This window comes from Pseudorca crassidens, chromosome 15, assembly GCF_039906515.1.
Source record: "Pseudorca crassidens isolate mPseCra1 chromosome 15, mPseCra1.hap1, whole genome shotgun sequence".
In the NCBI taxonomy this organism is placed as follows: domain Eukaryota; kingdom Metazoa; phylum Chordata; class Mammalia; order Artiodactyla; family Delphinidae; genus Pseudorca; species Pseudorca crassidens.
Genome location: NC_090310.1, coordinates 9,792,978 through 10,946,410, shown reverse-complemented (window position 1 = coordinate 10,946,410; position 1,153,433 = coordinate 9,792,978). Strand labels below are relative to the sequence as shown.

General features: G+C 46.4%; 7 protein-coding genes, 3 long non-coding RNA genes, 1 other non-coding gene and 2 pseudogenes across 33 annotated transcripts; 7 read left to right on the top strand and 6 right to left on the bottom strand.

The window, feature by feature from the left end:
• Nucleotides 1-96,448: 96,448 nt before the first annotated feature.
• LOC137206830 (uncharacterized) lies at nt 96,449-139,145 on the bottom strand. Of its 2 annotated transcripts, none has more exons than XR_010934842.1 (2): nt 139,008-139,145; nt 96,449-99,887 (listed from the first exon to the last, which is right to left on the bottom strand). It is a non-coding gene; the product is annotated as an uncharacterized lncRNA (long non-coding RNA). The 2 variants fall into 2 exon arrangements; XR_010934843.1 differs by lacking the exon at nt 139,008-139,145 and adding an exon at nt 100,973-101,064.
• A 142,742-nt stretch (nt 139,146-281,887) lies between these two features.
• LOC137206829 (uncharacterized) lies at nt 281,888-689,593 on the bottom strand. The gene is made up of 6 exons (XR_010934841.1): nt 689,344-689,593; nt 688,465-688,539; nt 687,914-688,004; nt 514,901-514,993; nt 424,508-424,700; nt 281,888-282,135 (listed from the first exon to the last, which is right to left on the bottom strand). It is a non-coding gene; the product is annotated as an uncharacterized lncRNA (long non-coding RNA).
• On the top strand, nt 440,052-440,317 carry LOC137206484 (small ribosomal subunit protein eS27-like; annotated as a pseudogene).
• A 219-nt stretch (nt 689,594-689,812) lies between the features above and the next one.
• Nucleotides 689,813-748,777, top strand: CASTOR2 (cytosolic arginine sensor for mTORC1 subunit 2). Of its 2 annotated transcripts, XR_010934839.1 has the most exons (10): nt 689,813-690,061; nt 726,112-726,182; nt 735,653-735,846; nt 736,532-736,664; nt 737,181-737,304; nt 738,034-738,144; nt 738,622-738,704; nt 742,876-742,970; nt 743,051-744,386; nt 744,549-748,777. XR_010934839.1 is itself a non-coding variant. In XM_067705958.1 (9 exons), the coding sequence occupies exons 1-9, from the start codon at nt 689,949-689,951 to the stop codon at nt 743,114-743,116; spliced, it is 990 nt and encodes a 329-aa protein (XP_067562059.1). In that variant the 5' UTR covers nt 689,813-689,948; the 3' UTR covers nt 743,117-748,777. The 2 variants fall into 2 exon arrangements, 1 of the variants encoding a protein (XP_067562059.1); XM_067705958.1 differs by having other exon boundaries at nt 743,051-748,777.
• On the top strand, nt 709,125-710,068 carry LOC137206827 (small ribosomal subunit protein eS26-like). Its single transcript, XM_067705959.1, has one exon. It carries the CDS (start codon nt 709,187-709,189, stop codon nt 709,583-709,585), a length of 399 nt encoding a protein of 132 aa, XP_067562060.1. The 5' UTR covers nt 709,125-709,186; the 3' UTR covers nt 709,586-710,068.
• A 7,836-nt stretch (nt 748,778-756,613) lies between the features above and the next one.
• RCC1L (RCC1 like) lies at nt 756,614-789,401 on the bottom strand. 3 transcript variants are annotated; one of them, XM_067705956.1, is made up of 11 exons: nt 789,036-789,399; nt 778,810-778,939; nt 776,550-776,678; nt 775,631-775,697; nt 775,036-775,087; nt 773,226-773,310; nt 770,513-770,694; nt 767,577-767,664; nt 766,566-766,739; nt 764,086-764,171; nt 757,276-757,416 (listed from the first exon to the last, which is right to left on the bottom strand). In XM_067705956.1, the coding sequence occupies exons 1-11, from the start codon at nt 789,348-789,350 to the stop codon at nt 757,339-757,341; spliced, it is 1,386 nt and encodes a 461-aa protein (XP_067562057.1). In that variant the 5' UTR covers nt 789,351-789,399; the 3' UTR covers nt 757,276-757,338. The 3 variants fall into 3 exon arrangements, with proteins under 3 accessions (XP_067562056.1, XP_067562057.1, XP_067562058.1); XM_067705957.1 differs by lacking the exon at nt 757,276-757,416 and adding an exon at nt 760,258-760,568 and having other exon boundaries at nt 789,036-789,401; XM_067705955.1 differs by lacking the exon at nt 764,086-764,171 and having other exon boundaries at nt 756,614-757,416; nt 789,036-789,401.
• LOC137206828 (uncharacterized) lies at nt 757,363-770,723 on the top strand. The gene is made up of 6 exons (XR_010934840.1): nt 757,363-757,499; nt 758,467-759,728; nt 760,960-761,434; nt 761,763-761,847; nt 765,616-770,393; nt 770,480-770,723. It is a non-coding gene; the product is annotated as an uncharacterized lncRNA (long non-coding RNA).
• An 11,148-nt stretch (nt 789,402-800,549) lies between the features above and the next one.
• On the top strand, nt 800,550-854,305 carry LOC137206822 (general transcription factor II-I repeat domain-containing protein 2). Of its 3 annotated transcripts, XM_067705949.1 has the most exons (16): nt 800,551-801,039; nt 809,036-809,139; nt 816,196-816,334; nt 825,891-826,010; nt 827,529-827,712; nt 827,865-827,893; nt 829,336-829,390; nt 829,704-829,747; nt 833,312-833,389; nt 842,853-842,909; nt 845,662-845,724; nt 846,971-847,048; nt 847,975-848,058; nt 849,842-850,025; nt 850,358-850,386; nt 852,490-854,305. In XM_067705949.1, exons 2-16 carry the CDS (start codon nt 809,041-809,043, stop codon nt 854,091-854,093), a joined length of 2,847 nt encoding a protein of 948 aa, XP_067562050.1. In that variant the 5' UTR covers nt 800,551-801,039; nt 809,036-809,040; the 3' UTR covers nt 854,094-854,305. The 3 variants fall into 3 exon arrangements, with proteins under 3 accessions (XP_067562052.1, XP_067562051.1, XP_067562050.1); XM_067705951.1 differs by lacking the exon at nt 833,312-833,389 and having other exon boundaries at nt 800,550-801,039; XM_067705950.1 differs by lacking the exon at nt 842,853-842,909 and having other exon boundaries at nt 800,550-801,039.
• A 1,276-nt stretch (nt 854,306-855,581) lies between these two features.
• Nucleotides 855,582-877,061, bottom strand: NCF1 (neutrophil cytosolic factor 1). 3 transcript variants are annotated; one of them, XM_067705954.1, is made up of 11 exons: nt 875,516-877,061; nt 871,087-871,167; nt 868,210-868,285; nt 867,893-868,058; nt 866,803-866,858; nt 865,265-865,387; nt 864,655-864,762; nt 863,691-863,808; nt 862,274-862,378; nt 861,579-861,724; nt 855,582-855,762 (listed from the first exon to the last, which is right to left on the bottom strand). In XM_067705954.1, exons 1-11 carry the CDS (start codon nt 875,585-875,587, stop codon nt 855,635-855,637), a joined length of 1,179 nt encoding a protein of 392 aa, XP_067562055.1. In that variant the 5' UTR covers nt 875,588-877,061; the 3' UTR covers nt 855,582-855,634. The 3 variants fall into 3 exon arrangements, with proteins under 3 accessions (XP_067562055.1, XP_067562053.1, XP_067562054.1); XM_067705952.1 differs by lacking the exon at nt 855,582-855,762 and adding an exon at nt 861,089-861,387 and having other exon boundaries at nt 875,516-877,058; XM_067705953.1 differs by lacking the exon at nt 855,582-855,762 and adding an exon at nt 861,092-861,384 and having other exon boundaries at nt 875,516-877,054.
• Nucleotides 877,062-884,079: 7,018 nt separating this feature from the next.
• GTF2I (general transcription factor IIi) lies at nt 884,080-1,028,219 on the bottom strand. 9 transcript variants are annotated; one of them, XM_067705947.1, is made up of 35 exons: nt 1,028,201-1,028,219; nt 961,649-961,752; nt 957,099-957,237; nt 953,805-953,939; nt 952,361-952,544; nt 952,164-952,192; nt 948,845-948,899; nt 948,307-948,350; nt 939,659-939,736; nt 930,980-931,039; nt 928,897-928,953; nt 926,937-926,999; nt 918,512-918,622; nt 917,316-917,381; nt 913,476-913,659; nt 909,397-909,455; nt 908,538-908,609; nt 903,671-903,854; nt 902,604-902,662; nt 899,465-899,536; nt 898,084-898,267; nt 897,399-897,457; nt 896,930-897,004; nt 894,196-894,297; nt 893,526-893,591; nt 893,018-893,201; nt 891,476-891,534; nt 891,014-891,094; nt 890,511-890,594; nt 890,162-890,345; nt 889,063-889,091; nt 887,322-887,363; nt 886,487-886,528; nt 885,947-886,022; nt 884,080-885,220 (listed from the first exon to the last, which is right to left on the bottom strand). In XM_067705947.1, exons 2-34 carry the CDS (start codon nt 961,745-961,747, stop codon nt 885,964-885,966), a joined length of 3,000 nt encoding a protein of 999 aa, XP_067562048.1. In that variant the 5' UTR covers nt 961,748-961,752; nt 1,028,201-1,028,219; the 3' UTR covers nt 884,080-885,220; nt 885,947-885,963. The 9 variants fall into 9 exon arrangements, 8 of the variants coding, with proteins under 8 accessions (XP_067562048.1, XP_067562047.1, XP_067562042.1 ...); XM_067705946.1 differs by lacking the exon at nt 1,028,201-1,028,219 and adding an exon at nt 979,563-979,936; XM_067705941.1 differs by lacking the exon at nt 1,028,201-1,028,219 and having other exon boundaries at nt 930,980-931,036.
• On the top strand, nt 920,444-923,455 carry LOC137206483 (elongin-C pseudogene; annotated as a pseudogene).
• Nucleotides 1,028,220-1,029,978: 1,759 nt separating the features above from the next.
• LOC137208277 (U6 spliceosomal RNA) lies at nt 1,029,979-1,030,082 on the top strand. Its single transcript, XR_010935590.1, has one exon. It is a non-coding gene; the product is annotated as a U6 spliceosomal RNA (small nuclear RNA).
• Nucleotides 1,030,083-1,030,703: 621 nt separating this feature from the next.
• GTF2IRD1 (GTF2I repeat domain containing 1) lies at nt 1,030,704-1,142,732 on the bottom strand. 7 transcript variants are annotated; one of them, XM_067705935.1, is made up of 27 exons: nt 1,142,483-1,142,723; nt 1,108,279-1,108,407; nt 1,105,410-1,105,551; nt 1,102,418-1,102,573; nt 1,100,430-1,100,613; nt 1,099,302-1,099,612; nt 1,098,134-1,098,223; nt 1,096,644-1,096,727; nt 1,091,704-1,091,887; nt 1,086,099-1,086,124; nt 1,085,060-1,085,168; nt 1,084,115-1,084,152; nt 1,083,594-1,083,674; nt 1,082,924-1,083,013; nt 1,076,188-1,076,235; nt 1,075,217-1,075,282; nt 1,073,937-1,074,120; nt 1,068,332-1,068,381; nt 1,068,056-1,068,112; nt 1,066,541-1,066,624; nt 1,062,377-1,062,560; nt 1,061,828-1,061,856; nt 1,039,736-1,039,813; nt 1,037,285-1,037,477; nt 1,035,125-1,035,162; nt 1,032,507-1,032,625; nt 1,030,705-1,031,423 (listed from the first exon to the last, which is right to left on the bottom strand). In XM_067705935.1, the coding sequence occupies exons 2-27, from the start codon at nt 1,108,399-1,108,401 to the stop codon at nt 1,031,355-1,031,357; spliced, it is 2,817 nt and encodes a 938-aa protein (XP_067562036.1). In that variant the 5' UTR covers nt 1,108,402-1,108,407; nt 1,142,483-1,142,723; the 3' UTR covers nt 1,030,705-1,031,354. The 7 variants fall into 7 exon arrangements, with proteins under 7 accessions (XP_067562039.1, XP_067562036.1, XP_067562037.1 ...); XM_067705938.1 differs by lacking the exon at nt 1,098,134-1,098,223 and having other exon boundaries at nt 1,030,704-1,031,423; nt 1,142,483-1,142,724; XM_067705936.1 differs by lacking the exon at nt 1,076,188-1,076,235.
• Nucleotides 1,142,733-1,153,433: the final 10,701 nt, after the last annotated feature.

Here is a 1,153,433-nt window from a genome sequence, read left to right as displayed (position 1 = left end):
CACAGAGAGCCTCCTACCAGATTTATTCTAGCTTTAGTGTTTCTCTTTCAAACCATGTTTCCACACCATTTTATCACAGTGATCCTTTAAAAACAACCCAGAACTTAAGGCTATTTGTTCCCCTTTTGTCTATGATAAAGACGCAGAAATCCTCACACAGCATGTAAGACCATTTCCAATTTGGCCACAGCCCACCCTTCTAGTTTCATCTTATGCCCCCCTCCCCTTCCATTCCCTTCCACCCCTGCATCCTTCTCTGCAATTAAAAAGACTTACTTCTTCCTCCTTCTCTACCTACACCTGCGTCCATGTCTCTGATTCTTTGCACACATGTTTTCTATGCTTAGAATGCTGCCTCCATCCTTTTTTGCCTGTAACCCATACCCCACACTCAGGGCCAGACTAGGGCAAGGAGAGTGAGGCCCCCACGGCACAACTGTAAGGTGCTGGCTCTCAGGATCATGTGGGTGCCTGAAAGCAAGTGTCGCCTTTGGTTTGCTCCCTGAGCCCTCGCTGGCCTCACTGTAGTCCCAGCCCCATCCCCTCTCCTTATTCCTCACCAGCTGAATGCTTCCTCCTTAGAAACCCTGCTTCTTCTCTCCAAGGCAGAGGTAGCAATGCTCTGCTTTTCAGCTTCCTGAGCTACAGAAAATAATCTCCTCAGATGTATTCCTTTGCATTCTGTTCACAAATCTGTTCCAACATAGATTCAATTCAATCCATTGGGCATTTAATGAGGATTTGCCATATTGTGTGAATAAACAAATAGCAGTGTAGCCATTTTGCTCTCACTTGCAAAGCTTCCCAAGATTGATTGAATCGAGTGCAGAGTGAGTGCTGATCAATATATCATACCCGCATCGGTGTACGCTTAATCAGTTGACATCGGACTTGTTTTCTGTATCTGTGACAGTAGACATTTGTAGAGGAAGATTCTAAAACACAGGCAAACTCATTTTGCAAGTCCCTAAAAGATCATTCTTTCATTACAGAGCAAACAGATATGAGAAAGTCAACTCTTTAGGAGGTAATTTATGAAGATTAGAAGGTAATATCCTTTTTCAGTCATACAAGGTATTGATTATGTCAAATCCTCCAAAGCATCAAGGGGAGGCGAATAAACATCTACTTGCAATCCATCTAGCTTTAGTTCCTGTGTGTATAAATAGTGTTTCTGTGACGTGGGAAGAAGCAGTGAATATTGCCACATATAGATCCACGGCCAGTGACAATGAGTAACTAGTTTGGGGAAAAGGTAAAGGAGCTTCTAAAGGGAACGGCCAAGAGGGAAGTGCTGTTGGTTGAGAGCACACCCTCGAGGGCCTCCTAATATGTCATGTGGAAATTAGAGGGCACAGTGTATCACGAACACTATCCATCAGTTGCAAAGAGTTAAAGGCAGCTCTCTATATCATTCCTGGTTTATGAGTTTGCAAGGATTTCTCATGGTTGAAGAAAATGGTCAGAAATTACAAACAAGCTCATTTAATGGATACCTTTTATTTCAGCCAATACTATGAATTTTTTGGGAAAATAATTGGTTTGCAACTTGTGTTAGCCAGGTCTCTTTTGGTTGACAGTGATAGAAACCAAAAGAGGGATTTTTTTTTTTTTCTTAAATAACTGCTAAGACAGGGTATATATAGCTTCAGCCATTCCTGGATCCAGTGGCTAGAAGGATAACATCAGAAATATGTGTATATTTTTTTAGCTCTGCTTTATCTGTGTTGTCTTCATCAACAAGCAGGCAAAGATGGCCACCAGAAGATCCAGTTTTATCAGCTTATAAACTTGTGAGAAAAGAGCTTCTAGTATGGCAGCAAAACGGTTGGTTGTGCCTCATCTTGGTGTAGTTCGGTTCATGTGCCTGTTTCGTAATCCATCACCGTGGATAGAGAGAAACTGCTCTGAATGCCCAGATCTGGGTTTCCTGGAGCCAGGAGTGGGATTAGACCTGCCGTTACATTGTGTGAGCTGAGAATAGGGGGTAATACCCCATTTGATCCAGTTTTCCAAGCTTGTTCATTCATTGGTTTATTCATTCATTTATCCTGCTTTTTATCCAGTCTGACATTCTCTGCTTTTCAATCTGTTTTATTTATATTGAATGTATTCATTGATCTATGGTCGTATTGAAGCCAACCATTTTGCTATTTGTTTTATATTTGTCCCATCCGTCTTCTGTTCCTGTTTTTTCTCCCCTGACCTCTTTGAATTAATCAGATATTTTTCATGTTCCATTTTAACTCACTAAATAGCCTTTTAAACTATAATTTTTCATATTAATGTGTAGTGGTTGCTCAAGGGATTATAATATACGCCCTTATAACCTGCTTTGATTTAATACTGTACCACTTCACATAAAATATAAGAATCCTGAACCAGTACCATATGACTGCATTTACTGTTCCCCTCAGATTTGTGTTGTCCTTGTACTTATCTTACAGGTACGTACCTTATAAACCCACAAAACATTATTAACATTTTTAAGCTAAATATTCCTGTGCCTTCGAAGAACTTAATAAGGAACAATTGACTTCCTTATCTGCTGATATACAGTTGCTACTCCATTATTAATGGTAATGTCCTATTAAGTCTCTGTGAACACTGAGTAAGTGAATGTTAAACTGTTGTCCCTAGGGAGATACAGGGTTAGGTTCCTGCAGGACTCTGGTCAACAACTAATTAACAATGAGCCTTGTTTTATGTGTGTTTATGTTTAAAGACACCTTAGTAATATATAGTGTCGACTCATTAACATTGGACTCAGGGCCAACAGAGCTGTAACTCGTGCCTGAATTAAGCTTACCTACACACATATTTTCTCATAAGGCACACATCACAGCCAACCGCACTTCAGTATTACATTTAGGGGACATTTTAAACAGCAAAATCCCAACCAAAGCACAGAAATGTGAAAACCATGGCACTAAATAAAATACAAAAAGGTCACTAGTTTACAGCATGAGTGCTGAAACAAGAAGGCAGCATGTCACTTCAAGTGGGAACAGTGCACACCAGGCAACTCAAAAGTTTCCCCACTCTGCACACGTCTGTGAAGGACTGCAAAATAGTTACAAATATTCATTTTGGGTTACACATTTAGTGAATAGGTAAATTCACCAATACAGAATCCATGAATAACGAGGATTGACTGGATGTATCGTTTCTGGTATCCTTCATTCCTTACAGAACTTAACTGCTGTCTGGTTTTATTTACTTTCAGCCTGAAGAAATTTCTTTAGCATTTCTTAAAATTCAGGTCTGCTGACAATACATCCTCTCAAATTTTGTTTCATTGAAATGTTTGTATTTTGCTTTCTCGTTTGAAGAACATTTTTACTTGATATAGAATTTTAGGTAGAGAGTTCCATTGTCCCTTCATCTCCATTGTTCCGAAAGAGAAGTTATTTATAAATACTACCATTGTTCCCCTGTATATAATATGTCACTTCTCTCTGGCTGCTTTGAAGACATTTTCTTTATCTTTGGTTTCCAGCAGTGTAACTATGATGACCTACTTATGGTTTTCTTTATATATATCCTGCTTAGGGTTCTCTGAGTTTCTTGGAAGTGTAGGTTAATGGTTTTCACCAAATTCTTGGAAGTTAGTATTTACTTCTTTATATATTATTTCTGGTATTTTTCTCTCCTTTAGGGACTTCAATTACACATATATTAGAGTATTTTATATTGTTCCATGTTCTGAGAACTTCAGTTTTTTTCAGACTTTTGTTTTCTTTTAAGTTCTCAATGACTTTTTTTTTTTAATGTATCTCATCTGTTGTTAAGCCCACCCAGTGAAATTTTCATTTCAAATGTTATATTTTAAAGTGCTAGATTTAATTTTCGTTCTTTTTTAAATACAGTTCCTCTTTCTCTGTTGGTATTCATCTTCTGTTCACTAATTAGAACCATCTTTTACTTTATGTCCTTGATCATGTATTTAATTACTGCTCACAACTCCTTGTTTGTTAATTACAATGTTGAGTTATCATATGGTCTTAGTCTATTGACTGATTTTTCTCTTGACTGTGGACCACATTTGATTGTTCTTTCCATGTCCAGTGATTATTTTGTACTAGACATTGTGGATGCTGCATAAACTCTGCATTATTTTGTCTTCCTTGGATGAGTTGCTTTTCGCTCTAGCAAGTGATCTAACTACTGGCTACTTAGCTTGAACTTGTGAATGTTCTGTTCTATCCTTTGTTAGGGTGGGTCAGTTTCAGTTTTTCTCTTAGAATGAATCCTTAGTCCTGGGAAATTGTCTTTACATGTAAGGCATGACCCTTCTTAGAAATCAACAGCTCAAGGTGTTGATCAACACTTTAAACTTAAGATTCAGACTCTGAACTCTATCTCTCCTCAAGCAGGTCACAGCTGAAATCTCACCTCAAGTTTTTCAATTTTCCTGCTGTTGCTCTCTGCTGGGTGACTTGGCGTCTCCCTTACGTATGCATAATTCAGATGCCAGTCAAGGATTTAAGGAGAGTTTACATGCAGATTTAGGGATTTCTCCTTCTGTAGATCCCTCCTTTGGACCATTTTCCTCTCCTTAAATTTTCAGCTATTCTGGAAGCCCCAAATTCTTCCTTCTGACACCCCAAGATAAAAGGCTGCATATTTTTGTTTGAGTTCTAGGCAACCTACACTGAGCATACTTGGGTAGTTCTCAGAGGAAAAGCTAAATAAACATAGTTGTCACCAATGAATTTTCTCTCATTCAAGCATTGAATCCATTCCAATTTCTGCTTGCTTTGATTGTTCTCCAGTGCCAAAAGAAAAGTTGTTCTTTGTTTCGTTTTGTTTATCACAATTGTATCATTGTTATCTGCATGAAGCTTAATCAGATATAAATTATTTCACAATTACTGGAATTGGAACTTTCATTTATTCTGTCTTTAACCCATTTATTCAATGAGATACTTCCAACCTATGATTTGAATCTGTCAGTGGTGGTATAGGCAGCCCCATGGGGAAATGAGAAAGTGGATATTTGGAGAGACCCTCTTGAGATGGCTGGAAAAGACATCTTCCTGGCAGAAAAGCAAACTGAGTAGAAAACATTTGGGGAGAGAACAAAGATTTTCTCTTGGTGAAGTGGGAAAAGGTTACACAGTATGTAAGCAATTGTTCTCAGAGAGAGCAAAACGATTCCCTACAACTCTGAGATAACCAGTGAGTGCTGGTAAGGTTTAAGTTTGGTGAACTTTTATACATGTGTTTGTTTACTCTGTTTTGTTTTGTTTTTGAGCAGCTTTGATATGGAGAAAATTAGGGGTTTATAATAACAAAACCAAGCTTAGTTCAGTGATCTGGTTTTCTCAGAAATCTTTATTCCTTTTGGTTTCCCATCTTTTCCATTTAAAATAATCATAATTTATTATGTATATATAATTTATTATATTAATTTTATAAATTAAATAAATGATATAGTTGAAGGTATACATATATGATATTATATATATGTATTATTTGGATAGATACATACTTTCCTTCCTTTCTTTCAGTACTTCTGCCAGAGCTGAAACCCATGGACTTATTGAATGTCTTATTCTCCAAGTCTATATTCTATACAACATTGCTTCTGATGAAGGAAACTATTTTACAGCAAAATAAGTGTGCAATGGACTCATACCCATGGAATTTACTAGTCTCACCATGTATCACATTACACATAGGCAGCTGGTCAGAGAGACGGGAAATGGTTTCATTCAGAGTTGATTGTAGTACCAGCTGGGAGGAAGCATGCTGGAAACCTGATGTTGAATATACCTTCAATAAGTGACCAACATACAGCGCTGTTTCTCATAGCCTGAATACACAGGTCTGGGAATCAAAGGACGCGATAACCAACTCACGGATAATTGGCTTCCCGTCCTTGCCATTTTAGGTTTAATTTTCCACAGGCGGAGTGCTTCCAACAGAGTGCACAGGTAGGGTAAATAGGAAGTTTAGCGTACCACCTGGTCATTTGGGGGCTGTTTATGCCATTAAACCAACAGGCAAATAAGGTTGTTCTTCTGCTGGCTGAGGTGATAGGTCTTGATTATTTAGGGTAAATTGGGTTGCTGCTACATAAGGCTGGCATTCCAGATCATACTTCAAACCTGAGATCCTCTGGAGAAGCCATTTCTTAGTTCTATGTTCAATAAGAAACCATACCAATCATATGAGGGCAGGGCCACCCAGTATTCAAACCCTTCACGAATGACGTTTCATATCACCACACAAGGTCAAGAACCCTGACCAGCTTGGACCCTGATTGAAAACAAAGGGAGCATGAAATGGCAGTGGGAGAAGACAGTTATAAGTATCAACAGTGACTCGTTACAGAAATGGAACTGTTTTCCCACATGACCTCTGAATAATACATTCAAGAAGAAAAGGATACTGATTTTGGTGAACTTCTAGCAACCTCTACCACACTGCGGCAGTGATCATTGGTCTTATTTTGATTAATGATCGTGTTAGAAGTGAATCGGGGCATGGTTTATTCCAAAATCAGAGTCCCTTGTCTTTACATGTGTTTTGAAACAAGTTGAAAATTAGGTTTTTACAAAATTTTCCAGCTAGAATGCAGATAGCCTGAAAATGAAGTGGCAGTGGAAGGGAGAGAGCGAAGTCAGGCCGCAGGTAACAAAACAGAGTAGATGCCGACTGTCAGTAAGCTTCAAAACATGATTTACTGAGTTGAAGTATAGAGGAAAATGGAATTTGCTGATCCGGGGCCAGCCACTGATCCATCAGACCCACGCCCCTGGCTGTGGGGTTTTTTGCGGGGGAGGCAATTGTTATCTCTCTGTGAGAGGATCTTACTTCATGTGAACAAAGACGACGCTAAGGCATGGCGTGCCATCCGTTTGCAGGAGCCTCTGGGCTGAGCTGCCGTGCTGAAAGCTACAGCCAGGCAGGAGTCACAGCTCAATCTCTGGGCCTGAAGTGGCGAACAGTGGCTTTTTCTTTCACTCTCTCTGAATGACCACCTTGAAGGCAAATCAACAGGAGTGACAGGGGAAGAGAGAGCCATGTGGCCATGCTGTCTGCCAGCCAGAAGGGGGAATTCAATAGCTCTCTTCTCGACTGAGCCAGCTTTTCTGAAATCCACTGACATTTCTGCCTGTTAGAGAATGGGAACACACGCCTTTCATTCCTGAGTTGAGGGGTGGTGTTTTGTCTGCAGTGCCCTTGCTCTCCTGGCCTGATTGTTTGCTGAGTGAAAAAAACAATTAAATCTCCCATTCAAGGAGAGCTGTTTGGGTCTGAAGAGCTGCTTAAAACCAGAGAGCTTTATCATATTAAATGAGCACTGCCGCGAAGATTAATACCAGGAAAAGGGATTCCCTAGAGAATTGAAGAGCCGAGCTGAGAATATTAGGATGTTATGATCTTCACACGATAGAAGATGACGGATAAAATGGCACATTACCCCCAGAGATAGGGACTTTTGTGTTAAATAGGCATGAAAATGAACACATATATATTTCACATAACTTGATAGATAATACAAACTCAGCTGTAATGCGCACACACTTATAACTAATTATCTGCCTAAGATCCGCTTTGTGGGAGACCCAATGCTGGCCTTCCCCGGACAATAGGAGTCAGAACTGGGAACGTAGGAATAAGAGAGGCAGAGGGGTAGACCAGCTCCAGGTGGTAGAGGGGTGCTCGCATCAAATGCTGGGACAAACACAAATTTCAGAGCCAGAAGCAGGGTTGAAGACAAAGCTACAGTTCCAGGAGCTCGTAGGAGAGATGGGAGGCAATAGCGTTTTGGGGAGGATAGGTCAGTAGAAAGGGAGGCCCTGTCCAGGCTATAGGCATGCACAGCTTTGGGCCTGGGCTTGGTCACCTGGTAAGAGATGTGATGCATGGACCCATCTGGCTCAAAGGGCCAGAAGTGAGTGGATGGCTTGTCAGATTCATACAAATTTAGCTTCTTCTTTAAAAAAAAAAAAAACCTCTCTCTCTCTCTCCATGTATATATACATATGTATATCTCAAAGTAGCTCAAAATGGGATGTGGTCGGTCTTCACAAGTGTAGACTGCAAGTTGATTGATATGGTTCAATTAGTGGTTACTTTTATTTATTATTTAATTAATTAATTAATTTGTTTGTTTGTTTACTTACTTATTTTTGGCCATGCTCTGCAGCTTGCGGGATCTTAGTTCCCCAACCAGGGATCGAACCCAGCGCCTGGCAGTGAAAGCACGGAGTCCTAACCACTGGAACTCCAGGGAGTTCCCTATTGGCTACTTTCAGGAAAACACATATTTGCAGTACTCACTCTCACACCAAGAGCAGGAAGTATGAAGCTTATATTGGGTCTGCTTGAAAGGCTTCAGGTCACTTACGATTTGTTTATTAAATATTAATGGGATTCTTGAGCCTTTAACTGTTGAGCTTTGTTTAGTTGGTTAACTGCCTTTCACCTCTGAGAAAAGGTCTTGGGTGAATAATGACACCAGGACCCATATTCTTGTGCCTCTGAACCTCAGGAAGACCCAGGCAATGGGAAAGCCAACTGAAGAAGCCTCAAAGACCAAGTTTGCTATTATTAGTAGATTATGGATTGAGAATGAAGCTCACAATAATAATAGAAAGCCGTCCATGAAAGGGATTTTTCAGAATCAAGGCACTGCGGTATCAGTGGAGGACGGAAAACACTGGACTTGAGGTAATTTGGCCACTTACTAGCTGTGTGGCTTTGGGGCAAGTTAGTGAACCTAGTTGAACACGAGCCCTGTACTGAGGAAGAAAGCAGTAACTGATCTGAAGGGCAGTTTGGGGAATGAAAAGAGATTTAAGGAGTTACGTCACACGTATAACTCAGTCAGCACAACGCTCAGATATAGTAAATTCGTACTAAATGGCAGTAGTGCGGCAGAATTGATTACCTTGAACCTGGTAGCAGGGGACAGAGAAAGTAATTATGTCTTTATGGGTCCCACTGAGTTGAAGGGCCCTAGAAAAGAGAGTCAGGAAAGCCTGAGAACTGGCTTCAACAAGCCCACATTTTTGGAATTAGCATCCGTCTCTGCCCCAGTCAGAGAAAGATTGTGATCTATTCTGAGCTCTAAGAGCTGAGGGTGAGACGGGTGGGAAGGTGGAACAGAGGTGGCAAGACAGGTGGGCTCAGAGTGGCAGTAAGAAGCCAGATCTTGTGGTGGGAGTGGGTCGGGGGGTGTCCGAGTCTCAGACACTTCACCTCTGAGAAGCCAGAAGAAACATGCAACAGGGCACCATGCAGGAAGCTGATGCAGCAGCGTTATTACAGGGGAACATTCTGCCTCTGCTGGTGTCTGCTTGCGCTCTGCTGTTGCATGATGATGGCAAGAAGAAAGACCCTGGTAGACCAGAGTACAGGTGATGCTAGTGCGCCTGACCCTGTACTTTCATCATCCCAGTGGCTCCGGGGAAAGAGGTGGAGTCTTTTAGAGCCCAATTTGTTGGATAGAGACAGAAGCAATTCCTCAAGACTGCTGAATGAAAATGCTGACAGCTCAGAGATGGTACCTTGGCTGACCAGAGAGGAATGCATGCCTCCTCCCATTTTCTCCACCTGGACATATATCAAGAGTTAGACAGTTAGGGGGATCAAGTTGATCAGGGCTGGAAACCCTGTGTGACTGAGGTCTCCACTCACCACCCTCTCAGAGCAAACCTTAGAGGAACCAGCATTCTGGAACCCAGCTATATCCCACTCACAGCTAGGTTAGCAATCACTCATGGGTCAGTTAATAGAAGGAAATTGGAAAGGAGTCCTAGAAGCATTGATGGAGTTTAGGGGCACCTGATATCTTTTTTATTTTGAATCCTAAACTCGGGTTACTTTTGCCTATAAATGTTCTTCGAACCTGTATGTAGAGAGTTGATTTAATTTGCCCAAGGCAAATTTGTGTGCACGTATAATTCAGCTAATACTTTTAGAAAGGTAAACTTAAGTTTCTGATCTGGATAAATAATCATAAAACCTAGATTATTAAAATAATTAGGTATTGCCATTCTATTGCAAACTATATTTAGGACTAGAACCTGAGTTCTATTTACTGAATCAGATGCTGGCATTTTGGTGCATTACGAATTTTCTGGGACACTTTCAGCTTTACGTAGTCTGTCTAATAAATACATTCACTTTTTAAGACAGCTTTATTGGTATATTATTGACATAACATAAAGCACATATATTTAAATATAAGATTTTATAAGTTTTGATGCCCATTATCTCAAGCAAGGTAATAAACATATCCATCACTTCCAAAAGCTTCCCTGTGTTTCTTTGCTTCCTTACCTCCCTGCCTTCATGGCTTCCTCAGGTAACTGCTTATACACTTTCTGTCACTATAGATTAGTTTGCATTTTCTAGAGTTTTATATACATGAAATCACACAGTATGTACTGTTGTTTCTTCTCCCACCATTTACTCAGTATAGTTATTTTGAGATTCGTCCATGATGTTTCCTGTATCAGTAGTTCACTCTGTTTATTGCTGAGTAGTATTCCAGTATAAGGATATACCACCTCTGCATATCCATTCACCTGTGAATAGGCATTTGGATTGTTTCCAGTGTTGACCTATTACAAATAAATCTTCCAAGAATATTGACATGCAAGTCATTGAAAGGAAATATACTTTTATTTCACTTGGGTAAATATTTAGGGGTAAAATAGCTGGATCGTATGGCAAGTATATGTTTGGCTTTTTAAAACACTGCCAAACTGTTTTCCAAAATAGTTGTACCATTTTACATTGCCATCAGCAGTGTGTAACAGTTCAGCATCCTCGTCAGCACTTGATATAGTCAGTATTTTTTATTTTAACCTCTTTCAAAGGTGTGTAGAGGTATCTTATCATGGTTTAATTTATAGTTCCCTAATGGCTAATGATATTTAACATGCTTTCCTATTTATGCATATTTTAATCTGTATATCTTAATAATACATATACTATTATATATATGATTGGCCAACATTTTCACCTAGTTCATGGCTTGCCTTTCATTCTCATTACAGTGTCTTTTGAGGGGGAAAAGATTTCAGTTTTTATGCAGTCAAATTTATCCATTCTTTCTTTTACAGATTATGCTTTTAGTGTCATATCTATGATATGGGGTATAAGATCAACACAGTTTTTCCTTATGTTTTCTTCTAGAAATTTTATAGCTTTAGGTTTTACATGATACACCTCTCCATTTATCTATTTCTTCTTTAAATTCCCTTAGCAATATTTTGTAGTTGTCAATGTACAATCCTTGTACACTTTGTCAGATGGACTCCTGAATATTTCATCTTTTGATGCTATTTTAAAGGGTATGTCAATTCCTGATTGTTTACATAGAAATACACTTTATTTTTGTATCTTGATCTTAGATCCTGAAACTTGGCACTTTTTAGTTCCAGTAGCATTTTTTGTGGGTTCCATTGTATTTTCTGTGTAGATTATTATGTTGTCTGGTAATAAAGACAATTATTACTTCTTTCTTTTCAATCTGGTTGCATTTGAATTCTTTATTTTCTACCTGATTGCATAGATTACACAGAATGCCCAAATACAATGTTAAGTGGAAGCGATGATAGATGATATTCTTAACTGTTCCTCATCTTACAGAAAAAGCTTTCAGTCTTTTACCTGTAAATAAGGTGATAGCTGTCAGCTGTAGCTGACACCTTATTTTCATAGCTGCTCTTTATTTGATTGCAGAACTTCCTCTCTATCCTAGAATGCTGATCGTTTTGTTTACTTTAAATTTGGAATAGATGTTGGATTTTTTTTTTTTTTGCGGTACGTGGGCCTCTCACTGCTGTGGCCTCTCCCGTTGCGGAGCACAGGCTCTGGACGCACAGGCTCAGCGGCCGTGGCTCACGGGCCCAGCCGCTCCACGGCATGTGGGATCCTCCCGGACCCGGGCACGAACCTGTGTCCCCTGCATCGGCAGGCAGACTCTCAACCACTGCACCACCAGGGAAGCCCCAGATGTTGGATTTTTAAAATAATTTTCCCATCTATTTAGATGCTTATATGGGTTTCCTTTCTTTTTTTGTTTCTTTGTTAATATGGTGAATTATATTGATTGCTTTACTAATGTTAAACCAAAATTGCACCACTGGGATAAAATTCACTTGATCATAATATTTTATTATTTTATTTTAAAATTTACTTTGCTAAAATCTTGTTTAGAATTTTTGCATCAGTGTTCATAAGGGATATTAGTATGTAGTTTTCTTTTCTTGGAATGTCTTTGTCTGGTTTTGAAGTAAGGATATTGCTACCCTCATAGACTGAATTGGGAAGTATTCTTTCCTCTTCAAATTTCTGGAAGAAAATTCTGAGTTAGTATTATTTCTTCCTTAAACATTTGCTATAATTCACCAGTGCCGCAATCTAGGCCTGGAGTTTTCTCTGTGGGAAGGTTTTAAGCTACAAATTCAACTTTATTTAATAGATACAGGACTCCTCAACTTATCTATTTATTCTTGAATGAGCGTTGGTAGAATATATCTTTTGAAGAATGTGTTCTTTTCATCTAAATTGTTGAAATGATTGGCATATCCTTTTGTTATCTATAGAATCGAGAATGATATTACCTCTTTCATTATGGTATGAATAATTTGTCTTTCTGTCTTTTCTCTCTCTCTTTCCTTTCTTTCTCCCCCCTTCCCTCCTTCCTTGCTTGCTTCTTTTCCCCCTCTCTCTCTCTTTCCCTCTCTCTCTTTCTCTCTCTCTCTTTCTCTTTCTTCCTGATTAGTCTGTCCAGAGGTTTATCAATTATATTGATCTTACAGAACCAGCTTTTGGTTCCATTGTTTTTCTGTCTGTTTTTTGTTTATTTGCTTTCAATTTTATCAGTTTCCTCTTCCTCATCTGTAATGTCTCCTTTCTTTGACTCAATTTATGTTTAAGGCACAAATGTTTAAAAGCATTATGTCTTCTTAATGAATTGACCCCATTTATCACTCTCAAATGATATTTATCCATGGTAATATTCTTTGCTCTGAAATCTACTTTGTAGACTAATGTAGATATGACAGCATCCTTTTGATTAGTTTTAATACAGTATATTATCTTTCCTTTCTGTTTGTGTCTTTATACTTAAAGTGAGTTTCTTGTAGGCAACTTATATTTGGGTCTTGCCTACCACTCCAAATCTAATAATCTTTGTCTTTTAATTGTGATGTTTATGCCATTTACATTTAATGTGATAATTGATAATTGGCTTAAATCCATTACCTTGCCATTTGTTTTCTATTTTTCCTCTCTTTTTTGTTTCCTTCTTCCTCTTTTTCTGCCTTCTCTTGCATTAACCAAGTGTTTTTTACGTTTCCTTTTTTAATCTTTCTTGTTACAAACATTCTTTTCAAGTATACACAGAATATTTACCAAGGTAGACCATATTCTGGACCATAAAGCAAGTTTCAGTAAATTTAAAAGGAGTCAAGTCATACAAAATATGTTAGTAGTGTTTGATTTCTAATTATATTGGTACTATAATTATATATTATACTACCATCTTATAGCATCAAAATCAGATCCTTATGGTCCATTCAATGAAGTTGACATCTATATGTGTGGCAGATGCTTAGGGCCCCTTTGGTCTTGACACAGAAATGAGAAGCTAACAGAAGGTGGAGGGGATTAGGAAGAGTTACTGAAGGGAGACATTAGAGGATATGGGTTTCTTTGATCTTGGATTTCTTTGATCCTCTGAAACACTGCTTCTGCAATGATTTTCTGCCAGTTAAGTATCAGGTGATTCAGATAGCTTCCAGGGAAGAATATAAAGGAGATTAGAATTATATGGAAAAGCCAAAGGAAACATTATTCAAGTCTATAAAATCCCCATGGATATGAAAAGGGTTACTGGGATTGCCCCACAGACCCCTGAAAACTAGAACTATTTCTGCATTCTGCCTGTCTTTTCAATGTAAATACCACAGGATAAAGGATTAGAACAAATGAGATGAGATTTAGTTTTACATTTCACTCGGTTCAAATTATAAGCTTTTTTGAATAAATGTATGGATGAAAAGTTGTCTGGCCAGGTAGATAGGATAGCACAGATCCAAAGTATAGAATTGTCTATGGAGTGACTGGTGATATTAGGGGTGATTGATAACTGATTCAGAACTGGATTTCTATTGGTGTGACCTAATGAGACAGGTGTGATGTAAAAATAGACAATGCAGTTCTGGGTATGTTTTTGTAACTCATCACGAACCTTTGTGGCCAGTTCACCTCTAGGGAAGGCAAATGTAATCTATGAAAATTTTTGATTTCAGTGATTAGATTTAGATTTGGTCATTTAGCAGAAGTTAGGAAATACAAATATTTCTTCTGGGAAGTTGATAAGAGCATACACCTTGGCTTAAAACAGGCAACATTACCCAGTAACACAACCGTTAAGCACAAAGGCCTGCCTACTCCTTTTGCTGTTGCTTTCAGCTCTCCAACCCAGCTCTTAGGAGGTAGGAAACGTGACAACAGGAATGCATCCACATTTTATGCAGCTGGCAGCACAAGGACATTTTATACACATGCTACCAGTTTCCATTCAGTGGAGATCTAATCTCAGTATCTTTGGATTCTTTTCCATAGTTCATTACGTTCTAATCAGTTATGGCTCTTATGAAAAAGAACTCCTCTGAGACTCTCAGAGTAGAACAAATCCATAAATCAAACACAATGGAATTTTATTATTGTTTTCTTTTTGTTTTTCTCTCCTGTCTGCACATCTCCACTGGCTTGGAAAAGAGATGAGCTATAAAACATCTAGGCTAGTGCAAACCACCTGCTCGGGAACATTTTCAGCCAATATTATGGAGAAGCATTGGGACCAGAGAACTGTGCCCCATCCAATGCAATCTGTTATCTCAATTATTCTTAGAGAGAACTTCTCATAGATATTTTATCAACAACATCTTCGGCTACCCCGTAAATTCAGGCATCAGAGGCCAATTACATAAAGTAGATGTAAAAGATATGGAACACAGAATTTCTGAATCGGATACAACCTGTCTCCCCTCATTAACATCCCTATTTCTAGATGAAACTTATTGGCCTACAAAAACAAAAAAAGTGTTTCTGAGTAAATTAATTGTATAAACACAAGTCCCTGGAGAATGATTAAACTATTTAGGATACAAACAACTCTTCAAGATTTGCAGAAGCACTGCTTCTTTAAAAAAAGAGTCATGCTTATCACAGATGTCTCATCTCTTCATTAAAGCAGATCCCCTAAGGATCTTTGCTAGCAATGTTTTGTTGACCCAATTCCAATGACTCTATGCATTTGAAAAAGAATTCCATTTATTTTGAAATATTCGGTAATCCATAATCCCAGAATAATGATTTTATTGAGTTGGTTTGACATTACAGCTTCAACTTTTACTGACAGCATCGAAGAAATAGCTTTATTATTATAAAATCCAAGATTTTCTTCAGAACACCTTCCACTTATTTCTCAGTGTCATAGAGATGATAAATTTACTTTAGAATTAATTGATGGCAAACATTTAGTTCTCCTGAAGGATTTATATCAAACTTCCTTGTGAACAGTGAAAGGTATATAAGGAGCATGTTTTCTTTTTGCTCTGGTCACAAGTGATTTGAGAACCAATTTCACAGCTAAACTTATGTTTAAATAGTCTCTCCAGGAGATTCCTGTGCATGGGAAAGTTTGAAAAAGCATTGCTCTGAATTATTTATGACAACATCTTTACTAGGGTATTTTCTTCACTCTTCTTAGGGGACAAAATTTGGCGATTCAAATCTGATGCTGTCACGCCACTATCTTTTAAAGCTACTTGTTATGGACTGAATGTGTCCCCTCATAATTCATATATTGAAGTCCTAACACTCTGTCCTTGGAGATTGGACCTCTAAGGAATTAATTAAGGTTAGATGAGGTCATAAGGGTGGAACCCTGATCCTATAGGATTAGTGTCACTTTAAGAAGAGACACTAGAGAACTCCCACCCCAACACCCCATCTCCTCCCTCTCTTTCTCTATTTCTTTCCCTTCCTGCACACAAAGAAGAGGTCATGTGACCACACAGTGAGATGGGTGGCTGCCTACAAGCTAAGAGAAGAGACCTCAGGATGAAACTTACCTTGCTGGCACTCTGGTACCTTGATCGTGGACATTTCAGCCTCCAGGACTGTGAAAAATAAATTTCTGTTGTGTAAGCCACTCAGTCTGTGGTATTTTGTTATGGCAGCCCAAGCAAACTAATGCACTACAGTACTTTAAATCCATTTCATGCTGGACAGTAACAAGTTAAAAGAGTTAGAATATGAGGATTTTATTTTTAGTTCAATTATTGTCTTATCATTTAACCTTAAATTCGCTTTTCCACTTCATTCACCTCAGTGATTTGCAAGATATCTGAATTAGACAATAAGTTTAATGAGCTTTATTTCTTTTGTGTGTATAGATTCTTCAGGGTTGGAAGAGAGCTTAATAATCATCCAGGAAAAACATTTCATTTTATAAATGAGAAAACTCAAGTCTAGAGAGCTAATTGATCATAGGAACGAGAGCAAAGCCCATATCCCTGGACACTCAATCCTGTTGATTGTTTCCTGATGCCAACACATGGCACCAGCTCCACGTTCTTGATTGCCTACAAGCTAGCTGGTTAGAAGACAGCTATATTCAATCCCATTCCATTATTCAGTGTGACTTGTCTTACGCGGAACCCTAGCCACAATGTAATTACACTGTGATTTACATTTTAAAAAGGAAGTCCAACAGACCTGAGTTCACATTTGGCGTTGTCCCATGTGACCAGGGCAGGTGCCCAGCTTTTATGAAGTTCAGATTCTTCTCTGTAATAGAGAGGAAGCAATACCTGTGTCATGAGTTGCTTGTGGGAATTCAGTGGACCATTCTCATGAAGCACCCAGCATAGAGTCTGGGGTGTTCCATAGATGTTGGTTGTCTGGACCACGTATTTTCTTTTCCTATACAATCAACTATTAGCAAGGGGTAAACTTTTACTTGAGTTCCTGTCTGGTCACTTTCTTTCCTATCAGTATGGTTTTAAAGAGCATTACCTGACTGGCCTTGGAAGAAGTAAAAGAAGGACAGAGAATCTGAGATAGACCTGCTAGTGACTGCAGCAGTCGAGATTGGAAATCAGGGGGTAATTGCCAGGAGCAGGAAGGAGGGGAATTAAAACTCAGATTGGGAAGTCCCTGTATGAGATGAACTCATAAGCAATCTGAAGGTCAGTCACTTACATGGAAAAAGAACAATTGCAGGAAAATGAATTTCTCCTGTGTGATGGGGCTCTGGATGTGATTTATGAGGGAGCTCCAACCGAGGATTATTTGATAAGCTGACTGCATGGTGCCTTGGACCTTTGATGAGGCAATTGCATAAAGGCCTGTGATGCGAACATGCCATGAGACAGAAGTTAAATGTAAAGCACAAGAGCAGCTGCTGCTTTTTTTATTAATTTACAAAAGTTCAAGTCGTGTGCAAGTTCTCAGATTTGGTTCGAAGCAAATAAATCTGTTATCTTGAGGTGAGTTGCAATTTCCCAGGAGAGAATGTAACTCTTGAATTAATATTTTTTCATATGCTAGAAAGATATTTTTTCATTTAAATTTTGATCAAAATACTAGATGCATATGTTTTTAAAAAATCAAATAGTTCAAAAGTTATTTAACAAAAAAGGAACAGGCTTCACCTTCTGATCCCCAGTTCCTAACCAGAGAGGCTACAACTTTTTCAGTCCTCCTTTTATTGTTTCTCTTCCAGATAATATGTTTATAGTAATACATCTATATGGAATCTAAGAAAAAAAATGTCACGAAGAACATAGGGGTAAGATGGGAATAAAGACACAGACGTACTAGAGAATGGACTTGAGGACATGGGGAGGGGGAAGGGTAAGCTGGGACAAAGTGAGAGAGTGGCATGGACATATATACACTACCAAACGTAAAATAGATAGCTAGTGGGAAGCAGCCGCATAGCACAGGGAGATCAGCTCGGTGCTTTGTGACCGCCTAGAGGGGTGGGATAGGGAGGGTGGGAGGGAGGGAGATGCAAGAGGGAAGAGATAGGGGGACATATGTATATGTATAACTGATTCACTTTGTTATAAAGCAGAAACTAACACACCATTGTAAAGCAATTATACTCCAATAAAGATGTAAAAAAAAAATAGGTCATAACTTATCAGTTGTAAAGCATATATGCTGACTTGCTAATATAAAAGAGGAAAATCTTGGTCACTTTTTCTTCCCTCTCCCTTCCAGGGTCACTGTACATAGAATGCAGCAGGAACTCCATAAGTCCTAATTTTTGATAATTATAGTTTGTGTTTTTATCTTGGTTCTGCTTATAATTTTAAATGATATATTTAAACCTCTATTTCTTCTTGCATCAACATTAGCAGATGACTGAATTTATACCGTCAAAGTTGGGCCCTTTAGCAATCACATCCTTTTCTGTATTTCCTCTCCATCTTGCCCTCCATACTCCAATTTCTATAACCTAAAACATCACTTTCATATGGTGAAGAACAAGAACTCAATCATGGTGTTCGCTAACCAAAGTGAGGGCTTCTTTACTTTTTTCTATAGGTTAATTCTAAAACTTGGAGTTTTGTAAATTAATATATTATGTGTGTACACACACATAATATATTATATATATTATTATGTTACTATATATTTTATATATATATACACATATGTCCTATCCTATCACGACTATGTACCATTTTCAGCCTGCAGAGCCCTATAGTATACTAAGGTTTTGTTTCCTTCTTGGGAATAATGCCACTAAAGAGAAAAGATTCCTTGAATGTAGATTAACTAGGTTTCTCTCTCTCTCTCTTTCTTGATGACTCTATTAATGGCTCAGAAACACTCGCATTTTATTCTGCCTCATATTTGGGTCCTGAGTTTCTTCCCCCGACTTCCTTCCTTCCTTCTTTCTTTCCTTCCTTCCTTTTTTCCTTCCTTTCTTCTTCCTGGTGATAAAACAATAATATGTCTTGGGGCTTCCCTGGTGGCGCAGTGGTTGAGAGTCCGCCTGCCGATGCAGGGGACACGGGTTCGTGCCCCGGTCCGGGAGGATCCCACATACCGCGGAGCGGCTGGGCCCGTGAGCCATGGCCGCTGAGCCTGCGCTTCCGGAGCCTGTGCTCCGCAACGGGAGAGGCCACAACAGTGAGAGGCCCGCGTACCGCAAAAAAAATAATAAATTAAAAAAAAATAATAATAATAATATGTCTTTACCATACCCTCAGGCTTGTCCAGTCCATCAACAATTCCATCTATTAGAGCATCTAGTTCCTCTACTGGAAACTTGCTTCCTTGGATCCCTTCAAACTCCCTTTCCAATATTCCAGCTGCCTCCTGGCTTCCATCTTGGAACTTCTGTTTTTTCTACCCTACAAAGAAAAGCATGGAGGGAAGAGTTAAATGGCATATCTGTTCCAAGGACAAGTAAATGCTCAACTAAGTTCTTTGCTCTGTTCCTCCTCTCACTGCCTACTTTTATTCTTCCAGACCTCTAGTATAGAGTCTGTCCTGGGTTATTCTCAGAAGGCCAGCTTCTCCACCACTGTATCCCTTCCTTAGCGTATTGTGAGCTGAGGCTTTCTCGGTTTTATCCATCAATGTACCTCTTATCTGACTTTCATCTACTCATAATGTATTGAGACCTCTCAGCCTCTAACGATAGCGTTCCACTCACACGCCCCTTGCCTCAGTTTCATGGGGATTCTTCTTTATATTTTATTTGGATTTCTCTGGTGTCTCATGGGCAGAGTTGGTGGCAGTCAGTTTGTCTCCCTGATGGGGAGAAAACAGAAGCTAGTGACACGTGTTGAGTAGAGATTAATGAGCTTGTCAGGTGAGGAGCTGGTCAGGTCCTGCTTATTTTGTTGATTCCAGACTCTTTTTACCATTCTGTCTTGTTCCCAGCCTTCATCTGGCCACTTTTCTAATCACTTGTTCATGGAGCACACAGAACGTGAAGTGAGCAAACGTTGGGGGAATTCCTCTTGCCACGATTGCTATTATTATTTTTTTTTATTCTATTGGGGTATAATTGTTTTACAATGTTGTGTTAGTTTCTACTGTACAGCGAATGGAGTTCCCTGCGCTATACAGCAGGTTCTTATTAGTTATCTATTTTATACATATTGGTGTATATATGTCCACGATTGTTGTTATTTTGTTCTATCGTCAAAGTTAACATTCCACTGACAATGGGAAACTGGTGATTAATAAAAATCATGCCTGTCTCCTGAAAGTACAGTTAAACATTTGTATTAATTAAAACAGTCACTTGGAGACACTTGAAAAAGTGGGCAAGTGTGTTGCTTTGCGTGGTAATGAGTAGAGCATGGGTTTTTTAAATAGTTGTTCAACAAGAAATATAGATGTGTATGAAGATTGTCCTTTTTTGTTGGGTGGGGTGGGGAGGGGTGGGCGAGTTGCCAGGGCTGCTTTTGGTGCAGAATTCTGAGAATCAAAGTGGAGATTCACCTGTGGTGGAGACACCAAGAGAACCAGAAGGTATACATGGTGGGAAATACAGTCATCTTGGGGGCCAGTTTGTGTGGCTCCCTTACACGGGCATGTTATGAAAATAAAAGGGGTCAGTGTAGAGTAGTAAGTCCCAGGGTCCTGGAGTCACTGACTATTTTCTTCTTTGGTGCCTCCCTGCCTCTACTGTGCCTAGGACTCCAAGGAGGGAAGCATCTTACAGTGAACAGAGTTCAGGCTTTGGACTCTAGACCTTCAATGTCTTCATTAGCTGTTTCATCTTGGGTGACTTTCATAAGTTCTCTGTTCTGCTGTCCCTCATCTGTGAAACAGGAAGTGAGGATAAAATGATGAGGGAGGAGGGAAAGTGATCACATTAAAAATGGCCACTAACACTCAATGAGTGTTTTAGGGTGGGAAACAGAAAAATAGAAGAAAAAGCATGGTCTAGATCCAAAAATCACTCAGAAAAAACCCTACACCTCATCTTTTAAGTTTCCTAGAATGATGAGTGGTACCTGGGACTGGATTGGCTCTGGACACTGGATCTGAACTTGCTCTCTAGAGACCTGTTCTAGAGCTATTAGCTTGGGGAGGTCTTGGTTAGTTGTTCCTTCAGAACAGCAGGGTTACATCTCTTTGACCTTTCAGGGTCTCTCTCCCTCACGTGGCTGGGGGTAGTGTGAGGTGAGTGAGATGTGCAGAGGGTAAAATATAGGGACAGGCTTACGTCTCAAGGTGACACCTAGTCCAGGACCAGTATCACCCAGCTAGGACGCCCAAATCCCTCCTGTCCTCAGCACACACAGGTCTGTGTTCTTGTCATTTGTATGAGCTTCCGCTCGTAACAAAAGGAAGGCCCTTTGCACAAATAGGTCCTAGTGTCCAACAAGGACGGAGCTCTTTCTATTTATTTGAAGCTTTTAAACAACTTAAAAACAAATTTCTGGGACTCCCCTGGAAGTCCAGTTGTTAAGACTCCACGCTCCCATGCCGGGGGCCCAGGTAGAATCCCTGGTCGGGGAGCTAAGATCCCACGTGCCGCGTGGCACGGCCGAAAACAGAGACAAAACGCCAGATTTCAGGTTCAGCATTGACTCATGCTGTGATGACTTTGGGCAAGTTGCTAACTCTTCTGTGCCTTGGTTGGGGATAAAATGGGGCTAACAGGGCTGTGGTGAGGCTTGCATGAGTGAATGGCTGTGACGTGTTTAGCATCGTGCCTGGCACTCCAAAAACGCTCAGAGTGGCAGCTGCCTAATAAAGGCAACTAACAATTCAACCTCCTTCTAGAGAATTAGATTTCCAACCCTGACCCTTAAGATCGCTGGGTGATTCCCTATAATATTACAGAAAATTCCACTTCAAGGTAGGAAGGAGCTGACTGTTATTGTCCACGTGCTATGTGACTGGGGATATCTAGAGGCTTTGCCTGTGCCTACTTCTTTCCTCTCATAAGAGGTAAGACTGATTTTTCTAAGGACGAGCCCAGATGTTGAGAAGTTAATCAAACCCTCCAGACCTCATTTTACAGAACGGGAGGCACCAAAAGGCAAAGGAGCCACCCTAGGTACGCGTGCCCGCCCGCGCATGTGGTCTTGCTGGTCACACCAATTTCCCGAGTCACATTTTGGAAAATGGATCTATTGAAAGAGTTTGGGTAGGGGGGATGCCCCTTGGAGGAATGAGGGAGAATAGTTCCCAACTTCACCATTAAATGACATCCCTTGTTGCCAACTGCTACCGTCCAGGACAGATGGCCTGCCTTTCCTATAGGACCCAGGCAAGGTCTCCAGCCCAAGCAAAAATTTAGACACTTGTAGGCACAACTCTGTGTGTGTGTGTGTGTTTGTGTGTGTGTGTTGGGGGGAGAGAGAGAGAGAGAGGGAGGGAGAGGGAGAGAGAGGGAGAGGGAGAGAGGGGGAGAAGGAGAGAGAGAGAGAGGGAGGGGGAGGGGGAGAGAGAGAGAGGGAGGGAGGGAGAGAGAGAGAGGGAGGGAGGGAGAGAGAGAGAGAGGGAGGGAGGGAGAGAGAGAGAGAGGGAGGGAGGGAGAGAGAGGGAGAGAGAGGGAGAGAGAGAGAGAGAGAGAGAGAGAGGGAGGGAGGGAGAGGAAGGTAAGTCGTTAAAGAAGTGGCTCAGCTAAATAAAGGGTCTCATTTTGTGCGTTATTTTTATTCCTCAAATGTCTGCCTTTCCTCTCCCGCCTCGAGGTTCCTACTGAAATCTGACAATCAGAGTTGAACTTCTCTGTCAGCTTCCATTAGGCAAATCAAGCAGGAAAAAAGAGAGCGGGAGTCTGGCCTTGGCAGGGAGCTGATTCAGCAGTGCTAATCTGCTGGGGCTGGTGGGGGCCAGCTACCGAAGAGTTTAATTAGTCGGCGAGGTGCTGTCTCCGCCCCTGGCCTCTCCTTCCTCTTCCCTCCACCCTCCAGCCTCTGAGATGAATCTCTTTCCCTGCCTTCTCTGCCTCTAATTTCTGGGAATGTAGCTGGAGCAGCACATAGCCGGGGGTGTCCTTCAAGGGCGTTTCCTCCAGGGGAGTGGATGCACTTGCATTGGCGGTCTCCCTCCCTCCAGCTCTTGGCTCACCTACTGTGAGCAGAGTTGACCCCTCCTGGAAAAACGAGGCTGCAGTGGGGCTAAAGCCACCGCAGTTTCTTTCCCAGGGGACTAAAAAGCACCCCATCTCCCTCTCTGATCCTGCCTTCACCTTGCCTCCTATATTGGTCATGCAATCATTCATTCAAAAACAAAATTACTGTGTCCATACTGGGTGAAGCATTCTGGCTGAGATGGGGGTAGGATTCAGAGATGAGGTCTCTTCCCTCAAGGAGCGTAGGATCTAGAAGGGGATGCTGAATGGAAAGAGGGGAGAGGAACAGGAGACAGGTGGTCGTGGTCTAGAAAAGTTAATTGGGGCCAATGGACCACAGCCAGCCAAAGGACAAGATGGAAAATAATATGTGAAATGAGGTTAAGAGATCTGGGAGCTCTGGGAGTTTGGAGGAGGATGACCCACTTCTAGAAAAGAACACTTCAGGAAGTGTCCTTGGAACTGGGTTTTCAAGGTTGAGTAAGATGTAATCAGGTAGAGAGGGGCAGCGGCTGATCCCCCATGGGAAGCTGGTAACATCGCAGAGCATCTCACACTCCATCTTGGAGGTCACTAAAGTTCTTCAGCTATAACTGCTCCCCTGAGCTCTGCCCCACCTCCTAGCCTCAGCCACTCCTGCCTCTTCAACTGCTCCAGCGTCACAGCTGGACACAGCCATGGTGCCCCTTCTCCCATCCCCATCCTTGCCAACGTTAGGTCACCGCGTTGATGTCACTTCTGCAGGCTTCTTGCAGCTCCTCCATGCCCGTTATCCACACTGAGGCTGGGCATGGTCCTCTCCGCAGCTGTGATGCTGTGATGCACATCTTCTTTCCATTCTCTTCATTCGGTGGCTCAGTTTCTTACAGCACCGTGAGTTTCCTAGAATCTTACAGTCACTGTCTTTAGGATTTTGGATCAGTTCTCCTAAGATGAGGTTCAAAGATGGTAAGAGCTACACCAGCCTGAAAAACGCTTCTGTTTGCTACCAAAAAGCCGTCATCTCGTGTCTGCATCCCATGCTGGCATCTCTATGATGTGGTCTGGGGGAGGAGGCTCGGGGAGGCGCTCTGCTTTCCAATCGTGTTTGAATAATCTCAGTCCCAAGGACTCTTATCAGCCTCTACCCACCAAGCCTATACAATCTTCAGGCAAACTGTGCCATTGGTGGGCGGTTGCTTTGTCAGGGACTACCAGTTCTTGTGATATGTCCTGCTCAGGGCTACTGTCTCTCTATTTAATTGAATCAAACTAAGCTGGGGGGTGACCAGGATTCATTGGAGACCTAGCCACAGAGGCTGGGTTCTCTCACCTCTCATATGCCTTCTGGAAATGCACCCAAACGTGCGCGCGCGCACACACACACGTGCACACACACATACACAAGACAAGGCTGCTGCTTCTTCCTCATGGCAACTTTCAACTTTTCAAAGGCGACAATCATTTGTTTCTAGTTCCAGCTCATCAATTCCAGGCTACACATTCCAATTTCTGCTGGGTGAAATCATGCATCGATGCACACAGGTGGAAAGGTGAGCCCCCCCCGCCCCGCACCTCTTGTCTCTTCCAAATCCCTTCCCTACACACCATGCTACTGCTTATTCTCTGGGGTGTTCAATCCCTTTCTCCAAACAACTGTGGATATTAACCTAGCTCTGCAGGTCTTATGATATATTTTTAAGCATAAACGAGATAAGATGTGATAAGGCGTTCAAAAAGCACAAAGCACTAACAAATGTGAAAGATCAACGTCATCATTAAAAACTTGGCAGTCTTCAGGGTAGAGATGGTTATTCCAAGACAATACTGTTTCAAGGTACCTGGATGGTGCCTCCTAGAGGATTCTGACCTTGAATTAACGTCACTAACAATGCAGAGGAAAGAGCAGGGTCTTGATGCAACCCCAGCTATGGAACCAGCAAGCTGCTAGCCTCAACGCCCCTGTCTGTAAACTGGGAACAAGTGGAGCATCTTGCGGTGTGTTCATGATGGACTGCAAGAAAAACATAGGTGAACCTGCCTGGTCAGAGCAGTTGAGCAGCTGCCAGGCTTCAATGGAGAATGAGTTCCATTCATAGCAAGCCAACGATGAAAGGAGGGAAAGAATGAGACTCCAAATAAAGCCCTGCCTGTATCCTGAGAATAATCCCTGAACTTCGGGCACTCATTAGACAAGCCAGGGTCTGTTTGGTCTTTCATCTCCAATAAAAGTCTGAGACACAGGGATATCATTATCATGTGTAGCTCATCAGAAGTCAATTCCGGATTTGCAGGTAAATAGAATAGATCTCAGTGAGGGTCCCTTGGAGGAGGAGGCCCCAGCAGCACAGACAGCATACACGAGGTGGTGGAGGTGGGTCGTTCGTCCGAGAGGGCAGCCTCGGCAGCCTGTGACTGGGCAGAGTGGGACATTTCCATTTTCTTTCTCTGCATGAATCCGGATTTTGGCTGCCCTGGGCAAGCATGCCGAGGGAGACAGAGGAGAGGGATGGGCGGCAGCACAGCAGTGTGCTAGCAAGGGCCGGGGACATTTTTACCCTGCCATCCCCTCATCCACTCTGGCTACACAAAATGAGTGCGAATTATGGGGGCCCGCTGAGCTTTTGATTTCCCTAGGCTGCCATCCCAGCAGCCACTTTCCTGGAAATTAAGTGCATGTTTCATCTGCTTGCAGAGGGAATAACAGTTACATGTTTGCCTGTCACTCTGCCACCAGCGGTCCATCACAGCCCCTCCTCCCTCCCCAATTCTGAAGTAGCCCTTTCAAAGGACGCACGCATCCCTCCCCTGGAGGCTGGCTGGGATCTGGAAGTCTTCCAATTAGAGATGCTGCATCTTTCAAAGGACAGGACTTAGGTGGAAGAAAGCAGTTAGGGAGAAGGTTTTTTGTCCGTTTCATTTATGTGAGTTATTGTTTCCTTTTTCTCTCTTCTCTTCTCTCCTTCCTCTTTTCCCCTCTTTTTTCCTCTCTCCTTCCCTCCCTTTCTTTCTTTTCTGATGGGAAGTTTAAAAAAGGCTACTTTTTTTCTCTCTGCCAGCAAGGTGAGCTTTTTAAAGCGGCTCTTCTGGAACTTAAGCATTCAGGTAGATCACGCGGGGGTCTTGGTGAAATGCAGATTATGATTCGGTATGTCTGGGGTCTGACCTCAGATTCTGTAGTTCTTACGAGCACTCAGGTGATTCTGATCCTGCATGAACCACACCTGGAGTGGCAAGAGTCTAATCACCCATATGTCATGGTATTTCCCCAATCGAAAACCCAGGGTAACTCCCTGTTGCCTATTGAATGAAATCTAGACTCCAGAAAGCATGAAAGGCCTTTCAGCTTCTGGTCATTCACTCATTCATTTATTCAGTTAGTCAGCAACATTTATTAAGTGGCTGCTAAAGGCTGAAGCCCAATATTCCTTTCCAGCCCCATCTCCTACCACTCCCAACCATGGCTTCCACATCCTGCCCATCTTCACCTCCCAAACATCACGACTTCCCACCTCTGTGTCTTTACCTCAGGCTCTGCTTTCAAGCCCTTTCCCCTCTGTTCTGTTTTTCAAATTGCTCCTGACCCTTCAAGATGCCCTTTAAATGTTGGCTCTGCTGCGAAGTCTTCCCTGAAATCCTCCAAATACTTCTTTATCTCAAGGAATCATGTACAAAATCCTGGCACAGCACTTGTCACCTTGTAAGGCAATGCTGGGGTTTTGTATCTGTAACCTCCATTAAACTGGGATTTTCTTAAGAGCAGGGTAGCATTTTCCTTTCCTTCTGTATGCCCCTAGCACCAGCCAGAAACAGTCAGATGCTCAGTAAGGGTTTGATAAATGAACGAATGAATATTAGGAAAGAAGAAGTACCAACTCCCTTCTCGTCCTCTGGTGGAAACACACATACCTAATATGAAGAAGGCTTAGAGAAAAGAACAGAAATGTATAAATTGTTCTCAAAGTTTTATAAAATAAACTTGTATTTTTGAAAAGTTCTAGATTTACAGAAAAGTCGTCAAGATAGTAGTACAGAGAGTTCTCATATATTTCACACCCAGTTTCCCCTATAATTAATATCTTACATTAGTAAGGTATATTTGTCACAATTAATGAACCAATATTGCTACATTATGATTAATGACATTCCACACTTTACTGCGATTTCCTTTGTTTTTACCTAATGCCCTTTTTCCGTTCCAGGATCCCATTGTAATAATCAACCTTGATAGTCTGTAATTGATGATTTGACATCTTGAAATCACGGGCCAAAGCCGTTGACGTCCCTACCACCCCTGTGGTCTTACAGCCTACAGAAATCATATTACTGACCTTCCAACACGAACTCCAACATCTGTGTTTGCTTCCTGCTCAGTAGGGGACATCCCCACCAGACGAGTCCCCACCACTTCTTTATGTAGTAGGAAGGACTCTGGTCTACACTTTCCTCTCATTCCTTCTGCTTCCTGAATGACCCTGGTGCTTCCTCGTGTGGTCCTGTATGATGGGCGTGCCCCCTCCTCTTGGGAATCGTGAGGCATAAACTCTTCTTCCAAAGCAGCTGTCTCCATGTCTGTCATCTTACCATACCCGATTAAAACAAATCCCAGGTACATTTCAAAACAATTGGTGCGGCGAGCCAGGTGGCCCAGTGACCGATAGTGATGACTTGCCTCTAAACTGCTCTTGGCTTACAAACTGAATTCGTAGAATGGCTGGCACCGGCTGTAAGAGCACCGTGGGCGATTGACATTTTGCATTTTAGCCACCACTGCCTTTTGCTGCGTCTGCTGAATTCTACTTTGGTTTGCCCCATTGAATTTTTTTTTTTTTTTGCGGTACGCGGGCCTCTCACTGTTGTGGCCTCTCCCATTGCGGAGCGCAGGCTCAGCGGCCATGGCTCACGGGCCCAGCCGCTCCGCAGCATGTGGGATCCTCCCGGACCGGGGCACGAACCCGCGTCCCCTGCATTGGCAGGCGGACTCTCAACCACTGCGCCATCAGGGAAGCCCACCCCATTGAATTTTTGTAGGACCTGAAGGGAGAAATCCCAAGACTCCTGCATAGCTTAGGGTAGCTGTAGGCTGGGCAACTTTCCCAGCTGGCACTCGTAAGATGCTTAAGATGTGTGTAGTGTCTGGGCAAAGGTGGCCGGGGTGACTTAGAGTCATTGGGTAGCTGATAAGACAAAGGCACCTCTCAAGGGAGTGGGAAAGGCTTTCTCAAGGTGTTGGGGGTGGATCCGATCCGTAGACCGAGCAACACAGGGAGGCCAGGCCTACCCGCAGGATTGCTGTAGACTGGGCGTTGTGTCCACTCTTTCTCAAATTACTTAGGTGAAACCCCTCCACCCCAACTTTATCAAGGGTGTTTCACACATTTGTAATTTAGTTCACTTTTTTCATCACATTCCACATTCTATCCTAGGATCCCCTGACCTCCTAAATGATTCTTTTTACTTGCATACATTATGGTTCACTCTGTGTTGTAAAGTTCTATGAGTTTTAACAAATATATAGTGAGTGTCATGCATGAACCATTAGAGTTTCATACAGATAAAAAATTCCATGTGTTTCATCTGTTCAGCCCTCCTTCCTTCCCCTGTGCCCCTAGCAACCACTGATCCGTTGACAAGCCATAGTTCTTCCATTTCTAGAATGTCATATAAATGGACTCCTACAGGATGTAGCCTTTTCCGACTGGCTTCTTTTACCTAACAGTGTGCATTTAAGATGCGTTGCCGTCTTTTTGTGGCTTGCTAGCTCACTCCTTTTTATTGCTGAATAATATTTTATTGTATTGACGGATCACTGTTCGTTTATCCACTCACCTATTGAAGGACATCTTAACTGCCTCCAGTTTTCAGGGATTGGGAGTAAAGCTGCTATGAACATTTGCATGCAGGTTTTTGTGTGGACATGTGTGTGCAGATTAGTTGTGTAACAAATTTAATTTTTACCAATAAGCATTTAGTGAGGGGTAAATATTTAAACAGTTTGCTCAAAGCTGCTTGCCTGGCCTATGATTCTGGGTATGTAAAGAGAGTTCCAAATCACTCTTTCACTCTTGTGTTACCCCAAGAGTAGAATAATAGATCTAATAGTTGTCCAAGGAAGGAGAAATAAGTTATATAAATCATGTGAGAGGATTTGGTCTTGAATGTCCAGGGGGACACAATAGTTTAATTCATTAGTTACCTGGTTATTTTGAAATTAGCTATTTAGGAAGCAGATTTGGGGGGGGCGGTGGTGTTGAAATCTAGTAATTGAGTCTTAAAATCAGTTGTTCCTATAAACACAAACTGGTTTGGAAATTGGCAACTGACATCATTTATTGTCAAGTAATATGGCTCTTCTCTACTGAACTAATTTCCCCTGCAGCCAGTCTGTCTCCTCCATGTCTTATGAATGCATTCCTTTCTTCCAACCATTTATCAACCTGTTATACCCACTCCAGGGCCTTCTCCTCTCCCCTTACTAATCCGACGCTGACTAAATCCTTCAGGATTTGGTTCCATCCTACCTTCTGTCATTAAATCATCTTAAATTGTTTTATTCTCAATGTCGCCTTCTTTTTAATTACATACCACACAGGTTGGCCCTTCTGTTAAATAATTGATGAATTAATTAAACATGTATTCAGAATCCACTATATTCCAGACTTTTTGCTTAGTCTTAGGTGACAGAGAATGTTTTCATAAATGGCCTGTATTCACTTTTACTTTTCACTTCTGTATCTTGCATTTTAGTTTTCTTTTGCAATAAAATGAAGTGATTTCCACGGGTAGGAGTATCTTTTTCTCCTGCATCTTCAAAAATACCCACAGTGGAGATGTGTGCATTATAATAATGGCTAACATTTATTGAGTGTTTACTAAATGTTGGCACTGTTAAAAGCTTTACATATATCCATACATGTCTTCATAGCCTCTCAACATGCTTACCATATAATTGTCTCCATTTTACAGGCTAAGAGCCTGGGTCAGAGAACGTTAAGTAGTTTGTCCCAAATTATACAGCGCTTAAGTGGCATAACCAGGATTTGAGCTCAAGCAGCCTGACACAGAACACTTGGTCGCTCCCATTTCCATTCCCCAGCTGCACATACACAGCTATCTTAATCACTATGCCCTACAGTCTCTGGCCAAAACGATGCTCAACACTAGATGATTTTGCAGTTTGTCATTCTTCATGGAATCAGTCATGTGCAAACCCCACTGTGACTTGTACACAGAAACCCATAAAAAAATAACATACTCAAGAAAATGAGAAAAGAAGCCACGGACTGGGAGAAAATGTTTGCAAAAGCCACATCTGATAAAGGACTGGTACCCCAAATATTACAAAGAACCCTTAAAACTCAACAATAAGGAAACAACCTGATTAAGAAATGGGCCCCAAACCTTATTAGACACCTCACCAAGGAAGATACACAGATGGCAGATACAGACACACCTCATTTTATTGTACTTCGCTTTATTGTGCTGTACAGATGTTGTATTTCTTAGAAACTGAAGGTTTGTGGCAACTTTGTGTCGAGCAAGCCTACCATTTTCCCAGCAGCATTTGCTCACTTTGTGTCTCTGTGTCACATTTTGGTAATTCACACAATATTTCAACTTTTTTCATTATTATTATATTTGTATGGTGAGCTGTGATCCGTCATCTTCGATGCTACTGTTGTAATTGTTTTGGGATGCCATGAACTGCATGCAAGTAAGATGGCTAACTTAATGGATAAATGTTGTGTGTGTTCTGACTGCCCTATCCACTGACCGGCCGTCTACCCATCTCTCTCCCTCTTTTCAGGCCTATCTATTCTCTGAGTTGCAACGGTATGGAAATTAGGCTAATTCATAACCCTACAATGGCCTCTAAAATGTACGGGTGAAAGGAATCATCACATGTCTCTCACTTTAAATCTCAAGCTAGAAATGATTAAGTTTAGTGAGGGAGGCATGTAGCAAACCAATATAGGCTGAAAGCTGGACCTCTTATACCAAATAGTTAGCCAAGTTACGAGTGCAAAGGAAAAGTTCTTGGTGTAAAGTTAAAGTGCTACTCCTGTGAATACACAAATGACAAGAAAGCAAAACAGCCTTACTGCTGATGTGGAGACTGTTTTAGTGGTCCAGATAGAAGATCAAACCAGCCACAACATTCCCTTAAGCCAAAGCTTAATCCAGAGCAAGGCCCTAATTCTCTTTAATTCCAAGAGGGCTAAGAGAGGTGAAGAAACTGAAAAGTTTAAAGCTAGCAGAATTTGGTTCACGAGGTCTAAGGAAAGAAGCCATCTCCAGAACATAAAAGTGCAAGGTGAAGTAGCAAGTGCAGATGTAGAAGCTGCAGCAAGTTATCCAGATGTTCTAGCAAATATAATTAATGAAGGTGGCTACACTAAACAACAGATTTTCAATAGACAAAGCAGCCTTCTATTGGAAGAAGCAGCCATCTAGGCTTTTCATAGCTAGAGAGGAGAAGTCAATGGCTGGCTTCAAAGCTTTCAAAGGACAGGATGACTCTCTTGTTAGGGGCTAATGCAGCTGGTGACTGGAAGTTGAAGCCATTGCTCATGTACCATTCTGAAAATCCTAGGGCCCTTAAGAATTATGCTAAGTCTACTCTGCCTGTGCTCTGTAAATGGAACAACAAAGCCTGGATGACAGCACATCTGTTCATAGCATGGTTTACTTAATATTTTAAGCCCACTGTTGAGACCTACAGCTCAGAAAAAGAAAATTCCTTTTAAAACATTACTGCTCATTGACAATGCATCTGGTCACCCAAGAACTCTTATGGAGATGGACAGTGACATTAATGTTTTCATGCCTGCTGACACAACATCCATTCTACAGCCCATAGATCAAGGAGTAATTTCGACTTTCAAGTCTTATTATTTATGAAATACATTTTGTAAGGCTGTAGCTGACATACATAGTGATTCCTTTGATGGATCTGGGCAGAGTAAATTGAAAATCTTCTGGAAAGGATTCACTATTCTAGATGCTATTAAGAACATTTTTGATTTATGGGAAGAGGTCAAACTGTCAACATTAACAGGAGTCTGAAAGAAGTTGATTCCAACCCTCATGGATGACTTGAGGGCTTCAAGATTTCAGTGGCAGAAGTAACTGCAGATGTGGTGGAAATAGCAAGAGAACTAGAATTAGAAGTGGAACCTGAAGATGTGACTGAATTGCTGCCGTCTCATGATAAAACTTTCATGGATAAGGAGCTGCTTTTTCTGGATGAGCAAAAGCAGTAGTTTCTTGAGATAGAATCTATTCCTGGTGAAGATGCTGTGAAGATTATTGAAATGACAACAAAGGATTTAGAATATTACATAAGCTTAGTTGATAAAGCAACTAAGAGCTTAAGAGGATTGACTCCAATTTTGAAAGAAGTTCTACTGTTGGTAACATGCTATCAAACAGCATTGCATGCTACAGAGAAATCATTCATGAAAGGAAGAGTCAATCAATGCGGCAAACTTCACTGTTGTCTGATTTTAAGAAATTGTCTGGCAGTCCAGTGGTTAGGACTCCATGCTTCCACCACAGGGGGCAAGGGTTCGATCCCTGGTCGGGGAACTAAGATTCTGCATGCCGTGCTGTACGGCTAGAAAGAAAGAAAAAGAAAAAAGAAAGAAACTGCCACAGCCACCCCAACCTTCAGAGCCGCCACCCTGACTGGTCAGCAGCCACCAACATCGAGGCAAGACCCCCCTCCCAGAAAAAAGATTTTGACTCACTGAAGGCTCATATAGAGGTTAGCATGTTTTAGTAATCAAGTATTTAATTCAGGTATGTTAGTTGTTCTTTTAGACATAATGCTATTGCACACTTAATCACCTACAGCCTAGTGTAAACATAACTTTTTTATGCACTGGGAAACAAAAAGATTTGTGGGACTCGCTTTATAGCAATAGCCACTTTATTGCGACGGTCTGGAACTGAACCCGCAATATCTCTGAGGTGATCTGTAAGCACATGAAAATATGCTCCACATCGTATGTCATCAGAGAAATGCAAAGGAAAACAACGAGATACTCCTACGCATCTATTAGAATGGCTAAAATCCAAAGCAGTAACAACTCCAAATACTGGCAAGAATGTGGAACGAGAGGAACTCTCATTCATGCTGGTGGGAATGCAAAATGGATCAGCCACTTTGGAAGACAGTATGGCCACTTCTTGAAAAACTAAACATACTCTTACCACATGATCCAGCAATCACACTCCTTGGTATTTACCCAAAGGAGTTGAAAACATATGTCCGCACAAAAGCCTGAACAGGGATGTTTATAGCAGCTTTTTTCGTAATTGTAAAAACTTGGAAGCAACTAAGACGTCCTTCAGTAGGTGAATGGGTAAACTGAGGTACATCCAGGACAATGGACTATTATTCTGCACTAAAAAGAAATGAACTATTAAGCTATGAAAAGATATGGAGGAACCTTAAATGCATATCATTAAATGAAAGAAGCCAATCTTTAAAGGCTACATGCTGTATGATTCCAACTATATCCCAATGTGGAAAAGGCAAAACTATGGAGACAGTAAAAAGGCCAGTGTTTTTCAGGGGGTCGGGATGGATCCATGGAAGGAGGGATGAACAGGTGAGCACAGAGGATTTTTAGGGCAGTGACATGACTCTGTATGATACTATATTGGTTGATACATGTCATTTATACTTTGGTCCAAACCTACAGAGTGTGCAGTGCCAAGAGTGAACCCTAATGTAAACTGTGGACTTTGCGTGATTGTGACGTGTCACTGTAGGTTCATCAATTGCAGCCAATGTACTCTGGGGAGAGACGTTGATCATGGGTGAGGCTGTGCACGTGTAGGGGCAGGGAGTACGTGGGAAACCTCTCTACCTTCCTCTCAGTTTTGTCGTGAACCTAAAACTGCTCTAAAAAATTAGTCCTTAAAAAAATAGATAATTCCTCATTGTATCCCAAAGTCTTCCCAGAGATACTCCCTGACCCGTATCTCTGAGTGAGTTCGACTCCTCTCACGGGTAGCTGGGTGCCCACTTCACCTTGTCCCTGGAAGGATTTTTCCTGTTGCTTTGGGCTAATTCTCAAGCCTTTCTTAGAACTTTCCCCAGAGTATCTTCCATGTACATGGTGCTGGAGTGGGTGGAGACATATGCATTTATTTATCGATTCAAACATGCCCAATTTATTTAAGTTGTACCGTCTGCCCTGTGGCCTCTGGGAATGTGTGTAATTCTCAGAGGCAACCTTTAAACTAAATCAAACTGAAAAATTTATCTTTAAGTAACAACTTACAGATCTAATAACCAAGGAATGCTGCACCCGAGCACAGATGTTGTAAATCTATTATCTAAGTATCCTCTGTCCTAACACAATTTTCCCTAAAGCCTTTGAAATGTTAAGTTTCTGCCAGACAAGCACAGATGAATTCCAACAACTGGCCTGATGGATTTTTCACAGTTTTTTTCCATGAGTCATATTGCATGCTAGAAATACCCTGTAAGGAGAAGGCTATGAATGGGGTGAGTCTGCTTAGCCAGAGAGTATGAATCACAAAATCTGGGGTTATAATAAGGTTCAGCCTGATGTGGGATGGTCAAGTTTGGGGGTAGGAGAGTCTAATGCCAGTGTATTGAGAGGATGTTGGATGGGATTATCAGGTCTTCTGCTTAGAAATGCCGACTTGTGGTGCAGAAACATTTTCTACGGAGGACAAAACCAGCAATAGCTGGGCAATCTCAGAAGCAACGTCCAGTCCGGGGGCCAAAGCAATGTGGAATTAAGCAAGGTTGTTAGAGATTCTATTGATCATGTGGAAATTTAGAGTTGAACCTCTATCCTGGCAGGCCAAGAGGAAAAATCAGGAACCAAGGACAAAGACATCATGGGTGGGGTGGGGGAGGGGGAGGGAGGGAGACCATCATCTTACTTAGCCCTGTCCAGGACTGACACCAGGTAGGAAGGGCGGGACCAATTCCAGAAGCCAGCCTAGTAGAGAGAGCCTGCCAGTTTCTTCATGTATTTCTTTGATGCTGAGCCTGCAACTGGAAATAGAAGGAAGGACCACAGTACTCAGAGAAGCAGCCAGCACGGGCTAAATAAGCCACTGCTTTGGTGTCCAGTAGCTTCATGCTCACGCTCTTAAGGAAGGAAAAATCTACTACAAATATCTCTTGGAAAATTCGATAAGGAATCAGCATCAGCAGAGTAAAGGGGGAACTGTTATTCCCAGAAAATCAGATGCTTCTTTGTAAGATTAATTACTGGGATTCACCAAACCCTGGCTTTGAGCTGATGGAGAAAGATTGTGAGGGCTGTTCTTCGCTTTTTTTTTTTTTTTTTTTTTTGCGGTTGCGGCCCCTCCCGTTGCGGAGCACAGGCTCCGGACGCGCAGGCTCAGCGGCCGTGGCTCACGGGCCCAGCCGCTCCGCGGCATGTGGGATCTTCCCGGACCGGGGCACAAACCCATGTCCCCTGCATCGGCAGGCGGACTCTCAACCACTGCGCCACCAGGGAAGCCCTGTTCTTCCCTTTTCCCAATAATTTAGCCCATGAGGCGGCAGCCCCTTGGCTCCCAATGTCACCTAGACATTACAGCCACCTCTACCGTCCCTTTGCCCTCCCCTCTTCACCATACCTGGTGGGATATTTTGCAAAGTGCTCGTTACCAAACTACGCTCTCACCACTGGGCTACGAAAATTCTAGTTTCTCCAGATCCTCACCGACGTGTAGTATTGCCACTTTTTTCCCCCCTTAACTTTAACCATGTTTGAGATGGTATCTTATAGTTCTAATTTATCTTAAATCATTGTTAAGCAGTGATGTGGAACAACTTTTCGTTTGTTTACCGGCCATTGGAATCCTCTTTTGTAAAGTACCATCTCAAGAATTTTGCAGTAGCAATGTTTGTCATAAATCAGGTGATTAATATGTGTGAGTTTGTTTCTGGGTGCTCCATTGTATTCCATTGGTCTGGTTTGGATCTAAACTTGTGCCCATACCAGCTGTATTTTTTAAATTGAGATATAATTGACATATAACATCGTGTAAGTTTAAGATGTACAATGTGCTGATTTGATACATTTATATATTGCAATAAGATTACCACCGTAGCCCTAGCTAATACCTCTAACATGTCACTTAATTATCATTTTTGTGTGTGTGGTGAGAATATTTAAGATCTAGTCTCTTGGCAGTTTTGAAGTATAAAATACAGTATCGTTGCCTATAATCAAATGTTGTGCGTTCGATCCTCAGAAGTTATTCATCTTCTAGTTGCAAGTTTAACATCTTTAACTACATCGTCCCAGTTCCCCCCAGTCCCCAGCCTCTGGTAATCACCATTCTATACTCTGTTTCTACGAGTTTGGCTTTTTTTAGATTCCATGTTTAAAGATACCGTATAATATTTGTCTCTGTCTGACTTATCTCACTTAGCATAATGCTCTCAACATCCATCCATGTTGTCACAAATGGCAGAATTTCCTTCTTTCTCATGGCTGAATAGTATCCCATTGTGTGTCTGTGTGTGTGTGTGTGTGTGTGACACTTAGGTTGTTCCACATTTTGGCTGTTGTGAATAATCAATGATCTTAATAGGCACAATTTTATAATAAATTTGATATCTGGTAGTTATAGTTTCCAACTTTTTTCTTCTTTACAATTGCCTTGGCTGTTCTTGGCCCTTTGAATTTCTATCTAAATTATAAATTTACATTCTTAAAATATGTGTTCAGTTTTCTGACATAGTTACCCTTTCCACTGTTATTTTTAATACTTTGCTACCTAACTGTGTTTCTATATGGGGTCATTTAATATCTGCCTAAAACACTCTCTCTAGAATTTCCTTTAGGGAGCATTTAATGAGTAGCAATTTTCTCAGTTTTTGCTTGTCTGAAAATGTCTTTAGATCACTCTTAGTTTTAAAGGATATTCTCACTGGGTATATAATTCTAGGTTAGAAATAATTTTCTTTCTTTTGCCCATATGTGCCTTAAGAGGCACATTCCATTGTCTTCTGACTTACATAATTGCTGTTGGCAAAACAGCTCTCAGGCTGTTTTAAAAAATAAATATTGTTTATGCCTTTGAAGGCAACATGTCTTTTTTATTCTAACTTCTTTTAGAGTTTTACTTTGGCTTTCAGGAATTTTATTATGATATGCCTAGTATGGCATTTTTTGTATTTATGCTTGTAGGGAGATATAAAGGTTTTTGAATGTGTTGTTTGTTTGTTTGTTTGTTTTGCGGTATGCGGGCCTCTCACTGCTGTGGCCTCTCCCGTTGCGGAGCACAGGCCCCAGACGCGCAGGCCCAGTGGCCATGGCTCACGGGCCCAGCTGCTCCGCGGCATGTGGGATCTTCCCAGACCGGGGCACGAACCCGTGTCCCCTGCATCGGCAGGCGGACCCTCAACCACTGCGCCACCAGGGAAGCCCTGAATGTGTGGTTTAATGTCTTTTGTCGGTTTGGGAAATTTTTCAGCCAGTGGGCTAAAAAGCAGTACTTCTGTCCCATTCTCTCTTTTTCCTCCTTCCAGTAATCTAATTATAAGTATGTTACACTACTTACCATGTGTTATATGTCCTGCACGCTACTTTCCATCATTTTAAACATTGTTTCTCTCTGTGCTCAGTCTGTATAGTTTTCTACTAAGTGACATTCCAATATACGAATCCCTTCCTCTGCTATGCCTAACCTGCTATTAAACCCTTGATTTTCAATTTTAGCCTTTACTATTATTTTTTGTTCTAGAATTTCTATTTTGGTTATTTTTATAGATTCTAATTCTCTGTTGACATTCTCTGTCTTGTAACCTATTTTCCTAAATATATTACTTTAAAGTCCTTGCCTCACTATCTGTGTCACGTGTAGGTCTGATTCTTCCGTTTTATTTTTCCTTTCGGCTTTTGGTCACTTGCTCCTGCCTCTTGGCTTGCATAATATGTATTTTTTTTATTGAATGCCAGACATTTTTATGAAAAGTTGTAGGGTTCTGGATAATTTTATATTCTTCTCGAGCAGACTTAAAGTAATTCTGGCTAGTAGGTACAAATGCCTTCATTTAATCAGGGACCGAGATGATGGGAGACTAGATTTAAGGTTCTATGTGGGCTTGCCTATGTTTTGGTTCATACTTGCTCCTGGAGCATAGACCCTTAAGGTCGCAATTAAAACTCACCTGTGAGTGCTTAGCCAACTTCTTAGCTCTTCCTGAAGTCCAATATTTTTCAGAGGGGACCTGAAAAAGAGAAAGGTCACCTTCTTCTCTGGATTCAAGAGGGAGAGTATTGTATCTAGAGTTAGAAACACAGGTTACTTACGAAGGGTCCAGGGTGATGTCTATGGGAACCTTGATGATCTTTACAATCTTGTTGAAATAGAATGTCAATCCTCCCCTGACAGTGAGGACTTGAACACAAGTTTGGCATTGCCACTCTGGGAAGTATAGGCAGGACTCCACACACACAGAATCTTGATGGTCCCCTAACCAACCCACTCACTTTACAAATGATGACACTTGGGCCAGAGAAGGTGGATGGGTTTCCTGATATCACATATGACCTGGTAGGTTGAGAACCAGAATCAGAATCCCTCACCCCAGCCAGGGGTCTCTTACTCTCTGCAACATCATGTCACCTCTAGGCTGTCCCATCTACCATTTTAGCCTTGCCATCTGGAAGCCTAGATTTTAAATACAATTCCAGGGGTGACTTATATGGATACTGGGAGTCATACATCGTCCACCCCCTTATGAATAAGAACCAATTAAAGTATTATGTCAAAATAATTTATGGACTGTGTCAAGGCAAAAATGAGAAATTCGATTTGCATAGAGCACTATTGATTAGCATGCTGTACCATTGCTCTGAACACCATTCAGGATGGCGTTCAAGAAACTCTGGGATGAGAGGGAGATAGAGAGGTTCACAGTGCACAGAGAGTCTCTATTTGTGAGCCAACTAAAACATATCACCAACCCCAGCTGCCTCTGTCACCCCACCCTGTTCCCCCAGCACGACGGCACTGACAGATCTAAATATGAAGAAGAAAAATGTCTCCGGCAGCCTGTTATTTTGCTGCCTGGATTGTGTCAGGGAAGTATAAATATAATCACATTTTATCCGCCAATCTGAAATGGATTTCAGGGGAAGGGATCACAATGTTAGGAGAAATCTCTTTCATTGTAGCATGCCTTGATTGAAAATAACTCCCTTGTTACCATCAGTAATGTGTTCAAGGGAGAAAAAAGCAGGGCAGTTCATGACAAAATTACTAGGCAATTCAATCAAAACCCCGTGCCTTGCTTTGCAGGTTATGTGGGAGACAGGTAAGTCCAAGGTTTACCTCAAGAGCATGTGGACTGTTCTGAAAATCTTCATTTAAACATCGGTATCTCTGGTGGTTTACGCCGAAAACCATTGCGGAAACACTGTTCTCTCCAATGCAGACCTTTAATATCTTGGCTTGGCCAGTCCTATGCCCATCAGGAGAGCCTTTTAATTCCAGAGCAGGATGGAAGGGGCCCCCCTTGTTCCCTCTGAGTCCTAAACATGCTGCATTTATAGCATAATCATTCATCGCTTTGGTCTTACTTTTCTATTAAATGAATATATCTATACAATTGTCAATCAGACCTTCTTTTCAACATTTGATAGTCAGGATGAGTTGAAATAATTCATTCCCCAAACAGAGGCATCTGATATTTAATTGGACTGTGGAACCTTGGTGTGTGTGTGTGTGTGTGTGTGTGTGTATGTGTGTGTGTGTGTGTGTGTACACACACATATATATAAGCATGTATTCATTCAAATGCTAAAAATATTTAAAATCAGTACGAAGCACATTGACGGGCTTTTACTCTTTCTCTGCTACAATAGCCCTAAGAGCATAGCTACTGACCCCCAGAGAATGAGCACCCACTTAAGGATGAGAAAATGCATGAAGGACCATTCAGACTGTCCTTGCAGCAGCTCCCAGAGATCAGGCAGTCTGTTCCCAGCTGCTCACTGTTGTCATAGCACATGTAACGTCGCTTGAATTAAGAGCAAGGGAGAGCGGCAGAGATCACCTTAGGTGTCTGCCAATAATGTGACTTGACATTTTAAGCTGGTCTCCTATTACTTTTGAACTTTTCACTGAGAAATATCCACACGACACCTCCTCAAAATTGTCAAGGCACAAATGTAGCCCTAATCCTCCCCACTCAGGCATTAAAAGCGAAGGAAAACAGAAGTATTCATGACACAGTTACATTCTTGGATGAAATTACTGATCTAAATTTAGAACTAGGCCAGGCTTTGAGGCTTGCCCTTCATTCGAGGTCTAACGCATGAAAGACCTCGTGTCGGGGATTTTTTCAGGCTTGCTTGGAAGGGGGCATTTAACCCAATTTGATCTACAGTGAATGCATCGGGAGCTGATTCTCTGCCGCTGGGGGAACCACGCTGCCTGCCCTGTGGTTTCTCGGCACTTTGAGAGAGATTCTTTTTGATGTCAGTGGGAGCTCTATTTCCAAAAAAGAAGCAGACAACATAGAAAAAAGGAGAGCCAGGGTCTCTGTTTCAGAAAATTTCTCCCCTGGTTTGTCAGCCAGTAACACCCACTGTGCCCAGGGCGGTGGCAATGGCACTACTTGGAGACGGCTGGATGGGGGTTGGTGGGGTGACTTTTTCTTCTGATGAGAGAATTCGGATGGGATTCTCAGCTCAGACATTGTTAAGGCCAAACCTCTTTCAGTAGAGAACAATTAGGAGAGTCATCACTTGAGGCCATGTTGATTTTTCTACTATCTCAGCTACTTCACTAATGAATAAAAAAACAATTCCCTAAAAGCACACAAAGTCAGTGTCCATCAGCAGAAGAGAGTGAATTTGAATTTCAAATATCTTTTCTTTCACCCAGAGCCAACTGCTCAGTCAGCACAGCTTCTTCAACCCACCCCCCACCTCAGCCACACCCATAAACACCCATAATCAAGGCCCTAGGTAGGGCTTAAATTAACAAATGATTGCCCTTGACAATGTCATTGAAAACAGCACTCGAGTACTGTCGGGTTCCTCTCTGCTGTACAAGGTGCATCAATTAGCTTTTGCTGCATAAAAAATTAGCCCCCAAATTAGTGGCTTAAAACTCTACCATGTATAGGTCACATGGGTGGGCAATTTGGGTTGAGTGCAGAGGGGGCTGCTGGGAGCTGCCGCTGTTGTCATGGACTGGGCTTGCTCAAGCGTTTGTGGGGAGCAGGCCATCCAGGGCCTCACTCACATGACTCGGGGTTGGCTGGCTCTTGGTTAGGGGGACAGGGTAACTGGGCCAACATCCCCATCAGTCACCCAGCAGGCTAGCCCTGGTTGATTCACAAGCTGATGGATGCAGGGTTCCCACGAACAGCAAAGAGATAAAACCGCAAGTCTTCTTGGGGCCTAGGATTTGAGAGTGAGCGGTGTCATTTCTGCCACATTCTAGCAAGTCGGAAGACCAGCCTGGATCCAGAGAGTGGAGAAATAGACTCAGCTCCTTGACAGAAGCTCTAAAAGCCCACAGCCAGTTTCTCAATCTAGCACACAAGGATTGCTGAGGGTCAGGTTTTAATACAATGAATCCGATACATACGAACCTTCAAGTTGTGAACTTTCAAAGATGGGAACATGCTTGTGCATGTCCAGTCATGTCAGGCATGAGGGACATTGCAGCATTCCCTCCGTCTCCTGTTGCTGACGATCCTTCAGCTCTACCATCTCCTACCCCCTCTCCCTCCTCCAGTCGGTAACGCTTCTTGCCTGTTCACTCAATGCCAGCCTCTGTATGCCAGCTGTTGTACTGTACTACTGTGCCTTTCAAGGTACTCTACTGTAAGATTAAAAATGTTTTCTTTGTTTTTTGTGTTTGTTTGTTTTTTATGTATTATTTGTTTGAAAAGTATCATAAACCTGTCACAGTACAGTACTATATAGCCGATCGTGTTACTTGGGTAGTTGTCGAACTTACGAACAAATTACAAATGCGCTCTCAGAACAGAATTCGTTTGTATGTAGGGGACTTACTGTACCATGTAGTGTAGCTGAGAGTGTCTCATGAGCAGGGACCAAGTCTCACTTGAGCTATGCTTCGTGGCTACCCAGCCTGGCAGAGAAAAGAGACTGAACAACTGAATGCTGTTGGGTGAAAGCAAGTTTTAAAATATATACCTTACAATTGTGATGTAGCGCTAGGAAAATAAACACAGAAAATGTCATAAGTCAAGATAACCTTGATTACTCGTATTGAGATAGAAACAGCCACTGGCCCCCTATCAGGGTTCTCCTTCTAATTGCCCTCCAGCCTCCAAATGACAGAGGAGTCATTTTAAGACTTCACCATCTTAACCATGATTAACACACCTTTGATTAACACACCATGATTAACACACCTTTGTTAATCAACTATACTCCAATATAAATATAAGGTTTAAAAAAACAAACAAAAACTTAGTGGGTGAAAACAGTGCAAAATTATTGTCTTGCAGTTCTAGAGGCCTTAAGTCCAAAATGGGCTAAAATCAAGGTGTCAGCAGGGATATGTCCATTTCTGGAGGTTCTAGAGGAGAATCCATTTCCTTGCCTTTTCCATTCCAGCTTCTTGAGGCTGCCCACATTCCTTGGCCGAAGGCCCCATTCATCTTCAAAGCCAGCAATGGCAGGTCTACTATTTCTCACATAACATCATTCTGACGCTGACTCTTCTGCCACCTTTTCCCCATTAAAATTAAACCTTTATTTCTTAACAATTGGGCTCACCTAAGTTTTGACTTTGGGCCCACTCAGATGATCCAGTATAATCCCCTTATCACAAAGTCAACTGATTAGAAACCTTCATTCCTTTTGTAACCTTAATTCCTTTTTTTTTTTTTTTGCCAAGTAATCTAACATATTCAGAGGCTCTGGGGATTAAAATGTGGACATAATTGGAAAGCCATGATTCAGTCTACCACATTTGGTCTGCTTAGCTTCACACTAGAATGTAGAGTTTTTTTTTTTTTTTTGGTACGCGGGCCTCTCTCTGTTGTGGCCCCTCCCGTTGCGGAGCACAGGCTCCGGACGCGCAGGCTCAGCGGCCATGGCTCATGGGCCCAGCCGCTCCGCGGCATGTGGGATCTTCCCGGACCGGGGCACGAACCCGTGTCCCCTGCATCGGCAGGCGGACTCTCAACCACTGCGCCACCAGGGAAGCCCTAGAATGTAGAATATCTTATTCCTAGATGATGCTCTTTGCCCATTTACAATATTTTCCTATTAATGAAGAGCAAGATAATTTCTTTTCTTTCTTTTTTTGATGTGGACCATTTTTAAAGTCTTTACTGAATTTGTTACAACATTGCCTCTGTTCCATGTTTTGGTTTCTTGGTCTCGAGGCATGTGGAATCCCAGCTCTCCAACCAGATTTCGAACCTGCACCCCCTGTATTGGAGGGCGAAGTCTTAACCACTGGACCACCAGGGAAGTCCCAAGATAATTTCTAAATATCTAACTGCTATTTCCTTCTTCCTGCAGCTAAGGTGCCCTCAGATGTGAATTTTAAAAGGTCTGGGCCTCCATGAGTCAAGACTGATTTTTTTTTTTCCTCTGAAATCACCATTTGGCCCTAAATATAAATATGGCTAAAGGGAAGTTTACATTGCACCTTGGAAAACAAGTTTCAGAATCGTGCAAAATGAAGTAGGGTTGGGGATATTAATCTGCATGTGGATGAAGGAGGGAAGGAAGGAAGGAAGGAAGGAAGGAAGGAAGGAAGGAAGGAAGGAAGGAAGAAATATATATTAAGCACCTACTCTATATCACTCAGTGGAATAAGTCTATGTATTTATTCATTCAACAAATATCTACTGAACTCCTTCTTGATTGATACCACGTGTCCAAGTCTAGGCTCTGAGGATACAACCCTAAATGAGGTAAATAGAGTTCTTGCCCACAAGAAGTAGTGGAAGATCTAGGCAATAAACAAATATGCAGATAATGTCCTCTGGTGAAATTGTCATAAACATATCAAGAAGGGCAGGGGAGTAGGGAGTGTTGGAAGATAGATGGCTTTGCATTATTGCCCCCATGGCTCTGGGGGCCGATGCTCCTTCACCAAGGCTCAGGATGCCAGACAGAGGGATGTCAAGTGAGGAGCGCTGTGTGATCCTAGCGGCCATACTGTCCAGTGTTACCTGGTCTTCGTATGTAAAAATCCCTGCACGTGGTACTTCTGCTCCCATGGCCAGTCCACAGACACATTGTGACAGCCTCAACAACAGGACAGTATCCTCTTGCATGTGCTTCCATCTCCAGGGAGCTGCTGGGAGCCCACCTCTCTGGTCTTCTCATTGAAACTGAAGCTACTCTTACATGCAGGGACAGAGGTATACAAATAAAGGGGCTCAAGTCCTTAAAGTACCCACTGCTCATCCGTCCTGTTTGCATCTCTGGACTTCCCAAATCTATGAAAACCCTCTGAGGTGCCAGTGTGAAGAACTCAACAGCATCAGCCCGGCCACTCTGTGGACAGAAGGCAGGAAACCAATGTACAAGGGTGCAGAGATTGTTTAAGGCCATTCCAAAGGGAGAAGGCAGGCCATCTGCCATGGCCCTGGTTCCTCCCTGGAGGGGAAAAGATAATGAGCAGTTACAGCTGCTCAAAGGGGAAAGACCACCAGGTTTCTCTGCTGCCCCTCTGTGCAGCCTTCTTCTCCAGGTGCTCTGCAGCCCAGGTGTAATGGATTTCAATGCTGTCCTACCTCTTCTCTCCTCTCCTATGCACAACCTTTGCATGGGAACTTGCAATCCCTTTCCTCACCACCAGGGGTAGAGTATATTTTCTGCCCCATTGATATTGACTGGGCTTGTCCACCTAAATTGCTTTGGCCAATATGATTTTAACAGACACATGCAAACAAAGGCTTGAAGCATGCCTGTGCATTTTCCTCTTGTATTTGTGTCATGGCCATGAGAACTTGCTCTGAAGCCTGCTGGTCCAACAAGGATGAGAGCTCAGTGGAGCAGCAGGAGCAAATCCACAGCTCAGAGCAAAGATCAGCCAGGTGAGTCCAGATCAGCTGACCCCCAGCCAAGTCCGGGCACATGAAGAGAATAAACGAGCATTGCTTTAAGCCACTGAGTTCCAAGCTGGTTTCTTACACAGCATTATTGTTGCAATTAGCTGACTGATACACAGGGGAGTGCAGTTTCTCCTGGTATAAATCTTGGTAGCAATAACAAATATTCAAACTAGAGCTTTGAAGCCATCCGAGGGAGATTCTTTTGAGAGCAGCAGCTGAACATGGGGCCAAGTCAGTCCTGAAACATCAGCTTAGAGTCTGCACAGAAGAAGTCTTATTTACTAGAAAACACCAGTGCTGCCTCACTCCAAAGATCTGGGGTCATGCCTTCTCTAAAGCCAGCAGCTCTGCTCTGCACTTGACCCCTGCTGGACGGAGTTATTTTGGATCTGTTCTTGTGACTCTGGGGCTTAAAATAGTCGCTGCTGAGCCATCTGTCTTGGGATCCATCTCACTTCTGAAACGTGTAGCAGCTGTGGCTGAATTGAAACCAGCTCCTGTTAAGAAAGTGAACAATCTCTCAGCTTTTCTCCATCCTATGAGTGTGCCCTAGGGAGAAAATAAAATAGAGGGCCTTTGGCTGCCAAAGAAGGATAAGAGCTTCAGAAGAGAACCTGGGAGATGCTTGGTAGACAGAAAATGAAGACTGGGACGGCTGCCAGAGGGTCTGGAAAGGAGCCAGGTTACATAAAGTTCAGACAGAGATGCTGCCAGCTGGAGGTGCAGGAGTAAAGGGGTAAAGGAGAACAGTCAGAGCATGGCCCTTGGGATAGCAGAATAGCGAAGTGTGGTGGAAAGGTTACCAAGTCCAGGCTCAGAGGCCCCAAGCCGAAGACTCAGTCCACCAAAGTTGTCACTCTGGAATCTTCTGCAAGCCTCTGCAACTCCCAGCCTGAGCTTTTTTACCATAAAGATGGACTGAGTGATACCTAGCTCAGGTTGAGGATCGACCAGAATAATGCAGACAAAGACTAAATAAACTGTCTAGACCTAAGCAAAATGTAGTCAGTCACACCCAGGTCTAGTGGTCATCTGTCTGTCCTTTTGGCTGTTTTTTGGTATATTTCCAGGACTTAGCTCAAAGTCTGGTGTATACATGTATGCACACACACCTGTGCACACACACGCACTCAATAATTTAATTGTTAAATTAGTAAATGCCATTAATACATGTACGAAGAAACATGACTCAAATTCCTGGCAACATAAGAAACAGCTGTTGTCTTTATCCTGAAACCTTCGCAAGTTGCGTTCCAAAACAGAATAGTTAATGACAGACGGTCGACTTGCTTGTCTGACGCCCACGGTAGAGCGACAAGAGCCACTGTTGCCCTGATCAGGATCCCAGCCCACAAGAAAAAGTTCATTGCCGGTGTGGAGCTGATGGGAACCTTGTAATAATGAAATGGGGCAGGCTGCTGGGGAGAATGCCCATCTTCCATCTCTTTTCCTAAGGCACGTGTCTTCTTTGCAGGCATTTCCACATGGTGTGTACACGGGCCCTGGAATTGGACACACCTTGTGTTGCCGCTTAAAATCTGTATGATCTTTGCAATGTTGCTTAATCTTTTCTCTACGATTCATTTTCTCCTCTATAAAATGAATACTAAAAATATACTTACTTCAAAGGGTTGTTAAGAGCAGGAGTCAGCAAACTATAGCCTCAGGCCAAGCCCAGCCTGCTGCCTGTTTGTCTAAATAAAGTTTTATTGGAACATAGCCAGATTCACTTGTTTGCATATTGTCTAAGTTTTATTAGAACACAGCCAGGTTCACTGGTTTAAATATTGTCTAAATAAACTTTTATTGGAACACAGCCCGGCTCACTTGTTTACATATTGTCTATGGTTATTTTTATGCTGCAGAGTAGCTGGGACAGAGTTACTGAAACCCGAAAGAGTTACTCTTTGGCCCTTTAGGGAAACAGTCGGAAACAGTTGGCTAACTCCTAGTTTAAGGATTAAATGAAGTAACAAATGTAAACCTTTTAATACAGAGTCTGGAACACAGCTACAGTCATGAAATATTGTTGGTATAAAATGGGGATAAATAGAAATAACTACTTTTAAGTTTCTGAAGAGAGGGTTTGTTGACATAAGTCCAAGTGAGGGATGTGGATCCAGGCCCCACAGGAGTCAACATAGGAGCCGATGGGAACCCCAGCTGGGTTGGCACAACTGGGTGTCCACATCAAAGGCAGAGGAAGAGGGACACAGACACCTCCTGAGTCTCCAGGAGAGAGACCAGGGCAAGAAGGGTTGGGAATCATGACACTGAGTCTGGGGGTGGGGGATGGTAGGTGTTTTGGTGAGAGTTCTTGGCAGAGAAGGGGTTAACCCATTACATAAGGAGTATTTTTAGGGAACTGCAGGGGAAAAAAAGTGCTCTCCCAATTGGAAAGCTTGTGTGGTGTGTGAGCTACTCCAGGCGCCCTAAAAACCTGCTGGCTTCACAGGCGTGCTTCAAATGCCTTTCACTGGCCACTCTCCCTTTACACGCGCATATAATTTTATCTCTTTCGGTCCACAACAATTTATCTTTTTAATACTCTCTGTTAGTAAAGCTGTGCTTGGCCCAGTCAGGCATTTCCAGTGCTGGCTTAAAAATTTCAGTGGCTCACTCAACGAACTTTTTAACAGGAGGGAAAAAAAAATACACTAGAGAAGAATGTTTAAGTAGGCTGACTGCCAGGCAAAAGGGAGCAGAAGAGTAGAGACAGAACTTCTAAAACCCTTTCTTCAAATAAAAAAACAGGATCATGCGAGCATTCTGAAATGGGCTGGATATTAAATTTTCTCATTGCAGATGCACTCAGTGCTACCAATTTTATCCTTCCTGGACTTCAAGTAATTTGGGGATTGAGTGTCCGTCACAGCCACTGAGTCCTGTTCAAGAATTATTTCTTTGCTTTATGACTAGGATGTCTTAGTAGCAAACTTCCAGAGTTATTGTTTTATTATAAAAAATAGACATAAAGATCAACTGTTGTCTGTTGCATTGTGCAAAAGGTTTTTCACCTCCAAAGCGCCATTGAATCCTCAGAACCAGTTTTCAAGGTTTAGAGAGAGTCAAGAAGAGAACGAGCACCTTTAGGCTATACGGCCAGGTCAAAGAGTCAGTGGCAGAGTCACAATTTGAACCAAGTCCATGGGAGTCCAATCTCAGTGTCCTTTCAAGTTCACAAAACTACGTCATGAATTACAGCATCCAATGTTGCCCGGAACACAGCAGGGGCAAGTGGAAACAGATGCCTCATCTGGTGGAGCAGAGGCTTCCAAGAAGGAGCACATAATTCTGGGGCATCTTGCCACGTCAGACTTACCTGCCCACCCACCCACCATTCTGAAGGGCAGCCCCCAGGGATGAGTCTGACCACACACTGCGTATCAGTCAAAATGGGCATTGTCACTAAGGTTCCAGTCAACACCCTTGACTTGCTCTCCATCTTAGGTTTCATCCTCTTTCTAATGAGCCTGTAGGTTGATGTTGCTTCTGAGCAAAGGGTCAAGGAGGACACTTTTGAAAGGAATTCAAACCGAAAGCATATTTTGATTTTCCTGTACTTGGCAGAGAGGCCACGAGGCCAAATGTGAGAAGTCCAGGTCTTTACCGCTAGAAAGAGGAACTTCTTTATGTGGAGACTTTCACCTCATTCTTGGGACTCTTTCAGTCCATGACTCTTCCGAGGGCACCATTTTCTTTTTTTTCTTTTCTTTTTTTTCTTTTCTTTTTTTCGGTACGTGGGCCTCTCACTGCTGTGGCCTCTCCCGTTGCGGAGCAGAAGCTCCGGACGCGCAGGCTCAGCGGCCACGGCTCACGGGCCCAGCCGCTCCGCGGCATGTGGGATCTTCCCGGACCGGGGCACGAACCCGCGTCCCCTGCATCGGCAGGCGGACTCCCAACCACTGCGCCACCAGGGAAACCCTCGAGAGCACCATTTTCTAAGCTCTAGTCCCAGCGTACACTCAAGTCCATTTCCTTGGTTTCCTTTTATTATGTAATGCAGAAAACAATCTGGACTTCACAGAAGGCAGTTCAGGACGCACAGTCATAATGTGTAGGTTTCTACTGTCGTCTCCTGGTTCCTCTCTTTGTAGACGTGTGGACTGTGGTTACAAGACAACTTATTCTGTCTCTCTGTCCCTTTAAACTTTATTTCACGAGGGAATCTTACCCTTGTTTTCTCTGCTCACTCTTAGACAATAGAACATCTCAAAGTTATTTTCAATTACAAACACAGATTGATTCAGAGACTACAATGTTCACACCACAATTTAAAGAGAGACTGTGAACTTGGCTGGAAGCCCGCGGTAAGAAAGGGGGCAGAGGGGTCAGTATTCTCAAATTTCTCTTCCTGCTGCTTCCACTCTGTATCCCCATGAACCCCCTTGAACCTCCTGCCCCGGCCCCCTCCCACCCTCACAGCGTCAGCCTCCAGGGACTGCTATTGGAGAAGGAAAGGGCAGAAGAGGTGTAGTTGTCTGGCTTTTTGTTCTCTGGGTCTGTTCAGATGTGTACAGTTGTTGCTTTCTCCTTTGCGGTGCACTTGGAGACTAGTGGCTTGGCGTCCTTGACCTGGGCACCAGGGTGGATGTATCTATTCTAGGTTGTGACTTACAATCTTTCTTCAGCCCCTGGGCATCCAGCCGTGGTCCTCTGGCCTCTTTCTGCTGACACTCCTTGGCCCCCTGCGCAACCTGATTGAAAAGGATCCAAGATGACCCCATAACTGCCTTGTCACGTGACCTATGCCTGCTCCATGGGAACACTGGCATTCCCCATGGCCCTGCAAACCCTGTGCTGGCCAGTCCCAGTGCCACTCTTCCCAGGCTCCACCACCAAGGCAGGTGGTCAGCCCTCCCAGCACCCTCCCCCTGGGATATCCTGGGTCAGGAGTCTGAAGCAGTTCACAGCCCACTTTTCCATTCTCAGACATCAGGCTCCTGTGTTTCCCGAAACAGGGATGCCTTTGGAAGCTCTGAAGGGTGCTTTGAAGCCCCTTTTCCCTCACCTCCTCTGAAGAGGCAACTCAGCATGATAGCTGTCGTTTGAAAGGATATCCTTCCAGAGTATTCCCCATCATACCTTACCCTGCCCCTTTGCGTACCTGGATCTGCTAAGCCATAGAAGAAGTTCTCTTTGTTTCCTTTTAAATAGCGGCATCTGCAGTTTAGAAGGAAAGCTACCAATTGTCACAAAGTGGAAACAGAGGCAGAGAGTGTCACTCTACTTTCCTGCTCCCCTCTTCTCCCCTTTTCCTGGGAAAGTTGCCATCTTGCTTTGTATGATGAAAAGTTCTCCAGACACCCAATCCTTCAGGAAAGAGTCCAAAAAATAAAATGCTCATCTACATCCCCAGCCAGACCCCTCCCCATCGATTCACTGTCCGATCTGAGCTGCAAGCTTCTCCCCCGTGAATCTGGGCGTTGATGCTATGGAAGCCTTCAGTGGAGATCCTGCCTGCTTGACCCCGCCCCCAAGAGGCCAACCATACAATGAGAATGAAATGCAAAATGTAGATATCGGGGAGGTCTAAAGAGGCTAGAGGCGGGAAAGCAACAGAAGCTAGCTTGCAGGAAGGAGAAGGAAGTTCCTGAGAGAGAAAATGCTACAGATGGAGGAGTCTGCCATGGTAGTCCAACCTGGTCATCAGGGCCTATGGTAGCAGGAAAGAAGAGCTGCAGGGTGATACGAAACACTGTGTCTCTAACAGTCAGTGCAACTCAGCTATGGCCCCACCTGTCCCCTCTCTTCTCTCTCAACATCAAAATAAATAAGAAAAGGGCAACATTTCCCTGCAAGCCAATGAGGAAGGTCACTGTCAGATCTGGAGACATGTGGAGGTAGAAGGACAGGCAACACTGTCACAGCCAGAAAATTCAGAGTTTAGGGAAGGATCGGCACACCCTTGTAGATGGCCCAAGCAAGGGTGGTGAGCCAGCCAGAGTTAGAGGCTGCAGCAGGAATTCCTTGTGAGACAACTGTCCCCTCCCCTCTTGGTGCGCCAGAAAGATACAAGAGGGCATGCAGTGAGGCCATACTGCTTGACAAGTGAGGGTTATTGTTCCAGCTGACTCGGAGACAAACATTGAAAATGACCTTAATTAGCATCTAGAAGCTTGTGGGGATGAGCAGAATAAACACATCTTAACCTCAACATAACGTCTATAAATGTACTATTCATTTGATGAGAATTATACATGCAAAGTATTAAGGGGAGTGGGTCGGGGTGGTCAGGAAGGGATGCTGGCTCAGCTATTCAGTGGTTGATGATCTCATTCAGTGGTTCTCAAAGCAGAAGTGACATCCTGGGACTTTCAAAAGATAAACAAGTCCTGGGCCCCCTACCTGGATCTCTGATTCAATGGTTCTGGATGAGTCCCGGGCAGATAGAGATTAGAAAAAGCTATGCAAATGAGGCTGATTCATACCCCTGGTTGAGAGCTGCTAAATTAAGTCTTGGACAAGTTTACATTTCTTTTCTACCTTTTCTATCTGCTTCTGTGTGACTCGTGACCATTTAATTTTTTTTTTTAAACACATCAATAAGAGAGGACCAGGGAAAAGGAAAAGTACAAACTCCAGGGCTGCTCAGACTCTTGTAAGTGGTTCAGATAAGGTTTCAGTAGCTGAGGACGATGAGACTGAAGATTCAAGAACCGTGTACTGTGAGTACATTTCCGTAGTCCATTTACGAAATAGAACCAGGACTCGCGCCACAGAAGGAAAATGATTTTAAAAAATTAAAAAGCGTGGAAATCAAACCACTGTGCTATTAGGAAATGTCAGCTGATGGATAATGAGTTACTAAGTGATTGTTTCAGGAAAAAAAAGGTAGATACTTTTTCCTCCTCCATCACATTTAGATAAGTAGAAATATTCTAAGTTTTCCGGGGTTGGAGCACAGGTAACAAGATTGGCATTTTGTTTCTGTAGGGCAGCGGTGGCTCAGAAAGCTGGAACAGTCAGCCATCTTAGAGAAGCAGGCTTAGATGTGAACTACCAGTAGCATATCTGCCTGGATGGCAAGGACGTCTCCACAGGCTTAGAGTTGAATTACCAGTAGCATATCTGCCTGGATGGCAAGGACGTCTCCACAGGCTTAGAGTTGAATTACCAGTAGCATATCTGCCTGGATGGCAAGGACGTCTCCACAACAGATCCTGACATCCTTTGACACGTAGATTTAGATGGCCTGGAAATCTGTGCCACATCAGAGTGACAAAGGCCAGCTTCTTGGTGTCATCTGGGGCCTGGCCAACTAGACATTCCTGTGGTTCTGGAGAACGACCTTCTGCTTAGGAGTCAGTTCGCTGGAATTTGATATTTATGTAAAGTGGCAACCTGATTATATCCACTCAGTCTATTCAAATCTTGGGGAAAGCAGATCGCCTACAGAGACCAAGTATTGGCTCCATGAGGACAGGAGACACAGGCAGACCAAAAAGACAAACGGGATGCAGTGTGCTCTAGATGCAAACAGACTATGATTCATTTCCTTAACACCTGGCGAAGTTATTCCACCACGAGTCTCAGCTTCCCTCATGAGGAAACAAGGACTGTTCACAAAAAAGTCCGTGTGTTCTCCCAGACACTTGATGGGGTTCTACTGCCCCCGTCCCGTGTCCTTTGACATCAGGCATGGTCAGGTGACATGTGAGCACAAGAGAGTCATGAGCACTTCTAGGGAGTTAACAGCCAGTTTGCGGTCCATCCTGCTTTTTCCTCTGTGCCCCTGGGACTGGCAACAGTGGCTGCTCCATTACCTAGATCCTGGAGTGAGGAAGCTTGGGAGGAAAGCTGCCAGCTGAACTATCATCAGACATGTAGTGTCAGTGATTAAGAACTGTTATAAGCCACGAAGATTGGAGGCATGTTTGTTATCACAGCATCACCTAGCTGATCCTCACTGATCTGGGAGTCAGTTCATTTTCAAGGGTGTAGGAAAGAATTGAAGCAAAGTCTGCAGAGCGCCTGGAAGGATATTGGCATACAGCACGTAATTAACTTATTCAATCTTAAAATGTATGTTAAGACATCATACACCAGATGGTGTACTAGATGCTGGGGACACACTGATGCATAAAACAAAAAGTGGCCTCTGCTCTCATCTGCTTACCGTCTAGAGATGATTCATAACCCACGGACATCGTCACTGTTGCATTTTATAACAGGCTCGAGTTGCATAAATGCTGGAGCAGGGAGTTTACCTATAGAGGAGGCTCTAAGAAGACATCAAAATGCACCGTGGTTGCCACATTCATTCTCAAGAGCTAAAATCATACTGGGTACAGGGCACAATATTGTTGTGGGGACCTGGGTACTTGGGTACGTATTGCATTTTGCAAAAGAATATTGATGATAGCTGCTAGTTATTTGCACTTGCTATGTTCCAAACCCGGTGCTAAATGTTTTCCACACATGATCTCATTTAATAGAATCCTCACAAGAATGCTATGAGACTGGTGTTACGATGCCCCTTGGATTATGAGCAAATTGAGGTTTAGAGACTAAACTACTTACCCAAGGGTACAGAACAGTTAAGTGGCAGAGTCTGAATTTGAATCCAAATTTGATACCAAAAAAAAAAAAATGCAAGTCACAGGCCTATTAGACTATTTCAACCAGAAAGAAAAAGAGTTAGACTACCATTTTTTTTCTATACAGTTACACTTTAAAAATAGGCTTGGAATTCAACAACTGCCTCTTTTGCAAAAAGTTTATCTCACACAAGTTGCATTCGTTTGCCTGGATGTATTTTTCTGTTACTGTGTTGTTGTGTTTGGAACCCTCGCCATCAGTCTTGGCAAACTGGTCTCTGCACAAAGGCAGTGAATGGATAGATCAGATCAGGATGCTGTGCTTGTCAATCTTAAGGGGAAAACTTGGCCCTGATAAAATCCCCTGAGACGGGTTGCTTAGGACCACAGTGGGGAAGGCAAATCTCTCAAGTTACAGAATAGTTCAATAAGGCTGTCACCACTCCCCTACCACCCTCCACCCCCCAAGGTGTCTGGAATGCCCCCACCCAAGAGCCTGGAGCAGGATGGATGCCAGGAGCTCATCCTCGTCCCCCGTGGCCGGCGGATGATTCAGAGCAGGCGCTGTCAGATCCTGTCTCTTTGAGATCCCAGTGTCATCTGTGCTAGGTGGTTTCATTCTGGGAGAAAGACAGCCACCAGCAAGGGTTCTAGAAACATTATTTCTTTCCTCGTTTGACTGACAGGAGCGAGGTGACAGGAACAGTGGGCTTTCACATAAAATGATGCCTCTGTCTCTGTGTTATTCCAGCAGCGGAGCTGGGAGTGCTACACTCACAATAACTCATCATGTCCAAAACAGAGCTCATTATCTCTCCCTGCAAGCTGCCTCCTTTCCCCTCCCCAGCATCCCCTCTCTTGGTTAATAGCATCACCATACACGGAGTCACCCAGCTGGAGAGCTAATAAGTAGGCAGGAAGGAGAGGAAAGGCCTTGGGATGTGGAATTACAAGAGCAGGATTTAATCGGCATCGTCACAATGGAGGGACTCTGGGCAATTTACCTAACCTCTCAGAGCTTCAATTTCCTCTCCCAACGGAGTTTTGATGATTATAAAAATGATTGCGATGTATAAGATTTCCCCTCTGTCCAGCCTTGCTTCAGGGTTTTGTTTTGTTTTTTTCCCCTGCTTAACCTGTACAGTTAACTTTCTTTTTTTTCTCTCTCTTTTTTTTTTTTTTTTCAGTTTACTTTCTTTAACTGTAGTGGCCAATTTTGCCTGGCCTGGTCTGAGCCCTGTGGCCCCCTCAGTGGGCTTGTCATTAACTATTTAGTCCCGGGCACTTCACAAGGACTAGCTTGTAGATTCAGCTTTCCCACTCACCTGAGTCTTTTCACTCCACTGTAGCCATGGGGACCTTGTACTTTTAATAAAATGCATCAATTTTCTGATTATAGAGATAATATACATTTTAAAACTGAAATTATAGAGAAGTATAAAGGACAGAATAAAAGCGTCACATGGCATAATACTTCAAAGACAGCTACAGATGCTATTTTGTTAACTCTCACCCTGTATGTGCTTACGAGTGCTTAACACCACTGGGACAGGACACCTTACTTGCAGGAAGCAATCTGTCAATGGGCAGAGCAGGCAAGAGGGACAGTGGTGGGAGCACGTTTCTCTCAGCTAAGGAAAGACAGGACCTACTCACATGGGCACCAAAGAGTCCTGAGCAACTTCACTGAACAGCAGGGAGGTTTAGTTCTGTCCCTAATAACAGCCTCCACCCTTCCCAACACAGAATCCTTACACAAATTGTATGTCCAGAAAAAAAGCACATTTCAGTCAAAGACAAAGTATAGGGCTTCCCTGGTGGCGCAGTGGTTGAGAGTCCGCCTGCCGACGCAGGGAACACGGGTTCGTGCCTCTGGTCCGGGAAGATCCCACATGCCGCGGTGCGGCTGGCCCATGAGCCATGGCCGCTGAGCCTGCGCGTCCGGAGCCTGTGCTCCGCAACGGGAGAGGCCACAGCAGTGAGAGGCCCGCATACCGGGAAAAAAAAAAAAAAGACAAAGTATAATATAAAAGGGACCAAGACAAGAACTGTATAGAAACTATATAAGAAAAAAGGTCAAAAGTGGGAGAAAATGGCAAATGAGAAACGCATAGAGAGAAACGTGGTCTTTGAACAGAGGAATAGTGGCACTACAGTTTCATTCATTAAAGAATATTTTAATAAAGTATCAATATTTAAAAATAAAGCTCAAAGCAGAAATGTAAGCACACAGAGAATATATGATACCGTAACAGAATGAGCGGAAACTGAAGCTGGCAGAAAGAAGTGAACAAGAAGGAAATAGAAGAGAAAAATAAAAATTCTGAGAAATACAAGCTACATTAAAGAAATGGTAAAGAAGAGTTAGTATAGTTGAAAGCACAGTAGTTTATTATGGAGGAAAGGGTTGAGAAAATCAAGCAAAAATGAACATAAAAGAAGAACCAAAGAATATACATATATTCTATATACACATATATGTATATAATATTTTTCTCTATATTATCTACCCATATTGTGTTATATCTATCTACCTACTTACATATCTATGAAGAGAATAAAGTCAAAAGAAGAAGAAGACACTAAAATAATGAAACAAAAAAATTATAAGATTTCAGTCCAAGAAAACTTTCTGTAAAATAAAGATCGAATCCACATAATGAAAGCATACCATGCTCTCAAGAAAAACTGACATGGAACTATTAGCACCAAGAGATATCCTAAGAAATAGTGACCATTACAGAAAAAGAAACAATCCTTTGGGCATTGAATCAAAATATCAAGGAAGCTATAAAAATCATTGGATTGGGGCTTCCCTGGTGGCACAGTGGTTAAGAATCCAGCCGCCAATGCAGGGGACATGGGTTCGAGCCCTGGTCCGGGAAGATCCCACATGTCACGGAGCAACTAAGCCCATGCGCCACAACTACTGAGCCTGCACTCTAGAGCCTGCAAGCCACAACTACTGAGTCCATGTGCCACAACTACTGAAGCCTGCGTGCTGGGAGCGCGTGCTCCGCAACAAGAGAAGCCACCACTCACCACAGCTAGAGAAAGCCCACATGCAGCAATGAAGACCCAACACAGCCAAAAATAAATAAATAAAATAAATTTTTAAAAAACTCATTGGATTGGGCCTCAAACTTTTCCATATTCAGTGCTGGAGACAGTGGAGTCACACTCCCAAAATCTTCAAGGTAAGAAATGAAGACCCAACCATTTTATACCCAGTATAACTTTTAAAGTACAAGGGCAAAAGAAAATCATGCTAGTACTGGCATAAGGATCAACATATAGACCAATGGAAAAAAACTGAGAGTCTAGAAATATACCCTAGCATTTATATTTGATTGATTTTTGACAAGGGTACCAAATCAATTCAATGGCAGAGAGACTAGTCTTTTGATCTAATGCTGCGGGGAAAACAGGATATCAACATGCAAAAAAATGAAGCTGGACCCCTAATTCACAGCACATACAAAAATTAAGTCAAAATGATCAAAACCTTAAATGTAACAGCTAAACATAAAACTCTTAAAAGAAAACATAGAGTTAAATCTTCATGACTTGCATTAAGAAGCAATTTCTGATATATGATACCAAAAACACAAGCAACAAATGGAAAAATAGATAAATGGGACTTCATCCAAATTAAAAATATTTGCGCTTCAAAGAACATCATAAAAAGAGTGAAAAGACAACGAACAATGGGAGAAAATTTTTGCAAATCATACATCTAACAAGGGGATTAGATCTGGAATATATAAAAAAAACTCTAACAACACAATAATAAAAAGATGAATAATCCAATTTAAACACAGGCAAAGCATATAAATAGATATTCTTCAGAGAAGTTATACAAGTGGGCAATGAGCACACACAAAAAAAGATACTTAACATCATTGCCATCAGGGAAATGCAAATCAAAACCACGATGAGATACCACTTGATCACCACTAGGATGGCTATAATAAAAGAGATAGATAATAATGTGTTGATGAGAATGTAAAGAAACTGTAACTCTTGTGCATTACTGGTGGGAATGTAAACTGGTGTAGTCACTGTGGAAAACAGTTTGGTAGTTCCTTAAACTGTTAAACATAGGGGGCTTCCCTGGTGGTGCAGTGGTTGAGAGTCCGCCTGCCGATGCAGGGAACACGGGTTCGTGCCCCGGTCCAGGAGGATCCTGCATGCCGTGGAGCGGCTGGGCCCGTGAGCCGTGGCCGCTGGGCCTGCGCGTCCAGAGCCTGTGCTCCGTAACGGGAGAGGCCACAACAGTGAGAGGCCCGCGTACCGCAAAAAAAAAAAAAAAAGTTAAACATAGAATTACCATATGACTCAGAAATTCCACTCATAGTTACATACCCAAGAGAAATGAGAATCTACATCCACACAATAACTTGTACATGAATGTTCAAAGCAGCATGGTTCACAGTAGCCAAAAGGGGAACAACTCAATGTCCATTAACTGTTGAAAGGATAGACAAAAGGTGGTGTATGCATACAATGGACTGTTACTCAGCATTACGGTAAGCGAAAGAAGCCATCACAAAGGACCACATAGTGTATGAATTCATTTATGTGAAATGTCCAGAATAGGCAACTCTATGTAGACAAAAAAAAAAAAAAAAGCATCAGTCGTTACCTAGGGCTGGTGGGGGCAGCGGGTTGGGGGAGGGTGGGAGGAATGTAGTGTGACTATTCCTAGGTACCAAGATCCTTTTTGGAGTGAGAAAAATGTTCTAAAATTGATTGTGGTAATCATTGCTCAACTCTGTGAATATACTAAAAGCCATTGAATTGTCAAGTCAAATGGATGAATTGTATGGTATGTGAATTATAACTCAATAAAACTGTTATAGGAAAAAGAAGAAAACCATTTTAAAGAGTATTAAAACTTAGAGAATATAAACCCCATAGGGTCTTGTTAAAGAAATACTAGATGATTAACTTCAGCCAACAAATGGACGGTAGCACTCTGGTAAGCAGACTGGCTGTAAACATTGAATCAATCCAACTGTGGGACGAAGCTAAAAAAAAAACGTGGTTTCAAAACTCTGCTTAAGTATTACAGATTATAATACAGTAAATAAAGTAAGAATCTCTCGGTCCATTCTGATGTAAATAAACAAAAGGAGAAGAAGGAAAAGCTCTATCTTATAGTACAATTCAAACTAATAAGTATAAAAGGATTGATGGAAACAAAATCACTATTTGGTCCTTGGATATAGTGGACCTGTGGTCACTGATTCAGGCAGGTATTGGTTCAGACATGCTAAGGTAGGTGGGTAGTAATACGATGATGTACATAGTATTGGTATGATCTCAGAATATACCCCCACGAGATAATAACCAGTTACAAAAGGGAAAATGATGTCATTATGGTAGAGAAACCTGGTATATACCAGCCTGACCAGGTGATCAAGGTTAATATCACCAGTGATGGGTAGCCTGAGTTGACATCGTGTATACGTAAAGCACTGTGCTGAGAACACAGCATCATTTCTGTGATATCCCTGCCAGGAATGCACAATCTGGATCTGGTGTTGTGGAGACGTCAGATAGACCCACGCTGAGTGTCATCTGACAGCGTGTGAAGCCTGTACTCTAAAATTGTGGAGGATGTGAGAGACAGAAAGATAAGGAACTGTTTCAGGTTGGAGGGGACTAACAGACACGACAATGAGATACAGTACATGTCCTTGGATGGTGGCCTGGACCATAAAGGAAAAAGAGACATAGTTGAGAAGTTGAGACAGTTGGCAAAATTTGAATGGCATCTTTGGATTGGATGGAAGCAGTGTGAAAATATTGACTTTCTGATCTGGAAGCTTGTACGGTGGCTCTGTAGGAGATTATCTTTGTTTTAGGGGACACATACTAGAGTCTTTACAAATGAAGGAATTTCACGTCTACAGCTTGCTCTCAAATAATGAAGAAAAAGAAGTGTGTGTGTGTGAGTGTGTGAGTGTGTGTGTGTGAGAGAGAGACAGAGAGAGAGAGGAAGGGAGGGAGGGGAATATGGAGCAATGCAATGAAATGTTAACACCTGGGGAGTAGGGGTGAAGGAGTTACGGGAGTTCTTTGAACTTGTTAACTCTCCTGTAAGTTTGTAATTACTTCCAAATAAATTATTTTAAAAAGTAGAATATAAATGTTACAAACCCTGAAAATGTACAAATGTTGCCATGCAATCATCGAAAATCGAATGGTGGTTAGCTCTGGGTCTGAACATGCTATTCCTTTTTCCTGGGACCCTCTCATCCACATTTTAAAGTGATGGATTCTCTTGTGTCATTCATGGCTCTGCCCAAACATCCTCAGGAGAGGATGTCTCTGACCACCCTTGCCTCTCTTTTCTTTGAGACACTCATCACCAGCTGGCATCATACTAGATATTTAGATGCCTAGCACTTGGTCTGCTGGGCTTATATTCTGCTATGTCTCTTTTTATTTATGACCCAGGATGCTATTAGGAACATGCACTGCATTTAGTTGTCGTGTCTTCATCTCCTCCAGACTTTGGTGCTTAGAAAACTGTCTGGCACCAAATAGATGCTCATTAAATATCTTTTATTGTCGAAAGCTGGGGTGAGGAAGGAGGGGAGAAAGCAGAGCATGAAGTACTCTGATTTCTCCTTTACAGCCAGTGGGACCAACAGATAAAATTTAGAGGGAAAACTGCTGTTTGTGTTATTTGTAGCCATTTGTGTAAGAAAGAGACTAAGTAGGTGGAGGGACTTCCTTGGTGGCTCAGTGGTTAAGACTCCACACTCCCAATGCAGGGGGCCCAGGTTTGATCCCTGGTCAGGGAACTAGATCCCACATGCATGCCACAGCTAAGAGTTCACATGCCACAACTAAGGAGCCCATGTGCTGCAACTAAGGTGCCAGCAAGCAGCAACTAAGGAGCCCTTGAGCCACAACTAAGGAGCCCTCGAACCACAACTAAGGAGCCCACCTGCCACAACTAAGATCCAGTGCAACCAAATAAATAAATAAATAAATTTAAAAACAGAATATATATTTTTTTAAAAAGGAAGTAGGTGGAGAACAGGCTCCATTTGCATCGGCTGTAAAGATTTAGCACATCTCCATCCTCCTGGACTAGGAAAGAACAGGGTACTCACGTTTCCCCACACACACACCCCTTACTTCAAAGAGAATGTCTGGCTGACCCCATCCCATTTTAGGGCAGGCTATCATACTTGTGAAATCCATAGATCCAAGAATCGTACTGCCTGGGCTCAAATCCCAGTTCAGCCATTTCTTAGCTGTGTGATGTGGGAAAGTTACCTAACCTCTTTCTTCCTTGGTTCACTCATCTGTGAAATGAGGACAATAGTAGTACCTATCTCATAAAGATATCTGAGGAGAAAATAAGATGTAAAGTGCCTAGAACAGTGCCTAGTCCAGAGTAAGTGGTAGCTGTGACTATTGTCAAAAGATTTGGACCTTTTTGTTAATATCTTTTAATCAAACCACTATGGGATAAGTGACTTCCAAATATTAAATAGACCCCATTCTTCCTCTAGCCTAGTCCCTTTAATGATGAAATTATTCCAGGATTTGAAAAAGAAATACAAACTACCGTTCAATGTGTCCTGTGATATCATTCATGCAGAGACTGCTATATGCCCACTTTCCTTCTCCTTGTTTTCTTGGGCACACAGGGAGGAGTGTGTGGCTGGGGTCTGGACAATGGGATGTGCACAGAGTGAAGCACACTGCATGATGCTCCAGGCCTCCTTCTTTCCCTCGTGTTTGGCCAAATGCAGAATATCCAGTAGAGAATTCTGAGGCTCTAGGGGATGGAGAGTCTGAGTCTCAGAATGATCCCACTCACCCATCTTGGGCTGCAATCTGAGTGAGGAATAACCCTTTATGGGTTTAAGCCACTGAGTTTAGGGGCTTGTTTGCTAAAGCACTTAACCTGACCTGGCAGAGAAATGCAGAGTGAGCCTACAGTCTTCAAGGCACTGTTCTAGGCTCCAAGGATACAGCAGTGAATAGAATAAATAACGTCTGTGCTGTCATGGAGTTTATATCCCTCCTGTTACAATACAGATCGTAAACTACTATACGAATAAATGATATGCCAGGTGGTAATGGTAATCCTTGCTAAGCAAAACAAAATAAAAAAGAAACCAGGGCAAAGAGGATGAAGATTCATACAGATAATAGAGGACCATGTGAATAGTGATAAAACAAGGCATGGGACAGAGTGGACACCTAATTTTATGAGGAAGTTAGGCTGAGCAGAGCTCTGCACTTGAGTAGGAAATTGAGCTCTGAGCTTCCTGAGAAGCAAAGGAAAAAGCAAAGCATGTTGAATTAAGTAGTTAGGATTATGGGAATAGGGGTGTGTGTGTGTGTGTGTGTGTGTGTGTGTGTATTAGATAAAATGTTTTTCCAGTAGCAAACCCCAAAAGGAATTTATTTCAATAATCCCTTCAAGGACCTCAAGTTCAGAGGATGGAAAAGGTATTAACGTTCTGAGTCGTGCGCAAAGAATTATGGATGAGTTGGGACAGAAAGTGGTGGCTTCCCGGGAGGAGAGCTGGGGCCTTATTGTGAGGCTGAGCCGGCGTTGGCCAGCCTCTCTCTGCCTCAGTGACCTCCAGTGATTTCCTGCAGTGAAGCTTTTCTAAGTGCACAGGCTGTTAAACTCCATTGTGCTACTTTGACATCTGGAACAAATCCTTTTGTCATACACCGTCAGACTTTAAACAAATAAGAGCTAATGAGTTATCCAGATGCCGTGAGTTCGCCCCAACCAATAATTACTTTGTTCACTCAAGGGTAGTATAGAGGTAACAGGCAGAAAGATCTCTCCTGTCCCATCTTGCAAATATCTGACTTGTCTGATGTTTACAATGTAACATATTTGTTTTGCCAGGTCTGCCCTATATATCATCCTGTCCAGAAGCTCTACACCATAATGGTGTGGAAAGAGTGTTCGTTTTGGAGCCAAGCCCAGCAGAGTTTCAGTCCCGGATTCTCTCGATCATTACCAGAGTGAGCAAGGGTGCACCAGGTTTCCTCACCGTGGGCCCCAGTTTCCTCACCTATACACTGGAGGTAATAGCACACACTCCATAAGGTGGGATTACGTAAGAGTTTAATACAATGTCTGGCACATTGTAGGAAATCAATAAACATTTGTTCCCGTTCTATCCTCAAACCACTTTTAATTAGTGTGCCCTTTGAGAAAATGGTCAGCGATTTTTTTTTTTAATAGGACGTTATTTGGTAAGTTCACTTTCAGGATAGTGATTTGTTCCTTTTAATTTGAAGCCCATTAATCAGAGTAATGTGGCCTTCCCTCTACTGGATGCCTCTCCGAAGTCTCTTTCCCTACAGCTGACAACAGAGAAAAGGCTATTTGGGATAAAAGGATGCACACACTCCTTCTCAGGCTGGTTGTTGGGGGGATTGGGGGGGGATATTAGGCCACTGGATTATATTTGCGTGTCTGGTCTCTGGAGACAAAGAACATGGGAAGGGTGGACCTACTTCCAGCTACAGTAGCCCAAAGCCATGAGCACCTGTAGGAGAGGAAATAAACCAAAGATGAGGCACCTGGAGGACCAGATGAATATGGGCGGGACATCAAAACATCCTCCCAAAAGGCAATCTGAGATGGAGATTGGGAGCACGCAGAACTAAGCAGCATACGTGGGAGAGGCAGAGGCGATTGGCCAGGGGGCGGGTGTCAGCACAGACAGGAGCCAGCAAGACAGAGAAATGGCAGCTGTGGCCAGTGCATGGTCTTCCCAGACCAGCCACCACAGACAGTGGCTGGAGGACTTTTTTTTTTTAATGGCATATAATTGCTTTACAATGTGCTAGTTTCTGCTGTACGACGAAGTGAATCAGCTATATGTACACATATATGCCCTCCCTCTTGGACCTCCCTCCCACCCACCCCCCAATCCCACCCATCTAGGTCATCACAGAGCTCTGTGGAGGACTATTTATTTATTTATTTATTTATTTATTTATTTATTTATTTATTTTTGGCTGCATTGGGTCTTCGTTGCTGCGCACGGGCTTTCTCTAGTTGCGGTGAGCGGGGTCTACTCTTCGTTGCGGTGCATGGGCTTCTCATTGCGGTGGCTTCTCTTGTTGCAGAGCACGGGCTCTAGGCACGCAGGCTTCAGTAGTTGTGGCACGCGGGCTTAGTTGCTCCACAGCACGTGGGATCTTCCCGGACCAGGGCTCGAACCCGTGTCCCCTGCATTAGTAGGCCGATTCCTAACCACTGTGCCACCAGGGAAGCCCAGGGGGACTTATTTTTTTAACCTTTCTTTTAATAAGTTTTAAAATATAGGTATTATAGGAAAAACTACAAAAATCAGAACTATGTCACAATGATTTGAGAACACACAAAACCCTCCTAAGTACGACCCATCACCCAGCACTCAACCTCTATCCTCTTCTCCCTCCAGGAAAGTAACTGATTCCCTGACTAGGATATAGAATATCTTAATAACTCTCTTGCTTTTCTTTATAGTTTTGCCACTTTAGCGTGCCTACTCATACGCAGTGGATTTGTTTGCCTATTTCTTGAACGTTATATAAAGAGAGTCATACACTATGTATCTTTTATATCTGGTTTATTTTGCCCAACATGATATTTGTGAGATGCGCTCATGTGGTAGCAGGTAACAACACGTCATTTATTTTCATTGCTGTGTGGAATTCCATCGTCTGGATATTCTGTGGTGGATTTATTCATTCTGTTGTTGATAGACATAGGGATTGTTTATGGTTTGGGGATACAACCCAAAGTGCAGTATGAACATTCCCATGTACATTTTTGGTGCAAGCAAATACATTTCTATTGAACGTGCATGCATGTGTGTGTTGCCTAGGAGTGGGACTCATGGTGTATAGGGTGTGAGTGTATTTGTGATTAGTTGACAATGCCAGCTCTTTTCCAAAGTGGTAAAATGGCAATACCATGGAATATCTGATCTCAATGGATCTTCCATAGATAGTTCTTTGAAAAAGGTCTCAAAGCTCCCTCAAGTCTGCAGCAGAAACAGTTTCCTGACCTAATATACATCATCCTGCTTATTGTAGCAGCCCTCTCAAACCGTTGGATGCCACATGCGTTCAAAGAGTGATATTGCTGTTGGATTAGAATAAGAACTACTTCTACTGGGATCAGTTTGGTGTATACATATACCAAATAATATAATTCAATATACCATAATATTTTATAATTATACTAAACAATAATAGTAAATATTATATAATACGTATGAATGGACCAAATAGTAAGTGATACAATCACTGGCTACGTATATTGTCAGACTAGGTCTGCCTCACTTTCTCATTATGAGAAAATGTTGATACATCCCACAGAATAATACTAAGTATCCCTTTCCTGATCGTCCTTCCCATGCCACGCCTCCACCCAATGTTAGGAAACAACAAAAAATATTTAGCAGCAGCTAGCAAAGATTGTTACTTGCCCCAAACCCAGAGAAGGCAGCTTTCTGTTCTATTGGCTCAGTAGCTGACTCTTTCATTTAGCCTTGTCTAAGAGGTAGGAATGTACTCAACTACCCATATCCAAAACTCAGGAATTTGGAGTTATCTTTCCATCAGACTTGGTTTTGGCCTGAGAGAAGCAGGCCCAAGTCTAGGATCAGTCCAGATAGGGTAGGCTTTCAAGATAGCCTCCAAAAAAAAACTAGGACAGCAAAAAATAAAAGTTAAGCTACATAATGAACACCCTAAAAGAAAGCATAAGTGAAGCTTTTGGAAGAATTCTGCATCATGACAATTAAGGATAAAAGATAGGAAGACAGGAAGAAAGCTTTCCCATGAAATAGATTTATTTAATGAAGTGGAAAAAATTAGAAATAAATAACTGCTTTAAAAAAATGAGAACCAAATGGATACTTATTATTCAATGGCAAAAGATAAAATAAATAAAATGAAAACATCGTTATTGGAAATACGTTGGCTGCAAATATTTAGGCTGTGGACCCTTTCCCTAGAGAAATGAGTACTTATAAATAAACATAATATTTTGAATTTGATTTTAGGAGATTCTGAAATTCTCATAAACTTCTGCTTGGAATATAAAATAGTAAAACCACTTTGGAAAGCAGCTTGGTAGTTTCTTAAAAAATTAAAAACACTCATGCGATGTGATCCATAGCTATTCACCCAAGAGAAATAAAACCATATGTCCACACAAAGATCTGTATGCAGATATTCATAACAGCTTTATTAGTAATAGCCCAAAACTCAAATCAACCCAAATGTCCAACAGCAGGTGAATGGATACACAAGCTGTGATGTATTGTATAATGGAATACTGCTCAGCAATAAAAGGGAATGAACTCTTGATACCTCTGTAAAGTACCAGAATCTCAGAAGAAGTATGCCAAATGAACTCTACTGCGTATTTTCATTGATTTAAAATTCTAAAAAAAAGTCCAAACTCATCTGCAGTGACAGAAAGATCAGTGGTTGCCTGGCAAGTGGTCAGGGGTTTAGGAATGAAGAATTACAGAGACACGGGAAGTTTTAGGGCTGACAGAGATGTTCATTATGTTGATTGTGGTGATGGTTTCATGGGTGTATGCAGACATCAAAAGTTACCACGTTGTCTGCTTAAATGTGTGCAGTTTGTTATACGTCAGTAACTCCTCAATACAGCTTTGTAAACCATTGCGCAACACAGTCCTGACCACTTCCAATAACAGTGCCCACATTTAACACCTGTTTGGAACACAATTTTGCAAGATGCATCATAAATTCTTGCTATTACTGTTATTACAATACAGGTGAAATGTACAAGAATCAACCCAAATAGGCAATGATTGGGCAGTTTGTGGTAGGTGGTGTTATTCCCTGACTTGTCTTTTAGAGAAATGCCTGCTTGGAAATGTTACAGACTCACCGATCAGGGGGCGTCCACTTCTGTGGACGCAGCGTCTTATATATCAACCATTTTGTTCATGTTTATCTGCAATCACAGATTGTTGTGTTTGATTGACCCTTTGTTCCTTGTGTTTAAAACAGAACAGATAAGTTCTTTAATTACTCCTTTAGGAACAGTTAATACATTCTAAGTGTTTCCTAAGCTTGGGAAAGTGATTGAGTGTTTCTGGTTAATACTTTTATATTCAAGGTTAATTATTGTTTTTTGATGATATTTTTAAATTCATTAATATCCTTAATAAAGTTGGCAACCATTGGTTGGTTAAGGGGACAAAACTATTAGTATGAAAGCTAGATTGTCAATGAAAGATAAGTCTATTCATTTCTTGGTCACAGACAACATGGGCAGACCCTATAAAATAAAAAATGCTTATCCTGAGTACCTTCTCTTTAACTCAATGATATAAAGAAAGAGCTGTAAACAGCCTGGAGCTTATTATTTCAGCAAGACCGAATAACAACAAAGAAGACAGGGCAAAGGACACTGAGTACAAAGAATTTGGAGAGTGGATGGGAAGGTAGCCTAACTGTTCCTCATTGAATGTGATGAACTGCACATAGAAATTTACTGGAAGGGAAAGAAGCAAGAGAATGCAAAAGTTTTTGGCATTTCACAGACCTTCTCTGAACCTTAAATTTTAATGTTATCCTTAAAAAACGATGCATCCCTTGTTCTGCAAGGGAGGTGAGAACACGCAAACTTCACATTGGGCTTAAGCTGGCTTTCTGCTGATTGAATCCCACAGAAATCAGTAGAGATGCATTTAACAGTCTGGAGCGATCTCAGGGAGTCCTTCCCAAGAAGACGAGCAAAGAACTGGTACATCCCTTGAAGAGGGTTAAAAGGGAGCAAAGCAAAGCTACAGACATTGAACTAAATTCAGGTAAGAATTTCTGACACCATCACTCAAAGTGATGGATGTAATTAGGATAGAATGAAAATCATGGAACTGCTAAAACAGCAGAACTATGAAGGTAAGGGTAATCCCGTTCCACGTGGCTCCTTCCTGCCTTGCTTAAAAAAGTTATTTAGTAAACATCAACAGTGTTCACAGCATATTAGGTAAAAAAATGGGGAGAGAGAGAGAGAAAGAGAGGGAAAGAGAAAGTATTTGACTGTCATAGTTTACCTTGTCATTCTCCTGCTGAAAAATGGCTAATTGGCCCTTCACTGAATAAAACAGTAAATAAACACCTTAGCAGGGATAAAAATTTGTTCATATTCTGTCCCCAATTCACCCATTTCTCAATATATATCCTTCTCCACTATCTAGTCTTTGGATTTGATATATCAGGATAAGCATGGTAATCAGTCACCTAGTTCCAAGTATTAAGTAGCAACACCAAACATTAGGTTCATTACTGCTAGTTGCTATCTCACACACACAACACACACCCACACCCACACACACGCCCCGCCCCCCACACCACTATCTCAGTGACTCAATGTAAAAAATCATCCAGCACTTCACCACTTCGTTCATGCAAAGTCCAGCCAAGATATTCCTGGTTGGGTGGCTCTCTGGGCAGCTGTCCTCTAAGTATTGAATCTGACTCATACTCTTTCCATTTTGATCGACTACATCCCTTAGAGTCTCCTTCCAGCCTTCTGTTCTCCTGACTCACTGGCCAAGAGAAAGCAAGTGAACAGTCTTTCAGAAGATTTTAGGGGCCAGCCCTGGAGGTGGTCCATACATCACTTTTGTCCACATTCCCTTGGTCAAAACTAGTCACATGAACCCATCTAGAAATGAGGGGATCTATCAGTTACGTGTTGCCATATAGCAAAACACCCCATAACGTAGCTCACGTACTTAGCTCGCAATTCTGTGGGTTGGCCGTTGATGCTGGGTTTCACTGGGCTGACTCACACATCTTTTGGTTAGATTCTGCTTCTGGTGGTTGGCTGGCTGTTGGCTGGAACAACAGGTATGACCTGGCCATGAATCTCTCATCATCCACCAGGCTAGCGCGGGCTTGTTCTGTGGCAGCTCAGACTTCTAGGAGTGGAAAGAGAGCAAGTTCCAGTGTGCAAATCCTTTTCAAATCTCTCCTGGGCCAAAGAGAGAATGAATTTATGAGTGAATGAATGAAACAATCTGAAGAGTAAAAAGCTAAAGCGTAAATCTCAAAATATGCATGGCCTTTAACCAAGTAATAGCATTTCTGGGATTCCACCTTAAGAGAACAATCCTAAATAAAGGGCAAAGTGTAATTTTTAATGGTAAAAGTTAAAGACCTCATGATGCAAAGGTTATGTAACCCATTCAATGGAACATTACACAGATATTAAAATTGAGAAAACAGGGCTTTCCTGGTGGCGCAGTGGTTGAGAGTCCGCCTGCCGATGCAGGGGACGCGGGTTCGTGCCCCGGTTGGGGAAGATCCCACGTGCCGCGGAGCGGCTGGGCACGTGGGCCATGGCCGCTGAGCCTGCGCGTCCGGAGCCTGTGCTCTGCAATGGGAGAGGCCACAACAGTGAGAGGACCACATACCACAAAAAAAAAAAAAAATTGAGAAAACAATATAAAATTGATATAATACACTGAATGATGTAATAACATCAAAACATCTATGATTTAATAGAAAGTTTAAAAACAGGATAGTATATAACTATAGCAATGTTAAGGAAAATATTTATAATATAGAAGACTTCCATTTAAAAAACTGAGCACAAAACACTAACAAATATTAACTGCGCTTACCTGCATGGTGCGTGCAGCGATAATTATTTAGTTTTGTTTTAATCTTCACTTTTCTTATTCTCTAAATTTTCTTTAAGGCGCAGGTCTTGTTTTTATGGTGAAAAATAAACATGAACAAAGTAAAAGCTCTAACATAGTGTTTGCTACAGTGAGAATGGTCACCGGGGGGCTGAGGACTCAAGGCGGGGAGGAAGGAGGGTGGATCTGTCGGTACCCCCTCCCTAGCCGAGGGGTGAGATGTGTGACCAGTTCCATCTTTGCCCCCTTCCTGTGTAATGATGGTGTTCCAGGTGGCGCCACCTGCCTCCGTGCTTAGAGACGCCTTCTTAGTGGTGGTGGCACTTTTTCTCTGAGTCATTCACACTGTCCCTCTGTCTCCTGCTATTAAAGCGACTGGCTTTCCGACACGTTGGTCTGAGTTGAGGGCACCAGGCTGAGCAGAATCAGCACTAGCACCTGCGTGCTAATTAGAAAAAGGCACTTTGTGGGCAGGAAGAGCCCAGAGCCAGGAGGTAGGTGTGATGAGCAGACCCCAGGCTGGATTTCAGCACCCTCTCCACTCACCCTCCTGGTTGCTTTCCCACCTCACCCCTGCAGGGTGCAACCTCTCTCTAGCACCCATGTATCTGGGTAAACCTAGTTATGTTTGAAGCCAATGAACTCAGCGTAGTTCAACCAGCTAAGGTGAGATGTTCATTCCATGCCATCCTTTCTACCTAACTCTGGATGTAAATGTTTGACTGCACTTAGACTTAAAGGTTCTAGAAGATAGATAGTGGGAAGCAGCTGCATAGCACAGGGAGATCAGCTCGGTGCTTTGTGACCACCTAGAGGGGTGGGATAGGGAGGGTGGGAGGGAGATGCAAGAGGGAGGAGATATGGGGACATATGTATATGTATAACTGATTCACTTTGTTATAAAGCAGAAACTAACACACCACTGTAAAGCAATTATACTCCAATAAAGATGTTAAAAAAAAAAGGTTCTAGAAGGCAAGGGAGACTTTATCAGAAACTTTACTCCCATAAACTCAGATCAGGGTGTTACACAAACCTTCCCAGTTGGCCTGCAAAATACTGCGTATTTAACTGATTATGCAAACAGCAAGAAAGATTCAATTCATAGCATATAAAAGCTCGAAGGGAATTTCGTAAAACAATCGAGTTTATCTGATCATAAAGAAGACTAAAGACTTCAGGAGATTAATAATAATAGAAATACCATTAGAATGGTGATAAATAATAATAGTAACAAAATAATAAAAGACTAAAAGATGAAAGACTTGACAAGTAAATAGAATGTGTGGTCCTAGATTGGATCCAGGACCAGAAGAAGAACAATTGGGAAACTTTGAATGAGGTCTGTACATTAGAAAACAGTATTATATCAATGTTAATGTCCTAAATTTTGATCACTGTAGTGTGGTTATGATAGATATAGCATTCAAGGAATCTGGATCAAAGGGATACAGGAATTCTTTTCACTATATTTGCAACTTTTTCTTTAAGTCTGGAAAAAAAAGTAACAAACACACCCACACAAGCATAGTCCCTCCACATCATCTTGCAGATGATGACATTGAGCATCTTAGTCACGGGCTCAGAGTCGGAGGGCAAGTGGGCAGCGACAGAGGGCTCAGAGTCAGAGGGCAAGCGGGCAGTGACAGAGGGCTCAGGGTCAGAGGGCAAGCGGGCAGCGACAGAGGGAGATGTCTCTGCTCTGCATCCTCATGCAGGGTCCACCGTCTGCAATGATTCAGGCCAATGAGGCCCGTGGATGGGAGGATGCGCTTGGAAAATAACCCTCAGTCATTCTTTTTCTGAAGTCTTGGTCTACTCAGTGTGTTCAGACTTGGTTTAAAGGCTCCAGAAGCATGGGAAGGAGGGTAAGGGCCAATCCTCTGCCCTATCCAGGGCTTAGGCACCTCTGAGGACCAGTTCCCTCAAGGCACTGGGCTTTTAAGAAGTCTACAGTGTGCTGACATCCTTGCTGCCTGAGAGAAACCCTCAGAGGGGCTGTGTGGAGAAGGTCACTGCAAGGTCATTGGACAGTGGTCATTACAGTGTTTAGCAGAGTATCTAAGGGATGCTGGAGCTGGACACAGAACTGGGTTCTGCCAAGTTCTTTCAAGGGTTTTGCTCCCAGCAGGAGAGGAATTCAACTCACTGTACAAAATGGTAGTCCTTGCTCTTTACCCAGAAATGAATGCTTCTGCTAGATGAATGGCAAACGAGGGGTCCCAGTTGGGTGTCTCCATCTTTCCCACAAGTGCATGAGCTGGGGGAGAGGGGATGGAGTAGGCTTCACCCAGATCACACAGACCTCCCTCTGAGGTCTTCCGGTGTGTGAGGCTGCAGAAGGCCAGGTGGCCTCATCCAGTTCAGACCATGGAACCCAAATCTTGATAGGGTCTTTGGTTGGGATAAGGAGAGGCACATTTACTGTAATAGTCGTGCCATTCACTCACAATGACTTGTTATCCTGAGTCTTCACGGGTCCAGCTGGTTTATTCTTAGGTACACCAGTCTTTGGAAAGCAATGCTCCTTACTTAGACTGTCAACAAATATTGATGTTTTGAGCCTCCTTTCTACCTGGTGAATCCAATTCCTGATCGTGTGTGTGTGTGTGTGTGTGTGTGTGTGTGTATTGGCTCATTTCCTGTTAGCCACACCATTTATAGGCACTGAGAGTTCAGCTTTTCCCCTTTATTAAATCAGTAGTTACTCCCCTTGTAGAGGTTCATCTTCAAAAAAGTGTTGTCAGCTCTCGACATCTCCTGTTTCCTCACCTCTTCTAGTTGTCCCTCCGGGTTTATCACCTTCAAAACATTTCTTGACGGAGTTTTTTTAGTTGAGCTATGGAAGGCACAGGGATAAATGCATAACTTTAATCCGTCTGGTTTGACTGTATTGTACAAATGTAGAATTTTCAACCATCGAGGGTATAACTGTACAGCCGTGCAGACCGTTCATTTACAAGTCCAGGAGCATGGAGCACATAGACTCTAAGTGGTGCAATGTCAAAGCCCCAGGGAGAGGAACACATCAGTCATTGCTTCTGGGTTCAAATCCGTGTGTGGAGAACTTGCTGAAGTACAGAGGCTGTTTGGACCCCTTCAGCGATCGCGTGGTCGCATCACAATCCTTTCTGAAGGTCAGGATGAGGCAGCATGCTCTTGGATGGAAGTGAAGATGGACGGGGGCCATCGTGAGTGGCCTGTTGGTAGCATAAGAGGACATTGGTGGGGGACATTTTCTGAGGACCCCACAGCCTTGCCCTTGGTGCTTTGAGTGTGGGTATTGTGCACCTAGGCGCCCAACTGGTGACGAGTGGAAACTCTGACAAACACATGAAAGAATCAGAGCCAATAATAGTTCATGGGGTTCGCTGAGTGGTCTGTAATGTGTTGACTCCCCCTCCTGCATCGTGGACTGACCCCCCAGCTCCCAGCCCAGCAGCCGGCCCTGCACAACCCATAGCCCCTGAGGCCAGGACTAATTTCTCATCTTCCTTGCCTCCTTGAGGGAATTTCCCTGGATAGTCTGTGACTCTGAATCAGATAGGAATTATGATAATAATAGACATTTATTGAGTGTTTACTTAGCACCTGACCTCTAACTCTTATACCACTGCCCCAGACAGAGGATGTTAACTCCACTCTAACCTTCCAGTCCAATCAATTTAATTTAAAAAATTCTATGGAGTGACTTCCCTAGTGGCATAGTGGTTAAGAATCCGCCTGCCAATGCAGGAGACATGGGTTCGAGCCCTGGTCTGGGAAGATCCCACATGCCGTGGAGCACCTAAGCCTGTGCGCCACAACTACTGAGCCTGTGCCCTGGAGCCCATGAGCCACAACTACTGAAGCCCGCGGGCCTAGAGCTTGTGCTCCACAGCAAGAAAAGCCACCGCAGCCTGCGCACTGCAAAGCAGAGTAGCCCCTGCTCGCCTCAACTAGGGAAAGCCTGCACGCAGCAACCCCCAAGTCAGGAGTCACTGCCCCATCAGCCCTGTTCATTTTCATCACAGCATGTGTCTTAACCTGAAGCTGTCTTGTTCCTTTGCATAAGTGCGGCCTCCCACTGGAATGAAAATTGCCCAAGAGCAGAGACTCACCTGTCTTGTCCTCTATCCCCTGAGCCCCGAGTACCTCCTGGCACGGTCTCAGTGAATATGCCGAATATCTCATGTAGTCCTTCTTATAAGCCCATGAGCTACGTGCTACTATGCTCCCCATTTTACAGACGAGGGAAGAGAGGCTTAAAGAAGTTCAGTGAGTAGACTGTACAGCTCTTCAGCTGAGAATCCAGGCCTGTTTGACGTTGTAGCCAGTGCTGTCTGACTGCTGCACTAGTCTGTGCCTTACACTGAGATGGCATCCCAGTCTGGTCCGAGGCTGCACAGGGTCTCGCCCCCTCCCTGCCCATTCCTAAGCAGGAGGAATTTCTGCTTCTCTGCCCTCATCCCTCAGGCTTTCTCTCCCTCCCCTTGTGCTCAGAGCTGCACACACACTCAGAGCTGCCTTAGGCCATTCCACATTTTGGTCAGACTTCCTGTCGAAGTCAGGATGCCTGGCACTGTGTCTCCTACCTCCAAGTCCTGGACCGCTCCGCCCCCTTATAGTGCTAGCGTTTCCCAATGGCATGTGTTCTCCGATGCCTGTTCTGCCCCTTTAAAATGAAGTGTACTTTTGAGAGGATAAGGGGCATCCTGGAGGCTAGGCTTTGGCATGTGTTTAGGGTAAACCTGATAGCATTTGCATTGACAGTCAACTCCCTTCTTGCACAGAATGGCTGAATGCCACAGCATCAATCCTGTATTTGATCTCTACATCACAGACTCTTAAGTTTGTTTTTCCTCTGGGGACTGAGATCTCAGTTTTGATGATGGCCTTTTTCCAGCTTCCTTTCCATAGAGAAAACAGTCTAAAAACCATTCAAATGTTTATTCGTTTCACACGTATTTCTAGCCCCAACAGTATCTACCAAGGATGCTAAGTGATATAGATGTGTAAGATAGGACCAGTCTCTCCTCACTGGCATGGTCCCCAGGGATGGGAAATGTATAATGCCTTCCCCAAGGGAGTACTCATTTTTATTTTCACCCTTGTACTGGATCACTCACTCCACCATCTCGACCTCTTAAATTCAAGAGAGCTCCCCTATGACCATGAAGAACACCCGAGGTTACATGAGAAACACTAGCTGGTGCATAAAGCTGTCAAACTCCCAAGAAGAACTGGCCCAAAGCAGACACTCCACAAGACAAAGATGGAGGAGCGCACAGGAGATGAAAGGAAGCATTTTTCACCTTGCAATGTGGAAGAATGCCCAGTAACAGAGCCAGAAAAAGACCCGAGGAGGTCAATCAAGATGACTTGACATTCAAGTCAAGGTGAATTAGGTGGAGGGGAAAGAATAAGGAAGAAGAAAACAGAGATCAAAAACCCAACACCTATACCCAAATGTGATGACTGCATTTAACCTGGGGGCCACAGAGGATGCCCCTCCTACCCATGACTTTGGGATAATGAGGGAGGTGGGAACAACCAGGTAGGAGGGGTGCTGCATGCATTCAGCTAATTTGGGGGCTGTCTTTTTTTTCCTGCTCCTGAAGCCTATACCTTAACTTGCTTGCTGCTTTAGACTCTCCTTGGACCAGCTGGCTTGCACCAGAACAGAGATCATAAAAACTGTCAACGTCAAGTGATTAAGCTCTGTGATTTTAAAGACTTTTCTCTTCCCAGGTTTTGCCACCTTCAATTGACATTTTCACTCTACGAGGCAAGGATGGGAGAGTGTAGGGGCCATATAAGAGCAGCACAGACTCCACTGCATGGGGCTTGAGCAAGAATTCTGAGACTATCTCAAACGTTCCCTGGCTTTCTGTGGTCCTTTGCCTCAGATTCCCATCCGATTAGAGAAGGCATCTGCCCTCCCTGATGAATGACTATTCTAAGGTCCAGAATTTTTATTTTGATAGAATCTCACTTACATGCAAGTTTATACATTGATCCTATTTTCAGGAGGTAATGTTTACACTTGGAAGGCCCACTTTCACATCATGCTGGTGGTTCGAAAGCAGAACCAGAGCATAAAAGAGAAAGAGAGAGAGACGAATGTGTCTTCTTCACATCCACTTCTTGGTACCCAAGTCTCCAGAATAGCATTGTCAATCAGGAAGATAAACACAAGATCTGTGCTTTTTCAAGGAGCCACTGGTGAGTGGCCTCAGTGGAGGACTGCAATTGGCTCTTCCCTTCTAGGTGTCCTGTCTGTAATTGTCACTAATGCCAATTCATTAGGTATTTCATTAGCTAAGCTGAAACCCTATATCCTGATCTTTAGCTGAAAACATCTCTGAATTAGATCATGAAAATTAGAATAAAACTCATTCGCTGGTGGCAATTAATGAGTCATGACTAACTAAGGAAGAGGGAGTAGGGCGGGAGAGAGTGGCTTTCCTTCCAAGCTGCTGATAGTTAAGAGGAAGGGAAATTACACTGCATTTTGTGAGTTTGCTGGAGCATGACGCCATCACAGCTGGGAGCCACCAGACTTCCTGACCCAGCTCCTGGGCTTCTGGGTACCGCCTTCCTTTCAGCATTCAAGGGGAAGAATCCCGAATGTGGGTAGTGGAAAATCATCCTCAGTGTGGAAACCCAGCCCTCAGTTGGTGGTGTTCTTTGCTGGTATGCCAAGTAGAAGGCTCTTTATCTTCTATTAGGTATGGAGGAGACAACCCCAGAGGTATGACTCCAGCTTGCATCTCCTTCACAAAGGAAACTGAGGCCTGAAAAGTTAGGTGGCCTGTCCCTGGTTACACAAGTAATGTCCTGAAAGATGGGGACCCCAAGTCCAACCTCCCGACTCCAAATTCAATGCTCTTTCCTCTAAACCATGATGCCTGCCAACTTCTAGGCAACAATCCATACATCATTTAATACTTACTCTATGGGAGGTGGTGGGCAGATGATACAGACAGAAAGAAGGGTAGCACATGGTCCCTGCCTTTTGGGAGTAAAGTATAATGAGGAGATACTGTCAGGCAACAGGCATTTAGAAAACAATGTGCCCTGAGAGAGGCAGGCAAACAGTACCCTTAGCATATAGAGGTCACAACCCTTTACTGCCTGGAAAAGTCTAGGAAGGAAATATTTCAATACAGAGATTTTAAGCATGAGATCATTAATATGTGTCTGAGATTGGATTCACCCTATAAATAGACTCTAAAAGAAGGAACTGAGAGCAAGAAGTTTATTTGGGAAGGACATGAACCCCAGAGAGAGAATAAGGAATAGATAAAGGGAAGAAAAAGCAACCCATAAGGATGTATTATTTATTTATTTTTTTTTGCGGTACACGGGCCTCTCACTGTTGTGGCCTCTCCCGTTGCGGAGCACAGGCTCCGGACGCGCAGGCTCAGCGGCCATGGCTCACGGGCCCATCCGCTCCGCTCTGTGGCATGTGGGATCTTCCCGGACCGGGGCACGAACCCGTGTCCCCTGCATCGGCAGGCAGACTCTCAACCACTGTGCCACCAGGGAAGCCCAAGGATGTATTATTAAGTCAGCTATCACAGTTTGTGCATAAACTCTGGGAACAGGTACCAAATGAGTGTCTCAGAATTGTCTCACCTGAGGGGCAAGGGAGCTGGGGTATTTACGCACCCACTCCCACGTCAGAGTTGAGTTCCACTCCTGATGAGGAATGTTGAGTGCTTGGCACTTTTAGCCCTCTCTGGCTTGGTGAAAGCCTCAGGCACAGACATAGACCCTGACAGTTGCAAGGCTGCCAGATACATGAACGTGTGTAAGGTCTGAGGGTTGTAGATGAGGCACTGGCAGCGTCTGCTCCAGTGGGCAGAAGGGGCTGGCCATTGCCAGCAATGCAGCGGCAAGGGGGGTCCAGGGAGCATGGTGTGTTGAGAGCAAAAGAAGTAGAAAAATATTTGAAGCCTAAATTGCAGGAAGGAGAATGGGGGATGACAAGGACAAATGGGTATATAGGTGAGAGCATGGGGTTCTTTTGTGTCTTGTTTCATAATCTGAATGGTTCATATTCTGTTGTCCTGGTTGATTGGGTCTAAGACAGAGTAGGGAAGGCGTCTAGGATGGTTGTTGAATTTCTGGAAAAGGGTTTGGAGAAAGAGTTTGCCCACATCCTGGAGCAGCACAGACCAAGTCTAAGTCCATGCAGTTCTGATGGGATTGGGTCCCTACAGGAGTGTTTTGGGCCATTGAGCCCCAGGAGGAGGGAGCAGGTGCAGGTCACTCTCCAGAATCCCCAGGCCTCACCAGACAGCCGTTCATGTCTAACTCACTCCACTTGGGTCTCATAGCAAGCCTGGGTCCTCAACAACTGTCCCATGTCACAGTTGGGAAACTGATGGGTTGCGGGAGCTGCTGCCTCTCTCTCCCACTCCTCGACCCCCTCGAGACCCCACTTGGCCACTCACAGGTCCCTCCTCCCTGTGCTCCCTTCCACCCAGGTATCTCACTGCCCAGTGACCTTCCACCAAGACCTCATTTCACTGAAAACAATATTCGCTGCCCTCTGAACTTCTTAGAGTTTCTGCCTGTTTCTCTTTTTTTTTTAACTTACATCCGGCCTTGTCTCCTGGGCCTCAGTCTCCAGCCCTGGCAAATAAGAGGATTACGCTATGTCTGTATGAGTCCCTAAGCTTTGGTATTTAAGTGCTTCCTTCTCTAGTCACATCAAAAAGGAGGCGATGCAGTGGAGAGGCGGAAGAGGGAATGACCCCATCTCCTTAGACAATCGGGAAGCCTTTATGAAGCTGTGTCATTTTAGACAGAGACACGGGAAGGGTAGGACTGCAGTGGGAAACCAAGAGATAGAGAAGAGGTTACATACGCCCGGAGTGAAAGGAAGTGACCAGATGACATCTAGGGTCCTACCCAAGCATGCAAGTTCATGATTCTGGGTTTCTATGGATACCTAGGAATCAAGTAAACAAAAATCTCTAGCAGAGTGCTCCCAGAACTGCCTGTGGGTGAGGAGGTCAGCAGGTGACAACGACATCATTTCTGAAACTCAGTAGCTCCAGCCTCTGTCCCACCTGAGTCCTGCTCTAGAGCTGAGAAGCCATGGGAGATTGTTTCTTAACCATCAATGAGTTTAACTTGCATGCAGTTTTTCAGGATTAGAAAAGACTCCTCTGACTATGACCTTTAGCCCCCTGACATTTAGTAGATGCTCAATAAATTCCAGATGATGATTGTAATAATATTGATTTGTCTATAGAATTTCATGGAGAAATTCTATATGGATTCATCTACAGAATTTTCTGGAGACTTATGAAAACAAGTGAGATGATCCCCTGCATAAAATGATGTAGGAAGGGTCCTGCCCAGAGGCTGGGAAATGCACTGTTCAAGCTACGGAGCAGGATCTTGATGTGTGGTCCCTGAGCCGGCAGCACCAGCTTCACCTGGAATAGGGGCAAAAATGCACATTCTCAGGCTCCACCCCAGACCTACTGAATCAGAAACTCTGAAGGTGGCGCCCTGCTTTCTGTCTTAACAAGCCCTCCAGGTGAGTCTTGTGCTTGCTCTGGTTTGAGAGTCACTCTTCATTTTGAGGAATTTATGTAATGCCTCTGTATAAATGGATTTTACTCAATTTATTTAGAAAAGAAAGGAAGGGGAAAGGGAGAGGGAACTAGAAGAAGAAGGAGGAGGAGGAGGTGGAGGAGAAAAAGAAGAAGGAGGAGAAGAAAAAGAAGAAGGAGGAGGAGGAGGAGGAGAAGAAGGAGAAGGAGGAGAGGAAGGAGAGGAAGAAGAGGAAGAAGAGGAAGGAGAAGAAGGAGAAGAAGGAGAAGGAGAAGAAGAAGGAGAAAGAGAAGGAGAAGGAGGGGAGGGGGAGGGGGAGGGGAGGGGGAGGGGGAAGAGAAGAAGAAGAAGGAGGAGAAGGAGAAGAAGAAGAAGAAGAAAAAGAAGAAGAAGGAGGAGGAGAAGGGGGGAGGGGAGGAGGAAGAGAAGAAGAAGGAGGAGGAGAAAGAGAAGAAGAAGAAGAAAAGAAGAAGGAGGAGTAGGAGAAAAAGGAGAAGAAAAAGAAGAGGAAGGAGAAGAAGAGGAAGGAGAAGAAGGAGAAGGAGGAGAAGAAGAAGGAGAAGGAGAAGGAGAAGAAGAGGAAGAAGAAGAAGAAGGAGGAGGAGGAGGAGAAGAGGAAAAAAAGGAGGAGGAGGAGGAGGAGGGGGAGGGGGAGGGGGAGGGGAGGGGGAGGGGGAGGGGAGGGCGAGGGGGAGAAAAAAAGAAGAAGGAGGAGGGGGAGAAGAGGAAGAAGAAAAAGAAAAAGAAGGAGAAGAAGAAGAAGGAGGAGGAGGAGGAGGAGGAAGAGGAGAAGGAGAAGAAGAAAAAGAAGAAGAAGAAGGAGTAGGAGAAGAAGAAGGAGAAGAAGAAAGAGGAGGAGGAGGAGGGGAAGGAGGTGATGGTGGAGGAGGAGAGAGAAATTCTCTGGAGTTCCAGCCAAAAGACCAGGCATCACTGAATCTGTCATTAGAGAGGAAGAGTTGTCCAAGGAGTGAAACAATAAGTACAAGGGCAGCAGTATGGCTTCCAACCCTGGATCTGCAGGCAGTAAGCTTTGTCATTGTAGCCACATCACTCAGCCTCTTTGAGCATCTGTGGGATGAAGGCTCCTGCCCACATGCTCTCCGGGAACGCATCCAGCCTGCCTGCCGCTGCCCACAGGGTAGATGCAGGATTTGCCCTCGGCCTCCATAAATAGAACCAGCCCATTCCATTGATTCCTGAGCAGGTGTCCACCCTAAACCATAATATCCTGTCCATCGAGTTCAAAAACGTTTCCCAAACTGTTTCCCTCCATTCCACATCGTGGTCGAGACTGGAGCTCTTCTGCTCATGTGCTTGGCCTTACACATGAAGTGACAGCCCATTTGCTTCCTTATGGCATGATGCCCAGGGTTGCTTGCCTGGTCTGAGAGATGGACGGCAAACCATTTCAGCAGGTTATGCTTCCAAGTCCCTGAGCCAGGAGCCTCTGTCCGACAAGGTGACTGAGCCGGGGAGGCTGTGTGTTCAACTCCCGCGGGACTGCCTTTTTCATTTACATTTCCAGTTTCCAGGCTTGTCAACAGCTTCTGCCTCTCTTCTCCAAGAGGAATGGAAACTCAAAACCAAAAGTAAGTCCCCTTGAAAACTGCACGGAGGACTCAACAGCCTGGGCTGTGAGACTCCTATTTACCTAGAGTGATGGCCTCTTCGTGCTCTGGGTCACAAGGGTCATCTTAGGAGGCTGCCGCCCTCGGGGCGAAATCACAAGGAAGGAGAGTGGACCCCTCCCCCCAGCTGTGTCCTGACCTAATGGCTCGCTCTCTCAACAGACCACCCAAAGCACCCTGGGTCTGTGCCACTCTATTTTGAAAATTGAGATCTAACTCACATTCTGTAGAAGTCACCCTTTTTATGTATCACCCCAAAAGGAAATGCTGTACTCACTGGGCAGTTACCCGCTATGCCCTCCTACCCCAGCTCCTGGCACCACTAATCTACTTCCCTTCTCTAGGGATTTGCCTACTCCAGATGTTTCACACCAATGGAATCATATAATATGCAGCCTTTACGTCTAGCTTGTTTCATTTAACATAATGTTTGCAAGGTTCATTTATGTTATAGCAAGTACCCAAATGTCATTCATCCTTATGACTAAAAAATACTACATTGTATGAATAAACCACATTCTATTTATCCATTCATCAGCTGACAGACATTTGTGTTGTTTCCAGTCTTTTGGGTATTCAGAGTAATACTGATATAAACATTTGTGTGGCACATTTTGTGTGAACATAGTTCAGTTCTCCTGGGTGTATATCTAAAAGCGGAATTGTCATTATAAGTTACTTAGAAGGTAACTCTACCTTTAACCTTTTGAGAAACTGCCAACATTTTTTCCAAAGTGGCCGCACTGTTTCACATTCCCATCAGCAGTGTATGTGGATTCCAATTTCTCCGTATCCTTGCCAACACTCGTCGTTTCTGTCTTTTGAGAATAGCCATCCTATGGGTGTGAAGTGGTACCTCACTGTGGTTTGAATTTGCATTTCCTTAATGACTGGTGATGTTGAGCATCTTTTCATGTACTTATTGCCCACTTGCCTATCTTCTTTAGAGCAGTGTCAATTCAAATCCTTCACCCATTTGTACATTGGGTTGTCTTTCTATTTTTGAGTTGTAAAAGTTCTTTATATATTCTGTATACTAGACTTTTATCAAATATATGATTTGAGGGACTTCCCTGGTGGCACAGTCGTTAAGAATCTGCCTGCCAATGCAGGGGACACAGGTTCAATCCCTGGTCCGGGAAGATCTCCCATGCCGCGGAGCAACTAAGCCCGTGTGCCACAACTACTGAGTCTGCGCTCTAGAGCCCGCGAGCCACAACTACAGAGCCTGCATGCCACGGTTACTGAAGCCTGCGTGCCTAGAGCCCATGCTTCGCAACAAGAGAAGCCACCACAATGAGAAGCCTGCGCACCACAATGAAGAGTAGCCCTTGCTTGCTGCAACTAGAGAAAGCCCACGTGCAGCAATGAAGACCCAACACAGCCAAAAATTTTAAAAATATATATATGATTTGAATACATTTCCTTCCATTCTGTTGGTATCCTCTGAAGTTAAAAAGTTTTAATTTTGATGAAGTCCAATTTTTTTCCCTTTGTTTGCTTGTGCTTTAGGTGTCATATCTAAGAAACCGTTGCCTCATCCACAGCCATGAAGATTTACACTTAAGTTTTCTTCCAAGAGTTTTATAGTTTCAGCTCGTACACATAGGTCTTTGTTCCATTTTGAGGTAATTGCTTGTATAGGGTGTGCGGTAAGCGTCCAACTTCATTCTCTGGCATGTGGCTATCCCGCTGTCTTGGCATCATCTATTGAAGAGACCATTCTTTTCCTACTGAATTCTTGTGCCACTCATAACTCCTCGTAAGGCCTGCCTCCTGTGATTTACTCCTTTGTGTGGGTTTCTCCAGTTAGTGTGGCTAAATGGTCAGTCCACTGAGGGCAGGAACTGGGGACAAATCTTTAGCTCCCCCATGAGGGCTGCTGAAGCCCTCTGTGTGCACGCGTTAATTGAGTCATTCTGGAAATTGCTGCAGAGTGATGCCTCCCTTCTAAAAATGTTTCACCTAGAGGCCCTAAGTTTCCTAATAGCGCACACCAACATGAATTTAGTTTAATGACGTTTAATAAAGTCCGATCCAGAAGCAGACATGGGGAAGAGTGGGGGACAGTGGCTTCAGATGAATTTGTGCTCCCAACCTGATGGGACAGCCCGTGAGTGCTTCATGGGGAGGTCCTGGCAACCTGGTCCCTTCATCCTCACCCCCAACTGCTCAGAATGATCCAGAAACACCAAGGAGGATGGGCCGTCCCACTCAGCCAGTGAGATCAAGGAGGGAGGGGAGATTTAAAGGCTGTGCAAGGGAGAGTCAGGCAAGGACGCGGGGGGAAAAAGTATTTAGAGACTGAAGAGCCTGCCAATAGGAAGGCCTAGAGGGACAGAGACGTGGAGGGCAAAAGGGGGTCATGGCACTGGCGACCTGAGAGGTGGTCATTGCTCAGCTGCTCATGGAAGGTAAGTCTCCAGACCACCTACCTGTATGGGAAGCTGCCCTGGGAAGGCCAACTGACCAACAAGGAAAATAAAAGCAGCCTCTGCCTTTCCTGGCAACAAATTGTTAAAATAATGGGTTTATGTTTCAAAGGTTACTTTCCCAGTGTTTGATCAATAAAGTGTTCTTTAGATCAATACAAATGCAATTTCGCTGCTGGCAGCCAGTTACAGTGTATGGTGTAGGAGTCATTGCCCAGCAATCTCAGCTTGGGAGCGTCGTCCAGGCACGGGGCTCCACCAGCAGCGGGCTGTGCTTGGGAACAACAAGGATAAGCAAGTGCGATTACCAGCCAACAAGCTAGATGTCGGCACCGTTGTCTTGGTGTCTGCATTCATCTCTTCACCCGGAGGCTTGCAGGAGAAGGAATCTGGCTCTCCGAAATCTGTTTCTGAAATGAGGTAATAGGAAGAGTGGAACTGCTGGTGTTTATCTGGCACTCGCCATGTGCCGGAAACTATTCGAAGTGCTTTCTGCAAGTTAACTTATTGGAATCTGTCATAAACCCAGGGAAACAACCCCATCACCACCTTCATCTGATTGATAAGGATATTCAGGCACAGAGAGGTTGGATCACGGGCGCCAGGACACGCAGCTGATAAGGAGCCAGGCCGGGATTCGAACCCAGGGAGTCTGATGACGGAGGCTCTAAGCGCTGTACTGAGTCCTCCCTCAACCTGAGTGCCACCAGTAGTCCCTGATATTTGCTTATTAGATGCTCACCACAGGCCACACCTACCAGGCGCCATGCTTTATACTCTCACAAGGTTTATGTTCTTCATTCCACTAAACCCCTTGTCTATAGATGAGAAACTGAGGCTCAGAGGAGAGCAGTAACTTGCCCAAGGTTTTCTTGCCAGGAAGCAGCAGCGCCAACGTTTGCAGCCAGGCCTCCTGAGGCCGGTGCTGCTGCTTCACACTCACCTGCAAAAAGGCAGGCCGATGGCGCTTCAGCAGCCCCCTGGCGAAGGACCGAGGGAGCCAGAAGGAGGGAGCAAGCCCTCGGGGGCAGAGGCCCAGAGGCTCCCGGGGACCCCCGGCAATGTGAGCGTTCAGCCACAGGACTGCTCAGAGAAAGCCCACCCAACGCACATCCCTGCTCAGGCTCTGGCTCTGCTGTCCACCTGCTGGAGACGCTGAGTGTCTCACTGGCTGAGCGACAGATTAGCCTGAGTTTGGTTTTCAGACATTCTCTGAGCCCTTGCTTTTGCCGTTGGCGCAGGGAGGCCTCTGAGCGAATGTGACTCCGGTTGCTGCTCTGCTCCCCAGGTGGTTAATCGTCATGAAGATGGAGCCGGTAGTGAGTCAAGAGCCCTGGACTGGGAGCCAGAATGCAAGGATTCTGCTCCCAACTCAGCAGCGTGTGTGAGCTCACCAGGTCACACCGTCTTGTCTCTGAGATAATGAACTTGGACCAGTTCATCTCTAAAGTGTTTCCCAGCTCCAGCACTGCAGGAATCAGTGGAAAGGGAGAAGGCCAGTGCTGCTGAGGTAGAGATGAACCTTTCATTCATTCCACAATATTTATTGAATGCCCGTCATGTACCAGATGTGGAGTTCAGCAACGGGCAAGACGGACGACATTCCTTGTCGTCCTTGTGAAACTTAAATACTAGTGATTGGTGAGATGCCAGATTCATTCATTTCATTCATTCATTCATTCAGCAATCACCTATCGTGTACAGGTGCAGGGGCAGGTACTAAGGTGAGAAGGTCAAGGCCCTGCCCTGGAAGCACTGAAATTTTAGTAGGGAAGTAAGACGTGTCAACAAACATGTCTTCGTGTTGAGGTTGTGACCAAAGCCATGCTTCATCTAAATCTATCCCCAGCATCGTATAAGAACATGCCAGAGAGCCGGGTTTAAGAGCCAGCACCAAAATGGGGCAGGAGAACACGGAAGCCAGGGAGGACGGCAGGAGGCCACCTGGCGGAATCCCCTGGGTCGGGGCAGGCACCCACAGGAGCCTCTTCTGTATGCTGACCTCGAGCAAACGTTTACGGCTGTGTTAGCTGAATGGAAGGGGCTCACACAGGGCAGACCTCAGACCTTGCTCCGTCTTTGCCCCGACTCTGCAGTCTCAACGAGCACGCAGCAATAGGCAAGCGAGTTCTACCCCTTCTCTGAAGCTCATCAAGCTGTTAGATGGTGGCCGCTCTCTGCACCTGCCTCCACTCCTACTTGGGCCTTTTAGTTTGCTGGGTTTCCCCGGAGCACCAATCCCCCAGGAAGGGGAGCCCTGTGTTGCACCCCAGCCAGCCTAGGTATCTTTCACCCCACTTCCTGGGAGCCAGAACTCGTTCATGCTCCCTCTTACCTCTCCAGGGCGTGGCTGAAAACTGTAACTTTCACTCTGTCTTCTCAGCATTCTTCCAGCTTTCCTCCCACTTCTCCTTCCCCGAGGCTCAATAGCCCTTTGGTCTCAGTGGCAACGAACCCTGACACCATCATCTAGTTAAGAGAGACCACCTTTGACGGGTCACTTCCCCTCTGCCGACCTCAATTTCCCCATCTGTACAGCCAGACTAACTTCACCTGTCTGGATGACCTGACAGAGCTATATTGAAAAGCAAACTTAATCGATAGGAAATAATAAGCTAGGAGGCATTATGTGTGGAGGTAGAGGATATTACAAGACACCCCAGAGCAGCAAGAGGTAGAGATTAGGAACCACTTCTTTCCGCGTTCAAAGATACAGATTAGCAATCCCTGAGAATCCCATGTGTGTCAGGCACTGGAGAGCTGCTTTTTTGTCCCTAATCTCATTGCAGCATCACATCATTCCTTTCCATTTATAAATGGAGAGACATAGGCTCTGGCAAGTGATATATTTTCCCCAAAGACACAGAGCTTAAGAGAAGGATGAGGCTCTTTAAGCCACAGTTACCCAGAGCACAAAACTCTCATCCACATGGTCTCTGGAAAAATACAAAATGTGCCGTGCTCCTCCCTTTAAATATAAACCCGCTGCTTTCGGACCCAATTAGGAGCAGGTAATTACCTGTGGGAAGTGGGGAGTTGGGCAGTCTGCCGGATCGAACAGAGAGTCCGTGAGCTAGTCTTTTCTAGTTATCAATAAAATGCTACAACAAAATCATTATTTGGCAACGTGTTGATTAAACATCCCATCCAGCCCCGGGTGGAAAGTAGCCACAGTCACGCCTCTAAGATAACATCGTGCATCGGTGTCATGGCTTCACTGGCTGTTTTTGGCAGAAACGTGCCCTGCTAGAGGGTGACCCAGTTTTCCCAGATTCCGTAAAGAGGACGGTATAATCTCACAATCCATAGCCCTCCCACCCAGGGCCCTTGGTCCCTCCCCTAGAGGCTCAGCCTTGAACCGTCCCCAGGAGGATCCTGAGCGAGGCAGGCAGAATTTCCACTGCCTGAGCCCTGGAGCTGCAGGCCTGGGGGATTAAGCCAGCTGCTGTTGCCAGGTGGCGGGTGCACTGGAGGGAGCCCCTGGCATCCCACGCTCCCTGGATCTCACCAGTCCAGAAGAAGTACCTGGGATTCCAGCTCAGCTTTCCCACCCAGCCCTACAGGTACCTGCCAGGAATGTGTGCTCAGCCTGGATCGCAGCCTGTTTGGTGAGGTCAGCTGTGCATGGTCCAACCTCTTCCCCTGGAGACTAGATTCTGCTCACCTGTGTCACCTGTGACACCTGTGACGGTCATGATCCTGCTGTATTCTGATTCTGAGTATTGTCTGTCTCTTGGTCACGGGCAGCTGCCTGAACCACACCTGAGCTAGTTGACCCTTGATCTCCATGGACCCGCTGCTGGTGGTCCACATCAGGGCCAAGAAATAAAAGGTCACTTAGTCCCGCCTTTCTCCTGCTGCACCAGCCTGAGCCTCCAGGGTCCCAGCATGCCTCCTATGAGAGCCAGCGGCGCCCCATACCTCTTCCCCCTGCTTTGCCAGAGTAGCTGGCCTCCTGCTTAAGAGCGAGCAAAGGACACTTGAACGCTGCCCGGCCCTTTTTCCCCTGGGGCTCTTTCTGTCTTGGCAACTTCCCACTGTTTTACTTGTTCCTTGAAACAGACATGTCATTGCAGTATCCAGGGGGGCTGACGTGCCGGCAGGGTGCTTGTTATCGTAAGAAACAGCTGTCTTCAGTTTTGGGATTTTCCCGGAAAGGCAAGAGGAATAGAGATAGGGGGATGTTCACCCTCCACTGTGGGCAGGGGGAGAGAGTCAGATGTGGTTTGCCATTAGCAGGACGTTTTCCATTTGAAGCACCACCTTAATTAACTGCAAAGAGTGATGGGCCAGGAGATGCTCTTGCCCACCCCTATCACACATCCCTCAGGCTTCATTCCCTCACTCATCAGTGCTTGAATTGGTGGACTCAGTAAAGCAGTTTGTCCTTCCCAGCAGGGATGAACACCAACCAACCCTTTGCGGGTCTGGTTAGAAGAAACAGACGAAAGAAGGAAAACTTTGGCCCTTCCTGTCTGACTGCTGGAGCTGGGACAGGCATCTTCTCCTGCTCTCGGCACTCCTGGCTCTCAGGTCTTCAGACCCAGACTGGAATCTGCGTCGTCTGCCACCCCAGTTCACTCAGACTGAGTTACCACACCAGCCGTCCTGGGTCTCCAGCTTGCAGGTGTCCGACTGTGGGATTTCTCAGCCTTCATAATTACACAAGCCAATTCCTATAATAATGATTTAAATATAGAGGATATAGATATAGATCCTACTGGTTCTGTTTCTCCAGAGAGCTCTGCGTAATACATCCCATGTGTTTGAGGGCTTTCCTTACCATGCTGTCATCCCATCGCCCAGGCATCTGAGGCCATCCTCAGGGAATCTTGCCTAAGTGGGGAATTTGCCCTCTGGTCGGACATAAAGCAGTACGAAGATGGTGGGCCTTGCAATCTGGCTCTGTGCTCACATCACGCCGGACCTGCCGGAATTCTCGACCTAAAGATGTTTGCAAAGCTGCTTCCGTTCAGCCCCGGACACTGAGGTAGAGAGGAGAAAATGGGAGAACATAAAGTTCTGCACAACAGGAAATCACGCTAGAAAGCTGTGAAAATCATGTACTCTTTTGAGGCGTAATGGTTTTAATTTTCTCAGGCCCTGATCTCCCTGGCAACAATTTAGAAGTGCAGAAGCATTCATGAATCAAAGTTGGGCACGTCTGCATGTTTAATTATGTGTCATGGGATGGAAACCTTCCTTTTGATCTTAGAGTTTAAAGGGATTTAGGCTTTAACAATTACATTTTTTTTTCTCCTCCCAAAGTCAATGTGGGCTATTGAATAGTATCAGCAAGGTGGGGGGTGGGAGAGTTGCTGAGAAAGTCGGGGGGGTTTCTGTTCTGTCTGGGATGCAGTGATATACTGACCACGTGCTCCTATTCTTGGGGAATGAGTGAGCTGGGGAGGATGCTCCCCCCGTGCTGTGAGCGTCCCTGTCACCAAGGCCCCTGGCCCACTCCAGAGGATGCTGGGCCTGCAAAGACCAGAGCTTAGATGTAAGACAGGTTAGGCCACAACAGTGAGAGGCCCGCGTATCACAAAAAATAATAATAATAATGACCCCTGATGACCCTCCAAGTCTCCCCAGTGACAGAGTGATTCTAGATTGATCCCACCTTCAGGACGGATGTTAGTGACCACCTAACATCAGATGTGAGATGGATTTCAGGCACAAATGGAAGGTGGATACTCCTCCATAGAACTTGGATTGCTCTTCTCTCCTTTTCTAAAGCTTCTTTTCCCTCTCTTTCTTCACCTCCACCCCTTTCTTCTCCACCTACCCCTTACTTATTTGCTTCTTCCCTCCCTCCCACATATATTTCAGTGATTCTTCTGAGCCCTCCATTAGGGGCACACGTATAAAAGACTTGTCAAAACCCTTAAGGTCTGGATATAGAGATTCCTCACCCTTTCAGTGAGGGATTCAGGTGGGCCCAGAAGTACCACAGCATTGACACAAAGGTTATTATCATCTACAATCCCACCTCAAAGGAACTGACCTCAACTGTTGATTCAGCTATATATTCACTCAGTTGGAAACCCATCTCTTTATTTACTGACTCAGTGTGCCAAAGTCATGAGTCTGTGAGGCCAGACTGTTTGTGTTTTTTCCTGACTCCACCATGTACACTCCCTCACTATGCCTCAGTTTCCTCATCTGTAAAATGGGCACGAACAGAAACCCTCACTGGGTTACAGTGAAACTTTAAAGATAATCATTTAAAGTGCTTGGTTCAGTTCGTGGATATAACAAACCACTCTTAAATTTAGTGACTTAAACAGGGTTTGCAAAGTTTTTCTGTAAAGGGACAGATAGTAAGTATTTTCAGCTCTGTTGCAATGACCCAACTCTGTTGTTATAATGGGAAAGCTGCTCTAGACAGTACGTAAACAATCAAGTGAGGCTGTATTCCAGTAAAACTGTATTTACAGAAGCAGGAGGCAGGCCAGATTTGGCTGATGGGCTGTGGTTTGCCAAGCCCTGACTTCAGGCAACAACCATTTATTTGCCTCCTAGTTCTATGGGTTGATGATTTGGATGAGAACCCACCGTGCGGTTCTCCTGGCCTTGACGAGGCTTACTCATGGATCCACAGGCAGCTGCCAGGCCAGCTGGGGCTGGCTGGTCTCAAACGGCCTCAGCTGCTCCCTGTGGGCCCCTCATCTTCCAAGAGGCTAGTCTGGGCTTGTTCAAACGGAGGTTGGGCAGGGCTCCAAGAGACGCAGCCGAATTGCGCAAAGTCTCTTGAGGCCTAGGCATGCCCCTGGCTGTCACTTCTGCCACATTATATTTGGTCAAAGTAAGCCACAGGGCCCGCCCAGTGATTGGGAAACTGACTCTATCACTTGGTGGAAGAGCTGCAAATTCACATTGCAAAGTGGAAGATATACAGGAGGGAAATTATCGCCGCCATTTTTGCAAACAACCTACACATTAGCACGTAGGAAGTGCTCCATAAAAGTTACCTGTTAGCATGAACCTCTTCTGTATCATGGTCTGTGGCAGAAAGAGGAGAGATTATACAACCGTGAAGTCCTAGCTTTGAGATGCTCACCGTCCAAAATGTCAAATAACAATCACAAAGAATAAAAATAAGAAGTGACTCTGCAGCATGGGTTTCAAAGCTCAAAAAATATAAGCAACTAAAACACAGAAGATAGAAAGTTCTTGTAAGTTTATGCACCCCTTAGGGACTGTAATCTCAGAGCCCTTCATGACAAAACAGTATTACGTAGTATTCTAGGCTCCGGACACCCGAGCTGAGAATAACATAGCCTTCAATCTCATGATAGAAGATTCGCCACCTTCCTGATCTCTGAAGGAGAGAGAGCCCCAGCATTAGCTAATCCACTGATTTCCTGATCTCAATTACACTAGCAGAAGGAATAGAGGGGAAGTTGTTAGATGGGAGCCATGAAAGTAGAAGAGATCAACTGGGACAGCATCTCAGGTAGAGAGGTCAGTAAGTGCAAAGTCCTTGAGATGGGAGCATGCCTGCTACAACCAAGGGACGGTTAAGAGACTGGTGTAGCTGGGTCAGAGACAGAAATAGGACAGTGGTGATAGATGGGGTTCCAGAGTAGCAGTAATTGGGGCCAGATCATCCTATAAGGGCATAGACTACAGGAAGACAAGGGTCAAAGCAGGAAGGCCAATTAAGAGAGATGCTGATGGCTTGGTCCTAGGATGGTGGAGGTTGGAAGAAGTTGTTGGATTCTAAATATATTTTGCATATAGAATAGGGAGGATTTGCTAATATATTAGTTATATGGAGTAAGAGAGGAATCAGGGACAACCCCAAGGTTGTTGACCTGAACCACTGTAATGCTAGAGGTGCCATTTATCCATGCCTCCATCCATGCCTCCATCCACCCATCCATCCATCCATCCATCCATCCTTCTCTCAATCTTTCCATCCATTCATCCATCCACACATCCATCCATCATCCCAAAACATTAATAGAGCACTTCCTCAAAGCCATGCCAGGTCATGTGAAAACATAGATAAAAGGTACATGTTCTCCCCAAAGTCCACATATCACTTAATAATAATATCTAATACTTATATGTTTCTATATGACAGGCACTGTTCTAAGTGTTCTACAAATATTAACTCATTTATCCCCCCAAACAACTCTAAAAGGCACTATTATTATCCCCATTTCATATGTGAGGAAACTGTCCTTAGAATGTGCAGACTCAATTTGACTCCTGTTTCAACATTATGAAAATAGCCCTGGTTAGGTTACAGCAGTGTAGATTTGAAACAAATACTTTTCAGGATGAATTTTTTTTTTTTTTTTTTTTTTAGTAAGAACATTTCTTTCAGGCAGCGCTGTAGAGAGGAAAGAGTATTAATCTAAAATTCAAGAACTTGGGTTCTGTGGTTAGCTGTATGGCTTTTGACAAGTTCCTCCCCCTCTCTGGGCTTCACTTTCCCCCTCTCTAAAAGAGGATTGTATCTAAGTGCGGTGGGGTGGGGGGGAAGGACAGTGGTGGTAATGACTAGATTTATCAGAATCAATTAATACAGTTGTGCAGGTTGTACACTGCACAACTCCCAGGGCCACCACATACATAAGCTAAAGGTGAATGGGGTCACCTGATGTTGTTCAACATGATGGCCCTTCTCTTAGGTGCCTTCTGCCTCTAATGATTTTGTAATTCGGTGATAGTTTCCTCTATTCAGAAATGATACACTATTCTTTGCATTGATGGAGGACCATATTTCCCCCCCCCAAAATTTTCTAGCCTCTCTAAATTTTGGGTACAACTTAATTGCACTCAGAACTTTCCATGCAGAAAACAGTCTTCTCCAAACTCCTTCAGCATCTCTGCTTGTTTTCAAAATTTCCCCAGAGAAATCTCCCCGCTGTGGAGGAATTTGTGCCTACTGAAACAGGCAGAACAATTTGAAATTCTGTATCTTCACAGTTGAATAATTTCAAGCCAAGCCCAAAGTGCATTGGTAGTAGGATCGGAAAGGAATCTCCCATGGAGGCATGTAAGCAGCCTTAGGCAAGAGCAAAGTGGGGGAATCCCACTATGCCACATGTTCCAGGGACCCAGAAATGAGTAGTAATATGCTTCATCACCCCCCTTCTCATTTCTCTTCAACTCACTGACTGATGCCTGAAATCTTTTTTATTAAAATTCAGCATTTGGAGACTTCTGCTCCTACTGTCAAAATACAAATGTACCATTCAGACTGAGTTTCCTCAGTTGAGAACCTAGGTCTCAAAGTATTCTAATAGATAGTAAAAATCTAAAAGTGAATAAAACTTCATCTTAATAGAGTTTCTTCCATTACGCAAGTATCATGTGCTCATTATAGAAACTTTAGAAAATAAAATTTTAACATAGTATTTTTTGGTTTTCTTTGGTGTTCCCATTTCTCTTAATTTTAAATTTTATACAGTTTTTATTTTTACCTTCTTTGAAGCTATTCGACAGAATCACCCAGGATATAAATTTTATGAACATTTTAACTTTTTATGGACATATATACACTACCAAATGTAATATAGATAGCTAGTGGGAAGCAACCACATAGCACAGGGAGATCAGCTCGGTGCTTTGTGACCACCTAGAGGGGTGGGATAGGGAGGGTGGGAGGGAGACACAAAAGGGAGGAGATGTGGGGATATGTGTATATGTATAGCTGATTCGCTTTGTTATAAAGCAGAAACTGACACACCATTGAAGAAGCAATTATACTCCAATAAAGATGTTAAAAAATTTTTTTAAATAAATAAAAAGACTAAGAACCTCTTAATAAATAAATAAATAGCCTATGGTTATGTTATAAACAATTTATCCATATTATCACAGCCTCTTCATAACATAATTTTTAATTAAAAGTTTTATTGAGATAATTACAGATTCACATACAGTTGTAAGAAAAATACAGAGTGCTCTTCACCCAGTTTCCCCCAGTGGTAACACCTTGCAAAAATATAGTATTGACACAAAAATATATATTGACACTGACACAATTCACTGATCTTATTCAGATTTCTCCAGTGTTACTTATAACTCATCTGTGTCTGTGTGTGTATGTGTGTGCATTTAACTTAATACAATTTTATCAGACATGCAGATTCCTATATCCATCACAATCAAGATACTGAACAGGTCCATCACTACAAGGATTTCCCATGTTGCCCTTTGATAGCCATACCAACCTCCCTCCTTTTCCCACCCCAGTCCCTAACTCTTGGCATTCACTAATCCGCTTTCCACTTCTAAAAGTGTCTTTTCAAAAATATTCTATAAATGGAATCATGCAGTATATAACATTTTGTGGTTGTGTTTTTTTCTCTCAGCATAATTCCTGGAGATTCATCTAATTTTTTGCATGTATCAATAATGTATTCCTATGGAAAACAGTGTGGAGGTACAGAGATTCCTCAAGAAATTAAAAATAGAATTACCATATGATCTGGCAATTCCACTGCTGGGTATATATCTAAAGGAAATGAAATCAGTGTCTTGAAGAGATAACTATATCTGCACACACATGTTAATTGCAGCATTAGTCACAACAGCCAAGATATGGAAACAACCGAAGTGCCCATCAACGGATGAATTGATAAAGCGGCTGTGATACACACACACACACACACACACACACACACACACACACACACACACACTGGAATACTATTTAGCCACGAGAGAAAAGGGAATCCTGAAATTTGCAACATTATGCTGAGTGAAATAAGCCAGACAGAGAAAGACAAATACTGCATGGCATCACTTATATGTGGAATAATTTTTTAGAAAGTCAGACTCATAGAAATAGAGAGTAGAAAAGTGATTTCCAGGGGCTGGTGGGGGCGGGCCGAGAAATAGGAAGAGATTGGTAAAAAGGTACAAACTTTCAGCTGTAGGATGAATAAGAGAAAAACAATCATTTGTTCCTTTTTATTGCTGAGTAGTACCTCATGCTATGTATGTACCACAGTTGGTTTAAACATTCACCTGTTGAAGAATATCTGTGCTATTTCCAGTTTGGGGCTCTTACTAATATAGCTGCTGTATACGGGATTTTGTTTTTTTTGGTGGACATAAGTTTTCATTTCTCTGAGATAAATGCCGAGAGCACAGTGGCAGGATCGTGTAACACTTGCACGTTTAAGTTTATTAGAAGCTGCCGAACTATCTTCCAGCGTGGCCGTACCATTCTACACTCTCACCAACAATGACGGATTCAGTTTCTCCATAGTCTCACTAGCATTGAGCGTTGTCACTCTTTTTTATTTTGGTCATTCTGATAGATGTGTAGTGATATCTCATTGTGGTTTAATTGGGGGGATCTTTTTCACTACAAGTTCAATTTTTTAACCGTTAGAGGGCTATTGAGATTATCTGCTTCGTCTTGGTTGAGTTTTGGTAGTATACAGCTTTTGAGGAATTGGTCGATTTCTTCTAAGTTGTTTAATTTATGAGCTTAAATGAAAGCTTTGTAGTATTTCCTTATAACTTGTTAATGGCCCCAGAATCTTTAGCGATATACCAGAATACGTAGTGATCTTAGTAGTATATCACATTCTTCATATTGGCGATTGGTGCCTTCTCTTTTAATTTTTGTCAGTCTTGCTAGAAATTTTTCTAGCTTCCTAATATTTCATTGTGTGGCTTTGAAAGAGTTGTATAGTCCAAGTGTTCAACAGTAGGGAAATGGTTCTTCCTAAAAGAAAACTCTCTATGCATAAACGTTATTTCCATAATTTGTATTCTAAATCATAGGGTGTATTCCCAGAGTGGAAACAGTGTTTCCAAGAGTACTTTTTTTTTTTGCGGTACGCGGGCCTCTCACTGTTGTGGCCTCTCCCGTTGCGGAGCAACAGACTCCGGATGCGCAGGCTCAGCGGCCATGGCTCACGGGCCTAGCCGCTCCGCGGCATGTGGGATCTTCCCGGACCAGGGCACGAACCTGCGTCCCCTGCATCGGCAGGCGGACTCTCAACCACTGCGCCACCAGGGAAGCCCGCAAGAGTACATTTTTAAAGGTTCCCAAGTAGTACATCTTGACAGTGTTCTGATTATCAAAAGTTGTGTCACAAACCACCCTACACTTGGTGGCATAAAGCAGCAATCACATATTGTCTCACATGTACTGTGTTTACTTGAGTGGCTCTCACTCAGAGTCTCTCACATGGTTGCAGTCAGACCATGGCTGGGGCTGGAGTCACATTGAAGGCTTCCTCATTCACGTGCCTGGTAGGTGACGCTGGCTGTGAACAGGGGCTCAGCCATCCTATTGACCCGAACAGCTACATGAGGTTTTTCCATGTGGCCTGAGGTCAGACCTGTAGCTGGATTCCAAGAGCAAGTGTCCCAAGAGAGAGCCCAGACTGATGCTGTCTTGCCTCTTATGACCTAGCCCTGGATGTCACACATCATCACTTCTGCCAAATTCTATTTGTGAGAAGTCAGTCACTAAGACCGGCTCATATTCAAGAGGAAGGGAATTGGACTTGATGGATGGAGTGTCAACAGATTTGAAAACATATTTTAAAGTCACCACATAGAGGAAGGAAAAGAGTGGGAAGTGGCTGGCCAGAGAGGGGAGAAACATGGCAGATGGAGCTATTATAAGTACTCAGTGGCCAGCTCTGTATGCAAGAGAAGAAAAGGTAAGATAAACCTCACCTATTGCAGGGTAGGGTTTGGTAGGTGAGCTATGGGAGTAGCCCTCTGCAATTTGCATAATGACATCCGGGAATCATAAAATCCCTTGACATGAAAAAGTGGCTTCTTTCAACCAACGGGGTGAATTCTGCATTTCTTATTAGATTAGAAAGACTAAATTTCTCTAGAAATTTCTGGACTAGGTGGAGAAATACTATGGCTGTGGTGTATTTTTGCATACACCCATGCTTTAATAAGCTCCTCTCCACGTAAAACCTTATTATATTTCTTAGAGGAATCAATGACAAGTTATTGAATGTAGCACCCGGAACAGAACATTTCCAGTGGTATTTGGCATTATAAGAGTACAATAGGGACATTGTGAGATCCTGACTAAGGTGGCCTAAATGTTCAGTTCGAATATTTCATCCCTGTAATGACTCAGGAAGCGGGAGGGAGGCGTGATCTTGTGCTAGCAGTTTTCCTCATATATAAAAACGGCATGTCTCATGTCCTGATTAGATGATGAATGTAGCTTTTTGATGGACGATGCACTTATTTTTTTGTTCCAAAGCCTCCTACCTTTTAGGAGAATTCTATGTAATAGGTTTAATAATTAAACTAGGCTTGGATGTAGACAGAAACAGCGTAGTCTACCGACCACTGAACTTCAAATTTAGACTCCCTGTTTTGTCCTCTGTCTCCATTTATGCTACATGAAATTTCAGTTGGGTTCTTCAGCTTTTCAGCTCAGTCTAGGGTAATAAAACATCCCTCAGTCATTTTCAGGCAAAAAAAAAAAAAAAGATATAATAATAAAGAGTGTCATTTTCTAGGGATTTTTAAAAATCTAGTCTATAGTCATATCCAAACACTAAACTATCATTCCCTTATTTTGTTTTTCCTTCCCCCAGATCAGCCCTTCCCTGGGCAGTTGGGCAGAGGAGCAGTGTATCTTTACCTTCTCCCTTCGTTTTCACTCCATCACTTTCTGGATGTAATTTGGGTCTCTGCAGGGCTGGAAAGAAATTAGGGAGGAGAGGCAAGGGGCAGGAAACTTCTTTCTTGACTGATACCATTGTGACTGTCATTGGATCTTCTGGGTGTAGCAATTCTCTTTTTCTTGGGGACTTTTGAGTGTTCTTTGGAGACACTTCCCCCATCACCAGGAATCCCTCTAGTCTGCATTTCCCTTAAGTGGACAATTCCTCCTTCCTCTGGTTACTCACAGCTTTGCCCTTCACTCCGAGCCTGAAGTCCACACTCTGTTGGGGTCACCTTGTCCCGGTTGGGAAGGGTCCCGTTAGCAACTCTACGTCCGGCACACAGAGACCGCCCTAGCTTTTGCCCTTCCTACTCTGGCCTTTCCAGTATAGTCCTGTCTTGGCCGTGGGGCCAGGCAGTGAGACTTCAAGACCCACTCCACAGCCCCTCAGGCACAACTGGATCAGGCACCTAGCTCCTAACGACCCCGACTCCAGGGTCGCATGGAATACCCTCACGTGATGCTCTCCCAGCCCTTCTGATCTGAGGCCCCCCCATGGGGAGAGGAGGCAGAACACACTAATGACTCTACAAAGCAATCGTCCTTAACCAAATTCTCTATGGGTAGCCTGTGTCGTGGGACCACTGCTGGCTGAAGCAGGCTCGCCATCTCTTAGCACGTCCTGTGCCTGGTGTGAGACCATGCATCTTAATTAAGGATGTTCATGTACTCGGCAACTCTCATGCTGTTCTTGGCCTCTGTCATCTCTGCAAAAAGTCTGAGCAACACAGTAACATCTATTTAAACACAATTTTTCTTTGACATCTCACTTTACTGGAGATACTGTCTAGGAAGCAAGAAAAAGAAGACCCTAAGAGAAAGAGACTTGGCGGGCTCCTGAAATGAGGGATGGTAAGGAAACCCTACTGTTTGCTTCAAGCCTCAGACAAACCATTTCATGTGATCCTCTTTTTGTTTGTTTCAAATTATATTTATTCTATTATTAATAGGGTTAAACTTCTTTTTGAATGTCATTACCCATTTTTTATTTCCTTATAAATTGCCCATTAATGAGCCAAGCCCATTTTCTTATTGGTTAATAAGAGCTTTGTATCTTTTTAAAATTAATTAATTAATTAATGGCTGAGTTGGGTCTTTGTTGCTGCGCATGGGCTTTCTCTAGTTGCTGTGAGCGGGGGCTACTCTTCGTTGTGGTGCACGGGCTCTAGGCGTGCTGGCTTCAGTAGTTGTGGCTCGCAGGCTCTAGAGCGCAGGCTCAGTAGTCGTGGCACACCGAGTTAGTTGCTCCGTGGCATGTGGGATCTTCCCGGACCAGGGCTCAAACCTGTGTCCCCTGCATTGGCAGGTGGATTCTTAACCACTGCGCCACCAGGGAAGCCCTAGCTCTTCGTATCTTAAGGACCTTATCCAACCTTTCATTAGAGGCATTTTTATTTATTTCAATTTTTTTCCAAGTTAGGAGCTTGGATTTTATTTAATGGGTAATGAGAAGCCATTGGTGGATTTTTATGTATGGGGATGACATGATCTTATATTTTGATTAAAAAATGCTTCAAATATCAACTATCTTGAGGCAGAATTCACACACAATTAAATGTACTTATTTTAAGTCTACAGTTTGATGTCTTGACAAATTTATACATCTACGTAATCACCACCCCAATAAAAATGTCTAACATTCCTATCGCTCCAGAAAGTTCCCTCTTGCCCCTTTACAGTCTATCCTCCCATCCACACCCCAATCCCAGCCCTCAGCAAGAGCTTCTGTAAACCTTTCAGCCAGTTTCCCCTAATGTTAACATCTTATGTAACCAATTATACCTCAGTAAAGCTGGGGGGGAAAAAAACTATATGAAATTAACAAAACAAAACAAGTGCAATCTTGAATTGGATCCTGGGACAGAAAAAGGACATTAGTGTGAAAATAGTGAAATCTGATTAGAGTTTGTATAATAACTTCATGTGATAAACATCTAAGGACAGTGTAGGCTCTTTGTTGAGTGTATCTGCCTCCTGGGATCCAGCATGTTTGTTAGGTGCCCAGGTATCAGTCACTTGAGGTTAGGACCAGGGTGAGGCTCTCTCCCACCCACGGAAGAGCTGAACCACGACAGCAGTCCCTTTTGTGACAAATGTAAACTAACTGCTTTGCAAGGGTGTTTCACGGACTCTGTCCTCATGCCAGATGGACTCCAACTGGGGATAAAGTTGCACTGATTGTCCCCTGGGGATAACTAGAATTTCAAAAAAAAACTCCTGGAAACTCTCCACTAGGATATATATTTTTTAATGCCTTTAATGAGGAGACTTTCAGAGACGCAGCCTGGAAACTGGTCAAGGCATAATCCTCTGGTTGACGACAGGCAAAGGAGGCACTTAACCAGGTTGTAAAGAGGGAGAATCTGCTGGAAGACTGGCTGGGGCACAGCACCCTGGCTGAACTCTGCTCTGGGAGGCCCTGCCAGCAACTTCGTCAGGGTACGAGAGACCCAGAGACGGGCCAGAAGTTGCTAGGAGAAGCACAGTGGTAAACAGAGCTTTGGCCCCTCCCTGCCCCTTCCTGACATCTTTTCTGCAGATGCAGCTTCAAATGGAGTGATTGATCCTAGATTTTTTTTTTTTTTTCCCTCTCTCTGGCAGAGCCAGCCAACTAGTTTAGACATTTCTATTAGATTAGGAGCCAGGAAATGAGAAAAACTCTGCCTCATAAAGGAATTGTTCTCAGGTCACATGCCTGCCTGGTAGAAACGCAGAGAAATAAACAGGAATGTTTTGTTTGGGGGGGAAACCAAATGAATGATCACCTTTGTGACGTGGCTGTTCTTCCTACCACCTCACACTCCCTCTGGCCCTCCCCACCCTCCCCATTCTTCCCCAGCCGTCCTGCGGAGTCTTCAAACGCGGCAACCTTAGAATCATTGTCACGGGATCACCGAAGCACAGAATCTCAGCATCTCAGAACGTTAAATGCTTGATGTAGTAGAACAGCATGTACTCTGAGTTGGGCAGGACGAAGGTACAAATCCTAGTTTGCTGCTCACCAGCTGTGCGGCCGCAGGAAAATCAGCCAGCCTCTTGCAGCCCGGGTGTACTTACCTGTAAAATAGGGACGGAGGCCACGATGATCAAGTCGGATAACGCCTCCGTAGCATCCACCACAGCGCACACGATAGGAAGTCAACCACCTCGAATCCCTTGAGATTAGATGTTCAGCACCTTGAAATCCTAGAATATTAGCAATTTAAAAAAATAGGCACTTTCTAACTCAATTTCCTATGGCATTTATTAATTTCCTCTAAACAATCTGTAGGCTGCCGTGTTCCTTTAAAAAAACAGCATTCAAATCTGGAGTGGTCTGACCCGTGCAGAATAAAGAGGGTCTAATACGACAAACACCAGAATGATAACCTTGGTGAGCTAGCCAAAACCCTCAAGTCGGAGCTGAGGTCCCTATTTGTTGATATTCATGCAACTGTTTCGGGAGCTTAAGTGGAGCAGTTTACCTTTATTCCGACTATATTCCATCTCATCAGATGTGACCAGCCAGTGCGGACATGCTATCATGCCTCTCTTTCCCACCCGCTCCCCATCCAGGGGTGGAGAAGAGATTCTAGATGAATTACCTTCCAAGGCATTGATTAGCCACATTCGCTGATGATCATTAAAAATTCTTTCACGTGGCTGTGACTTTCTCTCTCTGGCACTCTCCTTTGCCAAAGCTCTTCTATCTATGCTCCAGAAACTGGAAGCCTAGCAAGTAAGGCTTACCTCTCTTCTCCCCATTCCATGTAAGAGGGTTCAGTTGAGAGCAAGCCCGGCTGGTCCTCCATGCCCTGTTTTTCTCCTACGTGGCATCCAGGGGAGGGAAAGGGGAGAAAAGGCACCAGCAAACTTCATGACCGTCCTCTGATTGATTCTCCATTGGGACTGGCTGGTGTAGGGAGAGGGACTCTGATCTAAAGACATATGTGTCTAAGAATTTAGGATAAATGCTTTTTCCTGTGGTCCAACAGAGCTTAGCAGAGCTCTGTTTGCGGCGGGGGGGGGGGGGGGGGGGGTCCAGGCTCCATGCCGGGCTAATGTTAGTCACTTTGCTTTGCCCTAGAGAGGACATCTCCTCCAGAAACTCATCATGATGAGTGCCTAGGGTGTTTTTCAGAATTAGAGCATTCTTAGGCTTCATACTACCCCACGAACACTGGCACAACCTCTTGATGTTTCAAGTCATTGCTCATGGTCAAAGTCTTTACCAACGGTTGAACAAGGTAGGGTGAGTTTAGGCCCTGTAGAGTATAGCTAAAGAATCATACCTTGTGCCTTATAATCATGGAACTTCCAGAAACTGGCATTCATTTCCATCCTGTATCCGGGCGGTCATCCACATCTACTTGGATATATGCCTAATTACAGGAAGATCACTATTTGGTAGACATCCACTTAACATCTCACTAATCCTTAAAGTCAACTTTAAATTAAAAAGTATCTGTATTCTTATAATGAAGAGTATTAGTCAATGCCTGAGCTCAAAGCAGTAAATTCATATTCAAACCACTCCCTCTGCTGTATTTGCACGTGATAGATTATTGCACTTGATAGATGCTCAATAAATATATGCTTAATAAATTTAATAGTGTTGTTTACTGCCCTGAAGGCACAGTGGGTCATTTTCATATAAGTGGCCACTCATGTCGGGAGATTTGAAAGATGTATTATGTCAGTACAAGAAAATTTTCTTTCATTCAATTTTCTCAGCACTTAAATAAATAAATACTATCCTGCCAGGCAGTGTGGAAGATGCTGGGAAAAATATAACTAAGAAATGTCCTTTGACCTTGAGGATTCTAAATTCTCAAGTAAGGAGAAAGGATACTTATTTTTTCAATATGACAGAGTTATACAGAGCAATGTACCAAGTGTCATGGGAGTGGAAAGCAGAGAAAAAAATCTAACACACAGACATAGAACCAACCGAGCACACTTAGGTTCTCCTGTGATGGGGGTTGAGGATGTTGATACCAACCCAGCATAATCAGGTATGATCATTCTGCCATCACTCTGTTCCTGTCTCAATCACTGGTGTAAGCAATGGCTAAAACCCTGAAGTAGTCTGATCCCCAGCTCCTCAGTTTCCCAAAGGTGTGAGTAGTTCAAGAGCAAAGGGAAACCTGAAAGTCGTCATATGCAAGTCATTAGCAAACACCAAACATCTCTGGTGTTCCAAGCCTGGTAGTGGGAGGACAAAGAGATGTGACCAACAAAACCCTTGCCTCAGAGAGCACAGAGTCTGGTCCCAGACACTGACAAGGAAATAAACATACCATGCACAGAGCAACAAAACCCCAAACACAGACAAACATAGTGTCTTACAATATATTTCTTCTTACATGTAAATTTACTTATGTGAAAAGTCTATGGTGGACAGTCTGATTTAGAAGGAGGAAGAAAAGTAGAAAAGGAATCTGCTGAGGGAAATTCATTTTTGCTTTTGACATTTTCTTCTTACTTAAGATTCCTGTGTGTGGTCTTGATGCCTGGAGCTGCAGCAGCCATCTTGTGAACATGAGGAAAAGCCAAGTGACTCCAGAGATACCAGCCCAGCACCCTCACATCACTGAGCCAATGAACACACCCTGGAAGCACCTTCCCAAAATTTGTGTTATATGAAAAATGTAATGATTTTCTTGCTCAGGCTGCTGTTAGTCTGATTTTATGTTACATGTAGTCAAAAGCATTCCTAAATGATGCAAAGTCTTACGAAAGAAAAAACTTGAAATTTTACATAATAGATAGCTAGCTAGCTATATATATACATATACACATATGTGTGTATATATATAATTAATTACCTTTCATTTAAAGATTACATGATAGAAAAACATTAAGCATGTAAACACATGCATGTAAGTAAAGAACAGGCACGGCCCCTTTCCTCGTTCATATGTACTGAGGATGGAAGGTATCACTACACTTGTAACTGGAAAATCTCAGCTTGCTCAGTTACTAGCTTGGTAGACTAGATTCATTCAGTCAGTTATCTCCAGGGGAAGGACAGTATTTCCAAGGGAGTGAAAGTATATGAAGAAATATAACTGGACATGAGATTGTCCTGAAATATCTGGGATAGATGGCAAATCGTACCTAGAATGTGTGTATTTTGCGTTACATGTGATTGTCTCTGTCTACTCACATACAAAGATGTTGGAGTTCCCATGTCAATGGCTGCTCATGGATAGTTCAAACACCTCCTGCCCGCCCACTTCACCATGCAAGCAGCAGTCCCAGCACTAGGCTCCTGGCCAATAACAGACCTTCTTTAAAGAGCACTGGGGACGCTTAAAGAGGAGTTCTGTAGACATTTGAGTGCCTGTTTAAGGCCATCTCTTTAAATACCCCAAAGATGTATAAAGAGAGTGTAGGATCTAAAAATGTTTTTTGCCTCAAGAAAAGTACTAATAGACTTCCTATCACTTAGACTCTCTAGGATATCTTATTCCCTGAAAAAATTTTTTAAAAGAGTATCTTATATTCATAGCATTGCCCTCTGTGTGCCTTTGTTTCACCATGACTTGAAAGTATCATTTTTCTCCCAAGAGCTAGTTTTTCCTAGTGTTTTGAAATAGTAGAGTCTTTTTATTTACTGGAGTGCAGAAAAGGGATTTCATTTTTTTTCTCAAATAGAAAATGTCTTTCCACGAATCAAGCACATTCTTGCTACCTAAAAACAGTTTCAGGCACAACCCCTACGCAAAGCATTTACAAGTTCATAACTCTTGTTGCAGGTATAATCCCCCCTGGCAGGGACAGTCCAGGGTAATCCTTTGGAAGAAGTAGCTGCTGACTTGGGAAATGCTGCAATTCTGCAGGGTCGGGCAGATCAAGGCATTAGGCCACGTGCCACCGAGTGGCAGAAGTGGAAATTCTCAGTAAGTGATGTTGTGATGTGCTGGAAAACAGGTTAGCAGGAAAGAACACATGGGAAAACAGTGGGATGCAGGAGGATATCAGAAGACAGGCTTCAGGTCGCAGAAGCGGGGGCGATGTTGAGAGGAAAAGATGAGAGACTGCCCGGGCTGGATCCCAGCCCCAAAGCGCATCCAAGGCACCAACTCCTTGATGTGAGATTTTCCTGGGCACCTGCTAGGGGCAGAGTCAGAGGGTGCAGCCCAGGACCAGACCAGAGAGATGGTGAGCTAGGTCGGATGTAAGAGATAAACAGGCAACACAAAGGATGGAGCAGGAATGTGAGTACTTCATTATAAAGCCCAAGTCTGAGAATAACTGGTAAGACAGGGATGGGTAGACAGCAAAGAGCCCAGTTAGTGGCAGGGCCAGAATCCAAAGGTGGGTCTTATGAGACCTGAATCAAAGTGAGAATACGGACATACGATGGGTCTGTCGTGCAAGGTCAAAGACACAGAAGTGGGTCACAGAAAGACAGCTTAGCTCGAGAGCATTGGCTTAGCTCCCGGGCAGGATTCCTTGGCATGAGACAGCCTATCACAGCTACTCTTCATCACACCCAACTCCTGCTTGCCGCCGTTATAACCCTTCTCTTCTTCCTGTTTCCTCTATGTCTTCCTCTGGCGGCACACCACCAATAGCCTTTCTACCTACAAAACCCACCCCAGCAGTTAATGACTTAAAACAAATCCACTTCTGTGCATTGGATGGGAGCTTGCTGACTAGGACCCCTTAGCTCGGCTGTGATTCATGGGAGGCGATTCTGGCTGCAGCCAGTAGTTTACAGAAGTGGCAATGCCTCAGCTTTGGGGACCAAGACAAGATCATCTCCTAGAGCGAGGCCTTGGACTTATAAACAAAGTAAGACCACTTTCTCATTGGACATGAAGTTCTCCTTAAGAGATAGAGTGTATGTCCAATAGGTCTCAACAATGACAAGAACAAACCAGAAGGTTCTGCCCTCAACGCCATGAGTCAAGGGTCTGTGATGGGCAGCCAGTTCAGCTGAGTTACCTCAGCTTTCGAGAAAAAAAATGTATCGTCCTTCTAGTTGACCTGTCAAGACAAAGGCCCTTGTATAAGACTAAGACAGTGTCAGATGCACATGGCAAAGACTTGGCACAGGGCTTTGTCTAGGAAGGACTGCTTGATGCCTTTCAATGTAGCATCGACTCCACTGTCTACTGGTACCATTTTGTCTTTGAACTTCAGCTTCAGTATTAAGTGTCCTGTCTTATTTTACTGTGCCTGAGACCACTTCTTGCTCTCTTTTTCGATTCTCCAGACATCCTGAAATAGGCCTTATTCCCCCAACTCTGCTAGATTCTATCTCCCCGGCTGAGTTCTGCACAGAAGGGTTTTTTTTAGATTAGTGTCCAGCTGCCTACCTCTGCCTACTGCTGCCATCTTGGAATTCTTGTCCACCCCTCCATTCATCCATGAGGTATTTAATGAGCACCTACAATGTGCTAGGCGCTGGGGACACTGATATAACCCCTAACGCTATGTTGTAGTCATTGGCAGAGACCTTTAAATATTCCTGATGTCAACGACCTGGCTTCCTTGTCCTTCTTGCCAACTGGCAAAAGACGTGTGGCCTGTGGTTCCCGTGATACTGAGTGTGGCTTAGATTAAGCCAGGCAGGAAGAAAGGGAGGGTCATGATTGGTGCAAAGAGCTGTGCTCATCTTGTCACTTCACTCCACCCACAGCGGGGCAGGCACAGCTCTTCTTTATGTAGAAATCGTCACTGTGTTTTGTCCTCTGCGCCTGCCAGGGACACTCTTTCTCCAATACCCACAGCGCCTTCCATCACCTCTTAAGGTCTTTACTCAAACGCCGCCCTCTCCATGCAGCCTTCCTTGATGGTACATCAAAAATGTCAAACACCTTTTCTCCCACGACATACCCCCTTCCCCTGCCCTGCGGTATCTCTCCCCCGACTGCTATCACCGTGACATTCTCTATATAGTACTTATTCGTTTGTCATTGTCTCCTGCGTTAGAACATTAGTTCCAGGAAAGCAGGGTTCCACCTGTTTTATTTGGTGCTGTCTAGAAGTGCAGCTGGCAGAGTAGGTGCTTGAAGAACGTTTATGGACTAAAGAAAGAAGAACGTCTATAATCCATTACACACTGGCCCAGGGACTCTCGCTCTATTATCTTATTCAATCCTCTCTCCACCCTGTTGTTATCCTTCATCTACGAGAGTCAGAGCCGTCATGTAATGTGTGTGAGGTCCCTTACTTGCAAGATATGGGCCTGGGATGTGAGCCCACGCCTGCCACCAAAGTTACTATATTTCTCGGTAACATACGTGGCCTCGTTGTGAAGATAAACAGAAAGATGAGGAGACAGAGAGAAAACAACAACACGCATCTGAGCCCTGGTAAATCCAAGTAGCCTATTAAGAGTTCCACGGCTGGAAAAGCATCATGACCATTTTTGGTTTTCGTTTGTCCATTGAACCGTCAAGGACAGCTTCACCAAAGTGTGTTCCACGACGCGCCTACATTATGAAGGCCCAGAGAGAGCCTCTGTGGATTGGGGCCATTTCTCCATAGGAATCACATGTCACCAGCACCCCCATGCCGCTGGCTTTTCGGAGCTGTAAATAGATGAAAGATGTGTAAGACACACAGTACTTGCTAGTCTGCCCGAGGGGAGGAGGAGAATGCTACCCAGCACATCAGGCCTGTTTAAAATCCTTCTTAAGGAAATGCATGATTTATGAGCCATTTAGAACACAGCACTGAATCCCCGTGTGTCCTAAATGAGTTCGACAGAGAAGCAGTTGTCAGTAGGCAAGATGTGGGACCTCTGTGCATGGCTTCCTCTTCTTGTTTCTAAAAGAGGAGGGATGGCAAAGCAATCTTAGGGCTAAAGATGGGAAGGAGAGGTTGCTTTGAGAGAAGTATGATTTAACCTTCCAGCCACGGAATTTGAATACCTTCAATTGGACAGTTTTGTTTTTAATTTTTTATTGAAGTCTGGTTGATTTACAGCGTTGTGTTGGTTTCTGGTATATAGTGAAGTGCTTCAGTTTTGTCTATATATACACATACACATTCTTTCTCGTATTCTTTTCCATTACGGTTTGTTACGGGATATTGAATATAGTCCCCTGTGCTCTACAGTAGGACCTTGTTGTTTATCCATTCTCTATATTAAACAGTTTGCATCTGCTAATCCCAAACTCCTAATTTATCCCTCCCCCCCACCACCCCCCTTCCCCCTTTGGTAACCGTACATTTCTTTTCTATGCAATTAGACTGTTTTGATGTTTGATAGTGTCACTGAGACTTAGCACTATACACAAAGAGCTCAATATTAAAAGTGCCAAGGTTGTGAAGGGCTTGTTTAGTTTACAGACAAAAGCAAGCATCCTATCAACATCACCTTGAAAGCACCTGCAGGCCCCATGTGCTGCTTTGAAGTCCTCTTAGTCTCTGGACCATAAATCCCTCCCAAAGAGACCCTGCAGGACTGTCCCTTAGGTCAGCACAGGGCTGTGGTTGATTGATAGTGACTCTGCATTCTGCTGACCAGCCAGGTGACCTATAGAACATAAACTTCTCATCTCTTGATTTTCTCAACTGTAAAATAACAGGGCTGGGCAAGTAAAATTCTCCGGACTGTTCAACTAAAACATTCCTCGTTCTCATGACACTTGTGGTTGACATATTACATTATTTTGACGTATCAGTAACCCTGACTGCCCTCCATCCCCACTTATTCTGAATGAGAATTTTCTGTCTTCTCTAACTTACCCAAAATGATGGCTGATTATTTGATACGTTCAAGAACGATGAATAAATAGGTGGTGACTGAGACAAGGCCACTTGCTAAGTGTCCGCTGGTAACTTTTCTAATTTCTCTAGGTCTCAGTGCTTCTAAGCCTTGATTATTTACAGGAAAAAAAAAAAAAGACAAAGTTGCTCAAGAATGGGTGATGTAACAAATAACTAGGACACACTTCACAAATAGCGTTGGGTTTCTCCAGATTTAAATACAGCAAAAGACTGAACTCTAAGGAACAGTTCAAAACTGTTGAAAGGGAGCCGTCTTGGGTATTGAGCCACAACTTTGGGTGAGTTTGCGGGCGGCTCTGACAGCGAACCGCACCGTCATTGGCTTTCTGTGTCCTTCTTCAGAACGATAAACTCGGCTGCAAGAGCCCGCTGCTGGTACAGCTATTGCCAACGAGCTAATTGAGTTTGTTGGCCTTGAAAAGGCATCAGTGTAGTAATGCGATGAGGTAATGCTGTGTTCCTGTCCTCTGGTTTCCCTCTCTGCCATTACTGAGGCTTTATTTATGAGACTGGAAACAAAAGCAAAACACAAGTCACATCGTTAGCTGTGACTTGGGTGAGGCTGGAAGAGAGCGTGGCTTAGCTTTCCTTTGTTTTCAAATACATCTGAGATGCAGGGGTTCCAGCTGAGCAGGGCAGCCCCGGAAGGCAGGTGAGTGTGCCGCCGCTGGGGTTCCTGAGGGTCTGATGGGCGTGGCTCCAAGAAGATCACATGCCCGGGGTTGACATCTGGAAGTAGGGAGCTGCAGACTGAGAAGAGGCTGGTTACACAACCATCAGTTATAAACAGAATCAGAATGGCACAAGGCAAGGTGAAATTGACCCAGCAGACAGGGAGATCAGTTTGGAGCGAGGGGAGGGCGGGAGCCCCTCTGACCCAAAGTCGAAGGAAGAGGAGCATGTCTGTCCGGCTGCACCATGGAGGTGGCATGTCTGTCACAGGCCAAGCAGGTGCCATGCAGGGAAGTCCATCAGGGCTGCGGAAGGAAGAGCAGAAATAAACCCAGGCAACGAGTCATCGGAAATTCACTGAGCCTCTCTGTGCCAGAGGCTGGGCTACAGGAAGCCAGGCAGAGCACCTGCCCTCAAGGAATGTACCTTCTAGTGGTGAAAAAGGATGAATGGGGCACAAAGACAGACGGACCAATGGAATACAAAAGAGAGCCCGGGGCTTCCCTGGTGGCGCAGTGGTTGGGGGTCCGCCTGCCGATGCAGGGGACCCGGGTTCGTGCCCCGGTCCGGGAAGATCCCACATGGCGCGGAGCAGCTAGGCCCGTGAGCCATGGCCGCTGAGCCTGCGCGTCCGGAGCCTGTGCTCCGCAACGGGAGAGGCCACAACAGTGAGAGGCCCGCATACCACAAAAAAAAAAAAAAAAAAGAGAGAGCCCAGAAATAAACCCTCAATAGTGGTCAAATGATTTTCTTCATGAGTGCCAAGACCATTCAATGGAGAAACAATACTTTTTAGCACATGGTGCTGGGAAAACTGGATAGCCACAAGCAAAAGAATGATGTTGGACCCTTACCTTACTTACATCATCTACAAAAATTAACTCAAACTGGATCAAAGACCTCAATGTAAGCGCTAAAACTGTAGAACTCTTCAATGAAAACATAGGGGAAAATGAACTTATGGGTATAAAAATAAGTGGAAAAGATCACTTCAGCAACACCCAAGTGGGACAAAGAAGATTGAACAGAGAACTGGGCGGAGCTGGAGAGGCTGGTCAGGGAAGTTGTCTCAGGGAGGGTGTGACAGAGTTGAGCTCCGAAAGATGAAAATGTGCCAGCCCTGTCACGAGCAAGGGAAGTGCTCCAGGCAGGAGGAAAATAAACCCCAAAGGCCTTAAGAAAGGAGCGGGCTCGATGCTCTGATGGTCCGTGTACCCAGATGTAGGTAATGAGGGAGATGAACTGGGAGACAGAAGCAGGGACCAGATGATGGGGGGCCTAGGGGACCATGGTGAGGAGTTTACATTTCACTCTCAGGGAAGCGGGAAACCACTGGAGGGTTAACCAGGGGAAGGACAAGGTGTCAGGCCTTTTCGCTGTTGTGTGGAGTGTGGCTGATGGGAGGAGAGCATGGGAACTGGGGGTCCAGCAGGCGCTTGCTCAGACCAGGGCTGCAGCCGTGCCGATGGTGAGAGGTGGCTGCGTTCTGGACATTCTGGGGGGACGTAGAGCCGATGGGGGGGCTGACTAATGGGTTGGATGGAAGGCATGAGGGAAATCAAAAAGAAGAAAACTCAAATCCCAAGATGCTTGGCCTGAGCAACTGTGTAGATGACGGTGGTACCACTTAAGGAAATACAGAAGTTTGCGGTGGGGCTTGATATGTTTGAGGAGAAGTGCAGTAGTTAACATGGCTGGAGCCACGTTAAGACAGCTTTCTATTAGGCCTCCTCATGGAGAATTTGAGTAGGCCGTTGGATTCATGAGCCTGGAATTCAAGGAAGAGGTCCGAGGTGAAAATAAAAAGGCAAGATGTATGTGTGTTTGAACATGAGTGTGTGTGTGTGTATACCTATGTTCATACAGACACATGACTGAATAATACATGCACGCATTGGAATGATACATGTCTGTGCGTTTGTTTACACACACGGCTTTGAATAATATATGTGTGCGTGCAAGTATACCATGTATGGTATTATGTTATAATACAATATGCTGTATATAATCAGAGTCCTGGGAGTGATTGAGATCCCCAGGGCCAATGCCAGACCTGGGTGCACTCCGGGTGGGACCCGCTGGTAGAGGGAAAGACAGCAACAGTGATAGAGAAGGTATGGTGAGTACAGGAGTGGAATAGAAGGAAGATCAACTGAATCTTGGAAGCCTGGTGGCTTCGAGGACACCATTGCTGGGACACATAGCTCGCTCTGCTCTCTACCAGGGGTTGGGAAGTGGTAAGCCCGAGAGGCTTGGGCAGAGAAAGCCAGACGAGCTTCCCGGTCTCCTCTGATTGGGGGTGTGTCCCCACCCCTCCCCAGCACAGGGATTTGGACCCTCTCAGCGCTCCATCCTTCAGAATCGTGCAGCAAACAGCCTCTCAACGCCACTCACCCGGGAGGCAGGAGCCCCGTAGCTCACCAGGCTGGTTTAGCACAGCACCTAGGCCAGGCAGCCTTCCGATGTCCACATGTTCACTGCGGGAGTCTGGGAAGGGGCAAGGACTGGGAAGAAAGCCCCAGAAAGAGTTCAAGAACGGGAAGTGTTGATCACTGACTGCTGGCAAGATCTGGACTGGGCTCGCAAGCCAGGCCCCCCTCTCCACACCCCAGCCAATCTCCCTTCTTGTCACGAGACCGGAGATTGAAACCAGGCTCTGCTTCTCTGGAGCTGTCCAGCTTTTGGAAAAACCACCCGATTTGTGTGAACCTCGGTTCCTCACACCTTATGGAGGCTACTTGAAGACAACAGGAGATGATGGGATAAAGTGAGCAGCGCCCAGCAGGTACAATGCCTCTGAGAATATAGGATGCTACTTCAGCCTGTTCTTCACAGAAATCCTTCTGATAAAATTCATAATGAAGTAGAAATATCCATTATGAGCTGTATCCTTCTTTGTCCAAATGCAGGGAACAGAGCCTCTAAATCTACCCTTGGGACATCTCTGATCTTGCCACCCGATTCTTTAACTTCTGCGCCATAATTAACCCCTTTTTGTGCCGCCTCCTCTTCAACTACACACTTCGTGCGGTGACCACCTCGTGTAGCAGCTACTTCACGTCCCCAGGAGTGCACATATTCCCTGAGCGAATAAATGATGGTGATATTTGTGGCCTGACACACAAACATCACATACACACACACACACTGAGTTGCAAAGAATGAGATCATTAAAATATTTTTACAACACACTGCACAGCTGTATTGTCTGAATCACTACTTGACAAAATGGGGGGAAAAATCACGGAATTGGATTCTGTGAGCTGAGCCTAAACACGTGGAGAATGAAAGTCCTGTTTGTGCAGAGAGGGGAGAGGAAAAAGTGCTTGCTTCCTAATGGAAGACAGAAATTTCTGCGAGAGGAGAAAAAAGACAACCGAAAACAAAAGCAAGATGAATCAGTTTCATTCTGAAAGGAACACAGTGAAACAATGGTGCTAAATGAGACGGAATTCCTGACAAAGATCTTCTCTGTTCTCCAAGGGCTTTTATTGTGCCGTGTGTGCCGAGAGTTATGTTTTATCTTCCCAAAAGGAGTCAGCGTACTTTATTTTCTGCGCGGTACCTCTCTCTGCCTCTCCTCCCCACTTGCTGAGATTTAAGTCAGCTATTGTAGCGCTCTATATCTGATCAGCCTTAAAGATCTGAAAAGCCCTGACTTTGCAAGAATAAAAAAAGGCCTCCGGTCTGACAGTGATAGATCCCACTTGTCCCCTCGGGATGACATTCCTGCACTAGGAAGACCACAGATCCTTCCGATAACAAGCTACAGCTCCTGCTCGCCTGCGTCTTTATGCAGAGGTCAGGGCACCTGCTGGAGAAAAGGAATTGCCCGGCGAGCTCTGGCTACTTTTACCGAGCCCAGCAGGGATGCTGCATATTAGATGGGACAGGTTTAGGGTGAAAGGGATAGTAGAGATACAGCCTTTGAACTCAAGGATGTTATCATGGAAAACAAGATTTAAAACACAAAAACGGGGCTTCCCTGGTGGCGCAGTGGTTGAGAGTCCGCCTGCCGATGCGGGGGACGCGGGTTCATGTCCCGGTCCGGGAGGATCCTACATGCCGCGGAGCGGCTGGGCCCGTGAGCCATGGCCGCTGAGCCTGCGCGTCCGGAGCCTGTGCTCCGCAACGGGAGAGACCACGACAGTGAGAAGCCTGCGCAACGGGAGAGGCCACGACAGTGAGAAGCCCGTGTACCACAAAAAAACAAAAAAACAACACACAAAAACGATCCTTTTAACTTAGACCTAAATCCCTACTCAACTACTTTCAAGAAGTGAGCCTTTGCCTCCGTAAATCTCAGTCTCCTCATATCTAAAATGGGACCTCTGTCACAAAGTGAAGGAGGTCATGCCTGTGAGGCCCTTATCACCGTAGTAAAGGGCTGGAAAGATACCACTTGTTGTTATTACTTTTAGAGACTGTGAGATTTTTATATCCCTAGCATTTCTTGGAACAGTTAGTGATTAATACCTTTTTATCTTTAATGAATGAACAATTAGAATAAATTAGGCAAAGAGAATTGCATTACTCTTCTGATTAAAAGCTTGGTACCCAAGGGATAAAGTCCAAACTCTTTAGTGTGGCTTTGCATCTGGCCCCAAACTCCCCTGCCAGGCCCTGCCAGGCCAGGGAGAGCTCTGCAGAGCCATCCCCAACTGTACGTGCCGGCTGAGCTACTCACGCACCTGAACTTGCCTTGCATCTGGAAGTCTGCACACAGCATGTGTTCAGTCTTTCCCTTCAGCACCTGTGAGTGAGCTGGAGACCTTCTATACAAGCTTCCATGCCCAACCCAAATGCCACTTTCCCTATGTACGTTTCCTTTCACTGCCCCAGATGCCCCAGATGTTTCTCTCCCCTCTGGGCTCACACCGTGTTTTACAACAGTGCTTTTTATAGTGTGGTCCCTGGACCTGCAGCATCAGTATCAGCAGGGAACTTACTAGAAATGCAAATTGTGAGGCTCTGCCCCAGGCCTACTGAATCAGACACTCTTGGGGTGGGGCCCATCAACCTGTGCTTTAACAAGCCCTCCAGGCGTTTCCGATGCAAACTCAGATTATAATAGAAAACCATCACTTTATGCAAACTTCTACTCTAACATGTCTCACAGTGTATTAAAGTCACTTGCCTAAAAACAGGACTGTCCTCCTTGCCTCTCAGCCAAGTTATTTTTCTTGTCTGTGTCCTAACATTTCATTGAGTTACAGCTGATAGACAATATTACACAAGTTACAGGTGTACAATACAGTGATTCACAATTTTTAAACGTTAAACTCCATGTATAGTTATTATCAAATATTGGCTATATTTCCTGTGTTCTACAATATACCCTTGCAGCTTGTTTTATACTGAATAGTTTGTACCTCTCAACCCCCGACCCCTCTATTGCCCCTCCCCACTTCCCTGTCCCCACTGGTAACCACTAGTTTGCTCTCTATATCTGTGAGTCTGCTTCTTTTTTGTTATATTTCCTAGTTTGTTCTGTTTTTTGGATTCCACATGTAAGTGATATCATACAATGTTTGTTTATGTCTGTCTGGCTTATTTCACTTTAGCAGAATAGCCTCCAGATCCACCCATGTTGTTGCAAATGGCAGAATTTCATTCTTTTTCATGGCTGAGCAGTATTCCATTGTGTGTGTGTGTGTGTGTGTGTGTGTGCACGCGCGCACGCACGCGTGCACCACATTTTCTTTATCCATTTATCTGTTGATGGACACTTAGGTTGCTTCCATGTCTTAGCAACTATAGATAATGCTGCTATGAACATTGGGGTTCATGTATCTTTTCAAATTAGTGTTTTTGTTTTTTTTCAGATATATATCCAGGAGTGGAATTGCTGCGTCATATGGTAGTTCTAATTTTAGTTTTTGGAGAACTCTACATTGTGTCCTAAGTTTCCTCATCTATAAAAATGGGCATAATCATATTACCTTGCAGGAATGCTTAAGAATTAGAAATAAGGGCTTCCCTGGTGGCGCAGTGGTTAAGAGTCCACCTGCCAATGCAGGGGACACGGGTTTGTGCCCCGATCTGGGAAGATCCCACATGCCGTGGAGCGGCTGGGCCCGTAAGCCATGGCCACTGAGCCTGCGCGTCCAGAGCCTGTGCTCCACAAAGGGAGAGGCCACAACAGTGAGAGGCCCGCGTACCGCAAAAAAAAAAAAAAAAAAAAAAAAAAAGAATTAGAAATAATACATATAAAATATAAGATACAGTATCCCAAACACTAATCCCCCCCTGACTCCTTGACCCCTGACTCCCAACTGTTTATTCATGTTGCCTAGCCTATCGGTCATTATATAAAACTTTCCACTGCCTTGAAAAACAGACGCAACTGACAGGTCTGTCCCCAGGTGGAGGGAGTCTGTTAGGCTTTTGGGAATTGAAGGAGGTGTCCCAGCATCGGCAAGGAGAGCTCAAATCATTATAAGTGAGTTAAATATAAGTTAACAGGACATAACTTTTCAGCAAGAGGCTGAGACTGGGAGGAGAGAGAGATCATTCATGACTATATACAGGCAGGGATGAGTCAAGCTGAGGTCAGGTAAGGACGAGTTAGGGGGATGGGTAGGGGGCTATGCAGTCATCTGGGCTGGGCTGCCTCGCATGGAGTTTTCTCTCTAACGGTTAGCTAGTGTGCAGAAGATCCCAGAAATCGCACTGTTTGCCCATGAGCCTGGTTCTGAAACTGTGGAAGCACCTGGATGATGGGATCTCTCTGCAGTCCTGCAACAGGTAAAGTCTCATTGCAGCTTTGCTGGCAGAAGTGTCGGTTGTGCTGGTTTGGTTATGCGTGTGATAAATGCCAGGGGGGCAGGCAGGGCCTGCAGTGATCTGGGAAGACTTCCCAGAAGTGAACCATGGGGATAAATGAGATGAAAGAGATGTGGGATTCAGGTGGGCAGAGAGGGCTCAGTCAATGTCCCAGGGAGGGGAGCAGCCTGGGCAACCTCTATTATGTTCCCTTATAGCGATGTTTGCTTCTTTCATAGTGCTTTTCACAATTTGTAATTATTATTTGCTTAATCCTGGCTTCCTTCTCATTCTATGCATTCTAGTAGGGCAGGAACCACGTCTAATTTTCTCATCATTTTATCTAGAGCTGGGTCTGGCATGCGGTAGGTTCTCAACATACATTTTCAGTATTCACCCTGATGAACTCCATTGACGTAAACAAATGAACTGACATATTTCAAGTGTGATGAAGGACCAGGCTGGCTGACACCGAGGGTCTGTGCTGGTGAAGCAGCAGCAGGTGATCAGGTAAGGTGGGGTCTGATTTTAGAAGGCTTTGACATTTTTGCCAGAAATGTTGGACTCGACTCCATAGTGAATAGAGAATTGTGAGCTCCTGGAAAACAAGAACTATTTCTCACCAATTTAGAACATTCGTTGGGTACCCAGACCGTGCCAGACATCACACAAAACTAAATCAGAGAGCATCTCAGTGTTAAAGGAGATCAGAGTCTGGGCCGCGACAGGCATTTGTGGTGTATGTAAGCAAAGACGGCATAAGGCAGGAATGACGAGTGCCGCACGGGAGAAGCAGGCAGACGGTGCAAAAGGAGCTCAAAGGGGAGACTTTGACGTTCCACTGGGGAAAACAGAAAACCTTTCAAGGAGCACGACATGTTTGAGCTGGACGTGGAAGGAGCAGTATTCAAACTTGGAGAGCTGAGTGTTTAGGGAAGAGACAGTGGCCGTGGAGTTGGGGATGTAGGGAGAAAGCAGGTGGTTGGGCTTGTTGACTCATCTCTGCCTCCCCCCACGACGTCAAGCATGATGCATTGCACGCTGCTGGCATTTCATGAGCCTGATGTCTGTTGGTTTATCACTGTACGTCCTTGAGCAGGGGAGTGACGGGGGAAACTGCAAATAGTTAATACGCAACTTCATCAGAACTGTAACTAATTTTTCACCAACCCCAAATACCACTCAACTTATAGTGGGTGCTATAGGTTGGTCCATCAAGTGGCAAAAGAGAGGATGGTTTATGTGTGTGGGATATGAGTCATTTCATACAGCCAGAGAATTCATACAGGAACTATATAGGCAGGCCAAGACAGCCATGCATGAGTTTACACCATATCGAGGATATCATCCTAAAAGCAGCAGAGAGCTTTTGGAGAGTTTTAAGCCAGGGGCATAGGATCAGACCTGAATTTTAAGAAGATCACGTGCCTGGCTTACGAAGGATGGGCTGTAGTATCGGGTACTCTTCCCCCTGCTGCCATAGTAACTACACTTTTTCTCTCTCTGCATATCTGTCTTTCCCTCCCACCAGAGAAGAGGAAGTTCCTTGAGGTCATGGAGTGGATCTTATCCACCCTTGTGTCCAAGTGGTTGTCAAATAGAAAGCACTCCGTATTAAATTAGCAAGATTGTAGGGAAGGAGAACCATCGAGCAACAATTTGAATAATTCAGGGCAGGAATGACAATAGCTTAAGCTAGGATAGCATTTGGAAAAGATGCAACATGGGAGACAGATGTCAAATACACGAATGGTAAATATAGGGGACTTTGTGACAGATGGGGAAAGGGGTGACAGAGAGGGGAAGTTAGGAATGATTTAGGCAAACTAGTGGATGGCAGGTGGCCCTTTGGGACAAGAAACAGGAGAAGAATCAGGTTTAGAGAAGCACAGTACAAGTTCTGTCTTGGACATGCGGTCTTGGGTAAACCAATGGAACTTTGAAGGAGAGAGGTCTGAAAATGGGTTGGATTTGCAGATATGGGGCTCAGAGGCAAACCTCAGCTAAGGAACGTAGTGACTCCCCAATCAATAGAGTGATGGATGAAGACATGGAAAGACCTGAAATCACTCACACCCTAACAATTGGGGTTACCTACCCTTCTCATTTTTGCCACCTGGTCCATTACAAAGTGGTGTCTCAACGTTGTTCTAATTTCCGTCTCTTTGACTCAGTGAGTTTGAGCCTTTATTCGTCTATTCATTGCCTACCTGGGCTTCCCCTTCTGGGTATTGCCTTGGGATATCTCCAGCCCATTTTTCTATTGGTTTTCCTTGTCCTTCTGGGTTGGTTTGAAGGATCTCTTTGTATATTCTAGAAATTATTCCCTTGACTGTTGTAGGCATTGGAAATATCTTCCCCCCGTCTGCCATGTATTAAAGTTTTATTTGAGATTCCTAGCTCCTGCAAGGGGAAGGCATACATTAAAAGAGCCCCAGAAATACAGAAAAAGAAGCATATCTTGAGTAAGATAATGAGTTGGATACTGGACAGGTTGATTGAAGAGGGGGGATTTTGATAGGCAGAGCTGGAAGGGGGAGGGAGACGTGCCCCGAGGCCTGCTCCAGGGGGCCCCCTGTCAGAAAAGCCCGGGTGGGGGGGGTTGGGTGGGCTGAGGATCAGTAGGGGGTGGGACTGAACTTGAATAGGATGTTTATGTTGACAAAGAGATTGGGGTGTGGGTGAGAGGCACTTGGGCTCTAACGGGCAGCTAATGCAAATCCAAGAACTTGGTCTTCATCAGTGGTGACGGATGTCCAGCAGAGACACCTGCCCAGAAACATCCTTTAGTGAGCTGAGTCTGCAAATGGCACGGAGGGGGCTTGGGGCAGGGACAGACTGAAGCCAGATCATCAGTTAGGAAACTTGGCAATAGGATGGTACGATGGTGAGTTTTATGTGTCAACTTGGCTAGGCTGTATAGTACCCAATTTTATAATCAAACACTAATCTAGGAGTTGTGACAGTATCTTGTTGATGTGATTAACAACTATAATTGGTTGACTTAAAGAAGATTACCCTCGATATGGTGGGTGGGCCTCATCCAAACAGTTGATGATCTTAAGAGTGAAACAGAGGTTTCCCGGAGAAGAAGAAGAAATTCTGTTTCAAGGCTGTTAACATAGAAATACTGCCCGAGTTGTCAGCCTGCCCTACAGATTTTCAACTTGCCACCTCCCCCAACGGCATGAGCCAATTTCTTAAAATATAATAGAAAATAAATATCTGTGTGTGTGTGTGTGTGTGTGTGTGTGTGTGTGTGTGTATTTCCTATCGATTCTATTTCTCTGGAGAACCCAGACTGATACTGGAAGTAGTTTATTGGCCTTTGAAACTTTTTGTTCCTGCCTGTCATTAATTAAAAAACAAAAGAAAAAAAAAAGAGGGGGGAAGAAACATGCACTCCAATACATATGTATTTATTTATGTATAAATTAGTTACCTGTACCCAAGTACTAATATGTTGTATCTATTACAAAACACGAAATGGAAGGATTTAAAGAATGAACTATAAAAAGACCTGGCAATCCAAGATGTAGATTTTCTTCTTTCATCTGGGAAGGAGGCATCAGTCTTGGCAATCAGCTGACCGAGGTAAGAGATGAGAAAGATTCAAGTACAACGTACTAAGGACTGAATTAAGAAACTCTAAGATGAGAAGCTAAGCCAGTTAATAATTTTGTACTCAACATTCATGTATCTGTATTTATGTGAAAAGATGTCCCCCCAATATACCCTTTCAATGAGTTTTTCCAGTTCTCCTGAAAATTGTTAGGGTACATATGCGATCAGAATTCTGGACATCCCCCAAATAACCAGGCTCTTAAGACTTTTTAAGCCAACTGTCAGTTTACATCAAGATTATCCTCACCCACCTCAAGGAAGTTGGCTCTGGTTTGAAATAATTCCTGGCCTTTGAAGAGTGACTTAGGGTCTCAACATAGCCCCACAACAAGGATGGGAAGTGGGAAAAATTAGAATGACGTTTCCCTTTTTTGTAGATGGGTGTTGTTAATAATGAAAAAGAAATCACCAAATTCTTAGAAACTGAAAGAAGAATGGTGGTGGCCAGGGGCAGTGGAGGAGGTGAATAGAGAGCTGTTCAGTGGGTATAGTTTCAGTTTTGTAAGATGGCGAAGTTCTAGAGAGCTGTTACACGACGAGGCACGTGTAATGAACACTTCTGTACTATACACTTAAAGAATGGTTACAAACATTTTTTTTTAATGGTTAAGATGGTAAGTTTTCTGTTATGTGCTTTTTACCACAATAAAAAATATAAGCAAACTGGGGTTTGGTGAGGTTAAATAACTTGATAGAGGTCATAGCATCCATCAGTGGATAGATTCAGGTTAAGATCAATGTCTTTGGAGGACCAGCCCAGCGTCCTTCCCGTTGTATAGACCATGCAATATATACATAGGAGTTTCCCACCCCTTTCTGCCTGTGGCTGTTATCAATTTGGAGGAGTCAAGACTGCCTTTGAGATAACAGATACTTAAGTAGATTCCAAATATTTCTTTTTTTAATCCTTTGTGTACAACATTGACTTTTCTAATCAATCGTTAAAATAAATCTCAAGGATTTGCTGGATTATTTGGGAAATGCAGCAAGGAGCACTTCAGTTTATCAGTAAATAAACAGGTATAAATCGGAAGTTAGAAGCGGGCAGGGTGCGCGGGGGGGGGGGGTGTTGGGGGGAGTCCCAACACCTGGCCGCCATCCAGGTCTGTGATTTAACTTTCAAATGACAAACCAATGACACGTGGGAATTAAACAGCTGGGGAAGCTCCGACATCACTCCATCAGAGCAGAAGGCAAAAGGCAAACCCGCCAGTGCAAAGAATGCTTAGTCTTGCTTGGTACGCCGGGCACACAGGTGAGATCTACAGACTGAAAAGCTCCAGGTGGCCTCAACATGGGAGGCCAGGGTTCAGAGGACGCTGCTTCCGAGCTGTTCTGCTTGCCAGCCTCAGCTGAGTCAGCAAGGCCTGACCATCCTTTCAAATAGGTCTATTTGGTCCCTTTAAAAATTGTTATTATTTCAATGAACTTCTCCCAGGATCAGATAAGAAAAGATTTATTAAGCACATATGACCAACAGAGTAAGATAAAACCTTAAAATACTCATTGTGTTAGGCTGCTAGGGCCGCCATAACCAAATACCATAGACAGGATGGTTTCAACAATAGACATTTACTTGCTCACAGTTCCAGAGGCTGGAAGGCCAAGATCAAGGTGCCGGCAGGTTTGGTTTCTCTGGGGGCCTCTCCCCTTGGCTTGCAGACACCCATCTTCTCACTCTGTCCTCACCTGGCCTTTCCTCTGTGCATGCACACAGAGAGTGAGCTCTGGTATCTCTTACTCTTTTTATCAGGACACCAGTCCTGGTGGATTAGGGCTCCACCCTTATGACTTCATTTAACCCTAATTACCCCTTTAAAGGCCTTATCTCCAAATAGTCACATTGCATTTGGGTTAGGGCTTCAACATCTGATTTTGGGGGGAGAACATAATTCAGTTCCCAACACTCATTTTGGTGCCTTTCTTTTCTACCCTTAGTTGCATATGCCTTACAGTAGTCAATCAAAGTCATCTACGTTGCCTTGAGGCAAATTAGATTGTTTTAACGAAAATGTAAATAGAATCCAAGATCAAAACTATAATTTTATAAAACAAAACTTTTGTGTGATGGAAAGGAGGGTGTGTGTGTATGTGTATGTGTGTGTGTGTTCGTAAAGGGGATTGTTGCGAGCAGAAGACCCTCCTAAGAATAAAAAGTGGGAAATTACTTTCCAGGCTTCTGAGTACCTTTCTCTAGAATTTTCTATGTGACATGATTTGCCAAAATGAGGGAGTATATTATGAAAGAGGAAGGTCTGGGATCCAAAATCAGGGAATCTAACATGAAAGAGGTAAATGCCTTCTCTGGAGTTGTGGTTGGGGGAGACCTCAGAAGGCATCTGTGCCGCAGGCCCAGAGCACAGCTGATTAAAGTGGGAGCAGTTCCGCAGGGCCGAGTCTAGGGTAAGACTCACACATAGATGCTTGCGTTGGGAAATATTTCATTAAAATACTTTGGCAGGGAAATTCCCTGGTGGTCCGGTGGTTAGGACTCCGCACTTCCACTGCAAGGGGCCCCAGGTTCAATCCCTGGTTGGGGAACTAAGACCCTGCAAGCCGCGCAGAGCGGCCAAAAAAAAAAAAAAAGAAAGTGTGCTCATGTGCCAGGTTAGGTTGCCTGGGTTCAAATGCTGGCTAGTCAAATCTTAAATTATTAAAAAAAATACTTCGGCGGGAGACAAAAGAGCCCCGCAGCTATACCTGAAAAAGATACTTTGGTTCCAAAACGTGAGAAGAAAACTAGAAAGGCAAACATTAATGTGCCTAATTAAACGTTTACAAAGCTTAAAATGACAAGCTAATCAACTGCAACCCACTCAATCTTTTTTTTTTTTTTTTTTTTTTTTTTTTTTTGCGGTACGCGGGCCTCTCACTGTTGTGGCCTCTCCAGTTGCAGAGCACAGGCTCCGGATGCGCAGGCTCAGCGGCCATGGCTCACGGGCCCAGCCGCTCCGCGGCATGTGGGATCTTCCCGGACTGGGGCACGAACCCGCATCCCCCGCACCGGCAGGCGGACTCTCAACCACTGCGCCACCAGGGAAGCTCCCACTCAATCTTTAATGACATGCCTATGTACACGTGTGTGTTTATTGTGGGATACGGGTACATTTTTATATATTGTAGGATGGAGCCTCCAAAAATAAGTTTGTGCACAGCCTACAAAGATCTGAAAACAGTGTGGCCTATTAAAGTAACGATCTCCCTGTCCCCTGGGTTAATGACAAGTTGGTATTACATCCCGAGGTCTACATCTTCTGGATGTGGGGCTGCCCCCATCACCTGTGCCTGGCACACTGAGAACAGCCTGGTGAGCCGGAAGATTCTGGACTCCATCTTCATCCTAAAATCCATCTACTCAACATTGTCTGGCAAACATTCCTGATCAGAGTCCACCCAGGCCCAGATCAGTCCAGCCAGCAAGAGCAGAACAGCTACAACCCCAAGAGAACTTGGAGGCGCTCTGAACCCCAAGAAAGGGGTGTTGTCTCCAACCACTCTGGGGGGTGCTGGGCTGAGAAGGGGCCAGTTAATTCAGAACACTTGCCTACAGCTGTCACCTCCAAGGAAAAGTACAAAGAAGCTTTTTGTTCTATTTGGTGACCCCTAGTCCTTAATGTTTCAATAACAAGAGGAGATAGGATGTAGGCATAAAGGTCAATAGAGATAGCCCCCCAGTATTTTGCAAGAATAGAATTATAGTTAATGAGTCATGGGTAGGGCATTCAAAACCTTCATGGTCACCAGAAGATTCAGACCATCTGATGCAGCATTTCTTGTCTCCGTTCCGGCCAGCTTTGGGTTCGATTGACTAGAATATGCAATGGCTTCATGGAGGCACTAAACTCTGTATAGAAAACGGATCGTGGTATAAACACAGTGCTTCTTCTTAAGAGCCCTGTAGGAAGCTTTGGTTGCTTGTCTGCCAGCCGCTCCCCCGCAACACACACACACACACACACACACACACACACACACACACACACACTCAAGCATGCACGTCCTCCCCTGGGAGCAATGACACACTGGGACCCAAGGCAGTCAGATCACCGACCAGAATTTATCTAAAATGACACCCCTTTGTCCTTGAAAGCGTTTTGTTGCTGTCTTTCAGAATCCTGCCTGAAATAAAACCTCAAGACTTTTGTCTGAAACTTCACAGTTTGGGGCTTTAAGAAGAGAAGACAAGGAATTTCAAAGTATTGTAATTCTGCTGTGGGAAGAAATAGTTCCTGGCCTTTCTCCTCAGATGTCCACATGCCGCACAGATTCACCTATTGACCTGTTCGTCCGTTCCACCAGCATTTACTGGATGCCAGCGCTGGGGATGCAAAGATGAACAAGGCAGAGTTCCCACCTCTGGCTCAAAGTCAGGTAAACAGACACTAGAAAATGCTGAGCGACCTGGAAGCTGAGGGCGAAGAGGGAGGAGCTGGCTCTTGTGTGAGGAACAGGATTCTTCTCGGTTTGGGGAGAGAACAGAGCATTAAGCCAGGGAAAGCAGGATGTGCACAGAGGCACTGAGCCGCGGGGAAGGAGGGTGCAGTGCGAGGCCTGAGTGCCCAGGTCTACAGAGAGGAAGTCGGGGAGCAGAGCTGGAGGTGTAAGGAGGGTTCGGATCAGAAAGGCTCCCCCGTGGCATCCAGGCCGTGTCTCATAGGTGGTGGCACAGCAATGGAAGCCACCGAACAGTAACTAAGGCAGTCGGGGATCTATCCAGATCTACACCTAGATTCTGTACGTTACCTCTGCTTATGATAGGAGGCCCAGGTCGTGGAAATAACTCAGGGGCTGTTAGGAGAGCCCAGGCATAATAGGATGAGGGTCTGAACCGAGGCAATACCGGGAAGGTAGAGAAAACGAATTCAATTCTAGAGATTTCAGAGGTAGACACTACAAGACTTGGGAACTGATTAGGGACACAGGGATGGTGGAAGAAGCCTGAGTCCACAGTAAGACCATGGACACAAGCAGGAGAGCACCAGAGATGCTGAGTGACTCACCCAGCATCCCACGGCTACCACGTTAAACCATACAAAATTGCCGATATCGACCTATACACAATGTCAGTTTCACATGGTTCAACCTAATCGTAAAAAGTCAGACGAATCTAACTAGATGACTTCCTGGAAAAAGCAAAACTATGGAGACAGTAAGAAGATCAGTGGTTGAGGGATGGAGCACAGGATTTTTAGGGCAGTGGAACTATTCTGTATGATACTATAATGACGGATACAGGTCACTGTACATTTGTCCAAACCCACAGAATGTACAACACCAAGAGTGAATCCTAATGTAAACATGATAATACATCAATGTAGTTCATCAGTTACAACAAATGTACCACTGTGGTGTGGGATGTCGTTAGGGAAGCTGCATATGTGTGTGGACAGAGGGTACAGGGAAACTTCTGTACTTTCTGCCCAATTTTGCTGTGAAACTAAAATCGCCCTAAAATTAGTCTATTCATTTAAAAAAAAAGTAGGACCAAGACTTGAATCCAGCTCTACTAAATCCAAATCTTTTCCTTTCTGCCATGTTACCTGAGAATGAAGTTTCCGGAGCACTTCCAAACTCAGGAAGCCAACCGGCCAGCTTTTTAAAATAATCACCCAGGACTTTAGCCCTTAAGGGGTACAACTTGGAAAGAACAATCTATTCAAGGTGGGGAAGTTTGCTGAGAGAAAGAAAAAAAAAAGTGAAAAGTCAAACTCAGCTTGTAGACTTTGCAAAGTCGTGAATATAAATTACAGGTTTACTGGACCTTCCTCATGCCTGCACCCAAATGTTCCCCACTGCTTCCCTGAGACCCACGGGGCTACAATCCCCTCCCAGACTTTGGCTCCAATCTCACCTTCCCTTTCCTAGAGTCATTCCCGCTTCATGAACCCACCATCCCAATGCATCACCTCATACACAACATTCAGGGTGTAAACTTTACAGAAGACACAACCAAACCCATAATCATAAAAGGAGGAGAGAATGGTGCCCACAAAGACAGAACGACACAAGCCCGAAACAGGGATGGGAGAGAGAGTACTGAGCCAGGGGCAGCACCTGCTTCCTTTCCTCCTCCTCTCCCGCCTCCTGGAAGTAATAACCATGGGCACACTCGGCCTCTGTCCGGCACGTGACTCCCTGCGGTCTCCCACCCATGCTGGGATTCTGTCTCCAAAGCTCCCTCCCCCTGCGCCTCCCACCAGGGGTAGGGTGCCCCCCGCCCATACAGCAGTTCCACCTGTGGCCTTGTCTCCCATCCCCCATCCCACCCCTTGAACCTACAGACCGCACCCGACGTGGCTGGCTGTGTCCCCAGCCTGAGCATCCCCCCTCTGTGACGCAGATGGCCTAGGAGGCTGGGTGGCATTTGTGTCTCTTCTTTCCCTCTGGTAATTGCAGGCCAGGCCAGACCTGAGCAGGAGTCCTTAAGTGGTGACAGGCTTAGGACGACCAGCTGCAACCTCAGTGTCTGCCGGTGAGCAGAAGGCAGCAGGAAGGGAGCCCACACATGTGGCCGGGTCTCTCGACCTCTGCTTGACAGAGAAATGCTCAGCCTGGACTTGGACCCGGGCCACTGCCACCATCCCGCCTGCCCCGGAGGCCCCGAGTGCACGTGCCGGGGCTTTGCACCGCTCAGCAGGTGCACACAAGTGTGATGGTGGTGCCTAGACCTTGGCCTTGACCGAAGGACGTAATGACTCAGCTCAGTGAAAGCAGTGGTCCTGGCTGCACACAAGTTTCGTGTACTGTTTGCTAGTTTTAGCCTAACATCCCAGAAGCGGGGGAAACACGTCACATGTTCAGGAGAGGTGTGAGAGGAAACATGTGCAGGGCCAGGGGGCAGGTCAGGTGTAAAGGGGCCACGCTCTCAGTCTGAGGCCCAGATGGGTCAATGCTCTGTGGGATCTGTGCCAGTCTGTGCCCTCTCTGTTCCTTGGCTTCTTCCTCTGATAATTCCTGCCCTTTCTCTCTCCTGAGGGTGGTGAGGAACAGCCAGTGAGATAACGGGCATGGAAGTGCTTTCGAAAGGGCAATGTGCTCCCCAAGTGTGAGGCACTAGCGTTTCCGCAGTAAATCACCCCGCACGGGGCGTTGGGAGGGCCGAACGAGGTGATGGATGTGGAAGCCCCTTGTAAATGATAAACTATGAAGTAGATGTAGAATGATTAGCAGCGAGGCATGATTATATATGTGGTTCTGATAACAACACCATTTTGCCACCTGCTGCCCAGACATTTCTGTAACTGCGTGACTTTGCAAAGACGTGAACTTTGCCTGCTGTGGTTTGCCCAGCTGTAAAATGAGATACCTCCGGGGATGGCAAACACAGCTGGCTCTCGCGGATCCACGGGGGCAGGGTCCCAGGCTCCAGAGAGGATGTGCTAAGTGGAAGAGGGTTGGCTCAGAGGACAGACCCAGCATCTGGATTCAGCGCAAGTCCTAGGGAGGCCGATTCGGCTCAAGGCGACGCTTGCTAAATTACTTCCTCCGGCCCCTTTTGCCTTTGAACGCATTGCTTCCTTTCGCCCTCGCAGGTGACCTGCGAGATCGGTTTTCTTATTGTTTCCATTTTACAGATGAAGGAACCGAGGCTTATGTCCGAGGTCACACAGCTTTGAATGCGAAGCAAACCGGATTTCTGGGGACACCGCCATGACAGCAAAGCCCACGCTTTAACGATGTCAGGCCCATGCGTAACGACGGTTAAGCGCGTGGTTGCTGAAGCGTTGCTTTCCGCGTGGTGTCATAAGTGGGGCAGTTTTCCATCGTGCAGGGAGTGTAAGGCTGGGCCAGACCACCCCTTAAGGGACTACTGCAGAAGTGGGTAAGGGTAAGCCACATTACAACCCCCGTTGAGAGGGCCAAGAATGCAGAGTCCCAGGTCCCATTCTCCACACCACTAGCAGCAACATTTCTGAACCACAGTTCTGATCACGTAACCATCTGGCTTGACGTCTTCTCTAATCGCTCCCTTGGATGGATGCAGTCACCTCTAGATCGTATGGTAGAATTCACAGTCCTTGGAGGCAAAGAGTGAGCCTGCTTATTCAGTTACTCATGGCCCCTAGAACATAATACATGATAGATGCTCAAAAAATACGTGTAGAAAGGGTGAATACCAGTCTCACCATGATGTGAAACCATCCCATGCTAGCTTTATCTCCCACGACGCCTTTAGACCCCAAGATTCAATCACCTTTAACATCAATACAGCATGTTCTAGATTTTATCACAGCTCTCCACCTGTGTTCAGGCCATTCCCACATGGTGGGATAATCCTCCCATAGCTTCCACTTTGCATACTGCCTCCTTCACACTCCAAACTCAGTTCTGACTTTACCTGTTTCCCTGATGCCCTCAGGACTGGTGACAATAAACTAATCCTTCCTCCATGGAACCATCCTTTTGTTTTTTGTTTTAATTAATTTCTTTATTTTCAATTTTATTTTTTTATACAGCGGGTTCTTATTAGTCATCAATTTTATACACATCAGTGTATACATGTCAATCCCAATCGCCCAATTCATCACACGACCACCCCCACCCCCCACTGCTTTCCCCCCTTGGTGTCCATACGTTTTTTCTCTGCTTCTGTGTCTCAATTTCTGCCCTGCAAACTGGTTCATCTGTACGATTTTCTAGGATCCACATATATGCGTTAACATACGATATTTGTTTTTCTCTTTCTGACTTACTTCACTCTGTATGACGGTCTCTAAATGCATCCACGTCTCTACAAATGACCCAATTTCGTTCCTTTTTATGGCCGAGTAATATTGCATTGTATATATGTACCACATCTTCTTTATCCATTCGTCTGTCGATGGGCATTTAGGTTGCTTCCATGACCTGGCTATTGTAAATAGTGCTGCAATGAACATTGGGGTGCATGTGTCTTTCTGAATTATGTTTTTTTCTGGGTATATGCCCAGTAGTGGGATTGCTGGGTCATATGGTAGTTCTATTTTTAGTTTTTTAAGGAACGTCCATACTGTTCTCCACAGTGGCTGTATCAATTTACATTCCCACCAACAGTGCAAGAGGGTTCCCTTTTCTCCACACCCTCTCCAGCATTTGTTGTTTGTAGATTTTCTGATGATGCCCATTCTAACTAGTGTGAGGTGATACCTCATTGTAGTTTTGATTTGCATTTCTCTAATAATTAGTGACGTTGAGCAGCTTTTCATGTGCTTCTCGGCCATCTGTATGTCTTCTTTGGAGAAATGTCTATTTAGGTCTTCTGCCCATTTTTGGATTGGGTTGTTTGTTTTTTTAATATTGAGCTGCATGAGCTGTTTATATATTTTGGAGATTAATCCTTTGTCCGATGAATCGTTTGCAAATATTTTCTCCCATTCTGAGGGTTGTCTTTTCGTTTTGTTTATGGTTTCCTTTGCTGTGCAAAAGCTTTGAAGTTTCATTAGGTCCCATTTGTTTATTTTTGTTTTTATTTCCATTACTCTAGGAGGTGGATAAAAAAGATCTTGCTATGACTTATGTCAAAGAGTGTTCTTCCTATGTTTTCCTCTAAGAGTTTTACAGTGTCCGGTCTTACATTTAGGTCTCGAATCCATTTTGAGTTTATTTTTGTGTGTGGTGTTAGAAAGTGTTCTAATTTCATTCTTTTACATGTAGCTGTCCAGTTTTCCCAGCACCACTTATAGAAGAGACTGTCTTTTCTCCATTGTATATCCTTGGCTCCTTTGTCATAGATTAGTTGACCATAGGTGTGTGGGTTTATCTCTGGGCTTTCTATCTTGTTCCACTGATCTATATTTCTGTTTTTGTGCCAGTACCAAATGTCTTGATTACTGTAGCTTTGTAGTATAGTCTGAAGTCAGGGAGTCTGATTCCTCCAGCTCCGTTTTTTCCCTCAAGACTGCTTTGGCTATTTGGAGTGTTTTGTGTCTCCATACAAATTTTAAGATTTTTTGTTCTAGTTCTGTAAAAAATGCCATTGGTAATTTGATAGGAATTGCATTGAATCTGTAGATTGCTTTGGGTAGTATAGTCATTTTCACAATATCTATTCTTCCAATCCAAGAACATGGTATATCTCTCCATCTGTTGGTATCATCTTTAATTTCTTTCATCAGTGTCATAGTTTTCTGCATACAGGTGTTTTGTCTCCCTAGGTAGGTTTATTCCTAGGTATTTTATTCTCTTTGTTGCAATGGTAAACGGGAGTGTTTCCTTAATTTCTCTTTCAGATTTATCATCATTAGTGTATAGGAATGCCAGAGATTTCTGTGCATTAATTTTGTATCCTGCTACTTTACCAAATTCATTGATTAGCTCTAGTAGTTTTCTGGTAGCATCTTTAGGATTGTCTATGTATAGTATCATGTCATCTGCAAACAGTGACAGCTTTATTTCTTCTTTTCCAGTTTGTATTCCTTTTATTTCTTTTTCTTCTCTGATTGCCATCGCTAGGACTTCCAAAACTATGTTGAATAATAGTGGTGAGAGTGGGCATCCTTGTCTTCTTCCTGATCTTAGAGGAAATGCTTTCAGTTTTTCACCATTGAGAATGATGTTTGCTGTGGGTTTGTCGTATATGGCCTTTATTATGTTGAAGTAGGTTCCTTTTATTCCCATTTTCTGGAGAGTTTTTATCATAAATGGGTGTTGAATTTTGTCAAAAGCTTTTTCTGCATCAATTGAGATGATTATATGGTTTTTATTCTTCAATTTGTTAATATGCTGTATCACATTGATTGATTTGCGTATATTGAAGAATCCTTGCATCCCTGGGATAAATCCCACTTGATCGTGGTGTATGATCCTTTTAATGTGTTGTTGGATTCTGTTTGCTAGTATTTTGTTGAGGATTTTTGCATCTATGTTCATCAGTGATATTGTTCTGTAATTTTCTTTTTTTGTAGTATCGTTGTCTGCTTTTGGTATCAGGGTGATGGTGGCCTCACAGAATGAGTTTGGGAATTTTCCTTCCTCTGCAATTTTTTGGAAGAGTTTGAGAAGGATGGGTATTAGCTCTTCTCTAAATGTTTGATAGAATTCACCTGTGAAGTCATCTGGTCCTGGACTTTTGTTTGTTGGAAGATTTTTAACCACAGTTTCTATTTCATTACTTGTGATTGGTCTGTTCATATCTTCTCTTTCTTCCTGGTTCAGTCTTGGAAGTTTATACCTTTCTATGAATTTGTCCATTTCTTCCAGGTTGTCCATTTTATTGGCATAGGGTTGCTTGTAGTAGTCTCTTAGGATGCTTTGTATTTCTGTGGTGTCCGTTATAACGTCTCCTTTTTCATTTCTAATTTTATTGATTTGAGCCCTCTCCCTCTTTTTCTTGATGAGTCTGGCTAGTGGTTTATCAATTTTGTTTATCTTCTCAAAGAACCAGCTTTTAGTTTTATTGATCTTTGCTACTGTTTTCTTTGTTTGTATTTCATTTATTTCTGCTCTGATCTTTATGATTTCTTTCCTGCTGCTAACTTTGGGTTTTGTTTTTTTTGTTTGTTCGTCTTGTTCATTTTGTTTTTTTTTGTTTGTTCATCTTTCTCTAGTTCCTTTAGGTGTAACGTTAGATTGTTTATTTGAGATTTTTCTTGTTTCTTGAGGTAGGCTTGTATAGCTATAAACTTCCCTCTTAGAACTGCTTTTGCTGCATCCCACAGGTTTTGGATCATCGTGTTTTCATTGTCATTTGTCTCTAGGTATTTCTTGAGTTCCTCTTTGATTTATTCAGTGATCTCTTGGTTATTTAGTAACATATTGTTTAGCCTCCATGTGTTTGTGCTTTTTACGTTTTTTCCCCTGTAATTGATTTCTAATCTCATAGCGTTGTGGTCAGAAAAGATGCTTGATATGATTTCAATTTTCTTAAATTTACTGAGGTTTGATTTGTGATCCAAGATGTGATCTATTCTGGAGAATGTTCCATGCACACTTGAGAAGAAAGGGTAATCTGCTGTTTTAGGATGGAATGTCCTATAAATATCAATTAAATCTATCTGGTCTATTGTGTCATTTAACACTTGTCTTCCCTTATTAATTTTCTGTTTGGATGATCTATCTGTCCATTGGTGTAAGTGAGGAGTTAAAGTCCCCCACTATTATTGTGTTACTGTCGATTTTCTCTTTTATAGCTGTTAGCAGTTGCCTTATGTATTGAGTGCTCCTATGTTGGGTGCATATACATTTATAATTGTTATATCTTCTTCTTGGATTGCTCCCTTGATCATTATGTAGTGTCCTTCCTTGTCTCTTATAACATTCTTTATTTTAAAGTCTATTTTATGTGATATGAGTATTGCTACTCCAGCTTTCTTTTGATTTCCATTTGCATGGAATATCTTTTTCCATCCCCTCACTTTCAGTCTGTATGTGTCCCTAGGTCTGAAGTGGGTCTCTTGTAGACAGCATATATATGGGTCTTGTTTTTGTATCCATTCAGCAAGCCTGTGTCTTTTGGTTGGAGCACTTAATCCATTCACGTTTAAGGTAATTATCGATATGTATGTTTCTATTACCATTTTCTTAATTGTTTTGGGTTTGTTTTTGTAGGTTCTTTTCTTCTCTTGTGTTGCCCACTTAGAGAAGTTCCTTTAGCATTTGTTGTAGAGCTGGTTTGGTGGTGGTGAATTCTCTTAGCTTTTGCTTGTCTGTAAAGCTTCTGATCTCTCCATTGAATCTGAATGAGATCCTTGCTGGGTAGAGTAATTTTGGTTGTAGGTTCTTCCCTTTCATCACTTTAAGTATATCATGCCACTCCCTTCTGGCTTGTAGAGTTTCTGCTGAGAAATCAGCTGTTAAACTTATGGGAGTTCCCTTGTATGTTATTTGTCGTTTTTCCCTTGCTGCTTTCAATAATTTTTCTTTGTCTTTAATTTTTGCCAATTTGATTACTAAGTGTCTCGGCGTGTTTCTCCTTGGGTTTATCCTGTATGGGACTCTCTGCGCTTCCTGGACTTGGGGGGCTATTTCCTTTCCCATGTTAGGGAAGTTTTCGACTATAATCTCTTCAAATATTTTCTCGGGTCCTTTCTCTCTCTCTTCACCTTCTGGGGACCCCTATAATGTGAATGTTGTTGCATTTAATGTTGTCCCAGAGGTCTCTTAGGCTGTCTTCATTTCTTTTCACTCTTTTTTCTTTAGTCTGTTCTGCAGCAATGAAGTCCACCATTCTGTCTTCTAGGTCACTTATCCATTCTTCTGCCTCAGTTATTCTGCTATTGATTCCTTCTAGTGTATTTTTCATTTCAGTTATTGTATTGTTCATCTCTAGTTATTTGTTCTTTAATTCTTCCAGATCTTTGTTAAACATCTCTTGCATCTTCTCAGTCTTTGCCTCCATTCTTTTTCCGAGGTCCTGGCTCATCTTCACTATCATTATTCTGAATTCTTTTTCTGGAAGGTTGACTATCTCCACTTCACTTAATTGTTTTTCTGGGGTTTTATCTTGTTCTTTCATCTGGTACATAGCCCTCTCCCTTTTCATCTTGTCTATATTTCTATGAATGTGGATTTTGTTCTGCAGGCTGCAGGATTCTAGTTCTTCTTGCTTCTGCTCCAATCCTTTTGTTTGCTTCCAAGATAGGGAGACAGAACAAAAAATATGACGGAGCTAAGAATCGGAACTCAAAGTCCTTGACCAACCCATGAACCATGACTTAAGTCATCCTCAGGAGGCAGAGGCAATTTCAGGCTATAAACACTTTATTTCTACTTGGAACTTATGTTCCCAAATACCAGCGTAGCCATCAGATAAATTGGATGCGACAGTTTCTGTGTTACATGGCGTTTTCACCCAAATTGAACAAGGATCTGAGGCTCAGTGGCTAACTTGGTCTCTTTCTTGTAAGATTCCAATTCTGGATCTCAAGACCTCCCATGCTGAGGATGATCTGAGATGAAGAAAATGAAGGTAAATGTTTCCAGGCTGGGAATGCTTCTGCACTGGTTCTGGAATAGCTGGCCTGAGCACCCACACCTACCAGGCTGTTCTTTGCCTTTGGTTCCCACTTTCGTTGGTGCCTATCTTTCTAATGAGGGATGGGGGGAAGGATAAAGGGTGGATTTGCTTCCATCCAAGTTGAGGAACACTTTCAAATTAGGGCCCTCAGAGCCAAACATGAAGCAAAGAAGAGAGAATCCCCAAAATGTAAAATTTTAACTGAGAGAAAGCCTTCAGAAGCCAAGCTTTACCCTCGTCTCTGATATCCATCCTCCCATGCATCTCTCCTTTCATTCAGCAAATAATTACCGAGTATCTGTTAGTTGACTCCAGCTCTGTACTCTGCCTTTGACCCAGGCCAGCAAGAATGATGAAGTCTTGAGCTCCCCCTAGAGGCCAATAGTAATTGGGAAGAAGGGAAAGGGGTGAGATTGCAGGTCAATATAAATGACAGTTTCTAGATGATTCCCCGAGAGAAGGAACAGTGAGACACACGAGCACACGGAGAAGTGGAGGGAGTACTCCCAGCAGCATCAGCCCAAGAGCCCGTTCACAATTCATTCCATAGGCAGAAGGGTGTTGTAAAGATAATTGAACAAAGCAAGCGATTAGAAGGCAGACTGGAAGAAGAAGAAAGAAACTGCGCTCTTCTGAGCATCTGCTTCCTGCTGCCGTGTGCAGTAGGCTTTTCATCCATAAATCACAATTCAAATCCTTGCTGCTTTGAATCCCCACGATAAACCTGAAGGCTGGGTATTAGTTTCCTCATTTGGCAGATGAGAAAATCGGAGTTTCCAAGTTCACATTAAAAATAGGTGTGATGGAGAATCTGGACCCTAATTTTTTACATGCCTCGCTGCCTTCGAGGCAAGAGAAGTCTGGGCTGTAGCCACTGCTTGGGATCGTGCTGTGTCTGTTTTATAAGCTAAAGCAGACGACCTTGTTGCCTTAACAGCCATCCTGGCAACTGTGTGTCAAGGGTAGCTTTATAGGTAGTAGCTCAGTCTTCACAATAAAGCTGGAAAGTGGTAACAATAATAATAATAATCAAAGCTATAAATTATCATCATCATTATCCACTTTCAGAAATGCTGACTTACCCAAAATCATAGCTAGGAAGTAGCAAAGATGGATTTGAATGTAAGAGATGGCCTGGAGCAGGGGTCGGCAAATGTTTTCTTTAAAGAGCTTTGAATTGTAGTGGCAAAGCGGCCACAGACAATACATAAACAATAGGCATGGTTGTGTCCCAATAAAACTTTATAAAAACAGGCAGAGGGCCAGACTGGCTCACTGGCCGTGGTTGACCAACCCGTCCTAGACTCTTCTTTGTTTGATTAGGAGATGGCCTAGAGGATGGTGGATCCAGAAGGGCCTCACAAGTAGTGGACTCGGACATTCCAGGCACAGACACTGGATGTGTGAAAGTGCAAATGTGGTTGAAAATGGTGAACGTTGGGTAGAGGTGGCCTGGACAGGTGGACTGCATGGCTGAATGGGGGCCAGAACTGCCAGGCAAAGGGGCCAGATGGTGAGAGCAGCATAAGTCACACTAAGGAGTGACAACCGTCCAGGGATCAACAGATTTTAAACAGGGGAGTGGCCTGGTTATCCAAGAAAAGGCCCACTGTGGGCTGATGTGAGTCTAAAGAATCCTGAGACTGAGGCTGGGTGCAGACTGACAGTCATAATAACCGCGCAGAGAAAACAGGGCTATCAAACGTCCATCAAAGGATGAATGGATAGCGACTTCCCTGGGGGTCCAGTGGTTAAGACTCCACTCTTCCAATGCAGGGGGCACGGGTCTGATCTCTGTTCGGGGAACTAAGATCCCGCAGGCCTCCGTGGGGTGTGGCCAAAAAAAAAAAAGGATGAATGGATAAAGAAAATGTGGCATATACATACAATGAATATCATTCAGCCTTAAAAGAGAAGGAAATCCTGTCACATGCTACAACATGGGTGAAGCTTGAGGACATGATGCTGAGTGAAATAAACCAGTCACACCAGAAAAAGACAAATACTGAATAATTTCACTTAGGTGAGTCACCTAGAGTGGTCAGTTCATAGACACAGAAAGTCACAGGGTGGGTGCCAGGGGCTGGGGGGCTGGGTGAATGAGGGTTTGTTGTTTAATGGGTATAGGGTTTCAGTTTTGCAAGATGAAAAAAATTCAGATCTGTGGTGCAACAATGTGAATATACTTAACACTACCAACTGTAAATTTTAAAATGGTTGAGATGGTGGGTTCTATGTTATGTGGGTTTTTTTTTTTTAACCATATTGAAAAATAAAAGAGCTAATGGATTTGTAAACTCAGGCAGCAGCGCAGGAGAAGGTGAGGAAGGGCAGACGTGAGAGAGGCTGGAGAGGCAGCGTCGTTAGGCTCCCATCACCGTGAATGTCGTCCCGATGCTCTGACCTGGGCCTTCAGCCATGGGCTGGGCTCCTCTCACCCGACTTCACTCGGTGTGGTGTCTCCCGCCATATGCTGGGCCACCCTGTTCATTCATCATGCCTCCTGAAAAGTCTCTTAATTACATTATGTTCACAATCCATAAAACATAATTAAAATATGTAAATCCATTATATTCTTTAATGAGCACATTGAGACCTCGAATTTTTAAATTAGATATAAAATTGATGTGGACCTACTACTATCGATTACTCATGGCAATAAATCATCCCCAGTTTGGATTGAGGCGGTTTCCCTCCTCCCCTTAGATGCTTTTTTTTCTTTTCCTTTTAGCATCTCCTGTGACCATTTGAAATGATGCACACGCAGTCTTTTAAGGATGGCAAGGCCCGGCTTGCTGTAACTTGACAACACGGGTAGCAAAAGCAATAACTAATGTTTGGACGGGTGCCCTGGAGCTTGCAGAGGATTTGCACAAAACACTTTCTCACTTATGCTTCAGCAATATTTTTGTTTTCATTTCCATATAAGTACGCTGATGTTTCATTCTTCAGGAAAATATCAGAAGCATCCTTGGGCCTTGTCTCTCTCTCTGCTTGTCTTCTGCTCATCCCCAAGCCACATCTCACACTCCCACTCAAGCAAGTCAATTACTATTTGCCAGACACACCGTGTTGCTATATGCCTCCACGGTTCTGCACAAGTTAGTCTCTCTCTGCAGCGATTGTCCTTTTCTCATCTGTCTGTGGAATTTGTAGAAATTTTCAAGCCCAACTCAGGGATCTCCTTTTCCAATCCACCCTGACAATGTCCATGGCTTTGTGTTAAGGTCTATAACAAAGCTCTACTTTCTAAGAACGACTTCCATGGGTACCATTTTTATATGTGCTGTTTTTTTTTCACCGGACCCTCATAATGGCCATGCAAGACAGTCATTAAAGGTATCACCATCCTTTTATAGGCCACGTGCTTGTAAAGCTCATGAGGGTTAATTGATTTGTCCAAAGGCTTGCAGTCTGTAGGTGGGACCTCTGCCAGGACCCAGGCATGTAAATGCCCGTGACTTGCTCTGTCTGATTATAGAAGCTCTTTCCTTCTTGCGAATCTTTCGCAAAGGGCCTCTCTCTCACTCCCCCGCGCATCTGCTATCAGTATGCTACAGAAGCTCTAAGTACTTTCTTTCCCCTCTAATCCAGTTCCTTCCCAGCCACAGCCTAAGGGTTTACTTCTATTGTCATAAGCTTAAAGTTGGTTTCACAGTTTAAGCTTTAGAAACACACAAAGCCTGAGCTGGAATCCCCATCTTCCCACCTACTAAAAGTGTGACTTTGGTCAATTTGTTGAACTTCTCAATCTTGGTATCTTTATCTCTACTATGGATAAATGATAGTAACTACCTCAAAGGTTGTGAGGATTCTGTAAAATAACGCGTGTAAGATGCCTGCCTCCTAGGCAGTGACCACTAATTGTTAACTTTGGTTATTATTGCCATAATCGTTATCATTATTACCCTAACCTAAGAAATCCCCTCTCTATTTGTGGATTGGGGCTTTGCTCCAGAATATTCTTTTAAACATTTTCTGTGACCATAGGCAGCAGAAAGAGCCAAGAAGGCTACCCACCAGGGAGGTTTCCCTCCAAATATTAGAGCTGTATTTTACTAAAGTACATCTGGAAGGGGCCCAAGGGATTAATTTGGAAGTCCAATTCCTTCTTTTCCAGGGTTAGAAATCAGGATCCCAAGAGGACAAAATGATTCACTCATCATTCATTTTCTTTTGATAAACATCTATTAATTGCCTGACCATCTATTAATTGGGTACCAATCTAATAAGCCAATAGATAAGCCAATAGAAGCATACTTGATCCAAAGTATCTGAAGTAGAGTAGTAATAGGTCACCATCTTGATCATCAGTGTATCTACAGTGCCTACCACGGGGCGTGGCACACAATTAGAACTCAAAAAAAATGTATTGAATAGTGATACAATTACCATTCCTACTGTATCTAATTTCTCATAGCAACATTATCTCTTTGGAACAAATTGCAATTCAAGTTACCAAAATTGCACCGCCCTCCTTTAGCAATATGGCTCTAAATCGTCAATGTCTATAAAGTTCACCTGGAGGACTTGTTAACACACACATGGCTGGGCCCCATCCCCAGAGTTTCTGATTCAGGACCCAGGAATTAGCATTTCTTACATGTTCCCCATGATGTTGATGCCGCTGGATGGAGAACTATATGTAAACAACTACTGCTGTCAAGGCTGGCAGAGCATAGATAGAAAGAGCTTGGATCCCTGAATCACTGCATAGAAGACACCCACCAAACACCCACCCTGGACCAGGAGTGAGTGAAAATCCAACTTAATAGTGTTAAAACTCTGCAATTCAGGGCTTATCTGTTAGAGAAGCTAGAATTACTGAACACAGGATAAAAGGTAGTTGTTTCTGTGAAGAAGAGGAAGGTACAATAAACTTAGGCCTCTGATTATCATTCCTTGGCTTGAAATACAAGACTCTGTAGACCCTAACCTTCTCCCCTGAAGTCTTCCATCAGCTCCCCCTGCCATATTCTCTAAATTCTAGGTCCACCAGGTTGTAGGAGGTACATGGAGGAAAGAGGCCAAGAGTGACCGAAAGATAGCATTCTGAAAGTTTAGGTATAAAATTGGAATAAAGTGAACCCAATAACTTGTTCATTTGTTAAGCAATATTTGCTGAGTGCTAATGCAGACGGATGCTCTTCCAGGAAGTGTAGATACAGTGATGAACAAGCTAGCTGAAGGCTTAGAGCAAAGACACACAGGGTCATCTGCAAGGTACTGTCTTCCAGATGGAAGCAAGACATAACCATGATCTAAATGAATGGGTTGACAATCTCAAGAAATTTGGATTCTATTTTCAACCATAAGGGGCAGTCATTTGTCAGCATGGCAAAGATTCAGGGAGGCATCTTTTGGCCTTGGTGACGTCCTTATCCAGGAGAGAGAGAACACTAGTGCCCAGTGGACTGCTTATTAGGGAGAAGTGTGCCTCAGGCTGTCTTAGCTGAGAAGCTACCTTCTGTGCTCTGTGTGCTGATGTGCTGATGTAAGCACCCAATCCTTACTATTAGTTAGATTTCTCAATGGAAAGATACACAGGCTTTCTGGTTATATATCAGTCTATCAGAAGTTGGACTAATGTGAGTCTCTCTGAAGATCTAAACCTATCACAGTACACTGATAAAAAGCCAGTTCCTAGGCTTGCTCAGCCTAAAGGGCTATTTCATGGACCAAGACCCTATGTGAAACCTCATGACAACTAATCTGCCACACTCCCCTGCTGACATCCCACCTTTACCACATGCCTTCTTTCGAATATTGACCTAAAATGGTTGTGATTTCATGCTGCTCAGATATTATGTGTGCTCATCTCTCTGTCTGCAACTGCCTCTCTGCCTTATCTACTTAGCAAACTCCTACATTTCCCTCAAATTCCAGTTCAAATATCTTTGGGATGACTTTTCTTGTTGAGCAGCTTTTCTGAATTATCGTTTTACTTTGGACATACCTTTGTTTTTAATCACCTATTAAATGCCTCTTGAATATAGTCCCTGAAGTTGTTATTATGTGTTTAACCCTGATAGAAACAGCTTAGTGATATTGTTATCCATATATTACAAATGATGGATTAAAGCCTCAGAAAATTTAAGCCCAAGGTTACACAGTTAGTGAGTTTCCCAGGCTAGGATTCTAGTCAAGCTATGTCACTTGCAAAGGTCATCATTACAGTTATAGTGGACCATTATTTATTTACTTGTCTGGTCTCCTCCGTTAAACTGTGAGCTTTCATAGGAACCATGACTTGGATCCACTCCTGCACATACCTGCCACTGCCTGCACTGGACATGCTGTGTGTGCATGTTGAATGAATAAATGAATGAATGAGTGGGTGGCTTTTTCACCTGGCAAGGATATGGCCATGTAAAACAGATTTTCTACAAATATTTTATGTCACTGTCTTTACCTTTCTGACTTGCTTAATGGTATGATCTGCTCTTCCTCTCTGGAGATTCCATATAAAAGATTCCACTGAGATATTCATGGACAGATGCTCGTCCTGGTCCCTTGGAGGAATTCTTCAACCACGCAATGCTAATTGTATGTACATTAAATGGCCCGGACACTGAGCTTACCTCTCTTGTTCATATTGCAGTTCGAATCCAAGTTGTGCTTGTTTAAGAGACAGAAGGAGACAGCCTCTAATCTACACAGGATTTCTTTTCAGCTCCTCTCTCTCTAATGGCAGATGGTTCACAGGCCCGTCCCGTGACTTACTGCGTAAGAAGAGTCTAGAGGGGGAGGAGAGAGAGATGAAGATGGGATCAAAGGCGATTACCATGTGTTTATACTTCAAATCCCACTTACAGGAGGAGTTGCAGCTCAAAGATGGAGGGTATGGATGGGGTGGGGAGAAAGCCAGAGACATACAAGATAAAATCTGGAAAATCAGGCAGAGAGAGTTAACGGACAACAGAGATGTTTATTTCAGGCAGGTATAGACTTTGTTTCTTCTAACCTGCTATTTCAATATCAAGGCTTCTCTAAGGCAATCTCCATTTCTTACATGAAAGTTTTAGTTAAATAAATTTATTCTTAATTTTTTTTTTTTTTTTTTTGCGGTACGCGGGCCTCCCACCGCTGTGTGGCCTCTCCCGTCGTGGAGCACAGGCTCCGGACGCGCAGGCCCAGCGGCCATGGCTCACGGGCCTAGCCGCTCCGCAGCATGTGGGATCTTCCCAGACCGGGGCACGAACCTGTGTCCCCTGCATCGGCAGGCGGACCCCCCCAACCACTGCACCACCAGGGAATCCCTATTCTTAATATTTTTACAACAAATATGACAATGTCCTTGCTATGTAATTATCTTCTACAGATCAGATAAAAAAAAAACTTTTTTAAAACACTTAGATTCTCCCATAAAACAAAAAATATAAATAAATCCCTAATATGATTTTAAAACAATGTACAGCCATGCCAGAAATGGGGGAAAAAAATGTACCACAAAGTAGGAGGCCATTTATTTTGCAAATTGGCAAAATCAGCAGAGACAAAAATGATGATCCAAATGTTAGTAAACATTTAATGCCATCTGCATCCTCATATACACTGGCGAGGATATTGATTGGTTCCAACTTTTCAGAAATATCTGTAAAGAATATTAAGGTTACACATAAACATTATTCCTAAATTCTGGTTCTGAAAATTCTATCTTAAAGAAAACATTCATGATGGGAGAGGGAGGGAAAGTTTATATAAATATATATTTATCGCAGTATAATAACAGTATTAATGAGGTAAAATGAGGAGCAAAGTAAATGCCTAAGTCCGCAAGTCTGCTTTGGCTCTGGTACAGTCCTACAACCAAACAGTCTGTCTTTTACTCATTACCTTTGTTTACCTCTAGAGGTAAAATAAATAGCCATGTATATTTTCTTCTAGTTTTTTATTTTCTCATTTTTTCCATCTAACCCTTTATTCTTTTTTTTTCTTTTTTGGTACGCAGGCCTCTCACTGTTGTGGCCTCTCCTGTTGCGGAGCACAGGCTCCGGACACGCAGGCTCAGCGGCCATGGCTCACGGGCCCAGCCGCTCCGTGGCATGTGGGATCTTCCCAGACCGGGGGACGAACCCGTGTCCCCTGCATCGGCAGGCGGACTCTCAACCACTGCGCCACCAGAGAAGCCCTAACCCTTTATTCTTTATGGAATTTGTTTCAATATGGGGCATGAAAAGTCAAAGGATGTGGGTCTGAGTTCTGTCTTTACCACTGCTCTGTTACCATGGGCAAATAATTTAAGCCCTCTGGGTCTTAGTTAACTGACCATAAAAAGCACAATGATCACACTTGTCTTACAGACTGGTTGTGACTTGGAGGTGAGTTTGTGCATCTAGAAATAAGATTATTTCAATTGGCAACTGGACTCAGGGGTGGGGATCTCATAGGTAATCACCCAGAAGTCAGAGAATCAACATGAATCTCTGGGGAAATCTTTCTGGAAAAGGCAACTCTGAATCAAGTTTTAAAAATAAGAGGAGGGAGACTCCTACTTCCAGCCATGAGGGAAAAAGAGAGATCAGAGCTCTGATCCAGCTGAGGAAGGCAGATAAAATGCATGAACCCAGAGTTTTCAGAAACTGGACAAGAGACAGCACAGGACGGTGATTCCCACAAGAAGGGAAACAAATGAAGTGAACCCTAGGAATAACCCACCTCACTGCCTGGAGAGGTTCACTGGTTATAAGTCTATGGAGGGGAGCAAAGACAAGTCTGGTGGCCTCGTGGAATTGAGTAGGCCGAGTGTGGAGTCTGGGCTGGAGGGCTGGAGGCTAGGATTTGCATGGAAGTTTCCTGGAGAGGAGAAAACAAAGAGAGAGTGAGCCAGAGATCAGCAGAGGGCTGTTCTTGTGTCTCTGGCTGAACACTGCTCTGTTCACGTGTGTAAGAAAACGAACCAGGCTGGGAAAGAACCTCTGGAAGCAGTGGGAATAACTCCCAGGACTCACAAGGGCTGGGTGTCATGCATATTCTCACCCCACCGCATGGAGTGAAAAGATCTAACATATGGAGCAAAGGGTAGTCTCCAGGATGGTTACCTCCCTCGTGGGGTGCTGGCCTGAAGTTACATGACCCCCCAGAATTCATATGCTGAAATCTAATCCCCGATGTGATGGTATTTGGAGGGGGGGCCTTTGGGAGGTGATTAGGGATCAGTCTCTTATAAAAGAGAGACCCCAGAGAACTCCCTTGCCCCTTCCACTATGTGAGAAGACGGCCGTCTGTGAACCAGGAAGCGGGTCCTCACCAGACACTGAATCTACAGGCACCTTGATCTTGGATTTCCCAGCCTCCGAACAGTGAGAAATAAATGTTTGTTGTTTAAGCCAACCAGTACATAGTATTTTTTAAAAAATTATTCCCAAAGTGTTCACTCAAAAGCTTTTTTTCTTTTTAAACATCTTTATTGGAGTATGATTGCTTTACAATGGTGTGTTAGTTTCTGCTTTATAACAAAGTGACTCAGCTATACATATACATATACATATGTTCCATATCTCCTCCCTCTTGCGTCTCCCTCCCACCCTCCCTATCCCACCCCTCTAGGTGGTCACAAAGCACCGAGCTGATTTCCCTGTGCTATGTGGCTGCTTCCCACTAGCTATTTTACATATGGTAGTGTATATATGTCCGTGCCACTCTCTCACTTCATCCCAGCTTGCCCTTTCCCCTCCCCGTGTCCTCAAGTCCATTCTTTATGTCTGCGTCCTTATTCCTGTCCTGCCCCTAGGTTCTTCAGAACCTTTTTTTTTAGATTCCATATACATGTGTTAGCATACAGTATTTGCTTTTCTCTTTCTGACTTACTTCACTCTGTATGACAGACTCTAAGGCCCATCCACCTCACTACAAATTACTCAATTTTGTTTCTTTTTATGGCTGAGTAATATTCCATTGTATATATGTGCCACATCTTCTTTATCCATTCATCTGTGGATGGACACTTAGGTTGCTTCCATGTCCTGGCTACTGTAAATAGAGCTGCAGTGAACATTGTGGTACATGACTCTTTTTGAATTATGGTTTTCTCAGGGTATATGCCCAGTAGTGGGATTGCTGGGTTGTATGGTAGTTAAGGAACCTCCATACTGTTCTCCATAGTGGCTGCATCAATTTACATTCCCACCCACAGTGCAAGAGGGTTCCCTTTTCTCCACACCCTCTCCAGCATTTATTGTTTGTAGATTTTTTTGATGATGGCTATTCTGACTGGTGTGAGGTGATACCTCATTGTAGTTTTGATTTGCATTTCTCTAATCATTGGTGATGTTGAGCATCCTTTCATGTGTTTGTTGGCAATCTGTATATCTTCTTTGCAGAAATGTCTATTTAGGTCTTCTGCCCATTTTTGCATTGGGTTGTTTGTCTTTTGATATTGAGCTGCATGAGCTGCTTGTAAATTTTGGAGATTAATCCTTTGTCAGTTGCTTCATTGGCAAATATTTTCTCCCATTCTGAGGGTTGTCTTTTCGTCTTGTTTATGGTTTCCTTTGCTGTGCAAAAGCTTTTAAGTTTCATTAGGTCCCATTCGTTTATTTTTGTTTTTACTTCCATTTCTCTAGGAGGTGGGTCAAAAAGAATCTTGCTGTGATTGATGTCATAGAGCATTCTGCCTGTGTTTTCCTCTAAGAGTCTTATAGTGTCTGGCCTTACATTTAGGTCTTTAATTCATTTTGAGTTTATTTTTGTGTATGGTGTAAGGGAGTGTTCTAATTTCATTCTTTTACATGTAGCTGTCCAGTTTTCCCAGCACCACTTATTGAAGAGGCTGTCTTTTCTCCATTGTATGTTCTTGCTGCCTTTATCAGAAATAAGGTGACCATATGTGCATGGGTTTATCTCTGGGCTTTCTATACTGTTCCATTGATCTACATTTCTGTTTTTGTACCAGTACCATACTGTCTTGATTACTGTAGCTTTGTAGTATAATCTGAAGTCAGGGAGCCTGATTCCTCCAGCTCTGTTTTTCTTTCTCAAGATTGCTTTGACTATTTGGGGTCTTTTGTGTTTCCATACAAAATGTGAAATGTTTTGCTCTAGTTCTGTGAAAAATGCCACTGGTAGTTTGATAGGAATTGCATTGAATCTGTAGATTGCTTTGGGTAGTATAGTCATTTTCAAAATGTTGATTCTTCCAATCCAAGAACATGGTATATCTCTCTGTTTGTAACATCTTTAGTTTCTTTCATCAGTGTCTTATAGTTTTCTGCATACAGGCATTTTGTGTTTATTCCTAGGTTTCTTATGCATTTGTGTTTATTCCTAGGTATTTTATTCTTTTTGTTGCAATGGTAAACGGGAGTGTTTCCTTAATTTCTCTTTCAGATTTATCATCATTAGTGTATAGGAATGCCAGAGATTTCTGTGCATTAATTCTGTATCCTGCTACTTTAACAAATTCATTGATTAGCTCTAGCAGTTTTCTGGTAGCATCCTTAGGATTCTCTATGTATAGTATCATGTCATCTGCAAACAGTGACAGTTTTACTTCTTCTTTTCCGATTTGGATTCCTTTTATTTCTTTTTCTTCTCTGATTGCTGTGGCTAAAACTTCCAAAACTATGTTGAATAATAGTGGTGAGAGTGGGCAACCTTGTCTTGTTCCTGATCTTAGTGGAAATGGTTTCAGTTTTTCACCATTGAGGAAGATGTTGGCTGTGGGTATGTCATAAATAGTCTTTATTATATTGAGGTAAGTTCTCTCTATGCTTACTTTCTGGAAGGTTTTTATCATAAATCAGTGTTGAATTTTGTCAGAAGTTTTTCTTCATGTATTGAGATGATCACATGGTTTTTCTCCTTCAATTTGTTAATATGGTGTATCACATTGACTGATCTACATATCTTGAAGAATCCCTACAACCCTGGGATAAACCCCACTTGATCATGGTGTATGATCCTTTTAATGTGTTATTGGATTCTGTTTGCTAGTATTTTGTTGAGATTTTTTGCACCTATGTTCATCAGTGATATTGGCCTGTAGTTTTATTTTTTTGTGACATCTTTGTCTGGTTTTGGTATCAGGGTGATGGTGGCCTCGTAGGATGAGTTTGGGAGTGTTCCTCCCTCTGCTATACTTCGGAGGAGTTTGAGAAGGATAAGTGTTAGCTCTTCCCTAAATGTTTGATAGAATTCACCTGTGAAGCCATCTGGTCCTGGACTTTTGTTTGTTGGAAGATTTTTAATCACATTTTCAATTTCAGTGCTTGTAATTGGTCTGTTTATATTTTCTCTTACCTCCTGGTTCAGTCTCGGAAGGTTGTGCTTTTCTAAGAATTTGTCCATTTTTTCCAGGTTGTCCATTTTATTGGCATATATTACTTGTAGTAATCTCTCATGATCCTTTGTATTTCTGCAGTGTCAGCTGTTGCTTCTCCATTTTCATTTCTAATTCTATTGATTGGAGTCTTCTCTTTTTTCTTGATGAGTCTGGCTAATGGTTTATTAATTTTGTTTATCTTCTCAAAGAAACAGCTTTTAGCTTTATTGATCTTTGCTATCGTTTCCTTCATTTCTTTTTAATTTATTTCTGATCTGATCTTTATGATTTATTTCCCTGTGCTAACTTTGGGGTTTTTTTGTTCTTCTTTCTCTAATTGCTTTAGGTGTAAGGTTAGGTTGTTTATTTGAGATGTTTCTTGTTTCTTGATGTAGGATTTTATTGCTATAATCTTCCCTCTTAGAACTGCTTTTGCTGCATTCCATAGGTTTCAGGTCATTGTGTTTTATTGTCACTTGTTTCTAGGAATTTCTTGATTTCCTCTTTGATTTCTTCAGTGATCTCTTGGTTATTTAGTAGTGTATTGTTTAGCCTCCATGTGTTTGTGTTTTTTACAGACTTTTTCCTGTAACTGATAACTAGTCTCATAGCGTAGTGGTCGGAAAAGATACTTGATATGATTTCAATTTTCTTAAATTTACCAAGGCTTGATTTGTGACCCAAGATATGATATATCCTGGAGAATGTTCCATGAGCACTTGAGAAGAAAGTGTATTCTGTTGTTTTTGGATGGAATGTCCTTTAAATATCAATTAAGTCCATCTTGTTTAATGTATCATTTAAAGCTTGTGTTTCCTTATTTATTTTTATTTTGGATGATCTGTCCATTGGTGAAAGTGGGGTGTTAATATCCCCTACTATTATTGTGTTACTGTTGATTTCCCCTTTTATGGCTGTTAGCATTTGCCTTATGTACTGAGGTGCTCCTATGTTGGGTGCGTAAATATTTACAATTGTTATATCTTCTTCTTGGATTGATCCCTTGATCATTATGTAGTGTCCTTCTTTGTCTCTTGTAATAGTCTTCATTTTAAAGTCTATTTTGTCTGATATGAGAATTACTACTCCAACTTTCTTTTTTTTTTTTTTTTTTTTTTTTTGCGGTATGTGGGCCTCTCACTGCTGTGGCCTCTCCCATTGCAGAGCACAGCCTCTGGACCTGCAGGCTCAGCAGCCATGGCTCAGAGGCCTAGCCGTTCCACAGCATGCGGAATCTTCCCGGACCGAGGCACGAACCTGTGTCCCCTGCATCAGCAGGCAGACTCTCAACCACTGCACCACCAGGGAAGCCCTCCAACTTTCTTTTGATTTCCATTTGCATGGCATACCTTTTTCCATCCCATCACTTTCACTCTGTACGTGTCCCTAGGTCTGAAGTGGGTCTCTTGTAGACAGCATATATATGGGTCTTGTTTTTGTATTCATTCAGCAAGCCTGTGTCTTTTGGTTTGAGCACTTAATCCATTCACGTTTAAGGTAATTATCAATATGTATGGTCCTATTACCATTTTCTTAATTGTTTTGGGTTTGTTATTGTAGGTCTTTTCCTTCTCTTGTGTCTCCTGCCTAGAGAAGTTCTTTTAGCATTTGCTGTAAAGCTGGTTTGGTGGTGCTGAATTCTCTTAGCTTTTGCTTGTCTGTAAAGGTTTTAATTTCTCAGTCAAATCTAAATGAGATCCTTGTTGGGTAGAGTAAACTTGGTTGTAGATTTTTCCCTTTCATCACTTTAAATATGTCCTGCCACTCCCTTCTGGCTTGCAGAGTTTCTGCTGAAAGATCTGCTGTTAACCTTATGGGGATTCCCTTGTATGTTATTTGTTGCTTTTTCCTTGCTGCTTTTAATATTTTTTCTTTGTATTTAATTTTTGACAGTTTGATTAATATGTGTCTTGGCATGTTTCTCCTTGGATTTATACTGTATGGGACTCTCTGCACTTCCTGGACTTGATTGACTATTTCCTTTCCCATATTTGGGAAGTTTTCAACTATAATCTCCTGAAATATTTTCTCAGTCCCTTTCTTTTTCTCTTCTTCTTCTGGGACACCTATAATTTGAATGTTGGTGCAGTTAATGTTGTCCCAGAGGTCTCTAAGACTGTCCTCAATTCTTTTCATTCTTCCTTCTTTACTCTGCTCTGCAGTAGTTATTTCCACTATTTTATCTTCCAGGTCACTTATCTGTTCCTCTGCCTCAGTTATTCTGCTATTGATTCCTTCTAGAGAATTTTTAATTTCATTTATTGTGTTGTTCATCATTGTTTTTTTTCTCTTTAGTTCTTCTACGTCCTTAAACGTTTCTTGTATTTTCTCCATTCTATTTCCAAGATTTTGGATCATCTTTGCTATCATTACTCTGAATTGTTTTTCAGGTAGACTGCCTATTTCCTCTTCATTTGTTTGGTCTGGTGGGTTTTTACCTTGCTCCTTCATCTCTGTCTTCTCATTTCGCTTAACTTACTGTGTTTGGGTTCTCCTTTATGCAGGCTGCAGGTTCATAGTTCCAGTTGTTTTTGGTGTCTGCCCCCAGTGGGTAAGGTTGGTTCAGTGGGTTCTGTAGGCTTCCTGGTGGAGGGGAGTGGTGCGTGTGTTCTGGTGGAAGAGGCTGGATCTTGTCTTTCTGGTGGGCAGGACTGCGCCCAGTGGTGTGTTTGGGGTGTCTGTGACCTTATGATTTTAGGCAGTCTCTCTGCTAATGGGTGGTGTTGTGTTCCTGTCTTGCTAGTTGTTTGGCATAGGGTGTCCAGCACTGTAGCTTGCTGGTCGTTGAGTGGAGCTGGGTCTTAGCATTGAGATGGTGATCTCTGGGAGAGCTTTTGCCGTTTGATATTATATGGAGCCAGAAGGTCTCTGGTGGACCAATGTCCTGAACTTGGCTCTCCCACCTCCCCACCTCAGAGACTCAGGTCTGACACCCGGCCGGTGCACCAAGACCCTGTGAGCCACACCGTTGAGTTTAAAAAGCCTCTTTCCACTTGTCCATAGTATTTTTTTATAGCAGCCGAAAAAACTGAGACATGAAGACAAAGTCTCCTGGACTTTCTTCCCTTGGAACACCGAGACTGTATCTTTGCACTACATTCCTTCTGAGACATGCTATAGTTCAAATAGACCACCCTTCCTGTAAATGCAAGAACCTAAAACTAGGTTCAGCTCAAAAGCCACATCCTGGGCACAGATACAAAAAGACTACTGCCAGCACGACTGCAGTGAGTGGACTGAAAACTGTTGACACGAATATATCTTCCCACCAAAGCCTGTACTCCTGCTCCTTTATCTTTTTTTTTTTTTGGTGGTACGCGGGCCCCTCACTGCCGTGGCCTCTCCCATCACGGAGCACGGGCTCCGGACGCACAGGCTCAGCAGCCACGGCTCACGGGCCCAGCCGCTCCACGGCATGTGGGCTCTTCCCGGACCGGGGCACGAACCCCCGTCCCCTGCGTCGGCAGGCGGACTCTCCACCACTGCGCCACCAGGGAAGCCCCCCTGCTCCTTTATCTTAAGCAAGTTCACCCATCAGCATTCCTCCTGGTACTCATTATTGTTAGCTTAATACCTGAAAAATAAAAAACACACTATCCTTTCTGTGCTTGACACCAAACTATGCAACGGGAAGCTTGCTTCCTGAGTTTGGATTTATTTAAAAATATGCATTTATAACCATCTGGATCTCTGGGGAATATAACTTTGCTTCTAGATTAAAATATGATCTGACAGCAAAGTCACATTCCAGACTACAGATAGCCCAGCCAAATATTGAAAAACTCATTAAGAGCAAGGCTATTGGGCTGGATTTGTTACTCATTTATTCAGAGACTTTGAGAAAGTTATTAAATATCTTGAAGCCTTGATTTACTCCTCTGTAAAATGAAGCCAGTAAGGTTCTCGTGAGGATTAAATGAGGTGTTTTAGACAAACGCATTTTCCTTGAAAACGGTAAGGGCTCAAAACACCATTAAATGCACCCTTATGCCAGTCAGGCCATTCGTTACCTTTAGGCTCCAATATACCATTGACAATCTTTCTGTGACTTGTTAGCCTTCTGAGTCATCATTTCTTGGATGTCATGACCCACATATGTGACATAATTGAGCAGAAGGAATTAGTTCAAATCTAAACCGTCTTCATCATGATTAGATCATAAAGCTCAAAATATGTGAATTCAGTCAAGAAAAGTTGCCATGTCTTCCCCCCACCGGGAATTCAGAAGGGTTCCATGGAGCAATTCTAAAGAAATGTTAGCTCTGCCCTCCTATAGTGGACGGTCAATTCCTGCTCCTTCTCTACTTTTCCACATAGACATTTTCCCCTAATGGATCACCTCAAAAAAATACCTTTCGATCCTCTGTCATCCAAAGTCAAGGAACTCTTGATTGTGCACGTGGGCTCAATATAGCAGTGAAAGTCATCTTATTCTAGGTGACCTAGACCCTACCTTCTCTATTTAATTCCCCAAATAAACTGAAACTAACAACCAAAAATATAGAAAAATCAAGAGTCATGACAAGTGTATTTTCTGCAAGAAATATGTATTATTTTTATAATAAGAAAATTATCATAATCGTCAGCCTGGATGAGGAATCTCACCTCTGCCATAGCAAAACACAGAGCTAGCTTTCTTCTCACAGCTGCACATTTTGTTCTGAAACGTGAACCAGTAGAAAAACATTACATTTTCCATCCCTGGCCTACTCAAATTTTAGTCCAGTCCAATGAATTCTGCAATCCAATCTGGTTATAAAAATCCGAGGGCTTCCCTGGTGGCGCAGTGGTTGAGAATCTGCCTGCCAATGCAGGGGACACGGGTTTGAGCCCTGGTCCGGGAAGATCCCACATGCCCGCAGAGCAACTAGGCCCGTGAGCCACAACTACTGAGCCTGCGCGTCTGGAGCCTGTGCTCTGCAACAAGAGAGGCCGCGATAGTGAGAAGCCCGCGCACCACGATGAAGAGTGGCCCCCGCTTGCCGCAACTAGAGAAAGCCCTCGCACAGAAATGAAGACCCAACACGGCCAAAAATAAATAAATAAATTAATTAAATAAATTTAAAAAAAAAGAATCTGAGGCTCTCTCAGAAGGACATTCGGTCAAACTCAAATTCTTTTCATCATCTCAGCCACTTTTCCCCTTCAAATCCTCTCTGAACCTCCCGTACAGAGCCTGGCTAACCCTAAAGACCCCAGGCTCTCATTCTCCTCCACACTGCTGCTTAGAGTCTGGGGTGCTGGGTGGAGAAGAGAAACACAGCACACCTAGTTCCTAGGCAATCAGAACACTCTCCTCTGAACTTGGCTCTCTCCAAGTCACCTCTCAAAGCTCCCAGAGAGGCAGACAACCAGATAATTTTGCCCCTAAATGGAGGCAGACTCACACCCCACACTAAGATCCAGGGCACTTTCGAATTTGGCATTCGGGGGTTTAGCAATACTTTCTCAAAATCGTACTGTCTCCACTACCATTCCTTCAATATTCCATGACTGAGAGAGACAAGAAAGAATCTTATATCTTCATTAGATCCATATTTTCATATTTTTATGCCCTTTAACCTTTTGGTTTCCAGGCAGCTTCTCATTCGAAAAGCTCTGTGGGTCTAATTTCATATAGCCAAGTATAACTGCCTGTTCATTCTCTATCTCTTAGATATTTTCACTGAAGATATCTCGCCAAGGTCTCCAAAGGCTAAGGAAACCATTTTCAAGGGATCTGTCGTTGAAGGAGTTCATTAGAGGACTGTAGACTCATACATCCAGGAGCAAATAGAAAAGTAATTTTCTAGCTATCGTATCCTCCAATAACACGTTACGTGTACATCCCATCCACCCACCTAGAGGTCATCCTTTTTCATTGATATAGTAATGAAAAGTCACTTCCTAAATCACTATGACACTTCCCTAAATTAAAATTGATCTAAGCATCGCAAACGTATAATTATTATCAATTGCTATTAAATTCACAGAAGTTGTGATAAAAAATCAACACAGACAACTACAGACTTCACACCTTCGCATAAACTGGAATCTCAGCAAGAGACAACAGAATAGGATTTCTCCTTCTCAAATTTAGTTTAAATCTTATATGTAGTGAGCACACAGAATATTCAGGCAAATGCATTCTCTACAAGTTTACCCCATAGGCAAACAAAGCACACACACAGGGCACCAGCAAAGGAGCACCAGACACTAAGAACGGTTCATCCTTGAAGAATTTTATTCAAAGCACCTACTCAAATTATTTAGAATTAAAAAGTCTGGGAGCATCAAGTGTAAGCGTGGATATAGAGCAAGAAGAACTGCTATACACTGCTCCTGGGCGTATACATTGGTGCAACCACTTTGGAGAACAATTTGGTAACAGTGAGAAAATGTTAGGATGCACATACTCTGTCATCCAGTGATTTCTCTCTTACGAATTTACCCTACAGAGTCTCTTGCTCAGGGACACATGTACACAAGAAGGAATGCTCATAGCTACACTGCTGACAATAGCAAGTATTTGAAAACAAACTCCATCCACCCAAAAGAGATGAATCAGTTGTGATATAGTCACATAACCACACAGAAGTAGTCAAGTGGCTTTAGAGGTCATCCAGGTAAGTTGTTGTCAAACCTGCTTCTGTATAAAAAAAAAATCACCTGGAGAGCTTTGAAAACACAGATTCTGAACCAGATTTTGGGGGGAAAAGGGTGGAGCCTGGTACATCCATTCTACATGAAGTAATATTAAGGAAACAATGATCTAGGTTATTCACAGATCATTGAAACTGTGGTCTGGAGGGGTAGATTGACTTGTCTAAGTTGGTAAAAAGCATGAGTGAGGAACAGAATCAGGTTCTCAGACCTCTCAAGAGGTCTCCTGGTCCAGACCTCTCTCCAGTCTGTCACATAACCTTCCTACGGGTCAAAAGAAGGTCATGTAGTTCAACTAACCCATTACTCCATCAAGAATGTTAAATTGCATACGTTGACCTTGACCTAAGAGAGCCTATCAGAGCCTTGTCAGTCCTTTCAGATCTGTTGACTCTGCTAAATACTCTGAGCTTGTGGTTCTTCTCTCTTAATTAGAAAGTTTGAATTTAATGGAATCTTGAGATAGAGATAGATAGAGAGAGAGATAGGAAATAGAGATAGTAGTTTTCTCCCAGACCCACAAGAAAAGAACACACATGGGAGTCAGAACACTTATGTTAAAGACCCAGCTTTTCCTTGGAAAGTCAATTAATCTTTAAGCCCCTTTTGCTCAGCCGTCACATGGGTAAAATGATACTGTCCCAGTGTACCTCCTTTCACAGGGCTTATGTTTTAGGTCTGGCCTCGGCCTTTAGCAGGATTATGGGTTTGTTGGCTTGGTCTGCTGTTCAGTTCAGTAGAGTATTGTTCCACTGTCAGTGCTGCAGTGGGTGCAGTGGGGTGTAGGAAGTACTGGGGGTGAACCCATCAGTGCAGTGAAATGGGTATTCCAGCAGGAAGAGCAGACAGAAATGTAGTGGTCCCAGTCATCGGTGGAAATGAGAGAGCGCATTGCCCTAATAGTGAGATGGGGAGCTTTTCATCCATTCTTCTGTGGCTTCATTTGTTCATTCATTCCAGAAACATTTATTGTGTCCATCCTTGTTATTCTATTCCCCAGGATACAGCTGTGAATAAGAGAGACAAGACCTTCCAAAATTTATAGTGTAAAAGGGAGAAGAGACAAATGTATAAACAGTTACCATAAACTGAGATGGAAAGAACAGGCAGCTGTGGGCAAAAAGAATAAGACTGTCTCTACAGACTTCAGGAGAGAGGAAGAGCCGCCTAGGGGAACTGACATTTACACTGAGACCTGGGAAGTGAGTCCTGAATCAGGTAAAAACACAAAACATGTCGAAAGCCTCAGAAGCAGGAGGGACGATCCAATAACTGAAACTGAGTATAGCTGAGCATGGAGTAGGGATAAAGGAGCAGTTGGCAAGCTGTGAGACCAGAAAGTGGCAGGGGTCAGATGTAGTGGCTTATATGATCATATGTCCTAGAAAGGAAATTGGCTGCCACATAGAGAACAGTGGAAGCTCTGTCTATACTCTTCGCAATGACATTCCTCTTCTATTAGAGGTAATGCCATACTGATGGGGCGTTTCTTGTGCTCATGCTTTCCTCATAGTGTGTGTGTGTGTGTGTGTGTGTGTGTGTGTGTGTGTGTGTGAGAGAGAGAGAGAGAGAGAGAGTATATGTATATTTGTGTATATATATAATTATATATAATATACAATTATATATAATAATATATAGTAATTATATATTATATATAACATTAATAAAATACTATAAGTATTAATGATTGTTTTATATATATGTAATATTACATATTATGATTGTTTATTACATAATATTACATGATTATATAATAATTTCATAGTATATGTATTATTGTTTCACCTTTTTCACTTCCTATAAATGGTGGTATACTTAAAAATTCTTCTGCAACTTGCTTTTTCACTTATTATGTGTTGAGTGTCATTCCTGTCAATAAATAATTCATGCTTTTTCCCCCATGTTTTCTGAAATTTTTTCAGTATTTATTACCCTTTTGTTAGGAGGAAAAACAATAGACAACTATTAGCAAAAGTCATCAGAAATGGTTAACTTGTAGGGTACTTAACATATGATTGTGTTTACCTGCTCTTTTTCACAATGTCTTTTGTTAACTTTTCAGGATCTTAGTTCCCCAGCCAGGAATCGAACCCATGTCCCCTGCAGTGGAAGTGAGGAGTCCTAACCACTGGACCACCAGGGAGTTCCCCCTTTCGTTAACTTTTCTCTGTCTTTTCTCACTTAGTCACGGGCTGATGATGACAAGCTGAGAACCAGGACTACATTGTGCTTCTCGCACCTTTTGACTTTCCAACAGTTTTCACTTCATTCAATTTTTGTTATGCTTTATTTTGGACATTCTGCTTAAATTTAAGATAACATACTCTGCTTTAAATTTAATATCTGATTTAATTTTAATATTGCTAGCCCTGATTGCTTTTCATTCTCCTTTATGTCATTGACCGAACATTGTCATTTTAGCTTTCTCACCCCATTTTATTTTAGTATGTCTCTTAAAAGTAGCAAATACATGAAGGAAAAAAATCCAATCTGAGACTTATCACCTTTTTAAAATGAGAATGTGGGCTTCCCTGGTGGCGCAGTGGTTGAGAATCCGCCTGCCGATGCAGGGGACGTGGGTTCGTGCCCCGGTCCGGGAAGATCCCACATGCCGCGGAGCGGCTGGGCCCGTGAGCCATGGCCACTGAGCCTGCGCGTCCGGAGCCTGTGCTCCGCAACGGGAGAGGCCACGGCAGTGAGAGGCCCGTGTACCGCAAAAAAAAAAAAAAAAAAAGAGAATGTAAGTTGTTTACACTTTTTCAAAATAAGTTTTGTTCTTGCTATGAGGTCTTTAATCATATTTTAAACTACAGATTTTGTATTCTTTAATTATGTTTATTTTTTTCTTTGGACAAGTTAACTATTTTATTCACTAATTCAAGAGATATTTATTGAGCATTTACTCTACACATGACTATGTGCCTTAAAATGCCACTAAGATGTGCAAAATAAACAGATCATTTAAATTCTACCAGCAATTGTGTCACAACCCTTCATATTTTTGCAATTTATATTTACATAATCATAATCACATCAAACAAATCAAAACCATTTTTTACTGTGGTAAAAAACACAAAAGTTTCCATCTTAACCATTTTTAAAGTGTACAGTACAGTATTGTTAATCATATGCACATTGTTGTGTAACAGAGCTCTAGGATGTTTTTTCCTCTTGCAGAACTGAAATTCTATGCCAATTAAACAATTCTTCTTTTCCCCTCCCTTTGGTCCCTGGCAGCAACCATTTTATTTTCTGTTTCTAAGAGCTGGGCTACTTTAGACCCCTCATATAAGTGGAAGATGCAGTATTTGTCTTTTTGTGACTGGATTATTTCACTGAGCATATCGTCCTTAAGGTTCATCCATGTTGTCAGATATTGTAGAATTTCCTTCTTTTTTAAAGTTGAACAGTATTTCATCATATGCATACATCACATTTTCTTTATCCATTCAACCATTGATAAACAGGCTGATTCCACTTTCTGGCTACTTTGAATAATGCTGCAACGAACATGTGTGTGCAAATATCTTTTTGAGATCCTGTGTTCAATTATTTTGGATTTATACCCAAAAGTGGGATTGCCAGATCATACGGTAGTTCTGTTTTTAATCTTTTGAGGAACCTCTGTTCTATTTTCCATAGCAGCTTTACCATTTTACCTCCCCACCAACCATGAGTAAGGGTTCCATTTTTTTTCACCTCCTTTGGTTTTTTGATTATTTCTTTGGTAAGTGGCCTTTGTAACATGTGTGAGGTGATATCTCATTGTGGTTTTGATTTGTATTTCCCTGATGATTCGTGATGTTGAGCATCTTTTTGTGTGATTTTGGTCATTTGTATATCTTCTTTAGAGAAATATTTATTCTGTCATCTGTCCATTTTTAAATCAGGTTATTTGTTTTTCATTGTTGAATTGTAAAAATTCTTTATACACTGTGGATATTAACCCCTTGTCACGTGTCTGGTTTGCAAATATTTCCTCCCATTCTGTGGGTTGCCATTTCACTTGGTTGATGGTTTGCTTCACTTCACAGAAGTTTTAAAATTTGATGTGGTTCCATTTGTTTATTTTTGCTTTTGTCACGTGTGCCTTTGTCATATCCAAGGAATCATTACCAAATCCAACATCCTGAAGTTTTCCCCCTGTTTTCTTCTAAGGGTTTTATAGTTTCAGGTTTTCCATTTAGGTCTTTGATCTGTTTTGAGTTGATTTTTGTGTATGGTGTAAGAGAAGGGCCCATTCACTTTTTTGCATGTGGGTATGGAGTTTTTCCAACATCGTTTGTTGAAGATCCTGTCCTTTCCCCATTGTGTAGCACCGTCACCCTTGTTGAAGATCACTTGACCATATGTGCAAAGATTTATTTCTGGGCTCTCTATTTTGTCTCATTGGTCTATATGTCTGTCATTATTCTAGTGTCATATTGTTTTGTTTGCTGTAGTTTTATAGTATGTTTGAAGACAGGAGGCCCTCAGCACTTTTTTTCTTTATCAAGATCATTTTGGTCATTTTGTTGATTTTTCTATTGTCTTTTTATTCTCTATTTCATTCATTTCTGTTTTAATCTTTGTTACTTCCTTCCTTTTGTAACTTTATTTTATTCTAAATTTCTGAAAAGATGGCAGCATGAGGGGCAACTGCATAAACATTTTCCACTGTCCCTCCCTTCTGGGTTTAGTCAAGGTCCATTCTGTATTGACATCCATGTTGTCCTATGATCCCAAGTCACCTAATGGCCATTGCGAGTTACACATTTTGCTGAAGATCAAGGAAGCCCTGGGGTATAAGTTATCTTATCGCTACAGTACTTCAACTCTCTAGTAATTCTAGGGCTTATTATATTTTTGGTCTTCATATCTCAGTAGCCACTTAAAATATAAAACCGTTTTGACAATAAAATACTTTAAAATGAACCCACAGTCATTACTGCTCTATTCACTGTTGCTTTGCCCTTTTGCCCACTTTTGAGATTCATCCTGTAAAAACCCTGGTTCTGAAAGCAACATCTAGAAAACTCGATTATACCCAAACAAAAGAAGTCATCATTTTTCAGGCTGCTAAAATATACTTGGCATTTCCAAACGAACCTCCTTTATCTCAACAAGTGACAATTACTTCAAGTTCTTATTTTAATTCTAAAGCTACCATAGGGCTAAGCCTGGAAACAAGCTTGCAACATTGAGGTCTCTATGAAATATTTCCTCCTTAGTTTCAATAGCCTATTTTCTGAGACGGAGATTGAGTGACAGCTTAAAGGGGTACAGATTATAAGCCCATTTAAGAGTGCTGCGTTTTTTGAATTTGTCACAAATGGAAGGAAAAGCCAGGGTGACGCAGGCAAGGCTCAAGTGCCAACATGTGTCTTTCTGTTTATTCATTATTCAAGGGTCAGACCCTCAACCAGGGCCAGAGAGAAATGACAAAAATAAATACGTATCAGTGCAAAAATCTGCAATTTAAAATAATGAAAAGCAAGATTCCTATTCATTTTTATGGCACAAACCTGACATCATTTCACTCCAATTTTCTATAATGGAACCAGCTGGGCTCTGGGAGGGAACTAGTAATAGGTTTTAATGGATGAAATCTGCCATTGAAACTGGCCATTTTCTAACGCGATCTCAGTGCCTGGCACCCAGCCCATCATACGGCATCATGCTTTCCGCAGTGCTGCACCAGCTTGTGAGATAAGAGGGATGAGTGCACAGGAGGACCGCTGAGCTTGGAGGAGCCCCTCCCATCTCCATCTAGGAGAGTTCTGAGCCCCGGTTCAGGGTTCCATAGCCCCAACTGGACAGACCACTGGTGAAGATCCAGGGTCATGTCCTCTTCAATAAAAACTATTGCAGTGGAAGTCAGACTACACAGAGAGCAGAGAGGGCCAGGATGGGTGAGGGTAGTGCCTTGTTCATTTCACTAGTGAGCCCCTGCATCGATTTCCAATTCTGTTTGGTTACAATAGACACAACTGGATTTTACTGGGTCTGGATTAACAGTCAGCAAAGGTTTCTCTCTCTCTCTCTCTCTCTCTCTCTCTCTTCCCCTCTCATTCCATTAAACATTCCACCTCTCCTCCTATTCAGCTCTCAAACGGCTGTTAACATATGAAAATAGCATGCAAAGAATGGAATGGGCTGACTGCCACGAAGATAAAAATGGGATGTTCGTTCTAATTTATTTCATGGCATCACGCCTTCTCGCTGTCTCTGTTTTCTTTGCTAGGCAGCTTGATTGCCTCTTCCAGAATACGACTGGCCTGGGCCTCAGCCTTGTGTCTGAGCCACGGTGGCGGTTAAACAGGTAGCCAGCCTTTGGAGGTTAGACACAGATCTGAACGGTCACCCTGCTCTGGTTTATCTGGGCACAGGATATTAGGCTTTTTTTTTTTTAACTTGTAGCGTATTTTCAGCTAAATGATCGCTAAATGTTCATTTTGGTGAAATGCTGCAGGATCTCAAAATGAATGATGTTTTCAAATAATGTATACTCACTTTGCCCAAAACATGTTTTACAACTTCTGTTCCAACTGCCTCATGCCAATGCTCCTGCAGGACGAGGACAAGATTTAAAAGCAAATTTAAAACGCTTTTTAGAGGACAAGGCATGACCCAAATAGAAAACGAAGATGCATTCAGGACAGCCACTTCCTCAGCGCCCACGTCTCTTTACTTTCTTTACTTTCCTTGATTTCACGACCGTGTGTCTTTCTCTGTGCTGCCTCTCTCCAACAGCTGTGGCCACAGCTCTCATCACCAGGTTTTGTTACCACACCGAACAACAACAACAGAAATGCAAACGGAAATTTGGTTGCGTGAACGTTATCTTGACCAAGAGCTTGGAAACTTTAAATTCTAAGGCGGGTTGAATGGCCTCTGACTTGAGGCTGGCACAGAACACCGCTGCGATTCTTTCTTTCCACTCCTGCTTATGAAGCTACTGACTCTGCAGCTTCCTTGTCCAATTCAAAGTGCTATGTGATGTCACTGACCTCCCCAGAGCCTCTCTCCCCTCCACTGCCCATCATTCACGCCACAGTCTAACCGCATCCCACTGTGGACATTCTCTGATCTTTCAGGCCCCCCTGCAGTTAACAAACCCTGGTGATTTTCTGCCCCTTCTTCTTCCTACAAGGCATTTATCAGCTGCCCACATTCCTACCTAGTGAGCATCTCAAAGGCGAATTCTCCACTGTGGAGAATATAGTCTGACATGTAGAAGGTGTTTAAAAAGCATTTGTTACATGAACTGACAAATCGAATGGAAGGCAAAAGAGCCTTAAACCCCCCTAAACAAATAGCATTTTCTTTTTCCTCTAGATGTTCTGAAATGCAGGAGTGGGAGCTTGGTTTCCCACGTTGCACTGACTGCTGTTCTTGATTTTATATCTTTCCAGTACAGTCAACTCTACTGTGTATACTAAAGGAAGCTAACAATGGTATGAATAATAATAAAAAAGATACTTCAAAGATAATTTGTCTTGATATTCCTAATAATGTGTTTTTAAAGCAGTCTTTCTTTCCAACTAAACTTAGAGGGAAATGTAATTGAAAGCACTCTGAACTGTAAGAGATGAAATTTCTTTCTTGCTTTGCTAACAACTTGCTTTAAGATTGTGGTCAAGTCTTTTGTTCTCTTTCAGCCTTAGTTTCTTAATCTCTAAAGTGGGTTGACTTGGGTCCAAAATGAGTAGGATCAGATGGTCTCTGAAGTCCTTTTCAGGTCCGTGGGATATTGTTCCCAAAGATAGCCACTAGCCACTTCCATCCACATGCATCGCATACTCCTCCCAGTAAAAGAGTGAATGTGTTCTCCTCCCCTTGAATCAGCGGTGCGAAAACTCTTCTTAAGATCTCTGAAAGATGCAAGGTAGTACCAGTAGACCTTCACAGATAGACAACAGGGAGTCTAAGAATCTTACTGTCCCACATCAGCCTGACAAAGTAGAGAGAAGCACGAATGTGGCTTTGGGAACCACAATAAGATTCACAGAAGACCCACAAATCTTTAAAATAATTTTACTAGCAGAACACCCCCAGCTTGAACTAAAATAAAAAGTGTGAAATGACAAGAGTCCTCTGGGTGCCCAACATGACACGGCGACAGGAAGTAGGATGAGAACACAACTCAGCTCTAAGCATGAGCCCTTTCTTATGCAAAAAGAATGACCATGAGGGCAGAGCCTAGAGCAGAGGAGAACTGTGAATTAGGGAATCATCTCAGAGTGCAGAACTGGCCCCTAATCAAGGAACATTTCACACCCTGTAGTTGGGGGAACTGACTACATGTGCCTAATTTTTTGACCAAGTTGTGTATTGTGGTTATTCTGTTCTTATCATTTATGTTGGGTGTATTTGTGTGGGGTGAGGGACTGATAACTTGGCATGTTTTTGGTGTTGTTATTGTTACTCTTTTGGTTTTCAAAGTCTCCAGATCAAGAGGAACCTAATCTGAGGAGCTTCATCCACATCTAAGCACATTCAGACCTGGTTTTAAATTCTGGCTTTTGGATTTGCACCTGAGGCACTCTTTGGATGAGACTGAAGGTCTTTGGGGGGATGACATTTGCACATAGGAGGGACATAAATTGTTATGGCTGTAGGGCAGACAGTGGTAGGTTATCTCCACAGATGGCCTTAAATAACTCCTCTTATGCCCCAATCCTGTATGCATATGCAACTCTTCCCATTGAGAGGTAGACCCTGTCTTTCCTCCTCTTGAATCTTGGCTGGACTTTAACTTACTTTGACCAACAGAATACAGTAGAAGTAACACTGTGCCTGTTCTGAGTCTAACCTTTAAGAGTTTTAGTAGCTTTGCCTTTCACTCTCTTAAACCACCATGTAAGATCATGGCTATTTTGATAGAAAGAGAGGACCCACCAACCACCAGCCATTCCAGCTATGCTATATGAGCTCCCAAGCATGTGAATAAAATCACTGTGGACATTCTAGCCCTAGTCAATCTCCCAACGGAATGCAACTCCATAAGTGACTTCAGCCAACAGTGCCTGGAGCAGATGAAATGTCCAGCTGACCCACTAAATTGTGAGACATAATAAAGCATTATTGTCTTAGGCCATTGAACTTTGGACTTGCTTGTTACACAGCAATAAATAACCAATACATGTTCTAATAATGGATTATCTATAATTAAAATTACGTTATGTGCTAAGATTCACAACTCTTCGTTTAGGTAAGCTGTCTAGAAGAAGAAAGGAGAGAGGTTACCTGCTTGGTTGACTGTATTTTATTTTTTATACTTAATTATCTCTGTCTTATTCTGTATTTACATTCTGCCAGGACATCTGAATTGAAGTGGGAACACTTAGCCAATTACCTGCTACTTATTCTGTGTGGAGCAAAATACTAATTTACAGAGTCTTACATCTGGGGTTAGTCAAGATGCAGTGAAAATTTCATGTTTGGAGAGCAAGCTACTGGTATTTGGGGACAGATGAAATAAATGATTGACCAGATGTTTCCTGTTTTCATTCCAGATACTTGGCAGGAAATAGAGAGTACCTTAATTTTCTTGCTTGTGAAGGGCATCTGGCAAATACAGCACATTTCTTCATTGGGGTGTTTGGTAGACCCACTGATCCATTAATGTGAAATAGCAGGAAACTTCATAATGAATTACTTTTGACACAATGCCATATTTATTATGAAGTAGGCCCCATTTGAATTTGAATTCCGTATTTATTATGAAGTAGGCCCCATTTGAATTTGAATTCCATAAAAAAAGGTTTGGTTACAGAATTTTTCTAAAATATTCATTATACCATGCTCTCAGCTCTAAGCAAAATCCTGAATTCAAGTGACAATGAAGAAGAGGTAGTAATTGCATCGAATAAGATTCAAAGCATATATAATATGATATATATCGATGACCAAAAGATGATTTTACAAATATATATATGTATATATTTATTATCTGGAGCCCTTTCCCCCATCCAGAAGTGTGACTAGCCTCACTCAACCTTTAGCACATCCTAACTCTTGACAAAGTTTATAATTGAGCTCTTGCTGTTGAGACATATTTGAGACATAGCTTGCTTCTGGGTTTCCATGGAGACCACTTCCCAGCTTGTGGCTGAAGGTAACCTCTGTCGACCATGGCTGGGGGTAGTTATCAAACTGTCACTGGCAATTTTCCCCCTCATCTACTAGAAACAACATTCCAGAAAGAAAATAATGGGATGACATGGTGAGAACATACTCTCACTTTGAGACTGCAATTTTGGGAGGACTTCTACTGTTGGCTGCAAGCTCCTGGTCCCAGGGGAGTGTGACCAACCCATAATCTGAGCAGCAGAGAGAGTAGGGAAAATAGCTCTGGACTTGTGGTCAGACTGCATAAGAGTTCTGGCCCTGTCCTGCTAGCTCTAAGATCTTGGGCCTGTGAGAACAGCAATAGAGATGATCAGATTATTATAGAGTTCTTTTCTTCCTTTCTTACCAATGCAGTTAATGGCTTTTGCCCTCCTTATTGCAAAAGACTCTTGTGACACCAAAGGGGAAGGGGGAGGAGGGATAAATTAGGAGTTTGGGATTAACATATATACATTACTATATATAAACCAGAAAACCAACAAAGACCTATTATGCAGCACAAGGAACTATACTCAATATTTTGTAATATCCTATAACAGAAACAAACCTGAAAAAGTATACATATATTTAATCATTTGGATGACAGTACCCAATACTATTTTAGTTCCTGCAAATAAAGTCTCACTCCACGCATCACAACTTAGTTGACTACTATTGTGTGTTAGATTTAAGAGCAGCTTCGAAAAAATGAGAGAGTAATTCATGGTGTTTTCCAGGTCAGAATTCACAGATGCCCACATGGAGTCTATTCATTGTATGAACATCTATTAAAGGAATGAACTTGCTAAAAGTTGCTTCCTTCCACATAGAGAAATTGCTGTAGTATTTTAAACTGTGCAAAGGACAGACCTAATTTATATCTGTTTTCTGAACACACAGGCACTACATATATTTTAAATGCAGCTAAAATCTGGCAACTGATTGTAAGAGAAACAATCTTACAACTGAATAAGGTATTTTTTGAAAAGAGGTTTTGTGCTTTTAATGGCTTTCGATTCCTAGACTGTCTAGGCTGAGTGAACAGGTGAAACTGGATGTTAGACATTTGCAGCTGATTTTTTACTCAGTAATCTCACGCCATGCCCAACTCCTTATCTATTGCTAAGGAGATGAGATTTTTTAGCATTTTACTTAAAATTGACATGCTCAATAGCTACATGTGGCTGGTGGCTACCATACTGAACAGTTCACATACAGAATTTTCCGTCATTGCTGTCTATTGCATAATATTACCATAGATATTTGGGAGCCTTTGAAATGCTGGTGGGAAAATACTATGTTATTATTTGTATTTTAGAAAAACTTCTTGCATGGGAAGCTATTAATAATTTGGGGAGGAGTAAAAAAAATTAGCATGCCAATCTACACAAGATTACACAAAATTACAAGATCAGTGAGGATGGGATAAAGGCAGCAGATTTGAGACACGCAGAGTTTGGAATAAACTAAGCTTTATCACTATGTTGATGAGTTATGACCAAACTGATCAGGGCTATCAATCAAGATGGTCATTGAATAAATAAATGTATGTGTGTAAAAGGCTTGGCTAGTTTTATTCATATATGGAAAGTGGAGTAGAGGATTGTTGCATATAATAAGATGGCAAGAGTCAACTAAACAGGTTCCATGTTCCCATGTAGACCATGAAGTTGACAGCCTGAAATTTTCATTTTCAAGCAACATCCTTGACCTTTCTGAAACCGCAGGTATATTTAGCTTCACATCAAAGAACTGAATCGTCTTTATAAGTCTTTGAGAGATTGAGAGGCACATTTGGAAAATGAAGTTCTCTTGAAATTCTTGCAGGGAAGTATATGATTGAACATTTCCAATGTTCTGGTCTTTTAGCAATGTCTTTGCCAGTCATGGGAATGACTCTGACATCTTCCTACTGTGCCTTCTGATTGAACAGATCAACTGCAGCCCATCTGATTAGTGGCCAAATTAGCCGAGGGGACAGTGGAGGTTTCTGTCAATTGCACCATTTGTTGACACGTGGAAACTAAGTCATTTGATTGAAAACTACAGTCAGAAGAAGGGAGGTATGGTTAAGAGCCTAAATAACTAAAATTGGAGAAAGAGTACATTTAGTATTTTGCTTTCTGGCAAAATTGAAAGGTGGGACATTAAGTTTTCTAAGGAATCACCCCTGACTCCTGTCTTCTCAAAGTTCTTCTCTTGACTCGTTCTTCCTGTTGGCTGAAAACAATAAAAAAGCATAACCTAAAAGCTGAGAATTGTGTCTTATTCAGTGGACTTCCTGAGGACTTAAGCCAGGGAGACAGCCTCTCAGACAGCTCTAAGAGATTGCCCAAAGAGGTCAGGGAGGAGCCAGGATGTATGGGAGTTTTTGCAGAAGACCCAGGTAGTCAGAACATCAAAAGATTACTGTTGGGCTTCCCTGGTGGCGCAGTGGTTGAGAGTCTGCCTGCAGATGCAGGGGACGCGGGTTCGTGCCCCGGTCCGGGAAGATCTCACGTGCCGCGCGGAGCGGCTGGGCCCGTGAGCCATGGCCGCTGAGCCTGCGCGTCCGGAGCCTGTGCTCCTCAACGGGAGAGGCCACAACAGTGAGAGGTCCGCGTACCGCAAAAAAAAAAAAAAAAAAAAAAAAAAAAGACTACTGTTAGTTAAAGAAAACCAGACATCTCAAGTTAATGAATTGAGTGCTTTTCTATGTATGGGAAGATGCAAGAGTCTAGGCTTATTGAAATTATTCCTTTGATATGCACCTTAACTATCTAGGGCCAGTATCCTGTTTTTCTCCATCTTGAATCCCCTCCAGGTGCATCATTGGGGGTGGCTGCAGGGGCTGATGTCCTACTGGCCACAACCTCCTTTGTGTAGCAGGTGATATTCTTGGTCCACATCCCCATACGCCCCCGGTATCAATCTACCCTGCTACTACTACTACTAATGATCATGCTATCATTTATTGAGCACATATTATGTTCCAGCCCCATGTTACATTATTCTGCAGGCTATCTCTCCACATCATGTCGACTGTGAGTGGTTGAGTGAGGTCTCAAACCGAGTTCTGTCTGATTCCAAAACTATGTTTTTAACAGTCCATGCTGGTGCTTCTCTGGAGAACGCTGAGGGGCTCCTGTGTCCTTCATTAAGGAAATACCAGCACAGCCTGGCACTTGGCTGTCATTTCGATCGCCATAGGAATGGTTCTTTTTTTTTTTTTTCCCCTTAATGAGTCCTACAAGAAAGCAGAAAAATCACCCTGCAGTGGTGCAGAGAAGAGATGGTAATTTGGCTGCTATGACTATGAGAGGCCTTTTTCTTTTCCTTCCTGCAGGATTAAGTGGATTCAGTGTGAAAAGACCAATCTGGGAAAGTGGTAAAAAAATCAGCTAAAATATGTGGATCCAGAATGAGGCATTGTGTCCAGTCAGGGGCATTTGAGGTCAGCAAGGAAGCTGAAAACATGCAAAGTCAATAGGACCAGGTCAGGAAGCGTCTATATCTCTCAACCATCTCATCCTCAGCGGGTAAATGATCATTCAAAACAATTGCCAAAGCGGGGGAAAGTCCACTAGAGAGAGATTAAAAAGAGCCTCTAAAAACATGAAAAACATGCAAACTCACATTAACAACATACCATGTTATGCCTTCCGAAGTGGCTAGAATTTTTTAGAAAAAGTTTAAAGTTTGATGGAGGTATGCCAAAATGGGCATTCCTCCCATTGTCCGACATACATTTCAGCTAAGTCGGTAAATATGAACAATCTGTTAAGAAATCAATTTAGCAATGTTTGCAAAGGTTAAAGGTGATTCTCCTTCACCCTTAATTCTACCTCAGGAAACATCCTAAACACTAGATTCAAATACATAGAGAGAAAGCCACATGAACATCAGGAGAGAACTGGAGAAGTAAATTCTCGACTGTTCATAAAATTGATTTTTTTTGCACTCAATAAAAACTGATTTCCCCCAGTATAAAAATATGCATTCATAGAGACCACAAGTGAATACAAGAAAATACCATTTGTGGATGATTCTAGATGTTTGGGATTATAGATGCTTTACTCTTCTTTTCTTTGCCATGATTCCCAAGTTTTTGGCAAAAAGTTAGTATATGCTAGAGAAGGAGTTTGATATAGTGAAAAGAGCACAGAGCTTTGGAGCGGGACTTCCTGGGTTCAAATACCAGATCCAGACTTATTAACCATGTGACTTTGGGCAATTTGCTTAACCTCTTTGTGCCTTAGTTTTCTCATCCATAAAATGGGGTGACGATCATGCCTAACTCATGATGGCTAAATGAGTTAATGTATTTAAAACGTACTTTGACCACTGTCTGGCACACAGTAGAACTGTATAGCCTTAGCTATTATTGTTATTGTTATTAATATTGTGATTGAGGAACAGAGATCTGAGTTTCAATCAAAGCTGGGTTATATATTAACATTCAGCAAGCTATCAATCCTTACTGAACCTCAACTTTTTTCATATATAAAATGAGTATAACAGTGTCAAACTTGTGGGTTTTTTATGCAGACTGATGATTATGTATAATATATACATAGTCTTCATATATAATGTAATATAATATGTAATTGTGTTATTTGCAAAGATTATTAGATATACAACCTATATGTAATATACATATTATATATTATATATATATATAACATACCTACAAAGTATAAGCAAAGTATATACATTATACACATACATAGTATGAGCTAAATAAATGATCTCTGTTATTAAATTTAAAGAAAAATATGTTGTAAACCTGAGAAACACATATGTGAAGAGCATTTGGGAGGGTCATTATTTTGTTGTAGTATCTTATTTGTGTTCTGGAGTATTTGCTAATGAAAAGACCTCTGAATGTAATTCTGTGCTAAGGGTATTTATTTAGCATACTGTGTGAGATAAAGAAACACAAGCGGTTCAATATCATATTAAATATTCCCAAATGTCCAACATACAGGTCACACGTGGAATAATCACAAAAGTCATAATTTAGCCCTTTGAGGCAGCAGTAGTCAGCCTGGAAATGATTTCTTTTAAGGTGTGGTATGATAATAAACGCCTAAGGGACTCATTCCTCTCAGGATATCTGCAGTTTAAAGAGGGGTGTTTCAGAGTTATAGACAGAGGTGCTGAGGAGGGTGTATCCGGGGGAATGGAAGGTGTGTGCGTGTGTGTGTACGTGTGTGTTTTGGGGGGAACCTTTCCTGATACCCCGTCGCTCCAAGCCATATAGGCTGTGCTCTGGTCTTTTGGATCCTTACTTGATTTCTCACATGAAGGTGGCTGCCCCTGGAGAAAACATCTCACAGAAAAGACCCCAGGAGCTCAGCTCACTTGTGACTTCACAGGTGAACTGCCGGGAGCTTTCAGGGCAGTGGGCTCAGTGAACAGCCCTGCCCCTCTGCCTTGAATGGTGGTGAACGCATTAGCATCAGGTCTCGGTGTCCTGTATGTTCACTTCTAAGACGTTGGCCCAGATTAGGTACAAATTGTCCCCCTAAATAAGAGAGCTCTGTACTCAGATGAAAATTATTGATTTCCAGTCTCATACCCAAATGACTTTATCGTTAGGTTACATTAGGTAGTTTGCTCCAATTTTGACTGTTGGCTTTGGGCCTGAGATTCCATTGTCAGGCCATACCATTAGGTGCTGTTTAATTAGTTAAAAAAAAAAAAAAACAGGATTGCTATAAACCAGGGCATTTATTCAGGATTCAGGGATTGCCTTGCCTCTCCTGTCCTCTACCATGCTCCAGCTCTTATCAAGACTGTGTTAAGAAACTTACCATCCGATTCTGACTGGTGAATCAGGAAAATCATTATGACTCAATGATAACTGCTCGCCTCCAGTATGGAAGAACTACCTATGCTCCTCTTGAGAAGCAACACTTTATTACCCTCTGAAAAGATGTCCTATATCAACCTCTGCCTTAAAAATGCCATCCCCCCCACAATTTGTAGCATATCGTAGACAAAGGATGAATTTCCTAAAGATGCAGTGAGCCTTTACAAATCAATAAGAACAAAAATCAGTAAACAATCTCAGTTGGCAAGAGCAGAAACCTATCTGTTCTGATAACCAGCACACTCCCGGTGCACAGGGACCAGGCCCAGCATGGAACAGATGCTCAAATACATCTCAAGAAAAAACGAGTAGACAACGCGAATAAAACAAAGTACATATAAATATGCTTACCTCACTAATAAAGAAAGAAATGCAAATTAAAATACAACTTACGTACATTGACAGAAATGAAAAACGCTGATAACACTCTATGTTGGTGGAGGTTTGAATTAAACAGGCATTCTCAAACACGGTCTCTGAGGGGGTAAACGTGATACAATTCTTAAGGGGAAATCGTGTGATATCCACAGAAAGTTTCAACTACTTTGACTTTTCAACCCTTTGCCTCTTGACACCTCTCTGACTTCAGTCTGCAGACAAACCATCGTCACACAATAATTTGTGTGTAAGTATGGTCATTTCAGGAATACTTGTAAGAGTGAAGTACAGGAAAATAGCCACGTTAGTAAATATTTTTATAATTAGAGACAATGTTTGCTGAGCACTCATCTGGTGCTTATCTCTTTAGTACGTGTTTCGCAGGCAATATTCCATTTAATCCGTTCAATAAACTTAGGAAATTGATTTTATTAATATCTTTAGTCTCAACTGAAGACATATTTACCACTCCAGACCTCAGAGGGAGGCAGCATAATAGATTTCTGTAGTGAACTCAGTTTAGGAAGTGGACTCCAGGTTTGGGAGATTTGAAAGCAACACATGAATTGACAGATGTGGAAGTTCTTAGCATAAGTGCTAGTATAATACACATGCTCGGAAGTCCCTGGGTACTAGTTCCCGATATGCGTTCATGTTGATTAGTGCCATGAGTTCGTCACCATAAAGTGGGAGTGAAAACAACTAGTATCTAAACACTGGAGTCAGTCTTTTTTAGAGAGGAGGGTAGATCTGCTTCGGAAAATAACTTTATGAGCCACTCATTATAGAATGCAAGACCGTGGCAGAGGTCTGAAGGAGGCTGCGATCCAAGAGAAACAAACTGTTCTGCACCAGAATGAATAGAAATTAGGAGAAGAACAGAGAAGGAAGAGAGAAAGAAGAGAAAGAGAGTCTGGCCTAATGGAGGTCCCATGGATTTAGACAACAAGGATGTGGAATATCTTATTTAAATAGATTGCATTTGAATATCCAATAAAATTGGCCTTTTTTGTGAGTGGGGAGGGTTGGAAGGAAGTCAAGGAGAGGGGATGGTTTCCCCTGCCTGTCTGTTGGGAAGCAACATCACAAAGTATCACTGCAAGCGTAAGCGCCAAAGCTTAGAGCCAGGGTGACCAGGGAATGTACATCCACCCAGAATTTTCAGAATCTGTCTTGGAAGGGACAATGGGCTATCCACGATTTATGGAATGGGTTGCAAACCCATCTTAAAATCTAGAGTCTAAGGGGAAGGATAATTCTGGCTGACATCTGAGTTACAACAACATCCCTTTGAGACTGAACTTCAGAGGAGGTAAGTGAATTGCTTAGGCTCACATGGCTGGATAATGTTAAAATTGGGACTCGAATTTGTTCTTCTGATTCACCCCTTGTTGGAAGTAAGGAACTTCTCTTGGCCTTGCAATGAAACTGGCTCTGAAACCAACTAGTCTCAGCATCGGTCAAGCTCACGATCAGACAGGACCATTTGCAAACTTCAACTTGAAGTTTTCACATATTCCAAGAGAGAAGAACATCATTATCACAATTAATAGGCAATGGTCGGTGCTATTTTATGTGTCGTTGGGGTCGTAGTTTCAGAACTCTAAAGGGAACAGAAAGGGCTATTTTGTGAAAGAAACATCCCCTTCACTTTTCAGTAAGTGACGTGTCTGTGGAAGTGGTCACTTGGAAACCTCTGAAGTGAGCTTTTGTCTTGACTAAAAATCCAATAAACTTGCTCCATCTTGTGCCCTTTTAATGAATCATTTCTAACTCTCAGGCACCGTATGTTCTTTTTGAAGCATCAAGAAATAAGAACTGACGTGGAGAGCCTCTGGAAAGCAGCCCAGAGCAAGGCAGATATTTTTAGTTGTTGTCTTAATGTCACTCCCACTTTCCTGCTTCCACTACCATGCCTGGGTTTCTTTTTCCTGACCTGCAGTTCACACTCAGGGTTACTCCTTCAAGAACCTATCCCTGCCTGGACATCTATATCTTGGTGCCATTCTCTCAGCTGTGTTTGCAGAGTCTTAGGATTTGGCTGCCTTGCCGGACCTTGCCTCCAGGGTCATCAGCTGAACTTCCCTCCCACTTACTGATTTTTGGAAGGAAATGTTTAAAATTTCTGGTTTCTCTCTGACTTTCAGCCCTGTATCATACCAATCCCCCAAACAACTGTAATATCGAGTATTAATTGACCATTAATATACCATCGAAAGCACAATATTCAACTGCCTGAATCATCCCAAGCTGGTGAGTTTGGGTAGATGTGATTATTCTGCAGAGCTGTGGGCTGGAGTGAGGAAGTTGTTCCCAAGGGATTAACAACAGTACAGATACACCCTGATTTCACAGAAAAAGTAGAAAAAAGGGAAGGCAGAGGAAGAGGAGGGAGAAACCTAGGGTGAATCTGACCCAATTTCTTACACAGCTGTTTGGTTAACACTAGGGATACGAAACACTAAATATCAGTTAAAGTTAAAACTGGGAAACTGGGAAACCAGGAGGAGAAGTGTAAGTAGAAGGAGAACCCAAGCAGCAGGAATAAGAATCGAACAGTTTGGAGGCAGAGTAAGAAGGCCTGTTAGGAACAAGCCCCTGCAAGTTGAGCTCACTTTTTAAATAACTGGCTGGTAAAATATCTCAAGACCACAGGACGGGGGCAACTGGAACTCTTTCTTTCTGCAACCTCACAAGTGATGCAATCTAACAACTTTGCAAGATGTTTTCCTGTGGGCTGCCTACAAATTGAAATGGACTCTGAGATTGTACTGTGGCTCCAGTCAGTGAAATGATTTTTCACCTGTGGATGGAAAAGGTCATATAACATCTCATTCTCTGGCTTTCAGAATGAAGATCATCCTTCCAGGTTGAGCATTATGGGATGGCCTCTCTTTCCACTTCTGTCCCAGCCCACTTAACTCAGAGCCCTTCCTTCATAGCTGCATCTCGCTTCCCTTCAGCTCTTGCTTTGAAATAAATATGACCTCCTGCTCTAGGGCTTGGCTATTTCACTCTTCTGTGATGGTTAACTTATGTGTCAGCCTGGCTAGGCTAGGCTGCCCAGTTGTTTGCTTCAACACCGGTCTAGAAGTTGCTGTGAAGGGTTTTTGTAGATATGATTAACTTTTACAACCAGTTGACTTTGAGTAAAGGAGATTACCCTCTATAATGTGGGTGGTCCACATTCAATCAGTTTAGGCCCCTAAGAGCAAAAACTGAGGTTTCCCAGAGAAGAAGGAATTCTACCTCAAGACTGCCATTTGATGTACTAATTGCAGTGGGTGCTTTCCTTTGAGGTCCACTTTAGGTTCAGTCCACCATGAGGGAAGTTTCTGTTCTACCATAGACACTGTTAAAAGGTGGTTAGTTCTTTCTCCCTGGGGGATTGGGCAGAGCTCCTGGATTTAGGGGAAAGGCCACAGGATAGAAGATTTATAAGATTTCTGAGATTCCTTTCCAGCTGCTCAGCACCCAACAGAGATTCTGTCTAACTATCTATCATCTATCTATCTATCTATATCTATCTATCTATCTATCTATCTATCTATCTATCTATCTATCTATCTATCATCATCTATCTATCTACTTGTGTTGAATTAAAATGAAAGTAAATTATGAGACATCACATTATCTGGCCCTCCAGGATGGAAAATGGTCACCACTTTTAGAAATGATTAAATACATCTTAAAGAATGAGCGTTTGGGTTCAGATTCATGTTAGAGAATACCTTTTTGGTTACCTGATACTCATGTCAGAAAACATATTTTTTTACTTTGGATTTCAATTGATTCAATTATTTCATTTGCTTTTGTTTCCACTTATTTTAGAATTCCCAGATTTTGTTTGATTTTGTTTTTTACATAATCTACTTTTTTGTTCAATTTGGTGGTAAGCAAATTGGCCTTTTTAAATGCAGTTTTGTATATTTAATGATCAGTTCAGTTCAAATCCATGCTTTAAAAACACTGAACTTTTGCAATTAAGTAGTGAGATAATTGTTTGTTTGCATGTTTTTTAAATTTATATTTTGTCAGGCCCTTTGATATATAATTTCCTTTGGTTAAAGTTTAACAAATATACCCTCATTTAAAGAATACTTAAATATTAATCACTTATTTATTCATTTATCTACTATTAAAAAGCATATTTTTTTTCACGAGGTTCACTTCCTTCATTCGTCCAGAGTTCCCAAGGTTTTATCATAACCCATGCCACACTGATCATGTAGAAACGCCCCAACCTGCTATTGCTGGAGGGATACTTTAATGCTGATGAGCAGAAATGTCAGGGCCTTTATATTTTTGCCCAAGACTGATCCACTTATAGCTTGGACTACTAGGAGGGTATTCTTCTTTCTGCCAAAAGGGGTTTGAAATGTATATTCCTTATTTTCATAGACAAGGAAAAAAATGCAGACTCTGTCCAAGATATAGATCTGGTGATGAGGTTAAAGGGACACCTGAAAAATCACATAGCTAGTTTTGCTAAGATGCGAAATTCTGCCAGCATGTTCCAGAGCACATTGGAGAAGAGAAAGCTTCCACAGGATCTAGAATGATGGGTTCACGGATGCTGATTGCATGATTAAGATACCCTCATGGACAAAGAAATAATTAAATAATGTGCACGGACCAAAGATGAGTGTGATGTGAATCATGGATTAGGATTAATCCATTCTGGGCACCCAAGCTCTCTTTGATACAAAACAAAGCAAAGACTTCAGTGGTTCCAGACTGCAAGTTAAGACTGAAGAATTGCTAGGACCTTCTGAGATGCATCAGACAGGTTCTGAAGCTGATGTACAGTGTTGGGGAGTAGACCACGGGACATGTGAGATCTCCCAGAACCAGAGAGCTCTGAACAAGAATTAGGCCTTTAGCCATACCGGTTCAGTCTCACTGTTAGTTCTCACAGAGGATAAACTGAAGCTCTGTGGTTCCTTCTTTGTGATTCATTCTTTGTGGTTCTTGCATACACATATGGAGAGAAAAGCATAGGCAGTTCGTCCTACCAAGTAGGTGTTCAGTAATTCTGGAAACATTTTCTTGCCATCAGTTTCTTACAGACCTGAATTAAGATCTGAAAGATCTTCACTTTTTGCTCCTTGTTTAAAAATGCACAGGGGAAGCCCTACCTGATAATTATAGCCTTGATGTTTGGCACCCAGAGGTGGCAACATTTAGTCATTTTTATGATGAGGGAAGATATCCAAAATTTGATAAAGTATAATGTAAGTCAGAATTCCACTGAGAAAACAGAAGTCACTCTAGGTATTCCAAGTAGGAAGGCCTTTCACAGAGTGCATGAAAAGCTTACATAATCCTTGGAAGGACTGCAAAAATGATTGTTAGGGAAGCTCTGAGAGGAGGTAATGAACAAAAGCTCATCTGAAATCCACAGCGAATCTCAGGAATCTCAGAGGGTTCCAACGTCACCAGTGTCAGCTGCCGATGGTATCAAGACAGGTGAATTCCCGGAGTTTGCCCAAAAGGTATTACAAAGTTCATATTGGCCACGTGCCCATGTGGCTACGTGCAACTGCTATCAATGATAATGATGATGATGGTGATGATGGTGGTGGTGGCTTCTCCTTCTTTTTTGTCTTTGAAATGTACTTGCTTGTCCTGTCTTTGGGAGGATCTAACCTGGAACCACATAAAGATAGAGACATCTATCTCCAGGTCTCTCTCCTGCAATGCAGAGAAGGCTGTGAAAAGGCAGTTGTGGTGATGCTGAGTTGAAAGCAAATAATCCAGGACAATGAAGAAACAAAAGAAAACTACAGAGAAGGCGGGAAGCATTACGAGACTGGTTTGTAACATGGTGGCAGATGGAATTATCCTTCAGCAAAGATCCCTCCTCCCTTTTCCTCCAGCTCTGTGGAAGAAGTTCACTTTCCCACCCCATCCATATGGGCTTGGGCTTATGTCTTGCTTTGGTCAAAAGAATATGAGCAGAAATGACAGGGGACATTTCCAAGAAGAGGCTTTAAGAGGCACTGCCCATTTCTTCCAGGCTTCTTGAGATTCTGCATTCATGAGAAGAACATGTTCCAGAAATGAGAAGATACATGGCACGCAGCCCAGCCCAACAGAGCCGCAGACAACCTGCAGACTTCCGGCAGATATTCACACTTTTTAAGCCATGAAATCTGGGAGTTGTTTGGTGTCTTGGTGAAACATAACGGGTCTCTGAGCCTGTCGTTTAATTACACATTTTTCTATACTGATGGTTGCATGAAATTGTGGAGTGAGCACAGACTTTGGAGTCCTCCTTCATCATTAAAGGTGATGATTGCAGTCTCCATCTATTCCATTCAGTCTCCGTCACTCTTAATATCCACCACCAATATTCCTTATATAGACAGTATGAGAAGAGGAGAGGAAATTAAACATTCATAATTAGTAGCAAATATTTGAATAACAAAGCAAGGAAGAAACTATGCACCTTTTTTTTCATTTATTTATTTATTTGTTTTTACTTTTGGCTGTGTTGGGTCTTTGTTGCTGCGTGTGGGCTTTCTCTAGTTGCGGTGAGCAAGGGCTACTCTTCGTTGTGTGCACAGGCTTCTCATTGTGGTGGTTTCTCTTGTTGTAGAGCATGGGCTCTAGGCACACGGGCTTCAGTAGTTGCGGCTTGCGGGCTCTAGAGCGCAGGCTCCGTAGTTGTGGCGCACAGGCTTAGTTGTTCCGCGGGATGTGGGATCTTCCCGGACCAGGGCTCGAACCCCTGTCCCCTGAATTGGCAGGCAGATTCTTAACCACTGCACCACCAGGGAAGCCCTATGCATGTATTTTAAAGTCCTCTTTTGTTTGTTTCTTTGTTTGCAACTGCAATGAGGCCACAGTTGGTTTTCAGAACTTCCTTCTTGCTCTACTCAATCTATGATCCCTTTGCCCTCAGCCTGCGTCTCAGCTATGGTTTTTCTCTGATGAAGGGACACACTTTCCCTCTTGTACTGTGGTCCTGCCTGTATTTACTTAGTCACTCCTTAAGGTATACCATTTGGAATGGAATTACTAGGAGCCTCCCTTCAAAGATAAATATTCCCAGATTTCCAATAGACACTTCTCTGATCTACACTTCTTGGAATCCATTCCCACACACATTTCTTGAGTTTCTACCAATACTAATGAACACAATATTATTTTGGTATGTAAACTCTCCTCCCAGGTCAGACCTTATACATATCTCTCTGGGATATGCTAGGATTTTATCCAGTTGAGTCTGGAGACAGTGAAGGGTGGTGGGGGTACTTCTTGAGGGTCTTATTGAGGATGGTTCTTTGCAAAATGACTGCCTCAGATGAAGTCACTGCAGGATCCTTAAGGGACAGGAGACCAGCCTCCTCATGAATGGAAGGGATGCTTCTGCTTTTAAGAGGTCTTAGTAGAATTGGGTGGGGATGAGGGGGCAGGGGAAGCTTCTCTTCATTAGAATCTCTGATACTCAGAGTCTCAGTGTTCCCCAAGCATATTATCGAGGACTAAAGGATCAGAGGGCATGAAAGACCATTTCTGCTTCTGCAATACACGATTACCTTTCAAGGAAAGAAGATACCGCCACTCCACTGTCCTTTGGGTGAGGAACCCACAGCTCCTGTCACAGCTGTCTGAAGCACCACCAACAGGTGTTGCTCTGCAAAATCGCATGTCTGCCCAAGCCCTTGGTTCTACCTGTCATTGTGAAAATATCTTGCACTTATCTCCCTCTTTCTAAATCTTACATGTGAGCCTCTCAGAACAGAATGTAAACCAGAATCCTGTTGGCAAGGGATTGGAGGAAACAGGTTCTCATGCTTTCAGCACCAAGGAGAGCATATAAGGAGTTGGAAATGGTACCCAACAGACAACTGTCCCGCCCATCAGGTTAGGTATCCCTCCTACTTATTTATCCTTCTCAGTACTTTCCACACAAGGGCGGAATTTTCTCTAAGCTCCTTTGTCACTACTGTAACCTCAATGCCTGGCCAGTGTCTAACCCATAGAGGGACTTAGTGAGCACCAGGCATGAGAGGATTATTACCTGGTCCATGATTATGAAAGCCAAGTTCTTGCACTCTACCTCACTCTTTACTAGAGGACAGGGATATTTCCATTTCTGTAACCCATCAGATCAGGGAAGACAGAAACTGCTTTTAATACTCCTTTCCTGCTGGAAGAATTAACTCAATCATGTGGCCCAGCCAATTCACATGAAATTCAACTCCTGGGTCTATCAAATGGCATTTACTTCACTGTGGGGAGGAGAAACCTTTACAAAGTAGGTATACAGGAAAGCCAATCTTATCTGCTGCTATAATTTTCCCCGGTTTTTAAAGGCCTCATTAAAGAAATGGAGGCCATGATTCCACCGGGATTTATACGCTCATCAGGGAAATGCCAGGGAAGGAGCTAACAGAGACCACGGACTATTAGCTGAGTTATCTCTGAGACCACCCTGTGTTTAGCCACAAGCACTGCACATCGTGGCCTAACTGGGAACACTGGTTAACCCAGAGTCAGACCGATGTTTTATCTCCTGGTCACACTTCTAAATTATTCCTCAAACGGAATACGTGGTAGAGGCCAAGAAACCCAGCCCTGCCATTGCATGTGTGGGCCCAAAAGAAACCAGGCAATAGGTCTAAAAGATGATCAGACAGTAGCATTTGCTCATTCATTTATTTAAGACATGTGCTTATTCATTTAACAGGCACTCTAGAGAAGGTGCTTGTAAGAGATGTGGTCCTGGAGGTCTAATAAGTTAAACTCAGAAGAAAAAAGGAACAAATTACTTAGTCTCTGAATCTCAGTGTCCTCTTCTGAAAGGTGAGAGTAATAATAGTTCATATCCAACAGTGCTATTGGGAGCAGTAAGAGATAAATGACATGGGCTCGCCATAAAGAATAAGTGATATAGACAGACAGATGCATAGATAGGTATGTGACATATATACGTATATATATATATATTTATATATATTATATTTATATAAATATATTTATATATATATAGATATATATATTTATATATGTATTTATATGCACATAGAGATATGTATAAGTGGGTGGGTGTAAGCTCTCTGTGCATCCCAGGTAACAGATTTGAGCAGGCTGCCAGCAAGTACAAGCTGAGGCAGACATGCAAACTGTCAGAATTTTTGACGTGCTCCCCAACTCTTACAAGATCCAAGGCACGTCATAACATCGGCCACCTCGGAAGCATTTTGAAGCACGTGCTGAATACACGAAAACGCAGATCAGGTGGGTGGGAAGGACATTCCAGGTACGGCAGGGGGCAAATGCACACTGTGTTGACGGGCAGCAAGCCCTGTCTGTTCGGCTCAAGCAACAAGCACTGCAGCAGAGGGGACTGGAGGCGGCCAGCAGGGATCAGGAAGACAGTAAACGCAAGGCTGGGGGCAAGCAGACAACCTCGGTTTCCATCAACCCGGAAGGCGAATAAAGCCCGGGAAGTTTAGGGCACCAGCTTGAAGACACCGGCTGGGAGGTAGAAACAGTGAGCCCGGAGGTCCTGATCTACACCACGGAGCCTCTGGGGACAGTGTTGAACAAATATTTAGAAATAGTGCTTTCTGATTACTGCTGTTAATTAAGCATCAAGGAGTCAATATAATGAAGATACTCAAGTTGCAGTATTTCTGTCACCAGCACCTCTTCTTGGGATGGTACAGGTGCTGCTGGGAGCTGACCTTGACACCGATAGGTGGACAGAGCAAGCCACAAGCCTGGCTAGTGACACGAACCCATGAAAATGGTGACACTTCCTGTTGTGTTCCAGGAAATGTTTCTAGTGGAGAAGAGGTGGCATCCCAGCAGAAGGGAACAGAGAGCTGGGGGTATAAAATGCCCAGGGCAATGGTTGCTTGGAGTTGTACAGAGGAAACCCTCCTCTGTAAGAAAGGAACCAAAGCCGAAATCAGACTGAAGCAGGCATATTGAAGCCCAAAGGGAGGACGTTGACTAGCTCCCTCGAGCAGGAGGTCAAACACAGGAACCAGCCTGGAAAGGGTTTCTGAAGACCTTCATGCCAGCTGTCAGAAAGGGCTGGGATTTCCAGAGACAATTGCTGAACGGAATACTGCAATGGCAGTTGTATGTTTCAGCCTGAGCTCATCCTCTAGGCCCATCTAGACCCCACCTGCCTGGTCTCTTGCTCATTACTTGGCACAAAGCGGGTGGATCAGAAATACCCTTGGAATGAGCTGGGAGAGGACAAACAGAGCAATGTTTAGTTTCGATTTTCAGACGGTGGTTCCCAAGGAAAGTAGTCTTGCCTGGGAACCGGGAGAGCTGAGTGCCCGGGTGCAGAACTCAGCCCCAGGAGCCAGCAAATGTGGATTCCAATCCAAAACCCTGTCTCAGAACCAGATGTCCAAGGATGTGCCGACCTGTCAGACTAAGTCAGAAACGTGGTCCTACTCTGGACTTCCGCTTTGGCCATCTGCCTTGCCATGGTGGACGGCACCCTAATTCTACCCTCTAAACAAATGTTGAACAAATATTTAAAAGGGATGCAAAACTTATAAAATTATTTTATAAAATATAATAAAGATGAAAACAATAAGCTTGTCCTGAGTGTCGTGTCTCTCTGTCTGTCTCTGGTTCCCTGTTCTCTGTGACCTCAGGCCAGCTGTGTGTCTCCAAGCCTTAGCCCCCCGGCCAGCAAAAAGGTCACAGTAAGATCACTTTTCCAGGGTTGTTTGATGAGTGAGCAGTAGGTGCTCACTTAACTCTGCCAGTAGGTGTTTTCTCTTGAGGAACTCACTTCTGTCTGAAATTCACTGTTCTGACACGCAAAACGAGGGGTTTGGATAGGAGAACCCCTAAGGAATAAAGGGGAGCTTTCTGTTTTCGGCTGCGGTGTGCTTCCAGACCAGCAGCGGGTGGGGAAGCAAGCATTGCCCCTGGCAGTGCCGGGCAGCAGGGAGGACCAGTTTGCCTGCAGGTCCTCTAGAGTCCTTTGAGGTTAAAACCAGACTCCAGCCCCCTTGATGGCCAAGCTACCTGCAACTGCTTCTCGGAACTTTCAAAAGTGAACTAAATTAAAAGGCAGACGCATTTTTTTTCTAGGCACTTTGTTTCAAAAAGATTGCTGATAGCGCTTCTTTCTCCTCTGAGCACAATGTCAACAAGTAACTTGGAATTACTCTTGTTACTTTAAGGAAGTAGTCTTCGCTTCCCATACTGACACTTTTTATATAATAATGGATTGAATACAATAAAGTGCTCTTTTATATCCATTCATTTATTGATTTATACATTCACTTTTTTTTGAGATGAATGTTATAAGCTATAGTAATAATATATTAATATGTTTCATTAATATTGATCACTTTTATACTTAGAGTAAGTCCTTCATGGTTTATATTTATTATTTTATTTTTATTATTTTGATGTATCGTTAAATTCTACCGACTGAGATGTTTTAAATCACATAGTTCTATATTCATAAGTGAGATTATTCTATGATATTCTTGGTTATGTTAGTCAGGTATTGGGACAGGAACATTTGTGTGAAGGGAGAAATTGTATGGCCTCTACTGTCTTTGGGGAGCAGGGAGCATTTAAGGTCAGCTATCTGTTTTTTAAAGTTTTGGGAAAAAGAGCAGTGATTTTACTGAATTTTTCTACTAGTAGCTCTGGGGAAGCTGTTGTTGTTTTCCCTATTCATTGGGTGTTAGTCACCGTCAAAATTGGAATAAGATAGCACGTTCCACGGGGTAAGTAAAGAGTGTTTCAGAAAGGCCTTATCTACAGAGGTGTGAGTAGACTGCAGGGAATGAGAGGAGGAAGTGATCAGTGGAGCCCAGCAGGACCAGTCCATTGCGGAGAGGGCCGGGGGGCAGCAGCTGTGCCCTCTGGCAATGGGACACTGACAATCCCAAGTGACCCTGCAGGGAGAGAGCTGGTTAATACACAGTTACCCGACCACACTCCCCTCCTGCCTCCTGACCCATAGTTGGTGCCTCCTACTGGCCCAGCCCCACTGGAAAGAGGTCAGAGGCATCCCCCATAGGCCACATCCCATCAGCCCTCTAATTTTCACCAGTTTAATTGGCAGGAAGGGGTAGCTCCCTGTGGTTTAAACTGGCATTTTTCTGACTTCTAACCACCAATAACCTTGAGCTCTCATCTTGTGCTCGAAACTTTGGTGATTTCACTTCTGTCAATGTCCTTTTCTCAGCCTCTCTACACTGTTCTTTGGGGGTTGCATTTTTATCACTGATAGGCAGAAATTCCCTGTATGAGAATGTCAATGTGTCCATCAGGGGTGCTTTCTCCTAATGCTTTCCAAACCACACATTCCTGATGGGCCAGCCCTACGCAGAATTCTCCATTAAGGGGGGGAGGTTGATTCTCCTCCCGACTCTGTCTCCCACTCTTTCACCTGCACATAAAGGAGCAGCGCCTGTGCCCAAGAGTCTTAATGAAACACCTCTTGCTGCTGCTGTCCTCACCCTGTGGCTGAACAACAGGATTGCAAACAAATACTGCTGGGAAAGGGGGAGGTATTCTATCACCTAAAGTGAACCATAGCTCAACCAATCAAAATGCCCTTCAATGGTATCAACCTTTCAGATTTAGCACCTAAGACAATTCCTCATTAGTGGCTGTAGCATTTGCATGCCTCCATCAACATGAGTGATTTTCACTATCTTTTTAATCACAAATTTCCCACCCACGGCAACTTTCTTGGACTCTGCATTCTGTGATTTCAAAATAAGCATCTAGTGAAGAAAGAGTTTGATGCTCAAATAAGATGGAGAAATCTGGGTTAAGTACCTATTTTTGAATGAAGAATTTCTCATCATGTGCATTATGGATTTCAAAAAGGTGTAGGGAGTGTCAGTTAGGAACATAACTGAGGCAGCATTACTGTGGTAAATGAGCACTGTTCTACGATGCAAAACTTGCCCATCGCTTTAGCAACTTAGATGTGGTCCTGGAGGTCTAATAAGTTAAACTCATCATTCCTTATGGTGACCAAAGGGGAAAGGGTCAGGGGAGGGATAAACTGGGAGATTGGGATGGACATATACGCCCTACTATACATAAAATAGATAATCAACAATACAGCACAGGGAACTCTACTCAATACTCTTCAATAACCTAAATGGGAAAAGAATTTGAAAAAGGATATATGTATTTGTATAACTGAATCACTTTGCTGTACACCTGAAACTAACACAACATTGTAAATCAACTATACTCCAATATAAAATAAAAATTAAAAAAAAATCATCCCAGAAGTCTCAGCTCCTGAATCTGTACTATGGAGACAACCATGCAGTTTGCGCATCAAGACAGGGAGATTAACGAGATGTTTGAATTTCTGTCTAAGCCTAGGATTTATTCATCTCTCAACCTTTTCTACCCTGATCCTCCAACCTCTCCACCCAGCCCTTGTGGGAAATACTTCATAGGAACAGCCAAGATACCTCCATAGCTGGACCAGTGACGCTGGAAACAAAATCTTTGTTGATTTAGTGGTGCTTCTGTGAACCTCAAATGGGATGCTGTTGGAAGCCCAGTAGTAATGGTGCATCTGGCCTCCCCACCTCCTGCTCCAACAGGCTGTCACTGGCAAAGAGACATGTTCCATTGGCAAAGACCGTGTTTTCAATCACAGCTTATCTGAGCAACGTCTGAAGTCCAAAACTATTATCTACAGCTCAGTGAGGAGAGAGCGGAGAATCAGGCGCTGTGGAGGAAACGCATGCTGTAAAAACCACTCACAGTGAGTGACACGGTTTGAGATGCAGAAGGAGAGAAGAGGGGTTTCTTAGGATATTTTAATGCCTCCAATGTCTCCCCTGGAAGCCTTCTCTAACGAATGCAGCTTGCACTGATCTCCCCTCTCCCTGAACAACAGCCTTAGTCATGTTCTCCAAAGAACTCCAGAGAAACAGAATCAATGGGAGATATATATACAGAACCCTGACCATCTCTAAATATAGAGATACATAGAGAACCCTGACTATCTACATACAGATATGGATACATATTAGAATCCTGACTAATACAGTTGGTATAAATATATATACAATATATTTATAGTATATGGTGTGTATATATATATATATATTATATATATATGGATATGGATTTATTTGGTTCGTGTGATTATAGAGACTGCCATCTGCAAGCTGGAGGCTCAGGAAAGCACGCAGTGTAATTCAGTCCAAGTCCAAAGGCCTGAGAACCAGGGAAACCAAGGGTGTAAATCCCAGTCCAAGGGCAGGAAAAGATGAGGAGAGGGTCCAGCTCAACAGTGAGACAGGACAAAAAAGGGGGTGAGTTTCTTGTTCCTCTGTCTTCTATACCATTCCCACCCTCAACGGATTGCATGAGGCCCTCTGACATTTCGGAGGGCCGTCTACTTTTTCAAGTCCAGCAGTACAAATGGTGATTTCATCCAGAAACACCCTTACAGATACCCAGAAATGATGCTTCCCCTGGGCACCCCGTGGCCAGTGAAGTTGACATAAATTAACCCTCACACTAATTCACCACATTAAGGGGACCGACTCCTCCTGGTTTCCCTGGGACTTTTCCCGTTTTCATACTGAAAATCCAGTGCTCTGGGAAACTCCTCAGTACCTGGCAAACCGAGACAGTTGGCACCCTACCCACACTGCCTGAATTAAGCATTTTGCCACTTGATTATATTTGGTTTAAAAATATGGCCACATTAACAACAAACACTTACTGGGAGTCTAGTGATTCCACTGCGCTCAGCTTTGAGGACACACCGCCCTTATCTGATTTTCTTTTCTGTTTTGTTATCCGTCACATTTCACAAAGTGTTTTTCCATACCTCACACGCAGATGCTGTACATACCCTTGTCCAAGATAAGGAATCAGAGCTCCTTGGATAAATGGTTGATTCCCAGACTAAGGCAGGGAAAATAAAACAAGATGAACCCAGAACAACTTGTGATGCCAGAAACACTTTCTAAGTATCTTAAAAAGTATAGCACAGGAGCAGGTCAGAAGAGCACAGAAGACAACGTGAAGGGCCCCTAATGACCAAACCTGGGACAATTCCAGACATAAAATGAATAAAAACAATCTATTCTAACCCTTGGAATAAAGCAAGTGTCCATGAATCCATGCTAACATAAATGAATGAATGAATCCAATCAAACAAATAAATAAATGGAAATAAATTCTTGTAACAAAATTCCAATCAATGAATAATTCTGGCTGAGTCAAGCTCTTCTGCGGCAGTCCCATTTATCTTACTTTTCTTCCACTCTCCCTCCCTCCCTCCCTCCCTCCCTTTCTTTTCTTTCTTTTTTATTGCATATCCCTCTAAAGATACTGGAGTTCAATAGTTGCTTAATTCATGTTCTTGATTTGCTGATACAAAAAAATGTAGAGGAGTGGATTTTTTTAGTATCAGAGAGAAAAATGACCTTGCTCCTTTCTGGGAACAATTGCAGAAGAATATTCTAGAAAAGGACTACCCAGAAGTACTGCAGTAGAGTAAATATGTTCTTGGTGAATTCCGGAAAAAAAAAAAAATCACAAACATGCAAAGCCCTGCTGTGTGCCAGAGGTTCTCCTTCTGCCCTGCCAGATGCAGAACCCTCCTCGGCTGGGGCCCACAGTCCTCCATGGTTGGGGTCAGAGTAAGGGAGGCATGGCTGCCCATCAACCACGTTGTACTGTGAAACCTGGCACCCGCAGAACAACTGCTGTGGCTTAGGTCCCATAAGATCCCGTATCTGATGGCTCTCTGGATTCTGACTACACCCTTCATCTCTCTAGTGGGTCCACTCCTATTTCTGGGTCCAGGCTAAGGGTCCAGCACACGTAGGACCTCATATTCCCCACTTCAACAGCATCCTCCCAGGAAGCCATGTGCAAAATGCTTCCTCTTGCCTTTAACCAAACAAGATAAGCAAATGACTAACAATTCACCCTTGTGTATCAGCAATAATCAATATAGAGGTGGGGATCAGAGGCCCCGTGAACTCAGTCTCCATATAGGTTCATCTGGGACTGACCCTCAACAAACTGAAATCCTTGGGATATTCTTAGCTTTGCTAAGGAAAATAAAATCTGTTTTCTCTTTTTTTCTTTCATTGGTCATCTTCTCTCTCTTTGTATTTCTCCTCTCTAAACTTACTGTTTGTTTTTGTTCTTTGTTTTTCCACCAAACACATTACCCCAGCATCCTTTTATAACTACAATTTCTTTCCCATCAGCAACTACAGAGGCTGTGGCAGGTATCTGGGTCTTGTCTCTGGCGCCACAAGAGGAGATAAAAGCAAAGTGCCTGGCAGAGAACTTTGAGTGAGAGACTGAATGGATAAATATATTCAAAATCAAAATCCTTTCAGACGTGTGGCTCAATTTCCCATATGTAGTTGAAGTCACACCATTCTGTGCCAAGGGTGGATAACAGCTGATATCCAGTCCACACCCGCGCCCCCCCACCCCCATCACAAGTGCCAAACACTGTTCTAAGGAATGGATCATCTCATTGTACAGCTCCCAGGTGCTAGGTACTCTTCGAACAACCGCTTCACAGAAAGGAAGAGTGAAGGATGCAGATGTAAAGTTCCCTGCCCAGTACCATGAGCAAGTGGTAGAGACAGATTCAAAATCACATTATCCGTGTGAGCCGGAGCCCAAGCATGTAAGTACCACTCAACACGGGGAATTAAGCTGGAGGCTGTTACCTTAAGGCTTTGCTCTTTTTCTGCATACAACACCCTCCTTAATCAAACCCATGGTAGGCCTCCCTCATCTTTCAAGGGAAAAGAAACCATCCCCTTCCACCCTGCAGAGGGAAAAGGGTAATGCCCTGTGTCCAATTTTCTTTTCATTGAAACTTTTATTATGGAAACACAAATGTTCAGTGATACCAAAATGAAAACAGAGAAAGTTAACTTTGTCATCCTTATCTAATAAAATTCTTAATGGGTTTCTCACCATAAATGCTTTTATTGTTTCTAAATTTTTGCCTCAACTTCACAGTAGTACATCTTGCTTCAAAAAAAATATGAAACATTTAAAAAGAGACATGTTCCTTCAGAGTTTAGATCTCTTACGTGTCATTTGCTTTGGGGGATTTAGTTCTATTTCCTCAGTTTAGATCAGGAATAAGTGTTCTCAAGGTGGATTTTACATTTTTAGTGCCATTTTTATGTGGTGAAGATTTGATGGACTATGTGCCGTGAACTGTGTGATCTTGGACCAGCCTTTTGACTTATGTGGGTTCCCTTGTCTCATCATTAAATTATATCCTAGATTCTTTCCTCTGCCTTACTCCCCTCTCATCTAATAAAAATACTTATGGCTAATTTAATTGAAGTGTTAGTAGTATTTTTGTTTTCAAATCTCAAAGAGTTGTTGGTTCTAGATAAACTTACACTGTATGCTGTGGTGGGACTGTGGGAGAGAGGGTGGAGACCTGTGTATAGAAAACTGTACAGTGAGTCCCCTACCTACAAACCAAGTTGTGAACTTTCAAAGGTGCGAACGTGTGTGCACATGTCCAATCACGCAAGTTAGTTCACGTGTCTGGCATACAGCGTCACACGGGTGCATCCTCTACAAGTGGTTGTGTTTTTGTGTACTTTACTGTATAGTACTGTGTAGAGTACAGTAGTACAGTATCTTTATTTCTTGCCTGTTCACTTGATGCCAGCCCCTGTATGCCAGCTGTTGTATTGTACTACTGTAATTTTCAAAGTACTGTACTGTAAGATTAAAAATGTTTTCTTTATTTTTTGTGTTTATGTTTTAATGTATTATTTGTGTGAAAAAACGTATCACAGTATTGTACTATATAGCCGATTGTGTTAGTTGGGTCCCTAGGCTAACTTTGTTGGACTTATGAACAAACTGGAATCACGAACACACTCTCAGAATGGAACTCATTCGTATGTGGGGGACTTACTGTCTCTTTTATAGAACAGTGGCTCTCAAAGTGGAGCAGTAGCATCAGTATCACTGGGAACTTGATAGAATGTAAATTCTTAGACCGCATTCATCCCCTATTGGATCAGAAATGTTGACAACTACCTCATACCATTTTATATATATATATATATATACACACACACACACACACACACAGGCACACACACATGTGAGGATCACTACCTCACACCATTTAAAATGGATACACACACACACATATACTATCAAAAACATATGCAAAAGAGCAAGACTTCAAGACTTTTAGGAGAAAATACATGAGACTACATGGATCATCTCAGAGTGAAAAATAATTTTTCAAGACAAGACACAAAGGCACAAATAATAAAATTAAAAATTGCCAAACTTGACAATAAATGTAAATTCAGGCCCCTCCTCATCTAAACACAATATAAATGGGATGGAGACGCAAGAGGGAGGAGATATGGGGATATATGTATATGTATAGCTGACTCACTTTGTTATAAAGCAGAAACTAACACACCATTGTAAAGCAATTATACTCCAATAAAGATGTTAAAAAAATAATGAAATAAAATAAAATTGGTATACCACAAAAAAATTAAAATAAACACAATATAAATAGAATGTAAAGAAAAAACACAAACTATGAGATGTTATTTGCTATACATATAACTCTAAAAAAGGAATTAGTATTCAGAGTGAATACAGATTAAAAATTGAAAGAGGAAAAAAGCAACTCAATAGAAAAAAAGGTAAAAAAAAAAAAATAGAAACAGCCATTTCACAGAAGACAAAGCATGAATAGTCCATGAAGCCATGAAATGATTCTAAATGATAATCAGAGAAGTGTTATACTGTCAAAACATCTGAAATCAGGCAATACCAACTATTGGCAAGGATGTGTGGTGTCAGGAATTTTTAAGCACTGCTTGCGGGCATTTAAAAGGCCACAGTTATTCTGGAAAACACTTGGCTTGACCTTATTTGGCAGATTGCTAGGTGTCCTCCCAAATTCATTCTCCCTTTCCCAAGTATTGAATTGCTTCTGAGAAGTGGCTGATGAACCTGGGGTCATCCCTGCCCCTTTGCAGGCAGGTGTGGCCCACATGTTGACAATGGATGTGAACAGAAGTACTTGGGTCATTTTCAGGCTTTTAAGAAATGGCTAACCTTTTTTCACATTCCCTTTCCCTCTGCATTGCCAAAGTCAAATGAAGAGGAACAGCACTCCTGTAAGTTGGAAGAGACCCAGGTCCCTGCAAGAATGCACTTAAGCTGTTATGTGAGTAAGAAAATAAAGCTCTTTAGGATTTGAGCAAATATGTACTTTTGTTTCTATTTGTTATGCTAGCCTACACTAACATAACTAACATATCTAGAGAAGAATAAGAACATATGTATTCTAAGACACTGTACTTCCACACGTAGGTACTCACCTGAGAAACTCTTTCCTGCATGCCCAGAAGTCATGTATAGTCACATTCATAATAGCAAAAAATAGACTATAAACTATCCAAATATTCATTAACAGTAGAATGGGTACATAAATTGCAGAGTAATAATATAACTTAATATTTTAGTGCAGATATAATAAACCACAGCTACACACGTCAACATGGATGAATATCAGAAACATAACAATGAGCAAGAAAGAGTAAATCACAGAAGAATATATACAATATGATACCATTTATAACAAGTTCAAAAACAGACAAATCAAGAAATGCATTGTCGTAGTCTGTTTGGGCTGCTATAACAAAATACCACAGACTGGGTGGCTTTAAACAATAGAAATTTGTTGCTCACAGTTCTGGAGGATGGGAAGTCCATGATCAAGGTGCCAACATGGTTGCGTTCTGGTGAGAGCCCTTTTCCTGGTTCATAGCCAGAACATTCTAACTGTATCCTCTAATGGTAGAAGGGTCAAAGGATCTCTCTGTAGCCTCTTACATAAGGGCACTAATCTCTTTAGGAGGGCCCCACCCTCATGATGTAAGCACCTCCCAGAGGCCCCACCTCCTAATACCATCATCTTTAGGAGTTAGGATATCAACATATAAATTTTCAGGGGAACAGAAACATTCAGACCATAGCATGCATTATTTAAGGATACATATTTATATGTTAAAAAAAATAAAGAGAAGCTTGAATACTTAGACACAAAACCTGAAACTGTAAAATTCCTAGACAAAAACATAGGGGCAAATCCTCAAGACATTGTTCTAGGCAATGATTTCTTGCATATGACACCAAAAGCACAGGCAACAAAAACAAAAGTAGACAAATGGGATTGCATCAAACTGAAAAGCTTCTACACAGCTAAGGAAATAAACAACAGAGTGAAAAGGAAACCTACAAAATGGAAAAAATATATTTGTAAACCATGTATCTGATAAGCACTTAATATGCAAAGCATATAGAGAACTTTTACAACTCAGTAGCAAAAAAACCCCCAACTAACTCAATTTTAAAAGTGGGCAAAGGACTTAAATAAAATTTTCTCCAAAGAAGATATACAAATGGCCAACAGGTGTATGAAAAGATGTCATCAACCATCAGGGAAACACAAATCAAAACCACAATGAGATATTACCTCACACCTGTTAGGACGGCTATTATCAAAAAACAACCAAAAATGAGTGTTATTGAAAATGTGGATAAATTGGAACTTTTGTGCACTGGTGTTGGGAATGTAAAACAGTATGGAAGTTCCTCCAAAAATTAAAAGTAGAAATACCATAATATGATCCACCAATCCCACTTTGGGATATTTATCCAAAGAGGTATTTGTACTCCTATCTTCACTGCAGCATTATGCACAACAGCCAAGATGTAGAAACAAACTAAATGTCTGTCAACAGATGAATGTATAAAGAAAATGTGCCATATATACAGTGGAACATTAGTCAGCCTTAAAAAAGATGGGAATTCTATCACATGTGAGAACATGGATAAAGCTTGAGGACATTAAGTAAAAAAAAGCCCGTCACAGAAGGGCAAATACTGCATGAGGTATACAAGGTAGTCAAGCCCATAGAAACAGAAAGCAGAAATGTGGTTGCCAGGGGCGGGTGTTGCGGTGATGGGGAGCCATTGCTGAATGTGTATAAAGTTTCAATTATGCAAGATGAAAAAGTTCTAGACATCTAACTACATGTGCTTACAGTTAACACTGCTGTACACTTAAAATTTTGTTACGAGGGTAGATCTCATGCTACATGTGTTTTTTTTTCTTTTACCACAATTTTTTTTTAAAGATAAGCAAGAGAATTATTAATGCAAATTTCAGTATAGCAGTTACTTCTGAGGAGTGGGGTAGGACCTGTGATCAGGCAGGGCATAGAGATCTCGGTTGTGACACAGCGTAAGCTAGGAAGTGGCACATGGAGGTTCCATTTATTTTTACTGTTTGAACTCCACATATGTTACAGCCAATCTTTTGTATATGTGACCTATTTCATATAAAACAAATTTAAGACTTAAATGACATATGATATATAAAGAATTTATATACATGCATAGGGCTTCCCTCGTGGCGCAGTGGTTAAGAATCAGCCTGCTAATGCAAGGGACACGGGTTCAAGTCCTGGTCCGGGAAGATCCCACATGCCGCAGAGCAACTAAGCCCGTGCACCACAACTACTGAGCCTGTGCACTTAGCCCACGAGCCACAACTACTGAGCCTGTGTGCTACAATTACTGAAGCCGGAGTGCCTAGAGCCTGTGCTACACAACAAGAGAAGCCACCACAATGAGAAGCACGCACACTTCAAAGAAGAGTAGCCCCCACTCGCTGCAACTAGAGAAAGCCTGCGCACAGCAACGAAGACTCAATGCAGCCATAAATAAATAAATAAATAAGAATTTATCACAGTATCTAGAATAAATTAAGCTATATAGTAGGAGTTCAACAACCATTTGCTAAAAATTTTTATTTCTTTATCTTTTATATATATTATATATAGTTTATACATAGTTTATAATACATTATAATATATTATATATAACATATAATAATATATTATATATAATACATATAATAATATATTATTATATATAATATGTTGTACACAATATAATATATAATTATACTATATTATATAATACAATAATTTATGATAATATACCAATACATTATAAATGATATGTAAGTATATATTATATGCATATATTTAAATATGCCTATATATCATATAATATATATAAAGTAGGTCATACTGTATAGAACTTTGTATCTTGCCTTTTTTACTTAACAGTCAATAGTGAGTGAAAAAGAATATTAAATATTCTTCCAAAACATATTTAATGGCCACAAGGTATACACATCTATAGGTGTCCTATGGTGCACTCAATCATTCCCCTCTTGTTGGACGTGTACTTCACCGAAACCACTGCAATGCACTGAAATTATTTGATAAACATGTCTCCCCCCTGCTTAGACCATGAAGGCCTTGAGGGGAGGGCCCCTGGATCCCAGGCCCCAGGGCACAGCAAGAACCAAGTAATCTGCGGGCTGTGGGCACAGACAGCTTCCTTCTTCTCCCCTGCACCTGCCTGACACAAGCCTGAGATTTTCATTTCTTCGAAGGATTCTAATATGGAGTTTTTCCCACATCGGTGCTGGGTTGTTCCCCCGACAGCTGGACCACAATGGAAAGAATTCTAAAGTATTTTGAGACCCACAATAGAAAAAGAACAGTAACTGCCTATTCTGGCATTTTACATGCAGAATCAAAAGACCCAGTTGTGCAGGTTTCTTGGAACAAACAACGTTTGCCTTCAGTAGCTGTCTAACGCTCAATACCTTCGTGTGAAGGTTATTATTACTCTTGTGTATTTATCTAAGACTCAGAACTTGTAGGAATCTTTTCACATCTACAAATTAATAGCGGATGATATCATGGGTTTGGTCTACCTTTTAAAAATAACTTAAGCTTAAAGTAAATCTCACATTTGGGAAGAAATTCTGGTCTGCTTCCCACAGAGCCAGATAATAAACTCTTCCTTACGGGGTGTGTGATTTACCCACTTGGCAGATTTTCTAAAGTGTGTCTTTAAGGCTGCCTGTTGAAGGGACTATTTGGGCTTAATTGATCAATTATGATAAAAAATTATAGAATGTTCTAGCTGGGAAGAGCCCTTGTATGACACGAGGGGATGAGAGCCTGTGTCATGCAGGTAGCGTGTGGCAGTGAGTAGATTGGGATAGGAACGTAACTTCCCGCTCAGGATGTCTGTTACCAACCTTGATGCCTAGACTGTGTGTTTGGTCATGATCAAGGAGCCACTACAGTAACCCCAGGTCTTAGAGGCAGGCCACTGTCTTTTCTGGATTCCTTAATTGCAAGGGACACATAATTACTAGTCACCGGAAGAAAGAAAGGGGATGCAATGGTGAGAACACTGCAGCCATTCTCTCTGGAGTCCCCTTCTCTCTGTTGTGCCTTGTTGTCCCCACTGGTGGCGCTGCTGAGGCTCCTCCCATTAATACCGAGAAGGACCCTGTGGGGCTCCTGGGCACAAAAGCCTTTCTGTGTCCCCCATTTCTTGATTACAGGAAATAGGCTTCATGCAGCCTCCATGACCTTCCCTCAGTTCCAAGGAGCAGATTGAAACATTTGCTAACTAGGGAAGTGGGGGGATGTGGAGACAAGGGAAGAGGAGTCAAGAAACAATAGTGCAGCCTTGGGGCAGGGTCCTGGCTCCCCCTCAAGGGATACATATAACAATGTCTTTGAGCTGTTTTACAGATACAGAAACCTCCACCAGGTGGGAGAAATTAACAATATGCTGCCCACAAGCACGCAAGCACGTACACCCCAGACCGGTTGGAACCAGAAGGTTGATGATGCCAACTCCCACTTACCTCACCACCAACCAATCAGAAGAATGTCCACAAGTTGATCACACTTTCTTTGAACCATTCCTATAAAGCTTCTCACTACCCCCTCCAGGTTGGGACACACAGTTTTGAGGGCATTAGCCCACTGTGGCCCCCTTTGCCTGGCAAAGCAATAAAGCTATTCTTTTGTACTTCACCCAAAACGCTGTCTCTGAAAATTAATTCAGTGTCAGGGTACAGAGGCCGGATTTGGCTTCACAATGGCCACTGCTGGGCACCACATTGAGGCTGCCCTGGGGGACCTGATGGGCACAGTCCCAAGGCAGGCTGTATCCTGAGACCAGGGAAGGGCTCTTGCTGAAGCCCATAGCCCTATAGTGTCTTTATTTGGCTCCCTCCTGATCTTGCTTGTGGGTTTGCCTCTAAGGGAAGTTATATGGGTAGCATTGTGCCCCCTCCACCAAGATACGCTGGTATCCTAACTCCCAGTACCTTGAAATGTGACTTTATTTGGAAGTAAGCTCTTTATGGAAGTAATCAAGTTTAAATGAGGTCATTATGGTGGACTATAATCCAATATGACTGGTATCCTTATAGAAAGGGGAAATGTGGACACAGAGAAAGACACAGAGAGCGAGAGATGATGTGAAGACACAGAGAGGATGCCATCTATAAGCCAGGGACCATCTGAGGCTACCAGAAGCTGGGAGAGAGTCCTGGACCAGATTCTCCGTCACAGCCCTCAGAAGGAAACAACCCTGCTGACACCCTGATTTCAGACTTTCAGTCTCCAGAACTCTAAGGCCATAAATACCTGTTGTTTGAGCCACCCCGTCTGTGGCATTTTGTTATGGCAGCCCCAGGAAACTGATGCAAGGGGCATCCTTCTAACCCTTGATCTCTCACTGTCAAGCCCTCTCTACTAACGACCCTTTTGTACTTTTATTTTTCACTTCAGATTCTTTACGGAAAGAATCTGTTTGGTCTAGTTCTTTTTCTCATACTAGCTGAGTCTACAGATTGGTTACTCTTAAGTTAGAGCCCACACCCAGTTCAACTCTCTGTGATTTAAAACAGACTGTGTCCCTTCAGCTGAGGGCAGGTTTCAGGCAATACCTATGACTCTGGAAGAGGGTGGGGTCTTTAAGCACTAGACTGACACACTTGTACTATTGTAAGGAAAACCACATGTGAATGTATAATGCCAATAATTTGCAAAGCCATACTAGAGGACAGAGAATCTCCAAGTCAAAATAGTAAAATATTTGAAGAAAAAAAAATATTTCTACAGAGGGAAGCTATTGAGAAAAGTCCAGTAAAACAAGAACAATGAGCAAACATGACTATACATTCTCAGTCGTGTTTAAAGAAAAGAGACACTGAAACACTCCCATCACATAAGAAAGGAAGCCGAGAACAAATCGTCCACGAGTTGCGAACAGGATTCTTCAAAGCTACCTCCCAGTTACTTAGGTTCTGATTTTATACTTGCCAAGCAACCTTCTGCTTAGTAAAACAACCTATCAGTCTTCTGGGAAGAGGATGCCCTAGAAAATGGACATGGAAATTCTGGTCTTTCCCTTGCCAGGGAATAGATTGTCATTCAGACGTATATCTCAGGCTCTTGTGAGTTTAATCCACGTGAATCAGTTCCCCCAGACTCACACGTCTCCCCGTGACTGGAAACAACGAGACAGCAGAACCAAAGCTAAGAACTAGACCCTGAACAGCAGTAACCCCAATAAACACTACTGTAGGTCAGACCCCTCTGATTCTTTTCTGGCCCCTCTTGCTCCTATCTTTTATTGCCACCAGGAATCTAAGAGAATATTAGAATGGGAAGCAGTCCAGTGTTAGAGAAAGAGAACTAACCTTGGACTCAGGTAGAGTCCAAGCTTAAGTTCTGTCTTACCACTTACTTAACATGTTAATTCTGATCAAGTTGCTTAACCTCTGTGCCTTCCATTTGCTCAACTTTAAAATGGGAATATTAAAATCTATGTCACAGGGTTGGGGAAAAGAAGGCCTCATGCACAGAGCAGAGCACAGCACAGAATGTATATGTAACAGATGAACACATCCTGCCTCAGCTTGTAGATGGTCCCGGGATGGGATGAATTACTGCTCACTCCGTTTAGTTATCTCTTCTTACCAGTAGCTGATGTTTGTTCAGGGAATGAAAATTAATTTTTACGTTAGCCCAAGAAAAACATAATTAGGAAGTCAAATCTGTTGCCGTAGCAGCCACAACAGTAAAAAAAAAATAGGAATATGCATCATAGATAATGGTGTATTTAGCAGCCTGGAGTGTCCATGCATCCCGTCCCTCACACAGATGGCTGAATCAATTGATAGCGATTTCATGGCACAAAGCAAAGAGCACTGGACTTGGAATTTAAAAACTTTCATTTCGGTCCTGCTTCTATCATCTTGGGTATATCACCTCTTTCTTTCTGCTTCCCTTTCCTCCTCTTAATATGGCAGTACTCGCAAGTCAACCCGAAGATGTGATTCTCCTATGAGTCAGGGAAGCTTGGAATGATGGAGGGGGCTGGGAAGATGGATAGTCTCAGGGTCTATTTACATAAGAGAACAGAGGATGTGGCAGCCACAGAGGCACACAGCTCAGATCTCCCTTCAAAAACTGCCTTGAGGACTGCAGTTCGCAGTCAGTCCCCAGCGACTGCAACTTCCCGGTCTTACACCAATCCTCTGTGGATTCTTCCCAGCATTCGCATGGAAGCCACATTTCTCTCCCAGCCACTCCCATCCAGTTACGGGGCACAGCAAGGGTCCTAGCCGCAGGTCGTGTCCACCCTTTCTGTGCTCCTCTAACCTGCTGTCTTTGCTTGGACAGTGTGGTAGCCAGTCTGCAAAGCAGCCCCAGTGATCCCCCAATGAACACAGGGGATTCTGCCCTGTGTAGACCCCTCCCACAAGGGGCTGACCTATATAATCAGTAGGAGTCCACGGGATGGATACTGTGTTTCTTCTAAAGCTAGATTATAAAAGACATCATAGCTTCTATCTTGCATTCTCTTGGATCCTTCACTCCGGAGGAAGTAGCTCTTCGAAGATGTATGTGTGGTGAGAAAATGGAAGATAAAATATTGTTTTGTTTCTCTTCTTATCAACCTAGAAAGTAGGCGTTGATCAGACGCAAAGCCCATTAGCGGCAGATGCTGCCCCGAGCCCCACCACTGCCTGGTTCTCTAAGTGTTCAGCTCAAACAAACCCCCTTTTTTGTCGCCTCAGTTCTAGATCATTCCAGATGCTGAGAAGGAACCTGAGCCTCCTTGGGTAGGTCCTGGATTAGAGACGATTGCCAGGTAAGTCACCTATTCAGAGAGTCTTCATCCATACAAGGCAAACCGTGGCTCCTTAATGGAAACTGTGTGTGGACACAAAGATGAGCAAAATGGTCTCCTGTGGTTTGCAGCCAGCTCCTTCTCCCTTTGCTAAGAACGCTTTATTATGTAGAGTGAAGGTACATATGGTCATGGGCAGTGGTGCTGGGAGAGCTGCAAGCTCAGACACAAGAGTGAGGATGACCACTGCCCTCCCCCCAGGACCAAGCCTCCAGCAGCTCTTGTTTGGGCGGCCATATTCATCTGCCAATAGCTTTCCAGCCCTCCACTCTGGCCCTCCTCCACCACCTTCTCCCCACAGTAGCAGAGTGATCACTTAGAAATGCAGCCCCATTTGTATCTCTCCACTCCTTCAAACCCCGGTGCGGATCAAGTCCCAGGTGCCTTCTACATGCGGTCAGCATCCACCTTTGTTCACTGGGCACACATCTCTCTGTAAAGTCCTCATCCACGCTTTCCTCTCTGCCTGGAAAATTAGCCCCACGAATTTTCTTGCTAGTCCCTCCTCACTCACCAGATCGCAGCTGAGTGTCACTGCCCCAGAGAAGCCTTCCATGACACTCTGATCATACACCTCATAGCCTGACTCACATTTATGACTAAATCAGCACTTGTGAAATGATTTGATTCATGTGTATTACCCCTCCAAGACGGGTACATAGTAGATGCTCAGAAATGAACAAAGGACTGAAAGTATAGCTGGATGGGTGGAGAGATGGATGGATGAATAGCCGTGTCACTGTCTGGGTGGTCCCCACCCTAACTCTGCTTCTTTGAGACAAGCTTTTACTCTGGCCTATACTTGACATCAAATGAATGGGAGATACAGAAATCACGATACTATCCAAGCAACTGCCCCAGGATCCTTCTTACTCTCTTGTCAACTCTTTTCTCCTCCTCTCCTTTTACCCATTGTGTCCCCATCACTGGCTTCCTCTCATTGGCAGACAGTCTCCTGCCCATTTTGACTGATGTCCCTGTGCTGTTGCTCTTTCCTTTCATCCTCAGTCTTGCGGAAGGAATTGGACCTCCTCCCTCTGCCAAGACCCTTATCTGAGATATTGACTATCTGGGACCCAACTCCCAGCTCCTGGTCATTTGGCCGAGCCCCGAGAGCGCCTTCCCAGACTCCAGTGCCCACCTCTGAGCACACACGGCACAGACTCACAATCCCCCTGGTCGTCTGCAGGTCCAGCTCGAAGTGTGTGAAATCGTGGACAGCATCTGAAATGTTCACAGAGGTATCCTTGCCTGGCATATAATAGGCACTTGGTACTTATTTACTGAATGAATGAATGAATGCCTCCAGGTGAAGGTGGGGCAGGGAAGGAAAATAGTTATTTTCACCAGAGAGTCAAGGACAAGCAGAGCCTGTGTCCCCAAGTGCTTTCAACATCTAGAGGGCTGAAGATAATTAAATGGAAACCATCTATCCAACTGTTCACCATGACAACCGCCCTTGATTGATGAGCCCTGAGGAATAGCCTAGAAAGATTTCAATCTATCTAAGAGGATCACTACCAACCAGGGATTTTTCTGAGCTGATTTTTCTAAGATCTGCAGATAATGTTGTCACTAAGTTTGACAGGATGACAATTTTCAATTCAGCCCACTAGTACCTCACAGTTTTATCTGGCAGGCTGCATGCTGGCTAAATGGCATTTTAGTGTTAACGCAATGGCATTGCAATCCTGTGTATGTCTTTCCTCTCATTCCGTTTAAGGACATTTCTTTAACGGAACAAAGAATAAGAAAGCATCTGATCCTCCCATGATAATATTGTGGTGGAGAATGGCTTAATGGCACAGTGTTATGAAAAATCCAGTAATGTATTTAAAGAATGGACATCTTATTACTTCTTGAGTACCATCCACGACAGCATATTTTATTAGGCTGGTTTACTGACCATGCTGGGTCACAAGATGGACAAAGATGCTGTAACTCTGAGCACAGCCCGACCCCTCATCCCAACCACCATTCCAACTGGTCCATGTCTCACTAGTTGGGAATTACTGCTCTTGTTCACCTTTCTCAAGTTCAGGGTTCAAAACTGAAAGTCCCTCTTGGGTGCAGCTCAAAGAACTCAACCACGGTGGGCTTCTGGAATGTGCCTGACTGTTAGATGGACACTTGTAACTGAACTTCCTGGATTGTTTGTACTTTCTCTCCTACAGTCCTAGAACATTCAGTGCAAATTGAGGGGTCCCAGGGTCTTAAAAATCCCACCAGTGAGGTTACCCATGCTCTGGACGCTGTGGAAGGATGCCTCCCTCCCAAGAGGAGAATGAAAACCTCAGGGTGAACCAGCCTTTACACCGGGACCAGGCGTGAGAACTGTGTGTATCCCTGAGGCACTCCACAACCATTCTCCCATCCGAAGCCCTGTAACATCACCCTACATCATGACACATCTACCTTGACATACCCTCCCCAGCCCCAAGTGCCATCCCAGGGGCCTCACTCTTCCAGAGCTAGGATTTCCCGGATTGTTCAGACCACCTGTACAAACTAAAACTCCTACGGCTGCTGTTAATCTCAAGAATAATCTCACTGCAATAGTTAATATGCCAGAAAGATATCACGTCCAAACTCCAAACTGCATATTAAGGTCAACTCTTCTCGGCCCCTCTGCACTTGCTTCTGGATGAAAACGTGGGAGAGGCTGGAACAGGGTGGCAGCGGGTGAATTCTTCCCCATTTCCCATCAAGTGCTGCTATCCTTCCTCTGCCATCCCCAGGCTGCCTCTGGCTCCTGCTTGGGACACCAGGAGGGAGACGGGGCAGGACTGGTCAGGGCCCCTGAGCTGCCTGTTGGTCTCCTCTGCCCAGAAGCAGACATTTACTGGCACCCCTTGCTCAAGCATCATTCTGTGGGGCCCTCAGAACTCCCCGCTGGCAACCCACCTGATTCTGCTCCCTGCTTAGCACGGCAGGGCCCCCTTTAGCAGCACCACACCCCCCTTTATCAACCCTCCCTTCCTCCAACTTTTCTCTGCTGAAATCGCCCTCAGGAGATTCTGCCTCCCAGGGGCTGCCACTGCTCCCAGGAAACATGTGTATTTGCCCTGAATCAGAGCAGGTGTGCCAGCTCCCAGTGTGGTCACTTCCCTTCGCTCTCGGCCATCTGAGACACTGCCCTCCAGGACACCCACCAGGGGCCTCCTGTGTGGCCTCCTTGAAGCCCTTCTCTGTAAACACCCGGCCCTTCCCCATGGAACTGGGGGCAGGACCCACAGTCACCAACGTGTCCTGACCCTCCCAGTTCTATCCCAAGAGATCCCCACGAGGGCGCTGGGCTAAGAGACCCAGGAACTGTTGTCAGCCGCCTTCGGAATTCAAGATCATTGCCCAGTGGTCTAGAACCTCACTTGGGAATGTAAAGTGCTGGTCACCTATCGTTTCGTTCTCTGTCTTTTGGGGCTTCAGCTGAAACTGAGGTACAAACAGTCCCATTTTAATATCCTGTGACACACAGAAACACAGATTAATTTACAAAAATACTTACGAAAATATTTACAGATGTGCACTAATTTACACTAGTATAAAGCAAAGCCCCAAAGCACTTTACCACTAGACTACTCATGCTGAACACATGCATTCCCATAACCCAGCAATTTCGCTCCAGGGTACAGACCCCAAAGAAATCATGCACATAGTCCCGGAAAACACCCCAAACAATGTTTGCACTCGTACAATTCACTATAGTCCCAAACTGGAAAGTACTTCAAAGAACAAAAACAATAGTCGGAGAAAAAAATGTATGGTGGTTGAATTACTCCTGGGAGTACCATGCAGCAGAGAAGATGGACAAACTACAGCCACACACAGAGCGGATGGAGCGGACGGGTGTAATGCTAAGCAACAAGAAGGCGAAGTGTCCATCGACAGATGAATGGATAAAGAAGATGTGGTTATTATAATGCCATTAGAGTTGTTTCTTGGAGTTGTACGTTCTATGGATTTGGACAAATATGTAATAACATGTATCTACCATTATGGCGTCATATACGGTATATTCACTGCCCTAAAAATGCTCTGTGCTCTGCTTACTCGTCCCTCCCTCCCTCCTAATGCCTGGCAACCACTGATCTTTTTACTGATTCCATTGTTTTGCCTCTTCTAGAGCGTCATATGGCTGGAATCATAGTATGTAGCCTTTTCAGCTGGCTTCTTTCACTTAGTAACATGCATTTAAGATTCCTCCATGTCTCTTCATGGCTTGACAGCTCCTTTCTTTTTAGCACTGAATTACATTCCACTGTCTGGATGGACCACAGTTTACTTATCCATTCCCCTACCAAAGGACACCTTGGTTGACTTCCAAGTTTTGGCAATTACGAATAAAGCCACTCTAAACCTCTGTGCGCAAGTTTTTGTGTGGGGAGCATGGGATTTTAAAACAGAATATCTCAGGTGGAGGCCCAGTTTCTCCATGTGCCGGCTTGGCTTCTTGAGCAGGTTGTAGAATTTCTCTAAGCCTCAGCTTCTTTCTCTGTAAAATGGGGATAAGAAGGCGTACTTCCTGAGAGATTAAAAGAGTTAAGGGCTCAGAAAGCATTCTGTACAGTCTATGATGATGTGCACGTCCTAGTTCATGATTGCTAGTCTTCACTTTTAGATGGGGAATTGGACTAGGTCTCAGTCACCTGGCAAGTGGACAGAGGAGGTCTCTGGTCACCCATCAGTGTCATCTGTGCCTGCAGTGGCAGAGAGGGCTTGACAGCCCCTGACAGCCGGTCTTTCTCATCTCTGGGCGTCATCCCGGGCTCCTCCAGACTGTCTTCACTCCAGGGCTTCGCAGTCCCTCATCTCTACCCTCCAAGAGAGGTGGAGCAGTGTGGGGAAACGGATTGCCATCGCTTGCCACTCCCCACAGGAAGAAAGACACGGCTGCTCTCTTTCCTGCAGCCCTTCCACTTTGTTCAACCAGTGATTAATAGAGATCACTCTAGGCACAGTCAAGCCCATGGAACAGCAGATAAATAACAGGCAGGGTTTAAGAAGATGCATGTTCTTTGAGTTAATAATTTCAACAGCCGGAGAAACGTTGTGGTTCTCATGGTAACAAGGACCTGCGATTTGGTCTCTGATTTGAAAGCCTCAGACTTATGTGTACAGATAGCTATCTTACAGGAACTTCTTTCTTCCTCTTAATTGGGGCATTTTTAATGAAGCAATGATATGATGCAATTTGGAGAAACAATGTCAAATAGACAAATTTGCTCTATATATGTCAATGAAATGCATCCTTGCAAACGTTCTCTAAGATGATGTGGACGATTTATGGTACTTGCTTCAGAGCTTTAGTGAAAACCTGTGTTCCTTGCAAACAATTTTCCTGAGACTACATCTGCTGTTCGCTCCTGAATTCCCAGGCAATTTCAAGTGATGATAGGGATTTAGGAAGTTCCTTTGCTACAGTTGACTTAATGTCTGGGATGGGATTTAAGAGAGGTGGGACAGAAAATATCACCCTCATTCTAGAAATAGGGATGCAAATGTCTGTTCTTGAAAGAGTCTTGTTGATTTCCTAGGTAAACTAAGCCAAACAGGACTTCCCTTCTGATGCAGTGGTTAAGAATCTGCCTGCCAGTGCAGGGGACATGGGTTCAATCCCCGGTCTGGGAAGATCCCACATACCATGGAGCAACAAAGCCCGTGCGCCACAACTACTGAGCCTCTGCTCTAGAGCCTGCGTGCCACAGCTACTGAGCCAGTGTGCTGCAACTACTGAAGCCCGCACGCCTAGAGCCCATGCTCTGCAACAAGAGAAGCCACCACAATGAGAAGCCTACGCACCGCAAGAAAGCGTAGCCCCCTCTCGCCACAACTAGAGAAAGCCTGTGCACAGCAACAAAGACCCAACACAGCAAAAATAAATAAATTTATTTAAAAAAAAAAAAAACTAAGCCAAACAAACAAAACCCTAAGGGTTGGAAATGTCTGGAGAGCTGCCTTTTGGAGACGGTCAGTGGGCCACTCAGCCCTTTGACCCTCTTGTCAGCTGCCTCCTGCTTAATGGGTTTCTGGATTGTAAGGAAATGTGGGGTGGTTTCCTGTATTTGCGCTTGTCACTTCCATCCAAACATTCACAGCACGCCAACTGCTTCCCTTCCTGCAGTGATCAAACTGCCCTTTGATCATGCAGAAAACACCTTCCCCTGTTGTCTCTTTGCTCCTCTCTTCAGGCGTTTGAAAGCATGGCAACACCGTCACTGGGCCTGTTACCTGGCTCACAGCTGTGAGACGCTGCCTTTGATCTTGCACACATCTGCACATCACAATGGCTTCTTTCCACTGACCGAAATGTGCCCGTGTGGCTTTGGTGTCCACCATGGTCACGGTCAACACCGGGTGAGTTCTATGTGATAGGAAATGTTGTGAAGGGGGAGATTGCAAGCCAAGCTGTGGAAACCCGGCAATTCTTTTTTTTTTTTTTTTTTTTGCGGTACGCGGGCCTCTCACTGCTGTGGCCTCTCCTGTTGCGGAGCACAGGCTCCGGACGCGTTGACCCAGCGGCCATGGCTCACGGGCCCAGCCGCTCCGTGGCATGTGGGATCTTCCCGGACCGGGGCACGAACCCGTGTCCCCTGCATCGGCAGGCGGACTCTCAACCACTGTGCCACCAGGGAAGCCCGGCAATTCTTGTTATATGGAAATTCTTTTTCCTTGTGAATCTCTTGCATGTTACCATTGATGGCATGCTTGGAGAGTGAGGGTGCAGGGTACTCCTGGAATGCAAATTTCAGCCCCCGCCCCCTACACACACAACCTCTCTGTTAACTCAGCTGTGAGTCAAACCTGAACCATGAGTACAAAGCTTTACAAAAGGTGTTAAATCACGAACAAGGAACAGAACAGAATCACGTGAAGCTAAAAGCCTGGTTTGGGACACAGTTTGCTCCCTGGGTCTCTCAAGTCCTCCCCATCCTTGAAAAATCCCAGATCCTCCCCAATTCCTGGAAAATCCCAGAAAGAAGTTAAGGCCCAGACACGTTTACCCTCCTGCATTCTTCCCCTTCTCTTTGGTTTTCACCGTGCTGTCCGGAGGGGAAGCCCCACGTGCATCACCAATCCCATTTCCCCACAGCCAAAACACAAGTTTAACCTCAGAGCAGGAGGGCTGCTGTCCCAAGCCTTCCCCAGCTGGTGCCCAGCTCCGTGTCTGCCTGGGGAGTGCAAACAGCTTTCAAACGCCCATGGAAAGTCATTTTAAATAAATAAATAAAAATCCAAATGGACAATTAAAAGACTAAATCACAACCCATGAAAAAGCTAAATCGACATGACCTGGGGTCTCCTGCTGTATTGCTTTATCCATAAGAATATATTCTTCCTATGATAAGATCACGGTGTGAATATTCAAGAGGAACTAGGCTTAAAATAGTTGGATGAGAAATGACTTTCTTTCTGGCATAGGCTTACATTCTGTACACCTATATTGGAATCCCATCCATAATTTGGGAGCTATCAAAACAACAGTCTTAAGTGTGACCATTGGGCGTGCTACCGTGTATATTTCTAGTTCTAGTTGATCTTTTAGAATAATAATATGATTTAGTTACCGCCCATCACCATACAAAGAGGGGATAAATAAATACATACATACATGCACACATACATATATACATAACATGGCCACTTGTCACAGACCCTACAAGCAAGTGGGGTGAAGACCCCACGCCCTGCGAAGGCAGATGTTTTGTTGTCTCAGGATGCGCACCTCCCCCCTCTGTTTTCCTGGCTAAAACTCCTGCACCCCCTGGATTCTCCAGAATATTTGGCCCATCAGGGTGTTCACTTATGTCAGGCTCTTGCTCTTTGACGGTTCTGTCAAATCTTTTGTAGATGTAATTGGTTATAGTTTCCATGTCCTCAGAGCTGCTAAGCTAGCAGTTTAATTTATCCTAATTCAGAACCTAATTGCCTTGCACTGTTGGCTAATTAAATGTTCAAAGAAGTGATAAATTAGGCAGGTTGATCATTACAGCACAAGTAATTAGCCCGTTGATATGAAACCAGCCAGGTTTTTAGGACAGGGCTTGGAAGGGGGGGCCATGCAGAGCGGTCAGGCCCTTGTGTCCCACTGACTTGTGATAAGGAGGGTCAGCGGTAAAGTCTCGGGCCTGCCACCCTGACCGCTGGTAGGGGTCTTACCTTTCAAATCTAAGAATTTGCCAAAGTCTTGGGTTGGCCAAAGTTCAGATTAAGCCACATTGGCCACCAATGGGGCCCCGTGGACATATCAGCATCCACTGAGGTGTGGCCCGGGGCAGGACAGAGACCCCTGCCCTGGGGTATCCACACACCTGAGGCAGCTAGGGGTTGACTGAAAATTAAAAGCAGGTGTCGGGACAAAGGCTGGATCTTATGCTTGAAGGAAAACCCAACAAGCCCGGCCCAAGGCTTCAGTCTCATGTGTTTGCTGAAAACAGCATGACTAAAGTTGAATGGCAATGACAGCCAGACTGAGACAGGCTGAACTCTCCCAGGCTGGGCTGGGCAGTGGTCAAGGAGAGACAGATTTGCAGAGGCAGGTGTGACCTCTAGGATGACCCCATTGGAACACGTTGTGCAAAATACTGGTTGCCATGGGCTACATGGTCACGGCATCCACCTGATGTCCTCCGCGGTGGATGGTTTGCAGGATGGACTATCTTGACCTTAGCAAAGCCTTCATAAAGGCCTGAGGAGTAAGCAGGGAATGTTCCAACATCGGCTGGGAGTCTCCTGCAAAACTAGACTCAAACTGAAACACAAGTTCTATCTCACACACCCAGCACGTGAGGTTGGAAAGCCTGCAGCACTGCTCAGCTTGGCTCCTAAGTGCTGAGTTCCCACCTCTGTCCAACCTTGCATCTCCACACAGAGTATCTGTTCTGCACAGCGCCCCCTGCTGTAAGCGGAGGATCCCTTTACTCCCCAACTCAATGCTTGGATGCCACAGATTGCCCTGCTGTCTGGGAGCAGTACTGTCCAACAGAAGTAAAAGGGGAGCCACAGCACATGTAATGGAAAGTTTTCTAGTAACCTCATTAACAAAAAGCTTAAAAAGGTGAAATTAGTTCAACAATATATTTTATTGAACCCAGTATATGTAAAATACTATCATTTCAACATGTAACCAAATTTTTAAAACTTATTAATGAGATATATACATGCCTTATTTCATCTTAAGTATTCAAAATCCAGTGTGTACTTTGCATTAACAGGACCTCTCCGTTTGGACCAGCCCCATTTCTAGGATTTAATAGCCACGTGTGGCTAGTGGCCACCCTTTTGGACAGTGCAGGTCTGGAGTAGTGGAGGGACGCTTACTTCACAGAGCATGTGGGAAGCACATGCTCTCCCCCCTGCCCTGCCCAAAGATGCCCACATCCTAATCCCTGGAACCTGTGAATATGTTATATTACCTGGCAAAGGGGAATTAAGGCAGCAGATGGAATTAAGGTTGCTAATCAGCTGACCTTGAGATGGGAAGATTATCCTGAATTATCCAAGTGGGTCCACTGTAACCACAAGGGCCCTTAGATGTGGAAGAGGGAGGCAGAGAGTTAAGTGTCAGAGACTCAGCTGGTGATTGGTGGCTTTATGATGGATGCAGGGGCCACAAGCCAATGAGGGTGGACAGCTTCTAGAAGCTGGGAAAGGCAGGAACACAGACTCTTCCCTCGAGCCTCCACAAGGAACACAGCACTACCGCTGCCCCCCCTTGATTTTAACCCAGTGAGATCCATTCTGAACTTCTGACCTCCAGAGATACTCAATATAAGATAATACACTCGCGTTGCCTTGATTCACTAAGTGTGTAATAATTTGCTAGAGGAGCCATAGGTAACCAACAGGGACAAGACAGAAAATACCTTCATCTTGGATGTCAGCCGTCTCCTCCTAAGAGCTGTAGGACTCTGGTCCTTCTCTCTATGTTCAGTTTTCTGATTAAGTTAGAATTGGGCTTCCTGTGGTTCTTCTTTAAGCAGAACAGTACTAAAATAATAATAATAATAATAAAGTAAAGTGGCAATCCCAGCTGGTATTACTCCCGACTCTCTTGCTATCTCCACCCCCAGCCATCCTCCTAGAAGACAACATGTCTCTCCTGGTCCCCTCTGCACGTCCATCATGTCACTGTCTGGAATTTGTGTCTCAGAACACATACATTACAATTCATCTGTTCACATATAAAAATATGGAGAAACTTTTCGTTACCACAACGTATCTTAGGAAGAATCCTGTTTTTTAAATGGAAGGGATGTTTCAATAAGCCCACTTTGGGTATAAGTTGGGGCCCCCAAAAGGGCAGGGATGCAGCCCAGCTCCCAGACTTCATGAAAAGAGGTAAAATTGTTCCAAGACAAGACCAGGAGAGATTTCCCTTTGCTCTTGCCTCATGCAGCCAGGAAGCTGTCAGGAGCCCGTGTCACATAGGATAAGACCCTTCCTTATGAACACAAATATTCAGCAAACCTACCAACCTGACAGAAGGTTTGGTGGGAGTGAGGTTGTGAATAAAAAATTTAACAAAAAGCAAAACAGTCAAAGAGGATGAATTCAACATGGGCTGATGCGGTTTGAAGCAGAGACCGCCCATAAGGATGCTGCCCTGGACTTCCCTGGCAGTCCAGTGGTTAAGATTCCGCGCTTCCAATGCAGGGGCCTCGGGTTCGATCCCCGGTCGGGGAACTAAGATCCCGCATGCTGCACGGCGTGACCAAAACAAACAACAACAACAACAAAAAAGGATGCTGCCCTGACATGGCAGGAAGACCTCAGTTGCCAATGCTAGAATGATCCAAAATGTGTAAACCTGTGGGTGTGTCAGCCACAGGTGGCTCTCCCTTACAGGCGGCTCAGAGATGTGCTCAGGGTGGCCCAGGTTGTCAGTGGCAGAGCTGAAGTGGTACCAGAAGCCCCCTTCCACGCCTCTATGCGGGTCCCTTGCCTTCACATCTCCCCACCTCTGGTCCTGTCTCCCCCTCCCAGGATGCCCTTTTCCTCTCTCCCAACTCTCCTTGTCACTCAGTTCCCTGTATACCCACCCAGCCTCCAGAAAACGTGTCTCTATAGAACTCCATTCAATGCACACACCTCCTTTTAATATTCATGAGCAGATCATAGTTAGGAAAGCACCATATTGGGCTCATTAAAAAAAATAACTGCCAGGCTGGCTGCAGAAGCATCACTTGGGGAGCTTACTAACTACAAAGATGCCAGGACCCCACCCCAAGATATTCTGAGCGAGGAATCTATATTTGTAATAAGCTCCCAGGCAGTTCCAAATCTGGCCAGCTTTGGGAGCCTCTTCGCTCCTGGGGACTGACACACAGAGCAAGTCTTCTTGGGTTTGCTCTGGACTGAGGGGCGTCCGCAGCTGCAGCCCAGCTCCTTTGTAACGAACGGAGTTCCTTTCAAACTCCCAAGCGATTCCGGGGCTGGGGTCTTTGGTCACACCCTGCCAGCAGGTGGGGACTTCTTCCCCCACTCCCTCCTCCACGAGCCTCCCTTTGATTGGCACAGGAGCTTGGAGGTTCAAAGATCACGCACAGACGATCAGAGGACCTCAAAACCCAGCCGTCAGGGCTTTTATCGTCACCTCTTTGGAGATCATTTTATCAGTCAGCCTGTTCCGGGCCACAGTCCCCCATAGAAAGGCATTTATTGATTTCTGTCTTCTAACACTGTGAGGAAGTGGACCACAGAGCAGCCTTCTAAGTGGGCTGATCTGACTTCTAAGCCCGATAATGAGCTGGGTGTTAGAGCAGTTCTGGTAGCCCTGACCTATAGCACCTGGAGCTGCTGTGTCCCCTCCTCCAGGGGGGCTCAGGGGCTACAAAAGGAAACAAGGGATGATCCCTCAGGGGTTACACAGCCACACTGGACCTGGCAAGGCTGACAAAGCACACGTCCTTGAGGCCACTCTCCTCTCCTTGTGGGTTCCCCAGGACTCACGAGGCACAGAGCCCCATCCTGGAATGTTCCACCGTGCCTCTGCAGGCCGGAAAAGGACTCCCTGGCATGCTGCCGGACTGACCAGGCCCATGGCCCATGCTTGAACGTGTTTCATGGCCCAGCCAGCCCAAATGCCTGGAATTCCATCCCTGGGGATGTCTCCCCAGCTGTAGGTGTTGCCTCCAATAACCATCAACATTAGTTGACGGTCTGACAGTTTACTGAACATTTCACACGTTATCACCTAGGCGACACTCAAAACATATGATGGGAGATAACCCCAAATCTTGCATTTTACAGATGACGAAACTGAGCTGGCAAAGAAACAGCATGACTCGGTCATCACCCAGTGTTTGCAGGTGGCAGAAACCAGATGTTGCTGCATAACAAATAATCCTAAACCTTAGCTGCAGAAAGCAATGACTATCAGTCTATTATTATGTCTCATGGTTCTGGGGATCGACTGGGCTCAGCTGGGTGGCTCTCGTTCAGAATCTCCCCTGGGATGGCAGTCAGACTGTAGCCAGGCTGGATCATCTGAAGGCTGCCTCACTCATAGGTCGGGTGCCTGAGCTTGGGAAGATCTAGAGCTGGGAAAAACCAGGGTTCCTTACCTCTGTCTCCGTCTGTCTCTGTCTCATTGCTCTGCATGGTCTCTCCAGCATGGAAACTTCAGAGTAGCCCAGCCTCTCACACAAGAGCTCAGGACTTCAAAGCAAGTATCACAAGAGAACATAGCAGAAGATGCCTGACCGTGACCTTCCTAACTCAGCCTTTTAAATCAAGTAACATCCCTCCTGCCTCATTCTATTCACAGAGGCAAACACAAAGGCCTGCCCGTCTTCAGGGGGAGGAGACATAAACTTCTTGATAGGAAGCATGCCTTTGAATTTGCAGACATATTTTCAAACCACCACACCAGGTCTTTTGATCCCGGATGTCAAGATGTTCTACTGGTTTACTTCCTTCAGGAGTTAAAGCTTGAGAGACCTTCATGTTGATGCCTTGCTGTGCCGTCATTTACTCTAACAGCTGAGCCGTTACTGAGAGAGGGCTTGTCTCTCCCTCTTCAGGGAGCTTCAGGACAGAGTTGAACAAGGAGGCAAAGCAGCTGGAAGGCACTGGAGTTTGGGCGGAGGTTTAAAGAGAAACAGGGACGGAATGACAGAAAGAGGATTGACTGGGGCACAAGAAGAAATAGCAGATGACCTCTCCCCTTCCTCCTTCATCTTCCCTCCTCTCTTCTCCAATATTCCCCAATGCCCAAAGCAGGAGGAGGGCAGGATTTTGTAGGTAGGCCAGACCCCACCTCACTTCACAGCTCCTGGCCAGCCACGCTCGAAACTTTGGCTTTGTTTTTACCGGTTGAAGCCGCTGTACAGCAAAGGTTCAAACCGATGTCACTTTTACAAATCATCAGTGAAATCAGTGCAGCTGGTAGTTGCCAAGTTCACGTAGGGCTATGTGACTGAGCTCTAAACACTTTATTTCTAGTCGTCAAGTTTTCATAAACCATCTTTTCTTTTTAATTGAGCTAATAATTTCACTCCTGTCCTCTGGGTTGAGTCACACCAGCTCTAACCTGACCATGTCTACCTACGTGGTGATTGGTGCCATAGTAGGAAGAGCAAGAGAATTAGCGTGGGAGGGCCGGGTGCCTGCTCTGCTGTCTACCTGCTGTGTGTCTCTGAGCAAGCTGCTTAACCTCTCTGAACTGTTTTCATCTTACATAAAATGGGGGATATGCCTTCCTTGAAGTCAGTGGTAAATGAATATGTTAGAAAAGAGTCCCTAGCCAAGGTGCTGGCATGCAGGAAGTGATCAATAAATGCAGTCTGAATCTGTTTTTAATTAACTTTATGCTTAACCCGACCCCTCCATCTGGCAATCTTCTTTGCTCACTCCTCATGCATTTAGACTCACAGATATAGGGAACCAACTAGTAGTTACCAGTGGGGAGAGGGGAAGAGGCATGATAGGGGTAGAGAATTAAGAAGTACAAACTATTAGGTATAAAATAAGCTACAGCGATATATAGTACAGCACAGGGAACAGAGCCAATAGTTGATAATAACTGTAAGTGGAGTATAACCTTTAGAAAGCGTGCATCACGATATCGCACACCTGTAACTTACTGTACATTGGCTATACTTTAATTAACAAAAAGAATGCTTGCTTCGCCTTCTGATTATGAAGGTGATCATTCTCACTGTACGATATTAGCAATGTACTAAAAAATGCAAATCACTGCCACAGAGCAATAACCACTTCTAAGTAGTCTGATATTTCCCTTTCATGCTTTATGTATGTATGAGTAGGTATGCCTACGTACAGATGCAAATGCATGCGGGTACAGGTATGTCTGGGTATGTGGTCTGGATGAATCCTCATTTGCCATTTTGTGTTTTGTTTATGTCCTGCACTTGCATTGTGAACCTCTTCCTATATCACTAAATAGTCATTAAAAACCTGATTTTTTAGCGTGTGGACATGCCTCCATTTAACCAACTGTTCTCCTATGGTTGAACTTTCTGTTTCCCTCTAATTTTCTCTACTAGTTTATTAATAATACAGAAACATGAATAGCCTTATTCATATTGCTTTGTCCACCTCTCTGATTATTTTCTCAAGATGGATTCCTCCATATTAAATCACTGTGTCAAGGACATAAACAATTTAAAAGATCATCATATGTATTGCCAGAAAGCTTTACAGAATTGGTATCAATTTATACCTCCATCAGCTATTTGGAGAACTTCAATCTCACCATACACTGCCCAGCATTATTAGCTATAATTTATTTCTTCATCCATTCAATAGGCAAAAGAACTATCTTTTGTGTCGTCATAATTATTTTCTTTTTAATTAAATTTTTAGTTTTAAATTATTGTGGATTCACAGGTAGTTGTAAGAAATAGCACCAAGAGACCCCACATACCCTTTCTCCGCGTGCTACCCAGTGATAACATCTTACAAAACTATAGTACGATATCAGGATTGCTGTTGATATAGTCAAGATACAGAACATCTCACCACAAGGATGTCTCACGTTGGCCCTTTTATAGCCACGTCTACTCCCCATCTCCATGTTCTTATCCCCTGGAAATTACTACTATGTTCTCCATTTCATTAATTTTGTCATTTCAAGAGTTTTATGCAAATGAATCATAGAGTTTGTAACCTTTTGGGGACTGGAATTTCCCACTCAACATAATTCTCTAGAGGTTTATCCAGGTTGTTACATGCACTGAGAGGTTTTCCTTTTGAGAGCTGAGTAGTATTCCATGGTATGGATGTACCACAGTTGCTGTAAATGTCCACCCATTGAAGGACATGGGGGTTGTTTCCAGTTTTGACTCTTTAAATACAGCTGCTATGAACATTTGTGTACAGGCTTTTGTGGGAACCTAACTTTCCATTTCTCTAGGATAAATTCCCAGGAGTACAATCACTGGGTCATACATTAGTTGTGTGTATAGTATTTTAAGAAAGGGCCAAACTGTTTTCCAAAGAGGCTGTACCATGGCTTTAATTTTTCATCCCTTGGCTTATTCATTATCATTTTATTTGTTACAATGTCAATATCTTTTTATTTGTTAATTGTCTATGTCCTTTTTACATATCTCCATTGAGATGATCTGTTTCTTCTAGATTTAAAAGATCTTTTTAAATAAAATAATGATAATAAACTTTTCCCCTTAATATATCTTTGTCTATTGTTGCTGTTTATGATGTGTTGGACGAATAGAAGTCCGAGATATTTATGATCTGACCCATAGATTTTTACGATTAGGAAGTTTTTCATACATAGCGATCAATTCATTTATTGTGAACTTTTTTCTTGACACTTTAATACATCTGGAATTTCTTTGGGGGTATCCTATAACGTGAAGACTTAACATAATTTTGTTTCAAAGGAGTTACTCAAATTTCTAATATGAGTTGTTGAGTCACGCTCCCCTTGATCCTCAATTGCAATTCTTCCTTTATCATACGTGCCAGCCCCTGATTCAGTGCTATCTGTTCTGTTTCATAGATCTGTCAACCCCTGACTCCAAACACATTTTCACTGTGTGGCATTATGGTACGCTCTGTATGTGCCAGCAAATCACATCCCTCCACTCTTCCTACTTTAAATTTCATAATTTTTATGAATCTCAAAACTTCGTAACTCTTACCTTTTTTCTTTTCCATTGTTTTAAAACTTTAAATTTGAAATAATTGCAGACTCACAGGAAGTCACAAAATATAGCACATGGAGTCCCATGTGATCGTCACTCAGCTTTCCCCAAAAGTGACATCTTATGTAACTGTAGCACAATATCAAAACCAGAAAATTGGGCTTCCCTGGTGGTGCAGTGGTTGAGAGTCCGCCTGCCGATGCAGGGGACACGGGTTCGTGCCCCGGTCTGGGAAGATCCCACATGCCGCGGAGCGGCTGGGCCCGTGAGCCATGGCCACTGGGCCTGCGCGTCCGGAGCCTGTGCTCCGCAACGGGAGAGGCCACAGCAGTGAGAGGCCCGCGTACCGCAAAAAAAACCCAAAAAACAAAAAACCAGAAAATTGACATCAGTACCCTACTGGTAATTAGACTACAATATTATTCAGTTTTCACCACTTTTACATGCACCCATTCCTGTGGATGTTTGTGTGTGTATGTGTTTGTGCTTGCGTGCACATGCAGAGTTCTATATAATCTATAGATTTACATGTATAGATTTGTGTAAATACCACCATGATCAAAATAAAGAGCTGCTCCATCACCACAAAGGAGCTTCCGCCTGATGCCCCCTTTACATTTGCGCCCTCCTTCCCTTTATTTTTTTTTAATAAATTTATTTATTTTATTTATTTATTTTTGGCTGCGTTGGGTCTTCGTTGCTGTGTGCGGGCTTTCTCTAGTTGTGGCGAGCGGGGGCTATTCTTCATTGTGGTGCACAGGCTTCTCATTGCAGTGGCTTCTCTTGTTGTGGAGCATGAGCTCTAGGCATGTGGGCTTCAGTAGTTGTGGCACGTGGGCTCAGTAGTTGTGGCTCACGGGCTTTAGAGTGCAGACTCAGTAGTTGTGGCACATGGGCTTAGTTGCTCTGCAGCATGTGGGATCTTCCCGGACCGGGGCTCGAACCCGTGTGCCCTGCATTGGCAGGTGGATTCTTAACCACTGCGCCACCAGGGAAGCCCCCTCCTTCCCTTTATATTTGCATCCCTGTCCCCTGGTAACCACTAGTTTTTTCTCCACATAATTTTTTCTCTATAGTTTTGACATTTGAAGAATGTTATGTAAGTAGAAGTATGCATCACATAACCTTTTAAGACTGGCTTTTTTCACTAAGCATAAAGCCCTTGAGCTCCCTCCAGGTTTCTGTGTGGCAACAATTCATTCCTTTTTTACCACTGAGTATTATTCCATTGTGCCAGAGTGTGTTTACCCATTCGCCCACTGAAGGACATGGGGATTGTTTCCAGTTTGGGGCTGTTACAAATAAAGCTGCTATAAGCATTTCTGCCCAGGTTTTTGTGTGAGCCTAAGTTTTCATTTCTCTGGGATAAATGCCTAAGGATGTAATTGCTGGGTCAGAGAGTAAATTTAAGTTTAGTTTCATTTAAAAACTGCCAAACAATTTTCCACAGTGGCGGTGCCATTTTATTAACCACCAGCAATGTATGAGAGATCCAGGGTCTCTGTATCCTCCCCAGCATTTGCTATGATTATTTTTTATTTTAGCTATTCTAAAAAGTGTACAGTGTTATCTCACTGTGGTTTAATTTACATTTTTTAATGTTGAATAATCTCTTCATTTTTACAGATAAACTTTAAAATCATGATCCAAAGGTTCCCCCTGAAAAATTGCATTAACATTTTTCTTGGATTTTGCTTAAATACGCCTTAATTTGAGAATAATTTAAATTTTTAAAATATGCAGTCTTCCGATCAAGGGACATATTATCTCTCTCTATTATTAATCAATATTTTTCTGAGTAAAGTTTTATACTTCCCTGCATATAGGCCTTGTACATTGCTTATTATATTTGTTACTAGTTTTTGCTTTGCTTTATTCTGTTTTGTTTCATTTTTGCAACTTTCCTGAATAGGATTTTCTCACTATATCTTTAAGCCTATTGATAGAATGTAGTAAATATACCTATTTTTGTTTATTTGCCTTTTATTCAGTCACTTTACTAAACTCTATTATTCACTGTAATAGCTTTATAGTTTCTCTATATACACAAATATATGTAATGAAATAAAATTCTCTATTGGTTAATATTTATTAAACATTTGGAATGTGCCGGCTAGGCAGTGCACTACACAAGCATTATTTCACTTAAATCCATTTGTCATCTTAAGAAAGGCTCATCGGCTAGATGTGCCTCTTTGCTTGAATTAATTATGCCTGGAATTGGTGTCTGCTATTAATTGTAATTATAAGCTGTTGTAGAGTGTGAGTTTATACACACTGGGCAGTTAGTCAGATTGGAAGCCCTCTCTGAATAATCATACCTTAGACTGACGTGTCACATGGGAATATGTACAGAACGGAGATGGCAAGAAAGTTTTAGTTGAATGAAGACGAGGCGGGGGAAAGCAGGGGTTTTGTTGGGCAAACATAAAGGACAGGGTTTTACATAAATAACCTGTGACTCTCCACCCCCATCTCTGCAGACACATCAGATCAATTAGGGTGAGCGGGAAAACTCTAGTCCAAGCCTCCCCCAAGCCTCCTTCCCTAGAAGGGGACTTTCTGATTTCTTGAGTTGAACATTTGAACGTTTCCTGAATTGAAACGTGAGTTTGTTTATTTACAGTCTTTCTCATTTAAAAATTTAAGTAGGCACAAGCGCACATTTAGACGCTCCCTTTTCTTCTAAGCATCTTTATTGGAGTATAATTGCACTACAGTGGTGTGTTAGTTTCTGTTGTATGACAAAGTGAATCATCTGTATGTACACATATATCCCCACATCTCCTCGATTTCCACTTTGACTCAAAAACTTGTTACAGTTTTTGCTTTAATTTCCAAGTAGATGGGTATTTTAAGCATTTATAATCATTATTAGTATTATTTGCTTTGTGAGCAGAAATCTGAACCCTACAATTTCTGCTTTTCAAAATGTATCAGTTTTCCTCAAGGCCTGGTATATGGCCCATTCTCTCACAGATGCTTAGGAAGGAGGTGGCTTCTCCGTAGATTGAAAAGGTTTATAGAAACAGAGAGGTGTGGTAGAAGTAGATAGATGGATATAGATACCGAGGAATCCAGTTGTAATTATTTTACTATTTAAAGTTTCATCATTAAAACACAGAGGTGTTTAAGGAATTGTGTTTTCTCTCACACTAATTGTTTTCCGGTCATTTTTTCCCCCATTTCTAATGTCTGTCTTCTTTTATACATTTTGATGCTGTTGAATTTTATACTTATTACCAAAATTAAATGCCCCTTTTTATTATTTAATGTACAGTAAGTCCCCTACATACAAACGAGTTCCCTCCCAAGAGTGCGTTCGTAAGTCCAATTTGTTTGTAAGTCCAACAAAGTTAGCCTAGGTACCCAACTAACACAATTGGCTATGTAGTACTGTACTGTACTGTTATAGGTTTATAATACTTTTCACATAAATGATACATAAACAACAAACAAAAAATAAAGAAAACATTTTTAATCTTACAGTAGTGTACCTTGAAAAGTACAGTAGTACAGTACAAAAGCTGGCATACAGGGGCTGGCATCGAGTGAACAGGTAAGAAGAGTTACTGACTGGAGGAGGGAGAGGAGGTGGGAGATGGTAGAGCTGAAAGATCGTCAGCAACAGGAGACAGAGGGCAAGCTGCAATTCCACTCACGCCTGACGTTGATGACACAGGTTCTAGCTCCTTGCTGGATTCAATTCTATCTACACTCTTGAAAAAAACGATCCAGTGATGACCGGGTAGTAGCTCTTTTTTTCTCATCATAGATGACATGGTAGCACTGGATTCCATTCTGAACGGCTGCTGCAACCTTCGTGTACAGTTCTACGTTCAGGTCCTGTGCATTATAAACTAACAGTGCCTCCTCAAATAAAGAAAATCCCCTTGCTATTTCCTGCGTTGTGAATCTCATCCGTTCTTCAGTTACTTCTTCTTCCTCTTGTATCTCTTTGTCCTTTCTCTGGGCCTCCAATTCCATCAGGTCTTCAACGCACATATGCATCTTTGAAAGTTCTCAACTTGGGACCTCCCTGGTGGCGCAGTGGTTAAGAATCCACCTGCCAATGCAGGGGACACGGGTTCGAGCCCTGGTCTGCGAAGATCCCACATGCCACGGAGCGACTAAGCCCGTGCACCACAACTACTGAGCTGGAGCTCTACAGCCCGTGAGCCACAACTACTGAAGCCAGAGAGCCTACAGCCTGTGCTCTGCAACAAGAGAAGCCACCGCATTGAGAAGCCTGCACACCTCAATGAAGAGTAGCCCCCGCTCGCTGCAACTAGAGAAAGCCCGCACGCAGCAACGAAGACCCAACACAGCCAAAAAAAAAGAAAGAAAGAAAGTTTTCAACGTGAAGGTTCATATGTAGGGAACTTACTGTATTTTGCCTTGACTGCTACTGTTTCAAGTGTCTTTTACCTTGAGTTCTGCTATTTCAATGTACTTTCCTCACTCTTGCTTTTCTTTTGTTTGCATCTGCCCCATCATGCCCAATATGTCTTTGCCCATCCTTTAAAAGGTGGGATAGAAAAGCAGTGTGGTGATAAAAATTGGTCTTGCCATCCACAGGTGTCAGAAAGCCCCATTCTAGTACATTCCCTTAGCTTCCGGCAGGTCTATACCTATCGGCAAAGATATGACCAACATATCCTTCAATATTTTATGGAAAATAAAAAAGGATATTCACACAGTTTCTTAAGACTTAATCCACTGTAGTAGAGACGGTCTTTCTTTAGTTTATACGGGTGTCATTAGTCCCTTGCTTCTGGTTAGTAAATGCCAACTGGGTGTCCAAAAGGAAAGAAGGTCATGCTAGATGAAGCTGGGCTGCCCAGTCCTGGTTTATTTCTCAAGCCTTCTTACCTTGTGAATGAGGCTATTCAGACCCCTGACTTGGCTGGCACTAAACAAATAGTGCGGTGGCAGTCATTTATACATGAGAAGGGGAATTATTTAGAATTTCTAGAAATGTAACTATGGCAACAAATTAAGAAAGTTAGCTACAATTTGTCATTCCTTAAAGTCATGCATATTACATTATCCTAATAATTTACGTAGTAATTACTTAATAAGCCCAAAGGAGAGGAATATGCAATCGTGTGAGCCTCAGGCTGCGATGTATCTGTGGTTTAAGAGTGGACGGCCTTGTCTTTTTCATTCAAACTTACTACCTTCTGTGCACTGTGGATTCAGCACATGGATGACCTCTGCTGTCAGGAATGTCAGGATGGCAAAAGCAAAAACTATCTCTACAAAGACAGTCAGAGAAGCTCATCACTACGTCCTCAGTCCATGCATGTCCACAGAGCAATGCGCCAGATAATAAGCGGAATGTTTTGGTTTAACAGTCATACTTTAGAGTATCGTTGGTGCCAGTCTTTAATGGAATTGTATTGGCCACTAGGTAACTGCAGATCTGTCCACTTTCTTATCAATTGTTTGGGGTGTGGGTGGCCAGGTTCTTTGACACAAGTAACCACTGGAAAGGGCAAATCTAGAGCCAAGCTGTTGATTCCCTGGAGAATGAGGTTCCTGTCAAACCCAAAGTTGATCAGGACCCAGGATAGTTGAGGGCACTTGACATCAGGTCTCTGCCAAATGAATCATTCATTCAAGCAATTTGGAGAAACTCGCTTTTCCAATTTTTCTCCTAAATTCAGCTCATGATCTTGTCCTTCTGGCCCTTGTGAAAAGGGTGTTTCTCTTGGTCATTCTAGGCTTGTTGATAGAAACAAGCACAAAAGGAAAACAGTTACTCCCCAGCCTGTTCTATTCAGAGAATGGTTGGAACATCCACTGTGCCAACGATTGTTCCTGCAAATTCTTCCTCTACCATTTCCTCCCTGTTCTCACATTCACCCCCAGCTTCCAGTGTCTTATTTTCCACTTCAATTCAACGCTGTTTGTTGAGCATCTACCATGCACTGGGCACTGTGAGATGCTAGGAAATCACAGTAGCTCAGGTTTGTCTCATCTTCCGCCCTCTTAGAGTTTACCGTCTGTAAGATCTTATTCCCGTCTGCTTCCTAAGACTTAATTCTCTTACCACTTCCACTGCCGGCACCACCATTGTCCTCCCAGGTACAACTGTTCCCAGTGATATGAAGGCCTTTCTTTCATCCTCAGGAAAAGTACTGCAGCCATGAGCCCAATCCCACGACTGTTTCTAGTTCCTGTTTTTCTCTGTTCCCTGGGGCACCAGCAAGGGAGTCACCTGGAGTTTTGTTAAGCTGTTAATCCCTGGACTCACCCCAGACCTCTGGTCAGAGTTGCTGGGGTGGTAATAAGCTCACCGGTTGATTCTTAAGCACACTATACTAGGATGCTAAAAGCCCTTGGATCGTGTCACCGGCCAGGGCAAAGACTCCTGCAGGCCAGGAGTTTGTTACTGCTGCACAGACTAGCTTGTGCTGACTAACACACTATACTTGGCAGTACGTGGTGATGGCCATAGGCTTATACAGCGTCCCCTTCTCCCTTTCTACCTGCTTCCTCCTCAGTGACTCACCCATCTCTCGCTCCTTGAGGCCAGGTCACCCTTCTTTCCCCTCCTCCAGACAAATGTCACCCTGCTTAGCAGATTAAGGGTGAGGCCCCCTCTTCTCTTCTCCCATGTTTTTGTTTGTCTATTTGGCTACAATCATGTTTCTTAAGATTGCTTTCAGAGGGCAGGGAACTGTTTATACAAACAGACTTGCATTTGCAGCCAGCACCTTGGTAAAATAAACAACTGTAAGCATTTTCAGAGGAGGAGAAATTAAATCTCATTTTAAAAGGCACATAGAGTAGTTTGTTATCTGAAAGGATCACATGTTAAATCTTTTGTGAAATAAATGTTTTCCTGCTCATCTAGACCATTCATCTCGTTTTTTAAAAAATTCTGTTTATATACACGTATGCACACTCACACACGTGTGTGTGTGTGTGCGTGTGTGTGTGTGTGCGCGCTTGCGTGTGTATCTGGCTCAGTTTAATGCGGGGCGTCTGTAAAGTGCTCTGGGTGATTAGCTTCTATTTAAAGGGTTTTTTTCCTTCTACTGATGATGGCAAGAGGGCAAGGAAAATGATTAACAGGTTAGAAGCAGACTGTGAGGAAAGACTAAAGGAATTATGGTTATTTGCCTGGAGCCAGAAGGCTGATACGTAGTTAATTACAGTCTTCAAGTTAATGAAGCAATATTTTATGGGTGATAGTGAGCAACTGTGTTTTTTTTTTTTTATTCCAAGAACAAGAAGACCTCATGCTGCTACCGGACAGACTGGGTTTTAAGTAAGGATTTTGAATGTGGAAGTCTGGGGATGGAACAGATCAGCAGCTGGAAAGATCGGGGCACTATGGTCTGGATTTTTAATAGTTAATAAGCACCTTCGTGTGAGGTACCATAATACTCAGCTATAGTCCCAGCCTGGTAGCCCAAAGCAAACACTAAGTACATTATAATCTCTGTGCTTTTTCCCCACTGTCTTATGAGTCAAATTTCCTCCTTCTTCCCATCTATTTGTCGAAACCTTCTTAGCTTTCGATTCCCTAGCTTATTATCAAGTTTTCCCTCTCTACTCCAGAGCTTCTTCTCTCACCTCTTGGCTTTCACCAACTATTGTCTTCTTAGAGTGCCTTAGTCAGGATGAGCTAATCTTGGCAGCAGTAACAAACCAACCTCCACATCTCAGGGGCTTAAAAGATAAAGGTTCTGTTTTTATTTCACCCAAAGATTGCTGAGGATGGTCAATGCTCCGGTGCAGTCCTCTTTAAGCAATGACTCAGGAATGTTGGCCTTTTCCTTTGTGTGGCCCACTATCTCAGGACTTTTAAGAGAAATGTGGCAGGAAAGAATCTGATGGACGGTCACATGCTCTCCTCCAAGCTGACTGCCAACCCCAAGCTCCTCCTACACAGAAACTCTGCAGCCTCTAGTGCCCTCTTCCAAGTTCCTCAGCTACAGCTCTGGTCGAAGTCCTCATGACCCCTGATCTGCTGTTTCTCAATATCTTCCTTACCGGCTTCTTAACCCTCAGTCTCTCCCGGCAACTATGCCTTAGAGCTGCTGCAGGTTGACCTTCCTCAGCGTACGGTTGTGATCGTATCACTGTTCCCCTTGGGCTGTTTGGGCTTTCCATGCCTCACTCTTTTCTCTCCTGGGATAAAAGTTCCCTCAGAAACTCCTCAATCCTTAGAGTGCCTTGAATTTCACCATCCATGGCATGCCCATGTAGCTCAGGATATCTGCAAGCTCCCACTGAATCCCTGTTTCATGTATGCAGTCTGGAACCTTGTACACATGAGCCACCTGCGTGCCTGTGCATGGAAATGGTACCATTCTCCAACACGCAGAGCAAACGCTGCCTCAGCCACGAAGGGGCCTCCAATGCACCAGGAGCCTGCCTTACCTCTGGTCCCCCCTGACGCAGCGTCTAGCCCCCTGTTATGGTATTTCCCATATTCTGTCTTATTGCACAGCTTATTTGGAGTCTCCTTGCTAGACTGGAACCTTCCTGAAGCTCCAGGAGAACTTAGGCCATTACTGAGCCCTTATTCTGCACCAGGCACCTTCCCCTTGTCATCTGTTTAATCCTCACCCTAACCAGGTAGGTGTCATTATGCTCCTTGCACGGCTGAGCAAGACAAGATTAAGACTCCAAATGCCTCACCCTTTACATGATCTCAATAAATATCTGAGGAATTAATTAAATTGCGGTTCTTTCCAAAGACTTTGGACTGTTCATGCAGATCTGCCTTCTCCAAGTTTCCCCAAGAACTCAAAGATAAAAATGTTTATTGTTAGGTTTTTAACTGACATTCATTAACAATGCTCTATTATATACCCATGGAAAGGCCATCCTGAACCCTGTTCTCAAATACATCTCTATGCTTTTGAAGTGGAAAAGCTCTTAAAGACAGGTCAACACAGTCATAGTGAAATTCTAGCAGAGAAGCAGTTGACTCAGGGTCGGTTAGAAAATACATACTGACCTCCTCCAAAAGAAGGAAGAGAAAAGTCAAGTGCAAACGCTCGCTCTTCTTTAGAAGAACAGACCTATTCTGAGCTTGGGTGTGCTTGTGCTGGGATGAGGACACTACGAGGATTCACCACCCTCTGGATCTTAAGGAAACAGCTGCCTTAAGGAGACGGGAAAATAGCTTTCACTCAACTCAACCACAAACATTACCGGCTTCCTTTGCAGAGAGTAAGAAGAGGAGGTGCTGCTGAGGGATGAGGGTGATGGACCCAGATGGACTCAGTCTGGACGGTGTGCTGATGTGCCCTGTCACTCTGCCCTTGAGAAACCCTGCACAGTTTTCATTCATGCTGACAGTACCAAATGGTTGCCTTGAGTCACTGCTGGAAATAGCAATACACTCGAGATATAAATCCATTTTGGCAACACTGACTTTTTTCTGAGAGTATCCAATTTGGAGATCTGAATAATTTAATGATAAATGAGATCATTTTTCATTCATTTAATAAATATGAATTGATCATATAGAAACTGGCCACTGGGGATGTTGCAGTGAATATATAAAATCAGACGGGACTCAACACCTGTACTGAGGTAGAAGGAGGTTTATCTCTTGGGAAGAGGAACTGAGTTAAGGTCTGGGTGTGAGCTTGAGGGGACATGTAGTGTCCTTGGGGGTCTACACCCTACTCTTTTCTGCAAATCATTAAAATTCAATTTCAAATGTTTTATCTTTAACAGTATCTTGAGGTGCTGGTGAAGATGCCAATGGGCATTTATCCTGAGTGGCTTCCACACTCTTTGAGCCATATCCTGTACCCTGTCCACCATCAGTTTTGGCAGTTATAAACCCAGATGGAGTCTGCTTTCCTGTATTAGACTTGTTGACCTCTCCAACTGATGTTAGGATGGGATCAAAGTATCAGTCCCTGAATAGATGGAATCATTATACAAAGTCGCCAGGGATAAGAAAGCCTAGGGCAAAAGAGACCCATGTTTAAGAGAGACAAAATGAAATCTGCTTTCAAGCTCAAGGGCTGGGTTGAGGCAGGACATAAGTGATGAAATGGAGAAAGTCAGGAGGTAAGATGCTGGGTGCCTGAAGCACAGATAAGCTGGTAATGACACCAAGAGGGCCAGAGAAAATTTCTGAGAACAGGGATGGAAGGCCAGAAGTTCTAAGCCCAAATGCACAGATGGATGGTTTCAGGTGACATCTTGGGGTAAGGATGGACAAATGTGTGTTTGGGTGGGACCTAGAGTCACAAGAGAAGGTGACGGCTAGAGAAAGAACATCAGATTGTTTCCAAGGGAATGAACTCTGGCATCACCTTGGAACTGAAAAGCTTTTCAAATCATTCCAATGGAATCATGCTCCATTCTGGGGAAAAACAATCAGTATTTAGTATTGCTTCAGAGAATCTGTATTTCTTCACATAACAAATCCTTTGAAGTTGCACTGAAGTTACACTTGAATGTACTGTATTTGCATCCCATTTATTAAGGCACGTGGGTTGTTCTTCCTAATCTCTACATCACAGCACAAATCCTTTTCACGCTCCATTTCCTGTGCACTGCAACCTCCTATTTGGTAGATAATGTTCTTCGTTTCCATTATGATTACAAATGACTGGAAATAAATACACAAGCCTCAACCAGCCCCGTGTAATAACCTGCCTACCACCGCAATGTGGGTTGCGGATGCCTTTTTGTTGATTCTCTTTCTCTACATAAGATGGTTACACGTGAAAGACTTTTGCAAGGAGAGAAGCTCTTTAGAAGATCAAGAGTGGATTAAGATACGGGATATGACTTTACACCTCTTGATGGTGACCTGGTTTGTTAGTTACCTCAGCTTACTTCTCTCAAACTACCTGAGGGTTATTTTTCCTCCCAATTTTATTGTACCTAAAGTTTTTTTTTTTAACTTTTTATTAAAGTACAACAATGAGCAGGATGGATTTTTTCAAAATTTGCTACAGCAATATATTTGGTCCCAAATGCTGTTTCAGAATTTTGCCTCTGGAAATGGAGTCTGTTTCTCCTCACCTTGAAACTGGATGAGGCTTTGCGGCTGCTCTGACAGGCGAAATGCATAGTGAGTGACACCACTCATCAAAGACTAGGGGATAAAGGGCAATATGGCTTCCACCTGACTCTACGCTCACCCTGGGAGTGCTGAGGAAGCCCAGGCCACATAGCGGGGGGCGGGGGGTGCCCACGTGGGTGTTCCAGCTGATCGTCCCAGCTAAGGTTTCACCTGATAGCTACCATCAATTTCAAGTCATGGAAGTGAGCAAGCCTTCAGGTGATCTCAGAACCCAGACTTCCAGCTTCCCCAGCTGACACCAAATGGGGCAAAGGCGAGTTATCCCTGCCAAGCCCTGCCCAAATTGTAGATTCGTGAAAAAAAAAATAATGTTATTGTTGATTTAAGCCTACCAAGTGTTGGAGTGGTTTGTTACACAGTGCTGGATAATTGGAACAAACGTACGCAGAGAAGAAAGACACATGTTATCAGTATACAGATCGATGAATTTTCATAATCTGAACACACCAATGTAACCACACCCAGATCCAGAAATATCTTCTCAGAAGCCCTCTTCACTCCTTCTTCTGGTCACTGACTTCCAAGGTTAACCACTCTCCTAACAGCCTGGATTAATTTTGCCTGATTTAGTATTGGTCAAAGTTTTATCATGGCTTTTGTGACCCCATTAGAAGAAAAGACCCAGAACGTAAAGTGAGATTCCAAGAACAAGGAACCCCAGCTGCAGGGAGGGTTCCCAGTTAAAAGAGGGCTGCTGGGTGTTATAGATTGAATTGTGTCCCCTCAAAATCCATATGTTGAAGCCTAACCGCCAGTGTGACTGTACTTGGAGATAGGGCTTCAGAGGAGGTAGCTAAGGTTAAATCAGGTCATAAGAGTGGCACCCTAATGCAACAGTTCTGGTACCCTTATAAGAAGAGGAAGAGATACCAGGAGCACATACACATAGGGAAAAGGCCATGTGAGGCCATCAATAACGCAGGAAGAGAGACCCCACCAGAAACCAAACCTCCCGGCACCTTGATCTTAGACTTCTGGCCTTCAGAACTGTGATAAAATAAATGTCTACTGTTTGAGCCAACCAGTCTGTGGTATTCTGTTGTGGCAGCCTGAGCAGACGAACACACTGAACAATCAATGGAGCTGAACTTCACTACAAGGAAAAGCTTGAATGAAAACAGAAAAATTGAGTCAGAAGTCTCCTCAAATCTGGTAGATGTAGATGAAGGCTATGATATACAGTCAATGGTCAGTGGACATGTTTAGATCACCTGACCAGACCATGACACCTCAGGGCTAATTGATGATTCACAACCATTGATGATGGAGAAGGACTAAGTGTTCTTGGCAACAAGTGTTGAGCACCCTCCCCTGACCACAGGTGACCGGAAGAGGGGTGGGCAGCTGATCCAAGTTGGGCCGGTTGAATTTGCTCTCTCTCTCTTTAGCACAGAACCTAAAGCAAACTAAACAGCAGTAGACACCTCCACAGTCACACAATCTCAGAAGTAGTAGCTGACATGACTGGATCACATGCATGATGACAAATAAGCCTAAAAACATACGTCAAAGAGAGAAGGGGAATGAGGTAGACACACAAAGAGAAGCCCACATCATAGCCTGAAATGGGGAGAGGCACAGAGGCAAAGTCTGTGGATACTTCCTGCAAGGAGTGCTATGAGGTTCCCCTCCCTTCCTCTAATACACTTCTTTGCACTTGGGTCATTTTAACTCATGCCAGACGTGGGTAGCCAGGCACACACGCTGACAGAAGCAATTCCACACTCGAACTGCTTCGGACCTAAAACTGTCAATACACCTGCTGCCATGTTGAGGGCTGGTTCTGGACACGGGAAGGGTTGATGCTGAAAAGTTAAGTATGCTGCTTTCCTCCAGGGAGGGTCTGATGTAGATGGGGACCAGCATACAGGACAAGACCTCCACAAATGCTTTAACACCCCAGGAGCCAGCCAGTGGCTCTCCGCATTTTATGTATTTCGTTTAGCTTCGTGGAAATGCTTTGATAGTATACTGACTACTCTGTCCTTTCGTTATTTGTTCTTGGGTCTCTTTGCCCAGGTGACTGAGGATCTCCACAGAACAAGCAGTGTGCCCCTGCCCAACTCCATAGTCCATTGGGTTCAAGCCCAGGGTCAGTGCACAGAAAGTATTCAATGTCTGCGGAATAAATGCATAATTGAGTGAAAGAGGTATGACTTCCCATCCTATTCTGTTACTAACTTACCTCTGTCGCCTTAGGCAAGTTAATTAATGTCTCTGGGTAGTGGTTTGTTCCTGATAAAGAAAGTAATGAAATTGGGCTATCAAGCCTTTTAAGTCCCTTCAAGCTGCAAGTCTTGATCCATTCTATTTATATGCTGGCAAAGCTACAAACTACTTATAGAAGAGAATCCAAAATGCTGGCGGCCATCATCTCAAAGCAGCATCTAGATGAGGCTGTGATCGGTCCATCTGTTTATCTCGCAGATCAGTCACGCTCCTGTTTCAGAGCACTGATCTTGGTCTTCTCCTCCTCTGAGGCTGCCCCGGGTCCCGTCCCAGCCTTGTCTTATGTAGCAGGCTGATTTCTGATCTTTGGTTCACTTTTGTTCCTGCTCTTATCACTCTTGGGAGACTGTGTGACCCTCTTCTAATGCTGTCAAAGGTCTTTAATGCCCACCTTTCAGCATATGTGTGTCATCTTGTAGACGCTGCTGAATGTTCATTCAGCATTGCTCAGGGACATCCCGGCCCTGGTGAGAGACAAATGCGCAATGAACCGAAATTTCTCTCTCTTCACTGGTCTCAAAACAGAACTTTCAAATCACCTGCCCTTTTGGTTAAGGGATTCCTGAAGATAATTTCTTCACTTCCCTGGCCCCAGAACCAAGGACTGGATACAGTGGGAAGAGCACTGAACAAAGAGCAAGGGAACCCAGTCTAATCCAAGTTCTGCCACTTAAGTCAATATCAATACACTCTATCATTTATTCTAGATCCTTCATTTAGATTTTCTTAGCTTACTTTACAGAGACTGTGTCTAAACGGTGCCTGAACTTGCCTAAAAGTGCCTAAACTGGGTAGACTCATGCAGTATCACGGTTTTCTATCAGAAGCTCTGAGTGGATATATGTGATGAGACCCCATGCCTTCCACCCAGTGATTATGTCTAAACACCAATCTCTGGGACAGCTTTTCCAATTACCTACCCTACAGGCTCTTGAATGGCGTGGGAAGGGGTGGGAAGGGGTGGGAAAGGGTTCTAACAGGTGGTTCGTGCTTAGAGGTCAAGATATAAAACATCACGCAATTTGCGAAACGGTCTTGTCCCAAGAAAAAATGTCCCCCCACTTCTAATAGTACCCCCATTGATTCAAGAGCTAGGGCAAGAACTAAAGAGGGCACTTAGCCTGATTTTAATCAACTGCTCAAGGAAGAAGGATTCAAAGAAGCCTGTACCCCACCGGCACATCTTACCAGGAAAGAACAAGGCAGAGTCTGGGGCTGAGACATTGTGTCCATAGCAGAGAGCCTGTGTCCATGGCATCCCTTGAAGTATCCTGGGTAAGAAGTCCAGGGTCTGAATGTTGGCTGTCTCCATATCTCTTTCCATCAGAGAAGAAACTATTGTTTGAGCCACCATTGAGAAGAAGCCCATTGATAATTCTCGTACTGTTTACCAAAAGTTGACTGTGCTTTAGTAAAGGCAATTTTTAGAAGGAGAGGTCAAAGCTTTCATCAGATTTTCAAAGTGATCCCCCCAATATCAAGAACTACTACATTGCCTATCAATGAAAACAAAGTAGTCAGTTCATTAACTTTTCATGGGATCTTCCTTGCTCACACTCTCACCCAAACCTTTATTTTTTCCTTTATTTTGCTTTGAAGAATGCCATAATCCTAATGCAGTGTCTCTCCACCCCCTGATGGTTTGAAATATCTGGTTTCTGCTTTGCGTCGTTTGTGTGCCTCCCTCCTATGCCCAGGCGCATGCATTTGCCCAGCGATGTGGGCTGTGCTTGTCAATAATGGCACTTAGAGTTCAGAGTAATGATCTCAGCATGCCTTTTCCATGTGTTATTTCCGTACACCTGACATCTTCATAGTAGCTTTTCAGGGAATAACAAAACTATCCTTCTCTCTCTAAATACTTAATGTCGAAATTGTCTGGGCTGCTCTTTATGGAGTTCCTGAAGCATCATGACTGAAGCTATCATTCTGACTCTTTGTAATAATCACAGCTCAATTTTCCAGCCGAGACTGGTCTCTAGCGGGACTTCGGTCAAGACCGTATATTCACAGACCTCCCTGTCATTTCCTCCCTTAGATTCCGGCTCTGGTTGGAGCAGTTGATTCCCCTCGTTAGCAATGTCACTTCCACCATCTCACATAGTACATCATCCTCACATGAGCTCAGGGCTGCCCTTCCAAGAGCATCGCCAGCTTCTCAAGAGTGGGAGGAGCTGGATGGTGGTGGCATGGGGTTGCTAGGTTTCTGTTCAGTTGAAATTTGAGCCAACGCAGCCTTGACACCTTCAGGCACCCACCCAGCAATGCAAACCCAGAAAAGAAGGAGAGGACCTCAAGACAGAGCAGCTACGAACAGAGGGAATTCCTGAATTGTAGGCTTGGAGTCTGGAGAGCTGATAGTGTAGGGCTGGAATCTGGAGTCAGCAACACAATCAATAACTGTGCTAATCTAACGTTTATTAAGCCCGTTCTGTATGTCAGATACTGTGTTAGGTACTTCATGTGAATTAAGCCATTCAGTCCCCATCACAATTTTATAGAGTAGCTACTATAATTTCCCCCACTTTACAGTAAACTGGGGCAGAGAGCTGGATTCAGGTATGATTCAGCTGGCATGGGTATCCAAGGGGCACTGATCAAGGGAGTGGGGGCTGGCCAAGGAGTTTTAAGACACTGACGATACTAAAAGTTGTAAAGACTCGGGACTCAAGCTTTGAAGCCAGATGCCCAGCAGCGACTGGGGGGTAAAAAGATTTAAATCTCTGGAATGGATGGAGACAAAAGAGCCAGGTAGTGATCTGGGCTCCAAGCAAACAGATTTGAGCCAAGACTAGTGTCCGAGAGGGAACGATGAGGCTCAGGTCCAGCCACGGGGCCAGGAGCAGCATGGTGGGCGTGGGGGACTGCAGCTCTGGGAGCCTGTGGGTGGCTGGTCCCAAGCCCAGCAGAGACACGCATGGATTTGGGAGCACTAGGAGCCCGAGATCCAACCAAAGGCCTCAGAGCCATTCTGCCTGTGTAGGAACCCGTGGCCTTTGGGACGCTGAGCGCCCACAGGGCAGGATGTCCCTACCTGGGATCCAGCGCTGACAAGAGCTGTGGATGAGCCAATCACTGCCTCTGCCTTTGATGCTGCAAATCAATGAGAACCGCTTCAGGAGGGTGGTGGTCCGAGGGCCACGGGTCTCTGGAGCTCTGGCTGCCCTGCCAGCTGTGTCCAGGTGCTTTGCAGAAGCCGGTTTCTCCTACAAACTCATTGACTATGTCCCAGGCCTTGCCTTCAGCTGCCTGACAACTAATTCCCTTAGCTGCCTGAAGGTCTAAGACGGGTCCTATTCCAGGGGACGGCGCTGCTTAACGAGGGGCCCTGGGATACTGAGAGGCCTTTAAGGGCTGAAAGAAGGGCTCTTTAGTGGGGAAATTTCAGTCAGGGAGCAGGGTGCCATGATGTGGAAATGTCCCAGAGGATCACCGCTGGCTCTGGCACGAGACTGCTTTCCCGGGGGAGACCTGAGCTGAATTTTCTGAAAGTGTCGAAGTGCCCACTTAAGGCCTTGCTGACACGTGGTTGGAAGTGAGACCAACCAGAGGAATGTGGACAGTAGCATCACAAGGCAGACGTGGTCCTTCACAACCTGGCAGGAAATCAAGCTACAGTCCACTGTCCATGGGTGCTCTAACATTCTAGAGCCTTGTGACTTCCCTGGGCGTGTTGTTTATGCCTCCTCTGAGGCTCACAGTGATTGGCTGCAAAACCATCCAATCAGGAAGAGCCTGTGGCTTGTTCTCAGGGCCAGCAAGGAGGGCAGGCTGGAGGAGCCGAATTCCCCTCTGCATCCATGCTTGGGAAACAGGGAGCATCAAGAAGTGACCATACAGGTACCAGGGCTCCCCTTTAATATTTGGAGCCCCCCTAGTACTTCAAGGTCACCTCATGATGGCAAAGGACAGCCCTGCTGGCACAGTCTCAGGCACCAATCATTCTTATTACTCTGGTGCTATTTGGAAGTGTGGGAACAGACAATGCAACATCTTCAGCCTGAATCAGATCAGAGGAGGAAATGTTCACCAAGATTCTACAGATAAAGCTTCTGGTGGTTTTAAAATATGTTTGCAAAGTCTTTGATGTGCCTCTAACTTCTCTCCCCCGAACCCAGGCTGTGTATGTCTAACACATAAAATGTAGCAGAGCTGATACCGTGTGACCTCCCAGGCTAGATTCAAAAAGCCAATACAGTTTCCACCTGACTCTCTTTCTCTCAGGACATTTATTGCTGAAACCAAGCCACCATGTTTTGAGGAAGCCTTTATCTAGAGGCCATGTATAGGTGCTCAGCCCACAGCCCAGGGAAGGTCCCAGACGACATCCCCATCAGCCATCAGCAGGTGAGTGAGCAAGCTTCCTGGGGGTCCCAACCCTCAGCCTTCCAGCCACCAGAGGAAGACACCAAGTGGAACAGAAATGAGCTTTCCCTGCCAAGCCTCTGCACACATAGTAGATTCATGAGCAAAACACACGTTGTTGCTGTTTTAGCCACTAAAGGTTGCGATGGTTGGCTACAGTAGACAACTGGAAAAAAAGTCCTATTCCTGTGCTGTACCTACGTCACCACAGAAACTCCACCCTGTAATAAAGAACGATATTAGCAAGTGAAGCAGAATACAGTGGCAGGAGACGCCTTGATGCGCCTCTCCAAGGGTCTCATCCTGCGTTTTGATCTCCTTCCAGAGGACTTTGGTATCTTATAATCTATGACATGAGTTACCAAGCTCTAAATAATGGCATTATCTGAAAACTATGCGTGATCTCCCTTAATGAATAGCATCTACATGTCCAACTAAAATGAGCAACTAAGTTACACAAATTTTATCACGTAGGGAAAGGGGTCACTTGTTTTCTAGGTCCTAATTATAAGGTGCTGAAAAATGCAAAGGCAAAGAAACAAGCAAACTTCCTGGAAATCGAGACTATCTCCAGATCATCTTCTCTTTAAGTGAGGAAAAATCAGGGGATAAGGGTTAGTATACTCTACGAAAAAGACTTTAGCTTAGCTGTAGAGAAGGTGAGATGCATTTCTAGGAAAGAAGAAAAGGAGAGACAGAAGGACCAGCCAGGGCAACCTTTTAAATCCCCTTCTTCTTAACAATTGGAATTAACCCTCTTCTGACTGTAAGGCTTCCCAGAGATAGACTAAGAGGGGAAGGCAGGCTGCTAGTTTATAGGCAGGAAAGAAGGAAGGGGAACCCAGACAGGGGTCTTAGGTATTCAAAGCCTTCAGAGGGTTCCTGAGAGAAGGCCGTAAGAAGCAGAAGCCTTTTTGGTGCCGTTCAAATCCCTCCCGTTGCGCACTCACCCTAAAGCCTAAAAGAAGTAGGCAACCCGCCACACACACAACATAAACATTCAGAGCATGTAATTCTCAGTTGTGCCTCCCTGCCCATTAGTGATTCTTCTGTGATACCCTTCCCCTCCTCCAAACCCTGAAAGCGTTCCCCTTCACCTTTTGGAGTAATTAGCAGTTGCTTGCAAGCTTGTGCTGGCCAGTCTGGGGGCTCCTCCAAAGTGGAGGGGATGTGCTGTTTGTCTCACGTCTCGTGCTGCTCACACGGATCGCAGCACTGAGGAGACAGGTGTGATGGTTCATTTATGCACCAGCTTGGCTGGGTCTCAGGATGCCCCGACATCTGGTCAAGAATTATTCTGGGCATGTCGGTGAGGGTGTTTCTGGAAGAGATTAACACTTGAGTCAGGGGATTCTGAGTAAAGCAGATGGCCCCGCCCAGTGTGGGTGGGCCTCATCCAATCATCTGAGGGCCTGAACAGAACAAAAAGGCTGACACCCCCTACCCCTGGCCTCCACAAATAAGAGGGAACTAGTCCTGCCTGACTGCCTCAAGACGTTGGTTCTTTCTGGGTCTTTCTGGGCAGATCCTGGCCTCAAGATCAGGGCAGACTGGAACTACACTATCAGCTCTCCTGGGTCTCCAGTCAACCAACTGCAGACCTTAGGACCTGTCAGCCTCCATAATTGTGTGAGCCCGTTCCTTATACTAAACCTATCTATCTGTCTATCTATCTATCTATCATCTATCTATCTATCATCTATCTACCTATCTATCATCTATCTATCTATCATCTATCATCTATCTGTCTATCATCTATCTATCTATCATCTATCTATCTATCATCTATCTATCTATCATCTATCTACCTATCTATCATCTATCTATGTATCTATCATCTATCTATCATCTATCTATCTATCATCTATCTATCATCTATCTATCATCTATCTACCTATCTATCATCTATCTATCTATCATCTATCTATCTACCATCTATCTATCTATCTATCTATCATCTATCTACCTATCATCTATCTATCTATCATCTATCTACCATCTATCTATCTATCTATCATCTATCTATCATCTATCTATCTATCATCTATCTACCTATCTATCATCTATCTATCTATCTATCATCTATCTATCTATCATCTATCTATCTATCTACCATCTATCTATCTATCATCTATCTATCATCTATCTACCTATCTATCATCTATCTATCTATCATCTATCTATCTATCATCTATCTATCTATCATCTATCTATCTATCTATCTATCTATCTATCTATCTATCTATCTATCTATCTATCTACACATCCATCCATCCATCCTATTGGTTCTGTCTCTCTGGAGAATCCTGACTAATACAACAGGAAACAAAAGTTTGCTAAAAAATGGAGGAATGAATGAATGAACACAAGTCAAACTTTCAATCATGTACAGACATAAGGACAGTGAGTGTGACTCTAGTCTAATCTTTAAATCTCATAGAAATGGAATACAACTGGAAAGTTAGTTTAAGGATTGAGTTGAGTTGGGATATAGTTCAGTAAGGAACATTCAGAGAGGAAGAAGCAAGAAATTAGGAAAACTGGAATTCAATTATCCTGTACTATTGGATTCAATGCTCAGGGCAGGTTCATACTAGATGCTGAAACCCAGAGGTTTTGAGAAAGTTCAGAATGAGAACAACAGTGAAACATACTCAGGCAAACACGGCACATACAAGATGCATTTACAAAAGGCATGGGATAGAGCTGTGTGCCTGGATATAGTTCTGTCTTTGTGTGTTTCTGAGACTCAAAGAGGCAACTGAGAAGGACTCCCTCCTTGACCAAACTTTAGTCAAACTCCTCTGAGCTCTCTTCTCATTCTTGGCCTACCTTCCTGGCCTGCTGAGCCCCGTTCAGCAAGAATCCTGCTAGAACAGTTTAGCCAGAATCTCCCCATTCTTATTACTAAGTTTCCTCTTAGTAATTCTCCACCCACTGCTCTGGCACCTGCCTGTTGTCTGTAAGTCCCCAGCTGCCTTTGTTGCATTTGGCATTGAGTTCAGTCTCTCTCCCCTATTGTAATAGTCTTGGATGAAGTCTTCCTTGACTATTGAACTCTGTCTGGGACAACTTGTCTTTGATGCAGCGCCAAGAACTGGGCAGAACATTAGCCAGTCCACCTCCTCCAACGGCTCACCAGCGCAAGAGAGTGCCTGGCTTTACCTGATACTGTGGTATGGCTTTAGATCAGGATGGCATCTCAGCTAAGAGCACAAGCCTAGGACACCTACAAATGGGCATCTGATTTCCTCCTTGCTAAGGTTTGAATGTTGTGTCCCCCCCAAAATTCGTATGTTGAAATCCTAACTCCCAGTGTGAAGGAGGTGAGGTCTTTGGGAGGTGATTAGGTCATGAGGGCTGACCCCTCATAACTGGGATTAGTCCCCTTTTAGAAGAGACCCCTGCTGATGAGAATGTAGCCCTCTATGAATCAGGAAATGTGTTCTCACCAGTCACCAAATCTGCCAGCACCCTGATCTTGGACTCCTAGCCTCCAGAACTGTGACAAATAAAATTTCTGTTGTTTATAAATCACCCAGCCTATGGTATTTTGTTAGGGCAGCCTGACCGGACTAAGATAGTACGGTGTATTAGTTATCTCTCTGGGTTCCTGTTTTCTCACCTATAAAATAAGGACAATAATAGTATCTCCATAGGGGTTTTATGAGGGGAAAAAATGAGTTAACGTTTGTAAATGGCTTATTGTTTTGCACTTATCAGAGCTATATTTTTTAGATTAGTCATCTCTTAGCACGGGTCGTTTCCAAAAACTTGGATGGGAGGTGGGAGAAGGGGCAGATTTTATTTGTTTGTGTTATTTATTTATTTTTTTTTTTTGGCGGTACGCGGGCCTCTCACTGTTGTGGCCTCTCCCGTTGCGGAGCCCAGGCTCCGGACGCGCAGGCTCAGCGGCCATGGCTCACGGGCCCAGCCGCTCCGCGGCATGTGGGATCCTCCCGGACCAGAGGCACGAACCCGTGTCCCCTGCGTCGGCAGGTGGAATCTCAACCACTGCGCCACCAGGGAAGCCCTTGTCTGTGTTATTTCATTGTTATAATGAGTGTGTATTATGATTAGGAGGGAGGAAGGAAGGAAGGAAGGAAGGAAGGGAGGAAGGGAGGGAGGGAGGGAAGGAAGGAGGGAGGGAGGATAAAACACGATCTGACCTTCAATCCTAAGCCACTCTCTAGAGACAAATCACTTTCCCCCTGCCCTTCTGACCAGAGAGGAAGCCAGTCCCATCCGAATGGAAGTTCCAGCCCTTAACTGAATTTGGTGAGTGTCTGAAAGATCATGCCTAGCTTACTCGCTCATAAATCAAAGCCTGGGAATGATTCTAACTGTGCATAAACAGAAAATATAAAAATTAATGCTTGCAGGAACCTTATTTAATTTTGCTGTAAACTGATTTCCGTGACATTTATGCTGTTTGTTTTGTGTGGGGTTTTTCCCCCCCCCTTATATTTTGTTTTCTGTTTTCTTTTTCCTTTGGCTCAGTTTCAGAGAGGCTAGTTATCTGCACATTCATCTCTAAAATGACCTTCCTTTCTTGAAATGCATGTCCTTCTGTTTGTAATAAAAGGTCGTAAACTTGTCGGGCCCATCAAAGCCATTACTATGGCAATACACTACAGGACTGTGATTATTAACCTCTGGATAAACAGGCAGGCAGGGAAGATGGATGGAGGGGGATAAGGCTTGTGTTTATACACATTTATCTTTGGTAATTAGCCATCTGGGGGAAACTGCAAATACAGGCAACAGAAATTGATTTATCTTCAAATAATAAGTTTTGCTTTACAACAAGGTCTAAAAGTGGATCCTCTCAAGTGCTAATTTTGCATGTCACTTGCATGCTTTAAGGATGAAAGTAGTAATTACCAGGCCTTTCATATGCAAAAGTAAGGTGGTGAGGGGCATGCTGGCTTCAACCACAAGAGAAAAACGTGTTTCTCGGAGGCATCCCAGTTTCCAGAGGCCTTCCTAGGTCCGAGAGGCTGTTTCTCCCTGGAGGTCCAGGGCCACCTATGCAGAATCAGCTGCGGACACGCGGTCTTGAGAGTGAGCATCTCTGGTTCCAGGAAGTCTCCTGTGGGCTTGGACCAAACTTTCTCCATGGATGCCAGGAAAGGAGGCCCCTCAACCCTTGACCTGCATGGCCAAGTGAAGCAGGGTTCTTTGGCAGACCCATGTGGGGATGGAGGGATCAAGATACTGTGCGTCTCATTTCCATCACGGACTCCATGCCTAAGGACTCACTAGCTGTATTTGCACCCTGGCCAAAAGTCCTGTTCCAGGAGGTAACAGCCCAAATCATTGAGGAATTTGTCCAGTGGTTTTACTTTTCCTTTATAGTTAACTCTCAGGTAAGTGCCTGCTTTTAATTAGCTGTGGTTCAAAACCATCCATCCAGGCTCATACGTGGCACCCTCTGAATTTATTCAAAGACAAAGGAAAACAGAGTGGAACGCTCTGGAGAGGCCCCGTCGACATCCATCTGCTGCAGCTGCATGTTCTCCCATTAAACCATTCTCATAAATAGCACTGGATCCCACAGCCTTTTGCCAAATGTTTTTTGAACTGTTTTTATTAATAACAAATTGGAATTTGTTGCCGCCTGAAATAGGCCCCAAGTGTGGCCACCTGTGAACACATTTGGCAGAAGGTGGAGCCGCCCTGCACCTAATACCTGTCCGCATGCTACATGGGATGCAGGGCCCAGTCCCAGACCACCCACCCCATGGATGCCTTCCGTGCCCAATGGAGCCCACCCAAGTGGTAGCACAGCTGATGGTAAAAGAGAGGGATCTACACCTGGGAGCCAGGTCAAATCCGACCACTGCCACTGGATCTTGTTTGGCTAACGTAAGACGGAGATGTTGACGGTTCCTACCCCAGGGGGCTAGTATAGGTAGTACAGCTAGATTCTGAGCAGGATAATCAGAAAGAATTGAACACGAGGGGTTCACTAGGCAACTAAAATGGCGCGAAGAATTCTGCAGGCATGGCAACGCAAATAAATAAATATTGCCGCCACCTCAGGCTGGGAACACAAGGAAGAGGTTGGAATTATTCAAACTTAGAAGCTTGGGGGAGGGGCACTGTGGAGGTGAACCTCAGACCCCTGAGGAAGGATGCTACTCAGCCAGTGTGGTATTTTGGTGGGGTGGAGAGATAGGGGTAAGGAAGCTAGTTCCACAAGTGCTGGGAAAACTGCAAACTGGATTCAGTTGCTGCTTCAGAAAAGCATTGTTGCTTCCAGAGTGAAGAAGCACTCCTGGGATAACCCTCACAGAAACAGGAAGAAAGGAAGCCAAGGGATAACAAATGTGAAGGGGCCGGCCCCTCCTTCCACCTCCAGCCTCACATCCCCCCTCCCGAGCTCCTCATGGGCAGCACTTAGCAGGGAGCCAGTGGTGGAGCAGAAGTGTGGCTTGCAGTGTCCTAGCCCATGCATCACAGAGCTTAGAGGGGAGGGTGTGGAGCTGAGAGAAAACAGCTTAACAACCGGCGCACCTGGAGAGGGGGTAGATCCCAGCCCTGACAGCTGTCTTACAGAGGGGCTCTTCAAAGTTCCTTGGGATGAGAAAACCAGCAAGTGTGGGCATGTCATCTACCTTTAGGGAACACCAGTGGTGAAAACCAGAGATGCTGAACTTTGCCAAGTTGAAGAGACAAGCAGAGAACTAGAAAAAAGAGAGAAAGGTCAAAGGATGCAAAGCTGGACTTGAACAAGAGCAAAGCACAAAAATGCAAGACCATGGCCATGAACTGATGCGGAGGACCCCTGCTCCTGGTGAATGCACAGGTAAACTGACTCAGGGCAGAGGGTCAGAACAGACGCCTTTGACTGAGGCCTCAGACCATATCCATTCTGACCCCCAGTTCCTTCCTTTGTCAAATGAAGACCTTAGCATTTGACAAAGTCAAATGAGTCCTTTTTAGCAGTAATATTCTTTAACTCTATTTCTTTGTCCTTCAACACTGTGCTAGAAAATAACTGGCAGGTCTCTATATTTTTCTGAAGTTTCAATGCTCTCTTCTGGGAATATTCAATGAATATTCCTTCCAAAATATGTAATGAAACTTCTCTATAGAGAGAGACCAAGAACAGGAGGGATCTCTCTCAGCAATGCCTGGACATGATATCAAAAGGTACAAAGAAAATAAGGAAATGAAGTGGATTCCTTGACATGACAGTTTGGAGGCACTGTAGTAAAAGTAGTTTTACTTTTGAAGTAAAACTACTTGATCTTTAGGGAAAGGAGGCAATCTGGGTACAAAAAGAGGAATTCACATTGCTTCATTTAATTATTTTACCATAGATCCAATAAAGCAGCATCTGCAAAATACTTCCAGTGTGCTAGGCAGGTGATGGGGTCAAGGAAGTTTCAGGCACAATTTCTGACCTTAAGGGCATTATTATCCAGCTCATTTGCTCACTTAGCAAATGTTTGTTGAGCACCTGCTCTACTTAGGAGCTGAGTTAGGTGCAGAGGACCCAATGGCAAGCAGGACTGACAGCGTTCTGTCCTCCTGGAGCTGATGACTAGTAGGAAAGACATGGGGAATATTCTCCAAGTAGATAATACACAAACAAAACAATCAATAATGGGAAATTCTGATAAGTGATCATTAAAAAAATAAGCAGAAGGCTAAGAAAAAATACTGAGGTAGGGTGAGGGTGGAAGACTGCTTTAGATAAAGCCAATAGGGAAGGTCTGGAGACCTGCCAGGTGGAAGGCAGGGAGAAGAGAGGGGAAACTGTTCCAGACAGAGGGAGAAACGCATACAAGAGCCCAGAAGGTAGAAGAAGCTGGCCTGTTTGAGGACCTCAAGGAGGCTGGTATAGGCAGGGCATCATGGGCAAGAGAAGAGGAAATGAGGTGAAGCTGGAGAGGAAGGCAAGGCTTCAGTCAATCTGCTCTGCTTTGTGTATTAAGGAGATTACTCTCAGGATGCTGGAGGAGACCAGATGGTAGAGGCAGGCAGATCAGCAGGGGGACCGGGCCATAAGTGAGATTTTAGTGGCTGGGATTACAGTGGAGTTGGAAAGAAATGGATGAATTCATATATTTTGAAACAACTGAACTTGCCCCTGGGAAGGGCAGGGAAAGAGAGAAATTGAAGTAAATTCTAGGTTTCTTGGAGGACAAGGTTCAGGAAGAGGCTATGCATACATAAGGTAATTATCGAGAGATTTATATGAAAGTCCAAGACAACAACGCGGATATTGCAGGAAGATGGTGGATAACTGATTCCCACCTGCATAGTGACGTAGTTAAACGCTAAGTTACTAAACACTGAGGTTTCCAAGGATGTTTCAAGGGAAATAGATTTAAGACGTGGATGAAGAGGGAGGAAGTATAAAGCGAAACAGAGGGGATGGTGGGTGAACACGTTTGCCAAGAATGCAGCGTTGAAGCAGGAGGGGATGGGGAAGGCCAATGGAGATGACGTCCAATGTCATTCCGACTCGGAGAAAGTTAGCTGCTTCTACTCAATGCCATCCAATCACCAGTCCTGGGGCCGCTCACAGCTGCCCCATCAACACTGTCTACTTGGGGGCTTATGTGTGTCCTGGGTTGTTACAGAGCGTGTCATCCACATTAGGCCATACAGCTGGGCTGAGCAACGTCCAGAGGCACAAAGAGGCATCATTCCTGCCGGGCAATCTGTGAGCGATGTTTGGGTGTCGATGGACTGTCTTATTAAGGGGCAACAGGAAGGGCAGCTAATGTAGTTTTTCCGTGTAGTCAATGATTAGAGCTCAGTTAAGTGAATGGCATTGGTTGGGCTCCTACGGGCTCCCCGATGCTCAGGACAGCTGCTCCTTCCTCAGAGGTTGTGCCGTTTCTTTCATGTGTCTTCTCTTCTCTATGTGGTTGTGAGAAGTCCGGGAGTTGGGCGTCAGCTAATTATTCCACATCCTCTCCACCCTCTAAGACAAAGCTCAGCCTGTCAAATCCTGCTCATCACCTGTGTTTATACAGCTCAGAACCTAAGAATATTTTTTATACATTTAAATGGTTGAAAAAACCCAAAGAAGAATCATCTTTTGTGACACATAAAAATTATGTGAAATTCACATTTCACTGTCTATAAAGTTTTGTTGGAATATGGCCACTCATTCATTCATGCATTGTCATGTCTGTTTTCACATCACCGAGATGATATAGTGGAGTACTTGCAGCAAAGACCACATCGCCCACAAAGCCTAACACAGTTACTATCTAGCCCTTTACAGAAAAAGTTTGCTGAAACCTGTTCCAAGGCACCGGATGCTCTTACAGAACAAGAGGAAGGTACAAGGAAGTAAAGGAGAAAGTATATCAACTGATATTCAAAATATTTTCTTCACCCACGTGGAAGGCCTTGAAAACCATGCTAAGGAATTTGGATTTGACGTTAGAGTCACTAAGGAAGTAGACAACGTTTTGAGCTTTGAGTGGCATGGCAAAATGGTACTTTAAATATGCTGACTTGGGTTTATGCACAATTTATTTGACATGGTTACAGGAGAAAAAAAGCTTTTTAAATTCATCTACTAGAAACATACATTTAAGATAATAATACATGTTGAAAAGAAATATACAGACTAGTGATTATCACTAGGAAGGGCAAAAAATTAACTGGGAAGGGGCACAGGGGAACATTCTGGGTGTTGGAAGTACCCTAAATCTGGGTCTGAATGGTGATTATGCCAGTGTCATTACAGATTAAAGATGGCCACTAATTCTTTGCTCTTCCTCCCACTGAAAGGCTGGCCTTGGTGACTTGTTTGAACAATAGGATTTGATAAAATTGACATTCCAGGACTTTTTTAGATCTGGCAATTTCCATCTCAGTCTCATGGAATGTTCATGCTGGAGGAAACCAATGCCGAAAGCAGTCTGACTATCTGAGACTGCCATGATGTGAGGAAGCCCAAGCTAGCCACCTGGAGAACTCAAAAGGAGAGACAGATACCTGGTTGTTCTGACAGTCCAACCCAGGCACAAGTTACGTAAGCAAAGAAGCCTTTGGAGGACTCCAGCCCTCACCACTACCAGATGGCTGCGTCCAATCAAGGCACTGGGGGTTTTAAGGTGGTTTGTTACTCAAAGAGATAACCAGAACAGATATATATATATATATATATATATATATATATATATATATATATGCATATTAGGCACTTTATGTCATAACTCAATTAAAAATAAGTAGATTGTACAAATTCAGATTCAAAGATATTCAAGTCCTAGTGTTCTTCAGTTTGTGGTAACCGGGAACTAACTGCATGATTAGCAATAGGTATAAATTTTTCTATCAGAAGAAGATAAATGATCAGGAACTGTGTGCACAGGACACCTATGATAGCATGTGATTTTCACAACAGACCCATAAAATAAGTATTATTACTATTTTTTGCCAAATAAAAGATTTGCCCAAGGCCACATATCCAGGGAGTGAGAGAATTCAAATATGAACCTAAGTTGATTGACTCAACAGTCCTTGCTCTTTCCATGGTACTAGGTAGACCCCTGGGAATTTGCTGAAGGTTACAGCAAGTTTTTATAATTTCAAATAGGTCTTACTTATAATCAAGCCAATGACCAGTACGAACCAGTATGAGCACAGAGACCCAATCTAGACCCGTTTATGAGAGTCTGAACTCAAGAAATTACAAAAAGAAAATGACTTTATTCTCTTCTCTAACCATTATTTTTGTACCTAATAATCATTGATCCTCCTTTCTACAATGACTTTCAATATGTCAGTCCAATTCTATTACTTTCTAGACAACTTCAGGCATGTAAAGTCAGTTGAGTCTTATTTAAAACTTCAATCTTGTCTCCAGTTCAAAACTTCTCACCTTCCCCCATTAGAGTCAGTAAAAATTGGAGGCAGCAGGTTGGAGACAGAGGAAATAAGCCAGGACCAGGGGGACCAGGATAGGATTGAGGTCTGGGTCGGGAACAGGCATCTGGACGTGGAACAGGTTGGGCAATAAGGTCGAATGCTACTCCTCAGGGGAAGGGGGAGGCGGCAAGAATCTGCATTATGAGGCACATTCAGGTCCTGCAAGCAAGTTTTCCAAGTCCCCCAAAGCCAGGTAGAGATGGAGAAGGCTAAAGCAGACACTAATTCTGGAATGCAGAGAAACTACCTGCAAGGTCGGAACCTCAAGCACAGGGTCCCTGTGATGCCCATTCAACTTTGAATGTGTGTCTCTCTCTTAGTTCCTGATCAGCCTCCAGGCTGCCCCTATTTGCTCACGACAATCCTGGAGTCTAGACAACCAGGAGGATGGAATGGATGTGAAATACCTCTTCCTTTGGAGGAACAGAGCAGAAATCAAGGCACTCAGGTGCCAGGGGCTGCCTGGGCTCTGCGTGTGAACACGGTTGGGGTAATGGCCCAGCCTCCAGCTGAACCACTTGTCCATCCTTTTCTTCTTCTTTATGTAGCTGTCCCTTGGTCCACATCTGTCCATGACCTCCTTCCAGGGTTTCTCTGCTTATACTCAGGCCTTGGCTTGATTCTCACAACTACCCTGGACTGAAACTCCACCTCCAGCCCAAGTCTCCTTCACTCAGATGGCCCATTAAAATATCAGGTGTTTTGAGCCCTGTGTTATTAAACAAACAAAAAAAAAAAAGCAAGAAAGCAAGAAGAAAGAAAGAAACAGAAGAGAGAGGAAGGAAGGGGGGATGGAAGGAAGGAAGGAAGGGAAGAAAGAGAAAAAGAAAGAAAAAGAGAAAGGAAGGAAGGAAGAAAGGGAGGGAGGAAGGAAGGGAAAAAGAAAGTTGAGTCATGATTGGCAAACTCCACTGAAGAATGGAGGGGAAATCTGTACCAAATTTAGGAAGATTTATATTCAAAATGTTTTTTTTTAATTCAGACTTTAATTATCTAATTCGGTCATGTGGAATACCCCTTTCCATGGCCAGTTGGAATAAATGATGTGTCTCTGTAGTTGGAAAAAAATGTACATGGATGCCAAGTATTTGAATAAATTGTAAAGTTGTTGGCTTTGTCCACATAGAGTACTTTTTTCCCCAGGCATTTCTGCGGAGGTTATCCCAAGTGTGAAGAATGACTTAATTTGCAACTAAAAAATGTAAAAAAATTTTAGTCAAGAAGCCCACTCTATGTAGCAAAAATCACATTCTATTAGGGCTAATAATATACCCCCCTCTAATTGCTGTCAAATACTTATTAACCAGACTTTTTCTTTAAGGGCTGTTCTCGGGTACAATTCTGTCCAATTATTTTGAGAAGAGTATTAACTTTGCCTGATTCTCAGTATTTTTTTCACTGAGTGGAGATTAGAAACTGCATTGGGAAATAATATTGACTTATCCAAATGGATTTGTTTCGCAAGGTGAAAAGAATCCTTTGCTATTGCTGTGTAAATATGGATGAGCAATTGACCATATAATTAACAATCCACCCTTTTCACTGTATCCAGTTTGTTACTTAGCGCATCTTCCCTTATAGCCTCCGTTACAACTCGGTACATTGTATGATAGGCAAGGAATTCTCAGGAAGTACATTTTGCCTTTCCTTCCACATCAGAAAGTCATTAGGAAATGAATACAGTGGAAGAGGGTGTCTCCATATCCCAGGGGGCCCAGGGGGCCTTACCGCTGTGCCACCTTTCAGGCCATGTGGCTGCCCCCTCCTCTCCCAGGCATTTCTGGGACTTCTATCTAATCTCTGGGACTTCCATCTAATCTTTTCTTGTTTCATTGTCTGCCCAACTACCTCCTCTCTGCAGATTTACGGCACCAGTTATGGACCAGTAACACCCTCTAGACCCAGCATGTGGGAGACACAAGGGCTTTGAGGTCAGATCTGCATTTAAATCTTATATTACAATATTCTAGCTATGTGACCTTGGGCAAATGTAAGTGTTCCCCAAAGCAGGAAACTAGTTTCCCTAGTAGATTTATGGCCCCCTAATCCTGCCGATGAGGTCTGTTTGTCCCTTTATCAATGATGTTAACTTTGAGCATTTGGTTTAAGGTGACGCCCGTGATCTCCACTTCCTGTAAAGTTAAACATTTTTCCTGTTTAATTAATACATAATTCATAAAGGGATACTTTGAAGCTATGCAAATATCTTGTTCCTCATCATACTTTCAGCTTACTCTCAGCATCCATTGTTAATTCTTAACTTAATCAGTTATTATTTTGATGATTTTCTACTTTGTCCCTTCTACGTGTCAGTTGGTTTTCTACTGTAAGAAAGAGCTTTATTTTCTTGATTATTTGTGTGTTTGTTTATTATCATTATGGATTCCTGAATTCTGATTCTACTCAACTGGATATTCAGATGGTCCCCGATTTAGCCAGTGGAAATTCCTTCAGGCTGACACCTGTGTTCTTTTATGTGTCCCCAGAACTTTCTTCTTCTCTTGCACAATGAGATGTTGTGAGTTCCCCTCATGCTCTCCTTGGCCCAGCCCTGGAATCAGATGCCTCCCCTCACAGTTTAGCTGTATCGCTATTACAACCTTGCACTTCCCTCCTAGGAACTCACCTTGTCCCTAGACCCCATGCTGTCCCTGACATGCTCCTCTCCAAAAGGCAGTTTAACTCCCTGGTGTTGTTGAAGGTAACAGCAATGGCATTTTTGAAGCGCTGAGACCCAGCCTCCATCTTAAAGGGCCTTTGACAATTTCAGTACATGCTCCGTAATAGGGAATACCTTGAAGTCCAACCCCAAGACGTGCTTGGTCATCGATTTAAATGAGCTTCTCTTTTCATAATCAATCCAGACATTTACAAACCTGAGATTTTCTTAAAACTTTTAGAGTTTATTCACTATACAAGATATTTACTAATATAGAGGGAGGGAGTTACCCAATGTTGATAAATGCGCCAGATACGGCATGTAGGTCATGAGGACGCTCCCTCTTTGTCATTTGCACTCTGATGCTACATTAGGATAAGCTAAAAATTTGGCAAGATCCAGTTTTCCTGCATATTTACCATCCCATGCACTCCTAACCCTTTGGCCTAACAGAAGATCAAGCATAAAAAGCTTCATTTGAACGGCTGCCATCGGAAACTCCTATATCTACTTTAAGTGACAGGCTGAACCAGATACTTCCTTATTTCTTTTTTTTTTTTTTTTTTTTTTTTTTTTTTGCGGTAGGCGGACCTCTCACTGCTGTGGCCTCTCCCGTTGCGGAGCACAGGCTCCGGACGCGCAGGCTCAGCGGCCATGGCTCACGGGCCCAGCCGCTCCACGGCATGTGGGATCTTCCCGGACCGGGGCACGATCCCACGTCCCCTGCATCGGCAGGCAGATTCTCAACCACTGCGCCACCAGGGAAGCCCCTTCCTTATCTCTTATCATTTCATGTTTGTTATCTGGGATACACAAAGTTTATATTTTCTTGGGAAAATGAAACAAGACTTACAGTGGAGAAGGACTTATCTAAAATCACCCATTTAGTAAGTGGCAAAACCCAGATTTAAACAGTGTCTGACTCTGATGCCTGTGAACAGTTTTCTAATTTTAAAAAACTTCTTTAGTTATAATTTTTGTATTATATAAATTCTTCCTTTAGAATAATCTTTAAACCAAACCAAATCTAAGTTTCAGTTTGGTTCCTTTCTCACTAACGTTTAGCTTTTCTACATTTACCTAAAACATAACCTTAAACATAGTCACTGATTAGCACACTCATTTTAAAATAACTGGCCTTGTCTTAGCTGGGATTCAGAAGTTCTCTCTCTCATCTCTGGGCTGCTTTGACATCAAAATGCCTCACTACTTACTTCTGAGCAGCCGGCTAAAGGGGCCTGTCTTCAGTGCCTCCACCAGCAGGAAAGAATTACCAGAGGGAAATAGCAGTATTATGTTTTCCTGTCCAGTTTCCTGTTCTTGGTTCTGGTTTGTTTGTCTTTTTAAACCCATCACACACCTGCAGCCGCACCAGGTGCGTGTAGGTTGAGATCACAAGCCACACACGTAGCATGTCTGAGCCCACACCTGCTTCTCTAAACCCAGGCAACTGCTGTATCATGGCTGGGAGAAAGCATTTCCTATTCCAGGCAAGTTCCAGACCTGCCCTGCTTTCTCTCAACCAGCTCTCCTCTGCTCACCACCCCAGGTCCTGCCCTTTGCGACTGGGTCCCCTTAGTTTTAGAGACCTGCTTGGCTGCCCCCTTTCTCACTTAGCAGCTCACTAGACTCTCAGTTCCTCACCACCTCCTGATGTAAGAGTCCCTGAAGATTCAGGTGAGAGTGAAGAACCCTCCTGAATCCCTGGTCCTGAGGAAACCCATGGACCTCCCAAGGCCCTGGGTGGATTTGGGGCAGGCCTGGGTCATGACCTGCAAGGACTTCTTGCAAAGATAGTATAGGAGGGAGGAGATCCCAGTGCAGGTCAGAAGGTGGAAAATTACCATTCTTGTCATTCAAGAAAGAGTAACCCCAATAAGAAAGCCTGAAGGAGCAGTCTTAGACTTGGGGAGCTGAGAACAAAAAAGTCCTTGTGTCAGCTAGAGACGCTAGGCAGAGAGAAGGCCCAAGATACAGGTGCAGGTCAGCATCAAGGAAACAGCTCTCTGGAGGTCAGAGAGGAGGAAATGGTTCAGCATAAGCTGTGGGCCCTGACCTCTGGTGGGGTCATCCTTGCATCCTTTACAGGGTGAACTGTAGACTCTTATGGGTGAAGACACACCTCATTTCTCCTTAATTGTGGGAAGGTAAATTCGACCTCACTCTTTCAGATCTTTAGCTAGATGCCACTTGCTTAACGTAATTTCTAAACAGCACTTAATTATCTAACAAACAGATGCTGATAATTTTCTGTAGCTATGTTTAGCAGCCTGCTCCCTTTATAATGTGCCTCTGTTGGAATGCTCCAGAAACCCTTTCCTCAAGAAGCTGGTATCATCAATGTACTGGGCATCTCTGATTCTAAATCCTTTGTCCTGTGAGCACTGTCTTAGCCAGTTTGTGCTTCTGTAGCAAATACCATAGACCAGGCGACTTAAACAACATTTATGTCTCACAGTTCTGGAGACTGGGAAGTCCAAGATCAAGGTGCCAGCAGATCTGGTGTCTTGATAAAGAGCCTCTTCTTGGTTTCTGGATGGCTGCCTTCAAGCTGTGTCTTCACATGATGGATAGACAGAGACCGTCTCTTTCACGTCTCTTTTTATGAGAGTGCTAGTCCCACTCACGTCTCTCCAAACCCCACCTCCTAATACATCACATTGGAGGTTAGAGCCTTAACATAAGAATTTGGAGGAGACACAAATATTCAGTCCACAGCAAACACATTCACACTCATCAGTACATACACCGATCAGTATACCAGGCCCCATTTGCTGGTTCAAAAAATACTTGTACGAGGGCACGACATTTTGATCCAAAATACAAGAGGATATATTTGACCAGAGATTTTGTTTCAAACACATTGTTCAATTCCATTTGTAAAACCAGTTTCTTTTTTTTATTTGTTTTCTAACGAAGAGTTTTAAGACTCTAAATTTCTTTTCTGCCCAACATTAAGGACATCCACCCTGATGAGTCAGGGACTTCAAACAGAAGCTGTGTGGCCTCAGCTCCTCACCTGCAACGTGTGTTGCAATCCTTCCTCAAGGCAACTAAGGAAATCAGTATTCCAGGCACCTGTGAAGAGTAGGGACCAGCTTTCCTTTACAGCACGGAGATGCTGTTTCACCAGGGTGATGCGTTAGAAAGAGCCTACGTGCAGCCGGGCAGAGTCGGTGTCAAACCCTGCACCCCTGCTTACCATGAGCCTCCCTTAGTTTCCTAATCTGTAAAATGGGAATATTCGCTTTGTGAGGTGGCTTTTTGGATTAGAAACACTATGAAGTTCCCGGCACACAGTAAATAGGCAAAAAATGAAGCAAAGATTATTATCATCTGATGAAGAAGAAATATCTCTAAGAAAGAAAGCTCTATCCTTTTATATCAAGGTATTCAAAATGCCATCGTATCTATAAACACTAGAAGGGGTGAAACATAGATGTCATTATCCCAGAAAACAGTTTGTTTAACCCTGATATTCTGATAAAAAGCCCAGGTCAAGGGAAAGGAACCTCTCTTATTTTTGCTTATCGGCCCTTTCCAATCACCAGTGGAAGTCCTTCTCCTGTTTCCCCTCCACAGCTAGAATTTCTCACTCAGGTGTTCTGGAGCTGGCATGAAAAAAAAGAGTAATAAAATAATTCTTTCAGACAAGTTTAGAGAGAGTTCTCCCAGAAGACAGGATCCTGGCTTTGAGTCACATAAAGTGTGTGCTTTGTCAATAACACAGAGAGCGAAGGCGTGAATGAGTTTTATTTCATTGGACAAGCCGTTCGGAATACAGATAAGTCCAGGCAAGCAGCTAAACTCTTAAATAAATGTTTTAGCACTATCTAGAAGGGAAGACTGCAATTGATTCCAATCTTTTCTGACAGAAAATCAGTTCTTTTAAAACTCCCGGGGCAGCAAAGAGTAAAAAAAAAGATCCCGTTTCTAATAAAAGTCGTACAGGTCTGCAAAATAAAACATGTCACCAGAAGCTGCAAGCCGCAATTAACATGCACGTAATTTCCCAAGGTGCTTCCCTCTCTCAAAACAATAAAAAACAAAACAAAGCAAAACAGAAAAACAAACAAGTTTACTCTGATTTGTAATTTTATAAAACGATATTTTCTAATTGCCCATAGTGTCTTTCAATATTGCCAAGGACACAGGAAGAGATACTCCAATACCAAACAAGGCCAAGTTGAATTGAAATGATAGTACTAACATCCCAGTGTGACTGCTACCTAGTTTGTTCAGAGGTGAAGGGATTTTACTGTATTTAAAGAGCTTAACACTTGCTAAGATCTCCATACTCAACAGCTCCTGGACTTGCAGATGTTACTCTAGCACCGTGCTTTTCAAACCCAAAAGAGAATCCGTGAGAATACCTGGAGAACTGGTTACAACAGATACCGCTGGGTCCCAGCTCCAGAATATCCAATTCAGTAGGTATGGGTGCTGCCTGAGAAGCTGCATTTCTCACAAGTTCCTTACAGCAGCGGTTTCCAACCTTTTTGGCACCAGGAACCGGTTTCGTGGAAGACAATTTTTCCACGAACGGGGGGCGGGGGTGGCTGTTTAGGCGGTAATGCGAGCGATGGGGAGCCGCAGATGAAGCTGGCCCCACTTGCCCGCCACTTACCTCCTGCTATGCGGCCCGGTTCCTAACAGGCTGCAGACCGGTACTGGTCCGCGGCCCAGGGGGTGAGGACCCCTGCCTTAGAGGGTCCAGGGACCCCTCTTTGAGAACCACCATACCAGCATTAAGAATCACAGGCTGGGGCTTCCCTGGTGGCGCAGTGGTTGGGAGTCCGCCTGCCGATGCAGGGGACATGGGTTTGTGTCCCGGTCCGGGAAGATCCCACATGCCGCGGAGCGGCTGGGCCCGTGAGCCATGGCCGCTGGGCCTGCGCGTCCGGAGCCTGTGCTCCGCAACGGGAGAGGCCAGAACAGTGAGAGGCCCGCGTACCGCAAAAAAAAAGAATCACAGGCTGATTTCACAAAACAAGGATAAGAATTTATACAACCAGAAATGATCACGTAAAAGGCAGGATGAACTTCACTGCATTACCAGCTTCTCTATTGGATTGTCCTTTTTCCTCTTTAGGATAGAGTTTAGCCATCTTGTTGAATGTCTTATAATCCCAGTTACCATTTTCCTAACCCCCTTTCAGCCTGTCCCTGTATTCTTTAGTCCCCTGGACCACACTGATGACTCTGACATCCGGCTTTAACCATGCCTCAGCTTTGCTCAAACACCCTCAGTGGCTGGCGTCGCCTGTAGAATAAAATGAGCATGCCGGGGCTGCCGGGAAGATGGCGGAAGAGTAAGACGCGGAGATCACCCTCCTCCCCACAGATACACCAGAAATACATCTACGCGTGGAACAACTCCTACAGAACACCTACTGAACGCTGGCAGAAGACCTCAGACCTCCCAAAAGGCAAGACACCCCCCATGTACCTGGGTAGGGCAAAAGAAAAAACAGAGACAAAAGAATAGGGACGGGACCTGCACCAGTGGGAGGGAGCTGTGAAAGCTTTCCACACACTAGGAAGCCCCTTCGCGGGCGGAGACTGCGGGTGGCGCAGGGGGAAAGCTTCGGAGCCGCGGTGGAGAGCGCAGCCACAGGGGTGCGAAGGGCAAAGCGGAGACATTCCCGTACAGAGGATCAGGGCTGACCAGCACTCACCCGCCCGAGAGGCTTCTCTGCTCACCCGCCGGGGCGGGCGGGGCTGCGAGCTGAGGCTCGGGCTTCGGTCGGAGTGCCAGGAGAGGACGGGGGTTGGCGGCGTGAACACAGCCTGCAGAGGATTAATGCGCCACGGCTAGCCAGGAGGGAGTCCGGGGAAAAGTCTGGACCTGCCGAAGAGGCAAGAGACTTTTTCTTACCTCTTTGTTTCCTGGTGCGCGAGGAGAGGGGATTAAGAGCGCTGCTTAAAGGAGCTCCAGAGACGGCGCGAGCCGCGGCTAAAAGCGCGGACCCCAGAGACGGGCATGAGACGCTAAGGCTGCTGCTGCCGCCACCAAGAAGCCTGTGTGCGAGCACAGGTCACTCTCCAAACCCCCCTTCCGGGGAGCCTGTCCAGCCCGCCACCGCCAAGGTCCCGGGATCCAGGGTCAACTCCTCCGGGAGAACGCACGGCGCGCCTCAGGCTGGTGCAACGTCACGCCGGCCTCTGCCGCCGCAGGCCCGCCCCGCACGCCGTGCCCCTCCCTCCCCCCGGCCTGAGTGAGCCGGAGCCCCCGAATCAGCGGCTCCTTTAACCCCGTCCTGTCTGAGCGAAGAACAGACGCCCTCCGGCGACCTACACGCAGAGGTGGGGCCACATCCAAAGCTGAGCCCCTGGGAGCTGTGAGAACAAAGAAGAGAAAGGCAAATCTCTCCCAGCAGCCTCAGAAGCAGCGGATTAAAGCTTCACAATCAACTTGACGTACCTGCATCTGTGGAATACCTGAATAGACAGCCAATCATCCCAAATTAAGGAGGTGGACTTTGGGAGCAAGATTTACTATTTTTTCCCCTTTTCCCCTTTCTGTGAGTGTGTATGTGTATGCTTCTGTGTGAGATTTTGTCTGTATAGCTTTGCTTCCACCATTTGTCCTAGGGTTCTATCTGTCCGTTTTTTTGTTGTTTTTTTCTCTTAATAATTATTTTTTTATTTTAATAACTTTATTATATTTTATCTTACTTTATTTTATTTTACTTTATCTCCTTTCTTTTTTTTCCTTCCTTCCCTCCTTCCTTCCTCCCTCCCTTCCTCCCTCCTTTCTTTCTTTCTTTCTCTCTTTCTACTTCTACTAATTCTTTCCTTCTACTTTTTCTCCCTTTTATTCTGAGCCGTGTGGATGAAAAGCTCTTGGTGCAGCAGCCAGGAGTCAGTGCTGTGCCTCTGAGGAGGGAGAGCCAACTTCAGGACACTGGTCCACAAGAGACCTCCCAGCTCCGCGTAATATCAAACGGCAAAAATCTCCCAGAGATCTCCATCTCAACGCCAGCACCCAGCTTCCCTCAACGACCAGCAACCTACAGTGCTGGACATCCTATGCCAAACAACTAGCAAGACAGGAACACAACCCCACCCATTAGCAGAGAGGCTGCCTAAAATCATAATAAGTCCATAGACACCCCAAAACACACCACAAGACGTGGACCTGCCCACCAGAAAGACAAGATCCAGCCTCATCCACCAGAACACAGGCACTAGTCCCCTCCACCAGGAAGCCTACACAACCCACTGAACCAACCCACTGTCCCCAACCACTGGGGACAGACACCAAAAACAACGGGAACTACGAACCAGCAGCCTGCAGAAAGGAGACCCCAAACACAGTAAGATAAGCAAAATGAGAAGACAGAAAAACACTCCGCAGATGAAGGAGCAAGATAAAACCCCACCAGACCTAACAAATGAAGAGGAAATAGGCAGTCTACCTGAAAAAGAATTCAGAATAATGATAGTAAAGATGATCCAAAATCTTGGAAATAGAATAGACAAAATGCAAGAAACATTTAACAAGGACCTAGAAGAACTAAAGATGAAACAAACAATGATGAACAGCACAATAAATGAAACTAAAAATACTCTAGATGGGATCAATAGCAGAATAACTGAAGCAGAAGAATGGATAAGTGACCTGGAAGATAATATAGTGGAAATAACTACTGCAGAGCAGAATAAAGAAAAAAGAAAGAAAAGAACTGAGGACAGTCTCAGAGACCTCTGGGACAACATCAAACACACCAACATTCGAATTATAGGGGTTCCAGAAGAAAAAGAGAAAAAGAAAGGGACTGAGAAAATATTTGAAGAGATTATAGTTGAAAACTTCCCTAATGGGAAAGGAAATAGTTAATCAAGTCCAGGAAGCACAGAGAGTCCCATACAGGATAAATCCAAAGAGAAATATGCCAAGACACATATTAATCAAACTGTCAAAAATTAAATACAAAGAAAACATTTTAAAAGCAGCAAGGGAAAAACAACAAATAACACACAAGGGAATCCCCATAAGGTTAACAGCTGATCTTTCAGCAGAAACTCTGCAAGCCAGAAGGGACTGGCAGGACATATTTAAAGTAATGAAGGAGAAAAACCTGCAACCAAGATTACTCTACCCAGCAAGGATCTCATTCAGATTTGATGGAGAAACTAAAACCTTTACAGACAAGCAAAAGCTGAGAGAGTTCAGCACCACCAAACCAGCTTTACAACAACTGCTAAAGGAACTTCTCTAGGCAAGAAACACAAGAGAAGGAAAAGACCTACAATAACGAACCCAAAACAATTAAGAAAATGGGAATAGGAACATACATATCGATAATTACCTTAAATGTAAATGGACTAAATGCTCCCACCAAAAGACACAGATTGGCTGAATGGATACAAAAACAAGACCCATATATTTGCTGTCTACAAGAGACCCACTTCAGACCTAGAGACACATACAGACTGAAAGTGAGGGGATGGAAAAAGATATTTCATGCAAATGGAAACCAAAAGAAAGCTGGAGTAGCAATTCTCATATCAGACAAAATAGACTTTAAAATAAAGACTATTAGAAGAGACAAAGAAGGACACTACATAATGATCAAGGGATCTACCCAAGAAGAAGGTATAACAATTGTAAATATTTATGCACCCAACATAGGAGCACCTCAATACCTAAGGCAAATACTAACAGCCATAAAAGGGGAAATCAACAGTAATACAATAATAGTAGGGGACTTTAACACCCCACTTTCACCAATGGACAGATCATCCAAAATGAAAATAAATAAGGAGACACAAGCTTTAAATGATACATTAAACAAGATGGACTTAATTGATATTTAAAGGACATTCCATCCAAAAACAACAGAATACACATTTTTCTCAAGTGCTCATGGAATATTCTCCAGGAAAGATCATATCTTGGGTCACAAATCAAGCCTTGGTAAATTTAAGAAAATTGAAATTGTATCAAGTATCTTTTCCGACCATGACACTATGAGACTAGATATCAATTACAGGAAAAGATCTGTAAAAAATACAAACACATGGAGGCTAAACAATACATTACTTAATAACGAAGTGATCACTGAAGAAATCAAAGAGGAAATAAAAAAATACCTAGAAACAAATGACAATGGAGACACGATGACCCAAAATCTATGGGATGCAGCAAAAGCAGTTCTAAGAGGGAAGTTTATAGCAATAAAATCCTACCTTACGAAACACCTCGAATAAAAAACCTAACCTTGCACCTAAAGCAATTAGAGAAAGAAGAACAAAAAAAAACCCAAAGTTAGCAGAAGGAAAGAAATCATAAAAATCAGATCAGAAATAAATGAAAAAGAAATGAAGGAAATGATAGCAAAAATCAATAAAACTAAAAGATGGTTCTTTGAGAAGATAAACAAAATAGATAAACCATTAGCCAGACTCATCAAGAAAAAAAGGGAGAAGACTCAAATCAATAGAATTAGAAATGAAAAAGGAGAAGTAACAACTGACACTGCAGAAATACAAAAGGTCATGAGAGATTACTACAAGCAACTCTATGCCAATAAAATGGACAACCTGGAAGAAATGGACAAATTCTTAGAAATGCACAACCTGCCAAGACTGAATCAGGAAGAAATAGAAAATATGAACAGACCAATCACAAGCACTGAAATTGAAACTGTGATTAAAAATCTTCCAACGAACAAAAAGCCCAGGACCAGATGGCTTCACAGGCAAATTCTATCAAGCATTTAGAAAAGAGCTAACACTTATCCATCTCAAACTCTTCCAAAATATAGCAGAGGGAGGAACACTCCCAAACTCATTCTACGAGGCCACCATCACCCTGACACCAAAACCAGACAAGGATGTCACAAAGAAAGAAAACTACAGGCCAATATCACTGATCAACATAGATGCAAAAATCCTCAACAAAATACTAGCAAACAGAATCCAACAGCACATTAAACGGATCATACACCATGATCAAGTGGGGTTTATTCCAGGAAAGCAACGATTCTTCAATATATGCAAATCAATCAACGTGATACACCATATTAACAAATTGAAGGAAAAAAACCATATAATCATCTCAATAGATGCAGAGAAAGCTTTCGACAAAATTCAACACCCATTTATGATAAAAACCCTGCAGAAAGTAGGCATAGAGGGAACTTTCCTCAACATAATAAAGGCCATATATGACAAACCCACGGCCAACATCGTCCTCAATGGTGAAAAAGTGAAAGCATTTCCACTAAGATCAGGAACAACACAAGGTTGCCCACTCTCACCACTCTTATTCAACATAGTTTTGGAAGTTTTAGCCACAGCAATCAGAGAAGAAAAGGAGATAAAAGGAATCCAAATCGGAAAAGAAGAAATAAAGCTGTCACTCTTTGCAGATTACATGATACTATACATAGAGAATCCTAAAGATGCTACCAGAAAACTACTAGAGCTAATCAATGAATTTGTTAAAGTAGCAGGATACAAAATTAATGCACAGAAATCTCTGGCATTCCTATACACTAATGATGAAAAATCTGAAAGTGAAATCAAGAAAACACTCCCATTTACCATTGCAACAAAAAGAATAAAATATCTAGGAATAAACCTACCTAAGGAGACAAAAGACCTGTATGCAGAAAATTATAAGACACTGATGAAAGAAATTAAAGATGATACAAATAGATGGAGAGATATACAATGTTCTTGGATTGGAAGAATCAACATTGTGAAAATGACTCTACTACCCAAAGCAATCTACAGATTCAATGCAATCCTATCAAACTACCACTGGCATTTTCCACAGAGCTAGAACAAAAATTTCCACAATTTGTATGGAAACACAAAAGACCCTGAATAGCCAAAGCAATCTTGAGAACGAAAAACGGAGCTGGAGGAATCAGGCTCCCTGACTTCAGACTATACTACAAAGCTACAGTAATCAAGACAGTATGGTACTGGCACAAAAACAGAAAGATAGATCAATGGAACAGGATAGAAAGCCCAGAGATAAACCCACACACACATATGGTCACCTTATCTTTGATAAAGGAGGCAGGAATGTACAGTGGAGAAAGGACAGCCTCTTCAATAAGTGGTGCTAGGAAAACTGGACAGGTACTTGTGAAAGTATGAGATTAAATCACTCCCTAACACCATACACAAAAATAAGCTCAAAATGGATTAAAGACCTAAATGTAAGTAAGGCCAGAAACTATCAAACTCTTAGAGGAAAACATGGGCAGAACACTCTATGACATAAATCACAGCAAGATCCTTTTTGACCCACCTCCTAGAGAAATGGAAATAAAAACAAAAATAAACAAATGGGACCTAATGAAACTTCAAAGCTTTTGCACAGCAAAGGAAACCATAAACAAGACCAAAAGACAACCCTCAGAATGGGAGAAAATATTTTCTAATGAAGCAACTGACAAAGGATTAATCTCCAAAATTTATAAGCAGCTCATGCAGCTCAATAACAAAAAAATCAAACAACCCAATGCAAAAATGGGCAGAAGACCTAAATAGACATTTCTCCAAAGAAGATATACAGACTGCCAACAAACACATGAAAGAATGCTCAACATCATTAATCATTAGAGAAATGCAAATCAAAACTACAATGAGATATCATCTCACACCGGTCAGAATGGCCATCATCAAAAAATCTCGAAACAATAAATGCTGGAGAGGGTGTGGAGAAAAGGGAACCCTCTTGCACTGCTGGTTGGAATGTAAATTGATACAGCCACTGTGGAGAACAGTATGGAGGTTCCTTAAAAAACTAAAAATAGAACTACCATATGACCCAGCAATCCCACTACTGGGCATATACCCTGAGAAAACCATAATTCAAAAAGAGTCATGTACCACAATGTTCATTGCAGCTCTATTTACAATAGCCAGGACATGGAAGCAACCTAAGTGTCCATTGACAGACGAATGGATAAAGAAGGAGTGGCACATACATACAATGGAATATTACTCAGCCATAAAAAGAAACGAAATTGAGCTATTTGTAATGAGGTGGATGGACCTAGAGTCTGTCGTACAGAGTGAAGTAAGTCAGAAAGAGAAAGACAAATACCGTATGCTAACACATATATATGGAATTTAAGAAAAAAATGTCATGAAGAACCTAGGGGTAAGACAGGAATAAAGACACAGACCTACTAGAGAATGGACTTGAGGATATGGGGAGGGGGAAGGGTAAGCTGTGACAAAGCGAGAGAGTGGCACGGACATATATACACTACCAAACGTAAGGTAGATAGCTAGTGGGAAGCAGCTGCATAGCACAGGGAGATCAGCTCGGTGCTTTGTGACTGCCTGGAGGGGTGGGATAGGGAGGGTGGGAGAGAGGGAGAAGCAAGAGGGAAGAGATATGGGAACATATGTATATGTATAACTGATTCACTTTGTTATAAAGCAGAAACTAACACACCATTGTAAAGCAATTATACTCCAATAAAGATGTAAAAAAAAAAAAAAAAAAATGAGCATGCCACTGGAGTGGGCCGCGGACAAACTGACCCAACACTAATTCCATCAGACTTGCATGTTCCAAAGATGAAACGACTGCTGTCCCCTCCCCAACATCCCCCTTTGAGAAGCCTCACAGGTCTCTACCGTGTGCCGGCTCCCTTGCTGCAGCAAGTGATGAGTCTAGCTTTGTTCACCATGGGCCATTCCCTTTGGTCTTTGGCTATTGGCCAACGATGGTAGGTAGGGTTATTTTTGCAAAGATTAAATAAAATCAATCAGAGCAAGTGATTGTCACAATAGAATGGTGATGTGATTAAGAGTCTGTTGGCACAGTTGATTATAGATTTAAAGTTTCTTTGGTGGCAAAGGTACGGGGTTGTACAGAGATGGGCACACCATGTGTTCCCAGATGGAGGTGCAGTATCCCACACCCCATCATTCCCACAGGAATCTAGACCTGTAGATCATGCCACTCACTCAGAGTGAGGATTCCCAGATGGGAAGAACTTCCTGTGCCTCTGGACTCCTTCCCTCCTGATCACCTATGACAGCAGCTATGCATGGATTACCCTGCCTGCCCACCATGGGCAGGTAAGAGATGCACAGCAACCTGACCCCATTCCCGAGTAATTATTGTGAGGATGAGCGATGCAGAATCCAGTTCCCCAGACATAGCCTCCCGCCCTGAGCCATGGCTTCAGACTTCTCTGAGATCTGTTCTTCTAATATACCAAATCCTTAGCACAATGCCTGGTGGATAGTAGGAGCTCAGTAAATATTAGTTGACCCTCCTTTACATACCTCCTCATTCTAAAATCTCACCAGCCTTTAAGAAGCACTCAGCTGGTACTTCATGAAATGAAACCTCCGCTCCCACCCCAAAAGCACCCAGGAAATTCTCCCTTCTTGAAAGCCCCACCACACATTGAGTGGATGTCTCCCATCCCCCAGCTCACGCTGGGGGCTCACAGTCCTCTGTGACTGCCAACAAAACTCCTTGACTTGGGGGCTTCCCTGGTGGCGCAGTGGTTGGGAGTCCGCCTGCTGATGAAGGAGTCGCGGGTTCGTGCCCCGGTCCGGGAAGATCCCACATGCCGCGGAGCGGCTGGGCCCGTGAGCCATGGCCACTGAGCCTGCGCGTCCGCAGCCTGTGCTCCGCAACGGGAGAGGCCACAGCAGTGAGAGGCCCGCGTACTGCAAAACAACAACAACAACAACAACAAAACTCCTTGACTCAAGCCCCTTTGTCACCCATGTTAGCACCTCACCTTGTGCCTGGCATGGAACTTGCATCTCGTAGGGACTAGTAATTTGATGATGGACACCACTGTTAATTTTAGAACCGAAATGCAATGTCCTTGAGTTACCATGCATTCAGTTGGCTAAAAGCAGTTTACCTACATTTATTCTAAAAAGCATCCAGTAAAACCAACAAGAGATTTCGTAAAATCAAAAATTGGGTTGGCATTCCCCTTTTATTCTCAACAGACTTCTCAAATACTCAAAATTACATGAGTTTTTCATACCTTTTATTTTTTTTAAGCAGAAATAAACCAGTTGGTTCCTCAAACCTCGAATAAATTAACTGAACGCTTAAATCCACTGGCCCTAATAAATCTCTTTTCTCTAAGGAATGATATTCATAGTGGAGATTATTGCTGATAACCCTAAATGATTCACTTTTGCACAATATCTGGAAGGTGGTAGCATGTGATATTTCAGTTTTGGCCAACCCACTATTAAGATCACAAAAAGGTTTTATTTTTTAAGTGTTCTTGTGTGTCAAGCCAATGGGTCAAAGGCCATATTCTGGCATTCTGAATAAAATTTAAATCATGGCATTAATTATTATAATAAGATACAGATATTAATTTCCTGAAATACTGTATGGCTCTAGCTTCACAAAATTGGGAGCTGTGTAATAGAAGAATGAGCCCAGCATTTGATCTCAGGAGACGGCAGTTACCAGCAGTGAGAGAATGGGCAAGAAACTGATTTCTCTGTACCTCTAAAATAGAGAGGATGATAATAGCTACCTCACATGGTTCTTATAGGAACCAAATACCCTGAGAGTGCTGAGTAAACTGTAGAGTGCTTCATAAATGTGAGTTACTATTCAGTCTGTTCATAGAGATGTCGTATGTCAGAGCAGGAAAGGCACGCAGAGACCATCTCATCCATAACTTGGTGGTTACGCAAGAGGAAATTGAGCCCAGAGGAGGCTCTTGTTAGAGAGTCAAAGGGTCAAAAGATCAACCCCTTTCCACATTAGAAATCAGGGCAAAGCTAACTTACCAGAAGCCAAATATTCAAGCTTTACTAATATTCCTAATCTAGGAACATTGTTTTGGGTTGAATTGTGTCCTCCCTAAAAAGATATATTGGAGTCCTGAACCCCAGTACCTTAAACGGGACCTTATTTGGACATGGGGTCTTTACAGAGATAATCAAGTTAAGGTGAGGTCATTAGGATAAGTCCTAATCCAAAATGACTGCTGTCCTTATAAAAAGGGAAAATTTAAGCACAGAGACAGACACACACACACATACAGAGAACACCATGTGAACATGAAGGCAGAGACTGGAGTGATGCTTCTAAGCCAGGGAACACCAAAGATGCCAGTATTCCACCAGAAGCTAGGAAAGAAGCACAGAACAGGTTCTCCCTCACAGGCTCAGGAGGACCCAACCCTGTGGACACTTTGATCTCAGACTTCCGGCCTCCAAAACCATAAGACCATAAATTTCTGTTGTCTAAGCCAATTTGTGGTATTTTGTTACAACAATCCTGGCAGATGAATACAAACACTGTGTTCTTTAATTCTTGAACCTGATAAAACTGTTAGTCGCATTTGGGGCATTTTCAAAAGGAGGTTTATCTCCAAAACAATTTCAATACCCTTCTTTCATTTTACCTTCACAAGACTCTATTAAATAAATAGATACTAACATTCCAGTGTTACAGATATTTTTCGTGTTAATTATTTGTATTCTGCAAAGATACAGAAAATATTTGGGGCAACAAACGCTTTAATACAAATAAAACACAAAATAATTCCTAAAAAAAAAAAAACCAAAGACCTAACTTGACAAAATGATGGGGGGAGGATTTAAACAAATTGTGAGCACAAATATATAGTCTGAGAACAGTTACAAGAAATGATCACAAGGGACCTTGAAGTTTCCCAGCAATTAAGGCCAAAAGGAAAGCACAATGTGTTATAATAATAACTATAAACCAATATAATAATAACTATAACTCCAATATATAGAATCTTTTAGTACTTTTTGGATTATCTTATTTAGTTCTCACAAAAACCTTTGTGCCACAAGTTTTTATTATCCCCATTTTGCAGATAGGCAAACTGAGAACTGGATGGTATAATTTGCCCAAGATCAGAGAACTAGTAAGTGGTGGCTCCCAGATTTATGCAGGCTAACTCCAGTGTAATTGCAGAGCTGTCCTCTTAATTACTCTATTACACTGCTTCCCTGTGCAAGACAACCCTGGAACAAATATGCCATGAGTCCTTAAGTAAGGAACACCAAACGGCATCAAGAATAAAGTCAACCACAGTTTTACCTAAAATGCTCAGATATTTTACCTTAATTTATCTACAGTAAATATTCGCTGAATACTTGCTACGTGTTTGGTGCATCAGTATAATGGGTCAAGTATAAAAGACAGAACGATCACTACTTGCTGGCCACTGGCTCTCAAGAGATAAATGAACAAGTCCTCTTTCCTAACAGAGTAAGAAAGAGAGACACGAAGGAAGTTACTTGGCTATAGCAGGTTAAGTGTGTTAATAAATATGTGCTAAGAACGGTGGTGCCACAAAGGGGAGGGTGATCCTTTCAAACCACCAAAGATGCACAGAAGAGGGAAGCAATGCAGTAGGTACAGAGTCCCTAACAAAATATAGTAGGTAGAAGCTGGGGTAGAAGATGCAACAGCAAAGGTAGGCAGGGCCGTATCAAGAAGGGTTTTCTATCATATCTACCAACATCAGCATTTCTTAAGATTCTCTTTCTTAAATTCTATGGGAAAAATTCAAGAAGAGGCAGAATTCCGTTTTCCTGCCTATGAGCTTCCTGTGCCTGCGGTAACAAATCATCACCAGCTTAGTGGCTTAAAACGATACACATGCTTTATGTTTTATTTTACCATTCTCAAGTCAGAAGTCCGACATAGGTCTCACTGGGCTAAAATCAAGGAGTCCTCAGGGTTGTATTCTTTTCTAGAGGCTCTAGGGGAGAATCCATTTTCTCACCTTTTCCGGCTTCTAGAGGCTGTCACATTCCTGGCTTGTGACCGCTTCCTCCGTCTTCAATGCAAACACCATCAGGCCAAGTCCTTCTCATATTTCCACCTCTTTGGTTTTCTCTCTGTCTGCTTCCCTTTTCCCTCATTTAAGAACCCTTATAATTACATTGGACCCACCCAGATAACCCAAGATAATCTCTGCATCTCAAGGTCAGCTGACTTGACAACCTTAATTTATCTGCAACCTTTGCCATGCAACCTAAGATATTTACAGGTTCTAGGCAATAGGATATGGACATTTTTCAGGGACCAACATTCTGCCTACCGCACCTGGTGTATATCAGGAAAGGGATTTGAGTCTCTCTGGAGTATGTTCCAGAAAGCTCCCACTTCCAGGGAAATCAAGCCATTTTGCCTTTCATGGGGCACATGCTTTGCCTCTGTAATCGTTAGTTGGCCAATACTGCCAAGGTGCTAAAGGATCTGTTATGTCCATATGTTTTGGGGGCAAAGATTCTTTAAAGGGCCTCCTAAGCCAGCTCCTTTTACATGTTATAAACCAGGGACACATAACTGGTTAGTGGCATGTCAGTCCTACCAGTTTTGCTGAATAAACAGTTTATTTCAGTGTACAAAGCCATCCCAAACATCAGCTAGTGACCCCAAAGAGATGCAGTTTATGGGATCTACATTTTGATCTGCTTGCCAAGGTCAATGTTCTCCAGCCAAGGTAGAAGAATGGATAAAATGACCTCCCAAAGATTCTTGCTTATCAGCAGAGGCCTTCATTTCTAACCCGAAACAATGCTGCCTTTTATCCACTGAATGATTTTCTTTTTAACTTGCTATCAATTCACTTTAACAGTCTCAGTGACTTTCAGGAGAAAAACCTGTAATTTAATGATTATAAAGATACCAGAAAACTTATCTGTGATACTGATGTTGGAATTATAAGCCCGGATTTCTCTTCCTTCTCCCCCAGGGTTGGTGCTGATTGGCTGGCTGACAGACTGGCAAACAGATGTGATCAGCTCAGGCAAGGCAACTTAACACAAAGAAGAGATGGCCTTTAAATGCAGTACTTAGTCCCGTCTACTCAAGGTTAAGGGCAAGTTTATGTACAGGGAGATCATGTGATGATACGAAAAGAGGATCAGGAGAATGGAAATGAATTATTGTAAGCCCTAATTACCTTGAATTCAGACTTAATTAAGTTAATAACTTATGTAGATATACAGGTTTGGGGCATATTTACACTAGAGTCACCATAAAGTTTAACTTAAATTTCTACTTATTCTCTCTTGTCACCATGAAAACGACTAGATCTGTTGGTTAAAAAGAGTAGAGTTTTCAAAAATCTACAAACAATAAATGCTGGAGAGGGTGTGGAGAAAAGGGAACCCTCTTGCATTGTTGGTGGGAATGTAAATTGATGCAGCCACTATGGAGAACAGTATGGAGGTTCCTTAAAAAACTACAAATAGAATTACCACACGACCCAGCAATCCCACTACTGGGCATATACCCTGAGAAAACCATATTTCAAAAGAGTCGTGTACCACAATGTTCATTGCAGCTCTATTTACAATAGCCAGGACATGGAAGCAACCTAAGTGTCCAACGACAGACGAATGGATAAAGAAGGTGTGGTACATATATACAATGGAATATTACTCAGCCATAAAAAGAAATGAAATTGAATTATTTGTAGTGAGGTGGATGGACCTAGAAAGTGTCATACAGAGTGAAGTAAGTCAGAAAGAGAAAAACAAATACTGTATGCTAATACATACATATGGAATCTAAAAAAAAAAAAAAATGGTTCTGAAGAACCTAGGGGCAGGACAGGAATAAAGACGCAGACGTAGAGAATGAACTTGAGGACACGGAGCGGGGGGAAGGGTAAGCTGGGATGAAGTGAGAGAGTGGCATGGACATAACATACACTACCAAATGTAAAATAGCTAGTGGGAAGCAGCCACATAGCACAAGGAAATCAGCTCAGTGCTTTGTGTCCACCTAAAGGGGTGGGATAGGGAGGGTATATGGGGATATATGTATATGTGTAGATGATTCACTTTGTTACACAGCAGCAACTAACACAACAATGTAAAGCAATTATACTCCAATAAAGATGTTAAAAAAAAAGAGTAAAGTTTTCCTGTAATATTAAAACATTGGTTTTAATATTTCCAAAGACTTTTGACTTATGGCCTTCATCAGACTAAGAATGTTTGTTATAGGGGACTCCATTTGTTAAGATAATTGTTTGTTCTCTCAAGATTGTAAACTGTATTTACCATAAGGGGTCAATCTACTCACCGACCTTGTGATAATTAATTTGCCCACCACAACCCCACTGAACTAGCTCTAATTAACTCCACCAGTAAAAAGAATGGTGCAGATTCTCTAAAAATTAGAGAATGGCTAAAGGCCATTCTTCTTGTAAATAATCATGTTACAAATGAAAAAAGTGATTCTAAGGCAATGGTTCTCAAACTTCGCTGCATATTAGAATCAAATGAGGAGTGTTGAAGAAATCAAAACCCAAGCCACAATCCCAGAGCAAATTAATCAGAATCTCTGGGGGTGGGGTGGGGTCAGGTATCAATATTTTTAAAGCTCCCTAGGTAGTCCCCATGCACAACCAAGTTTGAGGGGGTCAGTAAACAAGCAGTATCAACATCACCTGGGAGCATCGCAGAATCCTGGACCACATTTTGATTCTACTGAATCAAAATCTGCATTTAATCACATCCCTAGGTGGTTCTTAAGCACATTAAAGTTTGAGAAGCATTGAGCTATGTTGCTTTCATCCCAATGCAAAATCTCAATTTGCCGCCAACTCAGCAAGGACACCTAGAACAGAGCAATGAATGTGACGTTAATTAATAACACAACTTCGGCCAATTCATTTATCTTCCTTGAGCCTCAGTTCCTAATGATGAGATTGGGCAAGATCATATCTGATGTCTTTTGCACCCCTGAAATTTTACGATGCTCTGTATTCTATATACACATGCTGGTTAGGAGGCATTCACTTTTAATCATGGCTGAGAATACTTTAGTCTTCATGGAGCAATGTGACTTCTTTGGAACACGTCCTTGAAATTTTCAACATAATGTGCCTTACTGGCAGGCATGCTTTCAAATAAAAGTGAGGACATTCAAATATTATGGCTTGATTAGGGTATTATGGTCTCCACGGAGCTTATTTATATAATCTCTCACTCTTTATCATTTCAGCCTTTGTATTTCACAAGGCACCTGCTAGAAGCATCACTCATGTATTGTCTCAGAGGACACAGTCCGCCTTTCGTGGGTGGAAGAGAAGATGCCTTCCATGAGTCCATGCCTTCCCCAGGTGTCGCTGATAGTAAAAACTGCACGGAAATGAGACTCAGGGGAGCCAGATTTTTGTCTTGGTTTCGCCATTGTCCAGCTACCTGACCTTGATTAGTTCACTGATGATGTCTGTACCCCTCTACAATCAGAAGATCAGACTAGATCGACTCCATTTCTAACATGTTGCCTCTGCTTATTCCCTATGTACAGCCTCTCATTAACATGCATATACTGAATTGCTTATGATTTCTGTCTTCAGAGTGGGCAGAGGACCACGTGGCTTTTCTAGGTAGAATTTAGACTCCTTGGGTATTGCCTGTGTTTTGCAGAACCTCCAGTTTCCCTCCAAAATTGGACAAAGATGAGTGTCTTTGTTATTTTGTTATAGAAGCTCAAGCAGACTAAGACACAGAGATTAGCCCTTAGTGAGAAGTCTCTGTTGGCCCTAAATACCATTCGAAATACCTAGGAGAGAATGAAGCTTCATATAGGTGATACAGTACATTCTGCTTGTTCTAGAATGAAACTAATTCACAGCCCAGTCAGTAGTTTGAAGTCCTGTCTGAGAAAAATGATAACCACCAGATATTTTCAACTTACCAACTTCTAAAATGATCTGATTCTTTCTTGAGTCTTGTTTGCAATAAATGAAAGTCAAACTGCATCCACATGTACATGATGGCCTACGTGGACCAGCTTCTTTGAGGCCCGAGAGGTCTGAGTTTCTTAAGGTCTGCTCTGACTGTGTAACCTGAGTCCCTTTCTTCTGGATACAGCCTGCAATGAGCTGCATAGGTCACTTCGCCCCCACATTAGCCCAGTTTGCTCCAGATGCAGGTGTAAAGTCTTCAACTCCAGTCATGCTGGAATGCTTGTTTCACTTTCCATATGTTATTTTGGTCTCCAGTTTGACACCTGTTTATTTCACAAAATTCTCAGGCCCATGAATTCAGATATTAGGTTTTTGGAAGCCCATCAACAATATCATTTTGTTCTCTTTTTTCCCTTCCATCTTCTGGAACCAATTGAGAGTAAAACCCAAGAATTAGGCAGCTAGAGATCAAAACCTTTTTCTTTATGACTGACCAAGCCATTGGGAGAAACTGATTTTAGATCTGAGGCCAAATAGTATTGTATTCCTTGACCCTCTGAGCCAGACAGACTTAGCTCACCCAATCTCAGATACAGACGGACATGGGTAGCCCACCTCCTCTCCCCCACTTCTCCGGCCACCCACATAGAAGGAGCCCAAGTGGCTGGGTTTCTGCAAGCATTTAGATGACAAAGAAACAGAGGAGAGGACTGAGCCCCTTGTGCTCAAATTGTTCTTCCAAACTTATCCATCAGATGACTCATGCTTCCTCCTTCAGTGAGGAGTGAGTGAGGGGAGTTAGAAAGTAAGGAGCTACGGAGGTGCCAAGGCTGTTAGGCTAATGGAAGTTTTTGTCCTAAGAAAAAGATAAGCAAGGAATGTGCATTTTCTCATGAAAGTCACGTCTGGCTTCCAGAGAGGAGGGGCTGAAAGTTTCTGATCCACCATCTTTAGACTCCATAAGGAGAAACAAGACACCTTCTCCCCACAAGACTCACAATAGGAAGGTGTTTAAAAGTTAGCCACGGGGCTTCCCTGGTGGCACAGTGGTTAAGAATCCGCCTTCCAATGCAGGGGACACAGATTCGACCCCTGGTCCAGGAAGATCCCACATGCCGTGAAGCAACTAAGCCCATGCACCACAACTACTGAGCCTGCGCTCTAGAGCCCGCGAGCCACAACTACTGAAGCCTGCGTGCCTAGAGCCCGTGCTCCGCAACAGAAGCCACCACAATGAGAAACCAGTGCACCGCAACAAAGAGTAGCCCCCGCTCACCGCAACTAGAGAAAGCCCACGTGCAGCAATGAAGACCCAACACAGCCAAAAATAAATAAATAAAAATAAATTAATTTTTAAAATTACAAAATAAATAAATAAAAGTTAGCCACAAACTAAACAAAACAGTGTAAAACATCAAAAACAAAAAGTCAGTTGTCCACTCCAAGGAGGAACCTAGAGGTCTCATGTCCTCTTTGAAGTATGCATTCATCGTTCCAAATGTGCTCTTTCATAAAATGCCCTGTGTCTTTACATCTGTCTGTATATCTTGACTTCTGCTCTGAACAGCTGCTATGCCAGTTGGTGTTGCACAGCCCAGTATGAGTCAAAGTTAGCAGTGAGAATCCTGGAGCTTGTTACACAAAAATAGAGAATTCTCAGGATAAAGTTTCTCTAGGGGTGTATTATAAATCACACTGGGTTCTAATATTAAAATAGAGTTAGCAGGGCTTCCCTCGTGGCAGTGTGGTTAAGAATCCGCCTGCCAATGCAGGGGACATAGGTTCAAGCCCTGGTCCAGGAAGATTCCACATGCCATGGAGCAACTAAGCCCGTGTGCCACAACTACTGAGCCTGTACTCTAGAGCCCGTGAGCCACAACTACTGAAGCCCGTGTGCCACAACTACTGAAGCCCCCGTGCCTAGAGCCCATGCTCTGCAACAAGAGAAGCCACTGCAATGAGAAGCCCACGCACTGCAACGAAGAGTAGCCCCCGCTTGCTGCAACTAGAGAAAGCCCGTGCACAGCAACGAAGACCCAATGCAGCCAAAAATAAATAAATTAAATAAATTAATTAAATAAAAAAATAGAGTTAGCAGAGGATGGGGCAAAATTTTTCACCTTTTTCTCTCTTCCATTCACTGCTAGAGAGATGGCATTATCTTAAGACTGGGTGGCACTGAATGGCCAAACATCTGCATAATAGTTTATTTTTTTCTTTTTATTGCTCCAACTAATTGTCCTGATATCTACATCATTCCCAAGATAAGACCCTGTACTAGTGATTGAAAAGCTTCATTTAACTTACTTCTTTAAGTCATATGGCCAAGTTCACCTACAGTTTTATGCATTTCAGGACAGAGCCAAGGTTCCCGAAAATGGTCACAATAGAAAACTCTAAAGCGTTTTTGCTGTAAACTTGATGTGGTGAAAAGAGAATTAAAGTTATCTTACTTTTGGTGCCCAGAAACCTTTACGTGAATTTCTCTCTCTGAGTTAGGCTTGAACTGGGGGTATCTGATTCCCAATAATTAATGTCAAGATTTGGGAGGTTGATGGGCTTTGTCTTAAGGGTCCAGGAATACTTAGGGGTTCTTTTATGAAATTGATTATAGCACAGTCTTATTGCCAGCCCCTCACTGTGGACAAAGGGCCTTCTCCTGCTGCTATCTTGTTCCCTGACTGCCTTCCACTTCTGGCTCAAAAGAGCAAATCGGCATGCCAAGGTTACAGGGCTAAGTTAAGATGAAAACAGCACTGTTATAAGGAAGAGTACACCGATTTCCTGCTAAATTATGAAAGGTGGGCAAGAATATTTTTTTAATGTACCAGAGAGCTACAACATAGTGAAGAATTTCCTGGTCCAGGGGAGGCAGACTCTGCATTTGGGGCTACGTTTCCCTTGAGGGCCTTTGTCAACTCCTAAAGGAAGGCTGAGAAGCTAAATTGTACTTGTGAGAAATTCCAGGCATAAAGGACAGGGGTTGGAGTACAGAGCCCCTTTCCCCTCCCCTGTCCCAGTGGACTGATCAGCCCATTTTGGATTGAAATCTTGAAATGAATTCACCTCAGTCTGGGATATAGAATGAAATTGGAAATGGAATTTGGTGATCACAGACTCTAGGTGACACATAAGAACAAGGCCATATGAGTCAGGAGCAGGGTACATGGAATTAATGTATCTTTTCATTGCCCAGGGAGGGAAGGAAAGTAGTTAATCTCTAAGGTAAACATTAAAAGAATGAGTAAAAGGCAATTTCCCTTCTGTATGTGTTAGGTATGGAGCTAAAAGTGAAATAATTAAAAATATGAAATAAATGTAAAATATGAAATAAATTCCAAAGCAAGAACAGAGAGAAAAAGGAACAGAGAGAAGCTGGAAAAATTAGAAAACACTTAGTAAGATGATGGCTTAAACCAAACTATACCATTAATTTCATTCTACGTTTATGAAATGTTTCCGTTTAATGTTTCATTAAACAGAACCTCAAGAATATAGATGGAATGTTCCTAAAAGGATACAATGAGGACAATTTATTTATGAAGCAGGAATTTACAAATGTCTGGTTACAAAGGATAAGTCAGCCCGAAGGGATGAAGGGAGAAAGAGATAACCAGAAATGAGAGAGAGAGAGAGAAATATTCTAACCAGAAATGAGAGAGAGAGAGAAATATTCCCGTGGAAGACTAGTGGTCTTTAACCAAGGGATACAACTTGCTCAAGTCAATGCTTTCTACTTCCTTGTACCTCCTGCTGACTCCCCATTGGCTGAACCCAACCAGGACCCAGATCTCATGGAAACCTGATTGATAGAGCCTGGGGGCAGCAACCAGTGTAGAAAGGATGGTGAGGAGGGAATCTGGACAGGAAATAAAAACTATCCGGATAACATGTCAATTAAAAGACAAATATTCTCAGACTAAATAACAAACAGACAGACACCAACAAACTGTGTCAACAAATGACATCTAAAGTCATAAAGAAACAGAAAGGTTGAAAGTAAGTGAAATGATATTTTTTTGTATTGCATTTTTCCCCAGCTTTATTGAGGTAAAATTGACACACAAAAATTGTGTGTATTTAAGATGTACAACAACTGGGAAATGTTACCCCGAATTAACATATTGATCACCTCACATAGCTACCTTTTGTGTGTATGTGGTAAAAACATTTAAGATTTGGTTTTTCCTCTGTGTGTGCACATCCCTGGTATCTCTGAGTATAAGTTTTCTCTTCTTCTAAGGACATCAGTCAGATTGGATCCAGACACCCCCACCCCCGCCAATAGCTTCATTTTAACTCCATCGCATCTTTATGGACCTTATCTCCAAATATGGTTACATTCTAATGTACTGAGGGATTATGACTTCAACATATAAACTTTGGGGGTAGGGGACACAATTCAGCCTATAACATGTAGTTTTTTAATTTTTTAAATTTTTATTGGAGTATAGTTGCTTTACAATATTGTGTTAGTTTCTACTGTACAGCAAGTGAATCAGCAGTACGTATACATATATCCCCTCTTTATTGGATTTCCTTCCCATTTAGTTCACCACAGAGCACTGAGTAGAGTTCCCTGTGCTATACGGTAGGCTCTCATTAGTTATCTATTTTATACATAGTATCAATAGTGTATATATGTCAATCCCAATTTCCCAAATCATCCCACCTCCCCCTCTTCCCACTTGGTATCCATACGTTTGTTCTATACGTTTGTGTTTCTATTTCTGCTTTGTGAATAAGATCGTCTATGCCAATCTTTTCAGATTCCACATATATGCATTAATATACGATATTTGTTTTACTCTTTCTGACTTACTTCACTCTGTATGACAGACTCTAGGTCCATCCACGTCTCTACACATGACCCAATTTTGTTCCTTTTTATGGCTGAGTAATATTCCATTGTGTATATATACCACATCTTCTTTATCCTCTGTCGATGGACATTTAGGTTGCTTCCATGTCCTGGCTATTGTAAATAGTGCTGCAATGAACATTGGGATGCATGTGTCTTTTTGAATTATGGTTTTCTCTGGGTATATGCCCAGTAGTGGGATTGCTGGGTCATATGGTTGTTCTATTTGTAGTTTTTTAAGGAACCTCTATACTGTTCTCCATTGTGGCTGTATCAATTTACATTCTCACCAACAGTGCATGAGGGTTTCCTTTCCTCCACGCCCTCTCCAGCATTTATTGTTTGTGGATTTTTTGATGATGGCCATTCTGACCGGTGTGAGGTGATACCTCATTATAGTTTTGATTTGCATTTCTCTAATAATTAGTGATGTTGAGCATCTTTTCACATGTTTGTTGGCCATCTGTATATAACATGTAGTTTAAGTGGAGTTTCAAAATAGAGTAAAATTATATGCGTGTATTCAACGTAGCATTTTTCCCAGGAATCCACTGGTTTATTTTTCAGAATTATGAACTCAGTAGCCATGTGTCCATGGTTTCAAAACAATAAATCAAAACATAATAAGCCCCTTTAAAATGGCTTTCAAGCCTGGTTCATTTCACCCTTCATATAGAAAAGAGCATCTGTTTAATGAACACCAAGCATAAGGCTGGAAATATGGTATACAAGATGAAAAAGGAAGTTTGCCCATAAATCATGTTAGTAGAACTAGTTTTTTAAACAATACATAAGGGGCAAATAGTCATTCTGGAATCACAGATTTGGGAAAACTGCCCAGTAAAAGCACTGCAAATCTCAGTTCTCCTGTCAGAAAATAGGGGCCCTCTGGGTGATTGTACGTGATACCTTCTAGGCCAATTTATTAGCAATATCACTAAAGTCAATTATTTGATGCTATGTGTTTGCATTTCTGTTTCAGTTGCCTGTGGCTGCAAACAAACCACCCCAAAACCGAGAGGCTTAAAGCAGTAGCAATAACTTATGATCTTTCAATCACGTGGATTAACTGGGAGGTTCTTCTGCCGGGCTGGCTTACAGTCTCTTAGGTGGTTGCAATCGAATGGTTGCTGAACCTGGAATCAGCTGGAGGCCCAGCTGGGATAGTGCCTCCTCTGCATGGGGCCTCGCCTAATGGTCCAAGCTCTTGCAGAGTATCTGGACTTCCACATGGCGGTACAGAGCTCCCGAAATTGCAGATAGGGGAGTTGCCTGAGCTTAGATATCATAGCACATTACTTCTACTGCCTTCTATTCATTAAACAAGCCACAGGCAAGTGTCAATTTAAGTTGGGAGGGGACTGAAGGAGGGTGCAACTAGCAGGAGGTGTGGTTCACTGGGGCCATCTTTGGAGACTGGCTGCCAGAGGTTCCCTCTGGCTATTTTGGGTAAATTAACTTCTCTGAGCTGAGATATTGCAACAGCCTCCAGTCTGGCCTCCCTACTTCTCCCCCTTGCTCTTTTCAGTCTATTTCCTTTGCAGCCAGAAAGGTCCCATTAAAACATCAATCTGGTCAAGTTAGTTCTCAGCTCAAAATCCACCACGGGTTCTCACTCAGAATAAAGATGCAGTTACCCCCTAAATGTCCTATATGATCCCCCCCTTTCCTCCCCGACCCCCTGCTAGCCCTCCAACCTCATCTCCTACTGCTTTTCCCCATTTCACTCCATTGCAGCTACATGGACCTCCTTCTTCCTTGAGTATTCCAGGAACACTCTTCTTTTGGGGTCTTTCCACTTGCTGCTCCCTTTGATTAGAGCCCTATTCCCCACCTTTTCTCCTGGTTCACTCACTCTTCTCTTTCCAGTTTTCACTCAGATGACCCCCCAGTGGCTGCTTCCCTTCCACCTGATTGTCACTCCCCGTCTCCCTTACCTCCTTGAGTTTTTTCCCAAAGCATATGTATCACCATCTAACATACCGTATAATTTACTGACTTATTCTGTGTATTTTCTTCCATACCCACATGCACCTGAGCTCTCTGAGGGCAGTGGGTTTTTTTTTAAATAATAATTTTATTAAGATATAACTCACATACCATAATATTCACCCTTGTGAAGTGTACAGTTTTTAGTATGTTAACAAAGTCGTGCAACCATCTCCTCTGTATAATTTTAGACCACTGGCATTCCCCTAAAAGAAACCCCATACTCATTAGCAGTCACTCTGTCCCACACTCCTCCAGCCCCTGAGAACCACTAATCTCCTTCCTGTCTCTGTGGAGTTGCCTGTTTTGAACATTTCACGTAAATGGAATTACACAATAAGGGGTCTTTTGTGTCTGGCTCCTTTCACTTAGCATAATGTTTTCAAGGTTCTCCCATGTTATAGCATGTGTCAGGACTTCATTCTTTTTATCTGAATTATTCCACTGCATGGACAGACCACATTTTGTTTATCAGTTCATCAGTTGATGGGCAGTTGGGCTGTTTCCACTTTTAGACTATTATGAATAATGCCGCTATGAACATTCGTGAACAAGTTTTTGTGTAGACATATGTTTTCATTTCTCTTGGGTATATACCCAGAAGTGGAATTGATGGGTCATATGTTAATTCTATGTTTAGATTTTTGAGGAACTGCCAAGCTGTTTTCTACAGCAGCTGCACCGTTTTACATTCCCACCAGCAATGCACAAGGGTTCCAATTTCTCCACATCCTGCTCTGTCCTTGTTATTTTCCTGGCTGTTCTTTCTTTTTTTTAAATTATTAGTGTAGCCATCTCATTGTGGGTTTGATTTGCACTTCTCTAACAAATGATGCTGAGTATATTTTCTTGTGCTTATTGGCAATGTATATCTTTGGAGAAATATCTTTTCAAATTCTTTGCTCATATCTTAATTTGGGTATTTGTCTTTTTTGGGACGTTGTAAGAGTTCTTTGTGTATTCTGAATACAAATCCTTTACCAGATATATAATTCGCAATTACTTTTCCCAATTTTGTGGCTGTCTTTTTACTTTCTTGCTGTCCTTTAAAGCACAATTTCAATGAAGTCCAGTTTATTTGGTTGTTTTTGTTGTTGTATTTAAGAAACCATCACCTACCCCAAGCTCACAAAAATTTGTTCACGTTTTCTATTTCTTTGTTGATCTTCTATCTGTTCTATTCCATTATTGAAAGTGGGGTATTCACATTTACCATTCTTACTGTCAAAGTATTTTTTTCCCTTTAATTCTCTCAGTTTTGCTTCTTGTATTTGGGGGCTCTATTGATGAATTGAGACTTTTATAATTATAAAATGTCCTTCTTCAGTGTGGTATTGGCACAAAAACAGACCTATGGATCAATGGAACAGAATAGAGAGCCCAGGAGTAAACCCACACACCTATGGGCAATTAATCTTCGACAAAGGAGGCAAGAATATACAATGGGGAAAAGACAGTCTCTTCAGCAAGTAGTGTTGGAAAAGTTGGACAGCCACATGCAAATCAATGAACTTAGAACACACCTTCACACCACACACAAAAATAAACTCAAAATGGCTTAAAGACTTAAATATAAGATATGACACCATAAAACTCCTAAAATAGAACACAGGCAAAACATTCTCTGACATAAATTGTACCAATGTTTTCTTAGGTCAGTCTACCAAGGCAATAGAAATAAAATCAAAAATAAACAAATGGGACCTAATCAAACTTATAAACTTTTGCACAGAAAATGAAACCATAAACAAAACAAAAAGATGACCTATGGACAGGGAGAAAATATTTGCAAATGATGTGACCAACAAGGGCTTAACTTCCAAAATATACAACAGCTCATACAACTCAATAACAAAAAACCAAACAATCCAATCAAAAAATGGGAAGAAGACCTAAATAGATATTTCTCCAAAGAAGACACACAGATGGCCAAGAAGCACATGAAAAGCTGCTCAACATCACTAGTTATTAGAGAAATGCAAGTCAAAACTACAATGAGGTATCACCTCACACCAGTCAGAATGGCCATCATTAAAAAGTCTACAGGGCTTCCCTGGTGGCGCAGTGGTTGAGAGTCTGCCTGCCGATGCAGGGGACGCGGGTTCGTGCCCCGGTCTGGGAAGATCCCACATGCTGCGGAGCGGCTGGGCCCGTGAGCCATGGCCGCTGAGCCTGCGCGTCCGGAGCCTGTGCTCCGCAACGGGAGAGGCCACAACAGTGAGAGGCCCGCGTACCGAAAAAAAAAAAAAAAAAATCTACAAATAACAAATGCTGGAGAGGGTGTGGAAAAAAGGGAACCTTCCAAAACTGCTGGTGAGAACGTAAATTCGTGCAGCCACTATGGAGAGCAGTATGGAGGATCCTCGAAAAACTAAAAGTAGAGTTGCAATATGATCCAGCAATCCCACTCCTGGGCTTATACCCAGACAAAACTCTAATTCGAAAAGCTACATGCACCCTTATGTTCACAGCAGCAATATTCACAATAGCCAAGACATGGAAACAACCTAAATGTCCACTGACAGATAAATGGATAAAGAAGATGTGGTACATATATACAATGGAATACTATTCAGCCATAAAAAAGGATGAAATAATGCCATTTGCAGCAACATGGATGGACCTAGAGATGATCATACTAAATGAAGTAAGTCAGAAAGAGAAAGACAAATACCATATGATATCACTTAGATGTGGAATTTAAAATATGACACTAATGGGGCTTCCCTGGGGGCGCAGTGGTTGAGAGTCTGCCTGCCGATGCAGGGGACACGGGTTCGTGCCCCGGTCCGGGAGGATCCCACATGCCGCGGAGCGGCTGTGCCCGTGGGCCATGGCCGCTGAGCCTGCGCATCCGGAGCCTGTTGCTCCGCAGCAGGAGAGGCCACAGTGGTGAGAGGCCCGCGTACCGCAAAAAAAAAAAGAAAAAAAAAATGACACTAATGAACTTATCTACTAAACAGAAACAGACTCACAGACGTAGAGACAGACTTTTTTACCTAAGCACCATAGTTCCTCTGTATCTTGGGCAAAAGAGAAAATGCATGTACATAGTATATATTATGATTGTATGTGGCTTTTTCCCTCCTAGTTCTAATTTTAGGAAAAACTCCTCCTTTACAGGCTGTCAGGGGTAGGGTTGAGGCAAATCTAAAAGGGAGAAATGCTTCCTTTTGTTTTAAAATTTTACTCCAAGTGTCTGACCTTAGAGTTTTCAGGGCTTTCCAGTCAACTTGTGTATTTAATCAGATATTTTCGATGTGGTTTTATCACATACCTTGGGCCCTGTCCAGCCTTCCATCCACCCACATCACTTCTCCTGGTCCACCGACCACACCCCATACACTAAGCATCTACACAGGGTCCATCCTCCTTTCTCTCTTCATCCCTCCAGCAAAACTGGCAACAGAGAGTAAGAGAATATGAGCCCCTCAACTCAAAATTCATCCTCGGTGTAATGCATCTTGACTCAGGGACAGGGGCAGTACAGGTAAATTATATCCAATCTTCCAGTAGGATTTCAGCTACTGTAGCTCTCTGAGAAGACAAGAAAGGATTTGTGGCAATGGGTGATGTAAGGGGGTGTGCGTTTCCTCCTTACTTGTGAAAGCTAAAGTTATTTTCTCTTAAGTCTCAGTTTCTAACCACAGGTGTTTGGAGCAATCCCTGCCATCTCAGTGGGCAATACACTTAGTCCTGCAAAGCACCTTTTCCCAAGATGTATTCCACAGACCACAAGAGGTGCAAGGTCATCTCTGATAGAAGGGATTTGTGGTCAAATAAGTCTAGATACTCTGCATACCTTAGACCCCTGTAGGGGATATTCAATGCATACAAGCAAAGTGAAGCCTCCGAGATTTTGCAAGGGGAAAAAATCATCTAGTTTTGTTTAACTCTATATTTCTTCAATTTACTTGTATCACAGAACCCTTTTTCCCATGATACTTATCTCTTAGAACCAACCTCCTATAGAATACCCTTTGGGAAACGCTATTTTAGGCTGATTCTTGAATTTGTGAACAGATCCAATTAACTTTATTTCAGACCTTGAGAATCTGAGTGGGTGTATGTAATGGGTGTTACATTTTCTCACTAAACTGTTTCTTGCATGATGACACTGCACCAATTATGCCAGAAGTGCAAGTGCTTTTATAAACAGTGGATCAGAAACCTTCACTAAAGACTCAATGTCCATGTTGAAGAAATACAGTGTTCTGAACATGAGAGTGGCAGATATTTTTCATTCAAGTACATCATAACCGTATAACTTTACATTTGGAAAAGCATCTCTCAGATGAACCGCATGACATTTTTCGAATGCAGTTGCAGAATTAATCACTTGCTCTCTTTGCTTTATTTTAAAGGGGTTAAATAAAAAAAAAGCCAGAGAGTAAGGACGTTTATTTTGAAAACAAGTTTCCTCAGGAAGGAGATGATTGAGAGGAGTTCTGAGGTACAATTAGAAGATAATAAGATAAAGGGGAGGAGGCCATTCTGGGCAGAGAAACACGTAAATGTAGCAAGTGTGGGATAGTGAGGCCAGCCCTGGCCAGAGTGGGTATGAGGCTGGCAAGGAGGCAGGCCCTGGACCGTGGAGGGCTCTTTGTGTTAAGAGATTGGGACACTTTCTTATGAACCAAGGGGCACTTTTGAGGCATATCTTTAGGAGTGAAATGCGACCTGGGCTGCCTGGTAAATTAAGTAAGTCTCTATATTATTTCTGGAAATAATTTCTTTAAAAGGGATTTCAAAGGATGACAGACTCATGCTCCAGTTATGATCTAATTTAAATAGAGAACAGTGAAAAGGGACACAGGATTATCTCCCCTAATTTGATTCCCCTCCTAGGGGCTCTAGACTTTGAAGTGCGTTTGTGTGAATTAGTCAAAGATGCCAAGGTCATGTCAGCACCCACTTATCCCCTCAACTGGACACCTTTGTGCAGTACACAGCCTGTTCAGTTGTACCTGTTGCTCCTAACTCCCCTTGTATTCTGTCTTCTGGTCAATGGCACCATCATCACCCATCCAGGAGGCCAAAGCAGAAACTGGGCACATCATGTACTTTCCTCTCTATTTTTCCTTCAATCTTTCCCCCAAACCACTAAATCTTACTAATTCCTCAAACCCATCCCAAATGCCACTGCCTCAGTGCAGGCTTTGATTGCTGCTTCCCCATGCTTTTGCTATATCTTCCCCTTTAATCTCCCAGAAAATGGCAGAAATACAATGGGTGGGTTGGCAGCATGGAGGGGAGGGCAGTGCACCTGAGATGTACCAAAGGGGCCTGGCTCTATCCCCGAACAGCCTCAACTGGACCCACCACGAAGAGAAAGGATGACAATAGCTTGCATTTGAGCATCTAACTATTGTGCATCTAACTATTGAGCATCTAACTATTTCTAGTCCTCACAATAACCATGCAAGGTGGGTATTTTATTCCATTTTACAGATGAGAAATCAGTGTTTACAAATGGTTAAGTAACTTACCTAGCATTGCACTGCTGGTGAGGGGCAAAAGCTCCCAAGTCCTTGCCGTCCTGATGTTGACACTAAAACATGCTGTCCCTTGTCTATTCTATAGCCTAAATGCATGGACTTAATTCCAGGTTTGCTTTATCACCTTTACAAGAAAATTTAAATTGTAGGGGCCGGCACTCAAGAATTAGAAACCTGCCCTATGGAGTGTGCCCTTAATTAGGCCAGCACCTGTAATTTATTTATGCTGTATATTTTTTCCTTTTTTTTAGTGCTGTGCATGAGTTCAGGAAAGCATCTTTGCAAATATTCTATGAAATAGACTGATTACTGCTAATTAGGTTCTCTTAACATGAAACAAGGAGATGACTGGCTTCTTTTGAGTTCTGATAAATTATCGTGGTGGGAAAGAGATGTGAGATGAAGCACAAAACCGGTTTTGTATTCAAGCTTTGCTGGAGAGGTGGTGGAAGGTTTGGGGCATTTTGTGAAGGGGAGATTCATGGAGAGTGAGGGGAATTCTAGGCCTGCTGGGGTCCATGTGATACATGCCCAGTGCGCCATCTTGGCCAAATGACTCCATCTTCTGACATAATCACACCAGCCTGAAATTTGAGAGCATTCCTCAATTTTCCATGTTTTAAATCCTCCTTGTAAAATTGGTCTTGTTGTCAAATCTCTTATCTACCCTAGATCTTTTCCTCCCTCCCAGGTTCACTGTAGATGGCTTGACTCAGTCTTCCTCTGTCCTTCACCTAAGCCCTCACAATGCATCACCTTCTAATCCATATGGCTGCCTCCAGCACCTCACCCACTCTCTCCTCGCCCTCTTCTCACTCCACTACAGCAGCAGTGCTCAAATTAAGGTGAAAAGAGGAAACACCTAGGAAGCTCGTGTCTTATCAGCTAGGGCTGCCATAACAAAATACCATAGGCCAGGTGGCTTAAATAACAGAAATGTATTACTCATGGTTCTGGAGGCTGGAGATCCAAGATCAAGGTGCCAGCACGGTCAGTGTCTGGTGAGGACTCTTTTCCTGGCTTGCAGACAGCCACCTTCTTGCTGTGTCCTCACATAGCAGAGAGAGAAGGCAAGCTCTCTAATGTCTCTTCTTATAAGGTCTGAGAACCAGGGGACTCAGGGATGTAGGTTCCAGGCCGGATCTGAGAGGCTGAGGACCAGGAACCTCAGGGGCAGAAGATCCACAGCCCAGGTGGGAAGGGGTGAATTCCTCCTTCCTCTGCCTTGTTTTCTATTCAGGCCCTCAATGGATTGGATGATGCCCACAGGCACTGGGAAGGGCAACCTATTCACTGAGTCCACTATTCAAATGCTAATCTCATCCAGAAACACCCAGAAAAAATGTTTAATCTGGGCACCCAGTAGCCATTCAACTTGACAAATAAAATAACCATCACACTTATGAGTGATCTATGAGAGAACTTTGAGTTACAACAGTGCTCATTTTTCAGGTCATGTGTTTGGGATAAAATGATCAAAATTTCTAGTGAAAGCAAGGATGAGAGAAACACAATAACTACAGCAACAGGCTTTAAAACTTGCCCAGTTCTTCTTCAACGTATACATGAGGAAACTGAACTGGGGGACAGTGGCAGACAAGCAGTTCAGTGGGCAGGGAAAGATCTGGACAAATCCCTAGACAGCAGTGCAGTGTTTTCTCTGGAAGGTTTTACATTTCAGGGTCGTTCACAATTGCCACAAACTTTAGAGAGTAAGAGGGTCCTCCTAAGGTACAAACAGTAAATGTGGGGTCACTTCCAAGAGATTGTCTAGCCTGGGTCTGGGCTGGCACCATTCTTTAAAGATTCTGATGTCGTCCACCCTTGGTGTTCCTGATTCTCAGGCCTTTGGATTCAGACTGAATTATCCCACGGGCTTTCCTGGGTCTCAGATCGCAGATGGCTGAGAGTGGGACTTCCCAGCCCCCGCAAATGTGTGAGTCAATTCCTTATACTAAATCTCTTCCTATACAAATGCTGTTGTTGCTGTTGACTGGTGAATTCCAAGTGGCACCTTGCATGTGCTCAAGAAACGTGTTGAATGAATCCATAAATTAAGAAAACTTAAGATATACCTCGTGGGATCTTGGGCAAGTTGTTAAATGTCTCTGAGCCTCCGTCTCCGGAACTGTGAAAGGCTTTCATGCTTCTTATTGAGGCGTAAAGCAGATAATGTATGAGTTCTTAGTGCCACTGAGCCTAGCACACACGGGAATGACTTCTTGTGGTTGAAGCTTCTGTCACCCTTGTTATTACCAGTGACTGGTCTTATCTGCACAGCCCGAGCACCACAATAGGTCATTCTTTCTCAGCCTAATCTGTGATCGGAAAAAGTATTTAATGGTATAAAAATACTTCACCTAATAACTGCTTATGTTCCCTGTACTGTTGGGATCAAAAGGCTTATTTCCAAATGTAGACGCAATAATTTAATTTTGGGCAAATCACTGAAACAATACAGAGAGAACATCCTGAAAGTCTTCTAGAGATAAGACATAGACATTAATAATACAGCAGCTCATTATTACTAAATATTGGTAAAATGTTTTAATGCTGTTCTTGTTTACCGATCCGTATCTATTACTTTAGTTTCGTAAAGTGAAAAAAATTTACAAAGCCTCATGGAGTTCCCCTTTCCTACATCCTCATTTTTCTAATTGGGACATGTTTATTGGATCGTGAATTTCTCTACCATGATTTACAGGATCCCAACCTCTGCAGTTCAACAGGCATTATTATATTAACATTTTGAAGAGGAGATAATGGTGTATACCAATGTTAGGGGAACCACTGACCAAAACCGCCCATCCCGGCCAGGCACGAGTGCAACCACTTGCATGAGTTATCTTACAACAGGAGGTGCTGGTAAGGAACTCGGAACTTACAAGCTACCACCAACTGGAAGAATTCAGGAAAGGTCAAAAGGAGAGAGGAGATGCCAGTCCATATGTCCTACCAGCCTCCCAGAATCCTTCTCGCTGGAATCCATCTTGGTTGGGTGATGCACACACCACCAGGAAGGACCCTGAGTCAGAGTAATTGGCCAGAGACAACTGGGAAACTAACCCTGTTACCATAAAACCCGAGACTGCGAGCCACGTGGCAGAGCGGTTCTCCTGGGTTCCCTTACGCTGCTGCTCTCCACCCGGGCGCCCCTTCCCAATAAAGTCTTTTGCTTTGCCAGCACGTGTGTCTCCTCAGACAATTCATTTCTGAGTGTTAGACAAGAGCCCACTCTCAGGCTCTGGGAAGGGTCCCCCCTCCTGCAACAAGAGATTGAGGTGGGAAGCCAGAATGTACGGTAATTTACAGGGAATGAAATATAACAATGAACTCCACATCCTTATCAGCCTAACCAGAGTGTTCTCTCCTAAAGAAAAAAGAAGACATATTGATATGCTTTAGAGTCTCTGGATCTGTAACTTTGTCTAATAATTATGCTAGGCAGCTAGACTTGGCAACCCACCTCCCTCTAGGTGCACACCCGTGCTCCTTGCTCTCTTCAGCCACCATCCCTTCCCTCCCCCCAACTCCCCGCACCAACACACCCTCCTGGCACAAAAATAAAAAATAAAATGTCACAAAGGAAAGACTGGCAGGGCTTCCCTGGTGGCGCAGTGGTTGAGAGTCCGCCTGCCGATTCAGGGGACGCGGGTTCGTGCCCCGGTCCGGGAAGATCCCACATGCCGCGGAGCGGCTGGGCCAGCGAGCCATGGCCGCTGAGCCTGCGCATCCGGAGCCTGTGCTCTGCAACGGGAGAGGCCGCAACAGTGAGAGGCCCGCGTACCGCAAAAAAACAAAAACAAAGGAAAGACTGACATGTTTTCTTTTATAAGAACTGAAAATTCCAGGGAACAACATCCCAAACAAAACTCAAGGAACAGATTTGGAAAAAATATACCAAGGCAACTGTTGGGGCCCAGAGTAGGCCACCCCAAATTGTGTCTCATGGTATATTGATTATTCTGAATTCAAGTTACTTAAGAAACAGCTAACACAGAGGGACACTCTGACCCTCCTTTCTGTCTCCCTGAAGTGAAAGGTGCATTCCCTGCATCTGGAGATAGAAGGACATCCTTACTCCCAGAGATAGGGAATTCAGGGCCAGGAAGCCTATATAAACAAACGTTGTTACTTCTTTAATTTACTATTTTCAGCCCAAACTCCGTTCAGATTCTTCACTAATTGGGCACCCAAAACCCAAGTTTCCTCACAAATTTATTGTTTCTTTGTCTAAAAAGTATAAAAGCTGCCTGCTTTGGCCACTCCCTAATGTGCATGAATTAAAATTTCTTTCTTTTTCTCCTGTTAATGTCTTGTGTAAACTTTATTATAATTCCCTTCACAAGAACTCAAGAGGGGTAGAGGGGGAAGTTTCCCCTTCCCCATGTAATACACAAATGATTAACATTCATGAACATTGCATAGCTTTAATATAGTTTAGATAGGTTTGGGGAAGGAAAGGAAGATAAACTCATTGGCTGAATCTAGCATGTTGATACAGAAATCTGGTTGAAACTTTCTACTACTTCTGCAAAGAAGGAGGCCTTGACTTGGGGAAACTGGTAGGTACCCTAAACCTCACTAAGCTTCTATGTGTAGCTGCCCTCGCCTCCACCACTGACATATCCTGACTCCCCCCAAGAAGTCCAGATTTTTGACAACTGAGCTCAGTGGGATTTACTGCTGTGATTCCTGCATCAGTGTACCCATGGATATAAACAGTCATGTTCAAATACTTAGGCCCATGACAGAAGAAGGTGTTAAGTTTAATATCTACTTTCTCAACCCAGCCCAGCCCCCTGCAATTCAGCCTCATTAACTGTAGGTATTTCTCTGCCCTCTCCTCTTAGGCATGGCCCTGGCCCTGCTTTCTTTGTTCTACCGTCTCAAACTCAATAGCAAGGTGTCTTTGTACGGCTCTCTTGGTGATCTTTCTTTCAGGGCCTTTGTACTTGGTTTTCCTCTACCTGGAACCTTCTTTCTTTCTTTTCATGTCTGCTTAACTTTTCTTCATCCATCACACTTAAGCTTGTCTATCTTCTTCAGAAACTGTATGTGCTTTCATTCACCACTCTTTACCCAGTGCCTCGGATTGTTTCTGGGATATACTAGGTGCTTAATAAATATTTCTTGAATAAGTAAATGATATATATGTTAATCCCAAACTACTAACTTATCCCATATATCTTATTTATTTATTCAAGAAATATTTATTTGGGATTAACATATACATACTACTATACTGTATATAAAATAGATAACCAACAAGGACCTACTGTATAGCACAGGGAACTATGCTCAATATTTTGTAATAACTTATAAGGGAAAAGAATTTGAAAAAATATATATATATATACAACTGAATCACTGTGCTGTACACCTGAAAGTAACATAACATTGTAAATCAACTATACTTCAATTAAAAATAAATAAATAAATAATATATAAAGATGCTACAAATCTATAAAGAAAAAAATGCATAGAGCTGAGTATAAAAATGGACAGAGCATATGAACAAGCCAATCAAAGGAAAAGAAATATGAATTGGGTATAAGGAATCAGATACTGCTACATACTATAAACAGAAGTATATGTCAGGATAATTTTGGAGGGAGGGATTTGGACATCATCAAGGTAAAAATTGTGCATTCCGAGGGCTTCCCTGGTGGCGCAGTGGTTGAGAGTCCGCCTGCCGATGCAGGGGACACGGGTTCGTGCCCCGGTCCGGGAGGATCCCACATGCCGCGGAGCGGCTGGGCCCGTGAGCCATGGCCGCTGAGCCTGCGCGTCCGGAGCCTGTGCTCCACAGCGGGAGGGGCCACAATAGTGAGAGGCCCGCGAACAGAAAAAAAAAAAAAAAATCGTGCATTCCCTCTGGTCCAGCAATCTTACTTCTACACATAAATATGCCCTCATACACACAAAAATATTCATTATATCATTATACAAAATAGTCAAGAACTGGAAATGACTCTGGAGTCTACCCACAGAGGAAGAGTAATTATGACAAGTCTAATTTCTAGGTCGCAGCCAGGTGCCTCTTAAAGATGTGAATTCAGGGGTCCAGTCTCTCTCCAAGTTATGGCTCTACCATCTTAGAGTCTTTTGTTTCCACTGTGTGGATAGGGGAGAGAGTGTGGAAGACAGCATGAGATATGCCTGGAAGTGACCTCCATCACTCGTGCCCACATCCCACTGGCAAGAACTTTAGTCACATGGTCCCACCTTGATGAAAGAGGGGCTGGTTTCTTCCTGTGTACCCAGAGAAAAATGAAATAGTTGGTCTGGAAATAGCTTTGAAGTCTTTTGCTAAAGTGCAAAACGTAAGCTTCAGAAACGAGTGATTCATATTTTTTAAATTGCAATGGGTGTGTTCTCACCCTTATGTAACGTTTAACATTTTTATAAGTGTAACAGGATATTGAGTTGGATTTTTCCCGTTGCCCTGGAATTATTAGCTAGGGCTCAAAGTTCAAGTCAAAATAGCTTTAGCATTCCCATATTCTAAAGAGAGCTGTATCCAAGTACCACCCCCATCCTAGTCATCTCAGAACACACTCGCGTACAATCTAAATAAGGGGAAGAAAGGGGGAGGGAGGAGGAGACTTGTTGGCACCTTGAGGGGAGCAGTAATTATGCGGAGAAGCTTTTTCTTCTCTCCCCAGGAGGACTCCAATAGAAAAACGCACAGAGCTGCCAGTACCTCCTGGACTTGGCTGTTGGCATCTCCTGCTCCAGCCATGTGCTTGGAGCTGAAGAATCCACATGCCACCCAGATGCTCTCTTCCGAACAAAGAGAAGCACAGTGAGGAGGTTTTGGAGAGTTTGTTAGAGCCCCTCGATTTGGGAAGCCCTCGTGAACTGTAGACACCCCTCTTTCAGAGCTTTCCCGAGGCAGGAGGTTCACGACACCAGAAGGGCAGGAGAAACCTGTAGAGCAGTGTACCTAGAAGAAAAGGACGGGGAGATAAGGTGACTCACCCATATCCCAGTTCTCCCACTCTTTGGAGGAGGCAGAAGACCTCCCTGGCTCCTGCAGCTCCTCACAAGGGAGCCCTGTGGTTGGAGGAGGGACGGAAGCAGCAGGACTGTCCAGGTGGCTGCCAGGCCAGCAAGACAACATGCTATGTGTCAAAGAGGTTGTGTTGATAAGAGACCAGACAAGAAATTCAGGTAAGCCTTTACTGGGGCCCCTGCTGCAGTAGCGGGGAGCGGGAACAAGTAACAGTTTCCGTTGCTTGCTCCCCGAGGTCGGGAGGTGGGAGCAGGCTGTTTCCTTACATGGGGTGAGGGTAGGGTCGGGTCCAGGGGTCAGGCCAGAGGCGTGGCTTAGGTGGCTTGCCCACCCCTTTGGTGGTGCTGAGTGCAGGGGGCATGTGCAGTACCCTGTTTTTGCTCCCAGCTCTTCAGAAGTGGCAGCTGGGTTTTTTTGATCTTTTTATATCTTATTGTCCATAATTTGCCCCCAGCTGCATTTGCACGCACTCATTTTTAGTCCCTTGTAGTTTCTTTGTATTTTGTTGCTTGAGGAGATGACATTTGTCCAGGTGCCAGCACTGCAGCAAAGGGTCCCAGGTCCCAGGTCCCACCCTGTCTCAGTTGGATGCCTGAATGGCTGGAGGGCAAAAGAAGATGCCCATTTGGGTGTCCATGGTGAAATATGGGTTAGGGTGATGTTGAACTTGACTTCAAGAAAACCTCATACCCCAAGTATGAGAAGACCAATGGCTACATGCTCAGAGGCAACCAGCAGCTGGAACCAGAAAAGGCCTAAGAAACCACTGAAATATGGCAATGACTTCCTTAATCCCCATTTCCTTCCCCCAACCAACCAGAGGGCCTCGGTCATGAAGGGAAATTAATGGGGTGGCTTGTGTCAGAGCTAGACTACGCCCCCTCCAACCCTCCCTCTACTCTGAGCTACTAGATGCACTGAGATTAGAGTTTAGAATTAAATATTATAATAAAATCAAGTTTGAGATCAAAGTTTTCAAGAAGATTAGATGTTTAGTAATCAAAAGTGACTAAGAAGTTATTGAATCTGCCTGAGATACACTTGAAAGACAAAAATGTGTAATTTGACAGGTCATGGTTGATTAAAACAGAATAAAACAGTTTTACTCACTGTACCCCACTGATGCACACCCCCTCTACAGTTAAATAAATGTAAATTACTTTTTGAATTAAAAAAGAGGGTTAAAAAGCTATATGTTGTCTGCTTATTCATTTTACCTGGAGTTGGGTGATTTTCACTCTCTTTTCTTTTAAATTTTTTAAGGTTTTTCTTTTTTTTTAAGTTTTGAGAGTTCTTTGCTTCTATCCTTGATTATGAATTCTGCACCACTTGCTTTGTCTTTTCCTCTTTTTATAATTCTCTTCATGACAGGTTGGAGTTCTATGCTCCATCTCCTATGACCAGCACTTTACATTCTTTTTCTGTTAATTTTTTACATAGTGTCTTTTTCTTGATTCTGAGTCTTATTTGGTTAATTTGATTTTCTGCCACATCAGTTCAGTCTTTTACACCTTCAGTAATGATCTGATTTTAGTTATTGCACTTTTCATCACAGACTGATTTTGTATATTAACTGCAACACATCTAGTATCTTCCCAAACATTTAAAGCACTTCTTTTTAAATTATTTTTTGCATAACTTATATATACATATTTTTTTAATTGAGGTATAGTTCATTTACAATATTGTGTTAGTTTTAGGTGTATGGCACAGTGATTCAGTTTTATGTATTTTTCAGATTCTTTTCCCCTATAGATTACTACAAAATATTGAGTATAGTTCCCTGGGCTATACAGTAGGTCCTTGATGTATCTATTTTATGTATAGTAGAGTGTATATGTTAATTCCAACCTCCTAATTTATCCCTCCCCCACCCCTTTCCACTTTGATAACCATGAGATTATTTTCTATGTCTGTGGGCCTATTTCTGTTTTGTAAATAGGTTCCTTTGTATCTTTCTTTTTTTTTTTTAGATTCCACATACAAGCAGTATCATATGATATTTGTCTTTCTCTGTCTGGCTTACTTCACTTAGTGTGATAATCTCAAGGTCCATGCATATTGCTATAATTCAAGTACTTCTTGCATTATAAGTGAAAGATCTATTGAGGGGCTAGGATTCCTTGGTTTTGAACCCTGACTCTGCCACTTAAGAACAATGTGACCTTATAATCGTTGAGAAAGGGATAAGATAAACCAATCATTGCAAATCTGGTGGAACCTGTTCCGTAATAGCAGGAAGAAACTGGCAGATTGCATTTAAAGGGCTAGAGAGAGTGGGGAAACCATACAGAGATTCAGTGTGTTGGAAGTAAGGGTTGCTCAGTTTGAGTGCTCAGACATGAGATTAGAGGTTAGATCATGAAGGCTCTTTATAACTGGATCAAATTTCAGGATTTTATCCCGTAGACACATACTTCTTAAGTACACATTTCTGGAACTCTGAAACCAGTGTGTCAGGGGCTCCAAAAACCTCAGATTTTTGCCACAGTTCCTTGGATTTTCAGTATTAAGTGATGTAAGGAAAACACTCTTTTAAATTAAAACAAATATATACACTATGGCATAGAACACAAAATCGAAAATTCTAAGATCAGCCTGGATGCTATATAAGCATATGATACTTCTGGGGACCCACCCCGACCCATGGGCGTACACATCCTGTCCTATGTGCCATTCGAGAGGCATCTAAGAGAAGCCATCAGCCCCCCAACAAAGTCTCAGGGCAGACTCCTCTGATTGAAGAAAAGGCTGCTTCTTAATCCTTCCCACATAAGCCTTAAGGGACCACACACTTTCTCCAAGCTGGGGCAATTGCTGAAATTAGGTGGTTTAACTGTAAAGACATCCCAGCCTTTCAGAAGCTAGCATCCCGAACAGAGATAAACTAAAGACAGTGTTCCCCGCTAATACTGATGTATTTTCAATTTATGCAATCCAGTGTGCAGTGGTCTGCACCATCCCCTGCCTCCAGTGATTAATGGCCTGGCCCCAGCCAGGGTCCAAAAAGAGCCAAGGGAAGAGATGCAATGGGTTTTATATTATCATGACTGCAACATACTCATTCTGTGGTGTCAGTGCTGACTGCAGGGTTCTGATTATGAAATATGATGCATGTTGAATTTAATGACATTCTCTGCCCTTCCGGTGAGTTCACTGCCTTCCAATGTCATTTTCTGTTCTCGTCTGAGTGGTAATAAAAGGAATATCATCGACTGTGGTAGCCTGTAACTACTGTGTGTTTTACAATAAATTGCATTTCAGGACCTTTCTCCCCAGGAGAAAAGTGCATGGTCAGAAGGATTACTCCGAGGCAGTTTCTGGGATCCCAGTCTCCAAGAAGATGAGGAACAAGGCGGCGTTGCCCTTTTTAGGAAATTATTCCCTAAGAACACTCATTTTTCAAGCAGCTATATATCAAAGGTCAGTTTGGACTAAGGGTAGATGATAAAACAGACTCCAAAGCAAAAATGACTATGGCTCAACCAAAATCATTGCAGAATGGACCAGGTCTAATCTCTTAGTAAGTTCTGGAAGGCGACTCCGGAAGAACACAAACTCAGAACTAGGAAGACAGCCCCGAAAGCCCTGTTCTTTCTGTCTGTGTTCAGATTAACATTTTGTCCTTATCCCATGGGAAGGTAATCTCCATTTGAGGATGGGGAGAAAGATAAGAAAAGTAAGACTTAATGAGTGACCACTGTGTACCTGACCTGTGGCAGGTACTCTATGGTACGATGTCACCTACTCTCACAGTATGCTTGTGAGATTATCACCCCTTATTACCTCCAATATGTAAATGAGGAAATTTAGGCTTGACAGCATCTGCAGGGTCACAGAGCCAGTGGAGGTCAGAGCCAGGGATCCAGCTCCGGCTCATCTGATTCCCAGAAGTATATTCCATGCACCAGAAGCACCAGCCTTATTTAGGAGTGTGCTGGAGACACAGAACCTCAGACATCTGCCCAGTCATGCACGTGGAGGTATGAGATGCATGTCCTACATAGACTCTGAGCTGGTCAGGGGCTAGAAAGTTTCTGACATGTGGGGCAACCAGGACAAACTTCTCTCTTCACTGTTGAGAGGGACTGCTAGGTAATGTCACATTGACTGACTGTCAGGATCTTAGATCCATTGATTGTCCGGCTGGCAGCGGCATTGCTGGGGACAATACTCCTCAAATTCCAGAGTGCCTGACAATTGCCTGGGCAGCTGGTTAAAGTACAGACTCCTTAGTTCTCCCTAGTACTGTATTAGTCAGTGTTCTCTAGACAAACAGAACCAATAGGATGTACACATATAGAAAGAGATTTAGTTTAGGGAATAAGCTTGCACAATTATGAAGGCTGGCCAGTTCAAAATCTGCAGAGTGGACCAGCAGGCTGGAGCCTAGGGAAGAACAGATGCTGTGGTTCAAGTTCAAAGGCCATCTGCTGGCAGAATCCCCTCTTGCTTGGATAATATCAGTCTCTGTTTTTTTGGTTTTGGTGGGTTTTTTTTGCGGTACGCAGGCCTCTCACTGTTGTGGCCTCTCCCGTTGCGGAGCACAGGCTCCGGACACGCAGGCCCAGTGGCCATGGCTCACGGGGCCAGCCGCTCCGCGGCACGTGGGATCTTCCCAGACCGGGGCACGAACCCGTGTCCCCTGCATCGGCAGGCGGACTCTCAGCCACTGCGCCACCAGGGAAGCCCCAGTCTTTGTTTTATTAAGGCCTTCAACTGATTGGATGAGGCCCACCCACATTAGAGAGGGCAATCTGCTTCACTCAAAGTCCACTGATTTAAATGCTAATCTCATCCAAAAACACCCTCATGGAAACATCCAGAATAATACTTGACCACATATCTAGGCACCATGGCCCAGCCAAGTTGACACATAAAATTAACTATCACATATATTGCAATGGTGTTTACACAAATCTACATGTGTGAAAAAAAATAGCATAGAACTGTACACATACATAGTACCAACATCAAACATTTGGTTTTGATATTACAGTATCATTATTAAATATTTAATAATGATTTTAAAAGTAAATAGTTACTTAATAATTACTATAATTATTAAGATAGAATTATCAGGATTGCCTAGTGAAGGCTATCTGGGACCTCTCTGCAATATTTTGCAACTTCCTATGCATCTAAAATTTCCTATGCAGTATCTGTGCAACTTCCTATGAATCAAAAAATAGTTAAAAAAATATTTTAATAGTGCAGATTCCTGCCCATTTGCATCTGCTCCTCACATTTCCCTCACTCCAGGATTCTGGCCCATTTGGTCTGCTGGTAATTCAGATACAGAAAGGCACGGCTGACCATAGCGTAAGCATGGCCCCAACGGGACATGTGATATGACGGGGGCTATGGTTTAATCTATGCAAAAAGGAACTATGTTACCTGAATTACTTTCCACCACAGAGGAGAAAAATGTTAAGAGCAGCAGATTAGAAGTGAAACAACAGTAATTCTTTGTAATTCTGGGCTTACGGCATCAGTCACTGTTGATAACAAAGGGACAATGAAAGTCATCTATTCCAAGTACCTCACTGGACAGATGAAAAAGAGGCCCAGAACCTCAAGCCATGTTCCTGTTGAGTTACCTGTCCAAACACTCACATCGTTAGCAGCAAAGTCTGAACCGAAAACAGAGCTCTGGGACTCTCAAGGCCCGAGACAACCAATTACAATCTCACTTACAGGTTTCATTGGACTCTCCACACTTTGTTGTGCTTTTAAACGTTAGAAAGCCTCTGTGGTGGGGAGGGCAGCCACGAACAAGGCCATTTACACAAGAGGAGACCGAGGTCAGGCAGCAGCTTTCCAAAGGCTTCCCCAGAAGACAGTGGACTTGGTCAGGTGCTCTTCCTGCTCCAAGAAAGTTAAATAATGAGTCCTAAGTCCTACAGACCAAGACAAAGTAGCCCCAAGGACATCCCCAAACAGGAAGTGCAGCCAACCCAGGCTGCCCCCCAAAATACTGGGTTTTAACTCTGTTCCAATACCAGTCATAATCCCTAGCCCCCTTAGTGTTCTAATCCCAGCCCAGGCAGTAACTGTGTTAATGGGGGAAATCTTATTGTGGTCCTAGTTTCCGACTGTTTAAAGTGAGAGCACTGGACTCAAACATTAAGGATTTAGGGCTATTTTTATTTTGTTTCATTTCCCCTCAATTTGCTGTGTGATTTATAATCTAGGTTGTATTTTGGAGAAGCTCATATATTAAGATAATTGCCAGTTATTTTCTGGTATTTGCCAAAGTATCCACGCTTGTACAATGGAGGTAGAAGATATAAGTGACAGGTGACAGAAAATGAATACCTACATCAGCAACTTGGGACCACTTCAGCTCAGGTCTCATCCTTCCTTTCCCCACATCTAAGTCATTAGAGATTCCGGTTGATTCTACTTTTTTTTTTTTTTTTTTTTCGGTGGCAGCCCTCTCCCTTTGCGGAGCACAGGCTCCAGACGCGCAGGCTCAGCGGCCATGGCTCACGGGCCCAGCCGCTCCGCGGCATGTGGAATCTTCCCAGACCGGGGCACGAACCCGTGTCCCCTGCATCGGCAGGCGGACTCTCAACCACTGTGCCACCAGGGAAGCCCTGATTCTACTTTTTTAATGTGCCTGAAATGGATCCCTGCAGCCCCTGCCAAAGTTCAGGCCACTCATCAATTCCTGCCTTTTCACCTGCAGCTCAAACCCAAATCTCACCGTCTTCTCGTTCTAGGTCCAAAGCACTGCCATAGTGATTTCTCTAAATGTAAATGTAAAAGGTAAATATCATTCCCGTACCTAAACCATTTCTGAACCGAAAACAGAGCTCTGGGACTCTCAAGGCCTGAGACAACCAATTACAATCTCACTTACAGGTTTCATTGGCCTCTCCACACTTTGTTGTGCTTTTAAACGTTAGAAAGCCTCTGTGGTGGGGAGGGCAGCCACGAACAAGGCCATTTACACAAGAGGAGTCTGAGGTCAGGGAGCAGCTTTCCAAAGGCTTCTTTGGAAATGTAGGTATTCATTTTCTGTCACCTGTCACTTATATCCTCTACCTCCATTGTACAAGCGTGGGTACTTCGGCAAATACCCTTAAAAATGAAATCCAAATTCCCTAGCTGGGATTCCAGGGCATCCTTGACCTGGCCTCTCCGACCTCAATGCTTATGGCTGTCCATGCTCCTGGGACCACTTGCTGCTCCCCAATGCACCTTTCCCTCTGTATCCTCTGCCAGAGATATTCTCCCCAACTTTCTGCCCTGGTTAACTCCTGGCATTTGTCCCCCTGGGAAGCCTTTGTATTCCCTCTGACACTGAATTAATGACCTTGTACTGTATTCCCATAACATCCTATGAATTCCATTGGCACCTATGCCCCCTACCCCGTCCTCCAGGTGTTAAGTTCCCTAGGGGTGATCATTCATCTCTGTGTTAGTAGAACCAAGTGCAATTCCAACAATGCACTGGCTAAGCCGCTATTATATCAGAAGAAGAGGAACAGCATCTTGGCATGAAAAGTGCCCTGGGGTCCAAACAGGAACATGATAAGGGTGAGAGATCGTGCAGTCATTCAACAGGTATCCCCAAATCACCCCTCTATGTCAAGCTGTGTGTTACGAGATAGAGGCGAAACGTTACCACCACCTCTGACGAATTCTTGCCCCAAACTCCAACTTGAATCACATCAAACCTCAGAAATAGCTACCAGTTGGCAAGACATTCAGGATCCAGAGGAATCTGTTTAATGTCATGAGAATGCAATCATAAAAGTCCAGAATGTAGGAAAATCTAGAGGACAAATGACTTGATTTATTCATAAAATAAGTTGAAAAGGAAAACATTTTTTAAAGAGAGAAAGAGGGAACTTATAGATTAAAAAACGCTTAAGAGAATCAAATGCCATGTGTGGACTTTGACTGGATCTTATTCAACAAGCCAACTCTTTAAAAAATATGAGACAAATGGGGAAATCTATTAACTGAATGGAATTTGATAATATTAAAAAACAATTGTTAATTTCATAAGATGCAACATAGGCATTATGGTTAGGTATTTTTTTAAATATACATACACTGAAACATATGCTTATTAGGAAGAGGCAGTATAGATAAAAAAAGATTGACCATGACACTGATTATTGAGTGATGGGTATATGGGGTTCATTGTTATCCTTCCTACTTTTGTGTATGTTTGAGTTTTTGCAGAACAAGTTAAAAACGGTGAGCAGAGAAGATGCTCCTGTTAGCATGTTATTTACAATTACAATAACTGATACTAAACAAATAATTACAAGTGAGTTATTTACAATGAGATGAGACCAGAGATACTTCTGACTTGTGATGTATTCGTATTGAATTCCATTTAAGTGCTATAGGAAATGCTTTCTCAGCAATTTGTTTTGCTAAGATCAGCAGTTTATAGGGGGCAGGGCTAAAGGTCTCCCCTTTCATTGTCAAAATCCATGTTGGCACACCTGTGAAGATTCGGTTTGCTTTCTAAGGTTTTGGGTAAAATACAGGATCAGCAAGTGTCAGGAGCCAGGGAATAATACAGGTCTCAACTCCTGTGCCTGGAAAGGGTTCAATGATTCGTAAAGATCGATTGTAATGTATCTGAATTGCTACTGCTTGTGTGGTACTTTACAAGCAACTTCTTACTGAGTGTACCTAACTACTGAGATTAAAGGATGGTTTAACTTTATAAATTAGAGTGAATCCATAACAGTGTTCTCAGTCCCTTGCATTTCTTTTGATGCCCATGGTGAGTGACAAAGGGGTGGAGTTTACAGCTGATTTGCTTGATTTGTTCAAAACCCCTCTTCTCACCTCTAACCTGTCAACTGCCTGTTGTCACCCCTGTGCCCAGATGGCTGTGGTGGCAACAAGATGCTACTGCTGTGCCACCGAGTCGTGATTTCACAGTATTTTTCTTTTCTTTTTCATCCTACTTGGGGATACATTTTAATGAGGACAGGACGAGGACGGACGAAGAACCTTTCAGTGGAGCATCTAGCTCTTCATTGCACGGAATTGAGACTGATGCCACAAACATTTCTATTATAGACGACGGAACATAAACAACAGGGTCCTACTATATAGCACAGGGAACATTAGTCAATATCCTGTGACAAACCATAATGGAAAAGAATATGAAAAAGAATGTATATATATGTATAACTGAATCAATTTACTGTGCAGCAGAAACTAACGCAACATTGTAAATCAACTATACTTCAAATTAAAAAAACAAGAAATAACCAAACAGCACAGATTACCAAAGCAAAGACATTGATAAAGCAAATAAAATCTGCAATAATAAATACATCTGCAATAGATGCTAAATATCATTAAATTATTATAATATTTAGACGGTAAATATGGTCTATTTTTGCTTCTTCCCAATAGAATACATTTGATCACATTTTTACCAAAGAAATAGGTCGGGATAAAGTTACTACTCATATTAAAAAATAAATTATAATATTTTAAAACTTAGCTTAACCATGTGTCTTTATCATAAAAATAATTTTTTCATCTTTGATTTTATTACTCATTGTTAGACATGTGTTCATTCATACCACCACAAAACATAAAATCCGAAGTACTATTCTCTTCGTATTTTGATGGTACGTCATCAAATTCTGGGTGTATGTCAGAAGATGCACCCGGTCTGTAAATGTCAGCAGAAGTAAGTTTGAGAGGCATTTTTTTACAGTAAGCAACAGCTGCAAGATATTCTGCTACAAAAAGAGCTATCCTGTGTCATTGCATTTCTACAAACCAACATCTAGGGCGTGGCAGTAAGGAAAGTGAATTAGAGACTGTAACACTAAATGGTAAATAGTATCTTATGGGTATCACAGCCTTGTTGAGATAAAATTCTGGCTTGAAAGACCTCAGTAGAAGAGAATGACATTTTTTTTTCTTTTCTTTTTTCATTGAAGTATAGTTGATTTACAATGTGTTAGTTTCAGGTGTACAGCAAAGTGATTTATATATATTGTTTTGCAGATTCTTTTCCCTTATAGGTTATTACAAACTATTGAGTATAGTTTTTTGTGCTATATAAAATAGATAACCAACAAGGTTATTTATTTTATATATAGTAGTGGGTATATGTTAATCCCAAACTCCTAATTTATCCCTCCTCCAACCCTGTCCCCTTTGGTAACCATAAGTTTTTCTTCTATGCCTGTGGGTCTATTTCTGTTTTGTATATAAGTTCATTTGTATCATTTTTTTTTAGATTCCGTATATAAGCGATATCACATATTTGTCTTTCTCTGTCTGGCTTACTTCACTTAGCATGATAATCTCAAGGCCCATCCATGTTGAGAATGACATTTAAAGACACAATCAAATCAGAAATGCATACTGGAGGGAAAATCCACACAAGCGTGTGGGGAGACACACTGAAGGTGATTTAAGTGAGGTAAAAATGAAAAAAGAATCAAAAGAATTGCAGGAATTTACTCAAGTCCAATCCACAAAGTGGAAGAAATAAAAGGTGCTTCAGTAGCAAGCTCTACTGGCAAAAGACTTTCATTGTCTAGATGCCTGATGCACATTTAATTGGTCTGATGCAGAGCATCTATGAAATCCATTTCTTTGTTTTCCCACTCCACCTACTTGCCCCGTCCACCCCTGGCATTTTCCCGTTTCCTCAATACACCCAATTCCCTCTCACCTCAAACCTTTACACACGCTGAGTTCCCTACTCCAGCGGACATAACTTACTTTGGCTTGGCTGGCTTCTTCTTGCCCTTCAGACTATTATCCTGTGTGACACCACCCATAAAAGAACTTCCCTATATTCCCTGTAATTCTATATTCCAACACCATTCCTTTCACAGCATTTATCAGAATTTGTCACTGTTTAATTTATTTGGAATACCTCTCTTCTCCACCATCCTGAGAGGTCCATGGTAAATCTTATTTACCATTATATCCCCAGTATGGAATACATAAAATGACTTTAGTATCCAGTTCAGGATGGGTCATGAAATAATATTTGCTGAAAAAAATAAATGAATGATCATAGTCCAGTCAACTCCTATGAGAAAGAAGGGGTGCCTATGTAACTAATATGACTGCAGAGATAAGATTCAGAGGTGCTCTGATTTTAAAAAGGCACCTATCAAAATGGTATAAAGAAGAACTCATGACCAAGGTTAAATACAAGAGAAAGATGTCCAACTATGAGTAAAGCACCAGGAAGGCTAGAATCCTAACAAGATGAGGCTGCAACCAAATGCTAGGAGGATTCACTTGTACTTTAGTAGTTGTATCTAGAGCTAGTCAAAGACAGGAAAAGAACCTGACTTGCTACTTGGGGTATAACATACAGCATTTAAGAGCATTAAAGAGAAAGATAATCTTTGGGCAAATCTTCCATGGAGAAGGATCTTTGGTCTGGAAAGATAGTTGGGATGAAGTTGATTGCCATAAAAAAAATCAAGAGAAAAATCACTGAATGTGGCCAGTACTTTAGGTTAACTCATTCAGTACCCACTCTGAACCCTCCAAAGCCTTCCTAAACTGTAAAAACTGGAAAATAAAAAATACTTTTCCGAGATTCTCCTGCAGCTATGTTTTCATAGGATCCAGGTTCTACTAGGTGGATGGTCACACAAGACACATGAGGAGGGCATGAACATTGTAACAAAGAGATTAAACATTGGGAATTTGGCTTTTCCGGTAAGCATGATGGTGGAGACGTGAGGTTTTGGGGGCCAGCAGCAACTATTACAGCTTTATGATCACGGCAGTAATGGGTCTAGGGCTGGCAGTTGTAGCACTTTCTTACTTAGTTGCCAGCTTACCATTGCAACAGAGGATGTGGGATTTGGGACCTTAATTGGATGTGGTTCTGGAAGTTGTGCCTAGAAGCTCAACTCAGAGTTTGTTGCTCCAACTTTGCCAACATCTTTGTGAGCTATTTCATGCCCTTTATTTAGCTCTTTTCTGCTCAAAATGGCCAGAGTGGATTCTGCTCCCTGCAACTGAGAAACCCAACCAACTCACTAAGAAGAGGGAAGACTTGTTTTTACATTTACATGAATATTAGAGACAACTATGCCTGGGAAACTCTTCGTCTTTTGCAAAAGTAATTTTGAGATTATCTTGGATTTCTTTCTTTAAATCTATTTCTTCTTGACTACTAACAGTGAAAACCCAATAGAAACATTAAGAGGGGTCATGTGTTTATTTTAGAGATAATCTGGTAGAAGAATTATGTGTGTGTGCCAATGAACTTTGGGGGAAAGAATGTCAAAGATAAAAAATGAGTGCTTTCAATGGAGGAGACCAGACTAGTCAATTCCTGGGATCTGGAAGGAGTGAAGAAATATGTCAATTAAATGTTTGTAAATAAATGAATAAAAAAAAATTAATGTTGGACCTATCAATCCATGACTACCTATTAAGTAACAGCTACACTTCTCACTATGGGTGAAATCAAAGATGGAAGAAAATGACACCAACTCTTTTCTCAAAGAATATACAATTTGTTGTAGAAAGAAGGGAAATAGGTATTAAACACTAAAAACCAATATACGATGCTATGGAACCAAGTGAAAAATATTTCAGTAAAGACATTGGTCACTGTGAATAGGGGTCATTGGAAATACCTCCATAGAAGTCACGTCAATTGCCCTAAATCTGGGCAAAAGAGTAAGCTCTTGGAAAGCAGAGAAAAGTTGGGAGGCACTTCAAAGACAACAAATGCATAAGCATGGACACACATGTGTTCTTTGTTGTTGTTGTTTTGTTTGTTTTTGCTGGGAGACTCAGAGCTGGTGGGAAGGATTTGGGTTGGAGGGTGGTGGGAAATCCAACTGAAGAAGCCAGGAAGAGCTTCCATTGACCACATGGAGTCAAAGAATTTCTGGATTATGAAGAGACCTTGAAGGTCATCTAACCCAACACTAGAATACTTTCTACAACTTAATTTCTCATCTCATTTACTATTTTTAGAAGCTGGACAGAACAGGGTAGATATGATTTTTAAAACCCTAGAGAAGGCCTCAGTAAAAAGATCTTAAATAAATCCAAGATACCAATAACCTCAGAAAAACAAATTACAAATTTAATTTAACTTGTTCCAATGCCTTAATTTTACAAGTGAACAAAGTGGGTTCAGAGAAGTAGAAGGACTTTTGGAGCCTACACAGCTTAGCAGGGCCCACCCTCGTCTCAACAGCCAGCCCAAGTCTCTACCTTGACCAAGAATTACCTGGCTCTGTTTTGTGAGTACTCCATTTCTCTTACTATGCATGAAAAATGGTAATAAACTTCTCTCTCCAAACATCCTTTTCCCCAAGGAATAACAGATCACGGGAAGATAGAGGTTTGCCATCAAAGAGGGACATTATCATTTTTATACAAATGCTAAGACAATTCTGAGCTCTCAGCCTGAACTAAGCTACCTTAATCTAAGCTACCTGTGCCTCACACCGGGGGAAACTTGGTTTAGAAAAAAAAAAAATGAGTGGAATCCATTTCAAGTGTTCTATCTTAGGCCTCTCAGTTTGCACTCAATTTGTTTTATCACATAGTGATAGGAATTAAAGGCCTTCACTACAGTTTAGGCAGCTTGCCAATACCTATTTTATAGCAATAAAATATGTACAAATCAAGGAATCTCATGTGGAAAATTCATTCAACAGCCTCAAAAGCCAAATGAATGGTAATTACTTTGAAAACAATGTGGCAGCGATCAAGCGCGATTGGATCGTGCTTCTAAACGTACGTCTACATTTTAAGAACTAAGATAATTATGAATTATGAAAATAACTAACGGAGACAATGGCACAGCAAAGCTGTTGTTTATGAAACATGAAGGGACATTTTCAGAGGAGTAGGGGGAATGAGTCATTTTCCCGCACCTGCCAGAGGATATTGAATATGACACGAAGTACAAGCCTGGGCTCTGCCTCTCTCCCCAGTCATTTCCCATGGGGATTACTACTCTGAGCCCCAGTGTTTGCAGAGGTTGATGGGGGGATGCTTCCAGCTCCTCTTCCTACACAGTGTGGGATTAAGTACCCATCCATTAGACTATTCATCACAATTCTAGTAGATCCACCCCACGTTACGCCCAGAAATATGGATGAAAATGTTCTCGGGATGATCCGTTGTCAAACTCTCTTTCTGGAAACAAAATTATTCTGAGACACATCTCTCGGAATGGAGAGTCTGTGAAACTAGGTTTCTTTTGCCAGTCTCCTGTCTTATGTGAGATCCTGGAAAGTCATTCAACCTCTGTGTTTCTCAATTTTCCCAACTTGAAAATTATGGGGTTGGCCAGCCAATCTCCAACACGCCACGTGTCTATGCTACAATGTAGATGGTGTCCCTAGGAGCTGTGAACGGGGCGGCCAGGTGGAGTGATCCAGGGATTTGTGGAGGGGAAGAGCGTTCCAGGAGGGGTAAACAGCAAGGTCTTAAGACAGGAGCATGTCTAGTGCACTTGAGGAAGAGTGAGGAGGCCACAGGGGCTGGAGTGAATGAGGAAAAGAACAAGAGATGAGATCAGAGAGAGAAACTGAGGCCAGATCACACTGGACCTTGAAAGCTATCATATATTGGTTTTTACCCTGAGGAAAATGGGACGTTTGGAGGCACTGTGAGCAGAGGAATTGCATGATCTGACTTTGTGTTTTACCAGGATTCCTCTAACTTCTGGAGTGAGAATAGACTGAAGGGGAGTAAGAATAGAAACAGGGAGATCAGTTAAGAGTCTGTGATAATCCAGGTAAGAAATGAGGATGGCTGGTCCCAGGGTAGTAGCTTTGCAGGTGATGAAAAGTGGCCAGATTCTAGATTCTACTGGGGAAGGTGGGGAGAGGAGTGTTGGGCAGGATTTGCTGCTGTAAATCCTTCCTATCAGTCTGCATATCACTGAGAACCCAAATAACCTCAGAGATGAATAGTTTTCCATGGTTACAAATGTTGGTGACTCAGTTCCCAGCTCATGACTTTGACATTTTTCATTTGCATTTTAAGTTTTCCAATAAAGCTTCAAGAGAATATGCATTAATCAAGTTTCATTTCAATATTTTGAACTTCTCTACCAATAACAAGTCCTTACAGTCAGACAACAATTGGCTTATCACAGGATTTTACTGAAACAGTGTAAAAGTGCCCATCTTTTCAAAGACCTACCGTCTTAGGCTGGGTTCTCTCGAGAAAGGAAAGCCTGAGACAAGGACTTGTTATGACAGTTTATTTGGGGAAGTGATCCCCCAGGGAACAGGAATCTTGGAAAAGCCAAACAGGGAAGGAAGTTGTTTCAATCAAGGGTCTCCGGAGAAACAGAATCTATCTATCACTTATCTATCAATCCATCAAGAGATTTATTTTAAGGAATTGGCTCATACAGTTTGGGGGCTGGCAAGTCTGAACATCAGAGGACAGGCCAACAACCTGGAAACTCAGGTGGGAGGTGATGCTGCCGTCTTGAGGCCGAATTTCTTCTTCTTTGGGAAACCTCGGTTTTTGCTCTCAAGGTCTTTCAACTGGTTGGAGGAGATTGACCCACAACTTCCTATGTATCTTGTCCCCAGAAATGTCATGGTCATTGTCACAAATTCTTATAGGTCTAGGGTACACTGGCTACCATCCAAGCTTTGCTATCCACGATATTAATTATTTCTGCTTTGCCTTGTCAGTTAAATGCCACCACCTGGCCTTTGCAGTACAGAGGTCCTATTATCCCCACTGATAAGAGGGAATTCAGCTCCATGGCAGCGTCTCCACCCTATGGAGAACAGCCGCCAATTAACCTCTCAGAGAATTCGGGGCTCCCCTCACCAGCACATTTCTTACTGTTTTAGAAATGTGTAAAACACATTTCTAGATTCTACTGGGGGAGGTGGGGAGAAGTCTGTGAGATGGGAGAGCATGTTAAGTAAGGAGCTGAATGTTCTGGTTTCATGTAATAAATCATTCTAACATTCCACCTCTCTCAACTTTTGGACAACTAACTTGTTCCTGTACCAAAACAGTCCTTGAAATTCCACCTTATTTGTCATCCTGTGGAAGCTTCAAGAAGCCCTCCCAGCAGTGGATTAAGACTGGCTCCAAGTGACCTTGCCAGGACATTAGCCCCCAGTTTGGGATGAATAGACACACACTACTATATATAAAATAGATAACCAACAAGGACCCGCTGTATAGCAGAGAACTCTACTCACTACTCTGTAATAACCTATACGGGAAAAGAATCTGAAAAAGAATAGATATATATGTATGTATAACTGAATCTCTGTGCTGTACACCTGAAACGAACACAACATTGTAAATCAACTATACTTCAGTTAAAAAAAAAAAAAAAAGAAAGAAAGAACTAGGTCTGAATGTATCAACATTGATAAATATAAAAAAATAAACATCTCCCATCGACACAGGTTGGCCCACAGGGAACTAATGCCCTCACGTTTGGAATCTGTACATGTTCATTCCTGGGGGGGTGGTCAGGGAGGGGTTCCCACAGACATCCCACAACATGGCCTGTGAGAAAATCTGAAACAGAAAGAGAGTGATTCATGGTTCAGACACAAGGTGTGTCATGGCCTGTGTGAAGTTGGCTTTTGTCAGCAAAGACTGAGATAAAAGCGGGCGAAGACAGGTGAGGTGAGACGCACCTACTGTGTGTGAAGGAGTGTAGAAGAAAGACCATTCATCTTTTCAGAGCCTCTGCTTTCACACAGGCAAAACAGGGCTGTCAATCAATGTCTTCCTCCTGTGGGCAACTGGCACCCAGTCCCCTGGGGCCCTCTGGAAAACCATGTGGATTCACCTCATCACTTTCACACTGAGGGATGAGAAAGTTGAAGTATTTATTCACCAACTTCTGTCACTCCTAGGTTGAAGGTCGCTCCTAGGGAGCTAACTTCCAACGCGTCCAGCCAGCCCCCTAGTTCAAGACCTGAGCATGATCTTATGACTGGTGAAGCCCCTTGGGCAGAGAGATGCAGGAGGCCATCAGCAGAGTTGGGACCTCTGCAGGTGACCTGCAGGGCAGGCCAAAGACTGGGCACCAGCAATGTTTCTACAAGTATTTCTGCCTCTTCTGGCAAAGGCCAGATCCATTGGGGAGGTTGGTTGCAAGAGTTCACCACGTCTTCCAAATCCTTTTGCAATCGCTCAACATTAGCAAAAGCATCCGGTAAACTCTCTTCTGATAGAAGGCACGTCCAAAGCACCCCTCAGATGCATCAGAATTTTGTTTCTGCCCAAATGCACACCCTCTTTAGTCTCCCATTCCCGGGCTATCAGAAGTTTTGAAATTCTTCTGTAAAGCTACCGCCTTACGCCTCTGTGAAGGGAAACAGCAAAATAAATGCTCTGTTGGCTGAGAAAGAAAAGACACGCCTGCCGTCCAAGACATTATCTTAAAGCTACCACAGAAGACCTCTTTCCGCTTTATTAAAAGTGGCAGAAAATGCCGGGGCGCCCGAGCACAGGGCCAAGGAGCTTGCAAGGGCAATCCTCACGCCGCGCAGTGCTAACAGGCGACAAGTTCAGATAGCCCAAGAATTCTAATTCGTGGCTGCTTCCACCTTCCCAGAGCGGATACCCAAATTGATTCTGTTGACTACGGCTCGATGTGTGAAAACGCTGACTGACAGAAACACCTAAGGGTAATACGTCTGCCAAGTGATTGGTTAAACAGCTATTCATTTTGAAATATATCTTCGAGAAGCAGAATAACAGAGGGCCACTGTAGTGTGCGGCCCATTAATTATTCAGTTGACAAGAAAATTACCCTTCAGATCAACATTTGTGGAGGCTTGTCGGGATGGGCTCGGGGGAGGTGAGTGGAGAACAACACTCAACACGGTTATCTGCACAGCCCACTGTGAGGCCCTCCTAGGTCAGGGAGGAGTGAGTTTGTGTATATAGTGGAATGAGCATGAATCCTTCTGCCCAAGTTCCTGCCTGTGTGATTTAGTAGAATTGATTGGATCTTCTTAAGCCTCGTGGTCCTGATCCGTAAAATGGGGATGTCGAAAGCAGACTCAAGGGTAGTTATGAATCAGTGAGAATGCAGATAGGGCACCTGACAGGTAAGGATGCTTGTTCAGTGCACATCTGTTTTCTTCCACTCCGTGGTTTCCCTGTGCTCTGTGACAGCTTCCTGGGTACCTGGTCATAAGGAAAACCACGAGACCACCTGGCTGGGTGTAGGGACCTGCTCCTGCAACCCCACCTGGCAGGAGGCTGAGCCATGGCACCCATCCTGGTGGTCCACTAGGAACGTTTGCCCCTCTAGGAAGTGGAGTCTGGAAACCGTCCGCTGCTCCCCGGCCCAGGTCTGAATTTCTGGACGGAAGTGAGCCTCTGGTGCCCATCTGCTGGAAGTTGCCATCTCTTTATCCTCCCCACTGAGTGGGGTCAGTCAAGCTGGCTGGTTCTCCTGTGAGTTCACGTTTGCCTCCTGCATCAGTCTACCAGCCAGCGGGGGCTTTGGAATTAGTTGGCACATTCAAACCGGGCCATTGGAGGAAAGTTGAAGAAAAGGAGCCACTGACAGAATCATAAGCTGTTACCAGCCCTAAGGCTGAAGGGACAGAGGAGGGAGGGCTTAGCAGAGCCCAGAGAGAGGGGGTGGGGGGCTGGACACCGGCTGTCACATTTCATGGAGGGATGCAGCCGGGCCACGGCAACCTTGCGGGTAGGGAGCTAGGAGAATAAACTCGGAGCCCCCTGTCACTGCTCCCACGGGCTGAGCTCAGCCAGAAGCCAGAGGGTGAGAAAGCCTGTTGCCACAGTCCAAACACGTCAGCCTTCTGGGACACAGACAACGTGGGGCAAAGAAGGAAGAGGAGTAATCGGAAGGCGGCCAGCACTCAGTCCCACACCGACACTAAGTCACATTGAACCTGAGGCGACCAGCACTCCTTGCAAACACTGGGCCCTTCTAGGGTGCTGTGTGAGCTCTCTCAGCCCCATCTCTGACTCTAGCAGCTACTGCAGCGAGCAGTTTTAAGCAGGCTGAGGCCACAGCCTGGGGCACCCCTCACCTTCCATCCATGAAAAACCGGAAGTGCAGAGGGTTAACAGTTTGGGGGCTGTGCTTGACCCACGAAGGCATAAGTGCCTCTCCGCCTCCTCCCAGCAACAGTTCAGACACATATATCCTAAGCTGCCTTGAAAGGTCTGGATTCTGTGGATAAAGAAGATGTGGTGTGTGCATGTGTGTGTGTGTGTGTAATGGAATACTACTCAGCCATAAAAAAGAATGAAATTTTGCCATTTGCAGCAACATGGATGGACCTTGAGATTATCATACTAAGTGAAATAAGCTAGAACCAGAAAGACAGATACCATATGATATCACTTATACAAGGAATCTAAAAAATGAAACAAACTAGTGAATATAACAAAAAAGAAACAGACTCACAGATATAGAGAACAAAGCAGTGGTTACCAGTGAGGAGAGGGGAGGGGGAGGGGCAAGATAGGGTAGGGGGTTAAGAGGTACAAGCTACTATATATAAAATAGATAAGCCACAAGGATATATTTTACAGCACAGAGAATACAGCCAATATTTTATAGTAACTATAAATGGAAGATAACCTTTAAAAATTGTGAATCACTAGGTTGTATACCTGAAGCTTTTAAAATATTGTACATCAAATATACCTCAGTTAAAAAAAATAATAAAATAAAACACAGCAATCAAAAAAAAAAAAAACAAAAAGGTCTGGATTCTGAACTGCAACCCACTGGGTCCCAGAACTGCAGTCTTCACCAGGTTCCTGCAACCCCTTTGCCCCAGCAGATAACATTGCTTCCTGCTCTAGATTTTAGACTCCCAAACCTGATGACCAGCACTCCCTAAATGCCCTACCCAATCCAGTCTGCCCAGGCAGGAAAATGATAACAAACTGCATAAAGGATATTTTTACACAGGTGCAAGCTTTGCTTTTTTTTTTTTTTTTTGCGGTACGCGGGCCTCTCACGGCTGCGTCCTCTCCCGTTGCAGAGCACAGGCTCCGGACGCGCAGGCTCAGCGGCCATGGTTCACGGGCCCAGCCGCTCCGCGGCATGTGGGATCTTCCCGGACCGGGGCACGAACCCGTGTCCCCTGCATCGGCAGGCGGACTCTCAACCACTGTGCCACCAGGGAAGCCCCTGGTGCAAGCTTTGACTGCCCCTAGGTCCAGGATCAAGTACCCTATTCCATGGTAGCCAGCTCTGGAATTCATCCTGGTGTTGGTTTTCCATCTTTCTCTAGTTCCTCACTCCTGTTCCCTGCCATCATTTCCCGGATAAACTGCCTGCATTCAAGCCTTTGTCTCAAAACCTGTTTCTCGGGTCAAGGGGGAACCTAAACTAAAAGGCATTGGTTCTCAAGGGTGATTTGAGCACTTCCAGAAAGTCCAGCCATTTCAGAGCCTATGAAGTTCTTTTTAGCGCATACTCGAAGCCCATCCCTCACTCTTCCCACATGCCATTGGGAACAACTGGGATGCCTGGCCGTTCTCTGACCACTGTGCTCTGAAAGCAGCTCATTTGTCTTTTCTCCGGCCCTTGGATCCATCTTTCTGACCAGGTTCCTGGAGTCGACTATGCACACACTCTCCCTGCACCTTGAAGCCGTGAGTGGTTCTCTCTGGATTGGAGGCAGTAGGAGAATTAGGGGACTATGGGGGTTGCCTGTCAAAAGATGGTGGTGATGGAGATAAAGAGATGTGGATGGAGTTGAGAAGTACCAAGGAAACAGAAGTGCAGGATTTAATGATTGTGGAAGGCTCAGGAAAGACAAAGGCAGGGATGGGTCCAGGCTTCTCCCTTGAGCAGTTGGGTCAATGGCGTGCCATTTGTCAGGCCATAGTCTATGAGGGAATTTCCCAATGGGAAGGTCAGAGAAATTCTAGTCATTCTAGATCCCCTCCCTGCCAAATGTTCACCTCTTTGTATATCCTCTACATCTATCCAGCCAGGTTCCCTCTGAGAGTTTGGTTATAGATCTCTATTTATAGGCTAAAATGTATTCCCTTTTAGTTGAAGTAACACAAGGTGGAATTTTTAAAATTCGACTTTGCCAAGAAACCTAGAGCAAACCAACTTATAATGAAGACTTGGAAGAGTTACAGGTTAGCTTGCCTGGAAGTTTGCTAGGCTTAGAGTTCCTTACTTCCTCATCTGGGCACTACAAAGGACTCTATCCCTCTCTCCTAGCTTTCTGGATTTAGGCAATTACCCCACCATCTGCCTTCTATTTCCTGAGGAGATGGGACACATTAGCCCCATTCATGGCCCTAATTGAACCATGGATGGTGCCCACACCCAGACCTGCCATGAGAGCCAGAGCCTGGGAAGGAGGAAGGTCCATTCCAGAATGGCTTATGGGGAAAGCTCATGGCAAAAAAAACCCAAACACAGCATCCTGGATAATCATTCCAAACAGTGGTGAAGCAAGATGGAAGCAGCCCACATGGCTGGAAAGACCAGATCCCAGAGTTGGAGAGTGGGAGATGGGGGGAGTGAAGTCAGGGGTCCTGGAATAGACTAGAGTCTGAGAACGGGCAGCTCTTGCAACAGACATCAGATTCCAGGGGCAAATATCTTTTCCATGCACCATGCTGGAAAAGGACACAAATTAGTGTTGGTGGATCCCGTTCTAAGAGAATGAAACCTTCCAGAATTAGCAGGAGAGAGAGGCTTGTTTACTGAGTGTGGGTTATGAGCCAGGCATTGTGTAAGGCCCTGGACTGACTCATTGGTTTAATCCTTATCAAACTTAGGGTATAGAATCCTTCCCGCTTGTATCAAATGAGAAAATTAGGGCTTGGAGAAGTCAGATTTCTTGCTGGCTGAGCTGGGATTTAGCTTGGCTGGTTTCTAAAGCCCCTATTATTTTTATCAGCATATTCTCATTCCTCTGAATGTATGTTGCTTCCCTCTACCTCCTGTGACGCTGCAAGACTATTTATGTCACACTCTGGCTCCACCTGAGTATGAAACAGATGGCGTCTCAAGAACATGAGGAAGTGGTAGGGAGGCTGTTGTGACCAGATGGGACAAGGGTTGAGCCTAGACCCACCTCTGACTCCGGTAGGGTCCAGGGTAAGAGAATAAATCGAGGCTTCACGCCAGGCAGAGACATAGTAACAGGTTGTAAGTCAAGCTAACGAACTGCTAAATAAAGTATGTATTTCTTCCTTGACAAAGAGACCTTCATGATAACCTAAAAAGCCAAGTCAGAATTTAGAATTCTTGAGCTTCTCTGGGTTCTACGCTGAATACGGCATTGTGGAGACCCTCACCCCCAGCCCCCTGCCTGATCCCTTTCTCCCCCATTCTGGGTTATATCCTGCTTTGCAAAAGGCCTTGCATGTTTGCACATGTCTGAATTCTTTCCACACCCCATGCAAATAGTTTTAGGCTAAGCTTCAAGCCCAGAGTCGTTCATACTATGGCAGCTCCCAGGGGAGAGGCTTTGCAAAGGCCCTAGAAGCAGCATCATGACTGTAGGGGCTGAGTTCTGAGTCTCAGGTATCTGGAGTATGGTCTAGGGGGAAGCTGTGGGTTCCAGGTGGGCGTATCCTCTTGACCAGGTGGTCTTCTTGCCCCACGGGTTGCGCCCAGCTGGAGGATAGCCCTGGTGGGACCCTCTAAAGTGTGCAAGCCAGGACAGAAGCCCCTTTGCCCAGGTCTGAGGCCAGTACACAAAGCACAAACGGACTGGTGAGCTCCAGGTTGCTCAGGCAGGGGCTACACGAGGCCGTTCAAACCAGCAGTCTGGTCAGCTTGTCCTACAAGCACAAAAGGCAGCCCCTCCCCTCACAGTGGGAGGCAGCTGGGATCTGGAAACCAAGGGAGGAGGTTTGGACTCCCTAGGGCAGGAGGCATCCTAATGCCAGGGAGGGCATGTTTCAGAGCGCTGCTCCCCATAATGGACTGAAGGTTAAATGCAGAGAGGCAGAACCCTTGCTTAATTCTGAATAAACGAACAGCACCGGACACTATGAGGTCATATCAGGACAGGTAGCAACAGGCAGCAGGAGTGACTCCGGGCCCCACTCCTCCTGGCAGGGCTGGGGCTGCTGCTCAGCTGCTGCCTGAGTCAGGGCTGGCTCAGAAACACCGAGTCTGGTCCCCAATGTGGAGGGCGCTGGTGACTCTAATCAGGAGAGACAAGGGAAGGCAGGAGTTGATCTTTTCCCTATTAGGAGTGACAACATACGCTGCGAGAAGGGCAGGGACAGGAGCTTCTGCTGCTTGCTGAGTAGCACTATCCCCAAGTCAATTTAAACTGAAGGGGAATAGAGAACAGACTTTTGGTTGCCAAGGGGGTAAGGGGGGTGAGGGAGGGATGGGTTGGGAATTTGGGATTAGCAGATGCAAACTATTATACAGAGAATGGATCAACAACAAGGTTCTACTGTATAGCACAGGGAACTATATTCAATATCCTATGATAAACCATAATGGAAAAGAAAAAGAATGTATATATATGTATAACTGAATCACCTTGCTGTATAGCAGAAAGTAACACAACAGTGTAAATCAACTATACTTCAACAAAATAAATTTTTAAAAAACTGAAGGGGAAAGAGTGTGCTACCTACAGTATAGAGATTGATCAGGATTTCATTACAACTGAAATCACTGATTGCAGGGTGAGAGGGTAAGGGTCAGCAGGCTTGTTTAAAGGGTGGTCTCTGTTGTTCATGTGTTAGGGATCCCCAGGTCTGCAGTGCTTCTGCTACGTAAATCCTCTCCCTAAACACATGTTCATTTTTTAAAAGAAAACATAATTGGTATTATCATTTCTTTTTTGTTATTGTTTTTTATTGTTTTACTTGAAAGACAATATTACATCAGTTTCAGGTGAACAACTCAGTGATTTGAGATCTTTATCCATTATAAAATAATCGCCACAGTAAGTCCAGTTACCATCCATCACCATACAAAGTTGTTACATACTATAGTATCGAAGTGTACATTACATCTCCTTGACCTATTTTTTTTGTAGCTGGAAGTCTGTACCTCTGAATCCCCTTCACCTATTTCATCTGTGCCTCCACCTTCCTCCCCTCTGGCAACCACCTGTTTGTTCGATGACTTTGTTTCTATGAGTCTATTTCTGTTTTTTTTGTTTGTTCATTTGTTTTGTCTTTTAGATTCCACATATGAATGAAGTTATATTGCATTTGTCATTCTCTGTCTGACTTATTTCACTTACATAATGCCCTCAAGGTTTATCCATGTTGTCACAAATGGCAAAATTTCATTCTTTTTTATGGAGCTATCACTCTCCCAGATTTGAAACTATACTACAAAGCTATAATAATCAAAACAGCATGGTACTGGCACAAAAACAGACACATAGATCAATGGAATAGCATAGAGAGCCCAGAAATAAACCCATGCTCATAAGGTCAACTAGTCTATGACAAAGGAGGCAAGAATATACAATAGGATAAAGACAGTCTCTTCAATAAATGATGTTGGGAAAACTGGACAGCTACATGCAAAAGAATGAAACTGGACCACCTTCTTACATTATGTACAAAAATAAACTCAAAATATATTAAAGACTGAAATGTAAGACCTGAAACCATAAAACCCTTAGAAGAAAACATAGGCAGTAAACTCTTTGACATCAGTCTGAGCAATATTTTTTGGGATGTGTCTCCTTGGGCAAAGGCAACAAAAGCAAAAATAAACAAATAGGACTACATCTAACTGAAAAGTTTTTCCACAGCAAAGGAAACTACCAACAAAATAAAAAGGCAACCTACTGAATGGGAGAAGATATTTGCAAATGAAATATCTGGTAAGGGTTTAATATCCAAAATAAAGAACTCATACAACTCAGTATCAAAAAAAACAACAACACAATTAAAAAGTGAGCAGAGGACCTGAACAGACATTTTTCCAAAGAAGACATACAAATAATCAACAGACACATGAAAAGGCTTTTGTCACATCCTGGCCTTTTGAGGGGGAGCCAAATTAGTAAAAATCTAGAATATTTTATACAGCTACATGAGCCAAAAAAGAAGAAACTATGATGAAGACATTTTCAGACATGCAATGATAAAAGAAACAAAATAGAAGGGAGGAAAAGAGGGAGGGAGGGGGAGGGTGGAATCCAGACAGCCAAGAAAGGAAAAAACAAAGGAAGACTGCATCTAGGAAAACTAACTCCAATGCAAGAAGTTGACCAAGGAAAGTTTCAGGATAACAGCCATGCAGCAGATTCAGAGAACAAGAATGGTAGATTGGACTTTCAGGAGAGATTATTCTAGGGCGGTGGCGGGGGGGGGGGGGAGGAAAAAAACTGAAAGATTTCATATGTGTGAGCATTTGGGGAGAAAATAACCATGTATAGGAAATTGACAGGTCTGATGGTAAAATCCAAAGACATGTACATAGAAAACAAGGTAAATGAAAAAAAATTATTTATCCTCTACTCATTTCCAAGAAAGGAAATGTAATCATAGACAAAGTATGGCCCATGAGTGAAAAATATTTAGACAGCTACCATAGCATAAATTTTATGATTGATTTTCTAAACATACAGCTGAGTTGGTAGGATAGGGAAGAAAAGGTTTATGTGTAGAAAGGAAGCATGAAAAGGAGCTAATTCATCATTTACCTACATACAGAAAAACACAATAGAAAATACTTAAACTGTTAAATCAACAAGAAGCGGTGAAAAAACACATGTATTCAGCCAATGCAACCATCTGCTACTCAGAGAACTGCATATTCTCAGTCTGAGATGAGGGTATAAACATGAGGTCATTTTATTTTCTCATCTGATCTCTACCTTCAACTGTGCTGTATTGAATTTCATTTTCTTTTCAGCTAATAACCTCTCAGTCAGACCCCAGAGCTTGCTCGTCATTTTAAGAATGGTGTGAAATGTCCAATCCCTCTGTCTTCATTTTAAAACTTCAACCTTAGGTCCTGTTAAATGTCCTCCTTCTCTCCTCTCTTCTCTCATCTCCAGATGAGCCTCAACCCAGGAACTCAAAGTGTGGAGGAGACATGTCGGCCATTTCACCCCCTTCCATTTTGGTCAGGAAGTAGGGGTCAGAGTAAAGGTGTAAACACCTTTATGTTTACCTGACACTGCTGTTGTTGCCTCCTGGCTAACACTGGCTGGTCTTAGATGTTGACCATTTGGCCAGAATCTTGCTGCTGATTCGCTCTCTCATATGGAACTTGTATGAGTTTTTTGAAGGACCCTCAGGTGCCTTCTCACCACCAGGTTCACCTCTTCTGACTCCATCCAACCTCACACCTGGCCTCTTGCTCCTACTGTCCCTTCCAGCAGAGTGCTACCAAGATGGCTCAAGCTTGGCTAACTTCCCCAGTGCCCCTTTGGTCTACAAGAAATCCTGCATCTTTTCCATGTCTTTATTCCCACCTTGCTCTCATTACTTCCTCCCTGCTGAAATAGACAGGAAGGGCAATCAGCCAATGGGCCTCAAACAAACAGCCATCAGAGGAATGAGATGCCCATCTTGCCCTCTTGTAGATACCCCTAACCTCTACTTGGAACACCCCCCCCCAATTTCTTGATTCACAGCTGCAATGTACAGGGTGCACGGGAAAGTGAAGAGACACCCCTAAGCTGAGGGCAAAATCCTTCCAGAGTTTCTGGTGTTCTGCCCATACAGGCTGGAGTGGAAGGACTGGGTGATGGCAGTATCATGTAATGGTCAAGAGCGAGACTATCTGTGATAGAAACCTACTTCTGTCGTTGGTCAGAATTACTAGTTACCTCATCTATAAAACAGAGGGATTTCGTAGGGTTACTACAGTAGTTAAATGAGTAAATGACTCTAAGGAGGTGAGAATAGGACTTGGGACACGTGTTATCTATTCGTATTATTTCTGCCACATGTTAGTAAGATCTTGGGAGATTAGTTTTGTCATCTTGTCAATTCTCTTTGGACTGTGGGAGTTTTTATCACCTATTATTTTCCACTTTGAGGTTATAGCTGCAATTCTGAGACCAAAGCAAAAATCTATTTATTGCCCTGCTACACATGTTATTCAGAAATATGGAGATAAATACTGAAAGAAATAAAGCTAAGACAGTAGATAGTGATTGCCTCCAGTGAGCAAGACTGGGGGTGATGAAACCCCACAGAGGAATGTTGCTTCTTACTATAAACACTTTAGTATTATTTGATTTTTTAAAACTAGATGCATGATTCCTTTGATAAAAATTAAATCAATTTTTTAAAAATATGTATATATTTTATTATTTTTTAACATCTTTATTGTTTTGCAATTAAAACAATACAGTAGAGAAAACTTGGCACTCTCCTCCTTATGCATAAGCGTGAAGGTTTCTATTAGAGTTGAATGGAGTTGAAATTGCTGAGTCACAAGAACTGTACATCTTCAACTCCATTAGATCCTGTCAAATTGCTCCTGGAAGTAATTGCATCATCTGACCCTCAGAATAATTCCTGGTCCCTACATGTTCCCCAGTATTTGCTATTACCAAACTTTTCAGCCTTTGCACGTATGCTGGCTATGAGATGAATCCCCTTGGTGTTTTAACTTGCATCTTCCCAGTTATTAGTAACGTTGAGCATCTTTTCTTGTGTGTCTTGACATTTCTGGATCCTCTTTCATGAACCATCTGTTCTTATCCCTTGCCCATTTTCTTTTTTTTTTTTAACGTCTTTATTGGAGTATAATTGCTTTACAATCGTGTGTTAGTTTCTGCTTTATAACAAAGTGAATCAGTTATACATATACATATGTTCCCATATCTCTTCCCTCTTGTGTCTCCCTCCCTCCCACCCTCCCTATCCCACCCCTCTAGGTGGTCACAAAGCACCGAGCTGATCTTCCTGTGCTATGAGGCTGCTTCCCACTAGCTATCTATTTTACGTTTGGTAGTGTCTATATGTCCATGCCACTCTCTCACTTTGTCACAGCTTACCCTTCTCCCTCCCCATATCCTCAAGTGCATTCTCTAGTAGGTCTATGTCTTTATTCCCGTCTTACCCCTAGGTTCTTCATGACCTTTTTTTTTTTTCTTAGATTCCATATACATGTGTTAGCATATAGTATTTGTTTTTCTCTTTCTGACTTACTTCACTCTGTATGACGGACTCTAGGTCCATCCACCTCACTACAAACAACTCAATTTCGTTTCTTTTTATGGCTGAGTAATATTCCATTGTATATAGGTGCCACATCTTCTTTATCCATTCATCTGTTGATGGACACTTAGGTTGCTTCCATGTCCTGGCTATTGTAAATAGAGCTGCAATGAACATTGTGGTACATGACTCTTTTTGAATTATGGTTTTCTCAGGGTATATGCCCCGTAGTGGGATTGCTGGGTCGTATGGTAGTTCTATTTGTAGTTTTTTAAGGAACCTCCATACCTTGCCCATTTTCAATTGAGCCGTTTCTATTTTTCTAATTGGCATGTAGGAGGTCTTTATATATTCTGAATGTTGATCCTCTGATGGTTTTATGAATTGCAAGGATCTTCTCTTCATCTGTGCCATGTCTTTTCACTTTATTACAAATAAAATGGCAAGAAGGTGAGATAGGATAACACATTTAGTTAAGAGTAAGTCTCTTAACTCAGCCACTTATAAACTAACCACATGGCATTGGGAAAATTATTTGATTTCCCTCTGCCTCGGTTCCCTCATCTTTATTTTTTTATTTTATTTTATTTTTTTTAAACATCTTTATTGGGGTATAATTGCTTTACAAGGCTGTTAGTCGGTTCCCTCATCTTTAAAATGGAGGTAATAATACTCTTCATTTTATTGTTATTAGAATTAAGTGAGATAATACGTGCAAAAGACTTGGAACAGTGTTGAGAACCTAGGTGCAGGACAGGAATAAAGACGCAGACATAGAGAATGGACTTGAGGACACAGGGAGGGGGAAGGGTAAGCTGGGATGAAGTGAGAGAGTGGCATGGACATATATACACTACCAAATGTAAAACAATAGCTAGTGGGAAGCAGCCGCATAACACAGGGAGATCAGCTCGGTGCTTTGTGACCACCTAGAGGGGTGGGATAGGGAGGGTGGGAGACGCAAGAGGGAGGGAATATGGGGATGTATGTATACGTAGAGATGATTCACTTTGTTATACAGCATCAACTGACACAACAATGTAAAACGATTATACTCCAATAAAGATGTTAAAAAAAATAGCAGTTGTTTTTACAGCGTCTATTGTCATCACAGACATTTAAAATTTTGATGAAGCTAATTCTATTGTTGTCTCCTTTTATGAGGTTTTCCTTTTCCAACTGATTTAAGATATCCTCCCCTACACCAATGTCATTAAGAAATTCTCCTACGTGCTCCTTTAAGCGTCTCATGGGTTTGTTTGTTACATGTATGTCTTTAATCCACATAGACTATTGGAGGTATTTATGAGTGATACGGAAATAATATGATCTTTCCATTAGGATGGCAAGTTGTCTCAGTATCACTTATTGAATATCTGGGTCTGGCTAAGGCGCACGAGAGACACCTTTGGCTTAGTTCATTAAGACACATATATGGCTTCAAGTCACTTGTTCTAACCATCCTGGTTTTCAGGAATATCCCTGCTGCACACAGCCAGCTCCCCTGGATCCTGACATAGCATCAGAAGCACATGGGCAATGGAACAGGAACAAGGTATGAAATACGTGTCTTTCTTACATCAGGCAGGTAACAGTGTACGTAGAGAGTTCAGTTCTCATTGATGTCCAGGCAAAAATGTAAACTCTTAGAGTTAGGAATTCACGCAGTGGTACAGTGTACACAATGACCAACACACCCCACGCTTACGTTTTTTGATGGGAGTCATGCCAAATAGAAAATACTAGAATCCCTGTGTTTGCAGGTCACAGACCTGGAGAGAGACTGCAAACAGCAAGTATAGCTGTGGGATGAGTCACGTGTTTCCTTCTGTCCAGTTATCAATCATTAAAAACAAATTTCCATCGAAAAGGCTAAGTTATCATTCTATCCTCTCTTCAGAAAATGTAATAAAAGCATTGTCATATGAAGAAATGAGACAAGGGACTTCCCTGGAGGTCCAGTGGTTAAGGCTTCACCTTCCAATGCAGGGGGTGCGGGTTCAATCCCTGGTCAGGCCACTAAGACCCCACATGCCTTGCAGCCAGAAAACCAAAACATAAAACAGAAGCAGTAACATAACAAATTCAATAAAGACTTTTAAAAAATGGTCCACATCAAAAAAAAAAAAAAAAAAAAAAAAAAGTGAGCCAAAAGTATGCAGCCAAAAACTGGATGAGAATTTATCAAGCAGTTCATTCATAATAATATTTTGATAGTTTTCTGAATTTTTGTGACGTTTAGAGTGTTTTTCATCACTTTAAAATACATCATTTGTCAGATTTCCTGCCGCCTTATAAATTTTTCCTTTCTCGTTCAATGTGGTATTTCTTTTTCCTTAAAGAGAGTTCCCCAAGTATTTCAACTTTGGGTCTCTCGAAGCTTGAGTCTATTCCTGCTAGTACATTCATGTTTTCAAAGAAATGATCTCATTGGAGAGTTCTCATTCTCAGATTATAAAACAGAAAACCAGGGGCTTCCCTGGTGGCGCAGTGGTTGAGAGTCCGCCTGCCGATGCAGGGGACACGGGTTCGTGCCCCGGTCCGGGAAGATCCCACATGCCGCGGGGCAGCTGGGCCCGTGAGCCATGGCCGCTGAGCCTGCGCGTCCGGAGCCTGTGCTCCGCAATGGGAGGGGCCACAACAGTGAGAGGCCCGCGTACCGCAAAAAAAATAAATTAAATAAATAAATAAATAAATAAACAAACAGAAAACCAGAAAGGTGGACCCATTTGCTCCAAGTCACAGAACAAGAACCCGTGGCCTCTGAGACAGCGTTCTCCATGTTCTCTCGGGAAGCCCGCTGTGGGCCGTGCTGCTCCCACCACCCTCCTAGTCTGAGCATCACTGCATGACACACAGCTTTCTGACCAGATGCCCGTTTTAATAGGGTTATTCTGAGTGTGCTTCACCCATATAATCCCATATCCTGTTCCCTAGAGCTGTCCCTTCCTTGTCTCTTCCCTCTCCTGGGGGAAGGTTAAGGAGAAAGCAATCTGATGAGTATCCCTTTCAATGAGCATTCCATTTTTGTTGCTCTCTGACCAAATGACCTTTCTGCTCTAGCCACACCAAATGCCATGTTCTCTCCCTCCAATGCAAATGCCACTTCATCATTTGTTTGAAGCATTTCAAAGCCCACTATATGTTGAAGAATAAAGCCAATGATAGGGGCCAGCTCACCTCCCCAACCTCACCTTTGATGACTCCCTATTCCTTCCTTGCTCCCTTTCCGCCTTCCTTCATACGTCACCCAGTCATATCTACACACCTACTCCTGAATTCTCACCAATTCCCCAGAAACTTATCTGCTATACCCCACATCTGCAGGTGTGGAAAATGAGTCTCAGAGAAATTGGATGGCTTCTCAAATGTAATGAACACCATTAATTTCCTGCATAGCATCGGCTTCCCCTTTCCTTCTCCCTAATAAAATCCTGATCTTGTTCAAGTGTCTAGTAAGTCAGAAAGAGAAAAACCAATACCGTACGCTAACACATATATATGGAATTGAAAAAAAATAATAATGGTTCTGAAGAACCTAGGGGCAGGACAGGAATAAAGACGCAGATGTAGAGAATGGACTTGAGGATGTAGAGAAATGGACTTGAGGGAGGGGGAAGGTAAGCTGGGACAAAGTGAGAGAGTGGCATGGACATATAAACACTACCAAATGTAAAATAGATAGCTAGTGGGAAGCAGCCGCATAGCACAGGGAGATCACCTTGGTGCTTTGTGACCACCTAGAGGGGTGGGATAGGGAAGGTGGGAGGGAGACGCAAGAGGGAAGAGATATGGGGATATCTGTATATGTATGGTTGATTCACTTTGTGGTTCAGCAGAAACTAACACACCATTTTAAAGCAATTATACTCCAATAAAGATGTTAAAAAAAAAAAAAAGAATACAAGACTGGAAAAGCCAAAAAAAAAACCCTCCAGTATCTAGCCCTCATCCCTACAGCACCCCCATACCCAGCTCCAGTCCTTCAAGGACAGCAAATAGTCGAAGCAAGAAGAAACTTTTTCTGCAAAGGACCATACAGTAAGTATTTTAGGCTTGTGGGCCCTACAGTCTCTACTGTAACCACTCGACTCCTCCATCATGTCAAGGAAGCAGCCACAGACGATACATAAACTAATGGGTGTGGCTGTGCTCCCCGAAAACTTTGCTTACGGACACTGAAATTTGAATTTCACATAAGTCCACGTGTCATGAAATCTTACTCTTCTTTTGATTTTTTCAACTATTGAAAATGTAAAAACTGTTCTTAGCTCATCCAAAATCAGATGGTGGGATTTGGTCCTACAAGCTGTGGTTTGCCAACCCCTAATCTAAGCCATTCAGTGCATGGCATTTTCCTGGCAATGCTAGGGAAGGCATACCACCTCCGGGACCCAGCCACACCCAAAGCATCTTAGGTGATGTATAACCGATTAGAACTAAGCGTCCGTAGGATTCTAGAGATCTGAACTGTGGGAAGGATAGAAGTGAGTGCTTCTGTCTCTGCTGTTCTGCTTCTTGCCCACTAATATTACAAATCTGAGGCCCCCTTGTGGAGGGTCCTGCCTGAATCCAGCTATTAATTTCCCTCCCAAGGCTGAAGTTGGCACAGGATAAGATTGGCACTTGGGTTTTGCACTATATCCCTGGAAAGTTTATCTTGAGATCAGGCAGAGTTCTCCTGGATTTCAGGATTGATTAGGTGCCCTCCATAAGAGCAGAGAATGATCTGACCCAGGCCCTCCCTCCTGGCCCATGAGGATTGACGAGACAGGACCTGGGATTCATGCCGGAAATGATCCAAATATGAACAGAAGGAGGAGACAGATATGTTTCTGATATGCCGTACAATTTCCAATATTGATTTTGATTCAAGGAGACCAATTAAAATTATCCACTCTGGTCAGTTGCAAAACTTACCTGCTCAATAACGTGTCTAAATTCACTAACTGTTTTGTTTTAACAATATTTCATTTTAAAGCTTAATTTTATCTACACATTAGCTCCATTTTACTCACACAAGTAACAGCTTTATGGTTCTATTAGCAATAACTCATTATCATCCTCTGCAAAGCCAGGGGAGAATTTGCCACATTGGAGAACATCCAGTACTTTTAATTGGAGAGTAAAGCCTACGTTCACTTGAAATCATTTGCCTTCACAAATCAAGTGACAAGAGTATCTTTGACACAGTGGCTGTATTCAGTAGAAAACACCTCCAGAAGTTCCCCCTTCACCCTTCCCAGAGCTTGGGCTTAAAAAGCCCTGGTGGCAAAAGGAAATATTCCCTTTGGCCCATCAGTGACATTTCCTGTTGGTAAAGTTAAAATGGTTAGTGGTAACGCAAGAGTGTTTAGGATACCTTCAACACTGAATATCTCCAAGGGAGGTCCCACTGTATTTAATATGGCAAATTCTTTCCCAAGAGCAGTCTTTAAATTAATCAGAGCCCCTCGCTAAGGATAATTTTCTGATGCTTTTCTCAAAGGGTCATTTGGTGAAACGTTAGTCCATCCTTCCCCACACACAATGGGATTGTCAAGAAAGTCCTTAGGGAGGGAGAGATGGGGGATCACGCAATTCAGAGGACCAAAGGCACCAGCAAAAATACCAGGACTGTGGGAGCAGAATAGCTGGAGGGTCTCGGCCTCATGGATGAAAGGAGGAAACTCGCATCTGAGCATTTGAGAATGTGCCCAGCACTGTTGGAAGTGCTTTACCTGCTGTGTTTCCCGTAAAGCAGGTAAACCATGAGACACTCACCAGGGAAAGTTATTCATGGTTTACAGATGAGAAAAGACTCTTGTGACAGGCGCTATACCAACCACTTCACACACCGTAGTTTCCATCTTTCCACAACAAACTTGTGTGGGGTTGCTGAGAAGATATTTTCATCATATTTTACAGATGAGAAACTGAGACTCTGGGAGATGAAGTTCACTCAGTGAGAAAAGGGAGCAGGTCTGGCAAGCCAGTCAGTCTGTGAGCCCAGACGAGGCCAAGATGAGGGCCCAGGGCCAGACGGGGGGAGGTCCAGGAATTGGGGGAATAGCTTTAGGCTGAAGTGGAAAAGTTGACAGCAGAGTTCTCTGTACTAGAGAGATGCTGTCAAGGAGATTTCCCAGAGTCTGTTGGAGGGTTGCTACTGCCTTTGAGGTAGGAACATTGTATTCCCCACCTAACCGCTCACACTTGGCCTAAAGGGCCCCATTCCCAGCTCCCTCTGGGTGGAACCCAAGCAGATGCGGATGGACGCCCTGCAGTTTTGGGGCGTGCTTAAGTGGGACTGGATTACATGTGAGTGAAACCCAGTATGAACTGGCTGAAGCAAAGGAAAGAACTGACTGGCCCATGTGATCCAAAGAACGTTTGGGATAAGCAAGATAGAAATGGGGCTCAGAATTCTCTAGAACACAGAATGGGTTGTCCTTGGTCTTCTTGGCATTTTTGATTTTACAGTCCCTGCTGCCTGGCTTTCTACCCATGGTTGGAACACAGAGGCCAAGAGTTGCCTGAACGTCGAAGCTTTTGTTATGATTGAGGTAAAAGCATGACACACCAAGGTTCTGACTGACAAGACCCCACTTTGTTCAGGTATAAAAGGCAGCCTGAGAACCACCACAAGGGCTTGCAGAGTCCAGGCTGGGGGCTCTGAGGTCAGAAGCACAGTCGACAGAACATTCTGGAACTGCTCCTGCCACGGGGAGAGCTGTAACGACACACTGAAGGCACTCCTCCACTGTGGGCTGGGGATGTCAATCCTGGGCCCCCTTCAGCTGCCTCTGAAGGCTGGACACCCTCTCCCACCCTCCCACGGAACAAATTCTGCAAAGAGCCTCCTTCCTCGTGTCATCGCCGCTAAATTGTTCCCGGGCCATTGCATCTGGTTAATCCCTGCGCCCCAGTCACAAGGAAGCCTGGAGAAAAGTGATACTGGCTTGGGAGGCAAGACTCAAAAGCGTGGAAACTTCTCAACACGAGAAGAGTGTTCAAAAGAGGCTCGGGCACCCCAAGGACACATGCCTACTCTAGGGATTCATCCAGACAGTGTGCAGGGCTCAGCACAACCAGAATACAGGTCGAGGTCAAGGAGCTTCCTGTCCCCTTAGCTCAGCAATGCCTGTCCAACACCACAGTCACTTTGAGCAGACTAGGATCCAGTGCCCTTTCTCCCTTCCCACTGGCCCCAGGGATTCCATACGCTTCTGCATCCTTTCCAAGGCTACCACCACCCACTCCCTCGAGGCAAACGGCAGAGCGGAAGGGGGTACCCTTCCCAACAGGCTCTTATCTACCACGGACGCACACAACCCATTCATTTGTTTAAAATGAGACGAAATGCACAGAAGAGAAAACTAACCCTTTTAAAGTGTACGATTCATCGGCATGAGATACATTCATGATGTCGCGCAGCCATTACCACTATCTAGCTACATTTTCCCCAGAGGAGTCTCCCCAGAGGAGACTCAGATCCGTGACGCAGTCACTCCTCACTCCCTCCCTCTCCCAGCCCCTGGCAACCCTACTAATCAGCTTTCTGTCCCTGTGGATTTACCTATTCTGGACATTGCATAGAAAATGAATCATAAGGTGGCTGACCTTCTGTGTCTGGCTTCTTTCACTTAGCATAACGTTTCCAAGGTTCATCCACATTGGGGGCGGCTATTTTTATTGTAACAGATTATGTTTGTTGGCTAGGGCTGCTGTCACAAAGTGCTACAGACTGGGGGGCTTGGACAACAGAGATGTATTGCCTCACAGTCTGGATGCTGTTAAGTCTGAGACCGAGGTGTTGGCAGGGTTGGTTCCTCCCGAGGGCTGTGAGAAGAGGATCTGCTCCAGGCCTCTCTCCTTGCTTTGTAAATGGCCGTCTTCTCCCTGTGTCTTCACATCACCTTCCCTCTGTTCGTGTCTGTCTCTGCGTCCAAATTTCCCCTTTTTATAAGGACACCAGTCATATTGGATTAGGTCCCATCCTAACGACCTCATTTTATCTTTATCTCTTTAAAGACTCTGTCTCCAAATACAGTCCCCTTATGAGGTACTGGGCCTTGGGACTCCAACATATGAATTTGGGGAGGTCACAATTCAACCCATAACGTATATTTTTTCACTCCAAATTAGACAAAATAAACAAGGACTCTCCAAATATCGTCAGCACAGAGACGTCTGATAGCCTGTCATCCTCTATTGGCTTGAACTTAAGTCTGGTGGCTTTCAGAAGGCCAAGGCTTTCCCTATTCCCCTGTGTCCTTGAGTTCGGCCACCTGGTCCCCTTCTTATAGTTCCTTTTCAGATCACAACAGGCCTCCTTCTCCATGCAAGGCTCACTCCCAGGAATTTCTTGATGAGACTCTTCTGGCTCTTGTGTGCCACTCCCTTGCACACAAATACAAATACCTCTATACATCAAGGGCCTGCAGGCACCTCCTAGGCCAGGGCGCCCATTGTAGCCCCCTTCAGCCCTGGGACCCTTGCCTGTGCCCCAGCCTTTGAGCTTTTCCCCCCTCTTGGTTTTTTCTCTTCCAATCCTCTGAGACTTGATCTCCCACCAGTGCAAGATTTAAACACATCAAATCAACCAGTCCTTGCTGCAGTGTGGGTCTTCCAAGAGAACTTGAGGTCTTTCCCCAAATAACATGTTCTCAAGGAACATGATAATGGCAGGGATGCTGAGACCTGCAGGGAGAGACAGCATGAAGCCACAGCAGCCAGGATTCCCCTATGCTGGGATAATGTGATTTGTACATCTCTTTCTTTTCTCTTTCCTTCTGCAAGCACTTGGAGTCAGACCCACTGAATGAGAAGGAGCCACAGCCCAGTGGAAGAGACCAGAGACCCCTTGACCCTTGTATGGTGTAACTGGATGTGTGCTGAGTGACCAGCCATAGTCAGCTACTCCCCAGGCACAGTCTACTCATTTGCCAAACAAGGCTAATTCCACCCGTCTTTCTTATCTCACAAGGCCTTTCGGATAATAAATAAGTCACTCAAAACATAAAAGACAATGCAAAAATGAGGGCTTTTTTTTCCTACTGTTGATTCATCCAGCGCTGCCAGAAATGTCCAATAGAGCTTCGTGCAGGGCTGGAGCCCCAGGGAATGTTCTCTGAGCTTGCCTAGCCTTTTCTAACCTCATCCAAACAATTTTTCTTGCTTCCCTGAAAGAAAATCCAAGGCTTCATTTAGTGAATTAACCTCAGATGTTGGAAATGATTTCTTCGTAACTATAGGGAGGCTGTCCAGGTTATGTCAAAGTACTGTTCAGCCGGGGAGGCCAAAAGCCAATCTGTTGGAAAACCAATCTGGATTTATCTGAAAAAGAGATTTATCCTTCATAGAGCAGGGAGCAAAGCAAGGGATTGGTGAGAGCTCACGGATCAATTCTCTTTTAACCTTTGAACTGTGAGTCTGTGTTACATGGTTCCAAGTTCAGAGGGGCCAAGGCCTCTTCTAAGCAAAACAATAATCGTCTCATATCCGGTAAAACAGATGAAGGGGAAAAAATATGTTAACCAGCACGGTGACGAGCAATTGCCTGACTTTGCAAGAGCAAGCCCTGTTTCCACACAGCTCCATTTGCTACATTAACTTTAGCCTCCAAGTAAGATTCTTACTCAGACGTGAAATAACTGTTCCCCTAACATCATGTGACAACAGGGAAGTGCCCGGTATTGATACTGACACATTCTAATCCGTGTAAAGTGAGTGATTTCCCTAAATGATGTGCAAATCTTAAAGGTGCCATCCCTCCCCCATCTGAAGCCAGATTTAATCTACGTTACAAATTAGTGCTCTGATGCTAGAGAAGTAATCTATGCTTCCCTGCACGGAGGAGCCCCGTGCACCTCTAATTCTATTTATTACACTGACTAAATGAAAGGAGGAAGGTGCCTGGGGGGAGAGGATTGGAGCGAAAGAGAACCATTCTGGCTACTCCAACTGTTCCTTATAACTTCCTCCTGAGACCTTTCCATCTGGTTAGACTAGAAAGTATCCGACTTGCTCTTTTCGAATCGTGCTCCGCCAGCTGACAGCACTTTGGTGATCTCATCTGAAGTCTTGTCAAGATTTGGGGATGCTGTTCGTCCAAGCCAGGACATTCAAACTTATGTACTAAAAGCTAATCGTTTCAAGATGTCTTATAGGGTGCAAGGGTGTTTCTATACTGCCCCTTCTCTCAGCCTCCTGCCAGCCAAGTGATATGCACAGGATTCCAAGCCTGAGAGGGCATGAGAATCTCTGAAGGGTCTGTTCCAACAGCTTCCCAGGCCCCAATCTCAGATGTTCTGATGCAGCAGGTCTGGGGTCAGCCCTGAGGATGTGCATGTGCGACAAGTGCCCAGGTGTTGCTGCTGTTGCTGCCTGAGGACCACAGCATGAGGCCTGCTGATAAAGATTATTATCTCCATTTTACGTAGGAGGAGGATCACGGAGGGTGAGGACTCTGTCCTAAGCCTCTTAACCCAAACCCCCTGCTGCCTCCCTGTTTCTCACTCAGCACCTGAGTTTTCAGTCCAAAATCCACCGTTCTAGAGGGAGGATACAGAAATCAAATGGGGCCACGGGATCCGCCCCTCTCCATCCATCTTCACCACCCCCGTCAGAGCAGACAGGGGCCTTGCCCACCTGCCCATATTTGACCCTTCATCTGTCCCAATTATGATCAGAAAACGCTTACTGCATTTTCCTCAGCTTTTTGGGCAGCCCCCAATACGTGAGGCTTCCACGTTCATGACATAACATTCCTACAAATTCATCCTGGGCCACGAGCCCCCATTTCCCTCGTCCAGACGTGCTGATTTACACCTGAACTCAGCAGAGAGTGTCCCTACGAATTTCCCCTTCCTTCATCTTTGGGGCCTTGAAAACTTGTGCATCCAGTACTTGGATGCCTTGTGCAAATCATCCAACTTGCAGGAATGGTACCCGTCATTATTCTGAGCCTTTTGATACCCAGTAGGACCTGCACAGCATCTCTCACTGTAGAGACCCCTTCCCATCTTGGTTACGACAAACTCTATACTGTGTCCTCATTAATTCTCAGGACCTCAGTCAATTCTGCTTCACCAACCAAGTTTACTCTGCCGATTGGAGTTAAGCCCGGAGTAGCAGTTTCCTCTTGCTGCCTGTTCTACCCTCTGGAGCTAATATTGGCAGACCAGTCACAGATATGTCAGATACCTTTGATTTCATCTGACGGGACGTCCCAGGTGATGTCAGCATGGGTCTGGCCATTTTTTCTATCACTCCTGTTGGGGGATTCCTAACACCCATGCAGGCCCTCCCCTGGGCCAAAGGCCTCTGCTCTCCTCTCCCAAATGCCTTCCAGATGCTTCCATGCACCAGTAAGAGAACATTCAACCAGAGAGATGTTCCCTGGGCGCACAAAGCTACTCCACCTTGTTCCAAGGTAGAGCTATTGGCTTTGTATTCACCCCCCTCCCAATATACACACCCCTACACACACCCCACACACACTCACCACCTCTTCAATCTAAGTAGCCCACTGGTATCTGTCATATATATTGGGCTTCTATGTAAAATTTTGTTGGAAGAAAAGAGTTAGTACAATCCCATCATTTTATTTCATAGGTATAGAAAGTGGCGGCTCAGAAATTGTTTACACAAAATTACAATGATAACCAGGGTCACAGCCAGGGATATTCAGCTGCCCTCTCTGTTTTCCTCCTCTTTCTCCTCCTTTTTTTTTTTTTTTTTTTTTTGCGGTATGCGGGCCTCTCACTGTTGAGGCCTTTCCTGTTGCGGAGCACAGGCACCGGACGCGCAGGCCCAGCGGCCATGGCTCACGGGCCCAGCCGCTCCACGGCATGTGGGATCTTCCCGGACCGGGGCACGAACCCGTGTCCCCTGCATCGGCAGGCGGACTCTCAACCACTGCGCCACCAGGGAAGCCCCATGTGTCCTTCTTTTGGGCTCTCATGACCTTGGTGTTTGGGATCAGTCCCCAAGCATCCCTGTGCCACCCTCTCACAATCCTTCCCATCTTGAGTTAACATGTGGGAGCACCACCTCTACATCCTCCACTGGCCTCAGAAATCACTGTGCCCCCAAGTTCAGATGCCCACCCCCCCACTCTTTAGACTGCATTTTTGTGGCAATCCAGCTGTTTTCTTCTATAAACCAAAAAATGAAAGACTCTAATCCCTGGTGTAGGCCCAGAACATCAAGTCACAAAGCTCAACTTGCCCCCTTAAGAGGGAAAAGCGGGAGAGCCCTCTCCTTCTTCAGTGATGAGACCACAAAGAAATGAGACAGAGCTGCTATCTCCCTTTGTGTACCAGGCTCCAGGGTTTCTGCCTGAAGACCCCAGTCATGTTCCAGTCAGCCCCTTGATGACATCCATGCAGGAAAAAAGGGATATCAGGTCATCTCATGTTCAGCATCTCTGGGTTACGGTTTGGGGTATGCACATCACGTGGTAGACCCTGAGACAGAGGTCCTACTGCAGCCCACTGCCCCTTCCCAGAGTTCCACCTGGCGGCAGCCTTTTCCCCTTCTCCCCACCCAGGGCAGCTATCTGTGGGGTACATAAAGGGGGTGATGAAGAACTATTCTCACCTGTTCCACCCACACCAAGGTCCTTTGCCCTGAGCACAATCCTGCAGTGTTCTAGGACTGCAGGCGATTCCAATTCCCTTCTTAGGGTTTTGTTACAGAGTCATTATTATTAGTCTCTTGTATTATACAACTTTTCATCAATTCCTGCTCTCTTCTCCAACCAGACCCACAGTTCCTTAAGGAGGGAAGAGGACTTACTCTTCTTTCATCCCTCTCCATGTTCTACATCTGGCACATGTGGAAGATAAGTAGCAGATATGCAATAATATTTTTATTTTCATTATATTTATCTGAAAAAAATCCAAGTTTGTGCCCATGAAAGAGCTAATTGTTCTTACGTTCTAGAACAACGGCCATCTACCCATGGGTTGAACCATATTACACATCCTGAATTTTTTTCTCTTCTTTGTTTCCTCACCATCCCAATGCTTTAGTTCTTTCCTTTGCTTAACTGCTCCTAAAAGAAACAGAACGAATGTCATATGTTCTCCCAGAAAGGGGCCTCACAACGCAACTCACCAGGGGTGTGGGGAGGGGACTTTGCAGCAAAAGCTTCAGGCCACGGGGAGTTATTGTTGAACGGGTTCAGCGTTTTGGTTTACAAGATGAAAAGGTGTCTGAAGATGGACGGTGGTGATGGTTACACAACAAGTTGAAGGTCCTCAATACCATCAAACTGTACACTGAAAATAGTTAACATAATAAGTTTTATGTTATGTATATGTCACCACAGTTAAATAAGTCAATTAATGAATTAATAAAGCTGCAGGCCTGCTATGGGAAGAATTCTGCTATGGGAAGAACAGCCCATCCCAGCCCCGAGATGTGGTGGCTGGGAGCAAGAGATGTTCAATTGTGACACATTTTAATAAAGTATGCTAAATTATATGCTGATGGCATTAATAGCAATCAGGCTCGTAGAACATGGGATCTAATGGCTCATAAATGAGATGCAAGTTCATTTTTACAGGCCCACTATAATAAACTAATTATTTTGGAACTCTCCAATTATGCATGTTTCAAAAAGCTGAATTGCATTAAAAACATGTTATGGCTTTATAGATTTTGTCTGTAGGGAGAGGAGGAGATACATCTGCTCCACAAGTGCCCAGGGGGAGAGAGACACAGAGAGAGAGAGAGTCACAGGCAATAGATAAAGAATAAGCCAGCTGCCGAATGACAAATGTGGTGAAGGAAGACAAAGTGCTGTCAGTTTCCTCATCAATTACGGCCGGTCGCTAACCCACGAGACAGCAAATTGCACAGCCATCAGAGATGGCTCTGTTAGAATTATGGAGTTGGAGATCGCCACTGATTTATTCAGTGCCTGGGGTACAGAAGGGTGTCTGTTGCTTTGGGATTAAGATTTCCCTGCTCAGAGCCATCTGGAAGCTCAGGGGTAGCCCATCCGTGACAGAAACACTCTGACTCTGATTCTCAGGAGGGGAGCAGGCGTCCGGCAGGCCCGCCAAACACCCCAGAGGCTGCTGACATGCCCCCTAAGGCCCAGGTGGAGCTGTGAGGAGCCTGCCAGGAGGGGGTTGACGTACCACACACACTCTCAGATCCTTAAAGGGAGGGCCTCTATCGGATAGAAGGGCCCACACACTCATCTGGTTCACCGCGCGGCCAGGTAAGTTTAAATCCCGTGGGACGCTCTCACACATTGCCTAACCATCAGAGTGGGAGGGGGGTGTTGTTTAAATTTTATTGTTTTTGTCTGTATAAAATTATATGCTCACTGCAGAACAATGGCTATCACCACTTCACAATCATAAAATGCGTGAGGTTGATCTCATTGCTTTTATTTTTCCAACGAATAATTGAGCCTCTTCATGTCTTACTAGCAGGAGGTCTCATTTTCCTCTTGAAGTTTCTTCTCTCCCTGAATTGGCCCAAAATCCTGGGGGCTTCCATGGTCCAACATGAGGCGATCTGACTTCTACGCTTCCTTCAAGAGGGACTGATACACAAGTCTCTGCCTCAACTACTACTTTCCTTGCATTCATCCCCAGCTGGGGCTGGAAGCACCCTGCCAGGTATCTGATCTCAGGGAAAGTCACATCCCCACCACCTGCCTCAAACTTGCCAACCAACCATCAGAGTTTCACCAGGAAGAAGGCCCTTTCTTCTCAGGGTGGACCTCAGTCAAGGGCGCTGAACGTGCGTGACCAAGATCGCAGACCCCATACCTCTCTTTTCCTCACCGTGGCTCTCAGGGTTCCTGCAGTCCCTAGGTGCTGGGTACAGATGGGTCCTACAACCCCAGAACCATTGTCTATCTTTGGTCCCTAGGAACTCAGCACTGGTGGCCCCAGAGCTCACCCTTCTCAACCATCAAAACCAGTGTTAGGTTCAAATCTCTTTCTTCAGTGTGTTCCCCTCAACTTCTCAAGAGGAAGCCCCCTTTCAGTCAATGGGGATTTTTGTAAAGCAAAATCCTCAAGTGAAGCCAAGGGGTCCACAGACTCTTTGGAGAACCACAGAGTTCAAGTGATTTGCTGGCATCACACTCTAGAGGAGAAGCCACGAATTCCATGTCTGTTAGAGCACACCTGCCCCACCCACAGATAACCAACATTCTGCTAAACACCCTCCTTTTCTTTTTTTTTTGTAATTTAAATACAGTTGACGTACAATATTATATTAGTTTCAGGGGCACAACATAGCTGATATTTTTATAGATTACACTGCATATAAAATTATTAAAAACTACTGGCTATATTCCCCATGGTGTACATTAATCCTTGTATCTGATTTATTTCACACATAGTAGTTGTGCCTCTTAATCCCCTTCCCCTGTCTTGCTCCTCTTCTCACCCTTCTCCCCACTGGTAACCACGAGTTTGTTCTCTGTACCTGTGAGTCCGTTTCTGTTTTATTACATTCATTCATTTTATTTTTTAGATCCCACTCCTATATAGTGTGTATCCCGCTTTTTCTTTTACTTTGTATTATATCTTGAGCATATCTATTATCATTAAATATTCTTCAATATGAGTTTTACTCGAAATAAACTATTGTACAGATATGTCTTAATTTAATTGTCCACTTGCCTGTTGTTGGACATTAAAACTGCTTTCTGGGAGGGACTTTCCTGGCGGTCCAGTGGTTAAGAGTCCGTGCTTCCACCGCAGGGTTCGATCCCTGGTCGGGGAGCTAGGATCCCACATGCTGCGTGGCACGACCCCAAAAAAACAAAATGTTTTTTTAAAAACTGCTTTTATTTTTGGAGAATATAGATACTATGAATATTCTTATATATGAATCTTTGCCTGCATCTTTGATTATTTCCTTTGCACAAGTTCCTAGCAGTGCAGTTACTCTCAAATAATATGGACATTTTAGACTCAGTAAATATTCTCAAAATACTGTCTAAAAACTGCTTTTATTTTTGGAGAATATAGATACTATGAACATTCTTATATATGAATCTTTGCCTGCATCTTTGATTATTTCCTTTGCACAAGTTCCTAGAAGTGCAGTTACTCTCAAACAATATGGACATTTTAGACTCAGTAAATGTTCTCAACATACTGTCTAAAACCCATTTACTTACAAGAGCATGATATTACTTATTTCTCTACATCTGTGCTAGCTTTGGATATTATCATTAAAAAATAAGTTTGGTAATTTAATAGGCTAAAACGACCTCATTTTAATTTGTATAATACTTCAATCATTATTAACAAGATGGGGAACTCTTACATATATTTTCTAACCAAATATATTCCCTCTTTTGTAAATTTCCAGTTCTTGTACTTGTCCATTTACCTAACGATATCCTAGTGCTTTCTTATCAGTATGTGGGAATATGTACATAGAAGCCCCCAGACACACCCCAACTGCCAATGAATGAATAAACAGGCAGTTTAGAAACAAGGTTGATGGATTCTATCCCCCTCTGCAGGGTGGCACCTAGGGCTCGAAGTCTTTGATCTCTGTATCTCTAGCAGCAAGCCCAATAAATGTTAAATGAATGAATTTATTATAAGTAATAACAACGAATAGCCTTTTGATGCCACGTTCGTGGCAATTATTTTTCAGTTTACTTGCCTTCGATATTTTTACACACATAGACATAGAACCTTTCTGATCTTCTCCTGCGTGGCTTCCTGAACTGCTTCTAAACCACAGAGGTCTTCCCCATCCAAGGGCGTGTGAAATATTCAATTCTATTTTCTGCTCATCTTCCCACTGTCTGCTGTTTTACATTTAATTTTATTTCTCATGTTCTTAATGGAAGCCAAGCCACTGGACCGGACCCTCCAAAGGCTCTTTTGAACCAGATGCAGAGGTAAAGAGTCCCCTTCACCAGGGAGGGCACCTGAGGAGGTGGCTTACTGCGCTGCATGTTTTCCTGCGTCTGCCGCCAGCTGGCCTTCGAGGGAGAATAATTTTTAACAGCAGGCTGAGCTCCCTCTGCCAGGAAGGAAGTTATAAACTCCAGTCCTCTCCGCTCAGTAGGGGGCTTCGTACTAAATCAGTTCATTCTCTTCCCTCCATCTGAGAAGCAGGCTAAGCAGGGGCTTTATTTACAAAGGTTAAACATTCCTTTAATTGGATTGCTGGCATTTAAGCCTGGAGCCCTCCCCCCTGCCTCTTGGTCCCTCTCCTTCACACCTGGACTAGTGCCAGAGAGAAATACCAAAGGAAGACTTCCTTTAATGAAGAAGATATGAGAGGGGTCCTTTTGGAGATTTATGTTACAGCTTGGGACCACCACAAACTAATGAATTGTATCACGAAAGGTCCCCAGCCACTTGATCGTTGAGCAAAGGAAATTCGAGAACTCTCTAGACTGGGGAGAAACAGGGTTTGGAACACACATGGCCATGTGCTCCACAAAGCACGTTTCATATCTGAGAACAAGGTTATTTCCAAATGCACATTCCTCGCCTGACCATCTGAAGGCAGTCCTAAGGTCATATGTTGACATAGAGAACGCTGACGAGAAACAGAGAACCAATCTCCAATCCACGCTTGTCTAGCTTGTAACAACATGCATGTCACAACCTCCTCAGGCCTCAGATTCCTCACTCACAAGTGATTCCTAAGTTCCCTCCCATCTCTGACACTCTCCGTCCCTCCATCTTTCTATCTCAATAATGCTGCTAGTGTACACAGAGGACCAATGATGATACAGGCAAACGATAAATCCAGATACATTTACAAGCTTTCCTCTATAAGAACACGACGTCAATTCAAAAGGTCAAAAGCCTAAATGCCTTGGATCCATGTGACATCTAAGAAGAAAAACTCTCGCAAATTGGATTCAGCCATTAAGTCCTGAAGATGAAAAAAGAGGAACCAAGCATGAAGAAATTTCCCTCAAAGGAAAATTAAAACAAAAACAACAACCACAGAAGGAATACATGCTCATTAAGCATTGGTTTGGGTCAGATGTGTACATATGCATAATACTGTCCGCATTCTACAGATGTAGAAACTCACGCTGAGAGAAACCACAGTCCCCTGACACTTCCACATCGGCTGTGGGCTTCATGAGGGTTGGATCTCTTTTGCTGTGGTTGCTGTTTTAGTTTTTGCATTTGTTTGTTTGTTTCTGGTATATTCTCAAGACTTAGCACATTGTAGGCACTCAATAAATATTTCTTGAATAAATTAATTTAAATTAGCAAAAGGGATCCCTTCCTCCAGGTAACAGCTAAGCATGGCCTCAATTTCACCTCCCACTCACTCCCTCAGCCAGAGGCCCTTAAGGAGGATACAACCTACACACCTGTATATGGTTGTGTTGCCATAGGCCTGGATGCAGATGATGGGCACCCCTCTGTTATCCCCTCTTAAAGACCAATTCTGATGTCCTGGACCATTCAGATCATTAATGACCCTCATCTTCAAGCTTATGGATAATATTAGCATGTCGCTAATACCTAGATACTACTTGGCATTACAATTTATAGAAAATAAAAGGAGAATAATAAACCTTTCAATTGGTCTCTGTCTCTTGCTACCCTAGAATTTACCATTTCTATTTTTTTAACTTTTTATTTTATATTGGAGTATAGCCGATTAGCAACGTTATAATAGTTTCAGGTGCACAGCAAAGTGACTCAGCCATACACGTGCCTGTATCCATTCTCCACCAAACTCCCCTCCCATCCAGGCTGCCACATAACATTGAGCAGGGTTCCCTGTGCTGTACAGTAGGTCCTTGTTGGTTATCCATTTTAAATATAGCAGTGTGGCAACCTAAGTATACATCAGCAGATGAATGCATAAAGAAGATGTGGCACATATATACAATGGAATATTACTCAGCCATAAAAAGGAACAAAACTGAGTTATTTGTAGTGAGGTGGATGGACCTAGAGACTGTCATACAGAGTGAAGTAAGTCAGAAAGAGAAAAACAAATACCGTATGCTAACACATATATATGGAATCTAAAAAAAAAAAGAAAGAAAGAAAATCATCAGAAGAACCTAGGGGCAAGACGGGAATAAAGATGCAGACCTACTAGACAATGGACTTGAAGACATGGGGAGGGGGAAGGGTAAGCTGGGACAAACTGAGAGAGTGGCATGGACATATAGACACTACCAAATGTAAAATAGATAGCTAGTGGGAAGCAGCCGCATAGCACAGGGAGATCAGCTCGGTGCTTTGTGACCACCTAGAGGGGTGGGATAGAGGGGGTGGGAGGGAGGGAGATGCAAGAGGGAAGAGATATGGGGACATATGTATATGTATAACTGATTCACTTTGTTATAAAGCAGAAACTGACACACCATTGTAAAGCAATTATACTGTAATAAAGATGTTAAAAAAAGACAAAAAATAAAAATAAAGCAGTGTGTACATGTCAATCCCAAACTCCCTAACTATCCCTTCCCCCCACCCTTCCCCCCGGTAACATAAATTAATTTCTATTTTCAAAAACAGTTTTAGCCCAGAATTCAGTTCAAAGAGGAGAGACAGCTCATCATTTGGTAGATGCTAATATTTACAACAGATATCTCAACCCACAAAAATAAAGTGTTTTGTCCTTTTTATGGGGCAAAAATCTGTCTTTAATTTGATCTAAACCACAGCAAAGCTTACAAAGTCCTACCTCTAGGCATAAAAGGAGTAAGGTGGGCTATTTTAATAGCTGCTGAAAGAACACATAATTCAAAGCTTTTCCTGCCTTTGATTACAGTGATCTAAAGGAAAGATGATATTAGTAGAATTATAATCAACAAATCATTTGCAGAAGATAAACGGGCTGGTTGGAAATGAACCAAGTGCCTATATATTATGTGGCAAAGCTAACCACATATTAACCAAACTGAAGATTTATGTAACTACTCTATCATTTGTCTGTTTCCTACTTTTGAGCTTTCCTTCCTAAAGAGCATGGTTGAACAATCCATTTTTGGTGAATTTTTGGTGTAGCTGATCTGGTACTTTCAACTATTGCCTCATCCTTGAAATTTACATCAGTTTTTCTCCAATTGCTATTGATCTTATTATTATCAGTAAAGTAATTAACTGCCTTTGGTAAGGGGCTTTTAAATTTCCTCCTTTGCCCAATGTTTTAGGGGTTCATCTTGTGACTCCATTGTTTTGGGGAGGGACAGCTGGCTGGATTGAAGGGCTTTGACTCATCACTACACCTGAATGGTGAGGACAACTTTGGTTACAAAAAGAAGCATTTAGCACCTGTAGTCTATGATGTTCAATGTGTCCAGGAAGGAAAATTCTTCAAAAGCATTGAGAAATGAGTTTGAACCAAAATGATGAAGTGAGCTGAGAAGTAGAAAAATCTCCTTTCAAAATGGAAATCCTAAATGTAAGAAATAGATCAAGACAGAATGGTTGAAGATGTTGCGGTGGGGAAAGTAGACTGTGAATCAGGAACTTGACTCATACTTGGTTCATACTTCTGTCCCACTACCTCATGTAACCCTTTAAGTGGTCATCTTCAGATCTCCCCAGGTGAGTGGTCCTACACTCACATGGCGGGAAAAGTGAATGAAAAGAATCCACATGTTGGGACTTCCCTGGAGGTCCAGTGGTTAAGACTTCACCTTCCAATGCAGGGGCTGTGGGTTCGATCCTTGGTCGCGGAGCTAAGATCCCACATGCCTCGTGGCCAAAAAACCAAAACATAAAATAGAAGGAATATTGAAACAAATTCAATAAAGACTTTGAAAATGGTTCACATCCAAAAAAATTAAAAAAAAACAAAACAGAATCCACATGTTGGCAAGTATCTTGCCTCGACGGGCCAGAATTTCTTCATCAATAAAATGGGTAAGAAAGACAGCCCTTCACTGCTTATCCTTTGATAAAATTTCAGTGAATCTAATACTTCTCTCTCTCAGTCTTGCACAGACTCAATTCTTATTTATAATACTTATTCATCTCAAACATATAAACAATGCATGCTCATTTTAGGAAAAAAAAAAGAAAAATCAAGGAAGAAAAGTGAGCAAAAATTTTAAATCACCCATTACCCCATTACCCCATATTAACTACTGTAATTATTTTGTATAGTTTTGTTTCAGGTACTTACAGTTTTTTATTGGTTCCTTCTGTAAATATTGTTTTGATATCTTTTTACTACTAATTAATACATTCTGAATATCTTCATTGTCTATAAATGTTTCCTAAATTACTATTTAATGACTTTCTATTGTCTAGTCATATAACTATAACTTATTTAACCAGTTCTGTATTATTGAATACTCATTTGTTTTCATTTTGGGGGTAATATAAATAACACTGAAATGTATATTCCTATAATAAAGGCTTTGCATATAGCTTTAATTATTTCCTTAAAACAAAAATCTATAAATGGATTTCTGGATCAGCAACTATACATATTTTTAAGGTTCTTAAATATCCCATGAAAATATCATCCCAAAAGGTTCTCCTCCCACATTTGTGTTGAAATGCCCCGTCACATCTAGCCTTATCATCACAGGGTATTACCATATACATATATATTTAAATCTTTGCCAAATCACTGAAAGAAAAAGAGTATCTCACTACTTTGCATTCCTTTTATTACAAGTTGAGCATTTTCTCGTATGTTTATTTGAGAGCTGTGTTTTGTTAAGAGTAATTTCATTGCATTTATCCTCTATTTTGCATTTTTCTTCTTCTTAATAAACAGTTCCATTCCCCAGGCTGCTATCAAACACCTTTTTTTTCTTTGTAAGAAAGGTTTTATTTTCATATCCTTAATCAAAGAAGAAGACCCAGAAACAAGGCATAAATCAGTTTGGTCCTCACAAGCAAACTGCACTGATATAATGTATGTTTTAGCTCCATGGGAGTCGGGTGGTGAATGGCTGGTATAGCTCATGGGAAAGCAAGTTGGCCCAGGCATCCTTCTCAGGCAATCCTGGTTCCACATCTTCTCCCAGAACTGCTCTTCCACAAGTTCACAGTGACATCTTAGTTGCCAAATTCCAGATCTCCCTGCCTACCTTCTGAGACCCTCAGCAGGAATTTCTCTCCATCGTTTTTGGGCACACTTCCTTCTCTGGGAGGCTCTGAGCTGATCACGCCTGGTTTTCCTGCCATTGCCTCACTGACTCCTTCTCAGTCTCCTCCACCAGCTCCTCTGTCCATTCATTCACACTTCTCTCCTCCCTGGCTTGGCATCTGTATTCATTCCCTAGGTCTGCTGTACCGAAGTACCACAAACCAGGTGGCTTCAAGCAACAGAACTGTATTGTCTCAAGGTTCTGGAGGCTGGAAGTTCAAAATTAAGGGATTGGTAGGGCCATACTCCCTCGGATGGCTCTAGGGGAGAATCCTGCCTTGCCTCTTCCAGCGGCTGCCGTTCGCCAACATTCCTTCGCACACCTTAGCTTGTGGCTACATCACTCCAGTCACATGGCTGTCTTCGCTCTTGCGTCTTTTACACCATCTTCTCTCTGTGTGTCTGTCTCTGTGTCCAAATCTCCCCTTTTTCTAAGGACACCATTCATATTGGATTAGAGATGAAGAAGTGCTCCTATACATTAACTATTCCTAAAACTCTCAGAAAGAGAGAAACTAACCCAAATGCTTTTCAAGTCCACATAATTTGGGTAAATCTTTGGTAAATAAGAGTAGCTATAATATTAATATAAATAAATATTTATAATATATAACTATATAATATATTTAGACTATATTAATAAATATAAATACTTAACAAAACATCCCCGTCTTCTGAGTGACCAAGTGTTTTAAGCTCACGTGTGGAATAAAAGTTTTAAGAATGTATTTTTTAATAATAATTATGTTTCATAATATCTGCCTTAAAACAGTTTCCAGAGTCTTTTTGGTAACTTGCAACCAAAGAGTAGGTCTGTGGAAAATCTTGAAAAAGAAATTTTATATCATAAGGTCAAAGTAAGCTAAAATTGGGTGGATTTATTTATGTGGGTTTTTTTTTAAAGGAGCTTTAGTATCAATACTGATGCAAAACTAGAGTTTGGTTTTCTCTGTTAAAACGGCACAGTTTTCTTGGATTATTGGTCTGTTCCTAATAAGAGATTGTAAGAGTTTTTTCTTTACCTTTTAAGCAATCTGCCTAGGAAACAAAGATTCTGTGTCTCATCAGAATCATTTCCTGTGCTTTGTGTTGACTTTATCATGTCCTTGATTATGTGAGAGAACCCAGTCTTCCCACTTTTAAAAGAGCTAAGGTGTTTTGTTTTGTTTTGTTTTAAATAACCATGTTATCTCCTTCAGTTACTTTGGAAACCTTTTATTGTTATTTTGGCTAAAAAGGTAGCTAGGTATTGTTTCCCAGTGACCTATGATTCTATTTAGTCAAGTGTTCAAACCTTTTGACATTTTTGACAACTCTGCCTTCCCCCAAATCAAGTCCTAAATGAAATCTTCTTGCCCTCAAACTGAGTTTGGTATTTCCCAGAGGTCCCCTGGAAAATCTCAAAGAGTTTGTTCCTTCCCCTTGTAAAGTGAAAAATGTTAAAAAGTAATTAGGTTTATTTAATATGCTCAATGGCATGAAAAGCATTGTCAACTAAGAAATGCTTAGTCTTCCCTAGGTTATATTTGTATGGGTAAATATTATTAATAGAAGTATTTCAGAAATTGTATAAAGTTCCTAGAAATTTGTCAACGCCCTCATGCTCCATGTATCCTGGTGCTGTTTTGGGGTTGTCTAACCAGCTTATATGACTTGACCTATTAAAACTAAATAAATAAAAAGTCAGTACATTTTTCTAGAACAGACAGACAGAAAAGATGCATTTGTGAGCTCATCAGAAACTCACCCCTTTTGAGATGACATTTAGCAGAGATGCCAGAACATGTCTGCTTTGCCCAGGATGTTGTGTAGAATTAGCCGGATGACACATGCTTTTTGGTGAGTGTTTTGTTCCCTTCTGAAAATAGATACTGGCTTTGGAGAAGCCCCACAGTCCTTCTTCTTCAAAGCATTGGGAATGTGGGATAGAGCCATACAAGCACAGAACCAAACATCATAACAGAGACGGCTTTGCCCAAATCCCTCATCTCACAGATGAAGAGCACAAAGCTCTGTGAGTTTAAGGGATCCACCTGAAGGTGCAGAACATGTCAGAGGCATGGCCAGGGCAAGATGAAGGCTACCGATTCCCTTCACATGCGCTGAACCTCCCTGCTAGAATCTCCTGTGATCTCATACGACCAAGAGGGAGTCAGTGAAGGGTTTTTCCTCAAATGCGAGCACTAGAAATGTTGATTCCAAGAAGGTCCCCCGAGCCTGCATTAATATTTACGTCTTTCCAATTTAAAGGAGGCCAGTAAAGAAATCCTGTTGCCAAGAGGTCCTATTTGGACCTGAGTTGGGGGGAGGCAGGATGCTTCATTTTTATTTCTGTGGACATCCCAATATCTGTGTTGGCTCTGGTTCAGTACCTTTGAGACTGTCTCTCCCTATGTTTGTAGCTCTGTTGTCATAATGCCTAAAATTACAGTGTACCAGATTCCGTCAATTGCTTACCAGATTCCCTTAAAAAGTATATAACATTGTTAAAACTATTGTTTTTAAAAAGCTCCTTTAAAACATGACATTTATTAGCCATTATATTAAGATGAACTATAAAGTTATCCCCAATATAGATGTTACCTTTTGATTTAAATTCCTACTTGAGTAAACTAGGCAAGGAACATTAAAAGCAGAATGGCTTTTAGAACCCACTGGGTCATGTTAGAATTTGTGGCATGCTAAACACCAGCAGAGCATATGGGAGCCAGTCTTGGTTAATCACATTTGGGGCCCAATTAAACTTTTCCCCACTTGCTCCAGTTTCTACCTGGGGCCCAGTGAAGGGAGCACAGCAGGTGAAATTGACAAAGACGGAAGGAAACTTGAGCTGCCGTGTGTGAGGACAGATTGGCTGCTGTTAGCTGGGCTCTTTGCAGATTCTGAAGGATAAGCAAGAACAAAGTCAGAGCAAAGCTGGTGATGGGAGATTTAAACCCCCTGGAGCTGCTCTTTGCTATCCCTTCCTATGAACCAGAACTTCACCCACCACTTAGCTGTGCTGGTGGCAAGGGTCTCCACAACTGGAAGAGCAGACAAGCTCTGCGGAGCCGTGCATCAGGGCAAGGAATGGCTTGAGCCCTTTGGGGGGAATTGTGCCATCCTTCTGTAATCTTAATTAAAACAGATGTGTGATCTTCTGTGCCACCTTTATCTTTCAAATTGATTGAGACGGGCACCCAGAAAACTGACCTGAGTCTTCCTTGAAGTGACCAGCCCAGGTCTCCGTACTCAAAGGGTCTGGGAAAGAATTCCTTAATGCTTCTTCCCTTGCAAGAAGTGATCGTTTCGGTCAACCTGATGTACCGTTAAGGTGTTTGGGTTAATAAAATTGGGATGAGGCGTTCCTGCAGTGATGCTGGAGGAAAGATCCATTGGGACACGGAAGCAGGAGATGGAGCTGACATCTGAGCTGAGAGAACCTTTGTTGGGAGGTATATGTCTCCACTCTGACCATGAGCTAGCATCTAGAGGTGCCTCTGGTAAAGGAAGCAGAATATGGAAGAAAAGAAACGTCTGCCACCAAGCTGTCCACTGGAGTTGACACAAAGCAGAGGAGCTCCAGGGAAAACGGTGTAGATGGTACCTGGTCTCCTGTCTCCTCCCTCTCCGTCCGCCTGAGCAGACTGGTGACCGTGTGTCAGGCTCCACTCTCTCCAAGTTCCCAGGCCTGGTGAAGCTTACCCAGGAAGAACACACGAGCAATCTGAGGCCTCCGATCCTGGCAGAGTGGCCTTCAAAGCTCCACTTCCCGTGTTGCCCGCAGTGCCCTGTTCTGTGTCTGAGACCCATCCGCTTTCCTCTGAGGTCCCCAAACTGCCTCCGTTGTCCACCAGTTCCTTTCTTATCATTCTGTTCCATTTCTGAAGCAGAGTTGGCAAAGCACGGGATTTGGAGAGAACAACGTGGCTTGCTCTTTTTCTCCCTGGCTCACCCTCAGCGAGCTGGAAAACCTGTCCGAGTCTCAGTTTCCTCTCGTTTATCACAGGAATAACCTTGCCCTCCCCACATGCCTGCTCTGAGGGTGGACGAGACTGCATACCCAGGGTTCCGTGCAGGGCTGTCAGGCACAGGCACTCAGCCAGGACACGTGCCCCCTGCGCCCACTCCCCCCAGTGGGGGCCATGCTGGCCTTTGATTTCTTTCCTGTGCTGCAGGGCTCTGGGCTCTCGTTCAGAGCACACATCTGGATCTTGGATTCCTATGGCCATTATCTCCTCATTCAGTCAACAAACAGTGGCTGGGCCCCTCACAGGTGCCAAGCGAGCACTTAGGTGTCAGCACCCTGGAAATAAGCAGGACACACACCTAATTTTTAGCGCACCCTCCCGGCAGGGGGAGACCGACGTGGAAGTAGAGCAATGAGGGGCTGTGCTAGAAGCCCATGTCAGCAGCCCCAAACCCCACCAGTGTTCCCTCTGGGTCTCACCTGCCTCTGCTGCTTACTAGTCCTGGGTAATAACCTCCTGAGTCTCAGTTTACCCATCTTTAAAGTGGGAGTGCTCTCAATTTACAAAGGCGATGCAAGTTCCTGACACCTAGGGGAAAGCCCTCTAATTTGCTTCAAAATGATCCCCTGAGGGTTTCTCGGTTTTGCACGTGGCTTTCCAAGGAATCGATTCAACTACCCAAAAGAACAATTTCCCTTAAAACAAAACAAACAAAACACACAAGCTGGACCCAAAAGCCACGCTAACCTTTCCTCCTCAGGTGGATTGCTAACGCAGCTCTCAGCTGCCCAGCCGGCTCCCTCCCTGGCGGAGAGCAGAAGAAAGGACGCCCCTTTGCAGACCAAGCTTCCCACTCTTTCCTCTGCCATCGCTCAAAACAGATTGTTCTGTTTGAAGCTGGTGGGCTCTGCCTAAACATCCTGATGACAGGAGCTCCCAAAGCTTGCAGCTATTTCTGAGCAGGGAGCGGGGCGGAGGTTGAAGAAATAAAATCACCTCTAATAGGTAATTATCGATCCCCAGGGCTCCTGACTGCAGCTTCTACATGCAGAAGCACATGAAGGGAAGACTTGGAGTGCCTCTGAAGGGGGGATGTGGCCATGCCCCTGCTGAGCTAAGCCAGCAAAGGGACACTTGGTCCCCCTCCAGGAGAGGGAGGTAATAAAGAGGGACAGGAGGAGAGGACAGTTCCTGAATACCTCTCTACCTCAGGCAACCAAGCCACCTCATTTAAAATTCACAGCATCCTAGGCCTTCCCTGGTGGCGCAGTGGTTAAGAATCCGCCTGCCCATGCAGGGGACACGGGTTCGAGCCCTGGTCTGGCAAGATCCCACATGCCGCAGAGCAACTAAGCCCGTGCGCCACAACTACTGAGACTGCGCTCTAGAGCCCGTGAGCCACAACTACTGAGCCCACGAGCCACAACTACTGAGCCCGCGCACCGCAACTACTGAAGCCCGCGTGCCTAGAGCCCATGCTCCACAACAAGACAAGCCACTGCAATGAGAAGCCTGCGCACCGCAACGAAGAGTAGCCCCCGCTCGCCACAACTAGAGAAAGCCCGTGCGCAGCAACAAAGACCCAACGCAACCAAAACAAATAAATAAATTTTTTAAAAATAAAAATCACAGCATCCTAGAAGGTAAATTTTATGTTCCCTACTTATGTGAATTGCCCATAGTTGCATAGATATAACTGGAGGGACCAGAATTCAAAACCAGCTGGGTCTGATTCCTTATTTTTCACCCTAGTCCACAATCCCCTAATCCAGTCTCAGAGAGAGTAGGGGGACGTCTCATGATGAGGTGGGGGTCTCAGGCCACTGGTTATTCTGGAATTATCACTTCAAACTCCAAGTTGGCTATAGTCAACCATTTCCCTAACTCAGCAAGGCCACCTACCTAGCACATCAGACCGTGAAGTCCTCACCTTTGGTGTCCTCCATTTAAGAGAGGAGGCACCACCTCTGCTTACCAGAAACTGCCCACCCTCCTCCCCACTGCAGCCTTTGTGCCACGCCCTCCATGTGCTTTAACATAATCAGATGTGTTTTCCTTAATTAGTCATCATTATTGATTTGACATCCTGCTGCAATCTAAATAAACTTGGTGAAATTAATGAGGCCCCTAATAATATTCAGTCTTCTTATGCTAATTACTTTTTGGTGACCAAGTTCATTGTTAATATAAAAAGCAATATCAACTCTGCCAAAGAGCAATATTTGTACAGAAAGCGAGCTCCAGAGTCTAAGAGAAGGGACACACCATCATTGGTGGGTGTCGGGAGAAGTCCTGAGACTGGCCCAAGGAGAAGGTGGGCTTGCTTTTGGGAGGGGCTAAGGACAGGGCTGAGGAGAACGGTCCTCGAGGGAGTCTGTGGAAGAACTGGATGTGGCAGTCATTGTGGCTATCTGGGAGATTTCTGAAGTCCAGACGCTGATAGGAATTCAGCCACTGTCTTCGCCACCGCCCCCAATCCCCAGCCATCTGATCTCCATGCCCCCAGGGATCCAACTGTCCAATAAACCCCCTCAATCAACACCTTCTCTCCACGCTCCCTTCCCCTGCTCTGCTCACAGCTTGTGCTTCACTGATGCTTTCACCATCAGGGGACCTGCCTACCCACATCCAGTCTCAGCCCCTCCAACCCAGCCTCCAAACCAGAGACCAGATCATTGTTCCCCTGCTACGGAGCTTTCCAGTGGTTCCGCTGTCTGGAGTACAGTCCAAGTTCTTTGTGGAATACAATCTCCTTTCTTGGAGTTCAAGCCTTCCAGACCTTAACTGTCATCATCTCCCCAGGCTACATCTCACAAGCTTGAAATGTTCTAGTAACTCTCCCCAACCCTACCATTCCAGACAGTTAACTCCGGCTCACTCTCTGCCCTTAAAAATCCCACTTCCTCAAGAGGACCTTTCCAGCAGCCTTGTTCAGAGCTACTTGTCTGCCCCATGACTCTTGGCCTTCCCACTTTTATAGGTCCATCACACTGATTATAATTTTCAGTATTTGTGTCTTTCTTATTCCCTGCACTGTGAACTTCTCAAGGGCACGGCATTTGTCTGATTCATCTCAGGCTTCACAAAGCTCAGTGACCCGTAAATGTCTGATGAACAAATGAACGAGCAAATTCATCCTTGTGGGAGAAGGGATTGTGGGAGAAACTGAGGAATCCGCAGGCAGGTAAGCTGGAAATAGAATCTCAAGTATAAACTGAAAGCTAGGGCGAGGGGGGCACATGGCGTGCCCGGAAGGGTTTACTTTTCCCAGTTAATGGACTAACTGTTGACTAAGGTGTTTATAATGAACTGGTGGAAAGAAACAGGCCAGAGTGTAGACTCCTGCCTCCAGATCAAGCAATTACTACAGATGCTGGCTGGGGACGTGGCTTGAGGGAATACAGAAAAATTACCAACCACGTTTGGCTCAAGCTGTGCGTGAAATGAATCGAAAAGGGTGAACCAAACCAAGCCTGAACTGTGTCCAGGAGACATATTTCAGGAGGTGCCAATGGGCAAGAAACAGCAATGCAATTGCCAGTGAGGAAAAGAGAGCTGGGCTTCTTGCAACCCTGTGGAGGGGCCTTGCTGAAGGGTAGCGTCTCCTGCTCTGAGAGATGTTGGGATTCTTGTTGAGCGGATGCATTTCCCTGCTGAGCAAACCGTGTGTGTGTGAACTGTCAGGTCTCCTAGGAAATGTGTCGCGCTTTCCTGGGCACACTGGGAGTCCCTTGGCTCTGATCACAGAAGAACATTGGAGGTGCTCAGGGTCCCCCCAGGAGGCACAGTGGTGGGGGAATCCCGTCAACCAGCACCAAGCAAGCTCTCAAGCCACACACACATCAGCACTTCTCAGAGATTCACTCAAAGATGCCTGGCCTGGTGATTATGGAGTATAATTCCCTTAATATCCAAAGAGAGGCTTATTGAGCCTTTGTCAGGTACCATGCACAGGACTAAGGGCTAAATCTCGAACAGCCCTTCCTGTGATGATGAGTTCCTAACACGTGTTAGCTCACCTTCAGTGACATCTCAGGAAGCATGATTTGGAAAGGAATACCAAAGAGCTGTTGTGCTGGTCTGGAATCTTTATCTCCTAAAGGTTTGGCAGCCTCTCTTTTCCTTGGCAGGAAATGGGCTAATATGAGAACAGGGATTCTTTCCCAGCATAAAAAGGGAAGATTGTATATATATGAGCTAAGCTTCATTTGAATTGAAAATCCAAAAACTGTCTCCCAAGTAGAAAGAGTCCAGATGTCAGAAGGTTTAGTGCCCCAGGGAAATGCACTTGAATTAATATTTAAAGATGGTGCAGTCTTTCTTCAAGTTTCACGACTGAAACTAAAGTAAGCCATGAAGTGAAACCATGTTCATTGGCAGGAGGCACATGATAGACAATAACAGGGTAAAAGTTCATTTCTCACTGTAATTAATTACAAAAGAGGATTTTTTAAAATAAAGGAACGGTACTTGGCAGGTTAAGAATCCGCCTGCCAACGCAGGGGACTCGGGTTCGAGCCCTGGTCCGCGAAGATCCCACATGCCACAGAGCAACTAAGCCTGAGCACCACACCTGCACTCTAGAGCCTGCGAGCCACGACTCCTGAGTTCGAGTGCTGCAACTACTGAAGCCCGCATGCCTAGAGCCCGTGCTCTACGACAAAAGAAGCCACCGCAATGAGAAGCCCGCGCACCTGAACGAAGAGTAGCCCCCGCTCGCCACAACTAGAGAAAGCCTGTGCGCAGCAACAAACACCCCACACAGCCAAAAATAAATAAGATAAATAAGTAAATACATTTTAAAAAATAATAAAGGAATGAACACCCACATTCACCATATGGATCCTAAAGACCTAGATTGACAGGCTCTGTAGTTGCACAATATGACATCACGACTCCATCTTCCATAAGCCTAAGTGAAGTGAAATCTTTTGGTACATTAACGTGTTAAAACTTGGTGTTTCAAGTCCAGTGTGGTGTTTCAGTGCCAAGGAATACACCTTTTGGGACCACATATAACATATAACATAAATCCTTTGACTGAAATAAATATAATTGAGTCAGAATTCTTTAGGGGGTGCTATCCTTTTTGATCACTATGAATCTTCCCAGTCCTACTATCTTATAGAGATTACTAGGGGTGCAAGACTCCACCTCGTCCACACCAGAGTCTAACATAGGGGGAAGGGACTCAAGGAGGTGAGAGTCGGGAGCAAACAGTCGGCTTTATTAAAGTGCTCAGTAACAGCCAAAGAACAAGGCAACGTTGAACTTGAGACACAGCTGAAATGTGAGGTCAGAGTGGGGCATTTTTGTCACTGCTTGTCTTAGCTTAGGTTCCTCCCAAAACAGAGGCTGGGGTGTGGGTAGCTTATCTGTGAGAGAATCTCAGGGAGCAGCAGCAAAGGGCCGGGGATGGTGAAGGAAGGAGGAAAAACCCATCCATGGGTGTATTATTGAGGTCACTGCCATGTGCATCTGGGGCTCAGTCCCACCTGAGACCTACAGAGGAATATACAGAACACCTCTCAGAACGGTCCACCCAAGGTCAAGATGGAAGCATGTATCTGAGTGTTGCCTCACGTCCATGCTGAGCATATAAGCTTGATGAGTGAGCTCCCACCAGCATCGGGGCTGTGAAACACTAGGGGTAGAAATGAAAGGCCATCGTGGGCACTTGGGGTGAGCAGCTGGAAGCCCACTCAGGAACTTTCCACTATAGCTGTGGCTAAAAATGAATGGGGGACGAGAGTGTGTGAATTGGGACACTAAAGGTGTGTGATACACTCTCCAGATGTGAAGAGTGGGGGCCCCCCAGCAAGGGATGGGGAGCCAGGTCCATTGGCTTGCAGAGAGCTGTCTTCTCTCTGTGTCTTTACACAGTCTTTCCTCTGTGTACCTGCGCCCCTGTGTCCCTTTTTACATCCAAATGTCCTCTTCTTATATGGACACCAGTCAGATTAGATTAAGGGCCCATCCTAACAGCCTCATTTTAATTATTCACTTTTAAAAGTCCTATCCCCTAATATAGTCCCTCTCTGAGGTACTGGGTGTTAGGGCTTCCACATATGAATTTTGAAGGGACACAATTCAGCCCCTAATATGAGGAAAGGCTAGGATTCTCTGCCTCATTCAGGGAAGCATTAATCAATTCTAAAGGGAAAGTACAGGGCTTGGTATTGTCTTGGGATTCAGTCCCAGTCAAGGTGTGAAATGGGATTTCATGCCTCTCTCAGCCACTAGCCTCCCCTCCTTCCCTGGTGGTCTCCAGGGCACACAGACCTGCCCAGTCGTCTGCAGGCTCCACCAGGACACAGAGGCAGCGCCTGCCTTTTCCCAGCTGAGAGCAATCTACTGCTTTGGGGTTGATTCACAGTCAATAGCATCAGAATGGCTTCTGTCTGTCACCGGTAAGAACTAGGCTTTCCTTCCCTTACTGACATGAACCCTGAACCCAAATCATTCATTCAGCCATTCAGTCACTGATCTAATGTTTGTTGAGCACTTACTATGTTCCACGCCCTGTGCAGTAAATTGTAGAAACAACCTGTACCTAATGCCAGGCACAGTTGCAAAAACTTGACATGCATAGTCTCATGTTATCCTCAGGGCAGACCCTGAAAGGCTGACCCTTACCCCCAGTTTATACTTAAGAAAACTGAGGCACAGAAAGAATAAGCAGCTTGCCTAAAAGGTTACACAAGTGATAGATTAATAGGTAAAGGCAGGGCTAAGTGGTCAAGTTCAAGGGTGTTCTGAGAGGGCCTACTGGCCATGACTGGTCTTTTATGAGCTTCCTGGGCATAGAATGTGAGAGGGCAGAGAATATGAAGAGGCAGAAAGGGAAGTAAACATACCCCACTGAGTAAGCATTTCAATATTTGTTAGAAAATGGCACTCAGAACTCTTTCAGGACAGACCTTGGACCTTGGACTCTAGACCCTTCCTGACAGCCATGATCTCAGGACTCAGAAACCACCTGCAGAGGTGATCCAAGGCATCTCTCAGATTTCAGAGAACTGAAGTCAACTTGTATCCTCCTCATTCACAGAGATCTCAAGAGCAGGATCTCCCAACCTGGATTCCCGTTAAAATAGGGGATCATTGGTCTTCTGACCCACACTCCAGACTTGGGGCAAAGTCTCCCTGGCTAGGAATCCCCATTGTTTCTAAAGTCAGACGTAAATAAAGTCAATCCCTATTTCCGAAGAAAGTGTTCTATCCTCCTTACTAGTCTCTTCTGGGTTGTGCTGTAGACAAAGCATTTCCTGCAATCAGGTAACTGTAGCTGTAACTTATTTCCTTTCCCGTTAGTCTTTTATAAACTGTGAAATTAACAAACTGCCCCATGACCAACCTGTGAAACCTGCCATCTCTCACTGCCGTTTAAGCAGAACGTCTCTGCTTAGAGATGCTCTACTGATAGCACTTGAGCAATTTGGAGGACTGTTTCTCTCCTGCTCATTATAAGAATGCTAATCTTCAGATCTCTCTCTTTCTCTGTGCATTCATGAAAGGACTCCAAGCTCCCCACGCTGTGGTGGAGGTGAAATTCAGCACGGTATTTGCTGACATTACCGTGGTCCGCTCACAAGGAATTATCTGATGATGCGGTATTAAAGAATTAGGTCAAAGAATCTGGATAAACCTTTAGGATTAAAGGATCTGCGGTTGTCTCACTGACGAATATTTTGAAAATCTAGTTATAGTCAGACACAGACAGTAGAGTCATTGTTCATTCATTCGGCAGATTGGAACCTGCGCTGACTAAGTGTTCGAGAACTCTTCGGAGCACCAGAGAAATAGCTCTGGCTTTCCAGGAACTTGTAGTAGAGGGAGGCAGGTGGGAGGCAAAGCACACTGATGATGACACTCCAACGGGATCACTGGCATGGGAACCAGAGGAGAGGGTGACAAGCTCTGTCCGCAGTCAGAATGGATTTCACAGACAAGATGACATTTGAGCTCATCTTGAAGGATGGCAAAGAGCTCGCTGGATGCAACATAGCGTGGGTACAAGAGGGCCTTCTTGGTAGAGGAAGTAGCATGTGCGAAAGAGCAGAATATGGTGTGTTTAGAGATGTGTCTACCCGACACAGGGTATGCATGGCAGACGATGTGCTAGAGAGTCCCCAGGGGCCAGATCCTGCTTGACTTGAATATCAGGATAAAAGTTGGTCTTGACACTGTAGGCCAGTACTTTCAAACCGTATTTCATGAAGTCAAAGAATCTTTAGAAGGGAGAAAGGGCTGGCAGGAAGGACGGCAAGCAGAGTACTGAGTTCTTCACCCCACTTCAGTCAAAGCAATTTGGCTCACATGGGTTCAGTGGACATGGTTGTGAGAATGGGAGAGAAAACACAGAATCACAAAGCATTTCCAAAGTAGAGGCATTAGTCAAGCTTCTCCAGAGAAACGGAACCAACAGGATATACACGTAAAGAGGCTTATTATAAAAAATGGAAGGGAATGGCCCACACAATTATGGAAGCCGAGAAGTCCCAAGATCTGCAGTTGGCCAGCTGGAGACCCAAGCAGACTTGACTCAGTCCGAGTCCAGAGGCCTGAGAACCAGGAGAGGTGATGGTGTACGTTCCAGTCCAAAAGCTGGCCAACTCGAGATCCAAGAGAAGCCAATGGTTCCGTTCAAGTCCAAAGGCAGGAAAAGACCAATGTCTCAGCTCAGCAGTCAGGCAGGAGACAGTCCCTCTTACTGGCAGGAGAGTCAAGTCGCCCTTTCTGTTCTATCCAGGCCTTCAACAGATTGGATGAAGCCCGCCCACATCAGGGAGGACCATCTGCTTTCCTTGGGCCACCAATTCAAATGCTAATCTCATCCAAAAACACCCTCGCAGACACACACAGAATATTTGTTTGACCAAATATCTGAGCACTCCGTGGCCCAGTCACAAAAGATTAACTAGCACGGTGGAATTAACAAAACTTAGAATCAAGAGCAAAGGTTCTGGAGATCAAAGACTGAGTCTTTGCAATAGGAAACCTATAGCAATAGAAAGGACCAGAAAGATGGAGGGAGAAGTCATCTCCTCCATCTCTGTTCCAGGACCAGGGCTGGTTCCCATAGATCTTACCAACCTACCCACACCCACTTTACAAGAAGCTTGAATAAGCATCCGTTTTGGGGGGCAAACAAAAGAAGCTGGCCGGAAACCAGCCTGGCTCCATCCACCAAGAGGCCCAGATACCTGCTGTTTTATGAGGCTCCAGTGTCACCTAATGACTGATAACAGACCACCAGACACCTGTGAGACCCCCTTGAGACCGGAGTCACAGTGCATGCCCATCAGGGAATCAAGGAGCCCTGCACAGCCCCTTCTCCACCTGGGGCTGGGTAGCTGAGCCCTCTGTCCTCCTGCTGATAGGACCAAGGATTCATTCCCCTTCTTCTATATTCTGGGCCAACTCACGTATCTACTTCCATGAGGTCTCCTCTATGGGGTCCTATCCTTCCCAAGCCTGCCTGTGGAGTGAGTCTGCCCAGCTCCCTCAAGACAAGCACACTGGCCCATTCCTATTAAAAGTTGTAGTGCCTCTCAGTAAATGGGCACCACGAAGAGCATGTTGAATTTACAAACTTTTTTAAGAGCACAAAGGCCTACCAGTCACGGACCCTGGTTCACACCATCTCCCCTTTCTGAGATATTCCCATAATCTCCGGGGCTCTCCGTGATCCTGGATCACTCTTCGAAGTAGAGCTCAGCAAGCTTCTCAGCCCCTCAGATCCCTACCACTCTCTTGGCCACCCAAGCTCTCCATCCTCCACCACCGAGGTGTCTTATCCCAGCACGGGGCAGAGAGGCAGGTAGGACGGAACAGAGTGTGTGAACCAGGGGCCACTGGTGGACCCCGGTTCCAAGCAGATCATTCAAGTTTCAGTGACTCCCCCATTCTGAGCCTCTGCCCCACGCAGGAATGTGCCCTTGGGGTATAGCCTCTTCCTGCCCATCCCAGAATATTTCCATCGTTTGGATGGTTGGAATCAAAACACTCTCCTCTCTGTAGCAAACGGCTCCTTATCACCCAGTTCCACACCATTTACTTAGGATGAAATCTGACGCTCCGAATCCGTGCTGTGCTCTTTTCTCTCTTTCGCCTCACAGGGAATTTGTTCAGCAAGAAACGGCTCTTTAGGATGCATTGATCTCCCTCCCCAGCCTCCTGATTCTGGAATGTGGGTCTGCAGAGATTCCTAGAGGGAGGGGCTCTCCTCCCAAGTCCAAGGGCTGCCACAGCAAGAGAGCATCCACTAGAGATGCTTGCAGGACCGCTGACCCCTTTCTTAAGCACAGCACGGTCCAAAGAGAACTGTGCTCAGAGTCAACAAACTCTTCAGCCATTGACTCACTTGACAAATATTTATTAAGTGTCAATCATGTGGCCTGGCATTGCCCTGAGTGTTAGGAATACATTAGTGAACAAGACAAGCATCCTTCCCAGGCTTCAGAGAACAAGCACTAAAGTTCCTTTACGTCTTTCAGCTGTGTGACCTTGACCAATGCACTTCATCCCTCTGAGCCTGATTCCTCTTCTGGTGTAGAAGGCTAATGATGTGAACTTCCTGAAATAACACATGGGACCATCCATGGGACAGGGCCGGGCACATTCTAAGCATTCAAAAGCCATGAGCTGACACGGAGAGATTTTCCATCTTGATCTGGAATTCCTGGAAACAGCATCAAGTTGATGAGAATAGCCTTAGGGCCCAACTGGATGCAAACTAGGGGGGTTTGGGATCCAGTCTGAAAACATTCAAAGTATAAAAATTCACAGAGTATGGCAGAAAAGCACATATAAACCTCTTTATGTGGTTCCCTGCTTAATTTATTTCCAACTTTGTCTTAAGTGATATTTCTTGCTGATGAACATGAAATGGAAAAATTTTTAACTAGCGTTAAAATTCCCGGTGAATGCTCCAGAATCATAAACCAGCTCGCGTGGGTGCCTCTGAGCAGGTTGGTGGTGCACTACTGCCCCCGTGTGTAGCGAGCTTAGCTAGCAAGGATCTGGGAACTGAGCAGACATTAGGATGGGTTTTTGTGGGGGTTTTTTTTAGCAGGAACACTTACGAAGAGAAAATGGACTCTCAAAAATCCTCTTTATCCAAGATCAAATAGAATAAAACCCAATTAAGTCAGTGCAGCTGTCGGCTGTTTAACCAGCTCCAATGGCACATCCTTTCCTCCCTCCCCTTGCTGCTGTCTTTCTCCCCCCCCCCCGCCACCGCCCCAATGTGTATTGGACACCAGGCTCCATTTACAGGGAATGGATCCATTAACCCCAGGGATAGAGCAAATTCTCCTAATAGAGTGCAGGGCTCATACATGCCCCAAACGGCAAGCTTTGAGGCCTGACGTGGGGAGGCCTCCAGGATTCATGGCCTCTGCCCAGAAGAGTTTCTGGGGTACAGTTGTTCAGTTGACCTGAGTTCTTTCCCCACAAGGCACCTTGTATGTCCTCCGCCTGTCTCAAGCCGGCACCATGGGTCTTTGTGCCAATTAGGTCAAAAAACATTTACTGAATAGTGGCTCATAACCCTGCTGGGAGCAGATAATCTAGAAGGAGAAAGTAATGGAGGGGCAGACTGACACAGTGCCCAGGAGCTAGACATTAGGAAGCATGGGTATCACAGGGAGGAATAGAGGGGCCAACTCTAATGGGAATCGAACCAGAAATCTACCAGAAGAAGGGTGACCAGGCTGAATCTTAGAAGCGGAAATGCATTATCCCACGAAGGAGTATGTAGATGGGAGTCATGGGCAGAACCTACCTATTGCAAACAGTGTAGAAGTGTGAACGGGCACAGAACTTTGGAGAAATGGAGAGTAGTTCAGCATGATTGGAACATAGGGGTGGTTTCAGCAAACGGGAAGTTGACAGAGGCGATTCTGGAGGCCAGCGCATGCCAAACTAAAGACATGGGCTGAAGGAATGGCCACAAGGTGTCATGGAGGAGAGCAGGGAAGTCTGCCTTTCACCAGGGCGACAAGGTCAGCTGGACAAAGGAGGTCCAAAGTGGAAGCCGCCTACTGGAAGGCCGTTCCAGCAGTCAAGGCCAAAATGACCAAGTTGCAATTCAAGATCAGAAGACATGATTGGAGAATTATTACAAAGAAAAGCATTAGGTCTCGGGGTTTGTATAGCCAACCACATTCTCTTCCCTAATAGCCCCTCGTGAGAATAATGTATAACTGAAAAAAAAATGTAGTACAATCCTAGGGGGAAAAAAAATCACTGAATTGTACACTTTAAAGTGGGGGAATTTTATGATATGTGAATTATGTCTCAATAAAGCTGTTATTTTAAAAAGAAAAAAAGAATAAATATTGTGAATTATTTTTTTAAAAATTGAGTCATTTACAATTACTCTTAACAACATGGATGGATCCCATATACATAATGTTGAGCAAAAGAAGATAGACACAAGAATATGTATGGTTCTACGACATATGGTACATGTCATAGGACCATAGATACATGAACCATATGGTACATGTACCATATCTTTATCTATTAAGATAAAGCAGTAACACAGGCAAAAGTAATCTCTGCTGTTAGAAATCAGGATAGTGGTTGCCCTGGGGATGAGGGTTAGTAATGACTGGAAGGGCCAATGACGAGAGTTTTCTGGGGAGCTGGGACCACTTTTTATCTTAACCTGAGTACTGATTGGTATGTTCAGTTTGTAAAACTATAGAGAGCTATACACTTACATGTACTTTATGTGTATTATGTTTCAATAAGGAGGTTTGGGGGTTTTAAGTACATTCTTACCTAGTATAAGAAAAAGCTTTGTCCACTTTCACCACCCTAAGTTATCAACACCAAGAGTCTCCAAATGATGATGCTAACATTCTCACCTATCATTTTGTCTCTCCTGATATCCCTTTGCCTGACAATTGACAGAACACAGCTCTGTGTGATTTCTCTTCGATTACAGTGTGAGTCAAAGGCAGCACAAGAAGTCATTGTAAATGGCTGCCCTTCCAAGAAAGTGATGGTTCATCAGAGAGGTCCCAAGTGCTATTTAGGACAAATCCAACACGTACACAACCTTGGTTTTTGATTCCAAGTTCTTCATGGAAATTGCCACAGACCTCTCTTCTGCGCCAAATCTCCTCTGAACCTTACTCGAAGAGATTTGCACCAGGAATGTTTGCAAAATGTGTTCTTAATATTCAGGTCAGGCATGGAGGGCTATGTTAGCCCAGCGGGAGGGCTACCCACATGGCAGGTCTGGGAAGGAAAAAGAGATAAAAGATGCAGGAACTGGACTGAGGTGGGAGAAGTGTCTTCCTTAAGCAGACTGAAGCATCCTGGCTGGAGAGAAGAGAGAGACCATGGTTCATGGAGGGTTCAAGGCCATGGCCACAAAGTCTGTGCTAAGTATAAAGCCTCAGGCAAAGGGCACGGCCAACAACGAGAGAGTGAACTTCAAACTCAGAAGTCAGGAGCATAGAGAATAACAGACATCACAGCGGGCAGTGCCAGCCACAGAGGTGTGAGTTGTGCAGAACCAAGAGTCTGACTAGTAAGAGCAGGAGAATCTCTCTCTTACGTGACGCTTCATGGAGCAGGGGGTAAATTTAAAAATTAAAAAGTAGGACAGGACAGGCTGCTGAGAGACCATATCACCTAGATTTATAATGTAATTCTGAAAACAAACATCCCAAACAAATGTTTCCCTCAAGTTTTTTTTTTTAAATCTATTCCTCTGAAATAAGTCAATCCCCTAGTAACTGTGGGTCACCAATGATGAGCCTGGCTTTGTGGGATACAGAGGAGGGGGGCCCTGCCCTCATGGAGAGCAAAACATCCTGAGAAACATGTGTTACGGGATACAGGCAAAAGATGCCATTAAGAGGAGGATTCAAAATGTCTGGGGACCTTGAAATGGTCCATGAACTGGGGGATTCTAGTGACTCTACCCAGATTGGCGTAACACTAGCCAGAGAGAACGAACACTACCTGCAATGGGGACCTTATACTGTCATTAACTCTATGATGGAAGTACTTCAGAAAACACTTGAATGGAATCTTCAAGTCAATTCACACAGTTCCTGGAAGATGATGTCCCTTGAGTGATTTATTCAGAGACGTTATCAGTACAATTAACCATAAAGGCCAGAGACTGAGGGGATATTCAGAATATCCCACCAAATAGAACAAACACTGGCTCAATCAGAATGGATGGCAGTACACATGTGCCAGATATTTTATATATATATATTTATTTATTTATTTATTTATTTATATATACAAAAAGTGTAATGACAGAATTCTAGGACATCCAAGCTGGAAGGTATCAGGGATCTTCCCACCCCTCCTCCCCAAGTACCCCTTGTGGAGGTTTCCATTTTCCCAGGGTTTCCATCTGCCACATGCATTGGGTTTGCCCAAGAACTCAGATGATCAAGTTTCCTTTGGTACAACTGGGGGATTTTTGTATTTTGCCCACAGGTGGTGAGTAATACAGTTAGCAAACAATTATACAGAAGCAACTTGGTGTAAATTCTATTTACTGAAAGCAAGCTGATCTGAATCTCTCTCCAAGAATGAATCAGGGCTCCAGATGCTTATAACATCCCTAGGGAACGGGGAGACTGGCCTAGGGTTTTGTGCTTGGGACCTATGGTTCTGTTCGAGGCCACCTCCAGACAAAGAGTCACCGGGGTTCCTGTGCTGGATTTTGGGGTGGAATTCTGAGGTTCCATGAAAAAACTTCATCTAGCAGAGAAACTAATATTAACCTGGCTGGAAAATCAGAGCATGGAAAAGCACAAGGCGGGCAGGGAATGAACTTGGGACTCAGAAAATTGTCATTATCCCGGGGTGCCATGAAGACCGGCCCCCTGAGGGGAGAAGCCATGACTGAGAGCACATCCCAGAATCCTGCCTCTGATGGGTGTGAATCTAGCTCCGGCTTCAGATACTGAAAGCTAAAGACACATAGAAGAGGATTCCAGGCCTCAAATCCAGGGAACCACACGTCTCAGGGCAGGGGTCTGCAGCAGTTCCCAGACAGCAGGTTTGGGGTGACGCTTTCTTGCTGTGGACGACTAAGTCCCTGCCCTCCTCCATCCCAGTCTCATCTGTACAACAGTCACCACGTCTCCTAGCTGGTCTGACCACGCACTAGACAAAGACGTATGTTCGAAGCCCCCTACTGCCCAATCAGAGATGGATGAAGGTCTGATGCTCTTCAGCCCCTGGATACACCACTTAGCAAAAGAGAACTGAAGGAAGTCAAGATGGTCCTGGCTCCCGAGGCACTTAGAGTGTGTTCCAGGAAAGAGGACGTGCACCATGGAGTGCTAGCTCACACGCCAGCCCCGGCAGAAGGGAACAGCGTTTGGGGATGCTGGGATGTCAGATCCCATAGATCCGACTGGCAGCATAATTATGCCAAAGCTGTTTTGTTATTGATCAATGGCATTTTTTTAGGGCCATACAGCTTAGCATGGAGAAAACCTTGTAAGAGAAGAAGCAAGAGCATAAAGGTTTGAAAGTAGAAAGACCTGGATGTAACCATAGCTCTTTGACCTACTAACTATGTGACTATAATTAAGTCACTTCACATCTCTGTACTTCAGCCTCATCGGTAAATTAGAGACCAAAAAACCCATCTCCTGTGTTCTGTTGATGATTAAATGAGGTAACTGACTTGACTTACCTGGCATCATTTCTGGAAATCATAAACACTCAAGCAATGTTCGTCCTTAAGAATCTTTTTTCTTGACAGAAAGTGACCTAAGCAAGCAACCGCTCTTCTGAATTAAAGTGCACTCAAAAGAGTGGCAACATGAACAAATGTGACAGCCCCCAGATGTGACCCAGATAAGGAGATGGACCGAATGACTCGATAACAACTCAAAGCAAAAACTCAAAATAATAATGCTTGCCCTGTCCAGACCCTAAATGAACACCATCGTATTATTCATCACACCTGGACAAAAGCCAGAGTAGCCACTAAACCAAATGAATGTTTGCCCTGGTGGGTCCTAGGATCCAGGTTAATGGAGGGGTGTACATCATGGCAGCATGTTGGAGCCCAGGGCAGGGTTCTTTGGTCTGGAAGCTGCTTCAAGTACAGGAATCTGATTTTCTCCGGTGTGTGAGAAAGTTTGACTCTCACTCCATATCTCACACCAGTAGGGAACTTCCTGAACAGTTACCTTCTGAATGCAAGAACAATCTTTTCCAGGACCTTCTCTGAAGCCCAGATTCTCAGTGGGCTGGGAGGGTCCCATGCTTTGCTTTCAGAGGCTGGTATGAGCTCTGTGACAGCAGGGGTTTTAATGAATAGTCATGGGCTTTTCTTTGAAGGCAAATCTGCTGGTTAGTTTTTTGCTTCTCTATCTTGCTTTAGACTATACCCATGATGAGGGCGACCATATATTTTATAATGGACCCTGGGACACTTGAGAGCATGAAAAGAGCACTATTAATAATTTAGTAGAACCACAGCAAAAACCAAGATGGTCACCATATCATCTGGTCATAGTGAATCATCTGTGATTTCAGTTCTTTTGTTCAGACACTTCAGAAGCAATCTGAGAAGATAGATCCATCCCTTCCCCAATCTTTCACAGTTATTGCATCCATCCTAATTTGTCAGCAATACTTTCAGCAACGTGTCTATATGAAGACTTGCTCATAGATTGCATTTAGTTTTCATATACAAGCTCTCTTTCTTTTTGCAGTAATACTATATCCATCTATATAATAATTAAATTATGTCATCACAATAACAAGTGCAATTGGCATAGATAAAACTGACTCTTGATAAGCGCTCTACTCAGTTGAGGGCAGTGGTGCCTGATACAGCAGACAGGAGCCTAGTAGCTTTAAGAGATCATTAAAATACGAGTTAGTATGTTTCCCAGAGGTGAGAGGCAGTAAAGCATAGTGGTTAAAACCATGGATGGTGGCTGAGTTAAGTCCCAGCTCTGCCACTTAACAGCTGTATGAACTTGGGCAAGTACTTAACCTCTCTGTGCCTCAGTTTCCCCATCTGTAAGTTGGGTTTCCAATAGCATCTACCTCTCATAGAGTTGCATCTACCTCATAGAGTTGTTGTGAGGATTAAATGACTTAATAGAAGTAAAGTGCTTTACAATATGTCTGGAACACAGCAAGTACTATGGAAGGCTTTGCTATTATCATTTTGATCATCATTATTAACCAGAAAGAATGTTTCGTGAACTGGTTAAGTGGAGTTTGGTTGAAGGAGTTTTTACTATATGTGGCCCCCAAATATCTATAGTGTCTGGAAATAAATATATAAACATGGTGAGGCAGCTTTGAATTGGGAGGTAAGTTAATTTTACCAACAGAGACTGGGAGGGGCCCATCATCATCATCATTTGGGAGAGGTCAAAACATCTAGAAATGGGGCTCTGATGGGTGACTCTATTAAGAATTTGGGGACGATCAAAAGAAGGGCACTCCAGGCAAAGGGTTCAGCCCACACTAAGGCAGATGACTCAAGAAATCACACCAGTTGAGAAATGGTTGAAAATAAGTTGGGAGGGAAGAGAAATGAAGTTGGAAGTGATACAGGTGAGGCCAGAAAGGTAAGTAGGGGGTCAGACCCATTTCCTGGAGGAAATGAGGACAGATGTGGGAGAGAGCTTCCAGAGCAGCTCTGGTTATTGGCAGGGAGCTCCCAGGGGGTGTATTTAGCCAGGAGGGGCAGACACCGCCGTGCACCCGCTCAGCAAACCTGCCCCAGCCTGAAACCAAAATCATGTATTTGAATCCAAATATACAAGAACAGTTCTGGGCTCTGTGCAAGCTGTCCATCACATCTGGCTGTTAGCTTGTTTACAGCAGGGTGTAAACTGATGTTCAATTACCAACGGAACTTTTTCATTAAACCAGAACTTTAAAATATGCATGTAGAATTTTAAAAAATAACCTGCACTAACGAAACCAATTTTTAAAAGTCTGAAACATGGCTTTGCCAGGTTTTCAAAGCCATCTGTTTTCAAAGCCTACCTTTCTCCTTGTTTACCACAGCCTGTCTGCTGTTTTAACAACCTCCAGTGGGATTTCACACGCCTCATTATGCAAAATCACTGCTTATGCATTCACTCTGCCACTTGCCTAACTAATCTCGACTCATAACACCTTTCTGAGGAAGATCCCCAGTCTGGAGTCCTCCTACAAGTCTGTAGATCAAGAACAGTGGTAGAGAGTGTCAGAGCAAGGCAATACATCCTCCGGTGTATTACTGTTAGGAGACAGGCTTGATCTGGGGCCCTACTTGAGGTGAGAAGCAAATAAAGAGCAATACTGATTATAAATTCAAAATCTCTCTATTCAGAAAAAAAAAAGCCAATAAACAGTGACAGGGAGGTCTTGCATCAGATATAAGTTAGAAAGGCAAGTCTGATTCCCATCTTATCTACTGTCCGCTTCCTATAAATTATCAAAATTATTCAAAGATTTTTTCATTTCTTCCTCTGCGTCAGGCTTTGGGCCTGTCATCTTTTGGTTCAGAACAGTCAAGAGCCTAGGTTCAAGCCCTAGTTCTTCTGTTTCTCAGTTAGAGGACTTTAGGGGAGACACTTAGGATGACTAACAACCATTCAATCATGTCTAAATGGTGAACCAGGCAGGTAGGCACCAGTGATAGAGCTGGTCGTGTTAAATGGCCACCAGAGCAAAGCCTGGATTTCCTGCGATGGGTCAGTGTCCAGTTCAATGACGTACCTTCAGGGGACCAACCACTGAACTAGGCCCCCAAACTTGTTACACTTGGGGCAAAGTAATGAGGGTTGACTTTGTAAAGTACATTGGTTCTTAGTCTAAGGTAGGGATGCTCAACCTGGTTGTGTGTAAGAATCACCTGGTGGCTGATAGGCACCAGTACTCAAGCCCTGATACAGCATCCATGTTCTCCTTCAGTTAGTGTAGGGTGAGGTCCAAGGGCCAGAATTTGGTTTCTTTTAGTAAATTTTTATATTGAAGAATACATGATACAATAAATGACACAAATCTTTGATGTACACCACAATAAAAATTTTTAGAAACTGAGCATACATGTGGAACTACTGCCCCAAATAAGATATAAAATATTACCAGCATTCCAAAAGCTTCCCTTCTGCATTTTCCCAATATTTGATCCCCACCCTGCAGGTAACCACTGTTCTGACTCCATCACCATAAAATTCCCTGATGTCAAACTTTGTATAAATGGAATCATACAGTTTCTTCCTTCCTTCCTTCCTTCCTTCCTTCCATCCTTCCTTCTTTTGTTCTTTCTTTTTCTTTTTCTTTCTTCTTTTGGTCTGACTTCTTTTGCTCAGCACTACGCCTATGAAATTCCTCCAAATCCTTAGGTATTGCAATAATTGCTGTAGTGTATTCCATTCTGTATTCCACAATTCATCCATTCCCTTGATGATGAACTTTTGGGTTGTTTTCACTTTGGAACTTTTAGGAATAATGTTGCAATGAACATTCCGGTACATGTCACTTGGTGCCCAGGGAGAGGCATTTTTCTTGGGTATATATCCAGGACTGGAATTGCTGGGTCATAGCATCTACATAGGTTCATCTTTAGTAGAAAATGCCAAACGCTTTTTCAAAGGAATTGAACCAGCAGTGTATGAAAGTCTTGTTGTCAATGTTATAAATGTTGGTGTATAGTGGTATCACATTTTTATTTTAACTTGCATTTTCCTGATGACTTACGACGTGAGAGACTTTTTTGTGCTTACTGGCATTTGGATATACTCTTTTGTCAGGTGGCTCTTTTGCCCAACTTTTAAATTGGGATGTCAGTATTTTTCTATAGATTTGTAATTCTTTAAATATTTATTATAGGAGTCCTCTGGGAAACACGTATTGCATAATATATCTTCTCCCATTCAGCAATTTACTTTTTCACTCCCTTAATTCATGTCTCTTGATGAACAGAACCTCTTAATTTTAGTGAACTCCTGTCTATACGTGGGAGTTATATAAATGTTCTTTATGGCTCTTATATAAATTTTGCCTACCCCAAAGTCATAAAGATGCTCTTACATTATCTTCCATAAGTTACGTCTTTCTCCTTTCTTGTTTAGGTCTATGATCCAGTTGGAGTTGATTTGGGGCTATTGTGTAAGGCAGGGGTCACGGTTCTTTTTTTTTTTTTCCCCAGAGAGATGCCCAATTGACCCAGTTATTAAAAAGACCAACTTTCCCCACCCTGTTACAGTGTCAATCAGTATTTCATTAAACGTTCATGGTAGGAAAGCTGGTTTTAGTATGCTTCCATGGTTGAGATTTACTGCTCAAGAGCATAGAAAAATAAGAAGTCCTCAAGGATGAAGCAAACAGTAACTAGATGTAGACTTCCGGAATGGAAAACCTGCCGATATCTTTGTGTGTATATTTAGGAAAACTTGACGTTTCACGGCTGAGTTGAGACACCTAACCATCCACACAACAAAGCAGAATTTGGACAGCAGTAGCGGCACCCAAAATGACCGAGCTCAGAACTCAGCCCTGAATCTTGAAGAAAACAGTGACCACGGCACCAGCCCCAGAGCCGGGAGATGGTCAGGGTAAAGCAGGTGAGTGAACGCTCTTCAGCTGTGCCCAGGAACAGCTAGGCAGCTCTGTGGGAAGGGAAAGGGCTGCATCCCAACCCACGAATCTTGTTCCTACTGATCATTGGTTCTTATGAGCTAAATGAGGCAGGAACTGCTCCCCTTTCCCTAGAGAGAAAACTGAGAGTTGGGCAGGTTGAGGACTTGCCCAAAGTCACCTGTGTATGAGCCAGAGCCAGGATGAGTCACAGAAAAGACAAGTTCCCAAAGGTGGACATGTTTCCGAGCCTTCAGAATAAAGCCTCCATCCTCAGAGGAACAACTTTCCTCCCCAAGGCTCACTCAAGAGACTTTAGCAATTAATTACTAGTGCAAACTGGTAAATTGGAGTTAATTATCTGGACAGATCTAATTGCAACTACAATTTTGTTGAAATTAAATAAAACCACCATTTAAAAGTGCACAGAGCCATTTCGAGGTATTACTTATAGGTGTCTGAACAGGTCCAGCCAAGGCTGTGAGCTCGCTGGGATGCTGAGGTTGAAGAACTGTTCTGTAGCACACTGGTCCTTGGTGGACCCACTCCTGCATCTCACCCACCTCCCAGGAATCCCAACATCCCAGGATAGAAGGAGCCAACCCCTTCTTCCCAGCTCTGTCCCATAGTATGTCCAATCCAAGTCCATGGAGCGGCAGAGCCTGGTGGGTTCTTCCCTGTTGTTCCCATCTCTGCTCAGACATTGAACATCATCTTGTTATGGGCTGTTGGCTGTCACTCCTATAGAGCCTCTTCCAGAGGGCACTGACCTCAACAACCTCAGAAATTCAGGGACATGAAGCCTCCAGGGGGGCATGTTGAGTCTGGCTAATGCCTGGAGGAAGAATAGGGGTTCACCAGACAAAGGAGATAAAGGCATCCCACACAGAGGAAAAGAGATGTGAAAAGTGCTGAAAGCAAAAAGGGGTCTTTAGCAAATGAGAATCTACAGAGTGGCTGGAGGTAAACAAGCTGTAGGTGTGATGAGGCTGGAGAGGCTGACTGGGAGCAGGGAGAACCTTGTAGGCCATCGTAAAGAGTTGAAACTTTGCCCCAAAGAACATTCTAGCCACAGGAATGTATTAAAGCAGGGCAAGGTTGGAAGACTTCTCACAACAAGGTGAAGTTGTGTAACTGAAGAAGCTTTGAATTGGGAATCAGGTCACCTAGATCCTTGTCCCCCGTTGGCCAATGGGCCAGTAATTTTTCTACTTAGTTTCCTCATCTGTAAAATGGGAAGAAATGCTTGTCTAACTTCCTTCATGGGGGAACATTGGGGAAAACTGACACTTCGTGGCTGGGCTGAGAACTCTAGACAGTCACAAAACAAAGCAGAGCTGGATAGCGACACTAACACCCGAGAACCACTGAGCTGGCAGCCTGGCCCTGACGCTTCCCAGATTCCTCTCAAAGGGTCCAAAGAAAATGGCGACCATGGTGCAGCTCCAGGCCCGGGAGATGCTCTTTGGCAAAGCAGGTGAATGGGTTTCAATCACACCCAGGAACAGTGGCTAAGATGAGATCCTATGTATACACGTGGAATCCCCAAAACACTACTCAGACTTCTCAGGCTTGAAAATCTCTTGTATTTGAAAACATGGACCACCTTCCTCAGATTCTGACTTCCTCATCACACCCTGGGAGTCACCATGGCCATAAGCCCCAAGTCCACCAACCCCGAAGCCCATCCTAGTAGAGCATGGAGGGCACCTTCTGGTCAAGTAAGGAGTCACTCTGATGATGAATCTATCCGGCTGATGGCAAAGATTCAAGCTACCCATCTTTTCCACCTGCTCTCACCCCCACTGAGCAAGCCATACCAGGTAACCAGTTTCTGCATTCCATCTCTGTCTAAACCCCTGATTTACCACTGAGGTTGTGGCCTACTGACCACGACCCATTTGTCTGGACCATAGCGTCCTTTCTCGATGTGTCTGTCCTAGCCCTTGAGAAGGTTGAGCCAACAGGATCGCCCTGGGCCAAGATGGAGCCAGGGCTGACCTCTCCCCAGTGGCCAGAGCACCACAGGGGTCGATTCAGCCTGTATGATGACTAGTGCCAGGTCAGATGGGCAGTAAGCCTGCGAGGGGGGAGGGAGAGCCCCATCTGAGGGGCAGGATTCCTTATTCAACAGCTGCACAGCTTTGAGCAAGACACTTAACATGTTTCCTGCCCTTCTAAAGGTCATTTTTAGATTAAAATTCCCTGAGCCCAGGACATGGAAGCAAACTTCAATGTCCATCGACAGATGAACACATAAGATGTGGTACATATATTCAATGGAATATTACTGAGCCATAAAAAAGAATGAAATAATGCCATTTGCAGCAACATGGATGGACCTAGAGATTGTCATACTGAGTGAAGTAAGTCAGGCAGAGAAGGACAACTATCGCATGATAGCGCTTATATGTGGAATCTAAAAAAAAATGGTACAAATTAACTTATTTACAAAACAGAAATAGAGTTAAACATGTAGAAAACAATCTTGTGGTTACCAGGGGGGAAGTGGGGAAGGATAAATGGAAGATTGGGATTGACAGACACACACTACTATATATAAAATAGATAACTAATAAGGACCTACTGTATAGCACAGGGAACTCTACTCAATACTCTGTAATGACTTATGTGGGAAAAGAATCTTTTAAAACGTGGATATATGTATACGTATAACTGATTCACTTTGCTGTACAGCAAAAAAGTAACACATTGTAAATCAACAATTTTTAAAAAAATAAAATAAAATTCCTGAGCCCAATTAAGATTTTGGTGATGTTCACACGGGGAGAACCAAGATTTGGAACTCCCTGGGGTCCAGGTGCACCTCTGACCACTCTGTCGTATGCGGACAGGCAGCAGGGCTATGCAGCCCCGGAGCTGGCAAGGTCAGGGAGATGCACAGCTGACACCCACCTCCCACCTGCATTATCTCAGAGAGCCCTGTGTCCCAGATGCCAGCACTGTGTGGAAAGAAAGAACCCTAGCCTGGACACCAGCACACCTGGGTTCTGTCCCCCTTTCTCCCATGCCGGCTTTGTGATGTCGTAGAAGTCTTCCCCTCTGTGAACGGGTTTCCTCAATGACAGAGATGGGGATGTGAACAAGATCCAGCTCAGAGATGCTATGGATCAAGGGCACAATGAAAAGCGACATTGACAGCGCTGGTGATGACAACAGTTAACGTTCAGGGCTATCCTGTTTCGGACACTGAACACGTGGCACGTCTGATTTCACGCAGTCCCATGTGACCCAGAGAGGCAGGCACCGTGTTGACACCATTTTAGAGGTAAGAAATGGGCACCTGGCAAGTTCCCATAGTCGTGGATGCTGCCCCTCTGCCCATGAGCCTTACCCACCACCCCACACTGCCTTAGTCTTGGATCCCACAGTCCCTTTCCCTCTAGGCCATCCCAGCATGTGGCTCCCTGCATCCTGGCACCAGCACAGGACCCACTGTATTCAAATACCTCCAGCTGGAATTACAATGTGGTCCTGAAATTCAATAGGGGAGAAACTTTAGTCAGGAGAGAAGACACCCCGTAGAGACTGTGGTTAGCAAGACTTCAGAAAAGCTGCATGTGCAAGTCCCAAGCAGCCCTCAAGGACTGTGAAAATAATTGTAGTGAACCAAACCCAGCATCAGAATATAATAAGACCCAGAAGGGGAATGTAGGTCAAGAGCAAGAGCCACCCCTAGGATGTCCGTGAGTCACTCAATACTCTGTAATGACTTATGTGGGAAAAGAATCTTTTAAAACGTGGATATATGTATACGTATAACTGATTCAGTTCAGGGACCAGTCGGCCAGGCAGGGCCTCCTCCGGGGCACCATCAACTGAGGATGGTGCCCCGGAGGAGGCCCTGCCTGGCCGACTGGTCCCTCCTTCCTGCCAACACCAACCAGGCGCCTGCTGTGCACCGCCCTGTGCCAGGCACTGCGGGGGCATCAGGCAGGGCCCCTCCCCCGGGGAGCCAGCAGGCTGCCAGGAGAAGGCAGGCCCAGGTAGACCAGTCCAGAGCACAGGCAGAAAAGGGGCTGCCGACCAAATGAGCTGGGCACTCGGGATGCTCCCAGGGGGAGAAACTGCTTCTGCCTGCCAGGGTCAGAGAGGCTAGAGAGCGAAGGTGATTTTTGAGCCAACAATAGGATTTCACCAGGCAATAAAGAGCACTTCCAGCAGAAAAGAAGGAAGGAACAAAGTTGCAAAGACGTGGACTCAGGTGTTCAGGGAAGGGGAGTTGCAGCTGAGGCTGGTAGCGCGTGGGAGAGCAGAGGGTAGGGAGTCTCGGAAGGCCCAAGAAGGAGGCAGCAAATGCCACACTAAGAAGTGGGGACGCGTCTTCCGCCTGCAAAGGGCATTGGCAGGGGAGTCGTATTGAGAGCAGCCAACCAGACAGCAGAGAGCAGAGTGGAGGGTGGATGGAGCGGTGGCGAGAGAGGCCCCAGGCAGGGGGACCCCTGGCCAGGACAGGCATGGAGAAGAGGCCCAGAATCCAAGAGGAAACTCAGAGGCTGAGTCATCAGGTCTATTTGGTGGTCAGGCTGGGGCTAGGTGGGGCCAGAGCAGCTGACTTCGGGGGTTCATGCCCCAGCCCTGCCCACGGGGGCAGCCAGCCTGGAGCCAGAATGCAGAGGGAGGCTGCTGCGCACTTAGCTTCTCCAGGCTCATCGCTGACACTCAAGACGGCTCAGGCGGGCACTCGAGATCCGGCGACCGGCTGCCTAGCAACCTGGCTTCTCAGTGCTGACCCCGCTACACACACTGATGCACACACACATAACATGCCCACATACACACGCACAGTCATGCATGCACACATGTGCGCACATGCCCACATACACACACAAACACATGCACACACGTGCACTTGCACACATACAATATGTGCACACAGGCGCGCACACACACACACACACACACACCGCAGCTCCTCCATTCCAAGCAGGCTCATCCCCTCCAGGCCTTTGCCCACCCAGGGCCCTCTCCTCATCCTTCCGGCGAAACCCCTGCCCCACCCTGCCTTGCCCTGGGTTTCCTCCTCCAAGAAGTTACCGCTCCAGGCTAACTGCTCACCGCCGGGGCCCTGTGATGTCTTTCTTCCAAAATCTCATGCAACGTCATTTTAGACAGCCATAGCAAAAGTGACAAGGAGTGTATAAACTGAGCCACCGAAGGAGGAACACTAAATGTTGGCTGGGGCTAGGGAAAGTGTCTGGGGGAGGGGATTCTCTTCCACTCCATTCACTGGGGTTTGGACACCAGGCTGAGTACACAGAGCAGCCCAGGTCCCTGCGCTCAGGGATGAACAGGCTGGCAGGAGAGACAGAGGATGGGTGTGGCGTCCTGGGCACAGACAGAGACCAGGCTCTGAAGTAGGGTGGTGCGGGGTCCTCAGGAGCTCTGCGACAGGGGAGGGGTAGGAGGAAGGCCTCCGAGAGCGGGTGAAGAGGACTGAATGACTTTGGGGGCCCTCCCCAGGTTCCCAGACCCAGGTCAGAAGCACACCCTAGGCAGAGCCCCAGGCAGTATGCTGGCAGGGACAGAGATGAGGCCCCCCTCCCTGGCCTGCATCCTCGGGTTTCCAATATCCAGGGCAGCGTCGCCAGCTGAAGAGGGAGAGAGGTGCAGGTACAGTGCTGTCCAGGTATCAGGGAAGCGGTTCTGAGAGCACCAGTGGCCACCACAGAGGGGCTGAGTGGGCAGAGAGGAAAGGAAGCAGCTGGTATGAGCCGGGCGGGCAGAGAGGCTGCCTGGGAACTCCATGGGGGATAGAAGGGGCTTGCGGCAGGAGCCCGAGGTCTGTGATTAAGCTGGTAGGGACTGAGGCAGCCAGTCTCGCTTTGAGGCTGTCACTGCCACCCTATTCACATGACTGCAACCCCAGGATTAATCCGTTCTTCCCCCGACAGCTCCTACTGAGCCCCTGGTGTGCCTGCCTGCCCTCACCACCACCACCCCAGCCTCTGCCTGGGAATCAGAGGGCATCGCAGGGACAAGAACAATTCCACAGGCCCGGTTCATCTGTCCCTGGTGCTTTCTTTCTGAGTCCTCCTGGATTAAAGATGCAGGGTGACTGCTTTCATCCAGTCTGCCCCATCTCGGGGCAACTGGAATCAGCCCAGGGGGTCCCTGAGTCTCCACTGATGGCAGCATCCTGTTAATCAGCCAATACCCACACCCCAGAGCGCCTGCCATTTCCCAGGGATTATTAGACTGTTACAGGGACTTTTTCCTAAGAGAGGGATTAGCTTGTATTTTAAGGGGTGATGGGTTCATAAACAGAGAGCTTCCTCTTTCTCTTGTTGTTCAAAGATGGTCTTGCAGCAAAGTGGTGGTGAGGAATCAGCCCTATTCGTTCATCTCAGCCCTGCCACTTCCTGGCTGTACAACCTTGGGCAGGCTACATAACCTCTCTGAACCTGTTTGTCTTCATCTGTAAAACAGGGTTAAAAGAAGTAGGACAGTCAGGATGATAAGTGATAATGATGTAAGGTACCTGTGCCCAACACATGGTGACCATTCACAAAAACTACTTCTCTTCCTTCTTTGTCATGTTTTTGTTGCCACTGACCTCAGGGGCAGTGAGGTGTGAAAGAACAAGTGAGGGTTCCAAGCTGCGTTACCCTGAGTTCAGCTCCAGCTCTGTCCTTTATAAATCACCCTAGTTTTCCAAGCCTCAGCTTCAGCAATGGTAAATGAGGAGAATGATGGAGAAGCGGCAGAGTGCAGGTAAGGATCTAATGGAAGGAGCCTGACGCCAGGTCCGGAGCACAGGAACACTCAGCCGTGCATGCCCTTCCTCTTGCTGGGGTGAAGATGACAGTGGGTTCTTCCCAGTTCAAGAGCAGCTGGGTTCCGAACCCCAGGATTTCTACTTTGCAAGAGCTGATGCAGATCTGACCAGGAGCTCTCCCCACTCTGCACTCAGGGTAACCTACAGACTTGTCCAGCTTCTACCATGAGTGGCTTTGATCCAGCAGGAACCGCCCCCCCCCAACTTCATGGATTCTAGTAAAATTATAACTATGAGATATTACTGATGTTAACAACAAAATGATTAAGATACGACATTGCTAATGGACAGTTTTTAAATGCTTCCACTAAGAGGCTACAGACAAGATCAGTCCTTGTGATGTGCAGCCTGGGAAATCTGTCCTGAATAGCTGCTGTGCTCAGAGTGCTTGCACCAGATACTATATGGGACAGATTCATTGCAAGAGTGGCTGCTCTTCGCAGTGTCACTTGAAAGCTCCTCCTATCAAGAGGTGGGCTCTACTGGCCAACAGAATGTGACATGGTGCCAGTTTCAAAAGCTACGTATGCTTCTGCTGTTCTTTTGGGCCCTGGCCATGTGAATAAGCCCAAGCTAGCCTGCTGGGTCCTGAGACATCCAATAACTCCAGCTGCTCACCAGCCAACTGCCAGCATGTAAATGAGACCATCTGAGATAGCCAATCCTCAGCCCATCTACCAGCTCAGCACAGACACATGAGCCAACCCAGCCAAGATCAGCCAGGCCTGGCCCCAAACTAACAGGTTTCTCAGCTGACATACAGACTTATGAGCAATAATATATGCTTTTTTTTTTTTCTTAAGCTCCTGAGTTTGGGGTACTTTGTTGCATAGCGTTAGCTAACTGATACACCACGGTAAATCATTTGATTATCTCACTTTATCTTTATAATAATAACCCTGTGAGCTAGGAATTTTTATCCCAGTTGTACAGTACAGGAAACTCCCCTTCAAAAAGCTTTAGCAACTCACCCAAGTTGTCACAGCTAGAAATGGGTACAGCCATAAATAAACCTCTGATCTGCTTGACTCAGTAGATTGTATTTTTTCTACGGCAGCAACTTCTCTCTTTTCTCCAGGTAAGAATAGCAGATGGTTACTTAAAAGGGGGATTACAGAGGCCCAAGCCATGGTGATTGCTCTCACGATGGGACAAATCATACTCTAACGTTCCTGGTCCTCGTTAGAAAAGCTTCTCAAAATTTGGGGACAGGCGTTTTTTAATCTTTCCATGTAACTTCCCATCAAGAATCTCAGACCTTTCTAGCAAGTCTAGGAGCTGTAGCCTTGACCTTCCTTTGCTTGTTAATTAGGGTATTGGAGGGAAAACAGAGAAACCATGTGTACAGGCAGAAGGGGAGTTTTCAAAGATAAGTTGTCCTTAGGGCCACTCAGCTGAAAAATTTCATTAACTCATTAATTAAGATATATACCACGAGAATTCCAGGGAAAAGAGCAAATACCATCTGTACTGTGGAGGGGCCAAATTTTTCTTTTAGCCTTTAAGACACAGTAATGAGCACATGCTCTGAGTTATCCTCCAAATTAACTGCTTCATGGGAGTAGAGCGGCATTGGCAATCCAGTTCTGTGTCAGACAGTGCTCAGAAAATTGCATGCATGAGGCTTAGGAGTCACCTTCTTGGACCTAAGTTTTAAGAAGGCAGGTTATACACAGCTCAACCTAAGAAGTCTCCTTCTGAAAGTCAGAGGTGTCTCGGGATGGAGCGCGCTGCCTCACAAGGTGGTGAGTATGAGGGGTATGCAAGCAGAGCCTGAGTCCGGCTGGAGGAATTGTTATTTTCTGTGGGAGGCTAGATGAAGTGATCACTCAGGCAGGCCCCTTCCAGTTGTGAGACTCTATTTCATGACTTCTAAAAAGTGATTCCCTTACCCACAGAGAATGGTTTCCTTGACTGCCATTAGAATATCAGAATATATTAGAATATTCAAACATCTTCAATGGTCATAGCAGCATGCCCAGGGTTTCAGAGACTATAGATGACTTTCCAGCAGGACGCTGGGTTCGAGGACTCATTGAGATTGGAAGCATTTTCCTACTTGGTTTAAAATTTCCAGCTTTGATCGCTACAATTGGGGCCTAGCAGGAGGCATTTCAAAAGCAAATTGTGAATGATGATGTTATTTTGGCCTCGGTCAGGCTGGCACTTTGGGTGACCATGAGCCATCAGGCAAGAAAACTCTTTTGACAACTTACAAAATGTTTAGATTAATCAAATTTTAAGGCTGGCTCCTGCCTGGGGAGGATGGAGTTTGCAGGAGTGGCTGGAACATTTTACCATATCTGGGTTGATCACAGAGGGCGATACATTTGCTTTTCTAGCAATTACAGACATTGAGTCAGACAAGTGTTGCACTGGTATGTTTAATTGGTAAAAATACTCTAATTAGATTTTTAATAGATGCCTTCTGACAGCAGAAACAACAAAGATGATTGATTTTTCTCGTGAAATCTTTGGAGGAGAAAATCTCTTGCTTTCAAATTTGTTTAGAAGCCATTTCTCTGAAGCCCCTTCAGTTAACATTTGGGCTCTTGTGAGCCTCTCGTGAGCAGAATGTATTTCAAATATTCATGGGGGTCTAAATCTGTGTTCTTTCTCAGTTCAACCTTTTGCACTCAAAATTCATGAGTGTATATTGATTTAGGCAGCCTTCCCAGGACCCTTGTATCATTGGGCTCTTTTGTTCAACGTTAATATGCCCCAGCTTATCAATTATTCACTTGCTAAATGAAAGCAATGTAAACCTAGCATTCTGAGCGAAAAGAACTGTTCTTTTCATTCCCTAAAAATACGATGGCAACAGGGGCTGGTGACTTCTCCAGAATAATGCTTGCTTTAGTAGGTAACAACGCCCGCTGGCCCCACTGTGTTCCCTTTTGTCAGAGGTGCCAATGCGGTAAAATCTGAGTTAGCAAATATTCACCTTCAGGAACGGGTTTTTCACATTATATTTTGAGGAGCAAGAAAGAAAGAACAAGAGAGGAAGATTAGCCTCAGAGACTGAATATAAAGGAAGCATCAGGGATCGTCCTGAGATGGAGATCTCTCTACTGCATCTTTCTCTTCGTCCATCTCTGCTCCCCTAACGCGACCGTGACCATGGGCCACGTGGATGATAGAAAGCACAGTTACGGTTCATGCAGGACCCATCTCTGACCCCCAGCAGCCCTGCAAGCGAGGTGATGGCACATTTTGCAGATGAAGAAGCTGAGAAGCAAAGGGGGCAAGTTGTTGGCTGAAGATCACACCACCTGGAAAAAGGTGGAGTAACAATTTGAACCCAGTTTGATTTTCTCAGAACACGTGCCTGCGGTTCCCTCCACTTAGTCAAGGTCACACAGCTAGCTGGGGTCAGGACCAGGGTTTATAAGTGGGGCTGACAAACTCCAAAACCCGCACTAGGTCTGCTTCTAGCACTGATATCCCAGAGGTGCCTCTGAGACCCGTCTGTGTTCTCAGTCAGCAAAGCAACGTTCAGTGGTGGTTAAGATACTTTCAGATTTTCTTGTCTATGAAATGGGATGGTAATGTTGGCTTCGTATAACAGTTACAAGGATTCAACCAGGTAATAGTATTTCTGTAAAGTACCAAATGCACATTGGATGCTCCGTTAAAGCTGGTTTCATGTCCCTTCTTCCTTTACCTTCTTTCCCTTCTGAACCCTGGTAGAAGACTTAGATGTGTTGGAATATTCGCAGCATGGCTTGGAATTACGAAGGGTTTCTGGTTAATTAACTCTCAGTTAATCAGATAATTCAATTAACCACAACGCTCCCATTCCCCTGAGCAATTGGTTAATGGACGTTTTATTGTATACAAAGCATTACAGAGTGTCATCCAGTAACACTACTTACAGAGAAATGGAGGCAAAAAAAGGCATTTCATGGGAGAAATGGTAGATCATGTCATCGTTGGCTCAGCTGCCTCCTCAGCCACCCCTTCACCCTCCTACCCCTTCCCTGTCCTAAGACCTTCATTCAATCCCTTTTCTAGAAGCAATGGTTAATAGCATCAAAGCTTCTGCCCGACCCAGGACTGGCTGCAGTTTTGATATTTATCCCGCCAGCACTCACCACAGCTCTATTTACATGCTAGGGGGCAAGGCAGTGAGATGGACTCTATTCTTAATTTAATGTATAGTCAGTGTTCTCTAGAGAAATAGAACCAGTAGGATATAGAGAGTTATATTGAAGGGGATGTATTATAAGGGATTGGCTCACGCAATCATGGAGGCTGAGAAGTCCCACCATCTGACATCTACCAACTTAAATGCTAATCTCTTTCTGAAACACCCTCACAGATACACCTACAAATAATGTTTTGCCAGCCATCTGGGCATCCCTTAGCCAAGTCAGGCTGACACATGAAATTAACCATCGCACTTAGCCCTCTTCGTCTTCTCAGCTTACTACCCAAACACTGTTCTTCCTAAAAACTCCTCTGTCTTAAGAGACATCTTGAAAAGGGAGAAGGCATCCAACATAAAGAATCCTATCACTGGCTCATCGTTCATCCCAGACTGCCCAGGGTAGTAACCCACAGTGCCAGCATCATTAATATTACTGCTCCCCCACTTTCACTCTCAAAGGTTTGAATGATAAAGTGTGTAGCCATCGGAACTCTCCAGGTCCTCAGTGCTCATGTGGCAAGGGACTGTTCTGTGGCAAACTTCTCATACACTGTGGTACAGTGAAAAGACCTTGGGTTTCACTGGCCTAGCACACAAGGATTCAGAGCCTGGCTGTGTCCTTTGTTCTTACGCACATTCCCTGACCCTTCCTGACCCTGCCTGTAAAATGTGCGCAGTCCCCCTCATCGTGTTGCTGTGAAGATGACGCCTATTAAACACTTAGCATGAAAGAAGTCCTCAAAAACATTACCTTCCTTCCCTTCCCTTTCTTTCTTCCATCCAGTTCAGAGAATTTTCTTTGTGCTTTAAAGTTGCCTTCTCTACCAATACTCAAAACCGCATCCATCCTATCCTATTTTGATCTATTCTTCCTCAATTATTTCCTTTTTCAATATCTTGGTTCCTTTCCTTTCAACAAGGACCCTCTTCTGCTTTCCAATACGATCGATTCTCCCCCACTTTCAAGGAAGTCACATTAATTAAAACATACTTTGTGCCAGGCATGGCAAAGGAGGCTTGATTAGACCTTACCTCACACGAACTTTTGGAAAATCATCTTTCCCTTCGCCCTTCTGGTTCTCAGCCAACCATCTTTCTTCACGCGTTACAAAATACTTCAAGCATGTTGTCTATTCCTCTACCTTTAGCTTCTACCCACTTCCTGACTCCCTATAACAGACCTTCTTTCCAAACACTATTTTGAAATGCTCTCTTAAAGGCAACCAAGGACACCCTGCAAAGTCCAAATGACTTCACTAGTTCTTCACTAGTTCCCAACCTGTTGGAACTCTGTAACATTGGACACTTTGAGCATTTGCTTATTCGTGAAAGTGAGCATGTTACTTAATTACTGGGAATGTTACTTGGGTCATCTAATGCTCAAATGTTCTCAGAAAATGTGTCCTTTTCTAAGAAAAGGATAATGATGGAGGATCCAGGCAGGTGGTACATGTGAAAGACAAGCCGATGTGAAACACGTGGCAAATGCCCCTTATATGGTGTCTCTCATTATTGCAAATGGCAGTAATAACAGGGGAGGCTTCAGGTGCCTGCAGGTGGGCACCTGCAATGCTCATTTTCAAAAACTAGCAAGCAGACTCTCCAAACTCTAGAAAAATCCAGCTTCACATGGATCCCAGGAAGAAACGGCTCTGTTTCTTAGAATGCAGAATGGACATGGCTGTAAAGAGGAGAGCAAGCTGGAACTGCCAGGGCATCTTTGTCACCAAGCAAGGAGACCCTCCCTGAAAGTAAAGCAGAAAGATGGAGACGAGAGAGAGAGAGAGATGCCTGATGCAGCTGGAGTCAGAGTCCAGTACCCAAAGCAGATACGGTCTATGCCCAGCTCAGTTAGCCCATACATTTCTTTATTTTTTCTTTATTCTTTTCTCAAAGTGTTATGAGTGAGTCTCTGAAAAACCTGCCACCAGAAGCACCAACTGAAGGAACAGTTAACATGTATTGGGGGCTCATTCATGCCAGGCGCCTGCAGGGCTGTCTTGCTGTACATGCCGCCATCAGACTCATTCAGCAGAAGATGGATGGAAACACACAGAGATAAGGGATGTCTCTGTGGCCTCACACTAGTAAACATCTGGTTTCAAGTCCACGTCCTTGAACTCCAAATAGCACATGGTCCCCAGACCAGCAGCAGTGTCACCTGTCACTTAGAAATTTGTTCAAAACGCAAACCCTTGGGTCCCAACCAGACTGGATGCCTCAGACACGGTAGAGATGGGGCCAGGAGTCCGTGTTTCAACAAGGCTTCCAGGTGTCTGGGATGTGCTCAAGTCGGAGGATCCCCACGCTCTGCATCCCTGAACCACGGGGATCTACCTAGAGTGTGGGTCCTGACAGCCCAACGCTGGCAGCTCTGTGGGCCTTTGGAGTCACTGCTCTGACCACACCCAGAATTTTAAACACAATTCACCTGGAGTAACAAAGTGAGCACAGTGATTAAAGGTTTGGGAAATAACATCAGAGCCAGCAGACCAGCACAGGAACAACACAAGTCCTAAAGAACACCCATGTCTCTCCTTGATGTCCTGCCCTCTGACCCCCAGGTTGACCTTGTGAGTCAGTCATGCTTAACCTTGGCTACACACTGCAATCACCTGGGGAAATTTTAAAGGTATTGCTGTCCTGGCACTACTCACAGAGATTTGAAGTGAATTCATCTGGAGTGTGGTCTGGGCATGAGGATTTTTTAAAGCTCTCTAGGTCGTCCTAATGCAGGATCAGACTTGAGAACCCGCTGGCTGCGGGATGTTTCCAGGCTTTTCTGAGACACAGCTCTCTCGTGGCCCACTGCTTCAGCCACCCCCTGTCACAGCTGCTGCAGGAACACGGTCTCTGCGCGGAAGCTCTTCTCTGCTGGGCTGTTTCCACCAGCCTTATCTTTTCAGTACAGTGTTGGACAGCACAACGAAGCCCATCGCTATGTGGGAAGGTGGGGTTTCCACCTAGCACACACACCATCGTTAGTTTCAGGAGCCCTCTAAGACCGCGGTTCATAAACCAAGGGAAGGAAGGCAACCACTACACCCAGAGGCTATGCCAAATCTCATTTGAACAAGCCCCCGCATGTTGGGTTGGGAATCACTTGGAAGTGTTTAAGAACATTCACTTAGAAGTCAGTTGTCCTGGGTTCAAATCCCAGCTCTTTCCCACCCCAGGTTTGTAAGCCTGGGCAACCGCATCCTTCCAGCCTCAGTTCTTCATCTGTAAACTGGTTTTCTCTGGCTGTGTAACAAATGACCCCACACTTAGTGGCTGAAGACAGACCCATTGTCTCACGGCTCTGTAGGTGGGAAGTCCAGGCATGACATGGCTGGCTTCTCTGCTCCAGGTGTAACAAAACCAAAATTAAGGGGTCACCAGCTACGTTTTCATTTTTGAGCTCAAGGTCAACCTCCAAACTCATTCAGATTTTTGGCATATTCAGTTCTTTGCTGCTCCAAGCCTGAAGTCCCCATCATCCTTTCAGCTCCCAGCCAGGGGTCCCTCTCAGCTATTAGAGGATTTGTTTAGCTTCTTACCATGTGGTCCTTCCATCTTCAAAGGCAGCAGAAATTTCCCCACATGGGCTCCCTCTCACACTCTGTATCTCTAACTTCCTCTGTCTCTATCCTCTAGACCCAGGTTTGTTTTCAAACTTTTAATGTGCTCATGTGATTAATCTGCCCCACCCTGATATAACATATCTAATCAGGAGAATGAAATCCATCACATTCACAGTCCCAGGGATTACACAGGGTGGGTATACCAGGAAACAGGGATCTTGGGGCCATCTTAGAACTCTGCCAGTACCAGGGAATCATAATGACACTTAGTTTGCAGGATTGTGGTGAGAAATAAGAAAATGCTAGCTGAGCCCTGAGCACAGGGCTGATCGTGTCGCAAGCATTCGAAGTATTAGATGTTGCTTTTCTTGGCAGCCTTGTGAGTCCAAGATGTCCTGATCCCTGGAGTTCCTTTTCAGAGACAGCCTTTGCTGGCCCCTCCAGCTGCAATCCACCCTCTCCCCTTATCAGAGCTGGGCTCTCCACCCACCATCCTCCAGCCCCATTCCGCCACGTTCTGGCAGCATCGGTGCCCAGGAAGCACCAATGGACGGAACACCCTTTTGGAAACACATGAGGATGTTCCTGCTGGAACGCCAAGACAGCAATTCCTGCTGGTCTCATCTGAAATCTGCACAGTGCTCCTTGCGGGGATTATGTTGATAGATCAGTATCTCCCCCTGATTCCTTCCGAAACACAATGTGAATACTGGAGCTGTCAGTGTTAATAACGCACTACAATCCTGTCCTTTAAAAAAAAAAAAGCTTCTCAAGGCAGATAAAGAGAATCTAATTGAAAACATCATAGGCAATCTTCTCTAAGTAGCAGCTACGGCATCAATATTTAGTAATGAAATTCTGTTTTGTTTTATACCCCTCCCCCTAAATTATTTACAGGAAAACATCAAAATGCCTGCTAGCTCCAGCTTGATGAGTTTTTCTGTATAAATCCTGTACTGGGAATCAAGGGGCTTAGATGTTATTACTCGCTTGGCAGCCAACGCTCAAAATAACCTCAGGCGGTCTCTTTCTCTCTCTGAACGTCAAGTTCTTCATCTGTGGATGAGGCAATAGAGATAAGTGATCCCTGAGGCTCCTTTAAGCTCTAGAAATAATCCCTGAATACTCCTGTCTACACCCTTCCCTTTGTGAGTAACCTTAGTGCCCACAGCTCACAGCACGGCCCCGCAACCGTCCTATCACAGTATCTCTCCAGGTGAGTAATGTCTCTCCAGGTGTGTGATGTCTCCCCAGGTGGACTCTAAGGTCCTGAAGGCCTCGGGCTGTTGTGTATTTCATTCATTTCCTCCTCAGATATCCATTCTGTGCTGACTCTGGGTCATATATGGTGCTAGACACAGTGATGGATGAGACAGTCTCCTCCCACAGGACGTCAGTGTCCAGTAGAGAACAGGCTGTAAGCATGTACTGGCAGTACACCTTCAGAGGCACAGGGCTCAGAGTGAAGGCTTGGAGGACAGTGAGGAAAGGAGGAGGAGGTGATACTGGGTCTTGAGGGATGGAGGGATGGTTGCAAATGCACAGGTCGGAAGAGAGCAACCCGGGCTGTCGGTGTGTGGAAGTTACGAAGAACTTGGGATGGTTGAAGGATACAGCTTGAGGGTGCTGGCAAAGTGGGAGATGCTGGAGAGGCAGCAAGAGTCAGGTCTGGGATACTTCATGTCACAAGCTAAGGATCTTGGGTTGAGTCTTGCAAACATCGGGGAGCCCTTGTAAGGACTTAATGGAGGAGTCCTGGCTCCAGAGAGCACCTATCACATCGCATCCGAGGTCAGTGGTGCCCCCAAAACTCCACAGCTCATAATGTGAACAGGCCCCTGGAGTCGGGGGACTTAGCAGCTCTGCAGACGGCGGCGACAAGTGTGCCCTGGAGGGGACAAGACTGGAGCAGAGAGAAGTCAGGAGGCTGTCGCCATGGCCTGAGAGAGAGAGAATGAGTTCAGAGGCAAAGCAGCAGGAGGCCGAGTCTTTCACAACCAGAGCTCCCGGCTGGACCCGGAAATGAATACTTGATTGGAGTATCCACGTGGGTTGAAAGAGAGCGAGCGTACTCCAGGTGGTGCGTGCAGCGAGAAGGGGGCTAGACGTGGAGCCTACTGGCCTTTCTCTGCAGACACTGAATCCAGGTGCCCCTCCGAAAGGCCTTCTGAGCAGGTTTGGGAGTTCTCACAGGGTCTGCCGCCCTGGAGCACCCAGAGCGGAAGAGCAGACCTCCTGCATCCCGGAGCACTTTTTCTTCCACTGAACTGGCAGTGGCAGGAGCTGCACGCAGGAAGCTGGGAGGAAGAAGGGGAGACTGTAGATCCAGCCAAAGGAGGGAACCCCGCCAGTCACGGTGTGGAAGAGGGCACTGCCCAGGCACCCTCGCCCAGATCCGCTGAGCCCTGCAGCCCCTCTCACCCTGGAAGCCCTTGGTTTGGATGGGGGAAGAGCCCAAACCAAAGGGCTGGACTGAGGCATGAACCAGAACCAGGCATCCTTTGAAGTTCATTTACTCTCCAAGGAGGTAAATCTAGAGGAATGTGAGGGCCTCAAAGGCTAGTGTGACAACATCACTCAAAAAATCAATCAGGAAAGCAGCCCAGAGAGCCTCATCTTCAAAGATCTCTCAGACGGATGGCATGGTGCCCATTTTCCATTATGACCCAGCTCTACACAGTAATTGAAAGGAGGCCCGCGAAGCAGGCAACCATAAAGCACAGACCCTTCTCTCCTGGTAATTATGTGATCAAATTATGAAGGCCTCTGAGCCAGCATCTCAGCTGCGATGATGCGGTGGAAGACCTGTTGATCCGTGCTGGAGGGAGAAGGAAAAGGCCCCTGAAGTGTCTCGCTACCATCAGAAAAGGATGCGCTTCTCCCTTCTCTTCATTCCTTTGGACTGATCAGATCCTCTTTGACTTGTAGAGTGCAGGCATTTTCCCAATTTGCATTGCCAGCTATTGTGCAAGAGTCTTAAAGAAATGAGCCTTTTGGGGGCAGGGGGTGGGGGAACAACAGGGAGCACCCCAAGCTATAGGTGCAGTTTTTTATCTTCCTGGATTCAACATCTGTGATATGGAATATGTCCTATCCTGGGGTCATTTCTTCCAAGTCCACGGATGTGTTTTGATCTCCAAAACCTGTGATTGCGAGTTGAGGTCACACTTCCATTAATGCCCAAATAACGACGTGGAGCCCTACCTGTCCCTGCAGGTCTCAAGGGCTTCCGGTGCATGCCCCTTGAGTTTTTTTTGAGAGACCCGGGGTGTTACGTTTGATGCCTGGGGACAGTCAGTTCCGGTTCTTGTACCTGATGTCTGCGTCAGTCCTCCCTTCCACTGCCTGTATGAGGAAGTCCTCCTCGAGAGGGCCCCAGACACCAGCTCCCATTCTCCCAAACGCTAGGATTCGGAAGAACAACTGCCCCAATGACCATAAACTTCACTCTGTCATCTGGGTCCTGAAGCAGCACGGCTCACCCAGAATCTCACACAGTTCCTCATGGAATCTGGCCTCGGCTTCTGGAGAGAGTCTCTGCAATCTCACGGATAACCATGGATCAAGCCTCTCCCATTGCTCTCTGCCCCACACACACCCCTAAAAGGGTCCACATCTTCTTACAAGTAAGCAAGATTATCTAATCATACATGCGGCTCAAACCTTACTTACCAATGCAACAGTTCTCTGAAGGAGAAAATCTGGAGGAGGGCCCCTCTGCCTATGACATAGACAAAGCTTTTCAAATCAAACAGAGCAGTTTAGGTCCAGGAAGTCACTCTGTCTCAAGCAAATTCATTCCCAAAGAGGGTTGATGCTGTCTAGACTTTTAACCTAAAGCTACAGGTTGATGGTTTTCCTTGAGCAAAGGATATTCAAGACAGCTGGAAATATTTACAATCTGGGTCTTTACAGAAAATATTTGCTGATCCTTACCTCTTGCTCTAAGTGACTATCAGAATTCCTTCCATTATACAATTCTGGTCATGTCACTCCTCTCGTTTAAAGCCTTCAATGGTTTCCCACTTATCACAGGATAGGATTTAAACTCCTTAGGACAGCAGATTTCCTGTTGACAGTTGAAACTGAGCTTCTACCTCTGCTTCAGTAAGAAGGGTAGCAGAGGACCCCGTGGGTTGCCATTGGGACGAACCCAGTAAGAAGAAGGAGTAAAGTCTCTTGTGTATCAGTCAAGTCTGGGTCCCTTGGGGACAATCAAAGCACTATTGTCCAATGAAGGAGGAAGCAACAGCCATTAATGGTGTGAAATGTGGAGCGCTGTGGACAAGCGGCACGGGGGCCGTAGGGAGGGGCAGGAGATGGATTTGGGTGGGCAACGGGGTAAGAGAGTGAACAGTGGGCACTCCTCAGGACCGAGAGGCTGGTGGGGGGGGGTCCCACCATGCCCCAGAGCATCCCTTCTAAGACATGGCCAAGCCCAGAGTGGTTTCACAGGGTGTTAGAGCTGGAAAAAGCCAGAAATGTCATCTTATCCAATCCTGCCATTTTACAGAAGAGAAAACTGAGGCCCAGAATCGGAAAGTACATGCCCACAGTCAAGGCACCAGAAACACAGTTCATTGGCCAGCCATCTTGCTGGGCAGAGTTGCATTCCCCACCCAGGAACAAATCACTGCTGTTCTCCAAAAAAGGGGGAGACCTTCATGTACAGAGCAAGAGCTATTCCAGGCCACCTCTGCTGAAACAGAAACACACTCATGGTGCCTGGGGGATACACAGTGAGACCAATTACTCACTTACCATCCTCAGAAGCCAGGCGGCATTTGAAGCTGCACCGTCTTGGGAGACCACGCTCCCCCGTTGTCTGCTTTCTCTCACGTTTCTTGCCTCTATCCACTTCCATCACGCTGACAGCCTCCCTCAGACAGTGCCCCAACTAATCCACACGGCAAAAGGCATCAAGCTCAGGAAAAAACTGACCTGACGGGTTAAAATTAAAACAAGACTAATGGGGACTTCCCTGGTGGCGCAGTGGTTAAGAATCCGCCTGCCAATACAGGGCACACGGGTTCGAGCCTTGGTCCAGGCAGATTCTCACATGCTGCGGAGCAACTAAGCCCATGCACCACAACTACTGAGCCCGTGCGCCACAACTACTGAGCTACTGAAGCCCGTGTGCCTAGAGCCTGCACTCCGCAACAAGAGAAGCCACCGCAATGAGAAGCCCGTGCACTGCAGTGAAGAGTAGCCCCCGCTCGCCACAACTAGAGAAAGCCCGTGCGCAGCAACGAAGACCCAACGCAGCCAAAAATAGATAAATTAATAAATAAATTTATATATATTAAAAAAACAAAACTAATGGAAGAAGAGCCGAAATCTTAGAATAGTTCAATAATGCAAAATATCCTTCTTAATAACAAGAGGCCGTAGCATATGATGATAACAATAACGACGAAAGTAACTGTCATTATGTGGTCAAACAATGTAAACACCAACCGAGACAAGAAGGGCTTGATTCCAGAGCCTGCCTGACTTACCAATTTCAAATCCCTTAAACTTCTCATTAAGTGTGATTTTTAGTTGATCTATCTTTCATCTCAAACAGTAACCTTTAATGGAGTTAATTAATGGAACATTTTTTAAATCCCCCTGTAATTTTTTTTGATTACAGTTATAAAATACACCATGGTAACCTTTCCTGCTTTTGTAATTACTGGTTTGTGAAATTCCAATGATTTCCTCTTTATGAACAATCACCTTTAAAGAAAGTTTCCCTGGTCATTGTTATGTGGCTTTCAGTTTGATAACAGAAATTAAAAACCACCACAGCCCAATATCACAGGCCATAAAATCCATGTCACATAACGTTGCACGTAATTACATCCTGCATTAAAATCACTCATCTCTCCATTGTCAGCCTGCGTTGTGACTATCTGTTTATATGTCTGGTTCCTCCACTAGCTTCTGAAATGTTCAAGGGCAGGAACCCACAATATGTAATTCATCTCTGAACCCCTTGTGTCGAGCAGAGGGTCTGCCCCACCAGATTCTTGTTTCGTGAGTTGATGGGTAGTTGGATAGGCATCAGAGATACCATCTGTAATGCTTCACTTCTTTTGCTCACCCAAAAAGCACTTCTTCCTTCAAGCATTTTTTCCAAGCATAAGACTGGTTTGTTTGCTTTCCTTTTCCTTCCACCCAATCGGAAGGAAATGACCCTAAATGTTAAAAATCCTCATCTCTGTATAGCAAGACCAAGGGTGGTACTTATCTTCTTCTTCACATCATTTTGTATCTTCCAAATTCTCTCCAATAAATATATAGTTCTTTCCAATCTGGACATATTTAATAAGGGGGACTTTAATCAAATAAATCTCATCTTGAAGAAAAAACATGTAGGAACACCTACAATGGGCAAAGCACATCGAATAGAGGACAGTGCACACCACGCTCTAGGTGGGACATTCACATATTCAGTGTCACTCTCTATTATTACTAACTGCGTGGACCACTTAGAACCACTCATGTCAGGGCTCTGGCCCTGTTTTCTCATCTACAAGATTAGGGTGGTGGATTCCAGGATCTCTGAAGTCCCCTTCAGATCCCCAGTCTTAGGGTGTAAATAGCCAACTTTCCATAAGAAGCCATCCAAATCATGAACAAGACATGGATAAAATTATCTGAGAATGTCGAGGATGGTGAGACTACTTCCAGTCAGTGGATCAGAACAAGTTGGAGAAAATGATGCTAGAGCTGAGTTTGGAAGAATGAGTAAGATGCCAACATGCTTGGAGGGTGGGGGAAGGGCTGTACAGCAGAAGCTCCCTGAGCAGAGGTGGGGGTCGGGGCGGGGGGTGGGCGGGAGGGCAGAACAAGAGGGTGATCAGTCCACAAGGGAAGAATGAACTGGCTGCAAGTAGAGAAGCCGTGGATGGAAGACAAAGCAGTCTCAGGTTGAACCTTGTAATTGACAAGGAGAAACCCTCAAGGTGGCAGAGCTAAGAATAAAAGGCTGAATCCTTGCCTGAGATAAAGCCACAGTGTGGCTGAGATGACTGGCTGGCACAGGTCACAACAGAAGCCTCTTAGCCAGCAAGATCGGGACCGACGGCTCAGCATCACCAAGAAGTGGGTTAGAGTATGGAATCGCAACAGAATGATACAAGCGCACGTGCAATATCCTATTTTAACTTAAACATGTATAAATATGCATCCATTCTTTGGGTACATCCTCACTACTTGAGTTCCACTTGAATTCCAAATCTCCTGTTCTATTCACTTGAAGTAGAACAAGAACTGAAGACACTTTGAAGTGAATTCTTCCCCGTTTGTATAATCCTTCCCCAAATTGCACAGTTGCTTTGCCTGCACTCAATGTGACAGCAGTTTATAAGCAATTTGCCTTTATTAAGTCTTTCCCAAGCACTCGACTTAATTTCCATGGAAATGACAACTCTATTACCTTCCTACTCATATGCCATCAGTACTGCAATATTTACCTAATTTTGTAATTGCTATAACAAATAAGTTTTGCATGAACAGGTTTGGGACAAGGGTAATTGACTCTTGGTAAGCATCCAGTTTCCCTGATTGGAACAGCTGTGAGCCTCGGCGGGACGAGGGCATTGGTCAGCGGGTTTTACAAAGGAAAGGAAGACCACTGGTTAGCACAGCAAAATGGGTAAGTGGAGGTCAGTTGGTGTGCTGGCTCTGGGTGCGGGGGCAGATTTGTGGTGTTTGCAGATGTCTATGGTGTTAATACTCTCAGTCTGACATCCCTGAATGCAGAGATGTGTACAATCAGCTGTTGTGACCCATAAGAGTCAGGTCCAGGACACACTGGTTAAGAGCATACCTTTGGCCATGGCAGTGAGAGATCTCTCCAAATGACCATGAAGCAAGAGAAGAGGCTCTCAAGAATCTCCAGGTGAATGCCTTTCAAAGGGGTTCCGTCCTTTTTTAATAGCAAGGAAATATTTTCGTAAAATAACTTTCCAGCAGTTGCATGAGGTTTCCCCTCTGCCACATCTAGGCTTTCCCTCTTCACCATTGCTCTGCTGATACCTGCAAGCTAGTCTCCAGGTTGAAAAGCCTCCAAGTCACCTGTATCACTCATATGACCCCAAACTCAGAATAGATCCCCAGGATGTAAGAGAAAGTGAACCCTGGGCTGGACCAGAACAGGGGCAGGTTGGACCTCATCCTGATGTGCAGAGGGGGACTTTGGGAAAGAGGAGTTGGAAAGGGAGGCAATGGAATCTGCTATGGACTGAAACATCTGTGTCACCCCAAAATGCATTTATTGAAACCTAACCCCCTAGGTGATGGTATTAGGTGGTGTGGTACCTTTAGGAGGTGACTAGGTCACAAGGGTGGCACCCTCATGAATGAATTTAGTGCCTTTATTAAAAAGGACTCAGAGAGCTCCCTCACCCTTTCCACCAGGTGAGGACACAGCCAAAAGACAGCCATCTATGAACAAGGAAACAGGTCCTCAACAGACACCAAATCTTCCAGCACCTCGATCTTGAACTTCCCAGCCTCGAGAACCACGAGAAACAAGTGTTTGTAATTTAAACCACACAGTATATGATATTTTTGTTACAGCCGCCTGAACAGACTAAGATAGAGTCTGATGCCTGAGAAGACAGAGGCAGTGGGATCTCTGCTGCACAAGCTAGGAGAGCTGGGTGCTCAGGTCCCTGGGTACATCCACATCCACATCCGGTGTAGGTAGTCCCTCAGAAGCAGTGGCCATTTACTCTCTGGACTCTTCCAAAGATACATTAGACCCCTGGGTCTAAGGGGGCTCTGAGAATGGACAAAGGACCGGTTTGGGGGCTTACATCTAGGGAGGTCTGTGGTCATGGCCGTGACAGTTTTCCCAGGCTGGGGTCTGCTGTAGGACAATGGCTACCTCCCAAGTTTGTGGCAGGAGACCTGCTCCAGCCCCCAGTCATCCTCCTGCAGAGGGAGATCTCCTGAGGAAGGACTGGGGCGGAGACACCACCAGGGATAAGTCTGGTTAAATGCTCTAGTGGGATCAAGCTGGCTTTCCTCAGAGGTGACACGAAATGACCCTCTGAGAACCAGAGTCTGTAGAAATGGGTGCGACGGATGAGAAGCATCCTTGAGACCATTCAGTCCTCATGGTGATCAACCAGGTGCGCATACCTGGCTGTCGGTGACAGCTCCCCCAGGCCCCTGGCAGGCGTCTCCTCCTCAGCCCTCAAGGAAGAGCTCCAAGAAGCAAGCAAGAGCCCAACCACAGGTCCCCTTGGCTTCTGAGATGCCCCAGAGACAGGGGGAGCTTGATGCAGCGCCCTGGCTGCCTGGGGCCTAGCTCCCGGAAATTCCTGCAGTCTCTCATATTCTCCCTCCCTCCACAACTTAGTCTGTTTGAGCTGCCTTCACCACCTATACTTCTAGGGACATCCTGTTCAGGATCACTTGGATATTCTCTAAGACGATGGAGGCTGTCTACAACACTTGTCTTCTCCTGAGCTCTCACCAGAATTGCTTTCCACAGCCTGTTCATGGCCGTGGAGGCTTTTTCTAGCATCACTCCCACACTCTTTCAGCCTCCACCCATTACCCAGTTTCAAAGCTGCTTCCACATTTTTAAGCATTTGTTATATCAGCACCCTACGTCTCGATACCAATATCTGCCTTAGTGTGTTCAGACTGCTATAACAAAATACCATAGTCTGGGTGGTTTATACTAAATGTCCATTGAAAGATGAATGCATAAAAAAGATGTGGTATATAGATATACAATGGAATACTATTCAGCCTTGAAAAAGAATGAAATAACGCCATTTGCAGCAAGATGGGTGGACCTAGAGATTATCATACTAAGTGAAGTAAGTCAGAGAAAGACAAATATCACATGATATCACTTATGTGTGGACTCTAAGAAAAAAAAAGATACAGATGAACTTATGTACAAAATAGAAATAGACCCACAGACATAGAAAACAAACTAATGGTTACCAAGGGAAAAGGGGGTAGGAGGGGGGAAATTAGGAATTTGGATGAACATATACCCACTACTATGTATAAAATAGGTAATCAACAAGGACCTACTGTATACCACAGGGAACTATACTTAATATTCTGTGATAACCTATAAGGAAAAAGAGTCTGAAAAAGAATATATGTGTGTGTGTGTGTGTATGTGAGTGTGTGTGTATATATATATACATACACACACACACACACATATATATATATCTGAATCATTTTGCTCTACACCTAAAACTAACACATTATAAATCAACAATACTTCAATTAAAAAAAAAAGAATGGGTGGTTTATAAACAACAGAAATCTATTTCTCATACTTCTGGAGCCTGGAAGCACAAGACCAGGGTGGAGCATGGTCGGGTGAGGGCCCTCTTCTGGGTCATAGACTTCTTGCAACCTCACGTGGTGGAAGTAACTAGGCAGCTCTCTGGATCCTCTTTTATAAGGACACTAATCCCATTCACAAGAGTTCCACCCTCATGACTTAAGCCCCACCTACTAATACCATCTATCACCTTTGGGAGTTAGGATTTCAACCTATGAATTTGGGGGAGACACGTTCAGATTACAGCAGAGGTGATGGTTTTTCAATAATGGATTTTCTCTAATGAGGTCTGGAAGGTTCCAGAAAGGTTGTGCCAGCATTGTTCCAAGGGTTTTTCTATGTGGCACTTGGATTGAGTCCACTGGTTCCCTGAATAAGCCTGTGTTATATTAAGTGTCAACGTATTATCAGGAGTCAGGCTTCCTGAAGGACATCTGCTAGTCTTTCCAGGAGGTTGAATGGGGGTTTGGGAGAACCTAGGGGCTGGAAAAGGAAGGGCTTTGGGATTTGAGACGAACCTCTTGCCAAATAAATGAGGTGACAGGTGTTTAGTCTCTTAGGTTTGGGTCATGGATTATTCTCAGACACCCTTAAGGCGGCTTTTCCTAGATCTCACTTAAAAAGTAAAGGTGGGAAAGACAGATAAAATAATAGACAAGAACAGGTGTGTTCTAGAGAGAAAAAATATAACTGGTGAAAAACTCTCAGTTATAATAATAACAACTAGTAGAACCTGTTTTTCACCACTAATTTGGCAAAGATTAAAAAGGTATAAATGCCTGAGAATTCCCTGGCGGTCCAGTGGTTAGGACCTGGCGCTTTAACTACCAGGGGCCTGGGTTCGATCCCTTGTAGGGGAACTAAGATCCTGCAAGCCTCATGGCATGGCCAAAAAAAAAAAAAATGTATAAATGCCTACTGCAGCAGAGAATGCAATGATATAGTGTCTTATCTACCACTTATTGTAGTCTAAATAAGTATGGGAGGCAGAATAATGCCCCCCGCAGAAGTCCATTTCCTAATCTCAGAGCCTGTGGATATGTTAAGGTACATGGCATGAGTGAATCAAGGTTGAAGAGGGAATTCAGTTGCTAATAAACTGACCTTAAAATAAGAAGGTTATCCTGGATTATTTGGGTGGGCTCAATATACTCACAAGGGCCCTTAGATGTAGAAGAAGGAGGCAGAAGAGAAGATCAGAGTGATGACATGGGACAAGGACTCAACCCACCATTGCTGGTTTTGATGATGGAGGAAGCGGCTCTGAGCCAAGGGATGCAGGTGGCAACCAAAAGCTGCAAAGAACAAGGACATGGATTCTCCCCTGAACCTTCTGGGAAGAATACAGCCCTGTTGACACCTTGATTTTCACCCAGTGAGGCCCATTTTGGACTTCTCACCCTCCTACTGAACTGTAAAATGGGAATCGTGTTGTTTTAAGCCACGTTTTGTGGTGATTTATTATAAGAGCAACAGGAAATTGATACAATTAGTATCATTTTCATTACACTGTACTACTTTGAAAGTGTGTTTTGAAAGTCTGAAAATGTTTATGTTATTTGACCGGCAATTCCATCATTAAACTATTTCGAGGGAAGGTACCTGTGCTCAAAGATGTTCATTACAGTACTAGTAATAATAGCAACTAATAGAAACAACCTAAATGTCCAACAATATGGGACGTGTTAAGTAAATTAATACGTTCTTGTGATGCAACGTCATAAAACCTAAAAAAATAGTTGAAGTAGGGAGAAACTTACTCAAGGTAAAATAAGGAAAGCAGAACCCCAAATTTTATATAAAATATGATATTCGTTTCATAAAAATACATCAGTGTACACATATGATATAGCAAAATGCCAAAACTAGTTATCTCTGGGCACCAAGACTATGGGTTAAATTTCTTTTGTTTCTTGTAATGTTTCTATTTTCTGAATGATCTATAATGAATATGCCTTATTTTTCTAATCAAGAAGAAATTTTAAATACAACTCCACAAAACAAAACAAGACAAAGCAAAAATCTCCAGGGTGCCTAACAAGGATATTTTCCAAAAGTAAAAAAATACAAGAAGTAATAGAATTCCTCGTGTATCTGTGAATGGAGGTGGTTTTGTGTCCTAATGAAAACAGTATCTTAGAATGCTGAAATCTCGGAGTCAAAAGGGCTCTATGAATCCCCTACTCCACACCCAACTCCAGTGTGAATCTCCTCTTTGTGAGACAAAAGCTAAATTAGATTTTACCATGAGGAGTACTGGGGATGGGAAGCTCTGTGCCTTACCCTCTAGGGCCACCAAGGGCCTGTGGTCAGGATGTTGAGTACGTGCATTGACCTATGGAGAGAAGACAAGAGGAACCATCTTCATCTGCTGGACTGTGAGGTCTCTGAGGCAGGAAGCACGTCTATTCTATCCCCAGATGTGTCAAACACATAACAGGTGCTCCATAAATATTTCCTGTGGAATGAGTCAAGGCAAAGGGACTGCGGCTGGTTCAGAGCAGGAACAGGGTTCACAGTGACTGTGCAGGGATGCCCCCCAAGTAGGTGGCCAGCCCTGCACTCCACAGCATCCAAGGGATGTCACAATCCATGGCTCACATCCTAGTATATGTGGGAACAGGCCCCAGGAAACTGGTCTTGTAGGATCAAATGCGGTGGAAGCACCCTTAGTTCCTTGGAGTAGGAGACAAAAGGGTCTTCATTTCTACTTCCTTGCCCTGGTTGGGACCAACTCAGAGTCAGGTCCCCATGACGGTAACTGGGCTGATGGGAGGCAGGCAAAGCTGGTCACAGGAGTATGCTGAAGTCTTATTTGCATGTGATCAACACAAGGAAGCTCTTGTCTGATGTACTTATGAGGGTGAGAGTAGCATTGGCATTAAAATGCCGGGCTCACACTCTGGCTTTGGGGGCCTTCTGACCTCTCTCTACCTCCTGCCTCTTCTTTCTAGAGTTTGGCCTCATTCTTTTGCTACGTACGGGCTCCTTCCATGCTGTGGGGAAGATGACTCCTGGCTGCCGGAGTCACATCCTTCCAGCCTCATGATCCCAAAGGCTAAAGCCAGTCCTTCCAACCATACGCAGCAGAAAAATCCTGGGAAGGAGCTCTGACTGACCCAACTAGAACCATGGCCAGAAGGATGGGGCCCTCCAGACAGCCAGACCTTGTCAAGAACCCACACTTCAGCAGAGGACGGAATCACGGCTCTGCGATCGACAGCCCCTCCGGAGCCATTTGGAATTGGGGGTGGGGAGGGTGAGAGGAAGTTTCTGGAAGGAAAGAGGATGCCCAGCAGTCCTAAACAACAAAATATCTTTGACAACAAATCCTAACTGCTCTTCCGGACTATGCCCACCTCCCCTGCCTCTGCATCAGCTCCCCCTATTTTGTACATGAATCATCTCTGTCTCCTGCAGATTCCATCCTTTCTGTTTCAGTCATGGGCCCGTTAATTAGGCCTGTTCCTCGCGGTGCTTCGGTGCCTTTGGTTCTGTGACACGGGGCTGCGGGGAAAAGCAGCTAAAGAGGCCTAATTAAGACTCGGAGAGCTTTCAATAAGGTACATGGAAATGAACAAATTAACTGACGATGCGATGCCAAAAAGGCAATACTGCCCCAGTGGGGGTTCCGCATATGGAGATAACGTTAAGGAGGCCAATAGTCATTGAGAGCAGACTAAGAATTATGAGTGATATTCAGTCCCATTACCTCCAACGTGTCATATGTAATAGCAGGAAAATGTCATTAGATGTTAGGAGACAAAACAAACAGGTTAAGAAAGCCCTAGTGGGGGAAGCAGAGCGAAGGAAACAGGGAGACGTTGAGTGGGGGAGGTTTTGCTTGCAGTAGGCGACAAGTCCCAGGCAAAAAGCTGGTCTCTTGTTGCCCACCAGCCTTTGCAAATATGTGACATTCTGCTGTGGTGAAAGAAGACTCCTTTTTCCTCTGTTAGCTTGGATGACACTGAGGAAGGCAACTCGAGACATTCACGGAGGATCCAACGGCATCCCCTGCGGGTACCTTTCAGACAGTGGCGTCAGATGCGATCCCAAGACCATGAGCATGAACCTCATCTGGGAATTTCTTAGAAATGTAAATTCTCAGGACCCGCTCCAAACCTACCCTGGTGTGGGGGGCCCAGCAACTTCCATTTTAACCAGGCTTCCAGTCCAGGGGGACTTTGATTCGAGGCTCAGGTTTGAGAACCACTGGTCTTGGAATTAGGAGCCTGGCGTCTGTTCTAATCTGTGTGAATTACAAGCGGATTTGACCACTTAACCCCTCTGATGCTTCCAATGGCAAATATAATTGTCCTTATCCTGCCCCCCTCACCAGGTTTTCATAAGAATCCAATGGGATAACTGATATCATGGAAAACAGTGGAGAATGACACAACTATGATAAATTATCCTGATTAGTTCAGATACAGTTGGTCCAGCTAAATGGAGGTTCCAGATTCAGAGGTGCAGGGGCAGAGGGTACAAAGATGAATAAAGGATATGATATGAAACCCAGGTTTCTGGAAAACATTGCAATTTTTACTTCCCAAAGGGTCTTAAAAAAGGTTTGCAGGCTCTCAAACACCTTCCCCTAGACAGTTTTCTGATGAGTTAAGTGTTTTCTGATGAGTTATCAGAAGTATCTGGTTCTCATTTCCCTTTAAATTCACAGGAGCATAAAGATGAAAAAGAACTGGGGCCGGAGACAAGTGCTTTGCCAAAGCTCCCCCGCCATCCGTAGCTGAGATGGCTCCAGGCGCTCAGCCCTAGGACATGTGGTTGGGCTGTTCATCCAGGCAAAGGCCGAGTCTTCTGGGAACCAACCACCTGGAAGGTGGGACCATGCAAGATGGCAGCCCTGGACTCCCGGAGCAAGAGAGGTGGGGCCTTGGCAGATGTAAACTATGTGCTCCCTCCCCACCCCAGGTAAGGGACTCTGATGAAAGAGGAGAAATGAATACTTAAAACATCTTCGGAGGGGAAAGGGAGACCCAAAAGTAGACGTACAGCTTGGTGGTGGGAGGGGAGGGGGCATGGACAGAATATCACTCTCCTTGGATACCGATGTGTAAGCGTCAGAGGTTTCTTAGCTCAATTTCTCATCACAGGATGTTAGAGCCTGGATACCTCCAAACCCCACAATCTCCTTTTAGAGCCTGGATACCTCCAAACCCCACTATCTCCTTTCCTTTCAGAAAGGGCCAGGTCAAAATTCTAGTACTGGAAGCTTTAGGATTTGAACTCAAGTTTTGACACTCCTGGTAGAACAATCTGGATGAGTATCTCAGAGGCCAGGGTCTAAGGCATTTTCTCCTTTATCTTTCTCTAGGTTCGGCTCTGATGGGGAAAGGCTCAAAGCGAACACTTATGGGGAAATGCCAAGCATCTTGTTGGCAACACAGCCCTGGGCAAGGATGCTGAATTCACAGCTAGTGTCACATTCCAGAGCAGTACCTCCGAGATGCATGGAGAGCATGTCCAGGCCAAAAGCTAACAGAAGGTCCTGGTGGGGACTTCCACAAACCTATGGCTTCCTCACTGGCCATTTCCTTTATACTCACTTGCTCTGGTTATTAATGAACGTGGCTGGGGAAACCTGGGCCACATGGAGAGTCTATGTAACGAGAGACCTCATCTGCATCACCAAATCTTGGTTGCCCCACAACATTTTGGCATCAGTGTGGGATATAAATTAATATTTAAATAAAAATTTAAAGTAAGATAAAATTTAAACCAAATATTAATATCTAGATTAAAATTTAAAATTCCCTTCCCCTTTAGGATCTGACCAGCTCTAATTATCTCTATACCCCATCTCCTTCCCAATCTCTGCTCATCTTAGATTTCCGATATGCTTACCCTGCTGAGGAGCAGACAGCTGGCAACAACCTTGGAACAAGGTCAAGGGCAGGCAAGGAGAGGGGTTGGTGCTTCCAAGTCCAAGGGTTGTGCTTAAGGTACGGTATCAAGCTACACAGACCTGTGTGGAATCACCAGCACATGGAAAAGATGACCCCAGGGGCCACCTTGGCTGAAGAGAGAGATTTGTTTGACCACCCTGTCCTGGAAAGCCCGATTGTCAAGTGATTTACCAGATCTGAATGTGCGTGAGAGAATTTCTGGATGTCTTTGCTTGATGGAGGTGATTCGTTTTCCGGACTAATTGCCGGTCTCTACACTGACACAAACATATACACACGTACTGAGCAGTGTCTTAACGAAAGCTTGGTCCATGCATCAGAGTTGAGTGTGTTCTTGGAGAGCTAATTGACCATGCATAAATTTCCTATTGAAAATCAGAGCAAAAAATGGGGAAGAGAAGAAGATAGTTTTTTGCAATGAATAATTAAACCAAAGGATGCTTCTTCGGGGAAGGTGGGGAGGCGTGGGGTGGAGGAAGAGCTAATAGTCATATTTCCAGTCTTTGTAAGAGATAAATGCAGAAATACAGATTCAGAAATGTTTCCAGATTAGCGTTCAAGGCCCTCCCAAATATTGTCCTAGTCTGACCTTCTCCCCCATGGCTCCTGACACGATCCAACCAGACAGGTTGTTCTGTTTCTGGAACATGCTTTTAGCCTGTGCCTTGGATTTCTCTTTTTCCACTACTTCTCTTTTTGCTGAAACACCTTTCAAGGCTTGAGTCTTTCCTCAGCCATTTCATATTTTCCCTCCAATCTCATTTTGTTTATACATCTCTCATGAGCTTGAATTTCATCTTTTATTGTAGCTATATTGGATGGGAACAGTAAATGGTGTTTCATCCTGCATCTTCAGGTCCAGTTTTCTCCGTGAGGACCCCAGGAATGACATCGAATTTCTCTGAATGTCACTGGTGTTTTATCAGTACTTGATTAAATTCAACTGTATAAACTGAGCCGATGACTATTCTAGGTCACTGACTCATTCTTTCATTTACTCAAAAAACATTCATCAGATGCTCATTCTCCTCCTGGCTTTGTGCTCAACACTGGCAAGTGAATAAGGTATGTGTATTAGTCTCCTAGGGCTGCCGTAACAAAGTACCATAAACTGAGTGGCTTAAACAACAGAAATATATTGACTCACAGATTGGAGGCTGGAAGTCCAAAATCAAGGTGTCAGCAGGGTTGGTTCCTTCTGAGGCCAGTGAGGGAAGGATCTGCTCCAGGCCTCTCTCCTTGGCTTATAAACAGTCATCTTCTCCCTGTGTCTTCACATCATCTTCCTTCTCTATGTGTCTGTGTCCAAATCGCCTCTTCTAATAAGGACTCTAATCATATTGGAGTAGAGCCTCCCCTAATAACCTCTTTTTTTTTTTTTTTTTTTTGCAGTACGCAGGCCTCTCACTGTTGTGGTCTCTCCCGCTGTGGAGCACAGGCTCCGGACGCGCAGGCTCAGCGGCCATGGCTCACGGGCCTAGCCGCTCCGCGGCATGTGGGATCCTCTCAGACAGGGGCACGAACCCACGTCCCCTGCATCGGCAGGTGGACTCTCAACCACTGCGCTACCAGGGAAGCCCCCTAATAACCTCATTTTAATTTAATTACTTTTTAAACGACTCTACCGCCAAATATGATTACATTCTGAGGTACTGGGGGTTAGAATTTCAACATATGAATCTTTGAGGAGGCACAATTCATCCCGTAAGAGTACAATCATTGCCTTCACACAATGTATAGGAAAAGGAGAGAGATAAGTAAACAGGCAATTACAGTGTAGTGTGACGGATGCACAGTAATAGAGGAGATACAGGAGAGTGTGGATGGATGGACATCTAATCCATACCTGGCAGCGGGATGGTGAAAGCTACCCATAGGGAGTGATACCTAAGCTGAGACCACAGTTCTCAGTACCACAGAAAGTGTACCTTCCATTGCCAAAGTGGATGGCGTACAAGTTCCCCCAGGTTCAAATCTCGGTGGTGTCTACCCCACTTCTTCACCCCTCACAGGAGTAAGAAACACCAGAGGAAGACAGTACCTGAGAATTCAATCAGCGGGCTGGTCAACATGGAAGAAAAGGAGTCTCAGGTGTTAGTCAGCTTTTGCTAGTTTGCTGTAGTAACAAGCCCTCGGGGGCTCTGTGGCTTTCAACAGCACAGGTTTCCTTCTTGCTTGTGCTACTCGTCCTTTGTGGGTCAACTGCTCCTCTGATCCTCGTTTTATTCATCCCAGGCCCCAGGAGGAAGACGTGGACCCTGTCTGGACCCTCTCTGATCTTATTGCAGAAGTGGAATAGTGACGGAACCTTGCAGTGTCCTTTAAGGCTCTGCTGTAGACAGATAAATCACTTTTGTTCATGTTCTATTGCCCTTAACAGGGAACGTGGCCAGGCCTGCTGTCAGTGGGGTGGGAAGTATTCTCTCACAGAACGTGGGGGTGGGGTTACAATGGAATGTAACCCTGTGAGGTTGGACCTGTTAAAAAGGGGGCAGCAAATATTTTGATGAAATCTTACAATGTACCATACGTAGCCATAGGCCAATCAGTCCCACACGTTCCCCAACTCCATCTTTCACTCAAGGCAGGACCCAGAAAGCAAGCAAACCTTACTACTTTATAACTGACAGCCGTCAAAACACTTTCCCTGCATGGGAATTTAATGTCACGGCCTTTGGGTCTGCGAGTCAGTGTCCGGGAGAGGAAGAACTATTGCTCTTGAAGACACCGTCGATTCAGTGTCCCTGAGAAAAGGATCTATTGGCCTGAAAAATTCCTGTTATAGTTTGTAGCGAATGGCTAGGATAAAAGTTGGTGCTTCCTAGAGGCCTGATGTTCTTCTTTCTATAAGATGATGAGGCTGACACATTACTTAAGATTTCCATCTGGCCTCGGTTATAGCCAGAAGTGTAGAGCAAAAGATGGAGCCTCGGGCTTCCCTGGTGGCGCAGTGGTTGAGAGTCCGCCTGCCAATGCAGGGGACACGAGTTCATGCCCAGGTCCAGGAAGATCCCACATGCCACAGAGCGGCTGGGCCCGTGAGCCATGGCCACTGAGCCTGCCCGTCCGAAGCCTGTGCTGTGCAACAGGAGAGGCCACAACAGTGAGAGGCCCGCGTACCACAAAACAAAACAAACAAAAAAAAAAGATGGAGCCTCGTATTTCTAGTTGAATTATATCCTCCCGGTTTTTATATGGCTTCTTAAGACTTCATTGTTTCAGTAATATTTTAATATTCACATATTTTAACCTCAAATCATATTTTAGAAGTTTTTCCCTAGTTGGAAAAGTCAGTGTACTTAAAACAAAAATTTAGGAAAACAATAGAAAGTTATCCATAATACCACCTCTCCCCCACAAAAAACCACTTCTGATAGCATTTTGGGATATTCCTTCCAATATTATCTTTACATTTATTTACATATAAATAGATGATGTATATTTTATTATTTATATACATGCATTCAATATATGTTTAAGAGAATAAAATCTCCTCCATTTCTCTTTTCTCCCAAGTTCTCCAAAAGAGACGGGACCAGAATGGCCCTTAGACCCAAAGTTAACGGAATCTTTCCCAAACAATCATTTTAAAGCTTTTGCCGGCTATGTTTGTGGCTGAGGAAGGAGCCATTCAGTGGTATGGTGAATCTGCTTTTTACGTGCTGTTGAATTATTCAGTCTTGAAATAGTGTTTCATAATATTAATAAAGCCTCACTTTATGTACCATCTTATAAATAATACCAGCTACAAAATTGAAACAATTTTTCATCAAGAATTGCCTGAGTTCAGTGCTGATGGGCCAGGAAGGGTGTGTGTGCAGGCTGTTGCTTGGAGAACAAGGATGTCAGCTGGAAAACAGCAACACCCCCAGTCTGCAGGGCTGGGTACCCCACGGCCACCCTGTGTATACATGATAGCTTCTCCTGGGAGTCCGATGGCTCTCATACTATGATTTCAACATTTATTGGTGTTGTAATTTAAAATGCCTTTTTATGTCCTATAACAATGTCACTCAAGCATTCATACGTCAGGATACAAGTGTCAGGGCTAAAATACACATCCCCCAATCAATAACTCACTGCGAAAGTTAAGGTGATAAAGCAGCATGGCATGCCTCGCTGTTGATTTAGGACACACTCAGCAGAAACGCAGGCACGTGTGTACCACAAGGCGGGGACAGCGGTGCTCACAGCAGTACTGCTGTAATAGCCAAACACTGGACACAGCCCAAATGGCATCAGCTGCTGAGCGAGCGGGTAACAAAAGGATGGCGTTCTCCAGCCATGGAGGGCGGTGCAGCTACACAGGCAGACAGACCCCAGCTACAGGCAACAGCATAGATGAACTGCACAACATCACAAGGAGCAAAAGAAGCCAGACCCACAAATAAACACATAGTCTATGACTTCAGTTCTATAGCGTTCAAGAAAGGAGACAAGATCCAACTAGAGCGTTGGGGAATGCATGTTTAGGTAGTGAAATTGTGAAGAAAAGCAAGTAAGTGATGCCTAGTAAAATTCAGGGTGGTGGTTCCTTTAGGGAGAAGGAGGTGGTGATTAGGGTTGGGGGGATAGGAGAGCCCCAAAGGGGACTCCTAGGCACTTGGCCCAGGTGGTGGGTACACAGGTGTCTGCCTTGTGAAAAACCACTAAGTTATGCATCTTTGCGCACTGTGTTGTGCATATGTTGTATTCCACGGTATAAAAGGTTATAGCAACCAGTGTGACTGGGTCATGTTCCAAATTGTGAACCTGTTTGTTCTCTATAAATACGCTCCCTCCCTTCTCTTGCTTTTACCCAGAAGGGCATCCTCCAAAGCCAGTCATAAAGGGAGAACATAGATTTGAAGGGCCAGAGGAAGAAGATGGCTTATAAGCTCAGTTTCTCCCCTTCCAGAGACTAGACAAAAGAGGACCTTGGGTAGGGTAGGGGAAGAAGCACCTGAGAATAGGGGGAAGATGGCAGAAGGAGATGGAGTGTGGGACCTTTCTTAGCAGAAGTCCAAGATGCAGAATAGAGGGGTCCAGACCGTCCTTGAAGAGTGGCCCTCACTACACACGTGACTCACACAAACAACCTCAAGCACCCACAGAAGACACCCTGCCTGCAACCATCCAAGACTCTTGTAGGAAGACCCAGCAATGCCCCCCAACAGAAGGGAGGGCACTTGGGATCGCTATGTGGGGATGGGGGCAAAGAGAAAGACCCTTGGCCACTAACCAAGGAGAACCCAGTGGAAGCAGTGGAGATATCCCCATCAGCCCGAGCCAGGGGGAACTCTCCTTCATCTGGGGAAATAAGCGCTATGTCCCTACCTCATGTTTTTTATAGGCACAATCTGAAACTTTTGACCCAGCTTATTTTTAACATCATCTCTCTCCAGAACGCACAATGACATTTGCATTCAGCTTTCAAAACATATTTATAGCAGCGATTCGAACTTAATTCTGTGTTTGAATGACTTCAAGGCTGGCTGTCATTTTCTCTGTGCCCAGCTCAGTGCTCTGTGGATCCTTTATCATGACACGTGCTTTAGGTGGCTGGTAGCATCTGCGTTAGCTTTCTGAGCACAGGGAGGTGGGCGTCAGTGTCCCTGAGTTGTTGCCTATCTGAAGATGCCTCTTTTGGGACTTCACACAGGATCAACATCAGGTACCGCGACTCCTTTTTCCTTTAGAACTCTGGCTTTATTGGTCCATGTTGTCTCCTATTTAATGCTGCAGAAGGTAAGTCTGACTTTGACTCTTTGTTCTTAGTTTCTTCTCTCGGAGTCTGCGTGGTTGATCATTTCTTTGTCCTTGGAGTTCAAGAATTTCACCAGGCTATTTTCTAGGTGTTGATCTGTTTTTATTCTCTTCACCTGGGGCCTGGTGGGTACTTTTGATCTGCAGATGTAGGTTTTTCTCAGAACTGTTTCATCCTGTTATTTCTTTGAATGCCACTCCTATCCCTTGTGCTCTGATCTCTCTTTCAGTGACAGGGGTTTTCAAAATGCTGAGGCTCTGTTGTCTGTTCCCTAGAGCTGTCCTCACCTCTCCAAGTTCTTATTTCTGGTCACTTTGCCCTTCTCTAAACAGTCTGCTCAAGATTACATCCATTCAGGGGCCTCTGAATGGAGGGTCTATTCAAATAGGTCAGTATTTGACTTATTTCCTCCCCTCCAGCTCTTGTAGATTGACTTTTCCTTCCTATGTTTTTTGCCAAAGGTAAATTCCACCCACCTGCCACTGAAACAAGAGGAGAGGTATTACTTTTGGCCCCAAGTACAGACTGTTTCAAGAGCAAGGTACGAATCAGCCATAGCTGGGCCGACTGTCAGAGACTCCAGGAACAGCCCAGGTCCTAGCTCTCTTGCATATTCATTGTACATCTGGCATCTGATCTCCAAAAGCACAGCCAGGAGAAAAGTCAGAAGCTGGTTCTCTGCTGGAGAAGTCTCACCCAGATGCCCCATTTCTGATGCTGGCAATTACAACAAGCTTCTTCATGGGGGTCGTGATCGGGAAGGTCCTAAGCACTTACTCATTGGCCATCCGACTAAGTGATACACAAGCTCTCCTCCAATTACTTGCAAGCAAGAGATGAATGAAAAGTCAGCTCTGGCTGGATTTTAGATTGACCTTCTAATGACGGGAATTAGAGTCGTTCCATGGAGTTGAAATCATGTCTATCATCCCAAGGAGAGGAGAGGTTTAGGGGAAAATACATCCTTAATTTTTATGATTTCCTGAGACATCCCACGATTGTCTGTTTAAGACTTTGCTTCTCAAGTGTTCCCTGGTGACGGAGTTCCAATCATTCGGTAGCTGTCTCACCCAACGCCCTCAGCATAGCAGATGCCAGGCTTTATAGGTAGCACTGGTTGTAAGCTTCTGAAATTTAAATGATTTTTAACTGTCCTCTATCTATAAAGGCATCTCATACCCTCTTTGGGGAAGGATACGGTGTAAATTATAAAGATTTCTGCAACCTAAACGGCCTTGGTTTCACAAGCTCATGGATACAAGCGTCCTCACACTTAAATCTTAGTACTTAAATCTTTAATTGAGTTGAGTTCTCACCTCCTCATGTGGAAAATCTAGTCTCTTAGTGAACTTATCCAGGTGAGTTAGCCTGTGCTCTCCTAAAAGGCAGAGCCAGAGGCAAGGGCTTATGTCCAGGTATTTTATTTTGAAAAGTAATCCCGAAGAACAGGAGTATAATATGGAGAGAGTGAACCTGGGGGGAGCAAAGCTAATCCACAGCTGTGAGATTAAGCTGGTTAACCATTGAACTGCAAGAAACTGGAGCTCTGACCTCCAGAGCACAGCCAGGTAGAACGCACCTCAGAATTGTTTTTCCTAGGATGGAAAAGGGTAGTATTTATGCGCCAGCTCTTAACCCACAGTGGTCGTTTCCATTGACCTCACGCTTCCAGGATTGCCCAGGTGCATGTGTCAGGATGCCTGCATGGCTCCTGCAGGCATCCCAAGTGAGGGAAGCATCAGGGAAGAAAGCAAGAGACACCTGGTACAGCGGAGGAGAGGTGCTGCCAAGTTACACCTGCGGCAGCTGGTTACCACAGCAACAGTCAAGCCAAACTGCAGGCTGAGAGGATGTGAAGTTGAACACAAGATGCGACCTCTGCAGTGGGCACTGGCAAGGAGTGGGTCTCCCATGTGTCTTTTCAATGTTTACTGTTGCAACCAGGAGGACCCGTGCTACTAGGCACTGGTTACAGAAGAGGACACACCACCCTGTGCACTGGGAAAGAGATGGAGATTTGATAGAGACAGACGTAGAGATAGAGAAGGAAGCTACCCTAGTTAAAAAAATGAGATGAATGGAACATTTGCTAAGTAAATATAAACTTAATATAAATATAAAAGTACTCTTTGGGAACTTTTACACATACAAACTCTTTTAACTCTCACTGAAAACACAGGAAGTAGGTATTATCTTCATCCCATAGATTATGAAGGTGAGTTTCAGAGAAGTAATACTCCCAGGATTATGCTGAATCCAAGTCAAGGTTTGGATTCAGGAACAACGTCTGATGCAAAAACAACGGCATCGTATATCACCCAGGATGATAAAATCTATCAACTCCATTATTTTAACCAACAAACTGACTTGAACATTTTTTCTTGGTTGGTTGGTTTTAAGTTTTGTGAGAGCTTGAGGCTTACTTTCCAATTGGCTGGTGATTAATGTGGCGCTGCCAATATAAAAATGAAAATATAAACACGGCAGGGATGGCTTTTGGTAATATGCGTGCTAAGCTGATACAAGCCAGCCCCACCCTTGCCGAAACAAACAGAAATTTTGCACGCAGTATAATGACAAAATACGTAATGCAGAGGTGGGTTCAAAACTAAGAAATGGAAATACTCAACTGCCAAAAACATTGAGAAAAATTAACAATAGAATAGAAAACCAAGGACTCAATAGGGAACCACTGGTTGCTTCCCCAGAGTATAGGTCCCAGTGGCTTGGGTTCTAATTCCTACAAGGGGACTGAGAATAGGTGTTCAGGGCTGAGAAAAGTGGGGAGTCAAAACTGTACTATGTGTATGAAGTCCAGAGATTCAAAAAACTGCCTCATCCTTAAAGAGGATATAGATGAATTCCATCTACCTTCCTAGGGAGGCTAAAGGAAGTTTACTGTCTGTCAGATCATTTGGCAAGAAAGTTACCTATAAAATATCCAAACTTCAGGCAAGTTCCTCTTGTTTTTTTTTGAAGATGTTAGGGGTAGGAGTTTATTAATTAATTTATTTATTTTTGCTGTGTTGGGTCTTCGTTTCTGTGCGAGGGCTTTCTCTAGTTGTGGCAAGCTGGGGCCACTCTTCATCGCGGTGCGCGGGCCTCTCACTATCGTGGCCTCTCTTGTTGCGGAGCACAGGCTCCAGACGCGCAGGCTCAGTAGTTGTGGCTCACGGGCCTAGTTGCTCCGCGGCATGTGGGATCCTCCCAGACCAGGGCTTGAACCCGTGTCCCCTGCATTAGCAGGCAGATTCTCAACCACTGTGCCACCAGGGAAGCCCCAGGCAAGTTCCTCTTAAAGGCGTAAAGTTAAATTACATTAGTTGAAATATAGAGGAACTATAAACCAAATATTTAACATAAAAACCTTTGCAGGTCAGTGGACCCCCTAAATGGTATCAACAGAAAGAAATATATAACTGCTCCAAAGGGATAAATTTATAACCGAGAGCATGAAGACTTCCCACAGAAATAAAATCATCCCAGATTGATATAAATTCACAATACAGAATTGCCAAAATATGAGAAAATGAACTACACTGAGGAAGATTGAGCAGGTCTGTATGTAGAGAGATTTGGCTCCCAAGAACTGCATATAATGGAAGAAGAAAGAGGATGTGAAACAGGTATATTTAAAATGACCAGAGTTAACAGTTTAAGAAGAAAGTATAATGAAGAATAGATCAGGTTGAATAGGAAAAGGAAGATTTGGAAAGGAGCTAACAGACCTTCTAGAAATGAAAAGAAAAAATCATAAACACTTAAAACTCATGTGGTTGGTTAAACATAGGATCAGAAAAAGAAAGTAGCGTTAACTGGTCAACTGGAAGATAGATTTGGGGAAATCACCAGAAGGCACCTACAAATAGAGATGGAAAATATAATAATTTTATAATATTTTATAATATTTATCTATAACTATTTTGTATATAATTATTTTTAGAATATTTATTTATAATTATTTTATATAAAATTATTGTATAATATGTGTATATAATTATATACTAATATATAATAATTTTATTATATTTTATTAATTTTGAGGGAAAATAACTGTTGGCCTAGAATTCTACATCCAAATGAACTATTTTTAAGACTAAAGGGGAAAAAGAATAGGGGGAGGAATCAAGACGGCGGTGTGGGAAGAAGCAGAGTTAGTGTCTCTCCACAACTAGGGTGCCTGCCGGCCGCTGGTGGGGGACTCTGACCCCCAAGGAGACGGAAAGAACCCCAAAGTGAACTGGTAGGATGTAGGGGGACTGAGGGCGGAGGAGAAGTGGAGGCCAGACAAGATCAGTGCCCCTGAGGCCAGGGAGATCAGGAAAAGCAGGCAGGAGGCGCCCTCTGGAAGGAGCGGGAGAGGAACTGAGGGCGATTGCCCCGCCCACTCAGGCCCAAGGAGACTGCTGAGCTCCCAGGCCGATCCCCTGCTCTCCAAGCCCCCTCCAGGCTACGTGGGTCCTTGTGGGCATAGGAGGGAGGCTGGGGAGATCTGGAGAGGCAGGCAGAAGGGGCCCTCCCAGACCCCAGACCTGAGGAGAAGGAGAGGAGAGGAGGGCATTTGCCCTGCCCGCTCGAGCCCAGAAAGCCAGCTAGGCTCCGAGGTGAGGTCCCCTGCCCTCTGAGACTGGGGTGGGAGGCACGCCTGGGTCCCTTCTGTTCCTTGAGCCCAAGCCCTACCCCCCACAGCCCCCAGGGCCTTATCCAGCCCTGTGGGTCCTGAGCATTGGCCCTGCCCACCGCCAAAACCTTGCCCTTGTGTAGGCCCCACTCTCCACATCCAAGGCCTTTCCCCCCCACACTTTTTTTTTCTTTCCCTCCTCCTCTTTTTTACTGTTGTGGTACTGATGTACCTTCCAGTTGTTGATTTATCTATATTTTTATTTTTACATTCTTTCTAACACATCTGTTAGTTTCCTAGTCCAATTTTAATTTTTACTCTGTTATTTTTCTCTTTTTTTTTTTTTTTGCCACCCCACACGGCTTGCAGGATCTTGATTCGCGAGCCCAAGGTCAAGGGGAGGCTCCTGCAGTGGGAGCTCTGAGTCCAAACCACTGGACTAACAGAGAACCTCAGACCCCAGGGAATATTCATCGGAGTGAGGTCCCACAGAGTTCCTCATCTCAGCACCAAGACCCAGTTCTACCCAATAGCCTACAAACTCCAGTGTTGGAAGCCTCAGACCAAACAACCAGTAAAACAAGAACACAATTCCACTCATTAAAAAAAAAAAAAATGAGATGGCAAAAAAAAAATGTCACAGATGAAGGAGCAACATAAAAACCTACAAGACCAAATAAATAAAGAGGAAGTAGGCAATCTACCTGAAAAAAAATTCAGAGTAATGATAGTACAGATGATCCTGAATCTCAGAAATAGAATGGAAGCACGGATTGAGAAAATACAAGAGATGTTTAACAAAGATCTAGAAGAACTAAAGAACAAACAAACAGAGATGAACAGCACAATAACTGAAATGAAAAATACACTAGAAGGAATCAATAACAGAATAACGGAGGCAGAAGAACGAATACGTGAGCTGGAAGACAAAATAGTGGAAATAACTGCTGAGGAGCAGAATAAAGAAAAAAACAATGAAAAGAATTGAAGACCATCTCAGAGACCTCTGGGACAACACTAAACACACCAACAATCGAATTATAGGGGTCCCAGAAGAAGAAGAGAAAAAGAAAGAGTCAGAAAATATTTGAAGAGATTATAATGGAAAACTTCCCTAACATGGGAAAGGAAATAGTCACCCAAGTCCAGGAAGCACAGAGAGTCCCATACAGGATAAACCCTAGGAAAAACACACCAAGACACATATAATCAAACTAACAAAAATTAAAGTCAAAGATAAAATATTAAAAGCAGCAAGGGAAAAACTAAAAATAAAATACAAAGGAATCCCCATAAGCTTATCAGCTAATTTTTCAGTGGAAACTCTGCAGGCCAGAAGGGAGTGGCAGGATATACTTAAAGTGATGAAAGAGAAAAACCTACAACCAAGATTACTGTACCCAGCAAGGATCTCATTCAGATTCGATGGAGAAGTCAAAAGCTTTTTAGACAAACAAAAGCTAAGAGAATTCAGCACCACCAAACCAGCTTTACAACAAATGCTAAAGAAACTTCTCTAAGCAGGAAACACAAGAGAAGAAAAAGACCCACAAAAACAAACCCAAAACAATTAAGAAAATGGTAATAGGAACATACATATAGATAATAACCTTGAATGTAAATGGATTAAACGCCCCAACAAAAAGACACAGACTGGCTGAATGGATACAAAAACAAGACCCATATATATGCTGTCTACAAGAGACCCACTTCAGACCTAGGGACACATACAGACTGAAAGTAAAGGGATAGAAAAAAATAGAAAAAGATATTCCATGCAAATGGAAATCAAAAGAAAATTGGAGTAGCAATACTCATATCAGATAAAATAGAGTTTAAAATAAATACTGTTACAAGAGATAAGATAAGATAAGGTGCATAAACATTTATAATTGTTATATCTTCTTCTTGTATTGATCCTAAATGTCCATCAACAGATGAATGGATAAAGAAGATGTGGCACGTATATACAATGGAATATTACTCAGCCATAAAAAGAAACGAAATTGAGTTATTTGTAGTGAGGTGGATGGACCTAGAGTCTGTCATACAGAGTGAAGCAAGTCAGGAAGAGAAAAACAAATACCGTATGCTAATGCATATATACGGAACAACAACAACAACAAATGGTACTGATGAACCTAGTTGCAGGGCAGGAATAAAGAGGTAGACATAGAAAATGGACTTGATGACATGGGGTGGGAGGGCGAAGCTGGAGCAAAGTGAGAGTAGCGTCGACATATATACACTACCGAATGTAAAATAGTTGGCTGGTGGGAAGCAGCAGCATAGCACAGGGAGATCTGCTCGGTGCTTTGCAATGACCTAGAGGGGTGGGATAGGGAGGATGGGAGGGAGGCTCAAGAGGGAGAGGATTTGGGGACATGTGTTTGCATATGGTTGATTTGCTTTGTTGTGCAACAGAAACTACCATGGTATTGTGAAGCAATTATACTCCAACAAAGATCTATTTTAAAAAGTAAAAAATAAAAATAAATTAAAAAAAATTTTTTTAAAGACTAAAGGGAACAGAAAACATCTGCAGGTAAAATCAGGAAAGTATTTTCATTCACATGATCTCTTCAAATGAACTACTAAAAGAGTACTTTAGTAAAGATGCAATTGATCCAGAAGGAAGGTACGAGATACAAGAAACAATAGCAAGCCCCTTCACCAAAAAACGGTAGACATGTTGATGTCTAATAAGCATTTACAGTAAAAAATAATAATAATAAAATTTCAAACGGGGAAGTGTTAAGGCAATGTGGAAGAAAACACTTGACAACAAAGTTAGGCTGACGGAGATTGGAGTTAAAGCATTTTAAATATGTTGTACTTTTCAGAAGTAAAACAAAAATAATTATTAACTTTAAACTTTATCAGATATGCATGTTAAAATTTTTGGAGTAACTGCTTACAGATCAGATAAATAGTACCATTTCCATAGTAATAGTGGGATGAGAGGCACCTATTAGACATTTATAGGTGCCTATTAAACTGAGGTCAGATCCAGGAAGATAAATGTGGAGTCAGTGAAGGGATGTGATCAGGCAGGTTGTAAGTAAGTGTGGACAGAAAAGAGATCTGAAAAGGGAGCCCTTGAGTCTCTGAAACAGGAAGACGTTGGGCAAAGGAATCCAGTCTTGCAGTGGAAACCAGGAGCTGGTGAGGTATGGGACACCAGGAGAGTACTGCTGTCCTGGAATCCAAGGGAGGAGAAAGTTCCAATAGGGAGGCAGTGACTGACTGTGTCACATGTTCCTGACGGGTCAAGAAAGGGCAGATGAACCGGTTTGCAAAGCAGAAATAGAGACACAGATGTAGAGAACAAACGTATGGACAGCAAGGGGGGGAAATGGGGGTGGGTGCGTAGTGGTGGGATGAACTGGGAGATTGGGATTGACATATATACACTAATATGTATAAAATAGATAACTAATAAGAACCTGATATATAAAAAATAAATAAATAAAATAAAATTCGAAGGAAAAAAAAGAAAGGGCCTCATGGGAACTGGCCAATAGATTTGGTGTTGTAGAGATGCTGGTCAAGATATTGAAATGTTTAAAAAGTATTTATTGGGACAAAAAATATCGATGCATAAATAGGCAAATGGAGATCTCAAGAACACACCTATGCCTGAAATTGATCTTGATAAATCACACTGTTTGCATTAAAAAACAATAAAGGAAAGAACTATTCCCATGAATGGTGCCAGGACAATTGGTTACCCATATGAAATTTTTAAAATAAAAATAAATAAATAAATAACTCTAAGTCTTTAGGTGGGAAAAGATTTCTTAATTAGTCCCCCAAAGCAAAATCACAACAGAAAGCTTTGATAAATTTGACCTCATTAATGTTTCAAACTTCCTTCCAAGACACCGTAAACAAAGTAGAAAGTTAACTAGCAAAGCAGAAGATGTTAGCAAACTGTATACAAGAGATTGCCCTCAAGATTATATAAACGATTTCCAAAAATAAATAGGCAACTGTAAATAACAATAGAAAGAGCAGCAAAAATATGTGTGTATGGATAATTCACAAAAGAGAAAAAAACATATGGTCCATAAGTAGGAAAAAATAAAAATGTTTCGACCTGCTAATAATCAGGGAAATGCAAATGAAAACATTAATAGGCTATGACTTCATACCCAGCAAGCTGACAAAAATTAAAGTATGACAATGAAGAAACAGGAACTACGCTAACCTCTGCTGGGAATGTTAACCGATACAGCCACTTTGGCAACATCCATTAATGTGAAGGTTTGCAATCCATACAATGCAACTCACCATTCCTAAGTGTATTGTTTGGAGGAACGGACGTCCATATGTAAAGAGACTGAAGTCTGTTCATGTATCAACTTACATAAAAATGAGATATTAAAAATAACTTTGAAAATGAAGTACAATCTGTAAAAATATCAAATCACTCTGTTGTACACCTGAAACTAACATCATAAATCAACTACACTTCAAAGATTAAGAAAGAAAGAGAAAGAGAGGAAGGAAGGAGGGAAGGAAGGAAGGAAGGGAGGAAGGAAAAGAAATAAATACTCTCCAAGAGCAGATAGGCAAAATAACTAAAATATATTCTAAAATGGAATATCACAAGTCAGTTAAAACATAAGCTACATCTATACAAATGAATGTCGAAATATCTTACATAACGTTGACTGAAGAAAAACAAATTGCTGAAGGATAGTATATTATAAGAACATTAATATAAAATTTATAACACAAAAATCAGTACTAACCTTTCTTACAAATACTGACATTAAGAATACGAATGAAAAGGAAACATACCAATTTCAGAATAGTGCACAGCTCTGATGAGAGAGAGGAAATGAGGTCAGAGGAGCCCAAAGAAGGCTTGAACTGTATCTTTAATGTTCGCTCTTGAAAGATATTTCAAATACGCAATAAAGTTGGTTAAACACTAATCTGTGTAATTACAGCAATGGCTCCATGAGAGTTTCTAATCTTTATTCCCAGCACTTTCCTGTAAGTCTGAGAATATTTTCTGAGAAAACAAATAAGCATGATGGAAAGTGTGGGAAAGGAGTGATTATAGAGATTCACGAATGGAGATCTTAGTAGAGGCCAAAGATAGGGGTCTTGATTTGAGAGTTATCAATACTGATTGTTGTTTCACAACGAATTGTCCACAGCCTACTGGTGGCCCAGAGGATTCTTCCAAGGAACTATGAGCAGATGCAAAAATTTTAAGTCCTTACTGTGGTTTTTACTGGAAAACAGCTTTTAATTCCATAGGCATTCATTTTTATGTATATAAAATGTATATATGTATATAAAATATATATGTATATAAAATGTATTTATGTATATATGGAGCTTAATTTCTAGATACTAATCTCTGAAGAGAATTTTTATGATCGACACAAGTAAGTCATAAAGTAAAATTAGTGCGTTATCACAGTTTCCAAAGATTCTAATTCCGTACTCTATTCGGAGATTTTGCCATCAGAACCAGGTCAACATTGCAAATCTTCTAATCTGTATGTGTTCCAAGTTACTCCAAAACTTATTAGCTTAAAGCACTAATGGCAAGAATCCTGAGAGAGAGGCTCACATCACCTTTTAGGACCTTGTCTTCGAAGACCCATAATATCATTTCCCCCACATTCTGTTGGTCAAGGCAGTGACAAAGTTCAAGGGACCAGAAATACTGTAGTGTCCATTTTTGGAAAACAGAGCATACACAGACATATGGAGTCTGTGATCCCTAAAATCCCCTCCAACTCAACAATTTTATGAAAGGACATCCACATGTGCATCCTCAACACTGTCTTGGGTTAATCACGATTTTCAGTTGTTGCTACTTAACTTACAATTTCATAATTAGTCCACGATTATCAATTTAGTTTGCTGAAGGTTATTTGCTTAACCCTGTATGGGTTAACCTTGCATATTTATATCAACAATGTTTTGGTATATTTTTATAATAATTAAAATTTAAGATGTGTATGTAGTATTTTGAGTAGGAAGCACCAATAGATGTATAATCACCCCAAATGTACTCATAGAATGAATTATGTGCTGCCCATGAATTCCGGCTCTTTAAATAACTTGCAATACATTATCACGTGTAATTAAAGTACTTTTAGGTTTATAAGCATTTTATGAAGTAAATATACAAGCTCATCCTGAAACATTTATTTAGCTCTGTATAATTATTAAATTAGTCTCTCATTTGGAAGTAGGAATGGAAAGAAGCAAGACAGTAATATTTTATCCACCCCAGGGGCCCCAGGTAGGTGCTCAACAAGATCTAAACTGAAGTGTATAGCTCATTCATTCATTCATTCATTCACTCATTTATTCATTCAAGACAGTGACTGATTTGTGGAGGAAGGTGAAAGAGATGGGAGAAGCAAGGATGACTTCAAGGTTTCAGTCTTGGACAACTGAGTGAATGGTGGTGTTTTTCCTAAGAAGGGGGCAGGTATTAACCTCTCCAGGACTGTGACCTCATCTGTATAAAGGGAAGAGCCTATATGCCCTACCACCTTTCTATCAGGGTTGTTGTTTAGATCTTGTTAACCTGATGAGGTGTCACCACTTATCATATCTAAAATGAGTCCATCTCCACCTACACCAGGCTTGGGTTACTAACAGCTTCACACACCCTTCACCGATCAGTGGTACAGACCAAGCAATCATAAAGACAGCACAGAGAAAACCACTGATTCTCCACTCAACCTAACAAAAATAAGCCTTTTAAAAACACATACACACGGCAGCATGAACTCATGCCAGATTTGGTGAATAGGACATGTGATCTGACTCTGATTTGCAATAGTGAGAATGGGCTACACTAATCCATCCCTTTATCCACTTTATTTACCAGAAGTATGTAAAATTGTAAAACTGAGGAGAAGGAAGGGGCATGGACTGGAGCAGTGTCCTTAGGCCCACAAGAACCCATCTTCCACGTGCAAAACAAATCATGAAGAAAGGAGTTCAAATTCCTGTGCAAAGATGTGCTTCCCTCACCCCCTTCCAGTGCACTTACTTTAGAACCCCAGTCCACCAATTTTATTAATTCCATTAAATTCATTAATTCCACCATTTTTTCATGACCTCAATTTCTCACATTTCTCAAGTTCTCACTTCCCTCTTCACACAGTTTAGGTTCTGTGTGTCTCTAACTATAACGGCCTCTTTACAAACACCTCTTCTGCACATCTCTCATGGCAAGATACTCCACTGTCAGATCCCATCCCTCACTGAGACCAATCACCCATCTCCTCTGTGCCTGCACTCAGGAAGCTGAACACTGCTGGAAAAGAAATCCCACAATTGTGCTAACTCGTCTCTCTTTCAATTTGTGACGGTGTATCTCAAACCAACACTCACCGACAACCTGCCCTAGGACCCTGGTAATTTCACTTTCGGAGATGCTATCATGGCTTCTTCTTGTCAAACCTCCAAAATACCTCCCTACCACCTGGAATGACGGCATCATCTTGTGATTCTTTGAGAAAAATACGAACCATCAGGGAAGAACAACTTCCCTCTCCCATTATCAAACCCAGCTGTCTCCTTGGCATTCATGTCCCTGTCCTCTGCCTCCCATCCAGTTACAGGGGATGAATTGTCCTTGATCCTATCACAAGCCACTTGAGCTGTACATTCTCTCCCCTTCATCATTCAAGGGCTTTATTACTACAACTCCCCTTTATCTTTCTATAAAGTGTTCTATTATCTTCCATGGTAAAGTTACCCTATCCTGACTCCAAATTGTCCTCCAGCTCCTGGCTCGTTCTCAGCTCCTCTTCATGGTAAAATTTATCAAAAATATTTTCTATGGGCTTCCCTGATGGCGCAGTGGTTGAGAGTCCGCCTGCCGATGCGGGGGACACGGGTTCGTGCCCCGGTCCGGGAAAATCCCACATGCCGCGGAGCGGCTGGGCCCTTGAGCCGTGGCCGCTGAGCCTGCGCGTCTGGAGCCTGTGCGCAACGAGAGAGGCCACAACAGTGAGAGGCCCGAGTACCGCAAAAAAAAAAAAAAAAAGAAGCTGAGACCCATTCATATGTCTTTGTGTGAGGTTCCCACAACCTATAAGTGGCAAAATCAAGACCAGAATTCGTGTCTCTGAACTCCTGTTCCTTTCAGGATGCCCCCTCTCACACCTTTGATCTCATCCCTTATCCCGCTGACTTGACTTAAAACTGATATCAGAAGAGCTTTCCAACTGGCAGTTCCCTGAAACAGACCCGGGTGAGTCAATCACTCACGTAGATGCTCCTCCCCAAGCCACGCCCAAATTCAGACTCCGCACAGCCTCCAGGCAGGTTCCGCAGGTACCTGTGAACTCCGGAGAGGCGGAAACGTGAGTTTGCCAATCACATTATCTTCAACATCTCTTGTTTCCCCAAGCTCAAATTGAGTAAATCATATCCGCAATTTAACTCTTAATCAAGAGGCCCTCGAGTCTGACTTCGGAGACTTACTTTAGGGCTCCTCATGTGTCAGGTATGAAAATGAAGAATGTCTTGTTTGCTCCGCGGCGATGCTCAGTCACGGTAAATCACAGAGGCCCAGCGGTGCAGGGAGGCTGTATTTCAGGAAGCCAAATGCGGAGGGAGGGACCTGGCACAGCGAAGGCGAGGAGAGAAGAGGGAGCAGGACGCAAAGCCAGACGCTCAGGTGTTTGGGAAACGTGCGTTCTGGAATCCAAGCTGACACAGCACAAGGAGAAGGTGTTTCACTCCCGCTGTTTTCCCAGGAGCAGTCCTGGGACAGCTGAGTACAGCTTCCATGGGCCAGGAACTCTACCACTTCAATTCACCTCCACAAACCAGAGGGAGGAATCTGGCCAACTCCTGCCTTTCAGTCTGCTAGGTCCCCATTTACTATGCTATCATTCATACAATTACAAATACCTTGACCTTTAATATACCTGTTCCAGGTGTTTCCCCAGATGTCATCCTCTCACACTTCCATTCCTTTTTCTCTTCTTCCTCTACTTCCTGCTCCACACTTAGTGGCCTTATTTTATTTGGGTTTCCAGGATAAGTAACCCACTTTCTGGTAACTGACTACATGCTCAATCCTGAAAGCCCTTCTGATTTTATTGCTCAATCCAGAAAGCCCCTCTGTCTTTTGTAGTTCCACAGGTCCCCCACTCTCCTTTACTTTGTCAGAGAACCGGTGGGCGTGGAGGTGGAGGAGAGCTCTTACAGAAGCTTCTTCAGAGAAAACTGTATTTTTAATTAACCAGATTTTCAGATAGGAATATCATAACAGAAACCCAACCTACATACACTGGCTGAACAAAATAACATTTTCTTTTTCTCATACAACACAAAGTCCAAAAGTAGGGTTTCCAAGGCTAATTCTATAACTCCATGATGCCATCAGAGACCTTAGCTTCTGCTTATCTTTCTGCTCAGCTGTCCCCTAGTGAGTGCTTCTTGCCTCATGGACACAGTATAGCTGCTCTGCCTCCCACATCACAACTAAGTTCCAGGAAGGCATCAAGAGAAGGTTCTCCTGCTGATCTTTGGTAAGCTCACTCATGCCTCTGAGATCAACTGGTCCATGATGACCTCGCTCTCATGTTTGATGGTTGGGCTGGCTGTCAGCAGAGGCAACAAGGATAACAGTACTATGTGTCTCTCATCATCCAACAGGCTAACATGGGCTTTTTCACATGGTGGTGGTCACAGTCTATCAAGAGATGCGCAAGCACTTTTGAAACCTCTGTTTGCATCTCATTTGCCATCATCCCATTGGCCAAAGCGAATCACAGATTCCATGTGGGGAGGGCACGGATGCAGCAATGGGAAGAATTCACAACCATTTTTGCAATCGAGCACACTACCCTGAATAAACTTACATTATAAACAACTATAACTGCTGTAACCTATTTTGTTCCAACAGAAATTAACCATTCGTGAGAAAAATCTTAACTTTAAATAATTTTATTTATTTATATACATCCTTCTTTGTAAACACATTCACCTTCGTCTTAGATAAAACGTCTCATGAGAGTAATAACAGAGCTTGTAGAAAACAATATGTCATTGTCCTATTTAAATACCAATTTTGGAAGAGTTAAGGAGTTTTTGTCAAAAGCATGTCTCTAGTTGTATAATTCTTATAAACACTTTTGTGCTTCCCGTGTTGAGTTCAAAAGAGGTGACTTTAATTTCATACTTTGCAAAAATCCTAAGATTTTAGTTTTAAAAGACTAAGAATGCACTCAATTCTTATAAACAGTTGCATCCCTTTTGGCATGACTCATACACAATCACAGATGCTGCTGCTTGCCCAAGAGTTCACGCGAAAATCACGCCCATGGTATCGCTGGGGAAGTATGCACAATCCTTGGCTCAGTGGGGACTATTGAGAGAAGTTCAAGTGCTACAGGGAAGACAGTGATGGGGGGAGGGGTCAGTTAATACACCTGGCCTGGCCAGTGGCCCTGGTGCCCAGATCTGATTGGCACAGGGAAAAGTTCATGTTGTAACCGTTTAGGATTGATGGACACAGCAAGGTGAGGGTCTTGAAGCAAGTCTGGATAAGTATACAGTTGTTTGATCATTGAGCTGTTTGCCCAGATGAACAAATGATTGCCTGAACAAATTGGTTTTGAGAAATTTTCTGATCCAAGCAGTGAAGTTATTTATTGGTTTACAGCCTCTCCTTCTGGACAAGAATTTCCTGGAACAATTTAACAAAGTCATATTGACATAGAGGTAGTCTCAGTTCAGTCCAGATAGTTGAGCTCTGTGTATGTAGGTGGTCTCCATCCTCAATACTGAACCAGAGTACAGCCCTGCCCCAGTGGTGGCTAGGGACCTGCATGTGTCCTGAGAGCACAGGGCTGGTTAAGAGCCCCTTTACATTCACCGGGCTTTGAACAAACCAGGCCAAAAGATATGCAGAGTTCACAGAGAAGCTGTTTTAGGGAAAGCTGTCCTCCAGCTGCCTGAGAGTCAGGGCTGGCATCTGAAGAGAAATGCTGCCCTGGGGGCACCCTGAAATATTCCCAGCCTTGATCCAGGACATGCAGAATATTTCCTTGGACACTTACAAGTCAGCCTGTTAAGTTCTTTAAAGATAGATGCCTTCAGACATCATCATGAAATGAAGCCAGGTAATACTGGGCAGTAGAACTCTTATGAGTTAGTAGCATTTGACAGTGTAGCAGGTAGAGACTTGGGTTCTCCATTCAATGTGTATTATTGGTTGCCCCTGGCCCCAGCTATTAAATGCTAATATCTGAATGTAAAAGTTTAACCCTGAATGTATTTGGAAAACATATGGATGAGTATGTATAGTTTGTTACAGTCAATAAGACAATAAATCATAACTCTAGCATTTACCTATAAATTGGCTTTCTCTTCTTGGTCTTGTTATAATTTCCTCATGCCTGATCCTGCCCTTCAAAGAACAGATGGAAGTGGGAGGAACAGAGAAGGAAGATAATACTTATCTTAAGTTGCACTGAGGGCAAGCTAAGGTGCTTGACACCTCAAATTCTGAATGCATTTTCTCCCAAAAATATGACTAATAATAGTGCTTGTAGGAAAGATCTTGTTGGAATAATTTGGGAAATTTCAATATGGAATATAAATGAATATTTCTTTTCTCAGGTGTGATTATGTAAAGAATGTAGTTGTTCCTTGGAAATGTATGCTGATTTATTGGTTGGTTAAGTTGCATGATGTCTACAATTTATATCTCATGGTTCATCAAAACAAACAAAAAGAGATATTTACATACATAAAATAAAACAAACACAACAAAATAGTATCAACGTTGAATGCAGGTGAAGGATATAACATATAAGTGGTTCCTGAATTATTCTTCCAACTTTTCAGTAAATTTGAAATTTTCCTAATGAAAAGTTGGGGAAAAATATAGCTATAGGCATTACTGCAGATGGAAGGGGGTCAGCTGTGAGTGGGTCTTCTTCCCTACTACCAAGAAGCTAGAAATAAGATTACAAACTGAAAGTTAAACTATGAAATCACCCAGAATGAAACAGAGAAGAGCTTTGCAAAATCACATTAAAACAGAGTGGCTCCCAGGCCAAAGACTGGACTAAAGCTATTAAATCTAAAGAAAGCATAGGCTCATCCAGGGAAGTGTAGAAAAGAGAGAATCAAAGGAACAAATGCTTGGGTGGCAGTGACCACCCAGGCTCTATCCAGAGGACAGGACACCTTGTCAAGTGGGCTTTGGACGTGATGGTCTCACCGGCAAGGAAGTCCCCTGTTACAGACATGGATTCAGCAAATGTCCAGCCCTAAGTCTCTTTCAAGATCACATAATTAAAAACCCCTTTACTTAGATTTCATGCTCAATAGGAAACCTTCCGATCATTATGTGGCTTCCCACAGAGATTGCCTCCAGGGAGACAATGTGCTCCAGGACATCTTAAGTGTCCATTCCTTCAGCAGTTACCAATCTCATGATAAACTATAAAATTGGCATTCTGATTTTACGTAGCAGACTGTTCTATCTGAATGAGTCCTTACCTGAGAGATAAATCCACAATTGGTGTGCAAATAAATTACATTTCTGAACCTGCAAGACTGAAAGATTTTGAATGATGGAGAATGCATCCTAAGATACCTGCCTGGGCCTCTCCTAATGAAACCCACACCTTGTAGCTCACCTGTCTTAAGAAATAAAGCTTGCACTGTCATTTATCTAACCACCACACCACTCTCTTTGTATGGAAAAATATATTCTGACATCACAATTACTAACTTATAAATGCATATTTGGAGCACAACCCATGTGACTTGGAAGCTGCCAATAAAGTATTGGAAGGGATTTCAGGTCAAGGCTGTGCTCATGCATGAAGCCCGCCTCACTCTCAAAACAGAGAAATACTACATAATGTATATGGCTTTTAAAAATTCAAAATACATTGCACGTTTGGTGGGAATGTAAATTGATACAGCCACTATGGAGAACAGTATGGAGGTTCCTCAAAAAACTAAAAATAGAACTACCATATGACCCAGCAATCCCACTACTGGGCATATTCCCTGAGAAAACCATAATTCAAAAAGAGTCATGTACCAAAATGTTCATTGCAGCTCTATTTACAATAGCCAGGACATGGAAGCAACCTAAGTGTCCATCGACAGATGAATGGATAAAGAAGATGTGGTACATATATATACAATGGAATATTACTCAGCCATAAAAAGGAACGAAATTGAGTTGTTTGTAGTGAGGTGGATGGACCTAGAGTCTGTCATACAGAGTGAAATAAGTCAGAAAGAGAAAAACAAATACCGTATGCTAACACATATATATGGAATCTTAAAAAAAAATGGTTCTGAAGAACCTAGGGGCGGGATAGGAATAAAGACACAGACAACGTAGAGGATGGACTTGAGGACATGGGGAGCGGGAAAGGTAAGCTGGGACGAAGTGAGAGAGTAGCACTGATATGTATACACTACGAAATGTCAAATAGATAGCTAGTGGGAAGCAGCTGCATTGCACGGGAAAATCAGCTCGGTGCTTTGTGACCACCTAGAGGGGTAGGATAGGGAGGGTGGGAGGGAGACACAAGAGGGAGGTGATAAGGGGATATATGTATACATACAGCTGATTCACTTTGTTACCCAGCAGAAACTAACACAACACTGTAAAGCAATTATACTCCAAAAAAGATGTTAAAAAAAAAGAAAGAAATTATGTGAAAATCAGTCTTGGGTTTAAGAAACTTAAAGTGGGTCAGCAACTACAAGGAAGGAGCATTTTATCCCCCAGGTTTCAGGATTTGGTCAAGGTCAGTAATAGACACTGTATCCGAAAGCTACCCAAGCAGTTCCCAAGTCCAGTATTATATACCCAATTCGGAAGTTGTTCACAGCTCTCACCATGGCCTTTCTAGCATCTCAGACTATTCATTCCTGAGCATCAAGGCAGAAGAGGCAGCCAGAATTTCAGAATAAAAAGGCAGAATTTTAATTGCCTCTAAAATGTGAAAGAAGGATCCCAGCTTGAGCCTTAGCCCCTAGACATCTGATAAGTGGAGGGTTGATCAACTGAATGAAGAGGGCGTGTGGGGAAGAATTGCAAAATCTGATTCAAGGGCGATGATCAGCTCAGAAGAGGAGGAGATATTCCGAGTCGGGCCAGCTGCCCATCACTCTGACAAGGCTTTGGCCCAGGCCCCCGTTGGCTCTTGCCTCTGTCCTAGAAAAGGGATGTTGTAACCAAAAGGCCAATAAACACAAGTCAGCCTGACTTCATCTGGAATCAGGAAAGACCGCCTCCTCCCGATGATGTCATGTTCCCCTCTCCACCTATGTGACATTATTTACTCAGCAAAGCCATTCCACCTTCCCCCCATGTTAACAGGTAAGACCTGCATGATTCTAAGTATTTGCTGACTATAGCTGCTGGGCCTGGGAAGGGCACAAATATGCAACTGTCAAGCCGAGTGTCTCATAATCCAACAACTCTCAAGGAAAAGAGAGAAAGAGTCTTCCCAGGACAGATGTGTCTGAGCTAAAAGCGACTCTCAGTGGCAGGCTAATTTCTCCTCTCTTTCCTGATGATGGTTCATTACCTGACATAGGATGGGAGCTGTCAGCGTTGCAAGTGGCTGAAAGTGGAGAGCAATGCCTATTGAAGACAATTTTCCTTCCTTCCGTGATCTCTGTTCAGAATGTTCACTTTGCAGCCCTGTTTATGTCCTGCCTCTCACGACGCTTGGCTTGGCTTTCCAGATGAGCAAATCTACCAGTAATTTCTCAGCCAGAATGGCCTGGGTCCTCTCTGAAGTTCCCTCCAGACAACAAAGAGCCGTAGCTGCCTGCAAACAGATCCTCGCATGGGTGTGAAAACATCAGACCCTCGGCTTCAGCACAGGCAGCCTAGCGCTTCTTACGATGCGTGTGTGTGTTTCCTATGGTCAAGGCTCCGGGTTGTGAGGTAGTGGACCCCCAGCCCATTCTTCCCCCATTTCTTAGGTCAGCTTGGACCTTGGGAGGCGGCGGAGCATATGAGGAGGTACAGACTGCTGCAAACCAGCATCATGCCAGTGCCGAGGACAGGATCAGAAGAGGGAACCCAATTCACATTCCCGAATATGGTGGAATGCCAGGTCAAGGGCTCGGCGGCAGCATGAGACACCCCCTCCCTGCTATCCCTGGATGCTGGGGAAGTCAGAGGCTAGACCTCTGGGCCCCAAACTCTGGGGATGGACTGAGACACACTTAATAAACACAATAATGAAAGCTGGGACATGGGAAGAGGGAAGAAGGCCCTCTGTCAGTGCATAGTGTCATATATAGCCTATAGCATGAAGCCATATAATATCAGGTCTAGCATGTACAAAATGATGATTCTTTTTCATATTATTTTACCATGGACTTTTTTTAAAGTGCCTGATGGTAGGCATTTAGGAACCATTGAACTGATGAGTTCCCTCGTTCTCTCTCCATGTGACACTATGAATCCCTCACTTGGCAAGATCAAGGCTGCGTGTGGTTAAGCTAGTTGGACTGGCTGTTTATAGTCATTGCCTAATCATCGAGATCATTTGCCCCACAGAAAGGATCATAGCCACCCATTCAACATGAGACTGTGGTCCGACATGTGCACCATCTGGGGCCAAAGTCCCCTGCAGACCTTGGCTTCATCTCCTCTCCTGCCTCCCAGGAGAATTGACAGAGGCTATGCAAGGCCCTCCCCTCCTGGCTGAGACCCTCCAAGGAAACCACCAGATCAAAGTTTCATTGGTTAGAGGGCACAGCCCTGACTGCCCTTGCAGGAACTATCTAATGATGCCACAAAAATGCCAGCCAGGCTGGGGGTCACTGCTTAACAGGTGCAGATGTGGACAGTAAAGTTCCCTGGGTTCCTAACCTGTTGCTCTCCCTGAGCCTCCCTGCCTTTGGTTCATCCCATGCACTCCCTACTTACAGTGTTGGATGACTTCCCATCCAAGCTCAAAATCTTTACAGTCTGACCCCAACCTGTCTCATCTCCCATCACTCTCTGCATCCTATCCTTTACTCCAGCCATACAGAGCTAATCTCCATCCCCCCAAATACACCACGCTTGGGTCTCAGGGCCTTTGCACGTGCTGTTGCTTCTGCCTCAAATTCCCTTCCCTTTGACTGTGCCTATCCAACCTCCGAGGCTAACTTCAAAGAGCATCCTCTGTGCCGCCTCCCCTCTGAGTTCCTACTGAACACTATTCATGCTCCTGGCACCACGCTAATCACAGTGTGTTATAAATTCACTTTCTGTCAGTTCCTGAGCTCCTCAGGGACAGGAGGATGTATGACTCACGCTTCTAGTTTCTGCAAAAAAAATTCTGGCACAAGGTCCAGTACAAATCAGTCAACAAATACTTCTGAATGAACTAGAGTTTGAGGGTCCATTATCACTTACAAAGGACTTCCCCACCCAGCCTCTAACAGGGCTGCAGATGGTACCTATCCTAGTACTTCTGGGCCTGAGATAGTCCCTTGCAGATTTCAGTGAAGTTGAGAGGCCCTAAATTATTCCACTGATCAACAAATGCTGGATTTACTTTACCCTCCTATGTATTTAGGACTGAGCTAATTAGTGTGGGAACTTCAAAAGCAAGACCTTGTTTTGAAAAGATTTGCATTCTAGGACTCACACAAGCCAAAGAGTGACAGAAAGGTACTTGGCAAATGACTAGAGCTTAAAAAGGTAGCAGCAGTGCTTTGAAAATTTCAGGTCCTGATACATCAGTGGCCTGTGAAATCAGTTTGTTAAAACATGATGAAATGGAATAGAATATGATGGGATAGGACAAGACAGGCTTGCATGGCATAGCACTGCATAGACTAGACAATGTAAGACCTAGTGCATCAGTGGTAGTAAGTATTATAGGAGTGTTTTGAGTCATGATATAGTAAGTGTTTTTTACTATGGGTCATGGCCAAAACATTTGAAAGCCACTGTCTTAGATCTTGGAAATCAACAAGGAATAAGCAAGGAGTTGACCAAAGTGCCTTGTATAAGAAATTTGCTCCCAAGAAGAATGGAGAAGAAAAGGTAAAAGAGAGAGCAAAACAGGGAGTGATCTATGATCAAAGGTCAGAAAAATTTCCCTGGTGATGCGTTGTCAAACGACATTTTAAGAATGAGATGCCTAATGTTCAATTAGAGGTCATTTCTCAAAAACAAGAAAGACTTCTGAAGTCTACTAATCCTACTCTGCCCTTCCTTGACCAAAATACACACATGAACCCACTCTGCAAATAACAGGTTAATCTCTGTTTAAGCAGCATTACCACTGATTTAAGCTAATTATATGTAGAACAGAGACAGAAAAACAGCCGATAAGATGGTCCAACCACAGCATGAGGGAGAGGCGCTCACAGTCAAAAAAGCATAGCTGCAAGCCCTCTAAGAATCTGTACAATCTTAGCAAGGTCTTCATAAGGCACAGGGGGCAAATGAGGATCTGGTCTTCTTCTCTAGCTCTCAAGGAGACCCCAGCCAACATCCAAGTCTTCTGTGAATAGTCACATTGCCTGGTGGTGAGAAGTGCAACAATCAGGTTGCAAGGAAAGAGAGCTAAATGACAGGTCACCCAATCCAGCCATGTATCCCTCTATCCCCTCCTCCGGAAGCCAACCAAATGCCACCATATGCATCTGCAGAGATGGAGATGGCGCTGTTCCCTGCACCCATCATCTCGCCATCAGTTATAGCCCTGAGGCCACACAGAACAAGTCTAATATAACATCTCCCCCAGATCCTGAGTGCACACTCTTTGCCCTCTGTCCCGAGCCTTCTCTCCTGACTGAATCCCCCAAGCTTTCCTTGGAGGACATGGCGTTTATTGCCCCTCACCAGCTGGTCACCATCATCCAAACACACTTTAATTCATCCGTGGTTCCTTTACAGCCCTCTAGTTATGGGTGGCTGTGCACAGGCTCCAGAAACCTCAGCCCCCTTGTTTCAGATGCTATATTTGTATTAAGGCAACCTGAGCTCCCAGGAATGATTGCAGCTGGTGGCAATCATTGAGTTTGTCTAATTAAGCTTGTAGGAAGTAAGAAATTTATGCACATCTTATCTAGCTGCCCCATGGCTTTTAAAGCACAAGTTCTTCTTGCTAATGCAGTAAAGGGTCTGTATTTCCTCTACCGAGATCCAAACAATAGAAAATGCGATTTCTGGCAGCTTATTCATGATAACCAAGTTCCACCACAACAAAACAGTTCAGTGTTCCTGTGGTTATAATAGTGTTGTTATTATTTTCACCCGACAACCAGTCTCATGGAACTTTCTCCTTGCTCTGAGTTTTTGAAATCATGCTTTCAGCTTTGTGTAACAGAAAGAGAATGGGGCATGAAAGAGGCTGTCTGGGCTCAAAGCTTGACTCCATCCTTTATCAGCTCCGTGACCTTGTAAGTGACTTGACCTTGACCTAACCTTGACCTCTCAGTGCCTCAGTTTCCTCACATATAAAATAAGAAGAGTAAAAGAAACCATTGGCTGCTGTGAGGTTTGCGTGCAATAGTGCACGTGAAGTGCTTGGCACAGGGCCTGGTACCGGAAGAGTGTCCCATAAGCAGGGTGGCAATTTAAATCTATATTCTGGAAGAAACACTATTAAAAGTTATGTACAGACATAGTATTAACTGGGCCATAGGACCTACGTGTCCCTATGCATCCGCCATGATGATGGTGATGATATGCCTCACACCTAAGCCCTCACTTCCCAGTCCACGAAAGAAGGATCATGCTATCTATCTTCTAGGATTATTAAGAGAATTAGAGGCAATCTGCCTAAACTGCCTGGCACAGAGTAGTCGATCAATAAACAGCAACATTTAAAATATCATTTTTATAGCTTCCAGTCCAAAGTTCATTTCCTTCATGATGTACCTCCTCTGGCATCATAAACAGGAGGAAAACCCTGCATCTGGTGGCTTTATTTCCAATATACCCAGTTAATAACTGAAGAGGAAGGAACCGCCACGCAGTAAGAGTCAATCTGAGTCCTCTCTTGTCTCCAGCTGATGAATATAAACGATTTGAAAATTAAAAAGCCATTAGACTATTAAAAATAGCTTCTAGGAACAATCTCTCAATAAATTCTTTTCATGCTTAAAAACCCGACTAGAAAGAATATAAATGGTAATACAAGCCATCTGAAAAGTCAATAACCAGACATAATGGTCAATTTCTCTGATATTATTGTCTAATTAAGCAATTTTGCTATAGTCGTGATTGCATTTAACTGAGTCAGTATAGTCTAAAAGTGATGTAGAACCGATTCCTTTCAAGCTAAGGAGAAAAAAATAAAACTTGAGTACAAAGAGGAACAAATTCTGATTTATGTTTTATGCTCAACTGGCTGACTTGCCAAAGTGCAATTCAAGAGCTAAAAAGGAACCCATCAAACGAGCCAGGTGCCCAGCCCAGAGACTCAGACACCCAGGTTTCAGGAGGTGGCAGACCTCTGCAGGTCTGTGTATGTGGGAGATAGGAAATGCTCTCCCTTTATGGCCTCTTGCCTACAGAAGCAAGGGGCCCTGGATGGTTCCTTCTCAGTTCCGTGATTCTCAGGCTTTGGGAGCTTTTAAAAATCCCAATGCCCAAACCACTTCCCAGACCAATCCATTCAGAACCACTGGGAGTGGGACACCAGCTGTAGCATGTTTTAAAGCTCCCCAAGAGATTCCGATGTGTACCCAATGTGGACAACCACTGTTCTAGATGGTTCCTGAACATCTATAAGCACAAGTCAGGTGGTCAAAAAATTCCTTAAGGGCTTCCCTGGTGGCGCAGTGGTTGAGAGTCCACCTGCCGATGCAGGGGACTCGGGTTCGTGCCCCGGGCCGGGAAGATCCCATATGCCACGGAGTGGCTGCGCCCGTGAGCCATGGCCGCTGAGCCTGCGCGTCCAGAGCCTGTGCTCCACAACGGGAGAGGCCACAACAGTGAGAGGCCCGTGTACCGCAACAAAAAAAAAAAGAAAAAGAAATTCCTTAAGAACATGAACTTTCCAGTTTCTGGCCTCAGTGTCCTAAAGGAGAGTCAGTAGGTTCTCCCCATATCTTCACTCACACCCCTTAGGATCCTAGGGGAATCCACCCAGCAAGAAAACTGCAGCATAGAAGATGAATATTTCTTGTGCTGACAGCAAAATCCACCTGGGCGAGTACGATGGTTACCTTATGCATCAACTTGACTTAGCCATGGGGTGCAAAGATATTTGGTCCAACACTATTCTGGGTGTTTCTGTGAGGGTGTTTTTGGATGAGATTCACATTGAAATCAGTAGACCAATCAGATTGTCCTCCCTAATGTGGGTGGGCCTTATCCAATCAGTTGAAGACATGAATAGAACAAAAAGGCTGATCCTTCCCCAGTAAAAGAGAATTTCCCCTGCCTGAGTGCCTTTAAACTGGGACGTTGGCTTTTTCCTGCTTTTGGACTTGAACTGAAACATCAGCTCTTTTTGGATCTTGAGCCTGCCAGCCATCAGACTGGAACCACACCACCAGCTCTCCTGGAGCTCCAGCTTACCTACTCACCCTGCAGATCTTGGGACTTGTCAGCCTCCATAATCGTCTGAGACAATTCCATATAATAAATCTCTTTCTATGTATATACATCCTATTGGTTCTATTTCCCTGGAGAACCTTGGCCAATACAGTGAGTCTGCTCCTTACCGCTATTCCCCCAAGTACTCACCTGCCTAAAAACTGCATCCTGGCCCTGAACCAGTGGCATAACCAGCAATGTGTATGTGCAAAGCAGCTCCCAACATGGTCCACATAATCTCCAACTCCTGGTGTTCACACCTGTGTAGTCCCCTTCCACACTATCTGGGTTGGTCTGTGTGACCAACAGCATAAGGCAGACCTGACAGTGTGTCACATCCAAGGCCAGGTCCTAAAAGGCATTGTGGCTTCAACCTTGCTTTCACTTGTATCAGTCACCCTGGAAGAAGCCAGCCGCCATGTTGTGAGGACACTCAAGCAGCCCTATGGAGAGATGCATGTGGCTAAGAACCAAGGCCTCAGTCCAACAGACGGCAAGGGGTTGAGGCCTCCTGCTAATAGCCATTTAAACCTTCAGATGATCTCAGCAAGTGGCACCAACTCCTACCCCGCTCTCCAAGCTCATCTCCCATAGCAGTGACCCCTGTCAGCTCTCTGTGTACAAGGTGTCTCGGGTGCATACAGTTCTTCGCGTTTCTTCAGCCTCCTTCCCAGCTCATGCCAGTTATGCCTCATTGGGTCGACATCAAAAGTCTCCTGACTCCTCTCCCTGCTTCCACTCTTATGTCCCTCTCAGCTGTTTTCCACACAGCAGCCAAAGGGAATTTTCTAGTACAGAGGTTATATCAAAGGTTCCCAAACTTTCTCAGTTCAAGTCAATCTTAGTGACTCAGCAATTTTTTTTTTACAGCATCCCCAGTCCAAAAGGAATAGCTAACAGTCCTGCTTGGTTAGGGTCAAGCAGCTTAGTAAGTATTTATGTTCCAACAATTTAGTTGCCGTTTGAGAAAATCATCCACATAAATTGAAAGAAAAAATGAATATTTTTGTATCTTTCTTATATAACCACAATTACTCACCAGTGGTATGGGTGCACCCGTTGGGCACTGCACAAGGCCTAAGACTTTGGAATCAGATTAGACCCTGCCATCCTCACTTCCTGTTTCATGTCGATTTTGGCTTTTTATCACAGCAACCGCCAGCCTTAATGATAGGGTTACATGTGTCTCCCTTGGGTCTAATCACACTGCTCAATTCTACAGTGAATAATATTTACATAATCACACTATTGTAAATGCTGTCTGTGAGTTCTCAGTGTTTTTCATCAGCCTATAGTCAAAGCCTTTTCTATGGTTTCAGAAGAGAATATAAGTATTATAAACCCGTAAGTGCCAAAGTGATATGGGGCAGGGGAAGGATAGGCAGCTGCATTAACCATCTAAAATTATGGATCAAAAATCAGTTGTAGGGCTTCCCTGGTGGCGCAGTGGTTGAGAGTCTGCCTGCCGATGCAGGGGACACGGGTTCGTGCCCTGGTCCGGGAAGATCCCACATGCTACGGAGCGGCTGGGCCCGTGAGCCATGGCCGCTGAGCCTGCGCATCCGGAGCCTGTGCTCTGCAGCGGGGGAGGCCACAGCAGTGAGAGGCCCGCGTACCGCAAAAAAAAAAACACACCAAATCAGTTGTAGAGTATTTCATGCAGGGTTATGATGGAAACCAGTACAAGAACCAAAGGCTGAAAGGCCACTGAGTTTACAGTTTGAGCCAAAGATGGAGGTCGGAAAGACTTTTACCATTCACTGCTGTACACTCTTCCTTTTCTATCCTTTGGAACCACTGTTTAACCACATGAACATTAGTTTAACAAGGAAAACAAAACCACGTCTTTCCATCCAGATGGGATTTTAATACCTCCTTTCCACAAGCCTTCCTTCCATCCATCCTCCCTGCTGACAAACCAGTTTATAGTGACTTTTTACTTATGTGCCAGGCATGGTGTTTGACGGCAAGAGTTCACGAATGTCCTGTATCATATTACTTACTCTCTTCTGGTGCCGCTTCTCATGTGGTTCCTTTATATAGCCCTCTGCAAATAGGGCTTCCAACTCCTCTATCCAACTCCTCAGCTTCTAGAAAGCAGACTGTGTCTTAAGTCTTATTTAAACGTAATCCCCTCTCTGTGCCCAGGGTAGAGCCATTCACAGAAGGTATTCAATAAATAGTTGTTTCCTGACCCCAAGTCCATTTGGCTACAAAAGGAGAGGTTGAATATTAGCCTCAAGGGAATGCAGCATTTTTTTAATCTGTCTTCTCCACTGGACTCTATTCTCCTTGAGGGCAAGTGCTCGATTTTTACACATTCTCAATTAGAGACTGATACATGCTAACAGACAAAAACTACTCAATACCTGAGTATGGAACGAATAAACGAATGAGTGAATTCAGCCAAGTTGGAGGGAGAATCATCTAGAATCAAAATCCTTGTTCCTGCAGAAATTATCCAGTAAGGCTCTTTCCTTTGAATTCTATTGTTCATTAACCTCTGACATTAAACACTTATCCATTTTGTCTGTATCTACTATGTGTTCAAAACCCACAGTATTTAAAGGAGGTCTTTGGTAGAGAACACAACACATGCATCAAAAGCCTCCTTCAGATCTGAGTTTGAATGAAAAAGGAGAAATTCTAGATTTGTTTTCTTTTTCATGTTTGTTTTAATTTGCCTCAGGAACAATACACAAAATTTCGGGATGCAGCCAAGACGGTGTGTTCATAATCAATCTCTCTCTCTCCCTCTCTCTCTCTCTCTCTTTCTCTCTCTCTCTCTCTCTCTCACACACACACACACACACACACACACACACACACACACACACACCTGTCTCTCAGCCTTTTGAATCCCATTGAAAGCCCTGAGAATATGCGAGATTTTATGAAAGGTTGTCTTTATGTGACACATAGTCAAGGTTTCCTCTGAGATGAACCCAAACTCTTGAAATACTCCAGGCTGAAAGCTATCACCTACATCAAGTGCACCTGTCTACCTCTTCAAGGTCTTTTGACTTTCCAAGAAGGAGTATTCTACATTGCCTTTGGAGCTAAGAAAACCTCCAACTACTGGTAGACAATATGACAATGAAAATATGCCAGCAGCTCCTACCATATTATCCCAGATATATTTCCTCTGCCAGGCCCAGGGCTGGCGGCAGCATCCCATCCTGTATCTGTTGGATATTGTCCTCTCATGACCTCAGCAAAAGGACCAGTGAGAAGGTCACCGGCTGCCGCCATTTGTCAAACATCTATCGTGTGTCAGAAACTGTACTGTGAATATAAAGAACCTAAGACAGTGGCCACACTGTAAATGTCACCAAGGACCAGGGGTTACTCCTCGGTGGGTCTGTAGGTGCCCAGCAGACGCCAGCATTACTGTCAACTGGCCGCTGGCTCTTTGGTGGCCCAGCCTGCCTCCTTGTCGTCCACACTGGAAGAACCAGGCATCCAGCATCGGCACTGGAGGGCAGGGCTGGGGGCATGGAGGGGAGAAAGCCTCCCTCAGCCAGGCAAACAAACGTGTGTGAATTTGGATGAAAGATTAACCAGGTTCAGCTGTTCTCCACTGCAGTTTCAAGCAATGAGTCCATGTACAATGAGGGATCGGGGTGGGAGTCCCCACTCTTGCTGACTTGTTCTCAGGCCCCCTTCTCTGCATGCATAGGACCACACCCCTAGACTCCCAGTGTGCTTCCAATGGCCTCCCCTTGACCAGCAAAGAGGACCCTCCATGCCCCCCATCACCCCCATGCTTTTTTCCCCTTCCTTCTTCTCCCCCAAATCCCCCACTTCCTCATCTGCCATAGATGTCATCATTTCTACTCCACTTGACAGAGAGAGAACATTTGAGCCCTGAGAGGAAGAGAAGACGCTCAAGGGGAGAGGTCTTTTCGGGTTAGGCCTCCAGGTTCAATACCTTACGAAAAGAAAATAGTCAGATGAGTTGCCCTGTGAAGGTTTATCCTTTGCGAGCCTATCCTTGGACGGGGCAATCCAGGGAGACGGTGGGCAGAGAAATCCCACCCCAAACATAGAAGCACTGCTGCTGCTGCTGTTGTGTGCCTTGTGTGTATTACCTCATGGCAGCCACAAAACAACTCTGCGTGAACAGCCCTACTTCACAGATGAGGAAGTCATGCTCCGAGAGCTTGCTGGGTTATTCCAATGTCAATTATGTTGATTATGTTCACCATTAGCCCTTCCCTATAGGGTTCTGAGTTAGAGACGGCCACGGGAGGAAGCTATGGAAGATTGGGGGGCGGTGTGCAGAGGGGAAGTGAAGCAGGGGCTCTCTGAAGGAGTTCAGGGTCAGGTTTGGGGACACACAGAAACAGATGCCCACCAGGTTCCGGCTTTTTCTTCCTTTCGTCCATCCCATGTCCTGCTCTTCTTCCAAAATGCTAACTCTGCTGACCAGAGTGACCCCACCCACCACCCCCAGATGTTTGGCCGCAGACCCACAGAGGGAGGAACTTCCTGCCACCCTCTGTATGAGCTCCCTTTTGCTGTCCCATTTTGGCAGCTGGATATGCCTGACCAACTCATCACCAGAGCTTCAGGAAGCCAGTTTGTGACTTCTCAGATCCTGCAATTCCCCTTCTAGATCTAAAGTATAATTTCTATAATTTACCCCTTCTTCCACATACATCTAGTTCTGCTTCCCAGACTGAACTTCAACCAGTAAAGAGAAAATTAACTTATATCCAAAGGCCACAGACCTAGGAAGTAGAAGAAGCAGAAGCCAGGAAGGTATGAAGTCGGTGGTCAGCACTGAGGGTGGGACCAGAAGTGGCAAAGCTCATCTAGCCCTATAGGCTAGTTCCAAGGGAGCCCCTGGGGCTCCAGGCATGTTTTCCAAGTCACGACAAGTGCCAGTGGGCACTGAAGGCCCTGGTAGTAGAGTGTCCCATCCAGTGGCGGCATCTAGTGTCCAGAGTAAGTGGGTGAGCCCCTCAGGCTTGTAGACAACCATCCTATCCATCAGAAGACCCCATCAGTGACCAGGTAACAAGGGGCATCCTTCCTATCTCCTCCTTTCCAGGAAAGAGGACAGATCAGCTATCAGTATCCAGCCAAGCAGGGCCACCACCCCCATTTGGAACTAGAATATGAGGCTCAGGAGTTGGACTTCAGGAAGAGGAAACAGCCAAACCCCAGCTCTGATTTCCAAGCCCCACCCCAGGGCAGGCTGTGGCTGTTAGTGACCGGTCTGCCCTGATGAAGCTTGGTTCAGGAACCAAGGAGCCTTTGGAAGGAAGCCTTAGTAACACCCCCTGGAAGGGCAGGACTGGGGAAGGGTGGCAAGGGAGGTACTGACACCCTTGGATTTTCCAAAAAGAGCCTACGGAGAAACATAGCAACAGAATTGAGAGTTCAGACCCCAGAGACAAACAGAGCAGGGGGGAGAATAGGACACATGTTCCTCATGGTACCAAAACCCTCCTGTATGAGTGGTAAAGGGCTCTCAGCCTGCTGTAGACAGTGTCCTGTATTCAATGTTGAACCACAAAGTACAAGTAAAGCACATCACTACTAGAAAGTCTAAGCAAGCTGCCTGGTTTTGCAAGTGAAACCTTTGAAGGTATCTGTCTTCCTCCCTGACCATCCCTACCTAGAAAGCAACCTCCTCTCACCAGTCCTGCCTCTAGTCAATGCTCAAGATCAATTCATCTAATTTGTGGATAAGCGCAGAGGCTCGGTCACCACGTCCACTGGCTTAAGGTCCCAGCCCGCTCACTTCCTCCTGAGCCGGTTTCCTCCTCTATAAAATGTGGATAAAAGGAATATCTATCAGAGCTCGCCTGAAGATTAAGTGACTTCATAGTGTAACTGGCTAGGAATACACAGGGCTTACTATAAGGGTTTAATAAATGCTAGCTCATAATTAAGCACTTACTGTTTTCCAGGCAAAGCTGCAACTGATGTAATCTTTGACCTCATCAAGGGCTGGTGCGAACTCTGTTGTGTGTAGCAGCAGCCCCAGCTCAGAGGCCACATAACGGGTATCCTGTCTGCCCAGTCCATGGGCAGGACCTTCCAGACAGCCACAGCTGGATTTGCATTATGGATGGAATTGTGCCCCCTGCCCCCTGCAAAAAAAAAATAGTTGACGTTCTAACCACCAGTTATCACAGAATGTGACCTTTTGGGGAAATAAGGTCTTTACAAAGGTAATCAAGTTCAAATGAGGTCATTAGGGTGGGCTCTATTACAATATGACTGGTGTCCTTATAAAAACAGGAAGTTGGGTCACATAGGCAGACAGGCACAGAGGGAAGATGACATGAAAACACACAGAGAAGATGGCCATGTGATGACGGGAGGCGTCTACGAGACTAGTGCCGGCAAACACCAGAATCTAGGAGAAACAAAGAAGGATTCTCCCCTAAAGACTTCAGACAGAAATCAACACCCTGATTTTGGACTTCCAGGCTCCAGAACTGGGAAACAACACATTTCTGTTGTTTTAATCCACTCAATTTTGGTACTTTGTTATGGCCGCCCTAGGGAACTAATATAGACTCTGTGGCCTTGACAAATGGCTAGAGCTGCCTGGACTCTGGAGTGATGGGGGGCCCACCTCCCACCTGACATGGGGATAGGGAAGCAAAAGAAGCTAATCAGCAAAGAAAATAGAATCACAAAAAAAGCAATACATAGAGAAAGCCAGTTTTGGTTGCTGTTAGATTCTGTTTGGTTGCTTTTTAAGTGTTGACTGAATTCCTTCCCTGAACTCTGAAAGCACCTAAACGTCCTTGTAATAAATTTTCCTCTAGGTCTTAATCTAGCTCAAGTGGGTTCTTATAATGTGCAACCAAAGAAACTTAAAAAATATGACATCCAAAAAAAATGCAGTGGGCACTACGGTTCAACGTGGTTAATGTCACCTCCCAGATACGGCAGAGAGTGTTAGCACCAAGAATGTGTGGAGGACAGAGGTTCCCTCCATATGACAGTGGAAGGAGGTTTTCATGCCAAGACTTCACGGGATACCTAAGAGCTGACCAGCAGAAGAAGCACTCCAGGCAGCAGGGACCACGTTTTAGATTCTTGTGTTTCTGCAAGATTAACACTGAGCTGGTTGATATCAGGAAGGTTTTTATTATTCTTGAGCTGAAAAGCAATCAACCTGGAAACAAAACCACTGCCCAGTTGCCATGTTAAATTGAGCTAGGCATCGAGAGCTGTCCTGCATCTTCCTGTTTTCAAAAGAAAGCCTCCAGGTCTCTGCCAACTGAGACCACATCTATTGATCCCACAGCAAATGGACTCCCCTGCCTGTGTATTGCAATTCAGACATGGACGTTGAAAGATGTTACCTTCTAATCACAAGAGCAGCATTTGAGCTGCACAAATATTTGCTTTGTTCCTTGACACTCCACCAATTAAGACAAAGTAGAGAGGAAAATCTCATTATACAGCAGGTTGAATGAACGGAATGCTGTGGTTTGCAGGCACCCTCAAGGGATGCATGGACTTGGGAGACAGGTCTCATGGTCAGACAATAGATCCTTCCCTCTCATCCCAGGATGGAATAATGTAGGATGTTTCTTTAGAGTATATTGTGATCCAATTGACTCTTAGTACAAGGGTCCGTCCCATAAAGAAGCATCCTTTTCTAATCCCGGCCCAGAATCTCAGCCACCCATTGTGTCTTGCCCTCAAGTTCTTTTGCCTTCTCATTTCCTCTGTTTCCATTTTTCTTTCTCTGCTTTTCTGTTCTGTTTTTCTCTTACTCCATCTTAGTTGGTGGTCTAGTGGGAAAGCAGCTTCCTGCCAAAAAAGAGGGAAAGGGAAACAGTGAAAGCATTCTCCATCTGCCGGTGACATCAGGGGAAGAAAAGATGAAAAAAATAAGCGTGTGATTTCATTCCATTCCGGCGTCAGGCTTACTGCTGCCGACGTCCTCTTGGTCCCAGGCCAGGGCATCCTGTGTCCACGCCAGGCTGAGCCAGGTGTAATGGAGAGATTAAGAGCCCAGCTCAGACCAGAGCAGCTCAGGCAGTCTGGCAGCTCTTATCACTGTCAAACTGCAGGAAAACAACCCAGTCCACCCATGTGCACCACCAGGAATCTCAAAAACCACGTACTGGAGAGAAGGGAAGGAGAAGCCTTTTGGGAAATGACTGCTCCCTGCGGTCGGGGCACCTCAATGGGCACCACCAAAGCTGTCTGCTTGTGGCAAGGTGGTCTCCAGTGAATGATTGACACTTGCTCTGTCTGGGTCTGAGAGCCGTAGAGGCAAACAACACACTCACGGGGCCTTGGGAAAGCTCCAAGTCTAGAAAGAGCCTTGCAGACCAGGTCCTCCATGCGGACACCTAACGTGAGCAGAACATACCCAGCCACAATAGAGTAAGGCCGGAAGGTGCATGGGAGGGAGGCCGGTGAGGAAGGAGAGAAGAGATTCCAGCAGAAGGAACAGCAGGAGAAAGTAGGGATACAGCAGGAATACATGGAAAAAGCAGGAGGATCAGAGATGATCAGCTGGCCCAGGGCGCTGGAAATTGATTGGCCCCGAAGAGAATGGAGCCAGTCCTGTGTCCTTACACCTTGTCCCCTAGACGTTTAATATAACATGAGTAGCACTGTTCACAGTAGCCAAGACATGGAAGCAAACTAAGTGTCCATCCACAGATGAGTGGATAAAGAAGATGTGGTACATATATACAATGGAATATTACTCAGCCATAAAAAAGAGTGAAATAATGCCACTTGCAGCAACATGGATGGAGCTAGAGATTATCATACTAAGTGAAGTAAGTCAGACAAATACCATATGATATCACTTACATGTGGAATCTAGGAAAGTAATATACATGAACTTATTTGCAAGACAGAGAGAGACTCACAGACATGGAAGGCAAACTTGTGGTTGCCAAAGAGGAGGTGGAGGGAGGGATAAACTGAGAGTTTGGGATTAGCATATGCACATACACGCACTGGGACCTATTGTAGAGCACAGAAAACTATTTTCAGTGTCCTGTAATAACCTATAATGAGAAAGAATCTGGAAAAAAAAAGATATTAATAGAGGTATATGTGTGGCTGAATCACTTTTTTGTACATCTGAAAGTAGCACAGCATTGGGGATCAGTTGTACCTAAGTTAAAAAAAAAGAAAGAAAAACTATACATATATACATAACACAAAGTGTACCATCTTAACCATCTCTAAGTGCACACTTCAGCGGCATTAAGTACATTCACGTTGTCGTGCAACCATCACCACCATCCGTCTCCAGAATTCTCTTCCTCTTCTCCAACTAAAACTATATCCACTAAACACTAACTCCCCTTCTGCCTCACCCCACCAGGCCTTGGCCGCTATCCTGCTTTCTGTCTCTGTGAATTTGACTACCCCAGGGACCTCACGTAAGTGGAATTGTGCAACATTTGGCTTTCTGTGACACTTAGCATAATGTCCTCAAGGTTCATGCATGTTGTCACACTGACAGAATGTCCTTCCTTTTTCAAGGCTGAATAATAATCGTAAGAATGTTTGTACCGTGAGCATGGAACTTGTACAATTAAAATAAGTTGAACTAAATAAAATAGGCATGAAAAATGCAAAAAATTAAAATTAGAAAAGGAAATCTTTTGCTCTCCAGGACAGAAAACCCAGCCCAAGCTGACTGAAGCAGAGAAAAGGGCTTGGTTGGCTCAGGGACTGAGGAATCCAGGGCAGGGCTGGCCTCAGTCACGGCTAGGTACGAGGGCTCATTGTTAACACCACCTGGACTGGCAGGGGCCAAGAGCTGGGCAGGATACTAGGAATAGAGGGGGGATTAAAGCAAGCACAGCCCCAGCCCTAACAGAGCCAGGGCCTTACTTGTCACCTCTCCTAACAGCTGCACCCATGGCAGACATCTCTAATTGATCCCTGCACTCTCTAGCCTGAGATCAGCTGGGCCTTTGGGTCTGCCTTCACACAGAGCTCCAGAAAATCACCACTCATGGATTGGAATTGGCTCATGACATAAACCCACCTGCCATTCTTCCCCTAGAGCTCAATGATGATAAATACAGCCAACACTTATTCAGGGCTCACTGTGTGTTCCAGGGGGGCTAGCTATAGTAACTCGTTTAACCCTCAGAATAGCCCCATGCAGTAGGGACTCTGTCACTAACCCTATTTTACAGATGAGGAAACAGAGGCGCAGAGAGATTGTGTAACCTCTCCACGGTTACAAAAACCAACAGGTTATTGAATCCAGATCTGAACCTAGGCTTGCTGGCTACCCTGCATGGTGTCACCTTGGGAGCCAGCCAACCCCCAACACTCTGCTGAATCCTCAACCCTTCTTCAAACCATCATGGAAACATGGAACACAACGACAGGATTCTAGAGGAAATGACACGATTTTCTAAAGTGCTTTCGCTTTTTATCCAAACTCAAAGAGAGGAGCTCAAATGAATTAAATTATAATTGGACAATATGGGGTTTGGGCTTGTAATTAATTTACCATCAATATAATCCAAGGAGTTAAAAATAATGGATTGAAAATGATTGAAAACCCATTGAAAATGTAATACGTACAAGTGAAATACTCGTCTTACGTAGAAAGTACTTAACCGAATATGACACAAGCTAATAAATCTCTTTCTTATTCATTACATGCTGCCTATGTTACAGTTCGCAGGCAGCTTATCAGTGGGGGATAAGGAGTGGCACAATTGCTCTTTAAATCCTTCTCAAGACCCCCTTTTGGCATCAGAATAAATTTCGCAACAGCCTTCTTTTAACGCCTCTGCTTCTCATGCTTGGATACATATTCTCACGGGAGCCCTCGGCTCAGGGCCCCATGCAAGGGAATCAGAGCATCAGAAGCTCTGGAAACACGGGCTGGGGTAGCAGAGGAGGGAGTCAGTGTGGTGAAGGGCACTGTTCTGACATCGGCCAGAGCTGGGTTCCAATCTCTCAGCTTGGCCACCGATAGCTGGGGGACTTTCAACCTCTCTAAACCTTGGTTTCTTGATTTTTAAAAACTGCACAAGTAAAGTGCCTTCTCAAAGGGTTGTCATGAGAATTTAGAGAGATAATTATATCTGGGAATGAGTCCAAGCTTCCTTTCCTCCCCAGAGGCCACAGTTCAAAGGCCAGCATATAAATAGGGATAGTCATGTGGGTCTCATAGGATTGGTGTTAGGATGAAAATTATCATCCAGGATTCACTGGTGCCCTTTGAGGTGCCAGGAACACTGCTGAGACCCACACAAAGCAATGAACAAGAACCCTCTTACCTTCAGAGAGCTCATAAGCTAGCACGGGATGAAAAACTGACAGTGCGTAAGGGCCACAGTGAGGTGTGTCCTCTGGGAAATCCTGAGGTGCTTTAATCGCTCAGAGTGCCCTGCCTTATACCTCCTCAGTGATGTCCTGTGTCTGACATTCCAGCCCCGAGGGACAACAGGAGAAAGCTGGAAGGATGGGGCTGAGGGTAGAAAGAACAAAGGCAAAGCTTTAGAGAAACCTTCGAGCAGGCTGGTTGAGGAAGTAGAGAGCTTACTGGAACACCAGGGGGTTGGATGGACTGGACCCTGGGCCAACTGAAATCAACATCTGCTGGGAAAAAGAAAGTCAGAACTGGAAGAAAAATCCATTCCTGACTTCCAGGCACTCCAAACACAAAGCTGGTGGCAGCCACCTAGCCACAGGCCCACCTGCTGGAGCACTGAATACAGCTCAGACAGTACCTGCTAAGTCCCCAGATGGCGGCCACAGCAAGAGACACTCTCTGTGGCCAATGACCTCAAATAAATTCACCTTCCCCAGACCAGAACTGCCAAAGGGGAAGCCCCATTCTGTGCACAGTCCTTAAAAAGGGAAGGAAGGGAGGGAGGGAGGGAGGGAGGGAGGAAGGAAGGAGGGGAGGGAGGGAGGGAGGGAGGGAGGGAGGGAGGACAAATTCACGTGAGAACCACAGGTCCAGGCAGCTGTACAGATGAGGCTGTTGGAGAGTGACAGCCGCTGCTTTTTACTTCAGTTTTACCACCAGTCAGGGAGATCCTCCTTTGCTCTGAATAAATCCGCATTTAGATGAGAGAGATGTCTAGACACCTTTAATCCAGAAAATCCCTCCTTCTGAAAGGAAATCATTCTCTACTTGGTAGGGATATCAAAAGGCAGTTGTAAGGTGATGTAAAAAGCATGGATTTGGGCATCAGACAGATCTATGCTCCAAACCCAAGTCTGGCACTTACTAAATACCTTTGTTCTGGGAAAGTCAGAATGTCCCTGAGTCAGATTTTCTAATTACAAATGGGGTGTTGTTAGGATTCCAATTTCATTCAGTATTCACTGAGACCCTCCCAGGAGCCAAAAACTGTGCTCGGACACACACAAAGCAATGAATGAGATGAGGCTCTTGCCTTGGGAGAGCCTGTATTCTAGCATGGGATGGATAGCAGAGAGCCGCAGTGCAGCTCTCTGGCTCGTGTAGTAGAATCTGCATCACAGAATCATTAAGCATGGGGCAAAACAGCTGTGCTGGAGAGCGGGGGAGGGAGGGAGAGTTCACGGAGGAACAGTGTTGAGCTTGTCTCAAAGGACGACTTAGGGCCTTCTGGTAGACCAGATGCCACTGGTATTCCAGGCAGTGGCACCTGCAAGGGCAAAGCCATGTATGTACAGGGGGAAGAAATGGTAAAAACAGTGGGAGGTGACAGCAGAGGGGGAGGGGTGGGCACACAAGGAGATGAGGAGGTCTCATTCGTTGGACTCAAGCATCTGTTGGTGCTTTCCTGCACCAACATGATGCTTTAGCTCTATCTTGTCTTATTCACAAAGGCTTGGAGGGAGCCAAGTGTGAACTCTATTCAAAGGTCATTGAAGAGTGACATTGGTATCCAGAGAAAACTCTAATTCTAAAAGGTACATGCACCCCAATGTTCAAAGCAGCACTATTTACAATAGCCAAGACATGGAAGCAACCTAAGTGTTCATGGACAGATGAATGGATAAAGAAGATGTGGTATGTATATAGAGTGGAATACTATTCAGCCATAAAAAAGAATGAAACAATGCCATTTGCAGCAACATGGATGGACCTAGAGATTATCATACTAAGTGAAGTAAGTCAGACAGAGAAAGACAAATATCATATGATATCACTTATATGCGGAATCTAAAAGAAAATGATACAAATGAACTTATTTACAAAACAGAAACACTCTCAGACATAGAAAACAAACTTATGGTTACTAAAGGGGAAAGGGGGAAGGGATAAATTAGGAGCTTGGGATTAAAATATACACTACTATATATAAAATAGATAAACAACAAGGACCTACTGTATAGCACAGGGAACTATATTCAATATCTTGTAATAACCTATAATGGAAAAGAATCTTTAAAAAGAATATACATATATATATATATGAATCACTTTGCTGTACACCAGAAACAAACACAATATTGTAAATCAACTATACTTCAATAAAAAACTTTTAAAATTTTTTTAAAGAGTAATATTGAAGTAACACAATTAGTCATGAAGTTTAGTAAAGTGTCTGAAATTAGTAAGTGCTCAACACATCCTGGTTTCCTCCTATGCACTGAGATGGCAAACATTTCATTTTCTGGATGTTTCCATCGTCTCAGAATTTCATGTGATTGACTGTCTCAACATCGCCTGTAGGGGGCAGGAGTAGAGAGAGGGGTCACGTCAAAGAAGGTCATCAAGCTTGAATGGAGCCATCGCCACAGGCAGGGGAGGGGTAAGGGAAATGACCAAGCAAGCTGCTGCACAAGAAACCCCTGGATCCTGTGGCTTTGACGAGATAGAAGGGCATTTTTCTTCCATGTAACAGTCCAGGAAGGGTGGATAGGATCTGTGCCACGAGGTCCCTCAGGGACCCAAGCCCTTATCTTCAATCTTGGGCCTGAAGCTGCTGCATTTCCACATATACATTTAACCAAAGAACAGGGAAATTGAGGAAGTTTGGGGCAAACTGCTTGAGGTTGGAGGTACTTCCACTCACGTCCTATTGGCCTGAACTTAGTTGCATGAGCACATGTATGTTGAGTTGGATGCCACCAGGCTGTCCAAGCAACAGCTAGGAAAGTAAGACTCAAGTTGATAAACTTGCAGGGGGGAGGGGTGGGGTCCTCTGGTTCTTACGGAGCCTGGAACCTCCCCCCGCCCCCCCCACCCCGTCGTCTGACAAAATGCCCCGGAGGTTAATGAAGGCGTTGTTGTCAAATCATAATAACACGGCCCTGGTTGCAGTCACTGCTTAGCTGCTTGCCAGCTACCAAGACCTTGTACACGTCGCTCACTTGACCTCTCTGAGACTTTCCTCCTCTGTAAAAATAGGTTATGACGACGATGCCGGCAATTTAAATAAAATACAAAAAGCGCCTGGCTGATGGTAAGTCTAATGAATGCTGCCTCCCCTTCCTTGTCAAGAGAGGTGATTGAGTCTCTGAGTGAGACTAGGATTCACTGAAAAAGTCTGGGGGGGGTCACTAGAGTCTTTCCATCAGGGGGACCTCACTGGAGCTGGGAGTTACAGTACCTGGTCACAATCATAAGCAGACAGAAGTCTCATAAGCAGACAGAAGTCACAGAAGCAAATAAAACACTCCATCTTTCAAGCAACATCACTGAGCACCCAGGGACCTGGGCTCAGCTTAGGACACAGTGAGGCCAGGAGGGAAAAGGACCAGCGTCGGAGGTGGAAAGTTTGGGTTCAGTTCCAATTCTGCCACCCAATGGTTAAGTGGCCTCAGGAGAGTCCCTGGAGCTCTCTAAACTTCAATTACTTTATTAATAGATGACAATAATGATACTTACTGCTATGGAGGATGGAGCCCTCAAAACAGGATTAGCACCCTTATAAGAAGAGACCAGAGAACTTGCTCTCTCTCTCTCTCTCTCTCTCCCTCCCAAGTGAGGACACAGAAAGAATGCAGCTGCCTGTATGCCAGGAAGAGGGCTCTCACAATGAAAGGAATCTGCCAGCACCCTGATCTTGGACTTGCAGCCTCCAGAACTGTGAGAAATAAATGTCTGTTATCTAAGCCTGCCAGCCTGTGGTATTTTGTTGTAGCAGCCCAGGCAGACTAAGGCAACTTACTTTGTTGGGATAACGGATGAGCTGCTGAAAAGGTAAGTAAGGTGCCTAAATCAGAGTTGGCCCATGGTAGGTGCTCAATATATAGGAACGATGGTATCATCATCGCAATTATTTCCATCATCATTTTTATCAGGTAACCCCTGCCCTCAAGGAGCTCACTGTCTGGTAGGGGAAACAGATATGGAAAACCATGCCTGGCATAATAACAGAAGCATGTGCAGGCACTGCGGCAGCCCTGGGGGTTTCAGAGATAAGGGGATCTTCCCCCAGGAATAAAGTTGGACTCACACCAAAAGGCATGTAGGCTCTTCTGCTGCACCAGGCGCTCTGGTACAGCTGAGCCTGGAGCAGGGGCTCCCAGGCAGGTGAGTGGAGCTGCCAAGTGCATCCCGCCCCTTGGCCTCGCAAATAGCCGGGTACAGCTCTCCGCAGACACAGCAGGCACGGAAAAGCCGGCCATCTCCCGAGTTGTGGTACACGATGGCACCCTTCTGGGTCCACAAGCTGTCCCCGTTCTGATGCCAGAAACATAGCTGTGGCAATGTCATATGGAGATGGGTTTCGTCCCCCGCCCTCCCTCTCCACTATGCCTGGCAAAAAGTTAACTGTGCTTTATTTCACTTCAGGTCCATATGGCGTCTCAATTTCTGATCAGAGGTATTACAAATTACAGTCTGTCTCTGCAGAACATTAAAGTAGGCTCATTTCTTTTTCTGTGTCAACACGTTTGTTTCAATTGTTAGAGAGAATAGGCTAGATGGCGTTCTCGTCCTTCGAAGATCATTTCTTTTCTCTGCTCCCCAGTGACAGGACCTCGGTTAAGATGTTCACCTCCCCTCCCTACTCCATGTCCTTCCCATCATTTAATCTGCCCAGGGCAGGCAGGTTGTTTTGCAATTAAAGTTTGCCATCTAACCATCAGAAGAGAGATTAATTAAGGAAGAAAGGATTTTCTCTCTTTCTTGTGTATTCAAATGCTTCTTTAATAAGAGGAATCAATGGAAATCAAAATAAAGGATTGGAAACTGGGTCCCTTGAACCTCCCCCCACCCCGCCACTCCCCAGGTCTCCGCAGTCAAGCCCTAAGGCACGTGGGTCTTTGGCAGTCTTTCCCCCGTAGCCCCCGTCAGATACCCTCAGAGAAATCAATTGGGCGCCCCGTGGGGATGAGATGGACAGAAGGAAACTTAAACAGGATTTTTATAAATTTCAATACTAGCACAAAACAGAAGCAGGACAGCTTTATTGATTTAAACATTAAAATAACATGTGCTTTCTTTGCATTTTCCCAGAGGTGATAATGTTTCTTATTTTTAATCTAGATTGAAATCTCGGAGACTTTCCACAAGCCTCTTGTGGTGATTACCAAAGATTAGTAATAACATGTCTAATTAGTGTAGGAAGACATAAAAATCAATGGCAGTGTGAAATGTTATACTGACTGGCAACGCTCAGAGGAGAGCTGGCATGTGTCTCCAGAGATGGGGCAGCACCTGGCAGCCCCCATCTCAGCTCCAAGCCCCAGGAGGGGGCTTACGCCCATCCCGAAGGAAGCTGAGGGCTTTCCATGTTCCCAGGTCCCCTTTGTGTGAGCTTCTGATGTCTTTGTTGGAGGAAACAATAAAAAGGGAGCATGATTCATTGGCAGGGGGGGCCAGCCAATTCAGTGAGCGCCCTGATTCCCAGTTCTGCCTCTCAGCGCAATTCAACAATATTTACCGAGCACCCTACCCCTCACCATGCCCAGGGAGCAACGGAGGAAAGACCCAGCCCCTGTTCTCCACAAGGCCCTGATCCACTGAGCAAAGGAGGGCCCTATGGATGATGGAGCCCCGTGTGCCCCATCTCAGGCTCAGAACTCAGGAAGAAATTCCCAGGTTTGTTCAGTTCCATCTGGGCAGGAGGTAAGGGTCCCCTTTCCGTCCCACACAAGACAGCCATACCTCCACCCACTGTCCAGCTCATCCTCTAAGACCCTTTCCCTCTTCATCTCATGGCCTCCCATGCTCTCTTCCCCAAGGCCCAGGGTCACCCAGGCCAGACAACAGGAAACAGCCCTGCAAACTCTCCAGGGAGAATCTTCCTTCCACACCCAAGAAGGTATTTTCTCAGAGTCTCTGTTTCTGCTTCACCATATGTCTCTGAGTGGGGGAGACAGAGGGAGGGAAAGACACCTAGGATGTGCAGATACAAATATCTGGATTATAGATTACAGGTACAGCTCACCATTCAAGCCATGCTAATAACTTAACACACTGTCCTAAGATGTAGAATGAAGGGCCTCAGAAACGGGGATGAAAGAGGGGTTAAGAGGTTGGAGATGGGCCTCGAAGGATGCAGAGGTGGGAAATGGTGGTAAGGCTCATGAGAAGCACATGTACAGGGGCAGAAGCATCAGAATGAGGGGGGAGGGAGAGTGAGGGATCCATGTGGTTGAGGAGTGATGGCCTCCCCTCCCCTCACGCCTCATCCCACCACCATCTCCGTCTGACCCCAAGACCAGGGCATCTCTCTACCAGAACCACCAAAAGCCAACCAAGCGGCAGATATTCCCAGGGGTCTCTCCCAGCCTGGGAGATTATGCAGGACAGAGTGACAATGAGGACACCATGTGGCCCTAAGAAGCAACAGCAGTCTCTGACGATCCTGAATGTGGATGTGGGGTTAAACCAACTCCATTTTGGATTGTGATGCTCAAAAAAGTCAAGATTGGGACAAGCTTCAGAGAGAGATACAGACTTCCTAGAAATAAGGCATGTTGGCTCTTAAGCCGTTGCATGGGAAAATAAGACCTACGTCTTCACTTGCACTTGGAGTTTGGGAAGCTATTCATGCTGGTTCACGAAGGGTAGGGGTGTGGAGTCTGGGCAAGTTGCAAAGGGCAGTGAATGTCACTATGGAAAGTTCACCGTTTAAATTTTAATTTATTTTTTAACTTTGAATTTTGAAATAAATTCAGACATTTTAAAAAAGCTTCAGCAATAGTACACATAATCCCCATATACCTTCATCTGCCCTCCCCTAATATTAATATCTTATGCAACCACAGTACAATGATCTAAATCAGGGAATCCAAATTGACACATGCTAGGAATTAAGCTACAGACCTTATTCAAACTTGTCCAAGTGTTTTGTTCATGTTCCTTTTCTGATCCAGGACCCTGTGCAGGATCCCATATTGTATTTAGTTGTTGTGTCTCCCCCAGTTGAGACTGTTCTCAGGCTTTGTCTTTTCTGACCTTGGTATTTTTGAAGAGTATTGACTAGTTATTTTGTAGAACGTCCCCAAATTTGGATTTTTCTGAGGCCCCCTCATGTCTAAATTCAGTATTTTTCAGCAAAAGGACCACAGATGTGAATGAGGATGCCCTAGTTGGTACATCGGATCAGAACACACCTGATGTCATTATGTATCTCAGCCCAGTAAGTTTAACTTTGGTCACTTGATAAATTGGAACCTGCTGGCTTCACTGTAAAGTTACTGCTCTTCCCTCTGTAATTAGTAAGTATCTTGGAAGGAGATACATTGAGATTATGTGAATACCCTGTTTCTCATCATGCATTTTCCCCGTTCATTTTACCATCCTTTGGTTATTTTTGCCTGAAGCAATTATTTCCGTGGAGTGTGCCTGCGTTCCTTCCTTCTACCTTTGATAATTAGAATTCTACTGTAAGAATTCACTTTCCCTCCTCTTCAGTTTGTGTATTTAATGATCAACTAACGGATGCCGGTGTGGACTCCTGGGTATTGGTTTTACTCCATGTATTATAATCCATTTCTAGCATTGCTTTCATTGCTCAGCCTGTTTCAGATTTGGTCCCTGAGAGCTCCTTCACGCTGGTTCCTGTGTCCTTTCGACATGACCCTGTGGTTTTATTTAAAGCAATTGCTTACTTGTTGGCACCAAGATATTCTGGGCTCATCTTGTGCTTTTCCTACCCCAGCCTTGAACCAGCCACTCGCTGATGCTCTTGCATCCGATAACAAGTCATCACTAGTAGTGTGGAAGCCCTCTGAAAACACACCCTGTGCTATATGTTATAATATCTCCCTCTGCACCAGCATAGAGCCCAGGCTCTGATCATTTATTTGCTCAATAAATTACTGGTTATTGAGCGAAATAGAATTTGTCGCACCTCTTCCTTGGTCCGGCAAGAATGCACCAGCCCTTACCAGGCGCTAGGCCCTGTGATGGTTGTTAAGATAGAGGTTAACCAAGCCCAAATCCCCCTTCCAAGAGCTCAGAAGCAAGTGGGGAAACAGGAAGCCAGTATAGCCAGAGGACAGCACGTGCTCAAACAAGGCACCAAAGACCACAGAAATCACATCCCAAAGGAGACCCAAGCCACATGCAGAATTTACCAAAGAACGATCTAAATTTTAGGAGTTTAACAGCTCCTAAACCTCTCACTCATACCAAGGGTTAAGAGTTGGAGATAAGAGAGGACTTTTGAAGACAGCTTCTTGGGAGAAAGCTATGCTATGGGAGAAAGCTATGCTAAGTCCCAACCCCAGCCCTACCTCCAAGGGGAAGGGACACTATCTCCTAATCCAAGCCTGATGTCAGAGACTTCAAGGAAAGGAGATTAAGAAAGGACTTGTAGAACCAGCTGCTGTGTTGTTAATCCCAGCCCCTACCAAGGGCGAGGGTTGGGGCTGGGGGGGGTTGTCTATACTTCACCTTGAGCTTCAAGAAGGGGGCTATGGGGTTTCATCAGAAGCCAACAAAGCACTTAATACATATCCCCTAAATTGGGAGACATAAAGGGCTGGTGTCTGTTTCCTACCTGAGAAACACAAAGGGTGAGAGATGAGTGAGCCAGTCCCTGATAGACAAACCCTAGGAAACGTGGTGACAGTCGGGTTCTTTCTCTGCCGAAAAAGCATACAGGACAAAACATACAGGCATCTCCCACGGACCAGGTAGGGTTTTAGATCCTATCCTGCAGAGCCACTTAGAGACGCAATGGACCTCCACAGAAAGACCTAGAGGCACCCCTGGAAGTATAGCGGTCACGTAAAGAGTAAGCAACAGGAAGATGCATCACTCACATCAAAGGAACTATAGCTGAGAGGGCCTCAGAAATCAGATTAGGGTCTCTGAAGACGCGAAAACCCCACAAAAGTGCCCCCAAGAGAAAGACCCCCTTAAACCTCTTCAGGGACGGAAAGTGTGACATCACAGCCCTCAAGTTCCAGGCACACAGGCTGTGCGGCTCCCTCGTTACCTCTTCTTCCTCAGACCCCAACCATGCAGGGGTCAGGAGATGGTAGTAGAAGGATCAGGAGGGCTAGAAGGAAAAGCAAGAAGAGGGGAAAGAGACAAGACGACACCCACCCCGTCCCCGGATTTCCTGTCTGCACCAGGCTCAACATAGAAGCGTGGGTTTGATCGACCTTAATTCAGGTTGTGACCTTTTATTATCATGTGGGACTGGGATTCTGTTTTATAACTTAGAGTGACCACGAGAGTGTTTCTTCCCTACCTGGCCCAGAGGTCGACTGGCAGGGAAAGACCTAGCCCCACAGAACAGGGAGGCAAACATAAAGTTGCGTTAGGATCACAGCCCATGGTCTGTATGATTTATTTTTATTATTGAGCACAGTGACTTTATGAGGTAGGCGCTATTGTCCCTGGTTTACAGCTGAGGAGACTATTACTTTTTTTTTTTTTTAGAAGATGTTGGGGGTAGGAGTTTATTAATTAATTTATTTATTTTTGCTGTGTTGGGTCTTCGTTTCTGTGCGAGGGCTTTCTCTAGTTGCGGCAAGTGGGGGCCACTCTTCATCGCGGTGCGCGGGCCTCTCACTATCGCGGCCTCTCTTGTTGCGGAGCACAGGCTCCAGATGTGCAGGCTCAGTAGTTGTGGCTCACGGGCCCAGTTGCTCCGCGGCATGTGGGATCCTCCCAGACCAGGGCTCGAACCCGTGTCCCCTGCATTAGCAGGCGGATTCTCAGCCACTGCGCCACCAGGGAAGCCCCGATCTGTATGATTTAAACAAATCCTTCAAAGGATGCAGGAACAAAGCACCGTTAACAGCCCAAAAGGAGAACTTTAACAAACCATTAATTTCTGGGTGCCTCAGTGTCCTCGTCCAAAAGCAAAAAGAAAGGAAGAAATTAGGGTCCTAAGAGCCATCGGAAGATACCAAGGAGGAAGGGGCATCCATGCTCTGGGTGAGGCCTCTTACCTACATCACCTTATTTAATCTGTGCCTAAACACAGAGAAGTGTGGTTGGATGACAAATAAAGCTGGATAAAAGGAAACCATCTGTCTCGGAGGACGCCTCCACACCAGAAATCTTCACATGTGGCTCGGCTGATAGAAAAAGAGAAACAGCTTTCCAACGGTGACGACCTCCCCACGAGAACATGCCTCTCACAAAGGATCTCCTTCATCCCTTTCCAGAAGAGAAGAGGAAACATAAGAAGAAGCGCCTGGTGCAGAGCCCCAATTCCTATTTCATGGATGTGAAATGCCCAGGACGCTATAAAATCACCACCGTCTCTGGCCACGCACAGACAGTAGCTTTGTGTGTTGGCTGCTCTACCGTCCTCTGCCAGCCTACAGGAGGAAAAGCAAGGCTTACAGAAGGGGCTCCTTCAGACGGAAGCAGCGCTAAAAGCCCCTGGAATCAAGATGAACGGGAAACCATCCCAATAAACACATTTTGGATTTAAAAAAAAAAAAAAGAAAAAGAGAAACAAAAACTCAAACCTCCTGGATTCAATCAGATTTCTCTCTCTCCATCTCCCTCTCTCCCCCTCTCTCTCTCCATCTCCCTCTCTCTCTCCCTCTCTCTCTCTCCCTCTCTCTCTCCCTCTCTCTCTCTCTCTCCCTCTCTCTCTCCCTCTCTCTCTCTCTCTCCCTCTCTCTCTCCCTCTCCATCTCCCTCTCTCTCTCCCTCTCTCCCTCTCTCTCTCTCCCTCTCTCTCTCCATCTCCCTCTCTCTCTCCCTCTCTCTCCCTCTCTCCATCTCCCTCTCTCTCTCTCCCTCTCTCTCTCCATCTCCCTCTCTCTCTCCCTTTCTCTCCCTCTCTCTCCATCTCCCTCTCTCTCTCCCTCTCTCTCCCTCTCTCCATCTCCCTCTCTCTCTCCCTCTCTCTCCCTCTCTCTCTCTCTCCCTCTCTCTCCCTCTCTCTCTCTCCCTCTCTCTCTTCTTTCAGGAGCACTTTTCACCACCAGGCAATATTTTAAGTCCAGATATGTGCTTTTAAAGCTTTACAAAACGTGTGGTGGGAGCTTCCTTTTCCTGGCAGGTGGACTATTCCCAGGGCCCACAGTCCCCTGCAGCGGGCAGTTCCCTCTGGCCAGCGTCACCGGGGCGGGGAGACAGTGCTTTCGCCCATCCCCAGAACGCATTCCCTGAAAACCGAGCCAGCAAAAGGCTCCCGAGGAGCAGATGTTTCTGTTTAAGGCTGATAGGAACTGCAGGGACCACTTTTCTCCCCATCAGTTTTCAAGTGCAAGAGGCAGCTGTTTGCCAGGAACACAGACCTGGATTCTAGAGGTTCGTGGCTGAGCCAGGCCTGCGAGAAGTGGGCCTGACCAATACCAGGATGAGGTTATTAACGAACCCACAGAAAGCTGGCAAAGGGCCATTTCAAAACAGTCTGGAGGAGAAATGTCTTGTTTCCTAAAATGGAGTTTGATATTTTTAAAAGCATAATCAATGGGAATTGTCGATTTGGTCTAATTTCTGCCAGGGATTATTGCTCAATTTAAAGAAAGAGCTGTCGATTTTTCAGGGTATTGGTTTTCCCCCAAGGTGCATGATGCAACAGTCACACACTACATCCCCAGAAACCTGACCTACAGGCTCCTTGTGAAGCTGGGCAGGTGGATTGGTGTCAGTCCGGCTAATGACCACCCCCAGGGTGGGTACCTGCTCCATTCTCTTATAACTTTGGAGAAACCAGGAGCTTTCACATCTCCACCTAGGAGAGAACGCTCCTTCCGATGAAGCGTTTCCCATACTGATTTCATCCACAGCGTCAGCATCTGCTTTGCAGACACCCTGCTCTGTTCAAATAACCAAATGTGACTTTGCTAATACAGATTCTCATTCATGGGAGTTTCTGCTATGACCATTTTGGGAGCAAGAGACAAATGTTTAAGGACAAGTTTCTGATGTGGTTTTGGAGTGGAAAAATGAAAATTGAAAAAATTCCTAGGCACTGACTTCAATTTTTCTGCAAACTGGAAAACGGCTGCAATTATTCTTTAAATAGAAAGTTATAGAAACAAACCTTTTCATTTTACAATGAAAACCCCACAGACTTAGAATAAAGTCCATCTGGAGAAAAAAAGACATTAATTTAAAGTCACTGTAAAATAGAACAGCTTAATATCAGAACCTCTCCTGTGCACACGTTTAGATAAGGGAGAGAGAATATCCCTGAGAAAATAAGGGGCATTGCGTTTATTGAGTGATTAATATGGATCAGGAGTTTTCATATATATTATCCCACTTTTTCTGCACCACAGTTTTAAGAGATTGATACTATTATGCAAATTTTGCCGATGCGAAACTGAGGCTCAGAGAGGTGAAGTAATTTGCCTAAGATAACACAGTTAATAAATAGTTAAGTTCAGGGTTTTTTTAAATTAAATATTTGTTTCTAAACCTGCAGACATGAGTGAACGCTGTATATGAAAAACACTGAAACTTACTGAGAAGTCACCCACGATACCCGAAGATAACTACCTTTCCTTCTACGTATACTCGTGTGCACACACACACACATATACACACTTAAATGGAATCATACACACTATTATACATCTGCTTTTTCCCTTTCTAATGTGTTCTAATGTATTCTAATCATGATTCCCTGTGTTCCACACTATTTTTCATTGTCCCATAATTCTCCATTGCATTGCTGTACCAAATTCTATTTAACCATTGGATAATTAGGTTGTTTCTAATTTCTTTCTATTATGAACAATGATGTAATGAATATCCTTGCAAATAAATCTTTGCCTGCATCCAGAATTGTTCTTTAGGGTAAATTCCTACAGATGGAATTTCTGACTCAAAAAATAAGAATATTTTTAGGCATATATATATATATATATATATATACACAAATATATATACACACACATATATATACACACACACACACACATATATACATATATATACACGCACACGTATATATAGTAAAATATTGTAAAATCACACTCCAAAAAGGTTGTACTAGGTTAAATCAGTGTACGCAAATGCCTCTTTCCTCAAACTCTAACACTGGCATTGTCTTTTTCAAAAATGCCAATTTTTGAAAATTGTAAAAGTGCAAAAAATGACCTCCTGTCTAAACTTTTATTTCCTTAGTCAGTAGTGATAATGACCTGTTTTCCTATTTCCCTACCATTTGCATTTCTTCTTTTGTGAATTGTTATGGTTTTTTTGCCCATTTTATAACCAGGGCAATCATTCTTTATTTTAGTGATTTGTTAACACTCAATATATTAAGTTGATCACACCTTTTTCTGTAATATATGTTGCAGATAGATGCCCCAGCTCATATTAAGCTCTTTTTCTAGCTTATGGTGGTAATTTGCCAAACTAAAACTTTAAAATTTTAGATTGTCAAATGCACCAATCAATCTTTAAAATTCCGCCTTTGACCGGAACTAAAAAATCAACATATATATTATTCTAACATTCTTATGAGTTTTTAAAATAACGCCTTTAAGGCATCCTGAAGTCTAATTTCCAAACTGTTAATAATTCATGGACTAAAATCATTCCCTTCACTTTACTGTACACTCAGTTGTTACATATACTGAGCCTGTCATGCACTTCATACTCTGCTCCTTTGATTGACTTGGCTTCAAGCCAGGGCCACCTGCTTGAATCATCATAGGTTTGCAATGGGCTTTCAAATCCAGTCACTGGAAGCTACTGCTTTCTGACCACAGAGCCTGTGTTTTTCCACAGTAACCCATCTGGGGGATCAAGGAGGGAATCGTCACCATGCTGAGAAAAGCTCTTACAGAAACACAGCTCTGCTTTCCACTTGTCACCAGAGCTGGTCTTGCCAAGGAAAGTGAAATGAACAGAAGACTGGACTGTGGATGCCGGGTTGAGACTATGTTTATGGAGAGTCAAAAGATTCATCTCATCTTAAAAACATGAATGGATGCTAACGGAGGGCTACTATGTGCTGAGAGTCGTGCTAGGCTCTGGGGAAATGGAGATGAATAAGATGCGATACTTGGCTTCAAGAAGGTCACAGAGTAAGTACGTATAGGAAATCAGACACCCTGACTGCATCTCGTGGCTGAGTCTCCCCAGCGTCTCTTCGCTGGGGCCACCAGCCCCGAGCTCAGGATTCTTTCTGCCCTGGCTTCTGAGGGGGCAGGAATTACCCAAGCAGTCCATCTTCCCTTCCTCCAGTGACTATGCTGCTAAATCAGTTCCCTACTTTCCACTAAGTGCTAAAGGATTTTAGTTTGTGTTCTAATTGTTAACGTGGATCAAACACAACAAATTAAAAACACAATTGCAAACCCAAACTTAAAATTTTTTGAAATCAATAAGTCAAGTTCCCTCTGAGACTTCCCCAGGGAAAAACAGTGCCCCTTCCCTGAAGGCTGAAGCTCTGAATAATGCTGACCTTTCCTGAAGTCAAAGTTCACCACTGCCAACCCTGCCATGGCAAGATCCAGGCTCCTGCAGATGAGGACCTCCAGGTCACTCCCACTCCGTGTGGTTCAAGCTCTAGGTTTCTTCTTCCATCTTTGTATAGATGTCATTAGTTCACCGAACCAACCCCCTATGCTTCTGGCTTTTTCCCAAGTCACCTTCTTTGATGGATCTATGGGCAACCACCTGACCCAATTCTGTTGTTGATGAAGAAGCCTCCAAGAAAGCTTATTTTAAAAGTCTGACTCTTGGACTCAGACTGGACTGCCCCTTTGACTCTTTGCAACTTCTTCCTCCTGCTCTTCCATGGATGTAATGGCTGGGATGGCAGCAGCCATTCTGTGATCATGAGGCAACAAGCATGAATACAAAAAAGAAAAAAAAAACCTGCATATTAAGAAGAGTGGAGCAGAAGAATGAGAGCGTGGGTTCACGATGTCACCATTGAGCCATCATATCATTCCTGGGCCACCTACCCCAGACTTCTGAGTGAGAAATATAAACACTCATTTATTTAAGCTACTGTTAATACGATTTTTGTTATCTGCATAGCCAAACCCATTCCTAGTGTGATCCTCATTCTGGGTTCTCATTTCAGTAACATAACTAGTCTCTCAGTGCATCTTTTTTTTTTTTTTTGAGGTAAAATCATCATGGCATAAAATTAACCATTAACTGTTTTAAATGGCATAATTCAGTGTTGTTTAGTACATTCATAACATTGTACTACCATCATTTCTATATAGTTCGAAGACAAAAAAAAAACAAACCAACCAAACTCCATACCCATCAGCAGTCACTTCTTACTCCTCTCTCCCTCCAGCCCCTGGAAACCACTAATCTACTTTCTGTCTCTATAGATTTACCTCTTCTGGACATTTGATACAAATAGAATCGTATAATATGTGTCCTTTTGCATCTAGCTTCTTTCATTAAGCATAATGTTTTCAAGGTTCATCTGTGTTGTAGCATGTGTCAGGGCTTCACTTCTTTTCATGGCTAAATAGTACTCCATTGCATGAATATACCACATTGCATTATCCATTCATCCATTGATAGACACTTGGGTCGTCTTCACCTTTTGGTTATTTGCTGCCATTCATGTACAAGTTTTTGTTTGAACATCTGTTTTCAGTTATTCTGAGTATTTACTAGGAGTGGAATTGCTGAGTCATGTGATCATTCCATGTCTAACCTTTTTTTTAATCTAAATTCTTTTATATATTTTATTGATGTGAACCATTTTTAGAGTCTTTATTGAATTTGTTAACAACATTGCTTCTGTTTTATGTTTTGGTTTTTTGGCCGTGAGGCATGTGGGATCTTAGCTCCACGACCAGGGATCGAACTCGCACCCCCTGCATTGGAAGGCGAAGTCTTAACCACTGGACCACCAGGGAAGTCCCACATGTCTAACTTTTTGAGGAGACATAACCTAACATAGCTCTTTTCCTTAGAATCCTGGAGGATGCCCCCTGAAGGTCAAACCGAGACCAGAGTTCTGCTCCCCAGAGACCAGTCTGCCCAAGGCTATGCATGCTGTCCAATTGGAGATATTCCCCCATCACCATGTTTCCTCTACAAATGGTCCACCCAGTACTTCAGCTTCAGCCCTGGTCTAACCACAGGCCACTCTCTTGACCAGTGGCCCTATTACTCTGGAACCCAGTGTCCGCTGGACTAGACTGCCTACCCAACCCCAGGTATTGGAAAGAGAGCACCTCAGGCATGAGAGAAAAATGAGGTGGATGAACGCTCTCAGCTCTCCTGGGTAAGCGGACTCTGGTGGAGGTTTCCGGGGTTAGAGTGAGGGCTGGAGAGGGCAGGACTGGACAAAGGGGAGCAAGGGAGGTGAAAGACAGGTCCAGGGAAAAGCTGAGACACAGAGGAGAGAATTATGTGTCAGACACCGGACAGATTCCCCAAATGCTGAGATATCTTAGGGTGTCTGAGGGTCCCAGAGTGGGGTCTATAGCACTCAGATAGCAAGCCTTTGTCATGCCCCAAAATGTAAGTCTGGACCTGAGACGATTCTGCAATCCTCCACGGGCACCCACTCCTTACTAAATCGTGTTATAGTCTCTAAAAGAGTCCAAATCCCAGTCAATCTTTCCAGTGAAAGGTCCACATAAGAGCGGTAACATGTTTCTGCTGTGAGTGGATATATCCCTGCATTTTTCATATTACAGAGACAAGAGTTTCGGGCATAGATCTTTGCTTTATGTAATCCGTAAGTGCTAGGAAAGAGTGTCAAATTTTAGAAAAGATTACACACATTTGTGTATTAACTCAAAATGGTGAAAAATGAAGAACTCAAAATTTCATCTTCTCTGTTTCCAAGGATACTAGCAGTTTCGTATCACCGCATTCTACTACTCTTTAAGTAAGAGAAATACACACACTTCCCCCTCCCCCATAAAGAAATAAAGCTCATCACTCATAGGGAAGGGGGGGTTGGAGCCGTGTTCTCTATTTCACGGAGTAACAGAATCACAGACGAGAAGGGTCCTGGGAGGCCACCTGGTCCTATCAACCCATTTTGCAAATGGGGAAGCCGGCCCCTGTAATGTTAGGTAACATCAAGAGCATACGCAGGTCGGCAGCTGAGCAAAGGCAACACAACAGCTTGGGTCTTTCCCATCATACTGCCTCCCTTCTTACAGTTCAAGACGAAATTCCAAACAAAGCTAGGAATTCACCATTGCACGGCAGCAAACCAGCGGCCCCTGATTTCGCCGTTGTTCACGGTACAACTGCCAAAACAGTGTGACAGCTCCAGACACAGAGTTCGTGTTCCAAATCATGCCTTCCCATTAGAGCTCTGATTTTCTTCCTCCCGGTGTAATTACCCATCTTATTCAGAGATGTCAAACCGTGGGTGCCTGTGAGGCTAAAAGACAGGCCACTCCCAGGAGTCTGAAGCTCTAGGTTGATGGGTTGAGACTGTCATCACGTACAAATGAGAGCTACTATTTTGAGAGCACTGACCTCCTATCCGGCACAGACACAAACTGATTCCTGTAAATCACTGCAAAACACTAGAAGTGGCTGTGATCGTTATCCACATTCTTCATCTGACAAAACGAGGCACAGAGGCAAACGCTTGTCCGAGGCTGTATAATGAATAAGCAAAGAGCTGGGACCCCTATGCGAGGCATTTGCCCCCTGGCTGAAACACAAGGGAGTGGGGTAGGGCCACTTGCTGATTTGTCCACTTCCCATACATAGTTTCCATGACAACAGAGCTGTTTCACCAAGGTCAGACACACACTTCACAACCCTGAGGGGTCCTTTGACTTAGGCCTTTTTAAAGAAGAGAGAAAGTTTGACTGAGAAGGGTTGAACCCACGTGTGGAATGGAAACTACATTTAATGCTAAGTTAAAGGCAGAATCACACTGAAACCAAGCTAAAGATGGGAGCACAAGTCTCCAGATTAATCTTCCCCTCCCTCCTCTCCCCTTTCCAGTTCTCAAGTGCCTGGTTTAGTGGAAGGAAGAGTCAGACAAACCTAGACTTAAATTCAGCCCCAGCTACAAAGATATGGAGCATGGTAGCCTGACAATCATTTCCAATCCATCTCTCCAGCGAGAAGACATGGCGACCCCCAGCTAATTGGGGATGCGAGAGTCACCTTTTTACTCCCTTGCCTCTTTCATTGTGTCGCCCGCATCTGTGTCTCCTTTATAAGATGTCCCATGCTTTCCTTGTTCCAAGCCGGTGCAGGCTAGGAGCCCCTCTCTTCATCTAGGGGTTTGTGACGCTTTGCAGAATCACCTTACCTCTATGCTTATTTGCAGGCTCAAAAGGCACCTTGAGCACTGACTCTTTACCCAAAGCGTAGCTAAGGAAACTGCTTCTGCCCAAGGCAGCCTGTGACGTGGCCTCCACTGATGACTGTTTCTACAAGAGTGGCTTTGCTCTGGGTGTGGAGCACTGCACTGCTGCCTTCCTTCCGCAGCTCCGTGCTCTGTCCCTGCGTGCCAGAGGGTGTTTCCACTGGATATCCCGACGTGGTCATGTTTACCGTCTCTACCGCCACGCACTCCTCACCCTATGAGCCCTGGAGGTGTAAATATTGAAGGACTTCGTGCCCCTACTCTGGCTGTCGTGTAGCATGGGCGCACACACTTGCATTCGTGTATGGAAAGGCTCTCTTAGCTTCTGTGGTGGACAGCCCGTGGGAGCCTACACAGCCTTTCTCTGGATGTGTCTGCAGAGACAAATACAGTTTTCATATGCCATACAAGTGTTGCAGTGAAGAAACGGTGACCGGGCAGAGGAACTCAAATGAATGGTTTGGGACGTGGTCCCTCTGTGTGCCGACAATAATGGGTCAGATATCCTGCCTGAGGCTCTGTAAGTACAGTGGAGGTATTGCGAGTGCAATTCCTGGTTATTATTGTTTCCATTTACAGACATTTAAGTATTAAGGAAATGCACACCTGCAATTCCATTTCCCCCTGGAAGGACAGACGGTTACCATCCTTGCCCTTTGTATCACCCCTCCCTCCCCCACGTCACCACTCTCTCCCTCTCTGCAATATCTTTCTCTTTCAGAATATTAACAGGCTCTCTATTTCTTAAATATAAATAATCCCTCCCTAATCTTCAGTAACTGTTAAATTTAACTAACATGGAACCATCTAGACTCAGTAAAATGGGGGCAGAACCAAGCTTCACACATTCTCCCATGGTTGGGCTCTTCAAGCCCACTCCCTAGAGTAGCACTTTCCAATAAGGTTTTCTGTGGTGGTGGAAATGTTCTAGGTCTACACTGCTCAGTGGCGTGGACACCAGCCATGGGTGGCCATTGAGCACTTGAAATGTGGCTCATGTGACCAAGGAACTGAGTTTTTTCTTTTATTTAATTTTCACTAATTTAAATGGAAATAGCCCCATGTGGCTGGTGGCTACCGCATTAGTTGGTCCCTGCCATCCCTGGATCTCACTGCAGTACTCTGCCGTCGCCTTCCAAGTCACTTTCAGTGAGAGGAAGTCTCATCTCAGTATTGAAACCGTCTTGCCTGGTGTAATAATCACATTATTACAGTCAAGTCTAGGCTAATAACAATACTTCATACTTTGATCCACTTAGAACCCCTCCTCTCTGCCCACCAGGCTAGCTTTCTGGAGTGTATGGTGTGTGTTTGGCGTGGTGGGGAGGGGTAGTCTCTTACTTCTTCATTCCACCCCCTCCTCTATTCCCCAGCTGCACTTCCCTCCAGGGTCAGAGCAGGGGATAGAGGAGAGGGGAAGTATAGACAGGATCCCATGGGTCCCTGCAGAGGTGGTCCAGTCCCAGGGCCCTCTGGTTGGGGGGAGCCACAGGTGTGACCCTCCCTCTTCTAGGACATATTTGTGGAGGTTTTGCACATCCCCAGTGGGGTTCTCTTGCTGTACTTTCTCGACCTGGGCAATGCCTCACCTCCTCGGTGGACCACTTAGTTCAGTGCCCACCTCTCATGCAGGCCTCTTAAGACTCCTTTTTAGACAACCCCAGGTGGGCTGTATTCCTCTGAGCCTATAGCTGAACCCCAGAAGCGCAGCCCTCAGTGGAGAAGCAGCTTGCTTTCAAGGTCTCCCAGCTTCTACCCTTGTCCCTGGCAATCTATTCTCAACTCAGCAAACCTAAGGATCCCATTAAATGTAAGTCACATAAGGCCACCCCTCTGCGCCATACTCCCTGCTGGTTGAAAGCAGAACCCTCAGAGCGGCCCAAATTCTGGTTCTCAATCTTGGCTACACAGAACTGGGATCTCCTAGGAGACCTTTAAAATACTGATTCCTGGATCCCACCCCCAGGGATTCAGATTTGCTGGGATTCTGGTATGAGGTGGGGTCTCAGCATCAGGATTTTTAAAACTCCCCAGGTGGTTTTAATGCACATCCAAGGTTAAGAACCACTGGTCTGCCTACACAGCCTGGACCCTGTCTCCTCTCTGTCCTCATCCCCCACTGCTCTTCCCTGCATCCTCTCTGCTCCATCCACAAGGGCCTCCTTGCTGTTCTCAATCACCCTGGGCTTGCTGCAGCCCCAGGGCCTTTGCACCTGCTATCCACTCTGCCTGGAATGCTCCTCCCTTACCTCCTTCAGGTCCTTACTGAAATGTCCCCTTTTCAGTGACATGTTATTAAAAAACGGAGCCCCCCCCCCCGATGCATCTACTAACACCTGCCTTTTCTCTGCTTTCCTTTCCCCATTGTAACTAACACAATTTAGTATACAATATATTTTGCTTGTTTATTATTGCCCTCCATTAGAACTCAAGCTCTGCCAGGTGAAGGATTTTTGTCTATTTTGCTCACAGCTGTAGTCCCTGGACCTAGAACAGTGATGACACATGATAGGTGCTGCATAAAGTTTTCTCAGATGAATGACAGAGACTCTGTCATATTCATGATAGAATCGTCAAAGTGAATGAATGAATTAATGAATACAGACTGGGCCTGGCCTGAGCTTGTCAGAGACTGTCTTGGATGTGAGGAGATGCTAGAGGGAAAGAGCAGCCCCACTGTGAGTCTCTGGAGAGTCCAGGTGAGTTCTGATCCCCGTCCATCTTCCATCCCAACAGACGAGTACTTCAGGCAACATCCCAGGCAGCAGCTGGTCAGCCTTCAGCCAGTGAGTCTCGTTAAGTCCTGGCTGTGGTCCACACCACGTGGCCTCTCGTGCCCCTGAGAGACATCCTTCAACTGGCCCAAGACCACGGGAAGGAAGTAGGAGGATCCGGATTTGAAGTGGGCTCCTGCCTCTGTCCTTTCCAAACACTGTGCCATTTCCTTGCGCTCTGGCAGCTCAAGGACCTGCTTTATTATGATTGTCACATGTGCTGCTCCTGGTTTATTTCACATCTCCCACCACAAGAGAATGAGATCAGCCTTAGTACTCACAATTGCCATGACTCTTGGGAACCTGTTTGTACTGAAACAGTATAGATCCTCTCGCAACACTGGGATTTAGTGCCGGTCACAGCATCACTCACGACACTGCATCCATCCTCCACGGGGCTGCCCGTGAACACTGCTTCCCATGACTCTTTCAAATGTGGTTCTGTACTTTGCTGAAGGATCACAAATATGAGTGTTGCCCAGAGGATGCAGGGAGATGTGAGCAATGATTCTTTTCTGGTCATGTTAAGTGCACTGTTCTGAATTTTTTTTTCAGCCTTTTTGAGGTAGAATTGACAATAGGGATCAGATATATTTAAGGTGTACATCACCATATTTTGTATACATCATGAAAGGGTCACACAATCAAGCTCATTAACATGTCTGTCACCTCACATAGTTACCATTGTCTTTCTTTGTTCTTTTTTTAATGATAAGAACACTTAAAATCTACCATCTTAGCAAATTTCAAATACATAATATAGTGTCGTTAACTATAGTCCCCATGCTGTATGTTAGATTTCCAAAGTTTCTTTATCTTCCGTAACTAAACTTTGTACCCTTTGACCAACATCTTCCCATTTCCCCCTCCCCACCCTAGCAGCCACCATTCTACTCGCTGCTTCTATGAGTTTGACTATTTTTAATTTCACACATAAGTGAGGTCATGCAATATTTATCTCTCTGGCTTATTTCACTTAGCACATGTCCTCCAGATTCATTCATATTGTCACAAATGGCAAGATTTCCTTCCTTTTTAAGGCTGAATAATATTCTATCATTCCATTATGTGATATTCATATATATGTATATATGTGTATATATGTATATATATATATATATATATATATATATACACACACACACACACATTTGACCCTTGAACAACACAGGTTTGAAACGTGCAGGTCCACTTATACACAGACTTTTTTCCAATGGTAAATACTATAGTGCCACACGATCCACAGTTGGTTGAATCCACAGACATGGAACCACAGACACAGAGGACCAACTATGAATTATACGTGAATTTCCAACTACATGGAGGGTCAGCGCCCCTAACTCCCAAGCTGTCCGAGGGTCAACTGTGTGTGTGTATCTGTGTGTGTATATGTCACATTTTCTTTATCCATTTATCAAAATTTAAGTTGTTTCCATATCTCGGCTGTTGTGAATAATGCTGCAGTGAACATGGGTGTGCATATATCTCTTCAAGATCTAGATTTCATTTCCTTTGGCTATATACCCAGAAATAGGATTGCTGGATAATACAAAAATCAACTCAAAATGGATGAAAGACTTAACTGTAAGACCTGAAACTGTACAACTACAAGAAAACATAGAGGAAAAGCTTCTTGACATTGATCTTGACAATGATCATTTGGATATGACAACAGAAGCACAGGCAACAAAAGCAAAAATAGATAAACAGATTGCATCTAACTAAAAAGCTTCCACACGGTAAAGAAAACAACCAACAGAGTGAAAGGCAGCCTACAAAATTGGAGAAAATATTTGAAAACCGTATCTGATAATGGGTTAATATTCAAAATATATAAGGAACTCATACAATTTCACCCTTCACTGATGGGGGCCATGCACTTTCCTGCCAGCCCCTCAGCCTGTACCCTAGCAGAACTCTCAACTCTTGTAGCTCTTTTCCCTGGGGTCTCTTTGCCCAGGCAGGTGGTCCTCTTACCTGAGGTCCTTTCAAGACGACACCAGCCCAGCTATACTCCCCAAGTCTACTCAGCTCGTGGGGAACACGGACCCTTGCCCAGCAGCTGGTGGACGGGCAGCTTGCCCCAACTTGAGCCTTTCCTCCTCACTACACTTTCCACTTCCTCTTAGTAAGTTGCCCCACACCTTACACTTAGTAAGTTTCCCCACACCCTGCTGCTCTGTTCTTGAAGCAGCATAAGCCCTCAGCCAGATCATCAGGTGGTAGTCTCCCCATCTGGCAAGTACCCCACTCCCCACATGGGGGTATCCTAGGTTATCCCTCAGATGACTTAAGTTTAAGTATGGGGATGAGAGGAGCACACCCCATAACAACAGAGCACTGTTCTCCAAGACTGGTGATATGGCCTCAGAGTCCCAGGACCACTCTTGGGCCACCTGCTCACTGGTCTTGCAGAAGTGGCTCTAGCACCTCTATTTGGAGATGTTGTTTGAGGTCCGAACGGACTCCCCCAGACTTTTAATAATTGCTGACCCTTATAAGCGCCTACTAAGTGAATGTACCGTGCAGTCCCATCAATTGGGTGTCATTGCTGCCAACTCCTTCACAGATGAAGACATGGAGTCTTCGAGACACCACAGAATGTTCCCAGGGGTTACACAGCTGATAAGAATTGAAACTTCAGTCCATACTGGGCAGTTGGACCCCAGCATCTGTGCTCTCAAACCACTGCCCTTAGCCTCCTGAACTAGGTACCCTGTGTCCCACAGAAGTCAAATAATTAATTGTATTAGTAAATGGTTTAATGTCTATCTTTCCTTCCTTCCCCTTAAGGTCAAGGGCCTCTGATTCACTGCTGAATTTTTAATGTTTAATAGTCAACTGTTTATATAGTGAGGGCTCAGTAAGTAGCTATTCAATGAATGACTGTACTCGAAGACAAATGGGAGAGAAGCTGGTTATGCCTAAGACCCCCAGAGATAAAGGAGCTGAGTACCCCAGCCATAAGGATTTATAGCCTGAGTCAAGTGGACACAATACCAAAAAAAGAGGAAGTTCAGGAGAATGAAACACAAAGGCCCCTGTCTTTCAGATGGCATCAACTAGGCTCATTAGCTCTGGGAGCTAAGGATTGCAGCCTCAGTCCCCAGTTCTGTTTTCTTGTTGGGGACCTGTGAGCTCCTGGGGTAGTCAGGCGGGTCCCTGGCCAGGCAAGTGGAGTCATGGTGTCAGGGTATTGAGAGGGCCTTTGGAAGTGTAGGAAGAGACACGGCTCGTGAGGAATGGGGTTTTGTCCCCTTTGTTCTTCCTGCTTCTTTCCCAGAAAGGTAGTGCTTTTCCAGCGTCTCAGAATATGTCTTTCATAGGAAAACAATCTGTCTGATAATGTGCTACTTTTATTGGAAAATATCACCGCTAAAGGCAACAGCAGCAACCTAATATGTTTTTTATGAATATAGTTGAAAACTAGAAAGTCAATGCCAAGTCAATCCCGTCTGTGAACCTGAAGATGTTGCCATGTATTTCGCAAATTAGTGAGAAAGTAGCAGTTTAGAAAGTGAATACACAGAGACTGTCGTCCTTGCTAAAACTCAGGGGCTCTGGCTAATCTGAGACGTGCCACTGTCTGCTGGATGCGCCACATGCCTCCCCTTTATTTCCAGTGAGGTGTTTGGCTCCCCTCTCAGATTGCAACAGGCTTCCTGTGCTGCTGCAAGAAAATAATCACAGGCTTGCTCCACGGCTCACGGCCTGATGGCAGCAAATGCCTCCTTTTACTTTCCCCATTGTCGCCGTGGCTTCTTCTAAGGAAAATCGTGTTCAGTCGCTATGTCTCACTTATGTCAGGACTCATAATAAGGAATTATCACCCAGTTCTTCCCTTAGGTCTGCTATAAACTTGGTCTTGGGATCACAAAGGTCAACCAAGTTGTCCCCAGAGTTAGACATGCTCACAAAAGTTGCAATGTCACTCAAGATGAGCTGTAATAACCACTTTGACACAGTGTTGCGGGAACACGGGAGAGTTAAGGAACTAACTCTGCCTTGAGGAAAACAGAGAAGGCTCCCTGTAGGAGGTGTCATCTGAGCAGTGTCCTGCCATAGACAAGGTCAGGAAAGTGCGTCCAAGGAAGAGGAAACAGCTGAGGCGAAGGCACAGGGGCACAACAGCATGGGATTTATCAGAGAAGACGCAAGTGGTTCCTGTGTGGCTAGATCATAAAGAAATGGAAAAGGATAGATATAGATTTTTAAGGGGTGGGCATGTCATGTGACTGAGTAACATTGGTCACATAGGTGGTTACCAATTTGCCTACATGTCAGACTAGCCGTGAATCTGATTCTTATTAGAATCACACTGTTACACATTCATAACATCTTTAGGGCTGAGTCTTGATAGAATCAGAATAACCCGTGCATTTTACAGATTAAGAAATTTAGGAACAGAGAGGGTAAGTGCCTTGCCAAGAAGTCACACAGCAATTTAGGATGGTGCCAAAGACCTTGAGTTGGTGTCTATCAACTCAAGGTTCATATAGGAGGAACACGTGTAGGTTCTAGGGGTGACATCACCAATTACGAGTGTGTTGTTAGACATGAAAGTTCTGCTCCCAAATATAAACTGTGGTATGATTTTGAGTGGTTCTTATTACATTTTTATATTTTTCTCTATTTGCCAAGAAGTTCTACCATGAATATGCATTACTTCTGCAATCAAAAAAGTACATACTGGTAAGGGGAAAAACTAAGTCATTTTAGTGCTTTAGACACTAAGAGGCTTTGGCTGTGGCTCACAGCAGACCTGCCCTAAAATGGATTTCACGTAACAGGGACGAGCATTCAGAAGAGGTTCCCGCTAAGTGGGAAGAGGTGCCAGGAAGGCGAGTTTTCATGCACGTATTTATGTCCACTTGAATCTTTGCTACTTTACAGTATAAGATACATTCTTCGGCTTCTAGGTGACTTCTTTCTAAAATAAGATGCATTGCTGGCTCTTAACATAAAATGTGTGTATAGTTCTTTAAGAGAGTAAAAAACAGTGGTTGTGACAGTGTATTCACCAGAGACAATTTGGTAATAGCTCTCAGAAAACTTAAAAAGTCCCATCTGGGTATTTATGCTATTGAAATAATCAGAGATGTGCATAGAAGTTGTGTGTAGGTCACACAGAGCATTGTGCCTGGAGACCCGATTTTGGTGAAAGGAATAAAGAAGGAAGGGAAGGGGGAGGGAAAGTAAAAGATTAGAAATTGCCTAAAATAGCTAAATGTCTAATAATCAGAGGTTGGTGAAGCTAACATACATAAATATCCTGTTATAGATTATTTGTGTCTATGCATACAATATAATGAAAGCAGAATGTAAATACTCTGTGACTTTTGTTTTCAAGAATGTCTATGTGTATGTTCATGTGCTCAGACACAGGACCAGAGCACCGTACTGGCCTGGTGATTTCTGGGTACTGGAATCACAGGTGACCTTCATTTCCTCCCTCATATTTCCGTATTGCCAAAGTTTCTGCAACCAACGCCCTTCTTCTACCATCAGAACATTCACAAAATGTACTCTGAAAGAGCATTGTCTGGACTGGTTTAAAAAATGTCAACAAAAATAAAATTAACCTTTTCTGTGTGTGCCTACAATGGGCTAGGCACTGTGCTATGTGCTGGGGTTGCAGGGAAGGGTCAGATATTGTCCCTAAGTCCTTGACCCCAGAGTCCAGTGGAGGAGAAAATTTAGACAGATAAATACACTGCAACATGATTAAGTATTGCATAGGACAATAAACAAGAGGGCTTCGGGAAAGCAAAGGGAAAAGCACTCGCTCCTCCCTGGGGGAGGGTGCGGGGGTGGGGTGGGATGAGTGAAAGCATCGAAAAGGAAGGCATTTTTGAGCTGGGCTCTGAGGGGATATTTGAGCTGGGCTCTGACAAAGGAAGAGGAGTTCGTTAGGAGAGCAAGGCATTCCTCATAGCCAGAGCAGCATGAACAAGGGGAGAAGAGCAAAGTAGGATCAGTTTTGGGGAACAGGGAGGAGTACAATGGGGCAAAGTCCTGGATGGCCACTAACAATTCTGGACTCCATCCTGTGGGCAAAGGGGAGCCCATGGCAGATTTTAGGAAGATCACTTCGGTAGCAATTTTGAAGACAGCTTCCACCAGACTCCACTGGAGAACACTTATTTAGCCAAATCATTTTTTAACAGTTAGTTGTCTTTGGTGTTCTTTTTTTCTTTTTCCTTTAGGATGATGAGATTATGGGTCATTTCCTTATTTTCCTATTCTCCCCTTTTTATATATGTTACCCTGTTGCTAAATTAGTTTCATAATTTAAAATATTGGGGGAAAATAGTTTTTCTAGCTAATCAACAAAATTTTTCACTTTCCACTGCAATTTCTTCTCATGATTGAACAGTATAAATCGGGTTGGAAATATCTCTTGCTGGAAAAATGTTGCCATCAACCGGCACATTAAAAACTGATTCCCCAGAGGAAGTCATTGCTTCTTCTCCATTTGCTTCTAGATGTTCAGCCATGCATCTTCTGTGTAGGTGCGAACACCCTGGGTGGACGTGTTTGGAGCCCATTCTTTTCATTTTCTGTAAGCATTTGCCCAGTGTTGTCATCCGTTCTCTGAAGCTCTACTGCAAGTGGGTCCTTAATCGCCCATGAGCAGATGCTCCATCTCTTACTTAAATATTCCCCCACCAGCAGACTGGTAGTTTGCATCAAATGTGTTAAAATAAGGCTTCCATGAACCTCTTTATATGTCAACTTATTTCCTTGGAATCGGTTACTAGAAATGAAAATCTGTGCTAAGGGGGGATAGAATCAATCCCAAAGGAGTTTAGGGAATAAGGACATTTTTTAAGACTCTGCATACATAGTGCCAAAACTGCTTTTGTGCGTGGGGTGTTTCAAATCACACTCCCTGCAGAATATGGTTTTTAGCTGCTGCTCTTTTTCGTGGCAACCGGCCTGGATTTTAGTTGTCTGTCCATCAACCAGGGGGCAAGTCCTCCTTCATTTCTGGCCCTTAGTTGCCTCAACTAAGGGAGACGGGGGCCAGGGGAGGGGAAGGTTTTGCAGCTAAAATGTTTATTTCTTCTCTCTATGACTAACAAATCTGGACTTCAAAGAGTCTGGGCCATTATTTTGAGCTACTGCACATGTAAACAACATTTATTTTTGGCCTCCCTTATTTGGCTCCATTTTTTCAAGGTGAAACCAGGCATGAGACAGATCTCTACAGCATCTCTCCCACACACCCACACACAAATCTCATTTTCTGCCAGATTTAAAATGCAACAGTTACAGAGTGGTGCCTATTATTCTAGTCAACATGGTGCCCTTACCCAGAAGTCTGGTCACCCTTATATATAATTTATGAATCCAACCCAGAAACAAGGCAAAGAGAAAATGAACATAGACTGAAGTGTCTGTGGTAATGAAATCACTTTTCTGTATCATGTCCCCATGAGTTCAGGCTCATTTCCATTTCTCGATTTCTTCCCAAATTTGTTACCCCAGTGACTGACACACCAATTGCAATTTCCTCCCCACGCTTGCTCCCATGTTATCCAATAAATGCCATGGCCTTTCGCTGCACTGTGCACTTATTTTCCAATTACTGTGGGTAAACAGGGTAGAGTAAAAGCAATTGAATTGAAGCTTTTAAATCATCTGATTCGGTCCCCAGCAAAATTTCAGAGATGGAGACATAAAACTTCAAGGCCATCGTCTCCAGAAATTACAAGGTTGGGAGAAACTACCATGAATACACCCTCTTTTGCAAAGAGCCATTTCCACTGGGATCTTTACCCCAAAGCGGATGGACGCCACGTACCAAAAACACATGCTTCCGAGTCTGTCAGAGTGACGTCCTCATTTGTTTAAATTCTGAGCTACTGCCCATCGGCTTCTTTCAATCTCCATTAGCAGGTTGGAAATTTGTTTAGAAAGCCGACAGGTACTATTTAGGGGATTAATGACCACTGATTTATGAATATTGAGAAGCATTTCAATAGTCGGAGGCAGAGACATCACTGGTGCTGCGGCCAGCTCTCCCTGCCAGTACAGTCTACGGCAATCACTCAAAGCCAGTTAAATGATTCTGATTTATGACCTTAACCTTCGGGGTCCACTCCATTTGCTCTCTCGGTGTGTAAATTCTAAAAATGCAATTCCCTCCACCTCCAGAGAGCCAATTTGAGTCAACATTATGCATGAACCGAGAATGCGGGAATTCTCAGATCTCTTACTTCACTCATTAAATTTGCACCGAACATCTTGCAATTAAAATTTCATATAGATTTCTTCTTATGATTGACATTTGGCCTTGATGAAATGAGTTCAAATTTGGTCTCTCAGAAGACTGAGAAGGAGAGAGATGGGTCTGGACATTGTTTCGAGAGAATTGATGACGGGGCCCTAATTCTTTGATTAGCATTTTGAACAGACTCGTCAGGGAAGGGCTGCCTCTACCACACAGTGAAAGATATTGGGGCTCCAAGCCAAGAAAGAGAAGCCAAGCCAATCTGCTCACTTAGTTTGGCAATAATGACATATGAGACTCAAGAACTCTTAGAAGAAGAAGAGGCATCACGGATCCCATAGACCAAGGCCTCCATGTTTCAGACACAGAACCTGGTATCCAGAGGGGAAAGGACTTCCCCAACACGGCACAGATGTGGCTGTTCATGAACCCCTTTCTCCTCGGGCAATGTGACCATGGGACCACATTCTGGCCCATGGAATAGTAAAGAAAGTGATGACTGCCACCTCCTGGCTGGCCCATAAAAACCTTTTAGACCCTGTCCTTACTCTCTTTCCCCATCCTACTGCATGGACAGCTGTGTGAGTGAGAAATCAACATAGTGAGATAAGCCATTGAAGTTCAAGGGTTGCTTTGGCAGTTAAACAACTCTAACACATCCAAGGCACACTGTGGATCAGTAATACCCATGAAAGCACACAGTGAGCTAAGGAGTAAGAGCTGGCGGCCAAGACTCCAGACTGAGGGCCCAGTGCATTTCTCTTCCATACAAAGTGCCTTGGACTCTTTTGCTTGACTGATTTTTGAGAAATCAACATTTCTAATGTACACATCTAACTAGGTGTCAGGACCAAGCCGGAGGTAAGACTTGGGAAAGTAACTCCCCTCCCCCATGCATCTATTGAAGTGGGTATACGTGCTCCAGGGCCATTGTTTTGTTTCCTTGGTGTGTGCCCTTGCTTTACTTTGGGTGGGGGCATTTTGACAGGAGAATACGCGCTTTTATTGTTGCAGGGTTATTTGTAGGAAAGGGTCCTGAGCAAGAGAGGAAAGATGGAAGCATTGACATGGGTGCCCAACTCTGCAGAGGAGGCAAGGGGCTAAAACAGCACTGCAGCTGAAGGGGCAAGTCTGGTGGAAGGCTCCATGGGACTCCAGGCAGCCCAGGGCTGTTGCAAGGCCCAGGGCAAAAAGTGCAGCAGGAAGGGGACAGTGATGTGTAAATTTTAACTACAGGCTGGGGGAGAGGGGGCAGGAAACAGAGGGACACATCCTAGACACAGGGACTCTGTTACATGGAGATGGGAGCAGGTCAGAGGCTGTGGACCTGGGATTTCATGGGTCAGGGAGAGAAGGTACCTTAGTTTGAGCATTCATGTTAATCATCTTCATCTTTACCCCCAAGCTCCTGAGACCTGAGCCATTTTGAATATGCAAAGAAGACACTGTTGCCGTTGGAACAATAGGTTTTCCCCAGCCTAGAAGTCACTAAGGTTTGCCATATATTTAGGGGGAAAAAATCAAAAAGAAACAGCGTACACAAATGCTTCCTGGTAGCAAGCGAGCCGGAATTTCAGTGACAATATCTGATTCTGGTCTCAGTCCTTCCACTTCACATCTCAGAGGTCGTTTCTTCCACTGTAAAATAGGAAGGGACCTCCCTGTAGTTCATGAGTTTCCCGTAAGAGTTCAACGAGACAGGACACAAGAAACACCTCCTGCCCAAGAACCGTCTCACCATCACTCAGAAGGTGAGCTCAATCCAGTTCTGAGCCAGAAGAGTTGCCTCTCATCCAGATTGAAGACGGTGCCCGGGATGCCTCTGCAAACCTCAGAATCAAGCTGGAGGCAGATCAGCATCTGACTTACCCGCCTTCTTCCGATTGGCCCGGGGACCCCAAACCCAACCCAAGCCCACAGCGAGCGGTCAGTTCTCAGCCAATTGGCTTCACGGATTGAGGCCAATTGTTGTTTGCCGTGTGGATTCCAAACGCTAGGCAGAACTGCACTGGGGACATGGGCAGAACTTCGGCAGACAAGGACCCACCAGGCAGACAAACACATTGGGAAGATTCTCTGGAGCCGCAGGTGGAGCCCTGCTCCCTGGGACTCAACGCCCACCGGGCACAGGAGACGGAAGCGCATCTATCCTGTCTGCTAAGCTCCGTGGACAAGACGGAAGGGAAGCAGTGCATTCCCATGGAGCATCCTTCTCCTTGACCAATGCCGCTCTCAGGATGTCACCCCTCCTCTACCTCACCAAGCAGAAGTGGACGGAATAACAGAGTAGAGGAGGGTTGGTAAATATAAGACAGGGCATGTGGCTCAGCACACAGCCTTAATTCATTTCTTTCATTTGCTTATCAGTGGGTGAGCATTTGGTGAGTGTCCAGGTCCCAGGCTCAGTGCTAGGATCTGGGGGCACGGGCTGGGTGAGGCAAGGTCCCTGCCATTGTGTAACTCAGCTTGAGAGGAGCAGAGGGAAAGGGAGACACATCTGTAAACAGATCACAGCAATAAGATATTAAAGATTCCAACCCATTATACAGATGAGGCTTGGTGGGAACCCAAGGGGCGTTCAGCGGGGACAGTGGTCAACCTCACCTGATGGGGGAGGCTCAGGATGGGGTGTCTGAGACACGCATCACGTAAGCTGAGTGTGCATCATGAAGGAGATGATGAAGGAGATGGAGGAAAGCAGTGTTTGGGGCAGAGGGAACAGGACAAGGAAAGGCACTGATACACGGAAGGGTATGGCAGTGTGGGGAGCTCCTGGAAATTCAGTAAAACCAGAGTGTTGGTGGCAAAAGGAGGGTCCCTGAGAGGCTGGAGAGGTGGGCAGAGGACAGATCTGGGTTAGCCTCACATTGGCCCCAGCTGGCAGGTGCACCCCAAGCTCCTCTGACCAGCACAGCCGTCAGACCTTTCTCTACAACCAAAGAAAAGCATCTGTACATGACTCAGGACCCAGGATCATAGTGAAGGGAGGCAGGATGGAGAGGGGCATGCATCTTCAAGCTATGGGGGCACACAAACCTGCCCTTGTACGGAGAGAAGGTGCAAACGCAGTGCCTACCCCTGGGAGCCAATTATCTGGGCCAATTATCCACTGTCTGGCATGATGCGAGGGGCAAATATGGGCCCAGCTCTTAGGATGCACCTACACTGGATATTGGCCCTCAGGGCGCAACATAGAGCAGATCACAACCTATCAGCTCCCACTGTCACTTGTCCATGACATCAGCTATCATGTGATGGATCTGCCAGCGTCGTCCCACTCAGCAATGCTTCTGAAATGCTGCCCTCGCATTGCATGACCCTATCCATGCTGTGCAGTGACCGTGTGCCATCCTCCCCTGGACACTAGGAAGTGGATGGGACTATGAGAATAGTCATCATGTAACGGTGATCTCACCCTGCATCCCTACAGCACCCCAGGGCCCTGAAACCCTTTTGTGCACTTTATCTCTATGGCTCCCGCCCCTGGGCCAGCAGCTCCCACGTGCTTAAGTCAGACCCCGCGCAGTCAGGGCTGGGGGCTCCCGAGTCCGCCTCTCCATCCTTCCCCACATCGGTTCAGTGCTTAGCATGGAGTGTATTGTCATTTCATGGATAAGTGCAACTCTTACAATAACCACAGCAGCAATGAGATCCAGGGCTAACAGGCACTGTGCAAATGTGTGGACAGGGTCGGCATTGTTGTTCCCATTTTACAGAAGAGGAGCCTGAGGCTGAAAGATGCAACTCGCCCAAGACTCACAGCTTGACCCAGTTTTTCTAACACTGTCTCCTAATAAGGAGGCAATCAAGTGATCGTTTGCTGTTCACAATGCTGCTGCCCTGAGACAGCAGCCCTGCCCAGCATTGCCGTAGCTGTGTGCAAGGCCTCCCTGTCAATCAATGTCCAGGCGAGAGAGCCTGGGGGGACACGCCACCCCTGTAAGTGGCTTCAGGCAGAGCCAGGCCTCTGAGAAGAAGATTGTGAAACACCTTTGTCAAAGTGCAATAATCTTCTCTATCTAAGTTCTTTATGGACTCAGAGGACCAGAGTGTGTGTGTGTGTGTGTGTGTGTGTGTGTGTGTGTGTGTGTGTGTGACAGAGAGAGAGAGAAAGAGAAAGAAAGAGACACAGGGAGCTCTGACCAATCAAGAGAGAAAGAGGGCACCTCCATTTTCAAAGTAACATTTGGCACAAATTTTTTCAAATTGTAACAGGTCCCCTTCCATTGGAGTGAGTATACTGAGCTCTGTGCGTATCCGCAACCTGGGACCGCCCCCCTCCAATCCTCATAGTGCTTTGTATCCCTGTCACAGTTCTGATCATCTTCCAGCCAGTGTCACCTCACACCACATCCATCTGCATTCCCGTGTCAGGAGGGTAGAACAATTCTAAGCGTGTTCCCAAAGGGCAGGACTTCCAGCTTACATGTCCCTTAACCCCAGTGCCCTGCAGAGTGTCAAACATACAGCAGATGCTCAACAAATATTTGTTGATGGAAAAGTTCCCATTCCAGCAGGAAAATCCAGCACACAGACAAATGGGTTTCGATATGGCCCGGTCGCCGCTGAGGAAGAAGCAGGGACAATGCACAGGAGTGGACCAGACAGATCCTTCCACACCCATGTTCGAGGCAGCATTATTCACAAGAGTCCAAAATGCCATCGATGGCTGAATGGATAAACAAAATGTGGTCTGTCTGTACAATGGACTATTATTCAGCCATAAAAAGGAATGAAATTCTGACACCTGCTACAACATGGATGAATCTTTGAGGATTCTGCTAAATTAAAGAAGTCAGACACAAAGGGACAAATGTCATATGATTACTCTTATATGAAATAATCTAGAAGAGGCAGATTCATAGAGAGAGAAGGTAGATGAGAAGATCCCGAGGGCTGGGAGAAGGGAGGAATGGGGGAGTTATTGCTTTAAGGGTACAGAGTTGCTATTTGGGGCGATGAAAAACTTTGCAACTAGACAGTTGTGATGGTTGTACAACATTGTGAATGTCATTAATGCCACTGAATTATACACTTAAAAATGGTTAAAATGTTTATGTTGGATATATCTTGCCACAATAAAAAAAATGCAAAAAAAAAAAAGGAATCAGGGATTGATGGATAGATGACAGTGGCAATTGAGGCTGGGTATCAAAAAAAAAGAAGTAGAGCAGAGTATAAAAGAGTTAATTCAGTCCAAAGCATCAGAGAAGGCTTCTAGGAGGTGGATAACTGGATGTACTATCAAAGGCATTAGTCTGTGCAGATAGGAGAGGATAGGTCATTCCACAAATAGTATGTGAAAGGTTTGCCTCCTCTAATTCGTGGTAATATGACCTGTGGAATCATAAGTTTATTCCTCCCACAAGGGCTCTCTGGGTCCCAAGAGAAGGACCATCCTCATCCCCCAGGGACACCGCTCTCTGCCCTTACGACCCACTTAGAATCTGCAAAACTCAGCTCAGCTCCTCCACGAAGCCTCCCCACTTGCCCAGCCAGCACCAGCTTCCCTGCTCTGAACCCTTTTGTGCTCCCGAGCTGTTCCACACACTCTAAGAACTTAATCACACACTGCTTTGCATTACTTCCTCATCAAGTGTCCCCAAAGCCATTCTATGGTTTATCAATCCCCTGAAATGCTCTGTGAACAAGAGCTTCCATGGTCAGATAATTTAGGGAAACAGCAGACCATCTCTCCCTCTTAAACACTTCAATGTACATGAGCTTTTTAAAGACTTGGAGAAGTCTTTGACTTTGTATTGTCCAGTGTGCTTTGCAAAATTATTTGGCCACATGACCCTCTTTTTATTAACACTAGTTAATATCTCGCTGGACTCACACTCCCCAGGTCCTAGGTAGGGAAAGCCTGCCCTAAGAGATTCACAAACCACAAACTTGTCTTGCCAAGAAGAATGTAGTCTCGTGGAGGGTAGGATCTGCGTCTGCAATGTCTTTTCTCCCATCCTCTCCCGGTGCCAGGCACACACCTCGTGGTGCATCCTGAAGAATCCTGTTGCCTTGACGACCAGTGCTGATTTGCTATTTCAGTTCTCTCTCTCCATCTTTGGAGCCCCAGGAAAGCAGCAAATGCCATAAGGCATTAGTCTAAGTGTGCAGCATTTTTGGCAAAGTAGTGTTAACAATACTCAGCTCAGCTCATCAGCCAGGGCTCCCCAAGATAGGCAAGGACGAGATGCTGCTGGTGACACGTCACCGAAGCCACCTCCTTGAGAGCCCACTGCTAACAGGATCACTCCATTTTATTTTTCCAGCTAATTTGGAAGGTGGGAGGTGGTGCTGCATTGTTTATGGTTCTCGGAGGTAATATGACCCCTCCGGTGAGTAACTCCAATCTCTGTCACACCATCTGTTTTGTCATTTTCAACAGCTCCACTGTGCTTATGGAGCACCTTATGGGGATGCTGAGGCCCAAGGGTGTTCTTCGTGCCTCTAATTATAAGGATAGCATGATTTCCACCTGGTCCCAGGGAAGGAGGCTCAGATGGGGCTTCCTCCCTTCTCAGCCCAGTGCCGGTGGCAGCTCCCTTTCTCTGGACCCTCAGCTCTTTCCCCTCCATGCTGCAGTGAGCCCGTGGGCTCTGCCTGGGACAGAGAGAAGCCTAAAGCTCTTCCTAATAGCACCAATTTCCCGCAAAGCTCAAAGAAACAGACTTGGCCAACAAGTGGAGGGGGTATCTACAGCCAGCTTATTAGAAAGGGTCAAATAGGGACTTCCCTGGTGGTCCAGTGGTTAAGAGTATGCACTTCCACTGCAGGGGGCATGGGTTCAGTCCCTGGTTGGGGAACTAAGATCCCACATGCCATGTGGTGTAGCCAAAAAAAAAAAAAAAAAAGGAAATGGTCAAATAGCTGTACTGTGACGGATAAGCAATATTTGTTTGCAATGGACTTTTTTTAAAAAATAAATTTAGTTACTTATTTTTGGCTGCATTGGGTCTTCATTGCTGCGCGCAGGCTTTCTCTAGTTGCGGCGATGGGGGGCTACTCTTCGTTGCGGTGCTCGGGCTTCTCACTGTGGTGGCTTCTCTGATGCAGAGCACGGCTCTAGGCGCGTGGGCTTCAGTAGTTGTGGCACGTGAGCTCAGTAGTTGTGGCACGTGAGCTCAGTAGTTGTGGCACGTGAGCTCAGTAGTTGTGGCACGTGAGCTCAGTAGTTGTGGCACGTGAGCTCAGTAGTTGTGGCGCACCGGCTTAGTTGCTCCGTGGCGTGTGGGATCTTCCCTGACCAGGGATTGAACCACGTCCCCTGCGTTGACGGGTGGATTCTTAACCACTGTGCCACCAGGGAAGTCCCTGCAATGGACTTTTATCGTGGGTTATGTTTATTTCTTCGATGATCTTCCTGGTTTCTAGCACCAGAAACTGTTGGTGCCATGATGTGTGTTTGGTCCCGTTATCTTGTGGCTTCATAACACATTGTCCCCCAAGACTTAGTGGCTTAAACACCAGTCATGAAGTTTGCTCACAAATCTTCAATTTGGGCAGCTCCACAGGAGCTGGAGGACCCAGTTCCGAGACGGTGCACTCACTTGCCTACAAGTTGGACCATAATACAGGTGCTGCTTCTTGGCTGGTAGCTCAGCTGGGATTCATCTAAGAACCTTGGTTCTTTTTCTCCTAGGCCTCTCTGTGGGGCTGCTCAGTCTTCCTCATAGCATGGTGGCCCAGGACAGCTCTAAGTATTCCAGGAATAAAGAATAAAGCCACAGGCCTCTTAAGATCTAGGCCTGGAAATGCACAGCATCGCTTCTACCACATTTTATTGTTCAAGCGATCCCAGAGCCCTCCCAGATATAAGGGGAGGGGCCATATACCCCCTCTCTCAATGGGAAGAGCTTCAAAGAGTATTTGGTCATCTCTCACCCACTACAGTGCGCAGCGCTCACAGGTGATTTATGAAACACCCTCACTTTGGTCCATGTGAGCCTGTACCGAAAACAGCTGTGCTGTCCATCCTCATCACAAATCCCCACCTCAAGAGTTCAGCTAAGCTGCTCCATGGTGTTGCCACTTCGGCATCCGTTTTGTTTAACCAAATGTCTCGCGGGGGCCTTACACTGACATTAGCCCCTTATGATATTATTATATTATATATGGTACACAATAGACATTATTATTATGTTAGCAAGCACATCCCCTAGATAACAGCCCACAGAGTCACAAGCAAATGTACATTCCTGATATGGCTTCTCCAACAGCCCGGCTTCTCCCCTACGTACCTGGACCTTCCCCTTGTAAGCACCTTAGATAAGAGCCACAAGAAGCTTACCAACACCCTGCTCTTTTCGGATTGAATTGACCAAAGCAGACTTAGCCCAGGAACCCCAAAGCACTCCCCCGATGGACTCTAAAAACAGTATGTGCCCCAGATCCAGTACCTCTCTCTGCCCGCACCCCACAAGTCTGTCTTGACGTCCCCATGGGGCCCCTTGCGGCCTGCCACGTACCTCCTCCAGGACCTGTAAGTAATAAACTTCTCTGTTTCCATTCCCTCTGTTCTTTATCGAACCAAGCCTCATCATCCGACACCCCAGAGCTCCCTACTTAACAAGTGTTAGTTTAACAAGGTCACAAAACCGTCTCTCAGGAGGCGAGAGAGAGGATAATCGTTTATGAAGACCCCACTGTGAGCTGCCGTTCATCATGATTGGGTCTTTCCAAACTTCATCTCGCTTATTTCTCACAATGACTCTGGCTATAGAGATTTGCTCCCTCATTTTACAGAAGAGGAGAAGAAAAAGTTAAGAAAATTAAGAAAGTTAAGAAATTTCCAAGGTCACACAGCTAGTAACGGTAGCCAGGATTCCAACCCATGTCTGCCGGGTCCCCTAGGTTCTGTTTGTCCTACCTTGTCCGGGGGACAGCATAAGTCTCACCTGAGCCAGAGCATCTTTTGGTTCATCTTGGGGGTCTCCCCCGAAACCCCTGATAGCCCTTCTGAGAGGTGGCTTGGTCCACACTGCAGGTGTTAGGGTCACTCCTTGGTCCCTCCCCTACCTCGCCCCTGCCATGGTCATTCTGGTGATGCCTGCTGCCAGTCTCCTGTGGGAGGGTAGTCCCACATTGCACTGCTGGCCTCTGGCACCCAGCAGGCCGGGAGCAGGCGTTCCACGCCCTTAGGCTCCACCCCCTCCCCATGGCCTGGTACATGGGCCTGGCTTCTATGTCAAGGACCTCACTTAGCACTTCAGTTCTAGTTCTCAGGCTGGAGCCCTGCCCAGAACTCCAGGCTTCCTGGCCAGGACCCTGAGACCCTGCCCAGCTCTCCCCAGGATCCTCCTGGGTGGGATCGCTGATGCATGTTGTTCCCACTCTCAGCACTGTGCTGGAGTCCTTCCACAAGTAGACAAGGTCCTCGTAAACCCTTCGATGATGCCTGGAAAGCTGGCACGCCGGCTGCTGCTTGGAACCTCCCGCCATCAAGACTCACGTCCAGCTTACAGCCGCCCTCAGTGATCTCCACACCTGCCCCAGCCACCCCTGCCCTCCCCCTTCCACACCTCTGTCACTCCGTGACAAAAGAGCTTCTGTCCAGCCTCTTCTGCAGAGCCCAGCCAGTCCCCAGCCAATCGATCTGAGCACCCAGCCTAGTGTCGGTGTGCCTCAAGGAAGGGGGAAATGGCGGGGACGGGGGAGGAAGGGCCGGTACATCAGGACTGTCGAAGCCCCTCTGAGCTGCACACACACCACCCGCGCCCTCACCTCACTAGAGGACCCACCCCAGATTCCCAAGAGCTGTCTTGCTCCACCCGCTGCTTCCTTCTCTCTGGGGTTTTTGCCCTCTTCCTATGGTTCATCCTCCTTGATTTACAAGCATCCACAGTCTCTCCCGTCCTACCGTCTCCCCCTCAACTGCATGTCCTCCTTACCTCTCCCTTCTGAGCCACATCTGCTTCCATCCACAGTGCCTCCGTTTCCCCGCCTTCTAGGTACTCTGTGACCCACCGAAGTCTGCTTCCCTCCACGTCACTGAAACCACTCTTGTCAAGTCACCCATGGCCATTCACTGCTAAATCCCATAAATGCTTCTGCATCCTCATCTTTCTAGAACCCGCGGGCAGTGGTGACCATCCCTCCTGCTCTTAACCCCTCCTCCTTTGGCTGCTGGAACATGACACTCTCCCCTGGCTTCCATCTCTCTTTCACTCCATCCCTCTTACCCACGCCCAACCCCAAATGCCCTGCTCCCCAGACCCCCTCCCCAGCCCCTCTCTTCTCACTCCACACACTCTCTCTTCCCCCGACCCTGCTGACAACTTGCTACTCCACACTCCCAGCCCCTAGAGCTCTGCCAAGCTGCAAACCCAGATACCCATACCCCCAGGCACCCTTAGAACCAACATGTTTCCACCTGAACTTGTCAGCTTTCCCCAGACCCCTGTCCCCAGCGATGCCCCACCATCTTTCCTGCCGCCTGAGCCAGAGCCCCTAACCCTCCCACCCCTTCACACCCACATCCCACCAGGCACCCCATCCAGCCAGCGCCACTTCCTCCCCCTGGAATCTGACCTCCAAATTCTGTCTTCATGACCACAGTCTTTGTTCTCAAGCGTTGTCATCTTTGGGGCCAGGCTCCCGTAAAAAACTGCTAACTGGTTTCTGCCTCGCAGAGTTCTACATCCATCACTGCCACGGATCACTTTCTAAAAGACCAACATGATCATCCCGCTTCTAGCTTAAATCCATCACCGGCTCCAGGATGGGCTCCGGGAAAAATTCCAAATTCTCCATGACCTGGACCCTGAATTTTCTCTCCAGCCTCATCTTTGTCCCCCACCATCACCCCACCCCTCACACTTGGCCTCCCTATTTGCTCAGCACATCCACCCTCCTTTACTCCTGCTGTGACTTCTGCCTGGAAAGTCTCCTCCGTCAGCCTTGCTCTTACTCATTTTCTCAGACTTGTAAGAAAAATAGTACTCCTCCAGGAAGCCTCCCCTGATTAGCACCCAAGCCATATGCATTTCCTCCATCCCGGCTCAGTCACGCTGAGCTGCCATCTGCTTTATGCGTCTCTCCAAGGAGACTGAGATCCCTGAAGGCAGAAACAGCCGAGAGCCCAGCACCGCACCTGCAAACATTCAGTAAGGGTGGGAAGCTTGGGGGAAGGGAAGCACAAGCACAGAGAATCACATGAAACCCTGTAGAACAACGAGGCGTTTGCACAGAAGGCCCAGCAGCACGTAGAATTTTCTAGTGTCTCCTCCAATTCCGGTAACCTAGCGCTAGTCCACTCTTGTCTTACTTTTGTCTACTTGTCTTTTTTCCTGGCTGCTCTTGTTGCGGGGAGGGATGGAGGGGAAGATGCAGCAGAGAACGTGGGGCACCCCTTTCCTCTGTGATATCTGCTGCTGTGGGCCAGCACCGTCACTCCCACTTGGAGTTTGTTTGCTCTAGTTCAGCAGATCTGTGGGCAGCAGCCCCAAAGTGCAGCCGGCAGGCAGATAACTACAAATGCTTCTTCCTGGGAGATGCCCTAAACAGGAGCATCTCTCTGTTTCAATCTCCCTCGCCCCGCCTCCCCTCTTCTCCCCCTCTCCCTCCTCCTCCCTACTGCAAATGGGAACCACAGATTCCCTCCCTGTCTATCAGTAGCGCTGCTGGAGACAGGAAGCCCATCTGTATTTCAGGCTTCCCTGCACAGGCACCAGGCCAGGTGCCGACCATTTGTGAGACACTCATCTTCGCAGGATTCCGAAGAAGCAGGGATCCTTAGTCCCATCTACAACTGAGCTGAATTCCAGGGAGTGGCATTTCTTGTCCAAAGTCACAGGGTGAATAGATGGCAGGGCAGGAGTCCAGGGTAGCTGGACTGGAGCCCACACTCTCCAGTTTACCTCCTAAGTCATCCCTCAGCCCCAGAACCATCTCTGGTTTCCCCAACCTTTGAGTGCAATGACGACATTTTCATATGAACACCAAACTACCACCACCCTTCATCTCCACTGACTAACTTGGAATCCCATACGTAACCCCCTCACAGTCTTTCCAAAATAATTCTGGAAGTTCCCAGGGGGTATTCTAAGAAGATCATCACCCCGATATCCAAATGCTTCAGATGCTGCCACGCGCAACTGTTTAAATATGACACCATAACTCTACAGGGCAAGGGGACCCCTGGACAAACTTCCAAATCTGGAAAGACAGGAGGCAGGGGTTGAGGTAAATCATAAATCAGGCAGGTATGTGAATTCCAACTCTAGCGTTCTCGGGTGCAAACCCCGCTCACTGGGCCTCAGTTTCCTCCTCTGCACAATGGTTGGTGTGGGTGCAGTAATAGCACTTCCTTGGGGGGCCAGCCTAAGGATTAAAACTCAGGTTCGCAAAGGACTGCACTGTCTCTTGAACAAGGTGTGAAGGTATGTCCTAAGTAAATGAGAACTCTTGTTTTAAAAATTATTATTACCTTCATTGTTTTTATTAAATGACAGGAAGGAAAGCAGATAGAGCAAGGCTAGGACTTTTTTCTAATATATAAAGTAATCAGCCCAGATGTGACAATGAATTGGATATCAAGCCATGATCAAAATATCCTGCACTAACTGCTTTTTGTTAAAACAGCATTTTTCAGAAGCAGAAGGGGTGGCTCACACGTCAGTTAGGATTTGTGAATACAGTGGGCTGCTCCCACCACTCATGTGACAGAAATCCGGTGCCCAGGAGGCAACCTGTAAGTTGCTGGCCCTGCGGCCGTATCCCTGGTCCCTTCTCGTCTGCAGTGATGTCCCCCATGTCCAGTAGCACGTGACCTCCAGCTCATCTCTGCCTTTGTTTCCCCTCTAGAGCAACCAATAACCATAACTTGAAATCCTGCTTCTTCCTCCCCTCTGGAACCTTCTGCCAATCTCCTTTCATTGCTCATGCCAGCTCCCCCACCCCAGTATTTTCATTCTTCAAGTATCTGATTCACCTGAGGAACTTGAAAAATGAAAATTCTTGGGCTGTCTCTAACACAGAATGAATCAGTCTCATGGGATAGGGTCCAGGATCTGGTCTTAGTAAGTTTCCCATGGCCTCCTTGGTCCACCAAAGTTTAGGGGTCACTTCTCTAAACCCTACACATCATTCAAGAATCAGCTTAAATGTCACTTTTTCCAGGAAGCCCTTGCTGATTGCTACAGTGGGCTGTCCTTTTTCTACATCAGAGAATAGGTAGTCTTAGCAGGAAACTGTGCCATGATTGATTATTCATGTCTGCCATGAGAGGAGGAATGGGTGAATAATGTCTCCCATGCCACGCATCCATTATCTCTGGGCTAGATTATCACAACAGACGTTTCAGGCCTGATCTTCTAAGACTCGTGTGTGTGTGTGTGTGTGTGTGTGTGTGTGTGTGTGTGTCCCCACTACTTTATTTCCCCTATGGGAACACAGCATAAATCTTACCACAAAATATGGATGCCATCACCTGTCCCTCTATCATTGCAGCATTTTTTCTCCCTGTTTCACAAACTTTTGGCCCTTTTGAATCCTATATTACCATACAAAAATCCCCAATAGGTATCATCACCTGACTTTTTCTCAGTTAATGCCAATACTAGCCAGTTAAGTGAGGGCCTCAACTCATTAGCATATAAACATAAAATGGATTTTAGTTTTTCTCATTAGTGCTACAACTCTTCTTTGAAGCCTCCCTCCCTCCTGGGCTGTAGGCTGCTCTTTTAACAAGATGTAATTCAGTTTCATCATTTCTGATTCAGCTCCATTGAATAAAACAACCTTGTTCCTGTTGCTAAGGTAGCCCTATTTGTCCTACAACGTTACTCTTGTATTTGAGGCTGAACTCCCCTTTCTCCCCCACGTCAGTGCTGGCTGACTGGACACTCAGGGGTTGGAGGGGGTGCAGTTCTGTTCTTTCATATGGGCCACCGCCCAGCAGCCTCTTGCTGCTGGGGTCCCCTTAAGCAGCACCATGATGGCTTAAGTGTGAATGTCCACTTGACCATGGGGGAGCTTGCCACTGCCAGGCCACAGATAGGGTTGCCTTCTGTGTTCCCCACCCCACCTCCAGCACTCCCTCCACCCCCTCCTTTCCTTACTTCCTCTGTCGCCTGCCCCAGCCTACCGGGCAGCTCTACTGGCCAGCACCTGGGCAGGTAAGAGCCACTTTCTAGCCTCTGATGTAGACCTACAATGCTCTTCAAGCACCCCAACCACATGGGAAGGCATAGAGAAGGCCAGAAAATTTTCGAGACACATGCCCACAGGGAGTGATTGCTCTTGTCCCACAGGTACCCTCTTCTCCCAAAAGGCTCCATCTTCATGGCCCTCACACAGCTTCTTCAGTGACTGCAAGTAGGATGAGGGAGTGCAGCTGGTTCTGCTGAGTTGGCAACTCTCAGCCACCCCAGGGCGTGTGGTTCTCTGAACTCAGAATTCGGGGCACTAATCGAGCACCTTGTGTTCTCATCTGTGGCCTTCATAGGCAATCTCGGGAAACAGGAGTAACACCCCAGGCCCCGCAGACCATCAGGGTCATGAGTTACCCCCTGCAGACATCACCGATGGGTGACGGTGGGGAGGGGTCGCAGGTGTGAAGGAAGCTGAGGGCAGACAAGGAGGAGGCTGTTGGCTGAAGCCAAAGGTGACCCAGCGGGGGCCCAGACATCTCAGGGTTTCCAATGCAAGCCGGTGTCCACGGCGGAGGACTGCAGGCCTGAATAGGAAGCTCATAATTCTCTCTTTCATTAATTAGCTACCTTGGATTTGCCCCTCAGTGACTCCAGTGCAGGAAGAGGAAGGAGGCAGCCCGAAAACCTGAGCCTGGGGACTTTCTGTTCACTCTCTTTCTGTTCACCGAGCTGCCTTCAGTGTTATGGGCTGAACTGTGTCCCCCCAGAATCCACATGTTGAAACCCTAACCCGCTGGGCCTCAGAGTGTGACAATTTGGAGACAGAGACTTTAATTGAGTTAAAATGAGGCCATTAATGTGGGCTCTAATCTAATGTGACTGGTGTCCTGACAAGAAGAGGAAATTTGGACACAGAGGGAAGACCCTGGGAGGACAGAGCAAAAAGGCGGCCATCGGCAAGCCAAGGAGACAGGCCTCAGGAGAAACCGCACCTGCCCACACCTGGATCTCGGACTTCCAGCCTCCGGGACTGGGGGAAATCCATGTGTGCCGTTTCAGCCGCCCAGTCTGTGGTGCTTCGTTGTGGCAGCCCGAGCTAACCAAGCCCCTCAGGAATGGGTGGGGTTTCCATTTACTTAAATCTGACAGGCCAGCCAGCCCTAAACCAGCCTCCAGGAAGTTGGGAAGGGTCAAGAAAGTGTAAAAACAGCCATGAGAAAGGCAACGGCAGCTTCTCCAGAGGTCACCCCAACCAGATGGCAATGGCAGTGGCTGGGGTCTCCACAAGGTCGGGAGGCCAAGGGCTCTCCTGGGGCGTTGGGGGTTGGGGGGGCCATAGCCCTGTTCCACCCGACCCCCAACCCTGAGTGGCCAGGGTCTCGCGGCCTGTGCATCCATGAGTGTATGCATTAAAGGAGCTTAAATTCTCTCAGACTGATATCACCACCCTGGTGTGACAAACACAGAGAAAAGAGTAACCTCTCTCTTTCTTAATAATTTCGTGTTCGTTAGGAGAAATCCCAGACACGACTCGTGTAAATTATCCTAAAATGTCCCAGTTGCACTGAACTCCTCCATCCGCTCACTTGTCCAGAGAGGTGACTGTAGTCAAGACAAATGAACTAAAACCAATACATTTTCTTTATTCTCACAATATTCCTTTCACTGTCGTGTCAAAAACTATAAAACACTTACGAACACACTCACGAAGGAAGGTACAAAACACACATGAGGACAACAACAAATGATTATTAAAACGCATAAAACAAATTCTGAACAAATGGAAAAATATGATATGGTCAGTGTTCCCAAACTTTAATATATAATTTTAATGCAATTCTGCATAGAATCCTGACAAGGGCTGTTTTTTGTTTGTTTGTTTGTGTGTGCATTTTAGTTTTGGGAATTGTATAGATGTCTTGAAGAATCATCAGTCAATTTAGTTTTGACAAAGGAATGGATAAGTCAGTGGAAGATGGCAGAGAACCCAGAATTAGATGCCTCTGTATGTGAGAAATTCACTTATGACAAGGGTGGCAGTTTAATTCAAGGAAAATGGATGGATTATTCATAAAATGTGTTGGCAAACTCATTATCAACCTGGGAAAAAAAAGGAAAACAGACACCCCTTATGATCTCTTGTACAGAAAAACAAAACAAAACCTTCTAAATGTATTGGAAACAAAAAAGTAAAACCAAATCTCGGTGACTACATGTAAAATCTGAGAGTCAAAGTGAATTTCCTAACTAAAATTAGAAACCCAAAAACAATAAAATAAAAACACACGAACCAAACAACGTAAAATCTTAAATTTTAGTGTGCAAAAAGAACCATAAACAAAGTTGAGACAAATAATAGATCTGGAAAAAGTATTTGTAGTACAGATGCTAGACAAAGGTTAATAGCTATGATATAGAAAGAACTCTTGGGAATTTAGAAGAAAAGATAAACACAACAAAATTGAAATGGAGTCAACCATGCATTCATAGACAATTCACATAAGAGCAAACCCACATGGCTGAGAAGTCTATGAAAAGATGCTCACATCCTCAGCAAATTAAAGTCACAATGAGATATCACTTTACACTCATCAGTATGGAAAACACTGGAAACAGCTATAGCATCTATTGCTAGCTGGAAAGGAGTTTCCTTGGAGGGGAAATGTTTCCACCTTTGGGAAATGCAATCTGATAATATTTATCACGAAATTAAAAATCAGATATCCTGTGACCAAGGCTCCCACTCTGAGAAGATTTGCCCCAGAAATAAAAGCAACAATGAGTTAACTGCAGCCTACTTCCTATGGCAAAAATCTGGAAACAGAATGAATGGTCACAAATGGAATAAAAGTTGAATAAATGGTTGTCCACCCACACCATGGAGTAGAGCACATCATTTAAAAGAGAAGATGAGAGTCAGAGCAGATGATTTAGAGCAGTGCTTCCCAAGTTTTTTCTCATGATCACCCACCCCATGAATTTTAATACCACAGATACACTGTACATCTGTTTATGTTGTCAAATAGAAATGAGCTTTAGAGGGACATAGACCATCATAATACCTAAGTTTTTCAATGCCCCAAGAACCAATTTTTGTCCCCTTGGGGTCAATACTGCCCCTGTTAAAAATGCATGATTTAAAAGGATTTACACAAGGTCCTATAGGGTAATGCAGAAAAACATTTATAAAAAGATACCGTTATTTGTCAAGTAAACAATATGACCTGAAACACGTCTATACATCTGTATAGAATTAGATAAATACCAGTATACGGGTTAGTAACAGGGGGGTGTGGGAGAGGTACAGGGGTGGAGGCAGAAGTGGAGCAGGGAAGAATTGATAAGCCTGCATGGGGGAAGCCAGGAGTGAGAAAAGGGGGGAAGAAGTATTTTAATGAATGCATTTATGTGTTGTGCAAAACCATGCATGGATGTGAATGTACAAATAAAGGCTGGAAATAACAAGTAATGATTATTTTAAAAATTGTAAGGACTCACTTAACAGCCTTGAATGCTCCTTTAGAGAAATCCCACATGTGACCAGCCTAAGTCACCTATGATCCAGCTACATCATGTCTCTCTGTTCCCCAAATAGGCTGATCCTTTCAGAACCTCATGCCTTTGTGTAGCCCTGAACACTGTTATGGGTTGAATTGTGTCCCCTAAAAAATTCATATGTTGAAGCCCTAACTCCCATAACTTGGAATGTGACTGCATTTGGAAATGGGGTCTTTACAGAAGTAATCAAGTTAAAATAAGGTCATTAGGATGGACTGTAATCCAACATGACTTGTGTCCTTAGAAAAAGGGGAAATTTGGACCCAGAGACTGACATAAATTAAGGGAAGATGATGTGGAAAAACAGGAAGAACACCATGTGAAGATCAGAATTATGCTTACCACAAGCCAAGAACTACCAGAAGCTAGGAGAGAAGCCTGGGGCAGCCCCTGCCCTAGAGACTTCAGAGGGAGCAGGACCCTGAGGACATGCTTGATCTCCAACTTCTACCCTCCAGAGCTACTAAAAACTTCATTTCTGTTGTTTAAGCCATTTAATCTGTGGCACTTTGTTATGACAGTCCTAAGAAACTAATACCCTTTCCCTCTTATCTGGTGTACATGTATGCATACTACAGCTCTGTGTAAAATTTCATGTCCTCTGCAAAGTCTTCCCAAATTAATCGCCCCCTCCCTCTTCCGTGTTCCAATAATATTTTGTGTGTGCCCATCCGATAGTACTTCCACAGACTATTTAAATTATTTAATAATTATATTTAATGATTTAATAATGATTTAATAATTAAATTATATCTAAATTATTTTTTCTCTGCTAGATCTTGATGCCCTTGAAGACACGTCACATGTCTTTGCATCTACTTTTGCATCCTCCGTAGCCCTGCACAGTACTGAGCACAAAGTAAGTGGTTCACAAATATTTGCTACATGAACGTAAAAAATCTAAAATAAAGCTTTCCACTCTGTCACCTCAAAGCAGGAAGACACGAGTAAGAGCAGGAGGTTCCTTGGACAATAATTCTTCCGTCTTGGCAAGGCTCTTCAATTCTAACAAATCGACTTAATAATGAAAATGTCTTTAATGGGGGCAATATGGCAAAAAGTAATTAACTCCCTAACTGAAATCTAGAACTTTAGAAGTAATTAATGGGAGGGCCAAATTGTCCTTCACTGCAAGAATGCAGGTGTAATCCCACCAGCGGGGGTGAAGAAGGGCCGGGGAGGGCTCCAGAAAGATGTCATCTGAGCAAACCACGTCGTAGGGCAGCGCGCACGTCCACGTGATGCGTGTTCCGCTTAATCAATGCGGCGATGCCATCAGCCAGGGCTGGCAGGTGCCGCTTTGCTCCGTAAGAAGGAACACTTTTTTAATGAGCAAAAATTTCCGTCACCGTTTCATGCTCAGGCTTGGCACTTGCAGGAAAGGTGAGGAGAGCCCCTCTTTCTGAGCCAATGAGCATTACGCAAGTGCCTGACTATTCAAGACTCAAAGAATCTTGGGACCCTGGCATCCTTCCATCATCTTGGAGGCTCTGGAGTCAGACCCGCCCGCGGGATTTTCTCTGGCTCCTCATTGGCTGAGACCCACGCGGCGGGCGTGTCTCCCCTCGGGCTTATGCAGCCTCTCTTCCTTGCCTGTAAAGATGCCACTGTTAAGTGAGGGATCAGTGATAACATATTGCACAGCAGCAGATGGCATCTATATTTAGAGGCCCTTCAGAGGAAGGATTAATGCCATTTAGAACACACCGCAGGCCAAAAAAAATGAGAGTTGAGTGTTCCAAATGAATCCTTATAAAACTTCCTTTTGTTCCCTATTATGGGTTGAGTTGTGTGCCACCCCCCACCCAAAATTCATAGGTTAAAATCTTGACCCTCAGTATCTCAGAATGTAACAGTATTTGGAGATAGGGTCTTTAAAGTGTGATTACGTTAAAATTAGGTCATTAGGTGGGCCTAAATCCAATAGGACAGGTGTCCTTATAGGAAGAGGAGATTAAGACCCAGACACACAGAGGGAAGCTGATGTGAAGACACAGGGAGAAAACAGCCATCTGCAAGCCAAGGAGAGAGGTCTCAGAAGAAACCAACCCTACGGACAACCTGATCTTGGACTTCTAGAATTCCAGAACTGAAAGAGAATAAACTTCTGCTGTTTAAGCCACCCAGTTTGTGGAACTTTGCTATGGCAGCCTGAGCAGACTACTATAGCCCACATGCACACAGGATGCAGCACCATCTCCTTAGCTTAGCACACGTGACCCTTGGTAAGCTGGCCCCACTGACTCTCTTGGGTCCCCTCTCCCGCCCCTTTCCAGTCCTCCCTTCCCCAGGCATGTGGCCCTCCTTCCCAAACACTCCATGACCTTTCATGCCACTGGGCCTTAACACATGACCGTCTCTCATTGGGGATCACTCTCCTCGCCTCCACCCTCCTCTTGAAAAGTCCTGTTTACCTGCCAGATTCAATTCAAATGCCCCCTCCTCAGAGAGGACCACTCCAAACCTCTCACCTCCACCCACACTAGAATCAGCTGCTTCCTGTTCTGTGTTCCTCTTATTTTCTCTTCATGCCTCCGGTCTGGCTGGAGCTCCTTTGGGGGCCAGACTGTGTCTTTCTCACTTTGAGGTCCCACCCATAATTGTCACAGTCAGGGTCTGGTGGCATGAGGGAACTCATCGGTTAAGGCCATATCTTATGAAGGATCATGGTGGGGAGAGAGGAATCAGCATGTGGCCATTCTTTGCCACCTGAAATGGCCCCATGGATGTGACAGATACAAAGAGAAAAACAAATGTAATGACAGAGGCTGTAACTGAGCAGGACACTGCGGGGCCTTCCTGGGACAAACCCCCTACTGCATCCCACCCCCATCCTCCACCTGCCTCTTGTGTGTAGAAAAGCTTTAGCCTCCTAGGCCTTCCCCAAGGTCCAAGGAATAAATTTAATCAGAGAAGTGAGAAAATGCAGAAACAAAGGAAAATAATCAAACGACAAAATAATAATAGTTTAGCCATTAAACAAAGTCCAGGACCTTTGGTTCCTCCTCAAGGGATAATATTCTGAGCCATGTCGTCTGAGCTGTTTTGCAGATACTGAAACCCGTACCTGGTGGAATAAGGTAACTGTATGCTGCCCACAAGCACATAGACCCCAGACTGGTTGAAACCAGAAGGTTGATAATGTTGACTCCTAGTTGCCTCACCACCAACTCATCAGAGCTGATCAGGCACCCTGCAACCCTCTCCCCAACATGTAGCCCCTTCCTCTTTTCCCTATATAATTTCCGCACAAAACCTGGGGAGGGAGCTGTTGGTTCTTGGGGATATGAGTCCACCTTCTCCCCAGCATTACCAGCTTCCTCAATAAAGCTATCTTTCCTTTCACCCAGCACTTGTCTCTTAGTATTGGATTCTTGCGCGAAGCAGCAGTTCGGTAGCAAAGCTACATGTCAGAAAAGAAAGAGCTTGGGACTCAGGAATGCTGTGTTGTAGACCTAATGCCAGCACTAACTTGCCGTGTAACTTTGGCCAAGTCACCTAACCTCTTTCTCAGTCTGAGCTTGGACTAGTTCATCGCTAGCTCTGAAAAAAAAAGAAAAACAAAAAACCCTAAGAGATTGTGACTCTATAGCCATGACAAAATAAAACAAAAAGACCATATTCCCTTAGTCTCCCCAGATTTATTCATGCTTTAACTTACTGCACATTTATTGGGCACCTATAACTTGCCAGGAGGATTATTAGAAGTTTCCAGGGGGAAGCAATGTTTGGGCAGGAAATTGCAGAAGAGTCTTAGAAATGAGAAAATAGCATTTCCAGAAAATTAAATCTCCCAACTTCAAAGAATCCTTCCAACCCTTAACAAGATTATGCTTTGCCATTCCAGCACAGAGCATTATTTCTGTTAAGCATGAGTGGGTGGGAGGAGGACGAAATGAAACAGTTCCAGCAGTGCAAACATGGTGGACAAAGGTCAGAGGTGAGAGAACAAAGAGCATGCTGGGGAGCATGACAGCCACGTCCTGGAAGAGTGAGGAACCCACGGGGAGTGGGGAAGAGGATGCACTTTGGTCGTGGATGGACTTTGAAGGGGTTTAAATGTTAAACTGAAGAGTCTTGATGTCAATCAGTGGCAGTGGGCAGCCCATGAAGGTTTCTGAGCAGGGGAGTAAGCAAAGCAGATTTGTGGGTTGGAAAAATCCTGTTGGAAGATGTTTGGAAGTGGGGTGGAGAGGGTGATTCTGGGTGCAGGAACCAGTTGGCAAGCCAAGGTTATGGCTCAGAAGATGCATGATGGGTCCTGGGATGGGGCCTCAGGCTGGGATGCAGGGAGGGCAGCTGAGGTCTGCCCAGGATTGCTCAGCTTTCAGAGACCTGGCTTCCCCACGTCTCTGCCTCTGACTGAAATCATGGCAGGGCAGGCCCAGCAGGACTGCTCATCATTTCATTGAATCCCACATCCCTGGTAGAAATGAAAGAGCTTTAAATTCAATCATCAGTTGGAATGCATCTCTTCTCATCATCCCCAATCCATTGCTACCACCACTACACACACACACACACACACACACACACACACACACACGTGCACAGCAGAGTCTTTGTCTTTTCATGGGAAGCCTGTTATTTCATTTAGAGAAGATCTATGTGATTTAAATTGGAGGCTTCGGACAAATTGCATTTGAAATTGAAAGAGGGTGAAGTAGCCAGATGTATCATCAATTTAGGAAGATAAGTGGAGTCCTCGGCTGCTACCTTGGCCTGTTTTATCCCACTGTTACTTAAAATAAAAGACCACAAGCTGAGTAACTCTAAATTTCTCAATCTGGGCCTTTGACAGGAAACTGAAGGATTCATCTGTAGAATTCTTTATTTTCCATTAAGACCCCAGCCTTTTCTTTCCCAATAAATGAAGATGATGCTTCTGAATTGCAAGCTGAGCCTCATTCCCTTCCTCCCGTCTCAGCAGAGTCCATTTGGAAAACAGGCTGGCTAATTGGGTTTATGTAGAAGGGAAGTGAGGGCCAGGATATCTGAGAACAGTGAGTATTCAAGAGTCCAGGAGACAGCCCTGCCCTGCTTATAGAAGGAAACTAGAGTGTGAGTCTGCGAAAAACTATATTCGGAGATCCTTGAGCAAAGCAGTCTCTTAATGTCCTAGCATATCTGCAAGAATATCTTAAAAATGATTGACAAATGTAAATATTATTGCTATGTATATTATAATGAAAATGTTTATCAGAAAGGGACTCCTCAGAATAATGGGGCCCTAATTTTACCCAGAAGGAGAAAACTAAATTTTCCCCTCTCTGAGACATCACCCTTTAAACACTTACTTCTATATGACATGAATTTTAGATCCTGCAATATGTTAGATGTTACAGTCAGACAACCGGGTCAGAATCCTGGGTTCAGCATTTAGAGTCCGTGTGACATTGTTCAAGGGAAGTAGCCTTTCTTAGATTTGGGTTCCTCATTTGTGAAGTGGAATAATAATCGTCCTTATAATAATACTCCCACAGTTGTTTTGAGACTTAAATGAGAAGATGCCTGTAAAAATAATTTTCAGTAAAATGTTGAATATAGGGCCCAACATATAGTAAGTGCTCAACACTGTTTCCTTTTATTAAATTTGGAAAAAACCAACTTGGCATCTCACGCTAGTCTCTAAAAAAAAGCTAGAGCTAGCCCTGCTCTCAGTTCTAAGTGTTTAAAAATATTTCAAATGAAAGGCAGACTGGTTGGAGGGGGGAGAGAGGACTGAGGTATCTGGGAAGGAAAGACATCACAGATGGCCCATCAGGAACTTCACAGAGTGTCACATCCAGAGGTACCTGCCAGCTCAACCAGGGATGAATCTTCTATGAGGACCAGATGCTACTAATTGGCGAGGAATCCTGTGGCTGCCACCCAAAGAAGAGAACAAATTCTTTGCCACCACATGGTTGTTTTTTCATTCCAAGTGGAATGCATTAACTCTTCAAACAGGCATACCAGCTTCAGTCTCCAAAAGCCCATGTCCACATTTAGGAAATTCTTAAGCAAGATACTGGGGCATTTCTAGTTCACTGGTCCTGATTCTCTGCTCAACCAGCAATCCTTGGACCTATATCATCTTTGGGAGGACCACTGATGACGCACCCTCCACGTGGGACTTCAACTGAATGTCCCATGTAGGACCTAGGAGCTCAGTGTTTCCACTCTCTGCCCATTCCTCCTCTTACATCATTTTTCTCCATGTCTCTCTCTCTCCCTTCCAAACTGTCATCTCTTTCAAAGACAAGGTCTGGTTCTCATCCCCTCTACTGGGGGCTCCCAGAGCCCAGCAAAGGACTGGCCACATGGTAGAGATTTGCTCAACAAGCAGGTAAATATGGCCTGGGCCCCAGTTCCATTTTCAGCATTTCCCAACTCCTCAATTCCCATACCTCAAATTAACACCATCTGCTCCTGTCTCATCAAATTATTTTCCACCTCTTGAATACATCATGCCCTCCCACACATCCATACCTTCCCACACGCTTGACTTTCTGTCTCGAGTCCCCTGCAAGGAGGAGGCCAAACTCCATAAAAGGAGAATATTATAGAGCAGAGGTCATCAAAACTACAGCCTGTGACACCATCCCACTGCCTGTTTTTTGTCAATAATGTTTTATTGGAAACATCCATGCCTATTTGTTTACATATTGTTGACAGAGGCTTCCACGCTACAATGGCAAGAGTTGAGTAGTTGCTCTAGAGATCGTATGACCTGTCAAGCCTAGAATAATCACTTTCTGGCCCTTTTGCAGAAAACATTGCTAACCCAGGCATGGGCTGCAGAGTGAGACAGACTTCAGTTTTAATTCTGGTTCTGCCAATGATCAATAAGTAGCCATGGGAAAGTTTCTTTACCCCTCCGAATTGTGGTTATTTCCCTCAAAAAAGAAGAAAAAACCTAGTTGACAAGACGATTATAAAGACAGGATAAAATAATATGAGTAAAAGGCCCCAGAGTGGTCTCTGGCAAAGGGTGCGGGCAGACCTTGTTTTATTGCATTTTGCAGGTACGGCATTTTTTTTTTTTTACAGATTGAAGGTTGGTGGTGACCCTGCGTCAAGCAAGTCTATCGGCACCATTTTTCCAATGACATTTGCTCATTTCATGTCTTTGGGTGACATTTTGGTAATTCTCGCAATATTTCAAAATGTCATTATTATATTTATTATGGTGATCTCTGACGTTACTATTCACAAAAAGATTACGAATCACTGAAGGCGCAGGTGATGGTTAGCATTTTTAGCAATAAAGTGTTTTTTAATTAAGGTGTATATATTGTTTTTTTAGACATAATGCTATTGCACACTTAATAGACTACAGTATAGTGTAAGTGTAACTTTTTTTTTTTTTTTTTTTTTTTTTGGCGGTACTTGGGCCTCTCACTGTTGTGGCCTCTCCCATTGCAGAGCACGGGCTCTGGACGCGCAGGCTCAGCAGCCATGGCTCATGGGCCCAGCCGCTCCGCGGCATGTGGGATCCTCCCGGACCGGGACATGAACCCGTGCCCTCTGCATCGGCAGGCGGACTCTCAACCACTGCGGCACCAGGGAAGCCCTAAGCATAACTTTTATACACAATGAAAAACCAAAAAATTCTTGCAACTCACTTTATTGGGATATTCACTTTATTGCGGTGGTCTGGAACCAAACTCTTATCTCTGAGGTCTGTCTGTATATGCTCAACAAATATTTTCTTCTCTCTCCCCTTTCCTTTTTCCTCTATGTATTATTCTGCTCAGGCTGAATAGCAAAATACCACAGGTGCGGGGGGAGCTTAAGCAACAGAAACTTATTTTCCCACGTTCTGGAAGTTGGAAGTCCAAGATCAAGGTGCCTCCCTTCTCTGCTTACAGATCACCAGCTTCTCAGGTGTCCTCACATGGCCTTTCCTCTGCACACATGTGGGAGCGGGGAAAGAGCTCTCTGGTGTCTCTTCCTCTTCTTATAAGGACCCCAGTTCTACAGGATTAGGGCCCCACTCTTATGACTTCATTTCATCTTAATTCCCTTCTTAAAAGCCCTATCTCTATATACAGCCACATGGGGGATTAGGGCTTCATCATATTAATTGCCGGGGGGTTACAAGTCAATCCATAACACTCTACTTGATTCCCTTTCCTTTTTCTCCTCTAAACGTGTTAGAAATCTACCTGGGCTAGTTTGTATTATTGGCCTCAATTCTTCACCCTCCTTTTTGATATCCAAACCCTTCGCCTGTGATTTTGCATTTCCCCTCATTGAAGTAGCAGCGTCCATTTCCTTACTCCTTGACTTTGGGTTCAACCATGTGGCTTGCGTTGGCCAACAGAATGAGGTAGAAGTGGAAGTGTCACGGCTCCAAGCCTAGGCTTTAAGAGACCTCACATATTTCCCCTTGCCCTCCTGAGTCTTCGTCATCACCAGGAGAATGGCATTCCGCAGGCCAACCTGCTGGTCCCGGCAAGGCAGCCACTTAATTATAGTAAGATCAGTCTTTCTTATACAATGTCTGGCTCTCTAGGGGCTACACTTTCAATGCGGCAAGAACAAGAGGAAATCTCCCCTTGCAAGGGAAGATGAAGAGGTAACTTGCCATCTAAGTCTTCCTTAGAAGGAAGGAGGTAGTGGGTGGGAGGTGGGGATTATTTCTTAATCTCTCTTGAGAATTCTCAACCACAAGTGTGCACTCGAAGGGGTTTGGGGACTGAGTTTACACTGCTTGATTTTTTTTAAAAAGCCCAATGTGAGAATTTAGTTTAAGATGGTCCTGAGTTGGTAGCACCTCCAAGCAACTGACACATAACCGAAGCAAATGTGCAATCTCTGAATATACCCTCAGAGAATGACCACGGATACGTATTTCAATAAATATGAGTTTACAATTAAAACTCAAAAAGCTTATAAGGAAAAACCATGAGACTCAAAAACAGCAACAAAAACCTAGCAGACTCAGAGCCACAAATGAGGGCTTTGCTATACATACAGAACGTCCTGTACGGACATCACAAACGTGGCAACCCCAGAAGACAGTGAGGAGGCCCAGTCCAAGAAGAGGGTGAGGGGTGGAAAGGAAGTCCCAAAAATGGGCCAGGGGTCTGGAGTGGTGTCTCTAGCAGTAGTATCAAGAGAAGTGTCCCCTGTCGTGAAAGAAAACCTGACAGTGATTAGAGGGTCGTAGCAGTTTCTGGAAGAGTGGTCCCATAGCAAAGGAGGCAGAGTTCACCCACAGGTTCACAGGACATGAAAAGCTGGTCAGGGAAGTCAACACCTGTGCCCATCCATGGTCATGAGTCTAGTCCACAGTGGTGTGGGCTTCTCCAGTTGGCACTGGTCTGTCCCACCCTCCCCTATGTCAGCAAAAGTAGGCAGGGTAAAGAAATGCAGCCCACCAGCAACTAACAAACCCACTGGCTTAGTCCAGGCTGCCATGATAAAGTACTATAGACTGGGTGGCTTATAAACAACAGAAAGGGAAGTTATTTCTCACAGTTCTGGAGGCCGGATTCTGGTGAGATCTCTCTTCTGGGTTACAGACTGCTGACTTCTTGTACCCTCACATGGTGGACTGAGAGAGATCTCTGGGGTCCCTTCCTTAAGGGCACTGGTCCCATTCATGACAGCTCCACTCTCATGACCTAATCACCCCCCAAAGGCACTGCCTCCAAATACCATTACACTGAGGTTTAGGATTTCAGCATATGAATTCGAGGGAGAAGTAAATATTCGGTTCATAACACAGACTTATTTGACTATGGGTAGAACACAAAAACTCAGAACTGTGAAAGCAAGCAAGTTGGTGAATAATGTAAATGAATTAGCCCAACTCTTTCAAAATGAAAAGGCAGAGAGAGACAAAGAGATATCTGAGTTCAGAAGCGGCTAAGATCCAGAGTAAATAGTCAGCTTCACAAAATTACCCCTTTCAGTTTCAATCTTTTATACTTTAATCATCTCCAGCCACAGACACAGTTCTTACCATGAAGACAAGGGCTCGGAATGAACACAAGGATAATGAAAGTGAAATACTATTATATTTAATACTATAATATCATTAATGCAACTGCAGTCAGAGATCAAGGACTTTTCAAATTAATTATTTCTTGTTCCAATACACACCATGAAATGGGCTTTCTAAATCAGAATGACACATCCCAATCTTTTCTTTATTAAGATAATTCTATTTTATTTCTTGGATCTTGGCAGCCTGGGCAAGTTTTATAAATATTTAAGAGAAAAATTAGGTGGAAAAATGCTGGGTAATGCATGCGTAGCAACCAGTTTGCTTCGAGGTACACTGAGAACTTGCTGTAGAATCTTCCTAACTTTAGTACACAAAGTCTGCAAATATGGACAGTCTTTCGCCTATGTGGGAAGATTAGCAGTCCCTGTGAGTACACTGAGAGTCTGTTTGTCCTTCTGAATTTGCATTTTCCATTTTATTGCCAGAGTAAGGAGGAAAGTCACTGCTTGAAATTTGCTCATTACGACTGAATTGAGGCTTTATGGTCAGCTGTAAAGATTAGGCAACATGTTGATAACTTGCCTATTAATGGTCTCTCCTAGGTGGACCTCTAACTGCTTGAATGACGGATCATCCATAGAAACCACTTTCACCCCTTATCTTGGTTTCCAAAGAAATCTCGATGTGCACAAAGACCATGATCCTTGGAAATATCTGAGGAGCTTGTTACCGGTCCACCGACAGCCGCTCGTGTGGAGTGGCTGGGGATCCTGTCCATAGTGAGTGTGACGGTCGCCTCCATGGCTGGCACAGCATTCTATAGGAACACAGTTGCTGATTTCCAGGAAGGGACCATCAACTTCCCCCACACTGAGGTACTTCTGGTCTCCGGACAGTTGGACAGCTTCTTCAAAGTAAACGTTTTCTGTGAAATGCCTCCCCAGTTGATGCTTCAGAGTTGACTAATTGCCAGGATAATCGCTTCTCACCATTTACCTTCTGAAAGCATCACTCTTGACTCGACCATGTAATTCTCACAGCACTTTCGACTGACGGGAAAGTACGCTATTTTACTTGCAAAGCTGATTGCAAATTATTTTCTGATTGCAGATTTATATTGTTTGTGACAAATGTTTGCCGCTAATTGCTAAAATAATCTTGTAGGAACTTACAGTTGAACGCCTAATTTATTAACCCACTATAGTTTCTCCCTAACCCCTATTTTTATCCTTTTATTTATTTTAAACACCTGTTTACAGGATCACTAATCCTCACCAATATTGTCTGAAATCCTTGAGCAACTACCAGGGCTGTTTCTACAAAGAAAACCATATAGTCACTGAAACTCAACACTCAAAAATCTGCCCTGCTCACCAAGCTTTCCTTTGGGGGGAATGAGGATAAGAAAAGGAAAGCCCTCTTAGCTTGATCCATGACAGAAATGGAAAGCAACAGAAGTGAATCTTGTTGGCCTATAAAGAAATATCCGTTCTTCATTCGTGTCTGGATGGCCAGAAAATTAAAGGTTGCCAGATTCTTTTTTTGAATAGTCACAGGTAGACAGAGCAATAAGACAGTGTTTCAACAATATCCATATCTGGATAACATTTTTTTAAGACCTTTTGACCTAATATTAAGCAGGATGAAGATAAATACAGACTCATCAGACCAAAAAACACTAGTGACAGAAGTGAGCAGGTACAGCTCACTTATGACACAAGTGAAGAAGCGAGGCATGGGGCAGTCAAGGGACTTGACCTGAGATCCTGTGCTAATTAAGGTTGAGTTGGGACTGCTGATTGGAAGCTCGCTGCAGCTCCAATATTTGAAGTTAGCTTCCATACTCAAGATTTCCTCAGTTATTTTGCATTTGCGATGGAAGGAAATAGTATTGCATATAAATGTTCATTTTTCTAGGGGCTTGTGCACAATTACAGAAGATAACTGACTTGTCCTAAATACCTTGGAGATGAGAGCTTTATTTCTTTAAATGCTGCTGACGGTTAAAACACGTCACATCTGAACCCAAAGACCTATCTTGGCAGTGTCTTGACAAACGTCAGTCCGTGCCAAGCACCAGAAAGCCTTCTCAACACTGCCTGCCCCCTACTCAAAGCCCAGCAGAGAGAAGGAACTCAAGCTTTTGGTTGAACAAACAAGTGTATGACAATTTCTCTGAGCTTTGTTAGGAGGCAGTAATGCTCAAGAAAGGACTTTTATCTGACACTAATTTTCCCAGCTCTGCTTGACCAAAGTTGATGACAAGTTGACCTTAATTCATTTACTTTCTTGGATATGCTTCAAGCTTATCTACATTAACTCTCCCTTCCTGGTGGCTTTCTGTGCTCATTGCAAACCCCTTTTCTGGATCTGGTAGGGAATTGCCTATAATTACCCTTAATGCACTCCTGGAGCAAAGATATGCATGTTAAGAGCCAAAATAGTAGGTTAACTACGAACTGTGCAGTAATGCAATTACCTCCCAATTATCCCTTTCAGTGCTTAGGGAATGAATAGGAGACATTAAGCCCAATTTTGTGGCAGAATCCCTGGTTATTGGAGGTCGGGGTGGAGGTAGAGAGGAGCAGAAGAAGGGAGAAAAAGAAGTAAGGCTGCTATGGGTAATGAATGCCAGGGAATACTGGTGACACCTTACTGGAATCATTCCTATTGGTATTGGATTTCTTTCAGATTCTTCTGGTTGCTATACCCTGCAGAAGGTGGATTGGATTAGCAGAGTATCCATATCTATTTGACCAAGATTCTCTGCACAGCATTGACCTAGTGTGAAAGTTTCTGTCTAGAGGGGTGCATTACCCCAAGAAGTGCCTACCTGGGGGTTAGCTTTCGGAGACAAGCAGTTCGACAGACATTAGCTAGTCATTAATTTTTGGCTGGGAAAAATAAGGTACATACCCTGTCTGCCCAGGTTGAGTTATACCACAAAATAGGAGTGCTGCAAAACAGGGGAGACCTGAAAAAGGCGTTTAGCCAAGGCAGCCTAATTTTAAAGCAAAAAGGAAGGACCCTGGTTCTGAGAGATGGAGGCAAGCATTTCAGAACTACGTCCATCCAGAGAATGCTGGCATTCCTCTTTGGCTAGAGCATGGTGCAGGACTTTGGAGATGACTTAAAGGAACAATTAGAGCGGGGGAATTAAGGCCGCTTGTGTGCCAGCTTCCCCAGCATCCACATTCCCCTGATGTCACACGTGAGATCAACTACTCCTATCAACAGGACTTTACTGTTGGTCCCTGCAGCAAGCGAACCAGTATTTAAGACACAACCTTTACCTCTTAAATTTCCTCTTGTTCTTTTTTATCCAATTAACAGAGATGATTTGTAATCTAAACTATATCTTCTGTGATCATATTGGCTGCTATGGTTATCTATTGCCATGCAATAAGCCGTCCCAAAACTTAGTGGCTTCAAATAGTAACTGATCATTGTATCTGGTGGCTCTGCAGATGGACTGGGATCAAGTGGGTGGCTCACACGGATGGCAGCTGAGAGTGCAGTCATCTGAAAGGCCACCCAAGTTCAATGTCTAAGGTGGCTCATTCACGGGCCCGGCTATTGATTAGGAGTTTAGCTGGGGCTGTTGCCCAAGATACCGATGTGTGGCCTCGTCACTTACCTTGGGCTTATTACAGCCTGGCAGCTGGGTTCTGAGAGAGAAGAACGTCCCAAGGACAAACGTTCCAAAAGACCCAGGTAAAAGCCACAAGGCTGCTGATGACATAGTGTCAGAAATCCTAGAATGTCACTTCAGTACATTCTGTTGATCAAATGAGTCACTGAGGCCAGCCCAGATTCAAGAGGAGGAAAATATTCTCCCGCTCTTGATGTCAGAATCACCACTTCTAGGGAGGGAAAGAATTAGTGATGGCCATCTTCAGGGACTGTCTACCACATTAGCAAGAATCCCAACTTCAAGTCACCTGAAAATCTGATATAAACCGCTTCTTTCTTCAGAGCCATCATTGAGATAAATCAGTGACAATGCAGGACCAAGGGAAAAGTCCAATGGCACATTGTTGGAGTCCTTCTTCCAGGCAAAGGTTTCTCAAATTAATTTGAATCCTTTATTAGAGGGAGTTAGGTTTACCTATGAGTCACAGGAAAACCCAAAATCACAGTGGTTTTAAAATAATAGTAGCTGTGATGACTCATGTAAATCTGTCCAGTGGGGAATACCCATCTATAGGCTTTGCGCCACAATGTCCCAAAGGACCCTGGATCCTTCCAGTTCAACATTCAGTCATGCTTAGGACATGGTCCTCATCCTGAAAGTCCAAGATTGCTTGGCATTGCGCCAAGCAGCAAGATGAAAGTGGGGCTAAAGAAAAGCCAAGAGCTAATGCCAGCTTCTCTTAAAGGAAGTTCCTAGAATCTGCCATGCAATACTTCCGCTTACAGCTACAAAGGGAAGCTGGGAACGTAACCTTTATTCTGCGCCTCCATTTTCCTGTTGAAAACTCAGAGGTTTAGATTCAAAGGTAGCGTGAAATGTTGGCTATGGGGGGTTCACTAGCACTCATTGGTATATCCACCCCCTTGTGAGTAATCACGGAATTCACACACATGATCTTCCCTGTAAGATACCCTTACAGCCCTGGAGAGAGGTGGCTCCCTCTTCCTCAAGAATCTCTGCTCTTCCCATATCTCCATCCAAGACGTTTCGGCAGAACTTTACTATCTACAGTCTCTATTAAAGTAAGTAAGTAAGTAACAGGCGTTTTGTGTTTCCGACCATAAAATTATATCGTAATATTTAATGTACCCTTTCAAATAGTCCTCCTCTCTCAGGTATTCTCTTTCACCTGGCCACTGTTACCTCGACACAGGCTTTCGTGATTGAGAGCCAATCCTTCAGGCCAAATACAGCAACAGACTTCACTCAGTGCCAACTCAGATTGGAAGGGGTTTCCTGGAGGATGGCATCTGGGCTTAAAGGGATGCCTTGGGTTCATGTGTAATACCCAGTTCCTCCCACTGAGAGGGTCTCCATCCCGAATCCCCACTAAGCGGGCTGGGGCCATAACATTCTACTTCAACTGTCAACTTCTCCCCCACCTCGTATCGACCCACATTTACCAAGTCATACTGGCATCGTGCATCAGACTTCTGCCCACTTCCTTTGAAGGTCAGTTTGAGTAGTTTCCCAGCCTCTAACCTGCCTGATCCCCAAGCTTCTGCCTCTTCACTTCCTCCCGAGAAGTTGAGGTTTCAGTATACTTGATACTCAGTACCCAGGAGTCATGGCATCCAAGGGCTAGGGTCTATGGATAATAATAATTAATAATAATGACTGGGACTTTCCTGGTGGTGCAGTGGTTAAGTACCTGCCTGCCAATGCAGGGGACACGGGTTCGAGCCTTGGTCTGGGAAGATCCCACATGCCTCAGAGCAACTAAGCCTGTGCGCCACAACTACTGAGGCCGAGTGCCACAACTACTGAAGCCGGCGTGCCTAAAGCCTGTGCTCTGCAACAAGAGAAGCCACCGCAATGAGAAGCCCACGCAACACAACAGAGTAGCCCCCGCTCCCAGCAACTAGAGAAAGCCCGCGTGCAGTAACGAAGACCCAACACAGCCAAAGATAAATAAATAAATTTAATTTTAAATAATAATAATAATGATTAAAACAGAAATCCCGAAAAGGGGGTTGGTGTGGTTGAGATGTCTCAACTCTCACTGGAGGGACGACTGACAATGGATAGACGTAGGATGATTACTCAAAGATCAGCCATCAACAGACAGGAAGTGAACGCAAACTGGATCCAAATAAGAACCCGGAAAAACTGTATCAATCATCAGGGACCAGAAATAGGAGACAAAACCTGTAGGTTAGGGGCCAGATGAGCACCAGACCGAGTTGCGGATAAAGAGTGTGAAGGGGAGAATAAAGAACAGAGTCCAGGATGCCTGATGTAAACAGGGCTAAGGGACCAAAATGCCATCTCACCGGGCACGGAACATGTGATAAGGGGATTGTCAGCCTAGCCGAGGGGTCTGGGGTCGGTACAGCCAGTGCAGGCGGATGAGAAAATATTCAGTCAGGGCCAAATTGAGAAGGGAAGGAAAAGAGCTTATTCCAAGCAGGTCTTGACTCACTTCGAAGAGACAAGAGAGCCAGCAGCCACTTCAGATGGAAAGCTGCCCGGGCAGCATCGAGCGTTTTTCCAAATGCAGCCCTGGGAAGCCACGGCCGCGGCTGTAACAAAGCCAGCCGGGCCCCAGATAAGCCTTTTGTAAGGCTGGTTGCTCCATTTTGTTTCACATAATTTATTGCTCAGTACATATCGATAATACAATTGTCAGCCCAGCAGACATTTTCCATTTTAATAGTACGCATGAGATACCACATTATTGATCCTACACCACTAAATAAAAAACTCGTTTGTCAGGGGAGCACGGAATGGCGTTTAATGGACACAGCCAAACACCTGCTACTAGTTAGGGAAGAAAAAGAACCATCCTGCTGCAAGGACATTTGGAAGCAGCATCGAAATGTTCCATTTTAGGGATTAGCAGGGCTCTCCGAAAACAGAGGGTGCTTTCTCCAAAGGTCCAAAGGCTGACTTTCTCATTGATAACAGGAAAAGCTGCCATTGACCGGGACTCTATTACGTGCCAAGCGTTTTTAGTTTCTGTACTCTATCTTGTGTGGTCCTCACAGCGACGCTGCAGATGCACGTATCGCCACATTGCACAGGATGCTCTGGGAAGCGAGGCACAGATGCACAGCAAATGGAGCCAGTCATCACGGCTGTGTGTTTCTCACTAAGCGGAGGTCTGATGGTTGATGCTCCCAGGGTTGGCACTGCTCATTCATTACAGGGCTGTACCATCCTCTCTATTTTCCCACAGGACAGCTGCGAGGCAAGCACCCTACAGTGCCTGCCACTTTCAGATGAGGGAACTGGAGGGTCCACGAGTAACTTAAGTGACTTGGCCGATAGTCCATGACTAAGAAGGAGCAAAAAAGCTGGAATCTTTATCTGTTTGATTTTAAGATGAGTTTCCTTGCCGTGCAAGACACTGTTGCTTTCTCATATACACCACGTTATGGGCTGAATTGTGTCCCCCCCCCCCCCGCAAAATTCATATGTTGAAGTTCAACTCCTAGTGCCTCAGATGAGACTGCATTTGGCAGTAGAATCTTTAAAGTGGTAATTAAGTTGAAATGAGGTGATTGGAGCGGGTCCTAATCCAATATGACTGGTGTCTTTATAAGAAGAGGAGATTAGGACACAGACACGCATAGAGGCCAGACCATGTGAGGACACAAGGAGAAGACAGCCATCTACAAGCCAAGGAGAGAGACCTCAGAAAAAACCAACTCTGTGGACACCTTGATCTCATACTTCTAGCCTCCAGAATCATGAGAAAATAAATTTCCCTTTATCTGCTAAATCTCTTCTCTCTTTAGGAATTTCCCCCACCCAATGAATGTGTGTTTTTTCCTCAGTCACTAATTAATCTTTAACAGCGGGTGTATGTCTAACTTTTGAAGAAACTACCAAACTACTTTGCGAAGTGGCTGTATCATTTACATCCCCACCAGCTGGGTATGACGATCAGTTCCTCATCAATACTTGGTGTGGTCAACCTTTTATTATTTTAGCCGTTTGAATAGGCATGCAGGGGTATCTCACCATTTTTTTTTTTGACATCTTTATTGGAGCATAATTGCTTTACAATGGTGTGTTAGTTTCTGCTTTATAACAAAATGAATCAGTTATACATATACATATGTTCCCATATCTCTTTCCTCTTGCGTCTCCCTCCCTCCCACCCTCCCTATCCCACCCCTCTAGGTAGTCACAAAACACCGAGCTGATCTCCCTTGCTACGCGGCTGCTTCCCACTAGCTATCTATTTTACGTTTGGTAGTGTATATATGTCCATGCCACTCTCTCACTTTGTCACAGCTTACCCTTCCCCCTCCCCATATCCTCAAGTCCATTCTCTAGTAGGTCTGTGTCTTTATTCCCATCTTACCCCTAGGTTCTTCATGACTTTTTTTTTCTTAAATTCCATATATATGTGTTAGCATACCGTATTTGTTTTTCTCTTTCTGACTTACTTCACTCTGTATGACAGACTCTAGGTCCATCCACCTCACTACAAATAACTCAATTTCGTTTCTTTTTATGGCTGAGTAATATTCCATTGTATATATGTGCCACATCTTCTTTATCCATTCATCTGTCGATGGACACTTAGGTTGCTTCCTGGCTGTTGTAAATAGTGCTGCAATGAACACTGTGGTACATGACTCTTTTTGAATTATGGTTTTCTCAGGATATATGCCCAGTAGTGGGATTGCTGGGTCATATGGTAGTTCTATTTGTAGTTTTTTAAGGAACCTCCATACTGTTCTCCACAGTGGCTGTATCAATTTACATTCCCACCAGCAGTGCAAGAGGGTTCCCTTTTCTCCACACCCTCTCCAGCATTTATCGTTTCTAGATTTTTTGATGATGGCCATCCTGACCGGTTCTCACCGTAGTTTTAATTTGCATTTCCTAAGTGACAAATGACGTTGAGCATCTTTTCATGTGCTTATTTGCCATCCATACATCTTCTTCGATCAAATGTCTATTCTGGACACGATTTGGTGATTCTGGCCGAGCGCCCGCCTGCTCAGCTGGTGCAGAAATGGATACAAAGCATTGCCAGCACATTCCTGTGAGATGAGTGAGTTGAAGGTCAACTTTCCTGACAGAACATGCCCCTGGGGGTCCACCCTGGTCCTTTTCCCTTGTCTGAAGTGTCTGCTGGCTCCAGGCCCCTCCTGCCTCGGTATCCATGTTGACACCTTCCCCTGGAAAATCTGCTTTTAGATGATCAAAGCTTTCCATGGGGAAGAGCTAATAAAGGGTGATTTGGTGATATATCTTCTCCAGTCTGTGGCTTATCTTTTCATTCTCTTAGTATTTTTGAAAGACCCAAAGATTTTAATTTTGATGAAATTCAATTTAGCAATTTTTTCTCTTAAAAATCGTACTTACAACATTGTATCTAAGAACTCATTGCAAACCCAAGGTCAACTCTGATACCAAAAAGCCCTCCCTTCACTGTCCTTCACTACCTTCCAAGCCTGTGAGCATCCTCCCAAAATCCAGGCATGAGGCTTAAATAACCTTTTGAGCTCAGATGGGAACACAAAGTGTGATGCTCTCGCGCTGGCCCACGTGATGGGTGCAGAGGCCACCGCTTAGGATCTGGGTGAAGGAAGCGAGGAAAGAGTTAAAGGAACTATGGGAGATGAACGGTGCCTGCAAGGCCTGACTAATGACAGCCAGGACTGGCCTCCAAAAGAAGAAAGCCCGGGGCAGAGGCAGGTCAATCCTCCTGGGGCCAGATGGCTGCTGCCACTGGGAAGAGGCATTCCTCCCAGCGACACAGAGTCAGGGGCTTCCTGATGCGGCTGGTTTGGAAGGATACTCAGAACAATAGGGATTTCTCTCCCGCTCTCTCTTTCTCTCTCTTCCTGTCTTTTTCTCTCCATCCTCCAGTTTCTACCTGTGCCCATATAGAAAATAAAAGTCCTGCCCTAACTTATTATCTGTGCAAAAGAATGCAATGTTTAAGGGGGCACATCTGGCCCCCTCCCCACCCTTTATTAGCTCCTTCCCATGGAAATCTCTGATCATCTAAAAGCAGATTTTCCTGGGGAAGGTGTCAACATGGACACCGAGGCAGGAGGGGCCCGGAGCCAGCAGACACTTCAGACAAGGGAAAAGGACCAGGGTGGACCCACGGAGGCATGTTCCGTCAGGAAAGTTGACCTTCAACTCACCCATCTCACAGGAATGTGCTGGCCATGCTTTGTATCCATTTCTGCACCAGCTGAGCAGGCGGGCGCTCAGCCAGAATCACCAAAATGTGCACATGGGGAAGTTGTGCCAAAACGGAACGGAAACCTCTCTGGGCCGGTCAGGCAAAGGCTGCTCCGGGAAGCGAGGCACAGATGCACCAGCTGTGTAAAGATCTGTGTAAGATCTTCACACCACGCAGATGGCATCAGCAGCGGCTGCATGTCTTCGTGGGGGTTGGGCGGCTGGGAAGTTCAAGCCACCACCTGGGCGCTTGCTATGTTGTCTCCCGCTTTACGTAAGTGTCTCCATAAGTTCTCACAGTCTTTGCCATTAAAGAAATAGCACGTCCTCTAATTGTGTCTGTTGGCACCTTTCCATCAATCATGTCACCACCCCCATTGTAGCAATGACATGGTGACAGAGGGCACCAATGTCTCAGCTTGTTCGCTCTCCCAAGCAGCCCATTAACAGGCATGGATTGCAGGTCGTAGATTCCTCCCAGTTGGAAGCCATTAATTCATATGAGCAAGGCCTTGGTTCATGGGGCAGACATACGCTTGCAAGAGTAGGGATCAGTCTGTGAAACTGTCTGATGGCCTGGAGGCTATGCCTATCGTGGTCTTGATCAGAGGTTCTCAAAGACTGGTCCCCCAAACAGCGGCATCAGTAGTTTAAAAATTGCAGATTCTCAGGTCCTGCTCAGAACAACTGAACCAGAAACTCTGGGTGTGGGGCCTGGCAGTCAGCATTCTCACAAGCCCTCCAGGTCATTCTGATGCTCTCTGAAGTGTGAGAACCACTGGTCTGCATATCGAGGGAGAAGCCTGTCCCTAAGTTCCCCTCAAGACTTCAGAGAAAGTCCTTATCCCCAGGGGCTGAGTGTGGTGAAAACACAGGACAGTCCCACCAGGTTCACCCACTGTCAGCTGGGCAGGTCCGCGTTGGCAAAGGTCACACTGCTTGTGCATAGCCTTCCCCACCGCAGCCCCTGGATGAGGAGTCATGAGTATTCAAGCTAGAGAGGGAGAAGCAGAGTCCCTGGAGCTCTGGCCGGTCCATCAGAACTTCCATGGGGCTTTTCTGGAATTGACCTGAAAACTTAGATTGTTCTATTCTAGCACTAAAGTCAGATGAGCAAACTTAGAAGTCACCGTGGGCCACCAACACTCATCCCTTGCTGGAGCCTGGTCCTCCCAAGCTCCTGACCAGCCAGCACATCAGGAGAGCTGAGCAGTGTCTGGGTAGGAGAATGGCCCATCAGCCTTCAGTCTGTAATTTTGTAGCTGGAGAAAATTAAATGAAATGGCACAGAGGCTGCTTAGAAAAAGGAGAGATGTACAGGGTTTCATAGTTTATCCAGACACAGTAAGAGCTAGTATTTACTGTGTGCCCACTCAGCGTGAGCACCAAGCCTCCCACGTTCTCTCCTGGTATCCCTACAACAGCTTAATGAGCACCATCTATCATCATCCCATTGTACAGATAAAGTAACCAAGGCACAGCAAGGTTAAAGGATTTGTCCAGAGTCACACAAATGAAAATGTAGAAACCAAAATTTGAACTGAAGTGTGTCTGACAGTATAGTCTGCAACTCTCATGGCTCTTTTAAAAAAAAAAAAAGAAAGGTGAAGTTGAATATATATATTTGAGTGGGTATGTGTATATGTGGTGTGGGGGATGGGTTAGAGATTACAGTTCTTCACAAATAACCCTTGTGGTTGCCTCTTTATAATCTTGGTGTAAACACTCCCCAAGGGAGTACAAAGAAACAATAAGTGAGGCACGGTTGTGCCTGAGATGGAGCGTAAATGGGGCTGGTTCAGACCAGGTAGACCAGATGACCAACACAGGGTCGTGGGCAAATGGGGTCTGGACCTATCTGAGTGAGACGGGTAAGCAGCCCTTACATGCAGAGCATGCACAGCACAAGGACAAGCCCTGGCAAAGGAGCACACCCACCTCCTTTACCATTTCAAGCATAATGACGTTCAGCATCAAACTAGAGAAGTAAGCACTGCCCCTCCGTGCAATTCTGGGCTCTTGACAGCGATGAAATGTTCAACCTGTGAGCAATGATTTAAATAGTCAGCACTTTGCATGCATGACTGGACCAGCACTGTGATCAGAATCACAGGAACATGGAATTTTGGAATGGAACAAACCTTAGAGGCCATATAAAGCAATACCTTGGGCTTCCCTGGTGGCACAGTGGTTGAGAGTCCACCTGCCGATACAGGGGACGCGGGTTCGTGCCCCGGTCCGGGAGGATCCCACATGCCGCGGAGTGGCTGGGCCCGTGAGCCATGGCCGCTGAGCCTGCGCGTCCGGAGCCTCTGCTCCGCAATGGGAGAGGCCACGGCAGTGAGAGGCCCGCGTACCGCAAAAACAAAACAAAAAGCAATACCTTGATTTTTGCAGATGAGGAAATGGAGGTCCAGAGAGGTCCTGTTATTCTCCTAAAGTCTCTGGGAGAGGAGCCCAACCCCTCTGACTCCTGATCTTGTATCATTTTAGAGAACAGGACAGGGAGAGCTGAAACCTTGCTGCTGGATCAGTTTTGACCTGATGCAATCATCTTATAACTGAATGCAAACACAGGTTTGCCAAATAGATATCCAAATTACAAGTTAGACAGCTATGACTCTATTCTCAAGAATTTATGACATACCCCAAGTGTAGAATAGTATAACCATGGAGCCATATAACGCTTAATTTTTACTAAAAACCTATTGATGGAACCAATGAATTAATTTTTACAAAATCTTAGCTACCTGGAATACATAATAAAATATAAACAGTTTATATGTCTTTTCATTTCACAAAAATCTATGTCTTCATATCTTAATAAATTGTTCCTTTTCATTTCTCTCTATTTCTAGTCTTGCAAATTCTGGTTTCTGCGTATTAGAACACTCATTGAAATTCAACAGATCTCAGCATGAAGAAGAAGAGGAAAAAGAAAGCTGATCATTTCTCAGTGTTTCTTAGCTCATATACACACAAAATTTTCATCAGAGGGGTTGTATGTATGTCCAAACATAGACACATGGACTCGTTAATTAAGTTAGTGAAGACAAGAATGTTGATTTATTTCAGCAGATGTGCCTCAGCTCTACCTTAAAAGGTGCCACAAAGAATTTTGAAATAAGAATACACTGTGTTGTGCAGGGTGTGGCCAAGTGGACATGCTCATATGCAGCTAATGGAAGTCTAAGTTGACATACCCATTTCATACTACTGCTGAAGTGAAATTAATCAAGGAAGACCTGCTGGAAGAGGTGGGCTTTAAGCCAGGTCTCAAAGAAGGTTATGGACTTGGAAGAGAGGTGGAGGGCACAAAGTCAAAATGGAGGGAGGTCGAGACCAAAGGGAGGTTGCTACGTTTCTTGGCTCGTGGCCCCTTCCCCCATCTTCAAAGTCAGCAGTGTAGCAGCTTCAGATCTCTCTTGGACTTTGACCTTCTGCCTCCCTCTACCATCTTTTGAGGACCCACAGGATTACATTGGGCCCACCTACATAATCCAGAATAGTGTCCCCATCTCAAGAGCCTTAACTTAATCACATCTGCAGTCATTTTGCCATGCAAGGTAACATTCCCAGGTTTGGGGCATTAGGACATGCACATCTCTGGGGGCTACTATTCTACCTCCCATGGTTCTTAACCTACCATGCCTCTATTTCCTCAACTGTAACATGGGTTTAGTAATATGGTATCTACTTCATAGGGTTGTTGTGAGAATTAAATGACTTAATACCTCTCAAGTGCTTAGACCAGTGCCTGGCACATGGTAAAAATTCAGAGTTGTGGCTATTTCTATCTGCCCAACTGAACAGATCGGTAGGACTCTTCCTTTACCCCTGGATTCCTTAAGCCAGTGGTTTTAAAATTTTCTTGACAATTACCCCCAGTTAAAAGCACACGTTACCTCCTGACCCAGGACACCCAAAGATTTACACATTTACATAACTGAAATAAAAGTTTCACAAACAAAACTTAATCCCACTCTGTGCAATGGACTCTGATTATTCCTTCTCATTCCATTTCATTTTCATGCAATGAAATAAGCTTGAGGAGGCCTAGTCAAGACAAACGCTGGCATCCAAACTCAACACCTTTTCTTCTTCCACCTGGTGCAACTGACAACTGGCAGAAGCTGTGTGAGGCTGGGGAGATCCTGGTGCTTCTTCCAGTGGTCCTGCTTGACTGAGGTTAAGTTTGATGAACTGAAAGAAGGAGACACTGGAACATAGGATCCACAACGAACACTGCAGATTCCTGCCTTCGTATGTCCACTTCCAAAATCGTATGATCACTGAGTGGCTTCCAGGAAACCGACAAGCTTTAATTTGTCAACTTTCTTATGTTAACGCTGGAGAGCACCTAATTGCCCTGTCCTCCTTATTCACACCGCATGACGGATGAGGTGCCGCTGGCTCATTGAGTCGACAAGGTTTCTGTGACAGCTTCTCTTGTCCACGCAGAACCAAATCTGGAGAGGCTGTCATTCGATGTGACAAACTGACAAGACAGTGCTGTCTATCTCCCAGATGGGCGAGGGCCTGTAGTGACTGTCAGCATCTAAGGGTCACTGTGAATCTGATCGTGAGTGTGTTCGGCGGCTGACAGCTGATGAAGCATTCCTCCAATGGTTCAAAGCCTACACGTTTTTCACCTCAACTGGCCTGAGCAGTACATAACTGTGACCAACACATGAATGTAATTTCACTTGGGCTGTGACAAGCCCTGCCAAGGCTTTTGAAGAGTCTTCCTGCTACCACCAACAAAGCAGCCAGCCTGGTTCCCCTTCATCCTTGCCTCTGACTCCCAGGTCACTTGAGATTGTGAGCTTCCCTGACTCACAGATGCCTGGGATGTTAGGTTCGAGGGGACTTAGAACCCCAATCTAACTCCACAGAGGCGAGGTAACACCCAAGGACACTCAAGAGGAGAGACCTAAGGGTGCACAGATATAATTAATAATAATCATGGACGTGGGTCTCACTTGCAGTTACATTATATCAACAGACATCCAACACATAACTAGTCGGTCGTTCTCAATCCTAGATGCCCAGTAGAATCCTCTAGGAGCTTTTAAGAGGTATCCCCATCTGGATCCAACCCCCAGAGACTCTGATTCTCTTGATGTGGGGTGAGATCTGGCTTTCAATGTTGTAATAGCTCCCAGAGGATTTGGTTGCACAGCCAGGGTTAAGAAGCCCCTGGAACCTGACCACCTGGGTTCAAATCCAGATGATACCACTTACCAGCTGTGCAATCTTGGGCAAGTTACTTAATTTTTCTGGGCCTCGGTTTCCTCATCTGTAAAAATAGGAGTGATGATAATAATACCTCCTAGGATTGTTCCAGGGCCAAATGAGTTATTAGATATAAGGCCTTTGTACACTGCCTGATGGAGAGGACCTGATCAATAGATGTTAGCTATTCCTGTTATTTAAGGATTTCCTATATTTAAAAAGGCTCAAAGAGGAGACTTGACCAAACCATACAACACTGAGCTTCTCTTTATGGGCTTTTTCTAGTACAGGATGTGTCTGAGAGAGATAAGTAAAGAGCAACTCGAATGCTTTTGGCCTAAGCAATGGGAAGAATGTCTTGTTTTGCTTCATTTTGCCTTGTTCAATCCTTGCAACATTCCCATTAAATAGATGAAAACACTAAAGCTCAGAGAGGCTCAATAACTTGTACCAGATCAGAAGATCTTCAGGACTTCTCTGGAGGTCCAGTGGTTAAGACTCCGCACTTCCAATGCAGGGGGCGCAGGTTCAATCCCTGGTCAGGGAACTAAGATCTCACATGCTGTGTAGCACAGCGCCCCCCCCCACCCCCCAAAAAAAGAAAGAACAGCCCTCAAAAGAAACTATTAAAAAAAAAACCAGAAGATATTGGGGAGTAGCCAACCCAAGAGTCTGACTCCAATATTTCTAGCTCCGAAGTCCAGGCTTTCTTCCCACTTCTCATACTGAGTTCTCAGGTGCATCTGAGTCTGGTCTTTAAGAAGGTGATGAATATGTATGAGAGGCGGTGAAAGGAAGGACACTGCATTTGGATGGGAATCACGGATATGAGATTGACTCTAGGTCCTTTGCGCCTTAACCGTCTGTGATTTTGTGAAGGAGGTGGTGCTATACCAGGATGACAAGCAGGCTGGCCTAGCTAGAGAGAAGTACCCTCAAGCAGAGAGGTGTGTGAGCCCTGCTGGAGAGCACACCCACGAAGGGGCCCAATGCCACAGACCTAGGAGACTGGATGATACACTCTAGGGAAATAAATGTGGATCTCTGTTGAAAATCCTTATTAAGTTCTGTTTAAATGTTATGCTAAATCATGCAAACTGCAAAAACCACAATGTGAGAAATTACATAGCTTGGATGACCCATTTTTCTTCAACAAGTAAATTGCGAGAAAAACGAAAAGAAGGCGGGAGAAACTGTAGACGAAAATACTAAATGTAATGGGTGGGCTTTGATTAAATCCTGGTTCAAACAAACTCACACACACACTTAAATAATCATGGAAATGTGGATGCTGACTGGATATTTGGGGATCTAATGAATCCTTCCTTCAAGTACATTACAGACCAGTAAGCAGATATAAGGAGGTAAGTCATATATCTGAATTATTATATGATACAAGGAAGGAGTAATAAGAGTTCCAGAGAGAAACCATAGAATGCTGTGACAGTTCTGAGTAAGGAGTTTAATGTCAGAGCAAGAGAACGGGAGCTCCTTTTGATTGAGCATCTTCTGAGCACAGTCTGAGCCAGGTCCTGCCCTAAGGTCTTTCATAACCAGCGGTGGCTTTCAAACTATGCTTGGCCAAATCCAGGGGGCTTCTTGCGAGCCCTGCCCAGGGCCACATTGCTGGCAGATTTGCCAAGGTCAATGGAAGGGCTTCTTTAACTAGAATATCTCAGTTCTTTGTCTCTCCTGGGGAGATTTCAGCCTGTAAAAGTATATAACTGGAAAGAAGCTTGAAACTCCCTGGTCTATGGGCTTCCTGGTTATCTCCCCTCAGCAAGCTGCCCTTAGCTCTTTCAGATGATCAAGTTTACCATTAAGGGCTTGGCTGAAGGTAGAAGAAAGCCTGCTTTTCCATGAGCACAGACAACAGTCAACTACAGTTCAGCTGAAATCCCTGACTTAACTCACACAAAGCACATTTAACTAGAGTCGCACTATCTACTTTGCCTCATTAGAAAGGACACTGGAGCGCATAAATTTTATTGCGATAAATCTCATCATTAACAAATGGCATATATCTGCACAGTAAATCTGATGATTAAAAATTGTTTCTACTACACAGTGGGCCAATGAGAAAGACATAATTCACAGCCAAAAGCTGCAACCAGACATGTGGATCCTGGAGGGAAGGTCCTGGTATCTTGTCTCCAGATGGAAGAGACCTGCTACAGAAACTGGAATTTTAGAAACACAGATAGGTCCTTCCAGGGTAGAGCTGTTGCTTTGGAGCAACAATATGGCAAGGCAGGTGGGAGGCAGCAGAAGGCTCTACCCTACAACCATCACCACTACTGTGAACTCCTACTTCAGAGACCCAGAGCCCAAGCCACCAGCCAGAAACCAAGGCAGTGAGTCCCTCTCTAGTGTAAGATCTGCTCCCTTAGCTAGCCTCCACTTCCCCATGCCTACCCCACTACCTTCTCCACCTCTCCTTCCATGTCCTTTACAACATCACCCCCAAAAGGCATTCCTCACAATGCCAATTCCCAGGATGCCCCTCCAAAATAAACACCAGTGGTAAAAATATCTGGGGAAAACCTGCACATAACAGGCTCCCTTTTTGAAACTCCATGTCACATTTACTCTGTATAACGGGCACACTCCTTTGTCTCTCCGGTCCCCTTGGCTCTTCTGGAAAGTGCTTTTCCTCCCCCATTTCTCCCCTTCATGTAACTACTCAGGGAGCAGCCATTTTGTTCAGTGTGATCAGCTGCACTCTTGGCTGCAGTTGGTTGGTCCAAAAGTAAGCACCTGACCTAAGTTTAGGCAATCACAGTTTCTTTCCCAGACCCCCCCACTAGCCACATTAGATTGGTCCCAGGATGGATGATTGATTCAAGTTAGGCCAGTTTTATTTTTTGGAAATTCTGGAAGGAAACTGAGAAGTCAGTGTCTTTCTAGTGTTCGAAGCTGTAAGATACAAAGCTCTGAAACCTGTCATCAGTACATTCCCCACCATGATGACTAGAGAGGGGAAGGAGGCTAGGATGTGAGGGGAAGAGGGGGAAGAATGCCCAGTAAGGAGCAGAGATGCAAGACAGAGTCTGTGAGCTTTTGAGTGCAGGTTAAGTACTTTTGGAAGCCCACTGTATTGCCATCCTGAGTGCTGTGAAGTACCCCATGTCCTTGTGATGAATTTCCCTTTCACAAGTTTGGTTTCTCCACTTTGACCAAGGGGGTTCAGAACAACTTACTGCAGTAAATAAGCCCATTTAACATTAATGAATCCAATATTTCCATAAGTATTTGGCCACTGAACCCTTTTTCAGATTAACTAGTTATCTAGTTAATTGAATGTTCTCTTCTATCATTCTCCCTTAGAGTTTCTAGCCCTTTCCACAAAACACCCTTTGAGAAATGCTGTCTTACAGAGAAAACTCCCCAAAACACAACACAGGCAAAAGTGAGATGTGTCTGTGAAAGTTTATTTCATGAATGCGAACTGGGAACAACAGACTCTGTGGACTATAGATTTTTTTCCGAGCTTACTTGTAGCAGAAGAACTATTGACTATTTCAATTATCTGGAAATATAATCACTTTCTGTCACTTAAGGGACCAGATGAAATTCTGTGAGTTATAAAGAGCTGTACTAGGTAAATGTTTGCCATTAACCATAAATGTGGCTATGGGCTGGGCACATCAATCTGCCTCTGGCCTGAGATCCAAAAAGGAAATTCTGGCAGAAGGCAGGCAGCCTATGAAGGGGATGAAAGAGATAGATATGCTCTATCAGCTAGCAAACACTGACCTGGAAAACATCTCTCTTTGCTCAAGGATATCCTTGAGCAAAGAGAAATTATATATATATATATATATATATATATACACACACATATATATATATATACACATATATATATATGAAATATATATATACAGATATATATATATATATATATATATATGGAAGGATACATATGCAGAGGGGAAAAATTGGGTCTATAAAAAGATTGTATAATACACACATGAAAACTTTGCCCTAGGTGTATAGAGGAAAAGCTTACCTGGGAAATCAACTGATTACAGGAAACAGAAGAAATGTTTAGAATACATCTGTTTTATGTTCTTAACTTTTAAAAAATTTAAAAAGCTCATAAAGTAAGTTTTGAATGATGAAATGAAAAATCAGAACTGTAGGCTCAAATAAAAAAGAAGCTGGCAGAGACAGGAAGAGTGCCAGGAAGCTAAAAACAGTAACAAAATTAAAATCCACGTTGGAGGCACTAAAAAGCAAACATCAACGATGGGGAAAAAAATAGGTTGGTGGTGGAGATGATTAACCAGGTAAATGCAATAAGACTGAGGGGGTGGGAGTGAGAAGAAGCACAGAAAGATAAATATAATAAGAAAGAAGATAATACGCAAGTAGGCTAGAAATCCAATATTTAATCTCTGGATTAGCCGTATTCCTAAATAAGAAAGCAGAATAAGTGGAGGAAGCAAAAAAAAAATCAATGATTTAGTAGGAGACAATGTTCCTGTGCTTGAAAAAAAGTCTGAGCATATAAATCAAAAGGATTCACTGTTTGAAGGAAAGTTATGAAAAGAGACAAAGTAGGCATATTTTAGTGACATTTTTCAGTATCAAGGTTGGAGGGAAAATGCCACTAAACTAAGCAAAAAATAAATATAATGACAGGTCACTTACAAAGAACCAAAACTAGGCTGACCCCAGATCCTACCAATGCCAATATAGAAAGCAAAGCAATGTCTGTAGAATGTTAAGGGGGAATTCTGTGACCCAAGAGTTCTTTGCCTAGCCCGGATGCTGTTCACGTATATGCCTTTGTTCAAGACAAAGGAAAGATAGTCTGAGAGAGGTAATGCCACAGAAAATTCTGTTACTGACTCATTTCTCCTGAAAACATTAACCGAAGTTATAATCCCTAAATCTACCAGAGGAATCAAAACGAAGGACTCATCTGAAAAGTTATAAAATGATTGTCTAAATAAATTGACAAAAATATGGTACAGAAATGAATGTCCAAGTCTACAGGGATGCCTGAAAAACAAGTTATATATTGTAAAAAAAAAAAAGTCAATATGAATAAGCACCTGCGTCCTACAATGTACCCAAGGTGATACTGGCACATCTAGGGAGTTGAGTGAAGAGAACTACAACACATCATTCACTCCTCATTTCAAAAAGAGGAGTCCAAGTTTGTTATATTATTCCTCCATTTAATAATTATAGGAGATGTAAAAGCAAAGATTTTTTTTTTTAAGATTTTTATTTATTTATTTATTTTTTGGCTGTTCTGGGTCTTTGTTGCTATGCACAGGACTTCTCTAGTTGAGGTGAGCGGGGGCTACTCTTCGTTGCAGTGCACAGGCTTCTCATTGCGGTGGCTTCTCTTGTTGCAGAGCACAGGCTCTAGGTGCAGGCTTCAGTAGTTGTGGCATGTGGGCTCAGTAGCTGTGGCTCGTGGGCTCTAGAGCACAGGCTCAGTAGTTGTGGCGCACGGGCTTAGCTGCTCCGTGGCATGTGGGATCTTCCCGGACCAGGGATTGAACCGGTGTCCCCTGCATTGGCAGGCGGATTCGTAACCACTGCGCCACCAGGGAAGCCCAAAGATGTTTTTGAGAAGTGTAAAATTAACAACTTATTAAAACTAAATATTTGCGCAAACCATCAACTATCACAAGAGAAAATAAAAGCAAAGAAAAAAATTACCCATAGGGCAAAATAATGGAATGTGAATGAGTGAATGCATGAAATAATATGATAAATAAAACGAAACATATTTATTAGTTATGATAATAAGCAAAAATCGGTTCTATTCGCCAATGAAGAAGTTCAAATCCAATTTAATTAGCATTATGCTGAGGGTCCCCGAGAATATATGCATCAACAAACCTCCAACATACCTTTTCTTTCCAGATTATTACAGTCCAGAATACATATGTCTAAACTGTATCAATGTTTGTAATTATCTATTTATTTTGATTCTTAGATATCAAAGATACAGATGTGTATATAAAATATATATGACGGGTCACTTTTAAAGAAAAAGATCATTCGAACTCCCAGGTAAGCAAAACCACATTAAAAAATATATGTACATTGCCAGTGTTTATTAATAAACACTCACAAATATTTAGATATCAAAAAGAAAACAGGGACGTTTCCGAACATATGTAAATGTCAGATTGAAACTGACATAATATTGTACATCAACTATACCTCATAAATAATTAAATAAATAAATGAATAGAAAGCAGGGGCCGCTTGTATGCAGTGTACACAAAATTTATTTTAAATACCCTGTAATTTTCTAGTCAACCTGTCTTTATGGCCGCTGAGTGTTTAGCTAATCTCCAACCTTCAAGGTCTTTCTTCAAGTGCCTATCAGCTTGAAGGTAAGTGATTCTCCATTCCAGGTCACTCTACCTGGACTAGGGATTCTACCCATTCATGCCTAGGGGTAAAACAAGCAACAGAGTGGGGTAGAGAGACACAACAGGATCTCTCCTTCTCCAAATTTTGGTTGAGTTAACGGTACCCACCTGAGTTGTCCTTTGTTGGTCTGTCAGTGGCCAGTCTCCCAGTGTGCAAACCTTGAACACTGCTCTTAAATTACATGTTAACCCATCTGCATGAATCTACTCCAATCAGTTTCCCCGAAAAGAAAAACTGTACCTTGTTTAGATTGAACGTCCTAAGATATATAAAGACTCATAAACATTTCAGTTTGGAGGTTGAAAAAAAAAGGAAAGGATTAAGAGGACAAATGGTTGCTGTCCTTGGAATGCTGTGTTGTCAGTGGGACTCCTGGCATCCGAAAGTGAGAAAATGCAGACAAAACGCCAGGCGGTATGCAAACACACTTGTCAAATTCACAGAGCCAGAAAAAGCTATTCCTGCAGTTTATCTGCCCCAAGTGGATTAGATACTAGCAGAGACGTGGAGATTTTGTTGAGCTTACAATTTTCATTTTTAAATTTGAAAAAAGGAGAAACATGGGGAAAATAAAATGAAGAGAGGAAACTGGCACGTCAGAGCTGGAAAAGAGCTGAAAGATTTAGTCCAACTCCTCCTTTGACAGATGAGGAGGCTGGAGCCCAAATAAGTAGCTTGACTTATCCCAAGTCCTTAAAAAAATTTTTTAAAAAAAGACCTTACATGGATATGACTAATAACAGACACTGATAACGGGAAATGGGAAAATTAACCAAAGTTCGACCTCATGGGCTGTTTCTCCCCAACTGCACTGTGGACCACAGTGGTCGGGGTGAAATAGACAAAGGGTGAAAGTTTATTCCAAAATACATCTCTCCCCATAGCCGCCAATGCCCTCTTTTGACTTTGATTCCAGTTACTGTTGCTATGTACAAACCCACCCCAAAATGTAGAGACTTATCAACAATCGCTTATTTTCTCGTGGTCCTGCAATTTGGGCAGGACTCAGTGGGGACAATTCCTCTCCACTCCAGGATGTCTGGGGCATAGCTGATAAACCACTGGGGGCTCTGAAGGCCCATTCACGCCTTGCTGGTAGCTGATGCCGGCTGTCGGCGGGGACCTCAACTGGAGCTGTTGGCTGGAGTACCTACACGCGGTCTCTCCTTGTGGCCTGGGCTTCCTGGCTGCATGGTGGCTGGGCTCCAAGAATAAAGTCCCAACAGGACCACATGGGAACTGCATGGCTTGTTATGACCTAGCAGCAAAAGTCACACAGTGCCTCTTTTTCCATAGTCACAGGTGACCCAGATTCCAGTGGAGGGGACATAGACCTTGCCTCTCAGTGGGAAGAGTTATGTTACATTGTTACAGTGTTTAAAGAACATGCGGAATGGGAGAACTTAATGATGCCACCTTGGAAAATATATTCTGTATAATTTGAGACAAGGATCTTCAACTGATGGTTGGGTGGGGAGAGAAATCTGTGCTTTTTTAGGCTACTTTGGGGTTTCAGGGGCCGAGGCAGTGGCGAGGGGAGGGTTGAAAAAGCATAAGCAAATGTTGTAATTCGTATTTTATTTATTTATTCATTCATTTGGCTGCGTCAGGTCTTAGTTGCGGCACGCGGGATCTTTGTTGAGGCACGTGGGCTTCTCTCTGGTTGTGGCGTGCGGGTTTTCTCTTCTCTAGTTGTGGCACTCAGGCTCCAGGGCACATGGGCTCTGTAGTTGTGGCGCGTGGGCTCCCGAGTACATGGGCTCTGTAGTTTGCGGCACGTGGGCTCTCTCACTGAGGCATGCGAGCTCAGTAGTTGTGGCACGAGGGCTTAGTCGCCCCGCAGTATGTGGGATCTTAGTTCCCTGACCAGGGATGGGACCCGCGTTCCCTGCATTGTAAGGCGGCTTCTTTACCACTGGACCACCAGGGAAGTCCCAAGGACGTTCTTAAGTGAAACTGACGTTTTATTTTTACTGTGAGTATGTGGTAGTAAAGAATACAATGATATTAGCATGGTTTGATGCCACTGCTAAGGCACCATTGCTTTGGCACCATCAGTGCAAATGGCAAATAGATAACAGTAATAATACTGTGACAATAGTTTTGTCCTGAGAGTATTTCGGGCACCCTCAGGGTTCCACGGACCACACTTTGAGAACCTCCATCTGGTGTACCATTTTCATTTTGCAAATGCAGAAACTGGGGACTGGAGAGGAAATAACTAACTCCAGCCTTCAGCATTTTATCGCCACTTGTCACAGGTTGGGTTTCCCAGGAAGCAGACTCCAAGATGGAATTCCTTGTTCAGGAAAGTCTAACATGGGGGTCATTACCTGTGGATTCTGGCTTCCCCAAGGTCACGTATTTTCTCGTTCCAGGTCCCCCGCCTGCCAGTCACTTTCCCTCTCTATTTTGCCTTTGCCCCGTGCACAATGCCCTTGATAATGAGACTGAAAATAAAAAGCTCTGTGTTCACCAGGCAGGCCTCTGATTCAAGGCTTTGCCTAAAAATATTCTGCCTTCAAAATCGACAGGCTAGGGCTTCCCTGGTGGCGCAGTGGTTGAGAGTCCGCCTGCTGATGCAGGGGACACGAGTTCGTGCACCGGTCCGGGAAGATCCCACATGCCGCGGAGCGGCTGGGCCCGTGAGCCATGGCCGCTGAGCCTGCGCGTCCGGAGCCCGTGCTCCGCAACGGGAGAGGCCGCAACAGTAAGAGGCCCGCGTGCCGCAAAAAAAAAAAAAAAAAATCGACAGGCTCTAACTTGTGAACGGGTCCATAGACACAGAGGCTTAAGGATTTCATTTGACCCCACTTCAAAGCCATCTCCTGCTTTCCAAGGTGTCCCTGGGTTCCCTGGGACCTGGATAAATATTCTATCTGCTTGCACAAAAACCTCAGAGAATGACTCCTAAGATACTCCCAGAAGGTCGGATCCACCTGACACTTTCTGCATCTCACTATAGTCCCCTGCATTGAGTTCAAACTCCTGCTCCCTTCTCAAGGCCCTCCATCACCCTCTAACCTCTAATACACACATTCTGCTCCAAAGAAACTGTGCCCTCTGCTCTCCCCGCACCACACTGTGGTCACTCAGGCCCCTGCCATGATGCACACTGCTGCCCCACCCAGACCCCATCCCTATTTCCCAACGACCTTTTCAAAGCAGGCTCAGTCCAGATCACCTCCTCCAAAAAGCTTCACCTGTCATCTGGACTCTTCCTGTTCAAATTATGTGCACCATACAACGTGGGACTTAATTATACACCATCTTGAATGTTCACCTTTGTTTCTTGTGTGATAGGCAACTCAAAGCAACTCACAGAGCTGTTATCATGTTCCAGGGGCTGAGCTGAACAGGAGGGGCAAAGATGAACCAAGCAACGCTTCTGTCCTAAAGGGGCTGGTGGTGAACCCACACACACACCACAGTCATGCTCCCGAGCAGGCTGTCACTCTCTTCAGAAGAGACCACCCCTCCAACGCCTGGCCTGAGAGGCAGTGTGGACAGTGAATGCCTAAGCTTGGGAGCCCAGTCCATCTGGGGTGCACCCACTGTCCTTCCACCTGCCAGCCTCAAACTACTCACTGTCCAGCAGGCATTATACAGGTCTGGACACCAAAAGGCAGCCACCTCCTCCACCTATGGATAAACTCACAGCTGAACACAAAGATAAATAATAAATAGACTATGGGCCAGGCACTACGTTGAGAGCATTAAATGTATTAGGACTCTTAATCTTCTTAATTCTCCAAACTAGGTAAATCTATTATCCTCATCTTATACATAAGGAGACTGAGCCTTGGGAGGTATCAACTAGCCCAAGACCACACAACCAATAAACAGAAGAGCCAAGAGCCGACCCACTCACGTGGTCTTATTCCAGAGACTCAGCTCTCAATAATAATTATTATCATACTTAAGTAGCAGCTAATGTTTCTAAACATAATATATGTGAGCACTGTGCCAAGTGTACTATGTGGGTTATTTCATTAATTCCCCCAGAACCCTATGAGATAGGGTTACTAACCCATTTTACAGATGAGAAATTGAGTCTTAGAGAGGTTACCTGGCTCAAGGTCTTAGCTATCCAGAAATCAGATGCTGGCATAGCTGCCTCTTTTAGCCAACTCACCAGTAACCCAAGGGTCATGACCAGTGGCTGGATCTGAATTGGCTTCCGGCCTTGTCCACATGCACCTTCTGTGTTCATAGGAAATGACCACCTTGCTCTGATGACAGTCAATGTCTGTGGCTGGTGGGCCACCTGGCTACACAGCCCCAGATAGAGCCAAAGGATGGTTGTCCACAAAGTCCTGTACTATAGCCTGAATGTCTGTCTGTGTCCTCCCAAAATGCATATGTGGAAAACCAATGCCCAGTGTGAAGGTATTAGGAGTGTATCTGGAATGTGGTGAGTTCATGAGGGTGGAACCCTCATGAATGGGATTAGTGCCCTTATAAAAGAGGCTCCAGAGAGCTCCCTTGCCCCCTCCACCATGTGAGGACACAAGGAAAAGGCTGCAGCCTGGAAGATGCTGCACCTGACCATGCTCACCTGACCATGTTCCACTCTGATCTCAGACTTTCAGCCTCCAGAACTGTGAGAAATAGATGTCTGTTGTTTATGGACCACCCAGTCTGTGATATTCTGTTAAAGCAGCCCAAACAGACTAAGATACCCTGGCTGGGAATTTGCAGGCTGCCCTACACATCCCAGGCCTGTAGGCTCAGCAAGACCTCAGGGCCAGACACTAAGGCATCAGACTTCAGTCATGCAAACCTAGACTTAAAGTTCCTTCCTAGACAGAAGTGCTGTTCTGAGAGGCTGGGAGACCTTGGGACAATCCCTTCCTTCCCTGGCCCCTGTTGCTCTGTCACTGAAATGAGGATTAAGTGAGAATGTCCACAAAGGGCTTGTCCTCTCTAGAAGCTCAGCCAACAGTGCTATAATTGTTTTGAATTGATGTTATCGGCTAAGTGCCAGGTTACCTGGAAAATTCCTTCAGTTTCCTCTGGGGTCCAGGGAACTGACATCAGGGAGGACCTGGATGGATCCAGTCCCTTCCACCCAACACTCGGCCCTTCACCGCCTGCAACCTCAGACTGAATTTCCATCTCGAAAGAATGCTCTCAGCCTCAGCCTGCCCCTCCCCTTCGTCTCTGGGGTGGGCTCTGAAGATCTCATCTGGACAGAATCAATTTGCTAAGTCTCTTGCAGGCAGAGACTAATGCTCTGTTACAATTTTTCTACGTACCTCATTTATCCTAATGGAAATATCCTATATTTTAAATATCCTAATACGATATTTTTTTTAATTTATTTATTTATTTATTTGGCTGCATTGGGTCTTTGTTGCTGTGCGCGGGCTTTCTCTAGTTGTAGTGAGTGGGGGCTACTCTTTGTTGCAGTGTGCGGGCTTCTCATTATGGTGGCTTCTCTTGTTGCAGAGCACGGGCTCTAGGCGTGCGGGCTTTAGTAGTTGTGGCATGCGGGCTCAGTAGTTGTGGCTTGTGGGCTCTAGAGCGCAGGCTCAGTAGTTGTGGCCCACGGGCTTAGATGCTCCACTGCATGTGGGATCTTCCTGGAGCAGGGCTCGAACCTGTGTCCCCTGCATTGACAGGTGGATTCTTAACCACTGTGCCACCAAGGAAGTCCCCTAATACGATATTTTAAAAGTTAATATTGTAATATGTATCTCAATTAGCTTAGCGCAGCCCCTCTCGAGCAGAGGCTGCAGGCTCCATGCCGAGGGACGGGACCCTGCGGACATCATAGGAGGTGGGCCAGGGCCAGAAGGAAGCCCAGATCTGGCATGAAGTATTGAGGAGAGCTGTTTGAGAACTTTCACACTTAGAAGACCCCTGGGCTTCATTACGTTAACAACACGGCCTCAAGGTCCTTCCATCCATAGAAGAAATGCATTTCTCAGCCAATTATTCTACAGCCAGTATTTCTTGAAATTGCATTATAATATCAGAAATGTTGTGAACAGGACAGAGAACAGAGCGATGCATACTTGGGGTCCATGGTGGGTTCTGAGTGAGTTTCTGGTTTTGCATTAGGGAGATGGGAAAGGGAGCAGATTGCTTTGAGGGGGGAGGGGATTGAGGGTGTTTTTTGCCTCTTTAAATGCACACACATATTATTGGCTTTTCTTTTCCACCATCACTTTACTCTAAGCAAAGCCTCATTACTTAAAAAAAAAAAAAGCTGGAGCATCCTAACAATAGTCCATAATTACTCTGCAAATGGTTCTGTGGAGTAATTATGCCATTAGTCCAAGTGCCTTCTACATCAAAGATTTCTCTCCCTCTGCAGTGCCTTATCTATTTGAGTTAGGGAATGAGAAGAAGCTCCCAGGAGCCTGAGTGATGGGGACCCAGGCTGTGGGCACGGGGATTTAGAGATGCCCATCTTAGCACGTCTATTGTCAAACCAACAATTCCTACAAATGACACCTCTCCGCGGGAAGGCAGGATGCTAAGGCAGAGTTCCCAAGGAAAAGAGATTAACCATCAGCCTTTGGAGAAAGTGTATTCGGGCAGCTGCCTCAAAGGATTTCTGGCCACACTAGATAGAGAAGGGAACCTCACAGTCATCTTTGGCTTTACTCACCAGTTTGTTACGACAGGCTGTGGCCATGTGAAGGTTGCCCGTCCTGCAGTTAATAGATCCAAGTAGGAAAACTTTCTGTGGTTCCCATACATCCTAAGGAGAGAGGAAAAAAAGCATAGACCGCATTTAGTTGAGGACCTGCTCCATGTCAGCTGCTGTACTTGGCATTTCACTCCTAGTATCTAGTAATTCACACTATATTTATTGCTTCTATTCTACAGATGAGGAACTGAAGCTCAAAAAGATCACCAATGCCCAGCCTTCTCCAATGTTTCTATCCCAGTATCCTAAGCGAAGTGGCTTTTATCCTCAAGGTCACTCCCATAGTCAGAAATGGCTGCAGGAGCTCCAGCCATCACATCCATATCTCAGACAGAAAGAAAGAGAATGTGGGGTGGGGGAGAAGGCAAAAGGGCACTTCAAGGAGAATTTCCAAATCCCCACCCGATGGCTTCTGCTTCAATCTCATTGGTCATCCCATTGCAAAGGAGATTGAGAAAAAGAGTTTTTAGCCAAGCAAGAACTACCTTTAAAAATATAGGGCTCTGTTACTAAGAAAGCAGAAGAGATTGGGACAATGGGTAGGTAAGCCACAATCACTATTCTGCTTTACACACTTTATTTTGTTTAAACATTCACAGTAATCCTGCAAGGTGGATGGTGTTACACCCATTCTGTCAATTAGGCTCAAAATGTGTAAATCCCTTGCCCAGCACAGAGCAGTTAGTAAGTGGGCCTGACCCAAAGCAGGGTTCAACCACAGTGCCCACTGCCCATCACTGCAACTCCCTGGCAGAGGCCTGACAACAAAGGGCAGGGCAGCAAGTGGGACAAAGCAGGGCTATACAGTGATGGGAAACGAATGCACACTGGTGGCGAGGCATCTCACCGTGTGCACCGGTGCAGGTTCCTGTGGGGAAAGAGGGGACAGCACGGAGCTGGTGAGACACATGGAGAAGGGCAGGTGCTACACACCTTCTGTGCAGCCTACAGTCCTGGGAGCCCCACAGGAGCCACCTCCAAGAAGGGAAAGGCTACAAGGGTCTGTCTGTTTCATTGCTCTATCCCTAGTTCTCAGTAGAATCATTAGATCAGTGAATGAATGAATAAACAAATGATTAAATTAAGAAGATACTTTGCAGCCTACTGCCTTCTTCCTGTTTAGATGGATTTCAGAAAAAAAGCTATTCTGAAACAGACATTCCAGACTCAGATTCTGGTTGCCTCAGAGCACAGACCACACGTGTTGTGATAAAATGTAGAGGCACACAGCAGATCTACCCCCTCTGAACAACCGGTGATGCTTTTTGTAATTTTGGTAGCTATTTAAAACTGCATCGTGCAATACATAATTTTTTATTGATCTGTAATTATAAATGTATCTGATCAATTAAATAAGATGATGAATCCATTCGCAGGCTTCTAAGGCATGTGATTCATTTTGATTGATTGATGATTGATTGATTTTGGTTGGTTGCCCTCCCAGATTTGGGTAGGTAGGTAGGAGGTACCCAAATGTCAGTAGAGAAGACCCCCCGAGTCTCCCAAAATCCTTGACCCTGGCGCCAAATATTCTACTTCATTACACCCTCCAACCTCTACCGTTTTTTAGGAAGTCGCCAATTAAAGATTCACCTGGCACAGTCTGGGAAGGCTAACCCTTGAGTTCTCTGACATCCCCACCAAAGAGGAAGAATTCCTCAGATCTCCAGGGTCCTTTCCATCTCGTGAAAAGCCAGGGGCTCTCAAGCACTGAGGGACTGGGTGTTTCTGACAGGGGCAGGAGGGGCGACCTCGGAGCCTGCAGCTCTCAAAGTAAAGCAACCTAAATGGTGAGCGACACCTAGGACAGAGGGTGCCTAAGGGCACTAGGCAGGAGAGCAGCAATGCTTCCCTTTTTCCTCATCAATTACACCTTGACCTCGGGCTCAAATCCCAGGGTTAAACAACGCATCTGAATCAGCTCATTCATATTCAGATTTCTGTTACTCACCACCCCAGAGATTCTGATTCAGTGGGTCTGAAGGGTCCCCAATGTACATTTTTAACAAGGAGGTGGTGACTCTATTGCAAATGAGAAAAACTGCCTTACTCTCCGGGCTACTCCTTGTGACTTGTTAACTTTTCAACCTTTCCACTACCTCTAAGAGTTCAAGGCCATTCAGAAAACATTTACTTATAGGAAGGCAGTGACATAGACACAGTCTGAGATTTATAGGCAGACGGAGGTAGGAGGCGGCATCACGGGCCCCCAGGACCCCAGCCCTAGAAGGAGAGGCAGGCCTGGAGCAAGTACCCCGTGAGCACGGAGGAGGTGGCAGCCGCACCCTGCTGCCGAAGAGGGAAGTGCAGCTCCAGCGGGAAGAAGCAGGGGTGGCTTCACAGGAGACAGAATTTGAACTTGTGCCCGAAGGGTGCAGAGTTTTAAAATCAAGGGCAGGCGGGATGGGTCCTGGGGGAATCCCGCAGTGGCTGCTCTTGTGTGGAGTTGAAATCTACTTCTCTAAGTAAGTCCTTCTGACAGGTCCCAGCTCTACCCAGTTTTTCTCCTGCTGCAGCAAGAGCTCTGCATCTCCACCCCAGGGCCACGCAGTCCGGCTTCCCTGCTCTACTCGAGGCTGGGAGCACAGCTGGAGAAACCCTCCCAGCTCCACGGACTGGGGCCCTCAGGGCTGCACCCCCTGCTGGCTCTTGATCAGCTCCCTTTCCCCTTGGTAGCTGCTCAGCCTCCTGTCCTCTCTGCAACATCCCTACATCCATCGCAGCCCCACCCGTAACTCCATATAGAAAGTGGGACGGCCACTTGGGCAAGAGGGAACACCGGGGATTCACCTTCCAGCCTCGTTCCCCCCTGCTTGTCCCCCAGCGCCGGTACCCACAGCTTCACAGCTGGACTCTGACTTCCAGTGGCGTCCGCAGGGCTAGGGAAGGCCTGGCTTATGATGGACATGGCAAACCAATGGGATTTGGTGAACTTCAATCTGAAAGAAGCCTCCGTCACCACCCCCACCCCCACCCCCAAACCCACCTACCCTATCTGCACTCTCACCTGATCCCACTCAACGCCATTTCCAGGGAAAACACAGTCCATTCCACATGGAAAATCCCTCCCTTCTGCCCTTGCCTCCCCAGCTCCCCCTCGTCCCCATGACCTGTCCCTGTGGATTTGTCTAAACCAGCAGCTGCCCTCACCTCCCGTCTCCCGGAAAGAGGTGAGCTGCCTCCTTGGTAAAGCTCATCCCCACCGCAGGCTCCCTGTCTCCGGCTTTCCACCGTCTTATCCACCCTCCCTCCACACCGCTGCTTCTCAAAGTGTGGTCTGAGAACCGCCACACCTGAATCGGCGGGGATGCTTGTTAACCATGCAGATCCCAGGCCACCCACTCGATCTACTGAACTAAACTCTCTGCAGCTGAGGCCCAGGAGTCTGGATTTTAACAAGCATCCTGGTAATATTTTTTCAAATCATAAACATCCCCCCCCCCCATGACTCCCACACACATACACTTCCCATCCTCCTAGGGACAGCAGGGTAAATACCAGCTATCTCAGCCTCATCACTGCCTCGCGGCCACATCCCCCGGCAGCCCTTAGAATCTGCGGTACTGAGCCCTGAGCGACCAGAGGGCTGCCAGCTTCCTAAACCCACACTGTTTGTCGTACCCCTGTGTCTTCATCCCTCCTTTCCCCTCTCCAGAGCATTTTTCCCACCCACTCCCATACTCCAACTCGAAACTCCTGAGTCCCCTCCCCAAACATGCTAAGCCCCCATGCTTCCCACTTCAGTGAATGGCATCCACCCAGTTGCTCAAGCCTCAAACCTAAAAGTCCTGTTTGGTTCCTCCCCGGCCCTACAGCCCAGTCTCAGCAAGCCATTTGGTCCTACCCTCGTGATGCAGCCCAAATCCACGCAACCTGGACCACGCCCACCATTGCTCAGCTGGCCTGCGCTCGGCACATTCTACCCCACGACCTCCTCTTGACCAGTTCATCCCCATCTCTGGCAAATAGCATCTCAGAGAGGCGTTCTCCAACCTCTTGTCCCAAAAGAACTATGTAAAATGAAATCACTTCCTCTTTCTGCACGGGAAATAGCACTCCCTGAAGTTGTAAGAAATACCTGTGTTTACTTGTCCATCTTCCAGCTCTTTCACTATAAGGTAAATAACATGAGGGCAGGGACCCACTTCAGGCAAGTCACCTCTCAGCCCAGCATCCCCTAAGTGCCCTACCATAGACATCCAGTAAATATTCATTGAATGTGAAATGAACTCTTTAAAGTCTTTACAAAAGTTAACTTAATCCACACAGGACCCCCATTACTGTTCCTTTTATTATAGAGGAAGAAACCAAAGTAAGGTGAATTGCAGAGACAGCACAGCAAGTGAAGGACATTGCTGGGATTCAAACCCAGGACAGCCAGAAGTCAGAGCCCAAGCTTCCTTAATCAAACTGCCTCTTCTCAAGGCCAGGACCTGGGGCTTAGGACAGTGTCCAGTCTACTCTACAGATGGTATCAGCTAGCTATGGCTGCATAACAAAATGCCCCACAGCGTATTAACTTAAAACAACATTTATCATCTCAGTTTCTGTGAGTTAAGAATCCAGGCTGGTTCCTCTGGCTCTGGGTCCCTCAGAAGACTGTAGCCAAGCTGCCAGCTGGAAGGAATTTGCTTCCAAGCTCACTCCCATGGTTACTGGCAGAATTCTGTTCCTTAAAGGCTGTTGGGTGGAGGGCCTCAGTTTCTCCCTGGCTATTAGCCCAGAGGCCACCTGCAGGTCCTTGTCACATGAGCCCCACCGTGGCACAAGTCACAACATGGCAGCTGGCTTCACTGGAGCAAGTGAGAAGGACCAGAGAGGGTGAGAGTGAGGCAGAAATCACAGTCTTTTTGTAACTAGATTAGACTGCTTGGGCTGCCAAAACAAATACCACAGACTTGGGGGAGACAACAGAAATGGACTGTCTCACAGTTCTGGAGGCTGGAAGGCCAAGTTCAAGGTGTTGGCAGGGATGGTGTCTTCTGAGAGCAATGGGGGAGACTCTGTTCCATGCCTGTCCCCCAGCTTCTGGCGGTTTGCTGGTGATTTTTGGTATCCCTCAGCTCAGGGATACATCATCCTTCTCTTTGCCTTCCCCTTGGCATTCTCCCTGTGTGTGTGTCTGTCTCTGTGTCCATATTTCCCCTTTTTATAAGGACTCCAGTCACACTGGACTAGAGCTCACTTGACTGACCTCATCTTAACTTGACTGCACGTGCAAAGACCCTGTTCCCAAATGCAATCATATTCAGCAGTACTGGGGGTTAAGATATAATCTTTTGGGCGGAGGACACGATTCAACCCATCACAGTAACCTAATCTTAAATGTGACATCCCATCGTTTTTCCAGAGCCTCTTGATTAGAAGTGAGTCTCCAGGTCCAACCCACACCCGAGGGAGGGCATTATACATGAGCCTGGATGTCAGGAAGTAACCATCATTAGAGCCATTTTAGAAGCGTCTCCCCTACATGTATCCATAAAAATTACTTGAATAAGTAATCTAGCATCTATCGTAGTTGTACTGTCATTGTTTATACATTTATTTCTCCCCCCACCCCGGGCTGTGGGCTTCCTGGAAGCAGGGACCATGTCAGATTCACCACTAGAACATTCCTGGCACCTAAAACTGGACCTGCCACATGACAAGATAGGTGCCCAGTCAATATTTATTGAATAAATGAATATATAAGTAAATGAATGAGAAACAGATAATGTTTCTCTCTGTCCAAGGGAGCAATTACTTCTAAACTCTATATTAGGAGAGCATCACAATAGGACATTGCCTTTATGTGTCTGGGATTAAACGGATTCTACTCCAGCCAGCCCAACCTTAACTATTGATCAGGAAACTAAACACTTGTTTATTTAAGGGGGAAAAGGCAGCACTGGCTGCATACAAAGAATTTGTGAGACAAGTCAGATGTCTGATGAGTAATTTTCTCTGCCATTTTGATAAGACCCACGAGGTACATCTGTTTCATTCACTTTGATAAGAACTAAAAACAACCTCAAACATACTGCCTAATGCAGCATCTACCTGACAGGTGTGTAGGGAGTGATTATATTGTCTCTTTCCATCCCCGGAAGCTATTAATGAGAGCCAACATGACTGGCAGCCTAAGACACGAATTCTGGAAGGGGTGGGGAAAAGAGCCAATCAGAGCAAACAGACTCCACAGAGAAGCTATGGGGTGGAGAGCACAGAGCCCACATGGAGCTCTTGATAGGATGAGAAATGAGGGTCAAAGCCAGAGCCTTCACTGGAACCTTGTCCAAACCACAGGCCAGGTTCTCAGAACAGGAATCGGGCAATTGGGTCTGCTCTTGACACTCACAGGAAATCTGGCGGATCAATTTTAGAGAGCCGATATGTCAAAATAAAATACTCATCGACAGAGCATGCGTGGGAAGCGGTGTCTGTATTATTCTGGAAAGAAGTGGACCGGGACTCAGGAGGTATGTGTTGGAACCCTGTCCCTGTCCCTCGCTAGCTCTGTGATCTGGAGAGATCTTCCTGAGCCTCAGTCTCTCCGGATGTAAAATGGGGATAACAGTCCTCAGAACACACTTGGTCATCAGCTTCCTGTTACAGGACTCAAGCTTAGCGTTGGTTTGGGAAGTAGCTCGGCAATGATTTCTAAAAACTAATTTTTTGGCTGAATGACTAGGGAGAAATCAGTGTGTCTGTTTTGCAGAGCTGTGTCACGAACCGTTGCTTCTGTGGCTTCTTGAGTTATGTCCTCTTGTCGTGTGTGTGTGTGTGTGTGTGTGTGTGTGCGCGCACATGTGTGTACGTGTATATGCCTGTGTGCATGTATATGTGTACGTGCACACTCACACCTGCACATATGCATGGATGTGCTCAGTTCCTGGGCCTCCAGCGATTTCTTGTGCTGTCAGACTTTGACAAAATCCTAATAAAAGCAGGGTGATTGCTAATCAACTTCTAGGGGCTCCACTCAGTCCACTGGATGGAAAATCATCTATATTCATCCACCACCCTTGAGGGATATAGTGCAAGGCTTAGAAGCACAGACTCTTTCCAAACGGCCTGAGTTCTAATCTCTGCTCTGCCCCTCTCCTCGTGTGACCTTGGGCAAGTTACTTATCTGCTGTGCCTTTGTTTCCACAACTGCAAACTAGAGATAGTCATGGAGTTGTCATAAGGATTAAATGAATCAGGCTTTAGTGCAGAGTCACAGCCCGCAGGAGGCCTCCTGGTCCTAACACGGCCATGTTCTGCTTTGTTTGGATGACTCTGGGAGGTGGAACATTGTCAGTCCTTTCAACATGCCTTCCAGGGCGAGCAAATTCATCCAGCACCCAGTGCACAATCAATGCAAGCTTGGCAGATGAAAACGAATTCATGAGTAAATGCAAAGACTCATACTTGCTGTCATAGAGTCCACTGAGAAAGAAAAACCAGTCTGTGTGTTCAATCTTTTAAAGGACACATGCCATCTAAGAGTATTTGGTAGGGAGGAAACTACTGGAAATCAATCCCTTCTATCTTTTGCTGGGGCTTTGGATGTTCTCATGCCGAGCAGGACTGAACATCGTATGGGGAGAAGGGAAAAGGGGTGTCCTGGGCAGCCCCCCAGAAACCCAACCACAAGCCAGCTTCCCCATCACGGCCAAGACATGGCTACTCTCAACGGGACACCGCCGGGCCCGAAGCCCTGGGGCAGCCATTCGCTTCTGGCCACTCCCAACACAAAACTCTCTGAAAATGTCTCCTCTCTCATCTTGTCAAAATCCCCCTCCTGCATGACTGAGAAGCTGTCGGTGTGATCTACAACCCCCAGGCAGGCCTGGAAAATGAGCTAAGTTGCCTGAGTCACTAGCAATGATAGAATCATTCTACAGGAAATTGGAAATCAATTCTTGTCATCACTGTACAGAACTCCTCTATCAAGAGTTCCAGCTCACCCTGTAATGCAACCATGAAGGACTTGAAGGCCAATATGGTAACAACAGGAAGAGAAAGGGCCGTGTGTGTGTGTGTGTGTGTGTGTGTGTGTGTGTGTGTGCGCGCGTGTGTGTGTGTTTATGTGTGTATGTGTGTTTATCCAAAAACACATCGACGTCCAAAGACAGTGCCAAACCACTCAGGCTGGCGGAAGACCTCGGCATCCAGCATATGGAGATATTGCATCCTAGGAAGCTGAGAACTAAGTTGTGCATCTGCTATGGAGTTTAATTGAAAATGAGATGCTCTTCCTGGAACCTGGTGCATGCCCTCCTCAGCAGAGCACCTCTGCCTGCGCTGGGCTAGTGCACAACGAAGAACAGTAATAGCCATGGTCCCCCCTTCACAGAGCACTTGGACATCCTCAAGGAATCTTCAGGTATGTTGTCCCAACCGACATCACATAGAGTTTTGGTTTGCTTTTGATTTTCCATGGGCTTGGCTTGCATGGTTGGATTGTTTTGTATCTTGAGAAGCAGCAAGGCCATAAAAGTTATCCAAAAGATCTGTGTTCAAGTCCTGACTCTTTTACTTACATATGCTCACATAGAGAGTATTAGAAAAAACGCTGAATTTCTCCGAATCCCACTTTTCTACATTGTCCATAAAATATAGAAAGTAGCACACATAGAGTTGTGATGAATGAAGTAAATAAGTTTGTATGTGGAAAAATGCCATGTAAATTTACAATGATACATAATGATGAGTTATAATATTGGTGTAGGCGTTTACACATTAGGCCACTGGGCAAACTGAGCCCCAAAGATGTAGAATGACTTGCCTAAAACTCGTCCATGTGAAAATAAGAGTAATCACTGGGACTTCTCTGGTGGTGCAGCGGTTAAGACTCCAAACTCCCGGTGCAGGGCACCTGGATTCGATCCCTGGTCAGGGAACTAGATCCCACATGCATGTCGCAACTAAGAGTTCTCATGCCACAACTAAGGAGGCAGCGAGCTGCAACTAAGACCTGGCACAACCTAAATAAATAAATAAATTTTTTTTTTTAAAAAAAAGAGTAATCACCAAGATTTATGCTAGATTATAAAACATTTGCTTGTTCATTATGGATTTTGGAATAAGGATGTAATAGGGAGGATCATTCTCCTCCTTCTCGTAAGGAAGACATTTGGAGAGCATCAGGGAAGAGCTCACAGACTGAGGATCAGGGACCTTGGTTCTTTTCTTCACTGGGCTCACTCTTGCTTTAGAGACCTCTGGGACCCCAAACCTCACCCTTCTTAGTGGTTCTAATAAGCTCCCCCATAAGAAGCATCATCCTAGAGAATTCTGAATATCACAGGCTCACACTATCAAATTCCCCTCAATGATCACTGACAGGAGAACCTAGGTTGGAAGAGGGGCAGCGGATGGCTGCTCCCATACCTATGCTTATCACAGGCACCCTCCCATGGCTTGGCTCAAGTGCCCATCTCCCCCAGGAAGCCTCCCTGATTGCACCAACCCTCAATGAGCTCTTGAAATCATTGCCTTGTCTATCCCATTATTTGCACCTATTTCTTCTTTTTTCTTTCTTTCAATGCGTAAATCTTGCCTCCTAATCTGACTGCAAGTCCCTACAGGAAGGAGGCCACACCTCTATCCTTGAGTGTCCAAGTGCTATGCTATGGATTAGGGCCACCAGGAGATGCCTAAGAAATCTTTGATGAAGAGGAAGAGGAGGAAGGATTTTCATTCCTCACTGGATGCAAATAGTTGTAGGTCTAGTGGAGAGGCCAGGGCTGAAAATCACAAATTTTGCAGACTTCACGGCATGATTTTAGTACACCACATAAGTACTCACCCCCAAAGCTGCGACCACATGGGTCTGCGTGATACCTGGGTCTTAGCAACTCAGCTGGCAGAAAAAGAGAAGAACCAAACCAACCAGCTGCAGACCAAATGGCCCTGGGAGGGTTAACCAGGGTCTAGTAGATGAAGTCTGGACTGTGGTGAACTAAAATGTGGCTCATGGGAGTTCCCTGGCAGTCCAGTGGTTAGGAGTCGGCGCTCTCACTGCTGGGGCCTGGGTTCAATCCCTGGTCCGGGAACTAAGATCCCACAAGCTGCGTGGTACAGCCAAAAAAATTTTTTTAACAAATAAGTAAATAGAATGTGGATCAGGAGCACGTGGAGAGTCAAGGGAATGCATTCAGGGGGCAGGGTGCTGCTGAGGAAGGTCAGGCAGCAAGTGATACCCAAAGTCAGGAGGAAGCATCTTCCCTGTCCTGGGCATCAGGTCACAGCCCAAGGACCATGTACATGAGGGAAGCCCAAGGGAGTCAATGTAATAAAGAATCTGACTCCATTTTGGACGTTTGACTACTGCCAGCTTCCAAATCCCACCACTCTCCTTCCCCACCTGCCCCACAGCTAGGCAAGATGATGGGAAAGCCAAGGCATAGGTAGGAAGATCAAACCACATGTGCACGGGAACACTCACTTTGGCCCCACCCCCGGCCACCTACTATGGACTGAATTGTTTTGTCCCCCCAAAATTCACATGCTAAAGCCCCACCCCCCAAAGTGATGGTATTGGGAGATGGGGCCTTAGGGAGGTGATTAGGTCATGAGGGTGGAGTCCTCAGGAATTAGATTAATGCCCTTATAAAAGGGATCCCAGAGAGCTCCCTTGCCCCTTCTGCCATGTGAGGACACAGTGAAAAGATCACCATCTATGAACCAGGAAGCAGGTTCTCTCCAGACACTGAATCTGCCAGCACCTTGATCTTGGACTTCACAGCCTCCAAAACCTTGAGAACAAATTTCTGTTGTTGAAGCCACCCAGACTATGGTATTCTGTTATGGCTGCCCAAGCTCACTAAGACACCACCATAAAACCCCAAGCCAGGGAGATCCTCTCCCTGTGTTCTCATGCCATTGTCAGAGCAGCCTGGGGCCCTAGCCTCCTCTCTCCAGAAAGCCTCATTATGTGAATAATAAATCCTTTCCTATTCTCTTAGTGCATCTGTGGCATCATGAGCCTCGATATCTGAGCCACAGTTTTTAGGAGGAGGGGTTGACCCCACCTTGGTGGGGTCACCATAACAGCCAGCAAGCCTCAGGGAGGATTTCCAAACCCCAACAGTCGAACAAGCTGGGGCTTGGGGCTTGGAGCAGGGAAACTGGAATTCAAGTCAGTGTTTCTAATTGGGCTGACATGGAGCAGAGGTGAGGAAAGACTAAACTTGAGAAACCCTGGGTTCCCACAAGACCAATGCCACAGCCCACCCTCTGGTGCTGACTCGGGCAACTGCAGGGCTGAGCCTGCAAGTAGAGGCACGCACACTGCTACCCAGGAAGGACAAAGGAAAGCAAGGGCTGACTTGGCACAGCGTGTTAACGTAAAGAAATTCTCACTCTAAGGAAAACATTGGTTCTGCCCCAGCCATGCCCACCAGTAACCTTTGGAGCAAAGCATTCAAGGTGTAAGCTGAGCAGAAACTATAGATTGGCTCCTTCTAACTACTCCCAGGCCGGTGTTTCTTGCCTTCCTTTATTTTAGAGGTGAGAAAGCTGAAATATTCCATCTTTAGTCTCCTTTTCAGCTAGCGATGACACTGACGTAGTTTTGGACAAGGAGCTATAGAAAGAAATTTTCTAAGGAAACCAGCTCCCCCAAGTTAAAAAGATGACGCCCAACAAGGAAATATCCCTTTGTCTCTTCCTACTTCCTTCTGCCTGGAATGCAGGTGCAAAGCAGCGAAGCGCAGCAGCCACACTGTGACCATGAGGGTGGAGGAGACATGCTAAGGATGATGGGACAGAAAGATAGAAGGGCCTGAATCAGCCCTGAATTGCTCTCCTGTGAGCTTCTGATTATGTGGGGAAAATAAACTGTTGCTTGGTTAAGGCACTATAGTTGATTTTCTCCTACGCACAGGCAAACTGTGGGTAAAACAACTGGCACATCAGCAAAGCTAGAGGAGATACCCATTGGTGGCTGATCAAGAGCATTTACTTTAGTGTCAGATCCGACAGACCTGAATCAGTGTCCCATCTCTGACTTCCTATAAGCTAGGTGAACTTGGGCAAGTTACTTAATCTCTCCAACCTTTAGTCTCTTCATCTGAAGAATGAATATGATAATAGTACCCACTTCAAAGAGTGACTTAAATGCAAACTTCAATGCAAAGCACTTAGCCCAGGGCCTGGCACAGAGTGAGTCCTCAGCAAATGCGGGTTATTTTTCGGTTAAACTGGTTCTTTCCACAAGGTCAATGCTCCATTTTCCTTGAAGGAACAATTATGAATAAGCTAATTATACCTTTTTTCTTTCTTTTACTTTTCAACCACTTAAGGGCATTTATGCTGCCATGATATTCATGTTCGGAGGCCAGTGGGTCACATAAATGAGTCTCTAGAGGCTCACTCAGAGAGACACTGGAGTTGTCGACTGTTGCCCCTTCGCTGACATGAAGAGTGGAGATAGGTCTTTAGAAGGGCTTTGAGTGTGTCCCAACAGGAGTGTCAGGATCGAGCCCCTGTGTTCTTAGGGACAGTGGACTGGGCCAGTTTTCCAATTAGGAAGCAGAGAGGGAAATCTAGGGGGCAGAATATCAAAGAACCCCTTCCCTGACCCCTCTGTATGAAATCTTTCTAACAGATGATGGAAGTTTTCCTTCCATAATGAGCACTGATTCTCCAATGCAAATCCACTGGGGACAGAGGACACACGAACCTCAATTCTCTTTAAAGTATGGATGACTGTCATTGGGGTCTTTCTGGAAAGCAGGGTTTCAATGCATTGAGGTCTTTGCAGAAATCAGTGGAGGAAGTGAGAAAACTCAAGTGCAGAAAGAGGGGGTCATGGCCCAGTGACGTACTTTGCAACGTTCACAGTTTTGCCAGAAGTCACTCTTCCCTGTTGGCCCAATAACAATCCCCGAGTAACGTGTTCTGTCCATGTAGGGTTTTCCAGGCCTTAAACTCACCCCTTTCTCTCCTTCCAGCGATCCCTAGCCATTGGGAACCAAAATAGCCGCTGGACTCATGCCGGGGAAGTGCCCAGTCACCACCAAAACATAGGGCACAGTGGAACTCCCACCTCCCACCTCAGGACCATCACAGTAAGGCTTGTCCAGGGATGTGCTGTGACCTGCAGACCCTGCATCCAATGCTGCCCACAACCGGCTGAGTGATGAGGTCCGCTGAGGCCAGCTGGCTCCATCAGGCAGTCAGGGCTGGAGCAGAAAGGGCTTGCCGAGAACTTGGGGACTCAATAAACCTCAGCCAATGGATTCCAAGTTCTGACCCATGAGACAAGCCTCTCCCCTCCCGTGGAAAAGGAGTAAAAACACAGGAAAAGCAGAAATCCTCTCTCTCAAGCAGGAATGGGGGGGTGTGCGCGCGCGCACACACACACACACACACACACACACACATTTAAACACAACCTCATTTGATCTTCTCAACAGGCCTGTAAAACAGTCTGGGCAAATATTATTATCTCAATTAATAGGTGATCAAATTGAGACTCAGCAAGTTTAAACAACTCGGCCAAACCCAATCCCACCAATATACGCAGGCCCAGGCTCTGGGGCCGACCACTCTCTGCCTCTCTGCGTAATTGCCCTAAATAACTCCCATATGCTCCACAGGGAGGATCGAGAGGCCACCTTTCCCCTCAACGGCAGCGAGGAGGTTTTAAATTTTTATGTTTTGAAAGTGCAGAGATGTTTTCAATAGTTCCTGCCTCGGTAAGCCTTCTCCTCTGGATGAAAAAGAATCCGGTTGGCGAGCCTGCCCTACAGATGGCCACAGCTAAATGCCTAACAGCTTGGGTCCTGCATCTGATTGCAAGCGATGAAGAAAAACAAAGGAGGTCTTAAACCGTGGCAAGGCCTGCCTGGCTTCGGCACATTCTTTTGCGGCGATATTCAAGATGTGTGCGATGGCCGCCTTTCAATAATTTTTAGTGTGTTATTCTCTCGAATCTTTGAAGTTTCTCTTATGGAGAAAACATTTTCTTTCTTGGCTTTTTAAAAATGCAAAATATGGGAGCCTTACGATCTTAACTCTCACAGCTCATAAAGACTCGCGCAGAAGCGGTAGCCAGGCCCTTAAGGCCTATTTCCTGTTCTCCAGGAGAAATAAAATCCCCTCTCCATGTGACCCAGCTACCACGGCCTCTTTGTCACAGGGAGAAGGAAACGCTTGCTGTCTACTGGAGCCTCCAGGCCTCTCTTGGAGACCAGAAAGGGGCTGAGGATGAAGCCACTTTCCAGGAGGCAATAAAGTCTAGATTCATCTGAGAATCAAGGCGACGCACAGAATTCCTCTTAACGTGTCTCCCTAATTCCTCCTTTCCTTGAAATACTGCCTTGCACCCAATTACACCAACAATCTTTTTCAAATACCATTTCTGACCCCGCACTCCCTTTTCAGGAAACTTCTGAGGCTCTCTACGGCCCATTATGTCAACACAAAACTCTCTGACCCCAGGCCCGAGCATCCTGCTACGTGTCACCCACAGTGTCAGCTCTGCAAGGGTCCCTTCTCACCCAGCCTCTGCCCGTTTGCCTAAGCAGTCTCTGCCATCTGTTATCTGCTCTGTTACTGAATCCCCAGCCCAGCTTGTCCCTGGGCCTTCAAGGGTTTCCTCCACCACTGTGTTTATCCAGATGATGCCTTTGGCCTGGGAGTCAGGCAAACCTGAGTTCAAATCCTCTGCCACTTAAAGACAGGTCATACCTTCTGGACAAGTTTATGAGAGTTAAAACCGGTAGGATGATACAGGTATGCCTTCATGCCTGGCACAGAAGAGGCATTTTACCACATCTGGGGGAAGACGCCCAAACAATTCCATCCATCCACGTGGAGAGAGGCATGGAAGTGTTGTATGACATTTGTTGGCTCTTCTTTATAGTAAAGATGCTTCAGTGCATATAATGTATGTAATTTTAAGGTTCACCAGCAACGCTTTCCTCCAAGCAGCCTGTCCTAACTCACCTGACATTGGTCTACACCCCCTTCCTTTCTTCCTACCAACTTGGGGGTTGGGTATGCTTGCTAACCAGTCCTTCCCTAGGTAAGTCTTCACTCCTTTGCTTTGTGCCAATAATCCCTGCCCTACATCAGGGCAGTTCGGCATCAGAGCGCACGGGACTGAGGCCACACTGATCAAGGAGAGAAAGAGGAATGTTAGGGTGTGAGGAGGGGGCATGAGGGTGGGCCCCAGGTTCAGGAACCTCATCACAAAGGCTGGTCCCAGGGGTGGAGCAGCGCAGGAGCTAGGATCCAAAAGATCATGATGAAGTCTAGCCTGTCCCCAGTGGGCACATGCCATCTGGCAGGCTGGTAGGGCCCATGGATAATCCCCACCTGGGAAAATAAGTAAATGAATGAGAAAGAAATGGACTGCCAAAGTCTGGATCTTCCAGATCAGAGTAGCCACTTTCTACTTCTAAGCAACACGGAGATATGTCCAACCAACCAGATATTACTCAGGTACCTGAAAATGTGAAGCCAAGTTCCTTCAACGACCTTCTCCCTAAGAATGTATGGCTGGAGGTGGGCTCACGGGTGATAGTGGGGTCTTGGGAGGGCTACAGGGTGGAAGGAAGAGCCACTAAGGGCACCCTGAGGAGAAGCCAGGAAGCCAGAGGGTTAAGACACATGTCCCTGCCCCACCAGAAGCCAGCAGTCCATGTGATCAGCTCTAAGGGGTACAGTGAGCTCAGATTCCACGGGTGAGGCAGGTGCTGGCTTCCAGAGGATATATAATGTAGTTAGGAGGTTAAACAGGGAGCTGACATTCAAAAAACCATGCAGAATTGGAATAACACATACAGCAGCCTAATTCCAGGCCACTCAGTTAGCAGAGAAGGTGCCTTCAGTTCACTGTGTAGACCAAGCTAGCAGATGGCAGTAGTGGTAGGGGTTTTTTTAACGCTTTCTCTGGTAACAGAATATATCCTACTTTCAAAGACACCCACAGACAAGACAGATCCCATCTTCAGAAGTAGTTTTAAATCTCAGGTCTGTATAATTAGACTCCCGGATCCCCCTCACTGCAGTGATTGGTTGGTGAAGGGTCACATGACCAGAGCTGAACCAATGGGAGTCATCCCTGGAACTCTGGCTGGAGTTGTGGCTGGCGGGCGTGCTTTCTTTTCACTGGGATTCCCCAGCTTTAAGGACAATGTGGATCTACAGCTGTTGAAGGCCATCCTTGCCAGCACATGGGGAGAGCCTGCCTGAGAATGAAACTCGTCCAGAGAAAAAGAAGCAGGAAATGGAAAAGAGAGAGACTCCCAATGATTAATAGTATAAAACCCTGGATCCAAATGTACCTGAAGAACATATTCTTCTCCCTTGAACACATCTTCCCTGGGACACAGCCAGTAACTCTCCTTTTTCTTCTAAGTCAGGTTTCTGTTACTTGTAACTAAAATCATTCTGACTTATACACCTGGCTCATTGGCTCAGGGCCAGGCTGATTCATTCTTCAGGTGTCTGGTCTTCACTCCTGGATGCCAAGCAAGATTGAGGCAGGCAAAAGCGGGACTGGGGAGCTCATGGCACCCCTGAGGTTACCCGCCTTGGCACAATGAAAAGGACCCAGAATTCGGCATCAGGCCGACTGTATTCAAATCTCTATCCTTCCATTTACAAGCCGTGTGACCCAGGTTGGTTATTTAATCACTCTAGGCCTTCACTTTCCCAACTAAAAAATGGTAACAATAACATTTCCCTCGTAGGCTTTCTGTGAAGTTTTAATGAGATTGGGAATATAAAGGACTTGATCCCGCGTCTGGCTCACAGCGGGAGTTTGATAAATGGTGCAATTTTATGTCACCGTGGTGGGTTTGTCCCAGCGTGTTATGCACTGGGAACAAGAACGGCAGAGATTATTGAAATTTATAAATAAGGTCCTCAAAATAGCATTGCCGCCAATGATTTCAATCTTCTCCCGTGTCTTTTTTTCTCTCTCTTTTTTAACCAGAGCTGCTAAATACCAACCAAGTTGCCCTGAGGGCTATGAAAGAAGGAGAAAAATCACAGTGCTATAGCCTCCGGGTGGTGACAACTGGAGCCAGGGGTGGCATCCCGAGCTGCCTCCTCTTTTCGGCTACAGAGTGGAGCACGCGGGGCCCCGCATCACCCGCAGTCTGTGTCCCGGCCACTTTCCTCCTCCAGCTCGGGCGCAGGGGCACATGGAGCAGAGGCACCCACTCTGGACTAGGAATCTGGAAACCTGGGTTCTATGCTTGGTGTCATGTGGCACCTTTCACAGCCAACTGTGCTTGGCTAGGCCTCAGTTTCCCCATCTGTAAACTGGGAGTGCAAATCAGATGATCTCTGAAGTCCCTCTCAGATAGGAACCTTTGAGTTTGTAGAGGCCAGCCTTCACTAGGGATCCCCTCCAGGAGTTTCGAAATAACGCTCCCGCCTAAACTTCCCACAAGATCTCCCTCGATGGGACGCAGCTTGCATGCCATCAGGGGTAAGTTCGAATCAAATCATAACACTGGTGCGGCGTATAGCCTTTGGTCCTACTACAGGCAGCATCCAGAGGTGCTCAGGGATGGAGATTAGTGGGTGGCGTCATTCTCAGAGTGCTGTCCCCGACCCACAGAATCAGCATCATCTGGGAACCTGTGAGAGACGCAAACCCTGAGACTCCCAATCCACAGCAACGGCAGCGGGGGCGGGGGACAGCAATTTGTGCTCTCACAAGGCTTCTGGGGAATTCTGATACACTCTACAGTACATTCTAGAGCTGTGCTGTCCAAGATGATAGCCGCTAACTACGTGCGCCTATTTAAATTTAAACTGGTGGAAATTAAATTTTTTTTGAAAGTCAATTCCTCAATCACACTAGCCACATATCAAGAGCTCAAGAGCCACATGGCTAGTGGATACCATACTGGACAGTGCAGAAATAGAATATCTCCATCATTGCAGAGAATTCTGTTGCATACTGCTTCTCCGAGTGTGGTCCGTAGACCAGCAGCACTGCCTTTTGCTGGGAGCTTGTTAGATGCAGACTCTCTAGCCCTGCCCCAGATCTGCTGGATCAGAACCTGCATCTTCACAAAGCACCTTAAAGTCTGCAAAGCACTGGGTTGAACCATCCGGAACAGAAGAACTGGGTGGCTGCCACACACTGCCAAGTAGAACAGCACAGAACCCACCAGCATTAGGACACGGCGACATCGCAGCCTCCATGAACCAGCACGGCCATGACTGCACAGCCCAACACCACAGTGGCTTCCAAACAGCTCAACTTTGCAACTGCCATGAGTCACAGGCATCGTGGCCTCCACAAGTGACAACCACGTTGCTGTTACTATACAAACAAGGTCATGGCTACATATGATACCCCATCACAGTTGCCAGAAGCTACATTATTGCCCTCTATATCATAGTATCCAATTGTCAGCTACCCCCCAATGGGGGTTCCAAATTGGACTTGGGAAAGAGGGCTTCTCCAGAAACCTATGAGAGGCAGAGACCCTTCAGGACTTATTGCCACAAAGCTCTCGATGGCTGTGGGGTTTGCCAAGTCTGCCTGTGGTGTCTGATTCCTGCCGATGCTGAAACTCACATTCAGCAACAGGCTTCCTGTGTTGCCATGGAAAGGCTCCTTATCAACAACCCCCAAGCCCAGAGTGAGGCTTCGCTGCTCATCCCAGAGAAAGAAGCCCACCGGCTTGTTATCCAGACTCATTGTGGCCCTCCCACCAGGGAGAGCTGGTCATACCCAAATCTGGCTCTGATGAGAACATCCACTGACAAGACCATCTCAAGGTTGCTTCACCGCAAGATTATTAATTGATCTAAGGGAGATTCCTGAAAGGGGTGTTAATGGCTGAGACGAACGGATAGCAATTATGTCTTCATAGCGATGTTGTGGTTTGCTGGATTTTCCCTGCTCCCGTGGCCTCCTGGGTGCACCCTCAAATACGGCCCATTGTGATAATAACATCAACTAACCCCTACACTGGAGTTGTGACTCTTCACGAGCCAACTGCTGGTAGGTTTGCAGGGCTGTGTGGGCAGCAGCTTTTAAAGGGTCCCAACACTGGCCCATGTTCCTGAGGCCACTAGTCTCAAGACCAGTAACTGTAAGTTGCCCTGGACCAGAAACCCCAAACTGCAAGCTGCACTCTCATTCGCTAGACCCCAGACAGACCTCAAACCCTGCATTCCCACTTTGCCGACCTATGAAGAAAACCAAAGGCTTCCCCCAGCCTCAGGTGACCTTGAGCTGAGTCCATGACTCTTCTTCAGCTCCACCCTGGCTGTGAAAGCCAACATCAGGAAAGATGCTCTGGGGGCCAAGAGAGCAGGGTCCAAGTGTCAGCTCATCTGCTTGTTAGACTAAAGTTATCTCGCCTGAAAAGGGGAGGAGGGGAGGAGACTGTTCTATTGCTATGGTTGTATTATGAATCAGTCCAAAACAGTGCAGCATGAAACAGCCATTTGTTACATTCATGGATTCAGTGGGTCAGGAATGAGGACAGAGTGTCATAGGATGCCTCATCTCTGTCCCATGGTGTCTGAGGCCTCAGCTGGAAGATTCAAACAGCTGGAGCTGGAACAGCTGAGGCTCCTCCAGCTGCACTCTGTCCCTTTGTGTTCTCACCTTCTGATCTGTTCTGTGTGGAGGTTCCAGGGTAACTGGATTTCTTCCATGTCAGCTCAGGGTTCCCAAGAAATGCCTTGATTGGTGGTGTGGTGGGAACCCTCCCCCTCCACACATTGGAATTGTGGGCAGAACCCCTTTTAATTGGTGTGGCCATCTTTAAAAATACAATCTGCCCCAATAATATCTTCCTTGAAGAGGTGATGAGAGGATTAAATGCCATGATGATCAAGATCGCCTAGAAAAAGTGCTTCACATGGGCTCGTGCATCCCACAAACACTGACCAAGCACCTGCCTTGTCCTAGGCACCACAGGATGCCCTCAAATACTCCCGTCCAGCTGGGAGGTAGAGCCTGTACCTCAATGGGTCTAATTCAAGGGGGAATGACAGAGTGTTAGAGAGGAGACAGAAATAAGGAGGTAGGGGAAGCAGGACGGAGCAAGGGATGAACAGATGGGCAGGCAGGTGGACAGATACGGATAACATGAGCGAAACCCCTTTGCAAAACCACAAAGGGCTGACGTTTTGGTGGCAGCAGTAATGATGGCAGAAAAATCCTAGAAAGGCTGGAAGATACTTGAAATGACTCTTTTTTTTTTTTTTTTTTTTTGCTTGTTTCTCTCAAAGAGCGTTACTCTGTTCTTCCCCCAAGTCTAAGATTCATGCATTCAATCAGTCAATCATTTATTTCTAACAATCATTTATGGCGTGTCTATTACATGCCAGATATCATGGAAAACCCAAAGATGAAGGAGTCTTGGTCTGGGCCCGCCAGGGGGCCTGAAACTCACACTTTGAATAACTGTCACAAAATGGGCACGGAAGGAGGGAAGCAGGAAAGGCCCCACCACCACCCCTGCTGTCCCCTGCCATTTTTCTGCTGTTGAATCCGACCCTGGAAGACCAGATCCCACCGAATGGGGCTGCTGATCCCTGTCGAAAGCCCCGAAAAGCCCTGGGCCAGCAGAGCCCTCAGCCGCCAGCCAGGAGGACGCCAGCCCCCAGCAGCTTGGCGTTCTTGCAGCTCCCTTTCCTCACTCCATTCTGGCCCCTCTCCCGGCCCCTGCCTTCTTCCAGGCCTGGCCTCCACTGTCAAGGTCCCCACGTCTACCTCCAGCCCAGGTTTCCCACCATTTGGGGGTTAACTTTTTCTGATGTTCCCAGCAGGGTTTGAAAGCACAGCTGTTATTGCCATTTGGAAATTGCTTTTTCAAATTGTTTGGCTCCTCTTGGAAACAACCACAGTGCCATCCTCTGGCCAAAGTCTGGATTCTGCTTGCGGCGGGCTTCCCTATGTAGGTGGAGGATGGCTTTCAAATCACTCCTGGGGCTCCATCTGAAGAACACCCCTGCTCCCTGGGGGACATCCCTACCCTCCTGTAGCAGGGGTTCCGCAAGGAGAATTCTGGAAATGCAGAACAAGTCACCAGGAAAGTTGGGGTGACTCAAAGCAAAAAGAGAAAAGAAGAATTCTTGGGCAAGGGAATAAAACTCTGCGGCCACACTTTCGCTTGGCAGGAAACTTCCCTGCGGAGTGAAAGTGACATGGGCTGGAACTTCTCTCCTGAGACATGGATTCACTGGCAGGGCAGCCATACTTGGAAGGACAAAAGGTAGTGTAGCCAGGGGTCCAGATTGGAAGCCAACAGTCTGCCCTCAAGCTTCCTGCTGGGGAAAAAATTAAAACATCAACAGCTGTTTACCTATATATGTCACATATGTTTGTGTCTGGCATTTTGTCAACGAGTGAATGTTATTATTGTGTTAGGATATGAGGGTGATGAGTTTCTCGATTCATTTATTCATTTCTCTAGATTCATTCATCTGTTCATTCAATGCATCTTTTATAGTGCCGGGCACCGATCTAAGTGCTACGAATATAAAATCCACAAAAATGCCTGCCTTCGTGGGGTTTGCTTTCTAGCACGAAGAGACAGACAAATAAAATATGTAAGTAAAACGCACAGTGTATTAGAAGGTGCTGAGGAAGATGATGACAGCCATGAAAGGTGATAAGGAGTGGTGGGGGCGATGTCATTGCAAAAAGGGGTTCAGGGAAGGCCTGAAGGTGATACATAAGGAAAGACCTAATGATGGAGAGAAAATAAACCACTGGCTTCTGGAGGAAGGGACTTCGAGGCAGAGGGAACAGCAAACGCTAAAGCCTGGAGATAAGAGTATGCCTCCCATGTTTAAGGACATTGAGGAGGCAATATGGTGGGAAGAAAGCAAGTGAGGAGAAGCGAAGACAGAGAAGAAGAGGGGGTCAACGGGGCCCAAACTCTATAGCAACTTAAAGGCCATTGAGTAGCCCTTAGCTTTCACTCTGATGCAAGGAGAGGTCCTTGTAGGGCTTGAGGACGTGACCTGACTAATGTGAACCTCCAAGCACATTCTGGAGGCTTATTGAAGTTGGAAAGAAGGGGGACAATAGTAGAAAGAGGTGGAGTAGTTGGGAGGCTATTGCAATGATCTGAGCAAAAGAAGAACATGAATTGGAGCAAGGTGGTAGCAGTAAGGGGCATGAGAAGTGGCCAGATTCAAGATACAGAGGGGAGGGATGGCCGAGCCAAGTACTGATACTACTGAGAGATTAGATAGCATATGAAAAGAGAAAGAGTAAACAGGAGGACTCCAAGATTTTTAGACTGAGCAGTGACAAGGCTTGAGCCAGGTACCAATCAAATTCTTGCTCCCCTGAAATAAGAGATAGAAATAAGAGACAGAAACTTTTGACTATCAGTGGCAGGTGCTGGAATGGAAGGATCGGTCAAGCGGGGGCATGATGGGCAGTCATGTTGGGCCACAGGCAAGAGGAGTAAACAAAAGACAGATGAAAGAGAAGAATGGGGCAGACACACAAAGAAGAGCAGAATTGAAAGGCATCACCTTAAACCTGATAGATGGAGAAAAAGGCCCCGCTCCCCGACTCTCCAGATCTGCTCCAAACGCAAGGCCACCACGTCATACAACTCCAAAGATTACCATGTACATCACAGTCCATGCAAATGGTGCCTCTGGGATTGTGCAGTGCACAGCTTGTGCAACGCAACATGGCAGTCCTGTCCCCAGCTATATTTTACGCCTGTAACAAGACATCCATGTCATTGCCTGTTGTACTGATATCGTCATCGTAATCCTTTCCCTTGAGCTAGCACAGTGAGTTTCTGTTTCTTTCCAGCAAAAGAGTTTGACAAAAAACAGGCGCAGGAGGCAAAGACCATTATGTTGACCTCTCACTCCCTTGACTCACTGACTCACTCCCAGCCCATCAGTATCTCTATGTTGCACGTCTCCAAGGAGCATCATTCATCCCGAGACGCTGGACCTAACTGTTTGAGGACCTGAAAAACAGACGCACATTATGTGCTGCTGTTGGGGGGACTGTTCATCCTCTTCTTTAGTGGAATTTATGATCATGGTCTGTCTCTTCTATATGTTTGCAGTGTTTTGGCATTATAGACTTCTAAGGATAAGACCATGAAAGACAGTGCCCTGAGGCTCTCACTAGACAACTAGGAAACTGGTTTGGTGGGGGAGCTGGGTTCTCCCACACCAGGGATTTTGATTCAGTGCTGAGTGGCTGATGGGTTCCACACCTCGGATTATCTAAAACCTGCATGAACTGCCCATCACTTTGAAGCAGACTCATCTGTGTACATCTCACCATCTTTTCTCTGGTCCCTGCCGTCTGTGCCTGGGAGAGGAGCAGCGCGATACGGAAGAAAAGCTATCGCCAGGCAGTCATTTACAATTAGCACCTACACAGAGAGAGGTCGCTGGTCAAGGATACTGAAAAATCATTTCCCTTTCCCCATCTTCTTCCCTCTCCAGCTGCATAGAGCCTGAGGTCCCCCACACTTAAATCTCCAATTTATCTATGTTGCAGCTCATAAAAAGGAATTTTTTAACAGCAATCTTACGTTTATTCACATTTTACGTACTTCTGCATTTTGGATGAAATACATCCCCCCAAAGAAATCCCTCCGTGTATTCTAAGCACATTGGAAAGCCCACTATCTGCATGCTTGCTGGTTTTCTGAATATCCGAGTGTCCTCCTCCTCTCTGGGCTGCCACTAGCACATCAAATAATTTAATGCTGTTTTTAATAGATAGATCAGAGCACAATTCGAATGCCTGGTACTAGGCATTTGTTTGATCGAGGTACCATTTTTCACAACAAGACATTTCTCTTTCCTAGGGTTATTAAAAACAGAAACTGAGCCATGCGTTGATGGAATCAAACTGCAGCACATACATTTTGTGGATTCTAAAAACAAGAGAAAAAATGAATACTCTCAAGGCCTGAGTGTTGTCCAGCTTCCTGGTACATGAAGTCTCAGGCAAAGGTTCTCAGGGAGGTCCCAGACCAGCCACAGCTACATCACCTGGAAGCTTGTGGGAGATGAACATTCTCAAACCCTCCCCACGCCTCCTGCCTCAGAGACGCTGGGGTCTGCGGTTTCACTAGCCCTCCATTCTGGTGAACGCTCAAGTTGGAGAACCAAAGAGTTCTAGAGGTTGGGACTCTTTAAAGAGTGGCAATAAATTATTACTTGAAGAAAGCATAACGAGTTGAGATTTTAAAAGTGTATAGTCACAGTCTCTGAAGAGAGGCGATGTCCCCAAGCAGGGGTATGTGATAGCAGGAAAATCCTAACCGTATTGTGCTTTGGGGAGGGTCATTCATCTAAAAACATGGATGACGGTCCCACAGTGTGCCAGGAAGTGGGGATTTGGGCCAGAATGAGCAGTGGTCCCCACCTACAAGGGTGTCCAGTTTTGAGGGAGAACAAGAGCATCCTAAGGAGAGTTAGATGTTGTTAAGTGTTAACTCAAGAGATGTGGGCTAAACCATGGGGCCAGCACAGCAGGAGGCCTAGCTCTGGCTGGGGCAATGCAAGAAGTATGCACAGGGAAGGGGACCCTTGAACTCACCCTTGAAAGAGCAGGAGGGGTTGTCAAGGAAGAAGTGAGAATTACCTGTTACGCAAGGAAAACTGAGACGTGATAAAAGGACCTCCAGGGCTTCCCTGGTGGCGCAGTGGTTGAGAGTCCACCTGCCGATGCAGGGGACGCGGGTTCGTGCCCCAGTCCGGGAGGATCCCACATGCCGCGGAGCAGCTGGGCCCGTGGCCGCTGAGCCTGCGCGTCTGGAGCCTGTGCTCCACAACGGGAGAGACCACAACAGTGAGAGGCCTGCGTACCACAAAAAAAAAAAGGACCTCCAGGACCTAGGGGAGCACTGAAAAGTATGTGGTAGGTTTGGCTGCTTTAAAATCATACTCTAGGCCCAGCAAAGGGTGTCATTTTATGTGGAAGAGGTATGTCAGGGGGTTCAGAATCATGTCCCAGAACCAGTAGTCAGACCAGCTATGACCCTACTTTCTGCCCAGGCAGGATTTTCAAAAGTCACCTCCTCATCAGATGCCTGCACTTGCTTTTATAATATTCCTGCTAGTTATATGCTGCCTTCAGGCTAACCCCTAGCACTTCTGAATTCAGAAGGCCAGACGCATGCTGAGCAGGACCCCTCACAGGAGACAAAAGTACTAACACAAGGGAAAGAATGAAAACCAAAGACCATAGGGTCAACATGCTATACTGGTCAGGAAGTCTTCCTTGCACACCCACTAGATGGCCATCCAGCTCCACCATCTACTGGCTGATCAGCTTTGAGTCCATTATGTAACCTCTCTCTGCCTCAGTTTCTTCATCTGTAAAATGGGCATAATAACAATCTCTACAGGATCATTAGGAGGATTAAATGGTTTAATATATATAAAGTACATAGGATAGTGCCGCAAATAGTAAGTGTTATACATGTGTCAGCTATTATCATCACCACCACCACCATCATCATGACCATCATCTTCATCATCATAAGCATCACCATCACCACCACCATGATCATCACCATCATCATCATCATCACCATCACCATCACCATTACCACCATCAGCACCATTACCACCATCAGCACCAGCATCATCAGCACTACTATCGTCATCGTCAAGTCTGCTCAATCCCAGAGCCTGACGCTGGGGCAGGGAACACCAGGGTAATAGTATGACAATAGCTGATCACACCAAACTGATAAATATAACTAAATATATTTCCTTCACCTCAATCCACTCCCATTCCTCATTGGCAGCTTGACTGCTCTCTACAACATCTCTCCAGAGCAGCTGCTGATCCATGTTTGAATTCCTCCCCTAGTAGAGAGCTGACTACCTTCCCAGGAAGCTCATCCAACTGCCAGATGCAGCAATTTGACTCTGGGGCTTTAATATTTCTGTGATTCAAGAGCATCCGTGCTATACCGCTGTGGAATTACTTCTGTTGGGAGAATAAAACTAGAAAATAGGCCATTATTTGTGCCACCTCCATCCTTGTTTTTTTAAATTTTTATTGGAGTACAGTTGCTTTACAACGTCGTGTTAGTTTCTGCTGTACAGCAAAGTGAATCAGCTACGTGTATACATAGAGCCCCTCTTTTTCCATATTTTTTTATACCCAGGGCAAAATTTTTGGTACTCTCCCCAATGAGAGGTGGAGTCTAATTCCACCCCCACCTTTGGATCTGGGCTGGCCTTCATAACTTGCTTGATGGGTAAAATATAACAGAAGTGGCTTTCACCCAGCTTTCTTGAAACCCCCCGGGAACCCAGCCATCACCTCGTGAGAAAGCCCAAGAGGCCACGTGGAGATGCCCATGTGCAAAGGAACCGAGGCCCCTGACCAACAGCACCAGCTGAACTCTACCTGGCAGCCAGTGCCAGCTTGCCAGCCATGTCAGTGCATCATCTTGGAAGGGAATCCTTCAGCTGGCCTACACAGTCCCTCCGCCCAGCCGATGCCACTCGAAGCAGATGTAGCCATCTCTACCAAGTCCTGCTCAGATTTCACATCAGTGAGCCAAAGAATAATCATCATCGTCTTAAGCTTCTAAATCTGGAGGTGATCTGTTAAACTGCAATAAATAACTGAAACGTCCTGAAAGAACTGAAACATCTTATGCCTTACTGAGAAGCACCCTTAAACTCCTTCAGAACAAGTAAGGGAGCCACTTCCAGCTGATCTGAGTTGGCGCTGGGAATTAAATACTATAATCCTAGTGTTGGGAGTAGCATTGACATATATGCAATACCAAATGTAAAATAGATAGCTAGTGGGAAGCAGCCGCAGAGCACAGGGAGATCAGCCCGGTGCTTTGTGACCACCTAGAGGGGTGGGATGGGGAGGGTGGGAGGGAGACGCAAGAGGGAGGAGATATGGGGATATATGTATACATATAGCTGATTCACTTTGTTATACAGCAGAAACTAACACAACATTGTAAAGCAATTATACTCCAATAAAGATGTTAAAAAAAAAAAAAGACTTCTTTATGATGAGGCACAACCTTGCTCTCCTTAACTTCATTCATCCATTCAACAAACACTCATAAATACCCACCACCCACCAGGCACTATGCTCAAGACTATGGAGGAGGGGCTTCCCTGGTGGCGCAGTGGTTGGGAGTCCACCTGTCAATGCAGGGGACACGGGTTCGAGCCCTGGTTCGGGAGGATCCCACGTGCCGCGGAGCAACTAAGCCCGTGAGCCACAACTACTGAGCCTGTGCTCTGGAGCCTGTGCGCCACAACTACTGAGCCCACGTGCCACAACTACTGAGGCCCATGTGCCTGGAGCCTGCGCTCCACAACAAGAGAAGCCACTGCAACGAGAGGCCCATGCACTGCAGTGAGGGGTGGCCCCCGCTCGCCGCAACTAGAGAGGGCCGCGCACGGCAACGAAGACCCAATGCAGCCCAAAAAAAAAGACTATGGAAGAGAAAGATGGACCAGCCATTGTCTTAAGAACTTTATGCTCTGGTGGAGGATGAGATCTGAACCCTCCCAAATGAGGCAATGTGTCAGTTGAGAAGTATCACGCAGTTCTAAGGAAACTCAGAGAAGGGAGAAATGTGTTCTGCCTGGTGGCGGATGACAGTGAACTGACTCCAGAGGGGTGAAAAGGATTTCCCAGATGGAGAAGAGAAGAAAGGGGTAGAAGGAATGAGGGTCCATGAAAGGACCTGGCACTTTCAGGGTCAGTTAGGAGGCTGAAGTGATGGGGGCAGCAAAGAGTGTGAAGCAAAAACTAGAAAGATGAGGCTGTGAAACTAGGCTGGGGTCAGATCAAGAAGGACTTTGTAAACGAAGAGTTTGGGTTTTACCTCGAACACAGTAGAGAGCTATGGAGGGAGTTTAAGCAAGGGCACAGCAGACCCAGATTTGCATTTCCGAAAGAACAGTCTGGATGTGGTGATAAGAGGCAATTGAAAGAGGGCAAGCTGGGAATCTTTCCAGTAGCCTGGTCGGGAGGTAAGGGGATCCTGAAATAGGGCAGTGGAGATGTGGAAGACATTTCTTCGGAAAGTTTACAAAACCCAGTTGGAGATCAGTTGGGTGGGGCAGAGAAATCTGGCAAGGATGACTTCAGATTTCTGGCTGGGGGGGTGCCACTCAACCAGCTGCCAATGGCAGCAAGGGCAGCCATGATGGAGGGGCAGACGAACGTCCCCTTTGGTTCTTTTTAGGCAGCTCTCACCTGGCCCTTGGGACATCCCAAGGCCTGATTCCATTTCAAATGCTTGAAGACAGTCATAACATCTCAAGCTCCTTGCCTGGGTATTGGCTTGAGCCTCTTCATTCCCACAGTCCTCTGGTTTCCTCATTTCCGATGGGATCAGAACGTACATCTGACCAATGGGGAGGGTCTGTTCTCCTAAACCCCACGCCAAGAGAAGATGGACGCTGTTAAGGTCTTTTCTATTTTTTAAATGTCTTTTTTAAGGATTACAACATCAGCATATCATGTACACGTAAAAGTACAAAGAATAACACAGAAATCACCCATAATCCCATTTCTCGGAGAGATTATTAATATTTGGGGATATTCCTGTCCACTGTTTCTTCTGTTTATACATATTCATTTTATCTGATTAATTTGTAGCCTAAGCATTTGTCTAGGTCTCTCATATTTCCTGGAAAATATGCTTTTTTAAATGGCTGAAGAGAGCCCAACATGGGTATACCTAAATTAATTAATCTAATCCCTATCATTAGATATTTAAGCTGTTTTCATGCATGTGTGTGTGTTGTTTTCTATTTGGTTGTTTCTGCTATTATAAAAACCTTATGTCAAGCATGTTTGTATATAAATCTTGGGTATTCTTTTATAATTATTTCTTTAAGACAAATTACCAGGGGCTTCCCTGGTGGCGCAGTGGTTGAGAGCCCGCCTGCCAATGCAGGGGACACGGGTTCGTGCCCCGGTCCGGGAAGATCCCACATGCCGCGGAGCGGCTGGGCCTGTGAGCCATGGCCGCTGAGCCTGCGCGTCCGGAGCCTGTGCTCCGCAACGGGAGAGGCCACAACAGTGAGAGGCCCGCGTACCGCAAAAAATAAATTAATTAATTAATTAACAAATTACTGGAATGGTCCAAGGATTAAAAGATTTGAACACATCCAAGGTTTTTGGTGCTTATGACCAAGTTCCTCTCAAGAGAGAAAAGGATGGTTTTGTCAGGTCCTCTTGCCGAATGTGGAGGACTATACGTGGCCACACTTTTTGGAGCCTAAAGTTTGTGGAAGACCTTTACTGACTCTTTCTTGGTGGAAATTTGAAACTCTTTCCTCCCCCTACCCTGTGATTTACAACTGGCCTGAGCCGGCTCAGCTGTCATAAACACTGTCATCACACGCTATCAACCAAATGGAACAAAACCTCCAGGGTCATTGGACCTCTGAGCAAACACCGGGGAACAGTGGCTGGTCTCTTCTGCTTCCAAAGGAACATGATGTTTTAATAACGCCCGAGAATGCTTTTGTGAAGTTCTGCTCCCCAGAACTTTCCCATCAGGCCCGGGGCCCATCCAGCTTATGGTCTGGGCCTGTCTTTCCTGAAATGTAATGACCAGCCAGCCAAGTCCGTGGCCACCTCCCCTGCAAGGCCCCCAAGCCCTGTGCAAGGACCATAGCGTATGCTAACCAACTGGCATCCAAGGAGCATTAAGAGTGTGCCTTGGCCCAGACCGTGGACTCCCTGTCCAAGGGCTGGATGAGTTTCAGCTGGCTGTGTGCAAACCAGCCCTTTCTAGTTCTTTCTACACGATGTATGGAATGTCCTCCTCGAAATCAGACTCACTGCTTAGTGGGGGCCCAGGAGGGAAGATGTAGGATGATTTCAATCCCAAGTGAGTACAGATCACAGCAGAAGAGTCTAGTCCAGACCTGGAGAGAAGGGCTCCACTCCAGGCATGCTCAGACTCTGCACCACGGCTCAGCCAGCAGGGGAAGGTGCTGGTATGGGGAGGGGCCACACATTCTCTGGACAGGAACACCCACCACTTTTTAGAGGTAACCCCAGAAGGGGTGGCTGGTAGAAAATGGCACAACAAAGTGGAAGCAGGCGGTGCAGTAGTGGCAGGCCGCATGGCTGTGTTCAGGATAAAAGGACAAAGACAAGGGAAAATATCTTCATCTCAAACTTCAGTCCAAGCCAGACAGACATAACAGTATTTGTTTTTAGGAAGATCACTCAGTGCACTGAGAAGACTTGCAGAAGGCAAAACCTCGAGGCTGTAGGATGTTAGGAAGATGCTGCCGTTGTCAAGGAGAGAGATGCTGAAGGCCAAAGGAGAGAAGGGCGAGGAGGTGGAAGGAAGAAGAACTCAGGAGATATCAAGGGGGCAAAACTTACAGAACTTGAATACTATGGGACATTCCGGTGGGAGAGCTAAGAGACTCCAATTTCCTCAACTGTCAGTGACAGTCACAGGACCTATTGCAAAGGGACTTTGTGGATCAAGCTAAATGACATGTGCAAAGTGCTTAGAAAAGTGTCTGGCTTAGTCTAATGCATTAAAGATTAGGTCCTAAATCACTATTCACAGTAGCCAAGAGATGGAAGCAACACAGTAGCCAAGAGATGGAAGCAACCTAAGTGCCCATCCACAGAGGAATGGAAAAAGAAGATGTGGTACATATATATATAATGGAATACTACTCAGCCATAAAAAAGAATGAAATAATGTCATTTGCAGCAACATGGATGGACCTAGAGATAATCATACTAAGCGAAGTAAATCAGACAGAGGAAGACAAATATTACATGGTATCACTTGCATGTGGAATCTAAAAACAAAATAGTGCAAATGAACTTATTTACAAAAACAGAAACAGACTCACAGACACAGAAAACAAACTGATGGTTACAAAAGGAAAAGGCGGGGAGGGATAAATTGGGAGTATGGGATTAACGGATGCACACTACTGCTACATATAAAATAGATAAACAACAATGATTTACTGTATAGCACAGGGAACTGTATTCAACACCTTGTAATAAACTATAATGGAAAAGAATCAAAAAAAGAATATAGATACACACATATATATGTATAAGAGAATCCCTTTGCTGTACACCTAAAACTAACACAATATTGTAAATCAACAATACTTCGATTTAAAAAAAAAAAGATTAGGTCCTAAAATAGGTATGACTTGTAACAAGATCATTGTTTTATAAGTCTGCAGGTCAAGACCAAACATACGGAATCAGGAATCAACATGTAGATGGCAGGTGAAGCCACAGGAATGGACAGACTACCCAAGGCAAACATACACAGGAAGGAAACAGAGGAACAGACACAAATGTTGGGGGCACCAATGCTAAGGAGCTGCTTGGGTGGTATTTGTGGAAAAAGAAGAGTGAAGAAGAGCGGCTCCAGTTGAACCAGGAGAGAATGTGTCACAAGAGCCAGGTAGGAAAAAGCGTGTTGAGAAGAAGTTGCCCAGTGCAGCTGACAGGTCAAGTAAGCCAAAGATGCATGAGGGTCCATTGGATTTGGCCACAAAGAACTCACTGGGCAGGACATTTTCAGTGGTGAAAGTGAGGTTTCAGTAAATGGAAAGAACAAGAGCGTGCGTGGGAGATGTTCATCGCCATATTATATATCATGGAGAAAAGGGGGCACAACCTATGTGCCCAACAATAGGGGATTATGTATATCATGGTACATCTATTCTGTACTTTTCTTCCTAACATTGTATAACAATCATAAAACAATTATTATTATGTAGCGAAGTTAATAGACACAGATTAACAGTGAACAAAAGAAGCCAAAAGACACAAGTGTCAAAGTAACACGGACTACATTTTTTTCAAAGTCCTATGATGATATAAGGAAAAAAACAGGCAAGTAGAAAATGGTTACTTCATGCCCTAGCTTGAGAGACATGTTGAGACTGGAGAGTTCAAGAAAGGCAACAAAGACGACTCAAGAACTGGCAAACATAATGGAAAACAAGTAACAATAGAACACGGTCCAAAATATTACATGGTGTAGAATGCATTTTTGTGACTGTATCAAGGGTAATGGAAAAACCTAGGAAATGCAAATTCTCATGAGGACTCTATACTATAAATGTGTGCAATTCTCCACTAGCCAGAAAGCTCCATGAGGACTGGGGCCTCACTCTCCTGTTCTCTTTGGGATTCCCGGTGCCTAGTACATTGCAGGGCAGACCTAAAGTAGAGTGTCAGAAATCATGGAAGATTATTACAACACAATGTGAAGTGAAAAAATCAAGATACATAAATATAGCATCTAAGTTAGAACTGCAATCATTAAAACATGTACACGAGGGAGAAAAAGACAAAAATTTTGAAAGTGTACTAGGGTGAGGGATTGTGAATGTGGACTTTTTTTCTTTTTATTTCCCTAATTTTCCATAGTGGGCTTATGCTACTTTTATAATGTTAAAGCATATGCAGTGAAAGAGAGAGAGAAGAAGGAGAAAGAAAGAAAGAAAGAAAGAAAGAAAGAAAGAAAGAAAGAAAGAAAGAAAGAAAGAAAGAAAGAAAGAAAGAAAGAAAGAAAGAAAGAAAGAAAGAAAGAAAGAAAGAAAGGAAGGAAGAAAGAAAGAAAGAAGGAAAGATGGAAGGAAGGAAGGAAGGAAAGAAAGAAAGAAAGAAAGAAAGAAAGAAAGAAAGAAAGAAAGAAAGAAAGAAAGAAAGAAAGAAAGAAGGAAGGAAGGAAGGAAGGAAAGAAAGAAGGAAAGAAAGAAAGAAAGAAAGAAGGAAGGAAGGAAGGAAGGAAGGAAGGAAGGAAGGAAAGAAAGAAGGAAAGAAAGAAAGAAAGAAAGAAAGAAAGAAAGAAAGAAAGAAAGAAAGAGAGAAGAAAGAAAGAAAGGGAAAGAAAGAGAGAGAGAGAAAGAAAGAAAGAAAGAGAGAAGGAGCGAAGGAGAGAGGGAGGGAGGGAGGGAGGGCAGGAGAAGAGGATAGAGCCAGCAAGCGTGGACCTTGAAGCCAAAGACTTGGCTTTGACCCCAACCATGCCACCCACTAGCTGTATAACCTTGAGTGAGCTCCTTAACCACTCTGTGCCTCAGTTTCCTCATCTACAAAATGGATCCACAGAGTTTTCTGAGGAAGAAAGCCAGCAAAATACTGTTTGTCCATCCTTTCTCACTGTGGGTTCCTGGGCCCCAGTCTGTGCCATCAGCACATTGATGCTGTGGGGGCCGAATGGTGCCAAACTCATCCTCAAGCTCTGAGAATGGGTTGGAGCTCTCCTTTTTTGTAGAAACGTCCAGGCTGGGGAGTTTTTTTTTCCCCAAAGCTCCAGGAAGCCTTGCTCGGCTTCCTCAAGTCTGACCCAAAAGACCTGCTTTCTATACGAACGGCTTCCCTATGGAATAGGAAAAGCCAGGGACAACCTGGGCCCCCAAGAGCAGCTCTTTTCTGGCAGAGGCTGGAGGTATGTAATCCTGCACCCGGCTGAGCTAGGTGTTCAGCTTTGACCTCCGGACGCTGTACACATTGGCAAACGGTGAACAGGTTCTTCTTCCTAACATCCCACAACAACACTGTTTTACTGCTAGAAAGCCTAAAAAATCCTGACAGAGTCAGCTCAGTTTTTCCCAGTCACCCCGTGGAGAAAAGCATGACGGGGTAATACGTCAAGGTCCAAAACAGCCCAAGAGGAAGTCTCATGGCACGATTCCCCTGCACCATGTGTGGGTATCAGAGGTCACCCCTTTCCCCTTTCGCAGTAGTGGGGATGCATGCTCCGTGACCCATGTTCCCCAGGCCCTCCAAAAGGGAGTGGATCCAGACAGATTCTCCACCCCTGGACTCAAACCTGAATGCCTCTCCTCGACCCTCACACTTCACCCTGCTGACTCCCAAAAATCCCAGCCACCACCTCCAACTACTGCCCTTTCTTCTTGCTTCTCATCCTCCATCTACAACACATGGGCTGCGCTCCCAGAGCCCTTGGCTCAAGTGATGTCTCTGCTCTGTGGGACATGGGGACAGGCAGAGAGTTGATCCTACCCAGGCATCTTGTCCTTACAGAGTATGGAAACCCCCTGCTTGGGCACTACCAGCTCTGCCCCACCCCCAAGCCTTCCTTTTGCAAGGGTCTCTGCTGACCTTTCCCCCGAGCACTCCAGTCAGATCCCCCAGCTGACCTTCTCTCCGACTCTCCCTTTGGACTCCACTCCTACTGTACAGTGATCCCACATCACAGCCAGAAGCCTCGTTTCTGAATGTACAGTGGGACTTCCCATCAGATCCTCCCAACTCAGCGTCCTGGGCGCTCAGGTGTCCAAGGTACCAGGCTTTGTACATGGACTCTCTCTGCGGGCTGCCTCAGACCAAGCCTCAGCTGGGAGGTAACAGTTGGTAATCTCCCTTATCTTCCATTTGGCTTTATCTTTAAAACTAACTTCTCACCTGACCTTGCTCCCCTTGGAGAGTCTATAAAAATAACCTGGGAAATGAGGTGCAGAGAATTTGGTATATAATAGCATGCCCTCTGGTCTCCAAACAAGTTTTTGAAACACTTTGACATCCATTTGGTCACTAAACCTTCAAAATCACCCTGTGAGGTGAGTATTATCCCCAGTTTTTGGATGAGGAAACTGAAACCCACAGAGATGAAGTGTATTTCCCAAAGGCACAGAGCTAGCACGTGGCAAAGTTGACATCAAGAGCTAAGTTTTCTGATTCAAAACTCAGTGTTTCTCTCCCACACCATACTCTCCCTTTGCAGGTAGCAGGGACCGAGCCCTGGGCTGTCCCCAAGACCTGAGGCCCCAACTTGGTGTTACTGGCTTCCAAGTGCAGCTATCACGGCAGTGACAGTTCAGTGACTTTATTGCTTCCGTGGGGCACTGACTGCCCACCCTTCCAGACACTCCTCCCCAACCTGGCATCTCACCTGGATGGAATGAATCATGTTGAGGCCTCACTGCCTGAAAACAGCTCCAAGGCCCTCCTTCTCGTGTTTGCATTTTACATGAGGGAGCTAGAAGACACCGTCTCAGCCTGGATCCCCGCAAAAGCAGAGTCTGAGACAAGGAGCTGGGTGCAGGGAGTTTGTTTGGCAGGTGATCCCAGGTAAGGAAGAGAAAGGCAGGGGGGAGAGTGAGAGCAGAAGGGAGGAAAGAATGATAAAGGATGAGTTACAGAGGTCACCACTATGTATAGTACAGCAGTTAACACGTGTTCTGCTGTCCCTAGGAGAACTCAGTGATAAAACACAGCTGTCACCACACTCCAGCACAGCTGAAAACAGTCTGCCACATATAGACACTCTCTGTTCCACTCAACCTCTGATAGATATTCAGAATGTCCTCAGAATTACCATTCAGGACAGGGGGCTGGGGCGTTTATCCACAAGTCCCTACCCCATTGGCCATATTACATCACCTAATCAAGAGAACGACATCCCATTATCTTTGCCACATGCTATTGGTTAGAAGCTAGTCACAGGTTTCATCTGCTCTCAGGGGAGGGGCTGATACAGGGCATGACTAAAGCAGGTCACCTTAGGGTGTGTCTACCACACCTGGTCAGCAGTTCTCCACCTGACTGCACATTAGAATCACCTGGGAAGCATTTGCCAATAACCAGTACTTGGGCCATGCTCCAGAGATCCTGCTTTAATTGTCCTGAAACGGGCCTGGGCATCAGCATTTTTAAGGTCTCCAGATGATTCTAATGGGCAGCCAGGGATGCACTGGCCTGGATGTGGGAGAGGAAATGGAGTTCCCAGAAGAAAGCAGTCTCAGCCTAATCTAGGAGTCCCAGCCATGACCTTCACAGGTCAAAAGCAATCTATTTTTCATCCCCAGTAAAACTAGCCACCCCCACCTGATTCTGCACACAGTCTCTGCCTTTGCTGATAGAGCTGATTGCCATCCAGCTCCTCACCACTGTCCCTCCCAGTCCTTTTGCCCCTGCCCATACCTCTCAGTAGTTACACACCACCCTGGCTTCATACTCTTTTCTTCTACAATTATTCTCACTCCTGGCATTTTCTTTTCTTACTCTCTTTCCCTTTCACCTCCTGTATCAGTCAGGGTTTGCTCATAGAATCAGAACTACCAGGAGAGTATATAGTATGGAATGTATTATGGGGAGTTGACCTTGGGCACCTGTGGGAGCTGGTTTCACGGGCTATGTACGGCTGTTGTTTCCATATCTTGTGAAGGAGGCTGAAGCCCACAGGGTGAGTGGTGAGGAAGGAAAGATGGACATGAAGCAAGGAAAAACAAAGACAACCTGCAAGCCGTAAGGATGGGCCAGAACTTGCACTGGTCTCTCACCACCTCTGAGCCTCCACCTTCGATGATGGGGCTGATTTGCAGGAAAAGCTGGTGGCCTTCCTTACAGAGCCAAACACACACCTGACCCAGGAATCAGAGAAGCCGAAACCAATTAGGTGAGCCAGAGACCAGCACATGGGAGCTGCAACAGGGCCCAGGGCCTGCTCCCACCTCCCAAGTGAATAAAGAATGTGGCTGCTGTTCCACGCCCACCTTCCAAATATCATGCACCACGTCCCTTGTGCCCTGGCTAAGCCAGAACTAAGCAGGGAAGGGGATTGTGGGAAATGTAGTTCTGGCTCAGATAAGTTGATGTGGCACAAACCCACCACACTTCCCCTCTTTCTTTCTCTTTCTCATTCTCTCCTTCGCTCACTTGTCTTTTTTCCCTGCATGTATCCAGAGGCACTTTCAGTCATGAGAATTCACTCCTATGTGAACCTAAATATTTAATAAGAACCTATAGGGTTCAACTTTATGCTAATACTATCGGCGATGGCTATCTGGCAAAGGTAGTAGGGGAAACTATCTTCACCTTCTCACCCAGGCCAGAGGTGTTACAGGGACCCACACTGATCTAGCCCTGTTTGTTGCCTCCCTGGAACCCCCCAGGGTCAGGGCCAGGGCCAGGACCCCTTACTTCCACTTATTATATCTAGGCCTATGCAGTCCCTTGGGTTTTGCAAAACTGAGACATTGTCCCTGGCCTGGGGCCTGAGGATATTTGCCACTGTACTTCTCTATGCTTATACCTTTTGCTAAAGAAGTTCAGGCTGGCGCCCACTGCTCTCAATCACTGAGAAAACTGTAAATTATATACGCAATGAGCAGCAGACCTTGAAAAGATACGATCCTCACAGGTCACAAAGGAGGAAACCTAAATGTCCATCGACAGAGGAATGGATAAAGAAGATGTGGTACATATATACAATGGAATACTACTCAGCCATAAAAAGGAACAAAATAGTGCCATTTGCAGAGATGTGGATGGACCTAGAGAATGCCATACAGAGTGAAGTAAGTCAGAAAGAGAAAAAAATATATTGTATAATATCGCTTATATGTGGAATCTAGGAAAATGGTAGAAATGAACTTATTTGCAAAGCAGACATAGAGTTACAGATGTAGAGAACAAACTTCTGGTTACCAAGGGGGGAAGTGGGGGTGGCATGAATTGGGATGGACGTATATACACTACTATGTATGCAATAGATAGCTAATGAGAACTTACTGTATAGCACAGGGAACTCTACTCAGTGCTCTGTGGTGACCTAAATGGGAAGGAAATCTAAAAAAGAGTGGATATATGTATATATAGGACTGATTGACTTTGCTGTACAGCAAGAAACTAACACAACATTGTAAGGCAACTATACTCCAATAAAAATTAATTTTTTAAAAAAAGTTACAAATGAGGAAATTGAGGTCTGGAGAATCAAATGAGTTGTCCAAGACCACTCAGCCAGGAAGCAATAGATTTCACGTTTCCAATTCAAGTGTCCCGACTCCTGGCCAGCGATCTTTCTCCTGTGCCAAGCTTCTCTGTGAAATAAAGACTCAGAAGTAATGCAGTTTGTTCCCCGAGGGGAGGGCCAAGCCAGGCAGCCCTCCTTCAGATCTAGGGCAGACATCTCTTTGAAATGAGGGTAACACCTCAGGGAATAAAAGTCTGTCTGCTCAGAAGCAATCATTTGGAACTTGGGGCCCTCCTGTAGAATCCGCTGGCCTCTTAGCTCAGGCAGTTAATGTGTGCTGCTGTCTCTTAGAGGGCTCTGAGATGAAACACAGACAGCTGCCACACTTCCTAGCACAGCTGACAACAGTCTGCAGAGGCCTATCTGCAGCAAATCAGTCTCACTGGAGTGAAAACTAGCAGACGTCAGAGTTAGCCAGCAGCCCCGGGAAACCCAAGCCCGGCTGCCCTCAGCTCTGCCCTCAGAAATCATCCTCAGTCAAGTCGCTCACTCACACAAGGCAGCCTCTTGGCTTCTGCCTTCCCTTCTGCCCCCGAGGCCCATCTGTGGCTGCCAAGCAAGTTGGAAAGCTGGAAAGAAGCCCTAGAGTCTCCTCAGGGGAGCTGTAATCCAAGAGGTTTCCTGGCTCCAGGTCAAAGACTCATAGACTCATAAGACACTTAAGCTTGCAGGGACTGTTGGGGGGCGTCTTACAGATGAGGAGACTAAGACCCTGACTCAGGAAGTCGGCTCTGAGGCTTTGACAATGACCTTCACCAAAGCCAACCTTGGCAAAACTCAAACACCAGTGAGGTTTGTGTCAACTCTGAATACTTTCTGCTAGGGCCAGGGATGCGTGGATAGAAAGGATAGATGATGGCTGGATGGGTACTGTGATGGATGGATAGATGGATGAATGAATGGATAATTGGATGGGTAAATGGACGGGGGAGTGGATGGATGGATGGATGGATAGACCGACAGACGGATGGGCAGAAAGGGGGAGAGAGAGACAGAGGTAAACAGAGATAGATAGAAAGAAAGGAGGGAGAAAGGGACAGAGAAAGGAGGGAGGAACAGACCAGGGCGCTCACCTAGAATCTTTGACCCACGGGAAATAGTCTCAACTCCTTGGGTGGCCTCCACTGTGGGTCTTTCCACCTTGTCTCCCAGGCCAAAGGTGTTACAGGGGCCTGGATTGACCTATCCTCCTTGGTCGCCTCCCTGAGCCACCAGTGTCAAAGCCCAGGACCCCTTACTACCTCTCACTGTCCCTAGGGATTGCCTAGGCAACGGCCCACACCAAAAAGTTCTCCTTGTGATTTCGCCTTGTTTTTGGAATTTGCCAGAGCTTGCTTTCCAAACAGACGTACTCTTCTTCACTTATTTCCATGACAAATGATGCCAACTTGACCATGTCAGCCAAGGCCAGGTCTCTCTGAAGTTCTGCCCCCACCCCATTCACTGCCACCATCCCAGAGCATGGCTTATCAGAAAGCGCTCACTCCCAGTGCAGGTCAGAGTGGCAGCCTGGCATCGGGACAGGTCCATGGGATCCCGCCCTGACTCTCTTATTCACCAGCAGGGTAATTTTAGGGGAGCCATGTGATTCCTCACCTATTAATGGGGGATATAACACCCAGTGTTGTTGGGAAGATAAAATGAGATTAGTATTTAGCACAGAACCGGGCACATACAAAAAGGCCCGACAAACAGAAGACACTGTTACAAAAGCATCAGGCACAAAGCCCAACAGAGCAGATTCACGGCACCTACGAGTATTATGGGACGCGGCAGACCCTTTCTGATGGATTGGCTATTGGCTGATTTGCTATTTTCTCCAGCAGGCACCAGCGAAGGAAAGGAAAAACTGGCTTTAATTTCTTTGCAGCAAAATGGCCAACTCTGCAAAGCCCATGGGCTATATATTTTTCCAAGGGGACGTGGTTTTGGTCTCCAGTCCAAATCCCTGCAAATCATTATGTTCTCATCCACACTCCACCTCCTGTGACCCTTTAGCACAACTCCAAGAGCAGAATGTCGAGCAGGAGAAGCCAGGACATGTGACGTGGATGGCTGTGCCCTCTGCACTGGCGTCTGGGGCATGCGGGTAGTGGGCACTTCATCAAAATGGTACCTAGGGGCTTCCCTGGTGGCGCAGTGGTTGAGAGCCCACCTGCCGATGCAGGGGACGCAGGTTCGTGCCCCGGTCCGGGAGGATCCCACATGCCGCAGAGCGGCTGGGCCCGTGAGCCATGGCCGCTGAGCCTGCGTGTCCGGAGCCTGTGCTCCGCAACGGAAGAGGCCACAGCAGTGAGAGGCCCGCATACCACAAAAAAAAAAAAAAAAAATGGTACCTAGGGTTGTGGTGGGCGGAGTAGTTTGTGTCCACCAAAATTTAGGTACTCCATCTATAAGCTGGAGCTTTCAGGAATGGGGAGGGGGGAAGGCAATTGAGAAGAACTAAGAGAACCTCAAGCGGGAATGTGATTTCTTTCAACAAGTATGTCTTGAGCACCTACTGTATGCTGGGCCCAGTGGCACCCTAAAGGGTCCAGAGATACAGACGCGCCCAGATCATTTCTCTCTCTGGTCAGTTCTGAGAAAGGGGGCTAAGGAAGGAAAGGGAGGTGGGGGCACTTAGCACATCCTGGGATTCAGGGCCCTAAACAAATCACCTGGGCTGACGTGGAACCGCCAGGTTAAGCCACAGCACACACAGGTGCAAGGAAGCACCAAGTGCTTTTCCATGAGGAGCAGCCAGGTCTTCCAGCCAAAGTCTCCGTCCAGATTCTGGTCCCCACATCCTCTTGGTAGCATCTTTTCCTTGGGGCCCCTGGACGACCAGGACCGGCACCTTCTTAAGGCAATTATGTCTCTGGAGGCGGGACCCCCAGATCCCCACATTCCCCTGGGCTCACTGTCTAAGGTGTAAGGGTTTCTGTGTGACCTGCTGCAGCTGCCCGTCACAGACACGTCTACGTCCACCTCTGCATTTTCACATCTGTGCTCTGCTTCAGGCTGCTGAGTGGGGGGTTATCCCTCATCAGGAAGTCCTGCTCTCCTTTTCTACTATTGCACTTGGCTTTGGGACCCCCTGTTATCTGTCCTGAGCTCCGTTTTCCTGGGATCCTTTAGATTCCACTTCTCAAAGCTACTCTTTTTCCTCGGTCACCTGCCTTAAAGGGTAAATTTCAAAAAGACATCACGTAGACCTCAAGAGTGACCTCCCTGATGGCATGTGCCTGTAGACCCCCTCCATACCTACTGGGGCCGTGTTGGTCCATGGTCAGTCCTGGGCTCACCCTGGCTGTCTCATCACTCTGAGTCCCCCAGCTCTGAGGTCTTCAGCACGTTGGCCCTCAAGAAATTGTATCCCTATAGCCTTTCCTTGTTCACTTCATGCAGAAACACTCTCTTCCAGTCCCTCTGTTGTCCCAGTCATGTGAAGATTCTCTCTCTGCCTTTCTACTTCTCCTTCAAGAAGTGCTGAATTCTGACACTCCACTGAGGATAGGAACTTAGACACGAACATCCCAGATGGTCACCAAACCCATACCCGGCTTACTACCTACCTGCCTAGAGCTATGACTGGTCAGTTTCAGGCAGGTCAGGGAGGCAAGGGGCACAAGGATGTGGGTGGTACCCATGAGGACTGGAAGGAGGCAGCAGATTAACTTATTCAATAGCCATTTATTACACACTTTGTCTATACCCGGGGACCAGACCAGACGCTGGGGATTCCTGGTAATCAGGACAGATGGACTCTCTGCCATGGGAAATATTTTATTTAAGTAGAGGGAAACACATATAAATAAATACAATTATAATTTCAGATCACAGCAAGGTTTATGAAGAAGAAACAGGACAGCAGACTGGAAAGTGATGGGGGCCAGGGAGATGTGCTACAAAGACAATGTGACATAAGCCGAAGCCTAGGTGGTGAGAAGGAGGCAACTGGGCAAAGATTTGAGGGCAGAGATTTCCTGGAGGCGGGAACAGCATGTGAAAAGGCCCTGGGGTTGAGGGGGTTCAGGGAGGAGAGATCAAGTTAAAGTGTAGCAGAAACAGAAATAAGGCCAGAGAACTGTAGCTAGAGAAGAGTAAAACAGGGAAAAGTGGAGAAAAGGCTTCAGTGGGAGGATGAGGGGCTCAAAGGGACTGGAATTGTATTGCCAGTGTTTGCACTTTGGGGTTGCTTCAGGCTCTGAGACGGATGCCTTGCAATCGGCGTGGTCCCTGGAGTGGGACAACCTGCGTGGCTTCTTGTGGCCCTAATCGTTCACAAGTCAGTCCCACAGCTATAGATCTGCTCAGCCACCAAGGGGCCAGCCAGGCCAGAGGGGAGTGCTGACCTCTGTAATGTCCCCTCCCAGGGGCTAGATGACGCTTAGCACTGGCCCAAAACAAAAACAAACCAGCCTGCCAGGGCCCTGGGCATTCTCGTCACAGGCTCTGGTAGTAGATCCTTGGCAAGAGGGAAGGGGAGCAGTGCACAGAGGCCTCACCCAAACACCCGCATCCTCAACCTGGCCAAGGTAATTAACGCATCTCATTCTGGAGGAACGTTCTCCGTTCCCATCCTCAGAAGGATTCCTATCTTATTTTGCCTTATCAGATGTTCTTGTTTCCGATTTCACATCTAATATGCATTCATTGTAGAAGATGGAAAAGTCAGAGAGTGTAACAAAGAAGATAGGGATTAAGCACAAGTCTAATACCAAAAGAAGCCTCTAACCTTTAGCACAGTGGTCCTCCAACTGGCAGCATCAGCATAGCTTATCAGAAATGCAAATTCTCGGGGGCCCCCTCCACCCTAGGAACTCTGGGGTGACGCTCAGTCTTTCAGGTAATTCACACTCGAGTTTGAGAACCACTGCTTTAGAATACATCCTGTCTTTCTTCTATGCTTTTTCACATAATTGAGTTCATTCTATGAATATAATTGCACACTCTGATTATTTTCTGCCACCATTATATCAAAGGACGCTCCCAGGACATTGAAAACTGTTCAAAAACTTCTAATGAACATCGTTCCGATGTCTGTATGACAACGTGTCCTGTGGTTCTGCCATCACTGACTTCACCAGAATTCTTTTCTAAACACGTTCTAGGGAGTTTAATAAGTCCTACCTGTCCAGCTGGATCCTGCAAAGTCAGGATGATAAGGGACAGAAGTAGGAAAGAGCAGCTGCTGACCCTGAAGAGCCACACCTGGATTTTGCTAGAGAGGAATCCTGACCAACACCAACACAGGTCCATGTGGTTCCAGAGAGGGTGCTGACCAGGAGCTGGGAGGTGTGGGTTCCAGCAGGGCTCTGTGGCCTTGAACAAGCCTTGTGCCCTCCCTGAGCGCAGGTCTGACCACCGAGAGGCTTGACCTCCACACCACCAGAGTCTCCCAAAGGTCTCTTTCTACGGATTCTGGGCACTTCCAGCCGGCTGCCCTCCCAGACGGTCCCGTAGCTCTCAGCATCCCAGAAGCACAGCTGCTGCCGGCAAAAAGACTGTTGGGTGGTTCTCCCACCCAACCTCCCCCTGCTTTCCTGCCTACCTGCCACTTACTCTGGTCATCTCTGTCACCAACAAGAGAGGTCTGTGACCTGACTGTCAGACACCTGTGACCTGTTCCAGGGTCTGCCCAAATCCCACCCACTACTGGCCGAGAGAGGACGATGACCAATGGCCAGGGCCACGTCCTCAGGGTCAGCACTGAGTCGTGTTACCTCCCCCCAAAAAACCCAGCAGCTGTGGGGCAGTTGACTTTGTCTCAAAGTCTTTGAACACTGAGACTCCATCCACGCTTTACAATGCTGCCTAGTGGCCGTTGTCCACCGAACTGGGAAATAAGCAGCAGAGGCCCTGCTAGGCCTCTCCCAGAGGATAGTTTAGAAGAAGGTTGGATAATCCTTGCCCGATCCCCAGCCCCCCTCCCTCCATCTACAACCACCACCCTCCAGCCAGGACCCCTTCCCCCACTTCAACCTGTGCACCCAAGCTCTGCCCGTTCCCTGACCCTCTCCCCCAGCAAGTCCCTTCAGCAGCCACTGCCCTTAATTAAGAAACTTCTTGGGACTTCCCTAGAGGTCCAGTGGTTAAGACTCCATGCTTCCACTGCAGCAGGCACAGGTTTGATCCTTGGCTGGGGAACTAAAGATCCTGCATGCCGCGCCACCAGAAAGACAAATAAATAAATAAAACTTCTTTATTTCCATAAACACTTCCCGGAATTCTTCCCCCCGCTGCCCTCAACTTCACCAAAACCCCAGATCCCACTTGCCTCAAGAGTCTTCCAAGTGGAGGCTACCCAACCTTCTGCCCTCCAGCTCCATGTATTTTGGGGCCATCAGCACATCACCAACTCACCACTTCTGCATCAGGGACACGGTTCCCACTCAACCACTCGTACCAGCCAGCAACACCCACACCTCTCTATGGCCACAGACTCTGCGTCCACCCCGGTCCTGCTCTCCTCCTGCACGAGGTCTACCAGGCCTTCTTCAGGTCAGTCACTGCCTTTTCTCTCTGTTCCCACCACCCACAGCCAAGGGCACTTTCCAAGCCTATCACTGGCCACCTCTGAAATCCTGAGCTCTGAAACTGCCTTCAGTCTGTCTTCTGTCCCTCCACCTCTGGCTGAATCCCCTCCTGTAACCCAGTGCCCCTAACACCTCCCTCCTCACCCAGTCTGACCGCCCCTCCAGGCTGGGCCTCCCCACATCATTCACTTCAGCTCTTCTCGAACCGACCCCCCAAGTCTCCCCATCCCTGGCCTTCTGCTCCCACCTAGTCGCCCCTAACACAGAATCAAACCCAGTATCGCCCATTCTCCGTGCACTCCAGGGCTGCAGTGCCTGGCCTAGGAGAAATGCCAAAAGTAGGCCGACTGGCTCCTTCAGACACTCGGATGTCCGGCTGCCTCTGGAACGTCAACCCCACCATTCTGAAAGCAGGTCTTTTGCCCCCTTTCCTGTTTGCCCATTTCTGTTCCCCTCTAGAGCAATTGAAACTAACTCCTGACTCTCGCTCTCTCTAATGCACACCATGTCTTGTCTGACCTGTTGATTCTTCTCCTAGATAAAAAGGAGCAAGATTAGCTCCCCCCACCCCCCCACCCGGCCAGTAGCCGCCTAAGCAATCCTGCAGGCAGATCGCCCAGGCGAGATAACATCTGAAGACACAGCCAGCCAGTCTGTGCTCAAGGAGAAGGATACAGAACCCAACCTCCTGCCTCGATGATTCACTGAGATTCTTCCCCACTCCATTATTCCCTTCGAAAATGTCATGGCTGAGCAGAATCTTTGGAGTTGGTCTCCGGACACGAGTCCACCATCTCCCCAGATTGCTGGCTTTTCTGATGAAAGAAACTTTCCTATCTACTGAAACCTGCCTCTCAAATTATTGGCTTAGGAGTGGCTAGCAGCCGAACCCGGGTTCGGTTACAGTTCCACGGGCTTTGCGCACCCTCATGAATTCCCTTGGCTTCATCCCTAATACCACATCTAGAATTTCATTTCTCTTCTAAATCCCAGCCCCATCCCAGCCCTCGCCCTCATGGAAGGGCCTGGCTCTGGTGGCCGTCCCTCCCCATCCCTCCCATTCAACTCCAGACACATCTATTTCCTCATCTGCTATCACCTCCTCTGTCCCCCTTGGGCAAGCAACCCTCCTTCTATGGGACAGAGACTCTCTCACCTGACCAGGAATCCACACTGGCAGATCATATTTCCCAAAAGTGGCCACAATGATGTTTCTGCTCCACCACACTCTTCCAGACCTTTGCCAACCCCCCACCAGGAGGGGGCTCTACATAGCCCCCCCTCGAACTTGAGCAGGCCTGCATGACTCTCTCACTGCACGAGAGGATACAGAGGAACGTCCCTCAGTGACTTTTGAGGCGAGGCAGCTCTTGCCCAGCTCCCCGAGAGCATGCACTTTGGAGCCCGTGCTAATCCAGCTACCCTGAAGTCTCCAGGCTGAAGGGACCACGTGGAGACAGAGAGAGAGATGCCCAAGAAGCATTCCCAGCCCAGGGGTTAGGTACAGGAGAGAGAAAGCCTTCGGGGTGGCCTCAGCTCAACTACTGCTGCTGCTGAATGAGAAATGCTGCATGAGGACCGCTGAGCTAAAGCCCATCCAGCCCCCAGGACTACAAGAGGAAACAGCAAAACGATTCTGGCATCTGGGGTAATTCGTTATGCAGCATCACCAGCTGGACTCTCACCTGTGCATTCCCCACAGGCCCCATTCCGTCGCCAACTGCAGTGGCCCTGGTGGCTGCAGCCTCTCATTTTCCACTGGCTCCTGCCTCTCCCCAGCTTTCTAATGTTTTGTCCCCTGACCCCTCGTGCCATCCAGATGGGGCCCCTCCTCTCTTCTCACTGACGTCACCAGGCACCTTGTAATGCACATCACAGCTTTTACATCTTCACTGCTTACTCAGTCTGGCCTCGTGGTGTAGGTAGGACAGCGTGCTGGGAGCTGGGCGTTGGGGGCGGGGGGGACATTAAAATGATGCTGCAATGGTCCAGGGGATAAAGGTGGGCATGTGGGGACAGAGAAGGGTGGAGGAGAGAAGTTCTATCAGAAGCCACTGATTACTGCTAGGGATGGGGCCCAGGAGAGAGAGAGAGGAGCTCAGCATGACTGCCAAGTTTGTGCCTCCAAGGATTAGTGCTATTTTTCAAGGGTATCCAGGAAGATGATCAGGCTCTGGGGATGCAGAAGGAACATTCATTTGACCTTACCGCAAGGCATCTGCCTCTTCTCGGACCCCTCCTTCAGGTCTGCTCCTGGTCTCCCCAAACCCCAAACCCAACATCCCCCCACCCCACCCCCAGCCACTCATTCTAGGGGTGCCTAGCTGACAACCAACGCTTTCTCAGGGCTTCACATGCTCCTGCTCTGCCTGGCTTCACAGAGGCCAATGAGGATTCAAGCACCCCGATTTTCAGGGCTGGGGACAGCTGGAAGGATGGGAAGGGGACAAGGCTTATGGAGCAGAGGCATGTGATCCGCTGCCACGTTCCCTCCACACAAGAGGCTGGCTTCGGGGTCTGCATTTTAACCTGGAAGCTCCGGGACAGGACAGGAAGATGTAAGACACTGGGTCTCAAACTATAAAGGTGCACCAGCATCACCAGGAGGGCTGTTTAGCACAGATCGCTGTACCCCGCAGCCCCAGAGCTCCTGACTCAATAGGTCTGTGAGTGGAGCCTGAGAATTTGCATTCGTAACAAATTCCAGCTGCTGTACTGCTCCCGGCACTTAAAGAAAGAGGGAGAGAAAGGATGGTTGCCCTGGGCAGGGAGTCCCTCTCCAACTTCAGGGAGAATGAATCCCATCTTGTTCATTGCTCTCTCCCCAGTGTCAGACGCAGAGTAAATCTTCAGTGAAGATCTGTTGAGCTGACAACCCTAAATCAGAAAATAATGGCCCCAAAGCCCAAGACCAACCTCCTCTCTTTTTGGGTGGAAAAGGCAGCTCTGAGACAGACGGCCAGTTCCTCCCTGCATCTGTACTGCTCAGCTCCCGTCCCTGGTGTTCAGCTCAAAGAATATACATCCCCACCCCATCCCTTCTGCCTGCCTGTCCCCTGAGCTGGGAGCTGCCTCATTGACATGCAGCCCACACAACTGCAGGGCTCACTTCTGGATCACTGAGAAATGGGTCCGATTTGAAAATGTCAGGATCTCGTTAGCAATTCCAATGGCCACCGCGGTAATTATGCCCTTTCATGTTCCAGCGTGTTCCACCGCATCAGAACTGACACAAACACCTGCTTTTATAATATCACTGCCTGGAAATAAATGTCCAAAATGATATGAAAATGTACTAGGAAGAGATTAATAACTGTTCTTCCAGGAAGAAAGATAGCCCTTTTCAACCAGTATATTATATATTTTTTCCTCTTAAAAAAGCCTCTCTGATAGCATCTCCCCTTGAGGGAAACTGAATTATATTATCACTCACCGGCAGTAATCAGTTCTGTCAGCTGCTAGGCTGAGCTGCTGAAGGCAGGAGGGGGGCAGGAGACATTGGAGAGAGGCAGTTCCCAGGGGTGGGCCCTGGAAGCGACACCCCAATGCCCTCACCCCGCTCCCAGTCCAGAGTGTTTCTTCTCAGAGCAGATAGAACCCGGATCTGCTGATTGATGAGCAACTTGTTACAAAGCTGGGAGGCTGGATAGGAGAAGAGTGGTATCTGTCCACCTAGAAAGACCCTGTCTGGCCACCTGGGAGAGCTTCCCTGTCCAGTCCCAGCAAGGACTGTCTCCTTTAAGGCTCAATTCACGAGCAGGAGCTAAGAGACGCCCAAAGAGGAGCCCAAATACCATTTCCCGAGCCCCCTGCCAGAAGGTCCCACAGTCCAGCTGAGCAGTCAGAAAAGATGGGTCCGCCACATGCCCAGGAGGGGCTGGGTGCTTTTTTTTTCAGGGTTCAAGCCAATTTTCATTGGAATCCCCAAAAGATGCTGAACCTCAGTTGACATCTGGGTTTCACAATAAATTCCACCTCCTTTGCCCTTCTCTTAAATTAGTAAGACTGACTTCTGTTTCAATAAAAGTAGGGTTTTCTCTAGAAGCGTAATTTGATTTTTTTTAATTGGAGTAAAATTGCTTTACAATGTTGTGTTAGTTTCTGCTGTACAACAAAGTGAATCAGCTATATGTATACATATAGCCCCTCCCTCTTAGACCTCCCTCCCAGCCCCCATCCCACCCATCTAGGTCATCACAGACCACCGAGCTGAGCTCCCTGTGCTATATAGCAGGTTCCCACTAGCTATTTTACACATGGTAGTGTATTTATGTCAAACCTAATCTCCCAATTCATCCCACCCTCCCCTTCACCCCCCCCCCACCACGTGTCCACATGTTCGTTCTCTACATCTGCATCTCTATTCCTGCCCTGGAACTAGGTTCACCTGTACCATTTTTCTAGATTCCACATATATGCATTAATATATGATATTTGCTTTTCTCTTTCTGGCTTACTTCATTCTGTATGACAGACTCTAGGTCCATCCACATCTCTACAAATGACCCAATTTTATGCCTTTTTATGGCTGAGTAATATTCCATTGTATATATGTACCACATCTTCTTTGAACAAATGGGACCTACTTAAACTTAGAAGTTTTTGCACAGCAAAGGAAACCATAAACAAGACAAAAAGACAACTCTCAGAATGAGAGAAAATATATGCAAACAAAGCAATGGGCAAAGGATTATATACAAAATATAAAAACAGCTCGTGCAGCTTAATATCAAAAAAACAAACAACCCAACCAAAAAAAAATGAGTGGAAGACCTAAATAGACATTCCTCCAAAGAAGACATACAGATGGCCAAGAGGCACATGAAAAGATGGTAAACATCACTAATTATTAGAGAAATGCAAATCAAAACTACAAATGAGGTATCACCTCGCACTGGTTAGAATGGCCATCATCAAAAAATCTACAAACAATAAATGCAGGGGCTGGGTACTTTATGTGCATTTCCTCGTTTAATTATCTCAACAGCCTTAGGAGGTTGGCATAATTATATCCATTTTATTGATAAGGAAACTGAGGCACAGTGATGTAATAGTCACATTCCTAAGGCCACACAGGTAAAAGAGTTGCAGCACCTGGAATATAAACAGGTCGCTCTGACTTTGAAGGCCTCTCTCTTCCAGCATTCCATGTTGCCTCCAAGACAGCAAATGCTAAAGGCCACACAGGGACCCAGACAGAGAGCTGATGTCTGAGCTGGAGGGGGCAAACTTCAAAGAGGCAACCCAGCCAGGGCTGGGCTAGGCAAAAGATCAAGATTAAGATGAAATGGGGATGGGTGGGAGCTGGGTGTGGTTGCAAAGGGCCACACGAGGGATCCTTGTGGTGATGGAACTCTTCTATATCTTGACTAAGGTGATGGATACTCGAACTTACCCATGATAACATTGCATAGAAGTAAACACACACACACCTGCACACACATGAGTACATGTAAAACTGGGAATAGTTAAATAAGGTCAATGTCCATTTCCTGGTTGGGAGACTGCACAACAGTTTTGCAGGATGTCACCCTTGGGGGAAATGTGGAAAAGGGTATACCAGATGTCCATATTATTTCTTCCACTTGCATGTGAATCTACAGTTATCTCTAAATAAAATGACTTTTTTTTTTAGAAATTAAATGAGGAAAGTATGCCATGTAAGGGGTATCCCACGACCAAAAGGGCACGGGCTAGGAGTTGAGAATGGACAGTCTGGATTGGGAACTTTTTCTAATGGAAACAGAAACTTCACGTGGTAATAGGTGATATGATTAGCCGTCTGCGAAGGCAGGGACCATGCCTTCTTCCTATAACCCCTCCAGCTCCTGATACAAAGACAGGCAGGTTTGCTTATTTGTGGTTTACCTCCTGGTATATATCAGTGCCAAGCCAGCCATTTACTTGGTAGATGGTACGACATAATGGAAAGGTAAAGCTTTAGTTACACAAACTTGATTCAATTCTTGGCTCCGTTGGGACTTCCTTGGTGGTCCAGTGGTTAAGAATCCATCTTGCAGTGCAGGGGACATGGGTTCTATCCCTGGCCAGGGAACTAAGATCCCACATGTCTCTGGGCAACTGAACCCACACCACAACTAGAGAGTCCACATGCCACAACTACTGAGCCTGCTCACTCTGGAGCCCACACGCCCACCACAACTAATGAGCCCACACACTCTGGAGCCCGCATGCCACAACTAGAGAGAAGCCTGTGTACCACAACAAAAGATCCTGCGTGCCACAACTAAGACCTGATGCAGCCAAAAATTAAATAAATAATTTTTTTTTTTAATTCTTGCCTCTGTCACTTAATCATGTTGGCCCTTAGATAAAATGTTTAACCTCTTTGAGACGTTACTCACCTGTAAAATGGAACTAGTACTGCCTACCCCGTTGATTTGGAGGATTCAAGGAGAAAATGTCTATAAAGTGAGATGCCCAGCACATGGTGGATACTCAGTAAATGGCAGCCATTGGTAGTACCACGTGGTGAATCACCTGTACAGGGGAAGGGAACACTGAAAGAAGCGTCTCATGCAACCCTTAGCGGGGACTCGGTCTGGAGCCCACCAGGAGCTGTCAAGATGGAACATCAAGAACTCACTTTGCTAAAGACACAGACCTACTGGAGAACAGACTTGAGGATATGGGGAGGGGGAAGGGTGAGCTGTGACAAAGCGAGAGAGTGGCATGGATATATATACACTACCAAACGTAAGGTAGATAGCTAGTGGGAAGCAGCCGCATAGCACAGGGATATCAGCTCGGTGCTTTGTGACCACCTGGAGGGGTGGGATAGGGAGGGTGGGAGGGAGGGAGATGCAAGAGGGAAGAGATATGGGAACATATGTATATGTATAACTGATTCACTTTGTCATAAAGCAGAAACTAACACACCATTGTAAAGCAATTATACCCCAATAAAGATGTTAAAATAAATTAATTAATTAATTAATTAAAAAAAAAAGAACTCACTTTGCATGAAGGGCTCTCAACCTCTTGAGATGGATCATAAAAGAGATCTGAGACCAGGAGTTTATAACGTCAAATGGAAAAGGCGGAAAGAAGGGGAGGCCCAACCTCTCCAGGAGCAGCAGGGAGCTCTGCCTGGGACAATGGTTTGAGGTCCAGAAGGAAGGGTTGAGCACGATGATGACCAATGTCCAATGTCAGCCCAGCCCCCGGGGAACATATTCTCGTGACCGCCTTGGATTTTTAACTGTCTCTGTGCATCTACCAGTCTCCACAGGAAAGAAACTCCAATGTTCCTTCACTCTTCCCAGCCCTGGTTCTGCACTCAGCTCTGTACAAATATATGCAAATGAGACTTCATATATATAGATATAGATATATATATAGATATATATATACAGACAGACTCACACACATACACATGCAAACACACACATGCATATGCATACACACACATACATACAAACATGCACACACATATGAATATACCTAACACACATATACACATGCAACCACACACACACATGCCTCTGCATATATGCATACGTACATAAACATGCACACACATACATACACATGTATGCATGTATATACGCACACACACATGCTCACACACACTTCGTGCTGCTCCCAGCGTCCTTGCTCACACCGTATTTCCAGCCTCAACTTATCCCACAGTGGACTCTCAGCACCGAGTCTCCATCCAAGACCACAGCCTCCCTCATTTGTATACTGATTCTCACCCTCTCCTCTACATTGCATTAGTCTACCCTCAGCAAACGCTACCCAAGTCATCCTGGTTCCAGGACTTGTTATCTTAGCACCTGAACCGCATGGATGCGCCCGCTGGCCCCACTACCACAGACCCTATAGAGAGGAGGTCAAATCCTTGGAGCCCAGGTGGGAAGGAGATACTGGACAGCTTGGAATCCCAGTTGCAAAATCCCCCAGTGGTGGGAGAGCAGAGTGGAGAGAACACCCAACATTAAAGATTTCATTGATTGTACCTGCAGGGGCCTTGAGTCTCTCCCAAGGCCGGGGGGAGACGAGATGCTCCAGGCAGAACTGGGTGACACCCTATGCCCCATCTTCATGTTTCGTGACCTCAGAGCGAGGCCTCCCAGCCACTCGCAGGGAGAGGCACCTGCCCCCACCCCAGACCTCGGATCAAGTGAGAGGCACCAGGAGCGGTGGGGAGGTGTTGACGAGCTCCCAGGCGCTTGGCCACGTTTTCACCGCAGAACTGGGACAGGTGATGGAGAGGTGGGAAACGGCGCTGAACAGAGCATCGTTTCTAAAGCAAACCAGCAGTCTTCAAAAGATGGGAATCAGCAAGATTAATGAGGCCGATTACTGCCAGCTGCTTAAAGGGATTTGAAGGCTTTCGATGTCAGTACATTTATGATGACAGAGTAATTAGAGCTAATTAAGAAAAAATGAAGCTGAGAACACTGCAGTTGGTTCATACCGGCTGAGTCTCAAGGTGCCTCAGACCCTCTCCAGAGTCTCCAGAAATGCTCTCAGGGGAGCAGCCTACAGCCAGTGGCCCCCTCTATTTGCCCTCTGGAAATACCGGATCAACCGAGCAGGGACAGAGCTGCGGGTGAGGTCCCCTCAGGCTGGCTTGACCAACCCAACAAGTTTGATAGGATGCACTGAGGGGAAGGAGGTCCCGTTTAACCCAACATCAAGACTGTCTTGTCTAGGTGAAAACCAGTAACCATTTTAAAGAATTTCTCTTTCAACCAGACGTGTTGAGGACATACAAGGTTAGCTAAGAAAGAGAGCCCTCAGTCAGATTTTGTCCCACAAAGATTGACAGAAAAGCTGCATCCTCTGTGGACAGTGTATCCCAAGGCAAAAGTGGATGCAGCAGCCCGCTATCAATTATGGTCACATGACAAGCAGCTTTTCTAATGGGAGGGTGGACCGTCCCGAACCACCAGCACCCCTTCACTCCAGCTTCCATCTCCAACCACAGACACAGATTTGCAAGGAGGCCAGTGGGACTGGGCTGAGCTGGGGGTCTGGACTGCTCTACCCCAAAATTCAAAATGCAGAAAAGCAGATGGATTGACAGCTCAGTGAGGCTCTGACCCTTGGTTTGTCTGCCACCCTCTACCCTGATCTTCCCAGGGTCATTTGAGAAAGCTAGTCCCTCGGCCTTTTTCATAGACTGACATAGGGAACGTTGACATAAGAAGATCAGGGGAGCCCTGGAGAGCTCCCAGACGCCCTGCCACCATTGGCTTTGCGATCCCCAAAACTTGCTACCAAGAACTGAACCCCTTACCCCAGCAGGGGGAAACCCAACCTCAACGCAAATCCCCCCAGGTATGGGGCATGAGAACCAAAATTCTAACTCAATTGGCTGCTACGCCCCATCCAGCCAACATGCAGTAAACCCAGCCCCTGGGTCCTGTCATGGCCTTCACCTCCCCACCACACAGGCTCGGGTGGACCAGGGGCAGGGTAGAGATCAACGGGGCTGCAAGCGGGGCAGACTTTCCTCACAATCGAAATAAAAACAAAGAGTAAACTCCAAAGACCGACCTCACCAGATGGAAGTAATATGCGCGTCTCAACCATTTAGTTATGGTCCACCTTTGTGCTCAGAGCTCTTTATGGCAAGAGCAGAGTGAAAAATAAACACAAGCTCACAAATGTCAAAGGCAGATTCTTTTCCAACAGACTGAGGAAACCAAAGCACATGTGCTAATCCCACTGCTTGCCCTTACAAGCTGCTTCCGCGGGTGGGTCCCTCTGCCTCCCTGGGCCAATCACTCATCCGTAAAGTGCCAGGGCACGTGATTTTAAGCTCCACCCACCACCATGAGTCCACGGCTCTGCACCCATCTCTCATTCGTAAGGACTTTCACTTAAGTGGAGTCACGGGTGGTGGTGGGGGAACCCTGCAAGAACCAATGGATATATTTCTTGGCTAAAAAGAACCATTTATTCTGGAAAATGAACTACATCCCTGATGTGGGCATTAAATCAAGCAGCATCCTGAAAGCATATGTTCAGGGCCACAAGAGGCATGTGAGTCCAATTAAAATATTTAAGCTCGTTTTCCTTCTTCAGAGAATCACAAAGTCTAACTACGTACATATGTCTGGCATTTTCTGAAACTCATGATGAGGTCTTTGCATGAGTTGTTTGGAGTTTGAATTGTATTGGATCAATACCAGGTGCGGTTGGCGTAATGAAAAAAAAATTTTTTGGAAAAAAAAATCTGGTGTGCTATTCTTTCCTTATGGTTTCTATGCCTTCTTTTTATTCCTTGAGCAATTTAAAGCATGTAGGACTTGTTCTGTAGTTTCCTTCAGCCATTTGCCCTGTTACTTCAAGTGTTCTTATTCTCAGGATCAGAGCTGGCTTTACTGGGTATCAAGTCTGATGCTCTATCTGCATGGTACCAGGGTAGGCAACCAGGAATGCTGTCGTATAAGGGGCTGCTGGGCTATCCAGGAGAATCATGAAGAGGCCCATGCATGAGGGTAACTACCTTAATGTTGATGATCCAGGGCATCCTATTTCTGAAGAGTGTCCTGAGTAAGGAGACCAAATTAAGGTATAAGAGAGCTAAAGACTGGATCCTCTGCCAGCTAACTGGTTCATCGGTGGCAGGAATATATCTGCTAAGGGACAGTCTGGCTGCTGTAACAAAGAGACCCAAAGACACAATGGCCTCACCAACTTAGAATCATATTTATTTCTCACTTAACAATCCAGAGAAGTCATCCCAGGACTAGGAGGGCAGCTCTGCCATCCCCAACATACCTTCCCAATCTGGGTCCAAAGTGGCTGCTTCAGCTCCTGCCATTACATCTGCCTCTTAGCCAGTAGGATGGGAGAAGGAGCAAGGCAAGTTCATGCATACTTTTTTTAACAATTATATGATAAAGACTGCTAACTATTCAAGAAAATCTGCAGTCCCTTCTTCAGTTGGTTATGGCCATGTGACCAAAAAAAAAAAAAATCTCTGATAGAATGTAAGCAGAAGGGAGGATTCAGAAAGAGGACCTTAAGGACCATGTATAGAAATGACCTGCATTAATTCTGCCCCATTCCATTGGTGGGAGCTCAGTCACATGGCCCCACCTACCTACACACCCACCTAGTGTGTCCTGCTTCTGTACCCTGCCACTCCCTCTGCCTCTGTCACTCAAATGTCCCCTATGCAAAAGAAAAAGAACCAATGCTTGGGAACCATGCACATGCCATGAGTCAGTAGCTAGGTTAGGTCATTTGTAGATATTAGCTTCATTAATTCTGTACAGTAAGAATAATAGTTTCCACTTTGTAAATGAGGCTCAGAGAGCTTGAGAAATTTGTCCAAAATCACACAGCTAAGCAGGGCTGTGATACAGCCCTTGCAATGTCTTCCACACCAGGATGTCTCCAGGTTCTTCCTACGCAAAGCACCTTTTCCTGGCACCACAGAAGGGGCTGCTTTGACCCTCCACATTGACTCACACACGGTCTCACGGGGACTGGGACCATTGCTGATAACATAAAAGTATTCCCTTGGGGCTTCCCTGGTGGCGCAGTGGTTGAGAGTCTGCCTGCCGATGCAGGGGACACGGTTCGCGCCCCGGTCCGGGAAGATCCCACATGCCGCGGAGCGGCTGGGCCCGTGAGCCATGGCCGCTGAGCCTGCGCGTCCGGAGCCTGTGCTCGGCAGCGGGAGAGGCCGCAACAGTGAGAGGCCCACGTACTGCAAAAAAAAAAAAAAAGTACTCCCTTGAAAGATATTTGTCCTCCATATGAAGGCAGGAAAGTGATCCAGGAAGGGGTCCTGGGCTTTATGGGTCACTGCCTGCAGGGAACATTCCAGAACCCCTCAGGAGACTATGAACCTGGGCTTGTCATCACAAAGGCCTGGAAGGGAAGGGGACAGAGGCGAGGTGTGTTTACAACAGGAGGATTATGGGGATGGAGATGGTGAGACTAGTCTCACCCACAGGTGCCCAAAACAATCCCTTCCTTGTCTTCCCCAGTCTACACACATGCAGACGCACCCCAACCTCCCTTGCCAGGCCCTGGGGCTACCATGGAACATTCCAAGAAGAGCATGCTGAGTTTTGGGCTGTATGAATGGAACAGCTCCCTGATTTTGAGACATGTGTGCCTTATTTTGGCATCACCTAATGGTCCTCCCTGAAGCCCGGGATGAGAAAGCATGAAATGGGATCATTTATTCGGTCATTTTGTTAGGAGGTAGAATAGCACAGACTCTGGAGACAGACTGAGTTCAAAACTCAGCTCCAGGGCTTCCCTGGTGGCGCAGTGGTTGAGAGTCTGCCTGCCGATGCAGGGGACGCGGGTTCATGCCCTGGTCCGGGAAGGGCTGGGCCCGTGAGCCATGGCCGGTGGGCCTGCGCGTCCGGAGCCTGTGCTCCGCAACAGGAGAGGCCACAACAGTGAGGGGTCTGTGGACCGCAAAAAATAAAAAAATAAAAAATAAGACACCTGGGAGTTAGCAGTGCTAGATTTGGTACAGTGGCTCAACATATCATCAAAGACACAGGCTCCTTCTATCTTCCTGCCCTGCCATCCCCAGGATGCTGTTGGCTTTGTGTCCTTAAGCTTGTCACCTCACGGTCACAAAAGAGCTGCTGACACACCACACAACCTCATTTAAAGCAGAGAGATGAGAAAGGGCAGGAAAGGAGACTGGCCCCTATAGAATCCTCTTTTACTAGAGGAAAACATCTTTCCCAGAAGCCCCAGCAACTTTCTTCATGTCTTATTGGCCAGAATTAGTCTCATGTCCACTCCTAGACCAATACTATGACTGATCTAGGGAAGTTGAGGTCCATTCTCTGGGTTGGGGGAAGGTTTACCTTCCCTCAGCACATTGCTGCCTGCCTGAATGTGGAATAAAACTGGGACCTGTTAGCACAAAAGGAGAGGGTAGGAATGGCTGCGGAGTGGGCCACATCCTGGCATGGATTGTTCCTGCCTGGAGTTAATGCTTCTACTCCCCAGGCAATGAGGGGATTAGAAGAGCCATCTCCAGGGAATCAGGAGGTGTCCCCCAAGAGATCAAAGGGGGCCAGAGTAGGGATGGGACTTGCCGGGGGTTATTCATCGAGAGCCTGGCAGAGGACTCCCAGCCAGCTCAACCTCCCAAGACTACATTTGGTTTGGGTTTTTTTTTAATTTTTAATTGTGGTAAAATACACATAAAGTAAAATTTACCATCTTAACTATTTCTAAGTGTACAATTCAATAGGGTTAAGTACAATCTCAAAATGGTCTCAGTTTTTAAAAGGCCAAGAGGATTTTCCAGCAGATCCCAGCTAGACATGTAAGGAAAATGGTGGATAAAATCAAAAGCTTCTGCTTGGTGGTAGTTAAGATTGGTGCTAATTATGGTCTTAGGATGGGTGTTAATTATTCAGAAGGAGACAGCATGGTGCAGAGGCCAGAGCACGGCTTGGAGACAGACATCAAAAGGCCTGTGGTCTCTGGTCCCCATCTGGCCAATGCTCAGTTGCTCACAGCAGGGCCGGGGGAGAGAGACACGTTGCGAAAACACTGTCATCTCTCGCTCTAGAGGTGGAACCAGCCTCCGGGCACAGCCAGACCCCTCCAGACATACTGTCTTGTTCACCAGCTGACAGCAATGCCTGAAACACCACCATTCAAGTTTCACGCATGGTGACACATTACACTGAGGCCAGCCCTTGTGTGTTCCTAAAGCAAAAACCTTCTCTCCCAGAGAGTTTATCCTGTAGTGGGCTGTTAAGGCATAACTTCTTTTCTTCTCACACCACTTTCTGTATAATGCACCGCCTTCTGAGCTGAGCACACAGTAGGCACACAGGAGAGACTTGTGGTTTGGTAAAGGAAAAAGGATCGGGCTGCGAGAATAGCAGAACACAAACAAAAGGCCTTTGCCATCATCTCTCCCAGCTCAGATAAGCCTAACAAGTCTTATAGCTTCAGAAAAAGAAATCTTTAACCCAATTATGTCAAACGCCACTGGATACATTTGATCTGGGAAAAATATCATCTCTGGCAATCATAAAGAATATTAAGGTATTAGCAGCCGTCATTTTAGAATTGCATTGGAAGGGGAGCTGGAAATAATTGCACATCAGTTGCTCAAAAATCAGCAGAAAAAGAAATTTACATTAGTGTATAAATTACCCCCCCCCAGAAATATAAATTAGGATTTTATACCTCCTAATGACAACAGCACGGGCCCTGGCTATGCTAAGTAGAGATTTCTTGAAGGAAAGAGTGGCTGTGTTCTGAATCCAGCATCTGGGCCTCAGTGCTGAGCTGGGGAGCAGAAGTGATTTGAATCTGATGGTCACCCGACTGGAAGCCGGCCCTGCTGGAAGATTCTCCAGTCAGCAGAGCACCGGGGAGGTGGGCAAACCCGGAAGAGGCTCTGCAGTGAACAAAAGTAATTTGCTCTCTCTCCCCAACAGCACATGTGGCCCTCCCCAATTATGCCTTGGAAGCAGAAGGCTCTGGATTTACTTGGAAAGCTGTTATGTTATCAACACTTTTGTTAAGAACATTTGGTGGCTTGAGTTGCAATTCCTCAGCTTTGTGGCAGGAGAGACAAAGCAATTTAGAAGCATGGACCGTTTTTGCTGGAAGGACCAGCAGAAAACATCTAGAAACCCCTTATTGTCAGGAGGCCAAGGCCCAGGGCAGGGAGGGTGAGTGGATGGGGTACGGTGGGAAGAATGGAGGGCTTTTCCTGTGAAAAGAGTCAAAGCCAAGCTCACTTCACAGGGCAGATGGCCAGAGCACGAAAGCCTCTGGCTTCAGGGACAGAAGACCCAGGAGGTCAAATAATGGGGCCAGAGTTCTATCATCTATCATCTATTATCTTCTCTCTTTCAGGTGCGTACGCCTCTGCATGTTGCCTTCTTTCTCTCCTGTTATATAGTCTGACTTTTCCCATTCAGCCAAGCCAGATGATTGCCAAACAAAAAGAAAACCAAACCAAACACACAAACAGAGCTGCGGTCCCCTCTCTGCCTGAGGGAGGGACTCTGACTGGCTCTTCTTGGGGAAATGCCCAGCCCCTGGGCCAATCACTATTAAGAATGGATGGAATATTATGATTGGCTAGGCTTGGGTCACAGGTTCGCCAGTGCTGATTGGGTGGGCCTTGGTGGAGGTGGCAATGATGCATCTGGGATCCTACCAAAAACCACAGGGAAAGGGTGAGGAGCAGTTCTCCCAGAGGAAGCAGGGGTGCTGGGCCCTCTAAAAAGCGGCTCTTTCAAAGGGCCTAAAGAAATCAGTGATGGGGCTTCCCTGGTGGCGCAGTGGTTGAGAGTCCGCCTGCCGATGCTGGGGACACAGGTTCGTGCCCCGGTCCGGGAAGATCCCACATGCCGCAGAGCGGCTGGGCCCGTGAGCCATGGCCGCTGAGCCTGTGCGTCCGGAGCCTGTGCTCCGCAACGGGAGAGGCCACAACAGTGAGAGGCCCGCGTACCGCAAAAAAAAAAAAAAAAAAAAAATCAGTGATGGAGCCAGAACCTGGCCCTCCATCCTCTCCCCGTGGTCCTGAGCATTTTCTCCCTGGCAGTGTGCCCAGTGAGGGACCCTGGTTTGGGGCTGATCTAAGGAAGAGGAAGCCCCAGGATGCGCCACCTCTTGACTATTTAGACACCACAGTCCACGTACTACTCTGCAGGAGAGAGAAAATGGAGCACAGTGGGCCACGAAATACAGTCCCGGACTCAGGCAGACCTGTGCACCTATGATTTTAAACCATGCCCCAAGCACTCTGGATGCCCAGCCAGCATTAAAAGCTCTGGGCTAAGGCACTGGGGTCTCCTGAATGGCCCCATTCAAGTTGCAAACAGGGTGAAGGAACAGAGTGGGATATCAAAGCCACATCACACAAGCATGGGACACAAACATGTCTAGAGATTGGGATTGTGCAGTGTCATTTCCGATGGGGTCAGTATTACTAATGGGTTAAAATGAATCCCTAGAATAGCAGATTCCCAGCCTCTCCCAGGAAGAGGACGCTTGGTGGTGAATCGTTTCAGAGGCTCTGAGATGAGGAGGGGGTCCAGTCAAGGTCATACCAAGGTTATGGGACTAGAACCCACATCTCTAGCCTCCCTCCCCTGTGCCTTTCTAGACACTCATCTACAAAAAAAGAGTGGAAGCAAAGTAACATCTGACCCTCTGTCCTGCCCTCATTTAAATCCTTCCTGATTTAACCTGCAGTTTCCCTGCCCCTTCCCTGTGGGGCCTGAGGAACCTGGGGGAAGGGGTCCCTGAATCAGGGAATCAGAGCCAATAAAATCTGGGGCCATAACTGCTTGTTTCTGCTGCATTGGGGTCTTACATCCCCAGCTAGATCAGAAACCCTTTGAGGAACCCAGGGTGATGGTGATATTGTGGGTATTACAGGGAAATGTGCCCCCCTGGGAAGCAAGAAGAAGCAGGGTTGGTGCCTGCTTTGCTGTTTACAGGCTGTGTGTGAGTATTCTAATCACTGAGAATTCTGGAGCCTCAGTCTTCCCCTCTGCAAAATGGGGATACTGGTACCCCTCTCCCAGGGCAGAGGTGAGGCATAAGGAGACCTGTACAAGGATCTAGGCCCTGAGCACATGGGAAGCCTCTTGCTTCCTGCCCTTCTGGAGGCTCAGGCCAACTCTTGTCTTCTCTGTATCCCCCATGGGCCGAGAACCAGGCCCTGATTGACTGGTTGGTTAATTAATGTGGAGACCAGGTCTCTACGAGGACATTTTCTGATGGTAAAAGATCCCTGGAGAATGAAATGTTACATGTCACTTGTCAACAAGTCCCAGCACTTCTCAGTGAAATAAGCATCTGATTCTGGAAAAAACTTAATTAAAACCGCTGTTGGCACTCAAGTGATTTACACCATAATTCCCAGCCTGCCTGGTGATTCCCTGGGGAGACACCAATTATCTCCTGGGGATGTTGTGAAATTCTCAAAATACTCTTCTAAACAATATGAATCTTTAATTCACTTTAACTATTAAAAAAAAAAAAGTGAAAAGGAAAGAAAAGCAAATCATGCAGTACTTTTTCCAGAAAAAGCTCCAAAGTTTGGAGCCAAGTGAAACCTAAAAGAAATGGGAGGTTCTTGCAAACAGGCACAGGATGATGGGTCAAACTCCAGTGTTCCCTGTTTCAGTGCCGGCTGAAGGCCCACTATGTGTTGATCACTGGGCAAAATCCCAGGCCTACTCTTTTCCCCTCTGACTTGAAAGGAAATGGACTTTGTAAACAGAGGTGGTCAGCCTCTTGGTTTCTCTGCCCCCAGCAGCAAAGCCTGGATTATCAACTTCTTGCATGGACCCAGAACTGGCAAATATCCTCAGGGAAATAGCAGCTAGAGATCATTAGCTCCCTGCCATCACCCCACTCCAAAGTCTTAGCCCCACTGGTTCCTGTTGCTTCCACAGTTTTCTTGCCTTTAAACAGAAGCTTCTGTATTTTTCTAACTTTTGTGATTGTTCTTAGCAAGACTGTTGACCTGCCCTTACTATTCCATCCTCCCCAGAAGTGAAGGTTCAAAATTATATATTTGTACCCATGAAATACAGGCCTGAGTTTGTAGGGAATAAATTCATTCATGCATTCATTCAACAAACATGTAGTATGTGAGAGTTGATGTCTCTGAGCCAATCACTTTGTGCGAAAGAGGACACCTCCCCATCAGAGAGTGAATGTTGGCCCTGAGTTGTTACAAAAGGCTGAGCATCCACCACTCTGGGCTGCTGTAGAATCGGACGTTCCACCTTCTTTCAGCTGTTAGGGTAGTATTTGGCTCTTTGTGACCCTATTTGTATTCTAAGCTGCCTTCAAGGCTCTTTGTGACCTGTCTTCATCTGGAAAAATAAAGTGTTATGTAGGAATGGAAAATACCTGGCATATGTGTCACCTTATCCATTTCTGTACCCATGACAGGCATCACTAATCAATCATGAAAATTTTCTCTCTGAACTAAGATATGGCCTCAGAATCACATTCCTCACAGTGCTCCAGGTAGCCACTACCAATCGATTACAGAAAACAAGCAAGACTAAATACTTTTGCCAGCCCTGGGTGAAAGAAATAGTCTTATCCCTCTCTACACCTTAAGGTTCTTCCCAGATTCCACACCTGACCTTGACTCCTGGCACCTGGTGCTTGAACTTCAGTCCCCAGCTCAGTCTCCATCTGCTCTGACCTTCCACATGATTTACCCTACAGCTGCAGGCAGCCCCCTGGATTTCAAACCTTCAGCTCACTTCAATCACTTGTTTCCCAGTCTTAGTCCATGTTCACCTGCCCTGGTGACAGACTGCTTCTTGTAACCCTGGCCAAGCTCAGTGCCAGCTTCTCACCCTTTATCCAGAGCCCCTCCACGCTCTTCCTAACAGCCTGGGTACCACTCGACTCAATGCACTGCCTTGAAGATTATAAGCCAGGGCTTCAGACTGGCTGCGTTTGAACCACGGATCAGGAGGCCTGACTTCTAGGCCCAGCTTTGCCTCTAGCCGGAGGACCTCAGATGAGCACTGTTCCTTTCCAAGCCTGTTTATCTTCATGGGGAAATTGAAAGGTCTGAACTACAGTCAGGATAACATGCTGCCCCCTTCTATTTCCAAGTCCATGGCAGACATTGCTAATCAGTCTTGAGACTCTTTCCCACTAAGTTCAGAGACACTAACCCAGAGCTCCAGGAAACCACTGCAAACAGCTGGAGCAGGCCCACAGGAGAAAATTTATTTGCCACCCCTGTGCTATTAATACCCTAATCGTTTGTCCTGCAGCAGCCCTTTGAAACTTTCTCCAGCCTCTCTAAACTCTCAGTTCTAGCCATTCCATGTGTGGGAGGCCGAATAATGGTCCTACAAAGATGCCCCATCCTAATCCCCAGAGCCTATGAAAATGTCACCTTACATGGCAAACGGGACTTTGCAGGCGTGATTAAGTTAAGGATCTTGCAATGGGGGATTATCCTGGATTATCCAGTGGGTCCAGTTTAATCACAGTGTCGTTATAAGAGGGGGGCAAGAAGAACAGAGTCAGAGAGAGAAAGAAGAGGTAAGGACAGAACAAAGATCAGAAAGGAGAGAGAATGTTTCATGGCTGTGAAGATGGAAGAAGCAGCCACAAGCCAAGGAATGGAGGTGGCCTCTAGAAGCTAGAGAAGGCAAGAAAATTTCAGGGAAGCCTCCGAAAGGAATGCAGCCCTGCCCACAGCTTGACTTTAGACTTCTGACCTCCAGAATGGCAAGAGAACAAATCTGTGTTATTTTAAGCCACTAAGTTTGTGGCACTTTGTTACAGCAGCCACAGGAAACTAATCCAGCATCCCTACCGCCAGCTCCCCATCTCTGGATCTCTGGGCTGTGACCCCGCCTTCCCTCCACCAGGCCCCAGTGCATCTGTCTGGAGAGCACATGTTCTCTTGCCTTGTTCCATAGTTATTCAGGTTTGTGCTTTGCCACGACTACTAGCAGACTGTAACCACAGGGGAAGAGCTGTGTCTTACACCCTCGTGCATCCGCGGTGCCCGGCAGCGGAAGAAACCCACAGAGACCGGCTTTGAACATATCTGGGTTTGAGTCCTGGCTCTGCCCCTTACTAACTGTGTCACTTTGGAGATGCTGCCTCCTCATCTGTAAAATAGGTGAAGGAACAGTATCCACTGGGATGCCTCGAGGGTTTAGTGAATGATATTCAGCAGTAGTCCCAAGGATCAATAACACAAGGAAAGCTGAAAACTTCCTGGCCTCCTGATCTGAATCATGATGATCAGAGGCCCAGGGTGCAGCCCAGCACTGCCTCAAAGCCTCACTACTCCATCTGGTTGCTCTTTTGATCCTTAATCCTCATGACAACCCTGTAAGGTAGACACTGGTAATTCCATTTGAAGGTGTAAAAACTGAGGAAATTATTCATGACCTTGATTATGTAGTGTTGAAACTGTACAAGGAAGTGGTTACAACCCCAGATACTAAAGCCACACCATTTGAGTTCAAATCCCAGCTGCATATTAGTCATAGAACCTTGGGCAAATTAATAAACTCTCTGAACCTCGGTTTCCCCTTCTGTAAAATAGGAATAACAAGAGTGTCTACCTCATAGGGTTGTAGTGAGAATTTGGTGACCAATGACAGATAGGAGGCCCTCTTCCTTCTCTACTCCTACACAGGTTCTCAATTTTCTCAAAGTCTTAAAAAACTAAAAATAGAATTACCATACAACCCAGCAATCCCACTACTGGGCATATACCCAGAGAAAACCATAATTCAAAAAGACGCATTCACCCCAACGTTCATTGCAGCACTATTTACAAAAGCCAGGTCATGGAAGCAACCTAAATGCCCATCAACAGACCAATGGATAAAGAAGATGTGGTACATATATACAATGGAATATTACTCAGCCATAAAAAGGAACGAAATTGGGTCATTTGTAGAGATATGGATGGACCTAGAGACTGCCATACAGAGAGAAGTAAGTCAGAAAGAGAAAAATAAATATTGTGTAATAATGTATATATGTGGAATCTAGAAAAATGGCACAGATGAACCGGTTTGCAAGGCAGAAATAGAGACACAGATGTAGAGAACAAACGTATGGACACCAAGGGGAGAAAGCGGGGGGTGGAGTGGTGGTGGGATGAATTGGGAGATTGGGATTGACATATATACACTAATATGTATAAAATAGATAACTAATAAGAACTTGCTGCATAAAAAAATATTAAATTTAACTTAAAAAAAATTTTTTGCCCAGAGTCAACTGATTCCTACAGGCCTCCTCCCGCCCTAAATCCTGGGGTTCTGTGCACATCCTGATCTCTTTAATGCCCAGCCACATTCTAACGGTGATGGACATGGGGTTAGCTGAGGTCCACAGACTCATCAAAGTCCACTCTGTACTCAGCTGCCAGGAAGACAAGAGGCCTGTGCCTCCTCTTCCTCCCCACCCTCCTTGGCCCCAGCTGCTGTCCTCATCTGTTGGGCCATATTCCCTCCATTGTTCAAGATGTCATCTTGGAGTCAGCTTCCAGGTCCAGAAAGCTAACAGAATCTTCCCTGGTGTGCAGCAGCGTCCCTTTGCTGAGGTTTCACATACCAGCTGAGGCCGCAGCTCTCAGAACTGACCTCGGGGAGCTCCAGCCACCACGGCTCCTTGCCTGGCTCCCCTGGAGCCTGGAATCATTGGAGACCAGAGCAAGCTTCTTCCACAGTTGCCTCCTGTGACCCCGGGTGTGATGGACAGGAATGGAGACCCAGGGACACATGGAGCAGTGGCCCTTCATTGCAGGACCCAGAGGTCCCAAGTGTGAAACTGTGCAGCAGGGACCTGCAGTGAACTGATAAGGTCTTACCTCCCCTCCTGAGCTTTGATCTCTGAGAAAGCAGGTACCCTTCTGCTGCTCCATGTCACCACAAACACGGGGCCTGCTGTGCACAAGAAGCCCAATAAATCCTAGTGGGATGACTGGCTGGGTGGATGGATAGATGATGGATGGGTAGATGGATGGATGGATGGATGGATGGATGAGTTTGTGAGTGAGTGGGCAAATAAATGAGGGAATGGATGAAACATCTGCTTCCAGGCAAGTGTCCTTGAGTACGATTGGGTTTCCTGCCCTCTTTCCACCTAAACTCCTAGGGAATAAAACATCTCATCCCCAGATAAAAGGTGTTTGAGGCTTAAAGGGACTGGCGTGTAAGATACTGGGGCTTGGAGAGGGGGGACGCAAACCACATCGTGAGACCCACGCTGTCCCCAAAGATGGTAAGGGACCTGGGTCTGACCCTGCCCAGCCGTTAACTCAGATTGTTAACCAGAGACCTCGTGGCTATCCCCCAGATCCTTAGAGAAAAGGGCCCGAGTCCCCAGAAACAGGGGCCTCAAAGCCATGACTCACTCAGAGCCCTAGGCAGGCCCCAGAGAAGGGCTTCCAAAGGGCATCCACCAAAACAACTTGAAGAGACAGGAACACTCTGTGCCACCACTTGAAGAGACCTTCCAGGGCAACTCCAGTCCTGTCGTACCCATGGCTCAGCCAGCTCTGTGGGATTAAGGGTGTGAATCCAGGAAAACTCATGTAAAGTGTCCTTTTAAAGGACTCCAATCACCCTTGAAAGGAAAAGATAAGAAGCAGGAATATACAGAGATGAAGAATTAAGGATCTGGACTCAAAATGGTTTGGCCCAGCTCCACCGCTCACTGGCTGTATGACTTTGGAAAAGTCACTAAACTATAAATCAGTTTCCCTAACTAACTACAGCATGAGTGTAATTCTCATCTCATGAGGCCATTTCGGGAATTAACTGGCATAGGGTCTGGAAAGCCCCACATGGAAGCACCTGCATGTAGCCAGTCTCCAGCGGTGGCCGCGGTGACCATGGTGGTGGCGATGATGACAGTGTGGTTTCTGGCAGGGACAACAAGCCTGAACCCAAACCACCAGAATGAAAGGAAGAATGTGATCTGTAACTGTGGCTTAATAAAAAATATCTTTGATCCTTTGTTTTTTGTTCTCGACTCCTTGCACAAACCTTCAAAAACTCTTGGAATTTCTTACATGATTAAGAGTGTCTTTTATTATTTATAACAAGTCCCCTTTGACCCATGGCTGAGTCCCTTAGAAGCTTCAGGATTGGGGGTTGAGCTCTAGAAAAACCGATTTGATTAGAGGGTTGGAACTTTCAGCCCCACTCCCTGACCTTTGGGGAGGGAAGAGGGGCTGAAGATTAAGTTCAATCCTGTGGTCAGTGATTTATTCAATCGTGCCTAGAGGATGGAAACTCTGATAAAAACTCCAAGACACAGGTTTCCCTGGTGGCGCAGTGGTTGAGAGTCCACCTGCCGATGCAGGGGACACGGGTTCGTGGCCCGGTCCGGGAGGATCCCACATGCCACGGAGCGGCTGGGCCCGTGAGTCATGGCCACTGAGCCTGCGCGTCCGGAGCCTGTGCTCTGCAACGGGAGAGGCCACAACAGTGAGAGGCCCGCGTACCACAAAAAAAAACACAAACAAAAACAACAAAAAGCTCCGAGACAATGACACTGAGCGAGCTTTCAGAATGGTGAGTAGATCCCCATGCTGGGGAGGTGGCACCGTGGGAGAGGGCACCAAAGCTCTGGGCCCCTCCCATTCCCGGCCCTGTGCATCTCTTCCATGTGGCTGTTCCTGAGCTGTATTCTTTCTAATAAAACTGTCCTCGTAAGTATAGGGCTTTCCTGAGTTCTGAGAGCTATTCTAGCAAATTCTCAAACCTGAGAGGGGCATGGGAACCCAAGAATTGTAGTCAGCCAGGCAGAAGGATGCGTGGCCTGGGGATACCTGCAGACTTGCAGGTGGTGTCTGAAGTAGGGGGCAGTCTTTCAGGCGGAGCCCTTACCCTGAGGGGTCTGTGCTAACTGCAGGTAATTAGTGTCAGAATTGAACTAACTTGCAGGACACCCAGTTAGTTTCAGAAAGCTGGCGTCGGAGCAGAGTGACATGAGTGGGGGGCAGACGAAGAGCTTGGGGGGTCGGGGACAGGTCCAGAGGAGGAACAAGGAGAGGAGAGCTCGCAGTTCAAGGTGTTCAAAGCCTCCTCCCCCTTCCCCTTCCCCCTGCTTCTCTCCTCCAGCCTCCCCTTGCCCCACCTTCCCTAAGTCCCAGGAGACAGAAAGATGGGTGTGAAAAGAAAATGCGGCCAAAGCCAGGGCTGATGTGAGAGGGAGAACATCAGGCCCCACTTGCCCATCCCAAGTTGAAGACAAGTCCCCTGCCTCCTTTTTCTGCACCATTCACAGTGGTCCTTTGTTCAATCTGCAGACTAGTGACTCCGTGGAAAGAGGGGGTGGGGCCCCAGACAGATGAGGAGAGCCAGGCCAGGGAAGACAGATGCCCGAGGAATGGCAGGCATCCTCCCAGGACGTGACAGAGCTCAGAAAGAAGATCTATCCCAAGGAAGGTCTGTTCCATGACAAATTCCCCCACAGAGTAAAACTCGCCTTAAGTGTTAACAGCAGAATCCGTAAGAAAAAAGTTTCCTGTGAACAGAACATATTCCTGAGGGGCCACTTTGCTTCTTGCTGTGTAGTTATGACCCTCCAAGGAAGGCTGTCTTCCCATCCGTTGCTGTTTTCCAGAGAGAGGGAGGCCCGAGTTTGACAGAACAGGACAAACATCTTTCATCCAGGCAGGCAACAGGGAAAGGGGGCAGGGGAGTGGGGGGGAGCCAGTGGCCAAAACGGTGCAGTGAACAGTGAGACTGGGAGACCTGGGTGTAAAACACCAATCTGTCCTCTACCAGTGATGTGACCCTAAGCAAGTCAACCCTTCCCTCTGCCTTGGTCACCTATTGGAGATCAAATGAAACAATGGGAGGGAACGAGGGAGATAAAATGAAACGAGGGAAGCCCGGATATTAGGATTTTTAAAAGCTCCCTAAGTACTTCTCATTCCTGATAATATGGAGTAGACACACTTCTGCCTGTCCCTCCCATTAAGTACAGCTACGTAGTACAAAAAGAGAAAACTACAGGCCAATATTCCTCAGCAATATAGACGCAAAAATTCTTAACAAAATATTAGCAAACAGAATTCAGCAATATATAAAAAGAATTATATATTGTGACCAAGTCAGGTTTTTCCAGGGATGAGAGGCTGGTTCAATATTTAAAAATCAATGTAGGGCTTCCCTGGTGGCGCAGTGGTTGAGAGTCTGCCTGCCGATGCAGGGGACGCGGGTTCGTGCCCCGGTCCAGGAAGATCCCACGTGCCACGGAGCAGCTGGGCCCGTGAGCCATGGCCGCTGAGCCTGCACGTCCGGAGCCTGTGCTCCGCAACAGGGGAGGCCACAACAGTGAGAGGCCCACATACCGCAAAAAAAAAAAAAAAAAATGTAATTCACTGTATTAATAGGCTAAAGAAGAAAAATCATATGATGATATAAATAAGTACAGAAAGTCATTTGACAAAATCCAACACCCATTTGTGATAAAGACCCTCAGCAAACTAGGAATGGAGGGGAACTTCCTCAACTTGATAAAGAACATCTACGAAAAACCTACAGCTAGCATCTCACTTAATGGTAAAAGACTGAATACCCCCTTCCAAAACCGAGAACAAAGAGAGGACAGTTACTCTCACCACTCTTATTCAACAAAGGGCTAGAAGAGTTAGCCAGTACAACAAGGCAAGAGAAGAAAATAAACAACATACTGATCAAGAAGGAAGAAATTCAACTGTCCCTATCTGGAGATGACAAGATTCTCTATGAAGAAAATCCCAGGGAATCTACCCAAAAAATCCCTCCTAGAACTAATAAGTGACCTCAGCAAGGACACAGGATACAAGATCAGTGCACAAAAAATCAATTGTTTTTCTATATACTAACAACACATGGAAACCAAAATTAAACACACAATACCATTTACAATTGCTCCCCCAAAGTGGTATACTTACCTATATATCTAACAAAAGATATATAGGACTTGTATGCTGAAAACTACAAAATGTTAATAGAAGAAATCAAAGAATATATAAATAAACAGAAAGACTTGTGTTCATCGGCTGAAGGCTCAACCTAGTAAAGATGTCAGTTCTTCCCAAATTGATCTGGTGGTTTAATGCAATGCCTGTCAAAACCCAGCAAGACTTCTTGTAGACATAGACAAACTTACTCTAAAGTATATGGAAAGGCAAAGGAATTAGAATAAAGTCACTTTGAAAAAGAAAAAGAAAGTGGAAGGAATCAGTCTATGCACACTTTGTTTCTCTATAGCTACAGCATTCAAGACTGGGTGACATTGGCAGAGGTACAGACGCATAAATCGATGGAACAGAATAGAGAATCCAGAAATAGACCCACAGAACTACAACTACTACTACTTGATTTTTTACAAAGGTGTAAAAGTAATTCAATGGAAGAAAGATAATCTTTTCAACCAATGGTGCTAGGGCAACTGGATATCCGTAGGCAAAAAAATAAAACTCAACCTAAGACTCATATCTGATACAAAAAAATAACTCAAAATAGATCATAGACTTGAACGTAAAACACCAAGCTCTCCAACTTTTAGAAGAAAACATAGAAAATCTTCAGGACCTAGGGCTTGGTGAAAAGGTTTTGGACATGACATAAAAGCACACTCCATTAAAAAAAAAAACTGATAAATTAGACTTCATCAAAATTAAAAGCACTTGCTCTGTGAAAGACCCTGTCAAGAAGCTGAAAACACAAGTTACAAATGGAGAGTGGGGAGGACTTGGTAGGTCAGAGGGCAGGGGCAGGACCAGGACCTGAGTGCTGGGGAGAGGCGCCCAGGAGGAAACAAGAGAACCCTAAAGACAAACCCCCACTACTGCAGCTTCGCCAGGTGTGAGTCCTGTGCCCCTAACAGGGTTTACGGTTGAAAAGGTGGCTTCTGCCCGCCTTGCCCTCTCTTCCATAGGTGTTGAAAACTTTGACATTTGTTCACTTGGAAGGACCTGCAACATGTAAAAACTTCAGCACCTACAAAAGATGCTTTCAGTCTGTTGAGAGGCACAAGTGTCCTTATAAATACTTGAATTGATAAGGAAATTGTGGGGCAAGGTCTGGAGCATAGGATTCCAGCTCAGCTCCCCTGCAAGGGTGGGGTCTAGGGCGAATCCATGAGCCTCTGTAAGCTTCAGTTCCACCAAATGAAAGATGGAGGTCAATATCTCTCCCACGAAGTCGTTATGAAGATTCAGGGAGTTCAGAGATGAGGGTGTCAAGAGGGCTGTCCAAATCTGTCGTTATTATCCCCAGGAGCAGGATAATATTTACTACAACATTCAGGCAGGACTCACTATGTACTGTTCTATACATTCTACACATAGTAACTCACTGAATTTTCACAAGCAAACCACAAGGTAGAGACTATTCTTAATTCCATTTTACAGATGAGAAGGTAGAGACACTTCGCCAAGTTCACACAGGTGAGAAGGGGCAAGACCAGGACTGGAACTCAGTTAGTCTGGCTCCGAAAACCAGTGAGTTCTGAAAGCCACAGACTCAAGGCTGCTCCTTGCTTCACTGAACGCAAACCCACAGACACACATAAACAGTGCAGAGCTTGCTTTTCCATCTCAACTATCTACAAGGCAGTAGGCAGCAAAGCAGTAGCCTCTGATCTTACCTTCATCATCAAGTGACTGTGTGACCCTGAGGTCAAGGTCACCATGTGCAGTTGTGCAGGCTGTTCACTGCACAAAGTCAGCTATCCCAGTGGGCAAGTAGGGCCTGAGAGCCAGCTTGCATTCCGCTCATCAACCGTTGCCCCCTAGCTTGGGGCTGTGTCTGCCTGGAGCGGGTACATTTTTCTAACTCTCACAGATGATTGAATCAATTCTACTTAAATCAGTTTCTCCTCCTTCCTAGATCTCAGTTTCCCACATACAAAGTGATAGCATTCTATTGAGATGACCTCTAGGCCCCTTACAGCTATGAAATTCTCCAACCTGACAATGAATCACTCAGTGGGCTCAGGAAGGGGCCGTTCCGAGCCCTCTTGGCCATAGGCAGCTTTTCAAAGCACTCAAGCTGGCTTTCTTGGACTAAATCCCCAATGATCTGCTCCCTCTTGCTCCTGAGAGCTCCGACTACAGCCGCGGATTCTGATCACACAACTTCCTCCTGGCCATTTCTCGCTGGCATTCATTATATTGCTCAGCGCCGCAGACGTGCAGGGAGGAAAAGCACACCAAATCTCCCACTGGCATAGAAAACAGAAGCATCTGCCAGTGTCTGTGGGCAGCTGGCTGTGGGTATCCAGTGGCAGAGATGTTTGCACCGAATCAGCTCCAACTCAGATCTGCACACAGCTCTGCAAGCAATAAACCTTCCAGATGGGATGGCTGCATGCAGTAGGAGAGTGTTGGCCGGGCTTCAAAGGACGCTGTGGAAAGTGCAGGAGAAAATGACATGAAGTGGGAACACCCCAGGAAGCATTATTGTGCTCCCTCCTCTGACCACTGCCGAATATCTCCAGTTTCTAGCTGTCACGGCTTCTTTTAGCCATTCCTTTTTCCCACAAACATTTACCCAGCACCTCCCCCATCCAGGCACTGTGTCAGGCTACACGTGCCACTGGGAATCCGGGTCCCATTCTAGAGAGGCTCGCACAGTAGTGGGGGAAATGGGAGGGTTGCTGTAGCTTTAGCAACCACCATGTGGTACATTGTTGAACACACGGTCCCCAAGAGGCTGGATGGATGTATCAGGAAGAACGTGGGTCATGGAATCCAGCAAAACTGGCTTTAGACACCCACTCCATCATCACCATTTCTCATTTCTAAAATTACAAGGGCAAGTCAGGCCCCCGCCCAGGAACTTGCCCCACTGCCCTCTCCTTTCTCTGAGTACCACACAGGGGAGCCCTCACGTGGTCTCTTGCTTTGATGGTGTGCCCCCTCCCCTGCCATCTGACAGGCCTCAGGAAGGCCGGCACACCCCCCTCTGCCCCTGGCACAGGGCCTGGCATCAAGAACCCCTAATGAGCCTGCAAGGATCCAGCTCTGACCATACCACCTGCTCCACTGGGCCAAGCAAAGGGGCCCAGTCAAAACAGGCTCAGTGAGGAAGAAGTCGTGAGTCCCCATGGAGGCCTTCTACCCTCCTCAGGTGGCACAAAGAAGACTAGGGGTCCCATAGCCACCAGGTGTGATGTCAGATCCTGGTCCACACCCTGCCAGGACAAGAAGTAGAGCTTCCATGAAACTGTCAGGGTCTGCGTCACTTCCTCTTGTGTTTTCTTTCCCAACCTGGCTGTTATAGGCTGAAGAGTATCCCCCCAAAATGCATATGTTAGAGTGCTAACCCCCAGTAGCCCAGGATATGACTATATTTGGAGATAGGGTCTTTACAGAGGTAATTAAGTTAAAATGAGGTCACTAGGGTGGGCCCTAGCCCACTATGACTGGTGTCCCTATAAGAAGAGAAAATTTGAACACAGACACATACAGAAGGAAGACCATGTGGGGACACAGCAAGAAGGTGGCCACCTGCAAACCGAGGAGATCAGCCTCAGAACAAACCAACCCCGCCAACACCTTGATCTCAGACTTCCAGCCTCCAGAACTGGGAGAACAGAAATGTCAGTTGTTTAAGCAGCCCGGGCTGTAGCGTTTGATTATGGTGGCTGAGCTGACTGATATGTCGGTTGTGTTGCCTTTGAGTGGCGTTTCCATTCCAGGTCATAAATGAAAACAGCTGTTCACAAAATGGCTCTATCCCCTCTCCTGCTCTCGGTCCCAGAACAGGAGCATTGATTTCCCAGTTGGGATCTTTACTGTTGAAGGTATACAACATTCTCAGGCTCCCTGAATACCTGGGCTGAGAAAAGCAATGGTAAGACTGGGGATGTGAAACTGCAGGTCCCATCCCACCCTACCCCTGAGAGTCGTGCATCCAGCCAGCCGGCCTCTCCTGTCTGCTCCACCTGCTGTGGGCTCCACCTGGACCAGAGAACCTAAAATCACAAGCCTTCCTTCTTCCCGCCTGCATCTCCCAGCCTCTCTCTGTCGCATTTCAAATTCTCTCAGGGCTCCTGAGTACAAACAGAGGAAGGATCAAGGGCCATTCAGCAGGAGGTCTACAAAGGGTTCTCTAAATGTTGATGAAGCTGCAGCTCATCCACAGTGTTGAATTTTGATTTATCATCACTTTAATATCTTAGCAAGTGAAGGGCACCCTCGTAAAGCATCATCACCGCCTTTAAATAGAGAGAAATCATTTCCCCTGTGCCAGGGCAACGAAACTCCACTCGCGTGCGCTGCAGTCCAAGAGGAAATCTTCAGCAGAGGTTGAGAGCGTTAATACAAATTAAGTAAAGGTGCTTTCATATCCGAAGGAGCAAAAACCACTTCACGGCCATAAACAGGCTGATATGTAAACACACTCGCCTCCCATTAAGAGAGGTGGCTGGAGAGAGCGGCTGCTTTGCAGCAGGTGGGTAGAGAGGATTGTGGAATAAGGTAGCACCGTCCAGGGCCTACTTCCAGGGAGCCCCTGATGCCTAGCTGAGGGGAGCATGGGCAGTGGGCAGCCTTCAGCTATTCAGTTCTTCAAGATCTGCCAAGAACCAAGGTCACGTCCTTCCCAGGTAGCCCGTGCCCAGTGACCAAGCGAGGCGGAGATATAAAGATCCAGCCATTTGGGTCCAACATGGGACACCTCTGAAGGATGATGCTTTCTCCAGAGCCCCCCACCAGGGTTTCTGGAGCTTTGTCAGGCCTCCATCGCCACTCAACTTCTGCCTCTGCCCAAAGCTGACTTCTTTCCCCCTTCCTTCCATTGATATGAGTCCTAATAAACACCTTGAACCCCAAACTCCATCTCAGTGTCTGCTTCTGCAGCATAAGACAGATTGGGGATACCAATGGGAGCTGGAGCCACAGCTGGAGCCACAACTGGCCCAGCCCAGCAGAGGCCTGGGTAGAGGGGAGTGTGCAGGGATGGTGAACCTGATCTACCCTGGAGGTGATACCATCCTGCCTAAACTTTCATGACACTGAGAAATGCATGAGACATATAGGCAATACCAGAGGAGAGAAAGGAAGTCTGGAGCCCAGGTGCTGTTGGCCAACTCCCATCCCATATTGGGAGAGAGAAGGAGGAATGACACATTGGAACTGCAAGAAGAGGAGCTGGTTGGGAGAGGAAGGAAGTGAATTCAGTTCCGATGAGATTGATTCTGGTGGGATCTGGAGTGGAGGGGTCAGGGAGGAGGGAAAGTCTAGGAGGTAGAGGATAAAGGGGCCTGGAGCTCTGAGCAGCAACCTGCCCAGGAGGTATAGATCTGGGCGGTATCAGCATTTTGATGATTCAGCTGGAAGCATCTGAACATAGGAGCCTGCCCAGGGAGTGTGCAATGTGAAAGAAGGGGAGGCCCTGGGACAGCCACCAAGAATAAGGATAAATTGTGTCAAGCATGAGGCTATGGGAATCTAGAGAAGAAAGAATTCCTATAGGTGGACGTGGTCATCCAAGAGTTCCCACAAAAGCAGCTGCATAGCACAGGGAGATCAGCTCCGTGCTTTGTAACTGCCTGGAGGGGTGGGATAGGGAGGGTGGGAGGGAGGGAGACGCAAGAGGGAAGAGATATAGGAACATATGTATATGTATAACTGATTCACTTTGTTATAAAGCAGAAACTAACACACCATTGTAAAACAATTATACCCCAATAAAGATGTTTAAAAAAAAAAAAAAAGAGTTCCCACAAAGAGAGGGGTCTTGAGCTGAGCCTGGAGGAACAAGTAGGATGAGGCCATATTTAAATCCTAATGGAGAAGGTGTGATTAAGAGGTGACCTGGGGAGTTCTGGAGACGGAAGGTAGTGATTGTAGCACATTGTGAATGTATTGAATATCTCTGAACTTTACATTCTAAAATGGTTGTGATGATAAATTTTATGTTTGTATATGTGTATCACAATTTTAAAATTTGGGAAAAAATAATTGACAATACATGGCATGATACAATGAAACAGACATAGGCCAAAGAAGCTTTGAGACCTTATGTGGGGATGCTGGGAGGTAAGAAAAACAATAAACACCATAGCATCTTTTAAAACTGTGAATCCGTCAAAACTCCAAGCTGTAATTACTTACAGTGGACCCTTGAACAAGACAGGTTTGAACTGCGTGGGTTCACCTACATGGGGATTTTTTTTTTCACTAAATATATACCACGGAACTACACCCCCCATGGTAGGTTGAATCTGGGGATGCAGAATTGCAGATTTGGAGGGCTGCGAAGTTATATGTGGATTTTCCACTGCACGGAGAGTTGGTACCCCTAACCTCCACATTGTTCAGCTGCTACAACCTAGCTCTTGAGAGTCACAAAGATGAGCTAAGAAATACAGACGAATTTAGTTTCAAGAATTAGGGGATCACATTCCCATCCTTGAGTGGATTCAACTTGTCCCAAATCAAGACATGAACAGGAATCCAAGAGTTCCAAGAAAATTCTTGCAAAGCCCCTTATCTCTAGCCTATCACACACTCAGCAGGAAGCAAGGATTGGTCTCTCTTCCTTTTTGTGAGCTACCCTGGCCCTTCATGAGAGACCTGGAAAATAAAGTCGAGAATCAGCCATATATGGCGGTAATTTAAAATCCTAGGAATTGGGACTTCCCTGGTGGCACAGTGGTTGAGTATCAGCCTGCCAATGCAGGGGACACGGGTTCGAGCCCTGGTCCAGGAAGATCCCACATGCCGTGGAGCAACTAAGCCCACGCGCCACAACTACTGAGCCTGCACTCTAGAGCCCATGAGCCACAACTACTGAGCCCGTGCGCCTAGAGCCCGTGCTCCGCAACAAAAGAAGTCACCGCAATGAGAAGCCCGCGCACCAAAACGAAGAGTAGCCCCCGCTCGCTGCAACTAGAGAAAAACCAACGCAGCCAAAAATTAATTAATTAATTATTTTTTAATCCTAGGAGTTGTTTTTCCTATAAAGACAATCTTGCAGAAAATGTTTCCTTCCTTCCAAACAAAAATGCTAACAATAGTTATTGTTTAAAGAACAAGAAGTTGAACCATGTTAAACAATGGGTTTTTAATGCAAAAAAAAAAAAGAGGTGAGGATGGAAAACACAGGAGAGAACAGGATATTCAGTGATGGTAGCCACTCTCTGCTCAGTGTCCTTGGACCTTATATCACCAAGCCTCATTCTTCATCTATAAAATAAAGCCACAAATGCCTGCCTTGCAAATTGTTGTAAGGATTCGAGAGGATACGAGGAAAGCACTTGACACAGTGCCTGTCACTTGGTAGGTTCCAAACAAGTCGTAACCAGTTTTATGATGGGAGAAATCTTGCTTTTTAACATGCAGCAGCAGACACGGGGGCTTCCTTCTAAAATCATTCTCCAGGAGCAGAACTATTACTCCTCATATCAACAGAAACCTTTGGGGCTGGAGATCTATCAAATACACTTCAGCGGTTTGTGGGCCAATGATTTGATCCTGAGACACAGAGACAGATGTCCCGAGCAATGGCAGTGTAAAGGGGCTGCTCCAGAGTGGCTGTCTTACAAACACCACCCCTACCTGCAGTCCGCAGAGGAAGCCCGACATCTCAGAGGCAAGATCACTTTTCGTAGTATGGAAGGGCATGAGGTGCCAGATGCCTCATTTTTGTGCTGCATTTTGTCCCCAAGATAACCTTGCTCAGTCGTTGCTATCATCTCCCTTTTCACAGCTTGAGGAAATTGAAGCTCAGAGGCATTAAGACCCTTGCCCGAGGTCACACAGCAGTAAGCGGTGGGACTTGGATTTGAACTCATCTGCCTGAAGCTGGGATTCTGAGCATTCCGCTATACTACAGGGCTTTCCACGTTCTTTCCAGTTGTCCTGCAATGACCCCACTGCTCTGTATCCCTTCCCCTCTCTTGGTTTCCTTTCCAGAAACGCATCTTTACTCATATCCCTCCTCTGTGAATCAGTCCTGGTGACACTGCAGGTTAAGCCCAGGCCCCGGGGTCTCAGGCAACTCAGATGTGTCCATTTTCCAATCAAACTGTTGCCTTTTCGAGTCATTTCTATTTAGCAGCTGAAAACTTAATCTTGTTGCTTCTAGACATCCTGGTTATTTCTGATTTAAGCCAAGTCTTTGGGGCATAACTCTCCCAGCAAAGACAAAGGTCATCACCTTTGACACCATTCCCTACCTCTCTGAAGGTCCCTTCTCATGGACCTTCCCCCACCTGTCCTGCTTCTGATTTCCCACAGCTTCCTGTGTGCGTACCACCCAGCAGTGCAGGGAGGGAGGGGGCTCTGCTCTGAGGCGGAAGCAGAAGCCATTGGGCTTTCTGGGCTGGTCTACTTCTCGGGCTTCGGTCAGTGCCCAGTATCCTCATGACTCATTCTCTTGGTGAAGGAGGGTCCGGAGTCCACTCTGTGAGGTAGCAGAGTCAGTGGGCAATGGATCCCCACTGGGCCACACTCACTGCCACCATGTGAGAGACCAGTAGAGCGTGGTAAAAGTTAGATCCTCCTGTCCTCTCAGCACAGGCAAGTGTCTTCCACCCCACAGCCCCACGGGTGAGGTCCTTTTGCCCCTCTGTGTAACTTCTTAGAGGGCTGGCAAGCCAGGTCATGCTCCTAGCCATCCCCTTGCTTCACTCGCTGCCCAGGGGATGCTGCCTCCCGTTCTTTGGCCCCTCCTGCTTGGCTGTGCTTTTTGGCTTCACCATCCTAAGTGTCTCCGTGACCAACAGTGCTGGATGTAGTTCTCGGTTCAGTCATGTGGCACATTCCCTATTTGATGTGCACCCCAAGCCCCTGTGATCGGAGCCTCCCCAGAGATGAAAGAAGATTCTCTTGGGTGGCTCCTGCCCACCCAGCTTCTCTGCACGGAGTGGAAAGGACTAGACCATCATTAGGACTTTCCTTCTTGATCACTGCTCCCAGGTTCCCCCACCCCACCCCCTGCCTTCCCGTGGGGGAGCGGAGGCTGGGAAAACAGGTTCTACTGGCGCGCATCACTTTCAAACTCTAGGGACTCTGAGGTCAGGACAAAGCCAAAGGCCAGCCCGACCCCCCTCCCACAGAGCCCCCGGTCACCTGTAGGTTGGGGTTATTTCCGTCCCCCACATGGCAGTGTTTCTCACACTCAGCACATACACATCACCGGGGGCTCCTGTCAAAATGCAGATTCTGCGTACGTAGGTGGGGCAGAGGGCAGCCTGAGGATCTGCATTTCTAACAAGCCCCTGGGTGAGGCGCTGCTGTGGGTCCATAGGCCACACGAACATCAGGGTGCTGCCAGGACAGGACCTCACACAGGATGCACACACTTGCCACCTGACTCCTGCCACCGGGCAGGAGGCGTGGGAGGGACGGTAGGGATGGTGGGGCAGATTGCCACCTTCAACTCCACAGACACCCACAGCCCCGCTACGGTGAAGCTTGGTGGGGCTTGTCCCCTCCCTCGTACAGCGATCAGAGAGGCGGACCCCCAACACCAGCTGTTAGCCGCAGCCGTGAAATACGAGTCACACCAGCAAATGTCGGGCCCGTCTCCCAGCTCTGCGCCCTTCATCATCCACTCCTTCCTCCCGTTGCGGTAGGGGGAGTGCTCTGACCCATTAAAACACACACACGCACACGCACGCATGCATAAGGTACACACGCGCGGGCCACATTTGCTGCATGTTTCCTCAGCCTTGCTCTTGGCCTGCAGTCAACTCACCAATCGCCTGCTTGCTGTAAGGATGCACAGCCCCACTCGGCCCCGAGGCCTGACCAGACAATTCCAGACGGGCTCAAAGGGCTTCATCAGCCCCTCTTCCCACACCCCGTCCTTTAGAGGTTCCAGTCAGACACCCCAAAACACCATCTCCAGGAAGGAAAGGTAAGATTTGGGGGAGGAGGTTAACAAGCTTAAAATCCTAAGTGCTAGGCAGTCAAGCAGAAAAACTAAGAAGGAAAAAATTAAACTTCGGGCTAGAAAAATACTCATCCGCACCAGAAAAAGAACTGCTTCTCTGAAGCCCCAGTTGGCAAGGAAATGGAGCAAAAGAGAGCCAGCCCGCAGCTGCAGGGAGCGCTGCACACATCCCACATAGGAGCTGGCCGGCATGAAGGGTAAGACGCATTTATGGCCAGAGAATCAGAAAGACTCTTTCACTTTGGGAAATCAACTTCTCCCTGGAACATCTTGATGACGGGAACTCCAGGCAACTGGGTGCCCAGCCAGGCTCACCTAGCTGCTTTCTCATAGGTTGGCAGCTCAAAGAACCCTCCTCCATCTCCCTCTCTCTCAGGGCAATGTCTTATTGGCCCATTCCCTCTGGCACCCCCAGACTCACGCTTTGTGATTATTGAAAGGAGCTGAGGGGGCACCGTATTGAAAGGGGAGTGTGGACACGTAAATCTCTTTTGCAGAGTCATTCCCAAGGTTCTGGCGTGGAGAGTGTATTAGTCAGGGGAGGTTAGGTGATGCTGCGGTAACAAACAACCTCGAAGTCTCCATGGCCTGGAACAGCAAATGTTTACTATCTTTCTCACTGCACGTCCAGCGTGGGTTGGTTGGAGGCTTTGCTCTGTGTCATGCTCATTCCAGGGCCCAGCTGATGGAGCAGCCAGCATCTCAAACGACACTAGTCACCACAATAGGGAAAGAGAAACAGGCAGCAAGGCACTGGCTCTTAAAGCTTCTGCCCTAAAGCGACGCACACATGTTCACTCACACTTCACTGGCCGGAGCAAGTCGTGTAGCCAAACCTCACTTCGAATGAGAGAGGAAATGCAGTCTTGTCAGGCTCCCAGAGGAGAGAGTCAGAACATTCGTGAACAGCCCGGATAACTACCATGGGAGGGGTGGGGAGTGGGGAACGTCAGAAAGAGATGGGAAGAAAAGGTAGAGGGAGATGAGGGGATGGGGGAGAAAGAGGGGGTGGAAAGAAACCGAAGGGGAGAGGAAAGGGATGTCCAGTTGACCAAGGCTAAGATGTCTCCTGAAAAATTTCCTGAATAATTGAGAACTTGCTTGGCTACATGGATCTGTAGGGAACCTGAGCATTTTGACCTTTTTCTGGCTCTGTGGTAAGAGGCCCAGGGCCCCAAGAAGGCTCTGCTGCTTCCCCCCCTCCCGGAGGAGGGATGCCTGGCCACCGCAGGCTGCCGCCCAGATCATTCCATCTGAGTCACCTTGCCTGTTAGCCTCCTCGGTCCCCAGAGGCCCCTTCAGCCCACTGAACTCCTTCTGGGAAATCTCATTTCTCACCCTGGCAGCGACCTCAATTCCTCCTGTCAGATCCTCAAGGCTGCCTATAAATAAGGCCCAAATTCTTTATCGCTGGAGTCAGCAGAGGTTTGCATGTGGGATGCCCTGACCCACACTATAGTCATATTTTCATAAAACCTGCGCATAGAGCTTCACATGAAAAGGAACATGGCGGGGGGGCGGGGGTGATGAAACAGGTCTCTCTCTGAAGCCAGGGCCCCTCCCCTTTTTGGTGAAGGTCTCAGGCTAGCACTGAAGTCTAGAAATAAAAAACATTGTCAGTCACCTTGTCCACTTTCAGACAGAAGGCACGACTACGGATGATTCACAGGGACTGCTCTGACAACCCTGCCCTGTCTCCCGGCGAGCCAGGCCCTGCCACAGTGTTCCTGTTTAAGCTGGGCCACCTGAGCCCAGCCAAACTCATTCTCAACCCCCCACCTTCTCTGACCTGGGATCATCTCCCACCTACTTCCAAAGAGGCAGGCAAAGTACCAGTGAAGGCTTCATATATTCAAAGTCAAGGTCTCGGGAAAAGAAGAGTACAGTCCCCCAGACTGGACTCTAACAGTGGAGCGAGAACTGGGCATCACAGACCAAGCAGAGCACAGAGCAGGGAGAGGAGCCTGCAGGCAGGTGGCTGCAGGCAGCAGGGACGGGAGGGAGGTCTGTGAACTGGAGGATCTCCAGCACCTTCCCTGGGCCCCAAATACATCATCAGCTGTAACCCTCCCAGCAGCTCTTTGATGGGGTCTTGTCTTTCTCATGTTAGAGATGAAGAAACTGAGGCCCAGAAAGGTCATTTATCCCAGATCACACAAGCTGGGATTAGCAGCGCTGGAATCTGAATCCTCTGTCTAGCTTTCCGCTGCCCTCGGGCCAACCTACGAAAGACTCATTTCTCTGATGCTCAGGCATTAGCAGGTTTGCTGGAATTTTATTTCTTACTCAATATCATAGACACTCTCAGGATCCTATAAATAAGAATAGCTCCTAGGCTCTCAGCTCTGCAGATAAACAGACTTTTGATAGCCTCTCCTTCACCGTGGTAAAGAAGTTTATGAGACTAGGATAAAAATCCTTGGAAGAAAGCCACCACCTGCCTCCCAGCTACAGTTGTGATTCACAGGAAAATGTCCCCATGCTCTCTTGAACCCCCCTGTGAGTGAAAATAAGAGGTGGCCCGGCAGGAAAGTAAACAAGAGAGACTACATGTGAAGCACAGAGAAAGAATGAAAAGAAGGTAAAAGAAAGAAAAGATAGTACAAGAAAAGACCCACAGGAAGTGGGTCAGCATCTTAGGGAAGGATTATTATGTGGTGTTGGGTCCAGTTCAGTGATTTACCAAAAGGATGTGTTTCCCTGAGTAGGTTAACAATTTCCTTCAGTGCAAACCAGTATTATCTAATAAGTTTCAACCCCATCTGTCTTTTTTTTTTTTAATTTTAATTTTTTTAATTTTTTTTAATTTTAAAAAATTAAAATTTTTAAATTTAGCTTGCGGGATCTTAGTTCCCTGACCAGGGATTGAACCCACAATCTCGGCAGTGAAAGTGTGGAGTCCTAACTACGGGAGCACCAGGGAATCCCCCCTGTCTGTCTTGTATGAGAAGACATATGCTTAGTCAAGGAGGATTTGGATACAAGCCTCTTGGGTGGGGTCCAGAATGTCTGGACAGAATCCATGGCACAGGCTGCCAAGAGCTGATGGGAGTGTGGCTCAGGGGTCACGCAGGGGGAGAAGACCCCAGGAACGGAGCCCAGCTGGAAAGTGCGTCAATCTTGGGGGCTTGGAATCAGAAGGAAACTAGGAACCACAGTTGTCTTCGTGTGGGTCCTCCAGAAGCAGAGCCTGAGACAAGGTTTGGAAAGCAAATAGCTTATTGGGGACATGGTCCTAGGAAACTCTGATAGGAGGTGGGGAAGGCAGATGATAAAGGGTGAGCTATCAAGCAGGTTAGCGGTGAGCTACACAGACAGCTGCAAGAACAAAAGATTTGACCAAGAAGTTTGCAACAACCAACAACACTCCCTCCCCTTTTAGTAAAAAAGAAGCCTGAATTCTAACTCAGGGAAATGGTTCTTCGGGACACGAGTCCACCATCTTCTCCATCTGCTGGCTTGCGGAATAAAGTCACTATTCCTTGCCCCAGCAGCTTGTCTCCCAATTTACTGGCCTGTTGTGCAGCGAGCAGTACGAGCTTGGACTCGGTAACAAGGGTGAATACATATATATATTCATTATGTTGTATACCTAAAACTATACAATGTTACATGCCAGTTTTATCTAAATTTTTTAAATTTTTAAATAAAAAATAAGAAAGTCAGAGTGAGCATCAGATTTGAAAGTGAGCAGCTGACTTACTTCACTTAGTAAGATAATCCATCCGTGTTGCTGCAAATGGCATTATTTCATTCTTTTTTATGGCTGAGTAATACAGAGAAAGACAAAATCATATGATATCACTTATATGTGGAATCTTAAAAAGTGATACAAATGAACTTATTTACTAAATAGAAACAGACTTAGAAAACAAACTTACGGTTACCAAAGCGGAAAGGTATGGGGCAGGGATAAATTAGGAGGTTTGGGATATACACACAACTATATATAAAATAGATAATTAACAAGGAACCTCTGTATAGCCCAAGGAACTCTACTCAATACTCCGTAATAACCTAGGTGGGAAAAGAATCGGAAAAAGAATAGATATGTGTATATGTATAACTGAATCACTTTGCTGTATGCCTGAAACTAATACAACATTGTAAATCAACTATATTCCAATATAAAATAAAAAAATGTTTTTAATAAAAAATTTTAAAAATGAAGAAAGTGAGCAGCTATAACAGAACATGACACAAGCCACAACCCAGAAGGCAGGCTGGGATTCACTTCAGTTATGATAAGACCTGTGGAGGATGAGATGGTGCTGGAGGGCTGCATGGGTAGGGCGCTGCTGTGTGCTCTCGGGGTCAGCAGCAGCTCTCCGACTCCTTGGGCTTCCAGGACAGCAAGTGGTGGATCCCAGGCCCCACTGGCCCCCTGCACTGCACAGGCTTATCAGCTAGTGAAGGGACAGGTCGCTTTATACTAATGATCTAATGGTACAGGAAGGTCCACAGAGCACAGACCCTAAGGTTAAGGCAGCCTGAGCTCAGATTTCCTCCTTGCCATTTGCTTGCTCTGGGACATCAGACAGGTCAGATCCCTTCACCCAACTCAGCCTCTGTCCTCTGATGTGTAAAATGAGAAGAATGACACCTGCAGTGATCACAGAGCCCCCAGCCCAGCCCCCGGCACGTGCTCAGCATCAATAAATGTGCGTTCCATCTCACACACTGCTGGTGGGAGTGAAAATTGGTGCAACTCCTTTTCAAAACTATTGGACATTATCAACCACAGCTAAAAAACTCCTACCCTATGACCCAGCACTACCACTCCTAGGTGTAGGACCCACAAAAATGACTGCACACATCCCCAAAAAAAGTTAGGCACCAACTGTATTCACCATAACCAAAAATGGGCAACAGCCAATGTCCATCCACAAGAGAACAGGTGCATAAAGTGTGGTATAACTATACACCAGAATACCGCCACCCATGGCAACATGGGTGAAAAGCACAGAGAGTTCATTACACATATGTTGAGATCCCTGAAGAATATGAAGCTTTCAAGGCCAGGGTCCAGGCACTATTCCTCCCTATATCCCAGCACCATGTACAGAATAGGTGCCCACAAAGTAAATGGTTTGTGTTTTTTTTTTTTTTTTTTTTTTTGTGGCACATGGGCCTCTCACTGTTGTGGCCTCTCCCGTTGCGGAGCACAGTTTCTGGATGCACAGGCTCAGTGGCCATGGCTCACGGGCCCAGCTGCTCCGCGGCATGCGGGATCTTCCCGGACCGGGGCACGAACCCGCGTCCCCTGCATCGGCAGGCGGACTCTCAACCACTGCGCCACCAGGGAAGCCCGTAAATGGTTTTTTTAAATCAACCTTTGTGTGTGTGTGTGTGTGTGTGTGTGTGTGTGTGTCTACATCCCCAGCCTTCTGATAATCAAGCAAGATGACTGCCAGCTGCCACCATGACCCACGTCCCAAGAAAGGGCCACAGGCTGTCCATGCAACGAGTAAGCCAACATGAAGAGTTTGTTTGTTTTTAAATCTTTCCTGTTTGACTTCTTTTTTTTTTTTTTGAGGTATAGTTGATGTAGAATACAAACATAAGGGGGTTTGAATGGGCTCATCCCATCTCAGCCTGCCTGCTGCAGCCGGTGAACCCTCATTAACCTCACACACCCAGGCGGCTAAGAGGCCCCAGAGGTGCACTTGGCTGGGGTGGCAGCAAGAAGCTTCTGGGTCCCTTCACTTCTCCGTTAGGTTCACGACTCACCGACCTCTAATTCACCCACCAGTCGCTAGAGGTTGAACCAGCTTGTAACAGATTTGTTCACGGATCAAAGTCATCTGGCGGAGCATCTGGAGGCTGACCCCAAGCCCAGCATGCGTGCTTCTTAGTCTCTGCACTCAGCCTGCGTCCTGGCAGATGGATTAGCAGAGAGGGAGAACCCGTGAGAAAGCCTGATGACCCCACTCTCCCCGCGACCACCGGAGCACTGTGTTTGGACTTCTCGTATGTACGAGCCTTTTCACGCGTTGCCACAGATTACAGTGTGACAGAAGCAAGATTTATTAGCAGGTGAGATTTCCTCCACCTCCCCATTTCAATGCCTCTCTCCCTCATCCTGCTGGGAAAAAAAAAAACTCTTTCCAACTGGTTCCAGGACAGTCGGTGATGCCAAACGAAAAGGAGCTACACTGATCCACAAAGTGAAAAGCGGTGAGAAGGAAAAGGGGCTTGGGGTGGGGGTGGGGACACATACACCAGGGCTAAGAAGGAGAGAGCTTGGATACGGCAGGGGATGGTTCTGGAACTGCCGTGCAAAATGAAAACGGGGGCAGGAGCGGCAATTCGGAAAGTATGACTCAAGATTATATAAATTGGGACCTCGCTGGTATTCTTCAAGACACTTAAGTGGGAATTTCGCTTCATTGCCATGTAAGGGGCTGGATTCTACAAAAAGTCTGAGTCACACGAACCCCTGCTTTCACTTCCGTTAGATGGTATTGGTGTCACTGATTCTCACACTAGACAGTGAGTTCCCGCCCAATTGTAAACCAAGTCGCATCTGCTTCGTCTCTGAGGGCAGCCAGGTCAGGATGTTGTGTGCCCACGACTGAGTTCAAGGGCAGGGCTCAAGACCTCCCTGACAACTTGTACACATCTACATGCAGCATAGGAAGCACCAGAAGAACAAAACAGCCCACTCCGTCCACCTCTCCTTGACGGCAGCCTACGGACACCTTAGGATTGTCAAATAAAAACAAATTCAGACCTAGTAAGGAAAGATTTATTCAAAAGGATTATGGGGCATGGCGGGGAGAGGGGGTGGGAAGTATTGCATCAGGAGGAGAGAGATCTGTTACAAAAGGGAGAAACTCTGACCATAAGGTCTGCAAGCTTCTCAAGAGTTAGGCAAAAAAAGTTTTCCTCTTATAATGAGGGCTTAGCAAGGCTAGAAAGAACTATATGTGGGGAAATAGGATGAAAGGGTGGAGTGATCGGAGAGTAGATCAGAGAATGTTTGACCCTGAAGCCACTCTACTCTTAGGAGGAGCTGTCTGCTGCCAAAGTTCAGGAGCCTTAGAGAAGAAAAGAAGCTTGACCAAAGTTTGGTTAACAAACAGTTTGTTCCGAATGATCAGTGGGGACAGCATTTCAGCTAATCATCTGCGAAGAAAAAAATGGAAGTTTGGAGAGTCTGTGTCTGCCTATCATTGGTAAACAATGGGGACATCGGTAAGTCTTATCTAACGCATACAAAGAAGAGTGGTTCTTTGCAGTAAGCCATCTTTCCAGAACACAAGGGGGGGATTTCTTAGCCATCAGATAAAATTCAACATTGTCAGGATGGACTTGAGCTTTTGAGTCTGTGCTCTTTTCCTAAAGGAGGCCTGCTGTGGAACCAGATGTGCCCTGCCGGTGGAAGGACTCAGAGGAGGTTCTTCGCCAACAAGCATCCAGGAACCACACGCTACAGCAGAGCCTGCGCACCTGAAAGGGATGGCTGTGCTCAGGACATGCCCCCAGTCCAGTGCCCCACATGTGCTTAAGATGACAGATGAGACCCATGTTAGGAGGAGCTCTCAGGCCAGTCTTCAGCTTCCCAACAGCCTTCTCCAGCCACTCTCCAGCCCTCCATCCTGCTACCTGGTGACCCATGCTCTCTGCTTCACTTCTGTGGGCCTAAAACAGACTCCCAGTTATTTCTTCAGGAAAAAAAAAAAAGGGGTTAATTTGGGATCAACAGAGAATTTCAGTTTGGGTTCCGCAACCGTGGTGAGCAACTTGCAAGTCCCCAGCAAAAGCAGAGAGGAAAACTCTTTTATAGAGGAGAAAAGGAAGTTGGGAGGCTTATAGTAAGCAGAGGCCATGGCTTTTCATTGGCTGAGTTGTGACTGTCTCTCATTGGCTGAGCTCTTGCTGGGCAAGAATAGGGAGTCTTTCTTCTTCCTGTTGGTCTCTGAGATCATCACAGGGTGTGAGAGCTCCACCTTCTGGTCTCCTGACTATTTAATTGAAGTTTCTGTTTATTAATTTTTTACATTTTCCCCTTTTGTTCAAGATCTTTCTCTGAAACCATCTTTGAGCAAGAGTCAGGTTCTCTGGTTTCAGTGGCTTTTTGTCTCTCAATGTCAGGAAGGACCCTCCTGGGTGTTGTGTCTTACAATGGAGGGAAAATGCACAGATCAGAAGCCTAATAGGCTCACATTCACGTAACAAGGAGGGGTAGGAGGGAGAGTTCTCAGGCACTTTTTATCTAAAGGCCATTTTATCAAGACCATAGATATACAAGGAGATCATCTGAAGCATTATGTCATCATCAAAGGTTTGGGGACAAAATTCCAACAGGACTGGTCCAGATATCTTGAGAAAGCTGTCTCATCAGATGTCGTCTGCTTCAGTTCTGGGAAATCTTTACTTTCAGGTCACCAGATGATGTGAAATTCTGGTCAGGGTTTGGCACTCTCTTTAGGTGTGTCACATGAATCCAAGAGTCTGTTCCCTAGAGTTTCATGGCACAAAGGTTGGCTAGCATTACCTGATAGGGCCACTTCCAAAAAGGTTGAAAGAGCATCCTTCTGGAGGTGTCTTTTCCAACAGACAAAAATCCCACATCACACGTCACAAGGTGTGATGCTCAAGGTCTTCGTCTCCCAAGAGCACACCGTGAAAAAATTGCTCTACCAAAACGTGGGTATTTTTATTAGACCCCTTTAGACCTTAGCAACACTGGAGTACCTCTCCTTTTATCAGTTGTGGATCAAAAGAGGCAGCAGCCAAGTGCATTGGGCATCCTGTGACTATCTTAGAGAGTAAGAGTTTATGAGTTCCAAAAGGGGTGGATCTGAAATTTAGAAGGACCAATGACAATGCTTTTGGCCAAGGTATTTTGAGGACCTCTACAAATTTTTCCTGTTGAGTCTTAATAATGCTGTTGGTGCATTCGACTAACCCAGAGGATTGAAGGTGGTCAGCCCAATGGAAGTGTTGTAAAACCAGCCAAACAGCACAGACTTGTCAAAGTATTTGACCAGTAAAATGGGTTCCTTGATCACTGTGAAGTTCGAGAGGTAGGGATAATCTTTTTCCAAAGGGACTTTAGCCACAGAAGAGGCAGGAGTCTGTCTGCAAGGGGAAGCTAAAGGAGTTTCCTGCAGATTTTCACAAGGAGTCAAGAGTGTTAAGCAGGGGACTTCATCAGAGACAGAGGGAAGAGTGGTAGCAGGGTTAAGGTTACTGCAGTGCAGAAAGAATTATGTGAGGAGCAACCAACAAAAGAACTTCGTCAGAGAGGAAGCAGCTGTCAGAAATGTTGAGCGTGATGAGAATTCAGGGGGTCTTCTACTGTATGAGGTACAAAACTGATTCAAGAGAATCCCACAGTGATTTTCTTGGTGGTCTTCACCAAAAGAACAGTGGCAATAATGGCTCTAAGGCAAGGGGATGTCCCCATGCCACAGGGTCCAGTTCTGGCTATATGGCTCCATGGTGGTCCCTGTGTTCTTTGGGTGAGTACCCCGAGGGTGTTCCCTTCATTTTCACATACAAAATGGAAAAAGGGAATCTGATCTTTGAGATGCTCAAGGACAAGTGTGTTCATCAAACTCTCCTTTAAGGCCTTGAAGGCTATGTTGTCTGGTTCTTCTCATAAAATTGGGTCAAGGTTGTTATTCTCCAGTAAAACGTACAGAGGTTTGGCCATAAGAGAGAGATTTGCAATCCAATTTTAGCAATAACAAACCAGCCCAAGAAAACCTCACAGTTGGTGCTTAGTTTTGGGTTTCGGGAAATTTAGGACACCATGAAGCCTGTTTGAGTTGAGATGTAGCACTTATTCTGATATCAGATGCCTTCAATATCAGACCCGGGTTTGGGCAAACTGCAGTTTTTTTCTTGGTGACCTTAAGGCTAAAATCTTTAGCAGGTGGATGCTGTCCTCCTGTGAGGAGGTTTGAGAAGGAGAGCAAAGAAGTAAATCATCCCCATATTGCAACAAAGTAGGACCTCTAGGGAACTTTATATCATCCAGATAAGCCTTCAGGATTTGTGAGAAGTCAGAAGGACTCTCAGTAAAACCCTGAGGCTTTACTGTCCAGGTGAATTGTTTTTCTTCCCAAGTGAAGGAAAAAAGGCATTTCTTAGCTTCAACAACCCGAATACTAAAGAAAGCACAGTGTAAATCCATTATTACAGGCTGGTCTCCTGGTTGCAATTCTAGAGCCCTTTCAGAATTTTCCCAGTTAGTGGTTTTCGTCCAATGCTGGGTCTTCACTGACAAGCATATAAACTAGCTGACATGAGTGGGAGAAACCAGGTTGATAAGTCTGAATGACTATATTAAATTCCTCAGCAAATCCGTGAGGATCTTCGGTTACTTTGGGAGAATCTTTGACCATGGCTCACAGGTTAGCTTTAGTCCAGAGAGCATAGGAAATTAAGGGTTTAGTTTGTGGATCCTCAAAAGGCTTAATTTTAAAGGGCCGGCTCTGCTAAGTTCAGAGAAAAGGGGAAGTTTGGAGAGAGAATTAGTAAGGGGAAACTGAGGGTGGAGCAGAGGCGTAGGAGGCATAGAAGGGAAGGAGGAAGATGGTGCTGGAGGTGGGGCCTGACATGAGCCAAGGGAGAGAGACAAGATGGTGCTAGAGGCAGAGCCTGAGACAAAGAAGCCAAGGAAGAAGAGCCTGAGCATTCGGAAGCCAGTTTTTCTTTCTCTAACCATGTATTTGCCTGAGTTAATCTTAAAATCTTATTTTGCAGAGAGGCAATTTCAGGCCCCTGATAACATTTGGAAGTTTCAAAACACCAATCAAAATAGGCATTCCATTCAATTTGGGAAATTTTAGAGCTGTGGTTGTCCAATTCGGTTTTAAGAAAAGTAAGTTTGGGGATTTCAAAAGTTCCCCATAATGACCATTGATGTTCTAAATTGTCTTTGGTCAGCTCAGTCCACTTAGTTAGAAATGCACATGAGGAAGGACTGTGGTTTTCAAACATAAGACCAGCCAGGGTTCCTATGGCGGGGGTCACCCTCAAAATATTTAGATAACTGGGATCCCATTTCTCAGAGGTTTTTCTCTAGAGTACAAGGACAATTTTCAAACAGCCTAAACAGCTCAAATAGCTCAAATAGCCTGAAGGCCTAACACCAGCCAGTTCTAAGGGAACAGTCTGGCCCCAGAAGAGTCAGGCGGAAAACTGCTCAACACAGTTCCAGTAGAACAGCCCCTATTCCGAACAAATTGGGCCAAGCTGAGCCAGCACAGTTCCAACAAAACAGCCCCTGTTCCCAAAGGAATGGGCCAAAGGCTGGCCAGATCCAGTTGGGACAGTCTGATTTCAAAATCAGGCCAAAACTTACATTCAGAGCAAGCCCTTAACCAGAAGGGATGAAACCTTAAAATAGATCCCAAATAAAACCTGGAGAGCTTCAAAATGCAAGGAGGGCAGAAGCTCGGATCCAAAAGAAACACTTACCCTCCAAGTCCAGGGTCAGCGAGCAAAGCAGTGAGCAGCAGCAGGCTGAGTGCCAGTACTGCACCTGTTTGCTCGCTGGCCTCAGAATCCTGGGGCGTCTTGTCTGGATCCCTGTATGGGTCGCCAAAATGTTGATCTTAAACAAATAGACTGCCAGTTATTTCTCCAGAAAAAGAAAAAAACAAAAAAAAACTTTATTTGGGATCGACAAAGAGTTGTAATGCAGGGTCTGCAACCCTAGTGAGTCACATTCAAGTTCCCAGCAAAAATGGAGAGAAGCACTCTTTTATAAAGGGGAAGGGAAGCTGGGAGGGCTACAGTGAGCGAAGAGTCCATGGCATTTCCTTGGCTGAGTTGTGACTGTCTCTCATTGGCTGAGCTCTTGCCAGGCAAGAAAAGGGAGTATTTCCTCCTCCTGTTGGGCTCTGCTATTGTCACGGTGCGAGAGCTCCCCCTTCTGGTCTCCTAACTCTATCTAATTAAGGTTTCTGTTAATTAATGTTTTACACTTCCTGCCTTCTGGGTTTCGTTTCCCCCTTTTATGACTCCTCGGAGAACCCCTAACAGCTCCCTCCAACCCATGGATGAGCCACTAGGCCACTTATTTCAAAAGTCTTTCATAGAGAAAGGCCCATTCTTGCTGTCAAAGTTTTGCCAAAGCTCAATCACAAGGTAATGGTATTAAGATGGTAAATTTTATGTTTTTAGCCCCATTAAATTTTTTTCATTTTTAATTACCAGTATTTCATCCCCAAAGAACAGCATGACATACCAGAAAGCCAGAGACCCCAAAACGAGTTTGGTGGTCATTCAAGACAGCCATGATGCTGTCTTGGAAAAGGAACATCATTGCTGTCTCAGGGGAGCAGTGCGTCATCTGGGTCCTGGGGTGTGGACTGTCTCACCCTTGTCTCCCAGTGTTCAAGAACTTTGGCCCACATGGCAGAACCCTACCAACCAATACAACATCCTTGTGCAAATTAGATAAGCACACTCCTTCTTGTTAGAACCAGCACTCTCTACACAGCCTGCTTGTAGAAGGAACCATCATGCAAAGAAAAAGCTACCCTTCCTCTGGGTAGAAGGAGGCCTGTGTCAGGGTGCATGACTTGGCCAGCAAAATGCACGCTGGAATTCACCCACCCCTCTGCCTGCTGCCTTTGTTCAACGCACAAACCTCATAACCATATTTGGCAGGCCTGCCCATGCCTTCCTCCAACCAGCACCTCCAAAACCTGATTTGACTCTCTAGGACCTAACCACCCAACAAGTAATTTCCTGTTTGGCCTTTCTTGGGTCTCAGCTGGGCCTTCCTCTATTTCTGGCATTTCCTCCTGCTAAATCCATTGGCTCAAATTGCCGGGACCCTCCAGGAGGAGCCACCATTACCATCAACACCATCCAAAATTCCCACCACTAACCCCACCACTACCATCATCGACCACTACCACCATCACCATCCAAAATTCTTCCCCAGCTTATAGTGCATGAAAGAATCAACCAATGTGTTTACAGACAAGCCTAACGTACAGAAGTTCAAGTACATTTGCTTTCAGATCCAGGCCTTCTTTGTCTTCAGAGCTTTTCTTCCTTGTGGAACACCTGGCAAGGGGTGAAGTGATTTCCCTCTTTCCAGGTGGCCCTTCACCCACATCATCAGCCAGGTTTATAGGAAAATGCCTCATTCCCTAGGCCTTGTATATTACTTCTTATGTTGTATAAAGTGTTTAGAGCAACAAAAACTGAGACCCATTTCCCAGCCCAAAATAGAGGAGAGTCGTTTTAGCTGGTTATTGAACTGTTATGAAGGGTCTATTCTGGCTGACCCCACCAGGGTCAGCCTCCTTTATCCATTTCTTATCTCAGCAGAAACATCATTTTCATGGAGCAAGATAAACACTTTCCCATTTCTTTTAAGAACGGGAGTAGAGAAAGAAAGTAAATAACTGCTGACATCCAACCTGTTAATGACTTTGTGGCTCCCCATAAAAGCCTCTTACAGAATTTGACTTTTCCTCTCTGGCTCTTAAAGATTAAACTAAAATTAGTCTGGTATGAAATGCTGTAGCCCTGTCATTGCCTATGAAAGGGAAGCCATCTCCCTGCTCCCGTGCTCCTTTCTCTGCTCTTGCAGGAATAGGATCAATGTCACCGCCAAGGCTGGCATGTCATCAGTGTTGGCAGGTACCACCGTGAGCGTGGCAGAGAGGCGGCTGTCCCACTGACAGCATCAGCTGTTGTTTCACGTGTTCCCAGTCGGGATGTCACATCTAACAGAAGGAGACAGCAGGGAAGAGCCCCAATAAGGAATGAGTGTCACATGGAGAACTATCCCGAGCCATCCCCCGGCCTCTCCCTCCTGTTTACAATGGAGATGCCCAGACCCCCTTCACTCGGTCCCTCAGCACACAAAAATGAACATCTAAATCTGCCTAGGACTCACCTCACTCATTCATTCACTATTTATTGAGCCCTACTGTTATGGGCTGAATTGTGTCCCCCTCCAAATTCATATGTTTAAGTTCTAACCCTCCAGTAACTCAGAATGTGATTGCATTTGGAGATAAGGTTTTAAAGAGTGATTAAGTTAAAATTAGGCTCTTAGGGTGGCCCCTAATCCAGTACTAATCCTCACCTGATAATATATTATACATTTCTTGTTCAGCCTTCTGTTGTCTGTTTCCCTACTAGACAGGGATCTCCATAATGCAGGTACTTGGACTGTCTGGTCCATCGCTATATTCCTAGCACTTCAAACAGCGTTGAGCTCATATTAGGGCCAACAAATATCTGTAGAATGGTTGAATCTTATCTGCAAACTGACCGTAAAAGGTGCTTAGTAAAGTTGGAGATGATGATGATGGTGATGGTGATGATGATCAAAATTCAATGAAAACTAAATGATCTGGGGCATCCCCAAATGATGGTGCCTTTCCTGCAGGTGCGTAAGGAGGAGGTCTTTAAATCCCGCTCCTTAAACTAGCCCAACTGAGGCTCAAAGGAATCATGCCAAAGGTGTCCAAGTTCAGGACTTAAGAGCAACAGTCGGGAACAAATTGAATCCTTAGGGGTGGAACCAGCAGAGAATACACACTGGGTTTGGCTAAATCTCAGGGTGACAGATCATCAAGCTGGAACCGTGTGGGGACACCCCAGCCAGCTTCCTTTCTCCCCTGGGTCTGGGCCTCCACCAGCCACCACTTCTGGTCCAGGGGCCAAACTTTCACCCTACTTCTGCTAAGTGTCCTTCCACAGGCACTGAAGTCCTCTCAACCACCAGGCACACACACCTGGTGACTCTTCTTTCTTGCTTTGACCCCGAGGACACTTAGGGCCAATTAGCAGTGCCCTCCCCTTGACTCCCACCTTAGTAAAACTATCGGACTTTATAGCTTGTATCCCTACATATTATAATTTTCATTCTGGCCTCTCTTTCTCTTCTACTTTTACTCTCCCTTTATCCTGATGCATTCTTCTCTTTCCTTTCTATTGTAATGTGTTGTTTTTGTTCGCTAAGCTGCCTCAGGTATTTTGGGAACGAGATGGGAAATGAATAAATCAGTAAAAAAGTAAGAGCTCATGATAATAGCCAGCATTCACAGAGCCTTCACCATGGGATGACACTACACTAAGCCCTTCTCTTTTCATGCACTAACTCATTTACTCTTCACAAGGCCTATTCAACAAAAATAACAGAAGACTTGTGATTAGATCCATTTTATAGATCAAAGAAACATAGACTAGCGAGACTACAGAATTTAACCAAGATCAGACAGTGCACGACAGGCCCTGGGCTTACCCCCGGGCAAGCAGCTCCAAGTTGGGCTCTGTGCCATCGGGAGAGACTCTGCCAACTCCACCCTCCCGCAGACACTGCAAACACCAGCAGCTACTGGGCTCCTGCCTCTTGACTCCGCTGTTTATTGAGACTACTTCTGAGAAACCATTTTGCAAGTTCTCAGAGCAGATAGTTGGGAGAAGGGGTCACTAATGAAAGTATGCAGCTCGCAAATGTCACATTAGCCATAGATGGAAGTACACTGGTGAGATTCAGCCGTTGCAAGATTAATCACCCTGAGTGAGCGTATTAACATTTACTATCACAAGCATCTTGCACTTAGCTGTACCCTGTTTTCCACGCCATCATGTTTGCATCATCCCAGCTGCACGCTACGGCCTTGTCTCTGGCAGGCCAAGCTCTCCTAGTCTTGCTGATGTGAAATGCCTCTAGCTGCCTCCAGAAGCCCCTTTGGCAGCAACCTCTGCACTTACGGGCCCCTGCCCTCCACATACCGTGCCAGCCAGGGCCTCAAAGCCTGCAGAGCCGGCTCTGAACAGGGATGGGGTCTACTGGGAAAGAGCCGGAACCCAGACCTTCTGCACTTCCTAACTGGGAGCCTGGAGATCGTGTTCCACTCATCCCAGACACACAAAACCTGAATCCCTAAGAAAATGTCAAGTGCCTCCCAAGTGTCTGATTTCAAGGGCCAAGCTCTATGTTTCCCACAGAGCCAGCTTCCCTTCCACGCAAACATGAAGCCCCCTAGGGGCTGGTTGCAAGTACTAACATCAATAGGATCTGCCTAGAGACAGTCAAGGGAGACATACTGAGTTTGCAGGTGCCCTCCCCCTGCCCTCCCAGGAGGCCCACCCCACCTCCATCTCACATGCACGTATGCCCGTGCATGTGTACACACACGCACAGAGCACACACACACACATGCCTGCACACACCATGCCCCACACGCACACGTGCCTGCACACGCCATTCACACACATATTCCCTTAGACTCCCTCCCAGGAGCTGAAGCATCAGTCCACAAAGACCCTGGAAAATACAAGATACTAACTGATCTGCCCAAATTTGCATGAAGAGCTCAGGCCACATGGAAGTCAGATGTGCGGAAAACGTACGTCAGCCTTGGAAGACGTGCGTGGAAAATACACATAGGTCCTGTCTACACAGTACCGGAAACCACTCTCCCTGGCACATGGAATCCTTAGCTGGAAATAGATCAGAAAATGAACAGTGCTGGTGGGAGAGAGTTCCAGATAGGCTCAAATTTCTTCCGGCTGGTATGCAGACATGAGTAGTAGACAAGCCAACAGAAAAGTGGGGTTCCTTTACTCCAGAGTGGGTGGTGATTCTGGATCAAAGAAGCACAGGGAGTGAACCAGAGGGAGGAGGGCCTCCACTATTTTCCAGGCCAACTGGCTTCTTTTACAGACAAGGAAACTGAGGCTCGGAGGCCTGTCATCTGCTGACTGCCAGCTTGGCAGGCTGCCGTCTCCCTGCAGTCCAGCCAGCCTGGAGCCTTCCCCACACCCAGAATGCCATACTCGGAGGGCTTCCAGAAGCTTCTTTCAGTCTGAGGGATCCTAGGTTCACTCCTTACCCTGCTTCCCAGTATATCCAAGCACAGAGCCTGACAGCCCCGTAGGAGCAGGGAAGAGGCACAACTCAAGGGAGAAGAGTCCTGACCTAAGCAATTTGCACCCATCTCTGGTCCTCGGTTTCTCATCTGTAAAATGGGAGGATTGGATAAGCTCCCTTCCAGCTCTACTTCTCCCTGACCCGATACCATTCCAGGGAGCCAGCAAAACTGGGATGCTCATGAACTTTGCCCTCTGCTTGCCATTAAGTACCCCCTTTCCAGGACATGCTTCCCTCATTTGCTCCTGCCCCCGCAGAAAAGCCCAAAGTTCTCTTACTATCCTAGTTTCTTGGGTCATGGAGAAAATATCATTAGGAAGAATAATTTACAATGAAGGATTAAAAAAAAAACAGATTCTGAAGAGGGCAGCGCTGAACCCAACAGAGTGGCAGGAAAGCTGAGCCCAAGCCTAAAACTGGGTCATCTGACCCCCAGCTCGGCGCCCTCCCGGGGTGACCTTGGCTGCCTCCGGGGTGCATCCCTCAGGGCTGGGATGACCCCACACTCAGCTTGTCCTGTCCATGTCTCAGCATCCTGGGACCGTGTCTCTGGCACACACACACAGTCCTGAATGTTCACTAAATGAAGATAAGTCGCCTTGTGTGGGAGACACCCACTGTACGCAGAGTCTTTGCCAAGCCTCGGCCAACCCTCGGTGCCATTCCTGCCCCAGCAGTGACCCTCACACGGGGACTGAGACCACCTTCAAGGGGCCCCATCCACTGTGTCTCAGCTCATGGCATCACACTCCTCTCACCTCCTCACCGGGGCTGCCCTCTTGCTACGTGGCATAAGATTCTTGAGAACCAGACCCGCTCCAGGCCCACACGTGTGTCCCCTGGAAGGAGGGGTAGTGAGTGGCCCCCTTGCCCACAGCTTTCCAGGGAAAGGGCAGAATCACCAATCTGGCACACAGAGCCCTTCACTACTGGGGCCCGGGTCACCCCTTCAGAGCGTCTCCCCATGTCCCCACTGACGATCGACGCCCCACTGTCCTGAGTCACTGTTCCCACCACCAGGCCTTTGCACAGGCGATGCCCTCTGCCAGGAATGCCCTCTCCCTGCTTCTAGAAAGCCTCCCCCAGCCCCAGTATGGGTTGGTTGCTCTACCCCCTCAGCCCCCATAGCACTCGGCATGTGCTGTCTCAGAGGGCTGCTTGGTAACCCCCGGCTTCTCTGGGTCCCTGCAGGACCATGAGATCCTCTTCTGGGCTAAGTGGGACCCCTGCCTCGGTCCCCACAGCAGCCTGGGACGCCCTCCATGCCAGCCCTGTCATCATCGATTTACTTCTCAGTGTCCCCTGCTCCACCCTGAGACCCCGAGGACAGGGACGTCTCCCCAGTGCCCAGCACAGAGCCTGACCAAATGTTGCCAATAGATCATGCCCTTTATCTTGATTAGGATCATTATTGTCTCATCTCGAGAAAAGGGGAAGAACTCAGCACTTCCTCCGGCAGAGCGTGTTTTGCTCATTTGTCTCCTGTCTGTCTCGAGGCTAAGGGAAGGCGTTTGCCAACCATCCCCCAGGGATAAACGGAAGGTTCTGACCTCAGAAAGAAAGAGTCATCCAAGTCAAACATTGCATAGAAGAGGGTGGCGACTGAAGTTCTCAATCAAACGGGGACACAGCTGAAAGGGAAGGGGACACTGTGAATAAGTAACTCCACAGGGACAGCAGTTGTACACAGGGACTGGCCTGAGCAAACCTGCCTGTGCAGACATCCCACCTCAAAGCCAGCCGAGGGGGCGGGTCCCCCACTGAGGACGAGCGGGTCACCCAGAGCTAACCTGGCCACCAGGGCCCTTGTCTCAGAGGAAATGACTCAGATCAGAGCCCATGCCCTGTTCTCCCGGCATCTCCACGTTGCAGCTCAGAAGGGATGGGTATCGCCCACAGAGCTGCTTTCTAGAAAGAAAAGAGACCATCCAGGAGCATTGAGGCCTCCCTGTGGGAGGCAAAGGATTTCAAGAGGTCAGCGGTCTCCCCAAAACGATGCTCAGAAGTCCTACAGGCGTGAGCCAACCTGGTTCTCGGCAGGTGGGGATCTCCGTCCTGGAAGCCTACCAGCGGGGAGCGCTGGTGTCCTCAGGCTGGAATGGTGGCCCTGCAGGGTCCCTCCAGGAACATCTATTCACACACGGTGTGAGGTCTATGACCATGAGACCCTTATTATCGTCAACAGTTTAGAAGGAACATGCTGTCCCCATCTGAAAAACACTGGTCCATTTATTGGTCTACTGGTTTAATCTCGGCTACAAACTCCTTGTGAGCTGATCCTGTGTCTGTCTGGTTTACTGCTGGGTTCCCAACACTTAGAAGGGTGCCTGGCACACAGTAGGCCCTCAGTGAATGTGGGTTGAATACACAGACAGACAGAGTGCTGCTGGGCTATTCTGTCTTGCACAGTGGGTCAGACTAATAGTGCGTCTTTCTAGAACAGAAAGGAACAGACACCACCTCCCTGTCTGCCCTCCCAAGCTGATCTGCTGGGGTAGGGGGAGGAGACACGAGGGGAAACAGGAAGGGCCTGGGTCTCCGACATTCTCCCCACTGGTTCCTTGAGACCTGGAATGCGGACCTAGGAGCTGAGCCTTCCTGATGAGGGCAGGCAGGGGGAGAAGGGCTCTGGAGGGGCCATCCCAGCCCCTTCCAGGAAAATATAGACCGAAAAACCACTGACCCACCCTCTGCCCGGCTGCACCGCAACGCTCCTGCAGAGTTGGTCACTTTTTCTTTTAACTGTGGACGTACCAGAAAGATCCGCACCTTGCAAAGCTCATGTTCCCAGCTGAGGCCGGATGTGTCACTCTGGCCCTCTCTGCTTTAGGATCCCCTGATGCTCGCTGTTCCCCGGATGACCACGACCTGAGCCTTGACCTGTGCCAGCCCCGGGCTCCGCAGTCTGCACGTGCAATCCCCTTTAATCCTCCCCACACTGCAGGCACCAAAGCAAGGGATGCATGCAGTGCCAGCCACCCAGACTACCAGCCCAAACCGGGCCAGGCGGGAAACGGTGACGCTGATGGGGGCCGCCCTGCTCAGGGTCCCGAGTGACGGGGTGTGGGGGGGAGGGGCCCCATCAGGCATGGCTGCCGAGCTCTCATTCCCACCCCACCACCAAGGCGCCAAAGACCACGCATTCTGAGGCCTCCCCCAGCTGCAGACAGGCTGAGCACAGGGAGCCTGCAAACGTCTTCCACGAATCAAGAGAGACACCTGGTGGCTGTCAGGAGCGCTCCCACTCAGGCCACCAGTGCCTGTCCAGCCTGGACCCCCGGCTCTGCCGCCCGGCTCAGCCAGTGCGCCCCCCCGAGGCCAGCGGTCCTCCCAGAGGATTTCAGGCGTCCTACCATGCAGGGGGATCTCAGCCCTGCATCCCCGCTCTTGTGGAGCCCTGGGGTCCTCCAGCTGAAATCGTGGCACTGCCCCCGGGAGGAACTCTTCCTAGTCAAATGAGATAGATAAACCTCTTGTTAGTAGAATTTCCCCCGTCAGGGACCCCTCAGAATCCCTGCTCGCGGCCCAGGAGGCCCTGCACACCCCTCTGTCCAGCTTTCAACCACCTCCTCTTCAAGGTGCAGCTACAGGGCCACCTCCCCTGAAGCTTTCTAAGGTCCCCCACGTCCCAGAAATGCATCTCCCTGCAGGGATCACACCCTCCAACTGAATCTCGGGACTCCAGGTCTGATAAGGCACTTGGTTCTTCATCTCTAACTGGACTGGAACTTTCTTAATTTTCTCCCAGCATCATCCGAAACTGTGTGTTTTTCCGTGAATGATTTCGAGCACATCGATGTGACGGGGGGCTCTGTGGAGGCAGTTTCATTTAGATACGGGGCTTTTCTTACTTGCGGCAAAATACACATAACATAAAATTTACCATCTTAACCATTTTTTTAATTAATTTATTTATTTTTGCCTGCGTTGGGTCTTCGTTGCTGCACGCGGGCTTTCTCTAGTTGCGGCGAGCAGGGGCTACTCTTCGTTGCGGTGTGCGGGCGTCTCATTGCGGCAGCTTCTCTTGTTGCGGAGCACGGGCTCTAGGCACGCGGGCTTCAGTAGTTGTGGCACGTGGGCTCAGTAGTTGTGGCTCGTGGGCTCTAGAGCGCAGGCTCAGCGGCCATGGCGCACGGGCTTAGTTGCTCCGCGGCATGTGGGATCTTCCCGGACCAGGGCTCAAACCCACGTCCCCTGCATTGGCAGGCAGACTCCCAACCACTCTGCCACCAGGGAAGCCCCTACCATCTTAATCATTTTTTAGTGCACAGTTCAGTGGCATTAAGTACAGTCACGTTGTTGTGTGACCATCTCCACCATCTGTCTCCAGAACTTTTTCATCTTCCCAAACTGAAACTCTGTCCCCATTAAACACAAACTCCCCATCCCCCTCCCCCAGCCCCTGGCACCCACCACTCCACTTTCTGTCTCTGTGGATTTGACTACTGAAACTGTGAATTAACAGTTTTCTGTATTTTATGTTATTCTCCCCCTTCCACTACGAGTGGGAGGGGGGGCGTGGCTGGGTGATCTCCTCACACAGATACACTTCATTTTCAGCTGGCAAGGCCTGGCCCACGGTAAGAGTAGATACAATGGAAGTTAGTTTATTTCCGCATTTCACAAACATTCTCTGAGCCTCTGTGGAGTCCAGCTGATGTGTTCAGTGCTGAGACCCATCGGTGAAGAAGACGGTCACGACCCCTTGGAGCTGAGACTGGAACCAGCGAGACAACATTAACCAGTCTTGATGCAAAGGTTTACATAATTTTACAGCTGTGACGTTGCTCTTTGAAATCATCCACGGAACTACAAGGGGTATCCGGTGGGGGAGATCAGAGAGGCTTCCCTAAGGAAGTGACATTTCAACAGAGACTTCCAGAAAGAGAATGAACATTGGATGGGGGTGGGAGAACAGAGGGAATGAGAGGTTTCCCTTCCTGCTGTTGCTGTAACAAATAACTACCGAGGGAGTGTAAACCGATACCAAGCTGTTCTGACAGTTCTGGAGGCCAGACACCAAGACATCAGCAGGGCTGGCTCCTTCTGGAGGCTCTAGAAGAGAACTTGTCTCCTTGGTTTTACAACTTCTAGAAGCCACCTGCATTCCTGGGCTCATGGCCCCCTCCTCCATCTTCAAAGCCAGCAGTATAGCATCTTCAAATCCCACCACCACCCCCCATCCCTCTCTCTGGCTCTGAATCTGCTTCTGTCATCACACCTCTTTCTCTGTCTCCAATTCCTCTGCCTCCTTCTTTCCGTCATAAGAGACGTATGACTACATTGAGCCCACGTGAATAATTCAAGACAATCTCTCCATCTCAGTCTCACATCTGCGAAGTCCCTTCTGCCACACAAGCTACTGTAGCCACAGGTTCTGGGGATTAGAGCAAGGACATCTCTGGAGGCCATCATTCTGCCTTCTACAGAAGGTAACGGCGCAGAGTTAGACACCTTCTTTCTCGGGGGGGAAGGAAACGCTTAGGAATGGCCTGTGCCCCCGTGATGCCACGGTTCTTATTTGTTGTTCATTCTGCCATTTGTTAAGTATATTATCCTAGCTGCAGAGTCACACTTAATCCTCCTGGTGACCCTGGGAGGTAAGCAGTGCAATGACCACCACCCCCAGTTTTCAAATGGGTGCACAGGAGCCCCACAGGTCACATCAAGGGTGCGCTTAGCACTGTGCCTGGCCAATGGCAAGACCTCAGCAGATGGTAATGGTCATGGCAATGCTGGCAGCCGTGCTGGTCACCTGTTGTAGGTGCCCCGCTCCTTCCATACACTGGCCCCCACAGGCAGCAGTGGGATATGACCATGTTGCCCACCATCCCTGCCCCGACCACTCACCCTTCCTTTCTCCCCAACCCCAGCCCAGCTCACTTCTGAGCCTCCAGCCTCAGATCGTCTAATCCAGGGGCCCTCAAATGTGCTCCTCGGCCCAGCAGCACCAGCCCCAGCTGGAAACATACTGAAAATGTAATCAATTCCTGGCACCCCACCCAAGACCCACTGAATCAGAAACTCTGGAGTGGAACCAGCCTTTCTAGTTTTAACAAGCTCTCCGGGTGATTCTGACGCAGCTCAAACGTTAGGCTGCTTCCTCGTCGGGCCCTCTTCTCACTAAAACTAAAACAGAATGATTTATAGTGCGCAAATATACTTTGTAACCTCCACCGTTCAACCTAGAGACAGCTATGTACAGTGAAGTACAGGTAGACTAAAGTGAGTCTTGCTTTGTAGCTGACGCTCCTTGTACCAGTTCTCTCATTAGTAAGTCACTGTTTAAATTCTGCCAAAGTCAGACAAGGCTCTCTGGTTAGTGCAAACGAGGGTCTCCATCCCGGGCTGCAGTCTGACCCGCCAGTGCTCAGAAGGCGTGCTCGTGATGAACTCGCACACTTTCCAGTTCCCCACCTCCAACGGCGGCCAGGCTCTCCAGCCTACTTAAGCGCTCCAGGCTTCTGGAGCTCAGCTGGGCTCCTTCAGAGTCGACTGCGTTTCTGTGCTGGACCGCAGTCAGGATTCTCCCCGTACCAGGCCTGCAGGGACCCCCACCACCCCACCTCACAGGGACTGGGTACAGGCCTCATACGGGGTGGGTGATGTCTCCCCAGGGCCTCTCTAGCCCAGGAGCGGGACCTAGACCCCAGCCTAGCACTTTACTCTCCACTCTGTGTGTGTCCCTTTGTGTGCGTGTGTGTGTATGTGTGTGTGTGTGTGTGTGTGTGTGTGTGTGCAAGTTTCTCTACCTTCCCCGTCCCAAGCTCTAAATTCCTCTGGGGCAGGGAATGAGTCTTAGCAGAAGATTCAAGAAACAGACAGAAAGCAGATGTTAGTCACCCAGATGTTAAGTGCAGGCGACTCGACCTATGTGACTTGGATGTCGCTGATTCACTAATGGTGGGATTCCAGCATCAGCTCTAGGGATGGAGGGGGGCATTGACCTCGGTCACAGCCATCCTGACACCTTCCTCTGTGGCTTTGGAGGACACGGCACAGCTGGTGGGTGGAGAGAGAGGCTTGGCTTCATCCGTCCTCGGCGCTTGGATCCCCGAGGCCGTTGGGCACCATCTGACACGGAAGCCGTGATGCTGCCTTGGTGTGAGCTTCCTGGACAGTGAGGGAGGTGGGTTTCTTCAGCGCTTTTCAAACCATGCTCCACAGAGTCCGCGAGCACCCGCAGAGGGGCCTCAGGCCGCAGCATGCGAGGCAAGGAGAGGGCCACAGACGGGGGGCTCCACGCCTCCACGCCACCCCGGCCTTGCTCCCTCCAGATCATCTTCGTGTGGCCTGGGAGCCTGTCTAAGAAATACAAGGAGTGTCCCATCGAGGAGGGGCAACAAACATGGAACAGCCTCCTTTGTCTCCAGTTGCCACCCTGGCCATGCTCCATGGGATAATCTCCCTTTCCTGCCCTTCAAGGACTTCCCGGAGGATCCCAGTGTTCCAGGCACTTCCGGTTACTAGAAACCCAGTTCAGTCCAAAGTTCAATCACATATCACAGTTAATATGTCTTTTCTGCTTCCCCGGGTGAGAACAGGCTTCCTCCCAAGGGTCTTGAAGTGGGGAGAGAAGGTGGTCTTCCAGGCCCTGGGGCTCTGCCCCTCTGCCGTGTTGGAGGCGGGGAGGAGAGACAGTGAGAGGAAGAAGGGGGGTGTTGTCTTGGAAACGGGCTACCCCAGGTGGTGCATCCTGCTCTGCCCTGCGCTTGGGTCCACCGTGGGGGTCCCTGCATAGATGCTGGGGATGTTGGTCAGGGTAAGGAGTGACCGCAGCCGCAGGAGGCCAGCCCCACCATCAGAGATGGTACCCAGCAAGGAGCACTTCCCTTCACATCACAGGCCGAAGGGCTGGGGCCATCCTCCTCCGATGGGGAGCTGCCCAGTCTGGATGTTACTCAAGCAGAAGAGAGAGGGAGAGAGCAGGCACCCCCGTCTTCACTGCCTTGGCCCAGAAGTGGCCATCACTTGGCCAGAACTAGTCAATGCCCCAACTAAGCTCGGAGGGAACGCTGGGACCAGCGCATGAACTGTTGAGTGAACGTTAACTGCGTTCGGCCGGTGTGCATGGTTTGCTTGGGGTGGTATAAACCTTCACCCAGTTTCCTCCATCCTTGGAGACTAACTCTTAGAGAGGGGCAGCCAATGGGCTATGCTGCCAGCCCCTTTCTGACCATGATGGCCTTTGGCCTGCTTGCTCTGAGTCCAACTTCTCCTCTGTGCCCAGCATTTCTCCCTCATGGAGCTACAGAAACCCTGAGGTCTCCTCCCAGAGCTGCAGAGAACTGGGGGGAAGGGGGGCAGAGTGGAGAGGAGAGGGGGTGTCTCCATCCAGGCTGGCACCTGTGGAATTCTCCAGAACACAAACAGACAACAGTCATGCCAGACTCTCCCAACAAGCCCACCGGCCCCTTGCACCCCGACCCGATGGCAAGGCCAGAGCACAAGTGCTGACTTAATGGCCTAGCAAGGGTGGGGGCAGGGAGTAAACCAGAAAACCCTACCAACCTCCTCCAGAGATTCTTTCTCACTGTCTCACTTGCTTTGGGCGCAGAGGGAGGAAATGCCACAGGGAGAAGCTGGAGAAAGCCCTTTACCTCAAGTTCCCCTCCTTCCCCTCCATCATCAGATGCCAGAAACCCGGGGAGGGGTGGAGAGCAAACACCGTTTGGCTCTAAGAGGCAGACGGGCCCCAGAATTCACAGCTCTCTGTGCCAGGTGGGCTCTACAATAGCCTTTTGCCCCCGTCAAAGCCTTCCATATACCATCTCATCAGAATGAAAATGTCTGGAATTCAATAATGGTGATGGTTTCACAACCTTATGAATATACTAAAACCCACTGAGTTATACACTTAAAAGAGGGGAATTTTATGGTATGTGAATTCTATCCCAATTTTTTTTAAGTGTGTGTGGGGCGTGGAGGGGAGATCTCATCACAAGGAAGGATTTCAAGGCTGAAAAGAGCACACAGCCACTGGGCTGGCTGACATCCAGGTCTTTGCCGCCTGGGCAGCCTGTGCTCGGGGCGCGGGTGGTCAGCGTCCTGAGCGCTGGGATTCTCTGGGTTATTAACGGGGGACAACTGCCACCTAGCGTTCACCTAGTGGGATAAACAGCAAGAAAACGAGAAGGCCAGGGGCGGGAGAAGCCGCATAGGGAGAGAGGTGGGCTGGAAAGGGACTGAGACACCCCATCCTACCCAGGGACATTCTCACCTTCCCCCCTCCCAGAATTACACACCAGCAGGGTGCCGTTGTTCAAAAAGAGCCAATGCCCCATTCCTGTGTTAGTAAAACTTGACAAGTAAAATCTGAACCCACCCACTTGTCATTACACTAACAAAATGGGGGCCGCTGAAGGCCCAGAGGGCCCCTGGACCAGCTGTGAGACCATAGATCACTCACTGGCCCTCTACAGGCCTCTACAGGGTCCCATCAGGAGTTACACACCGGGGCTACCTGGCCAGGTGGGCTCACCCAGGTGAGGGGCTGACACCCTAGGGCACCCACCAAACCAGCTCCAGTAGGGTCCCAGGCCCAGGGGCCCAGAATACAGCTATTTGTCCATAAGAGGATCCAGAAATGGAGACAATATATCTAAAATCTCTCAGGTTTTTATTTGCAACTGGTTCCATTGTTTTCAAAGACTATGGGCAGAAGACAAAATGTCAGTTACTAATCACTCCTGCCAGAGACGCAGTACCTACCTGGAGAACAGCAGACGACCCCAAATCAAGGGATATTCTACCAAATAACTGGCTTGTGCTTCGCAAAAATATCAAGATGAAGAAAGACAAAGGCTGTGCTCCAGATGAAAGGAAAGGAAAGAGACAGGACAACTCAAGGCAGCACATGGTCTTGGATTAAATACTCGGCAACATTTAAATACGTCTGTATATTAGATAATAGGGTTGTATCAGAGTGGAATCGGATAAGGGTACTTTGGTAGGGGATGTCTGAAATATTTAGGGGTGAAGAGTATGATGTCTACAACTAACTCTCAAGTGGTTAAGGAAAAAATACATGTACATATTGAAAGTAAAATGTGGCAAAATGTTAATAGCTGGCCTTTATATGATCGTTGCAACTCTTGGTCTTTGTACAATTGTATACTTTGTACTACTGTCGTTATACTATCGTTTGTACTACCCGTTGCAACAAGTCTGAAATTATCTCAATTTTTTTAAAAGACAGCAAGAGCTAGCCTAGGACCACCAGTTGCCACCCTCAGAGTTGGGCACCTCCCAGGGGCTTGCAGGTCTGACCGGTGTGGAAGGGGCCAGCTGGCAAAGCCAGGGTGTAGGGAAAGCCCCGGCCCCCAGCTCAGCTCAGCCTTCTCTCTGCTCATTGCTGTCCCTTCCCCTCTTTCATGGGGAGGGTGACCTCCTCCTGTCGTTCCCCAACTCACTGGCATGTCCTGTGTGGCGGCCAAGAGCGGTGTCAGGGACAGTCCCAGACCACGATCAGGTGTGGTTCTGGTTGCATCCCAGTCCCAGCAGGGCCTCCAAGTCCCTGGGTGACCTTGGGTAAGTGGCTCAGCCTCCCTGAGCTCCAGTTTGCTTAGTGATAAGATACAGCAGCTATGACAAGATGCTGTCCAGGGACGGGCAGGGGACCAGGCCAGGGCAGGCAGAACCTTGGAGGAGCCAGTGGCCCAGGAGCCAACATGGAGAGCGGGGGTCACTGGAGAGGGGCACCTTGGTCACCTGGACAGGGTGTGCTGACTCAGAAGATAATGTTGATTAAGCACCCGCCTTACTCCGTCCCCAGGCCATCTCCTCACTACCTGCCATGCTGTAGTCACCCCAAATCTCCTCTGCTTCCAAGACCCAAAACCCTGCAGGCTCAACTCCGTGAGTTTTCTTCGGCTGCACTGAGTTTCAAAAGCATCTGAACGTGACCAGTTCCTCATGGGCCCGTCCCTCCCTCACATCCTGTACCAGCCACTTGTTCACACTTCCTGCTGGCGCTGAGGCCGCTGGATTTGGGAGTCCTGGCTCTAAGTCCTTGCACTTCGGTTTTTAGTGCCCCGAGCTAGGAACCAGGTCAGCCCAAGAACCTCTCCCTCGTGCCGCCCCACACCCCATCAGTCTCTCCAACTCTTCTCCAGTCCCGCTCTCTTCTGCATCCCCGCTGCACTGTCCTCGTGCAAATCTTTCACAGCCATTTCAGCATCACCCTTCTGCTCCCTGGCCTCCTGCCCCCAGCTGCCTTCCACAACACATCACGATCCATTTAAAAGCACGTGTCTGACCCTGTCATTCTTTTCCTTAGATACGTTCAACACTGCTCCCAGCACTGGGCTCCCCCACGCCACCCGGAGTGCTCCAGATGGTCTCATGGGAGGAGAGAAAAGACTACAAATTCTATCTATGTTTAGTTTATGTCTCACTCCTTATTAATTGCTTTTGCGGGTATTTTATCTTGAGGGATACGTGTATCACTTATAAATCACCAATATACCTACGATGGGGGAGCCTGTTCAAAGTTTTTTACCCATCGGGATGCACCATCAGAAAAATCAATTGATCACGGCCACGGGATGAAGGCGAGGGTCCTCAGGCAGCAGGAAGGGCGCCCCCTGCCAGACCCAAGCCCACTCTTCAGCGCTTTTGCCTCATTTCTCTACCCCGCCCCCCTCCTCACTCTTGATGCTCCCTCTTTCCCAAATAGTGCTGATTCTGCCTGAAATTTTGCTGATTCTGCCTAATTTAGCATCTCAGCAGCTCACAGAGCTGTAGCACCTCCACCCATTGGTAAAGCATCCTCACACTCGTTATCTTATCTCACAGTCCTACAGCTAGACCACTCAGGAGTTATTGTCTCCATTCTCCAGAGGAAGAAACTAAGAGTAGAAGAAAACAGATGGTAAGCCCCTTGACATCGGTCTTGGTGATGATTTTTTGGATTTGATGCCAAAAGCAAAGGCAACAGCAACAACGAGAATAACAACAAAAATAAACAAGTGGGACTACACCAAACTAAAAAGCAAAGGAAACCATCAACAAAGTGAAAAGGCAACCTACAGAATGGGAGAGAATATTTACAAATCATACATCTGATAAGCGGTTCATATCAAAAAATATATAAAGAATCCATATGACTCAGTAGCAAAAAAAAACCAAACAATTTGATTGAAAAACAGGCAGAGGATCTGAATAGACATCTTTCCAAAGACATACAGATGGCCAACAGGTGCTCAACGTCACTAATCATCAGGGAAATGCAAAGTAAAACCACAAGGAGATATCACCTCACACCTTTTAGAATGGCTATTATCAAAAAATAAATAAATAAATGAGATAACAAGCGTTGGGGAGGGTGTGGAGAAAAGGGAACCCTCGTGCACTGTTGGTGAATGTAAATGGTGCAGCCACTGTGCAGAACTGTATGGAGGTTCCTCAAAAACTAAAAATTGAAATATCACAGGACCCAGCAGTCCCACTTCTAAGTATTCAATCAAAGGAAACAAAAACACTAAATTGAAAAGGTATCTGCGTCCCCATATTCACTGCAGCATTATTTACAATAGCCAAGATATAGAAACAATCTAATGGATGTCTCCACAATGGATGAAAAGGTAAAGAAACTGGCGTAAATACACAAGGGAATATTTTTCAGCCATAAGAAAAGGAGGAAATCTTGCTATTTGCAATAACATGGATGGACCTTGAAGGCATTATGCTAAGTGAAATTAGTCAAACAGAGAAATACTAATACTGTATGATCTCACTTATTGGTGAATCCTTAAAAAAAAAAAAAAACTAAGAGTGTAAAATATTGTCCAAGGTCACACCCACATTGGCAATAGAGCCAGGACGAGAACTCTTATCTCCTGACGGGTGATCCCAGCTTTTCCCATGAGCTACGATGTCCCTTAAGGACCCTCTGGAATGTCTCCAAAGAGAGAAGAGTGGGTGTGTCTAGCGTGATGGTGAACTTTGGGGAGGAGAGCTGGCTTCACCCTCAAGGAACTTTTCCTTTCTTGCCACAGGGAGCCTCCCGAGGCAGCCCTGCAGCTGGCCGCTGCCCCTGGAGAGCATGAGGGAGAGAAGGATCATGCCTGAGCAGTCTCTCCAGGCCAGGCCAAGCGCTAGGTGAGGGACTGAGGCAGCGTGGAGGTGTGCTGCTCAGACCTCCCTGTGCAGAAGGACAAGCCGGCTGCCCAAGGAAAGCAGGTAGCTGACAGCCTCCAGCTGCAACCCCTTGGGACCTGCTATGTATGGCATTCAGGTCAAGGCCACTCTCTTCCCGGGCAGCACCCACCATGTGCCCAGCCATTTCTGCCCACATGGGGCTCCTCTATGGGGAATGTTTACTCCACAGCGTCCCACTGGGGTGGCCAAGACCGTACCTGTGTCTTGTCAGAGGCACTCCCTGCTCCCTTCTGCTTTCTTCCATCTTTCCTTTTACACGTGTCAGACCCTCATCTGGCCAGAAGGCATTCCTTACCCGATGCTGCTTTCCCTACCCCTCTGTCTTTCTCAGCCATCCTCTCAATGTGAACCTCTTGCATGTCTAATTCCATCTCAGTGTCTGCCTCCTGGAAATCCCGACCCAGCACTGGGAAGCATGATCATTCTCTCCTTAGAGATAGAAACACCAAGACGCCGCTTTGCCCAAAGTCATCCAGTGATGGAGCCAGATGTCAAACTCAGGACTGTCTGACTCCAATGTCAGCAGGTGATTCAGGAACAACCTGAATGCTTAACGGATTCAGATAATGCCCATTGTGAAGGGGGCAGCCCAGTCTAGAGGAGGGGCTCTCATGTCACCAGCCTGCCTCCACCAAGGACAGGGCGTAACTCAGGCCTCTGACCTCACTGTGGCTAAAATCCACACCACCTAGGTTCACCACGGCCAGCCACTGCCCCCAGCCCCTTAGCACCACACCCCGGGGCCACAGGGAAGAGGAAGGAGAGAAAATGGGGCTGGAGATCAGGAAAGCTGGGTTTGAGTCCCAACATAGCCACCAATTTTCTGTGTGACCCTGGGCCTCCCTTTTCCCACTGACACGAGAGGAGATTGGTTAGGAGGTGCTGTGTCCGTTTCCAGCTCTCAAATGCTAACTCTCCCTGGATGGTCAATCAGCCTCATCCCTCCTGACCTGCCCTGACTCACCTCCCAGCGTGACAGCAAAAATATGTGACCAGGCCCTTCACCCATGTCACCTCATCTTCCATATGGCAGAAACTATTTCTAAAATCAAGACAGTTTTATTTTCAAATGCTTGTATTTATTTCTATGAGGGAAAGTAATAATAATAAAGTCCATGGAGCTGTGTATTATCATCTATTATTCTTTGTTGAAAGAATAAAGTCATCTAAATTTTGGCCTTTCTAGAAAATCCTAGGTCTACCCACCATCTTCAGCCTTTAAACAAGCGCAAGTCCTATGGACGCCTTAGCTCCATCCATCCCCCCAAAACATCAGAAATTAAAACCAAGAATATTTTTTTAAATGTATGTATGTGTATAACTGAGTCACTTCGCTGTACAGCAGAGATTGACACAACATTGTAAATCAACTGTACTTCAATAAAAGATATATATAGTAAAAAAAAAAAAAAAAAAAAAACACCTGAGGGGGCTCTGGGTAGGCACAGTTGTGAATGCATTGGGGGTACTTTTTAAAGTGGTTTCAATCCACCATGGAAAGTAGTTTATTACGTCACCGATGTCTGTTTACACACACTGACATTTGCATGCAAATGACCTGTGCACATCATTTCAGCTTGGCTTCCGTTTTGTACCTTAATTCATGGGCCATGTGAAGTAAACCAAAAAAAAAAAAAAGATAAATTTTAATTTTAAATGATTTATTAATTCTTCCTTCCAAGAGACAACACACAAATAAAGCCTGATCAAAACACCCAGCACAGGGCCACCCCTGGTGCTGCCTTGAGGGAAACAGAGTAAGCTGGGGCCTGGGGGCTATTCCAGGAGGGCTCTCATGTCTGGCTCTTGTCCACCCCCACCTGGGCTTCCTTAGTTCAAAACTCCAGCCTGGGGGCTTCCATGCCCTGTTCTAATAGGTAGGGGTGCTGCCCAGATGAAGGCCAGAGGTCTGGAGAAGCATAAAAGCCTGTGCCAATTTTTTTCTGCAGCATATACTGTTCGTGGCCACTACACCCTGGGTCTGTGCAGTCTCTGATGGTTAGAGCTCTGTGCAGGCGTTGGGACTTGGGCAGGGAGGTGTGACACCAGTGACTATGGGCGGGTCTCTCAGGACAGAAAGGACAAGACCCTGCCTTCTCTCATCACATCAGCTCTGTGGCCCACCTCGGAAGAACTGTTTGAGTAAGATGGGTCCCTTTGCCACCACAGACCTGTATCCCAGCACTCAGAGACTCAGAGGCAGATGGGCAGACAGATATATGCATGCACACATGACTCCTACCCAGCCAACGTCCATCCTGGGAGGGAGGTTCTATTTATTCCCATCTTACAGATGAGGCAAGTGGGGGCACAGAGGGGTTGAATAACTGGCCCGAGTTCACACAGGTAGAAGTAGAAGGTCCAGCTCAACAAGCCTGCTTATCAGCTCCCAACTGACACCCCCCCTCCTTCGGCAGGCAGGAGGCCATTGACCCCTCCCACCTCCTTCCTCACTTGGTCAAGGATCTGGGTAGCCCTATTCTTCCCGAGAGGAGGCAACAGCGTGGGATGGTCCCCAAAGATCTCATAAGGTATTTTATGGCCAGATGAGACTGTTCCACCTTACCTGGGGCACAGTGTTTACACATGAACCTAAGCCCTTGATTTCTGGAGCTCAGTGGAAAATATCTCCCAGTCCAGGCCGGAAATCAGTCTGAGCCCAGAAGTCATCTCTGCTCAGGAAAGAGATCACAACGGTGCAGCCATCACTAGCCAAGCCCCACTCCCTGCCCAACCCAGCCCAAGACCAGATCAGGAGGCCAGCTCATCCACAGACGTGTAGGACTAGTCCTCCCAGTCCTGCCAGGCCAGAGCCATCCAGGGTAGCCCACACAAAGCCCAGAGCTCAGCCTGGCCTGTCAACCAGCCCATCCCAACAGCTACAGAAGTTTGGTATGGAGCCTTCAGATCCCAGTCCTATGCTTAGCACAGCCCAAAGAAGGGTTCAGCCAGGAGTCAGAGCCCACGACCAGGCCAGCCAGCCATAAAACCGGAGCTCAGCGCTTGATCTTAGCCGCTGCCCAGCAGACAGCACGTTCACCCCAGCCTGGGGCCACCACCTCCTCCCAGGACTCCAAGCAGCTCAAATTCTCACCAAGGTCCCTCGCTGTGTAGCCCAGCCCAGAGGCTCCCACCCGGACAACCTAACAAAATACCCCGGCAGAACGCAGCACCCCTCCGCCCAGCCAGCCTGGCCGACAGAGCACAGGGAACTTCCTCAGGAGACAAGCAGGAGGCCTGGGCCCTGGAGGGAGAGCCAGCTGAGCAAAGCTCCCTCCAGGCTTCCACCACGGCCCCCAGCAGGCTGTGCCGCACGGGTACCACATGCCCATCAAAGCAGAGAGGGTGTCCCCCCTTCCTCCCCACATTTGTGCAGGTTCCCAAGAAGGAGCGAAGAATGTCAGAGACATCCAAGACCAAATCTTACACTCTGGACATCAAGGTTTTCTGAGTAAGGACTGAGTGTCCAGCGGCTTCTCTGGGTGGGGAACAGCCAGTGGGGTGGCAGTCCAGCAACTCAGAAACACAGCAAGATCCTGCCTCAAGATACTTAGCTCATCCCTGCTCTAACTAAAGCTATGAGACTCCAATTCCAGAACAACCCGAGGTGGCTGAAAGCCCAGCCAAATGGATTCAAGAACCACCACCAGTGACCACGCTGCTGAGTTCCTCCTCCTGAGTCTGGGGAGTGGACGGTTAACAGAACTGCCTCTGGAGCCAGATTACCTGAATGTGAATCCTGGACCTCCTGCGTCTACCTGTGTGACCTTGGACCAGTGTCCCAAACTCTCTGTGCCCTCACTTCTCTCCGCTGTAAGGTGGGAATGAATAGTGTCTCCATCCAAGGGAGCAATTCAAGGTATTTAACCACCAGTGTTGCCCAGCCACCGACCATGCAAGACAAACCTATGCTGGGACAGGGTCCCCCGAAGGGCTCTTGTGGGCCAGGAGCTGACCACTCCGGTGGTGGACTATGGGAAAGTCCAGTGGCCGGGAGGGCTGCAGCCACACAACCCCAGTGTGAATGGAGCTATATGATACAGAGGCCTGGTCAGCTAGGACTATTGTATACCAAGGAATCTACCAAATTTATCTCTAATCCAAAATTAGGTGTTCTCTCTGATGCATAGAGAAGTATTATTAGCATGAGATTACAGTTGAGCAAAATCAAGGCTCAGAGAGGATAAAGGCTCCAGGAAGAGGTGAAGCCACAATTTGAACCCAGAACTATCCAAGGCCATGTTGACTGTGGAAGGTCAGACTTGAGCCCAGACTGGGTGCTGGAGAAGGGGGGTTTTCTCTTGCTGTAAGGTGGGAGATGCTCTGGTGAAGGTGTAGAGAGGCAGGTACTGACCTATATAAAGAGGACTCACCCAGGAAGAGCCAGGTCCCTCTGAGGTAGAATACCTTGATTTTAGTCTGATGAGACCCATTCAAAACTCCCGACCTGGGCTTCCCTGGTGGCGCATTGGTTGAGAGTCCACCTGTTGATGCAGGGGACACGGGTTCGTGCCCCAGTCCGGGAAGATCCCACATGCCGCGGAGCAGCTGGGCCTGTGAGCCATGGCCGCTGGGCCTGCGCGTCCGGAGCCTGTGCTCCGCAACGGGAGAGGTCACAACAGTGAGAGGCCCGCGTACCACAAAAAATTAATTAATTAATTAATTTAAAAAAAAAAACTCCCGACCCATATAACTGTGAGATAATAAATTTGTGTTGTTTAAGCCACTAAACTTGGGGTGATCTATGGTAGCATCAATTGAGAGCTAATATAGTAGAGATGATGGAGACAGAGATGACGTAGTGGGGATGCTAAGACAGGTGATAGAGACGGAGGCTAGAAACGTTACAGATACGCCCACACCCTGAGATTTATCCTTCGAGTGTCCTGGGGACTTGCTCAGACTTCCTTGAAAGCTATGGTCACAAAAATGCCAGAACAAGATTCATCCTAAGTAGGGGAAAGAACAATTCCTACAACTTCCTAAATCCCCACTTTAGAAATCCCCAGCAGGGAAAGAATAGAAAGATAAATCACATATGGTAGGTGCCGATTATATGCCAGGCACTGTGCTGGGTTCTTTACCCACGTTGTCTCATTTTATGTACAGGAACCCTACGGGATAGGCATTCTTATATGCATTTTATACATGAAGAAAGATAAAACCACTTGCCCCAGTTTACAGAGAAGGGCTTGAGTCCAGAGTCCACTGGGACTTTCCGTGGCCTAAGAAAACAGGTCCCCATGGCAGGGCCTGGGGAACTACAGAGAGGGACAGAAGCAATGGAAGCAGCAGGACTGTTGCCTGAAGCCCAGGTGGTGGGACAGAAACACTGGGGATAGAAAAGCTGTGGATCCCCTGGGCTGGAGGACACACAGGCTGGAGGCCAGGCAGCATCACAGGGTGAGTGCTATGGGCTGAACTCTGTCCCCACAAAACACTCATGTTGAAGTCCTAACCTCCAGGACCTCAGAATGTGACTGTATTTGGAGTTAAGTTCTTTAAAGAAATAAAACGAGCTTGTCAATGTGGGCCTAATCCAGTATGACTGGTGCCCTTATAAGAAAAGGAAATTTGAACACAGATACACATAGGGGGATGAACATGTGAAGCCACAGGGAGAAGGCGGCCATCTGCAAGCCAGAGAGAGAGGCTTCAGAAGAAACCAACCCTGCTCACACCTTGATCTCAGACTTCTAGCCTCTGGAACCATGAGAAAATAAAATCCTGTGGTTTAAGTCCCCCAGTCTGTGGTATTTGTAAAGGCAGCCCCAGTAGACTAATGCAATGGGGATAGCTTAGGGTCAATGACCACTGATTTTGCTGCCCACATCCACAGAGAGACCGGGCTGGTGTAGCCTAAGGAACAAGGCACATGTTTTAAGAGGCTTGTCTGGAATTACCATGTCCCTAAACAAATATGCTTCCCTCATGTCAGGACCATCACGGGGGCCAAGATGGAGAAAACTGGTATTTGGGGGCGGGAGGGGTGCTTGATATAGTTTAATTTGCACGCAGCATCCACTTGCAATACCTTTTATATTTCTACATCCCCCAACGCAAAGGGAGAGAAAGCTAAAATTTACATTTCCAAGACCCCCCTGCTGCAAAGCTTCTGCATGCAATTGAGGTTCAGTTAATGAGACACAAATGCATGAGATTTGGAAGGGAGGCAAGAGGAAGTTTCAACAACCTGACACACAAGCTCCAACAGATAGGGATTTGTGCCATGTCTGGACCCCAAGCATCACTGTCTCCTCCAGCTTCCTGACCCTGAAGACAGAAGCTGCCTGACCTCTGAGACATCACAGATGCAGTGGCAGCCCCTCAGTCTCATTCCTCCAGCCCTTCCAACAATTTTGTAAGCACTTAATAATGGTATTAAATGCCTTTCTGCTTGTAATACCGAGAGTGTGGAGATACCAGTCAACCATAGTGAGAAAAATGGCTGTGAGGACCCTCAGCCTGAATGAAATACTTGGGATAATGTTCAGACCAGAAATAAATGTGATTTTGGATTTGATGCCATTTTTCTGAACAAATAGACTCCTCCAGAGCTCCTTGGAAAATACCAGGGAGGAAAAACAGTGCCCAGAAAATAATCTTTAATTGTCTTCTCCGGAGGGACATAAAATGCTTCAAAAGGTTAAACCTTTTCCTAAAGAGGAAAGGAGAAAAAACTCTAATGCTTGTCCAAAACACATTTATTGAGTGCTTACTGGTCATGCCATAAATATTTATTACATATCTACTATGTGCTAAATGTTGTACTAGGAAAATTACAAAAAAATATGTTAGTGATAAAAGAACCCTAATACTCATTTCAGAGTTTTTCCTTAAGGTATTTTTTGTTATAGGGCGTAAATATGTACCTAATATTTTTCCAAAACGGTAATCAGCTCTTCAATACTATAAATTATGTAGTCCTTTTCTCATTATTTGTGATGTCTGCTTTCGCATAGAGTATATTCTACTAATTGGCTCTGATCTGAGTTCAACTATTAGGTCTACTATGTTCAACAGCTTCCAATGCTCTTCTTTGCTTATGTGGGAGGAAAATAAAAATGAAGTCAGTATTGATAAGAGAGCCCTCCAAAACGAAGCCAGGAGGCCACTGAGGAAGTGTGACATATGCATGTCTCAGCCTGGATGGATTCTGACCTTCTGACCACTTATTGTCCTAAGAAAGCATCCAGAAGATCTTTCAGAAACTCAAGATACTTATCCTAAAATTACTCATGATAGTTTACCTTCTTATCAGACCCCTGTCCTAAAATAAGCCTTGATTCCTTAAGGACAAATATTTCCTGACTTAGGTGAAAGTCGATCACAATTCTAACTGGGCAACTTTAACAACCTGGTGGCTTTATGTCTTTATAAGCCCCAGACTCTTTCTCTTCTCTGGAACACTCTGTTTTACCCAAATCTGGATCTCCTGAATTGCAATTCTTAAGACCCCATATAAAGCTCTTTGCTCTTTGCAGCCTCAAGATTGCTTATTGCTCGACACTTAAAATATTATTTTATATTCTAGCCTTTTTGTTCACTGTATTAGTCAGCTTTTGCTAGACGGCGCTACAATAACAAACAGGCCCCACATCTCGGTGGCTTACAATTGCAAAGGTCAGCTGTGATGGTTCTTGTGGCATTGCTCCATGAGTCTTCTCAGTCCAGGACCCAAACTGAAGAAGCAGCCCCCATCATGCTCTGCTCGCAGCAGAGGGAAAGGAGCAAGAGGATATTAGGAACTCACAACTCCTTGTAAAGCTTCTGCTTACTTGCCATTGGCCAAAGCAAGTCACATGACCAGGCCCAATGCTAATGGATATGGGATGTATATTCCTCCCACAGGAAGGCAGGCAAGCCCCACGGCAATGCACAGGATGTATGGTTCTCTCACAGAAAGAGGGAATGCTTTTCTGGGAACAAAATTATAATCTACCACATTCCTCCAGGTGAATTGTAACATCCTTTTGACACAAATCCACTAAAAATGCCTTTGGGACTTTTTAAATTTACATGATATTGGGGATGAAATGGACAGCTTGGTGACTCTAGATAATAATGCTGTATTCTACACTTGAAAGTTGCTGAGAGAGTAGATCTCAAAAGTTCTCATCACAAGAAAAAAATTTATGTGTTTTGATGGATGTTAACTAGACTCATTGTGGTGATTATTTTGCAATATATGCAAATATCAAACCATTATGTTTATACCTGAAACTAACATAATGTATGTCAATTATATCTCCATTTAAAAAATGCATTTAGATTTTTCTTTAATTCACATGATATTAAGTATTTACACTAACTTGGAAATAATATACTTCTTACAGTCTTTAATTTCCCAACCAGAAACATGGCATTTCCCCCATTCATTCAAGACCTGTGGTCTTTTCATAAAATATCCTGCCTCTCATTCTGTGTGTGTGTGCGTGTGTGTGTGTGAGAGAGAGAGAGAGAGAGAGACTACCAGAAATACTGTCATTTTTCCCATGTAGATTAAAGAGCTAAATATTAAAATATCATATGATAGAACTTAAAAAAAATAAAACTGGGTAATTATCACTTCTTTGATGGCATTATTACTTTCCAAGCTTTGAAGCAATTGAAGAAATCACAGATGAAGAGAACATCGGTGTAAAACACATAAAAGGCCTGAAAGTAGTACAATTAAAATTAAAAGGGAACTACTGGAGTACACAATTGCTTGAAATACAACCAACAAAGTGTTAATTTCCAAGTCTTGGGTGTATGTTTGTCCGTGGGCAGTGCACTGGGGAAAGGAATGCTCCTCAAAAGAGGAAACTCAATTTGCAGAAAAGGGAATGCCTATTTTTAAATGGTTCAACCTCATGGCAATCAAAGAAATGCACATTAAACTACCATAAAAAATCACGTATACATTGCAAATGAGCTCAGAATCCTTTTCATTGTAATATCCAATGTTAGTGAGGAGACAGTAAAAAAAAAAAAAAAAAAGAATCTCACATAGGTTCCTGGAACAATGTACAGGAGAACTGCTTGAAACCCCTTTGCAAAACATTTTGACTATGTACAGGGAGAACCTCAAAAGACGTTCATACCCTTTGACCCAGCAATCCCACTTCTGGGAACTTGACCTCAGGAAATTATTCGAAAGAAGAGAAAAGGCTATTTTAAAATATTCACTGCAGTTTTATTTGTAAAATCTGAAAAAGCAATATAGTATTGTGGACAGAGTAAAGGGTTTGGTTTCCAAAAGAATGGACTCAAATTCTGTTTGGCCTCCTTCCTTCCTTCCTTTGTCACCTACAGTCTCATAAGCTGTTGGAAGGATTGAATGAGATGTATGTGCCTGTTTTGTAACTGAATATAAAAGACAGTTTTAGGGACTTCCCTGGTGGTCCAGTGGTAAAGAATCCACCTTACAATGCAGGGGACACGGGTTCTATCGACCAGGGGAACTAGGATACCACATGCCATGGGGCAGCTAAGCCCACATGCCACAACTGCTGAGCTCGCGTGCCTCAACTGGAGCCTGCCTGCCGCAAACTACAGAGCCCACGCGCTCTGGAACCCCCGCGCCACAACTACAGAGCTCACACGCCCTGGAGTCTGCACGCCACAACTAGAGAGAAGCCCGCACGCCTCAACGAAGATCCCATGTGTCGCAACTAAGACCTGATGCAGCCAAAAAATAAATATAAATAAATAAATAAATAATAAATAAATCTTTTTTTAAAAATTGTAATATGCCAATGGCCAATCTTTTTTTAAAAACACAGTTTTATTATTTCTAATCATCAAAATGAAGACTTGGAAACAGCCTACGCTGACAGCTATAGGGTAAACGTTAGGTAAATTAGGATACCTCCAGCCCATGGAGAATGGTGCAGCCATTAGGGACTGTAATTATGAAGATAATGGAGAAAACTGAAAAAACACTACTGATTTTTTTCAAAAAAAAAGACCAGGCCTCTGGTCCCAGTTCCTTGCTCCTGGAAAGTGTGCTAGAAAAAGGCCCTACCGGTCCCCTAAAGTCCTCCAGATCTTTTATATTCAATAGATGAAAATTCTAGACCTGAGGAATACTGACAAAGAACACTCGCTGATTTGCAGTCATTTGTTGAAAAAAAGGGGGGAAAGAATTCCTGCAGAGAAACGAGAAATGATCACATTTGGGTTTAGATTTAATGAACCACTTTTCTTGAAAAGGACAAAACTACACATGTAGAGAAGACTCTAAGATTCCAGGGAATAAACAGCAATTGTGTCTGCCTGGTCTCCTTTGTCGCCTGTCCTCTGCAGAAGCTGAAGTTGCATCATCCCCCACCTGTTTGTGTGAAGGGCCCATTGTGATCAATAATCGCTTATTCCTCTTAATGTTTTCAAGTAGTACCTCTTGAGAAGCCACCTAACAATTTATTTGGCCAATCAGTGGACATTTTCCAGCCTGCTCTGGGGAGCAGTGCTATCCCACTATCACACTCTATGGAAACGTTTGCCTGGGGGTGGTCACCTTTCTTTTTTTTTTTTTTTTTTTTTTCTGTGGTATGTGGGCCTCTCACTGTTGTGGCCTCTCCCGTCGCGGAGCACAGGTTCCGTACGCGCAGGGTCAGCGGCCATGGCTCAAGGGCCCAGCCGCTTCCCGGCATGTGGGATCCTCCCAGACCGGATCCCGAACCCACGTGCCCTGCATCGGCAGGCGGACTCCCAACCACTGCGCCACCAGGGAAGTCCGGTCACCTTTCTTTAAAAAACAAAATTCCTCTTGCACAGGTAGACTGGCAATAGGTTTCTTTTCCCTGACCTTGTTATTCATTTTTATGCTGAAATAAAATTTTATAGCAATTTCAAACACACTTCAAGCCATGTCATATCACCAGGTAAAGTCAGGGAACAACCCACTGGGAAGATGGACCATTGGGGTCCCTCTCAAACTTGGTGGCCACAAGCCCTATTCCTCAATTGTCAGTGCTTTTAACACCAGAGCCGAGTTCCTGACTTTCCTCCTCAAAAATGCACCCTGTGTGCTCATATCCAGGGGTGGGCCTCTGGGAGTCATTGATGTGTGAGTCTAGATTTTACTTATAATGCTTTATTCATTGAGGTATGCATTCTCCAAAGCATTAGAACTTCCGGGGCATGTTGATGGTGTTGCAAAGCCGAGAGAGAACATGTGAAATCAGGAAGACTGTTCAGAAGACTCGGTGTGTAGGGAGTTGTAAACACAGTGTCCTTGCTCTCATCTTGGGCACGAGGGACACCTGGGGACAAAATGGTACCTGGAACTGAAGTCCATCCACCCATTTCTACATTAAGGGAGAGGCATTGGTTGGAAGAGTAAAATACAATTCCATAGAACTGGACCCTTCTTTGCTCTCTCCTGGGGTTTAAAATGATTCCACAGGGTGGAAGGTCCTTTCTCCATAAGAACAAAGCTGGGGGTCAGAGAGAGACCCAGGAGAGGGAATCAGAGAGAAGCTGGCTCCTCAGGGCTTGTTTCAGCTGGCTACTGCTGCATAACAAACCACCCCCAAACTTAGGCTTAAAACAATTTCTTTTTCATAATGAACCTGCAGTTTGGGCAGGGCTTGGCCAGGGTACCTCATCTCTGCTTCATTCGGTGTAGAGAAAGGACTAAGACGAGTACTGCCCAGATCCTGGTTCCAGTCTCTTCCTGATGCCCAGTTAGTCACTTTTCTGGCCTTCTTGGGTTCTGGGAGATACTTCCATAATTTTAGAACAAATTCCAGTTTTCCAGTGTAAGAGGGCTACGCATTGCCCAGCTCCAGGGGAGACCACTCACATAGTGTTTCAATGCAAATGCTGTTCATATGTAATGCAAAATGAAGAGTGCCCCTGGAGTTGTGCAATGGAGATGTGCATAAGAGCATCCCTAGAGATGGCTGGACCTAACATTTGGCCTGATCATCCCTCCTGACAAATAGTGGAAGCCGGCATTGTCAGGGAAACAGAGACTGGGTCTCCAGTCCCCCCAGTGACCTCGGGCATCACTGAGATCCCCTCTCTAGGACTCAGTCTCCACCTGTCAAAAGAGGAGCCGCCAGGGATGGCCCTTCCAGTCCTGACGCTCATGATCTTGGTGCCTGTTTTGAGAGTGTGTCCTGGTAAAAACACCGTGCACCCTTTTCTCAGGAAAGATTCCATTCAGATTCCTTGTTAGAAAACCTGTCGGCCTTCTTGTGGACAGTTTGTGCTGAAAGTCGCCTCTGCAGCAGGATGCTGAGGTTCCCTCTCTGCCCCGTTTTTTCCAACTCCTCTGGGCTCATTTGGCCTGGGACCAACAGAATGGAATAGGGACATTTAATATCAGCCTCCCCAGGCTCATTTTTCAATGCCCACTTAGAGTTAGCCTTAGGGTTAGGGTTAGGGTTAAGCTTACTTTTAGGATTGAGGTTAGGGTTTAGTTTAGGATTAAGGATAGGCCTAGGCTAGGGGTAGGCTAGAATTAGGTGAGAGCTAAGGCCAGGACTCAGGCTAGGTTTAGGGTTACAATTAGGGTTAGTCTTCGGGTTCGGGTTAGGGTAGGACTAGTGCTAGGTTTAGGGTTATGTATAGGTTTACTCTTAGGGTTACGCTCAGGCTCTGTGACCTTGCCTTTATTTCTACCTATCTCACTACTTTCCCAGTCTCCTTTGCCTGTCTCTTCTTCTTCCCAGTCTTGAAATACTGGTGTTCCTAGAGCCTCCATCCACCCTGATCGCTTTTTTAAAAGCCTCTAGCCTGTATCATGCCTTTGCACAAATTAGAAATAGTGGCTATCATTCAAGTTCCTTCACTTCCTTCCACCTTCCAGAAAATTATCTTAGTATACGACATTTCTCTTTAGAAGTTATTTACTTACAGCTAAATACACAGATCTTAAATTTACAACCCAATCATCTTCGACAAATGCACATTCCCAGGTAACCTGCACCTCTATCGAGCCCCAGGACATTCCATCACCCCAGAAAGTCATCTGTATTGCTTACCCCAGAAGCAGCCATTCATCTGATTCCTATCACTATCTATTTGTTTCACCTGTTCTAGAACTTCAGCTAAATGAAATTATACATAGTATACTCTTTGGTGTAAGTCTTCTTTCAAACAACAACTGTTTTTCTGATTTACTCATGTTGTATTATACTGACTTTTTTAGGACAAGACTTATATTCTGAGTTTTTAGCATGAAGCAATTTATCACTATCTGACTAAGGCTTGTCACGGTAAATGAACAGATCTATCCTGCCTACAGGGTTTGCTCTGACCTCAGCTCTTAGGCAAAGTGCTCTGCTGAACAACCTCAAGTCTTAGATGATGCCTGCCCTTAAATTTACTTTGATTGAATACAAGGGGGACTCATCATTTATTCCAACCATGGTTTGTAAGAAGAGACCAGATGTCAGCTCCTTCTGCATCAGCCTGTTCAAGAGAAATTGGAATAGGATGTGACAGGGAAGGGTGGGGAGAAAGCTCTTCTGCAGGAAGGGTGGGGTGCAGTATCTTTCTGGAAGCAGAGAAGCTAATCAGAGATGGCTTGGCATGGTGGAGAGATTAGCCGATATGAAGCTGGGAAAAACAAGTTTTAGACCCAGCTTGATCACTTGGCTTCACAATTTTAGGCTAATCACTTAACCTCCCCTCATTCATAAAATGTGGAGAACACACTTGTCATAATAATAATAACTGGTGCTTGGCTATTGCCACAGTGAGCAGATGAGACTCCGGAAAACTGTAGGTACCTGGTAAAAGTGAAATGAATGTAATCAGGAGTGCATTGTAAACTGTAAAGTGCTTGTTGAAGCGTCTGCCCATGGTCTGCAGGGACCTGGACAGGTTGCACTGTCACTTCTTAGGAATCTTGCAAGGTGGCCCCGCAGAATGATTCACCCACAGACCTTCCCTTGTCTGCACTGTCAGCCCGAGAGTGTTTCCCAAACCCAGCCTCACTGCAGACCCGCCCACTAGAATCTCCAGGCCAGGGCTCCACAGCCAACTGTTTTTCAGTTTCTCAAGTGATTCTCATGACCCATCTTGGGACAGTACCGTGGAGCCACTGCTCCTTTGGGGAGGATGGATTTTATGTAGTCAGTAGGAGACAGAAGCCCCTCGGTCTGCACATGGATTAGTGCATCTCATTACCTTCCACAGGCGGGCTGACTCCTAGAGGCCAGATGGTGGCTACCACCCTACAGTGAGGTGTCAATGGAGGGGTTCCCACCATTGCCAACAAGAACTGCTGTGACAGAGACATAAGTGCTCACCAAATATGCCACGTGTGCCCCTGTGTTTCCCAGCCTCACTTCCAAATAGTTTGGGAGCGTGTAAGCGGCTTTGACCAATGGCCTGTGAGTAAAAATGACACGTATCACTTCCAAGCCAAGGCAGCTAAAGCCAGCATGCCTCATCCACCTCTCCCTTCTCCTTCCATAGAAACCTCAGGGATGACAGGACCTCAAAGACATCTCTTTTCAGCCTGGGTCCCTGAGTGCCTGTGTGGAGCGCAGGCTCCTGTCGGCTCTCACTGGAGATGTAACAGGAGTCAGGAATGAACCTTTGTTGTCCAAGCCACTGAGATTCAAGTTTCTTTTGTGGCAGCAGTTAGCAATAATTATCCTGACCAATGCAACTACATGTCAAGTGGCAAGCCCCCCCCGTTATCCATGGGGAAATGTTCCAAGACCCCCAGTGGACCCTGAAACTGCAGATAATACCAAACCCTACGTATAACATGTTTTTCCTACACGCACATACCTATGATAAAGTTCAATTTATAAATCAGGCACAGTGAGAGAATATCTGAATTGCCAGCATCACTACTCTTACTCTTTGGGACCACCATTAAGTACAATAAGGGTCACTTGAGCACAAGCACTGTGATACTGCAACAGTCGATCTGATAACTCAGACGGCTACTAAATGACTAATGGGCAGGATACGCTGGACAAAGGGATGATTCACGTCCCAGGCGGGGCAGGGTAGATGGCATAAGATTTCATCACGCTACTCAGAATGGGATGCAATTAAAAACTTATGAATTGTTTATTTCTGGAATTTTCCATTTAATACTTTGATGCTGCAGTTGACTGTCGGTAACTGAAGCCGCAGACAGCGAAACCATGGACAACAAAACCACGGACAAGGAGGAGAAGACTGTATTTCCAAATATCTCTCAGAAACTGAAATGCTCTGCCTCAAAAAAGCTAAAAATAGAACTACCATACGATCCAGCAATTCCACTCCTGGGTATTTATCCAAAGGAAATGAAAACGCCAATTCAAAAAGATACATGCACCCTACCCTAACGTTCATAGCAGCATTACTTACAGTAGCCAAGATATGGAGCAAACTAAGTGTCCACCAACAAATGAATGGGTAAAGATGTGGTACATATATACAATGGAATACTATTCAGCCATAAAAAAGAATAAAATTCTGCCACTTGCAACAACATGGATGGAACTAGAGGGTATTATGCTTAGTGAAATAAGTCAGACAGAGAAAGACAAATACTGTATATTATCACTTATATGTGGAATCTAAAAACACAACAAACTACTGTATATAACAAAATAGAAACAGACTCACAGATATAGAGAACAAACTAGTGGTTACCAGTGGGGAGAGGGAAGAGGGGAGGGGCAAGATAGGGGCAGGGGACTAAGCAATACAAACTACTATGTATAAAATAAATAAGCTACAAGGATATATTATACAGCACAAGGAATATAGCCAATATTTTATAATAACTTTAAATGGAGTATAATCTACAAAAATATTGAATCACTATGTTGTACACCTGAAATTAATATCATATTATAAATCAACTACACTTCCATTTTTTAAATACAGCCAAAAAAAAAAAGAAAGCAAGAAACTGAAACGCTCTCAATGTTAGCAGAAGAAACTGAGGACTTTTAGCAGCCTCGATAACCACCAAAAAGAATTCCCTAGTAAATAACCAAGTTTATCTCCTAAAAGCTTTGGAACATTTCCCAAAAAAAAGGCCATCAGAATGCTCAATGTCAGCAATGTTTAAGACACCTCCCTGCCTAGGACCCACCACCCCACACAGATGTGAACCACAGCCCAAAACCAAGAGACTGGCCGCCCATTCAGTCCCAGCGATTGCACCTAATAAACATTTTATGGACCTGTTCAATTGCAGAGCGATGCAGGCAATTAACTTCCATCATGGTTTTATTGTGGAAAGATGTTACAAGCTTGGGCCATGAAAGTGGAGCCATGCGTCAGTTCAGGAAACACGGCTGCCAAAGCCCAGAGGGGTCCATCGTCAGAGCAGGTGCAGAGATCAGAGGGGCTGCTCGTGGCTAACGGGCCACTCCCGATCTTGCCCACAGTCGGCTGGCACTGAGCCTGAGGCTTCATTCTCCCAGCAAAGCTCCTGGAAAATGCTGGACCAAACCAGCTCCCCACATAGTATGGGGTGATGTTGAATTCACCCCAGAGGGCTGCGTGGATCATAAAAATCTGGTATGTCAGCCTTGCTGGCCTATTCCTGTGCCTACTACAGACTCACTTCCTATGACTACTGATGCAATGTCACAGAAGACATCTGTGGGGTAACATCTATTAAAGAATGGCAGAGAGAGAGAGAGAGAGAGAAACAGGACTTGGGCCACTGAGAGTCCAAGAAGAGGGGTAAGAAGAGGGCAGGCTGACTGATGCCCCCTCCCCAGTCCAGAGGAATGTACACAGAGCAGTGTTTCCCTAGCAACAGTCTGATTGGTCCCCATCTGTCCACCAGCTGAGTTGGGTCCTGACCAGTCTGTTCTCAGTCCCCTTGCTGGGCAGAAACATGCAGAAGAGGATGGGAGATCCAGCTCAGGCTCTCTCTGGCCCCTTGAGTCCCCGGGACCAGATTAGATCTTTAGAGGCTCTAAACACTGAAGATGGTAATGCCTTATCCACTCCACAATTCACGACAATATGGTACTTTTAGGAATGACATGAACTTACATTACTACTAGAATTAAAATAGGTTTTTTCTTGATTTTCTGATAGCAAAATTCTAGATAAGCTTGTCAAAAGTGAAGTCTTCTCTGCCTCTTTGTGTGTGTGCTTTTATGAGTGGATGTGTCCGCGTCTGGGTGTGAGTGTGAGTGAATGTATACGTGTGTGTGCGTATGTGTATGTGTGTGTGTGACTGTGTGCTCTTGCTTTGCTGGGCTCCTAAATCTGTTCCCTCATCCCTCCTGCAGGCTTCCTCTCCGTCAGAGTGTCCTCTCTAAGGAGGGCCCCAGACAGGCTCTGCCTCCCCAGGGAAACCAGGTAAAGCCATTTGGTTTGAGGATGTGGCCAGAGGGCCAGGAAAAGCTGCAGGGCAGGAGCATGCCAGGGGGAGAGAGTGGAAGGGGGGGGCATGGAGGCAGGATGCTCGCAGGAGGAAGGAGGTCCTGAGGTCTGTCGCGTGATGACACTTTCCTGGATGCCTGCCCACCCCCATCAGCCCCCACCAGACAGGTAGGCTGAGACCAAGGGCCCGGAGCCACCACCACTGTTACTCCACCACCCCCATCACCATGACGAGCTCCTACTATGTGCCTGGCGGTTTGCATACACTGTCCTTTTAATCCACACAATCCCTATGTACTCTTGTCCCCCATTTTACAGATGAGGACTGAAAGCTCAGAGAGGTTAAGTGACTTTCCAGGAGTCACACAGCTAGTAAGTGGGGGAGCCAGGATTCCAACCTAGTCCACCTCACTCTGAAGGTGCCCCTTCCACTATGTCATGCTCCCTCCAGGGAGTAACAAATCAGGGGTCAGAGTGGCAGGACTGAGCAGAGGCCAGTGCCAAGGAATTCACGTGCGCGGACAATGAAGATGCAGGGAAGCAGGAAAGTTCAGGATAAAGACCCTACAGGCTCTTCCCAGGTCAGACCAAGGAGCATCTTGGAAGGAATGCTGGGACTCAAGCCGGAGACCCCTGTCCCTGGGCTCTGCTTTGAGGTAGGGTGGGCAACTGGACCACGATCTCTAGTTTGAAAAACTAAATTCCAGCAAAACAGGATCCTCTTTTAACTGTGTGCCGGAAGCAAACAGTTGACATTGATGACCATCCATTTTCTCCATCGGCAAAATGGCGGCAATGGTCAGCCCACCCCAGAGATGGAGATCTGCAGCAAGAGAGTGATGTATTTCCAAAGTCCTTGGAGCTCCTTGGGTGCTCTGAAAGTACAGCTGCTGAAATGGCCAGAGCAGTGAAAGCCTTGCGTGTGTCCCAGGTTTCCATCCAAATCCACACTTGGGAAAAAGAACATGGAACTATCCTTGGAGAACATGGCCAGAGTGCGGGATTGATGCTATGTCAGCTGTGGGTGGCTTGTCTCTCCTGCAGCTCATCCTAGGCAAACCTTACATTCTCTTTTATTGACAGTTTGCAGTCATTCTGCTTCATTACCTGTCGTGCCGACATTTGGCACTGCCTTGATTTACTTTGCTTTCAAACCCTTCACTTCTCTCCCTGCCCTGACCACCCCTGTCCCAGGAGGGAAGGACATTTGTTGAGGGGCTCCTCTACCGTGGTCAGAGTTAGCTCATTCAATTCTCAGAGTAATGCTGTGATGTAGGTAGAGAATATCTCTCTCTAACAAAGGAAGTTGCGGCCCACAGAGGTTAAGGTAACTTACCTAGGTCCCCAAATGAGGGCGAGCTGAGAACCCAAATCTGTGTGCCTGGTTATGCGATTTTTCCACCCCACAGAACAAAATTTGCTTAGGTGAGCTGCAGATCTTTCCTCTCTACTTTTCCTCTCAAAAGTAGAGGAGAATCTGGTCATGAGGAGCAACTGGGAAAGGGCCATTTGCTCACCCCTCCCGAGTCAGGCCTCACAGTGTGGCTTCATTTGGGGTGTGAAGTTCTCATGGTCTCTGACCCATTCAGACTCAAATATATGCATGGTGATCTCAACTATCAGAGGTTTTTGGAGAAGCAGTACAGGGTGGGACAAGAGCTCTGATGAGCTGGATTCCTCCATTAATCATCTGTGAGCAAGCCCCCTCCCTGCTCCTGGTTTCAGTTTTCCCAGGTATAAAATGAAGGTGCTGCGCTAGGTCAATGGTTCTCAAACTCTAGCAGGCATCAGAATCCCCTGGAGAACTTGTAAAAACACAGATCTACCCCCAGAGAGCTGGGCTTCAGGGGAAGGGATGACAGGACATTCCTGATGAGTTCCCAGGTGGCGCTGCTGTCACCGGTCCTGGTACAGGCTTTGAGAACCACTGTCCTAGACCGTCCCTAAGTGCCCTTTCATGTGGTCTCCTCCCCCATATGGGACCACCACCCCGCTTCTTTCCAAACATGAGGCATTGGTTGTGATGAGGGCGGGTAGGCTAGAGCTTGGAAACTAAGATGACTACCCGCTGACAGCCCTCCCGGGTGCTCTCTGCCTGACTGTGTGTGGCTCTGTCATTTCCTAGCTCTGTGATGTGGCCAAGTTCTTCTCTGCAAATGCCAGTTTCCTCTTCTGCAATATGGGTCTCACGTGAAGATTAAAGGAGCTACATATGGAAAGCACTTAGCGCCTGGTACGTGCTATGCCTTAGTAAGTGTTAGCAATTATTAGTTTCGGGTGCCTAAACACTAATCCTGGGAGGCCAACCAAAAGAGAATGTCCCCACATTCCCTGCATGTTATGGAGTAGAAAGCTTCGTATGAGTCTCAAATTGGAGTATGTGAACCCCAAGGGCCTGGTACCAACAGGGTAAAGAGAGTACCTCTTCCAGGATCACACTCAGTGATAAGCCATTTCAAAGTGCTTCTCAAACTTTAATTCACAGGGACATTTGGTAAACCAAAAGAACAGGCCACAAGAGCCCTTGTAGAAGACAACTCCTCCCAAGGGGAAAGGAACCAGTGTGACCCAGGAGCTAAGCCTGCTGCACTTCTGATTCAGTAGGTTGGGTATAGGGCCCAAAGTTCTGCATTTCTAACGAGCTCCCAAGTATGACCAAGTTCCTGGTCCATAGGCCATACTTTCAACAGTACAGTTCAAAGAGTATTTTCTTATAAAGCAAGTGTAAATATATTATAAAATGGAATACAACATATTTGTGGATTTTTAGCATTGTTTTAAAACTAAATTCAACTGAGTACATTTTAAAGATATTAATGGCTTTATTCAACTTCATGAATCAGTCAGCATGCAATCTAGCAGATAGAAAAGAGCTCCCAAGAGCTGCACCAGAAAAGAGATTTTGTAGGCAGAAGGGCGTAGGAACAAGGAAATTGTGCTAGGCAAAAAAAAAAAAAAAAAAAGCAGGTTGGTTATTGCAAGGTTTACTTTCTTTTCAGGGGATGGAGGGATCTATCGGGCAGATTACCTAACCAATGCTGATCAGGAGATTCCTGGTTGGCTAGTTTAAGATTCCATTTCCAGGAGAGCTGAAACTGTAATTAAGTTAAGTCTTGGTTTGGTGACATGGGGGTCAGCATAAGTGATTCCATTTTGGGCCTGTTGTCTTGTTTTTAACAGTGTAAAACACCAAACACCCAGTAAATATCACTGTGATAGCCCATTTCAGATTATACCACCACCATCACCCCCAGTCCTCTCAGGATACAAATTCTCTGCCCTAAGGTCTACTTTGGGGAAAAAACCTAATGAACCTCATCTGAAGCCACAGTGCTCTACAAACTCACATGGGTAGACTGAAAGGATGGGCCAAAAGAGCCCTCCCAGAGGACAACTCGTCCTAAGAGGAAAGGAACCTTGTTGCTTGCTTGTCCCAGCAGCAACGCTTTAAATGACAGAGAGTGTGTGGATCCCAAGTACACTGCAGTATCTGCTGGTTAAATCTGTCCCTCACCAGCCCCCAGACTCATACCAGTGTCCAAGAGAGAGGAAAGGCTGCAGGTTAAAAGTAAACTAGTTCTTTCAAAGAATCCAGCATCCCATAAGGGCCCAGGTCATACTGCACTGGGACCCTCTCAAAAAGAGGAATCCAAGTGAAGGGAGCCTTTCTCCCTAACCCCATCATTGGCCTTGGATGGCCCGGAGTCCTGGAGTGGCCACCAGCAGAGCAGGGCTAGAGCAAATGTGGAGCACTTTTGGTGGCCCCAGGAAAGGACCAAACACCCATTCATTAAAACCCTTCAAAGAGAATGCACCTAGAATGTACTGGGCACATAGAGATAGATGAATCAGCGACCTTATGGGGGTCCTCAGGCAAGGATATACTTGATACAGAAAACCACAGGCTCCTAGAACAAGAGCGTCTACCCCAAGGGGGTCTGGAGGGCATCCCACCCTGAGGATGCAGCAGCAAGAGTAAATGCTACAGAACTAAGGAGAACTCTGCAGCCCCGTAAGAGGAGAGAAGAGCAGCAGGGGGAAGAGACGCGTGGCGAGAAAGAGGGGCTTTAAGAGGCTGACACCCCACAAAGTCAGTGACTACTCAGTGAGGCTATGGCTTGGGGAGGAACTGGAGAAAGATGGAGCCAAGTTCGGAGAAGGGATCCAAAGCCCAGTCATGATAGACTTTCACATCGCGAGACAGAGTTTGGACTGCGTCCTGGGGACGATGGGGAGCCATGGAAGGTTTTAAGAAGTGACATGGTCAGCCTCGTGGTTTAGACAGATCACTCTAGAGGCTACGTAAAGACTCAGGGAGGGAGTCGTCACGGCAAAGCCAAGGAGTCCAGGCGGGAAATGAGGGCCTGAACTGAAGCTGTAACATTAGAAGCATTTTTTTTTTGTTTTGTTTTTGCGGTACGCGGGCCTCTCACTGTTGTGGCCTCTCCCGTTGCGGAGCCCAGGCTCCGGACGCACAGGCCCAGCGGCCATGGCCCACAGGCCCAGCCGCTCCACGGCATGGGGGATCCCCCCGGACCAGGGCACGAACCCACGTCCCCTGCATCGGCAGGCGGACTCTCAACCACTGCGCCACCAGGGAAGCCCAACATTAGGAGTTTGAAGAGAGATCGTTTGATCCACTGGTTCTCAAAGTGTGCTCCCCAGAGCAGCAGCAGCACTTAGGAACTTGTTGGAAATGCATATTCTCAGGCCCCACCCGAGACCTACTGGAGTGGAGTGCTGCCATCAGGGTTTTAATAAGCCCTCCAAAGGATGCTAGTGCATGCTAAAGTTTGAGAACCACTGGCTTAGAAGGAAGAACAACTCAATCAAACTTGGAGATCAGTAACCCATGAGAGAGATGCAAGGGTCAAGGCTGACTCCCAGGTGTCTGGTTTAAGGAACTCAGTGAAAAGTGGTACCATTCTCTGAGAGATGAAACACAGGTAAAAATGCAGGTTTATCGGGGAGGGAAGGAGATCAATACAGGATATGTCGAGTTGGAAAAACCAATAAATTATCACATTGAGATGCCTAGTAAGTAGATGCTATGTAGCTCCAGAGACAAAGCTGGGGTCATCAATCTGGGGATGCATCATTTGCAATGCTTGTGCTACAAATATTAAAAAAAATAAAAACAGCAAAGCATGGTTTTAACAATAAAGACATTTAGAGTGACTTCACCTCCAGTTGTCTGGAGGTAGGTAATCCCAGGGCTAGTGCAGCAGCTGGGCAACATCACCAAGGATTCAGGCTCTTTCTCTCTTTTAACTCCACTGCGTAGTAAAGAATCTAACCTTGTCAAGAAAGAGGTCTTGGCACTGTCCTCAGTTTCTGGAAGGTAGTCTCTAAACTCTTAGAATGTCTTGCCTAATAAGAGAGTATTCATTTATCTGGGAGCCTCAGGCCAACCAGATAGTTACAGTAGGATTTAGGGTGGGGAGTTTGGGTCACAGAGTATCAGCTGACCTCCAGAGGGAGTGGAGACTGTGATCACAAGCAATCTATGCCTACGTGATGGAGCCTCAACAAAAACTCTTGGACACCAAGACTTGGGTGAGCTTCCCAGGTTGGCAATACTCCATGTGTATTGTCCCACATCAATTCTGGGAGAATAATGCTGTCCTGACTCCACAAGGAGAGGACAACTGGACGCTCCACGTGTGAAACACTTTTGGACTCTGCCCCATTCATCTCTTTCATTAGCTGATGTTAATCTGTATCTTTTTTTTTTTTTTTTTTGATGTGGACCATTTTTAAAGTTACTGAATTTGTTACAGTATTGCTTCTGTTTTAGGTTTTGGTTTTTTTGGCCATGAGGCATGTGGGATCTCAGGTCCCCAGCCAGGGATTAGACCCACACCCCCTGCATTGGAAGGCAAAGTCTTAACCACTGGACCTCCAGGGAAGTCCCTGCGTTGTTATTTTCATCTGTATCATTTCACTGTAATAAACCACAACTGTGAGTACAACAACTTTCAGTGAGTTCTGCTGAATTATCAAAGCTGAGGGTGATTTTGCGGACCCCCTCAAATGTGCAATTAGTGTCAAAAGTGAGGGCACTCATGTGTGAACTCTTCCCTCTAAATTTAGAGTTGGCCAGACTTGCATATCCACCATCCTCATTACATTGGCTTTTAATCCCAGGCTAGTTACCTCATGGTCACAAGATGGCTGCTACTGCAGATGATATCACGTCCTTACACAACCAGATCCGACGGGTGGGGCAGGAAAAAAAGGTCTCACAAACATCCCTCTTTTACCAGGGAGGAAAATCTCTCCTCGAAGCCCCAGTAGATCTCCCCTTACTTAACACTGCACTGAACTGGATCACATGGCACCCTGAGCTGCATGGGAGGCTGGAGCAGCAAATGTCTGCAATTTTTATCTTTTATTATAGAATAGAGGCAAGGAGGAAAGCAGAGGGAAGGTGATGGATGTTGGTAAGCAACCAGCAGCATCTGCCATCAGGAGTCACTAGTGTTTGGTGCCACTTGTAGCCAGGGAAGGAGGAGGTCACCAGGGGAGCGAGTACACAGCAGGAAGAGGAGAGAGCTGAGGACTAGGACTTAACGACAAATGTGTGAGAATCAACAGAAAAGGAATTTCACCAGAGATGAAAAGAACCATCAGAGGGCTTCCCTGGTGGCGCAGTGGTTGAGAGTCCGCCTGCCGATGCAGGGGACACGGGTTCGTGCCCCGGTCTGGGAAGATCCCACGTGCCGCGGAGCGGCTGGACCCGTGAGCCGTGGCCGCTGGGCCTGTGCGTCCGGAACCTGTGCTCCGCAACGGGAGAGGCCACAGCAGTGAGAGGCCCGCGTACCGCAAAAACAAAAAGAACCATCAGAAAAGTAGGAGGAAGTTATTAAGGAGTGGTGAGCATATGCTGAGAGAGGGGAATTTCTAGAAGGATGGAATAGCCCTCAGGAGGAAATGCTGCTGAGAGGTCTTAGACTGGAAAGGCTCAGGAGGTTCAGCAAAAAGGAGGCCTTTCATGACATCCATGGGGATGCTCTCAGGGCAGAGAGGGAGCAAACGCCAGACCTCAATGGGTTGAGGAGTGGCTGGGTGGCAAGCCGCGGCGGGGGCCTTGCACAGAGACACCTCTCCCAAGTCCATGGTTAGGGAAGAAAGAAAAAGAGGCAGTAAGGGAGTCTCTCCTCTCTCGAGGGAGACCTGGGAGTAAGGGGAGTAATTTTATTTTTTAATACAGGAAGCATTTGAGACTGTTTAAATGATGAGAGGAAGGGTGAGTAGAGTATGAGAAGTTGACAAAACAGGAGGGCAGCCACATATACATCTAAAACCCACTCCAAGAAAAGCTTGAAATATTCAGGAACCCACTTGATTATTTATCAGAAAAAAGGATTATTTACTTTTCATAAATGCTGCCTTTGCCTAGGCATAGAGCAGCTCCTGGGGGCCAAGAAATATTGTTTGTGTGCCTTGTAAGGGCTTTCTGGCTTCTCACAGAGCAAACCGTTCCAAGATTCTAGACGAATGTACGAGGACTCAGATGGTATCGGCACAGAGGGCATGTTCTATCAGGAGGCTGAGCAAACGGCTGCTAGGAATGCGACGTCAGAGACTGGAAGAGCTGCTTTCCTCTCTCCTCTAGCCAGAAAACTCTCGGAGCACCTGGAGCCCCACTCTCAGCTCTTTTTTTATTGTTATGTTTAAACAGCTTCATTGAGGTATAATTAACATATCATAAGCTGCACATATTTAAGATATATTATTTGGCTGGTTTCGACACGTGCAGGCACCCGTGAAACCATCATCACGATCAAGATCGTGCATTTATCCGCCAACCCCAAAGCTTCCTCAAGTCCTTTGCAATCCTTCCTTCCTGTCCCTCCCTGCCGTCCATTCCTGTCCCCTGACAACCACGGCTGTTTTCTGATGCTGTATGAGTTTGTAATTTCTAGAGTTTTATATTAAAGGACATTTACTGTATTACTCTCCTTCATGTGGCTTCTTTCACTCAGCATCATCATTTTAGGATTCATCCATGTTGTTGCCTGTATCACTAGTTCATTTCTTTTTACTCCTCCGTAGTGCTCCTTTGTATGATTATACTACAATGCGTTTATCAGTTCACCAGCTGCTGAACATTTGAGCTGTTTCTAGTTGTGGGCTATTACAAATAAAGCTGCTGTAAACATCTGCTTACAGGTTTTCGTATGGACACATATTTCTCTTTCTCTTGGGTAAATGCCTAGGAGTGAGATGGCTGGCTTCAATGGTAGGAATGTGTTTATGTTTCAGGACACTGCTAACCTGATTGCCAGAGTAGTTATACCCATTCACATTCCCACCTGCAGTTCCGGGTTCTCCATATCTCGACAACATGTATTTTATCCGTTAGCTCTTAACCACTCTGCAGCTAGATGCTTGTCTATCTCCAAGAGAAATCTAGAAATACCTTAGTAGTTTTTCACAAGCGCTGAGGGTGAAGCCCCAGAGTTGAAAGGTTCTGGAAAGGTGTTTAGAATTCGGAGGATGGGGACGGGGGTGCCTATGTCACAGGATCCTTAAACCAGCAGAACCCACCTCTCATATCACACACACACAGTCAAGCACAGCTGAGCCTCAGATACGTAAGACAGTTCAGCCAGGACCCTCCCCGATCACTCCTTTCCTGCTCCAGCTCAGCCCATGTCCTCCCAGCTTTGACGCTTCATCCACAACCCCAACGTTGACAGATGACAGATCCCTGAGCTGGCCCCACACCTCACATGCAGAAGGCCAGCGCCTCTCCTCCAGGGATGCCCTGGACCGACACAACTCATAAATTCACCAAGCACGGGAGCATCTCAGAAACCTTCCACTTTAAAGGCTTTGAGGAAGGGAGTTGGTGACATTTTAGCTGGGTCTTGAAGGATTAGTCAGCATTTTCTGATCAGACAGGTTAGAAAACATTCCAAGCTGAGTGAATCCCATAAGCAAAGGTTCAGAGATGTGGAATCTATGAGAAAGAGTTGGCTGTGAGGTGCAGGAATCCCTTAAGCTTAAGCAGCAGGGACATAATTTAAGAAGTCTAGAGGTAAGTGATTTCAGACTAAGAGGAGCCAATGGGTGATGTCACCAACGCCCTAGGATCTTTCTCTCTGCCCTCTCACCTTGGGACCTTTTGTCTTTCAACTCTTGACCTCACGGTTCCGAGATGGCTGCCACAGCTCCAAACATCATGTCCTCACACAACTGTGTTAGAAATATGAAGCAGGAGGCAGCCAGAGCCTAAGAGAGATCTCCTTACATGACTTTCTCCTTTTATTAGGAAAGAAAATCTTTTTCCAGACGCCCCAGCCAACTTTCTCTGACATTGGCCAGCACTGTATTAAAATCCAACCTTAGACCAATCACTGGCAAAGAGAAATGAGATGGCCATGGCTCATTCAGATCAATTACAAATCATCGCTTGGGCCCGGAGGGGGCTCCCGAGTTCCCTGAGCACATTGTGCTCCCTTGATTCTGGGGTAACCTTAGTAATAGGATGGTCAGTTGAGCAGGGCGGAAATGATGAACATTCAAGCTGCAGCCCTGAGCTGCCATGTAAACAGTCTGAGTGCCCTGAGGCCACCAGGCTGTAAGGAAGCTCAGACTAACCCTGTGATGTGCCTACATGAAGCGGCATCCCCAGACGGCCCCCAGCGACCCCATCCCCCCTCCTTCCTGCCCCTCCCACCCCTCAACCTCTCCTGCCCCGCACCTGCCTAAAACAGCATGAGAGTCTTTTCCTGCCCAGCACAGCCCAGCCAAGCACTTCCAGAATTCCTGACCCATACAAGTCACGACAGGCATGAGGTTTAGGGTGATCCGTTTTATTCCAGTCCATCTTGGGGTGGTTTGTTCAAGCAGCAATAGATAACGGAACACTCCTCAAGGTCATACAGTGGCCAAGCTGTGATTTGAACCTGACCCCACAGTGCCTCTCAGATTCACAAGCGGGAGAGGAGAAATCTCTCTTTGAAATGTCAGAAAGAATTTTTAAATCATCACGGATCGTGGGGTCATGTGCCTCAGAGAGGAAAAAAAAAGCCCTGTTAGGGAAAGAGAGGAGGAAACAAAAAAGTCAGTGGGAAGACAAAGGAGGGTGGACACAGGACGTGTAGTGCACTGTGCGGGGACGGGTTACTCGGGATGAAATGCTGGGAAAGGCCATGTGGCTCTGGAATAAAAGGCAGGTTAATAATGCTGGTAGATGCGAGGTGAGTCTGAATGCCTTACCCCGTGAAGGATGGCTGCTTTAATGAGGAGAGAGGCGGGCAGAAACCCCACTGTCAGGCCCTAAGCGCTGCCTCAGCGTCCACGCTGCTGCCGTCTTTGGAGGAAACCATGGCAGGGTCGAGGTCTCTGACCCGTGTGTTAATAATCCGTGCCTTCTGCTGGGAAGGCGCCACATGCCGCCAGGTCACTGGGAGGTGGGTGGCAGGCCTAGTTGGGAGAAGGGGGACATGGCCAGGCTCTCAGGCTGTGTCATGACAGAAGGCACATTGATCGCTCTCCGACGACAAAGGGGAGTCCCATGGGGTCAAAACCTGCTGAGGGCTGAGGAGTTCCCGAGCTCCCCATGAAGCCAGCCCCATGGAGGGCAAAGGAGGGATGAAGGAGGCCAGGGGGCCCTCAGCGCACTGAAGCCGCCCCTCAACTCACCCCTGGCCTCAGCTTTCTCCTCCTTTCTTTGAGTCTCAGACTCGGCCTTTCTGGTAGGGTCCGGGGGCCGGCCAGCTGGAATAATGTCTGCAAGCCCGAGCAGGCTTTGTCAGCTCTGACCGAGCGAGTGACCGTGGAATTCGGCCACACTCAAGCCTCGGACTCGGTCTGGGGTGGGAGGGGGTCTCTTTCTGGTTAGTTTAGTGTCTGTATCCGTTTCTTGTTGCTGCTGTAACAAATTACCACAAACTTCATGACTTAATATAACACACATTAGAATTGAAAACAGATCAGCAAATGCTTATACCCAAATGTCACAGCCGTACTGTTCACAATAGCCAAAAGGTGGAGACCACCCAGATGGGTATCAACCGATGAATGGACTGACGAAATGCGGTCTATCCATACAATGAAATATTATTCAGCCTTAAAAAGGAATGAAGTTATGATACAGGCTACAACACGGATGAACCTCAAAGCATTATGCTAAGTGAAAGAAGCCAGACATAAAAGGTCACGGGTTGCATGATTCCCTTTATATGAAGCGTCCTGAATAGATAAATCCATAGAGACACAAAGCAGAATCCTGGTTGCCAGGGGCTGGGGGAGAGGGGAGTGAGGGTTTACTTTGGAGATGATGAAAATATTTTGGAACTAGATAGAGCTGGTGTTTGCACAACATCATGAATGTACTAAATGTTCCTGCATTGTTCACTTTAACATGGCTAAATTTATGTTCCATGAATTTTGCCTCAATAAATATATAAATAAGTAAACATTATTTTTTTTTAATCTTAGAGTTCTGGAAGCCAGAAGTCCAAAATCAGTCTCATTGGGCCAAAGTCAAGGTGTTGGCACGGCTGGTTCCTTCCGGAGGCTCTGGGTAGAGGCGGTGGGGGGATCTATTTCTTTGTCTCTTTCGGCTTCTAGAAGCCACCTGCATTCCATCTCCACGTCCTGCAATCTGGCAATCTCCCTCTCTCTCCACTTCACATCACCTTCTCTTGACTTTGACCCTCTTACCTCCCTCTTCTTAGGACCCTCGTGATTATATCAGATCCACTTGGATAATCCCGGGTAATTGCTCCATCCCTGGATCCTTAATCACATATGCGAACCTCTTCTGCCATGTAAGGTGATATTCACCAACCCCAGGGATCAGGAAGCAATCATCTTTAGGGGCCATTATTCTGCCGACCATGGTATCAGAGTCTTGTTTCCTTGCCTCTTAGATTCCCTAGGAGCAGGGATCCTGCCAGTCTTTGGGCAACAGCCTGTGCCAGCTTTGTCCCAGGCAGCACCCTGGACCCTCCTCCCAAGACACTAAGGAGAGGCCTGCAGGGCCAGGTAGGAACTGCTTGGTCTCCCCTCCTGGGGTTTAGCCCAGTGACCAGCACAGAGACTTCAGACCCTGGGCTGGGTGTGTTGAAGGCTGGCAGTGGGTGTCAGCTGCTGGCAGGAGTGTGGTGATAAACCAACTTTCAGGGGGAGAAGCTCTGATCTGTACTGTGTGCCAAGGTGTAAATACCCCCACCGTGGCCAATGTCATGCTACTAGTGCAACATGACTGCAGGTGGCTTTGGGACGAGACAAGTATCGTCATGAGCTGTCAGAGTGGCTGCCGCCCACCACTGCCCACAGGGACACCAATGCTGGCCAAGGTCCAGCTGCAGAGACACAACTGAAATGTGTCATCAAAGCCACGGACCCCAAGTGAGTGATGGGTGTTTGGACACAAAGCCAGACAGCTTCAGAGAACAGAGCAAGCCATGCCTGGGGAGTGTCTTATCCAAGGGGGCTGATGAGCATTCACATCGTGGGTCTGGCCTATTTAAAAGGGCAGACTTATTGTGCTGACTATTATTTAGACCCCAAAACGACTCCTCTGAACCTGTGGGCTCTCCATAGCTCCTTTCTCAGGGTGGGAATGGAGTTGAATCAGGGGCATCTTTGAGATGCTATATTAGTTTGCTCGGGCTGCCATAACAAAGGACCATGGACCAGGTGGCTTAAACAACCAAAATTCATTGTCTCACGGTTCTGGAAGCTGGAAGTCCAAGATCAAGGAGTGGGCAGGGTTGGTTTCTCTTGAGGCCTCTCTCCTTGGCTTACAGATAGCCGCCTTCTTGCTGTGTGCTCACGTGGTCTTTCATCTGTGTGCACACGTCTGTGTCCTAATCTGCTCTTCTTATAGGAACACCAGTCAAATTGCTTTAGGGTTCACCCTAACAACTTCATTTTAACTTATTTACCTCTTTAAATGCCCCATCTCCAAATTCAATCACATACTAAGGTACTGGGGGTTAGGACTTGAACGTATGGATTTGGGGAAGACTGTAACAGATGCTTACAATAGGCTTGATGTTGTGACTACACACAAGTCAATCTGAGGCTGCCCCGCCAGCCCCTTCTTCCCACATCCTTTTTACTTCTGCAGCTCCTTTTAATTGGGCTTCACCCCTTCCCCTTCCCTCCCCTCTGAGAATCAAAGCAAAGGGTGGCCCTAGGAGGGGCCCATATCTGGTGTAACCGAGCCTGGTGTGTGGCTCTGAAGCTAGATTAGAACCAGATGCTTTTTCAAGTTTGTGATATGGTCTGGAATCGAGAGACCACAAAGAGGTCTGTCCATGGGTGGGGCCGGTGGGGGGGGACCATGGTGAGAATTTGCAGACGTGTTGTCAACTGTAGCAGTCGACAGCAGGAAGCCATTGCCTTTGGTTTTGCCATTTCCTCTGTTACTGGACACCAGTGCAGGGGCCTGGGTTCCTCTTTGAGCAGGAAGAGCCTTGGAGCCCAGCTCTGAGCCTCAGTTTCCAAACATGAAAATGGGCCAGTGCAGACCCACTATGCCTTATGCAAAACCTCAGGGTCAAATGTGTTTCAGAAGTCAACATAATTTTTATTTTAGAAAGATGATACAGTACACATACCATCTGTTGCACAGGGCGCCCGGCAGGGTCTAGGATTGCATTCCATAATCCAATACTGATAGCCCTGCAGCAAAGTGGATGAATAGCCACATGACGTAGGATGCATGAGGACTACAAACGGCCTCACATCGGCCCCACTCGGATTTTACAGCCAAATGAGTAAGGAGAAAACATTGTATTTAAGGAGCTTTATGGATTTCAGAATTGAAAAGTGATTTTAAACCTGTAATGTACATTTTAGAGGACTGCTTAGAGATTCAGTGAAAAATGGCAGTGGGGAGAGGGGAGTTCACATAATACTTGCTAGGAGAAGACAAAGGAAGCCTCTCTGTGCAGCCACTATGGAAAACAGTATGGAGGTCCCTCCAAAAATTAAAGCTCCCATATGATCCAGTAATTCCACTTCTGGGTATAAAACCAAAGGAAATGAAAACAGGATACCAAAGAAATATCCGCACTCCCACGTTCATTACAGGATTATTTACAGTTGCCAAGATGTGCAAACAACCTAAGTATCCACCAACGGATAAATAGATAAAGAAGAAGTGGTGCATATATACAGTGGAATATCATTCATGAAAAAGAAGGAAATCCTCCCATTTGTGACACCATGGATGTACCTCGAGGGCACTATGCTAAGTGAGAGAAGCCAGATAGAGACAAATACTGCAAGTTATCAATTCTAGCTAAAAAAAAAAGATTTTTGTCCACACTACACGGCTTCCAGGATCTTAGTTCCCTGACCAGGGATTGAACCTGGGCCCACAGCACTGAAAGCACAGAGTACTAACCACTGGACCACCAGGGAACTCCCTTAGAAAAAATACTGAAAAAAAAGTCACACTCATAGAGACAGAGTAGAAAAGTGGTTGGGGGCTGGGGGCAGAGGGCAAATAAGGAGAGATTGGTAAAAGGGTACAAACCGTCACCTATAAGATGAATAAGGTCTGAGGATCTAATGTGTGACATGGTGATCATACCTGATAACACTGTACTGTATAATTAAAATTTGCTAAGAGAGTAGAACTTAAATGTTCTCATTAAAAAAAAGATAAATATGAGGTGATAGGTGTGTTAGTTAACTGGATGTTGGGAATCCTTTCACAATATATATGTGTATCAAATCACCACGATGTATACTTTTTTTTTTTTTTTTTTTTTTTGCGCGGTACGCGGGCCTCTCACTGTTGTGGCCTCTCCCGTTGCGGAGCACAGGCTCCGGACGCGCAGGCTCAGCAGCCATGGCTCACGGGCCCAGCCGCCCCGCGGCATATGGGATCTTCCCGGACTGGGGCACGAACCCGTGTCCCCTGCATCAGCAGGCGGACCCTCAACCACTGTGCCACCAGGGAAGCCCGATGTACACTTTTAAGATGTGTATCTTAAAATTTTATTTGTCAGTTATACCTTAATAAAGCTGGGGGGAAACCTCTCTTGCTTCTATCTCGCTCTAGCGCAAAGGTGGGTTCTGGGGACCATCTGCTGCCTCCCTGGTCCCCATCCCATCCCAAGGAGTCTCCCCATGATCCACCGGCACCTGCCGTGGAGGCTGCAGACTCAGGAGGTCTGGTCAGTGATGTGAGGTCACAGAGCGCTGCCCATCAAGGCCACGGCCCTCCTGTGTGCTGGCCCCTGGCCATATCAGCCAAATAGTCACCTCCTCTGCCTCTGACTCCCACAGACCCTTTCTTTCCCCATCTGAGTGGTTGCTGGGGAAACTCTCAACCATCTGGTCAGAGTCTGGGTGTGGACCTGGCCTCTGAGGAGCTGTCTGAGCCCCAGGGAGCCCCCAGAGAGCCTGTGAGTCAAATATTGAGATACAATCAGACCAAAGCCCGAAGTCCAGAGAAGTCAGGCAGAATCTGCTGTGGTCCGCCCCTCACCTCCCAAGCCAACCTGGGGACAGGCTGGGGACAATGCTGATTGTATTCCAGCACAAGGACATTAGGAAAAATCAGCAAGCACCATTATATCCAGGCTGTGTGATATTTTGCCTCTAAAAATAAAAATGTCAACAATAGATAATTCACTGGACTTTATTAAAAGTTAGAGAGGTTGGGAATTTGGGGGTTTCTGTTTAGTCTGATTTAGACACAAAAAAGTTGTGTGGTCTTGGGCAAGTCCTTTTACTTCTCTTACCTCTGTCTGCTCACCTCTAAAATGGGGGGCAACGATGCTCGCCCTCCCCCCAAGGTACACAAGGATTAAATGAAACATTGAATGTGAGGGATACACTCGGCACCCACCCCTCTATGCAACTGTTGACCCCCAGGCAGGGCGGTGACACAGTTCCCAAGGCCCCGTGTGGCCTGGGTGAGGGCACCTTCCTGCCACCCCTGCCTCACCACCTCCCCCCTACCTCTCCTTGTTCCAGCCTCACCAGGCTCCTCTTGAGGCTCTGGAAAACACCAAGCTCTTTCCTGCCTCAAAGCCTTTACAGAACCTCTCCATGGCTCCTTCATATCGTCCAGGTCTCTACCCTCATGTTCCACCATCAGCCAAGCCTTCCCTGACCCCATCTCAATTAGCACTCCCACCACAGTCACCCTCTTGCCGCAGTTCACAAGCCTGATCTAGCCTCATGATGATGCCCCATGTAATTAACCAGGTAGAATTTCTGTGCACAACTGCATGCAGACATCATCAGAGCCAAGGCCAAAGACAGGGGTGAGGGGGGCTGTAATACACACAAGGGGGTCGACAAACTTTTCCTGCCAAAGGTAGATTAATAAATATTTGGGGCTTTATGGCCATATGGTCTCTGTCACAACGACTCACCTCTGCTACTGAGGTGCAAAGGCAGCCACAGGCAACACATAAGCAAATGAGCGTGGCTGTGTCCCAGCAATATTTTATTTACAAAAACAGACAGCGGGCTGGGCTTGGCCCAGGGGCCACCGTTTGCCAATCCTGATCTAGGAATCTAGTCGAGGAATTAGATCATCCTCAAGTACAGGATTCCCAAAATCCAGGCACATGGAGAAACAATGGAAAAAGAGGAGACAAGAGGAGAAGGGATAGAGGGAGTCAGGAACGAACTACAAAGATCTAAATGTGCTTTAAATACACATTCAGGCCGGTGCCTTGGATTCGCTCACAAGCATTTCCTCTTGGTCTGCTGGACGATTTCTTTTACAGTAACTTAAATCTTATTTTACAATTACATTCTAAAATGTAATAGAAAGATACGACTCAATTTCCAGAAACTTACTTTACGGTCGACTTTGTTAAGAGCCACCATAGAATTGAATTTCCAGCCACCTTCAAAATCAATCAGTGTTTGAATTCCTCCTTCCGACTCCTCTAAGTGATCTGTCTGCCTGTGCTTGAACATTTAGCAACGGGAAACTTATATCCTCGCAGTCGGGTGCTTCCGCAGTGGCAAAGCTCTCCTTTTCACCGAACCGTCCCCCTGCATCTCTTATAGATTGACGCTAGCTTGATGCTCCATTGCCTGTGGTTTGGGGCACGATAAAGGAGTCTCTTCAAGGCCTGAAAGACCTTCTCCCATTGCCTAAAAGGTTATTCCTCCCTCTGCTGGAAACACCTCAACAGCATCAAGCAAACCCTGCTACCTGGCTTGAACTGACCGTTCGTGGCAAGCTGTTGATCAGACATTTCACGTCCAAACAGTGGGCTCCACCGTCGGTTAAAGGCATGTGGATGACAGAAGCAGACACTAAGACGTTCTGGAGCCCTTCCATAAAGGGGATCAGTGATGAACATTTCCAAATTCCAGTCCAGAAGTTACAGGAGTTGCCGAGTAAAGCAGTAAGCTTAGTGCTCCCAGAAGCATTGAAGCAGAGGATGCTTCTCCCGCCTACCAGAAAAATGCTGAACAAACTGAAAATTGACAGCTCTTCATAATGCATCGGAGTACTGAGGTCACAGGGCAAACCGCTGCCCCCAAAGCTGGAGAGGCAGGCAGAGAATCGCAACTTACCAGAACAGAAGCCCGGGGGCAGAAACCTTCATGTGAACCAGGGGCAGGAAAACCTAAACAGCAGTTGACCCATTGCTGGAGGCTCAGCATGGACAAATCTGAGAGTTAAAAACTCCCAGGGGGCCCAGTCATGAGACAGTACCCCCAGTTTTGCAAGTGTTACCCCCAGGAGCCCAATCAGGTTCTCATAGGGAAGAGCACCGGCTTCATGCTCTCAGCACTGGGAGGGAGAAAGTGGGCCTCCTGATACACCCAGAGCGCTCTGTTCTTCTTAACAAGGACGGCCATCAAGAGAAACTATTTTATCAGCTAGGGTTTTGCCAGAGTGTAAAGGGCCTGGGAGAAAGAAATACCCAACCCAGCCCTCTCTAGCCTTCCACATGGGGGAAAAAAATACCTTACTCCAGCCTCCCCCCCACCCCGTCTAGGCTTCTTGTCCCACCTAAGTGGGGGAGGGGTGGAACTGAGAAGCACATGTGACGGTCACAGCCCAGGGTCACAGACTCACTAAAACTGAGACCTCATCATAGACTACTCAATGCCTCCTCTCCCCCCAAATATCACCACCACATCAATCAGACTCCTGTATAATAACAGAGGAATACAACTCATATCTCAGACCTTATTTAACAATCTATCTCTAGGGAATCTCAGAGACAGTGGGGGAGACAAGAATAAGGACATCAGAGGAAATTTTAGCCTCTGACAGCTACAGTAACAGCAAGCAGTAAACAGGGCCTACCTCCTAGCCAGACGAGCATAAAAGTTCACACTAACGGCCTACTTACCCCAGTGCCTTTACCCAGTACCTCCAAATTATAAGGCATACGAAAAAACAAAACACTCGGTTTGAATAAACAGAGCAAGCATCAGAACCTGATTCAGATATGGCAGAAATGTTGGGATTTAAAGTCAAGGACAATCACTCATAAAAAGAAGTATATTTAGGGACTTCCCCGGTGGTGCAGTGGTTGGGAGTCTGCCTGCCGGCGCAGGGGATGCAGGTTCGGGCCCTGGTCCGGGAGGATCTCACATGCCGAGGAGCAAATAGGCCCGTGCGCCACAGCTGCTAAGCCTGCGCTCTAGAGCCCGCAGGCCACAGCTGCTGAGCCCACGCACCGCGACTGCTGAAGCCCATGCGCCTGGAGCCTGCGCTCTGCAACGGGAGAGGCCGCGGCAGTGAGAGGCCCGCGCACCACAATGAAGGGTAGCCCCTACTCGCTGCAGCGAGGACCCAACACAGCCAAAAATAAAATATAAATAAGTAAATAAATTTATAAAATAAAAAAGTATATTTAATAGACAAAGAGAAGGGAAAAAATGAAATTACACAAAGTGCTCAATTAAAACCAGAGAAGTCCGAAAAAGAGTGGAGAACAAAATAAAACAAAACAAAAAAGAGTAAGGGCAACACATAGAAAACAATAACAAATATGGTAGATAATTTTAAACATCACTTTAAACATTAATGGTCTAATACACCAACTGAAAACAGAGACTGAGTGGATTTTTTTAAAAACCCAACTATATGTCTATAAGAAATCCACTTTAAAGACACAGATAGATTAAAAATAAAGGGAAGACTACCCAATGTAATCTACATATTCAATGCAATCTCTATCAAAATCCCAACAGTGTTTTCTACAGAAACAGAAAATTCTATCCTAAAATTCATATGGAATCTCAAAGGACTCCAAATAGAGAAGATGATCTTGAAAAAAAGAACAAAGTTGGAGGTCTCATACTTCCTGATTTCAAACTTACTATAAATCTACAGTAGTAAAAACAGTGTGCTACTGGCATAAAGACAGACATATAGACAAATGGAATAGAAAAGACAGCCCAGAAATAAACCCTCACATATGTGGTCAAATGGTTTTGACAAGGGTACCAAGACCATTCAATGGGGAAAGAACAGTCTTTTCAACAAATGGCTCTAGGAAGGTGGATATCCACATGCAAAAGAATGAAGTTGGACCCTTACAACTGTATAAACATTAACTCAAAATGGATCAGAGACCTAAATGTAAAACCAAAAACTCTAAAACTCTTAGAAGAAAACGTACAAGAAAAGCTTCATAACATTGGCTTTGGCAATGATTTCTTGGATATGACACCAAAAGCAAAAATAGGCATGTTGGACTACATCAAAATTAAAAACTTCTGTGCATCAAAGGACATGATTAACAGAGTAAAAAGGCAACTGACAAATGGGAGAAAATAAGTTACAAATCATATATCTGATAAGGAATTGATATTCAGAATACATAAATAATTCCTACAACACAACAACAACAAAAGCCCTATTTAAAAGGGGCAAAGGACTTAAATAGACATTTCTCCAAAGAAGATATACAAATGGCCAACAAGTACGTGAAAAGTTGCTTAACATCACTAATCATTAAGCAAATGTAAATCAAAACTACAATGAGATACCACCTCATACCCCTAGGATGATTATTGTCAAAACAAAACCAGAAAATAACTAGTGTTGACACGGATGTGAGAAATCCAAACCCTGTGCATTATTGTCAGGAATGCAAAGTGGTGCAGCCACTATGGAAAACAGTATGGCAGTTCCTCAACAAATTAAAAGTAGCATTATCATATGATCCAGCAATTCCACCTCTGCGTATATACTCAAAACAGTTGAAACCAGGGTCTTAAAGAGATATTTTCACAAGCATGTTCATAGAAGCAATTCATAATAGCCAAGAAATGGAAACAATGAAACTTTCCATTGACAGATGATGGATCAACAAATGCAGGATATGCATACAATGGAATATCATTCAGCCTTAAGAAGGAAGGAAATTCTAACACATGCTACAACACAGATGAGCCTTGAGGACATTATAGCAAGTGAAATAAGCCAGTCGCAAAAGGACAAATACCATATGATTCCACTTACATGAGGAACCTAGACTAGTCAATTTCATAGAGACAGAAAGTTGAGTGGTGGTTGCCAGGGATGGTGAGCAGGGAAACTGTTGTTTAATGGGTATAGAGTTTCTCTTTTGCAAGATGAAAAGAGTTCTGGAGACTGATTATACACCAATGTGGATATATATAACATTAGTGAACTGTACACATAAAATTGATTAAGATGGTAAATTTAATGCTATGTGTATTTTACCACAATTAAAATCTTTTTTAATAACAAGTTTTTAAAAGTAAAGGGATGGAGAAAGTTATAGCACACTAACACTAGTCAAAAGAAAGCTGAGGGCTTCCCTGGTGGCACAGTGGTTGAGAGTCCGCCTGCCAATGCAGGGGACGTGGGTTCGTGCCCCAGTCCGGGAGGATCCCACATGCCGCGGAGTGGCTGGGCCCGTGAGCCATGGCCGCTGAGCCTGCGCGTCCGGAGGCTGTGCTCCGCAATGAGAGAGGCCACAACAGTGAGAGGCCTGCGTACCGCAAAAAAAAAGAAAAAGAAAAGAAAAAAAAGAAAGATAAGTGCCTCTATTAATCTCAGACCAAACAGACTTCAGAAGATGGAAAATTATCAGGGATGAAGCGGAGCACTACCTAATGACAAAAAGGTCAGTTCTCCAAGAAAACATAACAATCCTTAATGTGTTTGCACCTAACAACAGAGCATCGAAATACATGAGGCAAAAACTAATAGAACTTCAAGGAAAAATAAAGGAATACACTATTATAGTTGGAGACTTCAAAACCCCTCTGTCAGTAATTGACAGATCTAGCAAGGAGAAAATCAGAAAAGACACAGTTGAACTGAACAGCACCATCAATCACCTGGATCTAATTGGCATCTATAGAATATTTAATCCAACCAAAGGAGAACATACATTCATCTCTAACTCATATGGACCATTTGCCAAAATAGACCATATTCTGAGCCATAAAACACACTTTAACAAATTTAAAAGAATGAAATCATACAAATTATGCTGTGAGACTACAGTGGAATTAAACTAAAAATCAGTAATTGATAAATAGCTAGAAACTTCCAAGTTGTGTGTTTAACACTTGGGGATTAAACAGCACACTTCTAAATAACATGTGGGTCAAAGAGGAAGGCTCAAAAGAAATTTTAAAATATTTTGAACCAAATGAAAATGAAAATACAACAATCAAAATTTGTGGAATGCAGCAAAAGCAGGGCTTAAAGGCAATATAGCATTGAATTCACATATTAAAAACTATCTAAAATCAATAACCTAAGTTTCCACCTTAGGAAACTAGAAAAAGAAGAACCAATGAAGCCCAGATTTCTGGCAAACAACATTTGTCAACCCTTGGTGAGGTCTGCATTGCCTGGGGAGGAAGATGAAGAGCTCTGTATTTTTTGACCAGAGTTGAAGTGACAAATTTTCAATGGGGTTACTCACTAAAGTTGTATCTTGATGAGAATTCTCTTGGAAATAGAGTGCCCTCCACAGAGTTTCATCTAAGAATGGTGAGCTATCATCAAAGTCAACTGAAATCTGTGGAAATCTAGGAGGAACTTGGCCAAGCGTCCAGGCAGGGGCTGAAGAAGCCAGGCAGAAGAGACAGCACGAGCAGAAGCATCTTCCTTTGCCTGCTGAAGCAGGTTCAGGTGAGTTAGGACAAGCCATCAAAGATGGTATCTGGCCAAACTCCCTGCAGAACTGGTATGGAAGATGTGGAAGACTGCATTATCCAAAGACAGCCACAGCAATCTCTCCCATACCACATGCTCTTCCTCAATGTGGCCTTGCCACTCCCCGCATCAAGAGGTGGGGTCCAGGTCCCCTCCCTTTGAATCTCGGAGGGCTTTTGACTGCATCTACCAATAGAGTATGGCAGAATTGACTGTGACAACCCCCCCCCGCCCAAGGTTTAGTCAGAAGGAGCCATGCAGCCTCCACCTGGCTTTCTTGGGACGCTCACCTTGGAGGAAGCTGGCTCTTACATGAGAAATCAGCCCCCCAGAGGCTAACACACTGGAGAGGCCACTTGGAGCAGCCAACAGCCAGTGAGCATTCAACTGGCAGCCACGTGACTGCGCCATCTTGGATGGCCAGCCTAGTCATGCCTTCAGATGACTGCATCCCCAGCCAGTAGTGACCTTAACCAAGTGGGAAACCCCAGTCAAGAGCTGCCCGGTCAAGCCCTTTCACAATTCCTGACCTATCAAATAGAGAGCAAAATAAAAGAGTTATTTTAAGGTGCTCCATGTAGGGGTAATTCGTTATGCAGCAGTAATAACCAGAACCAGGAGAGAAGGGGAAGGTACAGTGGACAGGGAGGCATGGAAAGGGAGGGAGTGTTGGCCATGGCAGCTTGGAGGACATTGAAGAAGGAGGAGGTGAAGATGAAAGCGAAAGAAGATGAAGATGATGGGGAGCGAGAAGAGAGAAAGACAAATAAAACACTGATGGAGTCCAACCTTCCTTTTCCAACTAGCCTTTCTAATTTTCTCAGGACCCTGGCAGCAAGGGAATAGTCTGCCCTCTCCTCTGATGTTTCATCCCCTGGCGCTCCTGAAGTCTCTCTTGACCTCTTTACACCTTGATACACAGTTTTATTTGGGGCAGGGAGGAGAGGAGTTGTTTTCTGTTCCAACTCCCTTTTTATCCCTTCCTTTCTCAACAAAACCCTTACAGAATGCATACACCACTGTGCTCCATGAGAAAAAGGACAAGGTGCACTCCTGTGGCCCTGGACGCTGCCAGGCACCTGTGGGGAGGCAGGCAGAGCCCCAGTGCTCTTCTTTCTTTCCCTGTAACTGTATCCATGTGAATATGGACATCAAGCAAATACCAGCATTTAGATCTCTACTCTTTCTGTGTAAAACCAGAAAAGCAGGATTAAAGAAAATCATTGGAAGGTGGTTTGAGATATTTGGGAGGGTTAAGCGGGCATGTTGACAATATAGCTTCTTCTTGGGTGATGCTTAACGGATGTTCTCACCACTGAAACTGTCGCTTTAAAAATAAAATCCTCTCCTAATGATGACTGGAGCCCTGCCACTTGATGGAGAATCAGCCGAACATAAAGGATCTTATTTGGAAATGACATTCTGTATTGTAATTTTTGTTCTGTTTTATTTTTAAATTTTCTTTTTATGACACGTCTACATGTGCTTTAAAATATTCCAACCAAGAAAAAGAGGGGATGGGGAGAAGGGATGAAGCAAGGTTGGCAATATGGTGATCATTACTTAAGCTGGGCAATGGGTCTATGGGGGTTCATTGTACTACTTACTTTACTTTTGCAAATGCTTAACAGTTTTCCATTATAAAAAGTTTGGGGGCTTCCCTGGTGGCGCAGTGGTTAAGAACCCTCCTGCCAATGCAGGGGACACGAGTTCAAGCCCTGGTCTGGGAAGATCCCACATGCTGTGGACAACTAAGCCCGTGCACCACAACTACTGAGCCTGAGCTCTAGAGCCCGCAAGCCACGTCTACTGAGTCCGCGTGCTGCAACTGCTGAAGCCCACATGCCTAGAGCCCGTGCTCCACAATAAGAGAAGCCACCGCAATGAGAAGGCTGTACTGCAACCAAGAGTAGCCCCCACTCACCACAACTAGAGAAAGCCCAGCAATGAAGACCCAATGCAGCCAAAAATAAATAAATTTTTAAAAAATTGTTTAAAAAAAAAGTTTGTTGTTTTTCTTTTAGTTTCACTGGAAAGGAAAAAAAGATGTTCTGTTTTAAATGTTAAAATGTGCACATTGCCTTGTTACAGTAAAACCAGTGTGTACACAACGATTTCCATGCCTCTCTCTCAGAACATATTATACTTCAGACCTTCCCTTTTTGAGTCACTTAATAAATATATTGTCAAACGTAGAGTCTCTAAATTCTAGCACAATTTTGCACTGTGCACATTGCAGGGCCATAAGGATTGATCTAATTCAACCTCTCAGTGGGTGTAATTCACCAGCAATTATGTCATCAATACAACCCTGGGGACACCGCATTGCTCAACATTTAGTCCTTGGTTTTTGTATTTAATTTTTATCTCAAATTGGTTGTTTTTCAAAAGGGGCAATTATATCCACTGAGATGCTAAGATCTGTAGCCCCTAGATGGCTCTTAGGTGCTCTAACACCTAGGGATAATCGGGGTGTTTGTTGGCAGGTCTTCCTCTATAAACTGTGTCCGAGGAGAAAAAGAGGCTCTCAAGAGCAAGGAATCAGTGTTGGTGGAAAGAATTTGGGTAGAAAGTACTTATTTTCCTTTACTTAGGTGCCACTTGTCAAGCGCAAAGCAAAGCCAAATGGAATTAACTCCTGTGACTTGGTTGAGGTGAAGGCCCTGCTTGGTCTGCTAAATGCCATTGTGTGTACATGAAACGTTTTAAGAGATGTTACCAAGGGCATGAGCTTTGCAAGCTATACAATTAAGTAGCGGAAGTTCAATGCCACAATGTTTTTGAAGATGTGCTTATGAGCTTAGCTGTATCTCCTCAAAACTCATATGTTGAAGTCCTAACCCCCAGTACCTCAGAACGCGATTCTATTTGGAGACAGGATCTTTTTTTATTTATTTATTTATTTAGCCTGCACTGGGTCTTAGTTGCAGCATGCGGGATCTTCGTTGCAGCATGTGGGATCTTTAGTTGCGGCATACCGACTTCTTAGTTGCGGCATGAAGACTTCTTAGTCGCGACACGCATGTGGGATCTAGTTCCCCGACCAGGGATTGAACTCAGGCCCCCTGCATTGGGAGTGCAGAGTCTTACCCATTGGACCACCAGGGAAGTCCCTGGAGACAAGATCTTTAAAGGATGATTAAGTTAAAATGAGCCCTTAGTGTGGTCCCTAGCCCAATATGATTGGTGTCCTTATAAGAAGAAGAGATTAAGACTCGGATACACGTGGAAAAGAGACCACGTGAGGACACAAGGAGAAGATAGTCATCTTCAAGCCAAAGACAGAGGCCTCTGGAGAAACCAACCCTGCCTACACCTTGATCTTGGACTTCCAGCCTCCAGAACTATGAGAAAATATATTTTTGTTTTTAAGTTCCCCAGTCTGTGCCTTTGTTACGGCCGCCCGAACAGACTAACACAAAGGCAAAGCCTTTTGATGTATAAAATGTAATTAACGTGGATTATATCAAATTTCTTACATGTCCAAAAATAGTTTCTCTAGTAATCTGTTGATTAAATTATGTTGATTAACTTCTTGAACCACATTTGCACTTCTGTAATAAATCCTGCTTGCTAATAGTGAATTATTTTTGATATATTGTTAAATTCTATTTGTTACTATTTAGAAATTTTGCATCTCTATGTATACGTAGAATTGGTATATATTTTTCTTTTCTGATAATATCAAGTTTTGCTATTTAAGTCGCTATGAATTCCATAATAAATCAGGGAGCTGTTCATCATTTTCTTTGCCTTGGAATAACTTATGTAACTGAAATTATGTGCTATGTAAAGCTTAAATAAAGCTTATTCACGAAGCAAATAATAATAACAAACAGGACTAGTCCGTCAAGAGACAAAACAATATAACAGAACCTACTTAAATGGAATTTCTCTTCATGGATCAGGAATTTTTGAAATAGTGAACATTTTTGAAAATAAAGGAAAGGGAAGCATTTTGTCCAATAAAGGAAATAAAGATTTTAAAAAAAGAAAGCAAGTACACTCTTGCTTTAGCGCTTGAGGGCGCCCTGGGGTTGTCTGCGTCCCTTGTCACTGTCTGAATTGCCTTATTTATTTATTTAACTTTTCCTGTCACCATGACAGCAAGGCCCTTGCCTGTATTGTCCACTGTTGAAATCCCAGCACCTCAACGGGCAGCGAGTTGGCTCTCAATAAATATTTGTCTGTTGAATGAACCAGGCCAGTGTTCCTTTTGAAGGCTGTGCTGTCCCATTCAGTAGCCCCTGTTCACATGCAGCTATTTACATTTAAATTAATTTAAACTTAATTTTTAAAAACTGTTTTTTCACTGGCCACATTTCAAGAGGGCCTGCCAGCATATTGGTCAGCTTAGACAGAGAACATTTCCACGACTGCAGAAAGTTCTACTGGGCAGCACTGCTCTCGGGGGTCCAAATGTGAGCCTCACGCAGCAGCACCTCCCAGAGTCAGGTAGAAGCCAGAGAGATGGAGAAGGTTGTTAACACCAGGAATGATCATGGCCGCCTTTCACAGAGCACTTGCTCTATGCCAGAGACTTTGTTACATGCACCAGAAACGTTTTCATTGTCCTTTCCGACAAAACTGCAGGGCAGCTGACATCACCCCTATGAATGATAAGGAAACTGAGTCTCCCAGTAAGTGACCTTAGAGAAGGGATAGTCCCCGATTCAGGGGCTGGCAGGGGCACCAGGGGCCCAGCCAAGGTGGCTAGACCTCAGGGACAAACAACGGGCCGAGAGAGTGTTCTAGAGCATGGGATGGGAAACTAAGGCAGGAGCTGCACCTGTCACTGGGGAGACTTGACAAGAGAATGGGGGGCCTCACACAGGGGGCCCACAAGTCCCAGGGCTTCCCCACCCACTGGGTACCAGGCTTGAGGCCATGAGACCAGTGCCAGCCCCAGCTGCTGGAGGAGCTGAGGCTGCTATCCATGCTCTGCCCTGGCCAGGACGGGGCCCAGAGCCCCCAGCCCCCGTGGGGAGGCCTCGGTGACCCTGGATAAAGATAACAGAGTGGCCAAAGTGACAGGGCACCCTTGAGACCCCAGGGAAGCAATGCCCGGGCTATTCCTGGACTGCTGCCATGCTTCACAATTGGTTTGTAAAGTGCCTGGGGCAGGCAGCCTCCTGGAAGCAGAGCAGGGAGCGTGCCTGGATTCCATGTCTCTGCCGCAGAGGGCCTCCATCTGAGGGTGGAGTCACCCTGCTCTGGACAGGAAGTGCCTAACCTCAAGGGTATGCTCTGGATGGTCACTCAAAGCAGCCAAGGGGCTAGAGGGGCAAAGGATGAAGCAACATCATCAGCCTCCTGCAGTATCAGCAAACCATTGCAGGGGCTCCAAGACACATGGAGCTCTGACTCCTGGCACCTCCGCTTTCCAGAGGGGTGAGGGGTGGGGTCAGGCACCACGCTGCTCTCTGGGCAGCCCCCTTGGCCTGATCCTCACCTCTACCCCCCGGACTCTGGGGAGCCAGGCAGAAAGGAGGAGGCCCTTTATGTGCCAGACAAGACCGCTGCCAAGGGACTGCAAATCTGCTTGAGGTGCTACATGTCTGTTTTTAGAACAAGAATGTCACATCAGCAGGAACCGGTGGCCAGAGATGGAGGGGGGACAAAGCAAAAGAGATTACCGTCTGTCTCAGAGCTTTGGGTCTGCTGCCCACGTATCTAGGGCACATTTGCACAGCACAGAGAGCTACTCGCCCTCCTTAGCCTTATCAGGCTGCTCTACACCCAGCAATGTTGGGCCCTTTCCGTGTGTTAAGTCACAGTGTGCTCACAGCAAGGCGAAAGGCAAGTAGCATTGCCCCTGCTCTGCAGGTGATGGAACAGGAACTCCAGCTTCTGGGTTAGGATAAGAGGGTGTCCCAGGCTCCCCATTCCAGGGCCAGGATCCAGCATCTGCACCTCTTTGCTGAGGCTCTCTCCAGCTTCTGGGTCTGCTCTGCCCAAGCAGGACAGGCGCAAAAACTGGGGAATGAAATGCCCCCGTGGCTGCCCTTCACCAATGACCGATGGGAGTTGGTTCACATACACCTGAATGACCTCACCCCACAGGTGGAACAGCTCCGAGTCCCTGCATTTACACTGTCTCCTGGAGGTCCCCACTGGATTCAGCTCAGCTGCCTCTGTGGAGACTTGTTTGATAGCGTCCTGTGCTGGCTGCCTTCCCTTCCCTATATTGACACAACCCTACCTGGGTTTCTGGGACGACTTGCCCTTGAATCCTTGTCTCAGGGCCTGCTTCTGAGGGAACTCAAACTGAGCAGATAAGGAGGAGAAAGCTGAGAACCAGTGGGGCCACTTGCGGCCACCTCATTGCAAAGCCTGGGTGGAGGTGGTCCAGGGGTGGGGGAGCCAGGCGGGACGTGACGTCCAGGCTGGCCACTGGGATGTGTGGCCCAGCAGCAGAATCTCCAGGGAGAAAAGATGTTCGAATTGATGCTGGATCAGGACTCTATTCCGAGTAGCCTGTCTAGATTAGAGAAGGACCTGAAGACGTATAATCAGCGTCCAGCCCTGGGAAAGGGGTCTGGCCAGGAGCTGGACCAGGGCTCAAGGTATAACCACAGTGTCCATCCCAGCTGAGGCAGAAGCCCAGAAGGATCATTCAACACACCCAGTGGATCAGAGGAGTGGCTAGTACTGGGTGGACACAGGATTCCTGGGACCCACAGCACATCTGACCCACTCAAGACCCCATCCCCAGGAGCCAGTCTAAAATGGCTCAGGCAAAGAGCAGGTGAATTCTGTGCAGGAGGGTCTCACCTGGACAAGAATAAGCCAGACAAGGATTTACACCCAAACCTCCGTGCCCTCCTGTTGGCGGCTGGGCTCTGGACTCCCCTCGTCACCACCAGCCTACTCCCATGCAGTCCATCACATCCAGCTTGTGTCCTAAATATCTCATCATTCATCCTCTCTCTCCATCCCCACTGCCATCTGCTGGTCCCAGTTACCACCCATCTGTAACTCAGGCTGCAGTAGCCTCCAGGCTGGTCTCCCTGCTCCTGCCCTGCCCTTCACCTGTCCTTTGCTCCACAAGACAGCCAGAAAGGTCTGCCAGTGGATCAAGTCTTTTCTTGGCTTAAAAGTTTTGGTGCCTTCCAATTTCCAACCCTCTCTTGCTCTTCGTGCCATGCACCTTCTCACCTTGGGACCTTTACAAATCCCGCTCCCTCTGCCTGGAGGAATCTCCCCTACCTCACTTTTCTCCGTTCCCACATGACATTCTTCCATCCCCTTCAAATCTCAACTCAAACACCACTTTTTGAGCGCTACCTTCCACGCACCCCGTCCAGATGACAGTTCTGTTACCGGAGGTGTCCTGACCATTGTGAGAGCACCAAGAGTCAAAGGGACAAAATAGACAAAGGAGCAGTTAAGAGACCTAGAGGAGAGTTGGAGGGACTTCAAAATATGTCTAACAAAACTTACAAAAAAAAGAGTAGGGCTTCCCTGGTGGCGCAGTGGTTGAGAGTCCACCTGCCGATGCAGGGGACACGGGTTCGTGCCCCGGTCCGGGAAGATCCCACATGCCGCAGAGCGGCTGGGCCCGTAAGCCATGGCCGCTGAGTCTGCGCGTCTGGAGCCTGTGCTCCGCAATGGGAGAGGCCACAACAGCGAGAGGCCCGCGTACCGCAAAAAAAAAAAAAAAAAAGAGTAAAGAGGAAACGATGGAGAAGCAGTGTGTAATGGGACGATAAGGATTTTCAAGAGTTAAAGAACAACATGAAACCTCAAATCAAAAATATATCCCAAGAATAGATAGCATAAATTAAGTCCATATATGGCTCTACCATAAATAAACCACATAAGATCAAGGATAAAAAGGAAATTTTTAAAATTATTGAACATTAAGCATAACCATGAAAAAAGGAAAGAAATATAATTTCAAACTTCCAAACCAGCAAAGTTTTATACCTCAAAATATGTCTGTATATACATGTTATGTATACATATAGAGCCCACAGAAGACAAAAAGGAAAAGATAAAGTAAGTGAAAAACATACATACAATGAGGTGGTATAATAAATCCAAATATATTATTAATCATACTGTATGTCACTTGGACAACACAAATAAGAAGTTTATATATGAGAGATGATAGATACTATGCCACCCAACAAATTGAGAACACAATAAATTGAGAATACTCATAATTTTCACAAAAAAATTATAAAAAGTTATCATTTATTAAGTCATAAAGAGAGCTTTGACAAAATTTTTAAAAAGATGCTTACCATCCAGACCACACTCTCTGACCATAATTTAATTTAAGTGGGACTCAAGAATAAAGAGATTTATTTTAAAACCTTGGAAATCTAAAACTTCATCCTAAATACCTCCTGGGTAAAAGAGGAAATGGTACTTAAAATTACAAATGTTTTGTAACTAAGTGACAATTAGAGTAGCACTTATATAATCAACTAATATCGTTTTTAGAGGTAAATGTGTATCCTTATATTCATGAATTTAAAAATCAACAAAGATTAAAATGAATGAGTTATGTGATCAAATAAAGGAGCTAGAAAAAGGACACCAGAGCAAACATAAAGAAAGTACAAAGATGGAAATAACAAAAATAGGTCAGACATAATGAGCTAGAAAACAAAGAAGAAATAGAAAGGAACTTTTAAAAAAACTTATAGCAGAAATGGCCCTTGCTCCCCACTTTCCATTCTTGTTTTCCTATGATGTAATAGACTCTTTAGGAGGTGCGTGGCAACCCAGTAACCTTTGCAGCCAGATACAAAACATGGAAGTGGGCAAAAGTACTGGGTCATATCTGTAAAATGAAGTAGTTTGCTCTCCCTTCCCCTTTTTCTCTTCCAGCTGGCTGGGATGCAGGCATGAAGGCAGGTCATGTTGAAGAGGGCAGAGCAAAAAGATCGAAAGAGCCTGGGCCCTCAACTCCATAAAAGCTGGGACTTTATGTGAGATAGTGTGTTAGTTTGCTTGGGCTGCCATACTAAAATATCACAGTCTGGGTAGCTTGAACAACAGAAATTTATTGTCTCACAGTTCTGGAGGCTAGAAGTCCAAGACGAAGGTGTTGGCAGGGTTGGTTTTTTCTGAGGGCTCTCTCCTTGGCTTATAGATGGCCCACTTCTCTATATATCTTCACATGGTCTTTTCTCTGGGCACACTTATGTCTGGTTTCTCTCTAGGTGTACAAATTTCCTCTTCTTATAAGGACACCAATCAGATTGAATTAGGGCCCATCTATCCTAATGGTGCCTCATTTTAACTTAATTACCTCTTTAAAGGTGCTATCTCCAAATACAGTCACATTCAAAGGGCTTCAACATGTGAATTTGCAGGGAGCAAGGGGGTGGGGTACACAATTCAGCACATAACAGGTAATAATGCATGACTTGTTTAAGTCATTAATCATTTCAGGTTTCTGTTGTAGCAGTCAAATTTATATCCTGTCCAAATACAAAACCAAAAGCTGGTTCTTTGGGGGGAAAATGATCATATAAAGACACTACTAGTTAGCCTATGCAAGAAGGAGGAGGGAGGAGGAGGAAGAGGGTATAAATAAGCAAAGCAAGTAATGAAAAGAAAGATACTCATTCGAACAGTAACTACACTAGTAAATACGTTTAATCCATCCAGAAGTTGACCTCCACCATCCCAAGCTCGGAAAAGCTTAGAGGCAAATTTGTTGAAAATTCTGAGGACCAGAAAATATATAAATATTTATAATGTTATTATATAAATGTTTTATAAAAACATTTCAAAGGACAGAAAGAATGAAAGCTACCTATTTCATTTTCTGAAGCCAGTATAACCTTGATGGCAAAACCAGACAAGGATAATTTTTTAAAAGGCAATTACAGATCCATTATACACTTATGAACATGTATTTCAAAATCTTAAATAAAATATCAGCAAATTAAATTTAGCAGCTAATTTAATTTAATTTCAGTGAAATATATATATAAAATAGTTGCTGGCCAGGTGGGATTTCTCTCATGAATAATAAGTAAATCTATTAATGTAATATGCCACACTATAGAATTAAAAGAAAAAAAGAGCATATGATCATCTCAATACCTGCAGGAAAACCATTTGATAAAAGTCTGTACTAATTCATACTTTTTAAAAGATTTTTAAAAAGCAATCTAGAAATAGAATATAATGTCATAGATGTGATAAAAAGTAATTGTTCAAAACTCACTGCATATATTATATTTAAGGGTAAAATTTCAGAGGCAATTCAATTAGACTCAAAGCAATAAAGGATGTCCTCTGTCATTGCTTCCTCTTAGCACTACATTAAAGTACCCGGCCAATGAAATAAGGTGATTAAATGAAATAAAAAGGCATTAAGTGAAAAGGAAAAGTATATCTAGAGAAAGTATAATTGTCTACACAGTGAATCCAAAAGAATCTATACACAAACTTGTAATCAGCAAGATTGCTATACATGAGATTGACATATAAACATCAACAACATTCCTATGTACCACAAATAAGTAGAATATATTACTTTTAATTCTGTTTACCATATCAAAAAAATTAAAACCATAATGTGCTTAAAATAAATGGAGCAGAAAGTTGTGCAAGAACCTAATGGTCTAAATTACAAAACTCAAAAGAGTATCTGGTAAGTAAAGAAATATATACCCCAGACATGGCCAGAAAGATTCAATATCATAAAGGTACCAATTCTACCTAAATTTATGTATTAAATATTATAGAATTTCAAAAACATCCAAAACTCTCTTTGGGAACTTGGCAAGATGCTTCTAAAATTTATAGAGAAGAGCAAAGGGCCAAGAATAGCCCCAGACAGATTTATTAGATAGAAAGATTTATTACATAATTAAGATGGTGTTGTAAGGATAGACAGCTATACCAATAAAATAGAATAGAGAGCACAAAAGCCTATATAAATCAGTGGCGAAAGGGTGGACTCTTCAATAAATGGTGTAGGGTTATGTATAAAAAATAAAACTAGATCTCCACATCACACAAAAAGATCAATTCCAAGGGAACTAAAGACATACATGGGAAAAGCAAAACTTTTTAAAGTTTACAGGAAAATATCTTTTGACCTTGAAGTAGAGATGGATTTCTTAGAAAGGGCACAAAAAGCATGCACAACAACAAAAAAAGACTAAGAAATTTACAAATTTCTATCAACAAAAGTTACTATTAAAATTTTTAAAAGACAAACTGCAGACTGAGAAGATATCTGCTACCCAACAGGGATTACAATCAGGAAGAGGTTGGGGGGAAAACAAAAAAAAGGGTACAAATCAAGAAGAAAAAGATGTGCAACACAGTCGGGGAAGAAAAAAAAAAAAAGACAAAGAATATGAAGAGGCAATTCACAGAAGAAAAAACCCAAATGACCAACAAACATATAAATCAACCTCACTAGTAATCAGGGAAATTGTGAAATAAAACAACAATGAGATACCATTTTATATTCATCAGCTAAGCAGAGTTAAAGTCTGATAATACAATTTTTGACGGAGATATAGAAGAAAGAAATTCTCATATGCTGTTGGTAGAGTCAGTTGCATAAGCCCTTGGAGAGCAAAGTGAAGATGCTCACGGTTTTTGTCCCTATTCAATTTACTCTTTTCAGTAAACATCCAAGAGAGAAATCTCAGCACCTGTACTCCAGAATACATTTACAGGAATGTTTATTGCAACATTGTTTAAAACAGAAGGAAAAAAACAGGCACAAAGGGGTTTCCCTGGTGGCGCAGTGGTTTAGAACCCACCTGCCAATGCAGGGGACACAGGTTCGATCCCTGTATCGGGAAGATGCCACATGCGGCGGAGCAACTAAGCCCGTGCACCACAACTACTGAGCCTGCACTTTAGAGCCTGCGAGCCACAACTACTGAGCCGGTGTGCTGGAACTACTGAAGCCCCCCACGCCCAGAGCTTGTGCTCCACAACAAGAGAAGCCACCGCGATGAGAATCCCGCGCACCGCAACAAAGAGTAGCCCCCACTCGCCGCAACTAGAGAAAGCCCGTGCGCAGCAACGAAGACAGAACAACGAAGAATGCAGCCAAAAATAAATAAATAAATTTATTTATTAAAAAAAAAATGTCCACCAGAAGAAGAACGAATAGATAAATTAAGGTATAATGTATAATAGAATGTGATGTAGCAGTTAAAATGAATGAACAAGAGCTACACGTATCATTATTACATACATAGTGTCAACTTGTATAAATCATTAATGGTAAGCAAAAAAAAAAAGCAACTGAGGAAGGATACCTGCAGTATGATACTACTTATATAAAATGCTTTTTGGTTCAATACTTTTAGTACAGTTTATTTGCATACAGTAAATTTTACTCTTCTTAGTGTACAGTTCTGTGAGTTGTGGTAAGTGTGTGGTCACTATCACAATCAAAATATGGAACAGTTCTATCACCTCCCAAAATTCCTTGGTGCCCCTTGATAGGCACCAAATCCCTTACCCGACTCCCAACCCTTGTAATCATATAGTATGTAGCCTTTTGAGTTTGGTTTCATCCACTTAGCATAACATGTGTGAGGTTCATCCATGTTATTGAGTGTATCAACAGTTTTTTATTGCTGAATCATATTCTATTGTATGGATGTATCAATTTATTCATCCATTCCCCAATTACAGTGCATTTGGGTTGTTTCCAGGAAGGGAAATTATGAATCAATCTGCTGTAAACATATGTGGGCTGGTTTTTGTGGGAACACAAGTTTTTATTTCTGCTCGGTAAACAGCTAGGAGTGGGATTGCTGGGTCATATGGTGAGTGTATGTTTACTTTTATAAGGAACTGCCAACCATTTTCCAAGTTTTCTGTACAATTTTGTATGAGTTCTAGTTGCTCTGCACCTTCACCAGCACTTGGTATTGTCAAGTTTGTTTGTTTGTTTGTTTATGAAATCATTGTAAGAGGTGTCTACTAGTAACTCATTTGGGTTTTAATTTGCATTCCTCTAATAGCCATGATGCCCAACATCCTTTCATGTGTTCATCTGCCATCCACATATCTTCTTGTCTGCAGGGTTTGTTCAATTTTTTGGACCATTTTTAATTGGATTATTTGTTTTCTTATTCAGTTTCCAGGATTCTTTATATTCTGGATCCAAGTTCTTTATCACATGTGTTTTGTAAATATTTTCTCCCAGTCTGTAGCTTGTCTTTTCATTTTCATAAGAATGTCTTTTGAAAATCAGATGTTTTTAATTTTGATGAAATCTAACTTGGCATATTTTTCTTTTACAGCTCATGGATATAGAAGCTATAACTAAGAAAATTTTGTCTAACCTGAAGTCACAAAGATTTTCTCCTATGTTTCCTCCTGGGGAGTATTTTAATTTTAAGTTTTACTTTTAGGTCTATGATCCATTTTGAGTTAATTTTTGTATAAGTTGTGATAGGTAATCAAGGTTCCTTTTTTTATTTTTTTGCTTGCTTTTTTTTTTTTTCCATATGGGTGTCCAGTTGTTCCAGCACCATTTGTTGAAATGATTATCCTTTCTCCATTGAATTGCCTTTGCACCTTTGTCAAAAATCAACTGGCCATATATGTGTGGGTCTGTTTCCAGTTTATAATGTTTCAAAACGTGAAAAACAGGATAAATTTTTTTCAAAATATTTCAGCCATTCTAGTGGATGTGTAGTTGTCACTGGTGAGGTTCCCCTGGCCACAAAGATAGAGTTTAGCATGCAGGACATTTATTAAGAAGTGCTCTTGAGATCAACACCTGTGGTCAGGAAGGAAGCAGGTACAAGAAGAGGGAGAAGGTGAGCCTCCACTGACCCCAGAGGGAGCACTAAAGAGGGAATGGCCTGAGTTGGCAAAAAGGCTGCTGGAGTCACATGGAAGGTGGTCTGAGAGAGGCACTTTTGCATTCAGTCACAGTAGGGGTGTGCTTGGGGTTGTTTGTTTGTTTGTTTGTTGTTTTGTTTTGTTCATTTGGCCATGCCACATGGCTCGTGGGATCTTAGTTCCCCGACCAGGGGTCGAACCCAGGCCCTTGGCAGTGAGAGGGCAGAGTCCTAACCACTGGACTGCCGGGGAATTCCCACTTGGGGTTTTAATTTGCATCTCCTGGCTACTAATGAGGTTGAGTGCCTTTTCATATGCTTATTAGCCATTTAAACGTATATCTTTTTTTGAGGGGAATCTGTGAGAGGATGATGAAGTGGCTTATGGCCTTAGTGAGACACAAGGGGACCCCTCTGGATCATCAGCCTCTGCACATAACACAGAGAAGCAGCCCTCAGGGTAGTGGAAAGGCAGACAGACGTGGATCCAAATGTCAGTCTTCCACTTCCTAGCTGTATTCCCTGGGAGAGTGATTCAATTTCTCTGAGCCTCAGTTTCCCCCTCATAAAATAACTGAGATTGTGACTAGGGGCGGATAAGAAGGAAGGGAAGGAGATGTCCCAGCTTTAATCTAAACTCTGGTCCTCCAGGATTTAAGGATTCCAGTCAATTCCGGAGGACCAGTGAAGTTGCCCCCACGGGTCAGTTTGTGAGAGGTACCCAAGAGCTTCCCAGGAAGAGGCTCAGCCTGAGGGAAGGGAAATGTAATTCCCAAGTGGATGGAGCCAGATCATTCTTTTAGGTTGGCCCTGGGCTCAGTCCCACAGCTCCAGGTCTGAGTCCCAGGGAGGGAGAATACAAAAGAAAACTGGAGGAATTCTGTATCCATTGTCCATTGCAGTGAAACAAACCAAACTTGGCGGCTTCAAACAACAACAAACATTTATTCTACTCATGAATCCATAGTTTGGGCAAGGCTCAGTGGGGACAGCTCATCTCTGCTACAGTTGGCATTAGCTAGGGTGGCTGACTAAGGCTGGACCGTTCACGTTTTAAGATGGCGTACTCACATGGCTGGAAGGTGGGCGCAAGCCATGGGAAGGGAACCTGAGTTCCTCTCCGAGTGGACCTCTCCATGCACTGTTTGGGCTTTGTCATAGCATGGTGGCTGGGTCCCCTGAGCCAGCAACCCAAGCAAACCAGTGGAAGCTACATCACTCTTTACGACCCATTGTGTCACTTCTGCCACAGTCACAAATCCATCCATACCCGAGGAGAAGGAGTGTCAGAGTCACATCGTAGGAAGACCACGTGGGATGGGAGACATCATTGCTTCCATTTTTGGGAGAATGCAGTCTGTGGCCAGCCCTTTCCCTAAGATATCTGCACAATACTGAGAGCTGATATGGCACATTTTGCAGCTGTGTGACCATGGAGAGCAAGCCTGAAGGGACAAGTGCGGAGAGGAGACTCCCTTTTAGGCTCAGAGGCCTGGGCTGTGGCGGAACCAACCTTCATCCTTCTGAGGAGCCAGGGCCACAGCAAGGGGGAAGGAGACAGCAGAAAGCTTGAGAGCAGCCATCCCAGCTTGAAAGTCAATCATAGGAGGAGGAAAATGGCAATAAGAAGTGATGGAAGAATGTTTGTGAGCACTAGTGAGACCCCCCGCCCCCTCGCAGGGCTCCTGGAAACTTTGAAAGGCAAACAGGTCCCATTAGAGCAGGAAGGAAATAAGCCAGAGGAATACTTTTTTTTTTTTTTTTACCATTTTTATCCCCAGACTGGAGAAAGGTAATAGAAGAGACAATGTATATCAAGCACCCATCATATAGTTAGCACAAGGTAGGACCTCAGCCAATGCTCTTCTGAACTGTCTGATCTGCTCCCCACCTATAATGAGCCTTGATTATTCCACAGGGGAGGAGGGATAAGCTTAAGGTTCTCTTGGAGGGCCTACCACCCAGTGGGTCCTGGGGTTGATCGCCAGCAGATAACACCTATGCAGCTGATTCTAAGGTCCCCAAAGCCCCTGTCAGGAGTGGGATCTGGCACTGCGGCATCAAGTGTCCAGGCCCATCCGAAGAGCTAGGGAGCTCCCTTCAGGGCCAGGACCATGGGGACCAAAACAGAGTCAGGGCCTAGAGCTAAGCTGGACCGGGCAAAGGATCTCCCCAGAGAGGATGAACACTGATCTAGTTTCCCATGGCTGCTGTCACAAATGACCACCAATTTGGTCTTAAAGCAACAGAAATTTATTCTCGCACAGGTCTGGAAGGCAGAAATCCAACATCTGTATTACTGGGCAGAAATCAAGGTGTCATCAAGGCTGTGCTCCCTCCAGAAGCTCAGGGGAGAATGCTGGTGGCTGGATTCTGATGGTGGTCAGCATTCCTTGGCTTGCAGGCACATCACTCCAATCTCTGCCTCTGTGTTCATGTCACCTTCTCCTGCCTGTGTCGAATATCCCTCTGCCTCTCTCTTGTAAAGATGCTGTGATTACATTGGACCCACCTGGATAATCCAGGGTGAACTCCCCATCTCAAAAGCCTTAACTTAATCACATCTGCAAAGACCCCTTTTCCATATAAGGCACCATTTGCAGGTTCCAGGGATCTTTAAGGGCCATCATCAGCCACCACAGGTACCGACACAGGGTGAGTCTGGATGCTGATCAGGAGGGAGGCAGCAGGAGCAGGTGAAGAGCTATGTATACAGAGTGAGGGGAGGAGGGGGTGTTGACAGGAATCAGTCTGGGCTGGAGACAAGAGCCGGTCAGAAAGCCAGCCAGAGATGAGACCAACAGTGCGCGTCCTGGCTGGTCCCCCCGGGCCAGAGCAGGAAACAGAGGACAAATGCCAGAATCCTACTGTAAGGGGAGTGTGAGGTTGAGCTGGGGAAGGCCACTGGGGCAGGGGGGGAAAGAAGGGTAAACCATTCATCTATAATGACCTCTGGGCAAATTAGAAAATACATCCCTTTCTCAGAATGCTTTACTTGCATCCTTGGAAAAGTATCATAACATACTGATATCGTAAGAGCAATTACTTGACTGCTTTGTGGGGAGAGTATTGTGATCAACACAAATCTGACGAGGCCCCTTAGACGTACCCAGGGCTTGCACCATCATGTACGTGAGAACTAGGGTGGGTGAGGTCAAGGAGCTCCCAGGTCCAAACGAGAGGCTGGAGAAGGCTTGGGCAAGGTCCAGCATGGGCTCTGACGCTGCCCACGGCTGAGTTTTTACAGCTATCCATCCATCATCTATTTGTCTGGGTGGGCGAGATCCACTGAAATGGTCAGGATGGGATAGGCGGATAAGCAGGAGGTGAAGGTCTTGAAGGCTGTTTCATTTGGTGCTGATGGTGTGATTCCAGGGCAGAGCCATGGATGTGAACGTTCCCCAGGACCAGCAGCAAGAACGACTTCCTCTGAGGTCTCAGGGCTCGACTTCACTACCCAATGACAATTGTCATTTATTGAGCATCTACCCAGTGCCAGGCACTGCCCTCTTAGCCATATCATCCCTAATCATTACTACAACCCTGACGCGCCAGTGTTACCATCCATCCCCATTCTACAGATGATGAAACCGAGGCTTCAAGAGAGTAAGTGACTGGCTTGGGGACACACAGGAAGGAAACTGCAAGACTGGGATTTACCCTGGGCTGCCTGGGGCTCCATGCCACCTCCCAACAGGAGATGGGCAGCTCCAGGCTGAGAAGGCCATGACGACACACCAGGTGCACTGGGCCTCCTGAGCCTGGGTCCAGCCTTCTATCCCCTCGGGCCTGACCAGCTCACTCTGTCTGGGAGTTGAACAGTAAATTAAAGGGCTTCATTATCTCATTTGAGGGTGGAATAAAATACTTTGGAAAGGCTGGTACATTAAGTGCAATCAAGTTCTGAAAGGTTCTCTGTCACTGGAAGGAACATCCTCTGATAAATTGCTCTTTTCACCGAGATGTGGCTAATATCTCATGAGCAATCCCAGCAGTCTCCACTGCAGATGTTTCTGCATCTTCACAAAGGATATTAAAGAGACCAGATTCCTTCCCAAGAGAGCAAATCACCTTTGCAATGTGCAAAAAGATGTCCTGAGTACAGCTCTCTCTCCTGTGACCTGCCAAGAAGGAACTCTGGGGCTACTTTGGATCTAGGGTCACTCGGGACCCTCAGGCCACCCCTACTCGCCAGTCACCACATGTGCATCCTGAGTCACTCCACAGGCCTTGAATGAACACCACCCCAGGGAAGGCCACACATCATCCCAGCCCTGCCCTCCCTGAGCTTACAATCCAAACTAGGCTGTGTGTTAGTGCCACAGGACTCAGCTGTCATTTTCCCAACAACTTAATGACCAATGGCTCACCACTTTCCTGGGAAGCAGCCATCCAGACACTTGCATTTAAGTGATCACGAAATTGATGCACAATTTACCCCAAATCATACCTTCAGAATCTCAGACCTTGATGCTCTCCAGAATCAGTTCCCACGACATTAAAGAGCTGCAGTGAGGCCTGCCTTAGGCACAGGTGAAATAACACCAGCAACACTTCACACCCATCAGGCTCTTCCCATCGGTCAGGCCTGTACTCAGCACCTACACATACCACCCCAAGTCCTTAAAACAAACCAATTTACAGATGAGGAAACTGAGGTGTTAGGGTGTGAATGGTAGGGGTGTGGAGGCCCCTCAGCCTCTATATTCCAGCATGTCAACCTTTTGGTTCTTAGACGCTATGCAGTCTGGTCCTCAGTCACAGATTATAACAAAAGGTCGGGGGGGGTGGGGGGAGAAGGAGGGAAGCAGGGAGTAAGGAAGAATGCAAGAAGGAAGAAAAGGAAAGGGATGGGAAAGGAAAGGAGAAAGGAAGAAAGAAAGGAAGGAAGGAAGAAAGGAAGAAGGAAAGGAAGAAAGGAAGGAAGGAAGGAAGGAAGGAAGGAAGGAAAGAAAGAAAGAAAGAAAGAAAGAAAGAAAGAAAGAAAGAAAGAAAGAAAGAGAAAGAAAGAAAGGAAGGAAGAAAGAAGGAAACAAAAAGAAAGAAAGAAAGAGAAAGAAAGGAAGGAAGGAAGGAAGGAAGGGAGGAAGGAAGAAAGAGAAAGGTAGGAAGGAAGAAAGAGAGAAAGAAAGGAAGAAAGGAAGGAAGAAAGGGAAAGAAAGGAGAAAATACTGCTGAAAGGGCACAGGCTAAGGAGTAGAAGGGGAGGAGGCAGGAGGAAGGTATGAAAGGAAATAATCCAAGACAGAGAGAGAGAGAAGACAGACTCTGGTGCCTCTTGTCCTGCCCTAGCCCTGCCCAAGGATGTCACAACAAAGGGGATGGGGCTCCCAGTGTCATCACGGTGCCTGATGTTCATGCATTGACTCAACCCGTGGGCCTTCCTTTAGTAGCACTGTGTTCTCAGCCCTGGTGCAGGCCCTTGGGAGACCCAAGAAAAGCTGTGTCCTCAGGTCCTCTCCTCCTGACCTTCCCCCAGCTTCAGTTCCCCATGTGTAAAATGAGCATATGAATCCCTACCTCTCCAGGGAATCAGATGCAATGAGGCACACGCAGGCAGAAGCCCTAGACACACCCATTTCCTTACTTTCTTCCTTCACTGCAGGGAGCCGCAAGCCGGGAAGGGGTAGAATAGAAACCACGGAGGGGGCCTGCCCTTGAGGACAGACTGCGAAAGAGCTGCCCATCCACACATTGATTCATTAATTCATTCAACAAACATTTACTGAGCATCTACTGAGTGCCAGGAGCAGCGCTGGAGCCTACACATGAATGCCCTATGAGAGAGGCACCATTATGCCCATTTTGCAGATGAGGAAACCAAAGCAGAGGAAGATGTAATTTGCACAGCACTGAATGGGATAGAGGCCAAATTCAGACTAGGCCTGGTTCTCTAGGATGCAGTGTTGGTTGGTTGGTTGGTTGGTTGGTTGGTTGGTTGGCTGACTGGTTTCCCATACCACACACTCTCTCCCTTGGTGGGGCTGAGTGACGCCTGGTGTCTAAGTGTGGATTTGCAGCAGAGAGCTGGGACCTGGTCTCTGGGGGCTCCTGGCAAGGATGCGCAGGCCTGGGAGCACCAAGGAAGGGCCTCTGCCCGAGACCAGGATGATGGCTGACGGGGATTAAGCTGTGACAGTTTATAGTATAGTAATTCAGCCCACTGCACTTTGGGGACCAGTAATCCTTTCCTGTGGGAGTGCAGGTGAGCATGTGGGAGGGGCCATCTCTAGCAAAGAATCTGAGGAATCGCTTCTTCCTGCAGTCCTGTGGAAAAGCGTGAGAAAGGGAGGTGGCTGAGGCTCCCTCAGAATAGGCCAACAGGGCGTCCATTTCATCGGGCTCCTCCCTGCTCAGAACTTTCAGTGACGCCCCACGGCCCTCAGTGTTGTTTGTCAAACCCAGGGAAAGATATTTGAGGTCAGCTTACCTAGGGACTAGGGAAGGATCCAGAAAGAATCAGAGCCCCAGAAAAAGATGCCCCTTAGTTCTCCTGGCCGTCTCCTCCCTCTCTTCTTTTTCCATTCCTACACCATCTGAGCAGTCCATGCTGGTAAAACCCATGCTAGGCCTTAGCCAGGCAGAGAGAGAAGTCCTGCCGGTTCTTGGGCATTGTTTTCTTAGGTCCAGAGACCCCAGACTTAAGAGGAAAGGGGTTGCTGGCATCTACATTCCCACACACTACCCCACCACAGCAGGGTGATTGAGGCCTGGAGACCTGATGAAGAACAGAGACCCAGGCTCCTCAAAGCAGGACAGGGCCTGGGCCTCAGCATCTTTACCAAGTGCCCCTGTGATTCTGACACCAGCCACAGTTTAAGAACCACTGCTCCAGAGCACGGCTGCCTAATAAAAATATAATGCAAGCTATACGTGACTTTAAATTTTAAAAAGTAAAGAAGAAACAGACGGAATTAATTTTAATAATATATTCTATTTAACCCAATATCCAAAATACTATCGTTTTAACATGTAATCAATCTACGAAATTTTTAATGAGATATTTTACATTTTTTTTTCATACCAAGTCTTTGAAAGCCAGAATATATTTGACATTTACGGCACATCTCCATTCAGATGCTTAATTCTCATCCACAACACTTGATCTGTGTTTGGGTTTCATAGATTTCCATAACCAAGTTGTTTCAAAGTAGTGTCACCAACTCATCCCTGTTTACCCAAGTCCTGGTTTTAAAACTCCCAGTTCCACATCCTGAAAGCTCAGTCCCAGGAAAACCAGGACAGTTGGCAGTTCTTTCCAAACATACTTGAATGTTTTCCAATAACTGAATTGAGTATCAGTTTTTAATTTTAAATTAATTAAAATGAAGTAAAATTAAAGTTTCTGCTTCTCATGGCATTAGCTCCATTTCAAATGCTCAATAGCCATGTTTGGCCAATGACTACCATATTGGAGAGGGTGGGTCTAGGAGCCAGAAAGCCTCCTTCCCTTCACATTAAGACCATCTATGGAGGATCCAAACTTGGTTTTCTTAAGAGAGCCATGGTCGCTGCAAGAGTTACAGGTGGTAGGGCCACAGCATAGAACAGCTACCTTGGCAACACGAGGAGGATGGAATGGACATTAGGAGGCCACTGTAACAATCTAGGACATGGGAACATGATGGTCAAGGTGAAGAGACAGGCTGGATTACAGAGGTGTGCGGTAAACAAAATCATTAAGACTTGGTGACTGATTAGATGGCAGAGCGGGGAAGCAAGAGGTATCAATTATCCTGACCAGGATAATTCCCAGGTCAGCTCTCCCCTGTCCCCCAGCCCCTCGTCACCACCACCAACCGGGTTGATTCTAGAATATTCCAATAATCTATTGCTATTTAAATGCAGTGGTTTAGAACAACAATAATTATTTTATTATTATCTCTCATGAGAAGCTGATTGGGCTCAGCTGGGTGGCTCTTGCTCAGGGTCTCTCATTTGTGTCAGGTGAAGGCTTCTTCCCAGGTCTGGTGATGCTGGCTGTCAACTGAAACCTCAGCTGGGGCTGCTGGCTGGAATACTGCTATGGGCCAAACTGTGCCCACCACTCCTCAAAATTCATATGTTGAAGTCCTAACCCCCACTGCCTCAGAATATGATTGTATTTGGCAATAGGGTCTTTAAAGAGGTAGTTAAGTTAAAATGAGGTCATTAGGCTGGGCTCTAATCATTATTACTGGTGTCCTCATAAGAGGAGGAGATTAGGACACTGATACACACACAGAGGGAAGACCACATGAGGACACAGGGAGAAGGTGGCCATCTACAAGCCAAGGAGAGGGGTTTCAGAAGGAACCAACCTGCCAACCCTGGATCTTGAACTTCTAGCTCCCGGAATTGTGAGACAATAAGTTTCTGTTTTTTAATTCCCCAGTCTGTGTTACTTTGTTACGCAGCCCTAACAAACCAAACCAAATTTCCACTTGTGATCTGTCCATGTGGCCCATGCTTCCTCACAGCATGACAGAGGCGTTCAGAGAGTGAGTGCCCCAAGAGGACCAGATGGAAACAGGATCAGCAGCTATGACTGAGTTTCAGAAGTCACAGGTGTCGTTTTCTCTGTGGTCACAGGCCTGCTCAGATTCAAGAGGCAGGAACATTGAGCCACCACCTAATGGGTTGATGGTCAATGTCATGTTGCCAGGAGAGCATGCAGAATAAAAAATCTTGTTGCGACCATCTTGGAAATCACAACATGCCATATCAGGCTGGTAACTTTAGGGATTGGCGATGATGTCATCAACCAAGACAGAGACTACAGGAGGAAGAGGAAAAGGGCTGGGGCGGGTTAGATGATGAGGTAAGGTGTGAACAGGTTGGGCTGGTCAAGCCTGTGAACATTTAGGTGGATGTAACCAACGACTAGGAAGTTATATATGTGAATCAGGGCCTCCGGAACATGTTCTGAGCTAGAACTGTCAATTTGCGGGCCCTCAAAATATTAGAAGCCAGAGACTGAGTCCACCCACAGAGTGAGAGAAGATGAGGGTTGAGGGAATGTATCAGCTAGGTATTTCTGCATAACAAACCATTCCAAATCTTAGCAGCTAAAAACAACTACAGTTGACCCTTGAGCGAGGAGAGGATTAGGAATGATGACCCTCCTTGCAGTTGAAAATCTGCTTATAATTTACAGATGGCCCTTCATATACGTGGCTGCATATCCACGGCTCCACAACCACAGACGCAACCGATCATGGATCTTGCAGCACTGCATTATCCACTATCAAAAACAACGGTGTATAAGTGGACCCGAGGAGTTTAAACCCATGTTGTTCAAGGGTCAGCTGTATTTATTCTTCTTCTATAGGTTGGTTGGGTAGTTCCTCTCCTGCTTTCACCTGGCTCATTCATGGGGCTGCATTCATCTGGACAGTGAGCTAGAAGGTCCAAGACTCACATGTCTGGTTGATGCCAGCTGTCGGCAGGGGACAGGGCTCAACTGGAACAGCTGGAACACTTGGGCCTCTCTTTCCATGTTAACTTTCACTGGGGCTTCTTTACAGCATAGTGGCCTCAAGGGAGTATCCAAGTGGGCGAGTCTCAATGCACAGGACTTACCAAGTACATGTGCTACCAAGGTAAGACTTCACTGGCCAAAGAAATTCACGTGGCCAAACCCAAAGTCAGTGTGGGCTGGCTTACCGGGAGGCATGATTCACTGGCAGCCATTGCTGTAAAAATACACTATAGGAAGGAACACCAGGTGGGCCTCTGCTCATTTTAGGGTTGGGCGGAGGAGAAACCAAAGCGGGAAAACCAGAAGAACCAGGATAGGACCAGAAGAGTACAGTGCTAGGAATCAAGAGAGGAGTGAATTCCATGAGAACACGCCACGCCAGTACTTGCATGATCTTCAGAGTCAATGTCTCACCCTAGCCCCAGCCTGAAACCATCCTCTGGATTTGGCGACCTAGAGGTCCGTTTCCTCAACATCCCAACATTCATTTCAGGTGTCAGTGTCACAGAAATCTTAAGCACCAGATATAGCTCAGTGAAAGCAATTCTATAAATCCAACCAACGTGGTCTAAATTTGCAAACGTGACAATAGTCTGGCTTGATTAACTAGAAAGCCCAGTGTTTTCAAATGTTTTTGACCAAGACGCACAAAAAGAAATACCTTTGCATAAAGATCCAGTGCATGCACACACAGAGACGCACACACACGCCTGCGTGCCCACACGTTCACGTGTGGCCAAAACGAAAGTTTCCTGGAACACAGAAGAGATAATAGTAACCTACCCATACCACGTGCAAAGCTCTGTGTCATTTTCTATTCAATATAATTTATTTTTTAATCCTAGTCATGCCCGGCTAAATGGATTTCACCACCCACTCATGGGTCATGGCTTGCAGATTAAAAACTACTGACTTAGGCCATCTAAGGCAGAAGTCAGAAAACTGACCAAATCCTGCCTTTAGCCTTGTTTATTTGGTTTCACCTGTTGGTTTTTTGTTTTGGGGGTTTTGTTTTAATACATTTTATGCCTTCAGGTTGGCCTCCCTTCTCCTGTACCATTTCCACCTGTCTGATACCCAGCTGCTTCACACATCTTCACACTCGCCTGGCCCCTGAATGCATTTCTTTTTGGGCTTTCTAGGCCTCTAGATGCTAAAGGAATAGATGTATGCATTTATGCATTCCATGAATACTGAATGCATGTCTCTCACCTGCCAACCACATTTCAGGCACTGGGAATACAGCAGAGAACAGACAAAAACCACTGCCTTCGTGGAGCTGAGATGCTAGAAGAGGGAGACAGACAAGCAAAACAAAGAAAAATATTCTTTATTAGATGGTGGTAAATTCTTTAGTGAAAGTAAACCGGGAAGGGGGTCAACACACTTTAAGAGCCACCAGATTGCGGGCTTCAAGCCCCTTTGTGGAAATGAGGTAGCCTGATGTGTCCCTACTTCACAGAGGTGGGCTGAGAGAGGAATGTGAGAGGGCATGACCAGAATCTTCCTCCAAGAGAGTTCCCAGACAGGCCCAGCAGGTAAACCTGACCCATCACGTCCCCAAATTACTCTGCCAAGGAGCAGAGCACCAGTAACTTTAACCTAGAAAATTTCAAAATTCCAGTCAGCCATTAAGGGGGAGCCGTTGCGGGACGTAGTCACGGGCACACCGGCCCTGGGGTGGGAAGCCCTTCGGGTGTATTTCGGACTTTTCCCTAATTCGCAGTCCCCATCACCCTCTCTCCCGCCGGATAAACGGCCACCTCATTAGCTCTGCACACATGACCCTCTCGACCGGACTCCTGGTGACTGCGCCTGCCTTATCTCTTGCCTCTCCTCCCTCACATTTTCCGCTCCAACAAAGCCAAACACAGCACCGTGGGGGCTTTCACGCTTCTGTGCCTTTGGACACGCTGTTCCTTCTGCCTGGAAGACTGCTGGCCTCCAAGCCCGCGCGCCCCCTCCCCCTCAGCGAGGTCCCGTTCATCCCTCAGAACCCAGCCTGGATGTCCCCTCCTCCAGAAAACCCCCCAAGGCCCCGTCTCTGTCCCCCGCACCCCTCTCTGTTTTGCTTCTCTGCACTGTAATTACCGGTTTCTCCAAATCTCTCCCCTCCCAGACTCAGGTCTCCTCCAGCGCGCGAGTTCTGTGGGCGACTCGCTTTGCGCCCAAAAGCGCCTAGTCCTGAGCTTGAGGGACAGAGCTTGCACTCAGGCTCAGCCTGGCTCGAAAGGCCCCCGCTTCTGCCCTTCGCCTCCCCGTGGGCCCGTGGGGGCCCGCGCTCCAGCATTTTCCCTCAGCGCATCGGGCGGGCCCCTAGGGCGGCCGCCCAGCCCCTGACATCAGCGGCCGCCGGCGCCCGGGCCGCGCGACTACAAGTCCCGGCACGCCCCGCGGCGGCCGCGCATGCCCAGCGGGTCGACGTTTGAGTGGCAAGTTGTTTGTTACAGCGAACACCAGCTGCTCTCCGCGCCGGGCGCCGCGCGCTGCTGCTCCGCCAGCGCTGCCGCCCTCGCCCGCCGCCCGCGGCCCCTCGCGGCTTGGCGGGCCTCCCCTTTGTCCGCCCCGGCCGCCCGGCGCCGAGCTCCCGGTCACCGGGCCGGCTGCCCGCGGCGCTTGGTGCCGGCTGGGCGTGCAGGGGGCGGGGGCCGCGGCTCGCCCCCCGCGGATGAGCTGCCGCGGAGCGCGGGCGGACGATGGAACTCCACATACTGGAGCACCGGCTGCAAGTTGCCAGCGTCGCCAAGGAGAGTATCCCGCTCTTCACCTACGGCCTGATCAAACTTGCCTTCTTGTCCTCCAAGACCAGGTGAGCGCGCGGGGACGCGGCGCCGGCCGGGGAGAGACAAAGAGGCGCACCCGGGCGGCTGTCCTCGCCGCCGCGGCTCGGAAAACAACTTCGAGCCCCGGGGAGCGCCCCCGCCCCGCCCCCGCCGCATCGCTTGTCTTGTGTTTGACAAAGCCACCCAAAATGCCCTCCAACGGGGTCCTTCCCCCCGACCCTCCCTACAAGATGCACCCCTGCCGCTGTCTCCCCCACCCTAGCCCCCTCCCATCCTCTCCCCGAGATCCAGAGGGCCGGGGAGGCAGCTGTGACGAATCCGCTAATGAATGAATGAACGAACGAATGAATGAATGAAAAACAGGTGTGGAGACGCGGCAGTGTAAAAAAACAAACTAACGCCCCCCCATCCCCCAATCCCTCCGTTGGGCCGGCCCCCGTCGCCTGGGCGGGGGGAAGGGATTCTGCTGAGCGCGGCTACCCAGAGCAGAAAATCATAAAATCATTAGTGGGTGTTTATCTCAAGGTGCCTACGAGGATTGCGGCCGGCGCGGGCGGCTGGGGGAGGGCAGAGGAGGGGGCTGCGGGTGAGGGTCGCTGTGGTTCTTTCTCCTCTGGGTCCGGGAAGGTTGGGGGGGGCGGGGGGGCGGTTGCCGAACCGTGGAAGGGGGAGGAGCAGGCGTGTTTATGGCTCTGCCTTGAGGCTGGGCTTGGATGCTGCAGGAGGAAAAATAGTTGAAGGCCTTGGGAGGTTGGAAAAAAAAAAAAAAACCAAGTTGGATTTTTCGCACTGCCGGTCAGGTTCTGACTTTTGTGAGCCCCAGTGGGTGCTTGGATTAGAGTGGTGTTTTTTTAAGGAGCCCTAGCCCAGTGGAGTGTGAGTGCAAGCTAGCCGCTGTAACTTAAATCCCTTGTTTGTCCACCATTGTGACTGTTGAAAGGGATGAAGTTGTTGCTGGCTGGGTTTTCCGGGCGTTGAGGCGGAGGTAGTTCTCCTTCTCTGCAAAATGAATGAATAAATTACAGGTCAAGGTTAATGTTAAAATGCCGGAACCCTAGGCTAACACCTCTTGGGTGCTGAGTTCAGGGGAGCTCCTGGGATGTGGGGAAATAATTCAGTCCGAGCCTCTTATCTGCCTGTTAAAGTTCTTCCCTGGAAATCTCACTTCGATGTGTGTGTGTGAGCGGGCAGCTCAGTCCCGCCATTGTTTGCGAGATGGAATGAGAGCCAGTGGCATCTTGTTTACTTTCTTCTCTGGCTGCTTGCTGGGGTATGGAGGGTTGGAATCCTCACCTTCTCTGGGCCCTGGCTCCTTTGATTGCAAAGGTAATTATTAAACAGGTCATTTGAAAACAAAAGCCAACAGCTCAGATTCTGAACCTCCCCCTCCTCGTCGCCCCCCACCCCAGCCCCATCTGGTTGTTGACACCCACCCATTCTGCATTTACCTGCCCTCTGCTCCCCACCCCCTAGCCTGTCTTGAGATTCCAAGGCTGGAGTTAAGAGAAAATGGCCTTGTTTTTCCAACCCTTGGCCGTCAGCCCCAGGCAGCCCCCTGGCTGATTTCTCGGCTACCATTCAAACCACAGGGATGATGACTCAGGCTGCTGCTGTGTGGGGCCTGGGTGCTGGGAGGAGGGGGCATTTGGGGGCTTCCTAGAAAGGCAGCAAAGGGCCACTCCCTCTGCCCCTTTCCCTTTGCAGAGGGATTGGCCCTCTTCCAGCCCCCAGCCCAGGGTCCAGTTTGGAAGACTCATAGATAGGCCTGTCCTGGGGGTGAGCCCCTGCTGACCTGTCTGACCACAGAAACCGCACCCCTCAGTGGGTCCTGCTTCTCCCACTCTTGCAAGAGGCAGCTGGTCTGAGGCCCAGGTGACCAGTCCAGTCTCAAGATGGCTCAGAGGTCAAAGGTCATCTCCATGTCTGCAAGGTCTAGCCCTAGAAGGTGCTGAGCACATTTGTCAAGTGGCCAAGGCCTGCCTCCCCAGCACTCTGGGCCAGGACACTGGCTTCAGGTTGTGACTAGCCCCCTCATTGCCTGTGTGACCGTGGCAAGGTCCTTTCCTTCTCTGGCTCTGCCTTTGTCCATCTGTAATGAAGACAGCACCACTTGGCCCCCTAGGTTTCACAGAGCTGTTGTGTGTGTGTAGCATGGAATGATTGTGGAAATTGGCTTTTCTGCAAGTATAAGAGGTAGCGGGCTGTGGATATATTATTTAAGCAATTTTCAATGATCAGTCATCCAGGTAGAACTTTTGGTCCTTTTTTTGATCCTTCCATCAGTTCCTGCCCCCAAGTTGTGGCCCATAGCCCTGTCATTTTTGTCACTGTGCCTTGTTTACAAGTTTTCAGTCACTCCCTGTAGGGGTGAATCCTCAGCATGGCATTTGAGACCCTTTGGGATCTGAAGCCAGAATTCTCATCTTTAGTCACTCTCTGGCAAATACCGTGTGACCCACAATTTACTTCCCTTCACACCTCCCTGCTTTAGTTCTCTCTCTCTCTCTCTCTCTCTCTCTCTCTCTCTCTCTCTCTCTCTCTCTCCCCCTCTCCCCCTCCCCCTCCCTCTCCCTCTCCCTCTCTCTCTCCCCCTCCCCCTCCCTCTCCCTCTCCCTCTCCCTCTCCCTCTCCCTCTCCCTCTCCCTCTCCCTCTCCCTCTCCCTCTCCCTCTCCCTCTCCCTCTCTCCCTCTCCCTCTCCCTCTCTCTCCCCCCCTCCCTCCCTCCCTGGAACCTCCTCCTCCCACCCCCCCAGCAGTAAATTCCTATTCAACCCTCAAGATCTAGTGCTATCACCCAAAACTTTCCTGAACCCCTCTTGCCTCCACCCCCAGCAGACTTAGTCACTTCCTCCCTCTCATGTCTACCTGGGTGGAGGCTTGGGGAGGGATGTGGCATCAGTAGATGCCCACTCCGTGTGCGGGTGCAGCTAGGTTCAAGAGATGCTGAGATACCCTGCCTCTTCCTCTTTGAAGCCCAGAACCTGGTGGGAAAGGAAGAAGAGGCGATCACAATACAGCAGGGAAGGGAAGTACCTAGGGGGTAGGAGCAGGATCTGGGGGACCGCCTGAGGGAGCCTGGGAGGCTTCCTGCAGGAGGTGGCACTGTATCTTAGGGCTTTAAAATAGGATTTAGTTCAGTATCCTGCATATGCCACGGTACAACTCTGTGAATTAGGTGGAATGAAGGAATCTGCAATGAAGGAATCTGAGGCTCAAATGTTAAGTGACTCATTCAAGGTCATGCTGTAAGTGGTAGAACCCAGATTTGAATCAGCATCTTTCTGGCTCAGGCTCAGAGATTTGCTATTACAGGTTCATTGACACCCATATTCAACAGTTATGTCCACCCCTTGTATTTGCAGCGTACTGTTCTAAAGCTTTAGGAGCACAGGATGGAACCTGTAGATCTTTCTGCATCCCTTCTGCCCTGCCTCTGTGGCCCTTATCTTCTGCCAGGAATGCATGTCCCTCATCACTTCCCATCTAGACTTACTACTTCCTCCCCTTAACCTTTCATCACTTCTCAACTTTTTTCCATAACAGTATATCGTTTGCTTGTCTTATTCTCCCACCACCTAGATTACAAACCTTACTTTCAGGAAGCTTTTTGTGCATCTTTTTATCTTTTCCTTCTCCCCCCACCCCACTTCCAGTACCAGAGGTAACAGAGCTACCACTGATTTCACCATCTGTTCCAAAGAGATGAAGACACTGGGTTTGGAGAAGTAAAGTGGCCTGCTCAAGGTCACACAGCTGGGAAGAAACAGGATTGGGATTTGAACCAGGTCCTTTCTCTGCTGTGCTTAGCACACTGCTTTGTAGGCACTTAGTAACTGCCTATCTGATGGATGTCTGACTCGTGCAGAGTGACCCAGATTCCAGCCAGAGTCTTTTCTGAGTGCCTTGGGGGCTGGAAGAGGCTCGGCAGGCTGAATCACACCTGGAGAAACAAGGCCCAGTGCCCCTGCCCCAACTCTCGGGGTGGCATCTGAGTGTAGCTGGAATAGGGGGCAGAAGGCAGGCTGAGTACACTTATTCTAGACACAAAGCTGGAGGCGGAGACCCTGGCTGAGCAAAATCAAGGCTACCGCAGAGCTTCGCCCTGTGATAGCCTGAGGTTCTGTAGCCTGGCCGAGGGCCCCGCCGCAGCCCACCCCACCATTCCAGTCTCATCTCACATGGCTCCCAGCCACAGAGATTATTTGCGTGCATACACACACGCTATAGTGTCTCTAGCCTCAGGCCTTTGTCTGTCTGCCTGGAATGTTGCTCTTTGCCCTACCCCCCTTGTCCACCTGCTCCTTCTTTTAGATTCCATTTTAGCCTCACCTCCTCCAGGAAGTCTTCCCTGAGAGCACAGCTGAGCTCAGACCCTTCCTCTGGTATGATGGGCTTAATCTCAAAAAGATGTAATGTGACCAACCGTGGGCTCTCAGCAGGCTCCTTTGGGCTGCAGATAAGCTGGCCCAAACAATAAGAAGTATGAACTTTGCACGATGAGGTCATGAATCGGGCTGTTTGAGGGTTGGTAACTTAAAGGCTTGATGATGTCATCAAGGGCCCGGTCTTTCTCTTTGGCTCTGTGGAATGGCTGGGGCAGCTCCAGGCATTATGGGCAGTCACAGGACAGGGTGGCAAGGACTCAGGGAAGCGAAAGGGCTGTTGCCTCCCAGGGTCTATGAGAAAACCTGTCTGGGAACACACCCCCTCACACACAGACTCTCATCTCATTGGTCAGAACTAGGCCCATGAGCATTCCTCCACCAGTCACAGTTACAGGAAATGAGACTATCACGAACTCTTCAGGATCCACCACTGCAGCTGGGGCCGGCTGCCTGGAAGCTTGTGGCCTCTGGGAGGTGGGGCTCCCTGGGGACCCCAGTTTGCTGTCGCAACTCCGGAAGGGAAAACTGGGAATAATTAATACGTGTACGGTAAAAACAACAATGACAACAGTAATAGCTGACACTTATAAAGCATTTACTACATTCCAGGCACTGTTCCAAGCACCATATATCTGTTAGTTCATTTAATCCTCACAGCAGCCCTCTAAAGTTGGAGCTGGATTGTCCCCATTTTTCAGATGAGGAAACTGAGGACCTTGAGTGCCCAAGGACACACAGAAGTGGCAGAGCTGGAATTTGAACCCAGGAAGTGTGGTCGCAGAACCTGTCCTTAGACCACTCAGCCAGGTCTAAAATCACAGCGGTTTGGACACCCACTCCCCAGGGGCCACTAAGCAGAGGTGTCACTGAGAGTCCATGGCAATGAAGCGGGGGCAGGGGCAAGATCATTATCCTGAAATGCAAGTTCAGGTGACAGGAAGCTGCAGCACCGTCTTTTTTTGGCCTGTGAAATGCTTGTGTCCAGAAAGTCCATCTCATTTGATTGGCAAGAAAAAGCACCGAAGTGATATGCAGTAAGCACGTGCTCACAGCAACCCACACTGCCCACTCGGGCCAGACCCGCAGTCTGCAAGTCTCGGGTAGAGGCATTTACAGGAGAAAAGCTCAAAGTTGCAAAAAGTCCATTCAGAGTCCACTGTTTTCTTGAGTGCATGGGGCTGAAGCCACTGTTTGATTGCATTAGAGAAAGACAGGCTGGCAGGGGAGTTAAGGCCTGGGACCCGGCACCTGGGATGGAATCCCAGCACCCCTACATCCTGGTGGTGTGACCTTGGGCAAGATGCTTGACCTCTCTGTGTGCTCAGTTTCTAAAACAGGGATAGTGATCATGTCCACTGCTTAGGTTGTTGTGAGGACTTAGAGAGACACACCATGACCAGCACTTCAAATGGAGCCTGGTCCACTGTAAACTCCAGTAAGTATTAGCTGAGAGAGAAAATGCCCTTTAAGCTGGTCAGTGACAGTCTGCGGAGGCAGAGTTTGAAAAGCCCAGGGTTAGGGGATTTTTCTAAGGCTTCTCATGTGCATACAGTCACACTCTGGACGTGGAGATTCTGTCACTGCCCTCCAGGTACCTCACCAAGGACGCCAGGCCTTTAGGGCTCTGAAAGGGGCAGCCAAAATGCTGTAGCATCCCACAGCTGCAAGCAAGTAAGGCTTCCTAGAAGAGGTGGCACCGTGAGCTGAGTCTGGGTGGAATAGGGAGATGTCAGGCGGTAGAGGTGCTGGGGATGAAAGAAGACAGGCCAGGCAGGGAGCAGGATGGAGGAGGTGGGGAGAGCACAGGGTGAGCCCCAGAGCCAATTCCCACGCCCGCCTGGGGTATCCATGACCTGTTGCTGCCCCAGAGAAAGGGGCTGGCTCAGCCCCAGCTCCCAAGCACCAGGTATGGAAGGCACAGAGTTGTCCTTGGCCTGCCCCACACCCAACTGCTTAGCGAGGTCCGCCCCTCCTCACCCGAGCCCCCTGCTTCTGCCGGCGCCAGTCCTTCTCATCTCCCCCCTGAATTATCCAAACAGCTTTGCCACCAGTCCCGTCTGCCTCCAGGACAGTGCAAATGGTTAGCACAGCCAGAGCCCTCTGGGCAGGAGGAACCACAGGAGCAAAGGCCTGGAGGCTGGAAAGAGAAAGGTGTAGGCAGAGTGCAGGCTGGGACTTGTGGCCCGTGTGACCACAGCTTGGGGTTGGTGCAAATTGGTATGTTTTGTTCACGCAGAAACCCTGCAACGTGCACCTGCTACGTGCAGGGCCCAGTGGAAGACACAAAAGGAGCTTTGGTCCAGTGGGAAGAAAAGGTGTGTTCTCTGCCATAGGTAGAGGGTGAGAGGCCCAAAGACCCAGAAGGAGGGGACAGCTGGTACTGCGGGGGCTGAGTGGAGGCCCTGTGGCCTCACCAGAGGTGGTGCTGGGGTAGATGTCATGGTTCACTCTGAATCTCTGACTGTATCTCTGCCTTGCTCAAAACCGTTCTCAGGCTGCCCCCCGATCCTTATCTGGCATTGTGAATATTCTTTGGTCTGACTTCTGTCCTCTCTGGCTTTGCCCCATCTCTCCACCACACATGCCCTAGCTTTAGAGTAACTGTGGTAGTTTTTAAATACCCCAAATTCTTTGACACTGTTCCCTTCAAAAGCTGGACCTCCCTTGCCTTTAAGTGTGGGGTCTGGATTAGTGACTTTCTTCTAATGAGCAGAAGGGAATAGAAGCAATACTGCGAGGCTTCTGGGGCTAGGGCTTAAAAAGATAGCTTCTGCCTGGCACTGCTTTGCTCTGTCTCTCTCTTGCTCTGTGGGAAGCCGGCTGCCATGTTGTAAGGACACTCAAGCATCCCTGTGGAGAGGCCCACAGTGGAGTGGAACTGAGGCCTCCCACCAACAGCCAGCCTGTGAGTGAGTCACCTTGACAACAGATCCTCCTGCCCCAGGCAAGCCTTCCAATGCCTGCAGCCCCAGCTAGCACCTGGGCTGCAACCTCATAAGAAACCCTCAGCCAGAAGTGCCCAGGTGTGCCATGCCCACATTCCTAGCCCATAGGAGCTGTGAGGGATACACAAGTTTGTTGTTTCAAGCGACTAGGTTTTCAGGTAACTTGTTATGCAATGGATAACTGATACGGTGACTATGTAATTTATCATCCAAATGGGGACACTTCTGAGAATAACAGGGAGCACTAAAAATAATTACTCTGGACAACAGGGCAAACCAGAATGTGTGATCGCCCTAGCCAGCTTTCATCCAGCCAGAGAGCTCTTGAAGCCACCCTGGGGCTGGGTAAGTGGCTTTCTGGGATCACCTGTGCCTCAGGGTATAGGGTGGGAGAGCTAGTCCCCCTCTGTCCTCACGCCAGGTGCATGTCCAGGCCTCCTCAGGACCAGTGCTTCACTGCACTGACTTGTCTTCTGTTGCAAAGGACTGAGCTTGCGCTTCCTGGCAAATGTTTTTCTTATAACAGACCTCCGGTCTGAGGAACCAGCCCTGAATAAACCAGCCTACCCCACCGGTGCTGGAGCAGTCAGGTTCTGGTTGTCCAAGACCCAGTGTTGCACCTTGGCACAAGCAGACAGGCCTACCAGCATCACCCCCAGCTGCCAGTTCCCCCAAACCTTTAGCCACTCAGTTTGTGGTGAGTGTGTTAAATTACACCTTCTAAGGGGAAGCTCACCTCTGGATGCCTTACACTCTTCCTTGCCTTAATTGTAATATATTGGACACACTCGGACCTCTGAGATCTAGGCTTACAAGCTTGGGGTCTCATCTGCCCACCCATGTTCATGGCAGCATCATTCACAATAGCCAAAAGGTGGGAGCAACCCGAGTACCCATAGACAAATGCACGGATAAGCAAAATGTGGTCTGTACCTATAATGAAGTATCATCCAGTCTTAAAAAGGAAGGAAATTGTGACACATGCTACGACATGGATGAGCCTTGAGGACATTATGCTAAGTGAAATAAGCCAGCCACAGAAAGACAAATAGCGTTTGATTCCCCTTACATGAGGTACCTAGAGAAGTCAATTTCATAGAGACAGAAAGTCAAGTGGTGGTTGCCAGGGGCTGGCGAGGGGGGGTGAGTGGGGACTTGTTATTCAGTGAGTATAGAGTTTCAGTTTTGCAAGATGAAGAGTTCTGGAGATCAGTTACAAAACAATACGAATGCACTTACTACTGAACAGTAAACTTTAAAATGATCAAGATGATAAGTTTGATAGCATGTATGTTTTACGTAAATTTGGGGGACAAGAGAAAAAGGTAGGAGCCTGGCGAGTGTGCAGAACCAAAGGGCAGTGTGGTGGGTGAGTGGATGGCAGTGAGCCACGGCAGCGTGGGCAGCAGAGTCAGACCGAGGGAAAGAGCTGGCACCCAGTGAGACAGCGGCTTGGAGCACGTCATGCATTAACTCGCTTGATCCTCACAGTAACCCTTAGCACGTAGGTACAATTACTGGCCCCGTTTTGCAGATGGGGGAACTGAGACACGCACTTTGCTCAAGATCACAAAACCAACAAGTGAAGAGTAGGGTTTTTTTTTTTAATAACAGCTTTATTGAGAGATAACTCACATACCACACACTTCACCCTCTTCAAGTGTACAACTCAGTAGCCTCTTGTGTATTCAGAGCTGTGCAGCCGTCACCACGGTCTAATTCCAAAACTCGTCCATCGTCACCCAAAAGAAACCATAAGCAGACATTCCCTAGCCCCTGGCAGCACTCATCTACTTTCTGTCTCTAGGGATTTGCCTGTTCTGGACATTTCTTATCAATGGAATCATACAGTATGTGGTTCTGTGTGACTGGCTTCTTTCACGGAGCATCATGTTTTCAAGGTTCATCTGTGTTGTAGCCTGTGTGTCAATACGTCATTCCTTTTTATGATAGAATAGTATTCCATTGTATTGGATAGACCACATTTTGTTTATTCATCCATTGATGTATGTTTGGATTGTTTCCACATTTTTGTTATAAAGATCACTGCTGTGAACATCTGTGTACAAGTGTTGGTGTGAATGTGTGTTTTCATCTCTCTTGGGTAGATCCCTAGGGATGGAATTGCCGGGTCACGTGGTAACTCTGTGTTTAACATTTTGAGGATCTGCCAAGCTGTTTCCCACAGCGGCTGCACCATGTGACACACCTGAGGAGTAGGGATTTGAACCCAGGACCTCTGGCTGCAGAGTCCATGTTCGTAAACCACCACACTAGCTTAATATGGGCAGGAGCCTGGAGTCCCTTACCGGCTAGGTGACCACAGTCTGGGCTACTGAACCTCTGGGAGACTCGTTGTCTTTGTGGGCAAACAGGATTATGGGGAAGGGATAGCCCAGGTTAAGCACCCGGCCACAGCAGGCTTTGCCCATGGTCTTCCTGGTACAGCGCTCGCTGGAGCTTGGTGTCACCTAAGCAGACGCATCAGTGGAGGCAAGGAAGTGTGACATGTAGGTTCCTGTAGCTCTTGGGGTCCTTGGAGGGCCTGGGCAGCTGTCAGTGGAGAGGGGCCTCCCCAGCTGACCCAGCCTAGGCTGTGGCCACCTGATCTGAGCCTAGGCTGCCGGGAGGTATACAGTTCTGGCAGGAAGGGAGTGGGGGGCAGTCAAGTCAGGCCTCCCTCCTCCCGCACAGGCCTCGGACCCTGGGCAGTACCAGGTGCATACGTTCAAGGTAGGGTTAGTTTTCCCTCCAAGGTGGGCCTCCTGGACGCTCCCCTGGACTTTCCTCTCCACCCTCAGGACCTCTCCACCAGGCCCACCTTCCTTGAGCCCCTCCCCACCCCACAATTTACTCCCTTTCTTGAGCAGGAAAGGCAGTGGGTGGAAATTTGTTCTCAAAGTTCAATCTTTTTCCTTCAGAGTTCAAAAATCACTGAGGCAGTGACTGATAGGATGGATTTAGAACAAACAAAGCTTTTAGCCTCGGCGATCTTTCTTGAGAGCCTACTACGTGTCAGGCTGCAGTAGGGTTTTCCATCCTTTTCCCTCACCAGGCTCCATAGGAAGGAGGGCTCCCAGCCGACGGTGGAGTCAGCGGCTCGTAACTCACCCCAATTCACACAGCAGACACCTAGCAGACTGGGGCTCAGGCCTGTGCTAAGGCCCATTTCTCAGGGGGCGTACACACTTGTAAGAGTCAAGAAAACGTGTTTTTAATCCAACGTCCACCATTTACCAGCTCTGTGACCTTGGACAGCTTGTTGAGAGCCTCAAAGGAGGCTCAGTTTCCCCATCTTTCAAATAGGCACCATGCTATCGAGCTCTTTGGGTTCCACTGAAGATTAAGTGGGAAATTTTACATCAAGGGCTTAGGCGTCTGACCCACAGTGAGCTGATCATTCATATGAATTCGACGGATAGCTTTTGAGGACCGAAGTGCCCTGGGCTGGACTGCACCCCTTGGCGAAGGGCCTCTGTCCCCACGGTGCTGATGGTCTGTTCTGCTTTGAAATTGTTGGAAGGGCTGAGCTGGCGGTTGCAGGATGGAATGACTAATTCTGATTTTTATTTGACCAGGGGTGTTTTTTTTTTTAATTGAGTGAGCTGTGGGGACTGACAGACTGGCCCAGGGGGCCGGGGATGGGGAGGCTAAAAGCAGAAGAGGAGTCTGCAGGCATGTGGACCCGAGAACCTTTGTGGTTAGGCCGGCGGCCCACCGTAAGGGCAGCTTGTCAGAGCCGAGAGTGCTGGTGTCCTTTCAAAGGCATGAGCTCTCCGCTCCCAGCAAGGTCCTGGGAGCCCTTCTCAGATGGTGGCGATCGCGAGACCCCTCAGTGCCCACCTGTACTGCCGGCCTTGCTTGGGCACCAGCTGTGTTGTTAAAACGCCCCGTAAAAAATCAAACCATTGGAAGGTTGCCCTGAGTTAATGCCCCGAGGAGCACTTGTTCTCAGAAGCCAGGACCCCTGAGTCCTCCTGCAGAATGAAGGTTCTTGCATCACCCCCACCCCTACCTCGCACACACACCTCTGTCCCATGAAGGCAGGTGTCCTCCGCAGACTCATCCCTTCACCCACCAAGGGCAGGGACTGGCCAAGGGGGATCCCCGTGGGAGCAGTTAGGTGCCTGTGAGGTCTGGAAGCCTGTGCCTCCAGCCTCCGAGGGCTTGTCTGCCACCCCAGGGGGAATCAAGCCCATGGGGCAGTGGCTCGGGAAGGCAGAGGCTGCACCGTGGAGAGGGTTCATTCTTGCCTTCTGGGGTTTCCTTACACCTGGCGTGGATTCTTGGCCCTTGAGGCTTCCTTCATCTCCACTAGTTCCCAAGTGTGTCTCGATACCCATTCTGTGCCACATGCTGGCCCTTTGAGGGCTTGGACACCAACCCTGGACTCGTTGTGGACAGCACGGTGGGGAAGACGGCTCTCCAAGATCTTGATTACACTAATCTGGTGAGAGGAAAGTCCTCAAGGCTCGGGGGAGCTCGAGGTACAGGGGAGGAAGTACAGTTGAGTCCAGGTGGGTCGGGGAGTGCTTCCGGGAGAGGTGGCATTGAGCCAGGCTTGAAGCATTGAGGTAGAGAAGGGACTTCCAAGAAGGTGGCACAGCATGTGCAAAAGCACAGAGCCCTGGCCAGTGTGGCCCATGGTGAGCTGGAGCAGCGTGGGAGCTGGAGGGGATGGCCCCGTTATGAGGGGAGAGAGGGCTCTGTCCAGCCTCCTCGGTCAGGACCTTGTCACTGGTGTAATCCCAGGGCCGAAGAAGGCTCGTGGGAGAGGGGAGGGCAGGGCAGGTAAGGAAGAGGACAGCTGGGGGAAATGGCCCAGTGGAAAAGGAAATGAGAGAGAATGTGGTGTGGGAAACCTAGGCTAGCGAAACGCCACTTCTGGGTGTATACCCGAAAGGATTGGAAGCAGGGTCTCAAATATTTGTACACCCATGTTCACAGCAGCGTTATTCACAACAACAAAAACATGGAAGCAACCCAAGTATCCATTGACTGATGAACTGATAAGCAAAATGTGGTGTATGCGTACAGTAGAATACTGTTCAGCCTTAAAAAGGAAGGAAATTCTGACACCTGCTACAACACGGATGAACCTTGGGGACTGAGTGGTATAAGCCACTCACAAAGGATAAATACTGTACAAATTCATAGAGACAGAAAGTAGAATGGTGACGCACAGGGGCTGGTGATGGGGAGAATGGGGAGTTATCGTTTAATAGAGACAGAGTTTCAGTTTTACAAGACGAAAAGAGTTATGGGGATGGGTGGTGGTGACGGTTGCACAACAGTGTAAAGGTAGTTAATACCACTGAGCTGTATACCTTAAAGTCATTAAGATGGTAAGTTTTTTGTGTATTTAATATAATAAAATGCATGCTGAACAACAGACAACAAATCCAGGCTAGTGAGAATGAGAAGAAAGTTGAGAGGTGGAGGTGTTGCAGGGTGTTGTGGGGGTGTGGAGAGGATTGTCACTGACAGAGCGTGAGTCTTGATGGATCTGAGTTTGAACCCTCACTGTGCCGCCTGTGTTAGTCAGCTTGCGCTGCAATAACAAAATACCACAGCCTGGGTGGCTTAAACAACAGAAATTTATTTCTCAGTTTTGGAAGTTGGTAATCCAAGATTAGGACACCAGTAGATTCACTTCCTGATGAGGGCTCTCTTCTTGGCTTGCAGATGGCCGCCTTCTCCCTGTGCCCTCACATGGTCTTTTCTCGGTGCAGGTGCATGGACAGAGAAAGCAAGCGATATCTCTCTCTTCCTCTCTTAGGGCACTAGCCCCATCACGGGGCCCCATCCTCATGACCTTATCCAAACCTAATCACCTCCCAGAGTCCCCACCTCCAAATACCATCCCATCGGGGGTTAGGCCTTCAACGTATGAATTTGTGGCGGACACAGGCATTCAGTCCATATGCCCCATTTGGAGTCATTTCACTTCAGTAAGTCTCAGTTTTCATATCTGGAAAGTGCTGATGAGCCTCTGGAGTCCTGTTGGAGCCTCATGTGCTCTTGTGCATCCAATGCCTGGCCTCTAGGAGTTGCTCATCAGGCCTTGGCTGTCATCAGCTAGGCTTCCCTGAGCGTCTGCCATTCTCCATAACCCCTCGATGTCCCCAGGTGGTCTGGGGCTCTGGGAGATGCTCATTTCCCCCCTTGCAGGCTGTGCTTTGGGCCTCTCTGACTGGGTCTGGTGCTGGGGTCTCTAAGCAGGAGGGTGAGCACAGACCAGGTCTCAGGAAGGCTTAGGTGGGCTGTTTGTCTTCACGTTGAGGCTGGAGATCTTGGGATACCTTCCCCATTCTTTGTTTACCCATCCCTGAAGGACCTAGGCTTACTTGGGTAGTGGGGGCGGTGACCAAGCAGCTTCTAGCTGGAGAGAATGCAGAGTGCCAGGGTCTGCTTTAAGATGACAGGTCACCTGGCTTCTTAGGTGGGTCAGGGTCAGGCCCCCTCCCAAATAGAGGGTTGCAGGTGGGCAAGAGAGGTTGTACCCCAGCCTGGGGTAGGCAGGGAGCCCCATCATCCTCTGATCCTCCTCCATTCTTGTGGCATCAGGCTATGTCTGGGCTGTCGCCTGGGTCCTGGGCAGGAAGGAGGAGAGGATTGTGACTGCCAGGGTCACAGCACAAGTGAACAGCAGGGCTGGGGTTTGATCCCCGGGATAGTCTGGCCCCCAACGCCATGACCCTGGCCATGACACCCTCCTTCCTGCACCCTCTCAGTGCTCCCTGCTGGCACGCCACTCTTACCTGGCTCCCCTGCCTTGGCAGTCCACCTTGGCCCTATCGCCTCCTTGCCTCTGTTTTTTTTTTCCTTCGTTTTAAATGTTTGGATAGATAGCAAATTCACAATTTATTAGAATTCCAAAGTTACACAAAGGTGCCCAGTAAAAGCTTCCTCCCACCCTTGTTCTTCAGCCAACAATTCCCGCCCCCACGGACAAGGAGATCAGTGGGGATCTCAGTGATATTTCCTGTGTGTGCATGTGTATATATGTGTGTGTGTGTGTGTGTGTGTGTGTGTGTGTGTGCAAATACGCATATGTAGTATTTTCTCTCTCTCTCTCTCTTTTTTTTTTTTTTAACATAAATTGGTATTAAACCACACTCACTATTCCCATTCTGCACCGTGGTATTCTTCAGCTGAAGTTCGTCTTAGTGGTGATTCACATCCTTCATTTTAACTGTTGCACAGTTTCCCAAGGACCAGGTGACCATCATATCTTTAAACTTACTCCGCAGGTGGACCTTTGTTCCCAACCTTTTTTGTCAGTATTTACAATTAATGCCATAACGTGTAACTTGGGGCACAGGCCTTCTTTTTCATGCGTGAGAATATGCCTACAGGCAAATGCCTAGAAGCAGAACCCGGGGTCAGAGCACGTGTGTTGGAAAAGTCCTCACGTGGTGGCTGCGGAAAGGGGTTCCCACTGACATCCCTGTCCGGGGGTCCTGGGCCTGCTTCCCACCACCTCACCACCCAGCGTGTCATCAGATAGCCCGGTAGGTAAAGGACCCCTCTATGTCACCTTCCATTCTGGGGGTGCGTGTTTATGCACATACATGCCAGCCCTGAGGCATTTGCTTGTCTTCTTGTTTGGGGCCCTCTGTCACCGTTCATCTTATTTCCCCCAGCCAGCTCACAGGCCCCCAGTGGTCTGTGGCAGGTCTTAAGCCTTTCACCTCCAGAGCACCCAGCCTCTAGTCGGCCCACCATAGTTAAAGCCCTGATTTTATTTGCTCTCATATCAGGGTATTTGCCCATCTCTGTGGCCAGCTCCCCCGCTCTCCCCCTCCATGTGCAGGTGAAGACATCTGTCTGCAAGGCCCTGGGGCCCAGGTAGCCACACCTACATTCAAGCATCCCCAGTGTGCCCAGCCCTTGAAGCTGAGTCCACACCTCCAGGGGCTGCCCCCTCACAGGTCCAGAGCTCTCTCACCTCCACAAATGTTGGAAACTGGCCCAGGTCCCAGCACCCCCAGGCCTTTCCACCTTCCTGCCAGATTTAGCTGATGGAGAGGCTCCAGGCTCTGGGAGCAGCTGGGCCTGAGCAGTGCCCTCCCTGGGGCTTCACAGCTGTCCCAGAGGTAAAGTGTGCCAGACCCCATAAAGATACCCACCCGCCCCAGGGCGGTGGGTAGGCAGCTTCTGGCCCCTGTTGCCCTCAGAGAGCTCTGGAAGAGCCTTCTTGCCGCTGCCAAAGATGCAGCAAGAAACTCACCCCCTTCCTGTGCAGGTGGAGGATGCTATCATCACAGAGGCCCAGGCCTACCCGCTTACCAGTCACATGTAGCATGTTCTGCCCACTTAACTCACGGCCTTTGGTGGAGTGTTAGCCTTTCCAGTCCTCAGTTTCTTCATCTGCAAAATGGGGTGATAACACTGACTTGGCCAGCTCATCAGAAATTCCTTTTAACATCATTATGTTCTGATTACTTGAACGGCACTGTCTCCCTTTCTCTCCCTCCACGACTTTGGCAAATTGGATGTGGCCCTGGGATATAGGCCACAGCCAAGTGAGAATTTTAATAAAAGTGAAATATTTGGCCCAGAGCCCATGGAAGGCCCTTGGGGCCTGGCCCTTCTCACTGTGGGGCAGGGCCACTAGACTGTCATTGAGCTGCTCCAGGCAGCTCAGAGAGGTAATGACAGGTACAAACCCAGCAAAAGAAAACGCCGCATCCCCCAGGAGAGGTTGGGTAATAAGGAGCTGACAGTGGGTGCCTGTGTTGATTTTCGGCCCATCCTGACTCTGGGAAGTTGGTGTCACCATCAGCCAGGAGTACAGGACAACGCGACAGCTTGGGCCGGGGCTTCCTTTGCAGGCATGTCTCAGCCATAGCTGGACCCCCAGGCCAGGAGCACTTTGGAAGCAGCAGGGGCTGACGACCCCTGTCCAGGAAGTAAGCATAGCTCTGCTGCTGACTGAGCCTGCCCCAGCCTGGGACAGCTAGGGAGAGTAGACCGACCAGAGGGTTCTTTGCCCCAGGGCAGGTAGGTGCAGGGCTGGAGGCTGGCCACAAAGGGGTCCCTTCCAGCCCTCTCCTGCCCCAGCCTAAGGTCTGGGACGGCACCATTTGGGTGTAAGCGCTGCCCTCCCTGGTGGAGAATGTTAGCACACTGAATATCTAGTTCTCGGCCACTCTGGGCTGGACCCAGCCTGACATCTTTAGTTCAGCTCTTTTATTTCATGGATTTGGAACTGAGTCCATAAAGGAGAGGACTTGCCAAGGCACGTGGCGGTCACACTGATTCCCCCAGGTGCAGACAGGCCCTGGGGAGCTAGGCTGTGGCTCAGCTTAGAGCCCCTTCCCTTCAGCTTGGGAACCATTCTGTACCGTTTCTCATGGGCTTATGTTCATTGCAGCCCTTTTCCCATCATCTCTGGTCATTTGTCCAGTTGTTTCACGAGTCTCTTCTCAGTAGCCGGCAGTGTCTTTAAGGGTATTGTGGACTGAATGTTTGTGTCCCCCCAAAACTCATATGCTAAAGCCCTAACCCCTAGTGGGAATGTATTTGGAGATGGGCCTTTAGGAAGTAATTAAAAGAGGTCATAACGGTGGGGCCCTGATCCAATAGGATTAGTGTCCTTAGGAGAAGAGGCACCAGAGAGCTCGCTTGCTTTCTCCCCACGTGTGCACAGAAGGAAGGCCAGGCAAGGATGCAGCCTTCATCAAGCCAGGAGGGAGCCCTCTCCAGAAACGCTGCCAGTACTCCGTTCTACTTCCATCCTCCAGAACTGTGAGAAAATAAACTTCTGTTGCTTAAGGCCCCCAGTGCTTTGTTCTGGCAGCCCTGGCTGTTGTTGCCCTATGTGTCCCCCATGCCACCCTAGCCCTCCTGGACTGCTGAGATTGAGGACCAGTGGAAAGAGCCCCGACAAGACTGCCCCAAAGCCTCAGTGAGCCCATCTTGGTAACGGGAGGGTGAAGAGAGAGGCAGGTAGGTCAGGTACTCGTGGGCACAATAGCAATTTTCCTGCCCTTTCTCCCTGGCTCAAGGTTGAGCTCATTAAAAGAGCTAAGTGTCGGGAATTCCGTGGTGGTCCAGTGGTTAGGACTGTGCGCTATCACCAGGTTCGATCCCTGGTCTGGGAACTAAGATCCTGCAAGCCGTGCAGCGTAACCAAAAAAAAAAACCAAAAACAAACAAAAAAAAGAGCTAAATGTCAGTGCTAAACATTTTACCCCCTGAGCTAAGTGAACAACCGGGGGGCTTTTCCTGGGGGAAAGTAGTGGTAAACTCGAGACCCCGCCTCATGCCAGCAGCTAGTCCTTCACTCCTGAGGACCTCAGTGAGGTTCCGGACATCATGGAGACAGAGATGGCATCTGGACCTGGAATGGTCCCAGGGCCTGTGGCTTAGGGGGTTAACCGCAGCCCAATGACCTGGAGCTGCAGGCCCCGGAGGCGATGTGGACATTGTTTCAGGTGTTGGGGGGTTAACCGCAGCCGAATGACCTGGAGCTGCAGGCCCCGGAGGCGACGTGGACATTGTTTCAGGTGGAGGCTGCTTGCTCCTGAATGAGTGATGGGTAGAAAAGTTCTAGAACTGTACTGTCCAAGTCGGTAGCCTCTAGTTCACATTTAGTTAATATGAACTCTAGCTAAGTTCATATTAATTAAAATCAAGTAAGATTTTTTTAAGAATTCAATTCTTTAGCCACACTAGCCTCATTTCATAGCACTCAGTAGCCACACGTGGCTGGTGGCTAACCCAACTGGACAACGCAGGTGTAGACCATTTTCATCATTCCAGGAAGCTCTCCTGGATAGCACTGTTCTAGGTTTGTTTGGACTCAGTAGAGAGAATGCCAGGTTCATTTCAACGATGGCTGTCCTGACTTAGGGTTGGGCGGAGTGGGGTCGCACCTGGCTGTATGTACCACCCTTTGCAGGCAGATGCCGGGGGTACACCCCGTGGGCTCCTGGTCAGAGCAGTCGGGTACGCTGTAGTGGGATGTGGTTGAACCTAGGCTGGCCTGGCCAGCAGGAATTGGCTCCGTCTGGGGATCTCAGGGCTCCTTTCTGACATCCCAGCCGCCCCCACACTTAGCTCTGCTTCAGCTTTCTGCTCCAGCGCCACCACCTCCAGGGTGCCCTCCCTGAGCCCCAGACCCCCAGCACTCCCCCGCTTGCCCTTCTCTGCTTATCCCCTGCATCCACCCCGCTTATGTAAACACATCATCACGTCTGCATCCCCAGCTAGCGCAGCGCTGGGCCCGTGGAACTGCGGTGGACAGGGCAGCGGCTTGGCAAAGCTGGAGCCGCAGTCCTTCCGACGCAGGCCCTGTGTTCTGACTCTGGGGGTGACAAGGCGCCAGCCCGAAGCGCGGGGAGACGCAGGGCATGCCCAGGGTCACCCAGCTTGCTAGGAGTCGAGGCTGAACAGGCCCAGCTGGAGATGCTGAAGCCCAGTTGGAGCAGGGAGCAGCTGAGATGCCCAGGTCAGCATCCAGAGCGGGCAGGTGGTCACAGGCCATCTTCTGCTTCACCTGGTTTACACGTCGCTTAACCTACTCCTGACCCCACCTCAGAGGCAGCCCAGTGAGCTCTAAGGGGTCCCAGGGGCCGTTAGCTCGGGACCCTGCCACCTTACTCCAGGCACCGATCCCATGAGTGGTCACACACACAGACACCCCTTCATCCAGGAAATTGACTGCCCCTCAATCCCAAGACATTTGAGAACTTCAAGGAGACTAGGAAGGGAAAAATGGGGAATCTGTAGGCCAGACGTGTGTTCTTTGGCCCACGCGGTGTGTTTTTTGAAAAGTACACCAACATTTAGCTCTCTCCTCCTCGCTTCCAAGATGACCAAGAAAAGAAGGAATAATGGTCGTGCCCAAAAGGGCCGCGGCCTCGTGCAGCCTGTTCGCTGCACCAGCTGTGCCCGACGCATGCCCGAGGATGAGGCCATTAAGAAGTTCGTCATTCGGAACATCATAGAGGCCGCAGCTGTCAGGGACATTGCCGAAGCGAGGGTTTTCTGTGCCTGTGTGCTTCCCAAGCTGTGTGTGAACCTGCATTACTGCGTGAGTTGTGCCGTTCACTGCACGGTAGTCAAGAGTCATTCTCGGGAAGCCCGGAAGGACCGAACACCTCCACCCCGATTTCGGCCTGCGGGTGCTGCCCCACAGCCTCCGCCAAAGCCCATGGAAGGAGCTAAGTCCTTAAAGACTGAAGCATACTGTCCCCTGGAAAGAAAATAAAGTGGAAATTATACTTATAAAAAAAAATAGGGACTTCCCTCGTGGCGCAGTGGTTAAGAATCCGCCTGCCAATGCAGGGGACACGGTTCAAGCCCTGGTCCGGGAAGATCCCACATGCTGCGGAGCAGCTAAGCCCGTGCGCCACAACTACTGAGCCTGTGCTCTAGAGCCCGTGAGCCACAGCTACTGAGCCCACGTGGCACAACTACTGAAGCCCGCGTGCCTAGAGCCTGTGCTCCACAACAAGAGAAGCCACCGCAGTGAGAAGCCTGCGCACCGCAACGAAGAGTAGCTCCCGCTCACTGCAAGTAGAGAAAGCCTGCGCGCAGCAACGAAGACCTGATGCAGCCCAAAATACATTAAAAAAGTACACCAACATTTAAATATTGAGAGAGATCACCAAAATCTGGATTTCCAGCTTTTCTGGAAAAATTGGAAGATCTTGCAACCCAGGGCCCACGTTTAACAGTACATCGGAGCTGAGTGGCAGCTGCCCCTCTTTGGTAGGAAAGGAGCCGCCGCACCCGCCCCCAGGCAGCCTCAGTCCCTTCCATACCCTGGTGTCCCCCACCGCCCCACCTCCACTGAGACCAGGTACCAGGCCCATTTGTCATCGTGCTGTTACTGGCCTGTTTCTTGGGTGCAGAAAAATATGTCTCTGCTATTCTTCCCCAAAAGTGCTAGGAAGAAAAAGAGGCTGAGAGGGCCATGGGCTTCTTGGTACAAGTGAAGAATGTTCCTGGGTATGGAATATGCAAAGCGTGTCTGACCCCTGGTTCTCTTCACCTGAGTATCTTGCACACCTTTGAGCTGTAACCCCCTGTTAAGGCATTTCCAAGCTCTTCCTTGATGTCCTCCTCCCATCCTCCGTCCACCCCCTTTGGTTTCTTGTCCCTGAAACCCCTGCAGAAACACATGTGCGTCTGTGTCCGACTCCCTATCTTGGGGGGCTTGGCTGACACTGCTGACTTGGTAAAGTTGGTAGCAGCTGAGCAGACCTCCTCTTGGGGCTCCTGACCGTCCTCCCAGGCTCCCAGCTGGAGGGACACAGGGGCCAGGGGTCTGATATGGCCAGGCTCACGGGCTTCGGTTTCTGGGTCCTGCATCCCCTGGGCGGCCCCCCGGTGGTCCACGGTGAATGGAGTATGAAGCCAGCTCCCTCCACCTAAGAGAAGATGGGACTCAAGCAGATACAGAGAGGCAGGTACAGATAGAACAGCGAGATTGCCAGTGAGATGTGGGAACTGCTCTCCATGCAGCCAAAGTGAGCTGCTTAAGACACAGACCCTCAAACATTTCAAAGCCTTCTTTTTCCTTTTTTTTTTAATGGACCTCAGGTGCACAGAATGCAATTACTCATGATCCTTGTTCTGTGACATACTTATCGATCCTAGCTTTCAAGTTACGTTTGTTTATTGTTTGAATAAGAATACCCCCCACTGCGACCATGACATGATGGTAACTGCTGTCCACCCACACTTATCTTTCCCTTGACTTTTACAAACAGTTTTGTCCTGTGTATACACCTGACAAGGGTATCTGACTGTATTTTCTGGGGCTTGCCTTTTTCCACTCAACGATGTATTACAAAGTATAGATGATATTCCATGTTTCCCTGGCTGTACACAATTGGACCACAGCGCCGTAGAATATTTCTCTTCCGCGAGTTAGGGGTCTTCCCTTCTGGGGTCCGCTGCGTATGCTGCTTCCCCAGCCTGGATCTCATCCTCTCTGAGCCCTTCCCAGACACCCCATCCAAAGGAAACCCTCACAGCTGCTCTGTTTTTAAAAATAAAAAAACCTCCTTGGGGACTTCCCCGGCAGTCCAGTGGTTAAGACTCAGAGCTTCCAATGCAGGGGGCGCAGGTTCGATCCCTGTTTGGGGAACTAAGATCCCACATGCCTCGGGGTGCGGCCAAAAAGTTAAAAAAATTTTTTTTTTCTTTTTAAATAAATAAATAAAACGCTTCCTTGTTCCACAGCCCTTCCCGCAGTCAAGCTATGGTAACGCTTTGTGTGCTTGTTTTTTGCCTGGCCCCATGTCAGCGGGGTCCTTCCCCATCTCAGCAGATGCTTGACTGCCAGTGCTCTAGGACCCACCCCGTGGAGAGGGTGGGACTCAGGCGCGCTTGGGTGGGAGTTCTTGGGGGCAAACCTGAGCTACTTTTGTGGACTTACGGGAATTTGGGGCAGAGGAAGCCAGCCAGGAAATCTTTTTTTTTTTTAATAGGATGTTTATAGCAGCTTTATTCATAATAGGCAAAAACTGGAAACAACCAAATATCAACAAGAGAAGGGATAAGTTAAACTATATTATAATACATCATAAATATATATAAACGTACACATATATTCAGCAATAAAAGTGGCTACAAAATGACGTAAAGTAAAACAGATGCATCTCAAAAACAATACACTGAACAGAAGAGGCCAGACGCAAGATAGTACACACCGTATGACCTCACGGCTGTGAGGCACACAAGCCGGCAAATGATCTGTGATGATAGAAACTGGCACAGGGGTTGCCTCTGGCTGGTCTTAGGGACCCACAGGCAAGGGACAGAAGGCTTTCTGCAGTGATGGGAATGTTCAATATCTTTTTTTTTAATTGGAGTATAGTTGATTTACAATGTCGTGTTAGTTTCAGGTGTACAGCAAAGTGAATCAGTTATACATATATCCACTCTTTTTTTTTTTAGATTCTTTTCCCATATAGGCCATTACAGAGTATTGAGTAGCGTTTCCTGTACTATACCGTAGGCCCTTATTATCTATTTTATATATAGTAGGGTGTATGTCATTCCCAGTGTCCCAGTTTTTCCCTCTTGATTGGGGTGGTGGCTAAATGGGAGTATACAATTGTCAGAATTTGTCTGACGGTACACCTAACATCTGCACATTTCATTATGGTAAATTATGCCATAGTTCAGAGAAAGGCTTTGAGTAAAAAAAAAAAAAAAAAAATCACCTGTACGAAACTGTGCTCCAAGCCCAGGTTGACCTCATTAGAAACATTTGTCGCCTAAAGCGATGAGTGCCATTGAGGAGCTGCTCGGCCCTGGCCCAGTGAGGGGGGGTGTCGCCAAGGGGACTTTTTTTTTTTTGGCAACACCACGTGGCATGCGGGATCTTAGTTCCCTGATCAGGGATCGAACCTGTGCCCCCTGCAGTGGAAGCGTGGAGTCTTAACCACTGGACCTCCAGGGAAGTCCCAAAAGGGATGTCTTAGAGTCCTTTTCCCCATCCATCTTCAGGTCACCCCCTCACTGCCTCTGCCCCCTCAAACCTTTGTTCTGAGGACCCTAGAGGTACACCCTGGCATGTGAGCCATGTAGAAAGGCAAGAACTTGAACATTTGGCCTCCACCCAGCCTGCCCTCTGGGATTTTTCTTCTCTGGTAGTGAGGTAGCAGCCACGTGGGGCGTGCACAGATCTTATGCGTGTGGCTCTGTGAATTCCCACAGACTGACCACACCTGGGGAACCAGCTCCCAGGAAAAACCCACAGAGAACGTTCCCAGGATCCTGGAAGTCTCCCCACTACCCCCTTCTGGTCACCACTCCCCTCTCCTGCCCTGTCACCTGACTTCTGTCGCCTCTGTGTGATTCTGCCCATTTTCGAAGCATTGTTGGTGCCCAAACTGGGACAGTCCAGGCAAACCAACAGGTCGTTCCCGTCCATCACCTCCCTGCTGGCATTGCGGTGAACGGGTACTATTGGAACCAGCTTAAACCCCCGGCCCTGGGTCCTGACATTCGGGGAGCAGTGGTGCTTCTGGTTTAGGGAGCAGTGTGCTCCACGGGGTGTAACAGGTGTTCTCAGTCTTGTCTCGGAGAGCCCAGGAGTGCCAGGCCCACAGCGGCCTGGGGGGGTCTGCAGGCATAAAGATAGCAGAGCGGGTATGAGGCAGCCCCAGGAGCAGCAAGCAGGGGCTCCTTAAAGGGACACTGCCTTGCAGCTAGGCCCCCGCCCAGGGTGGTCCCCCCCAGCACTTGGTGGCTGATGTGCCACGCTCAAGCCCCTGGTTAGGCAGCTTGCCAGCGACCTCTCCCGGCCAGGAAGGCCCAGGCATCCGGCAAGGGAGGCTGGCCCCCGGCCACTCTGGTTTTCCAGCTTCAGCTGTGCGCCCACCCTCAGCAGGCCCCCTCGGTACTTTTCCGGGTTCACCAGGTGAGTGCAATGTGTGGCCAAGGTTGAGAAGCAGTGCGCTCAGCAAACAGCTGGGGTTTATGCAGCGTTTTAGCCCGTAAGCCCTGTTCTCACTGTGCGAAGGGGTGATGATCCTACTGGGCTCCTTTCCTGCCATGTTCCCAGCTGGAGCAAACATCCCTGCGTCTCTGAAGGGCAGAATTAAGACTAGCTGGGTATCGGTTATTAAAGAGGCCACCTTGATAGAGCTTTCTAGAAATAAGCTACCCCAGGATGGAACGAATTGCTGCGCAGAGGAGTGAGCTCCCCCTCCCCAGAGGTATGCAAATGGAGGCTCGGTCTCCGGGATCCCCTTACCGAAGGAGGCAGCACACAGTGGCCTTCCCAGCCTGATTCTGTACCTGTGCTCCATCTTCCTGTCTGAGAGATTCCAGGAAGATCCCTCCCCCCCGCCCATTGCAGTTTTAATGGGGAACTTGTGGTAAATGATTCCACCAATTAAACCAACCCTCGCAAATCTCTTCCCTCTGCTAATTTATCTGGTTTGTAAATCTGAAATCTCAGCGTGGATCTGCTGGACGAGTTTACCTGGAAATGGCCCTCCTCCTCTCCCCCCTCTGTCTCCCCCTCCCCCTCCCGGCTTAAGGTCCACAGGGCTCTGAGCGGCCCGGGCTCCTTGCCCAGGATGCCCAGGAGAGGCCCCTGTGAGGGCCTCGCTCTGCTGGGTTCGGAATCCGAGAGTAAACAGATCGAGTGTCAGCCAGGCTGCCCATAACAGGCAGCCACAGCCATTGAAAATGAGAACTGTTCTCTGAGATGACTCAGCCTTCGGCCCCAGGGTCAGGGCAGCCCCAGGCCCTGGCTCTGCCCTGGTGGTCGGCTGTCAACCACGCCCAAGGGGAACAGCAGTGGGTTTTGAGAGTCGACTGGTGTGTGATTCCGTTTTGTCCCATCAGGATGAGGGCACGCGCAGCAGCCTTGGTTGTCTGGCGGGTCACTGTCTTCAGTTTCCTTATCTGTGAAATGGGCATCCACACTTCCTGTCTTAGTGGGCAGATGTGAGACATGAGTCTGAGACCAGTCCAGCCGGCATAGGCAGAGAAGTGCGAGTCTGAGGCTTGAGGAGAAAGCCTGGGCTACAGGGGCTGGGACCCTGGGAGGGAGAGAATTGGCAGAGAGGGTGTAATGAGAGAAGAGCACTGGGGAGGCTTGGAAGAGAAGACACTGCAGGAAGCAAAAGGAGAGTGTCGATACTGGAAGACCCTGCTGTGGTCGGTATAAGTGTCCAGGCTGAAGCCTTGGCCCACCATGTAAGGTCCAGCCGAAAGGTCCAAGGACAGGAGGGTGTGAGGGAAGAGGCCATCAGCTTTGGCTGGTGGAGGTCACTGGTGAGCTGAGGAGGATCCATTGGAGGGTTGAGTCAGGCCAGCGGCAGTGGCTGGAGGACTGGTGGTGGCGGAGGGAAGAAGGTGACGGGCACGAGGGAGCCTTTTTTTAGGACGGAGGAAACTTGAGCCTGTTTGTCACCAAGACAAGGAAGCCAAGTATGAGATTCCTGAGGGAGAGGCGCCGGTGGGAACAGAGGCTTAAAGATAGGTTGCCACAGTGGTACCGTTTTTCTGAGGCCAGAGAAAGGGGATGAGATGGATGGAAAGGCAGAGATGTTTTGAGAGGGCGGCCTAAGTCTTAGGAACTTGGAAATGCAGGTTGGAGTGCAGAGCGTGGGCATGGGGAGACGAGGGAGACGGAGGGTTGAGCTGCTCCCGAGAGGGGTGGAGGGACAAGATCCAGGCCCTGGGGGATTTCCAAGCTGGAGGTCGGTGCTGATGGGGGGCCATCTAAGGATGGGGTCGGCCAAGGGGCCCACCCAGGACACCCTGCCCCCGAGCCAGCAGCAGACGGTACAGAATTGGAGGGGCCACAGGAGGTGAGAGAGGCGCAGAGTGACCTGGGAGCTGAGGCATCTCAGAGTTGCCAGGCAACAGGATGGCAGCTCCATCCAGGCAGTACCTCAGTGTGGGTCCAAAGTCTTATAATGGCGAATCTTCTAGGGACCGTTGGTTCCCAATTAATAGTGTCAGGAGCTTGGTGGGGCGGGGCTGGGGGGGACGAGGACCACAGATTGCTTTAGGGTCGGGTCTTTTGATTATTGTTTTCAGCCTGCTGACCGAACATCCTTGGAGGGAGGGAGGGAGGGAGGGAGGGAGGGAGGGTGTGTGTGTGTGTGTGTGTGTGTGTGTGTGTGTCTGTGTGTCTGTGTGTGTGTGTCTGTGTGTGTGTCTGTGTGTGTCTCCTCAGCTGCAGTATGAGGAACAGGGGAGGTTGAATAAGCTTCCAGTTCCAGAGAAAACCAGGGGAACATGAGGGCCATTATCCGAACTGAAAGGAAAGAAAGAAACCAGTGCTGTTGGATCAGCCGTTCGTGCTTTTATCTACAGAGGGATGCCGACCTCGAACCCTGGCCCCGTGATCGGTGGGGTTATCCCCCTGTTTATGAGAGAGGACACAGGCTCAGGGGCTGCGTAAATGTCTAAGGCCACCAGGGCTTACCAAAGGGGAAAGGTGAGGGGGAGGGATAAATTAGGAGTGTGCAATTAACATATACACACTTATATATATAAAACCAACAAGGATCTGCTGTACAGCGCAGAGAACTATACTCAATATCTTGTAATAACCTATAATGGAAGAGAATGTAAAAAAAAAGAATATATACATATATAGATGTATAATTGAATCCCTTTGTTGTACACCTGAAACTAACACAACGTTGTAAATCAACTATACTCCAATATAAAATTTAAATCATTTTTAAGTTTTTAAACGAAAAAAATAAGACCATCGGGGCTGGTGCTGTAACGGAGACCCAGAGCATTAGCCCTTTACACACAGCACCATTAGACTATTAAATAGAGACTGGACTGTGGGGACCAAGTTGGGGATCGAATATACATCTCTTGAGCCCAAGTGAGCCCCCAAATCACTGACCAGCCAAGACCAGATAGAATGACCCAAATGGGAGTGAGTTGTCGCCCTGGGACCAGTCCTGTCCGTTCATCTAGGACTCTAGGCTGACTCTGGCTCCTGGACCCTTCTCAGGCCACCTCCTCTGGGTAGCCCTTGAACTGCAGCGTTTCCTGCACCTTTTTACAGCCTAGCAGCCTACCCTGCCTCCTGTTCTGAGGCTGTGTCCCTTCTGCCAGACCCCAGTCCCAATCACCTGCAGCCCCTCATCCTTGCACCGGTGACCTCAGCTCAGGTTCGTAACCCTCACCCATCGTGTGTCTTTGCACGGCTCACCTTTATGCATTTAACTAACTAGCTAATGTCAGTAGTGTAATCAGCACATGCAAAGCCAGAGCAAAAGTAGGATGGAGACGATACCCTCCATGTAACCAGAGGTCTTCCCCGCCCGTCCCCAAACCCCAGGTAATGTGTTCTATTCCCTGGCTCCCTTTCTATGTAGTAACATTGCAACTCCGTGGAGTCTTAAAGGTGTTGGGTTTTGTTGTCGTTGTTGTTGTTGTTTCGTCATAGCTGCTTTTAACTGTAAAAAGAATACCATGCTGGACATAACAGTTGGGGACTTATTTTTCCATCTGCTGTTATATTGCTGAGACTCATTCGGAGTTTTGCAAGTCCCTGTAGAGTGTTCATTTTGACTGTTGGGTAATATTCTTCTGTCATCATTTTCCTCCTCATCCAGTGATGGGAATCTGGGTTGCAGCCAGGTGTTTGTTACCAAGGACGGGCTGTTACCAATTCTCTCGTCTGTGTCTCCGGTTACCCATGTTTAAGACAGTGGATAGCTTCCAGGGGAAGCGCTGAGTCATAGGGAATATACCACAGGCCACACCTGCGCCCGGGCTGCCCCCCACCTTAGAGACCACACAGCACAGTGGTCCCAAGGTCATAACTGCCTTAACCTAACTGAGCGTCAGTGTTCCCGTCTATGAAACGGCAATCATTAATTACACTCCATGTTCATTCAGTTAACACAGATGACGCACAGACCCTCTTTCCTGTTCAAGGCATGGGGGATCTGGATGAGATAGACTCAGCTGTCTCCCAGGAGCAGGTATCTCACCAGCAGAGATAGACCAGGAAGGGAAGCATCTCAGCACCTCAGTGGATGTGATCATTCGCTGGGGAGGTGATGGGCAGGTGAGGGTGAGCGTGCGCTGGGACAGGGGGCTTTGGCCCGCCCGGGGGACCTGGGCTGGGTTCGTGGGCCGCTGCGCGAGACTTGACTGTGCTGCTGGTAAGGGTTAGGGTGGAGGCCATGAGGAATGGGGAGATCCGAAGTCAGGCAGAGACCCAGAGCCCACTGCAAGACCAAGCACTGCCTGGACAGGAATGCTGCCTTGGACATCCACTCAGTCCCCGGGCCAGCGCACTTCATCCAGTGGCCACACGTGCTGAGGCAGGGTCTTGAGCACTTGCACGTTTGTTCCACACCTCCTTAAATCCTAAATGACCCTGCAGGACAGGTATCTTCAAACCTCTCTCACAGATAAGGAACCTGGCGTGATTTGAGGACCAGTGAGTTGTTCCAGCCTCATCTTGGATAGGTGGCAAAAACCAGGACGCCCGCTTGGGCCTTTTTCCATCTCAGTCCCTCCCAAGGAAGAAAGGGAACCACCAGCCAGCACCTCGTATATGCCCTGCACTTGGGAATGTGTTCACGCAGCAAGACGCTGCCCTGCCACAGACGGTGTTCCTACCCTGGCACGACCCTCTTGATGCCACCTGTCTTCCTCCAGGATGCCCATCCTGAAGGAAGAGCCGTCCTGAAGTTCTCTGGGGCTTGTGCTTGGGCCTTCGGAGCAGGGCCAGGGAGCACCACAGTCCCTCACCAGGCACAGGTCTCCATGGAGGAAAGGACCAAAGCCCTGGGTCCGGGCCAGATTCAGAGGCGAGTAAATTCTGCCAGTGCAAGGCACCCCTTCTGCCCACTGACCTCTCTCCTGGTGCCACTGATGAGAACGTGCCACAGAAGGCAACGGTTCCCTGCCTTGGCCTTGTGTTTCTCAGTGACCTCACCAGCCCTGATTTGTTGACTGTTATTTCCTGGCCGTAAATGGAGGCATGCCCACCACTGCCGGCCTGGCCCAAGTCACCATTAGCTCTCACCAGCCTCCTTGGAGACGACGACTAGCCTCGTCACTGGTCTCTCGGCCCCACCCAGTCCTTACAGGGGCCACAGGCATCATCCGTCCCCCATGACGTCTGACGTCACCACCTGTCATTCCCCCTCCCCCACCACGTGGCCACTCTGGCCTCGTTCACTCCCAGCATGTACCCACCTCAGGGCTTTGGGACAGCAACACGCCCGCTCTTCCAGCTTCTACAGGTCTCACAGGGAGCTTTCCTGCTCTTTTGTGTGTGTGTGTGGACACATGTACGTAACAGAAAGTATACCGTTTGAACCATTTTTAAGTGTATATCTCAGTGGTGTTAAATGCTCACATTCCCATTGTTCTGCACCCTTCACCACCATCGCCATCCACTTCCAGAACTTTGCATCATCTCAGACTGAAAGTCTGCACCCTTTTACCAGTCGCTCCCCGTTCCCCTACCGCGCAACCCCTGGCAGCCACTCCCTGCTCTGCTTTAGATCGCAGATCCGCCTTTTTTAGTGGCTCTGCAGCCACGCCACCGTCTGACTCACTACTTTATTTATCCAGCCCCCATGGAAGTTCTAACTGTCCAGTTATTTAAGGTGTGTCTCTGGCACCTGAAGCAGCGCCTTTGTACGTTAAAGGCACTTAACGATTTGTGATGACTGAGTGATCCAGCCGCTTTCGCCTGGGTCGCAGGGGCTTTATCCAGACCTTAGCGATTCCTTTTGCCCTACCCAGCCCCTTTTTACAGTCCCGTCTGTGCGTGCCACCCTAGAATTTGCAAACACTGTTGCCCACGCCGTCCAATTCTCCTGGCCACCCAAGACATCAGCAGATTTTTTTCCATCTTAACAGAAAAAAAGACATTCTTCGGGGTTGCCCTTCAAATCACAGAACGTGACGCAGGTTTTTTTTTTCTAACTAAAACTTGAAATGGCAGCTTCCAGTTGTTAAAAGACAGTAGAAATGAAATGTAGGTAACGCGAAAGACCTATTGAAGATCCAGGAGAAGACCCAGCTGAAAAAGCCACGGCTGGCTAAGAAAAGAAAGCCTGACGCACACCCTCCTCCTGGTTGTCCTTGGGGAAGAAGAAGAGCCCAGGAAGGCGGGAGGCCACCACGCTCGGCCCAGAGCGCGTCTGTCACTCGCTGTATATTGTTCAAGGCTCCTGTGCGCTGCTGCAGGGACGCATCGGCGGGGCTGGCAGAGGCAGGGGCGGGTGGTCCCCAGAAGTGGGTCAGACCCTGGCCCTTCCACCTCCTCACTGTGACACGCTGCAGAGGAAGATGTGGCTGAACCTCCCTCGTTGTAGACTGAGCCGGCTGCGCTCGGTGAGAAACACGCGTGGGTTCCAGGCGCTGAAATTCAAAATGGGCATTCAGGGGCCCTGCTGGAACAAAGGAATAACGGGTTGCAAATAGGTACCTGGAACATGCTGGAAACCTGTTCTCAGTCCTGTCTGCAAGGCCTGTCAGGTGTGTGTGAAGGCTCTGCGCTCATTTCATAGCCCGGCTGACCAGGCTCTAATTGCAAAGGGCTGCACTTGTTCTGTGGCCAGGCAACAGGGGACCTCAGCAGGGTCTGGCTGACACAGGGCACATTGTGACCCCACAGAAAACAGGCCCAGTCCCAGATGGGGTCTGGCCCACAAAGCTAGCTCCCACCTCCCAGAGACCCCGGTCTTCTGCACAAAGAGACTCCACATAAAGCCAACTTCTGCTGAGCCCTGACTATGTAAAGGGGTCCTTGTGGTGTCTGGGAAGCAAGGAAGGGAGCGCAGGACAGCCTTGCGGGACCATCACCCAGCCAGCCAGGCGGAACCATCACCCAGCCAGCAGGTGAGTGGAGAAGGCGAGACGGATGCAGATAGGAGCTCCCACCCGATGGTGATGTGTCAAGACACCTCCCTGGCTCCCCCGATCTGGACAGTCCCTGTGCTCAGACATGTCAAGTGTCTGTGAAGATTCCTGAGGTCCCAGCGTGGCATGTCGGGCAGCTGAGACCAGGGAGTTGAGACCAGGGAGCAGGTTTGGCTCCAACAGATGCACTGGGATGAGATGCACTGGGATGAGTCAATGTCTTCCGTCATAAACCATCATCTCGTCACTGGCTACCTGGTGGGAGCTGGGCTCCTGGGAAGCTGAATGGAGACTCTTCAGCCAAAGCTTGTTGCTTGGCGTCAATGTGTAAGAACCAGTGTTTCAAGGAATCAGAGACTCAGCGCTCCACAGAACCTTGGAGGTGGCTTAATCTATCCTCTCCATTGAGGCAGCATCACCGCTGCAGCCCACCTGCCTGGGGCTCAGCCCCTCAGACAACTGACGTCTCACCACCTCCCAAGACAGCCCGTTGGTCTCTGTAGCCCGTTTGGCTTTAGAGCTTTTCTTACTGGGAATGCAAGCCGGCCTCCCCATGGTCCTCCACTTCAGCTGCCTCTGTCCTCCAAGAAGGAAAAATAGCCAACATATTGAGTGCTTACCGTAGTCATGCTGGGCATTTATTCTTCAACCACAACCCTATGAAGGAGATGTTAAATATTTTCATTTCATTGTACACATGAGAAAACCGAGGCACAGAGAGGTTAAGTAACTTGCCTAAGGTCACACAGCTATAAGCAGCAGCATTGCTTCCATCCCATGGTCCACAACAGCCATAGAGATTTAAAGATGGTGGCTGGAATCTTCCCCCAGGCTGAAGGGATTTCAGTGTAAAGTCCCCTCGCTTTCCTCTGGGCATGTGTGGGCCGTGAGGATCTGAACAGGCGCAGACTTTCTGGTATGGCCTCCAGTACTATCCAGCACCCATACTCTGTGCACAGAGCCCAAGGATGCATTGGCGCCCCCTGGACAGGGGACTTGGATGATTCTTTTATTTATTTATTTATTTATTTTCTTTTCTTTTCTTTTCTTTTCTTTTCTTTTATTTATGCTGAGGCTCTAGAGCGCAGGCTCAGTAGTTGTGGCGCACTGTCTTAGTTGCTCCACAGCTTGTGGGATCCTCCCGGACCAGGGATCGAACCCATGTCGCCTGCATTGGCAGGCAGACTCAACCACTGCGCCACCAGGGAAGTCGGACTTGCATGACTCTTGGGGTATGTCCTGAACCACAGTGAACTGGGGCTCTCCCAGAGCTGCTGTTCCCCAGTCTCCCTACTTCATTGTCCAGGACTCTAGAGTTTTGTATCCTGTCTATCTGATTGCACCAGCAGGACCTGCTGGTCAGCCATCACACACAGTTGCACAGGTTGTGCACTGCCCAACTCTAAGGGCACTCTTTACACAGACTGTGCAATGAATGAGCCCTTCCCACCAGAGTTGTGATGTACCACCTGCCCAGCTGCCTGAGCAGCAGATCTGTCTTGGGTTCTGATCAGACCTAGTTGGGATTTTTGCCTGCCCTTGAAAAGCATTTTCCAAACAGACTCAATGGTTCTGGGATCATCTCTCCGTGCCTTGTCAGCCAGGCCCCTTGAGGTCCACCTCGCCATGGCGCTGACAGGGTTCCATGTGGCCTGTGCCCTCCCTGCCCAAACCGGAGCTGGATGGAAACTAGTCCACCTTGAACCTGTCGCTCATTGTACAGGGGAATGAAGCAGCCCAGGGTTCACCACCCCCAGGTGCCAGGTTGGGACTGGAACCCAGGTCTCTTGACCCCAGGCTCTTGGTCCTCTTCCCGCACTCCCAGACTGCTTTCTCTAACCCTGTTGTTTCATCCTGTTTCTAAGCACCACGCGGGCGTCTAGAGGGCAAACACTTCTCCTCCTCCCCGGGTTTCCCAACAGCACTCAGCAGCAGGCTGGGTAATTGCTGGGTTTCGGTCCTCTCTCCAGCTCCTTGTAGACAAAGTACAGAGAGGCCACGAACACTGGGGCCCGGCATCTGGGGTGTTGATCTAGCCACGGCTCATTAGAGAGCGTGAAGTTGGGACTGGAGACTTGAGCGCCTCCTGGAGAGGGGGCAAGTCAAGGCAGTGCCACACAGGGGCAAGCAGTGTTTGCTCTGATTGGGGCTCCTCTGGCTTTGGGGGTAGGCATGTGGCCACAGTTCACTCTTTTGCTCATCAGACTTTGAGTGTTGTTTCTCTGTCCAGCCAGTGTCAGGTACAAGGTGTGTGTACAGAGAACCCACCGTCCCTGCCTGTGAGAGTTTATGGTCCACTGGGGGAAACAAGTATTACTTGTAATAGCGTGTGGAAAGCACTCAGGACCATCATGTGCAGTTGTTCAGGTTGTACACAGCCCAACTCTAAGGGCATCTTACACATACACTGTGAGATAAATGAACTGTCCCTTTGAGGTGTGATGTACCACCAAGCCCAGCTGTCCACAGTGGCTTTAACATCCAGACAGGATCACCCGTGTGGTAGGAAGTGAGAGAGAAGAGGTGGTGGGGCCAATCAGAAAAGGTTTCACCCCGAAGAAAACGCTTAAACTGGGTCTTGAAGGATGAGTGGCACGTCTCCAGCCAAAGAAGAGGGAAAGGGGTGCCGGGCAGTGGAAAGAGTATTTGTCCACCTTTGGGGGCGTGAGACAAGGAGGCAGGCAAGAGTGGGGGAGTGAGGCAAGGGGAGGCTTCTAGGCAAGCGCTCACGTGGAGGGGGTGATGGAGAGAGGGGAAAACAGATCTCAGAGCGACTTGGGAGGTAAGATGGGGTGAGCTCAGAGATGTGTAGGACTTGAGGGGGTAAAGTTAGGAGAGCAGGAGGCCCGCTCCCGAGTGTGTGACCAGAGCAGTAGCTGCAGGTCCCTCCGACTGACTCGCCCTCCTGGAGGCCTGCCCACGCCAAGACGCACATTCCGAGATAATAGCTGGCACTCGGCCCCTGGAGACGGGTCACATCAACAGCGTAGTCATACCCCATCGGCAGCAGAGGCCGATGTTGCCTTCTGCCGGTGTTTATGCCCTCCAGGGCCATTTATATGGTCTATTTCTGGAGCATCCCTCACCCCGAGAGGGCACAGGGAGCAAGTACCACATCTGTTTGCCTTCTCAGGGCTCTGGGATGACTGGGTGGCCACTCCCCCCACCCAGGGAGTCCTTGCTTGTGGCAATCTGGTGATTGGCGGTGGGGGTGGGGTGGGGGTGGGCTTCTGAGGCTCTTTCTCAGCACACAGGGGTCCCCAAGGAGGAGCTAGGCCAGACCAGTGGTTGCCATTCACTAAGTGATAATTTGCCATTGTCGCCCAGCAGTTATAGATTTCATTTGTCCGGGCAGTAGTTGCAAATTGGATATGGGACAGGCAGGGACAGAGATGTAATTTGAAAACCAAAGAGCTGGAGGGAAATTGAAGAGTGTGGTGCTGCTGGTTGAGCAGAGTGTTGGGGGGGGGGGGCGTGGCGGGGGAACGCCACCTTGTTCACAACTCTGGCGAAGCGTTTTCCTTGAAGTCGGGTTCACCGAGGTATAAGTCACATATACAGTAGAAGCCGCCCCTTTTAGGGTACAGTCCTTCGGGTTGTGACAAATGTATATCATCTTGTCACCACCACCGTCAAGAACCAAACACCTCCTTCACCCCAGAAGTTCCCCGGTGGCCCTCAAATGTCAGCCCCAACCCAACCCCTGGCAACCAGGAATCCGTTCTCCATCCTTACAGTGTAGCCCCTTCCAGAATGTCATATAAATGGCATCACACAGTACGTCTCCTGTTGAGTCTGGCTGTAACTTAGCAAAATGCCCCTGAGATTCGTCCACATGGTTGCAAGAATCAGTAATTCAGTCCTTTCCGTTGCTGACCAGTATTCCCTGGTGTGGATGTGCCACAGTTTACCCAGTTCTCCCGCTGAAGGGAGGACATTTGGGTTGTTTCCAGTTCGGGGTGATTACAGATAAAAGCTGTAACCATTTGCATACCGGCCTTTGTGGGGCAGTATGTTTTCATTTCCCTTGACTGAATACCCAGGAGCAGGGTTGCCAGTGGTCATGTAGGTTTCACTCTATAGAAACCTGACAAACCATCTTCCAAACGGCTGTACCCTTTTGCAGTCCTACCAGTTCCAGCCGATCTCACTACTTGTGAAAATTTAAAGAATAAAGTGAAAAGGGTGCTGCGGGGCTTCTGTGGATAAGGCTTCCGTGTGGCAGGATGGCTGCCAGGAGAGGGGAGCCAGGGGGCAGAGATCCGCGGACATTCCGGCCACCCCCATCCCCGGCAACGCCGCATCCTCTTCAGGATCGCTTTCCCATTTTAATCTTCGTAGAAGTGCTGTTCGGGCCCTTGCCAGGCTTACTCGTTGGGCCTCCTTCTGTCACGGCTTCCTGTGATGGATGGGTTTTACACAGCGGGCATGGAGCCCGAGCTGAGCCCCGTACTTGAGATCAGCGACACCAGATAAATCAATGACCGTGGGCAGTTCCCTGCCCGCCGCTGCCTGTGCGTGCCGTCTCTCCCTGCAGCTGCGCCTGGGGTGTTCTGGGGGCCAGTCTAGCTGGATGGGGGACAGGGAGACGGGCGTTGAGGGGGTGGTAAGCCCCTCAGCTGGAGACAGCCTCAAAGCCCAGCCCAAGGGCTGTCTGGACACGTAGCCCAGCGTGTCTGCCAGGTGCCAAGAGCGTGCTCAGGGCTGAGACCGGCAGGGATGAGTTACAGATGGACCGAGTGATTGCCAGACCCTCCCTGGCCTTGGGAAATTGATGGTCCCATTGGGGGAGGAAACGAGCAACTTACACCCCAGGCTAAGCAGTATTACCAAAGGCAGCATGTGGCAGTTCAGGGATCCCTGCCACACAATGGCACAGACAGCCACGCCCCTCTCTCCTGCAAGGGAAAAAAGTACCCTAAAGGCTGGGCTGTCGGTTGGGTGATGCGAATTAGGCCGTAAATGACTGTGGGAGCTCTCGAGTTGGTGAGGAGAGGGGCCAGGACCATGGGCCGGGGACACGACACGGCGACAGAGGCCTCAAGGTCAGAATGTGTGTGGGGAGCGGAGGACACGGAAAACACAGTTCATCTGCATGCGCCCTGCCAGAGCTGCCCTTGGGCCTGTAGGGGACCCTGGAGGCTGGCCGGCTCAGGGGTCCTCAAAGATCGGGGGGTGCAGAGGAAACCGTCAGCGTCCCTAGGCCTCTCTGAGTCCTCCTGAATCAAAACGGTGGCAGTGGAGGGAGAAATAAGTAGCCCCCGAGCAGCCTGGGGCAGAGCTCTGGGTAAACCGGGTCACGGCGTTGGGAGAGGGGGCGGGGGTGAGGCGGGCGGCTGCCACAGGGTCTGCTGGGACTTACAATACCCCGTGTCTGTCTGTCCGTCCACCCAGGTGCAAGTTCTTCAGTCTGACCGAGACCCCGGAGGATTACACCATCATTGTCGATGAGGAGGGCTTCCTGGGTAAGTGCTTCTCTCCCCAGGGGCTTGGCTGGACTGGGGCCGGCAGTCGGTGCCGGCTGCCCGCCCCCCTCCCCTTGTTTCTGTCCCCACCTGCTGGTGGCAGAGCTTCCTCCTGTCCTGTGTTCTGGCTGATCCCCTCCCTTTCTGCTCTCGAGACTTTTTCCCAGGAAAGGCCCCAGAGCTGAAAGGAGGCGATGCCTCCCCAGCCAGGAGCTAAAGCAACCAGGAAGGCAGGGGGCATGTTCTCTGGGACTCCTGCCGCGAGGGAGGAGCTTTCAAAACATCTTCAGTCCTTGTTCGAACAGGAACTTGCCCCAGTCACCATCCTTTTATGATTTTCCTTTATCTTCCTTCCATCTTTTAAATCGAGATAGAATTCACGTACCAGAGAGTGCGTCATTTTAAAATGTACAGCAGTTCCGTGGTCTTTGATATTCCCAAGGTTGTGCAGCCGTCACCACTATCCGGTTCCAGAACACTTCCGTCACCCCAGAAAGAAGCCCTGTCCCCTCATCCTCCACATCCTTTTAGTTTTATGATTGAAGTTCGTTATGTTTGTCCGGCTCTAAAGTAACAGTGAGTGTTCATTGGTGGCGAGTGCTGACCGATACGTATTACTTGATGCGAAGGTGTTGTGCTTGTCCTGTGATTATCAATGAGGAACTGAGAGTGGAGGCGGGGAGTCGTGGGTCCAGACTCACCAGCAGAGGAGCTGGGCCCCCTGAGAGCTGGTGGTCATTCAGAACTGCTAAGTTAGAGTCTTCCGAACATGTAGAGATAGCAACGAATCCAACAGTTTTTAAAACCCTAGCCCTACCCACAAGACAGCTACTGGTCACTTTTTTCGTGGTTTTCTTTCCAACTTTTCTCAGGCGGTCTGTTTAATTTATAGAAATGTTTTCACTTCACATAACAACAAAATATGCTGTGATATCACAGCCTTTCAGTAGCAGCCCTGGTTCCTTGCCCAGGCCCCTACGGTTGGAGCTGAAGTTATTTTCATTGTCCTCCAATGAGAAATTTATAAACTCTGTCAGTGCATAACATGTATTCTTAGGCAGGTTGATTCCCGAAACAGAGTCTGAGAAATGGCATTGTGGAGTCAGGAGTTGACTATTTTGTGGTTCCCGATGCGTATCGACCCTCTTTACTTTTACTGGTGAGAAAGTGAAGCCCCAGGAAGCGGCTTCCCAGCTACGCCCCGTTGTCCTCTCACGCACATGGTCTAGGGCACCGAGTCAGTATTGGGGACTGGGCTCGGCGCCCCACATCCTACGGGCCCCCCACGCCTCCAAGAGGGGGCGGCTGTGTGGCCAGAGCAGGAATGGGGCAGACCCCACTGGAGGCCCTGCCCCTTCGCCAAGGACACCTGTGTCGTCAGTCACTCACTCATTCATTCATTCATCAGAATTTTCTTTTTTTTTAATATTTATTTATTCAGTTGCGCCAGGTCTTAGTTGCAGCAGTGGGGCTCATTAGTTGCAGCAGGCGGGCTCCCCAGTTGTGGCTTGAGGGCTCCTTAGTTGTGGCATGCCAACTGTTAGTTGCCGCACGCATGTGGGATCTAGTGCCCTGACCATTGGGTGTGTGGAGTCTTAGCCACTGCGCCACCAGGGAAGTCCCCCATCAGACATTTCCTGAGCCCAGGAACCACAGACCGGAATTTGGCCTTAGCCACAACTCACATGAAGAATGTCTGCTCAGGCAACCCAAGCACATGTTTATTTTCTCATGGGCATTCAGGCCTTTACACAGAACTGCTGAGAATCAGGGCACCTCGGATGTAGAAGGAACACCCCCGGAGTGTCTGTTCTCTGGGAAGGGATATTCTATCTAATCCACCTCCCCAGACCAGTATCTCTGACTAACTGTCTACCTCTGAAGGCAGCAGGTAAGAAAACTCCTTGAGCAGGGAGAGCGGGAGGCTGCGGGACCTGGGGAGCCAGTTTTGCTGGCCCTGGAAGGCTGTGTTTGCAGGAACTGTCTGTAACCAGGGAGCCGTCCTTTGGCTGAGCTGAGTGTCGGGTTATTCTGAGCCAGCCCCGGGGTGGGGGGTGGGGCAGTATTTACTGAGTACCTGCTGCGTGCCGTGCCGGCATCTTGCTGAGCCCCGGAATGAGAGACCCCACCTCCGACCCTATGAACCTCAGGACCTGCCAGCTAATTACACCATTAATTGTGGAGCTGCCATTGCGGTGGGTGCTGTGCAAGGAGGGTGTGGATGCTGCGAGAGCGAGTCACAGAGGAGGCCCCACCGTGCAGGAGACCCCACGGGAGAGGCCCTCGAAATAGGAAGCAAGACCAGAGCTGAGTCTTGGACCTCCACGCCCACCCCTCCGCCATTCAACATAGATTAACGCACTTTACCAGCCCTGCCGGTGCTTCTGTCTGCAGACACTGTGCTAAACACTGGAAACGACTCTAACGGTCCTCACTTTATAGATGAAGCAACTGAAGCACAGACACGTGGTGTGCAGCCTGCCCGAGGCCTCGCCACTGGTGTCGTTTATGCATGTTTCCACGGGCCAGGCCCCGGACAGGGCAAGGCAGGGCAGACCAGGAGGTGTAAGGGCTGAGCCTCAGCTCCTGAGGGACTTACAGACCCTGAGGTTCCCTGGAACCATAAACAATGGAGGCGAAGTCTCGATCTGCCTCTCCCTGAACCTGAGTGGCTGGAACGGAGCCGGTGACAAAGGGGTCATCGGCTTACTCTTCAGTACAGGGTGGGTAGGACGTGGGGAAGCAGGTTTCAATTATTAGCCCAGGAGGGGCCCAGCCGCTCTGTGACTTCTGAGCCAGGGTCTCACTTCCAGGCCGTGACTCCTGGTCAGCACGTCAGGCTGCTTGGATATCCATCGTTACCAGAGAAAAAACTGTGTACATAGATTTAAGTAGTAAGTCTCTCTCGCGCTTACACTGTGGAGCCACAGGGGAAAACCATACAAAGTAAGACTCCCGTTCCCCCTCCGCCACTCTTAACGGTTAACTGGAGCCCAGCAGAGGCATATCACCTCCTGGGATCATTCCAGTGGCCTGAAGGGTAGAGAGTGGAGACCCATTTTACAGGTGAGGAAGCCGCCATTTACGTGCCCAGAGTCGCCGTGAGTGACAGAGGGGCATTTGAAGCCGGAAGTGCTTTCAGGGTGGTTCCAGCCGAAATGAGGAGAAAGTGCTGCTGAGAAGTGGTGGTTCCCAGCAGACCAAGGTCACAGGAGCACCTGAGAAAAAGGGGGCAGGCCCAGGGCAGTCTGCTCTCAGAGGGCAGGATTTGGGGTGGGGTGGAGGCTGCAGTGAGAGGCAGCGATGCTGAGTTCTACCCTCGCACCTCGCTTCTAGGGGGGTTCTCTCAGGAGACTCCTCTTCGGAAAGGGAGTCTGGTCTTGTGGCTGCCCCGGTGGGACCAGGGAGGGATGCTGGCTGTGTCACACCCTATGAAGGATGGTGCCCCGTCTCCCAGCTCTGCACATGTTGCTTCTCACCCAAGGGCTTCCCTTGGCCACTGTTGACATCAGCCAGGGTACATTGGTTATTGTTTGCCAACAGTTACCTCCATTGTGAAGCTTTTATGGTTAGAAACCAGCGGCTGTCTGCGATTCACGTGTACGTAAGATGCTGGACCTTTCCTGGGAGGGAGGGGCGATCGTCAGTGACATTAACCAGGCAGCTCCTTGTTGGTTGTGGAATTTTAGAGGCTCTTGGCTCAAATGGATGCTGTGTGTCTGTGTGGCCAACAGAAGGGAGGTGCGTGTGTGTATTTTGAGCTCTTACATATTTAATGAGCACTTACTTTGTGCAATGCTAGGTGTTCTCAGGGACCCAAAATAATGGGAGCAGCAGCGCCTGCCCTGACCTCTGGGTAGTTTTGCGGTTGGAGGGACCCAGTGCACATCGGGGGGCCCCCACCCGTCACAGTCCCCTTGTGTGTGTCGGTGTGACCTGTAGCACACTTGGGGCTTGGTGCCATGATTGGTCGAAAGATGGAGGGAGGAGGATGTCGAGAGGTAACTCCTGGCCTCACCCAGGGCTGAGGGGAAGACCCAGCTTCTATCCAGCCTCTGCTACCTTCTGGGCAAGTGGCTCACTGACCTGGGGCCTCCGTGGCCTCGTCCCTAACACAGGATCACCTCCTTCCCTCCCTCCGAGTTCTGTAAGGTGTGTGTGTGGCTGTATGACAGGCATCAGGGAGTCACGTGCCACCTCCACTTTGCGTGTCCACCAGGGCAAACAGTGCAGTGCCCATCAGCACTCCCTGCATCTCCCGCCTAGCTCTGAGCTCCTAACTTACTAATTCAGTAGTACCCCCAGTAGGGGTCCCCTCTGCACGAGGTCCAGGTCAGTGAAGGAGCTGGGATCCCAGTCGGGGCCAGTTCTTCACTGTGCCCTGAAGCCGACCGCTCCCTCCCAGTGAGCACTGATGGAGGATGACGCACACCTGCCTCTGGAGCGTCTCCCGCGTTGTGTAGAATAACAGACTGGCAGCTCAGCCTGGAGCTGAGATTACATCTCCCGGGATGGGAGGAGGGGTGGACCTTGAGGATGGGGTGCCTGCTGCAGGGAGGGCTGCTTCCCTGGAGAGTCCCCCGCATCACTCCCATGACACCTCAGCTCCTGCCCGCCCACCCGCTTCCCTCGACCTCTCCAGGGCTGCCTCGTGGCAAAGTCCTTCCCACGAGGTCTCCACATTCTACACCCCCAGGTGTGGATATCTCGCCGTGTTGACCTGTAGTGCACATGCTTCTTATCTTTTCATTCCACTCAGTATAATTTCCCAGGATCAGATAGCCTTCAAAAGTGTGTTTTCCCGATACCCTTTGTATTTTGACAGTTTTCAGACTTGCACAACCGTTGAGAGCCTACAATTAACACCCCTGTTCCCTCCACCTGAAACTAGACTTGCCGGCTGGTCACCTTTGAGGACAGCTGTTTTCACTTCTTGTCCATAAACAGTGCACACATACATTTATTATTTAATGGACCACTTGAAACTAAGACCTCAGGACAGCTCACCCTGAATACCTGAGCCTGTATCAGCTGAGAATAAAAGCCCTCTCCTACTTACCACACCTACAGAATGAGACATTAATTGCAGAATTAATACCTACCATAAATTTTATATTCTGATTTCCTTCATGATTGGAAAATGTGTTTCATAGCTGAAAAACCTGTTTTTTAAACAGATGCATCGTATTCTGTCACAGATGAACTGTGGTTCGTCTGCCCGGCCCTGGCGTTGACTTTTTTGGTAGCTCCCAGGTCTTTGTCTTAAATCCTTTTGGGTTGAACGTTCATACCCATAACTCTTTCTTTGTCCCATGTGTAACTACTCCTTTACAGTGAAACTGTACATGTTTGAACTCTTGATACATTTTTCCCCAACTTCTATCCAGAAGCCAACAAAACTCCCAGCAGCAGCATTATAACAAAGGCTTTGGCCCTTGGCAAGCCCTCGGACGCCAGGCACGCAGCCACGCACTCGATGGGGATTATCCCATTAAATCCTCCAAGCGTCTTCTGGAGTCTATCCTGATTTCATCAGACCAACATTTGAAAACTAAGAAACCAAGAGGTGGTGATTTCGTTCAGAGTCACACAGCCAGGACACAACCCGCCCACCTGACCCCAGGACTCGTGACCCCGCTGCAGGCAGGGTGGGAGAAGCCTGACAAACTCTGTCAGAGGATGTGACCACTTAGCACAGGGAACCACAGGTCCTGCAGCCGGAAACGGGGGACTCCTGGGGAGGTGGGGTGGGCTCCCAGCAACAGAGCTGCCGACTTGCTTTCTGGGAGGTGGCAGGCGTCCTCAGCGACCCGCCAGGGAGCGTCCTCAGCTCTGATAGACTATCTTTAGGGTCTTGGACGATGGGCAGTGACAGTATTAATAATCCCTTTCAGTCTTGGGATGTGTCTACCTTTCCTCTAGGGAAGAGCAAGCTGGCTCCCTCCTGGCAGCTCCTGGCAGCCCCGCCCCCAGCCCCGCAGCGGCACCTCGGGCACCCTGAGGCTTGCCCTGGGTGACGATGGGACCAGGCAGGCCTTCCCTTGCCCCCGAGTGCCAGGGCAGCATTTGGGGTCCCTGGGGCCAGAAGCAGCGAGCACTGTGGTCTCCAGCTGCTTTGCTGCTCTGACAAAGCTCACCCTTCTGGAAGCTTCAGAGAGGTGACTACTGACCCAGGGCTGACCTCCCTCTCAGTCCGGGCCTGCTGCTTGAAGCACCTCGGTGGGTTCCATCCAGGACTGAGAGCCGGGACCGGCGGGCAGACCCACCCCCGCTCACCGGCCACCCAAACCCTGAGTAGCGTTTGGATTGAGCTGAACTCCTCTGGGCAGTGGCAGCCTGCAGGCTGCCCACCATCCCCCAACCGCCCACTTCTGTCCCCATTTCCGGTCGGCCTCAGGCCTGGGCTTCTCCGCGGGACCCGTCCAAACCCGCTGAGAGACTCCTCGGAGCAGAGCCTTGGTACCCTAGCACCCCCTAAAAATGCACATACCCCAGCGCTTTGCGGACTTGGAGGGAATGGCCTTCACCACTGTATCAGCAGCAGCTTCCCAGCAGCCTCTGCTGCAGAGGACGGAGCCAGGGTTAGAGTTTGTCACTGTCTGAGCCCAAAGCCTGTGTTCTTTGCCACCACCCTCACGTGCTCGCCAAGGACCCCACTGCTAAAGATCAGGCCCCACTGGATTGTGGAACTCAGGCGGGGGACAGAGGGCAGGCCTGAGGCTGGGGCAGCAGAGGCTCCACCTGCCAGGTGAAGGCCTTACAGGGCCAGTGGAACCACGGTGTCAGAATTGGGACATTGGAACCTCAGCTGCCCGGACCCCCCCGCCAACTTTACAGTCCTGAAGCTAATCCCTGCAAGAGGGGTTCTCGCGACACCCCACCACGGGCTGGTGGCGGGACGGGTCTGGACAGACGTGCCACGGTGCCAGAATGAGGTGCCCTCCCCATTTACTGCACTGTGACCTTGAGCCAGTCAGCTTCCCTCTCCGGGCCTCAGTTTCCTATTCTGTGAAATGGGGCAGGAACTGACTTCTGAGCCAGGTCTATAAGCAAATGGACAGCGTTCTGCACTGCTGGACTAAGAATTCAGAGAAGTTGGCAGTGTCTGGGGATGACGCTGGCTCCCCCGGGGCCCTCTGCCTGATCCTGGGAAGCCGGGTACAGGAGCGTGGGATGATGTCGAAGGCCGCCCTCCACCTGGGGTCTGGCAGTGTGACCAAGCCCTGACCACAGAGACTGAGCTGGGGTGGGGGCGCGCGGGGGCAGCAGAGAAGGTCGATGGGTGGGGACAGGGGCCCGGGCAGAGCAGAGGGGCGGGGACAGCTGCCACGTCCCTCCTCATCCATTCTTCTGGAGCCTCCGTGTGCCAGGCGCTGAGAATAGCAGAAAACAAAGCCGTTGGAGACAACGGCCCCAGGGCGCTGGCGTGCCAGTGAGGCCAATTGTAGACTTGAACTGGCCGCTCACCCCACGCGGCCATGGGAATTTAAAGGAACCAAAATTAAGTGCAACTTAAAATTGTATTTCTTCTGTAGCACTGACCACATTTCAAGTGCTCCGTTACCACATGGGGTAAGTGGCTTTGGACGGCGGAGGTATAGACCATATCTATCATCCCAGAAAGCCCTCTGGGGCAATGCTGGTTCCCAGCGGCACGAGGACTTTGGCTTTTACTCCAGAGAACGTGGAAAGCCACTGGGCAGTTTTGAGTCGTGAGGAGCTTGGAACAGGCAGGCAGAGGCAGGTTCACAAAAGCTGACATGGTCCTGATGTGTTAGCATGCGGTGATGGAAAGGACCCCTCCAGAATTTTCCTAAGATGGCTTTTGGGGTTCTGCCCTACTGAAAAGTGAAATTAAAATTTTTTATTAAGTATTTTATTTATTAGTATATTAAAATGGTGCTTCAGATGACAGACCATCAAGGCACCCTGGCCCTCGGTGGCTCCTGGGGCTGTCTTTGCTTAAGATGGCAGGGTTGGGGGCTCACAGCACTGCCCCCAGGAAATCCCCTCCATGGCCAGTTCCAGACCTCTTGGAATTTCAGAATTGAACTGGGACACTCAGTTCTGGGGAGCGTGTTTCCTCTGGCGGTCCTGGGGCTGAGAAGTCTCTCTTCTGACACCCCAGATGACAAGCGGAGAGACTAGATGTGGAAGCCTGAGATCAGGCTTTCCTCCTGCCTCCCCCACTCCCAAACCCCTTCCCTTCTCTGGGAAGCAGCCTACCTCTCCAGCCAGCCTGGCGGAGGACTGGCCCCTCTCAGCCAGCAGGGCCAATGGGCTCCGTAGGCTGTGGTTGCCATGACGACCTTAGCTGGGCAGGTAGGAGCCTGGTTGAGGCTTCCGGAGCCATCTTGCTGAGGCCAGCACAGCCCAACCCAGCTTCCCTCGGGCAGCATCATGATCATCGCAGCCCCCTTAACTCACCAGTGTCCGGCCCCCTCTTCTTAGCGACCCCCTTGCTGGGGACCTGGCCCTTCTTCCCATGTGGTGCCCAGCATCGAGCATAAGGGTCTGTTTGTAAGTCAGATCTGGGTTTGAATCCTGGCTCTGTTATTCCCTGTCTAAGTGATCTTGGGTAAGTCACCAGCCCCTCAGAGCTCTGGTTTGTCATATGTATGGGGTGAAATGACAGTCCTGGTACGGGGTGGGTTCGAGCAGGCGACTGTGATGCGTGGAGAGTTCCATGTGCAACCTGTGCTCTGTTCTGTGGCTGCCTGTCCATGCAGCCGTGCACATGTGTGTACCATGTCCCGTGCACAGTCTCCCCTGGGTACTCTTTCTGCAGGACGGGGTGGAAGGATGGTCTTTGTGAGCTAGTCAAGGAGACTGGGCGATCACTGCCGCTCTGAACCTCCCCGACCCTGCCCCTGCCGGTGCCCCCGCCCCCAGGATCCCCAGGCTCTCAGGAGGGACTTGGGTGACAGTCACTGCCCACTGGAAGGTGGCAACCTCAGGAGGCCTTCTGGAGCTGAATGTGCTTCCAGAGGAGCCTGAAGTACAGGTCTAACTGAAGCAGGGAGGAAAATCCCGGGCCCCCCACCCTGTCTTCTCCTGGCCTCCCCTCTACCCCCCAGCCCCTGGGAGGTTCCTGGGAACCCAGTTTGAGAACCATGGGACCCGGTCCACCGGTATAAGGTGGTGATGGCAGCACCTGGTACCCAGAAAGGTAGTGAAAACCAGAAATAACAAAACTGTTACTGCTGAGTACGCATCACTTCACAGCTGGGGAAACTGAGGCCCAGCACAGATAAACCCCTTGTTCCCATGGTCCCTGCCCTACTGAGCTGCTGGGCACATCCAGAGTCCTGTGAGAGCCTTCCCTGCTCGGTCCTCCCCGGATGGGACCTTTAAGGACGATCTCGGCCTCCTTTGACAGATGAGGGCGCTGAGGCCCAGAGGGCGGGCTGGCCGAGGTCACACATCTGGGGCCCATCAGTCATAAGCCGGCCTTCTGTGTCCCCCTCCAGAGCTGCCCTCCTCGGAACACCTGAGTGTGGCCGACGCCACCTGGCTGGCCCTCAACGTGGTGTCGGGTGGTGGCAGCTTCTCCAGCTCCCAGCCCATCGGTGTGACCAAGATCGCCAAGTCGGTCATCGCCCCACTGGCCGACCAGAACATCTCTGTGTTCATGCTGTCCACCTACCAGACGGACTTCATCCTGGTGAGCAAGCTGCAGCCCACGCCCAGGCAACGTGGGCGCCCCCTCGGATGTGGTCTGCAGAGTTTGTGCCTCTCCCCGCCGGTTTCGTGATCAGCTCAGAGAGAGGTCAAGTGTACCTTAGGGTCATCAGTCCAGTGTCAGCATGGCCCTGGCTGGTCTAGTCCCACCCACTGCCTGCCCTTTGTGTGGACCATGCTGGGTTTAAGCTGGAGGCCAGGAAGTGAGGGCTGGGGGTGCGTGTGGGTGGGATGCCCCCCTCGCTGGATGTTTGGCTCCCCCAATCCCATACCCCTCCCCTGGGGTGGCAAGTGTGTCTGGCCATGGAGCCAGCGGCATTTCCTGGCTACCATGTTATTCATGCTCTTCTCCCATAGGGCGTGGCCACCCTGGAGAGTCCTCCCAGGCCAGGGACAGGTGTGGCCACCACACACAAGAGGGAGTGGGGGAGTGGACCTGCACCTCCTAGCCCTCGGCACGGTGTCTTCTCCCCTCTGCATCCTCCCTGCTGCCCCTGGGGAGGCACATGCCCCTGGTCCCAGGCTCCGGTCCCCAACCAGGACAGCGAGAGGCAAGGACAGGGGAAGCTCGTTCTGGGGACAGAATCTCAGAGTGAAGGGGCTGGTGGCCCCAGGCCCACTCCATCCAGGGACCATGGTACACTCCCTCTTTGACTCCCCGTCCCCAGGTGCGTGAGCGGGACCTGCCCTTCGTTACCCACACCTTGTCATCAGAGTTCACCATCCTGCGGGTCGTCAATGGCGAGACGGTGGCAGCCGAGAACCTCGGCATCACTAACGGCTTCGTGAAGCCCAAGATGGGTGAGTTGCGGGAGGGGGAGGGTTGTGCAGAGAGACCTCAAGAAATTACCAGGTCCTACCCAGGGCAGCCCCATTCTCAGAGCATCAGTTGAGGGCCAGGCATAACACGGTACCACAGTCCTGATCAGACTCTGTTCCCAAGGTCTAGCCAGGGCAGTGGATGTGGATGCAGCCAGCAATGGCCAGAGACCACTTCTGACCCAGTCCAGGCTATCAGGCCAGGCCTCCCAGAGGCAGTGACTCTCAAGCTGAAGCTTGGAGCACAAGTAGGAGCTAAGCCCGGTGGTGAAGGTTGGGAAGGGCGTTCCAGGCAGGCGGCGTGGCATGTGCAAAGGCCCGGGGGCCTGGGGGTGGGGCTGGAGGCTGGAGAAGCGCCGGGCCAGGTCTTGCAGGGCCTGCAGCCAGCCTCCCCAGAGCAGCTGCTGGCTGACCCCACCCCTCTTCCTGGGCCCTCTCCTGCCCCACGATGCTCCTCTCCTCCCGGCCTCAGCGCCCCTTGTCTTTGTGCTCTCACAGTCCAGAGGCCCGTCATCCACCCACTGTCCAGCCCGAGCAACAGGTTCTGTGTCACCAGCCTGGACCCGGACACACTGCCCGCTGTTGCCACACTCCTCATGGATGTCATGTTCTACTCCAACGGGTAGGGCCTCCTCGGGTGTGAGGGGCTGCTGTGTGGCCAAGGGGAGACACGGCTCTGTCTAGTAGCCCCAGTCTGAGGTGGGAGGCACAGACCTGCCCTGGGAGCTCGTTTGAGAAGCGAGACATGGCTGTACCCCAGATCCCCATTCTAAGAGGGGAGAATGGCATTCCTTGGGAACCCCAAAACCTGGTGAAGCCCTAGGCCCACATGTGGATATAATAAACACCCCACTGTCACCTGAGCTCCTAGGGCAAGCCCAGTCATCTGAAGAGCTGGGAACTCAGGTTTTTTCATTTGGTGGGCGGCAGCTTTGCATTTTTCCTCAGGGCAGCTTGTAAGCTTTGGCCAGCACCAAGTGGAGCGGTGCCAGGGGCCAGTGAGCTGACAGTGACCATAGACTGTGCCCTGAGATGTGGGCCATCCCAGGGACAGAGAAGCCACCCCCAGGAAAGGGCAAGTGTAGCCTGTGCCGAGGGCGGGCTGGGACTCCAGAAACGCAAAGTGCGGTGCTCATCTCTGTGAGTGCCGTGGAATCGTCCACACCTCACAGATGCAGAGGCCGACGCAGGTAGTGCCTCAGGGTCCACCAGCAAGGCAGGATCAGAGCCAGGACTTGGCCCGTGCTCTTCCCAACACCCCCAGACTGATGGGCGGGGCAGGGGGGCCTGATGGGGCTTGGGGTGCAGTGGGGGCCCCACTCCACCCCTCACCAGCTGCCCCGGCCCCCAGAGTGAAGGACCCCATGGCGGCCGGCGATGACTGTGGCCACATCCGCTTCTTCTCCTTCTCCCTCATCGAGGGCTACATCTCCCTGGTGATGGACGTGCAGACCCAGCAGAGGTGAGCCGGGCCCCGGCCTGGAGGCTTGTGATGGGCTTATCACCCACTCGGTCCTAATATGTCCCTACCCCAGCCCTTCATTGCAGGTGAGTGGCCCCGGCTCACAGATGACAGGCCACTCAGAGACAAAGGCCCCGGGTCATCCAGCGCCATCCAGTGCCGTTTGTCCCTCACCCCCCCACCCCTGTCTGGAGCTGGGGGGGGGGGTACCCTGCCCAGCCTGAGCAAAGGGGGCAGTTGTTCCAAAGCCCGGTCCCAACCTTGCCTTCCTGCTCCCCCTACCCGCCCCCAGATGAGGAAGATGCAGAGTGAGTGCGCTGAGGGCTTGGGAGAGTCCTTGGGGCCCCTGAGCTCAGGCCAGACACCCCCTTGCTCTGGCCCTACATCAGTGCCCAAGGACAGGGAATGCTCCAGGGAGGGCTGGCAGAGGGAGCACCGTTAAAATCTGGGGATTAACTTCACTCGCTCCCTTTCAAGGTTTCCTAGTAATTTGTTGTTCACGAGCGCATCTGGAGAGCTCTGGAAGATGGTGCGGATTGGAGGACAGCCCCTAGGATTCGGTGAGCCCCGGGGGGCTGGGGCCGGCGTTGCCGAGCGCCGATATAGATGGGGAGACTGAGGTCCCCACAGCCCACGCGGTCCCTTGTCCAGTGAGTGACGGGAGGCATTGGCCTCGGAGGACGGAAGAGCAGCTTCAAGCAAAGCATTCTTCTCTGTCCCCTCCCCAATGAAAAATTAAAACCTGCTTCTTATTAGAATATTGGGAACATGATAAAAATAGAAGAGGAAAAAAGAATCTCTCCTTAGTCCCACTGTTGACAGGGAATGACTGTTGTCATTTTTAATGAGGTTTTTTTTTTTTTTTTAACACAGTTGCCAAACAGCTCACAGTAAAACTCAAGACATCCCAGCCCCGCACCCTTTTCCCTGTGTGGTCACAGTGACCTGATCCCCCGGGAGAAAATTCACAGGAATCCCCCAAGACTCAGTCTAGCTTCAGTTTCCACAATTGTCCAAGCTGTCTTTGGTAGACAGTTTTTCCCATCAGCATATTCCAAGGGGCCACGGGTCTCAGACCTCTCGGTTAGAAGGGCCACACGGTACCGATTCTCCCGGCGCTGAGTGTAGGCTGCTGACCCCCTTGTGATGACTGCAGCACGCTTTGTCTTGATGAGACATGATTTCTCTGGGCTAGACTTGTCAGACCCAAGACGTTGAACCCAGAAGAGGCTCTTGGTAAGTCACAGGACGTTTGTTTCGGGGAGCGCCCCTCAGCTGGCCCTGATGGGATCAGTAAATCCTGATTTCCCATAGACAGAGTGCAGAATGTTCCAGATGAAGCTCAGACTGCTCCAGGGGCCGTGGGGTCAGCCCAGGGGGCTCTGCTTCTGGGACGGGACGTGAAGGTGGCAGGGCATTTTGACCTGAGGGCCACAGGTCGGAGAGGGAACCCGGTTCTGCCACCTGCCTGTGGCTTTCTCTGGACAAGGTCGCAGATACACAGTAACTAGCAGGACTGGACAGCACCCCCTAACTTTGCTCACATCAAGGCCAAAGCCAGAGCCATCCCAGGGGCAGGACAGGGGGCTGCTTTCTGCAGTGCTAGGAAATGTACACTGAAGGCTCCTGGTCCAACCCTGGGCTCCAGCCTGTCTCTCGGGGCCACCTTCTCCACCGACCCCAGCATCTCTCCCACCCACATTTGCTGCCCAGTTTGGGGCCGTGGGGATATGGAGACCCAGTAGCCTAGAGGCAAGTTCGCCAGTGAAGGAGGCTGAAGGAAACCAGGGTGACCTTGGCGCTTAACCTCTGAGCCTCAGTTTCCTAGTCTGTAAAACAAGGATGATGGTACATCCTGCTTCAGGGTGGTGCGAAGTCCTCCATGACGTGTCAGTTACACCGGGTGCTCAGCAAGCAGCAGTTGCTGTCACTACCACATGTAAGGACGTGTAAGGCTTGGAGAGGGTTGAGGAAGGGAAGGCTTCCCAGAGGAGGTGGCCCCAGAGGTGACCAGTGGATGTTAACCCGGCTGACGGGGAGGAGAGGGCGGCACCAGCAGAGGTGGGTGTGACGCAGCGGTGCCTCTCCACAGTAGAAACAGTGGAAAAGAGCCTCACCAGGTCATCACAGGCAAAGGGGCAGGCGTCACTGGAGACTCAGAAGCAGGAAGTTGTGCATATCAGTTTATCTTTTTTTTTTCTTTTTTTACTGAAGTAGAGTTGATTTACAATGTTACGTTAATTTCTGCTGTACAGCAAAGTGATTCAGTTATATATACATATATATGTATTCTTTTTCATATTCTTTTCCATTTTAGTTTATCACAGGATATTGACTATAGTTCCCTGTGCTCTACAGTAGGACCTTGTTGTTTATCCATTCTGTATGTAATAGTGTGCATCTGCTAACCCAAACCTCCCACTCCGTCCTTCCTCCAGCCCCCTCCCCCTTGGCAACCACAAGTCTGATCTCTATGTCTGAGAGTCTGTTTCTGTTTTGTAGATAGGTTCATCTGTGTCATATTTTAGATTCCACATATAAGTAATATCATATGGTGTTTGTCTTTCTCTGTCTGACTTACTTCGCTTAGTATGATCATCTCTAGGTCCGTCCATGTCGCTGCAAATGGCATTATTTCATCCTTTTTTATGGCTGAGTAGTATTCCATTGTGTATATGTACCACATCTTCTTTATCCATTCATCTGTCAGTGGACATTTAGGTTGTTTCCATGTCTTGGCTGTTGTGAATAGTGCTGCTGTGAACATAGGGGTGCATGTATCTTTTCGAATTAGAGTTTTGTCTGCGTATATGCCCAGGAGTGGGATTGCTGGATCCTATGGTAATTCTATTTTTAGTTTTTTGAGGGACCTCCATACTGTTTTTCACAGTGGCTGCACCAACCGTGTGGGAGGGTTCCCTTCTCTCCACACCCTCTCCAGCATTTGTTATTTGTAGATTTTTTAGTGACGGCCATTCTGACCCGTGTGAGGTGGTGCCTCATTGCAGTTTTATTTGCCTTTCTCTGATAATTAGTGATGCATTTCAGCTTATCTTTTTATCCCCAGCTTTGCTTCAAAGTTTACCAAAATACACTCAGTATAATAATATTACAGAAAAAAGAAAGTCAGGTTGAAGGGAGAATCGAGGTGGGATAGTAGATGAGACTTGAATCGTCCTACCATCTGCAGTTGCCCTGGGCTGTTTTGAGTGGCCTCACGGGCGGGCGACAGGGGACACAGTGTGTGATCTAGCAGGCAGCAGCTGGATCTACCTTCCCGGGATGTGGAGGGTTTTAGCGCCAGGCTAATAGCTATAAATAGCCCTGCAAGAAGAATAACTTGAGAATCTGAAAGATTCTAGACTGGCGAATTCCATATGTTTTAGACCACGGTTTGCAGGAAATATGTTTTCCATCACAGCCCAGCACACACATACACAAACAACTCTACGGTTTCACAAAACTGCACTCGCTCTGGTGCTGAGCTGTTTGCCCTTCCCTTTTCTGTTGTCATTTCATAAAACACTGGTTACCAGCCTTCTAAATTGATGTCCCCAGTGGGTCACCACCCACGGTTTGAAAGGCACCATTCTAGACCCTAATCTCCTACCCGCACCCCCCATCCCCTTTACAGAACTGCAAATGAATGTGTCTGTAGCGAAAGAATCTTAGGACACAACCGGTCTCCACCACATAACAGCACAGACGGTCACCAGAAGTGCAAGCACGAGGCCTGTGCAGCCACCAAAGGGGCCCATGGTTCCAGCCAGGAGCCCCAGGAGACCAAGCAGGAGACAGGAGCTTGAGAGACCTGCAGGGTCATGTCTAGGTCCCAGGGTGGGCTGACAAGCAGGACCAGGGCCGGGGAGTGGAAGGGTGCCGGGGAGGCTGGGGGTGGGGGAAGGGTGAAGCCCAGGTTGCTGATGCCCAGGCTCTGGCCCCAGAATCCCATGGGGAGCTGGTGGCCATATCTGTACTCTCCCACCCAATCGGGACAGCGCTGGGGAAAGGCATCATCGCCAGAATCAGAACAGTAGCTTTGAGGGGTTGTGCTGATGGAGAGAAGAGTGGTCCTCAGATCCTGGAGGTCTTCCTGTAGGAGGAAGCTTTGCATGGTGCCTTCAAAGAGGGGAGGAGGGTGGAGGAGAGGGGAGAACCATCCCCAGGCAACCCAAAGACCACCTTATTGGCTGAGGTTTGGAGGAGGCCAGAAGGCCACTGCTTTGGAGATCCAGAAGGAGAAGGAAATGACATTCCTCATGATCAGATGCCTGACACTGCCTTTAGGACAGGCAGGGACCTTTACCCAGTGGGGACTCCGATGAGGAAACGGAGGCTCAGAGAGAGGAAGTGACTTGGCCACGTCATCTGACTAGAAAAGGGCGACAAAAAAGAGGGCCTGAACCCACGTCCTCTTATTGCCACGCTACCTCCAGCTCTGTTTAGGGAACTCGCAAGATGGCCAGGAAGATGAGTCCAAACTCCGAGGCACGGAAACAGGCAGAGGGTGGTCACAGTTAGACAGAAGTGCCTTCTGTGGAGCCCTGAGGATGGAGAGCTCACTGCTGGCCAAAGAGATCAGAGAAGCCTGCTGGATGGAGGGGCGGGGAGTCTCTGGGAAGCTTGCGGGTACAGGGCGGGCACTGCCAGCAGAGGGAGGGGAGAGGCCAAGGCTGTGCTGGGTGGCCGGGTGGGGAGGACGCTAAACGTGGTCCCCGCCTCTGTCCCCAGATGAGTGTGGCATCGTGGCCCAGATCTCCGAGCCCTTAGCTGCTGCTGACATCCCCGCTTACTACATCAGTACCTTCAAGTTCGACCACGCACTGGTGAGTGTCCGGCGCCGGCCCCCGGGCAGGGCAGGCCCGGCTCCAGGGGCTCACGGGTGTCTGCTTCCCACTCCTCGCAGGTACCAGAAGAAAACATCAATGGCGTCATCAGCGCCCTGAAAGTCAGCCAAGCAGAGAAGCATTAGGAGGGCCTCTTCCGCTCCTCCCCGTCTGCCCCCCAGGCCTGGGCCCAGCCCCACCCTGAAGATTCTTCTCGCAGTATTTCTCAACAGACTGGAAAATCGGCCCCGGGGCCCCCAAGGAAGGGATCCCTAGGACACGCCCCTGATGGCTGACCCCGCCAGGCCTGTGGCCCAAGCCAAGCCCTCCCCGTGCCCTCCTGCCTTCCTGGAGCCCCCAGACCCTCCAGAGAACCCCCCCCCCGCCTCCTTCCCCCACCCGCACCCCAGAAAATGATGTCTGAGGCCCAGGGAGCTCGTGAGCTGACCCACCTTCTCCTCCTGCCTCGCCCACGGCCGGGGGCAGACGCCAAAGGAAGCTGGCACCTTCTACAGGACACTGGGAGGACCAGTTCTCGGGTCATCTTGGGGGGCTGGCTGAGCAGGGCTGAGTTCATGGGGCCCTGGAAGGCCCTTGTGAGGGTAGGGGTTCTGGCCCCTGTGGTCACTGGTCTCTGGTTCCATTGGCTCTGGGCTGGTTCCTGCAGAGTAGAGGCCAGTGGGCAGCCCTCTGGTCGTGTGCTGGTGAGGCTCCAAGGGAGCTCGGGTGGGGCCCTGAGCTGGAGGGGGACCCCAGTCCCCCAGAACCTGGCCTGCCAGCCACAGGGCGTGTGCCCCAACTCCCAGCAAGACTGCCAAAGGGGCCTTTCCAGACCCTCCCCACCACGAGCGCTCAGTCCCGGGGGGAGGGGGTTCCCAGGAGACCCACCAGCCTGGGGCACGAGCTCCTGTCCCCTCTGCTTTCCCTGGACCCTCCTGGGGCTGGCAGAGCCTCGGGTTCCCCTAAATGGGGGCAGCCCCAGCGTTCTGGGCCTGGGGTGTCTTAGGCCACCCCCACCTCCCCAGCAGTTAACTAGACCAGCACAGGGCTCCCCCGTTTTCCTGCCCCGCCCCCTCGCCCCACTTTTGGGGGAAAGTGGAAGGCCTCTGCCCCCAACTCACCTGCCCACCCACCCCTCGGTCCAGGGGCCGTGGTGTTCATGAGTACTTGACCTGGGAGGCAGCTTATCTGAGCCTTAATAGAGAAAACCGTACCTTGTTCTAGTTTCTTATTTAATGTATTTGCACCCAGGCTGCAGCTGGCAGTAGTTTCAGGGGATGGCCCACTGAGTCTGCCGGGGCTCAGAGTGTGACGTCGCTTGGTTGGCGCCCTGTGGCTCCAGGAACGAACTTGAGAATCGGGAGCTGCTTCCAGGGGTCTCGGCCCTCCCTTTGGAGCAGAAAGCTGGGAGCAGAGGTCTGTTACGATACAGGGGTCCCCGGGGCATCCCCCCACGGAGCTGCCAAGGCAGAGTGGCTCTGAGCATCAGAGGGGACTCGAGGGCCGCAGGGTGGTGGACAGCCAGGTGGCAAGCCAGCCCCCTCGGAGAATGGGGTGACCCCCGTGCCTCCTCTCCAGCTGGGAGTGTTTTCCAAGCAAGCAGGACCTGCAGGGTCCTCCTCGGTGCCCGGGCAGCAGCTGACACGTGCTGTCCCTGAGAAGCTCGGAGGAGAAGGGACGTTCTCTTGGGCTGGTGAAGCCCCACCCACCCCCATTCTCTGTGCCGCGTGGGACCCTCTGAGCCATGGAAACCCACCAGGTGGGGAAGCTGTCTGTCTGGATCCTTGCAGATGTTCGGGGCCCAAGTACTGATTCGGAACCCACGTGTTTTTTTTTTTAAGTTAATTCATTTTGCACAAAACACCAAAACGTCAATTGTTTGCTGGTTCCAAAATGGGGGTGTCCACGTGGGCAGGGCAGCACTTCACGCCCCGAGAGTCCCCTTACTGTCCCTGGAAGGCCTTGATTTTTCCGTGGCACGCCCTCCAGACCCCTTCCTGTCTGTCCCCCCCTCACCGTGTCACTCCCCCGCCTCTCCTCCCTGCCGAGCAAGTGTGTCGGCCCCTTGACCCCCAGAAACGTGTGCTCCCTAGACCCCCTAGGACGTATATTGTACACACATATAAATACCTGTGTTTTATGTTGATATAGATATATACTGTAAATAGCATATATACTTGAGCAATATATATGTTAATATATACTGTGTGAGCGTGCACACGCGTGTGTGCGTGTGTGTGTGTGGGGGCGTGAGGGCTTCCGCCCCGCGGTGTCTGCCGTGCACACAGGCACGTTTTGAGCCACCATATATTTTTAATTCAAGTATATAGGCAATACGATTATTAGAGAAGCCGGCTGGCTGCCTCGGCCCTGACTTGAGAGAAAAACTAAACCAACGGCCCAGGAACTGAGCTCCGGGGCGGGTGTTGAGGGTCCCTAACCCCTCCTGCCCAATCTCCCTTGAAAGCTGGATTCGGCCCCTTCCTGTAATCCCGTTGGCACGACCAAGGCCCCTGGACACCCTTATTTTATTTGGGGGACAGTGGCACAGAGGGAGGAACAGCTGGAACAGAAGAGCCCCCTTGCCGGTGCTCTCAGCCCGAAGACCTGGCCCAGCGGGACGGGCGCCCTCCGGCTTTCCGCCCAGGTCTGCTCCCACAGCCCCATCACCTGATTTCTTTCGCTGTAGAAGCCTCAGGTTCTTTCCCCAGGTCGCCTCCTGGGGACTGGCCCCATCCGACTGAGAAAGGGACGGATGGACTCCGCTCTCTGGGCTACCCAGGTGTGTATCCAGCTGACAGGGCGGGAGCCGACACCCTGAAAACCTGCCCCCTCTATTTCGCACACCCCCATCCTCCCACTGTGTGCAGAGACCGGCACATCCTCGGTGCCTCTGTGTGCCCGTGAGTCAGCGGCTGGGTCTCCAGCAATCTGGGGGAAGAATGAGTGGTCTCCCCGGTGGCTGGCTGCCCCCAGCCATCTCTGGCTTTGCTGTGTGCAGGGGTCCCCAGACCCCCAGAGAGGTGGCCTGAAGAGGGTGCCCTGTCAGGCTGAGGCACTCTAGGCTCTGGCTTGGGGGTGAGCGGGTGGCCCAGGAGCTGCCACCTGGGCTCCAGGTGTGTCTTTTGAGTCTGTGCTGTTCGCTGGTCAGAAAAGCTCAAACCATCTAAGTGCTGCGCTCTCTCTTCACCCGCCCGGTCCCTGCGCACTGCAGAGCGGCGCGAGGTTAAGGGAGACCAGGGGCCGCGATCACCCACTTCACCCCTGCCCCCAATTATCAAAACCTGCCTCTTGGGCTCAGCTCTCAACATGGGCGCCCCTGGTTCCTAAGAAACCCCATTCTCCCTCGGCCCTAGTCCTGACCCAGCAAAGAGTTGGGCAGTGCCCGCTCTGCACCTCTTTCCTCCACAGGGGTTTCCAGAGCCCCCCAGGAGGCGGTGCCTATACCACTGACCTCAGCCCAGGGCACCCATCCAAGCAGGAGAGGCACATAAGACCTCCCTTCCCCAGGATTCCGGGGGTCCAGAACCCCCCAAGCACCAGCATTCTCCCCCTCCCATCAACTCCGGGCCACAGGCCCCTGGTGGGAAGGGAGGGACCGGGTGACCCGGAGCTGGCCGCTGTGGCCTCCCCATGCGGGCAGCATGGCCTCGGTGGCCAGTGTGGTGTCCAGAAGATGCATGGTCGGTTGGGGCTTGTCCCCTCTGTGGTGACAGAGGGCGCCACGGAGCTCAGGAGAGGAGGCTGTGGGGGGGATAGGAAGGGCCAGGCCCCTACCCCAAGCCAGCGGTACCATTTTCCTGATAATCAAAGATGAACCTGCCCACCCACCTCCTGCCCCTTCTGGCCACACTTCCCAGCCACCCTGGGCCACCTTTCTGGGCCTCTGGATCTGGATGTGGGCACAAGCAGGGCCCTTCCCAGCCCCAGCTAAGAGAGGGGACCTTGGGGACCTTCCAGGTGGTAGCGCTACGGCTCTGGGCCAGGAATTTTTGACGCTCCTTCCTGAGGGAAAATTGTGGCAGGGCGGCGGGTAGGAAGGAAGCACCCCCAGTGTATGTGTCTGTGGCCAGTGCAGGCCATGGCTGGGGAGCAGCCCCCCGGGCACTGCCGTCACGGCCGCCGAGAAGCAGAGTCAGTGGTTGGCTTGGCAGACAGAGCTTGGGGGAGGACGACGGGGTCTCCCAGCGGTGGAAAGACAGGGGCTTGGGCTCTTCAGGTTTCCTGGGTACTGTGCTGAGGCAGGGGCTAGGCCTGGAGGGGGCAGTGGCCCTCTATTCAAGGAGGCCGCCTGGGAAGGGAGCCACCAAGATGGCGCATGTTGGTCAACCAAGATGGCAGACGGTGGTCAGCCCAGCAGAGGGTGGGCTTGGGAAGAGTGGACGGGACTTGTGAGGGGAGATGAGCCCTGGTATAGCTAGATACCTTTTCTCACACGCCAGCTCTTTTCCATTCTTTCATTTTCAAATTAGAGGCAGCAAAAGGACCCTTTTCCATTGACCGAGGGAGAGAGAAAGCTGCGGGGTGGGCTATGGCCTTCAGCTTTGAAACCCACGCCCTCCTGGGACGCCTACTTTCTTGGGACGGAAGGCTGGGAGCTGTTGGCCGAGGCAGCCTGCTGTCCTTGGGGCTGAGGGTACCAGGAGTGGCCTGGAGTACAGGTAGAAGCCTGCGGGCGGCCTGGCCCCTGCTTTCGTGGGCAGCCTGGTGGGGAGGGAGCTCGTGGCTCTCGGTTCTCGGTGCAGGAGGCTGTGAACGCGGCAAGTGCTGGGCGTCAGAGCAGTGTTCTGAGCAGGACCACACGTGTGTGTATACGCACACGTGAGTGTGCGCTGTGACACGCACTGTAGTGTGGACTCGAGCACACACGTGCAGAGCCCAGATCCGAGTGGAGGGACTGGCTCGTCTAGTATTTCGAGGCCTGGGTACGTTCTTACCCCAGGGCCACATGTAGAGTTGAAGGGGTGCGGGCAGCAGACCTCGAACGCAAGGCAGCCCCACCCCCCTTGACTTTGCTAAAACTGCTCTGCGGACAGACGGGGCAGAGGTGTCCCTGCAGGGGCTGTGCTCTGCCCTGCAGAGGCCCGGAGGTCCTTGCAGCCAAGGGCTAGACCTGCTGGGCGGACTCCTCAGAAGCAGCCAATCCTGAAGACAGTATTTACAGGGAGGGGTTCTGGGGGCTGGTGCCCCTTTGCCTACTGGGGCTCGTCCATGCAGAGCATCCAACAAAGTTGGAAACCGGAGTGGAGGGCCGGTGGGGTGGGTGAAAAACAGGCCAAATTCAGGTCCCAAGGCAGAGGCCAAGCCCAGTGCATTTTCCTGTCCACTGCTTCAGTTTACCTGTTCAGAAAATGGTCCAGGAAGAGCTGGGCAGGGTTGGCTCCAAAACTGGGGGTGGGGAGGTGTAACAGCAAACAAAACCCCGAGCCCTCCACTTGCTCTTTGCCAAAATCATTTCCGTTATCCTGAGATGGGGGTGAGTGGATGCTGGCTGCACAGCAGGGCTCAGAGGGGCCTCTGCCCTGCCCAGGGTTTCGCCTTGGGGGTCTGGCCCTCCCCTGGCATACGCCCCGGGTCACCAGCAGTAGCAGCGGCACATGCATCTGTCCCAAGGTCTGGGCGAGGGGAGAACAGGGCAGCCCCGTACCCCAGGCCCTCACACTTTCTTTCTTTCTTGAAAAAACACAAAACCCTTGAGATTCATGTACTGTATGACAGAGAGAAAAAAAGTACCTAATGTTCCCCCCAAAAAAGACAGTATATTTTGTACTTTGTAAAGTGTTCATTAAAATGGAAGAAAAAAATGATGTTGGCTGACGGCTGTCTGATTTTGTGCTGATCCAGGGCTATGTCTCATCTCTCTCCCTTCTCATACCGTGGGTGGGGGAACATTAGGCCAGGAGCTGGGAGGAGCCAAAGCAAGAATCCGAGAGAGGAAATAAATAGCCCTGAGAACGCGAGGGGCTGTATTAGTTACCCAGTGCTGCATAACAAGTGGCCCCAAAATGTAAGGCTTAAAATGATTATTTGTGTGTCCTGGTTTTGGTGGGTTAGGAGTTTGGGAGCCGTGTGAGCAGCTTGGGCTCAGAGTCTCTCAAGAGGCTGCAGGCATCTGAAGCTCGGCTGGGGCTAGAGGGTCTATTTCCAAGGTGCTTAATCCACATGACTGGCGAGGTGGGCCTGGCTGTCGGCAGGAAGCCTGTTCCTCTCCACGTGGGTCTCTGCTGCTTGAGTGTCCTCGTCATATGGCGCCTGGCTTCCCCTAGAGCAAGGGATTCAAGGACCGAGGTAGGACCTAAAAAAAAAAAAAAAAGTTTTTCTTCTAGCTTCAGAATTCATGTTCCGTCATCTCCATCATGTTCTATCGTCATGCAGCCCAGCTCTGATTTGACCGTGGAGGAGACCACACAGGGGTGTGAAAACCAAGAGGTCAAGGTAACCTTGGGGGCCACTTTGGAAACTGGCTTCTACACTCACCATTCCTCCCCAAATCTGTGGCAGAGGTGGGCCTGGGGGACCGGGGTCCCCTGGAGCAGGATAGGACCTTGGTGGTGGCAGGGGAAGGATCAGGGGCTGGAACCCTGCTGTGAATGTCACACCCCCGGGAAAGGTTTCTTGGTGCTGGACGCCCAGGAGCTGATGCCTCCAGATAAGACACCCTGGGGGCAGGAGGGAGGGCACGGTGCTTGGCGTCCCTCCCACAAGCGCTCTGGGGTTGAGCTCCTGCCCCCTTGGCAGGTGGATGCTGGGACTGCCCAGGCAAGAAAGAGGCCTGAGACCAGCAGGTCCTGGACCTTGGACGCCCTTCACCCTGCCCCTCTTTGATGTTGTCCATGGAGGGCAGGTGTGAGCAGGGCAGGGTTCTGCCTACATTGGGCCCCACCATCCCCTCACCCCTGCCTCACAGGAGAAGCAGCCCTGGAGATGGAAGGGAGGGAAGATGGGAGCTAAAGCACTCACTCACCACCCCGAGTCCAAGAAATTCTGGCTGCTGTGAAGGCTTGCCGCTCTGGGGTTTGCAACCCTTCACATATCGCACTGGAGCCACAACATGGGTGGGCACTCTTGATTGCCCAAAACAGTAGCAAAGCCCTCCTTTTCCCACCACTCACTCATGTTCACTGTCTCTAGGATGGTGCCAGACCTTGTGCCTGGGGCTGGAGACCCAGATGACGCTGCTGTGGCCCCTGCGCCTGAGTTGCTCCAGGAGGTGTAAAGATGTGAAAACAGGCTCTCCCAGGGATTGCAGTGCCAGGCTCCACCACAAGGGGATGCTGTGCCCTGGGGCCATGACCACTGTCCGGCAGTAGGAGGAACAAGAAGCCAGGACGTTAGGGTTGAGCTTGGTAAGCTTAGCAGGGGGACCCAAACAGAGGGAACAGCAAAGGCGCAGAGGGCCTAGAGGGGAGCGTAGCTGGAATGGAGAAGCAAAGTGGGAGAGGGAGGAAATGGACGGGGCTGGTAGAAATGAGGCTGAAATGCAAGGTGGGTTCTCTGGCCAGCTGGGGGCCTCACAGTCTGCTACAGACCATGGGGAGCGACGGAGGACTTCATGCAGGAGACCAAACGTAGCATCTGAATGGTGAGTCTGGGTTATTGAACATGGCTGATAGAAGGAGGAAAGGGGGCAGCCAGGATCCTGGCCTCATTTCTCAGGAGAGATGACCCTGGCCAACTCAAGGGCCTTCGCAGTGCAGTCAGGAAGGCGGGGGGCATCACAGATGTAGAGGACTGGCTGGCATCCCACCTTCCGAACCATGCATGTGCCCTTCCCCCAGCCAGGGCATAATTCCTCGTGGGAGCAGCTTTGGCTGCATCTTGGCAGGGTTCTTACCCCAGCACATTGGACTCCCCTGGAGAGTGGGGAGAGTTACCTATGCCAGGACTCTACCCCAAAGAGTCTGATTCAACTCATCTTGGCTTCAGTATAGTTTTTAAAGCTCCTCAACCCGCTCTTAAAAAGTAATAAAAAGGGGACTTCCCTGGCAGTCTAGTGGTTAAAGACCCCATGCTTCCAATTCAGGGATGCAGGGGGTGAGGGTTCGATACCTGGTCAGGGAACTAAGATTCCACATGCTGTGTGGTGTGGCAAAAAAAAATAAAAGTTTTTTAAAGAGTAATACAAGGAATGCAGGGCCACAGAAGGAAAGAGCACGCTCTGTAGTCACTTTGCCTCCCCTTGGTTTTTATTCAGCTGGTGGGGAAGCAGGGGCTCACGATGGTGAACACTAGCTCTCCAAAGGGAGTGTGGAATGAGATCGTGGTGACGGTTGCACCACACAGATAATAGGCTAAAACCACTGAATTGTACACTTTAAAATGGTTTTACGGTATGTGACTCACATCTCAATTTTTTTAAAAAAATGAATGTGGTAGAGAAGGCAAGAGGTGTGAATGCATAGCAGGAAGGACGGCCAAGAAAATGTGAGTTAGTCTAACATCCTTGATGGTTAAAGAAAGTTCCTGTAAGCACAGTGGAGGGCAGCATAAAGGGGTAGAAAGACCACAGAGGTCTTTACCTTGCAAAAGCTGGTCTTGGAGCATCTCGTTGGAGATGTTTACCAGGAGCTGTCCACCTGAGCTGGACCAGCGGGAAGCTCTGGCAGCCATCAGCTGGACCGCAGCCCATCTCCCCACACTAATGAGCACCGGGCACTGAGAGGGTCCTGAGTAGAGAGAGCTGAGGGGAAGTGAGCAGAGACGCCCTAACAGGCCTGTAGGCAGCAGCTCAAGTTGTATTCCGGGAAATAGATAATCAGTGTCTGGGAACTCAGTGTTACAGTGTGTTGTGGATTCCACAATACAGGTGTCAAAACTTAAAAATTTAAATGAAGGACCCAGCAATCCCAATCCGAGGTATCTACCCAAGAAAACTGAAAACATACTCACCCAAAACCTTGTATGGGAATGTTCCGAAAAAATCAAACTCTGGGCTAATGTAAAATGTGTACATGAATGTTTTGGCATCATCCACAGTAGCCCCAAAGTGGGGCCAACGCAAATATCCATCAACTGATGAATGAATAAACAAAATGTTTATCAGGAACAAAACAGAAACATCCCCAGATGATTCTGTTACACAGGCGAGGTTGAGAAGGCCAGGGTTAAGGGGCAGAAGCTGCCTAAAGGAATCCCAGAGTCCCCATGGAGAACACCGCCTCCTTCGGCTGCTCTGTGGGGCAGTGGCCTCATCCTGCTTTCCTCCATTCTGAGGCCAGAGTGATCAGGGGCAGTCAGCCCCAGTGCACCTGCAAGGATGATGCATCCTTATGGCCGCACCCCAAACACTGGCAGGTCCTGGCATATGGAGGGTGCTCCGGAGAATGTACCCAATCAGCCTCTGCTTCTTCAACGTTCCCCCGCTGGAATGAAGGTTAACTGCAGCTATGGGACAGCTTACGGTCAGTTTTTGTCTGCAAGGGTAGACTCAAATGGGGCATTTTCTTTTTTCCTAATTGAAGTATAGTTGATTTACAATATTGTGTTCGTTTCAGGTGTACAGGGAAGTGATTAACTTGTATATGTTTTTTCAGATTCTTTTCCATTATAGGTTATTTTAAGATATTGAATATAGTTCCCTGTGTTATACAGTAAATCCTTGTTGCTTATCTATTTTATGTGTAGTAGGGTGTATCTGTTAATCCCATCCTAATTTATCCCTCCCTCCCCTGCTTTCCCCTTTGGTAACCATGAGTTTGTTCTCTATGTCTGAGTCTGTTTCTGTTTTGTATATAGCTTCACTTGTATTATTTTTTAGATTCCACATATAAGTGATATCATACTGCTTTTGTCATTCTCTGACTTATTTCCCTTAGCATAATACCCTCCAAGTCCATCCATGTTGCTGCAATATTTCATTCTTTTTTATGGCTGAGTAATATTCCAGTGTGTGTGTGTGTGTGTGTGTGTGTGTGTGTGTGTGTGTGTGTGTGTGTGCGCGCGCGCGCGCGCGCACACACCACATCTTCTTAAACCAATCATCTGTTGACAGACACTTGGGTCGTTTTCATGTCTGGGCTATTGTAAATAGTGCTGCTATGAACACCGGGGTGCATATATCTTTTCAAATTAGCGTTTTTGTTTTTTCTGGACATCTTCCCAGGAGTGGAGTGGAATTGCTGGATCATGTGGTAGTTCTGCTTTTAGTTTTTTTGTTTTTGTTTGGTTTTTTGGGGGGGGGGTGGGCTGCATTGCGTCTTCATTGCTGTGCATGGGCTTTCTCTAATTGCGGCAAGCTGGGGCTACTTTTCGTTGTGGTGCACAGGCTTCTCATTGTGGTGGCTTCTCTTGTTGCAGAGCATGGGCTTCTAGGCACACGAGCTTCAGTAGTTGTGGCTCGCGAGCTCTAAAGCACAGGCTCAATAGTTGTGGTGCACAGGCTCAGTTGCTCCACAGCATGTGGGATCTACCTGGACCAGGACTCAAACCCGTGTCCCCTGCAATGGCAGGCGGATTCCTAACCACTGCGCCACCAGGGAAGCCCCTACTTTTAGTTTTTTAAGGAACCTCCATACTGTTCCCCATAGTGGCTGCACCAATTTACATTCCTACCAACAGTATACGAGGATTTCCTTTCTTCCACATCCTCTCCAGCGTTAATTATTTGTAGAGATTTTGATGCTGGCCATTTTGACCGGGGTGAGATGATACCTTATTGTGGTTTTGATTTGCATTTCTTTAATAATTGGCGATGTTAAGCAGCTGTTCATTGCCTGATGGCCATCTGTATGTCTTCTTTGGAGAAACATCTATCTAGGTCTTCTGCTCATTTTTTGATTGGGTGGTGGTTGTTTTTTTATTATTATTGAGTTGTATGAGCTGTCTGTATATTTTAGCTATTAACCCCGTCAGTCCCATCGTTTGCAAATATCTTCTCCCACTCCGTAGGCTGTCTTTTTGTTTTGCGGATGGTTTCCTTTGCTGTGCAAAAGCTTTTAAGTCTGATGAGGTCTCGTTTGTCAAACAGGGCATTTTCTGATGGGCATGGCTTCATGTCCTCTACTCTCTGGTCTCCTGGCACTTGTGCTGCCACCAGGCTACCAGAGCGATGGCAAGACTAAGCTACTCTACCCTCCAGCCCCGTGGGCCATCCCCGCCCCCACCAGCTACATCTCACCTGTTTGCCTCCTTGGCAAGACAGTGGACTCCTGGTTTGAGGAGGTGAGCACGGTATCTGGATTTATCCTTGTAAATATGACTGCTGAGCACACACCTCAGTGTGGCCCCAAATCTGAGAAAAGACATCTTAGAAGGACTCCAAGCATTGTCTCAGCTCAAGCTTAATCTATCCGGCTGTTGCTCCAGGTTAAATAGCAAGGTTCGTGTGGAAGAAAGGCCGGGATTTCTTGATCAATGCAATCTGAGTCTCTGGGGGTGGCTGGTAATGCATCCTGGGAGACAGAAAGTCAGGTATGGGGCTTTTGGGGGAGGGGATAAGTTTTTGGGGGTCAGTCCTGGGCTGGGCGGGCGCTGGGACGATGGCTGTCTCACAGGGCCGGGCCTGTGCTGGGTGCTGCCCCAAGGTCTGTCTGTACGTCACACCACACGAGGCAGCTCATCAGTTCTGATAAAAAAGAATAGCCCACGAGACAGTTTGAGTCAGTCTTGTTGCCGGTCGGGAGGTGCTGGGACCGGCCGTCACACAGGAGAACAGTGTTGATCTTCACGGACGCAGCCCAAGCTTTTGCCCTGGGCCTGGTTGGCCGGGCGCGTGGCCAGGCCGTCACCTGCTGGGCCAAGTCAGCACCGTTTCGATGTTCTCAGCATCCGACTGTCACACAGAACACAGCAAGTGCATGAGTGTTTGGGCACTTATTATGGGCGACCATCTATTCAGGGGACAAGCGTGGTCATGACAGGATTCTGAGTGTGTCAGGACTGACCTGACGAGAGTGGTGAGCCGCGTCTTCTATTAGCTGATTTAAGGTGTTGCGCACAGTGAGAGCCAGAACCGTTATGAAGTGGCAGCCTGCACGTCTGCCGGAGGCTCAGGGGACGGAAGGCGGAGACCCAAGTGCCTTGGAAGGGGCTGTCCACTCACCCAAACGGCGGTGGAGTCCCTACGCCTTCTCAGGGCTCTGCACTGGCCCCAACATCTGTGAATGGACGGAGTCTGAGTGTGAGAAGAGAGATCACGTCGGAGGTGGCCCATGGTCGCTTCACCCAGGGTGTCATCCATGCACTCGGTAACGTGAGAGGAGCCCGGAGCCTGAAACACTGAGCCTTCACAGGAACAAGATGAGAAATCACAGCAGCTGAGCCAATGGTGTAGCAGGCCTCTGTTAAATGCTGGGAGAGGCTGGGAACAACAGGACCAGAGCTGAGAAGGGACAGGAGCACAGAGGACAGCCATGGGAAGGGCCTGGCAGATGCGCTCCAGCTGGGAACCCCTGTCGCCACAAAGGGCACAGACCCCACTGGGAGACACTGGATTTTGGGGGGTTTTTTAGATTTTTTTTTTTTTTTTATGTGGACCATTTTTAAAGTCTTCATTGACTTTGTTACAATGCTGCATGTTTTATGTTTTGGTTTTTTGGCCATGAGGCATGTGGGATCTTAGCTCCCCGACCAGGGATCTAACCCGCACCCCCTGCATTGGAAGGCGAAGTCTCAACCACTGGACCGCCAGGAAAGTCCCGACACTGGGTTTTAAGACAAATCCAAAGACATCCCTTAATATACCCTGGGTGCTGTGTCCAAGGTGGAAGTAGTTACTGGACCTGAGTCATGGTTGCCACTTGAGGGGACGAGGGGAGGCTAAAAACCATTCCCACCTTCGACAGAGACCCTCCATCACCACCATCCCCCACGGTCCCTGAACATCACTAGGGGGCCCCGGCCTGCCCTTCGGGGACATCACCCTCCTCAAATCAGCATGTGCTTCAAGGCGTGTATCTCCCTGAGGATGGATTACTGCCGTTCACCACTGGGGTGACGTGGTCCTCGGCCCAACTAGAAGCTCCAGGAAGGAAAATGACAGATGGTTTTCAATTTCTGTTTCAAGTTTATGGAAAAACTTTGCTGTAATAAACATAAGAACTGGTCCCCCTACAGAGAAGTGGAGGTGATAGGAGCCCAGGTGAGGGGTCCCAGGGCCGCTGCCCCAGACACCGCCTGGCCGGTTCGAGCTGCCTCAGGTCGCAGCGAGGATGTCGGGTCAGTGACGGCTCCGCTTTAAACCGCCGCGCCCGGCACCATCTGTCCCTCTCCGGCTTTTCCTCCACAGCCCACGCAACCACCTAATGCACTTTGCATTTTGCTTGTCTGTTTTGCCTCCTCGAATGTAAGTGTCATGAGACCTGCTTACAGGGATTCTGTTTGCCACCACGTGACCCAGTGGGATCAACAGTACCTGACAAGTATGGGGTACAACAGTGTTTGTTGAGTGAATGAATAAAAGATGGGGGATGTAGGCAAACCGTGAGTGAGAGCCTGCTTTGTGACATGATTGCCCAGTTGGTTTTATACTTCATCATTTTCTCCCAACTGCACTGTGGGAGCAGACTCTGGTCAGAAAACAAACAGTTTTCAAGTGGGGCTGTCTTCTAGAGTATTCACTGGTTTCTAGTTGGCTCTTTACCAAAAGCCTTGTTTTTGAAAGCTAATCTCTAAATGATCAGGTTAAAATAAAAAGGCCTCTCCAGTTCTTAAAAACGAAAAAGCAGAAAATAGACTTTATTCCAAGAGAGATTTTTAAAAGAAGTTTTTAAAGAAAAAGACAAGTTACACTACTAATGCAAGTGTTTGTCACTGTTTCTGAATTTTCCTTCTCCAAGACTAGTACTCCAGCCAAGCTTTTGCAGGATGTGTTCAGAGCCCTTGGCCCACAAGAATTTGGCCTCGCTCTTCCTCCCGTGGGGGCTTCTCAAGTCTTCTAAGCCAGGCAGTAAGGATGGTTACAAGGCTGCTGAGAGCCATGGGCCCACAGGGTCCTGGGCTGGCGCCCACTGGCATTTCCAGGGAGACCTCCAGTGCAAGGGGTTTCGGCTGGTGTCCCAGCAGCAAGCAGAGACGGCTGAGCGGGCTAAGCTTTCCAAAGACCAGACGTGACACCAGAAGCCGTCGTGTGTTCCCCAGAAGGAGCCAAGATGAGCAGATCATCCTCGCCCTGCCGGGGCCACACACCCCTGGGGCTCGGCCGATAACGGCGGCATCTGTGCTGAGTGCAGCACGTCTCACCCTCGGCAGGAGGGGGGACCCCGTCCCGGAACCTCCGGTCACACCGCTCCGGGCTGCCGGGGAGTGCGGCACACCACACGGAGGGCCCCGACCCTCTCGGGCCCCAACCAGAGCCCCAGCGGCTGCCTCTGCTGTGCAGTCCAAGCGGTCCTGAGGCCGAGGCCTGGCTCGAGCGGGCCGGGGAGGACGTTCAGATGAAGGACCTGGCCAGGGTCACCATGTGGTCCACACCGCACGCCACATCCACAGGCTCCCCAGGCATCGTCACCTGAACAAACAAGAACCAGCACACCGTGAGGAGAGATGGCCTGGCGGTGGCCGATCAAGGGCCTGACCCCGGCTCTGCTCTGGGTAGGTGACCTAACTGCTCTGAGCCTTGGCTCCCTCACCTGGAAATGGGGTGCTTACACCCACCCGGCAGGTCTGCTGGGAAGGGTGATGCACCCACCGTGGGAAGGGCCGTCCTGACTCCCCACCCAGACCCGGGCAGCACCCCCCGAGAGGCCGCTCTGGACACGCGCACGGACCCTGCCTGCACCGTCCTGGGACGTGCACACCCCACAGAGGCCGTTCCCCGTGAGTGTGACTCCCCAGAGGCCAAACCTGCGCTCAAGCCAGCTGTTCAGAGACCCTTCCCAGGGGTCACCAGACAGCTCCCTGGAGCAGCTCCAGAAACCCTCCTGCCCTGCCCTGCCCTGCCCTGCCCTGCCCTGAGGGTCCACTGTGGGAAGGAAGCCTCCCAGCCCAGTGCCTTCACCCGCTCTACACGTCAGCGCCAGACCCAAGCAGGCTGCTCCCAGGTCCTGCGCACCCCGGAGGAGGGGTATTTACTTCGTCTCAGAAGGTGCCAGAGGCCTGGCTGGCAGCCCTGCCGACACTGTCACCCACACTGACATCACTTCATCACAGGCAGGCCCAACCCTCCAGGTGAAGTGCAGGCAGCCTCGTGTGTGTGGAGGCTCCAGCCTGCTGGCCTTGACGGGGACTCACTGCCCCACAGCTGGGCCGTGGAGATGGACCCCCTCCCTCCAAACTCCATGGTGCCCACAACACAGGAGGGATCTCCAGGTGCACACAGCCACCCAGTTCTCCAGGAGAGGGGCACTTTGCTTTCTCCTCTTGTTGTATTATTATAAATGTTATTATTATTATTACTTTGAATAGGTGATAGCCATATGGCTACGATATAAAATGACATTCAGTAGAAAAGAAGAAAAGGTATTAAATACCCTTGGACACCACCCTGTCATCACGTGCCCTGCTCCCCACCTTCCCTCTGAGCTGGAAACTACTTTTAACTGGTTTTTTGTCTTTCCAGAGCTTCTAGACGCAGAAAGCCAGTGCAAGTGTAGTGTCTTCTTCGGGGGCAATTTCTAAGACAGAGCACCTGCACCACCTCCCCCTCAGCCCTGCCAGGACGCCGATGCTGATGCTGCTCTTCTGACCGGATCCGAATCCTGCCGTCCCTCCCCCGGGGCAGCGCTCAGCGGGGCAGCGTGACAGCTGCAGAGGGATCTGTAACAGCCTGCGGAGTTTACTGAGCTTCAGAGAGAAAGGCCTCGTCCAGATGGCCTGCCCTAAAAGCCCAGAGGCAGCAACATCAACCGTTCAGAGACAAGTCCATTAGGGTCTCCCGGCCACAAGGCAAACGGATGCTAGCAACCAAGTCGTGCTACTCACCCGTCCCTAAACAAACGCCTTCAGCAAAACCTGTTACAGAAATCACTGAACAAACATGCGGCGGCTCATCGCAAAGGCCCAGAGCTGCAGAAAGCGTTCGAGGCTGGCCACAGAAGCAGAAGAAAACATGCTGCCTGGGGTGACCAGGCCAGGTGAGCTCCTAGCAACCTCCCCGGGCCACGAGAGCACCTTTATTGACCTTCCCCAGGAAAGGGCCGCTCTCCGCGCTGACCTGCGGCCGAGCTGTCACACTGGGGCACCTCTGTCCTTGTTCCCCAAGGGCTGTGACCGTCAGAACCCAAAGCAGAGGGAGCCACCTCACCTTGGCTGGCTCGCCGGGACGATGGTCACGGCTGACGCTGGCCCCAGGAGCCTCTCTGGGGAGCAGCAGGTGGCTCCCGGGGCCCCAGCTCCCCCCGGCCAACTGCCTCTCACTGTCAGCCTCTGAACTGAGTCCAAGAGAAGGCTGCCCTCAGCCACGTTTTATTTGTGGCCTCATCAGGGTTAAAAGGAGTTTCTATTCTAAACCAATTTATACTCAAATTGTTGCAAAGGCAAACAGTTCCAGAAAACGAACCATATTTGGCCTGAGTGACTCTGAAAAGTTTGAGCAGAATCAGTGTAGGAACAGCTCTCTGCACGAGGACAAGTTCCCAAGACACACACCCACCAGGTGAAGGGCAGAGGAAGGCAGAGAGGAGCGCTGGACCAGCTGTGATCCGGCCACCAGACTTGCCGTGTCCCCACTCGGCTGTACCCGGGATGCCCTGACCCGCGCCCAGAAGCCAGGCCACACCCGGGAGGGGAGCCGGCTCAGCCTGCGAGGAGGCCCAGCCCCTGCGGCGTGCCCTCCCCTGGGGCGTCAGAACTGCCGGGGCCTGTGGCTCCTGAAGCAGCCAGGTAAGAAAGAGGCCCAGGAAGCAGAGGGTTCCCAGCTTGTGCTCCAACCCAAGCCCCACCAGAGAGGCGCACGGCGAGGGGGAAGCGTAGTCTGCGCTCAGAGCACCGAGGTCACGTCGCAGCCCACCCACTGCGTGGCTGAGAGACTGGGCCAGCGGCTTCGAATCCTGAGGTCAGTGTGCACGGGGGCAGGCTGGGGGGCAGCCCAACCTTCACAGGCTGTTCTGAGGATTAGAGAGATGGTGCAAAGCACCGGCCCCCGGGACAGCTCCTGGCCCTGAGAATGGCGGTCATGTGCGATGGAAAGTTAGGGCCTGGGTGGGGGTGGGGGTGGGGGTGGCACCGCTCGAAAGCTCTCCCCAGTGTCCTGTTCCCAGGCCCGCAGGGCTGCCATCGGGCAGAGGGTCCCCACCTCCACCTCGCCCTCCCTCCACCGCGGGGACTCCAGGGGAACCCAGCTCAGGCCCTCAAAGAGGAGGGGGACCATGGTGACGTCTTAAAGTCAGAAATTCTCAGTCTGATTCTTGGCTCCACTTTTTTTAAAATATATATCTTTATTTATTTTTGGCTGTGTTGGGTCTTTGTTGCTGCACACGGGCTTTCTCTAGTCGTGGCGAGCGGGGCCTACTCTTCCTTGCAGTGCGCAGGCTTCTCATTGTGGTGGCTTCTCTTGTTGTGGAGCACGGGCTCTAGGTGCACGGGTTTCAGTAGTTGTGGCACATGAGCTCAGTAGTTGTGGCTCGTGGGCTCTAGAGCACAGGCTCAGTAGTTGTGGCCCATGGGCTTAGTTGCTCCGCAGCATGTGGGATCTTCCTGAACCAGGGCTCGAACCCATGTCCCCTGCATGGGCAGGCAGATTCTTAACCACTGAGCCACCAGGGAAGTCCTCCGCTTCTTACTAGGTGTGTGACCTTAGAGAAATCACTGAACCTCTCTGAGCTCTGAGCATCAATGTGGAGGAGGAAAACCTCCTGGACAGCTTCCGGAAGGAGAGGTTTCAATCAGGTGACTCAGATGTCACTTCCTAGGCCTACGAATCATCAGAAAAGCCCAGGCTCTGTAAGGAAGTCTAAGAATAACTAGTTAATAGCACTGTAGGACCTACAAATATGGCTTTACTCTTTTTTTCTTTCTTGGAATACTTTTTAAATGATGTAACATATCCCCTACTTAAGATTAGTAAGAAAATAGTGTTTAAAGAATAAAAATCACCTGCAATTTTTTTTTTAAGCAACAACAGAACAGACTGGAGAAAGGTCCAACTACCCAACAAGAGACTAACCTTTAAGGAATCCAACCTAGTTGATTGAAAACCTGGTTCCTGTCACCACCACCCTCCCAGAGCCCCAGCCTCGCATCTTGGAGCCGGCATGGACCTCAGCACCACGCTCCCAACCCCGACCAAAAGGTGACACGGGGGGCGAAGGAGCTCTACAGACACACAAGGGGAGACAATGGTGTGGGGCATGAAAGCAGCCGTCACAGGAACAGACCTGAGTGACCTTTCCCTGATGGCATGGAGGCCGGGAACAACACTTCAGAGGGACGTTCGGCGCAGGGGTCCGGCTTGAACAACGGGGCATCCACCCCCAGGCCTGGCACTCCACCACAGAGGCCAAGCCTGGCCCGGCCACTTGGACAACGAAAACGCTCTCAAACCTGATTTCACAGCTGATCTTCGCTCTAATTGGGAGGACACGAGGCAGGTGGGGAGCCCCTAGTCACAACGGTCATTCATTCAAAACCCACTTGCTTGGCCATTTCCCCAGCTGCCCCTCAGAAGGAAGTCCCTTGCGGGGGGAGGGGGGCTGTTAAGAGAGGGCTGCGAGTGGCTCCCAAGAGAAGCAGCAGGATTCTAACTGCTCCGTATCCCTGAGCTGCCGGCCACGGTCCAGCCGCCGCCATCCCCTTCCTCACCTGGGGTGGGGTCCCCGGGAACAAGCGGGTCAGCACCGGCCAGGCTGGGGACAGCTCTGGGCCACAGCCATTTCTTTCTAACAAGTTTAAAGTCTCCCTTTTGACCTGTTCTCTTAGAGAAAGCACCGGAGTCAGGGCCTGCCGAGCGCAGGGGAGCCAGCAGCCAGGGGGAGCTGAGAGAAAGAGCCCCTAAAACACCACAGTGAGTGCCTTGAAACACTGACCGATAAATCCTTTCTACCTTCCTTCCTTCCTTCCTTTCTTTCTCCATCTCCCTCTCCCTCTCCCTCTCTCTCCTTCCCTCCGCCTCCCCCTCCCTCTCCCTCCCCACTTCCCTCCCCCTCCCTCTCTCCGCCTCTCCCCCCCTCTCTCCCCTTCCCTCTCTCTCTCCCTCTCTCTGCCTCTCCCCCTGCTCTCTCTCTCCCCCTCTCCCTCCCCTCTCTCTCTCTGCCTCTCCCCTCCCTCTCTCTCCTTCCCTTTCCTCCCTCGCTCCCTTCCCTTTCCCCTTTCCTCCCTCGCTCCCTTCCCTTTCCTCCTTCCCTTTCCTCTCTCTGCCTCTCCCCCTCCCTCCCCCTCTCCACTTCCCTCTCCTCCCCCCTCCCTCCCTCTCTCCCCCTCTCCCCTTCCCTCTCTCTCCCCTCTCCCTACCTCTCCCCCTCCCTCCCTCTCCCTCTCGCTCCCTCCCTCCGCCTCTCCCCCTCCCTCACTCCCTTCCCTTTCCTCTCTCCTTCCCTCTCCCCTCCCCTTCCCTCACTCTCTCTGCCTCTCCCCCTGCTCTCTCTCTCCCCCTCCCTCCCTCTCCCCTTCCCTCTCCCTCCCTCTCCCCCTCCCTCTCTCCACTTCCCTCTCCCCTCCCCTCTCTCCCTCCCTCTCTCCTTCCCTCTCCTCCCCTCTCTCCCTCCCTCTCTCCACTTCCCTCTCTCTCCCTCCCCCTCTCCACCTCTCCTCTTCCCTCCCTCTCCCTCTCTCTCCTTCCCTCTCCCCCTCTCCCCTCTCTCCCTCCCTCTCTCCGCCTCTCCCCTTCCCTCTCCCCACCTCTCCCCTCCCTCTCTCCGCCTCTCCCTCCATCTCTCCCCCCTCCTCTCCCTCCCTCTCTCCTCCTTCTTTCCTCTTTCCTTTCTCCTCCTTACCTCCTTCCTTTCTTTCATTCCTTCTTTCTGTTCTTCTTTCTTTCCTTTCTCTCTCTCCTCCTTACCTCCTTCCTTCCTTCCTTTCTTTCCTTCTTTCTTTCTTTCTGTTCTTCTTTCTTTCTTTCCTTCTTTCTCTGTCTCTCTTCCTCCCTCCCCCTCTCTCTTTCTCCTCCTTCCTTCCTTTATGGCTGCGTTGGGTCTTCGTTGCTGCACATGGGCTTTCTCTAGTTGCAGCGAGCAGGGGCTACTCTTCGTTGCAGTGCGCAGGCTTCTCATTGTGGTGGCTTCCCTCATTGCGGAGCATGGGCTCTAGGTGCGTGGGCTTCAGTAGTTGTGGCACGCAGGGTCAGTAGTTGTGGTTCATGTGTTCTAGAGTGCAGGCTCAGTAGTTGTGGCACACGGGCTTAGTTGCTCTGCGGCATGTGGGATCTTCCCGACCAGGGCACGAACCCGTGTCCCATGCTTTGGCAGGCAGATTCTTAACCACTGCGCCACCAGGTAAGTCCCCCTTATTATTTTTTTTTATTACATATTTCTTTTGCACTTTTACGTGTGTTTTTTAAAAAATGCTTTACACAACCTCAAAACACGTTAAAACCTAACCTTCAAAGAAAACACTTAGGCACGTACACACACGCGAACACACGCAAGTGCACACACAGGCGTTCACGCACACAAGCGCCTGCTCCTGTACACAGAGCCTGTCTCTGGAAGGGAACGATGAAGCCAGAACCAGTGGCTGCCTCTGGGACAAGAGACGGGAGACTTACCTTTCATAATACATTTTGTACCACGTCCATATGTTCTGTACTCAAAAAAATAAATAGCCTCTTTTTTTCCTGAAGAACTTAAAGAACTGACTTAGTAAACGACACTAAGATAGACTACAACTTAAGAAGGAACCCTCTTCCCCTTTAATTCTGAAATGAGCCTTTTTGTGTAACTGCATCCTCCCCTCAGAAGAGCCTTCATGTTTCACTCTGACGGCTGTGGTAAGGCACTCTGAACATTAAACATCCCGCTTTCTTTTAAATCCGCTGTAAAATAGTCCTCTCCACTGGCCTCTGTAAACAGCTCCTGGCACGTCAACTTCTTCATCTCAACCCTCTCCCTCTCGGAGCCCCGAGGCACCCGGCCTGCAGCTCGCTCCTCCCTGAGGCACCCGTGTGCCCGAGGCCAGCCTCCAAGGAGGCTTCTTACAGGCACCACAGGGACTGGAAGCCCGGGGACCCTGTGCCGGCCGGGCTGCTGCATCAGGTGAGTGTGCTCTGCAGGCACGCCGCCCTCACGCCCGCCCGGCCCAGCCTTACCCTCCACGGGAAGTACTGGTCTTCCAGGCGACCGATTCCCAGGCACCCTCGGATGTTCTTGCCCCACACAAACAGCTCTCCTCTGTCTGCAAATAAAGAAAAACGGCTTGGTTGGGGCTTGAGGCCAAGGGCAAGTCTCCAAGAGGAGGAAGGGTCATGAGAATAGGCTTTCTAGAACCAGGTACAAAAAGATCGAAGTTAAACTTCAATTTCTCCCAGGCATTAATGCTTTCCCATACCAAAAACATGTCCCGGCCCAGAGTCATGCTGTGTCCCTCTCATGGGAGATGAACACATGCCTGGAGGTGGGCCCAGGGGCTCCTGTACACGGCCCGGGCCCGCTCTGTGCGGCCCTTACACACACACCCTCATCGCCCACTTATGTCTAACCAAACCCTGCCCTCCACAAATCCTGAAATCTCAGCATCCTCAAATCCTGGTCACGCCCTGACAGAGTGAGAAGTAGGACAATTTGTCATTTCTTGTCTGGGTCTCCACATTTCAGGAGCATTTGGTCAAGTGACACACGGTGACTGGGTGCCTCTTTGGGTCGAGTGTACATCTGTGTGCTAGGAGCTGGGACAGCATGGGGACCGACACGCATGTTCCTGTCCTCACAGGGCTGGAGCTAGTTGAAGAGCGAAAACTAAACAAATGATTAAACCAACAAATGCATGTTTTCAAATTGTAAACAGTGCCATGAAGGAAAAGGACAGTCAGGGTGCTGGAGGGGCAGGCCAGGAGGCTGAGTCCAGACTGGGGCTCTGGGAACGCCAGCTCCAGGATGGACCCTCAGGCTGGGCAGGGCCCTCAGTGCAGACTTCCGTCCACACCAGCCGGGGGCAACCTCGGCGCAGAGGCCCCATTTACCAGCCCCCTCTGGCAGAGGCGCTGGTCATGGAAGAAGGGAAGACATGGGGGAGCCGGCACTGACACAACCGGCTGATGAAGTAAGGATCCTTCTGGGATAGAAGGCCTCTGGTCCTGCTGCCGTCCGTGGTCTTCCACCTCAGAGGTCGTGTTTAACAGAACAATTCAGTCTGGCCCCCAACATGTTAGCAGACCTCAGGGCAAACCAGAGGAAGCCAGGCTCTGAGGCTCCCCCTACTGAGGCTCTGAGGCTCCCCCTACTGAGGGACAGTCACTGGCACTTGGAGGGTGGCTGTTGGGTCTTGGGGGAAATCTAGGTAGGATTTCATTCCAGTGTGACCCCAAATGGCCGCATGGCACGACAGCAGACAAAGCAATCTACCCTAGTCAAAGGCTTCGTCCGGGTTTCTAAGTACATGACTTTGCATGTAGTTTAAGCCTTAAACATTGGGGAAATAGGTTACTGTTACCTCCAGAATTCGCCCACGCTGACTCTATCTGCTACATCAAAATAGCTTTAAAACGCCAACGTGACACAGACGCACTTGCAGATGAAGGTGGCTGACCCTGCGTGAGGGGTGTGAGGGGTCCTCCACCGCGGGCGCCACTGCTGCCACCCAGTGCCTCAGCGCACAGACAACACTCCCCCCACCTCCACAGCGGCCCACGCTGCAGCTGCTGCCGCTCAAGCCCCAAACCCTGAGACGCAGACACTGACTGAACGGCAGCGAGGACTCTGCAACAGCGTGCTCGCCTGCAGCAGTCCTCACAGCAGCGCGAGGCCGGGGAACACAGAGGAGGACCACCCAAACTGCCTGTCCCGGCCCAGATGTTTCCAAAGGAAACAACAGCTTGCCGTGAGATAAAACGGTCTTTAAATTGCAAGGAAAAAGTGAATTTACTTGAGAATCACAAAATGAAATTTAGTTCCGTCTTACTATTCAAGTCAACTAACGAGGAGCAAATTGAGCCGACAGCCGCGGCGGGGGGATGAGAGCTGTAATCAAGAAGCGCAGACACGCGGGAGGGCTGCAGAGTAACTTTGTGTGTCGTGGCTTTGTAACTGGGCAACCCTCTGAGAAAACCTCCATTTCAGCCCCCCTTCGATCACTCCCCCCAGCACTTTGGAGAAACCGGGCACATCTACCCTGTCAAAACCACAGGACGGTCTTATAAATACGCCTCTTGCCACCCCACGCTCCTGGCTCGGATGAGGGTCGGGCTTGGCCAGGGACCGGGATGAAGCCCCCCACGCTCATTTCCTCCTCACCCACCGCAATGTACCAAACCTCCGCGGGTCTCCCCCAGCAGCCCGGCCCACTCGAGGGTCCCCTCTCCCACCACCGACTGCGTCCACTTGAGAAAAGTCACTGCAACGCCAGCCTAACCACAAACCAAATGAACTGAAAACACACCTCCCGGGTGAAAAGGAGACACACATTAGACCACCTCAAGCCAGACAACTTCTGGATTAGCTGCTCTCTAATTATCCACACAAGGGTGCCACTCCACTGGATGGATGGAAACTGAGAGCAGCCCAGGGTTTGGGGCTGAACCTGAGAGGGTGAAGCTCGGTACGGCCTTGGGGCCACACGGGCTTGGTCACTTACTGGTGAGGGCGGCGAAGTGGCTGAGTCCACAGCAAATGCGGGAAACCTGGACTCCTGGATTGAACTCCGTCAAGCCAAAGAGAGTGGGTGGAATCATTTCTGGAAGGGCAGTTTCCATGAGGTTTGGTCCTTTCCCAAGAATTCCATAGCCCCAGACGAAAACATGTCCTTCTCCTGGATTACAGGAAAAACAACGGTCAGGAAGTCAAACCAAGTGCAGCCCTCCCTCGCTAGAAATTCAAACCGCACCACCAAGATGCATTATATCCACATGAACTTTTTTTTCCCCTCTTCTTGCTTGGCAAGAACATGTTGATATTTAAAATAATGTTTCTTTTCTCCTCTTTCAAATTCTTGCTTGTGGAGTGTGTCTAGCCAGCTAACCAATCTCACAATACAAATGTCCTACATCTTGAGTGTGCTGGACGGGGCCACTCCATAAATCAGCCACAACCCCCACGTGAACATAGGAGAGCCTTAGAACGGCAGCTTTTCCTAACAGCGCTATGTCTCACATGAATCAGAGACCAAGCCAAGTACACACACAACTTCTGGCTAGATTCTAAAATTCGTAATGATTTTCAGGTCATAAAAAGTTTACTACTCATCAGTGGTGCCAGACGTTTAATCCCAGGGGCTTGGCTCCCAGTACCTGAACCCTAAGGCTCTTCTCCTATGTGCCCGTGGCTCTTAGCACGGCCTTTCTGGAGAAGGCAGTCCTGGGGGCTTTGGCCCAGGCTTCGGGAGGGAGCAGTACTTCATCCTCCACTCCAGAGGTTTGCGATAGTTACTCAGCTCTATGCTGGCTGTTCGTCAACCTATAAATCATGGCTGTTATCCTTCTGTCAGGAATGTCACCCTCACCCTCTATTAACTGAACTAAACTAACTAGATCTTCCCACAACCGTGCTCCCCGCACTGAAAACCACAGCCTGAATCCAGCGGACACCAACCCTTCCTCACCCAAGCCACCCACAGCTTCCCAGCAAACTGCCTGCGAGAGGGTCTCACCGTTTAGTACAGCACAGCCTGTGCCCCCACTCGCAGCCTGCTTCACCCGCCCGACTCCTGAGAAGGGCAGGCACCGGGGGACGTTCACCTGAATCAAAGGAAGGGACCACACTGCTAGGAAGACAAACCAGCGAGAACTTGGAAATACTGTTTCACGTACAGAGTAGGTAAGTCCCGGTTCATTCATTCCCTCCCCATATATCTCCTGAACATCGTACACATGCTAAGCTTCTAACTGCATGCTGGGAAGATGACAGGCAGCAGGAGAAGCAGTCCCGCTCTCAGACTGTAGTCCAATGGGGGAGGCAGATGTCAGCCAAACCTAACACGGGATGAATCTGTGCTGAATGCAATGAAGGAGAGTACAGGGGTCCCTGGCGTGAGTGTCAGGGGACCTGATCTGGTGTGCGGGGAGGGGCAATCAGGAGTACGCGGGCCAGGGGAGAAGAGAAGGAAATCCTGAGGCAGCGAGATGGACGTGCAAAGGGAGCAAGGTGAGTGTGGCCCGTTCAGGAGCTTACACAAGGTCAGAGTGGTTGACGCAGGGGCACAAGGGGGAGTATCTGTAAGATGCCGGTGGGCAGAAGGGAAACCAGATCACGCAGGACGTTGTTGATCATGGCAAGGGTTTGGTCTCTATCCTAAGCACAACAGGGAGGTAGTAAGGGAGAGGGACGTGATTTCTAGAGGGAAACGTGAGTGGACGTGGGTAACAAGGGAGAAGGGCCAGGATGCCGGGCTGAGCATGAACTCACTCCGGGATGCACTGAACTGCGGTGCCTAGAGACGGCCGTGGCACTTCTGCTCAGAGTGACAGACGGAGGCTCACGGCTTGGGAGAACGAAATGTGGCCAACTTAGCTGTCCAGCAGGATTTGGTCTTGGCACCCCTACTGAGAAATAACTTTGCAAGACAGATTTTAAGTGCTTCTGTGACAGCCATGAATCTTTTCAGTCACTTGCAAATGGAGACAGCTGGAGGGTAGCAATCCCTCAGATGACTCCAAGGGAATAAAGGGGCTTCACTGATCCGAGATGGCCTGGTGTCTGCCGCCCGGCTCTCACAGCTTCTCTACCCAACTGGGCTCTGGCACAGGGCCCTCGGCAAAGGCTGAGAAACCCTCCAGCAAAGAGCCACTGGAAACGCACCACTGTTGTCACTGACAGGATGAGGCTCGGACCACGTAAAGAATCATGGATGCGGTGGGCTGCTTCCAAAACAAGTGACCCGTCTGTGCTAGTCACACCGTGGATAATCTGTGCCCTTGTGTGTGGGAGTTAGGCCTAGCGACTTGCTTCTAAAGAACAGAATTCCAGCAAACGTGGCGGAAGGCACTGCCAAGATGAACTTACGAGGCACTGGCTTCCGTCTCACCGACACGCGCTCTCGCCCTCTCATTGGCTCACTCGGCCGAAGCCACGCTGTGAGCCACCACTTGGAGAAGCCTGCATGGCAAGGAGCCGAGGAAGGCTTGGACAACCACTGTGAGCTGGCCAAGCGCCAGCGAAGACCTGGGGCCCCAGGGCCAACAGTCCACGAGGACCTACACCCTGCTGCCAACAACCAGAACGGGCCCGGAGGCAGGGCCTTCCCAAGGTGAACCCCAAGGTGACACCAGCCTTTGAGAGACTCAGAGCCAGAGACCCAGCTAAGCCACCCCTAGGTTCCTGACCCACAGAAACGGTGAGACAATAAATGCGTGCTGTTTTAAGCCGCTACGTGTTGGGGTCCTCTGTCATGCAGCACAGATAATGATGACATGACCCTAGATCTGCCCTCACAGGAAGGCCGTGGGAGACACTGATCTCAGGCCTTGCTATCCGGAAGGCCAGGCCCTCTTCTATTTGCTGTTTATCTTATGGAAACAATGAATCACTTCAATGACCACGTTTTCGTCTCTGTTTTGGCTACTAGAGAGCTCAGAGCCAAATCTGCAGCCACTTCAAGCTACTGTGTCAGACCGCAGAGGATGAACTGTTTCATCCAGTTAGCTGATCTTATCCATTTGCGCATATCTCTTTATCTATTAATATATATTTCAAACCCTTCTGTATGTTGTCAGAAGCTTGATGACATTCAGTCCTTATCACTTAGAGATCCATGCTGACTTATGGATATGATGTCTAGGATTTGCTTCAGAATAACGCAGGACAGAGAAGCAGATGGAATTACAGATGCAGCGAGATTGGCCATTAGGTGTATGGGGCTCTTTGGAGAGCAGGGTGGGGAGGGTGAATGAAGATGTTCTAGAATTAGTGGGGACAGTTGCATAACCTTGAGAATATACTAAAAACCACTAAGTCACACAATTTAAAACAGTAAATTACCTATTTTTTTGAACGGGCCATTAGTTGGTAATTGTTGAACACGGATGATGGATACACAGATTAATTATGCAGTGAGGTCTACTTTTGCTTACGTTTGGAATTTTCCTTAATAAAACGTTGAAAGCCCTACTGTACTGTACTGACGGTGTGACAGAGAGAGGCCAGCAGCAGGACTGCCAATGCCCTACTGCATGATCTAGGGGCCGCACAGGTGTCTTCACCAAGGTGCACACCTCAGATCTGTATATTTGGGGGTACACACACTAGACGGCAACTAGAGGCCGACTGTGACATCACAGGACCTTATGTAAACAGCCTCACATCCCTTTCAGAACAAGACAGGGCATGCAGACATACCTAAACTACTGCTCTAAACCAGGACTATCTCATCGAAGTATTGATAATGATGGCTTTTGCATCTAAGCTTTCTTTCCAGGCTCCAATGAGATTGCCAAGAACTCGGCCCCTTGAAGAGGCAGCCGTAGCACAGGTGAGGCCTACACGGCACTCTATACATCACCCCTTCGTGAAGGATCTCTTCTAAACATCCTTAACATTCTATCTCCAAACCCCCAGCCCCAGGCTGCAGAGGACCTCGTGGGGTCTTACCTGTGTGGAGTCCGTGACAGAGGCCAGCTGCAGGTACTCAGAGTTCCCCCACCCGAAGAGGCTGCCATCGACCGACACAGCCAGGCAGCAGTCCCCGTAGGTGGCCACCTGGACAACGTTCACTCCGGCAAGGTCTCCAGCCAGCTTGGTGGGTGCGCTGGTGATATTGTAGTGACCCAGACCTGGAACAATGGAAAACTGTGTTACTTACTTTTAATTGTTTATTCTTTTAACAAACACTTGCATTGACCTACTATGTGTCAAACACGGTCTTAAGCACTTTGCAAACATCAACTCAAAATCCTAATCTGTTATTCTACATGCTGTACAACTTCCTTCTCCATGTTCTCTCAGAAAAGGAAAAACCATCATAGTAATTGTTTACTTTTAAAACCCTTGATGGGACTTCCCTGGTGTTCCAGTGGTTAAGAATCTACGCTCCTAATGCAGGGGGCCAGGGTTTGATCCCTGGTCAGGGAACGAAGATCCCACATGCCACAACTAAAAGATCCCGCGTGCAGCAACGAAGATCCCTCGTGCCGCAACTAAGACCCGGCACAGCCAAAATAAATAAATAAATAGAATTTCAATAAATAAACAAACAAATAAATAAAACCCTTGATATTTTCTAAGTCTGATTCAAGTTACATACCTTTTCAGGATGAAACACCCACACACAATGAACCTATCAGACCTTGTATATTACATACAGGCACACCTCGTTCTATTGCACTTCACAGATACTGCATTTTTTACAAATTGAAGGTTTGTGGCAACCCTGTATTGTCAAATGATGGTTGGCACTTGGGAGGCAGTATTTTTTAATTAAGATACGTACATTTTTTTAGACATAATGCTATTGCACACTTAATAGACTACAGTGTAGTGTAAACATAACTTCCATAAGCACTGGGAAACCAAAGTTACAACAAGCAATTCCTAATGCACTGCTGGGCTTGCTAGAACATAAAAGAAATCTCTAAGAGCCCATCCCACCTCAGCCCCACACCCCACACCATCCCCCAACTACAACAAATCAAAACTGGCAAACTGGTGTGGTACACAGTGACCAGAGGAAAAGACGGGGCTTGCCCAGAGGACAAATGTCACCATCAGCACTGCAATGGAGAGTAACCCCTGGGCAGCAGACCAAGGTAGAACCCTGAACCACAGACTCGTGCTTGTACCAGGCTTTCTCAAAGGAGCCCAAAGCAGTGTCAGACTGGCAGCACCCCTCAGCAACAGGCAAAAAGCCTGTTATTATGTACTCCATATATAATAAAAAAGATTTTTAAAAAGTAATTCAAAATGTTGAAGGGTTATGAAAGAAATAGGATGCTGAGATAGAAACTGCTTTAGACAGAATGGTCAGGGGAGCCTTCACTGAAGAGACAACCTCAAGCTGAGGCCTACAGGATGAAAAGGAGAGCACAAAAGAGCATTCTAGGCTACAGGAACAGCATGTACAAAGGCACGGTGGCAGCACAAAGGAGGACAGGCTCAAGAACAGGCTGCAGGGGGCTCGTGGGGCTGGACTCAGAGCCTGGCAAGCAAGGGCAGTGGGGCCATGTGACAGTGGAGCTTCTGGAATGGCACCAGGAAACTGTTAACCACAGTTATCTCCAGCGAGTGGGACTTTCACTTTTCACCATATTCCTTGGTCTATGCTATCAAAATGTATCAACAATTTCATTCTTTTCATGAAAAGCTGATTTTTAAAAGTTACCCACACCAAGATTTTAGAAAATAAAAAGAAGCTTCCACTTTATAGATAAAAAAAGGCACATTTTAAAAACTGGCATTGTAATTAAATTAGGACACTTAAATTGACAATACTCACTGCTAGAGAGGCTATGATTAAATTGCTACTTCTATACATTGCTGATGGCAATATAAACTAGTAAAACTTTTGGAAAGCAATTTAACAACACATTCTGAAAACAATAAAAATATTCTAATCCTCTGACCCACTCCTGGGAATTTATCTAGGGCAACACTCCAAATGAAAGGAAAAGCTAGATAGATGTCTATACATGACAAATGTCATATCTCCAATGGCTACTGCAGCCCCCAAAAAGTATGCCTCCTGACAACAGGGTAATGAGTAATCACCTGACAAAATGATTAACTCACCTTATGGTACATTAGTTTGATGCTGTACCATACAAATATTAAAAATTGCAACTGAAAATTATACTAACATGTAAAAATGTTTCATGTAAATTTAATGATAAAACAAGCATATAAAATCACACCTCTGCTATGATTACCATAAAAGATGTTCACATATGAACAAGGACTTGGGAGAAAACATGAGTCAAGGAACAAAGATGATGTGATGAGGTAGCAGGGTTATAGAGGATTTACACAAGATTTAAATCTTAAATTTAAGGTCCTCCCTTCAGACAAATATCAAACACAGAAAAATAAAATATACAAGGATGATAAAGCTTATCCCTCATTCCTCCTCCCTTAATCACATTCTTCTCAAATGAGTTAAAATCGAGCTCCCTTTAGGTGGCATTTGTCTCTTAAAAGACTCAGACTTGTTGCGGGACTCTCCAATCCTCTATCCGATCAGGGGAGCCAGTGAGGGGGACAGGAGGGGACACAACAGAACAGCATTCCCAGGAAGTGACAGGAGAGGGAAGAGTCAGATGAAGGCAGCGGCACCATCCCACAGGGAGGGGGGCGGGGGTGGGAGGGACGCTACCTGTTTGCCCATCCGCGCCCCATCCACAAGAATACACTTCTCCTTTATCCGTCAGGAACAGACTATGGTCCTGACCGCAGGCGACCTATCACACAAACAGAGGTGAGGTTGGTGAGAAGGAATCCTTAGAAGCCGGTGTCCTGATCCAAGTGCCCAAAGCTGGGCACCACTCCCCACGGCTCCTGAGTGCCAAGGGGGCTGGGCTGGTAAGCTGTCCCGCTCTGCTCCGCATCTGACTCTTTCTCATTCCAGCACAGCCCAGCTTGTGTCTCCTACTCCCCTGAAACTGCTCTTGCTAATAAAAAAAGAACAGTGCCAGGTGTCCTAAGGAGCGAAGCCAGGAGCTCCCCACCCTCCTCCCTCCTCCATAAGCCTCTCTCCCACACCCCCCAACAGTGTCCCGTCTTTGTCACTAGCTCAGTCTCCACTTCGGACCCTACAGGGCTGGAATCCTCCTCTGAGGTCTGCCCTTCTCGCTCTGCGCGCTTCCTGGGAGATGGCACCCACCCCCACGGCTTCTGCTGCCACCGCCACGTGGTCATCTCCAGTCTCAACCACTCTGCTGAGTCCCAGACCTATTCTGCTAACTGCCTAATGAAAAGCACCATTTAGCAAACATTCCTTACGCCAGGCACTGTGCTAAGTCAATGACCAAGGCCACCCAGTAAGAAACCGAATCTCAGAGAAGTTTGGTAACTTGCCCCAAGTCACCGAGTTAACATGTGGACAAGCAGGGACTTGAACCCGCATCAAGGTGGCTCTGAAGCCTGGGCAAGATGCACACTCCACTCCACCGCCACCTTGGAAACAAGTTCCCTCTCCACCTGCTCCTCACCTCCCCTGCTCCGGGACTCTGCCACCTGGGCCAAGAACGTCAGCGCCACCCATCTGCCTGTGGAGTCACACTTGGCTCCTTCTAGCTCCCTCCCCGCCCATCTAATCAAGCCTCGAATCTGGTCAATTCTCCTTACGTCTCCTCACCTGTCCCTTCTCCCCACAGCTTCCCACCTGGACTTCACCTCCTCCCTCAACTTTATTCTACCTCCTCCCTCAACTTTATTCCATGGCCAAAGTTATCTTCTTAAACAGATCGTGACTTGGCTGTCACTCACCCTGCTCAGAACCTCCGGCAGCCCCTGACCACCAAGAGGACGAAGTCTAAACTCCTTAATGAGGTGTACAAGACCCTGCATCATCCCCTCAACCCGTCTTCCAGCCGATTCCACCCCGCCCCACCGCAGGCAGGCACACCACACTCCAGCCACACTGCATGCTCTCGGCACCATCGAGCCTTCAGGCTGCTCCTTCTGCCGTAACACCTCTCCTACCACCCACCCCGGCCCAGCTGGTCAGTTCCTCGGCTACCTCCTCCATGACGCTGTCTCTCCTTCCAGTCCACGCCTGGTAGACGTAACTATTCTCCTTCTGGTGCTTTCATAAGTGCTTTCGGTAGACACTCATTTACATATTTAAGCATTTAAGTATCTACCATATGCCAGGCACTGTACCCAAGCATGGGTACAAGATAAAGCAGCCTGGGACACACACAGCCTTAATATACTCTGAAACAGCTAGTTTTTATAACCTGCCTCCCCCACTAGAGTGTTACCGCCCTCCCCAATTTTTACTAAACTTTGTATCCCCACAAGCTAGCGTAAATCCTGGCCTATAGTAGGCAGGCAATATTTACTAAAATAATTTATTAATTCAGAAAATCCCCCTAACAATTTGCCATCACCTCACCCAACTTCCACCCTTTCAAAATCACCCCCCGGGGTGGGACCAGTGGTTCTCAGCCCACGTCTCTTACCTGGACCACCTGTCCATCGAAGTCCTGCATCCTATGGACTTTGTGACTTTCACTACAGCCAGGAGCAATTTGGGGAGAACCAAAAGATACGGTCATGATAAGCACTGTGCGATTCTGGCCCCTCCCGTCACCCCAACTAGCAGCCTCCCCACACACATAGCAACGTTAGGGAAACTCTCAAGGTCAAATATAAGGAAGAGGTAGGTCTGGGCATGAAAGGAAAATGAAACAAAATCCTTTGGTGATTTTAATATGCTGCAGATTTCTGACTGGTGTTTAGACCTACCAGCATAATGTGAGGAACTAGAGGGAAATTTTTTTAAAGACTAGAGGAATTTTTAAGTTAATCAATTTGGTGAAAATAACAAACAAAATCAAAGAAGTTCCACTCATCACAGTCAACGCTCACACGCCCTCCCTCCCACCTGCACCGGAAAGATACTCTCCACAGCCTTCCAGTGAGTTCTCACTGCTCCTCTCCAGCATGAGGAACCTCGAGTTTCACTGCTCTGTGGGTCCATCACATCATAATCACTCAGGGGGTGTTTAATGCTTGACACAATTTGGGGAAGGGGTAGTCCTTTCGGGAACTCACCTGTAAACTTCATTTTCGACCACTTTTCTTCCACACTGCCCGTAAGAATTGTTCCCCATGCTGAAGACTACAGGATAACACCACCAATTAAATCAGCTCTGCAGGTTCATGGAACCCTCAAATGTCAGGACCGGAAGGGGGTCTCAAAAGTGGCCCTATTCTGACCACTCACCCTAGCTGCCCCTTGGCTTCCTTCTCCAACATTCCCAGCCTCTGCAGGCACCCCCCACAGGTGTGCTGGGGTCCAGGCTGGCCGCGAAGGCCTGGGCCACTGTTGCCGTGCCTTCCATCTCCCCGCCCGGGCCCTGGTTGCGCTTCTCAGGAATTCCACAGTGTGAGGCGAGCACACTCCATGGAAGGCCTCAGCAGCCCCCATTCCCTGTACCTGTCACTAGGCTGCCCTCAATGCCAAGCCCCCTCTTGAAAGAATTCCTAACACCACCTTTGCCTTTTCCTACAAAGCACACTTAGCCAAAAAAAATGAAATTTGAAAACGTTAATCAAGTTGACCTTCCCCTGGAAACAACCGCTCTTCTAGAGAGCGCCGGGGTGAGCCAGGAGCCTGGACCGTGGAAGCCCCCCACCTGGAAGCAGTGTGAGCAAACAGGCTGCTTTCAGTACAAGGGAAAAAGCCGTCTACACACATGGTCGGCTTGGTGGCTCCATGGCTAAGGAGCAGGGGGCCAAAATAAGGCTGCCTGCTGTGCGCCATCACACTTATAAATACCTGAGATTTTCCAAGAACCACAGAGGGCAGAGAACACAGAAGAGTTAACAAGGGCTGCCCAACACAGCTCTCCTGAAACCATCCTACTGACTTGCTTGGGAAATGCCAACAGCTTCACTAACTAGATGTGGCTCAACTGAACGAGCCGCTTCAGGCCCAACAGCGGAAAAGCGGTCCCCACTCTCCCATCACCTCCTTCGCTGTCTGTCAGAACCAGAGAGTGGGCTCTGCCGCAGGAGACTTGCAGCACCTGCGTCTCCTGAGGTCTGTCCAGTGGCAGTGGGACGGGCGAGGGCTCCAAAACATACTCATATCCCCTCACTGAAATGAAAAGGACAAGGTGCACATACATTACACTGCCTGAGAGACTACATTAGTGGCAGAGCTAAGACGAGAACTCCAGCCCCACTCCCAGCCCTTGGCCTCCATCACATGCTGGGTTATTGAAAAGCAGACTTATTAAAGAAATCTCTTCCCACGTCGTTTAACACCTTCTGGATTTTTTTTCACACCCCCTGCAGTGGAAGGGCAGAGTCACCACCACTGGACCACCAGGAAAGTGCCACCTTCTGGATTTTTAAGGAAAGGAAAAGCATTTTCTTCCTGCAATACCCACTAGAATTTAGTAAAGTGAAGAACAGCATATACGGTATGATACCACTTAGATTAAAAGGAAGTAAAAAGAATACATAGATGCCTGTGCTTGCATATACATAAAATCTCTCTAGAAACTGTTGACACAGGTTGTCTTCAGGGAGAAGAACTGTGTGGCTGGGAGGACAGAGGTGGAAAGCAGACTTTTCTCCATATATTTAACTGCATCTTTAGGATTCTGAGGTATGCAAGTATGTTATCTATTTTAAAAAGAAAATTCTAATATTTAAATAAGCAAGAAAGGGGGAAGTGTTTTAGAAGGCACTCTAAAGAACACTACTGCTCTTCACAATCCTACTGGAGAAGCCAGAATGGTCTCTATAGGGAATTCCTACGGTAGGGTTTAAACCATGAGCTTTGGAGTATTTATAATGGAGGCTGGAGTTAATGAGAATAACTGCAAATACACTGGTTCTCAACCCGCTCCCCACTAATGAGCCCTCTCTTTTCTCCTATGAACCTCATGTTTAAAAACATTCTGTCCTGGGGACTTCCCTGGCGTTCCAGTGGTTAAGACTCCGTGCTTCCACTGCAGGGGGCGCAGGTTCGACCCCTGGCTGGGGAACTAAGATCCCTCATGCAGCATGGCGCAGCCAAAAATTTTAAAAATTAAAAAAATGAAAATGAAAACATTTTGTCTACCAAATATATGGCCTTATTATTATAGTTGCCTGTTAGTATTTTTTTTTTTTTTTGCGGTATGTGGGCCTCTCACTGTTGTGGCCTCTCCCGTTGAGGAGCACAGGCTCTGGACGCGCAGGCTCAGCAGCCATGGCTCACGGGCCCAGCAGCTCCGCGGCATGTGGGATCCTCCCGGACAGGGACACGGACCCGCGTCCCCTGCATCGGCAGGCGGACTCTCAACCACTGCGCCACCAGGGAAGCCCCCACCTGTTAGTATTTTTAGTGACTGACATAATTTTCAAACAGAGCTTTTGATCAGCATGAAATAACAAATTTATCACAATAAGATGATGTAATTCTAAGCAAAACCAAAGACGCTGGACAATGCTGTTAGTGTATAGAGCCTTATTAGCTGCGAAAATACAGTACTTTAAAATACTAAAACGTTACATCTCCTTTTACTATCTTCACTGACCCCCTAAGGGCCTGGGAAGCAGTAAATACATAAATTTAAAGGGAATCTGAAGTGTTACAGCTCCTTTTTAAAATAAATAAATAAATAAGTAAATAAATAAATGGAATCTGGCTCCACATCCAACTACCAATTGACAGGAAATATAGAGGACAGAGGGTCACGTTAAACAGTACCACAGGGGTACATTCAGCAAACTCCAGACTGGAAACTTCTACAGGATAATCAACATGATTTCTTCAATAAATAAATATCAAGGAGAAAAAGACTGACACAAACTCAAAAGTCTTTTAAAAGTCTTATCAACCAGGGCTTCCCTGGTTGTACAGTGGTTAAGAATCTGCCTGCCGATGCAGGGGACACGGGTTCAGGCCCTGGTCCAGGAAGATCCCACATGTTGCAGAGCAACAAAGCCCGTGCGCCACAACTACTGAGCCTGCACTCCAGAGCCCGCAAGCCACAACTCCTGAAGCCCGGGCGCCTAGAGCCCGTGCTCTGCAACATGAGAAGCCACCGCAATGAGAAGCCCGCACAACACAACAAAGAGTAGCCCCCACTCACCGCAACTAGAGAAAGCCCACACACAGCAACGAAGACCCAATGCAGCCAAAAATAAATAAAATAAATACATTAAAAAAAAAAATCAAAGTGTGCTTTTTCAGACCAGTCACAGCAGAGAGAAACCAAGGTGAGAACGCTCACTTTTATCTTTCCGGCTCCTGTGAAATCCAAGCTGAGAATCTTTGTTGAGTCCCATACCCCAAACTTTTGTAACATCCTTGGTTTTAGAGGACAGCAATGTGAATCCATAACCACAGGCAGCAGATGAAATCTGAAAAAAAATTCCCATAAAGCATTGACTGATTTGTGACATCAAGTTTTCCCAGCAATAAATGGCAGGTTGTTTATCCATTCCAAGAACACACACTATTACTATAGCAACTAACATTTATTGGACGTTTACTATGTGTTAAGGGCTTGATATGTACTATTTCATTTAATCTTCACAATCACCCAATGGTCTAAGTATCAAATCATCCCCGTTCACCAAGACACAGTCTCGCAGAGTAGTTAAGTTGAAAACTACCTTATTTTGAATCTTGGCAAGACCACAGGGTTTACAACTGGTAGACCCTTACCAGCTGTGTGACCTGAGATAGACTGCTTAACTTCTGTGTCTGTTTCCCTCTATTATAAAAGAGATAACAACAGTGTCTCTCTTATTGGGTAGCTGTGAGGACTAAATGAGTTAACATAGTTAAAACCCTTAAAGTAGGGACTTCCCTGGTGGTCCAGTGGCTAAGACTCAGTGTTCCCAATGCAGAGGGCCTGGGTTCGAGCCCTGGTCAGAGAACTAGATCCCACATGCCGCAAAGATCCCACACACTGCAGTGAAGATCCTGCGTGCCACAACTGAGACCCAGTGCAGCCAAATAGATAAATAAATAAATATTTTTTTAAAAAAAACCTTAAATAGTACCTGACTTAATGTAAGAGCTATATAAAGTATTTGTTATTAGTGGTGGTGGTAGCAGTAGTATTTGGTAGATAAGGAAATCAAGGCTCCTAGAAGATTAAGTAGCTTGCCTAATACAGTCTCACAGCTAGTAAGTGGAGGCTGTCTGATTGCAGAGTGCATGTTCTTAACCCTTATGCTACACTGTTATACTCTCAAACCACCACTGCCATGAAGAAGAATTAGTATTACAGCTACCGTGAATATAACACATTGCCAGGGCCAGTGTGTTTGCTGGGTGTTTTACCCACACTGTTATCAATCCCCACATTCACTGATCAGATGAGGAAACTGAGGCTTCAGTGGGGCTGGAAGAACACCAAAGGCAGCCTGGTTTTAGGGTCAACCCCCTTTCCATAATACCCAGAGTGGCCTGAGGCAGTCCTGCTTTACACCTGATGGCCCAAGGTTCACTCTCAAGCAAATGATGAGAAATTACACGGTCACCCTGATGATTCCCCACTGTCTCTTGGTTGTTTACCGTTTACCAAAGGCCTATGTAGTCAGTCTCAGAGACATGGAAATCTAACCTAATCCTGATGAAAATGCCAGCTTTCCACTGATAATGAACAAACGTGAGGTTTTTCTTTTTTTTTTTTAACTCCAGCATTTCTTGAAGAAAGCGAGCTAAATACTTCTTTTAAATTTGATGACTTGTTTAATCAAGTCATCCAAAAGTTATATATCCCTCCTTCTGTCTTGTGACATTTTCCCTCGTAACATTCACATGGAAGGTACATACATGTACACTTGTATTAGGAAACAAACAAACAAAAAAACCCTCAGTTCTCCGGCCTTCTGAAATGGCTCCACCTCCACAGAAATGACCCACTGGGGAGGGAGGAGCCAGCCCCTGACCACACAGCAGGAAACATAAAAAAGTGAGTCCAAAACTGATGCCCAGCACACTACGATTATTCTCATCTGTTTACTCAACATTCAACAAATATTTGGGAAGCACCTACTGTATTATTAAATCTAATATGTGAAAAGGCTTTGAACAATACCTGACACAGAGTCAGCATTAAGCAATGTTTTTTACAATAATATGCTAGAAGGGGACTTTCCAACTATGGTGGTGTGAAGAGGTTAGTGAATCTCTCCCCAAACAACAAGTATAAAACTGGAGAAAACTGCAAAAAACAAACCCACAACCATTTCAGGGCTCCGGAAGTCAATCAAAGACAAGTAAATGGAGAAGTTACTCATGAAGGGATGCTAGAACTACAGGCAAGAATATCAGGGCTTTGCAGACCTCTTGTCCTGGGCTGCTCCATCTACCGCAGCTCAGGCAGCACAGAAGGTAGAAAAGAGCAGAGCTGACCATGAAAACCGTCAGCTTTGTTACCAGAAAGGACAAACTTAATTTGGGGTAGAGGGTGAAAAGTCATGCTCCACAGCAAACTCAGCAGGAAACAAAAAAGGAAGACCCACAACTCAGCGAGCCTGAGGTTGCAATCCTGACTAGGGTAAGAGGAGAGGCAGACCAGCCAGAAATTTAATGGGAAGATCCTAGAAATGAGAGAGCCATGGAAGGCTCTCCACACAAGCATGGTTGACTGGGAAACTGCACAAAGGAGCTCCCAGCGGAAAGAAAAGCTAAGGCAGACTTGAGATCAGGCTGAACTTTCAATGTGGTCCCCAAACCACACACAGAATCAAAAGTGAAGGAGAGAAACCTTATAAGCTCAAGGTGTTTGAGCACAGCCTCTGCCCAACTCACTGGCTGACCACAAAGGTATGCAAATAAGGGGCAACCCTGAAGAAGCCTGGCTAAAAAAAAAAAAAAAAAGGCAGTGCGGGGAGGGGAAGGGAGCTAGGACGGGGAACAAAACAAAAACCCCAAGCAAAGACACTGGTGTCACTGGCCATGCAGAGCAGAGGAGACTGACTCCCTAAAGTACAGAAAAGTTACCCCACCTCCAAAAAAAACAAAAACAAAGAACTCAAGGAAGATAATATCAGAATCCAAAGTTGTTATATCCAAGAGCCCAGTTTTCAATAAACAAATACAAGACATGCAAAGAAAAAAGAAAGTGTGACCTATATTGAGGGAGGAAAGCAGCCAAGAGAAACTAAATGGACCAAGATGTTGGATTTGTGAACTATTGTTTGAACTATCATTCAAAGAATATTTTAAAATCATATTTAAAGAACTAAAGAAAAATATGACAACAATGGCCCAACAAATATGGAATTTGAATACAGAAATAAAAACATTAAAAGCCTAATTCTAGAGTTGTAAAGTATAATAACCAAATTTTAAAATTCACTATATAGGCTCAACAGCACATTTGAGATGGCAGAAGAAAGAATCAGTTAAGTTGAAAAAAATATCAATAGAAATTATTCATTCTGAAGAACAGGAAAAAAAAGAAACATTGGGAAAAAAAAGAACAGTGCCTCAGAGATCTGAAACATAACATCAAGTATATCAACACCTACATAACAAGAGTTCCAGAAGGGCAAGAGAGAAAGAAAGAAGCAGAAAAAAATACTCAAGTAATGGCAGAAAACTTACCAAATTTTATTAAAAAACCCATAAGTCTCACAGATTAAACTTGCTCAACAAATCACAGTTAAACTTTTGAAATACAAAGAGAAAATTTTGAAAGCATCAAAAGAAAATGGATTCATCAAGTACAAGGGAACAACAATAAGATTAACAGTTAACTTCTCATTAGAAACAATGGAGACCAGAGTAGAAGGACACACTCAAAGTGCTGAAGGACAAAAACTGTCAACCAAGAATTCTATATCCAGCAAAACTATCGTTTAAAAAAAATATGCAGATGAAATAAAGACATTCCCAAAGACTGAGAGAATTCACTGCTAGCAGACCTGCTTTAAGAAGTACTAAGAGGGCTTCCCTGGTGGCGCAGTGGTTAAGAATCCACCTGCCTATGCAGGGAGCACGGGTTTGAGCGCTGGTCTGGGAAGATCCCACATGCCGCAGCGCAACTAAGACCGTGAGCCACAACTACTGAGCCCGTGTGCTATAACTACTGAGCCTGCGCTCTAGAGCCCGTGCTCCACAACAAGAGAAGCCACCTCAATGAGAAGCCCGTGCACCGCAACGAAGAGTAGCCCCCGCTCTCCGCAACTAGAGAAAGCCCGTGCGCAGCAACAAAGACCCAATACAGCCAAAGATAAATAAATAAAATAAATAAATTTAAAAAAAAAAACAGAAGTACTAAGAAATTCTTCTGGCTAAAAGGAAATGACAGCAGATGGTAACTAAAAGTCACAAGAAATGAAGAACATCAGTGGAAATAATTATAAAGATAAATATAAAACACTGCATAGGGCTTCCCTGGTGGCGCAGTGGTTGAGAGTCTGCCTGCCGATGCAGGGGACACGGGTTCGTGCCCTGGTCCAGGAAGATCCCACATGCCGCGGAGCGCCTGGGCCCGTGAGCCATGGCCACTGAGCCTGCGCATCCAGAGCCTGTGCTCCGCAACGGGAGAGGCCACAACAGTGAGAGGCCCGCGTACCGCAAAAAAAAGACAAAAGAAAACTGCATAAAATAATAATTATAAAATTGTATTGTTGGGCTTAAAATGTATAAAGATGTAATATATATCACAATAACCACACAAAGGAGAGAAGAGGAAATGGGGCTATGTTGCAACAAAGTTGCTACAGTCTTTCAGAATTAGGTCACTATTAACCTAAAATAGATTATGATAAATTATATATTATAATCCCAAGACCAACCACTAAAAAAACAAAAACTCAAAAAACATATTAAAACACCTGACAAAGGAATTTAAAGGGTCCAACAGAAAAATACCTATTTAACACAAAAGAAGGCAGCAAAGGAAAAATCGACAAACAAAAATGACATACAAAAACAAATAGGGAAATGGCAGATGCAATCCAACCGTGTTAGTAATTACATTAAAAGGACATGGTGCTTCCCTGGTGGCGCAGTGGTTAAGAATCTGCCTGCCAACGCAGGGGACACGGGTTCGAGCCCTGGTCCGGGAAGATCCCACATGCCGTGGAGCAACTAAGCCCGTGCGCCACAACTACTGAGCCTGCGCTCTAGAGCCCACGAGGCACAACTACTGAAGCCCGTGCGCCTAGAGCCCGTGCTCCGCAACAAGAGAAGCCACCGCAATGAGAAGCCTGCGCACCGCAATGAAGAGTAGCCCCCACTCACTGCAACTAGAGAAAAGCCCGCACGCAGCAACAAAGACCCAACACAGCCAAAAATAAAAAATAAATTAATTAATTTTAAAAAAAGGACATGGATTGACAATCAAAAAATAGGCAGAAGCCCTAAACAGACATTTCTCCAAAGAAGACATACAGATGGCCAATGAGCACATGAAAAGATGCTCATCATCGCTAATTATTAGAGAAATGCAAATTTAAACTATTGATACAATGAGGTCACACTGGTCAGAATGGCTATCCTTAAAGAGTCTACAAATAATAAATGTTGGAGAGGGTGTGGAGAAAAGGGAACCCTCTTATACTGTTGGTGGGAATGTAAATTGGTGCAGCCATTATGGAAAACAGTATGAAGGTTCCTCAAAAAAAACTAAAAATAGAGTTGCCATATGATCCAGCAATCCCACTCCTGGGCATATACCTAGACAAAGCTATAATTTGAACAGATACATGCACCCCTATGTTCACAGCAGCACTATTCACAATAGCCAAGACATGGAAACAACCTAAATGTCCATCAACAGATGGATAGATAAAGAAGATGTGGTAAATATACACAAAGGAATATTCTCAACTATAAAAAAGTGAAATAATGCCATTTGCAGCAACATGGATGGACCTTGAGATTATCATACTAAGTAAAGTAAGTCAGAAAGAGAAAGACAAATACCATATGATATCACTTATATATGAACTCTAAAATATGACACAAATGAACTTATCTAGGAAAAAGAAACAGACTCACAGACATAGAGAACAGATTTGTTGTTGCCAGTTGGGGGGTTGGGGAGGGAAGGATTGGGAGTTTAGGATTAGTAAATGCAAACTAGTATATACAGGATGAATAAACAACAAGGTCCTACTGTATAGCACAAGGAACTATCTTGAATATCCTGTGATAAACCATAATGGAAAAAAATATGAAGAAGAATATAGGGGCTTCCCTGGTGGCACAGTGGTTAAGAATCCGCCTGCCCATGCTGGGGACATGGGTTCGAGCCCTGGTCCAGGAAGATCCCACATGCCACGAAGCAACTAAGCCCGTGCGCCACAACTACTGAGCCTGCGCTCTGTAGCCCGCGAGCCAAAACTACTGAAGCCCGCGGGCCTAGAACCCGTGCTCCAAACAAGAGAAGCCATCGCAGTGAGAAGCCCACGCACCGGGACGAAGAGCTGCCCCTGCTTGACACTAGAGAAAGCCTGCACGCAGCAATGAAGACAAACAACACAGCCAAAAATAAACAAAATAAATTTATTTTTTTTAAAAGGATATATATGTATAATTGAGCCACTTTGTGCTGTACAGCAGTAATTAACACAACATTGTAAATCTACTATACTTCAATTTAAAAAAAAAGGACATGGATTTAGGGACAGCAGTGAAAATGGTGGAGCAATAAGAACACTGACTAACATTCTCAGAAACAATTCTTTCAGAACTCTGGAAATTAACCAAGGACTTAAAGCAATCTGGGGAATGTTTACTTAAGAAAAGCAGCTGAATCTCAGAACAGCAAGCTTTGCAGCATTTTAACTTGACCTATTCCCATCCACCTCTTCTCAGCTCCTGAAAACCAACAGCTCACAATTATAGTGAAAACCAGCAGTCTGGAAGCCATTGGAGGAGGCAAAATGGGATTGGAGAAATTTCAAAGCCCCATTCCCAGGGAATTCTCATTTGATCTATCTAGTGGTTCCCTGTAAGACCCCAAGCACAATGCTCTATTTTTCTGATCTGACCCAGATATCATCCAGGGTAAACAGCCTTTTCCCCAGGGATGTTTGTTGAAAACTGTCAGAGACCAATGGTGAATACTGCAGCTGCCTAGATACTGGTGGCTAACAGCTGGAGCAAACAACAGGTTAACCAAGAAGCTATCAACCAACTTGACCTTGACATCTATAGAACACTCCACCCAAACAACAGAATACACATACTTTTCAAACACACATGGAACATTCTCCAGGAGAGACCATATGCTAGGCTATAAAACAAAGTCACAATACATTTAAAAGGACTGAAATTAAAGTATGTTCTGTAACCACAACAGAATTAAATTGGCTATCAATGAAAAAAGAAATTAGGGAAAACATAAATATTTGGAAATTAAACACTTCCAAATAACTCGTGGGTCAAAGAAGTAATCACATAGGAAATCGAAAAATAAGGTGAATAAAGGTCAAAATACAACATAACAGAATTTATGGGCTGCAGCTAAACAGTGTTTAAAGAAAAAATTATAGCTATAAACACCTACATTACAAAAGAAGAAAGACCTCAACAATAGCCTAACCTTCCAGCAAAAGAAACTAGAAAAGAAAAGCAAACTAAACCCAAAGCAAGCAGAGGAATAAAATTATAAAAATTCAACTGAAAATCAATGAAACAGAAAACAGGAAAACAATACCAAAAAATGAATTAAACTAAATGTTGGTTCTTTCAAAAGATTAACAAAGCTGACAAGTCTTTAGCTAGACTGACCAAGGTAAAAAGAGGAAATATAAATTACCAAAATCAGCAGTGAAAGAGGGGACATCACCAACCTGCCAACCCTACAGAAACTTAGATCATAAGCGAATACTATCAACAACTTATGCCAAAGAATTAGATAACTGGCACAAAACAAATTCTCAGAAAGACACAAAGTACCAACGCTGACTCAAGAAGAAATAAAAAATTTAATATACCTGTAACAAGTTTTTAAATATTGAATTAGTAATAAAAAAAAAAAACTTTTCCTATAAAGAAAAGCCCAGGTCCAGATGACTTACTTCATTGGCGAACTCTACCAAACATTAAAACAAGAAATAATACCAATTCTTTACAAACCTTTCCAGAAACTCATTTTATGAGGCCAGTAATACCCTGATACCATAAGCAGACAAGGAGGACATCACAAGAAAAAAACAACAAAAAAGTCCTTAACAAAATATTAGCAACCAAATCCAGCAATGTACAAAAGGGATTTTTCACCACAATCGAGTGGAATTTATCCTAGGAATGCAAGGCTGGTTTAATATCCAAAGATCAGTTAATGTAATGTATCCAATTAATAGAATAAAAGACAAAAAATACATGATCACAGAAACAGACATAGAAAAATTGTTTGACAAAAATCTAATCCCTAGTCATGATTTTTTTTAAAAAGAAAAAGAAAAGAAAAACTCTGAACAAAACAGGACAAAAAGGGAACTTCCTCAACTTGACAAAAGGTATCTATGAAAAACTTATAGCTAATGTCATAATTATAAATGAAAGACTAAATACTATCTCCCTAATATCAGGAACAGGCAAGGATGTCACTTCAATCCACTGCTACACTGAAGGTACTATCCAATGCAGTCAGGCAAGAAAAAGAAATCAAAAGTTTCAAATTGGAAATGAAGATGTAAAACTGTCTTTATTCAGACAACCAGACAATATGATCCTGTATGTATAAAACCCTAAGGAACACACGAAAATCTATATAACTAATAAGCAAGGTCAGTAAAGTCACAAAACATTAAGTCAATATACAAAAACCAATTGTATTGCTATGTAAAAGCAATTAACACTCTAAAAATGAACTTAAGAATACAATTCTATTCAAAAGAACATCAAAAAGAAAAAAACACTTAGGAATAAATTTAACAAAAGACGTGCAAGACTTGTATACTGAAAACTACAAAAACATAGTTGAAAGAAATTAAATTCCCAAGTAAATGGGGAGACATTTCATGTTTATAGATTGAAAGACTCAAAATTACTTAGATGGCATTTGTGCCCAAATTGATCTACAGATTCAGTGTAATCATTACCAAAATCCCAGCAGGTAGTTTGCAGAAATTGACAAGCTAATACTAAAATTTGTATGGAAAAGCAAAAGACCCTGAAGAGCCAAAACTTAACATCTCCCAATTTAAAAACCAATTATAAAGCTACAGTAATCAAGAGGATAAACATGTAGATCAATGGAACAGAACTGAGAGTTCAGAAATAAAGCCTTACATTTACCATCAACCGATTTTCACAAAGGTGCCAAGACTATTCAATAAAAAAAGAATAGTGTTTTCAACTAGTGACAGGACAATTGGATAGCCACATCCAAAAAACCCTTTACCCCACACCATACACAAAAATCAATTCAAATGACTGTCTCACAGACATAAATATGAGAACTCAAACTATGAAGTTCCCAGGCAAAAACAGAGGAAAATTATCTTTGTGATCTTGGGTTAGGCAAAGATTTCTTAGATATACCAAAAGTACAATCCACAGCAGAAAAACTGATCAACTGAACTTCATTAAAATTAAAACCTTTTTCTCTCCAAAGGACACTATGAAAAAAATAAAAAGAAAATCCATGGACTGGCAGAGAACATTTGCACATATCATATATGTGATAAAGTACCTATATCCAGAATACATAAATAACTCTCACAACTCAATATTAAGAAGTCAAACCCAACTTTTCATTCCTCTGGAGCTTAAATTCCCTGGCTCTCTCGATCTCCCCTTTTAGGGCAAAAGATCATTTGTTATCCTTGACAGAGAAATCAGAAGCCAAACTGGTCAAATCTGCTTCTTTTTCACCACCCACCAAGACGTCCACAACCACGCCGAGCAAGAACCTATCCTTAACATCCGTTTTTGCTTTTCTGGATGTTAGCTACCGAGATAAGCCGCCCTCCGGTAGCTGTTCTTTGCTGCATCTTTTCAAATCTGAGTCAACTCAGGGGACTCCTGTGCAACCATTCCACTGTGTTTAGACCTTTCATCCTTCCTCTCATTCCTGTTACTGCTCCAGTTAACATTTCCTTTCCGAATTGTTCACCGACCTCAGCCGGCCCACGCTTTCTCTGACCTTTTGAAGTCGGCTTTCCTAACAGCAGAACTTCTGGGGTCTGATTGGCCCGCAGGCGAATCCCAAAGTACGAACACCTGCCAGCTGGGGGGCCGTGGGCCTGTCTCATAACTTCTCCGAGCCTCCCTTTCCTCCCCCGTAACTGTGGCAACAACCCCGACTCCCGAATGACGCGAGCCAGGCGCAACACCTGGCACGTTTCGGCCACTCGGTACATGCTAGCAGCGCCCTAACGCACTCCCCTCCGGCAGCCCGCTCGAGGGTCATGCTCTCTTAAGTTTGGCCACCCAGCGTCGCCAACCTCTCCGAGAGGGCCGAGTGCCTCGGGAGGCGCGGCCGAGACCGGAGGCCAGCACAGAGGGAGGAAGAGAGGGAGCCGAAGTCCTCACCTTTTGGTCCAGCTTCAGGCGGTAGGGCACGGCCTGGATCCTGCGGCGCGGCCGCGAGCCGGCGCGGGGCTGGGGCCCGGAGCCGGGCAGCACGAAGGTAGGCACGCCCAGCGCCCCGGAGAAGCTGAAGCCCCACACGAAAATGCGGTCGGCGCGGGTCGCGCGCTCGCCCACGTACTGGAACACGGGCGCGTCCGCCTCGGCCTCCGCCGTCTCGCGCCGGCTCCGCGAGCGCCCGGCTGCCGTCCAGTGTCCGCGCCACGGCCCCGGCCCGCTCAGCCGGCGCCCCAGCCGAGCCCCCGCCACCAGCGCCATCCTCCGCTACACGCCTCAGCCGTTCCTGGGCGCCGCCATATTGGCGACCTTTGACCTCCCCCGGCGGAAGAGCCTGCGGCCACGTTTACTATTGGCTGAAAGCAAAGGCCTTGAGGTCAGCCAATGGCTCAGGGAGGCTGGAGGGCTGGGCTGGACTGGGCGGAGCCTGGTATCGCCCGTTCCTGAGTGACTCGATCTAGAGGACCCGTCCCGGCCCTACCGACATAGTGCGCGAACTTTCTCCGAGCTCCGGCAGCCGGCCTGAACTCACTCGCCTTCCCGCAGAGCGCGTGTTTGCTGAGCACCTTCCCGGCTCTGGTGGGCGCTCTAAGTTTGCAAAGGCCCTTTGCTTTTTGGTAATCAGCAGGAGTAAAATTTAAGAGGTTGCCCACTCTGCGCGACTCCAGCGTAGTGCTCTCCCCTATCCTCTGTCCCTCGACACTTTTTACCTGGCCCTGTTGCCTCTGTTCCCGCTCCCACGCCGCTCAGTCGGCGCTCCAGCCACAGAGAGCTCCCTGCTGTCTTCGACAGTGCATCCTCCTCCCAGCGTCACCTCGCCCCTCAGCCCATCACTCCACTTAAGGCAGGTGGCTCTGCTTGTAATTTCTGAATCCCAGGGATGTTTCAGGCCTTCCTTTGCACACAGCGCCTTGAATGCCCTTCCCACTGCCCTCTTCTCCCTGCAGGTGTCTAGCAAACTCCTCGCCTTCTAACATCCAGCTGGAGCACCTCCTTTGAAGTTCCACGAAGGCAAGAACTTCATTCACATTGTCCTCACCAGTTTTGTACTAGAGTTTAGCATGCAGCCAGGAACAAGGCATGCCCTCATGAATGATTTGCGAGTCTGGGGACCTGGGTTCCTGTCCTGGCTCTGCTACTGACTTGTCCCGTGATGTTGGGGAGTTGTCTCCCTTCTCTGGATCTCACCTCTAAAATGAGGAGATATTAAAAAAAAATGAATACATGAAAGGAATTTTTGAACTTCATGGCCTGTAGGATCTCTTGCAGCCCATTATGATCTATGACAGTCATTCCTGAATATTAGTCCCAAATGCTGAGAGCAAACTGTCTCTTTTTCCTCCTCTTGCTTTTCTCTCCTCTTTATATGCTCGATACCTGTATCAACTTTAATAATGTAATAGCCAGTATTTTGCCGGCAAAAGTGAGCTTATTTAGGAATAAGAAGAGAAACTGCAAATTGAGAAGTACAAACTATGACAGACCACAGGCAAATCCGGAGAACAACGAAAGGGAACTTGCTTTTATATGGAAAAGTGGGTAATTGGGAGGTGCTGTGATAACCAAAGAGTCCACTGGAGGAAGCTAGGAGTCCAAAGTATAGTGGCTTCTCATTGGTTGGGTAGAGGCATCTTCCCGTCCCAGATGTGGGCATTTGTCTCTTCCTGTTTTGAACCGGTCTTGACAGTACGATAAAACTGGATTCCTTCCAGGTGTGGAATTAATTCAAGAAACTCAGCTAAAATTGGAATCAGGACAGGCCTGTAGGGGGAGCGCTGGTGCCCCACCATGCATCTTCAATTACTCCAAACCGGAGGAGACAAATGCCTACATCTGGGACCGGAAAGTGCCGCTACTTTAGCAGCCCAACCAGTGGTGACAACCACCGGCAGCCAGCTCCTGCCGCAGGCGGTGGCTAGCAGCACAGAGCGGACCACAGCTTATTCCCCCAGCAGCCCCCTCGGGCACTGTCATAGCCAAGTGCCTCCTATGAAGCACCTCCCGATGGACGACCTTCCTTGGCCCCCAAGAGAGTGGATTTCTGTAAAGTTCCAGAGTGCACATTTCCTGTGACCTCTGCTACCTCTCAGTGAGACCCCTACCATTCAGTGAGCCATGGGTGAGCCTTTCCCACCGAGGTCTGGGTCTCAGCTCTGGGGGGCGGCCTCTTTCTGGGGTAGCCTGGCTCAGCCCTAGTGGCGGGGGCTCCTCCCTCTACCAGTCCTGTATTCTTCAGAGTTCTCTTCATACCAGCCAAGCCCTTGTTATCATTAATAATTCTTCACATTAAACCTTCTCTGTTCAAATCACAAGGTGGTTTCTGTCTCCTCACTGGACTTTGATACACCAACTAACAAGCCACTAATTTCACTAAACCCATTTCTAACATTCATTAAGCTAATCAGCAACCCCCCCCCCGTGTTGATGGAAAGAGAGCTGCCTGGAGGTTCCTGGGAGCTGCCTCTGGTGCGTGGCTACTCCGATTAAATGCTAACTGACCACACCGGGAGTGTGTCTGGGAGCCCCCCCCCCCCCAACACACACACGGAGGGGAGGGTGGTTAGAGCTGAGTGAGGCGGTGGACAGAGGTAGGAGACGAGGTTGGAAGGATGGAGGAAGAAGGGCAGCAGTTACCTTTGGCCTTTGGGCCATGGTAAAGTTTGGGGCTTTTACCTGAATTTGTGACTCTATAGATATGTATGGGAGCAGGTGCATCCAGGGTCCTCAGTCACCCCGCTCGTCCTTAGTCTGACATCTCTGACATGGGAGGATGAGCAGATCCACGCAAGCTTTGATTCTCTTCAAGCTTCTTGGCCCATGTGCATGCCAGGCATTTTAAATTTTCTACCAAAAACTCCACAGATGCCTCAGACACAGAAAGGAGCTCGCAGGGCCCACACACACATGCAATGTGGAAAAGAGAGGGAATTAACATCCTAGACGCAAACTGCAACCAATGGGCTTAGGAGCCAAGGGATAAATGCCACCACTGAGGTGCATTCGGGGAGGCCTTCTGTGCACTGCTCAGGATCCTGGCAGAATGAGGACCCCGCTGACCACAGCGGCAGCCTCAATGGTGACCCTTACGTCTGCTTTTCCTGTGTGACTCTTGCCACCCCCTCTCTCCTTCCCTACGACCGCCTCCCAAGTAAGCCACCAGGGAGCAAGTCTTTATGTAAGGCTGTTTGGGGAAGGACACAAGCTAAAACAATTGGCACCTGAAGTAGGGCAGTGATAACCCCTGGCTTGCTGTAGCATCATGATTACTAAGGCTCTTTTTACTTCAGGTGGAGGGATAAGGTGCAGGTAGACTCAGAGCATTTGGTTAAGCTGTATCTCTATGATACGAATAGTATGGGGGTAATAGTAAGTTTGTGGAGTTAGCTGGCTTGGTTAACTGTGTAGGAAGCCTTGAAGAAAGAATGACAGGTTTAGATCAGCCAGCTATTCACTTGGGGCATGCTGAGAAAACCAACAGGCCTCCATGATGCTGTTTAAAAAGACTTTCATCTGCTGCAGGCAAAAAGGAGCCAGAGGCCTGGGATTTCAGGGTGACAGAGCTGCAGAGGAGGCCAGATGTACAGCCTTAGCAGGTCTCCTAGGCTGAAGTCAAACCCCGATAGCACAGGGGTGGGAACTTGAGATTGGGATGGGGCACCGGGACCGTGCACCTGAGAATATTACAACACAGACGCCGCCCCCACTCTAATTTCCAGTCCAGCAGAAACGGCCCCCTCTCCTTGATATAGGGGAGCAGCCTCCCCTGGCCTAGATACCATGCTAAGACTCCAGCTGAGTAGACGCCTCACGAGATGACGCTTATCCTCCTCAAGGTGCGACCCACTTCACCTCATTGCTGCCAGACTGGTATTCAGTCAGGTCTCAGCAGAACCTGAGTGAGGAAGAGCAGTCCCTATTGTAAGAGGAAACAGCTTACTCACTGACAGAATTGCAGCACTGGGCTCAGCAGGACTAGGGAATATGTGTGGGTGCATGTGTACCTTTAGGGTGTTGGACCAGAAGCACAGAATAAAAGAATGGATGGAGAGAGTTTGTTGACACAGGGCCAGCTCCTTCAGGATTTAACATCCTGGCAAGGAGCCAATTCTAATGCTGCTGGGATGGCTCTGTGAAGCTTACATATAACAACAGTATCAATAAATGAGGTGGAGATGCTGGAACTCCCTGGAAGAGAAAAGAGTCAAAAGGCTCGGGGAGGTGGGAATGTTAAAGCAGATTAATCCACCCTGCAAGGGTCCAGAGGACTCTTAAGACCGTCACTAAGGCAATAAGAGATGTCCCGGTGAGGAAGCTCTAGCATCTTTGAGAAGCTCGGAGTGCCTAGGCTAGGGTGACAGTAGCAGATGGTGCTCTAAAACTAGACTCCCAAAGACAATGGTAGGTTCCAGAGCAGCAGAGCCAGGTGGCTGGACTTTGCCATCAGAAGCAAGGTGGATGGACTTGGTAGAACAAGAGGCAAGGGCGGAATGGCAACTGTAGTGTCTGGCACCGGTAATCTGCGGTGTGGCTATCTGACCACGGTATTCCAAGGGATAAGATGGAAGCACAGACAGCTAAGGTGCTTTCTTGCCTTGTATAACTGGAAAAAAATCTGGTGAGCAGAAGGCTGACATTGGTTAGTACAATGAAAATCAATCTCTCACCCGGTTTTAGGACCTAACCCAGTTCTCAGACCACAGTCCAGCAATTATAGAGGAGGCTGGGTCCACTTGAGGAAGGACCCTGCAGAGCCACTGCAGTAGCATCAATAAATATTCTCTTTATCATTTCCCAAAGGCACCTGTGGTTACTTACCAGAGTTACCATCCACTGGAGAAACGAGAATCAGATCTCCCAAGAGCTGGATAGAGGGTCTGAGCTGACACTGACACCACAGGACGTGAAACACCAACAAGGCCCCAGTTAGAGTGAGGGCACCTGGAGCCAGGTACAAGTATGTCCCACAGGGGGTCAAATGTGTCCACACACCCACCCTGTGGCTATTTCCCTGGTTCCCAGTTACACAGTTGGGACAGACATTCTTAGCAACTCACATTGGTTCCCTCACCCTGTCTTGACCCAGGAAGTATTAAAGGAGAAGACATACTGCATCCCAGGTGGAATTGCAGACTTGAGCACCAACTTCTAAGAGGTGAAGGACTCAGAAGTGGTGGTTCCCATCACGTCTCCATTTAGTTCACGTTTGACTCCTGCAAACACCAGATGGGTTATGGAAGACAGCTGAAAACTACTATAAACTTAGCTAAGTGCTTAGTCCAGTCATAGCTGCTGAGTCACGGGTAGTATTTTACTGGAACAGATCAATATGGTTTCTGAACTTCCCAGGGGATACTGATCTGGTGAATGGGCTCTTTTCAATCCCAGTGGTAAAGGGGATCAAAGGCAGTTTGCCTCTATATGGAAAGGACAATACTACTCATTAACGCTCCCTGCTCTCACTCCTGATACCTCCAGAATTAAGGTTCTGTGTACAAGACTTTGTCTCCAGCTCTGCTTTTACTGATAAAGCTGAGACATATACCGATGAAGGAGAATCATGTAATTATTATTGTATGAGGGTTCTCCAGAGAAATAGAACCAATAGGAAAATAGGAAACTCCTTATCTGCCATCTGCAAGCTGGAGACTCAGAAAAGCTGCTGCTGTAGTTCCGGTCAGAGCCCAAAGGCCTGAGAACCAGAGCAACAGTGGCGTTAAGTCCCAGTTCGAGGGCAGGGCAAGATGGATGTCCTGGGTCAAACAGGCAGAAAGAGAAAGAGAACATTCAATCTTCCTCTACCTTTTTGTCCTATTGGGGCCCTCCATGGGCTGGATGAAGCCCACGGACATTGGAGAGGGTCATTTTCTGTACTCAGGCCACCAATACAAATGCTCATCTCTTTTAGAAACATCATCACAGGCACACTCAGAAATGATGTTTAACCACATCTGATTATTAATATAGTTATAATATACATGTATGAAATGCATATAAATTTTCAACTGTTCTTTCATAAGCAGGACTGTCCTGTTATCTAGTGTATGGCCTCTCCGATTTTTTTGGTTTTAAATATCTGTTCTTTTACAAAACTGGCAATGCTGGTATTTAGTAGGCTTTTTAAAAATCTTTACTTGCCAGAATTAAAAAGTTGATAACCCTATATGGGTTTCTTGAATTTCTAGAACATTTTTCTTTTAAGGGATATCTGAAAGCACTATTGGTTTGAGATTTAGGAACAAAAGGGCACAGTACGAAACTCTGCAAATGTGAACCATAGCCACTGGGTGGCGATGCTCGCCCATCAATTTTGTGGCTCACACTAATAGAGAAACAGGATAAAACAGCCTAAAAGCCAGGTTTGGCGAAAGGAGACCTGGATTTACAGTCACTACTGGGCTTTTATATTTTACTATCAAAGCCTGGTTGATTTTATATACTGGCTGTATGCTGGCAAGTACTTACATTTTTGTCCAAATTGCTATTCAGAAAGATGGTTCTACAGCAAAATACCAGCTACCCCAAAGTATTAAAATGTCTGTGAACTGTTAGCCAAACTAAATCTTCCCCCAACCCATAAGGACATTTTCCTGTAGACGTTCTAATTTCTTTGTTACTTGGGGTAGCTGATATGATAGTCCCTAGTTTAGGAAAGAGTGAACTTAATTATTAGTCTTATATATTTTAATTTTTATTATTAATGTTTAATTATACAATTAATCTATGACTTTTACCTTTGTAGAAAAATTAATAAATAAAACACTATACATGGCTACAAGTAAAGGCTCCTTTAACCACAGCACCACATATACCTGGTGCCATGGAAAACCATTATTTTATTTTTGTTAGTTGTGTTTTTAAAAATTGGGATAATATGTATTTCATTCTGCAACTTCATCTTTTCACTCAAAAGTATATTGGAGATACTTTTTTTAAAAAATAAATTTATTTTGTTTATTTATTTTTGGTTGCATTGGGTCTTTGTTGCTGTGCGCGGGCTTTTCTCTAGTTGCAGTGAGTGGGGGGGGGGCGCTACTCTTCACTGCAGTGCGCAGGCTTCTCACTGCGATGGCTTCTCTTGTAGTGGAGCATGGGCTCTAGGCACGCGGGCTTCAGTAGTTGTGGCTCGCGGGCTCTAGAGCACAGGCTCAGTAGTTGTGGCGCACAGGCTTAGTTGCTCCGTGGCATGTGGGATCTTCCCGGACCAGGGCTCAAACCCATGTCCCCTGCATTGGCAGGCGGATTCTTAACCACTGCGCCACCAGGGAAGCCCTGGAGATACTTTTACAACAGTTTGTTTGGACTTACCCCATTCTTTTCCACTCTTGGATATTACTGTGAATAAACTACATCTTGTTTAACCATTCTCCTTTTTTCATGGACATTTGAGTTGTTTCTATTTTTTTCTATTACAGTGAATATTCTTGGACATGTTCCTTTTGCACTTATTTAAGGGTATAACCTGGGTAGATACTGATAACTGGAACTGCTGGGTCACAGAAAATGCTCATTTAAAAAATTTAATAGGTGTTTTTAATTTGTTCTCTAAAAGTTGTGCTACCATAGTATATGGGTGGATTCATTTTTCCGTATACCAAACACCTGATACAAACTTTTAAAATGTTTGTCAATCTAATACCTAAAGCATATCTCATTACTGATTCACTTTGTATTCTGTAATCTCTAGGAAGGTTGAACATCTATGGTTACTAGCATTTCATGTGTCTTTTACTGAGAATTGTTTGTTTATTCATATTCTTGGCCACATTTCTATTGGGTTGTTTGTCTTATTAATTTATAGAAGTAATCGATATATTATGCATAGAAACCCTTATGTGTTGAAATATTTTATCCTTTTTTCTTAATTTATGGTGTCTTCTGTCCTACACAATTTTATTTTCTTGTAGTCAGTTTTACTAACTTTATTGTTTAGAGCTTCTGCTTTCTGTGTCTAGTTTAGGAAAACTACTACCCAAGATAATAAGGATATTCTGTAATATCTGTATAACACTTAATCTAATTTTTTACTTTTTCTATGTAGATTTGGAGTTGATTTTTATGAGTGGTATGAGACAAGATTGTATATTTCTTGATATTTTTTTCAAACAGATATCTGATTGTCCCCAAATTATTGGCTATTAACAGACTTTATCTGAAGATTTGAAATGCCATTTATAACATATGATAAATTTCCACATACATGGATCAATTTCTGAATTCAATTTTTGTTTCTCCTGATTTATTCTCAAACTAATATGACAAGATTTCACCTGCTACAGCTTTATAATATGCTTTGATTTTTATTCAAATGTCTCTTCTTTGTTCTTTTACAAAATTGCCTTTGCTATTCATAACATTTACTTTCAAATAAATTTTAAAATCATCTTGCCAAGTTGCATTAAAAAATCCCACTGGGATTTTTTTTATTGGAATTGCATTAAATTCATGAGCTAATTGAGAGAAACTAACTAGGAGAAATGACATTTTACAATCTTGAGTCTTCCCGTGGCACGTAAATGTGGTATACTCTAATATTACCATTGGCTTCAGCCATCTGCTTGATGAATTCAGCTCGCTGCTTCCAGGTAAATTCTTCTTTCAGTTTTCTGAGAAAAGGGATCTTCCAACTTTCTAGGGCAGTAGTCTCCAAATTATTTTGATTATGTATCTCTATGGGTAAAATTTGTGAGCATGAAAAAATATATATAAATCATTTGCACATATTATTATACTAATATGTACTTTATGAAATATACAAAGAAATTATTTAAATAATGAGATAAAGATTAAATAAACAATAATTTTTAAACAAACATCTTATTGTGTTTTTTAAACTCTTTGCTCTCATTAAAAATAGTAGTGGTAGGAAAATACCAGCAGGTAAGATGATTTTTGCAAAAACAATGTGACTACGTATGTTTAATTTAAAATAATTTTAAATTATTTTTCATGAAACAGGAATGTGAGGGCTGGCTTTTTAAGCAATATGGGGGTATAATTTATGTAAAATAAATTGCATTCATCCAAACTATAGTTTGAAAATTTTTGAAAAACGTATTCAGCTGTGTGAGCACCACCACAATTGAGATACAGCATAATTCCTTCCCCACCAAAATCATCCTCATGTCCTTTGCAGTCCACCCCTTTCTCCACCCCGGTACTAGGAAATTGACATGGTTTTTGCCACTATAAAATAGTTTGTCCTTTCTAGAATTATATATATGAACAATAATAAAATATGGGCTCTGATGTGTGTCTTCATTGACTAAGCATGATGAATTTGGAGATTCCACGTACCCGTAATTCGTTCTTTTTTTACTGCTGAGTACCATTCCATTATATGGACGTACCACAATTTGTTTATTGATTCACCTGTTGATTGACATTTGGCCTTTTCCCTGCATTCAGATATTATGAATACAACTGTTAAGAACATTTGTGTACAAGTCTTTGTGTTCACATATATTCCTTTTATCTTGAAAAAACAGTTCATTGAGAATGTTTACATCTGTGTTCATGAGGGATATTGGCCTGTGCCTTTCTCTTCTTGTGATGTCTTTGTGTGGTTTTGGTATCATGGCAATGCTGTCCCCATAGAATGAGTTAGAATGTATCTCCTTCTCTTCAAGTTTTGGGAAGAGTTTGCGTAAATTTATTTTTACCTTAAATGTTCAGTAGAAATTACCAGTGAGGCCATCTGGGCCTGAAATTTTCTTTATGGGAAGATTTTTAACTAAATTTCCAATTCTTTTATAGATATAGGGCTATTCAAATTATCTATTTCCCTTGAGGAAGCTTTGGTAATTTGTGTCTTTCAAAGAATTTGTCCATTTCTCTTAAATTGGCAAATTTAGTGCCAAAAACCTGCTCATAATCTTCCCTCATTATCATGTATTTTGCTCGTTTATTTTTGAGTCATTTCAGGCAACAGGAAAATCCAATCCTTGTTACTTTACCTTGGCCAGAAGCCTAAGTCTGGACATTTACCCTTAACTCTGAGGTGGAGAGTTACTGGACAACTTTTGTTGTTGTTGTTGTTACGCGGGCCTCTCACTGTTGTGGCCTCTCCCGTTGCGGAGCACAGGTTCCGGACGCGCAGGCTCAGCGGCCATGGCTCACGGGCCCAGCCGCTCCGCGGCATGTGGGATCTTCCCGGACCGGGGCACGAACCCGTGTCCCCTGCATCGGCAGGCAGACTCTCAACTACTGCGCCACCACGGAAACCCCATATAGAAGATTTTAAAGCAGATTAGAAAATTGTTTCCAAGTTAAGTTTTCAAGTATGACAGTTTTGTACTCCCATTGTTTTGGGCAACAAAATTCAATCAATCCTTATTATTCACTAACTCCATACTTGTGAATTCACCTACAATTTATAGGTAAATTTAAAAGCAATACTCACCCTGCTTTCCCTGCTTATTAGCAGACACAGTACAGTGGCAAAAAAAGTTGTTTTGCCTGCCGTGAACGTTCCCAGCTGAGGTAGAACAAGGTGACACCAGCTCTCCCACTGTAAACAAGTGTCCTTTTCCTGGTCTATTTAATGCTACACTTTCCACATTTTGTGGGTTTTCTTTTTTTTCTTTTTTTTTTTTTGATGATTTTGCTGTTTAAAATGGTCCTCAAACATAGCATTGTCTAGTATTCCCAAGCACAAGGGAGCGATGTGCCTTACGTAGAAAATACTGTGTTAGCTAAGCTTCCTTCACACAAGAGTTATAGAGCTGTTGGCCATGAGTTCAACTAATGAATCAACAATATACATTAAATAAGGTGTCTTTAAACAGACACACACATAAAACAAGGTTATGTATTGATAGTTTTACCAAAATGTGAAGAGGCTGGCAGAAACCTAATCCTGTATTTCTCCTAGGAGCAGTATTCAGTTTTGCTCAGTGTTTGCTAAGAATTTATAGACCATAACTCTTCCGAACAGAAAGAATCAACTATAACATAATGGAAATATTTTCAAACATCTCTTTTAAAAATGATGTCAAAAAAAGCAGGTACCATCTCAACTAACTGCTGGATGGTTATCTTTACCTTGAAATAACATCTTTTTTAGCAGCTTCTGCTAGGAAGCATATCTTTGTGAGCCACTTACAGAAAAAAATGTCAGCGAATCGTGACACTTGTCTTTTTGCAAAAGAAAATGTGTATTAGAACAAGAATGAGAACGCTGCCTTCAACTGCGTCTGAATATTCCTTTAAAACGAGAAACAAGGCAGCTATGTTAAATCGGAGCAATGGGTAAAAGGTTTCTATTCTCCTTTTGGCATATATAAAATATGTAACTTTGCTTAAACAACACTATAGTAACATTCGACTACTTGCCGGAGTGCCATCACCATCTGATGGACAGCTCATGGTTGGGTTGGTTATGTCACTGACCCCCATCAAAAGGTGAGGACACGTTGTTACAGTATTATAACAACTGGTTGGCTTTAAGGCGGATTCACCGGTCACTGGAGTTGTGACCTCACCGCTTTAAACGTACAAACTGCAATCATACGAAACTATCAAATAACAGCAAGAAAGTAGTCCACGTTCGGGGGCGGTGTCAGGGGCGAGACCAGACACATGCAGCCACTCATCTAAGACTGAAGATGGACGAGCACTTCTGGCCTTGAACAGAGCGAGACTAAGGGACTTCCAAACAAGCTCACTGTGAAGCTGAACTATTCCACGGCACCGGAAACGGCAACTCCCACTTGGGGCGCTGCGGACACACGAGTCTAGGCTGCCTTCCAGGAAGCCAAAAAAAAAAAAAAAAAAGGAAAAGAAAGAGAAAAAGAAGGGATAGTGGAGAGCAGGGCTTCGGCCGCCGCCCACACGCCGCGCCCTCGCCTCTTCGCGGTTGCGGCCGCCGCCCTCGGCCCCCGGGCCACTCCCAGGTGGCTCAGCCCTCGGACCCCGCGGCCGGCCGGGCGCTGCCCGCCGGCGGGGACCTCAGGTGCGTACCCCGCCCCCGCCGCAGCCGCCATTAAGAGCGGGTGCTTTGCTTGGAACTTTCTCGTCCCGCGGGCCTGACGGAGGGGAGGCCTGGGGAGACCGCCCGCCCAGGCGCGCGGGCTGCAAGCAGCCCCTTCGCAGCCAGCCCGACCGGCCCCCGAACCGGCGCCCCGCGAGCAAGGCCCGAGGAGTGGGGGTGGGGCGGGGAAGCCCTGGCGCGGGGGCAACGGTAGCACGCATGGAACGCGCATACCTCTTCCTTCTGATTGGCTGAGCGGAGGCGGTGGGGGTGGGTGCTGCAGACTCTGGGCTCTCTAAGGCCCGATGTACGTGAGGTCACGCTCCAGCTGGCGTACGTGGGGATACCGCGCTGCGTGCGGACGCGCTTGATTGGTTAGTGGGGGGGGCGGGTCAGACGCTGTTGCCTGGTAACTGCGCCCGGCTCCACGGCGGTGTCCCGACACCGCCCCTCACGTCGCTCACGTTGCCGAGTGGCGCGCGGTGTGGGGTTTGTCGTGGGTGTGGTCACTGGGGCGGCCACCAGTGGCCGGTTTGTTGGCAGAAAACCAACCTAGAGGTCAGAAGGCGGCTCTGGTCCTAGACTACAGTCCCTCACGATTATGATTTAGAGATAAAGGAGAAAAAAGGTTTGTAGGGCTATATTCCCCGTGCTTCGAACCCAAGCTTTGCTGTTTAATAACAGCTTTATTGACATAACGCCATGAAATTCACCTTTAAAAGTGTATAATTCAGTGGTTTTTGTTTATTCACAGAGCTGTGCAACCATCACCAGTAATTCTAGAACGTTTTCATCACCCCCAAAGAAACCCCATATTCATTAGGCAGTCATTCCCCTTTCCCATCCCCACCCTGGACACCGCCAATGTGCTTTGTATCCCTGTGTGTCTGCCTATTCCAGGTATTTCCTAAGGATAGAATCATCAAAGGGAGTGTTTTGGGTCTGGCTTCTTTCATTCCTTCTTATGGCTGAATAATAATTCATTGTATGGATATACCACATTTTCATCTTCCATCAATTGACGAATGTTTTTGGATTATTTCCACTTTGGGGCCATTATGAATACTGCTGTTGAACATCAGTGTTCAAGTTTTTGTGTGGACATTTGTTTTCAACTCTTGGGTACATACCAAGGAATGGAATGGCTGAGCCAAAAATGCCACCGTTTAGTTTCCTGCTGGTAATTTGAAGTAAGCAGATGTCTAAATACGGGATTGGAAATTGGCAAATTGGATATTGCTCATAGCTGCAGTCGAAGAGTTGAGCAGCCTTGTCTCTTCTTTTCTTCCACCTGGAGAGGAAGGCTTGATCTGTGTGACCGGCCACCTTGCCTTCAGTGGACACAGGGCTTGGCGCCAGGCTACTGCAGGTGATAATGCATTTGGAGCGGGTCAACTTTCTTTCTGCCTTCCTGTTGTTTAGTGCCCCACAGCTCTGGGTCTTTGCCCACACCTGCTGCCTGGAAGATCTCTTCGCAAGCAGAACTTGCTAACATGCTTTCAGTCTCATCCCCCAGGTTGTTGACTCAGAACCATTTCGGGGGGTTCTGGCTTTCATTTTGCCTTCATTACCTGCTATTCTGTATCTATGCAGTGTTTGTCTAACTCGAGACCGCAGGACGTGGATTTTATTCACATAAAAATCACTTTGTTTCCCCCTTGTCTTTCCTGCCAGCAGTGTATATTTTCATATAGCACGTGCTCATTACATTTTTTAAAATTTTAAACATTTGTTTGGCTAAGCTAAAGTTCTTGATTATTTGTTAAGCTTTTTTTTTTTTTTTTTTCATTTAATTTGGCCGCGCTGCACGGCTTGTGGAATCTTAGTTCCGAACCCGTGGAGTCCTAACCACTGGACCCCCAGGGAATTCCCAAGCATTTAATTTTGACTTTTTTTTTTCATTTTTTGACATTGAAAATACATATTATGTCTAGTTCTTTTCCATACTCCTTGGTCATTCCAGAAGAGTCCTTGGTTGTCTTGAATTTGTTATTATTCTTTTTTTAGGATATTTTTTCCCAGCTTGAGATATAATTGACATATAACACTGTATTAGTTTTAGGAGTACAGCATAGTGATTTGACATATGTATGTATTGTGAAATGACTACCACAATAAGTTTAGTCAACATCCATCACATCACATAATTACAATTTTTTTTTCTTGTGGTAAGATCTACTCTCTAAGCAACTTTCAAATATACAGTACAGTATTGTTAACTATAGTCACCATGCCCCAGGACTAGTTTATTTTATAACTGGGGGTTTGTACCCCTTGACCACTTCAATACATTTCTGTTGAATGTTGAATAGGTACACCTGCATTTGTAGTTTCCACTTACTGTAGGCCTGGGCTGAGTCAGGGAGAAGGTGGCACCTTGGGAACTTGCTAATTAAAATCAAGGCCTCAGGGACCTGAAAAATAAACCTTTGAAAAGGTAAATTTAGAAACAGTTTAAAAAATAAAGCAGGTGTCTATTTCAAGATTTCAGAGGTTTGATAAATGGAGTGGATGACATTCCAAAATTTAAGTGGTGGAAATGAATTCTAGAACAGGGATGGGCAAATTTTTTTTGTAAAGGGTCAGATAATAAATATTTCCAGCTCTGAGGACATGTGGTCTCTGTCACATGCAACCCTGCCTTTGCAGGAAAGCAGTCAATGGACAAGATGCAAGCCACTGAGTGTGGCTTATGTCCCAATAAAACTTTATTTATAAAAATAGGTGGTAGTCTGGTTTTGATGTTTGCTTTTCATTAGTAAAATATAACATTGAAAAGGAGAGAAAGTCCTCAAAGTTAATTGGGAAAACTGTGAGATTTGAGAGTTGTTTCAGTTTACATCTCCAGTTTTAAAAAAGCAAAAAGTTAAGCACTATATAAAATCTGTGATCTAAATGAACAAAGCTGGTGCTTTATATTTCAGTAGAGAAGTTAATCACCATATAGGCTTTGGGGGGTTGAACTCTGGTACAAGCTCTCATTGTCAAGGATTTTTAACTATTAGAATGCAATGATTTTGTTTCTCAGGGAAATGTCCTCAAGGTGGGAAACCACGTGATTAGTTTATAACCATGGTTCATTAGTTTGGATGTGGTATTGACACATGGTGTGTTCTAAATCATAAAATGTAAAAGACAAAGTTCCTGCCTCCATTTGCTGTTAAGTAAAGGGTGCAAACAAAGCAATAATTATGAAACATACGTTTTTAAAATTATTGCTGGTAGCACAGTTGACACCAACCGATAATAGCTTTTTTGAGTTCCACCTAGTTTCATTCTGCCTGTTATTTTATTCTCTGTTAAAGTTTTGGCATCACAGTCCTCTCAGAGATTACTGTGGTGTAATTACAGATTAGGTGCAAGCATAAGAGCCTGGAATATGCCAGTCCCTTAAGTGGGCTCAGATCTCTGGTGGCTCTCAGTGTGAGCATCTCACAACAGTGTGTCTGGTTCTACTGTTTAAAAATGCGTATTTTTCATACATCATGGCCCCTACACTACATCACTGGATGATTAATGGAAGAAACAATGACCCATGTCAACACTGCAGGGAAAACTGGCTCTGCAGGATTTAGCAAGAGGTCACAGAGCGGTCACGATGAATCCACTATTCATGTCATCAACATGAGAGTCACCATACTGTGGCTTTGAGGGTTCCAGTAGCTGCTAAGTGACCAGCCAAGTATGTGATAGGCTTTAGAGAGACTGCAAAGTATTAAAGTTACGGCTAGACGACGTGAAATCTAAAGACATATCTATAGATGGCAAAGCTCTAAGAAAAAAGGGAAACCACCACCAAAGAGGGGATGGACGTGTGATAGACAACGCAGAGCCCGCTGGGGGTGGTTGACAGATTTCAGAAGCACTTACCTGAAAAAATGTGTGGTGTCGGCAAAGTTGCATCTGCTGATTAAGAGCTAGAAAAGCCTGTCCCCTAAACAATGAAAGAAATCGTGGAAGAAAAATGTTCTCTCTGGGAAAGATATGTACTGCTTCCTCGGATAATGTTGACCACGCTTGAATTTGCCTTTTGGTATACCTACTTCCATTGTAAGACTCGACTCCGCTGAATGAGACATAGTCTTTTTTTTTTTTAACAGTGTTTGAATTAGTTAACTCTGAAAGATAATGGTCAAGAATATATTTCTTCATCACAGTTTTAAAAAACAGTAAGGTATTAAAGAGCTTGGTTCCAGGTTTATCTTTAGAACAGTGCAAATTTACCCACGTGAGTCCTTTTTTAAAACAAATATTTTCTTTATTTTAGATAAAAATTGAACACATGTTCACTATATTTGAAAGCTTATTTAAAAATCTTTGTGAGATTTCTGTAACTTCCAATGGGAAAATTATTTTAATATTTCAACAAGTAATGCAGCTGACACGTAAAGATAAAGAAAAGAAATTGGAGTGAAACTCTAGCTTTGCCAATATTTTGCATAAATAAAAATTATTTCAAGTTGGACCTTTTAATATGAAGTAATTTAATCAGAATTCTTTTTTTTTTATAAATTTATTTATTTATTTTTGGCTGAGTTGGGTCATTGTTGCTGCGCGCGGGCTTTCTCTAGTTGCGGTGAGCGGGGGCTACTCTTCGTTGCGGTGCGCGGGCTTCTCATTGCCGTGGCTTCTCTTTTTGCAGAGCATGGGCTCTACGTGCGAGGGCTTCAGTAGTTGTGGCACGTGGGCTCAGTAGTTGCGGCTTGCAGGCTCTAGAGCACAGGCTCAGTAGTTGTGGTGTGTGGGCTTAGCTGCTCCGCGGCATGTGGGATCTTCCCGGCCCAGGGCTCAAACCCATGTCTCCTGCATTGGCAGGCGGATTCTTAACCACTGTGCCACCAGGGAAACCCCCAATTCAGTGGGTTTTTTTTTAATATATGCATGGAGTTGGGCAGTCATCACCACAGTCAAAGTTAGAACATTTTCATCACCCTGAATAGAAACCCTGTACCCTTTAGCTACCCCACCTCCCAGCCCTAAGCAACCACTAATCTACTTTCTGTCTCTATAGATGTCCCTATTCTGGACATTTCATATGCATAGACTCATGTAATATGTGGTTCCCTTGATTTTAAAACGAGGGGGCCCATAGAAGTTCAGAGGTGAAAGGAACCTTCATAGTAAGTGATTGATTTAGTCATAGAGGAGGAACCTGAGGGCCGCTGCCCACTGGGGTCCCGGAACAGGTTGGTGGTCTGGGGAACCCACAACCTGGCTTTCCTGGCCCCTGCTTCTGTGAGGACCAGCCCATCATGCCTCATGCCCTGTAAGCTTGCGTCACCAGCCTAACTTGGTGTGTCCTCTGGTGTTCACTGTTAATGCCACTGTGTGATAGCAGTTTCTTTCTGGCAAAGGGAGCAGGAGAGGATGCAGCCACCGGGTTAGGGGTGCAGGGAATGTTCCATGAACAGCGTTGACTAAGGACTATCCAGGGAGGACTTTGCTGGTGATCCAGTGTCTAAGACTCTGCGCTCCCAATGCAGGGGGCCTGGGTTCGATCCCTGGTCGGGGAACTAGATCCCACATGCCACCACTGAAGATTCTGCATGCTGCAACTAAAAAGAGATCCTGCACGTGGCAACAAAGATCCCGTGTGCCGCAACTAAGACCTGGCACAGCCAAATAAATTTTTTTTTTTAAAAAAAGGACTATTCAGGGAAATGACCTCTTGGGACAGGCAAAGAACAGTTCAGTGAATTTCTGTTGTAATCCAGATACAGCCGTTTCTAGAGAGCAGAAAGCCCCAAATGAAATGCATCCTTCCCCATCAAGCCTGAGGGGACTCAGTCCCCTCCAGCGTTCTTACCATCAAAAAGTACTAAAATGCTCTTGAAAAGTTCTGGTAATGAATAGGACCTCTCCTCGCCTGTGGCATCCCCACGGGCTGTTGGTATGGTGTCCCTCCCATTTCTTAACACACACTGAATGTGATTGACATAACAGATCTACAGCCATTGAAGGTGAGAAGTGGAGACAGCAGTAGGCAGGAAGTTGCCCAGCGTCTAGCTTTTCATGGACAAATCAACATGTTTGTAACCTGAGAATACATCTGCTCCTTTTTCTCTGTCTGGGATAATAAAGGGAAAATAAGAATTATGAATGAAAATATTCTGCGCTCCCAAAGAATCAGGATAGGGCATAATCTAAGTGCATAGTCTGGTAAGTGGCAAAAATAGCGTGCCTTTGCTGTTTCATGCTTTGTGATACCCATTTCTTCGGCCTGCTGTACTAAGTGATGATCATGGAATCGAGATGCTAGAGGAAAGAGTTTCTAAGACTTAACACGTGTCCTTCGTGGTGCTGCTTTTGCTGCTTTTTCTGACTCCAGCTCTGTGGGAATAGAGTCCTTGTTATGACAAACAACATTCACAGACTTCTATCTGTTCTCAAATATGGGTGTGATAACAAGTGTCAAGGAGTGTCAAAGTCTTGATATTAAGATAATTATTTAAAAGCTTCAAATTGGGACTGCCCTGGCAGTCCAGTGGTTAGGACTCCGCGCTTCCACTGCAGGGGGCAGGGGTTCGATCCCTGGTCGGGGAACTAAGATCCTGCAAGCCTCGCAGCGTGCCTAAGTAAATAAATATTTTTAAAAATAAATAAATAAAATAAAGTCCTCAAATTGAAGTATATTTCCTCACCTGTTCATGCCCAGGTCTTGCCTGTTAATTTATGTTCCTGGTATGATGTCACACTCTCATGTTCTATTTTATAATAGGGAAAATTATAAAAAAATTTTAAGTCAAACAATTTGCATCCTAATGGCTCTGTACATGCTAGTCTACGTTCTTTCTTTCTCAGGAAGACCTCAGCTCTAACTTAAGAGATCCTCAAGGATCCTCAAGTGTCTTCAGAAGATCTAGATAGATGAGTAGTTATATTTTTAGAATTCCTTTTCAGCCTGCTATATCCCTCCAGATTGGCTAGGGTAGGCGATGGTTAAAAACACCACCAGATTTTGGTGCGTTCAAGGAGCAAGAATTTATTCCTTGCTTGCCCTAGAGGTCTCTTGTGATTGGCTGTGGGTCTGATCCACAGTTTCCCCAATCTGGAACCCAACCATATGGAACGTGGCAGATCCATTGCAGAGCAAGGAGTGTGGCAGGAACCTCTGCGTGGAAGTGACGTCATTTCCCTGACATCCTCGGCCAAGGCAGGGCACGCAGCCACATACCTTCAAGTGGGCAAGGAATTGAACCACAGGCTCTGAAAGAAACGTTTGCGAATATTTCTGAATAGCCTTATAGGACCACCGTACTTCACCCCCGTAGATCTTTAGGCTTCCTCCCACATACATATTTATGTTGATCTGTTTATCTTTTGCTTACAAACATAATTAAGCCAGATATTGCAGGGGCAGGACACGATGACAAGTGCTTACATTGTATGCTCTAGTTCAAAGAACTCTTTTTATGATGTTAAAGAAATTTTGCAAAGAAACTTTTTAATGCTCACTTGATTTAGAGTCTGGGGAAAATTAGAATGAGCTTTCATGGAGAAGTCCTAGCAGGAAAAGGAAGGAAGGGATCTTCTCTTCCCATCTGTAATGCCACAAAGCCACTTCTCTCCTTTTCCTGTGTATGTGGACCAGAATGTGGTGCCCGACATGGTCGTGCTGAAATCTGACAACACAACACGGGATCAGTAAAGGACCTTCCTTACCTTCCTTCCTCCTCGTCTGGGAAATAGTTAACATGCCTCTCTAGCATACCTGAATTTATTTTATGAGAAGGTGATATCTAGGTTTAGTGGAAAATACACTATGGAAAGTTAGCATTGCTCTACAGAGATCTTAGGCAAAGCACTTACTGTCTCGGTTTCTTCACCTTTGTCGGTTTCTTCACCTTTAAGTGTCGGTTTCTTCACCTTTAAAGGAAGGGTTGAACTAGGTCACCTGTGAGGACCCTCACAGCTCTAAACATGTCGAGCAGGACACTGAATTTCTACCACTCACTTTCCTAATACTTCTCTTTCCTAGGGATCATGGCCCAAGTAGCAATGTCCACCCTGCCCATCACAAATGAGGAGTCCTCGGAGAGCAGGATGGTGGTGACGTTCCTCGTGTCTGCCCTTGAGTCCATGGTGAGATGGCTTCGCAGTTCTATAAAATGTCACGTGGTTGGATCCCTGCCGAGCAGAACGGTGGAGCACTTCACCGACACTTTTGATGTTCAGCTTCAGTGTTACATCCTATCTGTGTGCACATATCCTTTTTTATAGGGGATGATGGGCTTGTCAGATAATTAAGAAATTTTTTTCTTACATTATGGATGGAATTGTATAAATGTAATCTCTCTAGATCTGAAAATTTAATGAAGGCCCCTCCGTTACCTTGTTTGAGAATACTTTTTGTTTAAAGTCAAAGGTAAATTAATAATCCAGGGGCTTCCCTGGTGGTGCAGTGGTTGAGAATCCACCTGCCAATGCAGGGGACATGGGTTCAAGCCCTGGTGCAGGAGGATCCCACACGCCACGGAGCAACTAAGCCCGTGCGCCACAGCTACTGAGCCCGCGTGCCACAACTACTGAAGCCCGTGCGCCTAGAGCCCATGCTCCGCAACAAGAGAAGCCACAACAATGAGAAGCCCGCACACCACAGTGAAGAGTAGCCCCCGCTCACCGCAACGAAGACCCAACGCAGCCAAAAATAAATAAATAAAATAAATTTTTTAAAAAATTAATAATCCATCGATATGCATCTATTTACATCCAAAGTGTAAAACTTACCTTGTGGGTGAAAATTTGAGGGGAGATTTACGTAACCTCAAAGCATCTGATCACAACATATTGATTAAAAAACGGAACATCAGTAACTTTATAAAAGTAGAGAAACCTGACAGCCACCCCCTTAATCAAGTGACCAAGGGGAACATCAGCAGTAATGGGACGGAGGGACCTCCCGAGCTGCCTGGTGGGAGGAACTGAGGAGGGGCAGTGCCGCGTCCTGGCATTCCTGCCTCCAAGGAGGAAGCGTAGGACAAACCCACATTTACGGACATCCTACAGAGTAACTGGGCTGCACTTCCATGAATGTCAGTCTCACGAAAGACAAAGATGGAGATCTGTCTGTTCCAGATGGAAGGAGACTGGAGAGACAGGACAGCCAATACAAAGTGCGACCCTGGACTGGATCCTGGACCAGAAAAAAATCTAGAGAGAGATTTACGTTTTCTATAAAGAACACTATTGGGTCCATTGGCAAAATACCAAACACACAGGTAACTCACTCACATACACACACGCATACCTAGACCCATCATATTTAAACTGTAGAAAACCAACTATAAAGAGAAAATTTTAAAGCAACTTAGGGTAAACTGAATAACGGCCCCCAAAGATGTCCTGTCCTCATCCCCAGAGCCTGTGAACGTTACCTTATTTGGCAAAAGAAAGTTTACAGATGTGACTAAGCTAAGGATCTTGAGATGGGAGATTATCCTAGATTATCTGAGGGTAAATAAAAATGTTAAAAAAAAAACAACAACCCTGGAATGAATTTTTTTAAAAGCATCAGACCTATTTGAAGAGAACTAGAAATATCTTACCCCAGAACTGACCACATTCCTTCTTTTGATAAATATTCATGAAGCAGCTCCTATATGTCAAGGTCTTCTAGGTGCTGGGGCCAGAAGACTTGAGAAGACAGATAAGGTCCCCCTCACATAGATTTCATGTTCTACTTAAACAAAGTCTGTGTGTGTGTATCAGTAAATATAATATTATTTTAAAATGAGGGTCAGGGGGACTTCCCTTGTGGTCCAGTGGCTAAGACTCTGTACTCCCAATGCAGGGGGCCTGGGTTCGATCCCTGCTCGGGGAACTAGATCCCACACACATGCCGCAACTAAAGATCCCACATGCCGCAACTAAGACCTGCACAGCCAAGTAAATAAATAAATATATTTTTTAAATAATTAATAAAACAAGGGTCAGAAAACAGAGGTTTAGGGGAGAGAACAGATGGTTAAGGGGGGTGGTCTGGGAGAAGTTCTCTGGGCAGCTGCCCTTTATGCAAAGACCTAGATGAAGTGAGGAAGTGAGTCAGACCAGTATCTGGGGGCAGAGTGTTCAAAGCACCAAGAACAGCTTGTGCAAAGGCCCCTTGGCAGGAACAAGTTTGGTGTTTTCAAGGAGTACCAAGAAGTCCAGTAACACTGGAGCAGAGTGAGGAAAGAAGATGTGGTCAGAGGTCAAGTACAAGAGGCTGCTACTTCCCTGGCAGTCCACTGGTTAAGACGCTGTGCTCCCAATGCCAGGGGTCACGGGCTCAGTCCCTGGTCGGGGTAACTAAGATTCCCGCATGTCACACGGTGCAGCCAAAAAAAAAAGAGGCAGCTAGTGACCAGATCATATCAAGACTGGGACTGTTTCCCTCAGGTAGTGGGAAGGCATTGGAAGGTTTTGAGCAAAGGAGTGATGGCAGTGGCGGGGGGTGTTTGTGTCAACAGTCGATGACTGTGGAACACGAGTGGAAGCAGGGAGACCAGTTTGCAGGCCATGGTTCATGTGGGAGGTTTTGGTGGCCTGGACTAGGGTGGGAGTGGCGGAGATAAGAAGCGATGGGACCACAAAGATCTGATGAAGGTAGAGTTGCTAGGACTTACCGATGGATTGGATGGGAGCTATGACATTTTCTTGAGAAAATCAAGTTTTGTGTGTGTGGTAGGATATGTGTATATATATATAATATATATATATAATATATATATATATATACACATGACGTAAAATTTACCATCTTCACCATTTTTAAGTGTACAGTTCAGTGGTATTAAGTACATTCACACTGTTGTGTGACCCTCACCACTGCCCATCTCCAGAACTTTTTCATCTTCTTAAACTGAAACTCTGCCCTCATTAAACAGTTATTCTCACTCACCCCTTCCTCAAGCTTTCAGAAACCGAGGTGTGTGTGTGTGTGTTTTAATAAAATGTTATCGTACTTAGGAATACTTTTACTATTTACAGAAAAGCTGGAGACTTCCCTGGTGGTCCAGTGGTTAGGACTCTGTGCTTTCACTGCAGGGGGCCAGGGTTCGATCCCTGGTTGGGGAAATAAGATCCCACAAGCCACGTGGCCTGGCCCAAAACATAAATAAATAAAAGCTGTAAAGATCATACAGATAGCCCCCACATACTCCTCACCCATAACTTACATAACTGTGGTACGTTATATGTAACTATGGTACATTTGCCAAAACTAATAGACCAATACCGTACATCACTATTAACCAACTCCAGACTTCACTCGAATTTCATCAGCTTTTCCACTGATGTCCTTTTTCTGCTCCAGGCTCCACCCTGTGATCCCACATGGCATTTAATCATCCTGTCCCGTTAGGCTCCGCTGATCTGCGACAGTTTCTCAATCTCTTTTTTTTTTTTTTTTTTTTTTGCGGTACGCGGGCCTCTCACTGTTGTGGTCTCTCCTGTTGCGGAGCACAGGCTCCGGACGCGCAGGCTCAGCGGCCATGGCTCACGTGCCCAGCCGCTCCGCGGCATGCGGGATCCTCCCGGACAGGGGCACGAACCCGTGTCCCCTGCATCGGCAGGCGGACTCTCAACTACTGCACCACCAGGGAAGCCCTCCTCTTATTTTTGATGACTTTGACAGTTCTGCAGAGTTCCGGTCAGGTATTTTATCGAATCTCCTTCCGTTTGGGTTTCTCTGATGTAGCCCTCCTGTTTAGACCAGGGTTATGGAGTTTTGGAAAGAAGACCGGAGAGGTGAGATGCCTCATCTTCTCATCACATCGCATCAGGGGTGCGTGGCACCAACGCGTCACTGGTGAGGCTCACCTGGATCACTGGGTCAGGGTGGCACGATGGTATAAAAGAATTTATACCCTTTGAGTCAGGTGTGCCACTGACATGATTCCAGCCCATGGAAATAAACGTGTACGGAAATGTTTACATCCTCGGAATTTTTTTTTGAGGTATAATTGACATACAACTCAGATGTTTATTGTAGTGTCATTTGTAACAGGAAAATAACTTCAGTAATGTAATGGTTAACCTATGGCATATACATAGGATAGAATATTATATATTCATTCAAAAATCATGTTTTTCAGGATTATAAATGCTCAGAAATAATGAAAAGTGAATAAAGCAGGATGCCAACCTATATACAGTAGAATGTTTCTAATTTTGTTTTTAAAAATTGTGTGTGCATATTTTAAAATGTGAATAGTGGGTAATTTTAGGTAATGGAATTAGAGGTGATTTCTTTTTCTGTGTACTTTTCTGTATCTGCTAAAATTTTTGTAACAGCATATATCATAATGAGAAAAAAATGCTTTTAAAAAGATATTTTCTACCAATGATGACCTAAGTAAGACTAAAGATTGATAACTTCACCTAACACCAGATTCTATACTTTAGATAAAGAGCTGAATTTTTGGTTCATTTGACACAGAGATAGATTTGCCATGAAGTTAATGGAACTTAAAAGCTTCTGGGCACCTGCCTTGCACTGGCCACTTCCATGGCCTTGGGGGATCCTAGCAACACATGCACATATGTTTTTGTAAAATTTGCTGAAGTGAGATCTTTTCACCACATCAGTTAAGGTTGCTGTCTCCTGTTCTGCCTTCCTCTTTCTGTCACAGCCCTGTGTTAACTTCCTCTTGCTCCTATAACAAATTACACAAACTTAGAGGCTTTAAACGCCACACATTTATCTGACGACGGTTCTGGAGTTCAGAAGGCAGAAAGTGGGTTTTACAGAGCTAAAATCAAGGTGTCAACAGGCTGTGCTCCTTCTGGAGGCTCCCAGGGAGAAACTGTGCCTTGCCCTTCCCAGCTCCTCGGGCTGGAATTCCTTGACCTGTGGTTCCTTCCAGCAAGGGCACCAATGTGCCCTTGGATTCCCTTGTCATCCCCTTCTGCCTCCTTCTTTTTATACTAGGATCCTTGTGGTTTCATTAGGGGACCCCTGTGGCCCCACCCAGATAATCAAGATTATCTCATCTCGGGCTTCCCTGGTGGTGCAGTGGTTAAGAATGCACCTGCCGATGCAGGGGACACGGGTTCGAGCCCTGGTCCAGGAAGATCCCACATGCCGCAGAGCAACTAAGCCCGTGGGCCACAACTACTGAAGCCTGCGTGCCTAGAGCCCATGTTCTGCAACAAGAGAAGCCACTGCAATGAGAAGCCTGCACACAGCAACGAAGACCCAAGGCAGCCAAAAATAAATAAATTAATTAAATTTTGAAAACCTTTAATTAAAAAAAAAAAAAGACAATCTCATCTCAAGATCCTAACTGTAATCACATCTGCAAAGTCCCTTTTGCCTGTAAGGTAACATAACAGGCTCTGGGGATTAGGACGTAGACATCTTTAGGGGCCATTATTCTGCCCCCCATAAGCCACTGTGTCAGGTGATGTTTGAGTGGAGATGGGCATTTTGGGAGTCTCAAGAAGGGGAAGCTGGGTTGGAGATTACATTTAGTTTTAGTTTAGTGGTAAGTATTACGTGGCTTGATGTTATTTCTGTGTCTGGGTAAATTATTGCTAGATGTCCTGGTATAGGAACGGTTTCCAGGAATAATCCGATGGTTGACTGTCAACTCTTCCGGTAACTCGACATCAAGGGACAAGACCCGAGGTCATATTGTGGTGTGAACATGTTCCCAACTCCAAAAGTATGTGGGTAGTAGAGGGGAAACAAGGTTTTAAATGTACAGAGCCAGCAGCTAGTCTGTGGAAAATTCTTCCAGTCATTAAATGGGTGTAATTGTCAACAGAGGATTTGTTTTTCATCGATGCGTTGTCAAAACAGAAGTTCCCTCTGGTCAGGAAGATACTCAGTAACATAGCGTATTCAGTTATAAATACACCAAACATTCTTTTAAATTGTTGAAAGGAACTACATAAAGTAGAATTTATCAGAATTCTTGTCTGTAGCACCACGAAGAACAGCAAGTGTGTCTGTGGTATGAATTTTCATGTTTCATTTATCCTTATCAATAATAAAAAGGTAATCAATCACGTTGGAGGAAACATTAAATTATCTCTATTCTCTCCATAGAAAATGATATTATGAAATTTTTGTCACAGGAAGAGGCAAAGAGTCTGCAGCCAAAGATGTAGGGAAAAAGGCATATGAGACAGGCGTGTCAGGTGTCAGGCGGTCAAGATTCTGCACTCAGTTCCAACATGGGTGTTTTCCCCACACTAACAAGCAATTCTTAGACACCAGCTGGGTGTCCTACCATTCACCTCAATCCTGACACTATTTACCTAGAGAGAGCGTCAGATTCCACAGGTTAAGGGCTCAGTCCTACAAGACTGTCTTCCCTACCCCTCCCCCAACTTCAGATGCCATTGGCAAGCCCGCATCGTCACCTGTGCTTCTGACCAACCCGCTAGATTGGAGGGTCCCACATGCCCCTCCTCGGGTTCGATTAATTTGCTAGAGCTGCTCACAGAACTCAGAGAAGCATTTGATTTACTAGACTGTTATAAAAGGATCTATATAACTCAAGGACAGAAAGATGGGAGAGATGCACAAGGCAAGGTGTGGGGAAAGGGGAACAGAGCTTCCATGCCCTCTCCAGGTGCACCACTCTCCCTAAATCTCCACTTGTTCATCAATCCTTTTGTCTTTTCCTTCATTACCTAGGGATGATGGATTAAACCACTGGCCATTGATTCAATCTACAGTCCGCCTCCCCTCCCCAGAGGTCGGGGGGGTGGGACTGAAAGTTCCCACCTTCTAATCACCTGGTTGGTTTTCCCAGCAGCCAGCCCCCATCCTTAGGCTGGTCCCAAAGTCACCTCATTAACAAAGCAAAAGACACCTTTATCTCGCTCTTAGAAAATTCCAAGGGTTTTAGGAGCTTTGTGCCAGAAACAGTGGAAGATAACCAAATATATACATTTCTTATTATAAATTACAAACATCATCACAGGTGCTGAATAAAAATATTCTTCTCGCGGTTTTATGATGTTAATGGTATTTGCTTGATAAAATTTGTTTTGTTTTGTTTTTTCTTGGTGGTTTTTCTCATTCTAAAGAAATATTTGTTTTGTACCTAATTTTGTACTTTTTTTCTTAAGGCAGACCTCACAGGCCCCACAAAAATCCAGATCTGCCCTTGCAGATAACATTTTATTCTTTTTTTTCCATTTCAGTGTAAAGAACTGGCCAAGTCCAAGGCAGAAGTGGCCTGCATTGCAATGTATGAAACAGACGTGTTTGTCGTTGGAACAGAGAAAGGACGTGCTTTTATCAATGCCAGAACGGATTTGCAGAAGGATTTTGCAAAATACTGTAGGTGTTAACAATTTTATCCTTTGTATTCATAAATCTTAGAATTTTGGCAGGCAAGACTTATGTATTATTTTCTTCTAAGATGTCATAAGCATTATCCTAAAAATGGTTCTGACACATCCCTTTGACTTAGCAAAACACTGAGTCCAAGAAACATGGTCAATGTATTTTACACTGTATCCTCAGCAGGGCCCTGGTTTTGTAGAATACATTTGAAGAACATAGAGGAAACTGTCTTTCATTCCTAAAATAAAACCAAATGGAACAAAAATACTCTTATTTTACTCCTTCCCAAAGGAAAGGGAGAAACTCCTTCAAGGCCTATTCGGTTTTTCTTTCAGCTAATAGCCATTATACTCCTTTGTCTTTTTTTTTTTTTTTTTAATGTGGGACTTTCGGAGCCTTCAATGTGCCAATATGTGTTACAAGGAGCATTAGTGAGCATATGTGGTCATCTGTGAGCTAAACTAGTCTAGTGTGTTAAAACCTACATGCTGTATAATGATTATCTCTACCACTGTAGGTCATCTGCCAGGTATTGAATTAGCAATTTTGTATTCCCTGGAACCAAGAAATGAAAAAAAAAAAAAGTTTATCTTGTGTGTGTGTGTGTGTGTGTGTGTGTGTGTGTGTGTGTAGGGGGATATGGGTATAGATATATAGATGTCTCCAAGGGTTGGCAAAGGACGTATACCTGCTCTGAATTATGTCATAGAGTTTTCTGCATAGGAAGTCCTCTCAGAGTTTTAAATTGTCTGGCACTCTATATATATCCTCTCTATATATGTATACAGTTGACCCTTGAACAACATGGGTTTGAATTGCACAGGTCCATATATATTTGGAATTTTTTCAATAGTAAATACTACAGTACTACAACATCTGTGGTTAGTTGAATCCACAAATGAGGAACCGTGGATACGGAGGAAACGTGGATACTGAAGGCCGACACTAAATTATACACAGATTTTCACCAGTACCCCTAACCCTCATGTTGTTCAAGGGCCAAGTGTATACCATTTTACTACAAAACAAACCTATATCTATGAAAGATCATACATATATATATATACAGGAGAGAGGATGATTGATTCAGATTGACTTTTAAGACCAAACTTAGGGTCTCTACTATCAAGAAGATTAAAAAACTGAAGCAATCTTTAAATAAGATGGTGAGTATGTAATTGATGAACAAGAAAGGTATGCTCAGATCAGTGTCAACTGCCAACTGGATTTCTAATCGTTGAAATTGAATCACAGATTTTTAAAAAATTTTCACAGTGCATGCTAATTTTTCATATATAAAGTTATTCATATTTCTCTGAATGTGTTTTCTCTCTGTTTTCCTTGATAAATCTTGTAAGGCATTCATCTCTTTTAATTAAATTTCCAATGAGGCAACTTTTGGCTTTGTGATTTTGTCTATTGTTTCTTTGTTTTCTTTGTCATTTATTTCTGCTCTTTATTATTTCCTTATTTAATTGAATTTAATTGCTTTTCTTTACTAGCTTCTTGATTTGGTAGCTTAGGTCATTGAGTTTTTTAAAAAATATTTAAAGTTATAATTTTTCCTTTAGGTTCTGCTTTAGCTGTAATCCTCAGACTTTGATATGTTGTGTTTTATTACGATTTTGTTCAAAGTATTTTCTAAGAACCCTAGTAATTTCTTTTTGACCCATGGTTACTGAGAAGCATGTTGCTTAATTTCCTAATATTTGGAAATTTGGGGATTATTGATTTCTAGTTAAATCCCATTGTGGTCCAAAAACATACTCTGTATGATTTTAATCCTTTTGAGTTTATCAAGACCTAATTTATCACTTAGCACATCATTTATGTTGGTGACTAGTCCATGTACCCTTGAAAAGAATTTAGATTCTGCAGTTAACAGACCAATCAGGTCAAGTTGTTAAATGTTATTCAGTTCATCTGTATCATTTCCAGTTTTCGCCTATTATTTTATCCATCATTGATAGAGGATTGTTAAAATAGCCAACTATATTGCATATCTGTTCCTCCTTTTGGTTAGTACATTTTGCTTCACACATGTTGAAGATATGAATATGAACGTTATTAGACATAAATTTAGGATTGTAATGTTTTCCTGCTGCATTGACCCTTGCTTTCCTCACAAAATATTCCTCTTGCTTTCCTTTATCCTCCTGATCTTGAAGTCTCCTTTGTCTTGTATTAATATAGCCTCACCAGCTTTCTTATGACTAATATTTGCATAGCACAGCCTTTTCTATTCATTTACTTTCAGCTCTCTGTACTTTATATTTAAACTATGTCTCTTGTAAACATGCAGTTAGGTCTTTTTTGTAAAAACCAGTCTGAAAATCTGACTCTTACTTGGATTGTTTCATCCATTTACATTTCATGTCATTATTTATATGGTTTAGTTTAAGCCTTCTATGTTGCTGTTTCTTTTCTGTTCATCTCATATGTTCTTTGTTCCTTTGAGACTACTTTCCTGCGTTATTTTATTTCTTATTTATTTTTTTAATAAATTTATTTTATTTATTTATTTATTTTGGCTGCATTGAGTCCTCGTTGCTGCACGCCTGCTTTCTCTAGTTGTGGCCAGCGGGGGCTACTCTTCATCGTGGTACACGGGCTTCTCATTCTGGTGGCTTCTTTTGTTGCGGAGCACGGGCTCTAGGCACGTGGGCTTCAGTAGTTGTGGCATGCGGACTCAGTAGCTGTGGCTCGTGGGCTCTAGAGCACAGGCTCAGTAGTTGTGGCACATGGGCTTAGTTGCTCTGTGGCATGTGGGATCTTCCCGGACCAGGGATCGAACCCATGTACCCTGCACTGGCAGGCGGATTCTTAACCACTGTGCCACCAGGGAAACTCCCTGTGTTATTTTAGATCGAGAATTTTTTTGTATTATATTTTATCTCCTCTATTGACATTTTAGCTCTTTTAGGTTTTTTTTTTTTTTGGTTATTCTTGGGATTATAATATGCCCTCCTAATTTGTCACAGTGAACCTAAAATTACGATTTTTCTACTACACCTACAATGTAAGAACCTTAAACAGTATAATTCTGTTTACTTCTGTCTAGCCCTAATATGTTATAAATCCTGCAGTGCCTTATGATGTTTGTTTTAAGTAATCACTTTCCAAAATTTTTTTAAATAATCTTTTATATTTACCTACATATGTACCCTTTCTAATACCCTTTTTTCCTTCTTGTAGCTCTGGATTTCCATCTGGAATTATTTCCCTTCAGCCTGAAGAACTTTCTTTAGCATTTCCTTTAGTGTGGGTCTAATAGTAAGAAACCCTCTCTGATTTTGTTTATCAGAAAATGTATTTACCTTGCCTTCATTTGTGTGTGTGTGTGTGTGTGTGTGTGTGTGTGGTTTAAAAAAAACCATAAAATTTACCATTAAACCACATTTATGGGTATGGTAGTTCAGTAGTGTTGAGTATATTCACATTGTTGTGAAACAGATCTCCAGAACTCTTTCATCTTGCAAACCTGAAGCTCTATATCCACTAAATAAACAATTCCCTTTCCCCCACTACCTTGGCCCCTGATAACCACCATTCTCCTTTGTTTCTATGAGTATGACCATTTCACATACCTCGTCTCAGTGGAATCACAGAGTACTTACACTACTAACGCCTGGATTATTTTACTTGGGGCGGGCATAACATCCTGAGGTTTCATCCACGTTATAGCATGGAACAGGACTCAGTCTGCCTTCAAACACCTCTAATGAATTTTTCAGTTCAGTTATCGGATTTTTCAGCCCCAGAGGGCCGTTTGGTATTTTTATAGCTCCTCTTTGTCAGTGCCCTCCTTTTGTTCATGTATCATTTAGTTGTCTTTCTATACTCTCTCTTAGTGCATTGAGCATCTTTATTTTAAATTCTTTGTCAGGTAGTTCATAGATCTACATTTCTTTAGAATTGGTGTCTGGAGCTTTATTTTGTTCCTTTGAGTGGGCCTTGTTTCCCTGCTTCTCTGTATGCCTTGTAATTTTTTTCCCCCCTGGCATTTTTTCCTGGGCATTTGAAAAGACAACCACCTCTCCCAGTCTTTGCTTACTGGCTCTGTGAGGGGGAAGACCACCCATCGGCCCTGCTGGCTGTTCTAGAACCTCTCAAACCTTTCTGAATCTCTTTCGCCCCCTGGTGTCTCCCACAGAACTGCAGCTCTGAGTTAAGTCAGTGCTCTGAGTCAGGCAAGATATAAATCAGTTCCTCCAGTAACCCCCAGACAAGCCAGAATGTTGGACACACAGTCCACTCTTGTTTCCACGTCAAGGGAGGAGCCCCAGTCTGGGGGTTCCTTCGCAGCTGCTCTGCACTATGCCACGTAGAGGGAGAAGCATGAATAGGCACAGCAAATGCTGCAAACCTTCCTACCCCTGTGCTAACATCTCTTCTTGGTTTTCCAGTGGCTGGTCTGCAGAGTTCTCACAGAGGTGTTCTGGTCCGTATATTGTTAATTTGGTGTATCTGTGGAGGAAGGAAGGCCCATTGCTTCCTAGTCTGCCATCTTGCCAACATCATTCTCCTTGCTTTCGTTTCTGAAGATTTTTTTTTTTTTGAAGTATAGTTGATTTACAACATTATGTTAGTTTCAGGTGTATGGCAAAATGATTCAGTTATACATATATTTATATATTCTTTTTGAGATTCTTTTCCATTATGGGTTATTACAAGATATTGAATATAGTTCCCTGTGCCATACAGTAGGTCCTTATTGTTTTTTGAAGACTGCTTTTACTCGATATAGAATCTGGCTTGACAATTTCTTTCCTCCAGCCCTTTTTTTTCTCTTTTGGCCGCATCACGTGGCTTGCAGGATCTTAGTTCCCCGACTAGGGATTGAACCTGGGCCTTAAGCAGTGCAAGCATGGAGTCCCAACCACTGGACCGCCAGGGAATTCTCTTCCTCCAGCTCTTTCAAAGTTTCATTCCATTTCCTCCTGGTTGCCACTGTTTTAGATAACAAAGTCAGGTTCGAATTCTTATTTTTGTTCCCCTGAAGGTACTGTATCTTTTTCCCTAGCTCTGTCTCATCTTTGGTTTTCAGCAGTTTGTCCATGAAATGCCTATTTATAGCCTTCTTTGTTTGTACCCTACTTGGTCTGTGGAGCTTACTGAATCTGCATGTTGACGTCTTCATCAATGTTGGACATTTTTGGCCATTCATACCTCTTCAAATATTTATTCTGATTCTCTTCTTAATTTACACAGAGAAGGAAATTTGCTATTTAATGTTTTTTTATTTTTTTAATTATCTTTGGCTGCATTGGGTCTTCGTTGCTGCACGCGGGCTTTCTCTAGTTGTGGTGCGGTGGCTTCTCTTGCCGTGGAGCACAGGCTCTAGGCGCGCAGGCTTCAGTAGTTGCAGCACGTGGGCTCTAGGGTGCGCGGGTTTCAGTGGTTGTGGCGCACAGGCTCAGTAGTTGTGGCGCACGGGCTTAGTTGCTCCACGGCATGTGGGATCTTCCAGGACTAGGGTTTTAACCCGTGTCCCCTGCATTGGCAGGCGGATTCTTAACCACTGTGCCATCAGGGAAGTCTGGCAGGTGGATTCTTAACCACTGCATCACCAGGGAAGTCCAGAAATTTGCTATTTATTGTCTCACAAGTCGTTAAGGCTCTGTTCCTTTCCCCCCCACTTTTTCTTTTTGTATTCAAGTTTCAGATTGGATAGTTTCTATTGGCATTTCTTTGAGGGCACTGATTCTTCCTTCAGCCGTATCCAGGGTGCTGTTAAGTCCATCTGGTGAAATTTTCATTTCTGATTATTTTCCATTTCTAAAATTGCATTTTCTTTCTTCCTTCTGTGGTTAACATTTTCATTTCTCTGTTGCAATTTCCCTTATATTAATTTGTTGTGTTCACCACCCCTATAAAAAGTCTTTCATGTGTTTATAGCAGTTGTTTTAGTCCTTATCTGGTAATTTCAACATCTGGGTCATTTCTGGTTCTGCGTCTATAGATTTTTTTTTTCTGTCTTGGTCACGGGTCACATTTTCCTGCTTCTTCACATTCCTACTAATCTTTCATTTTATACTGGGTATTATGCGTGATATGTTGTAAAAACCTGCTAAGTTAAATTGCATTTTCTTCTGGCAGGCAGTTAAGTTACTGGCAGGTCACCCTGTCCCCATGCGGATGAGAGTTGCCCTTGGCCCTAGAGCATCCCTCTTGGTCTCAGAAGGCGGCCCCTCCTCCTAAGATGTGCCCCTTAGTTTCACAAGGTGTTAAACAAGCTTCTCGAGCTTGGTGGATCTTGAATACCAACCCTGTCTTTCTGGCACCACACAGCTGTTTAAATCTCTTCTCAGCAATTTACCTTCCAGATGTTGCTTTTCCTTAAAGCCTCACCCTGTGCTTGCAGAGTTTGGAGATGAAGCAAGCATTTGAGGGAAGATGCTATGATGATACTGGGTCTCCTACCTCTGTGACTCATTTTCTCCAGAATTTCCCTTTCAGTGTTTAACCACAATGGCAGTCCTGATATGTGACATAGATTTCCTTGTTTCACTAAGACGGCTGCTTTTTGGTTAAGCTCTATTTCTTCCTGAGTCCCACAGGAAGTCAGGAGTTCCCATGGGGGAAAAGCCAGGTCAATGTGCATCTCATCCCATATGTGTGCTTCCCTTCTTTCGAGGATAGCATTCCTTCCTGCTTTCGCCTGTTTCTGGTTGTTCTTCAGTGCTTTCAAGTAGTTATCTTCTCATTTTGTCCAGAGCTTATCGTTCATTGTTCCTGGCAAATACACACTTCTCTGCCATCGCTGGAACAGTAATACTGGGTGTCATTCTTGAACGTGTGATGGTTATTTCTCTAGAAGTTGTCTTGAAAGTTAGGAAAAATTACCATGGAATTGCATCAAAAACACATTTATCTGCCTTCTGAAGTTAGGAACCAACTCCCTGCTGTATAAGCATTCACAAATTTAATCCTCAAAACAGAAGGAATTTAGAATCAACCTGGGTTAGGGTTATAGGTGCTTAATATTAAAGCAATATAAAGTAAACCAGGGACTGGCGAGCTTTCTCTGTAATGGGAGTGATAGTAACTGTTTTAGTCTCTGGGTCATTACAGCCTCTGTTGCAGCCACTCACCTTGCTTTTGTAGCACGAAAGTAGAAGCAGGTGATATGGCGATGAATGCACCTGGTCAATAAAACTTTATTTACAGCACTGAAATGTGAATTTCGTGTTATTTTCTCAGGTTATGAAGTAAGTCCTTTTGAACTTATTTAACCATTTCAAAATATGAAAAACCATTCTTAGCTCACAGGTCATACAAAACACAGGCCGCGGGCAGGATGTGGCCCCAGGCTGTAGTTCACTGACCCCTGGACTAAACCTGCAGGCAGTACTGTCAATTATTCTCTTTACCTCTTATTTTACCTGTGGGCCAAAATTGTTTGAATGACCAAACACACATAGGTTTTCACCTGCTTCCTTCTTTTAGCCTAATTGGTTCTGATATGTGAACATGCCTAGGAATTGCTTTGCAGAATTGTTTACACAGAACTATATATATCCTGTACTTCCTGGATGTCTGAGGGTTTTCAAGTATAATTCTGTCTGTGCATGATTTTTGCCTTACATTTGACCCTAGAACGTAACTCCATGGTACAAGCCTCTCTGGCCCAAGAAATCACTTTGACGGTTTTCAAGTTACTGCCTCTCTACTCCAAGTCCACCCTTCTTTGTCCTGCCTTGTGATACTGGAACTGGACCCTGTAAACATTTCTCCCTTGGCAGCTGGCCTAGGACCTACCTTGGAGGCTTTTTCAGGAGGTCCCTGGAGGAGGAAGACACTTCTCTTCCCGTTTCCAGTGGGCTCGCACCTGCTTGTACCTGTAGCACACGGTGACCAATTGCGCTTGGGATTCCCAGGGGCACCCCTGCCGCACACAGCATCCAGTTGGCTCCCCTGCATCCCGGCCAGCTGCCCAGCAAGTCACACAGAAGTCCCAGAAAGTTCCAGAAGGAAGCTTCCCAGAGAAATCTCAGGGGCACCACACCCACCGGCAGTTTCCCAGGGAGTTAGTTCCACCAGTGCCTGAGAGAGAGGCCTCCTAGAAAGTTCTGCTGGCATCACCCCATGGGTGGTTTCCAGAGTTCTGCCACCGCCCCAGGGAACAGCTTCCCTGCAACAGCGAATCTGGCGGCACCCCGGGGGCCACTTGCCACCTGGTTTCCACTAGCACCTCTAGAGGACGGGTCCCTGCTTGCCAGCCCCAGTTTATGGCACCCCTGCAGACTCTGCCTCCTCCCCAGAGAGGCCTGGACCTCAGCCTCGGGGGGACTCTCTTCCAGGATTAGTTTCTCCCTCAGCCCTTGTGGTGGTCGATGCTCCTGCTGCCTGTTACTTTGTGTTGTTTAGAGTTCTCATTACCCCTTAGCAGTTCATCCTTGTTACTACGATTCTGTTTTGGTTCTTTTTTTTTGGCTGCACCAAGTCTTAGTTGTAGCATGCAGGCTCTTAGTTATGGCTCGTGGGATCTAGGTCCCTCACCAGGGATCGAACCCGGGCCCCTCACATTGGGAGCACAGAGTCTTAACCTTGGGACCACCAGAGAAGTCCCACTAATGATTCTTTTATTAAACTTTCCCTGTTCAAATTAATGTGTGGTTTCTGTGTCCTGACTAACCCTGATGAAAACAAACAGTTTCAAAACTTTTGCAGTAGCAGCTGACAGGGGGGCTGTTCCCGAACCTGCCCAGTGCTGAGGGTCTTCCTACACAGTGACTGTCACTTGCAGACTGGATAGCAAATAATTTTCTTTTTTCTTTTTTTTTTTTTTTGGCTTCCCTACTTGGCCTTCGGGATCTTGGTTCTCCAACCAGGGATGGAACCCGAGTCCTCTGCAGTGGAAGCGCAGAGTCCTAACCACTGGACCGGCAGGGAATTCCCAGCAAACAATTTTCTGTTACCATTTCCTCTGAACTACTAATATTTCCTTATATGTTGAATTATTTATTGTTTATCAGTAGATTCATTTCACAGGTGATCACTATGTTATTTTATCCTGTTCATCAGAAATAGCCTGTTCTTTGTTGTGTATTTTTTTTTTTTTAATTAAAAGGTCTTGTTTTGGACTTCCCTGGTAGCGCAGTGGTTAAGAATCCGCCTGCCAATGCAGGGGACACGGGTTCAAGCCCTGGTCCGGGAAGATCCCACATGTCCCAGAGCAGCTGGGCCTGTGCGCCACAGCTGCTGAGCCTGCGCTCTGGAGCCCGTGAGCCACAACTACTGAGTCTGCACGCCACAACTACTGAGCCCACGCGCCTAGAGCCTGTGCTCCGCAACAAGAGAAGCCACCACAGTGAGAAGCCCGCGCACTGCAACGAACAGTAGCCCCTGCTCGCTGCAACTAGAGAAAGCCTGCGCGCAGCAACAAAGACCCAACGCAGCCAAAAATAAATAAATAAATTTATTTTAAAAAAAAAGATCTTGTTTTATGTCTATTCCTTTTTCCTTTCAGTACCAGAAGCATGGATGTTAAGAAAACGCACAGTACAGATACTTGGATACTGACTTTGTACTGATCACTCGTTTACAGGCATTGCCGAAGGGCTGCAGGAGGTGAAACCCCCAGGCCCTGCCAACGGGATGCAGATTGATTCAGGAGAAACGGAAATACTCAGAAAAGCCGTCGAGGACTATTTCTGCTTTTGTTACGGTAAAGCTCACTTTAAGCATTAATTCTCTGAATAGTTCACTACAGAAGATGGTTTTAGAAATCATTTTATCAGCGTGACTATTTAGACCGTCTCTAACATTGGAAAAATCCACATTCACATCAAGGGAAGAGCCAGTAAAGTACCAGATCAAGTCTTCTTAAGGAAGACCACTTGGTCTCTTCTGGTCCATTGGAACCTCTGAATTCATCAGCCTTCAGTCTTTGCAGAGCCCCCTCCCCATGGCCATGCAGTTATTAGATGTTCATAGTTGGTTCACGCACCAGCCTCATCCTCATTGGTCTCCCCACCTACCCACATCTTCCCACAGGCATGGAGACAGGGATTTTTTTTTTTTAATACCTACACAGTGCTTAAAAAAGCTAGATAACAAGGAAGTCTGCAGGTGTTGTACTTGTGATAGAAGCACCTTAGCATCTTAGGGCCTGGGTCATCATTCCTAGACAGCTGCAAACATCTGTGTGACCTGCAGGTCCCTGTGACCATTTGGATTTGTGGGACTCCTCCAGCACAGGGGATCTTAGGGTCTCAGGCTACACTTCCATATGAGAAATGGAGCTCCAGCACCTCGGGGCCGGTCAGCCAGTGCAGAGACACCGACATATCCCCAGGTGGACTCAGCTTTCTACAGGCAAGTTGGCCCAATCTGTACAGTGTGACACAGGGACAGCTAAGCTTTGGGCAGGGCTCTCATCCTCTTTGGCTGCAGCCTGAGTAACCTCAGGCTGTTCCCTGCAGCCCTGGGTGCACCAGGGTGAGCACCCTGAATTGTGCAACCTCCAAGAGAATGGAGAAAAAGACCTATTATTTTCTTTCTTTTGGAAATAGATTATTTTTAGTTAATTAATTTACTTATTGAAATATAGTTGACTTACAATATTATATTAGTTTCAGGTGTACAACATAGTAATTCAATGTTTTTTAAATACATTTATTTATTTTATTTATTTATTTTTGGCTGTGTTGGGTCTTCGTTGCTGCGCGCTGGCTTTCTCTAGTTATGGCGAGCAGGGGCTACTCTTCGTTGCGGTGCACGGGCTTCTTATTGTGGTGGCTTCTCTTGTTGCGGAGCACGGGCTCTAGGCACGCGGGCTTCAGTAGTTGTGGCACACGGGCTCAGTAGTTGTGGCTCACGGGCTTAGTTGCTCCGCAGCATGTGGGATCTTCCCGGACCAGGGCTCAAACCCATGTCCCTGCATTGGCAGGCGGATTCTTAACCACTGCACCACCAGGGAAGCCCCTGTGATTCAATATTTTTATAGATTATGCAACCTATTATATTCTCTTATGTGAAGATTTAAAGGAAAACATTTTATACTTTTTCTTTTGGCCTTTTGGTCGGAAATTTTATTAACTTGAGATATAGAGGCATAGGACACTTTAAGCTTTTAATAAATTTCAGAACCAAATATCACCACCTGTGTTTATGACACTAAGTGAAACTGACTATCAGGGATTTATGCTCATATTATTTAAAGACATCCTGCTGCTTCTTCTAGGCAAAGCCTTGGGGACGACAGCGATGGTGCCTGTTCCTTACGAGAAGATGCTGAGGGACCAGGCAGCCGTAGTGGTGCAGGGGCTCCCAGAAGGGGTCCCCTTTCAACACCCTGAGAACTATGACCTTGCAACCCTGAAGTGGATTTTGGAGAACAAAGCGGGGATTTCATTCCTTATCAACAGGTGATAGGCTCTACCCCCTCCTAACAGCTGATACACTGACTTAATTTCGGTTAGTTAATTCTGTCCCGTTATGTTTAGAAGTTGGTTATTCAGATGTTTAATCTGTCCGTCTTGTGTGTTCATGTCAGGTAACAGTATTGGTTTTCTTGCAGACCCTTCCTGGGTCCCGTGAGTCAGCTTGGTAAGTGACAGCTTCTCATACTTGGTGACTGCCCTTGACTGCTAAACCAGTTCTGCTTCTTAATTCAAATGCAAGTTTGGCACATTCTAAAGCTTGTTTATGCTTTGTCTTTCCTGCCTTGAGGAGGCCACCTCTGATCCCGGGGCCAGGGGTGGTGGGGATGTTTGCAGGGACTACAGCTCAGGGAAACACACATACCCAGCCTAAGAGCCGGGACGCCACCCTCCCGTCAGCTCGCATGCCGGCGAGCGTCTGCGTCCAGCCCTCGGAGGGCAGGAGATCTACCTTGTCCATGTGCACAGGAGTGTGAGGATGCTGGAGTGACTTCCTGGTCTCTGAGCACCAACCACAGGCCAGGCGTTGTGGGATTCAGGAGTGGTCTGGGCTGTGTGACCGTTCCCGTGCTTCTGAGATACATGATCTGTGAGGAGGAAAGAGACTGTTCAGAGAACCAGGGGTGACCCGTGGAGGAAATCCCTGAGAGCCCCCAGAAGGGGTTAGAATTGTGTGGTCAGAAGAGCTTCCTGGAGGAGCTGGCCCCCAAGATAAGCAGGATCTCAATAGCTTGGTTCCCCCAGGAAGCCCATTCCATGTGGTCAGGCAGAAAGTTATGTGCAGGGTGTTTGAGACCGTGTTTGGGAAACCAGGACCCCTCATAAGCTCCTTAACTGATGAAGGGACCAAAAAAGAAAATAGTAAGTTTACCAGGAACATTTAGAGATCCATCTGTGCCCACTTCCTTATTTTCTCAGATTATTATTCTGGATCATAGCTGGAAACCTTGGGCCACAGCTGTTCATGAAAGACCAGGTCTAAAGAGGGTGTTATGCTGAGCCTATATAGGTACAGAAGCCAGGTGGCAGGGGTGGGTGGAGGGTCTGTCCACATGGACTACCTTGGGGTATAGAGGGCCATGAGACACTCCTGTGCATGGGCTACTCACAGAGCAGGTATTTCTGGAGCAGTTGTGAGTTCCTGGGGTCCCCCAGTTCACATTAAAGGAGGGACTGGAGGGTGAGGGGTGGCAGGTGACCAGGTAACTGTTGTCCCAGGTGGCTTGTATTGTCATTATAGAAATAACGGTAATCACTGCTGCTGACACTTATTTTGTGATAGGCACTGTTCTAAGCACTTTGCATGTATTAATTAATCCTCACCCAACCACCATTTTGAGACGAGGAAACTGAGGCACGAGGAGGCTTAGTAACCTGCCAGAGGTCGCTCCGGCACAGGTCTGCTCCTTGGCCCCCATTGTGCCCACACAGATGGCCCAGGCCCTGGGGGCTGCTTTGAGTTGGTCTCTCCTCCACTGCTGTTCCATGATGACCTAGAGCCAGGAATTCTGTTCTCTTTGTATTCGCTTTCCCTTTATATGCCTTTGAATGTTGTCATATTTCAAGGTGCAGACAGAGGCTAGCGTGTGTCTTTTTACTCATGCACAGGTGTGCCTGGGTTGGTAACAGATGCTGAGCGATCAGTGACATCACCAAGTGAAAGGTAAGGGATAAATAAAAAATTAAGTCCACATCTAACCCAAATGTATTAGTTTTTAGGCTATGGAATGTGTTATTTTGTTACATATTCTTTATTCAAAAGGATGTTTGGGATTATGAGAATATATTCATTGACACCTTTAACTTTCTTAATAATTTGTTACAACATTAAAGTTGAGGTAGCTTTGCATTCAGTTTGATGGGGGGAGGGGAACCTATGATGGTATGGAGATCTGGGGATTAGATTCAGTGTGTCCAGATGCCTTTGGGCAGTTCTCACCCTGCCCATCTTGACCAGCATTCCCTTCTCCTTTTAGCTGTGCCCCCATAAGTGTGAAGACTGAACCCATGGAAGATTCTGGTATGTACACTGATGCTTGTAGAATCAGGTGTTCAGCAGGTCATTATTTGACTCCTTTCGTTTGTTTTACTTAAAAATGGGACTTTCAGTAAACCAGGAATAGAGGGGAATTTCCTCAACTTGATAAAAAAAAATTTACAAAAAACCTACAGCTAACATCATATTTCATGCTGAGGAACTAGAATCTTTCCCACTAAGATCAGGAGCAAAGCAAGGATGTCCCCTCTCATCACTCCCTTTCAACATCATACCGAAAGTCCTAGCTAATGCAGTAAGACAAGAAAAGGAAATATAAGATATATGGATTGGGAATGACAAACTAAAACTGTCTTTAATTTGCAGATGATATATTGGTCCATATTTGGGTAGAAAATCCCAAAGAATCAACAAGATAATGGGGATAGGTCACTAATGAACCTCAACGGGGGCCTTATTTGCAGAATAATCATATTTTACTCAAATATCTAGAAAAAAAAGCCTTCTAATTCAATAAATATTAGGTACTAAGATGTTATTAAGTAGATATATTTGTAGACAAAGTTATTATTTTAATTATATGGAAATTAGAACTTGACTGCTAAATGAGTAAAAAGTCTTGAATACACATTTGGACTATGAATTTGATTTATGAATAAAGCAGTGTTTTTATTTTTGGACATAGCTTATTTTATTGCTTTCTTACACTCTGTCATTTCTAAATGTTCTACAATAGACGTACATTACTATGACAATGTACATTGGGGAAAAAAATCCCTCTTTGATGGTGAGAGTAGTTAACCCCCATCCCTGCTCTTCCACGCCTCAAAAAAAAAAAAAAAAAGGCATTAGAAGGAAAAATGTTAAAGGTTAAAAATAGAAAAAAAAATTTTTAACTCAAATGTTTACTCAAGGGATGGAAAAGTATTGAAAGCATTAGAAGTAGAAACGTTAGAAAACCTAAAATAAGTACATAAAACTGAAACTCAAACCTCAAAAAGATAAAGATGAACACAAGCTGACTGTACGGGGTAAAAGGAGAAGTTAATAATGTTTAGAAAAGCAACATAGAAATAAGAAATAAACAGTTCCAAATGTAAAGTTAAAGTTAAATCTGAGATAATGTAAAAGAAAAATATTCAGTATAAAGAAAAGATGGAGAGAGGAGGCGAAGAGAGATGTTACCTCCAGTGAGATGGAGGTCAGAGCACGAGCTTTGCCGAAGGTGGGAGATGTGGTTTATGCTCAGCTGCCTCCCCAGTCCGTTGAGGCAGGAGTAGCCTGAATCCACCCTTGTCATACCCCAGGGTCACTCCTATCCACAGATAACATGTGCTTGGTAGAAGCTCCACCTTCAACGTCAGCCTGAAAAGAGCGCCTGTCCATTGTAGGTATTCTAGGTCAAACCAACACAAGTCCACAAAAAGGAGCCCGATATTTCAGCCAACAGAATTCAGCTGTGGCGTCTTCATCCCACTTACAAGTGACACACCTTACACGCTTGCCCTTTAATCTTAGCCTTGGATGCGTCTCCAAGCTCAGATACATTCTGCCTGCATGTCTGTTGGTAACAGAGAATTTAAAACCCCCAAGCCACAGTCTCCTCTCAGAAACCGGGAAAACAAATGGGGTGGGAGTGACGGGTTGTCGGCTCTCCCCGGGGGGCCCTTTCAAGGACCCGCGGCCCTACCGCCTTCCCTTCCGTCCTCACCAGCTATTGGGTGGATGAGTGTTTCCCGCCAGCCTTAAAAAAGGCCTCTTTTGTTGAGGCCTCTCTTTGGAGATGTGATTCCCTGTAAACAATCCCTAATAATGTGACTTTCTACCATGGATTTCGTGATATGAATTGCTTCCAGGTGCCTGCAGGCTTCTGTGAGCTGACCATCCATTGGCCTTATTTCCTGTGATGTTTGTGTAGCACTTGCTGCACAGAACGTTTAAATGGTTTTAACTTCTGAATTTCCCCCTCCCCCCTCATATTTTGAGGAAAGGCTGAAGCGATTCTGCATTCTGCACCGGCAAACCTGCTTTCAGTTGCCTGCATTGAAAAGAAATTTTTCGTTGACAGCCCAGCTGTCACCTATTTATCAAATCTTTGTACTTTAAAGTTTTACTATAAATTACAAAAGTTATACATGTTTTAAATAAAAATTCAGTGTAGGAAGTGGTAATAAGTAGTGTAATAAGTAGTAATAAGTAAAATTCCTCTTCACTCCTCCCCTCTCAAAACTCCATCTCTCTTAAATCTCACTGCACCTCAAATTCCATCCCCGTTTTAAGGGCAACAGCTCTTTCAGATTCTTTCAGATCACTTACAAACATGTAAAAAGCTTTTTTCTTTTTTATGCACAAGTAGACCTCCATTTGTGAGCTCTCCTTTAATCTTTCCATCAGACTACCTTTCTGTCCCACTTCTGAGCAATTTCCTCAACTTGCTCAAGGGCAGTATCCATTTCACTGATATGGCCATCGGCCCTGTCCATTCTGTTCCTCAGTTTAACAAATTTTTCTTTTTGACAGTCACATTCGTTAATACCCAATCTTACTATCCCTATGCCAACAGAGCTGTTAAAAGTTTTCAGAAGACCTCCTCCCCCAACTTGTAAATTAACACTGAACAGTGAAATCCCAAGCTTGTCACAATTTTTGTTTTTGCTTCTATTAACTTTCACAGTTAAATTATATGTATACTTCAGTATCAGTTATCTATTGCGGTATAAAAGAGCACCCCAGAACTTAGTGGCTTCAAACAATAATTTAGTCTTTCTTACAATTCTGTGTGTTGGCCAGGCCGTCCTTCTGGTCTGGGCTGGCCTCACTCCCGGGGCCGAGGCCTCAGCTGCCAGAGTTGGGCCTACCTCTCCTCTTGGTCTCACATCCTCCAGGCTCATTCACGTGGCAACTCTGCTCCAAAAACAGCAGACGCTGATGCACGAGCACTTTTCAAGCCTCTCCCTGCATCCCACTGGCCAAAGCAAGTCACATGGCCAGGCCCAGATTCAAAAGGTGGAGTAGTTTTCCACTTCTAGAAAATAGGAGTGGGAAAGTTCCATTGCAAACAGGTGTATCTACTGGGATGGAAGACATCTGTGGCTAATTTTTGCCATCCACTACACCTTTCCCTGATAAAGCCTTTTGGTTTAACCAATGTAGTTTCCCCAGGTTTCGAAATTCATTTTGTTGTAGTAAGTAAATTAAGATTATCTGTGCCAATTTGGGCCCCATTACAGCAGAATATTTGCAATACTTATATTGCATATAAATGCATGTACATATTCATCCATCTTGAAAGGGAAACTTTCCCCAAACTGGGAATTAGACCTCTTTCTCCTTCCCTTCTTTTCCTCCTTCCTTCCATCCATCTCTCCTCCCTTCCTTCTTTGCTTTGTGTTGTTTTATTATTATTTTATATTTATATTTTTATATGGATAAACCATTTGTTCCTACTGCATGAGCTACAAGTTCTTTTGCTGATTGCCGTGTTGCTGTGTTGATCCAAACAGAACCTGGAAGATATACTAACCAGTCATATCTCTGTTCGTAAGTCTAGCCTAACACATAATTTTATAATTTCCATTGCGTTCAAAGGCATTTCACCGAAAGCAACAGTTATGTCAGTCAAGAAAGAATCAGAAGATCCTAATTACTATGAATATAGTATGCAAGGTAATATCATTTTCTAATAATTTTCTTCTTTAGAAGTTATCTGTGATGGAAAATTTTAATCAGCACCCATCTGAAAAACAGGAAAAGAGTCGTAAATATCCATGTACACTTACCCAGGATCTAACACACGGCCATTAGGGGAAACAATTTTACAGTCATAAAATAGATTGTATTGATACTTAGCCTGAGTCCACATGATTCTAGGCATCCGTGAATGTAAAGACATTTCAGGCTGCATTTTGCTAGAGTTTGTCTGTTAAATATTATTTTGTGTGATGTAAAATATTCCCGCCTTAATTCTCTTCTGTCCAGTCTGTCCCCTAGGTTGCTGAGAAAATAGTAAGTGTTAAAAGAGATGGAGATGAGTTAAGAAATTCAAGTGCCTTTTCTTTTTTTTTTTTTTTAATTAATTAATTTATTTATTTTTGGCTGCGTTGGGTCTTTGTTGCTGTGCGCGGGCTTTCTCTAGTTGCAGCGAGTGGGGGCTACTCTTCATTGCCGTGCGTGGGCTTCTCATTTCAGTGGCTTCTCTTGTTGTGAAGCACGAGCTCTAGGCACACACACTTCAGTAGTGGTAGCACGCAGGCTCAGTAGTTGTGGCTCACGGGCTCTAGAGCACAGGCTCAGTAGTTGTGGCACATGGGCTTAGTTGCTCCGCGGCATGTGGGATCTTCCCGGACCAGGGCTCAAACCCATGTTCCCTGCATTGGAGGTGGATTCATAACCACTGAGCCACCAGGAAAGTCCATCAAGTGCCTTTTCTTAATAGTTGTTTCATTGACAGCATACAAGTTCAACAGGGAGAAGACAGTTGTTACCAAATACACAAACTTTCCAAACATGGCACAGGTGGGTGCTGTGTGCAGTTAGGTGGCTTGGTTCTCTACCCAAAGACCAAAATCCCGCTGGACCCCAGCGTGATGTCAGTTTGACGATATGGTACCATCATGTCGCTGTGACTGCCGTACGGTGTTCAGAGTCTTTCTCCATCTTCCAGCTCCACTGGGAATGGAGACAGAGTGCAGGACGATTTGCAGTCACATCCTCAAAGATTATCGGATCAGAAATGTTTCCTACAAAATCTTAACTTTGAAAAATTTTCTGCAGCATTACGTAGCTCTGAAACTTTTGCTAAAAAAATTGTTTCAAAATATCTAAAGGCAGAGACCAGTGGAAGTTCTGTGGTAATTGCTCTGTCCTGGGCCAACCCCACCCCACCGTCGTCTGCCCCCGCCTGGCCTGTCCCTTGTGACCAGTCTCCTTCCCTCTGAGCAGAGGATCTCTTTTCAATCCATCCCACACACCCCACCCCAATCACTTGTTCTCTGAAAACTGGGATCTGTCCACCTCTCTCCCCCACTCACACTGTCTGTGACTCCTTACCACCCGTAAAGTCCCAGTTTCCTTCCACGTTCCTACTGCTCTTTCTGGTCTCCCCTCCTATTTCATCTGCCTCCATCACCCTCCCTGGGCTCTTCAGACACACAGCTCGGTCTGTGATTCCTTGAACGTGCCCTGAATCCGCCTTCCACGGGGCTTTTATATAAGCTGATCCCTCCCTGTGACTCCCTTCCCACCCTGCAGACCGCTGAGGAGTTCCCCTGCTTCTTTCTGGGCACAGTCAGAATCTCAACTCCTGCAGGGAGCTTCCAGCGTTTAGTGTGACCTGCTGTGTTCTATCTATGCTTTTGCCAGGACTCCCTCAGCTAGTGGCAGGAAACACAGCATCTTACTCCTGCCCTGGAGCCCCAAGCCTGGGCTTTCTACATACTGACCACTCGAATGTGCTTGCTGAGTTGAATGTGACCCTTATGAAGAATCAGTGTAACATTTGTTTCTAAATTACTGTTGTTTTGAACAAACTACTTTTCATTAAATTACGTCTTGGCTCCCAAGAATATATTTTTGAACTTAAATGACCTTGGTATTGATCAAATCGTGTACAGTCAGGGATAGGATACTTACAGATTCTGCTCCAAAAGGCATCAGTGGAATGAACAAGTTAGATGTACCTGCAATTGATCTATTTTAATTTTTCAGAAAGAAGTACATTATTTGAAGAAAAACATTTACGTTAAATGTGTGAATCTATAATCTTTCTCCTGCTTGGCTTGGAAATGACAGAACTCTTCAAGAGATCTTTGTAGAACAGCTTCCTTCTTGATGCCAAAAAGTTCCAAACTGCCTAACATCATGGACTCTATTCCATAGCACTGAATGTTTTTGTAACCATTTAGGTTAAATACTCACATGCTGAAGTATTGATGTCTATATCCTTTAAGTAAGGGAGATATTTTTAAATCCAAAAAGACAATCAGTGTGACTTGCTCAGAAGGGCGATTGGCCCCCAGGGAGCCCCAGTGAACACGGCCCCACCAGTGCTCGGAAGCTACCCCCACCAGGACCTCACGATCCATCCGCAACACAGATCTCTCGGAAGACCTCCGACACACATTTACACGTGCACACATAACATCTTGGCCCACGGAAATCCCATAGGTCTTCTACATGTGCAGGGACCCCATCTCCAGGGTCCCCAGAAATGAAGAATGCACAGCACAAGCTGTGCTGAGACATAGTGCACCCAGGCTTCCTTGATGCTGATGGATGTCAGAGCATCAGTACCATTCTGTTTTCTTCCTGGCTGACACTGCATGATATGGGAGAGAAGCCTTCCAGGCCCAAGGGAACATGGATACAAAAGCCCAAGATCAAGGAATTAACAGTCTTTCTCGAATCACACCACTCCGACACTGACTCTTCTGCTTCCCTTTTTCACATTTAAATACCCCGTACATCGATTACATGGAGCCCAGCTGGATAATGCAAAATAATCTTTTCTGAAGGTTAGCAATGAGCACACTTAATCCCATCTGCAACCTAATTGCCCCTTGCCATGTAACATCATCTGTTCACAGGTTTTTGGATATCTTTGTGGGGGGCAATCAGCCTATCGCAAACAAATCGAGTAACCTAGATGAAATGGACAAACTACTGAAACTGACTAAGGATAAAACACAAAATTTGAATAGTCATATAACAAGAATTTGAATTAGTAATTCAAAAACTTCCTACAAACAAAAGCACAGGACCAGGTGCCTTCACTGGTGAATTCTACCAAGTGTTTAAAGTCCTTCACGGGACTTCCCTGGTGTCGCAGTGGTTAAGATTCTGCCTGCCAAGGCAGGGGACATGGGTTCGATCCCTGGTCTGGGAAAATCCCACACACCGCGGAGTAAATAAGCCTGTGCACCACAACCACTGAAGCCTGCATGCCTAGAGCCCGTGCTCTGCAACAAGAGAAGCCACCCCAATGAGAAGCCCGGGCACCGCAACGAAGAGTAGACCCTGCTCACCACAACTAGAGAAAGCCCTCACGCAGCAATGAAGACCCAACGCAGCCAAAAATAAAATAAATAAATTTTAAAAAATAACAAATAAAAAAATAATAAAGTCCCTCACAAACTCTTACAAAAGATAGAGGAGGGAACACTTCTAAACTCATTCTGTTAGGCCAGTATCATCCTGATACCAAAACCAGACAAAAACAACACAAGAAAACTACAGAAAAATATCGCTTATTCATAGACGTACAAACTTTTTCAATAAAATGCTAGCAAATGAATCCAGGAACATATAAAAAGGATTATACATCATGACTGTTGGGCTGCACCCCACAGGCCTGCAAGCCTTGTAGTTGCCCAGCCTCGAGACCAAAGAAAGCCCAGCGACGGAGACATCAGTGGCTTATTGGACAGGGGGAATCTTACACATCTGAAGCAAAGTCCTGGAGCAACACCCCACCGTGCGGCAAACAGTAGGCAGCACGTAACCGCAACCTTTACTGCTTGGAGGAGAAGGAGGCTACCATTTATAGAGGGAATCGACATCAGGTTGGCTCATCAGTTACCAGGAACACAGCGCTGGGGCAGGGGGCAAGCATGTACCAGTTACTAACTAAGCCCTATAATTAGGAGAACTGGGTAGTCATGTGAGTGAAGCAGGGACTTGTCGAGCTGGGCATGTACAGAGAACAGAAGAACAGCCATCTTGAATGGCCTGACCATACAATGATCAAGTGGGATTGATCCTAGGAAGGAAAGATTAGTTCAACATATGAAAATCTATCAGTGGAATAACAACATCATGAATAAAGGACAAGACCCACATGATTATGCCCATAGATGTAGGAAAAAGGCATTTGACAAAATCTAATACCCTTTCGTGATTAAAAAAAAGAAAAAAAAAACACTCAAATTAGGAATCCAAGGGAACTTTCTCAACATAATTAAAAGCATCTACAGAAAACCTACATAGCTCATGTCATACTTAATAAGACGGAAGGCTTTCCCCCTAAGACCAGGAACAAGACACTTGCCACTTCTTTTCAACATTGTACTGGAGGTCCTAGGCAGGGCAATTAGGTAAGATAAAAAAGGCATCCGGATTGGAAAGGAAGATGTAAAACTATTTGTTTGCAGATGACATGATCTTGTATATAGAAAATCCCAAGGAATACACACACAAATTAGAGCTAATAAATAAGTTTAGCAAGGTTGCAGGATACAAGGTCAATATACAAAAATCAATTGTATATCCATATGTTAGCAATGAACAATCAAAAACTGAAATTTTAAAGAAGTCCATTTACCACAACATCAAAAAGAATGCAATACTTAGGAATAAATTTAACCAAAGAAGTGTAAGACTTGGACACTGAAAACTACACAACAGGGACTTCCCTCGTGGTCCAGTGGCTAAGACTCCATGCTCCCAATCCAGGGGGCCCGGGTTCGATCCCTGGTCAGGGAACTAGATCCCACATGCTGCAACTAAGAGTTCGCGTGCCACAACTAAAGATCCCGCATGCCGCAACGAAGACCCAGCGCAGCCAAATAAATAAATAAATATTTTTTAAAAAGTGGCTGCACTATTTTATAAAACAAACAAAAACAAAAAACTACAAAACAGTGTTGAAAGAAATTAAGGAACTAAATAAATGTAAAGACATCCTGTGTTCATGGATTGGAAAACTTTCCTACGATATATATGGAAATGCAAGGGACCCTGAAGAGCCAAAACAATCTTGAAAAAGAACGAAGTTGGAAGATGTGTACTTCCTGATTTCAAAACCTACTACAAAGCTGTCATTATCAGTATTCCATGGTACTGGCATGAGGATAGACATATGAATCAATGGAATAGAATGGAGAGTACAGAAATAAACCAATATTTTTATATTCAGTTGATTTTCAACAAGGGTTCCCAAGACTAGTCAATGGGGAAAGAATAGTCTTTTCAAAAAATGGTGCTGGAAGAACTGGATGTCCACCTGCAAAAAGATCAATTTGGACCTCTGCCTCACACAATATTAAAAAAGATGAACTCGGGACTTCCCTGGTGGCGCAGTGGTTGGGAATCCACCTGCCAGTGCAGGGGACATGGGTTCGAGCCCTGGTCCAGGAAGATCCCACGTGCTGTGGAGCAACTAAGCCCGTGTGCCAAAACTACTGAGCCGGTGCTCTAGAGCCCACAAGCGACAACTACTGAAGCCCAGGTGCCACAACTACTGAGGTACATGCGCCTAGAGCCTGTGCTCTGCAACAAGAGAGGCCACTGCAATGAGAAGCACACACACTGCAACAAAGGGTAGCCCCCGCTCGCCGCAACTAGAGAAAGCCTGCATGCAGCAACGAGGACCCAATGCAGCCAAAAATAATGAATAAATTTTTTTAAAAACTCAAAATGGATCAAAGACCTAAGTATAAGAGCTAAAACTACAGTGCTCTTAGGAGAAACACAGACGTATATCTTTGTGACCTTGGATTAGACAATGGTCTCTTAGATATAAAATCTAAAGCACGAGCAGCCGAAGAAGAAAAAAGACAAACTGAACTTCGGCAAAATTAAAAACTCTTGTGCTTCAAGGAATATTATCCAAAAAGTGAAAAGACCACAAACAGAATGAGAGAAAACATGTGCAAATTATATATCTGATAAAGACCTAGCATCCAGAATATATAAGAACTCTTTCAACACAATAATAAAAATACAAACTACCCAATTTAAAAATGGGTGGGGCTTCCCTGGTGGCGCAGTGGTTGAGAGTCCGCCTGCCGATGCAGGGGACACGGGTTCGTGCCCCGGTCCGGGAAGATCCCACATGCCGTGCAGTGGCTGGGCCCATGAGCCATGGCCGCTGAGCCTGCGTGTCCGGAGCCTGTGCTCCACAACGGGAGAGGCCACAGCAGTGAGAGGCCCGCGTACCTCAAAAAAAAAATAAAATAAAAAATAAATAATAAAAAAAAAGCAGACAGTAGCAAGTGCTGGTGAAGATGCGGAGAAATTAGAATCCTCGTACATTGCTGCTGGGAATGTAAAATGGTACCGCTCCTTTTCAAAATAGTTTGGCAGTTCCTCAAAATGCTAAATGAGGAACATATGATCCAGCAGTTCCACTCTTAGATACATATCCAATTCTACATTTTCCCAAGAGAAAATGTATGTCCACAGAAAAACGTATACATTATTCTTAATAACCAAAAGGTGGACACAACCCAAGTATCCATAAGCTGATGAATGGAGAAACAAAATGTGATCGATCCATACAACGGAATATTATTCAGCCATTAAAAATAATGAAGTGCCGATACACACTGTAACATGAATGAACCTTGAACACACAATGCTGAGTGAAAGAAGCCAGACACGAAAAGGTACATATTGTATGATTCCATTTATATGAAATGTCCAGAACAGGCAAATCTGTAGAGACAGAAAGTCCATTAGTGGTTACAGAGTCTGAAGAGAGCAGGGAGTGAGGAGTGACCCCCAGTGGGCACAGGGATTCTTTTGGGGGTGATGGAAATGTTCTAGAAATAGTGATGATGGTTGTACTACCTTGTGAATATATGGAAAACCACTGAACTGTACACTTTAAAAGGATGAATTTTATGGTATGTGAATTATATCTCAGTTTTTAGAAAGCAAATTCAATGTAAGATTAACCTGTATAAAATAAAATTTGTGATTAATTTTGACTTTTGACTTGAAAGCACTGATTATCAGATCATTTTGAACACATTTGATACCCATTCAGTACATAGGATTTTTGTTGTCAAAACTCTAGACCAGGAATATTTTTGCTATAACTGTGAATAAATTTACCTGAGAGCCCTTGTCCTCTTGGTAAATTGATACTGGTCATCTTAGCACTCATTTCCTTTTTAAAAAATTATTATTGTGGAAATTCCCTGGCAGTCCAGTGGTTGGGACTCAGTGCTCTCACTGGCGAGGCCCCGCATTCGATCCCTGGTCAGGGAATGAAGATCCCGCAATCCATACTGTGCAGCCAAAAAAAAAAAAAAAAAAAAAAAATTATTATTGTGGTAGAATATACGTAACATAAAATTTGCAGTTTTAACCATTTTTAAATGCACAGGTCAGTGACATTAAGTACATTCACAGTGTTGTGTGACCATTACTACCATCCATCTCCAGAACTTCTTCATCATCACAAACAGAAACTGTCCCCACTAAGCACTGACTCCCCATTCCCTTCCTCTCAGTCCCTGGCAACCCCCATTCTACTTTCTGTCTCTATGAATTTGCCTATTCTTGGCGCCTCATATAACTGGAATCAGACAGTATTTATCCTTTTGTGACTGGATTATTTCACTAGGTGTAATGTCTTCGAGTTTCTTCCATGTTGTAGCAGGTGTCAGAATTTCATTGCCATTCACTTATTTGTAATTTTGCCTTTTTTCTTTATGGAATGGCTATGAATCCATATCTCTAACCCAAATTTGATGATGAAATTTGTGCTCCAAAGCAGGTCCTTCAAAAAATTCCTCATTTGAAGTATTTCAAAGGTCTGTTCCTCCACGCCCACTTTCCAGAGCATGTCAGTATTTTAAGTTAATCTACACTGAATTTACTGTGTGTGATATTTAGTTCTGGGTTGTTTTGTTTTTTTTTTTTTACTTTTTGGAATGGAAGAGGAGGAAAAGAATGTAATCTTGATCTTGCTTAGGCTTGAGCCTAACACGAGGCAATTTGTTTTTGTTTTTTTAAATTACTTACCTCAACTTCTGTTTGGTAAAGGCACGTAATGAGATTCAACATGGGTGCGTGACTTGCTTTTATATGTAAGTGATTTGATCTTTGTCACATTCGTGACTGTGTGTTACACAGCCTGACCAGTTTGATGATGCAACGTTGAAGTTACATGGTTTTCTAGAAATGAACCAAAGATGGCCTCTGTATATTGGCCCCTAGGTGGTTTATTTTTTCACAGCAGGATGAGACCTGTCAACTCAAAATCCTGCCAGCCCCCAATTCCAGGTGTCTGTATATGTGATATGCTGAGAAGGACACATCGCCATCTAGGCAGTGTTCTGGCTGAGAATGCAAGACCTGAGTCTTAACCATGAGGAAACATCAGACAAACTCAGAATGAGGAATGGAATGCCATAAAAAACGAAGACAGACTATGGAACCATTCAAGGTTAAAGGAGACGTGGCAGCTAAAAACAAGACCTGACCCCCCAAACCGGATCCCCTACTGAAAGGGAAAGGCTATAATGAACATTTGGGCAACTGACAAAGTTGGAATACGAACGGTAGAATAAATAAAATTGTCTCACATGTTAAATTCTGTGAGTTTATACTGTGATCATATAAGCGAATATCCCTATTCTAAGGAAATAGTCACGGAAGTGTTCAGAGATAAAGGTCCATAATGTATGTACCTTTCCCTCAAATGCTTCAGGAAAAAAAAAATGTGTGTATATACATCTATCTCTCTATATAGATTGGGGGTGGGAGGAGGGAGAGACAAAGATTACCAACAGGGTAAATTGTTAACATCATGTTATCTGAGTAAAGGGTAGATGGATCTTCTTTGTACTATTTTATTTTTGCAACTTTTCTGTGTTTAAAACTATTTCCAAATATAAAGGTTTTTTTTAAGAGAAGACATTTATGAGACAATTGAGGAAATTTGAACAATGCCTAGCTATGAGATGATGATAAAGAATAATTGTTCATTTGGAGGGGTCATCGCAATATCACGGTAATGTTAAAGGAAGAGACTTTACTTATGTACCTGCCTGTAGTTATGCAATATTTGCACACTGAATTCTGGGATTTACTTTAAACTACCAGTGCTGGGTGGGGTGGGCACGGATAAAACGGGATGACGTGAGTTGATGACTGTTGGCGCTGAGGGACGGGCACATGGCTTCATGATGCCATCTCTCTGCTTTTCTGTGTTTGAAATTTTTCCAAAGCACAGATAAAAACAAAGGAAAAAACGTAAAGAAAGGATCGTTTGTGTGAATTTGATATTAGGGAGTCGAAGTATTGCATGTATATTCCTGTGGGGGTCTTGAATTATTTGCATTGTTCTTAAATGATTTCTTTTTTAAAATTTGTATTTCTGCCTTGTTTGCTTTCCTTTCAGAGAGCCATCATTCTTCTGCCAGCACTGAAGTAATAGAAATGGAATTACCAGTGGAAGGTTAGAAAAATAAGGCATTTTCTCTTTCTCTCTCTCTCTTTTTTTTTTTTTAGTTTACAGTATTTTGAAGAAAATATACCCTTTTTTTTTTTTTTTTGCGGTACGCGGGCCTCTCCCTGTTGTGGCGTCTCCCATTGCGGAGCACAGGCTCCGGATGTGCAGGCTCAGCGGCCATGGCTCACGGGCCCAGCCGCTCCGCGGCATGTGGGATCTTCCCAGACCGGGGCACGAACCCGTGTCCCCTGCATCGGCAGGCGGACTCTCAACCACTGCACCACCAGGGAAGCCTAGAATATACTCTTTTAAACACACATTTGGAAATACAGAAGACAACATGCCTTCTTAGAGAACTGGCCGAGTCCTCATCCTAAGATGTCATATTAAGAACTCTGTCACTCTCTTACTCTTTTGATTTGTAAATGATTCTACTTTAAGTGCCTGGATATAGAGGTTAAGTGGTAAGAAAACTTTGCACTGATGCCCTTTGTTACTTTATTTCATTTTGTCTTCTTGATGGGCTTGCCAAAATCTTTTGAGCAAAGTTGAATAGAATTTTAGGAAATTCTTGAATTAGAGGTAGAACTTGATATATACTTCCCTCCATTCGTATATAAACCCTGAGCATCATATTTAAGGCCTAAACTCTTAAAGTGGTTTATGTAAGATAAAATTAATAAAGGAGATTTCCTCTGCAAACATAGAAGTATGAATGCCTTTGTCAGTTTACAGGCAAATTGATCTTGTTTTTAGGGATTGTACATCTGTCTCAGTACCAAAATGATTTGAGTTTTTCTTTTACATCAAAAACTTTCTCCAAGGAGCCGAGTTGCAGTCATTTTCGATAGCTTTCCTGATTTAGGGAGTCTGGGGTTTTTTGTTGTAGAGGATGGTTCTTCTAGTCTCTGACCTAGAAGAATTTTGGTAGATTTTGCCAGAGAACATACTATGATCGAGTCCAGTCTTAGAATTGTTCATTCACTCATAAAATTAAATTCAAATTCATTTTGAACTTCATTGCTTTAGAACCAAGAAGACAAGCGGACTCTGTCATTATTTAACTCCTGTTTATTTTTCTAAATTACGTCTTTTCATTGTGGTTAAAAAAAAACACATAACATACAATTTACCATCTTAACCACTGTGAAGTGTGCAGTTTGGTAGTGCTGAGTATATTTACATTGTTGGGAAGAAGATCTCCAGAACTTTTCATCTTGCAAATCTATCCGTATTAAACAACAACTCCCCCATTTTCCCTTCTGGCAACCCCTATTCTACTTTCTGTCTCTATGAATTTGACTACTTTGGTATCTCATATAAGTGGAATCATACGGTATTTGTCTTTTTGTGACTAGCTTATTTCACTGAGCATAATGTTCTCAGGATTCATCCATGTTGTAGCGTGTGTCAGGATTCTTCCATTAATTTTTTGTTTCTTTTCTTTAACTCAATCTCTGACCTTCTCTGGATGTGAAGGAGGACAATTATTTTGAATTGAGTTTAAATCTGTTCCTCCCTTATGTTATTTTACTCTCCTTTGTAAAAGCCTGTTAAGGTATTGTTTGGTCATTTTTTAAATGGATGGATAGTACAATATTTGGAAAGAAGAAGACCTGTGTAGGGGTCAGTTGTAGAACGGGTGCTGAATTAGAATCAGAAAGTTTTCGTGGGATGTTGGCCCTCGAAATAGTTCATATCTAAACAGATTTTTTTATTATCACGATATTGTGGGAAGCCCATTTACAATAGAGCTGAATTTGTTTGATTTTTAAAATCTTTTTATTTTATGTCAGTCCTTTTATTTTTTTTATTATTTATTTATTTATCTGGGGCAGGATGGGGCCACACTGCACAGCCTGTGGGATCTCAGTTCCCCAACCAGAGATTATACCCTAGGCCACGGCAGTGAGAGCCCAGAATTCTAACCACGAGGCCACCAGGGAACTCCCTAAAACCTTTTTATTTTAAAATAATTATAGATTCACAAGAAGCTGCAAGAATAGTACAGAGCAGTCCAATGTACCTTCACCTGTTTTTCCCTAAAGGTTACATCCTACGTAACGATGGTACAATATCAAAACAGTTTGCATTCTAGTCTTTTGCTAACAATTAATGTAAGATTTGACAAATCTTTCTAAAATGAGCTAGAGTTAGGCGAGGTAAGCTAGCCAGGCTTTTGTCTATATGTAGACCTTAATGTATATGTCATAATTCTTATCCACCAGAAAACTCAATTAGGTACTTTAGGTGCCGCATATAAGTGAAATCATATGATATTTGCTTTTTTGTGATTGGTGTATTTCACTGAGCATGTATATGTCGTGTACATTACATGCGTCCATGTAATAATAGACCACGAATCACCTGGGGGCTGCTGGCAGGATAAGAAAGGAGCAAATGGCTTTTTTTGAATCCTAGTAATTCCCGATGACAACCACAAAACACTAGGACCACACGTATTCCATTAGCTCAAATAGAAGGATAGTCTGTGTCCATTACTGTGAGTAACTTCATATTATTTGATAATATCTGAAAGTTTCTTATCTCCTCTTATCCCTTATAAGATTATCCTTTATTACCCTATTCTCCTTTTTAAAATTAAAATTACCTTTATGTTTATACCTCTATGTTTAGTAAATATAAAATGTACTTAAAATGCCAGGATAAGCGACTTTTTGGGTATAGGAGCAGTAAAATGTTGGAACATGAGAATACATAAACAATGAATGTCATTTTAGAAATCTTTTTTTTCAAGATTCTACTCAGCTTGCCCCTTCAGAAATGAGTGAGGACCCTGAAGCTGAGGTGAAAATTGAAGGTTGGTTGCCAAAAACCTCGCCACATTCACACGGCTAAGTACGGTTTTCATTTTTTCTGAAAGGGAAAAGATTGAACTCAATGTGTGTGTACCTATGACCAGAGCAGCCCATGTTCCCATCAGGTACCCAGGGCTCTAGGCTTGTCAGACAACAGAATTAGGCTGTGCAAATTAGCCCTGGCCAGAGTAGGGTCAAACTGTGCTTGGTCCAATGAGGAAAGAATGAAGCCAGAAGGAGGGGAATGAAGTGGGGAGGGGGAAACTGAAAGGGAGAGGGGAGAGGGGGAGGATGAAGGGGGAGGGGGAAATGAAGGGGACAGGGAGGGAAGAATGAAGGCAGGGAGAATGAAGGGGGGAGAGGGGAAGAACGATGGTGTGTCTCCTTGTGTCCCTTTGAGGTCTTGCTCTTCAGATGCAGAATCTCAAACACCCAAATGGTTGATCTTTCACAGAACACAGGGATTGAACTTCGAGTCCCTCGGAAAGGACTAGACAGGCTCATTTACATTCGCCATTTAAGGGAGCATCGTGTGTATATTTGACCAGAAATCATGATAACGTCAACTGTTCTTTTACTATTTAACCCCATCTGAGCCTTTCCCTGACTGTCTGTTACCTCATTTCTCATAGGACATCTGCTTCCTAAGTGTCCTCTTGGACACATTCGTATGTCTTCTTTCCTACCCCCCACCTGTAAGCCGAGAATAACAACAAAGGAAACATTTTTTTCTTTTTTCTTTCGGCTGAGTGGCATGCAGGATCTTAGTTCCCTGACTAGGGATCCAACCCATGCCCCCTGCACTGGGAGCTTAAAGTCTTAACCACTGGACTGCCAGGGAAGTCCCAGGAAATATATTTTTAAACACCCTTCTTTTTAAATCAAATTAGACTGAAGTATCAGGGGCTATGAACTAAATAAAAGCCATGGTGCCCTTTCTCCTTTGACATCGACATTAAACTACAGAGACTCAAACGTCAGTTATTGCCAAGCCAGCTAAGTGTTCTCTGGAGTTTTAAAAATTTAGCCTGGCCTTCTTTTTTCTTGGCCGAGCCTCCTGGCATGCACAATCTTAATTCCCCGACCAGGGATTGAACCCAGGCCCTGGCAGTGAGAGCGCCGGGTCCTAGTCACTGGACCACCAGGGAACTCCCTAGTCTGGCCTTCTGATCAAAGTGGCAATTTGATAGTTTTAGAGGAGAAGTAGCCTAATGTTCTATAAGTTCTAAATTTCAATTTCTGTTTAAGGAAACACCAATTCATCCAATATTACAAATTCTGCAGCCGGTGTTGAAGATCTTAACATCGTTCAGGTGACGATTCCAGGTATGGAATTCTATCTGACTTTATCATAATTTAGATTATGTTTTTCATTTTGTTATATTTTAACCACTTTGTGACATGGGTTAGTCTCTTGGAGCTATTTTTTTTCTAAGTTCACCCTGTCAACTAAGGAAAGACAATTCAGGAATATAAAATATGCTTCCAATTGCCGCACACTGAATATCTTGCTATATTGTGCATTGTTTATCAGATATATTGCTTCTCACAGCCCTGCCCTGGTGCATTACCTGGAAAATACCCCTTAGGGCAGCCAACTCCAAGCACTGGCTACCATTGGATTGGAACTGGCCACAGAGGTGAAATGTATTTGCTGCCCATCAATTTATCTTCTTTTCTGAATAGGTGTATATAAAACATATCTGGAGAGATACAAAAGAATCTAATAGCATAGATTCCTCCAAAGAAGGAAACTTGAGAGCTAAGATAGGGATGGAAGGGAGACATTTCATGATGTACTGTTTTATATCACCTGAATTTTGAACTACATAATCACTTTTCGTTATTCAAAATTAAATAGAATAAAAATTTCAAGTATTAAAAAAATTTCCCCCCTAATCCTAGTACATACATCTTATTCATTTGACTTGCTGTATTGCACTGGCTAGGATCTCTATTATAATGTTGAAGAGTAGGGGTGAAAGTGGACATCCTTATCTTGCATGATATTGAAAATGTTCTCTAAGGTAGTATGTCTTATATTTACATAGTCATAATTTGGAAAATTCTCTGTCATCTATAATGCCTTAAATTTACAAATTTCCAAAATGCTTAATTATTGCTAAAAGTAAACTGAATGATAAGCCAGGTAAAGTGCTTTCACATGTGCTAACAGGTGTTTCCTCCAACAGATTTTCAGGGGAGCAAATAAATGAATAAACCTGGTTTGCTTGTTTTTTTAATTTTTTTAGATAATGAGAAGGAAAGATTATCAAGCATTGAAAAAATAAAACAACTAAGAGAACAAGTCAATGACCTCTTTAGCCGAAAATTTGGTACGTTTTTATATTGTTACATAACCAAATTTTATACATTTGAAATATTTCCTTCTAATTGATTACTTTATCTAAGAAATTTATCTTTCTGTGAAGGAGATGTGATCAAAATTAGTGTGTATTTTTACTGAAGAAGAACTTTTACATGGAAACACTAATTTCATAATAATAATAGCTATCTTTTGGCCAATAGGCACATGAAAAGATGCTCAACATTGCTAATTATTAGAGAAATGCAAATCAAAACCACAGTGAGGTACCACCTCACACCAGTCAGAATGGCCATCATTAAAAAGTCTACAAATAATAAATGCTGGAGAGGGTGTGGAGAAAAGGGAACCTTCCTACAGTGTTGGCGGGAATATAAGTTGGTGCAGCCACTATGGAGGACAGTATGGGGGTTCCTTAGAAAACTACAAATAGAACTACCATATGATCGTGCAATCCCACTCCTGGGCAAATATCCAGACAAAACTATAATTCAAAAAGATACAATGCACCCCTATGTTCATAGCAGCGCTATTCACAATAGCCAAGACATGGAAACAACCTAAATGTCCATTGACAGATGAATGGATAAAGAAGATGTGGCATGCATATATATATATATATATATATATATATATATATATATATATATATATAATGGAATACTACTCAGCCATAAAAAAAGAATGAAATAATGCCATTTGCAGCAATATGGATGCTAGAGATTATCATACTAAGTGAAGTAAGTAAGAAAGAGAAAGACAAATACTATATGATATCACTTATGTGGAATCTAAAATATGACACAAATGAACCTATCTACGAAACAGAAACAGAATTACGGACATAGAGAACAGACTGCTGGTTGCCAAGGGGGAGGGGGTTGGGGGAGTGATGGAGTGGGAGTTTGGAGTTAGCAGATGTAAGCTTTTATATATAGAATGGATAAACAACGTCCTACTGTATAGCATAGAGAATTATATTCAATATCCTATGATAAACCATAATGGAAAAGAATATTAAAAAAAGAATGTAGAGCTTCCCTGGTGGTGCAGTGGTTGAGAGTCTGCCTGCCAATGCAGGGGACACGGGTTCGTGCCCCGGTCCGGGAAGATCCCATATGCCGCGGAGCAGCTAGGCCCGTGAGCCATGGCCACTGAGCCTGCGTGTCCGGAGCCTGTGCTCTGCAACAGGAGAGGCTACAACAGTGAGAGGCCCACGTACCACAAAAAAAAATAAAAATAAAAAAGAATGTATATATATGTATAACTGAATCACTTTGCTGTACAGCAGAAATTAACATGACATTGTAAATCAACTATACTTCAATAAAAAAAATTTTTAAATAGCTATCTTTATCAAATCATTATGTTGTACACCTAAAACTAATACAATGTTATGTCAATTATATCTCAATTAAAAATAAATTTAAAATATTTTTTAAATAATTATAATAGCTATCTTTCACTTACTGACTTTTCACCATAGCTAAGTATTGTTTTTAGTGTTTGACTTGTGATTCATCATTTAATCCTCACAAAACCCTTTTCAGGTAGATACTATGATAATGCCTATTTCATGGGGAGAGAAACAGTCTGCTACACTACCTGTTACCCATTTCAAAATCAATAAAATTATTCATACACCCTAGCATGGCTGGAAAATAAAGTAATGGCTGATCACCAATGTTGTTACTTGATGCGATTAACTTTAAAATCTTGACATTAAAGATAAAGCATGGTTTGGGAAAAGCAAGTGACACACAACTGGTTTTACACTCTTTGTATCATCACAGGTGAAGCAATTGGAGTGGATTTCCCTGTTAAAGTTCCCTACAGGAAGATCACCTTCAACCCTGGCTGTGTGGTCATCGATGGCATGCCCCCGGGGGTGGTATTCAAAGCCCCTGGCTACCTGGAAATCAGCTCCATGAGAAGGATCTTGGATGCCGCAGAATTTATCAAATTCACAGTCATCAGGTACGTGAGAGTCCCCTGCCTGGTCAGGAGAATGAGCTGCTGACCGTAACTTGCTCGAGGTGGAGAAGCTGGGGGGCGCAGGGATTCTAACCCCAGGACGTGGGCTGTGGGCCCCTGCAGTCAAGTGCTATGTCCTGCTGCCCGTCACACTCAGTTCATCGTATTCTGCTTCTGGGAGCTGTGTGTCCTCGCTCCCTTTTCTTGGTGATCGTGGGCAGCCTGTTTTAGTTTAGCCTCGCACTGACACTCACAAAAGTTTGTCAAATAGAACTAAATGGACAAGAGAGGAAGAGTGACCTCTGTTGCACTCACCAATGTCTCTTTCTCTTCAGACCACTTCCCGGCCTTGAACTCAGCAATGGTGAGTATCCTGGGGGAGAGAAGATGGTCCTAGCCCCTGCTGTGCCACGTGCGCTGTCTCAGTGGACACTCACCACCAGAAAGAGCAAAGCATGCCGCTCTTTATGTGCATTTTGTTTTCCTGCTTCTTTTAAAGCCCTCTAATTCTGTGACTCGAGTTCCAGGCACTTTTTTCTCATATAACAATTCGATGGCGCTTGCTGTGTGTGATAACATACCACATTCTTATTCAAGAGTCCTTTATGGGGGCGGCTCGTATCATAATACTGAACTACTATACTACTCTACCTTATTTGGTAAATAGTACCTGCCTGGCCACCCCTGACCTCCCCACAGTTCAGAACCAACAGGGCCTGGCACAGCAGGGCTCCCAGAACCCACTCCAGTTGACTTCTGTTCTGATTGGGCAATGTCCCAGCCACTCTACTTGTTAAATATTTTTAATGTCTCCCCTAAAGTCCTTGCAAGCAAGTCAAAATCCTATTGGATATTAAAGCAGAAGGCGTAACCAACAAGGACCTCCTGTATAGCACAGGGAACTATACTCATCTTGCAATAACCTATAATGGAAAAGAATCTAAAAAAGAATATATATATTTATATATATATGCATATGTATATATAACTGAATCACTTTGCTGTACACCTGAAACTAACACAACATTGTAAATAAGTATATTTCAATAAAATTCTAAAAAAGTAAAGTACCTATAGAAAGAAAAAAAAGCATAACATGTAACAGTGTTCCCAAGAGTCATCTAGGGAACCTCCTCATTTAAATTTGGAAACTAAAGTGTTCTTTTAAAATCCACAATTATTATTCCTAAACTCCTCTGGTTGTTAAATAGCTTTTTACGTTTTTAATAGCTTTATTGTGGCATAAATTTACATACGTAAAATTCACTTGTGCAAACTGTACACAATTCAGTGATTTTTAGTATATTTACAGAGTTGTGCAACTATCACCACAATCTAATATTAGAACATTTCCATCCCCCCACCTGAAAGATTCCTCCTACCCATTTCTGGTCATTTCCCATTCCCACCCCCAGCCCCAGGCAGCCATTAAATTGACTGCTTGTCTCTGCCTACATTTTCTTAAAGTGAATTTTTATACCTATGTTCTTTCAAAGTAAAGCTCACCTGCATCGTGGCCCATTTCTTTACATTGAAAACAAGTAAGTTCTGTGAGGGTCTGTGGCTATCACCGGTGTCTTTTGGGACTCACAGCAGTTAAATCATACGTCTTCTGTGCTCATTCCCTTCTCTGTTATTTCAAACTTCTCTTGAAAATCAAATGAAAAAATATATGTTAAAATGCAGATACACTTTCAAATCATTCTCATTTAAACCAGATGGGCAAGCATAGCCACTTGCTGAACCTCACCAAAGTTGTCTTTCTTTTGGCTTATCTACCTTTTAATTTTATCTATTTATTTATTTATTCATTTATTTATTTATTTATTTATGGCTGCATCGGGTCTGTGTTACTGTGCACGGGCTTTCTCTAGTTGCAGCGAGCGGGGGCTACTCTTTGTTGTGGTGTGGTGGCTTCTCTTGTTGCGGAGCACGGGCTCTAGGTGCGCAGGCTTCAGTAGTTGTGGCACGCGGGCTCAGTAGTTGTGGCTCACGGGCTCTAGAGCGCAGGCTCAGTAGTTGTGGCGCACGGGCTTAGTTGCTCCATGGCATGTGCGATCTTCCTGGACCAGGACTCGAACCCGTGTTCCCTGCATTGGCAGGCGGATTCTTAACCATTGAGCCACCAGGGAAGCCCCTTGCCTCATCTACCTTTTAAAAAAGGGAATTAGTGGCCAACATTGAAAAACCGGGGACTTTTTCATAAAAGTCCATTTCCAGGTTTTCTTTAGCAATCTGAAGATCTGGGCAGGCCAGGGCCATGCTCCCTCTGGCAGTAGTTCGCTTGCCCCGAGTGTCCCCCGTCCTCACCCCACACCTCTGCAGGGCTGGGGTGCTCTCCAGTTAACCACGCCCCACCCCGCCACCTTATCCCTTGCATTTGTCATCATGCTCTTGCTGGTGTTAGACTAACAGTCGATTTAAGAGAAAACTGAACTGTTTCTTGTCTCCATGTTTCTATCAAAAGTGGGAAAAAGAAAGATAGACCAAGAGGGCCGTGTATTTCAAGAAAAGTGGGAGAGAGCATATTTCTTCGTGGAGGTGCAGAATATCCCTACGTGTTTAATATGCAAACAGAGCATGTCTGTGTCCAAAGAATACAACCTGAGACGCCATTATCAAACCAACCACAGCAAGCACTATGACCAGTACACAGAGAAGATGCGCGACGAGAAGCTCCAGGAGCTGAAGAAAGGGCTCAGAAAGTATCTCTTAGGGTCATCAGACATCGTGTGTCCCGAGCAAAAACGAGTGTTTGCAAATGTGAGTCCAAAGGGAAACCCTGCCGTCCAGCCCATAGAAGACGTGGCTGGGAACTTATGGGAGAAATTACGTGAAAAAATCAGATCATTTGTGGCCTATTCTATTGCCATCGATGAGATCACAGATATAAATAACACCACCCAGTTGGCCATATTCATCCGCGGCGTTGATGAGAATTTTGATGTATCGGAAGAACTTTTGGATACGGTGCCCATGACGGGGACAAAATCTGGAAATGAGATCTTTTTGCGTGTTGAGAAAAGTCTTAAAAAGTTTAATATCGACTGGTCGAAATTAGTAAGTGTGGCCTCAACTGGCACTCCTGCAATGGTAGATGCCAACGACGGGCTGGTCACAAAACTCAAGTCCAAGGTGGCGATGGCTTGCAAGGGCTCAGATCTGAAGTCCGTTTGTTGCATTATTCACCCGGAATCGCTCTGTGCTCAAAAGTTAAAGATGGACCACATCATGAGCGTGGTAGTTAATGCCGTGAACTGGATCTGCTCCCGCGGACTGAACCACAGCGAGTTCACGACTTTGCTCTATGAGCTGGACAGCCAATACGGCAGCCTTCTGTACTACACGGAGATTAAGTGGCTCAGCCGCGGGCTGGTGCTGAAGAGGTTCTTTGACTCGTTGGAAGAAATTGACTCCTTCATGTCTTCCAGAGGCAAGCCCCTGCCTCAGCTGAGCTCTCAAGATTGGATCAAAGACTTGGCCTTCCTGGTGGACATGACTATGCATCTGAACACGTTGAATCTCTCTCTCCAAGGGCATTCCCAAATCGTGACACAGATGTATGACTTGATTCGGGCGTTCTTGGCTAAACTGTGCCTCTGGGAGACTCATTTGGCCAGGAATAACCTGGCCCACTTTCCCACCCTGAAGTCGGTTTCCAGAAACGAAAGCGATGGGCTGAACTACATTCCCAAAATTGTGGAGCTAAAGACGGAATTCCAGAAAAGGCTGTCTGATTTCAAAGTCTACGAAAGTGAACTGACCCTGTTCAGCTCCCCTTTCTCCATGAAGATCGAGAGCGTCCAGGAAGCGCTCCAGATGGAGGTAATTGATCTGCAGTGCAACACGGTCCTGAAAACCAAATACGACAAGGTGGGAATACCAGAATTCTATAAATACCTCTGGAGCAGCTATCCCAAGTACAAAACCCACTGTGCCAAGATTCTCTCCATGTTCGGGAGTACCTACATTTGTGAACAGCTCTTTTCCATTATGAAACTGAGTAAAACTGAGTACTGCTCCCAGTTGAAGGACTCCCAGTGGGATTCTGTACTCCACATCGCGACGTGATGAAACACACTCCCGCAGGATCCCGTGGGCTGGAAGCCTAGAATCTTCTAGGCCCGAGGGGTTGCAAGATGAGAAAATGAGTTATTAAATATATCTGGTTTTCTGTTTTTTCCCACTTTGACTCAGAAATGTCATTTGCAGTTATCATACTTGTTTCTATGACATTTTATGTTTCCCCATAGCCCAGTAAAAATCAAGAAAGTTTTATTGTATTTCTAGTAGTTGACTCTTCTTATGCCTGGCCTGTTTCACTCACTCACATACTAGCTTGACCCTTGTGGGCATTGGGGCTGCATCCCAAAGTTTAAATCAGTCCACAGAGAAATGGAGAGACAGATGCATATATGCACTGGGGGTCTATGTGCACACACATCTATCTCCCCGCCATTGGCATGGAATTCCGTGTGACCTCACGTGTTTCCAAGTTGAAGGAGAATCAGTTAGAGACGTGTTCACATACTGTGGTGTCTCTGCCTTAGCTGTCCCTGCCTCCACATGAACCTGGAAAGGTAGGACTTAAAATGGAAAATCCCAAAACAAATAACGTAGGTTTTCAAAGCCTAAGTTGAGGTTTGGGGGCTGTCTTTTTTTTTATATTATCCTTTATTTTGAAATCATTTCAAATGTATAGAAAAGTTGCAGAAATGAAAAGAGCCTGAAGAACACTTAATGCCCTTTTGCCAGATTCCCATATTATTAATATTTTACCCCATTTTATCATTCGTTTGCTTTCTCTCCCCCTCTCTGTCTCCCGTGTGTGTGTATAACATTGCCTGTGTGTATAAATGACTGTATGATTATCTGTAATAATGTATATAAACTTATGTGCATAGTTTCTTTCTGAACCATTTGAGGGAAAGTTGCTTACCTCATTTATCCCTAAATACTTTAGGGAGTATTTTCTAAGAAGAGGGTTTCTATAGCCATGACTTAGTTACCAACTCCAGTAAATTGAACACGGATGCAATACTTTTGTCTGGTTTACCATTCATATTCCAGTTTTGTCAGTTGACCAAATAATGTCCTTTCCTTTATAGAATTTTTCTTCTGGAGGGTTGTCACTTAAAAACATATAGATGCACCTGAAACTAACATGACACTGTAAATTAACTATACTTCAATTGCAAAAAAAAATCACACAAAGTCACAAAAATTTATCAACTCAAAAAAAAGCATATAGATACAGATACAGGTATAGACATAAACTTAGAGATATCTGTGTTCTTAATATCTATTAGTTGCTGCAATTAGTGACCCAAAATTGTGAATACTTTCCAGATTTGGAGGAATTAATCTGATTAGGGTACAAAAAGGTTGAAGATGCTACCTGATGACCCATTCAGGAAGCAGTGGAGGAAAAGGCATTTATAGAAATGAAGGGAAGCTGCCGGGGGGAGAGACCAACCTCTAGGTGATCACCTGGGCAGCGGACCCAGCCCCAGCTGGGGCCTGGATGTATGTCCTCAGACACAGGAATGACCCAACCTGGGCAGTTCCTGACCTTGGGAGGTAGACTGCAGGTCCAGCTGGGTCTGGCTGGCTCAGAGGCTCACTTCCTGGGAAGTGAATGAAGGATGGACTGGTTCACAGCGGAAGTCAGGGGAGGCCAGCTTCTGGTGTACCTGAGCAGATGTTGACTCTGAACACGAGAGGCGTGGTCCTGCAAACCCTGCGGGGAAAGACCAGCCCCCACGTTTTTAGACAGGCAACTGGGGCTCAGAGTGATTAAATGGCCTGCCTGAGGCCACGCAGCCAGGAGAGGATTCAGACCCAGGTTCATGTGACTCCAAGGTCCATGTTCTTCCTTTTCTAAGCAGCCACCATGCTTACGTGGAGACCTGGCAGGCATCTGTCATAGAGCCCCCGCTCATCATTGTCACGTGTGGCTCCCGGGTGGTTAGCCCATCAGGTAACAGGGAGGTGACCTCAGCGTTCAGTCTGGGCTGCCTTCTGTTGGCTGGACCATTCATGGGGCTGTTCTGCTTTGATTCAACTCCCGGGGTTCCCAGGTTCCTTCTCTACCTGTAGTGTGTGCTGGGCCAAGTGGCTTGACCAGCATGGTCACCCATATGACTGAGCCAAGACTGGGAGAAACCCATTTCCTCTTATCTCTAAGTGACCAGCTTTGTCCAGCCTCATATGCTGCTTCCCACACAGGAAGAGAAGCTCTCCATGCTACCCATGGCCTTCGAGAAAAGCTGCATCTTTTATGAGATTTGCAGCTCCTGTTTGCATCATGGTATCTTTGCATCTGGGGACAGACCCACCAGCAAAGACTTGGAGGCCATGGGCTAGCAGCAGTGCTGGTGTGAGTGGTGAATAATCGCTTTCTGGTACAACCTCCTAACTGGGCAGGCTCTCAGTGAATAATCAGAGGCGCCCCTCCCTATAGCTAAATTATAATTCTTTGTGTGTGTGATAAACTATTGTCCTTCACTGAGTATTCACAGCTCTATTAGCCAAGACCCCCACTATGTCTCAGGGAGTGAAAACTGGGTAGACGTCTAAATTTCTGTGCCCTTTCTGTGCCTTAGCAATGGCCCCAGGATGGCTATTTTCAACTGAATCTGGAATGAGAGATCAATTATACTCTCCTGTTTATATTTGCCAGTTAAAAAAAAGGTTTATTCAATTTATATAAACTAAAATAAAGAAATAAGTAAATAACAATTCACCCATTTCTTCCACCCCCCACCCACCCTCCACTTATTGCAACCACCAATCTATTTAATGTATCCAAGAGCTTGGTTGTTTTTTGTTTCTTTCTTTGTCTTTTAGACTCCACATATAAGAGAGATAATACAGTATTTGTCTTTCTCTGTCTGACTTATTTCACTTAGCATAATGCCCTCAAAGTCCATCCATTTTGTTGCAAGTGGCAAGATTTTATTATTTTTTATGGCTGAATAATATTCCACTGTGTATTTATGCCACAATTTCTTTATCTGGTCATCCATTGATGGTCGCTTAAGTTGTTTCCATATCTTGGCTATCGTAAATGATGCTGCAATGAACATCAAGGTGCAGTTATCTTTAGTGTTTTCATTTTCTTCTCATAATACCCAGATTCTAATGGAATAACTGGATCATATGATAGTTCTATTTTTAATTTTTTTGAGGAAACTTCATACTGTTTTCCATAGTGGCTGAGCCAATTTACATTCCCACTAACGGTGCACAAGTCTTCCCTTTTCTCCACATCCTTGCCAACACTTGTTATTTTTTTGTCTTTTTGATAATAGCCATTCTAACAGGTATGAGGTGCTGTGTCATTGTGGTTTTTATTTGTATTTCCCTGAATGAATGATGTTCAGCATCTTTTCATGTACCTGTTGGCCATCTGTATGTCTTCCTTGGAGAAATGTCCATTCAGATCTTCTGTCCATTTTTTAATTGGATTGTTTGTTTTTGATATTGAGTTATATGAGTTCTTCATATATTTTGGATATTAACCCCTTATCAAATATATGATTTGCAGTTATTTTCTCTCATTCTATAGGCTGCCTTTTCATTTTGTTTATTGTTTATTTTGCTGTGCAGGAGCCTTTAGTTTGATGTAGTCCCACTTGTTTATTTTTGCATTTGTTGCTTTTGCTTTTGGTGCAGATTCAAAAACTCATCGCCAAGACCTATACTAGTAGTTTACTGTCTATGTTGTCTTCTAGGAGCTTTATGTTTTCAGGTTTTACACTTAAGTTGGTCATCAGTTTTTGTGTATTGTGTAAGATAGTGGTCCGGTTTCATTCCTTTGCATGTGGCTGTCCAATTTTCCCAGACAGTATTTACTGAAGACTGTTCTGTCCCCATTACATATTCTTGGCTCCTTTGTTGTAAAGTAACTGACCATATATGCATGAGTTTATTTCTGGGTTCTCTACTCTGTTCCATTGATCTATGCACCTGTTTTAATGCCAATACCATACTGTTTTAATTACTATAGCTTTGTAACATAGTTTGAAATTGGGGTGTGTGATGCCTCAAGCTTTGTTCTTTTTTTCTCAAGATTGCTTTGGCCATTTGGGGTCTTTTGTGGTTCCATACAAATTTTAGGATTGTTTGTACTATTTCTGTGAAATTTCTGTGAAAAATACCATTCAATTTTGATAGGGATTGCATTGAATCTGTATATTGCTTTGGGTAGTATGGATATTTTAACAAAATTAATTTTTACAATCCATGAGCACAGAATATCTTTCTATTTTTTGAGTCTTCTTCAATTTCTTTCATTAATGTCTCATAGTTTTCAATATACAGGTCTTTCACCTCCTTGGTTAAATTTATTCCTAGGTGTTTTATTCTTTTTGATTCAATTGTTAATGGGATTGTCTTCTGATAGTTTCTCACCCTGATAGTTCATTATAAGCATAAAGGAATGCAGCAGATGTTTGTGTTGATTTTGTATCCTCCAACTTTACTAAAGTTGTTTATTAGTACTAAGAGTTTTTAATGGAGTCTTTAGGGTTTTCTACATATATCATGTCATCTGCAAATAATGACAGTTTTACTTCTTCCTTTCTAATTTGGATGTCTTTTATTTCGTTGTTTTTTTTCCCTGATTGCTCTGGCTAAGACTTCCAATACTATGTTGAATAAAATTGGGGAGAGTGTGCAACCTTGTCTTGTTCCTGGTCTTAGAGGAAAAGCTTTTAGCTTTTCACCATTGAGTGTGATGTTAGTTATGAACTTGTCATATGTGGCCTTTACTATGTTGAGGTATGTTCCCTCTATACCTGCTTTGAGTGTTTTCATTCTAAATGGGTGTTGAATTTTGTCACATGCTTCTTCTGCATCTACTGAAATGATCATATGATTCTTATCCTTTGTTTTGTTAATGTGGTGTATCATTGACTGATTTGTGAATATTGAACCATCACTGCATGCCTGGAATAAATCCTACTTGATCATGGTGTGTTATCCTTTTAAGGTATTGTTGAATTCTATTTGCTAATACTTTTTTGAAGATTTTTGCATCTATGGTAATCAGGGATACTGGCCTGCAATTTTCTTTTTTTGTGGCATCCTTGTCTGGTTTTGGTATCAGGGTAATGCTGGCCTCATAAAATATGAAAGAGTTTCCCTCATATTTTTTGGAAGAGTTTGAGAAGAATATTTGGTAGAATTCACCAGTGAAGTCATCTGGTCCTGGACTTTTGTTTTGGGGGACTTTTTTTTATTGCTGATTCAGTCTCCTTGCTAATAATTGGTCCATTCAGATTTTGTTTCATCACAGTCTTTGTAGGTTGTATGTTTCTAGCAATTTATCCATTTTTTCTTGGTTGTCCAATCTATCCATTTCTTCTAGTTTGGCATATAATTGTTCACAGTAGTCATTTATTTATTTATTTATTTTGATTTTTCAAGAATAGTAAACTTAAAAAATAATAAATTTATTTATTTTGGCTGTGTTTGGTCTTCGTTGCTGCACGTTGCTGGGCTTTCTCTAGTTGCGGCGAGGGGGGGCTACTCTTCGTTACAGTACACAGGCTTCTCATTGCGGTGGTTTCTCCTGTTGCACGGCATGGGCTCTAGGCGCGCAGGCTTCAGTAGTTGCAGCGTGTGGACTCAGTAGCTGTGGCTCGTGGGCTTAGTTGCTCCGTGGCATGTGGGATCTTCCCAGACCAGGGCTCGAACCCATGTCCCCTGCATTGGCAGGCGGATTCTTAACCACTACGCCACCAGGGAAGTCCCCACGGTAGTCATTTATGATCCTTTGTATTTCTTTGGTATCAGTTGTAACATCTCCTCTTTTATTTCTGATTTTGAGTCCTCTCTCTTTTTTTCTTGCTGAGTCCAGCTAAAAGTTTGTCAGTTTTGTTTATCTTTTCTAAGAACCGGCTCTTAGTTTCACTGATCTTTTCTATTCTTTTCAGTCTTTATTTCATTTATTTCTGCTCTAATTTTTGTTCCTTCCTTCCTTCTACCAACTTTGGGCTTCATTAGTTCTTCTTTTTCTAGTTCCTTGGGGTGTTGAGTTAGGTTGTTTGAGACTTTTCTTGTTCCTTGAGGTAAGCATTTATTGCTATGAACTTCCCTCTTAGAACTGTGTTTACTACATCTGATAAATTTTGGTATGTTACATTTCCGTTTTCTCAAGGTATTTTGTTGTTGCTGTTGTTTCTCTTTTTGATTTCTTCTTTGACCCACTGGTTGTTCATAACTTGTTTAATCTCCACATGTTTGTGAGTCTTCCACTTTTCTTCATGTAATTAATTTCTAGTTTCATACCATCGTGGCTAGAAAAAATATGCTTGATATAACTTCAGTCCTCTTAAATTTGTTAAAATTTGTTTTATGGCCTAACATATGATTTATCTTGGAAAATCCTTATTGATTTTCTGTCTGGATGACCTATCCATTGATGTAAATGAGGTATTAAAGTCCCCTACTATTATTGTATTGCTGTCTATTCCTCCCTTTAGGTCTGTAAATATTTGCTTTATATATGTTAGTGCTCCTATGTTGGGTGCATAAATATTTACAAATGTTATACCCTCTTATTGGATTGACCCCTTTATTGTTATGTAGTGCCAATGTCTCTTATTACAGTCTTTGTTCTATCTAAGTATAGCTACTCCAGCTGTCTTTCGGTTTCCATTTGCATGAAGTATCTTTTTCCATCCCTTCACTTTCACTTTGTGTTATGTCCTTACATCTAAGGTGTGTCTCCCTATACCTAAATTACATTTTTTTTGGTAATCGGGGTGCACACACAAGGTCACCTAGGGCCCTGGCTCCCCTCCCCTCCCAACTATGCACTGTGTCTACTCTTCTTCAGAACTCTTCTGCAGTGAGGCCAGAGTTCAAGCAGGCAGTCTGTCAGACAAACAGTCAGAGGGGACTGGGGTTTCCTCTTGCACTTGGCCTTGTGCAAACTTGGTCTTGGGCAAGGCCAGTAAAGTATGCAACCGGACCTCAGTTCTTGCACCTTCCCCCAATAGAGCTCACAGCCTTCAGTCCTATTTCTAGAAATACCAAGGGTGTTGCCCAGCCCGCAGCGCGACTTTGCAAACCATCAGTCCACTCCAAGCAACATTTATTAAGGGTGGCGAATAGCTAGGTGGGGCGGGGCCAAGGGCTGCCTTCTGCCGCCAAACCTCAGGCTCTATACATGTATATACAGGGATAGGGGCTGGAGGTGGGAAGAGCGTCATGTGGGGGCGGCCTCAGACGGCGGAGGCCAGCTTCCGCTTGGTGCTCTCGCTGCAGCGGTGCAGGATGAGGTCTGCGCTGGGCCTCGGGGGCACGGCCGGCTGCGGCTTGGGGCGCTCAGTCTTGAGCGATTCCTCCTCCTCTGCTGGAGGACAGCGCCAGCTGAGGCCCGCCCCGCCTGCTCGGCCCCGCCTCTCTTCACTTTTCAGGCCCCACCCCTCAAGGCCCCGCCTCTCATCACCCTCGATGCTGGCCACATCCCTCCTCACCTCCGGCCCGCCCCGGGGCCCGCCCCCCAGACTCAGGCCCTGCCCCCAGGCCCCCGCCCTCACTCACTCAGCACGCTCCCTGGGCTCCGGGGCCCCGGCCGCGCCCCGCGGGGGCGCTGCTGCAAAAAACGGACACTGTTGCGCCGATAGGTGTCCTGGCTGAGGCGCTTCCGTGACTGTTGGTGGATGCTGTGCGCGTTGCGGATGGACGACCTGGGCACAGCAGGACAGGGGCTTTGGTCAGCGCCCCACGTCCCTGCCCTTCCCGCGTCCCTGCCCGAGGGGACTCTCATGGCCACCCCTGGAGTCCAAAGACTAGCCCGGGGAGGTTGAGAGTGGGAAGGAGGCGGGGTGGGGGGGGTCCAGCACAGCCTGGGCGGGGCATGAAGGCGACTGTCCCTCACCGACGCGGACCCCTGCCGTGACTCAGAGCCCAGGCCCATTTCCCACACCCCTCACCAGCCTCCAGCCTACCCCCTCCCCAGGAAAGCCCTCCGAACTGCCGCAGCCCTCACGGGCCATCCCGAGGACTCTAGGCATCGGAGCTGCCACCTCCCTCTGCTTTCCCACCGCCCCCGTGCCAGCCCCAGAGAGGGAGCGGGGTGGGAGGGGGCCTCCATCCAGTGAGGGTGCTGCCTACCCCGCCAGGCTGAGCGCCCTGCACCATCTCCCCTGCCCCAGCACTGCCTATCCAGGGCCTGGACAGACAGACGGAAGCCGTGGTATACCCTCCTCAGCCCCGCCCCGGGGGCTCTTGCTCACCTGCGGGGCGGCGCTCCCCTCTTGATCCGGCTTTGGGCCTGGTCTGTGTCCTGCCCTGCCTGTTGCAGGTACATGGATGGGAAGTAACCTGTGACATCTTCTTTCCTGCAACAGAGGCAGCCCTTGAGGCCTGAGCAGCTGCAGGGGCGGGGCCTCAGACATGGGGTCAAGGCTCCCTCTAAACAGTTGGGGGTCAAGGCAGCTGGGAGGTTGCAGACACGGCAGCCAACACTAGACCCTGCACCTGTATGCCTCAGTTTCCTCATCAATGCCACACAGGCCTTCCCAGTTGTGACGCTGGGAGGGGGAGGAAGTTAGCAGATCCATCTCCCCAGGGACAGGTGTTTGCTACAAAACATCTGCAATATTGTATTTGTCAGTTTTTTCTTTCATGGTGATTGCCTTCTGTGTCCTAAGAAACTTCTGCGTACCTCCAGGTCACCAAGTTCCCTTATGCTTTCTTCCAAAAGCTTCTTAGTTTTGGGTTTTGTGCTTGGTAAAATCTGTGAAATGTTCCAAATAAAGATGTATGGTGTGAGGCAGGTGTCTAGGTTCATTTTTTTCCCCCCATAGGGATATCCAGTTGTTCCAGCACCATTTGTTGAGAAGCTTTTTCTTTCCATTCTCACTACTGCATTTGGTAGTAAAAAAACAACAACCTTTGCATAATACAAACCTCACTCTGTAAAACTCTGATTCTTCTTGGCTGGTGGGAGACTCACAAACATTGTCTCAGGGCTGCATAATGGGGGTTAACTGAGGTTGGGTCAAAAAACTAATTCACTTTGCTGTACAGCAGAAACTAACACAACACTGTAAAGCAACTATATGCCAATAAAATTTTAAAAATAAAAGGTTGAGAAATCCTGCCTCAAAGTCCCCAGCCAAGGGCTACGCTGATGGGGGGTTGTTGTGGCCACAAGCTCACTGGGGTCACGGATGGGCCCTGTGACTCAGGGCTCTGAAATCGTGTGCAAGACCCTGGGATTCTGCTTTCCCCAGAACCAGGAAAGCAAGTTAGTATTCCTACGTTCACTTGGAGGAATAAACAGATGGAAATTGCAATGAAGGATTTTAAAAGGAAAAGGGATGACAGGGTCTGCTCTAGCAGCTATCAAATATAATAATTAATACAATTAATTGTGTTGCTGGAGAACGAATAGATGGACTGGTCAGGGGACGTGACCCCAAGTCACAAAGGAAAGGTGTGCCCACTCAGACAAGGACACTGAACCCTGAGACACGGGCAGGCTGGGATTATCACGAATCTGCTTCCAAAATGGAAACAGCCCAGAGAGAGGCAGTGACCTACCCAGAGTCACACAGTCAAGTCGGCACTGAGCCTACGCAGGCCCAACCCCAGGCCAGGCTGACTCTCAGGGCAGGTGCAGTGGGAGGGAGGGCACAGCTCTCCTACCTGATGACCCACCAGCCATCCAGGAGCTTATGAATGACCTCGATGGTTTCGCCCTGCTCCAAAGATATCTCATCCTCCAATAGGGCAGTGTAGGCTTCGATGGTGATGTAGGGCTCACCTGGAGAGGGGAGGGGCAGAGTGTGAAGCCCCCTACCAGCACGGGGCTCGCCACCCCGCCCCTCCTCTCTGGGCCTGGGGCTTCCTCCAGCTGGAGCCCAGGACCTCTCTCCTCCAGCCCTCCCCCCTCCTCGTGGAGACACTCTGGACTTGTGCCCTCTGCCTACTCTACCCAGGGGAGCTCGCTCGCTCCTACCCACCATCACCCACACCAGAGGCCAGGAGCACCCATGACTGCAGAGACCTGGCCAGGCACCTGCACACGAGGCGTGGCTAGGCAGAAAGTGCAGAGGTAGAGCACCCATCCAGTGGCACCTGAGCTACTCAACTCCAGTCCACTATTGGCATGTGGGGCTGCAGGCCCAATACACACGCCTTTCCCAATTTTTAAAGAGGAGTCATAAATCCATATAAAATTGTAAGATCTTTCTATTGCAAATTACGGGCAACCAATACTAAATTTTTTCAAACCCCACGTGGGACCCATCCAGCCCAGGGGCTGCCAGTTTTTCCATTCTAGTCAGCCATAATGCCCCCACTCCAGGCAGCCCTCCTTCCTGAGCCTCAGTTTGGCTCATCATGCAGCTTCCCACTGGACCCAGCCCCAGGCTGGCTGCCACACTGTGTCCCAGGCTGACCTTATCCCCCTCACCTCTATTCTACCTCCTGGTTCCCCCTGTCCTGACCAAGGGCACCACCTCCTACCCTACCTAGACCCAACCTAGGGTCTCAGCCCTGCCTCCCCTTCTGCCCAGCCCACAGTCATGTCTGACCCCAAAGCAGTCACTTCTGGCTCTTCAATCCTGCCCCTCTCTCCCACCCCTGAGGCCAAGGAGGGGAGGGGCACCTTCATAGTTGGGTTCTGGGTCTTCTGCCTCATCGGGACTGTCCAGGGGCTCCAAGTAGGACGCCGGGACCCAGCCGCGCTTTGTCTTCATTTGGCAGAACCACCAGCCTGTGCCAGGGATACGGGGCGGTAGGTCTGGGCGGGCCTGGGAGCCTCCCTCAGCCATCGGCGGGGGGTAGGGGTGGGTGAGAGCACTCAGACACAGACACACAGGTGTCCAACACTCAGATCCAGAAATGTCACCTTCACCACACTCTACACCAAAATCACACACACCAGTACCCACAGGGTCACAGAACTACAGCTCAGAACCCACATCACACACATGGTGAGAAGTTCACCTGTCCACCCGGATATAACCCCCAGAGACGCACAGTCACAGCCCAGAATGTGTGCAGATCCCCAGAGCTGCCCTGGGGCACACTCTCAGAGAGAGGGTGACCCACAGTGTGGGGAGAACAGTCAGGGCCCCTGAAGGAGCCAGAGCCCCCCAGTGGGCCAGGCGGGGAGGAGGCCTGGGGCTGCCTGGGGGGCAGAGCCTTGGTGGGGGCCTGTAGCCATGGGCCCAGGCACCAGGGGAGGGCGGTCCAGGCTGGGCGGGGAGGCTGACCACTCTGGCTCTTCTCCACGACATCCACCACGTCGCCTGTGGCCAGAGCCATCTCGGAGCCTGAGCTCTTCTCATAGTCAGCGATAGCGCGGTACGTCTGCAGGATGATGGGGCCCGTGATGTCTGGGTAGAGGGAGGGCAGGGTGAGTGGACATTGTTGGCGCCTCGTCCTGGCTCTCCCCTGTGGGCCCTGTGTAGGCCACCTGAACAGGCACTGGCATCCCGTCCCCACCCAGCTCCGGACAGGCCAGGGGTAGACACGCCCTGTATACTGGAAAGCAGCAAAGACAAGCTAGTCTTCGCAGCCCTGCACTTATTGAGCACCCAGTGTGTTCCAGACACTGGTCACACACTTTACACACGGTCTCTTTCTCATTTGATGTGGGTAGCGAGCAGCCCTTCTCAGCTTCAAGGTGCACACAAATCACCCGGGGATCTTGCGGAAACACAGGTGCTGATTCCACAGGCCTCTGGTGGGACCTGAGGGGCTACATGTCTAACCAGCCCCCAGGCAGTACTGCTGCCGCCTGTTATGGGCTGAATTGTGTCCCCCCACCCCCAAATTCATATGTTGAAGCCCTAACCCCCAGTACCTTAGAATCTGAGTGTATTTGGAGATAAAACCTTCAAGGAGGTGATTAAGGTTAAATGAGGTCATAAGGGTGGGACCCTGATCCAATAGGACTGGTGTCCTTATAGGAAGAGGAAAAGACACCAGGGAGCTGCATGCACAGAGGAAAGGCCATGTGAGGACAAAGCAACAAGGCAGCCGTCTGCAAGCCAAGGAGAGAGGCCTCAGCGGAACCCAAACCTGCCCACAGCTTGATCTCAGCCTTCCAGCCTCCAGAACTATGAGAAAATTCATTTCTCCTATTTAAGCCACCCACTCTATGACACTTTGTTATGGCAGCCTGACCTAAGACACTGCTGGTTACTGGACCACACTTTGAGTGGCCCAGAGGACTTGACCGTGTGTCCCACCGACCGGCTGAGATCGTGCTCCACATTTAGTAGCTGTGTGTCCCTTGTCAAGAATCTCAACTTAAATCAAGCCTCAGTGTTGTCCAGTTGCAAAATGGGGATAATAGCACAGTTGTACCTATTTCATACTATTATAGAGATGATTACATGAGTTAATACGTGGAAAACATTTAAAACAGCGCCTGGCACAGGGTACGTGCTCGATAAATGTTAGGTAATGTTATTAATAATTATCGTGCAATAAAGACTAGATACTGTCATGCCCCTGAGTCACCCCTAAAAGCCACTTTTGCCCCTAAATCTGTTCATTCATTCAGCCAGAACATCCTCTAGGCTCTTGGGAGCCAGGGTCTGTGCTGGGCGCTGCAGCCATGGAGGTGAGCTCCCTTCACTGACCAGTGACCCTCAAAGACCCCAACACTTCAGTGCAGCCACCAAGACCCTTCACAGCTGCTCTCAACTCCTGCTCTTTTCCCTGCACACACCGAGCTCAGGGTCCCTGATGGTGTCAGCAGTCCCTTAGGGTGACCCTCACTTGGCTGACCCCGGCCTCTCACCTGCAGCATTACTCTTGCCATCTCTGGCCATCAGGTATGTCTCTGGCTTTTTCACCCTGCATCAGAGAACAGTCTGGGTTAGACGCTCAGCTTCCCCTGGAGAACAGCATGCTCCGGGCAGACCTACAGAAGAACTTGCCAAGAGAGTTCCCAGAAGGAACGTGGGAAATGGGGGCCGCCGCAGAGAGAAGGTAGCAACTGGACTAGAAGGACAGGGCTTTGAGGAGGACAGGCTCTGCTCAGCCAGCCCGAGGAGGGGCCCCAGCCTCCTGCAGACCCAAAGGAGAAGGTTCGTGGGCCAGCTCCCTTCTGCTGGAGCCTCGAGAGGGAAGCCAACAGGAGTGGGCGCCCCTAACCCCAGGGCCAGTGGGAACTGCCCCGCCCAGGACCGGGGATGTGTTCAAGGGTCCAGAAGCACTGGCTGGAGCCCTGCTGTCTCTACGGCAGCCCTGTCCTCCAGGCCTCCCCCAGCACTCAGTACCAGAGGGGGACAGAGAGAAGGACCTTCTGCAGCACATTCCCGCGAGATCTCATCAGCATCTCCGATGCTGTCCACGCAGGGCCCTGAGCACAGGAGATCCCTGGGGCGAGGGCAGGCAGAGAATGAGGTGACAAAGGATAGGCAGGGGCCTGAGACAGGCTCAGGAAGGAACAGAGGCCACCGGCCCCCCACGTCCTCTCGGGGGCTCCACACTTCACAGTTTGTAAGCACTCTTCCCAGCACCCACTACTGCATCTGGCCCTCACCACCCGGTCACAGAAGGGGAAGCTGCTTTCAGAAGGCTCCAGGTCCCACGGCCAGGCAGCCTCAGAGTCAGGACAAGGACTTAGGACCTTAGACCCCCAGCCCACAGTGCCTCCCCCCCGACCCCCAGCACCCTGAGGCTCAGAGGGGTCCAGGTAGAAACTTGGCAGGGATGCTGGGGGTGTCCAGAGTTGGAATCCTGCCTCCTTGGCTTTCCCTGCTGTGTGACTTTGGGCAAGTCACTTCCCCTCTCTGAGCCTCAGGCTCCTCCTGTGTAACATGGGGATAGTCCCACCCGCTCCAGGCAAGGGTCTGGCCACCACCTTTCCTCCTCCCGCCACTCACTGGCTGTCCGTGGGGAGCTTGAGGTCGTCAGGGCGCACCTTGAAGAAGTTGAGGAGGTGGGGGCAGCGGGAGATCTTGACAGGCAGGTTCATGAGTGAGTTGCAGTACTCGGTGAGGGTGCCCTGGCGGCTCTCGGCCACCCGCTGCCCATCAAACCACCGCGGGGCTGGGCGGACCGGGGAGGGGCACCAGAGGACCAGTGAGCACACTCGAAAGGTCAAGTCCGGAGAGGGTGGGAGTGGAAGGGGCAATTGGAGGGCAGGTGAGGGGAGCTGGGACAGGTGAGCCTGCCCAGGTGACTCAGGCCTGCTCCTCACCTGGCAGGTGGGGGATGATCCTGTTCTCTGAGTTGATGTCCCCTGCCTCGATAGGAAACATCTCCTTTAAGATTTTCTAGACAGAAAAGCAGATGTGAAGGAATCTGTTTTATTACAGCACTGTAAAACACAAAATTGGACATGACCTAAATACCCTTCCAATTGCTCAGGCTGGAAACTCCTGGTGGCATCCTGGATTCTTCTTTCTCTTCCACCTCACATCCAATCCATCAGCAAATTCTTTCGGTTCTGCTCCCCAAATCTATTCAGAATCTGATTCTTCTCACTACACTTGCTGCCACCACCCTGGTCTGAGCTTCCACCGGGTCTGGTTATTATAACCTTCTTAGGTCACTCACCCCTCCCCCTCCCTTGTCTGTCCTCAATCCAGCATCCAGAGGGATCCTCTGCAAACCTAAGTTGCATCCTGTCCCTCCTCTGCTCAGAACCCTCCCTGCCTCTCAGCTCACTCAGAATGGAAGCCAAAGGCTCCGCATTGGTCTACAAGGCACCATGTGACCTGCCTCTGCCTGCCTTGCTCACCTCTCCTGCCCCACTCTCCCGCTGTTCACTCTGCTCCAGCCGTTCACTCTGCTCCAGCCACCCTTGAATGCTCCAGGCCCACTCCTGCCCCAGGGCCTTTGCATGTGCGATTCCCATTCTTCCCCCACACAGATCCATAGCTCAGTCTCTCTCTCTCTTTCTCCTTCTTCAAGTCCTTGCTCAGATATCTCCGACTTCAGTGAGGCCTCCTCCCTGACAACTGTCCTTCCTTGTCCCACCCTTCCCACCTCCCCTCCCTGCTTTATTTTTCTCTGTAATTCTAAGGACCATCTAACGTACTATATAAGTTACTTATTTTTTTGTTTGTCTGTTATCCTGACTCCTCCACTAGAACATAAGGTCTACTAGGGTGGGCAAGGATTTGCATCTGTCTTTTATGCCTTTCAGCAGCATTTCCTTCTCACTAAGTAGAAGGTGCCTGGTACTTAGTTGGTGCTCAATAAATAGTGGTTGGATGAATGAATGAGTCGACCAATTAATAAAAGAAGCTAATCCTACAATGGAATAACCCAGAACAGTTTAAAGAGGTGAGATGAAGCCCCACAAAGTATCAGCATGGACTAGTCTCAAAAAATGTAACCTAGTGGGCTTCCCTGGTGGCGCAGTGGTAGAGAGTCCGCCTGCCGATGCAGGGGACACAGGTTAGTGCCCTGGTCCGGGAAGATCCCACATGCAGCAGAGCGGCTGGGCCCGTGAACCATGGCCGCTGAGCCTGCGCGTCCGGAGCCTGTGCTCCGCAGCGGGCGGGGCCGCAACAGTGAGAAGCCCGCGTACAGCAAAAAAAAAAAAAAAAGTAACCTAGTGACAGTAATAAGATTGAGAAAGAGGCAAAAAGCACACTGACGGCATTTATATGCACTACAGAAAATGCAGGCTCCACACTACTGCATGTTGTTTCTGTGCTGTGCGTGTGTGCGTGTGCGTGTGCGTGTGTGTGCGTGTGCGTGTGCGTGTGCGTGGCCACCCAGGGTAGGAGCTGGGACGGGATGTGAGATGAAGGGCGACTTCCACTGCTTTTGTAATGTTTTATCTCCTTTATCTTAAAAACACCTTATCTTAAAAACACCTTAGGGCTTCCCTGGTGGCACAGTGGTTAAGAACCCGCCTGCCAATGCAGGGGACACGGGTTCGAGCCCTGGTCTGGGAAGATCCCACAAGCCGCGAAGCAACTAAGCCCATGTGCCACAACTACTGAGCCTGTGCTCTCAAGCCGTCGAGCCACAACTACTGAGCTGACGTGCCTAGAGCCCGTGCTCTGCAACGAGAAGCCACCGCAGTGAGAAGCCTGCGTACTGCAACGAAGAGTAGACCCCGTTCCCACAACTAGAGAAAGCCTGCGCGAAGCAATGAAGACCCAACGTAGCCAAAAATAAAATGAATTTTAAAACAAACAAACAAAAAAACGCCTTATAGCAAACGGCCCAGTGATATCAGCTGTGACTCCAGGTGCTGGGTGTCCAAGGCTGGTTACAGTTTTCTTTGCATTTATCTGCATTTCACTTTAAATAATTCACAGAAGAGAAGTGCAGGAACCTGCACGCTGCCTGAAGCCCCTTCCCTGGTTAAGGAGGGCCCTGCGTGTGGAGTGGGCCCTGGGGGAACCCATCTGGCTCTTGTGGCCCCTCCATCCATATGACCCTGTCTTAGACCAGGACCCAGCACTGTGTGCACTGTGACCCCCGATGACCACCCCCAATTTTGTCCAACCAGCCACTGGTGTTGGGAACCCTGAGGGATTCTCTCATGTAAACCTTGGTGATAACAGGCACCCACAAAGCAAGAGGACCCGGTTTCTTGGGTGTCAGGATCATCCGCCCTCCTTCTAATCCACCAGGGGTCCTCATCAGGCCAGTGACGGTGAGTGAAAGAGCAAGCTCCTAGGATGACACCTGTGGTGGTGACACTGGCAGGCTGTCCCCTGCAGGGACAGAGCAAGCAGGGCCCTTGAGACGGCCCCCTTGAGATCCTGTGGAATGGGTGCAGAGTTTTGGTTTGGGAAGACAGACATATTCAGAAATGGGTGCTGGTGTTGGCTGTGTGACATTGTGAATGTACTTAATGCCACTGGCTTGTACACTTAAAATGGGTAAAGTGGTAAATGTATGTTATGTATATTTCACCAAAATAAAAATTGCTTTAGTGCTTTTTAAAGTTAAAAAAAATAATGCCCCCTTATCTGTGGGCTGGGAGGGGACGGGGGGACTCTGGGTTCCTCAGCTCCTGGTCAGCACCTAGGCCGCTCCCCTTCCCAAAGGGCAGAACTGGGACTGGGTGTGGCATCCCCTCCCTGGACCCCCAACACAGGGCACTCACATGGAATTCGTAGATCTCAGTGAAACGCCGGTAGACCATCTTCTCAGACAGGTCCTGCCATTTCACCAGGAACATGTAGACCTGGGGGGCGGTAGAGGTAGGGCATCTCGTTCAGCCATGCACCTGGGCAGCCCCCCACCCCATGGTGGAAGCCCACAGGACTGGGGGTGGGAGGCAGAATGCTCTTTGGGGTAACCTGGGCCATAGAAAGAGCAGCAAGTTCATGGTCCCCAGGGCAAGAGGGATGACTTCTCTCAAATTAACTCAAATTCATCTGTAAACTGGAGGTAAAAGTAGGACCTCACTGCTAAGGCTGGTATGAGAGTCAACAGAAGGTAAGATAGAGAAAGGGCTGGCCTCAGACAACACAAGAACTCAGTAAGCTGTTGTATGGTTCCATTTCTATGAAATGTCCAGGGAGTTCCCTGGTGGTTCAGTGGTCGGGACTCTGCACTTTCACTGCCAAGGTCCCAGGTTCAGTCCCTGGTCGGAAAACTGCAATCCCACAAGCCACGCATGTGGCCACACACACACACACACAAAATGTCCAAAAGAGACAAATCTATTGAGACAGAAAGTAGATTAGTGGTTGCCAGGGGCTGGGCGGGGCTGGGGGTAAGGGGGCTGAGGTTTGACTGCTAACGGGTACGGGTGATGAAGAAAATCTTCTAAAATCAATTGTAGCGATGGTTGTGCAACTCTGTGAGTATCCTAAAAACCACTGAATTGTACAATTCACATAGGTTAATCGTATGGCATGGGAATTATATCTCAAAAAAGCCATTATTTAAAAACAAACAAGAAAAAAGCAAAACAAAAAACCTCAGGAAGGAAAAATAGGCCTGCAAAAATAGTTAGGAGAGTACCACTCAGCCGCAAAAAAGAACAAATTACTGCTATGTGCAATCATGTGGATGAATCTCAAAATCATTAAATTATGCTGAGCGAAATAAGCCAGGCGTGAAAGGCTACATGTGATTCCATATCTATGACATTCTAGAGCAAGCACAACTACATTAAGGTGGAAAAAACCTGGCGATGGGGAGGAATGACTGGGGTGTGAGATGGGGTGATGGTCACGGTCTACGTCTTTTTCTTTTGATTATTTTTTATTTTTTACAGTCTACGTCTTGATGAGAGTTTGGGTTACGTAGGGAGATGTACTGTCAGATCTCGCAAATGTATCTCTGAGATTTGTGGGTTTCATTTTACATAAATTTTCCATCAAAAGAGAAAAAAAACTACAGAAAAATACTGAACTCTAGTTGTGATACGCATGCTGAAGTACTGGGTTGGCCAAAAAGTTCGTTCAGGTTTTTCTGTAAGGTCTTAAGGGAAAACCGGAATGAACTTTTTGGCCAACCCAACATTTAGGACAGTGTACTGATGTTTGTAATTTGCCTTGAAATGCACCAAAAATAAGATAGATTGATGGGTGGATGGATGGATGGAGGCATACATGATAAAGCAAGTACTATAGGAAATGTTAATGGTATAATCAAGATAGTAAGCATATGTCTGGTTGGGTTTGGTTTTTTGTGTTTTTTTTTAAAATTAATTATTTATTTTTGGCTGCGTTGAGTCTTCGTTGCTGTGCACAGGTTTTCTCTAGTTGTGGCGCATGGGGGCTACTCTTTGTTGCAGTGCACAGGCTTCTCATTGCGGTGGCTTCTCTTGTTGCGGAGCATGGGCTCTAGACGCTTCAGTAGTTGCAGTACACGGGCTCAGTAGTTGTGGCTTGTGGGCTCTAGAGGGCAGGCTCAGTTAGTTGTGGTGCACAGGCTTAGTTGCTCTGCAGCATGTGGGATCTTCCAGGACCAGGGCTTGAACCTGTGTCCCCTGCATTGGCAGGCACATTCTTAACTACTGCACCACCAGGGAGGTCCCTGGTTGGGTTTTTTGTTTGGTTTTGTTTTGCTGTAAAATTTTTTTCAACTTTGCTGTATATTTGAAGTTTCTCAGAATAAAATTTTGGGGAATAAAAAGAATAGCTACCAACGGGGATGATAAAAATGTTCTAAAAAGTTAGATGGTTGTGATAGTTGAAGAACTTTAAATATACCCAAAGCCATAGTGCACTTTAAAAGGGTGAACTTGCTAATATTTTACATATTTAGAAGTAAAATTAAATCAACAAGGATTTTTTTAACTTTAAAGTTGGAAACAAACAGAAACAAATGAACTTAACTATATATAAAATGGGTAATAACCTAAACATTAAAGGAAAATGGAAAAGAATCCAAGTAGCTTTTAGTTGCAGCACTTTCAGTATTCTCAGTCCAAAAGGACCAAAAGAACTGCAAAGAAAACTTAAATTTGACTTAATAGGTTAGTAGGTTTATTGTTAATAGTGGCGTGGGTGTAATTATTCTGAAACAAGTTTATGTGTATTTTAGAATTGAGCAGAAGAGTGAATATACTGATCTCGTTGGGAGCCAGGGTTCCTGCAGTGAGAAAAAGGAGCTACATACATAAAGTGATGAGAAGCACGGATGATATGAAATAGCTATTTCCTCCAGTCTGTCCACTGGAAAGGCAGTCATGAGCCATGACACCTTGGTGGCAATGAGCACACCTAGCTTCCAGATCTTGGGTTCTAATATCACTCCCACTAAAAAGAACCAGGGCTCTTTAGTGAAATGCTTGAGTCCAGGACTAGGGCTGGGAAAGTCCAAGTTAAGCTGGCCCACTTTGTGCCATGAGAATGTACCCAGGTACCCTGTCCCCCACCGCCCCCGCCGCAAAAAAAAAGAATGACAGGATATATTAAAAAAAAAAAAAAAAAGTACAGAAGCCAGCCTGAAGGAGCTCCAGTCACCAAATCTGGGACATTCTGAGCATCAAAATAAGTAATGATGGTATTGGATTATAACTCACTGAATAAAACAGGAATCCATGGATCTATACTGACATAAATAAGGAAGAAGGGAAGACACAGGAAAATGTTAACTAATAAATGCAGAAGGACCAATAGAGTTTAAAAATCATTATTTGGCAATCATTATAGTAATGTGATTCAGGAAAGAGTCATACAGATACTATAAGGCACAGGATATTCACACAGCTTTACATAACCTCCCCATAGTTTAGTTATTAATTACAAAGGGGAAAAGAGTAACTTTACAGCAGAGAAACTTGGAGGACACGTCCAGGACTCAGTGATCAAAGTTAACATCACCAATAAAGGAACAAATCAAAATCACCTGCCACCTGATACGATCCATGAAAAGAACGTATCAATACTTCTGGGGTGTTCCTGCATTACTAAGATCTAACAAAGTATCAGACACACCCGAATCGAGGGGTGTTCTGCAAGATAACTGGCCCCAACTCTTCAAAAAGTCAAAGTTGAGAAGGACAAAGACCCATTAAGACCGATCCGGATTTAAAGACGCCAAAGAGACATGACAACTCAGATGCAACAGGTGATCCTGGATAGTTTTTGTTCGTTTGTTTTAATTTGTGTGATCCTGGATTGGATCCTTGACCTGAAAAAATTTTCCTACGGAGGGACAAGAGGACAATTGGCAAGATCCGAATAAAGTCTGTGGGTTGCATAACAGTGTTTTATCAGTGTTAATTTCCTCATTTTGACACCTTTGGTTATGTAAAAGAACGTCCTTGGTTTTAAGAAATACACACCTGTAATAAATACTTAGAGGTAAAGAAACACAGTGTCTCCAAATAACTCTCAAATGATTCAGAAAATGTATATTCAGAGAGAGAGAAAGCAGGAGGGACAAAGAGACGGAGGGGGAGAGACAGAGAGTGAGAGAAGGAGAGAGGAAACGTGGGTGAAGGAATATTGGAGTTATTGGTGTTTTGGGGGACATTTCTGTAAATTTGAAATTATTTCAAAATTAAAAGTTAAAAAAGCAGTGTCTTGGCACATACACTCCAAGTGCCAATTTACTAATTGGATCCCTCCCTGGCCTTCCTCTGGGTTTGGGGACCCCGTGATGGGATGGCCATGTCTGGGCCTGCACTTCTCCAGCTCCCCCAGGGCAGGAGGGGGGACTCCTCTGGTCCCTGTGGTGGTGTCACCCTACAGGAGGGGTCACGACTCTAATGTAACTGATCGCCACCAGGGCGCTCTCCCGCCGCGGGGACACTCGCCGGGCGCGGAGAGGGGACGCCGGGCTGCGGCGGGAAGCAGGGCGTGGGGTGGGCGGGCGGGGGCCGGGGGCCAAGCCGCTGTCCTCGCACCGAGGGCCCGGGTGGCGGCGCGCACCTTTTGAAGGGCGCACATTGACTGCGGCCCCGGCGGGCGGCCTGAGGCCCAGAGCCGGGGAGCCTTGGCCGCGGCCCCGCCCCCTCACCCCTCGGCCGCCCGCGTGTCGGGCCGGGAGTCCCGGGGCTGCGCGGGGACCGGCACCTGCGCCCCGCCAGTCCTGTCCCCACGCGCAGGGCGCCTCAGGCCGGTACTCACGTAGTGCTGGCTGGGGACGTAGCGCTTCTCGAAGCCCAGGAGGGCGATGTGGCGAATGAAGGGGTCCCCCATGGCTGGGCTGCGTGCGGCCCCCTCTTCTCCGGGGCGCTGCGGGCTGAGACTTAAATAGGCTGGAAAAAGGAAGTCGCCTCTGTCGCGGCGGGGCCGCGGGCAGGAGGGGGCAGGGAACGTGCAGATAGGGTTTTGCTTCTTCTTTCAGTTTCTGGGCTTCCTCGGGTTCCCGTGGTGCGGACATGGGTGGCCTCACGCACGCAGTTGTGCGGGGACACGCCCATCATTGTCCCCTCCGTGGCCCACAGGGCCCCGCAGGAGAGTTGCCTGACTCCCTGCTCTCTCCTCCTGGCTCCTCTGAACCAGCCACGCTGGCCCCTCTGTTCCAGGTGCTCCCATCTCAGGGCTTTTGCACAAGCCATTCCACCTGGCCCGTCTCCCACACACCTGTAACTCCCACCCTCCTCTTCTACAGGTTTCTACTCAAAGGGCACCTCCTCTGAGAGGACTTCCTTGATATAAACTTCACATAAAATAGCAAAACTTCATGCGGACCCCACCCCTCTTTCCTGCTTTTTTTTTTTTTTTCCAGATCACTGATCACATTTTTGTTTTTACAGTGTCTTTCCCTACCAGAATGTGAGCCCCATGAGAGAAGGGTTTGGCCTGTTTTGACAAGGGCTCTGGCCCCAACCCCTAGAGCTGGTGCCTGGCACACAGTGGGCCCTCTGTAAGCATTCGGATAGTAACTGCATCACTCACGAAGTGATTGATGGAATGAATCCTCCAGGGGAGCGTGTGCAAGCCTCAGGTGTACATCCCGGGTGACTGTGGCTGAGGGCAGGGGCAGCGGGGCAGACTGAGTGAGAACCGCGTTCAAATCCTGATCAAAGAATGGCCGCTCAGAGCAGATGTGGTTTCCTCTTGAGTGAAAGGGGGCTCCCAGCTCTGATGAGAAGGGGGAGAAGGGGATTTGGGATGGAGGGGTGAGGAGGACAGCAGCTTGCTGGGGGAGAGGCTGGGGCCTCTCTCACTAAAGCCTGGGGTGCTTGGCCAGGTAGATGGGGAGCCTGGGGGGCTCAGAGGTTATAGAGCTGGTTCAAGGTCACGCAGCAAGTGGCCTTAGACCCAGGCAGTTCAGCTGCAGGCTCAGGTGGGCAGGGCCAGTTTGTGGCCCAGATCCCCAGATTCCAAGATGGAGAGATGATGGCAAAGCCCATCAGCACTGGGAACACTCTGAGAGCCACAGGTCCCCCTGGACCGCCAGGGGTGAGGGTTGCTCTCTGGCAGGGGATTTTATCTAGGAAGCCTGGCGTCCATCTCCTCTGCTCTGAAAGGTCTGCTTGGCAGGTCCCCTCTGGTCACTGCTGCTCCCCGATCACCCTGAGGTCACCAGCCCTGGGTGTGACCAGCCTTGCAAGTCCTTCCTCTGATCATTTCCATTTACACATCTAGGATCTTCCTGCACAGAAGGATGATGCACTACTCGGCAATGGGCAGGAACTACCGGACACAACACGGGTGAACCTTCCAGACACAATGCGGGGATAGAGAAGGCAGACACAAAGCACACCTGCTGCAGCATGCCATTGACACCAAGCTCAAAAACTGCCCATGCCAGTCAGTGGGGTTGGAAGCCAGGGTGACCTCCAGCGTGGGGGTGGGTGGGTGGGGGCAGCAGTGAGTGGAGGCAAGTAGGAGGTGGCAGGTGATTTGCTCTGTTGATAAGGATGCCATTTCCACAAGTGCACTCACTTTCTGAAAATTAACCCAGCCCCAGGCACGTCAGTTTCATGCACGGCCCTTTTTCGTGGGTGTGTTGTACCTCAAAAGAAAGTTGAAAGCAAAGAACATTGAGTGGGATCACATGATGGATGGCAGTCCTCACTTAATTCCACATCAGTGGCCCCTGCAGCACAAGGCCCTTGGCTCACGGCTGAGTGGCTGTCCTTTCATTACTCACTAAATGCCCCCTCCCTGAGGGACGCTCAGCTTGTCTCTGGTCTTCCCCGTCCCATGTGGTGCTGCCTTGGGATCCCCACACAGAGGTCAGACTTGCAGCACTGGCTCACCTGGGAAGGGTAGAGGAAGTGGCTGGTGGGGCTGGCTGCAGTGGTACCCACCCCCCACCCCACCCCACCCCACCCCACCCCACCCCCGGCGCCGGGTCTGGTCGTGGCCCGGGCACTTCCTTCCCTTCTTCTCAGCGGTCTTTCCACTCTTGCATAATTGCCCGGCCAGGATGCTCTGTCCTGCAGACACCAGGCACAACTCAGCGGCCCAAGCCATCAGCTGCTACCTCTCCACTTCCCTCCTATGGTCTCCCCAAACGTCGCCTTGCTCCTTACTGCGCCCAGGCAGAGCGCAGGTGTACAAACCATGAAGTGCTAAGAACTCATGCTTACCTTGTAAGGACCTCCGTGAGCAGGCTCACAGCCTTTTGTCGGGATGAGATAGATTTAATTGAATGCATGGGTGAAACAAGTGAGTGACCAAATGCTTAATTTTAAAAAATGAACAAAACTGGAGGTAATTAATAAATAAGTTTGTTTTAGCGGGGGAGATACCAACTTAAAAAGTTTAGAACTTTCAAATTGTGAAATTATAGAAAACTGCAGAAAAATGAAGTTTAACTAAACATAAAATTTTAGCTAACATTATAGATATCTTGTTATCCATCACCCAGGTATTAGATGAATACCAGAGCCCCCAGAATCACCCCCCCCTTCCCACTGAGCGCTAACAAAGGACTTAGCCTGGGTCAGGAGTGCTTTATCTTTAGGATCACATCTTATCCTCACAATGAGACTATCAGGTAGGTACTGTTATTCCCCCTACTTTATAGATGGGAAAACTGAGGCACAGAGAGGTAAATAGGTTGCCAGCACTGGGAAGCAAAAAGCTGGGTCTTGACCTAGACAGTCTGGACCCTGGACCCACGCTCTTTTTTTTTTGGCTGCGTTGGGTCTTTGTTGCTACGCGCAGGACTTCTCTAGTTGCGGCGAGCGGGGGATACTCTTCATTGCAGTGCACAGGCTTCTCATTGCGGTGGCTTCTCTTGTGGCGGAGCACGGGCTCTAGGCGCGCGGGCCTCAGTATTTGTGGCGTGTGGGCTCAGTAGTTGTGGCACATGGGCTTAGATGCTCCGCGGCATGTGGGATCTTCCCGGACCAGGGCTTAAACCCGTGTCCCCTGCATTGGCAGGCGGATTCTTAACCACTGCGCCACCAGGGGAGCCCTGGACCCACGCTCTTAACCACTGGCTCCCCTGAGTGAGTGAATGATGACTGGGGTTCACGAAGGAGCCAGACTGTGCAAACGCCCCAAAGAGGGAGATTCTCACAACAGGCCAGACTGGACAGGAAGCAGGGCTTCCCAGTCTGGCCCAAAGACCTTGGCCTCTCCAGGTGCCGCCTTCCCCAGATGGACGGGGCTGGGCAGTTCCTCAACCAGGAGATCCCCTAGGCTGGGCCTTGGAGACAGGCTACATGGAGAAAGGTTTGGCCTGAGGGCCTGAGGCCCAGGCAGTGCCCTCTGGGATCTCCTGTCAGGCTTCCCAAGATGGGTACAAAGCAGCCCTGGCTACGGGACACTTCTTCCCAAGTCTAAATTAAGCCCCTCCCACTGGCCCCCAGCTAGGCAGTTCTCACCTGGCGCCCGGAGGAGGACGGGCCCTGGGCCGCTGCTGGCCTGTAGGCTGAGGGCGCCCTCAGCGGCGAGGCTGGCTGTGCGGGGGCTCTGAGGGCAAGCAGGGGTCTGCGTGGAAATGCCGGCCACGCACAACCTGCCTCCCAAGGGACCCTGAGCCTTCCTTTCTCAGCAAATCAGACCAGGAGTGGGCTCGGGCTGGGTCAGGGATGGACCTCGAGGCCTCATCAGAAGAACCGGGAGCCTGCACTCAGGACCGGGGCTTAGGACACACCTCAGCCACACGTGGGAATTCCTTCTCCCCTGGGCCTGATGACACTGCTGTCCAGTCCTTGGCCTAGGGACACAGGAGTGAGGGCTCCAGAGCTGGACACGCACAGGAATCAGACTGAGCCTTTGGTCTGTAGGAGGCCACGTACACGCCAACCGCTGGTTATGAGCACATGGCCCGGAACCCAGCCCACACTGACCTCCTCCCACACAGGACTGTGTGCCCTTGGGCAAGCTCCGGGCCTGTTTTTTCATCTGTAAAATGGCATTAGCAACCGTACCTACTCCATGGACTGTTGGGAGGATTTAGGGAGGTCCGAGGCAGTTTCTTGCCGTTTAAACCGGGCCTTGAAGGAGGGAAGTGTCTCACGGATGAGAGCTGGCACTCCAGGCTGCTGGGGCAAACTGTGCAAGCCTCAGACCCCAAGGCAGGCTTGTGCTCTCTGCCGCAACCGTCACGGGAGCCGTCAGTGCGTGGCGCAGCCAGTGGCCTGGCCCTGGGAGAGCTCAGCAGTGCCTGGGGCCGTGGGCGTGGGATGGGGACTTCCCAGACCAGGCTGGGGAGGACAGCAGTTTGTTCTGGGGGGCAGGGCTGGGCCTGTCCCCTCTGCACTCCGGCGTCTGGCAGGGGTCCTGACACCAAGAGGGCCCTTAACAAATACCAGGTGGACAGGAACTCTGCAAGCTGGTCCCACTCCAAAGCCAGGAGCCCAACGCCGGCCCCCAGGGACTGCCTGTGCCCACCCTCCCGCCCCACTTCCTCCCGGGGGCCTGATGTGTCACACGGCGAGAGCTATTTGAAGCTCACCTACCGACCATCAAGGCTAAATCCAGCAGCGTGCTGCCGCCTCAGGGGCTTTTGTGGTGATTTGTCTAGAGCTTGAAGCTAATTCCAGTCATGAGAACTCCCGCCTAAATCCAGTCACCAGGGCTGGGCTGCCATTTCCACATCTCCCCAGCCCAGACACAGCGCAGAGGAGCAAGCTGGTGGCGTGATGAAGCCCGTCTGGGACCTGCCCAGGGCTCGGTACCTCTGCTACTGCCCAGCGGTGCAGAACAGTAAAGACGCACAGGCCTGGGCTGACAGGCTTGTCACCTGTAGACAGATGGCTTGCTTACAGAGGTTCCTGGCAGGGTCCCATCTTGCCTCAAGCACCAGGGGTAATGATGCCGCTCCCGAGACAGAAAGCTCCTCTTCCGAAGGCCAAGAGCCAACACTTGCTCCGGCTTTTCGACCACATGCCACACGGTGCCTGCTCTGACCTTGCCTTTCTGGAAACCTGCACTTGCTATTTTTCATTAGGGATTATTTTTCCTAGAGGATATAATGATAGATGGGTCGTTGTCAGGGAGAAGACAGTTTGTCTACATTACAGAGCATGCAGATCTATAGATCCTTTCAGGATTTATCTAAATCTTAGGAGCCTTGGAGGTGGGCTTTCGCTCCTGCTGCCTCTGGTTGGGGATCGCTCAGTGAATGAGTCGGGGCTACTCGTTTACTGAAACGAGTGGGAACAGCTCTCACTAGGTTCCCCCAGGCACTGCCAAGCACACGGTCTTTGGTGAGGGTCATTATTGCTTTCTACAACTTGAGGCACTGTGGGTTTTGAGCAGGCGTCCTGAGGTCACGCATGAAGTCGCTGCTACAAAAGGCCCATCAACCACCTGCTCTTGCTTCCGAGAAGGAAACCCGGCAGGAAACAGTTACAAATGGGCATTGCATCACAGCTTGTTTTCAGTGCTACCTTTCCCGACACCTCCTCAAAATAAAACCGCAAGGTACGGGGTGGGGCAGGACAGGAGGGGGGTGACACACAAGACCACTGCTGACCAGAGCAGGGGAGCTGGGAAGCCAAGGGGCTTTGCCGCTTTTCACCCAGCATCCGGGGTTACAAAGCCCCTCTGGAGCAGCAGCTAGGTCCACCCGTCGTGACTCGTCAACGGGCCACCATACCCTGAGGAACTTGTGATTTCAACAACCTGCTACAAGCCGCTTTCCTATCTGCCTTCTGAGCCAAGAAAGCTGGCAGCCGTGAGGGGAAGTACAGAGAGCTAACCATCCCTTTAGTAGGTAGTGGAGTAAAACAGAACCCAAACTGCAGAGGTTGGAGAGCAACTCTACGGAGGTCTAACCAGAAGGCTCCACAGCCCCACTTGCGCTCATCCTACTGGACTCAGAGCTGCGTAGAACAGGGACCTCAGAGACTGCCTCAATTCCCCAAATCCTGTCTCCCTCTTCTTCCCTATCATAGGGAAACCGAGGCATCCCTGGGAGACCACCACATCTTTCAAAATACATAGTCCAGAAAGTGGGGCTTCCACTTAGCAAGGCGAGACCAGACTGTGACAGTTACCTGTCCACTAACGGTTAAGCCAACCAGGATCTCGAGTTTATTTAGACTGGGGCCTGGGGTGTGGAAACTGGAGAGGTCTGGTCTCTCAATCTCCCTCTCCAACGGACCTTTCCGGTTCCTGGTGGGGAGGAAAGAGAAAAGGCAGAAATGAAGCTAGAGGATGCTCACGTAGCCAGCCTACTTCAAAGGGGCACTGGCTGCCTGCCATAGTAGGCAGCTCTGTCCTGGCGACACTGGGCGCTACAGACCCAGGCCCAGTCTCGCCCCTCAGTCTCGGAGGTAAGACTGTGCCAATGACTTCATTTCTTGTCTTTATTTCCTCATCTCTCAAATCCCAAGGTGACCTGGGCATAGGGCGTGAATGCAGTGAATAAGCCGAACCTCACTTCCCGCATCGCAGATGATTCAGATCAATGAAAAGATAAAAAGGTCTCTTGGGACGTGCTGACTGCTCAACAGGGTTAGCTTATGTGCACTCGCACAGTCTGAGTGGTGGCAGGCTGCAAATGCAGAGATTTCTCTCAGCACTGCCGACAGCCGTGCCCACAGCAGCTCTGCCCACTGCCCGAGGGCAGAGGCTGCCCCATGAACAGAGCTCAGCTCTCCCCGCCACCCAAGGCCCAGAGCTGGGCACGGGGTCGTTAGCACTTGGCCCAACTCCACCAAGCGGGGTTTAACGCATACAATCCTGCGATGGACACACTTCTTCGGTTCCACCGTTTTTCTGTTGGCAATCTTACTTAATCTTAACAGCTGTCCAAAAGCAGAGCTTGGGTTTGGTCACAAGGCCTATGTTCCCAGTCGTTCTGCTGCATTTCCTGGTAAAATAAGGTTTAACCATCAACTATCATGGAATCAGGACGTGTTCCAGAAACACATTAGAATTACTGATGACGCCTGTGTGGACTGTCGTTTGTTTTTTCAGTCCGGTCCTTACTGATCTAATGAAGACCTTGCTGGCCAAGTTTTAACACCCCTCACCCCGTGAGGAATCACGTTATCTATCCACTGGCTCATTTCTGCATGCACCACCTGTTCACTAACACAGGCGGTGGAAGGCTTGTCTTGTAGGTGGTTCCTGGGCTCCGAATGAGCAAGCCAGGGCAACACTCCAGCCATCTTTAAACAAGCCCACGGTGCTGAAACCAGGGCTAATCTGACCATCGCAGGTAAGGAGGCAAACTGCTAAGCCAGTCACCTCGCCAGGAAACAATGCTGTCCTACGGAAGGCTTTGCTTAGACGCCCGACTGTGGGAAGCAGGGTTAATGAGGTGTGTTAAAACGACAGTGAGTTAATAAATAAAAATGACTTATTCCACCTCCAGGCTCTTCCACTCAAAGACAGATGCAGGAACAGCACCTCTTGCCTGAGGTTCAACATTTCTTATAGGAACCAATAAGCCTGTTTAGAGGAGAGGCAGAACGGGACAGGACAGCATTCTTAAACCTTTTGCGTGTCACCACGAGGAGGACGCAGCACTGGTTCTGTGCTGTTGTCCGCAGTACAGAAACGGATGCACTTGCTAGACGTTAAGAAACTTATATATATATATATATATATATATATAAAAGCAGCTTTCTAATAGTATATATAAAAACAAAAGACGTGTGTATGCATATATACAGAATTTTCATACTGGATGTATACACTTGCACTGGGAAACAGATCTCCTTGTAAGTCTGTGCTCCCGCAAACTTTCTGTTGAAGAGTTACATGTACAAGCTTAACTCCTTTTAAAAGCAGCCTTTGGATGACTACGGTTCTCCAGTGGCTGGGATGGGAAGCGTGGGCGGAGGCAGCAAGGTTGTGAACACCTTAAGAACACGGGAAAGGAACCCTGAGATTCTACTGCAGCAGCTGTCTCCTCCTAACGTCGGTTGGTAAGTTAGGAACAAACCAGTTTGGCTTTCCCTGAGGTCACACTTGTAAAAGAGAGGCAGAGGGTGATGGTGGAGAGGGACAGAGAAGACCTGGAGCCAGTGTGTGGTTTTCATGGGGGAGGGGCTGACATACGGGCTCTACCCGGGGAGGGACCCTGACCTCCAACATCATGCGTTTGCTGCGTACAGTTGGCATGTCACAGATAAAAGGCTAGGGGGCTCCAGCCCCAGCTCAGCCCAGAGGCACAGCAGTCTCAGACACACCGTGAGCAGCGGCGTCCTGACAAGGGACTGAGCCTCTGGACCGTGCCCACCTAAGCTCGCCTTGCATTCCGCCGAGCCACCCCAGGCTTCCCCACACAGTCATGAAAACACCTTAGAAAGAAATGAATTAGTGTGTGAAAGGCATGGATGGATTTTATTTATTACCCTATATCTACAATTTAATTTGAGGTAAAATATAAGCAACACATAAAAATGCCTATTTCTGCTACCATGTAATATAATTCTCCATCGTGAATACTGCGATAAAGCTAGTGAAAACTCTATGCCATCACATACTCTAGCTTCTCATGTAGCTGGTATTTTACAACGCTTACTGTTTGTGAAATCTCAACACATGTAAGATTCTCCTACAAACGGCGCAGAATATCCGAGGGTGCCTAGTCGGCTTGCTGACCCCTCACTCCCCACACTGGAGCCTCAGTGTTACAAGCAGAACTGTAAAGTAATGAAGGCAATGAGACGCCCTTGAGTCTGATCCGAGCTGGAATAGTGTTCCAAAGAATTCCACACCACAACGGGTTACACGACTGTGAGGCTTTAGTGTCATTCGGCTCGCCCAAACACTTATACCTCATCTGGAACTTCTGCTACACCATGCATTTTATTTGGATGAAAAGTAAATGTGGATGGAAGAGGTTCTCTGTACTCCATCTATAAGCCACACGCTGAGATACTGACCTCTTACTGGCTGTTAGGTGATCCAGATGGTTGGTTTTTAATTACGATAAAAAACATATGAACCATGATAGAGAGCTTAGGAAAAGGTTTAGTCAAATATACAGATACTAACTGTTCACTCAGTCATTAAGGAGAACCGTGAACAAAAGGATCAATTAAGTGACTTTTCAAATAGAAAAACTAAAGAGCTGAACTATCACAGGTTATTTTCTTCACTGCAGAAGCTGAGATGTTCCAGTAGGAGAGATCTTCACTTGATTGGGAAACAAACACCACAGCTGAAGGCTCTGCTGAATATGTAAAAAATCTGATGAGATTCATCCCTGTCATTTTCCCTGTCGTTTTTCCAGCACTGCTGTAAAATCCTTATAATACATTCCAAAGTAAACCAGCCATTCCAAATCTACAGTCACTCTGCTCTTTAATTCAATTCACAGAACTGCTGAAAAAGTAGACATTTCTATCTAAAAGTAGAAAAAAAGGTTTGTATAGAAGGTATTTCTGTTATACAAGTATATTACACAGCTTGGGGCAGTAACAGGTCCGAAAAGCTCTTCTCACCCACTGATACTTTAAGCTAAAATAGGAGAGAAAACAAACAAGCAAGAAAACAGGTTAATCTGATTATAGGAATTTGTGACTCACTAATATCTCAACTTAATTATCACTTAAATCCATGGACTGACAGTACATGGCCAATTCCATGACCAAAAAAGTCTCTGGAGTGTCAGGTACAGATGAGAGCTAACTGTATCCTCTAACTATCATGAAAACATTCAACAGCTGGGGCTTATGTGGTTCAATATGACATGAAAACCAAGTTTCACTGACTCCTGGTCTAGAGCTGCCCCTCCTGGCTAGTAACCTGGCCAAGTTTAAGATGTTCGGAAGAACTGGATCAGGCTTATAACTTAATTATGCAAGATGCACGATGGATTGTGTAGCTCAGGCAGTCTCTGCAAATACTGTTATTACGATTGGGGGAAAAGTCAGTCTGTTCACACTGACTCACAGTGAACTCCAACGGCAAGGACAAGATTTAACCTATAGATTAGAAACAAAACATTTTCCATTTGAGGCAAAGCGCTTTACCTTCTCTGCCTGACATACATTGATCCAAGGAAAATCTCTCTGCTTGAATCTTCTAGCTCAAACCACCCAGTATGCTTGTACTTTGTCCTCACGTGCCCTGAAGGCGGGGCCGCCATTTATGGCTGAAGCAGGGGAAACACTTCAGCTTATGAATATGCAGGTGGGTTCAGATAGATACCACATGGCATCCTGGACACAGAAGGTGATTTACCCTAGGAGGGAAGAGGTCTACCACGTAGGGTCTGGTTCTTGCTTGATTTGAGAGCTTCCATCAGTCTCCTTTATTTCTATCAAGTGAAACAAAAGGGAACCGATTAACTGCACTATTAATGCAAATCTGTCCAATTATAAATCTACTCATACCAAACTATTCATTACAATGACTTAACAGGAATTATAAGATACTAAAACTGATAAGACTGTTCTCTAGCAGTAAGTTCTAAATTTTGTTACTTAAGATTTTCAAAGTAACAAACATTTTATTAATTATGCATGTAAAGGACCCACAATAGCTGTATCTAGGTTATATAGCAGTCATTCAACTATTTCAGAATTCATTAAGAGTCACTGGGGAAAATGGAGGAAAAGAACCCATGAGTCACCTCTAAACACAATGTTTCTGGGCATAAACTACAAATCCAGTTCACCCAGAAACAAAACAACCACACAGGTCCAGTTAAACAGCTTTAGAAACACAATTAATCCTTTGTCTTTGGCACTTTATTTGTGACAACCAGACTACTCTTTTTACCTTCTGTTGCAGGAACCTCCAACTGGCTCGGCTCAGCTGATTCTGAAGAGAAATACATAAAGATTTTACTTTAACATTTTTCCAAAGTTGCTTTCAGTTATTTAAAGAGCCTAGAGGGAGAAAGCTCTCTAGACGTTGTACACAAAGCCCAGGTCTAGGTGAGACAGCAGCCACAGATTCTTGGGATTAAATACACTGCTACGCAACCAGACTCTCAAAAACCTGCTTTTCTGAAACCTGTTAAATTTGCCTACACAACCGAAATCTTAAATAACAATCTTAATTAACATAGCTCTAACATGAAAGTAGGAGTTTCTTTCTCTATGTCTTTCCACCCTTTCTTCTGTGGGCTCCCTTCTAATAAAAGCCTTTTGTTACTTTCAATGAACCACACAGCAGGTCTCAACACTTTGTTTCTAAGGAGTTTTTAAAACTACAATGCATGCATTTCCGCCCAACATAATTTTGGTTTATACCACTGGAAACAAATGGCATAAGAAGCCAAGTTAAAAAACAACCTTCTCCCCCCATCACCCCACAACTGCATTCTTCGCCACTGGTCTCAGGGTTCCTGACCTGGGACGGTGGGAACAAATGGCATGTGGTCCAGTTCTCAGTGAGGACCTATGGCTTGAGCTTATATAGGCTTTCAGACAAAGGAGTCTAAGCAAACAAGTCTGCATGTGCACGAGTGTGTGCATGTGTGTACGTGTGTGCTGTGGAATTAACTTCCCTTGAAGTTAGGTAAATGTAAGCATGTGAGGCCACACAATTTATGTGACCTGTTTTATTGACTAAGTAGGAATACTTCTGTATTGTACCATGCTTAATTTACCTTGGATCACTGGGCTTTCTGACTCACTCTGATCAACCAACTCTGAAAAGAAAGCAGATTCATTTAAGTAATAATTTAATGGTATGTTGTTATATTTGAAAAGCATCTTTTACATACATTCTCTAATCTGATGCTCCAACTTTGCTATAACAGGCACTATCTTCCTTATGACAAGAAGGGAACAAATATTAAAAATTCTAGTATGTCCCATCAAAGTAACTAATTCAGAGTAATTACCATAAAATTCTATAATAGACTAGGGCACAAGGAAAAGAACAAAACTGAACATTTTAAACATAAGGTAAAGGAGCAGGGAGGCATAAAATACAGTGTCTTTTGAAATTAAAAATTACACAGAAGGTAGATGAATTGGGATCAATAAATTTTTCCCCCCAAAGAAACCCCACACCTTATCATGGGGTTTCTTTAAATGACAAAGTTCCCGGGTGTAGTTAAAGCTGAATGCCAAAGATGACCGAAAATCTATGAAGCAAGGTTTACCTCTCTTTCATTCATTACTGACATGCCCAGATACTAACATACTTGGCCAAGATAGACAGTATAATATATAAAAACAGATTCTATAAAAAAAGAACTCATGGTTTGGGGGAAAAAGCAAATAAATATATTTTGTGATAAAGTGAAACTCGAAACTTGGAGGCAGAAGAGGTATAACCAAATCCGTGACACTGAAGGTGTGGTGGCCACAAAACAGCATCAATAGTGTGAAGCAGAACAGGGGGCTGGGGGCAGGCACAACAGCGGCCCAATTCTCAGCTCAGGGGGCAAACCAGCAATTCACGAGGCTCAGCTGCTCAGTGACCACTGAAAACTCCTGAATACTTCCCCAACAAATAAAGTATACAATTGAATACTCAATACAGATGGATTTTAAAGAGATGGAGTAATACCAGTTGGAAAAAAGACAAACGCTAATGGTATTAGTTAAGGATAATTCTCACTTTTGAAATTTTTTAACAAAGTTAACAGAAGAACATAAAACATACTAGCATAATTAAGTTTTGCTAGGAAAAAAAACACTGTTTAAACTGATATGAACATCAGGGAGCTGGAAGAACACTTACACTTGTTCATGCAACAGTATGTGAGGGCCCAGTGGCTGCCAGACACTAGGCCTAAATATCAACAGAAGTAGCTTAATCACATTAAAAGACTTACTTTTTCCAGCCCAGTAATTACAAACTAATAGTAAAAGTAATAACAGTAGTAGTAAAAACAGTAACAAATATAGATTTCGCTTGCTGAGCACATACTAGGGTCAGGGGTCAACAAGCTTTATTACAAAGAGGCAGTAAGTATTTCAGGCTTTGCAGGTCAGTTCAGTTTGCCATAAACAAATGGGCCTGGCAGTGCTGTAATAAAACTTTATTTACACGGCTGCCGCTTGCTGGTCCCTGTTTTAGAGGCCTGACACACAATGTGTCATTTAAAATGCTCTAAAACTCCCAGAATGGGTACTAATATCATTACTATTTTCCTGATAAGTAAACTGAGATTTAAAAAAGGTGAAGCAACTCGCCCAGTTTTACATCTAGAAAGTGCCTGGTGCCTCGCACACTGAGGGCTAAAACGATGACTTTCAATGATTACTGCTGTAGGCGAAGTAATAAAATGTTACACTCTCAGGCAAGTGTGCGTGCAAGTGCACACACCCACACGCCCACCCCCTTCTCACATCCCAGAAAAGAGCAAAACCAAGAAGACTTCAAGAAATACTCACGGTTATTAATCACAAGTCCTGGAAATGGTCTAAAGAGAGAAACAAATTGCACAAGTTTTTTTTCTACTCTACAAGAGCTCACATGTATATTCAGTGTATTCAGCTAACATTTAGCCCATGTCGCTTACGTGCTAGAATGAGAAAAGCTGTCCACTACTGTTTAATCTTACAGTTTTTAAGCTACAGACAGACAGATATACGAATAACTAATATGGCACATTATTAGAAAATGCTACACCAAGATGGTGGGAAAAGAATAGGAACAATGCAAAGGGAATAGAGTAATTTTAGTGAAACGAGGAAAAAGCCTTGGGAAGGTAATACATTAGCTCTGTCTGAGTGTTGGTCCTATGCAGACAGTGGGAACTTGACAATGAATGGGTGTTATTTAGTAACAGCTAAGTTTGGGGAGGTGGAAGAAAAGAGTGAAGGGCACTTGGGACTTCTGCTTAGGTGGATGACAAAAGGATACCGTAAGACTTACTGTGACAAGCACACATCAAAGACTGTAATTCGCACAATGCCGTTAGAGGGCAGGTGTAACCACCATTCTTACCCTGTGGATAAGGAGCTAACACTCTCAAAGGAAACAACTACAATCTCACCGGACAGACAAGGAAACAGAAGTGACTTAGTGTCGAATCCCTGTCTGATCCAAAGCCTGTGACGAGATGCTGAGGCAGAGGCTGGCAACATTTTTCTGTAAAGGGCCAGACAGTAATATTCCCAGCTCTGTAGACCACACTGTCTCTGTCCCAACTACTTAATTTTGCCACTGCAATATGAAAGCAGCCACAGACGATATGTAAACAAACGGATGTGACTGGGTTATAATAAGACATAAAACTAAAATAAAAGCAGATGGCAGGCTGGAGCTGGTCCACAGGCCATGGTGTGCTAACAATCTCCTGCCTTAAAAACCAGAGAACTGAGTCAGCACAAGGAAGAAAGAATCTAATAGTACAGTAACTAAAGAATTTCACTATAGTTCATTTCATTACACAGTAAACTTACTACATATGACTACATTTTGGAAGATGACTCAGCCTCAATGATCTGCAGGTTCATTCTTATGACCAAGCAAGGAACTCTCACGTACCTAATGACTGTGAATTTAATGAACTCAGCAGAATCTAAGATCCTTCTCATGGAGCTGATTTCCAGATAGCTGGGGGCTTTGAATGACACTCCAGGAGGCATGCCATCAACCACCACACAGCCAGGGTTAATTGTGATTTTCCTGTAGGGAACTTTCACAGGGAAACCCATACCAATGGCTTCACCTATAGCAAGACAAACGGCATAAAAGCACAGATGAACCTGGCGCCTTAGCTGAGTGTTGTAAAAGCACAGATTAAAACCACCTGAGCGTGATTTACGTTTAAGATCTTATTGAGACAAAATTTCCTTGCTTACTGCAAGCTATACTATGCAAATGCAAAACTTACCAAATTTTCGACTGAAGAGGTCATTAACTTGTTCTCTTAGCTGTCTAGCTTTTTCAACTTTTGACAGTCTTTCATTATCGTCATCTAAAAAGGTTAAGAGAAAGTTGTAACTTAATAATGCGATTTTAATACCAGATAAATTTTTAAGTGCTTTATGTAACTTCACTTTCTGTTTTTGGAATGTTTTAAAAAACGAATCAAGATTGAAATGATTTAACCAAACAATTTAATAATAACACCAAACTGACAACGCTGCAGTTATGAAGAGCTTTGCTTGCCGACTTATACAAATTTTTTAAACAACACCCCAGGCACCTGGGTGGCCTACAGGTTTTAGCTCATACCGAGTCTAATAACTGCCAAGAGCTGTTTAGCGATAAACTGACAAGCTGATGTATTTGGTTAATAACTTCCGCAGGGGCTTGTGGGGACAGCATACAATGTGCAGTGCATTCAACATCCATGAAGCCCCACAAACTATGATTAAGGCAGAGAGATCATACCTGGAATTGTCACCTGAATGATGTTAAGATCTTCAACACCTGATGCAGTAGTATTAACATTGGGCGATGAATTTATTTTTCCTTAAAACAGAGAATTGAGATTAGAACATATACAGATGTAATTAAATCTTCCCTAATAAAGTGCTTACAATTCAGACTACAAAAGATAGTATTTTAACCCAACTTTGTTCCTTTTCATGTCATGTTTTGTTGTTCTGTGATATTAGGCTTCTTGAAAGACGTTTTTCACTTTTTTCTCTTCCTTGTGGTGCTTCCTTCGTAGAGCATCAGATATGTGGAGATCCTTAGGTATTAAAGAACTTAAAAATCGTAAACTAGTCCAAACCCCAACCTTGAATGAGCTTTCCTGGTTTTGTCTCAGTAGCCACTCTTTCAACAGTTTTCTAAATTAGTGCTGCAAAGTAAGTGTCTAACAGCATGTTTTCTGCAGCAAATGCTTACTTGGAGGGCTCTTAGAGGAGGAGGTGCTCTCCTTAATTGCCGTCTCAAACATTTCAGGCCTAAGAACAAGAAAAGAGAAAAGACTTTTGGGCTAACATTCCAATAGTAAAACATTAAAAATGAAACAAGTAAGAGATTTAAAAAGCCAGCAACTTTCTATAAATACACATTCTTAGTAATGGAAGAACAGAAGTAACATGGCTCTCTAAAGGAACACACATATAAAGACTAATTATAATTGTGATTTTAACATCCACCCCAGCCCCATCTAGTATAAACAGCTTCTTCCCGTGGTTTCAATATATCCTGGAAAGAGTGTATGCTAGACTGGAGAAGGAAACAGGAAGAGACCCAAATGCAGGTAGCATGGAAACAAGACAGGCGGTAAAAACCTGAACACAAGAGACTGTCTCTCTTAGGAAGCAGAAGCAGGGGCCTTAGCCTCTACAGACCTGGCTGAAGGTACAGAGGGAGGCCATTATGGTTGGCAATGTCAGCTTTGATTATTTGACAGCATCCTTAGGGAACTCAGAAGTAACCTTTAATAAATAAAACCTAAAATTCCTTTCAATTCATTTCAAACGTATTTTGTTAACTCTAATTATTTCCATTTACTTCAATTGTGTTGGCATAATTCACAGATGTCCAAGCAAACAGCAGAGAAATTTAAAATATTCTGTAAGCTGGAGAAATAAACGGGCTTTATGAAACTGAACCACTGGGCTTCCCTGGTGGCGCAGTGGTTGAGAGTCCGCCTGCCAATGGAGGGGACACGGGTTCGTGCCCCGGTCCGGGAAGATCCCACATGCCACGGAGCGGCTGGGCCAGTGAGCCATGGCCGCTGAGCCTGCGCGTCCGGAGCCTGTGCTCCGCAGCGGGAGAGGCCACAACAGTGAGAGGCCAACGTACCGCAAAAAAAAAAAACCAACTGAACCACTGCCTAGACTCCAGTAGTATTAACCATTAAGATATCACTGTGAGGCTTCCCTGGTGGCACAGTGGTTAGGAATCCACCTGCCAGTGTAGGGGACACGGGTTCCAGCCCTGGTCCGGGAAGATCCCACATGCCACAGAGCAACTAAGCCCATGCGCCACAACTACTGAGCCTATGCTCTAGAGTCCACACGCCAGAACTACTGAAGCCCTCACACCTAGAGCCCGTGCTCCGCAACAACAGAAGCCACCACAATGAGAAGCCCGCACACCGCAACGAAGAGTAGCCCCTGCTTGCTGCAACTAGAGAAAGCCCGCGCGCAGCAATGAAGACCCAACACAGCCAAAAATAAATTTAAAAATTTATATTAAAAAATATATATGTCACTGTGCATAGACTTCACTAAACCAAGTTGTTATCCCCCTGATAAGCCACAGCCCTCTCTCTCTTGACCAGTTACGAAAAATTTAAAATATATACAAAGGTACAGCTTAAAGAGCTTCTTTGACCCTAAGGTTTGGCTGAGCTCCAAAGTAGAATCCATGTGCCATCTCCCGGCATCAAACTGTATCAACTCATGGCAATCTTGTTTCATCTCATTTCCTTACTTTTTAATGATGAACTTAATTTTGGCTTTGTTTCTGAGTATCTTCTCCAGCCTTGGAATGCCAAAAGTAGATGGTCGTCGGAATGGCACACCCTCGGGTAAGCCTTCCACATAAAAGTCTTCAGGGAAAGACTCAAACAACGCAAACGGCACTTTCACAGCTTGTTTAAGGCCAAGAGCTTCACCTAAAAAAACAAAAACGAAACACGTTTACTGGTTCTCATAGCTACAACTTTAAAAAAACTACGTCTTTAAAAACGCATTTTACATTACATTTTGCAGCTACTAAAACCTTTCTTTTTAAAAAATCACATTAATTTTAGAAAAATTTCTTCAATTTCTTGGTGCTCAGAAATGTGGAAGAAATTACAAAATTCATGCCTGCAAAACCCACACACTTCTGATGACAGTAATATTGAAATGCTGAACAATCTTACTATGCTCACATTTTTCTATTTTATAAAAAAGCTACCTCATATTTTAATAACAGTATTTCAAAATAAACTTACCACATTTTTCATTGAAAAGATTTTCAACTTTCTGTTTTAGGTCAGTGATTTTGGCATTCCAGGCCTCTGCATATTAAAAAAAAAAAAAAAACAAGAGCGATTAAGATGTTAGTAACAGTTACTAGTATACATCCAATGGCAGGAACTTCTTCATCTTTTATTGTGCATCTTTAAGCAATACAAAATAAAAAATATATAGGTTTTAAACACAGGCATGTCTTGATAACTACTCTAATCCTGATGCATTATTTAACTGTTTTATTATATTACTAATATGTTGGCTACGAATAAATAAAAAAACAAATGAAAACCAAAATACCCCCCCAAAAAACAATTACAGTATCTACTACGTGCCAGATACGGTTTTACCCTTTAAATGATCTGGTATTTATAATCTTCATAATAACCCTATGGAACAGGAAGTAATGTTATCCCCACTCATAGATAAGGAAACTGAGGCACAGAGAGGTTAAGCAGCCTGCTCAACGTCAAACAATTATAAAGTCCTGGCACCAGATTTGAATTCAGTCTGGCTCTAATCTGTGCCTTGAATTGCTAATATATACTAACTCACCAAATAAAAAAAAGAAAACAATTCAACTAGTAAAATATTTTACTAACTCCTTTTATTTAAAATAATGAAATAAAGAAAAACATAACACGTATTTACCAAAGGAAAACTCTCTCCCTCGAGGCTTGAAGGGAACATTAGAACCATTAGTCTGGGTAGGGGTTCGAACAGCTGAGGTTTGAGGGTTGCTGTTATTAGGGCCTAAAGAATTAAACAAAAAACATAATCAGCACATATATTCAGTCATCCTTACGTACTGCTCGTGATTTCTCTAGGACATGCTCTTGAGGTCCAACCTGTGCTGGAGAAGTTCAGTTCAGTGTGTATACAAGCACTCTGCAATGAAAACAGCCACTGCTGTCAGTGTTACAGACCTCCATCCATCTTCCTACTTCCATCCCTATGATCAGGCATTTCCCCCCAAAACACATCTAGCTTTCTGGCTGATCTGAGGAACTTTCAATTCACTTAATGATTCATGACGCCATTTTGAAGCCACTGGTTACCTATCTTGCCTTTTATGTTTTTCTTTCGGCCTTTGAACATAAACACGACTTTAGATACAACTATATCATCTCCCCTATATGAAGCTTTCCTTTGGATTCTCTAGCTGACACTGACATATCCTTTCTTTGAATTCTTAGTAATATACAGAAACAATGTTATGGGTTATCAGTTGTTTTCCATTAAAAGCCTGACTATGGCCTCAGAATCGAAAAAAGTATCAAGATTCAACATTCTAATCTTTAATTACTTCAAACTCCCGAATAAAAAACACAGCTTCCTTAAAGAGCACAGTGATAAAAGCAAAGTATTTCTGGACCAGCTGGATCTAGCAGCCTGGTTGACCTGGCAGGTATAATAACCAGACAGAGGAACTCAGTACATCCTATTACCATACTTCTTTAACAGGCTACTATAAGATCACTCAACTAACATCTCTTTTTATACTCCATGTTCATAAAGCAGCCTTTTAATAATCACAGGGAAAGACACGAAGAGACTTGTGATCACCTGATAGAATTAAGCTGACTGAAATATCTACCTGCGATTCAAAAATCAATAAACTGGCATTCTGGTTTATGCTTAAGTGAATGACACTACACACCCACTAGAACGGCTAAAATAAAAAGAATGACAATATCAAGTACTGTGAGGATGTGCAGCAACTGGAATTCTCATACATTCCTGGCAGAAGTGTAAAGCGATACAATCAGTTTGGTAAACTGTTTCTTAGAAAGTTAAAAACCCAGTAATTCCACTCTAAATATCTATTCAAGAGAAGGAAAGCATATGCCATGTTTCGTACACAAATGTTCATATAGCATCTTTACTAGACAAAGACAGGAAATAAACCCAAATGCCCACTGACAAATGCATAAATTAATTCTGGTGAATCCATACAATGGAGTAATACTCAGCAATAAAAAATACTGAAACATGCAGCAAGTATAAATCTAACAACATTGTGCTAAGCAAAAGAAGGCAACCATAAAAAGAAAAGATACAACATGATTCCATTTATATGAAATTCTACAACAGGCAGAAGTGTTCCATGGTGACAAAAGGCGGATCAATGGTTGCCTGTGGCCTGGCCTGTGAGGGAGTGACTGCCAAGGAGCGTGTGTGAGACGTTTTAGGGTGAGGGAGATGTTCTATCCATTGACTAAAGCAGTGTTACAAGCATTTTTCAAAACTCAAACTGTACAATTAAAATGCGTGCATTTTATCGCATATAAAGTGTACTCAATAAATTTGATTTTTAAAGTAATGAAAAAATCCATTTACAAGCATGATGTATAATTTAAAAGAAAACACTAGTATGGTGGGAAAAAAAAAAAGTCCCTCCTTGCTATCACACTCTTGACAAAAAGTCCCTGAACATGGACACAGCTCTTTACTACTCAAGTTAGTTAGTGTTAAACCACTAACAACTATTTTGTGGTATTTTAACAAATATAAATTAAATTTGGGGTCTATTTATAGCCCTGGTTAAGCAAAAGAAAGCTACTGTGGGACAAGGTCCTCCGTGGCTTGGGTAAGACAACAGAAAGAGATTCTCTGTTAATCTGAAGGCAGGTCAAAACCATTTTTCATTAACCCATCACTGCCCTTGTACACGAATGTTCAGAGCAGCATTACTCATAAATAGCCAAAAAGTAGTACAAACCAATGTCCATCAATCGATGAATAAACAAAATATGGTATATCCACACGATGAAATACTAGTCATCAAGAAAAAGGAACGGACACCCATTAGGATGGATATTATCTAAAAAGCAGAAAGTAACACGTGATGGCGAGGCTGTGGAGAAATACCACCTTGTAATTGAAATCGTTAATTAGAAACATTTAGAAAATCTAACTTTGGGACTACCCCGGTGGCGCAGTGGTTAAGAATCCGCCTGCCAACACAGGGGACACGGGTTCGAGCCCTGATCCGGGAAGATCCCACATGCCCCGAAGCAACTAAGCCCATGCGCCACAACTACTGAGCCTGCGCTCTAGAGCCTGCGAGCCACAACTACTGAAGCACGCGCACCTAGAGCCCGTGCGCCGCAACAAGAGGAGCCACTGCACCGCAATGAAGAGCAGCCCCCACTCGCTGCAACTAGAGAAAGCCCGCACACAGCAACGAAGACCCAATGCACCCAAAAATAAATTAATTAATTAAAAAAAAAGAAATCTAGCTTTATCGCAGTTAAGTGTTCTGCACCTAAAACAAGTTTTATAAAAACTCATTTGCATAAAAATATAAATAGTAAAGTGAAGAAGCAACAGATTAACTAGTGAATTGTAGAACGGACAGGAACGGGCCACAGAGCAACCTCACCTTCAACAGTGACCTCAATTTCAGGAACTTTTGAATTACTCCCAGGGCTTCGTGGTCTTTTCGGGGACTGCAAAGCTGTAAAGTAAGCATATAATTTCTTTTGCATGTTGTAAAAAATCCAGAAGGAGATGCTTTATAAAAGCAGAGTATTAAAATTCATACAGTTTGGCTCTTTTCAAAGAAACCTGAAGAATTAAACTGGTAGTGTAATCGTCCACATGAGTCTCAACAAAGCTGTGGAAACATGAATGAAGGAGGATTGCAAACGTGAAACTGCCAATGAAATGTTTACTTTTAAGAGACAGAGAGGAGGGAGGGAGGGGGGGGAGGGAGAGGGAGGAGGGGGGTTCATTAAACAAAATACCTTAAAAAGCAAAGAAACAAACCGAAAGCCCCCAAAAGATATGTGCCAACGACTCAGTATGTTTTAATGCACTGAAGTATAATGAAGGTATACGTAATCTCTTACCTTTAGTGTTTATTTTACTAGCCATTCCAGGAGGCAAGTAGGAAATAACTAGTTCAGGTCTAGAGAAAAAACCAAGAAACATTACAGTGGCCAGTATAATATTGGTCTTCACAGCTAGTAAAAATTGTGATGACCAATGATAACTCTGTAATGTAACAATAGTTTCTTTCGTTATGGACCAAAAAAATTCACTTTTCCTTCCTACAAATGCCTGCTAAATGATTTTATGAAGAGTAAATGACCTCTTTCATGAAAATGAAAATTAACTATCACTAGTTTAGTTTCTTCAACTACTGAAATTCTGCAGACATATAAATGAGAAACTTAATCACTGAAATTCAGTTGCCCATAAGTTTAAGCAGGAATAACAGAGCACATAAGAATCAGCACTTTCATCCTGCCCTCAAGTATCTATCAATAGTAAGAGACAACATAGCATCTCTTAACAAACTTCACCTCCACCAATGTGAGGCAGGTACAACTCTCCTTGTCCCGATGAAGAAAATCAAGGACAAGTTAAAGGATGGGAGGCAATGGACAAGGCCAGGACTGCAGCTCAATGCTACACTTTCCATCGTGGACTTCAAAGCCTTAGCCGTAACCTGAAGCTAGAAAAAAATTTAAATAGAAATATGCCTTGATTGTTCTAATCCCAGAAAGGGCTACATTGGCAAAGAGAACTTACTTTTTAACAACAAACTTGATTTTATTACTTCCACGGACAATCCTTTCAAGTCGTGGAATTCCAAACCAGGTAGGGCTTCGAAAGGGAATTCCTTCTGGCAAGCCTTCTACATAAAGGAACTCGGGGTTTGATTCAAACACCGGGTATGGTACTTTTACTGCCTCTGTGAGTCCAAGAGCTTGAGCTGAAAGTGTAAGAGAACATAACTTATGGAAGGTAAAATTTTATAGTCTTTTAGTTTTGTCTGACAGCAGTCTCTGTTTACGTTTTTAATATATATATATATTTTTTAAAATTGTGATATAATGAACATATAACATTATATTAGTTTCAAGTGTATAGTATAATGATTTGCTATTTGTATGTATTGTCAAATGATCGCCATACTAAGTGTAGTTGACATCTGGGCATTCTCAAATACGTTGTGCAAAAGTTCCCAACAATCTAGCAATTTCCACTTAGTAATATAGGTATTTTGCTTAGTATATTGTGTAAAGTTGACGAAGAAGCCTAAAATATAAGAGGAACATTTTACCACTTCAAAGCAAAGGGATAATTAATCAAAATTGTCTCTGTGCTCTGGGCAGAAATGAACTACAGCCATTTCACTGCCATACTACCGAAATGGCAACTATCCAGCCCTTGTGTTATCATCTAGGTGCAAGTTTGCTGTTTAAAAGATCAGAGGGAATTCCCCGGTGGTCCAGTGGTTAGGACTCTGTGCCTTCACTGCCGAGGGGCAGGGTGCGATCCCTGGTCGGGAACTAAGATCCCACAAGCTGCGCGGGGCATGGCCCCCCCAAAAAAAACAAAAAAGAAAGAAAGAAAAAGAAAAAAGATAAGAGGTGCATAAGATGCATCTGAGCAGAACTGGTCAAGAGTACTGAAGATTCCTGATCCAGGACACAAACGTCAATACCAGTTATTAAAACGACGATGGCAACGCCCCAGGAATATTGATATCACTCCACTCCTTACTTCCTTCTCCATGACAGACACACCCAATCAACTGAAACACTCTTGCTGAGCCTCCTCAGAATCCTCAAGACAGCGCTCCAGGAAACCGCTGTCAACAAATCTACGTTGAAACAGACGATGAAACCTATTTGCCACAGGTGTTAGCCAGGTTACAAGTACAGACAGCGGAACTGAGACTCCTCCCCAACTCCTCCCTTCCTTTCCCACTCTGACACACGAGAAAACGGAGTCCAGGAGACAGAAAGTAACTCGCTCAGTTTAAGTAGTGAATGTAGTAGCAGAAAGTCAAACCCAGTTTCTGGGACCTTCTTTCTTTAGGTCCTGAACTGCTATAATATTCATTCAAAACACTGTCTTTCATTAATGTTTTTAAATTAAGACATAATCACTGTGTTTTACTTACCAAATTTCAAATTAAAAATCTCTTCCACTTGCTTCCGTAGCTTGGTAATTCTGACATTCCAATCTTCTTTGACTAGAAAGGAAAAATAAACCTAATCAACAATGTCCCTTATGGATGCTGACACAAAATCAGACTGGACGCTGTTCTTTCCAGTGATGCTATTTTTTAAAAACTTGAGAGATAATCGGCATATAACACTGTATTAGTTTTAGATGTACAATCCAGTGACACTCTTAATAAAATTTTGCTTAAAAGCAAAAACTTCAGATAAGGAAAAGAAGGATTTCCTGCACTTGTCAAATATCAGAAGTACAGGGAGATAGAATTCAAATTTAAGTTTACATTGTAAATAAAGAAGAACTTGTTCGTAAGTATTTAGAATGAATGGTTTTCAAACACTTTTTCTTGGAGGTACATCAAAGAACCCTCAGGGTTGGGAGGACCAGCTATATAAAGATCCAGGCCTCCTATACCAGGTTCAACCAGAGGAGCTTCACTTGTATTTGCTTTCTAAACAGGCATTCCTTGTTTTATCGAACACGTGTGCCTACAGATTTACACAAAGGAAAACTTCACTAATCACAGCAAGAAATAAATGATAAAGTGATTAGGGAGCTGTCACTCAGCACTACTCACATCCAGAATCCAGTTTATTTCCTTACCCCTCATTTATAAGATAACCATCCCCTTTTAAATACAACATAAAAATAAAGAAAAAAATAAGCTATTATAAAAGACACGTAGGGTGGCACTTACTTGGACAGATAATCGGGGCTTGTTTGTTGGAGCTGAGGATGGAGAGGACGGAGGTAGACTTGGAGACAATGGAGGATGGTTGGAGGTATTGGATAAGGAAAGGAGGGAAAGAGAGAGTAAGAGGAAAGGGTAGAGAGTGCAAGAATCGCACCACGTGTGAAAGCCATTTGTGTCTGTGGACAAGGCGACAGGAAACGTTGGAGAAGTTCTGAAAATACTGCTAAAGGTTGGGAGCCTCAGAAAATCTTTCATTTCCACTTTACTTTTACTGTGAAAGTACTTTAAAACCTTTTCTTTAAAAGAAAACCCAGCATCTCAAGGGTTTAATATGGTAACTCGGCCATTCGACCAGACGAAGTCAGTCTGGTATAAACCAAATTTGAATATTACTATAACAATATCTAGACTCTCCTTCTCCGAGGTAAAGGGCTTCTGTTAACCTGGTGCTTAGTCAGCCCTTCTGCCTCACCCTGCACTTCCTTCTCTGATATTTGCTGCTCTAATACAAAAAGATCTCTGTACCATTCTACACAAGAACCAAGTACCTTCTCATTCTTCCCCTTCAAAGCTCAGCTATCTGCCTAGTGCCCCAACTTTCTCACATGTGACATCTACCTTTTACCAAATTGAGAACAAAGTGCACCCACGTGTGTTTAAGCATACAACTGTTACCTCAGAGTTAAGCAGACGTCTCTGATGGCAAGGACTAATACAATTCTTCTGTCAGGTATGCTGGGACTTGAACTGGCCCAGCAAGACTAACGCCTAGGTGACTGGCAGACCCAGTAACATTTTGTTGCAATGAAGAAGGACAACCTTTGATTCTTTCCAAGGTCTTCTACGAATGGTAGAAGGCCAAGCATTGTTAATAATTGGGAGAATGGAGAGTCTTTTGATAATAGGCCCGTAACCATCTATGCTAGAAAACAGCAGATCAAGTACTACTGAAAATATTACTAAATCCTCGGAGTAACTTGTATGGTGCCTACAGATCGTTCCAATAATACATGTTTCACATCCTCAATTTGCAGTCATTATTAGAATTGCTCCTAATAAAAGCAGTGATCACATTAATCACAAGCTTGAACTTGAGGTCTGTCTTGCGAAACAAAGACTCCTACATAGACTTTCATCATACTCAGACTAATGCATGTTAAAGCACTACCTTTGGGAATAGTTTTCTTTGCATTATTTTGCTTAGCAAAGTCTGTCATGTCCAATCTTCAATTTGTCGCCAATATTTTGTTTCTTTGCCTAGATCAAAAGCACTCTGGGGAGTTTGCTGGGTTAATGTTGCTGCTCAGCCTGAGAAGTTAAGCCTCAACTCTGTCTTCTCCCCGGCAGGATTCTGGGCGCAAGATAGTCTGTTTCCCTAGTACAGTATTTCTCAAATACTTCTCATGCCATGATAAACAAAAGATTATATACAATCTATTTGGCATACTGGTGACCTTCACCGGTTGCCTCCAGGTACCCTAAAAGCTCAAGAATCAGTATTACAGTTCAGACAAATAACCCCTCCTGTATAGTAGTTCACCTTAGCATTTACAAAATTGATTAACTGCAAAAAATGAAAGAAAAGGAAGGAAGGAAGGAGGGAGGGAGGGAGGGAGCAGGGGAGAGAGGGAGGGAAAAGATTAACTGCAACAATTCAGAAACACCCACTGGTTCTTAGCAATAGAAGTTCCTAAGGTTGTAGAAGATCTACAAGTTGTGGTCACTTTTTCTGACATTATGGAATGGAAAACAAAAAGATGGGAAAGAAATAAAGGCACACGTATACCTCAAAGAAAATAAAACCATTCAGACAACTGAGACCGAGACTTTTAAAAAGTTCTTTTCTATTGGGCATGATGTCAGCACAGCTGCTGCAATCACAGCATTTGCCATTTTAAAAGCAAGGTCCTTGTGAATAGATTAAGGCCTACATCTGCATGGTCTGGCACATTAGCCACATGTGGGCAACCTGAAATGTCGCTACTTGAATTAAGATGTGCTGTAAGTGTGTAATACACACCAGAGTTTCAAATAAAGAATGTAGATAAACGAAATGAAAAATGTAAACTAACTCATCATGTATTATGTTGATTACAGGATGAAAAACAGATTTGGCTACTGGAAAATTTTACATGACATATATGGCTTGCATTTGTGACGCACGTTCTATTTCTACTAAATACCACCGGTCTAAATCCAGAGCTCGAGCTCCCCCCAGACTGCTTATGTTCATGTGGATAAATCAAGGAGTGCCTGTATTGACCTTCCACAAAAGACTTTTTGGGTGGAAGGGAGAAAAAAGAGGAATTCCATGGCTTTAAAAGATTAATAAAAGCTTCGAAACTACTTACTTAAGCTTTTAAGAAGGATTTCACAACTATCTTACCTGGTGTATTCGTTCTTGGCTGAGTAACTTCAGTAGTGCTGTGAGTCAGGAGCTCTGGTCTGTAAAAATACAATTGACATCAGGATGAGAGCATTTAAGCCCACTTTAATTTCCAGTGTGGTTCACTCCACCTTCATTTGCAGTGACAATATCATTTTGGTGACTTTAATTATTCTTAAAGTAGCAATTTACAAAGATTCAGGTGGAACCACCTGTATGTCCTCAAAGGAATTTTAAGCTTAACTTGTGCAAAACAGTTGTGTTTTGCCCCAAAGCAGTTCGACCTCCTGTTTCTGAAACTTCAGATGAACTAGAGCACAATACAGGTAGATATATCTAGCTATGTCACCCTAAAGCATGTCCCAACAAACAGACATACAAATGCACAACCCTCAAACAGCAAACAAATTCTCTCCCAACGATAATTCTTCTTTATTAAATGGGCCTTCTGTTCCCACTCCCTGCCCTCAAATTACCCATTCTGCTAGCCTTCAAACTCAAGCCAAAATAACCCTCTTAAGGTCCAATTCAAATTATTTTAAGAGGAATCAGCTTTAAAACCCCTTCAATACTCTGCTGATTGCAAAGGACAGAAAGCCTTCCTCCACTGGGCCACCTCAGTCTGTCTATCATGCTATACCCTCAAGGTCATCAATCCTTCCATACAGAATGGTGTGGTTAGCCGAACATTCGAGTACATCTGACACCTCCCTGCGCCTACCTACCTATGTTACTTCCTTTATTTGAACCCCCTTCTTGCGTTCTCTATGCACAAGTGACCAAACTGCATGCCACCCTTGCCTTCTCCCCTAAAGTGTTCAAGTAGCACTTTACTGCACTGATCTATATAATAAGCCTCCCAAGGACAGGATTCCTGGTGCACCCAATTTTGTACATCTGGTGCCTGGCACTGCATGGACACTTGCTCAAAAAATGAATCTAAATGTAATACCTTAATCTTAAATATGGAGAGTAAGTCCAACTGGGAAGGGGAAAAGCCCATTTTTATAAAATTAATTTTTTCTTAATGACAACATTAAATTTGTTTCTGCAAATTATAATCCTACCTTTTAATAACAAATTTAATTCGATTGCCCACTTGAATAATTTTTTCCAGCCTTGGGATTCCATACCACGAGGGACTTCTAAAAGGAATGTTTTCTGGTAGTCCTTCCACATAGAGGTCATGAGGATGTGCTTCAAACTTCTGGTAAGGTACAGCCTTGGCTTCGGTGCTCCCTAAGGCTTCAGCTTTACAGAAGAAAAGCAATACAAAAGACTGGAGATTAAGTTTCTGCTGAAATCGTATTTTATTACAATCCATAGCAAAGTATATGTCAACTTTTTAAAAAGCAAAGTATACTCTGAAAATATCAACAGCAACTACTGAAATAGACTTAATACAGCAAATGCAAATATTAAATGACCCATGATCAAGAAGTAACTTTTGGTGAATTTAAGTTTCCTGATACTAAGGCCATTGTAATAGCTCTAAGATCTTATTTTTATGTATTCTTTTTTAAAAGATATTTATTTGGCTGCGCTGGGTCTCAGTTGCGGCATGCGGGATCTTTAGTTGCAGCATGCATGTGGGACCTAGTTCCCTGACCAGGGATCGAACCCGGGCCCCATGCATTGGGAGTGTGGAGTCTTAGCCACTGGACCACCAGGGAAGTCCCTCTAAGATCTTATTTTTAAAATTCTCAGTATCTTTGAGAATAAATAAAAAGAAGAAAATCATGACCAACAATAAAGAGTGCAATTTAAATACTACTTTTTCAAATATCCGGAGGCAGAATTTTGCTACTTAATGCTTCATGAGTACAATAAACTTTTTATGGCTCTTGCACACTAACTTACTTCAGGCTATACTTCTATCTGTATTGCAACCATAAGATTACTGTTCTTTACCCCTCAAACCTCATCAGTGTACCATTTTCCAAGGAAATAATTCATGGAATGACAAATAAAAATAGTAAGCAGAGGCTGGTTTAGATTAAAAGAGACATATCAAGCAAAATTAAGGCACGAAACTTTATTGTTTAAATCCAGGTTCGAAGCAAAAACTTAGAAGATACTTTTCAGAGAAATGAGGAAACTCAATGAAGGACTGGATAAGAGCAAAGAGACTGTTAATTCTGTCAAGTGTGTGATGAGGACACTGTGACTGTATTTAAAACGTTAATGTTGGGACTTCTCTGGTGGCGCAGTGGCTGGGAATCCACCTGCCAACGCAGGGGACACGGGTTCGATCCCTGGTCTAGGAAGATCCCACATGCTGTGAAGCAACTAAGCCCGTGCACCACAACTACTGAGCCCGTGTGCCACAACTACTGAAGCCCGTGCACCTAGAGCCCATGCTCTGCAACAAGAGAAGCCACCACAGTGAGAAGCCTGTGCACCATAACGAAGAGTAGCCCCTGCTTGCCACAACCAATGAAAGCGCACACGCAGCAACGAAGACCCAACACAGCCAAAAATAAAATAATATAAATAAAAGTGTTGTTCAATGGCGCACACTGAACAAGGAAAATGACACCATGCCTGTGATATGCTTTATTAAATTCCTACAAGGGGAATGAAAGAGGAAAGGATGAACAAAATGTGGAAAATCTTAAACATCACTGATTATAAAAATCGGTATATGGGAATGCATTGTACTATTTTTCTACTTTTGAATAGGTGTGGCATTGAAATTTTAAAATGTAAAAATGTAATTACTAACCCCCACTATGAAGCCACATCCAAACAGAGCTTGTAAGAAGAAAGATCCAAACAATTTACAAAGTATCAGCACTTATGGTCTCCCTCGTATTCTGAGTTACATTTAAACATTTTACAATCTGATGGTTGAAAAAAGAGTGGCTCCTTGAAGCATCTGCATTTCTTTGATTGTTAGTTTGACTTTCCTCTCAAATTCAAAGGCCTTCTGTCTTAATTTCTTCCTTCATTTCATTAGCACCAAATCTGAAGGGCTCAAGTATAGGATCTCTTTGATAATAGTAAGGAGTGTGTATTTGAAAAAACAAATACAATGTAATTTAGATCATGGCTGTGAAAAGAAATATTCTCTTTTAAAATATGGTAAAGGCTTTCACACTCACACCTGGGAGTAATATTAATTGTAATTATTCTGTTAAATATAACAAAAAAGAACAAAATCCTAATTCTAACAAACTTTCTATAAAATAAAAAAGAACCAAACTGTTGGAATTGAGAGAGAAACAGCACAAGTTACAGAAAAGAGGAAGGCCAAGTGCATTAGTGTTCATCACATCATCTACGAGGTCTCCCCTATATTAAGTAACCAACCCTCTGTCTCCCTATCCCCCTCATTTTGCTTAATTTTTTCCTGAACACTTAACACCTTCTAATATACTGCATATTTACTGGTTGCTTTGCTAATGCATATTTCCCTAAGTTATAAATGAATGCTTCCCAGGGGAAGCATTCACCATCCTCTGTGCTGCTGAGTTCTTAGCACCTGACACTTAGGGGGTTCACAGGTGCTGAATGACTCTGCTGCTGCTGCTATACAACTTTCAAGACTTGTGTCTGATATGACAGACAATCTTATGTTTTCTTCTTTCCCTTTCAGTAACCTTAAAGAAAGCACCAATCTGCTGGCTTCTCACTCTCTAAAGTGACTCCAGTCCCAAATGACCCACCTGAGGCCACAAGCAGGATTTTGCTGTTTGTAATGTAACAATACATAGGAGTTATCTATTTTCTTAGCTCTGATACAATGAGAAAATACTTTCTACAGGCCAATTTTTCTTTCTATGAGTACACTATCTCACACACAGCTTTCTCCTTCCATGAGGGAAAAGTCATGGGTGCCATGGCTGGCTGGCAGGCACCCATGATCTAATAGGATTGGCTGTTTCTTACCCCAGGCTGAATTTCTAGAACTAAATGTGAGGCCAAAGTTTAAGCCTGTTAATGCAGATGCACATTATCCTATGTCAGCTACTCATGAATTACGATTATGATGACACTATGGTGGCATCTCAAATGACAAATAAGGTTCATAATCTTATTTCACTAAATGTCTTGGAAATATAATGATTTTTAAAGTGGTGAAGATTCTCTAGTTTATTGTTCATTAGCTGATTGCTGACCAGATGTACGAGGAGATACATTTTCATTAAGGTCCTACATTCATGTTCGGTGGTCAAGGATATTGATGAGAAAAAACTTACACTCTGACTTCTTCTCAAGGCTCAGGAATTTCTCAGTAATTTTTAAAAACTGTTCCATGTATTTTTATTTAATTAAAAAAAATTTTTTTGAGTCACACTTTTATTTATTTGTTTGTTTGCCGAGGGGCATGTGTGATCTTAGTTCCCTGACCAGGGATCTAACCCGTGCCCCCTGCTTTGGAAGGGCACAGTCTTAACCACTGGCCCTCCAGGGAAGTCCTTCTGAGTAATTTTTTTTTTTTTGCGGTATGCGGGCCTCTCACTGCTGTGGCCTCTCCCGTTGCGGAGCACAGGCTCCGGACGCGCAGGCTCAGCGGCCATGGCTCACGGGCCCAGCCGCTCTGCGGCATGTGGGATCCTCCCGGACCGGGGCACGAACCCGCGTCCCCTGCATCGGCAGGCGGACTCTCAACCACTGCGCCACCAGGGAAGCCCCCTTCTGAGTAATTTTTAATGACACTGGTCCATTCGGTATTTGTTGAGTATCTGCCCAAGCACTGTTCTACTAATAGCCAAGAGAGACAAGATCTGGGCTGCTGTTTGAACTGTGTTGTAGTGGAAGGAAAAAGGTAGCCATTAGTGCTTTAAGAAAAATTAAAGGGTGATGACATACAGTGTGCTTCGTGGTTTATGTTAGAAGGGTAGGCAGTAAAATCTGGCTGCTTTGGGGCATTGACTTTGACTACAGTGACAGACAGCAGTGAAGAAGAAAAAGATATGGATTTGCAGTGTGTTTTAAATGTAGAGTCAGCAGGAGGCCTTGTGGAAATGAAGAAATCAAGCGTGACCGCTAGGGGGTCTGGCTTGGAAGACTACGTAGAGTGTGGTGCCACTGGGAGGACTGGGAAAGGAACATGCTGGAGGGGGAATCAAGGACTCTATCTAGGACCCGTGAAGTCTGAAGAGCTGTCAAACGGCTGGGTGAATATAAAGGTGTGGTGTAAGAGGGCTAGAAACTTGAATGTGAAAGTCATCGGGAATATAGACAACACTCTATTTTTAAGATAGAGTGGGACTATCTGTGGAGGGCTCAGGACTGAGCTGTAGAGTAGCACCCCAAGATTTAAAGAATGGACTCAAGGGAGGTACCAACAAGAGAATGAAGAGGACAGCCAATAAGACATGAAGAAACCCAGGAACAAACCAAGAGTCAATAACGTTTGAAACTTTCCGTAAGAATAGTTTAAAATGCTTAAGAAAAAAAAAAAATGCTTAAGAAAGAAAAAAAATAAGACAACTATGTTGAACACTGCTGAAAAGTACAATAAAGCAAGGGAGTTACTTCTGGTAACAAAAGATGTTGCAATGATAAACCAAACCTGAGTATTTTAAGTGTTTAGGGATGCAAGCACAGCAAGCACTACAAACAAGACAACCGAAACACTGCTAAGCAGCAGCCTGCCTTCCAGGGACACACTGCTACTGGTGGTCCCCTAGATGCCACTGTGGTACACCATTAAAAGGTACGAAGACAAAAGGATTCCCAAACTGTGAAATGCCCTGTGCCGAATAACCTGTACACGGTATAAATAACTTAGTCAAGAGTACGTGGGTTTTCATTACAGTATTCTCTTCCCTTCTGTACAGATTTAAAACTTTTCATAGTATACGTTAAAAAAGCAACAATAAAGGAAACTGGAAATGAGTCATCCATTGTATTTACTTTCTTAAAGCAAAATCTGGAAAAGTTATTCTGTGATATACTTTAGCTAGGGGGGAAAATTAAACTTACCAAATTTTTTGCAGAAAAGCTGATCTACCATCTTTCGTAACTTAGTGATTCTGGCATACCACTCTTCTTTTACTGTAAGGGTAATATACACAAATTCTTCAATTTGATGACATTAATAAATTATTAAATGTTACTAAATAGGTGGTATTGTTTTTCTGTTCTAACTAAAATTACTTCTAAGATTTTAGAATGTGTTTATTAAAACAGTGCTGACATTGAATAAAATGTGTAAGAACAAAACAATAACAAAATGAAAATTCACAATAGTGATTTTACAGAGATAAATTGAAAGTGTCACCACTGAAGCTAGGAAATAGAATTCATTTTACTCAAGATCAGCTAGCAGGTGATTTTTGTGATGATAAATTTGGGGCCACAATAATGCTGGCAATCCTTTCATTACACCAACTCTAAGTGATGCAATTTCCGTTTTATATCCCTACCCTACTCCCTCCACTCCAGAGCAAAAGCAACTAAGAGAACAGATCATGATTGGATTTCCTTCAAAATACATCTAACCAACAAGTGATGATGCCCATGGCTACGTACTCTAAGAAATAAGTCTTTTTAACTCCTGGGTATAATGATGGATGATCATTCAACTGATACTAATACAGACTAGGATACTACAGACTAGGATAATAAACTGTTCAATACATTATGCCAGAAAAATTTTGTATCTCAAACATAGAACAGACATGGTCCTTTTATAGTTTATCCAGAAATGTAATGTTTACATTTATTTATAATGGGTTATTAAAAACAAAATGGGTTTATTATTCTAGAGAATCCTGGACAATATTCCTTGTACATCATGTTCTGATTTGACATACAATTTGACACAAGTCTGGAGACCTACCTCCTGAAGCTGGTTTATCAAGCTGTAAGTCTTCACGTGTTGAATTCAAAAGTTCATGTCTGAAAGGTGAGAAAAATTACTAAATATTTACCAGATAATATTCAGCAAAAGTAATAACTACTAGTACTTATGTCATATTCAGTCATCAAAGCCAGTTTTTAAAAGACAGCCTGAACTCTTGAGCACAACTAAATCCTAATTTCTTGAGATTTCCAGAGTAATAAAACCAAATGGTAACTGCAAATGGCTTCATAATGTGCTTCACGGAGTGTGTGTATGCGTGCGCGCGTACACACAGACACATACACACACACACTCACACACACAGAGTAAACTTTGTAAATCAAAGATATTTCTTAAAAGCATAACACCAGGGCTTCCCTGGTGGCGCGGTGGTTGAGAGTCAGCCTGCCGATGCAGGGGACACGGGTTCGTGCCCCGGTCCGGGAAGATCTCACATGCCGCGGAGCGGCTGGGCCCGTGCGCCATGGCCGCTGAGCCTGCGCGTCCGGAGCCTGTGCTCCGCAACGGGAGAGGCCACAACAGTAAGAGGCCTGCGTACCGCAAAAATAAAAAAAAAAAAAGCATAATACCAAAGGAAGCAAACTGCAAAAATTTTAACTGGGAGTCTTCAATTTTACATAACATTCAAGACCACCTTACTTAAAAACATCTATAGGGGCTTCCCTGGTGGCGCAATGGTTGAGAGTCCGCCTGCCGAGGCAGGGGACACGGGTTCGTGCCCCGGTCCGGGAAAATCCCACATGCCGCGGAGCGGCTGGGCCCGTGAGCCATGGCCACTGAGCCTGCGCGTCCGGAGCCTGTGCTCCGCAACACGAGAGGCCACAGCAGTGAGAGGCCCACGTACCGCAAAAAAAAAAAAACCAACAACAACAAAAAAAACCCATCTATAATCTGGTTATAAAAACCATATATATTTCAAAATTAACATTTGCAGGACGGTATACATGCTTTTAAAAACTTCTTCGGAATACACAAACACCCCACAGAATTTTTACAATCTAACGTATGTATCCCGCCTCACTCTATTTTGTTGTAATATCCTGAAGTAACAGGGAAGGCGGGGGAGACTGAGATCACAGAGAATCATGGCCATATATTAACCATAATCTTGAAAATGTTAGAAACTAATATAGGGTTAAGTCAATGGAAGAGCTGTGAAATAAAACATTTGCTGAAGTATAGCATTACCCTTCTAAGTAAACATCCTAGTTTCTGTTTATCAAGACTAACCACATTAACCTTTGGGGAAAGGCTTACAAAGTCCCTTCCAAATGTGAGAGATGGCTTCCCATAAATAAGGACATCGAAAGGACTTGAACAGAACCTGCACAGCATGAGTACCTTGTGGTGAGCTTGCACAAACATTTAAATACACAAAGATAGAGTTTTATATGCTTTAAGATGAGCAACCATGAGCAAAATCTATAAAATTATTTGTATGTTTTCCTTAGCCATTCAAAAATTTTTTTCAAAACTTCTAACAAATTAAAATGCAAGCACTGTAAGAAAATGACAGTACAAGAGTTCTTAGAACAGGCTTATTAATATATCAATATGTAGGGAGGAAGGAGTGGTTATTTGATTCCTGACTAGGACTGGTGTCAGGGTTTTATAACAAGCCTCTCTTGTTTACCATTCAATTTCATGAGAGACTACAAAATATTCATTCATTCATTCTTTCTTTCCTTCTTTCTTCCTTCCTTCCTTCTCATTGCCTTGTTTCCTCATCTGTTAAAAAAAAGTGTGGGTGATTTATAAAGTGCTTGACTCTACTGGACACATCGGGCTGAATTGCCATTATTATTATTCTGACTTCAAAGCTTGTTCTCCACACCAGGGTGTCTCAAACTTTAATGAGCACTGGAATCAGCTGGGATCCTCATCACATGCAGGATGGGTCCAGTAGATCTAGGTAGGATCTAAGATGTGGTGTCTCTGAAAGCTCCCGGGTGATGCCAATGCTGCTAGTCTGCATGGCTGCCTACCACGTTGTCTTGTGTAAGGAGAGTTTCACTTGAATTGCTCACAGAAAAATGGAGGACAAAATCTTTCAAACTACAATTTATTTGAAAGAAAAATATCTCTTAGCAGCAAGTTTCTCTGTGGAGGACAGCTCACCTATTACCTATGGTATTTCTTGGGTCCTTTTTATCCTTAGTTAAATCCTATCATTCCTTTATTTAATACCAATACAGAGGCAAGTCTGCTTGGTTATAATCTTTGATCAAGGTGTTTGTTAATTTCCCCACTTTCTCAACAGTATCAGAGCACTGCCAGAAAAATGAACACGAATACTTCTGCAAATGACTATCATTCTGCTGTTATTGACTTTACTATTTATAGCCCAAAGATATGTGGGAAAAAATTAAATCAGTTATAAGATGCACGTGACTCAAAAAGATCCATTCATATTAGAACTTAAAATGAAAGCCACGCAATTCAGGGGGAGTGAGCCCCGCCCCCACTCACTGAAGGGTGAGTGCTACGTGGTCTACACCCATCATGGTGCTATCTTTCCCATGCCTGTGCCTGGCTGAGGAATAAGCACTTGACATAATCCTAACCAAAGAGAAGTAAGGCCATATTCCAAGGTTTCCTTCTCTCAGAGAAACACAGGTAGCTACTGTCCCTCCTAGTAGACATGTCCGGCTGTGAGTTCTGGAACTATGGCATCCAGCTCACTAGTCTAAGGAAACTATCAACACAAGGAAGGAAGAATCTGGAAAGGAGCAGAAGCAGAGCCCCAAGTATCACTGTTTTATTTATTTTCTAATTTTTTTAACTTTTTTTTTTTGGCCGCGGCATGCGGGATCTTAGTTCCTGACGGGGGATCAAGCCTGTGCCCCCTGCAGTGAAAGCGCACAGTCTTAACCACTGGACTGCCAAGTATCACTGTTTTAATCATCCTATCTCTGACCCCCTTGCTACGTGAGATAAGAATCTTACTGTAACAAGCCAATTTGAATAAGGGTTTTTGTTACTTGTGCTGGAGACATCCCAACTGCTACCCAACCTCTTTCATGCTGCAATCCCTATTTGCTTTCAAGCGTGTTTGGCTACAGAATTCAAGGTTCAAATCATTTTCAATTCGAACTTGGAAAGAATGACTTAATAGCGTTACATCCATTACTACTCAAATCAAGTATATGATATCTGCGTGATTTTCATTCTTTATGATGACATGGTCTTATTCTCTAGAACCTAATGATTTCTACCTTTATCCTTAGGACACTGAAACTTTATGAAATGTGACCAGGCATATATCTTTGTTTTCTTCTCATATCCTTTCTCATGTCTCATATACACAATCATCTTTACAATTTATAATACTAACAATCTTTTAGCCCTTGCATTGAAAATTTTAGTTTAGCAATTATATTTGATAATTTCCTAGACAACTATTCTCCAATTGTTCCTGTTTACAAATGCATCTTGCTTCATGCATCTAATTAGAAAGTTTTCATATATCAACATTTGCTGAAATGTTGTTATATGCCCTCTTAGTTTTTTTAAACTTTTATTGTAATCTTAATAGAATTTTAGTCAGTAGAAATTATGGAAATGTGTGATGTGGCTGCCATTTTTAAATGCAAGCATTTACACTTCCAATTGCTGCACATAAATTTTTGTTTAAAGCTCCTTGCTACAACCCTTACGTCAGTGCTAAAGAATTTATAGCATTCTGCTATTTTTTTCTTTTCATTCTTACTTCTATTGTTTATTTTTATTTTATAATCGACTTTATTTCCACCTATGGTTTTTAAAATTCAGGCCTAAAACAATAAGACACTGATACTTCAGTATTTTCTTTAGCACACGTAGAGAAAAATTGTAAAAGAAAATAACAGTGGTACGCCAGTCAGGCATGGACAGGTGTTCATACTCCAAAAGCCAACCCTGGCATAACTGACATAGACACATTGAAAAGTAGAAATAAAACAACATATAATAACTCAAACTTAATTTAAATATAGCCCTAGTGGTTAGTGAATATTTGTCAACAACATAAAACGATGCACTAATCAAGAACAAAGACCAAAGTCCAAGAGTCTTACTTCTTTATCACAAAACGAATCCTTTCCTTTGCAAGTAATATCCTCTCAAGGCGAGGAATTCCGTAAGTAGATGGCCTTCTAAAAGGGATTCCTTCCGGAAGTCCTTCTACATAAAGATCTTCCACGTGGGACTGGAAAAGAGGGTACGGGATCGTCACAGGACCTTTGGCTTTTATAGCTTGAGCTTTAAGGGTAAAAAGAGAAAGGGAAAATTATGAAATGACAAGGATTAAGCACAGTTTGTAGAAAAGAATAATAATCGAATACATACATATTGCTTTGTAACTTTTATTATCACTGCATCAGAAGCAAAATAGTACAGAAGAACTAAGAGGAAAATACCACCAAAGATGCCAGCACTCTACTTAGTCAAAACTGCAATGAAATAATATATTATTTTGAAATAATGTAGATATAGGCAGACTTTCTACTCAAATTTGAACCATAAATGACCCCAGAAAAATATACCAACTAATTTCAGCTAATACATACAGCATATAATGAGAAGTAATATTTTAAAAACATAAATGTTCATGTAAAAAGGATTTTTTAATAAAATAACTGAAGCAGAACATTTTTCTGAACTGTAAAAATTCTAAGATTCATTTACCGAGAGTAAAATAATACAACAACTGCAACAAGCCAAATGCACAAGGAATCTTAAGAATCGAATACAATGAACAGACTTTGATAGTTTTATTAAACAAACTACAAAGAGTCAGTTTTTCTAAACAATAGGGGACATTTAAATATCACTGGGTATTAAACAGTATAATGTTTTTAGGTGTGACAATGGAACTGAGATTAAGACAATGCATTCCTCTCACCCAACTTGGAATTTTACAATTTAGAGTTTTGAGAGGTGAAATGACATGATGTCTTGGACATCAGAGTTTTAAAATGTTCTTGTATCACAAAGAGGACAGGAAAGGACAAGAAAGAAAATATTATAAAATATTAAACACTGTTGAACTTGGGTGATGGATATTTAAATAGAGGGTCTTTGGAAGTATGAATTTCATAATAAAAAGTTTCAAAAAGCATCAATTTACGTTCATCTACAACACAAGCACATTTTTAGCTAGCATTAAAAATTGCAAACATTTTGATACTAAGTAAAGCCATGCCAAATTCTCCATGACTACATAGCAAACACCACTAATTCTTTCAAAGGTTTCTAGTTCATGTAATTAACATATAGCACAGTTATATAAACTGCTTTCCAGTGAACAGAACAGCACAGATGCTACTGACCTTGCCAGAAAGGTTCCAAAGCAAAAATGACTACGGTGGACTCCCCTCAGCCCCTGCTCCCTCAGGAATCACCTCTCAGAACAGGTCCACTTTTTTGCTGGTATTTTATGTAGAAGTTTATTTGCTAAACATTAATCTTTGTATTCAAGTTTCAAGTGTACCATATTACACATTAATTCTGAGTTAGATTTAATATCCTTCATTGATATACTACATCTGAAAATCATATTCACATTTAACAATGAAAATACCTTCCCCAAAGGCAATTACCATTAAAGATGCTTTGATATTATGAAATGTGAATATTGTTATTATAATTTCACAATGATTGGTAAACATTATTCTCTTATATGCAAAATAATCAAATAAATATATCATCATCACAACAGAAGTAAAAACATAACCTTTGCTTCTCTCTATGAGAAACACAGAAATTTATAAAACTGTGATAAGTAAATTACTTTTATTCATAATAGTACTAAATTAAGAATACAATAACAAAAATATAAACAGCAAGCATTTCTTACGTACTTACATCCCAAGTATTATAGGAAGCACTTCACAAGCACTATCTCATCTATCTCATCAAATCTTCAGAGTAGAGCTATAGTTCTCATGCCTTTCACAAATGGCTCAGAGAGGACTAAGAGAACATGGCCAGACAGTCTGTCCCCATAGCCTGTAATCTTAACCACCACGTTATATAGTGCTTCCATGTAGAAAGAATATGTTGTGAGTTTTTACTTTGAAATGGTCTAAATAAAATCACAGGCAATAGGACTTCCCTAGTGGCACTGTGGTTAAGAATCCACCTGCCAATGCAGGGGACATGGGTTCGAGGCCTGGTCCGGGAAGATCCACATGCCGCGGAGCAACTAAGCCCATGCGCCACAACTACTGAGCCTGCACTCTAGAGCCCGCGAGCCACAACTACTGAAGCCCACATGCCTAGAGCCCGCGCACTGCAATGAAGAGTACCGCTCACCACAACTAGAGGAAGCCCGCACGCAGCAACGAAGACCCAACGCAGCCAAAAATAAAATATAAATAAATTTATACAAACAAAAAAAAATAAAACAAAATCACAGGCAGTAGACTCTGACTACTGAAACATGGGAAAAATACTGAGAACCTTAAGAAAATAACTGAAAATATTAAAGAAGGGTTCCCTGGTGGCGCAGTGGTTGAGAGTCCGCCTGCTGATGCAGGGGACACGGGTTCGTGCCCCGGTCCGGGAAGATCCCACGTGCCATGGAGCAGCTAGGCCCGTGACCCATGGCCACTGAGCGTGCGCGTCCGGAGCCTGTGCTCCGCAGCGGGAGAGGCCACAACAGTGAAAGGCCCAAGTACCGCAAAAAAAAAAGAAAGAAATAAAAAAATAAAGAAAAAGTTACTGAATTCCTCATGAAGTCTACTCTAACTCTAGATCTTCACTGAGGACTGTTATAATCCGTGATAGGGAACTGTTCAAATTACTTAAAGTAAATAAGCCCAATGTGGTTTATCATTTAAAAACTTCAGTTAGAGGGGCTTCCCTGGTGGTGCAGTGGTTGGGAGTCCGCCTGCCAATGCAGGGGACACGGGTTAGAACCCTGGTCCGGGAGGATCCCACATGCCACAGAGCAGCTGGGACCGTGCGTCACAACTACTGAGCCTGCGCTCTAGAGCCGTGAGCCACAGCTACTGAGCCCACGCACCACAACTGCTGAAGCCCGCTCACCTAGAGCCCGTGCTCCGCAACAGGGGAGGCTGCCGCGGTGAGGGGCCAGCGCACCGCGGCGAGGAGTGGCCCCCCGCTTGCCGCAGCTAGGGAGAGCCTGCGCGCAGTGGTGAAGACCCAATGCAGCCAAAAGTAAAAATGGATAAAACAGATTTATAAAAAATAAAATTAAATTAAAAATTCACTTAGAGAAGCTCAGTAATGCAGGACAGTACTACAGACTTTCAAGAGACAATTCAGTGTACTATACAATTTCACAGCTTCGCCAGTCATTTGCAAAGAATTCTCCACATTTAAAAAACCCAACAAAACAGATATTTTTAAACAATTTTTGCTATTTCTAGGTGAGCATTTGATACCAGGTGATAATAAATTTTGTTTCTCTGATTACTATATAAAGGTAGCTATAGGACGGAATACTAAAATAAAAGGAAAAGAGAATTTGAGATCTAACAAACTCAGGTATCTATCGAGAGTAGGGAAAATAAGGGCATCTAGATGAATACAAGATTTAACACATCAGGTTTAATGAAGACTATTGCTTAAGAAAACACTCTTCAGTTAAATCTCCAAGATTCAAGATTTTGCAACAAATATATAAATAAACTCCCAAACACGCATGCTGGAAGTTTAACGGAAATATTAATTGATAATTAAAGAAAGGAAACTTCTAAAGCTTTGTTGTGATCTGGAAAGAAAATTTCTAATATCTGGACAGACACTATCCATTACCTTTCCAGCGACAGATAAGGAAGGAACGCACAAACACTGGTAGAATGGGACTTGCTCACATTAGATGAACAGTAATTCCATTGTTAAAAAGCTTACCGACAAAACCTTACAGGAATTTTTGAGTTTAGACTTACCATACTTTCTTTCAAACAACTCTTCAACTTGTTTACGCAGGTCAGTAATTCGAGCATTCCATTTCTCTGAAAATTGAGAGAAAGTTAAAACTCAATGATAAATCCCTGTTTGGAGGCACTAATAACGTTCTTAAGATGACCCAACATCTAACGACTTATTTTCTACATAACATATCCTGATTTTTAATAATCCACCTGTCTATATAATTTTACTGTTTTCCTAAGGACTTTATCTTTTTTTGCGGTTCTTATAATTGGTTCAATGAGAGATTATAGGGTTGTTTAAAAATTATTTTCAGAACACTTCACACTGAGTACCTCTTTTTAAACTTATAAATTCCGAAAAGCAGGAGGGCAGAAAAGACCCGTCAATTAAACACCTCAAAGTGAGGCGAAAAAGAGAAAGGTCCCCAAGACTGTGCAGGAAACCTTCTAAAACATGTCTAAGTTGCACGGAAATAAGACTTTATATACAGTTGCAACTTATAATAGCATGCTAAAGAATATATATAAACTTACTATATATGTAACTTCAATTTATATTTAGTAATTATGACTAAGACAACTTAAAATATTAAAGTACTATTTAAAAAACGTATAAAGCTAAATGTTCTATTTATTCAAAATATGGATCACAAACACATCTTGCCACTAACATTTTACTTAGTCCCTTCAAAAGGATACCACTGTGGTTTGATTAGATTAGAGGCCAGCAGTTACACAAAGCAAGAAAAATTAATATAAAAATTGTATCTGAAATAAAGAAGTGATCCAAATCTCAGACAAATAACTGAATTACTAAGTCATTAACACTGATTTTTAAGTCTACCCTTTTTTTTTTTTTTTTTTTTGGCCACATTACGGCTTGTGGGATCTTACTTCCCTGACCAGGGACGGAAGCTGGGCCCCAGCAGTGAAAGCATCGAGTCCTAATGACTGGACTGCCAGGAAATTCTCTTAAGTCTACCAATTCTAGTCAACAATAGAAGATACAATGTCTTATGCTTTGGTATACACAAACGTGTAAGCAGTGTCTTTAAGGTTACTTCAAACTGTCCATGTCTTTCCTCAGCTTAGATTATAAGGTAGTAATATATTTAAGGCATCCTCCCCAAAGAATGCTGTAACTCTTCAGTAACAGAAAAAGTTCGGAAGGAAAAAAAAGAAAAGAGGACCACATTTCACTGACAACTTACCAAAGTTGAACTCCCTCACTTTCCGTTTGCCGGCATTGGCAGGTTCTGTGACTGGCGGCTGGGGAGGTTCATTGCTCTTTGGTCTCTTGGTAGGTGGAGAATAATCATCATCTTGAAAAAAAAAACTATCATCACTGGAGGAACAGTCTAAATGAGTGAGTCTAAAAGCCACTGCCTGTAAAATTCTCAGCATTCAAAAGACGTGGGGGGATTTAAATGCGACTGGGACAGCAACCGCTATTTCTGTGTTGACATTTTCAGCGTATTTTTTCCCAGTTACATCTCCAGCTTTCCTACTCTTTTCGGAGGTGCTCAAGTGAATAACCCTCGTTTTCCTATGTCTTGCTCCTTTTTTTTCAGTTTGCTTAATTTGAATTAAGTCATACAAATTTCCCCTTCTCCTAACTCCTCTCAGACAGCTGTCTAGAATTATAGTGTATTTTAAGTCTTCCAAGAAAAAGGTTTTAATGGAGACAGCTACCAACAACTATACAAATATATAAGAAAATGGGGAGAAAATATATCTTGAATGGAAAAATATTTAAGCTTATACAAAATTCAAGCATACATAAAGGAGGTTGGATAACTGTATGTTAAAAACTTTTAACCAACAAAACTAAAAGCAGTAAGATTATATTATTTGTGAAACAGGTATTGTTGATTCATCCAATACAATACCCATGTATGGAGAAAATGAGCGATCATATATTTAATCACAGAATATAGACTACCCAAGAGTTTGTAGTAAGAGTTCTTTGCGGCTGTGCCTGCAATTCAACTCTGCCGTGATACTTCAATACATCTGGTGCTAGAATAAAGGACACTGGATCAAGTAAGAAAAGCTATCGACTGTCATCTTCTTCTGGTCCCTGAAAATATCAGTTGGCACATTACTGAGATTTCTGCTCAAACACCATCTATAAATTATTGAAAATACCATTTTCAGATATCTATACTTTAAAAAAATGTGGGATGAAGAAGAAAATAATCACCGGGTTAAAGGCAACAGCAGTAACAAAAAGATACCATAAGATACACTAAGTTCCACTTTTCAGTATAATTTTCATTCTCATTTTATAGCTAAACAAACAAGACCAGAGAATGCTATATGACTTAATCATGTCATATGATAGACAGTGAAGCTGAGATGAAATTATGGGTATCATTCTTTCAGCTAAACAGGTTAACTCTCAAAAAACAATAAGAAATTCAAATTTAGCCTAATATACAATGATGCCTTGGACAGCAATGGATAACTTTTATATACTTTGTATGTTAATCAAGGGAAAATCTGACTAAAGCCTAAAATACTTAAATCTCATTCCTACATAGCATCAGAGAACACAGACATGGCTGCCCTTGTTCACTGACTTTGGGTTCTTCCTTTACAGACAAAGCCTGTGGATACCAAAATCCACGGATGCTCAAGTCACTTATATAAATTGGCATATGATTCACATACAACCTACGCACATCCTCCCTTACACTTTAAATCATCTCTAGATTACTTCTAATACCTAAGACAATGTAAGTGCTATGTAAATAGTTGTCTGGCACATGGCAAATTCAAGTTTTGCTTTTTAGAATTTTCTAAAAAACTCTTTCTGAATACCTTCCATCTGCAGTTGTTTAAAGCTTGCAGATACGGTGGGCCAACTGTAATGTCAACAGATATTCTGATTACCTAAAATCATTTACTGACTGACTATTCAAACCAATAAGAGAAAAAGGTATCAATGTCACTGATACCAGATAAAGTCATATTAGGACCCATTTATGTGCTGGGAAAGGGAATACTATTTCAGGAACAAGTTATCATATAAACAACTTACAACACTACAAAAACTTTCACGCGTTGAATTCCACTGTAGAAACCCATGTTCAAATCCAGAAAAAACAAAAAAAAAATTTGTAGTAAAAAACAATTTAAAAATGACAAACTACCAGTAAAATAAAACTTGACTATGTAACATGGGCTCATAATGAGTAAACTACTACAAGGATTAAAAATGGTCAAAAGATTCTTAAATAGGTTATTAAATAATTAGATTCACACCTAAGTAGATACATTTTGGAAAACGTATTAGGTATTTCTCTAACGTCTGGCTTTCAATTCTGAACACAGCTGACAAAACCCCCCCTTTCCAATTTCTAAATAGATTTTTAGACGCCTGAGAGTATTTTCAGGCTAATTTGCAAAGGGTAAAATGAAATATACTCATTTCACCTATGAATATTGTCAAAGCATTTTAAATGCTTAGTATTAATATTTCTTTACAAACATTAAGCAATGACATTTAAAACAAAAGTATTTTCCTTACAGGTTAATGCAGCCTAAATATCTCTATAGATTATCATTTAAAATTATTGCTAATTGAATTATATAACATGAAAACCAAAAGAGTATAAAATAAAATATAGCTTTAGGATGGTAATGAAAAGTCAGTGCTCTATTATATCCATCCCAATTGTAATCTGAACGGTTTGAAATTGAGGCCAAGGGGAAAGGGCAAGAGAGCTTTTCTTTAGTGTCCAAGACCTCATTTGTTCAATCAGATTAGCATTTTAAAACAAAAGGATTTAATAGTCTAAATATATTTTATAAAAGTAACCTCATCGACCATAAATAGAAAAAAGACAAATCTAGGAGAGTGTTTTTTAACAAGATAACAAATGATTTAACAAAGACTGTAAACTATTAAAAAGTGATTATCACATTTTTCTCCAGTGACAAATAATGAAGTCAATCTATTAAATGTAAACAGAGATGAAATTAATCATGTGTGATGATAAAATACCACAACATACATTTTATTAAAAGACTAACCCATTTCATATATTTATTACCTGATTTTAGAGTGTTTTAATTCATACGAAACATAGAATTAGATCAAGAAGAGCTATGAACTCAACCACACCTTCTATTTTTTTTTCGACTCTTGCAGCAAAAAACTCTGATTTTGAAAAAGTATGAAAAACTGTTACTCTTGACCTCAAAATCTCTTTCACAAAGGATCCAAATTATTTCTCTGCAGCAGAAACCAGTCTGCCTCTAACAATCAGTCCAGCAGGCAGCACTGTTTTCTAACTATCATGGTGCTTCAACATTATAAACAACCACTTTTGTGTAAAAAGACACATATCTCTGGACACTTCCAATTTAAGCCCAAACTAAAAATATTTACATCATCAAAACTAAAAGCTTATAAAATGAATTTCAAGATATTTTAACATGCAAAAGCTGCGATTCAGTGAGGAATATGTGACAGCTATGCCTCAGTCTTAAAACCAAGCCTCTCGGGCTTCCCTGGTGGTGCAGTGGTTGAGAGTCCGCCTGCCGATGCAGGGGACACGGGTTCGTGACCCGGTCCGGGAAGATCCCACATGCTGTGGAACGGCTGGGCCCGTGAGCCATGGCCGCTGAGCCTGCGTGTCGGGAGCCTGTGCTCCGCAACGGGAGAGGCCACAACAGTGAGAGGCCCGCGTACCGCAAAAAACCCCAAAAACAAACAAGCCTCCCACCCCTTGAAAAAGGGCAGTAACAGACCCTAACCCAAAATTACTATCTAAAAAAATCCTGTTTTCCTTTTTGCAACATACTTACAAATATGCCTATAGATAACACAGACCTCAGAGCTAAAATGTGTTACTAAACTCATCCAATTCTTGATGAATGCATTAATAGCATATAAAATTTTTTTCTGATACTCTTTTCAACATAATCAAATTGGTAATGTTTTATCAAATAATCTGACACCTATTCAAAGTAAAAGAAACAAATCAAAATAAACCAGGTACTCTTTCTCTTAATTAATTACCCCTATACATTTCAAATTAATAGATGGCATTTCCCACCCATGGACCCAGGTCCTAAATCCTCCAAAAGTCTAATTTTTACATAATAATTGGATGCTTACTAAGTGATTGTCAGCAACTATAAAGTTGAAAATACAAAGTATTCAAAAGATAACCTACCCAATTACATTGATTCTATGAACTCTCATGTGACATTTATAAGATAAGCATAATAAGTAAACAGTGACAAATAGCAAAGACGATTGCTCTATCTTCAGAAATGCCCAGAACTCAGTCACTCCTTACCCCTACTGTCACCATCCAGTTCTACAGCACCTCCCTCTCTGCCCTGGATAACTACAATAGCTTTGCTTCCACTATGGTCTGCTCTCAGTCTTTACAGCAGTCCTGTTTCTTCAAAAAGGAGGACAGAACTTATCACTTCTCTGTTCAAAACTCTCCAATGGACTTGCCCATCTCGTTCACACCTTAGCACCTAGTACAGCCCCCAGCACATACAAGGTGCCTGGCGTTTGTGGACTGATTAAATGAACATTTGAATAGTGTAGTCCTTAATTTTGTGCAGCAGCCAAGTTTTTATGAATGTCCTAAGCATAAATTTCATTAAAAAGGATACCATCAGAGGATGAAATCCAACTATTCAAACTCTACAACAGTGTTATCCAAAGTGGCCCTGCCATAGGGCTGTGGTGGCGTGCGGGGACCCGGTGCGGTGACAGTGGTTGCTGCGGAGCTGATGAGAAACTACTAAAGTTCCTGTGGACGCAAAGCAGAATTTCATAAGAACATAGTGGATGGAGAAGAGAAAACCTACGGTGGCTGTGAGGGCCCTGATGCCACGCATGTAAAATTGATATCTTCGGGAGGTCACGAATTTACTGTAAAAAGAGAACATGCGCTAACATCAGGAACAATAAAAGCCATGTTGAGTGGCCCAGGTCAGTTTGCTGAGAACGAAACTAACGAAGTCAATTTTAGAAAGATCCCTTCACGTGTGCTATCAAAAGTATACATGTATTTTACCTACAAGGTTTGCTACACTGACAGCTCTATGGAGATTCCTGAATTCCAACTGCACCTGAAATTGCACTGGAACTGCTGATGGCTGCAAACTTCCTAGATTGTTAAATAAATTATTTTAAAAAACCCCAAAAAAGTACAGTCCATATACAGATGGTATTGTGAAATGCATTCCGGTGTGTAAATATTTGTGTATATTTTTCAATTTATTTAAGAAAGAAAATTTTAAATTTCAAAAAGAGTCTTACTTATTAAGAAGACACAAAATTAACCTTTTTAATCTATTTAAAATCAACTTGAAGGGACTTCCGTGGTGGTCCAGTGGTAAAGAATCCGCCTTCCAATGCAGGGGACTCGGGCTCAATCCTTGGTCGGAGAACTAAGATCCCACATGCCGCGGGGCAACTTAAGCCCGCGTGCCACAACTACGGAGCCCGTGTGCCTCAACTAGAGAGGCAGCATGCCGCAAACTACGGAGCCCACGTGCCACAACTAGAGAGAGAACACCCGCACACCACAACTAGAGATAAGCCCGCGCACGCCACAACTAAGACCCGACACAGCCAAATAAATAAATATAAATAAATTACATTTAAAAATCAATTTGAAGACAAATTAAGTTAAGGAACAATCAGGCGGTTAGGCCACAGCAGGATAAACATGTGTGAATGACTCAAGTTCGGGGGAAAATGCACTGAAAGTGAACTGCACTGTAAGGAGACCTCTTCTCAAGCAAAACACTTCCCGTTATTAGCACACCCATGACAGCCAGACCTCAAACAACTCTTAGGTAAGACTGTCTCTACACTTATCAAAGACATGCATGTGTCAGAGACCTGACAACAGTCTGATTTTACCCAGAAATGTAGTCATGATGTTTATGAAATTAAGGCACACACAGCCATATTACTCCAAGGGGTATTTCCCAAACCTAAGTCACAAAAGTTATACATGTGCACCACTGTCTTCAATAACAAATTGATCATCACAAATGGAAGAGCACATCTCAGCTCAATAGACTATTTCCTGCAGTTTAACGTGTCTGCGTCGATCTCAATTAAACCCTTCATAACGTCACATAATTGCAAATAAAGATATCAAGGTTAAAGTACTGTGGAAAATCTTACAAACTTACTTGATGACAAAGTTTCTTTTTTCTTTTCTATGAACTTTTTGGGAAATGCAGAAAGATACAATATGAGAAAACAAAAGTCACCCCCAGGCAAGCAGGATTATCTTATTTCCTTTCAAGCACAAGTATTTTCCTAAACAAAACTAACATAGTTCTCTAGATACACTTTTCCTTTTGAAGGTGACTTGTTCTTGAAAGGCAGGTTTTTTTTTTTTTTCCACTAAGCATATTACACTAGGGGTCTTTTTTCAGATCGCATATTTTTTTTAAAAAGCTACCATTTCAATGCCAATATATTTTTTCTAATATGAGAATGTATCAAAATTTAATTTTCTAACTATGGATATTTTCCTAGTTTCTAGGATTTTATAATCATCTTTCCAGAAAAAAATACAATATACTTATCAAAAAGATGTGCATGTGAGTTCTCATTTGACCTGCCTTGTTAGTATCACAGATTACATTTTACCTTCCTTTAATGTATGGATAACAATTAATTAGCAATTTAATTAGTTGGTATATAATAGTTTGTTCATAAACACATATCCCACAGAAAATGCTACCCTGAAAAGTAATTACGTTACACAGACCTGGTACTTCACTGGTCTTCTGAACATAAGGCAGCAGCCTAAATAGCAAAATTCTACTTGTTGACAAATTTGGATGATGTATCAAACTTCTGGTACTATGTCTCAGTTTAAAAGAAATGGATCTATCACTCCCTCCAAAGAGTTAAAACTGAAAAGATTGACACACATTTCAAGTTTATAAGCCATTTATTTCATAATTATCTTGACATCCCTTTAAAGGTCTTATACTATTAAAAACAAGTGTTTATTTTCTAAACAGTTCTAACATAGCCTTTATCTGTTTTAAGATTTGTTTTCAGATAAATCCATGTGGTTATCAGTCCTATTTAAAAGCTTTATGCTAATAATTTTAATCATCAATTTTTCTTATCTCTATAGGAAGGAAAAGGTTCTTAGTGTTCATAATATAATATTTATAGATTTTCTTCTCATAGTTGAGTTACAAATTAAAATGCAATTGAATTCAATTATTGTGGACTTCCCTAGCAGTCCAGCGGTTAAGACTGCAACAGGCTGGGATTCGATCCCTGGTTGGGGAACTAAGATCCCACATGCCGCCCGGTGTGGACAAATTAGTTAATTACTTACTTACTTGACTAGAAACAATTCAAAACTGCTTTTAGGTTAGTAAAATTATGTTAGTGATAAAATATGTATATTAAATTGAGATGTTAACACACAAAGTATGAGAAAATTTCTGATATTAGGTAAAAGCCACCAATCAACTTATAATTTAGAAGCAATGAAGACAAACACTTTGAATAGCTTGAAGTAGCCAAACACCATAAATAACCAAGTGGACACCAGTAGGAGACAGGTTATTTTAAAAAAAAAAAAAAAAAAGGAAAGACAAAGATAGCAAACCAAGAAAGGTTATGTAGCAGTTAAAAAAAATAATAATGATGAAGTACCAAGATGTAAAGTTATGGGGAAAAAAACTACGGAAAATGTGATATGTGTGTATTTTATTTGTTCATTATAATGCTGTATGCTGAAAACACCCATATATTTTCGCAAAACGAAATATGCATGGGTGTATATATACATCAAATTCTTTTTAGATGTATAAACAATAAAGTGACATCTACCACTGAGTCGAGGGTCACTGGAGTAGGGCGGGGGTTAACAGAGCTGTATTTTTACCTTAGAGAAACCTACTTTGAGGAAAAAGAACTTATAGAGGAATAGTGTGAGATAACTTCAAAGGAAAAACAAATCAATACACATTTAATAATTATTAAATATAAAGCATGATACTGTTAATAATTAGCTGAATCTTTAAATAATTCAGGACAAACTGGCTCATCTGCATTCATGCATTATCTTTGAAGAAAAAACTACATTTGAAGCAACTTTAACTATATAGAGAGATTAGTTTCGAATATTTTTGTAGCTGCTGCTTCCAAAGTTTTGAAGGACGGATTATATGCCAGCCTCTAACTGCATTTTATGGGGGAAAACTATCAACACCTTCTCCTCCACTTCACTAAGGTAGACACAGGGGTTCCAGTACTAATTAAGTCTCTTGTATCACACCCAATAAACAGGTTATAAATCTGTTTTTGTGTGCATCCAGTCTGGTCATATTTTTCGCTTTTTAAAAATTCTCTATTCCCAATGATAGAAAGTATATAGGTTGGCCCACTGCTCATTTTCACGGCTTACTTTTGTTGTCTAAAACTCCCAAAGCACTGGGTGTGCTGGTGGGACATGGGCTGCTTTGGTCACACATACACATATATGCTTCAGTTTTTTTTCACAAGTTTCCTTTAAAAATGAATGAAATGCATACTTAGCAATGTGAATGTGACAAATATTTTTATGACCAGAAGTAAACTTTTGGAATCAATGCTTTTAGATAACTAACCTTCAATAGTCACCTCAACTTCGGGGTCCTCACTTGTTTCTGAAGGGACATGTTGAGTAGAATCTTGAAAAAAATAAAATTCTAAAATGACATTCATTATAAAGCACTTTCTATTATGTTCCAACATTTTACTGATTTGATATTCCAAAAGCAGCCTACTATAAAATTTTACTGGCATTTTAATTCATCTCATATTTGTTAAGTTAAAATATCTGACCCTTTTCATTGTAAGTAGGGATAAAAGAAAATAAAAAGTAGAGAAACTCTGGAAAACTATTAGATAATACCAAATTACCTGCATTAATGGACTCAAAAAACTTTTATTTTTAGAGGAATAAAATTATAATGAAGTCACAATTATTTTCCTGCTGTAACTAGAAGACAGTAGGATAAAAACAAAGGTTTTATTATTCTTTTTAAACTATTTCTCCTCTCCTTTCAGAAATCCTAGGAGTGGCTTATAATGTTAAATAAAACCACAATCAAATTTTTTGCAATGGGGACCTTCATATCAAAACAGTGACTATAACAAATGCACACAGGACTGTATCACCTAACTTTATATGCAACATACTTTACAAAATTGAATATTTGTGTTACTACACAAAACAAATGTACATCAGAATGTTAGTGCTGGAAGCTCAGCTAGAGAGTATCTTCATCAACTCTCTTTTCATTTTGCAAAGGTTGAGAGATTAATTGATTTGCCAAAGATTATGTTTACTTGTTAGTAAAGGAATAAAGAACAGAACCGAACTTCAATTCGACTCTATTAACACTGCAATATGACAATAAAAATTTCCTCAAAAATAAAGTAGTTCAAAGCCTAATATCTAATTCACATTGCCCAATGAACCCCAGTACAATTTGTCTTGTATACAGGTATCTCCTTGCTGTAAATACTGCCTATCCAAAACAGAGGATTTTGTTACAGAGGAAATATCTAATTACCTATACACAGTAAAAGAAAACAAAAAAATTTCATCCACACCATCATCTATTAAAAAAACTCAACAAGAAATTTAAAATATTATTTAAAATGAGCATTTTAATACTTCTGCAAGAAATGTATTCCAATTAGAATACTCTAATTCTACAACTGAATTCGGAAAGATCAGTCAACTTTCCAGGGACCTTCAGAACTCCCTCCACTCGAAGAAAGTAAACGATCAAATTACTGATTTTAAAAAAATAAAACAAAAAAGCAAATATAAGGAATAAAAAGGTACAGAATAGAGTTCCTTTTTATTCTTAAAAAAATAAGGCTTGACACAACCAGTTTATGTGAGAAATAATAATTCTAAAACAATGTCCAGTTACCTTAACCAGTTATTTTCCTTGGGAGAAATCTACAAAAATTCTTTTGGAACTATCTAAACGGCTTAGCAACAGGAAGCCATTCTGCATGGTAACCGTTTAACTCAAGATTCCAATAACTAAAAAAGCTGTACCATAGTTGAATATCCATTCAATCCTACAATCAAAGGAGGATGGCTGGCTAAGAGACAAGCAGTCCACGGAGTGGCTGTGGATATAAAAATGAGCCGAGAGGAGATCTTTCTTTCATTAATCGTATGGAGAATACATTACCCTACTTAAAAAAATGGTACTAATAGTATGTTTTAAAATGAAATATGAACAGAGCCAGTAATAATTTTAATTCTAACTATTAAAACCATTCTTTCAAAATATGGCAAAAAATGACCAAGAAAAAATGGGCAGCATTTTGCATCACGAAGAGTTGTACTTACCACTTAAGTTTTCCTCCCCATATGCTCTATTACTCAGTATAGTAAAAGAGGTATATTAAATATCATCTTAGGACTAAAAAAACAACCTGTTGGCTAAGAAGGCATACCATAACAATCATCATTTCATTTCCAAATAAGGTGTTTTAAGGATAATATTCTCTATAGTACAGAACAACAAATACAGCAAAGTAATAATCCCTTTATCTAACCTTCTGCTGGTACTTCCATTTCTGTTCCTTCATTGCCCTCTGAGGAATGATGGCTTCCTAAAAAGAAAATATACCACATATAATAAACCAATAAAGACTGATATTGGAAGAAGAGATACTAGGTAACAATGCAAATAATAACATGAATACAAACTGATTCCTTAACTCCTTAGCAGTTAATACAAACAATGTTATCTAATTCAGAAAAACATGTAACACTTCTGTATGAAAGCTCAAAAAATTATTTTAAAACGTAAATATATAGATTAAACCGAAGTAGGTTTGGGGATTTACTATTAGTTACTGGAACTACACAATATAATTACTGATAGATGTTAGAATTTGAGAAGTAGAATAGTATGTTTCAAAGTGCCATGCTCATCTGTCAATGACACACACACAAAAACACACACCAGAGTAAATTTCTTCTTTGCTCATAGACTCTATCAAGGCTAGATAAACAAGTTCAGGTTGGGCTGTGAAATGTTTCCTGCTTTCCATTTTTACTATGGTGGAAGCTATGGAAACTCAATCCCCATTATTTAATCAAAGTTGCACTTAAAGGAAACTCATAAGTTAAAACTTAAGATACTACCTTTAGTCTCAAAAGCATTTTAATTCAGGTAATATAATCTGCCTGCTTCTAAAAACTGGAACATAAAGCAATGTATCAGGTTAGGCAGTCAAAAGGTAAACAGGCTCATCCTACCAGAGAAGAAGCTTTACTCATAAATAGGAAAGAAGTAATCTAAAACCCAAGAGAGCCAATTAGGACAAGTGCCCAAACTGCCCCAGAATATTTATCCTGTCCTTAAATGTCTGAGCTACTAACATAGAAAAGATTGAAAATCACTGCATTCGTGTATAAATAAAAATATATTACCTATAAGGAAGAATAAAGCACAAAGCGGGAGGGGAAGCAAAATCAGGTCTATTTTGTCATCCATTGGTAACTAATTAAAGAAACTATACTAAAGGTACAATTCCCAGACACAGGTTTCAAATACACTTTATCTTGATTTTTAAAGAGCACTGACTACAAACACTGTCCCTCAGTGCCTAGCACCTCTGAATTTAAAGTGCCATGCAAAGACAAAATGTTTTTGGTTTTCAATGTCTAACTTTATGCTGCTATAATTATCTTGGGATTCTTTTCCACTTATTTCATGTTCTGAAAACTCACCTGAGCTCAAAACACTAGATAAATCTATAAATCTGTAGCCATGAATTATTTCTTTATTTAACTTCTTAAATACACTTTATCAACACACAGCCCCCACCCCCCAATTAAACGTTAACATTTGAATTTATGGAGCATTGGGTTCTTTGACTATAATGCCAAAGAAACAAAAATGTGAGGTCAAAACAATGAGAGATAACGGAGAAGAGGCCAGTACTTAAAAAGGCAAGATTGGGTAAGAATAAGAAAAATTAAGGTGATTGTCCCACCCGGTCAGAATATTACAAGAGTATTATGTAAACAATGATTCTACGTGTACTTTTTGTTCTTTAAAAATCTGAAATAAGCAATTACATTTATATTAAAAGTATAGCTAAATAAAATAAATCTTATGAGCTAAAAGCCAGAATAGACAGAAGTAAAGTAAAAGCCATCACAAACAGCCTATGATCATCAAGTTAGGGAACACTACACAGAAATTCCCAAAGAGGTATTCAATCAATAAACTTAGGGATTTACAAATGATATCTTACAACCTTTCTAAAAACTAAGTATCAACATGACCTTATTGATATTTACATTACTAACTATGCAATATAAGCCTTATTTCTGACTATTCTGATATAAGGTATAAATGTGTACTTTACCTTAAATATGAAAGTGTGTCATGTACCCATTTCGAGATTCATTACTAGATTCACAAAAGGGAAAATTGGTTTTGAAAAATTGTTGCTTGTGAAGTTCATTTATATGTTTAAAAAAAAAAAGGCCAATACATTTCTTTTTCCTTTTCCATTTAGAAAAGTAATAATACAGATATAAATACTAAAACACAGTCTGTCCAATATAAAGAAACATTAAATAAGAACAGTATGTGGGAAAATGGAAGTGAAAAAGTTATACCTTGCAAAGACTTCGAAAGGGGGAGTTTGTCATCAACATCATCAGTTTCAGAAGGGCCTGCTTTGGGATACAAAGATAATACTTCAAAAGTAATCCCAAAAATGTATTTTGGGTCACTTCAGCAAACAAATTTGGGCGAGAGATATGGAATAATACAGCCTTTTCATGAACAAAAAAGGCAAAAAAAAAAGAAAAGAAAAAAAAAGACTGACAAAATGAATGGTGTCAATTTATGGTCTTAGTGAATGGAAAAGGTGTATTCAGATAAACTCATATATAGACAGTCAAAAGAAATTTTGAAAATGACTAACTCGACATGAATTGAATGGGAACAATATGTCTAAAATGGTGGATATGGGTAATGTTCATGACAGCAAACTGCAACTTTTACTTCATACAGATTATAAGGGCAGATATATCTTACAAGGTGCATTTGTTTCTTCCTTACCAAATATTTGGCTTAATATTTTGGCATACTAAACAAAAATGCAGAATCAAATTGTTACACCTTCCTCAGAACCTCTAAAATAACGCAATGAACCTATCAATAAGCTTGAATCTCCACTGAAATAGAAACATGACAATTAATTCAGAATCCTCCCTTCCTGAAGATCCATAAACGCTTTTTAATAACTTAACGTGGTTTTTCCGAATTATTAACATACAACGTATTTTGTTGTTAATTAAACCTTCACAGAATACTATAGATTTTGACAACACACCTGCATGTATTATGCTTTTAGTGAAAGTAATAGATTTAAAAGAGAACAAAACATTGTGTTTTCAATGACTACTTAACATAAACATGTCCTTGCATTAATATGAATACAAACCACTTCACTACCTCTGAATATTTTTTGGAAAATAAGACTTTTGAAAAGCTTTGCAAATGCATGACGGATTTCACGAAGAGGCACAAAACTACACATTATAAATAAAGGACACAGCATAGAAGAAAACAATTTCATAGAAAATAGAAAAATTATTTGTATTTGGAATCTCAACTAAGAGCAAGATGATAAATGAAAGACACCTGAATTCAAATGCCAGATTCACTGCCTCCTAGTCATGTGATCCTGGGTAAAAATATACAGAAGAAATAAATTAAATGATAGCTAATGTACTAACTGACTTCTAAATACTGCTTTAGCTGCTTTTCCACAAGTCTAGCTATGTATCATTATCGATATTGTTCTGTTCTAAATTATTTTAATTAGGTCCTCTTTAAGTCAATAAAAGTGTATTTCTTAGGATTCCCACTGTATAGAATTTCTATTTTAAATAACATGCTTATTATTGACTTCTAAGTTAACTAATTACATTATATTCGGGGAATTCTTTAAGGCTACCTGTGAACAACTATAAAGTCAACTTTTGTAAAAGATCCATGTTTTGTAAATAAACATTTATTTGCTGGGTAAAGAGTTCTGGATGTACAACAACTAGCTTATGTTTGTAAATTTCAGAGTTCAAATACTCTATTTACCATTTATAAGCATTCATCATTTGTTAAAATCTCCCACATGACTCCATTTACAAATTTATCAATTGTATCAAATTATATCAATTCTTTATTTAGATTTCTGAGGCTACATTGTTAGGTATATACAAATTAATGATTATCCTATTAACTTAATGACTTATTAGTATATAAATTATATAGTCTTACTCTTCATATTTGTTATCTTTTTCTTTTTTGGCCTCAAATTAATATTACTAAACTTGGTTTCTTTTGGTTAATATTTGCCCAGCATACCTTCACATATCACTATACTACCAAATTATGTTGTTTACTTTTAACCATACATGTTATAATAGCAAATGACTTGGACTCTGTCGTAAGATCAGCAGCACACTTCACCCGCACAACTCCAGGAGTGTCTAACAGTCACTGCAGACAAATCACTTTCCCAACGCTCACATCTGAGAACATCTTAGAGGAAAACTGACAGGTACACAGAGATGTGTCCAAGCCTATTTTGGAATACCGAAAGTTTTGGAAGAAAACATAAATGATTTTAAGTGCGAGAATGGACACATGAACTTCAGCATAATCACACAGGTAATTGTCGCAATGATAGTACTAAATTTGTACGTGACAAAAATAGGTCAATCTCAAAAACTTGTACTGAACGACATACAAGAACATATACAAAACACATATACAGTATGATACCATTTGAGTCAAGCTTAAAAACAGAAAATGTAACACATAAAATGTAGGTGCCTGGATACACATACAAAGATATTTCCGTGGGAATGTATATGCATTTAAAATATAAAATCGTTATCAGGAAGGACAACCCTCAATTTCAAGAAAATGGTTAACTCAGGAGGAACAGAGAAAAAACTGGGAATTGGAAGGGCCTAAAGAAGGGTGTCAATAACATAGTTAACATGTTATATCATGTAAGATTCAGTAAACATGGACAGATGTATATTATGTTTGTGGGTTTTAAACATTTCAAAAAAGCATTTTAGAAATACAGCCAGCCATCTGTATCCCTGCATTCAGCATCTGAAGATTCAACCAACCATGGATCAAAAATATTGGGAACAAAAAATCCCAGAAAGTTCCAAAATGCAAAATTTGAATTTGCAGCATGCTGGCAACTATTTAGCATTTACATTGTATCAGGTATTTAAGTTATCTAGAGATGATTTAAATAAAGTATAGGGGTGGGCGTTTGTAGGTTATATTCAAATACTACACCGTTTTATATAAGGGACTTGATCATCTGTGGGTTTTGATACTGGGGGGGTGGCCCTGGAACCAATCCCCCTGTGGATACCAAAGGATGACTGTACAATACAGCAATGCAAATAATGGACCTACAAGTACACCCAACAAAATGTCTCACAAATTACATGTTTACAGAAGAAGCCTGATACATGCTGACGGATTCTATTTATATGAACTACAAAAACAAACAAAACTAACCTAGGTTATTACAAATCAGGACAACGGTCTGCACTGGAAAGAGGCTGCCAGGAAAGGAGTCCAAGGGAAAAGGAGCTTCTAGCATAGTGATCCCTAACAACAGATCTTCAGAATGCATGAAGCAAAGTGAAAGAACTGGAAGGAGAAATAGACAGAGGCAGTTGGAGATTTCAATACTTTTGTAGTGGATAGAAGTAAAGAGAAATGCCAGTGCAGATATAGCAGGCCTGAATGACCATCAAACAACCTTAACAAAGCTGAAATAACTGAAATTATACAAAGAATGTTCTCCAACCATAATGGAAATAAACTAAAAATCAGTAACAAAGCTACCTGACAAGTCCACAGGTATGTGGAGATTAAGACTACACTTCTACAGGGAATTCCCAGGCTGTCCAGTGGTTAGGGCTCTGCACTTTCACTGCCGAGGGCCTGGGTTCGATCCCTGGACAGGGAACTAGGATCCCACAAGCCATGCAGTGCTGCCAAAAAAAAAAAGAAAAGACAAGACTACACTTCTATGTAAACCAGAGGACAAAGGGGAAATTAGAAAATGTTTTGAAATGAATGAAAATAACCAAAGTTTATAGGGTGCAGTTAACTAATGCTTAAGAGGGAAGTTTACGGCATTAAGTACTTATATTGGAAAATATTTCAATGATTTAAGCTCCCATCTTAAGAAACATAAAATAAAACCAAATTAAAATTAAAGCAACCAAAAAGAAAGAAAGAAAGAAACGTAAGAGCAAAAAATCACTGAAATTTTGTAAAAGCTAGATCTTTGAGGAAGAAAGAAAAAAATTGAGAAAGTTCTAGAGCAAGAGCAATGGTTCTCCACTGGAAGTGATACTGTCCCCAAGGGACATATGGCAACGTCTGGAGACATTGTGGATTGTTACAACTAGGGAGATGCTACTGGTATACATCTAGCAGGAAGAGGCCAGGGAGGATACTAAACATCCTACAATGCAGACCATAAGACAGATACTGACAACAATGAATTGTTTGATCAAAATGTCAACATTGCCAAGTTTTACGACAAAGCCCTGAGTGAGCTAGAATGACCAATAAGAAACAAACAAAAAGACACAAATCACTATAATTAAATTACTACAGACCCTGCAAATGTTAAAATTTTAAAAAAGAAAGAAAACTTAAGACAAAGTAGACAAATTCCTTAAAAGACACAAACTGCCGACTCTTAAGAAGAAATCTGTAACCCGAGCAGACCTACAATGATTAAAAGAAATTTTAAAATTAAAAAATGGAGCAAATTTTTAAACTTTCCATTAGAGAAACCTCAAGGTTCAGGTGGATTCATTGGCAAATTTTACCAAAAATATACAGAAATGGAATAATATCAATTCTACAAAAAAATTCTTCAAATATATCATTTCCCAATTCACTTAGGCCAGTATTACCAAAACCAAATAAGGACATTTACAAGAAAAGAAACTTCTAACTAGTATCTCTTAAGAACATTTGAAAATGTTCTTAAGAGATATTAGTCAGAACCAACATTTGAAAATTAATGTTGATGACCATTTTAACAGACTAAACGAGAAAAATGATGTAATCATCTCCAGAGATACAGAAAAGACCTTTCACAAAATTCAACAACCAATCACCATAAAAGCTCTTTACAAACTCTGAACTGAAGAAAATTTCTTCAATCTGATGAAGGGCAACTACAAAAAACCTACAGCTTTCACAGAGAAAAGATTTCCTTCTACAACTGCAAACAAGGTAAGGATGCCTACTCTCACTACTATTCAACGTAACACTGGAATGTTGAAGAGCTGGTGCAATTAACACAAGAAAATGAAAGGGAAGAAATAATACTGTCTACTTACAAAATCCCAAAGATTTTTTTCCCAAATAGTTGCTATACTAATAAATGAATTTTAACTAGGTCACAAGATACAAGGTCCGTATGTAAAAGCCAACTGTAGTTCTACATATTAGCAATAAAGTTGGAAACTGAAACTGTAAAAGAACAGTACACCATTTACAATAACACTGAAAAACATTAAATACTTAGATATAAATCTTACAAAATATGTACAAGACCTGTATGCTGAAAACAAAGCACTGATGAAAGGAATCAAGAAAGAACTAAATAGATAAGATACATATATCATGCTCATGAATCAGAAGATTCAATATTAAGATATTCAACCTAAATTAGTCTATAGATTCAGCACAATCTCCATCAAAATCCCCACGGTGGTGGTGTGGGGGGAAGGCGGAAGGACTTCCCTGGTGGTCCAGTGGTTAAGACTTCGCCTTCCAATGCAGGGGGTGCAGGTTTGATCCCTGGTTGGGGAGGTAAGAAGATCCCACATGCCTCCGGCCAAAAAAACAAAACATAAAACTGAAGCAATATTATAACAAATTCAGTAAAGACTTTAAAAATGGTCCACATCAAAAAAAATAAAAATAAAAATCTTGGGCTTCCCTGGGGGCGCAGTGGTTAAGAATCCGCCTGCCTTGCATTGGCAAGGGACACAGGTTTGAGCCCGGGTCCGGGAAGATCCCACATGCCGTGGAGCAACTAAGCCCATGTGCCACAACTACTGAAGCCTGCGTGCCTAGAGCCCATGCTCCACAACAAGAGAAGCCACCGCAGTGAGAAGCCCACGCACTGCAACAAAGAGTAGCCCTGCTTGCCGCAACTAGAGAAGCCCGCGCGCAGCAACGAAGACCCAACTCAGCCAAAAATAAAATAATTTAAAAAAAAAAACTCTTAAAAAAAAAGAAGCCGGGCTTCCCTGGTGGCTCAGTGGTTGAGAGTCTGCCTGCCGATGCAGGGGACATGGGTTCGTGTCCCGGTCCGAGAACATCCCACATGCCAAGGAGCGGCTAGGCCCGTGAGCCATGGGCGCTGAGCCTGTGCGTCCGGAGCCTGTGTTCCGCGACGGGAGAGGCCACAACAGTGAGGCCCACGTACCGAAAAAAAAAAAGTCCCCACAGGGCTTTTTGAACAAATTAATAAGCTGATTTTAAAAATTTATATGAAAAGGAAAAGGAGCTAAAATAGGCAAAATAATGTTGAAAAAGAAGGATAATTTTGGTGGACTCTCACAATCTGATTTTAAGACTTATTATATAAACTATAGTCCTCAAGACAATGTAATTTTGGAAAAAGATAGAAACAGATCAATGTAACAGAATATTCTCGAGAAAACTGACAGAGATGTAAAGGTAATAAAATAGAAAAAGAACAGTCGTTGGGCTTCCCTGGTGGCGCAGTGGTTAAGAATCTGCCTGCCAATGCAGGGGCCGTGGGTTTGAGCCCTGGTCCAAGAAGATCCCACATGCCGCAGAGCAACTAAGCCTGTGCACCACAACTACTGAGCCTGTGCGCCACAACTACTGAGCCTATGCTCTAGAGCCTGCAAGCCACAACTACTGAAACCTGTGCACCACAACTACTGAAGCCCACGTGCTTAGAGCCCGTGCTCTGCAACAAAGAGAAGCCACCCCAATGAGAAGCCTGCAGACCGCAACGAAGAGTAGCCCTCACTCGCCACAACTAGAGAAAGCCTGCCAACGCAGCCAAAAATAAATTAAACAAAACAAAACAAAAAAAAGAACAGTCATTTCAACAAAAGGTACTGGAAAAACTGGATATCTGTATGCCTTAAGTTTGAACATGGTATTCTGCACACTATAAAAAATTAGGTCTAAACCAATCACAGACCTAAATGTAAAACTATGAAAACTTTTATATGACACAGAAGAAAATCTCTGTGACACTGGGTCAGACCAAGATTTCTTAGCTATGATAGTTAAGCACAACTCATACAAGGGGGAAAAAAAAAAAAAAGCACTAAGTTGGACACCATCAAATTAACCTATTTGCAAATCACATCACAAAGGACTTTTATTCAGAATATACAAAGAATTGCCAAAGCTTAATTATTAAGAGAAGTACCCAAACTGCATGGACTGTATCTCTCAGCCTAGATGAAAAACTAATAGTCTGGCTCCCACCTTCTTCAGCTGCGCTTAAAATATTATCATTTCAGCAATCTTTTCCTCTATAAACATCTGATTTCCACTCACTACTTAAATCACTCACACTCCCTATTTCAAAGGGGGGAAAAAAAAGCTTCTATAATCCTGCCTAGTAACAGCAAAGTTAAAAAAGGCAATACCAAAGATAAAGGCAGACATTTTATTTTAAAAATTAAATATAATGTGCTAAAAAGATTTTATTAAACAATATTTATTAAATATGTTAGTAAGGTACCAACAACTGCTATAAAGGCTAAATATTTCCCAAATTTTTAACTTTTTAATTAAAAATCCTCAGAATTAACCCAACCTTTTAGCCATGTGATTACTAACATCACAAGCAATAAAATATTCAAATCTGACAGATAAAAATTATGAAATTCAAATATCTGTATACAGATATTCACATGATTACAAACAGAACAAATTTATTCATAACTTTTTTATAATACTCCAGAACTGATAAAGCCTTATCTTTTTAAATGAACTAAACCTATTAAGCAAAGGCAAATTAAAACCAAAAAGAGGTATCATAAGACATCCACTGAAGTGGCTAAAAATAGTAATGCGGACCATACAAGTGCTGGTAAGGATGTGGAGCCACTAGAACTATTGTCCCCGCTTATGGAAATGTACAATAGTAAAAGCACAGTGGAGAACAGCTTAAATACCTACCATATATCTCAGCTATTCCAGTTCTAGGGATCTACTCAAGAGAAATGATGGCGTATTTCCAAACAAATGTTTCAGCACCTTTACTTTTAATAGCCCCAAACTGGAAACAACCAAAATGTCCATCAATAGACAGAGGGATAAACAAATTGTGGTACAGCCGAGCAATGGAATAACAGCAATAAAATGGAATTAGCCGTCGATAAATGCCACACTATGGATGAAATTTCAAAACAATTATGTGGAATTTAAGAAGTCATAGCTCCCCACCCCAAGAAAACAGTACATACTTTACGCTGATTCCATTTACATAAATTTCTTAAAAATGCAAATTAATCTAAAATTAAAGAAAAGAGATCAGTGGTTGGCTGGGGAGGGCTGTGAATTACAAAGAGACTCAAGGGAACTTGAGGGTCATGGACATTATCTTGACTGCAGTGAAGATAGTTTTATGGGTATATACATAAAACCAATCAGATCTTATACTTTAAATGTTTAATATACTTTATGCATCTATAAAAATTAAACTTACCATGAACTATAGATGTTCTTCTAAACTAAAACCCATCAAAGCATAAAAGCAAACTGCATTGTGAAATTATGACCTTTAATTCCCTCTTGATAATCAAGCAGCTACAGAACAAGATGATAAATACCTAAAATTAATGTCTTATCTTTTATAGATTTTTAACATAGTGATAGTGCAAAGTTATTTTTATTGCACAGAGATATTAAACGTTTAGAAGACCTCTTATACCTTGCAAATAACTGAAAATTCAAATTGAATTCTAAATTGTGCCACAACTTTTGCTTGTCCTTTTAAGAATATGAATGACTATTTAACATTTCCCCTGTAAACTGAGTTTATTTTAGTGCCCCATTTTTGAAATCTATTTTATTTCAGTGATAAATTACAAGTATACATGCTAGTCAAGGACCAAAGGACCAATCAATAAAATAGTATCTAAGGAATTCGGGCAATTAAATAATTTTAATTTTAACCACCAATAACTTCTGGAAAGAAAAACTGTATTAAACAGTATTACCTTGAATGTTATATTGATAGTAATCAGGATCTTCTGATTCTTCCTTTACTGTCACAGCTGCCATTTCCAGAGAAATGCCTGTAAAAACAAATTATTTTTTTAAATTAAATTATATAATTACACTTCAGGGCATTCAGACAGTATAGGGAAATCCCTTCTGCCCTCCTAATAATGCAGAATAATGCATACATATTTTAAAGGCTTTCAAAAGACAAAAGTTTGCTAGGCGTCGTCAGGAGGACAAAAACAACCTAAAACCCAACCTAGACTACTATTACTAGTAGTACTAGTGGTAGTACTAATAGTACTACCAACTACTAGTGTCGTAGTTTTAACCACACTACTAATATTCTGGGATTATTTAACGCTAAATTTGTTCTCCAACAAGTTCTGATCTTCGCAATTAAAGAAAATTAGTCACACCCTATTTTCACTCAATATTAAAAATATTTTTATAAATCACTGAAAATCACCTGCAAACATAAATTTTAATAACTCGCTATTCCAGAGTAAATATGGCATAACCATTTTAATAATGAGACACATTAATTTTCCCCCCCTCTTAATATATCCCTTTTTTAACAAGGGTAACAAACCATACCTTTCAGCATAACACTTTGCCCACAATGAGGATAAATAATTTGACGTACACCTTTGTGGCCAGATATAAATGAGTGCATATTTTACAATTCCATGTAGAGGAAGTTCAAAATTAGAGAAAAGAAATTTATGTTGTTAAAACTCAAGTAATGTCAATTATCCCTCAAGAAAGCTGAAGAAAAATTAAAATGCACAAGCCTTAGGTTAAAAAAAAAAACACTCAGGCAAGCAGTTGATTTTGGGAGGAGAGTAATGAGAGGGGGAAGACCTTCTTGGGGTGTTATTAATGTTCTGTATCAATGAATGTTAGGTTACAGGCGTGTGTACTTTTTATTTATTGAGCATATATACACTTATACTTTGCATACATTATACTTCAATTAAAAGTTTTAAGAAAGAAGATTCTTAACCAATTCTTTAATGAATTCTTAATAAAGACATATGCCCCATATATTCAAAAACAAAGAGCCCTTGGCTGGGGAGCCTCAAAGGGTTACACAGGAGGGGCTTTCAGAAATGAAAGGCTGATTTCACCAAATGATTGCAGTTCCTACTCTCTCTCTTTCTCATCTGCAATGTCAGGAGTAGATGATACTCTCAGACAAGTTTAAGAAATCAACAGTGGATGGGTGTATGTACACAGTTCAGACTAAGATATCAGCTATAATCATACCAGTCCCATCATGGACTTAATATTGAGCTGGTGCTATGTGACTTTAGAAGGTTTGTACAGAGTATTTTCAACTGAAGAAATACTTCAAAAAGAGAGTTAGTTTGATATACTAATAAAGGACATTTATCCCTGAAGCCACAAGCAAAGAAGGGGGTTACTCTATGGACAGCAATCACCAATGGAAGGTTGGTTTGCTGCCAGAAGATGGTGGTAGGGAACTTGTCTGGAAACCCTGGGATTCTGTGGGGTGTCTAGTACTTCCATGCTCATTAGCAGAAGTTAATAGAAAATCAAAGCAAACAAAAAAGGCAGATCCATTGTGGAATGAAGGTTTGGGTCACCTCAACCAGGTAAAGAATCTTACCAGATAGGGTCCTGGCTGAAGGCAAAGAAAACATAATATAATGGGTAATGAATTAAGAAAGGTATGAATTTTTGTGACAAGCTGCAGAAATGGGGACACTGCATGTTTTCTTCCTTGTTATGAGTATGTGTGTTTCTGTAAATATTATATGTTTGGTTATATTAACTATTCTCTCTTCTCCTTCCCATTATTATTTTACAAAAATTTTGTTGGAGGTTTCCTTTGCCGGTTAGCCTTTAGATAAGAGAATAAATAGGTTGGGGGTATATTTGAGGAGTAATTAACATAGCCCATGACTGGGTAGTAAATTAGTCTCCCAGAGACGGTACAATGACTATTAGAACAAGGGCGAAAACGGTTCCCTCTGTAGGAAGGGAAAGTTGCATCCCGTCAGATGGGACCGTTGTTTAGTTGTTACATGAAGGTTTAAATATGCGGAGGTGTGTGTGGATGCCATGTAGCCAAAGGGGTAGCCTGCGTGAGTCATTAAGCTGCTGCCTCAGGTCCAGACCTGCCCTCTTAGACTCTTCTGACGCATGGACTGCAAAACAGTTGGTTCCTTGAGAATCTCTGCCACAAGGGAATAGAGTAAGGAGGCTACAAGGCTAGAAGACGGAAAAGGAACTTGCATCTTTCTTTTGGCTTGCTGCATCCTGTTCCCATCAGGGTCACTCACTCCTTGGTATATTCCTTTAATCTAGTGAAAGCAGACCCTTCCCACAGCAACACCTGGATCCACCTTACAAGTTTCCCAACACAACCAGAACCAGTTTCAACATGTCCCCCACATAACACCAGTACCATCCAAACAGCATCCCACCTTAGAAATCAGAAGCGAAGTTTTAGGGGTGACAGCCAATTCCTTGAGTCACTACTTACATGATACCTTAGTATACAGTCCTTTTTATTACAACTAATTAATCTGTAAATTTTTTCCATAATAATAACTGGTATGGTTCAAATAACTGGTATGGCTGTTTTCTCCTAAATAGACCACAACTGTTATGCTCAAGAAATATAAAAAATAAAATAAAATGGAAATTTTAAAAGAAACTGCAAGAAAAGTTAAGACACACATACACACAAAGGAATATAAAGACAAAGCGTAAGGCAGAAAAAATAAACCTCTATGATAGTGATATGTACTATTATATCTATAATTAAGATGGATAAAGAATTCCAAAAATATGATTTTTCTCCAGTCAGCATGTTTTTTTTTGGATGCAAACTATTCAGGAAAGGAATATATAAATAAAGGGGAGAAGATCTGCGAAACGGTGATTTCAGCACAATAAACTAAAAACTAAACCGAAAATCGAAATTTCCTGTGACATGGAAAAAAGGGGGGAAAGAAAAAAACTTCTGTAAAACAAAGAGAGTAATAGATTCAAATACTTATTCCCAAAAAGGAGAATTCAACAATGCCTGTCTTGCAGACCTCCCTAAAAATAACATACATAAATAGGTCTCATTCATTCACTCACATATACTCATACACACAGAGTTCTCTTTCTCCTTACCCCACCAATTCATTCCAAATGCCATTAGATTACGCTGACCAAGATAGGCAGCTGCATCGGGGAGGTTTGTTGGTCCAAAGCAGGATAGCAGAATGAGACTATTTATATGAGGGGGGAGAGGAAACTGAGTAACAGGTCTGGGAGACTGAGACAAATGGGGGACAAGCATGAGTGGAGTGGTGACAGCCCAACAAAGAATGTCGGAGTGTCAGCAAGGCAAGGAGGCTGGCAATAAGACATGGCTTAAACGAAGTACATAAACATACTGAGAATATCTGGTTGCTATGATTCTAACTGCGACAAAGAATACTCTCTAGGAAAGGGAGGGAAAAAACCTTGGGGTGTCAAGAGTGGAACTGAAGATATGGGCATGAAAAAAACATAGATGTAAATGGATGTACGTATGTATAGAATTATGTGTATGTAAATACGAATAAACAGATACCCTGGCTTTGTCCACTTAGAAGCAATGGCATCCCAACTGCAGTAAGAACATCTAACACCTAGGTTATGGTTTCTTAATAAATAACACTCTCCACAGTGAGGAACCAGGGCTGACTCTAGTGCTGGATTAGGGAAAGAATAAGATGAACCCTAACAACCTTGCTTAGCAAAAAATTAACAGTTCTCTAAAAACAATGGGGATATTTACAAACAAGGACGGACACGGGGGACATCTTGAAGTGGTTCCCAATGGCCAAAGCAAGGACTATTTGCAAATCAAAATAAATAATGATAATAATGAATTGTAATATACTGAATAAGACAGAAATATACTATAAAATAGAAAGAGTGTACTCTAATATACATGAATTAATTTCAAGTGCAAGTTTGATGAGTGGTATATATTTCCATAGTCTTAGAGAAACTCCCATGAATATAATAATTACAAAGGAAATACAATTAATATAAAGAAATTACAGTGGAGAAGCCTAGAAAAACTAACTCTGGTCACATAAATAATATCTTCAGTAAAGGGATAAATAGGAAACAACTTCCATCTGATATGAAAGGAGAAAAAAAACACGGCATCGTTTCTGTGCTATTTTTGCAAAAAACGCATTACATGAATCTAATCATGAGGAACTATCAGATACTTCCTTCAAAAGTGTCACGGTCATAGAAGACCAGAAAAGCCTGAGAAAGCTGAAGAAGCCATTAATGGGAAAACAAACAAACCAACAAACCCAAAACCTGAAAAGGGTTTGAGAATTAGGAGTAATTTATCTTCCTTATTTTGATGATTATATTGTAGTAATGTGGGACAATATCCTTGCTTCTAAGAATCACACGCTGAAGTAGCTAAAAGAGTGACAGGGGAGACACTGCTTTGGGAAAGATCCCTGGTGTTCCTGCTGCACACTAAACACACCTGGTGTTCTTGCTTTTCCCTCCTCACCAAAAAAAAAAAAAGATAGGTATCACATTGGCACAGGAAAAAGGTCCTTATGTTATACATGCAGGTTTTTTATTAGCTTGCAATAATTTCAAAATGTAACATTTTTAAATACAAAGTTTAAGGCATTACGATATTGTTCATTTCTTTCATCACATCTAGCTTTTCTCTAGCTAACAAGTAGTCTGTCTTATAGATACTTGTGCATCAGTGGATACAGACCTATTGCCTCACTGTGTTCAAAGACAACACAGAATTCACTAATGGAGTTGCGGGTTAATTGCTCTTTTTGCAAAGCAGCAATGGGTCAAAGAACATGTGCATCTCCAAATGAGAGATATTACCAAAGTATCCTCCATAAGACAGCAATAATTATTACACACATCAAGAATTTTTTAAACTGCCTGTTTCTCTACACCCTTACTGAGCCTGGGTATAAGCAGAATTTAATGCCTGCCCATCTGCTGAGTGCAAAACTTTATCTTTCTTGGACTTGTATCTCCATTTCTTTAACTAAACTGAGCATTTTCTCTTGAATCTTTGGTCATTTATTTCTTGGATTAGCTCTTTGTAAGTCAAGTAAAACAACCCTTTGTCATTTGTCTTGCAAATAGCCATTCCCTGTTTCTTACATGTCCTTTGATACATTTTGGCTGATTCTGCCATACAAAATTTTTAGAATTTTTCCCTAGTCAAATTTTATTGCTTAGAAAGCTTTCAAAGGATTATTAAATTTTTTTTCAATCACTTTTAATCTAAGTTGTTATTGTCTTTTTAACACTTTAACACAGACTTTTTAACACTTCTTGAAGTAGAATAGATTATGGATGTTTTGTTTTTAGGAGTTTTCTAGTTGATTCTCTTTAGTGTTCTGTATACATAATCATATCACCTGTAAAAGTTAATGGTACCCTGCATTTTCTAATTACTTACTCTTATTTGTAATGGTTTGGTCATCTGGAACACTGGTAAGAAACATGAGAATGTGCTAGTGTCTTACGAGGAGTGCTTCCTGTGGTTCACTATTAAACACGAGGGGGTGGCGTTTACAATTATACATAATATTCCACCCAATCATGTTAAGAATTTCTGCTGCCTTTCATCATCTACCTAAATGATATATTATTTGTAATTAGTTCAATAACATAAGTGAATTAAGAGATTTTTCTAATAAAATAATCCTCGTGTTCCTAGATGAACTCTAAATCTGAAATTCACTGCATAAGATAATTTCTGAAGTAATCCAAGAGTACAGCAAAAGCCCCACAGTGACAGGCCCTGCAACAGTGAGAATTCAGATGTAACACAACGTAATACCAATTGGCATCCATCCTCTGCAAGAGGTCGAACAGGAGACATCATAGTTTATATGTGCCTTTAGTAAGAAAAAACTGTAAAAATCCATTTTTTCCTTACCAATCACCAAGACTAATTTAAAAATATATCCCTAGTAATAATATGGTGACCTTTAAAAATGATATATTATTTTTAAAAGATGAAGTTGCTTTCATTCTGACTCTTATCATAGAAACAGAGTAACAATAAATTATCACAATGAAATTGTAATCAAGTCAGGAAGACCTGTATGTTTTTAAAATAAGCAAAAATACTCTGCCCTAGAAATGGAACATGGCAAGAAAGCAACATTAAATGTCCAAGACAATGCTCAGTTCTAAAAGAACCTGAATAGTAAAAATCAATTTACCTCTATGATAAAAGTGGGAAAAAGGGAAGAAGTATTGGAAACAAGTGGTAAAGTAAGTATATTCTCATTTTCCATGTTAATAGGCAACAAATTAAACCAAACCTTAAAACTACATGAAGGGCTTCCCTGGTGGCACAGTGGTTAAGAATCAGCCTGCCAATGCAGGGGACACGGGTTCAAGCCCTGGTCTGGGAAGATCCCACATGCCACGAAGCGACTAAGCCTGTGCACCACAACTACTGAGCCTGCGCTCTAGAGCCTACATGCCACAACTACTGAAGCCCGCGTGCCTAGAGCTCCGTGTTCCACAACAAGAGAAGCCACCGCAATGAGGAGACCATGCACCACAACAAAGAATGGCTCCCGCTCGCCGCGACTACAGAAAGCCCGTGTGCAGCAACGAAGACCCAATGCAGCCAAAAATAAATAATTTTTTTAAAAAAACCTACATGAAATACAGTATGGTACTGGCCTAAGAATAGGCATTAGAGTTCAGGGGAATAGAGTTGAACGTGCAGAAGTAAACTTCGTCAATTGATTTTTGACAAACATGCCAATAAGGCAATCCAATGGAGAAAGGGTATCTTTTCAACAAATGATGCTTGGACAACAGGATATTCACATGATAAATGTGATAAATGATAGATAAATTTAGACCCTTACATCACAACATGCACAGAAATTAACTTAAAATGGCTCTTAGACCGAAATATAAGAGTTAAAACTATAAATTCAGGAAGAAAGCGTAAGTATAAAAATCGTTATGACTTTAGGTTGGGCAAAGATTTTCTAGATGTAACACCAAAGGCAAAAGTGACAGAAGAGGGCTTCCCTGGTGGCACAGTGGTTGAGAGTCCGCCTGCCGATGCAGGGGACATGGGTTCCTGTCCCGGTCCGGAAGGATCCCACATGCCGCGGAGCGGCTGGGCCCGTGAGCCATGGCCACTGAGCCTGCGCGTCCGGAGCCTGTGCTCCGCAACGGGAGACGCCACGGCGGTAAGAAGCCCGCGTACCACAAAAAAAAAAAAGTGACAGAAGAAAAACTTGGAAAACTGGATCAAAATTAAAAACTTCTAGGCTTCGAAGGACATCATTAAGAAAAGAAAAGCCACAGGACTTCCCTGGTGGCGCAGTGGTTAAGAATCCGCCTGCCAGTGCAGGGGACACGGGTTCGAGCCCTGGTCCGGGAAGATCCCACATGCCGCGGAGCAACCAAGCCCGTGCGCCACAACTACTGAGCCTGCACTCTAGAGCCCGCGAGCCACAACTACGGAGTCTGCTCGCCACAACTACCGAAGCCCACGCGCCTAGAGCCCATGCTCCACAACAAGAAAAGCCACCACAATGAGAATACCGCGCACCACAATGAAGAGTAGCCCCCGCTCACCGCAACTAGAGAAAGCCCGCACACAGCAACAAAGACCCAATGTAGCCAAAAATAAATAAATTTATAAAAAGAAAAGTATATGAAATAGTATGAGCATGACATATAAAAATAAAGAATTACTAAGCAATACTTTGTAATGGGAACGGATCTAAATATGGGAAAAGAATCTAAAAAACGGGATTTCCCTGGTGGTCCAGTGGTAAAGAATCTGCCTTCCAATGCAGGGGATGCGGGTTCCATCCCTGGTTGGGCAACTAAGGCCACGTGCAACAACTACCGAGCTCGCGTGAAGCAGACTAGAGCCCACACACAACTAGAGAGAGACAGGAAAAAAAAAAAAACCCCGCACACCACAACTAGAGAGAAGCCCGCACGCCACAATGAAGAGCCTGCACACCTCAACAAAAAAGATCCTGCATGCCGCAACTAAGACCCAACACAGCCATAAAAAAAAAAAAAAAAAAACTGAAAAAGAGTGGATATATGTGTATGTTATAACTGATTCACTTTGCTGTACACCTAAAACTAACATTGTAAATCAACTATACGCTAATAAAATTTTTTAAAATAAATAATAAAAATGAAAATAAAGAATTAAATACCAAAAACAGCTTAGAGTTAAAGACAGTTTCCCTGGGGAGTAAAAAAAAAAAATGGGAATGCAATGGGAAAAGGCAGAGTCAAGACGATGATTATTGTAAAAAGCACTATAGGACTAGATGACATTTATTATTATTATTCCTGTGTAATTGGAAAAAACTATTAATAAATTTTGTCTATAAATGTGTAATTAGCAATGAATTTCTAGCTACCACTTTGTCAAACAAATTACTATCTTGGGGTTTTAGTATAATACAGTAACATTAACGACATCACCTTTGGAATAAATTTGTTCTGTCTACTTCTCACCAAAGCAATAAGTAATGAGTCAAAATACAACCTTCTACATTAAGGAAAAGGCTTCTTACATTTCATAATTGAGTCTAAAAGCACAAGTACATACCAGAATCTTCTGTGGGTTCAGTTTTCACTTTGATGGGGCCACAACTGAAAGGAAAAGAAGCCCTGATGAAGTTCTGCATTGTGAGGGCCACTCACACAGTGCTCACATGTCCTGGAACTCACTGTATAAACTCATTCACCTGACCAAGCTCAATGCAAAACTGACTCACTTTAAAATTTACATATTTATTTCTTGCATAAATAACCTGTCAACTGAATTTAGTACTTTAATTCCAACCAACCATATGGGAGGGAAAAGTATAATAAAACAACAAAGCAAAACCCGTCTTTTTACTATAAGGCCTTCCTACTCACAACGTGGCCCTCAGACCAATCACATCAACTTCACCCAGGAACTATTACCATTCAAAACTAAGTCAAAAAGTACATTTTCACAGGACCTCCAAAGGATTCGACTGCATTATTAAACATTGAGATGTGTGACACAGTGTTTTTTAATATTCTAATACCTCAATAATCTAAACACTAAAACTTGCTGAGGTGTAGAGGTTCATTAGTACTGATGAGATATGCTTTACCTTCCACCTGGAGATAGCATTGACCTTTCAGCATCTGTTACCGTCACTCGAGCACCTATGTACAAAGAAAATTAGATTTAGATTCTTCCAGTACTTGAAGTATGACTAATATTTTCAAAGGTCCTAAATACAGAATGACCTGGGGAAGGGAGTTCACAGCTCTGGGTCATCAGAATGAGTATGGTGGTAGTTTTAAGAGTGTCCTTCGTTCTCCCCTATAAGGAAGGTAAATAGGGATGATAATCATCTAACAGCTTTTATCCCCTCAACCCTCCAGAACCCTCCCTTTAATGAGAAAGCTCTTATTCTTATCAGTGAAACAAATACACCAATACACTATTACTGAATAAGACAATACCGATGTATAAATGATGCCAGATTTCTATTAAGAGTAGATCTGGATCAGAAGAACTGGAAAACAGTAACTGCTAACAGATACAGTGTTCTTGAGGTGATGAGACAGGGTGATAGTTGTACGTCTTATAAATATCCTAAAACCCACTGAATTACACAACATAAAATAGGGAATTTTATGTTTGTGAAAATAAAAGAGGAAAGACTGACCCCCCCCACCCCGCCCAAATGATGACAAAGATGTAGAACAACTAGAATTCACACACTGCTGGTGGGAGCGTAAACTGGAACAACCACATTGAAAACCAGTTTGTCAGTGTCTTAAAAAGGTAAATATGTAACTAACTACCATATGATCTCACTATTCCCTTTCAGGTATTTACCCAAGAGAAATGAAAATATATATCCACATAAAAACCTGCCCTCAAATATCATAGTGGCTTTCTTTGTAACTGCCAAGAAATGGAAACCCAAATATTCATGGGCAAGTGAATGAGTAAACAAATTGTAGTATATCTATACAGTGAACACTAATCAGCAATAAAAAAAAATAACTACCGATACATGAAACATGGATAAATCGCAAAACAAGAAGCAAAACAAACAAAAAAGAGTACATACTGTAAGGTTCCATTTCTATTAAAAAAAAATCTAGAAAATGCAGACACATCTATGCTGATGACAAGAAGATGAGTGATTGCCTGGGGACGAGGCAGAGAGAAGAAAAGAAGAATTACCAAGGGGTGTGGTGTGAGGAAGCCTGTGGGTGAACGATGTTTCATTACCCTGATTGCAGTGATGGTTTTCACAGAATATTCATGTGTCAAAACTTAACTGTACCTTTAAATAAGTGTAGTTTACTGTATGTCAATTGTATCTCAATAAGCCTGCTAAAAAATTTTTACACTGGAAAATACAATCCCATTACAATTGCAACTTTTCAATTACTTTGAAAGCTGGTAAGGCAAAAGACCTGAGTCATACAAACCCACCCACTTGGACAACTCATTATTATAAAACACCCTATAGAAATATTCTTTAATTAACCACCAGGCCCCAGTGTTTCAGAACAAGTTTCTAGAATCAAAGACCTCATAAAATACAAATAGCAAACTAAGGATACTTAGTTTACTTAGTATACTTAGAGTACTTCAGGGAAAAAAATACTGATCACAAAAAAGTGAATTTTAATTTAAATATGACAAATAAATCTACGCTTTTTCAATCTTAAAATGGGCATATACAAAAACCAACAGCTAACATCAGAATGGTGAAAGCCTGAATGCCTTCCACCTAGTATCAAGAACAAGGCAATATATGCTATGGCCACTGTACTCAATACTGCACTGGACATCCTTGCCAGAGCAACAAAATTGAAAAATAAAAAGCATTCAGATTGCAAAGTGAACTATCTTGATTTACATACAACATGACTCACTGTGTAGAAAGTCCAGAAATAAACAGGGTCGACTAAGTTGCCAAAGCAATTCCATATACTACAGGGACTATATACTTAAAATGTGTGAATTTTATGGCATGTCAACTATACCTCAACAAAGCTTCTAAAATATTAATCTTTTCAGGCTTCCCTGGTGGCGCAGTGGTTAAGAATCCGCCTGCCAATGCAGGGGACATGGGTTCGAGCCCTGGTCCGGGAAAATCCCACATGCCACAGAGCAACTGAGCCCGTGCGCCACAACTACTGAGCCTGTGCTCTAGAGCCCGCGAGCCACAACTACTGAAGCCCGTGTGCCATAACTACTGAAGCCTGCGCGCCTAGAGCCTGTGCTCTGCAACAAGAGAAGCCACCACAATGAGAAGCCTGCACACCGCAACAAAGAGTAGCCCTCGCTCACTGCAACTAGAGAAAGCCCACGTGCAGCAGCGAAGACCCAATGCAGCCAAAAATTAAATAAATTTATTAAATATATATATATATATATAAATCTTTCCATCATGGTGAAAATAACAAAGGTTACTTATCAGAAAACAATATACACTTGGGTGTTTATATATTATTTTGCCCTTTCATGTTTACGTTGCTTAAGGGGTTGCCAATGACAACGGTTATTTCCTTTTAAAAGTCTCAAATAACCCTGGCTCCAAAGGGTACTAGTCTTCTAAATATCCCTTTTCCCTTCAAATGGAATGTCTGGCCTTCCCAGAAGGAAGTCCTATTGAAATTCTCTTCTTTCTTCAAGGACCCATCTTAAGTGCACTCTTCCCCATAAACATCTTCCTGGGCTTCCTCCAACGAACTTCCACTAACCATTCCTACAATGTGTACGCTGTGCTCTCCTTGTGGTGACTTTACAGGTTTTTATCTCCACCACTAGACTACCAGCACTAAAAAGCTTTAATGCTTATACATGGTTTTGTATCCCCTCTTCACCCAATCTTATCCCCAATATTTCCGTGCCTGCTCAGTGAACACTATGTAAATTAAATCACTCATAATTCTGGGAAATGAGGGCAGATCCAGGATATGACCTTACACATTGCAAACATAAAACCTTGAATACATCATAAAGCAAGCAGCTGAGTCGAAAACAAAAAACAAGTCTCTGGTTTTTCAGCTCAATGACTTTTCACTGGTTTTATATAAACACCGTAACACTCCACTCCAAAACGCCTTACAACATATTCTCAAAGAAAATAAAGGAGGGTTTCCCTGGTGGCGCAGTGGTTGAGAGTCCGCCTGCCGATGCAGGGGACACGGGTTCGTGCCCCGGTCCGGGAAGATCCCACATGCCGCGGAGCGGCTGGGCCCGTGAGCCATAGCCGCTGAGCCTGCGCGTCCGGAGCCTGTGCTCCGCAACGGGAGAGGCCACAACAGTGAGAGGCCCGCGTACCGCAAAAAAAAAAAAAAAAAGAAAATAAAGGAGAAATCATTAAAATGTATTAAATTTGACACAACAGGTTTAGGAATCCATCCTGTTATCATGTAAGCAAAACAATCACTTACCTAGGAGCTTCTTTGGCTCTAGGAAAGGTCTGCATTAAAACAAAACAAAAAACTATATGTAAATATACAAAATTATCATAAAGCATAAATTTAAATGGCTTCTACAGTAAAGAAGAATTTTTAAAACATATTAACATAACTTAAATATTCAACTTTATAGGAATAAACTGTTGAGGGCAAGGGAAAAAGTACTTCACCTCTTAATGATAAATGAAATCCCTGCTTTGTTCTCCAAAATCCACTTCAGGGTTGCAAGATCATAGTTTTCAGGATGTTTAAAGGATACTCCTTCTGGAAGCCCCTGCACCACCACAGCTGACTGATCTCGTAGCATCTTTTCATATGGAACAGGTACCACTGTCGATTTGCCTAAAGCTTTCCCTGAGGTTAAGAGACAGGGATGAGGTAAAAAAAAAAAAAAGGATAATCATTAAATGGTTAAGATTTGAAAAAACTAAACCAACATTAGTTATCATGGCTTAATAGATGGCATTCGTGGGTTTTGTTTTTGGTTTTTTGGGGTTTTTGGCCACGTGGCTTACAAGATCTCAGTTCCCCAACCAGGGATTGAACCCAGGCCACGACGGTGAAAGCCCGAAGTCCTAACCACTGGGCCACCAGGGAACTCCCCGGCATTCATATTTTTGTAATATCTGATTTCAAAACTACATTCAAATACTATAGGGCCCTATTCCCATGTTAGCAGAAGTCTAAACCTGAAATGAATTCAAAAGGCCAAAATGAAAATGATATAAAACACTTACATAAAATCCATGCAAAAGGAAAGGAACAACGGCCCCACCCTGGTATAACACAATCTTTTCATATGCAATTCAGCCTCAGAACATGCAACCCTGACAAACCCAAGTGTTACCATAACACACCAGGCAGTTTTTGGCTAATATTCTCATTGAAAACTTATTAGATAAACACATGCTACATTCACAAATGAATATATCCTGTCAGCTGTCTGTATCAGTGAGCCCACACATGCTAGAAACTCCGTTCCCCAGAGTTGAGTTTTACCTACAATCTCACAGTGCAACCTATATCCTCCCCCTCTTTCCCTTATTCTTAAAAAGAGCTGTTTACTGCATAATTAGACTAACAAAAGGTGGTTTTTCCCAGGGATTTGGTAAGACCAGCACGCATGTCAAACATAAACCACCGTCTTTAGGTGACTGTGATGTGTCCTGTAGTTTCTCTGGTGGGGATGCTGACAGTGGGGAAGCTATGCATGTGCCGGGCAGGGTCATGTGGGAAATCTCTGTACCCTCCTCTTAATTTTGCTATGAACCTTAAAACTGCTCTTTAATTAAAAACAAAACAAAACAAAAAAAAAAAGAAAAAACAAAAAAGAAAAAAAAGAAAAACAAAAAACAAAAAACCTCTAACAGCTACATTTATTTCTGGGCTCCCACAAACTGGAACTAGAAAGTAAGGTCATTTCCATGAAATCTACTTTATCCAAAAAAAAAAAAAGGAAGAAAGGTCATTTGTAATGTTAACCCAATATTTGGGAATTAACCCATTCATTTGTAAAAGTATGTTACATGAATGTTAAGTCAATTATGTGATCTGCTCTTTAGAAAAGTCAACTGTATAACATATCTTTTAGAAAATTCAAGTGTATAACCCTACCATAGCAAAAGCAGAAATAGTCCTCAACTGTTTTTCTGAGTGTTTCAATCTCTACAGCATCGACATTCATCCGATTCGCCTGGGTTGTTGATTTCATTTTATGCATCTCTGCAGCCTTTTCTTCTTCTTCAACACCTGTAAAATATTAATGATATATAAGGTCCATATCCATTATCTCAATATTTGATTTTTTACTAAGAATATTTTTTCCTAATACTAACATTTATGATTTGACAGAAAGGAAAGGGAGGAGGAAGAACTTTAAAAATAAACACCAAGGGCTTCCCTGGTGGCGCAGTGGTTGAGAGTCCGCCTGCCGATGCAGGGGACACGGGTTCAAGCCCCGGTCCGGGAAGATCCCACATGCCACGGAGCGGCTAGGCTCGTGAGCCATGGCCGCTGAGCCAGCGCGTCCGGAGACTGTGCTCCGCAATGGGAGAGGCCCGCATACCGCAAAATAAATAAATAAATAAATAAAATAAACACCTAGGGGCTTCCCTGGTGGCGCAGTGGGTGGGAGCTCACCTGCCAATGCAGGGGAAACGCGTTCGATCCCTGGTCTGAGAAGATCCCACGTACCACGGAGCAACTAAGCCCATGCGCCACAACTACTGAGCCTGCACTCTGGAGCCCACCTGCAAGCAACTGCTGAGGCCCGCACACCTTGAGCCTGTGCTCCGAAGCGGGAGAGGCCACTGCAATGAGAAGCCCATGCACCACAACGAAGAGTAGCCCCCACTCGCCGCAACTAGAAAAAGCCCGCACACAGCAACGAAGACCCAACGCAGCCAAAACAAAAATAAATAAAATTTTAAAAAAATTAAAATATAAAACATAAATAAACACCTAAAAGACATAAATGACTTGAATGGAAATAATAAGAAACGGTGATTATCTCTGAAATAAGAGTAGCTATAACCATTCTACAAAGTAAAAATTAGGTAACAGTAGTTTTAAAATAGAAAGATACCTTAAGACTAACTACAAACTTAAATATGGGAAGATTATCACCACAAAAAACATTCTTGTTGCAAAGTTTAACACAATAGCCACTAAACACCTGTGGTTACTGAGCACTTGAAATGTGACCAGTCCGAATTAAGATGTGTTGTAAGTTTACAATATACACTAGATTTTGAAGACTCAGTACAAAAAATAGTGTGCAAAATACCCCACTGATAATTTTTTTATATTGATTACATGTTGAATGATGTTTTAGACACCAGTTTAAAATACAACGACTAAAATGAATTATTTGTTTCTCCTTACTTTTTATTAGAAAATTTTAAATTACCTAAGTGATTTACATTACATTATTTCTATTGGACAGTGCTTTTCAAAACTCTGAAAGAGAGCTTAGAATTTTCTTCCAAGAATTTCTAAAACTGACTCATAGGGACTTCCCTGGTGGTACAGTAGTTAAGAATCCGCCTGCCAATGCAGGGGACACGGGTTTGAGCCCTGGTCCGGGAAGATCCCACATGCCACGGAGCAACTAAGCCCGTGTGCCACAACTACAGAGCCTGCGCTCTAGAGCCCGCGAGCCACAACTACTGAGCCCACGTGCCACAACTACTGAAGCCCACGCGCCTAGAGCCCAGGCTCCACAACAAGAGAAGCCACTGCAACGAGAAGCCCACGCACTGCAATGAAGAGTAGGCCCCCTGCTCACCACAACTAGAGAAAGCCTGCGTGCAGCAACGAAGACCCAATGCAGCCAAAAATAAATATATAAATTTAAAAAAAAAACAACTGACTTATACACCTATTGATTTAGTTGCAGGAGACAACTACTGATCCTTGTCTGCAGAATAATTTATAGAAACAAATATTAGGAACTTAAGAATTATATCCAAAGATTATTCTCTGTGGCATCAAATTATTGGTAACAAAAAAAAGAATGAATACTAATAGGCAGGGACTACAATTTGCAACTGAGGACAATTCCCCTAATGCTTAGTTCTAACCACTGAAGAACCACATTAGCAAGACAGTATAGGGAACTGAAATGTAAACACAGCTGCCAGTTGGATTACAGTATTCATAGGACAGATGGCAACTGATATACACATAATCAAAGCAACATTATTAATATAAATTTAAATACATAAACATAATCAAAGTCTTAAAAATTCTCAAAATGATAAGAAATAATGGAAAAAATTTAAACAGATTGCTACCATAAAGCTTAAAAGATTATAGCGGGGGGGGGGGGGGCGTGGGGAGGCGGGGAGGAGGGATGTTTCACAGTGGAGGGAATATGTTTTTTAAAAATACAATTGAAGGGCTTCCCTGGTGGTGCAGTGGTTGGGAGTCCGCCTGCTGATGCAGGGGACACTGGTTCGTGCCCTGGTCTGGGAAGATCCCACATGCCGCGGAGCGGCTGCGCCCTTGAGCCATGGCCGCTGAGTCTGCACATCTGGAGCCTGTGCTCCGCAACGGGAGAGGCCACAACAGTGAGAGGCCCACGTACCGCAAAAAAAAAAAATTGAAAAAAATACAATTGAGAATTGAAATTAATGAATTAAGTAAACTAGTTTTATTCACCCATTATCTGCTTGTTGTATTATGAATTGGATCTAACTGGATAATGGAAATTTAAGTTTGGATCTTAAAGACATACATATTATATGCTGATAGACATGTTTAAGAAAATGCTGTATCACTGAGTTAACATAAAACCTATGGAGAGTGTTAGGTTAAACACAGATACGAAAACTGTCACACTGCGAGAAGTCCTAGGTATTAACACCCTACAGTAAATTTCTCTACTGCATTTGTTCTGGTATCAAATAAGTACACTACTTGGATGAACTCCTGATGGAGGATCACAAAACTGACTGAGGACAGAGGATAAGATGATTCCACTGAGGGAGTCAAGAAGACCTGTTTAACTTTGCTTCATGCTTACTCAAATTTAATGCACAGACAAAAACTTTTTTTTCCCCCAACCCACCAAACATCTATCAGGGAAAGACCTGCTTATCTGAATAAGAAATTTTAATAAGTTTGACATTTCTCTACCTTCTAACATGTTTCACTAATCCAGAGTAATGTCAAGCTAAGAGCACAGTACAATAAACATTTACCATTTTTCTTAAGCTCTTCAGTATTTCCCCTAATATGTTACCATGTCAGTGATTCACTTTGAGCATTCTGAAATGTCTCCATGGACTTCAGAAAGTCTTTTTGGGTATAAATCTCATTCAGCTTTAGAAGAAAATGCGATGTGCTATCTATAAATATTTAGGTTTAATATTTATGAAATACCAAAGATAAAAATACAATACTTACAGTATTTTACGAAATCTTTCTGAAAATCCTTTCTGGTGTTGACAAAAGCACGTCCTCTCTCTGTTCCAACAACAAATACGTCTGTTTCATACACTGCGATGCAGGCCACTTCCGCCTTGGACTTGGCCAGTTCTTTACACTGAAACACACAAATAGGAAATCTTATGTTATGTACAGATGTTTAAAAGCACTGTTTCTGCTGGATGAATAAAAAATCTTATCACTTGACCTGCATTAATACCTAATGTGGACGAGGTGAAGTTCCTAGTTTTGACCTTAAGTTATCATATACACAACAGAGTCCCCATTTTTTTTAAGGGACCTCTCTTTTCTAACAGATAGTTTACAACCCTGATTTTATTTTATTTTTTGATATTTATTATTTATTTATTTTGGCTGCACCGGGTCTTAGTTGCGGCATGCATGATCTTCGTTGCAGCATCTGGGATCCTTTAGTTGCGGCATGAGGGCTTTTAGTTGTGGTATGTGGGGCTTCTTAGTTGTGGCATGCGTGCTGGATCTAGTTCCCCAACCAGGGATCGAACCCAGGCCACCTGCATTGGGAGCATGGAGTCTTACCCACTGGACGACCAGGGAAGTCCCAACAACCCTGATTTTAAACAGAAGAAATCACACAATTTATAAGAAAAAAGGCAGAAATCCTTTGTAATCTGTTATAGGTCAAATACCTAAGAAACAGACTCAGAGTTGCACACAGGCTTATGGCAAGCACTCCCAATAACAACAGCTGTGCGCTGTGAGGGGGCAGGATTCTGCAAAGGGGGAATCAACAGCTGCCACAGATGCACCGCAGAAATTCTGGAGCTGGGACAGGCCTCCCCAAGGAAAGGGAAAGACCCTGGGCAAGGGAGCCTCTGACACTCATAGAAACTGGGGGATTAGTGCCATCAGTCCTGAATGGGGGAGGTGGGGTCTGGAAGACACACTACAACTTCCATCACATAATCCCACCCCCAGAAGTATCTCCACATGTGTACACCAGGAATTCCATTTAGATGAGTTTACTTTTACTGAGTATATTCCTATGAGATTAAATATTCTTTAAACTCTTAATAGAGTATATACCATTCCATTTTATGGATAAACAATAATTCATTTAGTGCAAACCTTACTGAAAATGTTGCTGATTCTAATTATCACTCCTAAGAATAACAATGAAATACTAATCTGGGAACAACGTGTATCTTGAGTGACTTTCTCAGAACAGAGTCAGAGACATGAAACAACATAGCCAAAAAACTCTGACTCTGAAAGTAAATACTTTTAGGGTTCTCAAAACCTACTAAAAATTGCTTTCTAAGAAGTTTCTATCAGTTGATACTCCCATCTGCACTTCTAGAAGAGCTAACTCACAATATCCTAGCAAATGTTATTGTGCAACTTTCCCAGAACCATTTAAAAAGGATACTTTAGGACTTCCCTGGTGGCGCAGTAGTTAAGAATCCACCCGCAAGCCGCGGAGCAACTAAGCCCGTGCGCCACAACTACTGAGCCTGTACTCTAGAGCCCGCGAGCCACAACTACTGAGCCCGCGTGCCACAATTACTGAAACCCACGTGCCTAGAGCCCATGCTCTGCAACAAGAGAAGCCACTGCAATGAGAAGCCCACGCACTGCAACGAAGAGTAGCCCCTGCTCGCCACGACTAGAGAAAGCCTGTGTGCAGCAACAAAGACCCAACACAGCCATAAATAAAAATAAATAAAATAAATTAGAGTGTTGTACCTTGGACAGTTTTTTGTAAATTAGGCTAACTTTAGCTTATTTTTCTACTATGTTAAGTGTTTCTCTATTAATGCATAACAGTGCCTCACTGATTTTAGGCATAGAAAAGCTGTTTATGGAATACATAATTAAATACATAATTATACATATTTTCTTCTGGTCTTTTAGTTTATCTTAATATGACAATTTTAAAAAATGTTTACTCATCTAGAGTTTAACTTGCACAATAAAGACTTTTCCCCCCCAAAGAACCTATGTTCTCAGCATCATTTGTTGAAAACTACAGCTTCCTCCATTTGTTTTTTGTTTTTTTAATTTATTTAATTTATTTATTTTTGGCTGCGTTGGGTCTTGGTTGCTGTGCGCGGGCTTTCTCTAGCTGCGGTGGGCGGGAGCTACTGTTCATTGCGGTGCGTGGGCTCCTCATTGCGGTGGCTTCTCTTGTTGCAGAGCACGGGCTCTAGGCACGCGGGCCTCAGTAGTTGTGGCTCGTGGGCTCTAGAGCGCAGGCTCAGTAGTTGTGGCTCACGGGCTCTAGAGCGCAGGCTTAGTGGTTGTGGCGCACGGGCTTAGTTGCTCCGCGGCATGTAGGATCTTCCCGGACCAGGGCTCGAACCCGTGTCCCCTGCATTGGAAGGCAGATTCTTAACCACTGCGCCACCCAGGGAAGCCCCCTCCATTTGTTTTTGATTTGTACAATTACCACCCTCTAATTTCTTTTTTTTTTTTTTTTTTTTTTTGCGGTACGCGTAAAGAGGCCTGTTGTGGCCTCTCCCGTTGCGGAGCACAGGCTCTGGACGCGCAGGCTCAGCGGCATGGCTCACGGGCCCAGCCGCTCTGCGGCATGTGGGATCTTCCCGGACCGGGGCACAAACCCGTGTCCCCTGCATCGGCAGGTGGACTCTCAACCACTGCGCCACCAGGGAAGCCCCTAATTTCTTAAATGGAAATTACTTGAATAATATCGCTTAAAAACAGTATCTCAAATAAATAATTTTATACCTACTGTCACGATCAGAAATCTTTTGAACTGTAATAAAGCCACAGTAGAAAACTTGTGACCGAGGTGAGCCAACAATCGTTCCCAGCACGGCAAACAATGCTGTACTGTAATTTTGTTATATGACGTTTCTATGATATGTTATACGGTACATACCTTTGAGATGTACCATGGCTGCTCACTTGTAAGGAACTATTATTTACTTACCTTGTGATAAATGATGGTGCATTCTTGCTGCACTATCCACACTCTTAGTTGGACAACCCTGTCTCCAAAGGCAGTATTTACGAAACAGTAAAGCAAGATTCATGTACTGTCTAAGGATTAGATCAAAGAAATCTATGGGCCAAAGGAAGAAGGATGAAGCTGACCTATACACCTATAAATTATACTTCACAGTATACAACTGGGAACAGGAGAAGAGATCCTCTTACTTCTGCCAAAGATGAGAAAACTATAAAGACATTCTAAGGAAGGGAATGGGTCCTATGTGACCCTATTTCATTCTACATAGAGAGTAGTATTAAAGAAAATTATTTAATATCAACAGAATAGGATTTAATCTCTGAATTATTTAACGTTACAGCCACAAATTTTGGCTAACTTTATGACCAAAAGCAAGAAATAAGTGACAGTCAGAAAGTTATAGTAGGAAAAAAAAAACAAAAAAGTAATAGTAGGGACTTCCCTGGTCGTCCAGTGGTTAAGACTCCATGCTCCCAATGCAGGGGGCCTGGGTTCGATCCCTGGTCGGGGAACTAGATCCCACATGCCGCAACTAAGAGCCCACATGATGAAACTAAGACTTGGTGCAGCCAAATAAACAAATACTTAAAAAAAAAAAAAGTAATAGTATATATAGCCACTAACCATTCTAAAATTTCTTTCTTTAAGGAGATAATTTTTTTAATTCTTATACAGCAGAAAGAAGAAAAAAATGCCCTAACAGAAAAACAAAAAAGATTCCACGAACTATGTCATATTGAGAACTGTGAGGTTAGATGCTATATAATACTAGTCAATGCTTAAGACAGGAAATACACAGCATCCTCCGTAGAATGTATAATTAGAATATATAATAGAATATATTATTTCTATTAGAATATATAATTCTATATATTAGAATATATAATTTCATTGTGTCAGAAAATACTTAAGTCTGATGTTTCTTAAAGCTATGAGTTCAAATACATATTCAGAAAAACATGATAAGCCAACTGAATTACTACCATGATAGTAATATAAAAGTACAGCAAAAGAATACTACTTAATATTTTGCAATTATGTGTATAAGTTTTTTTAAAAATAAAGAGTTAACACACTACATATTGGGTAGAAGGTCACAGAATTCAGACAATTGTGAAGCACAGCACAATAAAATAAAGAATAGATGTAAAATAGTGAATGTGCTCTTATGGCCCAAAATTGTGGTAATGTTCTTTACAGAGATACAATAAGACACCAGCACCACACTATAACATACAAACTCATTCTGAGTAACTTCAAATATTACACTTAAATTCAAAGTTAATGCTTACAAAACAAGGGATTGCCTAAGATACTGGGAGGTAAAAAATTGAAATTAAATGTAAAAAATTACACATTCGGATAAGTTAAGAACATTCTGAAACATGCAATAAAATTTGAAAGGCTTAAATCCATAACTATTACTCAAGCAAAAACAGTATGTATTTATTAAAAATAATAGACACAGTGTGTGTTTTACAAAAACAAATCAATCTCATTCACAAGCCCAATCTTATCCAACTACGGAAAACTTTATAGAACTGCAAAGCCATCTCACCATGGACTCAAGAGCAGACATAAGGAATGTCACCACCATCCTGCTCTCCGAGGACTCCTCATCTTCGACGGGCAGGGTAGACATTGCTACTTGGGCCATGATCCCTAGGAAAGAGAAGTATTAGGAAAGTGAGTGGTAGAAATTCAGTGTCTTGCTCAACATATGTTTAGAGCTGTGAGGGTCCTCCATCAATTGCCTAATTTACAGTTTTCTTGCTTAAGAGAAAAAATAAGACTTAAAAACCAAGTAATCTATCAATATTTGCCCCAAACTCCTGTTATCCTATAAGATAGAGAATCTAACCCCCAACTTTCCATCTAGTTTTAGTTCCATAAAACTAGGTCAGCATCACCTCCCAAAATAAATTTAGGTGTCACCCAGAACCAGTTTAAAAATTTCCCAATGAGGAAGAGGTGATGCACTTCACAATCCAGTGATAGTTTATCACAGTTCCACATAGGAAATAGACACAACCTCCCCTTTCTCCCATGCGCACACTGATTACTCAAGAGTGGGTTAAGTAGACTGAGGTTGGGTGAAGAGAATTCCTCCTTTCTTATTAAGAAGTAAATAGGCTACAGGACAAATAAGAGCTAAGATTCCTTTATAATACATTCTCTTTGGAAAACACTGTCTGATACTTTTGCATCAGCAAAGAGGCTCAGCTGAATTTCAAGCACTATAAAAATACAAACACATAGACCATTCAATAGTAAGTGCTGGCAAGGATGTGGAGAAATGAGAACCCCTGTGCACTGCTCTTAGGAGTGTAAAATGGTACATCCACTGTGGAAAACAGTTTGGTAGCTCTCTAAAAAATTAAACAGATTTACCATGATGCAGCAATTCTACTTCCGGGTATATACTCAAGAGAACTGAAAGCAGGGACTTGAACAGATATTTGAACACTCAAGTTCACAGTAGCATTATTCATAACAGCCAAAAGGTAGAAACCAAAGTGTCCACTGTCAGATGAATAAACAAAATATATTATCCATACAATGGAATGTAATTCAGCCTTAAAAAGGAATGAAGTTCTGATACATACTACAATATAGATGAACCTTAAAAATATTATTCTAAATGAGATAATCCAGACACAAATGGATAAATGCTGTGTAATCCACTCACATGAGATTACCTATAATAATCAAATTCATAGAGACAGAAAGTAGAATGATGGTTGCCAGGGTCTAGAAGGAGGGAGCAATGACAATTTATTATTTAACGTATACAGAGTTTTAGTTTGGGATGACAAAAAATTCCGGAGATAGATAGTGATGATGGTCACACAACAACGTGAATGTCAAAAAGAGACATGTACCACAATGTTCACTGCAGCACAATTTATGGTGGCCAGGACATGGAAACAACCTAAACGTCCACTGACAGATGAATGGATAAAGAAGATGCGGCATATATATATACAATGGAATATTACTCAGATATAAAAAGAAACGAAATTGAGTTACTTGTAGTGAGGTGGATGGACCTAGAGTCTGTCATACAGAGTGAAGTCAGAAAGAGAAAAACAAATACCGTATGCTAACGCATATATATGGAGTCTTAAAAAAAATGGTACTGATGAACCTAGTGGCAGGGCAGGAATAAAGACACAGACATACAGAATGGACTTGAGGACAAGGGGTGGGGGGGAAGCTGGGGTGAAGTGAGAGTAGCATTGATGTATATACACTACCAAATGTAAAAGAGCTAGCTAGTGGGAAGCAGCAGCATAGCACAGGGAGATCTGCTCGGTGCTTTTCGATGACCTAGAGGGGTGGGACAGGGAGTGTGGGAGGGAGGCTCAAGAGGGAGGGGATATGGGGATATATGTATGCATATGGCTGATCCACTTTGTTGTACAACAGAAACTAAGACTGCATTGTGAAGCAATTATACTCCAATAAAGATGTATAAAAATTTTTTTTAATAGAATAAAAAAAACCCACAATGTGAATGCACTCAATGCCAGGGGGACTGTACATTTTTAAATGGTTAAAATGGTAAATTTTATGTCATATATATTTCATCAAAATTTAAAAATTAAAAGGCAAAAATACATCCCATAAAGACATTCTAAGAAGCTAAAACCTAAAGCAAATTTGTTTGTTTGTTTGTTTGCGGTATGCGGGCCCCTCACTGTTGTGGCCTTTCCCGTTGCGGAGCACAGGCTCCAGACGCGCAGGCCCAGCGGCCATGGCCCACGGGCCCAGCCGCTCCACGGCACGTGGGATCCTCCCGGACCGGGGCAAGAACCCGCGTCCCCTGCATCGGCAGGCAGACTCTCAACCACTGCGCCAACAGGGAAGCCCCTAAAGCAAATTTTTAAAAATTTTAATACTAAAAGAACTGTCTTTCTATAAATAGCATGCAAATTAGATGCCTATTAAAAAGTACCCCTTTTCAATTTGGTTAATTCTAGGTTTTAGCAAGAGACCAAATAATCAAATGAAACTAATATGAAAGGATGACTAAAAAATTAATGACTGGAAGCATAAACAGAAATTCTAAAAATAAATCTGTGTATATAAGTTAATTTACTAAAGACATCTGGGTGTTCCTTAACTGAAGGCCCAATATTAGAGAACATGCTGAGCTGTTAGCATGAAAAATCGTTTTGGCTAAAAATGTATGTAAATCTTTTCCCTATTATTATTTTTTGTTTGTGGTACGCGGGCCTTTCACTGGTGTGGCCTCTCCCGTTGCGGAGCACAAGCTCCAGACATGCAGGCCCAGCAGCCATGGCCCACGGGCCCAGCCGCGCCACGGCACATGGGATCCTCCCGGACCGGGGCAAGAACCCGCATCCCCCGCATCGGCAGGTGGACTCCCAACCACTGCACCACCAGGGAAGCCCCCTTTTCCCTATTATTAAAGATCATCAGGGAAAGGAGGAGGGGCAAGATACGGATAAGGGATTATAAGGTACCAACTACTATATTAAATAAGCTACAAGGATATATTGTACAGCACAGGAGAATATTGTCAATATTTTATAATAACTTTAAATGGAGTACAAGCTATAAAAATACTGAATCACTATGTTGTACACCTGAAATTAATATAGTATTGTAAATCAACTAAATTTCAATTAAAAAAAAAAGAGGATGATTTCCCTATTATTAAAAACTGTGGGGCTTCCCTGGTGGCACAGTGGTTGAGAATCTGCCTACCAATGCAGGGGACACGGGTTCGAGCCCTGGTCTGGTAAGATCCCACACGCCGCGGAACAACTGGGCCCGTGAGCCACAACTACTGAGCCTGCGCGTCTGGAGCCTGTGCTCCGCAACAAGAGAAGCCGCGATAGTGAGAGGCCGCCGCACCGAGATGAAGAGTGTTCCCCGCTTCCCACAACTAGAGAAAGCCCTCGCGCAGAAACGAAGACCCGACACAGCCATAAATAAATAAATAGATAGATAGATAGATAGATAAATAAATAAATGAAACTGTGATCTAGCTCCACCATGTGTTAGCATGTGAATTAACTGCTAGGCTAGATTTGGGCATCAAAAACTAATGAAGTGGGCTTCCCTGGTGGTGCAGTGGTTGAGAGTCCGCCTGCCAATACAGTGGACACGGGTTCATGCCCCGGTCCGGGAAGATCTCACATGCCGCAGAGCTTGCCCGTTCGAAGCCTGTGCTCTGCAACGGGAGAGGCCACAACAGTGAGAGGCCCGTGTACCGCAAAAAACTAATGAAGTATACATACTTAGGAAATAAAATTTTATAATAAAAAAAATTGACACATCCCCGTATCTGTTAACAAAAAGAATTTTGTTTCCCAAAACAGAAAAGGCAGTATCAAGCAAGAGAATGGTTAGATGATAGAAATTATTTTCCGTAACAGCCTAGGTCCTATTCTTTTCTCTTGGATAAATAAGTTTTAAGTAAACTTATAGTAAAATGTGGCTCAGTCAAAATGGACAAGGCGTATTATTTTTCCATAATAACCTTCACTTCCACAACTACTGAGCTCGCGGGCCTCGACTAGAGCCCGCGTGCCACAACAGAGAGCCCACATGCGCCTCAATGAAAGATCCCACCTGCCTCAATGAAAATCCTACGTGCCACAACTGAGACCCAATGCAGCGATAGATAGATAGGCAGGTAGGTAGAAAGAAAGAAAAAAAAGAAAGAAAGAAAAGAAGGAAAAGAAAGAAAAGAAAAGAAAAGAAAAGAGAAGAGAAAAGAAAAGAAAGATAGATCATGGGGAACTCCCTGGCAGTCCAGTGGTTAGGACTCCACGCTTTCACTGCCCAGGGTCCGGGTTCAATCCCTGGTTGGGGAACTAAGATCCCGCACGCCACGCGGCACAGCCAAAAAAATAAAATAAAAAAAAATAAAAATAAAGTGACCATGAAACAAAAATGTAAAGTACCTAAAATGGGACAGTTAGTTCTTTAGAACAAAAAGGAAAATGACCAAAATGATCATGTCCTTCATAAAACAGTAAATATAAAAATGGTAGATCCCTTTTAATCTTTTTAAACACAGAGAAGGAAGAAAAACTGAACTGAGACAATTCAGAAGGTGAACCCAGGGACTTCCCTGGCGGTCCAGTGGGTAAGACTCCGCACTCCCAATGCAGGGAGACCGGGTCTGATCCCTGTTTGGGGAACTAGATCCCACATGCATGCCTCAACTAAGAGTCTGCATGCCGCAACTAAGAGTCCGCATGCCACAGTTAAAAAAAAAAAGACCCCACGTGCTGCAACAAAGATCCTGCGTGCCCCAACAAAGATCCTGTGTGCCGCAACTAAGATCTACTGCAGCCAAAACAAATAAAAATGAACAAATAAGTAAATACTAAAGAAACACACACACGCACTACAGGAAACTAACTTAAAAAAAAAAAAAGATGAGCCCAATGTTAGACAAGAAAACGACTTCTGGGATTTGTACCACAATGTATTTATTCCCGATTTTCTTATCTCTGATGCTGTCTTGGTAAAGGAGGGGTGGTGTGGAAAGAAATGAGGATCTCTCTTTGTAAGGAAGGAGGCCATAATCCAAGGCAGAAAATCCGCAGTCAAGGAAACAGCTGGAAGGTATCCCTCCAGAGATGTGCTATCCAACATGGTAGCCAATAACCACAGGTAGTTACTTAAATTGAAATTAATCGAGATTAAGTAAAATTGAAAATTCAGTTCCTCAGTAGTCTTAGCCACAGTTCAAGTGTTTAGCAACCACATGTAGTTAGCGACTTTTGTAGTGAAGAATCACAGATACAGAACTTTTCCATTATCACAAAAACTATATTGCTATAGAAATTAAACTATGTTGAGTAAACTTTTAAATTCTCATGACCTCTTGAGCCACCACGGTAGCAGCTATAGCAAAAGAATGAACTAATAAATGGAAAAGAAACTTAAGGGAACATGAGCCAGGATACAAAGGCCAATCCCAACTGTGTGTGCATTCTTCACTGCCAATCTCCAAGGATTCTTTTTTTTAATTAATTTATTCATTTGGCTGCGTTGGGTCTTCGTTGTTGTGCGCAGGCTTTCTCTAGTTACTGCGAGCAGGGGCTACTCTTCATTGCGGGGTGCAGCCTTCTCATTGCGGTGGCTTCTCTTGTTGCGGAGGAGTACGGGCTCTAGGCACGCAGGCTTCAGTAGTTGTGGCGCGCAGGCTCCAAAGCGCAGGCTCAGTAGTGTGGCGCACAGGCCCAGCTGCTCCGCGGCATGTGGGATCCAACCGGACCACATGGGCTTGAACCCGTGTCCCCCACACTGGCAGACAGATTCCTAACCACTGCACCACCAGGGAAGTCCCAATCTCCAAGGATTATTGCTACAAGAGTATCCCCATAGAACAGAGTACCAATGTAGCCTGCCTGAGAAAAAGAACACAGAAAAGGAACAGAGAAGTACAGTTTTATGATATAGTAAAGTTAAAATGCATACACAAGACATCTGGGATGCAGATTCTCAGAATAAATTAGTAAAATTACAAAGAGCCTAACCCACTATGAGTACAGTGACCTTGCCTTAATGATCAACTAGCATCATCTACCTGTCATGTTACATATTCTTACAGAACAAGTTCTTTAAATAGCTGCATAATAGCCCACCGAAATGGAATCATACAATTTCTCTCAACATCTTCATAAAATTGGCTTTTGCCTTTTTATTTCTGTATTTTAAAAATTTAATACTGAAACATAGCATGAAAATCTTTATACCTCTTAATACATAATGCTAAAATTTTCCCATTGCTACCAGAAATGTTTAAAAACACTAAATTCATCAGTCTCACCAACATATTGGAGAACTATGACCTAATCACTATGAATACCTCATTATTACTAAAGCAGCTGAAATTCTTTGCTTACTAAAGAAACACTTTCGTAGTTTTATCATGTGTGTCTCTTCCTGAGTGGCTCATCTGCTGAGCGCCCTATGCCCGTTACTAAACTGGCCTCTGATGATGGCTGCACATTGCATAAACCGTCCGAATTCTGATAACTATTATGTGGACATAGCTCCTTCATTATTCAGCTTTTGTGTATGTGTATTTTAATTCTGTATTCTTAAATGCAATATTATTTGTTTCGAACAATTTAATTTTCATTTTGATTTAACCACATACATATTTATGAAATTCTTTGCTCATTCTTTCTTGCATCTCAGATTTTCCTTCTGCCTAAAGTTAATCCTTTACAGTTTCTTTCTAATGGCAAACTTACTGTTTGCTAAAAATTCTTTATTGTTGGAAGATACTTTCAACTAGGATAAGAATCTGGGTTGACAAATACTTCCTGTCAGCACACTGAGGTTATTTCATTATCTTTCGGCTTCCATTGTTGCCAGTCAGAAGTCATCTAGAATCTCTTTTAAAGGAAATCCCAATCCTCATCCTTGCTGTTTTTAAGATGTTTTCTTTGTCTATGGCTTTCTACAGTTTCACTCTGTATAGTGTGTGTGTAGTGTACATTTCCTTTTATTCAGTACATTTATCATTCACTGGGCTAAGGACTGTCATCTTTCAGTAGTGGCAAATTCTCAGCTATTATCTCTTCAGGTATTGTCTCTGTCCCATTGTCTACCTCCTATCCTACACAGAGACGCAGACTAAATGTATGCTAATCCTTAAATCTCTGACCCTCTTCTGAATTTTTCTCATTTTTCCTTCTTGACTTATCTTTCTTCTGACTTATCTTCCATTTCACTAATTCCTTCTTCTGTGCTTAAAACCACCCATCAGGTTTTTTATTTTGTTTATAATTTTCATTTATACAATTTCTATTTGTTGCCACGTCACATTTAAAGTTTCCTACTCCCTAAAGATTTTCAAGCTTGACATATTTCTTTAAACATAGTATGGGTAGTTGTTTTACAGTCTATGATAATTCAAAAATCTCAAGTCTTTGCAGGTGTATTTCTGATGTTTCTCACAGTTCTAGCTCAAACTCACGGTTCTCGTTCCCATGTATGCCTGATTGTCTTTTACTGTATGCTGGTCGTTTTACATTAAAACACTGTTTTAAATATGAGACCTATTATCTGGGAACAATACCTGCCTGGGATCACCATAATCCAAAGCTTCAGTTTCCTCGAATCACCCAGAAATGGTAACCCAGACCACAAATAGGGATGCAAGCTGGCTTATTTCTTAATCAGCCTTAACCAATTTGAGGTCTCAACTTATTGAGGGGAAGGGTCTATCTGTCCCCTGAATTTTGTGCAGATTCTGGGCTTTGATTTCAGCCTCTCATCTCACATGGTTTTCAAAACTCAAGTTCATATGGTGAAATTGGCAGATGCCCTTAGGGCAAAAGAGATTCCCACTTCTACCATTAGTTCTCATTTTCCTTTTTTTTTTTTTTTTTTTAATTTTGCCTGCGCTGCAGGACTTGCAGGATCTTAGTTCCTGGCCAAAGCCATGCCCCCTGCAGCAGAAAAGTGAGGCGTCCTAACCACAGGACCACCAGGGAACTCCCTCATTTTCCTTTTAATATTAGCTTCTCATAATAGCTCTTCAAAATTCCTATCTTATCAACTTCTTGGTATTTTTACAAAAGTTTTGTTTTATAATTCTAGAACATTCTTATTAGTCCCACCAACTCTGGGAACCACAACTGACTTATAATAGTCTTCTATTTTCAAGAACAATTTATGAATTAGCCAGAACTATCTTACACTGCAAGGTTACAAATACGCAATTCAAACCACCGCAAGTGAACAAAGGAATTTTTATTGTTTTATTTAACTATTCAGCCTAAACATTGCACTGATTCTATACACAGCTAGATCAAGGAACACAAGAGATATCCTTAGAGTTCTCTCTATTCCCTCCCTGCAGGCCTCACTTCTTGAGCAGATGGGTTTCTTTCCTAAGACAATGATGGCCACACGCATCTTTATGCTTACCACACACCTATACTGTGATCCTACAGGCAGTGTACTATCATATCTTCCTAATATTTTTTGCACAAAAGTTCTGGGGATTTGTGCCACGAGCCTATCCCAAGCCCACGTGGCTAGTCAGAACAAGATTACCTGGGATACACTGTTATTGGCAGTCTAGCCAGAACCACGTGGAATAGGAAGGTAAGCAGTTAAAAGGCAAAGCAGGACACTGTTATCAGGAGAAAAGGGTTGATAAAGTGTGCCAGTACACAAAAATAATAGCTACCAGAGTACGTTCCATTTTCTTTCCCATTTTTTCAATTTCCTTAATTCTTCAATTCTGAACTTTTTTTTGACTTCATCTTTTGTCTCCCTGATTTGATTTTAATTCTCCTTTAAGTTCAAAGCTGAACTTAATTGGCCTGTTGCTGTTTCATCTTTTTATCTTTTATCCTGTCAGCTACTGTTTAATAGAAGCAATGCCTTCTTTTATGTCTCTGAAAACAGACTCCAGCCATTCTTTAAAATCCTCTTGTGTTTCTTATTGGAGATCCATTTCAGGAATTAGGTTCATCTGTGTCCTTACTGCACTGATCCATTCTACCTCAAAATAAGCCCATAATTAATTCCACGTAAGTGTTTTTATTTGACCACACTTTTGCTTTTAATTTATTGATCCTTGCCGTTAATGCTGAACAGCAAAACAATAAAAAGAAATTTTACAGTGAGTCAAAGAGAACTCTAAAATACTTTCAGGGACCTTCCTGGTGGCGCAGTTGTTAAGAATCCGCCTGCCAATGCAGGGGGGCACAGGTTCGAGCCCCAGTCCGGGAAGATCCCACATGCTGCAGAGCAACTAAGCCCATGCGCCACAACTACAGGGCCTGCACTCTAGAGCCCCCAAGCCACAACTACTGAAGCCCGCGCACCTAGAGCCCGTGCTCCGCAACAAGAGAAGGCACCGTAAGGAGAAGCCCATGCACCACAATGAAGAGTAGCCCTGGCTCGCCACAACTAGAGAAAGCCCACGTGCAGCAACGAAGACCCAAGGGAGCCAAAAATAGATAAATAAATTAGAACACTTTCACACAGGTCATCATCACTCTAACAAAAAATTGAGATTCTCAATATTTCTGATTATGTTGATTTCTAAAATATTCTAAATTTTCAACGTGTTTCTGCTTCAAATTAAGGTTCAGGTCAGACTTCAGTCCGTGGGAGGTGGGGGTGGGTGGGGACCCATAACACTGATCTTGCTTCTTTTATTCCATTTATGTCTTATTTCTTTTTTGTGTTATTATTTTGTTATTTGCAACAAACATTTCTCCATTTCAATCTCAAAACTTACAATCTTAGATAAAGAAGAAAATTCAAGGGATTTCCCTGGTGGCACAGTGGTTAAGCCTCCACGCTCCCAATGCAGGGGGCTGGGTTCGATCCCTGGTCAGGGAAACAGATCCCACATGCATGCCAAAACCAAGAGTTCGCATGCCACAACTAAGAAGCCTGCATGTCGCACCTAAGGAGCCCACCTGAAGCAACTAAGCCCCGGTGCAACCAAATAAATAAATATTAAAAACAAATAAACAAATCTGTCTCAGCCACTGCTGCCTCCTAAAAGAGCCTTCTTCTACAAGAGCCCTTTCAATGCATCGTGCTCCATAATTCTCTTCTCCAAACCAAGCATCCCCAGTTTGTCCTGTGCTTTACCTGTAACATGATTTCCAAAATATTCCTCAGCGGCACCATTCTCAAGATATTCTCTAGTTTGTCCAGGCAATGTCCCAGAAGTGGACAGAATATTTTGGATAAGATCAGTTTGCCAGAGACTACACTAGAACCTGTAACTCCCAGAATTTCCTTATTCCTTGCCTATTAACACAGAGGAATATTTTAATATGCATCTCTAAGAGTTTATCTCTATAGGCTTAATAGGTATTTTCAAAGGGAATAAATTAGGTTGGTGTTTCGTCAGAGGTTCCATTTTACAAACATTTAATAAAAGAATACAAAGTATCACAATTTATATTAATATGGTAACACATATATTTAACATATACACCTCAGCAAACAAGAGAAATAGAGCCAAAGAGACCATTTAGAAAGAAAATTAGAAATCCCTAAAACAAACCTTTGATCAAGATTGATTTTTAAAAGTCAAGGCTTTTAAGTTTTCATAGCAGGCTATGCTTACATTTTAAGATACTAAAATTTTTCTTTCTGCTGAAATAAAGCTGGTAATTTTATCAGTAAACACCAAGTGATCTCTCGAGAAGAAACAAAATACATTTGAAAGGTTAAGATTTGAAATGATCTCCAAGTGTGTTTATTTTTATACTTAAAACTTTATACCCTCTCCACCCCATTTCCAAAATACTGTTGAGACAGCTAACAAAAATAGCTAAATTTTATCTTTTTTTAAAAAGCCAGGTGAAGGGAAGAATGATAAAATTTTTAAAATGAAGGCATGGAAAGAGAATCTGCCCAAAGGTGGATCAAAGAAGTTCAATACTGAGTGTCACAGTAGCCAAAACACTGTCTCTGAAACAAACAAACAAACAAACACCTTATCAACTATTCAGGAAGACCCACAACTTTTCTTGGCACTAGTTTGAAATTTTTCACAAATGTGTAAGTTATACTTTTAAATTGATAGTGCAGATTTTTTAAAAGTAGCAGCTTTCTCTGCCAATACACAAAGAATGTGCCCCTTTGTCCTTACTTCAAATTTAAAAAACATTTGGTAGTTGATAAGCTGGCTCACTTGTTCTTTTTCTAACTTTGTATGAATTGGAAGAGGAAATGAAAATCAAGTAACTGTGACCTAAAAGTTCCATCTTTATCTTTTTAATGTATTGTGTACAGAAAGCAGGCAACAGAGCAAAGCTATTATGAATGGCAGCTTTGGAATCATGCCAAATTCTGAATACAAGTCCTAGCTCCAATATTAGATATGGTTGACTGTGGGATTCTTTAATCCCAAATATACTAATCCAGAAAATGACAATAATATGTGTTCTTACCTCACAAGTTGGTATGAGAAGCTATTAAGTACCTGGCAGAGCGCTTAACACAAGCATTCAATAAATTGAGTAAGCATTTAATTTTGTTTTTTTAAATATTTATTTATTTGGCTGCGTCGGGTCTTAGTTGAGGCACACGGGATCTTCGTTGCAGCATGCAGGATCTTTAGTTGATCCATGCGGGATCCACAGTTGCAGCATGTGGGATTTTTAGTTGCAGTATGCAAACTCTTAGCTGCGGCATGTGGGATCTAATTCCCTGACCAGAGATTGAACCTGGGCCCCCTGCACTGGGAGCGTGGAGTCTTAGCCACTGAACCACCAGGGAAGTCCCAGCACTTAACTTTAAATTTAATTAGGGATTTCCCTGGTGGCAGAGTGGTTAAGAATCCACCTGCCAGCGCAGGGGACATGGGCTCGATCCCTGGTCCAGGAAGATCCCACATGCCACGGAGCAACTAAGCCCGTGCGCCACAACTACTGAGCTTGTGCTCTAGAGCCTGCAGGCCACAACTACCGAGCCCATGCGCCACAACTACTGAAGCCTGTGCACCTACAGCCTGTGCTCCGCCACAAAGAGTAGCCCCCACTCGCCGCAACTAGAGAAATCCCACTCACAGCAACAAAGACCTGACGCAGCCAAAAATTTAAATAAAGTAAATTTAAAAAATTTTTAGTTACTTATTTTTAAAATACACATATATGTAATACCTATTTATCTACCAATAAACTCTCCAAATCCAAGCCTGACAAATGAAAATTTCCCAACTAGCTGCTTTAATTAATACTGCTAAATAAAATAACCTATTTTCTGATGGGGCAGGAAAAATAATAAGTTGTCAAAATAAATCACTGCTTTTTTTTTAACCATTTATTTTTATTTTTTTCCCAGCTATTTTTGAGATATAATTGACCTATAATATTGTGTAAATTTAAGATAAACAACAAATCACTGCTTTGAAATATAGTATGTGCACCTTTTAAAGCATACATCCAACAAGCATAAAAATTTGCTTGTATCAAACCTACTCCTCAAAGATTGCTTTACAATTTAAGTTTAAAAGTCACCTTGCGCTAAATACCAAAAAAAGTAAACTAGACTGAATATACAAACTGAACTAAGGAGTCTTTATTGTGAAGCTCTCAACAAACAACAGAATTTGCCCATACCAGCATTCTCCTAGAAATAGACTGTGTTCTGGGGGTTGTGTTCTGAGGGCATCACACAATACCTAACCCACCCAGAAGGCCTTCAATATGTTGGGTAAGTAGATAAATGAGTACTGTTCCAAATGTGGTAAGGGATCTCTTCTTTTCCAAAGCTTAAAACATAGACAATGAATAGTGAACAATAGTTCAAAGACTCATTTTGTTATTATAAAGAAAACTAATTTTCCTACACGTAAGACTACAAATAAAGAAAAAAATTATGAAGTGAGTATCTAGTTGGGTAAAGTGACTACCCCACTTACAACATACCCTAAGAAAAAGTACTCTAAAAGCTTTACAGAAGCAATCAACACAACAAAAATACATAATCAGAAAATAATTTTTAACATATAATAAAAAATACTATGGTCTCTAGAGACAGTGTATGCAAATGGAATCAAAACACACATCAATTTTCAAAAGTATGGGACCTATACAATCAGAAATCTTCACAGGCTCAGTCTAACCAGGGCTGATTTTAACCAAATACCCTAAATAGGATCAAACTCTTCATTACTCTCCACTTCTATAATTATACCATGATACAGTCATACACAGTACTTTAAACAAATTACCTCCTTTGCCATACTATAAAAACAAAAACTTTAAAAATCACTATAACAATCAAAAAGGATGGAAATTCTGACACATCCTAAAACGTGGATGAACCATGAGGACATTACGCTAAATGAAATAAACCAATCACAAAACGACAAATACTGTCCAAATAATTCCACTTGTATGAGGTACATAAAACAGTCAAATTTGGGACTTCCCTGGTGGTCCAGTGGTTAAGACTTCACGCTTGCAGTGTAAGGGGCACCAGTTCCATCCCTGGTCAGGGAACTAAGATCCCACATGCCTCACAGCAGGTGCCAGGGGCTGGAGGGAAGAGGGAATGGGAATTACTCTTTAACGGGCAATTTCAGTTCAGGAATATGAAAAAGTCCTGGAGATGGATGGTGGGATGGCTGCTCAACAATGTGACTGTACAAACTGTGCACTTAACACTGTGTTAAGTTTTGTGTTATGTATATTTTACCAATTTTTTGCTACTTTTTTTTTTTTTGACCGTGCCACATGGTGTGCGCGGCCCCTGCAGTGGAAGCGCGGAGTGTTAACCACTGGACTACCAGGGAAGTCCCTACCACAATTTTTAAAACATCACTATAAAGGGACTTCCCATGTGGCGCAGTGGATAAGAATCCACCCTCCCAATGCAGGGGTCTGGGTTCAATCCCTGGTCAGGGAACTAGATCCCACACGCGTGCCGCAACTAAGGAGCCGGTGAGCGACAACTGAGGGGTCCGCCTACCGCAACTAAAACCCAGCGCAACCAAATAAATAAATATTAAAAAAAAAGAACCTATGTCTATACCCACTAAGCCATACTCCCTCTCTCTCAATTATAAATTCATTTTGCCTCAAGTTGCTTTTTAAATAAACTAATTCTTTTAAAATCCTCTATAATTTTTCATCAAGTTAAACCAAGGAACATGAGTCAATCCGCCATCAACTCTGACAGTCCCTGGTTATATGGAACTTTCTTACTTTCCCACTAGGTCTAAGTGTTTAAAGCAAAGGAGTAGTGCCAGAGACAGGCATGGGATATGAAGACAAGGATTGTAGAAACAAAGAGGAAAAAAGAAAAAACAGGGAAACTGCATCGTTGAGCATTCCAGTAAAGGAAAGACAAGAAAGAGGGTAAATAGTAAAGGAAGAAAGAGGAAAGAATGGAAAATGAAGAATATTAAGATAATACCTTCAGCGCTTCTGATCTATCCACGTGATTTTTTCTGTAATTTTCCCATAATTTTTAGTACATCCTCTAAAATCCTAATTCTTAATTTTACTCTCCCAGGCAGGTAGCCTCAGTTACACTTTGTTTAACCAAATTTTATTCTTCATATTGCTCTGCTGCCATTTAAAGCCCATTGATTACAAGGAAACTCAACTCTACAATTATAATGAACAACTGATTAATTGCATTTCCTACTTTCTTTCAGTTAGTAACAATGAATAAGCTTAACCCAAATAAATGTAGACAACTTTTGAAGAAAAATGGTACCAATGACCTTTGGTAAACTGCTATTAATAAAATTCATGGTATTTATCTTTCAGGTAGATTACCTCTAATGCATTTCGGGAAAAGTGAAATACCATGCTCAAGGGGTATTACTTCTCAAACAACTCTTCAAAAAATGCTTTCCCTTAGATATACATAAAAATTACTTATCAGCATCTGTTTAAGCCAGTGATTAAGACAAGTTCATGTTAATTATACCACAGCAGTTATATGAAAAGGATTGCAATATTTTAAAAATTCATGTTTTCAATGAAGAAAGAAACAATGGTAGAACTGAATTAGGTAGAATGCAATGCAAATAGCTACACACCAGTAATAACAGAAAAGCTTAAGTGTTTTATTTACTGCTCCTTCAGATAATAACAACCCGGAGCAGGGACCTTGTCTTTTATATTTTATGTTTTGGAACACACCACTGATCTATGGATCATCAAAAAAATGATATGAGAGACTTCCCTGGTAGCGCAGGGGTTAAGAATCCACCTGCCAATGCAGGGGACACGGGTTCGATCCCTGGTCCAGGATCACATGCCGCGGAACAACTAAGTCCGCGTGCCACAACGACTGAAACCACGCGTGCCCTAGAGCCCGCCTACTGCAACTACTGAAGCTCGCGCACCTAGAGCCTGTGCCCCACAAGAGAAGCCACCGCAATGAGAAGCTGCGCACCACAACGAAGACCCAACGCAGCCAAAAAATAAATAAACAAAATTTTAAAAATGATAGATTACCGTAAGCTAATCCCACTCCTACCTGATTTGAGCTTACTCACTTTCCTCCGACAGAAATCCATTACACCAAAAAAACTAAAAATCATTCTCACCAAGACTTGTGCCCCAAGAAAAAGAAGCCCAAAGCCTACATTTTAATGACAAAGTCTTTGTAGCCATTTTCTTAAAACTTAGCCAAATCCTTGGTGCATGGAACTGGCGGGAGGGTGGAGTTAGGGAGCCCCAGCTGTTCGGCCTGCCCCGGCCTGGCCCAGCCTACCTCAGTTCCAAGCTCAGGCCCTATCTTTAGACTCTGGTGGGGATAGGATGCTTTAGGCATCACTTGAAAGACATAAGTTCCTGTGCCATGAAAAAATAAATGAATGAGAGAGGGAAAAAGCCGAGATTAGATTTCTAATTGTATTCTGTACTCAAATCCATGGCTCCTTTATAAACTGGAGACCTGTTTAATTTTGTAACCAACACTATGAAAAATTCTTAACTCTCAGTTTTCCAAGCAATCTACAGTAAGCAGTACGAATTACTTTTGGTTCTTTAAGATCTCATTTTAAAGTAATGAAGAGCAAGCATCTAGAATAAACTTCCCTCAGAACTTAACTTCCTCCGGTAGTGAACAGCTCTCAAAGCGTCTGTCCTGGGAGCGGCAGCAGCACCTGGGAACTCGTTAGAAACGCAAATTTTCCGGCCCCACCCCAGACCTGCAGAATCAGAATGTCTGGGGTGGGACCCAGCTATTGTGTTTTAACAAGCCCTCCAGGGGAGGATGATGCTTGCTTGGGTTTTCAGAACCACTGGCTTAGGGGTGAAGAGTCATACTGCCTAGGTTCAAATATTCGATTCAAGGTTTACTTGCTGGGTAACCAAGAGGTAATTACACAGCTTCTCTAGTCTTGTTCCTCATCTATAGGAACGGGGTTGTTATGAATATTAAATAAGAAAAACATACCTTAAGTGCTTAAGAGCGATGCCAGGCATATAAACATTATTCAAGCGTTAGCTGTCGCTAGTAATATAAACAAAGCACTTTGACGGCTGTAGACTGGAAGGGGGAGAAAGACAAAGACGGAAAAGGCTTAATCCCTACCCGCTCCAGGAGTTTAATACCTAGTGTCTAGGTCAGACACGTGTGTCTAAAGCATAACCAAACACACTCCAAGAGGAAATAAAGACGCCAGCCTAGGAGGGGCAAACAAGTTGATTGTATGAAGAAGCAACAAATTCTGACCCAACGTTAAAAGATATGGCTTTAAAGTAATTGCATGTGAGCAAAAGAGTTCCACAGCCTCAAGCGAAAAAAAAGTCATTCCAGCCTACAGGTGTGAGCCAAGATCCCAAGAAGCGGGAGAAACTGAAGTGCAAGGCAGTAGACTACAGTGGCTGGAAAACGGACAAAGCAAAAATATGTAGTAGGAAATAAAATCGGATATCCCAAATCCTAGGGCTTAGCGGGGAGGAGTGCGGGGGGAACACCCGGCCTCCTCAGGGCACTCTACGGCACTCTCATTTGCAAACTTCCCCTTTTGTTTCCTTAACTCCCGGAGACCACTTTTATGCAGTGGACCATCAAGCCATTGTCTGCAGCAAAGTTGAATGCAGGAAGGTGAGAAGTCTGACCGGAGCCCCGCATTCCGAAGAGTGAGCACCACATCAACAGGACCCAACATCTGAACATTCTCAGACGCAAATGAGCGCAAAACCGTAACATTAAACACAAAAAAGAAACTCGCTATTAAAAGGCAAAACTTGGATAAGCACAAGTAGCGGGGAAAGAGGGCAGTTTTGTCTTCTTCCCTGAACCCCCGACCGGGTGCTGGTAGAAGCCAGACGGCTTATTTTCACAGCCTGCAGTCTGAGGTTTTCCTTCCGGTCATTGTGTTTATTTCCCCAAAAGAGCAGGCCCCGTGGGGCAGGCGCGCCGGCCGGGCCGGGGACAAAGCCCACTCCGGGCTCCACCTGGGCGCGGGTAGGGGCGGGCAGGGGCAGCGGCGAGGAGGGGCGGTGCTCCGGGGCCCGCCCGCCGGCCCGCAGTTACCAGGCAGCGCGGCACCGCCCCCGCCGCCCGCCGGCCAATCCGGCGCGTCTGCTGCCCGGGCGCACGAGCCCCGGAGACACCAGGCCGAGCGCGACCCCACGGCTCGGGCCTGGCACCGCGCGCGCACCCGCATCGCCGGAGCCGGCCAATCAGCGGCCGGGCATGCGCAGCCCGCAGGCTCGCTCGCGCGCGGGCCTCACGCGTGAGGGGCCCCCCCACGCCGCGCCGGCGCGCGCGCCCCTCCCCCACGCACCCAGGCGCGCGCGTGCAACTGTCGTCCCCCGCGACCGCGTCTGCTCCTGCCCCACCCCCAACGCCGGCGGGCCGGGATGGGGGGGGACCTGTGGCCCCCAACACGGCCGCCGACGGTCCCCGGACCCCTGTCAGTGCAGGCCCCAGAGGGAGCGAGTCTCAAATAAAGACCGTGCTCGCGATGGCAACCGGGGCGGGGGACCGGAGATGAGGCGACAGGGACTCACCCGAGTGCAGCCGCCTCCAGGCAGCGCCGGGGCCGGGGGTGCTGAAGGGAAGCGAGTGTGGGCCGCGCGCGAACTGCGGCTGCGGCGGAGCACCCTCGGGCTGAGGCTGGCTGGCGAGCGGGCAGGAGGTGAGAGGGCGAGGGGCCCGAGCGTCTCGGCCGAGCTCCTGTCACCGCCGCATGGCCGCCCCGGCAGGGCCTCGCTCAGCGCCTAGATCCGCTCACAGGGGACCGAGGGATAGGCCGGGGTAACCGCGGCAGGCGGGCAGCCACGGCTAGAGAGCGCGTGCGGGAAAGCGGGGGGGCGATCGGCGGCCCCTTTCCTCTGCTCTCCGAGCTTCTCTCTCACCCTCCTCCTCTTTTTTTTTTTTTTTTTTTTTTGTTCCTCGAAGGCGCGCTGCGCGTGCGCACCCGCAACACCGCCCAGCGGGAGTTGTAGTCTCTGATTCGTCCCCACCAACGCGACGGCGGGGGCAGTGGACTACGACTCCCAGGAAGCCTCGCGCCAACAAGCCCAGAGCCCGAAGACGCGGCGAGCGCGGCGCCCGGCCCTCTCGGGCAAGGACTGTCAATGGAGGCGCGGGTGGTGGGAGCGAGGAACATGGCTGCACCTGGGGCCTGCGCTGCTGCTCGGGTGGGGGAGGGGAGCCGGGGCGCAGGGATGAAAATCCAGGCCAGGAGAGCTCCAGCCTGCTCCCTGCCGCTATGCAGCTGGCCTCAGCCACGGTCCAAGGCTCGCACTCACTCTTGCACCCGAGATTCCTTGCAAATTGAGAGGCCGGACCACTGCAAAGGCCGGAGAGTCCCAGGACGGCCTGCCGCCTTCCATGCTCCGTCAAGGGACCTCCTCCGCCCTGCACCACCCTCCGGAACACAAAGAACTCCTGTTAGTTTTGAAAGCTTGCCTCAAAATCGGCCAAAAGAGACTATTGCCCCAACTTTGCACGGGCGAGGGAAAGGCACCCTTCTGTTTTTATTCACCTTCCAACCCCCAGGCTTTGCTCACTTTCACTCAACATTTAGAAAGTTAAAGTGGAAAAGCCATGGAGGGGAACAGAAAACGTGGTTTGCAGCCCGTTTTGTTCTGTCAACCGCTAGGCAATTTCACTCAAGCCCCTCCCCCCGATAATTTTTTGCATCTCAACTTTCATTAGCTCGTGAATTTCGAAAATGGTGAGACGTTACTGTTCACCCAAGTTAGAAGTTCAAAAAACTCGAGCCCAGAGATTTTAGATGTTTATGTAAAGAACAAAATCGAGTGATTTTGTGATGTTTCTCCCCACCGGAGATTCGGGGCCCGCCGGCCATCCTCCCCCTCCCCCTCCTCCTCGGTAGGTGGCGACCACGGCGCTTTTTCCAGCCTTTGTCGCTCGCAAGAAAACTTTCCGAGCAGCTAGTCTTTTGATGTAGGTCCAAAACCTTTCCTTTGAATTTGGGTTCACAGATTGGCGTTCCCCATCTTCTTTCTTCCACCGACCGCACCCATAATGCCTCGTCTAGAATGTCCATGTTGGATTTCTTTAAAATAGATGGAGAATTTAAAGGTCCCTGCGAAGCAATCTGATTACAGAAGACTTCCACATTTTTCCCATTTCCCTTGCAATCTTTTACAGTAATTTTGTCTTCGCCTAAATCGATTAGAACTCTCCTTTGTCAAGTCTCTCCGCAGCGTTTAGTTTTTCCTAAGGACAATTTTTGCCCTCATATTTCTTTACATTTTGGAATATTTAATTAAATTCCGTCTTCCCAATACCAAGTACAACTGACATATTTAGGAACAAACATTAACTCTTGAGAAGCCTACAACTCAGCTGCTAAGAGCAGCCAGCCTACGAGCTGCAAACTCAGCTGCTGTGAGCATCAGTGAGTATGTTTTATAGAGGGACTGGAGTCCTGAACGGATTCTTGGGAAGACTGGGAGGTTGAGGACAGTGAAGGGAGGATGCACTGGGTATGGTGGAGCCATGGAGTAGCATTGGAAGGGTGTCACAAAGTGAGTTAGTAAAGCAAAAGTTCACTTAGTCGAGATTACCCTTGCCATTGACTTATTTAGGAGATAGTCCCTTCACTTTTTATGAATTGAACAGCTCAGTGTGAAATTTTGCTGCTGCTTCATGAACAACTCCAGCTTCCTTGGAGGTTGAAGCTGTTCCTAAAACTATCAAATACTAACGCAGGTCCCAAAACTTTAGCTGGCTTTGAATTGCCTCTGGACAGAAAGCTGGCCCTTTGGGGACAATGAACAGTGTGTGGAAGGGTATGTGGTGTGAACAGTGTGTAGAGACCAAGCTTTTTGCCCAGTGTATGGCTGTTGGCAGGTGTAACCCTCAAATTCATGTCTCACAGTCATAAATCTCACGCAATTTCAGTTTTCCCTGAGGCCTGGCTTGCCACCTCGGCTGCTAGTGATACACTTGTTGCTGCTTGTTAGCCAGTTTCTCCCTCACCTCATTGGTACAGATGCTGTGTTAACGGTGACCAGAGTTACAAGCCACTTGGATACCAGCTCAGTACAGCCAGTTGTTTTTCCAGCACAGGATTGCACTGCTGTTTTTTGGGTTGAGCAAGAAATTAAAAAAAAAAAAAAAATCATTGATTTGTATTTAGGGATGATTTCGTGTGGAATCCTTTGTTTAAATCACACTCAACTTTGTTTAGAATGACATTCAACATAACAAGATGTGTGTACCGAGACCGAGATTGCAGGAAAAGAAGATTCCCAGCTCTTGGCTCCAGCTCACGTGAGACATGAGTACACGGAGGCCAACAGTTGGCAGAATCTTGCAGCTTATTTCAAATTATTTTAAATATTTCTCTCTTTTTAATCTTTAACTTAGTGGATGCAGTCCTGCAGATGAGTGTCCAAATAACATGACACTCCATTCTACTGCATACAGTAACCCCTCCTTATCCGCGGGGGATACATTCCAAGACCCCTAAGTGGGTGCCTGAAACCAAAGATAATACTGAACCCTCAATATACTATGTTTTTTCCTATATGCCTATATGTACATACCTATGATAAAGTTTAATTTATAAATTAGGCACAGTAAGAGATTAATAATAACATAGAATAGGGACTTCCCTGGTGGTCCAGTGGCTAAGACTCCGTGCTCCCAATTCAGGGGGCCCTGGTCAGGGAACTAGATCCACATGCCACAACCAAGATCCTGCATGCCACAACTAAGAGCCAGCGAAGCCAAATAAATAAATATGTAAAAAATAAAAAGATCATGTCCTAGAAATTTCCAGTGAGATAAAGTATTCATTAAAAAATAACATAGAGGGTTCCCTGGTGGCGCAGTGGTTGAGAATCTGCCTGCTAATGCAGGGGACACGGGTTCGAGCCCTGGTCTGGGAGGATCCCACATGCCGCGGAGCAACTAGGTCCGTGAGCCACAACTACTGAGCCTGCGCGTCTGGAGCCTGTGCTCCACAACAAGAGAGGCCGCGATAGTGAGTGGCCCCCGCTTGCCACAACTAGAGAAAGCCCTCTCACAGAAACGAAGACGCAACACAGCAATGAAGACGCAACACAGCAAAAATAAATAAACTCCTACCCCCAACATCTTCTTAAAAAAATAAAATAAAATGACATAGAATAATTATAACAATATATATTGCAATAAAAGTTATGTGGGGACTTCCCTGGTGGCGCAGTGGTTAAGAATCCGCCTGCCAATGCAGGGGACACAGGTTCGAGCCCTGGTCCAGGAAGATCACACATGCCACAGACCAACTAAGCCCGTGCGCCACAACTACTGAGCCTGCGCTCTAGAGCCCGTGAGCCACAACTACTGAGCCCAGTGCACCACAGCTACTGAGCCCGCGCACCTAGAGCCCGTGCTCCACAGCAAGAGAGGCCAATGCAATGAGAAGCCTGCGCACCGCAACGAAGAGTAGCCTGCGCTCACCCCAACTAGAGGAAGCCGGCGCACAGCAGCAAAGACCCAATGCAGCCAAAAATAAATAAAATTAATAAAAATTAAAATAAATAAATAAAAGTTATGTGAATGTGGTCTCTCTCAAAATATCTTATTAGGACTTCCCTGGTGGTCCAGTGGTTAGGACTTCATTTTTCCAATGCAGGGGGTGCTGGTTCGACCCCTGTTTGAGGAGCTAGTATCCCACATGCTGAGCGGTGAGGCCAAAAAATAAAATTAAAAAAAATTCAAAATGTCTTATTATACTGTACTTACCCTTCTTGTGATGATGTGAGATGCCAGGTAGCACCAGAGTTAATCTGTCCTTCCATGTTTTATGCCCTGGTGCCTCCTTTGCACTTTTATGAATGTAGGTTCTATTGGGCATCTTCTTCCAGAAGAGCCCAGTTTCATCACAATTGAAGACTTGCTTTGGATAATATTCTCTGTCCTTAATCAACTTCTTCAACTCTGCTGGAAGTGTGGCAGCAGCTTCTTCCTTAGCAGACACAGCCTTTCCAGTAATTTTTATATTCTTCAGTCCAAACCTATTCCTGAATCTGTGTAACCATCCCTTACTTGCAGTAAATGGCTTGGTATCACCCGTTTCTGGGGATCCCTGGCTGAAGTCTTCGTACAGGCTCAGTGCTTTCTGGCGCAACACATTGCTGTCAATGGGAACACGTTTTCTGTTCATGTCTTCCACCCACAAATTTAATGCCTCTTCCATCTTAACTATGCACTTATCACGCACTGTGGCTGTAACTTTTGCAGTTTGAGGCGCTACAGCAAAACTAGCACGGATTTCTTTTTCCTTCTTCACAATTTCACGGATAGAAGATTCGTTCTTACCGTAGATCTTAGCAACCTCAGCATACGATTTTTTTTCTTTCCTTACTAAGTCGAGAACTTTCACTTTTTCAATTAAAGGAAGCACTTTACGGCTTCTCTTTGGCATATCCGAACTGCCAGCATCACTACTCTTGCGCTTTGGGGCCATTATTAAGTAAAATAAGGGTTACTTGAGCACAAGCACTGCCATACCTGGCAGTTGATCTGATAACCCAGGCGGCTACTAAGTGACTACCGGGCAGGATACGCTGGACAAAGGGATGATTCACGACCCAGGCAGGACGGAGCGGGCGGGCGTGAAATTTAAAACTTATGAATTGTTTATTTCTGGAATTTTCCATCTGCAGTCAGCCCTCCGTATCCGCGGGTTCTGCATCTGCGGATTCAGCAAACCATGGATGGAAAATATTCTAAAACAAACAAACAAAAAAATGCCAGAAACTTTCAAAAAGCAAAACTTGAATTTGCTGGCTGGGTGCCCGGCAACTATTTACATAGCATTTACATTGGTTTACAATTATTTGCATAGCAGTTACATTGTATTAGGTATTAGAAATTCAGAGGTGATTAAAAGTAAATGGGGAGGATGTGTGTAGGTTGCATGCTAATACTACAGCCATTTTATATAAGGGACTTGAGCATCTGCAGACTTTGGCATCTGGGGAGTATTGAGGGGGGCGGGGCGGTCCTGGAACCAATCCCCCTTCGAGACCAAGGGACGGCTGTAATATTTTCCAAATGCCTGTAACTGAAACCGTGGAAAGTGAAACCGCAGATAAGGGGGTCTACTGTACTGTGGGAGACAAAAGCCAAGTCAGAAGGGCCACAGCCAGGATAGATAAGGATCTAAACCAAGTGTGAGCTCTTCCACCAACTTAAATGCATCTTCATACAGTCTCTGAGCACTTACAGACTTGTTAATTGCTTTTAAATAGCAAGTGATGTGGCAATGTTTGAATGTCTTCACTAGTCCTGAAAAATAATCACCTTCTTCTTGGATTTTTAATACTGGTATCAGGAGTCTGCTTTCTCCATTATCAAGGGACCCACCCCCATAGGAAACCCCTATCAGCTACCTATGCTGACAGAACCACACTTACACCACTTGGTCAAGGTCACTGTGGTTGAGATTATTTAGTGGGGTTTTTGGGGGTTTTTTTCGGGGAGGAGTGCGGGTTATGCTGTGATCTTAGTTCCCCAACCAGAGATCGAAACCGTACCAACAGTGAAAGCACCGAGTCCTAACTACTGGACCACCAAGGAATTCCCTAGTGTTAAAAAGATGCTCTTTGAAATCCAAACTGAATAATTAATCTTTTTGTGACCCTGTCGTATATTTTAGGTTGCTCAAAACCGTAACTCTAGCGAAAACTGAGATACTCTTTTTCATTAAAATTTTTTTTAATTTACCTATTTATTTTGGCTGTACCGGATCTTAGTTGTGGCATGCGGGATCTAGTTCCCGACCAGAGATCGAACCCAGGCCCCCTGCGTTGCGAGTTCGAGTCTTACCCACTGGACCACCGGGGAAGTCCTCAAGCTGAAACGCTCTTGACACACCCTTTTTTCCGAAGTACATCAGTCTTTTGATGAACACTAAACAAAGGTCTTTTTTTCCCCATGACTCTGCTTCATGCAGGACCCAAACTTCTGGGTCCAATTTCTTGGTTTTTCTTTACAGTATATACATAGTACAGTATAGAGAGAGAATGGGATGTAACATATCTATCATGTGTAAAATAACAGTTTGATCTTTTAGATCTGGGATCCCAGTTGGGAATTGCATACCTAGTCCAGATCACATGGGTAGGGCCAAAACGACATCTTTAGCTTCTGCATGGGTGTCTGCCCTGTAACAGATAACTCCTTTGTTATTACAAGGATGCTTTTTTAACTGCTTATAAAACACTCTTTTTGAGCAGGTTTTTGTTTGGACAATTTGAATGTTTCGAATCCTGAGTAAATTACCTTTTAGAGAACTCTTCCAAAGGCGGAAAAAAAAAAAAACTAAATCCAAGTTATAATTTATTCATAATAATTAATAATGTAGATGTAACCTAAACAGACCTTCTAGCTCTTGCTATGCCTTTTTGTGCAAACATCTGCCCTATGCAGTAAATCTAATATTCATGTAACGTCAATTGAAATAAACAGCTTTATTTGTTGTTTTAACAGGATTTAAATGAATGTTATCTTCTATTTAGTATTTTGTTACTATTGCTGTAATTGTTGTGTAAGTTCATTTTTAAAACATAAGAATCTCTATAGTATTTTCTCTGCCTCCCTCAGGGATTTGGGGAAATCAGGCAATATGTAAATGAAAATACTTTATAGACTCTTAGTTAAGTGTTCTATAAATATTAAATGGTATAATTTAGCATTCAAAACAGTATTTTAAAATATCTTATGAACAAAATGTTCATGTTTCTTTTCTAACTAAAGAATTTTAAAAATGCTTTTTGTTCTAAGATTTAAGAAAATATATTTACAGATACACTTATCACTGGATTCAGGTGGACTTGTTATCATATCCGACTGATCAGGTGATGCAACTAATAAAATAACTGGCATTATAAGCAACACATCCTTTCAGAATATATCTCTGCCAAGAATATCATACTCAGAAACCTTTGAGTACAAAATCGAATCAAGGAAAGTTACTTCCAAACGAAATGCATAATCGATAGCCATGCAACGTTTCATTCCTAAAATCAAGAAAAGGATAATTTGGACTTAATGCTGAAAACAAATAGCCCCATTCTTTCCCTTTATTTATTTTAATATTTATTTATTTATTCGGCTGCATCTGGTCTTAGTTGCGGCACTCAGGATCTTCCTTGCGGCATGCGGACTTTTAGTTGCAGCATGAGGGATCTAGTTCCCTGACCAGGGATCAAATCCGGGCCCCCTGCATTGGGAGCGAGGAGTCTTAGCCACTGGACCACCACAGAAGTCCCTCTTTCCCTTTTCTATTTTTGTTTCCAATATCAACTTATGTCCAGGTGCTTGATTATTATCTTTGCATTTACCAAGCCTTTACTCTTTTTCTGGTGAATCAAAACAACTTTTTAACCCCCTCCTGGCCCTGTGTTTATTATAATTAAGGTAAATACATTGGGAAAGTTTTCATCTAAGAATAAAGGGAAATTTTGAACAACGGGTTAGAGGGAGGAAAAAAGAAGCCAAAAATAATGATGCTGTTCCAATGTGAAGTTAGCCATCATCAAGTAGTCAAGTACTACTTTAAATTGTTTTCCCAGCAGTGGGAAGGTATGCTAACCGTCTTTTCTCTTCCCCCTGAATCTAAGGGGAGGGGTTGGGTAGGCTCTGTGTTGTACCTGGCGCCTCTGACTTCATTCCAGCAAACTATGTGGTCCAATCCCCAGTGAACTCGGATTAACCCCAAAGTGAGCAACAGGGAAGAGACTGAGCACCGACTAAATTCTGGAAAGCCTGAGAGACTGCTTCTGTCCTCCAGAAATGTATAATAAAGGCTAACATTTATTGAGCATTCCCTCCATGCCACTTGCTTTGCTCAACACTTAGGTTATCTCACTGCACTGACAACTACCCCCTGTGGTAGGTGCTTAACACCTCCTCATATGCTAAAAAGGCTCTGAAAGGTTAAGTTACTTGGCCAATGATACACAGATGGCAAAAATCCAGATTCTCATCTAAATCAGCCTGTGTCCAAGTCTAAATTTTTAACTATTGTTGTCTATTTATTTGTAGGCTACAGTCATCTCATCCAGGTTGATGTGACACATGAATCAAATACAAAGTACACTCCAGTAAACACCATCAGATAGTACAAGATGGGTGGAGATAAAGCATGCAATTTTAAATGGAGGAGGCAGCATTTGCAATGAATATTAAAGGATGGATAGAATTTTAAAAATAATAATAACATGAATTTTTTTAAAGGGGGAGGAACTCTCTTAGCCTTCTGTGAAATGAAATTCATATTTTATGGCAAGACAAGAAAAATTTAAACATAAAAATTCTTCTCTGCCCTTTGGCCTCCTCTCCCCCCATCGTGTGCATTGTGTATTTGCATTATGCATCGACCAGACCTCCCCCATCCTCAGGAATACCTGCTCAACCATAAACAACAACATTCTCCCCACATCGACAAGACAACTCCTTAAAAGATAACATTCCTGAGGGATGGGTTGGGAGCTTGGTTTAGCAGATGCAAAGTATTATATATAGAATGGATAAACAACAAGGTCCTACTGTATAGCACAGGGAACTATATTCAATATCCTGTGATAAACCATAATGGAAAACAATATGAAAAAGAATGTGTATATATGTATAATGGAATCACTTTGCTGTACAGCAGAAATTAACACATTATAAATCAACTCTACTTCAATAATAATAAAATAACTTTAAAAAATACATTATTTGATGTACAGCCGTCCACCTGAAAAAACTTATATAACTGTGCCTTGACTTCTAACAGGCAGAACAGTTCTCAGAGCTTTCTGAGATGATCTTCCCAGGTTATAATCCTCAAATACAGCTCGAATAAAATTTTCCATTTCCTTGTTAGATTGACTGGTTAATTTTTCTAAGACTTCTAATCAAAGTCATCCTGGTGGGGAGGGGCATGGAAGCCTATAGTGGTGTATACACATCGCTTAAAAATGTATAGAGATGAGATCATGCTATGAATATTCTTCTAATCAATTCCTTAACGATGGACCTTTAGGTTGTTTCTTATATTGGCATGTTTTTAAAGCAAATTCTTGGCAGCAAAATGATCACGTAAAAGGATCTGTGCACCCTCCTATGTTCATTGCAGCACTATTCACAGTAGCTCAGATGTGGAAACAACCTAAACTTGTCATCCACAGATAAATGGATAAATAAAAAAATGTGATCCATATATATATATATGGAATACTATTCAGCCTTAAAAAAGAAGGAAATTCTGCAGTATGGAACAACATGGATGAACCTTGAGAACATTATGCTAACTGAAGTAAGCCAGTCACAGAAAGACAAATACAACATGATTTCACGAATATGAGGTATCTAAAATACACACTCGAGGGCTTCCCTGGTGGCGCAGTGGTTGAGAGTCCGCCTGCCGATGCAGGGGATACGGGTTCGTTACCCGGTCCGGGAAGATCCCACATGCTGCGGAGCGGCTGGGCCCGTGAGCCATGGCCACTGAGCCTGTGCGTCCGGAGCCTGTGCTTCGCAACGGGAGAGGCCACAGCAGTGAGAGGTCCGTGTAAAGAAATTTCCAAGAAATTAATTCCAAAATATGAGAAAAAAAGTAGAAGAGATAAAATACACACTCACAGACTCAAAGAGTAGAATGGGGGTTGTCAGGGGTTGGGGAAAAGGGGAAATGGGAGTTATTAATCAACAGGCATGAAGTTTGTTAAGCAAGATGAATAGGTTCTAGAAATCTGCTGTACAATACTCTACCTGTAGTCAACAATGATGTACACTTAAAACTTTGTCAAGGGTCTCCCTGGTGGCGCAGTGGTTGAGAGTCCGCCTCCCGATGCAGGGGACACGGGTTCATGCCCCCGTCTGGGAAGATCCCACAGGCCGCGGAGTGACTAGGCCCGTGAGCCATGGCTGCTAAGCCTGCGCGTCCGGAGCCTGTGCTCCACAACGGGAGAGGCCACCACGGTGAGAGGCCCGCGTACCGCAAAAAAAAAAAAAAAAAAAAACTTTGTCAAGACCACATATCTCATGTCAAGTGTTCTTACCACAATAAAAATTTTAAATGACTTTTTATTTTAGTTTTTAAAATTTATTTATTTGGTTGCACCATGTCTTGGTTGCGGCTGGCGGGATCCTTAGTTGTGGCATGTGAACTCTTAGTTGCGACATGCATGTGGGATCTAGTTCACTGACAAGGGATCGAACCCAGGCCCTCTGCATTAGGAGCGCAGTCTTAACCACTGCACCACCAGGGAAGTCCCTGACTTTTTAAATGTTAAAAAAATACAAACCTGTGCACCTAAAACTTTGATACGCATTGTCAGTTTGCCCTCCAAAAAGATAGCACTGCTATACATACAAGGTGTGAAAATGCCCATTTCCTCCACACCTGCCCAATTTTGGTGGAAAGTACCTTTTTATTTTAGTGGTCCTAATGCACACATTGTGAACGAAGTTGGGCATCTTTTCATATTTTTATTAGCCATTTACATTTATGTTTTTGCAAACTAATCATTTGCATTTTTGCAATTAGGTCTTTGCTCTTTTTTCTCCCCTTATTATATGAGTGCTATTTATTTATTTATTTTTAATTGAAGTATAGCTGATTTACAATGCAGTGTTAGTTTCAGGTATACAGCAAAGTGATTCAGATATAGATATAGGTATGAATATATAATATATATTCTTTTTCAGATTCTTTTCTCTTATAGGTTATTACAAAATATTGAGCATAGTTCCCTGTGCTATATAGCAGGTCCTTGTTGATTATCTATTTTATATATAGTAGTTTCTATCTGCTAATCCCAAACTCCCAATTTATCGCTCCCCACTCCTTAAGTGGTTTTTAAATGAAAGAAATTCTCCTTTTGTTTAAAGTGTTAACAAGTATTTCCCCAGATTGTCTTTGTGACATTTTTTGTGTGTTGCTGTCATACTGAAGTTTCATTTTTACATGGTCAAAGTTAGCCATTTTTTTCTCCATGTCGTCAGTGTTATAAATCAATGGTAAGAGAAGCCTCCACCACATCAAGATAGGTGTGTGTGTGTGTGTGAGAGAGAGAGAGATGTGTACATACACACACATAGTCTCTCCACAGCAAGATTTCTATACTTCTCTGTCTCTTTCATCTTTTCCTTCCTTTGCTTGGCCTGTCTGGGGCTTTCCATTTCATGGTCTCTTTTAAGCCTCTCCCTCTGGGTCCCGCGGGTCCAGGTGGGCTGCGTTGGAGCCTGGAGTCATCCTTTCCCGCGCCCCTCTCGGCGTGGGGCCGCCTCCAGGGCTCCGGCGACCCCGCAGGCTCGTCACTTCCCTTGCGGCCCCGGGCCATCATTCTCCTGGCACAGCGCAAGTCGACCTTCTGTTCCCTTAGGCTCGCATCACTGGCTTATCTGCTTCCACGGTGGTCCCGAGCACGCTGGTTCTGAGCGTCCCTGCGAATCCCAGAAGCACGTGGCCGAAGGAAAGTCTCGTAGAGTACTTAGGTCCTGGGTGAGGAAGTGGGAGAAAGGGCCAAGGATACCGCTGAATCCTGCCGCAGTCGCTCTCGGGCAGCTGCCGAGCAACGGGAAAATCCCCAACTAGGGAGAGATTTCCCTCTCCATATAGCTTGCAGACAGAACATAAACAGCTTAGAACAAAAGCCCCTTTGGTCCGTCGGACATTTCTGTTTCTCATTATAAACTGTGAATAGGTAAACAGGTATTTTGGTTTTATAATTCCGTTTACGGGAGCTTGCTTAGCACGGGTTAGCCTCCGCAGTCCTCGTCTGAGTCCTGTTCAGCCAGATGGCATCGTTACCTAAATGGTGAAAAAGGTTTCCCTTTAACATGTCCTTTTGATCTTTATAAGTAAGTTGAAGGGACAGTCTCAGTTTGGTCCGGATTTTGGTTTTGTTTTATTGCAGTAAAATATGTATAACATGAAATTTACCATTTTAAGTGTAAAATTCAATGGTATTACATGCATTCACAATGTTGTGTAACCATCATCACTGTTTCCAGAACTTTTGTCATCACCCAAAAAACTGTATCGATTAAGCAACAACCCCCACTCTCTTCTCTCCCCCCTCTCCTGGTAACCTCTATTCTACCTTGTGTCTCTGAATTTGCCTATTTTAGATACCTCATAAAACTGGAATCATACAACATTTGTCCTTTTGTTACTGGCTTATTTCATTTAGCATGTTTTTAAGATTACATGCTGTTGTACGCATCAGAAATTCATTCGCTTTTATGGCTGAATGATATTCCATTGTAGGTACACACCATGTTTGCTTTACCTCTTCATCAGTTGGATCATTTCCACCCGTCGGCTGTTGTGAATAATGCTGCTATGACCATTCATGTACAAGTATTTGTTTGAGTCCCTGTTTTCGTTTATTTTAGATATAGACCTAGAAGTGGACTTGTTGGGTCTTACGGTAATAATATGTTTAACTTTTTAAAAATATTTATTTATTTATTTTTGGCTGCATTGGGTCTTGGTTGCTGCATGCAGGCTTTCTCTAGTTGCGTCAAGCGGGGACTATTCTTCCTTGCGGTGCCCCAGCCTTCTCATTGCAGTGGCTTCTCTTTGTTGCAGAGCACAGGCTCTAGGTGCGTGTGCTTCAGTAGTTGCGGCACTCGGGCTTAGTTGCTCCTCGGCATGTGGGATCTTCCCGGACCAGGGCTCAAACCCGTGTTCCCTGCATTGGCAGGTGGGTTCTTAACCACTGCACCACCAGGGAAGTCCCTTTTCTTGCCTATTGATCAGGCTAACGTTTCTGGTACTACGTTGCATAGAAGTGACAAAAGTTAACATACTAGTTTTGTTCCTGATCTCAGGGGAAAGGCTTTCAACCTTTCATCACTGAGTATGATGTTTGCTGTGGGTTTTTCATATATGGCCTTTATCATGCTCAGGAAGTTTTCTTCTATTCCTAGTTTGTTGCATGTTTTTATTATGAAAGGGTGTTGGATTTTGTCAAATTATTTCTCTCCATCAATTGAGATAATCGTGTAGTTTTTTCCCCTTCCTTCTATTAATGCTGTGTGTTACATTGATATTTGTATGTTGAACTAACCTTACATACAGGGATATAGGGATATATCCCACTTGGTCATAGAATATAATCCTTTTTTTAAAAAAAAATTTGGCCACATTATGCGGCTTGTGGGATCCTAGTTCCCCCAGCAGGGACTGAACCCGGGTCCTCAGCAGTGAAAGCGTGGAGTCCTAACCACGCTGGACCACCAGAGAATTCCCTATATTCCTTTTAACATGCTGCTGAATTCAGTTTGGCAGTATTTTGTTGCAAATTTTTGCATCTGTGTGTACCCATAGGGGATATTGTCCAGTAGTTTTCTTTTCTTGCAGTGTCTTTGTCTGACTTTGAAATCAGGGTAGTGCTGATCACATAGGGTAAAAGGTGTTCTCTCCTCTCCAGTACCCTGGACAAGTTTGAGCAAGATTAGTGTCAATTATTCTTTAAATGTTTGGTAGAATCCACCAGTTAAGCCATCCAGTCCTGAGATTTTCTTTGTTGATAGGTTTCTGATTTCCGGTTTAATCTTCTTCCTTGTTAAAGGTCTGTTGAGATTTTTTCTTTTTTTTTTTTGTGATTTTTTCTTTTCGAGTCAGTTTTGGTAGCTTGTGTGTTTTTAGAAACTTGTGCATTTCATCTAGGTTATCCAACTTGTTGGCATATAATTGTTCACAGTATTCTCTTATAATCCTTTTTATTTCTGTAGAGTTGATAGTAATGTCTCTACTTTCATTTCTGATTTTAGTAATTTAAGTCCTCTCTTTTTTCTTAGTCAGTCTAGCTAAGATTTGTCAATTTTGTTGAACTTTTCAAAGAACCAACTGTTGGTTTCATTGATTTTCTCTATTGTTTTTCTGTTCTCTATTTTAACTCCACTCAATTCTTTAATGTTTCCTTCCTTCTATTAGCCTTAGGTTTAGTTTGCTCTTCTTTTTCTAGTCCCTTGAATTGTACAATTAGGTTATAGACATTTTTCTTCTTCTTTAGTATGGATATTTACAGTTATAAATTTTCCTCTTAGCACTGTTTTCACTGCATTGTATTAGTTTTATTTATTTATTTAAAATTTTTATTTATTTATTTATCTTTTTATTTTTGGCTGCACTGGGTCTTTGTTGCTGTGCACAGGCTTTCTCTAGTTGCAGCGAGCGGGGGCTACCCTTCGTTGCGGTGCACGGGCTTCTCAGTGCAGTGGCTTCTCTTATTGCGGAGCATGGGCTCTAGGCATGTGGGCTTCAGTAGTTGTGGCACGCAGGCTCATTAGTTGTGGCTCTCGGGCTCTAGAGCGCAGGCTCACTAGTTGTGGCTCATGGGCGTAGTTGCTCCGTGGCATGTAGGATCTTCCCGGACCAGGGCCCGAACCTGTGTCCCCTGCATTGGCAGATGGATTCTTAACCACTGCGCCACCAGGGAAGTCCTGCATCCTGTTAGTTTTAGTATGTTATGTTTTATTTTCATTCATCTCAAAGTATTTTCTAATTTCCCTTATGATTTCTTCTTTGACTCATTAGCTGTTTAAGAACATGTTGCGTAATAGCCACATATTTGTGAATTTTCCAATTTTCCTTCTGTAATTGATTTCTAGTTTCACCCCCATTGGGACCAGGAAAGATATTTTGCATGATTTCAATCTTTTCAACTTTGTTAAGACTTGTGGTCTATTCTCAAGAATGACCCATGTTTACTTGAGAAAATCTGTTGTTGAGTGAAGTGTTACTTATATCTATTAGGTCTAATTGGTTTGTGTTGTTGTTCAAGTCCTCTGTTTCCTTATTGATCTTCTATCTGGTTGTTCTATCAATTATTAAAAGTCAGGTATTGGAGTCTCCTATTGTAGAACAGTCTTTCTCCCTTCAGTTCTGCCAATTTTTGCTTCATGTATTTTGGGGCTCTGCATGTATATGTTAAACCCCTTTAGTGAAATTTTCATTTCAGTTGTTGTGTTTTTTCCATTACAGAATTTGGTTGGTTCTTTTTGATAATTTCTATCTCTTTTATTGATATTCTCATTTTGCTCATACATTGTTTCCCTGATTGCTTTTAGTTCTCTGTCCATAGTTTCCTTTAGCATGTTGGGCATATTTAAAATAGTGATTTAATATCTTAACTAGTAATTCCAGTGTCTTTGCTTCTTCACGGATGATTTCTGTCAAATTCTTTTCTTCCTATGAATGGGTCATACTTTCCTGTTTCTTTACATGCTTTGTAATCTTTTGTTGAGCCCTGGGCGTTCTAAGTATTATAATGTGGTAGCTCTAGAAAATCTGATTCTCTCAGTCCTCAGGGATTGCTGATTTTGCTTGTTGAGGGCTGGGACTGTCTGTCTTTTCCAAACTGTTTTCATAAGATGTATTTATTGTATGTGGTCACTGAAGTTTATATTCCATTATCTCTGCAGTCAACCAGTGACCTAGGGACTTCCCTGGTGGTCCAGTGGTTAAGAATCCACCTTCCAGTGCAGGGGATGCGCGTTTGATCCCTGGTGGGGGAACTAAGATCCCACATGCCGCGGGGCAACTAAGCCCGCACACCGCAACTACTGAGCCCGCCCACCACAACTAGAGAGAGAAGCCCACACGCCACAATGAAGAGACCACGCACTGCAACAAAAGATCCCGCATGGGCTTCCCTGGTGGTGCAGTGGTTGAGAGTCCGCCTGCCGATGCAGGGGACACGGGTTCGTGCCCCGATCCGGGAAGATCCCACATGCTATGGAGCGGCTAGGCCCGTGCGCCATGGCCACTGAGCCTGCGCGTCTGGAGCCTGTGCTCCGCAACGGGAGAGGCCACAGCAGTAAGAGGCCCGCATACCGCCAAAAAAAAAAGATCCCGCATGCCGCAATAGGATCCTGTGTGCCGCAACTAAGACCCAACGCAGCCAAAAATAAATAATAAATAAATAAATAAATAATTTTATAAAGAAGACAAAAGGAGTAAAAGCATTTATATCCACCATAAATAGTTAAGGGACACACACACACACACACACACACACACACACACACACACACACAAAACCAGTGACCTAGAAAGAGTCCCACCTCCCCCCAACACACAAAAAAATGTTCTGGTCCCTCAAATCTTCCAATAAGTACTGCCAGGGAACCTGCAGTAGCTCAAGGGGGGGCAAATCCAAGGCAAGTATATGCACTAGTCCCTTAAGGTACCATCAGACCAGCCAAAATGCACAACCCCAAAGATCCCCACTACCCACCCTGGCACAAATCTAGCTGCTCCAGGAACATAGGCTGCGATCCCTACAGTCATGGTGGAACTGAGGAATTGGCAATAGTAGCTGGTTTGTGCACACCGGTTGTGAAGAATCAGCACCTCTCCCTCATCAAGCTCTCTCCTGGTTGTTATAAGTGTTTGATCAGGTTCCAGAGTTTGGAAATAGTGGATTACAGTCGTTCTTTCCAGCTCAAAGTTTGCTTCAATGGAGGAGGGACTAATCCCCAGAGCTTCCTACTCCACCATCTTGTGTGACACTGGAATGGACTTTTTTTTTTTTTGGTCATAAGAATTTATTTTTTATGTTTTTCCCAGCTTTATTGAGATATACATGACATATAATATTGTGTAAGCTTAAGGTATACAACGTGATGATTTGATCTATGTATATATTGTGAGGTGATTACCATAATAAGGTCAGTTAACACATTCATCACCTCACATAGTTACCTCTGTGTGTATGCTAAGAATAGAATGCAGTTAAAAATAATCAACTTAAATATGCTCATTTATTTATAATAATTTATATAATTATGTTATCATATTTATATGTCATTTAATAAATATTTAGAATATATTATAAATATTCTTAATATTTTATATGAATACTTATATATAAATCTGTGCAATTGGTACAAAGATATTGCAAAAATTATAAATACTGAACACAAATACCTGAAAAGCTTTAGGACAAAACCATTCCCTAAATAGTATTAGTTAATTCTCAAGGTATCTTCCTTTGGTGACCTATCTCAGTGGTTATCCTCAAGTAATACTCTGCATCATTGTAAAAACTTCTACCAACTTTTGCAAAGTCCAAATGACACTTGCTTCAAAAAATTTTCTGTAGCTGGGACATATATTTTCGAATAAATAGATTTACCTTAGCATTATTCATAATAGCAGAAAAGTAAAAACCATCTAAATGCTGAATAATAGAGCACTAGATAAAATGATGTTGGTGCATCTATATATTATGAGATAAAATGCCTCAGGATTTTAGCTAGGATTCTGGGGACTTCCCTGGTGGTGCAGTGGTTAAGAATCTACCTGCCAAAAAAAATAAAAAAGAATCTACCTGCCAATGCAGGGGACACAGGTTCGAGCCATGGTCTGGGAAGATCCCACATGTCGTGGAGCAACTAAGCCCGTGCGCCACAACTACTGAGCCTGCACTCTAGAGTCCATGAGCCACAACTACTGAGCCTGTGCGCCACAACTACTGAAGCCTGCACGCCTAGAGCCCACGCTCCGCAACAAGAGAGGCCACCGCAATGAGAAGCCTGTGCACCGCAATGAAGAGTAGCCCCCGCTTGCTGCAACTAAAAAGAAAGTCCACGCGCAGCAATGAAGACCCAATGCAGCCAAAAATAAATAAATAAATAAATTAATTTTTTAAAGTTCTAAAGAAAAAAAAAACAGGATTCTGAAACAATAATGACATGGAAAATGCTCACACCATATCTTGGGCAACTAAAAGCAGCCTATAAATATGATATGTCATTTTTATTAAGATATACACACAAAAAAATAAGATTGGAAGAAATATACCAAAATGTGTGGAGGTATTATGGTTGAGTTTTGTTTTCATTTGTTTGTTTTTTGGCCCTGCCACGTGGTTTGAGGGATCTTAGTTCCCCGACCAGGGATTGAACCCAGGCCACGGCAGTGAAAGCACTGAGTCCTAACCACTGGACCACCAGGGAACTCCTGGTTGAGTGTTTTTTAAATAGTCATTTATATGTTTGAATCTTCTAATTTTTCTACGATAAGAATATTTTATTTATAATTGGAAAAACATGGTAAAGGCCTTGGTGAGCTCTCTATTGATATGTGATTTCTCCCTTCTTTGGAATTTTATAGCTTTCTATAAATCTCTTAGGACACATACCACATTCTAGTTTGTATTATAACTATCTGCATACCTCTCTTACATTTTCGATTCTGATTTCTTGAAAACAAAGATCTCATCTCATTCATTTTTTGATCCCAATCCTGGCACAGTGCAAATGCCTGTCACATGTCAGATACCTGACAAAATAAATGTGAATCAGCCAGTTGCTGCCAATCAAGAACGTAGGTCTCTTGTGACCGAATTTTCTGATTAAGAGAAACCAGACAATTTGAATTTTGGTGGAACTCCATTGATTTTTTAATCATATAAATATTCAGAGTTCAAAGGGAAAAAATTTAAATAAATACAAGAGGAAGGAGATTTCAAATGAGCATCATTAGTATTGGAATAGTGCTAGCTGCTTAGCTTACAGAATTGGCTGCTGTGGGGTCTCTGGAACCTGAAAATGTCCCTGGGCTTCATTTACCAAAGTGGCATTTTCATGTGTGTTCACCTTGTCACATTTAGTACCTAAGCATCGCTTACTAAACAACAAAACAAATCAGGAGGTGTGCTAAGTAGGAAATGAACTATGGGGAAATTTTTATTTCTGGACATCATGTACCTTTTGTTTGTTTGTTTAAATTTATTTATTTTATTTATTTATTTTTGGCTACTTTGGGTCTTCTTTGCTGCGCTCGGGCTTTCTCTAGTTGCGGCAAGCGGGGGCTACTCTTCGTTGCGGTGCACGGTCTCCTCATTGCGGTGGCTTCTCTTGTTGCAGAGCATGGGCTCTAGGCACGCAGGCTTCAGTAGTTGTGGCTCGCAGGCTCTAGAGTGCAGGCTCAGTAGTTGTGGCGCACGGGCTTAGTTGCTCTGCGGCATGTGGGATCTTCCCGGACCAGGGCTCGAACCCTTGTCCCCTGCATTGGCAGGTGGATTCTTAACCACTGTACCACCAGGGAAGCCCCATCATGTACCTTTTTAAAGGTATTTATTTCTTTATGAAACAATAATGTATGGAATATTACTCAGCCATAAAAAAGAATGAAATTATGCCATTTCCAGCAACATGGATGGACCTAGAGATTGTCATACTGAGTGAAGTAAATCAGACAAAGACAAATATCATATGATATTGCTCACATGTGGAATCAAAAAAATGGGTACAAATGAACTTATCTACAAAACAGAAAAAGAGTTACAGATGTAGAAAACAAACTTATGGTTACCAGGGGGTAAGGGAGGGGAGGGTTAAATTGGAAGAATGGAATTGACATATACCCACTACTATATATAAAATAGATAATTAATAAGGACCTACTGTATACCTCAGGGAACTCTACTCAATACTCTGTAATGGCCTATATGGGAAAAGAATCTGAAAAAGAGTGGATATATGTATGTGTATAACTGATTCACTTTGCTGTACACCTGAAACTAACACAACATTGAAAATCAACTATACTCCAATAAAAATTTTTTTTTAAAGTAAGAATACATTGAAGCCATCAAAAAAAAAAAAAAAGAAAGAAAAAAGGAGTGGTCATATTGGGCAAAATCCTGAGAAATAAATCAATTAAGATAGATATGGATAATCTTATAGATTATCTTAGAACAAAGGTCCAAAATGTTGACTAAATTAAATGAAACTGTTAATTCAATGAAGTAGAATTAAGAACTCAAAACAAATTTTACCTTATTGTCACTACTTCTTGGTTTACAGAAGATAAAGGGCAATTGGAGGAAAATCCCTCATTTTATCTAGAAAAGGTGCTGAAATTTGGTTTCAACACATTTTTCATTTTTGTTGACATATGCCATGCATACAGGCAGGAGCACAAATGTTGAATAGTTTTATAAACTTTCACAGTGAGCACACCTGTGTAATCAGATCAAGAAATAGCACAGTGGGACTTCCCTGGTGGCACAGTGGTTAAGAATCTGCCTACCAATGCAGGGGACACGGGTTCGAGCCCTGGTCTGGGAGGATCCCACATGCCGCAGAGCAGCTGAGCCCGTGCACCACAGCTACTGAGCCTGCGCTCTGGAGCCCGCGAGCCACAACTACTGAAGCCTGCGTGCCTAGAGCCCGTGCTCCGCAACAAGAGAAGCCACCACAATGAGAAGCCTGCAACGAAGAGTAGCCCCCGTTCGCTGCGACTAGAGAAAGCCCACACGCAGCAAAGAAGACCCAACACAGCCAAAAATAAATAAAATTAAAAAAAAAAAAAGAAATAGCACAGTGACAGCATCCCAGGAGGCCCCCTGGACCCCCTTCACAGTTACTACCCCCAGTGAGAACCACAGCCCTTACTTCCTTTCCTACAGATCCATTTTGCCTCTTTTTGAGGAATCATGACATGTATATACTCTTTTGTATTCTTTTTCCTCCCTCAATATTATGAAATTCATCCATGTTGTTCTAAGTAGCAATACTTTGGTTTCATCATATCTTGATGATAGGTTTAATTTTTATAAAAACATAAAGTAAAATATAGGCACTAATTTCTAAATTGCATTATTCTCGGTGGGACCATGTAGCAAAATATTTAGCACAAATGTATCTGTTCCACCAACGAATTGGAAAGCAGGTGAAAACAAGTAACACTCGGCCCCCAATCAGAGGTTAACTTTGTTTTCAAGTAAAGTGAAATGATCTCTGAGCTATTTCCTGACATATTGCAGACATAGGAAATGAAAGATTTTTTCCTTTTTTTTTAGAAATCTGACTAGGAAAGTTCACTCTCTCAAAATCAAGTTTCAGCAAATGAAATGGACAAAACTTATAACAAATATCTGGACATTTAGTCCATTTCAGCACTGTTCAAGGCACCAGAAAAGCCATTAAGTTTATAAATGGACAGGGAAAGTTATGTTCGGTCTCTTACATGTGTGGTGACCACATACTCCAAACTCAAATTCTAGCAAAAATGCAAAAGCAGTGTCAGCATCAACCTAGTGAATAAAACCAACCAGATTCTTCACAACACAGCAGTGACTATAAGCCCACCAAAGAACTATAAACCCATTAGCCAAACCAAACCCTTAGATCCATAGCTGGCTGCCCTTGAGAGGGAGTGTGCAAAGGTTCCATGGATTAGGTCCCTCAGGGTGTGTGTGGAGGTGTGCATAGAGAAGAAATGGTGGGCCCCTGCTGTACACATCGGTGCGTGCGGGTGCGGACAGCAAAGAGGAGGAAAGGTAGCTTGTATTCACTCATTCATTTATTCAATGTTTGAATATATGTTTGCACTCTCTGTGAACTTTTCTTCTCTCTGAGCTTCATTTATTTTCCCACCCTCTGGGTCTAAGACAGTGCCTCACACACACAGTAGGCCTTTGGCTTTTTTTTTTTTGCGGAACGCAGGCCTCTCACTGTTGTGGCCTCTCCCGTTGCGGAGCACAGGCTCCGGATGCGCAGGCCCAGCGGCCATGGCTCACGGGCCTAGCCGCTCCATAGCACGTGGGATCTTCCCGGACCAGGGCACGAACCCGTGTCCCCTGCATCGGCAGGCGGACTCTCAACCACTGTGCCACCAGGGAAGCCCCCTTTGGCTTTTTTTGACTGACTGAAGGTAAAGAGCACAGGCTTCGAAGCCTTAGATTTAACTCCACCACATCCTGCCTCTGAGATATTCGGCATCATTGCCTAAACTCTCTGAACTGCATTTTTCTGATCTGTGTGTTGAGGAGAAGAGCATCTATTTCTTCGGGAGGCTGTGAGAGTTTATTTAACAAATTTATTTAGGCCTACCATATTGCCTAACAGGCATTCAAGGGAATGTGCTAGCTGCTTTGGAGGATGCAGGAAGGAATATGGCCCTGTCCTTGACCTCAGGGAGTCTACAGACTTGTGGGAGGACAGAGTAATCAACAGGTAATCACACAGTATGACTGGTACACTGTCATGAGGCCCTGAGGAGGTGGGGAAGGGACCCTTGAGTCAGGCTTTGAAGGATGCATGGAAGTTTCTAGCAGAGAAGATGGAGGGTGGAGGGTATTGAAGGCAAAGAGAAGAGCGTGTCAAAGATACGGAAGTGTTGGGCTTCCCTGGTGGCGCAGTGGTTGAGAGTGTGCCTGCCGATGCAGGGGACACGGGTTCGTGCCCCGGTCCGGGAAAATCCCACATGTCGCAGAGCAGCTGGGCCCGTGAGCCATAGCTGCTGAGCCTGCGCGTCCGGAGCCTGTGCTCCTCAGCGGGAGAGGCCACAGCAGTGAGAGGCCTGCGTACCGCAAAAAAACAACAACAAAAAAAAAGATACGGAAGTGTCAACGTACACGGCTCACAGAGGGGGTGTTGGTGGCAGGGGCTCGGGGCCAGGAGCAGACCAGGCTGCAGAGGGACTTGTGTCTGATCACAATGGGCCTTCTGTGCCACCTAAGAAGTTTGTGCTGGACACGTTAGTCAGGATGCCTGTCATTCCAGCTTCCATTTCCAGGCAAAATTGTGCCACCCACTCAGGGAAGCTGGACTAAGCGGTTTTAAACAAATAACAAAACCTTCATTCAAGTATTTTATTTACACAGAATAAAATGATTCCTTTTTGTGTGTTTAGTTAAATGAGTTTTGACAAATGTGTTTACCCACATAACCCCCTGCCACCATCAAGATATAGTACGTTTCCATCACCTTAAAAAGTTGCCTCCTGCCCATCTGCATGCATTGATCCCACCCACACCCACTCCAGGCATGGCCTCACCTGATCTGCTTTCTGTCACTAGTCTTCCTGTTCCAGAACTTCATAGAAATGGAGTCATCCAACATGTAGTTTTTGTGTCAGGCTTATTTCACTCACTCAGCCTAGCATTTTGGAGATTAATTCATGCTATTGTATGTATTTGTAATTTGTGCGTTTAACTTAGAAACTGCGGAACTGTTAGAGAGAGAGAGAAGAGAAGGAGGTAAGTAGGGGGCAGAGAGATACAGATAAGAGAGCGGGACTTCCCTGGTGGACCAGTGGTTAAGACTCTTTCTTCCGTTGCAGGGGAGGAGGCGTCAATGGATCCCTGCTAGGGGAACTAAGATCCTGCATGGCCCTGGCCGCTGCCAAAAAAAAAAAAAAAAAAAAAAAAAGAGAGAGACAGAGGAGACAGTGCGAGCTTCTCAAGCCAGCGGGGGAATTAAGATTAGAAAGCAGCAGCCGGATTATTTGGGAGGGGCCGGGGGAGGCACGTGCAGGGCGGCCCCGCATCCACATCTGTGTCCCGGCCCCACCAGCATGGCCACCGCAGCGGCCGGAGGAAGCCCCTTCTCCTCCCAACACGTAAAGCCACACGGAATAGTACATGCAACCCGAGGCGCCCCCATGAAAGAGCCAGAGCGGGTGCCGCCAGGAGTCCCCGGAAGCCTGAGACCACGTGCAGTTGGGAGCGGAGGCGGGCTGGACCCCGGGGATTAAGGCCTTGGAGGGCTGGCAGGGTGGGATTCGTGGAGAGGCGAGGCGGTGCCCACCCAGTCTTCCCGAGGCCCCCTAAAGGCATGAGGATGGAGGCCCTGAGGCCGGAGGAAGCGCCTGTCCCGTGAGCCCACCTGCCAGGCCCCGGGAGCGGCCTGCTCAGGCCCACCTGGCGGCCACCACAGGCGGCCACTCTCTGCAAGCGCTTCAAGATGGAGGAACTCTCCGGAGAGATCCAACTGCAGCAAAGGGAGGGGGGAAGAATAACAGTGCAGAGCCCTTAGTGAAGGCCCCTCCCCACCCGCATTCCTGACGCCTCACCTTGGGAAGCGGGAGAAGCCACAGGCCGGGCGCACTGCACCGCGTCCCTGGCAAGGCTGCCGGCCTCTGCGCCCCACTCTGGCCCTGTCACCAGCAGAGCAGCCAGCAATGGCTTCCACCCCTGAGCAAATTTGCCAGAACCTTTTATGAAGCAAGAACACAGTGGTTTTCAGCGTGTAGGCAGTAAGAAGTGCTCCCAATGGGCTTCCTGGCTCCATAGTCAGGGCACCTGCTCTCTGGTTTCTCCTGGATCCAGCCTACCTTGACGCTGGGCCAAGTTGGCCCAGGAGATGCAAATAGCATTGGGAGGCCTAGGAACACAGCCTCAAAGCCAAAACTGCAGAACCAGATGGGGCTTCTGTGAAATTCCCAGGCCAGAGCTCTGAGCCCCAAGGCCTCTTTGCACGCCTGGCCCTGGGTTTGATCTCAGAGGCGGCTGCTGTTCCCTCCTGCCATTGCCACTGGTTTCATGTCAACTTTCAGCTATAGGTTGTGTCCTGAGAACCCTCTCTGCATGTCCGTTCTTTGTGTGTGTGTGTGAGGGAGCCTTTTCAGCAGTATGAATTTTTTTTTTGTGGCTGTGTTGGGTCTTCGTTGCTGCGTGCGGGCTTTCTCTAGTTGTGGTGAGCGGGGGCTACTCTTTGTTGCAGTGTGCGGGCTTCTCACTGCGGTGGCTTCCCTTGTTGTGGAGCATGGGCTCTAGGTGCGTGGGCTTCAGTAGTTGTGGCTTGCAGGCTCTAGAGCACAGGCTCAGTAGTTGCGGCACACGGGCTTAGTTGCTCCGTGGCATGTGGGATCTTCCCGGACCAGGGCTCGAACCCATGTCCCCTGCATTGGCAGGCAGATTCCTATCCACTGTGCCACCAGAGAAGCCCCTGCATGTCCATTCTTGTATAACTTGAAAGACCTTGACCCTTCCCAGCTGCCATAAGCACACCTTTCTTTTCTGCTCACTCAGATGAAACACCTGGGGCAGCAGTCTTGCACAACAGGCCTTCGGTGGCCCCCACAGATGGACTTTGTTCCAAGGTCAGTGCTGTGGGAAGCATGTGTCTGGAGTCTGTGTGTATGTGTAGTGTGTTTTACATACTTATTCATAAAGTTCAAGTTTTCAGATCTTCTGCTTTCTGGCTATGAATTCGATGGGACAGACACAATTACGGTTAAAAACATTTGCTTGCACGAAAAGACAAATACTGTATGATTCCACTTGTATGCACTCCTTAGAGTAGTCACATTCATAGAGACAGAAAATAGAATGGTGGTTGCCAGGGGCTGAGAGGTAGAGGGAAAGAGGAGTTGTTGAATGGGTATAGAGTTTCAGTTTTGCAAGATGAAAACAGTTCTGGAGCTGGATTGCACAATACCGGGAATATACTTAACACTACTGAACTGTACACTTAAAAATGATTATGACGACGCATTTGATGTTATGTGCATTTTACCACAATTAAAAAACAATTTGCGGGGAGTGGGGGAGGGAAGGATTGGGAGTTTGGGATTAGCAGATGCAAACCATTATGTATAGGATGGATAAATGACAGGTCCTATTGTATAGCACAGGGAACTATAGTCAGTATCCTATGATAAACCACAATGGAAAAGAATATGAAAAAGAATATATATATATGTGTAACTGAATCACTTTGCTGTACAGCAGAAATTAACACAACATTGTAAATCAACTATACTTCAATAAAAATTTTGTTTTCAATTTACTTGGCCTACAGAAGATCATGAATATTTTATGGCTTTATAAGACCCAAGAGTGGATGGCTTTATGTATAGTGAGAGTTGTCAGATATAAGCACTTTGCAGGCCCAGAGTATGAATCAGAAGTTATGATGTTGGGGGGAAGGGGAGCAAAATAGGTGAAGGGGATTAACAGGCACAAACCTCCAGTTATAAAATAAATAAGCCACAGGGATGTGGCTTATGCATACAGCATAAGAAATATGGTCAATAATATTGTAATAACTTTGTATGGGGACAGATGGTTACTAGACTTATCGTGGTGATCATTGCATGCTGTATGCAAATGTCAAATCACTATGTGGTGCATCTGAAACTAACATAAAAGTATGTCAACTATATTTTAATAAAAAAAAAGAAAGAAGGGCTTCCCTGGTGGCGCAGTGGTTGAGAGTCCGCCTGCCGATGCAGGGGACACGGGTTCGTGCCCCGATCCGGGAAGATCCCACATGCTGGGGAGTGGCTGGGCCCGTGAGCCATGGCCGCTGAACCTGCGCGTCTGGAGCCTGTGCTCCGCAACGGGAGAGGCCACAACAGTCAGAGGCCTGCGTACCGCACAAAAAAAAAAAAAAGAAAGAAGTAGTTATGATGGGCCATGGCTGTGGTTAGGATGATGTAATGAAGGCGTTAGAGATATGCAATCTGGCTACATCCCAGTGGATGTGTGGCCCCTAATAGAGAAATACCTGGACCCCAGCAGCCTGAATTTTGCATTTGGCCAGAAGTTACTGCCCTTCCTTGGTTTCCAAGTCTGCAAGACAGAGTTTATTTTGAAGAGGTGAAGCTCATCGCACATTTGTTTTCCACCATGGCATGTCAGGACCACATTTTACAAGGCCTTGTTTCATTTGCTATTATTCCTGGAAAGGAAAGTTGTATGAAATTATTCTGGTTTTATTACAGAATAGTTTTTCTTTTTTTAAATTTAGGACTTATTTTGAAAAATGATGAGTTCAATTCAAATGTGTGCTGATACCTTCCAAAGAAAGGTAATTTTATAGCAAATTAATCTTGATCAGATAGCATGGAGAAATTTTCTGGAATATTCTTTTTTTTTTTTTTTTTGGCTGTGCATTGCGGCATGCGCGATCTTAGTTCCCCGACCAGGAATCAAACCCGTGCTCCCGGCAGTGGAAATGTAATTCCTAACCACTGGACTGCCAGGGAATTCCCTGGAATATTCATATTTGAAGATTATTAATGAATGCCTCTGATTTTATTTATTTATTTATTTATGGCTGTGTTGGGTCTTCATTGCTGCGTGTGGGCTTTCTCTAGTTGCAGTGAGCGGGGGCTACTCTTTGTTGTGATGCGCAGGCTTCTCATTGCGGTGGCTTCTCTCATTGCAGAGCACGGGCTCTAGGCGCGTGGGCTTCAGTAGTTGTGGCACGTGGGCTCAGTAGTTGTGGCTCACAGGCTCTAGAGCACAGGCTCAGTAGTTGCGGTGCACTGGCTTAGTTGCTCCACGGCGTGTGGGATCTTCCCAGACCAGGGCTCGAACCCGTGTCCCCTGCATTGGCAGGCGGATTCTCAACCACTGTGCCACCAGGGAAGTCCCTCTGATTTAAAACTAACCAGAAACTGCTAATATTTTCACTAGAGGGGCTTAATAAACTTGGTCGCAATAAATGAAGTACTTAAAATTAGTTAAAAACTCTGAATTTAAGTATCGTTTTGCAGAAGAGATGGGGAATGGAGGAAGGAAGGTGTTAAAATAATGTATGAACAGGACTTCCCTGGTAGTCCAGTGGGTAAGACTGCGCTTCCAATGCAGGGGGCCCAGGTTCGATCCCGCACGCATGCTGCAACTAAAGATCCCTCATGCCACAACGAAGATCCCGTGTGCCGCAACTAAGACCCGGCACAGCCTAATAAATAAATATATTTTAAAAAATTAATGTAGACAAAATAATAATAATAATGTATGAGGGTAGTCATCTAGTGCCTTTGGTTATTTGGACATTAATTTCAGAAGTGTCTCTATAATTATAGTAAAGATCTTTCAAATTATAGGCCACAGATATCCACTTTCAATGTTGAATAATTCTATAAAGATGCTATTTAAAATGAATGAAAGGATGTCCATTTAACTCAGTGAGGTCAGGCTGGCTTTAGCCCCCAAGGGATCTGTTAGGTTGAATTTGAAGCAGCTGTTTAACAGACTCATTTAAGCAAAAGCTTTGGTTTCTTGGCTGGCAGTGTCCTCAGCAAGGAAACCATGTGACCACTCAGGGTAAGGCCAAGTCCCTTCAAGGACATTCAGAGGTTTATGAAGTGTCTGCTTCATGTCCACGCCCGCCCCACCCCAGAGGGCCTGTGGTGATTGCCCCAGGCTGGGGTGAGGGCTCCCTGGTGACTCTGATGTGCAGCTGGGGATGAAAACCAGCCAAGAATTGACTGACAAGAGGATGATGACTTTGGTCTTACTTCCATTGTCTGTCCTGCATGGGAGACTAGCGAAGAAGAAAAAGCCAGCGGATAAAAATATTTTGGTGACCTGGTAAATGTCTGCTCTAGCTCCAGCTAATGCGTATGGCACGTGAAGAGTTTTTACAGTGTTTTCAAAGATGTTCTCTGCTTTGCACTCTACAATCCCGTGAATAGATATTGTTGTCATTATGTTTATGGTTGAAAAAAACTGGTGTAGAGAGATCAGGTGAGGGGCCCAGCTGGCAAGAGGCGGAGCTAGGGCTCAGACTGGCTTAATCCATCTGCCCCTTTGTTCTGAGGCTGAAACAATTCTCTTCTGTAAGGGCCCATCCATTCTACTTTTTGTTCTCTGCTGCAATCCAGCTAGCTTAGTTCTTTTCTTATTCTTTTTCTTACAGTGTAAATTGAGATCAGTGTTAATTTCCGAGAAACTAGAAATTAACAGGGCGGCCATCCTGAGAGTGAAAAGTACGGGACACAGCTGGTCGGTCTTGAAGCATGAAACGCTTCCAGATGCCCAAATCACTTACTGCCCGCTTCACTTTCTTTGGCAGGGCTAAAATTAAATACTGCTTTCCAGTAGCTGGGATGGGAATTAAATTTTTGCATCTTTTGTTAGACGCTTTGGAAATGACCTTGAAAGAAGAACCTCAACTTTTGTTCGTTGGTAGAAAATACTGTCAAGAGAATAGCGACACTTGAGCAGTTTCCATTTTTAAGCTGAAGGACTTGTAAATCACAGCTTTTATTTCAAGGCAGGCAAAATTCAAGGGTAGGAAAGAGATCACTTTATTGGCAAAATTTTTTTAAAAATTTTCAAGCAAGATTATTTTCCACAACTACTTGAAGAACTGCTGCCACCTCACGGAAAATTTTTATAAACTTCCAGTTTAGGCAAGAATCCATGTTTGCTGTCTTCTAAGGCCTTCTAGTCACTGCTACTGTGTAACACTCCCTGGGACCAAAACCCCTGGGAATCTTTGGCCTGCCAACTGCAGCTTTTTTTTTTTTTTTGCGGTACGCGGGTCTCTCACTGTTGTGGCCTCTCCCGCTGCGGAGCACAGGCTCCGGACGCGCAGGCTCAGCGGCCATGGCTCACGGGCCCAGCCGCTCCGCGGCATGTGGGATCCTCCCGGACCGGGCACGAACCCGCGTCCCCTGTATCGGCAGGCGGACTCTCAACCACTGCGCCACCAGGGAAGACCCAACTGCAGCTTTTATATCCTTTGAGGTCTCTTCGAAAATGGTTAGCATATCATAGAAACAATGGGATTAGCTATTAAGTAATAATACTTATTCTTAAAATATTTTAAATGTAAAATTTTTTAATTTATAAATAGTTCTTTTTAAAATAAATATCATTTCAGTTGTAGTTGAAATGAGCAGAGAGGACCTAATGATGAAATGTGTTCTCTGTAGCTCATGCCTGCCTGGTCTTGCACATACGTGAAATGACCTTCCCAGCATTGGGTTCGGGTGAATTCTTTTTTCAAAGCTCAGCTAAGGAATGGCTCCTCCGTGGAAACATCCTTCAGCTCATCCAGGCAGAGTGGGTCATGTTTCCCTCTTTGTTTCCACAGGAAATTGTGCCCACTGCTAGGGTCATATTTACTGTTACCATATTTACTGCTGTAGCACTTTATTCCTTTTACTGTCATAATTTTGTAGAGGGAATGAATAGTGTGAGAGCTGAGAGCTCCCACTCCGGGTTCAAATCCTGGCTTTGCCTATTACTAGCTGTGGAGCCGTGAGCAAGTTTTCTCTGGCGCAAAAGGAAGATAATTATAGTCTTACCTCAAAGGGTTATTATAAGCCTTCAATGAGCTAATAGCCGTCACGCGCTTAGAACAGGGCCCGGCACAGAGGCAACCCTCTGGAAGTGTGAACTCTCATTGCTACTGTCCACATTGTAATGCCCCATGTGCAGGTCTGTCTCTCCCAAGCACAGGCCTTTTGCATCTCTGATTCTTCCATTTAGAACAAAGTGAGTCAAGCAGTGCTCAGTTGTGTTTGGTGAATGCAGGTGTGCACAAATGAGATGTTTAAAAGCTCATTTTCCACACAAATATTGTCACAATGGTGATCTCTGAGGGAGTGTGTGTGCGCTGGGGCCGGAGCTCTCTCTCCCCTGCCCGGGCATGTTCTAGCCCCCCATTCCAAGTCTAGTTCTAACTTCTATACATTACACCAGGCTTAGGAGAGGGCAAGCTCCAGGCAGCCTCAGGCACACAAAGTTCATTTTTTTTTTAATATTTATTTATTTGTTTGTTTTGTTGCATTGGGTCTTACTTGTGGCAGGTGGCCTCCTTAGTTGTGGCATGCAAACTCTTAGTTGTGGTATGTGTGTGGGCTCTAGTTCCTTGACCAGGGATCGAACCCGGGCCCCCTGCATTGGGATCACGAAGTATTATCTACTGCGCCACCAGGGAAGTCCCATCAGGCACGCAAAGTTGACATCAGCTAACACGCAGCCCAGAACAGAACCTGTGCACATGATGGTAATGCATCTGGGTCAGAAGCCCAGCGTGGGAAGAAACGCTTCCTTTCCAGACCCTGAGCTGCAGATACCTCCAGTTGCCTCCCCATATCTCCATATTCCCCTCTGTTTTAGTTAATTTCCTAGGGCTGCCGTGATAAAATACCATAAACTAAAAATAAAAATATCAGAAATTTATTGTCTCAGTTCTGGAGGCTAGAAGTCCAAGATCAAGGTGTCAGCAGAGTTGGTTCCTTCTGAGGGTGAGGAGGGAGCATCTGTTACAGGTCTCTCTCCTAGCTTCCTGTGGTTTACCAGTGGTCTTTGGAATTCCTTTGCTTTCACGTGGCATTCTCCCTGTGTCTCTTCACATTGTCCTCCCCTGTGCTTGTCTGTTTCTGTGTCCAAATTTCCGCTTTTTATAAGGACATTAGTCATACTGAATTAGAGCCAACCCTAATGACATCATTTTAACTTAATTACCTCTGTGATGACCCTATTTCCCAATAAGGTCACATTCTAAGGTACTAGGGATGAAGATTTCAACATATCTTTTTTGGGAGGACACAATTCAACCCATAACAGTTATGGAGAAGATTTGAAGATATTACTGTTAGAGGATTGGTAGAATTGCTATATTCTTAACCTTTGTGGGTGAAGTTGAAGCCAATGTGATATAGTATTTAAGATTCGGGGGCTACTATTTTTTTCGCAGTTTTACTGAGATATAATTGACATAGAGCACTGTATAAGTTTAAGGTGTACAGCATAATGATTTGACTTACATATATTGTGAAATATTATTTGGTTTTTAAAGGGCAGAGGGATCAGCACAGATGTTCATTGCTGGGTTACTTATAATGGTCAAATAGAGGAAATATCTAAATGTCCCACAGTAGGAGGATAGTTAACTAGATGCTGATGATGAGAATGATAACCAACATTCTTCATGGCTTACTCTGTGCCAAACACTGTACCAATGACTTTATATGAAAATTACCGTTTAAGTGTAAGTTATGGTTCACAACCTGATAAAGAACATCTACAAAACCCCCCACAGCTAACATCACACTTAATAGTCAGAGACTAAAAAGCTAAAATCAGGAACAAGATGACGACGGCAATTCTCACCATTGCTATTCAACTTTGGTTGTTTTTTTGTTAATTAACTAATTAATTTATTTTGGGTGTGCCGTTTCTTAGTTGTGGCATGTGGGATCTTTAGTTGTGGCATGCGAACTCTTAGTTGCGGCATGCATCTGGGATGCCCCGCCCAGGGATCGAACTGGGCCCCCTGCATTGGGTGTTCCCCTGGACCACCAGGGAAGTCCCGCTGTTCAACTTTGTACTGGACGTTCAAGCCAGGACAATTAAGCAAGAAGAAATAAAAGGCTTCCAGGTCAGAATGAAAGAACTAAATTACTTCTACTTGCAGATGACATAATCATGTATATATAAAACCTAAGGAAGCCATTACACACACACACACACACACACACACACACACACACAATTAGAGCAAATGAATGAACTTAGCAAGGTTGTAGGATACAAGACCAGTATACAAAAAACATCAATTGCATTTCAATCCAAAAATGGTATTAAGAAAACAATTCTGCTTATAACGCTAACACACATATATGGAATTTTAAAAAGTGTTACTAATGAACGTAGTGGCAGGGCAGGAATAAAGATGCAGACATAGAGAATGGACTTGAGGGCACAGCAGGGGAGGGGGAAGCTGGGATGAAGTGAGAGAGTAGAACTGACATATAGACACTACCAAATGTAAGATAGAGGGCTAGCGGGAAGCTGCTGCATAGCACAAGGAGATCAACTGATGCTTTGTGACGACCTAGAGGGATGGGATAGGGAGGGTGGGAGGGAGGCGATATGGGGATATATGTATACATATAGCTGTTTCACTTTGTTGTACAGAAGAAACTAACACAACATTGTAAAGCATTTATACTCCAATAAAGATGTGAAAAAAAAAGAATTCTACTTATAACAAACTCAAAAATAATACAATATTTAGGAATAACAGTTTAAAAAGTAATGTAAGATTTGTACACTGAAGACTATAAAACATTATTAAAGAAATTAAGGAATGGGACTTCCCTGGTGGCACAGTGGTTAAGAGTCTGCTTGCCAATGCAGGGAACATGGGTTTAAGCCCTGGTCCAGCCTTGCATGGGGGAAGATCCCACATGCTGCAGAGCAAGAAAGCCTGTGCACCACAACTACTGAGCCTGCGCTTTAGAGCCCGCGAGCCACAACTACTGAGCCTGAGTACCACAGCTACTGAAGCCCACAGGCCTAGAGCCCGTGCTCTGCAACAAGAGAAGCCACTGCAATGAGAAGCCCACACGCTACAACGAAGACCAGCCCCCACTCACCGCAACTAGAGAAAGCCCGTGCACAGCAACAAAGACCCAACGCAGCCAAAAGCAAATAAATAAATTTATAAATAACTTAATTAATTAAAAAAGAAATTAAGGAAGACCTCAATTAATGTAAAGACATCCCATGTTCATGGATTAGAAGACAATGTTATTAAGATGATAATACTCCCCAAATTGATTTATAGATTCCAAGTGATCCCTATCAAAATCCTAACTAGCTTTTTTGAGCAGAAATTAAGAAGCTGATCCTAAGATTTATATGGAAATATAAAAGACCCAGAATAGACAAAACAATCTTGAAAAAGGAGAACAAAGTTGGAGGACTCACTACTTCCTGATTTCAAAACTTCTATAATAGAGTGCAGTACTGGCATGAGCAGAGATACCTGTATCAGTGGGACAGCATTGACAGCCCAGAAATAAACTCTCACTTCTAGTCAATCGATCTTTGACAAGTGTGCCAAGACCAATCAATGGGGAAAAAATTGTCCTGTCAACCAATGGGACTGGTAGAGTTTTGTTTTTGTTTTTGTTTTTTTGTTTTTTGCTGTACACGGGCCTCTCACTATTGTGGCCTCTCCCATTGCGGAGCACAGGCTCCGGACGCGCAGGCTCAGTGGCCATGGCTCACGGGCCTAGCCGCTTTGCAGCAGGTGGGATCTTCCCGGACCGGGGCACAAACCCGTGTTCCCTGCATCAGCAGGCGGACTCTCAACCACTGCGCCACCAGGGAAGCCCTGGTAGAGTTTTATATATACATGCAAAAGAATGAAATTAGATGCCTATTTCACACCATGTACAAAAATTAACTCAAAATGGGACATCAACCTAAATGTAAGAGCTTAAAACTCAGTCTCAGAAGAGGGTAAATCTTTGTGACCTCGGATTAGGCAGTGGTTTCTTAGATATGACAACTAAAGCAACAAGAGAAAAAACAGATAAGTTGGTAGCCAGCCACTGGGGGAACATGGACCCCAACGTTCCCTGCCTCCAGGGATTCACACCCTGTGTTGTCCTCTTAAGTTGTACTAGGTGTGCTGTGTGATCAGCAGCAGAAGGCAGAAGTGATGATCTCAGGGGATTAAAAAGTCTGAAGCTTCTGTCTTTGGTGCTCATTTTCTCTCTTGAATCACTTTCTGGGGGAAGCATGCTGCCACGTTGTCAGCAGTCCTAAGGTGAGGCCTATGTGCTGGGAAACTGAAGCTGCTGTCCAACAACCATCAAGAAATTGAGGTTTCGGTTTCCCTGGTGGCACAGTGGTTAAGAATCCACCTGCCAATCCAGGGGAAACAGGTTCGAGCCCTGGTCCGGGAAGATCCCACATGCCGCAGAGCAGCTAAGCCCACGCGCCACAACTACTGAGCCTGCACTCTAGAGCCCACGAGCCACAACCATTGAGCCTGAGAGCCACAGCTACTGAAGCCTGTGCGCCTAGAGCCCGTGCTCTGCCACAAGAGAAGCCACCGCAATGAGAAGCCTGCACGGTGCAATGAAGAGTAGTCCCCGCTCGCCGCAACTAGAGAAAGCCTGTGCACAGCAATGAAGACCCAACACAGCCAAAAATAAATATATTTAAAAAAAAAGGAAAAGAAACTGAGGTTTGCCAGCAGCCATGTGAGTAAGCTTGGAGCAGATTCTCCTGCCCCAACTGAACCCTTAGATGACTGCAGCCCAACCCACAGCTTGAGTGCAACTTCCTAGGAAACTCTGATCCAAAACCACCCATCTAAGCTGCTCTTAGATTCCTGACCCTCAGAATCAATATTAGATAATAAATGTTTGTTATTTTAAGCTATGAAATGTCAGGGTAATTGGTTCACAGCAATCGATAAAAGGAATAGATGCCCCTCGTTCATGCAGTAAGCCACTCTGGGTAAATCTAAACTTCAGAGACAGAAGCAACCGGCAGTAAAGGATGCATCTACAAGGACGTTTATTGCCACTGGCTTTGTTTTGGAAAATGATTCGGTATAATTATAAATTATGGTGGTACTATTCTGTAGGACGATTGTACAGCTTTTGATGGGAATCTGAAAAGATTCATGATACATCAAGTGCAGAGAAAAAGAATTGCTGAGTTATTGGTATGGTATCTATAGTAGGCATTGCTGGATGTGTCTCCCCAATACCTGTACTCCCCTTCTTCCTTATTCACAGGCCATGTACCCAGCTTAAAAAATAAACCTCGGGACTTCCCTGGTGGTCCAGTGGTTAAGACTCCCCCTTCCAGTGCAGGGGGTACGGGTTTGATCCCTGGTTGGGGAGCTAAGATAGCACATCCTCACAGCCAAAAAACCAAAACATAAAACAAAAGCAATATTGTAAGAAATTCAATAAAGACTTTAAAAATGGTCCACATCAAAAATTCTAAAATCAATCAATCAATCGATCAATCAATCTTGATTTCTCAGCTTCCCTTGCAGCTAGGCATGACCACATGACATATTTCTGGCTAATGAGATCTATAAGCAGAAATCTACAGGAAGGAACCTCTGGGGAAAATATTGTTTTTCTTGTAGCACATTATTATACTTTTAATCAGAATCAGCTGGTATATGCCTGTTATCTTTTGCCTTCCTTCTTCTGTCTGCCTGGAACATGGACTCAGCGAATGCAAGGCAGAGCCGTCTTGTGACCAGGGGACCAAAGTCACACTTTCAGGATGGGGAAACATAAAGAGATGTGTGCCTGAGTGGCGGCAGCAGCCCACATCAGCTAACAAAACACATTTCTTACTTAAGCCACCATTTAGGTGCCGCATGCACTCCTGATTACCGTAGGATCCATTTTCATTTAAAGGAAAAAGAAAGGGAGAAAAATTACCAGTGGATGTATGTGTGTGATGAATTATACCAGCATAAAGATGTTGAAGGATACACATGTCACCATGAACATTGACAGTTAATAGCAACGGATAAACTTGGAGGCAAAGTCGAGATTATTAAGTTTCCGTTTGTACTCTATGTTGTTGACATTGGTACAGGAAATGTTCGTTAATTTCGTGATAAAATACAATAGTGTCCCACCTTACAAAAAAAAGAGAGGAAGGGACTTCCCTGGCGGTCCAGTGGTTAAGACTCTGAGCTTCCGCTGCAGGGGGCACGGGTTCAATCCCTGCTTGGGGAACTAAGATCCTGCATGATGCGTGGTGTGGCCAAACGAAAACAAAAACAAAACAACAGAATAAAAAGGGAGAGAGGAAGAAAGAAAAAGGGTACAACACCTTCTTGGAATTACCTGTTATCACTCAGCCAGCTCAGGTTCAAGGCAAGCTGGGCCCCAGTGACTGGGCAGGTACTACAGAGAGTGTCGTGGAGCCAGGCGTGGGGAGACTGAGGAAATGGAAGATTCGGAAGAGCTCTCCAGTTTGAGCCAACACCACCAGATTCAGAGTGTTCCGCAGGCCTTGGCGTGGAGGGTGGGGCCCTAGCACTGGCAGCCTAACGAGGCAGGCACCCAGGAGATCATCAGAACCCCGCCCGGAGACAGGAGGCTCCAGGGTCAGGTGCAGCCTGGCAGAGAAGGAGAGCGGCCAGGGGTAGCTGGGGCCCGGGATCAGCGGACGACACAAGGCAGGGGTCCTGACCTGTGGCCTAGCACGGCTGTGGCCTGTAGCGCGGGCCCCAGGCTCCCCAGCGGTCCTGGCTTTCAGGAGCAGGGCTCAGTTACCTTGCCTGCTCTGGAGGCCTGGCCTTGGGGCTGGATCCCGCCGCCGTCCATGCAGCTGAGCAGGGCTGCGGCACACAGGAGCCAGGTGTCCGGACCAAATCACAAGCAAAACTGTGCAGCTGACTGTGCTTGGGCTTTCCAGTGATTCTTCACTTTCTGGAGCCGTCATGGCCCTCTCTCTGTGGCACCAAGGGGTCGGGGTGAGGGCCGCAGTGCTGCTGTCCTGGCCCCACCTCCCCCAGCGCTGCCTCCCTGCTCCAGTTTCCTCTCTCGAGGCAGCCAGAAGCTTCCTGTCCCCTCGGGCTGTCTGGGCAGCTTCCTCATTTGTCTCTCGACGTCTTGCAGCAGGTGTCTGGATTGCTTCTGTGCTGAGAAAGGCGGACAGGCTGGGAGCAAACAGAGAGCCTCTGGGATTCTTCAGAGGTGCACCGTGGAAGGAATGGCAGCTCCGCTTGGCGGGGCCCAGCTAGGTTCTGGGGGAGTCGGTGGAGAGAGGCCACCATTTTCCTGGACCAGGCCTGATCGCTTTGTTTCTTCCTCCATCCTCCCCCACTCAAAGGCCGCCTTTTCTCTGCAGATAACAGAGTCTAGCTTCTAGGGGAGGTTGCCAGAAAAATACAGAAATTTGAATTTCAGATCAACACCAAATAATTACTTTTAGTGTAAGTTCTGTGTCAAATATTGCATGGGATATACATATCCTAAAGAATTATTTGGTGTTGATCTGAAAATCACATTTAACGGCGCATCCTGTATTTTTATTTGCTAAATCTGGCAACCCGATCCTCGGCTTTCAAAGTTCAAATCAGATTTCCCAGAAAGAGAACAAAAGAAAAGAAACCCATAAAAAAAACCGGTGAAAAGAGCATGTGTGCGACTCAACAGCTGCCCCTCCTCAGGGTCTGGGGTTGGAGAGACCTCCCCCCCCCCGGGGGGGGGGCGCGAGACAGAGAGAGGCTCAGTCTGGGAGGGGACACCCGGGTCCAATCCTTACTCAGCCACCAACTTCCTGTTGGTCACCCCGGGCAGGGGCTGGGCCTCCCTGGGCTCCCAGGCTGGCGTCTGTGGCCTCAGCACCCGTCCATTCATCACACTGGTTCTGAGAAACCCCTCCGTGTGTCAGACTCAGGCCTGGGAGAGGAGTGGGATTCCCGGCCCCTTGAGCAACTGGCCAGCAGTTGGTATGTGCAAGATACAGTCACAAAAAAGGATCCCCGTGATCCCGAAAGACGGAATTTCCTCCTCCCTCCAGATGGAGAGTGACTCAGCCCCCACTGGGCCCTGAACCTGCCCTCTTCCTGGTGCCTGTGGCCACTGCAGGGACTGCCTCTGGGAAGCATCGCCTGTCATGGCACTTAGAGTACTCAGCACTGGCACGGCCATCATTGGCACAAAGCCCTCTGGGGCTATTCTCTCTGTTAGGGGAACCACTGACGGAAACCGCCCACCCTGGCCAGGCAAGATAGTAGTCACTTGCAACAGGAGGTCCTGGTAAGGAATGCGGAACTAACAAGCTACCACCAACCAGAAGAATTCAGGAAAGGTCAAAAGTAGAGAGGAGACGCTAGTCCATATGTCCTACCAACCTCCCAGAATCCTTCTCACTGAAATCCACCCTGGCTGAGTGATGTGCACGCCACCAGGAAGGACCCTGAGTCAGAGTGATTGGCCAGAGACAACCCAGTTACCATAAAACCCGAGACCATAAGCCACGTGGCAGAGCAGTTCTCCTGGGTTCCCTTACCCTGCTGCTCTCCGCCCGGGCGCCCCTTCCCAATAAAGTCTCTTGCTTTGTCAGCACTTGTGTCTCCTTGGACAATTCATTTCCAAGTGTTAGACAAGAGCCCATTCTCGGGCCCTGGAAGGGGTCCCCCTACCTTCAAAATTTCTCTACAGTGGTGTAGTTTCAAGATGCTCTGGAGGGACTTGCTTTCCCTGGACCAGCTGGGTTGGGTTGGATTAAGACAAGCTTGGGTCTCCCAGATGCCCACCTATAAGTGTCCAAGGGGCTTCCGATCACCTGGGTGGGCCAGGAAATCTTTGAATGGCAGGCTGAGGATGCTCTGGTCGATACTACGTGCTTTTTCCAGCATGGATGGATGGTGGGAAAAACGGAAGGAGAGAATTTGATTTCAATGACTAGAGAGGTCATCTAGATGCCACCACTGTCCTCCACACAGCAGCCAGAATGCTTAAAAAAATTTTGTTTTTAATCATGGTAAAAAATATATAACACTCACTATTTAGGTGCATAGCTCAGTGGCACTAAGTACCCTCACAATGATGTGTAACCATCACCACTATTTCCAGAACGTTTTCATCATCCCAAACAGAAACTCTGTACCCATTAAATAATCATTCCCCAGGGAATTCCCTGGACGTCCAGCGGTAGGACTCTGTGCTTTCATTGCTGAGGGCCCAGGTTCGATCCCTGGTCAGGGAACTAAGATCCCACAAGTTGTGTGGTGCAGCCAAAAAAAAAAAAAATAGAAAGAAAGAATAATCCTTCCCCATTCTTTCCCCTCCCCTCCTAGCCCCTGGTAACCTCGAATCTCCTTTCTGTCTCTGTGAATTTGCCTGTCCAAATACCTTATAGAAATAGAGCCGTATACTAGTTGCCCTTTTGTGCCTGGCTTCTTTCACTCAGCATGTTTTCAAGGTTCATCCCTGTTGTAGCACGTATCAGAACTTCCTTCCTTTTTGTGGCTACATCATATTCCATTGTATGGATACACTACATTTTGCTTATCAGTTCATCTGTTGGTGGACTTCGGGTTGTTTCCACCTTTTGGCTATTGTGAATAACGTTGCAATGAACATTGGTAAACAAATACTTATTTGAGTCCCTGCTTTCAATTCCCTAGGGTAACGCCTTAGAGTGGAATTGCTAGGCGAAAATGAAAAACTCCTGTGTTTCTCCTCTATTACAACATTCTGCATTTCTGGTCACCAAATGTGTGGGGTTTTTCCCACACCAACCAATTTTCAGACACCAGCTTAGTGGGTCTATAATTTAACTCAATTTTAATGCTATCTACCTGGAGATAGCATCAGATCCCACAGGTTAAGGGCTCAATTCCACAAGACTGACCCCACTTTGGATGCCAATCCTAAATCCAGGTTGTCACCTGAGCTTCTGAAGGGCTGGTGATAAATTAGAGGTTTCCATGACTCCCTTCTTGGGTTCAGTCATTTGCTAGAGTGGCTCACAGAATCAGGTTAACAATTTCCTTACTAGATTTCCAGTTTATTACAAAGGATGTTAAAGGATATGAATGAACAGCCAGATGAAGAGGTACATAGGGCCAGGTCCACAAGGGTACAGAGCACAGGGACTTCTGTCCCAGTGGAGTTTGAGGTGCGCCACCCTCCTGGCACATGGAGGCGTTCTGGTTCATCCACTTGGAAGCTCTCTGAACCCGTACCGTAGGGATTTTTATGAAGGCTTCATTACTTAGGCAAGACTGATTAAATCATTGGCCATTGGTGAGTAATTGAATCTAGCCCCCTTTCCCTCCTCAGAGTTCAGGGGGTGGGGCTGAAAGTTCCAACCCTCTAACTATAAGGCTGATTCACCTGGCAACCAGCCTCCTTCCTTAGGGGCGGTCCAAAAGTCACCGCATTAACATAAACTCAGGTGTGTTTGAAGGGCTTGTTATGAATAACAAAAGACACCTCTGTTGCTCTTATCACTTAGGAAATCCTGACAGTTTTTGGAGTTGGTACCGGGAAAACAGGTGAAGACCAAAATATATATTTATCATATCACAATATCACACTGGTCATATAATTCCATGTTTAACTTTTTGGAAAACTGCCAGATGCTTTCCCACAGAGGCTGCACCATTTCACATTCCCACCAGCAATGCAGGAAGTTTCCAGTTTCTCCACATCCTCTCCAACCCTTGCTATTTTCTGTTTTCTTTTTTATCATAGACATCCTAGTAGGTGGTACCTCATTGTGGGGTTTTTTTTTTTTTTTTTTGGCCACGCTGTGTGGCATGTGGGATTTTAGTTCCCCGACCAGGGATCGAACCTGTATCCCTTGCACTGGGAGCGCAGAGTCTTAACCACTGGACCGCCAGGGAAGTCCCCCTCATCGTGGTTTTGATTTGCATTTCCCTAATGATTAATGATGTTAAGCATCTTTTCATTAATTGATTGGCCATTTGTATATCTTCTTTGGAGAAATATCCACTCAAGTCTTTTGCCCATTTTTTACTTGGGTTGTGTGTGTTTTCTGTCTTTCTTTTTTTTTTTTTTTTGCCGTACGTGGGCCTCTCACTGTTGTGGCCTCTCCCGTTGCGGAGCACAGGCTCCGGACGCGCAGGCTCAGCGGCCATGGCTCACAGGCCCAGCCACTCCGCAGCATGTGGGATCTTCCCGGACCGGGGCACGAACCCGTGTCCCCTGCATCGGCAGGTGGACTCTAAACCACTGCGCCACCAGGGAAGCCCGTGTGTGTTTTCCGTTGAGTTGTTGGAGTTCTTTACATTCTCCACAGAGCAACCAGAGTGAGTTCTGAAGAAGCATAAATTGGAGCGTGTTGCTCCCATGACTAAATAAAACTCTTTGGCAGCGGCCAGGACACTGCGGATGAAGTCGTGCTTCTCCAGCTGCATCCCATGGCTCTCTCCCCTTCACCCACCACTCATCACCTCCACAGAAAGAAGTCCACTTCTTCCCCAGTCCCCAACTCAGGGCCCCCATGCCCTGCTCCCTCTCTCTGGAGATGTTTGTCTTCCTCCTGTTCTTTGCTTGGCTGACTCCTACTGACGTTTAAAGACTCAATTTCATCCTCGTCTCTTCCCTGGTCGACCTCAGCCTTGGTTCCTACACCTTGTCCATTTCCTTCACAGCTCTGGTCTTGTAGTTACATGTCGGCTGTTGACTTGCTTCTTGTCCATCACAGGCAGGAGGCACGAGGTCTTGGCAAAGATGCTTCATGAGTGTTTGTTTCATCACTAAATAAGCCAATGAATTGTCACTCCAATGGGCTTATGACCTTTCGGGAGGATGCTTTCTGGTCCCTTTCACCTCCTGGTCCTGACAGCCAACTCAAGAGGTTCACAGATCTACTGAAGACACAGCAGGTAACTCCCCCAACCTCTGCAGTCCCTGCCCATTTTCCAGATTCACTTCAAACCATTCTCTTCATTGGGGTCCAGGGAACCAGGTGCTTAGGCCCTGAGGATGTCTGAGGCCTGGAGAGCAGGAAGTCCCTCAGGGGATGAGGCAAGTGTGTGAGCCTCCCAGAGTCCTTAGAAACACCTCCTCTGAAAGGAGGTGGGGGCAGTAGCAAAGCAGAGAGAGAGAAGGAAGGAGGCAGAAGCAAAGGGAGCAGAAGCAGCCTGGGGTACTCCCTGGCGGCCCAGTGGTTAGGACTCTGCACTTTCACTGCTGCAGGCATGGGCTCGATCCCTGGTCGGGGAACTAAGATCCTGCAAGCCGAGTGGCATGGCCAAAAAAAAAAAAAAAAAAAAACAGCCTGCAGCTGCAGGGCTGGCTGACAGCAGAGCAGGGCAAGCTCTTGGAGAAGGAGAAAGGGTCAGAGACCCCCCCCCCAAAAAAATGAGGCTTCAACAAACTACCGAATGGGAGAAAATATATGCAAATCACATAGCTGATAAGGGGTTAATATCCAAGATGTATAGTGAACTCACACAACGCAAGAGCAAAAAGCAAACAATGGGCAGAGGAAGTAAGTCAGAAAGGGAAAGACAGATATCATATGATATCACTTATATGTGGAATCTAACAAAACAATGATACGAATGAACTTTTTTACAAAACAGAAACAGACTCACAGATCTCGAAATCAAACTTATGGTTACCAAAGGGGAAACATGGGGGGAAGTGATAAATTAGGAGATTGGGATTAACATAGACACAGTACTATATATAAAATAGATAACTAACAAGGACCTACTGTATAGCAGGGGGAACTCTACTCAATATTCTATAATAACCTATATGGGAAAAGAATCTGAAAAAGAATGGAGATATATATATAACTGATTCACTTTGCTGTACACCTGAAACTAACACAACATTGTAAATCAACTATACTCCAGAAAAAAAAAAAAGGGCAGAGGATCTCAATAGACACTTTCCCAAAGAAGAGGTACACATGGCCAATAGGTACATGAAAAGGTGCTCAAAATCACTGATCATCAGGGAAATGCAAATCAAAACCACAATGAGATACCACCTCACACCTGTTAGAATGGCTGTTATCAAAAAGACAACAAATAATAAATGCTGGCAAGGATGTGGAGAAAAGATAACCCTTGTGCACTGTTGGTGGGAATGTAAATTAGCATAGCGACTCTGGGAAACAGTATGGAGGTTCCTAAAAATTAGAAATAGAACTACCATATGATCCAGCAATTCCACTTTAGGGTATTTATTGGAAGGAAACAAAAACACTACCTCGAAAAGGTATCTGTACCTCTGTATTCACTACAGTATTATTTGCAATAGCCAAGACATGGGAGCAACCTAAGTGTCCCTGGATGGATGAATGGATAAAGAAGATATAGTCTGGGCTTCCCTGGTGGCGCAGTGGTTGAGAGTCCGCCTGCCGATGCAGGGGACGCGGGTTCGTGCCCCGGTCCGGGAGGATCCCACGTGCCGTGGAGCGGCTGGGCCCGTGAGCCATGGCCGCTGAGCCTGCGCGTCCGGAGCCTGTGCTCCGCCACGGGAGAGGCCACAACGGTGAGAGGCCCGCGTACCGCAAAAAAAAAAAAAAAAAAAAAAAAAAGAAGATGTGGTCTATATATACCCACACAATAGAATATCACTCAGCCACAAAAAAGAATGAAATCTTGCCATTTGTGACAACATGGATGGACTTAGAGGGTATTACACTAAGTGAAGTAAATCAGAGAAAGACAAATACCACATGATTTCACTTATATGTGGAATCTAAAAAACAAAATAACAAATAAAACAACAAAAAACTGGGACTTCCCTGGTGGCGCAGTGGTTATGAATCCGCCTGCCAATGCAAGGGACATGGGTTCGAGCCCTGGTCCGAGAAGATCCCACATGCTGCGGAGCAACTAAGCCTGTGCGCCGCAATTACTGAGCCTGTGCTCTAGAGCCCGCGAGCCACAACTACTGAGTCCATGCACCTAGAGCCCGTGCTCCACAATAAGAGAGGCCCATGCACCAAAACGAAGAGTAGTCCCCGCTCGCAGCAACTAGAGAAAGCCCATGCGTAGCAACTAAGACCAACGCAGCCAAAAATAAATTAAGAAAAATAAAAAATCCTTACAGATACAGATAGATTGGTAGTTGGCAGAGGCAGGGAGTGGACGATGGGTGAAATGGGTGAAGGTGGTGCAAAAGTACAAACTCCCAGTTATAAAATAAATAAGTCATGGGGATGTAATGTACACCATGGTAGGGGGGGGAAATGAAAAAAACGAGAAATGAGACTTCAAGAGGAAGAGCAGATTTCCTGAGCAAGGAAGGCTTGTATCTCAGACTTCAGAGCAGGACGTCTGGAAGGCGACAGAGAAGAAAACGACATTCTTTTTGCTGGGGGATGTTTAGGAGATATTAGGAGCTAGTGTTTCAGGCTGTGTGTTCAATAAGCTCTTTTTTTTTCAGGGGACAATAGCACATTGTGTGGAGTTTTCTGAGAGCACCTGCTGGGCCGGGACCGCCTGGGGAGGTGGCACAAGACAGGACCTTCCTGCTGGACCACAGAGCAGGGCACACCCTTGTGAAGCAAAGGAAAGGGGAAGGGCCAGCCAGGCTGAAAGCCGGGGCAGAGGAGTGGAGGTATGTTAGGCTCTAGAATGTTCTGAGAACAGTAAGGACATGGTTTGGCTGGAGCCCAAGGCACACTGGGAGATACAGAAGGAGTTGTTGGGGGCTGGGCCCCAGATGCCAGAGTGAGGCCGGAGGATTTCCTCCTGGGGCAGTGGGGTCCAGCAGAGCTGCGTGCTGGCAGGGCCGGCTGTGTTCAGAGCTGTGGCTGAGGATGGCTCCTCTCTGTACCACTTTCTCAGATGCCAGTCCAACATCTGTGAGCCAAGCACTCTGCTATAACTGGGGATTATGACAACACCTCTAATTAACAGTTTTAAAAATATGTGTGTGTATGTGCGCTATGTGTATGAGTCTGTGTGAGTGTGTATACGTGAGATTGTATGTGTTTGTATTTCTCTGGTCCTTCCAGCTGTGGCCTCCTGTTAATATCCCTTTCCTGTGCACTAAGAGGAGTGTCTTAGCAACTTTTCTGGGCAAGCCTTGAACTGGTACCCATTCTTCCCTCCTCTTTTCTTTAAAAATAAATTTATTTATTTATTTATTTTTGGCTGCGTTGGGTCTTCATTGCTGCATGCAGGTTTTCTCTAGTTGCAGAGAGCAGGGGCTACTCTTCGTTGCAGTGTGCAGGCTTCTCATTGCGGTGGCTTCTCTTGTTGCAGAGCCCGGGCTCTAGGCGTGCAGGCTTCAGTAGTTGTGGCTCGTGGGCTGTAGAGCACAGGCTCAGTAGTTGTGGCGCACGGGCTTAGTTGCTCTGTGGCATGTGGGATCTTCCCAGACCAGGGCACGAACCCATGTCCGCTGCATTGGCAGGTGGATTCTTAACCACTGTGCCACGAGGGAAGCCCTCCCCTTTTTCTTATTTTTTAAATAAATTTATTTATTATTATTTTTGGCTGCGTTGGGTCTTTGTTGCTGCCCGTGGACTTTCTCTAGTTGTGGTGAGCGGGGGCTACTCTTCGTTGCGGTGCGTGGGTTTCTCGTTGCGGTGGCTTCTCTTGTTGCGCAGCACGGGCTCTAGGCGCGTAGGCTTCAGTAGTTGTGGCTCGCGGGCTCTAAAGCGCAGGCTCAGTAGTTGTGGCACGTGGGCTTAGTTGCTCTGCGGCATGTGGGATCTTCCCGGACCGGGGCACGAACCCGTGTCCCCTGCATTGGCAGACGGATTCTTAACCACTGCGCCACCAGGGAAGACCCCTCTTTTTAAATGTACCTCTGTTCTTCTTCAAACGAGGAAACGAGACAAGAACTCCTCCCAGCTGGAGGTTGCCCACTGCTTTTCCACCCCTTGCCTTGTACGCAGAGCGGGGAGGGGCAGCTGCATGCAGGCTCTACCTTGGGCCAGCGCTTGGTGGCCTGAATCCTCTAAGTCAGGCAGCCCTAGCTTTGAATCCTGGCTTGGTGCTCAATTTTTCCTAGTTGTGTAACCCTGGATAATAACCCTTGATCTTTTTTGAACCTCAAATTCTTCATCTGTAAGAGGAAGAAAGAATATTTACCTTGCAGAGCTGTGAGGACTAACAGTGCACACAAAAGGTCTTACCTAATGGCTCTGGCATTTTAGACAGTTAGTATATAGTGGTTATATTACTATTACCTGCAGAAGTGTAAGCCAGGTGGAGTGTTTTTCGTACCTCTTGTAGCATCTAGTGTTTATCCTGGCTCCCATTTCCTACATCTTAGGTGGATCATTTCAGGGACATTGATGTTGAAACATCAGGCTTCTGGAGTCTAAACGCTTGACCAGAAATCAAACAAGCAGGCTTTAATGGTGGAAAACAGGCAGAGGCACCTGTCCTGGTTCCCCGTAGATGGGAGGGTGATGGGGTGGGGGCAAGGTTACTGGAATCACTAGGAAGGAGGATCTAGGGTTAAAGGAAGGGAATTCCCTGGAGGTCCAGTGGTTTTAGGACTCGGTGCTTTCACTGCTGAGGGCTCGGGTTCGATCCCTGGTCGGGGAACTAAGATCCTGCAAGCTGAGTGGTGCAGCGAAAAAAAAAAAAAAAAAAATAGAGTTAAGGGAAGGCTCACTTTCTGCCCCCTGTGGAGATGAGTGCAGTAATAACATGGTTTTATTTTATTTTATTATTTATTTATTTATTTATTTTACAGTACGCGGGCCTCTCACTGTTGTGGCCTCTCCCGTTGCGGAGCACAGGCTCCGGACGCGCAGGCTCAGCGGCCATGGCTCACGGGCCCAACCGCTCCGCGGCACGTGGGATCTTCCCAGACCGGGGCACGAACCCGTGTCCCCTGCATCAGCAGGCAGACTCTCAACCACTGCACCACCAGGGAAGCCCAACATGGTTTGTTTTTTAAAAGGAGGTGAAATTTAAAAATCATGAGGTGGAGGGTATTTCTGCCTTAGACTGGATGGTTCGGAGAGGCCTCCGTGGAGGGGACATTTCAGTGAAAGGTAAAACAGGAAGGCGCTGCCACGTGAGTTGGGAAGAAGGAGAGGCCTCTTTGAGGAAATGAAAGAAGGACCCCCAACCCCATGTGACAGAAGGGCAGTGCTGGGGAGACGGCCCAGGATATGAGATCAGGGGAGCACGGGGCAGAGGCCAGATCACTCAAAGAGAGTCTTTGGGTTGTTGGGGTCCTGTTTCAATCCACACACGTCAACCTCTACCCCCCTTCCCACTTCTGCGTCCTCCAAACTCGATCAACCAGAAACTCTGACACCAAGAGCTGCCCATCCTGCGACCACCAGCCTCCAGCTCTGCTCCTCCACTGTCTTCGTGCCTCAGTTTCCCCACCGAAAAATCCTTAATACTATTCTTCCTGAAGAGCCACTACATGAGGCTTCAAAGAGGTGCTACCATCCCTCTCCATCTTTTCTCTTCTTTCTCCTTCTCTGCTTGGCCCAGGTGGGAGGGAGCAGACCCTACACCTTGGAGGTCAGCAGCTGAGCCTTAATAAAGCTTTGACTCCTTACTTAAAAAGGTATCTAGAAGGGTTGTTGTGAAGCCCCTGCCAGTAGAGCTCAGGCTCACCCTCCTCCTTTTTTAGCAGAAGGGAAGCAGCTGGGCAGGTGAGGGAGGCTCCCTGCAGGGGAACAGGTGCATGAGAGCTGCTCCCCGCCCCCCTCCGGCCTCACCCTCGCTTTGTCCCTGCTCTGATTATTGCTTTATTACTGTTTTCAGTCAGATATAATTCCAGCATTTTCTATAATCTTGATCTTTTCATTGATACCAGATTTCTATACAAAGATTTGTATATAAAATGATTATGTACCCACCAGAATACATTCCCCAGCAATTAGAACGCCTAAGATGCAGCTCCCAACATGCTTCTGCACATTCCTCATTTATTACTTTTGAAAGTGTTTTGTGATTTTTTTTTTTTTGGTGCATGTGTTTACAAATCCAATAACAATTCTCATTTAGAGTTGCAAAACACGAAGCCAATTTTGAACCCAGACAGATGGCAGCTAAATGAAGTTTAATTAAAGAATGAGTGCTTTGAATCAAATCACTTTAAAAAGTACAGTACGCTGAGATTCTGGAGAGGTTGCATAAACAGCATCTGGCTCTCTTGCAGAAAGCAGGGGATGCTTGGGAGGACATACTGGGTAAGGCATCCCCCAGCGTATCTGGGGGTGCTGGCTGGGCACACTGGGCAAAGCGAGCAGGCGGGGTGGGGGGTGGAGGGGAGGTGGCCAGCGGCCCCCAAGCACATCCTCCGTACTCAGCCCGGACACACCTCCCAAAGCCCGGAGCGCCCGGGACAGGAGGGGAAACGGACACAGGTCACCTCTTGGTTCAAAAGCTTTGACTTGACGGGAGGGGTTCCGCCTTATGCTTTTATGAAATGAAGTCCGGCAACAAGGCGCGAAGGTTTGCTGCACCAACCTACCTATTTGCACACGTCCGAAAGATGACAGATGCAGACACTCTGCAGTCCGCAGCGCTGGTGTTCCGGGGTTCCAGCGCCCTTCGCCGGGGCTCCCCGCCTCTCCGCGCAGTCGGCGGCGGCACCGTCTCGGGCACGCGGAGCCCCGCCCTCCCGGGGCCGGAGCCACTTCCGGCTCTGGCCGCAGATCTGAGCCCGGGGGCGGGGCGACCCTGGTCGGTCTAGACAACCGGGAGGCGCCAGCTGGGGTGCGGGGGCGCCAGGTGGACCTGAGTCCCAGGCCGGCCAGGCCGCGAGGAGGCCGGTGCCAAGGCTGCAGCCGCTCACTGCTCTGTGGCTGACGTGGAGAAGAAAGGGGACAGATCGGTGGGATGAGAGGCAGAGGAGGGGGACAGACCGGGAGCGCCAAGAAGTTGGCACTCAGTGCTGCGGGGGAGGGAAAGCAGTGGGGTTTTTTAATCCAGGGAGAGATAGGATGAGATGGGGGAAGGCTGGGTGGCAAGAGAAGGGGGCTTGAAGGCAAGGTGGCAGCTGCAACGATGTCCTTGATCTCCTAGGCAGTTTATGCCTTGGGGGGGGTGGTCAGTAGAGGGGGTCGCCCCTCCCCCTGATCCTGGAGATTACAAGGCCAGCTGGGCCCAGGGCCAGGGGCCTGAGGATGGAGTGGAGAGCCCTGGCAGGTCCTGGGGCCACTGGCATGTGGCAGAAAGAGGACAAGTTTGGGTGGGGCATACCCAGCTCGTGGTTCCGGCTTCTTGCGTCTTTCTAGGAGGAAGCAGAGTCTGGAAGGCTGGGACAGGGCCTTCCCTCCCAGCTCTGGGCACCGGGCTAACCCAGAGGGCTGGCAGAAGCTCCTGAACCATTTGGATTGTGTACTTAGCTGATTCAGGACTCAGTTCCTCCAAGCTGCAGGCTTCCTGCTGGACCTTGGCTGGACCCCGTGGTCACCCTGACTCCTCTATGCCCCAGCACTTGCATCCAATTGACCTCCAAGTCCTGTTGGCTGCCCTCCCTGTTATTCTCCACCTGGCTCAAACCCTGCCAGCTCTCGCTGGAACAACTACAAGAGCCTCCCACATGGCCTCCAGCTTCTCTCTCCTCTGAAGCTTCCTGGCTGCTGGAAGTGGACCCTTCCAAAATGCAGATCTGGTCTTGGTTCTCCCCTGGTACTCCGTGCTGTGGCTCTCACCACCATACCCCATCACCTTTACCCGGACCACAAGGTCTTCCACCAGGGCCAGGGAGAACAGGATGCAACGTGCAAGGCTGGGCCAGCAGAACCCAGGCTGCATTTCTGCCCCCGCCCACCTCTCGATCACAGCACCATGTGCAGGCAGCAGCCTTCTGGGAACACACCCACCTATCCGTCACACTTCCAGCCGCTCTCCTTGAGTCCTCTGCTCCAGTGACTCCTTGTTCCTGGAACTTCCAGGTTCTCAGTCCGGGCCTCCCTGCCTTTGCACGTGCGGCTCTCCCCCGCTTTGTGCCACCGTCCTGCGCCAGCCCTCCCCGCTTTGTCCCACCAACTCCTAATGTGCTTCTAGGACCATTTCCTGATTCTGCACTAGGTAAGGGCGCCCTGCCTTCCCCACCAGGACTGAATGAGCGGCCACTGGGTGCCAGGCCTGGACTACCGCCAGGCCCTTTTGACTTGTCTTTCTGCCTCCTGTCTCATCCTTTCCTTCACCTTTCCACCTGCCACCAAAGAGGTCTTTCTGAGAAGCAGCTGTGACCCATCACTCTGCTTCAGTACCCAGAACTCTGTCAAAAACCCACCCCAGGTGCTGGCTTCGGCAGCTCATACACTAAAATCGGAACGATACAGAGATTAGCATGGCCCCTGGGCAAGGATGACACGCAAATTTGTGAAGCATTCCATATTTTTAAGAGAAAAACAAATACCGTATGCTAACACATATATATGGAATCTTAAAAAAAAAAAATGGTTCTGAAGAACCTAGGGGCAGGACAGGAATAAAGACGCAGACGTATAGAATGGACTTGAGGACATGGGGAGAGGGAAGGTAAGCTGGGATGAAGTGAGAGAGTGGCATGGACATATATATGCTACCAAATGTAAATAGATAGCTAGTGGGAAGCAGCTGCATAGCACAGGGAGATGAGCTCCGTGCTTTGTGACCACCTAGAGGGGTGGGATAGGGAGGGTGGGATAGGGAGGGTGGGAGGGTGGGAGGGAGATGCAAGAGGGGGGAGATATGAGGGTATATGTATATGTATAGCTGTTCACTTTGTTGTACAGCAGAAACTAACATACCATTGCAAAGCAATTATACTCCAATAAAGATGTTAAAGAAAAACACACACAAAAAAACCCACCCCAGCCCTCCAGGCCCAACCCAAAGCCCCTTCGCCAAGATGCCTTCCCTCCAGCTATGGAAATTCCATACTTGCTTATCATACTTGACTTAAATATATATATATATATATATATATATATATATATATATTTATTTATTTATTTATTTATTTGGTTGCATCAGGTCTTAGTTGCGACAGGCAGGCTCCTTAGTTGCAGCTCACTGGCTCCTTTGTTGCGGCATGTGGGCTCCTTAGTTGTGGCATGTGGGACCTAGTTCCTGGACCAGGGATCAAACCCAGGCCCCCTGCATTGGGAGCTCGGAATCTTAATCGCTGTGCCACCAGGGAAGTCCCCATACTTGACTTTTCTGACTTCACCTGAGTTACTGGGGCAAGGACAAGACGGCCCCTTACCACACTGAACGCTCCTTGAGGCCAGGGGGGTCAGCCTAGCACTTTGCCTTCCGTGGTGCCGCATCCTGAGGTCATGTGACCCCAGCAGCAGCCAAATGAGTGAAGTCTGTACCCAGGGCCTCGCGGTCAGGGCCACCGCCTCTGCTTTGGCAAGGACGGAGGGCCCGGGCAGGCCACCTGAGCTGGGTTTCCTGACCTCGTTCCAGTGATAGCTGCAGCCACAAATTCCAAGAGAGAACACACAACAGGAACAAAGGCAATGTTTTTTTTTTTTACTTATTTAAAAAGGCCTTGCCGGCAGGAATATAGTGTAAAAATCATTGGAAAAACTAAAAGGCATCGATACATATCCGAATATACACTTTGTACATAAATTACATTTCCTTTAGTCTTTCTGAGTGAGGTCCTGATTCAGCACTGAGGTCTAGTAATTCAGAGGTCCCGGGAGCTGCACGTTCAGGCCGGCATAGTCCACCATGTACATTGGCCATTGCTAGAAAGAGGGGGACAGAGAGCCCGGGTTAGGACTCCGGGTGACGTGGAGAGCATACCAGAACACTCAGCGCTGCTTTCTGAAGGGCTTCCTCAGATGCTATTTATTTTGAGGCCATGGAATGCCCAGAGACGGGACGTGACCTGTCTAAGGTCACGCAGTTCACCAGTGGCCATGGGGCCTGGGCTGGAGTCTTCTGACCTATTCCCACCTGTGTCCCGGGGGCTAGCCATGTGAGCAGACATGTGGGGAGGGAATTGGGGATTGGCTCAGAACTGCTGGTCACCACCATCAACTCAGCCCCCTCCAGGCCTCAGGCCCCAAAGCAGCTGTCCTGTCTCTCTGGGTGGTGCGAGGGGCTAGGGACCCTCTGTGAGCACCCTGGCAGGAACAGAGGCAAAGCCTGAGCTTTGGGGTTTAGCAGGAAGGGGTCCAAGGATAAACAAATCCTAAAGTCATTTTCAACTGTCTTCCAATATTCTCCCCATTTGGACTCAGGATTTCAAAGCTAATATTTTGAAATCAGAAAGAACCCTCAAGTGTGTGCCCTTAATGAGGTTTTCCTCGTGGGTAGGAGAGAAAAATCCAGCCACATGGCAGAACAGGTGGCGCTTTGGAGGTGGGGTCTCCATCCACCACTGACCAGCCATGAGGCCACAGAGTCTTGTGGCCTCTGACCCTGGTTTTCCTTGTCTACGTAACTGCAGGGAACACCTCACAGGGCTGTGGCTCAGAGCATGTGATGGGAGCGCAGAGGTTAGTCTAGCATCTGATTGCCCCGGGAACCCAGGAGTCTGCTTGAGGTCCTGCCGAGTGGGTGGTCAGGTCCCTTCCCTCTCCTCGGCCTGAGCTTGCCCATCTGCACAGTGGGGGTGTGAACTCCTTCCCCGGGCGCCTGTGGGCACTGATGAGAGGGGGGTGGACTGTCTCATGGGTAGGGCAGGCAGATGTGTCTGCAGACTCTACTCAGTGCCCAGCATCTCCCCGCACCCCAGACCCACGCTCTGGAGTAGACGAGCCTGCCCGAGTGCCGGCTGAAAGCCAGAGAGAAGAGCAGTCAGGTCCAGGTCTGTGCAACTTTACCACGAGTGAGATCTGGTTGGTGGATGCCACTGACTCCGGGTTAGAGGAGGAGGAAGAAGAGATGGAATTCCCTTCGGAGACCCGCTTTCTCTTGCGCTTGGGGATGCTGCTGTCTTTGGCTGGTGGGAGAAAGGGTTGCTGACGCCAGGTGCCAGGGCCACTGTGTCTTGGCCTCCTGACACCCCACGGAGAAGGCCTTGCTCTCTGGTTTGAAGTCCCCCTCTCAGCACTCAAGGCTCCCGGCCCACCAGCGGCTGAGGTCCATCTCTCCGGCCTCCTTCCCTAAGCAGCCCCGCGCCCCACTCGCCCACCTTCCTGCTCCCGCTCACCTGTCTGCTTTGCTAACGATAGAGCCTCCTCCCCCAGGTGGGTCTCCCCAGCAGGTTTCCTTATACCCTCCTCAGACCATGTAGCCTGCGGGCTCTCGGCCTCCCCAGAACTCCCAGACTCTGAGCCACACAGACTTAAGTCTTAAGGGGAGTCAGTTAGTGGCCAACGAGCCTTCATTCTGTCACAAGTAAAATGTAAGATCCTGCAGGCTTGCTGGGAGAGTCACATGAGCTAATGTGCCTGGTCCCCAGTAAATAGTCAGAAACTGAGAATTGGTATGAGTATTGTTGCTACTGTTACCGCTGATGTGTGATGACCCAGATCTGATTTGCTGTGAATGATGACAGGTCACAGGTACTAGTAGACAGGCAGTGTCCCAATGGAAAGAAACCCTGGTTTAGAGCCAGAAGTCCTAAGTTCAAACTCCACTGCTGCCACCTACTAGCTGTGTGACCCTGGTAAATTGATTAACCTCTCTGAGCCAAAAGGGGACAACTGTGATATGAGACTCAAAGGAGATTATGTGTATGAAAGAGCCTAGTACCAAGCCCAGCACACAGCAGGCCTAGCACGGGTCGTGTTGCTGCTGAATTCAATTCATGTGAATATGTAAGACTTATCAAAAAGATCTGCAGCTGTATATTGGGAAATTCCCTGGCGGTCCAGTGGTTAGGACTCTGCACTTCCACCGCAGGGGACCGGGTTCCATCCCTGGTCGGGGAACTAAGATCCCCGAATTCTCAAGGCCAAAAAAAAGAAAAAAACAGAAAACGATTTGCTGCTGTGATGCACAGGTGGGGACTGGGCTCGACTGAGTGGACGGACAGGTGACTGACACAGCCCACCAGAAGGGTCTTAATGACACAGCACGAGGGCAGGCTGGGCCCAGGGGGCAATTGTTCGTTCAGCTGCTGAAGCAAAACCAGAGCCTGGCATCTGGGATGTGGTGTAAAGACCCCGGGAAACAGGAGGCTCTGGAGGCAGGAGGAGCCCAGGTTGCGAGCCAGGGAGGAGGAGTTTTTGTAGGAGGCTTCACATGCCAACAAGTCAGAGGCGCTGGCCCAGCGCTGTGGACCCTAAAGATGGCCATGGGCGGGGGGTGGATGTAAGTGACAGCATCCAGTCTCTGACCATTTGTCCCAAACTCTCCTCCCTGAGGCCTCCATGGAGCCTTCTGCGTGTGTGCCTTTGACTTGGGAGCAGCTCCCAAACCTAGTCACCTCCCTACCATGAGTGCCTAGTGCCGTGCCCGTGGCATCAGCACATGCTAGAAGGACGTGGCTGCTGGTTGCCTGTGCCACCCCAGGCTGTGGTGTCCCAGGGGAACTGGGACCACCTGGATTTGGGCCATCTTGGGTCTCAGGCTGGGGTGGGGCCACCTCGCTGAATTCCATCACTGTCCCCGTTAAGCAGCCGCGCTGGGGCCTGCAGTCCACGGTGGCCTGTGGTTCAGATGGACGGTCCGGACACCAGGTTCTAGGCGGCCGCCAACTCACTATATGGCCTTGGCAAGTCCCTTCCCCTCCCTGGGCCTCAGTTTCCCAGAGGTACCATGAGAGGTGGGACGAGATGGGTGTTTCTTAATCAGAGGTGCACCTCCCAATCCCCAGGGCTCCATCCTCTCGAGCTCTGTGGCACGCCTGCTTAATCAGAATCCCAGAGTTTCCCAGGTTCTTGCGCCCTGAGAGGTTCCAGAAGACCAGGGTCTGGTGCAGGTGCTGCCCTGCAAATGCAGGCAGAATCTAGGGGGCCCAGCCAGCCTCCGGCAGCGCCCGCCTGCCTCACCCCTGCCGACCCCAGTCACCCCTCCTCCCCTCCCCAGGTGACTTCCGCCATCCTACCTGACGCCCCCTCTTGCTGGTTCCAGCCTGTCCCTCACCCTCTCTAGCAGATCTGACACCCTCTCTAGCTGATCCTCTCTAGCTGATCTGGCCCTCTGTGGCAGGGCCTCTCTGAAGGGTGCCTGCAGGCTTCCTGTCCTTCCAGCACCTGGGGATACTGGCGCTGCAGAGGGAGGTCTCAGGCTCCCTGGGGAGGTACTGGGCAGGGGGACTACACTTCCCTCTATTGCGTGCCACTTGGCCCAGATCTGTCCATAGACTCTGGTCCCTGAGAGGCAGAAGGGTGGGCTTTTTTTTTTTTTTTTTCCCAGCCACACCGCGTGGCTTGTGGGATCTCAGTTCCCTGACCAGGGATTGAACCCGTGCCCCCTGTAGTGGAAGCTCAGAGTCCTAACCACTGGACTGCCAGGGATTTCCCAAGGATGGCCTCTTTAGCCTCTGACTTACCTGGCACCTTGGCATCATTGCAGATTTCTGCAAAAGGCCTGAAAAAGAGAAAGATGAGGTGGCAGTTAGAAAATGAGGTTTCCCCTCCTCCTTCTCACCTGCTCCCTGAGTCTGGGCGACATCTCTTGTGAGATGACATGAGATGAGATGCCGCCACTGCTGGAACATTAGCCAGGTAAGACCCGGATGAAAACGGTCAGCATCCCCGCCCAGAGCAGGCGCGTGATCGCCAGTCTCGGGACCTGGTTTCCTCTAGAGAGCGAGGGTGTCATCTGACCAAGTAATCAAAAGTGTGTGCCTAGATTTATGTAAATGGATATTTGAGACAGTAGTGTAACTTAATACATCTTTTACTTTTTATTTTATTGATTATTTTACTTGCAGTGTTATTATATGAACCACCCCCCACAAATCAGACGTAACCTAAATGTCCATCAGTAGAGGACATTATGGTCCATCTAAGCAGTCGTTAAAGGGAGTTATCATGGAAATGGATAATGGTCAAATACACGCAAGATAGCCAGCGAGGAAACAGCAAGTTTTACTTACTGTCTACAGATAAATACTGTTTGATCTCAGTTTCATTTTTCAAAATATATATCTAACAGGCATTAAAAGAGAAGTGGAAACAGCAAGTTTTACTTACTGTCTACAGATAAATACTGTTTGATCTCAGTTTCATTTTTCAAAATATATATCTAGCAGGCATTAAAAGAGAAGTGGAAACGTTGAAGGAAAACCCCAGAATGTCTTTGGTGGTTCTCTGTGGAACGTATGCCTACAGGGTGTGGGGTGGGCATTTTCTCCTATTTTCCAGAAGTTACTTCAGGGAGTGGACTGTAGTTGGGAAGGAAGGGAAACCTCTACTTTTCATTTGAGACCCCTCTGAATAATTTGATTTTTTTGACACATGCAAATACTATTTTAATTTTAAAACATGGAGTATAAAATTGAAAAGAAAATATGGGTAGAGGAAAAACTAAGAAAGAAATGCACCATCAGGGACTTCCCTGGTGGTCCAGCGGTTAAGACTCTGTGCTCCTGATGCAAGGGACCCGGGTTCGATCCCTGGTCAAGGAACTAGATCCCACATGCCGCAACTAAAGATCCTGCATGCCGCAACGAAGACCCGGTGCAGCCAATAAATAAATAAATAAATATTATTTAAAAAAAAAAAAGCACCACCAGTGTTAACTCTGAACAGGAGTGTTATGGGTTATCTTCCTCGTTTTTTCTACTTTTTGTATTTTCCCAAGTTTGCTGTGTGTATTGTTTCTAAATCAGAAAATAATCAAATAAACTACAATATTTTTAAAAAAACACTATAAGGATATATAGTAAAATACAGACAGTGGTTGTCTCTGGGGGTACTGAATTACTGTTATTTTCTAAATACAGTAAAATGGGTAAACATGAGGGGAATAGTAAAAAAAAAAAAAAAATCAAATTTAATTAAAATCCAAAAAGTAAACCAACACCCATGAATGCTGAGGCCTGTGTTTCAGTTGAAAGGGGTTGTAATCAGGACATCCGGGGCTACAGACTGAATGCTAGTGTCCCCGAAAAGTTCAAATGTTGAAACCTAATCCCCAATGTGATGGTATTTGTTGGTGGGGTCTTTGGGAGGTGATTAGGTCAGGAGGGTGGAGCCCTCGAGAACAGGATTAGTGCCCTTATTAGAGGCCCCAGATTGCTCCCTTGTCCCTTCCACCATGTGAGGACACAGTGAAAAGAGGGCCATCTGTGAACCAGGAAGAGCCTCACCAGATGCCAAATCTGCTGGCACCTTGATCTTGGACTTCCCAGCCTCCAGAATGGTGAGAAATAAACTTCTTTTGTTTAAGCTACCCGGTCTGTGGTATTTTGTTACAGCAGCCCGAATGGACTAAGCTACCTGGGTCTAGAGCCCAGCTGACCCACTGTGACTTACACTGTCCCTTTCCTCACCAGTTTCCTGATCTTTAAGATGAGAGTGTTAAGCTAGTCCATCTCCTGGATTCTGTGCAAGTGAAAGGTCCCTCTCTCTCCTTTTCTCTCTGTCTCTCTCTCTGACTCCTGGCTGGGCCTGCTTTGGGCGTTCCCCTCCCAGATCCAAGCAGCACCCTCTCCCATGGCCCCCACCACCCTGCCCACCCTGACGCAGGTGCTGGGGGCACTCACTGGAGCTGGTTGATGATGACCATGCGGACGTGCTCCCGGGCCTTCAGGATCTTCTCCAGCCGGTGTATGTCATATGTGTTGGGGTTCCGGAAAGGGATGTCATCGGGCAGGCCTGTGACCTCGACAGCATCTGGGCTGTCCCGAATCAGTTTGTAAGGGACGAGCACAGGCCGGTTCAGGCCCAGGGCCTCACCTAGAGGGCACAGGGAGTCAGGGAAGATGTCCCCTGTCAAAGCCAAGCTCTGTGGGGAACGGCTGGGACCCAGCACAGCCCCACTCGGTAGCCACCGCACCACTGAGAGTTTATAAGTCAACATACACACCACTTTTTTTATTTATCCAATTAGCAAAACTAAAAATCCAGGAGGGGTGGGGGTGGGAAAGAGTGGGAGCTTGGGATTAGCAAATACAAACTAGTATATACAGGATGAATAAACAACAAGGTCCTACTGTATAGCACAGGGAACTATATTCAATACCCTGTGATAAACCAGAATGGAAAAGAATATGAAAAAGAATATATATAACTGAGTCACTTTGCTGTATAGCAGAAATAATACAACATTGTAAATCAACTATACTTCAATAAAATTTAAAAAAAAATCCATCAAATTCCCTGGCAGTTCAGTGGTCAGACTCCATGCTACCACTGAAGAGGGCATAGGTTTGATCCCTGGTCAGGGAACTAAGATTCCGCATGCCTCCAGGCTCACCCCCCCCAAAAAAAAATTCAATATCCAACACTGGCAATGAAACAGGTACTTTCACACATGCCCAGTGCAATGATTTGTTAAGTGTGCACGCCTGGACCTGACAAATGAGGACCTGATGCTGCTAAAAATCCACTCCAATTGTGTTAGAAAACATAAAAGTCCTTACTTAGGTATTTGTGGCTGAAATGACGGGATGTCTTAGATTTGTTTCAAAGTACTAAACCTATCAAAGTGTGCCTGTGGAAAGAGATGAACTAAGATTGGCAAAATGTTGGTAAGCACAGAAGCCAGGTTTGAGTTACATGGTGGGTCATTTTGTCATTCTCTCTGCTTTTGTATATGTTTGAAAACTGATTCCAAAATAAAAAGTGAAAAAGACACCACAAACCACCAGCAGAGCTGCTTCCTGTTACTCTCAAAATGAAACCCCAACTCGGAGTCCTGGCCTGCCCACCTCTCCCCACCCCGTCATCAGGACATCTTCCCACTCCAGGCCCTCCTGACTTCTCGCTGCTCCCCAGTCACCGAGCTGTTCCCTCTGCCTGGCAAGCTTCCTTCTAATGTCTGTCCCCTCCTGACATTCAAGTTCTGGCTAAAACATCCCTTCTTCCAAGGAGCTTTCTTTCTTTCTTTTTTTTTCAATTAATTAATTAATTAAGTTTATTTTTGGCTGTGTTGGGTCTTCGTTGCTGAGCATGGGCTTTCTCTAGTTGTGGCGAGTGGGGGCTACTCTTCGTTGGGGTGCGCGGGCTTCTCATTGCAGTGGCTTCTCTTTTTGCGGAGCATGGGCTCTAGGCACGCGGGCTTCAGTAGTTGTGGCACTCAGGCTCAGTAGTTGTGGCACGCGGGCTCAGGAGTTGTGGCTCACGGGCTCTAGAGCGCAGGCTCAGTAGTTGTGGTGCACAGGCTTAGTTGCTCCGTGGCATGTGGGATCTTCCCGGACCAGGGCTTGAACCCGTGTCCCCTACACTGGCAGGTGGATTCTTAACCACTGTGCCACCAGGGAAGTCCCCAAGGAGCTTTCTGGTTCACCGATCCAGACAGGCCACGGCTACCCTGTCTCACCCTTATCACACTTCTACATTTTCCTGTTTTCCTTTGTTACTCTCTGAAATTCTTTCTTTTTTTTTTAACTGTCTTTCTCTGCTACAATACAAAGTGGAGCCAATACTACTAAATTCATCACGAACAAAATGTATATAGAGCACCTAGTGCAGCCTGGCACCCAGTAATCTAGAAAATGCTCCATCAGTGGTAACCGTATTATCAACTGCACCATCCTGGGTTCCGCCCTGGCACCTGGATGCCTTCTGCACAGGACCTGGCACCTTTCATATATTCCACGGCCAGTTCCCTCCCGACACTGAGCCCCTGGACGGCGGGATCAGATGCCTTCCTCTGGAATCTCAGGGCTGAGTGTGTGTTGGGCAGACAAGCGTCTGCGTGAACAAGCACTTGGCCGTGGGGCACGGCCTCTGCCACACAGCCCAGCCCTAGAGAAACAGAAATGCTGACCATAGCCATCCCTACTGTGTGCATCACAGATCAGGGTTTTTTCCCCTTTCTTGGATGGGGAGAAAGAGGGATCAGCTCCCATCAGTCTCGGACAGGGCAACTATGTCCCCAGGGAGCGGACAGGCCAGCTGGGGGCAACTGGAGGCCAGGCTGGCTGCAGAGGGAGGGGCGCCTCCAAGGAAGGCTGCCCCCCAGGCCCTGCCCTCCCCTGCCACGCACTGACCGTATTTCTCGTTGAAGAGCTCCTTCACCTGCTCCCGGAGGATCACCTTCTCCCCAAGTCTGTTGGCATCATCTTCATCTACAAGAGGAAGATGAGGGGTCATGAGGGTTGGCACGGTCTCGGTCACTGGACCTACTCCTTCTCCCCCATGGCGGCCCAGACCCTCACCTGCTGGCGCAGACTCTCCAGGGCCCGCCCACTCCCCTGCAGCCTGTTTCTGGCCTCAGCCGTCTGTCTGTACATCCATCCACCCGCCCCACATTCTCTGAACACCTTCCCCCCGTACAGGCCCCATGTCAGGCATGGAGCACCCCGAGGAGAGGGAGGACGTGAGCCTCCTCCCAGGAACTCACAGCCTGGCAAGGGTGGCGCCCAGAAATGCGACGGGGGACACCTCCGAGGAGACGTGGGGCATGAATCGGGGTGCCTACCCCGTCCGTGCAAGTCTGGGGAGGCCCCCTGGGAGAGCAGGATGTTCAAGTGGTCTCTTGGAAGGCAGGTAGGGGTCTGTGATGAGTGGGGTGCGGGTGGGAAAAGACAGCAGGTGTAGGACTGGCCCATGTGTGGGCACTGAAGGGAGAAAGGTCACAATGTGCTGGATGCGGCTAAAGCCCGGGCCGGTGCCGGGGAGGGGGCAGTAATGGGTCCAGCAGTGTGTGCCCGCCTGACTGAGCTGGGCTCTCAGAACTCACCCTGGTTGCCTTGCAGACCAAGAGCCCCAGGCCTGTGACCAGGGAGACAGGCATGCTTTGGGGGTGTAGGGGCTGCACACCCTTCCGGCCTAGCGTCCAGGGCAGCCCTCCACGGGCACTTTCTGCTTGAACCCCGTGCTCCCCTCACTCCTCTCCTTGGCCTAGAAGAGCAGGAGGGGGGGTCAGTGGAGCCCCCCAGGGACAGGGTCGGGCTGGGTGGGAGTGGCTGGCATGGTGAAGGTCCGGGCTGCGGGGCTGGTGCCCTGGGCTGGGGAGGGAGCTGGAGTTCCAGGAAGGGCCCGGGCACCCTCGCACAGTAACCACGGGGCTGGGCCTCTGGGGTGGGGAGCCGGCAGGGAGCCAGGGCCTGGGAGGTGAGGGGCAGAGCAGACAGAATGGGTCTGTGAAGAAAAACAGCTCCTGTGTTAATCTGGAAAATCTCACAGAACTCGGTTCCATTTAGGAAGCCAAGGGCTCTGTGCCACCCAGACTGTCTGCTGCCCCCGCCTGCCCTTCACGCCCCGTCCAGCAGGCCCAGCCCTCTCCCTGCACCAGCGCCAGGGAGGGGCCTCCACTCCCAGTCCAGGGCCGCCCCTCAGGGCAGAGAGCTTCCCGCACTGCCTGGTGCCTCCTCCCCCTTCACCTGCTGTCCCTGGTCTGGTCCTGTTCTTGCCAGCGCTCCTGACTCTGGAACCTAGATCTGCCGTATCTCAGAGTTCCTGAATCTCTCTCTTCAACCACGGCCTACCAGCCACCTGGGTGCCCACGAGACACTGCAAATGTCAGGCATCCCAGATAACACCCTCCCTCCTGCATCCCCATCTTGGGGAGTGATGGCTCCCCTCGGCCACACCCCGAACTCAGCACCCCCTGGAGCCCTCCATCTTCCCATACGCCCCAACATGGCCCTTCCAAATGGTTTTCACGACCCTGGATGTGGCGAGAATCAACCTGACCCTCCTCCAGGCCAGCAGACAACTAGGACCGAGCGCTGGGCCCCAGGGCCACTTAAGAGCCTGCAGAGAGGTGGAGGACACTCTCTATCCAGCTAACCCCCTGCCCCCAGGGATTGCTCTGGTGGCCGGCATTCTGCACAGGCACGGCAGCACCACACAGGCCAGGGAAAGATCAGCCTGGATCCACCCAACGAGCGCTTGGGTGCTCTGCTGGCAGCTTTCCCAGATGCGGCCATGGTCATTGCTCACCACAGCCGAGGACACAAAGGTTCAGAGAGGTTAAGTAACCTGCCCAAGGTCACATAGCCGCTAAGTGCCAGGAATACTCTGTCTGACTCAAAAGTCCTCGTCTTTCACGCTACCATGCACTCTGGGTTTCCTGAAGTCTCAGTTTCCCATCTGTAGAAAGAAGGGTTGATCTTTAAGGTGTTTCCTCTAAATCTCTTGTTCCGTCAGCTCATAGTTCCCCGCCTCTGTCTCCTCTCAAGCCCAGGGCAGGGCCGGACTCAGTCGGTACATGACAAAAAGCCTTCTGGATTAAAAGACAGCACCTCAAAACAAACCCACCAGCTCAGGTCCCCGTAGTTGCTGGACATGGCCGTCACCTGTGCACCTCTCTGGGAGCGCAGGACTCACTCACCAACCCCACCTCCCCCTGCAGGCTCCTGCTGCACCACTGCCAGTGGGTGGAGAGAGATAAAGACAGGGCAGGCCTGGGCTGCACACTGCCCTCGCCTTTTGAGAGGCAACGCCAGGCCTCAAAGGGCCACGCCATGTCACCTCTCAGCATTTCAGCTCACTGTCTTGACACAGTATTCGTCTTGGACAAATATTTCACGAGCACCGTCCCATCTGGATGCAGTGCTGCCCTTGGGCATTTAGCAGAGTACAGAACACAGCCCCAGACGAGGCAGGGGACAGTGGGGAACACTCGGTGACCCACTGGGCTTGATAACTGTCAGTGCATGGCTCGTGGAAACATGGGGTGGGGGTGGGGACGACTCCAACCCAGCCAGGGATCAAGGAGGGCTTCCCAGAGGAGGTGACACCCATGCCACCCAAGGCCCCGTGGGACGCAGATTTATCTGCACGTTGGGGCTGCAGGCATCCCGCGGGTGCTCAACACATGTTAGGGGACATGGAAAATGTCCCCTCCCCTATGTCCTGTCTGATCTGCCGGGGAGAGCACCCCCAAACCAGGCTGCAGCTGACAGGCAGGGGTGACACCACATCACAGGGCAGCCAGCACAAAGAGCACACAGGTCAGTCCCAGGCAGCAAACTGTGGCCGCAGTTAAATGTCAGGAAAGTGGGACCTGAGTTGCCTGAGGGACGCTGGTGGCACCGGGAGGTGTCCTGAATGCCTCTGGAGTGTGGTGGGAGTTTAGGGGCCTTTTTCCGTAATACCAAGAATAATCACAGCTGCTGAGTGGACCAAGCACGTCCCATGTGCAGACTGTCAGGCCCACGACGCGCGTTACCACTGGATCCTCCCAGCTCAGTGTCGGGCCTCTGAGAGGATGCCCACGTTTCCCCACAGCTGCTCCTGGCTTCTCCCCGACCTCTTTGTTTTTACTTAATTTGGAGGAAGGGGGTTCCATTTTTCTTAGAGGACTAGTTTTTGAATGAAATAGGCCAGGTTAGCCTCTGGCGGGGGCTGGAGGGGAGAGAGGCGCTGGTCCTCCGTGTACTCAGAGGCAACCCCTCAGGTGGTGAGGGCAAAGGAGTGACGCAGTTGCTGGGAGGCTGAACCTGAACCCCAGGTGAAGAGGCCCTCCCTGTGTTCCTGCTTGAGCCCCAGCCCTCCAGCTCCATGCAGGGGGGAGGGCTGAACACGCTTGTGTCGGGGGGCCTCGGAGGTGCCCAGGACAGAGCTGGTCTCCTGTGACGTGAATCATGGCCACTCTCCTCAGCTGGCCCCTGGCTGAGCCCTGGCGAGCCCCGGTGTGGAGGAGGAAGCCCACACATCCTGCTAGCCTGCACCTCCAGCCAAGTGCGCCTGTTGGCAGGCTGCGGGCGGCTCACAGGACTCCTTCCTGACAGAGCCAGGCTCCTGCCACCACCGTCACACACCCACCGTCTGGAGAGGGGGTGGCCAGGCCTGGGGTCACCAGGGACCTCCCCAAGGATGGCTGTGGGCAGCGGCTGTCCTAGCCTAGGCTGGGGTGGGACGGTCCCGGCAGCCATCACCTCTGAGTCTGGTCTGCTTGTGGGCGAAACTAGGATCAGGAAACATGAGAACATGGGGAGGGGGGTGAGGCACAGTCACTGGGGCCCCGTGGGGCCTCGGCTGTACACCCAGTGGTCTTTCCCGGGCTCTGAGGTGCAGCCCTGTTGCCAGGAGTTAAGACCACACTCTCTGAAGCCTGACTGCCTGGTTTCAAATCTTGGCTCTGTTATTAGCTCGTGACCTTAGGCAACCACTGGATTTCCTCGTCTGGCAAGTAGCAACAGGGCTTCCCTGGTGGCGCAGTGGTTGAGAGTCCGGCTGCCAAGGGGACACGGGTTCGAGCCCTGGTCCGGGAAGATCCCACATGCCGCAGAGCGGCTGCACCTGTGCACCACAGCTGCTGAGCCTGTGCTCTGGAGCCCGTGAGCCACAACTACTGAGCCCTCGTGCCACAACTACTGAAGCCCGTGTGCCTAGAGCCCGTGCTCCGCAACAGGGGAGGCCGCCACAGTGAGAAGCCCGCTCAGCACAATGAAGAGTAGCCCCCAATCGCCGCAACTAGAGAAAGCCCGTGTGCAGCAGCGAAGACCCAACGCAGCCAAAAATTAAAAACAAAAAACACCTTAAAAAAAAAATTAGCAACAATGACCACATGGAGCTGCCGTGAGGATGAGGTGAGGACGTTATGTCCGTGCCTGGCATGGTCCACGGTCTAGTTATTACTCTTCTTCTCTGGGGGGGGTCCTGCCTGAGCTTCTCTGAACCCAGGTTGGTTGTAAGGACACCAACGGTTGCAAACATTTCAGAATGTTCTCCATTTGGAAACGTCACAGGGCTCCATGCGGAGTGTGGTGTGCCCTCAATGTACCTGCTTGAATGCCTGTAGACAGTGGGGAGAAAGGGGGTCCTCAGGGCCAGTGACAGGGAAGTTCCCTGGCCCAGCAGGTTGCAAGGCAATCTTGACTGTAACCCTAAGGCTGTGTGGTATGTGGAAAAGCACTCAACCTCCGTGATCCTCAGTTTCCACATCCCTCAAATGGGAATCCTGGCCTGTTGGGAGGGATCTAGTGATACGGTGCATAAAAACATTTAAGGTCTTATGCCATCAGTGTCAAGTTAGCATTGATGTTATTACCAGATCAGTGCCTCAGTTATCTTGTGTAGTCTCAGGAAACAAAATCTTCCATACGAAACTCTTCCAGATGATGGAGGTTTGTTCTCTTAAGTCCCTGGGTTTTTGCTTTACTCATGTGGGGGAGACCATTTTCTAAAACTCATCAAGTACCCCTCTCTTATTAAGCACATGGTTGGGGGTAGATGGAGGTCACCCTCATGACCTGACCCCAGTGCTGTCCAGAAAGTGCTGTTGAACTTGCCCTGGCTGCAGTGACCTGTCCCCCACTGCCCCAGGCTGGCATTTCTCCTGCCTTTTGCTGCTGTTTCCAGTTTTCTGGTCTCCTCTCTCTCACTACTGTCTATCTCACTACTGTGGCTCTCATCTTGTTGTTTCTAATCTGCTGTCTGTTAGCCTGAGGATTAACTGAATTTTGCCTGGGGAAAGAAAGCAACCAAGCTTATTAAACCCCAGCCATGCTATGTACACAGTTTTAGGCCAGTCAGCTCGGGGTGATGCCTGGGGTGGCCTCACAGCCCTCTCCCGGGCAAAGTACACGAGCCCTAAGCAGCCTGGCCTTTCTGCGCCTACTCTGAGGTCCCCAGCTCAGGCTGATGACTGTGTACTGACAGTCACCATCTAAAAGCAGCAAGGAATGCTGCTCAGAGGGAGAGACCGGATCTCGGGGGAAGAGCGGAGTAACTATGCCTCCTCAACCCTCTCGAAGCAGCCTCTCCTCTCTGCCAGGCTTCGGCTGGGCGATCCAGGCAGAAAGCAGACCTGGGCAGGCCTGGCTCTCAAGAGAGCAGAGGGTGGATATCCACAGGCACCCCACCTGGGCAGAACAGCTGCCTTGTGCAGGAAGCAGGGGCCGCTCAGGTGGGGGACGAGCCAAGTCCCTCTCTGGGACCCTGCGACTTGCACGATACCTCCCTTTCCCGGCACCAGAGCTTTGCCAGGATAAAAGGGTAAAACTCAGTTCATCGCTTAACCCCTTCCATGATCTGTATTTAGGGGCAGCAGGAATTCTGGGGGTTTTTTTGGCCAGGCTGCGCGGCTTGTGGCATCTTAGTTCCCCGACCAGGGATTGAACCCGGGCCCTCGGAAGTGAAAACGCCAAGTCCTAACCACTGGACCCGCAAGGAAGTCCTCCATCTGTCTTACAGACGGAGAAGCTGAGGCTCAGAGAGGGGATGGCCATGTTGCAGTGGGGTGGAAGCCCTCCCCAGGCCCATGACCTCACGTACCCAAGAGGATCTTTCGTACGTGTGCCAAAGAGAACATGCTCAAGCGTGCTAAGAGCGTTCTTAGTAACGGCAAGACCACGGAGGGAACCCAGATGGCCAAGGACAGGAGAATGGACGAGTCAATCGTGGTACAGTCACTCAGTGGAATATTACAGAGCCCTGAAAACAAACTGCTATGGCCACACGTTTCAACCTTGTGTTACGTCATGTTAAGTGACAGAAGCAAATCCCAGGCTTGTTACAACAGGACACCTTGGTTATAAAAGTTAAAAAAAAAAGGGACTTCCCTGGTGGCAAAGTGGATAAGACTCTGCACACCCAATGCAGAGGGCCTGGGTTCGATCCCCGGTTAGGGAACTAGATCCCACATGCATTCTGCAACTAAGGAGCCTGCCTGCCACAACTAAGACCTGGTGCAACTAAGTAAATAAATAATAATTTTTAGAAAGTTAAAAAAAAAGAGCAAAATGAAATAATTTTGGTTTAGGCCCGTATTATATGCAATAGACATGTTAAAAGAAATCAACCTGTGAGCAGTGATTAAATCACGGGGGACGACGGTATCAAAGACATTTTTGGGAATTTGAATACAGACTGTCTATTAGATGACAGGGAGTTAGTAAGTTTTATGAGTGTGACAACGGTATTGTGGATCTGCAAAAGAATAGCATTGTTCTGGAGAGTTGTGGGTTGTGTGTTGAAATATTTAGGCGTGAACACTCAAGATGTCTGCAACTTATTTTGAATGGAGAAAGAGGCAGAGACAGAAATCAATGGGGCGGGGTCTGTGCCTGTGGGAGAGACAGAGAGGAACAGAGGGAGGGAGAGAGGGAAAGAATTTGGCAAATGTTAAGAATTAATGACTCCAGCGACTTCCCTCGTGGTCCAGCTGTTGGGACTCCGCGCTCCCAATGCAGGGGGCCTGGGTTCGATCCCTGGTCGGGGAACTAGATCCCACATGCATGCCGCAACTAAAGATCCTGTGTGCCGCAGTGAAGATCCCGAGTGCCACAACTAAGACCTGGTACAGCCAAATAAATAAATATTTTTTAAAAAAGGAAAGTATTAATGACTCCAGGGAATTCCCTGGTGGTCCAATGGTTAGGACTCGGCATTTTCACTGCTAAGGGCCTGCCTAGGTTCAACCCCTAGTCCGGGAAATAAGATCCCGAATGTCTGGGTTTCCCGGGCGGCACAGTGGTTAAGAATCCGCCTGCCAAAGCAGGGGACATGGGTTCGAGCCCTGGTCCAGGAAGATCCCACATGCTGCGGAGCAACTAAGCCCGCGCCCCACAACTACTGAGCCTGTGCTCTAGAGCCCGGGGGCCACAGCTACTGAGCCTGCGTGCCGCAACTATTGAAGCCCACGCATCTAGAGCCCGTGCTCTGCAACAAGAGGGGCCACCACAATGAGAAGCCCATGCACCGCAACGAAGAGTAGCCCCCGCTCGCCCCAACTAGAGAAAGCCCGCGTGCAGCAACGAAGACCCAACGCAGCCAAAAATAAAAAACAAATAAATTTATAAAAAAAAAAAGATCCCGAATGTCGCATGGTGAAGCCAAAAAATAAAAAAAATAAAAAAACAAAATAATAAAATAAAATAAAAAATAAATAAAAAAATAAAAAGAAGAAAGAAGAATTAACACACACAAACACAAAAAGAGAATTAATGAATCCTGACAAAGAATATATAGCCAGGGATTCTTTTTTTTTTTCCTATTCTTTTTCCTATTCTTCTACTATTCTTTTTTTTTTCCTGCAGTTTTGCAATTTTGAAGGGAAAGAAACCAAGAGAATGACACACATAAAATTCAGAATATTTGTTCTGGGGAGAGAGGCAGACAGGATGAGGGAGAGCACGTAGGTGGAAGTACGTTATTGGTTCTGTTCTGATTCTTAGACGGGTGGCGGGTTCATGGGCGTTCACCATAGTATTTATTAACGAGTGAGCAAACAAATATGTGGGAATACGAATGAAAGAATAAAAATAAATGAATGCTAAATGCAGTGCGGTATCCTGGACTGGATTCTGGAATGTGAAAACGACATCCGTGGAAAAACTGAAGAAATCTAAATAAAACCTACAGCTTAGTTAATCGCACAGCACCAATCGATGTTAACTTCTTAGTTTTGACAAATGGACCATGGTTATGCCAGATGTTAACATCCCACACGGGTCAGACGGTATGTGGGAACTCTGTGCTATCTTTGCAACTTTTTGTAAATTAAAAATCACTTCAAAATAAAAAGTTACAACCATCAATCAATTGATGATTACATGCAGGGATTGATGGCAGAGTGGGTTATGAGCCAGGGATCATGACGGATCTGATCAGTGCATGGGGTTCACTGGGGAGGGGGACAGGGGAGGGAAGAAAGCAAGCCTTCTCCCCCAGAGTTCCCTCGAGCTGGGCTCTGTGCCCCCATGAATCCATCTCCCTTCCCTGGGATGGAGGTGCATGGTGGGTGGACCACAACCTGCCTGGGCAGGTGATCCAGGTTCCTCCCTGGAGCCCAGCTGTCTGACCTTCAGCTGACCCACTGCACACAGGAGCCTGGAACAATGGCCAACAGAGAGCTGTCTGGCTGGGGCCTCTCCTGTTGGGGCTCCAGGCCGTTTCACTGCCCTCCCAGCTGCCAGACACTGGGATGCAAATCCTCCATTTGCTGACGATACGTGCCCACCAGAGACCATGCCTGGTGACGTACACAGTGATGCTCTTTATTCCTCACGACAAACCTGACCTCTAGGTGTTACGATCCCCATTTTACACGTAAGGAAACCGAGGCTCAGAGGAGTCAAGGTGCCTGTTCCCAGCCACCAAGGCCGCATGGTTTGCGATGGGTGGCGCTGAGGCTCAAACCCAGGTCTCTCTGAGCCCTGGGTGCTGCTTTCCCATCCGAGAACAGCCCAGTACCTCCTCAGAGGGCTTTCTCAAACTCTCCTGCAGCTCTGTGCTCGAACCTGCAAACCTGGCTGGGCGGAGCAAGTGCCAGGTTTTCTTGTGGGCGTCTGTCTTGGACGGACGGTCCTGGGAGCAGACATGCCCGTGGCCCTTCCCAAGGGAAATCGTGTCCTTCCCTCTCCTCTCCCCTTCCCTCCTCCATGGTCCCAAGGCCGAACTGTGGCCATGACTGGCCAGGTACGGAATGCCACACACTAACTGTGATGAGCAGGACATCGGCTCCCAGCCTGGGCGAGGTGGGCAGATGGAGGCAGCGGAGCGCACAGGCGAGGGAGGGCTCTGCTGCCTCACGCGGGGAGCGGGTACCAATCCCGATCCTCGTGCTGTACAGCAAACTCTGCAGCCAACGACCCGAGAACAGATGCTTCCTGTGGGCTGAGCGTGCAGTCTGTTTGCACGTGTTCAGGACTACAGCCCCAGCACCCGCAATAACACCCGACACATCACAAGCGCTCGATAAATAACCGTCTGAGAAATTAAGCTCCTGCGTGCCAGGCACTCTTCTTAGATCTTTGCATGGCTTCCTTCACTTAATCATTCTGACAACTTACGAAGTTGGTCCTAGGAGTGTCTGCATCCTACAGACGAGGAGACTGAGGCACACAGGGGAAGCCGCATGCCCCGGGTTACACAGTGAGTTAGAGGGAGATCCGGGATTCACCCCAGCCCGCTGACCACCTGGCAGTACAGTCTCGTTCTGTTGTGGCTGGGAGGACAGAGCAGGAGCGTCCGACTCAGTCGCTGCACACGGGGAGGGAAGAGATCTTCCTTCTGCTCCATCCATGCTGCTGTTTCTTCTCACTGTCTCTGCACCCGCAACCCCCAAACCCATGTTTCCGCCTGCTTCCTCGAGCACCTTTGATTCTGCACATCCCGGGCCGGCTTCTCCAGGTCCCCTCAAACCTGTCCCTCCTCCCTTCTCGTGGGTCCCTGGCTCCAACCTCCCACACGGTCGCTCAGGAGAGAAACCTCGGCTGCGTAGTGGCTCCCAAAGCTGTCCATGCCCTAATCCCCGGAGCCGGTGACTATGTTTCTTTACGTGGCAGAAGGGACTTTGCTGGTGTGTTTAAGTTAAGGATCTTGAGGTGGCCAGGTTATCCTGGGTTATTTGAGTGGACCCTAAATGTAATCACAAGGGTCCTTGTAAGGAGGCAAGGTCAAAAGCAGAGGGAGAGGGGACAACAGAGGTTGGACGGATGCGTTTTGAAGATGCAGGAGGGGCTGCAAGCCAAGGAACGCAGGCGGTGTCTAGAAGATGGAAAAGACAAGGAAACAGATTCTCCCTTGGAGCCTTGGGAAGGAACCCACTCTGCGGACACCGTGACTAGCCCCGTGAGACTCATTTCGGACTTCTTAGCTCTACAACTGTAAGGAGATAAACCTGTGTTGCTTTCAGCCACCGAGTGGGTAATTTGTTACAGCAGCCGACGAAACCCCTCTGTGCCCCCTTGTCTCCATCCAACAATCCAGGTGGGTCTTCTCACCTGCCCTCCCCGAATTCATCCTCTGCTTTGCAAGCCACTCAGATTTTTCTAAACAGTCTATCCGCCCATGTCCTTCCTTCGCTTTAAACTCGCTGAGGGCTCTCTGTTGTCTGTGAGGCAAATCCATCCTCCTTTCCCCGGCGAAGGAGATCCTCTGCTGGTACCAGAGAAGTGGTTTTCACCCAGCCCTGCCACTCTCCAGGTCCCCACCCAAGAGGGCGTGCAGAACCTGCTGTTTCACGGAACAGACAGTGGAAACCTGGGGCTCCCCTACTTCGCGCAACGGAGGGGAAACCTCCTCCCGCTTGCCTTGGGTGGCATCTATAATCCTGCACAGTGGGCCTGTGGCCTGCTGAGAAGCCATCGTGGCTCAGGGCCTGACCCCTGACATCCCTGCAAGATGTCAGCCGCGTCTCTGGGCCGTGGGAGGCTCACGGCCACAAGGGGAGAAGGGCCTCCCCCAGGGAGAACGGGGTTCTTCCACTCAGCCCCAGGACACCACCCACTCCTGGCCCCTCCCAGTTTTTTCCTTACCCACAAAGGCTGAAGGCACCAGGGCCCTGGTCCTCTGATTCCGCTCACTCCCAAAGATCTCATTCTGTTAGGGCTTTAAATACCAGCGATTTGCTTGCGATTCCCCAAATTATACCTCAAGCCTGGACCACTCCCTGGACGCGCCCCCCGCCCCCACTCTACATGCAACAGCGCCTGGATAATACCCCGGGCTTAACACGCCACAAACATGCCTGAGACTCCCCCGCACCCCCGGCCAGCTCTTCCTGCATCTTCCTCGTCTCAGCTACCTACCCGCACCTCCATCCTTCCAGAAGCTCAGCCCCAATCCCTGAGGTCAAACTCGACTCCTCTCTCTCTCACAGCCCACATCAGCAAATTGTCAGCTTCAGCTACGAACTCTGCCCAGAGTCAAGGACTTGCCACCACTGCTGCCACTACTGGGCCTCACCTGCTTTGCCAGGACCAACTCCCTACATCGTCCCCTGCTGCCGCCCTGTGTGTCCTCACCCAGCAGCCAGAAGGATCCTGTTAGATCCTAGACGGGATTCTGTCTCTCCTCTGCTCGGAAGCCTGCCCTGGCTCCCAGCTCCCTCGGAACAAGGGTCAGCGTCTTGATCCAGCGTCCACAGTCGGCCTTCTCTCCCATTTCCATCTCATCTCCTACCAGGTCCTCCACCCGACCTGGCCTCCCACACTGGCAGGGGACCTCAGGGCCTTTGCAGTCTGTACTCGGCCTGCCAGGCTCTTCTCTATGCCCTCCTGGCTCACTACTGCCGCCTCCAGGCCTGTGCTCACCAGCCTTCCCTGGCCGCCCCACACCTAGGGTTGTAACTTCTCAGCACTCACACCTGGTACCCTTTACCCTTCGCACATGGTCTGTTCTCTGCATCCACACCAGAACGCAAGTTCCCCGAGGCAGGGTTCTCTTTAATTGGTGTTGATCAAAAGCTACTCACACCCAGCCCTGAAGACACCTCGGAACGTTCACAGACTAAGTACTTGGTCCTGAGCTCCCAAACCTGCAGGGGTCCCTCCGCAGACTGTGCTGTCCCCATCCCCACCTCCCACCATGAGGTCTCTTCTGCCACCAGACCCTCCCCCACCCCACCCCACCCAGCCCAGGAGGTTGGAAAGATCCTGTCCACCCAGTAAGCCATGTGCGCTGAGCCATCCTTCGTGCCCCACCCCCCAGGCCTCCACTTGCGTGGCTCAAAGACGCGTTTATCAGCCAGCGAGAGAGCTTCTGTTCCGCACGCAGTGCCTGGTGACCCTGAGCTGATCTCATCCTAGCCTAAATAAAGGCGTTGGTTGTTCCTGTCGGCTTGGGTGGTCCCAGCTGGGGAACTAGTTTCGGTGAGGTTTTCTGGAATGTTGCAGAAGAGCCTGGAGCCCCCCCACCGCTCGCTCCTGGGGCCTGAGAAGCCCCCTGTCTAACAGCCGCTGGGAACCTTGAGGTACCCTTCCCCCGCCTGGCAGAGCTGAGGGAGGGCAGGGCTGGGACCACTGACCAGCCCAGGGACAGACTGGGGCGGCCACGACCCAGATGGAAAGGGCGGGGCCTCCCCTCCTGCAGGAAAGGAGGCAGCCGGCCAATTCTGGGCCTGGCAGCCGGGCGTCTGCCCACAAAGGCCTCCAGGCCCCACCCAGCAGATGCCAGCTCTTCCCGGGAAGGCAGAAGTGAGATCATTACTGGAGCCTAATTAACAAAGAAAAGCAGAGATAATGAAGTGGAGAAACATGTGGCTGGCACTGGAACTGTGACATCTTTAGAAACTTGAGAAAGCAGGGTTTTATTTTGAGCTCTTACGAGTTGGAAGGGTGGAGGGGGGTGGCGTAGGGAAGAGAGGGAGGCAGGGGTGCGTGACAAGGGTCGGGGGGTGGACCACGAAGGCTGTCCCTGCTCCGTGTGACCTCGAGGCCCAGAGATAGCAAGTTAACTTATCCAGGGTCACAGACAGTAAGTTAACTCATCCAAGGTCACCCAGCTCCCGAGGGCCCAGCAGGCGACTCCTTCCAGCTCCTATTCAGTCCCTCCCCCCACCCCCAAATGCCCTCTGCTGAGGTCAATCCCAGGCCCGGCTCAGGTCCCCTTCTCCGGGAAGCCCACTCCTCCCAGCACCCGATGAGTGACAGGAGACCCCGCAGAGACCTAGCAGAGGCCCCAGTGGGGACAATGACAAGAGGTACCATTTGGGGCTGGAGCCGTTCCCTCCTTGTACCCCGCCGCCCTCCGCAGACCCTTCACCCACAGCTGAGCTTCTCAAACTGGGCCTCAGGGAACGCTGGGGGTGGGAAGTAGGTCGAGTGGGAACATCTATTTTCTCAGCAGAATGTAATCTGACATAGTTCCTTGAATGAAAACTCAAGTGGAGACTCTCTGGAATGGGGGCTTCCTAGGTAAAGCTGGGGCCCAGCAGCGCTTCGGCCCTGTCCCGCGGGGGTGCTCGGGCTCCGGCCTCGGGGACGTCAGCGGAAGAGCTTGCCAAGGCCGGGTCTGCAGGGTCCAGTCCACGCTGCAAAGCCAGGCCTTCCAGGCCCTCCACGCTCCGGCCTGGCCGGCCTCTCCGCCTTACCCCTCCCGCGCACGACGGGCCATTTATTCCTCCTTTCCTTGCCCTGCTGGGGCACCCCGGGGCAGCCCCAGTGTGACTCTTCCCACTTTGCAAAGAGGGAGAGCGAGGCCCAGGCAGGCAAACCGGACTTGCTGCTGGAGTCACACAGGAAGTCGGCAGCTCTGCTCTGTCTGTGGGGCCCGGAGCCCCTGCTCCAGGGGTGGGCGGGTTTGCTGCTCACCAGGGAGTTCCCCCAAGCTGGCAGGGAGGGCTGAGCTGCTGGGGTCCAAAGAACCAAACCAAAAGGAGAGGAAGCTGGAAGCCTGTGTTTGGCCAGAAGGGAGCCGGGGCAGGGCAGCTGTGGGGAAGCCTGGAGCCGGGCGGCAGAGGGAAGCGAGTCAGTGCGTGGGGAGACCCCTCTGTCTGCGCCCTCCCTAGTTCTAAAGGGCTGGGGCTCCAGGCAGACAGGTACAGGATGCACAAGCCAAAGGTAGCTGCAGCGGGCAAAGCCTCTCCCACCTCTCCTGCAGTGCCTCCAGGTGAGTGCTGCTTGGATGCCTCCAGTGATGGGGAACTCACTACCTACAAGGCTTTTCGTTTTTTTTTTTTTTTTAAAGCCACTGCTATTCGAGAACCTTTAGAGAATGTTCATTTCCTTGATCTCTCTGGTGTTGCCTAGGACTCTGCTCTCATGGGAGATTTGCAAACAGCTGCCTGACTCAGCGCTTCTTACCCGTAAATCCCTCCACCTCCTTTTCTGGGGCTCCACCTCCTCTGTTCCTTCACAGGCTCCTCTCCCTCAAGGTCTCTTGGAGGTCGGTGTGCTCCCGGCTCTGCCCTGGGCCCTCTCTGCTGGCTCCACGCTCACCCAGGCCAGCCCCAGCGCCACCCTGCAGGCTCTCAGCACCATGACTGTTCCTGGATGTCCCACAGGCCTGCAGACCCCGCCTTGGGGATGGACACCACCATCACCCTTCTGGAACCTTCTGCCCTCTCTCCCTTCTCACGCCCCAGTGCCACCTCTAGATCCTAACCCCACCCACCTCTGGGCCCCACAGCCCATGCTGCTCCACTTTTGCCTTCTCCCACCCACCTTGGTAGGTGGAAGTGTGGTTACCATGGCAATCGTAAGACAATACAAATCCAACCCTATCAGTTCCTTGACTGAAAAAGCCTCCAGTGCCACCAGAGAAAGCCTGAGTTTAGGTCAAGGCCGTGCATGATTCGGCCTTATTCTTTTTCTGCGATCTTCCCCCCACTGCCCAACCAGCCCAGGCTCCAGAACGGCACAGCCCTGTGTATGACTTCAGCCCTGTGTTATGTGACTGCTTCCTTCAGCCTCAGTGTGCTCAGCTGCAAAATGGGAATGAAAACAGCATCTGCCTCGCAGGCTTGCTGTGAAGACCCCACGAGGCTCTGGGGGAAAGGCCTGGGGCCTGGCACGCCGTGGGCACTCAGCGAGGGTTGGACAAGGATGGTCATTTCAGGGCTCCCCACCTCTGCAAGTGCTGCCCCCTCAGCCTGCAACCCACCCCCCATCCCCGGGGAGGAACGTCAGCTCCCTGGGAAGCTCTCCCAGACGCCCAGATGCACGTGGCCTGCCTGCGGGGAGCTGGTTCTCCTGGGGAAGGGGGAGGACTGGTCTTTGCCTGTGGGTGGCACTGAACTTGCACGGGGCTCAGGACACCCACACCGCTGCCATCCGTCCTGTTTCCTGGGGATCAACGTGCGGGTAGACATGCCTTCCAAGCCCCTGGCCCTCCCTGTCTCGACCTCCTCTCCTCTTTCCAGTCATGTCCAAACCCCTTGGTCATCAATGTTGGTGGCCTCTCCACGGTGTCCAGGTCATACTTCCTTCTGAGACTGTTCCTTCCCATCTTTCTAGCCCTCCCTCTAGGACGCTGACTCCAACAATCTTCCCTCCGTCCCAGTCACCCTTCCCCTGTTCCCCTGTGTGCAGAGGGGTTCTGGCAGTGCTCTCAGCACCCCCTTCCCCACCTCCTGTTCTCAGGGGGACGTCCCTCCTCTGCCCACTCTCCCCACGCTCTCTGCTGCCATGTCATCCATTTCTCTAAAATCATACTGTCACTATTCAACCTCTAAAACCCTCTCCTCATCCCATTTCACCCTGCACCTCCCATCCCACCTCTCCTCTGTCCCTAAAGGGCCATCATCTGCAGCTGATGAGTTCATTTCTTTTCTCTTGTTCTCCCCTGAGCCCACGATTCCACTCAGGTCCTCTCCCCTCCCTGAAACTGCTCTTTTCTTTTTCTTTAATAAATGTATTTTATTTATTTATTTATTTTTGGCTGTGTTGGGTCTTCACTGCTGTGCGCGGGCTTTCTCTAGTTGCGACGAGGGGGCTACTCTTTGTTGCGACACACGGGCTTATTGTGGAGGCTTCTCTTGTTGTGGAGCACGGGCTCTAGGTGCGCAGGCTTCAGTAGTTGTGGCACGCGGGCTCAGTTGTTGTGGCTTGCGGGCTCTAGAGTGCAGGCTCAGTAGTCGTGGCGCGTGGGCTTAGTTGCTCTGCGGCATGTGGGATCTTCCCGAACCAGGGCTCGAACCCGTGTCCCCTGAATTGGCAGGTGGATTCTTAACCACTGCGCCACCAGGGAAGCCCCCGAAACTGCTCTTGACCATGCCATCCCTGGACCTCTGGGCGCTCCATCCCACAGTCCCATCTCAGGTCTGAACCTGACCTTGCAGCAGCACTGGGCCCAGGTGATCACTCTCCTTCTTCAACAGTTTCTCACTCAGCTTCCAGGACATCACACCCTCTGGGGGTTCACTTGTCTCTCCTCAGCTCTAAATGCTGGAGGGCCCCAGGGTTCATCCTCGAACCCCTTCTGACTATCCCTGTTGAACCCCACTGCGATCCAGTTTCATGACTAAAATGCATGAAATACAGAATGGCTCCCGACTGTATGTCTCCGGGGGACTCTCTCTGTAGTCAGATGCTCTATCCCTAAGCTATACCCCTCAGTGGGGCTCTCTCTGATTTGTAGATCCAACTGCCTTCCCAACCTGTCCACTTGGGTGTCAAACTTGCCCACCACTCAGATCCTCACCTCCCTTTCCCTCTCCAGCTGCTTGGGACAAAATCTTGACGCTACCCTGTTTTGTTTTGGGTTTTTTGTTGCCACACCATGTGGCTTGCGGGATCTTGGTTCCCCGACCAGGGATCAAACCCACGTCCCCTGCAGTGGAAGCGTGCAGTCCTAACCACTGGGCCACCAGGGAAGTCCCTTGATGCCATCCTTGATCTCTCTCTTTCCCCCTCCCCACATTCACTCTCAGCAATCCTGTTGGCCCTACTTTCAAAATACGTCCAGGGCCCCAGGGCCTTTGCACTGACAACTCTTCTCCCTGGATGTCTCAACCTAGATTTCTTTCTTTTTTTAAACATTTATTTATTATTTATTTGTTTAGTTAATTTATTTCTGGCTGCACTGGGTCCTAGTTGCGGCACGCGGGATCTTCACTGAGGCACGCGGGATCTTTCGTTGTGGCACGGGCTCTTTGTTGTGGTGCGCGGGCTTCTCTCTAGTTGTGGCGTGTGGGTTTTCTCTTCTCTAGTTGTGGCGTGTGGGCTCCAGGGCACGTGGGCTCTGTAGTTTGTGGCACGGGGGCTCTAGTTGAGGTGCGCGAGCTCAGTAGTTGTGGCACGCAGGCTTAGTTGCCCCACGGCATGTGGGATCTTAGTTCCCTGATCATTGACCTAGATTTCTACATGGCTTATACCCTGTCTTCATTCAGGCCTTAGCTTCTGGTGGCTTCTCTAAAATTGTGCTCTTGACAGTGCCATCCTTTGTGTGTGTCTCCACGGCACTTGTCACTATTGAATACGATACAATTTGTTCTTATTGACCTGTCTCCCCTATTAGAATATAAGCACCACAGGCGGTAGAGATTTTTTTTCTGTTTTGTATTCCCAGATCTTCCTTGGCATACGACAGGTATTCAATAATCTTTTTGTTGTTGTTGTGCAAATAAATGAACTCAAAGGATTATGAGCCTTAAGGGTTAGACAGGCAGGACTGTTATAGATGCTGATAGCCAGAAGGGGGCAGCAAAGACCTACCCAGTGTGGATGAAAGGTCGGGGGTGGGGAAAGCCTGGGCACATGCTGTGTGACCTCCAGCGAGTTCCTTAACCTCTCTGAGCCTGTTTCTCCCTGTAGGACTGGTTACTGGGGGAGATCGAATGTGCTGGTATGGGAAGGCTTGGTAATCAGCAAATCATCAGCATGACGTGGGTGTTAGGTATCCACGGTGTGAGAAGTTGCCCCAATGTCCATTCTCGGGGGACAGGGCTGCTATATAACTATGATGCACCCTGATGACAGACCATTGTAAAGTGTTTTAAAGACATGGGAAAATGCTTATGCTTAAGCGCGTGTGTGTGTGAATTTATGGAAAGGACGAGATATACAATTAATAAGCTTGGGGAAAAATCTGTGGGGAAAAACCTGGAAGAAATGTATCATCGTAAAAATAAACAGCCATCTGGGCAGTGAGATCTCTGTATTTTCCAGATTTCCACCATGGGTATGTATTCGTGTTTCCCGACCTACTAGAATGTTCTACAGCTGTTACTACACCAGCTACCTGGGCGGAGGGCCTCTCCTTCCTTAGTCACCACTGACCTTTCCCAACATATCATGAACAGCCCCTTTGCCGTCCTGGGTTTACACAGCCTCGGGCCCCTCTGGGTCTGGGGAGAGACCCACCTTGACTTGGTGCTGCCGAGGGCAGAGACTGTCCCCAGCCACCTGCCTCTCTGGCCCCTGGCCCAGTGTCCCTAATTTAACTCAGGGCTGCTGCAGGCAGGTGGGTGAACTGGGGAGCAGCCTGGCCAGGTGGCAAGGAGCTTCCAGTGGTGCGCACCTCGCCCAGGCCTCACTCACTCAGGCCCCTGGGATTGAGCCTGGTTTAGTCAGACACCCGCTCTGTGCCCCCACTTAGGCTGTGCCCTGTGTTAGAACCACACACCCTTCTGCTCAACTCCAAGGCCCAGCTTAATGTCACCTCCTCCAGGAAGCCTTCCCGACCTCCAGGAATAACAGTAACAACTGCCAACCCCATTGGCTGAGCCCTTCCTATCACAGCTGGTCCAGGGCTGAGAGCTTCACAAACATCTCTCTCAAGCATCAGCAGGGGGAAAACCGTCCTCCATGGCTCACCCCCCAATGCCCACCATTCATTCATTCAGATCACCCGGGGAGGCAGACATGACCATCTCCATCTCACCGATGAGGAAGTGAAGGCTCGGAGACGTGAAATAATGAGCCCAGAGTCATAGGGTTAGTAAGAGGCGTCTGGGGTTTCAACCTGGGTCTGTCTGAGCACCAGCCTGTGCTCTCCCATGGGCCCCCACACCACCTCGGCCCCCAATCCCAAAGCACATCATCTAACACCCCTCCAGGCGCACAGCTACAGCCTTCCTTTCTTCAGGCTACGGCACCTGCCAACGTTCCGCCTTCCCCAGAGACCTGACCTGACCTGCTCCAGTTCACCTCGGAACCCCAGGAGCTGGCCCGCATCAGGCTTCAGCGACTGTCTAATGGACGGTTTGGGAACAGCCCTTTCTGGGGCAGGAACAGCACCCAGCGACCTCTGGTGAACCCTCGGAGGCCCCTGTGAGTCTGGACACCTTCCCAGCCCAGCGTGACAAATGGCGTTAGGAAGCACACAGCTGGCCTGCCAGCCCATCTGCCCCGGTCCCTCCAGGCTGACACCCGGCCCAGAGCGCCAATGCCTGGAAAGGCGCTGGCAGTCCCATCCCTGAGGCCTGGGGCCAGGGCCAGGTACCCATCTCTTCTTCTAGGCAGCCTGCCACCCTCTCCCATACCACGTGGGCAGAGAAAGCATTTCCAAGGGCCCTCTCTACACACAGAGGGGCCACAGGGAAGGCCGATGGGTGGGTGGGCAGACTGGCACAGAGAAATGGGGGGCGGATGGCCACCCTGGGGTGATGGCTGAGATTCAAGAAGCTGTTCGAACAGGAAGATGAGCTGTCAAGGCCCCCTTGCTAGAGGGTGAGCCGCGGTCAGTGGAAGAGGTCACCCCCACAGAAGGGGGCAATGGCTGCTGGCTGCCTCTCCGCCCCCCAGTGTTTCTCCCCAAAGCCCGACACTCCGCTATTTGGGGGCTGCTCTGAATTACGTGCCGCCCGCCTGGCATCAGTGGGCCTCCCTGAAGGAACAGGGAGCCAGGTGTGGAACCAACGCTATCTCCACTACAGGTTGGGCGTCCAAGGCAAGTCATTGAAGTTCCCTTGGCCTCAGTTTCTTCATCCGTAAAAAGGGGACAAAAAAAGGTGATACACAAAGTGCTGAACTCACAGCCCAGCATACGATCAAGTGTATTTCTTGCTTTTCAAACTCGTTAAAATATGTGCATACCCCTGGAGCAGCTATACTTTCAGGCCTCCATGGGGCCCTTCCTTCTGGGTAGGAGGGGCTGGGGATCACAGGGTGTGCAGGGGGAGGCTGACGGACTGCCTCGCCGTGTTTCTCCTCTCCGTCAGCAAAGGGAGGCACGGCCATCCTTCCTGCTGCTGCTCATGGGAAGAGGACGGACACTGCCCGGCTCTGACACCAACCTGGGCAGAAAGTGAAGTCGGGACGGGCAGTGGCTTGAAGCTGACTCAGTGGCACAGGGCTGACAGGGTCACGGGGCCCCTGCTGCGGGGCAGGCGAGCAGACCACAGGCCGCCCACCACGGTCCTTCAGCAAGGCAGGTCCACAGAGGGCTGAGTGGCCTGTCACAGAGCAGGGATGGGCCAGGGGCCCCAGGTGGCACCAGGGGACGTGTGTCCTGCCCCCCATGGCCGATAAGAAGAGGGTCCCCGGGCCTGTGATGTTCTCATGAGCACCTGAGCCCCCGTACCCTTGTTCTGTCCTGCAGCCCCCAGAAGCACAGGCCTACCTGTCCACGGGGGCGAAGTGCTACAGATCATGGGCCTAGAGGCCGGCCAGGCCACTGGCTAGCCGTGTGACGTGGGCACATTGCTGAAACGCGAGCCTCAGTTTCCCCCTGAAGGTCAGGCTCTGGCGCCAGCCTCACAGGTGTGAGGAGTAAACGAGATGACTCCTCTGTCTGTAACCACGGTACCCAGACCACTGCCCAGCCCTAGGAGGAAGGACCTCCGGACCCACGTGAAGCGGTCAGCACAGGGTCTGACGCCCAGTAATCTCTTGGCAAGGTTTCCGCCGGGGCCACCACTGCTGCGCTTTGCTGCTCTTACCTTCACCATCTCTACCTTACTAACATCACCTGACGGCTTTCACACCTCTGAGAGTTCTGGAAAACCACCCTGGGCGTAGGCCTTGGAGCCCTGCTGCTTCCCCAGCTGACCACCTGCCTCTCCCTCCCTCTCCCCTGAGGCCCCGCGAGAGCCTTCCTCTCTGGGAAACCCTCCCAAGCACCCCTTCCTCTGTTCCTCCTCCCTGGGGTCCCTGCAGCCCGACGGCAGCTGCCACACTGCTACCCCCCTCAGTGAGTCTGGCCCCGCTCCAGGTCGCCCCTTCCTCAGAAGCCCACCGAGCCAGGCCTGGGCGCAGGGAGTGAACAGCTATAGGTAGCAGGGTCAGGGCACACGGAGGTGAGTGAGGAGTAAAGTGGATGTGACCGCGACTGTGAAATTGGAGTCCTGTCCTGCAGGCTTTCTCTGTTCCCAGCGCAGCCTCCCCAAGGGCCCAGGGCTGCCAGTGACTCTGGGCGGGAGCAGGGGAGAGGCGGCAGAGCTCCTCCCCGTGTCTCCACCCGCAGGCTCTGGGATCTGCGTACGCAGCTGCCTCCGTGGAGGCCCGGCCAGCCCTGAGTGCTGACCAGGTGGTCATGCCACCCCCCGCAGGGACAGCCCCTGCTCATTCAGGGCTCGGGAGGGCCAGGACATAGCCCGGGGGACGGTGGTGGTGGTGGTGGATGCCTGGAAATGGGGCCAGGAGAGGCATTTTACGAAGCGGGTAAGCACTCACCCCCATCCCACCGCCAAGCTCGCTGGTTCCCCCCCAGACACCCCTCCCTCTGAGGCTAGGAACCCCCCCCATCACCCTCATCTGCTCACCAAGGCCCCTGCATTAGGGAAAGTGGGGGGCACTGACCCGGCCAGGCCCCTCCCTCCTGAACCCCCATCCCAGGCTTAGAAGTCACCAGTGCCACCCCACCACCCCTTTCTCTGTCCCAGGAACCGGGGCCAGGTCCCAGCTTGGCCTTCCTCCTCTCTGCTGGGGCCAGAGCCCAGGGAGGTGGGACAACAGAAGGGCGGGGGTCCCGCTCCAGGGCCCTGGAACCGGTGCCCCACGGTGAGCTCCACTCCGGCCTCTGGCCCTCAGCACCATGGCCCACCCCCGTGCCAAGTGGCCCCCCCCATAGCCAGCGCCTCTTACCAGGCTTTGGGATGAGTCCTTGAAAAGGCCTGGAAGAGAAACAGAGACGGGGGTGTCAGGGGAGGGCCTGGGAACTTGTGCGGAATGCGTGGGACCCACCCCAGACCTGCCGAAGCGGAATCTGCATTTTAACAAGATGCCCGGCGCTTCGTGCGCACGGGACCCTGGGGACCCTGGGACGACGCGGCAGGGCCGCTGTGCACCAGGCCCAGCAGGGTCTCCCGCTGGCTCTGCCCTGCTGGCTCCACGCCTCTTCCAGGGGTTGAGGGAGTGCAGTGAGCAGGTGCCGCAGCAGGTAGACGGGGCCCGTGAAGGCTGCCCCCGCTATGGTGGCTGCGGGGCAGGGGAGCTAGTCTCACTTCTGTGCGGCTCCCTGCACCCTGGCTGGCTGGCAGTCCCCCTTCCTCCAACCCCCAGGGCCCAGGGTGGTGCTGGAAGAGCTGCCTTGTCCATGGAGGGCAGGTCCACCCGAAGGAAAGGCCAAGGGTCTGTGGTGCGAGCCCCCTCCCGTGGTAGCCTCGCCTCCTCTCTGTCTCCCTTCCCGAGTACCTGGTGACGGTGAACTTGATCTTGTCAGCCACCGCAAGGATCCTCTCCAGGTTCTGGGAGCCAAAGGTGCAGGGCTTTCGGAAAGGGATCCCGGGGGGCAGCCCCTCGATGATCACCGAGCCGGGGTTACTCTTGATCCTCTTGTAGGGGACCTGGACCGGGTACTTGATGCCCAAGGCTTCCCCTGCGGACGAGAGGGACAGAGGAGGTGTCAGGAGCCAGAGGCGGGGCTGGTGGGCTGTCGGCAGCCAGGGGGTGCTCCACGCACGACTGTGATACACCCCGTGCACAGTGGGGTACGGTGGGGGGCTGTCGTGTAGCACTGCAGCAAGGTACAGTCAGTGAGGGACTGGGAAGCAGGGGCCCTGGGGGGTCGGGGGTGTGGGCGTGTGCCCAGGGCAGGCTGAGGAGTGGCCAGGGGACGTGGGGCTGTGGCTGCTGGGAGAGGGCAGGGGCTAACGTCAGAGGCTTCACAGCTTGAGAATCTGAAAGCCGTCTCAAGGATGGTACCTGGCGGGCACAGCTGGTCCTTCCCTACAACGATCCATCAGCCCCACAGGCTCTGCCTCACCCTGGTTCAGGATCGGCCTGGCCTGAAAGGGCGGATCGCGTCTGGGAGCAGGGAGGCCAGCCAGGGTGCAGCTCAGACCTCAGGGCTCTCTTTCCACATCTGGCGCTCGGCCTCATTCCTGTCGCCAATCCCCTCTGCAGAGGGCTGTGGCATGTCCATCCCGGGGACTGTGCCTTGTCTCACAGCCTGGGAGCGGCCCTGAGTCCACTGCTGATCCACTCTGGGCCAAGGCCTGCTGCCTGCTGTCAGGCTGATGTGAACGTCCATGGCTCTCTGACTTAGGTGGGGTGCACCATGGGAGCCCCCTCCTGGACGGAGGGCTGGACACTCCTCAGTGTCACAGGATGCCCCTTTACGAAGATGTGCTGCAGAAATCTTTGCACTAGGAGAAGTAGCTGAACTTTTTCTGGGCAATAAACTAATTTTTATCTCGTGGACACTGGGAATGGTATAACTGGCCTCATTTCCCTTTTTGCTCTGGCTCCTGGGAAACTCAGAGCTTGATGCAGGCCCTGCATCTAGCAAGTACAGAATGGCTGAGTCTTCATGTCACCCCTGGCTTCGTGCCACTGCTTCAGCTTGTTTGTTTGGCTTTATTTAATTGAGATGTAATTCACGTACCATAACATTTACCATCTTAAACAATCCAGTGGTTTTTAGCGTACTCAGGAGGTTGTGAAATCATCACCACTATCTAACTCCAGAGCGTTTTCATCACCCCGAAAAGAACCCCCACCCCCATCAGCAGTCACACCTCACTCCTTCCCTCTGTGCCCTGGCAACCAAACCAATCCACTTTCTGTTTCTATGAATTTCCAGCCTGTTTTAAATTCTTTATCCTGACTTTGCTGCAGACAGAAATGTACTTATACCCACAATCCATGAATGGGAACACTGCCATCTCTACTTCCTCACTCCTTGCCCCCAAAAGGGCTCTTGCTAGAATGATTGATGGCCTCTGTGTTGCCCAACTCAGAAGGTATTTGCTCTCTTTTGGCAAAATCCAACACCTTGGTGTCCATGATGCCTCACTTTCTTGGTTTCCCCTTTCTGGCCACGCCTCCCCTTCCTGGACTTGACCTCTAAACACAGGGCTCCTTGGCTTTCTGCATGGGTCCTCTTTCTGCTCTCTTTGCACCCCTAGGGATGTCCCCTCTGCTCCTGTGGTCTAATTTTTGCATCCAGTCCAGACACCTCTCCTGAACAGCAGACTTTTCTCTCTGCCTGCCTATGAGACATCTCCACTCACCCTTCAGACTCAACATATCCAAATGGAACCCATCATCTCCCCTCTTCAAACTTCCCCGCTCAGCGAGGGCGCTGCCCCTTCTCCCTGGCTGGCAGTTTGGGTATCCACCTGTCTCTGGCAGCTCTGTGCTCCCCCCTCCTCCCCCTTGTCATGGTGACAGGTCTGGGTAACCCAGGCCTAAGCTGATGAGCACATGGCATTCTCTGCCATGGGGATTGGGTAAAGACTGGACATGTGACTCAATGGGGATCAATGAGAAACAGGGGAGGGCCCAGGTAATTCTGGGAAACTATCAGGCTTTCCTGAGAAAGCCTGTGGAAAAGCCAGCTCTCTCCCTGGACGGGATGTCTGGACCTGCCGTGGTCATCCTGCTAGCAAGCAGGAAGTCAGCCTGAGATGATTCTGACACAGCGGAAGGACACCAAGTTCACTCCCTGAGCTGCTGGATCCAGCTAATCCTGAAAGCCACCCTACTGCTGGATTTCCTGAGTTATGGCTAATTGTACTGTCCAAAGACAGCTGCACCAATCTTTCTCCCATCCCACATGCTCCTCTTATAGTGTAACATCGACACTCCCCATAGAGGATGGGGTCTATATCCCCTCCTCTTACACTAGGGTGGAACTTTGTAACTGCCTTGACCAATGCAGTACGGCAGAGGGGACACTGCACAACCTCTGAGGCTGGGTCATAAAAGGCAACGTGCCTTCCACCTGGCTCTCTCTCTGAGGACACTCAGGAGCCCCGACCAACAAGGAGGAAATCCAGCTACCATGGAGTTGCTATGCCAGAAAGCCCACGTAGAGGGGTCACACAGACACTGAGAAAGATGCTTGAGGGGCCCAGCCGTTCCAGCACCAGCTCTTTCCCCAGCCCAGGCGTCAGACATGTGAGTGAGGATGCCGTCCAGATGACCCCAGCTTCACCCGCCTTCTGCCTGCAATCCCGGGACAGACCGTGAGTGACAGCTCCCCAGCTCGGCTTGCTCCCAAAGTCCTGACTCACTGACCCTCAGAGATAATACATGATCATGGCTATTCTAGGCAACCACGTGTTAGGGTGATCTGTTGTGAAGTCATAGTAACTGAATCATGAGCCAATTAACCCCCTTAACGGTTGAAGCCAGTTTGGTTTTGCTACTTGAGACCGAAAAGCACCTTAACAGATACAGGTTGTCCTCCTCGAGGCAGGACGCAGCTGGATGCCTCCACTCCTCCCGCTGCCCCGTCAATCTGCGCCTGTGGTTCTCCCTCGGAAGCACATCTCACTCCATCCGGTTTCCTGCAGCATCCCGGCCAGGGCCTGCCCAAGCCATCATCACTCTCGCCGAAATACTGCTCCAGCCTCTGGGCTGGTCTCCCAGTGTCCACTCCCACCCTCCCACAGCCACTCACTTTCCTCACGGCATCCAGGGAGACACTTTAAAAGTGCAAAACTGCTCCATTTACTTCAATCCTCCCAAAATACAAACCCGGTATCATGGTTCCCTCCAAGGCCCTGGACAATTGGATCTGTCTTCTGGCCAGCTCCGCAGGGCCCTCCTCTCCCCCAGTGCCTGCCCTTACGCTTCGGCTTTTGGCTCCTTCTTACATCTATCTATCTACTTACATATATATATGTGTCTATATACATATATATATATATATATATATGTATTTTTTTTTTTTTTTTTTTGGCTGCACCGTATGGTTTGCAGGATCTTAGTTCCCTGACCAGGGCCCACGGCAGTGAAAGCGCCAAGTCCTAACCACTGGACCGCCAGGGAACTCCCTTGGCTCCTTCTTAAGACAAGCCTCAGGGCCTTTGCACATGCCATCACCTCAGCCAGAATGCCCTTCCTTCACACTCTGCTTGATTCCCCATGGTTCAGTTCTTTCTTCCAAGAGCCCTTCCCTGGCTTCCAATCTAAGGAGAGCTATTTTCTCTTGAGCAGCCTGCTCTTTTCCTGCATAATCATGGGACGACGCCTCACTGTCGCTGGATTCTGGGTAGAGCTGTTCTATGCCGGTCTCACGTCACTGGTCTGCAGGGTCCCCCGAGGGCAGGGACTGCGTGGTTTTTTTTGTTTGTCTGTTTGTTTCTGGCATGTGGGATCTTAGCTCCCCGACCAGGGATCGAACCCGCAGCCCCTGCAGTGGAAGCACGGAGTCTTAACCACTGGACCGCCAGAGAAGTCCCCGTGAGACTGCGTGTTTTCTTCACTCCCTTTTCCCCAGTGCCTGGCACACAGTAAGTGCTCAAGACGTATTTGTATGCAGGTGAGCGGTCTTCCCAGAGGAGACCACGGCCAGAACCGGGTTGCTCCCGCCTCTCTTCCCTCCCGCCAGGGTGTCCCGGGGCTCACCGTATTTCTTATTGAACAGATCCTGGACCTGCTCCCTCAGCGTGTTGGCAATGTCGATCCGTGAGAGTCTGGCATCATAATTTTCTGCAAAGTGAAAAACAATTACGGATTTGGGCTGTTAAATGAAAAGGCACTTGGTGACTTTAAAGGAATACGATTTCCTAACTATGGGGAACTCCTTCTCAGGCAATTATCAGCTCCGTGGAGTGGGCCCCTTGGAGTCCTCCAGCACTAACTTCTTGACGGAGACGTGTGTTTTTTCTGGAAGGACGCGCACTCTCGCGACAACAGCGATGAGTCGGAAATTAACTGTTGACATTTGAAACCCACACCAGTGAGCCAGCCCTGGAGGTGAGAGACGCCACGGAGGGGAGCAGCCTCCTGCGTCACCGGCGGGGGGAGTGGGGCCTCGCTCAGAGTCAGGCGGGAGGCAGGAGGCAGCGCGGGGACGTGAGCTCAGTGGACACGGCGGCCCCGCGGAGGCAGGAGCCGGCCTGGAAGCTCCCCGTGGTCACTCATTCACCCAGAAGCTATCGCTTATGGAGCCTGCGTGCCAGCACCTGCCATGAGACCCCTGGACGAGCCCCCGGCCTTGGGGAGATGAGAACCTGCACTGCCTTGTGGGAAGAGAGAGGTGGAGGATGGAGGAGGGAGGGGGTGGGTCTCTGGCTGGTCGGACCCCAGTCTGCTAAGAGGGCTGAGTATGAGGGGTCACAGGGTGAAGTGAGAGACGGAACTCCCCCGTCCCAGAAAGTTCCGGCTGCCCAGGAAGGAGTTGAGAGGCTGGGGGGTAAGCAGGTGCCCCTCTGGGATTTGGGCTCCTCCACCCACAGGGGCTGGCCCTTCCTGCCGCTGGTCTGGCTGACCCCACTTTCTCCTCTGGGTCACACTGACCACCCAGGACATGGGGAGCACCCACCCTAGGGGACTCACAGCCACACCCTAGAGCTGCCCCGACGTGCACGTGGACGGCTGCTCTCAGCCACCGCAGCCCCTACCGATACTACACTTGATCTTAACCAAAAGGTAATACCAGCCTCCACTGTGGGGAGGGAGCCTCCCCTGTCAGTCCCTGGCCCCTCCCTGCATCAGGCTTCCCCCATCTTCCACGCCTCTTCCTCCACGCTCACATCCTCCCGCCCCTCCTTGGCCCAACCAGGGTCCTCCTTCTCGGGAGAGCCCTCCCTGCCCTCCGTGACCTCCTCTCCTCTGATTTGAAAGCACTAAGAGCACGGCCGGCTGCCTAATACGAAGCGGGCAGGTCAGCTGCTTCCCCAGACGGACAGCAGGCCGGCTCCCGCGCCCTGTACCCCCGAACCCCCAGCCACCTTGCGGAGCCTCTCACTGGGGCTGGCAAACTCCAGCCCTGCCTGGCTGCCCGCCGGCCTCGCTCAGACCCCGGGGCCCTGAGGTTGGCGTCCAGCCCCTCCCACCCCTAGCCTGGCCCTCCAAACCCAAGCCAGGTCAAGGTCATGGCACTGGGACTGCGGACCCCATCCTGAGCTGCAACCTTACCTTGAAAGCCCTGTCTCTTCAGGCTCTCGTCCACAAGAGGGTCCCCGGAATCCCTCTCTGGGGGCGGGGGGGAGAGAAGCCAGGGTGAGCAGGCAGCTCCTGGGACCCGGGACAGAGGTGGTATCTGGTGGGGGCAAACCCAGCAGGGAGGGCAATGGGGGGATGCCAGGGTAGACGGGACCAGGACAGAGGAAGCAGGAGGAGGGGTGATGGCAGAAGCCTGGGACCCCTCCCACGCCCGGCCCGCGCCTCGGCCCATGACCCTGCGCAGGGTACCTTGGCTGTCTGTGAGGGGCTCTTTGACTCCTTCGGTGAGCAGCTCAGGCCTGCAAAACACAAGTGGGGCTATCACCAAGGTCCCTCCAGGGCTCCCCGGTACTACCCAGCTCTCCCCCGGGCCTCAGTCTGCACATCTGTGCAGTGGGCGCTCCTGGCTCTGGACAGTCAAGGTCTGGGGTTTCTGCCTCCCAGGCAGCTGTCCTGCTGACCCACATGTGTGATCTGGGGGCTGCGCTGGGCTCTGAGGATCCAGCCAGGAGCAAAACCAGCCTGGTCCTGGCCCGGTGGAGCTGAACCCCTCACTCTCGGTTCCAGGATGCATAACTGCCACTGGCCAGGGTCAGAGCACGTGGTCTGGGGGCCTTCCTACGGAGCTGTAGACACAGTCGGGACTGACTCTGGCAAGATCCTGGTGTAGGGAAGGCCCAAGGTTTCTGGCTGACACCATCTCACTCTGGGGTCGGGGCCTCGGGGACCAGACCCAGCTTTACACTGATGTCTGTATCCCTGCAGACTCCACAGAGCCTGTCCTCACATTAGGTAACCCGCCCGACATCCTTGAGGTAGGCACTGTTTCCATCATCCCACTTGCAGGAATGGGAGACTGAGGCATCAGGAAGGTGAGTAACGTGCCCAAGACCGCACAGCGAGAGGGGCAGAGTTCAAACTAGGCATCCCCTCCTTCTTGCCTGCAGCCTCTCCCGCTGAGGGACCCCTCCCACCCCAGGCCTGTTTTCTCATCTGAAATGGAATAATAATGCTGCCCTGGCTCAGAGGGGAACAGGCCTCATAAATCCATACTTGAAGACACAACAGGACCGCAGACAGCACTCTGGCCTGGGAGCCCTGCTCAGTGCCTGTGGGGAAATCATTACACTTTCTGGGCTTCCGCTTCCCCATAAGAAGGCAGAGAGGAAGTGATGGGGGGTCTAAATGTAGTCTGAGGGCTTTTCCAGCTCCTGAAACTGTGATCTAAGGCAGGGCTGTGCCTCCTCCCTCCCTGGCCCTGTAAGCCCAGTTCTGTGTCAGGCACAGATGCCCGCTGCCAGGAGGGACACCAAATCCTCATCCACTTGATGGAGGGGGTGGTGCCCTGAGAGTCTGGCCTTTGGCCTCACTCCCAGGCAGGGTCTCCTGTGTCACTGCTTGGATACCCCTGTGAGGAAAAGCCCAGCACCTCCCCGGGCAGCCTCACCTACAGACTCACCCTCACACTGAACCCTGGTCCAGCATCCCTTCCCTTCGGGAGATGTGAAGGAGTGATTCTGGTACCTGTTGCACCCGCCATGCCCTGCCAGCCCTCCTCTGGCCAATGTGACCTCCCCAGTGCCCTCAGCCTGCCATTCAGCCCAGACCCCCGCCACCCAGACAGGCCTGCTACAGCTGGACAAGGTTGCATCAAAAATGGGGCACTTAGAATCAGTGCTGTATAATATAGCTTGTCTGGTCTTCAAGCCACTGTTATCAGCCAGACCTCTTGACCTCTAGGGAGGGGAAGGGGGGCTGGAGACAGTCCAATCACTTGGCCAGTAAGCCAGTGAAGGCTAGCAATTAATTCCAGTAAAAGTGTGGACACTGGGGTCGGTGGAGCTGCCTGGTTGGTGAACACACTGATGTGCTGGGAGGGTGATGGGCCCTGATTTCGCAGGAAGAGGGGATGGAAGCTCCACATCCAGTCCCTCCCAAACTTTGTCCTTTATGTCTCTTCATTTGGCTGGTCCTGATTTGCATCCTTTCTATAAAACTGTCACACAGTGCTTTCCTGGGTCCTGTAAGTCGTGCTAGTTAATTATCAAACTTGGGGAGGGGTCCTGGGAACCCCTGAATTTGCAGCCAGCTGCTCAGGAGTGTCGGTGGTCTAGGGACCTTTGAACTTTAGCTGATGTTGGAAGTGGGGGTGGTCTTGCTGGGGACTGTGTCCTGAATCCGTAGGGTCTGCTAAGTCTGGGAGGTCGGCACCAGAACTGCCCTGCAGCGCTGCAATCAGACAGACCTTCTGCCACTCCTCCCCTGGACCTCAGTCTCCCATCCGTGTGAATCCACCCATGGTTTTAAATTTCCCAAGGTTTTTTTTTTGTTGTTGGTTTGTTTTAACTTTGGAGAATTTGATGAAGCAAGGGACCCTATTTCCAGAAGAATGCACAAAAGAATATGAAAAGTTTGGATACATGTTTGTTCAAGAATCTGGGTTAAGAATGTTTTTTGATCAAAGATTTAGAAAGTTTGATTTGACTCTGTGCCAACTCTCATCAACTGGCAGCCGCTGTCTGGAGGCTGTTTAGAAGGACGTGGAATTCAGGTTTAGGTGGAAATCAGTCCGTCAGTGACATCCCTCCAAGTGCTGATTTCTCATATATTTTTTTATAGGCTCACTGTATTTCAAAATAAGGTCTTTACATGAGGACATTAGGGTGGGCCCTAATCCAATCTGACTAGTGTCCTCATAGGGAGAGGAGATTAGGTCACAGAGAGATACCAAGGATGTGTGGACAGAGAGGAATGACCATGTGAAGACTCAGCAAGAAGGTGGTTGTCTGCAAGCCAAGGAGACAGACCTCAGGGGAAACTAACCCTGCTGACACCTTGACCCTGAACTTCCAGACTCCAGAACTGCGAGAAATAAATTTCTGTTGTTTAAGCCACCCAGTCTGTAGTACTTTGTTATGGCTGCTCTGGCCAACTAATATATATATACACACACACGCGCACACACACACACACACACACACACACACACACATACATTTATACTTTATTGAGATGTAATTCACTCTTTAAGGTACACGCATCAATGGTTTTTAGTATATTCACAAAGTTGTTTATGCAGCCATACTTTTAATTCCAGAACAGTTACATCATCCCCCAAATACATATTTTTTAGAAGTAAGATTAATGAGAAGTGGCGATTTTTCACTAATATTCCCAATAGTATTTTTGACTAATTTTTTAAATGAAGAATAACAAAATAATTATACTCAAGTGCTCCATCTCTCTTCTCCGATTATCTCTTAGAATCACCCCAACTGGTCCTTAATCCTAACACCCCAACTGTTCCACTGGACAAAGTTAATCACTCTTTCCTACTTGAATCATTTTCTTCACTTGGCATTCAGAAAACGAATTATCTAAATTCACTTTTTAAAATTTATATATATTTTTTAAATGAACTCCTGATACAGGCAACCACATGGATGAATCTCAAAAGCTGAGTGAAAGAGCCAGACCCAATGAGATGCACAATGTATGATTCCATTTATATGACATTCTGGAAAAGGCAAAATGGCAAAAAAATGATCAACTACCAGGTCGCAGGGTCTGGGGTAGCCAACAAAAGGGCACAAGGGAAGCTTGTGGAGTGATGGAACTGTTTTGTGTCTTGATGGTAGTGATGTGACAGTGTGAGTTTGCCAAAAATCAAAGAGTTGTGCATTTTAAAAGGGTGAGTTTTACTGAATGTAAATTAAACTTCAATAAACCTGATACTAAAAAAAAAAAAAAATCTTAATTGAGTACCTACACTGTGCCAGGTCTTTTGCTAAGCCTTGACCTCCAGGGCCACCCCATAATTGGTACAGTATGCCCCATTTAATGCCCTGAACAACCTACCCAAGGTCAGGGGGAGTAACAGGAGGAGCTGGGCTTAGACCCAGGAGCCTGCGAGTCACCCAAGGGCTTCCAGTTCTCAGTTTGAGGGGGTGGATGAGGCAAGCAGTCCCCATGTGCTACGTCCCTCCTGAATGCTGACAGGTTCCCATGTTCTGTCCCCACCCTGGCCTCTCTCCTGAGTCTGACCCCCGTAAATCCACCTGCCAACCCTCTCTGGAAGGCCCCCACGCACCTCAAACATAACACACAGCAGACTCACATCCCATATATCAGCAAATTCTACCAGCCTCATCTTCAAAACACTGTCTGAATCTGACAACTTTTCACCATCCCACCCCCACCTTTACCTAATCCAAGATGCCACTGTGTCCCCTGGGCCAGGAACAGCCTCCTCACTGGTCCCCGTTTCTGCCCCTGCCCATCCTCCTCAAAAGCTTCCGGTGAGTCCTTGTTAAATTTGAAATAAAATCCAGATTCTTTAAACCAGTCTAAGACCCTGTATGATCCAGCTCCTGCTATCTCTTGGGCCTCGCCACTCTCGCTCTTCCCCCACTCCCCCTGCACCAGTCACAATGGCACCTTGCTAGACTTCAAACACACAAGGATGTCCCTGCCTCAGGGCTTTTGCACCTGCTGTTCCCACTGCTTCAATGCTCTTCCACTGCAAATAATTTGCAAACCTTGCTTCATTAAGTCTCTGCTCCAAAGTCCCCTCCATGGACAGGTTCCTCCTGCCCCTCCTTCTTTGCCCCTTTAACCTGCATCATAGCATTTATCTCTACCTGATACTGTATTGTGATTCAATTCCGTGAGATCAGCCAACTCGAGGGCAGGACTTGGTGGCATTTGCTGCTGCGTCACTCCTGGAACACGGTGGGCACTCAAGATGTATTTGTGGAAGGAGGGAACCACGTGTCCACTATTTGCATCTCCTGGAGCATCACCCTCTCTGCTTCTCCTGGCGCAAACCAGGCCCCACGAGAGAGCTCCCTGCTCCGCACCCCATCACCAGCCTGCCACTCGAGGCGTGAAGGACACTGTGAGTCTCCCAATTTGGGGGCCATCTACTCCCCCAGGGACAACAAGCCCTTAAGAGTCTCCTCTTTCTTGTCACTTCCAACCAAACTAAAAGTAAATTTATAAGACATCGCGTTAATACACAGAAGCAAAAAAACACAAAACAGGGCTTCCCTGGTGGTGCAGTGGTTGGGGGTCCGCCTGCCGATGCAGGGGGCGTGAGTTTGCGCCTCGGTCCGGGAGGATCCCACATGCCGCGGAGCGGCTGGGCCCGTGAGCCGTGGCCGCTGGGCCTGCGCGTCCGGAGCCTGTGCTCCGCAGCGGGAGAGGCCACACAGTGAGAGGCCCACGTACCACAAAAAAAAAACCCAAAAACACAAAACAGTTCACCCCAGGTCCTCCCTCACCTTTTAAAAATTTAGTAGCTGCCTCCACCTCCTCCAAAGGGACTTTATATCTGAGCCGGCACACAGGCTGGACACACTGGAGTTCCCTGGGTCCTCGCTGACAATTTATATCTGAGCCGGCACACAGGCTGGACACACTGGAGCTCCCTGGGTCCTCGCTGACAAAAATCAGATGCCCGAGGAAACAGAAGAGACTCAAAATGCCAATGCCTGATTTTCCAGTCCTGGGGTCATGGGGCATTGTCCTCAGCCTGGATGCCCCCTGGCCCAGAGGTGCTCAGAATTACCCAGGAGGTCAAGCTGGCGGGAGTTCTCCCATTCTACACCTGGGTAAACTGGGGGCTGTTCTCGTGGGACTGAGAGGGCGTCAGTCTAGTTGCTTAAGGTCCTTCAGGCCTGGGCTGGGCCTGGGCAACCTCGTGCCTGCTCAACTGAGGCCAAACCTCATCGAATGCCCTATTTTTTTTAAGAAAAAAGCCTTCCCCAGTCTGAAGAGGAAGATGGCTACTTGGCGCTGCTCCTGGGTGCCGGGCGAGCCTGGAAGGGCTCCCGTGGACCCGGCCGGGCCTTACCTCTTGATGACGAACTGGATGCTGTTGCTGGCCTCCAGGATCTTCCGGAGCTTGGCGATCCCGAAGCAGTTGGGCCTGCGGAGGGAGATGCCTTCAGGCAGCCCCACCACAAACAGCTCCTCTGGGTACATCAGGAACTTGGAGTAGGGCACCTTGACAGGCTCCGAGATGCCAATGGCCTTGGCTGCAGAGATACGGCTGCTGTAGGGCCACCCAGATCTATGGGGCCACGAGCCTCAACTCCCACCTCCCATGTCTGCATGGGGGGGCCGTAGGTGCTGGAGCCCTTTTGAAACTTAGCCCTTAGTTGAACCCTCCTGACCCTCCTGAGGTAAGTACTGTTAGCCCCAGGCTGTGGGTAAGAGACCCAGAGCCCAGAGGGGATGTGACCTGTCTCAGGTCTCAGAGCCCCAGAGCTGGGGGATGTGAACCCAAGTAAGTGGGTAAGACCTATGCTCAGTTCATGCCCTCATACCCAGGCAATGCGGGAGAAACTGCTGACAGCTGGTGAGACCTGGCATCGGCTCCACCCGAGTCCACTTGTCCCCGTGCTGCCAGAAAGGTCCTCCAGAGGGTCCCCCTGCCACCATAAATAACCCCAACCCCCTGCATGGCCCAACACCACGCCTTGGGAACCAGAGACATCTGAGGCCCAGGCCAGGCACTGCCGCTCACTAGTTCTGGGGCCTAGGACAAGCCACATCACTTCCCCAGGCCTCATTTTCCTCATCTGTAAAATGGACATTAGGACACAGGCGTTTTGTGAGATGGGATGGGAGAAGCACCTTGCCAGTGCCTGGCCAACCACAAGGGCTGAATGAAGAGCAGGCTTCTCCCTGCCTCCCTGTTTTCTTTCCTGGTCTTTCTAGTAGGAAAGACCTTGTTATCCATCTGTCCTCCTGAGGACCCTGAACAAGGGTGTCTGTGGGTACAGAGGGGCAGTGACAGCAGTCAGAGAGGCCTCTGTAAGCTGAGGCTGAGGCAGACCATGAGTTGAGTGTGAGCCTGTTGAAGGAGGAGGTGGGGACGCTGCGTTTCAGAGGGTGGGGTTCTCTGGCAGTGCCTCAGTCTCCCAGGGAGGGAGGTCTAGAGCTGAGGAAGGGGCAGGATGGCAGGCCCTGCGGAGCCCCGGCCCTTTCCCAGTTGGTCCCAGCCCCTCCGGCCCCTCCCTCCTCTGTCTCTGTTCCAGGAGCAGCTGGGATGGGGGATCAGGCCCTCTGAAAACAGGGCAGCTGGAGGGAGGCCTGGATGCCCTCGACCCTACCCGGCTCCTCGCTCACCGTATCGCGTGTTGAAAAGCAGCTCCACCTGCTTCCGCAGAGGCCGGATCACGTCACCATGACTGTCTGAAAGGCAAAGAACAGTTTGGTGAGCCTCCCCAGTGGCAACAGGACCCTGCTGCTCAGCTCATGTCCTAGGTCTGCTGGCACCAAGAATGACCCTGTGCTGGGACCTTGGAATGGGGAAGGGTAATGGTGGCAGTAACCTACTTCCTCAGAAGTGGCATCCCTGCAGACAGGTCCACAATTCTGGGGCTCAAATACCTGCTTGTGAAATCGGATCTAGGGCATTACCAGGACTGAATGGAAGGTTCTGAGGCCTAAGAATGACCATGGGCCTTTCTATGTGAATGTCACTCTAGACCAGCACCGTAAGTGACTTTGCTAGCTTGTGAACTCTAAGCCTGCAAATTGAGTATGCCGCCACTAGGTGGCAGTGGATGTTGATTAAAACTTCAGAGTTCCTCCCCTGCCAGGCTGGGTTTGGGATTGGGAAAGTGACGCTCCTCTCCTCTGACACCCACTCATTCCGTTCCAGGGGTGGAAACAGACCCATCCTCACCTTGATCTCCCTGCCTGTCCTACTCCCACCCTCCGCAGGGTGGGAATGAGCAGTGTTCCTGAGATTGAACATGTCTATTGGACACAAAGCCAATTTTGTGCTTTCAGGCCTAAATTCGACTTGCTCAGGAAGACTCAGCCTTAAAACCTTTGTGGAAAGAGGCAGGGTGTATATAAAAACAAAATAAGAAAGGCTTACAATTTCCTTTACCAGAAAGAGCTGCTTCTACCTCTGACCGTGTACCTCTTAGTTCTACAAGACAGGTCTATAAACCTCCTCCCAACTCAGGCAGCCCACAGGACACCCACCCCCAAACCTGGTGTTGGGAAGAGACAAAAAGGAGATGCAGGACTGGGGAGGGGAGGAGACGTGGGGGGGGGTGAAAAATGGGGGGTGAACAGTGCCTCACCCTCCACAGGCCTCTCCTCAGGCCGCGGGTCCTCGCTGGGGCCTTTGTCTGAAAAAGAGGGTGCCAGGCAGCCATGTTCATCATCTCCTGCACCACCAAAGTCAGGGCAGACAGGTGGGGAACGGCAGGCCCAGACTCTGGAGCACGGCATGGTGACTCCCAGATGGGATCATGGACCCCAATTTTGCACAAGCACCTGCCCTTGCCTCCATGTGAGTTTCAGAGACCAGATATCCTGTCACATTTGGTAAACACCCCGTGGAGACCAGCCCTGCACCAGCCTGTCCTTCCATCTACTGACTGCCAGGTTCTGTTCTAGGCATTGAGGACACACGGGAACAAGACAAAGCCTTGTCTTCCTGGTGTGATGTCAAACATTACATATGATGCCAGATGGCAGTGATGCCGTCAAGAAAAACAGAGGGAATTCCTTGGCGGTCCAGTGGTTAGGGCTCCACGCTTCCACTGCAGGGGGCAGAGGTTCTATCCCCAGTCAGGGTACTACGATCCCACATGTCAGGTGGCATGGCTGGGTAAGGGGATGGAGGAAAGGCAGGTGGGGGCGTGGAGCCATCTAGGGTCACGTGGTCCCAAAGCATCTGACCAGATGACACTGGCTCTGGCCTGGACACAAGGGACCCAACCTTGTCCCCAGGTGCCCGTCCAACAGGCAGCAAGGTCGTGGCACAGTGAACAACAGGGGAGGTGAGGGCTCAAGCTATACAGGGGAGGGGTGAGACTGGCCCTGGGGGGCTGAGGGGGGGTACACCTGGGCTGGACCCAAGTGTCCAGGGAAAGCAGTGGGGTGGGAGAGGGACACAGGCAGGGAGGGGGGAAGTGTGTGTGGGGAGGGTGGTGGCAAACTCAGAGATGGCGGATTTCCGCAGCAGGATGAACTCCAAGTGCGGACAGTGGAAGTGGGGTGCAGGGGGTGCGGCACAGGCCGACCAGTGGGCTGCAGGGCCTCCATCAGCAGCAGCTCTTTGGTGCCAAGAGCTGGAGGAAGGTGTGGGGACTTTCAACACTTGAAAGAACCAGAAGGAAACTGCGACTTAGGAAGTTTGCTGTGCGTTTGCCAGGTGCTTTCCCAGGCAGGGCTAACCCTTAACAGCCCTTCTCAGCCCCTGACACGAGGCTGAGCTGGTGAGGCGTGGAGAAGTCGGACCTGGGTCTGCTCTTGGCCAGCTGGTGGAGAGGATGCTCGGTGATGAGGGATGCAGGGATGTTCCAGATGGGATCGTGAGTGGGATGGAAAGGGGCTGATCCTGGGAGAGCTGCCCATGGTCAAGGCCCACTCACGGACGGAGGGAGGGGGAGCCTGCATCTGGGATTGCCAGACAAGCCTAAGCCTTGGGGCTCAGCCCGGAAGGTTCTGGAAGGTTTCATCTATGCTCAGCCTCTGACTTAAAAAGGGCCAGGCCTGAGCTTTCGGCCTAAATTTTCCTCATGGCAGTAAGTACACTATGGGCCCACCTGACTCTGCCTGGAGGCTTTTTTCTGGCTGTGGGAGCAGACCAGCAAGGTACAAGGGCTGGGATCAATGCCTGGAAAGAGCTCTCAGCCAGTGATGGAGGGCAGATCACCAGCCCAGCTCCCAGCTTCCTCAGCTGCGTTAACTCAGGTGTGTGATTTACGTGGGCTCCCGTGGTCCCTCAGCTCAGCTGCCCACAGGGGTGACGGGCCTGACGGCACTGCTGTCCTGTCCAGTCCCCCTTCGTACCAGGACTGCCCTTCCCGGACTCTCCTCCCAAATGAATGAAGGCCCCTGTCTCAGGGGAAGCCCCTGGGGGATCCCAAACTCACCAACTTCATCTTTGCCATTTCTAGACAGAGAGGGGCAGACAGGAGGAGAGGAGTCTGGTGGGGACAGAGGGACAAGCAGTGCTGCCAGGGAGGGTTCCCTGAATCAGGGAGCTGGATCTGTCTCAGGGCGGAGGGAGATGCCCAGATGTCACAATGGCAGCACCGATCAAGTTCATGAAATGGCTTGAGAGGAACAAGAGGGGAGACCGGGAAGTCTGTCCCCTCTCTGAGCTGTCCGTGTGTGCAGGGCCACCCCCAGGCGGTAGCAACAATCTGAGAGCCAGGCAAATGACCGGACCCAGACACCCACAGGGAACCAGCTCAGCTCTGTGGCTCCACTAAGGAGGGGTTTCTGCCAGCCTTTGTTGTAGGACCCTGAAAACAGAAGGAAGCGGGGCCGGGTCCTCCCCCGGGGGGCGGGGGGCTCTTTCAAAGGCAGCAGGAGATGATGACCTTTGTACTTTGGGGGCCCTAATTCCAAACGTGAGAAAGTTGCCTGCTTTTCCCCCCTGCCCCCTGGCATGGTGCGGGGCTACTTACCCTGAACAAACCCGTCCATGTGCTCACTGCCTCCCCATTTTCAACCTTGGTAAACGATCGAGGGCATGACCAGAGATGCCCAAGGCACCAGGTGAGCAAACGAGGGATGATTTGTACAATACAGTAACACCACCAGCTGGGAGAAGCCTTTCCGATAGAAATCGCACCATGCTGGTCCACGGCCCCCCAACTCCAGGGGCCTCCACAGATCGGGACCCCCTTGGTCTTCTTTTTTTTTAAATTTATTAAATTTATTTATTTTTGGCTGCGTTGGGTCTTCGTTGCTGCGCACGGGGCTTTCTCTAGTTGCGGCGAACGGGGGCTACTCTTCGTTGCGGTGCGCGGGCTTCTCATTGCGGTGGCTTCTCTTGTTGTGGAGCACGGGCTCTAGGCGCGCGGGCTTCAGTAGTTGTGGCCTGAGGGCTTAGCTGCTCCATGGCATGTGGGATCTTCCCGGACCAGGGATCAAACCCATGTCCCCTACACTGGCAGATGGATTCTCAACCACTGCACCTCCAGGGAAATCCCCCTCGGTCTTCTTAATTCTGCTGTGAATGCAGCCAGGTGACATGCGACTTCTTAAAGACCAGGCCACACTGTCAGCTCATCCTGAGCCTTTGGTCCACTACACTCCCCACACAGTTACCGGATTGCTTCCAATTCCACTCATGCCCAGCCCGTGCCTGACAATATTCTTTCTTCATCACCAAGGTATTAAAAGCACATCGCAACTGATTCAGGGAGTGACAAAGATAGATCACTTAACCTAACATAGCTACTTTTTTGGTATATCCCCCCCCCCGCCAAAACAGTGATCATGTGTTCAACACAGTTGTAAACACCATCAGCTTTGTGTCTTCTACAGTCTCCCTCGTTGCCTCTTTTTAGTGGCTAATAGTCCATCGGGAGGATACCGTTAACAGTTCCCTGACAGCTGGACGAGCTTGTTGCAATCTTTCATGGTCATCATTAACGCTGGCACGAACATCTCCGTGCAGAAAACACTTCACATTTCAGACAATTTCCTCGGACCGGGTTCCTGCTGGACGTAGGGGGGAGGGGTGGTGGTGCTCGTTTTTACGGCTCTTAAGGCTGACACATTTCCCTAAAAAGCTATTTGCCCATTTGCGTTCTTACCAGCGCCAGGTCTGTGCCCATTTCCCCATGCGCTCAGCCAAAGTTCTGTTCAGTTAAAAGGTGCAAGAGATGCCCCTTTGTTCAAGCCCCTGTTTGTCTGTGGCTGCATGCGTTTGTTTACTGTCTGTCTCTTCTTCTGTGGCAGGCACTGGGATGTACTGACTACTCAGATCCCCTTCAAGGAAGAGCTTGTTGGCCTAGCAGCGGGGAGTGCGGTCAGTGGGCAGCTGCCCCTTCAAGGACTGCCCTTCCAGGGTGGCCCGCATTTCGTGACTGATTGAGGTGAAGGTATAAAGGCCAGGGTATCCAGTGCAACTGGGAGCAACTCTAAGGGGCCTTTCTGGCTCCGAGCTCCCCGTGGGGTTGGTGGACGTGTTGCTGCAGCCAGATCATGGCTTGCCTTCCCCCTTGTCCCCCTTGTGCTTCTGTCCCCTCCCTTACATAGGTGTTGATCCCAACGGCAGCCCCTAATAAACACCCCACACATTAAACTCCATCTCAGACACTGGGCCCCACGAACACAACCCATGACACACGTCCTGGGGCTGTGAATCTTTCTTGTGCGTTTCAGCCCAGCGTTCTGGTCTGTCAAGGCCACGGGGAACACCATTCTTGGATGGACTGACCATTCCTCCCCAAGGATCTGCAAATTGCATAATCTTGCTGCCTAAGGTCCTTTATCCAACTAACTGACAAATGTTTGAGGAAGGACCAAGCCCTCCAGGACAACAGGGGAAACCTTCCCCGTGTGGAGGCTGGGGTCCCCCTGCGGCCCTCCCTTTTTTTGCTTGAAATTCAAATAACTTTTATTTAAATTGAAAACAATACTTAAAACTGCATTTAGAGTCAAAACCCTTTTGTTTATAAAAATGAGGAGCTTCCGCAGCTGGAGGGTCCTCTGGAGATCTCGATGTCGTATGAGCCAACTCAGTCCCGTGGATGACCCCACACTGGGTCCCCTCTGATGGCTCCCAGTCGCCCACGTAGAAATCTGTTCCAGAACTGTGCCTGGGACTAACGCACGGTCCACCTGTTTGCAATTGGGGCAAAACCTCATCTCCAAGTCTATCTCTGTTGTCAGCTCATCTGTGTCCGCTGGGACTTCTCACGTCCTAGGCACGTCTTAGGTATTATCCATAGAGCACACTGATCCACAGCAGCTCTGAGGACCCTTTATATCTCCTTATCGAACTGGACTCCCAGGTCCTCCTCACTCTTTCCTGTTTCCAGACCCTTCTCCCTGACAGAGAAGACGGAAGCAGACGGGGAGCAGAGAGATTCTGCCTTTATTCTGTCACCAATTAACGCGGCACCACCCATCTGGGCCTGTAGGAAACCTTATTTATTTTTCCAGTCACTTGTTTATTTTTGGTAGGGGAAACGTTAAAAAGTGCAGTAAAGCATACAGAATATTACCACAAACACTCATGGACCTATCAGCCGGAATGAATACACATTAGCATTTTGTCATAGTTGCACAGGATTTCTAAAAATAAAACATTAGCAATACTATTGTTACGTCTCCAAACTTACAGAAATGCCATATTGTCTATATCCTTCTGCACTTGCTTTTCACATTGAACATTATGAGGTTTCTTCACACTGTGCATTTAAATACACCTACTACGCTTTTGCACAGTATCCTTAAGCAATACCCACCCCTCTCCCCTCCTCATCAAGCCCACACCAGACATCACAGGCAAGGGAAACGAATTCCAGCCATCTTCCTAAAGTTTCCTGCCCTGGCCCTGCATCCCTTGTTACACAGCCTTCCAAACTCAAATCATCTAAGTACTAATATCGTTTTCTGCCATATCCGCAAACCTTCTATAATTTACATACTATTTGTCTTTATAATGATTCACTTAAAAAAAATTTTTTTTTTTATTTTTTGGCTGTGCCACGCGGCACGCGGGATCTTAGTTCCCCAACCAGGGATCAAACCTGCGCCCCCTGCAGTGGAAGCGCGGAGTCTTAACAACTGGACCGCCAGGGAAGTCCTATAATGATTCACTTTTTGAAAACATTAACTACGTGTAATAATTCTTACTTCTTATTATCAATAATAACATCTGTTGAGAATGGTTGCAGCTGAGAGTTGGGCATGTGAGATTCATTAAGCTATTCTTTTCAACTTCGGGTGGTTTTGAACATTTCCAAAATAAACTTTCATAAACAAAACACACAGAACCCTACCCTCTCCCTGCTGCTATCCACCTGCCCAACCATTCCTCTTGTCTAAATTATCGTCAGAGTCTGTTTCTGTCCTTGTCCCCAGACCTTCTGCAGTCTGTTCTCAGCTCCACGGTCAGAGTAAACACAGTTAAAATGTACTCCATTAGCGCCAACCCCCGCACTGGTTCCTGTCTCTTCAGAGTTAAGTCTCCAGTCCTTCTTTTGATGTACACAACCCTGCATAACTCACCCACCACCTCCCTTTCCCCACCTCACTCCGTTCCAGCCACCCGGCCTCCTTGCTGTTGCTGAGACATGCTGGGCATAGCCCACCTCAGGGCCTTTGCCCATGCTGCTCCCTCTGCCTGGAAAGTTCTGTCCTGATATCCACACGGCTCCTGCCCGCACCTCCTTCAGGTCTTTGCTCCAATGTCATTTTCTCAGTGAAGTCCTCTCTGACCACTCAAATCCTGTAATAACCACCCCTCCTGCCCCTGATACTTCCCCTCCTGGCTTTGTGTCTCCCTATAGCACTTACCACCATCTGACTTTCTATTTTTCTTTTTTCCTTTTTTTGGGGGCCGCACTGCACAGCTTGCAGGATCTTAGTTCTCTGACCAGGGATCAAACCCGGGCTCCTGGCAGTGAAAGCCTGGAATCCTACCCACTGGACCGCCAGGGAATTCCCCTATTTTTCTTACTGATTTGCTTATTACCTGTCTCCCTGCACTGGGATGTCAGCCCACAAGGGCGGGGACTTTGGTCTGTCGGGTTCACTGCTCTGTCCCCAGCACCTTGCACGGGACCTTGTACATAGTAGGTGCTCAATAAATAGTTACTGACTAAATAAACAAACTTATCCAAATGGGAGCTCCTGGGAAAGACAGAGTAACCAGACTTAATATTAACTCAAGGCCTATTTCAAGTTTTCAGAAAGGAACCTGGCCGGGATGGGGGAGCCAGGCATATACTGAGTTTCTTCCAAGGGGGACAGTCAATACCAAGAAAAGTCTAGAGGCTTCCTGGCCCACCCCTCTCCCTGTTACATCCCAGGGAGGTGGGTCCCCAGCCCATTTCTTACCAGTCAGCATCTCCATCCCGTAACCGGAATCTTCCGAGGGCACATGTCCAGGCATCGAGTCTGTCATTTCCTCAGAGGTTGGGGAAGGGTCTGGAGGCAAAACTCCAAATCACAACAGCATCTTCTGTCTGTCCCACCCCGTCACGGTCCCTCAGGGACCTCCCAGCTCAGCGTGCCCACAGAGCAGGACCCTTAAGGAAGGAGGGTAGCCGTGCCAGAGGACAGCAGGGACCCAAGGGGCCTGGAGCCTGTGGTTACCCCACACTGAGCCTCCAGAGGACAAGTACATGCCCCTCTTCACAGATGCGGAAACTAACGCTCAGAGGGACCCAGGGCTGGAGTCAGACTCAGATCCTCTTACTCCAATGACCTTTTCTTCTCCCCCGCAGCCTCTCAAATCCCAGGCAAGCCAGGCCAGAGAAGTGAAGCCTGGGGGGACCTTTAGGAAGTTCGGAGCTGAGACCGGACCCCCAGCCCAGAGGGCAGATGTGCCTACAGAAAGCACACGCAACGCTGCAGCCTTTCACGATCAGACCAGAGAGACAGCGGCCTGGCGACCCCTTCCTGGCCGGGGCAGGTTCTCCAGAGACAGAGCAGGACAGCCCGGGAGGGGACACGGTGGTGCTCGACCCCTGTACCTTCAGGCGGGGGTGGCGGGATCAGCCCTTACCTGGGACAGTGACCTGAATGATATCTAGATCCTCTGGCTCAATTTTGATGGGTCTCAGCCCACCCAGCTCCCCAGAGGTTCCTGTGGGGGGAAACGAGGGATCTGGTCAAGTGTGGCCGTGAGCTCGGCCGGGCAGGGCAGTCATTCTTGAACATTCTCCCGTCTGTGACTTGTTAGTAGTGCCAAGAAAAGTCATGTCAGCCCTGGTGTCTGAGCTATAGGTAGATACAACGTATAGACCTGGCAACTGAGACCTGCATCGCCAAGGATGTGGAGGCAGAGGTGATACCCGAATCCAGGTCTCCCACAAAGCCACCCACATCCCACCTGCCCCTCCCGGCCCCCAGCGAGCTCCCAGCATGCTCTAAGGCCTGGGGGAGGGTCAGGGGACAGGGGTGGACGGAGGACATTCATGAATACCCAGGCTCGTGGTCTGAGCCGGCCTCCTCCCCAGAGCTGCTGAGTGGGGCTGGTGGACGCCCTCCCACCCCAGACACGTGCAGTGGGGTCCAGCTCCTCACCTGGCCCACAGTCTTCAGAGAGACTGCTTTTGTCCGACCTGTGGGAAGGAAGCCGAGAAATGACATGGCATCAGCCCCAGCTTTCCCCCTCCAGGCAGTCAGGGGCCCACGGCGGCTGCCAATTCAAAATGCACCCCTGACCACATCTGCTCCCATCCCAGCGGGACCCACGCTGCTCCCCCGCTACGCCAGCAATACCCCCAGTGCCCCGTCTCCCGGACAGCAGTCTCCTGGCTGCCCCAGCCGAGCTCCTGATCTGTACCCTCGGGTGACGTGCTGGGCGTCCACCTTGCCCACCAGCTGGGAGCTCCTGAGGCCTGGGACTGGCCAGTCTAGGAGCCCCACCACTTCGTGCAGTGGGGGTTTGATCAGTGCTTGTTGGGGGCACTGAGAGCTGTAGGGACCACCCGCCTGGAGAGGGTTCAGGAGTCTGGGGAGGGGCTTGGGGAGTGAAGCTGGGCAGGACCCTGGGACGGAGGATTCGGTTCATTCATAGAACTGTCGGGGAGGCCTGGGCTGGACGTGGGGATTCCGGGATAGATGGCCCGTCCCTGGCCCCCAGGAGCCCAGGCCCTGGGTGGGGGGCACGGGTGAATGGCGACCAGGCCATGAGCTGAGTGCGAGGCCTCGTGGACATGCAGGGCAGATTCCTGACCTAGTCTGGGTGCCAGGGAAGGCTTTTGAGACTAGATAACGTATGGCCAGATCCCAAGGGGGTGACAAGAATCCTCCAGGTGGAAGAAAATTGGCGAAATCTCTGTTCTCCTTCTGGGTCCCTTTAGATTCTCCCTGGCCCACAGTGGCGTGAGGCGTACAGGTGCCTGTGTGGGATAACCCTGTGCGGGGTGTCCAGGTGGAGTGAGACGCTGGGCCCAGCATCCTCCAGCCAGCCCTAGGCCTCGCTCCTCCCTGCAGAGCTGGCGCAGAGCCGGGGCGTGGCCTTACCGAGCAGTCCCAGCCAGGTCCAGGACGGCAGCACGGGAGACCTCCGCAGAGATGTCCTCGGGCGGACTGGCTGGCTCCAGCTTTGTGGGGTCTTTGGTAAACTTGTTCCCTGGGGGGAGAGCCGGGGAGGGGCAGGGTGGTCAAGGCGAAGGTTCTCCAGCCTCCTCTGCCTGCGGGGCACCCAGCAGGGGCCTCTGGGGGCACCCCTCAGGTGTGGTCTGGCCTCTGTCCCTCCTTCTTGTGGCCTCCATGTCCAGCCAAGCCAGGAAGGGGTCCAGGGAGAGATGCCTCCCCTGGGATGAGGAATAAGGATACCGGGGATCTCAGAGGATTTGGCAGGAGGAAGAAGCCAGAAACGGCTGTCCTGACCTCAGGACAGGGGCTATGCTATTGGGGCTGAGGGAGCCCTTGGGAAAGGGACCGAGTCTCTCCCAAGGCTGTACCATGGGACCATTCTCTCATTTAGTTATCCCAGGAACCCAGAGGATGGTGCTCTTATCTTTTCACAGATGTGGAAACTGAGGCCAACATGACCGTGCCCAAGGTCCCAAAGCTGGGGGGAGGTAGGGCTGGTATTGGGACTCAGATGTGTTGCACCCCAAGATCCGTGCTCCCTTTGCTGCACCTGGCAGAGTCCGCCTCTTCCTCCTGAGAGGCAGGCCACCCACTGGTCATGGCCTGGGCACTTCGGTTTGCATCTAGACCCCAGTGCTCACTAGCTAGACTTCAGGGAAAAAACCAGAACCCACTTTATAGGACTGTTGAAAACTAAATTAAATTAAAATTAAATATGCTAACAGCTTAGGAGAGTAGCCATCACATGTTAGTATTCAGCAAATGTTAGCTTTATGATTCCCCATCCAGGGCTTCCCATGTCTGGAGGGGATGTCCTGACAGTCTGTCTGCGCCTGGGAGCTGGGGCCCCCGGATACAGAAGCCACACCCAGGCTCCCTTGGGTCCGGTGTGGTGGCAGCTCAAGCACTCTTGGGGGCATCAGCTTGGTGGCTTCGGAACAGACTAGACGGTACCCACACATACCTGTGAAAATTCGCTCATCGAACATCCTGGGGAGAGAGGAGAGATGGGCATGAGAGGGGAGCCGGCCTCCAGGTCCCCTCAGTGACGGTCACTCAAGTCCCACATGCATGGCTGCAGACCTGGGCACCGGGCTGGCCTCACATGGGGGCAGAAGAGGGCACGGTCCGGGACAGCCAGATACCGCCAAACAACCAGACATCCCGAACCATTTCTCCACAGCCAGGGAAGGCACTGGCCAGCCCCTGTGGGGGTCCCGGAGGGTCCAACCTATTCATCTCAACAGCCCAGGTTGGGGGGGGGGGGCTTCTTCCGGCCCTGAGCTCTCCCCGGCCACAGCTGGAGGATAACTCACACCCCTTTCCCACCAGAGCTCCGCAGCCTTTACCCACCACCACCTGTGTCTCAGCGACAGGCAAGGGGTAGGCCCTGCTCCCAGGAAGCTCTCTGTCGGTGGCACAAGCCAGGAGCGTTCCAGATCACAGCCTCACAGCGTGACATGTGGGACCCCTCTGGTTTGTCTCAGAAGCCAAGGGGACCCAAGCAGGGAGGGGGTCAGGAAAGACTTCACGGAGTTGGGGATGGAGAGCCCAGGTGGGAGGGCTGAGAGGTTGTCCAGGTAAAGGCACAGGGAGGGCTGGCAGCTCCATCTGGCCGGCTGGAGGCGTCCTGTGGGAGGTGACCAGCCTTCTGTGCTGTGCCCAGGCATGTGATCTCTACACCGTGGGCAACGGGGAGCCCCCAGGGGGCATGGCACCCTCAGATCACTCCATCACCACGCAGAGGATGGCTTGGAGGGGGGATGGCTTGGAGGGGGGATGGCTTGGAGGGGGGATGGCTAGGGGCCCAGGGGCCATTTGGGGACTCCTGAGTCATCCTGATAAGACACCTGGAGTTCTTATTCCTGGAAAACGAGGATGGAGTAAAGGTCAGCGAGGGAGCTGGGATCACCTGGCTGCCTACCTGCAGGGCTGCTGTTCTTTCTGCTCTGCTCCCAGACCCCACCAGGTGGCTCCCAGCAGGCTGGGGAGCCTCAGGCAGCTGGTCTGGGGGGTCTGCAGCACAGCCTGCGTGCCATGGAGTGGCTGGACAAGAGGACAGGGCTTTGGCCCCTAAACTGGCACCCCCAGAGGCGACATGGGACAAACGAAGTCCCGCTTGTCTGAGTCCAAATACAAGGGGACCGACAGTGCCCAAGCCGGGCCCAGAGGGAAATTCAAACAGAGGCGAAAAGGTCAGTGACAGAAGGTAGAGCGTGTGGGTTACCAGGGCGGTGAGACCCCAGGCACGGCATCTTGTTCTTATTCTGAGAGGTGCAAGCTTCCCCCACTGTTCCTGGAGGTTCATGCTCGTCTGGGTCCCCCAAGGCCGAGAAGCGGCCACAGGGCATAATTCTGGAGAGAACTGGCTTCCACTCTGAGGCACGCTTCCTCAGCTCCACCCAGTGACGGGGAGGCTCCCAGCATTAACAGCAGGTTTTATTATTTATGGTTATATTTACTTATCAGGGAGCACAAGGGAGGGGGTGTGACACCTTGGCCTGCAGTTCCTAGAGGAGTTGGTGGGCGGGGAGCGGGGAGACAGATGACAGGGAGAAAGTCTGATCTGACGTGGCTCCGATGCTGTGACAGACGCTCTCATGGGCTGCCCGGCCTGGAAGGCCCACCTGATGAGCACTGAACAAGGGTCGCTGTTGCACACTGCAGAGTTCTAGGACCCCCTCCAGACACTTTTCCCTCTGAAGTCCTCCCTTAGGTAGAACCGACACACGTGAACTCAGAGCCTCTCGCTCTGGGCTTGTGTCCTGGTAGAAACTGGGGATTTAGGGGTCAGGGCTGGGCATGACTGGGGACCCAGGGGCAGGAAGCCCCCTTCCACTAATAACAAGACCCACAGGCTTTGTCGAGGGGCTTCTCCCTTTTGTCAGGAGAGCACCCTGACCTCCCCCGCACTGCAGACACCTGGGCTGGGGTGGCAACTCCCCCTCCTGGCTGCTTCCTAAGCTCTCTGTTCTCTGACTCCCTTCTGCTAGGACGATCGCAGATGTGATCTCGAATGTCTCCCTGACGAGGGTGGGATGTGCAACAGTGAAAATGCACTGGGGCTCAGAAAGGAGCAGCCTCTGTTCTGAGCACGTCACTCACGTCCATGTCGTCTCCCATCAGCACTGTGGGGCCTGAACAATCATTAGCCGCATTTTATTTTATTTTATTCTCTAGCCACACGGTGCAGCATGTGGGATCTTAATTACCCCACCAGGGATTGAACCCATGCCCCCTGCAGTGGCAGCGCAGAGACCTAACCCCTGGACCGCCAGGGAATCTGCCTCATTAGCCCCATTTTATAGACGAGGAAAGTAAGGCAGAGCAGTTAAGTAACTTGCCCAAGGACACACAGCTGGAAAATGGTAGGCCCAGGATTCGAACCCGGGTTGTCAGCACTGATTAACTACTTCTCTATATGTGAAGGAGATGAGGTCAAGGGAGAAGACTCGCGTTTATTGAGCATCTATTTCATGCCAGGTATGTTATGTCTACCTCCTCATACTATGTTGAGAAAAACCTGAGGAATAGGGCATCATTGTCCCTATTTTTACAAATCAGGAAACTGAGGCTCAGAAGAGAAGTGCTAGCCAAGGTTTTCACGTGCTGTGTGGCTTCAAGCCCAGTCGGCCTGATGCCAAGCCTCCTCCTCCAGGAAGCCCCACAGGCTTGCTGCTCAGATGCCATCGAGTCTACACCTGGAAACATGCTGTTTGATGCTCCCAGGACTCATCGCAGGAGTGACCACCCCCCATGACTCGCGGTAGCCCCTGGGGGCAGATGGGGACTGTGCCTGCTGTTTCGTGAAGTCCTCAGTAGAGCTCAGTGAAGGGCTGGGCCTGCAGGAGGCGCCTGGCAAATACTAGTGAAGGGTTAAACGACCTACAGTTTGGATAGAGGGAGATGAAGGTCAGCCACAGTGAGGACTCAAACACCACGGCCAGGAATGTAAGGGGTCACTGGGATGCCCTTGCTGCTTTCTGCTCTCCTAGCCTCCTCCCTTGCTACCAGGAGTCAACTGAAGGAAAAGGACTTAGGCAGCAGCAAGAGAGACTTAAGCTAGACAACAGGAGGCACTACCTGAAAGAAGGCCGAATGATTTTGTTTTTGGCCCCGCCACGCCACTCGGTTTGCAGGATGTTAGTTCCCCAGCCAGGGATCGAACCCAGGCCCTCAGCAATGGAAGTGCAGAGTCCTAACCACTGGACCGCCAGGGAATTCCCTCGAATGATTTCAAATCCACCTCCAGAATGATTTATCAAGTGGGACCCCTGGTAGAGGTTGAGAGGGAACAGAGGTGGCTCAGATGTGGTCCCACTGCCGCCAGTGATCAGGGTGATGGGGGGCTGGTGGGGACGCGGATGGGGGGAAGAAGCCATCTGCTGCGGAAGGGGGAAATTCTTTCCGACTGAGGACAGGGGAGGGCTTCTAGACAGAATAGTGAGCCTTGAAAGACAGGACAGGTGGGAAGGAGGGCGGGGAGCAGCTCCAGGCAAAGGAAAGGGCTTCAGTGATGGCTGGAGGCACGTGAGGAGGCAGGAGTTCAGAGAAACAGGAGGGAAGGCGGAGCGGCACTAAGGCGGGCATGGTGGCTGCTGACGGACTGGAGTGTGGTACCCTGGGAGCCACTACACCGGGGCTCACGGAGAGTGGGGGAGCGGGGAAGGGTTCTGAGCAGGCGTGCCCCACAGTCAGAGCTGACTCTCAGAGTCACCTCCCTCGGTGGCAGTGAGACGCCCGCCCAGCTCCCTGGCCACTCTCAGCCTCCTCTGCTGGCGGCCCCAGCCTCTAACGTGGGGATCCCAGAGTCCATCTGAGTCCTCTCCACCTTTTCTCTTTTTTCTTTCTTTTTTTGTTTTTGGCCACGCTGCATGGCTTGTGGGATCTTAGTTCCCTGACCAGGAATTGAACCCGGGCCCTCAGCAGGCAAGAGTGGAGTCCTAACCACTGGACCGCCGGGGAATTGCCCCTCTCTTCTCTTCTCTATTTCTCTCCTGCCCGTGATCCCTTCCTGGCCCACGCTGCCAACTCTCAGATTTTCATCTCTAACTCCCAGACCTCCCTCCCTAGCTTCTGACCTCTCAGCTGGGCTTCTGAAAATTCCATCTCCTGATCTCCTCCAAGGTGAACTCACTCAGAAACATGGGGGTGACCCTTCCTCCCCACTCCCCTCCCCACCTGCACGGTCCACTCACCAGCACACCCCGTCACCGCTCAGATTCCATCCCCAACCCAGCCGCTCTCTCCCTGTGCCCACCACGCTGGCCTGGCCCACGGCTGCAGCAGCCTCCTCGCCAGTCTCCTGCTTCTGCTCTCTAGAGTCCATTCTCCCCCAGAAGCCAGGGGGCCGGGCAGACCCCAGCTCTGGCATCCAGCAACCCTGCAGAGGTCCTTCCCAAGGCTCAGAACAACTCCACGCTCTCAGGGTCAATCCCCACCCTCTTGCACCCCAGCCGTCTGGGCTGCTCACTGAGGTCAATTCTTCTGCCCAGACACTGCCCAGCTGGGTGCAGGCGGCCCTTCTCAACCTCCCAGCTCTGGCTTAACCAATGGGACCTTGTCTCAGAGGCCCCCGGGCCACCCTAAACAGGTCTCCTCCTCACCCACCCACCATTTTTCTCTCTCCTATTACCCTGTTTATTTCCTAAGCTCTAACAAGTTAGATGGCCTGAGTCCAAATTTGGACAAGCACTTTCATCCATCCATCCTTTTATTCCACAGATATGGACTGGCATCTCCTGCATGCCAGGGACTGCTGTGGGCGCTGGGGATTCAGCCACGAGCCACACCGTCCCTGCTTACAGTCTAGGGCAACAAACAATCAAGCAGGCACGTGGGCGCGTGCACACGCTGGGAGCCACGCCCTCCGCGGGCTCCCAGAATGGATGCCTGGGAAGGGCCCGACGCAGGCAGTGCTGCTGGAGGCAGGGGGCTGGACGGCATGGCCTCTGGCCCCCTCCCTCTCTAACTATTTAGGAGGAAGCAATCCCAGGAAGCCTGGCATTGCCTGGGGATGCCCGCTCGCTGGTGAGTCCGGCCAGCTGTGAGGACAAAGCCCCCTGTGGGAGTTGGGAGACAAGCCTGGGGGGTGGGTGGCAGCAGGCCGGGGGGAAGGGGCTGCAGTTCCAGAGTCCATAGTGCTCTGCCTTCTCCCGCCCACCCGCACCTGCACCAGGGAGACTGGCCACCTGGGAAGACAGGAAAGGTGGACAAACTACCAGCAGGCAGGGTAGTCCAATGGGAGGTGCAGAAAGGGAGAGGCTGGCCCAGCCCCACCTGAGCTCAGGTGGGCTCCTCTCTGAAGGGAGGTAAGTACAAAGGCCTCAGGTCTTCTTCAGTGGCAGGAAAACACCTCTGAGAGCTTAGCCAGCGCCTACTCGAGTCAGACACTGTGTCTCCATTTCTCCATTCAATACTCAAAAGAGGCCAGAAGGAGGCGGCCACGCAGCTGTCAGGCTACAGAAGGGGTTCGCTCCACTCCTGACCCCTGTTGCCTCCCCAGGGCCTGCCTCGTGCCTGCCGTCGCCCCCTTGCCCAGCCCTGCCCCCCTGCACCCCACCCCCTACCTCTTAATGACAAAGTGGATGCTGTGTCGCTCCTCCAGGATCCGCTTCAGCTTGGGGACCCCGTAGGTGCAGGGGCGCTTGAAGGGGATCTTGTCCGGGATGCCCACGATCTCCACAGCCTCCGGGTCGCAGGCGATCTTCCTGTAGGGGACGGGGACCATGTGGTCCAGGCCCAGGGCTTCCGCTGGAAGGGCAACGGCAAGGCTGAACGCGGGATGGAGGCTGCGGGACATGCAGGGCCCCAGGGCCTGGTCATCACCACCTCCCACCTCCCAGGCACCACTCTGGCCACTCAGCAGCCAGAGGGATCCTCCTGAAACACCAAATACATCACTACTCTCTTAAAAAAGGCCCATAGGCTCCCCTCCCACTCAGCGATGGCCGAAGTCCTACAAGGCCCTACGTGACCAGGACCCCATCACCTCTGGCCTTATCTTTCACCCCTCTACTTGCTCACCCCGGTCTCTCTGGCCTCCCTGGTGCTTCCCTAACACGCCAAGCGCGCACTCATCCCAGGGCCTTTGCACCTGCTCTTCTGTCTACTCAGACACTCTTCTTCCAGATCACCATACCCTTCCCTCCCTCCCTCTCTCCATTCAAGCATCTGCTCAAATGTCACTTCACCAGCCTAAAACAGCCCCCTCCATCCCTCCCTAGCCCACCCTGCTTTGTTTTTCATCCCACATTTATCATAATCTGACGTTACAAACATATTCACTGTGCGTTGGTTCACTGTCTGGAACCTAAATAGGGCAGGACACGTAGTAGCTGCTTCCTGCATATTTGGGAGTGAATGAGCGGCTGAGGGAAGCTTCCAGGCTGGAGGTGGACTCTTGGCAGGATGCTCCCAGTTGTACAGGTGTGCCCTTTCCTCCAGGGAGGGGCCCAGCACTCTGCTCACTCGTCAGTGACAGGAGACACCGCTGGAAGCCGACAGCTTTGTCAACAGCAGTGTAGACAGAACCCGAGCTCAGGAAGTGGTTACTTGCTCTTTTCCTCCAAACCATTAGGTGCAGTCCTGTGCCATTTCAGTCACTCATACACTCCAGCTCCTCCTTTTCATTCATTCACTCACCAAATACTTCTTGAGCACCTACTATGTGCTTGATGGTACTTTCATGGGGCCCCAAGGCCTGGGAGGCGAGCTGAGCTGGGTGTCCCCTTCACTCCTGCCTCTCCCAAGGGTCACTCCAACCTGTCCCAAGGGTTCCACGTCTCCTCACTGTTCCTCAGGCCCCTCCCCGTCCTGGCCTGGCTCCTCGGGCCACACCAGGATGTGTCTGTGTTCTGACAAGGCCAGCCCACAGCCGGACCCCTGCAGTCATGCCAGGACCGGGGCAGGGCAGAGTCGCCTGCCTGTGGCCCTCCCTGGGGCACCGCCAAGATTGCTTTTCTGTTGATGCGGCCCAGGCCTGCACTGGAGGCTTTGGCAGCCAGGTCTCACTGTGAAGTCACACTTAGCTCATCGTCTAATTAAACCCTCACCATCTCAGCAGCCGTCAAACCGTCTCTTCCCCCGAACCCCAGCGTCACCAGCCACCCCCCAGCCCCAGCACTTGAGCGACGGGCTCTTGGCTTCTTCGAGTCTACGTGAATCCACCTCCCCTCGGGTTCATCTGACTTGCTAGGCCTGTCTTTTCAGCCCAGGGCACAAAAGCTCCAGCCCGCGCAGCCTCCAGCTGCTGCCCACCTGGAAGAGGAGGATGGAGCCGCCATGCACAACCCTTAGACCCTGGTGTAATCTCAACCCCCCCCCGGGTGACAGAGACACTGCGGCTTCCTCAAGGCTGGGGCTCCCCCCATGTCTTTTCTGTTTCTTTTTCCCCCCTCTGCACCCCCAGCAACATCGCGGGCCCACTTGGCCCGGAGCTGGTAGCTGAAAGGGCGAACCAGGAGCAGGACCTGCTCGTCCTGGATCTGCAGGACTGTTCAGGCTGCCAAACATCCCCAGCCCTGCCACAGGAACCCCCAGTACTCATGGGGGCGGGGCGGCGGGCAGCAGCTTCTCCCCAGGGCAGCGGAAGGGACAGCTCAGAGGGAGCTCTGGCCTGAGGAGGGGCAAGGTCTCAACCACCCCAAGCCCGACACTCCTCCTTGGATTTGGCCATGGTGGTGGGCCCAAGTGCCGACCTCTAGGAAAGGCTCAACATTCTGGAAACATCCAGCACGCACGACAGACTGGAAGACTGGCAGCTGCCATGCCCGCAGCGGTGGGGCAGAACCCACCCAATGTGGACAGAGCCAGCCCTCCCCAGCTCCCCTCTCCCTACTCCCCGCCCTGCTCACACCTGTCTAGGGAGGGAGGGGAGAAACTTGGGTACAGACAGCCCCCTGCAGTACGGGGCCTCGCTCAGCCCCACCCCAACCAGAATGGCCCAGCCCACTGAGCCCACGTGACCAAGCCTCCCAGGCCCCAGGGTGGATCAAAGAACACCTCCTCCATGAAGCCTCCCCTGACTCCCCAGGCCTATCGAGAAACCTCACCTTTCTCTGAGCCGTCCTCCCCTTCTGAGGGCCCCCACCCCTGCACGTTACTACATACTCGAACGTACTACCGTGCACCACTGCGTGTACTGCAGACCCACCTTCAGCCACTTGCTGAAGCACCTTGAGACCAGAGTTGGTCTGAGTGCCTGGCACAAGGTAGGGGGCTCAAAACGCGATTAGAGGGACTTCCCTGGTGGCGCAGTGGTTAAGAATCTGCCTGCCAATGCAGGGGACACGGGTTCGAGCCCTGGTCCGGGAAGATCCCACATGCCGCGGAGCAACTAAGCCTGTGTGCCACAACTACTGAGCCTGCGCTCTAGAGCCCGCGAGCCACAACTACTGAGCCCACGTGCCACAACTACTGAAGCCCGTGTGCCTAGAGCCTGTGCTCCGCAACAAGAGAAGCCACCACAGTGAGAAGTCCGTGCACCGCAAGGAAGAGTAGCCCCCGCTCGCCGCAACTAGAGAAAGCCCACGTGCAGCAACGAAGACCCAAGGCAGCCAAAACTAAATAAATTAAAAATAAAGTTAAAGAAAGAAGACCCAATGCAGCCAAAAATAAATTAATTAATTAAAAAAAAAACCCAAAAACGCAATTAGAGGGTTGGAAACATCCCCCACTCCTGGGAGGGGACAGGGGCTGGAGGCTGAGCTCATCACCAATGGCCAACGGTTAAATCAATCACACCCACTTAATGCAACCTCTGTAAAAACTCTAACCGAAGGGGTTCAGAGAGCTTCCACGTGCCAGGAGGCTGGTGCACCCTAGGCTCCATGGGGACAGAAGCCCCTGTGCTCAAGACCCTTCCGGACCTTTCACCATGTACCTCTTCATCTGTACCCTTTGTAATAAACAGGTCAAGAGAAGCAAAGTGTTTCCTCCCTCAGTTCTGTGAGCCATTATGGAAAACTGCCAAACCCGCGGAGGAGGGTCCTGGGAACCATACGGGTGTGCAGCCAAATTGGATGGAAGTGTGGGTACCCTGGGGACCCACTACCTGTGACTGGCATCTGAAGTGGGGTGCTGCCTTGGGGCACTGAGCCCTTCACCTGGGGAGGCACCTGTGTAACTCCGGGGAGTTAGGGTCAGAATTGAATCGAGTTGTAGGGCCCCCAGCTGGTGGCCACAGAGAACTGGAGGGTTGCGTGGCGTGGAAAACCCACACTCCTGCTGTCAGAAGTGTTGTTGAGTAGAGAGAGAGGCTTTTTCGTAGCCAAGCAGGAGGGGAGGGGGGGCAGGGAGGGCAGTGAAGCCCTACCCCGGCACGTCTGGTCTGCTCATGGTGAGAAAGCCAATGTTAGGCAGGGAGACTGGCCATCTCCAGGGCATCCAGCGAGTGTCCGTGGACTCCCAGGGCAGTGCTCTCCCCTGACCCGCACATGTAGGTGGCCCGGGACCCTCCTCTCTGTCCTTGCAGCTCTGGGTGGTGCCCCTCCCCCCAGCCCCCTCCCTTGGTCCCATCGTGCAGAGGGGCTGCCCCAGAGAGGGGCTGCGCGATTCAAGTGGGGTTCAATGATATCACGCCTGCGTGATGAGTGATCTGTGGGTATCTGCGTCATCTCCGCGGTGACTGAGAGCCACCCACCCCGGCCAGAGCCACGCTGCGTCTGACCATTGAGCGGGGCTTATAGACGGAGCGCAACAGAGGCTGAGCGAATAAGTGAGAGTGAGCGAGGACTACTGAGGGGACAAAGGAGACCAGGTGTGGGAGGGCACTCGGGGGTCCCAGGACCCAGAGCGGGAAGGGCTTACAGGTCCATCTGGTCCAGCCCCTGCCGTCTAGCCAACGAGTGGCCACACTTTGCACTTGGCTGAAGCTCTACCACGTGGAGGGCACCCCTGCCCCGGTTACCACCTGTGTCTGCTGCCCACAGTGCAGTGAGCCGACACGTGCTCTGAGCTCGGCTCTGTCCTGGGTGCTGGGGGCACAGAGGGGCCGGTGCTGTCCTGGCTTTCACGGGGACAGATACAGACAAGGCGCATCAAGTGTGCAACATGGAACAGAGAGGAAACCATCAGAGCTTTAAGAGCTGAGTCTTGATGAACAGGTAGGAGTCTGCCCGCAATACGTGCAAAGGGCACGCTGGGCAGGGGGCACGGCACGGGCAAAGGTGAGGAGGCAGGAGACAGGGTGGTGCGTGGGGGACTTGCAGGCACAAGAGGCCAACAGCCGTTTTCCCGGATGGTCGCCACCGCCCCCCCCCAAGCGGCCCGCCTCCCACAGGTGAGCCAAGGTCTGGGGCTTTGCCATCAGTCCCGCCCCCTGGAGAATCTGGAAGGGAAATATTGACACAACCACCCCCTACCCAGACAGGAGATGACATTTGCGTTGACGGCGCGTGAAGCCAGCATATGGCTGCCACCGTCATGCTGGGGAACACGAGTGACTGCCACACAATGAGATGCTCAGTGCGCTGCTGGGGCCACACCACGGGCCGCGCCGCCCACTCACCATATCTGCTGTTAAACAGGATCTGCACACACTCCCGGAGCGTGTTGATGTCCTCGGTTTCTTTTATGAAGGCGTCCCACTTCTCTATCAAAACACAGGAGGTACAAGTGAGGGCCCGTCGGAGCAGGGACCCCATGGCTTGGCTGCCTCTTGCCTCTCTGTCCACCCCCACGGCAGTAGATATTGTGCAGGCTCAGCCAGTCCATCCAGTCCATCCTAGGCCTCTCCTGAGTCTTGACCTTGAAAACCTAACCCTCATGCCTTGTGCACCCGGGGTCTCACCCAGCTTTGGCCCTGTTGGAGTCCCTCGAACCCTCAGCCCTGCTGGCCTCTCCCATAAAACCAAAGCTTCTGCTTCAATTTAATATTAATAACTAGAGCGATCATTTGGTTCATTAAAATTATAAAAGGAACATCTTTAATTTATTACGTACTTATCTGTGCTAAGCACTTAATATGTATAATATCCTAGTTAATCCCTCAGGACAATGTGCGGAAATAGATATTATTCCCATTTTGCAGGTGGGAAAACTGAGGCTCAGAGAGGCTGAGTAACTTGCCTGAGATCACCCAGCTAGTATCTGGTGAGATCCTATCTCTGCTTTTTATCTCTTGCCCACCACGGCCTCCCACAATGCCGTTCTGCCTGGACATCCAGGTCCCCTCCCTGCCTGGGATGCAGCTTGTTTGTGGCAGTGGTGGTCTCCATTCTGATCCCAGGAAACTAGGTTTCTTAAAGAACCTTTCACTGAAGGTGAGGCTGAGACCTCCACAAGGCAAAGTTGCTGGAAAGTCTCACTACATCCCTTTTTGGTACAAATGAATCCCAAACCTTCTGGTTCTCTGTTCTGTGTGGTACTTTTAAAATCTGTCTCCATATTTTTTTGACCCTGTTCCTTCATGAGGTGGAGTTTAATTCCTCTCTCTCCCTTGGGTATGAACTGGACCAAGTTCCTGACTTCTAATGGGTAGGATATGGCAGAAGTGACAGTGATTTCTGAGGCTGGGTCATAAAAGACGTGGTTCCTTCCTTACTCTCTCTCACATCACTAGCTCCAAGAAACCAGTCGCCACGTTTTGAGGACACTTACGCAGCCCTGAATAGGTATCCTGCCAACAGCCACATGCGTGAGCTGGAAGTGGATCCTCCAGCCCCAATCGAGCTTTCAGATGATCACAGCCCCAGCTGACATCCTGAGAATTCTGAGCCAGGACCACCCAGCTAAGCTGCTCCCGAATTCTCACCCACAGAAACCGTAAGGTATAAACGCTTGTCATTTTAAGCTACGTTTGGGGGCAATTTGGCACGCAGCGATATGTAACTATTATATATTGGCTTCACTCTGGTTTCACTCACAAGTCCCTTGTGCGGTGCCGTTCCTCCTTTCTCTCACAAAGACCCAGTGGACACACATCCATTTCAGTAATAAGCACCACCCCAGTCCTGGATCCCCACTCTGGTCAGGGTGCTGCCACGGGCACTGTCCTACCTGACTTGTCATGGACGATGGAGAAGAGGATGCGCTTAGAGGCATGGACGTTCTGAATGAGAGGACCGCCAGGCCCAGTGGGCTTCTGTCCTGGACAAGGGAGCGGAAAGGTACAGGTTCCAGGTGGGCCCCAAGAGGGGTTCCCCAGATCTGGCCTGAGTGCACGGGCTGGGGCTCTGGGGTAACAGTCTCCCCCACCAGGGAGAACCCAGGACTGAGTCCTGTGATCATGAACTCAAGGCAAGTTCCCTGACCAGAGGCCCGAGACATCCTTTAGCAGAGTGTGCTCCCCGAATGGCAGATCGGGGGGGGCAGGACGTCCCAGGTCACATTTTACAGATGGGGACACTTGTTTCAGGCATGTAAGTCCCATCCCCCTGCTCAGCCCTCATGGCTGTGGTGGGGAGGGGGTGTCCTTTTTTCTCCTTCTCATAATAACAATAACAGTTAAGTATAACTTATAAGCACCTACTCTGTGCCAAGCACTGGACTCGGTGCTCTAATACAGAGGTTCTCAAACTTGAGCACCCATTGGAAACACTTGGTGGACGCGTCAGTTTGCAGGCAGCTGGGGCTCACCCCGCCCCCAAAGTGCCAGATTCAGCAGGGCTGTGGCTGGGCCTGAGAATGTGCATTTCTAACGTGCTCTGTCATTTCATCATGATAACAGCCCAGCGAGACAGGTACTATTGGCATCTCCATTTTACGGATGAGGAAACTGAGGCTCAAAGAGGTAGAGATTTGCCCTGGGACACGTAACCATTAAGTACAGGGGCCAAAATATGGACACAGGTCTTTCTCATGTCCAGCTGTTCCTTTTCTTATGCTTCCAGTACCCCGAATCCACGCTGGGTGGAGGTAGTAGGTGCTCATTAAATGCACGTACCTGATTAGCATGTCTACTCTCTCCCTCCATAGACTCCCCTGGGAGTCCTTTCGGGCATCTCTTGGTCCCAGGCAAGGATACTGTTCACAGATGACTGGGCAGAGGCCCGGGGTCTGACTGAGTCCGAGCTACCACACCTTCTGTCCCGCCCCAGCTCCTTGCTCCGACGTGCCCCCTGCAGCCCTGAGCACCCCGACCCGCCCTGGGAAGCTGCCCCTGCATGAGTGACCTCTGTCCCCCACCCCCCACCCCCCAGACTCGGGAGTCCCAGCAGCAGCTTACCACAGCAGTCTGGGAAGTCTTGGGCAGTGGGGGCCTTGGGCTCAGGCCCGGGCCGGCCGAGGCCCAGGTCACTGGAGGCAAGAGGGCAGGCGGGTGCCTCCTGCTTGAGCTCCCGCGCGGTGCGGTTGGCAAGGGCGGTGCTGTACAGGAAGCTGGCCACGGACGAGGAGGTGGCGGTTGGGGGCAGGTCCTGGGGTGGCCCCTTGGGGGCCTGGCCGTGCAGGCCACAGTCCCGAGACCCCTTGGCTATCAGGGAGATGCCATTCAACTCCACCAGGGCCTTCGAGTCCCGCCCGCCATCCTCGAGCGGCCTGGGTGAAGGAAAGGACACAAGACAGCTTCATCCACCTGTCCCACCAGGGGTGTGTCTTCCCCGAGCCCTCCCTCTGCAGAACACGACAGCCCGTGAAGTACGCATGACCAGTCCCCATTTTACAGGTCGGGGTGCAGGCCCGGGTGGGGGTGTGACGTGCCCAGGGCCACACGGCTGGGCCATCCAAGGACCTGGGCCCTGCCCCTTGGCCTCTGTGCCCCCTCTCCACCAATCACATCCTTTCAGCTGCAGCTGATCGTCTCGCACCCCCTAATGCATCGCTCGTGCACTGGCCGGCCGCGGTGCCCGAGCCCTGACGGGCCACGTTCAGCCCTCAGGCTGCTTCCTGGCTGCCCCAGAGATCGGTACCCTCCCCAGCCCAGCCTCCATGACCTCATGGCCCGTCAGTCCCTAATGGAGCCCTCGGCTGGCAACCCAAGCAAGCACCCACGATGTGGCTTCCTGCCTCCTGCTTTTGCACGGGCTGTTCCTGATACCTCGAGTGCTACTGGCGCTATTTCTTCCCCAACCAAGCCTCTCTGCAACACAGAAGTCCCCCGGGGAAGACTTCCGTGACTCCACACCTGGCTCAGAGCATGCTCTGTGACTGAGTTTCTGCCTCACCTCTGCCATCGGACTGGGAGCTCTTACAACCAGGGTCCCCTGTGGGAGTCTGAAGTCCCCTGCCCTCGGGCAGGACAAGCGGCCACGAGCGGCTGAGCCCGCACGGAAGCAGGTCATCGCCCGGCCCGGCCTGGCCCCCGGGGTCCAGCCACCCGGCCCCGGGCCGCTCCCAGGCGGGCTGCCTCACTCACCTCTTGAGCTTGAAGCGGATCCGGTGGCTGTGCTCCAGGATGGCCATGAGGGCCTTGGGGTCGTACTCGGCCGGCCTCCGGAAGGCCAGGCCCTCGGGCAGCCCCTGCACAGCCAGCAGCCCCGGCTCCCGGAGCAGCCTCTCGTAGGGCAGCGGCACCACGCTGGCCCGGCCCAGGGCCTCGCCTGTGGGAGGGGTCGAGGAGGGGGCCTAGTATGAGACGGCAGCCGGGCTGTGGTGAGCACGGGGCGCGCCCCGGAGCTGGGACCATGCTGAGTGACGCCCTGTGGTGCCGGATCCCCGGGAAACAGGACCCCAGAGGCCCCTTCACTGCCAACCTCCCACAGAATAAGCCCCTGCCGGCGGTGAGGGGGGCGGCAGGGGCTGTGGACAGGGGCCTGCGGCCTGCACCTGAGGGCTGGGGCTGCCCCATCGAGGGGGTTCCCTGCTTCCCCCGCCATTCTCCTCTCTGGGCATCTGGGTGGAGGGGAAAGCAGGCCCCAGGGCTGCGAGCAGGGGGTGAGGAGAGAGGGGTGAGGGAGAGAAACCGCAAGAAAACAGCCACAGGAAGGAAGGGAAAAGGAAAGCGAGGGAGAGGAGGGCAGGTAAGGAAGAGAGGAATGGAGAGGAAGCAGAAGAGAGAGGAGAGACAGGATGAGAAGCTGCTGAGAACGCGGGAAGGGGGGAGGGGAGGGAGGGCCGAGCATCTGGGCTCACAGACGTCTGCTGCCTCCCACCTGGAGCCAGAAGGAAGCCCCTCCCCTCATAATCACCTCTGATTCTGCCCGAGGCAGGCAAGGGGGGTCGGGGCAGAGTGGGCAGGGGTGCAGCGGGCTCTGGGCGTGAACCCTGCATCTGGCAAAAGCGTCTGCAGAGGCACAGCCAACCACGCGTGACAAGTCCTCCCGTCCCCGGGGCCAGCATGCCCACCAGGGCCTCCGGGCCCCCTACCCCTCTTGGCCTCCTCCTGACATCTAGACAACGACAGGAGTCCCCCCACCCCACCCCGACCTTTGCTCCACAGAACCAAAGAAAGGAATAAAGCAAATTAGAAATCATGGGGTGGGACCCTTAGGGACGGAAGGGACCCGCATGAGGTCACCCAGGGAGTGTGAAGGTCACCACTGGGCCAGAGACTCTGCAACCTGACACTTCCCAAGGGAGACCAGGCCTGCCTGTCCCCTCCCCTCTTCCACCCCAAAGGTAGTACTTGGCTGGGCAGTTAGCCTTCACTCAGTCATTCAGCAAACACCCTCTGAGAGCCCGCTGTTGCTGGGCTCTGAAGTGCAGGCTAGGAACAGCAGAAAGAGCAGATACAGTCCCTGATCCTGGAGAGCAACTGGGCGAGTGAGGACACAGGGCATAGTGGGTGCCCAGAGGAGGCCTTAACCCAGCTCAGAGCTGGGGGTTTCCTGGAGCTGAGCCTTAGAGAGCAATGCGGCGTCCACCAGACAGAGGAGGGGAAGGTCGGCCCAAAGGTCACAGCAGGTGTGAAATGAAGCCAGAATGAGCGGGAGAATAGGAGGTGGGTCAGCGTGGCTGGAGGGGGCTGGGGACGGGCCGTGGTAGGGTCTGAGGCCACGCCCAGGGTGACAGGGAGCCCGAGCAGGCAGCGGAGGGAAGAGCTTTGTGGTCAGACTTGTGCTTTGGGACCATGCCCTTGGTCACAGGGCAGGTGGGGACAGCAGGGAGCTGGGCTGGTGGCGAGCAGACCAGGGCAAGCCTGGGGCCTCTTCGAGGCACGAGGGAGCAGTGAGCAGCGCCAGGGCAGGGGTGGTAGGGATGGTGGTTCAGGGAACGGGGCTGGGACGGCAGATCCACGCCTGGGGATGCAGAACGAGGGAGGGCTGGGGGTGGAGAGAGAAGGAACCCACGCCTTGAGGTTCCGCCCAGGGCCTGTAGTGGGGCAGGAGGGGGCCTCCTCCTCTGGGCAGGGCTGGGGGCTCCCACCCGCCTGGGGGCCCCAAATGGAATGAGGAAGGATCTTACTATAAAGAACATCAAACACCTCCTCTACCATCTTCCGCAGAAGGTACACGTCCGAGCCATGTTCCAGGGCAGACCGTGGGATGTTCCGGCTGCCACCCTCACCCCGAGGCACCTTCTTGGGGTGCTCTGCCTCCGGCTCCTTCCACGGGGGCCCTCCTGTGGGACACAGAGCATGCGGGGCCATGGTGAGTACTCATCACACCACCAGCCCAGTGAGCTGGGACGTCCCTGCCCTGTGCTAAGCCCTGTAGCTGGGCACCCAACACAGAGTGCAAGTCGATGAATGAAGGAAGAATAAGTGGGTGAGTAAGGCCTGCCCCAACCGCCCTGCCTAGGGCCAGGGCTGCTTACCTCAGGGTTCCCAGTGCCCAGCAGAGGGCATTCATCCCTGCTCACCTCTAACTCGCTGTGTGACCTTACGCAAGTCCCTTCCCTCTCTGGGCCTCAGTCTGTGAGCTCTCATGAGAGACCAGATGGGCTGGCTCAGAACTGGGGTTCAACGAATGTCTGTTCCATCACCTACTTCTTTTTTCTTTTCTTTTTTTAAAAATATTTATTTATTTATTATTTATTTATTTTGGCTGTGCCGGGTCTTAGTTGCAGCACGCAGGCTCTTTAGTTGCGGCATGTGGACTCTTAGTTGCGGCATGCAGACTTCTTAGTTGCGGCATGCACGTGGGATCTAGTTCCCCAAACAAGGGATCGAACCCGGGCCCCCTGCACTGGGAGCATGGAGTCTTAGCCACTGGACCACCAGGGAAGTCCCCCATCACCTATTTCTGAATTAACCAGTTGAGGCCCTAGTTTTCTGCTCTGCCAAATGGGGAGACAATGGGGACCCCACCAGGAAGCTGAGGGTCTGGGAAGAGGCAGGTTCATGCCAGGCTGGGCCAGGGTGGGGGCCTGGGAGTGTCCCTGGATCCCTGGGTTGGGAAGATGCTAGGCACTGCATTGGAAAGGGGATGAGAAGAGGGCTTGGGGGTGCCCCTCCCAGCTTGGAGTGTGCTCTCCTCTGGGACCTGAGAAGCTTGAAATAGACCAGCCAAGTTCCCGGTGCTATAAATAGCAGATCTGCCTGGCTCTGGGAAGCCAGGTGCACCTGCCCCAGGCCCCAGTCTGGCTCTCAGCCTGGCCATCTAGGGCCACAGGACCCTGCCACTGGCCACCCTACACCGGTCCAGCCCCCTGCCCAACCTTGGAGAGGGTACAGGTTTTGAGGGCCGGGTGGGAGAGGGGGCTGGCTGGGGAAGTGGCTGGACCCCAGTAACGATACGCCCCAGCACGGTGTGTGTGTGTGTTGGGGGGGAACAGCCTTCCCAGAAATGGCTGATCCCAGGGTCCAGGCCCAGGCCGGGGTCGGGTGATGGAAATGCTAATAACGGTGCGAAAAACAACAGCTGGTGTTTAGTGAGTGTAAACTAAGTGCCAGGCATCGTTCTGCGTGCTCGCCGTGTATTAATTCGTTTAATCCTCAGATCGACCCAGGACAGGGTAGCACTGTCCTCCCCTTTCACAGGTGAAGAGGCTGAGGTCCAGCAGGCAGCAGCTGGCAGAGCCAGGATGTGGCCCCAGGTGTCTGCCTCTAGGGCCTGCTCTTAACCCCAAGATCTCTGAGTCCCAACTTCTGGGCTAGAATGCCCGCCCAGGCTCTAACCCCATAGGACTTAATCCACCATGAAGGGGAAGCTGACCTGCCTCGGGAGCTCACCGCTAAGCTGGGGCATAGGCGTGGATGGAAGTTTAGGGCACAGGAAGCTGCAAGGGGTGGGGGGCAGTCAGGCATGGGCGCTGGGGCGGAGGGGCACCGATGGGGCCGGGGCGGGAGGGATGTCAGTCTGGAGGCTGGGGAGGCATCTGCCAGGCAGAGGGGAGGAGCGAGGGCCTTCCAGGTGGGGAACAGCAGGGACAAAAGGCAGTGGTGAGCAGGGACACACAGAGCCGGGGAACGTACACTTCAGCACAGTGCAGCCTGGTGAGCACCAGGGATGCTTGGAGGAGAGAGTGCAGAGCCCGGGGCTGCTTATGAGGGGCCCTGACGGCCTAGGTAGCATTGAAGAGGTGGGGGCTTCAGAACGACCCCTCTGCCTCGGGGGTCCCGGCTCACAGCTCTGAGTGCTGGGGCTGGTCTCTTCCGGGAGCGAGCAGGACCCCTTGGCAGGAGTCCCGGGGGTGCCCATGCTGCATCCCTCGTTTTTTTTTTTTTGGCTGTGCCACGTAGCATGTGGGATCTTAGTTCCCTAGCCAGGGCTTGAACCCGCGTCCCCTGCATTGGAAGCGTGGAGTCTTAATCACCGGACCTCCAGGGAAGTCCCTGCATCCCCCGTTTTGAAGGGTTGCAGCCGAAAGAGCAAACTCCACCTCCATCACTCGTCAGCTGTGTGTCCCCTATGGTTACACTCAGCGCATCTCATTTTCTCATTTGTAAACCGGTGATGACTGTTTCCCGAGCCTGCTGGGAACAGTAAACAGCCCCAGCACGTGGCCCAGCCCGTGGCTCTATTTATCACATCATCCCTAACTGCTCCCGTTTCTAGAGCATTTCCCGCGTGCTGGACAAGTCCTCAGTCACTTCAACCCCACGGGCCGCCGGGAGGCGGCTCCGAGATTCTGCTACTGTGACAGGGTCAGCGCCAGCCTCTGACGTCAGGATAAGCGAGTTCGTGCCCAAAGGGTGTCGCCCACAACAGGCGCTAAGTATTAGCTGAGCACGTGCACTGGGTCCCTGCATCAGGGCCGCACAGGAACTGGGCCACAGTGTCCCCTTCTGTCCACGAGCACAGGAGGCAGCTAGGTCTGGCCTGCCCGGAGTCTCTATCGGCCGAGGGGCTGCTGTGTGACTCCAACGAAAACGGTGGCCGCCCCTGACGACGCCACATGGGGAAGCTTGCGGCAGCCCCTGCTACCCAGTGCCTCCTCCCACACAGGGCCACCCGGTGTTGCTCCTCCCCTCGGGGACAGTGGGGACTGGCCCTCTGGAGCCCCGGGTACTCACGGCAGAACCTGAGGAAGTCTGACTGCAGCTCCTTGCGGGCGTTCAGGAACATCCTCCCCTTGTCGGTGCCGACCACGAAGGCGCTCTCATCGTGCACAGCGACACAGGCCACTTCTGCGTTCAGCTTGGAGAGCGCTGAGCACTGCCGGGGGAGCAGGGGTGTGAGCCGGGGGGAGGACCCCCCACTCCGGACACCCCCAGTACCAGCTTTGTGTGAGCCGGGGGAAGGACCCCCTACTCCGGACACCCCCAGTGCCAGCTGTGGGGGGTGCGAGGTGAGCTCCCAGCTGCCCGAGAGCCCACCAGCAGCTCCAGGGAGAGGTCACCGTCCCGACGATCTGGGTCTTAGACTGCAGTGGGAATGAACGAACGACACCCCCAGAGCTTGGCCAAGGTCAGGGGAAGAAGACAAGGTTACAGGGGCTGGAGGAGGACGCGGCCTGTGCCCCTTCCTCCTCCTTGCTCTGGGGTGGGCTTCCTGCCTCGGGCCTGGCCCCAGCCTCACGGATGATCCTGTCCTGGGCTCTCCAAGTCCTGGATGAGGAGGTGGGAGGGGTCCCAGGAGAACCAAGGCACAGACAGATCCAGGCTTCAGTCCTGCATCGGCCTCTTCCTGCAGGTCACACCCTTCTCTGGGCCCCAATTTTCAAATGTGCAGAATGCGGACAAGCGGCCCAGCTCCCAGAGTTGTGATGGGCTTGTTGTGGGGGTTCAATGGGGCCCGGTTGGTGGGAAAAAGTCTCTAAACCGGGGCATCCCGTGTGGGTATGAGGCAAAGAGGTTCTTTTTGCAGCCCCAGAGTTGAGACTGGCAGGCCTACTGCACAGGAAGCCCTAACACAGGGGGCCCTGCGACCGAGACCGCCAGCATCTCAGGCCTACTTCACTGGGAAAACCCTGCCTGCAAAGCTCGTGGCATACGGTCGGTGCCTGATAAATGCTGGTTTTTATCTGAGTTAGCGCTCTGCGGACAGTCGGGAAGCCTGGCTTCTAATCGCAGTTCCACTGCTGTGTGATCTAGGACAGGTTCTACAACCTCTCTGAGCCGTGATCATGCCTTTAGTGCCAGCTCCGGCTTGCAGTCGCTCCGGTGAGGAAGCTGGGGACATCTCAGGGCCAGCAGGACTGTCCCCCGGGAGCTCCTGGGGGCAGGGATGGTGTTCATTTCCGCCTCTCTAAGATGAAAACCAAACCCCACTGCTCCCTTGCCTTGTGGCAACACTGTATAACAAAGACGATAAACGGATTCAACCGTTTCCAAGGAGTGGCCAGCAGAGCTGGAGGAGAGCCTTCCCTGCGCTGCATGGTCACTTCTCAGCTGAGGAAGCTGAGGCCACAGCAGGGAGTAGACTCACCCAAAGGCACAGAGAATGGGGGTCAGGAGGAAATGTCTGGAAAAGGGTCTGAGGCTGGGCGGGAGGAGGTGACGAACGGACAGCACTTTGGCCCCAGTCTTCCTGCAGGCCGCCTGAGAACCTGGCCCCAGGCCCGCTGGGTGCCGGCGTTAAGTCACTGCCAAGTAAGTGCCGCTGTCACCCACGAGGTCCCTTAGGAAACCTGTAAAGGCCTTGTCGCAGGGCGGGGGGAGCTTGTCTTGTTCATGCCACCAGGACAGCTACAGGGTCACTGGCTCCTCCAAGGACCCTCTGAAAGACCCTCTAGACCAGCACTGGACCCTGGAATTTCTGCAATGATGAAAATGTTCTATTTCTACACTGTCTGATACCACAGCCACTAGCCACGTGTGGCCACCGAACTCTTGAAATGAAGCTAGTGTGATGGAGTAACTGAATTGTTTAATTTTCACAAATTACAATTTAAATATCGACTGTCACATGTGGCTAGTGGCTGTGGCATTGGCCGTCGCTGCCTGTGTCAACTGTACCTCCACCACCACACCAAGCTGACACTGCTACCGGCACAGGGCTGAGCTCCTGGGGCCCCCCCTCCTCATGAAGGCCACTCTGTACAGGGGAGGGGTCAAACCCAGCTGGCCTTCCCAGGGGTGTCTACCACCTCTGCCCCAAATACCACCTAAGGAGCCCTTGAGCTGCCTGCAGCTGGAATAGCCTGGAGGGAGGCCCTTTGTCCTTGGGAAACTGTAGACTTTGCCCCTGGGAGCCCACTTTAAAAACTGATCATGCTGTGTGACATCAGGCAAAGTACTGCCCTCTCTGAAGTTCAACTTCACTGAACCAAAATGCAGGGGGTGCAGCTACCTGATGCCAGACAGAATTTTTTTTTTTTTTTTAAGACACCTGCCCACCCTCTATCACAGAACTTGCCCCAGGAAAAGTCTACAGGAAAATGACGTTATTATTTTCTCTCTCCCTCTCTTTTTTGTTTTTTTGGCTGAGCCGTGCAGCTCATGGGATCTTAGTTCCCCTACTGGGGATCAAACCCGGGCCCTTGGCAGTGAAAGCTCTGAGTCCTAACCGCTAGACCGCCAGGGAATTCCCTGTTATTTTCTCATTTGGGATAAACTGCTATAGGTTTAGGTACGGAGGCAAGGGTGCCAGAGGAGTGATGCAGTTACAGCCCTGGCTTTAACAACAGGGGTGACAGCTTTCTAATGAATCACTGACGCATTACCCTCCAGGTGACCTGCTGGGAGGCAGACTTGTGACCATCCCAGGGACGGGACGTCAACTGTAAGAGGTGACGAAACGAAGACAGGGTGAGGGGGCGAGGGGGCGAGGGCTGGAGTCCCACACACTTGACCTCACTTAAGCCTCCCACCCCCGGCGTCGGCAGACGGGCCTCGTAGCAGACGGGGACTCTGAGGCTCAGGCCGGCGAGGGCTCCTGTGAGCAGCAGAGCTTACGAAGGCTGGCTGCCCCGCTCCTCCCGGGACGGGCAGGGGCCCTCACCATGGAATCTAAGGCAGACACGAGGCTCGTGATGATCTCGTCTTTGCGGGCGATGGCGGAGTTCCAGCGGTCAGGCCCACAGCCGTTTGTGGGGACGTCGCAGCGCTTTCCCAGCAAGGCCATGGTCACCTGGATGGAGGAAGGGAAGAGGCGGAGGTGGCCGTGGGCCATAGGGCGTGGCATGCCACCACTAACCCGCCAGGCCCCCGGGATCCCCAAGGCCACCTCGACTTCCCAGGTAGGACAAATCAAGAGCTGGCCTTTTCTTCACCTAAGGGTCTTACATGCATGATGGGCTTTGAGCTCTGACAGGCCTGGACACACAGCACCTGCACACAGGTGTGGGAACAGACAGCAGGATAACGGAGGCGGGTGCCTCAGGGCACGTCTCCCGAGTCTGCACCCCCACAGCCAAAGCCACAAGCAGTGTGCCCGGCAGGCCCTAAACGCCAACTCTCCCCACGCACACCCCTCTGGCCATGGCCCTCCCTTGCCCACACACCCTCCATAGCGCCCTGCTGCCCACATTAGCTCCTGACTCCTCAGCTTGGTATTCAAGGGTCTAGACTCTTGTCCCTCGCCTCAACTCCTCCTTATACCCCATGCTCTAGGCACTCTAAGTGTCACCATCCTCCAAACATATGGACATCCTTCACGGCTCCTCAGCTGTCACCAGTTCTGTTCTCCCTGAGTGCCCTCCCTGGCCCCTTTGGCATCTACTGACTGCCCCCTTAGCTTTTTTTTTTTTTTTTTTTTGCGGTACGCGGGCCTCTCACTGTCGTGGCCTCTCCCGTTGCGGAGCACAGGCTCCGGACGCGCAGGCTCAGCGGCCATGGCTCACGGGCCCAGCCGCTCCGCAGCATGTGGGATCTTCCCGGACCGGGGCATGAACCCACGTCCCCTGCATCGGCAGGCAGACTCTCAACCACTGCGCCACCAGGGAAGCCCTGCCCCCTTAGCTTTTAATTGTCACCTCTGCTGGGAAGGTGCCCCGGATTGCCCCACCTCCTGCCCCTTCCTGCCCAGGCTGGTCAGGTGTCCCTGGCCTCCCACCTGTCCCCAAGCCCCCCATCACAGCTGTGTATCAAGTCACATGCTCCCCGGGGGAAGGCCGCCACCCCAAGGCCGTGGAATTTCGGTCTACTTCCTGGCTTCCAGGACTGAATCTCAGAGGTGCAGAGAGATGCCACGGGGCAGAGGCCCCTTCACCTCAGGTGAGGTTTCCTCAACATAGGACGTTGCCCCTCGTCATGAGGTTCCCGGAAGACAGAGCTGTATCCTCCCCCCTTGCTGAGGCGCCCTCAGATCAGGGCATCATATCGGGGCTACAGCAGGCAGGGAACAAGTCTGCTGGCCCTGTATTACCCAGCCGGGCCTGGGCCCCACTAGATACAAAGGTCAGCCTCCCTCGGTCCCCGATCCATCCTGCCCCTCCCTTTCCTGACCCAGGAATCAGGTCCAGGGGGCCCACCCACAGGATGCCCCAGTGCCAGCATCTTCCTATGGGGCAGCTGTCCCCTCGCCAATCCAAGCAAAGGAGAAGGTAGAGGGCAGAGGCAGGAACGCTCAGTTTCCCTCCCCGGGCTCAGACCTTCTAGTGCTCTGTGCAAGGGCCCCAGGTGGCCAGTTCAGGGGTGGGATCAGGGAACAGAGCTGCAGGCATCGGAGGGAGCCTCAGTGTAGTCCAAACCACAGACTGTAGCCTTTTAGTGGGTTGTAAAATCGATGACACGGAACAGCAATTAGAGCACGTCACACATAACAAGGTGAGATGCATCCAGTGACGGAGACGGAAACATTCAAAGGAATTAAGGATGCAGCAGAGCTTGGCTCTGGACTCCGTCCTGGCCCAAGTTGGCTACTTGGCTGTAGATAAATACTGATTTTAATAACAGGCCAGGGACTTCCCTGGTGGCGCAGGGGTTAAGAATCTGCCTGCCAATGCAGGGGACACGAGTTCGAGCCCTGGTCTGGGAAGATCCCCCATGCCGTGGAGCAACTAAGCCCGCGAGCCACAACTACTGAGCCCGTGTGCTGCAGCTACTGAAGCCCGCGCGCCTAGAGCCCATGCTCCGCAATAAGAGAAGCCACCACAACGAGAAGCCTGCGCACCGCAACGGAGAGTAGCCCCCGCTCGCTGCAACTAGAGAAAAGCCGGCGCGCAGCAACGAAGACCCAACACAGCCAAAAATAAATAAAATAAATTAAAACAAAACAAAACAAACAAAAACAAAATAACTGGCCAGGTCAGCAGTTGGCCAAAATGTGTATGGGTTCACTTCAAAATGTTTATAAAATGTATTTCTCCTCCTAGGTTGCCTTATTTATTTATTTTTGGCCGTGCTGCGCTCATGTGGGATCTTAGTTCCCCGACCAGGGATCCGAACCTGTGATCTCTGCACTGGAAGCGTGGAGCCCTAACCACTGGACCACCAGGGAAGTCCCAGTTGCCTTATTTTTAATAAAAGCTCGAAACCCACGTTATTAGGGATGCTGAGGGTATGACAGGCCCCGATGGGACCTGCTAATGGACCAAGCAGCAGCCAGGGGCCTTCCGTGGCACGAAGCCCAATCGCAGGTCTGTTGCACGACCAGCTGAGAGGTTTGCCTGCCTGGGGCGCGTGAAGTCTTGCCTCCTCGCCTCAGCCGCCCCCTGCCCCCAGTCCCTTGAGCCACTTCCAGAAAGGCCTCAGGCTGCCAGCCTCCCAGCTGCTGGAGCCCAAATCGAATCAGGGCAAAGCAGGAGGCACCAGACAGCGCGCCAGCCCTGGCCTCCGGTCGCCCCAGACGGCTGCTGGCTCCTTCCGGCAAAGGTCCTAATCCATTTAGAAAGGAGCCAGGGACTCAGGGACGGAGGAGGAGGGGGCCGGGCTGTGGGCCATCCCCTGACTTCTAGTCCGTCTGGGCTCCCGGGACGCTCTGTCTGGAGCCGGAGCCCAAGGAGGCCGAGCCCTAGGCAGCTGGGTGCGTTTGGGCAGGAGGGCAGAAGATCCTCCCGGGCCTTGGAGCGAGGGGCAGGCTCCCGTGGCTGGAGCGGCTGTGGGTGGAACAGGGGGACCAGAGCGCTGGGCTGGGAGCCACGAGCCGTGAACCACGCACACAGTGAGACCCAGGCCTGAGGCTGCCAGGACCACATTGGACCAACCACCTAACCCCCCCGTTTTCTCATTTGTAAGGTGGGGCTACTTCTAATCTGAAAACGAGGGAGAAGACAACCACCCAATGAAACCAACAAACGACAGAACAGAGCGCGAAGTATGCTAGTTAACCAGGAGGCAAGTGCCCAAAAAACGAACAGGACAAAGTCCCCAGGGGGAGTGGATGGCAAGAACAGAGGCCACTGCCTGAGCCGTCACACACGCCACACACCAGCAAGCGAGGACAAGGGGCCGGGCGAGGCTGGAGGCAGCTAAGGGCTGCTCTGTGTCACCTGAGAGAGGATATCAGAAGTGACATCCTGGGTGATGGGTGGCTGGCGCCTGACCTGAGGCACAAGTGGCCAGGAAGCCCTCAGTGACAAGGGACTTCCACCCACCCCTGGGTTCCTGGGGGGGTAAGGCCTACGAGGGCCGAGAGGCAGCAGGGGGCTGTGAGCATCCCTCCCCAAACCCTTCTCCCAGGGCTGCCAAGGGCCACACACCTGGCTTCCGCCCCACCTCCCGGCCACGTCCCTCCTGGCACTGACTGCTGACCGCTGGAGGGTCCTGGGCCCTCTTCTCATCCCCGTCCAACTCCCTCCCTCGCTGCGAGGCAATCTCGCGGCTTACATGTCACCTGTATGCTGGGGACTCTCCACTTCTCTCTCCCCTCCCCCGTCTCCTGAGATGCTACCTCCTCCCCGTCTCCTGTGCAACGTCTAACAAGCAACCCAAACGGAACACGGCCCGCGTTTCCCGCTCAGATCCGCTCCTCTCCTGCCATCAGCTCAGATGCAGGCTGACACTGAGGCCTCACCCCCGGCTCTCTCCTGCCACGTCCCTGAAACAATCCAGGGAGAGTCCTGCGAGCTCGGCTCCAGGATGCACCCAGGTCTGCCCACTTCTCGCCGCCTCCCCGTCCAGGCCACCATCCTCGCTCACCCACGTGGGGACAGTGGCTCCCCACTGTAGCCTCCCTGCCCTCCTCCTGCCCCCACGGTCCCCCTGCAAGCAGCTGCCACACCAGTCTCACGCCGCTCTCCCGCTAAGAAGCTTCCAGGGGGTTCCCACCGCGGGCAGAATGTCACCTCCCCACGCTGCAGGCCGTGTGACCTGGGCCTGTCTGCCCTCCCCGCTCTGTGCTGGTTCCAGCACCGCCCTCCTTCTGTCCCCAAAACACACCGTGTGCTCCCTTCTGGGGCCTCGGACTCGCGGCTCCTCCCGCCCGGAAGGTTCTGCCCGGTCCCCGTCTCCTCCCGCTGCCCCCTTCGCTCCATCAGGCCTCCCCACAACCACCAGGTCCTCTGCGCCTTCCCTGACCCAGCAGCCAGGCGGCAGCCCCCACCCCTTCGTTTATTTCCTTCATAACATCCGAAGTGACCTGTTCACGTGCGTCCTGCCAGATTTCCCCACCTGGAACGTGGCCCCGGGAGACCAGAGGCTGTCAGGTTTACCAAACCTTCACTGCCTTGAGCACCTGCCTGGGATTTCAGGGACACTCAACAAATATTCGGGGAAAGGGGGACTTCCCTGGCCGTCCAGTGATTAGGACTCCGAGCTTCCACTGCACGGGGCATGGGTTCGATCCCTGGTCACGGAACTAAGATTGGGGAGCTAAGATCCTGCGTGCCGCGTGGAGTGGCCCAAAACAAAAATATCTGGGGAACTGACAAGTGTGATGGTCAGCCACTTTGGGTGGGAGCCAGGATGTTTGCAAGCTATAAGCAGGGTGGTCTGACAACAATAAAAAGGTAACATGGGGGACTGCAACTTTGGATGTATTTGGATCACGAAGGAGGAACAGTCCAGGAACTGAAAATGAGGGAGGCTGCTGGGTCAGACAGGTGTCCTGCACAGGTGCTCCTCCAAGCGTGGTCCCAAGGACCTGCAGCATCAGCACCGCCTCGACGCTTGTCACAATGTGAGCCGCCTTCCTTGCTATATCATCACTCCGTCACAGACGGTAGTGGGCATGGGCTCGTCCATCTGTCCCTCTGTCACCAAGCCCGGTCCTCTCCCGTCAACATGCTCCATGAGGACTGTACCCCTCACACCTGCCAGGACGCGGGGAGCAGGAAGACCGGCCGATCGAATCCACAGCTGATGCTCAGCCAGGCTGAACAACTCGCCCTGGTTTGCCCGGGACCTTCCTGCGTTTAGCACAGAAACCCCTTAGTCCCAGGCAAAGCAGGATGGCTGGTCTCCCCATGACACAGGGACCAGCAGAGCCGGGAGCCCAAAGGCCCCTCTCGGCCACTGAGGACAAGGACAGACACCAATAAGGAAGGCAAACCATGGACATTAGGTCCTGCCTTTGGGTCCAAAATATCCAATTTCAGTTAGAGATGAGAGACAGGCTTGGGGGCTCCTCAGGGGAGGGGACAAAGGGGGAGGGTCTGCCAGAGGAGAAGGCAGGGCTGTTTCATCCAGGAGATCACAGGAGGGGAGGAAGCCACGCTCTTGATGTGTTTGAAGGTCACACAGGGACCAGAGGGGACAACCTTGTTTTATAAAGCCCCAAAAGGCAGAGCTGGGGCAGGTGGAGGGAAGCTCTGGGTCCCCGGTCTGCAGGGACACTGCTGTGTGACACCTGCCCCATCACCCGGCTTTGCCCATGTGTGAGTGAGGCGGGCAGGTGGCCCAGCTGCCGCCAACACCTGCCGGTCCAGCTCCCAGCTTCCTGGGGCCCTCCCCCTAGAAGCCCTGAGGTGACAAGTCTACCTCAGGCCCCGGACGCTGTATTTTTCAGCCCCGGGAGATTCTGACACACAGTCAGCTACAGGGCCTGGATGATCTCTGGGGATGTTTCCAAGCAGCTCAGTTTTTCTGCCCGCCGCCTGCCTCCTACACTCGTCCAGGATTCCTGGCCCAGACAGTGGCAGCTTTGCTGGCCACCGAGAGGTAGAGGCCTTCCCGGTCCCTGAGCCAAAGATTAGCTGAGTGCTGTGTCCATGGCTGAGTCACCGCTGCCCCAACTCAAGGCAGACTTGCCCCCGGGAGGGAGGCCCCCGTGGCAGTCAGGCCCAGAAAGGCCACTCCCCCGGGCCCTGGGAGAGGGTGAGGAGACAGCACTTGGGCTGGGGTTTCCAATCCTGAACAACCCGCACTGGGCCACTAAGAGGCTAAGGGGGGACTGTCCTTGAACTTGTCCTTACTGCTGTCCATGGCCTGGGCATGGCCTTGGGAAGACAGGTGCTCACTCTGGAGGGAACCTGACCTCCCCCAGTGACAGGGGGCCCCGCAGGAGAAGTGGATGGGGCTGATGGGGGGGAGGGGAGAAGGGTGTGTAGGCAAAAAATCAGGGCTGCAGATAAACGTTCCAGCTCACCCCACCCACCATCCTAGACGCCCCCTTCATCCAGGGGTTCAGCACCCCCCACGCCCCTTCCCTCCTTGCCCTGCTTCCCCTGCCAGCTCCCTCTTCCTCTCCCTGGCTGAAGAGCCACTCTCTTGTCCCCCTCCCCTGGGAGTGCCTGTTTCCGAGCACGCTGACACCTGTGACCTCCACCCCCGGAGGGCAGCAGGATGGAGGGAACTGGGCCCATTTCAAGGGTGAAAAAACCAAGTCCCAGAGGCAGCACAGTTTTGCTCCAAGTGAGTGATGAAGCCAGGATGAGATCAGGGACATCTGACACTCACGGTCCGTTCTCTTTTTGCTCCTCCTTGGCGCAGGACTCTTAATTCAGAGGAACGGGGCTAAGGGTGGAACCCCAGGCACGGTGACAGGACAGCCAGGTGGCTGGTGAGACCGGTGGGTTGGCCCCACTCCTGGCTGGAGCCGGGCAGACGGGAACCAGGGCAGGGCTTGTGCACAGGACCGCAGGAGCCCAGGCGCTGGTCCTTCACACCGTGAGCCCAGGGACTCGGGGCCGCACGCAGAGGACACGCAAAGTGGGCCAGAGCCAGAACAGCAGGTGCCCAGGGGAGGGAGGGAAGAAGCCGAAGCACTGCTCCCCAGGTGCCCAGGGCTGGTTAGGCCCCGACGCACGGTTAATTCTCACAACCACCCTCATTTCACAGAGAAGGATTTCGAGTTTCAAGCGTCCCAAAGCCAGGATGTGGCAAAGCCGGGACCCGAGTCCAGATCGCACCGACTAATCCCGGTTCCTTCCACCCCACGACGCAGCCTTCAACTCACTTCCCTCTGGAGCAGCGACAGATCGGGGGGCTCAGCCCGGCTGGCAGAGAAGGGGGCCCACCCTGCACCCTGCTTCCCTGCCCGTGGGACCCCAGGGCAGGCACAGGTAAGGAGACTCCTGGCAGGAGGGTATATTTCTCCTTCCTGGGCCTGCAGGAAGCGAGCCTGTCCCCAGAGCCCAGGGCCACCTTTGACAGGTTCCTTCCCTGGACAGTGGCCCAACTGGGAATCCCACGTCCCTCAAGTCTCCACCGAGGTTGAAGAGTACTTGTTGAAAGAGGCAGAAGTGTGAGTGAGCATTCATGTGTCAGCATGGGGACGGGTTAAAAAAAGAGACAGTGCGTGTATGACACACACAGAACAAGAGAAGCCACCAGTCAGAGTGAGACCGAGAGGCCTGGCCTCACCAGGCTGGGGAGGGTCACTTGTCCCTGCTGGCTTGGGGGTGAACCGAGAAACAAACGCCACTCGCCCTCTTGCAAGCAGCCTATCTAGGGGGTGGCGAGCAACGGGCTACCCACGGGCCGGGCCTGCAGCAGCCCAGGCCCTCCTCCCACGTGCCGGCGCGTCCGGGTCCCCCAGTATCAGGAGCACACGTGTTGGGCGCCCCTCCTTCCTTTCCACACACATTTGTTGAACCCCGAGGGCTACACTGGGTGCTCATCAGACACCCAGCAAGGCCCCACTGGGACAGAACAGCGAGCACACCTCCACCTGGCCATCAGTTGGGTCAAAGTCCCAAGGCAATGTGCTCTGGGGGGGTGGGGCGGGCAGCCTACAACAACTCAGCAGAAGCTGGAGGTCTGGCCACCTGTGGGGAGGCCCCAGGGGAGATGCTTCCCGGGCCTCCTTTCACCCCAATTTGTTTACTTAACACCTCCTGGAAATGACTCAGACAGCCGTGCCTGCCCTCCTAGAGCTCACAGGACCAGTCCACAAAAAATTACAGGACCAGGGACTTCCCTGGTGGTGCAATGGTTAAGAATCTGCCTGCCAATGCAGGGGACACGGGTTCGAGCCCTGGTCTGGGAAGATCCCACATGCCGCGGAGCAACTAAGCCCGTGCGCCACAACTACTGAGCCTGCGCTCTAGAGCCCACGAGCCACAACTACTGAAGCCCGCGCGCCTAGAGCCCGTGCTCCACAGCAAGAGAAGCCACCGCGATGAGACACCTGCACACTGCAATGAAGAGTAGCCCCGGCTCGCCACAACTAGAGAAAGCCCGCACGCAGCAACGAAGACCCAATGCTGCCAAAAATAAATAAGTTAATTAAAAAAATTACAGAACCATGAAATGAGAATAAGAGGAGAAGCTCACCCAGGCAACAAGGCTTGATATGGGGGAAAAGGGCTCCCCCCCTTTATTTGTTTATCAAATATTTATTTATTTATTTGGCTGTGCCAGGTCTTAATTGTGGCATGCGGGATCTTTAGTTGCAGCATGTGGGATCTAGTTCCCTGACCAGGGATCGAACCCGGGCCCCCTGCATTGGGAGTGCGGAGTCTTAACTGCTGGACCACAAGGGAAGTCCCCACCCCCTTTTATTTAAACAATTTCTGTTTATTTAGCTTTGGAGGAGTCAGGGTTTCCAAACAAGGTTTTCCTGAGTTGATGATTGTTGAGAAGGGTTTTGAAGGGTGAATAGGAGTTCTCTGAGAACACAAATGTACAGACAGTATTCGCATTTCTGTGGAGAGAGGCATAGGCAAGAAGCATGGCTTGGAGATACATAACATTCACTCTATGGGTAAGGGGAAGTGTTTGGTTGTACTCACTAAGTGTCAACACTAAAATGGGAGTGGCTGCTCAGTGACCTCTGCTGGAATGGGGCAAGGGGGGAGAGAATGTACCTGGCAAACACATCTCTGACCCACAGGTGAGTGTGAGCACTAGCAACCCAACACATACTTACCCACATCACAGGTGCACACGCAAGTATGCTGATGCAAGTCCTGCTGGGGCTCCCCCCACAGGGAGACAGTCAGAGAGAAGGCACCAACCCAAGCCCAGGCCCAGCACTGCCACACACACAGATGAACAGGACACAAACCTTGCCCTCGGGGGTCACCGTCCTGTCCAAAGTCACTGCTATACCAGGAGATGACCTGATCCCTGATCCCAGCCTTGCTGCCCTCCCTCTGGTGCCCAACACACCAGCCTACAGGCCCCGGGACATGCCTGACCTCTGGCTTCTGGGCCGTAGCACCCCTGTGCCCTTCAGAAGAGACACCCTTCCCTCTGCCTGGCTCACTCTTTGCTGTGGTCAGGCATGTCCTGACCCTCCAGGCTGGCCTGCTGCCCCTCGTCTGGGCACCCACAGCTCCTTCTTCCCTCCAACCCTGCAACTCTCCTTCAGTTAGGATGCAGAGGCGTCTGGGCCCCCACGAGACCACCAGTTCCTGTGTACCCCCAGGCCTGCTGTGTACCAGCCTGGTACACAAAGGCCTGGAAAGGTGTCTGATGGGAGGGGCTGTTTCTGCAGGTTTGAAAGAATCAGGAGACGTGAACAAGGTGGGTGGGGAGGAAGGGGGCACTCTGGACAGGAGGTGGCATGGGCAAAGACCCTGAGTCACTAGCAAGCACGATGTGGCTCAGGGTCGTCAGTGAGGTTGGGAGGGCGGATGGCTGAAGCACTTTCAACACAGACCACAGTCAGGTTCTGGGACTGTCTAGTAGGAATCCCACCCTTGACCTCAGAGCCTGGGACTGCACTTCAGAGGTCCTGCTCCAGCCCTGGTCCGAGGGGCAAGCAGCCTACAAGCCTAAGAGGACACACCCCGCCACGAGCCCGCATCTGCCCCAGACCACCTTCTGGGCACTCAGGCCCCTGGAATCCACTGGGCAAGCAATTCCCCGACCTGGACCCCCAGGGGGCCTCTCCTCTGGTGTGTCCACCCAAGGTGGCTTTAAACATGATGGCAAATTCTTTGACACTTCTCCCATCCAATGGTGACATCCAATTCCCATCCTCTTGAACATGGGCCTTAATCACTCACTTTTTTAAATTAATTAATTAATTAATCTGGCTGCACTGGGTCTTAGCTGTGGCTCGCAGGGGTCTTCATTGCCATGTGCGGGATCTTTAGTTGCGACGTGCAGGATCTTTAGTTGCGGCACACAGGATCTAGTTCCCTGACCAGGGATGGAACCCGGGCCCCCTGCACTGGGAGCAAGGAGTCTTAACTGCTGGACCACCGGGGACGTCCCTTAATCACTCACTTCTAACCAACAGATGTTCTGGAGATGCCACCCTGACCTCCAAGGCCAGGTCCCAAAGGGCGCTTGGTTTCTCCTGGCATCTTGCTCTCTTGGAGACACTGAACATCGGAGCTCTGGGTCAACATATAAGCAGTCTGGCTGTCCTGAAGCCACTGTGCTGGACAGGTTGAGTGGATCTAGAGATGCCTGAGGAGCCCCAGCTCTTTCCCAGGCCAGGCACCAGCCTTGTGAGTAAGGAAGTCTTTGAGACAACCCTGACCCCAGCCATCTTTTGACTGTAATTGTAGGAGAGACCTCGAACAAGAACCATCTAGCTGAGTCTAGTCAAATCCCAAACTGTGAGAGATTAAAATGAGAAATGACTGTTGTTTGACACTGCTAAGTTTGGGGCTATTTGTTATGCAGTGATAGGTAACTGATACACTGAGGGCAGACCATGCAGGTGCAGATGCATCCCCAGGGGGCAGCTGTTTGGAAGGGTGCATGGAACTTGGGTACATGTTTAGGGTGTCCACAGGCATGTGTGCAAGGTTGCCCCCAGTGTGGGGCAGAGCTGAGATGGCAAGAGAAGCGGGGGTCAGCTGGGAATTTCCACCCACCCCCTCTTCCTGGTTGGTGTATATTACCAGAGAGCCCTTCTATAAGAACAGCTGCTCAAATTTGCCCTTAAGGACTTGTGGTAGGCCCAAAAAAGGCCCCGCAAAGATAGTCATATCCTAATCCCTGGAGCCTGAAATGTCACCTTATATGGAAAAATCACTTTTGCAGATGTGATTAAGTTAATGACCTTGCAATGCGGAGATTATCCTGGATTATCTGGGTGGGCCTTAAATGCCATTACACATATCCTCATAAGGAGGCAGAAGGAGATTTGACCCACACAGAAGGCCACATGAAGACAGAGCAGGGAGAGATGGGAAGATGCCGGCCTTCAATACTGGAGTGATGCGGCCACAAGCCACAGGATGCCAGCAGCCACCAGAAGCCGGAAGAAGCGGGGACAGATTCTCCCTGAGAGCCTCTAGAGATAGCACAACTCTACTGACACCTTGATTTTGACCCAGTGGTACTGATTCTGGTTCTGGTCTCCCACACTCTAAGAAAAAAATTTTTCGGTTTTTTTAAGGCACTAAGTTTATGGTAATTGTTACAGCAGCCTCAGGAGTGAATCCAGGACCCCTTCACTCACCACGTCCCCCTCACAAATCCCCGTCCACATCCTCAACCTCCTGGACACACATTCCTCAGTTCAGACTTCTACAGAGCTCAGACCTGGGTTTGCTGGAAAGTTCTCCCATCCCTACCCTACAGGTAATGCCAGGAGCCACCACTGGAAAGAGTTGGATTTTCTCCGGATGCCAGGGTAGCACCTTTGACTCAAGTCTCAATGCCCGAGGTACCAGCTGGGCACTGGAGCCAGTGGAAAAAATACGACCACCACGCCAAAGGCAAGAGCACACACACCACCCAAACACGGCCCCCGCACCATCCGCTGCCATATGCCTGTGTTTCTTGAAAAAGAAGCTTGAGAGAACAAACAAAAAGAAATGTCTCCCCTCCTGAGGGGAGGGGGGGCATCCCTTCTCCCCAGCAGCCCTACCCACCATGGGATCTCCTGTCCCAGGGGCTCCCCAGTGGGGATGGAATTACCTGGGGCCCTGAGTTCTCGCCCCCTCCCCACTGTCCACCCATCGCTGCAGCTGGCAGAGAATAAAGCAGGCCACCGCCCTGACTTCCGCACCAGCGGGGCAGCTGGAGGGGGTCTTACACGGGCCACAGTACAACGGAAGGCAGCCCGGATTTGTGGTCGAGACACCAGAATCCCAACCCCACCTCTGACCCCAGTCCTTTCCCTCCTCCCTGCTCACAGAGCCCCCGTTATGTCCTGGCACCTAAATTCACACCTGGGGCAGCAAATTTTGGGGACGCCCTGAGGCCTTAGGTCAAGGCAATCCCACTCCCTCACCTGGGATTGGTTTAAGGAGAAGCATGGAACCCACTTCTGGCCACTGAGACACGAGGCTTCTAGGAAAGTTTTCCCTGCTCTTAGAAGGGGACCGAAACGAGGATGTCGGGATGGTCTGAATGTGACACCCCCAGCCGTGACAGCCATCTGAGGACCACGAGAGGAGCCAGTACAGGAGGTGAGGACAGCTGAGCAGACCCGTGGAACAACCTGGACGCTCATGATCTGGACCTGCCACCTCCGGGTTTCAGGCTGGATATAATAAAAGCCCACGTTTCATAAGCCTCGCTCAGTGGAGGTCTCTTTTTCTTGTAGCTAAAAGCATCCTAGTTAAGTCAACCTTTACCAGTTGTAAAAAAAGAAAACAAAAAAACCCACCCATTTGGGGAATTCCCTGGCAGTCCAAGGGTTAGGACCCGGCGCTTTCACTTTCAGGGCCCGGGTTCAGTCCCTGGTTGGGGAACTAAGATCCTGCAAGCCTCACAGTGTGACCAAAGCAAAAAACCATCCATCTGTTTTTGCCTCCTGGTCTATTTTATAACAGACCAACACTCCTTTTGTAACTGGCGGCTAGAGAGTGGCCATCCCATCTGGTGATCGACCCGCAGAAAGAACCTAGGATTCTGTGGCCAACGGTGTAGCTGGTTCACTCAACCCTCTTCTCTCCTGCCCACAGAGCAGGTACTGGCTGCCCCACCCCTTCCACCTGCTGCCTGGTGGCCAACAGTCCTGTGTGCCTCAGGATGACCAAAGCCACCACCTAGGATGGAAAAGCCAGGGAAGGGAAGGCACTGGTCTCCCTGAAGTCCCAGAAGGCTGCCCCAGGGCTGGGCCACACTTTGTTTTTTTAATATATTTTTCTTTCTTTCTTTCTTTCTTTCTGGCTGTGTCAGGTCTCAGTTGCGACACATGGGATCTTTTGTTGCATTGCGTGGGCTCTTCGTTGTGGCGCGGGCTTCTCTCCAGTTGTGGTGCCTGGGCTCAGTAGTCGTGGCTCGAGGGCTTAGCTGTCCTGCAGCCTATGGGATCTTAGTTCCCCAACCAGGGACTGAACCCGCACCCCCTGCACTGGGAGATGGATTCTTTACTACTGGACCACCAGGGAAGTCCCAACCCTCACTTCTTAAGTCTCTGTTTCTCAGATTACTTACAACTGAACACAGTCCTCATGGAAACAGACTCCACGGCAAGCATCTTCATCAAACTCAGACTCACTTCTGCTTCCGTGTCAGGCCACAACCTTTGTTTTTTACTGTCTTTTTAAAAATTTTTATTGAATTTGTTACAATACTGCTTCTGTTTTATGTTTTGGTTTTTTGGCCGCAAGACATGTGGGATCTTAGCTCCCCAACCAGGGACTGAACCTGCACCCCCTGCATTGGAAAGAGAAGTCTTAACCACTGGACCACCAGGGAAGTCCTCCAACCATCTTGCTATATAGTTTATGTTTCTTTACGAATCTTTCAAATCCCTTCTGAAATAAGGTGGGATATAACTAAACAAAAATAAATCAATCCAATAACCTTTAAACAGCCCCAGTGCCGGGCACTGTTCAAGGAGAAAAAGCCCTTCCTTCCAGGAAGCAAGTTATTTCATCTCCCCAAACCTTGTTTTCCTCATCTGGAAAATAGGGCAAATCAGATGTACCTCACTGAACTGTTGAGGGATTAATTCCTGTCAGTTGAAATGGAATCTATTCTTATAGACCTCAGTCTCCAAGACTCTCTTGATAAATATCACCATCTCCTAATCCCTGCCATGGAGGAACATTGGCCCAAGCATCAGATTCGAGTTTCTCCAGCCAAAGCCCCCACCTGCTTCCTTCTAGTGGGTCATCTGGAGACAGAGGCGATGGCTGGTTGAACTTCCTTCTACCATGATTCCTCTCACAAAGCCTCTTTCCTCCACCCTATGCCACCCCAGTTCCTGGCACTCAGATGGTCAGAGGTGTTAGAAGGTAGTAGGGCTCTCATCCCACCCCTGGCATGCATCCAAGGCCGGAAGAAGTCTCAGCAGGATACTGGATGGACCGACTCAAGCACTGAAGGAGGGATCGAAAGAGGTTACTTCTCAGATCCATCCCAGGTTTGAGATCCTATATCATAGCAATGTGGATAATAATAAAATAATATTATTATTTTTTTATAATAATTAAAAATAATTATTTTAGGGCTTCCCTGGTGGCGCAGTGGTTGAGAGTCCGCCTGCCGATGCAGGGGACACAGGTTCGTGCCCCGGTCCGGGAAGATCCCACATGCCGCGGAGCAGCTGGGCCCGTGAGCCATGGCCGCTGAGCCTGCGCATCCGGAGCCTGTGCTCCGCAACGGGAGAGGCCATGACAGTGAGAGGCCCGCGTACCGCAAAATAAATAAATAAATATTATTTTATTAATATTATTATTATCAGTCTCCAAGAGATAATTATACACCCATGTCCATAGCAGCATTATTCACAATAGCCAAGTGTCCACTGATGGATGAATGGATAAAGAAAATGTGGTCTATACATACAATGGAATATTATGCAGCCTTAAAAAGGAAGGAAATTCTGATACCTGCTACCACATGGATGAACCTTGAGGACATTATGCCAAGAGAAACAAGCCAGTCACAGAAAGACAAATACCGTGTGATTCTACTTATAAGCGGCACCCAGAGGAGTCAAATCCACAGAGGCAGAGTGACATGTGGGTGCCAGGGGCTGGGGAGGGGGGGAGGGGGAGTTAGTGCTCAAGGGGGATAGAATTTCCATTTGGGAAGAAGAAAACAGTTCTGCAGATTTGTTGCACAATGATGTGAACGTACCTAAAGCCACTGAACTGTACACTTAAATACGGTTAAGATGGTAAATTTTACGTGATGGGTATCTTACCACAATTAAAAAGTAATAAGGACTTCCCTGGTGGCGCAGTGGTCGAGAATCTGCCTGCTAATGCAGGGGACACGGGTTCGAGCCCTGGTCTGGGAGGATCCCACATGCCGCGGAGCAACTAGGCCCGTGAGCCACAACTACTGAGCCTGCGCGTCTGGAGCCTGTGCTCCGCAACAAGAGGGGCCGCGATAGTAAGAGGCCCGCGCACCGCGATGAAGACTGGCCCCCGCTTGCCACGACTAGAGAAAGCCCTCGTGCAGAAACGAAGACCCAACACAGCAAAAATAAACTGATTAATTAATAAAAAATAAGGAATGATATTTTTAAAAAAGTAATAAGAACACTAACAGTAGCTCCTGCCATTTACCGAGCGCTATCAAGGGGACCCATGATGCCAGGCCTGGTGACGCCCATCATCTCCCCAGTCTTTGATTCGTGACTGGCTCCTGAAGCCCCCCACTAGTCCATGTGCATTCATGTCACACTGGTAGAGGTTACAGGGATACAGGCTTTGACTCAACACAGGAAAAGCTACCCCACAGGAGGGCTGTCTCCAAATGGAAGACCAGGAGCCTCGTGGGCCCCGGGGTTCCCCGTCCCTGGGGGTTTTCAAGTGGAAGTTGCCCACTTATCAAGGCCTCTTAGAGAGGGTCTGTGCAAGTTTTTAAAGGAGAGACGGGCACCATCTGCAAAGATCCTTCCGTCAAGTCACCTGGCCTCGGGGTAACGTGGGCAGAGGTGGAAGACAGCTCACATTTACTTTATGTAGAAAGTGAGGCAAATTGGTAAACAGGATGGCGAGACCAAACTTCACCCACTTTAGAAAAGAAACTCTTAGTGCTTTTAAGTATACAGTGTCATAGCACTCAGAGCTGGATGGACCCCCATCCGACCACCTCCACGTGCTTCTGGGGAAACCAAGGCCCAGAGGGGACGGACTGTACCCCAGACGCCTGCACACTCAGTGCAAGTTCATCCCATAACACGGCGTGCTCTCCCATGAGCTTCAGTGCTGTGCTGGTTGCAGAGTCTTTCTTATTCACCAGAGTAGGGCCTTTAGGGAAACACGCTTTATGTCTTTGAAAACGGGCGATAATCCAGATGGTATCCCGCTTTCAGTGCGTTGCCCATGTGTTTGCCTCCAATGCATTCTCCCTGATGCCTGGTCTGGTGAAAAAGACATCAGATGTATGAACAAAACACAGCTACACGCCATGCTACGGCCGAGTCTCTCCAAGATGATGAAAGAATCCAGGTGCGAAAGGTCACGCGGTAGAACTCCTTTTATGTGCGGTTCAAACACAGGCCAAACTGACGGACGTTACAGGTTGGGATGGTGGTCATGTTGGCAGGGAAGTGGGGTGGGCTGGCTGCTGGAAGGGGGCATGATAGAGGCCTCTGGGGGGCTGGGAATGCTCCAAACTTGATCTGGGTAGTTACCTGGGTGACTTGCTTTCTAACACTTATCGAGCTGCTGACGTAATAAATAGCTTTGTCCCCCCTCAATAAACCGCTTTAAAGAGACAGGTTTGGGATCCCCAGTTACGCAACACACAAGAAAGTTGTCTTGACACGTCTCCAGAGCTTTAACCGAGTTCCCACCCTTTGACCCAGTCCTTTAATCAATTCATCCTTTTTTTTTTCTCTTGGCCGAGCCGCAAGGCATGCGGGATCTTAGTTCCCTGACCAGGGACTGAACTCAGCAGTGAAAGTGTGAAACCCTAACCCCTGGACGCCAGGGAACTCCCTAACAATTTATCCTGAGAAAATTATCCAAAACACAAAGATTTATGTACAAAAACATTTCACCAAAGCATGTCCTACATCCGTAAATACACACGCCAACACACAAAAAAGGGAAATGGCAGACAACCTAAGTGCCCCACCGGAGCTGAAACCAGCATCATACAGACTAATGACCTCGCGGAAAAGCCTGGGATGGAGACTCCAGACATCTCATCTCCGTGGGCGGCATCCACGAGTGACTTGCTCTCCTCTACTCTTCTGCGTTTTGTAAATGATCTGCGGTGAGGAGTATGACTTTTGCAATTTGGAAAGAAATAACAGAAACCTCGTTCTTAAAAAAAAAAGTTTTTTTAAAGAACCAACCCACGTGCTGCCCCACCCCCGGGACAGGAAAGCAGCCCAGGCCCGGGCAAAGGGCAGACACGTGCATCACGCTGCTTCCTGGGGAAACGAGGGAGGCCTTCTGCCTTCCCCGCCTTCCGCTTGGAGGAGGAGCTGGGGCCTGGCCGTGGGAAGCCCCGCCCCTGCTGAGCCCTGGATTCTGGAAAGTGGGGCTTCAGCCCTCTCAGGTGGGGATGGGGGCTCATGAAGGTGAGCTCTCTTCTCAGAGCGGGCTCCCGAGGACCAGGCTAGGGCCACGCCTGTGCTCAGGGCACTAAGCTAACGAAGGGAACCCTCAAACCCAGGCTCTGCCCCAGAGGGGACGGGGCAGGTGCTGTTGGCAGTGTGCGGGTGTCTGGGTCGCCTCAGGGGCCTGTCCCAGCGGGAGGGGAGGCCAGGCTCCGGTGGGCAGACAGCTCCCCGGGGGTCAGGTTTCCATTTCGTTATTTAAAGCCCGGCTCCTGGCGGGCAGGCAGGGGCGGCCACCGCCTGCGTGACCAGGATGAGGAATCGCAATCCTGACTCGGGCCCGCGTGCCCATGGCAACTGGCGTCGTGGCCTTGGAGACTAATCTCCAGGCTGCCAGCCCGCAGGGGCCTCTCTGGGCGGGGCGTCGCTCCTTGCGGAGGCCCTGGGCTGGGGAGCGAGATCAGGCACTCTCCCAGCTGAGGAGGGGGCATCTGGCCTCGCAGCAGGGCCCCCAGCCAGGCTCAAAATGCACCAGTTCCCATGGGCACAGCCTCTGCCACACCCCGCCCCCAACTCATGGTCACGCATGTGGGGACATGACCATATGCGCACACACGCCAAAACCATCACACTTCATTCCACAGAGCACTGGGACAGACAGCAGGTGTTCCTGCCCTAGAGAGAGTCCCAGGCTGGGAGGAGATAGGATAGTTACAATAAAACAGACTTAGAAAGAAAGAGATTAAACACAGGGTGACACTCCTGGATTTGAGTGGTGGTTACACGGGGCATACGTAGGTTAAAACTCATCACGCTGGACACTTAAGATTTATGCATTTTACTGTTAAGTAAATTATACTTCCGTCAAAGGTAAAAAGTGACACCCAAGAAGCACAGGATGGTGGAAGGCGGAATCAGGGAAGACTCCTTGGAGGAGGCGATACCCAAGCTGACTGCAGTGTGTCATGTCACGTGGGAGCAGGAGTTTGCAGGGGAGGAGCAAAGCCCGGGCAGCAATACCCAGGCACCGCTCACCTACAAGGGGGATGACTGCTCTGCCCCCCGCAGGGCCCACCTCCTTGGAATAAAATGCTGAGCAAATACGGCAGGACCGTTTGAAGGAAACCCAACCACCAGCCAGGGCCGCCCATGTGTCTTGGTCGAGCCTGAGCCGAGCGCTGGGTTGAGTGGGGACGGGCCTGGCTCTGCGTGGCTGGAATGTCCAGGGCAGGGCAGGAAGTGGTGGGTGAAGACGTGGGCATGGTTGCTGGGGCCAGGTCAAGGACCTTGGACGGTCATCATTTGGGGGATGGGAACCACCGGCAGGTTTGGGGCGGGGGCAAGACAAGGTTAGTTTAGGGGTTCCTGGCAGGTGAACTACAGGGGGCAGGACTGGAGATGGGGATCTGGTAGCTACCAAGCTTCTGCAACAGTCCAGGCCAGGGATGGCCACGTCTGAGGCAGATGGTGGCAGTGGGGCAGAGGAGAGGAGGGGTGTGATCACTGGGCAGGGCAGAACTTTGTGACTGAGTGGATGGGGGTGTCCTGAGAGGGAGGCGCCCGGAGTGACAGCCGGCTTTCTGGTTCTGTTGAGAGAGCGGATGAGGGTGCCCCCAGCTCAGCAGGGAACAGAGGGAGGAGGACAGGAGGCCTAGAGGCTGACTCTGGGATCCCGAGGGACACCTGGAACCCGTGGGTGATCAGGGGCTGGGCTGGTTGGGAGCTCTGGGCAGAAGGGACAAGATGTGCAAGACATGCGGCAGGGCAGCAGCAAAGGCCTAGCGTGCCAGGGAGAACATAGTGGGAGAAGTCAGGGGCACTGAGGACAAGGGAGAGTCAGAGAGTCAGGGGAGGGGAAAAGGGTGGAGATCAGAGGTCAGGAGGCTGGCCAAGGAGCCTAGAGGAACACAAACACGGGGGTGGGAGGCGCGGCAAATGGGTGACCCCCGGGGAGCAGATGTAGAGGGCTGAGGAGTGGAAGCAGGTGGAGGCCGTGGGGTGTGGGCGAGAACGGAGGGGTGGGGAGGGCTCAGAAGGGCTTCATCCTTTAGGATGAGCAAACCTGGAACCAATCGGGTTGGATGGAGACACAGTCTCCGCTGGGGACCAGGCCTCCCGGGTCCTTCCAGATGGACCCCAAAGCCTCCGAGTTCAGGACACAGGCCCAAGAACCCTTGTGCCAAGCCCTCTGCCAACCCAGGACAATGAAGAGTGCCGACCCCACGGCCGCTTCTTTCCATCGGACGGGAAGGTGTGTGCCGGTCAGCAGAGGCCGGACCCAAAGACCAGCCAGGGAGGCAGAGAGAGTGCTGGTCTCACCAGCCGCCCCAACAGGACGTGCCCACGTGGGGAGGGGGTTTTGTTTTGTTCACGGCTGTCCCCCAGAACCACAGCGGGCAGTCCATGATACTTGCTGGGTGGATGAATGAGTCACTGAAAGGAACCAGAAGCCTGAAGAGAGAGGGAGAGGAGACCAAGCGGAGCCAAACTCCACCATCCTTGGCATCCAAGGCCCTGCCCCGGCACGTCCAACCCCACCACGCCTGCACCCGGCCGGCCCGAGTGCCCCTGCTGCCCTGGCTGCCCCTCTCGGCGTGAGGAGGGGGCAAGTGCCTGGGCTTTGGGTCAAGCAAAGCTGGGATCAGGAGTCCACCCAGCTATCACCAGCCTGTGACTTCCATCGGGCACCCAAACCCTCCACGCGTTTCCTCCTGAGCGAAATGGTACCACCAAACGCGCCGCTCCCGGCATCGAGAGGATCACGTGTGACATAACGTGTGAAAAGCGTCTGGCTCGCGCCTGGAGATCCTACGGGCTCGGGCTCGTTAAAGAGGCAGCCGAGATGATGGCGATGATGGCTTCGCGCTGACATCACCTGCTGAGTGGCTGTCTCCCCCTGACATCACCCGTCTCATCATCTCCAGGCCAGCTCACACGGGACTCCTGACGGGCAGCACAAGGACCCTTGTGTTCCCCTACGTGCTGGGGGGACTTGGGTGGGAAATGCAGGGCTGGCACTCAGCTGGGTGTCAGGAGACGGTGGGAAGAAGCTAGGAGGTACCAGCCCCTGGGGCGGGCGCATCTCCCGAGAGCCCCCCTGCCAGACGTAAACAGGCCTTCTCAGAAGGATGAGAAACCTGGACAAGGAGCCCCAGGCCCTGCCTTGTCGGGAAAAGGCTGGGCGGAAGAAAGCTAGTCACCTGTGGGTGAGCTAATCGGGCCGCCGGGCTCGCTCACGGGCCCCCACCCCAACTGGCAGCCCAGCCCCGCCCTCCTTCCTCCTGTTTCTGGCTTCTACTCAACCCGGCCCCCTGACCTGTGAGCCACCAGGGGTGTGGAGCAAGGGTCCCAGGAACCCATCGGAAGGAACCTAGCTTCTAACTCCTGATGACACCCTGAAGTGGAGCCTGGGCACCACCCATCTCTGAGCCTCAGTTTCCCCATCTGTAAGTGGAGAACTTGGGCTAGAAGTTCTCAGCTCCAGATGGAAGGATCACCACGACCCCTCCCCGGCATCTGGCCTCTATACCTGCCCTGATCCACTCCAGAGCAGTCATCTGAGCCACCCGCCCCCTCACACCCCTTCCTCATTTCCGGCCTGTCCACAGGCACTACCCCCAACCTGGATGCCCTCCAGCCCCCCCACCCTCTTGTTCTTACTCCTTTCTTTCATTCTATTTTTAAAAATGGTTTATTTATCGATCTGTTTATTTATTTTGGCTGCGCAGGGATCTTAGTTGCAGTACACAGGATCTTCCTTGCGGCACATGGGATCTTTATTTGCAGCAGATGAACTTCTTAGTTGCGGCATGCATGCGGAATCTAGGTCTCCGACCAGGGATTGAATCCGGGCTCCGTGCAAGGGGAGCGCAGAGCTCCCACCGGACCACCAGGGAAGTCCCCTGTTCCTGCTCCTTTAAATCCTGACCACATACACTCCAGGACCCTTTCCTCCTGCCCTCCCCAGTCCTAGTCCTGGGCCTGTCCACCCCCCTGAGCCCCTTAACCACCTGAAGGATGCCACAGGACCCTAACTAATTGCACAGTATTTTCACTGCACCTGTTATGACACAGACCTAGAACTGGGGTGACTCAGGCCCAGTTCCCACCCCAGAGCTCCCAGGCGGGGAAAGAGAAGCCGAAGGTTATAAATGGTGACCCACACGTGAGAGAGGAGGCCACCTCCGTTCAGAGGCCCACTCATCAGGTATCTGTCAACTGCACCTGCTGCCTCCCCAGGTCCCTGCACCCTCTGTCCGCACACTCACGCACACGTCTCATGGCTGACACGTGCTGGTGCCCCAAGTCCCATTCATTCCTTTCACAAATAGTTAAGTGTCACCTGCAGACCCACTGTGTGCTCTAGACGAGGAACGCCACCAGACGGGGAAGATGGAGCCACGCGGGATGGAGCCACATGGTCCATCCCGGGGGTGTCATGGTGAATCCCTGCCCCTGCAGGATAAGGGGGTTGGTGCACATCAATGACCAGGTCCCCAGGGGATGACACGCATTCTTTTGTGGCGGGACACTCACAGGCTCCCGCACACAGGTGCACACCAGTCACCCCTCCCCGGCCACAGCTGCTTTCACACACCATCACATTGGAGGCCCCTGCACCCTGGGAGCGGGGCAGGATCTAGATCATCATCCGTCCTATGCTGGACAGCTGAGGCCCAGCGTGTAGGTGACCCGCCCTCCACCGCACAAGCCGGGGGAGCCAGGGTTCCAGGCCACATTCCCGCTCCTCTCCCTGGCCCTCCCCTCCTGTGTGTACTCAGGTGGGTGCACAGACACCACTTCCTGCTCCAAACTCATGCCCCCATCTCCACCCTCACTTGGGCGAGGGGAGCCTAGCTACCTCGATCTACCGGGGACAACCTGGGGCTCCCCTAAAGCTCCAGCCAGGTGATGTGATTCAATAAAGTGACCCCACGGGCTTCCCTGGTGGCGCGGTGGTTGAGAGGCCACCTGCCGATGCAGGGGACACGGGTTCGTGCCCCCGTCCGGGAAGATCCCACGTGCCGCGGAGTGACTGGGCCCGTGAGCCATGGCTGCTGGGCCTGCGTGTCCGGAGCCTGTGCTCCGCAACGGGAGAGGCCACAACAGTGAAGGGCCCGCGTACTGCAAAAAAAAAAAAAAAAAAAAAAAAAAAAAAGTACCAATAAAGTGACCCGTGCCTGCCCTTCTCTCCCAACCCCAGGGACGCGGACAGCCTGGAGGAACCCAGCCCAGGTCACACCATTCCCTCCTTAGGGCCTGATCACTGCTGATGGGCAGCACCCCCCCCTTCCAAAAGCCCATGGTCTCGGGAGCGTGCACAGGGCCAGCCCTTGGGAGATCTGGGTCTAACTGACGGTGTGCCACCTGCCGGGGCTGTGTGACGTAGAGCAACCTGCTTCCCCTCTCTGGGCCTCAGTCTCCTCCTCCCGTAGACACGTATGGCACCCTGCTCCTTCCTTCCTCACAGAGCAGTGGTGGGAGGTGAGAGCCAGGCCCCAACGGAGTCTTTCTATCCAAATCCCACCTTAGCCTGGGTCCTGGCTGAACCTCACTTTTCCACAAAGCCTCACAGTACGGCCATCCTTATCAGCAGCTATGTGTGACCACCCAGTGCTGTGCTGTTAGCATCCTTCTTTCAACCCCCTACAGCAACCCTCCAAGCACAACTCTACCCATCTGACAGATGAGGACACAGATGCTCAGAAACGCTGAGTAGCTTGCCCAAGGTCACACAGCAGGAAGACTTCGGGGCCAGCTTCAAAGCAAAGCCTGCCAGAAGCAAACATGTGCCCGACACCCACACACCTCCCCTGAGCAGCGCCCCAAGCACGGCTCACTGCCCAGTGGCTCGCGTGCGGGTATCTGCAGAAAGGCTGAGGGGTCCTCCCTTGGTTCGTTATTCCAAACTGTCTTTTTTGCCTCCCTCAAGAGAGTGAGGGGCTTCAGGACAGCGGCCGGGCCTCCTTTCTGGGGTCGCAGTGAGGCCCAGCGTGGGAGTCATCATGGGTCCTGACAACCAGAAGGGACCCTACAGATACGGAGATGTAATTTTCTGAGCCAAAAACAGGGCGGAGGGCGGTGCCAAGATCGCGGACCTTCCGGGACGTTGGGATGAGTTGTGGAGACGGTGGAGATCCTGGCAGCTGTCAGTCCTCCGTGACGTGGGGTCGCCCAGTCTGCCCTCACGTCTGCAACAGCAGACACCAAGCCAGGAAAATGGGAGCAAGGAGGCACTGGCTTCATTGCCAAAAAAGAAACCCTGTCTGAAGCCTGGGATGAGAAAATCACTCCTCTTCCAAAGTTCTGTCCCTGCAGAAGGGCAGGCCGGCAGGGAGGGGTCCCAGGCACTGCCCCTGGCATCCCCATGTCCCCTCCCATTGGGCTCCAGGGTCCTGGCCCTCCAAGGCCTGCAGGGTGAGAACCCTGGTGGGACTGGCATAGCTCTGAACTGGCTCCCCAAGGTGGGTGGTGGGCACCCGGACCTTAGCCAGCGCCAGCTCTGTGCCACGCCCACCTGCCCACCACCCCACGTGCTCACGGAAGCCTCGAGAGCTCTCGGCAGCGCCGTGAGGACGGACGCAGCCCACACAGGCAGTGACTCAACATCTCACCAGATGAATGTAGCACCTGCATCACCAAGACTGGGTCCACCCGTACCAGGAGCGTCACTACCCACGATACTCCACCTGCCCACCCCTGCCCCCGGGCTCCAGGGGTCTCTTTTTCAGGCAGTCCTTCCAGTTCGTCAGCCCCACTCTACAGATCCCGAGGACGGTGTCCGCTGGGATTTACCCTGGACACATAATGAGGCTTGAGGTTTCCCCGAGGTGACACCATGAGCTCCCGGGGGCAGAAATCGGTGCCCCTCTCTCCTGCTTGGTCCCAGGGGCCATCAGCCTACACTCCATTACGTCAACTCCTCAGCAGCCCCCTGCCTCCTGCCTCTGAGCAGAATCTACAGCCGCCAGGTCCCGCTGCGGACTCTCCTCTCTCCTCCTCTGGGGTGTTTCCCATACCCTGATCACTCTCACTCCCCTACCACCCCCCCCCTCACCACGGTCTGCCCCCAGACCTCCCGCCAGCTGTCTGCCTCAATGCGTCCACCCAGCCTCCGGAAGAGGAAGCCCGGGGAGGCTCTGGGGCACCTGCCGGAGGACAGGGAGCCCTGGACCAAGAGTCACGAGATGTGGTTTTGGATCCTGATTCTTGTAACTCTGGGACCTTAGCCACGTGTCTTCCCAGCCCTGGGCCTCGGCTTCTCCATCTGAAAAGGAAAAGAGGCCCCCTCCAGCTCTAAGGGTTGTGGCACACCCCATCCAGGAGGCTCAGGAGTAGGGGAGGGGGAAGGCTGCCTGAGGAAGGTGGCACGGGGGCTCCCACAGAAGCTCTGGGCCCCAGCCCTGGACAGAAGTCACATCCTGAAAGACAGACCCCGACTGGTTGCCAGGGGATGAGTGTGTTGTATCTACTTAATGGGTCAGGACTTCTTTCTGGAGTGATGAAATGCTCTGAAATTAGACCATGGCGAACACTGCACAACTTTATGAATATATGAAAACACACTGCAGTGTACAGTTTACTTTTTTTTTTCTTTTCGACCGCACTATGCAGCACATGGGATCTTAGTTCCCTGACCAGGGATCGAACCCGGGCCCCCTGTGGTGGAAGCACGGAGTCTTAACCACTGGACCACCAGGGAAGTCCTGAAGTGTGCATTTTAAAGGAAATAATTTTCAAAAAAAAAAAAAAAAATCCAACATGCTAGAGAGGAAGAGAACAAAGTCCCTAAAGGCACCACTGAGCCCCAACCCGAGGCTCTGAGGACCTACCCACAGGCTTCTTCCTGGGGGGGCTACATAAACCCCTCTTTGTTTACGCCTCTGTACTTGGGCTTTCTATTACCTGGAGCCAACACGCTCCTAACTGATGGTCTCGCCCCTGTGCCACCCGCCGGGACTGGAGGGGGCTCCGCACACTGGGCGGCATGTGTCTGACGCTGGTGGTCAGGACTCAGCTAAACGTCAAGTTCCTGGGCACAGTCGCTGCCAGCAGCCTCTGGATCGCCACACAGATGGGTGCACACGCACGTGCACGCACAAAAGCGTGTGTCTAAATAATCCAGGGGATTAACTGTTCTGAGGCTTCACACTTGTGCTCTCTCCACACGCACCAGCTGCCCTTCACGGAGGGGGAACCCCCCAAACTGGTCTGCACACAGTGCCCCCCACCACCATTGCCATTACCCCCCAGATGCCTCTGAGAGGCACAGCCAGGGCAGCAGAGGCAGCAACTGGGGACGAGGGGGTGAGCCTGTGAGAGCTGGGATGGAAGGGTGGAAAAGCCCCTTGACCTTCCAAGGCCCCGCCCCAAATGTCCTGGCACCCAGCTTGCTTCTAATTCACTTAACAAGTGGGTACAGGACACTCACTGTGTCAGGCAGCGAGCTGGGGGCAGGGATGCAGAGGGACAGGGCAGCATGGCCCTGTCCCATTGGAGGGAGACAGACAAGTACAAGGCCAGTTGGAACACAGCAGGCGAGGGGCGCTGAGCTGTAGGAACACAGAGGAGGGGCACTTAACACAGACCCGGGAGGGGACATCAGAGAAGGCTTCCGGAGGGAAGTGACATCCAAGCTGGGACCCGCAAGAATTAGCCCAGTGAAATGGATGGGGAGCGGGAAAACGTGTTTAAAGGAGAAGCAATAGCACATTGTGAAGCAAGACGGGAACGCAGTATGTTCTGAAAACTGATGAAGCTCATCATGGCTTTCATAGGAACAGACAGGGCCTGGCTGGGAGTGAGGCAATCAGATGAAGGTCTTCACCTGGACCCAACACAAGACCCCCCACCCCCCCAAGTTGGTCCCCGCAGAAGACCTTCTGGAGTGTCATTTCCCATCTCTGGACCCTTTCCTACACTGCTGCCCCCACCTCGCTCCACCCCAGAATGCCCACCCCAGACTACTCCTGAATCCCACCCGTCCTCCAGTCACCTCCTGCAGGCTGCCCCCAGGCCCACTGGGGAGTACGGTGGGGCCCACACCCCTGGGTAGCCCAGCACCAAGGTAGGACTTGGCATCGGGACACCTGATCACCCACCCCAAGGGTCTGAGAGGTGGACACGCCAAGGGGACTAAGCACTTCTACCCCTGGGGTTTTCCCAGCTTACAGAAACAGAGACTCAGCACAGCCCACGCGCCGCGGGCAGAGTAGGCAAGAGCAGAGCAGGGAATGGTGGTGGCCAGGTCCTCTCTGGGCAGGCCTGGAGCTCTCCAAGGGCCAGCCTCTGGGATCATCGTGTGACAAGTTGAGAAAACACTCTTCACTGGGATGGGGACCAGCTTCTCCCAACTGAACACGCAGATCCTCCCAAGAACCCTGTCACGCAGGGATAACCACACTCATTTGTTCAGGTGAGGCTCAGAGAGGTAAAGTCACTCGTCTGAAGTCACACAGCAGGTGAGGGGTAGAACTGGGGCTCCAACCCTTGCCTGTCTGGTTTCAAAGGCTCTGATGGTTAAACGGCACCCTGCTGGGAAGTGGGGAAGCTCTAAGGAAGCCAAAGGAGCCCGCCCCCAAGGAGAGGCACTGGCCTCCCACCCAGGGCGTCCAGGAGCATCTCCCCGCCCTGCATGTGCAGAGAACAGAGCATCTGAGGCAGTGGCTGGCTCCAGGAGGGCGGGTGGGCAATGGACCAGGATCAGAGGGAGGATGTGGTTAGCCTATCCACCCAGAGGACTGCACCCCCCAGCCAGGGTACACGTGGAGAACAGGGGCACCTAGCTCCTTCCCAGAGGCCCTACCTTTCCCAAGCTGGGCCTCTCTGCTGAAAGCCACCACACCTGAAAAACCAGCTCCTGGATAAACATGAGACACCAGATGGGCCCAGTCACAAGACCCCCTTGGAGCCCGCCAGGACCACCTTGGAGCTGGCTGGGTGGGTGGGCAGGCAGGAGTCCTGCCTGCTCCAGGGAGCCACCCAAGGGCCCTTCTGCACAGGGCTAGCCTGCCATGGTCCCTCCACCGAGTATAGCCCAAGGGTGGGACTCAGGGGTCCAGCTTTTGAGGACATGGGGGAGGGGACAATGGTGGGGGGGGGGGGCAGCTGGCTCATCAGGAAAAGTCAATGACTTCCTCACAAGAAACAGTTAAAACCCCCCAAATCTCTCAAGACACCCATAGGCCATGCTGCTGTCACCCACGATGCTCCCTTTCCTTAGGAAGCCACGACCCCTGGGGGGCCCCCCTTCACTCAGGGACCGCCATTCATGAGCCCACGGGCAGCGCTGCCTCCATTTTCTAGATGGTCAAACTGAGGCTCGGCAGACTGGCCGTCCTCCAAGCCACGCACAGCAGGCAGGCGGCAGAGCTGGAATCGGCCTGACCAGGAGCTTGGGACCAACCGAAATCTCAGTGCTGCCGTCCACACGGACATTCAGCACATCTGTGGATCTCAGATGGGTGGCAACCAACGTTTTATCCAGAGCCCTAACAGGTAACTTGGATAGAAGTGGCCCTACTCCAACTCAGAGGGGGACACGGGGTGCTGGAAGCCCGCATGTCCCCACCTCCTTCCCCCGCGGGGTCCCGTGCCCTCCAGGGCTCTGCGGAAGCCCAGCAGCTTGTGTGACCCCTGCTGAGGCTCATGCTGGCCCTGGAAACCAGATGCTCTGTTCTGTTCACAGATGACCAGGCTGAAGCACAGAGACGTGGTGTCACCCACCCGAGGTCACACAGTCCCATTCTGTCTGACCCTAAATCAGGCTCCTGCCTGCCCTCCTTCCATATCCGCTTGTTTCAGGAAAACACAGAATTTGTATCCCAAACTATAGAGCCGCAGAAGTGGAGACCAGGGACTCACTGCCAGAGACCCCCAGACTCCTGGGGGAGCGGGGCACACAGAGACGGGCAAGGCACCACCGGGCACAGAGAACTTCCCTCCCTTCAGGTTCACCCTCTGCCCCCAGAGCATCAATTGTCCAGGAAGCCACCTGGTCATTGGGCGGGTGGAAGACTGCAGCTCTGAGGGCGGCTGCAGGCAGGTGTAATTTCATCGGGAGCTCCCCGTTTGTGCAAGTCACCAGAAACGGAGGATGAAATTCCAGCTCTGCGGACAGAAGTGTGCAGCGATCCTGGCTCAGGGTCAGCTCTCAAAGCGGGTGGGGAAGGGGTGTCTTTGTGAACATGAGGAAAAGATACCCCCTCCTCTGGGCGGCCCCGAGCTGGAGCTCAGCTCTCCTCCACGAGAAGAGCGGCAGAGCTCTGTGGTATAGCCGTGCCGTGGAGTACTACTCAGCCACAAAAAGGACCAGCTCCCGATGCCCCGACAATGCATTAGGCAGAACGGAAGAAGCTAGACGCAGGCTGCATACTGCGTGATTGCATTTATATGACGCGCTAGAGGATGTGAAGCCATAGAGACAGAAACCAGATCAGGGGTTGCCAGGGGCTGGGGGAAGGGAGGGGGCTGGCTGCATACCGGCTTGAGAGAAACTTTGGGGGGGATGGAATGTTCTACGTCTTGACAGGGGCTGGGCTATGTGAATGCATGCATTGGTCGAGTTCCTTGGACGGCACACTTAAGCCCTGGGCATTTCACCAGATATTCCTCATCCCTCGACAATATACATGATAACACGTGGGGTGAGCCCTTCCTACGTGCCGGCCTGGGGCTGGATGCCAGGACCTGAGACCCTGCAGACCTGGTGCCTCTGCAAGTTTCGCACTAGCTTGTGGAGTGACCGACGGATGGATGGACAGATACAGACCCCCGCATAGGGCAATTCTGCCAGTAGCCAGAAAATGTACCTTGAGACCCCACTAGACCCCACCAGCAAACAGGCCTGGCCCTGCCCAAGCCTCCAGGAGAGAAGCAGCCTGAAGAGTCTCCTCCAGCTACAGGCCAGGAAGGGACATGGCCTCAGCTGTCCCTCCTTCCCCAACCACACAGCCAGGCCGGGCACCTCGGAGCTGCCCAGGACCCCAAGCCCTCAAGCTGGGACCTCTCGCCTCTGGCTTCCCACCCCGTCTCCACTCCAGACCTGCAGTGGTGTGACCCACCTACCACCCTCTGGAGCCTCCACCATGCAACTCCGAACCCCCCAAAACCACAGCACCACCACCGGGCTCAGGCAGGGCGGGGGCATCATCGCCACTTCGCACACAAACACACAGCCCGCTGGGGGCAGGGGACGTGGGTCACTCCCTGGCCTTGGGCCCTCCCGTGACATTCCAGGGGCCTCAGTGCAACACAGGGGCTGGGGCTTCTGCCTCGGATGGTGGCATGGCAGCGGGGAGGTAATTCCCAGCAACCAGCATGCTGTACCCACCCGGCATCCCTTTAAAGGGACAGCCCCTCAAACCTGTGACCAGCCCACCAAGGACCCTCCCCTACCAGGGGCCCCGGAGGTGCGATCTCCAGCCTTGGAGAGGGGAGCACCAGAGACACGGCCTCCCAGGGCTCAGGCCTGGCTCTGCAAATCCTAAGTCGGCGTCAGACAGGGTGACCCCGGCAACCTCCCTGCTCCTCCCAACACTTCTTCATACACCGTATGGACTGCAGTGGCACAGAAGACTGAACGCCAGGGCCTCCCAGCCTGGGGATCCCTGAGGCCCCACGCTACCCAGGCCTAACAGGAGATCTGGACGCTTGGACCCCGGACAGGAGAAAGCCCAACCGAGGAAATGAGAATCGCCGCTGCCTGATTCAGACTCGCTCTAGACCATCCCCCGCCCCTCAGGTTGAGTCCTGACCCCAACTCCAGGCCCCAGCCACACCCTGAGTCCCTCCCTAGCCCCCAACAGTCTCACTGCCCAGAGGCCGCAGCGGAAAGGTTGCCGGAAAAAAACACAAGACCCCCAGTTCAGTCTGAACTTCAGGTAAACAGGAAGTAAATTTTTAGTGTCACTGAGAGCCCCAATACTGCATGATCTGTTGCTTATCCGAAATCCAAATGTAACTGGGTGTCCCTCTTTTAACTGGCTAAATCTGGCAGCCCGGAGCAGGTGGTCCTGAAGGAGGGAGACAGGTGGGCACACAAATAGCTGTGGGTCAGCCAGGCCCAGCTCGGGACCAGGAGGGAGTTCGGAGCGAGAGCTCTGCTCCCTGCCGGGCACACCCCCGCCACTCACGCCAAGCCCGTGCCTGGTCAAAGCAAAGCCTCACCCCGAAGTGAACAAGGGCAGTGCCCCACGCGCCATCCTCCCCCAGCGCTCGGAGCCTCTTTGTGTCATCAGACATAACCCATAGCACGAAGTCTGAACTGACGAAATATCAACCCCAGTGAGACAGTCCCAGCCAGACATCCTGCAAATGAGGAACCCGGGCGGGCGCCCAGCGAGGCTGGCTCCCCTTGGGACTCACCTGGACACCCCAACATTTACACCCAGAAGTCTCCACTGTCACCCTGTCACCAAAGGGGTGACATGCCACTGTCTTCGGACCAGGTTTGTCTCCTTCACTCCTCCCATATAAAACAATCCTCCCCACCTGCCCCTGCTTGTGAATTCCTGCCGGGAATTCCCTTCCAGTCACCACAAGGGGTCACATCTCATAGGCCCCACATCCTCCCGGGGGATCCTGAGCCCTCGGTCCTGGGTCTCGCTCTGCTCTCCGGGACTTGTGAATTAACCCTGCAGCTCCTGTTCCCAGTGCCCCCTGAGGCCTCCACAGAACCCCTGGAGCTGGCACGCCCTCCTGGTCTGTCCCAAGGAAGCTGGCTCTGTCCTGGCTGCAGGGCATCAAAGAGAGAGATGTCCGCAAGTGGCTGAAAGTCGGAGGATCAAGAGACGCTGGATGGATGACGCTCAGGGAGCAAAGCCCCAGACTCAGGTTTGGGGGAGACACAGGCTGGGGTGATGGGGTGAGGAGCCTCCCAGAGGATGTGGGGCAGGAAGCTCAGGAAAAGACCCTGGGATTCCAACCATTGTGGGAATCTGCCCCAGAGACGGGAATTCAGGAACAAGGCGAGAAAGTGTGCTTAGCAATTCGGACCCTGGGGCAGGACTTCATTCATTCATTCACTCAATAAGTATTTGGGGACCAGCCCTGGGGCACCACGGAACCAAAAGCAAGCCTCAGTCCCCGCCCTGTCCCTAGTACAATCGGGACATGTAACTCTTGATTAAGATCAATGTTGGGACAGGGGAAGGACAGAAATGTCATGGGGACACAGAGGTAGCACCTTGGCCAGTCCTGGGAAGGTCTGGGAAGGCTTCCGGCTGGAGGACATGACAGCCAGCTGAGTCCTGACAGAGGAGAGGAAAAAGGCAAATTCTACAGCTCTTATCCCCCATCCTCACCAAGTGGGGCCATTTCAGGAAGCCCTGCCCCTGCAGGTGGGAAGAACCTCTGAGGTGAGAGGAACGGCACGTGCAAAGGCCATTCAGGAAAACTGTAAGACTGCAGGTTTCAAAGAATGGGCCCAGGAGGCAGCGGGTGGGCAGACGAGAGCCAGAGGACACGAAGCAGAACCTGGAATGAGGATGGACCAGCAGATGCGGTCTGTGGTTCCAAGGTCACGCTTAGGACACGAGAGCCCCAAGCTGTCACCCACCACATCACCCTCAGATCCTCACCCGGGGTCTCCAACAACTGGGCCATTACCAAACTGGGGACGCCCTGGCTGCTGGAGACAGGGAGGCTGCAAGAACAGCTGTCTCCGAGACCCCTATCATTACGTCTGCCTTTCCGACTATTTCCAAGCATCAAACAACTAGAACCACGTCAGAAGGCTAGCCAGCTCGGGGAGACTGCCTTAAACGAACAGATGAAGCACACTGCAAATAAATGACCCTTCCTCCAGCATCTAGAGAACGGTCCTCCTAAGTAGGTTAAGCCTGCCCCTACAATGCTACCTTCCCAGACCCAGTTTTGCAACCTTTTCCCCCCACATTTTGAACAAGTGGTCAGTGAGTGGCGGCCGAGAACCAACCCTGCCTCGCTTCCTCCGCTGGGGTCCTCTGGGACCCTTTGAGTCACAGCCACAACTTTCTAGGTCACCCTCGGAGCAGGGTACAGAACGGGGTGTGGTCTTAAGCTCCCCACCTCCCAAAAGCAGATTGGGGGCTCCGACATCCTGTCCCCTTGGGGCCAGGCCTATCCCTTGGTCCACAGGTCCCTGTTCAGAAGAAGGCAGAGTGTACCCCCCACCCTCCTGGACCCCTACTCCTGATGGCCACCTGACCACCCCCATCCTTTCTGCCCTTGTGCCCGGCCCCTCCCTGCCAGCAGTCACCAGCCTCCCCCCCACCACTGCCTCTCACTCAATAAATAATCGATGTCGATGCCCTTACCCTTTGGGAATGACGTTGCTGAAATAAATGGGCTGCTCAGAGGCACCTCCCCAGCCCGGAGGCCCCAGGTCAGTACCAGGGAGCAGCAGTCCTGGCCACCGAGCAACCAGACACACGAGGGAGACGATGGCCAGAGGGGTCAGAGCAGCTTCTGGCCACCCCTTCCTTCTGCTGTGGGCAGTAAGAGAAGCCCCTGCAAATGCCCACTCCTCTAGAAGCTGTCCGGGCCTGCCCCACGCCCCACATCAACAGCACCATACTCCACCCAAGGCCATCGCTTTCCCCACGTGCCGGGCAAGGAGACCCTACATGCCGAGCTCCCTCACTTGGGCTATGATGTGGACACAGGAGCCACCCAGCCCAGGTCTAGTCCTGGAAGCCTGGGTCACAGGGCCAGATGTCCAGGGCTCGAGCCCCCTCCAGCAATGCCGGGAGGGCGGAACTCTCAGATGCACTGTCCCCCTCTCCCCTGGGCCCAGGCCGGGGCATCACCCCTCTCCCTGGCCACAGGCAGGGGCTGGGGAACCCAGGAAAGGCATTAAGCCCATCATCCTCAAAGCCCATCCACAGCCTATGGCTGGTCCAGGGGCCTCCCCACCCATCTGCGGGAACTCAGAGACCACCCACAGACAGAGCATCCCCAACTTGCTCCTCTGAAAGCTTTGCGACCCCCACTGCCATCCTCTGAGTCTCCTTCCCCCACCCCACGAGGAGCTCAGCTGCCACCACTCAGGCCAGCCCCCTCCCCAGGGACCCCAACAGGAACCACTGTGCCGGGGCAGTCCTGCCTGGCTGTCCTGTTCAGTCCTGCCTGAACTCAGCCTATAAGTGGGGGGCACCGGCCAGGAGACCGGCCCAGCCCGAGAAAGACGGAGGTGGGGGGAATTGGGGGGCGGGGGCCGCGGCCTTCCCAGCCCCCTCCGCTCCCACACTGGCGCCCGCCGTCTGGGCAGCACAACTGACCTCATTCGCCAACTGCAGCAGCCTGCGGGCGCCCGCTGCCCGCCCCGGGCGCCCCTACATCCGGAAGGGCCGGGGGGTGACAGCTCCCGACTGCCACCCCCTCCCGGCAGGTGGGGGCGGCCGTCCCTCCCCTCCCCCGGCCCGAATTATAATCCCAGTCACGTGCCTCCCAATGCACCCAAAAGCCGGACCCAGATTCTGTAACACCTTGAGGGGGAGGGGCGGGGGCCCCGGGGGGGGGGGGAGGAGAGGGGAGAAGGGCCTCGGCGCCCGCCCCCCGCAAAAGTTTCTCCTACCTTGGAGGATCCCCAAGCGCTCCTGCCAGCGGCGCCCCGGCCCCGGCCCGCGGCCAGGACTCAGACTCCTGCCGCTGCCTCCTTAATTAATCCAGGAGAATGGGGGAAGGAGAGGCAGAGGGAGGCGCGGAGCGGCGGAGGGGGCGGGCGGGAGGAGAGCGGGGCGCTGGGCGGGGAGGGGGCCCGGCGGGGGCTCTCGGGCCGGCCGGGGGGCTGGCGCTCGGCGGCCCCCACCCCCGGCGCGGGCTGCGGCGGAGGGCGGGGCGCGGCGCGGGGAGCGGAGCCGAGAGCGGGAGCGCAGGGAGGCTCTTTGTTCTGTAATCCCAGTAAGATTGCCAGCCATTCGCCCCGGCCCTAATCCCAGCCCCGCGCAACACCACCCTCCATTGGCTGCCATTTACATACGGGATTAGCCCGCCCTGCCCGCCCCGCGCCCCGGCCTGGGCACCGCGGGGGGAGCGCCGTGCCCCCGCCCCGCGCCCGGCTCCCTGAGCGCGCTCCGCCGCAGCGCCCGCCGCCAGGGTGGCCCTCAGGAGGGGCGGCCCCGGCGCCCCCTGGCTGCCCGCGACACCCCTCTGCCTCCCCAGGTCAGGCCGCGGCGGATTAGAAAGCCGCGGCTCGGCCCCGGGAGACCCGGGCGCAGGAGCCGGGCCGGAGGGTCAAGGTCACTCAGCGGGCTCCGGGAGGATCCCCGGGAGACACCGGGGCCCGGAGCGACCGTAGGCCCGGCGCGCCACGCGCTGGGGAAACTGGAAGTGCAGCGGCTGGTCACCCCTGCCGTGCCCAGGTTATTTCCCGGTGGCTTGGCCCGGGTGCCTCTTTCAGCCTTTGTCCCCTGGGATGGAAAGGAAGGCAGTGACATGCTGAAGGTCACAGCAGATGCAGTTGAACACGCCAGGTCCCATCTTGTCTGGGCAGCCCTCCTGACTCCCCCCCTTCCCCTCCAGGGCCACCCCCTTCCCCTCCATACCAGCCGTGCTAGGAGTCAGAAGCACACCTCCGATCCTCTGCAAAGCGTGCATCTCAATTCATCACGAGGAGCACGATGGTTCATGGCAGTGCCCTGAGCCCTGTGCTAGGCCCTTGCTATGCTGGACACTGTGGGGAGGGAAACAGGCCAGGCAGGCCCCAACCCCAGGGAGTGCCTGGCCTAGATGGAGGGACTCAGACTGAGAATCTACTAGGTCCTAGCAAAGCCCACTGGGGCCCTGCCGGGCACACAACGGGCCCTTGGTAAAGGCTGACCTTGGCTGGCCAGGTGTCCCCCTGGCAGGCTGTGTCCACACTGCCCAGCCCGAGGCCAAGCCCAGAGGGCCCCTTGTGCCCACTGAATGCCTTGCCCACAGAGGGTATCAGCCAGAGCAGGGGATTGGGAATGAGGCCACAGTCATGCCCTCTATCCCATGGTGCCCCGGCCTCTTGGGGAGACTCTCTCATCCTCCTTGCCGCTGGGAGGCCTGGGGACCCCTTGAAGCACCCTGTCTTGTGGTCCCCCTCAGACTCACATCCCCACCTGCCCTGTGCTGGCCCTGGGGTGGCAGAGTGACTAAGGGGAAGGGCCAGGGTCTGGAGGCTGACCAGGTGACTTCAAATCCTGGCTCTTACCACCGTGTGACCTTGGGCAAGGCAGTTCACCCCTCAGAGCCTCCATTTCCCCCTTCCTGCAGCCTCTTAGTGAACCACGGTGTGGTCTCTGCAGATAGCAGTGATGATGGGCACTGCTAGTTAAGCATCTACCAGGCACCTGTATCTACTAGGCATAATACCTAGGCTATTACCATTCCTTACATGAAGCCTGCAAGGCAGTATTATTGGCCTCGTTTTATAATGAGATGAAGTGACTTGCTTAGGGACATGCAGCATGTGAGTGGCATTGCTGGGACCCTCTCCATAGCCCTCATTCTGCCCACTGGCCTATGGTCCCTCCATTACATTTGCAAAGACCCATGAGATTTGGGGGGTTAGGCATGGCCTCAGTGCACCCAGCTAGGGGAAGCTGGTACCAGGAAGGGCTGGCTGGCTGAGCTGTTGGCTTCTCTGGACCCCAAGTCCAGGGGCAGAGTGCCAGAAACCTCTGGACCCCAGCCGGGGGCCTAAAGGATCCGAGGCTTGGTGTGTGCTCAGGACTGCCCTCTGCAGGCAGAATCCAGAGCGGCAGACAAACAAGTGGAGTGCTGGGAGGGCACGGCCTGCCTCTGGGCTGCTCCTCCACGTGGGAACAGGCAGCCTCACTTCAGCCTCAGCCAGGCAGAGACTGGCGGCAGTGTTATAGAGCAGAAGGCCCTGCCCCTCTCAGTTGCGTGTGACTGGGGTATGACAGCTGGCTCCACGTTCACTGGCTGTGTCCTAGGCCAAGTTAGTTGCCCTCTCTGGGCCTCAGCTTCCTCATCTGTAAAATGGAGTCAAGATAGTCCTTTCTTAGGAACGAAATTGGGTCATTTGTAGAGAAGTGGATGAACCTAGAGACTGTCATACAGTGTGAAGTAAGTCAGAAAGAGAAAAACAAATATTGTATATTAATGCATATATGTGGAAACTAGAAAAATGGTACAGATGAACCGGCTTGCGAGGCAGAAATAAAGACACAAATGTAGAGAACAAACATATGGACACAAGGGGGGAAGTGGGGGTGGGGGGGATGAATTGGGAGATTGGGATGAACGTATATACACTAATATGTATAAAAGAGATAACTAATATCTCTTAGAACTTGCTGTATAAAAAAAATAAATTAAATTTAAAAAAAGATAGTCCTTTCTTCATAAGATTGCTATGAGGATTAAATGGCATGCAATACAGGAAAATGTTTAGCAAAGTACTTGAGGCATAGTAGTGCTCGACAAAGGGCAATGCTCATTTAAAAAATTTGTTGGTTTCCGGCTTCCCTGGTGGCGCAGTGGTTGAGAGTCCGCCTGCCGATGCAGGGGACACAGGTTCGTGCCCCGGTCCGGGAAGATCCCACATGCCGCGGAGCGGCTGGGCCCGTGAGCCATGGCCGCTGAGCCTGCGCGTCCGGAGCCTGTGCTCTGCAATGGGAGAGGCCACAACAGTGAGAGGCCCGCATACCACAAAAATAAATAAATAAATAATAATAAATTTGTTGGTTTCATCTAGGGGGCAAAGTCAGATGTGGAGTTTTTGCTTGGACTGCTTTTCATAAGGAGGTGGGGATTCTAAGGACAAGGTCATGGACACTCACATTTCTGTCAAGTTCAATTCCTTCTCCCGAGAAGGGCAGCAACACCTCCTTAAGCAGAGAGGGGAGTTTGGTTGAGAAATCCTTGCCAGTGGCTTCTTTGCACCTACAGGAACTTCTCCTGCCAGCTTTATGAAGCGCCTTTGCACTGGCCCTGCCCCATCCTCGCCCAGGCCTGGCAAGGTCTCCACTATTACAGAGATGTGGAAACCAAGGCTCTTCTCTCCACCTTCCTCCTAACTCTCTCAAAGCCACAGGATTGCTCCCATGACAAAGCCCTTTGCACGCCCTCGTTCACTTGTCTCATTTCACAAGTGGGAATGTAGGAGGGTTGGTCATTTGTGGAAGTGACGGTGCGTCTGGGCGTCCTGTCTCCCCATCAGCCCAGGAACTCCCAGGCAGGAGCCGGTCTCTTCTTCCCAGCCCAGTGTGTTTGATTCAGGGTCTCTGACCAGCAGACTGGCCACCCGAGAGACCTGCCGTATGGACTCTGCCCTCTGCACCCTGGGGGTTTGGGCCCAACCTGGATCCCTGACCTCCTTGTGCATTGTTTCCTTTCCCATGACTCTGGGCCACTTCTGGCTCCTTGTTCCTTGGAGGTGAGACTCCACGGGGTGGGGGTGGGAGTGGGGGATAGAAGGACAGCCCAGCCATCTCCAACAAGGTATCCCTTTTCTGAACACTGGGACAAGCCCAGAGGGAGCCTGGGGCTTGGCTGCCCTGGATGTGAACACAAGGGCCAAAGGTGAGGACGGTGAGCCCAATGCTCTCCTCTTACAGGTGAGCAGCCCGCAGTACTGAGAGCGGAAAGGGGAAGGATCAACCCACAGCAGCCCAGCGGCGAGTGGCAGGCGAGGACCTCTGGACTCCCAATCCCCCCAACGGCCGTTCTTTTCTGCCATCTCCGTGGCTTTCCTTGGATCTTCAGGAAGAATGATTTTATCTGATAATAACTATCTAGGCTTTAAAAATGAGACTTGAATGGTTTCTGGATTTAACTACTCCTGTTTCTCTCCAGAGCAACCTATCTCTTATTCCATCGTGGAAACCAAAGGGAAAATAGATTTGATGGATGGAAATGTGCTTTCAAGACAGCGTGCAGAATCCATAAAACAAGGTCAGGCAAGGTGAGCAGAGAATCTGTAAGCCTAGATGTTGAATGTTATCCCTGTCAGCCAGGGTGCTCAGATGGTGCGAGGGCTGCGCAGGAGAAAAGGACTGGCGATGGGCTCGCTTGGGGGTCCCAAGTCTGGGACCCAGATTTCCAACCCCCTCCCCCAACAAGGGGCCGTCCCTCAGGCCTCCGGGCATCTCCTTTCATCCCCTGCCTGGGCCCTGTCCCCCCAGATTTTTCTTTCCACGGCTCATCCAGAAGGCTAAGGGCAGAAATCATCTGCCTTCTTCCAAGCTTTCCAGACCCCAGAAAGCAAAGCCCTAGTACTGGGATTTCGGGCCCCCCGGCAAGCTGGGGCGGACAGCTGGGAGGCAGGGAGGTCTTCCTTTCATGACACAGGCAGCTCTGCAGCCCCAGCCTCCCAGGCCCCCGGGGTTTGGCCCTGGTAAGTAGGGTACGGCCACGCGGGCCAACAGAAATAGAATATGAGCCACAAATGCACGCCACGGAGGGAATTTTAAATTTCCTAGTAGCCGTGTTGAAAGAGTAAAAGAACTAGGTGAAATTCATTTTAGTCGTATATTTGATTTAACCCAACACACCCAAAGTGTGTTCAACACGTAATTTTTTTTTTTTTTGCAGTACGCGGGCCTCTCACTGTTGTGGCCTCTCCCGTTGTGGAGCACAGGCTCCGGACGCGCAGGCTCAGCGGCCATGGCTCACGGGCCCAGCCGCTCCGTGGCACGTGGGATCCTCCCGGACCGGGGCACGAACCTGCGTCCCCTGCATCGGCAGGCGGACTCTCAACCACTGCGCCACCAGGGAAGCCCCAACATGTAATATTTTTAAAAATTGAGATATTTTACATTATTTTGCTTATACTAAGTCTTTGAAAATAGTATCTATTTCACACTTAAAACACATCCCAGTTTCGGCCAGACAGACTTTAATATGTAACTAGTGGCCATGTGTTGGAAAATGCGGGTCTGTGAGGTAATTTTCCAACCCTTTTTAAGTTGCAAAATCTTTTTTTCCAATAAACTCTTGCAAAGAAGCTCAGTCCATATGCTGCTCTGGATGGGAGCAGAAGTGGAGGTCCTGGAGCTGCCTCGAAATTCCCTTCATCTGCTGATTCCTCTGAGAAGCCCCTGTAGACCCCCTGCCCCCCGCTTTCCATCCCTCCCTTCCCTGCTCCACAGAGCAACCATTGAAAAATACTAGTAATAACAATAACGTGGGAGTTCCCTGACAGTCCAGTGGTTAAGACTAGGTGCTTTCACTGCCGTGGGCCTGGGTTCAATCGCTGGTTGGGAAAATTAAGATCCTGCAAGCCACGTGGCACAGCCAAAAACACCCCCAAACCGAAAAACCCCACAATAACCAACACTTACTGAATGCTTACTCTAAGCCAGGCGTGGTACTCAGCATCTCCCATCAAGCCCATTCTGTGGAAGAAACAGGCTCAGGGAGGCACCTGAGAAACACGGTCAAGGTTACGATTCCATCATCCCACCCAGAAGTTAGGCTGAAGCCGCCGATGAGTCTTCCGTGGCCCCAACTTGGAGGATGTGGGACAAGGGGGAGCAAAGCTTTTGTCCCTCACATCATCCCCCATGAGGGGCCCCTGCTTCTCAGGTTTTGGCCCTCCAGCCCCCCACTCCCACCCCCACCCCCAGCGGGAACCAGGCAGCAGCTCTGCTAAGCAAATTTAGAGTTATAAATTAGTGAAGACTTAGAACAACTTCAGGGCCAGAAAAGGAAAAAACAAGGGGAAAACACTTCAAAGCAACTTCCCCAGAAACCGTAGGAAAAGAGCAAAGTCAGTAGAAAAGCTCTGGGGGGACTTCCCGCTATGAGTGTGTGTCCATGGAGGGTGCGGGGAAGAGAGGACACGGAGAAGCCGGGCGCCCCCCTCCCTGCTGGAAGTCTAGTACAGCAAGAACTGAAGCTCAGCTGTGTTGTTTGGGTACTTTCTTTTCTCCAAACCTCAGTTTTCTCATCTGCAGAGGGGGTTTCTAACATAGCCCAAGGCATATAGTGAGTTGAGCCCCAGCCCAGTGCTTGACACAAGGGCAGGGACCAGGGGAGGCAAGTGGACGAGCTGGAACTGGGGGTCGTGTTGTGGCATCTTCCATCTCAGCTCAGCTAGTGACGGTGGGACTTGGGCCTCAGTTTCCTCCCCTGTGCTTGTTAAAAGCACAGGTCGGGCTTCCCTGGTGGCGCAGTGGTTGAGGGTCCGCCTGCCGATGCAGGGGACATGGGTTTGTGACCCGGTCCGGGAAGATCCCACGTGCTGTGGAGCGGCTGGGCCCGTGAGCCATGGCCGCTGAGCCTGCGCGTCCGGAGCCTGTGCTCCGCAACGGGAGAGGCCACAACAGTGAGAGGCCTGCGTACCGCAAAAAAAAAAAAAAACCAGAGGTCCAGAGACTTCCCTGGTGGTCCAGTGGTTAAGACCCTGTGCTTCCATTGCAGGGGGCAAGGGTTTGATCCCTGGTTGGGGAACTAAGATCCTGCATGCTGCACGGTGGCCAAAAAAAGAAAAAGAAAAAGAAAAAAAAAAGCGCAGGTCCAGCCCCTTCCTGGAGATGTGTTGGCCCGGACACCAGAGGGGTCCGGAACTTTACACTTCAGAACCCAGTCCTCGGGTCTTTCTGATACACATTCAAGTTTGGGGATCACTAGCCTTCATGTTCCCCAAGGGTCGCTCAGGCGCTGGCATCTGTGGTTTGCCCAGTCAGCCACACAGTTCCAGCCCATAGCCACGTCCCCTGTGCCACACGGCGCTCCAGCCTGGCTCCTCCTTCACAGGCTGCCGGTGCCCAGACCAGCAGTCAGGACAGACATCTGGCTGGGCCAGATCAGCCCTGCGATGGGAGAGCCCTAATTCCACACCGAAGCGCCCTCTCTGCAGCAGGCATCCTTTAGACCCAGTCTCCACCTGCCCCTGGGGGCTCTGAGCCAACAAGGAACACACAACGACGTGGTGTATGCAGCAATGAAGAGGCCCCGTGCACTGGAGCCAGAGGGGGCACCCAGCTCAGCCTGAGGAGGAATGGGGGTGGCCGAGGCCACACTCTCGGGTCCCATGGGAAATAGTAAACCAGAAGCCCCGTCTGGCATCCATGCCATGGGCCCGCTAGTCCAGGGCCTCAGCACGTGCTGAAATAGTCCTTTCCGCCCCAGGGTTTCCTGCTGCACCCCCAGGAGAAGACTTATCACACAGGGTCTCCCTGTCTCCCCCATCAGCCTTCCATACCAGCCCATCTCCCAAGGGGAAGTCTGGAATCAAGTCTTTGCTTTTGCAACACTGCACGCAAGTGGACCTTTGCATACACAGTCCTTCTAAACCCAACGCCTAACCAAGTCAGCTCTTTATCCTCCAGATCTCAGCCTTTCTGACCGCACTGACCCGGCCACCCATCCCACCAAGGCTCTCAGAGCCCCTTAGGAAAGAGCAGCGGAGAAACTCTGAACACTTGCTCCCATTGGAATTTTACGTTGGGTGAGTGATGATTCAGTCCCTGTCTGACTCACCCATTAAAATCACGTGAGGACAGACATGGAGAGGGGTCCTGGTGTGCCTCGGGGTCCCCAGCACCCAGCCCTCCACAGTAGGGCTCCACAAACATTTGCTGAATGAATGAATGGATGAATGAAAAAGGCCTCATCTGTCTGCTGTCACGTGACTTGCTGGTCTCTGTTTTCTCTCTCTCTCTCTCTCTCTGTTACTCTCCATCTGTTGCTATCTTTTTATGTGGCTCTCTCCAGCAAAATATGCACCTGGGTCTGTTTCTATGTCCTTGTGTCTGCCCTGGCCTCTGTCTCTCCTCCCGTATCATCTCCGTCTCTCTCTGAATCTGTCTCTGTCTCTCTGTCTACATCTTTCACGTGATGCTGTCTGTCATCTCTCTCTCCCTGAGCCTTTATCTCTCCCAGCTCTCTCAGGGGCTGCTGTTTCTCTCTGTCTCTGTGTTTCTGTCTCTCTCTGTCTCTGGGGGTCCTCACTTCTCTTGCTCTCTGCGGCTCTCTCTCCTTGCGCCTCTTGTCTCTGCCGTCCCTGCTCTCTGTATCCTCCGACTCTCCTCTCCTGGAATCTTTCAAGAACAGAGAGAGGCATGTAATTGCGCTGGGGCCGTCTCCATGGTTGCAGCTGTGGGGTAACTGAAAGATCACTTTGGAATGACCATCTCTGTAATAACTGCACCGTAATAGTTTCTGTGAGGCAGAGTAGGGCTCGGTGAGAGGTGGCCAGGACAGCCAGGGACCCCGGCGGGAAAGGGCCACCTGTAGCTACCAGTATCCCAGGGCCAGGCTCCGGAGGGGACACGTGGTCTTGGCCAGAAAACAGGAGGGGGGGCGGGAGTGGGTGAGTGGGGAGGGAGGCCGGTCTCCCTGCCGCTACATGCCCTCCCTGTGCCTACCTGCTGGGCCCTGCCCCTGTTTATAATTTATGCTTATGATCAGAATTATCAGCAATAGTGATAACATGATTATAATTGCCGAGCTGCCTGGCTCAATTGCAGCACTGCTGGTAAATATTATGATAGAGGATAGCATGAGGTCACTACCTCCCAGACCTTGAGGATGGGGTGAGGGATAGGAGGGGCACAGCGGGTCTGTGGTCCCCCACTCCATCCTCACCAGAAGAACTTCTGCTTGGCCATTTGCTGATCCATTTTAACCCCCAACGATCCTCCCCGTGTCTGCCTTAAATCCTTCCTGCTTTCGGCTCAGCAGGAAGCACTCAGAAGCCTGCAGGCTGTCACCCCACCAACAGAGGGCTCTCCAGAGCTGTGGTGCGACTGCCACCGGGGAGGTGAGGGGGCACAGAAAGGATGGTCCTTCCACACCCAAGTTGGGTTTGACTGGAGATTCAGTCCTAAAGGAGCTCGGGGGTGGTCTGAGGGGTCTTGGCAGAGGGCTAAGGGGCAGGACAGGGCCACTGCCCTGAGCACAGTCCCTGGGGGACGGGGGACATTTCTGACATGCAGAGGCCCTGATCCCCACCCAGGAGAAGTGAGGCTGGAGGCCCAGGGTGTGAACAGGAACAAGAACTGCATCCTGCATCAGATGCAAAACCAGCCCCTTTAAGGGAGGCCACCCAGATCATCCGAGGATGGGGACGAGATGTGCCCACTGCCACCACCCAACAGCCCACTTGGCCGAGCTGAGCCCCTTGGATCTCGGTGGGACCGGGCGCCCCCTCAGCCTGCGTCCTCCAGCAGCCTGGAATAACCGTCTGGCTCTGATGCTATTCAGTGTGTGGTTAGAAAAGATGGGTGTGCTCTGAGCATCAGAGTGAGGCTGTAGGTGACTGCACCGGTGCCCCAGGAGAGGGCCAAGGTGGCAGCGAGGACGGACTGGCCCTCCATGGGCTGCCTTGTGGGTGGCAGGGCGAAGCTCCACACTCCTGTTTTATATCTGGAGGCTCAGAGGCTAAGAGACGCTTCCCAAACCCTGAGGAGCAAGGGGCACAGCCGGCATGTGCCCTGGGTCCGTCTGTGGCGACTTGGAGACTTTCCGGACAGGACAGAGCCCAGCCGGCCCCCGGTCCTCCATGGCCTGCATTATTCATGAGCCCCACATTCCCCCCGGGGATAAACATTCAGAAGGAGCGTTTCAAATCCACTTTCCTGCTCTGAAAATAAATGAATGAGCAGAGAATGCCAGTGCACACGGAGGCCATGGGCCCAGACCCCTGAGAGTCCTGGGAAAGCTCACAGATGGCCTATGTCCCCTCAACCCGGGCCCCTGACCAACAGGGCCTGAGACCAACACAATTGGCAAGCTGGGCTGAGCCCAGAGCGGGGGTCTGAGGCCAGATGCCCCTCTCTGTCCACTTTTCCTGCTCCGGCCCACCCCCAAATCCAGGTGACCCAGGTGACTCTGGCCCCTGGTACTTGTTGGGTCCCAGGCAATTGGCACAGTCTCGGGATACTCCAGGGACTGGATGCTGGTCAGACCCAGAGGAACTGCCTGGGCTCCTCTCCAGGGTCAGGCTGGACACACACTTAACTGGTGCTTTTGTGGCCTGAAAAGTAAATAAAAGAGGCAGCGTGCTCCTGTCTCCATTGCCTGGAAGACGCCTCCGCAGCCTCCACTCCCCCCGAGTTGCCTCTGCCCTTCTCCACCATCCCCTCGGGAGAAGCATGTCACACAGGAGGTCCTCGGCCCAGAACTCCGGGCTGGACCCTTGCCAGAGAGTGCCTCGAAGATGGGAATGTTAATTCGGTTGAACCCACGTCAATGTTAATTAAAAAATGGAGGTCAGTACTCGGGGCCAAGGTCACAGAAATGGGCTTGGTTTCAACAGCAAGGGGGCAAACTGAGAATTGTCCATTTGAAGGTCAAGTGGAGACGTCACATCGTACAGGAGCTGTACCTTCAGGGCTGGGCTGCTGAGATGAGGGAGGACAGGGGAAAGCCATCCAGGTAGCAAATTCCGAAGAATACATTCAAAGAACTCGTCAGCTCTGGTCCCTGAGGGAGGCAGAGCTGTGGGCAAACGTGTGTTCTCGCTGTACAGGAGACAAGGGGGAGTACCTGGACCCAGGGAGCCAGGGTCTCACCCTTGGAATTTCCTTCTCTGCAGCCCCAGCCCAGGGCCCCATCTCGCACCAGCGAGCCGAGTGTGGATAGGA

Coding starts and splice junctions, on each gene's coding strand:
- RCC1L (XM_067705955.1), bottom strand. CDS start 789,350: ATGGCGCTGGTGGCGGGGGCTCGGCTGGGGCGCCGGCTGAGCGGGCCG. Junction 775,088..775,630: donor GTCGAAAATGAAGTTTACAG/GTGAGTTCCCGA, acceptor TCCTGGCTGTAG/TGAAAGTCACAAAGTCCATA. Junction 767,665..770,512: donor CTGTCACGGACTCCACACAG/GTAAGACCCCAC, acceptor CCTTTGATTCAG/GTGAACGTCCCCCGGTGCCT.
- GTF2I (XM_067705947.1), bottom strand. CDS start 961,747: ATGGCCCAAGTAGCAATGTCTACCCTGCCCGTCGAAGATGAGGAGTCC. Junction 927,000..928,896: donor AATGGAAGTACCAGCAGAAG/GTTAGATAAAGG, acceptor ATTTTTTTCAAG/ATTCTACTCAACATGTCCCT. Junction 897,005..897,398: donor TAGTAAAATAAACACTAAAG/GTAAGAGATTAC, acceptor CTTACTTTACAG/CTTTGCAGTCCCCGAAAAGA.
- CASTOR2 (XM_067705958.1), top strand. CDS start 689,949: ATGGAACTCCACATACTGGAGCACCGGCTGCAAGTTGCCAGCGTCGCC. Junction 690,062..726,111: donor TTCTTGTCCTCCAAGACCAG/GTGAGCGCGCGG, acceptor CCGTCCACCCAG/GTGCAAGTTCTTCAGTCTGA. Junction 742,971..743,050: donor TCAAGTTCGACCACGCACTG/GTGAGTGTCCGG, acceptor CACTCCTCGCAG/GTACCAGAAGAAAACATCAA.
- LOC137206827 (XM_067705959.1), top strand. CDS start 709,187: ATGACCAAGAAAAGAAGGAATAATGGTCGTGCCCAAAAGGGCCGCGGC.
- NCF1 (XM_067705952.1), bottom strand. CDS start 875,587: ATGGGGGACCCCTTCATTCGCCACATCGCCCTCCTGGGCTTCGAGAAG. Junction 868,286..871,086: donor CTGAGATCTACGAATTCCAT/GTGAGTGCCCTG, acceptor TTTTCTGTCTAG/AAAATCTTAAAGGAGATGTT. Junction 862,379..863,690: donor GATGGCTGGTGGGTCATCAG/GTAGGAGAGCTG, acceptor CCTCTGTTGCAG/GAAAGAAGATGTCACAGGTT.
- GTF2IRD1 (XM_067705934.1), bottom strand. CDS start 1,108,401: ATGGCCTTGCTGGGAAAGCGCTGCGACGTCCCCACAAACGGCTGTGGG. Junction 1,099,613..1,100,429: donor ATCCGCTTCAAGCTCAAGAG/GTGAGTGAGGCA, acceptor TCCTTCACCCAG/GCCGCTCGAGGATGGCGGGC. Junction 1,037,478..1,039,735: donor GCTCTTCAACGAGAAATACG/GTCAGTGCGTGG, acceptor TGTGCCCTCTAG/GTGAGGCCCTGGGCCTGAAC.
- LOC137206822 (XM_067705949.1), top strand. CDS start 809,041: ATGGCCCAAGTAGCAATGTCCACCCTGCCCATCACAAATGAGGAGTCC. Junction 829,748..833,311: donor TGAACCCATGGAAGATTCTG/GTATGTACACTG, acceptor TTGCGTTCAAAG/GCATTTCACCGAAAGCAACA. Junction 847,049..847,974: donor CGTTCAGGTGACGATTCCAG/GTATGGAATTCT, acceptor TAATTTTTTTAG/ATAATGAGAAGGAAAGATTA.